At 47.6% G+C, this 927247-nt stretch overlaps 358 protein-coding genes and 4 non-coding genes across 362 annotated transcripts; 184 read left to right on the forward strand and 178 right to left on the reverse strand.

Annotated features, from left to right (window-relative positions):
• Positions 1–2809: 2809 nt before the first annotated feature.
• On the forward strand, positions 2810–8011 carry B0J16DRAFT_144704 (ABC-2 type transporter-domain-containing protein). The gene is made up of 3 exons (XM_046121944.1): positions 2810–3662; positions 3807–4846; positions 4897–8011. Exons 1-3 carry the CDS (start codon positions 2981–2983, stop codon positions 7717–7719), a joined length of 4545 nt encoding a protein of 1514 aa, XP_045983564.1. The 5' UTR covers positions 2810–2980; the 3' UTR covers positions 7720–8011.
• B0J16DRAFT_144708 (S-adenosyl-L-methionine-dependent methyltransferase) lies at positions 7981–9725 on the reverse strand. The gene is made up of 4 exons (XM_046121945.1): positions 9324–9725; positions 9100–9272; positions 8835–9045; positions 7981–8784 (listed from the first exon to the last, which is right to left on the reverse strand). The coding sequence occupies exons 1-4, from the start codon at positions 9596–9598 to the stop codon at positions 8304–8306; spliced, it is 1140 nt and encodes a 379-aa protein (XP_045983565.1). The 5' UTR covers positions 9599–9725; the 3' UTR covers positions 7981–8303.
• A 2675-nt stretch (positions 9726–12400) lies between these two features.
• B0J16DRAFT_356083 (uncharacterized protein) lies at positions 12401–13882 on the reverse strand (the record flags this gene model as incomplete). Its single annotated transcript, XM_046129451.1, has 1 exon — positions 12401–13882. The coding sequence occupies one exon, from the start codon at positions 13880–13882 to the stop codon at positions 12401–12403; it is 1482 nt and encodes a 493-aa protein (XP_045983566.1).
• A 2996-nt stretch (positions 13883–16878) lies between these two features.
• On the forward strand, positions 16879–18606 carry B0J16DRAFT_415241 (uncharacterized protein). The gene is made up of 2 exons (XM_046133504.1): positions 16879–17888; positions 17935–18606. The coding sequence occupies exons 1-2, from the start codon at positions 17117–17119 to the stop codon at positions 18354–18356; spliced, it is 1194 nt and encodes a 397-aa protein (XP_045983567.1). The 5' UTR covers positions 16879–17116; the 3' UTR covers positions 18357–18606.
• A 139-nt stretch (positions 18607–18745) lies between these two features.
• On the reverse strand, positions 18746–23985 carry B0J16DRAFT_415242 (ABC-2 type transporter-domain-containing protein). Its single transcript, XM_046133505.1, has 4 exons — positions 21645–23985; positions 19495–21473; positions 19006–19417; positions 18746–18953 (listed from the first exon to the last, which is right to left on the reverse strand). The coding sequence occupies exons 1-4, from the start codon at positions 23637–23639 to the stop codon at positions 18924–18926; spliced, it is 4416 nt and encodes a 1471-aa protein (XP_045983568.1). The 5' UTR covers positions 23640–23985; the 3' UTR covers positions 18746–18923.
• Positions 23986–27940: 3955 nt separating this feature from the next.
• B0J16DRAFT_144792 (uncharacterized protein) lies at positions 27941–29662 on the reverse strand. The gene has a single exon (XM_046121946.1). The coding sequence runs from the start codon at positions 29629–29631 to the stop codon at positions 28126–28128; it is 1506 nt and encodes a 501-aa protein (XP_045983569.1). The 5' UTR covers positions 29632–29662; the 3' UTR covers positions 27941–28125.
• A 955-nt stretch (positions 29663–30617) lies between these two features.
• Positions 30618–35420, forward strand: B0J16DRAFT_144796 (P-loop containing nucleoside triphosphate hydrolase protein; the record flags this gene model as incomplete). The annotated part of the gene is made up of 3 exons (XM_046121947.1): positions 30618–30827; positions 30880–33803; positions 33873–35420. The coding sequence occupies 3 exons, from the start codon at positions 30621–30623 to the stop codon at positions 35080–35082; spliced, it is 4341 nt and encodes a 1446-aa protein (XP_045983570.1). The 3' UTR covers positions 35083–35420.
• Positions 35421–45659: 10239 nt separating this feature from the next.
• On the forward strand, positions 45660–46937 carry B0J16DRAFT_320708 (uncharacterized protein; the record flags this gene model as incomplete). The annotated part of the gene is made up of 1 exon (XM_046125592.1): positions 45660–46937. The coding sequence occupies one exon, from the start codon at positions 45660–45662 to the stop codon at positions 46935–46937; it is 1278 nt and encodes a 425-aa protein (XP_045983571.1).
• Positions 46824–47715, forward strand: B0J16DRAFT_144868 (uncharacterized protein). The gene has a single exon (XM_046121948.1). It carries the CDS (start codon positions 47024–47026, stop codon positions 47621–47623), a length of 600 nt encoding a protein of 199 aa, XP_045983572.1. The 5' UTR covers positions 46824–47023; the 3' UTR covers positions 47624–47715.
• Positions 47716–49782: 2067 nt separating this feature from the next.
• B0J16DRAFT_145046 (HAD-like domain-containing protein) lies at positions 49783–50734 on the reverse strand. Its single transcript, XM_046121949.1, has one exon. The coding sequence runs from the start codon at positions 50650–50652 to the stop codon at positions 49912–49914; it is 741 nt and encodes a 246-aa protein (XP_045983573.1). The 5' UTR covers positions 50653–50734; the 3' UTR covers positions 49783–49911.
• An 892-nt stretch (positions 50735–51626) lies between these two features.
• B0J16DRAFT_145049 (putative methyltransferase-domain-containing protein) lies at positions 51627–53645 on the forward strand. Its single transcript, XM_046121950.1, has one exon. It carries the CDS (start codon positions 52019–52021, stop codon positions 53348–53350), a length of 1332 nt encoding a protein of 443 aa, XP_045983574.1. The 5' UTR covers positions 51627–52018; the 3' UTR covers positions 53351–53645.
• A 294-nt stretch (positions 53646–53939) lies between these two features.
• Positions 53940–55541, forward strand: B0J16DRAFT_268524 (uncharacterized protein; the record flags this gene model as incomplete). Its single annotated transcript, XM_046123489.1, has 3 exons — positions 53940–54616; positions 54666–54744; positions 54795–55541. The coding sequence occupies 3 exons, from the start codon at positions 53940–53942 to the stop codon at positions 55539–55541; spliced, it is 1503 nt and encodes a 500-aa protein (XP_045983575.1).
• A 469-nt stretch (positions 55542–56010) lies between these two features.
• On the reverse strand, positions 56011–56679 carry B0J16DRAFT_399790 (uncharacterized protein; the record flags this gene model as incomplete). Its single annotated transcript, XM_046132465.1, has 1 exon — positions 56011–56679. One exon carries the CDS (start codon positions 56677–56679, stop codon positions 56011–56013), a length of 669 nt encoding a protein of 222 aa, XP_045983576.1.
• Positions 56680–57926: 1247 nt separating this feature from the next.
• B0J16DRAFT_305589 (NRDE protein-domain-containing protein) lies at positions 57927–61615 on the forward strand (the record flags this gene model as incomplete). The annotated part of the gene is made up of 2 exons (XM_046124749.1): positions 57927–59429; positions 60290–61615. Exons 1-2 carry the CDS (start codon positions 58371–58373, stop codon positions 61613–61615), a joined length of 2385 nt encoding a protein of 794 aa, XP_045983577.1. The 5' UTR covers positions 57927–58370.
• A 304-nt stretch (positions 61616–61919) lies between these two features.
• Positions 61920–63896, reverse strand: B0J16DRAFT_415252 (transcription factor Tfb2-domain-containing protein). Its single transcript, XM_046133506.1, has 2 exons — positions 63603–63896; positions 61920–63545 (listed from the first exon to the last, which is right to left on the reverse strand). The coding sequence occupies exons 1-2, from the start codon at positions 63733–63735 to the stop codon at positions 62188–62190; spliced, it is 1491 nt and encodes a 496-aa protein (XP_045983578.1). The 5' UTR covers positions 63736–63896; the 3' UTR covers positions 61920–62187.
• Positions 63897–64051: 155 nt separating this feature from the next.
• Positions 64052–65866, reverse strand: B0J16DRAFT_342978 (uncharacterized protein). The gene has a single exon (XM_046127949.1). It carries the CDS (start codon positions 65372–65374, stop codon positions 64232–64234), a length of 1143 nt encoding a protein of 380 aa, XP_045983579.1. The 5' UTR covers positions 65375–65866; the 3' UTR covers positions 64052–64231.
• On the reverse strand, positions 65864–67354 carry B0J16DRAFT_415254 (mannosyltransferase putative-domain-containing protein; the record flags this gene model as incomplete). The annotated part of the gene is made up of 1 exon (XM_046133507.1): positions 65864–67354. Exon 1 carries the CDS (start codon positions 67319–67321, stop codon positions 65864–65866), a length of 1458 nt encoding a protein of 485 aa, XP_045983580.1. The 5' UTR covers positions 67322–67354.
• Positions 67355–67854: 500 nt separating this feature from the next.
• B0J16DRAFT_415255 (proline racemase family) lies at positions 67855–69386 on the forward strand (the record flags this gene model as incomplete). Its single annotated transcript, XM_046133508.1, has 1 exon — positions 67855–69386. The coding sequence occupies exon 1, from the start codon at positions 68352–68354 to the stop codon at positions 69384–69386; it is 1035 nt and encodes a 344-aa protein (XP_045983581.1). The 5' UTR covers positions 67855–68351.
• A 1705-nt stretch (positions 69387–71091) lies between these two features.
• Positions 71092–72923, forward strand: B0J16DRAFT_145085 (Deuterolysin metalloprotease family-domain-containing protein). Its single transcript, XM_046121951.1, has 2 exons — positions 71092–71501; positions 71656–72923. Exons 1-2 carry the CDS (start codon positions 71255–71257, stop codon positions 72486–72488), a joined length of 1080 nt encoding a protein of 359 aa, XP_045983582.1. The 5' UTR covers positions 71092–71254; the 3' UTR covers positions 72489–72923.
• Positions 72924–74428: 1505 nt separating this feature from the next.
• B0J16DRAFT_145088 (uncharacterized protein) lies at positions 74429–76806 on the forward strand. The gene is made up of 4 exons (XM_046121952.1): positions 74429–75634; positions 75684–75765; positions 75813–76535; positions 76630–76806. Exons 1-4 carry the CDS (start codon positions 74780–74782, stop codon positions 76674–76676), a joined length of 1707 nt encoding a protein of 568 aa, XP_045983583.1. The 5' UTR covers positions 74429–74779; the 3' UTR covers positions 76677–76806.
• A 700-nt stretch (positions 76807–77506) lies between these two features.
• On the forward strand, positions 77507–78481 carry B0J16DRAFT_145127 (uncharacterized protein). Its single transcript, XM_046121953.1, has 2 exons — positions 77507–78011; positions 78074–78481. Exons 1-2 carry the CDS (start codon positions 77813–77815, stop codon positions 78169–78171), a joined length of 297 nt encoding a protein of 98 aa, XP_045983584.1. The 5' UTR covers positions 77507–77812; the 3' UTR covers positions 78172–78481.
• A 582-nt stretch (positions 78482–79063) lies between these two features.
• B0J16DRAFT_343004 (uncharacterized protein) lies at positions 79064–80263 on the forward strand. Its single transcript, XM_046127950.1, has 2 exons — positions 79064–79626; positions 79676–80263. The coding sequence occupies exons 1-2, from the start codon at positions 79413–79415 to the stop codon at positions 80182–80184; spliced, it is 723 nt and encodes a 240-aa protein (XP_045983585.1). The 5' UTR covers positions 79064–79412; the 3' UTR covers positions 80185–80263.
• Positions 80264–80853: 590 nt separating this feature from the next.
• Positions 80854–81645, forward strand: B0J16DRAFT_385004 (uncharacterized protein; the record flags this gene model as incomplete). Its single annotated transcript, XM_046131470.1, has 1 exon — positions 80854–81645. The coding sequence occupies one exon, from the start codon at positions 80854–80856 to the stop codon at positions 81643–81645; it is 792 nt and encodes a 263-aa protein (XP_045983586.1).
• Positions 81646–82964: 1319 nt separating this feature from the next.
• Positions 82965–84250, forward strand: B0J16DRAFT_343009 (uncharacterized protein). Its single transcript, XM_046127951.1, has 3 exons — positions 82965–83170; positions 83223–83790; positions 83844–84250. The coding sequence occupies exons 1-3, from the start codon at positions 83004–83006 to the stop codon at positions 84171–84173; spliced, it is 1065 nt and encodes a 354-aa protein (XP_045983587.1). The 5' UTR covers positions 82965–83003; the 3' UTR covers positions 84174–84250.
• Positions 84251–85299, reverse strand: B0J16DRAFT_343012 (HotDog domain-containing protein). Its single transcript, XM_046127952.1, has 7 exons — positions 85150–85299; positions 85001–85041; positions 84912–84927; positions 84795–84860; positions 84633–84747; positions 84443–84587; positions 84251–84394 (listed from the first exon to the last, which is right to left on the reverse strand). Exons 1-7 carry the CDS (start codon positions 85186–85188, stop codon positions 84325–84327), a joined length of 492 nt encoding a protein of 163 aa, XP_045983588.1. The 5' UTR covers positions 85189–85299; the 3' UTR covers positions 84251–84324.
• Positions 85300–85729: 430 nt separating this feature from the next.
• B0J16DRAFT_343014 (uncharacterized protein) lies at positions 85730–86953 on the reverse strand. Its single transcript, XM_046127953.1, has one exon. The coding sequence runs from the start codon at positions 86575–86577 to the stop codon at positions 85990–85992; it is 588 nt and encodes a 195-aa protein (XP_045983589.1). The 5' UTR covers positions 86578–86953; the 3' UTR covers positions 85730–85989.
• A 241-nt stretch (positions 86954–87194) lies between these two features.
• B0J16DRAFT_t143 lies at positions 87195–87266 on the forward strand. Its single transcript has one exon. It is a non-coding gene; the product is annotated as a tRNA-Arg (tRNA).
• Positions 87267–87541: 275 nt separating this feature from the next.
• B0J16DRAFT_356093 (Thiolase, N-terminal domain-containing protein) lies at positions 87542–91315 on the reverse strand (the record flags this gene model as incomplete). The annotated part of the gene is made up of 3 exons (XM_046129452.1): positions 87542–88817; positions 88935–89036; positions 89604–91315. The coding sequence occupies 3 exons, from the start codon at positions 91313–91315 to the stop codon at positions 87542–87544; spliced, it is 3090 nt and encodes a 1029-aa protein (XP_045983590.1).
• A 628-nt stretch (positions 91316–91943) lies between these two features.
• Positions 91944–92474, reverse strand: B0J16DRAFT_343020 (uncharacterized protein). Its single transcript, XM_046127954.1, has 2 exons — positions 92343–92474; positions 91944–92285 (listed from the first exon to the last, which is right to left on the reverse strand). Exons 1-2 carry the CDS (start codon positions 92454–92456, stop codon positions 92088–92090), a joined length of 312 nt encoding a protein of 103 aa, XP_045983591.1. The 5' UTR covers positions 92457–92474; the 3' UTR covers positions 91944–92087.
• Positions 92475–93394: 920 nt separating this feature from the next.
• B0J16DRAFT_320729 (uncharacterized protein) lies at positions 93395–94746 on the forward strand (the record flags this gene model as incomplete). Its single annotated transcript, XM_046125593.1, has 5 exons — positions 93395–93499; positions 93860–93906; positions 94017–94206; positions 94299–94397; positions 94450–94746. 5 exons carry the CDS (start codon positions 93395–93397, stop codon positions 94744–94746), a joined length of 738 nt encoding a protein of 245 aa, XP_045983592.1.
• Positions 94747–95037: 291 nt separating this feature from the next.
• B0J16DRAFT_287880 (uncharacterized protein) lies at positions 95038–98986 on the reverse strand. Its single transcript, XM_046124144.1, has 2 exons — positions 96839–98986; positions 95038–96790 (listed from the first exon to the last, which is right to left on the reverse strand). Exons 1-2 carry the CDS (start codon positions 98672–98674, stop codon positions 95180–95182), a joined length of 3447 nt encoding a protein of 1148 aa, XP_045983593.1. The 5' UTR covers positions 98675–98986; the 3' UTR covers positions 95038–95179.
• A 2836-nt stretch (positions 98987–101822) lies between these two features.
• Positions 101823–102774, forward strand: B0J16DRAFT_145332 (uncharacterized protein). The gene has a single exon (XM_046121955.1). The coding sequence runs from the start codon at positions 102127–102129 to the stop codon at positions 102751–102753; it is 627 nt and encodes a 208-aa protein (XP_045983594.1). The 5' UTR covers positions 101823–102126; the 3' UTR covers positions 102754–102774.
• Positions 102774–103928, reverse strand: B0J16DRAFT_145324 (uncharacterized protein). Its single transcript, XM_046121954.1, has 3 exons — positions 103859–103928; positions 103717–103804; positions 102774–103504 (listed from the first exon to the last, which is right to left on the reverse strand). The coding sequence occupies exons 1-3, from the start codon at positions 103916–103918 to the stop codon at positions 102795–102797; spliced, it is 858 nt and encodes a 285-aa protein (XP_045983595.1). The 5' UTR covers positions 103919–103928; the 3' UTR covers positions 102774–102794.
• A 508-nt stretch (positions 103929–104436) lies between these two features.
• Positions 104437–105406, forward strand: B0J16DRAFT_287882 (uncharacterized protein; the record flags this gene model as incomplete). Its single annotated transcript, XM_046124145.1, has 2 exons — positions 104437–104601; positions 104658–105406. Coding segments are annotated over exons 1-2 (822 nt in total), but the record flags the coding sequence as incomplete, so codon positions are not given.
• A 231-nt stretch (positions 105407–105637) lies between these two features.
• On the reverse strand, positions 105638–107972 carry B0J16DRAFT_287885 (uncharacterized protein; the record flags this gene model as incomplete). The annotated part of the gene is made up of 5 exons (XM_046124146.1): positions 105638–107164; positions 107215–107437; positions 107487–107642; positions 107692–107781; positions 107842–107972. The coding sequence occupies 5 exons, from the start codon at positions 107970–107972 to the stop codon at positions 105821–105823; spliced, it is 1944 nt and encodes a 647-aa protein (XP_045983597.1). The 3' UTR covers positions 105638–105820.
• A 1069-nt stretch (positions 107973–109041) lies between these two features.
• On the reverse strand, positions 109042–112389 carry B0J16DRAFT_399818 (uncharacterized protein; the record flags this gene model as incomplete). Its single annotated transcript, XM_046132466.1, has 6 exons — positions 109042–109493; positions 109548–109882; positions 109936–110189; positions 110240–110808; positions 110863–112002; positions 112059–112389. The coding sequence occupies 6 exons, from the start codon at positions 112387–112389 to the stop codon at positions 109042–109044; spliced, it is 3081 nt and encodes a 1026-aa protein (XP_045983598.1).
• Positions 112390–113781: 1392 nt separating this feature from the next.
• Positions 113782–114163, forward strand: B0J16DRAFT_385018 (dolichol-phosphate mannosyltransferase subunit 3; the record flags this gene model as incomplete). The annotated part of the gene is made up of 3 exons (XM_046131471.1): positions 113782–113829; positions 113881–113949; positions 114002–114163. 3 exons carry the CDS (start codon positions 113782–113784, stop codon positions 114161–114163), a joined length of 279 nt encoding a protein of 92 aa, XP_045983599.1.
• On the reverse strand, positions 114002–116999 carry B0J16DRAFT_145348 (uncharacterized protein). Its single transcript, XM_046121956.1, has 2 exons — positions 114508–116999; positions 114002–114454 (listed from the first exon to the last, which is right to left on the reverse strand). The coding sequence occupies exons 1-2, from the start codon at positions 116915–116917 to the stop codon at positions 114324–114326; spliced, it is 2541 nt and encodes an 846-aa protein (XP_045983600.1). The 5' UTR covers positions 116918–116999; the 3' UTR covers positions 114002–114323.
• Positions 117000–117776: 777 nt separating this feature from the next.
• Positions 117777–118865, forward strand: B0J16DRAFT_145358 (uncharacterized protein). Its single transcript, XM_046121957.1, has 2 exons — positions 117777–118594; positions 118643–118865. The coding sequence occupies exons 1-2, from the start codon at positions 118178–118180 to the stop codon at positions 118802–118804; spliced, it is 579 nt and encodes a 192-aa protein (XP_045983601.1). The 5' UTR covers positions 117777–118177; the 3' UTR covers positions 118805–118865.
• B0J16DRAFT_145367 (uncharacterized protein) lies at positions 118866–120803 on the reverse strand. The gene has a single exon (XM_046121958.1). It carries the CDS (start codon positions 120522–120524, stop codon positions 118962–118964), a length of 1563 nt encoding a protein of 520 aa, XP_045983602.1. The 5' UTR covers positions 120525–120803; the 3' UTR covers positions 118866–118961.
• Positions 120804–121082: 279 nt separating this feature from the next.
• Positions 121083–121757, reverse strand: B0J16DRAFT_266840 (oxidoreductase-like protein; the record flags this gene model as incomplete). The annotated part of the gene is made up of 1 exon (XM_046123428.1): positions 121083–121757. The coding sequence occupies one exon, from the start codon at positions 121755–121757 to the stop codon at positions 121083–121085; it is 675 nt and encodes a 224-aa protein (XP_045983603.1).
• A 345-nt stretch (positions 121758–122102) lies between these two features.
• Positions 122103–124706, reverse strand: B0J16DRAFT_343031 (hint-domain-containing protein). Its single transcript, XM_046127955.1, has 3 exons — positions 124656–124706; positions 123932–124506; positions 122103–123883 (listed from the first exon to the last, which is right to left on the reverse strand). Exons 1-3 carry the CDS (start codon positions 124659–124661, stop codon positions 122251–122253), a joined length of 2214 nt encoding a protein of 737 aa, XP_045983604.1. The 5' UTR covers positions 124662–124706; the 3' UTR covers positions 122103–122250.
• Positions 124707–125515: 809 nt separating this feature from the next.
• Positions 125516–127321, reverse strand: B0J16DRAFT_145386 (uncharacterized protein). The gene has a single exon (XM_046121959.1). The coding sequence runs from the start codon at positions 127065–127067 to the stop codon at positions 125550–125552; it is 1518 nt and encodes a 505-aa protein (XP_045983605.1). The 5' UTR covers positions 127068–127321; the 3' UTR covers positions 125516–125549.
• A 2287-nt stretch (positions 127322–129608) lies between these two features.
• Positions 129609–131058, reverse strand: B0J16DRAFT_399821 (uncharacterized protein; the record flags this gene model as incomplete). Its single annotated transcript, XM_046132467.1, has 1 exon — positions 129609–131058. One exon carries the CDS (start codon positions 131056–131058, stop codon positions 129730–129732), a length of 1329 nt encoding a protein of 442 aa, XP_045983606.1. The 3' UTR covers positions 129609–129729.
• A 577-nt stretch (positions 131059–131635) lies between these two features.
• B0J16DRAFT_385026 (uncharacterized protein) lies at positions 131636–132037 on the forward strand (the record flags this gene model as incomplete). The annotated part of the gene is made up of 1 exon (XM_046131472.1): positions 131636–132037. One exon carries the CDS (start codon positions 131636–131638, stop codon positions 132035–132037), a length of 402 nt encoding a protein of 133 aa, XP_045983607.1.
• Positions 132038–132644: 607 nt separating this feature from the next.
• On the reverse strand, positions 132645–133493 carry B0J16DRAFT_385027 (uncharacterized protein; the record flags this gene model as incomplete). The annotated part of the gene is made up of 1 exon (XM_046131473.1): positions 132645–133493. One exon carries the CDS (start codon positions 133491–133493, stop codon positions 132645–132647), a length of 849 nt encoding a protein of 282 aa, XP_045983608.1.
• Positions 133494–136834: 3341 nt separating this feature from the next.
• Positions 136835–138814, forward strand: B0J16DRAFT_343053 (uncharacterized protein). Its single transcript, XM_046127956.1, has 2 exons — positions 136835–137071; positions 137117–138814. The coding sequence occupies exons 1-2, from the start codon at positions 136884–136886 to the stop codon at positions 138780–138782; spliced, it is 1854 nt and encodes a 617-aa protein (XP_045983609.1). The 5' UTR covers positions 136835–136883; the 3' UTR covers positions 138783–138814.
• A 3249-nt stretch (positions 138815–142063) lies between these two features.
• Positions 142064–142713, forward strand: B0J16DRAFT_399825 (uncharacterized protein). Its single transcript, XM_046132468.1, has one exon. It carries the CDS (start codon positions 142140–142142, stop codon positions 142659–142661), a length of 522 nt encoding a protein of 173 aa, XP_045983610.1. The 5' UTR covers positions 142064–142139; the 3' UTR covers positions 142662–142713.
• A 1426-nt stretch (positions 142714–144139) lies between these two features.
• B0J16DRAFT_343062 (uncharacterized protein) lies at positions 144140–146275 on the forward strand. The gene is made up of 4 exons (XM_046127957.1): positions 144140–144387; positions 144528–144768; positions 144880–145017; positions 145068–146275. Exons 1-4 carry the CDS (start codon positions 144236–144238, stop codon positions 146115–146117), a joined length of 1581 nt encoding a protein of 526 aa, XP_045983611.1. The 5' UTR covers positions 144140–144235; the 3' UTR covers positions 146118–146275.
• Positions 146276–146806: 531 nt separating this feature from the next.
• Positions 146807–149925, reverse strand: B0J16DRAFT_399835 (uncharacterized protein). Its single transcript, XM_046132469.1, has 3 exons — positions 149506–149925; positions 148311–149450; positions 146807–148260 (listed from the first exon to the last, which is right to left on the reverse strand). The coding sequence occupies exons 1-3, from the start codon at positions 149880–149882 to the stop codon at positions 147153–147155; spliced, it is 2625 nt and encodes an 874-aa protein (XP_045983612.1). The 5' UTR covers positions 149883–149925; the 3' UTR covers positions 146807–147152.
• Positions 149926–151073: 1148 nt separating this feature from the next.
• B0J16DRAFT_385032 (uncharacterized protein) lies at positions 151074–151391 on the forward strand (the record flags this gene model as incomplete). Its single annotated transcript, XM_046131474.1, has 1 exon — positions 151074–151391. One exon carries the CDS (start codon positions 151074–151076, stop codon positions 151389–151391), a length of 318 nt encoding a protein of 105 aa, XP_045983613.1.
• Positions 151392–151955: 564 nt separating this feature from the next.
• B0J16DRAFT_145536 (glycoside hydrolase superfamily) lies at positions 151956–153465 on the reverse strand. Its single transcript, XM_046121960.1, has 2 exons — positions 153205–153465; positions 151956–153159 (listed from the first exon to the last, which is right to left on the reverse strand). Exons 1-2 carry the CDS (start codon positions 153374–153376, stop codon positions 152036–152038), a joined length of 1296 nt encoding a protein of 431 aa, XP_045983614.1. The 5' UTR covers positions 153377–153465; the 3' UTR covers positions 151956–152035.
• Positions 153466–153878: 413 nt separating this feature from the next.
• B0J16DRAFT_343069 (uncharacterized protein) lies at positions 153879–155302 on the reverse strand. The gene has a single exon (XM_046127958.1). It carries the CDS (start codon positions 155192–155194, stop codon positions 153905–153907), a length of 1290 nt encoding a protein of 429 aa, XP_045983615.1. The 5' UTR covers positions 155195–155302; the 3' UTR covers positions 153879–153904.
• A 522-nt stretch (positions 155303–155824) lies between these two features.
• Positions 155825–156856, forward strand: B0J16DRAFT_372722 (uncharacterized protein; the record flags this gene model as incomplete). The annotated part of the gene is made up of 3 exons (XM_046130484.1): positions 155825–155903; positions 155952–156759; positions 156834–156856. Exons 1-3 carry the CDS (start codon positions 155835–155837, stop codon positions 156854–156856), a joined length of 900 nt encoding a protein of 299 aa, XP_045983616.1. The 5' UTR covers positions 155825–155834.
• Positions 156857–156924: 68 nt separating this feature from the next.
• On the reverse strand, positions 156925–157877 carry B0J16DRAFT_343072 (uncharacterized protein). The gene is made up of 2 exons (XM_046127959.1): positions 157546–157877; positions 156925–157487 (listed from the first exon to the last, which is right to left on the reverse strand). Exons 1-2 carry the CDS (start codon positions 157666–157668, stop codon positions 157026–157028), a joined length of 585 nt encoding a protein of 194 aa, XP_045983617.1. The 5' UTR covers positions 157669–157877; the 3' UTR covers positions 156925–157025.
• A 1748-nt stretch (positions 157878–159625) lies between these two features.
• On the reverse strand, positions 159626–161028 carry B0J16DRAFT_267497 (major facilitator superfamily domain-containing protein; the record flags this gene model as incomplete). The annotated part of the gene is made up of 2 exons (XM_046123445.1): positions 159626–160664; positions 160718–161028. The coding sequence occupies 2 exons, from the start codon at positions 161026–161028 to the stop codon at positions 159626–159628; spliced, it is 1350 nt and encodes a 449-aa protein (XP_045983618.1).
• Positions 161029–161471: 443 nt separating this feature from the next.
• B0J16DRAFT_363095 (uncharacterized protein) lies at positions 161472–162878 on the forward strand. Its single transcript, XM_046129842.1, has 3 exons — positions 161472–161955; positions 162004–162146; positions 162199–162878. The coding sequence occupies exons 1-3, from the start codon at positions 161689–161691 to the stop codon at positions 162785–162787; spliced, it is 999 nt and encodes a 332-aa protein (XP_045983619.1). The 5' UTR covers positions 161472–161688; the 3' UTR covers positions 162788–162878.
• Positions 162879–162975: 97 nt separating this feature from the next.
• On the forward strand, positions 162976–164103 carry B0J16DRAFT_343075 (Alpha/Beta hydrolase protein). Its single transcript, XM_046127960.1, has one exon. The coding sequence runs from the start codon at positions 163027–163029 to the stop codon at positions 163939–163941; it is 915 nt and encodes a 304-aa protein (XP_045983620.1). The 5' UTR covers positions 162976–163026; the 3' UTR covers positions 163942–164103.
• A 378-nt stretch (positions 164104–164481) lies between these two features.
• Positions 164482–164747, forward strand: B0J16DRAFT_385040 (uncharacterized protein; the record flags this gene model as incomplete). The annotated part of the gene is made up of 2 exons (XM_046131475.1): positions 164482–164492; positions 164543–164747. 2 exons carry the CDS (start codon positions 164482–164484, stop codon positions 164745–164747), a joined length of 216 nt encoding a protein of 71 aa, XP_045983621.1.
• Positions 164748–166230: 1483 nt separating this feature from the next.
• Positions 166231–167945, forward strand: B0J16DRAFT_343076 (concanavalin A-like lectin/glucanase domain-containing protein). Its single transcript, XM_046127961.1, has 2 exons — positions 166231–167032; positions 167083–167945. Exons 1-2 carry the CDS (start codon positions 166424–166426, stop codon positions 167773–167775), a joined length of 1302 nt encoding a protein of 433 aa, XP_045983622.1. The 5' UTR covers positions 166231–166423; the 3' UTR covers positions 167776–167945.
• B0J16DRAFT_343079 (uncharacterized protein) lies at positions 167946–169635 on the forward strand. Its single transcript, XM_046127962.1, has 3 exons — positions 167946–168050; positions 168117–168529; positions 168575–169635. The coding sequence occupies exons 1-3, from the start codon at positions 168013–168015 to the stop codon at positions 169300–169302; spliced, it is 1179 nt and encodes a 392-aa protein (XP_045983623.1). The 5' UTR covers positions 167946–168012; the 3' UTR covers positions 169303–169635.
• A 5-nt stretch (positions 169636–169640) lies between these two features.
• B0J16DRAFT_415290 (uncharacterized protein) lies at positions 169641–171572 on the reverse strand (the record flags this gene model as incomplete). The annotated part of the gene is made up of 2 exons (XM_046133509.1): positions 169641–170148; positions 170213–171572. 2 exons carry the CDS (start codon positions 171570–171572, stop codon positions 169970–169972), a joined length of 1539 nt encoding a protein of 512 aa, XP_045983624.1. The 3' UTR covers positions 169641–169969.
• Positions 171573–171971: 399 nt separating this feature from the next.
• Positions 171972–173725, reverse strand: B0J16DRAFT_343082 (uncharacterized protein). The gene has a single exon (XM_046127963.1). The coding sequence runs from the start codon at positions 173412–173414 to the stop codon at positions 172140–172142; it is 1275 nt and encodes a 424-aa protein (XP_045983625.1). The 5' UTR covers positions 173415–173725; the 3' UTR covers positions 171972–172139.
• Positions 173726–177184: 3459 nt separating this feature from the next.
• B0J16DRAFT_399851 (uncharacterized protein) lies at positions 177185–178046 on the reverse strand (the record flags this gene model as incomplete). The annotated part of the gene is made up of 1 exon (XM_046132470.1): positions 177185–178046. The coding sequence occupies one exon, from the start codon at positions 178044–178046 to the stop codon at positions 177210–177212; it is 837 nt and encodes a 278-aa protein (XP_045983626.1). The 3' UTR covers positions 177185–177209.
• A 187-nt stretch (positions 178047–178233) lies between these two features.
• On the reverse strand, positions 178234–179170 carry B0J16DRAFT_145623 (uncharacterized protein). Its single transcript, XM_046121961.1, has one exon. It carries the CDS (start codon positions 179123–179125, stop codon positions 178307–178309), a length of 819 nt encoding a protein of 272 aa, XP_045983627.1. The 5' UTR covers positions 179126–179170; the 3' UTR covers positions 178234–178306.
• A 1-nt stretch (position 179171) lies between these two features.
• On the reverse strand, positions 179172–179751 carry B0J16DRAFT_343084 (RmlC-like cupin domain-containing protein). Its single transcript, XM_046127964.1, has one exon. The coding sequence runs from the start codon at positions 179726–179728 to the stop codon at positions 179354–179356; it is 375 nt and encodes a 124-aa protein (XP_045983628.1). The 5' UTR covers positions 179729–179751; the 3' UTR covers positions 179172–179353.
• Positions 179752–179819: 68 nt separating this feature from the next.
• B0J16DRAFT_415294 (uncharacterized protein) lies at positions 179820–181731 on the reverse strand. The gene has a single exon (XM_046133510.1). The coding sequence runs from the start codon at positions 181612–181614 to the stop codon at positions 179932–179934; it is 1683 nt and encodes a 560-aa protein (XP_045983629.1). The 5' UTR covers positions 181615–181731; the 3' UTR covers positions 179820–179931.
• A 1499-nt stretch (positions 181732–183230) lies between these two features.
• B0J16DRAFT_415295 (uncharacterized protein) lies at positions 183231–183894 on the forward strand. The gene has a single exon (XM_046133511.1). It carries the CDS (start codon positions 183319–183321, stop codon positions 183622–183624), a length of 306 nt encoding a protein of 101 aa, XP_045983630.1. The 5' UTR covers positions 183231–183318; the 3' UTR covers positions 183625–183894.
• Positions 183895–185442: 1548 nt separating this feature from the next.
• B0J16DRAFT_343086 (uncharacterized protein) lies at positions 185443–186045 on the forward strand. The gene is made up of 2 exons (XM_046127965.1): positions 185443–185498; positions 185563–186045. The coding sequence occupies exon 2, from the start codon at positions 185576–185578 to the stop codon at positions 185861–185863; it is 288 nt and encodes a 95-aa protein (XP_045983631.1). The 5' UTR covers positions 185443–185498; positions 185563–185575; the 3' UTR covers positions 185864–186045.
• A 581-nt stretch (positions 186046–186626) lies between these two features.
• On the forward strand, positions 186627–187568 carry B0J16DRAFT_320763 (uncharacterized protein; the record flags this gene model as incomplete). The annotated part of the gene is made up of 1 exon (XM_046125594.1): positions 186627–187568. One exon carries the CDS (start codon positions 186627–186629, stop codon positions 187566–187568), a length of 942 nt encoding a protein of 313 aa, XP_045983632.1.
• Positions 187569–187763: 195 nt separating this feature from the next.
• B0J16DRAFT_343089 (uncharacterized protein) lies at positions 187764–189132 on the reverse strand. The gene is made up of 5 exons (XM_046127966.1): positions 188929–189132; positions 188609–188875; positions 188340–188557; positions 188180–188290; positions 187764–188131 (listed from the first exon to the last, which is right to left on the reverse strand). Exons 1-5 carry the CDS (start codon positions 189103–189105, stop codon positions 187825–187827), a joined length of 1080 nt encoding a protein of 359 aa, XP_045983633.1. The 5' UTR covers positions 189106–189132; the 3' UTR covers positions 187764–187824.
• A 615-nt stretch (positions 189133–189747) lies between these two features.
• B0J16DRAFT_343091 (Alpha/beta hydrolase fold-1) lies at positions 189748–190974 on the forward strand. Its single transcript, XM_046127967.1, has 2 exons — positions 189748–190314; positions 190395–190974. The coding sequence occupies exons 1-2, from the start codon at positions 189892–189894 to the stop codon at positions 190734–190736; spliced, it is 765 nt and encodes a 254-aa protein (XP_045983634.1). The 5' UTR covers positions 189748–189891; the 3' UTR covers positions 190737–190974.
• A 937-nt stretch (positions 190975–191911) lies between these two features.
• On the reverse strand, positions 191912–192768 carry B0J16DRAFT_343094 (uncharacterized protein). Its single transcript, XM_046127968.1, has one exon. The coding sequence runs from the start codon at positions 192465–192467 to the stop codon at positions 192054–192056; it is 414 nt and encodes a 137-aa protein (XP_045983635.1). The 5' UTR covers positions 192468–192768; the 3' UTR covers positions 191912–192053.
• A 778-nt stretch (positions 192769–193546) lies between these two features.
• On the forward strand, positions 193547–195640 carry B0J16DRAFT_145655 (uncharacterized protein). The gene is made up of 2 exons (XM_046121963.1): positions 193547–194284; positions 194333–195640. The coding sequence occupies exons 1-2, from the start codon at positions 193555–193557 to the stop codon at positions 195490–195492; spliced, it is 1890 nt and encodes a 629-aa protein (XP_045983636.1). The 5' UTR covers positions 193547–193554; the 3' UTR covers positions 195493–195640.
• Positions 195556–197380, reverse strand: B0J16DRAFT_145653 (uncharacterized protein). The gene is made up of 3 exons (XM_046121962.1): positions 197194–197380; positions 195711–197110; positions 195556–195644 (listed from the first exon to the last, which is right to left on the reverse strand). The coding sequence occupies exons 1-3, from the start codon at positions 197251–197253 to the stop codon at positions 195620–195622; spliced, it is 1485 nt and encodes a 494-aa protein (XP_045983637.1). The 5' UTR covers positions 197254–197380; the 3' UTR covers positions 195556–195619.
• A 509-nt stretch (positions 197381–197889) lies between these two features.
• Positions 197890–199379, forward strand: B0J16DRAFT_415300 (Alpha/Beta hydrolase protein; the record flags this gene model as incomplete). The annotated part of the gene is made up of 2 exons (XM_046133512.1): positions 197890–197940; positions 198001–199379. The coding sequence occupies 2 exons, from the start codon at positions 197890–197892 to the stop codon at positions 199273–199275; spliced, it is 1326 nt and encodes a 441-aa protein (XP_045983638.1). The 3' UTR covers positions 199276–199379.
• A 17-nt stretch (positions 199380–199396) lies between these two features.
• B0J16DRAFT_343098 (short-chain dehydrogenase) lies at positions 199397–200544 on the reverse strand. Its single transcript, XM_046127969.1, has one exon. The coding sequence runs from the start codon at positions 200434–200436 to the stop codon at positions 199444–199446; it is 993 nt and encodes a 330-aa protein (XP_045983639.1). The 5' UTR covers positions 200437–200544; the 3' UTR covers positions 199397–199443.
• Positions 200545–202359: 1815 nt separating this feature from the next.
• B0J16DRAFT_399866 (nucleoside phosphorylase domain-containing protein) lies at positions 202360–204558 on the forward strand (the record flags this gene model as incomplete). Its single annotated transcript, XM_046132471.1, has 1 exon — positions 202360–204558. The coding sequence occupies one exon, from the start codon at positions 202360–202362 to the stop codon at positions 204556–204558; it is 2199 nt and encodes a 732-aa protein (XP_045983640.1).
• A 350-nt stretch (positions 204559–204908) lies between these two features.
• On the forward strand, positions 204909–205931 carry B0J16DRAFT_372739 (uncharacterized protein; the record flags this gene model as incomplete). Its single annotated transcript, XM_046130485.1, has 2 exons — positions 204909–205829; positions 205911–205931. The coding sequence occupies exons 1-2, from the start codon at positions 205017–205019 to the stop codon at positions 205929–205931; spliced, it is 834 nt and encodes a 277-aa protein (XP_045983641.1). The 5' UTR covers positions 204909–205016.
• A 699-nt stretch (positions 205932–206630) lies between these two features.
• On the forward strand, positions 206631–207652 carry B0J16DRAFT_372740 (uncharacterized protein; the record flags this gene model as incomplete). Its single annotated transcript, XM_046130486.1, has 3 exons — positions 206631–206843; positions 206910–207176; positions 207234–207652. The coding sequence occupies 3 exons, from the start codon at positions 206631–206633 to the stop codon at positions 207507–207509; spliced, it is 756 nt and encodes a 251-aa protein (XP_045983642.1). The 3' UTR covers positions 207510–207652.
• Positions 207637–209088, reverse strand: B0J16DRAFT_343101 (uncharacterized protein). The gene has a single exon (XM_046127970.1). The coding sequence runs from the start codon at positions 209030–209032 to the stop codon at positions 207794–207796; it is 1239 nt and encodes a 412-aa protein (XP_045983643.1). The 5' UTR covers positions 209033–209088; the 3' UTR covers positions 207637–207793.
• A 1748-nt stretch (positions 209089–210836) lies between these two features.
• B0J16DRAFT_415304 (uncharacterized protein) lies at positions 210837–211566 on the forward strand. Its single transcript, XM_046133513.1, has 2 exons — positions 210837–210964; positions 211013–211566. The coding sequence occupies exon 2, from the start codon at positions 211033–211035 to the stop codon at positions 211471–211473; it is 441 nt and encodes a 146-aa protein (XP_045983644.1). The 5' UTR covers positions 210837–210964; positions 211013–211032; the 3' UTR covers positions 211474–211566.
• A 110-nt stretch (positions 211567–211676) lies between these two features.
• On the forward strand, positions 211677–213745 carry B0J16DRAFT_145704 (uncharacterized protein). Its single transcript, XM_046121964.1, has 2 exons — positions 211677–212841; positions 212892–213745. The coding sequence occupies exons 1-2, from the start codon at positions 212025–212027 to the stop codon at positions 213533–213535; spliced, it is 1461 nt and encodes a 486-aa protein (XP_045983645.1). The 5' UTR covers positions 211677–212024; the 3' UTR covers positions 213536–213745.
• A 79-nt stretch (positions 213746–213824) lies between these two features.
• On the reverse strand, positions 213825–216115 carry B0J16DRAFT_320776 (uncharacterized protein; the record flags this gene model as incomplete). The annotated part of the gene is made up of 3 exons (XM_046125595.1): positions 213825–213909; positions 213959–215999; positions 216052–216115. The coding sequence occupies 3 exons, from the start codon at positions 216113–216115 to the stop codon at positions 213825–213827; spliced, it is 2190 nt and encodes a 729-aa protein (XP_045983646.1).
• A 1312-nt stretch (positions 216116–217427) lies between these two features.
• Positions 217428–219945, reverse strand: B0J16DRAFT_145819 (uncharacterized protein). Its single transcript, XM_046121966.1, has 2 exons — positions 219198–219945; positions 217428–219144 (listed from the first exon to the last, which is right to left on the reverse strand). The coding sequence occupies exons 1-2, from the start codon at positions 219458–219460 to the stop codon at positions 217569–217571; spliced, it is 1839 nt and encodes a 612-aa protein (XP_045983647.1). The 5' UTR covers positions 219461–219945; the 3' UTR covers positions 217428–217568.
• An 855-nt stretch (positions 219946–220800) lies between these two features.
• B0J16DRAFT_372745 (ankyrin repeat-containing domain protein) lies at positions 220801–221304 on the reverse strand (the record flags this gene model as incomplete). The annotated part of the gene is made up of 1 exon (XM_046130487.1): positions 220801–221304. One exon carries the CDS (start codon positions 221302–221304, stop codon positions 220801–220803), a length of 504 nt encoding a protein of 167 aa, XP_045983648.1.
• Positions 221305–222132: 828 nt separating this feature from the next.
• B0J16DRAFT_372746 (uncharacterized protein) lies at positions 222133–223902 on the forward strand (the record flags this gene model as incomplete). The annotated part of the gene is made up of 2 exons (XM_046130488.1): positions 222133–222715; positions 222764–223902. The coding sequence occupies 2 exons, from the start codon at positions 222133–222135 to the stop codon at positions 223900–223902; spliced, it is 1722 nt and encodes a 573-aa protein (XP_045983649.1).
• Positions 223903–224412: 510 nt separating this feature from the next.
• On the reverse strand, positions 224413–224943 carry B0J16DRAFT_343111 (uncharacterized protein). The gene has a single exon (XM_046127971.1). The coding sequence runs from the start codon at positions 224863–224865 to the stop codon at positions 224551–224553; it is 315 nt and encodes a 104-aa protein (XP_045983650.1). The 5' UTR covers positions 224866–224943; the 3' UTR covers positions 224413–224550.
• A 1137-nt stretch (positions 224944–226080) lies between these two features.
• Positions 226081–228096, reverse strand: B0J16DRAFT_399881 (uncharacterized protein; the record flags this gene model as incomplete). Its single annotated transcript, XM_046132472.1, has 2 exons — positions 226081–227478; positions 227521–228096. The coding sequence occupies 2 exons, from the start codon at positions 228094–228096 to the stop codon at positions 226081–226083; spliced, it is 1974 nt and encodes a 657-aa protein (XP_045983651.1).
• A 435-nt stretch (positions 228097–228531) lies between these two features.
• Positions 228532–229358, reverse strand: B0J16DRAFT_343112 (uncharacterized protein). Its single transcript, XM_046127972.1, has one exon. It carries the CDS (start codon positions 228926–228928, stop codon positions 228554–228556), a length of 375 nt encoding a protein of 124 aa, XP_045983652.1. The 5' UTR covers positions 228929–229358; the 3' UTR covers positions 228532–228553.
• A 1122-nt stretch (positions 229359–230480) lies between these two features.
• On the forward strand, positions 230481–233768 carry B0J16DRAFT_305642 (pyridoxal phosphate-dependent transferase; the record flags this gene model as incomplete). The annotated part of the gene is made up of 7 exons (XM_046124750.1): positions 230481–230648; positions 230694–231063; positions 231113–231466; positions 231516–232063; positions 232116–232220; positions 232268–233130; positions 233183–233768. The coding sequence occupies 7 exons, from the start codon at positions 230481–230483 to the stop codon at positions 233766–233768; spliced, it is 2994 nt and encodes a 997-aa protein (XP_045983653.1).
• A 903-nt stretch (positions 233769–234671) lies between these two features.
• On the reverse strand, positions 234672–236164 carry B0J16DRAFT_415311 (Alpha/Beta hydrolase protein). The gene is made up of 2 exons (XM_046133514.1): positions 235180–236164; positions 234672–235128 (listed from the first exon to the last, which is right to left on the reverse strand). Exons 1-2 carry the CDS (start codon positions 236067–236069, stop codon positions 234963–234965), a joined length of 1056 nt encoding a protein of 351 aa, XP_045983654.1. The 5' UTR covers positions 236070–236164; the 3' UTR covers positions 234672–234962.
• A 516-nt stretch (positions 236165–236680) lies between these two features.
• Positions 236681–238709, forward strand: B0J16DRAFT_343116 (Six-hairpin glycosidase-like protein). Its single transcript, XM_046127973.1, has 8 exons — positions 236681–236932; positions 236986–237131; positions 237182–237318; positions 237372–237418; positions 237476–237504; positions 237562–237595; positions 237646–237733; positions 237778–238709. The coding sequence occupies exons 1-8, from the start codon at positions 236720–236722 to the stop codon at positions 238626–238628; spliced, it is 1545 nt and encodes a 514-aa protein (XP_045983655.1). The 5' UTR covers positions 236681–236719; the 3' UTR covers positions 238629–238709.
• A 2002-nt stretch (positions 238710–240711) lies between these two features.
• On the forward strand, positions 240712–242324 carry B0J16DRAFT_415313 (uncharacterized protein). The gene is made up of 4 exons (XM_046133515.1): positions 240712–241012; positions 241069–241173; positions 241221–241588; positions 241644–242324. Exons 1-4 carry the CDS (start codon positions 240842–240844, stop codon positions 242119–242121), a joined length of 1122 nt encoding a protein of 373 aa, XP_045983656.1. The 5' UTR covers positions 240712–240841; the 3' UTR covers positions 242122–242324.
• A 912-nt stretch (positions 242325–243236) lies between these two features.
• B0J16DRAFT_356119 (amino acid/polyamine transporter I) lies at positions 243237–245017 on the forward strand (the record flags this gene model as incomplete). Its single annotated transcript, XM_046129453.1, has 4 exons — positions 243237–243377; positions 243431–243645; positions 243695–244145; positions 244193–245017. 4 exons carry the CDS (start codon positions 243237–243239, stop codon positions 245015–245017), a joined length of 1632 nt encoding a protein of 543 aa, XP_045983657.1.
• Positions 245018–245144: 127 nt separating this feature from the next.
• Positions 245145–245910, reverse strand: B0J16DRAFT_343122 (uncharacterized protein). Its single transcript, XM_046127974.1, has one exon. It carries the CDS (start codon positions 245858–245860, stop codon positions 245153–245155), a length of 708 nt encoding a protein of 235 aa, XP_045983658.1. The 5' UTR covers positions 245861–245910; the 3' UTR covers positions 245145–245152.
• A 1460-nt stretch (positions 245911–247370) lies between these two features.
• B0J16DRAFT_287926 (uncharacterized protein) lies at positions 247371–250515 on the forward strand (the record flags this gene model as incomplete). The annotated part of the gene is made up of 3 exons (XM_046124147.1): positions 247371–247566; positions 247708–250187; positions 250243–250515. Coding segments are annotated over exons 1-3 (2850 nt in total), but the record flags the coding sequence as incomplete, so codon positions are not given.
• A 1476-nt stretch (positions 250516–251991) lies between these two features.
• Positions 251992–258013, reverse strand: B0J16DRAFT_305651 (ankyrin repeat-containing domain protein; the record flags this gene model as incomplete). The annotated part of the gene is made up of 8 exons (XM_046124751.1): positions 251992–252250; positions 252310–253684; positions 253721–256583; positions 256710–257193; positions 257250–257360; positions 257410–257472; positions 257528–257753; positions 257802–258013. The coding sequence occupies 8 exons, from the start codon at positions 258011–258013 to the stop codon at positions 251993–251995; spliced, it is 5592 nt and encodes a 1863-aa protein (XP_045983660.1).
• Positions 258014–258542: 529 nt separating this feature from the next.
• B0J16DRAFT_343127 (uncharacterized protein) lies at positions 258543–259764 on the reverse strand. Its single transcript, XM_046127975.1, has one exon. It carries the CDS (start codon positions 259608–259610, stop codon positions 258717–258719), a length of 894 nt encoding a protein of 297 aa, XP_045983661.1. The 5' UTR covers positions 259611–259764; the 3' UTR covers positions 258543–258716.
• Positions 259765–260142: 378 nt separating this feature from the next.
• Positions 260143–263643, forward strand: B0J16DRAFT_356122 (uncharacterized protein; the record flags this gene model as incomplete). Its single annotated transcript, XM_046129454.1, has 4 exons — positions 260143–261508; positions 261641–262203; positions 262260–262898; positions 262945–263643. The coding sequence occupies 4 exons, from the start codon at positions 260143–260145 to the stop codon at positions 263641–263643; spliced, it is 3267 nt and encodes a 1088-aa protein (XP_045983662.1).
• Positions 263309–264974, reverse strand: B0J16DRAFT_145900 (uncharacterized protein). The gene has a single exon (XM_046121967.1). The coding sequence runs from the start codon at positions 264829–264831 to the stop codon at positions 263665–263667; it is 1167 nt and encodes a 388-aa protein (XP_045983663.1). The 5' UTR covers positions 264832–264974; the 3' UTR covers positions 263309–263664.
• A 45-nt stretch (positions 264975–265019) lies between these two features.
• B0J16DRAFT_343129 (carbon-nitrogen hydrolase) lies at positions 265020–266447 on the forward strand. Its single transcript, XM_046127976.1, has one exon. The coding sequence runs from the start codon at positions 265267–265269 to the stop codon at positions 266338–266340; it is 1074 nt and encodes a 357-aa protein (XP_045983664.1). The 5' UTR covers positions 265020–265266; the 3' UTR covers positions 266341–266447.
• Positions 266448–268046: 1599 nt separating this feature from the next.
• B0J16DRAFT_343130 (uncharacterized protein) lies at positions 268047–272159 on the forward strand. Its single transcript, XM_046127977.1, has 3 exons — positions 268047–269035; positions 269082–270097; positions 270148–272159. The coding sequence occupies exons 1-3, from the start codon at positions 268066–268068 to the stop codon at positions 271912–271914; spliced, it is 3753 nt and encodes a 1250-aa protein (XP_045983665.1). The 5' UTR covers positions 268047–268065; the 3' UTR covers positions 271915–272159.
• Positions 272160–272322: 163 nt separating this feature from the next.
• Positions 272323–274605, forward strand: B0J16DRAFT_145920 (heterokaryon incompatibility protein-domain-containing protein). Its single transcript, XM_046121968.1, has 2 exons — positions 272323–272741; positions 272788–274605. Exons 1-2 carry the CDS (start codon positions 272373–272375, stop codon positions 274498–274500), a joined length of 2082 nt encoding a protein of 693 aa, XP_045983666.1. The 5' UTR covers positions 272323–272372; the 3' UTR covers positions 274501–274605.
• Positions 274606–274901: 296 nt separating this feature from the next.
• Positions 274902–275790, forward strand: B0J16DRAFT_343132 (uncharacterized protein). Its single transcript, XM_046127978.1, has 2 exons — positions 274902–275197; positions 275246–275790. Exons 1-2 carry the CDS (start codon positions 275172–275174, stop codon positions 275679–275681), a joined length of 462 nt encoding a protein of 153 aa, XP_045983667.1. The 5' UTR covers positions 274902–275171; the 3' UTR covers positions 275682–275790.
• Positions 275791–276276: 486 nt separating this feature from the next.
• B0J16DRAFT_415322 (uncharacterized protein) lies at positions 276277–276747 on the forward strand (the record flags this gene model as incomplete). Its single annotated transcript, XM_046133516.1, has 1 exon — positions 276277–276747. The coding sequence occupies exon 1, from the start codon at positions 276349–276351 to the stop codon at positions 276745–276747; it is 399 nt and encodes a 132-aa protein (XP_045983668.1). The 5' UTR covers positions 276277–276348.
• A 522-nt stretch (positions 276748–277269) lies between these two features.
• On the forward strand, positions 277270–279230 carry B0J16DRAFT_287935 (major facilitator superfamily domain-containing protein). Its single transcript, XM_046124148.1, has 4 exons — positions 277270–277537; positions 277602–277704; positions 277751–277955; positions 278064–279230. Exons 1-4 carry the CDS (start codon positions 277313–277315, stop codon positions 279007–279009), a joined length of 1479 nt encoding a protein of 492 aa, XP_045983669.1. The 5' UTR covers positions 277270–277312; the 3' UTR covers positions 279010–279230.
• A 53-nt stretch (positions 279231–279283) lies between these two features.
• B0J16DRAFT_372763 (uncharacterized protein) lies at positions 279284–280919 on the forward strand. Its single transcript, XM_046130489.1, has 4 exons — positions 279284–279550; positions 279611–280141; positions 280202–280236; positions 280302–280919. Exons 1-4 carry the CDS (start codon positions 279313–279315, stop codon positions 280773–280775), a joined length of 1278 nt encoding a protein of 425 aa, XP_045983670.1. The 5' UTR covers positions 279284–279312; the 3' UTR covers positions 280776–280919.
• Positions 280776–282865, reverse strand: B0J16DRAFT_343138 (major facilitator superfamily domain-containing protein). The gene is made up of 10 exons (XM_046127979.1): positions 282842–282865; positions 282733–282792; positions 282671–282684; positions 282590–282626; positions 282510–282535; positions 282388–282461; positions 282131–282340; positions 281740–282081; positions 281142–281694; positions 280776–281094 (listed from the first exon to the last, which is right to left on the reverse strand). Coding segments are annotated over exons 1-10 (1440 nt in total). The 5' UTR covers positions 282843–282865; the 3' UTR covers positions 280776–280971.
• A 547-nt stretch (positions 282866–283412) lies between these two features.
• B0J16DRAFT_363113 (uncharacterized protein) lies at positions 283413–285952 on the reverse strand. Its single transcript, XM_046129843.1, has 3 exons — positions 284798–285952; positions 284019–284736; positions 283413–283964 (listed from the first exon to the last, which is right to left on the reverse strand). The coding sequence occupies exons 1-3, from the start codon at positions 285877–285879 to the stop codon at positions 283683–283685; spliced, it is 2082 nt and encodes a 693-aa protein (XP_045983672.1). The 5' UTR covers positions 285880–285952; the 3' UTR covers positions 283413–283682.
• A 171-nt stretch (positions 285953–286123) lies between these two features.
• B0J16DRAFT_372766 (Endoribonuclease L-PSP/chorismate mutase-like protein) lies at positions 286124–287037 on the reverse strand. Its single transcript, XM_046130490.1, has 2 exons — positions 286598–287037; positions 286124–286543 (listed from the first exon to the last, which is right to left on the reverse strand). The coding sequence occupies exons 1-2, from the start codon at positions 286707–286709 to the stop codon at positions 286227–286229; spliced, it is 429 nt and encodes a 142-aa protein (XP_045983673.1). The 5' UTR covers positions 286710–287037; the 3' UTR covers positions 286124–286226.
• A 2028-nt stretch (positions 287038–289065) lies between these two features.
• B0J16DRAFT_372767 (uncharacterized protein) lies at positions 289066–290353 on the forward strand (the record flags this gene model as incomplete). Its single annotated transcript, XM_046130491.1, has 3 exons — positions 289066–289963; positions 290020–290094; positions 290312–290353. Exons 1-3 carry the CDS (start codon positions 289217–289219, stop codon positions 290351–290353), a joined length of 864 nt encoding a protein of 287 aa, XP_045983674.1. The 5' UTR covers positions 289066–289216.
• Positions 290354–290619: 266 nt separating this feature from the next.
• Positions 290620–291481, forward strand: B0J16DRAFT_343149 (HAD-like domain-containing protein). Its single transcript, XM_046127980.1, has one exon. It carries the CDS (start codon positions 290648–290650, stop codon positions 291314–291316), a length of 669 nt encoding a protein of 222 aa, XP_045983675.1. The 5' UTR covers positions 290620–290647; the 3' UTR covers positions 291317–291481.
• On the reverse strand, positions 291430–292976 carry B0J16DRAFT_146016 (FAD dependent oxidoreductase). Its single transcript, XM_046121970.1, has 3 exons — positions 292703–292976; positions 292044–292651; positions 291430–291997 (listed from the first exon to the last, which is right to left on the reverse strand). The coding sequence occupies exons 1-3, from the start codon at positions 292750–292752 to the stop codon at positions 291543–291545; spliced, it is 1113 nt and encodes a 370-aa protein (XP_045983676.1). The 5' UTR covers positions 292753–292976; the 3' UTR covers positions 291430–291542.
• Positions 292977–293260: 284 nt separating this feature from the next.
• B0J16DRAFT_t146 lies at positions 293261–293347 on the reverse strand. Its single transcript has one exon. It is a non-coding gene; the product is annotated as a tRNA-Gln (tRNA).
• A 919-nt stretch (positions 293348–294266) lies between these two features.
• On the forward strand, positions 294267–294908 carry B0J16DRAFT_399925 (uncharacterized protein; the record flags this gene model as incomplete). Its single annotated transcript, XM_046132474.1, has 1 exon — positions 294267–294908. One exon carries the CDS (start codon positions 294267–294269, stop codon positions 294906–294908), a length of 642 nt encoding a protein of 213 aa, XP_045983677.1.
• Positions 294909–295596: 688 nt separating this feature from the next.
• On the forward strand, positions 295597–296382 carry B0J16DRAFT_343152 (uncharacterized protein). The gene is made up of 3 exons (XM_046127981.1): positions 295597–295831; positions 295887–296084; positions 296140–296382. Exons 1-3 carry the CDS (start codon positions 295771–295773, stop codon positions 296214–296216), a joined length of 336 nt encoding a protein of 111 aa, XP_045983678.1. The 5' UTR covers positions 295597–295770; the 3' UTR covers positions 296217–296382.
• Positions 296383–296600: 218 nt separating this feature from the next.
• Positions 296601–299123, forward strand: B0J16DRAFT_305665 (regulator of chromosome condensation 1/beta-lactamase-inhibitor protein II). Its single transcript, XM_046124752.1, has 2 exons — positions 296601–298552; positions 298604–299123. Exons 1-2 carry the CDS (start codon positions 297040–297042, stop codon positions 298873–298875), a joined length of 1785 nt encoding a protein of 594 aa, XP_045983679.1. The 5' UTR covers positions 296601–297039; the 3' UTR covers positions 298876–299123.
• On the reverse strand, positions 299124–300467 carry B0J16DRAFT_343155 (putative Golgi membrane protein). The gene is made up of 2 exons (XM_046127982.1): positions 300054–300467; positions 299124–300006 (listed from the first exon to the last, which is right to left on the reverse strand). The coding sequence occupies exons 1-2, from the start codon at positions 300393–300395 to the stop codon at positions 299398–299400; spliced, it is 951 nt and encodes a 316-aa protein (XP_045983680.1). The 5' UTR covers positions 300396–300467; the 3' UTR covers positions 299124–299397.
• Positions 300468–302164: 1697 nt separating this feature from the next.
• Positions 302165–303855, forward strand: B0J16DRAFT_385093 (uncharacterized protein; the record flags this gene model as incomplete). Its single annotated transcript, XM_046131476.1, has 3 exons — positions 302165–302387; positions 302604–303004; positions 303067–303855. The coding sequence occupies 3 exons, from the start codon at positions 302165–302167 to the stop codon at positions 303853–303855; spliced, it is 1413 nt and encodes a 470-aa protein (XP_045983681.1).
• Positions 303856–304058: 203 nt separating this feature from the next.
• On the forward strand, positions 304059–304566 carry B0J16DRAFT_343156 (uncharacterized protein). The gene is made up of 2 exons (XM_046127983.1): positions 304059–304234; positions 304288–304566. Exons 1-2 carry the CDS (start codon positions 304112–304114, stop codon positions 304495–304497), a joined length of 333 nt encoding a protein of 110 aa, XP_045983682.1. The 5' UTR covers positions 304059–304111; the 3' UTR covers positions 304498–304566.
• A 705-nt stretch (positions 304567–305271) lies between these two features.
• On the forward strand, positions 305272–306931 carry B0J16DRAFT_356133 (cytochrome P450 oxidoreductase; the record flags this gene model as incomplete). The annotated part of the gene is made up of 4 exons (XM_046129455.1): positions 305272–305470; positions 305533–305888; positions 305941–306540; positions 306590–306931. The coding sequence occupies 4 exons, from the start codon at positions 305272–305274 to the stop codon at positions 306929–306931; spliced, it is 1497 nt and encodes a 498-aa protein (XP_045983683.1).
• Positions 306932–307034: 103 nt separating this feature from the next.
• Positions 307035–308073, reverse strand: B0J16DRAFT_343157 (S-adenosyl-L-methionine-dependent methyltransferase). Its single transcript, XM_046127984.1, has one exon. The coding sequence runs from the start codon at positions 307876–307878 to the stop codon at positions 307066–307068; it is 813 nt and encodes a 270-aa protein (XP_045983684.1). The 5' UTR covers positions 307879–308073; the 3' UTR covers positions 307035–307065.
• Positions 308074–308248: 175 nt separating this feature from the next.
• On the forward strand, positions 308249–310692 carry B0J16DRAFT_343158 (uncharacterized protein). The gene is made up of 2 exons (XM_046127985.1): positions 308249–308810; positions 308861–310692. Exons 1-2 carry the CDS (start codon positions 308364–308366, stop codon positions 310598–310600), a joined length of 2187 nt encoding a protein of 728 aa, XP_045983685.1. The 5' UTR covers positions 308249–308363; the 3' UTR covers positions 310601–310692.
• A 333-nt stretch (positions 310693–311025) lies between these two features.
• On the reverse strand, positions 311026–312858 carry B0J16DRAFT_399928 (major facilitator superfamily transporter; the record flags this gene model as incomplete). The annotated part of the gene is made up of 3 exons (XM_046132475.1): positions 311026–311346; positions 311411–312554; positions 312619–312858. 3 exons carry the CDS (start codon positions 312856–312858, stop codon positions 311033–311035), a joined length of 1698 nt encoding a protein of 565 aa, XP_045983686.1. The 3' UTR covers positions 311026–311032.
• A 452-nt stretch (positions 312859–313310) lies between these two features.
• B0J16DRAFT_399934 (uncharacterized protein) lies at positions 313311–314283 on the forward strand (the record flags this gene model as incomplete). Its single annotated transcript, XM_046132476.1, has 2 exons — positions 313311–313346; positions 313408–314283. The coding sequence occupies 2 exons, from the start codon at positions 313311–313313 to the stop codon at positions 314281–314283; spliced, it is 912 nt and encodes a 303-aa protein (XP_045983687.1).
• Positions 314284–314565: 282 nt separating this feature from the next.
• On the reverse strand, positions 314566–315389 carry B0J16DRAFT_320815 (uncharacterized protein; the record flags this gene model as incomplete). The annotated part of the gene is made up of 3 exons (XM_046125596.1): positions 314566–314649; positions 314745–314979; positions 315034–315389. The coding sequence occupies 3 exons, from the start codon at positions 315387–315389 to the stop codon at positions 314566–314568; spliced, it is 675 nt and encodes a 224-aa protein (XP_045983688.1).
• Positions 315390–316819: 1430 nt separating this feature from the next.
• Positions 316820–318944, forward strand: B0J16DRAFT_320816 (uncharacterized protein; the record flags this gene model as incomplete). Its single annotated transcript, XM_046125597.1, has 4 exons — positions 316820–316942; positions 317003–317192; positions 317245–317577; positions 317632–318944. 4 exons carry the CDS (start codon positions 316820–316822, stop codon positions 318942–318944), a joined length of 1959 nt encoding a protein of 652 aa, XP_045983689.1.
• Positions 318945–319630: 686 nt separating this feature from the next.
• B0J16DRAFT_415337 (heterokaryon incompatibility protein-domain-containing protein) lies at positions 319631–322935 on the forward strand. The gene is made up of 2 exons (XM_046133517.1): positions 319631–321101; positions 321156–322935. Exons 1-2 carry the CDS (start codon positions 319724–319726, stop codon positions 322892–322894), a joined length of 3117 nt encoding a protein of 1038 aa, XP_045983690.1. The 5' UTR covers positions 319631–319723; the 3' UTR covers positions 322895–322935.
• A 627-nt stretch (positions 322936–323562) lies between these two features.
• Positions 323563–325304, forward strand: B0J16DRAFT_399943 (major facilitator superfamily domain-containing protein; the record flags this gene model as incomplete). The annotated part of the gene is made up of 4 exons (XM_046132477.1): positions 323563–323856; positions 323905–324225; positions 324297–324913; positions 324959–325304. 4 exons carry the CDS (start codon positions 323563–323565, stop codon positions 325302–325304), a joined length of 1578 nt encoding a protein of 525 aa, XP_045983691.1.
• A 710-nt stretch (positions 325305–326014) lies between these two features.
• B0J16DRAFT_320819 (EthD domain-containing protein) lies at positions 326015–326607 on the forward strand (the record flags this gene model as incomplete). Its single annotated transcript, XM_046125598.1, has 2 exons — positions 326015–326296; positions 326347–326607. 2 exons carry the CDS (start codon positions 326015–326017, stop codon positions 326605–326607), a joined length of 543 nt encoding a protein of 180 aa, XP_045983692.1.
• Positions 326608–326970: 363 nt separating this feature from the next.
• Positions 326971–327611, forward strand: B0J16DRAFT_343162 (uncharacterized protein). The gene has a single exon (XM_046127986.1). The coding sequence runs from the start codon at positions 327278–327280 to the stop codon at positions 327569–327571; it is 294 nt and encodes a 97-aa protein (XP_045983693.1). The 5' UTR covers positions 326971–327277; the 3' UTR covers positions 327572–327611.
• Positions 327612–328808: 1197 nt separating this feature from the next.
• B0J16DRAFT_320820 (uncharacterized protein) lies at positions 328809–329936 on the forward strand (the record flags this gene model as incomplete). The annotated part of the gene is made up of 1 exon (XM_046125599.1): positions 328809–329936. The coding sequence occupies one exon, from the start codon at positions 328809–328811 to the stop codon at positions 329934–329936; it is 1128 nt and encodes a 375-aa protein (XP_045983694.1).
• A 1141-nt stretch (positions 329937–331077) lies between these two features.
• Positions 331078–332286, reverse strand: B0J16DRAFT_320821 (uncharacterized protein; the record flags this gene model as incomplete). The annotated part of the gene is made up of 1 exon (XM_046125600.1): positions 331078–332286. The coding sequence occupies one exon, from the start codon at positions 332284–332286 to the stop codon at positions 331078–331080; it is 1209 nt and encodes a 402-aa protein (XP_045983695.1).
• Positions 332287–333141: 855 nt separating this feature from the next.
• On the forward strand, positions 333142–336101 carry B0J16DRAFT_343163 (Fusaric acid resistance protein-like-domain-containing protein). The gene is made up of 2 exons (XM_046127987.1): positions 333142–334781; positions 334828–336101. Exons 1-2 carry the CDS (start codon positions 333158–333160, stop codon positions 336006–336008), a joined length of 2805 nt encoding a protein of 934 aa, XP_045983696.1. The 5' UTR covers positions 333142–333157; the 3' UTR covers positions 336009–336101.
• Positions 336102–336322: 221 nt separating this feature from the next.
• B0J16DRAFT_399947 (uncharacterized protein) lies at positions 336323–337376 on the reverse strand (the record flags this gene model as incomplete). Its single annotated transcript, XM_046132478.1, has 1 exon — positions 336323–337376. The coding sequence occupies one exon, from the start codon at positions 337374–337376 to the stop codon at positions 336498–336500; it is 879 nt and encodes a 292-aa protein (XP_045983697.1). The 3' UTR covers positions 336323–336497.
• Positions 337377–338243: 867 nt separating this feature from the next.
• On the reverse strand, positions 338244–339316 carry B0J16DRAFT_415341 (uncharacterized protein). The gene has a single exon (XM_046133518.1). It carries the CDS (start codon positions 339101–339103, stop codon positions 338438–338440), a length of 666 nt encoding a protein of 221 aa, XP_045983698.1. The 5' UTR covers positions 339104–339316; the 3' UTR covers positions 338244–338437.
• A 1214-nt stretch (positions 339317–340530) lies between these two features.
• B0J16DRAFT_343168 (uncharacterized protein) lies at positions 340531–344546 on the forward strand. The gene is made up of 3 exons (XM_046127988.1): positions 340531–340735; positions 340812–343688; positions 343742–344546. The coding sequence occupies exons 1-3, from the start codon at positions 340656–340658 to the stop codon at positions 344415–344417; spliced, it is 3633 nt and encodes a 1210-aa protein (XP_045983699.1). The 5' UTR covers positions 340531–340655; the 3' UTR covers positions 344418–344546.
• Positions 344547–345375: 829 nt separating this feature from the next.
• On the forward strand, positions 345376–347882 carry B0J16DRAFT_372781 (uncharacterized protein; the record flags this gene model as incomplete). The annotated part of the gene is made up of 4 exons (XM_046130492.1): positions 345376–346461; positions 346520–346895; positions 346950–347457; positions 347507–347882. The coding sequence occupies exons 1-4, from the start codon at positions 345409–345411 to the stop codon at positions 347880–347882; spliced, it is 2313 nt and encodes a 770-aa protein (XP_045983700.1). The 5' UTR covers positions 345376–345408.
• A 1235-nt stretch (positions 347883–349117) lies between these two features.
• B0J16DRAFT_287956 (actin family) lies at positions 349118–350876 on the forward strand. Its single transcript, XM_046124149.1, has 2 exons — positions 349118–349551; positions 349598–350876. The coding sequence occupies exons 1-2, from the start codon at positions 349131–349133 to the stop codon at positions 350494–350496; spliced, it is 1320 nt and encodes a 439-aa protein (XP_045983701.1). The 5' UTR covers positions 349118–349130; the 3' UTR covers positions 350497–350876.
• A 20-nt stretch (positions 350877–350896) lies between these two features.
• B0J16DRAFT_146123 (uncharacterized protein) lies at positions 350897–352391 on the reverse strand. The gene has a single exon (XM_046121971.1). It carries the CDS (start codon positions 351929–351931, stop codon positions 350918–350920), a length of 1014 nt encoding a protein of 337 aa, XP_045983702.1. The 5' UTR covers positions 351932–352391; the 3' UTR covers positions 350897–350917.
• A 4468-nt stretch (positions 352392–356859) lies between these two features.
• B0J16DRAFT_305685 (general substrate transporter) lies at positions 356860–358931 on the forward strand. The gene is made up of 2 exons (XM_046124753.1): positions 356860–357515; positions 357573–358931. The coding sequence occupies exons 1-2, from the start codon at positions 357027–357029 to the stop codon at positions 358749–358751; spliced, it is 1668 nt and encodes a 555-aa protein (XP_045983703.1). The 5' UTR covers positions 356860–357026; the 3' UTR covers positions 358752–358931.
• Positions 358932–360794: 1863 nt separating this feature from the next.
• On the reverse strand, positions 360795–362291 carry B0J16DRAFT_343180 (uncharacterized protein). The gene has a single exon (XM_046127989.1). It carries the CDS (start codon positions 361891–361893, stop codon positions 360952–360954), a length of 942 nt encoding a protein of 313 aa, XP_045983704.1. The 5' UTR covers positions 361894–362291; the 3' UTR covers positions 360795–360951.
• Positions 362292–362993: 702 nt separating this feature from the next.
• B0J16DRAFT_363125 (ferric reductase like transmembrane component-domain-containing protein) lies at positions 362994–366705 on the forward strand. Its single transcript, XM_046129844.1, has 9 exons — positions 362994–363563; positions 363618–363879; positions 364211–364625; positions 364671–364711; positions 364757–365062; positions 365110–365339; positions 365390–365451; positions 365500–365621; positions 365670–366705. Exons 1-9 carry the CDS (start codon positions 363227–363229, stop codon positions 366631–366633), a joined length of 2739 nt encoding a protein of 912 aa, XP_045983705.1. The 5' UTR covers positions 362994–363226; the 3' UTR covers positions 366634–366705.
• A 3698-nt stretch (positions 366706–370403) lies between these two features.
• Positions 370404–372427, reverse strand: B0J16DRAFT_146274 (glucosidase II beta subunit-like protein-domain-containing protein). Its single transcript, XM_046121972.1, has 3 exons — positions 372282–372427; positions 371285–372232; positions 370404–371240 (listed from the first exon to the last, which is right to left on the reverse strand). Exons 1-3 carry the CDS (start codon positions 372373–372375, stop codon positions 370567–370569), a joined length of 1716 nt encoding a protein of 571 aa, XP_045983706.1. The 5' UTR covers positions 372376–372427; the 3' UTR covers positions 370404–370566.
• A 115-nt stretch (positions 372428–372542) lies between these two features.
• B0J16DRAFT_343187 (uncharacterized protein) lies at positions 372543–373809 on the forward strand. Its single transcript, XM_046127990.1, has one exon. The coding sequence runs from the start codon at positions 372637–372639 to the stop codon at positions 373738–373740; it is 1104 nt and encodes a 367-aa protein (XP_045983707.1). The 5' UTR covers positions 372543–372636; the 3' UTR covers positions 373741–373809.
• Positions 373810–373915: 106 nt separating this feature from the next.
• On the reverse strand, positions 373916–374305 carry B0J16DRAFT_385121 (uncharacterized protein; the record flags this gene model as incomplete). Its single annotated transcript, XM_046131477.1, has 1 exon — positions 373916–374305. The coding sequence occupies one exon, from the start codon at positions 374303–374305 to the stop codon at positions 373916–373918; it is 390 nt and encodes a 129-aa protein (XP_045983708.1).
• A 416-nt stretch (positions 374306–374721) lies between these two features.
• Positions 374722–375084, reverse strand: B0J16DRAFT_385122 (uncharacterized protein; the record flags this gene model as incomplete). The annotated part of the gene is made up of 3 exons (XM_046131478.1): positions 374722–374828; positions 374876–374998; positions 375048–375084. The coding sequence occupies 3 exons, from the start codon at positions 375082–375084 to the stop codon at positions 374722–374724; spliced, it is 267 nt and encodes an 88-aa protein (XP_045983709.1).
• Positions 375085–375838: 754 nt separating this feature from the next.
• On the reverse strand, positions 375839–377200 carry B0J16DRAFT_146283 (Aldo/keto reductase family-domain-containing protein). The gene has a single exon (XM_046121973.1). It carries the CDS (start codon positions 377007–377009, stop codon positions 375873–375875), a length of 1137 nt encoding a protein of 378 aa, XP_045983710.1. The 5' UTR covers positions 377010–377200; the 3' UTR covers positions 375839–375872.
• A 533-nt stretch (positions 377201–377733) lies between these two features.
• Positions 377734–379598, reverse strand: B0J16DRAFT_343190 (uncharacterized protein). The gene is made up of 2 exons (XM_046127991.1): positions 378872–379598; positions 377734–378786 (listed from the first exon to the last, which is right to left on the reverse strand). Exons 1-2 carry the CDS (start codon positions 379297–379299, stop codon positions 377853–377855), a joined length of 1362 nt encoding a protein of 453 aa, XP_045983711.1. The 5' UTR covers positions 379300–379598; the 3' UTR covers positions 377734–377852.
• Positions 379599–380769: 1171 nt separating this feature from the next.
• On the forward strand, positions 380770–382616 carry B0J16DRAFT_372792 (ubiquitin fusion degradation protein UFD1-domain-containing protein; the record flags this gene model as incomplete). Its single annotated transcript, XM_046130493.1, has 2 exons — positions 380770–382553; positions 382583–382616. The coding sequence occupies exons 1-2, from the start codon at positions 381004–381006 to the stop codon at positions 382614–382616; spliced, it is 1584 nt and encodes a 527-aa protein (XP_045983712.1). The 5' UTR covers positions 380770–381003.
• A 692-nt stretch (positions 382617–383308) lies between these two features.
• On the reverse strand, positions 383309–386363 carry B0J16DRAFT_146296 (uncharacterized protein). Its single transcript, XM_046121974.1, has 2 exons — positions 385493–386363; positions 383309–385448 (listed from the first exon to the last, which is right to left on the reverse strand). Exons 1-2 carry the CDS (start codon positions 385880–385882, stop codon positions 383412–383414), a joined length of 2427 nt encoding a protein of 808 aa, XP_045983713.1. The 5' UTR covers positions 385883–386363; the 3' UTR covers positions 383309–383411.
• A 1084-nt stretch (positions 386364–387447) lies between these two features.
• B0J16DRAFT_415356 (armadillo-type protein) lies at positions 387448–395384 on the reverse strand. Its single transcript, XM_046133519.1, has 4 exons — positions 395078–395384; positions 392738–395027; positions 388209–392690; positions 387448–388159 (listed from the first exon to the last, which is right to left on the reverse strand). Exons 1-4 carry the CDS (start codon positions 395140–395142, stop codon positions 387728–387730), a joined length of 7269 nt encoding a protein of 2422 aa, XP_045983714.1. The 5' UTR covers positions 395143–395384; the 3' UTR covers positions 387448–387727.
• Positions 395385–395607: 223 nt separating this feature from the next.
• B0J16DRAFT_343195 (Rtf2 RING-finger-domain-containing protein) lies at positions 395608–396582 on the forward strand. The gene has a single exon (XM_046127992.1). The coding sequence runs from the start codon at positions 395764–395766 to the stop codon at positions 396517–396519; it is 756 nt and encodes a 251-aa protein (XP_045983715.1). The 5' UTR covers positions 395608–395763; the 3' UTR covers positions 396520–396582.
• Positions 396583–397004: 422 nt separating this feature from the next.
• B0J16DRAFT_305706 (uncharacterized protein) lies at positions 397005–399173 on the reverse strand. The gene is made up of 3 exons (XM_046124754.1): positions 398952–399173; positions 398881–398903; positions 397005–398832 (listed from the first exon to the last, which is right to left on the reverse strand). Exons 1-3 carry the CDS (start codon positions 399035–399037, stop codon positions 397163–397165), a joined length of 1779 nt encoding a protein of 592 aa, XP_045983716.1. The 5' UTR covers positions 399038–399173; the 3' UTR covers positions 397005–397162.
• Positions 399174–400388: 1215 nt separating this feature from the next.
• B0J16DRAFT_267993 (beta-lactamase/transpeptidase-like protein) lies at positions 400389–402316 on the forward strand (the record flags this gene model as incomplete). Its single annotated transcript, XM_046123469.1, has 3 exons — positions 400389–400890; positions 400938–401319; positions 401365–402316. 3 exons carry the CDS (start codon positions 400389–400391, stop codon positions 402314–402316), a joined length of 1836 nt encoding a protein of 611 aa, XP_045983717.1.
• A 1858-nt stretch (positions 402317–404174) lies between these two features.
• Positions 404175–406723, forward strand: B0J16DRAFT_287987 (uncharacterized protein). Its single transcript, XM_046124150.1, has 5 exons — positions 404175–404467; positions 404566–405056; positions 405104–405655; positions 405706–405992; positions 406041–406723. The coding sequence occupies exons 2-5, from the start codon at positions 404602–404604 to the stop codon at positions 406655–406657; spliced, it is 1911 nt and encodes a 636-aa protein (XP_045983718.1). The 5' UTR covers positions 404175–404467; positions 404566–404601; the 3' UTR covers positions 406658–406723.
• A 925-nt stretch (positions 406724–407648) lies between these two features.
• Positions 407649–410056, forward strand: B0J16DRAFT_399976 (uncharacterized protein; the record flags this gene model as incomplete). Its single annotated transcript, XM_046132479.1, has 6 exons — positions 407649–408163; positions 408209–408326; positions 408376–408463; positions 408511–409027; positions 409073–409394; positions 409442–410056. The coding sequence occupies 6 exons, from the start codon at positions 407649–407651 to the stop codon at positions 410054–410056; spliced, it is 2175 nt and encodes a 724-aa protein (XP_045983719.1).
• Positions 410057–410149: 93 nt separating this feature from the next.
• B0J16DRAFT_385133 (uncharacterized protein) lies at positions 410150–410453 on the reverse strand (the record flags this gene model as incomplete). The annotated part of the gene is made up of 2 exons (XM_046131479.1): positions 410150–410317; positions 410370–410453. 2 exons carry the CDS (start codon positions 410451–410453, stop codon positions 410150–410152), a joined length of 252 nt encoding a protein of 83 aa, XP_045983720.1.
• Positions 410454–410618: 165 nt separating this feature from the next.
• On the reverse strand, positions 410619–410881 carry B0J16DRAFT_385134 (uncharacterized protein; the record flags this gene model as incomplete). The annotated part of the gene is made up of 2 exons (XM_046131480.1): positions 410619–410650; positions 410704–410881. 2 exons carry the CDS (start codon positions 410879–410881, stop codon positions 410619–410621), a joined length of 210 nt encoding a protein of 69 aa, XP_045983721.1.
• Positions 410882–412014: 1133 nt separating this feature from the next.
• On the reverse strand, positions 412015–412982 carry B0J16DRAFT_343200 (uncharacterized protein; the record flags this gene model as incomplete). The annotated part of the gene is made up of 3 exons (XM_046127993.1): positions 412669–412982; positions 412520–412613; positions 412015–412463 (listed from the first exon to the last, which is right to left on the reverse strand). Coding segments are annotated over exons 1-3 (359 nt in total), but the record flags the coding sequence as incomplete, so codon positions are not given.
• Positions 412983–414222: 1240 nt separating this feature from the next.
• On the reverse strand, positions 414223–415598 carry B0J16DRAFT_399979 (uncharacterized protein). The gene has a single exon (XM_046132480.1). The coding sequence runs from the start codon at positions 415490–415492 to the stop codon at positions 414281–414283; it is 1212 nt and encodes a 403-aa protein (XP_045983723.1). The 5' UTR covers positions 415493–415598; the 3' UTR covers positions 414223–414280.
• Positions 415599–416254: 656 nt separating this feature from the next.
• Positions 416255–416935, forward strand: B0J16DRAFT_267898 (uncharacterized protein; the record flags this gene model as incomplete). Its single annotated transcript, XM_046123462.1, has 1 exon — positions 416255–416935. The coding sequence occupies one exon, from the start codon at positions 416255–416257 to the stop codon at positions 416933–416935; it is 681 nt and encodes a 226-aa protein (XP_045983724.1).
• A 1316-nt stretch (positions 416936–418251) lies between these two features.
• B0J16DRAFT_t144 lies at positions 418252–418362 on the forward strand. Its single transcript has one exon. It is a non-coding gene; the product is annotated as a tRNA-Leu (tRNA).
• Positions 418363–419145: 783 nt separating this feature from the next.
• Positions 419146–420716, reverse strand: B0J16DRAFT_287993 (uncharacterized protein). Its single transcript, XM_046124151.1, has 2 exons — positions 419298–420716; positions 419146–419246 (listed from the first exon to the last, which is right to left on the reverse strand). The coding sequence occupies exons 1-2, from the start codon at positions 420696–420698 to the stop codon at positions 419163–419165; spliced, it is 1485 nt and encodes a 494-aa protein (XP_045983725.1). The 5' UTR covers positions 420699–420716; the 3' UTR covers positions 419146–419162.
• A 907-nt stretch (positions 420717–421623) lies between these two features.
• On the reverse strand, positions 421624–422722 carry B0J16DRAFT_415364 (uncharacterized protein). Its single transcript, XM_046133520.1, has 2 exons — positions 422395–422722; positions 421624–422269 (listed from the first exon to the last, which is right to left on the reverse strand). The coding sequence occupies exons 1-2, from the start codon at positions 422675–422677 to the stop codon at positions 421869–421871; spliced, it is 684 nt and encodes a 227-aa protein (XP_045983726.1). The 5' UTR covers positions 422678–422722; the 3' UTR covers positions 421624–421868.
• An 801-nt stretch (positions 422723–423523) lies between these two features.
• On the forward strand, positions 423524–424379 carry B0J16DRAFT_399987 (S-adenosyl-L-methionine-dependent methyltransferase; the record flags this gene model as incomplete). The annotated part of the gene is made up of 2 exons (XM_046132481.1): positions 423524–423658; positions 423723–424379. The coding sequence occupies 2 exons, from the start codon at positions 423524–423526 to the stop codon at positions 424377–424379; spliced, it is 792 nt and encodes a 263-aa protein (XP_045983727.1).
• A 25-nt stretch (positions 424380–424404) lies between these two features.
• B0J16DRAFT_267037 (uncharacterized protein) lies at positions 424405–425559 on the reverse strand (the record flags this gene model as incomplete). The annotated part of the gene is made up of 3 exons (XM_046123433.1): positions 424405–425130; positions 425178–425462; positions 425515–425559. 3 exons carry the CDS (start codon positions 425557–425559, stop codon positions 424405–424407), a joined length of 1056 nt encoding a protein of 351 aa, XP_045983728.1.
• Positions 425560–426346: 787 nt separating this feature from the next.
• Positions 426347–428097, forward strand: B0J16DRAFT_305724 (WD40-repeat-containing domain protein; the record flags this gene model as incomplete). Its single annotated transcript, XM_046124755.1, has 2 exons — positions 426347–426451; positions 426498–428097. Exon 2 carries the CDS (start codon positions 426643–426645, stop codon positions 428095–428097), a length of 1455 nt encoding a protein of 484 aa, XP_045983729.1. The 5' UTR covers positions 426347–426451; positions 426498–426642.
• A 607-nt stretch (positions 428098–428704) lies between these two features.
• Positions 428705–430624, reverse strand: B0J16DRAFT_288004 (Tannase/feruloyl esterase). The gene is made up of 3 exons (XM_046124152.1): positions 429562–430624; positions 429158–429493; positions 428705–429100 (listed from the first exon to the last, which is right to left on the reverse strand). The coding sequence occupies exons 1-3, from the start codon at positions 430477–430479 to the stop codon at positions 428780–428782; spliced, it is 1575 nt and encodes a 524-aa protein (XP_045983730.1). The 5' UTR covers positions 430480–430624; the 3' UTR covers positions 428705–428779.
• Positions 430625–431358: 734 nt separating this feature from the next.
• B0J16DRAFT_415367 (RTA1 like protein-domain-containing protein) lies at positions 431359–432343 on the forward strand (the record flags this gene model as incomplete). The annotated part of the gene is made up of 2 exons (XM_046133521.1): positions 431359–431494; positions 431604–432343. 2 exons carry the CDS (start codon positions 431359–431361, stop codon positions 432299–432301), a joined length of 834 nt encoding a protein of 277 aa, XP_045983731.1. The 3' UTR covers positions 432302–432343.
• Positions 432344–432969: 626 nt separating this feature from the next.
• Positions 432970–433915, reverse strand: B0J16DRAFT_343211 (uncharacterized protein). The gene has a single exon (XM_046127994.1). The coding sequence runs from the start codon at positions 433888–433890 to the stop codon at positions 433000–433002; it is 891 nt and encodes a 296-aa protein (XP_045983732.1). The 5' UTR covers positions 433891–433915; the 3' UTR covers positions 432970–432999.
• Positions 433916–435304: 1389 nt separating this feature from the next.
• B0J16DRAFT_399993 (uncharacterized protein) lies at positions 435305–437298 on the forward strand (the record flags this gene model as incomplete). Its single annotated transcript, XM_046132482.1, has 2 exons — positions 435305–435783; positions 435837–437298. The coding sequence occupies 2 exons, from the start codon at positions 435305–435307 to the stop codon at positions 437179–437181; spliced, it is 1824 nt and encodes a 607-aa protein (XP_045983733.1). The 3' UTR covers positions 437182–437298.
• A 386-nt stretch (positions 437299–437684) lies between these two features.
• On the reverse strand, positions 437685–439062 carry B0J16DRAFT_146422 (uncharacterized protein). The gene has a single exon (XM_046121975.1). The coding sequence runs from the start codon at positions 438971–438973 to the stop codon at positions 437768–437770; it is 1206 nt and encodes a 401-aa protein (XP_045983734.1). The 5' UTR covers positions 438974–439062; the 3' UTR covers positions 437685–437767.
• Positions 439063–439550: 488 nt separating this feature from the next.
• B0J16DRAFT_t145 lies at positions 439551–439624 on the reverse strand. Its single transcript has one exon. It is a non-coding gene; the product is annotated as a tRNA-Val (tRNA).
• A 536-nt stretch (positions 439625–440160) lies between these two features.
• B0J16DRAFT_363143 (uncharacterized protein) lies at positions 440161–441293 on the forward strand (the record flags this gene model as incomplete). Its single annotated transcript, XM_046129845.1, has 3 exons — positions 440161–440779; positions 440833–441058; positions 441106–441293. Exons 1-3 carry the CDS (start codon positions 440267–440269, stop codon positions 441291–441293), a joined length of 927 nt encoding a protein of 308 aa, XP_045983735.1. The 5' UTR covers positions 440161–440266.
• B0J16DRAFT_146428 (uncharacterized protein) lies at positions 441118–442525 on the reverse strand. The gene has a single exon (XM_046121976.1). It carries the CDS (start codon positions 442497–442499, stop codon positions 441327–441329), a length of 1173 nt encoding a protein of 390 aa, XP_045983736.1. The 5' UTR covers positions 442500–442525; the 3' UTR covers positions 441118–441326.
• A 180-nt stretch (positions 442526–442705) lies between these two features.
• Positions 442706–444830, reverse strand: B0J16DRAFT_343216 (uncharacterized protein). Its single transcript, XM_046127995.1, has 7 exons — positions 444729–444830; positions 444659–444673; positions 444358–444510; positions 443928–444304; positions 443274–443880; positions 443028–443223; positions 442706–442978 (listed from the first exon to the last, which is right to left on the reverse strand). Exons 1-7 carry the CDS (start codon positions 444763–444765, stop codon positions 442726–442728), a joined length of 1638 nt encoding a protein of 545 aa, XP_045983737.1. The 5' UTR covers positions 444766–444830; the 3' UTR covers positions 442706–442725.
• Positions 444831–444999: 169 nt separating this feature from the next.
• Positions 445000–446836, reverse strand: B0J16DRAFT_146439 (aromatic and neutral aliphatic amino acid permease). The gene is made up of 2 exons (XM_046121977.1): positions 446385–446836; positions 445000–446331 (listed from the first exon to the last, which is right to left on the reverse strand). The coding sequence occupies exons 1-2, from the start codon at positions 446531–446533 to the stop codon at positions 445101–445103; spliced, it is 1380 nt and encodes a 459-aa protein (XP_045983738.1). The 5' UTR covers positions 446534–446836; the 3' UTR covers positions 445000–445100.
• A 1094-nt stretch (positions 446837–447930) lies between these two features.
• On the reverse strand, positions 447931–448551 carry B0J16DRAFT_415374 (uncharacterized protein; the record flags this gene model as incomplete). Its single annotated transcript, XM_046133522.1, has 3 exons — positions 448255–448551; positions 448057–448201; positions 447931–448008 (listed from the first exon to the last, which is right to left on the reverse strand). Exons 1-3 carry the CDS (start codon positions 448347–448349, stop codon positions 447931–447933), a joined length of 318 nt encoding a protein of 105 aa, XP_045983739.1. The 5' UTR covers positions 448350–448551.
• Positions 448552–450311: 1760 nt separating this feature from the next.
• On the forward strand, positions 450312–451860 carry B0J16DRAFT_320863 (uncharacterized protein; the record flags this gene model as incomplete). Its single annotated transcript, XM_046125601.1, has 5 exons — positions 450312–450370; positions 450521–450650; positions 450723–450939; positions 451096–451199; positions 451354–451860. The coding sequence occupies 5 exons, from the start codon at positions 450312–450314 to the stop codon at positions 451858–451860; spliced, it is 1017 nt and encodes a 338-aa protein (XP_045983740.1).
• Positions 451861–452895: 1035 nt separating this feature from the next.
• On the forward strand, positions 452896–453643 carry B0J16DRAFT_385153 (uncharacterized protein; the record flags this gene model as incomplete). Its single annotated transcript, XM_046131481.1, has 2 exons — positions 452896–452933; positions 452995–453643. The coding sequence occupies 2 exons, from the start codon at positions 452896–452898 to the stop codon at positions 453641–453643; spliced, it is 687 nt and encodes a 228-aa protein (XP_045983741.1).
• A 1752-nt stretch (positions 453644–455395) lies between these two features.
• B0J16DRAFT_268440 (uncharacterized protein) lies at positions 455396–455737 on the reverse strand (the record flags this gene model as incomplete). The annotated part of the gene is made up of 1 exon (XM_046123486.1): positions 455396–455737. A coding segment is annotated over one exon (342 nt), but the record flags the coding sequence as incomplete, so codon positions are not given.
• B0J16DRAFT_385155 (uncharacterized protein) lies at positions 455738–456265 on the reverse strand (the record flags this gene model as incomplete). Its single annotated transcript, XM_046131482.1, has 1 exon — positions 455738–456265. One exon carries the CDS (start codon positions 456263–456265, stop codon positions 455738–455740), a length of 528 nt encoding a protein of 175 aa, XP_045983743.1.
• Positions 456266–456903: 638 nt separating this feature from the next.
• B0J16DRAFT_320866 (uncharacterized protein) lies at positions 456904–457551 on the forward strand (the record flags this gene model as incomplete). The annotated part of the gene is made up of 2 exons (XM_046125602.1): positions 456904–456912; positions 457198–457551. The coding sequence occupies 2 exons, from the start codon at positions 456904–456906 to the stop codon at positions 457549–457551; spliced, it is 363 nt and encodes a 120-aa protein (XP_045983744.1).
• Positions 457552–460444: 2893 nt separating this feature from the next.
• On the forward strand, positions 460445–461994 carry B0J16DRAFT_356170 (uncharacterized protein; the record flags this gene model as incomplete). The annotated part of the gene is made up of 8 exons (XM_046129456.1): positions 460445–460524; positions 460588–460682; positions 460752–460783; positions 460841–460958; positions 461022–461068; positions 461102–461218; positions 461278–461702; positions 461751–461994. 8 exons carry the CDS (start codon positions 460445–460447, stop codon positions 461992–461994), a joined length of 1158 nt encoding a protein of 385 aa, XP_045983745.1.
• A 3688-nt stretch (positions 461995–465682) lies between these two features.
• Positions 465683–467846, forward strand: B0J16DRAFT_415376 (beta-tubulin). Its single transcript, XM_046133523.1, has 7 exons — positions 465683–465914; positions 465983–466006; positions 466055–466122; positions 466180–466234; positions 466295–466607; positions 466684–466982; positions 467047–467846. The coding sequence occupies exons 1-7, from the start codon at positions 465903–465905 to the stop codon at positions 467635–467637; spliced, it is 1362 nt and encodes a 453-aa protein (XP_045983746.1). The 5' UTR covers positions 465683–465902; the 3' UTR covers positions 467638–467846.
• Positions 467847–467879: 33 nt separating this feature from the next.
• B0J16DRAFT_343221 (P-loop containing nucleoside triphosphate hydrolase protein) lies at positions 467880–470325 on the reverse strand. The gene is made up of 2 exons (XM_046127996.1): positions 469790–470325; positions 467880–469727 (listed from the first exon to the last, which is right to left on the reverse strand). The coding sequence occupies exons 1-2, from the start codon at positions 470020–470022 to the stop codon at positions 467933–467935; spliced, it is 2028 nt and encodes a 675-aa protein (XP_045983747.1). The 5' UTR covers positions 470023–470325; the 3' UTR covers positions 467880–467932.
• Positions 470326–472548: 2223 nt separating this feature from the next.
• B0J16DRAFT_343225 (uncharacterized protein) lies at positions 472549–473741 on the forward strand. The gene is made up of 2 exons (XM_046127997.1): positions 472549–472979; positions 473028–473741. Exons 1-2 carry the CDS (start codon positions 472970–472972, stop codon positions 473693–473695), a joined length of 678 nt encoding a protein of 225 aa, XP_045983748.1. The 5' UTR covers positions 472549–472969; the 3' UTR covers positions 473696–473741.
• A 458-nt stretch (positions 473742–474199) lies between these two features.
• Positions 474200–476194, forward strand: B0J16DRAFT_343227 (uncharacterized protein). The gene is made up of 2 exons (XM_046127998.1): positions 474200–474670; positions 474726–476194. Exons 1-2 carry the CDS (start codon positions 474273–474275, stop codon positions 475726–475728), a joined length of 1401 nt encoding a protein of 466 aa, XP_045983749.1. The 5' UTR covers positions 474200–474272; the 3' UTR covers positions 475729–476194.
• An 821-nt stretch (positions 476195–477015) lies between these two features.
• On the forward strand, positions 477016–477626 carry B0J16DRAFT_146505 (uncharacterized protein). The gene has a single exon (XM_046121978.1). It carries the CDS (start codon positions 477052–477054, stop codon positions 477469–477471), a length of 420 nt encoding a protein of 139 aa, XP_045983750.1. The 5' UTR covers positions 477016–477051; the 3' UTR covers positions 477472–477626.
• A 1592-nt stretch (positions 477627–479218) lies between these two features.
• B0J16DRAFT_146508 (uncharacterized protein) lies at positions 479219–479990 on the reverse strand. The gene is made up of 2 exons (XM_046121979.1): positions 479616–479990; positions 479219–479566 (listed from the first exon to the last, which is right to left on the reverse strand). Exons 1-2 carry the CDS (start codon positions 479763–479765, stop codon positions 479282–479284), a joined length of 435 nt encoding a protein of 144 aa, XP_045983751.1. The 5' UTR covers positions 479766–479990; the 3' UTR covers positions 479219–479281.
• Positions 479991–481366: 1376 nt separating this feature from the next.
• Positions 481367–482540, forward strand: B0J16DRAFT_343231 (uncharacterized protein). Its single transcript, XM_046127999.1, has one exon. The coding sequence runs from the start codon at positions 481452–481454 to the stop codon at positions 482418–482420; it is 969 nt and encodes a 322-aa protein (XP_045983752.1). The 5' UTR covers positions 481367–481451; the 3' UTR covers positions 482421–482540.
• Positions 482541–482897: 357 nt separating this feature from the next.
• On the reverse strand, positions 482898–484079 carry B0J16DRAFT_356172 (uncharacterized protein; the record flags this gene model as incomplete). Its single annotated transcript, XM_046129457.1, has 2 exons — positions 482898–483371; positions 483420–484079. 2 exons carry the CDS (start codon positions 484077–484079, stop codon positions 482898–482900), a joined length of 1134 nt encoding a protein of 377 aa, XP_045983753.1.
• A 2552-nt stretch (positions 484080–486631) lies between these two features.
• Positions 486632–489196, reverse strand: B0J16DRAFT_343252 (uncharacterized protein). Its single transcript, XM_046128000.1, has 8 exons — positions 489028–489196; positions 488615–488975; positions 488467–488505; positions 488151–488259; positions 487749–488092; positions 487323–487685; positions 487210–487258; positions 486632–487167 (listed from the first exon to the last, which is right to left on the reverse strand). Exons 2-8 carry the CDS (start codon positions 488761–488763, stop codon positions 486727–486729), a joined length of 1494 nt encoding a protein of 497 aa, XP_045983754.1. The 5' UTR covers positions 488764–488975; positions 489028–489196; the 3' UTR covers positions 486632–486726.
• Positions 489197–491224: 2028 nt separating this feature from the next.
• B0J16DRAFT_356174 (uncharacterized protein) lies at positions 491225–491920 on the reverse strand (the record flags this gene model as incomplete). Its single annotated transcript, XM_046129458.1, has 1 exon — positions 491225–491920. One exon carries the CDS (start codon positions 491918–491920, stop codon positions 491225–491227), a length of 696 nt encoding a protein of 231 aa, XP_045983755.1.
• A 2473-nt stretch (positions 491921–494393) lies between these two features.
• On the forward strand, positions 494394–495059 carry B0J16DRAFT_266494 (putative phosphatase regulatory subunit-domain-containing protein; the record flags this gene model as incomplete). Its single annotated transcript, XM_046123422.1, has 1 exon — positions 494394–495059. One exon carries the CDS (start codon positions 494394–494396, stop codon positions 495057–495059), a length of 666 nt encoding a protein of 221 aa, XP_045983756.1.
• A 1150-nt stretch (positions 495060–496209) lies between these two features.
• B0J16DRAFT_400002 (putative hydrolase) lies at positions 496210–497343 on the forward strand (the record flags this gene model as incomplete). Its single annotated transcript, XM_046132483.1, has 1 exon — positions 496210–497343. One exon carries the CDS (start codon positions 496210–496212, stop codon positions 497341–497343), a length of 1134 nt encoding a protein of 377 aa, XP_045983757.1.
• A 2685-nt stretch (positions 497344–500028) lies between these two features.
• B0J16DRAFT_400005 (mitochondrial carrier domain-containing protein) lies at positions 500029–501360 on the reverse strand (the record flags this gene model as incomplete). Its single annotated transcript, XM_046132484.1, has 3 exons — positions 500029–500561; positions 500665–500858; positions 501009–501360. The coding sequence occupies 3 exons, from the start codon at positions 501358–501360 to the stop codon at positions 500049–500051; spliced, it is 1059 nt and encodes a 352-aa protein (XP_045983758.1). The 3' UTR covers positions 500029–500048.
• A 753-nt stretch (positions 501361–502113) lies between these two features.
• Positions 502114–503115, forward strand: B0J16DRAFT_415381 (uncharacterized protein; the record flags this gene model as incomplete). Its single annotated transcript, XM_046133524.1, has 1 exon — positions 502114–503115. One exon carries the CDS (start codon positions 502114–502116, stop codon positions 503113–503115), a length of 1002 nt encoding a protein of 333 aa, XP_045983759.1.
• A 687-nt stretch (positions 503116–503802) lies between these two features.
• Positions 503803–504949, forward strand: B0J16DRAFT_343260 (ATP synthase delta subunit-domain-containing protein). The gene is made up of 3 exons (XM_046128001.1): positions 503803–504144; positions 504237–504641; positions 504705–504949. Exons 1-3 carry the CDS (start codon positions 503839–503841, stop codon positions 504816–504818), a joined length of 825 nt encoding a protein of 274 aa, XP_045983760.1. The 5' UTR covers positions 503803–503838; the 3' UTR covers positions 504819–504949.
• A 1717-nt stretch (positions 504950–506666) lies between these two features.
• On the forward strand, positions 506667–509299 carry B0J16DRAFT_305776 (MCM2/3/5 family-domain-containing protein; the record flags this gene model as incomplete). Its single annotated transcript, XM_046124756.1, has 4 exons — positions 506667–506803; positions 506858–506984; positions 507032–508440; positions 508510–509299. 4 exons carry the CDS (start codon positions 506667–506669, stop codon positions 509000–509002), a joined length of 2166 nt encoding a protein of 721 aa, XP_045983761.1. The 3' UTR covers positions 509003–509299.
• A 2148-nt stretch (positions 509300–511447) lies between these two features.
• B0J16DRAFT_343268 (tubulin beta subunit) lies at positions 511448–513322 on the reverse strand. Its single transcript, XM_046128002.1, has 5 exons — positions 513278–513322; positions 513016–513217; positions 512905–512982; positions 512535–512833; positions 511448–512454 (listed from the first exon to the last, which is right to left on the reverse strand). The coding sequence occupies exons 1-5, from the start codon at positions 513296–513298 to the stop codon at positions 511864–511866; spliced, it is 1191 nt and encodes a 396-aa protein (XP_045983762.1). The 5' UTR covers positions 513299–513322; the 3' UTR covers positions 511448–511863.
• Positions 513323–514261: 939 nt separating this feature from the next.
• Positions 514262–514994, forward strand: B0J16DRAFT_343272 (camp-regulated phosphoprotein family protein Igo1). Its single transcript, XM_046128003.1, has 2 exons — positions 514262–514470; positions 514535–514994. Exons 1-2 carry the CDS (start codon positions 514363–514365, stop codon positions 514820–514822), a joined length of 396 nt encoding a protein of 131 aa, XP_045983763.1. The 5' UTR covers positions 514262–514362; the 3' UTR covers positions 514823–514994.
• Positions 514995–515665: 671 nt separating this feature from the next.
• B0J16DRAFT_343274 (uncharacterized protein) lies at positions 515666–516314 on the reverse strand (the record flags this gene model as incomplete). Its single annotated transcript, XM_046128004.1, has 2 exons — positions 515666–515703; positions 515780–516314. Coding segments are annotated over 2 exons (543 nt in total), but the record flags the coding sequence as incomplete, so codon positions are not given.
• A 1530-nt stretch (positions 516315–517844) lies between these two features.
• B0J16DRAFT_146664 (frequency clock protein) lies at positions 517845–520838 on the forward strand. Its single transcript, XM_046121980.1, has 2 exons — positions 517845–518263; positions 518322–520838. Exons 1-2 carry the CDS (start codon positions 518098–518100, stop codon positions 520676–520678), a joined length of 2523 nt encoding a protein of 840 aa, XP_045983765.1. The 5' UTR covers positions 517845–518097; the 3' UTR covers positions 520679–520838.
• A 3404-nt stretch (positions 520839–524242) lies between these two features.
• B0J16DRAFT_343277 (uncharacterized protein) lies at positions 524243–525394 on the reverse strand. Its single transcript, XM_046128005.1, has 2 exons — positions 525189–525394; positions 524243–525121 (listed from the first exon to the last, which is right to left on the reverse strand). The coding sequence occupies exon 2, from the start codon at positions 525108–525110 to the stop codon at positions 524586–524588; it is 525 nt and encodes a 174-aa protein (XP_045983766.1). The 5' UTR covers positions 525111–525121; positions 525189–525394; the 3' UTR covers positions 524243–524585.
• A 723-nt stretch (positions 525395–526117) lies between these two features.
• On the reverse strand, positions 526118–526446 carry B0J16DRAFT_400016 (uncharacterized protein; the record flags this gene model as incomplete). Its single annotated transcript, XM_046132485.1, has 2 exons — positions 526118–526183; positions 526234–526446. The coding sequence occupies 2 exons, from the start codon at positions 526444–526446 to the stop codon at positions 526118–526120; spliced, it is 279 nt and encodes a 92-aa protein (XP_045983767.1).
• Positions 526447–529607: 3161 nt separating this feature from the next.
• On the forward strand, positions 529608–530244 carry B0J16DRAFT_363154 (uncharacterized protein; the record flags this gene model as incomplete). Its single annotated transcript, XM_046129846.1, has 3 exons — positions 529608–529762; positions 529811–530064; positions 530114–530244. The coding sequence occupies exons 1-3, from the start codon at positions 529656–529658 to the stop codon at positions 530242–530244; spliced, it is 492 nt and encodes a 163-aa protein (XP_045983768.1). The 5' UTR covers positions 529608–529655.
• A 2199-nt stretch (positions 530245–532443) lies between these two features.
• B0J16DRAFT_288059 (uncharacterized protein) lies at positions 532444–534143 on the forward strand. The gene is made up of 4 exons (XM_046124153.1): positions 532444–532998; positions 533079–533509; positions 533567–533690; positions 533749–534143. The coding sequence occupies exons 1-4, from the start codon at positions 532450–532452 to the stop codon at positions 534121–534123; spliced, it is 1479 nt and encodes a 492-aa protein (XP_045983769.1). The 5' UTR covers positions 532444–532449; the 3' UTR covers positions 534124–534143.
• A 3202-nt stretch (positions 534144–537345) lies between these two features.
• B0J16DRAFT_268413 (DNA glycosylase) lies at positions 537346–538224 on the reverse strand (the record flags this gene model as incomplete). Its single annotated transcript, XM_046123484.1, has 1 exon — positions 537346–538224. One exon carries the CDS (start codon positions 538222–538224, stop codon positions 537346–537348), a length of 879 nt encoding a protein of 292 aa, XP_045983770.1.
• Positions 538225–539934: 1710 nt separating this feature from the next.
• On the forward strand, positions 539935–540408 carry B0J16DRAFT_320887 (uncharacterized protein; the record flags this gene model as incomplete). Its single annotated transcript, XM_046125603.1, has 1 exon — positions 539935–540408. The coding sequence occupies one exon, from the start codon at positions 539935–539937 to the stop codon at positions 540406–540408; it is 474 nt and encodes a 157-aa protein (XP_045983771.1).
• A 364-nt stretch (positions 540409–540772) lies between these two features.
• B0J16DRAFT_372825 (thioredoxin-like protein) lies at positions 540773–541834 on the reverse strand (the record flags this gene model as incomplete). The annotated part of the gene is made up of 3 exons (XM_046130494.1): positions 541485–541834; positions 541253–541434; positions 540773–541201 (listed from the first exon to the last, which is right to left on the reverse strand). Exons 1-3 carry the CDS (start codon positions 541636–541638, stop codon positions 540773–540775), a joined length of 765 nt encoding a protein of 254 aa, XP_045983772.1. The 5' UTR covers positions 541639–541834.
• Positions 541835–542940: 1106 nt separating this feature from the next.
• Positions 542941–544853, forward strand: B0J16DRAFT_343284 (uncharacterized protein). The gene has a single exon (XM_046128006.1). The coding sequence runs from the start codon at positions 543021–543023 to the stop codon at positions 544575–544577; it is 1557 nt and encodes a 518-aa protein (XP_045983773.1). The 5' UTR covers positions 542941–543020; the 3' UTR covers positions 544578–544853.
• Positions 544854–544908: 55 nt separating this feature from the next.
• B0J16DRAFT_343285 (uncharacterized protein) lies at positions 544909–545257 on the reverse strand. Its single transcript, XM_046128007.1, has one exon. It carries the CDS (start codon positions 545115–545117, stop codon positions 544944–544946), a length of 174 nt encoding a protein of 57 aa, XP_045983774.1. The 5' UTR covers positions 545118–545257; the 3' UTR covers positions 544909–544943.
• A 561-nt stretch (positions 545258–545818) lies between these two features.
• B0J16DRAFT_266520 (RTA1 like protein-domain-containing protein) lies at positions 545819–546842 on the reverse strand (the record flags this gene model as incomplete). The annotated part of the gene is made up of 3 exons (XM_046123423.1): positions 545819–546288; positions 546354–546602; positions 546662–546842. 3 exons carry the CDS (start codon positions 546840–546842, stop codon positions 545819–545821), a joined length of 900 nt encoding a protein of 299 aa, XP_045983775.1.
• A 729-nt stretch (positions 546843–547571) lies between these two features.
• On the reverse strand, positions 547572–549368 carry B0J16DRAFT_400036 (uncharacterized protein; the record flags this gene model as incomplete). Its single annotated transcript, XM_046132486.1, has 2 exons — positions 548794–549368; positions 547572–548741 (listed from the first exon to the last, which is right to left on the reverse strand). The coding sequence occupies exons 1-2, from the start codon at positions 549151–549153 to the stop codon at positions 547572–547574; spliced, it is 1530 nt and encodes a 509-aa protein (XP_045983776.1). The 5' UTR covers positions 549154–549368.
• An 864-nt stretch (positions 549369–550232) lies between these two features.
• Positions 550233–553102, reverse strand: B0J16DRAFT_415390 (UDP-glucose,sterol transferase; the record flags this gene model as incomplete). Its single annotated transcript, XM_046133525.1, has 6 exons — positions 550233–551064; positions 551123–551473; positions 551527–551896; positions 551954–552111; positions 552169–552871; positions 552925–553102. The coding sequence occupies 6 exons, from the start codon at positions 553100–553102 to the stop codon at positions 550251–550253; spliced, it is 2574 nt and encodes an 857-aa protein (XP_045983777.1). The 3' UTR covers positions 550233–550250.
• Positions 553103–553739: 637 nt separating this feature from the next.
• Positions 553740–555133, reverse strand: B0J16DRAFT_415391 (C6 zinc finger protein; the record flags this gene model as incomplete). Its single annotated transcript, XM_046133526.1, has 2 exons — positions 553740–554956; positions 555014–555133. The coding sequence occupies 2 exons, from the start codon at positions 555131–555133 to the stop codon at positions 553805–553807; spliced, it is 1272 nt and encodes a 423-aa protein (XP_045983778.1). The 3' UTR covers positions 553740–553804.
• Positions 555134–555826: 693 nt separating this feature from the next.
• Positions 555827–556582, forward strand: B0J16DRAFT_343289 (bifunctional molybdenum cofactor biosynthesis protein). Its single transcript, XM_046128008.1, has one exon. The coding sequence runs from the start codon at positions 555855–555857 to the stop codon at positions 556515–556517; it is 663 nt and encodes a 220-aa protein (XP_045983779.1). The 5' UTR covers positions 555827–555854; the 3' UTR covers positions 556518–556582.
• B0J16DRAFT_305799 (MoeA, N-terminal and linker domain-containing protein) lies at positions 556557–557889 on the reverse strand (the record flags this gene model as incomplete). Its single annotated transcript, XM_046124757.1, has 1 exon — positions 556557–557889. Exon 1 carries the CDS (start codon positions 557874–557876, stop codon positions 556557–556559), a length of 1320 nt encoding a protein of 439 aa, XP_045983780.1. The 5' UTR covers positions 557877–557889.
• A 404-nt stretch (positions 557890–558293) lies between these two features.
• On the forward strand, positions 558294–566143 carry B0J16DRAFT_305800 (uncharacterized protein; the record flags this gene model as incomplete). The annotated part of the gene is made up of 6 exons (XM_046124758.1): positions 558294–558487; positions 558545–558889; positions 558939–560680; positions 560731–561380; positions 562608–562669; positions 563875–566143. Exons 1-6 carry the CDS (start codon positions 558327–558329, stop codon positions 566141–566143), a joined length of 5229 nt encoding a protein of 1742 aa, XP_045983781.1. The 5' UTR covers positions 558294–558326.
• A 132-nt stretch (positions 566144–566275) lies between these two features.
• B0J16DRAFT_385186 (uncharacterized protein) lies at positions 566276–567082 on the reverse strand (the record flags this gene model as incomplete). Its single annotated transcript, XM_046131483.1, has 1 exon — positions 566276–567082. One exon carries the CDS (start codon positions 567080–567082, stop codon positions 566276–566278), a length of 807 nt encoding a protein of 268 aa, XP_045983782.1.
• Positions 567083–568302: 1220 nt separating this feature from the next.
• On the forward strand, positions 568303–568904 carry B0J16DRAFT_343295 (uncharacterized protein). The gene is made up of 2 exons (XM_046128009.1): positions 568303–568616; positions 568667–568904. Exons 1-2 carry the CDS (start codon positions 568350–568352, stop codon positions 568739–568741), a joined length of 342 nt encoding a protein of 113 aa, XP_045983783.1. The 5' UTR covers positions 568303–568349; the 3' UTR covers positions 568742–568904.
• Positions 568905–569183: 279 nt separating this feature from the next.
• On the forward strand, positions 569184–570506 carry B0J16DRAFT_305810 (uncharacterized protein; the record flags this gene model as incomplete). The annotated part of the gene is made up of 1 exon (XM_046124759.1): positions 569184–570506. One exon carries the CDS (start codon positions 569184–569186, stop codon positions 570504–570506), a length of 1323 nt encoding a protein of 440 aa, XP_045983784.1.
• Positions 570507–570573: 67 nt separating this feature from the next.
• Positions 570574–571758, reverse strand: B0J16DRAFT_305812 (uncharacterized protein). The gene is made up of 2 exons (XM_046124760.1): positions 571185–571758; positions 570574–571128 (listed from the first exon to the last, which is right to left on the reverse strand). Exons 1-2 carry the CDS (start codon positions 571607–571609, stop codon positions 570672–570674), a joined length of 882 nt encoding a protein of 293 aa, XP_045983785.1. The 5' UTR covers positions 571610–571758; the 3' UTR covers positions 570574–570671.
• A 458-nt stretch (positions 571759–572216) lies between these two features.
• B0J16DRAFT_268854 (ankyrin repeat-containing domain protein) lies at positions 572217–575744 on the forward strand (the record flags this gene model as incomplete). Its single annotated transcript, XM_046123495.1, has 5 exons — positions 572217–573558; positions 573643–573891; positions 574063–574153; positions 574256–574992; positions 575578–575744. The coding sequence occupies 5 exons, from the start codon at positions 572217–572219 to the stop codon at positions 575742–575744; spliced, it is 2586 nt and encodes an 861-aa protein (XP_045983786.1).
• Positions 575685–578453, reverse strand: B0J16DRAFT_363165 (uncharacterized protein). The gene is made up of 6 exons (XM_046129847.1): positions 578204–578453; positions 577711–578161; positions 577582–577662; positions 576864–577534; positions 576640–576819; positions 575685–576593 (listed from the first exon to the last, which is right to left on the reverse strand). Exons 1-6 carry the CDS (start codon positions 578359–578361, stop codon positions 575768–575770), a joined length of 2367 nt encoding a protein of 788 aa, XP_045983787.1. The 5' UTR covers positions 578362–578453; the 3' UTR covers positions 575685–575767.
• A 764-nt stretch (positions 578454–579217) lies between these two features.
• On the forward strand, positions 579218–580388 carry B0J16DRAFT_288097 (NADP-dependent oxidoreductase domain-containing protein; the record flags this gene model as incomplete). Its single annotated transcript, XM_046124154.1, has 3 exons — positions 579218–579382; positions 579429–579606; positions 579655–580388. 3 exons carry the CDS (start codon positions 579218–579220, stop codon positions 580386–580388), a joined length of 1077 nt encoding a protein of 358 aa, XP_045983788.1.
• Positions 580389–580391: 3 nt separating this feature from the next.
• Positions 580392–581396, reverse strand: B0J16DRAFT_343302 (uncharacterized protein). Its single transcript, XM_046128010.1, has one exon. The coding sequence runs from the start codon at positions 581249–581251 to the stop codon at positions 580403–580405; it is 849 nt and encodes a 282-aa protein (XP_045983789.1). The 5' UTR covers positions 581252–581396; the 3' UTR covers positions 580392–580402.
• A 705-nt stretch (positions 581397–582101) lies between these two features.
• B0J16DRAFT_343303 (uncharacterized protein) lies at positions 582102–582977 on the forward strand. The gene has a single exon (XM_046128011.1). The coding sequence runs from the start codon at positions 582208–582210 to the stop codon at positions 582874–582876; it is 669 nt and encodes a 222-aa protein (XP_045983790.1). The 5' UTR covers positions 582102–582207; the 3' UTR covers positions 582877–582977.
• On the reverse strand, positions 582978–585057 carry B0J16DRAFT_343304 (major facilitator superfamily domain-containing protein). Its single transcript, XM_046128012.1, has 4 exons — positions 584915–585057; positions 584675–584840; positions 584529–584624; positions 582978–584485 (listed from the first exon to the last, which is right to left on the reverse strand). Exons 1-4 carry the CDS (start codon positions 585028–585030, stop codon positions 583100–583102), a joined length of 1764 nt encoding a protein of 587 aa, XP_045983791.1. The 5' UTR covers positions 585031–585057; the 3' UTR covers positions 582978–583099.
• Positions 585058–585584: 527 nt separating this feature from the next.
• On the reverse strand, positions 585585–586461 carry B0J16DRAFT_363170 (uncharacterized protein). Its single transcript, XM_046129848.1, has one exon. The coding sequence runs from the start codon at positions 586283–586285 to the stop codon at positions 585719–585721; it is 567 nt and encodes a 188-aa protein (XP_045983792.1). The 5' UTR covers positions 586286–586461; the 3' UTR covers positions 585585–585718.
• Positions 586462–586949: 488 nt separating this feature from the next.
• Positions 586950–591181, forward strand: B0J16DRAFT_305830 (cytochrome P450). Its single transcript, XM_046124761.1, has 12 exons — positions 586950–587310; positions 587368–587747; positions 587794–587853; positions 587898–588136; positions 588183–588472; positions 588516–588925; positions 589008–589071; positions 589300–589367; positions 589462–589802; positions 589854–590083; positions 590131–590184; positions 590232–591181. The coding sequence occupies exons 1-12, from the start codon at positions 587070–587072 to the stop codon at positions 591164–591166; spliced, it is 3312 nt and encodes a 1103-aa protein (XP_045983793.1). The 5' UTR covers positions 586950–587069; the 3' UTR covers positions 591167–591181.
• A 615-nt stretch (positions 591182–591796) lies between these two features.
• Positions 591797–593097, forward strand: B0J16DRAFT_305835 (sterigmatocystin biosynthesis dehydrogenase stcV; the record flags this gene model as incomplete). Its single annotated transcript, XM_046124762.1, has 4 exons — positions 591797–592367; positions 592415–592698; positions 592745–593017; positions 593074–593097. The coding sequence occupies 4 exons, from the start codon at positions 591797–591799 to the stop codon at positions 593095–593097; spliced, it is 1152 nt and encodes a 383-aa protein (XP_045983794.1).
• A 288-nt stretch (positions 593098–593385) lies between these two features.
• B0J16DRAFT_400097 (uncharacterized protein) lies at positions 593386–594911 on the reverse strand (the record flags this gene model as incomplete). The annotated part of the gene is made up of 3 exons (XM_046132487.1): positions 594462–594911; positions 593808–594411; positions 593386–593760 (listed from the first exon to the last, which is right to left on the reverse strand). The coding sequence occupies exons 1-3, from the start codon at positions 594893–594895 to the stop codon at positions 593386–593388; spliced, it is 1413 nt and encodes a 470-aa protein (XP_045983795.1). The 5' UTR covers positions 594896–594911.
• A 369-nt stretch (positions 594912–595280) lies between these two features.
• On the reverse strand, positions 595281–597241 carry B0J16DRAFT_305840 (uncharacterized protein; the record flags this gene model as incomplete). Its single annotated transcript, XM_046124763.1, has 3 exons — positions 595281–595812; positions 595863–596837; positions 596883–597241. The coding sequence occupies 3 exons, from the start codon at positions 597239–597241 to the stop codon at positions 595281–595283; spliced, it is 1866 nt and encodes a 621-aa protein (XP_045983796.1).
• Positions 597242–597893: 652 nt separating this feature from the next.
• Positions 597894–599478, forward strand: B0J16DRAFT_288121 (PLC-like phosphodiesterase). Its single transcript, XM_046124155.1, has 2 exons — positions 597894–598170; positions 598217–599478. Exons 1-2 carry the CDS (start codon positions 598056–598058, stop codon positions 599443–599445), a joined length of 1344 nt encoding a protein of 447 aa, XP_045983797.1. The 5' UTR covers positions 597894–598055; the 3' UTR covers positions 599446–599478.
• A 4-nt stretch (positions 599479–599482) lies between these two features.
• B0J16DRAFT_146783 (chaperonin 10-like protein) lies at positions 599483–600653 on the reverse strand. Its single transcript, XM_046121981.1, has 3 exons — positions 600504–600653; positions 599731–600458; positions 599483–599681 (listed from the first exon to the last, which is right to left on the reverse strand). The coding sequence occupies exons 1-3, from the start codon at positions 600644–600646 to the stop codon at positions 599500–599502; spliced, it is 1053 nt and encodes a 350-aa protein (XP_045983798.1). The 5' UTR covers positions 600647–600653; the 3' UTR covers positions 599483–599499.
• Positions 600654–601336: 683 nt separating this feature from the next.
• Positions 601337–601942, forward strand: B0J16DRAFT_320916 (uncharacterized protein; the record flags this gene model as incomplete). The annotated part of the gene is made up of 1 exon (XM_046125604.1): positions 601337–601942. One exon carries the CDS (start codon positions 601337–601339, stop codon positions 601940–601942), a length of 606 nt encoding a protein of 201 aa, XP_045983799.1.
• Positions 601943–603571: 1629 nt separating this feature from the next.
• On the reverse strand, positions 603572–605422 carry B0J16DRAFT_343315 (uncharacterized protein). The gene is made up of 2 exons (XM_046128013.1): positions 604477–605422; positions 603572–604427 (listed from the first exon to the last, which is right to left on the reverse strand). Exons 1-2 carry the CDS (start codon positions 605390–605392, stop codon positions 603721–603723), a joined length of 1623 nt encoding a protein of 540 aa, XP_045983800.1. The 5' UTR covers positions 605393–605422; the 3' UTR covers positions 603572–603720.
• A 210-nt stretch (positions 605423–605632) lies between these two features.
• On the reverse strand, positions 605633–606513 carry B0J16DRAFT_343316 (uncharacterized protein). The gene has a single exon (XM_046128014.1). The coding sequence runs from the start codon at positions 606491–606493 to the stop codon at positions 605663–605665; it is 831 nt and encodes a 276-aa protein (XP_045983801.1). The 5' UTR covers positions 606494–606513; the 3' UTR covers positions 605633–605662.
• A 636-nt stretch (positions 606514–607149) lies between these two features.
• Positions 607150–609369, forward strand: B0J16DRAFT_400116 (heterokaryon incompatibility protein-domain-containing protein). Its single transcript, XM_046132488.1, has 2 exons — positions 607150–608704; positions 608804–609369. The coding sequence occupies exons 1-2, from the start codon at positions 607181–607183 to the stop codon at positions 609188–609190; spliced, it is 1911 nt and encodes a 636-aa protein (XP_045983802.1). The 5' UTR covers positions 607150–607180; the 3' UTR covers positions 609191–609369.
• A 135-nt stretch (positions 609370–609504) lies between these two features.
• B0J16DRAFT_400120 (uncharacterized protein) lies at positions 609505–611121 on the reverse strand. Its single transcript, XM_046132489.1, has 2 exons — positions 610540–611121; positions 609505–610489 (listed from the first exon to the last, which is right to left on the reverse strand). The coding sequence occupies exons 1-2, from the start codon at positions 610655–610657 to the stop codon at positions 609693–609695; spliced, it is 915 nt and encodes a 304-aa protein (XP_045983803.1). The 5' UTR covers positions 610658–611121; the 3' UTR covers positions 609505–609692.
• Positions 611122–614180: 3059 nt separating this feature from the next.
• Positions 614181–616525, forward strand: B0J16DRAFT_400125 (glycoside hydrolase superfamily; the record flags this gene model as incomplete). Its single annotated transcript, XM_046132490.1, has 3 exons — positions 614181–614389; positions 614434–614789; positions 614949–616525. The coding sequence occupies 3 exons, from the start codon at positions 614181–614183 to the stop codon at positions 616523–616525; spliced, it is 2142 nt and encodes a 713-aa protein (XP_045983804.1).
• Positions 616526–618322: 1797 nt separating this feature from the next.
• Positions 618323–618622, reverse strand: B0J16DRAFT_400129 (uncharacterized protein; the record flags this gene model as incomplete). Its single annotated transcript, XM_046132491.1, has 1 exon — positions 618323–618622. One exon carries the CDS (start codon positions 618620–618622, stop codon positions 618323–618325), a length of 300 nt encoding a protein of 99 aa, XP_045983805.1.
• A 936-nt stretch (positions 618623–619558) lies between these two features.
• B0J16DRAFT_343319 (uncharacterized protein) lies at positions 619559–620178 on the forward strand. The gene is made up of 2 exons (XM_046128015.1): positions 619559–619727; positions 619799–620178. The coding sequence occupies exons 1-2, from the start codon at positions 619634–619636 to the stop codon at positions 619975–619977; spliced, it is 273 nt and encodes a 90-aa protein (XP_045983806.1). The 5' UTR covers positions 619559–619633; the 3' UTR covers positions 619978–620178.
• A 448-nt stretch (positions 620179–620626) lies between these two features.
• B0J16DRAFT_400134 (P-loop containing nucleoside triphosphate hydrolase protein) lies at positions 620627–622988 on the reverse strand (the record flags this gene model as incomplete). Its single annotated transcript, XM_046132492.1, has 3 exons — positions 621801–622988; positions 621153–621743; positions 620627–621064 (listed from the first exon to the last, which is right to left on the reverse strand). Exons 1-3 carry the CDS (start codon positions 622974–622976, stop codon positions 620627–620629), a joined length of 2205 nt encoding a protein of 734 aa, XP_045983807.1. The 5' UTR covers positions 622977–622988.
• Positions 622989–623485: 497 nt separating this feature from the next.
• B0J16DRAFT_363180 (uncharacterized protein) lies at positions 623486–624999 on the reverse strand (the record flags this gene model as incomplete). Its single annotated transcript, XM_046129849.1, has 2 exons — positions 624577–624999; positions 623486–624522 (listed from the first exon to the last, which is right to left on the reverse strand). The coding sequence occupies exons 1-2, from the start codon at positions 624932–624934 to the stop codon at positions 623486–623488; spliced, it is 1395 nt and encodes a 464-aa protein (XP_045983808.1). The 5' UTR covers positions 624935–624999.
• A 168-nt stretch (positions 625000–625167) lies between these two features.
• On the reverse strand, positions 625168–626811 carry B0J16DRAFT_288139 (uncharacterized protein). Its single transcript, XM_046124156.1, has 2 exons — positions 626309–626811; positions 625168–626253 (listed from the first exon to the last, which is right to left on the reverse strand). The coding sequence occupies exons 1-2, from the start codon at positions 626722–626724 to the stop codon at positions 625419–625421; spliced, it is 1251 nt and encodes a 416-aa protein (XP_045983809.1). The 5' UTR covers positions 626725–626811; the 3' UTR covers positions 625168–625418.
• Positions 626812–628151: 1340 nt separating this feature from the next.
• B0J16DRAFT_288143 (uncharacterized protein) lies at positions 628152–629866 on the reverse strand. The gene is made up of 4 exons (XM_046124157.1): positions 629492–629866; positions 629232–629445; positions 628613–629181; positions 628152–628559 (listed from the first exon to the last, which is right to left on the reverse strand). The coding sequence occupies exons 1-4, from the start codon at positions 629726–629728 to the stop codon at positions 628356–628358; spliced, it is 1224 nt and encodes a 407-aa protein (XP_045983810.1). The 5' UTR covers positions 629729–629866; the 3' UTR covers positions 628152–628355.
• Positions 629867–632129: 2263 nt separating this feature from the next.
• B0J16DRAFT_343325 (uncharacterized protein) lies at positions 632130–633973 on the forward strand. The gene has a single exon (XM_046128016.1). The coding sequence runs from the start codon at positions 632394–632396 to the stop codon at positions 633540–633542; it is 1149 nt and encodes a 382-aa protein (XP_045983811.1). The 5' UTR covers positions 632130–632393; the 3' UTR covers positions 633543–633973.
• Positions 633974–635267: 1294 nt separating this feature from the next.
• Positions 635268–636245, forward strand: B0J16DRAFT_400157 (glycosyl hydrolase family 62-domain-containing protein; the record flags this gene model as incomplete). Its single annotated transcript, XM_046132493.1, has 1 exon — positions 635268–636245. The coding sequence occupies one exon, from the start codon at positions 635268–635270 to the stop codon at positions 636243–636245; it is 978 nt and encodes a 325-aa protein (XP_045983812.1).
• A 143-nt stretch (positions 636246–636388) lies between these two features.
• Positions 636389–638272, reverse strand: B0J16DRAFT_372859 (beta-lactamase/transpeptidase-like protein; the record flags this gene model as incomplete). Its single annotated transcript, XM_046130495.1, has 5 exons — positions 636389–637274; positions 637325–637598; positions 637645–637701; positions 637750–637897; positions 637937–638272. The coding sequence occupies 5 exons, from the start codon at positions 638270–638272 to the stop codon at positions 636422–636424; spliced, it is 1668 nt and encodes a 555-aa protein (XP_045983813.1). The 3' UTR covers positions 636389–636421.
• Positions 638273–638930: 658 nt separating this feature from the next.
• Positions 638931–640441, reverse strand: B0J16DRAFT_356217 (uncharacterized protein; the record flags this gene model as incomplete). The annotated part of the gene is made up of 3 exons (XM_046129459.1): positions 638931–639526; positions 639616–640012; positions 640220–640441. 3 exons carry the CDS (start codon positions 640439–640441, stop codon positions 638931–638933), a joined length of 1215 nt encoding a protein of 404 aa, XP_045983814.1.
• Positions 640442–641180: 739 nt separating this feature from the next.
• On the reverse strand, positions 641181–641765 carry B0J16DRAFT_343329 (uncharacterized protein). The gene has a single exon (XM_046128017.1). It carries the CDS (start codon positions 641501–641503, stop codon positions 641270–641272), a length of 234 nt encoding a protein of 77 aa, XP_045983815.1. The 5' UTR covers positions 641504–641765; the 3' UTR covers positions 641181–641269.
• Positions 641766–641845: 80 nt separating this feature from the next.
• Positions 641846–642739, reverse strand: B0J16DRAFT_372861 (uncharacterized protein; the record flags this gene model as incomplete). Its single annotated transcript, XM_046130496.1, has 1 exon — positions 641846–642739. One exon carries the CDS (start codon positions 642737–642739, stop codon positions 641846–641848), a length of 894 nt encoding a protein of 297 aa, XP_045983816.1.
• A 189-nt stretch (positions 642740–642928) lies between these two features.
• Positions 642929–644424, reverse strand: B0J16DRAFT_343331 (Alpha/Beta hydrolase protein). Its single transcript, XM_046128018.1, has one exon. The coding sequence runs from the start codon at positions 644132–644134 to the stop codon at positions 643070–643072; it is 1065 nt and encodes a 354-aa protein (XP_045983817.1). The 5' UTR covers positions 644135–644424; the 3' UTR covers positions 642929–643069.
• Positions 644425–644701: 277 nt separating this feature from the next.
• On the forward strand, positions 644702–646582 carry B0J16DRAFT_343332 (Tannase/feruloyl esterase). The gene has a single exon (XM_046128019.1). It carries the CDS (start codon positions 644811–644813, stop codon positions 646410–646412), a length of 1602 nt encoding a protein of 533 aa, XP_045983818.1. The 5' UTR covers positions 644702–644810; the 3' UTR covers positions 646413–646582.
• Positions 646583–648641: 2059 nt separating this feature from the next.
• Positions 648642–650311, reverse strand: B0J16DRAFT_363186 (uncharacterized protein; the record flags this gene model as incomplete). Its single annotated transcript, XM_046129850.1, has 4 exons — positions 648642–648971; positions 649792–650141; positions 650191–650212; positions 650243–650311. 4 exons carry the CDS (start codon positions 650309–650311, stop codon positions 648642–648644), a joined length of 771 nt encoding a protein of 256 aa, XP_045983819.1.
• Positions 650312–651755: 1444 nt separating this feature from the next.
• B0J16DRAFT_363187 (uncharacterized protein) lies at positions 651756–652988 on the forward strand (the record flags this gene model as incomplete). Its single annotated transcript, XM_046129851.1, has 3 exons — positions 651756–651786; positions 651821–651940; positions 652000–652988. 3 exons carry the CDS (start codon positions 651756–651758, stop codon positions 652986–652988), a joined length of 1140 nt encoding a protein of 379 aa, XP_045983820.1.
• A 654-nt stretch (positions 652989–653642) lies between these two features.
• B0J16DRAFT_372865 (uncharacterized protein) lies at positions 653643–654872 on the reverse strand (the record flags this gene model as incomplete). The annotated part of the gene is made up of 4 exons (XM_046130497.1): positions 653643–654170; positions 654222–654618; positions 654671–654741; positions 654807–654872. 4 exons carry the CDS (start codon positions 654870–654872, stop codon positions 653643–653645), a joined length of 1062 nt encoding a protein of 353 aa, XP_045983821.1.
• Positions 654873–655359: 487 nt separating this feature from the next.
• Positions 655360–657399, forward strand: B0J16DRAFT_343336 (cytochrome P450). Its single transcript, XM_046128020.1, has 5 exons — positions 655360–655753; positions 655813–655902; positions 655958–656027; positions 656082–656429; positions 656482–657399. The coding sequence occupies exons 1-5, from the start codon at positions 655718–655720 to the stop codon at positions 657390–657392; spliced, it is 1455 nt and encodes a 484-aa protein (XP_045983822.1). The 5' UTR covers positions 655360–655717; the 3' UTR covers positions 657393–657399.
• Positions 657400–658421: 1022 nt separating this feature from the next.
• B0J16DRAFT_356224 (uncharacterized protein) lies at positions 658422–659690 on the forward strand (the record flags this gene model as incomplete). The annotated part of the gene is made up of 3 exons (XM_046129460.1): positions 658422–658699; positions 658762–659431; positions 659532–659690. 3 exons carry the CDS (start codon positions 658422–658424, stop codon positions 659688–659690), a joined length of 1107 nt encoding a protein of 368 aa, XP_045983823.1.
• A 9015-nt stretch (positions 659691–668705) lies between these two features.
• Positions 668706–670992, reverse strand: B0J16DRAFT_343339 (peptidase S8/S53 domain-containing protein). The gene is made up of 9 exons (XM_046128021.1): positions 670750–670992; positions 670572–670694; positions 670420–670519; positions 670220–670368; positions 669989–670166; positions 669601–669916; positions 669214–669553; positions 668891–669160; positions 668706–668833 (listed from the first exon to the last, which is right to left on the reverse strand). Exons 1-8 carry the CDS (start codon positions 670865–670867, stop codon positions 668895–668897), a joined length of 1590 nt encoding a protein of 529 aa, XP_045983824.1. The 5' UTR covers positions 670868–670992; the 3' UTR covers positions 668706–668833; positions 668891–668894.
• A 394-nt stretch (positions 670993–671386) lies between these two features.
• On the reverse strand, positions 671387–672174 carry B0J16DRAFT_343352 (uncharacterized protein). Its single transcript, XM_046128022.1, has 3 exons — positions 672077–672174; positions 671738–672011; positions 671387–671685 (listed from the first exon to the last, which is right to left on the reverse strand). Exons 2-3 carry the CDS (start codon positions 671905–671907, stop codon positions 671409–671411), a joined length of 447 nt encoding a protein of 148 aa, XP_045983825.1. The 5' UTR covers positions 671908–672011; positions 672077–672174; the 3' UTR covers positions 671387–671408.
• A 443-nt stretch (positions 672175–672617) lies between these two features.
• B0J16DRAFT_252561 (von Willebrand factor type A domain-containing protein) lies at positions 672618–674927 on the forward strand (the record flags this gene model as incomplete). The annotated part of the gene is made up of 1 exon (XM_046123109.1): positions 672618–674927. A coding segment is annotated over one exon (2310 nt), but the record flags the coding sequence as incomplete, so codon positions are not given.
• A 1531-nt stretch (positions 674928–676458) lies between these two features.
• Positions 676459–677448, reverse strand: B0J16DRAFT_400187 (uncharacterized protein; the record flags this gene model as incomplete). The annotated part of the gene is made up of 2 exons (XM_046132494.1): positions 676459–676852; positions 676901–677448. 2 exons carry the CDS (start codon positions 677446–677448, stop codon positions 676552–676554), a joined length of 849 nt encoding a protein of 282 aa, XP_045983827.1. The 3' UTR covers positions 676459–676551.
• A 316-nt stretch (positions 677449–677764) lies between these two features.
• On the forward strand, positions 677765–679761 carry B0J16DRAFT_400191 (heterokaryon incompatibility protein-domain-containing protein; the record flags this gene model as incomplete). Its single annotated transcript, XM_046132495.1, has 2 exons — positions 677765–678014; positions 678137–679761. The coding sequence occupies 2 exons, from the start codon at positions 677765–677767 to the stop codon at positions 679759–679761; spliced, it is 1875 nt and encodes a 624-aa protein (XP_045983828.1).
• Positions 679762–680263: 502 nt separating this feature from the next.
• B0J16DRAFT_400197 (uncharacterized protein) lies at positions 680264–682793 on the forward strand (the record flags this gene model as incomplete). The annotated part of the gene is made up of 5 exons (XM_046132496.1): positions 680264–680313; positions 680410–680763; positions 680812–681032; positions 681086–682104; positions 682195–682793. The coding sequence occupies 5 exons, from the start codon at positions 680264–680266 to the stop codon at positions 682789–682791; spliced, it is 2241 nt and encodes a 746-aa protein (XP_045983829.1).
• A 749-nt stretch (positions 682794–683542) lies between these two features.
• On the forward strand, positions 683543–685170 carry B0J16DRAFT_372869 (pectin lyase fold/virulence factor; the record flags this gene model as incomplete). Its single annotated transcript, XM_046130498.1, has 6 exons — positions 683543–684070; positions 684128–684208; positions 684264–684423; positions 684471–684820; positions 684872–684973; positions 685024–685170. The coding sequence occupies 6 exons, from the start codon at positions 683543–683545 to the stop codon at positions 685168–685170; spliced, it is 1368 nt and encodes a 455-aa protein (XP_045983830.1).
• A 549-nt stretch (positions 685171–685719) lies between these two features.
• B0J16DRAFT_267044 (uncharacterized protein) lies at positions 685720–686466 on the reverse strand (the record flags this gene model as incomplete). Its single annotated transcript, XM_046123434.1, has 3 exons — positions 685720–686075; positions 686131–686190; positions 686250–686466. Coding segments are annotated over 3 exons (633 nt in total), but the record flags the coding sequence as incomplete, so codon positions are not given.
• A 479-nt stretch (positions 686467–686945) lies between these two features.
• B0J16DRAFT_267587 (Cupredoxin) lies at positions 686946–688750 on the forward strand (the record flags this gene model as incomplete). The annotated part of the gene is made up of 3 exons (XM_046123448.1): positions 686946–687846; positions 687896–688543; positions 688596–688750. The coding sequence occupies 3 exons, from the start codon at positions 686946–686948 to the stop codon at positions 688748–688750; spliced, it is 1704 nt and encodes a 567-aa protein (XP_045983832.1).
• A 504-nt stretch (positions 688751–689254) lies between these two features.
• On the reverse strand, positions 689255–690188 carry B0J16DRAFT_288163 (uncharacterized protein). Its single transcript, XM_046124158.1, has 3 exons — positions 689883–690188; positions 689521–689817; positions 689255–689453 (listed from the first exon to the last, which is right to left on the reverse strand). The coding sequence occupies exons 1-3, from the start codon at positions 690060–690062 to the stop codon at positions 689385–689387; spliced, it is 546 nt and encodes a 181-aa protein (XP_045983833.1). The 5' UTR covers positions 690063–690188; the 3' UTR covers positions 689255–689384.
• A 2667-nt stretch (positions 690189–692855) lies between these two features.
• On the forward strand, positions 692856–693664 carry B0J16DRAFT_320948 (uncharacterized protein; the record flags this gene model as incomplete). Its single annotated transcript, XM_046125605.1, has 5 exons — positions 692856–692892; positions 692924–692966; positions 693034–693186; positions 693238–693376; positions 693479–693664. The coding sequence occupies 5 exons, from the start codon at positions 692856–692858 to the stop codon at positions 693662–693664; spliced, it is 558 nt and encodes a 185-aa protein (XP_045983834.1).
• Positions 693665–695221: 1557 nt separating this feature from the next.
• On the forward strand, positions 695222–697021 carry B0J16DRAFT_400206 (Alpha/Beta hydrolase protein; the record flags this gene model as incomplete). Its single annotated transcript, XM_046132497.1, has 2 exons — positions 695222–695506; positions 695600–697021. 2 exons carry the CDS (start codon positions 695222–695224, stop codon positions 697019–697021), a joined length of 1707 nt encoding a protein of 568 aa, XP_045983835.1.
• Positions 697022–698103: 1082 nt separating this feature from the next.
• On the forward strand, positions 698104–700239 carry B0J16DRAFT_305889 (heterokaryon incompatibility protein-domain-containing protein; the record flags this gene model as incomplete). The annotated part of the gene is made up of 2 exons (XM_046124764.1): positions 698104–698430; positions 698488–700239. The coding sequence occupies 2 exons, from the start codon at positions 698104–698106 to the stop codon at positions 699787–699789; spliced, it is 1629 nt and encodes a 542-aa protein (XP_045983836.1). The 3' UTR covers positions 699790–700239.
• Positions 700240–700346: 107 nt separating this feature from the next.
• On the forward strand, positions 700347–702449 carry B0J16DRAFT_400214 (uncharacterized protein; the record flags this gene model as incomplete). Its single annotated transcript, XM_046132498.1, has 6 exons — positions 700347–700418; positions 700473–700789; positions 700843–701143; positions 701196–701477; positions 701528–701683; positions 702417–702449. The coding sequence occupies 6 exons, from the start codon at positions 700347–700349 to the stop codon at positions 702447–702449; spliced, it is 1161 nt and encodes a 386-aa protein (XP_045983837.1).
• Positions 702450–702610: 161 nt separating this feature from the next.
• On the reverse strand, positions 702611–703278 carry B0J16DRAFT_343359 (uncharacterized protein). The gene has a single exon (XM_046128023.1). It carries the CDS (start codon positions 703181–703183, stop codon positions 702791–702793), a length of 393 nt encoding a protein of 130 aa, XP_045983838.1. The 5' UTR covers positions 703184–703278; the 3' UTR covers positions 702611–702790.
• A 1085-nt stretch (positions 703279–704363) lies between these two features.
• B0J16DRAFT_400218 (uncharacterized protein) lies at positions 704364–704871 on the reverse strand (the record flags this gene model as incomplete). Its single annotated transcript, XM_046132499.1, has 1 exon — positions 704364–704871. One exon carries the CDS (start codon positions 704869–704871, stop codon positions 704455–704457), a length of 417 nt encoding a protein of 138 aa, XP_045983839.1. The 3' UTR covers positions 704364–704454.
• Positions 704872–708104: 3233 nt separating this feature from the next.
• On the reverse strand, positions 708105–709257 carry B0J16DRAFT_267237 (uncharacterized protein; the record flags this gene model as incomplete). Its single annotated transcript, XM_046123441.1, has 2 exons — positions 708105–708871; positions 708921–709257. Coding segments are annotated over 2 exons (1104 nt in total), but the record flags the coding sequence as incomplete, so codon positions are not given.
• A 1284-nt stretch (positions 709258–710541) lies between these two features.
• On the forward strand, positions 710542–711941 carry B0J16DRAFT_267699 (heterokaryon incompatibility protein-domain-containing protein; the record flags this gene model as incomplete). The annotated part of the gene is made up of 2 exons (XM_046123455.1): positions 710542–710827; positions 711004–711941. Coding segments are annotated over 2 exons (1224 nt in total), but the record flags the coding sequence as incomplete, so codon positions are not given.
• A 1462-nt stretch (positions 711942–713403) lies between these two features.
• On the forward strand, positions 713404–715354 carry B0J16DRAFT_146942 (cytochrome P450). The gene is made up of 4 exons (XM_046121983.1): positions 713404–714643; positions 714711–714790; positions 714844–715010; positions 715062–715354. The coding sequence occupies exons 1-4, from the start codon at positions 713548–713550 to the stop codon at positions 715222–715224; spliced, it is 1506 nt and encodes a 501-aa protein (XP_045983842.1). The 5' UTR covers positions 713404–713547; the 3' UTR covers positions 715225–715354.
• A 31-nt stretch (positions 715355–715385) lies between these two features.
• B0J16DRAFT_400232 (uncharacterized protein) lies at positions 715386–716555 on the reverse strand (the record flags this gene model as incomplete). The annotated part of the gene is made up of 2 exons (XM_046132500.1): positions 715386–716357; positions 716403–716555. 2 exons carry the CDS (start codon positions 716553–716555, stop codon positions 715386–715388), a joined length of 1125 nt encoding a protein of 374 aa, XP_045983843.1.
• Positions 716556–717601: 1046 nt separating this feature from the next.
• Positions 717602–718577, reverse strand: B0J16DRAFT_400233 (uncharacterized protein; the record flags this gene model as incomplete). The annotated part of the gene is made up of 2 exons (XM_046132501.1): positions 717602–718422; positions 718472–718577. 2 exons carry the CDS (start codon positions 718575–718577, stop codon positions 717602–717604), a joined length of 927 nt encoding a protein of 308 aa, XP_045983844.1.
• A 1716-nt stretch (positions 718578–720293) lies between these two features.
• Positions 720294–721865, reverse strand: B0J16DRAFT_343362 (chaperonin 10-like protein). Its single transcript, XM_046128024.1, has one exon. The coding sequence runs from the start codon at positions 721419–721421 to the stop codon at positions 720378–720380; it is 1044 nt and encodes a 347-aa protein (XP_045983845.1). The 5' UTR covers positions 721422–721865; the 3' UTR covers positions 720294–720377.
• A 779-nt stretch (positions 721866–722644) lies between these two features.
• On the forward strand, positions 722645–723720 carry B0J16DRAFT_363200 (uncharacterized protein). The gene is made up of 2 exons (XM_046129852.1): positions 722645–723003; positions 723051–723720. Exons 1-2 carry the CDS (start codon positions 722698–722700, stop codon positions 723684–723686), a joined length of 942 nt encoding a protein of 313 aa, XP_045983846.1. The 5' UTR covers positions 722645–722697; the 3' UTR covers positions 723687–723720.
• Positions 723721–724630: 910 nt separating this feature from the next.
• B0J16DRAFT_305906 (general substrate transporter) lies at positions 724631–726566 on the forward strand (the record flags this gene model as incomplete). Its single annotated transcript, XM_046124765.1, has 3 exons — positions 724631–724763; positions 724820–725145; positions 725199–726566. 3 exons carry the CDS (start codon positions 724631–724633, stop codon positions 726378–726380), a joined length of 1641 nt encoding a protein of 546 aa, XP_045983847.1. The 3' UTR covers positions 726381–726566.
• A 392-nt stretch (positions 726567–726958) lies between these two features.
• B0J16DRAFT_288187 (fungal-specific transcription factor domain-containing protein) lies at positions 726959–729145 on the forward strand. Its single transcript, XM_046124159.1, has 5 exons — positions 726959–727008; positions 727054–727224; positions 727274–727426; positions 727475–727776; positions 727829–729145. The coding sequence occupies exons 2-5, from the start codon at positions 727055–727057 to the stop codon at positions 729124–729126; spliced, it is 1923 nt and encodes a 640-aa protein (XP_045983848.1). The 5' UTR covers positions 726959–727008; position 727054; the 3' UTR covers positions 729127–729145.
• A 24-nt stretch (positions 729146–729169) lies between these two features.
• B0J16DRAFT_320963 (D-isomer specific 2-hydroxyacid dehydrogenase) lies at positions 729170–730141 on the reverse strand (the record flags this gene model as incomplete). The annotated part of the gene is made up of 1 exon (XM_046125606.1): positions 729170–730141. One exon carries the CDS (start codon positions 730139–730141, stop codon positions 729170–729172), a length of 972 nt encoding a protein of 323 aa, XP_045983849.1.
• Positions 730142–730778: 637 nt separating this feature from the next.
• B0J16DRAFT_305912 (Pyruvate/Phosphoenolpyruvate kinase-like domain-containing protein) lies at positions 730779–731773 on the forward strand (the record flags this gene model as incomplete). Its single annotated transcript, XM_046124766.1, has 2 exons — positions 730779–730909; positions 730960–731773. 2 exons carry the CDS (start codon positions 730779–730781, stop codon positions 731759–731761), a joined length of 933 nt encoding a protein of 310 aa, XP_045983850.1. The 3' UTR covers positions 731762–731773.
• Positions 731774–732020: 247 nt separating this feature from the next.
• On the forward strand, positions 732021–734169 carry B0J16DRAFT_305915 (fungal-specific transcription factor domain-containing protein; the record flags this gene model as incomplete). Its single annotated transcript, XM_046124767.1, has 5 exons — positions 732021–732158; positions 732294–733294; positions 733343–733403; positions 733456–734010; positions 734061–734169. The coding sequence occupies 5 exons, from the start codon at positions 732021–732023 to the stop codon at positions 734139–734141; spliced, it is 1836 nt and encodes a 611-aa protein (XP_045983851.1). The 3' UTR covers positions 734142–734169.
• On the forward strand, positions 734165–736203 carry B0J16DRAFT_288196 (major facilitator superfamily domain-containing protein). The gene is made up of 3 exons (XM_046124160.1): positions 734165–734749; positions 734801–735744; positions 735799–736203. Exons 1-3 carry the CDS (start codon positions 734497–734499, stop codon positions 736087–736089), a joined length of 1488 nt encoding a protein of 495 aa, XP_045983852.1. The 5' UTR covers positions 734165–734496; the 3' UTR covers positions 736090–736203.
• A 906-nt stretch (positions 736204–737109) lies between these two features.
• Positions 737110–741116, forward strand: B0J16DRAFT_363205 (uncharacterized protein; the record flags this gene model as incomplete). The annotated part of the gene is made up of 4 exons (XM_046129853.1): positions 737110–737890; positions 738862–740477; positions 740712–740763; positions 740816–741116. 4 exons carry the CDS (start codon positions 737110–737112, stop codon positions 740947–740949), a joined length of 2583 nt encoding a protein of 860 aa, XP_045983853.1. The 3' UTR covers positions 740950–741116.
• A 1375-nt stretch (positions 741117–742491) lies between these two features.
• Positions 742492–744843, reverse strand: B0J16DRAFT_305922 (uncharacterized protein). Its single transcript, XM_046124768.1, has 3 exons — positions 744407–744843; positions 743720–744350; positions 742492–743666 (listed from the first exon to the last, which is right to left on the reverse strand). The coding sequence occupies exons 1-3, from the start codon at positions 744566–744568 to the stop codon at positions 742603–742605; spliced, it is 1857 nt and encodes a 618-aa protein (XP_045983854.1). The 5' UTR covers positions 744569–744843; the 3' UTR covers positions 742492–742602.
• A 1296-nt stretch (positions 744844–746139) lies between these two features.
• Positions 746140–747201, reverse strand: B0J16DRAFT_415449 (uncharacterized protein; the record flags this gene model as incomplete). Its single annotated transcript, XM_046133527.1, has 1 exon — positions 746140–747201. The coding sequence occupies one exon, from the start codon at positions 747199–747201 to the stop codon at positions 746254–746256; it is 948 nt and encodes a 315-aa protein (XP_045983855.1). The 3' UTR covers positions 746140–746253.
• A 349-nt stretch (positions 747202–747550) lies between these two features.
• Positions 747551–748853, reverse strand: B0J16DRAFT_363207 (glycosyl hydrolase family 61-domain-containing protein). Its single transcript, XM_046129854.1, has 7 exons — positions 748678–748853; positions 748412–748618; positions 748213–748358; positions 748048–748161; positions 747946–747990; positions 747768–747896; positions 747551–747715 (listed from the first exon to the last, which is right to left on the reverse strand). Exons 1-7 carry the CDS (start codon positions 748826–748828, stop codon positions 747605–747607), a joined length of 903 nt encoding a protein of 300 aa, XP_045983856.1. The 5' UTR covers positions 748829–748853; the 3' UTR covers positions 747551–747604.
• Positions 748854–749662: 809 nt separating this feature from the next.
• B0J16DRAFT_343378 (uncharacterized protein) lies at positions 749663–751732 on the forward strand. Its single transcript, XM_046128025.1, has one exon. The coding sequence runs from the start codon at positions 749668–749670 to the stop codon at positions 751693–751695; it is 2028 nt and encodes a 675-aa protein (XP_045983857.1). The 5' UTR covers positions 749663–749667; the 3' UTR covers positions 751696–751732.
• A 274-nt stretch (positions 751733–752006) lies between these two features.
• On the reverse strand, positions 752007–752748 carry B0J16DRAFT_372887 (uncharacterized protein). Its single transcript, XM_046130499.1, has 2 exons — positions 752462–752748; positions 752007–752382 (listed from the first exon to the last, which is right to left on the reverse strand). The coding sequence occupies exons 1-2, from the start codon at positions 752704–752706 to the stop codon at positions 752034–752036; spliced, it is 594 nt and encodes a 197-aa protein (XP_045983858.1). The 5' UTR covers positions 752707–752748; the 3' UTR covers positions 752007–752033.
• A 683-nt stretch (positions 752749–753431) lies between these two features.
• Positions 753432–755049, forward strand: B0J16DRAFT_288209 (uncharacterized protein). The gene is made up of 4 exons (XM_046124161.1): positions 753432–753740; positions 753800–753966; positions 754031–754447; positions 754520–755049. Exons 1-4 carry the CDS (start codon positions 753465–753467, stop codon positions 754929–754931), a joined length of 1272 nt encoding a protein of 423 aa, XP_045983859.1. The 5' UTR covers positions 753432–753464; the 3' UTR covers positions 754932–755049.
• Positions 755050–756063: 1014 nt separating this feature from the next.
• On the reverse strand, positions 756064–758567 carry B0J16DRAFT_343383 (fungal-specific transcription factor domain-containing protein). The gene is made up of 7 exons (XM_046128026.1): positions 758364–758567; positions 757886–758313; positions 757531–757835; positions 757403–757483; positions 756764–757338; positions 756534–756716; positions 756064–756485 (listed from the first exon to the last, which is right to left on the reverse strand). The coding sequence occupies exons 1-7, from the start codon at positions 758513–758515 to the stop codon at positions 756110–756112; spliced, it is 2100 nt and encodes a 699-aa protein (XP_045983860.1). The 5' UTR covers positions 758516–758567; the 3' UTR covers positions 756064–756109.
• A 1097-nt stretch (positions 758568–759664) lies between these two features.
• On the forward strand, positions 759665–761025 carry B0J16DRAFT_288213 (enoyl-CoA hydratase/isomerase family protein). Its single transcript, XM_046124162.1, has 2 exons — positions 759665–760096; positions 760148–761025. The coding sequence occupies exons 1-2, from the start codon at positions 759768–759770 to the stop codon at positions 760749–760751; spliced, it is 933 nt and encodes a 310-aa protein (XP_045983861.1). The 5' UTR covers positions 759665–759767; the 3' UTR covers positions 760752–761025.
• Positions 761026–762314: 1289 nt separating this feature from the next.
• Positions 762315–762828, forward strand: B0J16DRAFT_320976 (uncharacterized protein; the record flags this gene model as incomplete). The annotated part of the gene is made up of 2 exons (XM_046125607.1): positions 762315–762407; positions 762460–762828. 2 exons carry the CDS (start codon positions 762315–762317, stop codon positions 762826–762828), a joined length of 462 nt encoding a protein of 153 aa, XP_045983862.1.
• A 1397-nt stretch (positions 762829–764225) lies between these two features.
• Positions 764226–765590, forward strand: B0J16DRAFT_267670 (uncharacterized protein; the record flags this gene model as incomplete). The annotated part of the gene is made up of 5 exons (XM_046123453.1): positions 764226–764381; positions 764449–764553; positions 764609–764991; positions 765051–765115; positions 765184–765590. The coding sequence occupies 5 exons, from the start codon at positions 764226–764228 to the stop codon at positions 765588–765590; spliced, it is 1116 nt and encodes a 371-aa protein (XP_045983863.1).
• Positions 765543–766235, reverse strand: B0J16DRAFT_372891 (Cyanovirin-N). Its single transcript, XM_046130500.1, has 2 exons — positions 766020–766235; positions 765543–765961 (listed from the first exon to the last, which is right to left on the reverse strand). Exons 1-2 carry the CDS (start codon positions 766174–766176, stop codon positions 765813–765815), a joined length of 306 nt encoding a protein of 101 aa, XP_045983864.1. The 5' UTR covers positions 766177–766235; the 3' UTR covers positions 765543–765812.
• A 408-nt stretch (positions 766236–766643) lies between these two features.
• B0J16DRAFT_385267 (uncharacterized protein) lies at positions 766644–767000 on the reverse strand (the record flags this gene model as incomplete). Its single annotated transcript, XM_046131484.1, has 1 exon — positions 766644–767000. The coding sequence occupies one exon, from the start codon at positions 766998–767000 to the stop codon at positions 766644–766646; it is 357 nt and encodes a 118-aa protein (XP_045983865.1).
• Positions 767001–769021: 2021 nt separating this feature from the next.
• Positions 769022–769553, forward strand: B0J16DRAFT_415458 (uncharacterized protein; the record flags this gene model as incomplete). The annotated part of the gene is made up of 2 exons (XM_046133528.1): positions 769022–769267; positions 769376–769553. 2 exons carry the CDS (start codon positions 769022–769024, stop codon positions 769421–769423), a joined length of 294 nt encoding a protein of 97 aa, XP_045983866.1. The 3' UTR covers positions 769424–769553.
• B0J16DRAFT_343390 (uncharacterized protein) lies at positions 769554–770334 on the reverse strand. Its single transcript, XM_046128027.1, has one exon. It carries the CDS (start codon positions 769969–769971, stop codon positions 769651–769653), a length of 321 nt encoding a protein of 106 aa, XP_045983867.1. The 5' UTR covers positions 769972–770334; the 3' UTR covers positions 769554–769650.
• A 174-nt stretch (positions 770335–770508) lies between these two features.
• On the reverse strand, positions 770509–771336 carry B0J16DRAFT_343391 (uncharacterized protein). The gene is made up of 2 exons (XM_046128028.1): positions 770863–771336; positions 770509–770804 (listed from the first exon to the last, which is right to left on the reverse strand). The coding sequence occupies exons 1-2, from the start codon at positions 771234–771236 to the stop codon at positions 770639–770641; spliced, it is 540 nt and encodes a 179-aa protein (XP_045983868.1). The 5' UTR covers positions 771237–771336; the 3' UTR covers positions 770509–770638.
• A 1691-nt stretch (positions 771337–773027) lies between these two features.
• On the forward strand, positions 773028–774844 carry B0J16DRAFT_385269 (heterokaryon incompatibility protein-domain-containing protein; the record flags this gene model as incomplete). The annotated part of the gene is made up of 2 exons (XM_046131485.1): positions 773028–773194; positions 773248–774844. The coding sequence occupies 2 exons, from the start codon at positions 773028–773030 to the stop codon at positions 774842–774844; spliced, it is 1764 nt and encodes a 587-aa protein (XP_045983869.1).
• Positions 774845–775705: 861 nt separating this feature from the next.
• On the reverse strand, positions 775706–778459 carry B0J16DRAFT_385270 (L-asparaginase II-domain-containing protein; the record flags this gene model as incomplete). Its single annotated transcript, XM_046131486.1, has 4 exons — positions 775706–776162; positions 776210–776384; positions 776447–776579; positions 777413–778459. 4 exons carry the CDS (start codon positions 778457–778459, stop codon positions 775706–775708), a joined length of 1812 nt encoding a protein of 603 aa, XP_045983870.1.
• A 1499-nt stretch (positions 778460–779958) lies between these two features.
• Positions 779959–780868, forward strand: B0J16DRAFT_288224 (uncharacterized protein). Its single transcript, XM_046124163.1, has one exon. The coding sequence runs from the start codon at positions 780060–780062 to the stop codon at positions 780693–780695; it is 636 nt and encodes a 211-aa protein (XP_045983871.1). The 5' UTR covers positions 779959–780059; the 3' UTR covers positions 780696–780868.
• Positions 780869–781674: 806 nt separating this feature from the next.
• B0J16DRAFT_268925 (uncharacterized protein) lies at positions 781675–783362 on the reverse strand (the record flags this gene model as incomplete). The annotated part of the gene is made up of 3 exons (XM_046123496.1): positions 781675–782031; positions 782101–782999; positions 783047–783362. Coding segments are annotated over 3 exons (1572 nt in total), but the record flags the coding sequence as incomplete, so codon positions are not given.
• B0J16DRAFT_147075 (uncharacterized protein) lies at positions 783324–784080 on the reverse strand. Its single transcript, XM_046121985.1, has 3 exons — positions 783888–784080; positions 783709–783837; positions 783324–783652 (listed from the first exon to the last, which is right to left on the reverse strand). The coding sequence occupies exons 1-3, from the start codon at positions 783944–783946 to the stop codon at positions 783427–783429; spliced, it is 414 nt and encodes a 137-aa protein (XP_045983873.1). The 5' UTR covers positions 783947–784080; the 3' UTR covers positions 783324–783426.
• Positions 784081–787913, reverse strand: B0J16DRAFT_147051 (ankyrin repeat-containing domain protein). The gene is made up of 4 exons (XM_046121984.1): positions 787731–787913; positions 787377–787676; positions 786523–787326; positions 784081–786468 (listed from the first exon to the last, which is right to left on the reverse strand). The coding sequence occupies exons 1-4, from the start codon at positions 787838–787840 to the stop codon at positions 784215–784217; spliced, it is 3468 nt and encodes a 1155-aa protein (XP_045983874.1). The 5' UTR covers positions 787841–787913; the 3' UTR covers positions 784081–784214.
• A 1004-nt stretch (positions 787914–788917) lies between these two features.
• On the forward strand, positions 788918–789964 carry B0J16DRAFT_288232 (killer toxin Kp4/SMK). The gene has a single exon (XM_046124164.1). It carries the CDS (start codon positions 788980–788982, stop codon positions 789751–789753), a length of 774 nt encoding a protein of 257 aa, XP_045983875.1. The 5' UTR covers positions 788918–788979; the 3' UTR covers positions 789754–789964.
• Positions 789965–790652: 688 nt separating this feature from the next.
• Positions 790653–791736, forward strand: B0J16DRAFT_400299 (uncharacterized protein; the record flags this gene model as incomplete). Its single annotated transcript, XM_046132503.1, has 2 exons — positions 790653–791463; positions 791677–791736. Exons 1-2 carry the CDS (start codon positions 790669–790671, stop codon positions 791734–791736), a joined length of 855 nt encoding a protein of 284 aa, XP_045983876.1. The 5' UTR covers positions 790653–790668.
• Positions 791737–792101: 365 nt separating this feature from the next.
• On the forward strand, positions 792102–793628 carry B0J16DRAFT_305954 (uncharacterized protein; the record flags this gene model as incomplete). Its single annotated transcript, XM_046124769.1, has 1 exon — positions 792102–793628. The coding sequence occupies one exon, from the start codon at positions 792102–792104 to the stop codon at positions 793626–793628; it is 1527 nt and encodes a 508-aa protein (XP_045983877.1).
• Positions 793629–793949: 321 nt separating this feature from the next.
• Positions 793950–795372, forward strand: B0J16DRAFT_288237 (chaperonin 10-like protein). Its single transcript, XM_046124165.1, has 3 exons — positions 793950–794271; positions 794338–794970; positions 795043–795372. The coding sequence occupies exons 1-3, from the start codon at positions 793995–793997 to the stop codon at positions 795300–795302; spliced, it is 1170 nt and encodes a 389-aa protein (XP_045983878.1). The 5' UTR covers positions 793950–793994; the 3' UTR covers positions 795303–795372.
• B0J16DRAFT_305960 (glycosyl hydrolase family 65 central catalytic domain-containing protein) lies at positions 795373–799002 on the reverse strand. Its single transcript, XM_046124770.1, has 4 exons — positions 798786–799002; positions 796941–798680; positions 796602–796889; positions 795373–796548 (listed from the first exon to the last, which is right to left on the reverse strand). Exons 1-4 carry the CDS (start codon positions 798795–798797, stop codon positions 795466–795468), a joined length of 3123 nt encoding a protein of 1040 aa, XP_045983879.1. The 5' UTR covers positions 798798–799002; the 3' UTR covers positions 795373–795465.
• Positions 799003–799522: 520 nt separating this feature from the next.
• Positions 799523–806296, reverse strand: B0J16DRAFT_305963 (uncharacterized protein; the record flags this gene model as incomplete). The annotated part of the gene is made up of 2 exons (XM_046124771.1): positions 799523–799619; positions 799680–806296. One exon carries the CDS (start codon positions 806294–806296, stop codon positions 799721–799723), a length of 6576 nt encoding a protein of 2191 aa, XP_045983880.1. The 3' UTR covers positions 799523–799619; positions 799680–799720.
• Positions 806297–809128: 2832 nt separating this feature from the next.
• Positions 809129–810854, forward strand: B0J16DRAFT_363219 (carbamoyl transferase; the record flags this gene model as incomplete). The annotated part of the gene is made up of 2 exons (XM_046129855.1): positions 809129–810358; positions 810428–810854. The coding sequence occupies exons 1-2, from the start codon at positions 809154–809156 to the stop codon at positions 810852–810854; spliced, it is 1632 nt and encodes a 543-aa protein (XP_045983881.1). The 5' UTR covers positions 809129–809153.
• Positions 810855–811826: 972 nt separating this feature from the next.
• Positions 811827–813104, forward strand: B0J16DRAFT_320994 (uncharacterized protein; the record flags this gene model as incomplete). The annotated part of the gene is made up of 6 exons (XM_046125608.1): positions 811827–811837; positions 811890–812150; positions 812216–812297; positions 812351–812519; positions 812576–812931; positions 813000–813104. 6 exons carry the CDS (start codon positions 811827–811829, stop codon positions 813102–813104), a joined length of 984 nt encoding a protein of 327 aa, XP_045983882.1.
• Positions 813105–813591: 487 nt separating this feature from the next.
• B0J16DRAFT_400318 (uncharacterized protein) lies at positions 813592–815196 on the forward strand (the record flags this gene model as incomplete). The annotated part of the gene is made up of 1 exon (XM_046132505.1): positions 813592–815196. The coding sequence occupies one exon, from the start codon at positions 813592–813594 to the stop codon at positions 815194–815196; it is 1605 nt and encodes a 534-aa protein (XP_045983883.1).
• A 532-nt stretch (positions 815197–815728) lies between these two features.
• Positions 815729–817306, reverse strand: B0J16DRAFT_400320 (uncharacterized protein; the record flags this gene model as incomplete). The annotated part of the gene is made up of 2 exons (XM_046132506.1): positions 816338–817306; positions 815729–816285 (listed from the first exon to the last, which is right to left on the reverse strand). The coding sequence occupies exons 1-2, from the start codon at positions 817293–817295 to the stop codon at positions 815729–815731; spliced, it is 1515 nt and encodes a 504-aa protein (XP_045983884.1). The 5' UTR covers positions 817296–817306.
• Positions 817307–818285: 979 nt separating this feature from the next.
• B0J16DRAFT_268141 (amino acid permease/ SLC12A domain-containing protein) lies at positions 818286–820044 on the reverse strand (the record flags this gene model as incomplete). The annotated part of the gene is made up of 2 exons (XM_046123478.1): positions 818286–819468; positions 819536–820044. 2 exons carry the CDS (start codon positions 820042–820044, stop codon positions 818286–818288), a joined length of 1692 nt encoding a protein of 563 aa, XP_045983885.1.
• A 1865-nt stretch (positions 820045–821909) lies between these two features.
• B0J16DRAFT_385285 (uncharacterized protein) lies at positions 821910–822806 on the reverse strand (the record flags this gene model as incomplete). The annotated part of the gene is made up of 4 exons (XM_046131487.1): positions 821910–822196; positions 822264–822447; positions 822506–822587; positions 822655–822806. The coding sequence occupies 4 exons, from the start codon at positions 822804–822806 to the stop codon at positions 821910–821912; spliced, it is 705 nt and encodes a 234-aa protein (XP_045983886.1).
• A 1026-nt stretch (positions 822807–823832) lies between these two features.
• B0J16DRAFT_385286 (enolase C-terminal domain-like protein) lies at positions 823833–824942 on the forward strand (the record flags this gene model as incomplete). The annotated part of the gene is made up of 1 exon (XM_046131488.1): positions 823833–824942. The coding sequence occupies one exon, from the start codon at positions 823833–823835 to the stop codon at positions 824940–824942; it is 1110 nt and encodes a 369-aa protein (XP_045983887.1).
• A 393-nt stretch (positions 824943–825335) lies between these two features.
• Positions 825336–826334, forward strand: B0J16DRAFT_343405 (uncharacterized protein). The gene has a single exon (XM_046128029.1). It carries the CDS (start codon positions 825474–825476, stop codon positions 825840–825842), a length of 369 nt encoding a protein of 122 aa, XP_045983888.1. The 5' UTR covers positions 825336–825473; the 3' UTR covers positions 825843–826334.
• A 570-nt stretch (positions 826335–826904) lies between these two features.
• On the forward strand, positions 826905–827625 carry B0J16DRAFT_343406 (Isochorismatase-like protein). The gene has a single exon (XM_046128030.1). It carries the CDS (start codon positions 826994–826996, stop codon positions 827597–827599), a length of 606 nt encoding a protein of 201 aa, XP_045983889.1. The 5' UTR covers positions 826905–826993; the 3' UTR covers positions 827600–827625.
• A 1113-nt stretch (positions 827626–828738) lies between these two features.
• Positions 828739–829818, forward strand: B0J16DRAFT_305970 (uncharacterized protein; the record flags this gene model as incomplete). The annotated part of the gene is made up of 3 exons (XM_046124772.1): positions 828739–829027; positions 829110–829503; positions 829554–829818. 3 exons carry the CDS (start codon positions 828739–828741, stop codon positions 829816–829818), a joined length of 948 nt encoding a protein of 315 aa, XP_045983890.1.
• A 589-nt stretch (positions 829819–830407) lies between these two features.
• On the reverse strand, positions 830408–832545 carry B0J16DRAFT_356270 (major facilitator superfamily domain-containing protein; the record flags this gene model as incomplete). Its single annotated transcript, XM_046129461.1, has 10 exons — positions 830408–830732; positions 830762–831021; positions 831095–831177; positions 831232–831289; positions 831351–831645; positions 831783–831943; positions 832008–832078; positions 832154–832328; positions 832407–832477; positions 832533–832545. 10 exons carry the CDS (start codon positions 832543–832545, stop codon positions 830408–830410), a joined length of 1512 nt encoding a protein of 503 aa, XP_045983891.1.
• An 849-nt stretch (positions 832546–833394) lies between these two features.
• B0J16DRAFT_267649 (fungal-specific transcription factor domain-containing protein) lies at positions 833395–835504 on the reverse strand (the record flags this gene model as incomplete). The annotated part of the gene is made up of 5 exons (XM_046123452.1): positions 833395–833989; positions 834058–834264; positions 834328–835019; positions 835075–835155; positions 835226–835504. 5 exons carry the CDS (start codon positions 835502–835504, stop codon positions 833395–833397), a joined length of 1854 nt encoding a protein of 617 aa, XP_045983892.1.
• Positions 835505–836583: 1079 nt separating this feature from the next.
• Positions 836584–837515, reverse strand: B0J16DRAFT_321005 (Alpha/Beta hydrolase protein; the record flags this gene model as incomplete). The annotated part of the gene is made up of 2 exons (XM_046125609.1): positions 836584–837357; positions 837408–837515. 2 exons carry the CDS (start codon positions 837513–837515, stop codon positions 836584–836586), a joined length of 882 nt encoding a protein of 293 aa, XP_045983893.1.
• Positions 837516–838097: 582 nt separating this feature from the next.
• Positions 838098–840176, forward strand: B0J16DRAFT_268445 (uncharacterized protein; the record flags this gene model as incomplete). The annotated part of the gene is made up of 7 exons (XM_046123487.1): positions 838098–838210; positions 838266–838334; positions 838389–838429; positions 838494–838668; positions 838730–838891; positions 838953–839140; positions 839299–840176. The coding sequence occupies 7 exons, from the start codon at positions 838098–838100 to the stop codon at positions 840174–840176; spliced, it is 1626 nt and encodes a 541-aa protein (XP_045983894.1).
• Positions 840177–842268: 2092 nt separating this feature from the next.
• Positions 842269–843704, reverse strand: B0J16DRAFT_305977 (uncharacterized protein; the record flags this gene model as incomplete). The annotated part of the gene is made up of 5 exons (XM_046124773.1): positions 843426–843704; positions 843340–843376; positions 843178–843263; positions 842733–843118; positions 842269–842668 (listed from the first exon to the last, which is right to left on the reverse strand). Exons 1-5 carry the CDS (start codon positions 843588–843590, stop codon positions 842269–842271), a joined length of 1074 nt encoding a protein of 357 aa, XP_045983895.1. The 5' UTR covers positions 843591–843704.
• Positions 843705–845018: 1314 nt separating this feature from the next.
• Positions 845019–846451, reverse strand: B0J16DRAFT_363225 (cadmium resistance transporter-domain-containing protein; the record flags this gene model as incomplete). Its single annotated transcript, XM_046129856.1, has 2 exons — positions 845505–846451; positions 845019–845177 (listed from the first exon to the last, which is right to left on the reverse strand). The coding sequence occupies exons 1-2, from the start codon at positions 846321–846323 to the stop codon at positions 845019–845021; spliced, it is 978 nt and encodes a 325-aa protein (XP_045983896.1). The 5' UTR covers positions 846324–846451.
• Positions 846452–846805: 354 nt separating this feature from the next.
• On the forward strand, positions 846806–848137 carry B0J16DRAFT_288262 (uncharacterized protein). Its single transcript, XM_046124167.1, has 2 exons — positions 846806–847581; positions 847648–848137. The coding sequence occupies exons 1-2, from the start codon at positions 846843–846845 to the stop codon at positions 848076–848078; spliced, it is 1170 nt and encodes a 389-aa protein (XP_045983897.1). The 5' UTR covers positions 846806–846842; the 3' UTR covers positions 848079–848137.
• A 1-nt stretch (position 848138) lies between these two features.
• Positions 848139–849568, reverse strand: B0J16DRAFT_363226 (uncharacterized protein). The gene is made up of 3 exons (XM_046129857.1): positions 849161–849568; positions 848835–849112; positions 848139–848783 (listed from the first exon to the last, which is right to left on the reverse strand). The coding sequence occupies exons 1-3, from the start codon at positions 849422–849424 to the stop codon at positions 848309–848311; spliced, it is 1017 nt and encodes a 338-aa protein (XP_045983898.1). The 5' UTR covers positions 849425–849568; the 3' UTR covers positions 848139–848308.
• A 317-nt stretch (positions 849569–849885) lies between these two features.
• On the forward strand, positions 849886–852311 carry B0J16DRAFT_343414 (heterokaryon incompatibility protein-domain-containing protein). The gene has a single exon (XM_046128031.1). The coding sequence runs from the start codon at positions 850052–850054 to the stop codon at positions 852275–852277; it is 2226 nt and encodes a 741-aa protein (XP_045983899.1). The 5' UTR covers positions 849886–850051; the 3' UTR covers positions 852278–852311.
• Positions 852312–852898: 587 nt separating this feature from the next.
• On the forward strand, positions 852899–853876 carry B0J16DRAFT_400339 (uncharacterized protein; the record flags this gene model as incomplete). Its single annotated transcript, XM_046132507.1, has 3 exons — positions 852899–853544; positions 853721–853784; positions 853846–853876. 3 exons carry the CDS (start codon positions 852899–852901, stop codon positions 853874–853876), a joined length of 741 nt encoding a protein of 246 aa, XP_045983900.1.
• A 298-nt stretch (positions 853877–854174) lies between these two features.
• B0J16DRAFT_385299 (uncharacterized protein) lies at positions 854175–854750 on the forward strand (the record flags this gene model as incomplete). Its single annotated transcript, XM_046131489.1, has 1 exon — positions 854175–854750. The coding sequence occupies one exon, from the start codon at positions 854175–854177 to the stop codon at positions 854748–854750; it is 576 nt and encodes a 191-aa protein (XP_045983901.1).
• A 499-nt stretch (positions 854751–855249) lies between these two features.
• Positions 855250–856724, reverse strand: B0J16DRAFT_147151 (uncharacterized protein). Its single transcript, XM_046121986.1, has 3 exons — positions 856339–856724; positions 855574–856288; positions 855250–855472 (listed from the first exon to the last, which is right to left on the reverse strand). The coding sequence occupies exons 1-2, from the start codon at positions 856605–856607 to the stop codon at positions 855733–855735; spliced, it is 825 nt and encodes a 274-aa protein (XP_045983902.1). The 5' UTR covers positions 856608–856724; the 3' UTR covers positions 855250–855472; positions 855574–855732.
• A 497-nt stretch (positions 856725–857221) lies between these two features.
• Positions 857222–858250, reverse strand: B0J16DRAFT_415480 (uncharacterized protein; the record flags this gene model as incomplete). The annotated part of the gene is made up of 2 exons (XM_046133529.1): positions 857222–857878; positions 857931–858250. The coding sequence occupies 2 exons, from the start codon at positions 858248–858250 to the stop codon at positions 857287–857289; spliced, it is 912 nt and encodes a 303-aa protein (XP_045983903.1). The 3' UTR covers positions 857222–857286.
• Positions 858251–859541: 1291 nt separating this feature from the next.
• On the forward strand, positions 859542–861431 carry B0J16DRAFT_288272 (cytochrome P450). The gene is made up of 5 exons (XM_046124168.1): positions 859542–859886; positions 859937–860027; positions 860081–860149; positions 860209–860802; positions 860857–861431. The coding sequence occupies exons 1-5, from the start codon at positions 859548–859550 to the stop codon at positions 861303–861305; spliced, it is 1542 nt and encodes a 513-aa protein (XP_045983904.1). The 5' UTR covers positions 859542–859547; the 3' UTR covers positions 861306–861431.
• A 143-nt stretch (positions 861432–861574) lies between these two features.
• On the forward strand, positions 861575–862802 carry B0J16DRAFT_343418 (uncharacterized protein). The gene has a single exon (XM_046128032.1). It carries the CDS (start codon positions 861725–861727, stop codon positions 862547–862549), a length of 825 nt encoding a protein of 274 aa, XP_045983905.1. The 5' UTR covers positions 861575–861724; the 3' UTR covers positions 862550–862802.
• A 9-nt stretch (positions 862803–862811) lies between these two features.
• On the reverse strand, positions 862812–864598 carry B0J16DRAFT_363231 (major facilitator superfamily domain-containing protein; the record flags this gene model as incomplete). Its single annotated transcript, XM_046129858.1, has 4 exons — positions 862812–863730; positions 863786–863863; positions 863914–864292; positions 864351–864598. 4 exons carry the CDS (start codon positions 864596–864598, stop codon positions 862915–862917), a joined length of 1521 nt encoding a protein of 506 aa, XP_045983906.1. The 3' UTR covers positions 862812–862914.
• Positions 864599–864994: 396 nt separating this feature from the next.
• B0J16DRAFT_363232 (uncharacterized protein) lies at positions 864995–867895 on the forward strand. The gene is made up of 6 exons (XM_046129859.1): positions 864995–865268; positions 865353–865951; positions 866010–866041; positions 866097–867390; positions 867457–867588; positions 867649–867895. Exons 1-6 carry the CDS (start codon positions 865135–865137, stop codon positions 867696–867698), a joined length of 2241 nt encoding a protein of 746 aa, XP_045983907.1. The 5' UTR covers positions 864995–865134; the 3' UTR covers positions 867699–867895.
• A 1311-nt stretch (positions 867896–869206) lies between these two features.
• B0J16DRAFT_147182 (uncharacterized protein) lies at positions 869207–870947 on the forward strand. Its single transcript, XM_046121987.1, has one exon. The coding sequence runs from the start codon at positions 869419–869421 to the stop codon at positions 870814–870816; it is 1398 nt and encodes a 465-aa protein (XP_045983908.1). The 5' UTR covers positions 869207–869418; the 3' UTR covers positions 870817–870947.
• An 84-nt stretch (positions 870948–871031) lies between these two features.
• On the reverse strand, positions 871032–872245 carry B0J16DRAFT_400358 (O-methyltransferase-domain-containing protein; the record flags this gene model as incomplete). Its single annotated transcript, XM_046132508.1, has 2 exons — positions 871032–871430; positions 871477–872245. 2 exons carry the CDS (start codon positions 872243–872245, stop codon positions 871120–871122), a joined length of 1080 nt encoding a protein of 359 aa, XP_045983909.1. The 3' UTR covers positions 871032–871119.
• A 453-nt stretch (positions 872246–872698) lies between these two features.
• Positions 872699–874176, reverse strand: B0J16DRAFT_343424 (chaperonin 10-like protein). Its single transcript, XM_046128033.1, has 2 exons — positions 873894–874176; positions 872699–873843 (listed from the first exon to the last, which is right to left on the reverse strand). The coding sequence occupies exon 2, from the start codon at positions 873808–873810 to the stop codon at positions 872749–872751; it is 1062 nt and encodes a 353-aa protein (XP_045983910.1). The 5' UTR covers positions 873811–873843; positions 873894–874176; the 3' UTR covers positions 872699–872748.
• A 66-nt stretch (positions 874177–874242) lies between these two features.
• Positions 874243–875784, reverse strand: B0J16DRAFT_147195 (uncharacterized protein). The gene has a single exon (XM_046121988.1). The coding sequence runs from the start codon at positions 875463–875465 to the stop codon at positions 874341–874343; it is 1125 nt and encodes a 374-aa protein (XP_045983911.1). The 5' UTR covers positions 875466–875784; the 3' UTR covers positions 874243–874340.
• Positions 875785–876011: 227 nt separating this feature from the next.
• B0J16DRAFT_372925 (uncharacterized protein) lies at positions 876012–888278 on the forward strand (the record flags this gene model as incomplete). Its single annotated transcript, XM_046130501.1, has 10 exons — positions 876012–876642; positions 876700–877344; positions 877399–878037; positions 878087–878206; positions 878263–878428; positions 878516–880467; positions 880515–882753; positions 882806–883503; positions 883553–885400; positions 885457–888278. The coding sequence occupies 10 exons, from the start codon at positions 876012–876014 to the stop codon at positions 888276–888278; spliced, it is 11760 nt and encodes a 3919-aa protein (XP_045983912.1).
• A 6371-nt stretch (positions 888279–894649) lies between these two features.
• B0J16DRAFT_400370 (uncharacterized protein) lies at positions 894650–896125 on the forward strand. The gene has a single exon (XM_046132509.1). The coding sequence runs from the start codon at positions 894690–894692 to the stop codon at positions 895974–895976; it is 1287 nt and encodes a 428-aa protein (XP_045983913.1). The 5' UTR covers positions 894650–894689; the 3' UTR covers positions 895977–896125.
• On the reverse strand, positions 896074–897614 carry B0J16DRAFT_343431 (uncharacterized protein). The gene has a single exon (XM_046128034.1). It carries the CDS (start codon positions 897196–897198, stop codon positions 896164–896166), a length of 1035 nt encoding a protein of 344 aa, XP_045983914.1. The 5' UTR covers positions 897199–897614; the 3' UTR covers positions 896074–896163.
• A 603-nt stretch (positions 897615–898217) lies between these two features.
• Positions 898218–899572, forward strand: B0J16DRAFT_343432 (uncharacterized protein). Its single transcript, XM_046128035.1, has 4 exons — positions 898218–898343; positions 898398–898860; positions 898913–899107; positions 899166–899572. Exons 1-4 carry the CDS (start codon positions 898261–898263, stop codon positions 899475–899477), a joined length of 1053 nt encoding a protein of 350 aa, XP_045983915.1. The 5' UTR covers positions 898218–898260; the 3' UTR covers positions 899478–899572.
• Positions 899573–900639: 1067 nt separating this feature from the next.
• B0J16DRAFT_343437 (uncharacterized protein) lies at positions 900640–902760 on the forward strand. Its single transcript, XM_046128036.1, has 6 exons — positions 900640–900922; positions 900970–901220; positions 901273–901327; positions 901378–901597; positions 901648–901781; positions 901835–902760. Exons 1-6 carry the CDS (start codon positions 900765–900767, stop codon positions 902712–902714), a joined length of 1698 nt encoding a protein of 565 aa, XP_045983916.1. The 5' UTR covers positions 900640–900764; the 3' UTR covers positions 902715–902760.
• A 1694-nt stretch (positions 902761–904454) lies between these two features.
• On the forward strand, positions 904455–905811 carry B0J16DRAFT_343439 (putative Arabinan endo-1,5-alpha-L-arabinosidase). The gene has a single exon (XM_046128037.1). It carries the CDS (start codon positions 904691–904693, stop codon positions 905648–905650), a length of 960 nt encoding a protein of 319 aa, XP_045983917.1. The 5' UTR covers positions 904455–904690; the 3' UTR covers positions 905651–905811.
• A 1252-nt stretch (positions 905812–907063) lies between these two features.
• Positions 907064–910815, reverse strand: B0J16DRAFT_343441 (uncharacterized protein). Its single transcript, XM_046128038.1, has one exon. The coding sequence runs from the start codon at positions 910748–910750 to the stop codon at positions 907100–907102; it is 3651 nt and encodes a 1216-aa protein (XP_045983918.1). The 5' UTR covers positions 910751–910815; the 3' UTR covers positions 907064–907099.
• B0J16DRAFT_363243 (uncharacterized protein) lies at positions 910795–915522 on the reverse strand (the record flags this gene model as incomplete). The annotated part of the gene is made up of 3 exons (XM_046129860.1): positions 910795–911061; positions 911570–915077; positions 915108–915522. The coding sequence occupies 3 exons, from the start codon at positions 915520–915522 to the stop codon at positions 911037–911039; spliced, it is 3948 nt and encodes a 1315-aa protein (XP_045983919.1). The 3' UTR covers positions 910795–911036.
• A 262-nt stretch (positions 915523–915784) lies between these two features.
• Positions 915785–917152, reverse strand: B0J16DRAFT_415496 (uncharacterized protein). Its single transcript, XM_046133530.1, has 4 exons — positions 916785–917152; positions 916546–916727; positions 916272–916486; positions 915785–916215 (listed from the first exon to the last, which is right to left on the reverse strand). Exons 1-4 carry the CDS (start codon positions 916983–916985, stop codon positions 915905–915907), a joined length of 909 nt encoding a protein of 302 aa, XP_045983920.1. The 5' UTR covers positions 916986–917152; the 3' UTR covers positions 915785–915904.
• Positions 917153–917736: 584 nt separating this feature from the next.
• B0J16DRAFT_306031 (uncharacterized protein) lies at positions 917737–925017 on the forward strand (the record flags this gene model as incomplete). The annotated part of the gene is made up of 4 exons (XM_046124774.1): positions 917737–918853; positions 918912–919007; positions 919078–924426; positions 924497–925017. The coding sequence occupies 4 exons, from the start codon at positions 917737–917739 to the stop codon at positions 924961–924963; spliced, it is 7029 nt and encodes a 2342-aa protein (XP_045983921.1). The 3' UTR covers positions 924964–925017.
• Between the last annotated feature and the right edge of the window lie 2230 nt (positions 925018–927247).

Consider the following 927247-nt stretch of genomic DNA (forward strand, 5'->3'; position numbering starts at 1 on the left):
CCAACAAGACCCGAAAGGATCATGGATGCAGAGCGGCCGCTTTCCCCAGAGACCAACACAATACCCTGCCTCTAGGGGAAAAGAATAAGGCGAACCTTCCAACACCGAAATGCACCGAAATCACAGATCTACAGTTCGGCGTTTTCTTTCACCTTTAGGCCTACCACTCACCGACACACAACTGAAGTAAGATCCGATAGCCCACGGATGCGCACAGTATCCGGTCAGCTTTTGACCCTGCATTGCGTACGCACAGAAGTAGGACTATAGTAAGACGGGCAGTTGCGGACAAACACGAGCACGTTTAAGATACGCCCAGTTGAGGCTAAGTTAGTGTTCAATATATTGAGCTCGTCTAAGGCTCTAAAAGCGCATGTTGGTCGAGCGGACTTTGCTGCGGAGCGGGCCTCGTCTATCATCACGCAACCCCTGCCGGCCCTGAACAAAAGGGGACAGAGACGTGAGGCGCTGCGGGGACCCTGAGATGAGCTGTAAGATTGGAGGGGTCTTTTTTTACACAACTTGTTCGCAAAAATCGCATTCGCTTTCGTGGCGTGCATCCCCTGCGTGTAATCACAAGCGAGAAGAGAACATTCCTATGCAGTTGGACGCGGTTGCGCAAAGAGAGGAGCTGAGTCCCAACTGGTATGATAACCTCCGTTCAACGTAGCAATTATCTTGAAGCCGTTTTTTGACAGGTTCGGGTATCTTGACTGCCATCGCGCGGTGACATGGCATGTATACAAAAATAAGAGTTTCGGGATCGTCAATCATTAATGCCAAGTTAAGAGTAGCCTAATCGGATCTCGATTGCCCCGATCGAAAAGCAAACAGAATTAATTATACAAGGTACTGTTCTTCTTGATGGTATTTGAATTGCTCATCGGCATGGAAGATGGCGAAAGTTGATTGAAATACCTGAATGAGCACGATGACTGTCATATCGGATACTTACGAGATAAACTCGCGCAATCTCACTCACTGGCTATTAAAAGTATTAGGCCGAAAGCTGCATCCTGTCCTGGACTGCTTGTAAGATCTGATGGCAGTATCACTGCGGAAAGAATTCAAGATCCATCCATTGAAAACAATTTAAAATGGAAATAACACTCTTCTGGCTAGCGGGCCGGGCTCACGGACGGACGGGCTGTCGGGTTCTTGGAAGACCCCGATAGGCATCTAATTGAACTATTGGGGGCGTGTATCCACCGAACATCTACCGCTTCAACTGCAAGCCTATTACAACTGTCACTGAACGAGGGCTGTCTTTCACATGGGGAACTTTGGAGCATATTTAATGCTGACGGCCAAGCTTTTTACCAAGACCTGTCGGATCGCGTTCAGCTTAAATAGCAAGGGTAAAGTGAAAGTGAGACTGTCGACAGCAAAATACCAGCCTGGCCAATCAAAAGTCCCAACTTCATCTGGCCGGGGAGATAATCAGCCCGATTCGGTCTGTGATTGGTGGACGGGACGGGTTCTTAGAAGGACCCGAAGTGATGAATGCTCGGTTTCGCATCCAGTTTGATGATTTTAAAGAAGGAAGAGGTTTTATCATCTGCGGAAGGATCGACTTTTTAAAGGAGATCAGATAAGAGTAAGAATACGGCAATTGAACGGGATCCATGACAGTAGTTGAAGATCATCGTCGCTGGTCCTGGACAACTACCTGCCCACAAGAAATAGAGTTGGAATGCAGGCGCGCCGTTTTAATTAGCCGTGCTCGGGTGTAAGAAAAGAAACGCGTGCAACATGCCATGTCAAAAGATCCGGCTTGTCAGAATTCCCATACCATAACTTTCCAATTGAGCAATCGCATTTGTTGTTGTTGGCTGATGTGAGCCTTTAGCAACCACAACCATCAGCAAAATATCGCGACTGTCCTCTTACACGTCTCTACGGCGCACACCATCCAGGGGTGAGTTTTGGTTTACCAATTTTGAGGTTCCGTCGCGGAGTTAGTGGGGTCCAGATGCAGTTCATTCCCGGGATCCTTCGCTTATTAGTCCAGGAGTGTCGGAGTCTGAAGGTAACCCGTTATCCGCTTATATCTTGTCTTCTTTGTCACTGATTGCTGCTGATGTTTGGGTCAAATAACGCCCCCGTATCGGGTCGGGTTCTTGGAAGCATGCGAAAAGGACAATACCGGGGAAATATGGAGAGGCGCAGGGGGACTTGTTGCGGACTTTGTAGGCATCATCAAACAGCTCGTCTAAGATGATCGACTTGGAAGGAATCAGGACAACGTGGCGATGCGCTTTTGAGTCAGTGACTGTTTGAGAGCGGAATATCATGGAACCAACAATTGTTGATCAGAGTGCTCTGCATTGCAGCTGTGATAATGTAAAATATAAAAAGTACCCCTCGGAGCGGCCGCCCTCCCAACATGTTTGACACTGACAGCAGAACAACAGAGCCATTCAAAGCCTGCAGCCGCATCCGCTTGCACTTCCAAAAGGCACGCTAGAATTTAGCTTGGCGGCCACCCTTGTCGTCTATACTTCGCTTTTCGGGCTAGTGAGCTTGACCCACGCGAGTTTATCTCCATCTGTTGGAACTTCTGGACTGTTAGAGAAGCCCGGGGCTACATTGTGGATGACGAACCGAGACCTCATTCATTTTTACATATTCTCCTGACCTCCCTCCTCGTTTCGCCTCTGATTCCTTTTCTTGTTCTTGTACACGTCTGTCTCATAGGATCTTCCAGTCCTTCGATCGGCTGTCCTTTCACTGTCGATCCTTAGAAACACTTTTAATACCCTTCTCTTGTTTCTTCTTTTTGTTTACATTGGTTTTTGTCTATAATCCCACCTTGACAACCAATTTAACTCACTCTACTCGAATAACAAACCGACTCAACTCTAAATTCATTTTCGCTATCGTATACGGAAACAGCGCGGCAACAGCTGGGTAGTCACCACCCAAACCGCGAGACTCAATTGCGAGATCTCTTTAGTAGAACCTGCCGTCACAACTCACAATGTCGGCTCTCTACGGGATCAACGCTAACAACGACGCCACTGCTGCAAGGCAGGGTGCTCCTGGTGCTGGTTCAGTTGGCCATCCCGTGCCCTATGCCGATCAGCACGAGCACGACGATGAAGCGATTAACGAGAAGCCCTCCTCATCACCTGCCGACACTCTCGGCAAGGGCGACGACGAGGATGATTCCGAGATGGAGCGACGAACTTCTATCGTCCAGGCCCTTGCGCGCTCTTATTCGCATGCCTCTGGCACTCACCCCAGCGGACAGAACCCTTTCCAGGCCGGCGAGGATTCACCTCTCAACCCCAACTCTCCCAACTTTAACGCTCGCGAATGGGCCAAGTCTGTCGTCGAGCTAGTGCGACAAGATGGTGCCGGTTTCCGATCTGCTGGTGTTTGCTACCAGAACCTCAACGTCTACGGTTACGGTGGCGCCAGCGATTACCAGGCTGATGTTGGTAACGTGTGGTTGGCTCTTGACGATGTTGTCGGCCGAGTTACTGGCAGAAGCCGACAGCGCATCGATATCCTGCGCAACTTCGACGGTGTCGTGCACGCTGGTGAGATGCTTGTCGTTCTTGGACCTCCCGGTGCTGGTTGCTCCACCACGCTCAAGACGATCGCCGGTGAGCTCAACGGTATCTACGTTGACGATGGCTCTTACTTCAACTACCAGGGTAAGTGAAGTTGCGAAAAGGGGTGTTTTGGTTTCACGAAACTCGATCGTGGTTGTTGAGCAACGCGAGCTTGTTTCGCGTGGAACACGCCTTTTCGGTATCTACATGCGCCTTGGAATCAGTATCACTAACATTGCGTCACAGGTATGAGCGCTAAGGAGATGCACTCTCATCACCGTGGTGAGGCCATTTACACTGCCGAAATCGATGTCCATTTCCCTATGTTGTCCGTTGGCGACACCCTCACCTTCGCCGCCCGCGCCCGACAGCCCCGCCAGCTTCCCCAAGGCTTGAACAGGAACGATTTCGCCGACCACCTCCGAGATGTCGTTATGGCCATGTTTGGTATTTCTCACACCGTCAACACTCGCGTTGGTAACGAATACATTCGTGGTGTTTCTGGTGGTGAGCGCAAGCGTGTCACCATTTCTGAGGCTGCCCTCTCCGGAGCTCCTCTGCAGTGCTGGGATAACTCTACTCGAGGTCTCGACTCTGCCAACGCCATCGAATTCTGCAAAACCCTTCGTCTCCAGACCGAGCTTTTCAACAACACCGCCGTTGTCTCCATCTACCAGTCTCCTCAGAGCGCTTACGACCTTTTCGACAAGGCCACCGTTCTCTACGAGGGTCGCCAGATCTTCTTTGGCCGCGCCGACGCTGCCAAGCAATACTTTGTCAACCTCGGTTTTGAGTGCCCTGCTCGCCAGACCACTCCTGATTTCCTAACCTCCATGACTGCTCCTAGTGAGCGAATCGTGCGAGAGGGATTCAAGGGCAAGGTTCCCCGAACCCCCGATGAGTTTGCTACTGCCTGGAAGAACAGCGCCGAGTACAAGGCTCTTCAGGTTGAGATTGAGGAGTACAAGGTTGCTCACCCCATCAACGGTCCTGATGCCGAGGCTTTCCGTGCTTCCAAGCAGGCTCAGCAGGCCAAGCGTCAGCGAGCCAAGTCTCCCTACACTCTCTCCTACATGCAGCAGATTCAGCTTTGTCTGTGGCGTGGATGGCTTCGTCTCAAGGGTGATCCTGGTATCACCGTTGGCTCTCTTATTGGTAACTTCGTCATGGCTCTTATTATCGGTTCCGTCTTCTACAACCTCGATGAGACTTCAAGCAGTTTCTTCCAGCGTGGTGCTCTCCTCTTCTTTGCTGTTTTGATGAACGCTTTCGCTAGTGCTCTCGAGGTAAGTTTCAGTGCTTCTCATTTCGTGTGCGCAATACTAACTGTGACCAGATTTTGGCCCTGTATGCACAACGTCCAATCGTGGAAAAACATAGTCGTTACGCCCTTTATCATCCGTCCGCCGAAGCCATCGCCTCGATGCTTTGTGACTTACCGTATAAAGTCGCAAATACCATCGTCTTCAACCTTACGCTTTATTTCATGACCAACCTGAAACGAGAACCCGGAGCCTTCTTCTTCTTCATGCTGATGTCGTTCGTTGTCGTCTTGGTCATGTCTATGATCTTCCGTACTATCGCCTCCGCTACTCGAAGTCTTTTCCAGGCTCTTGTTCCCGCCGCTATTCTGATTTTGGATCTCGTTATCTTCACAGGTTTCGTTATTCCTAAGCGTTATATGCTTGGTTGGTGCAAGTGGCTGTACTGGATTGACCCTATTGCCTACGCTTTCGAGGCCGTAGTTGTCAACGAGTTCCACAACCGAGATTATGAGTGCAACCAGTTCATCCCATCTCCCGCAGTTCAGGGATACGCCGACGTACCCCAGGACAGCCGTGTCTGCAGCGCTGTCGGTGCTGAACCTGGAAGATCGGCTGTCAATGGTGACCGCTACGCTGAGCTGCAATTCGGCTACAAGTGGGAGAACCGCTGGCGCAACTTCGGAATCGTCATTGCCTGGATTGTCCTCTTCACCATCACCTACATGACCGCCGCCGAACTTGTCTCTGAGAAGAAGTCCAAGGGTGAGGTTCTGGTCTACCGACGTGGTCACAAGCCTGCTGCCGTTGCCAACGCTGAGAAGAAGCACTCCGATCCCGAGGCCGCCATGGCTCACATTGGTCCTATGGTTACTGCCGAGCGCACCCGCAGCCGAGCCAGCGGAACCAAGCAGGCTGGTGGTATGCTCCAGGAGCAGACTTCGGTTTTCCAGTGGCATGATGTCTGTTATGAGGTCAAGATCAAGGATGAGACTCGCCAAATCTTGAACAACGTTGATGGTTGGGTTAAGCCCGGTACTCTCACTGCTCTTATGGGTGTTTCTGGTGCTGGTAAAACCACTCTTCTGGATTGTTTGGCCGACCGTACTTCTATGGGTGTTATCACAGGCGAGATGTTGGTTGACGGTAACCCTCGAGACATGTCCTTCCAGCGCAAGACCGGTTATGTTCAGCAGCAGGATCTTCACCTTCAGACTTCGACCGTCCGAGAGGCCCTCAACTTCAGTGCTCTTCTACGCCAGCCCGCTCACGTTCCCAAGCAAGAGAAGCTCGACTATGTCGACCAGGTCATCAAGCTGCTCGATATGGAAGAATATGCCGATGCCGTCGTTGGTGTTCCCGGTGAGGGTCTCAACGTTGAGCAACGTAAGCGTCTTACTATCGGTGTCGAACTTGCTGCCAAGCCTCCTCTGCTGCTTTTCGTCGATGAGCCTACCTCTGGTCTCGACTCTCAGACCTCTTGGGCTATTCTGGACCTTCTTGAGAAGTTGACCAACGCCGGCCAAGCCATTCTTTGCACAATTCACCAGCCTTCTGCCATGTTGTTCCAGCGCTTCGATCGACTTCTCTTCCTTGCCAAGGGTGGTAAGACTGTCTACTTCGGTGATATCGGCGAGAACTCCCACACCATGATCAGCTACTTCGAACGTATGAGCGGAAAGACCTGCCCTCCCGAAGCCAACCCTGCCGAATGGATGTTGGAAGTTATTGGCGCTGCTCCCGGATCTCACACCGACCTTGACTGGTTCCAGACCTGGCGCGACAGCCCCGAATACCAGGAAGTCCAAACTGAACTCGAGCGTATCAAGCAGGAGAAGCAGGGCATTACTGACACCGATGTCGACGATGGTAGCTACCGCGAGTTCGCTGCTCCCTTTGGCGTTCAACTCAAGGAAGTCCTCTACCGTGTGTTCCAGCAGTACTGGCGTACTCCTGTTTACATCTACTCTAAGGCTGCCCTTTGCTCTCTCGTCGCTCTCTTCATCGGTTTCGTCTTCTTCAAGGCTCCCAACACTATCCAGGGTCTCCAGAACCAGATGTTTGCCATCTTCAACTTGCTCACTATTTTCGGTCAATTGGTACAACAGTCTATGCCGCAGTTCGTTATTCAGCGTTCTTTGTATGAAGTCCGTGAACGGCCCTCCAAGGTCTACTCATGGAAGATCTTTATGCTTGCGCAACTTATTGTCGAACTTCCCTGGAACAGTTTAATGGCCGTCATTATGTACTTTGGATGGTACTATCCCGTCGGTCTTTACAACAACGCCTCTGCCGCTGGCCAAACCACCGAGCGTGGTGCTCTCATGTTCCTGTTGCTGTTGGCTTTCCTCCTCTTTACCGCTACATTCTCGACCATGATCATTGCTGGATTTGAGACAGCTGAAGGTGGTGCCAACGTTGCCAACTTGCTATTCATGCTTTGTCTTATTTTCTGTGGTGTCCTTGCTACCAAGGACACTCTTCCCGGCTTCTGGATCTTCATGTACTACGTATCGCCGTTTACGTACATAGTAGGAGGCATGTTAGCAACTGGTGTCGCCAACACAGACGTCACCTGTGCCAGCAACGAACTCGTTCCTCTCAACCCACCCAACGGCTCGACCTGTGTCGAGTACATGGGTGACTACATCCAGATGATGGGCGGCTACCTCGTCGATGAAGATGCCACCTCAAACTGCCAGTACTGCAGTATCGCCAAGACAAACACCTACCTCGCAGGTGTCAACATTGACTACGCCGACCGCTGGCGCAACTTTGGTCTCATCTGGGTCTACATCATCTTCAACATGGCCGCCGCGCTCTTCATCTACTGGCTTGCTCGCATGCCCAAGAAGACCTTCAAGAAGGCCAAGAAGGAGAAGGCTCAAAAGGCCTAAAGGAAAAAAAGAAAAGAAAAAACAAACGTCTTGTGCTGTGTATGAGATGAGAAAAATGATTGGAATTTTTTAGAGGCGAGGCTTTGTTTTCTTGATGTGATGAAGAAGCCTTTTTTATCATAGACGGCATGTTTGCCCATGTACATACGACCTTTTTACTACTAGACACTGTAATATGATGGACAGAACAGATAGTTACGGGATACCCATACACCCCTTTCAATGAACAGAATTTCTTGTTAAACTTGGACTTTATGCTTGTGACCCGCTTGTGTTGATGTTTCAACAGGTACTTCAGTAGGATCGGCCCTGAGTACAGATGATGGGGCGGGTCTCGGAGGTATTAAAGCAAGTTGTCTCAGATATCCCATGCAGTCAAAGTAGAACGTATTCAATTGCCGCGGCTATCACCAACTGCCCAGGTATTGTAATGAAATAAAACTAACGAAATTTACCACCAAATTGCGCCATCCAGGTGATATAGTATGCAACCATTATACGCCAATCCATGCTCCAGTTTTGCTTATGCTCATTTGTTTTATAATGTTATTTGTCGTTAAATCGTTATTATCGTTGTGTTTGTCTCATTCTTGCGCTGCGTTGAGTGGTTTCCGAGCGTGTATGTTGTAATAAGGAAAGTAAGTGTGATACTTTGGCAATCCATTAACCTCCTCCATCAACGCCTTGCGCACCTCAACGAGAAACATCTCAATCTGGATCAACGTCCAACCGAGACCATCGCGGAATGGTCGTCGAGATAGACCGACGAGTCCCCACATTACAGCGTCGCGCATGACATGGCCGCACTCTTGTAGACGTTGTTTCTTGGCCCATGGTCCGACAGGACATTTGTAGCTCTTGGTCGTGATGTTTTCGAAACCGGCTTGGGATAGCTCGCTGTGGACGTAGTTGATGCCGTGAATGTCGGTGCCGAGGGCTGCCATGCCTTCTTTCAGATAATTGCAGAAGTCGCGCCATGCGTAGGGTCCGTCGCATGATGTGTCATCGCAAGCTGCTGTGTAAAGAAATTCCTGTACTTCCACGTAGCCTCCAGGTTTTGTATGTCTGCTCTATGTTAATTACTGTATCAACAAGAGCGCAATTGGTTCACGTACTTCCAGATGCGATCCCAGAGCTCTTCTCGGTTTTTGATTGAATGGAGTGTATGGCGAATGTGGATGTAATCGAAGTGGTCCTCCGAGTATGTCCAGCCGGCTTCATGCTCGATGTCGTCGACGAAGAAGAGAGCGTTTTCGGGGACCCAGTCGGGCTGTATGGGCGAAAGGTCCATGCCGTGGAATTGTGAGTTTGGGTAGTTATCGGCGACTGTGCGATGTCAGTTTAGATGTCTCAATTGACATTGTCTCGGGAGAGCCATACGATCGATGCACCATTTTCCAATACCGGTGCCAAGATCAAGGACCTCAGCGCCTTTTTCTAATATAGGTCCGATCGGCGCAAAGAATAATTTGTCCTCACATAGATACACTGTCAAGTTGTGCTTGAGCTCTTCACGATCCTGTTCGGCTTCGTCGTTGGGGAAAAGGTATTTCCTAGGCAAGCATTAGCCAATTATTCCAACCCGCCAGTAAAGTCATATTCACCCGCTCTTATATGAATGATAACGCAATCCTCCCTCGACGATATGTTCTCGTATACTATCGGTCAAGCTGCGAGTCTCGTCAAGGTCATCAGCCGCGTACTCGCCGCGCTCAATGCTCTGTATGACAGCGGCTTCGTGAGTGGAACCGACAGTGAGCGGAGAGACGACAGAGGATGCCGGCGAAGGAGGAACCATTTGGCGACGTGTATCGGTCGCGCAGTCTTTCCGGGAAGATTCGTTTGATGGGCGGTTAAGCGAATTCGGCGGCGAGTTCATTGTGGTAGGGAGAGGCGCATACTGCGGTTGATGTGGTTTCGATCCGTGTTGGAAACCGAGGTTTAAAAGGAACAGAACAGAGTTTTGAAGAAGGTTCAAGATCCGAACGGGAACCACGGAGATATGCGCTAGACTGGCCAGGTACAGTCTACAGTCCACAGTGTCGATGCGCTAGTTGATCAATGCTTTGTGGTGTAGCGCAAGAACTGATCTGAGCACCTATAAAATAATAATTGAGGCGAATATTTCAGGTGATGGTGCCGGCCGGGAAGAATGGGGTGAGGTTGAAAGAAGAGGAAACTAGGTTAAATGAAAGGGTCCAGGTAGTCTACAGTTTAAAAAACGAGAAGACGGTAAAGACCCAGCAGAAAGTAGAGTACAACTAGGTTAAATTAGGAATTCCCACGGAACTACGATGGCTTCTTAGTACATAATGGGAATAGAAGCTATCAAGGAAAAAGAGGAGAAATATGCAGGAGGATTATCACTAAGCTTTAGGTTCCAGTATTAAACCATGATACCTAGTAGCTGCTATTATCATATGTACTTTGTCTTGACTCGTGGAACCTCGGCTTACGGACTGTAATATCCGGTATACTATGACTATCACTATGATATATGATGTTGAAGCAGTCAATGACATATACCGACACTCTGGAAAAATGTCAGATTGTGGCTGACCCTGCCGTGCCCCAGATGACGAGACGAGACGAGGCCCGAAGAGGGGGGCAGACGACCCAGACTGTTGGTACTGCACGCGTTGCATTTCATTGCCGCAGCAAGGTCAAGGTCAAGGATGTCACGACCAACCAACAGAACTACCTTTGAGCGGTCACACTTTTTTCTGTAGGTCCACTACAGTTACATTGTGTGCCTAATACGGAGAGTGGGATCCTACTCGTCAAGAGCCGATGAAGCTATCTAGAGTTTAAGAACACGATGGAACAATCCAATTCAACGGCTTGTCAGTAAAATAGGCTAAAAACTACTGATAGTAAACCGCTCGTATCCTAAACTCATTCAGGTAAAGTATCAGCTTGGGCATGCCCGCTTCCTCGGGCTTGGGTCTTTATCCCACCTTGATGCAGGGCATCTCGCACCATCCCGCAGTAAATAAAACCTCCAATCATGTACAGTCTACAATTTTTGTGTGTGGAACGTTACTTTTTCTTCTAGAAGGGTAGAACCTATCAGCGGCTCTACTTTCTCCCATGTATCCGGAGCTGGACCGAAGCGGTGGACTTGTTTACGATGCTTGTTCTTTCAACAAATGGGGTCTACATAATCTTATAAACCTTGGTCATTAACAACGCATGGTTCTTATACGGGAGGTATGGATGGCCTCATTCCTGCAACTGCAGCCCTTGGCGTTCCCTTCTATCGGTACGACAAGAACCGTTACGTAGTTGCGGTCTGAGAGTGACCATCACACACCTCTTACAGCTAGGACAAGGTCTATGCACACTCGGCCGACTCGACGTTTAAGAATTTTAAATCTGAGATCTGACATGACAGATTCCGAACAACCCTGCCGTTGCGACCTCGGTCAGTATCATGCCCCTCTGGGTCTCTCAGACGAGTAGCACTTGGACCATTGCATTGGACCCTGAATTGAGATGTGGATGAAAAACTTCGTGATCCAGCAGGGGTATATAAAACCTTGCTTTGGGGGTTGAAGAATCTCGGTTCCAGATAGGAAGATGCAAGACATTATCACTGATACCGAGAGGTTGGTGCTTTGCATACTCTACCGAATGTGCGGTAACGTATTCCTGGTACTGAAGTAGTGTGTCTATCAGAAGAGACTCGCTTGACGGATGAGCCGTTATTGAAGAAATCTCGTTATTTCCTTGGCATTAGCACGGACTGGTTCTTGATCAGTGGTTCTTCGCAACCTTGTCCCAAAGCAAACCTTTCATCTCAACGACTCGGCCGATACAAAAGTTCTTGGCCCATAGAACCCAAACCCACGTCACTGTTGACCATATCCCTGGTTCGGCCGAACAGGATGAGCTTGATAGACAATCCTGCAGGCATATAAAATTGGAGAATTAGGATATCGTTTTCCGTGCTCGGGAATGCGTATCAGGAAGCCAGCCTAAACATTTGATGGGTTTCAGATAGCTATGCTGTGCTTCACAGGCCGAGTCTAGTCTAGTTGCAGTCACTAGATAGACTTCACCAAGCTGCTAAGTGTACTTAGGGTTATACCTAAGCTTGATTTGATGTAACATGCCAAGAGGTTCCCTTGCATACAGAAAGCTGCAAGGAAGATGGTAAGATTTAGTGTTAAGTGCTTCCTGAGACAGAGCTGCAAGTGAGCAATGCATCCAGAAAAGCAAAGTGGGTTATTGAGACAGTGAAGGTTGAACAGTGAGAATGAGGAGCAGACAAGTCACAATCACAATTTGAGGAGCAGAGAAGTAAGAGTAAAGGTCATAAGCCGTATTAAAGCCGAAATAGTACTAATTTCTAATCGCCAAAAAGTAACCACCATCGAAACTCGGGAACCAAAATACAAAGTCTAATCTATCAGAAACCGATATCCCAGACCATGATCTATAATACCCAAATTTGAAGCCGACTGGTGTAAGAATGAACCGAGAACGTTAAGCGTTACACATGTGCGTGTTTTGATTCTGCTGCCAGCGAAAGGCAAGCAGAAAAAGGCCGTGATGAGAATGCAAAACCGTGCCCCCGCAGAGGCAATGCCCGCCAAAAGTCTTCATCATGAGAAGAAAATACCCCACAAAGGAGGTTGAGTTTCAAGAATTGAAGATGATGATGTCAAAGGTGAACGCTTTACAGGAGGAAAGCGACACCAGCGACGGCAGCGGCAAGACCAGCGAAGGTCTTCTGGGCAGCGCCGGCAGTGACGACGGGGTGGTCCTCAGGAGCCTCAGGCTTGGCGTTGGAGCCAGTCTGAGCAGGAGGAGCAGGGTACTCGGGCTCCTTAGCAGGAGGAGCAGGGTGCTCAGGCTCCTTGACAGGAGGAGCGGGCTTGGAGGGGTGCTCAGGCTCCTTGGTAGGAGGGGTAGGGTGCTCAGGCTCCTTGACGGGAGGGGCGGGCTTGGAAGGGTGTTCAGGCTCCTTAGGGTGCTCAGGCTCCTTAGGGTGCTCAGGCTCCTTAGGGTGCTCAGGGTAGTAAGGGTGCTCAGGCTTCTTGACAGGAGGAGCGGGGTGGACGGGGTGCTCAGGCTCGGGGACGACAACAACTGGGGGCTTGCCGGGGGTGATCTGCTTGGGAGGGTGCACAGGCTCGGGGTGGACAGGAGGGTGGACGGGCTCGCACTCGCCGTGAGAGCACTTCTCGTAGGTGTAGCAGTCATCCTTGCAGTCATCGAAGTAGTATCGGTCCTCATCGACATCGCAGACGAACTTGCGAGCGTAGTCGACAGAGTAGTGCTGGTCACGCTGGCAGTCAGATCCGTAGCAGACGATGCGCTGGTTGCACTCCTCGTCCTTGTAGTCGGCGTAGTAGCAGTGTCCGTCGTTGCAGATCTTGAGCTTGTTCCAGGTGTCGTCGTAGCACTCCTCAGGGTGGCAGAAGCCATCGTTACAGACGACCTGCCACTTGGTGCAGCTGGGGCAGTGAGCCTGAGGAGCACAGTAGTTACCGTAGCAGATGATGATGACATCGGTGGGGATGACGGGGATGACCTGGGTGACAGTCTTGGTGGCAGTCTTGCCGTCATCGGTGACGGTGACGGTGGCAGTGGTGGTGCGGGCAGGGAGAGTCTCGGTGACGAAGTCGGTGTTGGTGATGGTCTCGGTGTCACCGGGGATCACACCGATAGCGACGTAGATGGAGAGGAGAACGTTGACGGAGACCTGTCGGCGCTGGAGACGATCGCCAGTGAGGCCACCACAGTTCTCGGAGTCGTCACCAGGGCAGACGATGTCACACTCGTCAGTGCCAACGGCAGAAGAGATGTCGAAGTCAAGCTCGCTACCACAGTAGCAGGTGTTGTCGTAAAGACCGAAGAAGTTGGAGCCCAAGCAAGCATCAGCACACTGCTCAGAGTCGTTCTCCTCGTTGGAGTAGGCCTGAGAGAAGCTGGGGAAACCGTTCTCGGAGGAGAAGCAGCCGAGGAAGTTGAAGCCATCGGGGTTTCCAATGCCACCGCCGGCAGCGCCAGTGGTGGTGGCAGTGGCGGTGTCAGTGGTGAGAGTGCCGGTCTCAGTCTGAGGCTCGGTGGTGGTGGTGTTGGCGAAGCGAGTGGTGTCGAACTGGGCGGCGACCACATTGCCCATGGCCAGGGCGAGGATCTCGGTGTAACGCATCTTGTTGATGATAGATTCTTATTATGAGCGAATGACTGTGGGGGTAACGACTGGAAACAGCTCTCGGAAGAGGAAGCGAAGGGATCGAGGATGTTTGAATTGCTTGATGATGAGAGGAAAGAAATTGATATTAGGTCGGAACCAAGCCCTCTCTTTATACAAGATTGGCTCCCATATTGAAGGCTGAGATTGTATGGTCTCCCTTTGGGAATCACAGACTAAGCCCGCGCCGATAGTCCCGCAGTGTGTTCTCGACGAATGCATCGAGCCCAACGCAGGCAAAGTCGAGTGTGCCGTGACTGTTGAGACATGGCGTTGTGGTCCAACAAGCAAAGAATGCAGTGCCCCTGACTTGACATGTCTCACTCCACGTTCGAGGGAGGTTGTTGGCATTGGCTCTGTGAGTGTGTTGCTGCTGAAAATCCCCGCCTTACGAGGAGCTGCATGCTGGCTCTCGGATACTAAGATTAAGCTGAATTCCAGATAAGCTTGATTTGACATAGTGTCGAGCTCACATGTTGATGGAGGAGATCCTTTACCGACAAGAGGGAGCCAAGAACTGTCCACTGAGACACTATCTCCGAGAACGAAAGGAGCCTGGTATCTTGGCAGATTCTTGTTGAGCATCCCTCAAAGGAGAGAAGACTCTAGCTTCATGCTTCGAATACCGAATTGAGCTTGAGATTCCTCAAGGTCTGTTCCTGTCTCTGAAAAGATAACGAGCGGTGTATCGGCATATCGACTTGATCGCCAAGAACAATCTCTCCGCATGCGCCGTTCCCATTCCTGGGTACGTCCAAACAAAAGACCGGCGTGTCAGGAACATTCTTCCAGAAGTTCCTTGTCCTGAGGTATGTGAAAGAGGGTTTAATCTCCAGCAGTCAAGACTGTACGTCATTGGTCACCAAGAATAGCAGACGATATCTTGGGATGTTTCGTGGCTTCGACGAAAGCATCACTGCCCCTGACTATACTCACTTGAGTATCACTAATTTCTGCGTTTTCAGCGGTTCTTGCAGGGGCGAAGATCGGCGATGGGCTGAAACCGTTGTGTTGGGTCCCCTCCCTTGGTCCAGAGGAAAACATTCTTTAGTTTAATCCGGGGATGCTTTCTTGCATAGAGCCATAGCGTTCGAGAGAGACGTGCTTATCGCATCACAGAGACAAGACAGAACAGCGCATACTCGAGGCGGGCAGCTGGGATGCGATCCACAAGAGGGAAATTGCGGTCATGGAGAGAGGTGAAAGGTTGGTCCTACGAAGGGAGAGCTGAAAGATGGATGCATGCATTGGATGGTATGAGATACTGAGACACTGAGGTTGATAGCTCTTGACCGTGTTATGCGGGCCGAAGGATTTTGCGGGGCCAATCCACTGGGCTTCAGCAGGGGCTTAATGTGGGTCTCACTGACAGCTGCAGGGTAATTTGAATGTCAACACCAAATGAAGTTCACGATGATAATTTGTGTATGGCAAGTTCTTCATGATTGTGAGTGCATATATCAATAGTGAGAGTAGAATGTCTCTGTTTTGCTATAATTCGAAGTGTGGAAGTTCTGTGGTGAAATGGTGGGTTGTACGGTATTCTTTGCTCAATCTCTACAATTCACCACTGGTATTCAAGTTCATCACTAACACACCATTTTTTGTTCACTATCAAACGACCCGTCTCGAAGATTCCTATTTGCGATCCGCATTCTTCTTGGCAATGTTGATTCAAAAATAGAGCATTGTCGTAAACTCCCTCGAACCCAAGGAAAAGCTTTGGCTTCAAAGCTTGTCAAAGCTTGACACATCTTGCATTTAGATCCAGATAACAAGGTCCATTGTCTGTGCTCACTCACGATAGCTCGATGAGCTAGCTCCAAAGTAGCCTTGGCAGCTATCACACCAACTATAGTATCCACTTAGCTTGTACTCCGGAGCTTTCAAGTCGATACCACTTGCAAAATAGTCCCCGACTCCCAAAGGGACCACAAACAATGACGCCAGGGTGAGGATGTTCCTGTAGCCCCCAATTCCTCCTTGAGGCTGTAACAATACTGCCGAGTCAATCACATCCTGTCGGGCCCAGAAGCTGCCGTGCCAAGCCGTTATTTGCAGTGCGTAGTACAAAGCCTCATGCAAGGCACAAAAGGGTCGGGACTACGCCGCTGTTGCACAAAAGGCATGTCTATCTCCACGATATGCTTCGTGTGCCTGACGATCCCTATACGTTGCCCCTGTGGCTGATCTCAACAGGATGGAATGCCGTTCTCGGACCCTACAATGAGCCTCCATCGTGAGAACAAAAGAAAAACGCCAACGGGTCACCAATCTCCTCTGCATCGCTTGTAATGCCACCACACAATCTCATTTGTCGCCTTATGCAAGCCTCTTACTCTGATGGCTTGTTAGTAAATTAGCTATGCCGCAGCTAAAACATGGCCTTATTTTGACCTCATGAAAAATGCCAAGACAAGTCAAGGGAGGCTTTCTTTATGTCTTATGGGGAGAGTGAGACCAAAATCTTCCTCCCTTGCTTTGGAGGGCCTCACTCTTTTCTTGTAGCTGATCTACAAGTCAAGGTCCATGCACGTGAATGAATGCTTGGAGTAAGACAGGAGACTTTGCCCTCGAATTCGTTGCTTGGGTGTTGCCGTTCCTGGGATTTGAAAAGGATTGTTGCCCCTGGTGGATTTGGATCATAACAACTCTTGTCAACACCAATAGTGGTAATGTAAGCATCATCAATTCGACCCTGAATGCGACCTTTGGAAATCACTCTGAGCTGGCCTCTTGACTTTTTTCTTCTCGACCAACAGAACATGGACCCTGAAAGATTTGAGTTGAAGCTTTGACAATCATGGCGGGACCCCTCATGATGGCTGTTCTACGGGTCGTCGGGAATATCTCCAGACTTCACCAATTGACCAATAGTGCTTAGCTAATCCAATTGCGATATCGAAACGACGATAACTCAGATCATGTTCACTGATAAGGCTCATGATGGATCATGACAATGGATAAAATTAAAGCCTGCCCCTCATTCTCAACAGCCGTGTTCAGCAGCCGAAGATCAACGGAGGGGGAGGGGTCGATGGGGTCTCTTCCTCTCCATCATTGGATAATTCATCGGACCCTTCACTTTCGGAGGAGAAACTCCCATGTCATCATGCCCATGACAAAAAGACTCAAAAAGAAGCGACGCAGCTGCCATGATGGCGCTCAATTGCTTCTCAAACTCTCGCAAAAATGTCCGTCTCAAAGCTCCCCTTCCACGCTGACCACATCGGCTCTCTGATCCGACCAGAGTCGCTATCGCGCACTCAACAGCAGGCCGATGCCGGCGAGGTTTCCTCTGACCAGCTCATCGCCACGCAAAAGGCTGCTATCGCCGATATCGTCAAGAAGCAGCAGGAGCATGGCGTTCGCGCTATTTCCTCCGGCGAGTTCGATCGCAAGTACTACTTCTCCGGCTTCTTTGAGCGTCTTGGTGGTTTCCGCGAGGTAGAGCCCGTTCCTTGGGACGTCGTGCGCCTTTCTGCGCCGCCTATCGCTGCGCTCAAGAAGGCCGGTAAGCAGTACCCCATGGCTGCTCTCTGCGAGGGCAAGATTGAGTACAAGCAGAGCCCTTACCTCGAGAACTGGAAGATGCTTCGCGAGTGTGTTCCTAAGGAGCAGTGGGCTGAGTGCAAGTTCACCATGCCTCCCCCTTGCTACTTCCACCTGCGACTCGCTTCTGGCAAGTGCTACAGCCCTGAGGCTTACTCCAACGACGAGGACTTCTTCGCGGACCTTGCCAAGGCTTACCGTCAGGAGTTCAAGACTCTGTACGATGAGGGTGTTCGCAACATCCAGATCGACGACCCTACTCTCGCCTACTTCTGCTCCGATGAGATGCTTCAGTCTCTGAGAGATGAGGGTGTTGACCCTGACAAGCTTTTCGACACATACCTGAAGGCTCACAACGACGCCATTGCCGACCGACCTGAGGGTCTCCACGTTGGTCTCCACGTCTGCAGAGGTATGTCCCCCAAGTCGCATCATTCATTCAATCACTAACCAGTCAGGCAACTTCTCCAAGTCCATGCACTTCAGCGAGGGTTCCTACGAAAAGATCGCCGAGAAGTTCTTCACAACACTCAACTACGACACCTTCTTCCTCGAGTACGACAACCCCCGTTCCGGCGGCTTCGAGCCCCTCCGCTTCCTCCCCAAGCACAAGAACGTCGTCCTCGGTGTCATCACCACCAAGGAGCCCGAGCTCGAGGACGCCCAGGTCATCAAGCACCGAGTCCTCGACGCCGCCAAGATCATCGCCGAAGGCCAAGGCCGCAGCCTTGAGGAGGCTCTCGAGAACGTCGGCATCAGCCCCCAGTGCGGCTTCGCTAGTGTCGCTGTTGGCGCTGAGGGTATGACTGAGGCAAAGATGTTTGACAAGCTCAAGCTTGTCAACGATGTTGCCAATGAGATCTGGCCTGGAAAGGCTTAGATGGATGAAAAAGTAAAAAAGTAAAACAAAAAGCGAAAAGTATATAGGTTTTGGGGCATTGGGTGTGTTGCATAGCGTGGTGTTGATGAGAACAAAAAGTTGAAGACAACCTTTGATGTCTTCGCTTTCATTCCTGCGCTGTTACCTCAAATCCTGATCAGAGTTCTCAACAACTTGTCCCATGGATCTGCAGCTCAACCGTAGGGTTATCTAAGTTTTAGGAAATATTTAATGAAGCAATTGTCATGTTACCTAATCTCATCTAAAGTGCCTATCCTAACCTTTTGTGAGACTTCCTAAAGCATAACGTCTTGGGCTGGCCACCAGTCGCAACATGGTACACATCGGCCCTGGTACTTCACTCACGACAGAAGACAGATAGATAGAGATATCGTTGTAACGTCTATTAATTAAGATAACTGGTACTTTTTCTATATGCAAGCGACTCGTAGCACGTATATCCTGTATGCGTCGCTCCTCCGAGCCCCACTTCTATTCCATTACTCTCATTGGTCCACCATATACTCATGCATTTATTGCACATTGAACAACATTATTTCTTGACTCTTAACGGCGGTTGAAGTTGAGGAATCGCGTCTGGAGAATTGATTAGTAAGCTGTCCTTTTTATCATTGGCTGAGTTACTTACCGCTGTCATGAGGATGATCAAGTTGCTTCCAATGAAGCAAATGAAGATTCCAAGATCCCTCCAACGATGATCGAAAGACATGCCGAAAGTGCCGTAGAACTCATCTCCGACCTTGTACGCGCAGTATTCGCAGTCTTGAGTGCTATTGGAGACGAGATATCCTGATCCTCCGCGCTCGAAGAAAGGCTCCATATACTCGCCGCAGGTCATGTTAGAGGGTGCGCTGAACGCGTTCAACTCACCCTGCTTGCATACGACCTGAACACCATGAAGAGCAGTCGTTACCATGCCGCTAATAAGGCGTGTGAATGGATCGAGCTCATAGAGCCACTTCCTCCAGAAGGTCGGCATCTGAGGTGGAGGGATCGTAACACCGCAGAACAAGGCAAAGATGATGATGATGAAAGGATCGCTGGAAAGCTTTGTCAGTAGAGCTCTTTTGGGATTCAGGGTGAAGATTCAGGGCAGAAAACTAGAGCAGTGACTTACAATTGTGCGGAAATGTAGGGAGAGGGTGTGATAGATGCGAGACCCTGACCAAGCGTAACAGCAAAGATTTCAGTGATGAGAACCATCAGGAACTGGTAACCAGCTCGAGAAGACTCAGTCTGGAATCCAGGCATGAAGTAAAGAGGAAGGAAGAAAGCCACAGCGCACATGATCGAGTATGGCATCTCAGCCAGGATGACACTGGAGGTAAACACAAAGGGTGAGTACATCTTGGAGGACTGCTCTCTGAAGAACAAAGCTCGCTTGATATGGTACATGACCTCGACTTGTGTAATGATCAGCGCAGGAAGAACGGTAACCTGGAAGATGACGAAAACTCGGTTCTGGAGAGATGAGCGGGAGTCGTCGAGGTTGAGATACATGAGACCGGTGATTAGCGCAACAGCAACGTGACTGAAAATACGCGTGAAGAGATAATTGGGAGATCGCCAGTATGATCGGAACATGCGAGTGCAGACAGTCTTCATCTGGTGAGTGAAGGGTGAAGCGTACTCCCGCTCCAGATCAGCGGACTTGTTAGCACCACCACCAACATTTTGTCGCTCACGCTTAAGACGAATGATGGTCTCCTTGACATCAGCAAGCTCAGCGCTGTCTTCCCAAATATCAGCCCAATCACGGTTTCCAACACGAGGAGCACTGCCAGCACCAATAGCCTCAAGCATGAACTCGGCGATGTTGTCAGTAGGCTTAGCAACCGCGCCATGAGACTCGAGATAGCTTCGCAGGACGTGAGCGTCCTTGCCGATGTCGCCAAAGTAAACAGTGCGGCCTCCACGCTGGAGAAGGAGAAGACGGTCGAAGTTCTCGAAGAGGGCGGCGTTGGGCTGGTGGATTGTGCACAGGATAGCTTGGCCTGAGGCTGCGAGCTTCTTGAGGAAACGGACGATGTTGAAGGCGCTTTGACTGTCGAGACCGGAGGTGGGTTCGTCGAGGAAGAGCATCAGTTCGGGCTTGGCGGCAAGCTCGACACCGATTGTGACACGCTTGCGCTGTTCGACGGTGAGACCGAATTCAGGGGTTCCGATGATGGCGTCGGCGATGGACTCCATTTCGAGAAGAGAGATGATTTCCTCGACATAGGCGTAGCGCTCTTCCATAGGCACGTGGTAGGGTTGACGGAGCTCAGCAGAGAATCGGAAGGCTTCTCGGACGGTCTGGGTAGGCTCGTGGACGTCAAGCTGTTCGGCGTATGAAGTAGATCGCTGGAACTCCTTGCCGGGGGCAATAGCATCGACGAGGATATCACCGTGGATAACACCAATGTTCTTACGGGCAGCGAGGACATCAAGAAGAGTAGTCTTTCCAGCGCCAGAGGCACCCATAAGAGCAGTGAGCTCACCAGGACGAACGTAACCAAAGACATTGTTCAAAAGACGACGGGTGCCACCAGGAACGGGAACATCGTAGTTGAGGTTCTCCCAAGTAAGGACACTCTCAGACTTGATGTTAATCTCAGAACCCTCTTCGTTGGACCTATCCTTGCGTCGGGCATCGCGCTTAGAGGTAAGCTTCTCGTTCAAAGCCTTGCGCTCCTTGTTAGGCTTGGCGAAGATGGTAGCAGCGTTACCGCCCATACCAAAGTTGACGAGTTCACCAAGAGCGACATTGAGGAAGAGGAAGAAGATGATAAGAGCCAGGACGATGCCCCAGTTTCGCCAGAGATCACCGGGGTAGTAGGAGAAACCCTGGGCGACGTAGTCGGATCCGGAGACGAGAGTGGTTCCGGCCTTGGAACCGGCGAGAGTGCAGACTTGGTAGTCGATGTTGGTGTACTCGGGTCCGGAAGGAATCAAGCTATCGGCTGTACACTCCATGTCGATTCTCTGGAACTCGTTCATCATCATGGAACTGAAGCTCAGACCGAGGATGTTGATCCAGAAGATCCATCGGAGCCAGACTTGTTCCTGAGCATACTGGATGATATATCCTGATGTGACAACGAAGAGAGTGATAACCTAGGCGAAATTGTTAGTGACTGCTTAGACGATATCATCATAAGAAGTGAAGAGTATCATGAGTGGTGGACTAAGTTTAGACTTAAGGTTATGGCGCCACTGTTGCATGCCCCACTTCCCGTCCGTCAAGCACATGGGAGAAACGTGAAAAAAGAAGAAGGAACGACTTACAATAACAGCAAACTTGATTGCGTAATCAAAATCAGGCGAAACACAACCAATAATACGGAAGAACAAAGTCATTCCAATATTACCACTCAGAATCATCAAGAAGAAAGTGAAGAAAGCACCAGCGTCGCGAACAAGGTTGGTCATAAAGTACACGATAATGCAGAACAGCAGAATCTGACTAGCAGCGAAAACCTGATCGACAAAGATCTGCGCAATCCACAGAGCTGACGGTCTGTGGAAGGCGTAGGCCTTGTGCTTGTTGACGATGGAGCGACCTGTCATGGTACCGCCCAGCTCGGAGAAGGCTTGGAAGGCGTTGAACAGGAGTGCGATGAAGAGGAGACCTCCCTTGGAGAAGGCGCTGGCGGAGGTTTTGCCGAGGTCGAGATACAGGGTTCCGAGAACGATGGCGATGACGATGCTGCGGAACCAGCCGAAGAAAAGGTTGAAGCGATCCTGAAGCTTGAGAGTGAACTGTCGCTTCATCAGAGACCAGACTTGGATGTGGAATCCGGTGGAGTAGACAGAGCGCTTGGAAGTACCACGCTTGCTCTCCTTGACGGCGATTTGGAAGTCGTTGTGGGTGTCGGTTTCGTGCTCGAGAGAAGCCTTGTACTCAGCCATCTCAGCATCGAGGGACTTGTACGCATCAGACTTCTTGAAAGCCTCAGCCAAAGTCTCAGGGTTGTGAGGAGCATTCTCCTCAGATCGACCAGGAGCATACTCCCTTTCCCAATCATCGGTACAACCAGTCAGGTAATCAGCACTGGTCTGACGAGGACGAGGAGCGAAACCAAGACCCTCGAAGTAGCTGCGAGCAGAAGCAGCAGGACCGAAGTAAACCTGCTTTCCACCATCGATGACCAAGACCTTGTCGAAAAGGTTGTAAATGTTCTCAGAAGCCTGGTACAGAGAGACGAAAGTAGTCGTCTTGTACAGGTTGGTCTGAATGCGGAGAGACTTGGCAAAATCCAGGGCGGTACTGGCGTCAAGACCACGGGTACTGTTATCCCATGATAGGACGGCAGCGTTGGTGATCATACCCTCAGCAATACTGACACGCTTTCTCTCTCCACCTGACACACCTCGAACGAAATGATCTCCGACGATGGTGTGGCGTGTGTGCTCGATGTTGAACATCTTGAGAAGCATGCTGATGATGCTCTCCTTGAACTCCTCCTTGGACATGTTTCCAGGTCGCTTCTTGGGCATCTTAGTATCAATAGCAAAGCCAAGGGTCTGCTCAACCGTGAGAGTAGGGTGATGAAGATCGTCTTCAGCATTGTACATAGCTTCTCCCCTATAAGACTTGCTGAAGTCGGTGTTGGACCAGGGTCCGTACCGAACCTCACCCTCCACCGCGGTGTACCCATAGGTTTGGTTTGCAATGGTCTTGAGGAAAGTCGTACATCCAGAACCAGGCTTTCCCAGAACGAGAACCATCTCACCAGGCTTGCACACACCCCTGAAACTATCAAGGAGTGCAACCTGGGGAGGCTTAGGTCCGAGACCAAGCATGTTGATGACTGGGGAGACGACATCGAAAAAGCCAACAAAAGCATCGGGGAAAGTAGGCACAAAGTTGGACATGCCACCAAAGCCCTTGACAGTCAAGTCATCCCAGTAAACACCAATGTGCTTAGACTTGATACCCGCCTCCTTCTCACGATCAAGACCGCCACGAAGAGCCGCCTCTAGATCAAAGAGGGACTCAACCTCAGCCTCATCAGCAGTAGTAGCATTCTTCTCAGGATCAGTGGCGCTAGCTCTGCTCTTCCTGCGACTAGCGCGCGAAACACCAGTGAATTCACGCTGAAGCTCGGCAAATTCAGCCTCAGCCTGCTCAACGGAAACACCAACGTTCTGCGCCTTGTTCTGTCCTTCAGCGCGGGTGGAGTCGGTCTCGATGGAGTTGCGGTACGCAGGATCGGCCTGCTCAGTGTGATGATTGGCGGCAATGGCCTGCTCGGCCTTTCCGAGATCTTTTTCAGCCATTTTGTTCAGTATGTGACAGTCGATTGAGTTGTGGTGTTGTGAGATCGAAACTGTCTGGGAGCCCTATAGTCACCCGCCGCGAAAAAGGTAATTCACCTAATTGAACCCAATTGAAAGTATTAAAGGTATGATATAAAAGGAATGAAGAAATAATTAATATGTATATATGAATAGCAACCTGTGATACACGATCATAGGCTTGCTGGTAAACAACAAGAGGTGAGGTAAGGGGAGAGGCGCAAAGGAAAAAGAAGCCGACATGCCGCTCTATAAGTCCAAGTCGCAAAGGCAAAAACAGAGACAGCTCTCCCCTGGTCAAAAAGATTATTATGGAGAACAATCCTTTGGAAGGATTTTGGTCCGTGAAGGAGACATCTAAGAGCCAGGATGTCAAAATAGACGATGCAAGATTCTAGCCCAACAGAACACAATATTACTCGCCTTTTTCCTCTCCTTTAGTTTACGAGGTACCTTACCAATCAAAATAAAAAGTTCTAAAATGTCCGCCTGTAGGGGGCAACGTCCCCACAAGCCGCGAATTGCTTCAGCGAAGACCCTTGTCGTTTAGTTCCTCGTTTGGGCATGTTAAGTCAGGTAGATGGGTCCCTTGTTCAGAGTTTGACTCATCTCGGACAAGTCGTGCATCCCGAGTTGAGGTTATGATTGGTCAGATCAAATAAAGTCAAAGATTGACACCCATACCTAATGGAGATACGCATAAGGGATGATTTCGTTTATATCCGAGACATGGCAATATCTGAGTGAGGCTTCATAGCGTCAACAGTCAACAGTTACTGTTTATTATAACAGAGCAGATAGAAGAAGCATTACTTTGCTTTGTTCGCAAGTATTCTCTATCGTAGTTTCCAGAATGTAGATCCCACATTCTTTTTTGCAACGTTGAAACCCAACACTCGGTTATCATCTGTACCTTAACCCACCCAATCTCACTCTGTGGAGAAAGATTCTGCACGGCAAATGTGGGAACGCCTAATGTTACAGTATCCGTACCGTAAACCCAACGGCTGAATCTCGTCATTCCGCGAGTTTCCCTAAGTCCGAGGACCATGAGTGAGTTCGACTCATACCCCAAAGCGGATTAGTTCCGCAAGAAAAAGTAGTTATAAGTTGTGAATAGTTGCGAAATAAATACGCTACGGCAAGACAAATACGCCTCGGCGTGACACATTGTTTTGTTTTTGGTGAATATTATGGATAAGCATCGGATAGATGAATCCGATTGTTGTTTCGAGAACTTCTGAAGATCTTGAACTCAAATTCACGGTCAAAGCGAAGGTGATATCTCACAACAGTACCTGAGACAGTATACATAGCAACTATCGGTCTGCCTAGGCACCTGTCTATAATACAAAGATTCACCGCATAGGGCTCTAACTTTCACTCACCGTTTCCCTTTTTGCATGCTGATCTTGTTCACTTTATGGCAAATCTAACCGCAGTCCCCGTAAGAACCTTGTCTGTGATAAGCCAGGATCAGGGATCTAAAGACAGGAACCCGGTTGGATTATTTTTGTGGCGTTTCAGCTTTCTTCCGCTGACTAAACCAAAGTCCGACGATGTTAGACGGTCTCCGCCTTCGTTCGTCCGTTGTCGGCCGAATAAATGTGTAAGCACATCGGCTTGTGATGAGGTCCGCACTTAACATGGGATGGTCAGATCGGATCGGATCAGATAACGTTAAACATGTTTTCCTACCGACACGTTGGGCAATGACTCAGGGTTTTTAGTGGTTTTCAGAAGACCCTCTTGTGGAATACTGTTCCAAAGACCGGCCTAAACTCAGAAAGCAACAACTTTTCTCTCAACTTCTACAACGTAGGTAGGTAGGTGTAGGGGGCTGAGAAGCACGTTTCTGGATGGAGCTCCTGGTCTAGCCAACGTTTCAATACAAGCTTCTTCTTCAAGGAGTTTGATATATGTCTCAAAGTTCTTCGAACATATGGACAGCTTCCCACAGCGTTTCTTTGTTCGCGAGAGAAGACTGCCCAGTCACAAGGCCTATGGACTGCCTTGTCTCCTTTCTTACCATGTGCGTTTATGCTCAAATGTGCACTAAGCTCGGAAGATTCAGGGTTTGAGGAGAAATACTTCGCTTTAGTTCCTATGTTTGCTTGTGTATCACTCCTCTACTGACGGCTGTAAGGCCATCCCAATGTACGGTTGTCTGGTGAAGATGAGACGTTAGGCACCATACTGTTCCGGTCGGTATGCTCCAGGCCATCTCAATGTATCGTAGGCTGGTTCACCTTGGGGGACAATGATAGTATCGTTGCCGGTGGTTGTAGGGTTTATGATACCCAGACAAAGGCAGCAGTCATCGCGTTCCAAAGGGAATCGATCGCGAGAGCCATCGCACGGAAGTAAATACGTCGCCGAAACGGCGAAAGTGCCCCCTGGGGAGCTGGAGCTGGCGGGGGCGTCGAGGCCCATTGCAGCGAGGTGGTCACTGTCGGTAGAAACAGACCCGTGAAGTGGGACTTAGTTCGATGTTCATGACTGGCTTCAACAAGATGCTAAAGGACAGAGACCAGTACGCAGATCCTTCTACGCCTTCCGACACACTTCGGCGGTTGCTGCGGCAATTGCAAGTGGTCGGATCGCGCTGCTCGGTGCTCCAAAAAGGAAGAGGATGTCGGTACGTGAGCTGTGATGTCTCGCCACCAGGTGGTCAGGGTTGAAGCAATGACGTTTGTCGCAGATGTGGGACTACAAATGCCCTCTGTAGGGTCATCCAACGTGTCATCCTTTCGCAAGGGATCGGATTGCCTTTTCCCTTTTACGTAGACATCAGTGATTAAGTCCCACGACCGACATTATACATAACAGTATGGTGAGACTATACACGAGCTGAGTGATAAGCTCTACAAGAGTACCACATGATACTGAAGCCCCTTTCAGTTTGCCCAGAGCATCATTCGTGTTTTGAGACGAACTTGCCATGTTGGAATTAACTGAATAGCTCGCTCAGGGCAGATAAACGATTAAGCAATCAACGATTATATCGCAGCTGGGGTCATTGTGAACTGTGTTGGCTCAGTAAACTGCAGTTCGACGTGTCCGGTCGCAAGAGCGAGTGTGTTGTAGCGCTGGAGGAGTTCTTCGACTTGCGCAAACTTGGCCGAGCTACAGACGACAACGCACATCGGGGCTCCATCCATCATCTGACGTATCGATTCCTCCGCGAATATAGAGCCACATGGGAATGAGTCCGATTCCATCAGCTAGCAATCAGCACGATAACCTAGCCAGCATCACCGGAAAGCTGAATGCCGCGAAGGCTCACCTCGCTGACGTCAAAAGACTGATGTCCAAGTGCGAGGGAGACCTCAACCTTCTCGACGACGACGTACAGGCTGTGCACGATTCCTTCGGAACCCGCGACGAGACTGAGGATAGAAGGCTCGACTATTACATTGTTTCCATCTTGGCGCCAGCAACGCCAGCATCCCTTAGCTTGATGACCATGGTAGAGAGGCGCTCAATAACGCTTCAGAGCGTTCGTTGAACACCTTCCATCGGTATTGGATCAGACATGATTCAGAGGATTGAGCGGATTAGGTGGATGATAACCCCGGGATTAAGGGACGCTGAGCGCGATAATACTTACAGAGTGGTGTCGTTATGTGTGTATCAATTTAGCAAGGGCTTGTGATCTTGGGATGTGGGTTGTTGCAGGTATACACCCCAGATATCGGCGGACATGGAGTATGATCTGGCTGATGGGAGAGGCTTTAGAAAGTCGATAGTTGATGTTTGTATTGAGAGAATGTGGGCTGAAGATGTATGGAATTGTAGGATGCCGGTCTCAAATGATGAGAGTTATGAGCGTTATGAGCGTTATGATCGTTATGAGCGTTATGAGCGTCTGGTATTGCGTCTGTGTCTGCGGTGTTGTGATTCAGGTTGGCGTACATGTGGATGTCCGCCTCGGCATTCTCAGAGACGTCTGGGTCCGGTGTTTAAAATAAGGCAGTACCAACAGTTTCTATCAGTCCAAACTACACACTCTCGAGGTTATCATCGAAGGAGAGATTTCGGACAGCTCGACAAATGGCCATCGTACCGCCTTTCTTGAGCAGGCAAAGAGTGTTGGTCCAACGTGTTTCAGAAAAAAAAAAAGGGTTGCGGTTTCTTGTGGCCTCACAGTGGATGAGTTTGAACACGATGCTATAATTCTGAGCAGGGACCTTGAACACCGCAGACCCAAGTGTAAGGCTTCAGTTACGCAGCATTCAAAGGAAAGCCCAACCCTTTTCATTAAACAGCTAGGCTTTAACTACCACTTAGAAGTTATATGCGCCACCCAGATTATCCATTTAGCGTAGCAAAGAGGCCATATATAAGGCCAGTCACCGGTATCAAGACTATAATAAAAGATACACTCTCTCATGTAGGTAGGCTTAGGATCAGATTTACCGCCCTCTTGTTCAACCGAAGCTTGGATGATATATAGTCGTAAAGACCCCTAATGGGTCTCATGGGATCCGCTGACAGGCTGAGTGGATAGGCTGCTCAATCTCAATGCAGCTCTTCGTGTTGACAAAGAAGACGCTGGTAGGGATGGAGCAGTACCTAATGGAATCAAGTCTCGCGATCGACGCCGAGGCGCAATTCTAGGTACTTCTCGCTCTGGGATCTCAGCCTTAATGCTAGCAACCTCATCAGCAGGCAGAATACTCTCCAACGCAAAGAAGTAAAAGTCGTTTTTGTAGAACGGCTCGTGTATCCCATCTGCCAGACCTGCAAGATGCAACCTCTTCCTATCCCAGAAGGCAAAGCCTAGTCGACGGAAAGAATCAAATTTGACGCCATAAACAGGCGATTTGTGGCTTTTTGATAGGGAGCGCCAACTAGATATACCACATGATTCTCTGTTGGGGAATGGTTCTGCCCTCTCCCATTTCATATCATCTCTGAGAAATGGATACCACACTGGTTCGCTGCCCTCTGGTATGGGTTCGCCCTTCCCCAGTGTGAGAAGTTTGCCGTTATGACGATGCCCCACCAATACCATGGGATTATTTACGAGCTTTCGCTCTGCTGTGATCCATTTATGGCTCTTGAGATCCAAGACTGGCGTTGGTAGTCGATAGTGGTTGTTCTGTATGGCATCTCCAAGCGTCGTAAGGTACTCCATAGCACACCTGATCTCTTCAGCCTTGATCGCGCCATTAGGTCTCTCAACTAAGTCGACCAAATCGATCTGTTTCAGCGTGTCGATATCTTCCTCGGGCCAGCCATCCTTGACCAATCCTTTTATTTCACCCACAAGTTGTATTACCCACATAGCGCACAAAGCCCTCATTTCCTCGAGCCAGCTCGGCTGTCCTGCATCAACCACCTTGACAGGTGTGCCGGCAGCTTCACGATCCCAGACAGGGGTCCGGTCATTCTGAAAGCTACAACCAAGCCTACAACCCATCAAACCGGTAGGGCTCAAAGTCCATGAAGGGGGGCTGGAAGCATGCAAAGCCTGTGGGTCGGAAACATGCAACGGCCTGATGTCTCTGAATGGCGCGAGATAAGATGCCAAGCAACCCTGCGAAAGGGCTGAGAGGTGATATGCTGTTGCGACAACAGACCTGAATACATCTGCAGGTACCGTCGAAGCAGACAAGGTTCCAGGGCCAAGAGCCATGAATTCTTCGTATTTTTGTTGGTTAGGAACCGCGCCGTATAAGAACTGGGTCTGGAACTCGTTCAAATCCTCAAAAGGAAGTGTCTTGGCACGCACGAGGATGACTCCACGGACAAGTTCTCGGATCTTTCCGTACAGTATCGAGTTCGGTCCCGAAAGGATACCTTCGGTGATATCGAGGGCGTAATTGCTGAAGAGACGCCAGGTATTCGGTGAGGCCGTCATCAGATTCCAAAGCGTGTCAAGGCCCGGAAGGCTCTTAACGATTGGTAACAGGATCTCGGGAGGCAGCACCTCCAAGGATGCTACTGTATTCTGGTCTTTGCCACTCATCTTGAAGAGCTCACGTTGGTTGTTGATTGAGTGAGATGTAAGAGTGAGATTCAATCAACAAGCGGGGGTATGCACTTCTGAGCTTATTAAGGAAGGAATCCTTGGTATACTGAAAGAGCAATCGCCGAGAAGCATCACGATAGGCACACAAGGCAAGGCCTAGTGTTTCTTGACTTTTTCCGCCGCAAGCCCAACCTTGGATACATTCTCAAGTAGTCTTTATCTTCTTCACCATGTCATCTCATCACCCTCATCCAGAATAGTAACATCCAGGGTTCCTATGAGATGTCCGGTGCGTTCTCACAGCACTTTGCTAACAGTAATACGTGGAAGCATTTGTTGACTCACATATACCATTTAAAATGAAGCATTGTTCAGCATTACCAAGAAGCCGCGAGTCCTCCCTCGCCTGGGAGCAGAAACTAGTTGTCGAGTTACCGGGGAATTGACGAAACTCTTTATATCAATTGGCACGTAAAATCCAAGTATAAGTGAGCATTCTCGAGCTTACAGCATTGCCTTCGGAGTTGGTTTATATGCAATAGTAGCTTTACATGTGCTCTTTGCGAATGACGTGCGAGGTGTCTCAATGATGCCATTCCCCGTATCACTCACAATCTTCAATCTAATGCAGTGCTTAGTCCAACATTAGGATAAAAAGAAAGCCAAGATTTAGGTAACTTTAGATCATTTCCCAAAGTCTCAAAGGTTTACTATAAACTTAGGAAAGATCGTTGTGTATGTGTTTCATAGTTAGATCTACCCTTCAGCCTTACCGATAAAGGCAGGTCGTAAGCCTGTTGGTTATCGTCAACTCATACGAAACCATTCGCGTCAATCAACAAAAGTTCCTCAACGCGTACGGTAAATCGTAAGCGATTCGGCACATCGTTAGCCCATCTGACAGCGGATCAATTACCTAGTCAAGCTTCCCCAGCCGCAAATAAAGACACGGTTATTCCCAGAATGATGGACCCCAAACATCAACCATGGCCTCATCTTGTCTAAACGACGGCTCCTGGGGTCCAGGCGTCAGAGGATGTCGAGGCGATTTCGACTTTACGCAGAAATTTGAACGGATTTTCTTTTCGATTATTCCGACTGTTGTTTTTATTGCTGCTGCGATTGGAAGGGTTGCTGTTTTGGTGCAGAGAGAGAGGATTGTTAATGGGATTGTTTTGCAATCGACTAAAATTGTGAGTGCTTCTTTGTCGCTGTGATGAAGTGAATGAGATTGACAGTGAATAGGCCTTTTTGGTTTTGTATGCGGCTACTCAACTAGGCGTTTTGGTTCTCATCGCAACTGGAACTGCAGGGATTGTTCATGATCTCTCCCTCGCAGGATCATCACTTGCATTCATCGCATCGCTTTTTGCATGCGCACTATCCTGGAAAGAGCACTCATGCGCCAGAAGGCCATCTACTCTACTAAACATCTACATTCTCCTCACACTATTATTCGACATAGTGCAAGCTAGGACAACATGGCTTCTCATCAGTACCTCACAGCAAACCATCCAAGCCCGGCTCTTTACAGCTTCCGTCGTGGTAAAAGCTGTTATTCTTTGTCTTGAGACGATTCCCAAGACGAGATGGATCCAGTGGAATGCCGATGAGCATAGTCCTGAGGAGTCGAGTGGTGTGTTTAGCGTGGGAGTTTTTGCTTGGCTTAACAAGTTGTTTAAGAGCGGCTACCAAAAAGTACTGAATATTGAGGATTTGTACCCTCTTGATGAGAGCATGTCGTCTAGTAGGCTACACAGTCACTTCGCCAAACATCTCCGGGTTCAGAGATACAACCAGGAGCCCAGGTCAGGTCTATTGAAGAATCTGGCGAGAACACTGACAGGACCTTTCATCCTCCCAATCGTTCCTCGCGTCGCTCTCATTGCTTTTCAGTACTGTCAACCTCTGTACATCGACGCTACTTTGGCATATCTCCAGGTTCCGGAAGAGTCAACCTCGAAAAGCATAGGCTACGGGTTAATCGGCGCCGCATTCCTCATCTACGCCGGTATAGGAGTCTCCGCGGCCTTTTACGGTTACTACCAACAGAGAGCCGTCTACATGATACGTGGCTGTCTAGTCGCTGCTATCTATCAGAAAACAACACAGATGAAGATGACGGCTGCTGATGACTCTGCTGCTTTGACTCTCATGAGTTCCGACGTTGAGCGCATTCTGAGAGGTGCGGAGAGAGCTCATGATCTTTGGGCAAATCCCGTGCAAGTGGCTATCGGATGCTGGCTTCTTTACGGAAAGATTGGCGCAGCTTTCATCTCTCCGCTGGTTGTCATTGCTGTTTGTGCCCTACTACTGTCGTGGTTGATCACCTTGGTCGGCAAGAGACAGAGTGAGTGGATGGCAAAGATTCAGAACAGGGTCGGATTAACTGCCAATGCGATTTCTCAGATGAAGTTGTATAAAATCTCTGGTATCGCTGGTCCCGTGGCTGATCTAATCCAGACTCTTCGCGTGGGAGAGATCAAGGTTGGAAATAGCTTCCGCTGGCTATTAATTCTGGCTGCAGTACTGGGCTTTACACCATTCACCATCTCACCTGCTATTACTTTCGCATTCGCATCTAGAGACTTGACTGTCAACACGCTCTTCACTTCGTTATCATATATCCTCCTTTTCACGACCCCTGTTATCGAATTGTTCCAGAGCCTTCCTGGCATCTTTGCTGCCCTGACATGTGTGTCTCGTGTGCAGAGATTCCTCGCAGCTGAACCGCGCAACGACTTTCGAACCGTTTCGACATCTGAAAAGAGCACAGATGTCGCTTTCGCCATTGAGTACGGATGCTTTGGATGGGGAGGAGAGAAGATGATCTTGAAAGACATTAATACTTGCATTCCCGCTGACAAGCTTACCATCATCGTGGGCGAAGTTGCCAGCGGCAAGACAACGTTTTGTCAAGCTCTACTCGGAGAACTTCCAGTGTCTTCAGGCACGATAAAGACATTCACGTCTTCTCAGCGCATCGCCTACTGTTCTCAATCTCCCTTCTTATACAACGGGACTTTTCGGCAAAACATCATTGGTCACTGCACTTTCAACCAAGCAAAGTATGATGAGATCATCGAGGCCACGATGCTCTCTCAAGATGTGACCCTCTTGCCTCAAGGCCATGACACCAAGATCGGAAGCAACGGCATTATGCTCAGTGGCGGCCAGAAACAGCGTCTTTCTGTAGCTCGCGCACTATATTCTGAGGCGACTTTGATGATATTTGATGATATACTCAGTGGTTTAGACTTGGGTACTGAATCAGAGCTATTCAGACGCGTTTTCGGACCAGGAGGGATTACAAAGAGGAGAAATGCTACGGTTATCGTATGTACTCACTCAGTACGCCACTTGCCGTTAGCAGACCATATTATCGCCCTCGGTAATGGCACGATCATTGAACAGGGTGACTTTACCGAGTTGATGAACAACAACAAGTATGTCCACAGCCTTGGAGTCAAACACAGAGACACGGATTCTTCTTCAGACGATGAACAGCCCGAAGCAAAAGCGGTCGCGGTTTCTATCCCAGCTGCGGCGCCGCCTCTTTCTAGTCAAGCAGCAGAAGACAAAGCAAGACAAACAGGCGACTTTTCCATCTACAAGCATTACTTCAAAAGCGTGGGAGCATGGGCAGCCATCGCCGTTGCTCTATCAGGAATGCTAGCAGGCGCCTGTCTCAGTCTCTCAAGCGTATGGATGAAGTTCTGGGCCGAAGACGCCTTCAACAAATCCTTCACCTTTTACGTAGGCATCTTCGGCCTGCTACGATCAGGGTTTGTTATCTTCCTATTCTGCAACGGTTGCATCACCTTGATTGGTATGACTGCTTCCGCGGGCACGGAGCTTCATCAAAGAGCTATTTACACTGTTATTTCTGCGCCGTTGAGGTTCTTTACGACTACTGATACTGGCGTTGTTACCAACCTTTTTTCACAAGACATGACACTCCTTGATAGTGATTTGCCTCTGGCTCTAACCAATTTCACATTGGATATTTCGAATTGTGTGGGATCTGCTTTTGTGGTGGCTTCTGCTTCGCCATATCTCGCCATTGGATATCCCTTTTTGCTTGTCGTTATTTATTTTATTCAGATGTTTTATCTTCGCACGTCGAGACAGATTCGACTTCTTGACCTCGAGGCAAAGAGCCCGCTATAGTAAGTTATAATTCTTCTGGCCCCTTGACGGCAGAGGTGGTTTATTTACATGTTTTAACTTCGTCACAGTACGCACTTTACAGATACCATGAAGGGCATTGCGACCATCAGGGCTTTCGGCTGGGAAAAGAACGACATACTACACAGTAACCAACTTCTCGACACTTCTCAACGACCAGCTTACCTCCTAGCAATGATCCAGCAATGGCTAGCTTCTTCACTTCGCCTCATTGTCGCAGGTATCGCTGTTGTTCTCGTCGCACTGGCAACTCAGCTTCGAACCAACGCAGGTTTGACTGGTGCTAGTCTTATCTCTCTATTGACGTTCAGCGAATTTCTGTCTGATGTGATCAGGAGCTATACATCCCTCGAGACATCTCTAGGTGCTGTGAGCCGGTTAAGGTCTTTTAGTGAGACTGTTGCGACGGAGAATTTGCCTGGTGAGGATATTGGACCTCCTGAGAGTTGGCCGCAGAATGGAAACATTCTTATTGACAAGGTGTCTGCTTCATACGAAATGGATGCTGATAGTCAAGATGAGAAGGATCTCAATCTTGTCCTCCGAGATCTCAAGCTCAATATCCTTCCAGGGCAGAAGGTTGCAATCTGCGGTCGCACAGGAAGCGGAAAGTCTACTCTAATACTCCTACTCTTACGCCTCCTAGATCCTCTTCCCTCTTGCGCAGCAAACATGCAAATCGACAATGTGAATCTGCATCAGATTGATCGCGCCACTCTCCGCAGACGCATCATCTGCATCCCCCAAGACGCAGTCTTCCTCCCCGACGGCAGCTCCATCAAAGCCAACCTCGACCCATACAACGCGGCCACAGGCGCAGAATGTTTCAACGTCCTCCAAACCGTCCGTCTAACAGGCTTCGTTAATGACAAAGGCAGCTTAAACGCGGGCATGAGCGCCGAAGATCTCAGCGCAGGTCAAAAGCAACTCTTCAGTCTCGGCCGAGCAATCCTGAGACGAAGAGTCCGTGATAGAGGGGAAAAGAAGCAGGGCGGGCTGCTTTTGTTGGATGAAGTAAGTAGCAGTGTGGATAAAGTCACGGATAGAGCGATGCAGGAGATTATTAGGGAGGAGTTTGAGAGGTTTACTATTGTTATGGTTTCGCATCGGTTGGAGATGGTTATGGAGTATTTTGATAGAGTTGTTGTACTTGATAGGGGGAGTGTTGTTGAGGATGGGGGGCCGAGGGAGCTTGTTGAGATGGAGGGAAGTCGGTTTGGAGAGCTTTGGGCTGTCGAACATGATGGGAAGTCAGAGTAACTCGTGATTATTGAGAATCCCTTTAGAAGCCCATAGTCATGCTAGGATAGGAATAAGATACCATGTCTCGGTTGTTCATACCCTTGCTCAGATATTTTGTACTCTAGATAATCGCAACTTCTTACATGATGTATCTCAATAATTGCCCTCAGTATACAAGAGTATCTATTCGCATATCACAGATCGTTCATGGTCAAGCACTCAGTCCTAGATACCACTTCTTCAAGACAGGTTGCAAGACACAAACTGGATCATTCATGACCATTCTAACAGGATCACAGTACAGCAAAGTACAAATAACTGATACCAGCAACCTTAGGTATCAAATTGCAAGTCCGACTGTATCTGACATGTGCTTACATCAATCATATCGCCAAGATACATATTATCCCTACACCAAGTCTCGTGATCATATTCACGGTCCAGCTTCACCTCGTGACCACCAACCTCCCTCACCGGTTACTCTCCATCACCATTCGCTTCTATCCCAACCTCTGATATCCGATCCAATCCTCCAGGGTAAGGCGTGTCCATATCCCGGATTCCAAATCCGCGGACCCGGAGGCAAAACTCAACCCCTGACTTACACCACGACTACATCGCCACCTTCACATGCCCCGCGATATCGCATTGGCTCGTGAGATTTTGCCTCGTACAAGATTGCCGCCTACGCTCTGACACAGTTCACGTATGAGATTTGAGATACGCGATGGGCTCCCTCTTGCGCACTGCTGCCTGTCAGGAACCTTGTATGACTTGCTTGGAGTCAAGAAATAAGGTAGTCCGTGTTTACGTATTGGTGTGGCGGTGCATGGATGTTGGGCCAACTATTCATCTCCACGGCTGTGAGTCATCTTGCTTAAACTAGTCATATTTGACAGCTAATGAACTAATCAAATATTAAGATCAGGGTGTATAGCTCTTTTCCCTGGTATAATGGGTTTATGGGTGTCTTGATACAATGGGTTTGGGCGTGTAGAAAGATGCCCAATCTCAGCATTAAAAATGGTAACAGGGGAGGAAATGACAGACAGCTAGGCAGCAGGGACTGAACTACAGCACAGACAAAAAAGTAAAAGAAAAAGGGTCCAGAAACACAGACCGATTAACAATCAAGAGATATGGGATAGTGACAGTGACAGCACATTGAACAAACTACGTCACATAATTAAACGTCCCAGCCCGAACATAAACTCCGATGGGGCCGCATCACAGACCCAGAAAATCGGGATCCCTCCTGCAGGTGCCGTTCCCGTGCGCGCCCCCGGCCATGCCCGAAGCGGATCCCCCGTCACGCAATCGCAATTCCAGAAGAGAGGGTCTACCCGGCCGAGTGGTTGTGGCTTGATATCCGATGCACCGCCACAATCACAGTCCCACGTGGCGCACTCACTCACAGTACTTTCTTCAAGGGTCATGCATGTTCAGGACATGACATGACAGGGGACACACACACACATTTTTTGAGGCCTGCTGTTAACCGTCCGAGGCCACTTACCGTCATGTTTATCTTTAGGATGGGATGGGACAAATGGTAGACAGAAAAAAACTTGGCAGCAGACCACTTTCTTTCGCACATGAGATATTTGGCATGATGATCACGAACTAGTATCACTTACACCGACACATTGTTAGACTAGTCCACATCTTACCTCCAATATTGCGAATATTATTTTTTCTTTTTCCTGTGGTATAGGGTTACTTACTGCAACCGTGCAGCAAACTCCAAAACATCAGGGCTTCTCGACGTGCGTCCGCCCCATGTTCTTCTCGTCAAGTATGCCCTAATTTTGCTATTGGTTCGCCATGCGCAGTGCATTTCAGTTCCATTCTCTTCATGGAGGGGGGGTCACGCTTTTAAACTTGAGATGTGATGTGACGTGGGAAGCGGTTCTGGTTCCCGACGTGCAGCTAGTCTAGTCAAATCCATTAAGCAACTTGGGGTCTACAATTCAACCTCTCACTCATCTAATTGGCTGCCATCCTTCGATCTGAATTTGTTCTGCGGCCGGACCCGAGCATTGGCATCCAATCCTCGAGCTATGAACAACGCAGACAACACCATCACGGAATCAAACTCCAAACGCTGGGCATGAACGCATACTGAGCCTTGAACTGGAGGGGTTTTCTTGCTCATATTGTTACAGTATGACTCTTCTTTTTCTCTCTTAACCACGAGATGGCCAGGATTAGCTTCTTCTAGACCTCTCTTTCGTTCCCGACACGCGCGAGACGCTGATGCCATCCTGTAGCGTACATGATGGGCTCCATCGTGATGCAGCGTTGTCGCTCCAACAGATTTGTTGCTTTCTCTACCGACATCTCCAAAAAGACCCTCTTTGGCTCCGTCGGATATGCATGCAGCTGCGTGTCTTGCCCTAATCACCATGGATCGCGAGACACACATCATTATTAGACGCTATCGTGCATTCTGGAAGAGATTTTCTGCCCACGAAGCAGAGCAGCAAAAATTTAATCGTCACGATCGTCCCTGTCAAATAGCGGAGGACGCTATAGCCCGGGCGCTGCCTTCTAGTTCCGCGATCTTTAAAACGGCGGTGTTTTGCGGTGTGCTCTGATCGTCAGCGCTTGTTCTCATCTTGTGTTAGTTAGTCCTAGGTTACATCTGCAACGGCCTGTACATATATGTATATGTAAATGTATGTATATATCTTTGGCATTCAAACACACTAGCTTCAACTGCACGCCACGAGACGCAGCATAGAGTAGAGTTTTCTTCCCGTAGTACACACTTTACCTGAGCTCTTCGAAACCGTTTCACTGAGAGCACTGATGGATCCGTGGGATCCTGCATACGTCACTATGCGGCCAGCTCGGGTCCTGTATCGCTTCAGCCTTGGCCATTTGGTGACCACGTCGTGACCGTGGCCCAGGCTACGGATAGATACAGGTAAGGGTCCGCTTCATGAGTCCTTGTGGCCGGTTCGGGCGTCAGGGTATCAGAAGGTTGGCCGTCGAGAGCATACGATAGTGAGACGAAATAGCTTGGTCACCTTAGGCGAGTGTAGACCGGCATTTAGGCTACTTCATTATGACACCTTAAGCCTTGATAATGATCAGTAGTCGCCGATTACAAGCGCCGTACTTGCTTGAGAGCGGCCCGTCTCCAAAGTGCCCCGCGATGGTGCATCCCATCAAAGGTACGCACCCGAGCAATAGGCACCGTCTTTTGCAAGTGTCGGTGAGAGAGAGACGTCAAGGCAGAAAATTCGAACCGCCTTGCTATTGTAGGTTGCTGTAGCGTGTCTCCAAGCCTGCAGTAGTAGGCTTAGCTTTTTGGAGGGGAACCAACCGAGGGGAAACCTGGAAGGGCACTATTTTTCGATTTTATTTTTGGAGGGTCTTTGTTGTTTCGATATCGTCGCTTGAGATAGCGAATGGTAGGGTGAGAAGCACCAGCCAGCCTGTCAAATCGACCGAGGGTCTAGAAGCGTATTGGACATGCTATCCGCATGGCAAAAGTCCTGATCCAAGAAAGCTCAAGCTCTTTGTCCTTTGTTTCCCTCCTCTTACACGCCGGGGGTCAAGCCTCTCTATCACGAAGCTTGGTTGACGCTGGTACACACAGCAACGTGTCTGCTAGACAAGGCAGTGTGTGTGGTGGATGCCAATCGGCATCCAACTTGGGGTGCAGGCGGGACCGATATGACGGGGCCGCGGGTTTATTTGGACATCAATACAGCAAACCAGAGGGTACACGCAGCGAGCTGCAGAGACTGTCAGCGCCAGCATCAAGCGAAGGCTGTTATGAGTCACCGACTCATCCACTTGGAGAGGCAGCCATGGTGTAAGAGAAAAAGAATATCGGTCGGTGAACAGTTTGTTCTCAAAGACGACCGAAAGTGCCGAACATCGAGCGATGACTTCGCGATCAGTCATTTCGGGAATAACAAAGCCACCGTAAGAGGCAAGGCTTTCGTATCAACTCCATCGATAGGAATACCTCGCCATGAAAAATTTAAACATGAGAACCAGAGGAGTAAAAAAAATTCATATCCGAGCTTTTTGACCAGGTATTGCATCCAGGGCTGTCCAGGACTGCATGGAACAGGGATGGCAATGGGGATGGGATTCCACAAAATGGCCAACAACAACAACAAAACCGTCAACATTTGGAGGAGCATTGCTCTCTTACGCCGCAAGGGCGTGTGCGTCTTGATGTTGGACATGCATATCCATATCCGTCCACAAGCTTTACCGCGCAACAAGTCGCACAGATAAAAGTGTATTTCCTCTCTTCTAGGACGATAGTTTGGGTTCAAGTTTCGTCGACCGAGACAGATGCCAGTTTGATGCCCAAGCTGTCCATCACAATATTGGCTCCTGTTGTCCTGTTGAGTTTGTTTATCCGTATCGAGAGATAAACAGTCCTAGATAATTTACCTGGACTCGGCTGTGCACCACATGCCGACAAGGACTCACCATGAAAAGACAAGGGCAAGGCGCTGTGCTCGCATCCATTTTCTTATTATTAGCGTATGAAACATGGTGCCCAGCAGGATAATTGCGTCGTAGCGTTGGGCCGCGATTTTATCATTACCGGCCGGGCCCAAGGTAGGGGCGTGCGGGGTGTGTAAGTGTAAATTGATTCAATCCGTCGACCCATTCTCTCTGGCCTTAATCTCGGGCCCATCAGCTAAGGTCAAGGTCAAGGTGAGGGAAGCTCAGACCGAACGCCCGGGTCTCGTCAACCTCGCACACTGTATTGTCGCATTCTTGACCCTTATTAGGGTTGTGCTGGCATTGTGTTGTCGTGGTGCTGTGTTGGTCTTATTGCGAGGACCTGTGCTGAGTCTCAGTGGTGCAAATCCTTGTCTCAAGCCGCTGCACACTGACCGATTTTTTAATATTTAACATTGTGGGCGCCATGCACACAGACGCACACAAATCTTTTTTCCAAATGTCATGAAAAATATTGATCCTGATAATATTAGCAACATCAAGACCAGACGACTGGGGTTGAAGCTGGGCGATGTTTGATGTAGTCTCCATCCGGCTGTCCTCCGTTACCCGCGCATCCACTGAACAAACCTTTGGTGTGTCTGAACCTCTGAAAGGACAGAATTTCTCCCCGCGTCCCATCCAAAACTCCATTCTCTTGTCTGGATCGCTGAGCCGCTGTCAATGTGGGTGCCTTAGGGCAAGTTGTCGGTGCGAAGGCCGCTAAACCTCAGTGACCGAATTCTGGGACTCAGGCACGCGTTTGGACGCATGGACCCAGTCATCTTAGACGGGAGTCAGGGTCTCCTAGGCACGCCCGTCCAGACTTTGTCCCCCCTGGCAATGACCACAAGGTCCGGCGGGCAGACACTGTTCCTCTCTGCAGCTTTCCATCCTCCGGCTCCAGGAATTCTTATCCACCCCCTGCTTGGTCCGTACCATCACCGGCCTCTGCAAACCCTATCCATGCCATGTCCGGGATGATTGATGAAAGCCCCTACCCCTGCGCCCGGGGCACAGGTAAATTTCGGTCCGGCCATCCCAGCGAGAGCGCTATTGTGTCGTAAAAATGACATCCGGATAAAAGCCTTCTAGGATCCCAAGAGTAGTTCAAAGCAAAGGAGGCCAGAGCGTTGACACTCGCAATCAAATGTTAAGTTCATCGGTCCGGATGCGGACGGAGAAGATTATTGTGTCTTCTCCTTGGTCTCAGTATCGAGACAAACTGTCATTGATGATTATTCTGTTATGTTCGAATGACCTCAAGCGTTCCGTGTCATATGTGTCAATTCGACTCAAGATGCGCCCTTGAGAGCAGGGGTTTAAATGGCGAGAACACAACTTTCGAATTTTGAGTCATGGATGCAAGACGTTTGAAAGAGCCACAGAGGCCTGCAGATCTGAGACGATGTGAGCGATCAATCATCAAGTCATGGGTATCTGAGATAGGCCGAGTTGCTGCGTCTGTAAGACACAAACTTCAGTCCCATCGCCGGTGGTTCGCGGCGTCGCTACCAATCAACACCACAGATCGGCCAATAGAAAACAAAAGACAGGCAAGCAGGGAGTAAGGGCCGATGCCAATATCCAGTCGATGGGAAGGCGATTGCTAAAATGCACCATGGCTCCCTTGCCAGTCGCCACATTTCGGAACACGATCTGAAAATGGGAGGCCGTCAAGGGCGGATATGACTGACATGAAGGGGCAATTTGCCTTTAACAATGCAGTCACTTAAAGGGCGGCGCGACCAAGCGCCTGTCATTCCCAGAACTGGGTGTTAGCGCGATGCTCGAGACACAAAGTCTCGATTGAATAAGGATGCGGAATTGAAATTTTGACGGGGGTTGTTAATGGAAAATGGAAGAATGGAACAAAGCTGCGGCTCACCACGACGCTTATCCATCTCCGGGAAGAAGGCCTCTGTGTCTGTTTACATCGTCTTTAGTTAGTGTCGTTGCAGTTGCAGGCCGATGGTCACTGGAAAGCACCCTATTCGCGAGCCGGTTCGCCGGTGCAGGGTTGACGTCTGCTGTCTCCGCTGCCGCGCTCCAGTCATCCAGTGCCAGTACCGAACCGTATGCACGATCTGTCCGTCTCCGCCTCCATATCCATCTTTGTTTGGTCCCCGCCGTTCCGTGCGGAGAAGCTGTCGAAAGCCGGTTGATCCACTGCTTTATCTGTGGTTCATCCGTCAAATCGCGTGGCATTCGCATCGCATCGCATCTTGTTAACAACGGTGATAAATGATCGACTGGGAACGTCTGTCGCGCTGATATGAGGGAGCTCTGTGCTCTCATGCAAGGGAACTTTCTTGTGCCCAGCCTCGTCTCGAGCACATTCTGGCGCTTCTTCGGATATGGGTCTTTCTTACGGTAATCCAGGACTCGAATCAATATTGCAACGACAGGGTTACAAGATTCCCAATCAGTATTTCTCAAAGAGGAAAGTTGACAGGAAGAAAAAGAAAAAGATCCTCCGTTACCACCCGTATTCGTAAGCCTGACCCAACCAAGAGCTCATCACATGCATTCGGCTGAAGAAATGCATCCTCGAATCGAATAATGGTTTTTACCGATTGGCAGTGACCGAATTCACGGCGTTTATTGAGCGGCGTGATGTGATGCGGAGAAGTTGCAGTAAGGATGTGATATTCTTGTCTGGTAGTGGAGGAAGCACCTGTCACAAGGGAAAGAATATGCAAGAGAGCACTTGGGGAATCGGGGAAGGTGGAAGGTGGGATAACCTAAGATGCACGACACCATCGCTCCTGCCTGCTCCTGCCTCCTGCTGATGATGTATGTGCAGTATGCGCATCCAAACCGCCCAATGAAAACGTCATGACACAATTAACGTCAACGACATGAGCGTGTGATGATAAAGCTGATGGTGTGAACAACCTGAGGCTGATTGATAAAAACTCGACAGCCTTCCCTGATTTTCGACAACGGCCTTTTCGATCTTGTTCCGTTAAGTCCATTGATTACAGTAATTAATTAATTACTGCGGCGGCACAGCTTTGCTTTGTGTTGCGGACTTTCATTACCCATCTCTCCGCCACCGTGACAGTTACTCTGTACGAGGATTACTGTTACCTAACGACGTGCCACTCCGTATAACTGAAGGCCAGGCAACCCATCACGAACTTCAAGTCACCAAGGCTTCGAGGCTCGCAACTCTGACGTTTGTCTTGCTTGACCTTGGTTCGCGATTGTCCATTCCAGGCTCCAGCCTTGTTGACATTTATCAAAAACCCAAAGCCCCGGCAACCAGTGGATTTCTAGCTCGGCTTCTTCTACCTTGCAACACAAGACAAGGTCCAGCCATTCAACAACAGACCTGACTCGGCTGACACTGACGGCAACGACTCCAGGTGGTAGCCTACTGGTAGTCTTTGCCAGCCTCGCGTCGCACTTGTGTCAAGCAAGTGCTATTAAGGGCCGTCCTGATAGTGTTTGCATGGGTTCCTGGGACCACAACACAAGCTCCAGGCAAACGGCGCCCCAAGCCCATCGCTCTCATTTGGCCGCTCTGTTGCGTCAGCTTCGTATTCCCGTGTGTCTCTGTGCCTTCAACAGACCTTACCCAGGACTCACTTTACGCTACACTGATCTAATCTAATATCAAAGAGTTACCGGGGGGTGTAACGGTCTACTGAGTGCCCTGGCCTTGAATCACACCGAGCTGGCCTATCCCCTGTTGGTTCGTTGCCGCCAGCGCGCCTAGAAGCCCAAGGAGAAGGAAAATTTTTCACCGGAACAGAAACGCGGGCATCCGGGTACGCAAGACGTTGGGATTTTGGATTTGGACACAGGCCGTCAATCTCGCTTACTGCCCGCCGGTAAATTCGACTGGCATTTGGTGGAGTTTCTTTTTGGAAGGCACTGGATACCTCTGCCTTTTCTGGCGAGTCCTGCAATCGAATTTTGGAACAGGGGGATTAAACAGAGGTGTGCGATTTGGACCAGCAACAGACAGACATTTGAGTCAAAGAAGCAATATTCTCACCAAAGACCGGCAATCAACCCCGCCTCCCGAAAACTCCGTATGGTAAGTAATTTTTTCTCATTTTGCTGAAAAACTTTTCCTGTGGCCTGTCTTCCTTCTGTCGGAGCCGCTCAGCTTGCGCACTTTTCTCCATCATCCTGGTATCACTCTTCTCCCTGCATCTGGTGGCTGGCTATCTGTGTTACAACAGGGCAAGGAGAAATAATAAAAAGAAAAGAAGAGAGCCTCACAAAAAAGGGGAAGCTCGAATTGTGTGCGTTGTGTGTGCGTGCGCGCGGTGTCCCTCGTGTTGTGCCTGTCCTGTTGTTGAGAGACAAAGAAGCAGTGCGCCACTACACCCACACCCACGACATTCAGAGCTGAATTGGTTGGAAAAGGATTCAATCAAATCACTTGTCCCGTTTTTCATGCTATTTTCTGTCTCCTTTTCATGTGAAAAGGCTGCCTCTTATAATTGACCCTACCTATCGATGCTATTTTTTCATATGCCCCTTTTCTTGCGGCTGGTTCGCCTCTCGATATCTTGAGTCTGGAAGCTGACAAGTGACGAAAGGTTGAGTCATAATTGCGCGTGAGTACTCGAATTGATTCATAATTACTCGAACCTGAAATACCAGTACCCAACAAGAGAGGAATTGGGTTGTGGCAGCGGTAGGGCGTTAAGAAACACCGCCATCAAATCCGTCAACCCACCACAGCCATTTGCGACAGAAAAAACAATAGGCAAAAAAAAAAAAAAACCAACAAAACTTGGCCCGCAGTGCCGCGCCGCATTTTGCAGCGGTGTCCTGGTCTGGTACTGTATGGACTGCGTCACCGTTTAACTCATTTCGCCAAACAAATCTGATGTGAGGCCAGTGCGCCGCACGTTGCCATTGCTGGTTGGAGAGAAATTGAGCCCAGCAGCGCACAGTCGAAATCTTTTTACTAAGCGTTAAACTCTCTCTACTCTTCTCTTACTCTTACACCCTGATTAGCAATACTTGCTGCACCTGGGCTGCATCTGCACCGTACGCTGTTAATTCGGTCGCAATACAATACCGCAACAACCTAACACTGCCCGCCTCTCTGAGTCATCTTCCAGTTGGTTCTGGGACACACCAGAAGAGTCCGAGGTTGAAGACATCATCGACTCTCAGTCATTTAATTTAACTGAGAATATTCTGCACGATAATTCTAAATAAATCATCACGAACCGCAGCACTGCACTGCAACCAAAAACCAGCCACTGGAAGAAAGCGACAGAAGGGAGTGCAAAGTGCAGTGCAATTGCAAGCCTGCATCAACCAGGCTCCCCTGTCTCTGGTTTTGGTTCTGAGCAGCTCGTCCACACCCTCACGAGCGCTGCGGCTTTACCCCCTGCCCCCTATACCTAGAACACACACCCCTTTACCTTTTCTGAACCCCGGTAGCGCCCCTCCTCCACTAGCGTCCTCCCCTGTCATCACCCGCTAAAGGCAGGCAGGTTTGGGAGTCGGCCGTGCGGTGTCCACCAGGCAAGACACACAAATCTCTCCCCCAACTGGAAATATATATCTAGGCCACCACCCACTCAACCCTCCTTTCCTCTCTTTTACACGTATCTTGGCGATTGCCAATCACAAAGTCCCCCCAAACGAGTTCACCAAAGCTTTATCAGCACGTCGTGCATCGACGTCATCGCTCTTTTCTTAATCATCACTCAACTGGATCACTTCGAGTGTCCAGCGTCTTCTCGACACTACTACCGGGTTCTACGGGATCTGGTGCCTATTCCTCCAAGTTGAGGAGAGATATAATACCCATTGGTCATGTTCGCCGTCGCAAAAGAATCTTCTAACCTCTTTTCTTCCGACTACATACCGAGGTGACGGGCTTATTCCTATCACCTCCCCTTGGGCGTCTCTTCCCCGGCGCATCTTGATTGTTGAATCTGCTGCATGCAGTCTTGACATTTTTGACAGCCTCTCAACTTACTCACTAGAAAAACCAAGCAAAAAAACACGAAAAAGAACCAACCGAAAATCCGCGAGCGAAACCACAACTCAACAACTGCGGGTGCTCGGGAGGAGAGCAGTTGTTTTTTAGCCTGGAAACAGTGGATGTCAGTTGGACATCTTTTCACCATATCATGAGTTACCACTCTCCACGAACTCCTGGATCGACCCCGATCCACGACTACGACAGCGTTTACACGAGGATGTCGTCCGCAACTCCTACTCCTTCCCCGAGGCCGGGCTGGGCCGAGTCAACTCCCAGGCGGCCAGCGACGCGAGTGGCCCATTCGCGATTCAACAGCTACTCCCAGGCTAGCGACTTCAGCCCTCGTCCTCCAAAGGACTCGCCTCGCTACAACAGCATCGGGCAATATAGCACGGCAGATGTGAGTCATGTCAAAACTTCTTCGTCGCGCAGGCCTTCCGTTTCCGAGTCATCTCCGCGCTCCAAGCGCGACCGCCGATTCTCATTTACCTATGTCCGGGCTTCCACTCCATATGGAGAATCCGACGAGGACGAGATCATCGAGGCGCTGGGACATACATATGTGCTTCCTGCACAGTCCCGCTCCAAGAACCATCATCACCGCAGATCCGCTTTCCTACCTCGAGAATTTGATGATGACCGAGGACGGTACACTAATTACGACGACTACCAGGGTGCTACCACTGTCGGCTACGATGAATACTACACACGAGAGGGAGCCGCTTCCGTCTTTACCTCGCCTCAATCCCGACCTCCTACCAGCTTCGGCCACCACCCCTCGCACTCCCGTCGCTCCTCTACCACGGTTCCTCCCCCTCGTCCTTCGACGGTTCGTCCCGCTGCCGTCAGACCCACCAAGCCTGCGTCTACCCCTTCCACTCCTAAGGCCACTGAAGCCGATGCCCGCAAGCATCGCATTCCTACTGGATACTCACTCAAGAACTGGGATCCTGCCGAGGAGCCTATCCTACTCCTCGGTAGTGTCTTTGATGCCAACAGTTTGGGCAAGTGGATCTATGACTGGACCGTCTACCACCAGGGTCCTGCCACTCCCATCTCTGACATGGCCGGCGAGATGTGGCTGCTTCTCATCCAGCTCGCCGGTAAGGTGAAGCGAGCTGAGGAGACCGTCGGCCGCGTCCGCACTCCCGACAACCGTGACCTCGTTGAGGAGTTCATCGAGGCCGGTGAGCGTCTCACTGAGAAGCTCCGCTCTCTTCTCAAGGCTTGTGAAGCCCCTATGCTCAAGGCCGCCAAGCGCAAGCAAGCTGGCCTCGGCAAGAATGCCGGTGTTGAATTCGTCGAGACCCTCTTCGGTCGTGACCGTGAACTCGACAAGACGGAGAAGTTTATGCAAAACGTGAGGCTCTTCAACCTTCGCTTTGACGCCAACTGTGAAGAAATTCTCCGGAACCCTACCAAATAAGCGGACCACACTATTCCACAGGATCATCCAGGACCATGACCATGTTTCTGATTTTTACCTGACCTGAACTACATCTACCTATACCCATGGACTCCTATGACACGGCCAGTGACATTTACCAAAGCTTGCCGGACTGGATGCCCATATACCCGTTGTATACTACCACTTTCGCTGGAATCCCTGGAAACACCACATGGATTTCTCATTTTCTTTTTTACGACATCTCTATCTCGCCCCGAGGAAGCGATTTCTTTTTATTGACTTGGCAATTATTATCAAAGACACCAAGAATCAAGGGGCGACCTGTACCACCAGCAATGCAACGCGCGAGCGGAGGGAGTGGATCGATATCAAGGGGACTTCTTTTTCTTCCAATTCGAGATACCCAGGTGTTTATTTCCGTTTGGAACGACGCGACAGCAGTTGGCGAGGGAGAGCAAAAACGAGCAAGCGAGCGATGCTTTCCGCAAGAACGGATTAGCAACGAGGAGGATCGACAGGACACGCGATTATTTATTGTTCTTCTGGAATTATTTGTTTCGGAGCACGGATCTTTTTACTACTTTTCTTTGTCTTCTTTTTATGGGATCAAGCGCGTTAGGATAACAAAAAGTGATTCGCACTTAGAACGGAAGGTTTTACTACACGGTAATTTGGAGGATCTAACGTTTTACGTTCCTCATTGATGGATTTGGAAAGCAATGTCCCTCATGCATTAGAACTATGAGGAGGAGTTGGGGAGCTTGACTATACCACTTTCAAGTTGGATATTATTGAATTAGGATCTTTAATTACTAGGCAAAAAAATCCGAAACTTATTTTATAACTTTTGTTCTTTGCAATGTGATGTCTGTTGATTGTAGCTGGTAGTATGCCACTTGTGGAAAGTTTGCTCAAGCCTACAAGACCTAGGATGCTGCTGAGTAGCCCATGCTCGTCTCCCGTAAATGACCAGTGTTTCATCTCATGCCTCGACCGTCAATGTGAAAATGCATTCACAGTTATTCACGATGACGGGCGCCGCCGTGAGTTAGACGCCGCACATGGGATACTAAGCACGGGGGACCTTTTCCGGTGTGCACTACGATTCTGTCACATCTGATGGCAAGAAAACAATGGTAAGAAGTGGGTGTCAAGGTTCGGTCCGGGGTGAGAAATGATGTGGTGGTACAATGCTGTACCGTAAGCCCAGGGTCTGAGCAAAAGAGGCCCTGTTTTCTTTTTGTTTGCTCAAAAGACCCAAACATGACATGGATTTACTCAAGATAAACGGCGACCGTAATCGCGACCAGACCCTGACTTGGCCGACATCACACACATCATATCACATGTGCCCCCAGTCCAAGGACTTTACCTGCAAGATCCAGCATATCAATCTGGCCCCCCATTCACCCCCAACCTCTTTCTTACACGTGGGAGTGAAGAAAAGGTCAGCATCACAAATACGACAGAAGAACAGTTCACGCTGCAACCATGGCTTGATTGGTCTTGTAGGCGCTCGCTGCACCCACACCCATTTTCTTGTCCCAGCAGTATGTATCCGTACAGTACTGTAACAGTTCACTTCCCAAAAGCTATGTGAAGCCTCTACTTTAGCAAAAGGCAAATGCAGCGGCATTTCCGGGCTCACGGGCATAACTCTAACGCTTTGGCCAAACTTACACTAACTAGCAAACTCTTGACTCGAGCAAACAGTAATCCGTTACGAATAAATACATTCCTACGCTTGACTTTTCCATTCCCCAGTTAGTCCAACGGCCGCGGTTCTTACTTCTGGAACACACCGGATTCCAACCGTTTCTTTAGTATCCCTTCAACGGGGGGGGTAACCTTGAAGCTGCAAGTCATACCCATGCGCGTTTTTACATTCCACCTCTGGCCTCAAAAGAAATGGCTTTGCACGAGTCAAGTTACTGGATCCCTCTGAAACACATGATCTACCGTTCATCACAACTCAGTTCGATTGGAACATCCAAACCCAATTCCTGACGATCAAGTTTATGAAACTGCATGACGACAGTGCTTGACCAGGGATATCATGACATGACCTCACTGCCGCGCCTCTTCCCGGCCCGGATCTTCACTCACCACCCTGTCCAAAGCAATGTGCCTCAAAACCAAGCCATTTGAGTTTGTTTTAAACCTTTTTACCCCTCTCGCTCGTGCGCGGCTCGATTAAAGGGGAAACGAGGGGAAAATATCGCTGCAGACCAGAATCAGGTAGTTTGGACATGAGGTATGTCGGTATGATCAAATGGTACATCCTTGCCAAGTCGTCGGTGGATGATCAGTGAAGTGTCAAGACTCCATCTAGGCCACGTTAAAGTAACATCTCACCGAGCATCGGATGACAGAAAAAATGGTCCTCAAGAATAAGCGATTAAATAGTTTGGTAATTTTATACCGCTTTAGATCAGCATTTATTCTAGCGCTCTAAAGTGCAGCGGTCAAATGCATCTTTCCACTACCCAACAGGATACCTACAGACAGCACAGGATAATGCATCTAGCCGTGCACACGCCCTAACACCAAGGGATAAATTGAATGACAGCCGTGTAACCCTCAGCGCCGGATTCATACCTAAGCTGCGAGGCTCAGCCGTTGTCAGATACCATGCAGCTGGATTAATTTAGAATGTCAGAGGCACAGCATCAGCAACACCACAAGGCTGAGTTACGATTATTTTAATTATAGAGATGCAATCCTGAGATTGATAACGGAGTAACATCAGCTCAGACAGAGAGAATCACAGTCTCGTGAATGTCTTGGGCTGATAACCTCCATTGTGATTACTCACTCCTGTGCAATGTGATTACTTACCACTGTGCAACCAAAAGCTGAAATATCACGGTATCACAAACGTTGCACTCGTCTGATTTGTTTGCTAGCCGCAACAGCACACATCTCCTGTGAGAGATTGACACGTTGAAACGGGTGTATCATTTGAACTACACTAGATCTCAGCCTTGCAACGCTAGATCGGGGTCACGAGCTGGGCTAGCACGTCCAATGAATTGATGCTCGGGGGTTGCAGCACAAGCGGCTCTGCTTGGATTTCGTGTAAGTGAATCGCATAGATGCCCTCTTTGGTCGCGGGTTCGATATCACGTTGTTGTGAATCGCCGATGTACACGATCTCATCGGGTAAAATCTGGAGATGATCTAGGACTTTGGGAAAGAGGCCTGAGGTTTTGGAGACGTTGAACGAGTTGGTGGTTGCGAGGAAGTCGATGTATTCGGCGATGCCTAGATCTTGAATGGCTCGTTCTTGGGCATCTTGCGGACCTTCTGTTATGACTACTATCTTTCGACCGGTTGATTTGATAGCTTTGAGTAGGGGTGTGGCGCCTGGTTTGAGAGTCAAGTTCTCAACGAGAACACGTTCGTAGTCCTCGAGTAACTCATCGACAGTGCCGTGACTCAGTCCAAAATGACTCAATGTAGCAGAGAAGCGCGCTCGGCGATAGTCATGTGAAGTCTTGCCGTCGGTAAAGGCATCCGCAGTGCCTTGTTTGAGTATGATACCGTATCTTTCTTGGAGATCTCCCAGTTTTATGGTTGAGGTATTGGCGATGCGACTGAGGCAGTGTGTTGTTGCTGCGCGGCTTGCCTTGCGGAATTCATGGAGTGTGTCGTCTAGGTCGAAGCCGAACCAGGCCTTTGACTGTAGGATACTGCGGACCTTTCCTCGATCCTCATTCGAGGTTAAAGACATCGTGGGTGATGCCTGAGGGATAGTGGTTGGAAGGGTTGTGGTTGAGGGAGATAAGTTCAAGACGTGATAGCTGGATGTAAAGATGTGATCGACAGTGGTTTAGCCACTACAATAATTATTCCCGCTCAGAAGCTAGTCTTTCCTTTTTCCCTCATATATATGATATTAGGAAGGGAGGGCTACTATGCAAGGCACAGCAGCCTTTTGTGCGCTTGAGTCACTGTGTTGGCGATAGTTAGAGTTCAGTGGATGCGGGCGACTTCAAATGAGATGAGCCTACGCTTCGACCTGCCCTAGAGGGGTCAACCTTAAATCATATATGATATTAGATAGTAGTAATCAATTTCATAGGTAGACATGCCTTCATCTCCAGTACAATCTTTCTTCGACGGGTGGCGGCTCCCGGGTAGATGACTACTCATGCCAATGCTTCCCTCCATTCTCGACATTAAGACGTTCATGTTGGAATACAATTGAAGAGGCCGCAGGCGCAAAACAAATGGTGGGTTTTGAGCACGTTGAAATCCAGCGAGCAAAGAGGCTGCTTGTGGTGAGGATGGGAGTAAAGAAGTGTCCCCCATTAACAGAAGCTGCCAATATCACCTTCTCCATCTCCCTTACTTTCCCTAACTCCTTTTTCTCCGCCGACGGTATAACAACTGATACTGACTCCTTCCGATGTAAGCTATGAGTTGCCTCAACTTGTAATATCTCTTATCCATGTTGCATCTTTCAGGAGGCAAGTGCAACCGGTGTTGGCGGTTGGGGACGAGATGAAGTCAGGGCGGACTTGACCTCTATCGGCAAGTTTCGCTTCATTTTTTCATCCCTTTGCGGATACGAACAGACACTCCAAGATGTCCATTTCATGAACTTTTATGTCGCTTGAGATGCCAAAAGCGAAATTGACAAATGGTTGAGCTGAGAGAGGAGCCTCCTTGCAGATATGGGTCCTGCAACGACCAGCATTCCCACAGTGCCGTGACGACACCCCAGAGCAAAAGCGTATCTGGTCAGTTATATCTCCCGCTATCCAACTTCAACGTATCGAGCTCCTGAGCCTTCATCTCGAATTACAGAGGATCAGTATTTCGCTTGAAAATGGAACGAGCCACACTCAAGCGGGCGGCTTGCATGTGAAGCGGAAGCGATGACTAAGCGAGCAGCCCGCTGAAGATCAAAATTCCCTGTGAGGCGAGAGGTTGGGTGAACCAGGACACCGAGCCGCAAATAAAGTCAACAACCGCAACAGCATAGCCGTTTGAAACTCAAATATTAACAGAGTGAGACCAACAGAATCCAGGAACAAGTGGAACTTTAACGGCCCGACTTTGGTCATTGGTCGGCACATACACCAATACGCAAGATGCATTATATCAGATTCCTCCGATCCCCCAAAGTGATAAAGAACCGTCGCGGCACCTTGGTCCAACTACTCTTCACCATCACAACTGACCTCGGAGACTCATTTCTATTCCCGGAGAGGTTTCTAGACCTTCAAGTCGTCGCAGTTGCTGCATCGCCAGAAGGCAGCTCAACATGGCTCCTTTCAGACCCTGGGCACCTTGACTGGGAACCCGGTATGCGCGTGGCCAAGCCGGCATTGGAACTTCCTATCGCTCTTGAACGAGCTATTGAATCTGGAATGAGAGTCCATATCTGTGTGAGGGCATCGGATCCCCCTCACACCGCCGAAAGTGTCCCCCGCATTCTGGCCTTGTCGGCTGAGAAGATGCGGTACAGGAGGGAAGCCGCCGAGAAGGGTGCCGTCATGCCAGCTTGGGTACCATTGACTCTTCAGCCCTCAGATACAGATGTGTCCATTCGAAGGCTCCTGTTGAACGAGACATCTGACGGTCTGGGAACGATTGAGATTGAGGAGGAGATTGGAGAGAGCATCGCACGTCATATATGGGATGGCGGCGTGGTAGCGACATGTGCACTTGTGGGTATCGAGACTGCTCCCGAGAGCGAGTCCAGCCAAAACCCCTGCATGAAGACGATGAAGAACATATTCAACCGCCAAAGGTCAATCCGAGTGTTGGAAGTGGGTTGCGGTGTGGGCATTTTGGGTATCGGGCTCGGTGCTGTGTACCCTCGACTAGGCCCCTCTGATGGTGACTGCACCATCCTGATGACAGATCTGCCAGAGGCTGAGGAGCGGGCCAGAGCCAACATGAAGAGGTTAGAGAACTCGCATCTACGATTTCAGGAGACTCCGGTGCGGATGATTTACGAGAACCTGGATTGGGAGGAGGGCAGACAGGGTCGCTTTGGGCCTGAGGTCAAATCTGGACCCTGGGATCTCGTGATGCTAAGCGACTGCACCTACAATGTCGACATGCTCCCAGCTCTGGTGGAAACGCTTTCAGCCATTCACACGGCAAACTTGACCTACTTCCCTAAAGGAGAACCATTCACTACAAAAGTCTTTCTGGCCACCAAGCCCCGCCACGATTCTGAGGAAGTTTTGTATGAGTTGATGGACAAGGCAGGTTGGTACAGCGTCCACAAGCAGGTGCTTCCAAAGCCTGTCCTTGGAGAAGCGCCTCAATCTGTCGAGCTTCATCTATTTGACAAGTCTGGACTCAGTGAGGGCCAGAGCTCGAAGAGAGTGGAGACCAAGAATATGCTCAAGAAGGTCGAGAAGGAGGACATGGACGACGACGACGACAAGGACACGGAGTCTTCAGACTAGGCTCCGGTGTGATGATCTTCTGCTAATGCTGCGACACGAGCGCCGAGATGGCCTCAAGAGTTCCATCTGCGCAAGGCGACCGCATCACCGATTATCGCAAAGAGTTGACAGCCAATTGTCTAGACGATGCTTTCACCGTTACACCAAGAGAACAAACAACAAGACACCCTCAATAGGCGACAAGGATGACCATCGCCGACAAACTCCAGCTCTGCAGACGATGATGGTGTCTTTGGCACGAAAGGCTCATTGCTATTGGGGTTACCCCGCGTGTGGTGTAACGCCCCGTTGATGCGGTTCAGCCTGATTCTTATAAGGATTGGGTAGACCGATTGGTGTTGAGCCACTAGGATGATTTCGCGGGGGAACAAAAGATGACTTGCCTCTAGACTGACCGGTGTAGTGGTGTGGTGGTGATGAGTTGTCTCCTCACCCTACGAACGGACGATGAGGCTCTGCGAGGAGGGCCTCAAAATTGAAACGGACTTTTTTCATATCGTGTATTTAGCGACAAGTTTATATAATGTGACGATTTCAAGCGATATACAGCAACAAATTGATTACTCCATTCTTTCTACATCAAATAACCATGGCGGATCCAAAGGTCAAGGTCAATGGCCATGGCCATACCAATGGCAACGGCACTGTCACTCCTGAAAAAACACCCACCAACAAAAACAACAACACCAATGCCAACGCCAATAAGCACACCAAGCTATGGCAGCTCCTCGCTCTAGCAAAGGAAGTCTCCAAAGACGTCGGCTCCATAGAAGACTTTGAGAAAAACGCCGAAGAGCGCAAAGCTCTTGAAGCAGACCTTGAAGCCAAGCAAGGCGAGGTCAAGCGCCTACGGGAGTTCAACGACAAGATCGTGCGCGATTTCTCAGAGCACAAAGCTGCAGCCAGCGCAAAGACGGACATGATCTTTGCCGAGTTTGAGCAAAAGTACAAGACATACGAGTCTGAGAAGGCGGCTGTTGAGGCTATGGAGAAGGAAGTGCAAGAGGCGAGAGAGAAGCTTGCTGAAGCGGAGAACAGGGCGGGTGAGGCGGATAAGTTGAGGAAGCTGTTGAATGCGTCGGAGATGCATGCTAAGAACCATGCTGCTGAGATTAGGGAGATGAATGCGGAGTGTGAATTGCATCGGTCGCAGATGCAGACGAGCGCCGAGGAGCTGGAGAGTGTGAAGGGGAAGTTGGGTAAGGCGCAGAGTGATCTTGGTGAGGGTATCCTGAAGGACTATGGACCTGAGGAGGTCAAGAAGCTGTGAGTACTTGTATCGCTGATGAGAGTTGAACTGAGCTGACGCTTATAGGCGCTCTGATCTTCAGGAGTTGTCAAAGAAGGTTCATGATTTCGTGAACGAGTACTTCAACTTCCACGACGGTGCAGTCGTAAGTTTTGACATCCGCACTTCTCCTATTCAATACTGACTGTTCGTTAGGACTCTGCAAGCGAGATCCAAGAATTACTCGCACGCTTCCCCAAAATCCCCATCTCAACCCGCACCACAAAAGCCGCCGCAAAGATGCGCTGCGCCGTCGCAGACGCCGTCATATCTGAAACACTCCTCTCCCACATCTTTGTCCCCTTCTACGTATCCCAAGACATTCGAACCTCAGCCTCCAGCATGCTAAGCTTCTTCAAAGGCGACGAGCGCCGCGAAACCGTGTACCGCTGTCAAATTCTCGGCTCCTTGACGGACTCGGAGCAAGTCGAGACTATCCAAGAGGACATTGTTCGCAAAGCGAGCAATGAGGTGCGAACTGCTCTTCATCCGCTTGTCGTGGCGTATAAGCAGACTGGGTTCTTTAGTGCTGTTCCTGCGCTGTTTAGACAGGCTGTTGCGCTTTGGGCGGATGCCCAGCGCTCGAGGGATATGATCATTGCTGAACTTCCTGACGAAGAAGATTCGCGAGGTGCGGGACAGTACGATGATTACGATGTGGGCAATGCTGTCGCCCGCAAGCCTGTCAAGGGAAGTCCCAAGCCTACTGTTCTCGCAGTTCTGTTCCCACAGTTTGTATGCCGCGATGAAGTCATCGCTGAAGGAGTTGTGCTTCGCTCTGATCAGGCTACTGTTGTTGAGGCGATGGAGGAGGGACAGAATGTTAATGGGAATGGGGATAAGAAGAAGCCTGGGACTAAGCGTAGGTCTTCTGCTGAGCCCAAGTCGCCGCTTCGAAGATGACTAGGATACATTGGTTGTATGGGGAGTTGAGTGTCGCATGGGTGTGTAAGAGAAAACATGAGGATTGGGTCTTGTATTTAGTACTAGCACTTGAATATATTTTGCTCTTGTAACTATTAAGTATTGGTGTTGTCTTGGGGGAGTCTTCCCTTGTCATCCGCGGTGAATGTCGTCGCATCAACAATTGGTACATTGAACACATCAATTCATAGAAAAGTCACAAGCCTAATGGCACATTGATGTCCAAGGGGAAGATTTATTGAGAAAACTGAATACAAAGAATCCTTTCGCTGTCTCCCCTTTTCCTTCCATTGAACTCCTTGAACTCCAGCACTCAGCTTAAAAAAGAAAGACAACCCATAAACATTCGCCCATGTACCATCCCTAAGGCTCAGACTCCAAGAATAAACTAGCCTGAATGTTGGTATAAGCCGGCATAAGGTAACCACTCATTTCCCCCATGTGCTCATTAGAGCTCCCAAAGCCTACCCCTGTGAAGAGGCTCCTCCACTGACGAGGCTAAGGTACTCACCGACGAGTCTGAGGTACTCACCGACGAGTCTGAGGTACTGTCTTCTTCTTTAGGAGGGATGTTTTCCTTCTCCAGCAAAAAAGGATGCCTCTCAGCCCACACACCCCACCTATCTACCTTGATCGACTTGAAGCTGCAAGCCTTGTGGGAGCTGAGACAACAAGAGCAAGAGTACGTGTTAAGCTCCCCGGGATGAATGGCCACATAACACCGCTCGGGGTGCTTCTTGCATTGTTTGCAGGGATGGGCCAAGCCGCCTTTGTCTCCAAGCATCAGATGAACCTTCTTGTGGTCGGCGAAATTCTTGTAGCTGAAGGCATTGCCGCATTTGTCACATGTGCGCCAGCGAGGTCTGGGAGTAGCTGATTGTCGGGCTCGAGCTGGTGCTGATGCTCGGGCTGGGGTAACTGGTGTAGGAGGGGGATGCGGAGGAATAGCAGCAGGAGGACTAGGAGGAGGCGTGAGGAACCCGAAATGAACGAGAGCTGAGCCTACGTCGAAAGGAGGAGGAGTGGGAGGAGGTGTGAGAAGTCCGGTCTCCGCGGGAGTAAGAGAGGGAGCCGGAGTACCGGCGGGACGGCGGTTGATCGGTGTAAACGATGACATTGTGATATAAACCCAGACCGACGGGTTTGGGTGGGTATCTGATAGGATACTCGTTAGTACTGTTGTGAAGTAAACTAAGTTGTTCACCCGTTCTTCGATACGGGGATATGGAGAACAAGTATTTCAAAGAAGAGTTCAAAAGTATGGGAATCGTAGACGGGAAGGCCAGAAGCTGGGTACTAAGTTTGGCAGGCAAATGCAGTAGGTACTTACTTCTTGGATAACGGGAAGGAAGCGTTGTAAGTGTTTGAGTGTTTGAGATGACAATGGAAAGCGAGGGTGATCACTTTCCGACAATGCTGTCAAGAGACTGAAGATGCTGGTTCCAAGGGAAGGGGACAGGATGCCCTTCTTATATAGTCCCATGCTTTAGAGTTCTAAATCCCGGGAAAATGAGCGCAAAAACAAGGGTTTTCATGGTTTGCGATACTCTGGTTGATGCAGATGAGAGACTCTGGTTAATGGCCGCAACACTCGACTAAACTTCAGGACTCTCCTCGCCATACGCAGTATCTGACTCATTCCTCAAATGAAATGAGAGTAATTGTCTCTTTCAGGTTGGTAAATACCCTGACTTTCGTTGATGCGCTCGTCTAAGCCCCGTTGTGGCCCTGATGCTGGATGCGTGGTGGTGGTGATGGCCTCCTGTACGGTCGCAATGATACTGCCGCCGACCTGGACCAGACTCAATATTTTGGAAAGAATTACATCCGAGTTTAGTTAGACTGGCCTATGCATCTGTGATAATAATTGCTCTATATTCTGATGGCTAATACTGCCATTCCCAATCCGAATCTGCCTGGGGTTATGGTTCATTGTACGCCTTGGAAGAAAGACAAAATATTGACTTCAAGAAAGCACGTTTAACTTCAGCTCAAGCAGATTTTAGAATCTCCAAACTTAAATGCTCAAGAGGCCACCGCGACCATTATCAGCCAGAGCGAGTATTCTGTTTGTCTAAAGCCATTTCTGCTCCCAGAGCTCAGGCTATCCCATCAACCATTGCACCGGACTCCAAATGATAGGGTAGGGACTTGCAGTATCTGATTTTCGCAATTAGATAATATTCGCATAAAATTTACTAAGCCAATGTGTTTATTAGGTTCCCGGTTACTCAAAATTCTATCCTAAGGCTGCCAAATTATTTCCGTTAAGAGTGGCATGATGCTTGGCTGTAAGTCCGTGAACCTCAGTGGTGTGACCCGAAAACGGAGCATCAAAAACATCCAATAATTGAATCGGTAGACCCCGTTAATCTGGATCCAATTAAGGTTACAAACATTGGCCATTTCCCACGTGAGTCTGATACCAAGGTCTCACCACATTGGAATCGTAGTCATGACCCCTGCAATATTGACCTCATCCCCGCAAATCAGGCCGGAAGCCGCCCGTAGCCATAACCGGGACAGACATGAGATCAGATCAGATCATTCGGCATCTAGACCATCTACGCATGACTCTACCGAGGCTGTGAACTGGAAACACGTATTTGTTGGGCTAGAGAAAGTGTTGTACAATTAGTTGGTGGTTGATAAGACACATTAAAAGGGACCGCATCCCCCCACTACCCAACGTCTCTGTACCTGATCGTCCGCCACTTGCGTCAACTCTTTCAACATCAGATTACTTGACATAAATCTCCGAATTTGGAGTGAAACACCAAAGACATACATACATACATATATCACACCATGTGCATCGTACTTCTCACCACTTCCCATCCCGATTATGCATTGATCGCCATCGATAACCGGGATGAGTTCATTCTCAGACCGACATCGCGACCACATTGGTGGACGCACAGCACATCCGGTCGGCCAGTCTTGTCATCCCGGGATCTACAACGAGCAGAGAAGGGAACATGGATGGGTCTAAGCAAAGACGGCCATATGGCTGTACTCACAAACTATCGAGAAACCGACATCAAGGATCAGAGTCATCCTATCCATGCTGCCAAAAGCAGAGGCGGTATGGTCACTGCCTGGCTGGGAACGCCGCCTGAAGAGAGTCTCAAGGATAGCGTGCACAAACTTGTTGAGAATGACGGCGTTAAAGGCGTCGGAGGATTTTCCATGGTTTGTGGCAAGTTGAGGAGGAAGACTCCTGGGATTGCTATCATTAGCAACAGAGCTGGCAATGTCGATGAGGTGCCTGTTATTGCTAAAGAGCGAGACGAGATGTGGGGTTTGAGTAACACAGCATTCGATGCGACAGGAAAAGAAAATGAATGGGCAAAGATCTCCATTGGAAAGAAGCTGTTCCGCGAAGCTATCGACAACTCAGTGTCCAACAAGTCAAGCCAAGATGACCTGATTGCCAACCTCTTGGATGTCCTCACCCACGATACACTACCAAGGAACGAAAACGCCAGTCTGGTCGAGTATATCAACGAGCTAAAGAAGAGTGTTTTTATCCCCTTGATCGGAGACGAGAAGCATCGAAAGGCGATGGAAGCGGCCATGGCGAAAGGACCTGGCCAATGGGCGACAGACGATCAAGCAGCAGCCGAAGAGCTCATGTCGGAAGGACGACCGGACCCAAGTACAACACCAATCATGGGCTTCGAGACGGGAATGTATGGAACGCAGCGGCAGACGGTAGTGTTGGTCGATTGGGAGGGTAACGTCACGATGGTCGAGAGGGCGCTTTGGGACGGTAATGGCAATGCGGTGCCAAAAGGGGAGGGAGACTTGAAGTTCGAGTTTGCGATTAATGGCTGGGACGATGAGTTCTGCAATGGAAGCAATGGAGTGAACGGGGAGAGCAATGGGCATCTTTAGATGGCACTGGTCAGGAGTGTTTGATGAAGACGATGACTGGGTTAGATAAGAAGGCTGGGATTAGACTTAGGAATGGCAGGCAGTGACGCCTGGAAATAGAAAGCATTGCTAACTGCTAACTGCCAGCTGCCAACTGCCAAAATCTGGCAGCGCGTCTGGTTCCTTCCCGTCCGCAGTGCCACTGCGTTGCCAGCTCAAGCTATCTGGCAGTCCCTAAAGATTAGGACGCCAAAATAAAGTGATCTAAGTGGTCGTCTATACTGACATAAGTGTACTAATTATTTCGTCCCTTAGGCTGCCGACTGTCAAACCAGGCAGGCACTGGAAAGGTAAACAAACAACATAATCAACAACATCGACCCGTGGCATCTTCACTGATCATCATCCACTTACACTCGTTTCTCATACAATGTCTTCTCTCTTTGCTCTCAATTGCCGCAACTACCCCACAGACTTCCTCGTCCTCCGCTTCATGCACCTGTTATAGATAACTACCATCACGCCGTACAGTCATTGTTAGCAACCAGGGTGTGCGTGTCTACCGGATTTCGACCACCTGACCTTTTCCCACTTCGGCACCTACGATACTGAAGCCTACCTGCTAGGCATTATAGCAACGTTGAGAATTCAGTCATACAGATTCTAGCGGTACCTGGCTATTCTCGAAAGCCTGCGTCTCGACTGTGAATCAGAAGCAGACCGCGAGGAAAAGAAAGACTCCGACTCAGACACAGACTCAGACAAGGAGAATTTGGAACCATCCCAATAACTACTTCGCTTTTACTTGACGACTTCTTGATACAATGGATACCTTTCGTGCCGGGCTTGAGGGCAAACGCCTACCTTCTTCCAAACTACGACTTCCAACAACCAACTTCCGATCTAAGAGAAAACGACCCGTCATATCTGGACCCATTGGACCCGTCAAGAACTCTCGAGGACCAGACTTCGTTCGAAGTGACACACTCATCATTGTTCCCACGATCAAAGACTGTTGTTCAGACGACTCATTGTCCGACAAAGAGAATGCACAAGCTAAAAAGACCACTCGACGCATCTCTGCAAGCTTCTCGACTCACGGATCACTTACTAGCCCCCCTACCGTTGCCAAATCTGGTCTCACTGCAACTACATCTCATCAATCGCTCTTGACTGCTACTCCTGTCAAGCCTCTCCCGACTACCGCATCTTTCACAAACTTTTCTAGGAAGACACTAGCCGATAGCTCTAGCTTCGGTGTATATTCATCAGTTGACACTTCGATTCAAGACGAGAACGTGCCTCCCCTTGATCACAAAGAAGCAGCTCCCCCCTCTCAAGGCATGAACAAGAGTCGACTCCCCAAATCTCGCACATTGACTGTTCTGAGCGAGATCAAGTCTTCTATCTCTCGACCATTGAGCTCCAAGCCCTCTACTCCTCAACCTCACACCCTTGCTGATCAATCTCGCAAGACGTCTGCATCTTCAACGAGTAGTCTACTATCAGCTGGGACTTCGAAACTTCGTCTCGCACGATCTTCTTTAACTTCCATGTCGGCATCTCGATGCAGCAGTGCAAGCACTATGGAGACACCACCGGACCCTCGCCAAATCACCAAATCTCAGCCTTCAGCATATTGGTCTGGTCGCTTCATGTCTTTGCATGATCGCTTTCTCGCGGAGGATTACGAGAATGAAGATCCAGTCTACCCAGACCTATCATATGGGAGTAGTTACCAAGCTTACTCTATGAGACCCGACTGTTTTGCTGCCAATTCTCGCCCGACACATCTTTCCTACTCGACCACGACGTCAGCTCTTACAAGTCTGGCAGGCACGAAGCCACGCAAACCACCGAACAATAAAGATGCTCGATGTTTGCGAATCTTCCAACATCTCGAAAAACTTTGTGTCACCAGGGAAGCACGTCGGTCATTATATGCTTGGCAGCAGACATACGCCCGCCGCCTGAACAAACCGAATCTTCTCCCCCAAGGAGGCAGTATAGAAAACACCAGCTTGATGGGACGAATCTTCAGTGGAGGCACCAACACAAGCTCAAGTGGAAGACGAAGCTTACCAGTCATGAACGAACCATCAGGTCTACCAGTCTCCAAGAAGCGGAACCCTGCCCTTACTGCTCGAGAACGCGGGAAACGACTCTCCTTCACCTAGAAGTCTTTGTTCAAAAGGAAGGAGAGCACCCAACACCATTTGTATTCTTTGTTTGCAGACTTCTTTGTCATCGGCTGATTAGGAAAAAAGTGTATGAAGTTAAAAAGGGACATGTTTAAGCTCGGATTGGTATTGTGGCACACTTTCTTTCTTTGCTAGCACTTTGTTTATGAATGGGGGATGATATCGCTGTGGGATGGAAAAGCATTTGGGTTCATTAGCGTTTCATTTTGTATCATGGTCAAGTTCCATTGCTAGCGGAGGCTTATAGATGTTTTAATGATAATTCAATAATAGATGTTAAGTACTCATCTGCAGCCCCTTGGGTGTTGGTGTCACATGTGCGAAGAGTAGACATTCTGATCCTTGAGTGTGTTTTGAACGTATAATATCCATGCGACGTGGTGCGCATTGCAGCTAATGGAATAGCAATCTCTTCGATCCCGTTTCAGTCCAATCAACTTAACGCCATGAACTCCAATGCTATCCTCCCACCATTCTAGTCCTTTTTCTCTTCAAAAGAGCTCATTCGGCACGAGATCATAAGGCCTGTCTACGTCCATCTGAGCTCTTCACTCAGCCTTTTTACGAATCCGCAGATAATCCCTGATCTGCTCATGCTTGCTCGCAAAGAACATTCCCTTGACATCATTCCGCCAGACCAAAACACCCACTTCCTCCGCGAACCCTGCCACGGCCAAGTACTCCTTTTGATCCTCGAAATCCTTAAACAAGAATCCTCCCGTCGTTTTCATACGTTCGTTTTCGAGCTGCCATAGACGGATCTGGTCGACTACCGTGGGTGGAAGAACGGGTTTGTTGTTCAGTGCTGCGCTGCGACGCATTTGATCGTGTGCGTGGGCTGAGAGGTACGAGATGATTTGCTCGGCTGTGATGCCAAAGTTAATGGCTTGACGGATGGATTGACGCGAAATTCGACCGGCGACCATGTCTGGGAAACGCATTTGGAGCTTGGTGAAGAGTGCCAGAACGGCGATTTGGAGCGTGGATTGGGTGTAGGCGTAGATACGATAGTTAGTCTCGATGATTACGCTGCCGCGTTGTTCATTGGCGGATCCTGTTGCGCTGCTCCCCGGTGCGCGAGATTGGCCTGGTTGGAGGGCTGCTGCTGTGGCGGCTGCTACGCCGTCGCTGATACTGCGCAGACTGTTGCCGCTGGACGTAAGTGTTGTAGCGAGTCTTGTAGGAAAGAACATGGAGCGCTTGTGGTTGGGGATATATATAAGACCAAAGTCGACGAGAGACGGCAACATGTTTCTGCGCTGTTCCGTCAAAGCATTAGTATCGTACGCACGGCCGAGTTCCATACTGGCCAGGACGAAGAGGAAAGAAAGCATATCTGTAGCCTCGAGACCAGCCATCTTGTTGACGTCCATAGCCTCGAGCCAAAGTAGCAGAAGCGTCCACACTTGGGCATTAGCCTCCTGTAGCAAAAAGGTGAAGCCAGCTTGCGTAATGCCGATTGCACCACTGGGTCTTCGATCAACGAGACGGCCCGCGACGAGGAGTTCTTTCACGCTCTTATTCGGTCCAGAAGATTCGCCCGTGCTCTTGTAACCGACACTAGAAACGACAAAGTGCAGGATATCCTCCCATTTCTTTCTGGCATAGCGGTCGAGGAAAGCGATGTCGATTTCGGGAGGTATTTGTAGTGTTGACGGCACACCGAAGGAGTTGTGTGAACCACCACCTGAAAGCGCGAGTCGCAGCGAAATTTTAAAATTCGACGTAAGGTGCATCTCCTGCGGTCGTTCCTTGGAAGGAGTGGTGATGGTCACGATGTGTAATCCGCGCAGGACAGCCAACGCCTGATCCTTTTGGCGCTTTGCGCTGGGCTTTACCCAGTCATCGAGATCGCTTAGGAGAATCGGTTTAGGGAGGTAGAGGATGCGCATGACAAAAGTCTTTGCTGTTCAGGAGAAGTTAGGGCAACGCGCGCGCATCTCGAGACAAGGAATGAACGAACCGAGATGTGGGAGCATGCGACGGAAGATGGCGAACGCGGTGGAGGGCTGCTGGTAGAGTTTTCTAAACGTCGTGCCGGGCAGCTTCTCGAGATACTCCGCCAGTTGGAGGGAGGGCGCTGGGCTGACTGACATGTTGGGCAAGCGTGCTCAGTCAGTCAGTATTTCTGTGTAGATGCTATCTCATGATCGGGCGGGGGTCAAGCGATTGAACAAAAAGATAAGCGCGCGGCGATAAAGTTGGTTGTGGTCAAATAGTATATACGGATCAAAAGATTTGATGTTCACGATGGAAGCTATGAACAGCTCTAGGCATCTTTCATCTTTTCGGGTTTAGGTTCCCAGGGACGCGGTTTTAGCGGGAAAAGCCCGGTAGATTACGTCATGCATGCACCCCGGAAGTCGATCCACGATCAGCAGCTCAGCTGTCAATTAATTACATGCGATGCAAGTAATCTTCTGTTTATTATGCCCTGCCTTGTACAACTTGGGAGTGCAACTGCTTCTGCATTGCATGTTGGCTGCAGCATGTGACTATACTGTACATGATATAGGGTCTCTGTACTGGCTTGGTAACGTACGAGATGCATATCAGAGTCAACCCATTATTGTTAAACATTGTTTCTCTGATCTAGAAATTGGGAATAGTAGTTCCAACATTGCGCTTCCTGGCCAGTTCAAGAATCGCATTACCAGCAGCGATATCCGTCACACTAACTCCAATACCCTTATACACCACAAACCCCTCACTGATCCAAGTCTTGAGCTTCTCAACACCTCCCTCAGGCTTCCTCTCAGACTTATCATCAAGCCAGTCTAGGATCTCTCCCACTTGAAGTAATCTTTCTTCCTTGAGGCCACTCTGTATCACCTCCCCGGACTTGACCAGTGCTTCTTCAAGATCATCCACAAGAATGCTTCCCTTTGCGCCGTGTGGACCGTATGAGTCGTCTCGTGAAGCTGCATGACGGAGCATCTCAGGATCTAACTCGATCATATCGGGTTGCCAGGAACCGATAGCTCCGACGAACGGCAATCTGCTTCGTGATCCATCACCGAGTATTACTTTCAGTTGAAACAGAGGACTTGTTGAACCGACGGTACAGAATACCGCATCCGCTGAGCCCAACAGTGACGCCAAAGCCTCATCGTAGTCTGACTGCGCATGATCAAGCACATCCAGCTTAGCCTCAGACTTCCAGTACTTCTCGTTCTCTTCTGTGACCTGCTTCACCAAGTCCCTCGCCCTTCCAACTGATCGATTAACAATAGTAATATTCTTAATTTCATCACCTCTCAGCGCCAGAGCAAGTCTTGCATGCCAAAGCCCCTGCTTCCCTGCGCCAAAAACAACAATATTCTCTGTGCATCGTCTCCACGTCCAAGGAATAAGCGCAGAAAGCGTAGTACGATATCCTGTTGGTTCAGCGGCGTTGAGTATACCCGTCGGCACACCAGCGGAATCACACAGCGAAAGCAAACCACCCAAAGGACGATTCACAGTGTTTCCATCTTTATCTGTAATAGGTGCTGGCGTGACGACGATTTTGGTGCCTACGCCGTCTGGAGATGTGAAGGTGCGAAAGAGAGTCTTTTGACCGGAAGGTCTGTTGACGAAATCTGGCGTTGGTTGGTACTCGCCTTCGCCGCCGACGGAGAAGTCGACGAGGACTTTTTCGAAGGCGGTTTTGAAGGTGAGGATTTCGGGTTTTGAGAGGGTTAGCAGAAGGTTGCGGATCTCTGCGTCGCCGAGGATGAGGAGGCCGTTTGTCATGTTGGTTTATGCTGACCAGTATTGTGAAAAGAGATGAAGAATAGGTATCGATTGGTGAGATGGGCATATGAAGCTATTTATTGCAAGGTAGCTTATAAATGCGAGGTCGGGGTAGATCTCCGCTTCATCGTGATAGCCGTCAGCACCATCATCCAATTATCTATTCCGAGTTTCTATTGTCCCAACTCGCATGAACCCACCAAGAACGGATTGCCTAGATTTGTTCTTCTGTGTTCTAATTACCTTGACTTTGAAGATATTTTCCCCATACTATCTGGATGGATATCTCATCGGTACCTGTTACCGGTGTCGTTTACTCCGCATTAGCCGACCACGGATCAGGACCCGATATCTTTACCCCATACAGGAAACCCCGTTGTTTGACGGCGGCTCAACTAGCTCTAGTCGATTATTGAAGACTGGAATGTGCCAAGAAAGAAAGTATTATACTACGCATTTATATCTTAAATAATATACATATATACATCATCAACCCCTCTTCAAAGCCTCATCCACCTTTTTCGCGACATCAATACTCTCTCTCAAAATATGTTCCTCCTTATCACTCAACTTCAAAACCTCACTTCCATCCATACAACTCATATCATCCTTCGTCCTACCCTTGTGCCACTTTCCATCCATCATCCAATACTCTGGAACTTCATACCCCTCCGGATCCACCCTCTTGTTTTTCAACAAGCTTCCATTGTACCACAGTAACTTGTCTTTCTCATCCGTATGTGCGATAACAAAACTACACACCTTGTCGTCGCCTTTGCCCCAGCCTAACATCGAGCCGTAATGCTTCTCGAATTCATACTGCGAACCACCAAGTTCTAGACCGAGCCACCAAGACTCCTTATCTCCATGGCCGAGTCGGTAGGTTACTTCTTCGCGGACGTCGTGCGTGTTTTGCCATGCTACGTGGAGCAGGCCGACGAGAGTGTCTACGCGGCCTTTGTTGAGGACCACGACTCCCGAATCGCATTCTTCGGCGTAGTCTTCCGTCCAGACGAGGGAATTGTTCATTTCCGCTGATGGGACCTTGATTTGGTCTACCCACCAATCGTGGCGCGATCTGAAGGCATGTTGCCAAAGAAGTCTGTCGTGGAAGAGTAGAGCGCCCTTCTCCTTGTATGCCCGTTGAGAGAAAAGTTTCTCGGGCTGTTGGATGAAAACAGCATCTGCGTCTAGGAGAATCGCCTCTTCAAAGCGAGATCCCAACATTGCGAAGGCCTTGATAGCCCAACCTCCATCTTTGAGCTTCAAAGTCGTGTCATCGAAGATGGTGAAGATGTCGACAAACTCGATATCGGTTGCACCATCCAGGCTTGAGATTCTGTCGCGATCCTTCTTCGGTAGATCATCCTCTCCTGCATACACAATCTCAATCGGTAATCGAGAACCCAAGACCTTTCGCAAACTGACGATTAAATGGCCGGCAAACCGAACAGATTGTTCACCACCTCCAACGGGGATAACAATTCCCTTTGATCCTTTAACGAAAGTCCGTCTCAAATCAGCCAGCGGTGTTTTCGTCTTTGGCCTGCGCGGTGGGTTTTTCAAGAAAGGGAATAATTCCTGCGCAGTCGTCTCAACAACATCGTGCAATTGGCGCCCAGCATATTCAGAAGTCCCGACATGATCAGACCTCTCAATCCATTTCCTCAACTCCCTCGACCGTTGACCAACTTCCCAAAAAGTAGTTTTATACGGTGCTTTAACCGGACTCTCGCCAAACTCCTTCGCCTTTAACGAAATGTTCTTAAGCTCAGCCTCGCTTATCGGCGCCGCGCTCCAGCCATACGATAAGCTAGAAGAGCCTTTCCAAGTAAAAAGAATCAGAAGAATAGAAAACGCAGCAAAGACGCCCAAGCGTACAAGAGCGCGTGGAGGCTCTCTTACAGTCTGCCCGACCCTAACAATGAATGCTGAAGCCAGCGACATGATCAAGTTGACAAAGTCGTTGCTCGTGTGACGTGACGCTTGCGTGGAATCAACAGAGGGCCGGTAGGTACTTAGATCAGGAACGGAGATGAGATGGCGTAAGCGCGGCCTAACGAAGCATCCATAGTGGAGCCAGGCGATGTGATATGGAAGGATTCCAAGCTGTTGTCCAGACGGCATACATATCCTTGCAGATCCCAAGAGCAGTCAGGTCAGTGTCTTGCTTGAGTCAAGGACAATGCCAATCTCGACCTGAAGGAAACTCGACGACTATATGTTGAATTCCTGCCATTTCTTCTACTGGAATTTTGGAGTTATAGTGCTACATCATTGATTAAGTGGGAGAAATCCAAGATAAATTCGAAGCTAATGGTGATAGCGTTGCGGGAACAAGTCGGCAATAGCCGAGAGTTGACGATCAGACTAGGTGCGGGACGAGATTCACATATGCAGGTCAAGACCGCGAACCAACAGACGGTTACAGCCGAGGTCTTATTGGTTCATTCATCAGACCACATCCTGTGAAAAATGTCCAGCGTTCTTGCCGCTTCAAAACGACCGGATAATAACCATAATGCGTTCTATTCGAGCGGTTTATCAGCGTCTGTTGCCGGCGTCGATCGTTCCACATTCAATGCATGGCCACTACGGATCGGGATCCGATGTCCTTGACCCCAGACGGGCCCCTGGATTGATCAAGCGAACTCATACTTGGCGGGCTTTAAAGTGTCAAACGAATTAGCGCACCCTAATCAATCTTCTGTTACCTACGGACGGTTAAGTTAAACCCCATAAATATGCGGGAAAGCTTGAGGTAAGGTACGAAGGTCGAATTGACAACTAATCATGTTAAATTGCCGATTGCGGCGTCTGGATAGAGAACATAGAGACTACGGTTGTTGTTTCCGACACTTCTGTGTAATATCATAGGATGTAAGTCAGTTATATAAAATAGAGCTTGTTTCTAGAGCAAAGATGACAGTTTAAATATCTCCATTCTTCTGTACTACTTTACTTCAACCTCTCAAATATGCCCTACAAACGCAGCTTCAACACCGTGGGCGTCCACTGCGGCGGGGAAGTCTGCGACGTCGTAACCGGCGGCGTCCGTGACGTCCCCGGCAAAACAATGTACGACAAGATGGTATACTTCAGCCAAAAAGAAGACCACCTTCGAAATCTTCTCCTCAACGAACCAAGAGGATGTTCAGCAATGTGTCACAACCTCCTTCTTCCTCCAACAAACCCCGAGGCAGATTATGGCTTCATCATCATGGAGCATGAAGAGTACCCACCTATGTCTGGCGCAAATACCGTTGCGACAGTGACTTGTTTGCTAGAGACTGGCATGGTGGAGATGAAAGAGCCTGAGACGGTGGTTAAGCTTGATGCGCCGGCTGGGCTGGTTACTGCGTATGCAAAATGTGAAAAGGGTAAGTGCAAGAGCGTCAGGTTTCATAACGTACCAGCGTTTGTGTTTGCGCTGGATAAGGAAATTGAAGTCCCTGGGCTTGGGAAAGTGAAAGTCGATATTGCTTACGGGGGCATGATCTACGTCTTGGTTGATGCTGCGTCAGTTGATCTCAAGATCAAGAACACCGAAGGAGCCAAGCTGGTGGAAGTCGGAGAACGCATCAAGAGAGCTACAATGGACCAAACAGACCCCGTCCATCCCGAAAACTCGGGAATCCATGGTGTAACGATCATCGAGTTCACTGAACCTCTTTACGAGTACAAAGATGGAAAGGCTGCGAACAATACAGTCGTTGTATCCCCGGGACGTCTAGATCGAAGCCCCTGTGGAACAGGGACACGTGCCCGACTAGCTGTTCTCCATGCGAGAGGGGAGTTAAAAGAGGGAGAGAACTTTTATCATCGGGGGATTACTGGGACGGAGTTTATCGGAAGGGTGGAGGGCACTACGCAGGTTGGGGAGTATTCTGCTGTTTATCCTTCTGTTGAGGGGCAGGCTTGGATAACGGCCTTTAAGCAGGTTGTGTTGGATCACACGGATCCGTTTCCTGAGGGTTTTCGTGTTGGCGATACATGGCATTTGGATCCATAAGTAAAAGCTTTGGGAGATAGAATAAGATTCTGTTTATGAATCGTGCTTCTGCGGTCTATCGTGAGCAGCAAGACATAACGAGCTCAGCTGCTTAGAGTACGAAAAGTCTACAAGTCAATCTGGTTAATCTCGTGTAAGCTATCTTAAAGATCAAGAATAAGCTGATGGATCTCGTATGCCACCAGACCCGTACGACTGACCTGCTCACGGACTCAATACTCTAAATGGCCACTAGTTCCCTGGCCGCAATATATCTGAGAACAATGGCTCACCGCAAACACAGACGGTGCTAATCGCTCTAGATGGCCTCAGCGTTGCCATTTATGGCTGGAGATGACTTACCAGGAGGCCTCCTGTGATATACGACTCTGTTGGACAATTGAGCAGTCGTAAACGATAGAGTTATGTACTTACAATGGGTGGCTACAACGTAACGTTGCGGATGCGTTGCCCTCTTGAGCTGCCGCCGGGAATACAGCACTGTGTCGAAACTAAGACCAATGTACAAGACCCTGATGCTGACTTCGACATGGTAGGCCAGGCATAACCGGCCTTCCTGAGCATAGGGCTTCTTCCTTTATCCTGGAAGATTTAACAAGAGCGAATGTTAGGAGATGAAAGATATAGGGTCTGCTATGTCCGTTTTGGTAGGCAGGCAGGCGGTCCGAAAATAACTAGGATACAGAAGCCTATTGACAAAATAACTTAGATGTGCTTAGGCACTAAAGCTTAGGGTAGACTATTATAATCTTTATGATACCCTTAACTAAGTCTTAGTTTTTCTTTGGCCTACCTGGCAGGTTAGATCTCTTGCTAGGTTTCTAGGCCTCCCCCTACTCCTCCTCCTCTTTTCTTCCACCATTATTCATATGCCGCGAAATCTCGTGGCCTCGATAGGCACCGGCAAACCATCAGGATGAATCGACAGGCCATAAGGTTACGTCCAGCTTGGTCCTGATGCTCATGGCGCTCTACAAACACACGGTTGGTTACCTATATTGCACCTAAATTGAACAACCACCGGAAGATACTATCTACTTGATACACATGCCAGCTTTTATATCCGTCCACCAACCAACGTTGTGTAGAACTCGTGTCTACCTAGAAACACTCACTTACCCGCTACTTACAACAGCGCCAAGACCATTCTAAACAAGCTCAATTCACAACTCGATCCAGTCTTCTTAATACGATCTTATAATACCACTGAAGAATTTCACCCGATCTGATTCTCGCAGGCTTTTACGCTATCGGGAATAATATTCTGACATGTCCCTTTTTTTGGTTGTTGGTAGTGGGGTCTAGACCATATCCTTGTGACGATGCTACAATCTGTGTTTCGGAAAGGGTGAGACAGGCGGTTTGGCATGACGCCCGGACCGGCACTTGATCCTGAGATAATTTGGTTTCTGACTTGCAGGTTTAAGATCGCAAACTCAATCGTATCAAATGTCTCAATTGAAGAGTTTGAGTATATACAATTGGAGGTAATGAGGGATAGTCGGGGTGTAAGTAAGACTTATCATCCTTCGGAGAATTAATTAGAAACCACTTAATCAACAACCTTGATGTTCCTCTGTATCAAACATATTGAACAACCGTAAGCTACAAAACTAACCGAAACAGCAACAGGCTGATACACACGACACACGGTCCACATCTTGGCTCAAGCATTAAGATCGCAATCATCCCATGCCCCTGTCGAGCTAATAAACACCAAACCCAATCTTATAAGTATACAGGCAGTGTCTGCTTCACAATGCTTTACCATCCCTTCTCACGCCGTTCCCTTGTTTCTTCTTCATTCATTCGTTCATTCATTTTTTGCTGTACTTTTCATTAATTTACGACACACTCTTTTATCAATCATGAAATTGCTTGCTGGTCTTGCTTTTGCCTCTGTGGCTGTTGCTTTCCCTTTTCCCTTCTGGGGCCAACGCGCTCCTACTCCTCTCGATGTCGAATTGCAGTTGCAGGGCAACTCTAAAATCAAGGCTACCATTACCAATAATGGTAGAAGCAACTTGAAGTTGCTCCGGCTTGGAACGTTTCTTGATGAAACTCCTGTTGAGAAGGCTCAGGTTTACTCTGCTAGTGACTTTAGCGCTACTGCTGGTAAGTTTTCAAGATGAGTGAACATACTGGGTAGATGATGCCGGGCATGAATATATGCAATGCTCAATCATCACGATAGCAAATTTGTGGCACAATTACCCAATTGTCTTCGCTCATCCTCACTCCATGGTAGACACATGCTGACCACGAACAGAAAGGAAGCCTGTTCCCTTTGATGGTATTCGCCTCTCCATCGACACCTCCATGCTCGACGACACCTCCTTTCAAAGAATCCCTGCTGGAGGCTCTGCCGAAGTCACCTTCGACATCGCCGAATTCCACGACCTTTCCACCGGCGGCAAATTCAGCATCTCAACCTCAGGCGCCCTCTCCTTCGCCCTCGAAAACTCCACCGAACTCATCGGCTCCGTCCCGTTCTACTCCAACCAACTCGACGCCGAAGTCGACGGCCCCCAGGCCTTTTCCGTCCGCACAGCCTTCCACAACAAGCGAGCCCAAGTCCAAAGCGACTGTTCCGGTGACAGACTCGCCGTCACTCAAGCCGCTCTGAAACAATGCTTCGACCAAGCCGTCAACGCCCAAAACGCTGCATCTAACGGTCCAGCTGAGAAGCTGGACGAGTTTTTCAAACGCTCTGACCAAGCGACGCGATCAACCGTAGCAGACGTCTTTTCCAAAATCGCCGGCGCGTGCGGAACCATTGATTCGGGAGATATGCGCTACTACTGCAGCGACCAATACGGCGCGTGCAAGAATGGCGTTCTCGCGTATACTGTTCCTAATGCCAACTACATGTCATACTGCGACTTGTACTTTGACCGCCTGCCCGCCACGACGTCTAGCTGTCATGGTCAAGATAAGGGTAACACCAACTTGCATGAGATGACGCATCTGAATCAGATCAAGGGTACTTCTGATTTTGGTGGTTACGGATACAGCTTTGTCCGCAGCTTGACGGCGGATCAGAACATCAATCACGCTGATACGTATGCTTTGTATGCACAGGCTGTTTCTATGAGTTGTTGATTGGGTGACATTTGGGCAGCACAAGTGCGAGTGGGAGGGTAATGATGGGTTTTTGGATAATATTTCGGGCTTTTTAGGATACACAATGAATGACCATGGTTTGAGTGCAGTACTCATCAACAATCCACTATACCGCATGGCGTGAATCATGATTCGAGCTTTTGCCATTCGGCGAACTGACACTCGTTTGAATAGGGTAGCATATCAGATATTGCTGCAAGCTTGGGATGTGATAGCCCAAAACCCGATCTGGAGTGATATAAGCAGACCTACTGATCCCGTCTTTGAAGCCATCGGTGCAGGACACTTGTCATCTTATATCCAAACTTACCGATGTGACGTAAAACACTTTGAACAGACCAGCATCTGGAAATACCATCCCGGACAAAGAAAAGTTTAGACACTGACAAGTGGACTCGCGCTGAAATAGGAACCCAGGGTATCCTCGCCTTTGTCCGACACTAGTCGAAAATGTCGGCCAACATCACCCCGAGACTGAGACAGCTGGACCGTGAGGAAAGCACTACCTTGAAAGCTCACGCCGTTGAAACGAGACGATAGAAAAGGTGGAACAGCAAAGAATAAGTTGTGCTGGCATCTGCAGGACAGCCGGAGACTAACCTAGGCCAAGGCACAAAGAAAGCGGCCCCCGGGAGCAGGGATCCATCGAGTTCGGTTGCCGGAAGATTAAAGATCTGTCAAGACTCCAGAAGGGCTGATCAGGCACAAAGAGATTGCCCAGCCCAGAGTATCGGGCAGTTAATGTCGGATCGAACCGAAGCATTCCCACGATGATCACTTCTGGGGACTTGACTTGAACTTGTTCCAGGTTTCACGTGGGTGAGAGCACCCAAAAGAGTTGAGAGCAAATGATTGGTCCGGAGACTGGATGTTTTAGCGGGGATGGACTCGACGTCATCGTACAGAGAGGAGAGGTCCTTGCAGCTTCGTTCAAGGATGGATCTGGTCAGAGCGAGTCAGAAAAAACATCCCGAGTCCCCGAACAAGTTTGTTATTCAAAGAAGAGCTCGGTAAGAGCTAAAAACAGTGTTGTAGTCGCACAGACATCATTGCGGCAGTTGATGATTGGTATTTCCAATCAATAGACAGTGTAATTGTGCTTCCCAACGAATAGCGCACCATCCATCACAAAGAAACGGACGGTACCGTTGTCGGTGGAGTATCCCAAGTCCAGAGCTCGGTAAGAGAAAGACAAAGAACTGAGGCTCGACTTTAGCCTGGTTCAGGGGAGGACCCTGCAGGCTGAGAAACTTTGTTCATTGTGGGTTTCTTGTCACTTGTTATCATGAAGATGGAGAAGAAGTTGATGGAGATGCCATTTTTAGAACGGCTGGTCCCACGTGATGATCATCACCGTACACAATGTTCATCTGCAACTTAACAAATGTCTTTTATTGTCTTTTTTCTTGATATAAAATGGATTTTTAAAGACAGTATGATCTATCTAGAGGTTCCAGCTGCTACCGTTTTCACAATCCCAGTCCCTGCATTAATGTGCCATAATCCGGCTTTTGGCTGTGCCGGCCCACTTGGCTTGTGCTTGGGCGTCGAGACCATCTATGGCTGAGGAGACTTTTCTTTGTGTAAAAATGGCTGTGTACCGGTACGTAACGTTTCAACCCGCTTGTACGTTGGTACCGTTTTGTCGTAAGCTTTAAACAAATACTCGAGGACTTGGAAACTCCAGTCTGCTGGTTATATGTCGTACAATCTCTCCCCATCAGGTGTCTTGTCTTGCTCTTGTCTCACCAATTCATCAAGGGTCTTTCATCACAGGGCGTCATCAGCTGGACAAGAGAGCAATTAAAACTTCAGGGCTCTTCCTGTACCGCTCAGCCCCCTGTAGCGGGAGTCACAAGCCGCTAGCAGTCCTGTGGAAGTACAAAGTCCCCACTAGACCTCGTTCGGCCCTGGAATGGATGTCTCGACAAGCGGGGTCAGGTCTTAAGCTGTCAACGTCATCGGCCGTCTTGGTCTTTCCTCACTCACCCTCCATCTTGGCTCATCCAATCCCAGGACAAGTTCGATACCACTAATCCTTGGTCCTTTCTCCCTCCCTCAGTCACTTATCCCACCCACCCTCCAGTACATTTCCTCTCTCTTCCCCTTCTTTCTCTCCATCATCATTCTTTCATCTTTTCACTCGATACCCTTTCGACAAACAGGCGCCCGACTAACAACCGGCTGGCACACGACCAGCTTATACCTTTCGGTCTGGTTCTAGCAGCCACCATCACAAATCACCCACTGCAAATAGCACATCTACAACAATGGCCGAACGCTGGGACCGCGATCGCTTCGAGCGAATGTCCCAAAACCGGGGCGGCTTCGAGGATGACAGAGCCTCTTATACACGCAGCACTCGAGGCCGCGACCACTCAGATGAGCGACATGACCGTCGACCTGGCCGCGGTTACTATGACGAAGACGACGTCCGTGACCGTCGCTACTACGGCGATGACTCTCGCTACCCACCTCAACCTCAGAGGGAGCGCGAGAGAGATCGAGACATGCCTCCTGCCTGGGCTCGTCGAACTGATGTCCTAGAGAGGGAACGAGAGAGAGACTACCCCCGCCGTGAATCTCCTCCTCGTCGACCTGGATTCCTCCGCAGACAATCATCTCTCGACACATATGACCGCCGACCCAGATTCCTCGACCACCGTGAGGAATACCCAGCTCCTGCTCGCCGCGAGGATGTTCGTCCTCGGGATCCACGAGATGCTCGAGATGACTACAGACCTCCTCCCTACCAGCCTATTCCTCTGCCCAAGAGCCGAGGACTGCCTCCGCCTCGCAGATACAACGATGAGCATTATGACGACATCAAAATCGCTGAGCCCGACTATTACGGTGACGAAGATTACCGATCCATGCCCGAGCGTGTTCGTGAAAGAGAATACACTCGATCCCGCAAGAGCCGTGGTCGAAGCCGCGATTCTCGCTCTACTCGAACTCGTTCCGTCCGAAGCAGCTCTTACGGTTCCAGTTCCAGCCGTTCCTCTAGCAGCAGCGGAGGTACTACAGTGAGAAGCGAGTATCCCAAGAAGGGAAAGACTCGCATTCCTGCCAAGCTTGTTTCCAAGCGAGCTCTTATTGATCTCGGATACCCATTCTTTGAAGAGGTTTGTCAGTTTTGAGCCGATTTAGCACACAATCTCTAACATTATTTAGGGCAACACACTCATTGTCCAGAAAGCTCTTGGTCAAGATAACATCGACGAATTGCTCAAGGTCAGCGAGGATTACAAGAAGGGTAAGTTTCACGAGTATTTGCTTCGAACTTAACTAATGCCAATACAGTCGAAGCTGAGATTGCTGCTTCTCGAGAACCCAAGGCACCCACAGCTGCTCTCCCTGCACCTCCTGAGACCGTGAGAGAGCCTACTCCTGAGCCACCGCCAGCAAAGACTCCGCCTCCTCCCGCTCCTCCTGTTCAGGAACCACCTACTCCTGCACCTCCAGTGATGGCAACCCCAGCTCCGCCTCCAGCTGCACCTCCAGTTCAACAGGCACCGCCGCCTATGCCGATGCCGATGCCGATGCCTGGTCCGCCTCCGGCTATGCACTATCAACCTCCCCCGCCTCCCATGGCACAGCCAATGCCTCCTCCTACTTTCTACCAGCCGGGACCCCCTCCTGCAGGCCCTCCCCCACATGCTGGACCTCCTCCTCAACAATCCATCTATGACTACGAGGAAACCGTCATTCGAGAGGTTTCACCATCCCGAACTTCTACCACCATGTCAAGCTACGACTCCTACTACCGGGACTCTTATCACCATCACCACCAACCCGAAGAGCTTGTCGTTCGATCCCGCTCACGATCCCGAAGCGGCAAAGACATTCGAAAGGAAATCAAGGCTCTCGAGCGCGAGTTGGCGCACCGACCTAGAGGCCGCTCTACTGGCGGTGAGCTCGTTCGCGCCGAGCGATTGCCCGATGGCCAGTTGGTCATCAGGGAAGAACGGGTTGAGAAGGAAGTGCTGCACCGTAAACCTCCTCGTATCGAGAAGGACAAGAAAGGTAGGATGGCCATTAGCGTACCTAAGTACCGTTAAAGGTACGCGTTTTTCGTTAAGCATTTTGTTCTGAACGTGTGGCTGACTCGGCTGCACAGGACCTCCCCCTAAGCTCATGCGGGCCATGTTTGCTACTCTGACTTAACGTCACGACTACGAGATTGATCGGAAAAGAATATGGACAGCCTCGACGGCTTATGAGCGGATGTTTCAACAGTATACGACCTAAAGGATCTCGGTGTGTACCTATATTTGATGGATATATTATTTGGCAAGATTTAGACAATTTGGTTTGGGTATGGGAGTCTTTTATGGAAAACCCTACATCATTAACGAATTTACGATATTATAATGATCCTTTAACGCGTCTTGATTACGGTGCTTGAGATTGGTATGCTTGGTGAATGCGATGCTTGTCCTCCAGTTACCTAATAAAGTACTCGAGTACTCCACTCATTGCTTCTTTGAAACGTGATGATATCGGGAGATCAGCAGCCTTAATTCTAGGTCTTGCCCACAGTACTTTTATCGTTCCTGCTAGATTAAATGTTAATCTTGTTTCGCGGGGATATGTCACTCGTCAGGTTTGTGGACCCCGGGCGGATCTGATCAGTGAGATCGGAGACCACTCTTGTCGTTGTCACAGAGCTATGGCAGGTATCCATTAATCCTGAATGCTTTCCCATTGTCTATGGTTTGTATGACGAGAGTCTGATTGCTAAACCCGTCAAAGAAAATGGCTTAGTCTGAGAATGAAGCCTGCTAGACAGTAGTGTATATACAGATATCCTCCCACGGAATAGAGAAGTTGCGATTGTTCGTACAGCTAAGTATATCTGTTCTATCTTATAGAATCTCCCAAACTTCTCAAGAGAACCTCACAATATGCCCAGACAAAGCAAGACCCTTCGCGCGTTGAGGCCCTGAATGTCTCACCAAGCACTTCATCAACCAACAAGTCACATGCCCTTTCAACACTCGTGACTCTTCCATACAAACAAGGCTGAAACACAAATTTCGACCTTACCTCATCAAGACGCAATACACATCTTTGACCTTCTTTAAATGGTATCTGGTGGTTCACGAGGGTGACGTCACGCGCACATCGATTGCGATTTGAGTCCTCAGCATGACGACGTCACGGCCAGGAACAAGATTTCAGGAAAGAAGGACTGAGCTGAAAGTTTGAGTTGGGTGATAAAAAGAGCCAAGAAACCACATTTCTCATTCATGAAATCCTACACTCACGCACATATCTGAGACTCACACGACACATTCAAAATGGCAGTCACCAGCGCTATCAGCGACCTCTTCGCCTCAATCTACGAGCTCCTGGCTTCAGTCTTCAACACCTTTTACACCATCATTCACTCTATCCTCTCTGCGGTTCTGGGCTTTGTCCAGGGAATATTCAATCTTATTACCGATGTTGTCTCTGGACTTGTGGATGTCACTGGAGGTGTCGGCAAGTTTGTAGCAAGTAAGTATTCCCCATCTCCGCTCATTCTGTGGTAAGAAGAAGGATATTAATGATGTGAACAGGCAACGCTGCTATTCTTGCCATCGGTGCCCTCGGCGCTTTCGCCTACGTCAGATACACTGCGCAGGGAAGGAGTGTCGCGAACAAAAAGACTCAGTAAATAATTCCCTTGGAGGAGTTATGGAGGTTATGCACAATACCCTAGGATAAGAACTTGAGTTCACAGTAATTGTTTATTCAGTAACAAATTTATAATTCAGTTCCTTCGCTTTGACCCATTTGTGATGCATATTGAAGTGACATGCGGCTCAATCACAAGGTTGCTAGCTCTGTAAATCCTCCACGGGGTCTATGCTAAGCTTTCTTAGTCTGCGCTGTTGGTCTCAGATAAGTGTAACGGGAGCGCGTGCGTGCGGTTAGACGTTGGATTCAACGGCAAGGATTTGACATGAACCAAAAGAGTCAGTGAGATCTAAATCAATTGTATAGTTAATCTGAACAACTTCTTGTCCCCGTCATAGACTCGGTTGTCAAGTTTGTGGCGGAGAACAATCAGTCCTAGCATCCGCGGCAGCTAGCGCGTAAAAGTGCAAATCAACAACGGTTTGAGAATTCCCTGTTTTTTAAGGAGATGAAGTGAGTCTGCAGTAAGAAAGGATTGGATGTCCACTAAATCCACCATTTTTGGGGGCTAAAAGACGGGCCGCTCGTCCAGGCTCGTAGTATCCGCAAGTACAGTATTTAAGCCTCCGATATCTATGCTTTAAAACTTCTTGACTTTATAAGCGAGGCAGAAGGATTGAAAAGCCTGTACGGAGTGGTTCATGATACTGGGAATGTCGCGAGGTGTTATTGTGATGATCACTCAGCTCATGCTCATTAAAGATGCTGACAAGGATTGAATCCTTCAAAGTCACTGCCACAGATGCAACTTCGCGACTCCGAAAATAGCCCGCGAGCCAGACAACAGTCTTCCCAATCAAAGATCTCTATTGTAATATTAAAAGCCTCAAAACTATGTCAAAACTCAGCGGCAATATGACCGGATCTAGGGCGTCTTCTGGTAGCCCTATCTAGAAAACCCGTCAAAAAGCCGAGACTTCCACGTCGGGTAACCCTCATCCATGTTCAACCCCTGCAACGTTGAAGCACTAGCCTTCCTATTCCCAGCTCAATAATCGTACGGTATATCTTTTTATTGGTCCTGATTATCGTCTCAATGCTGGACAGAGCGGCGCAGCGGTAACAGAATACAGGGGTTGTGTCGCTGGTGCTTACTCTCGCGAAGAGATGCTACTCCGCCGGAACTGTTCTCACATAGATAGAAACACGGGTCTCCCCTGAGGCACTCTGTTTCCCTTTCTTTCTTTCCTTCATTTATTTTTCGCCGTATTATTCATCATGACGAGTTGCTACGGACGAGACAGAAATCAGGACCTCGACCTCTTCGCCTGCGACCCAGATGGCGATCTAAAGTCTTGCTGCGCTCGTGGTGACTCTTGCGCGAGCAACGGACTGTGCGTTACGTCTAATAAGGATGCGCTATCAAAGTATTTCATCAACGGATGTACGGACGATAATTGGGATGATCCAACATGTCTGCACCAATGTGATGGTGTGTTTGTTCGTGGTCAAGACTTCACTCTGTATACTGACATCTCAAGACACTGGAAATGGAGTTGTGGCATGCGGAACAGGAAAATACTGCTGCTATGGCTACGGCGGCTGCGACTGTAATAATTCAACACAAGTTTTCACATTGGATCCTGTCAAGGTCGTAACGACTATTCCCACAGACGCGTCAATGGTGGACGAGAAGACTTCGACTATCAGCGACGCTACTACCGGAACGACTTCGACGACTCAGACTACAGGCACACAAACAAACACAGCTGCCGCCGAAACCACATCTTCAGACAGCGGTTCAAGCAGCAGCAGCAACGCTCTACCTATCGGTCTTGGCGTGGGTATCGGAGCAGGAGTCGTGCTTCTCGGACTTGGAGTAGGCTTTTGGCTCTGGAGGAGAAAGAAGAGAGCTTCGAAGCCTGAGGCCGTTCCTGAGGAGTATATGGTCAAGCATGGAGCAGACAATACGAATGCTGGGCATGGCCACTATCAACCAATGAAGCCAGCGGAGTTAAGCGCAGGTGGAAACCCAGTTGAGTTGCCATAGAGGGTGGCTATTTATGAATACTTTGTATATATTATTTTAATTTAGCTGACAATATACCCATAGAACCTTTACTACCTGCGTCTTATTGTCCTCGGAAATAAAAAATAGAGTCGGTCTCGGGACCGGTCTTAGATCTTTTCACCGAGGTTTCACTTGGCTTTAATATGATTGGATGATTTACGTCGGTAATTTCCACATTTGGAATGATGGGCTAAGCCTTGTCGCTTAGCCTCAACGTTCAAACAGACGAGTTGCCAGATGAGAAGCTTAACCCACAAATCAAGGATGGTTTCAACTGTCACTGTGACTCTTCAATAGAATAGAAACATACAGACTTTATCGGCAAATCTATCTCTAGTGGATCTCCGTCCAAACAAATGGTCTCATTAATTAACCCCCAGAAGAAAGCATGGATCAAATACTACCAAAACCCAAATCCTTCAAAAGCTTGGATGCCACTTTCATTTGACTAGTGATGCAACCGAGCGGTGACATCGTGATTTACTATTGGTACGTGAACCGTCCAAGCTGAAGCTATAGCTGCCGGTTGTTTCACCATGTTGTCTATAACCTCTCAGCCCGCCCATTTTATCTGAGTCGGACTTTGCTCAACTGTTTCTCTCCTTAACGACTTTTCAACTCTGCTGTGGTGGCAATCTGGTTGTGACAATGGAAGTACGTCGACATGATGGTATGGAGGTGTTTACGGATAGCGCTGCGCATGCGCCGGAGGTCTATCATCCTAAAGAGCCCGTCACGAATTATACTCAGGTCGTTGAAGTGAGGAAGGGGCCTTTTGGACTGAGTATATGGAGTTTGTGTACCCTCGTCGCGGTCATCACAGCTGTGATCGTCGGGGCGGGTGTAGGAGGAGGTCTAGGAGCAGCTCTGGCTTCATGTAAAAGGTACGATCTCTTCACTTACGCATCGCAGAACAAGCACTTACCGTCATCCAGCTCCAGCTCCAGCGGATCCGTCCTATCGCCAGTCGCAGAAGCCTCATCCTACCCAACCCCAACCTCCACGGCCAGCACAACCACCGAAACAAGCACCATCGAAGACACAACCACCGACTTCTACGAACCAACCGCTCCCGATCAGGTAGCAAACCTAACCCTCCCCTCCGCCTGCTCATCCAAGAACGGCCAAGGTTCCCACACGACTCTCAACGGCTACGTCTTCAGCTACACATGCGGCTTTGACTTTCCCGGTCCCCAAAACGACATTGCGCCTATAATAGCATATACTGCTTGGGACTGTATGCACGCGTGCGCTAAGTACACGGAGTATCACAAGGATGATACGGATGTCAAGGCTTGTGATAGTATTGCGTTTGCGCAGGATATGTCGACGGCTATGAGGCAGCATGGGGCGAATTGTTGGTTGAAGTTTGGGACGAGAAAGCTTTTTCCTGAGGCGGATCGGTTGCCGAGGTTTTTGTATGCTAAGATTGATAGTTAATTGTGAGATGTTGATTCATTTGTTGAGGCTGAGCGTGAGAGTTGGCTGTCAAGAATCCAAGACGAATAACTCGATTACTTTATGCCGTCTTAGGTTAGCACTTAGACTTCCTCTTTTTTGGTAGCCGAAGTCTTGGAAGACAACATTTCTGTTACCTGGGGCGTTGAGGTATGGTCGTCTTGGTTATGGATTTTTGATTAGGGGAAGAGAGAATAGCTCTAGCATGGTTGCTGATGTCTGCACTGACAATTCCATCTTCGCTATTCGTCTATACTCTCTACGAGTAGATGAGTAACAGAGCCTCAACGTGGAGGCCTCTTCACTTACAACTCATCAACTGCACAGTTGCGGCGTAGGTATTTAAACCAGCTTCGACCTCTGGTAGTGGGTCTGATCAAGCTTCTAGAATCAGGATACACTTGAAGCATAGCCGATATCCCAAGAACAATTACAGTAGAACAAAGATCCTGGCCTAAGACATCGTCCCATTGTTACAGTCACGGGACGAGGGTGCCAGATGGTTAACAGGGCAGCTGTACCGGCTATTACCCTTTTAAGCATGAAATTAAGGTAGGAAACTTAGGCATGGATACGATAAATCGCCCCGCTATTTGGGCTGAGTTGGAACATGGGAGTAAGTCTGGTAACTTGGAGTCGGTCTGCCTTACTACAGACAAGTATTCAGATAGCATAGAGGTGCCAAAGAAAAAGCTCGTAAGCATCTGTTCTTTCGTTCTTTCTGGCAAAATAGCGCTAGAAATGAGTAAGGTATAGAACTAAGCATGACGCCCATCTTGACTGTTCAAGTTTTACAAGTAACAACACAATCCTCAGGGTGTCAGAAGAATTGGCCCCCCAAAAGCATAAGAGACGAAATAATTCAGTCACTTTATGCTAGTTTAGATAAGCATTTAGGCTACTTTATTATAGCAACCTAAGCCTTAGGGATCAATTCTTCTGTTACCCACCTGACAATACCGACAACCCTCTGCATACAAATTACAACAAATTACAAACATGAATCAATTCCCATGCGAAAACCCGTATACGTAGCTAAAACCAAGGTCCTTAGCCAATAAAGACATCGACTTTGCGCCCCAAGGGGCAGTGCCGACTGCACCCTTACTTGACCAGGGCTGTTTATTGGTCCAACCTTCAGCATCACCTCTTGGCTGTAAGTCTCGTTGTTAATTGCTACGCCGTAAAGAGTCTCGAGATTGTTCACTCGTGATGGAATAGGAAAGACACGATGGAGATCACTGAGTTAAAAGGCTGGTGCTTGGCTTCCATCTTCTCAGATCTCGTTCACCGTCCAACATACAACAACAGCCTTCTTACACTGAACACAAACCAATACAATGGAGTCTCTTGAAAGCTTCGCCATCGCCCACGCGGCAATGGTCTTCGGCTGCTTCATTCCCGCCCTCATGATCTTCTGCAGCACCTTTTGCACAGTCCGTCGTGACAAAGACCCCGCCAGAACAGCATTTACATATCTCAAATACGCTCTCGTAACATTCTCATTGTAAGTCTGACTTTCCTCTAAACTACCATAGAAACTTGTCTAACACAGCTAGATACGCCCTATTCGCCGCCGCCAACTCCGCCTTCAACGCCGCGTACAGCATCATGATCCTACACGATGGCCAACCAATCGATAACTACGACAACGTTCCCATTAATGTCTTAATCGCTCTAGGCTATGCTAGGCCAATCAGCGCCATAGTCTGGCAATTTTTTGAGATGATTACCGATATCCTCATCATGATTATCCTCCTTCGTCTATGTACCGGTATTCTCATGGTGCACCACGCGCCTATTCCACATTCGAAACCTTACTTTGACAAGAACCTTCGCTTCGCTTCTTACGGTGCAGCTTTGGTGTTACTCGCCCTGGCCTTGGCGAGTTTGGGTCTCAACATTCGCTTTCTTGTTTCGATGTACTTTGGCATTGACGATGATCCTTTTATTATTATGGCGAGGGTTACGCAGGTCAGCTTTGCGTTCAAGGTTCTTGTCTTTGTTATCTCTCTTGGTACTGTTGTCAAGGCGGTTTTGGTCAGGAGACGTGCAAAGCCGGATATGGGTATGCGTAATGACACTAAGACATATGGCCATATATCGTCCGACAGGAACCTCACCTGGGTAAGTCTATTCTCTGGCATCCTCGAAGCGCAGCAGTACTAACATCACCCCAGGTCTCGAATATGCTCATCGCCGCATCAGTTGTCTGGCTTCTTCACACAAGCTTCGCCATGGCTTCATTCGCGGCCTGGAACAATCTTGAAAGCCCAAGAAAGGACAGACCCATGGAGTATCTACCCTTCTACTACATTTTCGAAGCGCTTTTCAACATCTGGCCTCAATTCATCACTCTTGTTCTGGTCTACCTTATGGGGCGTAAGAAGCAGGACGGGGTCTGGATGAAGCAGGAGGAGAGTTTGCCAACTGTGAATGCCTCGGGTCCTGCGTACACTATCTCCGCGGTGCGTGCCCCAGTTGAACATTACTCTGAGAAGCAGGTTTGAAGGATGCGAGACCTAATGATGTCACGGATATGATGATGGGAATGAAGGAATGGCTTTGTAAGTGTTTAGCGTTGTGATACCTCTATATTTCTTTATGTAGTTTAGACCATTGTTTTAGCGAATCTATACATCTCTATATCACATCTCAAACTCAATCGACATCCGAGAACTCAGGGGGAGCAACATAGGGACCAGCCTCACCCATAGTTCCAGTCACATATCTAGGTACCCGGTCAGCATTTCGTCCCTCTTGACGTAAAATAACTTACTTTGTATGACTTCCTCTCGCAGCAAGCTGCCCCTTGCTATTCGTAAAAGTAACCTGTGTGAAAGCAAGCGTCTTTCCAATCTTATCCAGCGTAGCAACTCCCTTTAGAACATCGCCCGGGCGGCCTCCAGGGCTCAGATAGGTCACTATCAAGTTAGTAAGTGCTATGTTGTCAAGAACAAGATGCGTACCGTTTAGATCGGTTGAGACACCGGTGGCGAAGCGGCCTGTTGAAGCGACGGCGAGGGAACCGCCGAGATCAACAAGACTGGCGAGGGTTCCGCCGTGGAGAGTTTGGAGACGGTTCTTCGTGTGGTTAGTAGTGATGCTGCGGGGGGAGGGTGAGGACGAACGGTGTGGCTCTTTTGGATGTCGAGCTCGAATTCGACTTTGCCTTCTACGGCATTGAGGACACGGAACTGTGGTTTTATTAGTACTTATGATGAATAGTTGATCATTGCTCGACTTACATGCTTTCCAAGAAGTCTTAAGTGAACGTTGAGATCAGTAATGGGTCCTTTTGGCTCGTCCATGTCATGGGTGAAGTTAGGAGACGTACGTTGGCTCAAGACCAGAGTCCTTCATGAAAGAGCGCATGACCTATAATATTAATGTTTGTTAGCCAGTTATCCCATCTCACTCAAAGCCCTTCTAACTGCAATCGGACTCTTGGGGTAATGCGACTTAAGATGCGACTGAGAGACGAACCGCTTTGGTGAATTGCGTAGGATTGAGCTTCTTAGCCATCGTGATAAGTCGTATGAGAGCGCGTGTAGTATGATGCGACCGTCAACTCAAACAAGATAAGTTTAACCTATGTAGTAAGAAAGAAGTCAAAGATACGCGACTCGAGATATCGATTCGGAGGTGAAGCTTCCTTAACCGAGATCCGGGGTAACGATTGACCTCCCCGCGAACCCGTCCGGCCCCACTTTGAAACTGACGTAATCAGATTTTTATGATAAGAGAGAATGCGCAAGTACAGAGAGCCATGGATGAGCATAACATACTTGGATTAAACAATGGATGGTTAAACGACACAGACCACTCAATTCCAAGTAACTTAAATTGTCATTGAAGAAATGTGGTAGACCTTGTGGGGGATCCGTCCACGGCTCAGCAAACTAGCCTCTCACGAAGCTTAGAATGTCTCACCAAACATACCTATGCATGGCTGCTCAACCGTTGACAAGACAAGGTATCACTACAAGCCATGACATCTTGAACATTAGAGTTCAATAGATAAATATCATATGAGCTAGATTCTCAATTGTTTGTTTAACTATTGTTTTGATAGTAGGTTCCATTAAATTTGTTGTTTCCCCTGTTAGCTGCAGGGTAACATTCGTGGCTGGCTGATCAAAAGCAGGGAGAGAGCTGGAATGCATGCAATACTGTTGGATTGTATCTACCCCAAATCTTTTTGACCGCTCTATCTCCCTTCAACAATTCGCTACCAATTATGCCCATCTATGCGGAGTTGTACTGTACAGCTTGGAAAAAAAGAACATGAATCGTACCCTAGACGCCTGCAAAGCAAAGATGTGATTACTTGAGCTCAATCTCAAGAACGTTCGACTTGTAAGGGCCCGTTAGAGTCCCGTTGATGAGCGCTCCCTCCTCCAGTTCGCTGGGATCAATACCCGCCTTCTCCTGTGGCCACACAGCCAACCAATTCCCCTTCAATTGAACCGTCCCACGCTCAAACACATTATCCATGGGAACAACAGGTTCCTGCAGTGTAGATTCCCAAGAAACAGTCTGCCCAGCTCCAATCTCAATCAAAGCGTCCTCAAGAGGTGGCCATAGTCTCGAAGCCTCAATCTGCAGAACTTCCAGAGGAGTGGTCTCGTCTTTGGAAGTAATGTACAGCGTGCCCATCTGAATAGCTAGCGCATCCAGCGGTGATCCGTAGTTGAGGATGGTAACGGGGTGGTCGTTGTGGTTCGTCACGGCGGCGCGCATGAGGACGGGGTTCTTCTCCAATTGCGAAATGACAACGTCGAGATTCTTCAACGCTTGAGGCGTTCTGAATGAGTTTGCGACCGAGGAGACTTTTTCCGTGGGTGTGAAGATTGCTATGAAGCATATGGCTACTAACGTGCCGAGAAAGAGACGTAAAACTGGTGAAGCCATTTTGTGTGAGGTGGATGTAAATAAAGAGTGGAAGTTGTTTTGCGTTGTACAGGGCGATTTGACGTCAGGTATAAGGTAAGAGCAAGGGATTGTTTCAGTCCCGGTCGCGAGTAAATGGTAGCATGAAGGATAGGCAGGAGCAAAAGAGTGAAAATCAAGGTTATATGCGTCCCATTAAAATAACTTCAAAAAAGCCAGGCTCGAACCCAGCCGTTGGTAACTCAAGGGAGAGAAAAGAAAGATAAATACCTACGCGGCGGGGAGAAGAAGCTTCTTAGTTCCAGGGGTTACATTATGTGGCGTGGCATCCAGACCAATAATTCATTTTATTCTCACGTGCATTCTTTCCACCGCGCCCCTTTTTCTCTTCTCGAAGGAAGAAAAGGGAAAGACATTGCATATCTTGATCACTTATATAAAGGATTCAGGATTCCTCAACGGTCTGCGCTATTAAAGTTGCGCTTTGATCAAAGGTTAATGCATCTGGTTTAGGCTTTTGATCGACACTGTCAAACGCAGGTCCCCTTTTTCGTTCCCCCGGGTTTGACAGGAGGGGAAAACAAACAGACAGGGGTCCGTATACTCCATTTTCTGAAAAGAAATCAATAACAAGACGAGGTCGCGTGGCCCAATGGCAAGGCGTCTGACTACGAATCAGAAGATTCTGGGTTCGATCCCCAGCGTGATCATTCTTTTTGCTAATCCTGCAAAATGAGATCTTCTTTTTGTCGCCTCTGATGTCCTTTGATATATTCTTCTTGGTGGAAGTCACTGATGGGACTTTCAAGAGTAGATGTCATACCTGAGATTCAATCTGAGAATGAAGATATCTGATCTGGCTTCATCGACTTCCACCTCATCTTGAAGCCGAGTCACTTATACGATCTGACTGCATAGATGAGACAAACAATCTTTACCATTGTATTATATAAAACTTCTAACTATTTTCACCAATCTCTATCATCTACTCCCGGACAAACAGTCCAGCCATACCCATCCCCGTACCAACACACATGCTCACAACACCAACCTCACCACCATCCCTCTTCAACCCATGCAAAAGCGTACTCGTCATTCTCGCACCAGTAGCACCAAGAGGATGTCCCAGCGCAATAGCTCCACCATCAGGGTTAACCTTCTCCTTCGTCCACGCATCCTCAAGACCAAGCTCCCTCACGCAGTGCAGCGCTTGACTGGCAAACGCCTCGTTAATCTCCCATCGTGAAACATCTTCTGTCGTAAGACCGACTTGGTCAAGGAGCTTGGGGATCGCGAGAGCGGGACCGATACCCATCTCGTCAGGATCGCAGCCTACCGTCACGGCGGAAACGAATTTGCCAATGATCTGATCCTGCAGACCAAGAGCGGTAGCGGTGCTTCGGCGCATGAGGAGTGTTGCGGCAGCACCGTCGGAGACTTGACTTGAGTTTCCAGCTGTGGAAGTTCCATCTGCTTTAAAAGCAGGCTTGAGCTTCTGAAGAGCCTCGATGGTGACGTTCTCGCGGATACCATCATCCGCAGTGACAGTAATGCGCTTCTCCTCGCCGACCTTGTTACCCTGCTTATCAACCTCCTGGAAGCGCGTCTCAACGGGAACAATCTCCTGCGCAAAACGTCCTTCACTTCGAGCACGAGCGGCACGTCGGTGAGACTCAACGGCCATAGCATCCTGGTCCGCTCTCGACACATTATATCGTGACGCAACATTCTCCGATGTCAAACCCATAGGCATAATGCAATCGCGCGCATGTCTGTTTTCCGACTCCTTCAGTTCCGGCCAGACATCCACAGGAATAGCTCTGGATCCGTAATTCCTCGTCATGCTCTCCATACCCGCCGCAATACCTGTGTCAATCATGCCAGTCTGAATCTGCGCCGACACAGCAGCGATAGCCTGTAGAGAACTTGAGCAGGCGCGGTTCACAGTGTACAAGCTTGTGGTGTTCTTGAAACCGACATGGTTGAGCGCCATGCGGGCAGCTTTCGAGCCGCCGAGCTCAGAAAGCACGACACCAACGGCTACATCGTCGACAGGAGCTTCAGGATGCGCCTTTAGCGTAGCCTTGAGAACGCTGGCGAGAAGTTCCTCAGGGTATGCATCCTTCAATTGACCCTTATAAGAGCGACAGATAGGTGTACGGACAGATGAGAGGATGACAGTATCAGAGGGGGATTTGGCGAGAACGCTCGACAACCCTTTGTGGAGGCGGGCCGACATTGTGAATCTGGGGTAAGACAAGCTTGAATATAGTATTAAAGACCTGGGATGAACACCAATTGATAAGAAAGAGAATGGATAAAGATTTGAGATGGAATGAGGATGTTGATAAAAGTCCGGGTAAGTAAATATCCCCTACTTAATGACTTCCCAATTGCCTTTTCCCCAGCCGAAAGCCGGAAGACCCCCGTGGAGTACCGCCGAATAGTGGACCCTCGACCCGATCGGCTTTAGATGTCGGCTGTTGGAGTAGCGCAGTTTGCTTGTCGGGTAAGAGCCGGGATCTCCAAGACACCCATCCACCTTGAAGCAGACCTCATGGTGTCAGAAGAATTGGCCCCCGATAGCATAAGAGACGAAATAACTTGGTTACTTTATGTTAGCTTAGACTAGCATTTAGGTTACTTATTATAGTAACCTAAGTCTTAGAGGATAATTATTCTGTTACCCACCTGCCGGATCACCAAAACATCCATCCACCTCAAGCAGAACAGTCAACTAACGCTCGACTATGAAAGTCCCATTTATGCAGTCGTGTTGCTACTCTGGAACTGATAATTGGTCTGCTCCCCTGAGCTTGGATCTTAAGCCTCTGCTACCCCAGATTCACCCAACAATCACATTCTTATACTGCATATCATTGCTAACAATCTTTCCTCATACATTGGCTATGACTCTGACAATCCTATAAAACCAACATGATGTGCTACAAATCAACAAACGCCCCAGTACCGTATGCCGTCGTGAATATCGTGTCAACTCAACCACTCGCCCTAAACTCCACATTGCAATCTGCCATGCATGCTACTCTCTGTACTGAATTCCCAGCCCCAGCCTCTTCTGACTATCAGTCAAAGGCTCAACCACTCTCGACTTCTTCGCCGGACTTTCCTGGTCCCGTCGTGTCTCCTCACTTGAGGCATAGTAACCGCTAAACTTGCGCTTATCCCCGTCTGCGTCTCCGTTGCGATGGGACAATAGCTTCTCCTGCATGCGAACTGACTTCTCCATTGCACCTGGTGTGTTTGTAGCCCTGCGAGCCTCGGCTACCTCGAAACTCTGTCGTGGGTCTCGTCGTAGCATCTGTGCAGCTGCCTGACTAGCCTGACTATCATGAACCTCCCCTTGACTGTTGCGGTTCCGTGAATGTGACGCCTGTGATGTAAATGACTGAGCTGCGGCAACAGACTCGAGTGCCTGTCTAGCGAGCTCTTCGTTATCGTCTACCGAAATAGTGCTCTCCCGACTCCTACGTCGATGACGCTCTGACTTCGGCGTGGTAGGAATGAACTGTCGCTGCGTATATCGTTGAGGCTCCGTTTGCGGTACCAAGTTGACAGATGGTAAAAGTCCAACATGCGTTCCCGTGGGTCGATTGTTTGGTGTCGTAGGTAGAGAAGACATAGACTGAGAATTCCGGCTATGCTTTCCGACATTTCGTGGCGTGGGACGGTGAGGATGCAGTGGTGTTGAAGGCGCGCTGTTGTTATCCTGGCTCATAGCCTGCAACAGAGCCGACAGACCATGACCGTGCTCGCCCTGCCTATCGCGTACCTGTGTTTTGTATGCCTGCTGCTGAGAGCCACGCTGTCCCTGTGAGCTCGGAACAACAACCCCTCGTTGTTTGGGTGCTAGGGCGTGAAATATACCTCCTGGACTGCAGAGCATCTGCATATGCTCTCTGTTCTCCCGAATCCTGTTCAACAACATGTCCCGCTCCTCCGCAAGTGAGTTGTACTCATCCTCCCTCTGCTTGATGACCTTCTTAGCAGTCTTTAAGCGACGCTGGAGAACTTCCTTTTCCTGTAGCGAGCCTTCATACCATGACTTCATCTGCAGATACTTTGTCTGCAGTGATTCGGACGCCGATTCGAGTTCCTTCTTTGCCTGTCGTGTGTGCTCTGCATTTCGCAGCGCGTCTACCTCGCGACGCATCATCTCGTGTTCCACAGCGGCGCGCTTGGAGTCGTCGTCGGCCTGAAGAGCCATAAGGTTGTACTGCAGCTTGAAGTGGGCAGCTTCCGTCTTGAGCTTTTGCTGTTCTGCGAGAGCACTCTGGACCATGACACGGAGTTCATCTGCGGATGCCTCAAGAACCTGGTCCGGGGCGGGTGCGAGAAAGTCTGATGTTTTGGAGCGGTCGCGTATGATGTTGCGGATAGTAGCCGGCGGAGAGCACAACGTCGACTGCTGAGAAGCAGAGAACTTTCGTTTGGCGGGGCCAGGTTGGCTTGCATGTTGACTGTTGTTAACCTGGGTAGAAGGAGGAGGTGTGAGAGACGAGGGAATGACTGTGAGTTGTGGTCGTTCTTCGTTGACTTGAGTACTGAATGATTCGTTTGGATCGATAGGCGAGTTCGGAATCTCGGTCGAAGGTAGTGTCTCCTGCACCGGGTCTTGGGGGCCAATCTCTTGAGGAGTCGCAGGCTGAGTCGGAGGATCGACACGAGGATGCTTGACAAAGATAGTATCCCCCTCCAGCGGCCTCTTAGGCTGTGAAGAATCGGCAGGAGAACCCATCGTGAAGCAATTCGGGACTGTGATGGTGAAAAAGGTCAAGTCGCGTCAACAACAGACGTACTTCCGACCGAGGCGGCTAGAAGACCGCTATTGGCGGAGTATGTTTGTTATGATTGAATCCCTCCACCGTGTTCATATGCTTGTTTTTCTATACGCGTCTTATCTCGCAGGAAGATTTGAGTTTCCAATGATGCAGTCGAGGTTCAAACAAACGCACGCACCCGCCGCAGGACTTGTTGTTAGGTATCCACAAAAAAAAGCAAAACAATTGTTATGATGACGAACAAAAGGAAAAAACCAATCAACTTTGATTTTCCATATATAGGGACACAATGCAAAGACACACAATACGATAGAGGGGGGGTCAAGGGAAAATTGAAAGCTTGTGACGACTGTCTTTCGAGTGAAGAGAAACAGGGAGCTAAGCTAGACGACGGTTGTCTAGGAACAAGGGTTTTTCCGTCCGTGGCTGGGTCTTTACCAAAGACAGGGTTTGACAAGGCTTGTTTCTGGGTTGGAATGCGCTAAACTTTGGGGGGATCAAGGTGAAAGGGCGCTAATTTAAGGTGTAGGTTCGGTGAGGACAACATGAACTGCATCCACAATTGTTTGGTATCACAAGATAGATCCAAGGTAATGGATATCCAAGTACTCATTAGAGCAACAAAAGTGACTGCTTGATATTGAAACGAATGCATCAAGCCTATACCCAAAACATACAACAAAATAACATATCCCAACTCCCAAACACCATAACCTGTTCATGATCCTCTCAAACCTCCTCTGAACTATCCTCCGCCAATCTCTTAGTCTTGTTCTCCTTCCACTTGTTCCATCCCCTTTTGATAGCTCTCCATGTGATCCCAACCAGATAAATAATCCAGATAATGGGCCAAAAGAGTAAAACACACACCCACCATGTCGCGACACTCAGCTTCGCCCGTTTCTTTCCATCAGTGTCCAAGTACCAGTCCGGTATCCAATATCCTGCTTGGCCGCGAGAGTTGAGACTAATAACGCTTATCAGGCCGAAGACAAGCCAGCCGACGACCCAAACTGATGTGACGATCTTGAGGGTTGTGTCGGGACTGGGGTTGACGGACTTGAGGGGATTGTCGTTTGCTGATATGTCGCGGGGCATGAGGCTTAGGCCCTCGACGAAGGGATGGTTGTAGAACGGTGGCATCGTAGATACTTCGAGTGGTTGTTTTAATCGTATGTGATGATTGTTTGTGTGATTCTTCTCGATAGTGGTGATCGTGTCGTTTGTGGTAGTTGTGTATCGTGTCCAGCGTGATTGAGGATATTGGAACGGATATCGAGAGGATGGTAAGAAGACGCTTCTAACTGATGGTGAATTGATGCGCTTTTATGTCTGAAGAAAAGATTTGGGTTTGTGTAGTTGCAATTCTGTTATGCTTTGGGTCGTGCTTGAGAAGTTGATGCCTTCCTTCCGCAGACAACACTCGCCTCCTGGTGGACGGGTGTGCCTTCTTTAAATGCGCTCGACAGGCAACTTCACCCCTCTTCAATAGAGTTCAAGATGAAGCCAGTAAATGGTGGTTTACAAGAAACTCTGCGATGTGATTTGTGTCGTGTGAAGTATATCTGGCGGGCCAGTCAACCAGAGTAGAAACTCTACGTTACAGCATCATGTAAACTCTCCAAGCCAATCGAGGATTAAGAAAACATCTACAAGAGGACGTTACCTATGGTAGATATTGCACCTTGATAGGGGCAGGTAAGTAGCAGAAAAACTATTACCTAAAGCTTAGGCTACTATAATAAAGTAGCCTAAATACTTATCTAAGTTATCACAAAGTGACCAAATTATTTCGTCTCTTAGGGTATTCTTATGATGCTCTGGGGGGAGTAATGATGTGCCTAAGAGAAGAACCACTGATCTCATAAAATTGAACATGACGAAGTATGTCATTGTAGCACCACAACGTGACATGTGCCATGCCATGATACTCAGAACAGGTCGTCAACATTGAACATATACATCATCAAAGCATTTAATAGTATACCAAAGTTATGTCAAGACCAAGTACTGCAAAGAAATGAGAAAGAACTGCAATGGTCATGTCAAGCATCGCGTTGTCCCATCACTTTGATACCCCAGCTGTGCACATCCATCCATTGGATCCAGAGTTATGGAACGTCTTGAAAGCGTCCCGTCAGGTACTTGAGCCAATGGTGTATGTATTACAAGTTGTCTCAATCCATTAGGCTCAGTCCTTAAGCTGTAAGTTGGCCGTCAGGCGGCCTGGAGCCTCATGGCTACCTGTACCTCTAGTGTAGTGTATCTGGTGATAGCTCCTCGAATCCGCTAAAGAAGGCAGCAATGATGAATTAATGGCCGCGTGGGTCTCCTTAGGCTCTTTAGAAGAGCAGAGGACGACTTTATAATCTCTCTGCTTTCTCTCTCTTTTCATTCCTCTCAACCTTCACACAATCAACTGTATGTGCCCTTTTGACTACATTCCCGATGAAGGACAAGGTCAACACTTCCGAGATACCTTCTTACTGACTTATTAATAGTGCGCGCCATCCTCCCGTTTGTTTTCAACATCGCGCGCCGTCAAGATGTGAGTTTCTTTGTTCTGTCACCTAAATCCTACCAGTGATGCTTCGAGTGCTTCCAAATACTCTCTCCTTCAGCCTTCCCTCCTTGCTTTGTCACTGCTAACTCCCATAGGCCTGACCGCAAGCACGACTGCGTACAATGCCTCAAGTACGCTATTTCCTGGCATCCCGACAGAGCCTCGTTTGTCGACGACGGCGACGATATCGCTGATGATATTTACTGCATTCCTCCTGATGAGGGTAAGCGACCTTGCCCAGACTTCAGCCCCATTGCTAATTCTATTCCGAAGGGTCCACCAAGTGTAAGCGCTGCCGGCTCACAAATAAGCCATGCATTCCGGTAGGATCACTCTCCTGTCTTTCCCTCATAGAACTCGGGGCTAATTCCTTGCAGAGTAATCGCAAAATCGGGCGAGTATTGAAGGCTTTCACTCGTCACATCGAGACATGCATCGTATACAAGAAATCTGTCCAGGAGTATAAGGATGATTCCGTAAGTCACCCAGAGCTTTTATCCGTGAATCATCTCTCTAACATGTTTCCAGACCACCAAGGAACTTCGCAAGAAGGGTAAAAGGGCGCTATCTGCTTTCCGTGTAGTCATGGCTGCCAATGCTTCTGCTTCTGCTGTCGAGACCTTTGAGCACCGTCGCTCCCAACGTGATGCGCAGTTTGTGGCCATTTCCTCTGAGATCCTGGCAACTCTGGTAGACATAAAGAACTCTCTCGCTATCGTCGCGAATCATGGACGCACCACCCAGATGCCGGACGACTGTACCTGGGATACGTCTGATGATGAGGATGACAAGGAAGGGGAGGACGATGACGAGGATGACTATTGAGTACAACAGCTGCATCCCCGTGACCTTCTAGGGTCCCCCCTGGTGCGATGAAGGATGGATATGTGGTCTGGTCCGGTCAATCTCTCTCCGCCTGTCTGGCTTAGTTACTTGAGATAGTCGCCCACTTGGGCAATACACTCTGACCAACCACCCATCAAGTTATCCAAACAGTAAACACAGATACGTATCATGTCAAGGTCAGCCCGCTACAAGCATAAGAGACGAAATAGTTTAGACCAGCTCTTAGGGTTGGCAACATAAGCCTTAGAAGACAACGTACACGTCAAGGTACAAGATGAATTGTCTGGCAAGAAAGCAAGATGGTATATAACTTCCCGTAATAAAGCTAAAGTAAGATAAAATATATACCAAGAATCGAAGCCCACCATAACGCATACAACCATCTATTTCCCACTGCTGAATCCGAACTGAGTCAATCTACATCATTCTCATCCGTGTCTCCCTGCCAAGCACCCATCTCAGCAACCGGCACACGACCACGCAACCATCTTAGCGTAGCATCTGTACCACGCTCAATCACGTTCCAACGGGGAACCCTGAATCGGTTTCCTGATACTTCAAATCTCTCGAGTCCGCCTGGTCCTCCGAGAAGGCCGATGCGGGGGTTGAGGTGGGAGATATCGTTGTTGCTCACATCGACGGTCTTGATGCCCTTGATCATGTCGGGTTCTAGCTCGACGATGTGGTTGTTGCTCGCAAGCAAGACGTTGAGATTGGGGAAAGCCTCTTTTAGGTCTGTTGGGAGGGCGTTGATACGGTTCATTGTAACATCGATCTTCTCCAGGCCAGGGGCATGGAGGAACCTGGTGAGTGCGCCAAGACCAGTGATATGGTTTGATGCCAGGTTGAGTTCCCTCAAGGCCAATAGCTCCAGCTCCTCGGTCAGGTATGCCTCGCCTACCAACTTGTTGTGGGACAAAGACAGAGCGGTCAATGTCTCAGCGAAAAAGCTGAGCGAGTTTGGCAGTACTGCGAAAAGGTTGTTCTGGAGGAAGATCTGGCGAACAGTGTGTTCAGCAGCAACCTTGGAGCAAACGACAGGGTGGAGTGACGATGACTCAGTTTGGGATCGGTCCAAGATACCACCGGGCTTCACAGGCCAAGACTGGTTGGACAAAGTGTGCGATCTGGAACGACGACTCGATACAGTGTGCGAACGCGATCGATTGGGACTCGTGGGAGGTGTAGCAAAGCTATCATTTGACTGCCAATCTTCCTCATCGTAAGGTTTAGCATCAACATCCTTAGCATCTCTCAAAACATCGAGAATACCTTGACTGGCAGGTTCTTGGTACGGAGGAGGAGGTTCTAGACGGTTGGCGAGAACATCCTTGAGCTCTTCCGTAGTGATGGACAAGAACTTCTTGTCGCGGAGAGGGTTTCCGCTGAGTCGGATCATGGTGAGGTTGTCCATGCGGGAGACCTCAGGAGGAATCACTCGGATGTCGTTGCTAGAGAAATCGGCGTGGCGAAGCTTCTCGAGACCCATGAAGCTGTTGGGAATTCCCGAGATGCTGTTCTCCTCCACTGAAAGTGTCAACAAATTGGACCAGGTAGTCATATCAGGCAGTCCCTGCATTCTGTTCATTGAAAGTGACAGAGAGTGCAGAACCGGCAAGTCAATGGCGGCACCCAAGGGTACCAGTCGCTCCAGCTGGTTCGCGGAAGCATCCAGCGTGTGCAATTGAGGCAGGCATCCGATGGGCTCCTCGATCAAGGTTCCCTTTAACTTATTCTTTCTGACGTTAAGCTCAGTAATGGGCAGGGTAGCAAGACTGTCGAAAGGCAGAGATTCGAAGCTGTTCTCGCTGAGGTTCACGATTCGAAGGCGTGACATATTCTCGATCTTGGCAGGCAGCCCGGAAATGTTGTTATTGTGCACGTCGAGAATTTCCAGCTCACTCAGACTCGCCAGCGCGGGGTTCAGAGGGCCGTAAAAGAGGTTGTTTCCGAGCCTCAAGTCGCGAAGAGAGGTCATTTGCGAAATAGTATCAAGACTGTTATTCGTGAGACGGTTCGAAGCCTAATGACGGTTAGCAGGAAAAACAGAGTAGTGTAGCGGGATACATACCAAGTTCAGGGATGTGAGGCAAGTCAACCGACGAAAGCCCAGAGGGACATTGACGAGAAGATTGCCATGCATATCCAGAGTTTCCAAACCAGCAAAGATATTGCCCTGAGCAGCTTGAGCCTCGTCAAAAGAAGAGGGCTCGCTATCGGGAAAGATGAAATCATCCAACTCCTCAAGCTCATTATCCGCAGCGACCAGGCGCGTCAAGTCAACGCTCTCAGCCCAGCTTCCGTCAAAGGTACCGATACTCTCCAGATCGTACATCTTGAGAACCTCGATAGGAATCTCCTTCAAGTGCAGAGCGGCGATGTTAAGCCGTCCACTTGTCCTCGCAGCACTAACCCGGTTCTGAAGGACCTTCTTCTTGGGGTCTTCTCCCTGGCGAAGGTTGAAAGGATCGTCATGGTTGACGCCAAAATCGAAACCCGTGTCATGGGGAATAATTGGTGCCTCCTCTCCTTCAGCTGTTTGCGAGAGCTCAGCAGCTTGCTTCATTTGCGCTCGTTTCGCGGCCTTGGCCTTGGCGATTTGCTCACGTAGAGCGGCTGAGGACTTGCGAGCCGATGGTGGTGATCCAGGCTCAGCTGACTCGCCTGTCAACGAAGTGGCGCTTGAGGGAATTGTGCCATCCCAGGAAGCAGTTGAGGTCGAGTTTACAGATCCACGTCGGTTGGCGCTATGCAAAGAAGCTTTGTTGAGCGCAGGAAGAGACGGCTTCTTGAGCATCCCCGGACCAGAAGCCTTTGAGCTTCCAGGTCGGAGAGCTAGAGGCTTGGAGCCCGATTTTGGGGTAGGAATAGTTGTCTTGCCGGGACTTGGGCTTCTCGCCTCGGCGGCAAAGGGTGGTGGCTTAGATGCTCCCGCTCTCGAGTTGGGCGTTGTTCTTATCACAGTATCCGACCGTTTTCGAGGCGTTCCATCGATGGGGGCAAGTGGCACAAAACCGTTTACTGAAGCTCTCAAGTTCGGAAAGCCATGATCGGATTGACCAGAACTGGAGCCAGGACGGCTCAACCTCAACGAACAGTCTGAAGCATAGCTAGAGCCTGGCCGAGAAGCACCACTACCTGCTCTTGAGCGCGTGCTGCTGCTAGCTCGCGCTCCTGGTACACCCTGATCAAAGAAGTTTGATGTCTTCCTTAACGCAGGGGACTTAGCTAGTGTCTCGATGGTCCTCTCTGAGAGAGAAGGCCTTGCCTTGCGAGAGCTAGCACTCAATGTGTCTGATCTATCGTCTTCGTCGGTCGAAGCGGTTCGCGGTCTCGATTGGTTGGGGTTGAAGATATTGTTGGGTGGATCGTAAAGGGGTGAGACAGCAAAAGACTCCGAGGGTCTTCTTGTAAGGGTCAATTGACGAGGAAACATGCTCCCCTCAAAGTGCCCGACAGCTCCGCCTGGAGGATCACATTCGGGTGTCGTAGATCGCTCCTCAAGAATATCGGCATCTAGGTCTACCGGTCGATACGCCGCAGAAGTAATTCGTTGAGGGGGCTTTGCTGGTGATAGACTGCTAGGAGGAGGTCTGTTGATAAGGGAGGTTTGTCTGGATCTGGGAGCAGCGAGTTGGTCTCTTGACGCAGTAGGTCGTAGCCGTTGAGCTCGCTGTTGAAGATCTGGTTGACTGGTTCGTAGCTGGTCTCTTGACATGGACGGTCGAAGCCTTGGGTTCCGTAGCTCACCACCACCCAAACTCTCCCTTGAAGGGGAAGAACGGATGACTGACGTCGGTCTCGGTAGAGCAGATGTGGGCTTTGGAATTTGAGAAGTTGGTCTAGGTACGGGAAGCTTTGACAGCCTGGGGATAGCGCTCATGCGCTTCTGAGAGGAATCTTCCATGATGGGTATGTGTGGTATGGTATCTGCAGAATGGTCGTAGCGTAGGTGATGAAGAAGGAGAGCTAGCTGCTGTTGATGTCTTTAAAGAAAGGAATGCAAAGACTGAGTGAGACAAAGAAGTACGTTTTTCTTTGTTCTCCTAAGGGGTCTGGTCTGCTGGGTCCAGGTACGGATGAAAACCAATGTTTTTAGGTCCTAGCGTTGGCGGGTGGACGACGGGACGGATGGCGGCGGGAACTAACGATGAGGCGGGCGAACAGACACAGTTTTTACGACGTATTTACGAAGAATTATCGAGTCAGTAAGTCTCAGTTTCAGTAGCACAACGAAAAGAAGAAAGAAAAGAAGAGCAAAATGGAAAGATTGAAGTTCTTTGGTTCTTTAACAGTTCGCTTAAAGCCAAGGCTAATGTAAAGAAGAAATGATATCTCCAGGGGTTACATGCGAGGTACAGTACCGTCTACCGTTCCTCTGGAGAAGGTGCGTCTTTCAGTGGGGTTTGCACCTGCCTGCTGCGAACACACTAGATTGCGCTAAGGTGCAGATGATGTTTAGTGGCTTTGTAGGGGCAGGGGTAGCTAGCTTGAGAACCTTCTCTCCACTGGTTGCTGTGACGAGTTTGTCCAGGAGCCAGGGACCTGGGTTTGTCTGCAAACGCCCTGCTTTTTGTTTGAAGTTTATGATGGGTTCGTCTGATGATTGTCTGATCATTTTTGATTGAGTCGCAATTAATACCTTATAGATATAAGGTATATACAGTATATGCGTTCCTGATCACATCTGCACTGCTACAGTGCCATCCCATCTTTTCTCCCCCAGGCCACCAACCCAAGTAGCGTCGTACTGTAGCAGTAGCGCAGTCCACTGTCCAGGTACGGGCCCGTCGGACCCTTTCCACCGGCTGGCTAATCCCAGTTCACGTTCACGATTGCCCCTGAAGGTCAGTCAGGTTCTTATTCCGAGTCGCCTGTTGCGTAGCATTGGGCGGAAAGCCTCATTTTCTAATTTTCTAATTTTCTTTGCTTTTCTTTCTTTTCCGTCCCGTGTAAACAAAACAGAGACATTATTGTTTGTAATACAGAACAATATTTCCTCAATGACGTGTTACTTTCCCAGAATAGGTCACGCCTTTTGTTCTTATTATCTCCGGTAGTACATGGATGAGGGATGGACCCCTGGTTCGGCGCGACAAACAAAATATTCCGTCACGGGGTGCATTTGTCCAGTTTCCTCTTTTTCTTTGTTCAGACATTTTTACGTTTCATACTGTATCCGTATATCCAGGTACATGCTGTTTGAACTGTGCCTTTGGGTAGCAGATAAATTAGTCTCCAAGCCTTGGAACAATGTGTGCCTGACCTCGGCATAATGCCTATCTGGGTTTACTGTTTGAACAACCTACAGCTACCCGAGACTTCTACGGCGCAGAATGCAAATGGCTCAGTCCAGGCCCCGAAGAACTCTGCAGAAGCCCTTAAGCTTGTCACTTAGCGCAAGGGGTTCTGTTTCACGCCATGAATCGTGCTTTGTCTGCAGTCCAATCGTCCACCAAGTTTCACATCGTAGATCAACTGTGGGGAAAACTACGAGTCACGTTTGGTGACGGCAGCATTCAACGACGTTAGGGTTTACGGAATCGAATCGAATTGAGGCTTAAGGTCAACGGTCTCCTTGCTTTAGTTGAGGCAAGAGTTCTCAATTGTAACTTGACCAAATCGGGGCTGACAACACGTGGCGAGACAGACCTATCACAAGTTGGGAAACTTTCTTTCAGCCGAGGCGACCAGATTGCGTCAATATATGATTTAAGCCTCAATTCAATTTGGTGGACTCTATTATTGTGACTCTGAGGCGTGGACTCTCGTGTCGTCACCATCTGAGCCCTGCGTTGCCGTCGTTTCTGGCTTCCTGGTCATCGTCTTCAAGCCCACCAATCCGAATGTGATAGACATTGCAGCCCCTTTTGTGAGCGCCTTTGTACAATTGCTCTAGCTAATGTTCCGCTGTTTGAAATGTGTCAGACCGATCTCAATCATCGCAGGAAGCATGAGAAGATCTATGTCCACAAGTTTCTTACAACGGCCCTACCAAATTGATGTACAGCACCGGTACCATTGGTCTTCCAGTAAATGGCAGGAGGCGAACATGAGGTTCTCTATCAACACCCGGTGATCGCCCAACAACGATGATTGAAGACGTGCAGCGGATGCTGAAGGAGGGATCACGGCTGTCATAACCCCAAGTGCGTCAACCTCCAGCACACATGCGTCGAACCCGTGTCCAGTAAGGTGGGCAGGAAAGCCTGTCGGACCATGGAAGTAAATTGAGCCTGAACGAGTCTCACAGAGACTGACACAGATGGCAGCTGTGTTGTACAAGACAGCAGTCGACGGGTTGAGTCCTCAATCGCCCACCCTTCGTCCCTGCGACCCGCCTTGTGTGCTGAGAACGGAAGTTCGTCAGCCAACTTGGATCAATCCTCGTCTCAAGACATTCAAGTATCCTAGATGGAATCCATCTTCGTAGGAGTAGGATCTCCGAGCTTCCCAAGAAGATCCATGATATTCTGGTGCCAAGACAGGGGGCTCGCCGAAGGCCTGTCGCAGATTGCTGCTGCGAACATGTACCCGATAACTGATCAGGACAGGAACCAGAGCCCTTGTCCAGCCCCAGCTCCAATTCACTCGCTATTATATCTGGTACATGTCAGCTTTGAAATGTATCCGATAACTGATCAAGACCCGGCTACGATGGGATCAACGAACCAAGTCGTGGACAACGTGATGGTTGAGTAGGAAGAGCCGGCGGGTGCCGGCAGCCATTCTTCTCTCTATTGAATGGCAGCAGCGCTGCGTTACGACGACCATCTCCAAACGACCAGCTTCCACGAGGCGTTCCGGGCCCATCAAAGTTACTTTCAAGTAGGACTCAATATCAAAATTCAAAGTCTCCCGCATCCCAACAGCCAAAAAGCTTTACAAAAGGGCTTAATATGCGCCAACAAGCAAAGACTCAAACTTAATCCTACTACTTATCTGCGGTATCAGAACACAAACCTGACCACACATCTTTTGTGCGAACTTTATGTTGGTTTCGGCTCGAGTACTGATCGATATCTACAGAGAAAGAACACAGTTTTGTGTATACATTTGAAAGTTCTCATCGATGAATTTAGTCGCAAACATGTTCAACAAATCAGAGTTACAAGACCTTGAAGAACTGCTTCTCATAAACCTTCAGACTCTTGAAGTTTATAAAGAAGAGTTTGCTTCCTCCAAATCAGTCGCGGTCTTTTCTCTTCAGAATCCAAGCTACAGAACACTTCGCATCAACGGAACAGGCAGAACTCAGCCCCGAAAGTATTTTTACTTTTACCTAAACCGGCGCTTCTTTCCCTTGCCACCCTTCCCTCGTATTTGCACACTTGACCAGAACTCAACACCAAATTCACTATGCATGGTCCCAGCTTCACTACCCTCCCTCCGGAGCTGCGTTACATGATCTATCTCTTCGCCACACCACCTCGTTACGTCTACCTCCGAGGCCATTATGATTCTTGCGAACCATTTTTCGGCGAGTCCATAACTTTACCCGCGGTTGCCCCTGGTTCACGATTCGCCCGTCTCAACAACTATAGCACTCTTGACAGTGAGGTGTACTTTACTAGCGGCACCAAAATACCACCTCTCCTGCACACATGCCAGGAGTCCCGCAACTTTTTGATAAAGCAGGGCTATGAGCTCACTTTCAGGACACCAGGACATCAGCAACGGACATGGTTCAACTACAAGAAGGACATCCTGATAGTTCCTGTCTTGCCCCGTGAGTACTCGAGGTTTCCCCCATCGAGACGATCAGTAACTGGTGGGTTGCTGGGAGCTGTGAAGTATTGCCTTCTTCATCATTTGCAGAGGGAAGACAAGGATAGAATACGTAAGATCGCGCAAGGCAATTCTCATGGTTGGGCTTGCCTAGCGACAACGGAAAGGTTCAGCCATCAAAGGGACAGACTCGTTCCGGAACCACTTGTATACGAAACGAGTGACTTTGCTTGGTGGGGTCGGTTATGCAACTCCTAGCAGGACTCGGGTAGGCTGTCCCCAGCGCTCCAGCTTTAGATCTAAGACGTATGAGGGAGTGGCTCTTCACCTCTCTCAATTCTCCATCGATTCGTCGCTTCAAAAGGCCCTGGTAAACCTTTAAACAACCAACCCCATTTCTCAACAAAACCCTCCGACATCTCCCACCCCGAAATATCCCACGGGGGCGACCAAGCAATCATACCCCTTCTCTCCATCTCATCATCCGGATACCCTTCATACAACCCGCCAATACAATCAGCCCAGAGCTCATCTTCATCGAAAGTCCCCAAAGCACGAATAAGATTGTCACGACCTTCTGGGGAGGGGAATAAATCAACCCAGTCTCCGTGTGGGACTGTCTGTTGAAGAATCGTTGGGAGAAGTGCGGCTGGAACAGATGCTGGATTTGATGGGTAGGGAACTACGTGGATGATTTCTTGGTCGCATTCGAGAGGTGTGTAGAGAATTCCTGATATTAGGGTGCGGTTGACGGAGAGAGCGCGCAGGGCGTTGTATTGGAGGAGTGTGATGAGATGATCTGGGCAGAGAGGGAAGATGATTTTTGCTTGGTTGATGTTTGTTCCATATGGTAACAAAGCCATCTTGGAGTCGTATATCTGTTTAGCATGGGAATATGCGACGCTTGACATGAATTCTTGTTTGATATCCCAAAGATCAATAGTCGTCTCTTGCTTGACGAGTGACATGTGATTGTCATCAGCTTTCTTCGCTAGTGCCTTGCGTTTTCCTACCCAATCATTAGTTACTCGTTGGCTTGGCTAGATAAGTAGGCAACAGAAGAATTGTCTTCTAAGGCTTAGACTACTACAGTAAAGTAGCCTAAACAGTTATCTAAACTGGCATAAGATGACTAAACTATTTCGTCTCTTATGCTCATGACGGTCAATTCTTCTGATACCCTGCGGCTTGGCTAGCTTAAGAAACAACTTATTTACTCACTGTACGCTCTCATGTTGAGTCTAGTCTGCGCTCGTCTTCTCGCAGCAGCATCTTTCGTTCCGGTCCAGTCATCTTCCTTCCTTATCGCCTATATCCGGTCAATAAGCCGTGATTCACCGGAACATGGGCTAACAATACGAACCTCGACTAGTTGCGGCATGGAAGTGAGCTCTATGCATGCTTCTGGTTCGTGCGTATTCATTTTGCTGGTGATGAAGAAAGAGGGGAATTTACTTTGTCTCTAACGTTGGAATATGCAGTCTGCTCACTCACAGAAGGATCATGAGGCGCAGATCGTGCGATTGTGCGATTGGTTATTATCTGAAGCTGACCAACGCGACCGGGCTTAGCTTCATGCAAGCTGCTCACCAACAGTTGTAACTCTATCTGCTTTGGGTTAAGGCTTGGATATGCAGGTTGCTCACTCTTCAGTAGATAGAGCCGGGTATAAGAGTGTCCGAGTAAAACCGGAAAGACAGAATAACCCAAGCACTTTAGACACGAAAGTGGACTGTTTATTTCGTCATACTACGCTACAGTAGTGTATGCAGGTTGCTCACATCGACATGGATGGCTTGGACTAGATGCAACATGCTCACATCTAGACAAACGGAACTCCGTGCTTTAGGATACAATGCTCCTAAAAGTATCCGAAAGACGAATATAAATATTCCGATTATCCTCGCCTTTTTCGTATTATTCTCATCATCAACAGCTCAACACAATCCCTTGAACATCATCTTCTGATATCTCTCTCCATCTTCCTATACCTCCATCTCAAGTATCCACCTCAACTTCACTCTTATACATCATGTCTTTCAACCCTGAGAACCTCCCCAGCCTTGAAGGAAAAGTCTTCATCGTCACTGGCGGTAACGCTGGAATGTAAGCACTACCCCACTACCCCCCATCAAACATCCAACTCACTAACACTTTCAAAGGGGTTACTACACAGTCCTCCACCTCGCAGCACACGGCGCACACGTCTACATGTGCACCCGCTCCCTCGAGAAAGGCAACACAGCCATCTCAGAAATCAAGAAGACCCACCCTGAAGCAAAGGTTGATCTTCTTCAAATGGATCTCATGGATCTTTCCAGCGTCGTAGCAGCAGCCAAGCACTTCCTCACTCTTGAGACAAGTCTACACGGTCTTGTGAACAATGCTGGTATCATGGCTACGCCCTTCGATATGACCAATGATGGTCACGAGGCGCAGTGGCAGACCAACTACATTTCACACTGGGTCTTTACTGAGCATTTGATTCCTGTAATGCAAAAGACTGCCAAGGACTTGCCTGCCGGTAGTGTCAGAATTGTGAACCTCACTTCATCGGGCCACTTGAGCGCTCCTAAGACTGGTATCAACTTTGAAGACCTTACTCTCAAAGACCAAGGTGTCTGGGAACGCTACGGGCAAAGCAAGCTTGCCAACGTCCTTCACACAAAGACTCTTCACAACAAATACGGCCCCGGTTCAGAGAACAAAGAGGGTGAAATCTGGGTAACATCAGTTCACCCAGGTCTTGTGGAAACAAACCTCGCCACAACAGTTGACCCAGCAGAGAAGGGCATGCTGAACCTAGTCGGCGCGCTCCGCTGCTTCAGAATGCTTTGGTCTGCTGATAAGGGGTCTTGGAACAGTCTTTACTGTGCTGCCAGCCCCGATATGAAGCCTGAGCAGAGCGGACAGTATCTTGAGATCTACCACCGCTTTGGTGAGCCTTGGTGGGAGAGTGGTTTTGCGAAGAATGTGGAGCTTGCTGAGAAGTTGGAGGATTGGACGAAGGAGGCCATGAGTAAGGAGGGCTGGGTTCATTAAGAAGTTGTCTTGTCTTCTCTTGTTTTGCTTGCTTTGGGACATAATGGAGGCGTTCTGGTAAAGGAGTGAAGTAATATTTAGATCTATATAGAAGGAAAGTCCGAATTCTACCAATATCAATCTCATATCTATAACAAAGGAAAGACTCAACCCACTGCAAACAATCCCTTATCCCATTATCCCGCCTATACACATTGTTTCTTGATTCCGCGGGTTGTGGTATCGCTTGGCTGGTTTGTCGCGCTGATACCCTTCCTTACCGCCGGTAGGACCAACCATCAACCTACCACTTACCTGTCCCATTCTTATGCTTATGGTTATCCTCCAAAATTGTCTCGAAAGCCTTCCTGGAGATAGTCCAAGTAGGTCCATTGGGCATACCACCAGGGCTTCTAGGGAACACTGAAGCATCAACGACTCTCAAATTCTCAACGCCCCAAACTCGGAACCTCGAGTCCACACACGAGTTCTCCTTGTCCTTGCCCATAGCACAGGTAGACGAAGCATGGTGACTGAACGCCGTATCCTGAATACCCTGCCTCATGTTCTCGGGATCGGGACTAAGCTGTGTGTACGGAATACCAGTGGCGTCATATGCGCGGCGAAGCATCTCGATACCTTCGACGATGGCGTCGAGATCACGGGGTCCGGATTCGGAGAAGTAGTTGAAGTTAATGTTGGGACGGATTCGAGGGTCAGAACAGTTAAGACGGACTGTGCCGGCGCTGTTGGATGTTTGCATCTTTACTACAGCGTGCATCCAGTACGACGGGTCTTCACCCGAGAGTTCGCCTCTGGAGTAGCCAGGGTAGAAGCCGACGAGTCCTGAGAGGCCGGGACCGCTGAGGAACATGAGGTCTGCATCGTCATCCCAGCTTTGGCTGGTTCGCCAGATGGCGCCGTAGCTGCTGTCGCGAGAAGCGTAGGGACCGGCAGCGTTGTCGCGCCATTGCACGAAGCAGGGATCTTCGTCGTCGAATGTACGGGTGCACGGTGATTCAACGGCCTCGTACCAATTCTGCTCGGCGCGGATTTGCAGGGGGACTTCGTAGTTGTCGTGCAGGTTGGAGCCGACAGCGGGGAGATCAACGACGACGGGGATGTCCCAGGCCTCGAGTTCCTCCTTCGGTCCAATACCACTGAGCATGAGAATCTGAGGGGTATTGAATGTGCCACCCGACACAATAACTTCATGCTTAGCAAAGACCTTCTTGATCTCACCCTTCTGCTCGGGATCATAGCGCCCATCAGCAGAGTACAGACCTTCGCCGACCATGTACTCAACGCCAACCGCCTTGGGCTTCTTGTTCTTTCCGTGCTTGAGAAGGACTTTCGTGGCGAGGGAGTGGAAGCTGACAGTCAAGGGATGGCCGGCGTCGATGACCTTATTGATGTAGATACCGCCGCCACTTCGAGCTGCAGTGCTAGGATCAATCGCGCTGGGGGTGCTGAACAGTTGACCATTCTTGTAGCGGTCGGGGCTAGGGCCGTTGAGGTCACGAGTGAAGAGATCGGTCATTTCGGCGGTACCTTCGACGTCGATGCCTTCTACTTCGCGGAACATCTTCTGGTAGAGGTTTTCGACGTTCGGGGAGCCGAGCCTGACGGTCGCATTGCTTAGGTCGTTCTAAACATGTCAGTATTTACTGTCGCGAGAAATGGAGGAGTGATTCTTACCACCAGGTAGCCATCGAAGCCATGGCCAGGACTGCCCTCGGGAACATAGGTACAGTTCTCGAGGTTCATCAAATGCCGTCGCATATGCTCATGACCCCAAGATTCGTCGCCTGTGACGTTTGCAATGTAATCCCACTCGTTATCAGGTGACCAGGCAAAGTTCATGGCGTTGACCTGTGCACTGCCGCCCAGTGTTGAGCCGCGAGGGTAGTACAGACCAGCACTGAATCACAGTCAGCTTCACACTCGCTCTACATCGCAGAAGTACTCACGGCTTGGCTCCTTCAGGTGGGTCAAGACCAACATAGTAGGAGCCGTTGGTCTGGATGTAGGTATACTTCGGATCGCGACGGGCTGCTTCGAAGTCTTCGTAATGTTGAACGAAGAACTGCCAGGAATGACCAGGCGTCTCGGCTGCAGTTCTGGCCCTAATTACTGTTAGCACCAAGTATCTTACAGATATTATTGTAAACTCACAGTAAGGGGAACTGTTCATTGAGACTGGTATGGTTGTCACCTCCAGCTTCGATGAGAAAGACCGAGTGTCCCTCCTGAGCCAGGTTTGCACTATCACCAGATTAGCCGTTTGTTCATATTCCAGGTGTGAAAGATGGAGGTTTGACTTACGCAAGGGAACCGCCTCCTGGACCAGAGCCGACAATGACGTAGTCGTAAACATCGACTTCTTTAGTAGCGATGGCAGTCGAGCCAGCAGCCAAAGCAGCCGCGATGGCGACTTTGAAACGATTGATAACCATGATAGGATAGAATAACTAGGAAAGAATGCTTAGTTTGTGATGTTCTGCTAGATAATTCCATTCCCAAAGCACCGATGAGCTACCTCTTATATACCCTTCATTTTCATTACAAGATGATACACTTGGCACGATATACCCTTCATTCTCACTTGCATCTCCATACTCTCCGCCCCCGAAGCTATTCACATCTTGGCTTTCATCCATACAATTGTCCAGGTGCCAAAATAAAGAGCCCGAACTTCAGTCTGAACGTGTCTCAATTACTTTGTCTGTTGGGCGCTTGGCGGTGATGCTCTGATTCACAGCCTCACGACCGCGTAAGTTGTATTTTCTTGACCGCGCACTCTCAAAAACATTGATAGGTACAGAGGAGCTCCGTGGACATCTCCGGACAAAGCCACTGTGAGAAGTGCTGACGTGCCAAGCTCAGCTTTGCAGATCTTGGTGGTAGTAGTCAGCTGAGACACTCGTCCGTACAGTCCGTGAGAATAGCAATAGGTGACAGCTAACATTGCATCGGAAACTACTGGTGTGTGTTGTTTCAATTAAACTCAGCCTCCATGAGTCTAAATTAAGGTTAATACATTGTCAGCTTGATGCCATTGACAATTATCTTGGTATATGGCAATGGTACACTGTAAGAGCAGCCACGATCGTACAGACCGTGAGACTAACAATGTTAGACAACTAAAATTGCATTGGAAACTACTGGGATGCGTTATCTGCATCGAATAGCCTCAATTGGTCTATCCTGAGGTGGAGACACCCATCTGTCTTTGGCACCAGGCCTTCACTAGTTGATATAAGAACACAAGTACAACTGCAACAACTGCCGTCCATTCCCTTTCAACATGTTTGTCCGTATAAACTGTGTTAACGTGGTGGCTTGAAGTATCATGGCCCTTAACTTCCATCATCTCTGGGCCCAATTGACGATCAGACGGTTCCAAAATAAATACTCTCCTCCACACTGTGTTGATGGCTTCATGTAAAGGCCTCCAGCTTTGCCATCCCAACTCTGGGCCCAGATTCTCAGCCTGAATCCTTTTTGCAGTTCAGACGCGATCATTCAGTCTTCGTCATCGTCTTCATCAAAAGTGTCATCGTCCGTAGCGTCGTCGTCAGACTTGGTAGCATCTTCAAATACAGGCTCTGGAATAGTGTCTGGAATTTCGAGGTCCCAGTCGAGAATGTGCTCCTTATAGATACCCTCTTCAATCCAGGCCTCCTCCCAAGCTTCAATAATAACGCGTACGTCTTCCTGAAGTCCATCCTTCTTGGGCTTCATCGCAGGATCTGTGGCGAGGTTTTCCACAAGATTGTTGACCAGAACTGATAGTTGCTGCTCGACTTGACGAGGCCCTTCGGCTGCGGCGTCTCTCAACTGACTTGGCACCTCAGCTTGTCTTCCGGAGATACCATTGGCAAGGCGGTTGATCATTTCCTCACACATGGGGAGGATATCCTCATTGATCCTTCTCTGGACAATCGCTACCCGCCTTACGGTGCAACCCCTTCCCTCTGGTCGTCCATTAGCTTCAGTTCATGCAATGAATGTCCAATGACACCACTTACTTTCGTCCATGGCAGCCGTGAACGTTGGTTTCCAATCGGCTTGCAATCCCTGGACAGCATTGATAGTGACACCAGCAGTCCTCTCGGCCAATTGACTCAGCACAGCGTCGATCCTGATCTCAGTAGCACGTTGAGAGTTTTCAAGAATCGATCGCATACTCGCAAAGGAAGCTCCCAGCGAGGGCACCCGTTCATTGATGACGTGCTGAATCGTGTCCAGGTATTCGGTAAAGAGCCTTGAGTAGTCTGCCATCATTGGTCCTCTGATGAGTGGTAGCCTTTTATTCATCTTCTCATCCCAGTCACGGCTGAGTGTCTTCAGTATCGGTGCGGCTCTGGTCAAGTGGTCAGTAAAAGTTGATAATGAGTTAGTAGGATTTTCACTGACAGATTTTCGATCCAGGTGTACGTTACTCCAGTACCAGGGCTTTTGTATTCAGAGCCATCGCGTCTGAGGTTGGCAGCGTAGGCGCTATGGTGCATTCTTTCAATGTCGTTCTCATTATCAGGGTACTTGTAGTTCCATTTCTGCACAATCCGGTTGGCTTCATGCAAGAACCGCCCCTTGGCAACTTCTTTGTATTCAAGTGGATCAAGTTTGTTGATCGCATCACAAGCCTCAGCAAGTTTGGACCCTAGTTTCTGTAGACACCTTGTCAGGGAAGGGTTCGAGTGCAGTTTAAGAGACTTACCTGGGTATAGAAAGCATGTGTATCTGCCAGAGCACCCTCAACCTCGCAGCGGGTGAAGTTGAAGTTCCCATCCTGCCCATTGGTCGCGGAGTAGAGGCGCATCATTGTCATGAGACTCTGGTATTCGTCCAAGGTTTCGTCAAGATGCCTCTCACGCTTCAGTAAGGTGGCTTTGTGAAGCCACTGCTCAGCGGCGGGGACGCCTGTGTACATCTGACCGGGAAATCCGATCATGTGAGGTTCATTGTTCTCCAGTTGCCAGAAGGCTCTGGTTGATACCGGAAGGATTGGGAGAACATAATCAGGATCCACGTGAGGTTGCTCAGAGTGGCCAAGTCCGCTCTGTCTCAGCGCAAAGTTGTCACGAAGGCGCTTCATGACGCGAGTGTTCCGTGTCTGGATAGCTCGATGAGCGATCCAATCACGAATGTAATTCATCTCTTTGGCGATTTGCGTCTTTCGAATATCGCACTGCTCGACATGTTTATTGGCACCCATGAGAGCTTTTGCTCGAGCGTCCCGCTGTGCTTTCAGAGTAGTCACATGCGCGTCGCTTTCGTATGGGTTCTCTAGGCATTGGGTTAGCAATGTTTATACCGCTATTGAAAGCCGGCAAGACCTACTCTGCACCTTCATGGCATGCTGCTTCTTCGCGTTCCCATAAGCCTTCGAGGCTTTCTTCTTCTGACTTTCAGCTTCCTTTATAACTTTCTTGGCGTCTCGGCGCTCGGCTTTCAGTGCAGACTTCTCATCCTTCAGCTCGTCGAGTCTGCTCTGTTTTTCGATAACCTCAGAGTTCCGGGCCAGTTCAGCGGTTCCGGTGATGTAGGAGTCCACTTTCATGTCGTCCATCTTCGAAGCAATAACACAGAACCCACGGGGATCCATCTTTCCACGAATCATCATCTGCGCTTCGTCGAATCCATTCTGCATGAGGGCTTGACCTTGTTTCTCATCCGTGGCACGAATAATGGGACTGACAACCATTCGTACATCCAGGGTGTGAGAAACTTTCTCTGCAATCTCGGAACGGCTTGAAACAGCGTCACCACACCCAGGGAGGTCGACGAGGGTAATGCCAGGCTTCAAGATATCGGCTTTGGCATAGATATGAACACCCTTAACCAGAGGCCAAGCAGAGAACTCTTTCCGACCCCCAAAGGAGCTGGTGCTCGAGTCCAAGAATGGCTTGATAACCTCCGACAGCATTTCGGCTGTGCTCGCGTTGAATTCTGCTTTGCCATCATTCAGGAACTTTGTTGCCATGCTGTTCTTGGGGAAGACTGATTGTGCTGCGTCTTTGTATTTCATCTCTTTCGGGCATTTCTTCGCAAGCCGCAGCAGCTCTTTCTCATTCAAATCCCAGACAGCATGGACTCTGGGAAGTTGATGCTCGATCGCGGTTCTGCAGATGGCGATGGCGTCGGCGTTTGCTGCATCCTGTCCGTCGTAGTCGTTACTATCATCGGGCTGGCCAGCCTGGAGACGCAACCAGCGATTTAGATCTTTCAGGAGTTTTCGGACCTCCTCTAAGATCTCATTCTTCTCTCGGAAGGTAACCCGAGCACGAAACTCATATCCAGGGGTGCCATCCCAGTTCCAAGAAGCCTTGCCGATGACCGCTGTAGCGGCAGATTCCTGTCCAGATGGGAACAATTCGGGGTACTTGAGGAGTGATCCCAGGAAAGACGATTTGCCCGCACCGGTTGGTCCTTCGACGCCGACCAGAATCTGGCGATCTTTGTGTTTAGCTCGAACTCGTTCTGCACATACATTAGCCCATGGGAACATTAATAATAACAATTTCAGAAGAACTTACCATGCTCAGTGCACCAATGTTTCACGATCCTCAGTCCCAGCATGATTGCCTCTGTGCGGTCATTTGTAGCACTGACTACAGGGTCAAGCACCTCTCGGATTCGTTGACAGTACCGTTCAGCTTGTACCACGGCCTTTTCCTTGATCTTGAGACGCTCGACGTCTTCCATATCCTCGCATTCTTTCCATAGAAACTCGACGGGATTACGCACGACACCAGACATATCATCCGCCTGGCGCTTTGAACTCAGATCGTCGTGTACGTTGTCGAGACTTGGAGATCGCTCATGCTTCACGGCCGCATTGAGCGTCAAAGAATAGTCGGGCTCCATGTCGGAGTATGAGGCACAGACGCCTGATGTAACTTTGGAAAAGATGGCGGTTAGCTATTTGGCAACAAAAGAGAAGATTGATGAAAGAGTATCAGAGTGAGGAGAATCGGTTGTCAACAGTTTCAGAGACAGGATGATCCAAACTTGGGAAAGATCAAGAGATACTTAAAAGCAGATGACAACAAAATGAAGGATAGCAGGACTGTGTCTCCTTACCTTGCTTGAATGAAGCTATCTTGTAGTTGTTTTGAAGGGAGTGTGCAATATAAGTTGGATGGAGGGGAGGAATATGTAGAGTGCTTCTCCAGCGTAAACAGGAGAAGGAAGGTGTTGCCACGAAACGAAATTGGCAACAGCGATCTTCTCATGAATGGAAGAAGAGGGGAAGCAGAGCGGGGTCAGTGAAACGATTTCAACTAAAGAACTCATTCCTTTGAGTGCTAAAGATCAGGCAGCCAGCTGGCAAGTTATTTGAGCAGGCCTACACAAATGCCAAACAAAAGGCCGACACTTTCCCCATCTTGCCAGTATCAGCCAGTGCTATTGCACTGCGCTCCTTATCTTTGTATACTAGTTCTAAATAACGTCTATTCTCCTTTGGCTTATATGGTAATGACTGAAGGTAGCTCCTTGACTGATGTCGTTCCATTCACTTCATTACAATGAGGGTTGGCGAGATACCTAGCTTGTTGTAATAAACTTGAACTAGCAACCTTCGTCCTGAAAGGTGCCGCTCGCTCCAAATGAAGATTACCAAGCTACCAAGATTTATTCTGAGATATAGAGATATCTATTGAAATATCTATTGTGCTTTCTTAGCTTTCATACATTAGTCTTTCTCTGTGGTGAAATGTTTTGAGTTGATTTATTGAAATTAGTAAACCGAACGAACTTGTTCCCGAATATTGAAAGAACCAGCAGTTTCTCAATAGCTATTGCACAATTAAAAAAGCCCAAAAGAATCACAAACCATGATCGCATCTGGGATACCAGTATTTTCATCCTTCGAGGCCGGTATACCGAATTTTGGTGTAAGTTGTCTAGGGTAGCAAGTTAAGACCATGGCAGTTTGTCGCCATGGGACTTCAACCGCCTTGTCTGTACGTTTCATATTAAAATTCATCAGGTATTGAGCTTCCATTAATCATGGGTAATGATTGCCTCTAACTTCAGCCAAATAATCTCTCTTCCAAACCCTCAAGGCGTTCCAAACATTGACTGCCGTCAACGCACCCCTGCATGATTACCTAATACCCACTTCCCCACCTTAGTCATCGGGAATTTCCACCACGCGACCCCTGACAACTTATACACGTCTCCTCAACCATCAATCGCAATCGAATCGACGCCCCGCGATCGTTCAGCTCACGCTCCTTAATCAACACCGCCAAGATGACTCGTGCTCAGCAGACTATCTCTCTCGCCCTCCTCGTCTCCTCCGTACGCTCGCCTCCAATTCCCGATCGATTGATAAATACTGACTGGTGATAGCTCTACCTTGCTCTTTTCCTTGAGCTCATCCCTCTTCCTCCCCTGATCCAGGAGCAGATCGTCCCCGTGGTACGTTCGACCCTACAAATTACGTCGAATTGTTGACTGACATATGGTGCAGCTTCCCTTCTGGGCTCTCGTGTCCTTCGGCGCATACCTCCTCTTCCGTCTCGGCTTCGGCATCCTCACCTTCAACGACGTCCCCAACGCGCACAAGGAGCTCACGGCGGAGATTGAGCAGGCCAAGGTTGAGCTGCGAAAGCTCGGCGTCACCGTCGACTAATCTGATACCTCACGACGATGATCTGAATGGATAAAATGGGGTTTGGAGGTGTTTTGGCTGTTGAGGATCAATTACTTTAATCTACAATAATCTGGTATCTGGTGCGGCCTGCGCAAAAATGCTCCTGGGTCCAATGCATACGTGATCTATCCTAACTCCATCATGATTGCTCTCCGGCAATGAGCGCTACGATTGTTCGTACAGCTGTTTCTGTGTCTCCTTGGCCATGTACAAGTTCTTCAAAAAGCTTAGGGATCTTTCCAAGTACTCCGCGTTCGTCTGTTTGGTGCCCTAAAATGTTTCGTTAGTGAAAGCTTAATGTAATAGAAGTGGCCTGTACTCACATTTACCTGGGGCGCCGACCAGGACGGAGAGTTTGTTTTGTGCTTCTCCCGTCCAGTCAAAGTCTACCACCCAATTTAACCGTATAGTAGCGCTTGATTCCTCCGCATCGTTGTATGGTATCAATAGGTCAAAATGTTGCTGGCCCATATACCGAATAAGGTCGGCCTTTTTAACAGACTCGACTCGTGTTGTCTCGTCCATATCTTCATCTCCATCGTCGTCTTTTCTTCTTCTTGGTTTTCTGGTGCGCATTTGTCTTGTAGCCTCCGACACACCATCCTTAGTACCCAAAGTTTGTTCCAATTGACACCAAAAGCCTGCTCTCTCAATAGCAATGCGAAGCCACTCTCCCATTGCCCAAGGCAAGATACCCACGTTGCGCTGCATGGAACGGTTGCAGTCGCCCGTACAGATCTTTTGAACAAACGGGCCAAGTTCAGGCTTCGCAGCAGGTTCCAATGTCGTGACGTTGAGATCGAGCACGGAAAGCTCAAGAGGATTGACAATCATCTCCACCTTGGCTGTGAAAATTCCAGGGATCTCGCGCGATCGAAGAACGATGGAGTGACGCTGCCTGAACGGCTCGTCGTCAGTTTGCTGCAGAATAGAGATAGTAGATGATGCCGTGAATGGTGTAAACAGCTGGAGATAAGGCAATTCTTCGTCTGCCGTCATTGGAACAGGGTAATGAGACTTGACATAGGCCAGCTTGTCCTCCACAGGCGCTGAAGGGGCTGGGGCGATAGCCTTGCCGAATGGGAGTATAGCAGTAGGGTTCAATGCTGCATGCAGTAATTGCTTGGTAGCTGTTTGGCCTGGCTCGGCGTCTCCATCCATGAGATGTCGCTGTATCAAGTCGATGACTTCATCCTGATCGGTGGGCGCAAGAACACGACCAGACTCCTGCATTAGGCGAATACGCTCATTCTCCCTTCGTGCGACCTCAAGATCCTTCTGCAGAGACTCAATCTCCTTTTGAATCCTCTCTCTTTCCTTCTTCTTGTCTGCATTGGGATCAAAAGGGCGTGGCTGTCTTGGCCCCGTGTTTGTTGTTGTTGCGACTGGCTTTCTCTGTTGAGAAGCTGATGTGGCCTGGTTGAAGGTTTTCCTTGGCTTCTCGAAAAGTCGTGATGGTGGTCTTGCTAGTGGTGAGTCACGCTGCTGCGAAAGCTCGCGGAACCTAACCGGGCTGTTCTGAAAGCTTTTACGTGGTCCATTGTCTGGCGGCGGTAGTCTAGGCACGGGCTGTGATGCTGATGGAGCTTTATTTTGAGGGTTTGATTGGGATAAGGGTGGTAATTTCGGTGGTGGCATAGAAGCCGGCGGAGGTGAGGGTGAGAATTCTGGTAAAGGCGGCGGTGGGCTTGGAGAGTCGCGTCCTGGTTCGGGGGCAGGTTCAGGTGCGGGCTCTGGTTCTGACACTGGTTCTGACACTGGTTCCGATGATGGCTCCGACTGGGGTTCTGGCTGGGCCTCGGATTCGGGTTCGGCTTGCTGTTGTGGTGCCGGATCCTGGATTGGTGATGATTGAGCAGGAGAGGGCGATCGGACCTCAGATGACGATCGAGGAGGTAGCTGAATATTAAGTGAAGAGAATGACCGAGCTGGTGATGGACTTGCGACAGGCGAGGTAGACCTGGCTATGGACAGTTCTTCAAGAGGCGCAGGTTCATCTGACGGAACAGGTGATTCGTTCTCTGATTCCAACATAGGTTCGTCTGTAGGCGGTCCAATCCGAGGTTCTGGCATGGACGCTGGCGGAGCAGGTGGTGAAGATGCCTGTACTGCTGGTGGTAACTGAGGTTCAGGCATTGAAGCAGGGGGCGCATCGATGTCCATTCGTACTCCAGCAGGCGGTGATCGTCGCAGTCCTCCACGTTTAAAAGGATTGAAGTCTTCAGCCTCGGGCGCGGACACGGGCGCAGATACTTGAGGTGCACCAGCTGGCGGTGATCTTCTCACTCCTCCACGCTTAAACGGATTAAAGCCTTCATCTTCCACCGCAGGTGCAGGCCCAGGTCGAACTCCAGCCTTCGACGGGCTACGTCTAGCAGCAGAAGCCATCCCGCCACTCACACGTCTAAGCGATCCATCCTCAGGGCGCGTTGGTGTAGGAGCATCACTAACGATCCTACTTGTCGCCAAGCGCGCAGCAAGAGCTTCCGAAGGGCTATCAAAAGTAAATGCCGACGACCGTCGATTGGTCGGTAATTTGACCGGCGATCTTGATCTTGACCTTGATCTTGCTCTTTCAAAAGCTTCGGGGTTGTTCCGTGACATGCTTGCCATTGTAGGTGAAGCATAAGATGGACGTCTTCTTCGAGGTGACGCGGGTTCTTGCTCTGATGCGCCGACATTGAGTGAAGTGCTCGGCGATGTACGCCTTCGCTTCGGTGCTGATTCCTCCATATTATTGAATTATTAATGAGCCCGATTGTTCAATGTCTTATCATTTGCCGTATTTTTAAATGTCGTTTTCAACGATTTGTCGTTATTTGATGTTGTCGCATTGGTACTTGTTTACTTGAATGGACCCGTCGCGTCTGTAGAGTGGGCTTCACCGCTTTCCAGAATCGGAACGCCATGCTGGCACAAAGCCAATTAGCGGGCTCGGCTGCTAATAATAAAGCAAAACATCGCTATAAGGCTGACAGGAACAACACTCAAATTGCAATCCGCTATCAGAAGCAAAATCCATTGCATCATCATTCTAAAACTGTGGTTCTTGATTTATTCAGGTTCAAATTTGTGAGCCAAGTTCGAATTTACGCTTTCGGCAGTGTGCTGGGAGTGCTTGGGACATCTTCAGTATGGAGAGGCTAGCACAGGTCACTTCCAGACGGGAATTGCAACATTGGATGGGTGGTCCCTGCTTGTGATAGACGGGCAGGCAATATGCACTACATTCATGAACTGCACTTGATGTTACACCCGGTATCTTAGACAGATGAGAAGTATGTCTCACTGTACAATATCGGGGTTCTCGTCCACTTCTTTTGCTTCTGCAAGCTCGCTTAATGAACAGGCCTTGGTAACAACGCGACAACCCAGTAGATGATAGTAACTCGACCTTCGTTTTACAAACACCCGTTTAACTCATGAAGTCGTATTTAGGTAGCACGTTAATTATTATCGGCGACTTCCGATAACATGGCGGGTCTTGATTGTGGAGACCCATGTCCATCGTTGCCTGCCATGGAAAAAAAATTGCTTGGAGATCCATCCCCGGGCGGGCGCGGTTGCCTCGGCCCTATTTTATTTTTTCTTCCGTCTCTAATTTTTTGCTTCTTGGGCAGTAATATAATTCTCCTCTTCATCTCTCCCCGTCGCGCCATTTTCTTACTCTTCTGTATACTCGTATATTCCGTGTCTCGCGACGTTCGATATATCTTCCACGTTTCCAATAAAATAACCGCCAAAATGGTTGAGAAGCTCTACGTCACATACAACGATGTAAGGACCTGCCACTACCCCGCCACCCCGCCTTGATGATGAGGGCCGTGATGCGCATCATGAAAAATGTCCGACATGATGCGACAATACCACCAGAGATGAAGCAACACCCCTCGTCTGCGGTTTGATGCACATTTTGCGCCCTTGTTATCACTTCTGTTTGGCATGGCACAAAATGCACTGAACTCTTGCTGACATGCCCTCCAGGTGCACAAGATGTGCCAGAAGTCCGCTGAGAAGCTCCTTGCCGACTTCCAGCCCCAGCTTCTGATCGCCATCGGTGGTGGTGGTTACGTCCCTGCTCGAATCCTCCGATCTTTCCTCAAGAAGGGTGGCGCTCCCAACATCCCCATCCAGGCCATCGGTCTCTCCCTCTACGAATCTCTCGGCAACGATGAAGTCGAGGCCCCCGGTACCAAGGTCACCCGAACACAGTGGCTCGACCTGACCGCTCTCGGCGAGATGCAGAACCTCGTCGGAAAGCGAATCCTTATCGTTGATGAGGTCGACGACACCCGAACAACCCTCGAGTACGCCGTCAAGGAGCTCGAGAAGGACGTTGAGATTGCCCGCCAGCGCATGGGTGACAGTGCCCCCGCCCCCAAGACTGAGTTCAGCATCTTTGTCCTCCACGTACGTACTATGATGAAAGACCTAGGAATACACACTAACTCTTCGTAGAACAAGGACAAGCCCAAGAAGGGCAAGCTCCCTGACGAGATGCTCGCTACCCGTTACTCCGCTGCCGAGACTGTCGGAGACGTCTGGATCAACTACCCCTGGGAGGCTATCGATATCGACGAGCATGACCGAAACGCTTCCCTGCAGACCAAGAGCAACTAAGTGTTTTATGAGAATTTGGAGTTGGGAAAATGGCGCACAGATTTACGAGAGATATCATATAAACTACTTGACGAATGACAATTTTGAGCTTTCAGCTCGAACGATAACTCTCCCGCTGCCACTACCTTGCCATGAATGTGCAAGGCATGTTTTGCCACTAACGTAACCGCTTATGTAGAAGCTCGTGGCATATGTTGTCTAGGTACATTGGGCTAATCACCCCGAGTTGACATACCCACCACAATACCGAAGTGGGCAAACCCTGGATGTGCTCTGATTCACACTCCGATAAAAGCTTTTTGCTTGCTGACAGGTACGCATCACTGAAGGACTCCCATACATCATGGATAAGCCGAGTGCGCTGCGCTTGTTGGGGCAGAAACGCAGAGACTGGTCTTGGCCATACGGGGTTACTCACAATTTGTCGTGCCAGACTGTGTGCGCAAAGTGCCTCTGGATCAAAAGACTGAACATGCTTGGGGTTCTCCAAGATCAGGCCTACGAAATACCGCGAAATGCGACCGATCTTGAAGTTGACACCTTGAGCATCGAGATTGCATTTCCAGTGGAGAATCGCAAGAGTCGCGCCCATCATCCTCCCCCATCGCGACATTTTTGAAGGTGCTGCTCGCCATACCTGATCCAAGTAGGCGAACCGGTTCAAGTCTGTGTTCAAGGCTTCGTCCGGGGGAGACATCAAGCCGAATCGCACCCAGAGAGTCAGTTCGTTCAACTTTGAGTTGTTGAGCATCGTCTCTTTGACACTCGGGTGGCAGAGGGTCCTGACGAGAGCATGAATATGATGAGGATGCAGATTCTGAAAACGCTCCACACCAAAACCGACAAGCTTCTCTTTATCCTCTGCATCATTGAGCTTGAAAAGAACGGCCGACCACTTGAAATAGTAGAACTTTCTCTTTTCATGAAGGAATGCCTGTGGCCTTCTCTGCTTGTTGCATTGTCTCGCACCAAGATGAGAGGCCACACGCTTCCACCACTCAGAGAAAGCTTCATGGATCCTAAGATGGATATGGTATTGTTGGTGGATGTCATCGCCGAGTTTGACTGTGTATGAGTGGACCATCGGTGGAAGGATGGTGATGATGCCGGCTTTCATGTAGGGACCGAGGTTCTCCTTGTCTGTTTCGGTCATGAACATGGTAGGAATCCAGACTCTGTCTCGGTCCTGGTTTTGTTCCTCTTCCTTGGCACTGGGAAGGGGATCGTCAGACGGGGGCGTGGTGACATCCTCCGGGTTCCTCTCTTCATCGGTTGTCCGGTCTCTTTCCGTCATGGGAGGTTCCGATCCTGTACTTTCCTTGTCCTCATCCTCCGTGGAAGTGTCGTCCTGCCTCTGTTCTGCATTGTTGTCTTCATCGGCAGTCTGGTCCACAGTGTCGTCTCTCTTTCCCTGTTCTCGTAATGCAGGAGCTGTCTTGTCTTCGGGGGCATCGTTCTGCTTCTCTTCTGGATTATTAGTGTCTTTACCTTCAGTCCTTCTAGTACCCATGATGGTGATGGTGGCTTTCCACTGTTGTGGTGGTCTGTTCAATTGCATGTCGTTCCGCTGCTGCTGTGGATTGTTGGAGCCCGTCCTCATATCTCCCATCATAGGGATCGTGGCCTTCCATTGTTTCGCTGGCCTGTTCGCTTGGTTGTTCTCCTCTGTAGAGTCTGCCATGGAGACATCTTCAAGTTTCCGTTTACGGCCCGAGTCCATGGTGTCTTTGTTCTAAGCAATGAAATTCAGAATATGTCTTCGTGAGGGTCTAGACGATAATCAAAACAGTCAAACGGGCAGGCGTGCTTACCGAGGTTTTGGTATTGGATGTTGTTAGGGCTAAGAGCGCTGAACATGCGATCTCTGGGGAGGCAAGAAAGTAAATGTTGGGCGATGGGTTTCTCTATTTATGCTTACAACTCTGGACTCCAGTCCTTCACGCCCATTGGGGTGTCACTATCTATAATCTATTGTCTCAACTCTATTCTTCCCACACCCTTGGGATGCATGGGGTATATAATCCTCTTCGTCCATTGGAAGCTCCAAGTAACTTCATCTGCCGTCCACTAAGCGCGCAGCCCTATCGCGGGTTTGCGCTTAAACGTTGCAATCGTTCGGCGCTTGCGCTAATAGAGTTCGTGTTGCTGTGTCATGCACAGAACAGTCCTCTCATATCCAAGTACGTCTTTGAGAATCGCATCTCAAACCCAGAATAGTCCCTCTCATATCGTCTCGGCTCAGCCTTCTGTAGAACCGTTCTTCTCTTATCACTTCGGCTCAACCCTCTTTTGGCCCCTCACTCTCATGCTTCTGCTTCAACTGCTTCTCCGTCTTCATAAACTCTCTAATTCCAACCGGCAAACTCGAATACAACTCGTCATCCCAAAAGTCTTTGGCAATCTTGGCCTCGCCCACCTTCCAATTAGCCTCCGAGCCTCCCCCGTCCGCATCCACAGAACCCTCATGTTTCTTCAGCGCAGCTTGAGCTTCGGCATTCTTTAATTGCCACTCTTCCAACTCATCTCTATACTGGTCGTACACACAGTTCACACACCCGCTCATGCAGCAATTGTCTGGCTCCTCTGGCTTAGGCGGCACGAGCACGCCTGCGATATACGTTGCTTTTGCTTTTCGCGTAGCTAATCTTTCGTCTTTTTCTGCTTGGCCTAGCACGCGCGAACCGAAGACCAGCCTCGCCTTTTCTTGCGGTGTTTGTGTTGCTTGTATGGTGGGAAATTCGTCTTGCACGCTTGCGTCGGCGGATTTGGGTGGTACTTCGGGTTTATCGGCGGGTTGAGTTGAAGGACTTTGCAGAATCGTTTCGTAGTATGAGCCTAGGGGGCTGTTTTGCGGCCATGGGTCTGGTTGTGTTCTTGGTGCGGCGCTTACGATTGTTCGTGATGTTGAGAGGAACGGCCGTAACCTCGGTAATATTCTCGTTGGCAGTGACATTGTGTGTGAAAGTGTGGCGCTTGCGCTTGCGATTGTAATCGGCACGACGTTGTTGAGATGCGTTTGCGCGGGTGAGGGGCGTTGAAGGTTATTATAGAAAGTGAAGAAGTTGGATTGGTAACGAAAAGCGCCGGAGCCGAGAAAGTTGGTGTTGAGAGTTCGGAAGTCCGTCATTTTTGCCTCGGACGTCATCGGTGGGGGTGGGTGCTGAAAAATGGGGTCCCACTCAGATCTCAGCACTTAAAGAACTGTATCAAACAGCTGATGGTATTGTAAAATGAGCAGACATGACTGGCAGCTTCCATAACAATGCGGGAAACTAATTGGAATAGTCTATGATTCAGTGGCTGATATGCGTTTATTTCTCTTTTGTATTCTGTGATCATGCTGCAGAAAGCCAGTCGGCCTGTTATCATGGTGATAAAATGACTAAGTCAGTCAACCATGTTTTTGACCACTCATCTTGTTCGTACTTCTGTCACCCTCGTCTAAGTCACTTCGAAGGTTGACAAAACCCAATAACCCGTCCCCCCTCCTCATCCCTCTCAACTCCCTTCCCAATCACAACCCCATTTCCCCGTGCCTCAAGACCCAAAAGACTCTTTCCAACAGAATTATAATCCCCAAAGAACGAATGAGCTCTCACATCACTTCCAGCCGTCACTCCATGGCCCAGGGTAACACCCCACATATCTCCAACACGAATAGCATGAGCAGCGACATTTGCGTCGCGCTCTAAGAGGATGGAGTAAATACAGCCTGTGTACATTACAACCGCCGTGGCTTCATTGGCGGGGAAGTCCCAGCGCTTGCTATCGCTGGAAATAGGATGCCATGGTGTTACGAGGATGGAGCCCACGCGGCAGAGAACTTCTTGCTCGACGGGTGTTTTGAGGACCATTGCGACACGGCGAGATCCACGTGGTGTACGGACTTTCATTCCGCGACGGAGTTTGCGCATTTGCACGATGCGGCCGGAAGCTAAAGTTACTTCTGTTGATGCTGCGAAGCAGACACCTGCGCTGTTGCGATAAACACTCATACTTACAGGAACCCTGGCTCTGGCCCTGGTGACGACGGAGGATATGCCGTGGCTCGAGCGAAGATCAATTGATGGTTCTGGAACGGGGAGATCGTCGAAGATCTGATCCAGTGAATCACGGCAGGATATGAAAAGGGGACTTTCCGTGCCGTACTGGAGAGGTCCAGGATCCTTGAACGAATTGCATACCTGGCGAGTATGCGCATTGAGCAAAGAGGGTAAGAAATGGCATCCCCATTTCCACAAGTATTCGGAGCTCTCGACCGCTAGGCAAACTTGGCCCTTGGGCTCCTCGGGTGAGATGTCCTGCATGAGAGACTTGTTCTTCTCGTCATCAAAGTCCTTTGCTGGGAGTGTAGTGACGAGAGTCTGAAGTTGCCCCATCCTATCCGCTCTGGTCATGCCGCTATGCATTACGCGTTCATCATCACGCTGGAAGGTGAACAAGTTTGAGATGAAGTGGCAGATCATAGATCTGGACTGGTGGTAGGCGATCTCCGAAGCAGGAAGGTCAGTGTGCTCTAGAACACTGCGCTGGGCGGTGGCCATGGGGATGAAGGCCGACTCCTTGGACTCCATGACCGCAATGCGGCTCTTGATGCAATTCCCAGGCTTTACGTACGTCAAATACGCCTCCACAACAGAGCGAGTAGGGTCTGTCTCATTCAGAAACTCTACCTCCTTAACATTATTCATCTCCAAAAAGATGTCGCGCGACTGGCCAAACTGCAGATTTCCCAAATGCAAGGTCATCTCTGTCACGCTATTCTCTAAAAAGTCCGCACACTTAATAGTATCCTGTTCGACAGACGGACCAGTGGTTTGGTACAGTGCCAAAGGCTTGGAGTAGGTAAGTTTCAGCACCGCGCGAGTTGCAAAGGTGCTCTGCAGATTGGCGACGGCGTGGACAAAGACTGTACCGATCATGCCTGCATCGGGGATGAAAGCGTAGTTACCGCCTCCAATCTCGGCGATGGACTTGAGAAGACCGGAGCGGAGACTGTAGCCGAAGCCGAAGGTGTGGATTGATGCTGGAAGGGGGCCCATAGCTCGGATCTTGGGCACGAAGCCAGCCGCAGGGTTCCTAGAGATATAAGTCGATGTTGCGTCGAATCTTGGAGGAGGAACTTACATATGGTTAGGCATACCGTCTGTGAGGATCATGATAGCAGGGACATTCGTAGACCCCTCGTCCGTCTTAAACTGCTTAATACCCTCCAACATGCCCTGCCAAAGGTTCGTCGCATCAAGAGGTCTCATACTCTTAACATTCTTAATAGCCTTTGCCTTATTCTCCGCCCCCATGGGTAAAAGCGGCTGCAGAACCTTTGTCTTTGACGCAAAAGTAACAATACTCAATCTATCATTCTCATTCATACTCTCAATAATAGTCCGCGCAGCATGTTTCGTGAGATCCAGAACAGAGAGGCCAGTACCTTCGTCTGTCTCACCCGGCACGGGAGCTGCTTCGCCCATACTGCCTGAAACATCGATGACCAGGACAATGTCGCATGGTACGTGGGGGATTTTAACGGAGGGTTCCTTGGGAGGTTGGATTTTGACGAGAAGCGCTTTGTTGGGGATGGGTTCTAGGTGAAGAGTTGCGTCTTTGTCGGAGATTATGCCTGGGGCTGTTTCGTCTTCGGATTTGGTGGGTTCATCTTTGGGGGTTTTGCTGGTGATGGGACTGTGGAAAAGAGGTACTCTCTGCGATGTGTTAGTCGGATCTTCATGCAGTGGTATCAGGGTATCCGTCGCGCATAAGTGGCAACCTGGATATTCCGGTCGCTTTGTGCTGGCTTATACCAGCATTTTTGCCACTATTTTGGTCTAAGCCACAGAGTAGTAGAACTTACCACCATGATGGGCTATCGTTAACAGTTTAAAATATTAATGCAAATAAGTTGATGAAAGTAAGTTGGAGAAAAGAGAAAAGAGCAAAAGGGCCATCTTATATCCCCATCTTCAAGCGAACAAGTCCGAATGCGATTATTCCGTGAATCTGACAGTCAGACCGATTTAGTGTCGCTACTAGCAACCCAATCCTATCACCGGGCTGTGTTCCCCTAGCACAAGCACAAGCCGTAAGCTGCCCCATTCCAATCAAGGCATTTGTTAAGGCTGATTTGCTAACTGAGTGGTGCCTGTGTTTATAGGCTAATGCGCCGCATCCAGACGGAGCATTTGGGGGTGACACATGGAATATGCCCGGGACTCTGCCTTAAAGCGGGGATGCAAAAGGTCCCGATTTTGGGGTTGACAGGTCAAGGATTCGCAATCGTATTGGTTTCCTAATTTGGATGATTACATCGTTTCATATTCTTCTTTTATTTGTTCCAGTATTTACTGTGGGATGTTTGTGGATTGATTAGGTGGTGATGCGACAAGGCAGACACCCCCGGGCCGACGCTAATACAACGTCAATAAGCCAACCATACCACAGACATTCATCTCATCGCGACATATGAAGTTGTTACTCAACAAGCGCCTTGGCCTAGGCATTTCATCTGGGAACTGGATAAATCAGCTTATTGTTCTACTTTTAGTATTCAGTCCTTTCTATTCCAGGCTGTATTTCCATCGGATGCTTCACAATAAGGCACAATTGCAGTGATGTGTTTCTCACCAATTTTCTCGTTTCTATTCAATCTAAAGAGGGTATCACAAAATCATCAAGTCTAGTCTTCTATCCTGAATCGCCAAGGACCAGTCTCAGCTAACTTCTCCACAAACTCCTCTTACTCGATAGTCTAACCGGTGCAGTGTCGCTTAGCCTCCCTCGGATCATTCTCCTTATCTGAGTCATCGCTTCGTCGCCTCTTAAGCTTGGGCGATTGCTGGTCACATTCACGGAGAAACTCCCAAACAGCTCGTTCTTCGGCAGAGACATAATCATGCCACCACTGGAACTGTTCGTCGTCGGGATCATCCCTGGTCAATTCTGAATCATGATCAGAAGGGGTTTCAGGGATGGAAACGCACATGAACTCCCGGATAGCTCGTCCTTCGACAGCAACATACTCGCTCCATCCACCGTCGTCGGGATAGGCAGACTCGCCCCGGCCTTCATCGTCATATGGCATATGACTGACCTCATCAACGACAGCCACGGTCTCATTGACAGGCGGAGTAGCTGGAATCACCACAGGGCGGGGAATAGTCCTGGGGCTGACAGGTGGTGATTCGACGAACGTAGCCGGTTCATTCCAAGGAATGACCTTCTTAAAGCCCATATCAGGCTCTTCACCGTAAGGGATCACCCAAGGAGGAATCTGGGGTCCCGGAGACTCAGCATCCAGATCACTTACAGCAACAGGAAGCATAGAATGCTTACTAGAAGTAGTCCAATCCCGGAGAGGAAGATCCTTGCCTGATGGAATGATACCTTCCCACTCGCCCGGCCAAGCTCGATTCGCGTTCTCAACCCGACGACGAACATAGTCAGTGTTGACGCTCTGTGGTCGTGCAGGAGAGCGCGATCGGCTAGCAATAGTCTTAGGCTTGGAGGGCATGTTATGCATCGTCGTGTAAAAAGGATGCCAGCGGAGAACATCCTCGAGTCCCTTGAAAGTCTGGACAGTGGTGAATGGTAAAGACACAAATTGGGGAAATCCAGGGTGTGTCCAGGGAGCTTTGGGGAAGGTGCTCAGAATGGGATGTTCTTCGAGGAGACTGGCTGGGCAAACCTCCATGGTGCCTGCTTTGGCGCGACGTTCCCATGCTTCCGTGAGTTGGAATAGTTCTTCGCGCGCAACCAGCCATTCCCAGTATACTTCGCCATGCTTGAGAAAATCATGCTCTTCCATCTGAGCAACATTAGGAAAACACGCGTTCTGATTGAAGCACTTGATAGTCCTTAACCCCGATTCAGCAAGCTCATACAACCTCGCACCCGCATCAAAGAACTCGCGTCGAATATCCTCCTCGTACTTCAATCCTTGCGTAGGCTTGTGCATATCCTCCCAATCATCGTAGCTGATAGTCAAAAGATTGTCGTATGAGTCTAGGCTACGCGGGTCCACGACTTGGTGGTAGGCTTGTCCGCCTAGACATGCGATCTGCGGGTTTCGAATTCTACTGCAATAGAACTTCTGCCGTGGATTACAGCAGGATCCGTGGTATGGACAGCCGGGGATGAGAGGGTGAGCATGTTTGCAGATTTGTGGAGGCTCGAGGGGATGGAAGAGGGTTGAGCCTGTTTCGGGGTTGATGACTGCTGGGCGACGGGTGTCGCAGTCGGTGAAATGGAGGACGCTGGTGTAGCACATCTTGACGGCTTTTTAGATGTGGGATATGATCAAGTATAAGATGCGATCGAGATACGTAAGAGTGATGTAGAGATGTTTGGAGATATGCTCAGGATGCTTTTGAAGAGATGTCTACCAGAGACTGTGGATTGATTGAAGATAGAGAATTCCATTGTGAACGGCATCCATAGGTCTTTATACCACTCTGCAATGAGTCTTGTTCGCGATTATGAAGTCTGTTCTTAGAAGATGTCGTTCGAACATAGCAACATGGCTGAGTGTGCAGGGGTCTCAAAGGGCTTGTTCATTGTACAAGCTGTTTGAGACTGACCAAAACGCTCTTTGTAAAACTGAACATTAAGTCAATTCTTTCTTCCAAAATTGCCATAGAATATGGTAGATAGGTAGGCGTCAGTGTGTCAAAAGAATTGGTTGCTGAGAGCATAAGAGACAAATTCTTTATGCAAGCACAGAAAAGCACTTAGGCTACATATTTTGACGCCCTAAACCTCAAATAAAAATTCTTCGATTACTCTTCTAATGTGATAAAGTGAAGAGCAACATTTTGTATTAAAATACTTGCTGGAAGCCATAAGTGACCTGCTGCCGGGCCGCGTTGTGCGCTCAGCGAGCAGAAAGGTGTTTGGGATGTTTCGTTCTCCTCGTTCAATCCATATGATCGACGGTCTAACCAAGCTCTCCTCCACGGGAAATCGGTATGATTAGCCCGTGGTGTCGCCGACGCCTTGCCGTTGATTCGAATGTGAGTGTTGTTTATCATAAGTTTGAGTCTTTGCTTATCTGAACGCCGCCCGGCGTTATGCGCCTTCTAGGCCTTGACATATTCTCTTTCGGCTTTTTTTTTTTTTTTTTTTTTTTTTTTTTTTTGGATTGGGTGGTTCTTGTTGCGGAACTTCGCGACCGCTTGCCGAAGGCTCTTCAATGCCTCGACTTGGACACGGCGGGCAGGCATGTTCCTTTTCTGTAATACGATTCTGACAGATCGTCGTATCATTGTGGCGAAGCTATAGCGACAACTCAGTGACAGCTCGGAGACAGTCTTTAGTGAGGACTTACTTGATTGACGATGATTGACTTTTTTTAAGGACCGGTTGTTATCGGAGTCTCTGCATGTCCCTCCTCATCATGGGCTTTTTGAGCTTCTTTTGACGACAGCGTTGGGTACGGAGGATCTTCTTGTTGTTATGCCACAGAGGTGAGACAATGTAAATAATAGCTATTAGTATCGGTGCTGATTGTAGCATCCGCTGACAAGCTAACCTTTCGTTGATTCGTTGTCGCCTATGGTTCCTTCAAACCATAAGACCGGCGACCTTCGATCGCCTCCCCAGCTGGGAAGTCTAAATGGTTTCGCCGAGTCGTTGCCTTGTGGCCACCACTGATCGGGATAGCATGATTGTTTGTTAAAGGTTTGAGTATCTGTGCGTCTGGTCGTCGGGCAGCGTTGTGTTCCTGTCGAGCGACTGCTTGCTGGGCTGGATGTACGAGATCCGGGTATGTAATGGCCATTCGGCAAGCATCACCATAGCCTCGACGCGTGCTGGGTGAGATGACCTCTGCGATGAGTCTAAGGGTTGCGAACGAGAGCCTACCAGAGTGCTGAAGTCTGCGCGATGCGCTGCATTGTGGGCTTCTCGGGCTTCTTTTGATGACGAGGAGGGGAACCACTCGTTATACCGGAGAGGGGATGATAGCCCAAGGGACGAAATCGTTCGATGACTGAATGCGAGTTTAGGCCAGCTCTTAGGCTACTCTTTTATGACAACCTGGCCCTTAGAGGAGGATTCTTCTACCAGGCACCGTTTGCTCAGTGATCTCAATTCGCCGTCCTCGTGGTCGCCGCTGAGTTCCATTCCAGGGACTTGTCGCATAAGTTGAAGGATTGTGTAGTCTTGAAACCGTGCAGCGTTATGTTGTCGGTGCGTAATCATATATAGCCTCGCAGCAACGCGGCGACAAGGACATGCTCTGTCGGAACATAGAGCAGCAGTTTGGCGAAGTCTCGCCAACGCAGCGATGCGTGCCGCCGGGCTGGAAGGGATGTCCGTTGTAGAATCTGTTTAACAGAACGTCGCATATTCTCTAAGGTATTAGTCCTTTTTTTCCTCTCCCCCGTCTAGAAAGGCAGTAGGGATAGCAAAGCGTCGCGAAAACCTCGCGTAGCTACTTACTGCTGATTATAGAAAGTTTAACTGGTAATCATACTAGGTTCAAATGCTAGCATATCATCCCAGCGATGATGCGCGGCTGGTGATGGCTCGACTTCGCCATGGGCTGATGGGGCGGCTGGGTACTCACGTGAGTCTTCAAGATCGTTGTTGAGGAGAAAAGGAGAACAGCCAAATGGGAGTCAACGAGAAGAAAGGGAGGGGCTGACGAGAGGAAGAAAAATGAGGACAAGGAGAAAACATATGATCCCATGAAGCACTGTCGAACTTGCCCTATTATGCGATGTGCTGTATGATCGGGAAAGAGCTGTCGTCACTAGGTAGGCATGGATCTCGCTGGTGCACCTTCCCGTTAATGATATCAACTAACGCGCAATTCCTTCCCGACTACCAGGTTGCGGGGTAACACAAGAATTATTCTCTAAGGCTTAGGGCATCAGAATAAAGTAGCCTAAATGATAGGCTAATCTATTCCATCTCTTGTGCTTTCGCGCTCATCTCCTCGGTATAACAACAAGCGGATCCTCCCCTTTCCTCAAAGCCGTCATCAAAAGCTGCATCCGTCCGTCAACACGTCTATCCAACATCTCGCAAGCCTCCTCCGTCTGTATCCCCAACTCCTCACACATATCCTCCACCTTCCTCACAATCTTCTGTCGCACACCAACATGATTACTCGCATACTTGCGCTCCTGCAACGTCCCCATCCGCCAGGTCGTATTGTACTTTGCTTCAAGCTCTTCGATAGCTGGATTTCCGTAGCTTCCTATCTTCCACTCTTGCCATACTGCTGCTACGGTCTTGGGCATACGGTGGTATTTGAAGGGTTTGCCTGGGGGACCTTGTGCGTGGCGGGGGGCGACGGAGCGGGAGACGGTGTAGCGGGGCTTTTCGATGTCGGATTCTGAAGGGGATGGGGAGGGTGATGCGCGTGTTACTATTGGTGGTTCATCTTCCTCGTCTTCAGCATCCGGAGAATAATCTTGATCATCCTCGCCTCTCTCAGACTCATGCCCAGCATTAATAGGCGTCCATGCCCTACCCCTCAACCTCACACTCCTCACATCCGCTCTCGTTCGTCTCTTAATCTGCCGATCCAGTTTAAGAGGAGGGTTCTTCCTCTTCGGTGCTCTCCGTCCGGTACTCATTCTTGGTGCCTCATCTATGATCGGTGTAGGCGGTAATTGATCAAAGAGTTCCTCCACAATGGGTCTTATTTCCTCTTCCTCAAACCGGACGCTTCTTTGTTCATCGCTCGTATCATCGCGTGAAGACGGCGGTGCTGGTTCAAGACTTTGTTGAATGCCCACAGAACTGTTTGCAAGCTCTTTGACCTCCTGCAAATGAACACCACCAAACTCCCTCGCAATCGCCAGTTCAGCCTGTCCTTGTTTAACCTCCCTCATAAATCCCACAAATCCATCCATCAGCACAACATGCATTTGTAGTCTTTTATCCATATCGTTCACTTTTCGTAGCATCTCTTCATTTTGACGGGTGAGATCATCGGTTCTTTGTCTTTCGGCTGCGAGTTCGGATGTGTAGTATTCTTGCATGTTGACAACCATTTGCGCGAGGTTGAAGGGGACTCGTTCGATTGCGTCATCGATCGATTCATCTCTTGACAACGATAAGGGTGGTCTCGTTTGGTGTTCCGCTGCTTCAAGTGATTGTTGGCTTGCGCTCGGCGTGATGGGTCCAAAAGGCGGCTCCGAAGCGGATCGGCGAAGTGGACCCTCGGACACGGAAGGCGTCGGGGATCGGGTCGGCGAGAGAAGCATTGTAGGCGTGTAAACGCTGCTCAATTCAGACGACGAAGACATTTTTTAAATCCGTATGTACAGCTCATTGATCCAAAACCTAAGGATTCCGAGCGACATGTTCGTTCTTATTGTCTCAACTCATGGTCCAAGCTGGTGTAATCGAGAACAAAGAAAACATCACGGACGCTCAAATGACCAGTGTTAGCAAGACAAAGACAATAGGCCACCACCCATTTCCGATGGCTTCGGTATAGTATGTCATGATAGACAAATAGAGCCCGAGGATGCAGCTCGTCTCATGTTCGAAGCGTTCACCGTTTCCCGGCTTTTCTTGGTTGATGAATGAGACTGGGACGGGGATGGACGCTTGGACAACCCAGTTCGTGTTAATTGTTTTTCTCCAAGGAAGATCTGTTGGTAGTTAAATAAAATCGGTGGAAATGAGCATCGCTCTAATTAGCTTAGTCAAATCAACATTCTTGAAAGCCAAGTCAATAGTGTCTTTCCCCTTATTATTTCGACTTTAAGCATAAACCCGGGCTATTTAATAAGAACCAGCACTGCTCAAGTTTTGATGTACATTGCGCTCTTCTTGTTTCAAAATCCACAGTCCTGTCTACCTACCGGGTTATTGAAAATGATTCCCAAGACGTTAATCTTCGCTTTTATGGCTAGCTGCTTCGTATCCAGCTCCGTTGCCAGCCCTTGCAAAGCTAGCTCTACATCTACTGAAGTCTCATCCTCCACGACTATCGAGACCGCCTCCACTACGACCCAATCTGAAGGCGCCATCGAGACTTCTACTGCATTCCAAGACACTACAACACAGGTTTCACTAGAAACTGATCTCGTCACTGCGACTTCTACTCTCTCGGAGGAAGCTACTCCAACGTCTGATGCCTCTTCAACAACTCAACCTCCTACTGTGCCCAATATCTCTATTGATTGCGCAGTGGATCAAGACTGTGATGCAGCGCTCGGGCAGGGGATATATGCCTGTATCGACCTGCTTTGTCAAAAGACTGCCACTGCGCCGTAGTATGGTCATGACGGCTGTAGGACATTTCTTGGACGTGTATCAGTCGAATCATTGAACACGGGCACGTTTGGAAGCTAAGCCACTGTTAACATTGAAGTTTATTGGAGGAATCTGTGTTGTCGTAGTAGGGTCGATAAAAGATCACAGGGATCAGGGCAAAATGCGATATTATAACAATGAGCACTTTCAAGGGCAGATTGTTCAAACAAGTGAAGATATCCGGCGTCTTCCCAGAAATAGTTCAAATGACTAGTGTTTGTTTGTTTGTGAGAAATGTCAATTTCTTGGCTTTAAATAATACTAACTAATAATAGCAACAGCGATTTATGTGTAAAATAATGCTAGCAATACTTCTCTTCGTGCAAATCCGTCTCTTCATCTAGTTTCATTTAGTTCTGCGTGCGCTTTGAAGAAATCATTAATTATCATGCTCTGCCGTGCCTGCGATAGTGTAAAAAATGAAGCAATTAAAACAAACTGTAAGACAACGGGTATATAACGCCAACGATGCTGTGTTGCTTTGATGTAGGTTTGCGGGTTCGTTCTTTGTTTGTTGAATGGATACCCCTGGTGATGGAGGATAGAGCGGCTGATTGGTGGGGGGAGATTAAATGTACGCCGCGGGTTGAGCCTCGGCCTTTTGGCGTTTCCAGAATCGCCATTTACGTCGTCGGTTCTTATTCTTCTTATTCCCCGCCACGCTCTTCTCAGCAACATGGCTATGATCATCCTCCAGCTCAAGTCGATACCGCCTTACACTTCCTGAATCGTCGTCAAATGAGACATGTCTATTCTCGCGAGACACGAAACAATCAGGGACCAGATGTCTCAGCACCCAGCCTTTTACACCGCGAGTGGCTGCGTCGATGGCAGCGTACTCGAGACGGCGCGTGCGGTCGCTGGTCCAGTAGTGTGTTGTCTGAGGCGGTGGTGAAGGGATGGGCGTGGGTTGCACGCGACGATCGGGAACGCTGTCGGCGAGTTGAATGGGGTCTGGCGAGGGGAAGTGGAAGAATGTGCCATTTTGTTTCTGTTGGGTGGCTGTGTTTGTGCGGACGAGATGAAGAGATTGAGCGCTCGTGCGGGGATGAGTCTTTGATGAGCGATGAAGAGATGGACGATTGCGGAAGCGAGATCTCACGCCTGAACCATTGCTTGACGAACCATCGGAGGATCTTCGACCGATTGTGGAGGATGTGTTGGAGGTGGAAGTACGGCGCGGGGTGTTGGACTCGTAACCCGAGTCTTGTCGTTGCATTTTTGCCGTGGGCGGTCGACGTTCCCTCACCCAATCTGTATTGGGCTGTTGTTGACGTTGGAGGTCATTCTGAAGTTGTTGAAGAGTGGTTGTGTTGTATGTTACAGGTGGTCGAGGTGGTGAAGCTGGTTCGAATAACTCCGTGTCGAAGCTGTGGTATGTCGTTCCTGACGCTCTCGACTCGGACCTCTCATCCATCATGAGACCCACTACTGATGATTAACTGAAGTGGGGGGAAGGAATAATTAATTGTTTTTATGTCGAAGAAGGAAAAGTAAGAAGAAAAAGAAAAAACGAAAGTATGCTGTTTGAGAGAAGAGTAGAGGGGATTCACAGCTCTATAACAGCACCTCCATTCCCTTCTTCTTAACTACTCCTTCTAGAACAAAACAAAACACCACAAGCGACAGAACAATCTCCGAACCCAGTTCAGGAGTAATGACGACCTTTACGCGGTGAGGCGGGAAGCGAAAAGGGTAAGTTGTCGGTTGCTGGGAAAGAAAATGGAGAATTCTCAAGCGAAAAGAGTTGCGGTCTGCAGGAGCAGCGACTGCCTTTATCCACGAGGAGCTGGACCAGGATATTGACAGATGCCAAGTTGAGTTGCAGTTCCAGGGACCGCTAGCAGGGATGCTCTAAGCGGGAGGGACTAGCTAGGGGATTGTGGTTGGGCGGTGAAGTATGCACAAGGTGGTGTCATGCACCCAGGCGTTTAGAGTGGATGTGTACTACTCTGTAAAGATGGATGGAAAGAGGGTCGGGAGTAAATCGGAGAGTGAAGAGAGTACTCTGGTACAGTACTGTAACCAAGATCTGACGATCTGAGAGTCTGGCGCACTGACGATCTCTAGCGGTGGTGGTCAAGTTAAATCCCTCTCGGCCGTTCTTCTACCAAAAACACCAAAGAATTAGTCTCTGATCGTCCGATGGAGCTTTTCTCAAGTAAAATGTCACCTTACTCAACAACAGTGGATATTGTGCAGTAGCGCAGTGGTGGCGATCGAACGTATGGGGGGCCGGATGGAAAGAGAGCAGGGCCGGTTCGGTAGCGGAAACCGGAGGAATAAAAGCGAGAATAATAAGCGAAAATAAGGAACAATAGAGAGAAGAAGTTGGTGTTTAATAGGGGAAGAGAGAGGAATGTTCATATGACGTGCACAGCATGTCTGTAGCAGTTGAGATCCCCTCAATCTTCACATGTTCAGTGTTTCATAGATACAGTGCTTGTATCACAACTTATCGAATGTCTCTCTCAAGCTTAAGACCTAGGGTACATGGCATGGATCATTCATCCGGTCTTTTGGACTGGACACCGACAAAAAGCTCTGTGCTCCGATCTACTGTAAAGCTCTGGTCATAAAATCGACGGACTACGGAAACCCATCCAAATAAGCGTCTATTGATCTTCTTTGCAGGGATCCATGCTAGGCCATGTCATGTCAATTGGTTGGCTGCAACGTAAACCGAACTTGGCTTTTTTCCACGGCCCGCCTGCGCCTTTTTTTTGGTTCGGTAGGTCCGTGCCTGAGAGCTTCGATTGGGGGATCAACGAGCGTTAAGATAGAACACACCAACGGTAGTGTTGCAGTAGAGAATTCAGTTGCACATGAATTATCGGGTATGCCTAGCTACAACCATCACTGTAGGTACAGTACTCACTCTCTACTGTACAGTAAAAGTCTGCAGGGTCAACCCCACGTGTCAAGCATCAAGTGGGACAAATACTGCATAATAACAAAGACCTGATATGCAAATCATGCCTGGGTTATTCAGCTGGTCTTTTTTCTCTTCTCCTCTCATTACTTGTCGCGCGCACTGATCCTCGGTGGGGGGAACGTTTCAGACGGCGTCTTTTCGAATTCTCGTGACTTGGACCAACTCAAGTTAAGCGCGGGGGATCCTGAGACACCTATTTGGCTTCCCCCTCATTTTTACTGTACCAAGTGGGTGAACAGCCCATTAGCTATGGAATGAGAGCCGGGTCTTCCCGTCGGGCCGGTTATATGTTCAAAGAACTGGCGATGCGATTCAGGAAGCTATGTTTAGATGGATCATGGCAGTGAATAAATTTAACATTGGATACTCTCATGTAAAAGACTGGTCATTTCTTGGCTGTGATCCCCCACAAATTGTACCTGACCTGAATTAAACAACAAAACTAAACTCCCATTACAAGATACCTAGTAAAAAACATGTGAATTCGGAATCAGAATATCAGCCGAGGAAAGGATAAATTAAAAGTCATCGACACCCTCCTGCATGACTTGATGTGGCAGTCGACTCGTGCACCTGATGGCCACTAGGCTTGTTTGTCTTGCCCAGGTACGGAATGGGCAGCCACCTACGGAGCTGTGCCTCATTCTACTGCAAGGTTATCTTGTTGACCTTATTTTCTTTTTATTGCGAAATCTGCAGGGCTGAGGCAAGTGAGGCAAATGAAGATTCATTCTTCAAGACATGCTCAATCTTCAAGACATGATGATGCCTTCATTCTCTAGACGATAAGCCCGACATCGGTGGTATAGCGTCGTATCGATTGCGAATATTGAACTTCACATGCCTGACAAATGCATCTTGCAGATCAGTGGCTTTGGTCATGTGCACCGGGAATAGGCATATGCACAGGAACTGGAAATGTAAGAATGCTAAAGACTTGCCCTCTAAAACTATTGGACATGGTTGTGAGACATGCTGCTGTAGGGTGAGTTGGTGGTGGTGAGTTGTCGACGTCGCTCATTACCTTATCTTGGCTGCCGCGTCATTGCTCTAAATATGGACGGTGACAGATGCAGCGGGGATCAACCTTGAAGGTTAAAGTCTAGAATCAGTGGTTGTTTATTTTGCATGTCGATGTTCACTGGTAGACTGGATATGCAATGTCGCGGCGGTGGGCTTATCTTATCACAGCAGCACCTAATATGGTTATTTGTTTGCGAAGCCATTGAATGCATCGGCGTCGCATCACTGCAGCCCTACCTAGAAGACTTTCTTTTTTATTAAATCCATGATGAATGAAGATGCAGAGTACGCGACATGCGTTTGGGAAGTTCTGCAGTACAACTTTTGCTTTTGATGGTATCGCAAGTCCACGGCCGAAGGAATGAACCGGAACCCATCAATTGCTGCAACGTTCATGCCGCAGCAAAAAGCAATTGTTTATGCTGCAGCCTCTCAAGTTTACCATTAAAACTTCAATCTATAGAATATATGCTATTAGATTCATGCCAAGACGTGGGACTCGCAACTTCACTTCCCATTTCGTCCGTCATCTGGTATAGGGTGAGCTTGTCCCAAAATAGTATCATCCAATCTCTTCCAGGGACTGAACGAGATAAAGTTTAGATGAAGCTGGGGTAAACAAAAGCCGGTCCTCATCAACCGGAAATGGTCTCGACTTTCCAGTGGCTGAGTAGTTTTGAGCAAGATTATCTTATCTCAACCAATTAACGACTCGGAAGCGCCGGAAATGCTGCATAACGTAATCACGAGTTAGCCTCTTCATTCCAACACGAGGTCTTGTATCTCACTCTCTTCTCAACCCTCTTCTCTTCTTCCTTTCTGTTGTGATTGTTGTGCTTGGATGTTGTTATGGACTTGCTAAAAAGACACGGCGACCACGGACATGGACACAAGGAGGAAGGCCACGGCCATGGCCATCAAAGCGAAGATGGACTGAGACAGCATTTCCTCGCATGCCTTTACTGGTATGTCTTGGCGACGCTGCTGATAATAGGTTGTGTCTCACGCGGTGTCTCAATCTTTGTTGCTAAACAAAGGTAAGTGCCACAATCACATGCTGAACAATCGCTGAGACATTGCAGGATAAAGAGGAGAGATTTGGGGGCCAGTTCAGACACGGGACTCACTACCATCGAGAAATGGATCGAAGTACCGAAGAGAGTGGTTGGGGGACCTGCTTGGTTCGCGACTTTGCCGGTACGAAAAACGCTTGTCGTGGTCACTTACGCTGCCTTTGTGGCATTGCTGGTTACGTACAAGGCTATCAAGCATGATGGCAATTTTCACGAGCGCATTGCTTTTCGCGCTGCTTGGATTACTGCGACACAGACTTCCCTACCGTTCCTTCTAGCAGTGCGCGTTAATCCAATTGGGTTACTACTTGGGACTTCATACGAGAGGATAAACTGGTTTCACAGATGGGCATCCCGCATCTTCTTCGCCAGCGCGACCATCCATGGCGGCTTCTTCACATACGAGTGGCTCGTAGCCAACTTCTTCTGGACAGAAGTCAAGACTGTAAAAATGGTTCTTCCCGGAATTGGAGCCTGGTTCATTCTGGCATGGACGGTCATTTCGACGATACCTTTCTTCCGACGGATAAAGTACGAGCTTTTTGTCGTGCAGCACATTATATCTGTGGTACTACTCCTGGTCTTCTTGGTCCTGCACGTTCCAGATCATCACCTATTCAGTATCTGGTGCGCCGTGGGCGTCTTTGCATATGACGTTGTAACACGCTTGGCAAATCCGATCTGGCGGAATTTGAGACTGCGGCTTTCGGCGAATCCTTCCGTGCGATATGCGTACGATGCGCAGGTCGAAGCTATCGATTCTGAATTAACGGTTATGACGATACAGAATGTTGGGTTCAAGTGGGTTCCTGGACAGCATGTGTTGATTTGGTCGCCTGTCTTCAAGTGGGAGACTCCGCATCCATTTACGATTGCGAATATTCCTGATGCTCAAACGAAGAACCAGGATTTGCAGTTGACGATTAAGACGAAGACTGGTTTGACGAGGGATTTGAACGATTGGGCGCGAAGAACGGGATTGAGAGGTGATAATGGGAGTTTGCGCGTGCTCGTCACGGGTCCTTTTGGCGCGGTACCGAATTGGAGACAATTTGAGAATATTGTTCTTGTCGCAGCATCAACAGGAGGATCCTTCATCACGCCGGTTCTTGAAGATCTACTTACGACTCAATCCCCTGGCTGTGTGCGTAAGATCAGCGTTCTTTACATCGTGCGTCGCAAAGCACATGCAGAAGTCTACCTTCAACGAATAACCCGCGTCCTCTCACGAGTCAAAGAGATGGGCATATCAGCAAAGATCGAAGTCGCAGTGACGCGCGGTGCCAACACTGTCTCTGAAGCAGTCCTCCGCGATGACGCCAACGAAAGTCGTGAAAGACTCATCGAACCTGAGACAGCACGAGGACCTAGTGTTGAGCTGGAGCGCTTCTCAATAGACTCCGAAGCTTCATCAGAAACCGTACGAGAAGACCAACTGCTAAAAGAGGAAGTCGATATGGATCTTGATGGAGCTTACGCTTCGGCCGTTGAACACAGTGAGGGACGGCCTGAGATCGCGACGTTCTTGAAGACTGCTGTGGGAGGTGTGCCGGGGAGTGTTGGCGTCGCTGTTTGTGGAGGGGAGGCTATTGAACGGGTTGTTAAGATGAGTGTTGCTGGGTTGAGGAGGGATGGTGGAGATGTATATTTGCATGTTGAGCGGTCGGATATATAGCATGGTAATTGTAATGATAAATTGTTAAGACATCATGTTCCCTCTTCATGCGAGGCTTGTGAGAACGAGCGATCTGGGATTGTAGCATCTACGCTGGATAAGGGTATAGAAGACCTAGCCAGCGATACCATAAGAGATGAAATGAGTAGCCATTGAGGCTACCACCAACATGATGGTAAGATCAATGGCCTTTGCTGGAAGCAAGTTGAGCACCTAGGTCAGAGTTAAAGTTGCATAAGGCCTAGTAGTGCATGGCCTGTACTCCATGAAACAGATAAAACCTCGGCAGACCATCTGGTTAAAGTACCAGCCCTGCATCGATGTCACCGCGAAAATTACTCTTATTACCGGCGCGCGATCAACCGTGCCCATCCAGAGTTATTGCGACAAGGTCGCTAATGGGCAGCAAAACGACTGTTCTCTCAGTCTCCGAAATTGAAGTGGCCCTCCTTCCAACTTCCTCATTGAAACACAGCCCAGGAGGTGGGCAGTGGCGCACGACGGTTCGACTCTCAATATTTGCTCATTATCTCGCCGTGTACTTCTGACTGGTCTTCCCGGATCAACATCCATCATTCAAGTTGCCGATGCAGTCCTTGGCTGGGGCGGCCTATGCACACGATTCGTACCACAATATCTCTTTAAGGTGCGGAGGAATCAGACAAGATGGCACGTGGACTTCTGTACACAGCTCTGTGGACCTTGAGGCGTCGTGCGCAAAGATTCTGCGTTGCTGTGCCGAGTCCTCGTCTTGTCGCTTGTTATATCAGTGCAAATGGACGCTCACTTGGAGAGACAACCCAGAGCCATAGTCCTACTTTCATAAACCTTGATAATGTATGGACTTTACTCCAGGCAGCAACTCGACCTTGCAAGACCATCTTCTCAAATCACCCCCTTCATCTTCCCTCCTAAGCCCAATAACCGCGATGCTCAAACTCGATTTCACCACCATATTTCATACTTGCTTTACTCGTGGGACTAGACGATTCTTGGACGATGCCCATAATCTATGACAAATCTATCAGAACAGAACAGAACATAATTATTGTAAGTCGAGACATACCTGGAAATGTTTAATAAATTGAACTCTATGGTACGTCTCAAGAGCGGTCAGACGCCAATTGACGTCCCGGAGAGTCGTTAGATTCATCTAGTTAAGTCTGCCATAAGCTTGGAAAGATCGCGCTTCATCGCTGCTGCTATTTCCCTTGCTGCTGCTGCTGTTACTGCTGTTGCTGTTGTTATTGGTGAGTCCACCGTGAAGGACGCGAGCCCAATGGAACCGGATATTGCTGAACATGCCGCATGGCAAGCAAGGCGCAGACTGGCGCTGGATTCCGCTGAAGTAGTTCCGTAACTCTGGACAAGAGCCTCGTGCCGAGTTGGTATTGTCGCGCTGCTCTGAGGCCAGCAGATCCAAGTTTCCCAGCAAACGACCAAGAGGAACGTCGAGAAAGGCTCAAGTCAGGATGGTCTGTCAGGACATAAGAGAAGATGCTGTCTCTGATCTCGCCTGGAAGTACGCAGAAGAGGCGAGAGTGCTCTCATGACTTGGGAAAAGGAAAACGTTAACGAGTACAAACTGATTGTTCTTAACACACCAGATGCTAAAATGGAAGCCCCAATCTTCAGAAGGGAGAAGTCTTGGCCTTCTAGCGTGCAGAACTCGATGGACGGCGTGTAGCTCAGTGTCATTGACTCCCGACACCCACCTGTGGTTTCGGCGAGGTGTTGTCGATCGTTGCCGCTAATTCGAAACATCCTTCGGACTACGGTGATTCGAAAATTGGTCAAGACCCGTTGTAAAGCTGTGTCTGTCTAATGCGCGCTTGGTCGTACTCTGCTCGCCGTCCAGGGTGATCGGGAGGCTTTCGCGCGGTTGCTCGTGCGGCCCACGCCTCCTGTCACGGCGGCCTCAATGCGTATGGGGTGTTTTGTTCTTGCAACTGCCTCAGTATTAGTTCGGTCACTCTGGAGGCTTTTGCCTGTTCCACTGACTTTGACCCTTTGCTGTAAAAACGACAAAAGTTGCCCGGACGAAGGGGGTGAACTTTTGACTATCACTGTTGTCCATGCTCTGCTTTTCCTGACGCGGTACACATATCGTGGTATATCCAAACCAAAACGGAATCAGTGTGATGATATGAGTTGTTCTGTAGGGAACTTTGGAAAGGTTGGAAGAAGAAACAGTCCATCATGAGAAAAGCCAAAGAGGGCACGGGACGATAGCACTGTGCTCCTGTCTTCCACTGCGGCATGTTGTATGACGTGGCAGTAACGGGATGTGAATACGAACTGCCTTACAATTGAACAACAGGCAGTATAGTCTCCAGCTCGGCGAGAACGCGTCAAGTAAAATGCAGAAGGAAGGAATTGCATGCCCGTACCTGCCAATGCAGCTGCCATGGCTATTGAGTGACAGGAAGACATCCTCTAAGCCTCAAGGTGTCAAAATGGAGTAGTCTAGGTAAATACTGTATAAGTGACTAATAATTTCGTCTCTTGGGTCAGTTTCGACGATTGGCTGTCCTGATGTTAAGCTACTGACAAGCGACAAATAATTTGGTCCTCAACAGGCACCAATAGCTCCTGCTCACCAGCTCACAGTTTGGATGAGTGCTTCGGACGACCCAATGAGTCTGTGTCTTGGCTGGGCTATCTTTGGTTTGATGTTGTCATTAACAGGCTTGGAAAGGATCTTCCGACAGTGGATGTGAGCAGTATTGAAGCAATCCATCCGACATGGAAAGGATGAGTAACCCCAATCAAGTTCAGATACCTCTTCCAAAGCATGGAATAAGCCCTGCGATGGATTCAACTCCAATGAATGTCAGTGATAGTCTGAATTGGAGTAAGTTGTACCAGTGCCCCGTTACTTCTGTTGTTGGAAACAAGCTTTTGCTGCCGTGAATATCAGCTATCGCCATCGTCCAGACTTTCTTCGCAGGAGTTTAGTGGGTGTACAGGAACGGTCCCAGAAGACTAGAGATGTGCAGCATTGAGTATTGCTTCTTTGTAGAGTATTTTGGGACCTATTCGCACTCTGAATGTATTGCAAGAAAGGTTACTGGAAGACCAATGACTGCCACCTGTCTCTGACTACTTGTAATGGACAGCTGTTTGTAGGTCAAACGGTCAACTTGAGTTGTCAATCAGAATTGCTGGCTTTGTTTGTTTGCAGGTGATGTACTATGTTTACCTCCCAACTGACTGTCCGATTCACCTCACATGAAATAGTATAAAGAAGCTGGAACCTCGAAGTGCTAGACTCCCGGACACAGCACCGAACTGACCGAGCACCTAGAAGCTATAGACAAAAACATCTTAACCTCTATAGACACGAACAAACGAACTATGCCTTCTCGATCCCGGTCTCAGAACACTAGAAGGGAGGACTTACCCTACCCCTTCCCCTACAACACCGGCCTCTACGCCTCCGTTGGAAGCCTTGTTCGCACCGCAGATGGCAATCTCCATCATCGAGACATCGCCGTCCACCTTCAATGGTTCCCACTGCAAGAAAACGGCATACCCCCAAACTACCACGTCAACCATCGTTGGGACGAGAACGTCGACCGCGTGCTGGGTCCCATCTACGAGCATCGCTGGACGGATCTGGATCTAATGATCGGTTACTGTCAATCCAGTGTCAGGACGAAGCCTGCTGGGTTTTATGTTAAGAATGGACATTGGACTGAGTTGGATGTTGAGCTGGTCGGGAGGTTGAGGGCGTGGGGGTGCCCGAATGCGGTTGTTGAGGTGCTTGTGGGATGGCCGAATGTGAGTCCTAGTGACGAGCAGCTGGAGAGGGGGAACGTCTTTCTGGAAGATGAGTTGGATAAGATTCGATGGGCTTGTAGAAATTGTCGTCACTGAGCTGGGTGTTAGATAGCAGATAGAGAAAAGCCTGGGAATGGTGGGTTGAGGTACAGAGGACCTGTGAAGAAGAATGGTTAGCTCCCAACAATCATCGATTGATCACCCACGCCAGTATTGTAGGCTTTGGGATTTGCTATACAGAGGCTTGTTTGTGTCTAGTATTGTCTACATTGGTGATTTGATGGCCTCTACAGAGACGCCCAATGATCATTGCTGCTTTACCGATAGTCACTAGCTCAACGCTTCAATAGCTCCCATTTATCAGCTTACCATTCCCTTTACTGGCAGTCAAAATAGTTGTCAGACTACACGTGAAAGATTTCCCATGTAACAACCCACAAGGCTTAAGGAGACATTGGTATACCCGAATTGATACGAACCTTCAGATAGCCCACCCGAAACATGAAGAAAGTATAACCTATCTACACTGCTGTACATTCACCCTGCGGTAAATGACCGAGTCAATTGCACAATGCCATCTAGACTTCCCCAACTATTTACCCCGGATCTAGTCACCAGCGAATCTCATTTGCGACAACGCTTCTGGAGCAATATATTAAGTTTTCCGGGGTAAATAATAACGGCACCGACACGCTAGACCCCGGATCTTATTCTGTGTTCCTGACTCCAAGGACAACTTCCGCTGCAACGTTCTGCGCCAGTGAGATTGAGTTCTTACCAGGGCCAATCAACTTAAATCGGGCTTATTTGTGTAAGGGTGAACTGACTAGACTGATTCGTCCCTTGAGGCAAGCTTTGAGGCTCATAACCGAGTGATGCCGATAATGGTCTGTGCTCAGTTCGGCCAGGCGGAAGATGGGGCGCATTTTTGGAGAAGCAAAGGATCCACTCTACGGCATTCGGAGGTTAAGAAGACGGAAGATTCGGGGACGAAATGGGGACTCATCAAAAGTACCGGAGAAGCATCATACATTATAAGAGAGTGTTCTAGTAATGAGTGCCTATTCAATGATTGAGATAACGATATGGAAACACTGGGAAACATGAGATTGATGGCCAAGAATGATGATGTATGAGCATCAGGCCATGTGCCCTTCTCCGGATCCATTGCCTAAAATGACATGCCCGATGCACTTGTTTCTCGGCATCATCGGTAGATCTTGGGGTAATTCACTGTGCAAGTCTCCCAGCAACTTGTTCAACCTACCACTAGCTGGTTATTGGTACAGTATGACGCTGGACGGAATTGTAAACCCGGTAGTTCATGCGGGGCGTGGCAAGCCATCCCTTCTCCAAATTTGACAAGTCCAGGTACCGTTTTGCTTCGATCTTTACCAAAAGATACAATACAATTCTAGCGGGGAGAAGGCACGGAAACAAAAGACCTGGGGTGTCGTCCACTGTAGCCGAAACCCTTGAACCACTGAAATCGATTCATCCCCGCTGTGGAACCAGTTCTGTTGATCCACACTTCCACTTCGTCACTTTTCCTTTCCTCATTCCACTTTCTACTCTATTTATCCTCCTTTCCCCCTTCTTTTCCCTCCTGTATACTCTAGACAAATCTCCCCTCTTCCCTTTTTGCTTCTTGTTAGAGTACTTTCTTCAATATGGCTTCTCCTGTTGCTTCTGCCGCCCTCAAGGCGCGCGTGCGCAATCCTGCTATGCTCAAGAAGCTTGCGCGACCTGATGAGCTGATGCACCACTTTCCCAATGGTTCTTATATCGGATGGTCTGGCTTTACCGCTGTCGGATACCCAAAGTGAGTTCCCTATAACCGTTGGAGTGATTGAGTCCGAAGCGGGCGACTGGGTGAAGCTGTCTCCCCGCCGGCTATTATGACACAATTGCTCCTCATTACCCGAGCTTGGCGCAAAGCAATTGAGCTGACTCCTGCAATAGGAAGGTCCCAGCTGCCATGGCCGACTACGTCGAGCAGAACAACCTCCAGAGCAAGATGAAGTACTCCCTCTTTGTCGGCGCCTCGGCAGGTTCCGAGACGGAGAACCGATGGGCTGCTCTCGACATGATCAACCGACGAAGCCCTCACCAGGTCGGCAAGGATATTGCCAAGGGAATCAACTCTGGACGCATCAACTTTTTCGACAAGCATCTGTCCATGTTCCCTTCCGATCTTGTTTACGTATGTTTTGTCCACTGTCATTTTTGCGCCCCACCATTTTGACGCTTCGGCCTCGCTTTAATCTCCCACCGAGCTCCGATCAAGGAGCAATTGAGCTGACAATGAATACAGGGCTTTTACACAAAGGATCGTCCTAACAACAACCTCGATGTTACTGTTGTTGAGGCTACCGATATTCTTGAGGATGGCAGCTTCGTTCCTGGTGCCTCTGTTGGTGCTACTCCCGAGCTGATCCAAATGGCCGACAAGGTATGTTACCACAACCCCAAGAAACAGGAATTCAACTGACCATCGGGCAGATCATCATCGAGGTCAACACCGCTATCCCCTCCTTCAAGGGTCTCCACGACATCACCTTCACCGACGTTCCTCCCCACCGCACACCTTACAACATCACCGCTGTCGAGGACCGAATTGGTTCCACTTCAGTCAAGGTCGACCCCTCCAAGGTCGTCGCTATCGTCGAGTCCGACTACTGGGATGCCACCGGCCCCAACGCCGCCATGGACGACACCTCCCGTCAAATCGCCGGCCACCTGATTGAGTTCTTCGAGCACGAGGTCGCCCAGGGCCGCATGCCCGCCAACCTCCTGCCCCTCCAATCCGGTATCGGCAACGTTGCCAACGCCATCGTCGGAGGTCTCAACGAGTCCAAGTTCAAGAACCTCAAGGTCTGGACTGAGGTCATCCAGGACACTTTCCTCGATCTCTTCGACTCTGGCAAGCTCGACTACGCTACCGCCACATCCACCCGCTTCTCCCCCGACGGTTTCAAGCGCTTCTACGACAACTGGGACGCCTACGCCGACAAGATCCTCCTCCGAAGCCAGGCCGTCTCCAACGCTCCCGAGATCATCAAGCGTCTCGGCGTCATCGGCATGAACACCCCCGTCGAGGTCGACATCTACGCCCACGCCAACTCCACCTGCGTTAGCGGAACCCGCATGCTCAACGGTCTCGGTGGCTCAGCCGATTTCCTGCGTAACGCCAAGTACTCCATCATGCACACTCCCTCCAGCCGACCTTCCAAGACCGACCCTCACGGTGTTTCTTGCATCGTCCCCATGTGCACCCACATCGACCAGACCGAGCACGATCTCGACGTGATCGTCACCGAGCAGGGTCTCGCCGACGTCCGTGGTCTTTCTCCCCGCGAGCGCGCCCGCGTCATCATCAACAAGTGTGCTCACCCCAAGTACCAGCCCATCCTGACCCACTACTACGAGAAGGCCGAGAGCGAGGGTCTCAAGAAGGGTATGGGCCACGAGCCTCACCTTCTCTTCAACGCTTTCGACTTGCACAAAGCTCTTGCTGAGGAGGGCAGCATGCTCAAGGTTAAGCCTTGGTAAATGTGACGGAGAATTGTATATACCTAATGTACTAGAAATGACAAATTTTGCGGAGCCTTTTTGTTTGGGATGTGGCATGGATTTGGCTACATAGATGTTTTGGATGAATATTCCCCAGCAATTAAGCATTGAATGTTATTTGTTTGTGTAAGTGATTGGCCTTGTTGTGACGGGTTGCTAAAGGGTAATTGGTGAGATTGTCAACAGTGTTCCGCCAGGTCAACCCAGCCTGGGCTCCACTCACAGCTACCACCATAATCGGCTCTACATCTGCATCCGAAGAGCTGTCCTTAGTCTGCTGGACAATGAAGAGATGTTCGCTGTTGGATGGGGTGCCATCCGGCGAGCACTCAGTGCTTTGGATCCTCTGAAGAAAGATGTGACACTATGCCTCCACCAGGCATACCGATCAATATTACGAGAAGTCTTGGTGGCTGGCGATGACTTCCGACAGACGAATGAACCGACCGAGCCGAACCTGAATTGAGTTTGATGTGAATAGTGATATCGGAAGTTGAACGAGGAGCACGGGCGACAGTGTATTCTGAGTACGCCGTGTCAGAGTGTCAGAAGAATTAGCTGTCTAGAGCATAAGAGACGAGATAATTTGGTCACCTAGGCTTCTTTAGACGAACCTTTAGGTAACTTTATCTCAGTACACTGAGTATTAGACAATAACCTTTCTGTTACGCGTCTGTACGGTCGCTTGTCAATAGCTCCCCGATACATCGCCTATATGGACATTGAAATCTCTAAACCACCATGCATCCTGCTGCCATCTTCACCCTCGCTTTCCTAAGCAGCCTCACCTTGGAATGCTCCTTTCACAACTCCAAAGACCTTTCATCTATATTGAACAAAGAGGAGGGTAATAGCGATAAAAACAAAGCAGAAGTTAAAAAATAAGTTAAAAAATAAGTACAGCGATAAAAAATAAAGGGACATGGAGAGAGAAAGAAATACAGTAGCGATAGATATATCACGTAGTGATTATAATAGATGTAGGGAATACAGCAATAATAACTTGTGGGAAGATTACATGCTGTTGAGCAGTGATGCAAAAGTAAAAACCAAGAAAATGGTTCCAAAGATTGGAAAAGACATTGTCGCTGTTGAGACGATAACAGGAACTTCAGACGGAACATTCCACGTTGGCAATGTTGTTGTCTTAATCTCGTATCCTCCGACAAACTGCGATGTTGGGTGAGCTTGGTCAACGGGCCTAGGCTCGTTGATTGGGGCTTTTGGTGCTTCGACTTGGGGTTTCTCGGGAAAGTCGTCTTCTGGGTGAACTTGTGGTTGGTTGTCGTTGAGGCGGACAGGTACATCATCCTCCACAGATACTGGCGGGAGAGGGTTATAGTGCGCCTTTGTGGGTTTGGCTTGGATAATGGGCTTGGGATGATGAAAGCCTGTCTCGACCGGGCTTGCCACAAACGGTTCTGAACCATGCTGAGGTGAGTTATCAACATGCTTGAACTTGTCAGTAGCGGATGGGGCTGCGACCGCGGCCGGTAACGTGAGGTATACCGAGTTCTCGCCGTTGACACCACATGCATTGCATTGTCTTTGGATAGTGGTCATATGGACCGCAGGAATATCCTGGTGCTCGCAACGGTGGCAAGGGTAGTACTCAATAGTTGAGCAGTACTCCTCGACCTTGAATGTAGACGGATTCTGGGGATCAATAATTGTGTACGTGATTGTAGACACAGTGATGACAGGATTGGCAGCCTGGGTCATGTTGTTCTTCCCAAGCCAGCCACCGGTTGGCACGGGCCTGTTTGGTGGGAATGGAACCGCCTGACCAGAAGTGATAACACCGCGGATAGACTCAGATGTGACTGGCTCTATCGTAGATACAGATTCTCCGATAATTTCAGAAGTTGACATCGTGGCGGGTGGCCCAGTGACTAAAGCACTGCTTGATGAGTCTCCAACGTCACTGGCTCCATACAATGTGAGTAGCACATCACTAGGTGCGTCGCGGCGGAAGCGAGATCTACGCTGCAAAGCATCGTTTGTTCCGCCAGCTCCAACCAGTCCACCACAGAATAGCAGAGGGGCGTTGCGACAGGGGGTATTGCATTGACCCTCGCCGACCAGACTGGTAGACTCTAATGAATCTGAAGCGTAGCATGACCTGGCAGAGAAATTAGTTACGAGAAAGAAGAGTGGCCTCTCTATACTAACCTGTCATAGATACCGACATACAGTCGATCCGTCGTCAATGAGACACACTTTGAGGGCGTCATGTCGTCTGAGGTGGCTACCAAGTCGAAAGAAGGGTAACCGTCAGGTGAGCCAAGACATCCGAGGAAGGTAAAGTCTCCAATAACTTCCAAATTGGTGGGACTGACAGTCTCTGTCGGTGATAAAGCTGAAGAGGTAGAATCTGGAACAATTGGGGTAAGAGAATTCGATTGCTTGATCGACCGGGTTGATTGGACATCTTCCACTGAGGTCGTGTCTGATAAACTAGGCTGAGTTGTCTCTCCTGAGGGAGTCTGCGTATCAATACCTTCTGTGGAAGTTGTTTTTGGCAACACAGTAGTAGACAACTCATAGGTGGTCGAGATGGTCTCCGAGGCTGGTATTGGTTCTGCACCAGTAGTGTCCGTCTCCATAAGTGATTCCCTTGTTGATGAACTGTCATGTGTCGCCGTTGTGGCAGTAGAGGTCTCCAATATAGATGATTCCTCAGTTGTGGTACCTAATGTAGATGTGGCAATCGAGCTTTGGTCCAATGTCTGGGTAGTAGTATCCGTAACTATACCCGATGTCGCAGTACTGGACTCCTGACTTTCTGTAGTAGTTGCAGTCGCCGAGGACTCATCCGTTGTTGAAGCAGCCGTGGACGTGGTAGTGACATCTTCTGTCGTAGTCGTTGTCTCTTCCGCTGGCACACCGAATAGCACGGTCCCAGACTCTGTTCCAATAGCTTTAGTGGTACTTGTAAAGGATGTTGATCCAGTAGTCGTGGTAGTTGAGACGTAATTGATTCGTACTTGTGGGTCACAGTCTTTACAGCCCTTGGCTTTAACCATGAGCCCCGAGTCGAAATTCCCATCGGTCGAATCGCATATAGCAAATATCATCGTGTGCTCACCGGGAACCGCGGGGATGCCAATGAGCAAGGGAGGTGAGGAGCCGTCGTACCGAGTAGCGCGGTTTATTTCATCACCATTACCGAAGTCGAATTCGACCTTGTCGAGTTCATTGATGCCTATCTCTCCATTGAGGTATTCCGAAGTTGCAGTTATTCTTTGGTTGCTATCATCGATGCTCCAGAGAGTCCCATCTAGGTAGATTCCTATTGGGTCCGGTCGACCCCTGAATTTGCAGTTAGTTAACAATGTTAGAATTGCGTCGAAATAGCTGTACATACTCTGTATATTCCATTGATGACAGTATAAACTCGACTTCGACACCTTCGTACACGTCGCCGATCTCAATTCGAACCTCAAGAATAGTAGCATCGAATGTTTGTGATCCGCAGTATTCTTCAGACCCTGGAAACACGTTATTGGTATTGGGTTCGTCACCAATAAAACTATCACCGGCTCTTGTTGCAAGACCATTCGTCAAGATACCGCCGCTTCCAATACCGTATGGCCCATTTGTAAAAGTCCCTGCCGGGGAGGAATCAGCCTCGGCTATAGCTATCCAGGAGGCACCCTGCACAGTAACTCCGGGTCCGTTGAAGATGGCTTCTGCCACCACGGTAGGATCATTTTCGCTGACGACTGAGATTAGCGCACCCATGTCAGGAGTTGAGGATGCTGAATAAACTAGAAAATGACCCAGGGCTTCCAGTTGGGAAGAACAGGTTTTGACAACTGAGGAGATACTTCACAAATTATTTATGATGGCTGGAAGCATAAAGCATGATTCTTGGAATGTTGTATATAGTGCCATAGTAGCAACTGAGCAGTGCCACGTTCTGGATTTGTTGGATTGAGGTATTTCGCAGAACCAGATACCCTGTCATCAGCTAGCCACCAAAAGCCATCTCATTAAACAACAAAATGATGCGTAAATGCATTCATGTTGTTTGACTCATACATTTGAGACACCCAAGGCGTGTCTCAGAACCAGACAGAGCCTGGATGTCATTCACAGCCGTTACATTCCCGTTTGCAATATCCGTAGTAGCGGATTGTTATCATATGTTCCAAGTACCCACCCAGAAGGATGCAATGTCCGACATGCAAGGGTGTCACCGCTGTCAAGGGAAACACATATGTGGCTTGACAACCCATATCTTGAAAAGTTCTGGTATGCTAATCGGAAATAACATCTCTTGCAAGTACATATTTACCAGATGTTTGCATTTTGAACGAACAGAAACCATAGAATCATAATTACCGAACTTTCCCATGCAATAAGTGCCTCACGTAGATTATACAAGGTTGGTCTCTAGCTCCACTCAATGCGGTTTTCAGCCAGCTCTATCATGGTACTTGGAAGTAAGGGGGTTTAGAATAAGCAGTACTGTTAAATCTAGTGACATTTTAGGGCTGAAAAGAAGAGGCCCTTGCATATTTCCATTATCTCAGCAGGTGCCGGCGAACTTGGTCCGTTGCCTCTTGTTGGTAGCACTGTAATTTGAGGTCTTCATTCTGGGAGAAACAAATGTCTTGGAGACGCTCCCCTGATTAGCCAAATTCAATGCAGGGTGCTGAATTGTAAAGACTAAGCAAGCTTTGTCTCAATACAAGCCTGGAATATGCTCTGATCAATGTCAAAGAGTTCTACCAACACAGTGACGGTAATTACAACCCTGCAGCTTTGCATTCCAACATGCGATTATAGCCGAAGGTCTACATTTTCTCCTAGACCACACTCAATATTGGAAAACAGTTTATCGTCAAATGCAGTTTGATCCCAAATAAGTCATGACCTCTTTGTCTGTTGTAGTCAATCAAACCAGCCCTTATTATCATAGCCATCATAATGAGTCGCCAACTCGCTTTTGCTTTTTTCTCGGGTCTCATTGCTCGTGATCATGCTGCTCAAGAAGTCGGAGGTCCTGATGTATTCTGCACAACTTATTTATCAACGTATCTCGTCGCTACCTCAGCTACTAACACTGTTTTATCAGCTGTTGATATCGACAACAGTGCCCCCGAGATCTCGGATACAGCCTTGGCTGAGTATACATCGACAGGCTCTGCTTCCGATCTGATACCCGACTTTGCGACTGTGACAGATATTAACAGTCAAGGTACAACCAATGTACCTATGGCGACTGTTACTATAAGCCCAACCTAGCCCGGGGTTAATAGATGTCTGGTTATCTTCTGTATTATCCCGGATACATAAGACACTAGACGAGGGCTTAGGAGGCGAGATCTAGGTAGATTTCTTAGTTATACTTAAGAAATCTACGCCAAGGTATATGTATTTGATCTCTTAAATAGTTACCTCTTACAAGGTATAGTCTAACCTTGAAACTAGTATTATCCTCTCCAATTCTACTACAGTCATTGAGTCAAGAGACTCGTAGCACCACAGTCTCAGATTCTACAAGCACGCTTAGCATCAAGTGCACCTCATTCCTTCCACCCAGGGACTCTTCAACTATTGAAACCACCACCACAACAGTCCCCCCACCCGTGCGTGCATGTTCGGACTACTTCATCTTCCAACCAACAACATTGAAGACGAGCTCTAATGAAACAGGTTGTGGAAAGGGTCGGCAGTACCGTCGTCAACCAGAACCACCTGCTGAGGTTCATCGAAGAACTTGGGCATGATGTTGAGAGTATCCTTGAAGTTGAGGAAGAGTAGGAGTCTCGGATGGAAGCAATCGGTTGAGCAGGCCATGTTGGGGGCAAGGCAATGAATGGCACACCACGTCGCAGAGATTACTTGTATTCACCTAGAGTCGTCACTTTCCCTTCATCCCGAGTCGTCTATCTATACCCAGCGCAAACGTCCCTATACACATTCTTCTGTAACCCCTCCGCATCAGTAGGAACATACCCCAAATACGTAGCATAAGAGTACGTCCATCTCGGATCATTAGTCTCCGTCTTCCACGTCCAATAAACCCAACCACTCATTCCCGGTTCCTCATACAACTGCTGCTGCGCCGTAAAGAACTTGTTAAAGAAATCCTTATCCTTCCAATCGTAGTCAGAAGTCATGCTCCATTCGCCAGTGAAGGTAAAGTCTTGGCCGTCTACCACGCGGTTGTCGGTACAGGCGCTGTGCATCAGCTTGGATGGGTCTGCGTTGCTGTGTTGATCGTCGTTGAGGGCGAAGCCGATGTAGTTGTGGTCGTCGAATGCGACGAGAGGATCGTTGGCGATGGAGGATTGAGTGCGAGGGTCGCCGGAGTCCCATTTCTTGGACATGAATTGAACGTGAAGTTTCTTGTCATCCGAAACCTTGAGGGAGGCTTCGGTATCGCGAACAGCTTTGAGGGCGGCGGGATAGTATGTCTCAATCAAGCCTGGATCTTGACCCGGAGCTGGATATCGATTGCCCCCGTCATGTCGCGAAACAGGTTCATTGAGAACCTCAATCATACCAACTGTCTTGTAATCAGGATTATTGTGAATGCGATCCGTCATCCAGGCCAGCCATTTCTCCGCGCGACCAAAGTTATAGTCATTGTAGAACCCGGCAGGTTTATTATTCTGACCCGTGAAAACATCCTCTTGCTGTCCGCCCGGCGCACCGTGAAGATCCATGATGACATAGATCCCCAACTCAGCAGCTTTCTTCACAACAGCATCAAGGTACGGCAACATGCGATCGCCGTCAGCGAACGGCTCGGATTTGTCGACGATATCCGTATAAGACCAGTATCCGATCGGGATGCGAATGGTGTTGAGGCCGACATCGTGGACAGACTGAACTGTGGCGGGATCAATCCACGTTTTCCAATGTTCTTCGAATCGCTTGTTTCCTGTTTCGCGGTTGTCGCCTTTGTAGTGATCGTTCATGCAGTCGAATTCCGATAGAGAGTCGCCGCATTTGAGAAGGTTGTTCCACGTGTTTCGCTGTAGCCATGGTTCGCAGACGAGCCAGCCTGGGATTCTTAGTGGGCGGAAGAAGAGGGGGATGGGGGACGAACCGCCGAAATTGACACCGCGAATTTTGGTTATGCCATCGGCTAAGTCTGGCTTGAAGCGCTTCCCGAGTTGTTCGTGGCGGGCTGTTTGGTTGAATGCTGCCAATTCGTGCTGGTGGGGAAGCCAGGCTGTGGCCGAGCCGACGAGCAGAAATGATACCAGTGAGTAATACATTGCAGCGACAGCACGATTCAGAACTATTCAACTCTGTAAGAAGAAAAGAGCGGGAATAAACGCACTTATTATATAGACAGCCTGGTTATGCCACACCAATGCATCCTCCTTTCCTCTTCTCCCCTCAATTAAACCCGAAGGCTGTGCTACCAATCTCCTTACATGGGACAAACGAGCTTCCTATTTCGTTCTTGGAAGCGTCACGATCGACAGTTTTATGCACTGCACGGACGCCAGCTGAAGTCTTGGTGCCGTATTTCCGCTGGAAGGATTCGAAGGATCCTCTGAAACACAAACAATTTAACGTTAGTGAAACACAGTCATGTAAGCTGACATTCTAAGGGACGAAATAATTTGACCATCTTATGCGAGCATTTAGGGTAGTTTATTTTGAAGCCTAAGCTTTAGTGGATCATAGTGCATAGACGAATTACTTCTCAGGGTCCTCAAAATATTGAGGTAATGCATCTTTGGATCATGAGCAGCTGAGTACGAATAGATAATAACTTCTAAAAGAGGCCATCGGATTCATGCCGTAGTACAAGCAGGATTGTCCATCTCATTTCCATCGCCCTTTGTAACCCGCGCAACCTCGGCTCCATAAACCCAGACTCTCTCGATATCCAGGGTATTCGTGATGTCTACCAAAGGGTCCGATCCGAGCATCAACAAATCAGCCCTCTTCCCTACCTCAATCGTACCTCTATCCGAAAGTTGGTGCCATTTCGCAGCTTCTCTCGTAGCCGCGTTGATAGCTTCAGCAGGCGACATACCAACGATATTCACGAGATTCTGCATCTCGAAGTGCACGCTCAGACCGAATGGGACTGTGACTGAACTTCCGTTCATGGTCATGGTTCCTATAGAGTCTGTGCCGAGTATGAGAGGGACACCAGCGTTGTATAAAAGTCGGGCATTAGTTTCGGCGTGATAGATGGAGCGATTGGAGTTGGCTTGGATGTTGAAGTACTTCTGAAGTACTGGATCACGGAAGCCGAATTCGTAGACGTTAAGCGTAGGTGTAACGAATTGCTTCTGGGCCTTGATTCTCCGAATCATGGTATCGGAGAGCAACCCATCGTCTGGCACATGCTGTATACCGTCAGTTCGAGAGGTAATTGCTTGCTGGTAAGCAAAAACATCCGCAGCATGTGTCATGGTCTGCTTTCCAAACTCTCTATGCGCAGTCTTGACCATATCTATCTGCTGTTCCAGTGTCGGCCCATTTACTTCAGCAGTGATCTTATGGAAGTCACTCCCATTACCAAACTGCCACTCCACAAACGCCTTCCCGCTGGTATTAGGATAAGTAAACTCACCCTTTGGTCTCAACGGCTGATTCTTCGCATGCAGACTATTGATCCCCACGCTAGATCTTCCAGCACGCTTAACAGAAGCGAGACCTTGACCTTCTTGGGAAGTGAGGATGTCGCATTGTGTTAAGTTCTGACAGTTCATGTGCATAGCTGTTGTGCAGCCGTAAGAAGTGAAGTCTTCGAGGGAGTGGATGTCTGTGAGGTGTACGTGGGAGTCAAAGAGGCCCGGGAGGAGAAATTTGCCTGTGCTGTTGATCTGTACGGGAGCATGTGGGCAGGAGGTTAGGGATGTGATGAGACCGTTGTCTAGGCAGATGGTTTGGCGAGGAGTGAAGGTCCGACCGTTGAAGATGCGGATGTCATGAATGGCTGTTCGTGTGGAAAGGTTGGGAGGGGATCTGCGACTGTTGAATATAGAGCGAGGGTCTTCGGTGTTGTGAAAGGAGCATGCTGAGGTCAGGGTGTTGAGGAGACTGAATGTGAAGATAGTGGAAGGATGCATGGTGGTGGAAATTTCGATGTCGTCAAGGGCGATGTATTGTACGTGAACTTCATGTCTTCATATCAATGGACCATGCGGCTTCTTATATATTTGGTCAGATACCCTGCTATCCTGCTATTATGATAACTCTGGCCGGCAACCGGACAGGTGGGAAACAGAATAATTATCCTCTAAGGTTTAGGTTACCGAAAAAAAGCAGCCTAAAGGATGGTCTAACGTAACATAGACTGACAAAATTATTTTGTCTTTTAGGCCGAGGCGGCTTATTCTTCTGATACCCTAACGCCCGACCCTTCCGTCACGATTCCATGGGTTTTCATGGCTATGCTCGAGACTTACAACTGAAGATCCAGCACGAATGCATCACCCACTTCAGAGAATGATACCAATCCCCGTACACTATTCCTCATACAAACCACAACGTAGACTCCATGTGGCGCAGCAGAGGCTTAACAGCCTTCGACTAGGGCTGACGTCGATCATCAAGATCCTCGTCAGCTTCACCTCTTCGTACACCATACCCCATCAAGCCTAGCGCATCTACGTATAATGCACTCTATCAACCCTTCAACTGGTCATCCCCATCACCTGCGTTTCATTACAACTTGGCATTCATCATTTACCTCGTACACTATCCAAAATGCCATCTCGCAAGTGGCACTCCAAGGGAAGACATGGCTGTGGACAGTGCAAGCAGCGCCGCGTCAAGGTATGTACCTCTCGGAGAAGTCGGGTTTAAGTACTGACATTGATTTAGTGTGACGTTCGATACTATGTCTGCTCAAACTGTGAGAGACGTAAGGAAAAGTGCGACTTTGAGCTCTTACGTCCCGCTCTCCCAGCTAGTGATGTAGCCCAGATCTCGACCCCGTCAGTCTTGAATATCGGGCAACTTCTCTCGATCGACGCAGGCAACGTCAATGCTCAAATGTGGGATCCGATTATCAACAACCTTATCCACACACATATCTTCTTACAGCATGGTTACGAAGCCTTGACAGTACTTCATTCGCGGAGGATGCTGCATATGACGTCCTTGGGAGATTACCTAGAAGCATACCAGAAACATCTCTTGGGCCTTCAAGAATTCCGGAGGTGTAGTCAATCCGAGTGGGTTCCATCTGTTGTCTTTGCAATGATAGTCTCTGCTTTCGAAATGGGAGTAGCAGGTATCCAGCCCGGAGAGGAGTTTATACCCAATACCATCGTTGCGTTACGCAATGGTGCGCAGTTGACACGCGCCATTGCACCGAATTTCGTCAAAGATCGACAAAGAGATGAAATGATGAGAACAAAGCTACCATCTCATGAAAGAGAGAGCCTTCTGATGGTGAAGTATCTAGAGAACGAATTTAAAACTATGGGTGGAGTTGATGCTCTTGACACTGTGTACAAACAAGCTATCATCTCGCTGAGAGTCTGGGTCGTCCGTGTTCAGGCAAGACCGAGGACTTGGGGACATGTTCTGTGGTGGCCTGCTAATCTTGATGACAATTTTGTGGATCTTGTTCGGGGCAAGGATCATCTTGCTATGGTGATTGCGAGGCAGTGGGCGTATATCGTTAGTAGGCTGTCTGGAGTTTGGTTTCTGGACGGATGGGGACACAGGGTGCATGTTTCTTCTTGCTGATTAGGATAGTTATAGTCGAAGGTCCAGGATGATAAGAATAAATGGTCTGAATACCCTCACAACATTTCCAAATGAACAACTATTCACAACATCTACATATCTAACGAAAAGACCTTCACACCTCCTTAAACCCATCTATCTAGATAACGATCATATTACATCCCTAATCTGGTGACCAAACACTCCCATTCAAATCAAGTACTACCACACTTTTCCGACTACCCAATCAGCCGCCTTCTCATGACCCTTCAGAATACCTCCAATTGCCCACTCGCACAACTGCTTAACCATAGTCTTGTCAGACGTAATAGTCATACCCACAGCCCTTTCATTCTCCAACCACTCAACAACAATATTGCAATCATCTAGATACGTTAAAGTAGGCGTGTTAAACAAAAGTTGATCGGCAGCGCTACCGTCAAACACAAATGTTATCACACCCTTATCAGGGCGAGCAACCCAACCCCATTCATCGGTTGAGATTGTAAGCCACCCGTTGCGAGACGATGTAACTCCCGTGGGTGAGGTGCCTTCAATTGTGAACCCAACCTCAAACTTAGGTCCTTGGCCAGATTGCGTTACAGATTTGGGAGCTAGGTAAAACTCGCCAATGAAGCCTTCCCGCTTATCAAGGTCGACAGTAAACGGCGTGGCTGGACAGCTCTTGAGACTCCAGGTTAGCAGGGAACGGCGTATTCGGTTTTGTATCAGCTGAACTCACATGATGATAGTACCAATCACCATTATTATGTGGGTTGAGTCCTTTCACCCCAGTCACTGTGAATCGCATATTGTCGGGCATCTTCTTGATGTACAAGGGAAAGGTCATTGTTCCGATGCCCATGATGTCGGTGTTGGATAAAACTGAATTGTATGGAGAGTTAACAAGCTTAGATTGAGAAGGGTCAATGGTGAGAAGGCTTTTGCTTTGTTAAGGAAAACTGAAATGGTTATCGATGGAATAAATCATTATCTTTAGAGGTGCGAGAGGCCTTTATATCACCAGTTCAGGGCCCATAGGCTTTCAAGGACCATTCCCTCTCAGGATTCCAGGCTGTTCTTGGGAAGCTGAAACCTTAGCCTCTGGTGGAGTCAGCAGCAATAATGTCTTGCCAATAAATAATGCTACCCAATAATCGTGTCCGCAATTGAGACAAGGAACAACAACTGGTCTGAAATGATTGATTCCAGAACGACCTTCAGCTTTGGTTTATCCTGGTTGCCACCGCCACGCGCAACGCTTTCAGGACTTTCAGCCGGCTCCAGGCCATAGGTGCAGAGGTCTAGACCTGCCCCCACCTGTTAGCTCTTCTTATGTCTTACTTTTCTCGCAACCGGATATGCTTCCGTTCGTCTAGCGGTGAGACCAGCGTGCTACTTTAGATGGATATTGGTAGGTCATTCTGCATTAAGACAACAAGAACCTACACCCAGGAGGCCTCATTATCAAGGTTACTCATTCTTGAATGCGTAGTCGTAAAGCCTCTCAATAGCTCAATACTCATCGGATTTTTAGTAACCTCTGCCATCGAAGACTTGTCTTTCTGGCTGGAGTAGAGCATATAGATAAATAAATTATCTTAAGGTGAAAGAAATGTCTTATCTGAATAACAGTTAAGCCTGAATGTCATTTCTTTCAACGTCCACTAGAATAGATAATTACATTTGGACGTTACCTTCTATCTATCTATTACATTACATCAATAGCTTGAGGACCTTGAGAAGTAGCTCCTCTATGCACTATTACCCTAGCCAGCCGGGTACTGGTGGGTTATGTTGTGTACAAAACATCCTCATCCATGTTCAGTAGTTAAGAAATGTTAACGAGTTGCAGGATTACGTATTGGTAGGAATGACTGGATTGATTGCCGCGTTGGGCTCACCAGCGTCGATGGCCTTGCCTCAGACTTCATCGCGAAATAAGGCCTTGAAAGCCGATGTACAGTCATTCGAAAGGATCGATCATTTTCATCTGTTGCGCTCTCGTTTGTAAGCTTTGGGACCTATGAAGTTAATGAAGAACAAGCTTCTGATCATGCAAGTATAACCGCGTCGATAACAGTACAGGAGAAAGGCAAAATATAATAGCAGAGTTTTTCTCTCATCTATAGATATAAAAGAATCTCACTCCGAAAAAAGGCCTTCCAAAGTGTTTCATCAACATTTTATCGAGAATCCATCATGCATATTCCTCGACTTTTCTTCATCCTACTTGCCATCCTGGCAGTAGTAAACGTTACCCAAGCAAGATTGGAAGTCCTAAGAGCCTGGAGACACCCAGAGCCAAGTTCAGGTATATCTCCAACCTCCATCTTCTTCTTTCATAGCTAACCCTCATAGCGCATTGGATAATCCGCATTGAACCCCTTTGCCGGTCGCCCGTCGGCGTCTTTGGAGCGCGAGTCAAATGTGACACGAACAACTATCGCTACTCTTTATACCAGGAGAAGAAGGGTCAGCAACTGGGGAAATGCCTCATGTGGAATCCCTTTGCCAACGCGCTGTGCACTTGGCAATATGTGGTTAGTAGACTGGCTGTGGTCATTCCCATGATACAATACTTGGCATAGAGGCGCGGTGGATATCCAGGTGGCAGAACTTCCTGCTTGGATAGGATTTGGAGAGTGACACGGGCTGTGGGAACTGGGTGGCAGGAATGTTGTCTTGCATAAAGTTAACGAATCTTTTTCCCGTTACACTCTTCCTGTCACATTATGGGATGGTAACTGCTTTCAGCATGTAGAATGGACTTTAACTCGCTTATTTCGTACCCCATTATCAATTTCCCATCGCTGAACGATTTAAAGTTGACTGCTACGTTCATCAGGTCGTTTCCTATCATCATCACCTCTCGGGATGATCTCTTCTTCCACAGCAGTGTCCTTAACAGGATCAAGTCCCCAACTCATAACTTGCGGATATCGTCTCACATACCACAAAATTCCCAAAATAGCCATAATGCTCCCTGCACTAAACGCAGCAGCCAGAGGAAAACCGACAGGGTATCTCGGTGAATCACTGACTCTCCATGCTCGCAGTGGGATAGTTGCGTGTCCGACGTAAGTCAAGGTAATAGCAATGGCGACCAAGATAGAGCGTACTTCAGGTTCTTTACGAAGGATATCGCCTAGCCATGCGAGTAATGCGTATCCCCATGCTGCTGTTGCGAAGGTAAGGAAGTAAAATGCCATAATTGTATGCCAGGAGCTGGGCCAGCTGGACAGAACGGACGTTGCGATGAGTTGGATTGTTGCTGCAAAGATGCTGACTTGCCATCGCCAAGACTTCCAATCGCTGACGGCATTGAGACCGATGTTGCAGACTATACTGATTGCATAACCACCGAGGGGGATGAGGTTGACTGTGTAGATCGAATATCGTGGAGTGCCGTCTGGTAGTGTTAGGCCTTTGAGAAAGAGTAGGAAATACGAGTTTGCGCGTTGACTCCAAGCAAACTGCAAATACGCCGCCAGGAATAAATAAGACAGAGGGCTTAGAAGAAGTAATTTCATCTTATGCGCCAAAGTCTTGAACGAGATGATCTTCGAGGTCTTGACACCACTGTCACTCATGCGTAGTCGAGAAAGCTCTTTCTCAGCATCTGTAAGCCAAAGAGCTCGCGTAATGGCTGGCGAATCAGGGATAATTAAAAGACCAACGAAACCCCAGAATATTGTCATGATGCCGCTGACAATGAAGAGCCATTGCCAGCCTGCGAGACCGGAGACGCCGTTGAGGTTTTTGTAGAGTGCTCCTTGGAGGATGCCTAGGAACATGTTTCCTGCTACTCCACTCACTCCAAAGATGGCGAGTCGTTTGCCGAGTTCTTCAGGGCGGTACCTAACGTTTGTTAGCCATTTCGTCTCTACATGAGACTGGACACGAGGCAGTACCAGTTAAAGATCAAGTTCACGATACCAGGCCATGACGTCGACTCAAAAACACCAAGAAGAAATCGCAGCGCATAAACAACCTTTGCATTTGGCGCTTTGTAGGTAAACAGAGTAAAAAGACCCCAAATAATTTCACAAACTGGTAAAAAGAGCGAAGGTCGAATGCGCGTCTGGATGAGTTGCGAAGGGACGATGAAAAGGGCATATCCGATAGAGAAATACGTCGTAAACTCAACAAGTTCATTACCGTAGAGGTTCAAATCTTCTTTCATGCCCGAAACGAACGCTGCTGTCGTAGCAGATTGATCCATATCCTAATTCCATTCATTAAAATTGAGTCTGATTGACGATCGGCAAACGTACCTTGAAAAGACCCGCTATGAACGCCCACACGAGCAAGAGGCAATCTAACTTGAAAACCAAGACATGCGATGGATTTTTGAAGTAAGGATGGACCTTTGCCAGCCATGATGTCGACTCTGTCTGGTCCTCCACATCATTCAGACTCGACGGCGGAGACATTCTGAAGAATCAGTAGTGAGGAGGAGAAAAATGAGGAGTCGGGAAAGTGATCGACATTGAGGGTGAGCGAGATTTAACCAAGATTTTCAGCCACTGCCTTCGCTAGTCAATCCACTAGGTACGTAGGCGAATGCAACCCATGGTTCTAGACTGAGTTCTAGAGTGAGGCGCTGCGGTAAGTTCCCCTAGTTTTAGGCATCAAGCTTTCCCAGAGATTCGGATCTTTCAAGTGCCGATACTGAAGAGTTTAGTTTCTTCATCAGCAAAGAAATGATTGGACACGGGGGAATCTCCGGATGAACGTACCCGATTTCATCATCAGCCCTGCAGATCTCGATGTCTCCCCGCGAAAACTCTATCCCTAAACGGTTAAATCCATCGGCCGAATCCCGATCAACGCCAGAACCCCTCTTCGTCTTGACTCTTCCAAAGCTTGATTCAACATCGTAATGATGTCGGAACCGTTGTATCCCGCTTATCTACCCACCCGCTCCGAAGGGTACATCGCTCCCGTACCCGTTCCCCTCTTTGAGGCGGACGAGCCGGGTCTGCGCGCTGATCCCGCGAAGGGAAGTCTACTTGGAGGCGCGACGCGTGTTGAGAGGATCACGCCGAGGGTTGGTACTGAGATCACGGGTGTGCAGATTAGTGAGTTGGATACGAAGGGGTTGGATGAGTTGGCTTTGTTGGCTGCTGAGCGAGGTGTTGTGGTTTTCGTAAGTATTCTATTCTTAACGAAGGGATCATGAACTGACAGGTCTCAGAGAGATCAAGATTTTAAAGATGTTGGGTTTGATAGGCAGAGGGAGATTGTGAGGCATTATGGCCCGCTTCATCAACATCCTACGATGGGATATCCAAAGGGTACAGGGCCAGAGTTCCATGTTGTCTACGCAGATGAGAAGTCGTAAGTGCCTCATCACAGCCCACTTCAACAAGCAATCACTCACATAACGCAGGGGAAACCTGAGAAAGCTCCTCGGTCCACGAACAACATACGATCTTTGGCACATCGACCAAACATTCACTCCCAACGTGCCGTCAACCAGTTTCTTCTGGGTTCTCGAAATACCCTCTTCCGGCGGCGGCGACACAGCATTTACATCCCTAACAGCAGCCTACGAAGCTCTCTCGCCCACATTCCGCCAAACTCTCTCTCATCTAAACTTGCATCATACATCTGCCTCAGAAGGCGAAGTTAAGCGCGTAGGTCAAGAGCGCGCTTTAGCAGAAGCCATCAACGCGACGCACCCTCTAGTTATCAAACATCCCGTTACAGGCAAGCCTTCACTGTTTGTCAATCCTACCATTGCACGATCCATCGAGGGTTTTCTGCCTGAGGAGTCAGACCATTTGTTGGGGTTTTTGAAGAATCATATGAGAAGTTTGGATTTTAGTTGTAGGGTTAAGTGGGAGACTGGCACGGTGGTGGTTTGGGATCAGAGGAGTGTTGCCCATTCGGCTGTGCCGGATTTTGAGGATTCAGAGAGGAGGCATATGGTTAGAATTATCCCTTATGGGTCCAAGCCTGAGCCTGCTTTTGAGTAATTACTCTGAACCATGGTGGAAGAAAAGATTAATATAGAGGGTTCGGCAGTTGCCTAGACTGTGATAAATGAAATGACGAAGGATTCGTGACCCTGTAATATAGACTTTCGGATGCTGACACACGTGATCGTAGGCGTTTTTAACAAGCGCCGTTTCTTCTGTCATTTTGTCTTACCAAACTCATACCAATCAATTCGAATCCTCAAAAGCTGCGCCGCACAGTGGTGAACTGACTCACAATGGGGGACCACAAAACACACATCGCCACCCTCTCCGACGGCCGAAAAGTAGCATACGCAATCTACGGCGTCCAAGACGAAAATGCACCAACAACATTCTACTTCCACGGCTTTCCAGGGTCTCATCACGAAGGCATCTCAACACACGCCTCAGCATTAAAACACGGTCTCCGCATCATCGCACCATCACGACCAGGATACAGCGACTCAACCTTTCAACAAAACAGACGTTTGCTAGATTATCCTAAAGATATCACTGAACTAGCGGATCTTTTATCTATTGAAAGGTTTACTGTTCTTGGTGTTTCGGGCGGTGGGCCTTATGCGATTGCTTGTTTGAAAGAGATTCCTCGGGAGAGATTGATTGGTATTTGCACGATGGCTGGTTGTATGCCTGTAGAATTTGGCACGGGGGGTATGCTTGCTATGGGGAGACTAATGTTCATTATCGCGCCGTATGCTACCACGCCTCTGGGATGGTTAGTCGACAAAGCACTCGGCACTACAGCGCGCGATGTGGACCATCCTGAGAAACTGGAGGATATGATGGATAAGGACATGAAGGCTCGATCACCCAGCGACGCACAAGCCTGGACGGAAAACAAGGATCTCAGAAGAGCGCTTATCAATTCTACACGAGATTCTATGAAGCAAGGCGGGTATGCGACAGCCTGGGAAGCCAATATTCTTGGCAGTGATTGGGGGTTTAAGCTGGAGGATGTGAAGGTTGAGAAGGGGGAAATGATTCTCTGGCATGGTGATCAGGATATCAATGTGCCTTTGAGAGTGAGTGAGAAGGCTGTTGAGTTGTTGCCTCAGGCGGAGTTGAAGGTTATGGAGGGGGAAAGCCATTTGAGTTTGGTTGGGAGGGTTGACGAGGTTATTGTGGCGTTGAAGGGCATGTTGGAGAAATGATGTATGTAACTGGAGAAGTTCAAGAACGGCGCAGCATGATAATCCGTCTGATCATTTTCCATAATCTCAAAGTGAAGGAAACCTCATGACGCGTTCGTGATTTTCAGGGTCCTACTCCACACGCAATGATCTACTATGAAAGGACCCTTATGGAAATCTCGGTAGGGCAATTACTTATTATTGGGCGGTTATATAACTGGTTAAATCTAGACAGCGTCATCTGTGCGGCGCGGTGTCTTGTCTGGGCTAAGCTGATGTCACTTGCGCGAACCGGAGGGTTGGTTATTGTAACGGTTATGATGTCTGTGGTGGCGGAATGATTCCAAACGAACGAAATGAGATTGCGAAACGGTGAATCCTCCATGATTGTAAAGAAGGATATTTCCTCAGCTGGGTATCGATCATCGTCAAGTCGTCTATATAACAGGATGCTCTGTCCATGATGCTTCAAGGGCAATACGCAGGGCTTCAAACAACTTCAAGAACCTTTAAACATACAACTAAAAGCTTCAGCTTATCCACTAAACAAACCAAACCAAAATGGCACCCAAGTCCGTTCCCTACCCATGTCCCCCAGGCTCACGCACTAACAGACATGCAGCTCCAAGCGCCGCTTCTCCCTTAGTGCCCTGTCATCTCCAGCGTCAAGGAGATACAAACAGGTCATGAGTGAAAGAGATACTAATAACCGTCGATCTGTCGACAGCACTGCTAGTGGCTCTACCCTTGGCAATATGCCTGTTACTGAGGTGGAGAAGTACTTGGTTGACCCAGCTTATCGGTGGACTACCGCAAATAGGAATTGAGAAGGGACTTGAAATGTAATATTAGCTATAAACCAATCTGTATTTGTGTACACCAAGTTAGCTGTGAAATCGTTTGTTCTTTGAGTTGTCCTGGACCGTGAAACATCATGAAATCTTTGTGCTGGACTTCTAGTTAAGCAACGTATATTTTCTTGTCGAAAGACTGTCCGTCTTCTTTTATCTTTAACTCAAAATAGACGACCTGTTTCTAGACAGCATGGACGTACACTAACAGAGATGTATTTGCTACCAGGCCTGCGATAGTGGCGAGATTGACTCTGGTCTCATGAGTACAGGGTAACCACCAACCAAACGGTGTCTTCTGTCCTCACATGTACGCCGTCAGATTAAACATGGGACGAACTCCTCACGATCAACAGCCACTAATGCTTCGGACCGATAAATATCTGAACCGCTGCATAGTCTAGTGTGTTTTCTAAACCCCTTTCACTTCGCTACCGGAACCATGGGACCACCTCCGTTAGCTGCCTCAACACCAAGTGTTTAGTTTGCCTGAAGTTTCAGGGTCAGGATAGTTTAGTCCGGTAAGGAACCGCTGGCTGATCTTCGGAGTGGAAAAGCCAAGATGGCAATTCCGTCATTGATGCGCATTGTGGAGGGTCATGGGACGATAGAAATCTGACATTCGGAAGCTTGTCAATCCTATCCGATAGACTACCTGCCCTGACAGACTGGAGACCCAGATCACATACCCCAAACTGGTCTACTCTATGCTGGTAATGGTGTCGACCCTGTGACCTGAGCGGCAAATCATTAATTCCAAACCAATGATCAACGCATAATGTACCATCCGATAATCTGTGGCAAACACAACCCCATGCAAAAGAGAGGCTCAGCCGTCCATCCGGCTATTCTGCTCCACGGGGAAAAGCTTTCCCCGCAGGGAGAACCTTGCATTATCAGGAACAGCTGCAAATAAGCTATCTAAGACATAGATGAGATCCTGTACCTCAGACAACAGTAGCGCGTGTACCTTCTACTCTAGTGCACCTTTTACTCTACTAAGACCATAACCCATTTTTCTCGCTTGGAAAACAATTCCTTCTTTCCGTCTACCAAGACCGAGAAATATTGATCACAAGTCTTCTTAGTCAACCCCCGGCTTTCGCGTCGGTCCGCACGCCCGGAATACTCCATCCCGCTAGGACAGAAGCCTCCATCATATCCGCTCAGCTCTTTCGATAGCTTTTGCCATGGTAGGTGGATAATTGCAACGTTGGACAGGGGTTCTGAAACTTCACCAGCGTGGCTTCACGGGCCGAACTTGCGAGATTCCATCCCCACATTCTGATACAGGGGTCTTCACCCGCAATTTCTACTACTCCGGAATTCGGTAGATGTTCCCTTTGAAGACTTTATTTCGAATCGGGACATCGGAGCGCGCGGAGGTCTGGGGTTCTTGATTGGTTAGACATGGTATAGTAGAGTTGTTAATGGGGGAAATGGACTGAGCTTAATCGGACCAATTCATCCAAAGTTATGATGATCTCGACTTGGCTTTTTCGGATGTCGTCCTAAATTGGCCGACCCCAGTATATCCCCATGAAGTTATGTGTGATCGTGAGCTGTCAAAAATATAGATATAAACCGACTTCCGAAATGCATCAAACAGTCTTGTTCCTCATCACTCAGTCACTCACTCACAGACGCCCAACATGAAGTTCTCTCCTCTTCTCCTCTCAACCCTCCTGGCCCACGTCGCCGTCGGCCAAAGTGCCGACAAGACAAAGGAGGTTCACCCCAAGATCGACACCTACCGCTGCACAAAGGCCGGTGGCTGCAAGAAGACGACAAACTACATCGTCGCCGATGCTGAGCTTCACGGCATCAGCCAGTCCAACGGCCAGAACTGTGGTAACTGGGGTGAAGCCGCCGACTCCAAGGCTTGCCCCGACGAGAAGACATGTGCCAAGAACTGCAAGCTCTCCGGCATGGACCTGGCTGCGTACAAGGCCAAGGGTATTACTACCTCTGGTAGTGCTCTTCGTCTGGAGATGTTGAGGAACGGCCAGTCTGTTTCTCCTCGTGTTTACCTTCTTGAGAAGAACAAGAAGAAGTATGAGATGCTCAAGCTTACCGGTGCTGAGTTCTCTTTCGACGTTGAGACTCAGAAGCTTCCTTGTGGTATGAACGGTGCTTTGTACCTTTCTGAGATGCCTGCCGATGGTGGTAAGAGCACCAGCCGATACAGCACTCTTGGTGCTGCTCAGGGTGCTGGATACTGTGATGCTCAATGCTATGTCACACCTTTCATCAACGGAGTTGTAAGTTGAATCTCACCAAAAAATTTGAACACAACTGACTGATCTTTCAGGGCAACATCAAGGGCAAGGGTGTCTGCTGTAACGAGATGGACATCTGGGAGGCAAACTCTCGCGCTACCCACATCGCTCCTCATCCCTGCAGCGTCCCCGGTCTTTACGGCTGCACAGGCGACGAGTGCAAGAAGGAGGGCATCTGCGACAAGGCTGGCTGCGGCTGGAACCACAACCGCAACAACGTAACCGACTTTTACGGTCGCGGCAAGAACTTCAAGGTTGACACCACCCGCAAGTTCACCGTCGTCTCCCAGTTCCCCGCCGACAAGCAAGGCAACCTCAAGGAGATGCACCGCCACTACATCCAGGACGGCAAGGTCATCAAGTCCGCCGTCGTCACTCTTCCTGGACCTCCCAAGGTTACTGGAAACATCATCACTGATCAGTACTGCAAGGCTTCGCACGCTGATGATTATCTCCGTCTTGGCGGCACCACCGAGATGGGCGATGCCATGACCCGCGGCATGGTTCTCGCCATGAGCGTCTGGTGGAGCGAGGGCGATTCCATGGAGTGGCTCGACGGAAAGGGCCCCGGTGCTGGACCTTGCACCAAGGAGGAGGGTCTGCCCAAGAACATCGTCAAGGTCGAGCCCAACCCCGAAGTCACCTTCAGCAACATGCGCATTGGCGAGATCGGGTCTACACACGCGGTCAAGATGCCTCGACCTTATGCCGCTCACCGCCTGTAGATCAGTACAGCGTTGCAAAATATGGGGATGCGTCCCACTTGCTGATGAACTATTGGAGCCAGAGTTTCGCCAGTATGCAAAACAGCTGTCACTGGCCACTGACACGTGTGTGTCGGGGCGAAAAAATGTGAAAAGACTGTTTGAGTCAATTGTATAAATGATAGTATCTTCTTCAATATATATTTTTACTTTATTTTAATCTTTAACTCTTCCCGTGATTTACCCGTTAGCCTCACCATGTACGGATTCTGGGCCCTCGAACCTTCAAGCTTAGCGTAAGTCTTTCTTCACTCTCTACGTCATCATCATGTGCGGTGGCTGACTCCAAACCTGTCCTGCAGCAAAAGACAAAAGAACGTCATGGGTCTTTTGACTTCCACAGACGAAGATCAAGATTCTACTCCCCGTTCTCTACAACTCAGCAATCTGGAGCATCGCATTCCAATGCCGCGCTCACTGACTTCCGTCTCCAACTTGGAAATCCGCGACCTGAACCGCGACCAGGTCCGCTTTTACCATCCCGGTTATTTAAAGCCGTTGAATCTACTTTTTTGTTTGCCGCGCGTTGACTATGAGCCTTTGAGAGGAGCTTGGGGTGTTCATTACAAGACTGCTCTTACCGCCTGCCAAATCATTGCGAATAATGCTTTTGGGAGTGGACGCTTGGCGAGGGATGCTGAGGGCAAGGATGTTGTTGCCGATGACGATCAGATTTTGCTGAACAGGGATTATTGGTTCTTTGTGGATGGTGAAGGTAAGTTACCCGCCAAGACTTGACTGACAAAACTAACATTTACAGAACGATATCCTATTGTTCCAAGCTTTAGAGATTGGAAATTTCCTCATGATGAATTGCCGGATTGGTGGACCGCACCTGCTTGTTCAACCACTCTCCACAGCAAGCGATGCGCCGTCACAAACACCAGCTACGCATTTACATGGGCGCATTTAATTCCCCGAGAGGAACAACAATGGTTTAACAAAAACGGCATGGGTCTCTACGGCGGAGGATCACATACAATCGACGACCCGCACAACATCTTGCCTCTCAAGGCTGATCTTTACGTCTGCTTCGACCAGAGCGTTTTTGCTCTCATTCCCAAAATTGCACGATCGCCTGATGGAAGAGAAAGTTCACCTCAATATGTTCTTCATGTTCTTGACGGTCGCGAAGCAGAATTCACAGCCCTCTACCAAAATCGGCCCGTCGAAACACTCGCCGAGGGAAGTCGCGAATATCTTTTCGCGCGCTTCGCATGGTCCATCTTCTCCTTCCTGAAACCGTTCCTCACATCCGGTGTCGGCCGTCGCGTAGTACGCTACCGTGTCCGCGCTGCCGACGAAGACGCAGAGGAAGAACACCTTGTTTCAGAAATGCAAAACATTTTCCTTGATTCACGAAAGCTGGATCAGTTGTACGGTGGTAATGGAAGAAGACGGGCGCCTTCGTTGGAGGGGTCTTATGTGGATGTTGAGGATGAGTGGGAAGAGGAGAATGCGGGTCGGACGTTGGAGATGGAGGCGTGACTGGATGGTCAGATGAATTATGCATGTACACGAACACGACTTGGGATGGTTTGAGCGTTTGGATTTTGGATTTGGAAAAGGAAATTTGACACAGAAATTGTTTTGGTATTATGAATTGATCATCTATTGGTTTCATGATGTGTTGCACAAGCAGTGAGGTGTTGGGAACTCGGCGTCTGAACTCAACCCGGCACTGCTCGAATACTGTTCCCGGTACCTTTCCGTGCTTCGAACATTCACGCCTCAACCATTTTACGACCAGTAAGCTGGCAGGATATCGGCGTCCGATCTCGATGACCTAGGTAGCCAGTGACACTTGAACAACCTTGAACGGCAAAAGGAGGAGGATTCAGTGGTCAGGGATTCAGGCCAACACATACTCGACGTGTTCAGACGATGTATTTGGTGCCTGACCAGTTGTCCCATGAGCTGGCAGATCCCAGACCCTGCATGAGTAGCGCCATCACATATCACCTGCATGGCCGTCGGGTTCAAACGAAGATCATGCGCACGGTCGGTGAGTTTCAGATGAACCTTTTAGTCTAGAGTAGAGAGTTGATTGACTACCATGATCATAGACGATCTCTGCGATACAAATTTACCAGTTCCAGGCCTCATGAATACAATCTAGCAAAGCCTTTTCCTCCTTTCGTCAAATATGCCTCTCTCATAGAAGGAATCTGTCATCTCGTGGCGTCGGTCGCTCGGCCCTGGAAGTACCATCGTCAAGCTTCAACACAAACAGGTCGTCTAAGGAACCAGCAGCACGCAGCCTCTTCAGTCTGCATGTCAGATCCCAGTACCGGCTGACTTCAATCGGTTCATCCTTGAGATACGAAGTACTGCCTTTTCGTTCACACCAATACGTTAGCCATTTGTGCTTCAGTGGAATTCAAGATGGGCGCCCTACCTTCGACTACAATCTCACGGCAACGGAAGGCCAAGAGCAATAAGGCGATGTCGGTCTCGCTGAAAAGCCCAAAGCATTTGGTCGCGATGTTTCGTGCAAGTTCAATGTGCTTCTTGGTTGTTGCGCACTTGTCTCCCCAAAAGCCTCGCAGTAAGTCGACGTAAGTCTCACACTCGGATCGGACTGGCGCATCTAGAGTTGCAACGTTGATGTTGAACTCGGGATACAAATCCCAAAGTCCAGCTTCCTTCAGGGCTCTCAAGGATAGTGTGCACGACCGGCCCTCAACATGCAGCATCCCCTGGGACAGATACTCTCCGTTGTTATCCCTGACGCTCGATCTTCGAAGCTTACTGAAAGCTTTCTCTTCGTCGGTGAGGTCTCCGTGGCTAAAGTATTCGAGTAGATCTCTGTCCCTCACAAACTGACCTTTGGGAAACTGGGTAGTGTCCACGGCGCAAATGGCGACGTCCTCACCCGACTTGCAGAACCTCGAGTTTGCATACTGAATCACGTACAACAAAGAGCTGCTCCAAGACACAAGATTGTCATGTTGAAGGATCTCTGCTTTTTCGGTTTCATCATCGAGATTAGGTCCAATCAGATGGCTATGCAGCTTCTTGGACGCCAACTGCTTCTCCTCATCTGTCGGAGGCTGCTTTGTGTTTCCGAAGAGAATGTTGATCTTAGGAATGGGAGGTTCCACAGCGGAGTGTCTAACCGAAGCAATGATCTTGGGAGAGTTGATGCCCTTGCTCTTGGAGTCGTACACTCGGAAGAGGTATCTCGGAGGGTCGCGAAGCGGTATCTCTGTTTCGCTTCGAGAGAAGGGCTTTGGTGGTATGAACAATGTTGGACCTCCTCGGCAGCGGTTCAAAGATACGGCCCAAAATCGCGCCCATATCTTTCTGGTACTCTCCATCCTCTTTTCGAATCGCTCATATTTGGCTTCTGAATATTCGTCTCGTGACCGAGGGTAATTGGAAATGAAATAGTAGGTGGAATCGAGGTGACCGTAGGGGACAGCCTGGATACAGCATTCCTGAACGATATTCCACAGGGTATCATCCTCGTACCACTGGGGTGGGCATCTCTCAACGATCATCTTGATATCAATGTCGAAGTGCTTACGAAGTTTCTCGATGTCGGTATCGTTCTTGTAGGCCAGGGAAGTGATTCGTGGAGTGATCCGCTGAACTTCTGCATTGTCCCGAAGGCGGTCTAGTCGTTCCGGCAAGGACAACGGGGCAACACCGCTGACGGACGTAGCCAGAGGCCGAATGCGTAGAGGTCCATGATCGGTATTGGCAATGTCGGGGCCTTCCTGGCTGGTCATCTTCTCAACACATTCGTCTGCCATCACGACGGGAGTTTTGTCGTTTTGGTGAAAGGTGAAAGGTGGAAGGAAGAGACCATTGCTGTTCTTTTAATCTCCTGGTGTGGGGCTTTCTTTGTTTGCGCTGCCTTTCATGTAAATTCTGTTGCAGCTGGTAGCCTGCTCTTGTGTGCCAATCAGGGCGTCACTTCCAAGCTGTGCGACCTGACCAGCACTGCAATGGAGGTGAAGAGTCACCCGATTGTGTAAACAAAACAGAACATGGCCGCAAATAAGGCTGTGAATATTGAGGGGGTGAGCAGTTTTAGCTATCGTCGGGAAATCACGAATATGGCAGTGGCGATATGAATAATGTTTCTCCAGTCAAATTTGCTATGTGCTGCAGATATCACGCTGATAGGTGTCAATGTTATTTCATAAACTGAAAGTCTTTATTGATCATTGTCTGAGAAGTAAAAGCAAGATATATAACATTTTTATTCTTCCTCTGGGTTTCTTATAGGAAGTGATACCAATAACAAACGAACATCAAGCGACAGTAACAAAACCCTAGCCACCACCAATAACAGCTGATTGTCTGCCCCTATCTGCTTACTCCGCCTTGGTCTTGCAAGTTTCAGTTTCGAGGACCTGCTGGTTGACCGACGCGTGGAAGATAAGGTAGTACGTTGAGCAGATACCACCTTCAACCTTAAACGTCCTGGTGAATGAAGTGTCCGAGCTGGCCGACAGACTGTCTTCCTTGAACGTGAATTGACCAGGGGAACATTTTGTAGGCTTAGTGCACGAAGCGTGTACGTGTACCGAGGAGAGATCAAAGTGTCCGGCAGTGTTGTCATCGTACAAGTCATATTTGAACGTGATATCAGACCCAATGATTGAAGATGACCAGGTTCCGACAGTGGTTCCCTTTGTGAGGTCGTTGCCACCGGCGCCGACGATAAGCTTTCCGCTTGATGAAGGTCCGCTGGTAGCGAAATACCAACCCCAGCGGTTGGCGTTGTCGCACACAGCTACAGCTGAACCGCCAGGGTTTCCGTTCAGAGGCTTGGCTCCATCGCCATAGCCAAATGCGGTGCCGATATCGCAGACTTTGGTTGAAGGGGGAGGAGGAGGAGGAGGCGTCACTACTACTGGCTTCTCGCAACAACACCAGCCATCGCAGGCCTTGGGACAAGTGAAGTCCAAGGTGAGATACTCCCACCAGCGGTTGCCCGGCTGGCCAGGAATACGGGTTCCATCGCCGGTACAAGTCTTGCCTTCGCTGGTGGAAGCATGGTAGGCAATGTTCAATGACTTGTCACAGAGGGCTGAAGCGCCGCCTCCGATTTTGTTCAACGGCACTTGACACACACCAGTTGTCTTGTCGCAGTAAGAGGTATATGACCACGACGGAGGGTTTTTGGCGGGATAATTGGCGGTGGTCCAGGCAGAAGTCGAGATCTCCAGGTGAGTGTCGGTGATGCTGCCAACTGGAGTGGAGGAAATCTTCAGAATGCAAGTGTCCTCGGTGAGATCCTTTCCGGAATCGCAGCCCACGATCTCAACCTTGACAGCGTCGTTGACAATATCGGCCACTCCATTGGCGCCGCACTGAAGATTGAAGGTGCCCTGATTGAGAGTAGGCTTGTCAAATTCGTGAGTGCAGCAAGAGTCTCCGTAGAACTTGGGAGTTTCACAAGTTGGGCTATCCGTGCGGGCAAAGATCTCCCTAGCAGAGCGTCTGAGACGCTTCGCCGCGGGATCTCTAGGACAGCAGCTAGATTTGACAGGAATGTTGTTCCCAGTAGTGCTGCAAGTAGCGGGGCTGTCAGCCAGGACGTAGCCAGTAAGGGCCGTCAGGCTGAGGACTGCAGAGTACTTCATGGCTGCTTAAAGACTTGATGGCCAAGTAATTGTATCTTGAGAATGTAAGGATGAGTATTTGACAATGAGAAGCTTGATGAGAGTGCTGGGAGAAGAAAGCATGAGATGTGAAGAGAAGAGAGGGTTTAGATAACTGTTTGGGCTCACCTCGTTACTGTTGAGCGCTCCGTCCGTGATAGCTGCACTTGTCCCTTGAGGCAAGGCGAAGAAAAAATCAGTCCACTTCAGCCGCATGCTTCAATAGTCACCATGATCCATGGTGGGCAATATCAAGCTATTTTCCGGTGAGGCAAGTTCTAGATTCAGTACCCTCTTCTTGGAATCGTTACATGCGGGGAAGTCACAGGTCTTGCAATTGATACTATTGAACTAAGCACTGGTTGGTGGCAATGAAGAAAAGTCAGGGTATTGCTTTTAGCTACATATTGCTTCTGGTGTTTTGAGACTTGTCGTGGTAGTGTATTGGAAGTCTGTCTATTGATTGGTAAGGAATTCCCCGTGAAAATCAATAGTTTTTTACGCCGACACGACTAGCTCGCACGATATGGCTAGCGTGGGCAAAACGCGGGTTTTGCGGTCAAACGGGCAGCCTTTTTATTTTTCTTTTCACAATTAAAAATTTAAGCTTGATTTAAAACTCTTTATTACTTTGATGAAGTTACCAAGAAAAAACGCCGAAGGATTTACTACGCAGACAAGCAGTGATGTTTAGAAGTCAGTGAATACTTCAAACATATCAGTCAGGTCAAGGGGCGGTAGGGCCTTCAGGTCTTGTTTCCCAGCTGAGCAGGGAATAGTCGGGCTTGCCGTACCGGGTCCTCGGTCACGCTACGTCTATCAATTGACTATCGTTTTCAGTGCCACAGCGCTCCAGGAGGCTGTGATGTGTTCGTCAGGGTGTCACAAGGACTGACCGCTGAGAGCATAAGTGACCAAATAATTTGATCACCTTATGCGAGCATAGGCCAGTAGTTAGGCTACTTTATTCATGTAGCCCAAGCCTTAGAGGACAATTCTTCTGGCACCTACCTGGTGTTCTGGCTTGCTGGGGCCACTAATCCAAGATTGTGTGGGGCATCCCAATTCGTTCCGGCACTATCGATTGACAAGTTGGCTAGTTGACTGATGACAGCCCTGTTAAAAGTTGGGAGTGACGTGCAACCTCCGCTGGCCTTAGGAGGATTGACCCCTGTACCAAAACGATCCAGATCCAGATCCAGATCCCAGAAGCAGAGTCGAGACTCAACTCTGTGGGTAAATCATGTTTATACTAAGAACAATCAACCCTGAAAACCCAAACACCCGGTTCACAGACGATAGATGGATCAAAGCCACGACCTCCACAATTGCAATTGCAGCTGAGACTTCTCCCTATACTATGGACAACCAGAACATGCTTTGTGGGGAATCTGCCGATTGATGCTGCCCACGCCGCTGCATGGCGGGCTCTAGACCGCAGTTCCATGAGGGAGGGTCGATATGCTTATTTCTCGGGAACCTTAAGGCGGGTAAGAAGCTTACGAGGAGAAGTCATGATCCTAAATGGACGGCCGTGTCACCAGGGAGACACTTGGTGTGAATGTTGTCAAGCTGCCGACATATTCTTCCCGCAAAACGCCAGGTCCCGATGCGCCACGTAAACCTTCACATGGTCTCCCAGCTACTATTGTGTTTTACCCCTTAAACTTAAAGGCCATGTTGGTTTCTTGAGACAGTTGTTTAAGAAAACAAGGTATTAGACGTCTTACCTTGGCTGTCTAACCCTATACTTGAAATGTGTTTAACCGCGTAACCGGGTTCTTGCCACTTGATCCCAGCCCACTTGAGTAAAAGCAGGGTCTAGACCGAGCTCAGACCCTCCGTCACAGGAACAACAGATTCACAGACGAGCATCGGTGGCACTATGAGAATGGCCAGTTCAATCAGTAGGAACTAGCTGTAGGTGATGTGTTTATGATAAGTCCAGCTTCTGATTTGGCATTGAACCAGCCTAACCGTTCACGTTACACCACGCTATTGATTAAGATTCGAGTGGTGTTGGGACTTACCTCGACCCATGGCGATCCGTGAGCGAAAGGGCAATAGCAAAACAATATCCATCTCGTCGAAAAAGCCAGAGCATGTCATCGCTGTTTTTCTCGCAACATCTATTTCGCTTTCAGTGGTTTCACATGGGGTTCTCCATTGTCTTCGAACTTCTGACGTAACTCGTCCATTTCGTTCGGACTAGGTCATCCGGTTCTGTCTCGATGTCTAGCCCCTGGTGGAGCAAGCCCAAGCCAGCCATTTGTGGGCTCGGCAAAGACGTAGTGCATGAGCGACCCCTGAAATTGAGTGTTCCCTGGGAGAGGTATTCTCAATTTCCGTAATCGGGATCGTTAAATCGAAGTTTGCGAAAGCTTAATTCTTTCTTGGCTAGTTTGAGTCCCGGTGTATCTTCCACGTAACCATTTCGCGCTTGCGCATTGACATCTACATCTCCGCCGCTCTTATTCCTTAGGTCCCATTACCAGAACTCAACACAAACAGTTCAGCCAGGCAAGTAAACGCATCCCGAGCCCTTGACCCTTTCAATTCCGCCAGTCCGGCTTCCAGAGCCAAGTGTCGTCTGACTTCCTTCGGTAATCCCTTAAGGACCAACGTATACCCTTTTCGTTTCAACGACTGTTAGCCCCTCGTTCTATGATGGATGGCGTTCAACGTCTGACGCTTGCCGTCGATTTCAATCTTCCGCTTACGCAGCTCCAAGAACAACAAAGCTATATCGAGCTTGTCGAAAGACCCAAAGCATTCTGCGGCGATATTTATCGCAACAGCGATTTCGTTCCTTGTAGTTTTAGGGTATAGTCCACGACAGTGGCTCTGGATAATCCTTAGACCTACCTGTCTTGAGGAATCTGATACCTCTTATATCCCATCTCGCTCTCAGAGGCATTGGTCGGCCTCAAAACAAATAGCTCCTCCAGTGACGTAACCGCGCCCCGTGGTTTCGCTGCGCGTAGTCGTTCGAGTTTGCGCTTCAGGGCCACGTACCGGATAACCTCCACTGGCTCTCGGCTCAGCGTCGGTTCCTCCTCTTCTTTTCAGTCATCTAGTTAGTGACCCTTTTGAGTTCAAATAGTGAGAGGTGCAAGACTTACCTTCACCTTCAGTCTTTCGTTCGCGAAAGGCCAAAAGCATCAAAGCGAAATCAGACTCATCCATAGTGTTTTGTCTGGATACTTTAGGACCCGATTCTGGAAAAGGTTCCAAAGTAGGCCCTTTAAGAGGCTCAAAGCATCTCTGAGCGATTGTCTTTGCAATTATGATGTCTTGCGACGTGGTTGTGCACTCGGCTCTCCATTTCTTACGAAGGTCCAAGATATGGTCCTCCAATGCCTCTTTCTCTAAGGTTGCGTCGCGCCAGCCTTCGCTTCTGACAAGGCTGATATCTAGCTCGTTGTACAGGGACCCTATGCCAAAGAGGTCCAGATACGTGACACGAATGGTGGACGAACGACCCGTGATATCGAGGGTTCCTTAGGAGAGATACTCGCCATCGTCGTATTCGTCGAATTGGGATGAACCCAATCGATTTTCTCGGTAGAGCCACTCTGTCATGTCGAGGTACTCTCGTCCGTATCTCTTACAAAGCCAATCTGCGTTCACAAACTGAGATTTTGGGAACTTGGTAGTATCCAAAACACATATGAACACACGTTGCGGTGTCCGTCGACAAGTCCGGCAGTTCGCAGATTGAATAGCGTACAGCAATGAGCTACTCCATGAAACAAGATTGTCGGCGTCAGTGCTTCTCTATCGCGATCCGTTGAGATGGTGGTATAACATCTTGGAAGCAATTTCCTCGCTCAAAGAGAAGATGTCTCGCTTGCTATGGGTAGCCCCATATGGTTTATGTCCCCAAGACGCGATGATGTCCTTGCTTTTAATACCAGGACAGTCCGTGTCGCACGCTCGGAATGGGAATCTTGGCAGTATACCCGGTGGTGACTGGGGTGTTTCAGATTCCAAACACAGGTTAGCTGGGATGAATAGTGTCGGGCCATCCGGACAGCTGTTCAAGGTTACCGCCCAGAAGCGAGCCCAGGCTACACATCTGTCATGCTTCGTCTGCTCTGATAAACCTTCTCTTGTATTGAGGTATTCGTAAGGGTCCAGTTGACCGGAGGGAACAGCCTGAATGCAGCATTCCTCGACGATCTTCAACATGCTATCACCGTCGCAGGGTTGTGAGATGAATTTTTTGGCAATTGCCTTGATGGAGGCATCAAAGTGTCCAAGGAGCTTCCATGTGTTCGTGGTCTTTGTATTCTTCAACGAGATGATGTGTGCAAGTACTAATTCAATCGCTACACGGTTCAACAATTCCGACACATATTTGTTGTCGTTGGCAAATTTATACACCATTCGTACACTGGGTGCATCTGCAATAATCAGCTCACTCTGTCCAGGAAATAGCGTCTCGATATGGGCCAGCTGTTGTCGTAGAGATGCGGTTGTCTGACCAAGATGGTTCATGGCTGCGGCAAGGGTCCGGGGCTGTTGAGACTCGGCATCGCCATCTACGATACCTAAACCGCTGGTCTGGCCGGCCAGGGCGTTGACGCTCTCATTATCAAAAATGTCCGTCATCTTGTCGTGAGCTGTCTGCGCAATGTGAGATGGTTAGGGGAAGAGAATCCGAATGGAAATCCTTCAGCATTTTATGGCAGGATGCTGTTTGCACGTACGTTATGTGTCCACTGTGGCAGCCTGTTTAGTCTAAACAATCAAGATGTTACTAATCGTATGCTATAGCAATCATACCTTCACTTTTATTCTGTTTGGTAAACACTAGAGAAGTGATATTTTGTGAATGGGTCAAGGAAGACTAGAACGTTGAGGTGAATATTTTAGCTATCTTCAAGACGGCTTGGCGGACTGACTACAAGGCCCTTCATAATCTCATAACACTTCCTCGACATTTCCCTACTCTCAGCCGAAAGATATTCCTCATCATAACTGACCTGCAAGAACCTCTTCTTCCAGTGTTCCCAATGCTCATACAGAGTAACCTGTATCTCATAAGTCTTGTCCCTCCGACCCCTAACACATCTTTCAAAAGACTTAATCTGCCCAGGCTGAATTCTCTCCGCAATCTTTGTCCCTGCAACATCCAACCAAGCGTGAATCTCATAAATAACCTCTTCCAAATCGGGTCTCTGAAGACAAATCAAGTTCAGTACCCTGTGAACCCACCAATCATCGATAGGATGAAGATCGAGTAAATACATCTTCGCTTCCAATGTCCCCATCCTCGTAAAAAAAGACAAATTCTTTGGATTGTTGATCGAATACGTTCTGTAACGTAGTTGCCATATCCTGCCAAAGCCCGGCAGCACCCACCAGTAATGCTGGTTTGTAGACGGTAAATTCTGGATTGCGACGAGTAAGCCAAGGATCATGTCGGTGTCTTCGTCGAGGTTGTTCAAGGCATTGACGAAAAGGTTCATCAATCGCCTAGTACTTGATTCGTTTGTCGATGGTTTTGTGATTTCTTGTGCGGATGTTTCGGGGGTGATTTCGCCATTTAGATAGGTGATTAAGACGATGGCTTCATCAAGATGGCATCTTAGGTCGGACTTGAGGCCGTCGATAGTTGGTGCTGTTTTGGACATAATCCATTCATCTCTCTTGGACATGATACATTGATCACTCTCTGATATCGCCATTTTTGGAGACGAAATATGGGCTGGTAGTGGATGTATTTCTTTTGATCGATGTAGAAGCTACCTAAGCTATGACTGTATTACTTCTCCGTCGCTCGGCTTTCGCTAAAGAGTCACGTGATGCGCTCTGTAAGCTACACCCAGTGCCAAAATAAAGTTTCCTGGGAGACCTCCATAAGTGATCCGATTATTTTATTCTCTCCAAAATACTCATAAAACTGAAATACCCTTTCAATCCTCCCCTCTCACATCCTTAACCTCCTTCGTCCTCTCTGAATCCGTCTGATCCCCCGTATTCACAGTCCCTTCCTTCTCCACCATCATAATAACCGCATTCTCCGCCACAGGTCTATGCGTGACACCCTTTGGCACAACATACATATCCCCTTCCTTCATAACAACAGGTTCTTGATCCTTGATCTCCATGGTCAATTTTCCAGAGAGTAGGTAGAATAGTTCTTCTGAATCGGGATGCGCGTGCCAGATGAATGCGCCGTCGATTTTGGCGACTTTGACGTGATGGTCGTTTATTGAGGCGACGAGACGTGGGGACCATTTCTCGGTGAAGGATGACAGAATTCCAGGGAGGGAAGTTGTTTGAGACATTTTTGTAACCTTGGTGAGATTGACTTTGGTAGTAATGATAATCAAATTCTATTGAGGTCGATGGTGCTTATATATCTGACTGCTTTCTATGGCTAACATGGCTGCGCCCCACTATGTCGCTTGCAAGGCGCAAGGGCGTGGACTAGCTTGGCACACCCCATCGAGAAAATATGGACTCCTCGAGCCTAGTAACCCCATAGCTTCTATAGTCTTCCATCCCCCTCGAACGTCAAACAAATCTGTGAGATATAGACCCAGTCAGAAAGAACCTCCCAGTCAGCCTCAGGATCGGCTTCCACGAGCTCAGGCATCTCATCATCATCCTCCTCCTCCTCTTCCTCTTCACTCTCCTCCTCTGAAGCCTCCTCTGAAGGCCAATACTCCCTTGCTGTATTCCACGCAGTCTTCTCCTGAGTCTCTTGCTGCTGCTGGTTCCCTTCTTGCTGATTCTCCTTCTTTTCGATGTCACATTTTTGCTCCTGTGCCCAATCTTCCTTCTGGTACCAGTAATTCGGCTGCTCCTCTGTCTGCCGGCGAGATGCGAGCCGCTGGATCTTTTGTTGCCGACACCATTCATCCTCGGTCTCGTCGTCCACTCTTAGTTCCCTTGCACTTGGGTATCTCCGATTCTTCGCCCACTGCGGCAGCTGGTCCTCTTTTCGGGAGCACCATGCTTGCTTGTGGCGTTCCATGTGCTGCTGTAGGAATTGCTCAAAACAGCCACGTGCGTGCTGCTGATTCTCTTGTTGCTGACGGCATTCTTGCTGTCCGTCCTCCTCTTGATTGCCACAATCTTGCTGTCCCGGTTCCTGTTGTCGCTCCTTCTCTCGCTCTTCATAAGTCATAACAGACAATATCTCGCCACTGGCGTAGACCGCTCCATTCATGTCATTGATGAATGTCTGCATGTCGGGCTTGTTGTGGAACTGTACGTGAGCCTCAGAGTGAGCGATTCTTACAGCGATTCTGGGATTCCAGGCGTGGAACTCCTGAGCGATTCTCCAACTGGACTTGAGAACGGAAGGTAAAGATTCTCTGGCTTCAGTACGAACAGACACGATGAACTTCGCATCGACACTGAATATCAGGCGAACCTCTTTGCTTTCCCAATGCCGTGCGATGGAGGCACATTCAATTCGATATTTGAATTTCTCTTGGTTCTCTGATGAAAGTAGGATATTGGCGAAAGCACAGACGGCGACGGCGTGTTCTCCCGCGTTGTCGGTCTTTTCTCCAACCTTTTCGGTGCCTGCCAGTTCTCCGTTGAAGTGGAACAATTCAAGGCAATTCTTCAATCCGGGTATGTGTCCAGAGTATGGTGCTGCGTCTCTGGCGATGTCTTCAAGATCCATATAGGCCGAGAAATGGGACATGGCTCCGGGGAAGTAGTCTCGCATGTAAGTCCATGCCTTTGAATTGAGGCTGACACAGACAAGGTTGCGGTTGTTGTCGTGAAAACAGCCCTGAAGGTAACCGGTAATTGCCGCGCCCAGGTTGTCAGAGTGAATCATCACCTGCTTGCCAAACCGGACATTGCGACGAACGGGCATGTCGCGAAGGCCGAGAATTTGATCCTTTTCCTCCTGGGGTATGGGGACATCCACCGTCAAGGCCTTGACACGTTTGTTGTTGTAGAACTGGATGAGACTTGGCATGTTTGCCGAACTGCAGTCGAGAAAGTCGTCTGGCTCCAATGATGGTAGATAGGCCAGTCCAACTTGAGCGAGGACACGGTCAGAGTCGCTTGTCTTTTTGATGTCCTTGATGCGAATGGCAAGGAAAGACGAGTTTGTGCAGGCATTGGAAAAGTCTTCCAGTGTTGTGATCCTTTTCAGGAAAGTGTCCTTGGACGCCCGGTATCGGGCAAATTCCTGCCAGGAAATCATGGTGCTGTAGGTATGAATGTTTTGTGGGTGTAAATGTGTTGTTTGTGTTGATGTGGATGGAGGATGATGGATGATGGGTGATGGGGATGGATCAAGGATGAGACAGCCATATTGATTCTGTACTGCTCTTTATATACCCAACAATATGAGTGTGCTTGAAGTCTAATGTTGCATTGAAAAAAGCCAAACCAGCCTTTTGTCTCGAGTCTTTTTTGGGTTTTCTTGACGAGCAGGTCCTGAAGCCCACTGAACTATCCACCAAGTCTCAGTGGTGCAAGTATTTGCATCCTCGAAACTCTGATATGATAAAGTTAATGAGCAGATTGATGGTACGTATACCTCTGGATGAAAGCGCATTGCGAAAAGTCAATACTGTGCACAGCAGACTTTGAGGCCAGAGTAAGTTTTTGACACAGTTTTGTCAAGGCTGAACATGCGATGTGTTCGATTGCTGTACTCCACATTCCATCCTCCCAAATCTTCAATTAATGCTATGGATGAACGGCAACAACATATTTTGACTTTTGATGAGGCATAATGACTCCCTTACCTACACGGAAGAGGTTAGTCATGTAGAAAATCCGCATTTTATCTTTCCAACAAGTCATTATATCACATGCTGTTTCAACAGAGTTTCCATGCGATCAAAACCTTACAAGGCAAGACGGACGCACGGAAACGGCGATACAACCTGACAAAGACGTTCGTTGGGATCCATTGGAATCTTTCCTATCGACATAGTCGGGAGCATATGCGGAAAGACAAGGAAGAAAAACAGTCCGTTTGGTGGCTCACCGCGCATCAGCCAGTCCGACCCAAAGCCCTTTCCAGCGATCATGCTGGAGTAATAAGAATGGCCTGAGAGTTATTAGTCGTCAGGTAAACGGTGCTTGATGAGGCAGATTAATCTCTTTTGAAACATTGGAGGAATATGACGAGGTTAATGAGTGTCTAACGTTGAAAGATGTGGCTAAAAACCTCCGAACGTCTCCAGCATTGCCTCTGTTCCCTTCACTCGAGAAAAGACCGATCCACTGTGATTTGTTGAAACACGAATTTTGGATAAGCGGCCCTATCGGGCATGGATAGAGAGGGAAGCGGCTGCATATTGACAGTTCTAATGGGTAACGAATAACAGGTCACAACTACTGGGACCATTGCAGTTGAATTATGCTGTGTAAGTCTCGGATGCTATTGACTCTCTTGGGTTGAGCGCTGAGCAGGGCGGGGTAGTAAGACATGAGTGACTAGTGGCGAGCTGAAAGTCAAGGGAAGCAGCCCATACAATGGCATTGGCGGGGTGAGTGAGAGGCCTGGACCGTTCCTTTACACATAATGCCTCAAATATTGTTCAAGAAGCGTACAATGGGCCAATTGACAGAATTGCTATGAATTCGATAGTCTTTTAACTATTGTCAAATAATTGATAAACTAATAGAATAGAAAAGCATAAATCTTTGATAGCCAATAGTGAACGGCCTTGGTGGGGAGAATGAGAGGTCTAGGCTGTTCTTTTACACATGATGCCTCAGCGCATACTAAGCGAGTCTAGGGAATAGCAAGATTGTGTATGGGCTATGAACTTCGACATAAGTATAAAGTGAGCGCACGACGACCGCTGACAAGTCGATAAGCACATCAATCCTCCCGAAGCCTCTCTCCCCGCCTTGCTTTGTTTACATTCAATCTCACACATATCACAACATGACTCGCGAACCCTTCGACGTGCAGGTCCACTGGCCAGCCGACAACATAAACAACTGGCCTGACAAGAACGGTGACTTTTACAAAAAGACCGGCATACACATGTACCGTATAACCAAGGACGATTACAACCCGTTCTACACATACGAGGTCAAGATCCGCGCCGACTGGCCTTTCACATATACATTCTACGACGAGTCGGGGGACGACTACTCGGTGTCCATCTGGATGGTAGGGATGAATGAGGACCATACGGTCAAATTCAACTCAGATCGCCCTACCATTGTCCGCGTTACGGGGAGCTAAGTGGAAATAAGAATATTGGGCAGAACAAGAAGATGGCTGGCATGTGACCCGACGAAAGCGTTATATAAGACTATGGCTGGCCGCCTAATTTACGAGTGCTTGGGTGGGAAGATTACAGGACTGGACCTAGCAAAGGTGGAGCTAGATCATATTGACCTTCTTGTTATCGAGGGTAGACTTGTCTTGGGCATGTAAGAAACTTACAGCTCGTTCCTCCACCAAATTATCTATCTATGCGTGACCTTTGGAAGCCCTTTCTACTCTAAGTGCTACTGAAAAAGACATCTCCAGTTTTAATCATGGTCCGGCAAATCTAGTGCTCCCGAGACACGCAACCTGGTTCCCATGGAATAAAGCCAGATATCTGTCAGTTAATCAGCGGGAGGGAATCATCCGCAGTATCCAGAATGATGTTTCCAGGACCCATATCGCAATGGCAGAAATAAAGCTTTGAGCAATCCATACCAAAGTCTCTGCCGTCAACACCACAGATGTCTTTTTGATTCATAATTTTAGTTGCTGCAGAGTAGACATTGTTCAGATTAATCCGCCAGTTTGCTTCACATAATTTAGTATCGGTCGTTAAGTCAGGTGTGATAGTAAGCCTCTAGGAAGGAAAGGATCAGATCTCATTTGTTTGGGAGTCACTGCGGTCACATGTTCTTTTGCTGAGTGAGAGTCCCGGCGCGATCTGCGTCTAGTTTAAGTTTTTTCTGACGAGCAGGCTCTGCAAATTATACATACAAAACAGCTTTTTTGCGTCTTTGGTGACCCACAACAGTTTGAAGCCGGCTATAGGTATTACATATGGCATAACTCAAGGTTATAGGCCGGCGTGATAGCTACCAGCCGAAACGGTTACCGAAAGTTCAATTATGCTTCAATGCAGTCACTGTTCATAGAATGTGTATGCATTATTTACTGTGCTAAAACGGTGTGATGGTCGCATCAGGCTCAACCATCCAGCCGGACAGATTCTTAACGCTAGCTCGAGACGTGGGTAAAATAGCCATTCGTGATATTTTTCTGCGGCTGACCCCACTAATTGATTGTTATGGGTACAAAATAGCGAGACAAGCAACCCAGGAAATCGCTTTTAAAAGAGTCGATTTTCAAGGAATCGTCAAGCCGCCGGGTCGTCGGCACTGCAAGATCGCCAAGAATTGGATGATTTAGCGAAAAAGCGCCGTATTCGCTTCTTTTAGAGCGGCCAGGGCCGCCCGGCTTTTCCTCCTTGCATATCCGTCGGAGATCATTCCTTTTTGGCTTTTGTTTTTTTTATCCATTAGGAAGGTACTTGTTTTCAATGCTCTGGACAACAGGCAGCGTGCAGGAGCTGAAAGAATAATGTAGCATGGAACTCCACATGAAACATACTTGCATTACACTATCGAAAACTTAGAAAAGACAGTGTCGAGGGATCAACTACGATTGGGTGAGTGATACAACAGCGTTACAAGCAGAGTGAGTAGTAGTCACAAGATCGACAGTCTAGACCTTGACATCTATCTCACAGTTACGAGATACCAGAGACAGAAGGCAAACTCACCTTTAAAACTGTACACGTTCAATGTGTGGTGTTGTCATACGAGGGACAAGTACTACGATGCACGTGTGTGAAATGGATCATCTGGGATAGTGCATACTATCGTTACATCCGCCTTGATGATCTATTGTGTTGAGAAGGAAATCATGTGGTTAAGGACTTGGGAAGGACTTAATCAGAGAGCCCACCCGTCGAAAGGATCTTTCAAGCTGGTCCTTGACATATATAAAGGCCATCTACCTCCTCTAAAAGCTTTCCATTCCATCATCAGACATCCAACAAATAAATCACATTCCCAAACAAAGTCCATTCTTCGATCCTCACCCAAGTAAGACACACCTCTATTCTCTCTTTCTCATAAACTGCTTCGAACCTTCTGGCTAACCTCTCAGTACTCCAATCACGATGGTCAACCCACTTTACGTCGTCTACGTCTTATCCGCCATCACCGGCGTCCAGGCCTGCAAGAGGACCTGCTCTGCTACTGGTGACAGCGGTGGCACTTGCACCTATAACTGCACCCACGTATGCTCTAGCATCTCCGCCAATGAGGCTCGCAACACTTTCCTTGCGGCTCTCCAGAACGGCGGCAACTCTTGCTCTGCAGTAGGAACGAGCGGTGTTAAGTGCAGGAAGACAGCTAGCTTTGGGAGCTGCTACAACCACTATTGGTCTTGCGGAAGCGGCTGCTAGATAACTCCCGGTTGACGCATTGTGAACGAAGCGGGTATAACGGATGGTTTATGTCCAGAACATGGTCTAAATGAAGACATTTTTACTCTCCTTGAATGTTGCTTAGGCTGCCTTTATTTCAACCCACGCGTCAAGGCACCCTTATGCGAATTTTATCAAAATCAAAATAAGGTCATTGCTTCGCCAGAACTGTGAATTCGTCTACTCTTTTGGGGTTTGAGATTATTGTTGATTGCAAATGTAGACTAGTAAGCATTTCACACTAAAAACCGTCCATTTCGTATGTATCAGTAGATTTATGGCCCAACAAAACCCGGTAGACGTTTGCTGTTTCTTTTTTAATGGAATGTTGTGTATATAATCGTCGTTTGTGGCTCCGCGCAGTGGCTTTCTTTTAAATTTTTAAATTTACGTCGGGCGCCGGTGACGCATCGGCCAAAGTTCCTTCCGACCACAACCAAGAGGTCTTCCATTCAAGACTTCATATTCTTGTTGTTGTCCCCTAATCCTCCACCTTAGCTCGTTTCTTCGACGCGTGCGCGTCATTCAACGGATTCTACAACCTCGATCGAACCCCTCACCAAGATCGCCACCTACCCACAACGTCTAAAGGCGCACGTCTATTCCACTCCTTGATTCCTCATGGTATTGGAAGAACTGGTCCCAAAAGAGACGAGATAATTTGGTCACTTTATGCTTGCTTAGACTAGCACTTAGAAGACAATTCTTCTGTCCAACCTGACTCCATACCGACCACTTCATGATGGCTGCCGTGATCCGATATCCGTATCACTCCGCCACCAAATACCGTTTCCACGAAGAAGAGACGGATGCCATTGTTCGAACTGTCTCGTACCATCGCAAAGACTTCGACCTCGCTGTGATCTGGTTCTCACCCCGTAAACATGACGATATCCGGTTTTCGATAGCAACGCCTTTCCCGCGGTCTCCCGATGTCGGGCTCAGCTCTCTCGATCGACTACCGCTCGAGCTCTTGCGCGACGTACTATCCCGTTTGGATATGCATTCTTTGTTCCAGATTCGACAAACAAGCCTCCGATCGAGAGAAGCGGTAGACTCCCTGAAGGAGTATCAGATGATAGTATTGCATGGACTGAATCTTTATTGCGCTCTGCTACGAACACAACTTGCCAGCCACATTTCCTTGCTCGACTTTTACGACGTGCTATGCACCAAGACTTGTAGCATTTGCGGCCAGTTTGGCGGGTTTGTATCCCTCCTAAGCTGGGCGCGATGCTGTTTCAGATGCATCACGAAGTCTGTTCCGAGGGTCCGGGTCCGTACTCTTGCTGGTGTTCAAAAGCAATTTCGCTTGACCCAGACCGGGAGAGAACAACTGAGGTCAATCAAGACCTTGCCTGGAACATATACGATGTCGAGATCCGAGTACGAGGGCGGCATTACCATCGTTTCTCATCAACAGACTCTTTTAATCAGTCAAGAGCCAGTATATGCGCTGAAGAGAGCCGGGCCACCGAACCGACGTTTACGAAATCCCAAGTTTAACTATATGGGGTCGTGCGCACTCCCTTATTACGATAAGTTTACCGGCAATGTCGAACACGGAATGTCCTGTGCTGGATGTGAACTTGACAAGGTGTATTCCCGAGAAGGACTTTTGGAACATTTCAAATGGTGTCAACGGGCACAGGTGTTGTGGAGATCAAGTGGTGGAGGGAAATAGGCTAAGCATGTCAGCAGGACGGTGACAGAAGACCTTTCTTCTAAGGCTTAGGCCACTAAAATAAGATTGTCTAAGTCATTGCTTAATGCGGCAAAAGCTACTCGGGGTCTGCTAGTGACAGATCTGGTGATAGTATTCAAGGCTTCATGCATGTTTTTGGTCACAAACATCGTCCTTCCGTTATCTGATATGGAACAGTGCTGCATTAGTCTATATCATTCTCTATTTTTATTTTGGCCGCTAAAATAGTACAACTTTAAACTTGCTGATGTACATGCTGTGTAATTGAAGTTTGCGAGCTCGTATGCGCATGATTGTCTGAGTTTAGCTCATAATAAGCACATTTCGTTAACTCCAACTCATCTGCATTACCATTGCCAAGTATGGTATCTTGTTGATGTCGCGTGTTCTGGCGGGACTTGCGACTCCAAATACCCTCCGTAGTGGATGCTTGCTTCGAGCCATCTGTATTGCCGCTTGAACTCAGATTCTTTAAGCCACACCTCTTCCAGACAAACTTGATCAATGGGCGCAGGGTTGGAAGACAGCAACATATAACAGCACTAGAGAGGTTAATTACATGAACATTGTATCGAAGTTGAAGTATGTACCTGTAAACTTCCATGCCTGTCCAGATCATCAGGTCGACTGTCCCCCATGTTGGGTCTGAGAGATCGACGGTGATAACTTTGGTCAGTCGGATGATAGTAACGAAGCACGCGCTGTTAAAGTTAGTAATTGGCTGATATCTGTGGGCTGGTACTGTCTTACAAGCTCCCGAAAGTGAGCATCATTGCAATCAAGATCTTGTGATACAACGGGACCTTGAGAGTGAAGATATAAGGAAGAGGGAGGAGCATCAAGCCAATGTCAGTGATAATTCCACCGATGGCGACTCCGACGTAGAACTTGGAAAGGTCGATACAATTCTGCTGTGTACCATCCCAGAATGTGTGTATGGGCCAGCATGTACGGATGGACGGAACGTACTAGTCCTTGTGTTAGCTGTGCGAATGGTGCATCTTGCAAAAAGCACATACTGTTGAGATGGCCCAGGAAACGATGAGAAAAACAAATCCATGGAGAAAGTAACGCATGCTCGATACACCAAAGATTTGGTAGAAGAAGGCTACCAGTGACAATCTGGCACAAGCCAAAGCTGTGGTATAGAACATCTCGTTGGCGACAATTGTCTTGAAGAAGCGCTCGATATTCTTGGGATCGTCTTGTACAACCCACGCGAGATGTCTCCCGAGGCCGAATCGAAGCCACAGCATACTTCCGATGAAGACACCGATGGTGTTGAACTGCTCGATCGTCAGATGTGCTTTGCGTTAGTGATAAACAGATGTATACTTACAGCGGCAAAGTATGCAAGCCAGTCATCCCATCCCAACTTCTTGTCTGTTATCCTGGCTGAAAAGAACCGACACGGAACTATAAGCATCATCATAATAAAGAAGGCAATATGCGTAGCGTAGACTTCATGCTGTCGGCTCTCCGCTAGGAAGGCAGCGTCGACGGTTTGAGACGCCATCTTGCTAGCTTGGAAAAAAGAGGTGCACTACGGGAGTTAAACTTTACTAATTCTAATGAGCACATGCTGTAGATATGGGCTAGTAAGTCTTAAATGATCAGCGAAGTTATTTCCCCATTAGATTGGGTACGAATTGACGTTTAGGGAGGTTACATTTGACGGGTCAGATTTGACAGGTTCATGACTCGATTCAAGGGTTTTCGATAGACGGTGGTAATGTCAACCGCCGTCAAAGCGAAAGTATAACTTATGGGGCATTAGAGCCGTACAAGACATAGCCCGCAGGGCTCTCATGTTAGCGCAATACCCAGTTCCAATCTACTTTGAATCTTAGAAGCGATACTGTAAAAAGCTAGGAAAATAGACAAAATGGACTAGATTCTAGTATAAATTCTCTACTATATAAAATAACATTTTTTCCTACTTTTAAATAGCTGTACTAGAAAGAGATTTACTTAAGACGAAGGTCGGTGGTAGATCCCGGTCTCATGCTAACACTTGAGACCCCTGCGGGCTGTAACATCGACTTGGGTTCCGGAGATGGATGCCAGGATCCCTTGACGAATTGGACATGGCATACAGGCACCAAGATTGCTTTAGTTACAGCAGCTGAGCGGGCACAATGCCATGGGCATATAAAAAGCTTGATATCCTCGGCCATTGATCTACTGTGTGCATCGATACAACACGCCACGTTTATCTGGGCAGTCTGTGCAGTCTGTGCAATTGCATATTATCCTGGCATCTGCTCACTTTCTCTTTTCCCTTCTGGAATCATTCTTCACCATGCGTGCTTCAATGCTTCCCACCATCTTAGCAGTGCCGGGTGCATGGCACACAGTCGAGTCATTCGACACAGTGAAGAAGATCTTTACAGATCGCAACTATGACTTTGTCAGCCAGAATGCACCTGGAGTAGTTGACGCCAACTCCACTGTAACAGGAGATGCTGCCTCACTGCGGACAAACTTGCTCCAACCTTTGGTCGAGGCCGGTAAAGACGTTATTGTCATGATGCATTCCTACGGCGGCATGTATGGCTCGCAAGCAGTTCAAGGACTGAGCAAACGCGAAAGAAAAGAATCAGGCAAACAAGGTGGTGTCGTTTCGCTCGTCTACGTTTCGGCAGTGACACCTCTTGAGGGCCAGTCGACGCTGGACATGATGGGCACTGATGCACAACATCTCCCGAGCTGGGTAGTTTACAACGTAAGCAAATTTTCTAATCCCTGTGCTGTGCCGCAGGGCCACCAAGATTCTAGGCCACTAACCAAAACCCTAATCAACAGGAAAACACAGGCTTCGTCACCTTCACGGGCGCAAAGGAAGTAATGTACCACGACATTCCCGATGATGTCGCAGCGCATTACATTCCTCTGCTTCGGCCTCAATCGCTGAACAGCATGAACACTCCAGTGACATACTCTCCTCTTACAGATCCCAACTTTGAGGGCACGGCGGGTTACGTTCTTTGTGGGGCGGACCGTGTCGTGCCTTTGACTGGCCAGGAGCAGTATGCGGCAATAGGGGGCATCGGACGTACCATCCTGGTCGAACAGGCGAGCCATGCTTTTTTCGCTACTGCACCTAATGACACGGTCAATGCTGTGCTTGAACTTTCGCAAATCTGATCTCCTGAAAATGGGGTTTCATTTTCAGCTTGGTGATCGCGGATCATCGAGTAAGACGTAAATCTCTTATCATGGGGCAAAGCTGAAGAGGGTCCCTGGACGGGGGCATCAGCAAGGGACTAAAGCCGGGCACCGTTGACGGAACAATGAACTATGCCATATAAAATGCCTTAGAGGTACTATAGCTAATCCCAAAACAGTAACCATTTCATCGAATTTCAGGGAATATTCTGCTGCTCCTTTCCATGCCACATGTCAATTAATCTGATGCTGTGACATCTTACCGATACCAAGGTAAATGCCGTATAGACTGCGGAATTTAGGCCTGGGGTCAGGCGCCTCAATTAATACTTGGTCAGATTAGATCAGCCGGAGACCAATTCCTCTACAGCCTCAGGCCTTGTACTGTACCAGTAGTCCTGACACTGACACTACACCACTCAGGGTGACAAAGAAGCTAGCTAGCGCACTAGATAAACCATATAAAGTGGAGCGTTGGCTCTTGCTGCCTTACTGCCCCAAGTATAGGGTAACTAATAACAGTTGGGAGTCCCTTTTATCCACTTACTTTTCAGTATGAACTCGCTGTATCCTACCCTGAATTCCATTACAGATCTACAGAGTCGGGCAGGTAGAGAAGAGTAGTAACATGTTGATAGCAGGTACTGGGCATATGGCCAGGTGGGTAACAGAAGACCTTTTGTATATAGCTGAGGCATCGCTGAGGTAGTAGAAAATGCATAAATTATTTCGTCTCTTATGTTCTCCGCGGTGAGCTCTTCTGGCACCCTGACGGCCTCTCATCTAATCGTGCTTTCGCTTCTTCCCTCCCAGGCTTGTAGAAACGGGCTTGGAACCGGGGCTGACTATCGGCCTTGTAGATGTAAGCGTAGGTAGAGTCTGACATGTGAGTGACGAGAAGACGTGTCTGGATATCCGATGCAAGAGACACGGTACCCTCGGGACGATGTAGCTGGGCTAAGCTCAGAATGAGACAAAAGAGGTAAGGGTCCTGTCGTCAGTCCGGAGGAATTATTCGTCGATATCGAATGTCATACAAGCGCTTGACTGGGTTGTTGGTCAAGCCACGCGGGGCTCGGCTGGGGGTAAGTGATTTCCGGTGCTCTTTGCTAGCGTTGTATCTGTAATATCCGATAACGGGATCGCCATGGTTGACGACCTGCTCTTTCTTTATGCGAAAGACACACAGATCTGTACATTTGTATTGAAATACATATCTGCGGTAGGAGAAATAGGGGGATTTACTTGATAGACTGGTTAGATGGCTGAAGGCATTTTGCAAAACGACAAGACGTACTAGATATGGATAATGGGGCTTCCTGGACGACGAAACATGCTCTCCACCCAGACGAACTTCTCCCTTGGCCCAACATCTGTGGCAAGCTTTTTCGCGTCGTCTGCGGTGTCGGAAAAAGGATCAGACACAAAACTCGTAGGGGCCGTAGGGTCATCATCTTCGAACTGCTGAAAGACGCAGTTCGCGATGGAGGTATGATATGAGGTCCAGAACAAGGGGTGCAGCTGAAACTTTGGGTTCTGGACACTCAGACTGTGTAGGGATCTCGTCGAGCTGGGCATGATGTAAATTGGTGGTGATATCTTGGTTGCGGATGAAATGTTTTCCTTGACGCTGAAGAAAAGCTCGTTTTTCTGCTTGCTGAGGTTTATCGAAATGCAATTTCTGAATGGGTACGTCACAAGACAAGACATTTATAGAAGTTGATGGTAAACCTTATGCTAATCAAGGTCCAGGTCCAAAAGTATACGTTGTGAGTCACAGCGATAGTTACCACACGTACCAAAACTCTCCTTCCGTGTTGGAAGCACACATCGCCTCTCCGACAATTTCATGTTCAAAGCCACCAAGAAGCTCGTAGCTACGACTTCAGTCTCGTCCCAAGGCTGTATGTATTCATAGCCGTCAAAGACCCTATCAATTCGGACTTTGTAAATGCATGTAGAAGAGAAACGATAAGAGAAAAATATTTAGCTTTATGAGGTAATGGCTTGCCAAACTGATTTCAATATAAATATTTAAACTTTTGACTCGTCCAGGCATCAAAAGGCTTAACCGAAGAGTCTGTAGGGCTATCGCTGATCGCTGATCAGTGTTCACTGTTCCGCAAACATTGCTCGCTTAAGATGGTCGGAAAGATCAGTTACCGATGTAAGTTAAATCAAGAGGATCGTGCAAAGCCTCCGCTCAGCTGCCTGGCTCATGGGGACCAGAAGCTACTCGTTGACATGATAAATAAGAAGGTAATCTAAGATTGTCCCCCTTTTTTCAACAGGTTCAATAGTTGGCCCACTGCTTGAGGTAATGCTTCACACCATTCTTTCAATGTGCAAGAGTCAGGTTCTCTTCCCAAGCACTCGGCTGTTGGTTCGATGAATGTGTAGGTCCCAGTATTGTTGCCCTTTCATCTCTCGTTGATTGCATTATTTGGTCAACAACGTAAGGGAGAGAATGTGGCTGGCTGACATCCCTATTGCTCATTAGTGCGAAGTAAACTCAGAGCTGGCCTATGCAAGGGAAATGAATGTCTCATACTACCCTTCGGACCAACCGATGTCAGTATCGATAACACATGCTAGAAAGGATATGAAGAGGCGTTTTTCATAACGAAGTTGTGCTCATCTGTTGGTTCTAGCAAGATTGGTAATTTGCCACAAGCCATTTGTCTCCAAGTAGTAATAAACAAATTTTACAGAGATGCTGTTTTAATTTGTCTATAACCGGGCCTTTATTCCCTTGAATATTTCACCTTGTGGGCTTCGTTCTATACTAACAAGAATCATGAGGAGACCCGCATTTGTTTATGCCCTTTTAGGGTCTGCAAGTATTGTTTCGGCAGTGGAATACGCGCCAGGTCAGGATACCTGGTGTATGACATACCTTTCTACTTATCTTGTTCCAATCTCCAACCAGGCCAACGCGCCGGCCTTGGCAAGGCCTACCAAAGAGCCAGGGAGACAGCCGATCGCTCCGTCTCTGAAGCCAGGTTCTGTGACACAGTCGCTCGACCCGATAACTGAGCCTGTGATCGATGAAGTCGTCACCTCTTCATTGTCAACAGAGCTTGGCTCTACCGTCAGTACAGATGCCATCCCAACCTCGAGTGGTTTCATCGAGCCGGCCGGACGATCCGTCATATTCCGAGTCTCCGTTCTCGACAATCAGAAACGCAGCACGAACAAGCGACAAGCCATTGGGGGGTTTGTTGGGGATGACAACCCTCAAAGCTGTACATTCGCTGCAACCTTCAATCTTGCCGATGGTCAGTTGTTCGAAGACGGTGCACCTATTTACTATTCGGGGGAGAGCTACAAGGAGTTATCGGGTCTGGACTTTCCGTCCAGTGGGTCTATTACAAATACATTTGAAGATACCGGTCGGCTTACTTTCAGGAACTCTGGTTTGCCAAATCGTAGGGCGGGTTTCTGTCAGACCCCGGATGGTATAGTCTATATGACTTTTACCAATGGACCCGTTGGGTGCATATCTGTCGAGCTTGTTGTATATGACGGTAGGATCGCCATTCCTCTATTACTTGCATGTGCTGACTAGCTTCCAGTCACACAATGCCAAGATGGTCGGCTCATTGGTGACGATGACGAGACTGCGACACCCTTTGAGACGATCCCCCAAGACACAGCCACAGCTAGGGAGACTGATCCCACGGTGACTTCTGGCATCGAGGATGTTATCACAATGCAAATCTCATACAGCTCCACCGATTTCATAACCCAGTCTGAATTGATGGAATCCTCCCATACTTCTGATCTCGGGGTATCCGACATAGTGTCTTTGGAGACTACCGTTACGGAAACTGCGACTCCGGACACTATCATCACGGATACTACCGTGACGGATACAGCTATCATGGATACTACGCCATTAACTACAAGCACCATTGGCGTGGATGTTACAACTGGAGTTACCACCGATACTACTACCCTGGCTGCTAGTACTACGACTGCAGAGGCCTCCGCCACGACCTCAGACGCCCTAAGCCCCTCCTGCAGCAATATCGACAACCCATACACGGCTTCTAATGGGGTTACCTTTACCCTCTCTTGCAACACCTTGATCACCTCTATATTGCTTAAAGACCCCTACGTGAGTGAATTCATTCCGTGCTTGCAGGCCTGCTCGGAGGATGAAGCATGTGTGGGAATGTATTTCTTTAAAGGAGGCACTTCTTTCGATTCCTACTGTTACCTGTTATCGTACATCTACGACGATCCTGCAGTGGAAGATTACCGTTTTGATGTTGCTTTCAAAGATCCTGTCACCGCCGATACAACTGCCGCGGCTACAGATACCGAGACTGGCGATATCACCACCGCAGATACCACCACTACAAATACCGAGATCGTGGATACCACAACTACAGACACCACTACCGCAGTCATTCCTGCTGGCGATACCACCACCTCAGCCGCCCCTACAGAGACTTCTGGTCTTTCAACCTGCGATGATCTCAGCAACCCCTTGGAAGTCGGCGATGGCACTTATGACATTTCCTGCAATGGGTTTAGATTACTCACAGACTCTTTGACGTTGATGACCAATACCTTCCTTGACTGTATCCAGGCTTGTAGTCACAATAACAACTGTATTGCAGTTGAGTATGTTGTAGCTTCTCGGATATGCTACTTAGCCTTTGCCTTTGAAACCGAAGAATTTATTATGGAGGATGGATATTATTTTGCAATTCGACAGAGGGCTTAAGACATCGACCTGGAGATATATCTGTTATCTATAAAATACTTTCATCCTATTGCAAGTCGGGACAAGCCTCGAGTTAGGTCTAATGACCCCACTACACCGCCTTCGTTCTGCAATGACTTCGTCACTCTCAAGACATATGGATAATATGCATACTGCTTGAACTTCTGCATTAGCCAAACTTCGCACTGATAGACCTCATGGGACTGTTGACTTCTCACCATTTCTGTACGCGATCTCGTTCATCGAGCATCTTTGCTACCTCTATGGCTTGTCTCATGTTGAACTTGTAGCCAAGTGCCATGAGGCGATCTTTGATATAGTACCTAGCCAAGGGCGGGCAAACGTCAAGACTTACGATGCTCGTAAAAGGCCAAATGAGGTACCGTGCCTCTATGCTGTTTTGTGGCTCGAGTAGGTCTAGGTGGTAGGGAACGCTGGCTAGTATATCTTTGACCAGCTCTGCGCTCTCGGCAAGTACTTTATCCGTTGTGAAATCTCTTGCTTCGAGGGATGTGTAGTCCATATCAGGATCTTCGCTGGAATTCTCTCTGCCTGAGCCGTGTTTCAAGACAGAAAATATCGATTGCAGCAGACTGAGATTTATCAGCCTAGCAACGTTGTGTAGGCGAGCTTCCTGTTGATCTTGATACCGATGCATCACACCTTCAAAGGTATGGAGGTTGTGACCCTCTTGGTGCCTGCCATTGCCATCGATGGTATCAACGACTTCAAACGGTGCCATTTCACAAAGGTCCTCGCGAAAGATAGTCACCTGTTCATGTAACTCAAAGGTCTCCCTAAGCACTTCCTTGGCTGTCATATCTTTCGTGTTCGCGGATATCACAGCTATGCGCCGAAGGAGAGACATGATACTTTTGCTGATAGAGTCAAGGAATGGAAATGAAGATGTGGCATCCTCAAAAAGTTGATGAAGTTCAGGGGATACTGGGGTTTGATGAACGATGGAGTCGATCAGCACATTCACCCCGGCATGATGAAATAATAAACGCCCGAACTGACTTTGGAATTGTCTCTTGCCTCTTAATAAGAGAAGCTGAGAGGATCCCCGAATGTGAGCAGTCCAGTTTTCGGGATCACCGCCAGTATGGAAACTCAGGGCCTCGAATGCTGATAGCAAAAGCACGCAAAGCAGAGTGCTATCGAGAACGGCCGTTTCGGGTTGGCTGAGTAACTGATTTGTTTGGACCAGTGATCTGGCATAGTATTGCCGAGCTATACGCGACAAGTTGTCATCTCTGTGTTGTAACGCCATTGACCCCAAGGCAGACGCACATAGGGCCTGTGTGACGTTGTCATCTTTTACCAAGGAGGAAGAGAACTCAGGCAAGTATGCAAAAGTTCCTGAACGTGAGAAGATGAAGAAGAAATATCCTAAAGCGGTGGCCTCAAGTGGCAATGGAACGCTTTTCGTGACGGGCTCAACCACATCGTGTATTGGCCCTTGGGAGCGATTCTCGACAACTTGATTGCGTTGGCGTGACTTCTCTGTCACTTTGAGTGTCTCATCCTTAATCTTGAGTACTCGAAGGCTCCGATATTCACACCTGGCGATATCCATACGTGTACATGGAGAACATCGAGGTTTCTTCTGGTCACACTAGTTAACAAATGGTTAGCATGAGTTTCTTGAAACTAGATACAGATTGTGCCACTTTACCTGTGGCTATGGCATATAGGTACCTTTCTCCTCTTCAGACGACATGGCTCACAGGCTTGTGAGGGTTTCCCTGCGAAGCCCATTCTAGTCCTACGACCCGACTGGTTGGGGCTGATTCGATCGACAGCTTGGGCCAAAATGGGCCTGATCTATGAACAGTATCCTCAGAGAAGTGGTACTGCTTGTGGCTGTGTAATATTTCCCCGTCACTCGGGAATACGTATGAATTTATGTGAAAGAGGCATGTTGTTTCGACGCCAATGGGGACGTTTTATACTAGATGATGTCACTAAACTCTATAGAGCCTAGGGTCGAAATGACATACCATGATAGGTTTAGCTCATGCGTCGATCAATTGGCGGCTGTGCATGAAGTTCGCTGAAGGATTTCTTAGTGCTTACATAGCATAGCATTGTATTGACTCAGATTTTGTGAAATTACTATGATCCACTGAGCATTCGCATTCGCATGCGACAGAAAAATAGGTTGAGATGATCTCATGGCAAGCATTACCGACCTATCATGGTAGACCTGGTAGCATTGAAGGATTGTTTATAGCCCTGCAGGATCGTTCTCCATGTCAATTATATCAGTACCCTGAGCTTCTCCAGATGGAAGCTTGATATGTTATATAATGCAAGCAGATTCCGACTTGCAATTTCTGTCTGCTCGTTAGCTTTCGCTTCTGATTCACAAAGACTTAATTCATCATCTTCAATATGAAGAATACCCTCAAAATCACCGCCTTGCTATTGGCAAGCAATCCTCTGGTAAGTCAAAGCTTTCCGATAACAGCTACCACGGTAAATGTGCTGACTACTATGGTTCAGACTCCAGCACTTGCATTCCCTACCATGGGTTCCTTCAGACGCGCCACGCACAACGTCACAACCAACGCAACCATGGCTCCTATCGTGGGCGATGACTCGTTCAACTTCAACATCTTGGCTTACATGTCAAGCGCTCCATACCAAGGCGCTGATATTGGCGAAGTTCTTGTTGCCGCCAACAATATCAAGGACGGAGACTTCGAAAGTTTTTATGAACAGTTTAACGCCCTGGCTACTCGTGTCCACGACCAGGCTGTCGCAATTGACGCAAAGAGGCATCCCGTCTCTGCTAGAAATGCATTTTTCCGAGCAGCCACTTATTATCGCGCCGCCGACGTGTATCTTCATGGTAACTGGAGTGACCCGCGAATTATGGACTTGTGGCAGAAGCAAGCTGCAGATTTCAACAAAGCTATTGCGCTGCTGCCGCAGCCCGGGGAGCGAATAGTGATTCAGGCGGACAATTTTACCATCCCAGCTATCTTCTTCAAAACCAACTGGCCCGGAAGACGCCCCACGGTCATTCTTGGACAAGGTTACGATGGAGCCATGGAAGACCTGTACCATGTCATGGGCGAAGCCCTTCTCCAGCGTGGCATGAACGCTATCGTGTACGAGGGTCCAGGCCAGCCAACGGTCCGCCGATATCAGGATCTTGGATTCATCCCCGAATGGGAAAAGGTTGTAACTCCCGTCGTGGACTATATCCTCACCCGCGATGACGTGCAAGCCGACAAGATTGCCTTGATGGGTTATTCATTCGGTGGTTTCCTGGCCCCTAGAGCTGCTGCCTTTGAGCACCGACTTGCAGCCGTTATCGCCATCGATGGTGTTTATGACTTTGGGGAAGCTATCCTCCAACAGTTCGGCCCTGATGCTGCCAAGGCTGTTCGTGCCGGGATGAAGAAGGAGGTCGATGGTCTTGGCAAGCAGCTTCAGGCGGACCCGGATTCTCCTACAACCTTGAAATGGGGTGTCAACCAAGGCGAATGGACTTTCAAGACACAGTCAGCCTATGATTTTGTCAAGAAGGCCCAGGGTTACACACTTGAGGGGCTTACTCAGAAGATTAAAGCTCCTGTGTTTGTCGGTGAAGCTAAAAGCGATGTCTTTTTCGAAGGACAGGCTGCGAAACTGGCCAAGGAACTGGGAGATCTTGCCACGTATCATGTATTCGAGGATGTTTTGGGTGCCGGTGAACATTGCCAAATTGGGGCTTCAGTGTTGATGAACCAGGTCTCTTTGGATTGGTTGGAGGATGTTTTTTGCAACTAAGAGAAATCCAGATGCGATCAATTAGACATTGGTTGAAGATTCCGGGGTATTTGGGGTTTGATAGTGCACATCAGTGATAAGATTTGGCAATGCATAGTTAATAACCCAACCTTCTGGTCGTCTTCTCCTTGTCAATAATGCTAGCAGTGACTGATAAGTCACAATCAATTATCGAAAGCTAGCCGTTTCCTTGTCACACCACTCCCAGAGCGTCGCCGCAACATCCGAACCCCCTTCCTTCTTGCTCTGAAGGGATTTTACAGTATCCCTCCCCAAGCCCTGCGTCTCGATCCTCCCCCAAGGGATAATATACCAACCGTTGTGCTCAGAGGTGATTTCAGAGGACCAACCGGCATAAAGCTCAGTGTAAGCTCCGTAGATCGGCGGGTGTAACATCCCGCTTATCATCATCTTTCCAATAGATGACACGTGACGCTGTAGCTCTGTTTTCAAATTCCCTGGATTGAATGAGACGCTCACAATACCATCCTTGCCGTATCGTTTGGAGAATTCCGAGGCAAGAATCATGTTTCCGTATTTCGATTGGCCATAGTCAATGGTTGGCGAGTCGTGTACCTTCGGGCTCCCTTCTGCATCAAACTGTACACCATCCTTAAGACCGTTCGTAATTCCAGCCAGAGAGGCGGCCCAGGTGACCCTAACAGAGCCAGGTGGCGCTACAGAAACGGTGCTGCGCAGTATAGGCAGAAGAAGCGCAGTGAAAAGGAAGGGCCCTAGACAGTTGGTGCCGATCTGCAACTCATGACCATGACGACCCTTACTCCCAACGGGAGGCCACATTACACCCGCATTGTTTGTCAATACATCAAGCCTTGTCTCTTTGCCTTCAAAAGCCTGAACAGCTTTCTTGATGGAGGACAGGTCCGAGAGGTCGACAGCTAGAAATTCCAGTCGCCCCTTGGAACTAGGATACCGGTCCTTGATATCCGAGATAGATTTGAGCGCCTTGTTTTCGCTGCGACCGGCAACGTAGATGGTGGCGTTCTTCTGATATAGGATTTTGACCAATTCCTGACCACAGCCCGCGTAGCCGCCAGTGACGATGTGGACTTTGCCGGCCTGGTCGACGAGATTATTCTCAGTCAGAGTGGGTGGGGGTATACGAAATGATTGTTTTATGATGGCGCCGAATTTACTCATTGTGAGCCAACTTGTGATTCCAAATAGATAAATGGTTTACTTGTTGAAAGCGTAAAACGATATGAGGGAAGCAAGTCTCTAGAGCGAATATGAGCTGTGAGGTCTGACAATTGAAGGCAAGGTTACTTTCAAGGAGTTGGTTTTGTAGTTGGCTTTATATGCAATTTAAACTTACGTTTAATAGTATCTGACATGATGTCAATTGACTTACAACACCGCGACTGCGCAACTCCGCAATCCCGCAACTCTATAAGCCCGGACTTTATAACTCCGGATTTTATAACCCCGCGACTCTACAACTCAATAGTGCTATTACCTTGCATTCCTAATGTACTGCATGTAAGTATTTTTAATTTTAGTTTTGAATGTGTAAATAATAAAGGTTATCTTGGTCTCTCACTTGTCTCTGCGGGTAGAAACTTGAGATTATTGCATAAGGTATAGTGCGTATAATAACATGCCATGACCCAGGTGGCTATGAACTAGGACGGATCAGAGACCATAACGTGATCACAAACGTTTCCGGACGTGTTGAGGGTGGGACCCTCCATCCTGCCGAGATCTCGTCCCAGATAATTGGCAATTTCCCTCATTTGAGGTTTATCTATGATTACTGCTACGCTAGATCTTCATGGTAACAGTTTATTTTACAAAGCTGCTTTAACTAGAAATATGTACTTACAGTTGTAATTAGAGAGTGGATGTACGTGTTATAACTCGTGGATAGGATAGAGCTTGCTTACCTCAGATACCCCGAACCATCAGTTCCCGATGCAGGGCAAACCAAAAGGACCGGGCAAGACCTCCTCTCAGCTGTCCGCTCACGGGGCCAGATGCTACGCTTTGGTAGGGCATATAGGCAACGGATGTTAATGTATTAATTTAGGTCTGTCGGCAACGTTGGGTGTACTCAGCTTCTACTTGCGGATGCCAATACAATGTGCTTTAAGTGGGTTAAAGGGCGCTCTAAAACTGTTCTCATTTCTCAACAAGGCCAATAGTTGGCCGGCCGCGTCAGCCAACGTTACTGCACCATACTCTCGATGTGCAAGTGTCAGGCTCCTTCCCAAGCGCTAGGCGAAGCGCGGTGGTAAGACATTCTCAACTAAAAGGGTATACCATACGTTAATGCCGGTTGGGCCACTTGTACGCCTCGATTGCTCGGCCAGTCAAATAGACTGGAATAGCTGGTCTGACCACATGCCAAGAGCCAATTGTGGTGAGCTGAACAAACAGAAGCACCAGATCATTGCGTCTACTACAGGATACGTACCAAATCAGGCTCTCCAGTCCACACCAGTCTCCGGCGTAGACGATAAGCTAGCCAATGGAGGAGGCCCAAAGCTGGACCGTACAATACATGCCATGAATCGTAACCGCTTGATGGCATTGTTGTTGTCTGTAGGGTCTGTTTGTAAGCGCTGCGCCATCCAGAGCCTGGTTATGTTCTGGACATGACTCGGATAAGGCCCGGAGACTGACCCCCATCTGCCTTCCCTATCTACTCGGGATGCCTTGGGGTCCTTTTCATAGAAACATTGCGCAGATTCAGAATGTTGGGGGCCCGACTTCAGGCCCTATCCAAGTAAGCCCAACACGTATTCAGCTTTATTGAGGTTACATTCTTTTCACTTTCCCAAGTAGTAAGGCTGGTTACAGCGTTTAGATAAGGCCAATGTATCTGTTGCATTTTCTATAAATAAAGAGCATTCCCAGGTAGCTCTATCATAGGGTCTCACTCATGAAGCACAAATCATTCTCTTCTCAGCTTTGTTTGCACCTTCCAACCTATCTATAAATTGCCTACTTCTATCTGTAGAAACAGTAGAATACAACAGACTATCTACATACCAACCCATCAGATACTATTTGAAGATATTTATACCTTGCACAAGACATTATATCTATACACCACAGACCACTATGTCGATACCGCCTGGCACACAACTTTCCGACTTTCGCATCGGTTGGGTCTGCATTGTGGAAAAAGAATACTACGCAGCATTGGATGTCCTAGATGAAAGGTGGTCTTTAGACCACAACAGTTCCCTCGAACCTGGAAGCAACGCTACAAGTGGCTATGAACTGGGGAACATTAGAGGCCACAACGTGGTTATCAACATCCCTCACCAAGTCAAGGGTGGACTCCTTCATGCTCAAGAGATTACGTCCCAGATGAAAATCAACTTTCCTTACATCAGGTTTATCTTGCTTGTTGGCATCGGTGGAGGCGCGCCCGCGCTTGCGAAAGACGACGATATTCGGCTGGGAGATGTAGTCTTTGGAGACTTTGTCATCCCGTACAAGAAGGGAAAAGAGCTAGACGACGGCTTCGAGATCGATCCTGAGAGACTGAAGCCGCCGCAGCAGCTTTTAACAGCTGTAACGGAATTACGCTACAGATTGAGGAACGATCCTGTGGATCGTATCTTTGAGGAAATTGCAAACAACAGTGACAGCAACAAAGAGGTTTACCGTCGCCCGGCCGCGGATCGATTACTGAAGAGCAGTATAACTCATCAAGACGATGTCTGCGAGTGTCTACAGCCTGGATTGGGCGAAAGTCTAGGGCTGGTCGCGCGGAAGGCGCGCCCATCGACAAATTACATACAAACCCATCGTGGCGTTGTTGGATCGGCGGATCAAGTCCTCAAGAACGTCCAGGAGCGAGATCGTCTTTCTCGTGAGAAGAACATCCTTTGCTTCGAAATGGAAGCTGCCGCCGTTATGAGGTCGACTAAATGCATTACTATACGTGGTATCGCAGACTACGCCGATGGACACAAGAACGATGACTGGCATAGTTATGCTGCTTTGGCAGCGGCTGTATGCGCCAAGAAACTCTTGATAGTTCTTCGTCCGGAAACTGTTCGTGGGATTAAAATCGACCTTGGTCTATTTGAGTTCGCGCTCCGTTTCCAAGGCGTTACTGCTCGCATCAATACCAATTTGGGAAGCAAGGAGAGAAATGCTCAAGACGCCTTCAACAAGACGGAAGAGGCCATTGATCTACACGAAGATCAGACCAAGCTCTTCACTGACTTTACAAACGCACATAAAGGCAAAGACCAAGAAATGAAGATCATGCTGAAGTCCTCCCATGAGGTCCTACAACAGCAGCTCGAAATGTTGCAGGAGCAAGTCAAGCGGCAGCGGAAAGAAAACAAAAGTAGCGATTACGTAACACGAGAGGATTGGAATTCGCTGAAGGAGAGAGTTGAGGAGAGAAAGCAAGATGTGAACTATGCTACCGAAGCCCTAGGTAAAGTTGGTGATCTTCTTGGAATTGCGGGCGGACATACTGGAAACAAACATTTGGGATTCGCGAAGCAGTATGTGGACTGGGCAGGGAGGGTGATTGATTGGCTCCTTCTCCTTAAACGTAACTCTAGTCAAGCACCCAGTACGGCACTATCTGACGGGGTCTCCCATTCATCTCGCAGCTCGACGCCCCGATCCAGCTTAACAGTATCGAAAGCTAGTCAAGGCGAATTCTTAACTCCCAACAAGCCGCGAAAAAGGGATATGTGGAAGAGATTCTTTCCTGGCGAAAGGCGAGACCAACCAGATCCCGAGCCTCTCAACCCTTCCCCAGATACACTTTCGGGTGAGGGGATAGCCGACAGAACACAAGTTCAGCCGAGCCTCGAGACTGCCAGATCTTCGCCAAACACACCAGCGGATGAGCGGAGACTGGACAAGACACAAGATGAATCGGATCTCGAGACGCCGAGTCCTTTACTAGGAGCACCATCAGATCGGTCTGATGGTGTTGATCAGTCTGACGGTGTTGAGTCTGACGGTGTTGATCAGTCTGATGGTGTTCCTGTCCCACCTACGCATAGTCCTCCTCCTATACCTTCGAATCGTAGAAGGCGTCCACCCCCTCCACCCCCTCCAGAGACAACTTCACCTGGCGGTGCCAAAAGACCGCCACCTAATCCAAGACCCTCTGCTCAACGTACACCTATCGAAGGCTCCAGTAGCTCCAATCACAGGACGGAGAGCCAAGGCTCTAATAACCTTGAGGTATCTCAAGATACCTATGAGGATCAGGATAGCAGACTTCCTTTCAATGAAAAGATGAAGAGGTTTCAGAGTGCGCATAACAAGGATAGGTAGATTGATAACATTTAAGTAATACATTTCTGTTCATTTGTTCCTATTTCTTAGCCTTCTGGAATGTCTGTATAAATACTCTTATAGCTTTTCAGAGCTAGCAGGCTCGTCATGTACCTTTTTACCATATGTCAGGCTAAAGATTTCGGTCAGCGGCAAGGACCGTTGTAAAAGGTCGTGAAGGGTGGTACTCAATACGGAGGGTACCATGGTGACGTGGACTATGCAGGTTGCTGTTCGAGGCTGGAAAGAGCCAACATCATACGCTAGCTGCAGCAATATCTGACCTCATCAATTGATAGGCGTCCAATTATATTTGTGGTCTTGTTGGTCATGTACAAGACTCCGGGAGCCTGATTTCTGGTGGGGCGGGGTCAACTTCCTCAACCCTTCATCCCTTCAGTATTTGATGACTCTCTTTCCCAGTCTTTCCTTTGTTGGATTCCAACGATTACTATAGTATGACTTCTCAACCGTTCGTTCTGAAAGAAGGCGAAGAGGCTAATTTCTCCTTTGCGCCCACACCGACGTACCTTTTTCGACTTTATACACCAAAGTCTAAGGGTAGAACTAGTGCCAATCATGTATCGTCACCAGCCTCTCTCAATCGGCGACAGGGGACACGCCGGATACAATACCCCAGTTGGCAGGACATTCTACAGCTTCCCCCAGAAATTGCGGCTCCAAGATTGAGTGCTCATCTCTTGTGGGGGTTGTCGGGGTGTGGGGGTTGTTGTAATCTCATGTCTTGGTCAAGCTCTCTACTACTTGTGCTTCAGTACGGGCTCTACCGTCACAATCATTGGCGTGACAGGTCGCCTCTTTCCGAAATGTTCATTATCATGATTGACACCCGGGGCTTTCCCCAGCGAACATTCCTTCGCGACCTGGATGCACTGGAATACTATTTTAAATTGCCCAAATTGGATGCCGACTTGGAAACGCTCAAACGTTTGCGCCTCCCAGGAAAAGAGACATACTTCGGCGAGTATCTTACACAGGGTTATTTGGAGATCGAAGGTCATTGCTGCCAAGTCTCTATGCAACAGCTGATCGATACTGGGCTGTTCAAACTCTGCACGTTTTCGGATTGGGATAATTGGGCCAACCCGGTACTCACCATTCGTCGAGATTATTTTCTTACCGAGGAAACGGATATTGAACAAACCCGTCTGGCCATATTGATGGGTTTGATAAATATGGAACCGCGATTTGCATTCCCTTTCGCTGCAATGTTATTGTCATTACGTGCACGGGATACCAAAGATGAAACTGTATGGAATGCATTTCATGGGATGTTTACAGGTACCTATGTCTCCATCAGTCTGTGGAGCCTGACTTACAAGATTCTATAGACGAGGAACGGAATGGTGTAGATATCATTTATGACGTGGATATTTATGGACCGAATATTCGTATGAAAGAAGTTGATCAATTCAGAAGGCTGGTGGAAGCCATCAGAAGCAAAAGGCCAACGGATTCCGTAGAGCAGATCTCAGAGACCTTCCAGAGTTTGTCGGTTGCTACCACTCAGAACCCAGTAGGGGCTCGGTGACGGAGATTTGTCTCCCAACTTTCAGCATCGGCATGACGGTTGACCATAGAGACACTGGAGGGCTGAAGGCCGAACTGTGACATGGCTTCCAAAGTTTCCGGGTAGTCATCAGCTGCCGGGGGGGTATTTCTTTAGGATATGATTTGTTAACAATGCCGTTGTCCTAGTTACATAATGGGATTCGTCCTATAGAGCACTGTAATTTCGCAGATGACAATATCTTTAGTGTTCAACTTACTATTGTTGCTGAAGTTGCTGACTGATCCGCGTTGGCAGTGTCAGCCAGCTGCCAGGATCTTGAAGATCTTGCGCGCTGTTACCATTAGCACAACCGGTCGTTGCTGGGGCATTTCCCTTTTCCTCTGTTCTTCTTCCCTGTTGGCTTTCTTTCCTTCCTTCCTTACAACCTCATCTTTTTTTGGCCGTCCTTCGACCTATTCCTTGCTTCACAGTCATTTGATTTGAACTATACGACTTGCAAACCGACCTTCGAAAATCTCAAAAAGGCACCCTCGCCGCCATGTCTAGCACTATCAAGCTTACCGTTGCCGCTGCGTTGGCACATGTCCCGTTCATCCCTCACGTCGGGTTTATTGGCCAAAAGGCCGGCGAACGGCCGTGCTATCATTGTGTCGTGTCCCTGCACCAAGATGCTCGCGGTTTGTGCGTCGCCGAAGAAGGCTCGATGAGCCGTTGTCTTGTCTGTGCTGATGCTCACGAAACATGCTGTGCTGTGCGTCCCCTCTAACCCCCCACTCTCTTTGCCCCTCCCTCATCGAACTCTCGCTGACATTTCCAGATCCCCGACGAGCTTCTGGGCGCTGCCCAGAGGATTTGGAACTGCTATCTTGCCCATGCTCTTCACGACAACAAGTGGACGGGATTGCAACGTTGGCGTATCGACAAGCTCTTCGGCGATTGTACTTCTGCCTTCCGGTCGACCTACCATATCCTGCTCAACCCCAACCGCCCCATGACCTACGATCGCGAAGACATTGACCTGGTTAACCGTTCCCGGGACCCTGCTAAGCAGCGTGAGAGCATGAATATGCTTGTCCGTGCTGTCGTAAGTCCCCTCCCCGCTTCCGCGAACGCTTGTCGCTAACCTGACTCTCAATCCTAGTATCATGAAGAGCCCTACTACAGTAGTGCTGATATCGGTCCTGAAGTGGCCGCCCTCTTTCCTGCTTTTTTCGCCGATTGTGCCAAGATCGACAGCCTGCGCAACCAGCTTCAGCTGATTGGTACGTGCCGTGACACTCCCGTCTCAGGCGAGGAGCCGACAACCAACCGCGACGAATTCCGCATGATGCTCAACGACGACCTTGTGGAACTCATCGAGGATGCCTTAAACACCGGCGTTTCTGCGCCTCAGGTCACCGACCGCACGCCTACCTAAGCCACTCCAACCTGCATTGTTGGGGCCGCACGGTGTCAGATGAATTGGCCGTCGTGCATAAGAGACGACATTTTTTAGTCTTATTATGCTCGTTTAGATGAGCTTTGGACTACTTCATCTTATTAGCCTGCGCTTGAGAGGACATTTCTTTTGTTTCCCATCTTGGGGGTCTTAGGGCAAGCATCCGGATGAGGATACGAGTGGCGAATGATCATCATAATTTGTGTTCATTCTGGTAGTTTCTCGTCTATAGAATATGTAGACGCAAAGACCTGAATCCAATCTCATGTCTCAATTCGTCGCCTCCTCTTCTGATCTCCCGTCGACCCCGAGGACACTCGCTTGTTCGAGCTTCTGTCTCCGATCAAAGCCCAGATCTGAAGATCAGGAGGTAAAAAGCTTCCATAATAAGGCTCCCTTCTCAGAAATTTCATCACATAAGAAAAGGGAATTGAGTCAGTACCACAGTAAACAGTGATTGCTTTTCCAAAGGCAACTTCATGCATTAGATCATCTCGTTCGAACCAAGACCGTCTCAAAAACCTGATGATGGCTGGCTTTTCATACTCGTAAGGCATTGTATGGATAGAAGTACCTTCGTCGGACATGACGTCGTCCAAGTCTCTGTCATCGGCACGAAGGATTCTTGTCATAGCTTGTATTGCAAGCGTGGTTTCGTTGTTCTCAACTCCCACCCAAGCGATTAAAGAGTTCGCGCGCTGATAGATCTGGCCGATGAGAGAGCTATGACTTTCCCGTTCGTTGGCGTTCCCTTGATCGATACAGATTGCATCAATCCACATTGGTTTCCCAACACGAACGACCTCGGGCATCGAAACAAGCTCTCTTTCTTCGGGTGTCTTTTGCATCTTATATGCAATCTCTTCAAGGCTATTCCAGTCTCCTTGCTTAGTATAGTCAAGGTAATCCAAAGGCGTTTTGCCTTTATCATCCACCACCTTCATACTGGCTCCGTAGTCAAGTAGAAGGCTCATGATTGCGAAGTGGCCGTTCTGTGCAGCGTGGTGAATAGCTGTCTTGCCAAAGCAGTCTTGGGCATGAACACAGGCGCCTTGTCTCAGCAAAAGTTGAACCTTTGGTCGATGATTATTTTCCGCAGCAGTGATTAACTTGGTCTCGAGGAAAGGCTCATCGCGCTTATCACCAGGGTTGTTGACCTTTTGAGACATCTTCAAAGCTTCATAGATGTTTTTGGTTACAAACATCATCTTTCCATTAACGGCGATAGGATAGCGATGCATTGGTCCGTATTCATCGATGTCGCCTGGATCAGCGCTATCTGGGTTTCCGTGAATTGAAGAGATGAGATCAAAAGCGGGTGCTGTATTGATATCTACTGTCTCTAAGACGCATTCGATTAGTTGTTCGCCAAGTACTGATGGAGGTGAGAGTTGACGAGGTCTTTTAATAAATGACAGTAGACGAATTGAAGAAGGTGATGGTAAATTCGGATATGGGAAGTGGGGAAAGTCAATTGATGGAGGCATCGTGATTGAAGCCATGATGTTTGAGTCTGATCGTTTGCATTGTGCAATAATTGTTGATTCTTCGCTGGTTCTTATAATCTGATGCCGTGAATCCTTCGACAACGGCATGCATATTTAGTCCAGGCGGAAGGGATTCTGCCTAACTCAGCCCCTGCAAGTGGATGCATTCGGACCAGATCCATCGGACTTGACTTGGATGCCTCCCCAACCACCTCAATAACATCACAGCAGTACGAACAACCGAAGTTCATGTACTTTCTTGGCATGTTTGAAACACATCGAAAATGATCCTGAAGCCTGGAATAAAATTTCTAATTCACAGCATAACGTCTTTTTCGCCTTGTCCCTGCCAGGTTAAGTGGACTTGGTTTGAGACTAAGATTCAGGTCAATCCTACTCCCTCCTGATGTGAGAACAGTTTCATAGCGGATCTCAGTCGTCCTTATCCTTTGTCCAGACCAGTGTATTCATGGTGTTGACTGTACTTAAATTGAAGTGACTGTGATGTCATTGGTGGATACTGGGGAGTGCACGTGCTTTATCGATAGACACTTATCGATAAAAGCACGGGAGCGGATTAACTACAGCCGAACGAATCCCACCTTTTTGGTGGCGCATGGGCAGCGGGAAAAAAGACGGGCATTTATTGTGTGAAAGAAGATGAGCAACAAGAATTAAGTCCAGGGGTATGACTAGACTGAGTTGATAGGACAAGGGACATTGTTCCTGGAAATAGGGAAGAAAAATATTATTTAATTGGAACCTTCTTGGTTATACAATGGTATCCAAGTAGACGATGGTACGAGAATTTAAATTTACCCTGTAGACATTCGAGTGGGTGAGTCGCCCGACTGGTACGGCTCTGTGGGTTGACCTCGTCCGTCACGATTAGTGCCTCAGGCACCAAAAGGTTTAATGCTCATCTGAAATCGGCAATTCCGCAGTGGAGCTCAAGTCCTCGCCAATCGATAAAATGATTCCTCACTAATACTTTTACTACCATCTAAGTTGCGGATAGTCTTGGTGATGTCTCACGTTCTGGATTTAATGAACGGGGCCATCGTTCGGCAAACTGTGGGCTGATCATTCCAGCGTACCGGAGCAATGGTCCCGCACTAGCAAAATCACCTTGTTGGTCAACCTCATATATTGGGCTAAAATGTCAGTTCATAGCATGAACAAAGAACACATTGGCAAGAGAAAGAAAGAACAGATATTGCAAGTTCAGATACATCGGCATTTGACGATGGTGTTGAGAATCTTACCCTAAGACTAGAAGTCGAATTTGGCAAAAGCCAAGGTTTCCCAGGGTAACGTCACAGACGGTCGGTCCGGATAAACGTGGAGAGCGCGGGCACAGCCGAGACCCCTGGAAAAAATGCCGACGTTCCGATCTAAACGACCTGTGGCGTCACTAAAAGGAACGTGGTATCGCGCTCTATCCAAGAATAACCATAGCGTTTGACGCATTCGGTATCGTCTTTCGATAATTTATTCGCTATGGAATGTTACGAGGCCAAAAGAACCATTCTAACTCAACTGTGACTTTAGCTGACAGGTGAAGCCATCTGCAAGGGGACAAGGGTCTTGGCTATAAATAACTACTGGCGGGCTTATGGTTATACGAGATGTAGCTAAGCTGTTTATGGATGAATCAGACAACGAAGGTTACCACGTGAATGCTTGAGCTGTGCTTTAGCGTACTTTGGCAGGTACCGCCTTTCAGCCATGGGCCCTTCGAGATTTTGCTCGGTCGTTGAGACATGGGCTGAGATGCGTCAAAGTCTCGTATAGTCTGGGCGATCATATCGTATAAACCAAGACATGTCTAAGGAAAAATCTATATAAGGCTTGATGGGAGACTGTCTTTGGTATTCTCTATCAGCTACAACTCAGTCACTCGCTACTACTACTACTACCACTCTACAACCTCTTCCACACTTTCAAGTTTGTCTACCTGATCAAGACTTACATACAATATACTAATTTTCTCAGAACACCACCAAACCGCAATCATGCAGTTCTCTCTCGCCTTCCTCGCCGCCGTCCTCTCGGCCACCAGCGTCACCGCCGCCCCCGCCGCCGGCACCGTCAACATGATGGCCGCCTCCCCCCAGTGGACCATCGAAAACATGCAGCGCAGCTGCGCCAAGGACGACAGCTCTTGCACCTGGAACTTCAAGGTCAACACCCACAGTGGCGCTGCCACCGCCTGCAAGTTCGTCGTCAAGGGCAGCAAGGCCTCTCAGCGCAACGGCGGCCCCGTCAAGTGCGGTGATTACACTGTCACTTCTGGCTGGAGTGGCCAGTTCGGTCCCGGAAACGGATTCACTACTTTCTCGGTTGTCTCTTCTAAGAGACAGATTGTCTGGCCTGCTTATACTGATAAGCAGGTTCAGGGTGGAAAGGTTGTTAAGCCTAACCAGTCTTACACTCCTGCCAACCTTCCCAAGTAAGCGGGGGATGTGACGGTGACGGTGACGGGTATATAGAGGAGTTTCAGATCGAGGTTCTTAATACATAATATGCAATTCATTCTTCATAAAAGGTTTGCCTCTGACCCAGTCACGAAAAAGTATTCGTGTTTTAACTTTATGAAATGCCATCTTGTAAAAACCTTTTGCAGCTGCTGCCTACTGTGAGCTCAGGAACATGACCGTCAAGATTTTACTCAACAAAGTTTAACATCTGAACCATCAGGACTCCGAAGAATAGATAAGATGGCCATTCACACTAAACCAACGTGATCAATCTCTCCTTAAGGCACAATATGTTTGATTGCTTCATCACTCAGTGTCTCTTCATTCATCCTGGAGTGAACAAAAGAAAACAAACATCGATGTGACCCATTGCTTGACCATAACTTGGTTTATCGTGTGACGCAAACTCTGCATGACCCATCCCCAAATACCGGATCAGACCCAACCTAAACTTCTTTCTCTTCTATAAATTGTACGACTCCTAACCGACTTTTGCAGCAACCAACGCATTTCGTACTAAATTCAAGATGCCGGTCACGACCCGCTCAGCAAAACGCAATTCTGGCCCCAAACTACCCTTCGATATCCAGCTATGTGTACTGGAATGGATGATCGCCTTGGGAAAAGCTGACAGTAGTGTGGACGTGTCCCCCTGCGCCGCAGTTTGCAAGTCCTGGCAGGTCATCATCGAACGAGAGCTATTCCGCCACCTAACCCTCACTCTCAAGGACCTGGATTTGTTCGGCAAGTATTGCCACGGACGGAAGCATTATGTGAAGCACATTGTGTTGGAGATCTGGCTCTGTCACGACCTGGATAGCAACTTGGATAAAGTCTGCTTCACAGAGGCAACAGAGACGTTATTCGTAGAACTATCGACCTGGGAAGGCCACGGCATTACATTGGAGTTTGGTATCGTCCCCCCGAGTGAACCAGGATGGATCTCCTATCCTAAACGCTCTAGACGCTTCCACATTCACTATGGGCCTGTGCCAAGAAAACGATCACTTAGTGGGAACTTGCGAGATCTGCATGAGCTAAAGGAATTTGATTGGGATGGCGATCGCGACCTGACAAATGATGATCTGTCAGAGCTCTGGACGGAACATGGTTTAGACATCCAGGGCCATGAACACCTTGCCTTTCACGATGATTCAGATGTGGGAACGTCTCTTCTTGCCAAAGTGGCTTGCGTTTCGAAACTCCTTATCCGCCGAAGATACATGCCAAACATCAGTTCTCATTCCCTATCTACCATTATCAAATCTCTGCCGTCCCTGGAATCGATTCAGCTTGAGCGATGGTGCTATGGCCGCCACCTTTACGATGATAAATGGGATTCAGGTATGTGATCCTTTGTACCCTCGAGATATTGATATGCTAAGCTTCTGTAGACCTCGATAATACGACTATCGCTCTGCCTGAGTCATTGAAAGAGTTCACATACTATGAAGAGTGTGGAACCAACTATCACCAGCGCGATGGCGAGGAACCGCATCGACTCAACCCCATGTTCAAAGATGTCTTGATCAAAGCTGCGGACCGCATTGAACACATCGCCATCTCTTTCAGCGCGAGTAGCCTCTTGAATCCCAATGCAGACTTCAAGTTCACGGCATTAAAAACACTTGCCATGACCTCAAACGCTTTGCTACATGACATGGACGGGTTGGTAGATCTACCTCTATTGAGGTGCGCAGCGACTGCCGCCAAGAGAATGCCGAAACTTGAAGTTTTCGAAATCTGGTGCTACAAGAATGGAATGGCCCTTCAGGCTCAGGTATTCACATATCAGAGACTAGGGAAGTATAGTAGTTGTATAACTTGGAAGGAGAATCGGGGGCCTCGAAAGATATCAGAACGTCTCCAAAGGGCGTGGAAGGAGGTTGCAGACGGAGAGAATGGCATTTTTGAGGTGAAGTACGAGTTCCTGACGTTGGAGTGGACTCTGTGGAAGAGAATAACTCTAGGTGAGATGCGCTCGCATCTTCTGTTGGGGAATCGGATCCTTCATGACATAACGTGGACGCAGGTTTAGGTTCGTCTTCTTATGTTTTGACAAGATGCTTTGACTTAGAAGGCGGCCCACCAAGCTTGCCTGCTGATGAGAAGTTGTCATAGAATTGAGAGAGCTTGTTTTTCGGAATTATCGGTCCACCTAGGTTTTGATGATACCAGATCCGTCAACCATATGTACAAAGGCGAACTTAATAGAATCATCAACCATGATGCCTCAAATAGTTGCAGAATATGCTATTTGCTGTGTAAACCAGATCAATCTGCTGAAGATCGAGGACATTGGTGAAACCAGAAATCGACCCAGCACTCTACAGAACAAATTTGAGAGCAACCGCCACGAGAGATGAGACCATTCCCACAGCAGTCAATATCCCAATTGAAGGGGGACAGAAACTACATCAAGTTAGTATCGTACGTTCATGCGTTGCAGAATGTGACTTACTCATCGCCACTGACTCTCAAGAATCCAATCCAGAACAGACACTGCGCTAGAAAGATCAAGGGGAACCCCAAGGTCAAGACAACGTAGAGGTTCAGATGAGGGGCTCTGAGATCCTGCTCAGGATGGCTCGATTCAGCTCTCATGGGCACGGTACCGTAGTGAGAATCATTGCGTGAAGCGTTCCAGTGCTGGTCGCGCAACAAGGGATCGCAAACATTTGCACCCTGATAGGCTTTCGCACAATTGCCACCACCACAGTTCGAGAGATCATCATCGTTTGCTGTGTCGGTGTGATTCAAGTCGAACATAGTGCGGGCGATTCGAATGCTCGGTACAGCCATCAGAGCGACAACCACCAGCCACATCAAAGCCCCACCATACATCAACCAGGCGGAGTTTCCGACTTCCGTGTTTGGTAGAACGCCGAAATAGAAGTCGTGTCGACGACCATAGTTGACAGTCATGGTCATGTAGTACATATTCGGGATCTGCAGGAGGACCTCGGCATATAGCGCAGAAGAGGCCGCCGTGAGGTCTTTCGATTCAGGCCGATGGAGGCCGGTTGGCGCTATGGCAAGCCAGCCCAAGCGAGGCAGCGAACAAAAAAGAAGAATTAGCTGGACCTTGGGAACGTGGCTATAACCGGAGGTGCTGTGGATGATTTCGACCATTAGCCAGTAGCCGACCAACTGGACGCTGGCAAGTACAAGTGCTCTCAAGATCCAGACTGGGCTTGTTGGGAGTGGTGCGAGAGTAGTGGACCTTCGGGTGCATCTCTCACCAATGAATGCAGCCAGACCAGTCGCCAGATTGACAAGAGCAAGACTGCCCATCATCACTAGGTAGGATGGGCATGCGACGTCATTCGAATTGTCTGGTCTTAGGCTCCATCGCCATGGAATCATCTCGCGTGGTCGGGGCTCGAGCAATTGGACCCAATCCTCGGGTAGACCATTCCAGCCTCGATCGTCGCCACAGAGGTCAAACAACCAATTAAGGTATTGCTTCCTCGACTCAAAGTTCTGGCAGGCACCCTGACACAGATCGTAATCCACCTTACTGCACATGCACTTTCTGTCTATGGCGGGTACCAACTGACAATAACCTTCTGAGTCGGTATCACAAACATCGGTTGTGCATTCCTGCGATGACGCTGTAACGTTGTCTGGCATATTTGGGATATCCGAGGATCTCTCCCACCTTGTCATCAAGATATAGTCGAGGCCGGGAATCATGAGTGACTTATCCCAGTTCCTGGGCAACGCAGATTGTCCACAGATAGCATGTATCCACAATCGCTCTTTTGTCAACTCGAGCTTATCTGAGCAGGGTTCGGGCTGTTGCGGTTGGTCGGAGAATCGATGACAGAAACACTCGACGTCGAAATACTCTCCGTCAGGAATATGCCCATGAGTGAGATCATATCCAGCGGTGTCCCAGCTCAGCGCTGTCATGGACTTCAGTCTTGGGCTGTACTCCCAAGGCCGAGCAGCGTTCCCCTGAGAAATCGTCGTACTCGTGAAGCTACAAGACACCATAGTGAGATCAAACTTCTCAACAAGTCGAGAGGTTGGCTTCTTCATACAGTACGGTGCCTTTTCAGCGACATCGACGGCCTTGTAACCCCGTGGCAAGGTCTTTGGCGACAGATTCTGGAGTCCATTGGTATCACCGATAACAACGATCCAACTTCGACCAGTGACCTCCTGTATCCAATGCATAAGCTGTGCCTTGGCGAGGACGGATCGGCTGCAGTAGTCGTTATAGCGTTCGAGAAAGTATGGATGGAACTCGTCTCTCAAACAGCTGAGTTCGGTGAGCCATTGATGGTGCGTGCAGAAGATGAAATAGTTGGTGCATCGAAGTTTGGTACAGGTGGTCATCGCACTCAGCCAAGCATCGTCGTTTTGCTGGGCAATGCATTGTGGCATGGGCGGCAGATCTTCTGGATTCACCCATCCCCCCCAGTTCTTCAGAATGGTCGGTACTTCTCCATCGTAGAGTTGGAAGTCGTCGGATCCGCTAGCATCGTGGGTCGAGTCTGTGACAAGGTTAGTGCTCGGGTATCGTGGATCAGTGGAGCAGTGGCGTACCTGTCAGCGCTGCCACAGACACTACAAAAAGCAGGAGGGCGCGAAATATACTTTGCGGCTTCATGTTTGAGGCGGCGCCACACCCGTTGGTCGAAAGAGTGCGATTTGTGTAATGTTTCGGAAATCGCAGAAAAAATAAAGAATGATAAATTTTGGTGTTGCTGCGCTCGAGGAATTACTGCCTGGAGAATGCCTGGGCGGTTACCTCATGACAGGAAAAGCGGGGATGGGTCTTGGGGAAGGCCACCTCCCGCCAATCAGCTTTCCCGGAGGCCACCAACGGTCTGCTGAATATCACGGTAGGCATTCTTCCCGGCCCGAGATTATCCGTGACAATTATCATTCCACGTCTTCTATATTTCGGAAATTGATTGTGTTTGTTCTGTTGTTCCTTTTTATATCTGTTTCTAACGCATATTGATTGCCAGATGAAACCCATTCAACCCTTCTTCGCCCTATTGAAGCTCTTCTGCCAATCCTTACAAAACGCACTCATGTCCTGTCGTACAACCGGTATTCCAAGAGCCACCATCTCATGATTCTGCTTCTCTAGAGACCTTGTCATCATGTCAGGTCCATTGACGATGTTTGTCAAGTTCCCATTTGTGAGAGGCTTTGAGCTGGAGAGAAGTTATAAATGGTTCAATTTGTTGTGAGAAGGACTCTTCTTACGTTGTAGTTGTGGTGTTTGAGAGTGGGTTGCCCATGATTGCTTGTCTTTTAAGCCCACTCACTTATGAATGATCTTGTGGTAGACGATGTTCATGTTGTTTGATTTAATCATTTGCATCAGAGATTGCAAGTCTATATACTCATCTAACAGCACGTTCCTTCATACCTTCATCCAATCCACTCACTATGGACAACTCATGGTATTTCCCTGACATGCCTTGAGGAGCCTCCAGTGATTAAACCTGGAGGCTCTTCCTTCAAAATCCCTTCAGGTAGGATCAACTGGGTTACTGCATACAGACATCACTTATGCAATATCACTGGAAACAGCGATACGTACCGATCAGAGACATATCCACACCATGCCAGCCAGAAGTGGAAAAAGCAATATTGACCAACTGACCTGCTGAGAAGCTGATCGACACGTTCAGCCTGCATGTCTTGTCACATCGCAACGCTGTTTGGTCCAGAAGGCAACTAACCCCCCCTTCTCTCTGCTCTATTTTCAGCCTCCCTCGATGGGACGCCTATTTTGGAACGAACCGACAAGAGCCTCAGAAAACAGGTACTTGGTCACTCCCCGCATTATTTGCCCGTGTTTGACGAACGCTTGTGATCACTTCACTCGTTGAATTCACCTTGGGACTCTAGAAGAAAGATCAATGTCACTCGAATATTAAAAAGGATAAGTGAGTGTAATTTGGCTTCATTGCGCGTTTGCTTCTGATTAAATTGTAAGATTTATTATTATTAGAATTATAATCAAATGTCTGCAAATGTGTGAATAATCCATTTTAGAAGCAATACCCATGTTGGGTGTTAGAAGATAGTAGGAAAATATGTTATCAGTCTACGTCCACATCAATTCCCCTTTCAAGCGCTGCCAAGGTTCGAAGCGCAGGTCTCCGTCTACTATACCTACGTTTCCGGTAAGCTGAGTGCCTCAGTGCCCTTCCGTTCTCACAAACATCCCGCTGGTGAACTCGAAGATTATCCCTCCGGGTGAAAAATGCTCCGCATCGTTCACATGTAAACGTGGGCCTAGCTCGATGCATATGATTGATGTGCTTCTTCAAATTCGCCTTTCTGTACGCCTCTGCACCTTCCGGCTGGTATTGGCACCCTGACTCCTTACAGCGCATCTCGTCGCTATTGCGAATGCGGTCGTAGGACCCAGAAGAACCCGTTGAACGCCTCAGTGGTGGGGGTATGATTTCCACGCTGCTTTCGGCGATGCCAACCGCCTCCATGCTGTCTATAGCCATGCCCACGTCGAACGGAGCATGGCCGAAGGACGACTGGTGATGAGAAAAGTCAAATGAGTCCCCGGGGCCAAATTGAGGTTGAGCCTCGATGCTGGCGATAACATCGGTCTGACGGCTAGACTCATGGGAGCGGAAATGACCATCACCACCATTCCCGGCTGGCGAACTTTGTAACCGGTGTGAGAAATTTGGTACGACGACTTCGAGCCCCTGAGCAGTTTGCGATGATTGCCCCGACCCGTCCAAGTTCCATGTTGCACTGGCCTGTCGGTGGCCGAGATGCGAGAAGGGAGATTGTGGTGGAGCAAGCGACATCTGCATCTCATGCTGCGCGACCTCACTAGCAGCATCCGGAACTCCAACTCCATGGGTCTGCGTACCGCCATGTTGTTGGAGATCTGGAGCTGAATAGTCAGTGGGTGAAATGCAGAATTCCCCATAGTCTGTACTCATGGAGTCCATGTAGCCTGCTGTTGACATTGTAGTCAAGGTAGAAATTGATGATTGCGTCGAGCGCTGTTGTGTACGAGCATTGGCATCTGACCGATGAGGGGAACGGGCTGGCAAAACGTGGGAGCTATCGAGTTCGACAAAATGATAGTTGGTACCGAGCTCAGCCAGTGCCTCACCAGGACGGACACTTGTCGGCAGTTCAGCATCGCCAAGAGAAGAGACTATGGACCCTTTGCGCGAAGCACTCGGGGACTCTGACATTGAATCCGAGCCAGATGATGTGAAACCACTTGAGCGCTGGCCGACTGCAGATAGCTGGCTACGAGAGGATGACGCCGAGCCAGAGCAGCGGGAGATGAGACCAGCGATCTTCTTCTTCCCCTTTGCCATGGCGGAAGTCTTCACAGCGGGCGACAAGCTCTCACCAGCGCTGAGCCGGTAAGCTGGGCTGTTACCGGGAAAGTTGTAATACTCGCAGCAACAGTTGCAATAAGCGCCATCGGGAGAGACATGGGCGCACTGAGCCGCATGAAGAACCATGTCCTTAGGGTCGGAAAAGCTTGTCTTGCAATTGGAAAATGGGCATATCCATCTGTCAAAATGGGCATTGAGCGGGGCGCCATGGGCGAAGATGTCCAAGGCCATAACGGCAATAATTCTTGCACGAGCAGGGTTGTCGATGCAAGCTGATAGCGCTTCAAGACTAGATAATGTTAGTAGTGGATCAACCTATCTTCAATGGGAAGCATAACATACCGGCAGGGTGTCTGTGTCTGTGTCTGTGTCTGTCGAGAGGGGACGTCGCCAAAAGCTTCAAGAGGTGACCCAGTGCTTGAGAAAGATGTCGTGTCAGACACAGGCGGGCGGAAATTGTCGCCGTAAGCCGGAACCCCGCGGAGCTCATCTGGCGCCAGAAGCGGTTGGATGCAAGGCATTGTAGATGTTTGTTTCCAAAGGATGAGGAATAAACCCAGGAGACAACGGCTTGCTTGATGGCTGTGCAAAGAGGCCGACACCATTCTAGCTGGGCAAACGGTTGCTCAAATATTACCAAATGGCCTTTGGCACAAGAGCCGGATCCAGGACGAACGCATTGCAATCCCCAGAGCCGCGACAGCATCTTGGCGGTCCGACCTCTCGAGCCGGTACTGCGCTGGCAATTGGGCTTGAAAGCAGCATCCTGATTCGACGATGTCGACAGGCTCAATGAATGCGTATCAATTGAACTGGCACTGGAGGGAATTATCGTCCTGCGTAATATGCAGGATGGCCGTCGAGGTCACAGGTAGAGAGGTGTCCTGCAGTCTAGGCTGTGGTTTGCGGTAGGTATATGGCGACAGAAGTTCGCAGGGAAACTACAAACGTTTGTCAGCAGTTGAGGCTCTTGTACCATCCACTTGGATCGGGATTGGGCATGGACGAGTAGTGAGGTCCTGCATGACCTTGGGCTCCAGCAGCTGGCAGTGCCCTCAAGCTGGTGTCTCTGGGGTGCGGGAATTGAGGGTGCATGAGGGGCATGGTGGCCTTAAAGAGGCAGCGAGCTTTGTGGGAAGAACATTTGGCCTGAGGCTCAAATAGAGTGCTAACTTTAGCTTGGCAGGGAGCTAAGGGAAAGGCGCGTGCAGGAGGGGTTGAGGCAGGTGCGAGTCAGTGCCTGCCTGCCTTACTACGTCTCGGTCTACGCCTCGGTCGTTCTTTCCCACCACGGCGCAAGGCAAGAGGCTCCAAATATGAGTGCGCGCGCCTCAGAACCCGACAATTCCCTGGAAAGGGATGTTCAGTATGGGCAAGGGAAGGAATTCGCTTTTTCGGAGTCATGGCCAGCAGGAGCCGCAGAGTCCCTTCCAACAAATTGCCATGCAGGGTCGGTGGGAAGGAAAGGAATTGGAGGTAGCATTTGGTTTACAGGCCTTCAGGTCAGTCGAGGAGGCCCTTTATGTTAAATGATTGCAAATGAGGCCTTAAATACTCATTTCACCTCAGGTATTGCGCAAATCCGCATTCTAGAGCTCTCTGCGCCCCTTCATTATGCGGTTGAAAGCAGGCCCCGCTACACATGATATGGCTCAAGAAACTCTGACCCAATTGTAAAGTGAGGCGAGCTGAGAGGGGCCTCAAAAACGCCTTGTCTTGGAAAAAATGCCTCGTGCTTGTCATTGCAATTCGGGCTGTGTGCGTTGGGCGGGCAGACGAGGCATTCTTGGCTCCAGAGCCTGATTCATATACGTGCATATCGAGAGATGGTGGCTGCATGACCTGCACGTGACATGGAGGAAGAGGGTATTCCGAAGCTGATGAATAACTACCTGACCAAGAACACTCTACTATGACAATCTGCCTTATGATAGGAGTCGCTCAATCAGAGTACACCCCAGAACCTGTGCCTGAGAATAGCTTCCCCTGGACGAAGCCCGTCGTTATCCAGGATCTTCTCATCACCACCAGCTCCGACTAACACTCTCCGAGCTCCATCGTGGTTAAAGGTCCGGGAAACGTGCAAAGCTGTCCATCCGTGGAACCCTCTCAAGTTCGGATCCGCCCCTGCAGTTATCAGCATCTCGATTATACCAACATGACCCCGCCTAGCCGCCAACATCAGAGGTGTCCACTCGGAAGTACTCGAGATGGATAATGAAGACCAAGCATTTATCAGGGCTTTCGCACAGGTAGTGCAACCCTTTCGTGCTGCCCAGTGGAGCGCGGTCTCTCCTTGTTTATCTTGCAAGTCGACTGGCGCTCCAATATCGAGTAGTGCCGTGAGCACAGGGTGAGAGCAAGACTGGACTGCTCTATGGGTGAACCGATTGCTGCCTTCGGAGCTCAACATCTCGCGCACAGCAGACTTGATAGTTTCTGACGCCATGGAAGAGTAAAGTCCGTGGCATGTCTTCTGTAGTTGCACCAGGTCATTTGTGCTGACATTCTATCGAGACTTAGTTATACAGTAGGAAGGATGGGCGGGATTGATTGGGGAATACCTCGAGGATCAGATGCAGTATCTCGACTGGTATCTGAAGTAGTGCCATTACTCGATACTATGGCATCCGGGCTTCTAGTCACATTAAACGAAGGCCTTGATCATTCTTCAACGGCATTCCCGTCGGAGTTCTGAAGGATTCAATGATGCTGATCACAATGTCACGGGAGTAAGACGGACTCCAATATGACTGGACACAACCGAAGCAGATCGGAGTTCCGTGTCTATACGTATAGTAAGCGATCATTTATTGAAGGCCGTCACCTTCCCTCTTTTCATCCTTCTTGAGTCCATTTCGCGACAACTTTGATCCAATGCAGCCGATATTGGATTTACTGCTGGCTCAGATTTCAGTTTCCATTGTCGAACTACTGTCTTACATTGAACACCTTCTCACTCCGTATTGGTAATGAATACTGTTCGCTGTGTCATTTTACCTCTCCGTGATTGGTAGCCTGATTGGCAACACCAGCTTGTATGCGAGTGTTTGAGAGCTTTTTGGGGGCGGTGCTCTACACGATGCCTAATTGAGAGTGAGCAAAACTTGCAATGATGCGGGTGAGACCGACCGGTGAAATGTGGAAGACATATCTATTTAACATGAGCCAAGACGTTCCACACTCTTTCCCCTCATGTTTTATTCTTGACGGAAACCTTGCACCTACTGCCCCCATTTAAAGCTTTGAGCTATCTAGAGACAGTCCCCCGTTCACGATGCCAATCTTAACTTCTGCCGAAAGCCATGTCGGGCCTCTTCCTTCAGTCGCTTCAACCAGCCACAGAGATCTAGAATCCGGCAAAAGCTTACTCTCCGATGATGACAACGTGGTCCTAACCGTGGTGGACGCCCCGTTCGATGGCTCAAAGCCTGAAGACCCCGTGACCTTTCGGTTCAACGATGATGTTGAGGGTCGCTTGAACAACCTCCCTCCTCAACCTCTCGAAACAGCCAGAATTTTTGAAGTGACTGTTCACAATGATTTCGTCATAACAGGCATACGAAACAGTAAAGGTCCAGAGAAAACACGTCCAGCTAGACATGCTTTGATGAGCTATTTGCAAAACATGTACATGCGGCCCTTGGAGGAGCGTCGCATATTTCGATGGCTCAATGATCCTCTACTTGTCAACGACATCGGAAGCATCTCCTCTCAATGGTCTCAGGCTGTTGGTGGACGCGAGCAATTGCACCGCGTTGTGAACCGAATGAGTCTGCAGCAGCATCCATTGGACTTTGATGTCCAGCCGCGGGACTCCTACATGACTTGTGCCAAGGATGGGGACAGCAAATTAATTGGTACGTATAACAGTGCTGAAGCGATCAAGACACTAACTGCCTACTCAGTTGTCATTGTACATGATGTCTGGGCTCGTCAGGCATTCAGTACAACAAAATCCAATACCAGGAGCAGCATATTCAGTAATCCACGAAACATCGCAGCCATGATCGATCAAACAAGCTGTACATCCTTGTCGAACGGCACAATTGATGAATTTGCACGGCTTCTCGTACTGGATTTCTTTCTTGCATCCATCTATTTACAGCCAGCGGATTTCTTCGAAGCTCTCATCTACCCTGAGATGCCTGAGAAAGCATTACTACAAATTGCAATCCACAGCAACCCACATCTCCAAGTCCCACTAGGTCTTTTCGAACCTCGTCTGTCCACTTCAAGCAAAGAAGCCTTTAAAGAAATCGAAGATGCCGAAGGCATCTGGCGAAACATTGCCAATATCAAGGATTCTATCTTGTTTATTCTGAAGTGTCTCGAGTACGATGACAAGACGGAGAGAAAGCGAGCTATTCCGGAATCCCTGCAACGACGAATAAGAGAGATCAAAGAATTGTGCGATGAGCGTGCCACTAATGCTCAACGAGCCTTGGACGCCCTCAATCGTCAATTGGATTACTTGACAAAACGCCATGCTATTCAAGAGGCAAAGTCAATCAAGACTTTAACCATCTTAGCTTCTGTGTACCTCCCCATCTCACTGTCAGCATCTCTTCTAAGCATGCAGTCTCCTTTCAAACTTGTTGTTGCCAACAAAACGAACAAGGACATCGATACTACAGGCACAAACCTGTTCTTCGACTTTCTTGGACTTTTCGTCACTCTTGGGTCGATAACGGTATTTATTGTCCAAGCTATCAAGCTCTGCATGTACCTCAGAACAAATGGGTCAGAGTTCATTTCGAAGATCGTTTCAGATCCATTTTCAATTTTCAGTTACGGGAAGAAGTGGAAATTTGCAGGGAAGAAAGGAAAGTGGTTCAAGACACTTCGGTGGTTTTCATCATTTTGGATTGGAGCTGGACTTTTCGTTACTTTATTGGTGATATTTATTGTCGGTATGCTACGGACGGCTGAGTCGGCGTGGACTACAGCAAGATGGATGTGCGCGGCGTATCTTATAGGCGGATGGATATTGACTGCCCTTCATGTCCTTGTCTATTGGTACTTGCTGGGCAAGATAGATGGCTAGTTGGTTCACTGTTCAATAAATCGTTCGATAGTTTAACTTGCCCTTACGGATACAAATGGAGCATATTGTCTAGCATGGTGTGTATATAGTATTACTTTATTGCAGCAGGTATTTGCGCATGATCTCAGGAGGTGTACTTAACTGGTAGTACTAGTACGCACGTCATTCCTTTTAGCAGATTCTCACAAGGAGACCCTCTTTTACATCTGCTGAGAGGAAGTTTAGGTTGAAAATAACACCAGCCTGGCGGTTGAGAGTACCAGCCTAAGTAGTATAAGGTTCACAATTGACAGTAGTCCCTTCAAAAGTGCTGATCTTATGATGCACCTTGAAGTCAAACACAGTACTTCAAAATGTTAACTATAATTACTTGCCTCCCCCTGTCTACTTATTTATGGGATCTTTCTCTTTCGAACAATACTACCCGCGACTATTCGATTGGCAGTTGAAAAACAGCAAGCAAGTTAGCAGAAAAAAGCTAGTCATCTTATTGAATATGACCTTTGTCTTGATCTATTTTATTGGCCCGAAACATATTGACATTTTCTTTACCACTTTCTGAAGTAGGTACCAATTCTCAACCACGCATAACCCATCCGCAACAATCACAGGCTATAGCGTTGCAAAGGTTGATCAAGCTTCTGCAGTCTAATTCTGCTCCCAAATACCGACACCAGAGGCCATGCTGGCAGGTTCAACGCCGGGTGGGTTGAGCTGCCCTATGACTGCAGTACCGTTTTGAAAGACCAGATTCAAGGTCTGAGGTCCGATTTGTCCACGGAAGGTTTGGTTCGACGTTAGATCATCGAGACCGTTGTATTGAAGGGTAGCGGTGGACACGCTGAAAGGCTGGATAGGGGGATTGACTTGTCCCTTGAGGGTGAATTGTTGGCCGTCAACTTCGAAGACGAGAGTGACTGCGGTGGGGTTGTTTTGAATGACGATTCCTTGTGCGTCAGGCATATTGATTTGGAAAGTAAAGGTAAGATGAGTGAAGTAGGGTGTTGATATTTGTTTGAACCGATTGGAAAGAGGGTAAAAATGAAGCTGGGTAGGATGAGGGAAAAGGTTGAGTGGAAGGGAAGGTGGTTTTTATATCCGGAAGCTACGAATTGTGACTGAAGCAGCTGTTTGAAAAGAGAAATACAGATGCCTTGCTGGCGACTGGAACTTTGGCTTTTCCATGCGTCACCCTTACTCGCAGATGATCAACATGCATTTACCAACGTCCATAATACGGTTGAATATATGTAGCTGTCAACAAATCATTTCTCTTGTAGTAGACTCGCTTGAACTCTGGTTTGCCAATTGTACTCTATGTTCCACACGCGCCTTGACCTCGTATTGATAGCGTCATCAGGATCATCAAATTCTTACTCATTTTTGATAATAACTGCATTGGATTGCTTATTGTCTCACTTCAACTATATCTTACTGTCTTATAATTGAGTTTTCAATGAGACGGTATGTTGAGACACGCAGGAGTGATTCACGGAAAAACAGAGCTGAAAGTCCCGATTGAGCAACTGATAGGCCAGTAGTGGGGTTATCAGATTGATTACCTCAGACCGCCTGTTCGAAAGTGATGCGAGACGTAAATAGCAGGATAATTTGATGCTATGTTGGTGATAAACCCGAATTGGTCTCGAGTGAGATATCGGTACAAGATTGATCTGAAGTGGAACAAAAAAAGGGAAATAGGGGATAAGACTGTTAAGCAGACTGGCATTTGATGATGTTGTTTGCTTTCCCTACTCTGGCTGGACAGTATGCGCAGCGGTTTCATTGACATATATATTCGAACAATAAAGATTTAGTAGCCCTGCTGTCAATATATGAGAGGGTCATGCTGGTTGGCACAATCACCGCTTCTGGGGTCGTCTGGCACATCGCCGCTCACGAGCCCCGCATACTACTTGATCCCCCGTTGGTCTTTAACCTGTAGCACCTACCTACTGTCCTTATATTAATGGCTCTCACATTCTAGATAGCCTCAGATGGCTGTTAACAAAAGGGCATGTAGGCTAGTATTATAGACGATAAGAGTTAAATTGGCAGAGAGGAAACGGGTATGACCAGGCTGCCGGTTATGCCATGGGTCTGACTGCTCTCTAAGTCGCCCGGCGTTCATCCAAAGCTTCAGAGCAAGAAGAAAATCACATGCCGCAATACCCGGTGTCAGTGATATTTATCTCTAATCCACTCCCCAAGAAACCATGATGGAGATTTGACCGATTCCTCCTCGTTCTCCACCACTACTCCATCCCTGCCGTCGACACCTTCCCAGTCTCGCAGCCACCTGAACTGCTCATGCTTTCCCGGGAGATCGGCATTCACCCAGTCACGGCTACCTGCGACGTCTTCTACCAGAAAGGACATCATCCTGAGAGTAGACTCTTTCGACGGTCGGACTTTGATACATTGGCAATCCTTCACTGGGGAATCGATAGATGATGTGGTGCTCAACTCCAAGTTATCTGGCACGTCCCGCACGTTTCGCCCAGTACAAACTCGAAACCCCTTGTCGGAGACTGGTTGTTTGTGATGAAGGTACCACGTGAATGAGTGATACTTTCGACTGTATCTGGTTTCGAGTTGTGGCCAAAGCTCTAGTTCAACATGCTTCTTCTGTATGTATCCAAATGGGCGCCATGATAGATTTGAGCTAGAATCCTGAAGTTTAAGATCGAACCGGCATCGAAGCAGGTCAGCTCTGGAAACCAAATCATCGGGTGCTGGATAAAGAGAATCCCTATCCAGATCTAAGAATGACTGTCTAGATCCGGTCCAAGCAGAAACCATGGGATCCGGTGGTGATAGCGATCCGAATCCATATTTCTCCTCTAAATTTACCGTATATCGTCCTATCCAGTCTAGGAGAGCTAGGTCACCAAGTAAGAAGAGAGCCACCCACCAAATAGCAACACGAGGTCGGCGAGAAAGAAAGACCTTTACTAAGACATCGAATCTTTTTTGCTTGATCACTGGCTCTAGTGTATCTAAGATAGATGCTAGCCACGGGCTGACCAGATTGCAATCGACATCCGGTTGCCAAAAGATGCTCCATATAATAGACCCGATCGAAACGGGATCGATACTGAGAGTCATGAAATATCTTATGTCGTTGAAGTATCCCCGAATGATCTGCTTATGGGAACTGCGGAATGTGCCATTTTTCTGTGTCCTGGTGAGACGTGGAGGAGGTAGCCGGGATTGAAGTTTCATGAAGTTATAAAACGGGAGCACAAGTGTGGCCAAGAACGACGCCTTGTAGGGCGGCATCGATTCCAAGTTTGAGGCATCGGTCGCCTTAGCTCCAAGATCGAATAGCTGGCATAATTGGATGAGAAGATCTGTAGCTTCAGAAGAGCTCGGAGGCAAACGGGTTTCTATAGCTGGAATTGAAGCCTTGATGCTAAGGTTGACGTCTGTCGCGAAAGAAGTCGCCCATGGCGGTAGCGGTCCTTGGTCTTTGGCTCGCCAACCCATCTGGGGGCTCAGGATCGCGCAAAGCCACCTGATGAGCGAGGGAGACGCGCCTTCGAGATCGAGGTCGACCACATGCTCGGCTTGGCGCTGAGATTTAACGGGCCACAGACGATCCATTTTGTATTGCACCTGTCGACCTTGCATCTCAAGAAGTCGAACCGAGAAGATGTATGACCAGCACATGACCAGTATGGCGAGGCTACTAGTTGTCTCTGAGCCAACACCAAGGGGGTATGATGCTGCATCTAAGCAAATATTGCAGCAAATTGGATCTCGGGTCCGCAATCGAAATATAACTCGGCGACCGTGAACATGAGCTACATTGTTTTGAGGGTTATGGCCTTCGCACATTGTACCTCCGACGTCGAGGGGCAGTTCCCAACATGGCCTGCCGTATATCACGTCGCGTCGAGGCAGCTGTTCTGGCAAGCTCGGGACGTCTACCAAAATAATATATGGATCCAGTGCATCTGCTGGCCATAGCCCTGAGGGTATTTCGTTCGCCTGGCGCAAGAGCTCTCCCCACGTCGTTGTTCCGTTACAGAAGGTACGCTGAACATCAGCAGAGCTTGGAATCAGCGTATCATCTTCATCTTTGTTGAGAGGCCAGTCTTGAGTTGAGGAGCTGCACGATTGGTCGCTCGAGGGGATAGAAGTTGATACTGTAGATCCAGACGCGGTCGATCTAAAGTTGTTATTCGGCATGATCTACTAGTCTTTTACTTCTTGGGAACGTGAGATTCGACCACGTTTCGACCGAAAGAAATAGTGAGAAGTGGCGTTTGCGAAATAACGGTGCTGTCAGCAAATGCGGTGCTCTGGTTGACTGAGCATCAGTCACGTGGGTCTCATGTTTGTTTGAACAAAACGGTGTGACTGACTTCCCCTCAATTAGGTGGGAAAAAAACAAGGCTCTTGTAATCTTCTTTTGTATGGTTAATTCGGTGAACATAGGTGGATTTGAGAATTGCTCTTTGGGGTTTGCTAGTGACACATCTGGAGATAAGATGCCCAGCAATGCGTACTTAATAAAACAACACTTTTGATCACACGAACATGAAAGTTGCTATTTCACAATCTGGGCGTGCTACAACGAGGAGAATGCCGGTCAATTCCGGTGATCTCGTTATTTTCTGTAAGTGTAACTATACCTTGGGTAATCTTATCCCCTAAGGGGACGTTTTGGAAGAAGTATTTCATCATATTCCATACATTGCAAGTGATCCCGGTATAGGCCCATTACAAAGTTGGTTTTAGACTTGGCCGTATATGTTAGGTCTTCCTCAGTCTGCTCGTAGTCCGCTGATTCAAGATCGACCATCATGATTTTATCATTTCCTTCTTCATCTGTGACAAGATGAAAATTATCCAATTTAGTATCCTCGTGAGAGACACCAAAGTCATTAATGGACCTAAAGGCCTGGTAGACTAGGGGTCTCATATCTTCCTCATCCAGTACGGCGCCTTTAGGAATTGCGACACAGTGGCCTCCTATGTCTGAGAGAACCAGAGCGCGCGTATTGCCATGCTGGACCATGCCGTAGAGCTTGGGAACAGTAATACCTCGAACCGATTGAAGCTTGTGATACGCCAAGAGTTCGTTATCGAATTCCTCTTCCCAATCCGGTTTCTGAGTCTTCACGACAATCCGGTCTGGTAGAAACCATTCTGGAAATTTGCTTTTGACCCATGGACCGGTGAGAGATAGAACCTGAAACAAGAACTAGACTGTGATTTGGTAAGACGATGGATTTATTCGTAAGAGTAGGACATTGGGGTGGCAATTATCTGCGGTGAAACCGGCAGCTTGAATGGATCGGGTAACAAAGCGAAACCGCTTAAAACCAAATGAATCAGCCGTTGAACAGGGGGAAGAGTGAATAAATTTTACAACTTAGAGCTTTTGCTGGGGTCGAGACGTTACCAGAGACGACATCAGCCCATGAGGCGCGTGGCTCCATTGTGAGGTTTATTCAGGATTCAGTAAGATCCAGGGTAGCATTAGTGAATCGACAACGCGATGTGGTGGAACAGGCATAAATGCAGCTTAGTCATCTCATCTCAAGTTTCAGCCGTCCGTCTCGTGGTAGGTCTTCCCATGTTGGCAATTGTGAATCCGGAACTGTAACAAGTTTCAATAGCACACCGGCTTTCCTATCAGTTACCAATTTGATGCCTCTTTTCCTTCTTCTTAACAGTCATAGGATTTATAAGTGGCTGAGGCGTATACCCAACTCGTCTATACAGGCCAGTCCGCAGTCCACGAATTGAGGGAGGAATCGCTCTCCGCTGCCGCAGATTGACGTCAACCAAATCATCATGAACTCAATTTCGGTAAGAATGTGATCTTAGAAGGTCAATTGAACTGGAATTGTGGCCAAGTGTCGATATTGGTATTGTCAACTTTCTCTGAAGCAGTCATTGCGATGTCATTCGGTGGAAAAGTACGTCAAGTCCATACTTGCTCTTTCCTTTAGTGATGGAGGGCGCATCCCAATGACGATATTCCACCAGGCCTCAATGTTTGTCTTACGTATGCCTCCCTCGACTTCCATGTTAAACCAGCCAGCCGCATTTGACAGATTCCTCCGGTTGGCTGATCTGAGACACGGGCCGCTGAATATTGCCCTGTGGCTGCATAATATTGAACATCCAATTACCCTCCTCTTGGTCAACAGTTGAATTGAACAAGACCATTGGGTAAGAATACGAATATGACCTCAATTGTTTCACAAAGCTACGATCTCCCTTGCCAAAAAGCCCCGTCTACAGATCTCCCTTGCATCTGCCGGACCGGACCGGTAGTTCCTTCCGTCGCTTGTCTTGCCTTTGAACTTCGAGTCTTGGTTTTACAGCATTCCACCAGATGTGCTGTGCGTATGTACAAGATGCTAGGGGATTTCTCCTACGTCACTAGAATCGGCAGATCATGTTCGATATGGAAGCAGAGGGCAGGTGCTCATGCCGATATATAACCTCCAGCCGGGCGCTCAGTGCACCTTCCTGAATAAATGGCTCATTGCAATTGGAAAGCTCAGCAAAACATCGCGAGAACCTATCCTACTCACTACAAGAACCACGCATCAATCATGACTGATGTACACGAAGACAAGGACGTTCGCAAGGACGAGTTCGATGCGGTTCATGCCTACTTCATCGGACCTAAGGGCTCTAACCTGCCCGACTTCCGCGCCAACATCAACACCATTCTCGATGAACTCCTCGTAGCCCGTCAGAGCTACTATCCCGAAGACCAAGTAAGTCCGTCACACCCTTCCCTGACCTCAATCTGACACTCCCAGGCCTTCATCTCCAAAAAATACCGGCGCTCTCCGGTCTTCCAGAAAGCGCGCTCCGACCTTCGCCTCGCCACCGAAAAGGTCGCACAGCTTCTAGGCGAGCACTCGGCACCTTTTTGGTCCCCGCGCTACGAGGCGCACATGTGCACTGACCTGACCATGTCCTCGCTGCTCGGGTACTTCATGACCATGCTGTACAACCCCAACAATGTCGCGCTCGAAGCTAGCCCAATGACGACTCTGGTTGAGCTGCGAGTCGGACAGCAGCTCTGCAAGTTGTTTGGGTATAACGTTGATGTCCAGAAGAGCCCTCTTTCTTGGGGACATATCACCTGTGACGGCACCATTGCAAACTTGGAGTCGATTTGGGTTGGTACGTATACCCTCGCGCTTTCTTCACTTGCATGCTAATGTTATCCCAGCCCGAAACCTCAAGTTCTATCCTCTCAGCCTTTGCATGGCAATTCGCAAAGGAAAGCTTCAGTTCATTGGTGACAGATTCTATGCATCTTCATGCTTCCATTCATCAGCCAAGACCAAGTTCAAAGACCTTCAAGGGTGGGATCTTCTCAACCTTCCCTCTGAGGTCATCCTGGATCTACCTGATCAGCTGAATAAGCAATTTGGTATCACGAGCAAATTCCTGGAAAGTGCCCTCAACGAGTACAATATCCAGACAATTGGGCGCGAGTTGCTTGAGAAGGAGTTCAATGTGGCCAACCCTATCAAGTACTTTGTCAGCAAGACTCGGCATTACTCGTGGCCCAAGGGCGTTGGTAAGTCTCCAGATGTCTCTGTTATGGCTCGAAGCTAATGTGTTACAAGCTATTGCAGGCCTGGGCTCAGGTAACGTCGTGGGAGTGGACGTCAACAATGCCGCCCAAATCGACATCAAGCTGCTTGAAGAGCACCTCCACGAATGCGTCAATTCAAGAACCCCCGTCTTCGCTGTCGTAGCCATCATTGGCTCCACCGAAGAAGGCGCCGTTGACAGACTGAGCGAGATCCTCCGTCTGCGCAAGATGTTCCAGGAGGAATATGGCCTGTCGTTCCTGGTCCATGCCGATGCTGCTTGGGGAGGTTACTTTGCCACTATGATCAACCCTGACAGACGTTACAGCGTCGAGGAGCAGAGTAGCGCCAAGCCTGAGCCGGAGTGGTACCTTGATCCCAAGACGGTTGAGGATATCAAGGCAATGGCAGAGGCCGATTCTATCACTGTTGATCCTCACAAAGCGGGTTACATCCCCTACCCTGCTGGAAGTTTGGTGTATCGTGATGGAAGGATGCGACACCTTGTCACTTGGTCGGGTCCGTACCTTTCTCAAGGTTCGGCTGAGAACATTGGCGTTTATGGCGTCGAGGGCAGGCAAGTATTTTTCAATGTCTAAAAAGATCTCCAGTGACTGACTATCTCCTAGTAAGCCCGGTGCATCAGCCATGTCAGCATGGTTCTCAAACCAAACCATCGGTCTCAACCACCGCGGCTACGGCAAGCTCCTCGGCGAAGCGACATTCACCAGTGCAAGAGTACGTTCCTCAGTCCCAATTTCGCTATTAACACTAATTATCTACAGCTCTCAGCCCACTACGCAACCATGATAAACGACTCCTTCATGATCGTCCCTTTCAACATGCTCCCTGCTGAGAATCAGGGCAATCGGAAATTCCTCTCCAAATCTGTCGAAAATCAACGTGAGAAAATCCGCGATCTCATTGTTACCAAGACAGATACCGAGATCTTCAAATCCAAAGAAGCCATGAAAATCATCCGCGATCTTGGTTCCGACACCAACATCAATTGCTTCGCGATCAATTGGAAAGATGAGAATGGTGTTTTGAACACGGACCTTGAAGAAGCGAACTATCTGATGAAGAGGGTCGTGGATAGACTCTCTATCACGTCTCCTAACACAGATCCTTCTACCATTCCTATTTACCTTACGTCGACTCAGTTCCTCCCGGAGGACTATGGTGCCTGTGCGCACAAATTCATGGAGAGAATGGGGGTTCAGAAATCAGACCAAAGTCTGTTCGTTATTCGAAATGTCGTTATGAGTCCTTTTCCTACTAAGAAAGACTTCATTTCTACCATCATGGGCGACTTGGAGAAGGTCATTCGGAAGGAAGTCGACATTTGCAGAGAAAGGAACAAGCCCGGCGAAAATAACCTCCAATTCCTGGTACAGGGATCACCTGATGCACCTGAAGTGTATCTCGTGTTCCAAGCTTCCTTCCACAGCGTGACCCGACGGCAGCAAGTCATCCTGTCCGCTGAGCTCGATGATACGCTCAAGGGATTCTTCAAAAAGAGATTGGAGGAGAGTCGTGATACCATTATCATGGTGGAGTCGGAGAAGAAGCTTTTCGTGGAGGACATCATCAATGGGATCCCCGACGGATGCAACATGTCCGTGTTCATGTTCGAAAAGGACTTGGGGTAAGTTTTTTTCAATTCCAGCCCTTTTTGGATCTTTACTAATGGTTGACAGACTGTACGAGAAGGAGAAGGGTATGGTCAAGCTCAAATCGCTCGTCAAAAGCCGTCCTCTGAATTCCATTCATCGCGACATCGATTACCCAGATAAATTCATGCCCTTTTACCTCTACGGTTCAGACCACGAGGCCCACATAACACATACCCTTGTCAAATCCCCTAACATCTCCCTCTCCGCCAGCTCCGTCACCTTCAACCCAGCTCTGCCAGCTCCTGTTACCTCTTTGCTCCCACAAGGCCTAATTCTTGGTCTTGTCGAGATTCCCGAGGCGTCCGTGCAGCCTTTCCCCGAGCGAAACACCGATCTATCCGAGGATTTCCTCATCGCCCCAGGAAAGAAGTTCAAGGTGGCTATCTACAAGGATCCTAGGGAGTCCACCGCCGAAGGTCCGGGACTACTCAAAGACTTGGGTACGGCCCTGTATGAAGGTGAAATGACACTGGGTGAGAATGTTTTCGTTGATGCGGAGGGGCCGAATGAGGATAAATTGAAGGATATCAAGGTTGAGAGTGATGATTGGCAGAGGAAGTTGGACGAGATTGGTGCTGTGCTGGATGGATCGCACATCAACTGTAACTAGAATCAACATCCTACTTGGGGTGTCAAGTTATGTAAGTTCAGTCAGTTACTAGGCTTAAACTTGCAACAGCTTCTGGGCTGAATATTATGTCAAGGACCTACTAGTTCACTTGCATCTGCAATCTACCTCGTGCAGGCCCCTCAAGTAAGCGGTCAAGGACTTTGAAACGTTAACTAAGGGGACCTGTTGAAACTAAAGATGCAAGAGAGATAATCCATTCTTTAATCTGAATTATCCACCTGGAAACTCATACTACGTATGCTTCCTAGCCACCATCCTGACCTTAATCGATCCATCCATTAACCTGATACAATTGTCCATTTGCCTGCCAAGATCCACTATACATATCGTTCTCTCTCACGCACTGGTTGATGATATTCCTATATATGTTAGATAAAGCTTCACAATGATCGATCTGCATACATACTCAGTAGCATCCTGTAAAGAAATTGACACTTTATTATCACAGACTTGACTAAATCGTACATCAGGATGCCACAGAGTATTATGTTTCTTGTGCTCTATGAGAGCTTTTTCTAACACTTATAGGATCATTATTCAACAGTGCGTAAAGACCGGGTCTTTGACGGGAATCTGGGAGGCCAACGGGCAATTGTACCAGCTGAGCGGAAGATACCAAGTCTAAACCTGTGGCCATGTATACCGTCCTACGTTACTAAAGGACATTGCCTACACATGTACGGGGCATAACGAAAATCAGTGACCCTTTAACCTAATAGAGTCTGTGAGACAACACGCTGTGGATTGCAATCTATCTACACGTGCTTGGAATTTCAAGCCTACTTGACTTGAATCCGAGGATATCTACAGCATAGTAAACAAAGATTTAATCCCGCTCTCAGTTATAGCACTGCACATTGACGTGATGATCTTACTAAAGGAGTTATTTTGTCTGCAAAGATGTCTTGATCTCAGAGTCAGGCTGCCATCCTGATATTTCCCTAGCCGGTCGATCAATAGCCCAACGAATCGACATGTATAAGCCATTCAGCCACGAAAAAGACAAATCAAGGCTGATATTGCATGAAATGCGACATTTGTTAACAAAATGCTGCCATTGATTGACGGACTAGCCAACTTGACATGTCAATCGTCGACTGTACCATTGGAAATTAAGTTGTTTGAGTCAAAATATGTGTCTCCGGTCTATATCTATACCTCTAATTCTCATATCTACTCAAGCTTAAACTCAAACTTTCCAGTGGGCGCAGGGTTGGAAAGCGCCCACTTGATTCCATTCTCCATGACGTTATCCCACCTCTTACTCTCAGACAGCTGCTCTCCAAAACGTCGGAAACCATGAGGAAGACCGTTGAAAAGATGAACATCAGTAGGAACACTACAGTTTTAGTCAGCATACAGTTATCAGTGGGATTATGGGAACTTTTACCCTGCTTCAGCAAGTTTCTTTCCATAAAGGAGACCCTCATCTCTGAAGGGATCTAAACCAGATACACCAAGTGTGGTAGGAGGCATGCCCTTGACCTGCTCCGCCGATGCAAGTCCAATGTTTAATCGCACGTCCTTAGGATCCGGGTTTGGAACTCGCAAGAGAGAAGTGAACTTTTCGAGGGCTGCTTTTCCGAGAAGAGGCGCATCTGCGTTCTGGACATACGACGACAAAGCTGGATCCTTGATTTGTTCGAGAATAGGCGCGTAGCACTCTGGATGGACTAGAGCGGGAATCATGAGTACCTGACCCGCCAGCTTTGGTCGTCCAAGTCCATCTGGAGAAAGATTCTGTTGTAGCGTAAGAGCTGCTGAGAGTTGAGCACCAGCAGAAATACCGCCAATCAAGACTTGGTTTGCGTTTCCAAGAAGTTCATCAATATGTTCGTGGACCCAGTGAAACGTATCTTCGACATCTTCCCAAGCAGTGGGATACGCAAAGTCCGGCGCATGGCGATAATTCAGATTGACAACCGTGACATTCGCTCCAAGGGCAATAGCAGTGCAGATAGCATCTTCCGATGGGATATTTCCGAAAACGTAGCCTCCGCCGTGCAGATGGACGTAAATCGGCAGACGAGCGTTGTCCTGCTTCGGTGGTCTATATGTTCGCACCTCAAGCGCAAATCCATCTCGTGCAGTGACTGTATAATCCTTCATATCGATCTCCGGGTTTCCCATTCTTTTAAGTTCGCTTTTAGCCAGGTTTTCGCGGTGCATGTTTGTTATGTCTTGCATTTCTTTGAGGGAGAGGGAGGGGTCCATGGGGGGACGGGAGTCTGTTACTGCGAGCCATTCTGGCGTGGCGTTGCCGTATTGAGTGAAGTCCATGTTCGTTGTTGGTGTATGTGAAGAGTTTGGTGAAAGAGTTGAGAGCGGTGTTGAGATTATGAAGCTATCGTGATGGTTAAATTACCGGGGAGAAGTGCGAGGTTGTCGGTCATGAGATGTAGCGCCGCGGCTGAGAACCCCTCAACACTACCGAGGTCGGTATAATTCGAACCCCGAAGGATCCACTTTGACAGGTACAGCCATAAAGCACAACTGCAATAATTGACCTTCAACCCAACGACCATACGATCTGTAGAGTCAAATTATCTTGTAATGGATTCAAAAGGAGGCTAATAAGTAGCGATTATTTTTCTACTGGTATGCAGCCTCATCGCTGAAGTGAAACGCCATCAACCGTAACTCTATACGCGCACCAATTACCATTCTTTCTCAACCCCAAAGTCTAACCTCCACAGCACTACGTCACTGTAATTAATCATGATCGCAAAAGTCCCGATATTTTTCTTCAACGTTACATACAAATCAAGGTCAACGGTTGCACTTTCCCCACGATCTAGGCTCAAGATGATTAGGATCGGCGCTTTAGGCAGGAACATTTAAGGTTCAAGCTCATAATAAAAAGACTTCATCTCTTCCCCATGAACTTTGTACCCGTCGACCCGTGAATATTTTCAGCTGTCATTGTTAAGATGTACGCGCGACAACTTCTCATCAGCGCCCTTGCGCTCGGCGTCGACGCGAGCTGGAAAGATTATCAGCCTCAGAATCGCACTCCGAGTTCATGTCCCGACTACACCGACTATTCTCAAAAGCCTCATGAGCCGTATTCGTCTGGGGAGTTGAAGTTACCGTTTATGAGGCCTAGTGAAGAATGCAGAACCTTCAAGAGCCCTGCCGTTGAGGTACGATGATATGCAAAACATTGTGGCGATTTCGACGACTAACGGTGATGTAGAAAGTCATCAAGGATATGAAGAAGCGCATCAAGAATCCTGATCTTGCACGTCTTTTTGAGAATGCTTTTCCTTCGACGCTTGATACTACGGTGAAGTACTTTGATGCTGATGAGAATTTGGCTTTCATTGTTACTGGTGATATCACGTACATATGGATTAGACATATTAACGAATTGTCGGCTAATATTATTGCAGGGCCCAGTGGCTTCGTGATACTGGCAACCAATTCGCTCATCTTTACAAACTCCTCCCTCAAGATGAGAATCTGAAGGATCTTGTCAAGGCTATCATCAACACTGAGGCGAGATATATCTCCGAGTATCCTTATTGCGGTAGGATAAGACCACCAAATCTGTAAGATCAAGTGGCTGATTTGAGATTATAGGTGCCTTCCAGCCCCCTCCCGAGAGTGGCTTGAGTCCTTCTGTCAATGTGTGTTCCAGTTCTTGTCCCCAAAATTGAGAGTTCCCATACTGATTGAGTCTCTAGGACTATGCCGAGCTCGTAGTCGTCAATCCGTAAGATGAATCTGGCAGTAGACCAATTGGGACCTTGGAGCTAATTTTGATCTTCAGACCTGTAGATAACCAGACAGTCTTTGAATGCAAAGTCAGTAAACCGGTGGCCCGCACCCGATTTTCTAGCTAACAGCGCCATAGTATGAACTCGACTCCCTCGCAGGCTTCCTCAAAATCGCGCGATCCTACTATAACAACACCAAAGACGCTTCCTTCATCAACGACAACTGTAAGCCATTCACCCTCCGCCAGAACTCTACTAACCGCCAACAGTCAAATCCGCTATGACCCAAATCCTCCGCGTGATTGACGAACAATCCCAAAGTACCTGGGCTGAAGACTGGTCTTACGTGAGCTACTACAACTGGACCGGCGAAGCAGGCTCACTCTCCCCACCCGTTCCCAACAGCGGCAATGGTGAACCAAAACTCGCCAACGGTCTCGTCGCTTGCAGTCATCGTCCATCCGATGATCTTTCCGTCTTCAACTACATCACTTCTGACAACGCTATGATGTCCGTCGAGTTGGATAACGTGGCCGATCTTCTTGATATGGAGGACACTCAGAAGAATCTTTCGTCGACGTTGCGCGGTCATGCAAAGACTATTCGTCAAGCAGTCTGGAATCACACCCTCACTTCCAACGGCATTTTCGCATACGAGACCAATGGTTACGGAGGACAGTACATAATGGACGACGCCAACGTGCCCAGTCTGGTATCCCTCCCCTACCTCGGCTTTCTCAACCGCTCAGACCCAGTCTACCAAAAGACCAAATCACTCCTCTTCTCCCGCGCAAACCCTTACTACGCCGTCGGCGAGACATTCCGGGGCATCGGCGGTCCTCACGCGAACGCGACCAACCCATGGCCCATGGCACATGTATCAGCTATCTACGGCACTGACGATGATGATGAGATTGCTGAGCGGTTGAACATCATTCTGGAGAATACGTCGGGACTGGGATTGATTCATGAGAGTGTCAATATCTACAACTCGACTGTTCTTACGAGACCTTGGTTTGCTTGGGCGAATAGTTACTTCGCTGAGATGATGCTTGACTTGGCGGAGAGGAAGCCTGGGTTGATTTTTGAGAATGATGAGCCGTATGTTGTTGGGGAGTAAACAACACAGCTTCAGTTGGCTCATGAGATATAGCGTGTTCACTCTCTGTAACAATAAACATCATCATATTTCTCCTTCGCAGACAGAATAAACATTATATCAGTTAATGTGGCGCGTGAGATTTCGCATCCAGACTTTGGATAAGCGCGCCAAAGACGCGTCGGATATTTGTGGAGAGCTTCACATTGCGCTATCTACAGGGTAGTTCGCCCAACTGTCCAACACAACTGTGCTTCTAAATTGTTTTTGGTCTCTTAGGCAGGTAAGAGGAGAATCTCCCTCTAAAGCTTAGGCTACTACAGTAAAGCAACCTAGGAGCTAGTCTAAGGTTACGTAAGATAACAGGATCATTTCATCTCTTATGCCATTCATAGCCAGTTGTTCCGCACCCTGACGCCTGTGTATGGCGTTTTTCTGCATCAGCTACGTCAATCCATCAATTAACCACTGCAAACTATCGAAACGACAATAGCGATAAACGTGGACGATCAAAATGTAATCTCAATACACCATGCATGTCTCGTATGCACACCATCCCACGATCGTTAAACCGATCAGCAGTTCATCTGGACCTTACCCGGGAGAATCCGCCACCGAGCTGAGAATATGGCAGGGAGTAGCTCACATATCACAATGTTCTGGACAGGGGTTCATTAGTATGTTCCAGGTTCCTGCATCGGTGCATCGAAGAACGGGGATTTGTTCTGGACTTGTGTATAGTGTCATGCGTTATGGTTAATTGACTGATTTAAGTTGCTTGGCCGCCACTGATCTGCTACAGTCAATTACCACCTGCTGTAATGGATAAACCACCTGCCAAACGAGTCACTGTAAGAACCCAATCTTGACGACTTGAATCGGTTCATCGATCGCAAGCCCAACCGCATGCGTCGGGTTCTATTGAGAAAAGCCTCGTTCCAAGAGGTCGGAAACCCGTTACTCTTTCTGGTGCACAATAAAGCCACATCCGCAAGCCAAGGCAAGCGAACCAACCAACCAACTCTCCATCCTCGTATTTGTTTGAAGGATTGATTGACCTGAAGACAGGGAAATAAAAACGCCACACCTGCATGAGAATTATCCAGTAGGATCATGGTAGCGGAAATTTCTTACGGCAAACGGATGATTTTCCTAGGCGAAGTAACCAACAAGGAAGGTAGGTTACGTTGGATCGATCTCCCTCGGTTCAAAGACCCATAAGGAATAACGTAAAACTCTGTTGAAGAAGATATTTATGGGTATCTCAGGGGATGAGGGAAGAGAATGCCTGCATGTGAATATCTGCAGCAGGGGTTTTAGCCAGACAGGGTGGCTGAATTGAAGGTGGTGTGAGCTTGTCTTTTTAGCGTCTCGGAAGCGGGAGGCAATTGAGCCGGGCCGTGTCACTGAAGACGGGCGACTCTGGCCTCTGATTGCCCTGAGCGCTGGCCTAAGAATTAGTGGATAAATAATGCCGACTACAGAATGATTATGATCAGCGACAGTTGTTTGAGAGCTAAACTCTATGAATAAGACAAACAGCAATCAACGAAAATTACTGGACAAAATCCTTTCTGATTGCTCACAGATGGTTTCACTTCGCCTCTAAAGTGCATGAAGTCGCACAACATCACCACCAAACCTTATTGGTGCTTTGACGAGGACCCTTGCCCTGTCCCTGGATTACAGGTCACTTCACAAAACAACCCAGTTAGCATTTGCTTCCTTTTCATTAAATCATGGTCTCACTTAAAAGCAACACTGCCAGCCTCTCACAAGCACTCATTTAATTATCTAGCAGTCACTTAATTATTCGAACAAGTAAATTCCTTGGATTCCCCGTTTCAAATTCCTGTCTTACTGCTTTTGGGTCTGAATAACCGTGGCCGTTTCGGATCCAGTCTGGAATCCTTTTCGCTTTGACGTCGGTGATACGTTGGCCTAGACCGAGACACTCTGCCTCACACCATGATGTAGCATGTCAGCTTCCGACCTTCCGAGTTAGCTTGTAAATGTAATGCCGTGCTCTGTACCTGTACCTTATTTGACTCTCAGGCACTGGGCCTCAGCTATAGCTGCACCTGAACTTGGCCGCCACACATTTCTTATATCGTCACCGTCCACTGTGAGATCCGTGATCTGTTTCCCCTCTCCCTCCAAAATTTCACTCGTTTTACCCATTTGTTTGTACCTATTCCTGTCTTTACAATCGCCGCGGCGACACGCTGCTCAAGATGAGTTCCTCTCAAAGAGTCATCACGGACAGCAACAAGTCGCCCCTCATCCAAGTTTTGTCTCTTATGTTTCTCGTCATTGCCATTCTTGCGTGCTTTGTTAGAACCGGCACCAAGCTTTACATGATCAAGACGGTGAGATCCGATGATGTTCTCACAATTGTCGCAACTGTAAGACATTCCCCCTCCCGAATTGCGCATGAGAGACTCATCAATATTGGGCACAGCTTCTTGCGGCTTGTCAAACAGCCACTGTCTTCAATGCGTGCGAGCACGGACTTGGACAGCATTTTGAGACGCTCAGCGATGATGACCAGATGGTCTTCTTCAAGGTAAATAAACATCGGGTCTGTGAAGTCAAGCAATTAACAGTGGACAGAGTCAATATGCGACAAATACCATGCTCATCGCTTCGTTGCTCTGCTGCAAATTGTCGGGTACGATGAGTCTTCGCATCATGGCGCAAAAGAATCAAAAATGGATCATAATCGCCTGTGAAGCCATCGTCGGAATCTGGGGTCTCACAGCCCTCCTCGTCAACTTCTTCCAATGTCAACCACCCGAGCCATGGATGTACGGCGATAACGACAAATGTATCAATCTCATCGCATTCTGGACATATTACTCGACAGCGAACATCATCACAGATCTTGTCATTGTGGTCATCATGGCAGAAAATGTGCTCAAGATCCAGACATCGTGGTCGAAAAAGATTTTGGTGATGAGTGTTTTCGGAAGCCGAATTTTGTACGTATTACATGGAGTTCAATTGATCGACGGTGTATTGACCAGAAAAATAAAGTGTAACGCCCGCCATCGCTGCACAGATCCACTACTCCAACAAGGCCTTTGCTTCCGACGATCACACATTCGCGATCTGGCCCGCCGTCGTTTCGATCCAACTAGTACAATGCCTCGCGATCCTGACCGTGTGCCTTCCCAACTTTAAGCCATTCCTCGACAGCTTGGAGTCTGGACAGATTCGCGTTGATGATCTGCGACGACAGGGCAAGTCAAGCAGCGGTGGATACCCGAGTCACCGACCCGATTACGCGGGAGGAAAAAGTGCCAGGACAGATCAGTCCCGGTCTCGAGCGCGGACGAGAACACAGCACAGCGAGATACACGAGATGGAGGATTTTAATGCACAGGGCAAACAAAATGACAGAAGCTGGGATGGGCAAAGTCGGTCCAGCCACTCAAGTCAGAAGATTCTGATCCATCAGACGTGGCAGGTAGACGTAGAGAGTACGCATGAAGGAGGGGCTAGACAAACATGAGGTCACATATCATTTCCAGAATTAGACAGTCATAATTGGCATTGGATGAAACAGCGTGGCTTATTCATGTACCAATACGGAGTTGTAAAAAGAATGTTTGCTTCTATAAACTAGACCATTAAGAGCTTCAAAACATTACATGCTGGTAAGATGAAAAAAGAAAAGAAAAGAATGGGACATGCATGAATTTTCTCTGACCAACATGAGAAAAGAAACAATTGCAACATCCATGGCATGCATGCAGGGGTCCAGACTGATTGCTCGGTGACATTAAGACGAATTGAGAAGGTCCAGAAGATTAAGCTGGGTTGAGGTAAAACATACGTAACAGAACATCCTCTTCAGGTCCGAGAGATACCGAATAGCTGGAAAGAGGCAAGTACGCCGAAATGTCTGCTGCTGAAGATCTGGTGGCTCGAGAGTTGTCTGTTCCCGAGTGTTCCCTACACACCCCATGTCCTGTATCGTACCCTTGGCTGTTGGTAGGGGACCTTTTTTAGGTGGGTGGCGTCTGTGCCGCTTATTTGCGTGTCTAATGCCGGACTGGGCTTGTGAATAGAACTTAAAAAATGATACAGTGATCTACGAGATTGAGTTTACGGGATGTTTTACTCCAAGACGCTTATTCCTTTTGCGTGATGTTTCAAGGTAAGGAAAAAAGAAAGAAGATGGGCAATCAATCATGCTTCGTTTGAGAATTTCTCATCGTTCGTTGGGACGTGATGCCCTGTACATATCCTGCAGGGGTCCCTTGCACCGGAACTGACGGGGGTGTCGGGGGATTCTGCCGGATCAGCAAATGTATGGACTCTAACCGAAGAGAAGCGATGTTGCAGCAGAAGTGAATAAGAGTGAGTTATTACCGTAAGGGCATCTGTACTGTATCAGCCTCGGTTGGTGGCGTACAAACATCTCCCACACCCCAAGCTTTCCATCCCATCCAGGGGTCTCACTGTTCCATTCCTTTAGCCTACTCCGTGTACCTTTTAACATTGTTCCTTCCTCCCTTCTTTTTCTTTTCCTCCTCAGTAAATCCTTCTCTCCTTCCTTTTTCCCCGTTTTAATCCCGAGTGTTACACATCATGGGCGATCGCACTTCAAGTCCCAGCTTCGAAATGGGCAACAACGCCAGTGTCAAGGCTGACAAGGACCTCAAGGTCTCGGCTGTCGCGGAACCGGATTCTGGGAGAAGCTCGACGACTAATTATCATGATAAGGATCAATTGGAGCGGATGGGAAAGAAGCAGGTTCTTCGTGTGCGCTTCCCCAAGAATACTTACTGGTTACGATGATTGACTGACGGTTGTAGCGCAACTTTGGATTCCTTTCTATTCTTGGCTTCTCTTGCACCATCCTCATTACCTGGGAAGCTATTCTCGTCCTCTTCGCCCAAGGTCTCAACAATGGCGGCACAGCCGGTATCATCTACAGTTTCATCGTTGTGTGGATCGGTAACTTTAGTGTTTTTGCGACCATGTGTGAATTGGTTTCTATGGCACCTACTTCTGGAGGTCAATATCACTGGTAAATATCACCTGCCCCATTATCATCTACACCACCCTGACATTTCTAGGGTCGCTATGATGGCGCCACGCTCGTGCTCCAAGTTCCTCAGCCATCTAACAGGCATGCTCACCGTCGGCGGCTGGCAAGGTTCTGTTTCATCCAGCGCTTTACTCACGGGCAACATGATCCTTGGAATGGCGACGATGAACAATGAGTCTTTCCAGCCTGAGCTTTGGATGGGAACCCTTCTCTTTTGGGCTATTTTCCTGTTTGCTGTGTTCATCAACACACTCGTCAGTTCGGTGCTTCCCAAGTTTGAGGGTCTCATTTTGATCCTTCACATCCTCGGTTTCTTCGCCATTCTCATCCCGCTTGTCACTCTTGGACCTCATGCCAGTGCTGCGGATGTTTTTGGTACTTTTGTTAATAATGGTGGTTGGTCTTCGAATGGTGTTTCGTTTATGGTTGGTATGATGGGTAATGCTTTTGCTTTTGTTGGCACTGATGCTGCTTTCCACGTAAGTCGCCTCTAGTCTGATTTAAGGTCACAACTGACAATTTCTAGATGTCCGAGGAAACTGTCAACCCATCAGTCGTCGTTCCCACTTCCATCCTGCTCAGTCTCTGCATCAACGGCACCTGCGGCTTTGCCATGGTCATCGCCATGGTCTTCTGCATGGGCAACGTCGACGAGGCATTCGCCTCAGGACCCGGCATGCTCGGATTCCCTCACATGTACATCTTCGAACAAGCCACCAACTCGCGCGCTGGCGCTACCGTCATGTGTGCCATTATCGTCATTCTCGCTAGTTGCGCGACCGTCGGTATGTTGGCCTCGACGTCACGTGTCTTCTGGTCTTTTGCTCGTGACCGTGGTCTTCCTGGTTGGAGAACTCTGTCCAAGGTCAGCGAGAGGACTACAGTTCCTGTGTACTCTGTTCTTTGCACAGCTGCTATTTCGGTCTTGTTGTCGCTTATCAACATTGGATCACCTGTTGCGTTCCAGAACGTTACTTCATTGTCCATTTCCTGTCTTTACTCCTCTTACCTCATCGCTGCTGGCTTGCTTCTGTACCGCCGAACTACCAAAGGCTTCACTCTGCCTGCTACTGGTACTACCGACCTTCCCGCTTTGGCCAACACCACCGGTGCCGAACTTGTCTGGGGACCTTTCCACCTCAAGGGTGCTCTTGGTATCGCCAACAATATTTTTGCCATGTGCTACCTCGTCGTTGTCGGATTCTTCAGCTTTTGGCCTCCAATGGTAGAGCCTACTGTCGATATGATGAACTACAGCGTTGTTGTGACGGGTGGACTTGTCATTTTCAGTGTTATTTACTATTTTGTCTGGGCGAGGAAGGAGTACAATGGTCCTATCATTGAGAACTAGTGTTGGTGCTGGTAAAAGTTTGAACTTCTTGGCGATGTTATGAGGGAATAGATTGATGGAGAGTCCCGGCATCTCTCAAGATGAATTATATAAAATGCTAGCTTAATAAGATTATACCAAAGCCACCATCCCGGCTTATTTGTATTTTCTCTGTCTCATGTGCCACTCCGCGTACTCGACATCCGGCGTATACCGAGTCTGAACTGGCTTTAAACTAATCATCCATCCAACCCAAGATGCCACCGAAAGAACAAGATGGGACACAGCTATATCGACGGTCTTCAGCCGTGCCTTCAAGTCCGCATCCGACACGGATAAGAGCTTTTGTGCATTCAGAAACACCGGCACATTATCCAAATATCGAAAAATGACAAACAGATTTAGCTGAACCCACAAGTCCAAGAACATCCCTTGGAGTCGAGACGGCAACCTCTTAAGCCAGGTATTAGTCAACATCTTCGGTGCATCCAAAATAACGCCGTTCAAATTCCAAAAGAAAATTGCTTTATCACCATCCTCTGGATTCGTCCTCTCCACAACTTCGACATCGTCACCCTCCAAGCTCGCTCGTCCCCATTCATGCCATGTATACGGCGACACCTCCACCTCAGCCCTCTCACCCTCTTTAACAGTGAAGATATCTCGCTTATCGTTTAGCTGAACCCAGATCGATCCTTTCGTGAGGCAGAGATACTCTGTGTGTGTTTCGTGCCAGTGTAGGCCGCTTGTCCAGGTTGAGTTTGTGGGGAGGGTGATATGTACTCGGCCTGGTGTTGAGAGGTTGTATGTTACACCATTTGGCAAAGGACGGGTGATAATGTTTGGGACTTTCTTGTTGCTCATTCTGGCGACTTTGTGTTTTGTTGTGTAAAATGAAGTCTGATAGAGTTTGGGAACCCCTCACTTCGGAAGATTTAACCATGACATAAGCTGTCAGACGGAGGATGAGCCATGTGGCTGGTCGTTTTGGGATTATCTTAGGCTATATGCCTTATCTTATCATCTCTGGCTTTTTCGTCCAATGACTGAACTCATCATGATACCACGAAAGTCAGAACAATGCCGGACCTACTTCCAGTCCTTCAAAGAACGAGGTGATTCCGTCCACGAAGAGTCTGACTTCCATGATGACAACAGGAATGATTACAGCTGCTCTTATGTGGGCGTTGAGGTCAGCTACAGCGATAGCTAAGAAGATGTATGTAGCCGCTTTTTCGATGCCTTTGAAGAAGACGTGGCTTATTGTGGTGATCGGCATTGTGTATGATGGTTGGATGCTGGTAGATCTGGTGGGTTGATGTCCGGTGGTTGATGTTAGTGAAAAGAAGAGAGGAAGATTGGAAGGGAGTAAATAAAGATATTTTATAATCAGCTAAAACCTTGTACTCGGCAAGTCAAAAAGAAAGGTTCTGTGTAAGCAGAAGAGTTATAATGCTTCAAGGAAAGTCTATATTTGTCGAGAAAAGCTTATCCTGACCGCTGGGTCGTCATCACCATGCACGGATCACGAGACAACCGTGGAGACCAGCAAATTGACTGTCCTTATCGTAATTGCCTGGACCGTTGAGTTGAACTCAAAGTCACTATCTCTGTTACATCTTCAACTATCGAGACCGCACCCGCTATTTGGGGTCTGCTAGTGACACATCTGGTGATAATACCTTCCCCAAACTTCAGTTAGGATGTAGTAAATCGGTCCCTGGAAATTACGAAACTCGGCTTTAGTAACAAATAGCACTGATTCACTGTATTGTTCTGTTTTCATCAGGTCGTTAGACTAGACCCACACTATGAAGGCTAGGGTTCTGGGATGATAGCAGCAGAGGTATAGAATTGACATCCACCTGGACCACCTCAACAAGATACCGAGTTACGACCCGACAAAGGATTTTGAATACATTGTATGTTCTCTTGCTAGGATAGAACTTATAATTGGTGCCGCTGCCTCCATTTAATTGGCTCTAATTTTGGAGTCGGGCGTAGCTAAGAAAAGTCTGCCAAGGACCATGCGGTAACCAACATGCATAAGAAATGTGGGCGTAAGATGAATGCCGACCACTGATAGCACTTTCGCTCACTGTACCCTGCTGCAGTTCAGGTCAGCTGGAAAGAAAATCCCACAGACGTTAAATCTCCTCAATTCCCTCTTTCCCTTGCTTGTCTTACTTCCTAGCGTCTTTCCTACGCCTCAGGATCAGAAAGCTCGGCTGTACGCGACCTTTATGTATTTTACGAGGCTATCCATTCTCATACCCTAAAGGTTGAGTAAAGCCGCCGCTTAGTACTTTTCTCATTTGTTTTTATCGTTTTGTTGCCCGTGACGTGCATCAGGGGTTCAGGTCTCCCCCAATTTAGCACCTACAGAATCTACATGGCCACGTATCGAGTGCCTTTACTACCGACCAGACCGAGGCCGTAACTTGTCGTTTTAATCGTGATTATCAGTAGAAAGATGTCCGACCCCAGTAATTACACAGTTGGCTGGGTATGCGCATTGTCCAAGGAGTTCACAGCAGCCAAAACCATGCTAGATGAGAATCATCCACCTTGTAAGTAACCCTAAACATTTTCAAAGATAGTACTCTAGTATGATCCATGCTTGGCTGTGGCCTATATCTGACCTAAAATGGCTATTCATAGCTAAATATCTAAAGCTAGAAAGGAATATATAACTAACAATATCCTACAAGGCTCCGTCCCGAACCGAGACACCAACCAGTATGCCTTAGGCAAGATCGGAAATCACAATGTGGTTATTGCTGTGCTTTTAGACGGGGAATATGGGCTGTCATCCGCCGCAATGGTTGCTGCAAATATGCTAAATGCCTTTAACAATATCCGAATTGGTCTTCTAGTGGGCATTGGAGGTGGCGCTCCAACTTCCCAGAATGACATACGACTAGGCGACGTTGTCGTAAGCTCTGCTGGGAAGGGAACAGGAGGGATATTCCAATATGATTTCGGACGTACAGTACAGGACAGGGAATTCCAGACAACCGGCTTCCTGAATCAAGCGCCTACAGCCTTGCGTACTGCTATAAGCGCACTCAAGTCAGAGCATGACATGAAAGGCCATCGCATACAAGAGACCACTAGTCAGGGTCTACAACGCTATCCAGAACTAACAAAAAAGTATTGTCACCCACACAAGTCCCATGATCGTCTCTATCTTTCCACCATTGTCCATCCTCCCAAAGACAGCCGAGCCTGCGCCGAGGCCTGTGGAGAAGGCACTGAAGCTCAAGCCAAGCTTGTGAAGCGAACTGAGCGAACTGAGCGAACTGAGGAAAATGACGACCCAGAAATTCATTACGGCATTATCGCCTCCGCAAATTCACTTATGAAAGACGCAAAGATCAGAGACAAATTATCATCTGAACGGGGTATTATATGCTTCGAGATGGAAGCAGCCGGTCTGATCAATACCTTTCCTTGTATCGTTATACGAGGAATTTGTGACTATGCAGACACCCATAAGAATGATAGGTGGCAAGAGTACGCCGCTATGACAGCAGCAGCTTATGCGAAAGAATTGTTGAGCCAGGTTTGGGTGACAAAGATCGAAGAGGAGAGACGCCTTATCAATAGCCGGGCAGAGATAATTGATAAACTCCCCTTTGTGCAGGACGCAGCATTCGACTCTTACAGCGAGGAACACAACCCCACATGCCTAGAGAACACCCGAGTTGACGTACTCACCCAAATATCACAATGGGTAGAGAATGACGATTCCAAGACTGTCTTTTGGCTTAACGGCATGGCCGGAACTGGAAAGTCAACTATATCAAGGACTTTTGCCCGAAACCTTTCCAAAAAAGGAATGCTTGGTGCCAGCTTCTTCTTCAAAAGAAGATATGCTGACCAGAGAAGTGCTGCAAAGTTCTGCACGACCATCGCTCGCCAGCTCGCCTTGAGTAAAAGGTTTTTTGGCACGTTTCTGCAGCCTGCTATTGAGAAAGATCCCGATATTAGTAATAGAGGGTTGAAGGTGCAGTTCGAGAAGCTCATAATGGAACCTCTCAAAAATTCAGCGAAACATCAATCGGCCGACAACTCCAATATCGCCATCATTGTTGACGGCCTGAGCGAATGCGACTCTGAACAAGACATTGTGACTCTTATCTGTCTTTTCTCCCAGATGGGAAAGCTTCATGATATCAAATTGCGTGTCTTGATCACAAGCCGCCCAGAACTCCCAATTCGACTTGGGTTCAATAGTATTACAGGAGCCTTTCAGGATCCCATTCTTCACCAAACCCCGCGACTTGTGATCGAGCACGATGTATTTGTCTTTGTAAGATACGAAATGCGGAGAATTGTACTCGAGTGGAACAATTCTGTGGCTGAAAGCCGCAGGCTGTCTACGGATTGGCCAGGAGATGATAATATACGCATCTTGATAGAGCGGGCCAGCCCTCTATTCCTCTGCGCCGCTACCATATGTCGCTTCATCTCAGATAGGGACAGCGGCCCCAAAGCCCGGTTGAACCAAATAATCGGATCTACCAATTGGACGCTGGGCGACCAGATGCAAGCCACGTACGCGCCGATCTTGGATCAACTGCTCGTTGGCCTTTCTCCAAGAGGTAGAACAGATGCCATCCGAGAATTCAAATTGATCGTTGGATCTATCATCATCCTTGAGAGCCCTTTGCCTGTAACGGTTCTGTCTAGGCTCCTTGGCATTGACCAAGATAGAGTACATGATCGACTCGATAAGCTCCACTCTGTTCTTGATGTTCCGGAGTCTTCGGAAATACCCATTCGTCTATTCCATCCCTCATTCAGAGACTACCTAATAGATGAAGGGAACTATCCAGGCAACATGTTTACGATTGACTACAAGGAGGCCTCTCGCAGGCTATCAGCGGATTGTGTAAGCGTGATGAGGACCCATCTGAAGAAAGATATCTGTGATTTGCGCCACCCTGGAACGGCACGTGTGGAGATCAAGAGACATCTCATCGATAGCGTTCTGCCCCCGGAGCTTCAGTACGCCTGTCTCTACTGGGTAAAGCATCAGGAATCGGCAATGACGGAGTCTTCTGACACTCAAATGATCATGGAGTTCTTAAAGACACATCTTCTTCACTGGATCGAAGCTCTTGCATTAATGAACAGGTCTTGGGAAATTCCGGGTCTTTTAAAGACATTGTGTATTGTTTGTCAAGTAAGTTCAATTGCCAAGACGTCATCGAAAATTCGCTCATGCCTGTTGTTCGTAGAAAAATTCACCTTTGATGGAATTCCTCAGGGACGCTTTGAGATTTCTTAACTTTATCATCACGATCTTGGATTCACACCCTTTGGAACTCTACTCTCATGCGCTACTATTCGCCCCCGAAAATAGCCCGGTTAAGCAAAATTTCAGAACGCAAATACCAAGATGGATTAACTCTGCCCCTGATATGTACCCGGACTGGGATTCGTTCCTACGAGTATCTGCAAAGCCCGGTTGCCAAGAGGTAAAGTCCGTCACCTTCGTTCCAGATACTCAAGAATGGGACTGGGAAAAGGAGGTTATCCGCGCCAAGGGTGAACATGGATCAACATCTATAGTTCAAAGGATCATTCGTGTTAAACTGTCCCTTGATGGTACCAAACTTGCCGTCATATACCATGATATGACGCAGATCTATGACACAACCCTTGATACCCTTTCGCAGTTGTTCGTAATCAGCAGGAACGGTGACTCTTTCGATGACTTTTCTTCTAATTCGAAGTTTATTCTTTTCAAACACGAAGACGACGGCAAGGTTATTCAAATTTCGGCTTTTGACGCGTATACTGGGGCTTGTGTGTGGGATTCATTGTTTGGTCCGTCCACGTTGAAGGACCTAGTCCTAAAGAAGCTCAAAACAGTACGGGGTCCATATGAGGAGGACAGACGTTTTGATCTGTCCTTCTCAAACGACTCCGAATGGCTGGCGGTAACAACAGGTCCAACCTATAGGAGCCCGAAAACGCGGAACTCGTGTGTCCTCTTGAGGAAAGTTGGTGACGCTTTCAAGTTTCAGCACACTCTTGAAAGGTCAGACAGTCGCCTGTCTGGAACAACATTCGCTTCAAATGCCAGAGTCTTAGCTACCTTGAATCAAGGACGCAACTATGTACTTGTGTGGAAGCTACAAGGCCCACGACATAAGCCATCCATGATCGAAGGATGCGCTTCTATAGACGCTTTGTCACATTCATTTCTGGCAGCAAGAGAGTTGACAAGTGGGGCCATTGGTATTTGGCACATAGCATCCGGACGATCTTACGAAAAATTGTATGGGATATCCGGCCGTTGTTCCTTTTCTCGGTGTGAACGCCTTTTGGCCGTTGGAGAAAGTGGCTCGGTGAGGATCTTGGATTGGAGGACAAGTGTTTGTCTGGTTGAGATAGATGGGGCATACGCCTCTACGCCACTACTCGAAACCGAACTGCTACTTTCCTTCCTTCCTGGAGATGCTGGTATTCAAACTCAGTCAGGCATCGTTCAGGTTCCAAAAGAGATACTGGCACCGCTAGTCCCTCCTAGTCCAGAGGTAATTCGTCACACACCAATATTCTCTGTAGATAAGGATACAGGTTGGGTTCAATGGGAAGGCAAAAGGTTATTGAAGCTTCCAGCAGAATACGATGCTGACAATATTGTGGTATCAAACGCTCAGGTTGTCATGACGTTAGCGTCACGCAGGGTCGTTATGATTGGTTTCCTAGAGTCCCAGCTTCTTGCTGCGTAGCTTGATAAGGATGAACTAGATCTGTCTGCTGAAGGAATGTAAGATAGAACAAGAAACAAAGTTATTCATTATTGGCAATTTCCCGGTCTAAAGACAGATAGTGTTTCCGTCCATAGCCTGTTTCATTTGGCTATATTTCTAAGAGCTATCATTATATTTAACCAACCACACTGCATTCCTTTCAAATGTCCTCTTTGGATGGCTACGTCGTCATCAGAGGCTAGATAGCCAACTACAATAAAGCATCTTATTCATCCTCATCCTCATCGTCGTCTTCATCTTCATCTTCATCTCCGTCGGTGTCCCCATCTTCATCGTCATCGTCATCTCCCGCCTCATTGGAGTCGGATTGTTCGTCGTCTTCCAACACCACGCTCTCCGGCGTCTGAAACTCCTCCAACTCATGTGTCGGATCATGCATTCTTTTCCGGTGTGGGAAGCATTTAAAGCAGAGTTGGAATCGTGCCTGGCAATCGACGCACCTGTAGATTGGCCCTATGATTGGCTTGAATGATACAAGAGGTTAGCAATAGTTGACACAATCAACGAAGGGACAGTACTAACCACGATGCAACTGTTGCACAACTCTTGGAAATGATGCTTTCCTGGTGATGCTTTGTGAAAATCGGGTTCCCAGATCTGCGTGGAACCATCTTCAAGGACCCGTTCCATCTTGTCATTTGGAGGCATCAGAAGGCCTGTCAGGTGGTCTCCATAACGTGTAAAGTTGGCCAATTTTAATGGTGACCATTGGCCATCATTACTAACAGTCCATATATCTGCTTTGTGATCTCGAATAAGCTTCTCAATTGTCTCCCCACCCTGCACTGATCTGCATGCCCACATCAGTGGCGTCCACCCATCACAGTCCTTAATGTTAGCATCAAAACCTTGTGGCAGTCCGTCAATGAATCGTCGTGTAGCTGGCCAGTTGCCACTAGCTGAGGCAAAGTGTAACGGTGTCCGATCATAGATATCCTTGGGTTGCAATTCGCTACAATGTCTCCTCACGAGTGGTAACGGCTTTGCACTCTGTCTAAGCTGCATGGCAGCATGGTGAATGGGTCTCAGACCTTGATCATCTGCAACATCGAGGTCGGCTCCATGGCGGATAAGGTATTGCACCACCGGAGAAAGAAGTTTACAGATGGCAGCGATGACAGGATAACGTTTGGCTCTGCCTGCAGAATTGACATCCATCTTGACCTCCTCAACAAGATACCGAGTGATTATCTCGCAAATGTGGGCCGGCAGACAATGAACTACCGTATAAAGAAGAGATTCGCTGCCGGGTTCAGGCCCAGGCATGTTAGCATCTGCTCCTTGTTTAATGAGACGTTTCATCAACGGCATGACCTCGAGCAGTGGGAAGAAAATCCCGTAGGTTTGAGAGTCGCAGATGACGTGGAACAAACTGCCAAATTTCGGTCCATACAAGTCTGTCTTTACACCTCTGACGAGTAGGAATTTAGCCACGGGCGCATTCCGTACTTTCAGAGCAACTGCCAGGGGAGTCCAGCCATCAGCATTTGGAGAGTCGATCGGAGCTCCCATGCCAAGAAGCGTCAAGACAAGTGATACCGGAGTAAACTTGCTGACATGATGAAGTGCGGTATTCTGTTCCCCATCCAAGATGTTAGCTTTAGTTCCCCGTTCGAAGCACTGTTCTATTAAGTTGTCAAGCGCTTTGGACTGCTCCTCAGATAGGGCCTCGTCAACAATTCCTAGGAAGAACTTTGCGTCTCTCATCTTGTCGTCGAGTTGAGCACCAGACTCAAGTAAAAGGCTGGCACAGTCGTAGTGCCCACCTTCAGCTGCCAGCCGTACCGCCGTGTATCCATACTTGTCGTCCTCTGGATCGTAGGTAAGCCTCAGATCAAGGTCTGGCTGCCACTCTGGATTCCCAACTAGGAGTTCGAGAGTCTCCTTGTATCCCCATCTTGCCACCATCATAGTCAAGCTTCCACTATCACACATTGAATTGACATCCGCTCCGTGGTCTAGAAGTAGCTTGATGATTTTTGGTGCATCGTACGCAGCATGGAGTGCTCGCCAACCATCATCTCTTTTCCATTCGATGCTGGCGCCTCTTTTTAACAACAACTCCAATTTCTCAGTGTGCAAGGTCCTTAGTGCCGTAATGAACAGTGGTGACCGAGAGCCTTCGGGCACGTAATTCACGTCTGCCCCTCTGTCAAGCAACAACTCTAGTATGTCGATTGAGCACTCTGAAGCGGCAAAGGACAGTGGGGTCCTGGCATCACCATCTTCCCATTTATCCAGAGAGTCTATTTTGGCGCCGTTGTCGATTAAAAGATCAATCATTTCTTTGCTGTCAGTCCTGAGAGCTGCGATGAGAAGCATTTCCTTATCTGGATAGCACTCATTGGGATCTGCGCCTTTCTCTAAAAGGATACGACAAATGTCTGCACCATTTTTGATCTTGCAGGACTGATAGAGAAGACTACCATCGCTCGATTTACCATGCGGGTCGGCAGTGTGCTTGAGCAAAAGTCGAATACATCCCATCCTTTCGTCTCTGATAGCACGTGTAATCGGTGCGGTTGTATCTGTGTCATCAGCCCCGACTTGAAACTGGGCTCCAGCTGAGAGGAGCCTCTCAAGAACCATATGGTGGCCCAATCCAGCAGCCCTGGTCGTGATTAGCTCTCCGTCTGACAACCCTCCATCCACTCGGGCGCCCTTGTCGAGAAGCATCTGCACGATCTGCGGATCCGCCATCTCAATAGCAAGTGTCAAAGGTGTCATATCCCTAGAATGCCTCTGTAAAATGGAAAGATCAACGTCGAAGCTCAACAAAACTTCTACTATAGCTCTTTGTCCCCAGAGAATTGCTGCATGCAGGGCTGTCTGGTCTGTCACTTCATCCACACTGCTAAGGTCAAACCCATGTTTCGCGATGGCCAGGACTAGAGATTTGGAGCCAGTACTAGCTGCGCGAGACAGAAGTGATTGGGTCCATGGAAAACTTTTTAAAGACGCCACCTTGTCCAAGAGTTGGGCTATGATATCTTCGTTTTGAACTGTGGCAGCCGAGGCCATTGCATCTCGAAGTCCATCCCGATCTATCTCCACGAGATCTAGAAGGTCTCTGACGATCCTTTCATGGCCGTTCCTTGCTGCTTCAACAATGGCAAGCCATGCATCCTTTTGGAACCAGTCTGAGTTCTTTTCCTCATTGACCTGCGAAGAAAGCATATCGTCGAGTCCGAGGCTGGCCATTAATGGAAGAGAAGAGCAATAACTCTGATGAGTTCTTGTGAATGGGTTTGATAGAAGATAGCAACCCTCAGCCCATTTGTCTCGAAATGCCTTGGTGCGGAAGAACTGCGAGGCTAGGTCAAGAGGTCGATGGTTATCTGCCAGCTGATAATGATAAACCCAAAACTGAATGGCGTACTCAAGGAAACCCCCTTCTCTAAGAACAAGCGGAGTTTTGAAGATGTCGCCCCCGTAACCCTCGGGGGAGAGTCTCGCATACTCCTTCTGCACACAATCTTGCATCATATACCGCAAACACGCCTTTGCAATGAATCCATGAATCTGCGATGGCTGCTCATCTTCGCTATCATCGAAATTGGGGACTGGCTGATTGAATGAGTTGTGCGAAAACTTCACTTCATCGCCATCTACCACAATAATACCCGAGAAACCAGTTTCAAGTTCCTGGATGAAATATTCCTTTTCAAACTCCAACAGCAACTTGCTCGTGTTCTTCGGGTCACTACATGCTGCCAGGGCCTGACCCAAGCTCGTGACAGTCAGTGGCTCCTTGGAGAACCTCACCCAGCGATATACTTGCAACGCCCAATCTCGCTTGTCTCGACTCAGTAGTTCAAGAAAGACGTTTAGGATATTTTCCGCCGTGAGTGGACTCAGTCTTGTAACTGTAGCAGTGACCTCTGTCAGGGACGTTCCTCTGCTGGAGTTGCTCAACCATCGTAGAATGACGTATCCCAAGTAAGGCGAGCTTCGACACTGTTCTAATAAGTTTGAAAGTGTCCCTTTCAGTGTACCCAGAGCAGGACGCTTTTTGATGGCACGTTCAAGAGCCACTGTGAGGCCTTGGTCATCATTTCCTTCTTCATCGATGCTATATCCTAAGAACGGCATTGGACAGTTCTGTAGAGAGAGTACCTGGGACCTATCAATGAGAGCACTCGATATCTCGTCTGGACCCTTCGTTGTAAAGACTAGACAATAGTTGATATCACCACGCGCCTGATCCTCTTTGAGAGCCTCTAGAAACCAACGTCGCTCCTCTTCGACACAGTCGTCAAAACAGGCCAAGAAGATTACGACCCCTGCCGCATCCGTCCAGGACCGGAAAGTCGAAAAGAGTTGAAAAAGATGCGGCAGTGACCAAGAACCATAGTCCTGCAGCTGTGCGAGCATCTTCTGGATGTGATGAAGGTTCGAGTCTAAAGAATAGTGCCAAGCAGCCTGGTTAATGAAAGTGAGAAGCATAGATCGGATATTGTTGTATCTGTTGTCCGATCTGACGAATTCGAAATAGAAGCATCTGCCTTTGGGATCATCCCACCACAGTATAGAGCTGTCATATTCGTATTTGGTGTAAAGGTGTTGGGTTAACATCGATACTCTTGCCGATTCTTGCTCATTACATTGAATATGTAGTATTTGAGGGCCTAGTTTCGTGTCCAAGGCCTTGTAGATATCCTGATTTCCAATCCACTCTATGGCTGGAAGGGTGTCCACCAGCCTGGGTTCCATGTGTATCGTCGGAGTTCTCATTGGTGGTACGACAGCTAGTAGGGCCGTTTGAGCGCGTATGAAGGCCTGGTCGACTTTTAAAGCTAGTCAAATGTCAGTAAATCTTCACCTGCGATGTAAAGCCGGTAACAACATACGGTAGAGGTTCCTTCCAAACCGTCTAGCAAGGCATGTCACCCAGTTGTCTTTTTTACTCGACTCTTCATCACCTCTTACCAAGTCAAGGTGCTCGATCCACACTGGGAAGCGACTCTGTCCCTCTAAAGGACTAAACGTAGTCATCGCATATTGACTGAAAGGGGATGCATCTGAGAGTGGAAGTTCCGGCAGTGCAGGGACGATTCCTTTCACAGACGATGTCAAGTGGCTTTGATCATCGAGTCCAGCGGCCTTTTCGTTGCTGTCGTCGGCGTTGTCTGTCGGGGCTGATTCGGCTACTAGCGCGTCCTTTGAATGGTCTTCAGGTGCATTGTCAGGAAGAATCGCCAAATGAAAAACGCTGATGATGGTCACACGATGGAACAACTTCGACCTGAGAAATTGACGATTGATCTCCTCAACCTGACAAGCGATATTGTTGCTTCTGCCAACTCTGCCCTTTGTAATTGCGGGGCCAGGTAAGCTCATCAAATTGAGGATTTCGTCTTGAAGAACCTCAAGAGACTCGGATTTATGTGGGCAGCCCAAGAATATCTACGATTGAAGAATTTCAGTAATTGGATCGTGTGTAGTAAGAAGGTTTTCCTTACAACGGCGGTAGAGAACGTCGCGATCTTGTGGTGGATCTCTTTCGCCGAGTTCCAAGCTGCGATATCCTCGTAATCATCCAACATCACGGCTTGGGCAGCTTCAATAAGAACCTCATGGATGGTTAGATGATTGATGCTAAGTCCCTTTCTCTCCACTCACCTGCTTAACAATGGTACCACCGATATCATGGCAAACCCAGATAATCGGCCGATCAACTTCGGTCTATCAACCAATTGGTCAGGTTTCAGTCAGATCGACAGACGCACACAGAACTCACATCTGGAAGACTCTGTCTCTGCTCGCGATACAAGCGAAGGAGATTCTGAGCTTCTTTCTTGATTCCACCTGGTCCATAAACTTCTGCGTCTTCTTCTATGGCATAGAAATAGTCCAGCTGTCTAACAGAAAGATTGACGAATAGATGGTCTCTGAGCCAAAGCTTCCCAGTTTGTGACTGCCATACAGTTTTCTGATCATCACGAAGTCCATGGACCGTGATGACGCTGAAGCTCGGTCAGCATGGCGCCAAGATATCGATAGATTTCACTTACTCGTAGTCATCGTAGTTAGATAGTCCCCACAGTCTGCTCAAACCCAGAGGGCGGCTTTGAGCAGTTATAGTCGCGGTGCTGAAATCAGGACGGACAGGTAAATCTTTAATGGTTGCTATGTCGGGTATCTCCGATGAAGCATCTGAAGCACCATCTTCGTGATCCATGTCACTCACCGAACCTTGACTGATGCCCTTCCCTGGAGTCCACATTGGGACTTTATTCCTAATCTCCTGGTCTGCTGAAGAGACGATACTGTCTTCTTCTGAATCCGACATGGCGTCACGAAGTTATTGTATATACAACCGCTTGTTTCTGGTACCAAGATGTAGTGTAGAGAGTAGTGAGGGACGATCCTGAAAACGTAGAAGACGTCACAAATGAGGCTGAGGGATATACAGTCGGTACTTTTGTGTACATGAGAATCAGTACAGTGACAAACTGAGCTGACTCAAATTAGCAACCGAGTATGACTTACGCGCGGAAGCAGCAGGGTCCAGTCTGACATGTTACCTCTTTTTTGAAGGAACCTTTTTTGTTAGCACCGACATCGCATTGCTGCGGCTGAGTGGGATCCATCATTGGCCAGTTTACCTGTCGGCTGCGAGGTTACAGTTCCAGCTGACCATTTCCCGCCTTGGCTTTAGCAGGGATCTAGTTCCTTCAACACTTTTTGATAAGCTAGCCGACGATCATTAGGCTCCATCACGGAATTTTGATTCAGCAACTTGCTGTGGTAGAGCTTATCGCATATCCTGTAACACTATCAAATCATCAAGTCAAACGGACTGTCTTCCTTGAGCTTCTTAATAATCAAGGCCCTCGCGTAAAGGACTTTAGATCTGACGTATCACACGTACCAGGATTCTACAAGAAATCTCCAAGTGGATTCTGCTTATGTTAAATGGGTCTGTCTCAAATAGGCATCTTCTCCGAGTCTAACAATATCTTCGTAGGACTCACAGCACTCAGACGATCCAAATCCACGGCCCCCAATTCTTCAACGTCGTAATTCATCAGCTTATTTGTAGGTTCCTTTCCAGGATCCAGCAGAACTGGATCATCTTTGGGCAACCCGCCAAAAAAGTCCTGCACAGCCGTCCACCTATCCGCCTTGCAGGTTAGGTTAACATGGCAGGAAAACAAGGCTTCGTCCATCCTCTTCACTCTAATGGCAACTTGGATCGAAGTTGGGACGCCTTTCTTCTGATCGCTGTTCTCCAACAAGGTCCATTTGGCAAGACGGTCGGGGCCAATGTTGCCAACCACAAGCTTGTTGCCACTGATAGTAGCAGCATGCGCTGTCTCGCGACCAACAGTCTTCTCCCATTTTAAAGAAGTATTAGCATTGGCCCCGAAGCTGGCCCCAATGCTCCCTTCTGCCCCTCTGACATCCGTCACGGACGCCTTGCTGGAAGAGAAGCTATAGTGCCCATCAAACGAGATAGAGTCTATTTCTGGGATTGTGCCTTTGGCATTCATAGTGTCGAAAGTCAATTCAATTGTCGCTTCAGCAACACGTCGAGCCTTCTTCTCAGGGTCAAATCTGAACTGAAACACGAGAATGGTTGCCCAGTAATTGCTCTCTGCTGATATAGCGCCGTGAACAATATCCATCAAGTTGCATTGAATACCAACGCCGTGGCCAGTTCTTTGAATGACTTTTGGCCGCTGATATGGGTTATTGGGGTCGTTTCTGGTGTGGAACTGGGCTTCATCGCTACCGCATTCTATCATCGGGAAATTCAGCTCCTGAATTGGGTTGCCCGTGTTAAGGCTGTCGCCTGACGTTTGTTCGTAGTCGAGCATGTTGCCATAGACTTTGATGTCGTTTACAGTGAGAGCTGGAGAATTCTGCTTCAAGTATAAAGCATTGTAAAGTCCAGGGACATGTGATGCATTTTATTCACGACCAACTCCAAATGTAATTCATTTCCGACAGTTGGGGGCCAAAATGAAAAGTAGCAGGGGTTGACGCGCCAAGTCCCTCTTAGCCTGCACATAAGCACGGCCCCAGTACACCAAGACAGGGTCCAATACATGAGGGAATAAAGGCGCCTATCGGGAGAAAGACTCCGCAAGAGGTTGATTTATCGGCATTGAGGTCGGTTAACCAAGGGAAGTAAGTCACGTTGCGTGAGCTATCGGGGGACATGGAAGTACTTGTCGGCCAAAATAGTATATGGATAGAACAAGGCTTACCGCTGACGAATGACCCAGCCTTCCTGGTTACGCCGACCGAAGCGAGTCTCGTTACTGTCGTAGACGAATCCCCTGGGTCAATCTTTCAAACAGCATATTGAATTTATCTAAATCACTACTGTTTTTCAAATCTTTCACCATGTCAGACGCGGAAGATAGAGATTTGAGTCGTGCCGACGAAGACGAAGATGATGAAGACGAAGATGACGACCATGACACAGCACTCAACGACGCCATCAATGATATGCAGGCCACCTTCAACACGCCAGATCCTCCCCAACAGGAAATTGACGACTTCATTAAACGACACGGTGATGTCGTGACTCAACCTTGGGATAATCATGGTTCATTTCTGCATGAAATTATCCTAAGGGTTTCGAAGAAAACCAAGTTCACCTGGGGCGATCCAGATCACATCTCTCCTCTTGTTGCGACACTCGTCGCTCAATATCCCCAACTTCTTGAGGCAAAGAATGATGAGAGCCAAACACCATTGTACCAGGCGATTCGTGCGAAGAAATTCACCTATAAACTAGTCGACTGCATCTTGCGCAACAGTCAAGAGGAGCACATCCAGAAGGCCTTGGAATTTACCTTTGGTGTTGGTCCATCACTGAAGACTTGTTTGACAATAGCCTTTGAGACTCTAGGGGAGCCAGGAACGCCAGGGAAAGCAAGCACATTATCTAATCTGATCGTGAAAGCGAGTGATAAAGCGCTTGGAACGTGCGATGGCTCTGGAAAATCCCCTTTTCATTACGCTGTCCGGTATAATCAGTGCAGCGCTGCCAGGGTTCTTCTCATTGAAAGGCTTCTTGATAAGGATAGTAGGGCAGTCGCGAAACTAAGAGATGTCTCACACGATGCACCCTTGGCCACATTCTTAGATCTTCAGTACACTCGGAAGGATGATGGAATGACATATTCGGTTTACACCGAGCATGAAAGAACAAAATCGGTATTTGAAGCAGAAGAAGAGGAGCGGAAGGAGCAAGAGTCAAAGACACAAGATACTCTTGATCGACCTCCTGCCAAAGCGCCGACTATCAGTCTTCCAGCTAAAGACAAGGACCCCCCGAAGGCGCCTAGCCGCGAGAAAGGTCCCAAAAGCACCGATGATCGGGATCGTGGAGGGAAGAAGCCTGACACTCGGAAACAGGCCGAACCTGAAGTGATGAACGAACACGAGAGGCTGCGCCAGCAGCTCAAGGAAGAAGAGAGAAGACAGCTGGAACGTCTACAAATTGGAGAGGAGAACGGGTATCCGCAGGACCTTACACTACAACTTAAAGGTCTTTCGCTAGGGAATCACGGAGACACGAACGGGGAGACACTATCCAAGATCCGAACATCACAACTGAAAACTTCACATGCACCTAACTCACCTATTAAAAGAGTCTCAACGGGCTCAAAGGGAGCGGAAACTGTGAAGAAGAGCAAGAAGAAGACTAGTGCGGCCAAGACACTCTCTGCAGATGTCCTTGAGAAGAACTCTGAGAAAGTACGCGAGCTACTCAAGCTGCACTACATGAGAACAAGGAGCATACGAGAGGTCACGTATTTCTTATACGGAAAGAATCCAAAAGGTATGTAAAGAGAAGTACTTCATTGGGCTCTTAATATTAATCCCACGATAGATGTCCATATAAGTTTTGACTGTTATGGCCTTTTGTCCGAGACCCACGACGAGGTTTTCTCAAAGCAATTTGGCGAAAATGCAAAGAGGGGAATCACCTTTGATAAGGTATTGATGTATGCGAGATTTCCTGTCGTCAAGGTGATCCGCACTGGACGACGAGCGCCGAAACGCCGAGCGAAAGGAAGACAGGACATGGAATTCTTTGCCGAGTGGCTAAGAGGAAAAGGCGTTGAGCGGATTCTAACACTCCAGGTTCGCGAAGATGATCAGGATCCTCACAGTGATGAGTCGATTCAGATTGCACTGCGGAAGTTTACGGTTGAACATATCGACTGGCAGAAGCCGGACCTAGATCCTTCGGTGATCTGTGAAACGGCAGATATTGGTAAGGGCGAAGATAAGTTGACTAATGAGTTGATAAAGCCCAGGAAAGATTTGAGGCAGTTGACCCTGAAGTGGAGTGGTAGCAATGCTGCACTCAGGGCATGGAGCGAACCCTCGGGTCTCCCGCAGATGTTGGACCTACGGAAGATCATTCTCGATATTCCGGCCAATTCCGATGTGAGTATCAACTATTCAAGGCATCTCTGCATTATATACTTATCATGATTGTGCAGTTGATTGACCATCGTGATTGGGTAAAGCGAAATTTGAAACTCTTTCAAATTCGCCTCAACCAGAGTCTGATAGCAAACCAGCCGCCCAAAAAGGATGAGGATGAAGAGGATCACCCAACAATCGAGGTGGTTGAGAATTGGAACGATCGAAGATATGAGACTCCGACAGCCCGCAAAAACGTTCCCAAGTCAGCTGGCATACCTGACGCTGCTGACGAGCACGAATGGATCAGTCAAATGGAAAGATTCTCCGGGCCTATGAGAACGCTTTGGGAGGAAACTTTGAAGGAGTCCATCGATCCTTTTGATTCTTCTTCGGACGAGGCCAGACGGATTTCAAGCGCTGACAGTCAGATCTTGAGTACCCTTCGAAAAGACGTTGTAGTAGCTCTCATTGACGATGGAGTCGATACTCTTGATCCAGCGTTTTCAAACCGGTTCGTTGAAGGAAAGACGTTCGACTACCGAGGCGATGATGGAGTTGGTCAGTACTACGTCTCGGCGAACGGCCATGGTACCGACATGGCGAGGATGATTTTGAAAGTTTGTCCTATGGCGAGTATCTACTCCATCAAGCTCAAGACACAGCCTAGCATAGGTGGACGACACTTGACTATCGACGAGTCATCGGTTGCACCTGTGAGTCAACATGCACATTGGGATGCTCGGACTAACATCTTTCTAGGCAATTGAGGCAGCTTTGGAGAAGAACGCTGATATTATCTCCATGTCATGGACAATCCCCATTCCTGAAGAAGGAACTGAGAACCGAAAGCGAATTGACGAGGTGTTGAAGAGGGCATGTAAGCAAAAGGTCCTCATGTTTTGCTCCTCGCCAGATCAGAAGAGCCAAACGAAGCATTATCCTTCGCACTACGACCGCGACAAGATCTTTTTAATTGGAGCCGCAGACGATAGCGGCACACTATTCAACCACGCTGGCCAGGACAACAACTTCATCTTCCCCGGTGTCAACGTCAACACTAGCAACAGATACTCAAACGATTCAACATCGATCGTTCAAAAGTCCACAGGCTCCAGTATAGCCACAGCTCTATCAGCCGGTCTAGCAGCCATGGTGACATACTGTTTCAAGGCAAGTGCGCTAGCCTCTGTTACGACGAGAATAGCACAAGGCAGGCCCCCAACTGCGAGTGGGACTGAGCTTGTGAAGCCGCAGGATGTGGACAGAATCGCACATCATGATGGGTTGAAGAGGGTTTTTGAGAGGATAGGTACGATGGATGGCGGAAAGTTCATTGCCGTTTGGGGAGTGTTTAGACCTGCTACTGAGTGCTTGACTGATGGGAAGTTGAGTTATGAGCAAAAGATTACCCATATAATGGAGCTTTGTAGAGATTTGATGGATCGCATGGATCGCTAGAGTACACATTACCGGAGTAGTCTACCACTTATTCTTAGTGAAATACTTGGTACTTCGCTTCCGTCCATAGTCTACTTCGCTATCCTCCAACGCAGCAAGTTTATTCATCTCCGTCCTTTCCTCTTCAGTAGGCTCTACCTCCACGTCTTTTTTAGGCTCTCTTAGCTTCAGCGGATCGATGCGCTTCTTGGCGGCTTCTCGGAATGGTAGTTCCTCATCCCCATAGTCGTCCAGACCAACTCCTTGCAGTGACTTTGCATCTTTTGGCTTGTTTAAATCACAACCCAGATACCCCTCCCCTTGTCTACTTCTGTTCCAGGCTTCAAAACCAAGAATGTACAGAAATTTGTCCATGATCCGCTCTTCCCAGTTGATGGGAGTTTCGGTACTCAAAGACCATGCTTGAGCTGTACGCAATCCTTCGACACAGCGTCCCAGTTCTCGCTGTCTCCCATCGTCAGTTGCAGGGATCCTTCCACCGAAAGCCTCGATATATGAAGTAAACGGTGACTTGTAACTTAGAAAGGCGACCGGTAACCAGTACTTATAACCATCTTTCTCGAGTAACTCTTCGTTGAACGCGCCCGTAACACCAAGAAACAGCATAATGACGATTATCTTATCAACGGCGGTCTGCCATCCGTTATTGAGTGACTTCCATTGGTACTTCTGCAGATGGGCCACTTGATCAGGGTGTCTTTGAGGCCATGAAGCGAGACGAAGTAACGACTCGGTTTGCGCACAAGCAATAAGAGCTTTGATACCCTTCACCCGGCGAGCTTTATCATCCGGGTGTTGGGTCTTGGTCGTCCACCAGGACATTTGCATCATATCCAGTGACAAAGGCTTTGAGCCGGCCACAGCCAGGCAGAGTGGCATCGAATGCGCTTTGTCCAGGACATCATCAGAGAAGAGCTTGGACTCCGAAATCGTTTGTTCTATCGCTTTCTCATCGGTAGCTGCTATCATTCTTCCAAGTGAAGATGCAAATCGACGTATATAAGGCGCCCATTCTTCTTTGCATTCGCGAGGGACGATAATCAACGGCTTCTTGTCGCCGTGATGATAGGTGAATGACTGTAAAGAGCGCTTATACCATTGATCTTGACGCTGGGAGTTTGAGGCGACGATCTGGAAGTGATGGGAAAGAAGAGCCGTGAGTTCTTGCTCGAGACCTTGGGCCTCCATGATTGGTAGTGACTATGCACTTGTGTTTAATGTGCAAGATGGAGTTGGAAGAATGGGGTCTGAGGGAGTATTTGTTAATCGTTGTCGAAGCTAAGCCCCAGCGCTAAGCCACACCGTTTGAGTCATCCGTTATGGTGGATTAACAACGCACCAAACGAACAAATGTTATAAACAAACTATCCCCATTACTATAATAACTTCTACTACCAGAGTAATAAAAGCCTGACGGTTTGATGGCCTTTATGGACTGCCAGTCCGAAAGGGTTAATGATCGTCCGCAATCAGTTACCATCCGATGTACCCTATATTGCCGTTACCCCACTTTCTATTCAGGCCTACCTATTATCACAACGACTATAAACATTACAACTTTTATGAGTAACAAAGCTCAATCAGTCTGTTGAAAGCTCATCATCATATTCATCTACTCTAACAATGATCCGAGTAGCCGCTTGTCACGTTTCTCCCATCTTTCTCTCCGCCAAAGAAACAACAGCAAAAGCAATCACTCTCATCAAACAAGCCGCAAGAAACAAAGCCAACCTCGTTGTCTTCCCAGAAACATACATCCCAGCGTTTCCAATATGGAGCGCCCTCCGCCCACCCACCGACAACCATGATCTCTTCAAACGTATGGCACAAGAATCAATCTTTGCTGACGGCAATGAGATACATGCTATCCGCAGCGCTGCAAAAGAGGCAAACGTCATGGTGAGCATGGGGTTCTCAGAGAAGACGCACTTCAGCAGTGCGACTTTGTATAACTCGAATATCTTAATTGAGCAGGCGGGTGATGTTCTGGTACATCATCGGAAGCTCATGCCTACTTTCTTTGAGAAGTTGACTTGGGCTCCTGGAGATGGTCATGGTCTGCGTTTGGCGGATACCAAATTTGGAAAGATTGGGAACTTGATTTGTGGAGAAAACACGAACCCGCTAGCGAGATATACTCTGATGGCTCAGGGTGAGAATATTCATCTTTCTACTTGGCCGCCGATTTGGCCGACGAGAGTTCCACCCGTCAACGAATCGGGGGAGCTTAAGACTGTGGATAAACCGAATTATGATAATGTGACCGCTAACAGGACGAGAGCGGCAGCTCATTGCTTCGAGGCTAAATGTTTCGGTGTTCTCTGCTCCGGCGTTTTGGGTGATGATGCTATCGAGACTATTGCGGGAGGGTCAGAGTATCTGACGCGAGTGCTGAAGCAGTCTCAACACGGCGCGACTCAATTCTTGGACCCAACTGGTGCGCCCATGCAAGGATTCACAGTGGATAGTGTCACTGGAGAAGAGGTTGCTGTAGACTTCCTGCAGCAAGAAGAGGGTATTCTGTATGCGGATCTTGATATTGAAGATTGCATTGAAGGAAAGCAGTATCATGATGTCGTTGGCGGGTATCAACGATTGGATGTTTTCGATCTCAAGGTCAATCGTACGCGCCGAGAGCCGGTTACTTTCACCGAGGATATTGGTGGTTCGTCACAGAAGTGGGAGTCTCTTGATTAACTTGAATCAGATGTTCAATACGTTTTGAGAACAGTAACAAGCTGTTCTTGAAGTCAACGAAAAGTAAAACGAGATCTACAATGTGTTTTACCATACAAAGATTTGGGTATTCATGGAGAACTCTAAAACAGCTGCTTTTTTCATGAGCTTACATGATCCTACCCAACTGCAAATATGTTGCACCGACTAGACTTATCAGGGCATAAGATTCATTGTCGTCGTATTTGCACAGCCTCATCAGAAGTCCCCGCTGCTTACACGCATGATTGTTATGCCTGGTACCGGGTAAAGGTCCGTCGTTCCACTCAACGCCTGCAAAAAGAACCGGCCCACAGACTATTCAACTGCCCATGTGGGCCATTCTGTCAGCTGAGCTTGTAACCAACTACTTGGTAGCGGCTAGGGCGTCAGAATAAAGTAGGCCACAAGCAGGAATACAGTAGTCAAGTTATTTCGTCTTCTAAGATGTCGGCGACCAATATCCTGATGGGTACCAATCCCCGTTGGGTGGTAAGATAATTGATCCCTTGACCTCAGCCGCACTACGGACAAGGTTATTACTTTCTTGGCTATCGTAGGGCTGACCAACCCCACAAACAAGAGTTAGTTACTATTCATACTCGTCTATAAGTAATTCCCTCATCCCGCCCGCAAGAATTTGCGGAGAACCACCAACTTCTCAAAATGTCTTCCGACGAGAAGCAGGTTCAACTTCCTGCTGACCTACAGGATGAAAACCGCGATGTCGCTGACCTTTGGAAAGATGCCGTCAAGGCTTACAAAGGCATTGTCGGCTTCGATCTGGAGAAGAAATTCGATAATGTCCAAGCCATGATTGATCAAGGAACCAAGGAGATGAACAACTTCCATTCATTTCGGCACAATGATAAGAAAGTAAGTACACAGAAAAGACGAAAGTTTTATTCATTTTATGCCAGCTTAGGTTGCTTTATCTCAGCGCTCTAAGTCTCCGAGAACAATTTGGAGTATCTGGGCTAACTTAGATAAACAGGTCGATAAGCTTAGGTCACTATTCGCAAATAACCTTGATTACATTCAAAAAGGCGCAAATCAGCTCATCGCCGCAGCAACCCCGGCGTTTCCTCCAGCTGCCGCCATCGGCACAGCTATTACGTTTATGCTAGGAGTAAGAAACCTAGTAGAGAGACTGTTGTAATACATATTAACCTTGGATGACTTAGGCATGCCGCGACCAAAGAGCCGACTACGACCTTGTCGTTGTTTTCTTTGAAGATATGAACAGCTTCCTTCAGCGCGTTGTTATCCTTGAGACGAGGCTGCCCGGCCACAAGGCCTATCAGAACTGCCTTATGGATGTCTTTACTTCCTTCCTTACTATGTGTGGCTATGCTCACAAGTACATTGAGCTCGGAAGATTCAGTAAGTTCATCCCTTGTGTCTTCTATAGTCAATGATCTAGCATCATGTCTCAGATTTGTCATCTCTTCTTCCACCTTTAGTCTAAGACATATCATCCCTTCATCTATCATCCCTTTCCTTGGGCTTGGATTCAGGGATCTGTCATCCCTTCTCTATTCTTTGGTCCAGAATTATCTAACAGCACTAGAAAAATGGATCAGCAACCTACTATCTGGAGGCGACTCTGATCTAAGCGGCGCCCGCAAGACGATGGACCTGAAGCTTACTCGACTTCAAAACGCAACCGAATTTGCAATCCTGGGTAACACCGAAGACCTAAAGAAAATGAACTCCGAACTGCAGCAAAACTCAGACTTACATACTGCCATGCTCCAAGACCAGAAAGAGGTCATGTCGTCGATCCATGAGACAACTGAGACCATAAAGAATGATATGGCTAAGTTGATCAAGGCGTTTGAGAATCAGAAGAAAGAGACTAAGAAGGTCAAGGTCGTGACCTCCAACAGCAAGGCGGCTTTGGCAAGCCGTGTCCGAAACCTGTTTGTTGAGATTGAGGGCGAAGATCATGAGTATTATGTGCTGAAAGACACTATCATCCCTGACACTTGCAACTGGGTCTTCGAGGAGCCTGAGTGGGAGCAATGGCATGCAAGCCAGGACCCTAGCCCGATACTGGCCATCTCCGGCGAGCCTGGTGTGGGGAAGAGCCATATTGGCGCCAGTGTTTACGACAAGTTGCTGAATGAGGTCCAGACCAACGCCGACAAAGCCCTGTGTGCAGCGCATTTTTACTTCCGAGAACAAGCCAGTGACCTTCATACCTTCGGCAATGCCGTCAATATCATCATCATCCAGGTGGTAGAACAGAACGAACAAATATGCGAGATGGTTCTGGCCGAGTTCAACAAGGATGAGGTTGATGTTGATTTCCAGGATTCGGAAGATGTATTCCGAAAACTGCTGGCTCCCGTCTTTCGAAAGGACTCGAAGTATCACCTCAATCTCATGCTAGACGGAATCGATGAACTGGAAGATTTTGAGAACCTGATTACGGTCCTCGAAATTATCCAAAGGGAGGAACTACGCATTTCTGTTGTTGTCACAAGTCGACCGGAGCGTGTCAAGGAGATCTCAGACGCGGTGCCGACTACCAGTATCCTGGTCGACAAAGAGAAGCAGAAGCTCGACCTGAGAGAGCTCATTTGGAATCGCCTCAATTCTTTGAGCTCACTGCGTACCTTTGGTCGGTATGTGAAGCAAAGAGTGGCTGATAAATTGGAAGAGCATTCGCCTAGTAAGTCCCCACTCAAAGCAAGTGACCATCCTTACTAACGGATCAGACATGCTGTACGCTGAGAATATGCTTCATCGATTCAACTCCTTTGGCCGTGAAGCAGCCGTCCTCCGTACCCTTGAGAAGCCTTTGCCCGCAGACCTTCATGAGATATACGAGATCCTTGTGGCAGAATGTTATAAACATCTGACCCCAGAGCACAAGCCACTGGTGAACAGGCTTCTTCACTGGGTCGCATACAAACAGTCTCTCACGCTTGACGAAGTCAATTCTTTGTTGAGACTATGGACTAACGACAACAAGTTCGATATCGATGAGATCCCCAACTCGATACTAAATCTCATTCGAATCGGTGATCCAGGTGCAGACGCTGAGCAACGAGCCAAGGTTAAAGCTCGAGGTTTTTTGGGCACTGCCGTGGAAGAGCTTGATAAGGCAAACGCTGATCCTGACGCTATCTATAACGATGGCAACTTACCTGTCAAATTCCATGAGCGTTCCATGAGGGCATTCTTCTGTGATACAACAGGAAAGGAAGAGTCCCGCCGCTGGACCCCTTCTGAAACCAATCGACAGCTATTTTTTGATCTCACAAAGCTTATTCGCTTGGAAGATGAGAAGGGCGAAGATGAGAAAGTTACGATCGCGCCGTCGTTAAAGGAATACATGTTCGAAAAGATATTCCATCATTGGCGTGCTATCCAGCCCCAGAGCCATACTGTCGAAGAGCAGGCTCAGATCATGGAAGCATTTGGTAGCATTATGATGAACAAATACCACTTCGCTGAACTCTACTGCACCCAAGATTATGGGGAGGAAAGGTCTTACACCGAAGCTTTCAACGACGAGTCTTTCGAGAAGGTGTCTACTTGGGCAAATTTACTCGAGGACGCCAAACCATTCTTGACTGACGATGTGGCTCAATGGTGGGCTGGTTTGAAGGACAGTCCTCGAGACTGCCTCCTTCAGCTCCTCAAGGCGCATGTCAAGATTCTATATGGTACGGACGAATACATCCTCATAGGCAACTCCTTCAAGGCTATCGAATGCCTTGTCCAACTGGTCAGTACGAGCTAAGCTTTATGTGTGGTATGGTAAACTAACTGGTGCAGCGGCAAATGGATGACACAATCACCGAGCGTGCTAAGATTAACCACGGAGATCAAGCAGTAGATCCTGATACTACGCCAGAGCAGCGACTCTCAATGGCTTTGGAGAACCTTTTCGACGATATACCCATGACTCCACAGGCACATCGCGCGATTTCCAATCTCCATTACACCTTCACAACGGCTGATATTGCGTCTCTGTCTGTGCAAAAGTCTTTGGAGATGGATGACGATGTATTGGGTATATTTCGGGGTGAGGGCTCAATGGCACAAATTTGGGCTGCTAAAGGACAATACGACGAGGCATATCGTTCTGTCTCCAGGTATATGGAAAACATTAATCACGAGACCATGACCCCGGATCTCAGACGCGAAGCCTATTTTATCAAAGGCAATGTTGAGAGATTACTCGAGAATAAAGAGGAGGCCTCTCGTTCATTCGCAAAGTCTCGAAAGTCTGACCCGAAGGGTCTGACCACCGGCGAAGCTCTTGAGGAAGAGATCGGCATGTACTATCCCTCGTCGCCCCAGCGGTTCATTGAAATTCTCAAGGACTGGACCCCTTTGGAACGATTGACTTATTTGGCACATCAATTCCCAGAGTCTGGCATGGTATTGCACCGGCGTCTCCGAGAAGCAGCCCTACAGACCCACGAAGACCAATTTGTTCTCGAAGTCTACGAAGACGCTATCAAGCATCTGGATAACGTCAATGCTGCAGCACCTATACAGACCGAACTGGCATTGTTCTACTGGCAAGTCCGCAAAGATCCACATGCGGCTCGAAAGGTCCTGGACCAGGTACTCGATAGCGGCTCGAACATGTGGCTGTATGCCATAACAAACGCGCACCCCGTCCCTATCTTGGGCCGAGCTATCGTGTACCAAAGCGACATCGCCTGGAAGTTCTTCCAAGAGTCCTCCGACCCGGAAGTCAAAGCCGAGCTTCTTGAATCCCTCCGAACCATCTTGTCTCGTCCTCTGGCACTGGACCTTCCGCCAAACATGTCCAACTTCCACCGGCCTTTGACCATGGCCAAGATGTACTTTAAGATGGGACCTGTTGTTGAGGCTCAGAGGATTCTCCAGGATGTTGTCAACAGCTGCATCGATCACCTCAGTGATACTGTCGAATGGAATGACGCCGACAATCTGGTCTTTCTTGCCAAGGTTTTGCATATACTTAGCAAGAGGGTCAAAAGCGAGACTGGTGAGAAGCTCGTACGGGCCGCACGGACTTTACTGTCGGCACAACTCAGCCGTTTAGACCCGGAGATCTCTCAGAAGGGTGATGATGAGAGTGAAGCTGGACCTGATACACCCTCCAACGAAGATGATGGTTCCAAGGAAGATAATGAACCACTGCCTGATGGATCGATGCCTGGTGAACCACTGTCTGCATCACTTCCTGACGAAGGAGACTTAATCGCAGACGAGCGAGCATGCCAGGGTGAATGTGACCCTTCGAACGGATATCACGGGTGGGGAGACCAGGTTGCATATCAATGCATGACCTGCTTCGAAGGCTTTCTGTGTCAGGAATGCTATCAAAGTCGGGTTGCTGACGGCGGGCCCAAGGCTCTGATCAGCAGGACTCTAGTAAAGTGCGACAAGAGCCACGAATTTCTCAAGATTCCCATCGAAGGATGGCAGTGTTTCAATGATGGTAAAGTGATGATGGAAGGGGAGGAACCGCTTGAATTTAAGGAGCTTCTACAGCAGGTTCGTGAGCTTTGTGATGGAGCTTGGGATGAAATCTGGCAGGGGTGATCATTAGGAAGTTAGTAATAAGGGTTATTCACTGAGATCCATGGTACTAGGGTGGTACACCGAAGTGCAAAAATGAGTAACTTGGATGCACGAGGAACAGTACTGATTCGATGTGCTGCGACAACGCTGACTAACTGACGCTTGAGTTTCCTTCTCAAGGAGGAGGTCCATCGAATGAGTAAGTCCGTAAAGGGATATGTTCACTACTGCTATATAACAGATTAAAGACGTACCTTGAATTTAAGACAACTGTCCTTTATCCTAAATCTTGAGTATCAACTTGGCACAAACCCAGCACCAGAGGTCAAACCTACACAGCCTCGTGAACCAATGGTGTTGCACTACAGCCCCTCACGTAAGCTTGGTGGGGTCAACCAGTACTTGCTCAGAATAACCTCAACTTCTCATGAGCATCTCTTACATAACCAGCAACGTTTTGGCGCATATAGTCGACCGATATGTATACGTGCAAGATTCCCAGCCCTCACTTGAATTTAAATCCTAAAAGGCCAATCTGCGAGGTCTGTCATGACTTTCAGCTATTTACCAGCTCGTTTCAAGTCCAAGACCTGTCACCTACTTGTTATCGCTGCATTCTCCTCAGAGCAGTTTACGATAGACTGGAGGGGTCTCTGAAAGAGGAATACCCGGACTTTGATTTATCGAACAGCGGACCTGGTACGGATAAAGAGATCTCTCTTAGATTGTGGGACGATGGACGATGGGTGGCAAAGTACATGTGGTTCAGGAAGAAAAGCCCCGAAGCGAATACTGAACGTGTTGACCCTTTCTTTTACCGATATATCGATATCCGGTGCATAAATACAGTGAGTAGATTCTTCTTTCTGAGGATGTCGTCGCTGACCAACCAAGACGAGCAAAGACGATACGGCAGAGCTCAACAAGTTATTCCCCCTGGTGTGGTCACCAAAGTCTCAGGAAAGTCTTCAGTTCATCCAGGATCAGCTTCAAAAGTGTTCTTCAAAAGGCGTTTTTCATGGAACATGTCCTACCCCAAAGAGAACGAACTTACCAACGAGGATTATCCGGATAGACTCCGAAGGCGAGACGATACGTCTCATTGAGACCAATGACTCCAATGAAGGTGTTTATGCAGCCCTGAGCCACTGTTGGGGACCACCCGGCGTCCATCCCGTCCGAACTATAGGGGATACTATTTCCAAATACAAGGAGGCTACACCAGTCTCAGAGCTTACCGCCGTCTTCCAAGACGCCATTTGGCTTTGCAAACAACTCGACGTATACGATATATGGATAGACTCTCTGTGTATTATTCAAGACGACAGTCATGATTGGGTGACCGAGTCTTCCAAGATGGCTCAATATTACTCCAATGCCCGTTTCACTATCGCCGTTGAGAGGTCGTGGGATAGCAACACACACTTTCTTCGAGACGCGGAAGATAGATGGCAGCCCATGACTTATTCCACGACCGATCACGATGGACACCCCGTCAGATACACCATACGTGAGCATTACTCACATGAAGCTTACCTTGAAGGGCTTTCGAGCTATTTCAAACGCGGCAAAGAAATCCTCTTGAGTCGAGGCTGGGGTCTTCAAGAAGCCTTCCTTTCCACACGACTTATCCACTTCACTCCCTCCGACGTCATGTTGGAATGTAGAAGGACAAGGGGATACTTCGACGCGTATCACCGGCATGATTCACCAGGCCAGACCATACGCGAAAGATTAACCAGACTAGAAACCTGGCCTGCCTGGCTACTGAGCGAACCAGTACCTCCTGCCATAGTACTTAGTCGTCAAGTATCCATACACGAGATTTGGACTGCTCTTGTCAACGAATATACTCTTCGAACACTTTCTTTCCAAGAGGACAAATTACCAGCGTTTGGAGGTATTGCTTCTTACTTCACTCAATACTTCAGTGAGAAATATCTGGCGGGTATCTGGGAGGGTCAGATACATGTAGGCTTATGCTGGAAAGTGGTCGAGACGGGACAAACCGCTGTTCGTTCCCTCGCACTAGAAGAGCCAACTGCGCCGTCTTGGTCTTGGGCATGTTTGCCTGTTGGGGTTGGGGTAGAAGGGCGTGAAACCCCCATCGCGGACAATTTTAACCAAAATTCTCAGGTTATCATACACCAGGCTGAATGTCAGCTGTCATCGCCCAACGCACCGTTTGGAAGGGTATCTGGCGGGTACATACTTCTTGAGGCGCCGTTACATAAGGTACAGGTAGGCTGCGTCTGTTTATCGCCCAAGCACCCGGATTGGATTCAACATACCATGACATGGGAGTCGGACGCCGAGCTGCCCTTCGAACCAACCATTACCTTTCGACATGATACTCTCCTAGCTGTTCAAGATGGGAAAGTTACAAAGGCTTCCAGTGGCAGGCAACTGGAATATCTGACGGATGTGTCGTCGTTTCAAGGTACCGCTTGGGTGATTTTGTTAGTTGGATTGAAGGACGATGTAGAGGGACTGGTATTGGGACAAGTTGGAAATGGCCCTGTTTATCAACGGCTGGGACATGTGAGGATATCGGTCGCTCACAAGGAGATGAAGGCTCCCTCTCGAGCATTGATCCGGATTGTTTAAAAAGTAGAGCCATTGGTCAATCTATTAACCTTGTTCCTTGTTGTATGTACTGGAGTGATAAGCTTAATTAGGAGCTATCCACAAGACCATAAATGATCAACGAATCATATCATTTTCAGAAGGTTTTTAATTGTGCCTTGCATACAAATGCACTGTAATCTTAAAACAGGACCAGGCAATATGGATGAAAAGGGAAGTTCCTTCGTGCCTGGGTGGCGGAGCAAATCCAGGGGGTATCATTACGGGCCAATTATGGCTAGGCCCAGACTACTCTATCATTCTGTGACAAGGATTCGCCAATAAACAGGCCGCAGTGACTGACCTCAGTATAAGTTGGTGCTGTCGCCCAACACTAATTCAATAGTCAGCAAATATTCTTTTCCTGATTGCGACACAGAATGGCCACGCCCACATCCACAACCTCCAAGTTACTTGGCCCGACGACGGCATTCAAGCAACCAAGCGCCTGCGAGTCAAATTTTGTTGAAACAAGCGCCTTGTCAACCACTAATGGTACGACATACACTGTGCCAGTTCTTCAATCAACGGCCAAGTCATCATGCTATCCCCCTGCATGGGAGGATGCTGCACTCTCGAGTCATTACAAATTCTACCCGGCGGTATGCCCCAGCGGTTGGGTCTACTATTCCATTGGGACGAACTATGAAGGCATGTCCACAGCCTGGTGCTGCAACACGTATGTTTTGTTTTTGCGTATTCGTCCAGATTCCGGCTGATTGAGAAGCGGGTACGATTTATTAGAAGGCTACAAATCCCGCGACCTTTTTAATGGTGACATGTTCCGGAGGGGCTCCGTTTGTGGACGCTGGTCGCCGAACACTGGGAGCGCGCGATATGATACACCAGCCAGTGAATCTTTGGTGTTTCATAGAGCTTGGACTGTGTCATGGAACAAAACAGACACAGCGACACTGACACCGCAGCTTCCTACCCTGACCAACGGTATGAAGGTCCCAACGTGGACCCCCGGAGAAAAAATTCCTCACGGGAAGTACGATGACAAGGAACATGCCGCAAATCGCCCGTTCTTATCAATTATTGTGTCTGTAACTGTTATCAGCTTTGTTCTTATCGTGGCTTGCATTGGTCTTAAGTGCCGCAGGATGAAAGAAAGGAGAAAGAGGGTGATGGCTAAAGCTGCACAACAGGAGTCTTTATAAGAGCAGACGTGACCCAAGACGGCCTTCAATACCCTTCCTCCCTTCTCGTGTCTAATATCCAGTGCGATTGGCATCAGAATCTCCGGACTGTCCTCGCCGCTTACAATTGACCCGCTACGTCTCGTTGGAGATTCACAGAGTCTCCTGCACTTTCAAGGTCCCGCTTCTCGCCGTTCGCACTCTTGCCTGATAGACAGCTATCGCGAGGAGGGCGATATTAATACGTATTGATGGACCCATTAATACAGACGCGAATTCAGATGTAAAGAACGACGAGATCTTGACACGCCTGTGGATCGCAAGAGCAAAGAGACACCAGGCTATTATAAGATTATCAGCGCGTAGGGTCGATATGAGCCTCAACTCACCATTTTTATTCAGCAGATCACTCCTGTCGATTTACCCTTCCGGTCGGAGCAATAAAATGCCGACTCGGACAACAAATGATGGTCAGACTCCGTGAGTAAGCGGTCGGAATTTCCGGTAGCTAGATATCAGATCTCAAAGCGGAGCCAACCCCCCGGGGCTTTATCAGCACGGCATCAGAGAATAAAGACTTTACGGATATAAAACTTACCTCGAAACATGTATTTCTATCGGATAACTAGAGTCTCAATTTGATTATAATATCGACTTCATATCAAGCACAACACTTTTTCCCAACATTATGTCTGAGTCCAGCGCATCACCATATCTCACAGGCGGATTAAGACTTTTCTCCGTATTTTCTATCGTCACTGGTTCCGCCATCGTCCTTCGCGGTCATAAGCTTCTCATCCCAGCTGCAGAACGGGCCCTACTTGCAAAGCCCACGCTTTCCATACTCGATAATCAAGTCCGCTTTCTCGGAACAACATGGGCAGGATACGGTACCCTGTTGTGGTGGGCCACAAATGATCTGCGTGCAAGACAAGTTCCTCTTGCCCTGCTGGGAGCCATCCAGTTTGTTGCGGGTATTGCGCGCTTGAGCTCTGGATTGATGCTAGGCTGGGGTGCACCGAATCTCAAGGCTGCTACGGCTATAGAGCTTGTGATTCCGCCTTTGATCTATTTCTTCGGCTTCTGAAGAATCAAGAGCCACTGTCAGGGATCCGGGCTTTGTACGTTTGGGGGAAATCAATAACTCTGGCTCTTTCACTGTCACTGCCAGTTCGACTTTCGGATTTAGGGTGATTGAGCGCACAAGACATTATAATCTTTGAGATAGAATGGTAATATTTACATCACGCATTAGACTGCTTTTGACTGGGTTTATACAGATATTGAGTTTGATGTATCAGGTGTGCTAGAGACTTGCAGACCATGTAACTTCGGATTCCATAACGCAATCCACGCCATTAATTGCGGAATGCCAGGGTAGTCCCTTTCCAGTAATAATTTCTACATGCCGACAGAAACTTCCAAAAGCGCGTTGATAGAACGAATTTTACCCCATGTAGTACAATTAAGCATAAATAGCGCTTATTTCGTCATTGCGTTTCCGCAGTTTTCAGTGCTTTGCGGCTCCGAACGGCCAAAGACCGAGTTTCCTCTCCGCAATAGTTTACATCGCCTGTTATAAAAGGATTGAGATTACAGTTGATTCCGTCATGCAGTGTTCCATTTCTTCAAACCACTGAAGTCTCATCAAAATGGGTAATGAAATTAATGTCGTTGGCGAGGCTGACACGCCGTCGATTGAGTCTCCTACGAAAGGCAAGACAGTGACAAAGGAATACGCCGATGTGACTCTTCGTCTCATTGAAGAGCATGGAGATAGTGTTGAGCCTCTTTCTCCCGAACAAGAGAAAAGAGTCCGAAGAAAGTTGTACTTACGATTAGTGGGCCTACTCTCAACAATCAACATCATGCTCTTTGTTTGTTCTCCCCCTCGATATTATGCCCTTTCTATGGTAGCTGACGTATTGTCTTTTAATCCAGATTGATAAATCCACTCTGGGCTATGCAGCAATTCTTGGGCTTTTCGAAGAGACGGGCATTTCGCAAGCTCAGTACAATAACTTGAACACGATGTTCTACGTTGGTACGTTAGGTGTGTTCCTCATTTTGCATTATTTTGACTCGAATAGGATATCTGGCATTTTTGTGGCCGGGCCACTACCTCATGCAACGTCTACCCTTCAGCAAATTCATCGCGGGCATCATCTTCACCTGGTCTGTCGTCATCTTCCTCCACTGTGTCGCAACCCGGTATGCAGGACTCATCGTACTGCGACTTGCCTTGGGTGCAGCCGAAGGCGTGGTTGTTCCAGCGCTAGAAATGACCATTGGCATGTTCTTCAATCGAGCAGAGCAATCCTTTTTGCAACCCATTCTTTGGATTACTTGTCAAGGCGCACCGATTGTTACGGGTTTTATCGCTTATGGTCTCCTCTGGACTAGTGGGCCCGTTCTACCCTGGAAGCTGCTCCATGTTGTTACTGGCGCTATCACTTTCATCCTCTCCATCTGGGTCTGGTTCGATTACCCCAGTAACCCTGCTGAAGCTCGGTTCTTGACACTTCAAGAGAAGGTTCACGTCATCAAAAGGGTTCAGCAATCACAGCAAAGCTCAATTGAGCAAAAACAATTCAAGCGATCACAGTTCGTTGAGACGTTGAAAGATCCAGTGTCTTGGCTGTTCGCGCTGCAAGCCTTCACGCTCATGTACTGCAACAACCTCACCTATGGTCAAAAGAATCTTCTCGTCACATCTCTTGGTGTTAGTCCACTTGAATCCACTCTTGTCGCAGTCGCTGGAGGTGGCTTTGGCATCATCAACTGTGTTATCGCAGCATTTGCCCTTCGCAAATACCCCAAGAACTTTGCTTTACACTGCACCCTTTGGTGCTTGCCTGCTGTTGCCGGTGGTATAGGAATGGTGACAGTACCCTGGGACCGAACCATTGGTCTCCTTGCCTGCATGTTCTTGGCTGCCCATACCTACGGCGTTGCGTACATCATAGCTCTTGGGTGGACCAACTCTTCAGCTGCGGGCTATACAAAAAAGCTTACTAGGAATGTCATGTTTATGATTGGCTATAGTGCTGGAAACCTGGTATCACCCCAGATATGGGTTGCGTCAGCTAAACCAAGATTCTATGGAGCTTGGTCCTCGATGATTGTAGTCAGTTGGTTCGGAACGCCTGTTATCTTGTGGGTGATTCACTTCATCCTGGCTCGCAGGAACAAGATTCGAAAGCAGAGGATTGATGCGGTTGGTGAAAACGCTGGTTATCACTACGTCGAACAGCTTGACGAGAGCGGCCAATTAGTCAAGGTCAAGGTTGAAGTTGCTATGCTGGATTTGACGGATTTGGAGAACGAGGGCTTCATCTATCCATTGTAGGCCAGTCCATCACCGGCAACCAGCTGGCAATTAAGCACAAGCACAATCACTGGATTTCAGGCCGCCTTTGTACTTCATAATGTTATGCAAGCTTCCACAAAGCAGTTCTGCCTGCACTGTTCGTCAGTGATTAACAGTGGCCGTGAACTGTGGAATTGTGCTAGGCAGCAGCTAAGATTTATTATTTTTAGCCAAGCTTTTTGAAAGTCACGCCTTTCAACGCGACGCCTCAACATATCTTATTTTTTATCCTCCTCCGCAACAATACGAAGAAGTCTGCACAAGGCGTCGTGTCTCGTCAAGATGCTGGAGCGTCTCAAGCCCTGGTCTCCGGCCACGAGCGTCATGAACCATTCCAACTCAATCAAAATTGACGACTTACGCATCGCTTTCAAACGCACTATCCGTGTTCCGGATAACTATGCCAGCAACGAACTTCCCCCAGAGTTGGGCAACTTTCCCATCTTTAAGGTGGACGAATATGCCGACAAACTCCCAATCAGCATGGCACAGAAGGGTGGCGTGTTTCTCCCTATACACCGTAAGTCCAGGCTCCTGTGGTCCAAGATTCCAGCGCTGACTTCTTTTGTTTTGTTTAGAGAGGGAAGCCTTGTGGTCGACTTTATGTCGATAAACCGCTATGCGATCAAGATCTCCGTCGGCGGCATCAACGTCATTTCTGGCGAACCAGCCGTCCCAAACGCTGCCTCTACTCTTCGTCGTCGCAACCTCATCGAACAAGGCAAATCTGTTCAGGACTACGTCGTGGTTGGAAACAATGGCCAATATTGGCTCGATGGCCTTGTGGTAGAGCCGGGAAAGGTCCGCCAATTCGTCGCCATGCCTATCGGGACAGGCCACTCGGTTAAAGCTCAGATGACGGGTCAAGAAGCGACTGCAGGAATTCACTTCGAAGTCACTCGACTTGATTTAAAGCCTCGCGTGATAGAGCTTCCTGAGATAAATCACGACAACAAGATCAATTTCACAATGAAGTTACTGACTGGAAAGCACATCCCACTTGTGGCCTCACATGACACCTCTGTTGAGGGATTGAAATACCTCATCGAGCTCCGGGAGGGAATACCTATTGATCAGCAACGTCTGGTATGCGAAGGCCGTGAGCTTGAAGGTAATTGGCAATTTCTACACGACCCACCTGTTCTTTTTTTTATATACTGACTGGGTGTAGATGGCAAAACACTGCAGTCGTATAACATCGCTGATGTAAGTTACATTCGCTGTTCCTGACGACATTAATATCAGACTCTAACCATATCATTACCTCACAGCGATCCGTGGTCCATGTGGCTTTACGTCTACGAGGTGGTTGGCTGCCACCGAAAGTAGAGATGAGCATAGCTGCTGGGGGATTGATCAACCAAGGCATAGTCAAACTCCCCCGAGGTGACTACCAGAAGACCTTCCCTGTGACCTTCAACGTTCAGATCCTCAACAGCACTAGCTTCCAGCATGTTACCGGCAAAACGCCCCCTCAATCTCCCATCTCCGCTGAGACCTACGCCGACGCCGGATATCCTTTCTTCTCGATGTACGAAGAGCCAATAACGACCATCTCCGGCGACTTCGAGGGTCTCAAGTCTGTCGCTCAAGTTGACGAAGTGAATGAGGAATCAATGCCTGCCGATATGCCCGTCGTCAAGATTGGCGCGGTCGGTTTGCTAAACCCACGTGGCTCGAAACAAGAGCTGGAGCTAGAGTGGGAGGTGAAGGAGAGGCTTGGGGAAATGAGAACTTTATTCTGAGTCGGGAACCATGCACAAGGCTAGTCTTTAGATCGCTGTGTTATGTAGACCATCCTCAGGGTGTCAGAAGAATTGACCGCCGAAACCTAAGAGACAAAAGACTTTGGTCACCTTATGCCGGCTTAGGCTAGCATTTGGGCTACTTTATTTCTGCAACCTGAGGCTTAGAGGACACCTAGACTATCTACCAAAGCCCCTACGCTGTTTTACATTCCGTCTCGCGTGGGTTCATGGTAGAATAATTCACCTCCGCCGTGACCAAAGACGAAACACTCGTATGCTCGCCAGCAGGATACTTCTCAGCCGTATACCGATCAAGCTGCTTCTCATTAGCCAACATCCATCGTTCACCAGTGCACAACTTACCCATCGAACCACAAATAACCACCCAGCAAGCGCCGTGCTCACACAAAGCATACCAATGTATCCATTCCTCCAATAAGGCGCATCATCGGCCGGAAACAGCACAATACCCCAAAACGTCCACAACAACCCATCACTAGCCGTCATCGAAGCAAGCGTCACACTTCGGGCAGCGTCATCTGCTGTTCTGGCGAGGATGTTGCTTGCCCAGCCGTACAAGAGCGGGTTGATACCGTATGCTGATGCTGAGAGGTACAAGGCTGTGAGGTTGCCTGCGACGGTCATGTTGGGAATTAGAAGAACGATGCTGCAGATGATTTGGATTGCGCAGAGGATGAAGCCGAGGGATAAGCGCCGGTTGTAGCGGTCCATGAAGAATGATACTGATAGTTCGGCGACGATGCCCACCGCGTGGGTTGGGATGGGGAGGGTGTTGACTTCAGATTGGGTGAAGCCGTCGATATCTTTGCGGAACTTTAGATAGAGAAGCATGAGACCCTGGACAACGTAAGACTGCAGTGCCGCCCCGAGAACGGCAAAGACACAACAGATATACCTGCTCAATTAGTCACAATACACAAATTAGAAGCATGATACTTACAGTAGAGGATTTCCCATAACCCTCTTGACAAGACTCCAAGCCTGAATACTATGACCATCCTCCCTCTTCGGCGGCAGTCGATCCAAAGCTAACTGTCTCTCCTTCTCATTCAAGTACGGCGCATCAGTATACTCGGGTACATCAGGGAAGAAAAAGAATCCGAACACAGCAACGGGAAGTGTGATGATTCCATCGATCAAGAATACCCATTGCCAGCCTGCAAGACCGGCGTGACCTTCCATGGATTCGTGGATGGCTGCCATCATTGCTCCGGCGAACATCTTGCCTATTTGGCCTGCTACTGTGAACATGGCTGTACGCTTGGCAATTTCGTTGGATTTGCTGCAGTTGAGTTAGCACAGCATATGAATTTGTGGAGGAGTATACTTACTACCATGATCCCATTATATAGATGGATCCAGCATAAGTACTAGCTTCAGCCAATCCCATGAGGAACCTAACGGCGCAGAGTTGAGAATATGTCTTGCAAGCTGCACTGGCCATAGTTAGACCAGCCCATACAACCACCAAAGAGGAGAGCCATATTCTCGGTCTGACTTTGTGGATAATTATGGCGCTTGGTATTTGTCCTACCAGCATCCTATACTTCGTCAGTTTGTTTGGTTCCTGGCTGAGGTTGATACGTACCCTGCTGAGGCCATCGAGAGTAAAACATTGTACTGATTGCCACTTAGGTCAAGCGCTTCTTTCAGACCAGCTACCTATTTCACGTTTAGTTAAACATTCTCAAAGCTCATTCGTCAACTTACGTATGCATTTGCGAAGGCTTGTCTATCTGTATCCCGAGTCAGAACGCCACTCAACTTGGAGTTACCAGTTGGGGACATACCAAGATGATTAAAGAAGAAGCTGAAGCAACAAAACGTCTACCAAGTTAGTCACAATCCCATCAAACCCAGTCCAAACCCACAAGAATAAAGAAATCTTGACAAAATTAGCACCACAAACCCAAAGCCAAGATCAGTGACATACCAAGTTTTCGTATCAACTTCCTCTCCTCTTTACTCGTATCGCCCCAAAGATAATCGCTCACTACCTAAAATCAGCAAGACCTCTTCTTCAAAATATGGATAATACTCACTTTTTCTTCGCTTCGGGTCTTTGCAAGGTTTGCAGAAGAGATAAAATGTGCGCGTTAGATTTTGATCATAGATACCTCATGTTAATAATCCCGCGACTTCTATTGGACCGTTTGCCGGCTGTGGAGGAAACCATCAAGGTGCGCGGGTGATTGGTTGTAGGGATTAAGACCCTGAGATAAGAGTAAATTTGTGATAACAGCTCATAAACATGTTTGCTGCGAAATGAATTGTGATCTTGTTCTGTGTATTTGATCTATAGTTTAGAAGACAAGAAAAACGTCTAGTACATCTCAATGCCCAACAGCCGCTAGGCTCGACCATGTTCCCAAACGATCAATTCTTAGCCAGAAGCTGGGAAAGTCAGTATCGCTTCCTCTCCACAACCCTGCATAAAGCAAAGTATGTAGTGAGAAAAGGTGTCGTCAAAAGACAACGGTTTTCAACAGCCATAAACCGAAGAAAGAATGGCATCTAGAAATCTGGTTAGTAAAATGCAGTGCTCGTCACTTCGTCGTCACTCCGAAAAGAAAGGTTAGTCGTCACTGCAAATAGACGGTTAGTAGATAAAGTCGAAATGATAAATCGGGTTCCAATTCTAGGCCACTGAGCCAGCCCCCTCATGGAATGTGATGTGCGCCAGAAAAACAAATGATATCCGCCCAACTTCCTTCCATGTCATGACGGGGCGTTACTATACATATGCAGAGAAAAGCAATACTAGACGACTACTGTGGAATGGTAAGGTGCCCTGACCGGGACCTGTCTTTCCACAACTACCCCATATCTACCACCTTCCATCCATGCAACCAGAACTCCAGAATATACAGCACAATTGGGTATTTAGCAGGGACCGATGTGCTGCTCGTGCACATGACGAATAAACTCGCGTTGCATTCTAAAAGACGAGTAGTCGCCCTGGAGAATCACCTCAAGAATATTACCCTTGTTGGGGTTACGAGCGATGTCACTCATCCTGTCACGCAGAAGTTCGAAGGCCTCTCTGAAGCGGGCCAAGATGGCCGGTGTGTTGGCTGAGCCGCCTGAGATGTCGTTGGCCGGGTTATTGGGGTCGATGATGGAGAGACGATCGTAGTTCTTGTACGTCAAGCTGTTGACATGAGACTGTGAAAGGTTAGCATGAGACATGATAGGCGGGGGTGAACGGGGCGAACATACTTTGCGAATGTATCCGACTGGTCTGGTAAGAGAAATGGCGTTCTTCTCGTGGTGGAAATCGTAGCCGTAAAGCTCAAAGAACTCGAGAAGCATCTCGCCGAGATGATGTTCTGGAATAAGACTTCGACTCTGGACCTGTGGCATAAGCTGTAACATGCTGACGACCAAGCAAATAACTGAGAAGCCACCGATACCACCATTCACGGGTTCATTCAATCCACGCATGAGAAGGAAGTGCTTAATCACAGTCACGAGGATAGGCATAGCAGGATACTGATCCTTCCACTGCAGAAAGGTATCAATGGCGCCGACACCACCCAAGTTCTCAAACGAGACATCGACCTTGAGACCGGTCTGCTTGTCGACAAACTTGACCAACGGGATTCTAGCGTGGGCGATAACCTCGATAGAATGCTGTTCGGCTACTTGTTGCGACACCAGGAACTTCTGGAACTTATACAACCAGCTCTTGGCGGAGAGGTACGTCGGGGGACCGCCGCGCATGAAACTAGCTGAGCAGACGACCAGGTCCATGTCCGCGGTGGGGAGGTAGAGGCCTGACATGAAGGAACCGAAGGGGTGTACTTGGGCGCTGGCGAAGTTTCGGCCGTCGCGTCGCATCGCCTTACGAAGGTTTTCGACGAGGTTGTCGCGGATGCGCTGTTCGAAGTCGCGGGGTCGGACGTATTCGTAAAAGTCCATGATCTCTTTGTGTAGGCTGCAGAAGTTAGCATTCATTCAATGACGAGAAGCAGGACGCGGGGAAGAAGATAACGTACCGAAATCCCATGTTAGTAGTAGCCGAATGATCATACATATCCCAAGGACAGGGATCTTCCTTGACCTTCGGTGCCCAGCTGGGTAATAATGAGCCCTTGGACGGCTTTGTGGTGGCCTTCTTCAATTGTCCATAATCCGGCGGCTTGATAACGTCATCGGCCGTTCGTTTGCGCGAGCCAAGAGCGTCATTGGCCGCTCTACGAGCCTCCTGCGCTTCGTTAACGGCCGTCCGCGGCTTGTCGAGATCGGCTCGAGGACCAGAGGGCGCGTTCGGGGGAGGCGGCGGTGGTGGTGCAATAGTAGGAGGGGGCTCACGAGGTGGTGGTGGTGGCGCTTCTTGTTCTTCCTCGCTCTCTTCATCTTCTGTAAGGTCGAAGGAGATGAAGTCTTCAGCTTCGGTCGTAGCGGGAGCTTTGTTCTTCTTCTCTGCCTCAACACGCGCCTTTCGGATGAACTGTACCATATCCATCTTCTTTCGCGTAGTCTCATCCGGGCAAGGAAGGGCTGTGTAGGGGTCGGGGTTAGACCACTTGGGCGCGGCATCACCAGATGCGTCATCCTTGGCGACTCTGGCACGCTTCTTGGAAGGACCCTCGGTCTCAGATGAATCAGAGATGTCCATCTCAAGCTCATCATCATCGGACATTTCGTCTAGATCGCGGAACTTGGCGACACCATCCTCACCTAATCGCTCCTCGGGCAAATTCTGTGTCGCGCCGGAAACCAGTGCGCGCTCGGAGGGGTGAGGCGGGGGTTGCCATCTCCTTCCTCCTCTGCCCCGACCTCGGCCTCTACCACCATCGCGACGCGGACCTCTTCTATCAGACGGCGGACCACGATAATCGCCAGGGAATTCAGGCATTCCAGAAGGCTTATCCATTCGAAACGTGAAATCACCCTGTGGTACACGCGGACGATACGAGTCGCCTCCACCGAATCGAAAGTCATCGCGAGGCGGCGGCGGTCGGGGTGGGAGATCATGTCTATCGCCAGGTCGATATGAGTCCGAGTCTCGATAACGATCTTTGTTATCATTCCTTGGGCGCGAGTTGCCCCGCGGCTTGTTAGATCTGTTGCGCATCTTGAGGGTTCTTTGTCGCTATTAATGCGGCTTTTGTGTGGTGTAGGAAGCGATGATGTCGCGTAGAAAAAAAGAACCTTTTGCGATCCATTTCCTTGACGCTAAACCACGTTGGGATACACTAGATCTACGTAGTATGGTTAGTCAGCGTGGTGCGTCACTGAATTTTGGTGAGCTTTGGAGAATGTAATGATGAGAAGAAGAATAAATGACACGAGGAGGAATGACTGCGTATCTATAGTTGTTGAGTCTTAATAACTTAATTTTTAAATAACCACGCGTACAACAATTTCTGTGCGCTGCCTGATGTTTATTGCTAACTCAAAATAAAGCTCTGAATCACAGCTCTAAGCTTTGCTTGCACCCTCTGAATCAATTGCCACCACCTCAATCTCAACCTTCATTTCAGGTACTCCCAATTGCGCAACACCAAGCTGTGTCCAAATGGGCTTGTGGTTAGGCATCCACTTCTTGTAATTCTCGCTCATTCTTTGGCCAACTTCGGGAGTGATCTGAGTGTGGTATGAATTGACGCGATAGACCTGCTCCCAGCCCTTTCCACCGCTCGCCTTGAGGGCCTTTTCGACGTTGTAGAAGGCCTGGTCAATTTGCTCGAGGTCGGACTCTGGGAATGAGAGTTCTCCGTCTTTGAGAGACCAGCCGCCTGATTTTTGGTTAGCACTTGAAGTAGAGCAGAATTTGTTGCGTTTGGACTTACCCTGGCCGCTGATCTCAATACGATCGCCGACACGGACAGCTTGGCTGTAGCCGAGTAGGTTGGTGAGGGCCTCGCCCTCGCCTTCGTAAGAGGAATATGTGAGATGAGACATGTTTGGAAGGTTGATCGATTAAATTTTGTGTATTCAAGGTGAGTTTTGTTCTTTAGAATAAAGGGTAATGACTGTCCTAGAACGAGAATCATCCTTCATTTATAGGCCTCGACTGAGATGCCATCACCGACGTAAGACTTGCATGCTCACACTGCAAGTACAACGCCAAGCATAACGTTATTATAACGTTACTCGGGGATTCCCTGCAATTCTCTCCAGTTCCTACCGATTTTGGCCATCATCAATTATTCTTGATGAAGCGTCGAGTATTACACTCAAGCACTAGATCCTGCCGACCCGCTGGTAACGCCAAGACGGCTCAACCCAGAGACGGATCTGACAAATGCTGTAGGCATGGACAAACCCAAATGCCCGTCACATCCTAGACCAATCGGGGATCGGCATAATTATGCTTAAATAGCCCGGCTCTCTCATCTTCTCCGCCTTGATGCTTACATGGTCTTGCTGAGTCAACGATGCAAAGTCAGCGCTGATTTCACCCTTTCACTAATCACATGGCCTGCTAAGGTTTTCTCGTTTGGGTTCTCGAGACTATCGGCCTATTAGGCGTCGCACATGGTCGAATCATAGATCAGATGTGTCTTAGGTCGATAGCCCAGTGTCTAGTTGGTATAAGGTTTGAAGCATTGTTTTTAACCCTCAAAGCTGCAGTCAAAAAAACAAGACACTGGTTTTGATAGCTCACCCTTCGTGGGTTGCTTCCAATTTCGGTCTCCATCAAACAAGGCGCCGGACAACTAAGCATAAAAGAGTAGAGTTAATTAAGATCCATCAGCCTCTCCGCACAAAATGGGAAACCCAGGGCTCCTCTCAGATCTAAATCTCTTCATCGGATCTTATAGCCGAAAGCTTACTTCTGCCTCTCCGTCGCGGAACGGAACTTGACGACACCAAGTTTCTCCCAGGTCTGTGAGCATGGAGTTAAAGCCTCACGTTGACCGACACTTGCGCATTTGTCTTTCCCATAGCCTCGTGGCTCATAAAGATGGGATTCTAGACCTGGGTCTCATAACTTCCGATTCGTTAAGGAAGTGATGCAACCTTCAGCAACCGAAGTCCCAACTCTCTTTAGTTAGTTGCTTGCTTAGCCAGACGTTAGTTCTCAGCCCTAACGTTAGCTCCTCAAGGCGGTTTCTTTTCTTACTTGGATGGGAGAATCCAGAGATAGGATATGTTATTGTTGACCGATATTTGAAGATAAAGTTTCGATACGGATAATACGGCATTGTGGTCTTACCGAACCTTTCCATTTTGATCCTGGTCATTGAAGTTGCTGTAGTATGATTGGTTATATCATTGCGATTGAAAAAGGCTGAGTTGAGAAATTGGCACATCAACAATTCGATATCTTACTTTTCGTATACCTCATACAACCTTATCCGACTTCCAGATAAACATGGTGACATGGAGGTTAGTTCAGACATTTAGCTTTCCAATCAGTTTTCCACACTCCCGGTACTGCCATAATCTTTGCTGAAAGATGCAGATGTTTGCACATATACAACTGATAATGCCGGTTTTTTTCTACTGCAGCGACAACCTGGCACTCGAATCTTCACCTCACTTGTCCGAAAGCTATGTTTGCCGAATGGGCCTCGGGCCTCGACTCTCGGAAACCGCTCTACTGCAAGCACAGGAGACAGCTTTGCTGCAAGCGCGGAGCATGTGACAATTAAAAAAAACTAGGTTCGATCAATTTAGATCATGCAAATAATTTATCCGCTTGCTACTTTTTCTTCAAAAAAGCAGAGCAGAAAAAGAAAACAACGAACGATAAAAAGCAAATTACATCACAGAAGATCAGGCATATGTGGCGACTGACTTATCGTATTTTTTTCAATGTGACACTACCTCATACTTTTATGCTCTACATTCCTCAAATATTCCCAACGGTCAATTGTCTCTCAAAAGCCATGCCTCATACATGAGTGTGACGCCGAAACAACCTACTCGCACAGCCGCATGCATCAGTGGCTAGTTTCATTTGCCTAGTCTATGTACATCCAATACAAATTCAGAATATTAATGGAATGGAACGCCCTTTTTGGCTAAGACATCCAACGTTCCCAAGCTTCTGGTCAAGCTAAGAAACCTTCACTGCGGCTAAGGCTGGCTCACCGTCTGCACCTCTGATGTAAACTTTACACACCAATTGCGCCCGAGCTGAAGATCCCACTAGATTTCCCATTCAAGCCATTGAAGTTGACCCATTTCGCAATGACATCTCGTTATCTGCACCTGAAACGATGCGGACTACCTACTCCGTAGATGCAGCCTTTACAGCCCTGCTCGCTCGGACTACCCAGCCAACCAGTCGCAAGCCAAGGCACATTATCGCTCCCCCACCAGAATAAGAAAGTCTAAGGGGGTTCGTATAATTTTACGCATTTCTTTTTCTTGAGAGACTACTCGTCGTAACTTATATCGGAGCGTTCGTCTTGTCATTTTGAAGTGGTGTCGCAGATCTTTTTGTTCCCAATCCCACCATGGATGTCAAAACACCAAGACCTGGCGTCTCACCCATGTCTTTTGACATAAAGGACACAAAAACACAGAAATTCCTTCTGATACAATGCTTTGTTATATTATCGTTTTCATTTCATACGGCGACTCTGCTCTATTTACCGAAGCTGAAAGACCGACTGATATCATCTCATCGACATGTCATCATCACGACGCCGACGCCAGCTCTGGTTGCTCAAGTCAACACCACATCCACCTTTCCTTCAACCATACCTTCGACAGACATACACGACCATGTCAGTTCCGCAGCCATGTTATGCGGCGACGTCTGGCTCGCCCTAAGTCTCATGGCCGGCACCGACGCATTCTGGGTTGTAGCAACATTCAACCACACCCTGATGAAGAACTGGCACTACTTTATCAGTCTGCGCATGATGGCACTGGCTTCGATCATATCTTTTTGTCTGTACATACCCTCAAATTGGGGAAAGTCGACTTTGGGTTACTTGTTCGCTCTATTACTGTCTTGCACGACGTATTGGCTATTCAATCATACGCTATCTCGGCTGCATCGACAACCTTCGAGTACGACTACCAATGCCCACTTTGGGTCGATTCAGCAGTACAGCGATAAGATGAGTCGCTTATCTTTCGGATGGGGTCGTGCGATACATGTTTCCGCGGTCATCTGTTCTGTTCCTGGTGTTCTTAGTATGGTCATGCCTTCGGGTTGGGTGACTATTATTCCACTAGTCTCTATCCCGTTTGAGGTATGTCCCAATCTCATCCATAACTTGAAGTTGAAGGTACTGACTTATGCAACCAGTCGATTCTACTGGCCAAATGGAAGCTGGGCAGAAGTCCAGAATTCATCCTCAGCGGCGGCGTCTTCATCCACGCCGTATGCTTCACACACTGGGGTCTCTCTCAAGTGTCTTCAAGCCCACGTCTAACCCTCCCACCATGGGCCTTCCTAGCTTTGGTGATCTCAGGACGACTCATTCTCGATTTACATCTTCAATCCTCCTCACTCCGATATCCCGAGTTTCTCTGGGTTCGAGAACATGTTCTTCTTTCAACTAAAAGTCTTTTGAGAATTTGTGCTCTTTCTCTGTTAGCGGAGCATTGTGGGTTACCTGTGGTTTCTTATTGCAAGTTGATCATCATACCCGTGTTTTACTCCATCAGCTTATTAGGTGTGGCGACGCCGGCGGCGTATAGCATTGTTACGAAGAAAGTTAAAAGTTAATAGATAGTATGATAATGATTGAACATAGACACATTCTCATGAGCCTTGGCATGGATTTTATAAGTGGATTCTCTGAATCGTCATCCTAGTATTGTCAACCGCGCCCTTGCCAGCGGGGCTATAAATCTTACGCTCTGGTAATGCTTCTGTTCTCAACCTACTCTATTCTTTGGAATAATCTTATTCTTTCTTTGTAAAGGACACTATGGCAGAACAAAACTGGAAACCCAAAGCCATCGTCTTCGACCTCCTCACAGGTCTTCTCAACTCATGGGACATATGGGACGCATCAACCCCCTCCAAATCCCACGAAGAAGGCGGCCGCTGGCGCCAACGCTATCTTGAAATCACATACGGCACGGGTACTTATGTACCCTACGAAGACCTAGTCAGACAAGCTGCAGCAGAAGTCGGTCTTCCCGACTCTGCCCCGGAAGCCCTCCTCAAGAACTGGTCAACCATTCAACCTTGGGACGAAGTGCCCTCCGTCCTCCAAGCTCTTAGATCACAGGGCTATAAGCTAGGAGTTATAACCAACTGTTCTAAAGAAAATGGCCATATCGCAATTAATGGTGTGGAGAAGAAAGCAAGTGCCGGGTATGAGCAGCCTTTTACGTTTGATGTGGCCATCACTGCCGAAGAGAGCGGTTTCTACAAACCTCTCAAGGAAGCTTATCATGCCATCCTGCCTCGCTTGGGAGTAGAGGCTAAGGATGTCTTGTTTGTGGCAGGAAGCGCTGGAGATGTTGAGGGCGCGACTAATGCGGGTATGAAGGTTGTCTGGCATAACAAGATTGGGTTGACGAAGAGAGGTAATGCGACTCCATTGAGAGAGGGCAGGACGTTGGACGATGCTCTGAAGGGGTTCCTGTAGGCGGGCGTCAGGGTATCAGAAGAATCGGCCCCCCAAAAACATAAGAGACGAAATAGCCTGATCACATTATGGCGAGTTTAGACAAGTACTTAGGCTACTTTATTTTGGCGCCCCAAGCCTCGGAGGACAATTCTTCTCTTACCCACCTGGCGGGGTATACAGTCAGATAATATGTTAGGCTGTTACTATAGTCCTTATCCAATGCTGTGACATACTGGTGTTCAAATTATAGCTTTGCTTTCGCAGACTGTGTGTTAAGAACCTCCTTCGCAAGCTCCATAACCTCATCAGCAACACCCCAAGACAGCTCATAACCACGTCCTCCGGCTCCATAAGCGTGAACAACATGTTTGACTCCCCAAGTCGTCTCCTTCTTTTCCGTCTCAACCCTCATACCTCCCTCGCGAGCTGGTCGTCTTCCAACGACATCCTTGATGACCTTCAGTGACCCAACATCTTGTTGGTGGTTACATGCTTGAGGGATGATGGATTGCGCAGCTTTTAGCAGCTGAGAGCGTGTCTCCTCCGAAGGTTCGAGATCCCAGTTACCTATCTCCTTAGTGCCGCCGACAACTGTACCACCGTTGAATGATCTGGGAATGATGAAGCTCCATGTTCCGTCTTTCTTTTGTGTTGTGATCGTCTTGTCAGCAGCAGTGAGGTTTGTCAACACAGTTTGACCTAGCCATTGTTAGCCATTGCGAACATCCTGAGTCTCATAACATACCTCTGATAGGGAAGGACTTTGCGTCGCCGAATCCCATCCCGCTTGCATTAACCACAAGCTTCACATTCGGCGCGAGAATAAAAGCTTCCCATTCACTCTTCAACTCCCGCTGAACAGTCTTTCCACCCTGAACAATAAATTTCCGAAGCAAATTCGCGCAGTATAGAGGTGCATTGATACAATACGTCTCGTACTGGTACCCGAGCTTCACATCCTCAGGCAATTCTCTTGGGTCAAACCTGCGGTATCCCGGCAATCCCGTCTCTTCTGTAAAGCTGTGCACATCTTGTTTAATGTACTCGACTGGTGGATCCTCAAGGTACTCAATTCCCGGAAGGCGACGAACACCAACACCAGGTTCACTCTTCTCAAGCTCAGCGACAGTAGTCTTTAGCCATTTAGCTTCACGACGAAGTTGGGGTGTTGAGGCGGGGATAGGTCGGACGTGAGCGCCTGCCCACATGGATGCATAATCGGCTGAATGAGAGATTGGAGCGCCTGGAATTGAAGTCGGCCATTCTTTTGCGGCGAGAAGGACTGATGTTGATGGGGAGTCTTTTGTTAATTCTTGGATTTTGAGGGCGCTGGTAAGGCCGATGATTCCAGCGCTAAAGAAGGTAACGTTAGCTCACAGTATTGGAGCGACAGGTGGCACGTACCCGATCACCACGATGGTGGACTCCGAAGTCTGGGGTGAGCTAAAAGACATTATGCAAGCCTGGGGAATATTCTGGGGAAGTAAGTGTATGAGAGATGGGTCGTGTTAGTTCGCGGTGGAAAGGGAGTAAGCCTTGGGGCCTGGGTGTCTGTCTTCACTGCAAAAGTAGCGCGGGGCAGGGGCGCGTCTTTGTAATAGAGGGTGATGGGGACCACGAGAGACGGAATTAATACGATACGCGTATTCAGACTCATTCGGTATGACATGAAGAAGACTGGTCCGGCCAAGTACTTTATTAAAATGCATGATCACTGGCGAATTGATAAACTGATAAACTGATCACACCGCGCCCTCCGAGATCGGCATTCAGCTGCTAACGTTGACAACAGTTACCGGATCAATCGCTAACAGTGTAGTGATATCCGACAACGCCAGAGAAAAGGAATGACAAGAGTCCATTGATATTTGGTAAAAGGGCATCACGCGAAACGCTTAAGGTACCTCTAAGTCAAGCTATGTCTGGTCTACCTACACTGCTTTGAACGAAGCGCAAAAAGTGAGGTCCTACCCGGGTTCGAACCGGGGTCTTCGGAAGGCTTCTGATGAGTATCAAAATCCGACGTCATTACCACTAAACTATAGGACCGTGTCGTTTTCGATGACTAAGCCCTTGATAGTAGGCTTTATATAGCAAGTTTGCGCGAGTATGATGGTCCGTGTTGAGCGTACCCTGGAGACCTGGTGGAATTACATCTTTCAACTACAGTCAAGCAACAAAACGCGAAGGGATTGCTGGTCTCGGTATTTTATCGTCGTTAGACTCAAGTCTTTTCTACTTTATTGCCTGGCGAATGAAACGGCTAATCTTTCGGTCTGCTTCGGCTCTTACAGTGTAGAATGCTTGTAAACTTGGGGTTCTTCAGACCAGCCACTGGTCGACAAACAAAAGCAGTATATCAGCAGTAAACACATTATGGCTAGACTAGACTGGCAGTTAAAGTAAAATACGCACTATCAATACCTTGCGCCTTGCTGGCCTACATCTTCCGTTTGACAGCGGAGAGTTATTTAGCATAGCTCGCGTGGAGGCGCAAATGATTTCGTAGAAACTCTGCTAATACACATTGAGTTGGACTTAAGCTTATGCTAGAGCAAGGCAATCTTGTAGCGCCACCATGTCATTGCCTGCTGTTCAATGGATGTTGTAACTAACTACAGCCTTAATCACTCTGCTAACCCGCTTTCGTTCTGACGAATGACCTTTAGCTGTATACGCCTGTGGCTATGTGACCTATTATTACTCTCGTTAGACCTGATATCCCCAGATTCAGCCCCAACTGGCTTGCATCTCTCAGCCCAGACAGCAACTGAGCCTCACTTGATCTAAACTATAGCCCTTCCCTATACTTAGGATAGATATATAAATACATTAATATTCACCCCTATTATCCTAAAAGCTATCATTACAAGTCAAAAGCAACCAGTCTCTACTATATACAGTTCAGTTCTAAATACCAACCAACTACACCTAACTCTATCTCCACTCAACGGTTACATCCATCACCATGCTCTTCAAGGCCATCCTCGCTACAGCTATCACAGCTACTTCAGCTGTTGCTGCTCCTCTCGAAGCGCGGGAAGTAACAACAGTAACAGTAACGGCAACAGAATGCCCAGGATCAACAACCACACCAAAACTATTACCGCCATCCGGAACATCATCTTCCTACTTTTCTCCGTCAAATACCTGGCAGTACTCTGTTCATAATGGCGCTATTGCCGCTGCCCCGAGCCTTGTCGAGATCTACAAGAGCACTGGCAACGGCGGCAAGGAACAGTCAGCCCTTGTAACTTTCACCTATCCTGTTGCGGCCAAGGACAAACAGTGTCAGCTGGAGTTCCACCTTCCTGCTGACGCGAGTCCTGCTGGAAGCAAGAAGATCCAGGTGTTCAGCAGTAACAAGCCGGCTTCAGGTCCTACCAGCAGCTGGGCTCCCGGAAATCAGCGCGGTATTCATGTCGGAACCCTGTCAGTTATAACAGGAGGAGCTGCCACTTGGGATTCCGCTCAGAAGCCCTCTCTCGCCTTTAAGACACCTTGCAAGGCACCTGGTACTGTGGAAGCATTTGAGTTTGTGGGAGTCGGTGACTTTGACTCAATTAACTGGAGCCCTTCATCGGGGTATGGACCTCGGATTGTTTATTAGTTAAGCACTGGATAATTGTTAGTATATAGACTTAGTGTTTGTTATGTTTCTTCCAGTATAAGTATATAAAGGCTGCAATATAGTTATTGAATATTGAATTCTATAAGCTTCCTTACCTGCTATACATTGATACTATTACCTATGTATACAGCGTAATAATATATACCTAGATACCTTATCCTATCTAGCGTCTTACGAAGAACGACTTTTAATCTATGCTCTTGATTGGGTGTACTGGACAGACCAGGATGGTACTTGCTACTGCAGATCAGACAGTTGCACTACGTCGTTATTCTAAATTCCTAGAAATACTATAGTGGATAAGACACATCCATTCAAGTTAACTGAGATCTTGGATTGCTATGCTTTACCAAGTTACGGTAAACACACAAACCAAGCCAAGGCGTAATCGCGAAAAGGGCGGTCTTATTGTCTTGAACATCAAAAAGTTCAAGAGCCAATGACGGACTGAGCGAAGCTGCTGCGAGCTGTTAGTGTGTTCTAGCTCATTAGCTGACCGACGATGACATGGGTCGTATTCAGCATCGCATGTTCTAGGAGGCGAAAGTCGGGAAAGAAAGAATAAGCAATTCCTCATTGGCTGAGAATGATGCGTCAGCAGGTATTGACCAATCGAAGCGATGATGATTACCAGTCTTCAGATCCGCAACACTGGAGCTCTAATGAAGTGGGTCAAACTCGTTGAAAGCCATCGAGTACAAATACGACGAGCCGCCGCATTCGAACAGTAAGTAACAGAATCAAGCACTTTACAATCCAATCCACTACTCTCTCAATCTCTCGACCTTTCGAATCATCAAATCTTCCAAACACCAACTTTACAACACTTTAATCCGTCAAAATGGTTGTCAACACTCCCGCTACCTGCTGCCGCTCCGGCGACAACGTTGAGTGCGCCTGTGGTATGTGACATCATCCCCAGCTCCATCGACAAACACCAGACTAACAATTCTCCAGCTCAAAAGGCCACCTGCTCTTGCGGTCAAAAGTCCGCTCTCCAGTGCACATGCGCCAAGGCCCCCGTTGAGAACACCGTCAACGGCCCTCGATGCTCATGCCGTGCTCGTCCCGCTGGCGAGTGCACCTGCGACCGTGCTGCTACCGAGAACGCTACTCCTAGCGGTGCTACATGCGCTTGCGGATCTCGTCCTCAAGGTATGTGGAACTCAGATGTCTTGGGTTTCTGTGTCAACTAACAATTGCGGTTTAGGTGGCTGCACTTGCGAGAAGGCTGCCGATGGTGGCTTTAACCCTGCCAACGAGATCGATTTCACTACCAAGAAATAAATGTCTGGCGAGCGGGTAATGGGCTTTTAGAAATACATGCATTCATGAATTATTGGGACGGCGTTGGGGATTGATGATAACAATCGGTTGGGTTGGGATGGCGAGACAAACGATACCAGAGATACAGAATTGAAGAATACAATTATACATTGTCACTCAATAAGTCCATGCAGAATACCTAGTGATAATAATGACAACTGGATGCAATTGTCGTGGTCCAATCGCGTTTGCAAGCGTCAATAGCCCACGTGGTCATTACGGCTTTGCGCATCTGCATCGTTCTGTTGACGAACAAACAATAAACTCAATAGGGGAACCACCATGAAATTAGCTATTGTCCGTGCTGCGCGGTGTAACGTTCGTCTGCTAACCAACGCGACCGGCCGGTGTGAATCGCGTATCGAATGGAGAAGAATGAAATGAACTGACAGCTGCGATTCACCGCCCTAGCCTTTCGCAGCTGTCATCAGATTTCAATTGCGCTAACTGTTTTTCTGCCGGACAAAACAACCAAAGCTTTCGGGCGGTGACGCAAGGTCCAGGCATCATCCCCCTGTCAAACCCGCAAATGATCACACCCCCAGCGCGGTCAGATCACTCATTGAAGGAAAAAACCCACCCATCGCGCTCCTAAATCAGCTTTTTTTCCAGAGCTTGTTTTTTCATCATCACCTCATCCATCAAACAATCCATCAGATTCCACCAGCCACCTCAGCGCAATCTGATTTCTTGAATCGCTGATTGAACCACCTAAAAGCGCAAACTCTGTTCCTATCCGCGCGCGTCACTTGCACAAAACACAATCACAACACAAACTTACGCGATGGCACCAAGAGCCTCCAGAGCTGCGGCCGTCACCAAGACGGCCACGACCAAGAAGGCGACTACCACTGCCGCTGCTGCGAAGAAGGATGCGAAGCCTACAAAAGCTGCCGCCAAGAAGGCCGAGCCTGCTACAAATGGCAAGAAGCGCACTCGCGCAGAAGAGTCTGAAGTAGAGGAAGAGGAGGAGGAAGAGGCCCCCAAGACCAAGAAGACCAAGACCACAGAACGCGTCGTCAAGCCCGCTGCTAAGCCCTCAGCAAAGGCAAAGGCAGCCACCCAATCCGCTGCGTCCAAGGCCGCCGCTGCCTCTAAGGCCAAGGCCAAGTCTGAAGAGCCTGAGGAGAAGAAGCCCGCTGCCCGAAAGCCCGGTCGTCCTGCTAGCACCACCAAGGCCGAGCCCAAGAAGAAGTCCAGCTTCCCCGGCATTGGAAAGAAGATCAACGATGCCCCTACCAAGATTCTCGATGTTTACGTCTTTGGTGAAGGTTCATCGGGTGAGCTTGGCCTCGGCAGCAAGCGCGTTAACAACAAGAAGCCCATCGACGTCAAGCGACCCCGACTCAATGATAACCTCGCCGCTGCCTCTACCGGCGTTGTTCAGATCTCTTGCGGTGGTATGCACGCTGTTGCGTTGACACACGATAACAAGATCTTGACATGGGGCGTCAATGACCAGGGCGCTCTTGGTCGAGACACCAACTGGGACGGTGGTCTTCGCGATATGGACAAGGCCGAAGACTCCGACTCGGAAGACGAGGACGATACCGGAATCAACCCCAAGGAGAGCACACCGACTGCCGTTTCCGAGGAGCACTTTGCTCCTGGCACTAAGTTCGTTCAGGTCGTTGCTAGTGACAGCGCCAGCTTCACCCTTACCGAGGACGGTCGCGTCTACGGCTGGGGAACTTTCCGATCCAGCGACGGTATTCTTGGCTTCTCAGAGACCATCAAGGTCCAATCCACTCCTCTTCTGATCAAGGACCTCAAGAACATCAAGGCCCTCTCCGCCGGTTCCAACCACATTCTCGCTCTCGACCACAAGGGCAACGTTGTCGCATGGGGTTGCGGTCAGCAGAACCAGCTCGGCCGACGTATCATCGAGCGCAACAAGATGTCTTCTCTCATTCCCCAAGGTGTCGGTCTGCCCCGAGGAAAGATTGCCAAGATTGCTTGTGGTTCATACCACAGCTTTGCCATTGACAAGGAGGGTCAAGTCTATGGTTGGGGTCTTAACAACTTTGGCGAGATTGGTGTCGAGTCAAATGCTGGCGAGGACGACGCTGTTATTCTCCGACCTGCCAAGCTTACATACCTCGACGACTTCAACATTACTGAGATTGACGGTGGCGAGCACCACTCTCTTGCTTGCTCCGACAAGGGCGACCTCTTGACATGGGGACGTGTCGACGGTTACCAAGTCGGTTTCGAGTTTGACAAGCTGTCTGAGGAGAACGCTATCTACGATGAGCGAGGCAACGCCCGTATCCTCTTCAAGCCCACTGTTCAGCCTGGTAAGTTCTATATCCCACCAATCCTTCAATCACAATGCTAACAAATCACAGAAGCCAAGGACATCGTCTCCGTCGCCGCCGGCACCGATAACAACTTCGCCATCGCCTCCGACGGCAAGGTCTACTCCTGGGGCTTCTCCAGCAACTACCAGACCGGCCAAGGCACGATCGACGACATCCACACTCCCACATTGATTGACAACACCGCCATCCGCGGCAAGAAGATCATTGGTGCAGGAGCCGGTGGTCAATACTCCGTCCTCATCGGCGAGGCTGAAGATGCCCCCTCCACAAACGGCGCCAAGACCAACGGCGAGGCTTAAACGAGCAACGAACTGTCACGAAGGATTTGCAAACGGATCTGGAATTTCTCATACTAGCCCCAACTTAATCTCGCTGCTGCAGGGCAGCCCTCTTCTGTACTTCTTTTAGCCCGACGGACCAGACGGGCGGATTCTCACTCTGGCTTCAAAACAAAAAGGGGAATTTTCATGATTAAGGAGGACGCATATTTATTTAGTGCTTTTCGATGCTTGTTTGTGTGGCATATATAGATGGTTACGAATGTCTTTGCATAACTTGAAAACTTGTCTTTTTGAGAGTATTTCTTCTCAACGCTACATCTACACTGCTCCCTTCCTTTTTGATCGTGACGTACAAATGTAATTATTCTAGTACAAAGGGAATCTGTCCCGAATTGCATCCTCCCATCCGTATCTTACCGAACGCCTTGCCTGAGCCTGACATCCATCGTATCTTTGCCGCTGAGGGCGTCATGTACTGCATCGCCGAGTTTGCGAGAAACTCAATCGTGATTGTAGTGGCTGGTGTCGCATTCGACTCCTCTAAGCATTGAGCTTGGCAGCAGCGTTGGCGAAGCTTCCGCTTCCTCGACTGCTGAAAATACCCATAATGCCGAATCCAACGTAGAACAGCGCAAGAGGATAAGCGACAAGTACTCGCATGCGCTTCATCTGTCCCACAGCGCAGAACATTCCACTCGCGCTATAAGTACACCAAACAATAGCCGCCGTAGTAGCAACAATGCCAATAGGCGTATCCATGCGCATGACGATACCGAACAAGCTCGTCGCCACGAGAGGAAGCAGGCAGTATCCCAGCACGCTCGCGCTTCGGGGGTATGTCAACGTCGCGGAGAAGTGGCCACCCTGCTGGCCGTCGTGCGGTTGGGGAGGTGCGGAGGGATCGCTGCTGTATTGAGGGTAACTGTTTTCTGCTTGCGCGTCGGCGCCCGAGGGCGACATGAGCGAGAGGATGACGTGGAGAGAAATGGAGCCTAGGGCTGCGAGGCCGTAGATGTAGCCGAAGTGGACTTGGCCTGAGAAGAGAAGGATGAAGCCGAAGAGGAGGAAGAAGATGAGCGGTCCTGCGAGGTCAGAGTCGTCCATGATATGCGAATCGATTCGTCGAAAGGGGTTCAACACAGCGAGCGTCTATCCAAATCAGCACGTCACCCACAAACAGACACAGAAATACGCACCTTTGCTTGAATATGTCCAAAGTTAACGCCCAGCTCCTCCAGCAAAGGCGGTTCACCATCATACCCCTCCGACGAAAAAGCAGCAACCCAGCCCGTCCTCAAACCACCCTGCTCGCCCATTCTTCCAGAAACGCCCTGCGCTTGGCCAAATGCAGGCTGCGCGCCAAAGTTTTGCGCGGGAGCACCCACGCCGTATCCGCCCGTGCTGGCGAAGCCATAGCCTCCTTGCTGCTGCTGTGGTGTGTTGGTGTACTGGGATGGGAAGAACTCGAGATTTTGGGCGGCAGCGGGGGCGCCGCCTTGCGGGTATTGAGGTTGTTGCGCGGCGTAGTAGTTTGACATTTTGGCGGTTGGTTGAAGGAGGGAGGAGGGAAGGGCGTTTGGTGGTGGTGTTGAAGGTCTTGAGGACAGCTTGTGGTGATGGAGCTTTGGCAGGGGTGTGGCTGGTGGGTTTGACGTCGGTGAATGTGTGGCGGTGCCGGACAGCCACACTTGGGAATGTCAAGGCATCAATACAGTATAACTGCATGAGAAGTTCTTCAAATACGATGATACATTTGGTATACATTCGTGGAGCTGGTAAAGTTGAGATAATTTCATATACGCTCTATGCTCGTTAAGTGTTGTGCCGAGTGCACAACGTAGGTATATGACTGAAAGAATATTTTGGTCCCGAAAGAATTGTTTTACCAACAACAGCCGTTTCAAACACCATCCGTAGATGGATAAGACCTTCTTCGCGGTTTCATGAATGTTCTATACCATCTCTTAATGAATGTGAAGAGAATTCATCCGGAACTTGAAGAAACATCTTGAATCATCGTCATTCGTCGAGGTAAATGCTGAGTACAGGGTAAGCGCAATCACAATCATTTACAAGCCGAGAACAAAGCTCAATGACTTGACAGTCGCGATGTCCGATTGTCAGCTTGCCTTGAAACTGCCAAATATGAGGACGTCATTTTGAATAATCTTTTGAGGATGAGCTTCTTTTTCTCCTAGTCCAGGCTCAAACAACAGTTCCCCGGCCGGGCTGACAATGTCTTCACCAAATGTCACTACCATCTTAGCGTAGCCAACCGTACAAGGATCAAACGGTCCGTCGGCGTCACGTTCCCCGACACCAAGAGCATCTGCCGAACACTTATTCATTTACGCTTATCTTTATCCTTCTGCCTCACAGGGCTATGCCACGGCACCAACAAGAGAGCCCGGACCATTTCTCCTCCCGTTGAGGCATGGTTGAATGAAAAGGACTCTGGGGATGGGTCCTGATAGGGCTATCTTAGCGCTAGCTTGGGGAAGTGATTAAGGTGTAAGCATGGGCGAGATTAATTTATGCGGAGGAGTCGTGATTGACGCCCGTTGATTTTCAGCTCTCTCTGTTGAAGGTTATGATGGAAAGCCATTGCCGTGATTTGAGCGTCGTCTAGTTGTCTAGTCTGAGGTATTGAAGAAATTGAGTCTGGCCAGTAGCATCGACCACTGCCTCATCTGTCCATGGTGAAACCATCAACCTCCAGCTGTCTAGCTTTTGACAACAACATACACGTGGAGAATATTCGGCACGACAAACTGAACAGAACAACCCTTTTGATCACAGTGAAAAGACCTCCAACAAAAGTACCGCCAGAAACATCTCGGATCGCCAAGATACCGACTGGAAGGATCAGCTTCAATTTCAGCACCCCAGCGCTCATCCGCTTCAAAGTAACCCAGTAACATTAAGCTCATATAACCCCACAAATATCTTCAAGGTATCCCTTCCAAATCGAGAGGTCCTTGTCGATCACTTGCACGGGAAACCTTATCCTATGCGAATATTCGTTATCTAAACGCTTATCGTAGTTTGTTTCGACATGGACCACTTGCTCGTAGGATTCACTAACAGCACAGACTCTGATTAGGTAGTTACAGAGTTTGGTCTTTGCTTATTGCACTGCCTAGAATGGATGGCACTTAGAATTGATATAAAACCAGTCTTTATTCACGAGGTATTCTTGTCCTTCAAGCTACTTAGCTCAGTCATTCATTCATTCACTGATTATCTCATCAACTCATTCATTCGTTCAAATTTCACACACTCATCATAATCTAATTTCTATTCCAAGATGAAGTCTGCCGCCGCTCTTCTGGCTCTCGCAGCCGTAGCCAATGCCTCGCCTATCTCCAAGATCTCCAAGAGAGAGGGAGAGGGAGAGTGGCCATGGTCCACCAAGGAATCTCTCTGCCAAAACAAAGCCTGGCTTCTAAGATCAGCCGAAGGAGCCGAGCAGGTCTGGGATGAGACCGGTGCCGGCGATGAGCTCGACAGACAGCTCATGGGTCAATGGGGTATGTCCACAAAGCTTCTTTTACACTGACAGGTGGGTGTCAGAAGAATTGTCCTCTAAGGCTTAGGGCACAGAAATAAAGTAGCCTAAACGCTAGCTTAAGCTCGCATGAGATGACCAAATTATTTCGTCTCTTATGCTCCCAGGGCCAATTCTTCTGATACCATGACGGTTCCTCAACTTCCCTCACTAGACATACACTAACACACATTAACAGAACATCAGAAAAACTGGCTCACCAACATGGAGAACGAAGCCACCGGCGGCGTCAAGGGCAAATTCACCATGGGTGGCTGCGGTGTTATCGGTGGTGAATGCTCCGTCATGGGTATGCATGACTGTGAGGAGCAGTTCGACAGATACGGCACCAAAGCTGATGGCTCCGAGAATCCCATCGGTAAGGTGTCGTACTGGATCTTTCAGGCTGTCAAAGGCATGCAGAATAAGTTTACGATTCTGCGCAACAGACTCGTTGACGAGACCATTGTTACAAACCTCCTCATTGGTGAAATGGTTGAAGCGTTTGGAGGTAATGAGGATAAGACGGAAGAGGTCTTCAAATGGCTCTCTGCCGCGATTGGACTCGGAAGCACAGTTGGAGGTCTGATTCCCGGAGCTGTAAGTTTCTCCCCCGTTCTTTGCCCTGAGACTGTATCACGAACAAACGCTGACTTCAACAGGGAGAGGGTATCTCTACCGGTCTCGACATCATGGGCGGCATCTTCGATATCATCGCCGAGGAAACAAAACCCGAAGAAATCGACCAAGCCACCATCTCCTCCGCCCTAGCCGACCTCTTCACCAAAACCTCCAACCAAATCGACAAGACCATGCGTCTCGCCACCGGCGTCATCGACGAAACAAAAGGTGAAACCATTGAAACCATTGACACACTCCCCGCCGTAAACAAGTACGGCCCCTGGATCCACTATCAAGTCACCCGCTTCTTCAACGGCGGCTGGTTCCTCCTCGACGACACATCCAAGCCCGTCGACGTACTCATCAACTCCATCACCGGCAGCATTAAGCCCAAGATCGCCAACAATGTCATGAAAGCAGCCGGCCTCCGTCTCGTCGCGGATAAACGTATCGCTAACCAGGAAGATTGTGGCTATGCGACTGGTCGTCAGTGGATGAAACTCAAGGATAGCCAGGAGTATTGCTTTTATATCATGCGCTTCAAGCCGGAAGGCATGTATGGTGAGACGTGGACTGAGGCTACGGAGGATGTGTACGTCAATATGGCCAAGTACAACCTTCAGCTGCGGGATCCTTACTACCGTGCTATCGTGGACTGTGCTACCAGTGGACAAGATGGTCTTGATTTAGCGAACCTTGGTTTTAACAACATTCCTGTTTGTTTCTTTGACTTGGAGGCTTACTTCATTGAGCGCAATGATGGGCCGGAGTGTACCTCCAACATGATCAACAAGTCGTGCAATCCTATCAAGACTTCTCCTATCAGTTAGAGAAAGCCTGGGTCTCTTGTATATAATTAGCCATTATCTTCATTCTTTCTAGGTTTCTTTAATCACAGCCTTTATTTGAGTTACAATAATCATTTTGGATATTAAAATTCACGTGAGGACATCAACAAATGAGATGGCGTTGAAGCCTCACTAGTAAGCCTCGTGGGGCTGACTCACATCAATCGAAACCAACTTCAACCTTTCACAACAGCGTTCCATCCCTACGACATACATATCTTCTCCATAATCGTCACCCATGGCGAGTTCAAATAAATCCAACCGTGGCGTGTCCACAGCGAGGGACTTCAACAACACCCTAAGCAGTATCCCCGCCTTTGAAGCCATGCGCTTCACAGCAAATTACGCAAGAATAGCACAGGTGACCCCTCCATCTACCTCTCAATCAGACCTCAACATCTAACTTGAAACAAGGCGGAACTTCAAAATTGTGTCTACCAAGAGCTCATGGTCGCTGTCAAGGAAGCAGCAGACCTCCTGCCAGACACTTTCGACGAGTGGCCAGCTGAGGCGGAAGCGATCAATATGAGGATGGAGGAGAAGTTGAAGGACTTTGATAAACTTGCTGGAGGGTTTAAGAAGTTTGTTGAAAATGCACGGGCAGCTTCCAAAAGCCAGAGGTAACAAGAAGCCTCCAACACAGTCTAATACAGGATGGAAATATTAATTCAAAACATTCCCCTTTCTTTCTACTACCATAAGTAGTTACTGCAGTGTCTAATCTTTTTGGGGCCATATAGCTCTGTTTAGGCTGGCTGAGATGTGCAGCTCGCCACAAGTAACCGCATGTCTCGGCCCGCTCGAGTCTATTGAAGCCATTCTAGACAAATCGGTCCAGGCGTGCTAAACCATGAACTATAATGCAGGATGCAATGGAACCCTTATTGTGTTCGTGTGATCAAAAGTGTTGTTTTATTAAGTACGCATTGCCGGGCATCTTATCACCAGATGTGTCGCTAGCAGACCCCGAGTACTTTTACTTAGCTACCTATAACAATTATAGGAGCTAAGACTGCCTTTTGACGTAGCAGCTTAGATACGCTAACTAACATCGTTACAACCATTCAGGTGTCTCCGATAACCTCCGCGGAGAAAGCCTGAACTATTGTGGTCCAAGACTCCGGCTGGCCTCGTGTTACACCACAGTTTTACAGAACTGACGGCGGCTGTTCGGCCGAGTGTATCTTTCCCCGCCGCATCACGGCGGACGCCTCGACGTGGTCACGGATAGACGGAAAAGCATAGTGTCCACCATATTTCGAAGAATAACATGGACGATATTAATAATCCATAGCTTTAATGATCTACATAAATATATATAATACTAATTAATCGAGATAAGTACATAATTCTAGTAAGAACTACATATCCTTGCCGATTCACTGCATGTATCCAAATATGATCGAAATCAACCCCAAAGCCCTCGGGCTTGTGCTCGGCGCCGTAACTGTCACCTATTACCTCACTCAACAGTTCCGAGATCAGTTACGAGATGTACCAGGCCCTCGTCTGGCCCGTATAAGTAGGCTTTGGTATCTATGGAAAGTCTATCGTGGTAACTTCCACGAAGAAAACATCCGTTTACATAAGAAATACGGTAAATAATCTTGATCCCCTTGCACACACTCTAGCGAGTATCTCTAATAAGAAACGAAACAGGACCCCTCGTAAGGATTGGCCCTAATCTAGTCAGTGCGGACAGTTCAGAGGCTATCAAAGTACTCTATGCGCCCGGATCGAAGTTCCCAAAGGGAGACTGGTATCGCAGCTGGAATGGACCTACAGCTCGACAGTCTTCTCTCTTCGCCCTCTCCGATATTCGAGCACATAGCGACATGCGTAAGAAATACTCGCAGCTTTACTCAATGACGAGTGTAGTTCTGTACGAGGGGCTCGTGGAAAACACTATCAAGCTTTTCAAGGCGCGAATAGATGATTTTGTCACTGGGGAGAAAGTCATGGACGTGCAAAAGTGGATGCAAATGTTTTCATTTGACGCCATCTCACAGTTAACAGTAGTCCCAACTATCGTATCCCAATTTTGTCTACATGCTGACACCTCGGCAGTTTTCAGAACCGATCGGATTCATTGAGACCGGCGACGATATAGGCAACCTCTTAGGGTCACTCGAACAATTCAACGCTCGGATGACGTTTTTCGGTATCTTTCCTAGGATAATCGAGATGCTTTGGAAGGTTATTGGAGATTTTGGAGCAAGCGACTATCTCATAGAGTTCACCGCGCGATCCATTGAGAAGCTTAAAGAAGCACGAGACGATGTACCAGATGGGAACACATCCTTCCTAGGAAAGCTGCTATCTCTTTCGAGTGGTAACCCTGAGAAGTATTCGCCTATGATCGTGTTTGGTGGCCCGGCCATGAATATCTTTGCTGGCTCCGATACAACCAGCATCACTCTTACCGCTATCTTCTATCATCTAATGAAGAAACCTTTTTGTATGGCCAAACTTCAAGAGGAAGTAGACCGTGCGACAACTGAGGGGAACCTCTCTGACCCGCCATCCTTCTCAGAAGCCCAGAAACTCCAGTATCTGCAGGCTGTCATACAGGAAGCACTGCGCATCCATCCAGCTGTAGGACTCCCTATGTTCCGACGTGTCCCAGTGGGGGGTACAACAATCTCAGGCACATTCTTTCCAGAAGGAGTAAGTACGTCTTGTACAAGAGGAAGTTTCAGGCTAACTAGTTTATCAGATTGAGGTGGGTGTCAACCCTTGGGTGGCGCACCACAATCAGTCGGCCTTTGGCCAAGACGCTGGCGAATTCAACCCTGATCGCTGGATCGAAACAGATTCGGCAACACAGAGCATCATGCAGAAATCGTACATTCCCTTTGGCGCAGGTGCGCGGACTTGCATCGGGAAGAATATCAGTCTTTTGGAAATCTCTAAACTCGTGCCGTATCTGGTTCGAAACTACGACTTTCAGGTGGTTACAGACAAATGGGAATCTACCAACAGGTGGTTTGTTAAGCCACACGGCTTCGAAGTCTTAGTCAAGGCGAGAAGCCTGCTGACAGACACCGATGCATCTTAGTCTTAGTACCTGTAGATACGTCTAAGCTAGAAGAAACAGAGACCCTCCCATCATGCGAGACTTACAAATCAAAGACAAATTTTTGGGAAAGTGAACAAGAATGTTTATGAATTGAATTGCATTAACCAACTACACTATTCTTTCTTCATTGCAATACCTACCCAAGCAATCATATCGATAGATGCGTTATCCCTTTGCGCGGGTGTCATCTGCTCCAGAAGGGTACTTCTCCATTTCCGTGTTGCCTCATGAGTGCCATCATGCTGCGGGTTCCAAGACGGTACAGAAAGTGCTTCAGCAATCTCCTCAGCAGTGTCTCTCTGGAATTTTGTTTGCTCCACCTCGACCTGAATATCCTTTTCTTTGAATCCTCCGTGTGTCAACGTTGAGATCAGCTTCTCCTTAGTACCCCACTCGCCATCTGTTGTTCTGCTGGAGCGAGTAGAAGAGACTGTGTCTGCCGCCTTGGCAAGTAGATGAGGAACTCCAGGTTCCTTCCAAGTTGTAAAGATAGCATAACCTCCTAGCTTCAATACTCGAAACACCTCTTTCGTACATCGAATAGGATCGGGTACAAACATGATTCCGAAATTCATGAATACCAAGTCAAAATGATCATCGTGGAAGTCGCTTAGGTCTTGTGCATCTTGGATTTTAGCAGAAGCCCTCGTCCATGATTTTGACTCCGCCTCCTCTTTAAACATCTTGACCATCGTCGGCGAAATGTCCAGACCGACTATGGCTGGGGCCAACAGGTCACCTCGTGCCGCGGCATCTTCCATGATGATGCGAGTGACGTCGCCTCTACCACAGGCCAGATCGAGTACATGGCTATCTTCATTCGGCCGAGGGACATATTTTAAGGCGGCAGAGGCGATGTCGTGGCTGATATGTTGGGAGATTGCGACATAATCAGCTGCCCTGGTCTCGAAGTCGATCGTTGGCATGCTTGAGATGTGCTGTTGGACGGCAATCCGGATGTACGAATATCCGGATAATGACTTGTTTGGTTGTTGATGATATTGAAAGAATATTATGGAGGAAAGGCCCTACAGGTAGGAACGTTGACCAAAAGTCGCCGTTTAAAGAAGTCTCCGCCGGCACGACCGACTATCTACCTAGGCGCCCCAGTCATAGACGTGGATAATGCCACGTCGTGGTCAAATGAGACGCCGAGTGGGATGATCAGCCACTTTATGACAAATCACGAGGTCACTGCTGAAAGGATAGGGCGATTGGATCGCTGTTCTAGGCAGAACTCTAAATGTGTACTCATACAATCGTCCTATCCTGGAATAGTCTGTACTGATGCCTCCACTTCATTTCAACAGATTTACCACGTCGAACTGTCGATTCCGCCGACACTCGGCCGAAGAAAAAATGTGTCTTTGACCTGCAAACCCCAGCCGTCAACGGGCTTTTGTTCTAGCACATGTCTCCAACTGATCCTCCTTACTCCGCCGAGCAGAAAACGACCATGGTCCGAGACGACACCACTGCAGTCTCATCTAACCCGGACTGGGACTCACCAGAACCCAAGCGAAGGAAAGTTCGCAAAGGAACACGAAGTTGTTGGCAATGCAAGCGGCGGAAGATTAAGTGCAACTTCCGCTCGGAGTCTGATGCAGTATGCGTTGGATGTCGCCAGCGTGGGACCAATTGCGTGAGCCAGGAGTACGATGAGTATGAGATAAGCACAGTGTCGAAGGGTGGAGATGTGGGCCAGCGGCTTGAGAGAATGGAAGCCATGATGGAGATGTTTGCGAGCAGAATATTTTCGCCGCGGGAGGCAGGTAGCAGAGATGTCGGCCAGCTCAGTCTCGTTACTCCACCATCTCAACACACCACCCCAATACGGCAAGATTCTCCCTCATCGGCAGTAAGTGCCCAAAGAGATGGCACAATTTGAGCGTACTGATCATCTAATAGGACATAATTGTCACCACCGAGTCTCTCAGGCGCCCGAGCAGCCCAAGTGGCCTTCATAGTCTACCAGTAGCTCCAGAGAGCAACAAACACGAACAGCTGTCGTCAATACTCTTTGCCTCAATTCCTTCTAAAGACGACGTCGAAATTATGGTGACATCGGCCCAGGAACGCCCGTGTCATTTGGTCATGTGGCTACCATACGACCAAGTCTTCAATCACGATCTGTCGTGGATCAAGGGTTCCGCGGACTACCCTTCCCCAGACACTCATCCTACCTTAATTGGCCTCCGAATGTTATCTTGGGCTATTTTTCTCCAACACATGCATCCATTTTACAATCCGGCTCTCACCAACCTCAGCCAGGACTGGCATGTGCTAAAAGATCGACTCTCAAGCCTCGCTATTACGCATGTATCCAGCAACGACGAGCTGGTTGGAACACTTGAAGGCTTGCAGTGCGTTCTGCTCGAGGCGCTCTTTCACATCAACAACCGCAATCTTCGACGAGCTTGGATAGTATTTCGACGCGCATTTACTATTTGTCAGACGCTGGGCATACATAAAGACCAGCAAACACCCGTCAAGAAGCTCGATCCCGTAAATATGGCTAGTACAAAGCACATATGGCTCCGTGTTCTGTATTACAACTGTCACCTTTCGCTTATCCTTGACCTGCCTTTCGCGGGCTTGGGTACTAATATGAACTTAGGCGAGGCCATCAGCAGCGAAAACCCAGTGGACAAACTGGAGAGATCGCATGTGACTATCGCCAAGAAACTATTGGAACAAAATGAGTGGCGGGGTTCGGATGTCCAAGCCTCTTGGGACCTTGTATGGCAGATCGACTTGGAACTACAAGCCACGGCCAAAAGTATTCCATCTTGGTGGTGGCCGATGCCGGAGATGCCGATAGGCAATGTGGATCGACTGTTCAAAGACACTGCGCGCATCCTCAGTCACATATTTCACTATAACCTACTGATTCAGCTACATCTTCCATTCGTTCTCCGGTCATGCCCACAAGACCCAAAATTCGAGTACAGCCGCAACACCTGTGTTAATGCCTCCCGAGAGCTACTTATCCGGTTCATTTCTTTCCGGAGCGTCAACGTCGTGGCCTTTAGCTGCCGAGGGGTAGATTATCTTGCTTTCACAGCAAGCATGATGCTGCTCTTGGCACATTTAGAAGCTCACAAACACAACTCGGGAATATTCCTGGGACACCAAAGGTCAAGCGACCGGGGAATGGTAGAGAAGGTAATTGAGTGTCTTGAAGAGGTACATCGTCAGAATCACGATTCGATGTCAACTCAAAGCGCCCAGGTGTTACGACAGCTCTTGGATAAAGAATCTGATGGGACGGATGCACGTAGTGGTACTCAAGAGGCGGCGAATAAAACTGCTGACATCGTCTTTTCTATGCCGCATTATGGGACTATTCGAATCTCAGCAGATGGCGTCTCACGAGGGTTTCCAATGTCAGTTGGCGAAGCTATGGGACAACCTTTGCCTGACACTTCGGGACAGAGTGGGCTCGATATAAACCCCACTGAGCTGGCTGGGTTGCTCTCAGGATCATTTGAGAATACCGGACAAGGGATGTTCGAAGGCGTGGATGTGGCCTTCTTCGATAATCTACTGAGGGGTGTCGACTTCTCCGCGATGGATAATGTTAATTCTGGAGGTCTCGGAAGGCTCGATGTCACCAATGGCGAGCCGAATCAGTCTCATTCAATCTAGTATGGCCAGAGGCGTGCACCTTGGCTTAGACAGGTCAACTGGGCTAAAACGGGTCGCTTGATATACGCGATTTACTCACAATATACTCTGTCTCTTACGTAGGTATTCGTGTCGAACATAGTTGCATACTGCGAACGCTTAATTTAAGGCATCGCTTCTACTCATAAAGATTGCAGTATATGTTGTTCGGTAAGCTGATTGTCACTGAGAGCTCAATTCCAGTTAACCCAAATATCACCTCATACGAGAGAATACCAAGCGCCATGCCATCCTCCACCCATAGAAAACCCTCACTCCGTAGCTGAGGAACATTGTCTTTATAAATTGGTAATTGTACATACATATGGAATCTCATCTTCAGGTAGCCAAGTCTCTGAATTGTTTTGTGCAGCAGCCGTAGATTGAAGTCAAAGTGAACCACAACTGGAACGTTCAAAGACCGCCACCACCCACGGAATTAGACTTGACCTTGAGTCTCTCCCATTGCGCAAACGGAGCAATGAGAACCGCCATTCCAGTAGCGGCTATCATAAGAGCAAAAGTGATCTTGACTCCCCTCATGTAACCAGCGAGAATACCAGGCAATTCGTCCGCGTCAAATGTCTTGCGGAGTTGGGTTGCGCCGGTCATCGCTACCAACTCTGGATCAATTCCCGGGGCTGAAGTCGCGAGTGTCTTCTTCATGACGTTGACAAAGGCGGATTGAGCGGCGGATTGTAAGAAGGCACCCCCTAGGTTTTGGAAAACTGCGAGTTATGTATGAGCTGAAAGTGTCGGGGTTTTAATGCTGTTGGAGGTTTCTGTACTCACAAAGGACAGTAGCCGTCACTTCGGCAACGTCTTGCTCCGAGCTCGATGACTGAACAACAGTGACTGGGACTTGATACGCCATGCCCCAGCCTAATCCAGCGAGAATCTGGTATCCAATCCATTTTCCAGAACTTGTGCCGATGTCGAGAGTGTAGATAAGACTAGTGCCGATAAGTGCTATCATGGATGAGCCCACCATGATAGGCGTGGCTATCCCTGTAGTTGAGATGATTGATCCCGATAGCAGGGCGGTGACGATGAGGGCAATAATCAGAGGGAGATTTCGAACGCCCGACTCGATAGCGCTCGCACCTGAGATGCTCTGGAAATAAATTGGCAGGTAATATATCGATACGATGAAGGAGCCTGCAAAGAAGAAGGCAAATGCAGAGGATACAAGAACTGTTCGTTGTTTCAGGACCCAGCCTTGGAGCATAGCCCGCTCCCCATAGAGCCACTCCCAGGCGATGAATGTTCCGGTGATAAGGACAAACCCAGCCAGGAGGCCAATCACGATTGAAGAGTCCCAATCATATTTCTGACCTCCGTACTCCATAGAGAGGATGAAAGATACCACAGACCCCATAAGAAGCATCACTCCCACAGGGTCCAAGCACGCAATCTTTTCAGTAAGAGCTGCCTCAACCGGCTTTGCTGCTCGTGGGGCGTGAAAGAAAGCTATAATAATAAAGCAAGATATAGCTCCAATTGGGAGGTTGATAGAAAAGCACCAACGCCAAGTAACCTTATCTGAGAATACACCACCAATAAGAGGTCCGATGACTGAAGCAACACCATATGCGACGCCGATAAGGCCGATCAAAAGAGGTCTCTTTTGGGGACTAGCCGAGAAAGCTGCGATAATATAGGCACCTGTAAGAACACCAGCGCCGCCAACACCAGCAATGGCCCGACCAACGATGAGGACCTCAGCATTGGGCGCCACTCCGCAAAGGAGAGAGCCTATTTCAAAGATAACAACAGTCAAAAGGAAGCATGTCTTGAGAGGGAAGTATTTGAATGCTCGTCCCCACATCGGCTGGAAGCCTCCATACGCTAGCAAGAAAGCTGAGCCATACCACGAGACTTTGTCGAGACCTTTGAACTCGTCTGTGATCTTCGGGATGGCGGTAGCGATGATAGTCTGGTATGATCGTTAGTCGATGTTTCTCGAGAAAGAGTGCCTTGGATTCTGGTGAAAGGCTTACAATATCAAGGGAGACTAGAAATATGCTGAGAAGTAAGGCAATGATTATCGACACGAGGTGAAACCCATGAGGGTACTCCTCCACTTGAACTTCTTCCATGTCCCCCTGAAAGCCAGTCTCTTCGGGGCCGTAGGTTCGCGAAGCCAAACCTGAAAGGCCCTCCGCGAGTGGACGCTCTTTGGAGGGGAGTGAGGTGTTGTCTTTTGACCTTCCACGGGGCTTGTCGAGTTCGAAACGCATAATGATTGAGTAAGAAAGAGAAATATGGCGATAAGGAACTTGTTGAACCTATGATTTAAAGTTGTGTTTCTTTGCTAAAAGTGACTGAGGTGTCCCGAGGCATAGACCCTTTTAAAGAACATTTCAGACCTGAGCCAAAGAAACACACTGAAATCAAGCCTTGAAGCATCTTTGTGATTACAGAGCGAATATTCGCTCTATACAATTATCAGAGGATTGAGTCCATACTCTTCTGGAGATCGACATGTCCGTATATTCTCCGCCGACCTGTCGGCCGAACCGAAGTATCCATCCGCGGTGCAGTACGAGGCATTTCACCGAAGCGCGGCGGAGGAAACAGGTTAGGTACCGAGCGTATTGACTTGCCGAGCAGGACTACATGTATTTAAGAAAGCACGCCTCTGCACTGCATTGAGAAGACAATTTCATATTGAACAAATCTAAAATTCATAATGGCTCCCGTTATCAAGAATGTTGCAATTGCTGGGGTTCGTCACAAGCCGCCCATCACACAAAAACTTCCCAGCAGTACTAACTTAACATGAACAGACAGGCGGAAATGTCGGTGCTCCGGCCCTGAAGCAGCTGGTCCAGGCAGGCTTTAATGTCCTTGTCCTTATCCGCACACCCAAGCCACGCGACGATCTACCCGCGGGCGCAACCGCCAAGACAGTTGACTTCAGCTCAGTCGAATCTCTTACAAACGCACTCCAAGGACAAGATGCTATCGTTGATGCGACCAGTACCCCAGGAACCACCGAGATCTCTAAGCGTCTTATCGATGCTGCTGTCGCTGCTGGGGTCTATCGAATCATCCCCCCGGAATTCAGCGGTGACCCGAACCAAGCAGCTACTCGGGCACTACCACCTTTTGCCCCCAAAGCTGAGGTTTACGAGTATCTAAAAGAGAAGACGAAAGGTACCAAGACTACCTGGACTACCATCTCAAACCAGGCTTTCCTCGACTGGTGCATGCGCTACGCTGTTATGAACATCGACATCAAGAAGAAGAAAGTCATTAAGATGTATGATGGGAATTATGTGATGGAATGGACACTCTTGGAATCCGTCGCTAAAGCTATTGTTGGAGCCCTCAAGAAGCCGGCGGAGACGGAGAACCTTAACTGTTACATCCACAGCATCAAGAAGAGCCAGAACCAGATGGTCGAACTGGCCAAGGACGCTCTCGGTGCTGACGGGTGGCAGATCGAGCAAGGCGATCTTAAGAAGGCGTTCGTGGATGCCATAGAAGCTCTTCAAAACGGCAAGTTTGACATGCAAGCTTTTACCGACATGATTCGGTATGGCGCTGTGTCACCTGAGTTTGCCAAACCGTTTCCCGAAGACCATAATGAGCTCCTGGGTGTGCCAACAATGAGCGATGAGGAGCTCAAGGACATGTTTAAACAGATCGCTTCAGAATAGGAATATAAATAGAAGAATGATATATATTGAGAGAATTATTGACTTAAGTAACGTTGAATTAAAGTTATGAAACCCACGTATCATTAGGTTACTCGGGGTTTGCTAGTGACACATCTGGTGATAAGATGCCCGGCAATGCGTACTTAATAAAACGGCACTTTTGATCACACAAACTGTCATTTGACAGTTATCCTTTCTGATGAACCTTATCCTCAACAAGGTCCGAACCAGTGTCATTAGGTTAAATATACACTAACATAATGTATATTATCCCGTGGACTGTTATAAGCCTCCACCTTCGTCTCTGGCCCTATACTTTTGTAGGTCTGAAGTAAGCTGAGAACTTTTCTCTGTCGTTCCTCGAAGCTGGGAATAATGGCTTTCATATGAAAATTTGGATAGTGAACATAACGAAGGGACTCTAGGATACCATCAGTCCACTTAGAGGCAGAGAGCCCCACCTTTACATCCTTCTTGTCCTTGTCAAACACCTCTTCATTAATCTGGTCCCTGTTCATGACGTCGTTACGATACTTCTTAAATTTCTTCTGAACAGGATGTGTGACACCAGATAGAATGCTCTGTCTGTTCGGTTCAACAATGTTCTCGACCGCGAATGTCAAGCTGAAGTTGGAGGCGGGATCATAAGCGCCTTTTGGTCCCATATCTTTGACATCGTGAGGAGCAGTTGGAATCCTAGTAGAGATCAATATGGATCAGTACTTCAAGATTACTTGGTATGAAACTGACCCTTGTAGGTTAATGCTCTGTGGCCAGGTGGAAAAGAACTCCTTGATCAGATCTTCTGTAGATTTCAGTTCAATCAGAGCAGTGGTGGGCTTTTCATCAGGTGCAAACTGGTTTCCAATGTCTGGAACCTGGCCTTCAGCCTCTATCACGTTATCCTTGGCCTTGAGTAGCCTTTGATTGGAACTTTCGGTGATCATATAGTCCGGAAAGGGATTAAACATCCTACCCTTATTGAAGCAATTATCATCGAAACCACCAGAAGCTTCGGCGTTGTAGTTGTCACTAGGGTCTTTTGATGGATACTTCTTCAGAGGATTTGTGTTATTGTTCATCCTGTTGATCTGATCTGTAGGCATTGAGAGACCACACTTTCAAAAAAAAACCTTAAATAGATATTCAGAAAATGAAGGCCGATGGGTTACTAGGATAGCAAGGAGGATTGGAATCTTTGTAGAAGTTTTGATCATCATGCTAAGGAGCTGGAGGTTATTTTATCTGTACCGGTGGAATTTCAAGTAATTCTATACTGATACTATACTTTCGCTTGAGTGTAGACTGTAGAAGAGACACTAGTCCAATTGGAGGAGCTGGGCATGTTGTCTCAAACCCTGCCAATATTCCAGGACTCTCCGAGACATTTGATCAGACCATTCTCCACTCCATGCAGCACACTCACAGTGCCACGGCTTGCCTAGTCAAAGCTGAAGAACGTCAGCCTGCCATCCAAATACCACAAATAAAGGTGATGAGATGTATGCGACTGCGTGAGCCCCTAAAAGATGCATTCATTATGTGAATATTGGATTTCAAGGGAGTAATTTGGGCTGCGGCTGAGAACGGAGGAATGTCTCCTAACTTCTCAATCGGGATGTGGCGAGCTGACACCCTTCCGATCATGGTATAGCCTTCGGCTTGTCAATACATCTGTTTGATGGGCTATTGAAATGCGGATATACCGATTGTCACCCGCGTGATGCGATATCTGCATCTGTCTAAACGAGGTGGTGGTGTAGATATGTGTGGAGTAGAGGCTATGAAGTATTATCCTGACAAATGCTGATGTATTGATACAAGGCCGGTGTGTTATCTGCAGGCAAAGCGCGTGGCTAAACTCAATACCAATTTGCATCTAGGCCAGCGGCTACGACTGATAAGGCGGGTTCAGCTCTCCTCAGTTTACGGGCATCCCTAATCTCTCACAATAATGTGGTTCTGGTTTGACTAACCATTTGCGAAGTGATGAGGCTGCATGATACATATACCGCGTACCGCTCTCAATCCGGAAATGATTAGACACTCGCTCCTTTCCTCGCGCATCTCGTCCAGTATCACAGCTGCTGGGCTTGTGTAACAGGCAGCTGATATGTGATGAAGCCACCGGCATGAAAATCGATGCAGGGCATTTGAAAAGGAAAGATATCCATGATTAGACTCGAAATGAGGATCAGAGGATCATAAAAACTTGAGGTCTAGATGAATCTGCTGTCTCGTTGTGGACAAGGCTGGCGACTCGGCGCTGCTGAAGCTCAAGTGTCTCGGGTCAGAGTACCAAGAAGGGAGAAGTCTTCTGAAGAAGGGCGACTTCATGATATTGGCAAGAGAGATTGAGACTACCTGCACAGCTGAACAAATTCAATCGCCAACGGAAGGGCTAAAGAGTGGTTTGGCCGTTAACAACCTTTGTATAAGATAACTCTCGTTTCCCTCTCAACCATCCAGCATCATCCACCTTCACTTCCTCATCAATCATTCCTCAGCAAGCACTTTATCTAACACAATCGCAACAATGACTTCTGTTTTGCACGTTTCCAGCCGCCCGGCTCAATGGACTCTTGAGCAGCCAGCTTTCGCTGAAGGCGAAGTCACTGTGAACTCCTTCGACTACAACTCTGACGCCAAGCCCAGCTTTGTCTGTGGATACAAGACTCAGTATAACACTATCGAGTCTGAGCCTGTTCTCTAATACAAGCCTATCTGCGAGTACAAGACCTCCGAAAGAAACCTTCCAGAGATCAAGCCCACTTGCGAATTCAAGACTACAGAGTTCACCTCGTCTGGATTCACCTCTGTAGAATTCCAGCAGGTTTCCGAGGCTGCCGAAAAACCGGCCCTTACCATTGTTGAAGACAACACTTCCCCAGAAGGAGAGATGGCCCGCTGTGAGTACATGAAAGCCCGATGTAGTGCCATACTAATACAAATCTCTCACAGCAATTGTCAAGATCGAAGCGCGGTTCGAGAACAAGCTGACCGGCCATTGCATCTGGAAGGTTGGGACAGGCCTTCTGTTCAGCCCTGATGTCGTCGTCACCGGTAGCGAAATTGTATACGACGCAGAGTATCAGCTGGGTACTGCAACCCAGATCAAGTGCTACATTGGCAATCGCGGTCGCAACGTTTCTGAGACCCAGCCTCGATACGGACAAAGTGTTAGATTCTCCGCTGAGTGGACTGAGGGACATAACAGGCGCTCGCGTGACATTGCCTTCATCAAGGTTGCGTCGCCGTCAGTTGTTTCGTCTAGTCAGCAAACAGTTTCTGAAGGTAAGTGGGGTCCTGCTGGTTGTTTGGTATTGAAAACTAATACTGTGTTGATAGAAAAACCTACTGTCCCAGCTGTGACCCATTGCTGCAACTGCAGTGGACATGTAGAGCCTATTCCGACCGTCGTCGCTGAACCTGTTGTTGAGCCAGTTATTGAGCCAGTCGTGGAGGCCGAGCCTGAGCCTGAGGTCATTCAACCCGAGATTCCTGTCGCTGTTTGTGTTGAGCCCATCCTGGAGCCCGAACTCGAGATTCCAGCCCCAGCAAGCCAATCAGACTGCGGATTTGTCGAGATTGAAGCCGAGGCCCCCATTGCCCAAGCCGATGATACTCCCGATACTTCTGTCGTCGAGGAGGCCGACATCACTGACCCCTTCTACGAAGCTCTCAAGAGCGTGTCTCAACTTGACAACAAGACCTTCGACATCGAGTCCTCACTCATTGACGATGTTGGCCAGTTTGCCAGTGTCGCAACTGGCGCTCTCGTCAGCTACGTTGTCGGAGCAGAGATTATCTCCAGCGGTGCAGCAACCGAGCTCCCAGGTGTTCCTGAGCGTGCTCTCCTCGCTGAGGCTTCCCTTCAGGCTGTTCTTGCTATCAAACAGTCTGATGAACTTGACGAAATCATCGCGAGCATGAAGACGAACTGGACCGCCAATGCTCCCCAGATTGATCAACTTTCAGAACTTCTTGCGCCCTACCTCTCTGAAGCTGCAAAGTACATCGTGGAGAACCACCAGCAGAGTTACACTGCTCAAGTCGCCGTTAAGCCCCTCCAGCGCCGTAGCCTTGGAATCAGAGACTTCAACAGCAATGCCAGCATTCAGGCCTTCGTGAAAGGTCTCTTTGAGCCGTCTCTTCCTTTGGCCGGCCGTGAGGAAATCTTCACTAGTCTCGGTCCTGTTCTCCGCACCGCGGTTTCCAATGCTCAGCAGATCGTCGATCAGGCTGGAAAGATGACTATCGGAAGTCAGGTACCCAGGCTCCTCCAGAAGTACGACGGTGCTACTGCCTCCGTTGAGGACGTCCAAGCTACCCGTGTTCTTGTACATCGATCCATCATTGCCGATGTCGCCTATCAGACTCTCTCAACTCTGTCTGACGAGAAGCTGCGCGTTCTTGAGGTCATTCCTGTTGACAATGGTAGCCCTCAGGATGAGACTGTATTCGACTTCGTAAAAAGAATCATGCAAGAAGAGGGTGCCATTTGCCTTCAATACGCCAATGAAGCTGTGCACAAGTTTATCCCCCTTCTTATCGATCGTGTGGCCCAAGTCCTGGAGCCTGCTCCCGTCAAGATTGCCAGCAGCAAGTTTGCTCTTCGAGACTTTCTCAACAGCAAGAAAGGTTCGGTGAAGACTCTTTAAACACATTGTTTTTGGTCGAGTATTGAGAGTTTGGACGTGGAGGAATGTCAAAGGGATGAAAGCCCATCGCAAAAATCACAAGTGAACACGCGCGTGTAGAGGTGTGGTATAGTGGGAGCTGAAGATCGATCACCATCGGACCCGGCCGCAACCGGAAGTTTTCCCTTTGTTAATGTAATTTTGTTCTTGTTCTGTTGTCTCTTTGTCGTTGTATGTAGTTTTCATTTAGCTCTACTGTCAATTGATATATGCGATAATATTTGTCATGATGCTTTGTCTCACGCTGTTAATACCCTAGGTGGGTAGGAAGAAATGTCGTCTAAGGCTTAGGCTATAGAAATAAAGTTACCAAAACGCTAGCCTAATTTAGCATAAGGAGACCAAATTATTTCATCTCTTATGCTTTTGGCGGTCAATTCTTTTGACACCCTTCGGATACCGTCATAAAAATCCTAAACACTGGCAACAGACTTGGTTACCCAGAATGGAATAAACAACTATGCCCAGGCTTGGCGAGGAGAGCTCCATCATCCTGCCGTTTCTTACCGCTTATTGGATGGGTCCTTTTGGTGAGACCCTTAACGTCAGATGTAAGCAGCAGCCTGATTTTGAACGACACAGCCACAGTCCCGTACAACAAGGCAGACTCCAACAGTTATACTATACACACACAATATAGTTCACTTGTATTTCTCACTCAGACAGGAGCTTCCCTCAACCACCGTTGCGCCTGTCAGCGTCTTATTCGTCCTCATCTAAATCCAAAGCATCAGGACATCATGCCTCGCGGACGTAAAACTACTGACTCAAATTCAACCACTCCAAACAAACGTCGACGCACCAAACCAAAGATATTCCACTTCAAAAAACATCAACCAGGTGGATCTGTTCCGTACCCCGAAGAAGCAGCACCCGCGTTCGATCTCGAATCGGTATCAAAAGCCTTATCTCAAGGTTGGGATCCCAACACATCGTGGACAGAAGATGAGCTTGTCTTTGCGCCTCCCGGTGGTGGCTGCGTGATGCCCACCACTACTGACCCATGGTCACACTTCAATACACCACTTCACCGCGCTCTCTTCCAGAAACAATTTGACGTGGCTCAACTCTTGCTTGATCGCGGTGCTGATATTAATCTGTTAAACGCTTCGGGCCGTACCGTATTGCATGAAGCTATTGACCAAGGAATTAACACGCATAATCGTGGATGGACAGAAACATCCAAATGGATTGTCGAACACGGTGCCAACCTGGATAAGAAGACAGAGGACAGGACTGTTGTCGTCACTAAAGAATCACATACTGGCGAATCGCGCGATTATCACAGATCCGGCGGCATCTCCCCATTGAGAATGGCCGTCACTCTACGGGACTTGACCAAGGTGCAACATCTTGCTGAAGCCGGTGCTAACGTTGGCCTGCCACTTGATGGGGAGGGATGTTGGTCTCCTCTTGATGTTGCGTTTCTCCGTCGCCAGATGGACATGGTGGAGATTCTCGAGAACGCTGGCGCGTCGTTTCCAACGGAAATAGAGAACAGCGGCGATAACGATGACGATGACGATGACCTCCAGGAATACAGGAGCCTGCTGTCGTTTTGTATGTCTGGCGAGGGCTTTATTTTTCACTCCGCCGAAAAAAACAACAGTATACCTCCCTCGTCTTGCCAAGCTGTCTTTCGCTCCATCGTCAACACAGATGAATTCAGGTCAGCTTGGGGACAACAAGGTCCTTCGCGGTACCAGGCTTCTGTGTCGACTTTCTTTCGTATCCTCTCGAAAAAGGCACAGATGAGAAATCCTTTGGAAATTCCAAAGTCTTATTGCGGGCTTTGCAAAGATGTCATAAAAAGACTAAACTCGTCAAAGTCTCACGATCTTCAACATGCTCCCAATTTGCAGGAATTAGAGAGAACGGCTCGCGATGGTTGTCCGTTATGCGGTCTGCTGCTTGATGCAGTCGACAAGAGTACAGTGCCTCAAAGCTTGGGCAACCAAACCATAGGCTCTAGTGAGGATGATAAAGGACATAATCCTGAAGGGACTGATCCTGGAGACAAACCCATCACATTGCGCGTCTTCGATACATTTAGGGGAGGGCGTCTGCAGGTACGACACGGCGATAAAATGTCTAGCCTCCAGATCAGTCTTCTAGAAGGTGAGATGCTGAATTACATGACTTGTGTTGGAAACCAAGCTAACAACGTCGCAGAGGAGTTTCTCGACTATTCTCCCGACGGAAGAGAGGAACAGGCTGAGGGGACTGGGTCTTCCCGAGCGCTGTCCTTGAGTAAAATCTGGCTGAGGCGTTGTAGAGAGGAACATCCTGACTGCCGACGATTGCACGATTCGACAGACCCCATTTTACCAACCCGTGTTATGGACGTTACCGGCGGCACATTACACGACCCAAAGATTAAACTCATCGAAACGAGCAGAGTCAAACGAGGTACATACTGCGCCCTGTCGTACTGTTGGGGCAAGTCACGTTGCGTCATAACAACAAAAGCCAACTTGGCCGACCATAAACAGGACATTCCTTTATCAACGCTTCCCAGGACCATCAGGGATGCCGTGCTGGCAACGCGCGGCCTCGGAATAGATTACGTCTGGGTAGATAGTCTCTGCATTGTGCAAGACGATACGGACGACTGGGCAGCCGAGGCAGCAAGAATGGGTGATGTCTACGCAAATGCCATGCTGACAATATCAACCTTATCCGGAACTGACTGCAACGACGGTCTTTTCACACCACATTATCTCAGACAGCAATATGTCCTGCCATTTCCAATTCCCCCTACGTCAAGGCCTACTAGGGATGCGCAATGGCTCCTGCCTGCGGTACAGCCACCTGTGAAGGAGAACCAATATGGTGTACTACAGCTACCCCTCCGAGGGCCGGTTCACTCCAGAGGCTGGACCTTTCAGGAACAGATGCTTAGTACTCGAATTCTCTGGTTTGGTGATGGTCACGTTCAGTGGGAATGCTTGTCCAAATTTGCTGCAGATTCGTCCCCCGAGTCCATGGGTCACTATCAAAACCCTGGGAACAACTCTGATGAGCCCTATCGCTCTCGACGGATGAAAGAGCATCTACAGAGACCCTTCAAGGTTAAGACCAGTCTTTCACACTCTGAGCAGCAAGACCATGAGACCGGAAGAGGAAATGAAGATCCAGTCGATGCGTATACGGAATGGGAGACTTTGGTGGCTGAGTACACGACAAGAAACCTCACTAAAGAATCAGACCGGATTCCGGCAATTCTTGGTTTAGCGAATGTGATGGGACCAATGTTTGAATGCAAGTTTTTCATGGGTATTTGGAAAGGCAAACATTTCCTCCGGAGCCTTTTATGGCAAGTCAACCGGGGAACAAGCACGTGTGCCAACTCGTACCCAACTTGGACATGGGCTTCCAAGTCTGGCTGCGCAATCGATTATTCTATGGCGAACCTAGATGGAGGGCGCGCAGGCTCGTGGCCTACTTCCCTTGTTGCGATAGATGAAACCCAAGGGTCCATTACTCTCAAGGGCCCCGTGGGTAAGCTCACGCCGGAACAAATGGAAAAACTCGCGGGTCATCTCGGCTTTAATTTCACGACCAAGCTATCGATGGACGATGATCCAAAACAAAGCCCGGATAAGCCTCTCTCAACGTATTTAGACTTTCTTCAAGGCAACGGTCGAATGCCTACATGGAACGATCCAAGAAAGAGTCTATTGCAACGGCGTTCTATCTGGTACGTAGATATTGTCAAGTATGAGCACGGTGCTGGACACCAAGGATATGGGTTACCCATGTGGCCTACCGGACAACCCGCATCTGTCGTTAGGTTACTTCTTGAAGCCGCTGATCGCGAGGAACTTCCAAGTTCATTTAAGAGGGTTGGAATTGCCCATGTCCAGTTGGAGGAGCTGGAGGGTATGATGCGCGAGGTTGTGATTGTCTAAGGATGTCATCTCAATCATACTGAATTTAGTCTCTAAATAAGAATAAGCATATCCAGTCCTATCGGTAGTTTCTCCAAGTTGGGGGCTGTGTCCCCTCCCCGTGAGCATCTGTGCAACATACCTGTCCAAAGTACCTCAGTGACAAGCCTCTTGCCTCATTCATATGCAGTCAGCCAATTCAGAACCCAATCGTTAAGCCGCAACGGCTTTGCCCTCAACCTTGCCGATCAATTGGCCAAATCGTAGGCCTGTGTTGCGTGGCATTCGGGCTGTGTATCCAATGGAAATTCATCTGCATGAGCAGACTCTCTTGTTATTCCATCCAATAGCAAGGACACACTATAAATAAAATGACCATGAACCGTAATCGGACAATCAATGCGATATCTTATTATACCCCAGGCTATGAGATCTCAGCCCCCAGAGCCTACCAATCTACCTTTATGATATGCCTATCACTGGTAGCTTAAGACCTTCGGTATCAAGTCACACAAAACATCCCATCATGCCGTACAACCGTCCCGTCAGGGCCTTTTTCCTCTCCGTGTACTCCGCCACGTCATCCCATCCTCGTATCTAACAATGATAAAACAAGCCGTACCTCCTCCACCCCAGCTCAAGAATAAGATCCCGATGTCTCAGATTCTTGCCAAGTCTATTCCAACGTCATGTCTCTCAACACACCCGCAGCCGGGCAATCCGCCCCGGTCAATAACCCGGAGGCAGTTCCCTACGCTAATCGGGACTTGTTGTTCAATTACTCCACTGGGGCGATTGACGTACCGAGAGGGTGCAAGTATCGTCAGTATAGAATCTTTCGATATTTGCTGCCTTGGTATGCTTCACCTAAGATCCAGTTGGGTATGGTGGCTCTTGTGTGTTTTATGTGTCCTGGTATGTTTAATGCTTTGAATGGGATGGGTGGAGGCGGGAAGCGGGATGCGACGCTCGTGAACGACATGGTAAGAACGCCTAAATTTATGATAGAGTTCAATATTGATCAGGTGTAGAACACAGCTTTGTACAGCACCTTTGCCGTTGTCGGTTTCTTCGGGGGAACCTTCGTCAACAGACTCGGCGTCAAACTGACACTCGCCCTGGGCGGCATCGGTTATGGTATCTATACCATCAGCATCCTTCTCTCAGTTCATTTCGAAGATGATGTCCGAGGTTTCAATATCTTTGCTGGCGTGCTTCTTGGCTTCTGTGCAGCAATGCTCTGGACTGCGCAAGGCACGATCATGATTTCATATCCGCATGAACATCAAAAGGGACATTATTTCGCTTGGTTCTGGGGGATCTTCAACATGGGAGCTGTTATCGGAAGTCTTGTAAGTGGCCAATCTGCTTGAACCGTTCTCTTCTCGACCTTTGTGAATTGTACTAATAGTCATCGTTACAGATTCCCCTTGGGACCAACTTTCATACCTTAGAGAACGCCGATGTAAGCGACGGCACATACATCGGCTTCATAGTCCTAATGTTCTTCGGCGCCGCCCTATCCCTCCTCCTCTGCAACGCAAACGACATAATCCGCAAAGACGGATCATACGTAATCCTCATGAAAAACCCAACATGGCAAAGTGAACTGGTCGGTCTATACGAGACCATTCGTTTCGAACCCTTTGTCATTTTCCTTTTCCCCATGTTCTTTTCCTCCAATTGGTTCTACGTATATCAACAAAACGTAGTCAACGGAGCATATTTTACAACGAGGACTAAGGCGTTGAATAGTCTCCTATATTGGCTTGCGCAGATTGCTGCGGCGGCTATTTGGGGATATTTGTTAGATCTAGAATATCTGCGAAGGAGTGTTAGAGCGAAACTTGCGCTCGTGGTTCTTTTTGTGTTGACCTTTATTGTGTGGGGCGGAGGGTTTGTTCATCAGAGGACGTATACGAGGGCGATGACTGATGCGGAGGAAGGGAAGGATTGGGAGGATGAGGGTTATGCGGGACCTATGGTTCTGTATATCTTCTACGGTTTCTACGACGCGGCGTGGCAAGCTACTGTCTATTGGTAAGTCTCCTCACTCTCATACTCATCCAGATTTAACGTCTATAGGTTCATGGGTGCTTTGTCCAACTCGGGCCGTCGCTGCGCAAACTATATCGGCTTTTACAAAGGCATCCAATCAGCCGGCGCCGCCATTTCAAACAACCTGGATGCCAGAAAAGTATCCTTCGGGGCACAATTTCTCAGCAACTGGATCCTCCTCGCTGCCTCATTAGTCATCGCTGCACCTGTCATCTTTCTCAAGATTCGAGATCACGTGGCGGTTGAAGAGGACCTTGAAGGGACTGATGAAACTCTGGCTGATGTTGTTCCTCAACATGCTCGTCGAGATGCGGAAGGGAATCACGAGAGTAAGGATCCCAAGAGTAGTGGCCAGGGTTCTACTGCAGTCTAACTTTAAACATCAGTTGAGCTTGATGAATTCGATATTTCAACCAAATTGTTGCAGAGGAGGTGAGATGCATGCGTCAGGGTATCAGAAGAATTAGCCGCCAAGACCATAAGAGAGAAAATAATTTAGCCAGCTTATGCAAACTTAGAGAAGCACTTAGACTTCTTTATTTTAGCACCCTAAGCATAAGGGGATAATTCTTCTGACACCTCAGGCATGTAAGCTCAACGGAACGACGCTGTTGGTGGCGACCAGAATGATTAATAACAATAAATCCCAAACAATTTCAAATAATCACAACATTAACTCGCCTTCTCATTTTGAAGGATTTTAATTCCATTTATTCTCATTTAAAAAGTATCATTACGTGATCACATCCGATGAGGTTAAACTCCATTAAGATCTTCTGCTTATGCGGGTCCTTGTGTCTCGCCCTTCGCGACCCGACTTCGCGAGATGTTGATCCTTGGCGATAAACGACGCTGACAATCCCTGCAAGAAAAGCATGAACAGATGCATCAACGAGTCATCTTTTCCGAGTGTTTTCGGATCGTCTGGGAATTTGAATTAATGCAAGATAAGCATAATACGCCTCGTATACCCAGAAAATGAGATATAAAAGGTCTGTCTGCTGGCTTGTCAACTAAGTCTCACACACATCCTATAAGCCTTACAGCATCTAGTCTATCAGATAAACTGTCACTCTACTCAATATGAAGTTCGCAAACCTTCTCTCCCTCCTCCCTCTAGTCTCCGCTACTAGCATCAAACCCCGAACAGATTACACCCCCGTGCCCGCCACATCAGCAGAATGCTGTCCCTTCACCTACAAACAAACATGCACTAAGAATCTCGAGCGCATGTATCACATTCAACTCTTCTATAACCGCAAGAAGGGTCTTTCATCCGAAGACTTCAACGCATACTGGGCCAACAACCATACCAAGACCGCCGGAGACTTTCATCTTCGCATGGGCGTTTACAAATACTCTCAGGTGCGTCATACCCTTACCACTTTCCTCAACTCACTAACTGACGTCTGTAGTACCATTCGAATCCCGAGCTTAGAGACCTAGTCCGTGTACCAGGCGCAGCACCTGTCCTTGAATTCGACGGCGCTGCCGAGTTCTGGGTTCAGAACATGGAGACCTTTGCGGCTATGGGAGCTGATCCCTTCTATCGTGATGTTATTCAGGTTGATGAGAGAAACTTTATTGACTTGGAGAGTATGCGGTTGATCGTTGGTGTTGATTATATTGTTGTGGAGAACCAGAATGCTGTTACGGAGCATGGACGGTCTTTCTAAACGACCTTGATTGGTTCATGCCCTTCTTTGAGAAACTACAGCTAAGACAGTTACATTATGATTGTTTTAGCTCCATAGATGTATATCGCTCTCAAATATGGTCTTAATTACATAACTTGGGCTTTATTACCAACCGTGTTTCACTCCGAGGTAGCCAGCCTTGAACGTCTCTTATAAATACACAATTAATATCCTAACTGCGAACAACACTATGTTCCTACCGATCACTCTATTTGGTGACTGATATTCCTAGCCTGAGGCATAGATCTGGTGCTGACCCCGCATTTGCTAATGATGATGCCACAAGATCTACGCTCAACTACCAACACGACACTGGATGCAGAACTGTGTTTTAAGAACCAACACGACAAAACAGCTTGCTTCATTCGGCCAACCAAAATTACATCTCCATATGTGACTCGGACCCCGACAACCAACATACACAATAAACTTTGATCTGCAGTCAACGCGCTGCGCCTTGACAGTTGGCTCGGGGATTCCCTGATTCAGCCTGTGAGCTGCGACATGCTTTTGGTACTACGCTCCGGTAATCAAAAATATACTCTTACTCTTAAAAAGGGCCAAGAAGTACGAGTATGGAAAGACCCAAGAGTGAAAGGACATCAGTATCCAGCTTATCCCCCTCTTCAAGAGTCCCCTCTACTCCAGTATGACACACAGAAACCTCAACAAGACCTGGCGCGACGTTGTCTTTGAACAGTACGAAGCCGACCACGCAGCAGACGTCCCGTTTCCAATTCGCTACTTGATCTTCGGTCCTGAGTGGAAAAGGGATATCTTTATTGAGATCCCCAACAAGATCGACGTGTTTGTCTTTCGTCAAGCTCTCCTCCGCGCCGCTAGTTCCAGACGCCTTGAACCCGACCCGGCCTATGAAGACGACCTTATCAAGATCCGAGCTCACCCAAGATCTAGCTCTGCTGGTGCTGGCAACAGCGGCTAATGCTTTCAAATTCACTATTTATGGTGACGATGGCTGCGAGTCGACTCCGTCGGGTGACCTTCGGGGAGATGGCAACAAAGGTATTTGCTCCATATCTAGATCCGGATGATACTTCCAGTAGTATGGCGCCCGACTAATTCCCTCTCGCTCGCCTAGACTGTGCCCGTATTCCCAACCCTCACAAAGGGTTCTGGCTTGAAGAAATGGGCAACTGCCAAATTGATCTGTATGCCGACGAGAACGATTGTAATAATCGCATATCGCAGCAGTTTTATGGTGCGGCCAATGAGGACGTCTGCATTCCTCCTCAGTTCAAGTGGGACTACTATACTGTAGTCAATTGTTAGGAAGATTTATCGTACTAGCATCATGTATGTAAAGGCATTCGTTATATGAATATTAGGTAGTCTTAAATTTGGAATGGTCTCGTGTTTCTGCGATGTCAATGGACCCGTGATCAGCTTGAACCAACGTCCATTACACGGCAATGTCCTTTCGTTGATATTCGCATGGCAAAACCGCATTGCACTGAACCAGTCTCGTGGTAGTAGGAGATTATCAACTATTCACAGTGCACTCTAGCCTTCACCACTGGAAGAATGGCTCGACGATGCTCAAGCAGCAGCCGGTCAGATCGGGTCTCAGACTTGCTATTCTGAAGTTAATACAGTCACTCAAGAGCCTCCTGCGATACAGTTGGGTTATGCAGGACCCGTGGAAGTAGTATTGAAGCATCCTGATGCCTGGTTTCGGAAGGCATTGGACAATGGAGAAGGTCGATGTGAGCGCTTATCTAACTGAACAGTGAGATGGAGAGAGCATTCGGTAAATGCAAAAGGACATTCTCTAGGGACTTGTATACGAAATGGAACTAGCCATGTAGGTCTCTGGGTAATATAGGCCCATCGTTAGATCCATTAGATCCATCAGATTCATCAGATCCATCGGAAAAGGTTTCTGAAGATATTTACAGTTTGGGTAAGGCATCATACCTCCTTTACCTACACGAAACCTTTTTTGCCCTGTCCTGATATAAGGTTAAGGCTAGCTATAAAATGCCTTCCTTGCTACCATCCGACTTTCTTTCTTCTTCCCCCCCCCCCCCCATCAACAACCTGTAACCTGCAACCACAATTCCACAACAACCGCACTTCCTCATCAAGCAATTCAGCACCTTTCAAACTCCATCACAAGCTCTATAAAAGGCATCAATCATTAGCACACCCCATCCGACATCATGGCGCTCAGTAACCCTTTCGAGAAACTTCCAGTAGAACTCACAACTACGGTTCTCGGCCTCTTGGAGTCTGCCGATATTCAATCCCCAATTAACGCCGATCCTCACATGCTACGTGTTTTCCTGCAACACGAGTGTGCTATCCTTCGACCCCTACGACGAAGTATTTCCCGTCAGTTTCCTGGTGAAAATCTTACACAAGCGGCCATAGCATGCCGTCTGCGCCAGCTCGAGAGTACGCCCCTGTCTCAAGACCGGGCAAAGTATCAAGACGTAGTTCAGCCGATCTTAACACAGTCACCAGAAGAATTACCAGTAACAGAACTGAAGCTCGGGGCCATTGCAGATCTACATCGCCTCTTTTGCGAGGTAGAAGTTTTCACATCTGCCTACTCGAAACAGGCTTGGGAAATGACACAAGATGCGGCCGCTGATTACAATAGCGTACCAAGGACAGACTCCGTTAGACTTCCCCTATCTATCCCACTGTCAGGAAGGGAGAAGGAAGAGATACAAATGGCATATCTACTATTCAATTCATACCGACATACTCTCTGGTTCAGCACCTCTTTTCTGCAGGATTACTACTATCCCAAGTCGCACGCATCTTTGTATTATATTCCCTGGCAATTCGCCCACGCTAACAAGCTTATAAATGTTAGGACCTTCGATGCAGTTCTCGGGTTCTTACTTCGAGAATATAATCGACTTCTGTGTCAGGTAGATGACCTACTCGAAGGTGGATCTAGCGACATCATTTGGCAACTACAAACGAGGGAATTCCTAAACAGCTCCTCGCGTGATAATTTCCAGTTTCCAGCCTACCTCTGCTCGCAAGGCTACCGCCCACTACTGGACTGCCAAGAGATAGGCAATGCCACGGAAGTTGTTCTGTCATTGTACACGCAATATCGTCAGTTAAGACAAAACCGTCACACTTGTCCTTTGGTGGTAGTTACGCACTTAAAGGGCTCGGTGGAGGCACTTTTCGCTGGTTCTCAAACGGAGCGCGACTTTTGGACGAGCGGAGCGTTCATGTTCGACCATGAGAGGCGATTGCAACTTTACGATCGGACATTTCATCTTTTAGAAGACGGTGAGGAGTATGAGCTCTTGGGATGGATATGAGGATGAGTATGACTAGTATATAGTTACTTACCTTCGGAACATTATACTAAGTTGAAGAATAAATACAATGGCATCTGTGAACCATGCATACATCACGAGCTACCACCCAGTCTTTAGATATAGATAAGGATCTTTGTCGCTGCAGAAATAGACAAATACTACGACTTGATCTAAAATCACATTATTGGGGAGGGCGTTAGGACTCGCACCTCCGGGCTGGAGTCAGTGCTAGCACAGAAGCAGAATACCTCAGTAGTCTGTTCTCTTTAGGCTATGATCGGGACATTCAACACATGTACAGACAGGCGCCAGCATCGTGCCGACTCTTCGGAAGCCACCCTCGTAGATTCATGTCTCCATGTCACCGCCTCCGGACGAAAGATAGGAGCCAAGAGAATTACCAGGTTCAATTGGCCTGTGGCCAGTTGGTGTAAGGCGTAGGTTCGTCTGTGATCTCAGTCTCAACAAGTTGTATCCAAACGCTTAGCCTTAGCTCTTCAATTCGAAGCTTGACATGGGGTCGACTTGGTGTTGTAGACATACTCTTAGGAACGAAGTCAGCGTCTGGGTGGGTAACAGGAAAAGTGACCTGTAAGGTTTAGGCTATTAAAGTAAGGTCACCCAACTGCTTATCTAAATTGGTATAAGTTGACTAAATTAATTCATCTCTCAGGCTTATGACAGTCACTTCTTCTAATACCCTGCGGTGCGTCCAGGTTAGCGCAGCTTTCCCAGTAACTTGAGATCATCCCGAGGGACACAGTGGTATCGACATCGTGGCGTTATATTAGTTGATGGTGTTTTTCAGTTTCCCATCATACATGATTGCTGGTATACTTCCTCGATACTACTCGGGGTCTGCTAGTGACACATTTGGTGATAAGATACCCGGCAATGCGTAGGTACTTAATAAGACAACACTTTTTATTTCCTCAATAACAAGGTTTCGCTAATAAAAGCAATACAATTGAGATATCATAACTCAAGACGTAATTCTAGTCTCTGCCTGATGCGCGGAGACTAGAATGGGGACCACTGTCCTATTCTAATATTGTATTTATCTAACTACCTATCTAAATTCTGTGCACACTACAGAGAACACGTCCGATACGAACTCCGACATTCTTGAACATCGCAAGTATTATCGACCATCGTCACCGTTGGTCGTCGTTGTGACTGCAGTCGTAGTCTCCGTCACTTCAGTCTTTGTTGTGGTCTTCTCGCCTTCAATCGTGGTTGTTGTGACTGTTGTCGTCACCGTCTTCTTGGAATCATCTCCACTGGCCCTTTCGCCCCATACCACCAGACCAAGCTCAGTGCCCACCTCTCCTGGGGCAACCCTCGACATCGCCATATCATTCCCAGAGCTCGTCAGTTGTTCATGGCCGGCAGTAGGGGTCCCGACGAGTCGATCCATCTCTCGTAGAAGGTCGGCAGATGTAAGCTGTTCACCATTGCGGAGTCTCTGCAGAAAGGTAGGGTTTGGTGCAAGCGGTCCCGCAGTATCGTTGATTCCCGAGGTCTTTTCGCCATTCTGTTCTTGTTCTTCAGTGTCCCCCTCGTCACTCGAGTCAATCTCCTCATATTCATGCTCAGGGACTGATCTGTACTTTCTTTGGCAATGGTTGTCCCGGAAGATACGCTCCAGATCCTCTTTGTCGGTAAGCGTATCACCTTCCTCTTCGAATCCATGAAGGAAAGCAGCCGTCCAGTTGGGTCCACTGCCTCTCACAAACCACATCAACTGGTTACGCTTGGCAAAGGGTCCATGGTGCTTCCAGTATGAATCTAACCATCGCACCTCTTGGCATCGATTGATATTGCCGTAGTCAGAATAAGAGTCGGCCCAGTAGAATGTTCGAAGTACGGCGTTGAGGTAGGTCCACCAGACGTAACGCATCTTAGGCCTGGCGTCGGTTTTGAAACGGAGCTGGCGTTCGTCAAGGTCGATGTACCGTTTGAATCCGTCGACATCGGAGCGACCTATCCGCCTGTGGACTTCCCGACATTGCTTGTCCAGAACAACGACCTTGTAGTTGATGAGTCCATCTAGTTTCCCATCTGGAACGATGGCAATGTAGCCTTTGGTAAGGGCATGTTCAACCATTTCATGCAGGAATAGGCCGTTGTGAGGAGTGTAGATTTCGTTGGCGGCGCCTTCGCCAAAGATAGCGTCGGCCGTGGATGCATTCTTTGGTGAGAATAGTTGCACTGCCTTTGACTGGCGCCAGGTGTGTAGGACAGGGTCCCATCGCTTTCTTGAGAAGGGTGAGTTGGGAGAATAGCTTTGGGCCATCTCGGTCTCAAAGAGCCCCTGGGCTGAGCTTGCGCTGCTGGTGGAAGAGCCCATCTTGCAGCTGGAAAGTCTTGTGACTTTGTTGTTTGTTGGTGTTGGGCAGTTGGTGTTGGGCAGTTTGGTGGGTTGGGTAGCTGAGTATGTTGAAGGAAGAAGATTCTTTCTCTTTTGAACGTGAAGGGACTCCTTTATATACCCAACAAGGCTGGAGGTTTCGTTGACGCACATTTTCTAGCTTTTCGTTCAAATGAGAGAGTTTATACTGAACAGTGTTGAGTCACAACTTTGAGAAGGATGTTTCGTTTGTGTAAAGTCTGATATCCACCCCAAGATGCAATTGATAAGATCAAAGTAAAATACCACGAGGAGCTCGCTTGTTCAAGCTATTTGATTTGAAGATAACATACCCCGTAGGGGAAATTCGCAAAGGCTTGCGTGACGAGACGCCACATTTCAGATCGCAGATTCTAAACCTTGTGTTCATCAAACACCGAGGGAAAAGGTTATATCTTGAGTCATACAAAGTTAAAATCAGCCCTGTCAACCAGAATCTCCAAGTCCAATGGGTACATCTGAATTCTAGTCCAGTATCTATTTTTGAGTTCTTTGGGGGAGCAGATTCTTCAAAGTATAGAGACCAACAGCCACTATCGTTGTCATGCATAACACAAGATATCTGCCTGATGACCAAGACTTGGCGCACATTAGGTTACAAACAGCAGGACAATCATCTTTAACTTTTCTTGATGTTTTGTTCGCGATATACTTTACCAACTTTAGCAACATCTTTTGTTCTTGATATGGAGTTGAATTTTATGACTAATATGGATGTCGTCAATCCAGCCAATCACATGACCCCCAACCTCACAAGCTGACGACCAACCGGGAGCTACGGAATTAGCCTTTAATCTTCCATCAACATGTCATGAACAATGAAATGCCCCGACTCATCGAAACCGTTAAAGATGGCATCCTGGACTTTTCGGCCCGCTGTCAAAGATGGCTCGACACCCCCAATGGGCGAGGCGTCCTGAAATGCACCATCGCCTACACCATCGCCAGCCTCGCCACTTTCGTACCCTTTGTCGCGAATTTTCTTGGCAAGCCCGAGGGTAAACATGTCGTCGCTACTATTACGGTTTATTTCCACCCTGCGAGGTCGACGGGGTCTATGATTGAGGCTATTCTTATCGCCATTGTGGCTGTGGCTTATGCTGAGGTCATTTCGGTGCTTTCGATGGTTACGTCGGTATTCTTTGGGTCAACGATGCATTTGGCGACGCTGTCGCATGTTTTGGTTGTTGTGGTGTTTATTGGTGGTGGGTTTGGCTTCATGGGATGGGTTAAGCAGAGGATGCTGAATCCGCTCGTCAATGTTGGAACGACACTTGCTTCGCTGGCTATTATTGGTGTCGTTACGAAAGAGAATCACGTCATGTCGAACGTCTTTTCAAATGAGAAGGTACTGCAGGTTTTTAAAATGTTGGTCATGGGCATCACAACGACGACGCTGGTCAACGTGTTTCTTTGGCGAACCTCCGCTCGAGCATCACTCCGAGAAACGATGAATCGCGTTTCGATTCCTTTGGGCGACATGCTCTACATGATCACCAACAGCTTCCTCAGCGGATCCGAAGAATGCTTAGTGTCTGATGGTTTCACGGCTGCCTCGACGCACTACTCGAAGTCCTACGCCCAGATGATGAAGGACATGAGAGAAGCCAAATTCGAGCATTACTTCCTTGGTCACGAAGCGATATACGAACATGAGCAGTCTGTCGCGCGATCCATGGAGACTCTTTCGCAAGCTTTGGGTGGATTGAGGAACGCGACGAATACCCAACTCGAGCAACTGAAACATCCCAAGCCACTCAGCCCGGATGCGGATGGGATCAGTACGCCGAATACGGCACGGGAACTATTCGAGCACTTTAACGAGTCGATAGCAATGACCATGTCAACTGTACGACAGAACCTCTGCCGGATTCTCCACGAGCCACAATTTGGACAGCCGCCCCACTACGAGATCAACGTCGACGAAGACTTGCGCCGGAATCTAATGGACTCGCTGGATACATTCGACGAAGCGCGCTCAGATGCCCTTCATGGACTCTACGAACGGATTGAAAACATGGCCTCATCCGATTTCACAACTCGAGCGAATCTTGAAGAGGTAGCCGCCGCTTGCGGACATTTCACATTTAGTCTACAGTCCTTTGGAGAAGATGTACTGCAGTATCTCGATGTTCTAGATGATCTGCAGTACGTCGTCATCCATAAGAGTCGAAGTTGGAGGTGGTTAATCTGGTGGAAGAACAATGAGCAAGACCTCAATAAAGCTATTAGGTTGTTTGAGTCTGCTGAGGCGGATATGTTGATGCGCAGTAGGCAGAGATCCGTGAGTGGGATGAGTGTAGCGGAAAGCTCTGCGAATGTTCCTACGCCTGTGGATGTGAGGACGTGGTATCATGCGCCTGACTTGAATAAGATACTGGCTTGGTTCTGGAGGAATGTCTCGGCGCTTTTTAAGAAAATGGCGCGAGATGATAGTGAGTCCATCTCCCGTATTGCTCCTGCTTATCTAACTTGATACAGTCCAGTTCGGCCTCAAAGTCGGTATTGGTGCAGCTCTATGGGCAATGCTCGCCTTTCTCAAAGAGACGAGAGAACTGTACACCGAATGGCGCGGTGAATGGGGACTCCTGTCTTTCATCATCGTATGCAGTTTCACGGTCGGCGCTTCCAACACCGTCAGTCTAGCCCGATTCATCGGAACGTTATTCGGAGCTTTGTTTTCGATCGTCAACTGGAAGATCAGTCACGGCTATGCTTTGGCTCTCATACCGCTCGGCTGGCTCACAAGCTTCATCAACTTCTATCTTGTCATCCAACACGGAAAAGCCTCTTTCGGACGAATCAGTCTTCTAGCCTACAACGTCTCAACTTTATACGCCTATAGAGTTAAAAGGAGGGCCGACGGATACGACACCGACGATTCAGTTTTCGAACAACCCGATATCATTGAAATCGCCAAACGAAGAGCCATAGCCGTTACCGCAGGCATAATCTGGGGTCTCGTCATCTGCCGCGTAATATGGCCAATCTCCGCTCGTCGAAAGTTCAAAGAAAGTCTCTCAGTGCTCCATCTCCAAATGGGCCTCATCTGGAAACGCGGTCCACTAACCGTCCTCTTCCGCAGCGAAGGATCCCAAAGCTACCTCAAATCTGGCGAACAAGCCGCCTTACAACGATACGCGGCCAACCTCGACAGTTTGCGAATGTCCGCTGCGTCAGAATTTGAGCTCCGTGGACCGTTCCCCATGGATGTTTACGGACGTGTTCTTAAAGGCACGATGAGAATTCTTGACAGCTTTTATAACATGAGTCTCGTAGCATGTCGAAAGGGGCATCTTACAGAAGGTGAAAAAGCACTGTTAAGTCATACTGCGAGGGAAAGAGCCATTCTTTGTGATCATATCTGTCAGGCCTTCCAGGTTGTTGCTAGTTCTACTATGTTGGAGTATCCCTTTGCTGATGCTACGGGGAGTATTGTCTCTGCGAGGGAGAATTTGTTGAGTAAGATCTTTGAGTTTAGAAAGGAGCATCATGGAGGGCTTGGGAGTGGGGATGGGGTGTTGGTTGAGGAGAGGGATTATGCGCTGCTTTATGCTTATGCTCTTGTTACGGGGCAGGTGGCAGATGAGTTGAGGATGGTGGGGAAGGAGATTGGGAGTCTTTTTGGTGTTTTGGATGAGGATACCCGGCTTTTGCAGTAATGTTTAGAGATGGCTTTCACTAGTGGATAACTGTAGATAACTGTAGATAGTAGGCCTTTATATAGTTCTGAGCAAATATAAGATACTTGGGGAATTGACTATAGAGAGGTTAGAATATGATGTCTCAACTCCACGTAAGCCACAGTGGCGTGAGAAGATTGAGATGGGTATAGTAAAAGATTCCGTTGTCTCATAATCAGCTCATTTCGTAGAAGTTGAGACACGCGCCATCGTGAGAATGGGCTGATTGGACAAGACTAGAACTCCTACTTCCTTCTTCTTCTTACCATTCGTTCACAGTCTACAGTTTCCAACGCAGGCTTTATTGAGAGTTGTCTAGGCTGATGTCTGCATAAATGAAGTATTAAACATTATTGTGCAGTAGCTATCAAAATTAGCAAGTAACTATTCCCCCACCATGTGAAAATAAAGGAAAAATGGACTACATGGATCGTCTCTCAGAGCCTCCATCCATATGATGATCGCCTGTCATTTAACAAATAGGACAGAAAATCTCATCCAGACTGTGAGCCCACGAGCAGTAATATCTTCTGCAGTCCTGCCCATAATCGCACCAGCCGTACTTCCGTGCGACCTTGCTTTGCCTAGAAGAAAAAAAATCTTCTCCTCATCTGTATGGTGCCTGTTACACCGTCCTCTCTTGTTACAGTACTCCCGCCACCTACATCGCTGAACTGCAGGGAAGGTGGACTCACTGCTCTTCTTAGAGAATCCCATCGTGAGATCATCCAGGTGATCGTCGAGATAGTGAAGCGAAACCGGGCCCTTGAGAGCTCCCTTTTCTCGTTCTATGTTCCATATTTCTCCAAATTCACTAGAGAGAAATCCCCTCCAAGACCAAATGTGCACATCGAACCCACATTCTGCAGCTCTCACGGCAGCTGGTATCATATCCGCATCTCCTGAAACGAGCGCAAAGGGACATCTAATGCCGAGAAACATGTACATGGTGGAATTGTAGATCATATCGACAACGATACTAGTGTCGACTTGTTTCTCCTTTCCGTCGAATCGGCTTCGTTTGAATGTCATATCGTCCCAGCCGTGGCGCAAGCGAGCTCGAACTTCGTCACTGACGGGCTGGATATCTGAGCCGTAGCGATGAAAGGCCATGTCAAATTCATCGTCGTTGAATCCGAATCCTTCACCAATGCATTTTTCAAGAACACTGAGGTCGTACTGCCATTTGAGATGATGATTGGGCGATTCGGGGTGCTTTTTGGCCCACTCCTTGCCGCCTTGGATGCAGAGATTGGATTCATCTACGTAGACGAATGCATTGTAAAAGCCTTCGAGTGTAGTGTATCTAGATTCGCTAGATTCACTAGATTTAGAAGTGGTGGACATCGTAGATATGATGAAGAGTAACAAGTACAGCGTCTTCCTGTGAATTGATAAGATGGTGTATAACGTGTAGAGAGGGTAAGACTGAATTGGGATATAGGTTCTGGATGTACCCTCGGATATGAAGGCGGGACTTCGTTCTTTATAGCTCGGCAGTCCTCATTACTGGGCGAAGGTTATCTCGGTCCGTATAGACATCTCGTAGTGATAGCTTCATCTCCCTGGCCATTGCATGTATTGGACGCTCTTGAGTTAGACGCGTAGATCTCGTCTCTCGGGAATCACAAATAGCTAACCCTTGCCAGCGTCATTACACGATCATCGGATACCAACAAACGGACGGAACTCAACCGAGACAGATACATTTCTATTCTTGGGTGATTTATTATCTTACTCTCTGCTCAAAAACAATATGCCTCGTCAAGAGACAAAACGATGAAGGGTAGTGATGTCACAAGTAGATATTTGTAGAAGAACCCAACGGGAGGCGCCACAGCTTGTACAACTGCAGACCCTCGTTCTCTGAGTTGTCATTTGACGTCACGTGTCCATCGAAGGGTCCAGTGAGTTTAACATGGAGCGGTATCACAACCGTTGGTAACCATGAAGAAGTAGCTCCAATAATAGACTTTTTTGTTGGCCAGCTCCTGTCAAGCCAAGGTGTCGTCTATCCTTCCGTGAGGCTGTGTTCCCGAGTTTCACGGTGGTATGTTTGCTCCGCACAGTCCATTCCAGACAGAGTTGCACAAGAGCGTCTATCAAGAGGGTGGATATTGGGCTCTGGTCAACACGAGGGTTTGAGCGTTGATCATACTTCACAGGTGAGAACGATATGCAAAGGAAAAAGAGCAAATTCTATAAACTGATGTACTAAACAAAAACAAAACTCAATACATGAATACAAAAAGAAATGTCAAATCTCGCACATAGCTCTTCTTCGCAACACGTCGGCATCCAAATCATTCAGCTCACGCTATCCGTAACCTCGATCTCCCATTCGGAGGGCTGCAAAGGGTCCAGCCCCCAGCCCTTTCTGTTGCCTTCGTCATACATCATCGCCTGCCTCAATGGCGGCTTTCCGGTTCTCCCTCCGCATCACTCAACTCTGTCGTGAAACGGATACCGTCATCCTCCTCGTCTGCAACACGAGGCTCGACCCAGTTCAAGGTGATATCGTCGAGATGCTGATCAAGCAATCGGATCTCTACAAGGCCATTGTTCTTTAGATCTGCTGCAAGCTCCGCCAACTTCTCAGAAAGGCTTTCCTCCCAAGACCAAACACAAACCGGGAATCCATACTTGACAGCCATCTCGACAGCAGGAACCATATCGCCATCCCCAGAGAGCACGACAAAGTAAGCAGGTTCACCAAAGAAGTGGGCATTCATGATTCGTTCGGTCATGTGGGCAGTGAGTCGAGTGTCAGCTGCCTTCTCCTTCCCGCGGCCGTTGCGATGGCTGTCGAAGGCCGCGACAATGGGGTAACGGCAAGCCCGAAGGAGGTTTAGATGATGATTGCGATGAAGATCTGCGCCATAGAAACTGAACGTTCTGTAGAAGGGATCGATGCCGGCGTAGAGTAAATCGCTGGTGATGATGTCACTGAGGAGGTTGATATCGTAGTCCCAATCGGAATTGCCTTCGGGATGGCACCGTCCTCCGATTGAGATGTTGGAATCGTCAACGTAGATGTTGACTGAGACCAATTGTTGGGGCGTTTCAACAAGCATGGTTGCGGTTGATCGTTTAGACAGGCAAACGAGGTTTGAGTCTTAGTAAAGATAGGGTCGGGAAACATCGAGTTGTTATGCCTTGATAAGTTGTGGATTTGGTGATGGGTATTGTGATAGATCGATAGACCGATAGACGTAATCTGCAGAGACACTTTTGAGAAACTGGCACAGACGACTGATGGGAGAGGTCGATTATATACTCAATTAAACGCACTTCTAGAATGAACCTCATGACATTAATAGTCAAAGGACTGTATTCTCAGGCCAAAGGCCTAGAGTGATCGAAACGCCATATCATCGTTGAAGAAAGGGAACGTCGCTCAGAAGCGTTCCTTGCGGTCACTTGCTAGCTTTCATATCTACTATCAAAGACTCAACACCAAGTTGTAGATGACGATAAAGAGCCACCATTGGAGACTCAAGCTGAGTTCCTTTTCAGAATACATCGTCTCTTAGAACCATATGTGGAGCTTGTGTAACTCCCCAACAGAAGCTCTACCAAAGGGGAATGGTCAGCCGCCTTGCCGCAAGGTGAAGACAAAGGAAACCATGCTGCCAGCTATGAGAAGAACCATGTATCTGAAACAGTGAGTACAATTGCCGTTGTCTGCTATTCGAACAAAGAACTTTCAGCCGTGGCGCGAACTTCCCTGTCGTGAGGCTCACCTTTCATCGGCTTCCCATCCGTTCCAATCAAACCACGTTTTGCGATCTGCAGTGGAAGGTCTTTGCAATTTTGTGTTATGCGGCACATTTGACCTATGTTTAGACACCAGTATGACGACCCAGAACTAAGGGTCCTGGATACACGTATCGTTCGCACATATAATGTCTTTCGATTATGCTCAAGTAAATAGTTGGGAAATACTGTACATGAAGAGAGAGAGTGCCTGTGGGTGGTGGTGACAAGAATATGATCTCTCCATTACTCAGTGATGAGGAAAGAGCAAAAGGTGGACGTTTCCAGGCGGCTTTTGGCTGATAACGGAGTCCAAGGTAAGAGCTTATGTGGGGCTTCTGCTTATCGCGTTCAGCTCAGCTTGCAAAAATAAAACGAGTCTCTTCTGTAGGTAGGTACATATAGAAAGGTATCTCGTGCTATTTGATATATTTAAAACTGATGGTAGTAAGGACCGGTATATCAGGGACTACCTATCCTTCTACTCTTGCCACCTGTGGTGCTGTACTGTATTCCCGAAAGCAAAGCATTAAAAAATGGGATGATCCGGAGGCGGTCCGTACTCGATATGATTGGTTGATCAAACCCCGATCCTAAACATGGAATTCTCGATGGCAGGAACCTCACATTACCGAGGAGTGACGTAACTTTTGTTAGTGGAGATTCAGTGCCCGGCAAAAGTTCCATAGCGTGGTGGGAGGTAGGTGCTCTACCGAGAGTCTAGACCATCCAATGTCACTAATCTCTCAGGTCTCAACAGCGCATGTTTGTTTTCTCGTCCCCAGGGTCCAAATAAAATAATTCTTGTTCTTTTTCGCCTCTTCATATTAATTTCATCATGATACATTCCGGGCCATTGTCAAATTTGTCATGTCCGCCCAATCAATCCCCAGGCCTGTAACGCCTCTCAAGGTTGTTTCCGAAACTGTCCGTGAGAGGGAAACTTTTAGGTGAGAATTGCATCCATCTTTACCCCTCCCTTCTCCTCCTCTTCACGGGCGACAAAGTCTGACGGATAATTGACAGATACTGGCTTCCATTTCAACTTTCTGACGCCGTCCAAGACTTTCGACGTTCAACCCAAGGGACCGATCGCCTCTCGTCTATCAGTACCATCTTGACCGCCCTGACCCAGCTTGGCATATACCACGTCGGCGCAGAACGAGCCTTTGTTTCTCTTTTCGATTCCGAGTATCAATACTTCATAGCCGAAGCTACTTCTGGTACCTATTTGCGCTCTTCGGTACCTAACCACGAATACAACGAGCCATTTCGACTTTGCGGAACCGCCGCTCGTCGAGGCAATGATGCATGCGATCATACCATCTTGAACAAGTCGCCCGAACATCAGGATGATGCGGTGCTCCCTGTTACCGTCGTACCAAACTTGGAAGAAGATGACAGGTTCCCGGGCTATGCTATCCCCATGCTGGGTCCTTCCCACGCCATTTCCTACGCCGCTATCCCGATTCGCACCAAACGAGGCATCAATATCGGCGTGTACCATGTCGTAAATACGTCTGCACGCACGTGGACCCAGGTGAACAGCGATCGATTGCGCGACATTTCTTGTGCCATCTCCGACCACCTCGAGACGGAAAGCCTCAGAGCCGTCAATAGGAGGAATGCACGAATGAACAGAGGCATAGGATCCTTTATCGAGGGCGGTTCGACACTCACCGGCTGGCGTCACGAATCAAACACCACCGCCTTTGAAAACATTCTTGCATCGACCGAAGGGAATCTCAATGTAAAGCAACAGGCTTTGGAGAGCGACATGGAGAGTGTCACGTCTGATGGTCCGCCATTGGAAGACGATGAATTGTCAAGACAAGCCCGTCGTCCTAGTACCCCGACAACTCTGGCCGAGCGCACAAAAGACACCATGTCGGAGAACCGAAGCCAAGCAAATGTCTTTTCAAGGGCTGCTAATATTATTAGAGAGTCGGTCGAAGTTGAGGGCTGCCTGTTTCTTGACGCGACCATGGCGAGCTATCGGGCTCAAAAGGCTAGCACTGCAGGAGGCAAGCCTGGATCCGCCGGGCACTCGTCCTCGACAAGCAGCGAAGACAGTCCCTATTCCCAAGATGACGGCAAGGTTGATCGTACTTGTGACATCAAGGGGTATTCCACTTCTAGAAACTCCAGCATTGACCATGCTCAAGTTCCCGCGGGCTCGGTAGCGCTCAGTGAAAAGTTCATGAAGAAGATGTTGAACCAATATCCCAAAGGCAAGGTCTTCTTGTTCACTGTTGACGGGGAGCTTCAAACATCCGACTCATCGTCTGACGACATGTTCTCTTGGACGCCAATGACAGAACGTGGTCGCACAGTAGCTGGACGAGACACTCGGTCTTCGCCACACAGAAACCTGCAAAGGAAACCTTTGTCGCGTCAGCGCGAAGGTCGAATAATCTCCGCTGCATTTCCAGGCGCCCGCAGCGTAGCCTTCTTCCCTGTCTGGGATCCCACAAAAGAACGATGGTGTGCCAGCGGACTAGTTTATTCCAATACTCCCATGCGCACCTTTACCGTCCAGGGTGAATTAAGCTACTTGCGCGGCTTTGGAACTCTTGCTGCAGTTGAAATTGCACGACTTGAAGCTCTGCAATCTGCAAAGATTAAATCAGATGCCCTTGGATCTCTCTCCCACGAACTACGGTCTCCTCTTCACGGTGTACTGCTGAGCACGGAGCTCATAGCCGATACGAAACTCGACGTTTTTCAGACAAACATCGCACACACTATCGAGACGTGCTCGCGAACTTTGCTCGACACGATAGATCATCTTCTCGATTATTCCAGAGTTAACAATTTCGCCAATTCAAACAACAAGGCTACTGGTGGTCAACTGACGAGCCATTTCAGCAAACCCGGGTCGCAGCAGTTTGGCAAGGTTCTCGTCACCGATTATTCACTTGACGAACTGGTAGAGGATGTGGTCGAGAGTGTCTTTGCCGGGTTCAACTTTCAACACAAATCCATCAACCAACATATTTCTCGTCAACAATTCAGCACTTCACGTCATGCAGACAATACAGCCAATACAGCGTCGGACTATCTTGCAGCCATGGACCAGCTCAGCCCTGGAGTCACTCAATCAACGGATACGACTTTTAGTTTCGGAAAAGTAACTGTCTCTCTTTCTTTGGACTCTGGGTGCGATTGGCTATTCCGCTTCCATGTAGGTGCAGTCCGTCGTATTGTCATGAACATTGTTGGCAACGCGTTGAAATACACAAACGCCGGTACTATCACCATCTCGCTCACGCAGCAAGTCACTGCTGTTAGGCGCCGCAGGCCGGAACAGGTTGTTTGTTTCGTGGTCAAAGACACAGGTAAAGGTATTAGCCAGGAGTATCTCCAGAGGGGGGTTTTCAAGCCCTTCAGTCAAGAGGATGATCTGTCCCCAGGGACCGGCATTGGACTCAGCCTCGTCAAACAGATTGTGAAACAATTCAGAGGCCAAATATCGATTGAAAGTCAAGTCGGCGTTGGTACAACAGTTACTGTTCTGCTTCCTCTCGAGAGGCCTAGATCGACTGGAGTTCCATCCAATTCCTTGGGTGTTCAAGCTAAGTTCAATGAACAAGTCCAGGATCTGGCGGGACTGCGTGTGCGGATCATGTCTAGCTCTACTCACGAATCTGCCCTGCGGAACACGTTGGACCATATTTGCAAAGAATGGTTGAAGCTTGAGCTGCTAGCGGAAGATGACGATTCAAGAAAACCAGATCTCATGCTCTGGACACAGCATTCGTTACCAGCTACGACCCAGTACACGGACTCGCTTGCTCTAATTCCAAACGTCGTCATATGTCAGGATGCCTTGGCCGCCTACGGGAGAACGAAGGATTCCTATGCGGCCGGTTGGAAAGGTGTTTTCGAATTTGTGTCGCAGCCGTAAGTTGACCACTGACTGTTTACCATTCAAGACTAACGAGCATATCATGTAGGGTCGGTCCACGAAAACTCGCAAAGACCTTGGCGCTCGCCTACAGTCGTTGGGCAGAAGATGAGGAACCTCGTCCCGCCCCGTCTGTCCCTGTTAGCCCACCAGCGGTCAATCCAAGCCCGACGCCTAGTAGCAAGTCGAGCTACTCGTTTCCTCCACAACCGAACCCAGACGACACAAGCCGCGCCACACCTGCTGCTGCTGCAAGTGAAGGCGCTGTGCAACCACCGACAAAATCACCACCGACTGCGCAAGACTCGGTTGATCCGGACAACCACGCCCCGAGAATGTTGCTTGTCGAAGATAATCACATCAACCTGAAAATCCTCATCGCGTACATGAAGAAACTCCAAATCAGATACGACAAAGCTCTCAACGGAAAGGAGGCAGTGGAAAAGTATACGCAGTCACCACGGGACTTTGCATGTATACTGTCAGACATCTCAATGCCAGTGATGAATGGTTTTGAAGCGGCGAGATTGATTAGGGCTTTTGAAAGCAAGAACGGGATTGAAAAGGCTGTTCCGATATTTGCGGTATCGGGTCTAGCCACGGAAGAGGCACAAAAGGAGGCACGCGGAAGTGGCTTTGATTTGTTTCTTGCCAAGCCTGTCAAGCTTCAAGTTTTGGGGGAGTTACTCAGAGAGAAGGGTATTTTGGAGTCTGTAAAGACATAAGCATGGCTAAGGAATTAACGCTTTAATGATGGTTCAATATACGATGAACACGATTATGTTACTGATGACTCTTAGATTACATGTAATATTTATATACACGCTAGTTATAAATCATCTCTAAATAGACTAATATTTAATGAGTTTGACGTAACCTCTAACAGCTTACCACTGAAAGCTTTTTTCAAAGTATTTTAATTCTTTAATACTTTTTTTAATAACAAATATCCCTATTGTAAGGTTTAGTCTTTCTTACTACGGCTTTATTCTGTCTGTAACCTGGTCCACACAACTTATGTTATGCGACGAACTGGACGCCACGAGCTGGCCTGCTGGTGTAGAGAACAAGATTGATCCGCATAGTAATCTCAGTTACTATATAAGTTGAGCGAATCGTACTAACATACTGCAAGAGGAGAGTTGTAGCTTAAGAGACCAGGTCGACTTCCATGCTCGGTATATGTAAATTGCAGGTCAAAATGGCAGTCAAATCCGTTGAGGTAGGCTCGCTTGACCACAGCCGTAGTATAGTGACCTGGGACAAGCTCACTGCAGGAAGGTGCTCAGCATCCAACAGGACATGCTCCGTTCAAAGTGTAGTCAGGCTCAGAGCCATCTAGACGATGCGCCATAAAGTGACTCAGAAATACAATGGTTTGCCTTCGCTGGGTGGTAGAAGTCCAAACACAAATAGGCTATGTCTAGATTACGTGTTTAATTAATTGCAATTGGATGGCTTATGGTATTGCTGCCTGTTGTGTCCCTGTAGATGAAATGGAAACCTGAAATCGGCATGTGAGGGCACCAATCACTTGTTTATTTTCTCAGGGAGAAGGGTTGAAAATGATTCGCGAAGACAGTTGTGTAGCATTTAGGCTGACTATTATAAGGACGCGGCGTATATTAACGGATGACGGTAAGATAAATATAAAGCATGCCACATTTTTCCAGGAATGCAACTCACAAACCATTCCCCAAGACATTATACACAACCATGTTGCCATCCCAGAAAGTTGATGATGCTCCGGATTGCCAGTCGGATGCATCTTCAAGCTTGTCACTTGCCAACGCATCAACACTTCCAGAGTCAATAAAACGGTCCAATTCACCACCAAAAGATTCAAACCTCAAGCGCATAAACGTTGATGAGGTTGTCAAGACAAACATCGGAGACAGTCCCCCCAACCTGAACATTGATCATCTCGAAGAGGGCGAAAAATGCGAAATACAAACTCTTTATGAAGGCGCCTCAAAGTGTACGTGTTGTAAGAACTGGGTAGAGGATTACCCGGACAATCTTGGTATGAATATTGAGCAAGAGGAAGAGATCAAGCAAAGGGCGATCGTTGTGCGCATGCGTAAGAGCCACAGCGACGGAAAGCTTCTCGAACTCGATTCAGTCATTGTTCAGAACTCATCGCTAAAGCAGACTCTCAGTGAAGTGTTCAACGGTTATCAAGGAATCACCACATCGCTCAAAAAGCTTGTCTTTGAAGCACCTTTCCATCCCTTCTATCATCAATGGGACCAGTTCAGTGATATACTGGAGAGACAGAAGAAGGAGGATCACCCCGGCTATCTATTTTCTCAGCTTCTGTACAAGGTGCTGCATGCTGAGATTCGTGGTGAGATGGACGAGATCAAAGATCATACGGAACAAGGCATCGTTACATTCAAGTTCCTTTGGGCCCTTTTTGAGCCGGGCTCGTTGCTGTTTAGCCTTGTTGATGGAAAAGAACGATTTTTTATCGTTAGCAGCTATTCATATCAACATGGCTGCCTTGCTTTACACACCAGATTTGTGGATTGGGACGGTCAAAAGTTCGGATATAACAACAAATTGTTCCCGATCGGCCAGTTTTCTGGCACTATGAACATCACAGACTTACCCATATATCCGTTTCACTTTCATCCTTCGGCAAGCTCGGTAAGAGACAGAGCTATCGAGCGGGGAAGGAAGTTCCAAGAACTCCAAGGGACTCACTACAAGGCTTACTCTGGACCACTGAGCCTTGCACTTAGAAATGGTCAAGCCATCGAGCGAAAGGTGAGTGTATCTGTGGCTCATCTAACTCATAGTCATAATGTTGACAAGCTGTTTCTAGATCGATGAAAGAGTCGTCGTCGATGCCGCCAGTTATTTTGATCATAATGGATGTCCTCTAAGACTGGAAAGTCTAGCTGAAGACTCGATCAAACCCAGGCTTGGAGTCACTGACAACAGCCGGCACAGAGGGCCGCCACCTCCGTCACTTCCGTCATTTCAGTCACTTCCGCCGCCTCCGCCGCCCATCGTGGGTTCTTATCATGCGATGGAATCCGAAAGGGAAGAATACCTTCGTCCGCCGCCCCCGCCGCCCATCGTGGGTTCTTATCATACGATGGAATCCAAACAGGAAGAGTACCTTCTTCGACGACAACAGGCGATACAGAGAAACATTAATGAATCGAACCAGCCAAACGAACAGAAAGAAGAATCAGGTACATAATAGAGTCTGTCTGTGTAATACATAACACGAATGACTAACTTCACAGGCAAACTTCTAAACGAGAAGCAACTTCTTCTCTGCAATTCCAAGGTCAAGGCATATCCTCTACAGACAAAGACATGGGGTGGAATCGAGGTCGATCACATCACAAACATAGCCTGGAACGACGATGCCTTTGCGAATCTAGTACTTCCATCAGGTTACAAGAGCCTTGTTACGTGCTTCGTTGAGGGCCAGGCCAGGCACACGTCTGATTTCGATGACATTATCCAAGGCAAAGGACTTGGCGTCGTGATACTTCTCGTTGGAACTCCTGGCACTGGTAAGACTCTAACAGCAGAGACTGTAGCTGACAATACTCGAAAGCCATTGTACGTTCTGAGTGCAGGAGAGCTAGGAAATGAAGCAGAAGAGGTAGAACGACGTCTTGACAAGGTCCTGCGACTGGCTGAGAAGTGGAATGCTGTGCTGCTCTTCGATGAATGCGACGTATTCCTGCAACAGCGTTCAATGGATCATCTACAGCATAATGAAATCGTCGCTGTGTTTCTGAGGTGCCTAAACTCCTCCCTTCTCTCATGGGTTTTACTAACAGGCTTCAAGAGTCATTGAGTACTACCGGGGTATTCTCATCTTGACCACTAATCGAGGCAATGCAATCGATGGAGCATTCCAGAGCAGGATCCATCTGACACTGCACTACCCAGACCTCGATGCGACGGCAAGGGAGAAAGTTTGGAGGCGGTGCACTATCGACAACAACGCTGAGACCTCACTGAGCCATCAGGCATTGAAGAATCTTTCTGAGCTCCCGATGAATGGTCGGCAAATTCGGAACGTTGTTAAGATTTCTAGGATCCTTGCAGGGAAGGAAAAGTCAAGGCTGGGGCTGAAGCAAATCCGTACTGTCTTGGAAGCAACTCAGCAGAATAATGGGATGAGTCTGGATGTTTTGGGTGCTGATGAGACGCAAGATTGATAAGAGTCTTATGTTGAACATGTGCAATGAGAGATGATAGTTTAGCAGGTTGATGTAGGATATTGAGCTGGACTTGGAGGATTTCCTACCTGAATCCTCCCATTATAGTACTTGCTATTAAGGTTATATTTAAGAGAAAGTATTGATTGCTAATCAGTGGAATTTCCGCTTGAAGGCAGACATTCAGTGCACGTCTTGAGGGGGGTTAAAAATGCAGTGAAGTTTTTTGGTTGGACCCTCTACGTGCCCATTACGGTATCATTCTTCAATGGCGTTGGGCTGAGCACCAATCTTTAACGCAGTGTGTTGTCAGAGAGGATAAGGATGTCGTACGGTTTCTTGGCATCAAGATAGATACTTCTCGAAGGGCTTGGAGACTGGGGGAGGGTTAAAAATGCAGTGAAAGAAGATGGTGGGGAACCTAGCCACGCTGACTTGCATGTCACTGAGCCACAATGCTTACTTTATTGCAAGCGCAGGGCTAAGAGCCAGTTTTCAGTGCAGTATGTCCTCAGAGGAGATTAAAAATGCAGTAACACGCATGATGGACTCTTGGCTACAAGAAAGACAGGTGTTCGTACCTGCCCAAAGAATATGCCCGCCGTGAGAAAAATGCAGTGAATATGTGTATGCATGAGGCATCAGAGAGCACAGTGTGTCCTTGGAGGGAACAAAAATGCTGTCGTGCGCTTTCTTGGCGCCAAGATACATGCCTCCTAAAGGACGTGGACGTTGGGAGAGGGTTAAAAATGCAGTGAAGTCTTTTTGGTTGGTGAAGTCCAAAGGAGCTGAACTGAATTCTAACGGATTGAGGCCCGACACCACACCGATCTAGGCCACGAATGGATCGTAGCTCCTTGTGGGGGGTTAAAATTGCAGTGAAGAGGACCGACAAGATGAATGATCGGCTGCGGTCCATCCCTGGGAAGACTGAAGCTCAGAATCATTAGCAAGAGTATAGGGTGAGACGCCTGGGTTTGACCAAAGCAAATAATGTCAATTGAGGTAGATGAAAGAGATCACCCAAGGTATCTTGACAATAGATCATCCCCATGATATGTAAAGTAAACAACGTTTGAGTAATCTCAAACATTTAGGAGTCATGATAGAGCGTCTTCAAGTCACCAACGTCCATCAATTGCCATCATGAATCGTGGTCATGATAGCTTATGTAACCACCGCCCCACCTGAAATCGCGTCGCATTCAACCCTCAAGAAAATCATCATCAATCCCTTCACATCCCAACCATGCCCAGCCGCAAAGCCAAACCCGCAGCCCCCAAAGGCACACCTCCAACCCTCGTCCTCGACAACGGCGCAGCAACCATAAAAGCCGGTATCGTCCACGATGGCAAATTCTCCGACCCTCGCATCATCCCCAACGTCATAGCCCGCGACCGCGCGCGCAAAGTCTACGTCGCATCCGAGCTCGAAAAGTGTCGCGATTTCGGAGAGATACAATTTCGAAGACCCGTGGAGAAGGGCTTTATTGTTAATTGGGAGGCGCAGAAGGAGATTTGGGATAGGGAGGTTTTTGAGGATGGGTTTGAGCCGAGTCAGAGCAGGTTAATACTTGCTGAGCCGCCGAATGGGTTGCCCATTTTGCAGACGAACTGTGATCAGATTGTTTTTGAGGAGTATGGGTTTGAGAGTTATTATCGGGGCATAGGTGAGTTCATTTGGGATGCTGATTTGGGCCATTACTGATCTTGCAGGCCCGACGTTCAATGCCTACCATGATATCCAGAATATCTTCCGAACACCACAAGATCAACCGACCGTCGATAATACACCCGCCGAAGCCGTCATGGTAATTGACTCCGGATACTCGCATACGACGATCACACCACTCCTCCGCGGCCAACCACTACACTCGGCCGTCAAGCGATTAGATGTCGGCGGCAAAGTCCTCACGAACTACCTTACGCGATTAATCTCCCTTCGCCACTTCGACATGCGAAACGATACATACATCGTTAACGAAATGAAGGAATTATCCTGCTACGTCTCCCCTGACTTCAAATCCGACCTAGAAAAGACATGGAAGGGCACGAGAGGAGACCGACGACCAGATTATTTATCCGGCGGCGGTATCGCAAAAGATTATATCCTACCCGACTTCCACACCCACACCAAGGGCAGGTTAGTCGACTACGATCCCTCCCGACACTCCAAAGCGCGAAAAATGGCCTCCCAATCCGAAGAAGACGCCCTCACCCTCCGAAACGAACGCTTCACCGTCCCAGAACTCCTGTTCAATCCATCAGACGTCGGGCTTAGGCAGCCCGGCCTGGCAGAACTAGTTCAGGAATCCCTCAACGAGCTCCCGATCGGACTCTGGCCAAGTCTCCTCGCCAACATCATTGTCGTGGGGGGTAACACGCATTTTGACGGGTTTATACAGCGACTACAAAAAGAGGTTGTGCAGCGTGTGCCGGACGATTGTATAGTGAGGGTTGCGAGACCTGCGGATCCGATTACACATACCTGGTATGGTGGTGCGCATTTGGCGAGTCATCCGAATATTGAGAAGTTGGTCGTTACGAAGATGGAGTATGAGGAGCATGGTGCTGCGTGGGTTGGGAAGAAGTTTGCTACTGGGTTGGGGACGTGAGTGGAAGGTTCTTATCAGACTTTTGACAAAGATCTTCTGTTCGGCGAAAGCACCAGGCCTGGAGATACAAATTCAGCCCAGGGGTGCAAAGATTCGAAGCGACGATGGGCATGTCGTACATCAAATACCCGACCCGGCCTGCACAAGCTTTGAGTGTCGTCTTGGACGCCATGGCTGCCCTGAATGCCAAGTCAACTGGCTGGACGGGCGTCTGTGCATTCGGGCCGCTCCAATCCCGCGCACTTATGTCTTATCCAAGGTTCATGTACTGGAGTTTACCTATCAATATTGGAAGACACTCTGTGTCAGGTACAGCACTGCTTCAAGTACATCACAGACAAGCCACGGCACGCCCTTAAGGTCAACACATTACTTTAGAGACATAGACATTACTCAATATAAAGCGCCACCCAGGTATCACTTACTCCTCAACCCTCACGATAATCTTACCCCCACTAGACCCCTTCTTCAACTGCTCAAACGCCTTATCCGCCTCCTTAAACCCAAAAGTCGAATCAACAACAGTCTTGACCTTACCCTCCACCATCCAATCCCTCAACTGGTTCAGATCCTTACTCTTGTTGACCGTCATGTAAGCAACAAACTTGGTCTTGACACCACCAAGGAACGAAGGTCGTGCAATGTTGGTAGACAAACTCAGGAAACTTCGTGGTGAAATGTGTCCACCGACGAAGACATAGCTGCTGCCAGGGAGGAGGAAGTCGTTGGATGATCCGTACAAGTTGGGAGGTGAGTCTCCCACGTTGTCGGCGCAGACACTAAAGACTTGTCCGCGCTTGCGGAGTTCGGTCATTACGTCGCTCGTCTTGTAGTCGATGATATCGTCTGCGCCCAGGGATCTGCACAGATCTGCTTTGCCTGTTGAGCAAGAGACTGTGACATGGCATCCCAACGCCTTGGCAATCTGGATACCCCAGAGTCCAACACCGCCCGAACCACCATTAATAAACACCTTATCACCACTCTTAACATACGGCTGAATACTCTGATACGCCGTAAGTCCAGCAGTTCCCACACCAGCCGCCTGATCCAAATCAGTCTTGTCACCAAGCACACTGTACCCCTCCTTATCGACCACCGTGTACTGCGCCAACGAGCCGAATGCCTTGAGGGGGTTTGCGCGCGCGAGGATTCGGTCTCCTTCTTTCGCGTCAGTGACGTCGGGTGCGACAGCGACTACGCGACCGCTGAGATCCATGCCGGGAGTTTTGGGGTAGGATGTTAGGGCGCGGGAGGTTATGCCGAGTTCGATGATCTTGTAGTCTGCTGGGTTGAGGGCGGCGCGGGAGACTTGGACGAGGATTTGGCCTGGCTTGAGGGATTCGGGTGTCGGTTTGGGGACTTGGGTGAGGTTGAAGACTGATTCGAAGGAGCCTGGGGTGGCGCATTGCCATGCTTGCATTTGTTCTGCCATTGTGGTGTTGTTTGGGATTTGGTGGTTTTGCGATGCGACGAAGCTTAGCTGTGCGAGTTGAGTGAAGTACTTGCTGTTAGGATATGAAAGATTGATGAAGCGATGTCAATGATGAATTGCGAAACCCAATTACACAAAATCACATGAGAATTGGGTATGATATCAGTTCCAGATGAAATGTTAATGACGTCTTGGAAGAGAAAAGAGGCGAAAAATTGAACGGAGTGGAGACACCGAGATATGCGCCGAAGAGACCAGAAATGTTCGGGAATACCATCAATTGACAGGCGACATTCTATGATTGAATCAACGCTTTTATATACAAATAACATCCCATTAATTGTAACAATGTGTTGAACATTGTCCCTTGTCATGATGCCATTCGGGATCCGTAAGCTGTATCACTCTCACAGCGCAAAATGCTCTACCAGTCTCAATTGACAGAGTGTTTCACCGAAAGTCTCGACTTCGACTCTTCAATCATTGTGCACATCGACTTCGACGCGCTAACTCTGTGTCTGGACGCACAATGCCATCTCCGCTGAGCTTTGGCTGTAACGCTGCGATCAATGCGTCCGGAGTAGTTTTGCTAAAGCGGTCGCACCACCGTGATTAAAACATTGACACTTGTCAATGCCTTTGAAACAAGTCCTTAGCCCAGGGCGCAGCCTGGAGTCGCGCTTGCAAATGGATATTTCGGCGGATTGAGCGCGTCGGGCGTAAAGGGGTTTCTGAGAAATTGTCTTGGCAGTCTTCACGATGGCTTCATGCGCGGTATTGTGGTGTCGTAGGAGGACAGGCTGGCTGACCGATTTCGGGACGCGTGGTGGAGAGCTTGAAGATGCAAGCGTGATGAGGTAGGTATGGAGGGTCGGTTTTGCGTGAGTGAGTCGCGTCGCACCTATTGTCCGCGATTAATATGTCCCGACTCCCTCATACTCACCTCAAATCGCGCGTCAGCAATCCCCTCATTATCGTGACATGCATCTTATCTATAAACTGGAAACATCACCTCATCCATCCCCATATTCTGCACTCCAGTCCAGCTCCATTGATCAACACGCGGGGCACGTCAACTTTAAAACACAGACGATTTCGGCATGATCTCGGTCAGAGACAAAAGATGAAAAGATCTGGGGAAGATAGATAACATCTCGGTGTTATTATGATTCTGGGGATGATACAGCAACATCTCGGTGTTATTATTTTGATGGACCTGGAGGAGTTCGCTTGGGTGATCGTCGAGTTTGGAATCTGGGGTATAAAATTGGGTCGGTGATGTGATGATCTAGGGTAGATTCACGAAATGTTAATTGAGTTTGCGATCAAGCTGTACTCTAGCTGCCCAGCTGTATTCCACGTCAGGGTGAGGTGCATTGATGTCTGAACTTGAGATCATCGTGATAGTGTAGGTTAGTTCAAGAAATCTGTCGTGTGGCGGGTAGATCACCGTTTGTATCGTTATATCATTGATTCATCACGATGAGACCACAGAGCCGCGACAACCCCCCGTCCAGCGTCGGATGAGCAGATGCGAAAAAGCAGCACACAATCTTTCAGTTCAAACGATCACCGTTATAAAGTTACAATTACTCTTTCTAACCAAGCCAGACACATGCATCACGAGACCTCTCGAGCAATGATGTACAAGAGCTGACTGCAGCTCCGACGATCTTGGCGTCTTGGCAAGCCTCTGATGCTATTGCGAGCAGATCATGGTTATCATTCGAGCATTGAGTTCTACCATGCGACAATGGCTGAAAAACATAAACCCTATCAAAGAGGTCATGTGTGTGTTTGTTACTGTTTCTGGCATGGCAAGCAGATCCAACGTTGCTTGTGCATGCGGGGAGATGGTGGGTGGCAGCGTTGATCTGCAACGGACCAGCCGTCACCAGCGACAAGACTTTTGAGACAATGATGACTTGACTTATTGTTCGAGACAGGACTGCATCTAGAACATGGAGATTACCGTCCGCTTACCGCAATATGATCAAACACCAGTGGCCAGAGGCAAAAAAAATCATCATTGGAGCTGGATCTAATGCAAAGCTCGTAGTTGGACTGTTAGGACTGTTGCTAGTTAGAGAAGCTCAACTGTAGTGTACCTGGTGACAGACTGGAATGGGAGCATCACAACGCCACCGATCCCATCAACAACAGTCTGTATCCGTACGGGCAACTGCTACCACATTTGGAAACTCTCATCCGTTTCAGCGCGTGTATTCTCGGAACACGGCTACTGTTCTCATTGTCAGTAAGCAAGACTCAGACTCAAATTCTCGGCCGAGCAGTCACGAGCTGATCATCCCCGGTTTAGGCGTACGTATTTTTTTTTCTGACACGATGGCTTCAGAGTGAGTCCGGCCGAGACCCACTTAGCACGACCAATAGAGAGTCACTCCCTAAGGGTAAGGTAAGGGGAGCTGGGGGTGTGCACTCTAAAGCCACTGTTCTGGAGACCACTAGGTGCGGACACTGTAAAGACTGTACTCTGGAGACTGGGTACGCTTCAGCTAAGCTGCTTGGTCATGGTTGACAACTTTGTTCATTACTCTATCTCAAATGCTTCAGTGGATATTGATCAAATTCTGGTCCGTTCTTTGTTCGTCTCGTGACCCATCCAATTCCGAGGCCGTGGTTCGTGGCGAAAAAAAGGGGATATGGATATCCATCGGACGCATCTCCCGATCTTGAGGTAACTCTGCTGATCCGAGAAAACTGTCATTGTCTAGAATCGTGATTATTTTTAGTAGAGATGGACATGTCCGCAGGAGTTTAGAGTCACGCCGGCAAACTGCTATACTGTATTATGATATGGGTTACAATTTGTGTAACTGAGCCCCTTTCTGTAGGTAATGTCCAATCTCCCGAAGGAATATTTTCACGTAATAGTTGTTCCGACTGTTGGTTCTGCAACGTCGTTGCATGGAGTAAATGGTTAATGGCGGCTAAGCTACGGAAACGGCGTTATCGAGTTTTTTGCTCTCTATCCGACTATCCGTAAGTGCATGCGCTTCAGACTAGGCCACTTCCCGGCAATCGTGTGTTGTAATTGTAAAGGATTCACTTGGTACATTTCTTGGCTGGGCTGTTGGACTCTTGCGTCTGGCGCGTTTCGGCCCGGAAATATGCATGACAAACATTCTCTCGATTCGCGGGTTCTCGTGACGATGTGGCTTACAATCCTGTGGTTTGATCTTTCAATCGTTTGGCTACTGAAGCTCTCTACATCATCAACCATCACCAGTTCTGGCAGGAGTTTAACAATTGTCACTCGGTCAAATACAAAAACTCGGCCTTTTTCTCCCCGCGTTTTGTCTGATGTTGAAAATCCGGAGACGAGACACCAAGATTCTGGGGGATTCGGTGGTTGACTCGGAGAGACTCTGTTTTCTGGGGGAGGGGAAAAAAAGAAGTGGTGTTTGTCGTGTTTTGACAGGTGATGATGGTAAAAAGACACTATTTTACCCCAAAGACCCAGTGGACGGTGGTGAACTCGGTCAATTACAACCATGCTGGGCAGGGGCGTAGCGCTACCGTCTCGAGTACCACCGAGAATGTGCCATTGGGGGGATCCAGCAAAGGGGGAACTGAATTGAGGGCAAGAGGGCTCTATTTCCCCGCGTCGGCAAAAAAAGTTGGAGTGTAGGATTTACTCGTGACTGGTTAGAGACAAATGGGAAAAATGGTATGCTTACTGTGAATGGCATGGCATGCAGATGGTGCATTTGATGTGATGCTACCACCAGATCAGCGTAACAACACATCGCCATCTAGACTTCAAGGATCATCAAGATACTACTTGGCACTTTATCACGATAACTAATAGAGGGTAATCCCGCCAGCATGGTTCGTTCCCGTGTCGTGTCAGACCAGACTTGACTCGAATATCCGTACTGATGAATCCATTACGGAAGCATCCAACTCTAGAACATCTCGATAGAAGCCGTGCACACTCCCGAAAAGAAAGTCCAGGAAATAAACGGCCGGCCATACTCGCGGCGCTTCTTCGAGTACCATGTCCATTCTGGGCCAATCCTCCCTCCCCCCTGTTCCAAAGCCGTTATGGGCCAACGCTGTTCGGCCTTACCTCGTAGCTTAGATGGATCCCCACGCGATTCCCCAGATGCAAAAAAGATTCTAGCCTGGGCGCGTGCGAGTGCAGGTTTTTTCTTTTCTGATTTAATTAATTTCTTTAATTGAAGGAGTCAAGGTACTTTCCGATGGGTGATTCAGAGTGTGCGAATGAGAAGACCGTGTCAAGTTCTTTGTCGCACAAGTGTTGCTGTGTCAATAAATGGTATGCAGTGAATAAATGCTAGACAATTAAAATAATTGTTCTCAAAGTGTAGCTATTCAGTGTTATGGAATGCCATCAACCGTCGAATGAATCCATCGTCAAAAAGGTTCTCTCCGTATTTTGCCATGTTTTTCTACCTTCACACCCCATCCTCTCGTCTGCGGCCGCCTCCGCACTCTTTTTTCACTGGAGAAGGGCGTGCGAAAAGGTTCACCCCAGGTAACTTCAACCCCTGTCTTCCCCATTTACCGTGCCCCATGGGCCCCCGGGGACTTATTGCTAGGGGCCAGACTAACAACCACTAACTTCGCATGCTCCGAGGTGAAGCACTAGACCACCTAATTTTGAGAGGGAACTCCAGCTGTCACTGCATCTGGACTGCACTGCTCGTGAACGGCCAAAGGCAGTTACCCGGGTCAGGTAGAGGATTTCCCAAATTCTGTGTCACTGGTCTTGGCTTAGTTTGGCTTAGTTTTAGTACCTTCCATCATTCACTGGCGGGCAGTGGCTGCTTCCGAACCTTGCTCCTGCTCGTGCACCCCCCATGCTCATGCCATCGGTAATAGGTAGACCAGAACCAGACTAGATCTTCCTACACACGAGAGCACACTTTCTTTCTTCTTTTCTCGTCAGAGATTAAATAGACCTGGTCTCCCCCCTCGTACAACACTTTTTCGTTCCATCACATCACAACAACCACTTCTCCTCCTTCTTCCTCTCTACTTCACTCTTCTGCCTGGCCAGAATCAAAACAAACCAGCCAAACTTCTTCTCCTCTCTACAACCACCAAAATGGGCGTTGAAGACCATCACGCCGACGAGCGACATGGCTCTGTCGCCCTCCAGACTGCCGACAATGTCGAGCAGATCGAGGCTCCCGTCACCTGGAAGGCCTACATGATGTGCGCCTTCGCCTCTTTCGGAGGTATCTTCTTCGGTTACGATTCCGGTTACATCAACGGTGTCAACGGCTCCCAGTACTTCATCGACCAGGTCGAGGGCAAGGGTGCCACTGCCCTCTCTGAGAGCAACCAGTCTCTCATCGTCTCTATTCTCTCTTGCGGTACCTTCTTCGGTGCCCTGATCGCTGGTGATCTTGCCGACCGCATGGGTCGCAAGTGGACTGTCATTCTCGGCTGTCTCATCTACATGGTCGGTGTCGTTATCCAGATGATCACTGGTCACGGTGATCCTCTTGCTTGCATCGTTGTCGGTCGTCTCATTGCTGGTCTCGGTGTCGGTTTCGAGTCCGCCATCGTCATTCTCTACATGTCCGAGATTGTAAGTTACACATTGTCCACCTCGGCTTCTCTTCCCTTGCTAACTGTTTGACTCTAGTGCCCCAAGAGTGTCCGTGGTGCTCTCGTCGCCGGTTACCAATTCTGTATCACCATCGGTCTCCTCCTCGCCGCCTGCATCGTCTACGGAACTGAGAAGTTCTACTCCATGAAGTCTTACCAGATCCCCATCGGTATCCAGTTCCCCTGGGCCGTCATCCTTGCTGGTGGTCTCTTCTTCCTCCCCGACTCTCCCCGATACTTCGTCAAGCGTGGTCAAATCGAAAAGGCTGTTGACGCTCTTTCTCGCGTCCGTGGTCAGCCCAAGGACTCCAAGTACGTCCAGTCTGAGATTGCCGAGATCGTCGCCAACGAGGAGTACGAGCGCCAAATGATCCCCTCCACCTCTTGGTTCGGCTCTTGGGCCAACTGCTTCAAGGGTTCTCTCTGGGACGGCAAGTCTAACCTCCGCCGAACCATCCTCGGTACCTCCATGCAGATGATGCAGCAGTGGACTGGTGTCAACTTCATCTTCTACTACTCTACTCCCTTCCTCAAGTCCACCGGTGCCATCGACAACGTCTTCCTCATCTCTCTCGTCTTCACCCTCGTCAACGTCTGCTCCACTCCCCTCTCTTTCTGGACTGTTGAGCGATTCGGTCGTCGATCCATCCTCCTCATCGGTGCTCTTGGTATGCTTATCTGTCAGTTCCTCGTCGCCATCATTGGTGTCACTGTCGGATTCAACCACACCCACTCTTCTCCCACTGCTGAGGATCCCGACCGTATGATCGCCAACAACATCAGCGCTGTCAACGCCCAGATTGCTTTCATCGCCATCTTCATCTTCTGGTTCGCCTCCACCTGGGGTCCTGGTGCCTGGATCGTCATCGGCGAGATCTTCCCCATCCCCATCCGATCTCGTGGTGTCGGTCTCTCCACCGCCTCCAACTGGCTCTGGAACACCATCATTGCTGTCATCACCCCCTACATGGTCGGTGAGAAGCGCGGAAACCTCAAGTCTTCCGTCTTCTTCATCTGGGGTGGTCTCTGCACATGCGCCTTCGTCTACACTTACTTCCTCGTTCCCGAGACCAAGGGTCTCTCTCTCGAGCAGGTTGATAAGATGATGGAGGAGACCACTCCCCGAACCTCTGCCAAGTGGCGACCTCACGAGACCTTTGCCCGTGCTGGCGATGTCAAGGTCGTCCCCAAGACTGAGCACGACGACCACGTCTAAGCTTGTCTTTACCGGCTACAGTGTTGTTACTTTTTACTTTTGATGAGGAGGATATTTCCTTTAATTATTATACCTGAAATGTTTTGGAAGGTCATGGTGTTATGATCTAAGATGATGAGCACGCGGAAGTACATGAGAATAATATGTAAATATCTCAAAGAATGATACCAAGTTATTAAACCATCAGTGCCTTACTGCCTCTGTGAATGCCTTTGCTTGCCTAAACTGTGTCTGCTTTTTTCTTTTAATGATTCCAGGTCTCAATCATTGACCTGGTGCCTCCCGAGGTAAGCACCAGCGTCGGACAGAGGTAACTAAGTCTTCAACTCAACGCGATCTCTACCCCGCGCAATTGGAGCGCGTCGAAACTTTTGAGTACATGATCTACGTTTCGTTCAAGCCATTGTAAGGTATTTGTGTCAAACTCTAACTGCGACTTCGCACGACATTACTACAGCAACGAAACTCACGTCAACCACATTGGTCGAATTCTTACCAAGGCCATGCGACAAATTTCACTTTGACATTGAGTTTGAGAAACTCTAGCTAGTTAGCTCAAAGTGAAAGTGCGGAAATGCTTGATCTCAAATGTCAAGCCACGTGGGAGTGCACGCAGCAGCGCCTCCAGGAAAGACAAGACCATCAAGGTTCAAGGGATGTTGGATATGAGGTTCAAATAAGATTTATTTGATGTGCTAAGCGGTGAGGTGAGATCCAGAAGGTTTTGCCGGATCTCTCGGATAGATCCAGCCAACGGAAGCATTGCGGTGACCAACTTGGATATGCTTATTTTTAAAGATCTTATGGTATAATTGGATTTTTAAGGTCCCCGACTGTGGATGGGATGTAATAATTGGTTCGGGGAGTGTTTGATGAGTCAATCTGTTTCGCGGAGGGTAATGAGGTTTGGATGTAATCGCGGCGCTGGCATTTATGAGATTCTCTCTGAGAACTATCGCCATGGGCGCGTATATGCAGAATGCGAGTGAGTATGTATGATCTCTCAGTTTCAATGTTGTGTTGAGAAGGAGCGGACCTGGCATCAGCAGTGAATTGTCGTCGAGTAGTTATCACGGCCTCGCTACAGAGGAAGTCCAACTGGCTTTTGTGGCTTCTGAGGATAGACGGAGAGTTTGAAGATCGCGTCTCTGAGTTGGTCTCTGGGGTATCATCAGCTCCAAGCTTTCAGTCCAGATGCCCGAGTTCTAGAATGCGATCCAGCCATTGCCTGCTCAGACTGTATCTGGAGAGTACAGTGCAATGTCTAGCAACTGATAAGCCCGACCTCTGTCAAATGGAACAAGTCTTGGATCTTAGACAGTAAAACATCATGGCACGGGCCTGCTTTAGGATACGGGATCTGGAGGACAACATCTGCACTCAGCTGTAGAGCGGAGCATACCAGAATATGAGCCTTATTCCAAGCCAGCTGAAAGGGAAGTAGCTCGATCTTGAAGCTAAGATCGGATCATGGGTGCTAAGTATAGAAATAGTCAGATTGACTACTGCAAGCCATAAATGACCCCTGCTATCCGCCCAGCCAGCCTCTCTACCCCGGATTTCAAGATACGGGCTGAGACGTGAGGGATTTATCATGTTCTCAGTCTTCTGCATGGACCGAGACTTGGGCATGTATTTAACAACCTGATGTTTCTCCCTGTAGCGCTTAGCTACAAGTAGGAAGGCCGCAATGGCGTCAGCCTCTAGCTGGTCGCTCAGCTGTGCGCCAAGATGATTCTTGCTCGAGCTACAGGGTAGCGATACGGCAAAGTGTTGATGGAAGTCACCAGTATGATTCAGTGTCATTCTGTCAAGTACGCCTTGGTTAATCTCTTCTAGATCTGTTATTGCAATAACTGGGTAGACGATATAAGTACATCGACTGCTTGACTATCCAAACCCAATTGATGTTTAGTAAATTCAACTGAATCAGTGTCAGTGTGTTGCTAGAGGACTCAATCAGATTGGCGATGAAGAAAGTAGGGAGAACAAAGGATGCTTTCAACAGACACAATGAATTACGAAGAATCTGTCCATGGCCCAAGTGAGTAACAGAAGAATTATCCTCTAAGGCTTAGGTTGCCAAAATAAAGTAACCTAAGAGCGGGTCTAACCTGGCATAAAATAACTAAACTATTTCGTCCCTTATGCTCTTAGCGGTCATTTCTTCTGACGCCCTGAGGTCACCATAGCCTGACCGCTAATTCTTAACCATCTCCTGAATAGTCGTCTCAAAATCCTCAGGCTCCCTTCCCAAAAGCTCCTTCAAAGTATCCGTCACACCGGCTGTTTCTCCCTCCCGAATAGCTTCCCACGCAGTAGCCCAAGTCGTCGCCTTCTCCTCTGTCCCAAAATACTCCTTGATCTGAGGTAGATTGATATACTCTTCTACACTAATCTCCTCAATCTTGAATTCCTTTCCTGAGGCGCGCGATAGGACTTCGACTGTTTCGGCTAACGTCCATGTTTTAGGACCCGTGAGAGTGACGATCTTGTTCGTATAGGTGAACGATGAGGGTGATGAGACGTATGAAGCGAGTAGACGCGCTGTGGCTTCTCCTAATTCATCTCTCTTGACCCAACTCACACCCGGACCACTTCCATCGTGAGGAATTTGGACCTTTGAAGGCGGGTTCTTGAGATCCAGGAAGGAAGTGTAAATGGGAAAAGACTCGCTATAAAGACCCTCCCTCACACTCGTAAACATAAAACCAGTGTTCTTCTCAGATAGTTCCCTCAAATACTTCTCACTATCAAGATGCGCCCCCATAACCTCCGCTTTCGTAGTATCCTTCCCAACCGAGGCAAATCCTAGAGAAGAATAGAAAACATGCTTCACACCGGCCTTGACAGCCGCATCGATAGCTTTCGTGTGCACTTTTGTCCTGTACTCACGGACATGGCTGGGATACGAGATGAGGAACAGCACATCGATCCCGGCAAAGACGGCCTGAAGATCTTCGGCGCTAGACTCATACGAAGCTTGACGAACGACGGTCCCGTTGTTTGTATATTTCTGAGGAACCTTTTCCGGGAAACGGTTTATCAAGGTGACTTGATCGTTAGGGACTTGGGATAGGAGATGTGTGTATGTGCTTGTGCCGAGGGCGCCTGAGGCGGGGAAGATTCCGATTTGCGTCATTGTTGGGATTAATACGAGGCTTGGCGGTTGTGATGATGATATGAATGGATGATTATGAGGGAAGGCGATTTTATGTATGTTGCTTCGATGTCTCCGTGGAGTTGATTCTTAGTAATCTATCTGGTCAATATGACGTACTATAGTATTCACTCCGAAAACTCCTTCTGTCGTTATCGCCAGTTGGTGATCGCGACTCCGACGGTTCCATAGCTTCTGATTGGTCAATTCCACAACCAGATCTCGAAGCTCCCATATTTATTTTCCTTTCTAAAGCCATCCTCAGGGGATCAGAAGAATTGGCCCCCTGAAGGCATGAGAGACGAAATAATTTTTGGTCACTTTATGCTAGCTTAGACTAGCAGTCAGGCTACTTTATTATGGTAGCATAAGCCTTAGAGGACAATTCTTCTGTTACCCACCTAGGTGAGCGGTCAAAAATGTTTGGTCCATTGAGACGACAACATAGCTGCATAGGCACTGGTAAGTAGGGAGAATACGAAGTCTGTCACCGTTGGCATCCAATTCTATTTTTAGTCGTATTCATCGGTAGTTGGTGCTATGACGTGGCTGGTCTCCCGCCCATCTAGACCAACGCCAGCGCGCCTCGTGTATTTTTAACGTTCAACCCAACAAGATGAGGCTTCCAAGCCAGAAGCCGTCAGGCTCAGACATTCTAGAAAAGTTCCAAGACAAGAGCAGTAATTCGATCGTCTTCTTCTCCTGAAATTCAGTGGAGTAATTGAATGCATTGACGTCAGGTGGATCCCCGAGCTCGAACGATGAGATGAATTTATGCAGGGTTATTTGTTGTTTATGCAGGGATAATGATAATAATGTTACCATTTTGTAATGCAATTATTTGGTCGTCGGCAGATGAACAAAACATTGCATGAATAAGCAGCCTCATTACTCTTTTAGTCACTCAGCTAAGCCAGCTCGTTTTGTATGGGTGTTGTAGTTCGTATGGAGTTGTTCAGCTTTCAGCTTCCAGCCTCTGGGGCTGTGCTCGGCAGTGGCGAAATCGGAAGACGGCATAGATCTAAGAATACGACTCTCACGGCCTCACCTTTGAAGGTTCCATTTTAGTGCGGGGACGAATACCCCATTCTATTGATATGATGTCAACAAGTACCGATGCATGGACTCATTTCCGAGGAGATCGTCACGAAGATCTCTTGGAAGCTCGTATTCATGAATATATAACTTCTTGAATATCCTGCCATTTAATCTCTTCATTCAATCAATCAACACTCTACAACTCAACCACTCTACCACTTAATACAACAACAACTACTTCAATCACTTAATCAACAACCACCAAAACACCTCCAAAATGCAGTTCAAGACCCTCTTCACAGCCTCTCTCCTCAGCGGTCTCGCCGCCGCCGCTCCCAAGGCCACTTGCACCAGCGAGCCCAAGGCCCAGGCCACCGGTTCTGCCCCCAAGGCTTTCGGCCTCGTCGCCCTCCGCTCCGCCAGCCCAATCCACTTCTCCAGCTTCAGCGCTTCCCAGAGCGGTTTCGACCTGAAGCTTCCCAAGGACAAGCAGGGCGCCAAGTGCGACGGCAAGGATGAGGGCACCGCTACTTTCACCATCAAGGACGGTGAGCTGTTCTTGTACAGCACCGGAAAGGAGCAGCAGATTGCTTACACTGACCGATCCGGCATGGGTAAGTCACATTCATCACTCACTACAATTGACGATTTACTAATAAGTGTTACAGGCCAAGGTGTTCTTCAGTACACTTCCGGAAAGTCCTACCCTCGCAACGCCGAGACCAAGGGCTGGAAGATCGACGATGCTGGCAACCTCGTCTTTGGTCAGGACAACGCTTCTTTCGTCGCCTGCGAGACTGGTGAGGACGGTTCTTGGAGCGTCTGGGTTGCTACCGGTGTTGAGCACCCTGGTAACACCGACAAGCAGTGTCTTGGCTTTAACGCTCGCGTCGCCGAGATTAAGAAGCCTGTCAGCTGCAAGTACTCTCAGTACTCTGCTTAAATTTAGAGTTTGAGGTTTGGATTGTACATATAAACTAGATTATGACCTTCTTGTATATTGAATAGCAATTACGAATACATACTTTTGACTTTAATTATTTTGTTCCTTGTTATTGAGATAAAACTGTAGCGCCAAGCTAAACCAGACTGGGGAGAAAACTGACTTGATTGGCTGTGGCCACGTGATTTTAACCGACGCTGCCGATTCTTATCTGATCATCTGATAAAAATCTCTCACAAGACTAACCGACCATCGGGCCCCTGCGACCTGAGAGCCCCTTCTCTCAGGCACCATCACAATGAAACTCACATCTTGGAGCTCCCTGCTCACAATCCTCTCAATATGCCCTTCCCTCGTCTCCGCAGAAGACAGATCTCCCGAGAGAGTATGCTACGACACATGCTACACGTGCCTAAAACCAGTGCACTTCAATGACATGCTCAACCAAACCAACTGGCAAACAAGAACATGCTACAGCCCCAAAGCGATCCTCTCACTTTATCTCTGTCTTGATGAGTATTGTACGCCTGGGGCTAGAGAAGCTGGGTTGACACCGTTGAATAAAACGTGTGAGGAACAGGCGCATATTATTCTTCCGCCGTTCAGTATTGTTGAGAATGAGGATAGAGTGAGCGTTCATCGGTTGGAGAGGAATGAGACTGAGGGGGACAAAGCTTTTGGGGAGGTTGTCATTCCTTCGAAGGAGTGGTTTGGTATTTGGTGGGATACTTTGGTAAGATGTTTGTGATCAGAGGAAGGATGAAGCTGATTTTGATAGGATTCTGTTGCGTATACGTATACGAAACACGACGTATACGGGTAAGAAAACCACTGAATTCCACGAGCTATGTTGACGTCTTATAGTCGTGCTATGATTTACTTCTGGATCGTCGTCATCGCAATCGGCGTTTTGAACCACGCTATACAACAAATCGGAAACTTACAAATAACCCGCAACCACTCCTCAAAATCAGGTGGACGACTCTGGAACTTTTACACCTCGACTGTAAATCGATGGATCGTTCCAGCTACATTTGGAGACCGATGTGCCCAGAAAATTGGCTGGGGAACGGTTCCGCCGAGGATACAGTCCCTGACGCTCTTTGCGTTTCTTATCCTCAACATTGCGTTGAGTATCCATGGATATAGGATTGTGCCGATAAATATGTAGTAAGTATTATTATTGTTTTTGGGGATAAGTGAGCTGACATACCTAGCTTTCCATCTACAGCAAAGCAAATCCTTCGCTACTCTTCTGATCGAACCGGCATCATCTCCTTCGCCAACTTTCCTCTCATCTGGCTCTTCGGAATGAGGAATAATTTACTTCTGTGGTTAACCGGCTGGGATTTTGGAACGTATAATAACTTTCATCGTTGGGTTGCGAGGATTGCTACTGCTCAGGCGATTATACACTCGATAGGCTATTCGGTCTTGGTCTACCTTGGTATGGAACACCCTCGATTTGAGAAGATTTGAATACTGATGTGAAGGCAGAGGGTGGTTGGGAGCAATATGTCTTTTGGTGGTCGTACATGTTCTGGTGGGTTGGTGAAATAGTAAGTTCAGTAACCTTTTCCCGTGGTCTCGGTACTGACTTGTCACAGGCAACTATCGTCATGTCCCTCCTTGTCGGAGCATCCTTCTACTGGATCCGTCGTCAACAATACGAACTGTTCCTAGTAGTTCACATCATAATGTCAATAATCCTCCTAATCACAATGCTAGCGTAAGTCTTCAACCCTTCCCTCCCAAACAACAATATCTAACAAAAAAGCCACGTCTCGATCTTCCAAGGCGAATATGACATCTTCTTCTGGGTCCCCTGCTTCATCTGGGTAGCAGACCGCGTCATTCGCGCCCTACGCATCGCAGCTTTCAACCCTAAGCTATGGGATACCTGGGCCACGTCTATCTATCATCCTACATCGAATATCGTCAGACTTGTGATTCCTTGGTCAACAGGTCTATACAAACCGGCCCCGGGAACATTTTATTATATCCATGTTCTTAACGGCCCAAGATGCTGGGAGAGTCATCCCTTTACTGTGGCCTCTGTTACAGACGAAGGACAGTGTGGAGCGAAGATGATTGGAGAGCAAGTTCCTCTTCTTGAGAATGGTACACCTGAAGGAAGTTCAGAGGAAGTTTCTGATTCTCGGACGATGACCTTCTTGATTCGTCCTTATGATGGGTTTACTTCACGACTTAGGGATACTGCTTCTGCGGCGTGGCCAAAGAACGTGCCGCAAAGAGTCCTTGTCGATGGACCTTACGGACACACTCAACCACTGCATCTCTTCGACAATGTTCTTTTCGTGGTTGGAGGAAGTGGCATCGTTGTTCCACTGTCATATCTCAATCTCTTAACAACACATCCTGCGCCCCGAACCGTTAAAATCCACTGGGCAGTTCGTGAACCAGCCTTTCCCGTCGACGTCTTGAAGACAGACATAGCAGACGCACTGGGCAGTGCGAATCTTAGTGTTGAGATTCATCTAACGACGCATACACCGCAAGATGAGCTACAAGAGTGGCCGTCGCAGGTTGTGCTCAGGAAGGGAAGGATAGATGCCGCCAAGGTGGTCAACAGCGCGAGTGAACGGGTTGAGGGGGAGAGTTTGGCGGTTGTTGCGTGTGGACCTGCGCAGATGGCTGATGATGCTAGAAAGACGGTTCATGGGTTGTTAAAGACGGGAGCTAGAGGGGTTGAGTATTTTGAGGAGAGCTTTCAGTGGTGATATAGATGTGATAGAGTATAGAGCTTGCGTTGGATTTATTATATTTTGCTTTATTTGGACACAGTTGGAACCAAACAGGTCTACTATTTCATTAAGTTCTGTGACATGTATTCAGGACATATCTCTTCGTGGGCGTCGAGTCATTTCCGTTGAACTTGCCCCAAGGCATGACAATAGCCACTACGGTCGTGGTCGTTAAGTCTACCCAAGCAGATGTTCACCACAATGAAACTCACAGATTCCGGCTAAGAATTGGTCCGCTCTCTTACAGAGATGAGTGAGCATGATCCAAGCCAGAAACTTCACGGGGGCCGACGAAGACCCTGAACTTTCCAAGATTTGCAAAGACGCTTCTGCCCCTTTGCACTGCAATTATAACCCCCCTCAAGAGGTTGCAGGGTTAACTTGTGAGCATCCAATGGTTTTAGCTTTTAAGAGAGTCTGCCTTGAGACTATGCGGTGAGTATATTGCATCTGCAGCTGCACTGCAATTTTAACCCCCTCCAAGGCCTGGCAATGTGGAAGGTACTGAACATCTACACACTAGAAATCGCTTTTGCCCCATTCCTTATACTGCGTTTTTAACCTCTTCCAAGGCCGACGTAACAACGGAACTAGCCTTGATTACCTTTCGCCTTTCTTCACTACCATTTCTGACTACAATCTACAGATATCGGGCATGAAAACAGACCTGGTCCCTTACAGTAGCGAGTGAGCACAATCCCTTGGTCAAAGACGAAAGTTTCACGGGGTCCTACCAAGACCATGTTCGCTTGTAAGCAAGGCAGAAAGTGTGCGCACCACCTTTTTTATTTCACTGCAACTTTAACCTCCCCCAAGAGGGCGCAGAGTAGTTCTGAGAAAAACGACGTGTGCATGCTTCTGGCTCTTGAGGGAGTCTGCCTTGAGCGGATCTGAGTGCCCACAAATTGTGGCAAGCTTCACTGCAATTTTAACCGCACCCAAGAGCCTTGAACATTGCTCTGGCCCTTGAGAAAGTCTGACTCAAAGTAAGCAATCGATTCTGCCTATCGTGGCAAGTATTTCACTGCAATTTTAACCTCCTCCAAAGCCTGGCCACTGGGAAGGTGTTTGACGTGGATCTGTTTACTAGAAATTGGGTTTGCCTCAATTATTGCACTGCATTTTTGACCCTCTCTGAGGCCCGACCTCCTCGAAGCTGATACTTCAGGGCAACCAATGATCACAATCACAAGTTTGACGAAGCCATTTTTCACTGCATTTTTAACCCCCTCCGAGGACTAACCAGCTCGATAAGCTGATACATGCTGCTCATCTGACAATGAACATCTACATCAAGTGGGAAGTGATCATGGATATCCTCAGGCCGAACGTTCTGTTATTTCCCACATTGACCGTGATAAAGTAAATACACTCTCTGGACTTTGACAATACAATGTAGACAGAACATCATCGCTTCAAGGACATGCAGTTACAGGGCCAAAGTCTTCACTGCAATTTTAACCCTCCCAAGAGCCTGGATGACCTAGCAACTTCAGTAAACATTGCTCTGGCCTGCCATAAAGCAAAGCAAAAATACCCTCATCCACTGCCGTTCTTGGGGAAAGTCTGGCTTGGAGCAGAGCAGAAAGTCAACCGGGATGTGCCCATTACCTTAAAAGGAAAATGGTCCATTTCACTGCATTTTTGACTCGCACCAAGAGCTTGTGGAATAGCAGACTGGGCCCTAAGAATTACCGTAGCTCTCTTTATAAGGCAGATAGTCAACATCCATGGACAGCACAAACAAACACAGTCCAATGGGGACCCACACCTGCCTTTTCACTGCAATTTTAACCCATCCCAAGAGCTTGTAGCATGGCAGACTGAGTCCGAAGTAAGCCGAGTTAAAAAGAAAATTGCGGACTCACTTCACTGTAAATTTAACACTCTCCAAGGCCCGGACAAAGCATAGATACATTGCAAAAGGTGGTTAATATCTATCTACTAAAAGTCTTAAATTTAAACTAGATTATATACTGTTACTGCAATTCTAACTTCTATCAAGACTGCAATAGTCTAAAGGAATTAACTTCTAAACAAAATAATGTAAGTGCCTCTAGCTCTTGGGAGGCCTCATTAATAAGATAGGGCAGAAAGTCGACTCTGCCTACCACCTTTCAGTGCACTCAAAGCCCGCGTAGACGAAAACAAAGCATCCGCTGCGCATTTCCACTGCAATTGTGGCCTACCCAAGAGGCTTCAATTGAATTTAGAACAAAACAATGGATGTAAGAATGTCTCTGGTTCTTGGGAAAGTCTGCCTTGAGGCAGAGCAGAAAGTCGACCAGGATGTGCCCATTACCATTCCCTAAGAGGCAAATGGTTTCACTGCATTTTTAACACCCTCAGAGGCTTGACCAAAACAACCTGGCGAACTGCCATAACGGGTGTGATGCACTGCAATTTTAACCCCTTCAGAGTGACTGAAGCAACGAACTACCTAACACAGCTGAACCAATAAAACAAAACGTAAGAATATTCACTGCAATTTTGACCTACCCCAAGAGGCTTTAATTTACGAGGAATCTACATATGAGTAGAACAATGAATGTGAACATTTCTTTGGTTCTTGGGAGAGGCGCACCTTGCACTGCATTTTTAACCTTCTCAAAGGGCTGACCAAAACAATGGCGGATGTGAGGCAACCAGGTATTTTCACTGCACATGCAACACATCTCAAGAGCTTAAAGTATGGATAGCAGACTGAGTCTTAAGTAAACCGAGTAGAATCGCCCTGGCTCTTGGCAGCGCAGAAAGCTGACACTGCCACTAATATTTACAACTTTACTGCAGTTTTAACCTCCCCCAAGCACATCCGCATCCGAGGCTCTACTCCAAATGAAACTTGACTGTAATCTGAACACCCTCTAGAGGCTAACCATAATCACCAAGGTTTCCGCATAGTATAATTAAATCGTGAAGAGTAGGAAGTTAACATTGTATTCTCAAGTCTAAACTTTACTGCACTCTTGGCTCCTCCCAAGGACGTAAGCTAGCATCCGATGTATGGATGGTTGTGACAACACCCTCATGTGTTGTTGGAGGTGTATGCGCTGGCGCTGTTCACTGCAAATTTAACCCTTTCCAAGGACTGACCATAATTACCATTCTTTTTATAGTATCGGATCAAGAGCCTTACCCGACAACTTACTTCACTGCACTTTTAACCTCGCCCAAGGACATAAGCTGGCATGTAAGAGCAGTGTGCGCGGGTCGGTTGGAACCAATGGACCGTCCTTTCACGGCGATTTTAACCCACCCTAAGAACTTGTAGCATAGCAGACAGTGTCTTAAGTGAACGGAGCTGAATTGCCTCTTGTCAGCCGTAGGCAGCCAAGACTTCACTGCGTTTTTAACCTTCCACAAGAACATCTACATCTCGAGGCTCTCATCCAAGTACATCGGCCGCCGTGTGCTGTGGTGCATATGAAGTATTTTCGTACCCACGTCCACTGCAATTTTACCACCCTCCGAGACCTGGACATAACCACCACAGGCAACGTAGAAAGTTGGCGTTGTCTTTTTAAACCTCTACACCCTGGACTCTTGACTCCTGCCGAGGACGTAAGCGTCATGTAAGGCATCGTGCCTTTTGCTCGACGCTTCACTGCAAATTGTACCTCCTCCAAGAACTGAACATAAACACCACGGGTAGTTGACCTCGACACCCTGTTCCTCGGAGATTTGATCTAGCCTTCACTGCAATTTTAACCCCCTCCCAGATTTAACCAAATCATATACCAATCGATGCGTTGCCGGACCGCTGTGCACTGCAATTTTAACACACGTCGAGAGCTCTCATCTTCGACAACCAGTAGACCAAGACTCATTTAGTATAGGCAGACATCTATTCTTCTAGCAAACAAACTCCATGGCTCGCCTTGTATATAACAAACACCCCAAAGTCCACTATAGCTCATCATGCTCATCCCTAAACCTTGGCTTCTTAGGCTGACTCCCAACATCCCACTTCGAAAAGTCACAAGCAGCAGGCGTACCAACCTCCATCTTGTAAACACACTTCTCACTCTCACTAACCCTCCAAAGCTCCTCCGTCTCAGCACATCCCAACCAGACATCCGTTCGTCGTTGGGGTCCGTTCCAGCACTGTTGACCATCCTCATACCGCAGAACCATACGTTCTCCCTTTCCAAGACTCTTTCCGTCGATACGGTCTTCTTCGTCGGCCATTTCGCGGTCGATGCGCTTGAAGTTACCCATGTTGCTTGATCCGTGACCTTTCTTGGACTTTTGCTTCGTGCGGTCTAGCCAGCATTGTTCGTAGGTGTATTCGCCTGCTTCGAGGGAAACGCATTTGCCCTTGAGTGCGCGGAAGATGTCGTCGGGGCCGTAGTCGGTGTTCAGGTCGGATTGTTCAACTGAGAGAGCGGATTGTTTGTCGGTGAGGTCGCGGTTGGCTGCGTCGAGGGCTTCGCGGGCGGCGCGGACGAGGGTGGATTCTTTGCCGGGGGTGGCATTGTCGGCGAGGATGCCGTTGGTGATGGCCCAGACGCGGAGGGAGTCGATTGTTCCGTGGAGGAAGGAGCGGACCGGGGGAGGGAGGTAGGCTTCGAAGTTGTAGACTGGATGTGTTAGCTGTGTCATTTCGTGATTGTGGTTGACTTACGGATATCGGTGTCGCTTCCCTCACCCTCCTCAAACTCACTCCAGTTGATGCCATTGCTCTCACTATCCTCCTTGAGGACGCTCAGGATATCTTCATCAGGGAGGACCTTTGCAACATCATCTGCCTTGCGAGCAGAGTAATCCTCAAATGATCGGATAGCAGCCTTGACACCCTCATCGTTGAAGTTGGGGTTGTAGTCAGTCTTGAACTTGGTAAGAAGCTCCTCGAGCTCACCAACTCGCTCCTTGAGAGCATCGCGCTGGTTAACCACATTGTTGAGAGTGTCGCGAAGCTCGGTGATACGTGTCTTGGCCAATCCGGTAAGAACACCAAGCTTTCCACCGCCACTTCCGCTATCGCGAACAACCTTGCCCTTATCCTGCTGTTCAGCTTCACGGTGCTTCTGCGCAAGATCCTCCTTCTTAGCCTCAAGAGCGGCAATCTCCTTCTTAAGATCCGCAACCTTGTTCTCAACCTTTTGTCTCAAATCCTTGGCCTCATTGGCCATGACACCTCTCTTCTTAGCCGCATTCGACATGGCCTTCTTCTTCTCATCTTCCAATCTCCTGTACTCCTTTCCAATTTCCGCACACTTGTTCTCGCACTTCAGACCGCCGACGCCAGCGTACTCCTCTGAGCCATCACAGCAGAGCTCGTAATCGCACACGCCGTCGTTGACGTAGAGAAAGGGCACGTACATGCCAATGTGTCCCTTGTTTTCGCACCAGAAGCCAGGAAGGGCATTGGTCGTGTTGGTGGTGCCAGACAGCGACCCGGCGAGAGGTTGTTCGGGGGAGAGAGGATCGATGTTGGCACAAGCAGCAGTACCGGGTTCGTCTGAGCCATCGGGGCAATCGCACGTGTTATCGTTGATTCGGTCGAGACTAAGCTTGATAGCAGCATTGGTGATGCAAGAAAACTCCTCCTTGCCCTCGTAATGAGAGACGACTGTATTCCAATTAGCTTCGTGATAGCTCCAAACGATCAACAAACATACATTCAGGACCAACACCTCTAGGCACGCCGCCAGCAGCTGCCAGGGTAAAAGCGTATATAGCGCTAAGAAGCGCTACAGAATTTGGATGTTGCATTGTTTCGGTGTGTTTGTGTAATGGTAGAAAATTGTCGGTATGCAAGTTGGAGTTGGCCAGGTCAGCTACTTGGAGGGACCTAGAGGTCTCCACTGAAAGAGCTTCCGGGGAGAGCGGCCCCTGGACGGTAGAATCTCGGGAGAACGGAATTTGATCCGCGGGGGGATGGGCACTAGAGGTGGGGGATGAGAAAAAAAGAGAAATGCCCCTCCAACACCAAGAAAGTCTGACGCATCATCACCACCAGCACGGGATATCACAATGGCTCCCGCTCCTACAGACGAAGAGGCCCGAAAGGCTCTCGACACCATTGTTGCGACTGCTTCAACACTCCTCGAACAACTCCAATCTATCCTTACTTCTATCCAACGCAGTCCCACGACTCCCTCCGCTGTCTCCTCCGAAACAAAAGACATCGACGCCCTAGCCCTCGCCCGCGACTGCTCCTCTCTCATCCGTGCCCACGGCACCAAGATTTCCCTCCTAGTAATCAACGAGCCCTTCACGCCCAGCGCCATCACCACCGTCGTCCGCGAACTCGTCAAAGGCCCAATCCCCGGTTTGGCAACCGCCGCCCAAGCCTGCGAGACAACCCTCTACACCTCCGTCGTGCGAAAGGAACTGGCCTATAGAGTAGGCAAGGTCCTCGCTGAATTAAACAACTTGTTGAACCGCATTCCTAAGGATGGGAAAGTTTTGTCGGGCGTGGGGAGGGATAGTGGGAGTGGAAGTCTTGCGTTGACGGGCATGCTTTGGTCTGCGTGTGATGAAGTCACTGCGCTTGCGAATATGGGTGTGGGAGGCTTCTTTGTTAAGAAAGCGGAGGAATGGAGGGATACGCTTAAGGATGTTATGGAGGAGTTGAAGGAGTGGGGTGAAGAGGAGGATGACGAGGAAGATGAAGATGATGTGGATGATTTGGCGGACAAGATGAACGACGCATCACTCTCCAACCAGGAAATGCTGGACGAGATGATGAATTCTTCCTCAGCCATCCCAAAGTCGGACCCCGATAAAATCCGCCCTCGTCTCGACTCCACACTCAAACGTCTACGCATGGTCGTTCTGTTATACCAAGCTCTTTCCAAGCGTCGCTTCAAGAAACTTCCCAAGGATACTACCAAGGGCGACATGCCCGCCAAGTTGGATAGTACTGCGAATGTGTTGAGCGCTTTGCCGGATAAGTTTGGAGATTTGGCGGAGGCGTTTTATGAGTTGGATGGGGAGGAGATTGATACGCTTATGGAGGAGTGTTTTGAGAGTGCTGTTGGTGTGAGTGAGGTTCTTAAGATGGGGTGGGAGGGGGAGAGTGATGAGTTTAGTGAGTGGATGGAGAAGTTCAAGGTTGAAGTCAAGAAGGCGTGATACCTCGATCAGAAGATAGTATAAAATAAAGCACAATTACAAGGCACTGTACGATCAATTACTTTGAAGGATATAGAACTCCCGATCGTAGAAACGGTACCTCAAACCCAATCACTCTGTCCTCAACGTGAAACAGAACTCTATCCAACGGCTCACCACCATAGTGAACCCAATCCTAAATCGTCCATCCAACACAGTTCATCTGCTCAATCATACCCCCTGGAAGATCCGTTTCGAACCCTGGGTCAAGATCTGGCCAGAGATGCCAAACTTCCTTCCCCTCATCACGAATTTCGCTTGGAAAACCCCGAATCTTGTCTCCAAGATCAGGAAGAAAACCTCCCAACGTGAGACCCCAGTTATCCTTTAGCGACGAAACGATGTTTGTGCCATTGCGTCGTAAAGAAGTCAATACCATTGAATCAGCATCTTGTTCCAGAATGGCCTCAACATCGTCGTTCTTATAGACTCCCTCATACCGTCTCGCCTGTACCCTAGCTACTTCATCCGCAATCCCAACGAACGTGGATATGACAGCATCAGCAAGAATTGGCGCAGCCTTCATTGGTCCTGCTGTTAGGACAATGATGGCTAGTCCATGCTCGTCTATGAAGCCGAGTTGACTTATGTAACTTTGTGCGCCGCCTATTTTGCTGTAGATTGTAACGGTGTGAGGATGCTCGTGTTAGGGTATCTAAGCGGAGAATTTCCAATGGCATGCCGCTCAAGGTATGCGCGTTGCCTGCGAATGAGGATGGTTTAAGCCAACCGTTTATTTTAGAGTGCGTTAGAGGTAAGGTTTGGGATAGAAGAGCGTGGGAGAATTTGGAGAGATCTGATAGTGATGAAACTCTACCACCCGCTCTACACCTGTTAGTCCAGCACAGTAGTATCGGAGTGAACTTACGGAGTGTTTAGACCATAGTCTGAACCTCAACTGCTATCACCAGCAGGAATAACAGCTTTACTCGCATCCCCAGGTTATTCCTCTAATGCCATCCCGAGGAGGGCGAAGGCCACGCTTGAGTAGGCGGGCCTTTCGTTGGGAGTAGTCTGGGGATAAGACTTCTTCATTCCGCCGAGGAGTTCTTGCTTTGTTAGTGGTATTGTTGGTTTGATGAGGTGGGAGGTTTACCTTTACGGTTGCATGCTTTGTTGAGAGTTGTTACACCACATGGTGGATAGTCAGCATCTTCAATTGGCGGGAGACCGTATGTGAGGAATAGGTCTTTGAGGAAGTAGAACTTTGAGAAGCCATCTATATACAATTAGTATATAGTCCTTGCGAATGGATGTGGCTTACTTACAGTTCGCTGGAGAGCCGCTTAGATAAGAAGCCAACATCCTCAGACTAACATCCTTCCACTCAACCCCCAAATCTCCTTCAAGCCCAGGAAGCACATCCGTGATAAGAGTATCCAAGTCCAAACCACTCTTCAAAAGAAGATACGTAGTAAAAACTTTAGATATCGACCCAATAAGATATTGTGAGCCTCGATCAAGTTTCTTAGTACCCCTTGTGTTTGCAACGAGGTGATGACACTACCAAACCGGCTCATGTTGATCTGCGCTTACAACAGCTAGCGAGAATGAATCATTGTTCATTGGCCACCCTGCTGTAATATTTCCAGAGATCGCTGCATTGAGAGTGTTTGTTAGGTTCAGGGCTGCGGAAGTGAAGATTAGAGATGTGTTTAGGGATGTAGGTTTGGGTAGAATGGGGCCTTCGGGATGGCATTTAAGTGCTGAAGCAGACGCTGCCAGTAACAAGAATTGAAGAAAACATCATGATTGAACTTAAGAGATCAGAGCTACTGGTTTTTTTGCTTCTTATGGTCTTCCATCCTATACTCTCAATATCCTTATGTTTGAAGTGCAACTGACTATAATGTCCTCGCGTCCAAAATAAGAAATAGTCTACGTTGCTCAGCCCTGTATTGTTCTCAATTGAGCTCTTGACCTGTAGATCAGTAGATCTGCACGGCATTTCTCAATGGTGTGGCGCTAAAGCAAGATTAAATGCGAGATACGATGCCAAGCTCTTGGAGCCTGTCAAACCCCCCAAATTCTCTACAAACCACCACAAGAATGAACACAAATCATGTCTATTGCTATCATATCTCTTGCCATCATCAAATCTTGGCCGTATCCATTCCACCGGGTATAAGCCTCCATCGTCTCGCAACATCATCCCTCGGCACAACCCCCATATCCTCAACTGCCCTCTGGTTTACAAACCCAGGACCACCGCTCTCCCATGCATAATCCTTCCACTCTCCCAAAGCAGGCCACATCTTTTCCCGAACAATCTTTTCGATCTGCGCCTTGCGCGCGTCATCGCTTATAACACTGTTCCACAGCGCCCACGTCTCTTCCAGCTCGTCAACGCTGGATACACCCATTACACTAACTCCTATTTTGGTTCCGTCTACGTTTGTGCCGAATTGAGCGCCTACGCGCGCCCAGTTGTCCAGGGACCAGCGGATGGCTACTTCTTCGAGGTGTTCGCCTGATTCTTGGGCGATGGTGGAGAGATGGAGACATAGATCGCGGAGTTCTTGGGGCGCGGGGTGCCAGGATCGCTGGGGGCCTGCATCAATGCCCCTCGTGGTCAAAAGGCCCATGTTGAGCATGCTGGCGTTGGGAAGACATTCCACGCCAGCAGCCTTGAACTGATCCAGTAGTGCTTGATTGCCAAGCTTACTGTTCTGTATGCAGAAATTGCCATATGACATGACAGCATCTAACGGCTCTCCCGTCTCGCGCAAGACCATTTCTGCCAGAGAAGCAAGCGTATCAACAGGATACCCGCTGATACCCACATATCGCACAAGGCCCAGATCCCTCAACCGTCGCAGCTCGAGCACAGCAGCAAGAACCTCTTGGGGCGAAACAAACTCGACATCATGTGTGTACACAAGATCAAGGTACGGTGTTCCTAGTCTTTCCAAGCTGCGACACACGCTGTAGTTTATCCAAGCGGGAGAGTAATCGAACTGGTCGCTTGCGATGCGCCCGGCTTTCGTGATGATGAAGTATCCGTCTCTGGGAGGTGGAGGTGTGAGTTTACGTAGGGCATCGCCGAGGAGGAGTTCGGAGGGACCGTAGTAGGGGGATGTGTCGAAGCCGAGGATGTTGTGGGAGAGGGCTTGGCGGACGATATCGGTGTATGGCATATGGGTTGGGTCGGGGTGGTATTGGACGTTGAAGGTTGCTGTTCCGAGGATTAGAGGGGGGAGGACCTCCGACAGAGGCTTGCGTTGAGCCATTGCGACTGAAAGTATGAGTCAAAAAGGGAGGTTGAGGGTATCGTGGAGGAGAGAAAGAGGTTGCGACTTGATCGAGATCGTCAGGGTCCGGATGGTATTTTTATTTTTTAGGTGCGGCGCACATTCGGGTAGTGGGGGATCTTGGTGGAGGGGCACTGAAGGATCTAGAACATGAGAATCACAAGAAATGTGAGCTTGTCAAATACTCTTCTTTTTGTGTGCTTGTCAAATATTATTTTCTTCAACAAAAACAAGGGTCTTTACTTCAGGGTCCCTGCATCGAGCGATCCAAGCACGATCGCTTTATCGCGGTCGCAAGATAATGAATCATGATAAACCACCGAATGGACCCGGTACCAAACCAGATTGGGAGAGTGCGTAATTTAAGCATTCGGTTGCGTTATTATTTGCCGAGACATGTCAAATGTTGGTTGTTTGTATTGTGGCAGTTGTGGTGGTTGTCTGACATGGAGGGACAAGAATGCGAAATATTGGATTGAGCTGAGAATCGTTCTGTCATGATGAATCGAAATCTTATCATGATGACTGACAGGCCGCAGTGACAGCTAAGTCAGTTCGGCTAAGATCTTCTATCGCCGTTCTATTACCCTTCTATAAGACGGACTTTTTATCTCTCCGGCTGGGCATTTGTCGCCCCATATCTAGCATGCTGAAAATTACTAAGCGGGAAACGGAAAGTAGTCAATCGATTGTAATCAGATTGATTCAAAGTGGTGATTGTGATTGTAAGAGCAGAGTAGTTTCATCCCACGCTCCAAACTCCAAGACTAGCAAAAATATCACTGTAACTCCTTGCCTGCTTGCCAAACATGTAAAGACCCATCATGACTGCGAAACACGTCTAAGCCCACGACCAGACGAAAAACACCAATCGCAAAAATCCCCCGACGATCCCTCATTGTGAACAAGACAATACCCACCACAGCATTTCTTGCATGTCTTTTGCGTGCGTTCAATGCACTCGTTGCAATTCATCCCGCATTCCCAGCAACTGCGCGAAACCTGTCGCTTGGACAAACCACAATCTCCTGTACTGTTGTTAAATGGTTGGTAGCATGCTTCGCACCACCACTTGTTGCACGTAACACAGAATCTATCGTTCAAACATCCTGCGCAGCGTGGCACGAATGATGAGTGGCCTGGTCGTGGCGTTGTAGCTGCTTGTACTGATGACGACAGGATCGGCGGGGGTGATAGCAGTGGGAGAGCTGAACTGTGTGTTTCGGATGTCATGATTCCCTCTGGTGCTTTGCCACAGGATGCGCAGCCTCCAACGGCGAATGTAGCGACGGCAGGATTAGCCGCTGTTCTCACAGGCGGTTTTCCAAACGCAGGTGAATTAACATGTCGCGGACCTTGACAAAGCACAGCATCAAAAGAAATAATTCCCTGACACGCAAGTAAACACGGCGCCCAATCATCCATATCACCCGTAGACTCAATCACACGGCCCTTGTTAGACCAGTACGCATCTTGGTCTGTAGTTTCGCTAAAGATGTACAGGGCTTTTAGACGTGGGTTGGACGGGCGGGTGGGACGACAGGCATATGCTAGGGCGGCGCGCAGTTTTGCTTGGTTGAGGTTCTTTGCGCCGCGGATGGAGAGCATGCGGACATTGTAGCTTGGATCGTTGATTATGTCGTGGCATAGTTCTGCTGTGACGGAGAGGCCGTCTAGAATTAGGGATTGGACATTTTGGAGGATGGAGCGGTTGCTGAGGGTTGAGAATATTCCTCTCAAGGGACCGGCGTAGAAGCTTCACCATGTTAGCGATTGCTGAAATAATGCGCCGGCTAAAGTGGTCGCAGAAACAATGTGGACCAGGTGGGTTATCGACTCACTCATCTTCAGTCAAGTAATCCTCGAGCTCAACATTATGCCAAACGGCAAGTTTCCTCTCCTGCTTAACCTCTTCACAATGCGCAGTCTTGACTCTTGTAAGATCAAGATGTCTAAAAACACCAGGTGTTTCGTGAAGCAGATATCGTATATCTTGACAAGTAGCTGCAAGATTGAGAATTCCTGATACAGGGAGGTAAGGAAGGGTATGACGGAGGATGAGGTCGTTGTATAAGGTGTCGAAAAGGGTCAAGCCCTTGATCTCTGCGCGTGTGTGGTGGTTGTTGATGGTTTGGCTCATGTCAGGCTGGCATGAGTATACTAGAGTATGATGAGGAAGAAGAATGAAGATGGGGAGACATTTTGGAGGATATATAAGTGAAGTAGAATGGATGGGAGCTATGAGACGAGGAGCGTGGGATGGGCTCATAGAATGGTCTGAGATGAGATTGGATTGGCGAGCCAAGAAAATAGGGTGTGTGTCGAGTGTATGATCTACAAGACAGCTTCAAACATCAAGTTTCTATTTATTACACAAGCTTGTTAGTTAAGCTAAAAGTTTGATACACCATTTGGGACATGATAGACAGTGACACACTAACACTGCGACAGATCAGATGGGTGGGGGTTATGCTGCTCAACATTACTTCCCGGCTGGACCGGAAAACACCAAAAAATAATACTACGTGGAGGGTATAGGCTGTAGGAGATCGGCCCGTGTGAGAGGAGTCATGCATGGGTGGGGATTGTTGAGATATTGAGATGGCATCACCAAGCTTTGCATCTTATCTTAAAGCGCACCATTCAATTGTCGGGAGGGGGGTCGTGGGCTCATGTAGGGTCCTACCGGGGTCGAGTAGCGCCAAGGATACAGCACTGTTCCCCTTTCTTACCTGCAAGATGGTCGGCAGAATTAATGGCTAAATAACAGCGGTCACGGCGGGGAGCTATCTGGATTGGGCTGGTAAGAGGTATCTGTTTCGAGGTTGGATTGAGGTATGCTGTGCCGTCTTCTTGCTAAACCCCCCGAATGACAAGCTGTACAGATCAACGTGTAGATCAATCTTACAGCTCACTCGGGGTCCGAGATAGCGCCAAGAAAGCCTCATCTGTGCTTCACATATGCAGCCCCTCATAATTGATCAATAGTGATTGAGTGTTCAGTGTCGCTGAAACTTGCGCTACCAATCTGATCATCACTATGTTCCAAGGCTTTGATCACCTTTCTTTTTTGTGTTTCCGGGGATGTAGTCCCGGTTCATCATGACCGCTTCATGATGGGTGGTTACGTTGCAGTTTGTGGGGGTTGCAAACAACACAATGTGTGTTTCACTGTTTTTATGCTCGGGCATGAGAGTCGAGACAGGTGAGATGCAGCAATAGCGGTGTGAAATTGACTTGATGGAGGATTATTTCCTTTGTTGCGATCGACATAGGGTAGAATGCCAAGAATGCGACTCAACATGCTGCGTATCCGTATAGCTTCACTTGAGATTACGAGTAGATGGTCTGAGGGCTCTACAGCCTCTATTAATTGCGCCGATATTACTACCCTTGACCAGTGACACTCTCCTAGATGAGATCTACAGTTTATCGCGTTTAGAACATGTTTTAACTGCCGTGTCTCAGTTCTAGTCCACACTCTAATTTTAACCATGTTGTTAAGCTCAATTATCGTCTGTGCAAAGGCCAGTGCGTATCATAGATTGAACTCGAGCTCAAACGAAACTGCAAGGTGCTGTAACAGTGTTCTGTTCGATAAGATAACAGCTGTCTCCATCACAAATCCGGGGTAACTGTGTCGGAAGATTCATACTCCGTTATCGATACCGCTTAGTAAAGCTGTCAGGCAGCTCACTGATGTGTCTTCTGGACGATGCTGGAAGAACGTCACCGAAGGAGCTGACTGAGCATTGCCTTCCATGGCTTGACTGTCCATGTTTTCTAGTACCTACTGTGTATTCTTGAAACTCTTGATAGAAAGCTTGTAATAGTTTTATTTCACCTATTTTCTCTCATTTCGCATCCGTGCTTGTCATGACTTGACCGCCCACTACGTAATTAATCTAGACCCCACCAAACACCGACCAGCATCGCCGCCAATTCCACCATTTACTTCCACATACTCACGACCATGGAAGAACCTACACCACTGCGCTGGTCAAGCGCCCTATCAGTCCTAAATCCCTCTACAATAACAACCAAGAATCTTCGCGGCGACAAGATCCTCCTTCCTCAATCCGCTCTCGAACAACTCCTCGCCGCAGCTCGATCTCAAGCCCCAGCGACCAGCAACCCATGGTCAACCGACGCCGACAGCGCACAACAACTACCGAACCCGTTGACATTCCGCCTTGTGAACCCGAAGAATAAAAATGCTGTTTATGCGGGTATTAGGGAGTTTTCTGCGGAGGAGGGGACGATGGGGTTGAGTCCGTGGTTGACGGAGGCTTTGGGGATACAAGAGGACGAGTATGCTACGAAGGAGGTTATAGATCTTGAACAAGACCAGCGGATGGAGCTTGACGGCGTTCACATCAAAGTCGAAGCGCGACAATTACCAAAGGGCACATACGTCCGACTCAGACCTTTGGAAGCAGGCTACAACCCCGACGACTGGAAACCACTACTCGAGCGCCAACTCCGAGAGAATTTTACAACGTTGAGCAAAGGATCCATGTTAGCAGTCAAGGGTGCGCGCGGGGAGGAGTTCAAACTTCTCGTGGATAAAGTTGCGCCTGAAGGAGATGGTATTTGCGTGGTAGATACTGATCTCGAAGTCGATATCGAAGCATTGGATGAAGAACAGGCGCGGGAGACATTACGACGAATTATGTCTGCGCAACGAGGTTCTGCGGATGGTAGTTCGACTGGTGGAGAGATTGATGTCTGGAAGGCTGTTGAGGGACAAGTTGTTGAGGGCGAGTATGTCGATTATACGCTTCCTTCGTGGAATAAATCGCAACCTCTTGCTATCGAATTGACGACCGACGAAGACGATTACGCACTCGATTTATTTATTACACCAAAGTCTTCAAGGCAAAGGGCGGCACCGAGGGGGGCTGTTCATGTCTTTGGCGATTTCTCACCGACGGTCAATGGGGTGAAGAAGATTGTTATAAGTCCGACTAATGTCGAGCTTGAGGGCGCGGAACAGATTGCCATTTCGGTGCATGGATATAAGCATCCGGATGCCATGGAGGAAGCAAAGACGTTACAGTACACATTACGAGCGAAGGTCGATTTACCAGACGAAAAAGCCGAGTCAAATGGGACATCCAACGGCCACGAAGAGCACTCTCCCGATGATGAGCAATGCAGCAATTGTCTTCAATACATCCCCAAACGAACAATGATGCTCCACGAGAACTTCTGCCGAAGGAACAACATCGTCTGTCCAGGCTGCAAAACAGTCTTCAAGAAGGGCTCTCCAGAATGGGAAGCACACTGGCATTGCGAAAAAGACGAAGCATTCGGGTTATCGACAGCCAGCAAAGCAAAACACGATGATGTCTTCCACACAGAGCGACAATGCCCGCATTGCGAATTCACTACAAATTCTTTACCGGATCTTGCACGACATGCGACGAGTATATGTCCTGGAAAACTCATCCTCTGTCGCTTTTGTCATCTCGAAGTCCCCCAAGAAGGAGACCCTTTTAATCCTAGTGCTGAAGTCCTCATGTCAGGCCTCACAGCACACGAATTAGCAGACGGTACGCGCACGACGGAATGTCATCTCTGTGATAAAATCGTTCGGTTAAAAGATATGGAGACACATCTTAAACATCACGAACTGGATAAAGTATCCCGTTTGACACCGCCGATTTGTCATAACGTTAATTGCGGTCGAACGAAATTCGGTGTTGGACCACGAGGTCAGGTTCGACAAGCTCCAGCTGAAGAACAAGCGTCTAATGATATTGGTCTTTGTGCTATTTGCTTTGGACCGCTTTATGTTAGTATGCATGATCCAGAAGGCAAAGCCCTGAAACGAAGGATTGAAAGACGGTATTTGGGTCAATTGATGACTGGCTGTGGGAAGGCTCACTGTGGGAATGAGTGGTGCAAGACTGGACGCGCGAACGCAGGCCTTGAAGCGAAACCTTCAAACACAAGAGAAGTGCTACCACTTGTCAAACCCTTGCTAGCTCAGGTAAAGGAGGTTCTGTATTTCTGTACAGACGAGGGAAGTCAAAGAGGCAGAAAGTTAGCAGAGATGATGGCAAGCGAGGGCATTTGGGATGTAGAATGGTGCATTGCAGCCGCGGAAGCTGAAAAGGGGAATTTAGAAAGGATGAGGGATTGGTTACAGGCTTGGGCGCCTACGAAGTAGGCATGTCACGAAGTAGGTATGTCTCACGATGGGATGACTATGAAGATATAGAGATAGATTCATCATGGCAAGATGCCCGCTATTTGCAACCATTACTACATAACCTTATACAAAAGTACTACACGTTGCTCAATTCTCATATGCGCTTCCATCGAGACAAAATATTTTATTTTGACGCCCTGCAATCTTCGTTTGTCCAAAAGCCCTTACACATCTCTTGACTCCCGGTATGTATGTGGGACTGAGTGTCCAAGTTGCTTACTCTCGTGTTCCGCCTCGTCTGCTGGTGCTGGGGTTTCTGGTGTGATCATGAGCGCGGGCGTGGCTAGGTTGCTGCTGGGTACAACTTCAGTCTTGACACCCTCGACATGTTCCGCCTCAGCATCTTCTTTATCATCTTCCTGGACTTGTGATAGTGGTCGAGCATAGCCTGTGCCATCGGGAGATTCCCCATCTTCTTCGCGACGCATAGACCCGTCGAGATCAGCGCCAACCATTTGGGCCAAGCTGCTAAAGTTGAACATGGGTTCAGAGCCAGCACTTCCTGCATCGCGCTCTCCGTCGTCGCTGTACGCAAGACTAAGTCCACTTGACCTCGGACCTGCGGCTTCAGTGCCGAGGTAATCGGGTCCTGTGTATGTACCGACGGGACTATCATTGACGGAAGAGCCTACTGAAGAAGCGTTGCTCATTTGTCGTAGATGAGAGCCTCCGCGCGAGGGATTAGCGGGTAGGGGGAGAGAACTTGACGATGAAGCTGGCCCGGGTTGGGTATCTGCTGTTCCTCGATCGACTCCCTTGCCCTTTCCGGTATCGTTCGTTTTCGGCTCAGGTGAATCTGGGTTACTCGCCTGTGAAGCTCTCGACATGGTCGCCTCGACACGTAAGTTGCTGGCAGTACTATTACCACGTCGACGTCCCAGTCCTCCTAGAGACAAACTGCTAGCGCTCGCTCCACTGGCGCTTCCACTATAAGGATTGCCACCTTTTTTGGCAGCTTTCTTTTCCTCCTTTTCTCGTCTCTTCGTCTCTTTTCGGATGGCTTTATCTTCCTTACGCTTTCTTTCCTCCTCGGAAGCAAGCGAAAGACGAACGGCTTCCATTAGCATCATCTCTTCAAGTTCTTCCATGCGATTCCTCCGTGTGCCTCGAGCTCCTGCCTCAGGCTGCCCCTCGCTTGCTTCACCTTGTGTACCCTCCTGAGCTTGACCTGTACTGGAAGTCCCTTCTTCGGTGGGTCGTGTATTTCTTCGGCCGAGCCTCGGGGCGCGCAGTATAGTCCGTTGCTCGTTGCCACCCATAAGAAAAGCTGCTGTGTGCAAGGCAGTTGCTGCAGCAGCCCGACGGGCTTGATGGTTTCTCGCCGAAGCAAGCTTGGCTGCCCAATCGGGTCTCACGCGGTCGGTTGTTATAACGTTCGGTGCGTTCGCAGACAGACTATGTGCGCGTCGACGGCCGGGCGTAGTTGGGGTTTGAAGGGTGCTGTTGAGGGAGGTCTGCGATGACATGGCCGTGTTGTGGTTGTTGCCTGTGGAAAAAATGAGGCCTCGACGGAAGGGTGGAGGTTCGTAGGTCACTCCAAACTCAGGTTGTTGACAGTACGGGCATGCAGAAGGTTCTGAGATAAGCATTTCGGGAGGATCATCGGCGTTGAGCCCTTCGTTGGGGTCTCGAGCTTCACCGTTGGGGTGATGCTCAGGAAGATGGGGGTCGGAGCGCTTGATCTGAACAAAGCATTCGCTGCAGATAGGTTGGTCGCAGCATCTGGTACTGTTCAAGTAAGGTGGATAGGTCAAGAAGCAAATAGGACACTCATCGGCGTCCTTGTACAGGAAAACCTCGAGAGGTTGTCCGTTGACGAAAGGATCATTAGGTAGAGAAATCTCCTTGGGGGATAAATCGGTCGACGAAGCGTTTCTTGAACCTCCACTGAGGGCAGCCGCGAGAGCCTTAGCTCGAGGCTTAAAAGGTGTCTTGCTCTGTCCAGTTGAAGGAGATCCTCCGCTACGGTCCGATGCGGCAGAAAGAGTTCTAGGTCCCATCGGGACCGTCAAGTTCTGTAAATTGTTGTTCGACGAGGAAGGGTTGTCTGATGGGAGTGGTTGAGGGATAAGCTCTGGGTCGGGTGGCGCATCGGCTGGAGGGACGGGGAGGCCACGAGCAGCAGCGATCAGTTGATGTTCAGCCCAGCTTGAAGACCAATCATTAAGGCCTCGCCAGAATGGCGCAAGCTTTCTTTCGATCTATAGTTGTCAGCTTACCGAAAGACAAAGACCAGAGATCATACCTGTAACTGCCTCACAACAGGCTTGCTAAAGTCCTCAGTACCAGTATAGGTACCCAACGTAACCAAATAACCTCCGTCAACATGTTCTTCGCGCATGCTCCTCTCTCGTTCCTTGGCTCGAGCCACACGTTCCCTCTCTAACCTACGAGCCTCGCGCTCTTGTTTGGTCTCGCGACGTTCAAAGGGAGCATCTTGTTGTTCACGGTTGCGTGAGGAGGGACCGAGGCCAAAGATGTTGATCTCCGCTCTACTGATACGACGACTTGATCTGTTGTTGCTGTTGTCTTGTCGTTGTAGATGCTCGCGGATGGAGGGATCGACGGGTTGTTGTTGTGAATAACGGCGAGAGGCATCGCCCTCGCGGGACTCTTTCGTATTCGAGTTACCCATGATGGCGATATCAGCTGTGGCGCGATCGCGCACTTGGCGACTTGTCCGACGTCAAGCCGAGGGACGATTCAACGGTATCGATAGAAGATGTTGATTGTGATAAGGAGTGTTTGTCTGTTGCGCGATATGGACGTAAGGTAGAGAGGAGGTATGTACTGGTCAAGATGGATTGAATGGGAAGGTAGGTGGAAGGTACCGGATGTCCCGCGATAGCAACGGATTAAAGTGGAGTGTTTAGGTAGGGAATGGGACGGGGGAGGGGCCAGAAACGGGGGACAAGGGCTTTCGTCTAAGCGACTAGGTTAGTTTCCATGCCCAAAAAGTTAGGAGTGTGTTGGCCAAGTTTAGGTAAGATTTGATGATGACAGTTGAGAGCGATAACGGATGTTTTTTTGTTTTTGTTGATGATTGGGGAAAGGAACCTGAAGCAATTACTGGAGGTTGGGGGAGACAGGGTACAGAGACCAAATAATTAGAGCACTTTGTATGGTAAAATACAGGTAGTTATTTTGACACCTTTAGTGGAGTGGAGCCCTGAGCAAGCACCTGCCTCATGTGCTGTAACGGCCTGGTCCCCTGCTAACTTTTAGAGTCTGGACCTCACTGGACCTGGACTGGCCGGATACTGGAGCCCGTGAGCCAGGCGGGCGGGTAAAAGCAGACGCTGAATCCGATGGACGTTGGATGCGGGGTAGCGCGAGCTATTGACAGCCGAAGAGTAGGTGCCTTTCTTTAATGTTAGTAATAGGTAGGTAGGTATTCATGAGAGATTTAAGATGGAAATGGATAACTGAGGAATTGACCCTGAGGTGGGCTGTCCACTCAAAAGAACCTTTGCATTGATGGAACTGGGATACAAGCAAGCGTCGTAAGCTATGGAGTTAAAGTAAGCTGCTAAACTCTTTGGTGCGGAACTTTTTTTTGGGGGTGAGAGATTGGATCGTGGTCAATTCATTCATGCTGCCAGCTGCCCGTGCCTTGGTAATAATTCCCAGCTACGTCTTGGCTTGCATTGACAAGTGTCCATTATTATCCCGATGCCCAACTTGCACCTGCATTTGCTTTTTATTAAACATGTCATTCTATTTATACAGTACATTTATACATGTCGGGTTTGATAGTGACTGATCTACAAGTCACAGATCTGCAATCAGTGGACGTCAGTACTGACTCGGTCCCCATTAAACGTCATGATCCATCGCCTTGATCCTTGAACCTAGACCATCAAACAAAATCAGGAAAAAAGAGGTGATCTGCCCTGTTTCATCTTGACCTTGTCTTCACCGAATTTTGTAAATGTTCAGTTTACAGATACTGCAAAAGTGGATGTGCTGTCAGATTGAACAACATGCGATCTGCCTCCGAATGATCCGGATGGTATGTTAATGTTGCTTTGCAGAATCTGAATGGCTTCGCTTAGAATGGCTGAATCGCTTTACATGTCGTCGGGCCATCAGACAATTGAGCTAAGAGACGAAATAATACGGACACTTTGTGCAGACTTAGGCCTGTACTCAGGTTGCTTTATTTTGGTGCCATAAGCTGAGATGACAATTGGAAGATGGCCGACTTCAATCATTCTGCATGTACGCAACGCGATGGACTCACTCCAAGTTCCGCTATCTCAGAATATTTACCTCAATCGCAATAATGAACACAAGCTCAATAAAAATATACTGTTAATAGGTCTATCGTCCGCCTCATACAAACATAAGTTCAACAAATATGCTATGTACCAGCACGTCCAACAAGCCAACGTGATATCATACAAACCCAGACCCCAAACTCCAATGTACAACTATCTACCGCCTGAAAAAAAAAACAATTTATCGTCCTCATTCATCTCTACCAGAAGCTGCACCATCCGATATAGTGCTGACACAAATTCTCCAACTTGGTCGCCTCCATAATCAACTTATTCACCTGATTAATCACATCCAACTCCTCATTATTCTTGAAATCCCTTCCGGTAAGTTTCTGCTGCACACGATCCAGCACTTCAACCGCACGAGCATTCTGGGATTCTACTTCGGGTGCTCCGTTGGTGTCTGGAACACCGGCGGAAGAGTTTGTGCGGGCTCGTGCGCGTGTTTGGATGGATGGTTCGGGCGCGTTGAGGAGTTCACTGGGGGCTACGTCGCTGTCGAGGATGCTTTGACGACGAGCTCGGACACCGCCGGGGACGGGCATGGCTGTGTCGCGGTCGTTGCGGAAGTTGGGACCGGCGGGGGATGGGGCGTTGGTGAGACGCCATGTTAGGAGAGGGTCGTGGATGAACTGGAATTGTTAGTATTTGCCTGATTGAATGAAGGGACGGTGGACTTACGGCTTCGAGAACAGCCATGACGCTTTCCTTGTTGTCTCGGAGCACTCTCATCACGTTCTCACAAGTAATTCTGAAAGAACCCTCGATGTTGCTGACTTCCATAGCATACGTCAACATGCGCGTCAATCGGAAAGGAACCCTCTCAGGGTACTTCTCTCGCTTCATGGCGACCTCGAAACAATCACCGAAATCGATATGGATGATCTTTCCAGTGACACGGTCAAGCATGAGGTTAGACGGGTGACGATCACCCAGACCAAGAATGTAGCCCACCATGGACATAACACCGAGAGATCTTGTGTAGTTTGTTCGTCTCTCGAGCCAAGCCTCTGAGGACTTTGACTTGAGCCACAAGACTCGGTAGAGATCTTGTCCGGTAGTGTTATCCAACGCATAACCAAACACCTCGACTTTCTGCATCAAGGTGAGGTTGTCGTAGTCAGGCGCCATCTGAAGCATGATGCGATGCTCAATATTAAGCAGAATCTTGCGACTCTCACGATATTCTCTAATGAGAACGTGAAGGGTGTCACTGTTGGGCACCCATCCAAGAAGACCACTGTTCTGCGATAGAGGAATAGCTGGGTAGCGCTGGATATTGAGATGACGTTTGAAACATTCCGAGTCGTGTGCTAGAAGAGTATTGCATAGACCGAAAAGCTGCATAACACGTTCGTCCTGACGAATATCTTCATGACCCTTGAGAAGGAAGGCGTAAGACTTTCCATCGCTACCGTTGACGTTGAGCTTTCGCGGGCGCTGCTTAGAGTTGATAACGCTAAACGTCGTGTCGAAAGACATGATCCGTACAATGGGTTGTCCGCTCTTGTACGTTCCTGGCACGGCGAGGTCAAGGTCCTTTGCGCTGAGAAGCTTGGGCGAGCAGTACGTCAACTCCAGAGTGGTGACCTGTGGCAGCTGTCTGCTAATTCTGCGGAATACCTGGTAGTACAGATCCCAAGCCTGGTTGAGGTCGTTGACGTCTTGACTCGTCTCGTATTGTCGACACCAGTCTTGGGCTTCCTTGAGATCACGACCGAAAGCCTGGGCGAAGGAGATCTCACGAAGAGTCTCAGGACCACGCTCCAAGAGCTCATGAAGAGGTTCCAGAGTGGCAAACATGCCTTCAATGTTGTGATCGCCAAAGTACAAGCGCGAAGCTTCTTCCAGACCCTCATGCCAAAGCTCGTGCCACAAGACAGCCACGCGAATGAGTTCGTGACTGACGGTGTCTGCTTGAGCGACCAGATTGGCGCTGTGTTGTCGCATACTATCCATAATCTGTGCTGCGGAACGAGATCGCCTTGTGTTCTGCCAGGACTTCATGGCGACGGTGAGAGGGTAGACCAGAGCCTGAGGATGAGCTCTTCCGACATCGGCAAGCAGATTATGCACCGATTGCTGAACGCGCTTGTTAGGCTGGTTGATTCGTGCAATCAATTGAGGAATGACCTCTAGCCATGTGTCGACGCTGACGTTGGCAAAGCCTTCTGTCACGGCTGTGTTGACATCTGCGCTTCCTCCGTGCGTGAACCAAAGAGTAAGCAGACGGAGAGTATCCTGTAGCGAACTTCCCTCTGAAAGAGCGATTGACTTGAAGAAGCCCTTGACGGCGGGAACAACATGGTCAACCACCATCGCTTGGTCCGCCCTCGACAGGTGTCCTTCGTTCTGGGCTGTAAGAGTCTGCACGATCTCAAAGTTGGCCAGCGCCCAAGCGTGCCAGGCCTTGTACCAGCGAGGGTTATACTTTGTCGCCTGCGAGTATGAGGTAAGGATATCTTGAGCCTGGGTGTACTGCCAGTCGTCCTTGTTGAGAGCGATCAACCACTCTCCCTGTCTCAAGTAGCACTTCGCCAACAGGACGGTCTGATCATACAGCGCTCGTTGAGTCTGAGGGCTCATGACAGCAGGGTCCATTGGGTTCTGGAACCCGTAGTCGTTTGTAATGTTAACTTCGCTACCAGCTTGAGCGTTGAGGTGCGCTCTCGCCACGTCCAGCCTATGCGCAGCATCATTTGTAAACTTGCGAAGGCAGTAAAGTGTCTTTTCAGGAATCTTGGTCTTCTGTGCAGACTGCTGGCCAAGCTCCCACTGGTACTTGAGCACAGCGTAAATAACCTGTGCCGCAGGTGCACTTCTCGGGCCAGGACCAGGCTGTCGCTGATCGTTCCAGTAAGGTATCATAGACTCCAAAGGCGCGTCGGTTCCGATGAGTTGCTTGAGTGACTTCTCCGCCAAGCCCATTCGTCCAGACTTGCGACAAAGGTTGGCAAACTTGATCCACATGTGCATGTTTTCAGTAGGTGCAATCACTATAGCACGAAGCCTGAGCATGCGCTGCCAAACCTCGACGTTCCTTTGACATCCCTTAAGTCGTGTCTCCCAGGTTCGTCGCATGATGGCCTGCTTCTTCTCGTCGCATTGTTTGTATACGATGAGCTCCTCCAACTCTGCAAGCATTTGAACACGAACGACGACTTGGTATGCTCGGTTGTATGACTCGCTAACCAATGCACTCAACTCGGTATCCAGACCTTCACGAGCTTGCGTGACACAAGCGATCGCTTCACGGAACTGATTGCGGTGGAGAGCCAGAATGGCACCAAAGAATGAACGATCGGGTGAGTACCTCTTGAGCGAAGAGAGATAGTTGTCCATGGAATCCCACTTGTTGAGACCCCAAGCAGCGGCCGTCGCAAGAGGCGCGATCATTCTTTGGACCTCTGGTGTAGAGTTGGCCCAAGTGCTGCCCGTCAAAGAGGCCAAAGCCTCCCACTCACCCAAAGCATGCAAACAACGCATCTTACCCATGACGATATCAACAGGAATTGCTTGATCCTCAGGAATCTCTTCCTCACGCTTGTTGTAAAAAGCAAGCGCCTCCTCCCAACGCTCAAGCTTCTCAAACCAGGTTTCCCGAAGCTGAATCCCCTCCTTGTAGAGTTGAGCTTTGCGAAGAATACCGATGGCAGCATCAGACTGTTGGAGCTGATTGTTGATAACGATCAGAGCTTCCACGGCACCGCTGCTCTGATCTTGGAGAAACTCGAGTTCCTTGTAGTGCAAGGCCTTTGCGTACGCGTGACATCGAGCAGCCTCCCTACCGAGAACTCTGATGTCAATTGGCAGAGCCTTATCGTCGTGTTCCATGAACTCGGCGAGGTTGAGCAAGAGACCCAACAGATCAGGTGGAACGTTTTCCGATTTTATCGCGCTCTCGATGTTCTGGATGAGTTCATCTTGGAATTGCTCGTATAGTTCGCTCCAGCAAGAGACGAATGCCGAGTTGAAGAGTTCTCGAGCAAGTGGGAGGTACACGCTTGCAAGACTGGCACAAGCTCGAAGGGCATGGTTGGGTGACTCTGTAAGTAACGTCGTACTGAAGCGTCGTAGCCACTCTTGCCAATCTTCCTTTGTCGACTTGCCCTTGGTGTCCCAAGCTGCCTTGAGGTGAATGGCGTTCATCTCCAACTTCTTAGTGCCTTGGTCCGCAAACGCAGGCTCGTCAGCGCCATCACCGAAACCAGCCGCCGAGGTCAAATCCTGTGGCAGGACCTCTCCCTTCTGGAGCTTGCTGACAAGAAGCTCGTAATTGGAGTGCTGGATTTGATGCAGGTTGATAGTCTTGTTGACAGTACCCATGAAGTGCAGGTAATCCTTGCCCAATTGCTGAATGAGAGCACAGAGTGTATCTAAAGCCGCAGTGCGTAGCAAAGGCTCGCCCATGTCCAACACACGAGTAAGAGGATGAATGATCTTTGCCGCATAGTCATTCAGATTGACCTGTCGAGAGATCTTGCCAATGGTGTCGATAGCCTGCTTTCTAATAAATGTAGGCTGACCCTGCTTCTCAAACGTGCGGACAATAACAGGAATAATAAGATGCATGTACTCCTCTGCGCTGGCGCCAAACACCAGAAAAGCGTGCATAACCCTCTCAGATGGTGTGCGCTTGGCAGAGCTATCCTTATCCAGAACTCCAAGCATCAATGGTAACAATCCAGCCAGGTAGATCTTGAATTCACCCTCAAGCGATCTGGAAATGGCCTCAACGAGAGACAGAATAGTAGTCTGTAATGACGGAGAGGTATGCCAGTATTCTTGAAGGATCTCAACAATGGAGGGTAGATAGTTTCGGATATGTTGTCGGACAATGCTAACGAGAGTGGCCAGTTGGTTAAAGTAAGACTCAAGTCTGGTGGAGGTGGCTGATCGAATGACTTGAAGGAACGCTGGGATAATGCGATCGAGGAATGACACACACTCCAAGCCAAGGGTGCGAAAGATGTTCATAATTGCTTCAATTACAGCTGCGTGGTGCTGGACAAGAGATGAATCCTTGAGAATCTGGAGCAAGGCGTTGATGACGACGGTAGGGAAGTATTCCTTGTTGGAGGGTGTGAGTCCGGTCATCATGAGAGAAATGTCGGTCATTTGAGTAGCCTCGCCAGGTCGCGAATCGGGAGTTCGTTCTTCAGCCTGTGCAATGTCAGTTGTTGTCGGGTTTCACATAAAGCAAGACTCACCTGATGCTTGTAAGGGTCAAGTGCACCCAGGATACCCATAAGCTTAATGGTCTCCTGTCGCAAGGGAACCCGTTGTCCCTCTGTTCTGATGATGCTCTGCAAAATCTCGAGCAACTGAGGATACTCGATATATGGTTGAATGACATATCCAGAGTTACTCGCAAGCTGGCCCAGCGCGTGAAGAGCAGCTTCTCTCTTCGCATTTGAGCTCTGATCTTGAAGCGCGTCAAGAATAAGTGGCATCAATCGATCCTTGTAAGGCATCATATCCTCACCACCAACAGTCGCAAGCTCACCAATCGCCTTGAGAATAGTGGCAGCCACTGATGGGTTGCTGTCCTTTGCTTTGGGTAGAAGGACCGAGATCATGGGCTCGACATAAGGCTTGATGAGAGACTGGGCATTCTGAACCAAAAGACTCAACAGCTTGGCGCTCTCCTCCTTGTTACGGGCCACATCGGAGAACTCAAGTTCAGTGAGCATTTGAATCAGCGTCTTTCGCAGTGAAGGAATAACATAAGCCGGATTGTACCTAGCCAAACGGCCAACAATAGCGATCGCGACTTCTCGAATGGAAAAGACCTCATCGTTCAGGGCAAAGAATAAAATGCGAATGTTCTCAGCCTTGGCTAAGTGTCGATCGAACCGTTCATCAAGAGCTGCAAGAACTGTCCTTCTGATGTTGGGTTCAGGATCTGAGACTCCGACAGTGAGAAGTTTCTCTATAACGTCACCGACTACCTGGAGTGCGTGATAACTGGTCTGGTTGACAATTGGATCTCGGACGTAAAGTTGACAGCATGTCAAGGCTGCTGCTTCTCGGATTTCTGGGTCTTCGTCTTCGACGTACTTGATTGCGACATCGCGGACGAACTCGTTGAGAACGTGACCTGAGAAGTCGAAGCTTCCGAGAGTGTTGAGGGCAAGCTTGACTTCAGCTCTTCGGTGCTCGTAAGCGAGGGGATCCTTGGCGTCTTTAGGGATGATAGGGACGGAGCTGAGGGTGTTGGGATGGGGTGCTCCTAGAGGTTTGAAGGGTTCGCCGCAGAGTACTATACTGAGCATATCGAGTAAACGTTCTTGGATCGTGGGCTTAACTGGAGGGATGTAAAAGGCCATGTCGACGAGAGCCTGTGTAAGTTTGGGAGTAAGATCACACGCAAAGATGGGATCCAGGAGTGCCTCCATATATTTGCTGAGAGTCTGACCGACAGCCACGGCAAGACGGCTGATACAGTCGAATACTGGATCGACTGAGCCTCTCTTTCGTGATTGAACGCTGAGTCCCTCGCGTACGTAGATCAACACGCCATCGAGATATGGAGCAATGGCGCTCTTGACCGAATTGGCGATATTACCAATTGCCAAGAAAGCATCATTCCTCTCCTTATCCTTCTTCAACATGCCCGACAAGTAGACCATGAACTTGTGTAGCCATGTATGCGCAAAGTCTGCTGGAGAGTAACTGGCCAAGTCAGGGATCAACAGAACCACAGTCTTTCGAATAGTCGGGTCCCTATGATCCTTGTGCTTGAACACGATCTCACACGCTTGCTGGTAATGCTCCTGCATGTACATGGCTCCCTGCTCAAGAAGCTCCTTCAACACAAGTAACGAACCATGAATAGATTCCACAGTGTTGACCTTGAGACCCTGCTTCGCCTCGTTGTAAATATTGCTCATCCACCGCTGCTTCATCTCTTGATCTCGTTCGCGGAGGATTCGGAAACAGGCGCTAACTGTTTCTGCGGATGTCGCCCGGATAAGCTGTCTGGAATCTCTAAGTCCAATCCAGATCCAGTCGAAGATTGTCGGGATGTACTGATACATCAACGTCGGAGCGCTGCGAGCCAATTCTCGCAGGACAAGCACGGCACTATATCGTCGCTCCTCCACGCGGTCGTTCTGGAGCCATTCGAGCGCTGTGTTGACTTCTGAATCCACCACCTCTGATATCATAGATCCTCCAGGTCGACATAGCTTTCCAAGCGCGATTGCAGCCGGTTGCATAGGGTTGATGTCCTTTCCGCGGAGAATTGTTTTGAGATTTTGGGTGAAACGCGTGTATTTGACTGCTACGTCGACGCCTTCGAAGTCGATGAGCGCATCGAGAGCGTAGATACCGCCGAGACGTTCGGACGAGTCGCTCCCGTGTGTGATGAGCTGTGTAATCTTATTGTTGACGGCATTGTAAAAGGACTGGAATAGTTCGGGGGAAAGATCTCGATGGCAGACCGTTACGAGCTCGCGAAGCTGTACGGCGGACCGTTTTCGCACGTCGTCGCTAATCCTGCGGGGATATTAGGTTTGTTTCGTTGCCATGGAGCAACATGGGCATACCTTGACTTGAGGCCGCGGGTGACTTGCTCCAGTCGCTCGAGGGCGACCTGCTGTGCTTGTGCCATGGCACTGAGATGGATACGATCAAGGGCGCATGTACTTGATTATGGAAAGCCCGGGGGCAGAATCGTCAAGAGAGTGTGGGGAGCTTCGAGGTAGGCGCGCGGTCGTGTGCGTGTCGAACGTGAATATTTCGTATGTATTGATGTACTAGGGCGATCGTGTGTTATAAATAATGCCTCCAACTAGGCGCCACCGAAAGAGGATATTAAGAAAGGCGCATAGCACCGGGGGGAGGTCGAAGTTGAAGGTTGATGAGCTTGGGTCAGGCGGAGGTCATTGGAGACGGATGTTTGGGAATTGGTGGAGCGTGCCAAAGTAGATGCACAGTGCTGATTGGTACAAAGAGCTAGCAACGACGGTCTGGTGTCACAGTTGGTGGGAGTTTACGCACGGACTTTGTACTTTATGCTTGACCGTTGTTCCTCGGCTCTTATCGATAAGCTTTCTTCATTTGATTTAGGAATCGCCAGGACTCGCCTCAACCTGGTAGACATTCCTAACTTATCCACCTTCACGATCCCACCCACTCAACGCTTGACTCCTCGATTTTGCTGTGATACGTGCATCACTTACCGGTTGCGACAAAACACCTCTTCACTCTTACGTATAATACACTCTCAATCATGGGTAACGACGGAGGCTCCATCCCCAAGCGTCACGAGCTCGTCAAGAATGCTGCGCGCGCTCCTACTACTCAAGAACTAAAAGCAACAACCCTCGAAGCTCTTGCCCACGCTTGGTCACACTGCGCACTCAGCGGCGAACCTCTCGATATCGATACTCTTGTTTCCGACTGGCGCGGGCGCCTATACAATTATGAAGCCATTCTCAACGGTCTCATGCCCTCCGACGAACCCGTCGACGTTACACCTGCGAGTCTGGGTATCAAGTCACTGCGCGATGTGGCAAAACTTAAGGTTTCCAAGAACGGCGACAAGCTAGTGTGTCCCATTTCCATGAAAGAGTTGGGCACTTCCGTCAAGTCCGTCTACCTCGTTCCCTGCGGTCATGTCTTTGCAGACGTCGCAATGAAGGAGATTCAAGAAAAGACATGTCCAGAATGCGGAACGGAATTCGAGCAAGAGAACATTATTACGCTCCTACCATCCTCGAAAGAAGATGTCGAGCGATTGGAGAAGAGAATCGAGAAGCTTAAGGGTGAAGGATTGACGCATACATTGAAGAAGGATAAGTCGGAAAAGAAGAAGAAGCGCAAGGGTGATGATGTGAAGGAAGAGGAAAAGGTTGTGAAGAAGGAGGATGCTAGGATTAGTGGTATTAATAATTCTTTTGCGGCGTCGTTGACGGCAAAGGTTTTGGCGGAGCAGGATGAGAGGAATAAGAGGCGAAAGCTTGTGGCGGGGGCTGCTAGAGGTTGAGGATAGAACTAGTTTGCAGTATATGATAATGATACCCTTCGAATTGATTGACTTATGATTGACCCATAGGACATATTCACTATTGAAATTGAGTACAATGCTGTCGTGGTGGTGTCGACACATGTTGTTGACGGTACTGTACGAAATGGTGATCACAGAACCATGCAATTCTCAGACCATGTCATGAGCGCCATATCGACACAAACTAATACAAGTTCCGATGGAGTTCCATAAGTCGGCATTGCAGTATTAAAGAGGTATCGATGTCCGAAGCTGTCTATTCGTGGGATGACAATTGAAGTATGTCGCCGCTTCATAGCGAGGCACTTGTGCAGGGTAGACTGTCAGTGAGGGATGTTCAGCAAGTCGAATATTCGACGCGATTGACTTCTACAGTAGGCGCATGGTGTAATTCATGCAAAATTATTCATGAAAGAGAAAGAGTTCTTGTTTACAGTTATTGATCACGACGGTAAACCATTCCTGTCATATTTAGTTTTGGCCTAAGATCAAGACTTCGCCACGCAACAAGGATTCGCAATCTCGAAGACAAGCGTCTCAATAAACAACAATAGCTAAAACTACCAGAACACCTGGGTATATCATTCATCGCATATCATATCCAAAACCACTTTCCAATAACTTATACTCCATTACCAAACCTCAAAAACTCCCTGGTAACCTTCCACTTCGTCTCCCCAGGCTCAGGATCCCTAAAGAAAGTAACCAAAATCCCGTCCATCTCCGCCGGTCCAAAAACCGCATTCTTGATTCTTCGATCATTCGGAATATTAAAAGGCGGCTCTAGACCACTCGTCTTAAGCGCAGTAACATCCAGCTGCGGTACTCCATCTGGCGTCATAGGTTCAGGCGATGATCCTAAACTGTATGGTGATCCGGATATGAACTCTTCGGGTGTTGGGTCTGTGAATGAAGGAGGTGGTGCAGGGAGACTGGGAGGCTTGGTTGTTGGGACTTTTATCTTTATGTCTTTGCTGACGAGGTATTCGTATATTTCTTCTGAGTCGAAGGACATTGAGCTGGGACTTGGTATGCTTCTTGGACTTCCAGTGTTCCAATCTGGTGTGTCGTGGCCGGACTCTTCAATTTCTATGCTTCGTGCTGCGATGATAGATGTTTCACGCGCATGCCATAAATTCTCCCTCCGATTGCGCATCTGATCCCTCGTCAAAAGATTCAGGGCCGCCCTTCGAAGTAAAGGATGGCGACACTTGATAGCGACCCAGTAAACAGGCGGTATAATCTCTGTCTCAAAGCTGAACGTCTCGAGTTTGGAGTTTGTGCCTGAACCGATTATCGTGGATGCTAGAGAGATTATCGTCGCGCTGTTGGCTGTGTAGCTGTCGTAGCCCATCTCGCTCGTGTCCAGCGCGGTGGAGATGTAGATGAGCGTGGATTGATGATAGATCCTGAGAACGTTGAGGGCGCTTTCTAAAGCCGGCGATTGTGGTGTCATTGCTGTTATGACTGTGAATGCGGCGTGCCAGCGATTTAATTGTGACAAAAGGCGCTGTTGTTCGTGTTGGAATTGAACGATTTGTTGAGGATCTGCGTCTGGGTCGAAAATGATACTTCTCGCAGCGAAAGCGAATTGCAGTGTATCGTCTTGTAACAAGTACAACGCATACCTTGCTTCTTCGATACTGCTGAACATGACGGGCATGTCGGTCCAGCTTCGTAAATGTGCTGGAATAGGCGCGGGACGACTGCCGAACAAAAAGCTCGAGAGACTTAATCGTGCGTAGATGGGCACAAGAACATGCTTGATGGTCTCCATGGCTGGTGATCGCCCATTACCCAACGTTGAAAGAATTTGTCGTCCTTGACAGATGTGCATTTGCGCAGCGGTGTCCCGATCGATAAGAAACTCGACACAAATGAACAACACACAAACAAGCAACGGGACAAGAGAAGGTTCATTCCGATCACCCCAGTTTCGTAACGAAGTAATCGCATTTCCATACTCTCGGAACGCAAAGCGCGTATCGATTTCCTTAGTTCTGTTCTCAACAGCTTCATGAAGACTGCTAATGGCGAGAATGGCGTGACGAACAGCTGGTTCTGTCGCACTCATCTTAAGGACTACGCCGCCCCAGAAACTTGCATCGATGACGCCTGAGAGAACCTTTGCGGTGCGCAGGCGGTAGTGGTCGAAGGCGTGGACTTCTTGGTGGGAGTCGAAGCCTGGTGCTGGACTTAGGGACATTGGTTCTGGGGAGGAGTTGGGTGATGGACGGTAGCCGTCGCATTGACGCCCTGTTTTGATACATCGTAGACAGTACGGCTTGGCTTCTACATGGCTGTTAGTTTGCGAATACTAGAGTGAGACTCAATATGTACCATCGCATTTGACCTTTCGAATTCTATCACGGTTAGTGCATGGATGTCAGATGAGAAGCGGAGTAACTCACTTGCAGGTAATACAACCAGTACGGACCTTTTTACTGCCCTTCCGACCCGATTGTTTGGGCGGTGACTGAGACGGGACCGCGTACATGTCTGCAAGGTACAGACTCTTAGTTTGCAGATAGCGCTGACTTGAGGCTGAAAAGAATAGAAAAAGTCCGAGGTGAAGAGTCCGAGGCTAAGAGAAATGAGAAGGATGGTGATGCTAGTGGGCGACGTGTAGTTTTATCCCATGCCGTAAGGATAAAGATAGGCCAGGGATCATCGCTAAACAGCCCCACGGCAGTGCAACGGCTAAGTAAACCCCTGCACTGGAGGATTGTGGCGGAGTGAGAATCAGGATGCTCAGCTTGGGGGCCATTTTGATGATGTATGAGGGAATGACTTACAAGGTTACAATGATGAAGCTGTCTTTTGCGATAGTGATCCTTTTAATTATCTTTGGTGTTGATACAGGCAGATTGATAGGATATTTACAGCCCGAGTGGGATAATGGGAGAGAGATGGAGTGCATCCACCTCAGTAAGCAATCACAACATCAACCACAAGGAAGCTCTACTCTGCAGAGTTGATCCCCCTCTCGGCGGGCCAAAGAGTAGATCAGTATAGCTCAATATCTCAGGACCCTAAACATCAATCTTTCGTCATACAATCTATCACAGTTAAGCGCCCGCCGCCAAAAACTTGCTGCCCGCTTGTCAAACACCCGCGCGGCCGCTCCCCGCGCGCTCAGCCTTACAGCGCCCTAGTCCATGATCCAGCGACGTTCCATCACTAAATCCGTCCGTGGAACCCCGCCGCAAAGTGACAGAAGGATTGGCCGAGAGGGTAGAATAACTTGGCCACTTGACACCGGTAATGGCCCTCAGCTTGACTATCTATTTTTGACTACCTTGGAATGTTTCTGTCACCATCCTGCCCCATTCATTCCAAAATTGACGATTGGTCGGCTCGGACTCCAAGCTCGGAAACCAAAGCTGGATCCTTGGCTCAATTCTCGCATTCCAAGTGTCCGAGATTGCAGCCGGTTTTGCATTGTGCTAGGATCTACAAGTGCGTCTTGGGTGTCAAAAGAATCGGCAGCCGGAAGCACGAGCGACGAAATAGTCTGACCACCTTATGCTAGCTTAAAGTGGTACTTAGGCTACTTTATTTTAGCACTTTAAGTCTTGGAGGATGATCTTTCTGTTACCCTCCTGGTGTGGTATTTGGAGGATTCAATTCTGGAAGCGGGGAGGCTGTGTGAGACGAAATGGCACGATGGATGAACAAACTAGGATGGAATGTTGGACTTGTTGGGATATTTACGATGCGAAGATGTGTTAGTGAATAGTGTTGTGGTGTTGTGTATATAATTGATGTTCCCAACGCGCTGTAGTCGATTTGATCTACACACCATTCTCTCTTTACAATCCAACTTTATACCATCACATTCTCTATCGATGCCTTCCTTTCTTCAAATCGCAGCTGTAGCTGCAGGCGTCTTGACTCTCGTCGATGGCAAAGCGTGCCCTCCTCTGGGCCCCGTTTTCCCAGCGCCTCAATCCCCCAGCTCAAGTCCCTACATCAGGACCGCCAACAAAACTCTCAAAAAGACCCTCGACGCAAGAATTGGTTCTCAATTCAACACTTCCGGTGTATCAATCGCTGTGAAGTCAATCCACGAGGACGACTCTCTGTTTACGTACAGCTTCACACCCCCCAATCCAGGTTTGGGTACCGACAAAATCGATGAGGATACTGTTTTCAGAATTGCGTCTGGTTCTAAGCTTTTTACTGCTTTGGCGGCGAGGGTTAATGACAAGATTGATCTCAACGCTTCGGTGCTGAAGTATCTTCCTAAGCTGAACGAGACCTCGGGCAAGGATGATATTCTTTCGATGAAGTGGGAGGATGTTACCGTTGGATCGCTTGCTAGTCACCTTTCTGGTGTTGGTGTTGATAGTAAGTTATCTTTCAATGATGTGATGATTGATTCTAACTTGTCATAGTGGCTCAAGATCTCGGCATTGTTGGTTCTGAGCCTTGGGCTCCATTAGGTCTTCCTCCCATCGCCAAGGGCAAGGGACCCAACTGCTCTGGTCTCCCAGGCACAATTCCTTGTACCAGTGACGATCTTCTTGAGCAGGTCAATCTTCGACCTCCCGTCTACAGCCCCTTCACCAACCCCGTCTACTCCAACGTCGGCCACGCTCTCCTCGGACTTGTTCTCGAGGCAGTTGAGGACATGCCCTATGAAGACATCGTCAAGCGTGATATTCTTGATGTTGTGGGTATGAAGCATACTTATGTCGACAAGACTCCTCCTCAGAAGGATCTGTTCATTCCTGAGACGGAACCTACTTGGAACTCTACTCTCGGCGTGTTTGGATCGTGAGTTTCCTGATTTTGAGGTTTTGCTTGTATTAACATCTTTAGGGCCGGTGGTATTTTCTCTTCTGTCTCTGACATGCTTCTCCTCGCCGAAGGAATTCTCGCCAATAAGTTTCTGTCTCCCGTTGAGACTCGCAAGTGGATGAAGCCCGAAGCCAACACTGCTTCTTGGGGGTACCAAGTCGGCGGACCCTGGGAGATCCTCCGAGGCGACAACATCACATACGACGAACGTTTAATTGACGTTTACTCGAAGTCCGGAGATTTAGGTCTCTACCACTCTCAAACTGTCATGATTCCCGATTACGACATCGTCATCTCCATCATGACCGGCGGTCGCGAAGCCACCAAAGACCCCTACGTAACAGCCCAGATCCTCACCGCGGTCATCAAAACTCTCGTGCCTGCTATTGAGATCACCGGTAAATTAGACGCATATGATGCCTACGGTGGCACTTACGAGGACAAGGAGACCAACTCGAGCATCACCTTTACCCAAGATTTAGGCCCTGGGTTCAAGATCAAGAGCTGGCAGATGCGCGGCTTCGATGTTCTCAACCACATCGGTTCCTACAACTTCAACGCACTAGAGTCTGGCGCTTCTACCAAGACTGCTTACGTTGACGCGCGAGTGTATCCTAGCAATTTGGAGACTAAGGGTCAGAAGGCTTGGCGTGCGGTGTTTGACAAGACGCCTCCTGCGAACAACACTGAATCCGAGAAGGAAATTTTCTTCAAGGATGGAACTTGTCAGACTTGGTTTCAGCAGGATCGTATGGTGTACAACTACCTTCCTCTCGACCTCTTTGTGTTTATGGAGGGTGAAGATGGTATCGAGGCTGTTAAGAGTCCTGCTTTTAATATTACTTTGACAAAGGTACGTGAACCGGCGGAGAAGAAATCGGCGGAGGGTCAGACGAGTGGTGTTGCGGAGAGGGAGAGGTTTGGAGTGATGGGTTTCGCTGTTGTTATGGCTGTGTTTGTGATCTTGGGCTAATGGGTTTGTAGGTTGAGAGTGAACCGGAGTATTAGAGGGCTTGATGGAGGATTTTAATTTCTGTATATATCGTTGGGTACTTGAGTGGTCGCCATTAGATCCACCTGGATTCAAAGGCCTTGGTCACTTCTTCACACCACATACATACTTGTCAAGGTATTTGAAGAATTAGCCGCCGGGAGGATAAGAGACGAAATACTTTGGTTGCTTTATGTTAGCTTAGACTAGACTAGTTCACCACCACCCCGTACACCCCTAGACCCCGCACACCTTTTCCCACCTTAAAGCAATATCTTTATTATTTACTTTAAATACTAAAGAAAATAGCTATATAATAAAAAAACTTATTAATATATACTTTATACTTTATATTTTCTTATAAAGCTTAAAATATATTATAAATATTTTTAATAAACTTAATATAAAATTTTAAAGTTAAGAAATTTTAATATATTATAGATTTTCTTTATATATAACTATAAGTACTTTATTATATTAATTAAAATTATATAATATTTTTTTTTATATATTTTAATTAAAAGCTAACTTAAGTATTATAAATATATTTTAAAAGCTATAATATTTAAGTATTTATAAGTTTTTAAATTAATAATATATATTTTTAATATTATTTTAAGTTATAACTTTATATAATTTTAATAGATTTTTACTTTTGCTTTAATTATAAGTATTAATACTTATAATATAATATTTATATTTTTTCTTTTTATAAATAAATTAATTACTATTTAAATTATAAAAAAGACTTTTTATATATTTAAATTAAGCTTATATTCTATATAAGCTTATATAATATATATAACTTAAATTTTCTTATAAAATAATATACTATAAAGTTTAAAAGGATTATATTATATTTTATTTATATTAATATATTTTTCTTTTTCTTTTTAAATTAATAATAAAAAGTAAAATTTACCTTATATTTTTAAATATTATTATTTAAATAAAAAAAAAAGCTATATAAAGTTAATATAGTTTATTTAAAAGTTATATCTTATACTTTAATTTAAAATATATTATATACTATATATACTATATAATAATCTATTTATATTAAAGTAAAAGTATAATTTAATTATAAATATATATATTATACTTTTAATTAATATTATTATACTTATATATACTTTATATTTAAAACTTTATAATATATTTATAAACTATAAAGCTTAAATAAAATAATAAAGCTTTTTTTTTAATTTGAACTATTTTTTAATATTTTTATATAAATTATTTAAAAGTATTTTAAGTATTATAATCTTATATATTAAAATCTTAATTTAATACTATATAGTAAAATAGTAAAATTTAAAATATTTTTATATTAAAATATAACTTTTATTATATAAAAAGATATATTAGGTATATATATTATATAGCTTTAAGCTATTTTTATTTATTAATTAAAATATAGTCTTTTTATGTAAAGGTGTGCGGGGTCTAGGGGTGTACGGGGTGGCGGTGAACTAGTCTAGCGCTTAGACTACTCTACTGTATTTTAGCGCCCAAATCCTTAGACGATAGTGGTTCTGTTGCCTATTAGCCAAGTATATACGGACGAATGTAGTCGACACGGACATCCGTTCCTCGGCATCTAATCACATCATATTATGATCGACCCTTCAAACTGCTGAAACCATAAGGCTGACCAATAACCTCCTTTATGTCTTCTTCAATTCTGGTGCCTGGGAACTTGTCCTCGCTACAAACACAGCCCATGCAACAGCGGCCATCACAAGCGAATCAGCATCACCCTCAGGGGCGGTCTTAACCATTTTTATATAAGTGCAGTGGACCCCAACCAGTAAAAGGCGTATTTTGTCTGCAGGACTCAGGCGAGGCAACCTGTGCGAAAGAACCAGGGAGACGAAGTGAAACGGTTGTGACTCTCCCTTTTTTGTTTCTTATTATAATGCTGACTTCCTTCCCTTGTCCGTCTCTGTCAGATTCTCTTTTACTGTCAGATTAATCATTTAGGCTCCCTCTTTGTATCATTTTTATTACTTCAACCACACTCTTTTTACCCCAAGAACGCATTGTTTCTCGTTTTTCAATTTAATTGAACCCTCGACAGCCTATTTTTACCCTTTAATTGTTTCGTCTCTTCTTTGCATAATAATCATCCATGTAAGCGACACCCGTCAAATCTACCCGAAACCAATGGCGTCAAGCATTGACTAGACCCTTCAATCGCCAAAGCCCCGACTGACTTCGATTGTTTCTAGAATTCATCTCCATTTTAAACACCACAGCGCTTTACCATGACTGATCAAGTTGGCGAAGCTGGTCTTCACCATCTTCCCTTCCGCACCAAAGAATCATGCCAAAATGTATCCAGATTCCCAACCCGACATGGGAAGAGAGTACCCGAAAGTCTCAACTTTACTCGTCTACGCTCACCAACCGAGTCATCTATGAGCAGTATTTCTTCAGGCAATGTGCCTGATTCTGCGACTACGCATTCTCTTTCTACGCTGGCTAGTCCGATAAGTACTACATATGCTGCTTCGATTCAAGAACAGTTTGCTGCAGCGAAACTAGATGCGGAATCTAGACCTGCGAGTCGGATATGTCATCGTCATAATCCGAGTAGTGGCACTTGTTCGACTTTTGTGAATGAGGATGATGATGCGTTTGTTACGGGGTATCCCGAGTTCGATATCAAGATTCGGGGGATGAATGAGAGAGTGCGACCTGTTGAGCTTCGTCCTGCGAGGTAAGCCTTTGGAATTTCCATGCGCGATGTGTTTCTGACTCTCGCAGTCTTGTCAACTCTTTCATCAAAGAGGAACGCGTCCTCACACCTACAGAATCTCACCACATGGATACCCCAGACTTTGACGCCGATGAAGAAGACAATGAGGCCGTCACACCCGAAGACGCAAACCTAGTCCTCAACTACGCTCTCCAAGTCATCTACGGCGTCGATCTAAACGACACATCAATCCCCCAGTCCAAAGTCCACAGCCTGGTATCCAACTTCACAAAAGACATCTCCCAGCATATTTGGCAATCTGCCTCCGACGGCCAATTATCACACACATTATCAATGTCCAGTTCATCCTCCACACCCTCTCAGGACGCTGATCGTCGAAACAAGCGCAAGAAGCAGGGTAAACGAGAAGATGATGGCGATGAGTTTAGCGATGGTGAAGGATCTGGAATTTTACCGGCGAAGCGTCCGAGACCTAATCCCAAGGATGATGAGAATTTGAGACTGAGCTGTCCTTTTCGAAAGAGAAATCCTCATCGGTTTAACGTGAGGGATCATCACAGTTGCGCGATGACTTATTTTCCCAAGTTCGCAGAACTCCGGTGAGTTAGATATCCCCCCCTCGATGAGTTTTACTAACGTTTGGCGATAGACAACACATCGTCAAGCAGCATAAGCGCGACGATCCATCAGCCTACGTTTGCGATCGCTGCAGTCGAGATTTCTCTACACGAAAGGAGCTCCGTGATCATCAGCGTTTACCAAAGGAGTACATGTGTGATATCGCAGATGCAGACGCCGAGAGTGGAATCGATCCTCAAACTGCTACGAAGCTGCTCAGTAGGAAACGAGCGAGCGGGACTTCACCTGAGGTCCAGTGGAGGGAGATCTGGAATATTGTGTTTCCGGATGATGATGACAGTGATGTGAGACCTTATGGTGAGTACACATGAGATTTGGTTAATGGCTATGGACTGACATATCTAGAATACACACCTGTAATCGAACACTTCGAGATCTCAGCTAGATACAAAGAAGCCTTCGAAACCCTCAAATCATCTCTGATGGACAAAATCTCCAACCCAGCAACCCTCGAAACTCTCTCCACAAAATTCTACCAATGTTTCGTCGAAACACTCGACTCTTGCATCGCCAACGCACAAAACATGCCATACACAAATCGAAGCAACAAAAAGAACGAAATAACACGATCCCAAAACCCCCAAACCATCATTCAACGCAAGAGCCGTGAGATAATGCCCCGTCCTGACTCCGGTGTAATCCTAGACGATGGTTCGGAGAGCAGTAGTCTTGGTCATAGGGATAGTTTGAGGAGTAGAGATAGTTTACGGACAGTGGGGAGGGGAAGTCGAGTTCCTGAGACGGTGGTTGAGGTTCCTGCAGGGTTTGGAGAGTTACAGCCTTCCATACTGGGGCAGATGGACGTTGCGGATGTTACGGCTTGGAATAATGGGGTCATGTATCAGCCGATGATGGGTGATCAGGTGCCTATGGGGCAGCCGGATTATATGAACTGGGGGCAGATGTATCCTGGTTTTGATACCTTGGGGAATGGATTTACGGGGTTTAATGGACAGCAGTGAGGAAGTAATTCGCCGGGCTGGACCTGGCTGTATGAATAGTTATATCTTAATGGATTCACGTGTTACTTGACTTCTGATTGACATCCGTACTGTTGTTTGGTCTACTCATATACGAGATGTAGGTAACAGAAGAACCATCTTCTAAAACTGAAGGCACCGGAGTAAAATACCTAGCCTAAGTGCCGGTCTAAAGCTCTAGGCTAGCATAAGGTAGTTTGAATTATTTCGTCTCTTGTGCTTTCAGCGGCCAATTGTTCCAGCACCCTGAAGATTGGGGTAATCCAAGTTTACTGATGAGTAAAAGCTTCTCGAAACTCCCTTGGCCACCGATGCCGAAAGTGATCAAGAGCAGTTGTCCGAGTTGCAGGGAAGCGACTGACCCTGGGGACTAGTCTTGTCTCTTCAAGAAACCAGTGATAGGAAAAGCTTCCCCGCTTCAAACAAACCCAAAAACAAGCTTAAACATAATAACCTCGCGGAAACACTGGGAACACAAACAGAAGTTCGCTTTAACCCCGCCTTCCATCGCTCAAAATGCAACGCCGCGCGGATCGTAGCCCAAGTTGGAAGGTGAGCAAAGCCAGAATAACACGACGCCAAGCAATGACGCAGTAAGTTGTTGGGGTGTCAGAAAAGTTGGCCCGCAGGATCATAAGAGACGAAATGTTCGGGTCAATTTATGCGAGGTAAGGTTAGCAATTAGACTCCTTTGTTTTGTCACCCCAAGCCTTGCAGCATGCTTATCGTCCTTCTCCGCATACTGCATATTATTCTTAAGCGATAGAACTTCACATTCCTTTTTGAGATAGGTTCGATGCGGTGTAAGACCTAGCTTATCATGTTCTTGATGGAAAGTTCCCCGCTTGTTGGATCGATGAATAGGCCAAGACGGATGTTCGTTAGGTGGTGAGCAGTATAAATAGGTGCCCATATCGCATGTAGCATTGTGTTTTGTCACGGTACTTGAGGTGTCTTCTGGCTGTTTGTCATCATGTCTAGAACTCTAGCATCCGCCCTCCTCACGGCAGCATGCGTCTACGCGTGTCTGCCCGACAAGGACGAGCTTTCCCACCTCCGGGCTAAGCGCAACTCCCGCTCTTCTAGCAACGGTCTCACCAAACGTGAAACTGTTCCCTTCCCACCCATCCTCTCAGAAACTGAAACTCTCCTTGTCAACTCCTTCGACAACGTCTCCATCTCCGACTGGTCCCTCTACTACTCCTCTGGCTACCGTCTCGCAGGCCACAACCGTAGCCAAGCAGAATGGACACAGAATAAATGGTCCGAGCACGGCTGGGAATCTTGGATTGAGGAGTATTGGATTACGTATACTGAGCCCACGGAGAGTACGCTGAAGCTTGAGAGGGCTGACGGGAGTGGTTTTGAAGTGCAGAGGTTGGAGGATCCTTTGGAGGGGGATGCTCAGACCAGGAATCCTGAGGAAAAGGTTGCTTTTCATGCGCTTGCGGGTAGTGGCAGGGTTAATGCTGAATATGTCTACGTTGGGTAAGTCTGAGAGTCTGGCTGGTTGAGTGAAGCTAATCGTGGCAGACGCGGTGCCAAGGCGGACTTCCAGAAGTTGAAGGATCTCGGTGTTGAGTTAGAAGGGCGAATCGCTCTGGTTCAATACGGTGGCATGAACCGTGGTGTCAAGATCAAGAATGCTGAGGTAAGAAACCCAAAGAAGAGTAAGTATCAATTTGCTAACATCTGTGTAGGCAAACGGCATGATCGGCACGATCATCTACACCGACCCTCTCGAGGACGGTGAGATCACCGAAGAGAACGGCTACCTTCCATACCCCGGTCAGTAAAAACATTCCCCTTGAGTAAACTCATCTAACATCTCCTAGACGGCCCAGCTCGTCATCCTTCAGCCATCCAAAGAGGCAGCACCCGCTGGGGATCTCTCTCATTCGGCGACCCATCAACAATCGGCTACGCCTCGCACAAAGACGCCCCCAGAGCCGACATAACTCCTTACGGCCCCTCTACACCCTCAATACCCATCTCTCCCCGCGATGGCCTCCAGCTCCTGCACGCTTTGGATGGCCACGGTCTTTCCGCCGAGCAGGTCAACCGCACCAACTACAAGGGCGCTTTCTCCAACGTGACATACCACAGTGGCCCAGCACCCGGTGCTAAGCTGAACCTTGTGAATATCATGGATAAGAGACTAGAGCCTGCGTGGGATGTGCTTGCTTCAATCAACGGAACCAATGAGGATGAGTATGTCATTATTGGTAACCATCGCGATGGCTGGACGGGCGGTGGTGCGGCGGACGCTGTTTCTGGAGGTTCTCTTCTTATTGAGATGGCCAAGGCTTTTGGAAAGTTGGTTGAGAAGGGTTGGAAGCCTCGTCGAACCATGTAAGCCTCCCACCCTCACACTTGAGCCAAGCTAACATTGTATAGCATTCTTGCTTCTTGGGACGCTGAGGAATTCGGTCTTATGGGAAGCACAGAGTGGGTGGAAGATCATCTTCCCGAGTTACGCGAAAAGGTTGTGGCATACATCAACCTCGACACAGCCGTATCTGGTCCTCGCGCTGAGATCGTTGGTTCAGGTGAGATCCAGAAGATCGCTATCGAGACGATGAAGAAGGTCATCTATCCTGAGGGCTACGGTGCTGGACCTACACTTTACGATGCTTGGTTCAATGCTACCGAGGGCGTCCTTCCTGCTATGGGCAGTGGAAGTGACTACGCAGCATTCTACCATAACGGAATAAGCTCGGTAAGATAGCCATCCCACTTTCAATTTGCCAAACTGACGTTTTATAGCTTGACATTGCTGGAGGCCCAGGCCCCAAAGATCCCGTCTACGCTTACCACTCTCTCTACGACACTCACGACTGGATGACCAACTATGCTGACCCCGGTTTCCATCTTCACAAGGCAATGGGTCAATACGTGACACTCCTGACATACCACATCGCCGACGATCCCCTTATCCCCTGGGATATGACCCACGCCGGCTCAGCCCTACGAGACATCTACGAAGATCTCGAAGACAAACTCGAAGATCGTTTCTCCAACTACACCCTCGACTTGACCTCCCTCTCCGACGCAGTATCCGCGTTTGAGTCCGCAGGAAAGCGAATTGACAAAATCGCCAAACAAGCACTCGCTCTCAACGACACTGTTTTGTTAGCTGAGGTGAACACCAAGTTCAGAGAATTCAGTCGTGGATTTGCCAGTGAGGGGTTGTTGCCTGGTAGATACTCTTTCTACAATGTTGTTAGTGCACCCGGGTTGGAGAGTGGTTATGGAGCGGATGTTTTCCCGGCTGTGCAGGATAGTTTGGATCAAGGGAATGTTACGCAAGCTGAGGAGTGGGTTGAGAGGAGTGCGAAGGCTGTTTTGAGAGCTGCTGAGATTTTGAAGGTTGGAGAGTGAACCAAGCATTATACGAGGGAACATGAGAGACGAAATACTTTGGTCACTTTATGATAGCTTAGACTTGCTCTTAGACTACTTTCTTTCGGCTCCTCAGAAGAAGTCCCAATATATGGATGACTGCGCTCCTTCGTCTCCTCCTTCTTCGTCTTCTTCTTCGTCTTCTTCTTCAACATCGTCTTCGTCATCGTCTTCTTCGGTTCCAGCCTCCTCTTCAGCTGGGTTGGGAACCCATCCCACACCAGCGCCCTCAAGAAGATTCTACGATTTCATTAGCCATATGTTAAGCAACCTATACATAGGCAATACAAACAGGAGCTGCTGGACAGAGAACCCAGGACCCTACCCTCCCCCCAGTCCATATACCAAGATGGCGCGCAAGACTCGTCGGACTCATTTCTTCACCGCAAATGCGGCAACAGTGCGGCCGGAATTCATCGGCTGGTACTCTCATAGTCTTATACTCAGAGAAAAGCTCCGTTGATAGGTGACAGTAAAAACGGTCCTCAACCACTTGCTCTGCTTCAGCTTCGGCGGCAGCAAGGTCGGCTTCCATGTGCTCCTAGGCTTCATCGAATGTTGCATTGTCCCAGTCTAGGAATACAGATATTAGTTTCCAACAATATAAACAGTAAGTTAGAGCATACCGAAGGTTGTTTCTGGTGCAGGTTCTGGCTCAGGCTCAGGCACAGCCTCGGGGAAAAACTCCCACGGCGGGACGATCCTGCTCTCAGGCAGCGGCATCGGAAAGAGCATGACGGGGACTTGCTCCCCATTCGACGCGGTGATGGTGGTTTCTGGGATGAAATCTGAGTCTTTGTCCATTTCGATCGTTGAATTTGACTAAGTCCGCAAGCAAAGGAGGAACAGGACGCGTCTAGAAGATGGGTTTGTAGGATCAACAAACACGACTGGAATTTCTGGTAGGTAAGGAGTCCAAGGTGAATTGGTCAGCCAATCAGAGTTAGGTTGGATCGTGCTATGGAAATGGCAGTGCCACGGCAGTCCATGCATGACAGGTCTGGTGCATGCCGACAATAATCCTTAGGATGTCAGAAGAATTGGCCAAAGAGACGAATAGTTTGGTTATCTTATTAACCTTAGTTTAGCAATTAGAAGACTTTCTTAGCCTAAGCCTTAGAGAACAATTCTTCTGTCACCAATCTCACGATGGAGACAGAGGCCAAAGTCGAGAAACTTGACAGGCGGGTTACCACCTTGACCGATACCTCTGACGAGTTTTAACGAGAGGCATCCTCCATGGTCGATAGGCCCTCTACTAAATCGACAACCCGACAAAGGCTATTGAGAAACTCAGCACTAAGCTGGATGAAAAGACGCATGAGCTTGGCGGCCCTGAACTTCAATTGCGCAGAAAAGAGAAATTGGTTGGGACTAACTGGCCGTCCTCGGATAGTTGCTCTGCCTTTTCTTTCGGCGGCGGCAGAGTCGGCTTTGAGATAGACCTACTATTTTTCAAGGCTTGAATTCTCTAAATCGATTTAGATATCAGACGGGAAGAATTCCCACGGCGGGATAATTGCGCTGTAAGGAATAGGCATCGGGACTGGCAAGACCGAGCAGTGATTGTGATTTGGGGTATGGTAGAGTCCATATTGATGGTCGAAGTTGACGAATTCCACAAACAACTTTAGAGATACTAGTTGTAGGATCCAATTTAATTGCAATTTCGATCTATCTATTATTTTCTGCCTGTCGTTCAGTCCAACGCGGAAGGTGCGCCTTCCTCCATTGCTTACACCAGATCGTGGGGGGTCGGCCAGCCAATGACAGTCAATCTAGATCTCGCTGCCGAAGCGGGACGAGCCATGTGGCCCGTGCGTCAACGGTCCGGTCCATGACCGAACGCCGATAACGATAAGACACTGAACTTCAATTACACAGAAAAGAAAGACTGGACTTCATGGGTCAATCATTTCATCTTTCAGATGGAGGCTATCCTGTCTATTGTCTTGCCAGTTAAAGATCTGTGTCAATGTATAGTGTAACCGGAAACACGATCGACAATGCAAATATTTGAAAGCTTGCTTGTATTCGTAAACATCCGCTTCGTATCTAAGACAAGTAACATTCTGCTATATCATTCCTCTCATCATTCTCATAAAGCGAGCCTTACAGTATCCAATATTCTGGTACAAATCACGTGAAAGGGCTCCACTATAATCTGTGGTGAGCTTTCCAGTCTGCCACCTGATGGAATGTGGACAAACTTACTCGCTTGATATCTTCAACAACATCTTCCACAACAATATATCTAGTCAACCTCCTCCATGTAGGAGATATCCCTCGCACATTTCGGTCCGCCACACAACCATTCACCGTTAGGGAGCTTCTTGCAAGAGCACTGACGCTTAGCAAGCTCAGCATCATCAGGGAGACTTCGTGGCTATCTCGCAAATTAGAATCTCGTTCAGTAACACAATTGAGCAGACAAATACTTACACACTTCCTACCAGAGCAGATCCATTCACCAGCCACCTTCTTGCAAGAGCATTGTCTCTTCTGGAAGTGACTCTCATCGGGAAGAGCGCGTGGGCTATGAAGCAGGTTAGGGTCGCGTTCGATCTTCAGGCACAGGAAATTTCACTGACCAAGTCGTTCCAGAGCAAAACCACTCATCCCCGACCTTCTTACAAGAGCATCCGCGCTTCTCGAGATCGCCCTCGGTTGATGGGGCGGCGAGGGCGAGGGTGGAGAGGAAAGCGATGGCGACGGGAATGAACTTCATTTTGGCGGCTGAAGATTCTAAAAGCTAGTTTATGACTGAGAAAGTCTCTGAAAGGTATTTGCTGTTAATTTATTGTCTGTTGTGCTGTGGTCTGCTGTCGGTGGAGATGTTGTCTGGTTGTTGACAATTGATGTCGACACTCAGCTCTTTTATATACAACTCGACTACCAATGTGAGTATATCCCCAACGCCACTCTTAGCGACAATCAACAAAAGAACCCAAGCTATCAACTCAGCTATTCACGGTTTCGGAAGTCGGTCCAGTGATAAGTTGGCACTTTTGCGCTGTCGATTCCTGCGCTAAGCCCAAACCGGAAGGTGAAGCCATCTCCACTACCCGCGCGATACCCGTTGCCACGTACCTGGAGATTGTCAGCGTCGCATCAGACATGACTGATGGTGGAATGGACTGATCGAGACGAGCCTACCGATCTCGGACGCGGGGGGCAATTGGGGGGGTTCTGGGAATTTATGTCTGCCAAGACAATCCTTCACGCCAAAAGAGCATAGATTGGTTCATGCTTTACGAAAAAACTACAGAAGTTCTGCTGACAGGGTCGCGTAAAGCGAGAATAGAAGGTAGCACTGAGTTTATACGACTCTTAAACACGAACGGAATATCGCTGCGCTCAATCTATGGATTTGACTATCAAGCTGTCCCCAGATTAGTGGATACAAACCCGATAACCTTTCTTGCCACCCCGATATTGCTATCTAAGCGCTCTAAAATACGACCTTGTCCTAACCCGTAGGGCTAGGCAGGTCGATGAATGTATGCATGGTACCATATCCTCTCCTCAAAAACAAGGTTAATGTGGCAACTGACATTAGTGCCTGCCGAGGTGAAACGGACTGTCGGGATCACATCTGGATGTCAGTGTTGTGAGATATCAAGATCGCCCGCAGGGCGACAGATGGTGAGAGACAATCGGCGATTGCTGAACAGAGTTACTGCATTGAGATCCGGATCCAGTTCTATCCGGATCATCAAGCCTGTTCCTGTGATTACAGCTTCCAGTGTCGATAGAAAGAAGCGCAATGTCGTTACTGTTGCTCGTAGAGATTGTTGATGAAACCAGAAGGTGGCAATCCGGGATCTGGGGTATCTGAGCATTACTGGTGGTTGCATGGGCGGTCAGGTTAACAACTCGGTGGACATTTTGTAGTATTTCCCATCGTCGGCCCACCTCGCACGTAAGTGAGATTTTGGTTACTAAACCAGGTTGTCTAAATGATAGTCTAAGCCAGCATAATATGAGCAAATTACTCTATCCCTTAGGCTCTTGTCATCTAAACCTCTAGATACCTTGACTGCTGCGTAAGTCAAACGACGTTCTAACTGTTGAGAGTTTGAGAAGGGTAAATTTTATCACGAGAGTTCAAGGCGGGAAAAGATATGTAAAGTGAAACAAGTATCATTCCTATAAACATAAACCTGCTAGACAATTTACATACCAACGCCACCCATCCTCATCTCAATTTTCTCCAGCAAACTGCTTCACCTGCTCATCCAAATCGACCTTGTACAGCCAATCAACATCGAAAGGCTTAGTCTCAACCGCAACACCATCCACCTTGGGCATCCTCCTCTTATTAATCTCACTGTTCAACTCAATAATATTATCCACACGCTCTTGTCGTCCCTTTTGCCACTTATCTAGAGCCTCACTCAAACCCTTTCCTTGCGTAAGACCAAGAACACCAGCGAAGGTGTACACATCTTCGAAAGCCTGGTTCACTCCTTGTCCTGCAGTGGGAGGAATAGCATGTGCTGCGTCGCCGAGAATAACAACACGACTTTGCTTATCGCTTGCCCACTTCTCAAGCGTGGGAAGGAGATAGAACGGCCAGAGGTTGACTCGCTCAGGTGAAATATCGGAAGTAGCGTTGCTGACGATGGAGGGATAATCCTCCTTTCCCTCACGAAGAAAGTCAACGCACCATGTTTTGTCAGAGTTCATAGCCTTCCAAGCGTCACGACCTGGATCTTCACCGACAAACACCTTTTGCTTGCCGATGAGAACTTCTGAACCATCTGCCAACTGCGGTGCGATGACGAAAGCCCCGCGCTTCTCGTGCATGAATGTGGCGGGGAGTTTGTAATCGTGCTCCCCAAGCTGGCTTGTAGGCACAGCGGCTGTCACGCCAACCATGTTCGTGAACTTTGGCGCAAGATCGGGATAGAGATAAGATCTGACACGAGAGTGGATTCCGTCAGCGCCGATGAGAAGATCAGCGGTCTCTTCAGATCCATCCGTGAAACGCCAAGTAACACCACTCTCATTCTCTTCAACGACCTTATCAAACTTGCGACCGTACTCGACCTTAATGCCGGCGTCGCGGACAAGATCAAGCAGGACATTAATAAGTTCAAAGCGATAAACTCTAATCCCAGTGTATCCGTACTTCTGCTCATTCCCAAATTCGAATACATCAACGAGTGTATTGTCTTGTGATAGGAAGAAGAGTTCGTCAAATTTGTAGCTGTGGGGAAGCATGCGTTGAAGAACACCAAGTTTGTCCAAGGCGCGGAGGGAGTTTGGGGATAGCATTATTGCGCCGCCGATGTCGAGGGGCGCGGATGCTTGTTCGTATGATGTGCTCTTGATGCCTTGTTGGTGAAGGGCTAGAGCGAGGGAGAGACCTGAGAGGCCGGCACCGATGATGGCGACTTTGGGGGATGACATGTTGATCGTATTGAGGATTTAGGAAAGACTTTAGATTAAGGGTCTGATAGAGTTATAAAGTATGAGGAGTTTTAGGAGAGATTGTAGAATGTATGTTGGTATTGGCGGCTGGAGAGTTGATGGTTCTGATGCCAATATCCACTTCCTCACCCACCCTATATATACAAAAACCACGCCGCCAAAACCTCACCTCCAGATCCTTCCAATTTCCCTTTAAACCGTCTTACTCTCCCGGCAATTTCGGTCTTTTAGTAAATTCCCTCCATCAATAAGCATATTCGTAACACAAAGTGCCGTGCAATTCCGACCTCACCAATCATCTCTAGATCCGATCATTCAGCCCCTCAGACTATCGGCCGAGTGGTCTGACCCGGCCGAGACTGAACCAATGGAAGCCTTTAGAAAAGGGTTTCGGCCGAATAGAGGAAGCACAGCCTTCGTAGGATTGGCTAGCTCGTCTATTTCGCAATGGGCTTTGTCAGAAAGGTGTTAGTGCTGATTTCTAAGCCACTGGCTGAGTCTCGCATTTACAGTAACCACCCGGCCGAGCCTTCGGAGCCGGTAGTATCGGCCGGGTCTTAGGAGGCAGAACAGAGGAGTTTCTTGTATAAAGAAAGGCGATGGAAAGAGGCCAACAGCTTCTCTCATCATCAATCAATTCAGATTAATCACATCTCAGTCATACTATCTACCTCTCACAAGAATATCTACTCTTTGCATTCCCTTCAATCAGCACTTTTCTTCACAACCAACTCCATCAACATGCACTTCCTCATCATTGGCGCAACAGGCCGCAACGGCTCCCTAGTCGTCCAAGAAGCTCTCTCCTGCGGCCACACAGTAACTGCCCTAGTACGAAACACCAACACGAAGCTTCCCCCTCACACAAACCTCACCCTCGTCCAAGGGATACCCACTTCAGAGTCCGACATCATCAAGGCTCTCACGACTCCTCAACCTCCCCAAGTTGTTATCTCAGCTTTGGCACAAGTCAGGGTAACAGAGTCGCCTTTCGCGGCACTACGCCCTGACACAACACCTAATTTCATGGCCGTTAGCATGACCGCTCTTATCACCGCCATCAACAACGCCAACCTGCCCACCAAACCCAAGGTTATCGTCAATTCAGCTCAAGGCGCTGGTTCTTCTTGGCGATCTATGAATCTCCCCGGCAAATTGCTGTTTAGTCACGGCAGTATGGGCATTGGCCTAAAGGATCATAACGAAGTTGACCGGATTGTACGCGAGAGTGGCTTGACTTTTGTTCTTGCGCGTCCGGTCATGCTTGCGGAGGGTGAAGTAAGACCTGTCAAGGTCTGGCCAGATGATGGAAAGGGTTGTGCTTGGATGCCTAAGATTACGAGGGAGAGTGTAGGGAAATGGCTTGTTGATGCTGCTGAGACAAGTGAATTTGATGGAATGGCACCTGTGCTTACGAACTAGAAGGCGGTTTTGTATCTTCTATAGATTGTTTAATATTTTACATTGATCCTTCGTCTATACTATTCAGCCTTCATTACTGTTGCTTTAATCAATCGCGATAAGTATCCAGAAATCACACCAGTGTCCTGTTTCGTAGACCTTAGATTCACCTCTAAGACGACGTGCCATCTCCAAGACGAAGGAATGCCATCCGGAAATGTGGGTGCTGAAGTCGAGCAAGATCTAGCTCGACTGAACCTTTACGGAGATTGTCCGAGAAGAATAGATTGTCGTGTCATTGCGACGCTTGACCTTTTCTCGAATACTTTCCGTGATGTTCATACCAGGTCCCTCGAAGGAATACTCGCTTATGATAACATATGTACGTGTTTGAGTCGCTGGGTCAAATTCAGACAAATAAGTTACGACTTTTTTGAACAGCGTGTTGTCCGGCACTGTAGCGGTAGTGTCGTCCAGAAGGAAAATGAGGGTGCTGGACAGGGTGTCGGTGGTAGTGACGACTCGATTAACATCCATGATTGTGGTTATGACAGATGTTGTAGTTGTGCTTCTGGTGGTGGAGGCAAGGGGACTGAATGGAAGATGAAGGTTTGTATGACAGAGAAGGAAAGGAAGGATAATTTATACCCAGCTGTAAATACGAGAGAACAAAGGATCTTGTATATACCGAATTAGATGAATTCATTCAATGTCTCTGCAGCTTGAAGTCCGCCATCCAACAGGGGTCTTTGAGGACAACCATTGAAGGTTGAAGATGCAACTAATGTTTGTGGTTTCACGACTTGATTATTAAACAAAGAAAGAAAGCTAACCCAATATTATCATTCGAAAAGGCCAGGAAAATGCAAATTTCGCTGACAGTCTTTGAGAAGCTTCTGAAAGATAACCCGTTGACCCAGATCCAGTTGACGCGACCAGAAAGAGAGGCAAAGGATTGTAAATAGTTCACATTGGCATCTTATCACAACTGAAAGACACAACAACCTTTCGAAATGCCTTCATCATTTATCCTTTGTTCCTCTGCAGCACTAGACTAGGTCATGGTACGGCTAATTACTACCCCAGCAAGTTTGTACCTACTGCTTTGTCAGTCCCCCCATAGTGAGACCCTCCGCTCCTCCGAATGACTATGAATAGATACCCTCATCGCAACGATATGTATCCAGACGGCAATGACTGTCCTCTTGCCACTTTTTATTGGAGTAGACGCATCTCCAAAATGGTGTAAAAAGAGGGTTGCAAGTACCGCTGACCCGGCTCAAGTAGTAGTTGTTACTTGATTGTTATTACGCAAAGAAAAATCAACAACAACAACTGCCAAGATGGCCGAGTGGTCTAAGGCGCTGCACTCAAGATATTATCTTACCTGTTTACCAGGGTATATTGCAGTATCGAAAGATTCTTGGGTTCGAATCCCAATCTTGGCAAGATAGAAATTATTTTTGTTTTTAAATTTTTGCGCCCATCTTAGCGTAAGTGTGAGATTGTTTCCGTGGAGTTAAAGCAGTCATGGTGTGTCATCAAAAGTGTAAATATCTTCAGAAACCTTATTTGATGGTCTGAGATTGCCTTACAGCGACCAGGTCCAATCGGGCAGAACCTTCCGTCTTGATCCTACTTCGAGACACGTTTGATAGTCCTTGCCATAGAAGAGTAACTGGAATAAGAGAACGTGGTGTCGTAAGTAGATTCGATGTTTTGAGAAATGTGACTAGTCTTCATTTCTGGCTCTTCATTATAAAGCTTTTTGTTCGTGATTTGAGTCATTGTTTGAGTCTCTGGGTCGAACTTGGTCAAGGAGGCCTCGCCCTCTGCACGCTTGATCTCATTTGTCATGATGAGAGTAGCTGTGATAGTTGTCCTGTTGGTTTGGAAGTTGTCAGTCTCGGAGGATGGATGATGTATGATAGAGGAAGAAGATTTCATGACGAGAACAGAAGAGAGGTAGCGCAATTTATAAAGAAAGAAAAAGCTTGAAGATAACAAGCATTTGGCCCGACTGAACCTTATGTGGGGATAGGACAGAACAAGCTTTTGTGTATGCATTGAAGTCATAATCCTTCAAAAGTGTAAGTAGGTGAAGGAAAACCCTGTCCCGAACGTCATACTGGGAATAGGTAAAACCTTCTAACAGAGATAAGACGCGTAATATTCATTAATGCGGCAGGTATCACGGTCTATAAAGAATGCTTGTAATTTAAATAGTGCTAAGTGTATTTATAGCTAGCTATTCAGCTTTCAGGATAACTCTCCTGTAGGTAGCCAATGGCTGCTCTGTCGCATCGCGAACAGCAAAGATGATGTGAAGAGTCTGGAACTTGGAGTTAGTACGTATGCAATTACCATGTCGGATAACACTTACATCATTGAGCTTCTTCGCTGTCTCCAGCCTGACAACACTCCCATTAGTCTCGATGTTGGTGACGTTAACATTCGGACTCTGCGTCGTCAAGATAGGTTCCATCTTCAAAGACGGATCAAATCCCTCAAGCCCTCGTCCATACTCCCCAGGCTCCCTATAATGGAACCAGTCATACTTAAGCTCATCACCATCAGGATCCCAACTTTCGGATCCATCGAGAACAATACTCTCACCAGGCTTGTACTTCAGCTCAAGAGGCACAGGCCCACAAGATCCATTGACCACAACAACAGGATGATGGTTATTCTCAGAATAATTGCCGTTGACAGTCCACTTCATTCGAGCAGCAAAGTCAAACTGGTAGTCCTCCCTCCATCGCCAGATCGTGGCGAACTTGCTAATAAAGCTTTGTCCGTTCTTGCCAACGACGTAGTCGCTCGTATCAGCGTATACGTTAGATTGGCCTGATTGATCAAGAAGAGTGTAGCGGCCACCCCAGCTTCCCCAGTCTGGATGGTTGATATCGCCGAGGCCGTTCTGGACGAGGGGGAGATAAGCGGGTGTGTCGCCTTCCATGATGAACGTCCAATTCAAGTAGTGCGAGCCTAATGGTCCAAGTCGAATGTTCTTTTCGAGCCAATCGTTGGAGACCAGACTTGAGTCGGGGCCGCCTTGGTCGAAGTGTCGGTATTCTTCGCCCGAGATGCCATTCCACGCTGCTACTGTGTACTCACTGAACCCAGTGAGAGAAGTAACGTAGAAGAGCTGAGGATATCTTAATCGAAGCCACACACCAGTATCATCTTGATCAGAAATGGCGTAGACGCGTAATTTCTCAACGAAGGAGTCCACATCGGATTGGGATCTCTTCCGGGAGACTTCTTGGAGGGCCTCGGCGAGGATCGCAGGTCCACCCCACACCGAGACGACGAGAGGATCTTCGGTGCTTGACTCATCGACTGCTTTAATCAGAGCCTTGCCAGCATCACTGATTGTCATGTTGAGTGACTTTCGTCCGTAGACTGGATGGCCTTTGTGCACTCTGTCGAGTAGATATTTGTGCGAAGGGTAAGGTGCAGACGAAGGGACGTTGGCGCTGAGGTTTCCGACGACCTTTTTGTAACCGTCCAGCACACCGACGACAGCTTCGTAGTCGATCTTATCCTTCATCCATGTTGAGGTGGTTACTGCGATGCCCCGAATGTCCATCTCATTGGCGTAGGTCAACAGTCGAACGAGACTCATCTGATCATCAGGCTCATTGCTGATGTCTGTAAGAACGAACAGTCTGTGCTTGTGCTCCGTTCGAGATGTCGCGCATTGCTTCTGTAAGCTAGGCGCTGCGCAAACTTGAGGCAGCGCGTTGAACAGAGCGAAGGCCCCGATGAGTTGAGTAAACATGACTGGCGTAGTAAAGTTTTGCGCAACTGAACCTACAAGATCCATCGCCATTGCGGGAAATTCTTGGCTCTATATAATGTGCCGATCGTGACATCGGCGGTAGAAGTACTTACCGGATGGAGTAACTTGGTATATCGAGACGTCAAGACTCCAGGAAATCCCCACACTGTCCTGATGATGATCTCCACCTAGCTCGAGAAATTGATGGTTTGGTAGCATCGCGTGGATTGAAACCAAGGAACAATGCGGGGAAGAACATGTTCGCCTAAACTCCGCAACTACGTTATTTGACCGTGACGCAGATGAATTGAAGTCGGGATTCTTTCCGACCTTTCCAACATATTATTGGACATTTTACCTTGCGACCTCTAGATTACTAGACTGCATTCTGATCCATACACTGTAATTCCTGCGCGTATACGCGTATCCAATGCCTCGCCAGGGAACCAGAAGAATCGCATGTTTAGAGCGCAAGAAGACGAAACATTTCGGTCGGTTTATGGTAGTTTAGACCAGCATCGGGGTCAACTTATTATGGCTCCCTAACCCTTACAATAATCTCATGTTACCCAGTGGTCACTCTCTTCAATCAAGCCGCATTCGATCAAACCGTTCTCAGTGGAATACGTAAAGGTGTGTCTGGAGAGCTTGCCGTAGCGAGCTGAGTGGTTCGTTTTGGCGAGCTCGCCTGTGTTTCGGCGGTGCGCTTATCGCTATCCTCGTTACGACGCTTCTTTGCGGCTTGATAGGAAAAAGAAGAATTTCTGTAGATAGGTATGGAAGGAATGGTTGAGAAACGGTACATCGTGTGCACGCCGCCTGTAGCGGCGGGGGAGAACCTGTCATGCGGTGTTATATCTTCAAACTGGGACAGATGGGCGGTGAATGTGAGCAAGCGATATACCTCTCCGCCCGGCTGTAATTACTCCACTCTCCTACTTGTTTGATTTGATAGTATCTTGAGGCTATCACCGTTGGTCATAGCGCGAGCTTGCCTATGCGCAACTTAAATGTACATTATATCATTTACTTTCATCGGTTCCCGATTACCAACCACTGTCATCTTTTAATGATTTCAGGAAATGCTTTCATTCCTATTCTGTAACAAATCTACTATGAAATCCTTCATCCATTTCTCTTGGTATATCATAATCCCTCATTTCCCAATTCTTACTTAAGAAGTCTCCAGGAACCAGTCTCAGCCCAGATTCTAGCATACCACTGATGCAGTTCCGTCATCCAACCAGGCATAGGTCCCTTGTTTCCCGCAACCTTTCCTTCGCTTGAGAAAAGGACGCTCTTGAGGCGCAGCTCAACCTCCTCATTTTGCTTGTCGATGGTGGCGCTGATCTGGAAAAGACCGTCTGAGGGTCGGAATGGCTGGTTGCGAGGTGAGTCGCCGCAACGAACGGTGATGGACTCCTTAGTTTTCTCGACCACTTCAAAGTGATCATTAAAAGTGGTGCCTCTGTCGTAAGTGCTTGTGGCGAGTTGTTCGGGATCCCAGAGTTGGCCTTCTGTCTCAGGACCGCGGTACTTGAGGCTGAGATACCTGCGCTGGATAGCGTAGCCTGAGCATGTAAGTCAATAAAAGATCAATATATATTAGTAATCATAAGCTTGGCAAGTACGTCCTTGAGCATATTTCATCTCAAAAACCATAGATAGTCAAGTTCATGATAGGTGAGGTACTTACCCCAACCACTCCAAACACCACGACAAAACTCCAACGCAAGATCGCCATTCTTCTGCAAAAGCTCAGGCTTAATCTTCTCTAGAGGAATTCTCTTGATAACAACATCCTGAGTAGCGGGGTTTCCGTTGGGATTGGCTCTTCGGAAGAGTCGTGAGGACCAGATGGGATCGTTGGCTGGGAGCGGGGAGATGACGGGGTTTTGCGAAGCGAGGTATGCTGCGCCTGTGGATGTGGCGAGCAGACTTGGCATTATAGCCTTTCTTGCTATGCGGAAGATGCCCATTGTTGCGGTGAGTTGTGACTTTTGGTGAGGGATGTTGAGGTTGAGAGATAAGAATTCAATCTTGATCGGCATTTCTCGCTCGTTGGTTGGAGTGGGGAAACGCTGTAACACCCACTTTTTGATTGGTAGAGACAAAATGGGTCATGCGACCAAGCTGCATAAAATGTGGCTGGAAATAGTGAAGGATCACATGTTATAACCGTCAATTTACCCTGCATCAAATGATGAATTGGCGAGTGAAAATCTAGAACAGAGCAAGATGGCCTGATCGTTATAATATAGTGGCATAAATGTAACTGATAAAGAAATGACTGCACTCATTTTTCTTGATCAACAGTCGAAGAAATGAAGGTTTGTCGAGAAGCCATTCGGGAAACTGGGTGCTACAAACATTATACTTCACTATCATTGGAGCAATTTGTTAAAAGTGAGAAGTGTGTTGTTGAGCTGTTTAACCTGCATTGATCTTGGAGGAGATTCAACTGTAATAAACAAAGAAGTGATAGGATAAAAAAAGTAATAAAAAAAAAAACCTGTAGGCACTAAAAGCAACTAAGCCACCCGGAAGCTTTTGTGTAAGCTTCCGCGGAGGGTTTCTACTTTTCAGTACAAAACGGAGGAACTCAGCAGGGAATATACCGGTCGTGGATAACTACTTAAGAGTTGCAACCTTATAAACCGTCCGCCTCGGAATGATGAGTGAACAGGTATTCCTCCGACTTCCGAACTCCAGCGACATCACTAATCGGAAAGCGTTTACCATGGTTCAATACAAAATATAAATATGCGAACCTGTTACAATATGCCAATGGTGTTATCTTAAAGTCGTGTTTTAACCCTGCCACCATGTCGTCCGCCCCAAAGCTGACAGCCGTTGAGCACTTTAATAAGACCGCAGACAAGTACGAGGCCACCACTGGTGGAGCTACTCGTGAACTCGCGCATCATGCCATCTCCTCCATTGCGGACCTAAAGTCTGACGTCTGATTCCATGATACTCGACAACGCATGCGGCACCGGTATCGTCACTGACATCATCCTCAAGTCCGGAATCCAGCCTGAGATCCACGCCGTCGACGTGGCGGAGAATATGGTCAACATTGCTAGAGGTCGGTTCTCCTCCCACACAAACGTCCACGCGGCCGTCATGGCCGGGGAGGAACTTTCCTTTCCCGATGACACCTTCACCCATTCCATTACGAACCTCGGCCTCATGTACTTCACCGACGCCGGCAAGGGTGCTCGGGAGATAGCGCGCACACTTCACCCCGATGGAATAGCCGTCGTCACCGGCTGGACGATGATGGGACATATCAAGATTATTCAGGAGGTTCAGGCGCAGATCCGCCCTGACGATACGCCGTTCAAGCCGCCTGTTGCGGACATATGGCTCGACCCTGAGCATACCAAGGCCGTGCTGTCAGGTGCCGGGCTCGACGTGCATACCACCACTGCGATTGACGTACATCTGGGAGCCCAGACGGCTGAAGGAGTCGCTGGTCTCTTAATCCATGGGTTCGGTGCCAAGGTGTTTGGGTCTTGGAGCGAGGAGGAACAGGACAAGGGCGCTGCGGTGATGAAGAAGATTGTCCGGGAGCGGGCGGTTCCGTTCACTAGACCCTCAGGCCCCGGCGTCGGTATTAAGGCGAGAGGAACTATTTTTATTGCGCGTAAAGGATCTGGCCGAGTGCTACCTTTTTGAATTTAGTCCAAACATGTTGATGAAATTACTCCCACTTTCCATCATTATCAAATTTGACCAATTCCCCAGTCAACAGCGCGTGCTGAAGTGCCCGACCAATGTTCATCACCTGCATTCCACCCTCAATCGGCAAAGGAACAGGTTTGTCATTCAAAACAGCCTCAGTGAACTCATTCGCCTCCAAGGCAAAAGCATCCTCGAAGCGCTGCCAATACTCAGGTTGAACCTCATGCCTGATTCCCAGCTTATCCGCTAAAACCACATTATTCGCTCTCGGAACAACATTTACCGAAATTTTACCCGTCTTTCCAGTAATCTCAGTGCACACATCATGGCCATGGGCTTGAGTTCTTGAACAGTAAAAGTAAGCAATCTTACCACCCCAGAACTCGACCACCCCAACGGCATTGTCCACGTCGTTGAGCTCTTTCAATTCAGGATGGTGTTGCAGAGTACCGGTCGCCCAACATGCCTTGGGAATCGGGTTTCCAAGATACCAAAGAGATAAGTCAATATCATGGATGGCGCAGTCGACAAAGATACCGCCGTTGCGGGAGGCGTAGCGCACGAAGAAACCTGTTTCGTCCAGAAGATCGCAAGTGTTGGAGCGGACCATGAAGGGTTCGCCGATGGCCTTATCTTCGTAGATCTTGGTGGCTGCGTCACGGTAGGAAGCGTCAAAGCGACGCGAGAAGCCGGCCATGACTTTGAGCTGGGGGTTCTTGGCGGCGGCGACAACCACAGTTTGAGCCTGGATTATTGTTAGTAGATGAACTTAGGCTGAGAGAAGATGCATACCTCGGCCATATCAGTGCTGAGAGGCTTCTCGCAAAGAACATGTAGTCCCTTATCGATAGCGGCCAAGGATTGACTGGAGTGAACGTCGGTACTAGTAGACACCCAGACTGCTTGAAGACCAGGGTGGTTGAGCATCTCATCATAGTTGCTGTAGACAGCGATGTCAAAGTCTTTGTAGTCTTGATTCTCTTTGGCCCAGGTGACTTCATGCTCGAGGGAGCTACATACTGCGACCACTCTGGCACGAGGGACTCGGTAGAGAAGGGTATGGACGTGTCGCTTGCCCTGAGGATGAGTTAGAATGGGGCCATGAAATGAACTTGTGAGAATGATATACCATGCGTCCAAGGCCAACCACAGCGATGTTGAGAGTTTGTGTCATTGTGATGAGTTGAAGAATGGAGAGAGGTGCTTCTTTGATGAAATTGAAGTTGATGATAATTAGTTCCTTGGTGATAGAGATTGACCTTTTTATACGTGGTTTGCTCATGTTGGTCTTACTCCAAGTTTGCATTCGCGAGCTATGTCCGATTATTTCGCCTTCTTACATATAGATCACAATTGCTTAATCAAGTAGGTTACAACGGCATTCAATGGAGATAGTTGCCTCTTGGAGTAATTGACCGGAGAGAATTGCTGAGAACGCAGTGCGCTAGCATGGCCTAACCTGATCTAGTAGGAGCCAGCGATTCAGCGCAAGTCTTTAGAACGCTGAAGATGTAGCCAGAGAAAACAACATGAGAATAATTTCTACATTTGATAGATTTGGTAAGTGAAAAGAGCTTTGGAGCTGATTTACAACTGACTGTATATTAAGCTAGTTTAAATTTACTGCAGAGAACTACCCCTTTCTATTCAGAGTTGGTACTATAACTTAAACTTGTTAAATTACAGGGGGTCAATACTGACTGTTAGTAAATTAATCTTCAATCTGGACTTTAGTTGTATTCCAGATATACTTATTTTTATCCTCGCTTACCGACGCTGTGCAGGGACTGTCTAAACGAGCTTTCGACTGCAAAGGTCGGTCCGCGGAAGCCGTATTTCGGATTCGGACCCGGGTCTTCGGATACCGCCGCTTCGCAATTTGCTAATGGGAGCACTGCTAATTTGTGTAATAATATCAAAGCTCGCCAAAGCATCTACAAACTGATTCAATTACTTAAATAGTTCCACATGGCAAGATCTGACCTTGGCATAGGTAGACTACATTACCCTCGCAACTCTCCCAGTATCTATGTTAAAAGTCCTAGCGAGCCCAATGAGTAAGTCAGGTGAGTATTCCAATCATCACGTATTCATTTTGTTTACAAAATGTAGGCAGAGCGAAGCATTTCAAAACCACCAAACTCAATCTTAACCACGGAGTCCTGGGATCATTCTGGATTGCACGCATCATTACACTCGATTGGATAACAAACCATATTCGTCTGAATACAATTGGATATCACAATACAGAGGTATCATGACTAGGCCACACATAGAAAGAAATCACTCGGATCTCCAGAGAGAGATCCCAAGATATATCCGGATCAAGTCACACAGCATGCGGAACAGTCAATTCCGGAATTTGTTCCTTGCCCAGGAATTGACAGGTGGTAAGCAACCTGATTCTGGATATGCCAAATCAGTTCCGCAGACTGCCATAGGATCCAAGATGTCAAGCGGTGGCGATGCTACTATTTGGGTGGCTGATTTCAGTTTGAGTGGTCAGTACTTGGCTGTCGCAGGTAAGGATCGATCCATCAAAGTGTTCAAGGTCATCGCCACAGAGGAGGAGCGTTTGGCACAAGAAAGATATGAGAGTCAGTTTTCGCTAGCATCGAAAAGCCCTCTGGCACCGGTATTTCTATCCCAGCCTTGCAGAGAGTTCAAGGGCCACTCAGCCGACATCCTGACGTTGAGTTGGAGTAAAAATGACTTTCTACTCTCGGGTTCAGCCGACAAAACTGTTCGCTTGTGGCACCCAAGTCAGCCAACATGCATTCGCGTCTTTCAACACGACAGGACTGTGACCTCAGTTGCGTTTCATCCTACCGACGACCGCTTCTTTCTCTCTGGATCTTTCGACGCTATACTAAGGCTTTGGAGTATCACAGAAATGTCCATCATTCACTCAGCACCTATGGCAGATATCATCACCGCCGTAGCTTTTTCGCCGGATGGAAAGGTTGCGATATGCGGCACTTTCAATGGGATTTGCATCTTTCTTGGCACTGAAGGCTTGATTGAAAGGAGTCGGATGTGTATCCAGTCTTCTGGCTCCAAGAGTGGAGTTTGCTTCAAGATCACAGGTCTCCAGACGATAACCTCCTATGACAGTATCGACAAGACCGGACAAGCGAGGTTAATGATCACGACAAATGATTCACTGGTCCGGATATACTATCTCGCCGACTATTGTTTGCAATACCAGCTCGAGGGGATAAGGAATCAGTCAAGTCAAATCCACGCCCGGTTCAACGACAGTGGAGAATATGCCATATGCGGTGGCGAGAATGATGAGGTGCACATCTGGCACCTGAACTCTGGGGAACCCCAGGAATCTCATGAGAAATTCCATACGCACTCTGAAGCGGTCACAAACGCCATTATAGCCCCAAAGCGTACCCGAGAAATTGTTAGTCTCTCCAAAGACCCGATCTACAATCTTTGCGGTTTTCGAAATTCAAAGCGCATTGATTTGCACGGTACTAGGAACCATGCAGCGAATATGTCGTGCATAGCCGATATGACCCTCAACTCTTTCCCAAAGTCAAAGACAAAGATGAACGATGCGTCTGAGAATTGCTCTAGCAGTCATTTCGGTGGTCACATAGTCATCACAACTGATACTATGGGCAAGATAAAGGTATATCGCCAGGATTGCGCCTTTGACACGCGCTACCAAGTGTCTCCAAGCTATCGGGTTACTCAATAGCTCAGGTGCTCTATGTTTTAGGTATTCGAGGGACTATTGAGTTATGGGCGCAGTTTTCGTCAACCTACATATACTAGGACTTATTAAGAAAACCGAGCCATTGACATCAAGAAAGCATGCATCTTGCTACTGACATGAGCTGGATTGTGACACATCTGCAATTACTACCTTGATGCTTATGTCAATGAGGACAGCCCCTTACTTTCTTTTGTCAGCAATTATGCCTAGGATCATTAAAAAGATGCCAAAATCTCGGCATCAATCTATGCAAAGCGTCACTTCGTGCCCAACCTGATTATACGGTCAGGTGCCAACTTATGAGCTGCATAGCAGATTATGCCTTCACGGGTTAGGTCGAGAAATGGCCTCCCTCGCGATGCTTCTGGAGGCATTAAGCAACCCGCAGCTCCTGATTCTACTGATACTAATAAGATGTTCTCCCACTACCAGGACGTCTACTTAGTAAGTACATAAGAGATTCATCTAGTAATATAAATCAAACGCACCTATCTATCAAATAAAGAGAAGATACTTAGAGGATGAGAGTCAAAATTGCTTTTATTGAATATAATTATTCTATTTACTTTAACATAAATCCTATCTTACAGTCCAACTACTTCTCTATATATATCTAGTTATATCCCCCGATAGCATAAATCTCACCGCCGACTTAAAGTACTGCTTAAGCACAAACGGAGTCTTCCACTGTGGTGGAATTCTGGGCACCACCAAAAACCTGCTTCTTGGGGTAAGGACAGAGCGTACGCTTAATCTCGGGCGTAATGCCTACGCTGGTGGCCGGAAGTGTGTCCACAGCGATACCTTCCTCTACCCAACTTCGAAGAGCGTCGAAAGTGGTATCGGGATATGCTCCATTGCCTCCGAAGCAGTGGTTGACACCTGGTGCGACAAAGACGCGATAAAAGTCGTGGACATCGGGGATTTGAGCGGCAACGGAGTCGTAGTAGTGCAGGGTTCCATTGACTGGGATGATGCTATCGGTCTGTGAGGAAATATTAGAAAAGGCTGACTTGATGAGTGCAAAAAGCGGTGGACATACTGTTCCATGGTAGCTTATAAGCTTTCCTCCTCGCTTCTGGAACGCAGAGAGATCAGGGTCATCTGTGCCCAAGAACGACCGATACTCCTGCACAAGGCTTTGAGCGAGACGCTCATATTTCTCTTGGGAGAGATTAGCTGTAGTCCCGTTCTGCTTCTTCATGCCGAACAAGGTGACCCATTGTTCACCCAGCGGATAGATGTCCCGTGTACAGGTTCCGTTTTTGCTGCAACTCGTAGGGATAAGGGCCTGATCGGTCATAGATCCAGTCAACGCGCCGCCCTTTGACACACCAAACCAGATAGGTCGGCCATCTTCGTACTTTGCTCCATCCCACTATTTGAAAAGGAAAAGAAGTTAGCGACCATGCTTGAGCAGGCTTTTACTTGACAACGGATACTTACGACTCCCTGAACAATAGTAGCGGCGGCAGAGGAGACAGGCCGCTGGCTTCCCAACTCGGTACAGTTCACCATGGTACCAACAACGGTTGCTGCTTTGAAATCGCAGCTATTAGGGTCGGTGATGACTCCATCAATCACGCCATCGTTTCCATCACAAGCTTCCAATGCGGCGTCGGTAATGGCGTTGATCTCGCACGCGGGCGGGTATTCACCCAACTTGTCCATGAGGAACGTACCCCACAACCCCCCGGAAAAGACTTGAGGCCAGTTGATTCCTGGTGCGCTCGCGGCAATACCATCGTACGCTTCAGGGTATCGCTGTGCAAGCAACATTCCTTGTCGGCCGCCTTGAGAACAGCCAGTGAAGTATGAATACTTGGGCGCTTGACCGTAAAAGCTCGTGATGACACTTTTGGCGATCACACTGGCATCATTGATAGAGGTGGAGGCCAGGTTCAGAAGGAGATCCTGGTTCACATTGCCTTCGCTGAGAAGGGCCCAGGCGGTTGCGTTAACATGGGAGCCCAGGCCAGCATCAGTTGAAACTGTAGCATAGCCGTCCCCGACGGCTGCCCCCATGGCCATAATGCCAGCCTGATGGAGGCCCGCTTGCCAGCCGGCACCACCAATAGCTTGGAGTCTCCCATTCCAGGTGTCTGTAGGCAGCCAGACTTGGACGTTGACATGGTCATTCCGGCCAGGATGAGTATAGGAGACAGTGACATTGCAGTAGCTGACGTTATCAACCTCTACGGCGCCATGGTTCGCATAAACTCCAATAGGAACGTTCGAGGAGAAGTTGGCGACGTGGCTGGCTTCGAGAGAAACGAACTCAGCCCCAAATAAACTAGGATACGGAATAGAGGCGGGTATGCAAGCCGAAGCCGGCACAGTGCCGTTAAAGAGAGACTTGATCATAGTCGATATTAAACAAGGTAAAGAGCGAAGGTGTTGGTGCTGGTGTTGTTAAGGCAAAAGTTCAATGACTGTCGATAATTGCTTTCTATATATATTCAGTAGATCACGGACCACGTTAAAGATTTGCAACTTGCGATTGTGGAAGAGGCTGTGATATCTGTTTACGTCGGCTCCGCTACTAGACCACAACTTACTCATGTCTCAGCAGTGGATATATGGATCCTCATGGTTCAGCCGATGCTAGTTCCTAGAGCGATGTAAGTACGAGGCCCAACCCGACAATACGAAACCTCATCCACCGCCGCGCGGCCAGGCTAATTTCCCTCAAACTTCCATTGATGATCGGATTCCAACTTTGTCGGTCTTGGTACCGGCGCCGCCTTCAGAAGTTAGCGTTATCTCGGCTTCTCCACGTGTAGTTTCTACCCATTCGATTGGTACGTATCGTAGCATGAAATACCAAGATAAAAGAAATGAAGGACAGGTTAAATGATCGCTGCAACTCCATGGAACCATGTTATCGTAGTCTGGGGTCGAGATGTACGCTGTACCGTAAGCTAACGTCGATACGCGTAAAACCCGAGTGACACGAACGAACACGAATGAAAACGAACGGGAACCGATGGAAGCGAACGTACCTAAGCCACATACAGCCAGCTCACCCCACCACAGGTTATATGTATAGATCAAAAGCCTCAACATGTGATGTGAACAAGTATAATAATGCAAATAGTTCTCCTTATTACAGAAACATTATCGATTGTTCTGTTTGACACTTGATTTATTTACCAATTCCGCTATTACTGTTCGTTCTGTTTTCTCTTGCATATTCTTCGACCATCTCGCCGAACCCTAACACGGGTTCAAAGTCATAAAAAGATGGCCGAGTTAAAAACCTACAATGGCTACGCTTTATGGCTGTACCTTCCCAATGTACCGGCCGCTGTTGTGTTTGCTATCCTGTTTGCTCTTGGGACAACCGCCATCACTTGCAAATGTTTAGAACCAAGGCATGGTATTGCTCAGTTTTTGTCATTGGTGGGATCTGTACGTATTCTCTTCATAGTCGCGTTTAGGGTTATACGCTTGTTCTATGCCAATACGGATTGCTAACTCAGCCATAGTGGAAACGGCTGGATTCATAGCACGAGCTACTGCCAGGGATAAGACCGATGAACTGATCCCGCACGTTATCCAGAGTGTTTTCATTCTCGTGGCACCTGCCCTTTTTGCGGCATCTGTTTACATGACATTGGGACGTATCATCAGGAGTATCCAAGCTCAGCCACTGTCGATTATCCGTGTCAGACTGCTTACAAAGCTCTTTGTCATGGGCGATGTCCTATCATTTGCGCTTCAGTCTGGTGGTGCTAGCATGATGGCTACGTCGGATGACCCGAAGATGGGTGAAAACATGATTATCGCCGGCCTCTTAGTGCAAATTGTTGTGTTCGGTATCTATGTTGTTACCTCTGTAATCTTCCACTATAGAGTCAGAACTCAAAGACCGAATGTATATGCCAATTTTGGTAATAACTGGGAGAAGCTCCTTGTTATGCTTTACATTATCAGCGCCCTGATCATGGTCAGGTCTGTCTTTCGAGTGGTGGAATACGTTGGAGGGCAGGATGGTTACCTACTGAAGCACGAGTGGACCTTGTATGTTTTTGACGCGCTGTTGATGTTTGCAACAGTCGTCATCTTTGCATGGAGATTCCCGGGACCTGTTTGGCTGAAGTCTATGGATATCGAATTTGCATTGGAAGGACAGCGGCCTAGCGAGTCTCCTCCTCGTAAACGATTATTGCAGTGTCGGAGATAGAGCGGCAGGGACAGGGACAGGGACAGGGACAGGGACAGGGACGAACAGTGGTTAGAAGTGAAGCTGGAGTTGACGTATATCGAGAGACAATGACCATACGACAATTCAAGGGAGATATGAAGTAAGTCAAGGAGATAAAATCACCACTATTTAAATGGAATTAATTAAATCCGTTTGGCCTACTTTTAATTCTGTACTCGATTCTTGATTCTACTGTATGTGACCTGCCGCCTTAGCGTGCAACACAGTGAATCCTCACCATTTGCAATGCAACGGTACACCATTCTAGCATATCTCCCCTACCCTACAAACATTTTTCAACTCTTTTTGTTAAACTGTAAGAGGCAACCATCTACACTGAAATATTTCATTAACGTCTTTACAGCCCAGAGCCAGACCCATCTTTACCATCGGATGTTCATTCAAAAATCACCACAACATTCATTCGTAGACTTCCATTTACCCAAACACATCAAAAATGGGATTCAAAACTCTGTTTTCTCTGATATTCTTGGCCTTAGCAAGCATATTCATTCAGTCTTTCAACGGAAAGTCACAGGGCTCGGGTATTTACATGCCTTTCGATGATGGGTTACAAGCCTAAAACATGATGCTGTTGCGAAAATAATAAAATACATTCTTTCTAGTATAATATTATATGATACTAACATCTTTATACTATCTGTAAATAGTAAAGCTTATGCAAGGGCCTGTAATGGCCATGCTAATGCATCTTGCCAGAAGGAACCGACCGTCTTGGCCACCAGGTGGATTAAATATGAGCCTGAATGACCAAACACCCAGAACTGTCGATACCGGTGCAATGTAGCACCATAGAATGCCAAAACGACAAGAGCTTCCGGCCTATGCTCATATAAGGCTTCAATGTACTTTTCAGGGATAAGCAGCGGCCATTCCATGACCGCGTGAGTGCCAATATTAGATCTGGACGGCTCTTGTGTTGTCATGTCCAGTATCCACTGAACCCGACCAAGTGCTGAGAGGCAAGCTTCAGTAGCGATAGACGAGGTTGAAGATGACTCAAGGAACTCCCTTAGTGGTTTTGTGTCTTCTCCTAGAAGATGTGAGTCCGTTTGCTCAGATATGACTGGGATGTGCATGAGCAGTTGCAACTCGGGATGCAGCATAGGGTGCCAGTACTTTGTAGTGATGGCCCGTACTCCTCGGTGAAGACGAAGGTAGCTAATAAAATCGTCAATAAATTCCGCTAGCGTATCATGGCGTCGATGAAGTGTCTCGTGAAGGACATGGAGCCCGAGCAATGGGGTGAAAAGAAACGTCGGCACGTAAGTGTCTTCGGATATGTAGTCCTTGGCCTCATTGAATAGGTTTAGCGCCCGTGTTTGCAGCTCATTGGCTTGCCGACGGAATAATGATGCATGTACCACGTCCTGGCTTGAGAGATGAAGCGCCGAAAGCGCGAGCACTTGATCCAGAAGATAAGGCGCCCTGTATGCATTTTCTAGGGCAGCCTCGATCACGTGCTGTGCTCTCACTTTAAGGGCCATGAAGTCCGACATGTTTGTCACAGCATGGTGAAGAAAAACCATGTGAGTTACTGTAAACATCGGTCCATGATGCTGTGTGCCATCCTGTGTCTGTCTAGAAACTGCCAAAGGGTGGTTGCCAACGACACTGGTGATAGTAGATGCGGCGTCGGCTCCGCTTGGGGTTGAAGGTATCGTGAGGTATGAACAGACCAGGTCGCTTATGACACAGTTCCGGCATTCTGGCCGGGTTTCGTCGCATTTAATATGTCGACTTTTGCATTCATTGCAACCGTTTCTTGACTTTCGGTGGGCTCGGCGACCTGGGAGCCGGCCTCGTTGGTGTTTTGGCATTGGTAGATGAAGATAAGAATTTGCGAAAAGACTTGGGAGCGAACTGGTCCGCGAATACGAACGTCTGTCTATGGAGTTTCGAGAGCTTTCGAGAGCTCAAGGCAGTACGTGGAAGAGTATACAAGGGGTCTAGGCAGTAATTAATGTGGAATGTCCTGCCTACGTGATAGCCGGGCCAAGGCTCTACTAGCCTTAGCCTATTCTAGCTCGGTCAAATGCTTCGGGTTTCGGATTCGGCAGACGCACACATTCCCGAATCAATACGATGCGTTTGAGGTTCTAGAAGCATTAAGTGGCAACCCACGGGCCATCGTAAAGAGGTTTAGGAATGAACGAATGCATCTGATAACTTGGTATGTACAATCGAACTAGAATTAAGGAAGCAATCATAATCTTACTTTATTCTCAATCTTTAGCTATTTGATTGTCGGCATGCTCTGGCACTTACCGTTCTGAACTCACAACCAGCCGTATCTGCATAGCCAGAGTTGCATATGTTGCTATTGCCACTGCAAAGTTTCTTGCAATGCCGGACCGCATGGTGGTTATTGCAGCTATCGCTCTAGAGGGTTGGACCATGGATGTTCTTCACAGAGATCCCATAATTTAGCATTTCATCAAGTAACAAGATCTATTGAAGGCCTTCTTCCGGAAATCTCGGTAAGACCGATCCTGTTATTACTTTTCCACACAAATTCTCAACCTACATCTAAAACCCCTAAGGTAAAAATGCTTGCTCAATAAAGTTCCGGCGCATAGCACTGAGCCCAAAAAGCCGACGTCGGGCTCCACAGTGCCAAGTCTTCACGAACCCGAGTCATCTTTGTTGCTCGTATCCCACAAGTAAGGCACTGGACTCCATACGAGGGGCTACAACGAAAGATCGCCACTCAATCTTGGACTGACTGTGATTTCACCCAGAGCCTTAGTTGTCACGTAAAACGCATTGACAAGAGGACAGCACCATGTAGGCGTCCAGAGTCCATGCTCACCATGAACACGAAAACGCGTAATGGTTGTCAAGAGGGTTGGGAGATTCTTCACGTACAAAAGAACGGAAGGTCTTCATGATTTTGAGTCCAAACAGTAGAGAGCAGCATCGAATTCGACTCTCTCTTTGATCAAACGACTCTGCAACACAATGAGAATCAACGGTACACTCTTCGCAGCCGCATTGGCCTTGTGCACCACAGCCACCGCCGAGTTAATCTGCAAAAACCATCCATCCAGTGGCGATTGGCCTTCGACAGGAGAATGGGACGCTCTGAATCAAACTGTCAATGGCGCTTTGATTAGATCCGCGCCTGTGGCCTCTTCTTGCTACAACGACACCGATTTCTTGTCCGCCGTCAGTTGCGACACCGTAACTGAGAACTGGTTCTTGTCTGAGTTTCATGCGGCCCAACCTGAGTCAATTGGGTATTCCTACTGGGCAAACAACTCGTGTGTCCCTCCCAGCGACCATGGTTATCGATCAGGACAAACCTGCCAAATTGGCGGATTGCCTCAATACGTTCTCGAAGCCACGTCTGCAATTCAGATAGCCACCGCTATGGAATGGGCCAGCTCACGCAATATCCGCATCGTGGTCAAGGGTACAGGACACGATCTGAATGGACGGTATGTCAAGAACCTATTAATTTGAAGAGGATAGCGCGCTGACATTCACAAAGATCTAGCGGTGCTTATTCCTTGTCCATCTGGACGCATCAGCTTCGTAACATGAGCTTTAAGTCTGACTGGCCTCATCCATCCAAAAACACAACCGAACATGTCGCTGTGGTTGGCAGTGGTAATAACTGGGGAGATGTGCTCAAGGGCGCTTACTCGGTGGGAAGAACAGTGGTGAGCGGTCAAGATCCGACAGTCGGTCTAGGCGGGTTCATCGGAGGTGGTGGGCATGGTCCTCTTTCCAGTCACTATGGTCTAGCCGCCGACCAGGTGCTTCAAGCTACAGTTGTAACCACAGATGGCCGCATCCTGGTGGCCAATGCTGCTCAGAACCAAGATCTTCTCTGGGCCATTCGCGGTGGCGGTCCTGGCCTGTACGGAGCTGTCGTCGAGTACGTTTTACGAACCCACCCTTACCCTAAGAACGTGGTCTGGTCATCCATCTCCATGGACCTTTCAGACAATGTGACAGTTGAGGCAGCTACGGCGTCTTGGAAAGCTATGGCAGTTCTCGTCAGAAGTCTTCCGGGCTTGATGGATCTTGGCATAACAGGGAACGGGTTCGCTGCGACATCAACAATCTCAACCAGCAACCACCAATCATCTGTTCAAAAGGGCGTCGGGCTCACGATCACGCTGTATGGCTACAACACCACAACCTCGGCGCTGAAATCTCTGCTTGAGCCAATCAGCCACAGGATGACGACTTACGCTGCTGTTAAAGGCGTCAAGGTCACGATGGCAGAGCCAAAGGTGGCACCGGATTTCCTAACCTTCTTCGACGTGCTAAACCCAAACCCCAGCGCATGCAGCGATATCAGCTTAGTCTCTAGTCGTCTACTCGGCCATTCCCATCTCACCGATCTATCATTGGACGACGTCCAGAATCATCTCTACGCGATGATGGAATCTCAAGTCGAAGGAGAGCCCTCCAATATGATTATTGGTCTTCAGGGCGGACCGGGACCCAGGGATGTCTCACAGGACATGCGCGGTGGCCTGAACCCAGCCTGGCGACAAGCCTACCTCCACGTCTTAAGCACAGGGGTAAAGCTCAACGAAACCAACCCCAACATTCAGGACGAACTGAGTGTGGCTGCCGAGTGGATTGAGGAGCGTAAGGAAGCGCTGTGGCGCAAGTGGGCGCCAGGTTCTGGCTCCTACATCAACGAAGCAAACCCCTTCAATAAGAACTTCATTGAGGACTTCTACGGTACAAACTACGACAGTCTTGTTCAGATCAAGCGGAAATACGACCCTACCAACAGCCTTTACGTACTTTCGGGCGTTGGCAGTGACAATTGGCAGTACGATTTGAACAGCGGAATGCTTTGCGCTGGAAACTGAGGGCAATAAGAGGCTACCTTGCCATTCCCTGTATGCTTGTGCATAATTAGATTAGATTAACCCCATAGATATTTGACTGGTCCGAGCTGGTCAATGTCGTCAAAACCTTTCTATTATCTCCTTTTTCCCCCTGCTAGCTTTTTGTTGTAATGCAAAATCGTGTTGTTTGGTCCCGGACTGAAGTAACACATGCAATGTATTCTCATTCCTGCAATGATCTAACGCGATGTGATGCATGAAGACTAGGTGGAATGGCCATGAATTGAAATGCGCCATGGCTCTGGACCCAATCGTTGCAATACTACCAACACAAGGCAAGTCTGCGACAGCGCCGAAATTTCCATGTTTCTTCAGTTATTTTCCACAGTATCTATCATTTTGCACTAGCTGTGTATGCGCGCTAGTATTTGACTTGAAGTGAAATAAAGAGTGGAAAGTTCTTGGTATTTCCAGAGTTGCAAAAATTGTAATGGAATGATTGTATGATAAGCTTCTTGTAGAGGATGTCAAGACGATCTACGAGGCACCGTTTCATCTTTTTAGGTACCAAGTATGCTACGTGAGGGGTGGTTTGGAGAATAATGCATCAAGATCCAGGGAGTTTTGACAGCGGCCAACTCAAACCTTCCTTCCAAAAAGGTCCAAGATGATTTGCTAGCGCTTGGATGAGAGAACTCCCGCAAGATTCAAAGACCCAAAACGATCGAATTTCGTACACGAAGGCAAGGAAGAAAGCCAACACTGCCAGCGCCTCAGGATGGCGTACATATAATGCATCGAGATAATCGTCTGAAATGATGATAGGCCAAGCTAGAGCGGCCTGGATTCTGTTGCTGAGGCTTTGCGCATTGTGATTTGCAAGATCAAGGACCCATTGCATCCGCTGCAGAGCGTCAATGGACGCGGTAACCGGCATCCGCGAGGAATCTGACAGTGTCTCCAACTGTTTACGCAACGCAATCGTCTCGGTCCCGGATTCCAGATCATCGACTCTGTTGCCAGTCTCCACGATGCCCAGAATGGAGGTCAAATTTGAGACAAGAATTTGATCCCAATAATCGGCCGTCACGGTGCGGATTCCCCGGTGAACTCGCGCGTAATCTACAAACGCGCTAATGAACTCGCCGAGATTATCCTGATGGTCACTAAAGGTATTATGTAGGACGTGGATCCCAACAAAGGAGGTGAAAAGGAAGGCGGGCATGAAGTTTGTCTCGCTGATGTTCTCACGGGCCTCGAGGAACTTGCCCAAGGCCCGCGTCTGCAGTTCTGTGGCGTACCTAAGATAGAGCTGCTTGCGTGCCTGCGCTGTAGTAGATTGGTACAAAGCACTGATAGCAAGCAATTGATCGAGGAAGTAGGGTGCGGTGTGCGCGCTCTCAAGAGCAGTTTCCAGCACTGGGCTCATGTCACCGCCCACTCCCGTATAGCTTCCCATGTGGACGACGGCATGGTGGAGAAGACTCATGTGAATGGCGTCATAGTGAGCGGCTGACTCCGTATCAGCTGGCCCCGCAAGCAGAGCAGTAGATGAGTGAGGTGCTGATGCTGATGCTGTCGGGCTGTTGCTTGCGCTCGCGCTTGCATCGCCGGTACAGGCGACAGTGGTGCTCGGTTCAGCTTGGTGAGGCGCAACGGCGTACGAGCAGGTCCGGTTCCCTACGGTACAATTGGCGCACCTTGGGCGAGCCTCGTCGCACTTGACGTGCCTCTTCTTGCATGTGACGCAGCCTGTCTTGGACTTTCTGTGAGTGCGACGACTCTCGCTTTGGCTTGGGCCCTCGGATGTCATTCGGATGGGTGCTGCAGCTCGGGTTTGGGCATGTTATGATACGAGGTCAAAGGCGGACGGAAGCACATTTGCAGGAAGACATTACGATTTAAAGGACGCAGGTCAAACGAGGTTCCGAACAAGGCGCAAGTGGGGATCCGAATACGAATAAACGAGGCACATGTGGCTAATTGACTCTAGTACTAGCGCTTCGTATACGCACAGGCCACGGAAGCATACCAAACGAACGCGAGACGAACTTGAGGGAGATCGTATCTGGGCCCCACTTTCGTTCTCTCCAGCTCTGACGCAGACAATAAAGGGGGGAAGGAAATAATGTGTCTTAAAAGTAGCCCGCCTAGTGATTCTCTGTGTTCTTCAGGCAGTCAGAGCTAGGAATAGTCACATCTAAAGAAGATACAATTACTTTACTTAATTAATCAGTATATTCATTGTGATTCTTTCTGTTTTCTATGTTATTCAGTCCAGTATGTTGTAGATCATACAATAAGCAATTAAGTTAATGAGGTCTTTTATTTTAATCCTAAGATAGGTACTATTGGATGATCAGACAAGTTCTCTAAATGGTAAAAAAATGAGGTTCTGCCCGGGCTCGAACCGGGGACCTTCTCGGTGTTAACGAGATGTCATGACCAACTAGACCACAGTACCAAGCTGTTTTTATACAGGGATTTCCTCAATTTTGAACTATGACTTAATTCCCAGCGCTGCATTCGAGACTGCAAAACCACTGTATCTTAATCGGTAATCGTCAAACCTTGGAAAGCGAAAGAATCAATTGATGTTAGTATAGAAGGTGGGACACCATGGGGTCTGCCCGGCTACATGCTGGTTCATCATCGTAATTGCTTATTGAACTAATCGGATGAATAGTCTGCTTTGGACGAGTTTCTCATTGTCAGCTACAACACCACGCTGTACTCTGCTATTGCTAATTGACATACCGTGTACAAAAAACTGATACAATAATTGACCCAGTGAGTAAGCGCTCAGTTCAGCTGATATTCCAATTATGAGAGTGTCCTATGTGAGCAATTTGTCATTGGCTTGTTTATTAAATGCGATGCGGATCTCCACGCGGATTTCCGCAATATTGAAGCTTCACTTGGATAACATCGTGGAATTCCGCAATGCATGTAATACAGCATATTGTTTTCAAATCATCTTTGTAATCTTGAATTAATAAAATCATCATTTTCTTTCTCTATAAAATAGCCAACCTGTGCACCTTGAGATAGTAAGAAACAACAACAAATTCTCTCCAACCTTCAACAGTCCTACCCTCTATCCATCATGGCAAACGAAACCGTACAGATTGGCTATCGCCTCTTCCACATAACGAGCAAAACCCACAAGGCCGTCTACCCTGCCATCTCACCTTCCAACCCCTCTCTATCCCAAGCTGGTAAAACCATCCTCATCACAGGAGCAACCCGCGGCATCGGTTTCGAAATAGCACGCGCATTCGCCGCCGCCGGTGCTGAAAGAGTCATTATCCTCGGCAGAGACCAGTCCAAGTCAGACTCTGCCGCTGAGAAGCTCACTCAAGAAACCGGACGCAATGTGTTTGAAGGTCGAAGCTGTGAAATTGCCTCGCCTGCCAGTGTTGATAAGCTCTGGGACCAGCTTGATTCGGATGGTATTGATGTTGATGTTATAGTTCTCAATGCTGCGCTCACAAGCCAGTTTGGAAAGATGACGGACCTCGGATGGGAAGAGGTCTGGAACGCCTATGAGGTCAATGTTCGATCTTCTCATCAATTCTGCGATAGGCTGAGGAAGCAGGCCTTGGGCCAAGGACGAAAGGTATGTCGTGACTACACCCATATCTCTCCCATGACTAACCAAGAGACGAATAGAAGTATGTCGTCAACATCTCCACTTCCGCCATCCACGACTTCCCCGCCGCTTCCTACTCTCCCAGTTACTCTTTGAGCAAGAACTCAGCTGCACTTTTGCTTCAGCTCCTCGCTCGTGAGCTGCCAGTGTCTGAGATACAGTTCGTAAGTATTCATCCAGGCGCAATTCTTACTCCAGCTGCCGCGGAACTGGGAGTTGACGAAACCACGCTTGACTGGGATGACAGTAAGTTGAGCCACCCCGTCTGTCTTTCGCACGCTAATGCCCTCTAGTCAGTCTACCTTCATCTACCGCGGTTTGGGCTGCTTCGGATGAGGCTGCGTTCTTGAACGGTCGGTTCATCTGGTCTTCATGGGATGTCGAGGAACTTGCTTCCGGCGAACTTGGAAAGCGTATTGAAAATGACGAGAACTTCCTCCGTGTTGGGGTTCATGGGTTGGAGTATGAAGTAGCCAAGTGAACAGGTCCCATCTCACGCTAGACCCTAGGCACCTCAATAGTGAGGCAATATCTGCTCTTTAAGTCCCCATCGTCTCAACAACTCTCTATCACCATCAAGCCACCGTTCCAAAGCTTCCAAGCCAGTGAACGTCGCACGGAATATAATTCCCAGTTCCTCAAAGTCATCAGGTTTCGCCTCTTTTGTATCGCGACCAAAGGTCGATATAGTAGCCTCAAGTCGCGGGTATTTAGTCCAGGCCAGTTCCCATTCAACTGCAGATCTGGCTTCCCACAGTGCAGCTTGGGCTGTGAAACAAAGGTTGTCTATTTCTCGTTCGCCTGTGTCCCATCCATGTTTCAGAAAAGTATATACCCCAGTAATCACTTCGACAAACAGAACCGTCCTTCGAACACTTTCTTGGCGTACCCAGTTTGTCCAATCCTTTGGGGTATTAAATGGTTGTATTTTCTCCCGCAGCCTTGTGGCCCACGATGCTAAATATTTTGCATCACGCTCTGCCTGCGCTTGTTGAGTGATATCTATAGTTGAAAAGAGTCGGATGGCCTGATAGATGAGCAAAGCTTGAACCGGAGGGAGAAGATCGAGTTCAATAGTCTGGCTATGAACGAGTATTTCTTCGACAGCCTGTATCAAAAGCGCTGCCCGTCTTGAAATCTCGCTCCTCACAATTTCCGCATTAGCTGGGTTTCGCATGGCATGCAACGAGCTTCCTGCAAGAGCATCTTGCAATACAGCAGAAGTCCCGACGTGTGAGTGATGAATAAAGGTGGTTTGCCCAGCTTGAGCTAATGCAATAGCTTGCGCAGCTATTCGCCTCCCTACGTATTCTGTGCGAGCCTGGAACTTGCCGCTACTAGGTATAGCTCCCTCAGGTTGAATCAACAGCGGTGGTCCACTCGCTAATGGAGTTGCGAAATTGAAAGTGAGCGATGTCTCTCTACTATTGATAAGACCGTCCAGTAAGACTGCCATGGCTGGAGAAAGCGGCTGAGGGACAGTGGTAAGTTCGTGTATCAAGATCTCACTGGAGGCTCCATTAACCCAAGAAAAGTCTTGAGTCGATAGTGAAGAGTTACCATCAGCCCAAGGGTACTCGCAGGATACTTTTCTAGCGAGACAACGATCGCAGGATGGTAGACCGAGATCACAGCGTCGCTTGGACCTGACACAAGCTCTGCATGATTTCCGCCGTGTTGATAGCATTGAGAGCTGATGTAGTAGGAGTTAACAACAAAGAGATAGTGAGGGAAAGACGCTTTTCAGCCATCAGTCTATAATCTCACTGCATCTATTATCGGATCTGGAATAATATTAAGCCGAATGTAGTAGGCTACACGGACTGGACTTCGCTCACAACATGAATCTTTTGCAAAATAGTTAATAGATGTTTTATTTAGTAATATCAGTCACCAAGCAACTGCATAAGAGTCTATAGAAAGTCCCTCAACGCTTTCGCCAAGGGCCACGCCTGACAATCCCTAAACATCCTCACAGTCTTCCTCAAAGCGTCCCTCTCCCAAGGATCAGTAAAATAACTTCCATACATCTGAATAGCCAAAGTAGCATTCACAAGACCTGGCTGGGTATCCGGATGTTGAACCGCTGTACCACATACTTCCAAGACCAAGTTTCGCACGGCCCCTTCCGCTTTGCGATAAGCTGCACGGACATCTTCGGCCCGTCTAGAACGATGTTAGTCGGAAGAGAAGGAGTAAGGGGAGGAAGGCCTACGATAGGAGTGGTGATTCTGCAAGTAGAATCATCTTTGCAATCATCAGGTGCTGCATCCCTGTGAGAGCGATGGGTGAGGCAAACCACATGGTCGGAAAGACTTCGCCTGAGACTTTATCTGGAGGGCGGTATAGAATAGGTGCGAAACGACCAGTGACGTATTCGTCAAGGTACTCTTCCTGCTCTTTGAGCTTGCCTATAAATGATCAGCCGTCGTCATTCAGTTACTGCTGGGGCCGTACTCACGCCATCCAGTTTCAGACTTGTCGCTAAACAACCACTTCGTAACCTGGTTCGTATGCGAAACAAGCTTATTCGCAGGTGAAATGTCAACCCACTCGGCTGGCGGTTCAACAATCTGCGGCGCAAATCCTTTTAATAGTGCATAGTAAACCTCTTGTCTTAGTGCGATCCAATAAGACGCATTGAGCAGTTCCCTCCGATGACTCAAATCATCCGCCGTCAAACTTCTCAAAACAGCATTGAGAATGGCAAGGAAGTTAACACCCTCATCCACTTCCGTGCCTGACTCACTATCCTGGTCATCCAACTCCTCAAAGTGCCGTAGTATCACAGCTGTAGTGACGATGAGTTCTCGAATCTCACCGTCTTGAGTTGTGTGGAAGTCTTTTAGTACAGGAATGCATTTTAGCATGTATTCTACTGCTGTTCCCGAGGTAAGATTGGGCAAGGGTTGGCCGCGGTAAACTATTCCATGGGGCGTTTTGTATTTTTGCAACCGGGAGAGATGACGGGCAGACATGGCTAGGATGGCGTTTAGGAGAGGTGGATAGCGGCGGGCTCGTTCGGGGACGATGAGTTGGTAACGTCTTTGCGGGTCGACTAGGTCGAACTGGAGATGTCAGTAGCAGTATCACGTAGATATGAATAACGATTTACCCATGGAGAGAGATCTTCGATGAAGTAGCGAAGTAGACATGCTTCCTGGACGCCTTCAAGCGGTACATCTGTTCCTTGTGGTGGTTCAAGAGTATGCAGTAGACCGCCCCAAGAAGGACCTCGTTGAGAGCTTCCGAAAGGTTGACTTGGGAATGAGCCTTGAAAATGGCCGGTATTGGACGGTGAAAATGCTGAAGGAGGTGTACATGTGGAAGTGTCGAATATAGGGCCGAAGCTGTGATCTGGAGATGTGCTGGAAGGATAATTATCTGTAGGCCGTACTACTATCGACGCTAATCCCGAAGGTGACCCTGCATCCGTTTGATCTTCAACAGCAATTCTTTGGGTGGACTTTCTGGGGCCTGTTTGAAGACGAACTAAAGCATGCCTTGTCAGAATATGAAGTCTTCCAACCAAACGTAGCACATACACTCTTTCGCGCTGCTATTCACCCAATTTTGTGTCCCAGAAAACTGCGCATCGTATTTGGCTGACGATCCATGTCTGAAAGCACGAGCTGAAGTACGCACGCATTCCAGCCCTTTGCTTTCACACCTCTTGCATCTATCTGCAGTTGGATCACCTACAAACAGTCGATCAGTCACCGAGTCTCGAGTATCTGGTTCGCGTGATCAAAAGTGTTGTTTTATTAAGTACGCATTGCCGGGCATCTTATCACAAGATGTGTCACAAGAAAACCCCGAGTAGTCTCGAGTATCTGAGTCACGTACATTTGAGATGCTTGCCTAGAGTGGGAAATCGCAATTAGTCGGATCATTTTTATATGAGGGGATGCCTTACTTTTGCACTCAGAGCATGGTTTTCTTAGTAACGGCATGCCTGTAGGCCCTAGTATACTTCCTGCCGCTGGCTTCAGGTCGAGATGGATGAAGAGAGTAGGAGTCGGCGATGATGACGCGCGGGGTTGATGACAGATCGGCGAGACTTTCCCAAACAGGCAATACCTAGAAAAAGCCTAGCCACCAACGCCGACGACCTGAGCAAGTTGATTTAACGTGTAAGACAACGAATCTCTATCAACCCAAAACTATAGTTTTCCACGAACACTCGGGGACAGATTCAATTTAGGGTACTCATCAATATTATTACTAAAACAACGTGGGGTATTATGCATATTCTATATAATCATCATCATTCCAACAGAGTATAAAATTACTCAGCAGCGTTGCTGGCACAAGACCAAGGCTGCTTGCTTCCACCCTCAGCAATAGCCTCAATGGAAGCCCAAAGACCAAGAACACAAATAAGGAAGCCAGTCAGGAAAAGAATAACATTGGCGACGAAGCGACAAGTTTGCTTTCCATCCTTGAACCAGTTTCCATAGTGCATCCAGAGCCAGAAAATACCAGGAAGACCGTAAGAGAACCAACTGGCGAACAGAGCGCAGATAAGACCCAGAAGGTTGTTGAAGACGGGGATGGACTCGGCGATGACCATGGACAGAGTCCAGATACCGAAGGTGATGCCGACCCAGGCAAAGGTGGAGAGCTTGGTGCGACGGATCATGTGCTTGGTGTTGCGGAAGATACGCTGGAAGATGTAGGCAGAGGCGACGTGACCGTAGATAACACCGGCGATGACAATGGTAGGAATGGCAATTCCCCAAATGACCTTGCGCATGGTGTGAGATCCAGCAGCGGACAGAGCGGGAGAGGGAACCTCAGGGCCGACAAAGACGTAGATGACGATAGCGGCGAGGAGGTAAAGAGTGGTGTCGACAATCTGGAGGAAAGCCAGAGCCTTGGGCCAATCCTTGGGCTCCTTGAACTCGTTGATAACGGTGAAGAAACAAGAGTGGCTGGAGAAGGAGATGGCAATATTGGTAACAGCGAGGAAAGCACCAGTGAAACCAAGTTCCTGTGCAATGACAATGCTGCCAGATCCAATAGGTCGCTCATGCGCAACATCACCAACAGTGATGAGCACAGCAAGAGTAATACTCATGCAAGAAGCCATAGACATCCAAGAGGTGTACTTGAGCGTACGAGGAAGGTTCAGAACCCAAAAGATAGCAAGTCCAACAACAGCCCAGACAATGGTGCAGGTCGAGCTGCCGGTAAGGGTGTTGATGCAGATGGTCCAGGTAAGAAGATGGCTTCCCATGACGAAAACCTGGAAGATAACCTGCGCCCAACCAAAGACTTCCTGGAACACGCGACCCATACCGATGGACGTTCCGATGACTTCGACAGCGTCACCGAAGTTCTGGACGTGAGGGTATGCTTCGCGGAATTCGGCGAGGACGAGACCGGAGTATGTGGACAGGAAACCCATGACGAGAATGAGGATGATACCGGGGACTAGGCCGACGGTGGCGAGGACGGAGGGGAGGGAGAGAATGCCCAGAGAAACGGTCTCGGCGATGAGGACGATACCACCTTGCCTGTGATTTATTAGTATGCGCTTGTATTAGAAGATGAAGAGGGTTGAACATACCACCACGTCAAGTGCTTATACTCAATCAGCTCAGCTTCTTCACCAGCCATAACGGCATCTTCTTTTCTGGTGGCAGGGTCGAAAGCGGGAGGAGCTTCGCTAATGCCCTTTTCTTGCGCCGAAGCGCTGTTGTGTTCGTCGTGGCTCATTGCGATTGTTGAAGAGTTATCGCGTGTTGAAAAGAGTCAACGTCAGAAATGTGAGAGTAGGTAAAAGCCAATTGAGACAAAGGTAATTCCAACAGCAAACGGCTACCTTTAATACAATTTCCTCTGGGGCAAAATTGACCGAGAGCGCTACGAGAAAAAAGCTTCTAGTGTTAGTCGGCCCACTGACAAAGCATTACATCGGGGGAGGCCGAGGGGCGCATCGCGCACCGAACTCGGGCAATTGAGCTCTAGACCAGGAACAGAAGCTAAAAAGCTAGAATGAAGTTACGAAGGTCATCAGTGGATCAGGCGAGATCGGACAGCTGCAAGCGATAGAACTGATAGAACGGTCGAAGTGGGCAGATCTTGAAGAGCTTCAGATTGAATTTGCAAACTTTTACGTTATGAGGTTCCACTATGGAATACGGTAAAAGGCCACGGCTCCAGACTCTCTCCACAGAGGGACCGAAGGGTTTCCCCAGATTGAGGAGTCGCCATGAAAGGGGGAAAGATGGGTTTCCTACTTGTGAATGAATATAGATACTGAGACGACGGAACTTTGGATTGTAAGAGCCTCACTTGAGCCTCACCTTGGCATCTCGAAATTTTCAGCCTCTGCCGAGAAAATTCTTTCCAAAGAATTTCTAGCGTGGAGAGATTAGTCCATTTTCGGAATGACTCAGGGCGCCGATCACGGTCCGACAAGATGGTTCTAGGCGTTTGCAAAGCGGAGCTCTTCTCCGGGGGAACTAGATGAACTCCAGACTGAGGAAGTGGATTATTGTGGAGCTGGTCTGGGCTTGGAAGATCAGAGGTCGAGAACGGTATTGACTGGAGTCAAAGTCTGTGTGTCAAATGGAGCTCGGAGGGGTTTATGAAGGGGAGGCGATGATGGGACATGGGCTTTTATACGTGATTGACGGTTATCAAGCCACATCTGTGACTTGCATTGCCGAGGATCTTGGCTGGGCTGAGAAGCTTAATTCTTGATGATCAATCATCTGAGCGTTATTGGTCTGTATACGTACCCCTCGGTATTCCCCAGACTCGAAGAACGGGGATATTTGCATTACGTTATACCGTCCTTCTGTTTTGGTCTAGAACCTCTGTGGATATGGGGAACTTTAGGTACGGTGAACAGTGCCGAGACTTGATTTGCTTTCAGTCACCTTCTTCACATGTCATACCCTAGAGGTTCATCTTAGTAACCAGTGAATCTTATTCTCACGGCAGTTAAAACTGTTCGATGGAGAGGAGATTCATACTGAATTCGTCGACTATCTCGAAATTCACAAGTACATAGTAACGACTGTCCAAGTTCCTCCCTGGTACCTGCCCTGTTAAGTCCCAGCTCGTTTTCAAACCACCATTGACCAAATCTAGCAATTCTCTCTAATCTAGAGATACTTGTCGTCGGAAAAAGACTTGCAGCAAGTCCAACAAGGGTAATTATCCTCGCCGAGTTTCTTAGAAGACTGTATCAAGTCAGCTACCAGCAGCCTGCATAGGTGTTTTTAACTTACCCATCCTTCAGGGCATTTGGGCTCTTCAGGCCAGCAAACCTTCAGACAAACTTCATTGTCAATGAAGTCGATATGTCCGTTGGGCTTGGGAATCGTGGTGACATCTTGGTTGGCGGATGAGCCTTGGGACACTTGGATGTGAAGACTGACGAGAGCGCAGTTAGTAGTGGTAGATATTTGGGTAGAGGAAGGATTTACGTGATCTCTTCGCCGGTCTTGACTTTGTCGTTAGACCAGGGCATGGCGACGATGCCTTGGGCGAGAAGGATTGTGGAGACGACGGAGAACTTCATTGTGAACAAATGGTTGGTAAGTGTTAGTTAGAAGTAGAGTGTTGGTGAGTTTTGGATGCTTGTAAAGATGATGAGAGAACGAAGAAGGCACCAGCACCGGCTCTTTATAGATGAATGGTTTCCGATATCCTCGCTTTGTCGAATCATAGCTACGTATTCATGCTGTTTTAGATCCTGGAAACAGTCTAATACAGAATGTAAATATCGATTCACAGCATTTCCCTTCTCGCCCACCATCCTGAGTAGTCGCTGCTTTAACCTGAGCGGGCCCTGAGCCTATCCCGAGTCTCGGGTAAGCTGACGAATCAGAGGCCGGCATGCAGGGCTCGCGTTTCAGGCCCCAGTAAGTCGAAAAGTAGGCTAACTCCACACGGACTAAAGCCATGACATACACTAGGCTATAACTAGCTAGCTTAGTTCTTGAGTACACTTAAGTTCAATATAACCTCATACTGGCTCTTATATTACTACTAAATAATTTTTAAGTACAATAAATTGTTAATTGAGATAGCAAGTATTAGAGTATATAGTAAAGACTCTGTGTTGATTGAATTAAAGCAGATGTTTCTGCTATAGTTATAAAATACTGAAAGCAATGCTAAAGAGACACTATCCTTGACCTTTTAGCTGTAATCTGCCTTATCAAACTTCATTAGTTATAAACCTTGCCTGGTATGCCTTGCTGGACTTGAGTAGTGACACGGTTCGTATTAAGGCTGTAAGGCCACGTAAACAACATCCACATCTCGGATCCTCTTGAGGGGCTAATGCTACTCAGGATATACCAACTGACTCACCACCTCACTAATGTGGAAGGTCACTAAGCCAACATCGATGTACACTGAGCCTAACCTTAGTAGACTTTGAGTATATGACCATTCAGTATGAGACTCAAGATACAAACGACATTCAACTTGTACTGTTACTTTAATGTGCATCGCCATAGATTAAAATAATTAGATAGTGTAAGATCATCCTTCACGAGTTACTAAACCCTAACCCGTGATATTGTTGATAATAACTGTTACCTAACGCCTCCAAAAGCATGGGCCGCTTTATCCAAAAGACATACCCATAGTTACTGGGGACGAGGAGCTGCTGTTGCATGAGTTGCATGATTAGCATGCTGATCCTCGGAGATACCGAGTAACCTACCTCGAATAGCGCGGCGTAATGGCCAATGATTGAAACCTCGAAGTTAAGAGAGGCTGTGCGTTGAGGCACAGCTCAAATTGAATGGTCCGGCACTTGTGTTATTGGAGGAGATAGATCGTAGGGATATCTTTATCCCATCAAGGGAGAAGCATCCAAAGCAAATTCCCACTTTATGCATAGAAGGGAACATTCTTCGTATAGATTAATTAGACCAGCATGAAGGTTAAACAAACGAGCTCATCGTTGGCCTTACACACTTCTGGCGTAGCTAATACCTCAGCTATCTCCAGTATCACACCTCATCTTTTTCCACCTATACTTGGTCTGCTTCTACTAATAGATACCTGGCTCCTCTTATGTACGTTGTGAGCGCATCTGTCAATAAGCTTCGGTAAGTGGCATCGACCACGAAAACTACCAAGGAGAGCGTTTATCAATAGTAAAATTAACCCTAGTGGAAAACATATCACTTGTTACAAATAAAAATAGTCTGGCCACAGATAAAGGCAATGCTTCCTTGATATTATGTCACTTCGGCTGAGGTTGTAATAGTTAAGAAAAGAGACCAACATCAGGGGAGGGTGCGATAAATCCCGGTTGTAGTTATAATTCGGGTACCATGATACCCTACTGCTTTTTCAAGACACTTAGAGCTTATACTCGCTTCTCGGGCCCTCCGAATTAATGCACTGCCGAATATAAATACTTAACTTCTCCCTCTTCTCAACTCATAACCTATCCCTTCACTTTTGTTTCCCCAAGTAAAATCATTTGCTCTATTCTAACCTCTTCTTCCACACCACTATAATGACTTTCAACGCAACCGTTACCCAGAAGCACCTACACGACCATCCGGAGAACACTTGGTGTATACATTACGTTTATATTGTTGGACCTACCCCTTGTCGCTCATTCATCGCTTTACTACCTCAGAAGCTCATAGAGCAGCCATACTCCTACAAGCTCTTAATCCCAGTTGAATCGCTATTACTTTAGGATAAATGCAAATAGTATAGGCCAGCAGTCCCAGCTTTTAAGTACCATTTAAACTCTATTAAAAACTTTCGCTACGGTACTGCTCGTGATGGGATGTTGCTAGTAAACTACTCCTGGCAGCAGTACTATAAACTCTTTTACGATATCTCGGTATGTTTATTACCTTCTTTATGCCTTCTTCAATCCTTTTACCTACTGTACTATAAGTATTAATGCCTAAAGGTGAATATCTCTGGCTCGGGAAGCTTCGCGGTCTGTATTAGAGAGAAGTTCGGCCAAGCAATTATATTCCTTGCCCTATGCCTTGTCCAATCTAATGATCCGCTAGCATCAACCATTAAAGATCTAGACCCTTCGACTCTTTTGGACCAACTCCAAAAGGGGCTTCGGCACCAATATGCCAGTATCTGTCCAGATCTAAACGTCATAATAGCGATTCGTATGTTGCTTATCAGTATAGGAGCCCAAATAAGTATTGCAGAGATTCATTTATCCAAACAACACGAACTCAATCTGCCGAAGATGATATACGCACTATTAGGAGGATAAAAACCGGAAAGTCTTCATGCCGAGATCAATCTGCCTGTCTTTCTAGGGGTATTGTCAAGCACCCGAGCTTTTAAAGACTGCTTCCTAGATCCTCAGTACATTAGCCAACAGGCTCAGAAGTGGGGCGTGAGTCTTTGGTTATCCCTAACAGTAAGTTCAAACCTATCATTTATATGGACATCTACTCATGATCAATCAGATTTTCCCGGATAACTGGGTATCCAACCTCCCGCAAAAGGAATTACTGAACCTCCAACTCCATTGGAATGATTCATGTCGTGTGGACTAATCTTTCATCCGGCAGGATAACCTAGAACGCATCTTCACTATTTGGACTTACCTTGACTATCAAAAGTGGAAGTCAAACGCACCTCAACGAATCAGCGGCCATTGGCAAGGAATATTCGAGCGGGCAAGTCAGGATCTAATGGAGACCTCAAGCACGACACAGATTGCTTTAGGCCTCATGACAATGGCAAGCATTCTCCGACTGTTCCCACATGCAAAGACGATCTCACGCCGCAAGACCCCGACACAATTTTTCCACAGGATTATCCGGGAAAACTCGACGGACAACATATCTTCTGTGTTCGATTATCTTGTCTCGATGGGAAATGTTTTGGACCAAAAGCCATTGATAGAGTTTATCGACAAGATCATCTATACCCCAAGCGCCTTAGCCGCCGTAGATCCGATAGGAGTACATTACATCTCTCGGAGAATCGACGGAGCTACACACCTTCAGGCAATCCGTTCTGCTATTGAAATGATACTGAACCGACAAAGACCCCTCGAGTGGAATTATATCTAGAACGTTATAGCTGAGCTTATCACTCTATGTTAATTACAGAAAGATATAGGTTTCTTTAGTCAAAATGGTTATTAATAAAATGTATCTGATTGTTTTTTTGGAACAAGTAAGTATCTTTCATATATATAAAGCGTCTGCTCATAGAACCATCCTGACTTCTGTAAGTAATGCCCCTATTGCTTAGCCAGCAGACCTCAATCTACACCAGCCTCTGGCGTAAGGCCTGGAAATGGATGTATCGGTGTCTGCGCTATCCAGTTCTCTCTGACTATATTCATGAATCAGCTGCTCCTTCTGTCGGTACTGCATATATGCTTTTGGAGCATATCGGTCCTGGGACAGGGGAAATGCTCTCACTCATCTGGTCTGATTACTTATCAGATACATCACGACGAAAGCAGGTGAACCGATAGTGCAATCAGCCCTACTAAAATCTGATTATCGGGTTTCTTCGATCGACAAGCGAGGGCTAGTGCACGCTTTCTGCCTTAGGCATTTACCTTAGGCATCAACCTTGGGTCATTGCCGAAAAGTGTAAATAAATACCCTCTCTCAAATTAAATTCCTTTAATATTAACTATAGATATACTTATATTACGGAGCGGCTAAGGACTTTAGCAGCATAGTAATCGCGGACACGCTGCTGCTGCCTTCGGTTTAGTGTCACTGCCTAAACAGGCAAGACGCGCACCCGTCCGACAGTATATCACGTGACCCACTGTATATAAGACAAGAACCTCCTCTGATCTTGTGAACATGTATCTTTGACCTCTGCTTTTTCCTATGCTCTACCCGTTTGTGTCTGAGTTCCTCACTCGCCTGCAAACATCCTTGCCTCCTGATCAGCTCTACTTGCCCATCCTGCCACGTCATCGTTCTGATTTGGAACGAAGTTCTCTCGCCAGAGACTAACTGACTATCGCAATACTTCTATCGCCCCAACGCCTAGTTGTAGAGGGAAGGAGACATTTCCTAGCATTTGTTTTCCATTCTATCTTCTGATGTTATTAATAACCTTACTCTTGACTCGCAATCATGCACAACACCTACGAACAGTATCCCAGACCATTTGGGTAAGATTTTTAGTACTATCATCCTTTCTGGAGTAAGCCTTAACAGCCTGTTCATAGATAGCACGAGTACCAAACACAGTCCAACTGAGTCTGAGGCCGCCATCGGTGCGGATACTACGCCAGCAGTATCTCCAGCTCTAGGAGAGGACGACCAAGATTGGACACACAACTCACACATGGATTCCCTTGCTGATCCTAAACCGAATCAACAAGCTCCTTATCAGACGAATCGCATGTCCGCTGGAGATGCGACGGCATGTGCAGATGCCAGTTTTAACGTCGCACCTACTAGCCCTGGGAGTCAGACACATAGGAGCGTGTCAGACGAACAGCAGCTCGTCGCCGGAGCCACCAGCGAGCCGGATATCATGATGGTCGATGCTCTCTCTGAAGAACATTCTAACGATGATGCTCAGAGTACTTCCACATCACCTTTGCTGCACACATACAGTCATATTGCTATAGGCTCTGGAGATGTGGAAAACACGCCGTTGCACGATTGCATAGAGTGCGCGAGCACATCGCGTGATGATGCTATTTCTAGAGCCCACACTCCACCCCCCGCGAAAAGCCTGCCACCCGAATCACAACACGACCAAGGCTACGACCAGGCCAGCGGCGAATCCAGCGATGCTGGGTCCAAGTCCGCAGAGGCTGAACCCGGATCACCACTCGGAGACCGACTGTTTCCAATATCTCCCCCATCTTAAGAGTTATCGTCCCGGCGCTGTTCTCATTGCAGATCTTCACATGCGCATAAAATAGTGCAAAATAAGGATAGAGACGTAGATATTAAAGGTTCTAGTAGTAAGGATAACCTTAATACTCCAGAATGTATACGTAACAAGGACTATTACCCTTTACTAAATCAGAGATATGGTTCTGGAGATAGCTCCGATAATAGACAGTATTATCACAAACGCAACTAGCTCTCCTTATCGCTTGGTTCATAGTTCCCCCACCAGTGCGCAGGATTCTTGCCGCAGGAAGTGATCTACAAGAGCCGTTATATACTTATTGAGAGAGCGTGGTAAGTTAGTACTTGGCTTATTGAATTAAGTATTATTGCATGTGAGATCTATTCCCTCTAATGCTAATACGTTTCTTGCTTAGTTTTAGGAATGGCAGCTCCAGAATGTTTCAATGAAACGTATTACTGAAGATGGCAAGACTACGTTTCAATTCCAATTCGAGTGGCCCCTTTGCGCAAATCATCCGCATGCCGTGAGTGCGAGTCCAGATTCAACCCGCTCGATCGCAGGGAGAGAAAAGGCCATGCGAGCTCCTGTCAGAGGGGCAAAGTATTCAGACGATGAAAACAATTTCCTCATAAAATTAAAGGAAGACGAGAAGCTTGGGTGGATGGAGATCCGTCGGCGATTTACTCAACGTTTCCCCAGACGATATGGCTCGGGCTTGCAAGTCCATTACTGTACGAAGCTCAGGAATCGTGGGAGGGCTTGATATCATAATATTGTTCTGAGTGGCGGGACTCTAAGATGGGTAGGATATATGTTAAACAAGCTAAGGAGTGCTGCGATACATAGTTCCTGCATGTCCCTGACCATATGCGTGCACGATGTGATTCCCGAAGCTAGACAGTTTCTGTGCGGTCTAGTAGGTCATAGAAGGCAAGAACGCCTCAGTCCCTTCGATAGAAATTTTATTCGGTCCCTCTGACCCTCCGAGATCAAAGTGAAAAGAAATTAAAAAGAAAGAAATAACGCTGAGCTAGGTCGACCGGAAAAGGGCTGCTTGTAACCAAAGAGGTACTTATGCCTGCCTCCGCTCTAAGAGAACTTCATCACCAGTACACGACCTGAACGGCAGCCGATAGCGACCGTTGATCCCACCTGAGCCTTTGCCATCATCCGATAGTCTGGAGGTAGCCAAACCATCCGCTTTCCGTCTTTTACAATCCATACACCGTCGGTACTTATACCCCAGTCAGAGTGGCAAAAACCCCATAAGATTGCGTCAGTCGACTGATTATCGATGGCAGGCGGAGGAGCCGGGAGGTCCAGGTTCAGAAGTCTAATGTCGGTAGAGAGGAGAGTTTTTGGCATCGGATCAAATGAAAGGTGAGTAACCATCAGGTCAATCTCGAGCGTCTGTACACATGCGCCCGTTGCTACATCCCAGACCTTGACCGTCTTATCGTGGGAGCCTGAGGCGAGCCGCTGGCTATCCGCCGAGAAGGCCACCGAGCTCACCCAATCGCCATGGCCCTCAAGCGTCTGCAGGCATGCATTCCAGTCTGATTCCACGCTCGGCTTGAGCGTGATCCAGTCCGGCTCTTCATTTTCGAAAAGCTCTCTTATTAGGCTGCGAGTGGGACTAAACACGAGTGCTGATGCATAGACCTCTAATGGAGCAATCTCGATGGCCCGCTTGTGGGAAAGAATAAAGCGGCGCGCGTCCCGAAGTAGTTTCGTTAGTTGTCGCGCTTCCTTGGTTTTCTGCTAACATGTTAAAGCGTCTCCAGTTTGTAGCCTTGCGTCTGTGTCGCTGTCTGAGTCCTCTGAGTGAGAGTCCCTGGAACATGCAGCTCCTGCTGTATCAATGTCCTCCAATAAGACGACGCATCTGTCTGCGAGGCCAGCAAATAGGCCTTTTAGGATTTGATCGTTTGCACCGGGAATGCTGACGACGTAGATATCCATATCTGATTCACCGGCAATTGACGAACTGAAACTGGATTTCTCAGTACCAGCCGGCCCATGCAAGAGGTATCCTCGTTTGTAGGGAATTAAATGTTGGGAGTACCAGTATCTAGTTTCGGGGTTGAGGAAGTTTTGAATGTCCTAACTCAGATCCTCCTTTTGCTTTTCGTCAAGAATGACTGTCGACAGAGGCCGAGCAGTCACTGCTTTCTCCTTTCTCCAGTATTCATCACGATGTCCGTGGATGGTCGTCTTATTCTTTGATTCATTAAGGTATCCTTGTCGACAGTTTTCTAGAAGGTCTCTCAAAATTCCAGGCCGCCCAGCACAGGTGATGGAAATCTGCTCCTCTTTGTGAAAACCAACATCCACTTGTGTTGTCTGATAATAGAGCAAGTTGACAAGATCCTTCGGCAACTCTTTGTCGATCACGGCTTGACAGGAGAGCGACGCGAAAACCGATGCATGACTATCGAGGATCTTGAGCGGCAAGCAGAGACCACCATTAGTACGACTAAACAGAGGTTTCACCTCGGCGAGCATCGAATCTATGCTCTTTTGTTCCTCCCTCTCATCGCACCAAGTGGCTCTAGACCTAGAGCCCTCCTGTTCTTCAGATTTGGTGATCTCGAGCTTTCTTTGGCGCGTGATCCTCAGGGCGGTCCGCATCGTATTCTTATTCAGTTTAGGCTCCGCTTCACGAAGACCTTCCTTGGAGAAAAAGAAACGTAACTGATGTAGCCAAACGCGCTTTTGGCCGCTAAGCCTGACTTAAACAGCAACATTTTGACTCTTCCTGAGACTATCTTTAACTCAAGCTTGCTACTCAGTCCACATACCCTTCTTCTAGGTCTTCTATTCCATCATGTAGCATTTAATGCTCCGACTCTTACTTCTCCTAAGCATTTAAGCAAGCTTGATATCCACCCCAACGAGCACAAGTTACCGCTGCCACTTAAGTAGAGTATGAATAATATATTCATCTTTCGCAGGGCCACTAAGATAGGAATAAACGCATACGTATTATCTGCAAATAAACAAATTACGTATAATATAATTTCCAGTTAGATAAAGAAGCTTAGCGAACTAGCTAGGTTTAGTGTTATTGCAATTTTGTATACGCTTCATTATAATGCAGGCAACGAGTTTAACTAATACTGTACGTACGTTCTTTATTTGCAAATATAGATTAACTAATGAGTAAATTAGCGAATATTAGCAATAGACTTCGCAACCTTATGCTTTAATACGCCAACTCTAGGACTTTCGAGAAACATTACCTTAGCCGTATTGTACCTGTGGATACTATGGCTGTTGTAAGCTACAAAGACCAGCAAAAAGCCCTAATGCGTTAAGCTTGCAGTATTGGGTACTCAGCCAGCAAACGACGGCCTACGCATCTCACTGTAGAGCAGTCCGCAAGTATTAATAATGACCCCAAGATATAGGATCTCCTACAACAACGAGAACGCCTTAATTCTAAAGGCAATAAGTCCCAATGAGTCCGCGTACATCTAAGGAATATTGCTAAGGACATTCAAAGTGAGAAGGCGCATTTGCACAGAAAACGTAAAGATCAAATCAGATAGACCTGGTCCTAGGAACAGGCTGTAACCGATATCGAGCGACAACTAGCTGGCAAGGCGTTTGAAGAGCCACCAGTCTCGCCATCGGACGAAGATGCTCATCCGGCCCAGAAACGCCTATACCAAGCTTTAAGAGCTCCAGCTACCAATACAATTAAGTCCGAATATCGACGACGTAATAATGCGATTCTTAGCGTTATGTCTTACTGTTCTATTCAGGAACCGCCTCTGCCTCCTATAACAAGACAAAAAGCAATTGCTGCCAGGAAGGTTGTCTCTAATCTGCACGATAATACCGCTGAGAACGCTGAAAGTAGCGCCTTAGGCGATGCAATAACTTCAGTCTTTATTAAAAGCCGGACGGATTGAATTCGCACGTACTTTCTTTGTGTTGGTTGGGCTACCACTCTTCAGCCTTCCGACCCAGCTATCAATGGGCTAATTAAGCCTTTCTATTCACCGGGAGATTTGAGCAGGCACTTCAAACGCCGCCATCTTTCTAACCTTAAAGCAAATGAAAAGCTCCATTGCTTCCTATGCAATAATACGTTAGACCACAAGATGCACTTGCAAAATCATGCTGAGACGGTACATGGAACGGTATCATATGGAGGTTGATGATCATTGGCCACATAGAATAATCGGTTGTGATCTATATGGAAAAGCTTTTTGTTTTCTTGAAACGATTTCTTTACCAAGCTTTGTTTTGAAGAACGAGAACATGAAATTGCAATCGACATAGACTGACAGTTATCAAGTTCATTTGGTTCAGGGTTTCCCTGCATGTTCAATACCGACCCAAGATTACTGACGTCAATTCCTGCCATCTTGCTGAAGTCGTCACCGTAAATACTGTGTCGTGATATTATTCCCTAGCGTCCTCTTTTCTATCGCCATCACATTTATCTTGAGCTCTTCTGCCTCCTTTCAACGTCCTTCATAATTAAAATATCCCGCCACGGGATGTAAAAGGCGCGTTCTTCTTCTCTCTTCTCTGGTATTCACCGACTCAGGGTGCGGCAAATCTACTGTTTTAGAAGCTGTAGTTAAAGAGCTAAAAAGAAAACACAAACGAGTCGACGTCGTCGTCCCCACTGGCCGGTCTGCACTTCAAGTCCACGGCATGTCGACTTGGTCTTACATGGGCTGGACACGCAACTTTCACAAGGACTCTCTGGAAAGATTGAAGAGTGAAGAACTTCACACTTATGTTGCGGCTCGTCTGAGACGTACTGAAGTTCTTATCATTGATGAGATAAGCATGGTTGAAAATCACCATTTGAAACGCATAAATATCTGCATGAAGGAAGTCCGATGACAGAAGACTTCTGCCTCCTATAAAACCATTCCAGTTCTGTTTGAACTGAGGACTAGAAACAACACTCAATACTAAGAGATTGAGGTACAATTGTCCTACGAACCATGGGCCATCCATGGACGAGGATAAATGGGCATTCAAGAGTGCTGCTTGGAAAGAAGCAGAGTTTACTTGTATCAAAGGCATATGAAGAACTGGAACGAGACTAAACCGGTAAGTAGTATGATGTATATATATACATACACATATATGTATGTGTTCGGTAACATTGCAGTATATCTATTGACTGTATGAAATAGAGGACATATACCGAGAGCCACGGATCGATGGTTGTATGCTAGAGGAAGTGGGAACTGTAAGCCTTCCCTTCAGCAGCCAGCACAAGGTAATGACCTATTTACAGGAGGTCCTATTCATGTATTCTCTTTACCGTCTACCCAACCTATGTTTTTGAAGTTTATCGCTTGCAGGGATTGCTTTTTCCACTAATCAAAGATCGCAAAACCAATGCAGCACAAAGACAGCTTAATAAAAACGAGGACAATGCGTAATAAAGCCTACTATACCAACTGCCCGGCGTACCAGTCCAGTAGGCAAATTCGACTTGCGGTTTCAAGCCACCGGCACATTTTCCGCCAGATTAAATTTCGATTTCTTTTTCAAGGTGTCTAATTGGTGTTCCAAGGCAAATCTTATCCGATCTCAATTAACGTCGCATTCATGGCATTTTATGCAATATTGCAAAGATTGGATGGACTCTCGACCAAGCGTTGCATTTCCTATCATGGATTAGTGCATTTATCAGTTAACTTAGGTTTACCGTGTGACGTAGCCAATGCTCGACCTACCAGTAATTGGGAAATCTAGTGGTTAATAAGCAAGACGACAACCTTAACCTACACTCTTAAATGTCGTTTTTGAAAGTTCATAACGTACATAAGGCATGAAAGGTCAAAAGAAGATAGCAAGCTCGTTTACAAGACACGTGTCATCTGGCACCTGTCGATTACGAGTCTAGGTGAACAAATCATACCTGGCACCGGCACGTCTGCTGCCTCTCATTCAAAAGAAAACCCACATCCGACAGCCATGTTAGGAAATACGACCCTTAGTGTCAAAAAAGGAACAAGTACACATAGTAATGGTGTTGGGGTATGATATGGCAAGCCTGAATACCGGGGCCAATAGCAGGACCTGGACACCACGACTCTCCTCACCAGAAACAGCACATAATGTTGCTCTATTGAGGTACGAGGACCAGAATTCGTTGGTGACCGTCCTAGCCTCATTAAGGTCTTGATTAGATAGTCTATTGTGTCTTTATTATAATTGATCTTAAAGTTGAACCTTTCGTCCGGTCCGCTGATCATGTACGTTAGTGACTTTGGTAAATTCAATTCTACTCGAGTTGATTTTGGTATGTTGGACTAGGGGCAAGTATGGCAACAAAGGTACATCGGAACAGATCGATAGTTAAAGTACCTTAGATCAAAGGCCGGTATGACTATAGAGCCATTGGATCCATGCAACATTACAGCTAACTGCAGCGACCGAAACCTTTTTGACTGGAGAACCAAGTTAGCAGCTGAGCCAATAAGAAAGGACAGGGTATAATAACTTACCATCCTGGACCACAGTGGATGCTAGTCGTTCTGCAAAAGCCAGAAGAGCCACAGCACTCGCCATTAAAGGGACCGCCAGCACATGTAAGACCAACCTTACTACCACAAGTGCAGTCGAGGGAAGGAATGTTTTTAGTAAGACAGGCGCTAGAATAACCTCCTCAACGGATAACGACATGACGCAGTCCATTCAGTCTACAGTCTATACAAAAGCAATCGAAATTTACCAGGAAACCATAGTACCAGTCATTCTGTCAATCCAAGAACCTAACTCTAGCCACCAGTCTTCCCCTTCGTATACACATCCGTAACCACTATCATCATGAGTGGACCAGCCTTTGTCGTCATGCCCGTCCAGACCGGCGGTGCTGAGCAATCCGAACAAAACCCTGGGGAGTGTAAGTACTGATAAATCAGTTAAAAGCCCCATTCGTTCAATAAATAGCTCACAAGGCTTATCAATAGTGGCCTCCGCAATCTAACAAACGATGGGGAAAAAAACAGAAATTCAGATGGCCACAACCTACAAGAAGAGAAGGGACCATTGAAGGAGCTCATAGGTAAGATTCAGATATAAAGCAACATCGAGAAGATGATAGAGTATCGAGCCAACAACTTCAATCCTACAGCTTACAAAGACAGCCTCTACAAGTACATTAATGTAGGCTATTAATGGAACTCACTATCTACATGTCTGATTGCTAATGTATGTCTGCAGTGGGAGGATCCAGTTCCCACCCTAGGAGCATACCTGAGCTCTCTGAGCGTCCTCTTCGGAGCACACTACCTACCTCTCACACAATTAGCTGTGAAGGCCGGAGCGGTCATTTTTGGAAGTACGTGATATCATAAGTACATATGACTTGAGAGATAAACACGCGCTGACTCTGATATTCTAGTAATTTTCCTCACTGAATTCACTAGTCGGCAGTTCGGCCCCAACACCGTTCTCTTTCGCCTTCGACCCAAGTAGTACAAGACAGTCCCAGTGCCCACCCTCAATGCCACCCTGAGAGACATCCATGACTTTGTCCAATGCGCCGTCGTCCAATTACAGAAGATTATCTATGGCGAGGACCTGGGCAAAACCTTTGTTGTAGGTTGCAACTCAATACTCACCCGTATAAACGGGACTCTTTACTAATACCAAGGCAGGCTTTCCTCAGCTTCATAACAATGTTCTGGGTAATGAAAGTTGCATCTCCGTTCTCGCTAGCCGTGCTGGGCCTGACCTCGGTATACATCGCTCCCCTCGTGAATTCGTCTCATGAACGTGCTGTAGCTCAGGACGCAACAGCGCGCGGTAAAGAGCTGGCCAACGCGGCCACTGAAAAGGGTAAGACACTTGCAGAGGATGGCAAATCCAGGGCAACGGAGTTGTCTACCAAGGCGCGTGAGTGCTCTGAAGGTGTGCAGCAGCGCGTTGCAAACCTGACTCATAGCGGAAAGCCAGCAGCCAACAATATGTCGGGCCAAGACACTGCAGAGAATCCTGGAAAGCTGAGGGACATGGGGGTCAACGCCATCGGCAAAGCCCCTAGCATCGCAAAGCCGACCTTCGATGATGCGGAGCAGAACAAGTCCGGGACCTCGTCGAGCATCTTTGACGGGGGCCCTGACGACTACAGATACGACACAGGTAGAGCAGCAAACGATGTCTCGCAATCTTCGGCTGGCGCCTTCGACACCCCGAGGCGCATAACCCCTCACAATAACATCATCAACAGAATCCACTACCCCAATAGTGCTGTAGAAAATCGGGAAGATATGGTATCTTCTAGGTCAGGCCTGACTACTGGTGGGGAGATGAATTTTATTTCTGGCACGCACCCAAGAAGGCATCAGGAGACACAGGTGCCTCGAACTTACTAGCATTAGTGGACCTCGCTAGGAGGTTAATATGATGATGACCACACGTCCACTATAGGGGTCCATCAAGGCAACAAATATCCCGGAATAACATATGTTCAAATAAAGCCACGGAAAGCTTTAAATATAGTCTTAAGATGAAAGTAATCATACTCTGTCATCAAACTTTCTTGTTGCGTCTTTATGTTAATGCAAAGAAGATAAGTCAAATTGTGTCATAGTTAAAGAAATCAGTCAGTTCACCAATTTCAAGATTCCTCTCGAGACAGAAAATTCCGAACCTAGAAGCAAGAACATAGATCACTAACCCAGTCAGAGGAGCAAGAATTGAAATGATCCAATTACAACATCTGCAAGCCATAGTTCTCTGGTCCTATGTTCTGTACCTGATAAAACTACTCATACTATAATAAAACTCACGATTTCAATTAGACTAAAAAGACATATAATTTCAAGTCATCATTTTTATTGTTGCGTTCTTATGACCCAGGCATGCTTCAGCCAGGATAGGGTTCACAAGCAAGTGCAAACCAAGCCGAGTATCGCTGTCTCTGATAGCCTGGAGGAAGCTGTCTTTCGGAAAACAAGTCCAACTCACATAATCATAGTGTTCTAAGCTACAAGGTACTGAGGCAAAAATGCTAGTTATCGGAATAGATCAATTCTTAATTGTACCTGCCGCTCCTAGCACATAGTAGATTCCAAGTCGGATATTGATCACAAGTATGAATTTTATTTATCCTTTTAATTTAAGTTATAATTGTACTACCACTTCAACCCACCCTGATTACTAACCGATAGGTAATTAAGTAATTAGTTTCTCATGTTTAAGAACTTGCTTCCTTCTGAAGCTCACTTAATAGTTTAGACTGTTGTTATCGTCCCAGAATTCTTGGCCATTAATAATATATTTAATGCAGTAGTAAAACGTTTTAACCCTAGAATAAGTTAAGTCCCTATCGGGGAGTTCCAGTGTAAAAAAGAAACAGTTAAACTTATCTTAAATATTAGACCCTAGTAAGGGATATATGTATGGTATGATAACCTTAGAAATTGTTTCCCAAGTGTTAAATGTGAATATATAAAAGACTAACTTTTAGCATGCAATATAGGATACTATAATAGACTCTACGAAAGACCTTTCGTTAGCAGATACCTATAGCCTCTCTAGCTTTACAGGCTTTTTATTTAAGGTAGATTTGAATACTGTACTTGAGCAGATGGTCTCCCAACGGGTTGATGGAGATTAAATTATATAAAGAAATGTCTTTGGATCTATAGATTTATAGCCAGATTTATTGCGGGATCGTCCCACGAGAAGTAGCTTAGACTTCCTAGGTATTAATGGATCACTTTGGAAGAAATATTGTACTCAATCGTATAACTCGAAATGAACTGCTTTACGTATTGTGGGTTTTCTAAGCAGGCGTTGACGTTCGTAGGGATGTAACATTCGATGAATATAGCTACGTAACTCTTCCAACATAACTGCTGGTTGCCCAGTCGGATAACAGCCAAAGGAGTTCTTTCCTTGTATACTTTTCAAGTTCACTGTCTTTAAAAAAGGCAGTATTGCTACTTGAATATTTAATGTGAGTATATGCCGTATTGCTGATAAGTTTGGGGGTCCCGAAGTGATAGGAGTACTATTACCTTTCCAGATTTTCAGAATCGCGGCTGTAGGGTAACTGGAGCAAAATATTTTGTAATAGTAAGTTGGAAGACGTAGGGGGTCTGAGATTTCCATTTCAAACTGCCACCTAACTCATTGTATGAAGTGGGCGGAACTACGGTCTAATGAATAGTCCTAGTTCAAGCAACCATCTTTACATTTAGATAAGACGCTTGAGCACAGGCTACAAGCCATATTACGCCGCATTAGCTTTGGTTCTACTGTACTACGGAATTGACGCTATACATGATGATCAAGAGCTTTCTGGTGGACCTGAACATCGGAGGGGACACTCCGTAAGTGTTAATTGGATGTCTGACAAAATTGGTGTCAGCTACCTGATGTCGCCACTCGGTGTGAGAAGAGGCCCTAGGCTGCTGCAGGAGAATGCCAACGTTCTGGACTAGACAATAAAGCCACGGGGGATGGTGAGCTTAAATTTCGATGCAAGGGTTAAGTGAAATATTCTTGGAAGGTTTCACCCCGCTTGTTGCCACAGTTCGAGTGCCTTGGTTATTGAAATCTAACATCCTTGAGACGACGCTAACTCTTTCACATGTTATTGTCCATAACAAGACAATTTCAGGCTGATCTGTTGGAAACGCGACTGTGACGCGATAATGAACAATGAACATCCTCGGAGCACACCGCTTCCATGTAGCCAATCAGAACGATCCACCTCTTTCCTCCTCCACCAGCAGGGGCACACGCAATAATGCAACCGCGCGTACACGAAAGCAGGAATAACCCATTGGCATTGTTGGACGTCACATCACTATCATCCTGCCTATTCACAAGCCTGCCATGTCGCTCCTAGCATCCATTGAATAGCTTTCTTGAGACATACATAAAAGCAATGAAGTCAAAGCTTTGCATGATATCATGGTATTTCATGATTGAAAAGAGTGGAGACAAGATAAGTCTTGTGCTACTGCCACATCTCCCGCTTACGGCGGATTGGTCAACATTCAAAAAGACAATCGGGCCGACTCCTTGGACCAGCTGGATTCTGTCTAAAGGCTGTCTTGGCGCACATATTGTAACAGAAGAGCCTTACACATTACCTCAAGTTCGTACACAAGGAGAGGCAAGCCATCCTGACAGGGTTAAAGTTCGGGGGGTATTCAAAAGACAGTTAAGCGTACAAATACGAGCAGGAAAAAAATCGAGTTGGTCCAAGTAAAATCTGCTGTCAAAGAATAGAGAATGTGGAAAATACATTACATGACTTGGAAAAGATCGATTTAACCTCATCAATTGCGGAAGAGTCACAAAATATCCAGAACAAAGCGAAACGTAGCGCTATATTGAACAGACAGAAAAGAGTGCCGATCTTGATGCTGCGGAACTCGACCCGAACTACAGAATAACCTGTCCCCTCAGCATGGTACTGGTACTCCGCTTTGCAAGGTTATTGAGTATAAAGCAGAGAAAGCCTCCTCTGAAATACCCCCCCACGCCTAGCGTCACGGCACTCTCCTGAGTCACTCTCTATATTCCAGAGTCAGACGTTATGTGCACTCGCTTAACTCCTTGTTCAATCTTTACGATTAATCTGTCAATTTCTGCTCATCACGGTACCGTTTGCTACACGAGTGCTGGCTCAAGGCAGTTGGATATGTTCTCGAGTGAAAGATGAATAACGAACGATAGATTCGGACGTATAGATAGATACTCGACAAAGTACAAGTAAAACATCAAATCGCGGTGGTTTAAAGCCAAGGCTTGAGGTATAAGGTTACACCTCTTTAATAGTACTGCAAAGATTATTTCGTTGATTTGTCGTTACCACATGGCGTCGTCACCATTTCAAGGCAGCTTACTCATAAGAAAAGTTTTCATTTATCGAAATCTAACGGGGGCCATAGCACCGTATAATGCGCTCATTGGATCGTCATGTCGTGGCTGTCAACCTACATATTACGTACAGGCTACAGGTCACAGGTCACAAGAGCAACAAACATGAACTTGCACAACCATCTGCCGTACATACTGTGCCACAGAGGAAACAGAGAGGATGAGGAAATAGATAATCTTCGCCAAAAGGATGATCTTAAATTGAAGATCAGTTGGCTTACCAATTGTGGCTGGTGTAATTATTGATGTTTATCCCTGGGGGTTGTGCCAGTCGTGACCTTTTTTTGCTGACCCCTCCTTCTCAACATTTTGACGTTCTTTTGTTTTCGCACGCTAAACAGATTTATCTTGTCGACGCTTCATAACCAAAATTGAGCTCAGTATGCGGGAGATTGTAAGTCCGCTTGTAACCATTCATTGTACTCTCCACAAACTAACCTTGAATGCGGTTTTTCGTTGTAGGTGCACCTCCAAGCTGGCCAATGTGTAAGTATCACGCGCTTCTCTTCTCACGCAGCATATTGACCTCAATAGGGCAACCAGATTGGCTCTGCCTTCTGGCAAACTATTTCGGGCGAGCATGGTTTGGACAGCAGTGGAGTGTAGGTGCCCTATTCAAAACGTCACTAAATGTTTATTCTTCTCACGCATCAATCTAGATACAATGGAGCTTCTGAATTGCAGCGTGCGCGTCTGGATGTCTATTTCAACGAGGTACGTGACGTTCTATGACCTATCCCGAACCATCTTCGGCCTCTGACAGACTCTGCTCAGACTTCCAGTAATAAGTATGTGCCACGTGCCGTGCTTGTTGACCTAGAACCTGGTACGATGGATGCAGTGCGGTCAGGTCCACTTAGCCAGCTCTTTCGTCCCGATAACTTTGTCTTCGGAAAATCAGGCGCTGGAAATAACTGGGCCAAAGGCTACTACACTGAGGGCGCTGAATTGGTAGATCAGGTAATTGATGTGGTTCGTCGGGAGGCCGAAGCCTGTGATTCCCTCCAAGGCTTCCAAATCACGCACTCGCTTGGCGGCGGGACAGGCTCCGGAATGGGCACGTTACTTATTTCCAAGATCCGTGAAGGTGAGATTGATACCACTGATGTGATGCAAATTGCAATGCGCTGCGCTATCTCTTACAGTTCTAACCACCCATTTAGAGTTCCCGGACCGGATGATGGCTACCTTTAGTGTGGTACCATCTCCCAAAGTGTCTGACACTGTCGTGGAACCGTATAATGCCACACTTTCTATGAATCAACTAGTCGAGAACTCGGATGCGACTTTCTGTATCGATAACGAGGCTCTCTATGATATCTGTAAGGGTACTCTGAAGTTGACAAATCCTTCTTATGGTGACCTCAATCACCTTGTGTCAGCGGTTATGTCTGGCGTGTCAACATCGCTTCGCTTCCCTGGACAGCTAAACTCTGACCTTCGTAAGATGGCTGTCAATTTGGTAAGAAAACATGTTTAAACATACGATCCAAGAACATTGTGGCTAACCATTCCTCCGCCCCTAGGTCCCCTTCCCACGCCTGCATTTCTTCATGGTCGGCTTTGCGCCTCTTACCAGCCGGGGCTCGCATTCATTCAATGCCGTCTCTATCCCCGAGCTTACCCAGCAGATGTTTAACCCGAGGAATATGATGACGGGATCTGATTTTCGAAACGGCCGATATTTGACCTGCTCTGCTATCTTTCGCGGAAAGGTGTCTGCTAAGGAAATAGAGGACCAGATGCATAGAGCCCAGCAAAGGAACTCGTCTTACTTTGTTGAATGGATTCCCAACAACGTACAAACTAGTCTATGCTCTGTCCCACCGCAGGGTTTAGAGATGTCGTCTACTTTCGTCGGTAACTCAACTGCCATTCAAGAGGTCTTTAGACGCATCGGTGATCAATTTACCCTTATGTTTCGCCGTAAGGCTTTCTTACATTGGTATACCGGTGAAGGTATGGACGAGATGGAATTTACAGAGGCTGAGTCTAATATGAATGACCTGGTATCAGAATATCAGCAGTATCAGGATGCAAGTATTGACGACGCCTATGATGAGGAGGAATATGGCGAGGAGGAGATCCCCGACGAGATTGATGAGGTTGACGAGTAGTCTGTCCCAATCTTGCGGTTGGAAACCTCATGGTGTTGGATTACATTAAGTCATGACGCCTTGTGGAAGCAAGATCTACCGAAGGACAATTCTTGTATATCTTGCAGTGTGTTGTTCGCTACGCAAACTAGTTGCTTTGTTTATAACGTATTGGAGACTACTCCTACCTGCATTCTACATTGCCAGCAATGATCTCTTAGATAGATGACTTGTAAAAAGATTACGTAGTTAAATTGAAAGTACTATAGTACACCTCTTAAACCATGTGATGCCTGAGAGCTCAATCCTGTTCTATTTATTCCGCCTTGACTGCTAAAGCCCGACTTTGTTGCACTGCAGAAAGCATATACCTGACTTGATCCATGTCAGGATGCTTTGCCTGAGACTCTGTTGTAGTGAGCGTCAAAACTGATCTCAACAATTCTTCAGCGTGATCGTAATGTCCTTGGCTATGAGATGTCGCCGCTAGGTTACAAACGCTCATGATTGTGTCTGGGTGTTTTTCGCCAATCGTGTCTCGCTGTAAACTTATTAATGATAGAAAGGTCTCCTCAGCCTTGCTGTATTGGCCCCGCATACCATATGTCACCCCGAGAGAGCTCATGGTCCACATTGTATGAGAGTGTTCCGGCCCCAGGATATTGCGTCGTAGCTTGAGCAGATCCTCCAAATACTCTTCAGCTTCGCCATATAGTCCTTGTTGATAGAATGACGAGGCAAGATTTCCCATACTCCACAATGTGTCAGCATGCTCCTTCCCAAAACCCTCAATTCTCAGTTCGAGGGCTCTTATCGCTACCACCGCCATATTTTCCCACAGGCCATTGCTGGAGAAGTGCCCTGAAAGGAGATTTAAAAGCCCCACGGCCAGATCTATTTCTTCCCTACTCTCAGCCAACTTGCAAAGACGTAATGTATGATTCAAATACTTCTCACATTGTGTATCCATCTCCTGTGTTGCTTTGTTCAGACGGTGTTCCATGATCTCCAACGCCATACGCAAGAAGCAAACGTTAGTGATAGCGTCTGCCATCTCACCCTGTCCTCCGCTTCTGTCACCACCAATCTGGACAGTCTGCAAAATCAGTTTTGATCTCATCGCGATACTCGCCTCTGTGATTCTGTTTTCGCTAGATGAGGTGACCTGGGCGACTTCCTGTATGACTTTCGGCATTTCAAAATTCAACTCGCCACTTTCTTCCGTAGCCATGTAAAGGAAGCAGTACTTACGGAGGAGGGCGAGAGCCGCCTCCATTTCTTGCTCCACAGTATTTGGGCATCTTCCACCCTTTGTCATGCAGCTCCAGGTGACTGCTTTTATGATGCTCAAGGATATCTCCTTGTTCGAAAGATTGGAAAGGACATGCAGAATGTCGCAGGCGATCCAGCTCCGCTCTTGGATGTATTTTATCGAGATATCCACAGCCTGGATGATGCGGCGAGGAACGTTGGGCTCCGACTGGGTATCGGATTCGGTAAAGATATTGATGCGTCGGTTCAAATTTACCCTATCCAGCTCCACAAGGTATTGGTCGACTGCTGTTGATGTAAGCTGCGAATAGATGCCTGCTTGAAGTATCGCTAGAGGGTGTCGACCAAGCTCATCGATCAAAGCCCTGGTACTGGCTTTCTCTGTCTCACCAATCTCCTGGTTTCTGGCGATCCCAAAAAGCTTCAATGCTTCGTTGCATGTCATCTGGTGTACATGAATTGCTTCTTTCGGAGACGCTACAATGTCCAACACGTCTCGATCACAGCTGGTCCAAAGAGTTGTTCCTGTGCCGCTCGAAGGGACGTAGTTAAGTAGATTTGTTCTGTGCTTTGTAGAGTCGAAGCCTGAATTGCCACCAAGACAAGCGAGGTCGTCGGCACCGTCAATAACAAGGAGCCATTGAGGTTTTGATTGAATGCTTTCACAAACTGCCCTTAGAAGCTTTTCGCCCTTAAGGTCACTGTTCAAGCCCAATCTGTTACTGATTTTCCTGAAGTCGCGCAAAAAGGTAGTCCGTCCACTGGCACAAACCCAAAAGACAGAACACATAGGATCCTCGCATCGTCGGTAGGCAAAGTCGAGTGCGATTTGTGTTTTCCTACTCCAGTAAGTATCGCTTATCGCATCTCTACAACTGATGGGATATTCTAGAAGACTCACCCGAATCCACTACTACCCCAAAGCGCAATACCGCGACAGTCGTGAGGTGTTTGGGATGCGAGGCTATCTAGCCTTGACGCTATGTCCGACCGATAAATCGCATTGAGATTACGCGAATATGGAATGACTTGATGCGTTTCGTGTAATTGTAGTGGTACTGGGCTGGATAGGCTCTCGGACCGAACTGGGTTGCTGGCCTGGTCGTTTGAGGTTGTACTCGAACGGTTGTCCATAATGGATCTAACAATCAAGAAACGCTGTATTGTTTTGTGGAACGTCAATTATGTAGTCAGCCTCTTGAATGCTACGTTGGTCTAGCAAGTCTATTTGTACAAGCTGGATACATGGATGCGAAATCAGGGCAGTCTTTGTAGCCGTCATCTCCACATTGGGCATAGAGAAAATGTCTTGGAACGCTTGAGCCGGTCCTCCTGTGACATATCACGTATATGGCCAAGCTCACGTCATTCTGATGCCTTGGCAGCATCAGGGGCAAAAGCCTCTGCAACAGAGAACGAGTTCTATCAGCGTTGTCTGTCTCAGCATCCTGATACTAGAAAGGGCATGCCACGCTATTGTCAACTTCTGGTCACATGTATTACTACAGCCAAGGCGAGGAGCGGCCACAGGGTAACGTTACGGTCCAAGATCCGAGGCCTGTGATTGGTAGGACCTCAGGTAATACTGCGGCCTGAGGCACATAACTACATGATGAGGAATAGCAGCCACATGGAGGCGGGATACTCAATGAATTAATAACTGAAAAATATACTGTACAATCCTCTCTGGACTACTGACATGGACTTGCATCGCATTACTTGGCACATTGTGTTTAATTTAACATATTTCGCAAATAAAGCCGTTCACCTATCCACGGTGAGTCCATAATATCACTGCGCTATAACATATGTGACGAGGGTGTCAGGTTGCCACATCAAGCAATTCTTGACAGCCTCCTCCGAAATGGTCTACAGTCCTGATCACCCCTCGGATCCACCCGATCGCTGGCAAACGAACATAAATCTTGTACGTTCTACTTTGGTTGATTAGTGATGGACCGCGTGTTTAACAGACCATTTTCATTCTCAACACAAGGAACAGTTAGTTATCAGAAAACCTAGTCAGCCCCGGTTTGTCAACATCGCGTCAAAAGGCATTACCCATACTTTGCAATCGTCATTCCATAATCAACATAATCCCTGCCTTGCTCCTGAGTGCGTATTGGCATAACGCCGCCGATGGGTTGACTCATATGGTACTATAACAGTGTTCCGTCAATGCTTTCACTGGTCAAAATACGCAGGTCTATCACATCGGCTACCCTTATAGGCCTTGTGCATGGTGTAGCTCCCGCGTACACCCTTGCAAAACCTGCAGGCAGTAGGATCACCTCATACAGACTTTACCGCATGGCACGAGAGGCTTGACCATAACGGTACTTTCCTGATGTACTCATGCAACCAATCCAGAGCACCGGACCACATCTTGTACATCGGATAAAGCTTGTACTCACACCAAATGTTGCAGTTGGGCTCTGATGTTGACTTTGAGCTTGGGGAGCCTGCATTGTACATTTCGACTGGTTAGGTATAAAAGCTCTCGACCTTTCATTGTGGACCTTTTGCTCCGAATTCATGTTGTTGACAAGCCATCCTTGTAGCCTTATTGAATTTTTAATACCGTCCTCTTTACTGTTCACTGACTGACCACCCATTTACATTTTCACAATTACCTCTTTTTTTTTAGATGATACAATTTGGACGAGATAAAAGCTTTCAGCGGTGCCAAGCAACATAGTATACGCTGTACCAACAACAAGGATCACGAGTGATGATGTTGAAATGTAAAAATACAAGCATAAAAACTGGCGTCACCCGCAGAAGATATTTAATAAATTAATACTACCCTGTGAGTCTACAATCTAGACCTCTTGCATATTAAGGTTTCAAAAAGATCCTATATACATTGCATTGAAGGGTAAATAAGATGCATAGCAGCAAACGACTTTACTAATGCTACATAGATTCATATTGTAATCTTGCAAAGTGTTCTCCAGTTAGGCGGGTGTACCTGTATCTAGGGGCAAAATCCAGAAGAGTGTAACAGGATATTCTTAAAGCCCGGGGCTGTAGCAAGCACCTAAGCAGAGGCGAGAAAAGATTGAAAGGTAAATAAATGTATAGAATGAGTTGAAACGGATTATGTAAGAGACAATAAGGTGAAGCAGTTCTAAGGATAAAATTAAAATTAAATTAAAGAAACAGCATTTAAGTGTTTAAATATAACAAAGGGACTAGCTATATAAGGATTCAATTAAGAGGCAGTGGGACTCCAAGTAGGTATAAAAGACGCAGTCACATTATCAGACGAGAATTATCAAGTAGGGCAAGGTTCGTTGTAGGATGCTTCGTAAACTTGAATACTTCTTATCCGATCCAAACAAACTGTTCTTATATCATCCGCCCTGCTTCCGCCAAGCCTAATATTCAGTTGCCACAATATCACAAAGCGCCCATTAATGAATTATGTAAAGGTACAAAAGGTCAGGGTGCGGCCTTGATTATACCCGAGGCTTTGCATGCCCGACGAGACGCGACACGTCATGCATGACGAGCCATAGCGCATCATGGGTCTTATCTCGTTTTATTTCTTGCTTGAAGCGACCAATTACAGTGGACAGATGATGCACTCCGAGACTCCAAGCCAATCATTTTTACGTAAGAAGCGCTCCAAACTTAGTGAGGTGCAGCAAAACGCCACACCCATTTATCAGCCCACTGCCAACTCAGAACATGGGCTTTACAAAGAGCAATATCTTGCTGATTGATAAAAAAGCTCAAGAGGCAAAGGTGGTAGACCAGCTGCTCATTGGTGCCCTCTTTTAACTTTATCTTTCAGTCCAGGCCGTTGACTCCAGCAGTCTTCGTAATGTCCATTTGCATTCAGCTGCAGCTAAGTTGCCCTCTAAAAGACATGATTCAACTCTGAGTTTCCATCAGATTGGACGCAGGGATTTCAAGAAGCGATAGGGAACCCGCCACCCTCTTGTCATCAACCTCCCGCAAAACTCATTCTGAGCACAGTATCATACTATTGCCAATTTACCAAAGATTGCCAGGACATAACCTAGCAACCGCATAGAAAGCGTTGTTGAGCATTTTTGACACGCTCCACAGAGAAATGGGCCACTGTAAGTCACCCTTTCAATTACGCGGCTTAAACTTATCATCTGATACAGACGATCGTATATACTCTCTCTCGGGCATGGAACTGGCGAAAATGCCAAATATGTACGGTCCGGAGGAGACTGTTGGAAACGAGTTTGCTATTCACGACACGGACATTGTCTTTGACTCCCAATGTGAACCCTCGCGATGGCTTGAACGACTTGTAACGATACCCGAGGAACCATCCTTAGCTTCAGCTCCTTCGTTACTACCAACACAAGAGTCACAAGAAATACGTTACCGAAGTAGGAAGCCGCAGGTTGGTCAACGGAGGGCCCCAAAATCCGCTAGACTAAAAGTCAAAAGAGAGGGTAGCACGAATAATCAAAGGAGGGAAATGGTTGCTGGTAACAGAGACGGGAGCGATATAAATGATGAATTATGTATTCAGAACCATAGGAAGAAAAGGCAACGTCAGAAGAGAAATCTCAAGGCTGCAAAAGAGAGTCGCAGAAGGAAAGAAGAGAATCTTATGAGGCTGCAGTCCGATGCACAGGCTATAGAAGACCGCTATAGTATGTTATCTGCCTTGGTGAAGAGCTTAAAAGAAGAGGTTCTAGACCTTAGAACGCAACTGCTACAGCACACAAGTTGCCAGTGTATTCTGATACATCGTTACATGGAGAGAGAAGCAAGGCGTTATGTTGAAGATCAGATCCTAAGATCAATAATGTTATAACTGACACGCTAATGATTGAACTGAACATAAGGCATTGCGGCAATGCAAATATCAATTTTTTAAAAAAAAAGAGAAAGACAACTATATGTGAGAAAATCATGTAATTAGCCTCATTTACACAGAAGCTACAAGATAAAACAATCATACGTGAGCTTTCTGATCATTTACTCTATTTCCCTTTTTATTACCCGTCATCCTTTCGTCAGTAAGCGCCTACTCTAGTCGCCTTTGATTTGCAGTTTGGTGAGTGTGTCTCTTATGCTTATGAGTTTACTATGACGAATTCTATCCTTCCCCCCTCTTTCTTCGGTACTGTGGCGTCGAAGAAATTTTTATCTGCTGATGGCCTTTTGTCTCACGTTAACGCCGTTGGTTTTCGGTTACACAAGGACGTCTGTTGGCCCGCATGCTTTTTGAGGCGCTCTTCGTTTTCTTCCACATGACTTATTTAGCAACCGCTATCCCATTTCCCTGTCGATACCACTCAAACTGATCCTATTAATTTCTCTTTCGTCTTCTTTCACTGTCACCCATTCTCTGGCTCCCATTCAGTAGCACTGATCCACCAGGTCACGTCATGTCTTCCTCCCTGACCCAAAAACGCGGTCGCGCCCACCCTGTAATTGACCCCGACAATTACGCAAAGTCTTCCCCATTTTTGCAAAATGGCGGCTGCTGCAGAGTCTCTCCAAGGGACTTTGTAAGTTCGGAAACATGTGGCGTCAGCTTAGGACCGACCATTCCCACCAGGCACGAATCTAGCAAAGACGACATAGCTATCTCGAGCCGGCCGCTTCGCCAGGTTGACTATCTATCTCACCATTGGAAAGAGGAGGATATTTGGTCATCGTGGCGATATATCGTAATAGGACGAGGAACTCTACCCGATCACGTGCGATTAGAAAATGCTGCTTGGAGAACGTGGGCCAAGGTAAAAAACAGTTTGAGAACTGTCCGTCCTGAAGTGCTCAATTGGTTTGTATTCCCAACTTTTCTCATCATGTTCGATCGGAAAGCTTACACCTCTAAGGCGAAAGGACGATGACATAACTTGGCTTTATGGACCTTTGCACTTGATGCAAAATCCATTTGGATTGATCCAGACTGATCTCCGCCGATTGCCACTAGGAAAGGCAGATTTACATAGACAGGTCAGAAAAAAGCCAATACTTAAGCGACGGAGCATGTCTGAAGATATGTTCGTTCGATCGTCATCGACAGTCTCATCGCTTGGCCAATCTGGATTACCTGTTGATATCCAAAATACGAGGAGTTTCCCTCCTCTGGGTCGTTCGCGGAGCCAGAACCTATCCGAAAGAGTTGCAAAGCGGCCTCAAAGTCAAGGGAGTAATAATCTCAGTCAATTCTCAGACTCCCCTTGGACTGGGCCTCCCAGCCGTGAGCCAAAGCGCACGCGTTTCAACGAACGGGTCGAGCAATGCGTCATTGTGGACGGCCATCTCCCCGGACATGGTGATAGCAAGCCGGATTACAGCTATCATTGCAGTGATGGCGATTCAGATGATGGTATTCTGATGAAGAGCACAAACACAAGGAGGTCGCCAGTCCCTCGACGGAAAACCTCAGAATTAATGCTGTGTAAAGGAAAACGACTTTCTATGCTTCCATCTATTGCTCTTAAATCCGGATACGAAACTCCACAACAACGCAGAGCGGATGGTGAAGTGGTCCATCATCCCCCAATCCCAATTTTCCCCCGACAGGATATATCACCTGCTCATGAGCCTATGGCGGTATCTGTTGGAACAGGAGGAGCCGACGACAGTCTACAAGACAACGTATCGCCAAACTCAGCTACAGCCAGACCCTCACCGTCCTCTCAAGATGCCACAGGCGACCTACGTCGGAGTTCCTGCTCGAATGGTCGTTTTAAAGAGGGGATTATATCTAGTCGGTACAGACCACAGGAAGAGGAGAGAGCACCACCGAAGGGCGGTTTTGTCGGCCTGCTTGGAAAGGCTATGACAAGTGTTCGTGACATTACTTATGTTGTCTGGAACCCTACACATTAAGAATACAATTCTTGGTGAAAGTTGGGGAAGCCGCTGTGCTGCCGTTCAGTACTGTCCCGCTGCATAGGAAGTTCCTGGTTGTTACAATGGACCGTGTATTTCCTCGGCAGCTCCAGGCCAAAGCTGCGAATCTAATGAGTGGGAGAGAGTCACGAAGATGGCTCAATTCAGTCGCCGTCGATGCATGGCGAATCCTTTACATTCGTTGATACCATAGTGCATGCTAAGACGGGGTTAGTCGGGGGATTCAATTACGTGGGATACGTTTGTAAGTGATGTAGCCAAACGCGCTTTTGGCCGCTGAGCCTGACTTAAACAGCAACATTTTGACTCTTCCCGAGACTATCTTTGACTCGAGCTTGCTACTCAGTCCACATACCCTTCTTCTAGGTCTTCTATTCCATTATGTAGCATTTAATGCTCCAACTCTCACTTCTCTTAAGCATTTAAGCAAGCTTAATATCCACCCCAACGAGCACAAGTTACCACTGCCACTTAAACAAAGTATAAATAATATATTCATCTTTCGCAGGGCCACCAAGACAGGCATAAACGCATACGTATTGTCTGCAAACGAATAAATTACATATAATATAATTTCCGGTTGGATAAAGAAACTTAGTGAACTAGCTAGGTTTAGCGTTATTGTAATCTTATACACGCTCCGTTACAATACAGGCAACGAGTTTAACCAATACTGTACGTACATATATCACGTAAAAGACAGACTGATTAACAAGTAGTGCAGTAAATATCAGCGATAGACTCCGCAACCTCATGCTTTAACACACCAACTCTAGGACTTTTAAGAAGCATTACCTCAGCCGTGTTGTCTCTGTGGATACTATGGCTGTTGTGAGCCATAAAGAGCAGCAAAAAGCGCTAATGCGTCAAGCCTGCAGTATCGGGTACTTAGCCAGCAGGCAACGGCCTACCTATCTCACTGCTAAGTAGTCTGCAAGCATTAACAATAACCTAAAGATCCAGGATCTCCTTTGACAGTAAGAATTCCTTACTTCTAAAGGCAATAAGTCTAATAAAGCTCGCACACATCTAAGAAAGATTTCTAAGGATATTCAAAGCGAGAAGGCGCATCTACGCAGAAAACGCAAAGATCAGATCAGAAAGATTTAGTCCAGGGAACAAGCTATAACTAATATCGAGCGACAATTAGCTGGCAAGACATTTAAGGAGCCACCAATCTCACCGTCGCATGAAGATGCTCATCAAGCCCAGAAACGCCTATACGAAGCCTTAACAGCACTAGTAACCAACACAATCGAGTCCCAATATCATTGCCGTAATAATGCGATTCTGAGCGTTATGTCTTACTGCTCTGTCCAAGAATCACCCCTGCCGCCTATAACCAGATCCAAAGCAATAGCTACAAAGAACGATGTATCCAATCTACACAAAAACACCACCAAGGATACAGCAGGTAGTATTTTAGGTAATGCAATAACTTCAGTCTTTATTAAAAGCCGGACGGAGCGGAGTCAGAGGTGCTTTCTCTGTGTTGGTCAGGCCACTATTCTCCAGCCTTCCGATCCAGCTGTCAATAAGCTAATCAAGCCTTTCTACTCATTTGGGGACTTAAGCAGACACTTCAAACGACACTATCTCTCTAATCTTCAACCAAACGAAAAGCTGCATTGCCGCCTGTGTGACGAGAGGTTAGACCATAAGATGCACTTGCAAAACCATGTCGAAACGGTGCATGGAACTGTATCACGTGGAGGTTGATCATCGGCGGCTTCGCATGGAGCAATCGTTGCTAATCTAGGTGACGAAACCTTCCGTTTTCTTGAGACTATCTCGTCAATGGGTATTGCTTTAATGTGTAAGATTATAGAGAATATAAAATTGCAGTTTACATAGGGTGATATTGATTAAATTGGACCAAATTCATCTATCCACCACTGCTTTGTGGGGTGCAAATTCTGGCGTCTCTCTACAAACTCATCCAGATAGCCACTAAATTACTTGCTTAAACCTTTTGCGATCAGGAGACAACTTGTTCGGCCCAAGACCAAGATCAAGGTTCTCGGGGTGATCATGGACGCTGGCTTCATATACAAAGAGCACATTACACGAGCAGCGGCCATGGGATTGAAAGCTGCGATGGAGCTCTAAAGGCTTGGTGGTCTTACACCAAGGACAGCAAGACAGCTGTTTACAACCACGGTGACCCCAATTATGGATCATGCCTCACTCGACGATAAGAATATGTCTGCAACGGTAATGGATTTATTATACATTGTCATCAAGGCCATCTGTCTGCCTCTGCACCGGACTGGGACCGCTGGGGGACGCGACGGCGAGCAGACATTGAGGTATGCACTTGCAAGGGCGTGCTCTGAGTTTAGTCGATCATGGTCTGTTTCAGGATGATGGCCCTGTCTCCACCGATATACTTCCTCGAAACATCATGTCACTTCTTTGAATCGTCTGTCCGTATAAAAGACCTCTCCGGCCTTCTGAAAAAGCTGATAGGTTTCCGCCGTTTTGTCTTCATGATTTCGGCTTAGTAACCGCATAGCATGCGGCAGATATTCCCCTCTCAGGTCATAATGAGCATCGCCTTTTTTGGGGAACCTTACTGCAAGGTGGCGTATTGCATCGCTCGATGCCTGCCACTCCCGTTCCTGTTTCTGAAGCCAATCTCGTGTTGCCGTGTGCACAAGACTGTGCATCTCGAATACATCACTCTATCTGCCAACATCATATTTCGAATTAAATAAGTGTGAAATACTGGATTTTAAATGATGTTTGATATATTTGGTAGATGATTATTAGGTCGAAGGTCTTAGCTGCTAGGCTGATGAGTTCATCTTTGCAGCCTACCCGGAACGTGATGAATGCCAGAATTTGGTGAGTGGGTTCTGGCCAGTCAGGGTCATTAGTCGCACTATCTATTAACGAGCTGCCCTTCGTCATCACCTCTGAATACGCTATAGAGAAGGTAGCTTCTTAATCTCCCTGCTCTTCGCCCCTACATCATCAGAACGCGTTGTTGGGGCGTTTGCTCACTTTCCCAGATCCGTGACTCAAGCGGCATTATCAAACCACCCTAACGTCGGAGATCTTCCGGCTAATCCTTTTGCGTCAGAATTTTCCCTGGCACGCATTGGATGTTGTGGATGAGTGATTGTTCTTGGCGGCCCAACTAGGCCCATGCCCCCAGAAAAGGTAAGTAAGTAATAATAGTGTTAATACATAAATACAATCAATATCCCCTCCCACAAGATTGCCCTCCCACATACATAATACGGCGTATGCTCGCATATCATTCTAAGACTAACTCCACAGCCAACCCCATTCTGTAGTATCCGACATTTGTATAAGCCGCCTACTAAATGGTTAGTTAGGAATTAGCTTTTATAATCTCCCTCAGCCTTCTTGAATGCCTGGGATGGAGGACTTGAAGACTTAGGAGGGTATAATAGCTCACAGTAATAGTGGCTATCCATAAGGATGCATAAGAACGAGCCCTCAAGCCCGAATCGTGATTGGCCATTCTCTTGAGAGGGTTGCAAGGTAGGTAAATATAGCACTATTTAGTCTTAGGCACAGTAGACAGTCCGCATAGCATATCTCCGTGTTTTACCTGCAGCAGAATGTCGTCCACACTTATGTTTTGCCGAAGCATATTGAGTATAAGATCCACCTCGCTGTGGTCTCTTGAACACAGTATATCTATAAGCCTCTGACATGCAGTACTTTCTCTCTGGAGACGCCAGAATTGTCTTCGTAGCTCAATGTTGTTGGTTGGGTATGCGTAGGTACATTCTGAATCGGTTCGGGCACAGTTTGTGCACCGCGGTTGACTTCCGCTGCACTATGTGAACGTTTAGATGTAGCATATATCGCTAGAATTGTCATCATACTTTGGTTTTCCGTTTTCGACAGCTCTCGCATGCAATCACAGAGCAGGTTCGCGAGGGTCGACAGAGTAAGTTTCGAGGAGTAGGGGCCGGAGTTTGAGGCTGAGCGGCAGGGAGAAGGGGACGCTGGCGGTAGTGGATAAAACCGGACATGGTTCGGATAATGCTGGTAAAAATAATTTCGTTGGAATCTGTTTGAGAGATGCGATCCTAAAAGGTATAATTTGCAAAGGGATAATAGAAAACTACAGTAAAACTGGCTGAGTATGGCGTTGTGAGTTAGGTTGTTTTAATGTAAGTGGATATTCTCCGCCTCTTGTAGCCACCAGAAAGCAGGTGTTAATAAAGACGTAATAGGCAAATTTGCGTTTATATATCACGTGCAGTCCGGTTACTCATGGGTGTATTAAGGCTAGGTAATATTAAATACATTCTATAGGCCAGCCAGTCGCAGTTGAACATCGGACCAGCCTCCGGTGTCTATGATTGGATACAGTATTTGATGAAATGGTCGTCATAATAACCGCATATGCTACTTCCTAAGCTGTCGTAAGCCTCCACAGCATTCATCGGAGAAAAGGGGGGGTTGGGGGTTGCAGCCAATCAGAATGTAGTGAACTTGCAGTCCTTCTCTTGCTAGTACGTATTTAATTTCCTCAACGTTTTGAGCTATGGAGAAGAACTGTTGGGGGTATGAACGGCGGATGGCACACGTCAAATATTCGACAGATGGTAAAACTTATCAATATTTGTCGGCCACTCCTTATCCGTGATGCAATGAATGCATAAATCGTAAAGATCCTTTGGCCTCATTGAGTTGATACAGCATCACGAGGTTATCAATAACTGTGGAATCAAGATGTGTTCAAGCTCGAATTGTCATGCACAGTGCGTTGCGCAATGAGTTGGCCACATTCCGCACAGCTCCTAGTTCAAAGCAAACATCCTTCCTTCAATCATTAATTACATTACTGGCCAATTTAAATATCTAGCCACTTGTGTAATCCACGCAGTCACGCAGTTAAAAGCAAATGCCAATTCTCATAAAGCACCACGTACATACATATTATGGCCGTAAGTCGTCGCTACACACTATCTGAGATAAGCGACAAATAAATCCAAACCATTCCAAGGTGCAGTCCAAATCTCAGAAGAAAGTAATAATGGAATAAATGCAATATACGATGTCTTGTCTTCATTGCCACCCTGATCGTGCGCAAATCCATGAACTAGATTTCAGTCTTCAGTCTTGCGTGCTGCCGCTTGCATCTAGTTTGGGCAGCGTCAGAGTACAGCTGTCGGGGGTTGAGATTAGGTGTAGTGAGAGGTCAGCAGTAGCCGAGTCGAGCAGGACTGTGATTTTCCCCATTGTGAACTGGGACATCCTGAGGGAATAATTCTGCAGTGTCGTGAAATGTTGCGGCGTTAATTGCAAAGCAGAGAGATGGAGAGTGATGCCAGACATAGCTGGAGAGGATTGGTATGTTGTTCGTTATCTTAACTGTTGTTCTGAGAAAGAAGTGCCACATCACGTTATATTTGAAGAATCTATTAACTGGGCCGCCAGTAGCTAGGCCACGCACTCTGAGAGGCAGCAGTGGGGACCCTGGGTTAAATTTTGCCGCACATGGCATGGGTCTCTTGCACCCTTGCCTTGTGAGCTACGTCAGCGGCAAGGAATCCATGGCCCGCCATGAAACACAGGGTCCTGGAGATATCCAGCTCTGCAGCGCAGCGAACGTCCTTCTAATGTACCACTTCTTAATTTTCATCCATCATCAAAATTTCGATTTTTTTTACCTCAATTTTCATTACTTGAAAGTCACCTATCTCGCGGATATGGACGATCCATCGTGGGCATGGCCAGCTTGGAAATTCGACATGAAGAGAGAGGATCTCTTCACTAAGCTTCACGACCAATACAACACCTATCTATCTCCTATCCAGGACAGCGAAGCCTTCTATCATGATATCACCGAGATTTCGTTCGAAGCACAATCGATTGACGAATTCCATCATCTAGCCAGTGATCGCAGACAAAAACGACTCGGCGAGTTAAACAAATCTCTTGAATCCGCAAGTTTTGAGATCATTGGGAACCCGAACCTTATCAAGACTCCGCAATGGGAACATGCTGTTCAACTCTTTCGTACAAATTCTCTCGACTCTCTTGTCCGATACTTCGCTTCCTACCTCCCCGACGACCACATTTGGCACCCCTTAGGCCACGAAACAACTGATCTCGAGGCTGACAGTATTTCCACGTCCAGGTTCCCTGAAAATGAGTGCAAACGCGTCCAAACGAAGCAGGCTAGTGGTTTGGAGACACAGGCTCTACTATCACCTTCCGAATTGTTGAAGCCCAGCTTGTTGGTCAAAGATGAATCCTCAGAATCGAATGAACCGTCGCGATTTGTACATTCTACGTCAGAGCCAGTTGTTAAGCTTACTCATGCACAGGATTGCAGCTGTCATGCAAGTTCGGGGGAAGACGTGGTGAGTTCTGACGATGATATACTTATTACGTCTAATCCCAATTTATTTACTACGGTAACATGCAGAGACACGGGAATATCAAAGGATACAATGCATACATGCAAAAGCTTATCTACCAAGTTGGCTCTCAAACAGTTAAAGTCATGGAGAGGTTGCTCCGTCGATCAACGAGCGAGGACAAAGCCTGAAGCCTCGACATCTATACCTATGAATTCGGCGTTTCAAGGGCCCAGTCAAGCGTTGAACACATCAGATGGCACCGTCCAAGTTGTTGCCGGGGATACGACAGGATTGAAGCGCAAACGAACTTAGCCAGGGAAGATTCTTGGAGGAATTCCTCATATAGATACATTAGGCGTTCATAGCGACATAGTGATGTAGCATATTTACTATCTCTAAATAAAGTGCTTCTTTCTTCGGCTCTTATTGTTTCTTATTTTCGAAAGCCGTTTAATCATATATCGGAACACATAAACTTTCGCAAAAAGGATCGTAGAAACAAGCGCTATGCCATTGAAACCCATGACAGCATGTGACTGACGGTTGCCTAAAAATATCGGGTTCTATTACCTACACCGACCGGTGTAGGGCCTGGACAATACCTGACACGTGTTATGACATAACCCCCGCGCTGTATCACGTCGCCCGGTCATTGTTCAATACTGAGTCTAGCCTATACCCTTGACCTTTAAAAATCAGCGTTTAAACAGTTCTTGGAACTTGCAAACAGACTTTACTAATAGCATATTTGAATAAATCAATGCCCACCCTTGAACTAGAGGATACCCTCTAACTCTCTTCGTCGCCAACTTGCCCATCCACCTTTACTAGGATCTTGCCTCTGGAATGGAGTCCAGCAAGTTTCCTATACGCCTCCTTAGTGTCAGGAAACACCCACACGCTGTCTCTCACCAGCCTGATATCGCCTCGACCCAACATATCCGCTATAGCCTGACGGTCTTGAAGCGTAGGGCTCATCATGGACGTGCCTATCCACTTACGTCCCACGCCGCCGAGCCAGGGCGATACAGGCCACCACTCGTTGAGTTTCATTCGTAGCACAGCGCGGAGGAAGTCTGGGACAAAGAACGTGGGCGGCTTTATACCGACGGAAGAATAATTGCTATGGGGAACCAGGTATGTTGGTGACGCGAGGTATAATTCTTGGTTGCCAAGTGTGTCGATGATAGCATTGAAGGGATTTGATGAGAATTTCTCCGTCAAGTGCTGGTTCAAGGCATTATGCTGCGTATAATCAACGACCTGTGAGATGTTACATGACATTTTTCTGCACGACGGGTCTTGACTCACCTCGTCAGCTCCAAGACTCTGCACCAGCCTAACGTTCTTGCCGCTGCAGATTCCGACGATATATCCCTCGATCCCAACAACCTTTCGAAGCATCTGTACTACCAAAGAGCCTATCCCGCCACTTGCAGCATTGACCAACATGCGGTCGCCTGCCTCCGCTCCCGACTCGCACACCAACTGCTTTGCCGTTAAGCCTGTTAGCAAACAGCCCGCTCCATCACCAAAGTTCACACCCTCTGGCTTGTGTACAGCGTATCTCGCTGGGATCCGAACAACTTGAGCCAAAGCGCCTGTTCCGGTAGGCAAAGTATAGCTAGCTGGCAGCACAGCGAGGATCTTATCCTCCTTATTAAATCTTCTTGTCTGTGCTGACACGGACTCATCATCTGGGTGCCAGACATCAATGACAGTACCTGAGAAGTCCATTTTAGGAACACAAGATGAAGATCTTATAAAGGGTGGGATGAGGGTCATCTGAAAGATGGCACCTGGGTTAAGGCCTACAAAGGCCACCTTGACCACGATCCATTCTTCCGGATTCGGCACGGCTTTAGGCAAAGGGAGAGGAGGTGGTAGAGTTGGGATGGGTTGACTTGTGAGGTTGAGGACATCCCAGGGAAGCCCCCGTTGTGAAAATACCCAGGCTTGTGATTCTGTCATTGTCGACGATACTAAGAAGAGGGGTTCGTAATGTTGGTTGAAGATGTTTTTTTGGTGGCGTTTTATAGAGTCGGGCATTCATTCAGCTGCATGCAGCATTTTAGCTGTCAGCAATTTTTCTTTAGTTAGCATAACGTCCACGATAAGCGTACGAGCCAGATAAAGTGGGGGCGGAAAAGTTACGACACATCCTGAGTCTACTCAGTACTGGAGTGTGTGTCGTAACTTTTTTCAACCCACTGTAGGCGTGGAAGCCAAAAATCCCTCATCCTACATCAACACTATCAAATCAATTAAATCTCAACAACACACTATATCATAGCCTAATTAAGAAGCTAGAATCAATCTTACACTTCAGGCCTATAAGGCAGATCCTAAATTAAGTCTGCAATAAGCCATAAAGGTCTATAAGGTCCACTATCTAACCCTCCAGCACCGATCTAGCAGCCAGCAAGCTCATGCCAGTTACATCCTAAGGTTACAGACACTATCTGATATAAAAGAATAAATTATAGTTCAATACATCCTTAACCTAAATTTTGTAAGGATTTCCTTTTTAGTATTAAAATATTAAGCAAATAGTAAATTCCCTACAGTTAGCCGTAGATTCAGCTCTAGTAGATCCATCATTGATGCCTCTCCCGTAACTCTCCTTCCTCATTACTACACCTTCAACTCTAACTCACCCTTCCTAACGTTCGACAGTTAAAAGGGAAATGAAAGTTAGAGATTCTTGATGTGTTACGATCCCCGCGGTTACATCACGTGTACCCCACAATTTTCACCCTATCAGATGAGGTCACCACCACACCTCCTGACATAAGCCGTGACCACTTCGCTATGGTCACCTTTAAACACTACAATCACGAACAGTGACCAGCACGGTCACCAGTGACCACGGTCACTTCAACCGTGACCATTTCATGTATATATACATTCACTTAGCATTAGATAGAACTTAGCTCGACAGCTATCAATAAAGCATCTTTACCTGAATACGCCTAACCCGCTCTATTCACTAGTAAGAGACGTGACACTTCGCAACGCTCAGTATCTACGCCCTACATATCTGCCAACATAAACCTAGTACGGACTAGTTTATCCCCTGGGAATCACAACCGTCACATGATGCTCTATTACTTTCACTTGCGATAATGGAAAAGAAAATGAAATGAAAATATGCTTTTTTTTTTTTTTGAAGATAATCATATCTCCTTATTAGCCTAAGACTGCAGTTATTGCGGCAGTGAGCGCTAGTGCGGGAGGTGGTTGAAGGGCTTAAGGAATTGGCACTAAAAGTCAGCGCGTAGGTTCTAGGATACTGACTAAGGCTGAATAGGAACAGCTACCGCTCGGAAATGGGTGGCCATAGCGATGCCGACCAAACATTAGAATATATTGAGGACGGAAGGGCAAATAGATCATTAAGCCTATATAAACAGAGCAAGATCATTGATACTTCAAAGCATTTTTCGGGCTTACTGTTATAGTACAGCGCGGATTTACCTATCTATAAGAATGGTCTGTTTCGCAGTCTGATTACATCCTTTGGTAAGAACCTAGTCCAGTAGACTCAGGAGTGAACTTTGCGCTATGGTCCAAGTTGAATGAATCTTTCATCTTGTAGTAGGTTTGAACGTGCCTGTGCCGATGTTTTCACCTTAACCTTCACCATGTCAACGCGGCATGTTCCCTTGCCGTATGAGCTTGGTAGCAAATGTGCAGCTGTCTCCACACTCAACCGTATACTCATTGCAAAACCATCTGAGCCGGACGATAGTAGTGACATAACGATTGTCACTTAGGTACCAATAAGCTCTCCCGCCTATGCTCAATACCACGTCTTCTCCAGAAACTACAGACCTTCGCTTGTAAACAGACTATAGGTATAAAACATCCCCAAGAGACAAGCTGATCGTATGAGCTTATGTCGAACCATGGGGGCTCTTCCCATAAGGTATATGGCTGATACTCCCCTTCGACTTGGAAGTTATATAACTGCTCCGCTATAAAATGTTAAGAAAAGTCCAATTATAGTATTAAGGGCTGCCCGCATGTTATATTTCTAGTTCTATAATGTAGAAACAAAGGATGTTTATCTTATACCAGGGCCAGTAAATATCCTTAACCCATCTAACTCATTTCTGTACGCCCCAGCAGACTGTGACGGTTGTGATTCCCAAGGGATAAACTAGTTCGTACTGGTTTATGTTGGCAGATATGTAGGGCGTAGATACTGAGCGTTGCGAAGTGTCACGTCTCTTACTAGTGAATAGAGCGGGTTAGGCGTATTCAGGTAAAGATGCTTTATTGATAGCTGTCGAGCTAAGTTCTATCTAATGCTAAGTGAATGTATATATACATGAGGGTTCACTGTTGTGGTAGTGAGCCTCAGGTGAAGGCTCACGACATATTGGGTGAACTACAGGGTAAGTCTCACTTGTGCATGAGTGAGCTCGCAAGGCTCACTCTGGTGTGGATGAGCCTCTGTCTGGTTGGAGGAAAAATGCGGGGTACACGTGACGTAACCGCTGGATCGTAACACGGACTGCTTTTAAAATCAGATTACAGTTAAATTCCTTATCACCGTAGTAATAGATTAAAGACAAGATAAAACTCTTTCTAGTTTTCTCCACTACAAACTACCTCAAAAACGGTGATGAATGCCTTGAATCACACCGGAAAACATGACTTCTACCGAAGCACTGGATAATGCATTACTCGAACCGCTATTACCGAGCCTAACATTGATGAGCATGGGGCCTTTAATAGTTCTTGGCTCTGTTCTTATAGTCGAGCCAGAGAAGATGATCCTGCAAGCTTTGGGCAACTCTATAGTCTGTTGGCAAGCAAGATCTTTGATGGCAAGGAGATACTGGTTCGCCACAGGCAGAAACTCGCCTATGCTATAGAGTAGCTGGCAGGCTATAACCATCGACTTAGTCAAGCTTGAATTGTCTTTGACCTTGAAGATAATGGCTGTAGCTGCTACTAAGCACGCCTGCATAAGCCAGTATTCGTGACGTAGCCCGTAGGTGACTCGATACGTCCATAGTTTAGAGATAACAGAGGCTCCGTATAAAGCTCGCTCGTGCGCTGGTACTTCATGAGTGTCGTCTTAAGGACAAACCTCACATGGATGGCTCAAAAGCTTGAGAAGTACCATCTCATAAGTGATTCTTCTCACCAGGTCAGTAGTTATACTAACTAATTCGTTATAGTACTCTATATTTATATACTCACTCTAAGAAGAGTATTGAGGGAACGACGGTAGTTCGCCCAAGAAATGACTGTAGCACATTCGTAGCCCACCTTCGTAGTTTCCCGTCAACGGCCCTCTTTTCATTGCGGTATAGAGCAGGTATTCTGGCTTCTGTGGGCGTGAAGAATTTTGAAGCTTCCTGTACCAAGACTGCCAACTGACATTCGAGTGAAATACATTCTCGATATAACGATTGCCCTCGGAACTGATCGCAGGGATAAGGTAACCAGAAACGCTCCGACGCCTTAGACCTGAACAATATGGGTGAATACATAGCGTCAAAAGTCTCGGGTACCATTGGCTTTGTGATCCTTATTGCACGTGAGAACATGGTGGATATTTTACTTTTCATATAAACGTATTAGTATCGATGTTCTATATGTGGGGTTGAGGAAGTCGTAACCTACGCTTCTAAACAAAAGAATCCCCAAATAATAGATGACAAAATCTGCCACTCTGTCATAGAGCGGGAGACTTGACTCGGGGTTGCATCCTCTGCATTTGGTAGAGCTAGGTGGCTGAGCTCTAACGCGTTGTAGAAGCAATAGAATTCTTCAAGTAAACCCGTGGCTTGGGCTTTCTGCCCATAGTTAACTTCGTAAATCCAGAGACCCATTAACCCCTGCAGCAGGGTGATCGACGGGCGTTGGCGTTCATCTTCAAGTATCCGTAAGGCCTCGTCTGCGAACATGCGACCTCTGAAACGTAAATCCTGTACTTGTTGCAATAATGCTTCTTGCGATATAAAAATCTATAGAATTAGCTCGGATAGATTAATTATCCAAAGATGATTACAAGATTTAACTTACATGAGAAACGGCGATTAGACAATGAACAAGAAATCTCGAACAAAACTTCGTTGTTTTCGTCGGGCCAGCCTTGAGATCTTCTAAAAACACAGTTCGGGGTACGATGTGGCTGAGGGTTTGATCCCATGTAAAGAAAAGGTATAGCATATGAGATAAGTATTTGTCATCCGAAGAAAGGCCAGTCCATTAAGAAACAGGCAAGACTCCGTCAGGGAATCTAGTGACCAACTCGTCCGTGATACTCAAGGGTTCCGTTCTGATAGCAATTAATATCGAAGCTAAATATAAGAACAGAGGAGTTAAGAAGAGTCCATACCCAAGTGAAAGATCTTCGATAGGTCGAGAGGAAGCGACCCTTGCGAACTATAAGGCTATAGCTAGAGAGTCTTCCATAATTTATAACGGTTAGGTACAAAAATAAATAGAATCAAGATCCGCAACAAGACATAAATTGCAGTGGAAACTTACATGATTGTTGTGGAGCGAGGGGTATCAGGAGAGCAGCTTCTGAAAGTGACTTTATGAAGTCATCAACCGACTGCGCCTCTCGAATACTATTTAATAACTTTGCAGAGTCGTCTTTAGAGCCCTCACGAAGATGCTCAAAAACCATACTGAGGGAGCTTTCCCTTGCAGAAACGACTTGAAGCTGGTTCACCCCTGCGCCATGCCGGGACGTATCATCCGGAACAGCGAACCGACATTCATTGACAGAACGAACGCATTGTGAACAAGCTGGACGCCGGGTATCGCACTGCCTCAATCAGCGATCTTATTTATTGAAGAGTTTTGTGAGATGAACTTTAATCTTGCGTCTCCGACATGCTATATAAACTTGTCAGTATGCTATCCACATTGCTCTACTATTCAGACTAACCGTCGCATGCTACTTGTACCTGAAAACGCTTTCGCTTCCCAATTGTTGGCGTTGGCAGCCATGTGTCCTCGTCTCGGGACCTTGGCAAGAGTTTCCGCATGGCGCTTAGATGAACTGAGACGTAATGTGTCGTTTAATTAACCTTGATGAGAAAAACGGTAAACGAACCATTAAGAGGAAAATGTTCCGGTTGCACTCTGGGTCCAAATAATCATTTATAACAAACTTAGCCTACACTGCTGACGTAAGGCATAACGTATGAGAGGTAGTTGCGTCAAGCTGACGTATTATGACGGGGGAGAATAAAACTACTAGTCATATATTTGTGGCCTGCTAGTGGCGATACTTTCATTCGGGACACAATGATAAGTATTCAGAAAATCAGCTTCAACAGAACCCCATTATCTAGGAAAGTATATGACTTGGAGAATTCTCTGGTATTTCTTAGCACAGCTTGAAGATAGCTAGGAGGAAGTATAGCAGTAAGTTAGAAACGATAATTGTCTATCATGTCTTGGGCCTATTATTATCAACCCAGTATGGGTCGTCCCCTGCACTGCACTAGATGTATCGGTGTCTGAGAACCTTATGTAGATCAGTAACTATATCTCCTTACCAAAACGTTTACCAGGTGTACTAGCTGTCTAATATGGTTTTATACTAACATATGTAATGCTAATGGAATTAAAGGATACTTTCTTGACGCAAGTGCCAAGATTTCTCATATATTCTACAGGCTTGATGCTTTTACTGATGAATACCATAAGTTCTATCTCAGCCCTACTATCTATTAGAGTATAAATGCTGGTTAGGTTACTATATCACAGGTATAAGTCCTTTGACTCGTGCCAATCGTTGCTTTTGAACGTTACACGCACTCCTTACGTTATAGATTGTATTTGCTTAAATTGCTGTAAAAAAGGAGCCAACTAGATCTTATACTGGTTTAAAACCCCTAACCTGCGGAACTTTCTAGCTACAGATATAAGGGAGATGTTTATCCAATAGAATATGCCAGTATAATTGTCCTTGACATAACTGTCAGGTAATAGACAAGTCGTATCATGGCAGCCTAATAATACTCACTCAAATGGTATCACCCTGAATCCTCACGAAATAAAGATAATAATAGCTAAGGTTTAAGTTTATTGAAATTTGTTAGCGTATAGTATAACCAGTCGTGGCGAGCAAAGGGATGCTCTTTGAACGATTAACCGGACTTAATACTTGTACTGTACCCAGCCATAATAGTATAACTAACAGGAGTTCAATCTCCATTGAAACATTGCACAACGTTGCAAACTTAAGCTCTTTTCCCAAAAGACTAAAAAGTGGCTGCACTAATCAAAGACCAAAAAACATTCTCCATATAGGTTTACGGGGATGCAGTAATCCGGAAGCTTATTATAGTCCTCCAGACTCAGATCTCGTAGATTCATTCCACAGAAATCTCATATAGGATGTATTCTCACGAACGGTTGCTTTGCCATGGGCTTCAAATATTAGTAGTCAAAGTCAAGGTTATACTTCTAGTAATTGTTGTCAACGTTTCGTCAAAGTCTTGTCGACAGGGTCAGCTACCAGCATTCTATCGCCTCAGAGATCAGTGATATTACCAAGGGGATCAACAGTATTACTTCAATCCCGATCTGGCTTGAAAATACGGCTAGACTTTAGTAAAAGACAGATGTCGAGGATGGAAACGGGACTTATAACACCTCTTTGATACCGAAATGCGAACGGACTATATCAAGACCCCCTGCCTGTGACCCAGACATCAATTTTCCTTTGCCCACTAACAAGGAAGATCGTTGACTAGTACAATGCTACAAGGTACTTTATGATGAGTCAAGCACTGTTGTAGATACAATCAATAATCTTGGGTGCGTAGTGTATATCAAATCAGGTGCATTAAACGGGACCTGGGTTTAAAACATTTGCCTTCAAGCAAAGATATCCGTTTTAGTTCAGGGTCAGGGTCAGGGTTAGGGTTAGTCCAGTGACTGAAGGCAATATGTCATTTTTTCCTATACACAGTACCCTTCTCCTATTTAACGTCTTTCCTAAGAAATCGCTTTACTTCAAAACAGTAGCCTATGTGTTATTATGTAGTCCACCTCGGGCTCAGTGAATCAACATAAGATTGTGCTTCTTTCTCTATGTAACGATGTATTGGAGTACACTCACAGCTCGAGTGCTATAGCACTTGCATTTTTAGATATAGAATCTCTTCTTTCAATTCTTCCACATAGCTAGATAGCATCCTATGACGTTCCTCAAGCTCCTGTTCGTCGGACTGAAGTCTCATCAGATCTTCCTTCTTTCTTAGGCGACATTTCTTCGCAGCGATGAGATTGCTTTGCTGAACCTGCTTTTGCTTTTCGTGTTTGCGATTCGATATATTGTCATTGGCGTTAACTACCTTTGCCTCAGCCACAGTTCTTTTCCTCCTTTGGCCATTGCTGTCGGTACCCCCTCTAGCATTGCATCCAGCAGACCTGAGAGTTTTGGGTTTATCGAGGTTTGCCTTCCTCTTTCGGCTAGGTTTTTCGTGCAACTCGACCGATGAGGGCAATTCAGGAATTAAAGCCGACGATGGTTTCTGATAGATTATTGCCGGGGGCTCAGGCAATAAAGTTTGATCCTGGATGGAATAGTTTACATGACCCCAGTTGGACGCCGAGTTGGATTCCGTACAGAGCGATAAAGGGGCTTGGGGAAGGCAGTTATGCCTGGGCAAGGTTGTAATATCAAGTTCGTCCTGGACGGCGCCCAGAGAGGCTAGGGGGTTTGTGAATTCTGAGAACTCCCATTGAGGGTGAGACGTAATGCCCGTGTCGTAAATAGTAAGCTCACTCCCAACAGTCTCTTCCGGAGAATGGCGATTCGGCATTATCACCATTTCTATGTATATGAAGAGTGCCTATGACTGTCTGTTTTAGAAAATCAGCTTATACTGGTCGGATGTGATTAAAAGAGCAACCTACGGTACCCTGTCTTTCTATCAACCCTGTTAAATATGCTTAGAGTTGCTTTCCATAGATGGCTGTTAGAAATAGTTGCTAGGTAGCTCTCTGGAAAGCTTTCGTGATTTGGGAACGTCAAGGGCTTGGGTCTAAAATAAACTTCGCGGGGGGTTGATACCAAGAGAGTAATAGGCATCTTGTTATTTCTGGAGCCATCAAAACCAACCGGTGTGAACCCGGCACGTGGTTATCTCTCTTAGGTGGTAATTCAACTGCACCTGGATACATTTGGCAACTCAACTGCACCTTGATGCATGCGGCTACCATCAAGACCACTGGCATGAGGAGCCTGGAATCAAAAAGCAACAAAAGGAGGGCACCAATAAGCGGTTGTTTTACCGCCCCCATCGCTTGAACTTTGAGAACACATGGTTTTATCCATTTTTAAGTACCAAAGGGTGCGTCCGGTCTAATGTCTGGTCCCAGGTGTGGGAAAGGCTCATTCAATGTTAAGCTTCTCTTATCCGATTCTCGGCGATAAAATCAAGATAAATGGTACGAGATTCATATAGGGCTTACCAGGGCTTACCAGGGCTAGAATAACAGGTTCAGTAACTAGGGCGGGATAACTGAATGGAAATTCCGTTATCGATTGACGATGTCTTGCTCTCTGCAAGACCACTGTTCTAAGTCAGCAATTGGCTGGAAGTTGTGGTGTTATACTACATACCTCAATTAAATAAAGCCGTTTCCTACTAAGGTGTGATTGGTTCGGGCTCTCGGGGCTTATCTAGCTGCTGTGATTGGTTGTTGGGAACTAGAAATCAAGGCAAGATAAGGCTCGTGATGCATCATGCATAACGCGTCGTGTTTCGACTATATGCGGAAAGCTTTAGACTGGTAGACCCACAGGGTGGCAGCGATGCGTTGTATACTTTCTGCAGAGATTCCTGTTTTTACGTCCGTGTTATTGCATTTTAGCATTGCCGATCATAATCCGTACAACTGGGACAGTGCATGACGGGTACGAATTGGCTCGGGATTGGCTACATTGCAACGGAGTGTTCGGAGCAACGAAATTAGGGAGGTGTGTTCTCGTATTAAATTGCGAGCGTCTCACTCTCCCTTACTTCCAATTTGCCTCATTATGTGATGGTTACGTATTCAGCATACCGATATGGGGGGCGGGGTAAAGTACTATGATAGTGGTTTTTGTCCAAGGCATCTATGGAAGGGGAGACTTCCTCGGTTACAGGTGTCGACTCCAACAAGTAAGCCAGTCAACTGTGGTAATAGATGGCGCCATACCTCCTTAGAACACCATGCCAGTTTGCATTTGCATCGAGATTCAATGTTAGCCCCACCAATACCGTTGTATCCAACCCTGAACATCGACACAATTGTGTCATGGTCAAGAATATGAGGCGGGGCGGAGAAGGCCGCAAAGCATACCTGTGAGCTCGTCGGTGAGCTAGAAAATCAATGGAGGTTCCTCAAATACATATCCGGTATTTCTATAGTATTGTACTGACTCGGAATGACTTAGGGTACGTAGTTTTGTGTCACAGAAACTCCCAAGTAGTTGCTGGAGCTCTTTCTGACACAATGGAATATAGATAGCAACATGAGTTCTGACAAAAGTTATCAAAGGACCCTAAAGCAAACCAATTGCTTTAATCTATAAAGCTTGAGGCAAGGAATATCTTACATCGTGAAAGCAAGGCGCGCCGATGGACAGGTTTCATAACCTGTAGGATCAAAATAAAAATCGCTTACACTTAAACTGAATTATAAACTTTTTCAGCACTGTGTGATGGCATCTGATAGCTGCCGCAACAATCTTTAGAGGCCGAATTGACAAACAAGCCGTGGCTGCCAATCTGCACCCCCCCGCCCCCCTCCCTCTTTTGCTGCTGCTTTTGTCACCAAAAAAAGCTCACAACCTCAACTATAGCGCTAAATGCTAACGTAGAAAAACCAAAGCTAGGGTGGACAGAAATGAAGATGCAGCTTGTACCCCGGCTTTCTTTCTCTCAGGCAAAGACTGCCAATAATGACGAGACCACTGATTCGAGTTTTGTGCTACCCATTATCCCACGCTTAGTTTCGGTGACATTTGAAAAGCCCCATCTTCAACGCCCTGCCTCCACCAGCATTTACATTACTTCACTCTAGCTCCTGATTCGACCCAAAGGAAGAAACACAAGAGAATACTAATGGTCTTATTGCCCTAGCTCTCTCTATAGGCCTAGATGTAATGTCGCATCTCCCTACATTGAATATAAGTCCCCTACCACCTTCCGATAGACAGTACCCGGTTCCACAACCAGTCTAAGCACCTTATCAACGCTTCAAGAAAAGAGGCCTCTCGATCATCGTCTGAGAGACCCACAAGGAATCATGCTAGAAAAGTTATGGGGCTGTCTCCATTTACCTTGGTATCCTTACCATCGTCGACACCTCGTTAGAAAGCCCACACCACGCACAGCAGTTTGTTTCGAGTTAGAGGACCAAGTACAACATCTCCCTCAGACTGATCCACCGGCTGTTGTGAAGCATGAGCCACAGTTTGCGGAAGGATCCTACAAGGACTCTGCACATAAGAACTCGCATCCGACAGCATCAATCCATATTATAAGATCACCATCAACTCAGTGGGACATTACTAGTTCAAGTATCATTGTCAGGGCGGCTAAGGATTTGACTTCTGTGAAACTAAAGAGACTATGGGTCTCTGTTGACGAAAGGTCCTTCTTAGGATCCGTCGCAGTAGCCAATTACGCACACGAGAAATCAGTTATTTGCAGGTTCACATTTAATCATTGGGATACAATTTCTGAAATTCACGCCCAATACGCATATAGCTTGACAGGCACGAACCCTCCAAATGAGGTTGACCATTTCCTGTTTACGCTGAAGCTCCCAGATGAGGTTCTTGTTCAACCTGGGATCAAAACATTCCAATGCTGCATCAAATACATAGTTAACGGCCAAGAATACTGGGACAATAACCATGGTCTTGATTATCAAGTCAGCTTCAAAAGGAAGGAGCCTTGCAAGAACTGAAAAACGATACGGGTCTTCTAAACTTAGGAAATGGCGACACAGTGTAGCTAACAACGATAATTCCATAGCATTACTAATACCAAAACGACCAAATAATTGAATTTATATATATGCTGGGAACAAACACAAGACCAAGCGTGCAATTTGTACTTGGAGCACACAATTCATATCGTTATTAGTGAATCTATTCACTGCCAGTAGGTATGCTGGAGGTATCTGAAAGCAGAAAGGATATACTGAAAATACAATTAAAACATCTATATATCTAAGCATCTATAAGAGGTTGCTGCTATTTGCGACTATTGATCAATGCATACTTTCTACTTTTCAACCGTTGTTTCTTTTTGACCTTTAGGAATAACAAAAACTGTTCGCCAGGCTAAATCTAATTCAAAATGCCTTCAAAATGAGATCGGCAGAAACAAAAGTAGTTCGCTAAAGTCAATTATAGTAACATTTAATTGCAATAAAAAAAGGCATAGCTATAGAAAGAGGGATGATAATTTCATGGGGAGGAAGATTCCTTATTAACTACACGGTTGTCGACATGCAGGCAATGGCCGAATTATATATAAGTGTTAATGAAGGAAGTTGGAGGCGACCAGGTGGTCGACGCCGTGGAGTAAACGGTAAAAACGGACATAACATAACAATATGTGATACAATCGTTTGGAGGACTGAAGAGGTTTAGAACGCGAACTCGAAACCTCTGATCGTCTATAGTAATATAGGGTAAATCTTTACGCTTTGTGCGTTTCGACGTTCATAATAAATGCAAGCCAGAATGACATCTGCACTCAGTAACTAAATAACGTTATTCACTTATCCTAGATATGTATTTCCTGACGTAGGCCGCTATTACCACCCTTCACCCCTGTGTTCTGCCAACTTGTTTATATCCTTGGTATGACGAATGATTTGATAATTCACTTGCTGGATGTAAAGAAAATACCCCAAATCAGTTTATAAGGTTCAAAGTGAACCATATTATATTGTTATGTTCTTCTGCTCATATTGACATTATCCATTATCTAGCAAATAAATTATCCTCCACATAAATTCTCTTCCCTTCTCACTGTACTAAACTAAAACCTGCAGCAAATCCTTTTTGTTTTCTTTTTTTTCTCCCTTTTTTTGCTGTGTTCCAATAATGGCCATCCATGCTATTTCCAATGTTCCTATATTCAACGGTCGCAAGGTCGACACTGCGGTTAATGTCACGTTCCGTGCCAGCCCGGGCGACATTATCAGTATTGAACCAGGAGCTAGGAATCTCGCCAGCATCGACACTGTAATTGACGGGAGAGGCTGTACGCTCCTCCCAGCCTTCATTGATTCCAATGTCGATACTGCAGCAACGAACATGGATTTACCTATCTTCGCCTCTTACGGTATCGGCACGGTTCTTGACATGAGTAGCAGCAAAGCTGATATCCAAGCAATGCGGGCTGAGTCTATGGCCGAGATCGGACTACCTGCCTACCTGGCATCTGGCCCCATTGCTACTGCGCAGGCCACCGATGGATCACAGATACATCCGCGACGTGAAACAGGGGTTGTCGAAGTCCCAGCGGGGACTGAGAGGTGGGTTGCCTCTCTCCTGGACGGTCCGACCAAATCTGACTACATCAAAGTGCTTGTTGATCTGCCTGGAATCGATGGCCCGACGCTCATTGCTCTTGTGCAAGCTGCGCACCGACACGGCAAGTTGGCTATCGCACACTCCTTCCAAAAGGCTGGATATTCTCGGGCAGTACAGGCGGGGTTCGACGTCATCACTCCTGTGCCTATAGATGGTTTGATAGAAACCGAGGTAGCTGAGAGGCTTGCTGCACGCAACGTAGTGTGCATCCCGACCCTTTGCATGGCAAGAGCTATGATACCCTTGCTTCTGCGAGACACAAGCAACGGCATGGAGGATATCAGCTTTGATTACGCGGTTGCCAACGTGAAAAGGCTGTACGACGCTGGGGTGCGCATCTGTGCTGGAACAGAAGCAAACCAGATATCTCATGCGCCTATACCAATTGGGGAGAGCCTTCACGAAGAGATGGAGTTGCTCGTAGGCGCAGGGCTCTCGAACCTCGATGCGCTCAGGGCAGCTACCATTATTCCGGCAACAGTGTTTGGTATGGGAGATCGCGGTGAGATCTCGCTGGGGCGGAGAGCAGATATGGTATTGGTAGAAGGAGATCCGTTACAGGATATCACAACTACGAGAAAGATTCGGAAGGTATGGATAGGCGGGGTTGAGATGGACGGATGGGATGCTGTTTCAGTCTAGAAATGCAACTTTAGGCTTGTAGCACCAACATTATGGTTGTAGGTGGGGGTTAACGATTTATTGATTGGGCCGTACACGGTCTTCCATTTGCGTTTCTTGTATTTCGATTTTTATGACTGGGCTTAGGCAGCTGTGCCGTTTATCACCTATTCCACGAGGTGCACCTGTCATCGCTTGGCTGCCACAGTAATTAGATCCCTGTATCAATTCTGATTAGCATGTTTACAAATTATGCACCCCTCGATGAAAATAGCCGCCGTGGCGCCACTGTAATGATAGCATGTGTCATATCCCACGTTTTCCCAACTAGAATTCCAGAACACACTGCAATCAAATTGAGTTCATGACAACTGAGTAAACGCCCTAATTGGTATTCATACAGTGTAATCATTAGAATGACTCTTCATCTCTTAATTTCTCTACGTGGCATAAAACTGCAATGGCACCACAACAGGGGAGCCAGCCCGGCTAAGTTGAGCAAATCAGGTCGTACAAGCCAGCTTGTACTCCCGTTACTATAGAAGACCAGGAGCCAATTATGCTAACTGGGTCGGATAGCCGTACCGGAGTGGATATTGGCGAGTTACTGAGGAGCAATAGCGTTTCCAGATTTACCTCGGGCCACTCTCTTTGCAGCCTTCTTGTACGTGGGTTCAAGTGGGCCTATGTTGCAGACTTGCGCTCAAAGGGGAATTACACTTCACGGTTGGCTGCCCTGTAACTTGACTACTTTATAATTCTGTTCCGTAGCGGCAAGCTCTCTGCATGTTCTGGCTTTTATTTTATCTCCAGCCCGAACCACTCCCCTTGACGACATCTCTGACGTGGCCATCGGGAACATCTATACGCTTTTAGAGAGCATGTTGAGCCCAGTCCGTGTATTGTGAAAACAGCCCTGATTCCTGTTAGATGCAAATTCCCCTTGGAGAATTGTTGATACTCAGTTCATGTTCGACGAGACGAGTTTAGGTGCAGGCATTGAGCTAGCCATAGACGCGAGAGGGTTGGTTTCTGATCTCTCTGCCTGGAACGGTAATTTTCTTTGGAGTTTCGAGTCACCGACGGCAATAGGACAACCTACAATGCTGTGGCGATGAAGCAGGCGCCTGTGCTATTCCACCATCATCTGCGGTATGTACAAATGGTGGTATCCGGAGAAGAAAACGAGATTTCCAGTACAGTGCAGCAGAAGGTTATACGTGGTTTTAAAGACGCGCTAATGAACGTAACTGAAACTCCGTCCCTTCATTTACCAAACGACACCGACGAAATCTAGGCACTAGGTTTAATAGAGCCGGGCTTCACCAGTATGCCTGGACCAGAAGGTCCGATATCAGTTAGCGTCCTGGTTCGGAGTGCGCAATTTACTAAAGCTGCTAGACGTCAGGTCTTCGAAAGCTTCAGGGGTGACAGAGCCGGAGGCCATCAACTGACGCTAGGATGTAGCTTTGGATACGAGGAGTTTGACTTAAGTGGATAACATCGAGATTACTCTACCGTACGTATCTAATAACAGAACATCATATACCCACGGCAAGGTCATTATGGGGAATCACTTTGATAAGTATCTAGCCAAGTCCATGACAAACCTTATCGAAGCTCAGATCTACCAATCTCCCCTCTTTCTATAGGATAGCTGGTTGGCCTTTAGACATGCTAACAAATTTGCCCAGTTCTTCCCTTATTAAAACCACGTAGAGTGGACTATCTCTACTGCAGATGCCTAAACTCCGTTGGCATTATTAAAAAAAGCACAAGATAACAATTATGGCTCTACCCTTTTCATTAGCTATCTCAACCTCCGTCAACCGGAATGTTTTTCCTTTTCCATTTCTAGGCTTGAGAACCTTTCTATTGACTTGCTACCAACTGACGACGACTCGTTAAAGGCGCAGAGGTATGTGAAGAAGTACATTGACTACTACTTAAAGCTTCTGCTTGAAAAAGTGCAATTACCCCATAACGAAGCTCTACGAATCCCCGCTCTCTTTAAGAATATTACGTATCTCTAGCCATCTAATCTTGATGGACTCCCCCCGCACCTACATAGGGTTACTGCTGGACAGAGTTAACTAATTGCTTTTCTTCCAGCTGCTGTTAACGGTGTTATTATCGATCTAATTATGTGGCTATAGAGCCTTAGAGTCCAATCGTTAATGATTAGGATAAGTTTGAAGAGGCGGTGCGAGACGTGTATAGACAAGCAGGGAAAAAGGTACATTTCTTTGATGATTTTATGTCCCATCACGTAAATGGAGGTGAGGTCCACTGCGACACTAATACCCTAAGAGATGCAAGAACCAAATGGTGGAGCTAAAAGCCCATATAGAGCTGTAATACACAATTAATGTGTAGTTAATAGTAACTGCTGGACTAATAGCATGGAATTAATGCCTCTTAAAGTAACTGAATATTTACAGATGCTGTTAGTCTAGGTACTTATATTTCTGGCGGGCTAGTGACCACGTAGAGGAGTATATATATTGATTTTAAAACTTCCAAATACTCTTAATTTTAACTTTTAATCCATCTTAAGATTGTATATTTTACTCCATGGAGTTCACAACTCTGCCCCTAGCCCCGGTATTTGATAACGGGATATGTGATTGTTTGGAGTTTAGCACGATTTAGCTAGGTATAGTCGTTCATAAAATATAGTTAAGCTTGATAGTATGCGCCGTTCATGTCGATGATATGCTGGAAAGTTATACGAGCCGTAGACAACAAGTTTCTGCTAAATCCTGCATTTCGAGCTTTCTTTTGGCCTGCGCACTTGACTTCTTAATCTGCCACACTACTGTCTCATATACCAGCATTGTCATAGCGGAGGCTGGTATAGCACCGATTAAGCTAGTGCCCATACCAGAGTATAGGGCATGCCAGCCTTCTTCCCGCAGGATCGTTTCAAGCGTGCTCATAATGCCCCGATTTAGTCGGGGAAATCTCTCCCGTGTTTTCCCTGCATTCCAGACCGTTTCGCTTTGTAGGCTACTTTCAGACATCAATAGGCCTTTGCCATCCCTTGCTCTTGCTTGTTCAGCTGTTGATGAAGGGTATACTCTCTGTTGCGTTTGTAATCTTGTTCGAACAACTTCGTGCGGATATGTGACCATAGTTGCACACGCTTTGCTCGCCACGCTAGCTGTTAGTACCCCTAGGATCTGGAGGCATTCCTGGCCTTCATGCCAACTTCCAAGCCCTGATCCCGTAAAGTATATCTTAAACTGCTCATATAATGGAAATTGTATGGCTAAGTGTGTTACACCAAGCAGAGCTGGAGTTAGCCCCGAATAAAACGAAGAAATACCTTCCCGGCAGTACATCTTCCGAGCTACGTCCATGGCAGACGTATAGTCTCTCAGAGTATTCCTCGTAGATGTACTTGACTGAGATATGAGTCTGGTTTTGATAACCCATAATGGATTCGTGAGTACTATAGAAACGGTACCTCCAGTAGCCGCAGATAGGCTTGAGCATACCCAGGTCTGTTGTTGGCCGTTTGGCAGAGATTAGTACTACCCGCAATAGTTTCCATAGAATGGATAACAAAAATAACTTACTGAATACCTTCTTTAGCGAGTCATTGACCTTGTGATATACTGTGAAATATATGGCCCCCCTAGGGATATTTGCTAGTATGGTCGGTCCAAGTCCCTGGTACATACCAATCAATCCGCCTTGATGCCATATTGCTCGCCCAGTGCCAATGAGACCTCTCTCTTGCAATGGACGTCGTTTTCTGACAGAATCAAGCGTCCACAGTTGGAGCCCACCTCTTCCTTGTAGTTTGACTTTTATGACGTCCAGAGGACTTGTTATGATGCTGGAGGCTATCGCACTGGTTGCCCCGGCAAGACTCCGAATCGAGTTATCAGAGACGCGGACTATCAGGTGTTCCAAGTGGGAAAGCCGCGGAGCTGGTTCATTCGAACGTTTGTTATAATCATGAATATTGTTATGTCCTTTCTCGTTACTCTGTAAACCGCCAAAGGATGGCTCGTGACGCTTAGAAGGCATTGCGTCTTATGGGAGCAAACACAATAGGGGGTTATAGTTCAGATGGTCGTTTAGTTCGTATCTTTCATTACAAATAGCGAAATATGTAATTATACCTATCCCCTAGGGAGGGAAAGAATTCCCACTGTGTAGTGCCGGTTTATAGCATATTCACTATTATAAAATGATTTCTCCCCGGTTTTAGTTAGAAGTGGAACAGCTGACAAAACTTTGTGTCCTGCCATTAACTAGCTCAATATGGAGTGGAGATGTATCTAGCGTATGTTATTTAACTAAGCGTCACAAAGTGCATGGCTTATGACGACTTTTGCTCATCCGGAGCATACTAAAGAAGCAGGTTTTAGGTGATGCGGATTTTGTAGGCTGCCACACTAGTGACGTAGTTTTACAATGGAGGAGGAGCGGGATGCAACCGCCCGATGTTGGCTTTAGGTTGCAATCGATCGGTCCAGGCCATCAGAATATGCACCATTGTCCTCCCATGCTTACTCTCCTTGATATATTTATTACGTAAGTCTCTATGCTGTCCCTCTGAGACAGCTATCGTGGCGCCCCCCCTCCATTGGAGATGTCAGGCGACAATATTTGTCTTCTACAGTTAGTGCTGGCTTGCCACAAAATACAGGGTCCTCGAGTTATCCGGTTCCAAAGCCATGCGTGCATCTCCTCTACTGTTTGACTTCCAATCTCTAATTATCATCAATCTCAATTTACCGCAGTTATAATCAGTTTAAAGGCTATTATATCGATAAAATGGATGACCTGTTATGGACATGGCCAGCCTGGAAATTCGGCATGAAACAAGAGGATTTGTTCACCAAGCTCCACAACCAGTACAATACCTACACGGTCCCTATCCAAGATACTGAAGCTTTTTATTGTGACATAGCCGAAATATCCTACGAAGCGCAGACGCCAGCCGAATTTCACCATTTAGCCAGCCATCGCAGACAACAACGTCTCTCTGAATTAAAGAAGTCTCTTGAATCCGCAAGTTTTGAAATCATTGGAAACCCAAAGCTTATCGAGATGCCTCATTGGGAACATGCAGTCCAGCTTTTCCAGACAAACTCGTTAGACTCCCTCGTTCGATACTTCGCTTCTTACCTCCCAACCAACCACATTTGGCATGCGCCATGTCAAGATTCAGCCGGAGCAACCGCTCACGCTTTTCCTATTTCTCCTTTAACGAAGAGACTTTATAAGCGCAGCAAAACGAATGAGGCGGTTGACCCCGGAAGGCAGACCTTGGTGTTGTCATCGTCGATGGTGTTTGGCCGCCTACCAGCGAAAGACGAACTACCGGCGTCAGACAAAGCCTTAGAATCTACTTGCCTTGCTGCATTGTCCTCATTCTCAGAAACGGCCATTAAGCATACTAGACCTCATGAACACAGCGCCTACATCAGCCAAGGGGTAGCTGCGTTGGCTGCTGGTGAAGGCACATCGACCATGTCAAATTTCGACACATTTACAAGAGCTCAGTGCAGGATTAAGAATACACCCAACGAGACAATACAAGTTGAGAAGAGATTATCTACTAAAGTATCTCTTAAGCAGGTTGACCTTGGAAGGAAGTATTCGGAAGGTCAGACAGAGCGTTGTGTCGATTCACAAGTGAGCGCATTCCCCGAGATATTAGCATCTTCACCTTCAGATTTATCATTTTCAGTGTCTTTACGGATTCCGGTTGCATCAGATGGCACTTTTAAAGTTTTTAATAGCGTTACCACGGGATTAAAGCGCAAACGTTAAGCAACAAACCTCTTAAGGAAGCTTTTTCGTCTTCGCATATTCATATTATACCTTAAAAAGACACATAATCTCTTTAAATGATATTAAAATTGGAAGATCTAAGACTACCCCTTTCCCTAGGATCTATATTATTAGTCTAAAAATCTTAGATTTAAAAGTTCAGAGTCCAGGATGAAATCATTTAAAGTTATAAACTCAAGAACTGTCATCTCAGGATTTAATAAAATTTAAATAAATGTAAATTTTACATTCACTAGTGGTGCACACTGGTAACACCAATTAACACATTATTGATTAGGGCCAGGTCTACACTTTAGGCAAATCCGAAGATCTTAGAATTCCAAGCCCTGTACTCCCGGAGAACCTTACTAGCATGTAGCTTATAGGATGAAGAGACGATAGAGTAGATTATACGTCAGGATGATGGTGATAAAGGTGCAAAATAAGCTAGCATCCTACAATAAAATACGTAGTACACACGTAGTTGACAGATACTTTGATGGCTGCACTACGTCCTTTTGCACACGCCCTTTGTTGCACACCCCATTCATGTGCTGCGCATCGCCCCCCAGCGTCGCATCTTCTTGTTATTTGATGTCACATGCAAAGGTAAGATGCAAATAAGCCTTAAGAAACAACCATGTTTGGCTATCCAGCTACATACTTCAAAAGAAGCCTATATGTCACGTGGGACTTACCCCGCGTCTTAGCCCACTACAGTCAATGAACACATTGCTGCTATTCCTTCACATTCAGTGCGACACACAAGCTTCTAAATCTGCCCAACAACAAAATCACAACCAAGAAACCCAAGTTCCAAGAACGCGTGCATCGCAATATCGAACCCATCCCAATCCCTCAGCCACAATCATGTTCTTGCGGCAGATCTTCTCTACCATCCGTGCCGCGACTCTCCATCCTACCCCTTTCCTCCGAACAGGGCCTGCGCGAAATATCACCGGCGCCACCCATGACAGCCGACCCCCGGTCTACCTTTATGGCCTTGATGGAACTTATGCCACCGCCCTAGTATGCCGCTGTGTTGTCCTTTCTGATGGGCCAATGCGGCTATGTTGAGTGACGTAGAATCGAATTATAATATACTGACCCTGTTAATTTAGTATACTGCAGCGGCCAAGATGTCAACCCTCGACCTCACCGCCAAAGCCATCGTCAACCTGAGCAACGTGTTTATGAAGGACACCAAGTTGACGAAAGTCTTGTCAACGCCGAGGCTGACCGACGAAGACAAGTCAGCGATCGTAGCCGAGCTGAGCAAGCACACAGGTGCCAACGTTGCGACTGTCAAGAATTTGCTACAGACTCTCGCTGAGAACAATCGACTGGGCCACCTTCAGGGTGTGTGCGAGAAGTTTGGTGAGCTGATGTCCGCCAAGCGGGGTGAAGTAGAGATGACAATCACGAGCGCTGAGCGTCTGGATAATAAAACTCTTTCACGACTAGAGACTGCTGTTTCTAAGTCCTCCTATGTCGGTCAGGGCAAGACGCTTAAGGTTACCAACAAGGTACATTATACTTTTTGCCAGGCAGTATTCGGTTTGGCCCCAGGTTAACGTTTCTCGATACAGATCGACCCTGAGATTATTGGAGGACTTATTGTCACGGTCGGCGACCGAACCATTGATCTCAGCGTCTACGCCCGCATTGCGAAGATGAACAAGGTCTTGACGGACATGCTATAAGCTTCAGCTAATAACTTTGCGTTTGTTTTATTTCAGTGGAATTAAGTACATTAAGTTCATTGATTCCTACACTGTACACTAGAACTGTAATAATAATACCCTTTCGCATCTTAACAAAATATAAAACTGGTTATTAAATAGTCAAGTGTCACTCATTTGCTATACGTGATATACCATTGTTGGCTGCAAGGCATGTCTAACGAGGAAGAGCGTTTCTAGGCATATCAGAATCTTGATGGTTAGCCTGAATACATAGAGAGGAGATTACCGCCGGTTCAAACAAAGCCGACACTTATCAGCACAATGGTGATAGCTGCATCCTGCGAAGAGCAAACGACGGGACCGGGCTAGTGCAATTGAAATTTAAAGCGACCCCTAAGGAATGAGAGTCGGGGAAGTAGATCGGCATATCTAGGAAGTCTAAGGACAGCAAGAAGTCCTCCAGGTGGGGATAGGAAGACGAGCTTAAGGATAATATATAGCGAAATAATTTGGAGCTGAACAAATCTACTGCGTCCAAAGCGTCGACAAAATCGGTAGAATAAGATGGGTTGAGTTAGTTATGGAGGAGGCGAGGGTAGGATTGAGCTAGAGAGACAGCATCCAAGCGTTCTGGTAGAATACAAGGGCCTACTAGAGAAATGAGCCAGGTGAGGGCGCAGTTGACAGGTAGTGAAATTCCAGCTGGGGATGGCTTTGCACTGGAAAGGAAAATTTACCCTCTCAGATCAATATTGAGTCATGGACTGCCACAAAGGCCACATTGATAAGTCATTCAAAGGTCCTGGGATATCAATCCATGAAATTCGATTTGGCTTCTAAACGCAGCCGGCCAGACGAACTCATCTCATGCTCTTCCTCATAGTCCTGGTACGACGCTCGAGGTTTGCAGATTCACTCATGACGCGACGCGTCATGGCGTGTCATAGGTCTCGCCTTAACTTGATTCCCAGTTTCCACTTGCCAATCACAACGACCAGACGAACTCCGAGGACTCCTATCCAATCACAGTATAGAGAGACGAGGTTGTATTATAGTGGAGCATGGGGTGTCGAGCCACAATAACCAACCAATTGTCGACCTAAAACTCTGATCTGCAGTGAGCAAGAACTGGTCGATTTGCAATGCCTATCTCGAGTCTCTCAAGCTTTTAGACTAGCCTCCCACTAGACCGCGTATTTAATGGGCCCCTGCCAAGCGTCACTGATTTGCCACCCAGGCGAGGCGGTTGCGCCTTAGGCTCAGAGCCGGTTAATGCTAGACGCAATCACGAAGCTGCACCTTGATATAGCTTTAAATTGATAAGGAGGCACACACACTCGTTGGTCGAACCAACGACAGTTGTTTTCCGATGCCCTTTAGTGCGGCTAAACTGCAGTGAAGCTCAGGCTGTTTTGGATCTCTCGCTTAGAATACCGTGGCTTTACAATGACCCTAGCCAACATAGGAAGCTCAAAAGATGGTCAAAGCCCTACTTTGTAAAACACAGTTAAAATTGGGTCCCGTCGATGTCCCCCAACTTCGTGCCCAACTTATCAAGCAAGGTTGGCTCGCTGGGCCCCACTCAATGAGCCAGGTATTTCCTTGGCGCTGACATGTGATGATAAGTCGAGCTCTATCACTGACCTATCCCTTTGATCAAGGGCGCTGGCTTCAGCACTGCAACTACTATAGCCACGCGTTGCGTCTTTCTCTCAAGGGTCGCGTACATTATTGCATCCACTTAGTTACCCTACCAACGCGGAGCAAGCCCCTCCATATTTCATAAATAAGATCTCTTGTCCCTGTCAACTCTTCTGCTCGCAGGCGAGCCAAGGAGATATCAAAGTATTAACAGATCACATCACAATGGACCGCAGATCGATCTACTCTGCGCACGTCTACGAGCCGAGTTTCGGTGCGAATAGAGATACTCGCCTACAACTTCAAACGCAGCTCGAAACCTTCATCCTTGACTTTCGGCTTGACAACAGCTTTGTCTACAGGTTTGCGCCGATTGCCCACGGGTTACATGATTTGATATACTGACGCTTCGGCAGAGATCAACTACGAGAGAACACACTGCTAAAGAGGTACTACTGCGACGTCAACATCGATGACTTGATCGGCTTCAACGAGGAGTTGGCGCATCAGTTGACATCTGAGCCAGCCGAGGTCATCCCCTTGGTAAGGACTATGGAACAGCTTAATTCTCCAACTCTGACATCCCATAGTTCGAATATGCTTTAATGAAGTGCACCCGCCGTATTGTCTTCCCTCACGAGCCCGAAGTCGAGATTCCCAAGCACCAGCTCCTTCTTCATTCCAACGCAGACGATGTGTCCATCCGCAATCTCGATTCGATGGCCATTGCTCGATTGGTCCGGGTACCGGGTATCGTCATCGGTGCCTCCGTTATGTCCACAAAAGTAACAGACCTTCATATACAATGTCGAAATTGCGGACACACACAAGCCATTCCTATCTTGGGTGGATTCACTGGTGTCTCTCTGCCCCGACAATGTGCTCGTAGCAGAATTCCCAACGATCCCACGCTAAAGTGCCCCTTGGATCCGTACTTAGTCGTACACGAGAAGTCACACTTCGTCGACCAGCAGATCATCAAGCTCCAGGAAGCGCCTGATCATGTCCCTGTTGGAGAACTGCCCAGACACATTCTCATCTCAGCCGACAGATACTTAACAAACCGGGTCGTTCCAGGATCGAGGTGCACTGTCATGGGCATCTTCTCCATCTACCAAAATAAGGCCTCCAAAAACTCATCCAACGGTGGCGCAGTGGCTATCCGCACCCCTTATCTAAGGGCAGTTGGAATCCGGTCAGACATTGATCAAGCAGCCAAGGGCAACGTCACTTTCTCAGAGGAGGAAGAGCAAGAATTCTTGGAGCTGAGCAGACGGCCAGATATTTACAATGTCATGGCTGCTTGTATCGCTCCTTCAATTTATGGGCACCAGGACATCAAGAAGTCAATTCTCTGCCTCCTGTTAGGTGGCTCAAAAAAGATCCTCCCTGATGGCATGAAACTTAGAGGCGATATCAACGTACTACTGCTCGGTGATCCTGGTACGGCCAAGTCTCAACTTCTAAAGTTTGTCGAGAAGGCAGCACCCATCTCTATCTACACCTCCGGAAAAGGTTCATCTGCCGCTGGATTGACAGCGTCCGTCCAGCGTGATCAGTCTACCCGCGAGTTCTACCTTGAAGGTGGTGCTATGGTTCTGGCCGATGGTGGAGTAGTGTGTATTGATGAGTTTGATAAGATGCGAGCCGAAGACCGAGTCGCTATCCACGAAGCCATGGAACAACAAACCATTTCCATCGCCAAGGCCGGTATCACCACCATTCTCAACGCGCGAACATCAGTCCTGGCTGCTGCCAATCCCATCTTTGGTCGATACGATGACATGAAAACTCCTGGTGAGAATATCGATTTCCAAACCACCATCCTGTCACGTTTCGACTTGATTTTCATTGTCAAGGATGTTCATAGCCGTGAGAGGGACGAGAAGATGGCCAAGCACGTACTTGGTATCCAGATGAATGGTCGGGGAACCGACGAAATGGTCGAGTCTGAGATCCCTATCGACAAGATGCGAAGATATATAACCTACTGTAAGACGTAAGTTGCTCAGTTTTTTTTTTTTTTTTTTTTTTTTGCTCTTCCACCATGTATACTAACCCCTCAAAGTCGCTGCGCTCCTCGACTCAGTCCCGAAGCAGCTGAGAAGCTCTCCTCTCACTTTGTCTCTATCCGTCGCCAAATCCACGACGCCGAAATAGAAGCAAACACCCGCTCCTCTATCCCCATCACAATCCGTCAGCTGGAAGCTATCGTGCGTATCACCGAGTCTCTTGCCAAACTCGCCCTCTCTCCCGTCGCCACCGAGGCGCATGTCGATGAGGCTATCCGGCTATTTCTATGCTCTACCATGGACGCGGTCAACCAGGGCAGCAACCAGGGTAGCCGTGAGTTGAACGACGAGGTGAACCGTCTCGAGACTGAGCTCAAGCGCCGTCTACCTATCGGATGGAGCACAAGCCTGTCCACACTACGGAGAGAGATGGTAGAGGGCAAGGGGTACAGTGAGCAGGCGTTGAATCGAGCACTGATGATTCTCCAGCGAAGAGACATAGTCATGTTCAGAAATCAGGGAACACAGGTCTATCGAAATGGAGCTTAATCAGGGAATTATTGTGATGCAATAATGTAAAGGGCTTGGTTGGTTATTCCAGTAGCCGTCTTGATGATAGATGGGTTAATGGGTAACGAGAACGAAATCATCACGACCGTTGTATGCAAAGAAAACTATTCAAGTTCTAAGAATTTATAGCTTATATTGTATTTTCATATGGTACTTAATTCATATCCCTCTTTTTCATCGGTACGTATGTCGTATACATTGCCGCACCCAGGATAGACAAGTGCCTCTTGAACACATTTCAGGACAGGAATCATGTGTATAAGAAGAATATTATCGTACCGGATATCAAGATCTTGTCAATTGAACACGGGGCTTTTGGCGAGGGTGCCCAGGATCAAATTTATCACAGCCGGCCGTTATTGGTATATGCAATAGTGATGGGCGGGATTCAAGTACATACTGTTAGTCGGCGGCAAACGGTCACATACACCCCAAGGGATAGAGAATAGAGCCTAACCCATGTCGAACCCACGGTGCCTGTCTCGCCTTGCAGGAGGTAGCAATATATACATATCTGCATTTTGTATGGCAGCGTAGCTGGTCGCTATTGGACATCCAGTAATCCCTGATACTACATCGAAGCAAACATCCTGAAGACATTTCGAAGAGCATTTGTGGCTCAACGGCTAGAGGAAGGTATATAATTACCTAGCATTGAAATAATGGTTTTGCTAGTGGCAAATGGTAATCGATCAAAATCTTATCTCACGAGCGAGATTGTTGGACGGAAGAGCAAGCATCCATTTAAATCCTACATTAGATGAATTGATAGAAGATAAGAGGTAATTTTAGGCTCCCCAGTGGTTCCGTAAGTTCGAACGCCAGCTAACAAGATGTCAGAACTGGCGGACTACACAGTAGCGTACAGGTTCAGAGGCTCTTCTGCTCTTTCTGTGTTTTACTTAAGGGCTATTGTTAGCCATCTACTTGTTTGGAGAAAGGGTAAGGTCTAGCATGGGCTATTTGAAATGCGGGCACAAATTGAGTAGTATATGGCACAATATGGTCTTATGAAAATGAGAATGAGAAGCAGGCAATGTACGTAAGCATCAGTGACTAGTGTGCCCTTTCGGTTGAATAAGCCGCCGGGCTTAATGGATTGTACCGTATCGTATCTTTCCTTAAAAGTTAAACTATCAGGCGTTCTTAGCACATGTACTTTTTAGAGCTTTCAATCGAGTACTCATACCAGAGCTGTCTAACAACCGCGCAATAGGTTTTACGGCGCCCAAATAGACCAACAATATACAAACACTGTATTCAGCACCATGAATGCGGAATTTATCTAAGCGCCGTCTTGCACTTCTTCCCCTGTTGGCCTTGTTGGTTGGAGCTCAAACGGGACGAGCGAGCCCATCGGAAGGCCGTGCAACAGGATGCACACTTATGCGTGGTTTGTAAACGAATAACGAGCGAATCTAGTCTCAGATGACTTCGGTAGCGTCTTGTTTCGGTCCCCACAGAACAACGACCTTGCCGCTGACGGGCCGAACCGCTCAAACAAGTGGGCTACAGGGAGTTTACTTATCCAAAACTCGGTGTAGACACTGGTGATATGTTGAAAGATGCAGATTTAGATTAGTTCTTGATTGGACAACAAGTATATTCGATATTGCGAGGGTGTTAATTGGGTGCCAAGACTCAGCGATTGCCTTTGCTTCCAGCTTCACGGATTCGAGATTCACAGATAACTGGCCACTCAGAGATGTCTATTTGCCGCAAGGTGGTGGCTGGGCTTACTGATATTTAGAACCAGCTCAGAGTCAATATAACTCATAATTCACCGCTCTATGAGATGTTGAAGACCGTCTCGTTTTTAGATGTAGAGTACGTGTTGATCCTGATGAAGGGAAGACGTCCGCAGAATGGCCTCGGCCGGGTTGAGAACCGTGGTGGAGGAATGAGGTGGATTGGTAATTGAGATGGTGACCAGGGATGACTATTGTGCCTGTACCGTTGGGTATCAAGTCTCGACTCACTGTGTGACTCTGCCTAAGCCTCCAAAGAACTTTGCTGTTTTGGGGGGAAGGCTTGTCAAGGATGATCATGCTCAATAAGTGAGCCACAAGAGTCTCGATGATAGACATGGAAGTCTAGACCGCAAAGGGCCTACCTTTGAAGCCGTTTATGTTCAGGGGTTATAGACTCCTAGGCGAGCCTCAAGAGATCCAGTATAATCATATCCCCGGCATTCCTGTGCAATAGAAATCACATCTCTGCTCTCAGCCAAATAGGCCAATGTCCAGTAGGTCTCCAATCGTATAATATCATCTCCTTTCTCATACGCGCCTCTCCGACTTTCGCATATGTCTGAATAAAGTTGGCTTAATCGTCCGGTACAGAATCAATCAAACTAGCCAGGTTTTAGAGTTCCTTCCGATACGCACCTTTGATGATATTAAAAATTCCATTATCTAATAGCTGCAAATAATGAGAACAATGTGCTGGTAGGTAACAGCAGTAGACGTTGTTCGGAAGGCACGTAACTATCCATTCATCCTGGATGCTCGTCAGCGGTTTTATAGCGGGAGAATTTACGGTAAAAAATGCAAAAGTCTCATCTGTGCATGTCTTTCCTGACCGTCAAGGATAATGAGTCTCTTATCTGACGTCACACGAGGCTCTGTTCGAGGTAGATTGACATCTTTCAACGACTTGAGAGCTATGTGGGATCTCTAATACGTAATAGCGCGAACTAACTGGACCGCCTAGCGACTACCAAGCCCTATTGGGTATATAATGCTTGTCCTTCAGTAGTCGCTGCTTCCACAGGGCGTCATGACCTTATGTGAGCCCACTATGACAAGCCATGTGCTGCCCGACCACAACGTCGCGATGGACTAAGCGTCGACCTTGGCGGGGACTTCCTCCTCGTTATACTCCTCCACGCTATAGACGTCGTCGTCGATGACTGCGTCCTGATACTGCTGGTACTCCGATACCAAGTCATTCATATTGGACTCGGCCTCCGTAAACTCCATCTCGTCCATGCCTTCTCCGGTATACCAGTGCAAGAAGGCCTTGCGGCGGAACATAGCGGTGAACTGCTCGCCAACGCGCTTGAAGATCTCTTGGATGGCGGTCGAGTTACTGACGAAAGTGAAAGTGGACGACATCCTCAACCCCTGCGGCGGGACAGAGCATAGACTCGTCTGCACGTTGTTGGGAATCCATTCAACAAAGTAAGCCGAGTTCTTCTGCTGAATTTTGTGCATCTGGTCCTCCACCTCCTTCGCAGACACCTTTCCGCGAAAGATGGCAGAGCAGGTCAGGTAGCGGCCGTTTCGGAAATCAGAGCCCGTCATCATGTTCCTGGGGTTAAATAGCTGCTGGGTAAGCTCGGGGATAGAGACAGCACTGAACGAGTGCGAGCCACGGCTAGTGAGGGGCGCAACGCCAACCATGAAGAAGTGTAGGCGGGGGAAGGGAACCTAGACGAGGAGGAGGAATGCTTAGCCACAACATTATTTGATTACAGCGATATGTGCCTAGATGAGACGAGTCTTCCTACCAAATTAACGGCCATCTTGCGAAGGTCAGAGTTTAGCTGTCCAGGAAAGCGCAGTGAAGTTGCCACGCCAGATATGACGGTTGATACGAGGTGATTAAGGTCGCCATAGGAAGGATTCGATAGCTTTAGGGTACCCTTGCAGATATCATATAGAGCCTCGTTATCGATACAGAAAGTTACATCTGAGTTTTCAACCAGCTGGTGGACCAAAAGCGTCGCCTTATACGGCTCCACGACGGTATCAGACACCTTGGGAGACGGTACTATACTGAAGGTAGCCATCATACGGTCCGGGAACTCTAAATAGGCGGTTAGAACCGTGAGAGACAGTGCATCGAAATGTGCATTACATCAGTGGTATCAATCTCACCTTCTCGAATCTTGGAAATCAGCAGCGTACCCATGCCGGAGCCCGTACCGCCACCGAGCGAGTGGGTGATTTGGAAGCCTTAGAGGGAGTCGCAGCCTTCGGCCTCGCGACGGACCACGTCCAGCACCTGATTAAACAACTCCGCGCCCTCAGTGTAGTAACCCTTAGCCCAGTTATTCCCGGCGCTTAAGTATCCAAAGACAAAGTTATCGGGACGAAAGAGCTGGCTAAGCGGGCCGGAGCGTACCACATCCATTGTGCCAGGCTCTAGGTCAACGAGCACGGCACGTAGCACGTACTTGTTGCTGGATGTCTACATAAACTCGATCAGAGGCCGAGGATAGTTTGGAATGGGTCACGTCGCATCGCGCACCTCGTTGAAATAGACGTTCATGCGCGCAAGCTGTAGTTCGGAGGTTCCATTATACCTAGATTGATGCGTGAGAAGGATAAATATCGAGTGGCGTTTGGAATGGGTTGCCTACATGCCACTGCTTTCCAAACCATGCTCGCCTGAAATGGTCTGCCAGAAGGCAGAGCCGATTTGGTTACCCTATTGAAATTAATATGCTGTATTAAGAAGAAGTGTGAAAGAAATGTAACGAAAAGAGCGTACTCACACATTGACCAGCTTGGAGATGCACCTATAGCGAAAAGGGAGTTCAAGGTTAGTTGGTGAAACTTCCAAGGCAAGATTAGAAGCGGACTTACAATTTCACGCATAGTGAACCCAATTCAGCAGTGATGGTTTAAGCGCCGATGAGATAAATCTGTTCAGCGTGTGAGAACAAAAGACAACGTCAAAGTGTTGAGAAGGCGGGGTTAACAGTGAAAGGCGCGACGACTGGTACGTAACAAGTAAGTCGATAACCATGATATGACAGTATCCAATAAGATCATATACTGCCTTACGGGCTAACCCCTATTGCGATGCTCAAAAAGCCTCCATAAGCATATTATGAGCATACGGCCTTGAAATGCTGATGACGGCATGAAATGATGGCAAATTAATTAAGTGACTGTTCCCAAACTGTTGAGGAAGCTCTTCGGTCTTCCCATATCCACATTGTACCTTAGAAAGTCACATAATCTCGTTCCATGGTTTTTATTATAATACATTATTGATCAGAGCCAGATCAACTCTTCAATCGAGCATAAGCTTCGGCAAAACCGAAGCCCTTGGGGTCCCAAGCATCGTACCCCGTGAGAACCGTACTGGCATACTGTGCGAGAGGGGCCAGTACCCACAGTAAAGCACATGGTATGTAGTTGACACATGCTCTGATGCAGGCGCTACGTCACCTGTTCTCAAGTACGGGGGTCTACCGTTGACCCCTCTATTTCCAAACAAGAAATGTTTTTTGAGGGTCACTATATTAACAGCATCTGAGCATAAGATGTCCTTTATCCTCTTCTCCACTTCAGCAACTCACTTATCCACCATACCGGATTGTAACTATGGATGAGCCAAAAACCTCCGAGTTCAATACAGTCAAGAACAAGCGTCTCTTGGGCCGATATGGCATAGTTCCCAGCAGAGGGAACCTTCTTCATCACCAGTTAGAAGTTAGTAAAAATGTTCTACGGCCATAACCAACAAGAATCAAGCTGACTCGACAATCAATGGAAGGGAAGGAAGTATTTCGATTCGGGTGATTTTGCCCTCATGCAAGCTCACAGGTCTTCCGATATAGGTACTGTCACAACTGGTAGCGAACACCCCATTCGACGGGATATATCAGACCCTTCGTCTTCAGTACCAAGCTCTAGCAATCTTGACGAAAATGCCAATCAGCATTTATCAGCTGAGAGGAAGGCTGGCGAGCTGAAGTTGACTAGCCACAGCCACCTTCAACAAGAGATGGAAGCCCAGCGAGAGAACGAGCCTCGTGAAACGAAGCAGGAACACAACGTCTAGATGTGGGCTGTTATGATTTAGCTACTCAACCCGCCTGGTTAAGAACCAAAATCTCGATAGCATTAAAGGATACCCCATCCGTTACAGGATAGGCTTCGGTATGCTAGGAACCTTAGGGCCCTTCGGCTGCAATAGGAACTATACAGCTTACATAGTCATAATGTTTAAAAACGACTTAGCTACTATAGGTTACAAAATATATTGCCATTAGCTATATTTCCAAGCCCCAACTTAATGTCTAGTCCATTCGAGGAATAATGATATCAAGTCATCACCGGTGGAGGGCCGTCGAAAGGGCACCCAGATAGATTCACAGGCAAGGTAGAGGCAGCTGTATTACCACAGATGTTCGCACCTCCGGAGTAGGATCAGCACTAGAGTCAAGTTCCGTCACGCTTTATCACCTAATGCCCTCTGTTTTAAAATGATGGGAGCCATCTGCCCAAGATTCAAGTAGTCCTGCACGCCCTACAGGCCAACTGCTCGAACATATAGCAGAGAGATCTTGCCAATGACTGACGGGAACTCGGCTTAGGAATTCAATTTATGCTCAAAGTTTAAACAAGACTTGTGTTGGTTCTTTGACACCTAGTCTAAGACCCCAGATCTTACTTGGGGTTGAGATATGAACAGCGACAAACGAATGATCAAGCTTCTACACGCTTCCGAATACAGCTCATGAGATGGATCTGTTGTAAAAATTCTGATTTCTTTTGATAATTTACGTGCGCAATGGTGGTCTGCTTGTATCGCAACCTGAGGTCACATGCCAGGTTTCGCACGTGCTTAAGCCAAGGCATTTTTAAGTGAGATAACGGCAAGTGCAAGGTCCCAACAAATCGACTTGACTGAATTCAACAAAAGATGATACTCTTATGACGCTATAGATTTATCAAGATACGCATTTTCTTTTAGCATAAGTATTCCCGACGTGTTGGTTGACATCGCCAGTAAGACTACGGCCATAACCAGTTGCAGACTCGATGTCCAGAGGAACGCCCCGACCTAGTTCGGTTGGACCGAGGATGGCGCTGACCATGGGCTCAGGCTCGGCCGAGGGGGTCGTAACGGAGACAGAAGAAGGTGTAGTGGAAACAGTAGTACCAACGCAATGCGAATTATTGCAGGGGATCACAACCTCTTGATAAGAGACATCGACGCATGGCTCAAGGTCGGCGCAAGTGGGTTTGAAACAGCATGCAGCATGGGAGAAGTCAAAGTCAGCACAAGAAGTATCGAAATAACAGTCTTTCTCATCTCCATCACCACATTGACTCCAGCATTTAGGATCACCGCATGCAGAAGTGCAATCGGCAGATACACCATTGTTGCATCTCATATTTCGCGTCCACAACATCGGGATGCAATTAGCGATATTAGCCTGGTCCATCATATTCGTCCAAAAAGGAGCAACAGCTTGTGGCAGATGATCATGAAGACTCGGCATTGAAGATGCAAGGTTCAGGTGTTGAAAGTCGCCAATTGACGTATGCTAGCTGGCTAATAAGGATGTATACATGGTGTTTTTCAATCGCCGATGCACCTCAGGAGCTCAAATATTGGGACAAGTTCCGTGAGAAATACTACAAGAAATATTTCCTAACGGTATAATCATTTTTGGGGACAAAAGTTCACCTTATCCACAAAATCTCTCAACATATTGTCATGTTTTCCTACTGCTCGGCTGAATCCAAAATACCAGAGCCCAGACAACCTCCTCCCAGCAATTTGATTACACAGGACGGAAGGCCAGGCTTTTTAGCAGCCAACAAGAACCTCTGGTGGCCCAACGGGTCGAAACTCAAAGTCAGGTTTCTTAATGGCACTGCAGTACAGAAGAAAAAGGTCAGATTCTATGCTAAGAAGTGGTAGAAGTATGCTTGAGGCAGGATCAAGATGTGACGGACACTTGAATCCAGGTTTCGGTGGGACGGGTGTACAGGAATGACAGGTTTTGCGGCCGGCTTATAAAAATTTGGGGGCCTTGCAATATCAGAGGCTCTAGAAAGATACGCTTTTATCAGTAGTCCTACCAAATAAGGGCAGCTTTTCAATTTCAATAGCAGCGATCTTGAAGGCACACATCGAATCGTGGGGCTGTCGGGACATGCTGGGCGATGTGGTTGATGTTATAACACCACAGTGTTTGCAAACAATGATACGCCGAGAAGGATCGTAGTAAAAGAGATCTTGAAGTCCCATAGTAAAGGTCAATTATACTCAGGTAGCCGTTCGATGACATAAGCTTGTTAAGACCGTTGGAAATAAACCTTGGATAAGAATTAAAGTATATAGGGTGGATAAGGTATGAAAGATAAAGTACGCGTTCTCACACACGCGTGTGACCTACGCGCAGACCGTCGGACGAACTGGGAAAGATATGTCGCTATAGCATGAATATTTGGGAATAAATCGGATATAGGCAAGCATTTGAGACGTGGACAGGGTTTGCAGCAGCAGTTAGAATTAGAGCAGAAACGTTTGCATCTATCCAGGAGCAAGTTCCAACCAATCAAATTCACTGTGCGCAACTCTTCTCATGCTACCCCACTATATTATGAAAGAAGGACCTTCAAGCTAACGGAGCTGAGCTCCGTTCGAGCTCTGACGCCCTTGATTGGTCCAGAATCTAATTTCAACGCGTTACGACAGCGCCATGTGCACATTGGGCTGCAGTGGCCTGGAGCTTTGACTGGTGCCTCAGGTTCTTGGATTGTCTCGCGGAGCCGGGGTCTTGGATCCTCCACTTGTATTCCACACCCCCACTAGCCGGTGGATCACTGGCAAGTGACCCGTGCCAGAAGCAAAGAGGTTGGTCCTAGACCTCCCTCACATTCTTCCTGCACTTTTACGTTCTTCAACGCACTACGCGCGATACCGCGACCGAGCATCATGGCCCTTTTTTATCATTAATCGCTGCTGTACGAGTTTACGAGGTTAATACTTAGGTATATGAAACTTATCGCCGTCTCCCCTGCAACTTCGGCGACTCTTGGCCGGTCGAATTCATCGACTGTTATATCACTTACGCTCTGGAGGGCGCATCGTTTTTAGGCTCATCCTGTGCTGGACCACCTTGCCGCGACTCCGGCTCTCTACTACCATTACTGAGAGATTGACTCGGAAGACTATCGTTAGACGTCTCCCGACAGTATTGGATGATTTTCGAGATGTGAAAGTCTGACGATGATCATACGCGAAAATTCTTACCATTTCGAAGATTAATAAGTCCTATTAGGGTCTTGCTCCACTTCTCGTATGCTCACGCGGCTAAGATGCCTACAAATCCAAACAGTCCACCTGGGAGCCCGCCATCACCAGCCGATCATTCTCTTCATATCAATTCCCTCACCAGCGGTCATGTAACAGGATCAAATGACCCACTAGAGTGGCATAATGAATGGAGCCATAATGCAATCGCTAATGATAATGCCATGAATGGTATGAACTACCTCTGGCTGGCTCATAGAGTTTACATGAAACTGACATGAAGCTCTAGTTAATGTCCCTTGTCACCGAAAAGGATCTGTTACTTGGAATGCGAAGCCAGACTTGTACGCTCGACACCAGGTTGCACCTTCTATACCCATCACGGCACAGAGCAGTAACGACCATGACTACCGCGGTATTATCGACGACTTAACAGTTGAGATTCAACAGCTTAAGAAGGAACTCAAGCGATATAAGAAACCAGGTCCTACCGAGCTCTATAAAGACGAGCTATTTGAGATAAGGGTTCATGGGCTGCCCCAGAAGAAAAAGAGAGAGCTCGACGCCATATTGGGAGATTTTGCAACTAATGTTGACGGGTCTCCAAAGGGGTCATCATCGCAAAAAAGAACAAGGGTATCGCCACACAACCGCAATCACACATACGCCGAATCTGGAATTCAGCGTAAACGTGCTCCTTCCTCTCGAAACTCCAGCCTCCGACCAACTGACTCCGCTTATGCCTCCATGTCGACTGGTGGGGAGTCTTCAAGGACCCCTCTTAACCACCCCATCTTGACTTCAACTCAACCATCAAAGGGCGAGGTTGAGGATTATCTACGAGATGTCCCGGACGGCCTGTACCCACAACATGCAATCATGACAGACAGGGAGCGGAAGAGTCTCGTTGTTCGTCGTCTCGAACAGCTCTTTACAGGCAGAGATTACATTGCCGATATCTTGAAGACACCACTTGTGCGGCCGGGTGGTAGCTTCATCATGGTGGGCGATGTAGCAGATGGACAGGTGACGGACCAATCACCTGCCCACGAACTACCCACTGATAGACATGAGCCTATCCGCGAAGCGAGAATCCTTCCTCCAGAACAGCAATTTCATACTCGGGGAAACGACTGTCATTTAAGTAACTCTGTCTCACCTTCTGATACCAGCAAAGACAGCATGAAGACCGGAGGCAATGATGAAGATTCGGTCTCTGGTACCAAGTCGTTCCCCCCACTCCTGCTTCTGCCAAAACAACGAGCAACGCGACCTTGCGATCTGGACCCTGATCGTGCTCAGGTTCCGTATGAGAACGTGGATTACATCCGGCATTTGGACCTACTGGCGCCCGAGCTATTACCTAGACAGCAAAGTAGCCAGGGCGTCGACCTAGACGCTGAAGGCTGGGTGTCTTTGAATCTGCTGTACAACTTGGCCCAGCTGCACTTGACCAATGTGACAACGGACTTTGTTCGCTCGGCCGTATCTGAAAACAGCACCAGACTTCAGCTATCCACTGACGGACATAAGATTCTATGGCAAGGCGGGTCCAAGGATACCAAGTTCAGTAGCTACATCTCTGGCTACAACACGTCAGAAACTCCTTCTGTCGGTAATGTCGATAAGTCGGAAAAGAGACGGGAGCGCCAGAAAATAAGCCGTTTCACTAGCAATAGATCTCAACTTAGTGGCTTAGGTAATGATGTGCCTGCATTTGATCCGCAGCTTTGCACTCGAGTTGAGAATTTCCGCTACAAGCCACTGTTTGCTCAGCAAAATTCTTCTTTAGGGCGTATTTCCCGGGGCGGGTCGGTTTCCTCTGCTACAGCCGCGAATAATGATAACTCTGGCAAGTCAAATTTGGGCCTGGGAAACTTAGCATGGCCGGCTGGCAGACGGCAACACCACGAAGGTGCTATCACATATTATAGCGGCGCACCTTTCTGCATTGATTTAACAGGTGATCCAACCAATTTTTCACAAACTGCTTGTACACCATTAAGCTCCCAAACTAGAGATAATTCTCAGCAACCATCAGATTTCGCTCGGTATCGTCGACGAACAACATCCGGGTCCTCTATCAGCTACAGGCCGCTAACGGATCAATACCAAGATCTGCGTCAGCGAATTCCAGCCAAAGCTAGGGGTAATAATAATGAAGTGCAGGATCTGATGATTGATAGCAGTCAGCAAAGCAGCTATATTGAGCTGGATTGTGTTTGGAATGACGATCAGCAAGACATTAGGCAGCAGCTCTTGGAACCCTGCGGACTTGGTGTCCTCCCTCACGATCATTTTAGAGTAGTGGTGGATACAAAGCGGCCGAAGCAAGATATTCTACGGTCTGCTGAGCCTGAGATTGGGAGGCCGAAAGAAAGCATGGAAGAGACAGTTCATCAAAAAGTGGCTACGTGGATTTCTGGCTCCGTTCCTGGTGGTTCAGAAACAAAAATAACCAAAGGATCATGCCCTATCGGGATTAAGTATCTGTCATGGCGCACAGAGAAGCTGGTACCGGTTCCACTGCCATCCCCTGCCAGGTTCTTCCCACCACTCAGCACCAATAGCTCGATATCTGGTGAAGATAGCGATCTCTATACAGCTGCAGATGATATCAGGTCATTAGAGAAGGATGCAAACTAGCCAGTAACTCGGAGACGACCTTTCAGAGACCTAAGAGGTGACGGTCACCGACTTGAGAAATGATAAGTGGCTCGCTGATTGGTGACACGATGTAAGACTTCTGCCTTTAATGCTGGGTCTTAAACAGGTTGGCCTTGGATGTACGGCGTTTCGAATTGTCACTTGATGCATGTGGATTGGCATGAGCTCACCTTGATTCTTTAATAGAGTAAAGACAGGATTTTGCGAGCTTCATTTCCGTTTTCTGAGGCTGTCCCACTTCCGCTTGGTCTCGATATCGTCGATATGGATTAAGCCACGGGCCCTGTGATATCTACCCTTAAATCTCGACCAAATTAAACATTACCCAGAGTCTCAAGATCACCAGAATTGGGTGCAGGTTAGGTCTGTAGAGGAACACAAAACCACTTATAGCCGATTCAGCGATATCAAACAAAATGAATATATACTTTAAGGCAATAGAGAGAGTTACGCATATTGCTCCAGTTTGTGCATCACGCTTCTGATACTTTGTCAGTCCCCAGTCGTCGACAGTAATATGGTGCCAGACCCTTTCTTCCTCCGCGAGATGCCGACCGCAATTATGTGGGTTTATACCAGTGGGTTTAAACAGAAAGTCTATTGGGAAGAAAGATTTTCCTGGTTCGTTGCTTGGAAGAAAGTATATTAGATATTCGTGTTCCAGCTTTGTCCTTGCCGATTCCCGTCACGAGCTCCCCAAAACCCCCTTACACTGCTATCTTCGACAACCCTCTTTGGAAATGAAGTCCATCTAAAAATTAACACTAATGCGGTTGCAGATACCTCTTCTAACGTCACAGGAGTGAAGAACACTAATTCCGGGCTGTGGACAATCCCGTGAACAAACAGTCTAACTAGGCCAATCTGGATGCATACGAGTCCACGGACGGATCTACCTGATATATTCCGGTCTAATCTTAGTCTCAACCCGGGCTGTAAGCATTTCTAAATTGCGATGAGATAAAGGGTATGGTCTTCAAATAAAACCTGGGCCACTACTCTTGACGCATCAGAATTGGGATTCCCATTTGGAGATTTTGCAGGGCAGTGAGCACCCATCATCGCCTAACCAGCCCCTAGCGTGGAACCCTCTCTGTCCCATACGGTCTACGCCACCCGAGTTCCCGGTCGGTCTTACAAGTAAGGAAGTAGAGGATACACTTTGGGATTAGATCGTAGAAGATGCAGAGATAGAGGAAGTAAGTGAAGCAGTCGGAGCTCCCAACCGCCAACGCCGCGAGGAAATAATGGCGCCATACAACGCGAAGCAGGAAATCTTGCTCCAAGAGTGGCATGGTTTTCGCAACTATGTAGAATCTTAGATATGCCATCGTGAGCGAGATGACCTACCTGAGGCGTCTGTCAACCGAGTGCGTATTTGGCAGCAATATGGGCTGATTCTTGGTTGTGTCGCCCTGGCGGACAAAAATGTGAAAATCAAGGAGGCGCATCAAGAACTGCACGATAAAACATCAAACCCTTCGCAACCAAGGTAGAGCACGGATCCGGAAGTTGCTGGTTGGTATATTTAAAGGTGGGCTTGCGTCTTCTCAAGTACCGCTGTAGCTAGTTCAAACAAATACATAGAAAATTCCGCATCAGGATCAATACTTACCTCTAATGAAGCTTGGTACGCTTCATCCCTTAGCAAACGCTCTGCTTTCTCAACAAACTCCTCTTGCACCAGACCGAGCGTTATGAGCGCAAGGGCACAAAACCACATGAAAACATTGTCAACCATATCTTTGCTGCAGCTAGCAGCATAATGGCCTTGGACTTCGCATATACTGCTGCTCTTCCTCGAATCGTTATCCAGGGGGGGAATAATATGGCTAGGCTAAGCACAGCTGTACCACGCACAACGTTGCAGGTCTCCCGGCTGAGCAGGTTCGAGTGAGGCGGCACTAACATATCCAAACGGCGTGGGAATAACGCCAAAGCATGAGCAGCCGCCGTCCATCGCATGGCAGGTGACCCCTCCTCTAGACAACGAACAATAGAAGCCAGTCCTTGCTCGTCTGCCTTGTATGTCTTGAACCCGCACAGTGCATGTTCATTATATGCTGTATCTTCCATCTTGGCAATTTTCCTTTCCCACTCTGCAACATTAAGGCCACTTGGGACACACCACAATGAATCGCCAACTGCAAGGGCAGTGAAAAGAAACAGAAGATTGTGTCGGTTTCTGGTGACCCGATGGTCGATCAAAGAATACAGAAACAGGTACAGCTTTGACTGAGGCACTGTAGTGGGTACCTTGATGACAGATTCTAGACCAGCATTCTTCAAGTGCTGTTAGATAGGCATCCGGGTCGGTGGATTGGAGTTGTCTCAAGAGGATTGGCACAGCGTCGGATGGGCCGTATGCGTCGGTGAATTGGGACCAGTTGATGCAATTGAGTCCGACCAGTGGATCGGTAGTTGGCGTTGACATACTCTTGGCTCATGAGCTGTACTTTTGAGAAGTTGCGGCGAACCAAAGGTTGATGGTGTGAATTGATCACCTTTTATACCATTTAGCTGGAGACCGAGTGGGGCAATGAGGTTGCAGACACTCTTACAGCTAGTATAGATTTTCAGCTTCGCACAAGGTCTGGTCTTCATAAATGGCCTATCGGTCCGTTCCCCCGACATTTAGATTTCATTGGACAAATTACAGTTTAGACAATAATTCATGGCTGTATCGGGCACGACCTGCTGTGGCCCGTCAGGTCTTTGTAAGTACCTTTGGCTCTTAGCGACTTACCGATACTGGCGATTGATACTATTTACAGACCGCTATGCCAAAGGTTGAAGGGACTGAAAGTTGCTTCTTGTCCCTCAACCCAGTTGGCTTGGGTATGTAATTTCTCTGACGCTAACCTCCAAAGGAATATACTAATCTCATAAGCTCCCTTTCGCCATCGACGATGGCACCGACTTTGTCTCTGGACATCGCTGGCTCAGGTATACCTTTCCACCACCTACCAGTTTCACATGTCCTAACGTAAAACCAGGCTATCCAATTCTCAGGTAAGGACCCACAACGCACATCTTCTCGGCCATAAAGAGCATGGACAAACGAAACGTTTTTCTGGCACATAGGAAGTGCTGCGGTCCTCCACCAGCCTGTCTACGTCGGAAATGCTGACCTAACCACGAGTAGAACATGCTAGGATAGAGCTGGATGCCTATGGTGTCGTTGTACAGGCTGGCGTAGCATTGGTGTTGATTCATAAGCTGATCCATGAACTGTCTGCCATTGCTATTCATGTAGTCGAGACTGCCACAGCGAGGTACAGATACCAGAGGTAAAGCTTCGAGCTCTCTCTAACGGCTATAAAGCTAACCGGGGGCATCGCACGTGGAGGACTTCGAAATGTTCTAACATAAAGATATGGCGAGGCGGCTGGGAGGTAGGCGAATGGTGAGACGACAGCGTCCTGTTAGGGCAACTATAATTACAGAACGATTCCCGTGCTCATGCCGGCACGATTATTGTATGAAAACATGAACCTCATGCATATTTACACCAGGGCGAACAAACCAAAAAGTAATAGTATTATCGCTGTTCACTTCCCCATATAGTACATTAATTCCATGCTGCGCTAGGGGAAATAGCCTCAAGCTACGATTTTTTACCGAGTCCACAAACGTAACGCTGGGCCTCTGCGGCAAGGTACTCATGAATGAGCGAGCAGTCGCAACCGGTATGTTGTAAAAGCTTCATCTTGAGCTCCTGGACCTCACGAGTCAGGTTGGCTACGCAGATGGACAGAGCATGATTGGTTCGTTCCAACACTTGCTCCTCTGACTGGGCTCTTAGCGTATGTTCTCGCTTCTTAGTTCGGAATTTGCTGGCCGCAATACGATTCCTTTCTTTTGTATTTTGGCTATGGGTTTTCCGCTATTGGTCCAAGTTCTCACTACCATGGCGGCCGTGGGTACCGTATGGTCTGTTTGAATGGCCAGCACCTCTTCCTCCCGTTGCTGTATTGGCTTTGCTGTCTCGAGAGATATTTCGTCTCAAAGGTTTGCAAGCTGGAATTTTATTTAAGCAACGTTTCGGCTTTTGACGCTCCTCCTCTTCAGCCGTTAAGGGCGGAGATGGGATGCCTAACTGGTGGGAGGTTTGGGGAGATGACGTCTGAAAGACTGAGGGTGTAGCTGTGAAGGTGGCGGAAGGGTATGGATCACTCCAGTGATCCAGAGAACTGGTTGCGGAGGTAGGCATGGAATCGTTGAACAAGAATTCACTCTGCTCGTAAACGCTCGCTAAAGTGCTTCCTTCTGTCGACGGTGGAAGGGCTCGTTGGTCCATCAAACACCATTGCTCCCACAATGGGTTGGAGGAGAGGGATAATGTATTGGGAGTATCAAAACCCAGATTATTTCTTATGGAATCTACTGCCATAGATCCTCCTTCACCCATTACGTAGTTGCCTGGTAGGTTGATTAGACATAACAGCTCGTAGCGGTGGAACGTGGAGCTACGAGAATCGTTCCTTACCTTTTTTCAGTTGTTATTATAAGGATTCAGAGTGGTCATTGATGGGATTTGTTTATAGTAGCGTCTTTGTTGATTTGGAAACCAATTTTAAGGAAACTGGATGATAATTCGTGCCTGAAGTCGGTGGCAGACGAGCCGCAATTGAGCTGGAATGGATAGACGTAGGTATGACGTCGCCGACAGTAAGTCTTGGCAAGGAGGGGCCATTACCACGTTTGATGATGACCTCACTGCTTACATTGCGGGCCAGCTTTGTATCGTACCAAATCTCGCTACCGGAATAACAGTGTATCCGATAGTCCGGTTCGTGAATTAAACTAGCAGCGACTGCCAAAGGTAAGGATGCTATCTTCCTCTCGCCTACCTATGCCGCCCTTCATGGCACGCAATTAATAGTGTCGGCGGAGATGATGGTAGTGAAAGAACCGAACCGGATTCTTGGGGGGCGACCTGAAACAGCCTTTGGCCTTGGATTCGACTTCTCACACAGCGAGGCGTCATCTTGACTATGAAGGAGACATTTTGGCCTTGTACGAAATGGCGATATCGGTGAAGTAGCTTCTCGTACGATCCATAAATTCTATCTCCATCATGGAAGCCTTCCGGTACCATTGAAATGGAGCACAACGTGTCGTAGGTGCGTTGGGTAGCCCGCTAGTCGCAGCAGGCGTAACAATCTCCAGGGCTCAGCCCCAGATCTAAGGGCAAGGAATAGGCCGCTCGGTCGGAGGCTAATCTACCGGCCATTAAGCCTCCAAAGTATTCTGCAATCGGAGTGTGGAAGAGTTCTTGCATAGACTATACGTGGATGGAATATATGCCGGTTTCGCTAGTCTGCAGCCAGCCAAAATAAGCTATTCAACAATTGCTTGCTGCGCCAAAGGGAAATAGCCTCAAGGTGCAATTGCTTACCGAGTTCACAGAACAATTCATTCTGTTTTACCGGTAGAAGCAGTAGCCTTCGGGGTTGTTCTCGTTTTGGCGAAATTGCATGTCTAGCAGTTCAGTAAGTTTTTCAGTCTTAACGGGAAGAGGCCTCGCTTACTGGTGTGTTCTGAGGCGACGCTAGGTGCATGGAGTGCGTGCAGACCTGCGAAGCGCCACAACAGTCCTTGTGAGCTACAAGGAGGTATTTCAGATGGGCTATTTCCGCTTCTAGTCGGCATCGCTCAGCATTCAGTGCCCTTTTCTTGAAATATTGCCCTCCATAAGAATCCAGTCCCGCTAGCTGGCTCATGCCGCACTCCTCATTTGTCATTATGGGTGCTTGCTCACTTGATATAAGCCGGTATCCATTAATAAAGATGGCTTTCTCTTCGGGCCGTATACAGATAGGTTTGGGCCGATTTTGCTAGTAGCTAACCTCTTAGTATAACCTTGCAGTCGAAGGGAGGGTTGGTGCAGGATGCGTAATGGAAGGCCTCAGGCACTCAAAACAATGTAAGAAATCTTTCTTGCAACTACCAATGATTAAGAATGGGAATGGGATTGGTATTAAGAAACAAAGCGGTTGCAAAAAGAGGGGTGTTACGATGATCAAAGCTTTGCTTCATAGGACCATCATATATAATACGAATTCGAAAAACAAAATCCATTGGCCCATTCCTTCATTATGGGGGAGAGAGACAAGGAAAGAAACGAGTTAGTTTTTTAGCAGTAAAATTATGCTATGCTATTATCATAATGACTGGGTAAGGTATTTTCATTACATCACTTGGTGTCAATATTGATCGGGTCCCAGGTCTAATGCTCTTTGCCTTTGCGTGGCTTGTCCCATCAGCTGGCTGGGAGCTTCACCGTGTGATTGGCTTCTCTAATAAATCATGAAAGCAAAAGTTACGTCATTTGCAACACTCCGCAGTTTACACATCCCGAGGCGCCGGGTAAGCATCTTATCTGACTCATCAAATCACGAGAACCTCTCGTCTAGGCCTGTCATGAGAATTCCTGGGTTATCTGATCTGTCCATATTCTTAAATTCCTCGACCTCGTCAATACGCGAACCAAGCCAAGAGACTACTAATCTCTGACCTTTGCACCTAGTTCCGCCCCTCAGCCATTAGGGACCCATGCCGGCCATCGAACAGCCCTCTCAGTACGAAGAAGACGAGTCTCTGGCCGATGGTCAAGGTGTGAAGTACGGGGTAAGACACCTTGGTGTAAGTAGAAAGACCCCAGAATCGCGCCGCTCATTGGCCCCGGCATCTGACATAAGGTTGTGAATTTACTGCGACGAAAATACCTCATTCGATGACTATGATGAAAACATGAAATACTCGTCTCTTACCCCGAACCCCCATCCTTTTGCACCCATGCTATATATGGTGGCCCTATGAGGCAAAGCGTTGATCATCATAACGCCTCCTTGTTATGTCCAGATCCACCTCTCGCTAATAAAGGAGTACCGGTACTTCCCCGTACCTCCGGGACACGTAGACTTTTACCAGTTCCTGCCTTACATTCCAGGAGTCATTGGCCTGCTTCTGACCAAGGACCATCTTTATCATAGCTATGTCCCCGAGCCAACATGATGAAGATCGCCTCTGATTCGTGCCGGAAACGAAAGATCAAGGTACGTGCAGACATCTCATGTTTCGTGTGCTTCTCCACCGGTAGAACAGTCGTCCCGCTACCTCGCCAATGTGTCCCATTAGTGCTGCGGAAAACAGCCAAAATGCAACGGTTACCTTGAAAGAGGGTTTCAGTGCCATTACCAGAGCAAGATACTTGTGCAAGAGTTCATGGAGGCCACGTCATGTCGAGTGTGCCTAATCATACCAAAATCGCTGACGACTGATTCGACCGTCTAAGACGCCTTAGCCATACCCACCACCAGTCCCGCGTCATCACTCAATTGCTTGCTGAACGGATGGACGCAAATGGTCGCTTGAATACTATATATATCTATTGACAGTTACAAGTCTCTATCTTAGACAGTTGATTTGATACAAATTCACCTGTTTTTGAGCTTTCAATAGGTATTCCCTTCCTATTTTACTTCTCTTTCATTTGAATTGCCCAACGTTCTGGGCTCTTGGAGGATGTTAGGGACTTAAGCGATATGCGGCAGATAACGTAACTCTTCGGCGGATGGTAATTGCCAATCGAGATTGACGGGGACTCGGGCTTGATCTGCTACCACTTTTTTTCATCTGCTGGTCCATTTCTGAAAATTGGTCCCGTCAATTCGACATCGCACCACGGGTACACTAAAGAATCGTGGCTTAATTGAGACCTGTCCAAGCTTGAACTATCATGCAAAGTGCCTTCTGCGATACCAGCATCGCTTAATGCCCTGATTTACGGGACAGCATCCTTCCGTCTTCGGCCTTTCAATCATATAAATCTCTAGCCGCTTATGAAACCCACGCAAACAACGAAACACATGTCTTTTAGAAGGAATACAGTGTATGACAGGTATAATGGCCGTAAGTCGTAGCTTTATGCCCAAATGACGCCTAAATTGTAAAAGTATATTTCAAAAATAATAAAACTAGGAAAATGAAAAAAAACAAAAACCGAAACCTGCTCAGTGAGCAACACTCCATGAATCGAATTTCAGTTATTAATTTCTTGCGCTCCCTGTTGCGTCCAACTTGTGGAGTGTCAGAACGTCGCTACTGGGGGATTGACATCAGGTGTAGTGATAAGTCTACAGTGGGGGGATTCGAGCAGAAGTGCAATTTTGTCCATGGTGTACTGGGACAACAAGAGCGAATAATTTTGTAGTGTCTTTGAATGTTGTGGGGTTTGTGAAGTAGATAGAGGTCGAGTGAAGCGAGCTATGGCTGAGATGATATGTATGTTTATCTTAAACTGGCTCAGAGCATTGTATTTAACACAGACCATACCGCAATTTATAGCTAGTTCAAAAATGTCTTGCACCGGGGTCTCGGGTAAAGCTCCGCACTCTCCGGATACCACCCACCATCATTTGACAGACAAGCAGAAGTGTGTGACGAAGAGCCTGATTTAAACTGGCGCACATGGGCTGTTTTCAAATCCCCCTACTTCGGCTTTGGTGCGTCACCTAGCATTATTGCTGACCCGCCATAAAACACAGGGTTCTCAAGGTATCCGGTTCTACAGCCAAGCGTGCGTCTCTTCACCATCCCACTTCTAAGTTCTAACCATCACCAAACTTCAATCTACTGCAATTTTCATCAATCTAAGGGCGATTTTAATCACAAAATGAATAACTCATTATGGACATGGCCAGCCTGGAAGTTCAACATGAAGAAAGAGGATTTATTCACCAAGCTCTACGACCAATACAACACCTACCCGTCCCCCATTCAAGATGACGAGGCCTTTTATCACGATATCTCCGAAATCTCCTACGAAGCGCAGTCGACTGCTGAATTTCATCGCTTAGCCAGCAATCGCAGATAACAACGACTCTGCGAATTGAATGACTCTCTTGAATCTGCAAGTCTCGAAATCATTGGAAATCCAAACCTCATCAAGATGCCTCAATGGGGACATGCTATCCAGCTCTTCCGAACCAATTCTTTGGACTCCCTCGTTCGATACTTCGTTTCTTACCTCCCTGCCGACCACATTTGGCACCCCTTGTGTTAAGATTCTGCCTTTGCCACAGCTGACACTGTTCCTACGTCCAGTTTACCAGGAAAGGGGTGCAAACGCATCAAAACGAACGAGGCTACAAGCGCCAGGAGGCAGCCCTTGCAGTCGCCGTCGACGGGGCTTCTCCGCTTACCGGCGAAAGATCAATTCCTAGAACCAAATGAAATCCTGGATTCTGCGCGTCCTGCTGCAATGTGCTTATTTCCAGAACCGGGGATCAAGCGTACTCGACCACAGGGACACAGCTCCCACGTTGGCCACTGGGAAGACGCGGTGAGTTCTGGTCATGGCATGTCGACGATGTCCGATTCCGATACATTTACGACAGTTGAATGCAGGAATGAGAACATACTCAATGAGACAGTATGTCCCAACAAGAGATTATCTACCGGATTATCTCTCAAGCAGGTTGATCTTGCAAGCCGCCACTCGGGAGGCCAGAGAGGTCGTTATGTCGATTGCCAAGTGAGTGCACAACCAATAATCTTGACATCTTCACCCGCAGATTTATCACTCTCGGGGCCTTTGCGGCCTCCGACAGCATTGCATGGCTCCATTCAAGTTACTGCTAAAGCTATAGTGGGAGGGAAACGCAAACGTTCTTAAGCAACTAAAGCTCTCAGGGAAGCTCTTCGCATGTTCACATTGTACCTTTAGAAAACTACATAATCTCTTTGAATGGCTTTTGTTATAATGCATTCTTGATTAGAGCCAGATCAACTCTTCAATCGAGCATGAGCTTCGGCGAAACTGGAGACCTTAGGGCCCTAAACACCGTACCCCGTAAGAACCGTACTGGCATGTGACTGATGGTATCAAGAGGCGAATTGCATAAGAGTAGATTGACATCAAGAGGATTGTGTGTGCGACAAGGGGTCAGCAACCACAGTAAGACACAGGGTATGTTTGACATATGCTCCAATGTAACCCGTGCTACGTCACTTGCTTTTGAATACCAGGTCTAGCATTGACCCCTGACAGAGCGGTTTTTGAGGGTTAGCATCTTGGGATAAGATACGCCTTATCCTCTTCCCCACTTCAACCACTCATTTATCCTGTGACGGTTTAGGTTCCCAAGGGATAAACTAGTCCGTACTAGGTTTATGTTGACAGATATGTAGGGCGTAGATACTGAGCGTTGCGAAGTGTCACGTCTCTTAATAGTGAATAGAGCGGGTTAGGCGTATTCAGGTAAAGAAGTCTTATTGATAGCTGGTGAGCTAAAATCTATGAAAGTGCTAATGAATGTGTTCTATATACTTGGAGTGTTTGTGTGAGGGACGATGAGTCTTGGGAACGAGTCGTCCCTGGAACGCTGCGTTCCAACATTCGTCGTTCCAACATAATGATTTGTGTCTCATTGGTTGTTTGCAGGGTGCTTGGGGTCCTTGTGGCTGACGCCTTGAATAAGTTTTTGTGGGGCACACGTGACGTAACCGCGGGGATCGTAACATATCCACAATACCCAAATATGGATCCACCAAAAACCTCCGAGCTCACTACAGAGAAGAATAAGCATCTCTTAACCCTATATGGAATAGTTCCCAGCAAAGGGAACCTTCTTTATTACCAGTTAGAAGTTAATAATATTATTTTACAGTCTATAACCAGCAGGAATTAAGCTAACTTAGTAATTAATAGAAGAGAAGGAAGTATTTCGATTTAAGGTATTTTACCCTTATGCAAGCTTATAGATCTTTTGATATTAGTACTGTTACAACTGGTAGCAAACATTCCATTCAACGGAATATATTGGTCCCTTTGTGTTTAGTACTAAGCTCTAGCAATCTTAACGAAAATACTAATTAGTATTTATCAGCCAAAAGGAAGGCTAGTAAGCTGAAGTTAACTAGCTATAGCCACCTTCAATAAGACATAGAAGCCCAGTGAGAGAATAAGCCTTGTAAAATGAAGCAGGAACATAACGTCTAGATGCTGGCCGTTATGGTTTAGCTAGCTGACCCGCCTGGTTAGCAACCAAGACCTCAATAGCATTAAAGGATGCCTCTCGTTTGATCTGATGATGGTTCTGTTGCATAGTGCTCGCACGTCGTGGAATTTAAGGCAACTGAGGTGATGAGCAACATTATTTGCGATGCGGCATCACGAATGGAACTTAGAGGCTTACGTTTATCGTGGTCCTGTATATTGCTCGAGATTGAGACATGAATAACGGCAAATGAATGATCAGACTTCTGCACGTTTCCGCGTACACCAGGAGATATGGCTGCATTTAAAGACTCTGCTTCTTTTGCGTACTTTACGTACGCAATAGTGGTCTGCTTGTATCTCAGCCTTAGGAAGTTCCTTATCGTGATGACACGCTCAGGTCAGTATCAAGCCACAATAGTTAGATAATACTCTTGCTTACTCAGCGAAGTCATCCCTGCTGCAATGTCTTTCACATGTCAGGTTTAGCATGTGCTTAACCAAGGTATTTATAAGTGGGATAACGGCGATGCGACGTCCCAACAAATCGACTTGACATTAATTCAACAAAAGATGATGCTATTATGACGCTACAAATTTATTTAGATAGAAATGTTTTCAGCATAATTATCACGACTCTGCCCTCCATAGAAACAGCGACCGTCTAAAGCTAAAAAGAAATTATTACAAAAATTGATGCATACCTGTTTCCCGTGACGCCGCCCAACGGTATAACTCCACTACCATGGCGGGAACATCGCTATGGGACTACATCTTCATCCGCGCATCTATATTTCTCTTACACCTCATTGCACCACTTAGCATCGCTTATTCACTAGTCAGTCTGCTAGCCCGTCTTCCATTTCAGTTCCCGCGAGTACTACAGGCGTGGCTCGTTCTTGAGGCCATCTTCTATTTGGCTGTCTACCTACCACTCAAAGCATACCTCCAAAGGGCCGCAAAACACCCAGCTCTTCCCTGCCGCGCTGATAGACGGAAGTTGTTCCTGCAATGCCATAATAACATTCCCGATCCGGCTTCGTACCTACGGAAATGGTTCCGGAATGCGCCAGCGTCCGAGATCAAGCGTGACAACGTCAAGGATTTCTTCCGGTGGGCGTTCTTGAACACGGGAGAGTATGATCCGACCTACGACGAGGAATTGGAAGAGTATACTCAAGAGATAGAGAAGCTGCTGGGCAGGAAGTTAGAGCCTGGTCGCGGAAACGCCAAATGCCTCCGATTGACTCTCGATAAAGTAGAGATGTTGCATCGGAGTTTAACGTGGTACCTAGTAAGTTACTGGCAGGGCTATGCGCCCAAGCACTGGCTCATATACCCCGTGTTCCTAACTCTATTCGCACTACTTTCTAGTGCGTGTTTATTGTCGACACGATAGCGTCTATCTCTTTACGATACCACTCGTTCAACTTTCATCGCACGTCGTTCTCGCAGTTTGTCGCCACATTTCCCCTACGTCTTTCTACTCTGTTTGCGACCTACACTTCCCATGCGAAGGGACTCACTTACTGGCACCGTCCACATGCGTCCAAGACAAAGCTGCCTATTTTATTCATTCATGGCATTGGCGTGGGGCTTTACCCATACGTAAACTTCTTGGCCGAAATAAATGCTGATATTGACGAGAGTCCTTCAGATGGGCAGGTTGGGATCATCGCTATAGAAATTATGTCGGTAAGCTCCAGGATAACATACGAGGCAATGTTGAAAGAGGAAATGTGTGATGAGATTCGTCGCATATTGACGGCACATGGGTGGGAGAAATGTGTCTTGGTATCACATTCGTAAGTATCGCCCCTGAAGTGACTCCATTCCCCTACTTTGACATTGACCATGAGAAGATACGGAAGCGTGGTTGCCGCACAACTCCTTCGTAGCCCGGAGGTCTCACAGAATATTGGCCCCGTATTATTCATTGACCCCGTGTCTTTTCTACTTCATCTACCTGACGTGGCCTATAATTTTGTATGCCAGCTCTGTCCCCAAATCAACTGACGACACTTGCTAAACTCTAACGCTCTAGATATGTAGACGACCAAGTCAACCAAATGAGTATCTACTCTCCTACTTTGGTTCCAAGGATATAGGCATATCTCATACCCTATTCCGCCGCTTCTTCTGGGCCGATAACATGTTATGGAAGGAGGACATTCAAGATCGTCCTGTGGCTGTGGTATTGGCCGGCAGAGATAGTGTGATCGACACGAAAGCAATCCGGGCATATCTGCTGGGCTCAGAGAATTGGACTTTAGAAACTATGGATTTGATGGATCTCGGGCGGAAAGATGATAGATTGGATGTCATCTGGTTCCAAGATCTGGATCACGGCCAGGTCTTTGACCAGAAGAGGACTAGAAGCAGTCTGCTTGAGATTGTCTGGACGTTTTGCAACAAATAATGGGCATAACTTGTTCTAAGTCACGGAGTGGACGCTGGCTAGCCATAGCTAGGTTCCTTTCGTAGAATGACTATAGTGTCGCCGTGAGTCTATATTAATGCGTTGAGGAGGCATGTTGTATAACGGGCAGGGAACGCCCATAAAAAGACACGGCCTAGTTTGTGATGATGGAAGGCCGAGGTTCTTAAACGCGCGTGTTCGAGATCACATTCACGCTACAGTTTGATTTGCTTTCGGTGAATGGTGCTCTGCGCCCTTGACACGATTGGTCCACAGCGTACCTGCTTGCATTCGCGACTTATCGATAAGATCCACTTATTTGGATATCCCCTCAGGCGCTTCTTTTTGTTTGTACACTTGGTGGCAGAAAGGTGAGAGTTGGGTAGCATAACCATCCTCGTCAGCTTGGGATGCTTGACGGGTAGATGCAGAGCGCAATTCTTATGTTCAAGGGTGAGAGGTAACCCTGAAGCTAGACAGGTTAGGGGTCGAGCGAACATTCAGGCAACGACACCCAACTCTTGACGAAGCGAGTCAAGGTCGACCATCCCGCGGTTCCGCCTCCACAATTCTGGGATAATCTCTCGACCTGCGTTGACTAGAAACGTTCTGGAAGAGCTAAATCGCCGAAACACTCCCAGATCTGCCTCTCACTCATCCGCTTACAATTTACAACCCCATCCTCATACTAGAAGTGCTCTTGAATCAAAGGCTTATTCTCTCTGCACAAGAGCTCCTCAAACAATCGTCTCTAGCAGATCAAATTCGTGTCAAACGTTTCGCCATGGGTATGTCAAAACGTACTGTAATAGTGAATGTAACATAATACTAAACGTGCTAGACGAGCAGCTGTTATGTGTATGATCCAACGTACTATCTCAACTTCTCTGTCGTAACATCGTACGCTATCCTCAAAGTTGACCTACAATACAATAAGCTACCACAAATCCCAGGCAATTAAAGTCCTAAGCCTGCCATTATGCTATATCCATAGAAGTTCCTTAACGAGGAGCTTAAAATCTTAAATATATTCCTGCAATATGCCTCTCTCCCTCTGCAAAAGCTTACGAGGCATTGAGTTTTGGCCCTCAGCTATCCTAGATTGCAATAGCCAGCCTTACATCCCTCGCATAAGTCCCTCTCATGTTCACCAGTAAACTCTCCCGAGTAATAAGGCGGATCCAGCTTTATTCCACTCTATTTCTTAATGTGATATGCTACCCGATCCGCGTATGATTTCCCATCTAGAAAGGGTCGACTGGTGCTATTACATACTTTGCAATACTGGTTGTAGACTCTAGCATTGTATCGCTCGTTGTCGTACATTCAAATCGTAATAACAATTTTCTTACTCAACCAACCATTAGTTACACATTTTCGGTTATTACAAACGAATCTGCCCATCACGTTTGTGTCATATGATTTGATGCATGTGGTGTCATCGTCGACATTGTGAAATCGGAAGCGGAGGTTGTCCTTCGAAAGTAGGGGCACTACTTTTCTATGCCACTGGGGGTACATAGACCATCTCCAGGAATTAACGCGCGGCATAATGCAATAGCAGATCAACAGCGAGAGAAGAAGGAGAAATTGTGAAGCAGAAAGGAAGACGAGCATGCCACAATATAAGTGTATTCCTCACTCTGTGCTGCAATTGTGGAAGCCCATGATAATGCGGGAGGCCCACCAAACGCCACTTTTCGTGCCAGACACCGACAAGGAAGGTGAAGAAGCCCTCTTCAATTGGCATAGTGTATTACATAGACCGAAACATGTGACGAGCTGAAATTGATCAGCGCTTACTCGACAAAGCGATCGTGCTTGAATTCTTTGGGGGAAAAAAAAGCGAGCTGAGCCACTACATACGAATAAGCGCGCCTATCTTTGGGGAGAGGCGCGGTTCAGGTAGGCGAGGACACCCCCTTGTCTTAGGCCAATAGAACACCATCGTTTGGCTGACAGCGGGAGAAAGGTGGTTAAAACGCTGGAAAGGTTTCGGTAGTCCCAGCTTTTCCCGCCACAACTGGAGACAAGCCGCAATAACTGGGGCATGAGCACGATAGCATACAAGGGGCATGTGAGCAATGCCAAACACATCAAGTGACATGCCTGGATACTGTAAGATAGAAAAAGGGCACATACCACCTGCGTTACCTCGAATTATCGGCATATGTCTTCTGCATTTTCATTGGTTTTCTCAGCGTCGTTTTGAAATGGCTGAGCCTGAGGATCAACCGGCTGGTGATTCGGGCGTGGATGAGTTACGCCTTTGTATCTACATTATTAGCCAGACTAAACTCATTACAGACTATCGAAAGTGCTTTCTTAAACCGATCGATATAGTCCAGTATATTCCAATATCGGGTAGAGTCGTCTTCTCACTCCTCGAGCTTGGCTTACTTGCGGTGTTTAAATAGAATATTTGCTTCCGAACGACAAGGTGAGTATAGTGCTATCCACTAATATGCACGGGATGAACAAGAGGGGGTAGGAGTTCTCAGTTTGTGCGAAAAGCCTCATTTCAGGGGGGGGGGGGATGTTGAGGCCGAGCTCGAGTATTGAAGATTACCATTGTGATATCCGCTTGAGCTCCTTTGTCCTAATCACATGTATCAGTGAACTCTATACGGATGTTGTTTATTTAATAACTGCCTATATCTCGAGTCCAGTTATGACAGTGAACTCTTCAACTCTGACGACCGTTCTTTGATGATTAGGTGGGTTCTCCGAAGGCATTGCGCTCTTGTAGAAATACTATTGTGGAAACGCATATTCCTGAGGCGATGCCAGCATCTTAAATACCCGACAGTAAACTTTCCCAGGTTCTTACTTCTGATTCAAGAAATGTCAAGACGTAATACGAGCGGGTACTCGATTTGGGTAACCGATATGTGAGACATGATTTTCAACTTACCTGCTTGGTGATTGGATTGTGATAGCAAATGTACATACAGGATCGATGTTCTACACCAAGAAACCAGGGATATGAGGATATCTTTGATGCAAGGGCTCGGATTGTAAGACACGGCAGAGTAGTATCGATTCATTCCACTTGTCGAGATCGCAATGCAGGGATAGAAGGAGATCTTTAATGCATGAACTCAGATTGTAAGACACGGCAGAGTAGTATTGAATCATTCCACTAATCAAAATCGCAGTACATCGGGTTTCTCAACATCGGCATCAATAATCCAGTATCAAGAACCGAGACATACATCAAGACTACCGTCGCACAACCCGAAACCCCTCCGGAGACAAACTCCTCGACCTTAGCCTTTCCCTCTCCATTCTTTCTTCCGAAGCCTTGACTTTACCACCTGTCTCAGGATCCCATATCCATCCCTGCTTAAGCCACATCCAGCGAAGAAATGCCCTGAGCTCTTTATCCAGTGGCACCACCCGCTTCCACTCTGGCTCAAATCCTGGTTGTGCTTGATCTCCATTCCAGTCTTTTGCTAAGCCTCGTAACATATCACGGTGGAAGATGCGATAGCTGTCGATTGCATAAGGTCCAAGGGACGGTAAATGCGCTACCTCCCACCCGGTCCTCTCATCATGTTCATCTAGTACTTCATCCTTGCCTACATCAAGCCCATCGCCCTTCATCGGATAGTGTAACTTCCTGTACCTTTTTGTCTTACATGGTGGATGCTCGACCCATGTCTTGGCAAATGCAATCAACCGTGCCGCGCGGGAATTGTACAGCCCGATAGGCCGAATAAGATCTGCGAGATCCGTAAGGGGTGCTGCAGCAAGATCATTCGGCGTGGGGTATTTGGCGATGAGTTTGTTAAAGACGGGTCGTGCTTGGGTGCCTCGGGTGCGGTTCCAGAGAACTGTGGCGACCAAGAGGGCGTAGAGGTTTGTGGAGAGGGATTCTTGGATGAGGCCAAATTTTGGGGCAGTGATCGGGGGGATGCGGGATGCCGATGAGACAAGATCTGAGTGTTTTCTTGGCGATTTCTTTTTGGGAGGCTGTCTTTGTTTGGTGGCCAGGACAAGGACTTTGATGTCTGCTTCTGGGCTTGTTTCTGTCTTGATCATCGACCTTGTGACACGCCGAGTGGATCGGAAGACAGCGGCTGTGTCCTCGACATCCATACTGGGTATCGGCCTATGGCAATTAATTGAGTCGATAAAATCGTTTCTGTTCCTTAAAAAAAAAAAGATAGTTTGCGGGAAAACACAGCAAAGAATATGGTCTTGACAATTTCGATGACGACATCATTAGCTACTACCATCGATCTTCGTTTAGGGACAGCTCATTTGTCCCCGCATTGTAAGACTCGGCGGGATGCCGTGGAACAACAATTGTGAGACAAGTGAGGAGGTTGTGAACACAATATGTCACAAACAAGATTTATCACAAGTTGTGTGATATCGGGGCTCCATCCATCGACGCAGGGATGTAGAAATCAATGTTTAGCTTCCAAGGTTGTAGTAAGACATCAAACAACATCGAAGGCTTTTTCCTGAAGCTCGTTTTGAGCCAAAATGTCCATCGCTTCACTATCCCTTAACTCATGAACATAGCACTCGTCGGCAAGTAAATACAGCCTGCGCATGGGTCTAAGGCAGAAAGGCACTTAGCAGCCCAACACTACACAGACAATATCACCCTCTTCTAATGCCGCGGGGCCGAGTGAACAATATTTCCGAGTCGTTGCGAAGAGTCGACCTACGGAAGCTAATGTTGCCCATCGATCCCAATTGCTTCCAGAAATCTGCCATATCTGCAACACTATTCATCTCCTGTGACATAAGGCTTGATCTTCGGTGAATTTCTGTTAGATATCTAGCTACTCTGCGAAGTCATAATTCTTTGGGTACCTTGTGATATGGTCCGGATTCGTGTCCCGCTACTTGTACGTAACCGTTACTCAGTGTTTGCATGAAAGCGAAAGTCGCTGTTTCGGAATGAATATAGAAATGGCCTAAATTGAACCCAGACGTTTTTCCAATTCCCGTCTAAAACCACCGGGTTACCGTAAGCGATTGTTCTGTCGTCTTCTTCTTATAAAAGTCCCGAGATGTCATCTTACTTGAGCAAACTTTGACGACATCAATTTCAACCACATGAACCCGGAACATGAGATCGGCTTAAGGAAAGGTGTGAAGATAACCGCTAGTCCAAAGTACCCAAAAACAGAGACACTGTTATCGAGATAACAGTGAATAAAGCTGCGTCCACTTTTTGTGCTATCTTGATGAGTTCTAGCTGTATATTCATGTCGCTTAGATTGCGGCCTTGACCAGGTAGTAGTTAAGGTTAATTCAGGTATCTAGGGAAGCCCATGTTGGCTTAATCTAATCTAAGCGCAGAACCCACAATTAAGGAACATCACCTATGAATAGTGCTATTCTATCTGGCATTGTCAAATTACCTACGTCACGTTGCAGTTATTTTATACGATTATTCAGATCAAAGGTATATTAGAGTTTGAAGGATTGAGGGCATATGAGTGACCTACTAAATCCAGTCAAAATCGCCAGTCGAAGGAGCGGGCGAAATCCTTCAGACAAGGATCAAGGCCGGTATAACCACAATCAAAGTTAGAATTCAGTATAATGTAACCTACGATGGCTTCCAAGGAACTAAAGACAGTCAATGACGCATAATGGTCAGTTGGCCTCAATTGGAATTAAAACCAGGTAAACAATAAAATATATAAAATGTCCTCACACCGCGCTGTGTCAATACTCAACGAAACACTCAACGACAACCCAACAATTCAATCACAGAAGGAAACACTTCCTCAACTACAATCATACAATACAAACCTCCCCCACTACAACTCAATCTCATACATCATGAACTTCAAATCAGCTCTTTTCGCTGCTGTCATGGCCATGTGCGGACATGCCGAGAACAGGGTCAATGTCTTCTACTCCGAAAGCTCATTCTCTACTATCGCCGGCCCCAAAGGCGGCAACGTTCACGGCCACAGTAGCGGTATCACCGTTGCCGATATGGAAGGAAAGCCACTCTGGAACGATAAGGAGCCAGGAGGTGTGGCTGCCTGTATAAACCCCAACATGGAGCTTAGGATCTGGTCATCCTGCTGGGACGGAGAGTACATCTTCAACTGCGGTGTGGATCTCTATGCGAATATTCAAAGCTGTGGTGTGAAGACCAGTGGAGGAAGGTCCTTCTATGGAGAGGTCGACGCATCGATTGATTTTATTGGAATTGCTATCTCCTTGTCGAATACTTGTTCGCTCAGCATTCCAACCCGAGATAACTGCGACGGCGCTACTTTCCATGTTGTCGCACACAACCCTTAGATTAGATTTAGCTCTAGGTGATCGATGTAGTTGGATAGCAGTGGTATCTATATTCACGGAGATAATTTATTTCATGTTGCTGTAGGAGGGCATTGATATAAACAAAAGACATCAACGAATCAATAACCGTCTTCATGTCAAATCCTGAAAGGCAAGATCTCTCACAGCGACTGGGGGCATATCAGGTAGTTATATATCCACACATTTTGCTCTTAGACTCTGTTCAACGTGCTTGTATCTGCAGTAGTTTAATCTTTCAACTTCGATATTCCGCAGTTGAATAGGCTCATTGAGTTGGTCTCATCGGCGTTTGGTTAACATCAATCCCATCATACAACTGTTTACTAGTACTCAATACCATTCTCTAGGCCTTAGTAAACCTCAAATAAGGCTTAACCTCCCTAACATCCCCAAACTTCTTCCTCGCATCCTCAGTACTAACTGAGGGCGGGACAATAACATCATCACCCTTCTGCCAGTCAATGGGCGTAACAACACCCTTCTTGTCACCCATCTGCAAACTATCAATGACTCTCAGGACTTCAGCAGAGTTACGTCCCATAGATGCAGGGTACATCATGGTAAGTCTGATCTTCTTAGCTGGGTCGATGACAAAAACCGAACGGATGGTAAAGGCGATGGCTTGCTTGTCCATGTCTTCTTCGTTGATCATGTCGTAGAGGAAAGCGACTTTGCGGTCGGCGTCGGCGATGATGGGGAATTGCAGGTTTGTGTTTGAGACTTCGTTGATGTCGTCGACCCACTTATCGTGGGAGCTGAGATCGTTGGCGCTCTGAGAGATCGTTAGTATGATTGACATGAATCAGAGGATGGCTTTACTTACCAGACCAATCATCTTCACACCTCGCTTCTCAAATTCGCCCTTTAGCTTAGCAAAGGCTCCAAGCTCGGTAGTGCAAACTGGGGTAAAGTCTGCGGGGTGAGAGAATAGGATTGTCCAGCTGTTGTCGATGAACTTGTGGAAGTCAATCTCTCCATGGGTAGTGAGAGCCTTGAAGTTGGGAGCTTCCTATATGTCAATAGAATATTCATCTCGAATTATGGATTCAGCATACCGGTTGATCCCAGTCGTAGACGAGGCTGCTCTTGAGATGTCGCCATGAAGCGTCGGGCCATTGGCTGTGCCAGAGGCTTCATCCCCATGGACCAATTGGTCCTCTTGGGGAGGGCGGTGACGTTGCGGAAGGTTCGGGGAATAATTGATGACATTTTGTGTCGTTGAATTGTATTCTGAAGGATTGACTATGATATTTGCGTGGTGAAGAAGTCTCTTATTTTTTAGAGAGCTTGACGCAGAACTGACGAATGTGATTACATGATACGTGACGTCACGGGCAATCATTGGTGGAAAGCAGCTTTTTCCTGACAGAACAATCACTTTAGGTATCCCCTGTGCTGTTAGAAGATAAACGGCAAGGCATCATGGTTTAATTTCCTTGAAGGCATGCCTTTTCCTTGGCTTGATGGGAAACCGGTGCTTCTCAATTGGCTCGAGGTTGCCAGGTCGTTGTTCTTCTATGATTTGGCGTCATGCATTTTATCTTATCTTATCTTGTTCTATCTTATCGATTAACACAGATCTACCCTAAGAGACCTGAGAATCGACTGCCTTCAGGTCGTCTAGACTCAGCAAATGCATCCCCCAAAGCTTTTGTACTGTGCCTCATATCCTGCTGTGGAACGTTCTCACGTGCTGCGAATCGAGGCTCGGGAATTATCTTTTGCAAGTTGATTCACCCCAACATACGTAGAGCTTCGAGATATTCTTAATCAAACACTTCCGAAGATGCTATCCGTTATCTTAATTACCATCCAGTATTTTTTCCTTCATTTTTATGATCATGGAAAGTCGCACTTCCATCTTCATTTGATTGTTCACCAGCCACAACGCCCTGCATAGCCACAACGTGGCGCGAGCTTTTCCAAGTCTCCGCCTTTTGAATCCACACTTTGCTCCACTGGCATCTGTATACACATCTACACCCTACAAAACACCGAGATCGACAAGACCAGCCAGAATGGAAGCCAGCTCCTCAGAAATGATTCGAGAACTGCATGGCGACTTGAAGCGCAAATGGAAAGCGCATGGCCCCAAGGTTGAAACTGCATGGCGATCATTCAACAAATCGCAGCGAGCAAAATGCATGAAGGCTGGGGCAATGGAGGGACAAGTCTTGAAGCATTCCCGAGATGCCTTGCTAGGCAATGTCTGCAAGTTTATACCCGAGTGGAATCTCGAGGACGTCACAGATCCCGAATCGAACTTGTTCCTCGACGTGCTCAAGCACCGTGCTACAACATCCCTGTCTGAGCAATACCGCAATGGTCACAACGGAACTGCTGGAGATCTCGATCTCATTGATGAAATGGCGCGAACACGAAACTTGCGCCATATTGATGACTTTAAGAACTGCTTTACAGTCTTCTATGAGAGTCAGTATGGATTCTCGTTCTGTGTTACTGATGGTCAGAACGTCAAGGAAGTCTTGTCAGGAATGGAGTCAGCTATTCAGCAAAGATACATTATTCCCCAGTCACTGGGAGAGCTCATTCTTCAGCGGCAACTTTACCTGCTGCAAGCACTTAACATCATGATTGAGGATGTTCTGGACCAAGGCTCCAAAACCAGAGACCGAAGCCAGCTGGCCAAGAATTCCAAGCATGCGACCGCTCCTATATCCAATTCTGTGTCCAAGCAGGTCAACGTCAAGCTCAACTCCCAAGAGCTTTCTGTAATTGCTTCCGACCAGAAAACGTCTCTTCAAGAGTACCTGTCGCTTCTTCGCACAGAACCCACCGTTCTTTGTTCCGGCGTCAACGTGGAGTTCTTCAGCCGCCCTGAGCTTGTGCCTGACGAGAAGGGCCGATCCCTGCCAGTCTACACAGATAGGTACGTTGGGCCTGCTGTCTTCGAGACAATCCACCATGCAGTCCAAGGAATCGCTATCTGGGAATCCATCACCAGGTTGCTTGACCTCCTCGAGAGGCCATCCACCGATAAGCTGTACAAGTCGACGGTTCTTCAAGAGCTCGCTAATATGTGCCATTTCGAGTACGCCCGCACTCAAGCACTGTTCAGGCGTCAAGTCTCGACAGGAACCGGATCCAAGTGGTTCAAAAGACTGTCTAACGTGAACGATCGCGGAGGAAATGCCAAGGTCTCGATGAAGGGCAACCCGGAGGAACTCACACGCTCTGATCCTCAACTGCACTACTTGTTGCGACTATGTCAACCGGAAACAACTATCACTAAGGCTGTTGAGTGGATGCAAAAGCTCACCGACCTCTATAAAGCGCATCCCTTGGAAGAAAAGCTTTATGAGAGAGAGTCTCGTACACTTTATGACATGGCTGCAATCATCGTCTTCGTCCAGGATCTTTCCGCTGTATATTCCACTCCCTCTTCGTCGCGCAAGAAGGGCACTTTGCTAGTTGCTGGGCTGCAGGAGGTTGACGCCGCGCTTGGCCAAATAAAGAAAGAGGTTGATCTGCGCGACTTTGCTGCACCTATTGACAATCTTCTCGAGCCTGGCGTGTCCCAAAAGGCACTGGAAGCCCTCGACCGATTCGTTATCGAAAAGACAGGCACAAAGATTGAATCTCTGTACCAAGATGAACTGGAGAAAGCATTCCAAGATATCGAAGAACAGTACCAGAAGGCCAAGGAGAAGTCAAACAAGGATACCAAGGCGGATTTTGTGCCCATCAACACTGCTCCCATAGATGCAAAGGATCAAATCGAGACTCGGAGACAAAAGGAAAAGACACGCCCACAGCATTCCTCTATCTACGCGATCACCATGACCACAGAGTCTGCTGAAGAGAATGAAACTGTGAAGCCACCCCAACCCGTAAAAGTCAGTTCATCAACAGCTCAAGTTTTTGCAATTCTGTTCGACAAAGCTCAGTCACGAGGGTCAGTAAGCTGGACCTCTTTTGAGGCGGCCATGTCAGAACTGGGATTCTCGGTGCTACCCCGATTTGGCTCCGTTTACACGTTCAGGCCTTCTGAGGATATGGATATCAAGAGGCCTGTTAATTTCCACCGACCTCACCAGTCGCAGATTGAGGGGTATATGGTCCTGATTTTCGCAAGACGTTTGAGTCGAGCTTATGGCTGGAGTGAGAATTCGTTTATAACTGAATAGGAGCGTCTCGTGTTGCAAGTACTGTAACGGTTGCACCTGGCCGTTAGGCCACAGGGCAAAAGATCGGGCTATAATACTGTTTGAGCCATTACAGTGGTGCTTACAGCTGCCAATAGAACCTTATAACGCTGTTACGGTCACCAATCGGTAATAAGTTAACAGGTTGTTGTTCTGGTGCAAATATTTCTGTTATCCTATCTTATCTTATCTTTCAGTGCTTTATCTTATCGATCAGAACACAGAGCTACCCTAAAAGACCAGAGAATCGACCGCTTTCACGTCGTCTAGAACCAGCAAATGCATCGTCCGAAACTTTTTATATAATTTTCTACCTTGAACCCTGCTAAGGTATGTTCTCGTAAGTTTCTACAAGTCAGTCATTTTATATGTGGCCACACACATCCAGCTCCCAAAAGTACATGTAGCGCACCTTAGACGAATCTCGTCACCTTTGACAAGTCTTTTTTTGCATGTATCGCAGCCTATCTGAGACTTTCTGTGAGTGCGACAATTCTCGCTTTGGCCACAGGGCTCTGGCATTATTCCGGTGGCTCTCTAATGACAGGTGCTGCAGCCCGGATCCGGGCACGTTAGAATGCGAGGTCAATGGCGGTGCATTTTCGGGAAGATATAGCCACGTAAAAAGCGCCGTCCGTAGAGCAATGGACGCCTTGGATACGTGGTGGTGAAGCTGGGGTTCAAGGCAAATAGCAGATGACTGGTACCCAATTTTACCGTACGTATCCGTAGTTAGCGTCTCGTCTCGTATCGTATGCGAGCGCAAGTATTACGAAGAAATGCGAGTCAATCGCGAAAGCCGAAGCGCGTATCGAAAGCCCCACTTCACACCGAACAACAGGATCGACCAAGGGGGGTAGAAAATGGAAAATTGCAAGGCACGGCTAAAGGATCTCACAGACGTGAAACCACTCAGTTGATTAGTATTCATACTCAATTATCCGCCAACATTGACACTTTCTGTCACATCGTCTCACCGAGGCCACTATGATAGAAGGACTTTGTGACTACGAGGGATTCAAGTTTGAATGAAAGAAATGGTGTGGAAAATATCGTTATAACTGACGCATATTTAAGAAGGTATAAAACAAACCAACTCGAGTTACTTATGTTCCCCAAATTTTCCCATATAACAACTGATCGCTCAATTCTCATGCTTCACCGAGACCACATCTTCTCGCTATTGAAGGCCGAGAGACCTCAAAAGTAATATCTGGATGGGCTTATGGTAACACCACGTATGGCCGTGGGGCAACCATCGGCATATTGTCGACATTATCCGAGTCATGACCGAAAAGACCGGACAAACCTTGGTGTGTAAAGATCGAACTTGGGTGGCGTACAGTGAGGATGGTTGCAACGATAATCATGAGCAGAGCGTCTAGCATGTAGGCGTAAATTTCCTTAGAGATCAATGCACCATTATGACCTTGAGCATATTCTATCATCCGAAAGACAGATCGCACCATGATAAGCGCGCTTGCAAAGTAGAGTACGGCCATGAACGCCTGCCATGGAGCACCCGTGATTTGTGACTTTTTGGTAGGCTGCCTTAGTATGCGGATGTGGAAAATTGCCGCGATCACCATAAAACCGCCGAAAAAGATGACCTGAATCGCGAGGCCGACCAAAATGATATTGTTGCCAAGATCTTGGCTTTTCTTGTCGCTAGCACTAGCGATGAGTCCGCCACCTGGTAGGGTTAGTTAGTTATGCTGGTCTTGAAGCCTCGGGTTTTTGTTTAAATTGCTGTCCTACCTCCACCTTGCCCAAAAAAGGAGAGAATATCTCCCAACAAGAAAATCTTAGTAAGCCGATTAACCTTGATCATGGAGAGATGCTGTCCCTCAAGAAAGCATATGAGCCGGCCTAGTACCATATAGATGGAAGCTGCGAAGAATGTTGGGCCAAGGAGGATCAAGACGTTCTGAAGAATGTAAGGCATCAGCTCCCAGTCGGGGGTTTGAGTTGCCGAGTATGCTCGGGCGCCATATCCCACGGTTTCCACTGCAAACCACGTCAACGTTAGTCTTGTATCTAGCGGGTGTTTGATACTATATTCGTACCAAGGCAACCTATCGAGAAGGGAATGAACGACCACGTTCTCGTTTTGAATAAAAGCTGAAAATGGCGAGCGGAGACAACAGCGAAAAGAACGGTAAATACGATGGCAGCTGCAAGGGAGGGCTTGAAGAGGTATAGCTTGAAGTCGTCAACGTCGGTGTTGGAAGTTGAGCTGGTTGTCATGATGTGTCTTGATCGGGGAGGAGGTGACTAAACGAGAGGAATTGCCAAGCAAGTAAAGGATAGTGAGTGTTGAAGGAAAAAAAAGAGAGAAAAAAGCCGAATGAATGACGGGACTGGACTGTTTCTGTAATGCGAGGTTGTAAATATCAACTTTAAGGCAACTTGGCACGCAGAGACTATATAGGTGGACGGTAAGAGAGCTTACTTCGCAAGGCAGACTTACGGGAGCCCTGGATGTAGATACTTGAAGACATGAATACGAGGCCTTACAATCAAACTGGTCAGAGCTTCGGGTGCCCCGAATCCGCGGCATCATGTAAACGGGTAAGGACTCGGGTTATATCTTCGTTTAGCAAGTAAACGCTGTAACAGCGACTGTTAAATAAATTAAGTTGCTGCTAATGAGGCATACGACATGACCAATGCTGCGATATGTCCATCTTCTCGGGTTTAGGCAATTTGTATCTGTGTAAAAATACACCAAAGCGGAACAGTTAAGAGGTAAGATAGGTTAATATGCTACCAGTAGTATAATGCTTCAAGTTCCCTTAGAGACTAAAGCTCTTGTGCTTGTTTAAGTATATATATATATATATATATATATTAAAACCCCATGACCTAATAAGCAATTAAATATCTAATGTACAATCTATTACGAAAACGCTGTAGAAGTTATCGGACAAATAAAATAAGTTTTTTAAGCCCTTTTCCGAGCCGTGGGAGCAAGTATCAGCTGCTGTTACAATTGTGAACCCATTGTATGATCTCCTTTCCCATGCGAAGCACCAATATATCATAGTGCGGTCCATCATCAACGAAAAGGTTGCAATGGGCGCCCACTTCATCCATGCCCTCCATGGAGATGCGCACCCACGAAGGATCAGCCTCGGGCGGAAGAATGCAGAATGTGCGCCCCTCATCCGGCTTCACCGCACCTTTCCTGTCCACCTCACCTTCACGAGCTGCTCGGAGGCCTTCTGCGCAATTCCAGCGGCTGTCTGGACCACATTGGAATAGTGACAACAGTCGCCAGAAGAACTCCACTAGGCCACTCAAGAGTGCGCTGAAGCTGTGTGAAATATTGGCAACCTGGTATAGTCTCTCACGATCGTCGGTAATCTTGGACGTCACCACGGTGGTCCGTTCTTGGAGACAAAGACCATCAGTGGCAGACTGCTGGCAGTGGCCTTTACCCTCGACCTCAGTGCTCCAGCTGTCAAAATCCGGCTCGCTAGAGAAGCGGCCTATTCGGTGGTCCTTTCCGGCCTGCTCAAAGAATTGCTCCTTGTCCACATCTAGATGCCCCAGTGATGACACCTTGGACCTGTGGCATGGTTGCTGTCGTGTGCTGGCAGTGAAGAAATTTAAAAATCGGATTCCTGATCGCCTCCCTAGATCTCCGGCCCGTGTGACTCGCTTTTCATATGTTGGAGGAAATTGATTAGAACCCTCTAGAGCTCGTAGCTCGTGGTATCTGAGCCTCAGGGCCCAAGGCCGCCTCAAACAGCGCCCATATGCCCAGTGGGAAAGACAGAAGTCGATGGTTTCAAGGAGCCAGCCCCAGAGGCCATCAATGCAAACAGACTGCACGACCTTTGACTCAGATGGTCGACTTATCGGCCATACCTCGTTGTCGTTGAAGAAAGGAGGATTAAAGCAGGTATCCATGTCAGATGTGGGTGGATCAAAGAGCAAAAGTCGAGACGAGGAGGAGTACCGTGACTCGAGCATGTCCGAGCCACCATCCTGAGCGTTTGCTTTGACTTGTATGTTCGGGCGAAACAGAGACATAATGCCAGGAATGATAATTCCAGGGTTAAGACCCAAAAAAGGACAGTCCAACGATATTGTGCCAACCAGAGAAGAGCGTGACTGGTAAGTCGAATAGAGGGACTTTTTCTACATTTAAAATTAGTCAACAGTAAGACTTTGATGTAGAGTAGGAACTTACTAGCAGAGCAGCCTGGGCAGCCAAGATACCACCTAGAGAGTGTCCTACTAAAATGACATCTGTTTGAGAATTCTCATGTGGTTGAAGCCAGCGGCTGAACTTCTCTACCGCGATGTCCATCGCATTGCGTGTTTCGTACTGGGGATAGATCTTTGAATAGACGACATGGGTATCGCAGAGGGCTTGTTTGAGGAAGCTATGGACATGTGAAGGGAACTGACCAAAAGAGTCTTCACTCCCGCAAAATCCATGAATGTATATGATAAGTAATCTCCTCTTTCCGGTCGCATGACCAGGAACATCGGAAGTTTGAGGGAAAGACTGAGGTGAGGATTCGCTAAACCCAGCGTAAGAAGCCATTTGGTCTTAGTGTAATGCAGACCTTAGCAAGAGTGTAGGTCTCCCAATTACCTCATCTACTCACAGTAGGTTCGTTGTGGAGGAAGAGTCCAAAGGATGTTATGTAAGGATGAGGGTTATTTATCGTAGCAAAAGGCGTAATTTAGAAGGCACGTCCTGAATCACGTTCGAACATGCGGCCTACCCCAAATCTAATTAATAAAGCGCGGTACAGGGGCCCGCCCGTTTCAGGGACTGGGATGGTGCTATCCGCGTATTTCCTCGTTATATAGCGTCGCCACCGTCTCTAAAGCGAGCTGGACCGTGCTTGATCGGGACAAAGTTAAGGCATGCGAGATAAGCTCTTGGCTAAATTTAAGATCTATAAATAGCACATCTGATACAAATGTACCTATACGCGGCAATTTGGTTCACCGGCGGTGCCGTATCAGCCTGCGCAAGTGCCCTGATCGAGGCTCATTTCTCTCCCCGTGCTGAGATGTAGAGGATCTTCATCTTATTTTGCTGTGTGGAAGAAAAGAGAAAAGCTTGTTGCTTCTTCTTGTTACTCGTAATGTTCCCCGCTGGCTATTAATTGGAGTTACTCGTTCCCTTTCATATGTCTTATTTTATACGACTTTGATTCTAGACTACCGCCAACGGTCGACTTCACTGCCCACAAATTGAAAGCTTGAGTAAAACAGATGAAGTCAGCATTACTTCGGCCACTTGCAAGTATACAAACGAAACCCAAAGTCTCATACATTCAATCTTGTTTAGTCAAATAGACACAATCTTAATAGTCGGGTCCAGATGTCGAGAGGAAACACCGCCATAGCATCGCTTTTCTCCATCGGGCACGAGACGTTTATTGAAACGCCATGAACAATGGTGGCCATTCCCATGGAACGAACGACCGATTGAAAACTGTTACTACTCGGGGTCTGCTATTGACACATCTGGTTATAAGATGCCCGGCAATGCGTGCTTAATAAAACAACACTTTTGATCACACGATTGAAAACCGTAAGAAATAATTGGCAAAAGCAAGCCTTTTTACTGCTGTCCTTTGAGAAAAGTCCACAACATCATCTCTTTGAGCCTATTAAATCTATCCACTACTTGCTCTCCGAACTCTGCGCTTTCTGGCGATCGAATTCCCTCAGTACTCCCCCTACGTCGATACGGTGTTTGCCCTCTCGCAGCATGGCAACACCTTCGGCCTGCCTTGACTGCTTGATGGTCCTTCGTGTATCCCTCCGCATGGAAGCACGCGCACTTTTGTAGGCGCCTTGGCTGGTGAACGTGAGTAGCCCTAATGCGCCTGATGAAACCTTGGTGGTTAGGTTAAGAACTCCGATGCCCACACCCTTGGCCGCGCCTACTGCTCCCTCCTTCTTCGCACCTCGCACAGGTGACATAATCAGCCCTCCCACTCCCTCTACAATTCCGTGGCCGAAATTCTTCCCCGCAGCGATACCCCCCGACTTCCAATCTGTCACAGGACCCGGGTCATACACCTCACCACCGTACAGGCGTGGAGCGACACGCAGGCCCTCCTCAAGCGCGTGCGGCATATCAAGGTAGATGCCCTTTGTGAAGGCCTTGAAGAATCCACCGAGAGCACCGGCGGATCCAGCAACGGCAGCACCGGCGCCGCTTTTTTCGTTCCTCCTGTTCTCATTGCCTTCTGGCAGGATGAGCCCAGCAGGTCTACCATATACGGAATCTTCCAATGCTTGGGTACTCGAGGTTCCAGCCGAGTTTGGGTTCTTGGTGTCAGACTTGTCTGCCATTAATACCTGTGCTGGCTTGATAACGATGTCTACTGCCGAGGTGACCATCTCAGTATGCATCTTAAGCCCCGATGAGATGAGAGCCGTGACGGGATCCCACCTTCGGTGCTGTATATCTATGGTTTGAGACTCGTAGCTAAATTGCTAAATCAGTTCAACGTGCAGTATTAGATTGTGCAATTATCGCGGCTTACCGTTTAAGATCGCCCCATTTGACCTTGTGGCTATCCGTTAGAATTTCTGCCGCCACTTTAGAAACCTTGAGATGCCGCGATCCTATCTTGTAAGACCAAGCAGCCGGCAGTCCAAGCATGACATCGCAACGCATTTTATCCATGGGAAGGTTGGCGTGAAAAGAGTTAACGGCTTGTCTGACTCCATTTTCTTGCCGCATCTTCTCAGCCATGCCTCTTGCAGCCGCCAGCGCACCGGGAGTCAAACAATCTCTGATAGCTTGGCTGAGGTTTTGACTATTGAGCGTCTTTTGAGGGATCGGCATGGGGCCTGCACCTGCAGCATGGACCATGGTGCCCCAGAAGGGTTGACTGGCAATGTTAGCGTTTGCTACGTTAGAAAAGATCTGGTAAATGGTACACACTCGCCAAAGAAGGGCACAATAACTGTTGGCTTTCCGTAACGCAACCCGCATGCAGTCGTCCCGGCTCCACCGTGATGGATAACGGCAGTGACTTGTTGGAATAGCCATTCATGCGGGCAGTCGCCAAGATAGAAGATGTCCCTATCGGCTGCCTGATTAGCGCCTAAATTACTCCATCCTTTGGAGATGATTGCCCGAACGCCTGACGCTTTCACAGCATCTACCAGTATGGCCGTCAGCTTATCAGCGTCATCAATAACAATGCTTCCGAATCCAATGTATATAGGTGGAGCTCCATTGCGTAAAAAGGATTCAAGGTCAGAATCGGGGGTATACTGTGGTGCATCCCGGAAGAAGAAACCGCATACGTCTGAGTTATCGTTAGCATTGAAAGAAAGGGCATAACAAAACGACGTAAGTAACGGACCGATGTAATCTGGCCAATCGAGAGGCTTAGGAATGAGTGTTGGGGACCAGCAATAGGTGAAAGGGATCTGTAATGTTTTAAGTAGGCTTGCGCCTTCAGAAAGTGGAATGTCTTCTAAATCCAGACTTTGCCTCCATGCATTAATAATGTCGCCGAGTCTGGTGTTAGGTTAGTGTGCAGGTCGTAGGTGAGGAGAGTAATGTCTTTATTCTTACCCTTGCCATGTCATCCATTCAACCGCCATATATGAGATTTGGTTAGCGACAGCAGGCGAGATACGACTTTCGTTGACATTGATGTTGGCCAAAGGGTGGCAGAAGTACTTAGTAGTGCTCCAGGGCATAGTGAACATAAGGTGCAGTGGAATGCCGAGCGCTTGAGCGCAATGAACATGGGCGAAGCTTGGAGGGTTCGCAATGATGGCATCAGCGACAAAGGGCTGGTGGTTTAGGGGATCAGGCTCAATACATGACCGCCAACAGCCTTCCAGCATCTCAGCGATCATAAGGCGCTTCTTCTGGATGTCACCAGCACGAAGGCTCTTTATGGAAGGTATTAGGCCGGGGTTCTTAACCATATACGCCATTAACTCAGTCGGATCACCACCAATAGGATAGAACTCAAGGCCGGAGTCGAGTACAAACTTGGCGAAGCTGTCGTGAGTAGCAAGGCGAACTCTGTGACCGTACCGTTGAAGCTCGTTACCGAGCGCGACGAAAGGCTGAACGTCCCCACGGCTACCGACAACTTGGATGACAATGTTCAAGCGAATGCTCCATTCGGTGTGCTCACTATATGCAGGAGGTAAAATACTGACGGGTCGGTCGAAATTTGACTGCGTAGGTTCACTGCGAGGAACAAGCAGGGAGAGGGTTCTGCAAAGTTTAGAATTGAGATTTACGTCGATACGACCATCGGCTATGAGTGTTATGTCAGTGTGACGAAAAGAAAGGGTTTATTTCGTATCATACCCGTCGCTCCTACTGCGTCGTTCAATATTTGTTCTGCAGCTGCAGCTTGTTCCGCATACTGGGGAGGAGCCTCGTTTTGCAAAGCATCGGTACCCGGGCCCGCTTCATATGACGCATATGAAGATGATGGGTGCGTCGGCGCTGGTGGCTGCGGTAACAGGTTCTTATTGCTGCCCATGGCGAAAGGGAGTCAAGCTCTTAAGAAAACGAAGGAAAACCCGAAGAAATTTGTTGGGCAGGGGCGGAAGATAGATCAAATGGAATGGGATAGCAGTGCTTTTGAGGGAAACCACCAAGCAAGTCTAGTTTATGCCTAAATGTCAACCGTCGTCATGCTCTAAATCTGAAGGGTGCGCCCGATAAATTAAACGCGTTTGGGTATATGCGCGCGCACCACTGCGGTTAAGCATGCAGAGGCTGAATCGTGTGGAGGGCTGCAACCTTCAGCTACGAACACACGGGTCTGGCTTGGCTTGTTTTAGCTTGGCTAAGTGGATGGCTGTTTCAGCAGGGTAGTACGCAAGTAGAGTCACATATTACGGGACAAATTACCAAATTGGATGTTGGGATAGGGCTTGTCGCTGGAAACAATCCGAGGTGAGATCAGCCTTGCCGGTCTAGCGCTAGTCCGGACGCATTGGGCTCGTATTGATCGTACTCGCTTAGCCTCAGGGCCTTCAGCTGCATCACAGAAAAAGCAGTGCTGTATGCGCCAAGGCCTGGGAAAGGCCGGTATTCAACACTTGGCATCGTTAAGCCTTTGATTACGTACGACTGATGACCTTGAAAGTAGACTTAGTTGTAATTATCGATTAGCCTACAATACTGTACAGATTTACTAAAGATTGCACGCATTGTGAGATACTTGAGTGAAAGCACATCAGCCTGGGATCCAACCAGTTTCCTCCATCGGCCGCCGCATCCACGTCTTATACTCTTGGTCGAGTGAAGAGTAAATTTCGGATAATAAATGTTCTACCCAGCCACGGGTCCACCATATTGAACTAAGACCATTAAGAAGAATGCAGAAATGCGAAAGGATGACGAGCGGAATTGGCTTTTCTTCCTGCAATAAACGGACGAAGTCATCTTCCAGTTGATAGACCCAAACGAATACCTGTTGGGGAGACAGCTGTGTTACTCTACTAGTGTAATTGAATGCGAAATCAAATCTTTGCGAGAGCTGATCCAATGCTTTCGAGTAATGTACTAGTTCCGGATCTCCTGATGCGGCCTGTTGAATCAGCTCACGTAGCTCTGGGAAGTGGTCAATGCGAGAAACCGACTGGGCGTAGCTGCGCACAGAGACCTGGAATAACGGGGCCAGGGTATCATCCTGGAAGAGTTCAGGCTGGGTCTCCAGCAGAGACCTCACGCCTTGCAGCTGTCCAAGCCATTGTGCAATGCCCTGTTGTCCGGCGATAAGGAAATCGCCGGGTTTTGGGCCTAGCGCCAAGGTAAAGGAGAAACACAGTGTCGAAAACATGTAAAGAGCAGGGCCGTTCTGGGCATTGATGCTTGCCATAAGAGAAGTTGCTGTTCGTAGGGCGATGCCGTAATGATGCAATGCCTTGGTCATGTAGGAATTGGCCTCGGAGGTATTTTTTCTGAAGCGCGATAGGTGAAGCGCAGCAATTGCGAGGATGCTGTGCAGAAGGAACTTGTTAGAGAAGGCGATTTGTGGAACGTTGATGCGCATGAAGGTGTCAAGGCCCGGGACCATGGCCAGAGTATATGATGTGGAGATGGTGTAGTGATGGAGTAAAAGGAAATCCTCGATATCCAGTCCTTCCAAGGCCGGCTGTAGGGAAAGCGTCCGGGGAATATCTGGCGGTGCTGCTGGCACGTATTGCCCACAGCTTGAAGTTGAAGGAGTGGCAATCTGCGTGACAGGTGTGGCGTCGCAAGCTGACGTCAAAGACGACGAGCTCAAGTTTCCACAAGGCGATGCTGTATGAGAGGTTTCCGGTAGAAAACTACAACGAAGCTCCCGCCTCAGACAGTTGGAACACTGTGGCTTTCGTTCGTCGCACTTCGCATACGTATGTTAGCACGGTACATTCGCGACCCTGCATATCGGCATTCATACCTTTACTTTACGAGACTTACAATCAGTACAGCCGTTTCGGGATTTCAGGTGGTGACGTCTGCGCGATGCCTTGTGTGTGGATAGACGCGATGGGCTCATTTCGTTGTTGCCGAGTGCCATGGCGACAAAAGTCTTGTGGTAAGATGATGCGAATCTTGGATGAGTGAGGGGGATTGTAAACGAAGATGCGAACGACTACGGTGCTTTACGACTTTTAGTACGAAGGAGGGAAGTATCCGGCTGGGAGCTAGTCTCGTGTTGGGAAAGTCAGACAGTGGGTGAGTGTGGCCCGGCAATACTTCGACCCCGTAATATACGACCGACTCGTATCTCTCGTATATCTCGTACGCCATGGACCCACCTTCAAGGTGGCCCGCATCCATCATTTCCCGTAGCGGGTTATTGGAGAATTGGATTGATCAATCATTGCGCGCACCAAGGACGTGCAGTGCCCACTCGTGAGATATGGCGTACCCAGTGTGGCCTTGGCAGTATCCAACGACCGAGACGACAGAGGGCACCAGGATGAGCAGGCTCACATCGTAGAGCATCTGACTATAGGGTAACCGACGTTATGTACATGTGTAGCCCTCTCCCGAACCTGATCCTCTCAACGGCATAGTGGAATAGCACTTGGAACACGGACGGCCATAAACTCCGAAGCTGTAGAGCTATCATCTAATCAATAACGGGTTTGAGCACGACGCACTTTGCAAAGTTCACTTAGATAAAAGAACCCTGACTAAGCTAAATGCATCTAAGTACCTTAAAAGAGGGGAAGGCAATGCAAGAATTTCCTCAATCCAATCAATCCACAAGTTATACAATTTTGTTCAAGATAATGATGGAGGATATGAAGCCTCTCATACTAGCGGGTGGAAAGTCTACCAGAATGGGCAGTCCAAAACATCTCCTTCCAATGCCAGATGGACGTCCACTTTACCAGCACCAAATCGACCTCCTACACAGATCATGCCTTGAAGCTGAAACCATATACATTTCTCTCGCGCAAGATTCAGAGCTGGACGACTTTCTACGACAACCTTCACAACAGCCACGACGCATTACTCCCGAAGGTCCAAAAGTCGAAATCATCATTGACAAAGAAACAAGTCAATCAGAAGAGTCAAAAGGACCAGCATCAGGCATCCTCGCTGCTTTCCAACACGATCCTGAAGCAACATGGCTAGTCGTAGCCTGCGACTACCCATGTATCACAACATCTGCTCTCGATCAACTAAAGTCAGAGTACAAAGAGCCCGTTACTTGCTTTAAAAACCTGGAAGGATTCTGTGAACCTTTGTTGGGAATATGGAGCCCAGAAGCGATCAGACATCTGAAGAGAAATTGTGAGAAGGGAAAGTTGAGTCCTAGCAAGGCTGTCAAGGAGCTTAATGGACTTGTCATTCTTCCAGATGGTGATGTGGATGTGGTGTTGAAGAATGTTAATACGAAGGAGGAGTGGGAGAGTGCACTACAATTGCTTTCAGACTCATCGCAATGATAATGGCAATAAGAAAGTTGGACAAGGGGATAGTTTGTATTAGGATATAGAGGATTCGTTCATAGGGTAACAAGAAACCATCTGTCCCGCCTCAAGCCTTGCATTCGCCTCAATATGTATCCAACAATTCGCTTCCACGAAAGGCTTCATCTTGGCAGGCCCCAAAACACCCGGAGCTTCATGCACCGTAAGCTCTTCGCCCGTTAGATCCAATACTCCAGGCCTAAACCGATCGCAGTTCAACCCTCTGTTTGGCGCATCCATAATACTCTTCCTCGCTGAACTTCCGAGTTCAAGATTCTCCAAGCGCGCAAGCACGGGCCTCTCTGATCGATGGCCTAGCAGTAGCTTTATGTAAGGGAGGGTCAAGAATTTAAAGCATGCAGCTGCAGCGCCTGGGTTTCCTGGTAATCCGAAGAAGGCAACTTCGCCGAGTGGTGAAGGTAGAAGGGCAAAGAGGACTGGATGACCTGGTCGGATTGATACACCGTGAAAGATGATCTTCGCCCCAAGGGTTTCCACGGCCTGACGAACGTGGTCGAACTTTCCGACCGAAACTCCTCCGCTTGTGATCATGATATCCGTTGGTGAAACCTCCAGCCTTTCTTTTATTGAACGCACAAGTTCATTAACTTCATCATGGATGGAGCCCAAGAAAGTAGCTTCCGCTCCAGCTTCTTTACTTGCAGCGGTGAGATAAACACCATTCACATCCCTGACATGGGATGTCTGCGAAGTCAACTCATTCCCGGTCGACCAGATACACACTTTCGGCTTCTTGAACACCTCTATCGCATCAATTCCAACTGATGCAAGAGGCATGATATGAGAAGCCCTCATCAAAGTCCCCTTCCTCAACACAACCTCGCCCTTCTGAATATCCTCCCCCGCAAACCTCCGATTCGCATATCTTGACACCGGTTTACTGACCGCAATACACGGTACCTTTCCCGCAATCCGAACAGTATCTTCGACCTTGACACAAGCATCAAGCATTTCCTCGCCTTCCGGAAATCGTGCACCGGTCATGATTTCAACGCAGGATTCCAAAGACATCTCATCTTGTGTGGAAATAGATTTTGGTTGATCGCCTGCTGCGATTGTACCGCGTATGCAGAAAAAAACGGGCGCTTCCGGTGTTGCGAGGTTTGTGGGAGATGAAGATATCGCGTAGCCGTCCATGGCTGATGTGTCAAATTCGGGTGTTGAGATTGGGCTGAGATAATCGCGTGCTGCGACGCGACCGATGGCTTCGGTCAATGTTACCGATTCATATTTCTTCGATTCATCTTGGTTGTTCTGAATTTGTGATGCTGCATCTTCCAGTTTTGACCGCGCGGCTGAATAAGACGTCGCCATTTTGCAATTATCGTATCAATTCGGTATCTGTTTTCGGTGTTCTTGATGCCGACCCATGAGGGTTTCCATCTCCATAATATCTCTTCCCCGGAGATACATCAACGCAATGCGGATCGGCATAATACAAGCTAACCACAATTAAAATAGTGTTTCTGGAGTAGACTTTTCACTCGTCATTAGCAGGTCAAATGTTCCAGCGAGTTAGTCGTTTACGTCATTAGTTTCCTGTTTCAAACGTCAAATTGGCATCATGCTTCCAACATCGAGATTGTAAATGCGTTTTTGTTGGAGTCGGGAACCGAGCTTACCGGCTGCATGATTTGGTAGCCAGTCAGCTTGGGTGTATTACTCACCGCCAGGAAAAACATCCCAGAGCAGACTTTCGTGGCCTTGTAGGAATTTCACCTCTCGTCCCAGCTTCAATTGCCAGCCAAGGTATCGTGCGACAACATGGATACCTGCAAGAACGTCCCCAAGGACTGCTCCCGCGACTCAATTGAGGATATCTGGGGTCCCAGGACACCTTATAAACATCAATGGCCCACCAGAGTCGATCATGCCTGCGATGAGACGCCTGACAAATGGGTACAGAGTGCATGCGTTTTATGCAGGTAAGCTACCACTCCAGCGGTATTACAAGTCATATTAAATATTAACCTCTCATGTAGCAACGGATGTGGTCTAGACATCGGCGTCAAAGATGGCAAAGTAGTCGGTGTGAGAGGCCGTGCTACCGATCGCGTCAACAAAGGACGTCTCGGACCGAAAGGACTGAACGGATGGAAAGCGATGCACAGCAAAGATCGCCTCACCCATCCCTTGATCCGTCGGAATGGAAAGCTTGAAGAGGCGACTTGGGATGAAGCCATGGATCTCATTGTCAAGAAGTCCAAGGAACTGGTTGAGAAGTTGACGGCGCATAGCATTGCGTTTTATACTAGTGGACAGTTGTTCCTTGAGGAGTATTATGTGCTTGCTTTGATTGGAAAAGCGGGTTTGAACACTCTTCATATGTGAGTATTACACTGTGAGATACGGAGAAATGGTAGCTAATGGCTTCAGGGACGGAAATACTCGCCTTTGCACCGCGACTGCAGCAGCTGCTATGAGAGAATCATTCGGCTCAGACGGTCAACCCGGGTCTTATACAGACATCGACTACACAGACTGTATCTTCATGGTTGGGCATAACATGGCCGCCACCCAGACCGTCCTCTGGTCCAGGATTCTCGACCGTCTAGCTGGACCCAACCCACCGAAGCTCATCGTCGTTGATCCAAGATACTCCGAGTCAGCGAGTAAGGCAACCGTTCATCTAGCTCCCAAAATCGGCACCAACCTCGCTCTGCTGAACGGCATTCAGTACCTCTTGTTCAAGAACAACTGGATCAACGAAGACTACGTCTCGAAGCACGTCGTCGGAATCGACGATCTGAAGAATACCGTAAAAGGCTACAACCCTGAAAGGGTTTCGCAAATCACAGGCGTACCAGCCAGCAAAATAGAAGAAGCAGCCCAGCTCATAGGCCAAACTCCTAGTCTCTTATCGTCAGCCCTTCAAGGTGTTTACCAATCCAATCAAGCAACCGCGAGCGCCTGCCAAATCAACAACATCCATCTCCTGCGCGGTCTAATCGGCAAACCCGGCAGTGGCATCTTCCAAATGAACGGCCAACCCACTGCGCAGAACAATCGTGAGACTGGCTGTGATGGCGAGTTTCCTGGCTTTAGGAACCACCAGAATGCTGCTCACATGCAGGAGTTAGCTGATTTGTGGAATATTGAAAGTATCAAAGTTCCGCATTGGAATCAACCTACTCATATTCACAATATGTTGCACTTTATGGAGAAGGGTTCTATTAGGATGGTCTGGGTTTCGGGCACGAATCCTCTTGTTAGTTTGCCGAATCTCGCCAAAGTGAGGGATATCTTTACGATGCCGGAGTTGTTTGTTGTTTGCCAGGATCTTTACATGACTGAGACTGCCGCTGTGGCTGATGTCGTTCTTCCTGCTGCGCAGTGGGGTGAGAAGACGGGTTGTTTCACCAATGTTGACAGAACGGTGCATTTATCGCACAAGGCTGTTGAGCCACCTGGTGAAGCAAAGACAGATCTGAATATATTCTTGGACTATAGTCGAAGAATGGACTTTAAGAACAAGGATGGCGGACCACTCACGCCGTGGACTGAGCCTGAGGAGGTTTTCAAGGCTTGGCAGCGACTTTCTGCTGGACGGCCTTGCGATTATACTGGCATGTCTTATGCGAAGCTTACGAGCGGGTCCGGCATCCAGTGGCCTTGCAATGAGGACTATCCCGTTGGAAAGGAACGACTTTTCGACGATGGGAAGTTCTTCACGGATATCAACTACTGTGAGAGCTATGGACACGATCTACAGACTGGTGTCCCGTATTCGGAGGAGTATTACAAAGAGCTTCGCCCAGCAGGCCGCGCCATTCTCAAGGCATGCGATTACGTTGCTCCGTACGAAGATACAGACGACGAGTACCCTCTGAGACTATCTACTGGACGAAATGTGTTTCAGTTCCATACCAGGACCAAGACGGGAAGGACAGCCCTGCAGAATGCTGCGCCTGAACCTGAGATTCGAATCTCTGAGAAGGATGCTCCGAAGTATGATCTCAAGACTGGAGACATGGTGCTAGTCAAGTCGAGACGTGGACAAGTTGAAGTCAAGGTCAAGATTGGCAAAATCTCGCAGGGACAGGCCTTCATTCCGTTCCATTTTGGATACTTTGATTCCAAGGATGGGAGAGCAAGAGCTGCGAATGAATTGACAATCAGTAAGTAAAGCAGCGTCGATTGATATACTGCGCTTACTAACACTCTTTAGCCGAATGGGATACTATCTCCAAACAGCCAACCTTTAAATCCGGTGCCATATCCATCCAAAAGATTCCCTCTGATGCAACCACCCCAGTCGCCAAAGAGCAACAATCCGCAGCTGTCGCCAAAGCAGAAAAATATGACGCCGACGCATCGAAAGTCACCAAGGACGATTTTAACAATCGTGAACGTGAATTAGAAACCTGGCTAGGCGAAGCCTTCGAAGCAATTCTTCTTCTACGAGAAATAACAGAGGAGCTGCTTGGCCACCTACTCTCGGACTCAGAAGCCCACTCCGGCCTGCGCATTCTCATTCAAATTACAAAAGATACTATCGATCAGTTACGGCCTCACATAGAGAAGTTTGGAGAGAATCAAGCGAGGGGAAAACACACCGCTCATCTCCTTCGCGACGCGCTTTTCCCAACGACAGAAACGGATAAGGTGCCTGCTCAATTGCAGATACTAGAAAGGTTGCGAAATTTACAGGTTTATCTAGCGCATTTACGTGTCGGATTGGAGGCGCTTAATCCTGTTAGTCAAGCAATTTGGGATGGGGACTTTTTTGATGCGGTGATTTATGCGCTTTCGCAGGTTAAGCGGATGCAGGATTGGGTTACGGAGCAGATCAAGGTTAGGGCCCCGCAGGCTTTGTTAGTTCCGTGTAAAGTAGAGTAGGATTCTTACCAGTACACCAGGATATAGTGCAAACTGCAAAGTAGATTGACATATAATTTGATATGGCTTGGTACTTGCTGAAGTAATGGAGGGTCTTGTACTTACTTAGCGCCCTGTAAGCGCCGATGGGATCCATGCTAACTCGGGAGTTCGGCGCGTAGGACCAAAAAGCATGCTGACGCAATATGACCATCTTTAATGCCAAGTTTTTGCTAAAGATGAGCCGTACTGCCAAGAATTTTGGGACTTGAGACTCCCAGGGCTCATCATTTAATCATCACCATAGCATCTATCATTTTGTATCAAAGTTATTATCCCTCAGTATCTTTCCATCAATCTAACAACATCCTGATCATCACTTCTCCGGTCAAATCAGTTCAATCTCGTGTTTAAATCCAGCAAACATGTCTTCTCCAGCCCAACCAGCACAAATTGCCCAAATAGCCAAGACTCAAGATCAGCCTTTTGAGCAGATGCAGGTCGATCAGCCAAGAGCTCATCAACCTATGAGTAAGACACAAAACGCTCTATAGAGACTTGGCCAAACTGACACTTTGGTTTCAATAGATTCCCAACAGCCACACCCAGATACTCAGGTTACGATGCGAGGTGGTAACCGAGGGGGCCCTTGTCCTGGACGGTTCTGCTTCTGCATTCCTTGCCCACTTCCTTGCGATTTCTGTATCATTTAAATCTGAGTCGAAATTTACTGTGTATGAGTTTGAATTGATGGCTGAATGATGGTCACATTGGATTTGTATGATTTACGTCGATAGCTATGAGTTATGATCTTTTCTAGATGTCCAGTAATTTTGTATTTTATCATCTCAACTATTCTGACATCGTCTACAAAATTCGAAGAACAATGATAGAAAGTGTAATTGTATTTACTACAATGCACCAAATGTCTGATTTTTTCATTCTTGTCCACTATCAACTGCACGTTGTAATTTTCAGGGTCGTGTCGTGCGCCCGAGAGACGTTGCATCACCAATCAGTCATAGCGTCGTGTCCTGTTGGCCGCCAACAATCTTCAACAAAACGCCACCAACAGATGCGCGCCCCATCGGCAGTTTATTTGACTGCATTCACAACGATGCGGATACTTATGATCGGTGAAATTTTCTGCCTATGTCTTGCGTAGTTTTGTCGCAGAAATAGCACCTTTCAGGATAAGGTTTCCATTAATGAATCACACTCTTCCAGTATTATGACCCCAATGCTCACACGAGAGCAAAAATAGCATCATGTTGTTGGTTCTGCGTAAAGTCGAGTACCTGAGATATGATTGATACTGCGGAGCATTCTTTAGTCGCTTAGCGATCTGTAACATCAAGCGCTGATGGTTACTAATTGGGGACTTCGGCGCGTGCGACCAACAGCAAAATTGAGAAAGTCTGATGATCCTGGGAGATGATTTTTACTATATATAAGCTGCTATCGGCTGTCTTCCCATTCAATAATTCCAAACTCATTATTCAATATTTCCTACACTTTCAACTTCCTTATACAATTATTATCATCTTACACCAGCAGAAGAACATATCATTGACCTTCAATTTACCAAAATGCCTTCTCCAGCCCGTCCCGCCCAACCTTTCAGGACTCAAGGTCAACCATCTCAACAACAACCAGCGGCTCATCAACCTATGAGTATGTCTTGCGCCTCTACGTGAAGTCTTTGGCCAAGCTAACAAGACGATTGTGATAGATCCTCAACAGCCGCATGCTGATGTTACTATGCGAGGTGGAGAGACATATCCTGGCAGCTGTTGCTTCTGTATCCCTTGCCCTTGTGCTTGCAATGCACCCGCGCTTAGCAAAAGGTCAAAATAGTACTGCGGTATGAGTTAAGCGTTTGATTATGTCCATGGATAATGGCTATTGGGATCTTGTTTGTATGTTGAAGTTGTCGTCATTTCGAATAATAGCTTGAGTTATTTCACAATTGGCTGTAATCGATATATATCCAGTTTCTGAACTTAGCATTGCATTAAACACCCTTTCTAATCATTATTGTTTCCAACGCATTCGTAGTCCGTCTCAAATAGTGCTTTTTATCTATGGAATCTTGATTAACATTCAGGTAGATATTGAAATACTTCCAAATGGACATCTGTTTAATGGCATTCTTTGATATCCACAGGAATCATAAAATTAACGAAGAATTTCATTTTCATTGCCCACCCTGGACCTTGAAATGCCTTGCCAGCCGTAATCGTCAACCGACCTTCCAACGGAATTCATAGCGCTGCAGTCTTGGCTGTTGGTTCCATGTAGAAAATCTTCAGCAAAGCGCCACCAACAAGCATGTACTCGGCGGCTATTAATTGTACCCGATTCGATCAACCAAATATGACTCCATAATAATTGCATCCATGTTTCATGTCGCAAAAGGTCATTGCATCCCTAAATGAATGTTGAACCCACAAACATGGCGCGTCCATCTTTTCCATCACGTTTGATCACCAAGAAAGATGGGTTTCATTTACCAGCCGCTGGTGGGCGACGAAATTAGACTAATATCTTTTGACTACGCTGCAGGGAATGAAGAAGGGGCCATAGCATGCACAATTGAGCATGTGAAGCTCGGAACTACGAGCGAGGCATCGCGACTCCAGCGCTTCAAGGGCTGTAATTATGAATGGCCGGAGTTAGTCGCCGGGCGCGACATGAGTACGATGTTTCGCAACGGCAAAGACCCTTGTTTTGAGGCGGGAGATTCAGCGCTCTCCAGAAGACAACCCGCCGTGGAGGATGAACAATCTCTACCCTGGCGACATCCTTGGGGCGATTTTATTGCTTTATCCTATTCATGGCGACCAGCATCACCGGAGGGTGCCATCACTATCAATGGTGTACCCATGCAAGTAACTCTCAATTTATACGATGCTCTGATACAACTCCAACAGTGCCAAAGAATACGTCAAGGGTTTAAGCTTTGGATCGATGCGATATGCATCAACCAAGCGGACCTCGCTGAGCGTGAGAGCCAAGTTACACGCATGCGAGATATATACCAATCAGCCTGGCAAGTGGTTGTCTGGACGGGTCCGGAAGCCGATGACAGTCCGTTAGCTTTCACAGCTCTACACTGGCTCGCTCGCCAGTCGAAGCGAGTTGATTCCTTCGCAGGCTTTTACACAGAGCGAAAAGTTATTGATGCTCGCCCTTTATTCATAACCTGGCCATCATATGAAAGTCCACTAAAGAAGACTGTTCCCCATTCTTTATTTCACTTCTTCATGAGGGCATATTGGCAGCGTATGTGGATTATACAAGAAGTCGCAGCCGGGAGACCCGATACTCCCGTGCTCTGTGGCAAAGAATGTATATCATGGGGTGACCTTTGCAAGGCCTCAGAGACTATTACGCTGGACACAGCAAGGCTTGGGAGAGATATCCTCAACGTGTGCCAACAACAAACTCGTCCTACCTGGCCTTTCGACTTTGCCCAGGACAGACAGCCTGAAGAAAGAGGATTCTCATCTGAGAGGCTGTGGAAGATACAGATTACGATGACGGATATACAGCAAACCCAGGGAGGAGAGAAGACCAGTGACTGGAGCAGTCTGAGTCAAGCTTTAACACTCGTACGAGACGCGCGTGTGACTGAGGAGCGGGATAGAGTGTATGGTATTCTCGGTCTCAAGGCCGTTGCTGATCACATTGTTTGGAACCACAAGCCTGACTATACGATACCTCTGGGGCATTTATACACCACATTCACGTCAGCATTCCTTGCAGCTGGGAATCTGAGTATTCTCAGACTGGTTTCGAGATGTGCAGGGCCGCTTCAGAATTCTCGGAAGAAACTCAAAGATCTGCCTCCGCTGCTAAGACGAGGCAGCACTACGACAATGGCGAAGGTAACCGCGGGAGTCACGCTTTGGGCTATTAATAGAATCGCTGGCCCTGGAGACGAACCTGGTGCTGGCACTATCTGCACCCACGATATTCCATCATGGACTGTCTGCTGGACATGTGCTGCGGCTCCAACCGTCCAACTTGGAGGTGCTTATCAAGCTGATGCACGGCTCGGTCGACCACAACCGATTGTGCCTTACCGTGGAATACTTGTGGCAAAAGGTGTTATACTGGATACCATTACCTCAGTGAGTGCTTGTAATGCAAGCGAGGCTGATACAAGATATCCGATGAATCTAGACCCAGCTCAGAATAATATCTATGGATCCTATGAAGCAACTAGAGAAGCACTCTGGAGAACAATAGTGGGTAATACAACGGCTGAAGGTGGGACGACGGCTCCAGATTCATATTCCTGGCTACTGGAACCTGGGCTGTGGCAGAATGGAGCCCTCGGCGTATGGACATACGGATTCGGGTTACATCAGTTCATGAAGCGGAATATGAATCTTCGGCTAGGCGGGTATACACTGGAAGAGCTCATATTTGACTTGAAAAAGTTGTCTTCGAGGTGCAGAAGACTACTCAGTAGTTCCAATCATGAGCCTTCTGAAGAACATCTAGAAGCTTTGTCCTGGGCTGTCAATGCGATGGCGTGGCGGCGTGTCTTTGGGACAAGCGATGGTCGGATAGGGATGGGTAGTTGTGCGGCTGAAGTGGGTGACCGAATTGCCATTTTGAGAGGCTGCAACACACCGCTTGTGCTAAGAGAGAAGGGTAATAGTTGGCGACTTGTTGGGGAGTGCTATGTACACGGAGTTATGTATGGTGAAGTGGCTGAGAAAGATGAGTTGGTAGACATCACGATTTACTAGGGAACCAAAGTAATGACGGGACGAACATACAAATGAGTGACATTTTTGGCTACGTGTACGGTATTCGTTACTGCAGATCCACCGCCCTGCTCTAGTCCGTCCGGATCGTTTTCTCGGTACATGTTTCCATCCTCACTGCGGAATGTAGTCCTTGACCTCAGTCGTACCAACCCTAGGCGGCTTCCCATCCGCATCCGCCTTCAACTCATAAAACATCTTGGTCGAATCAATATCCGACTGCTGCAGCTCAGGCGGATCAGGCGAATAACTCATCACAGACTTGGGGTTACGCGGTCCCAGCTGCACAGCTCCGAATCCTTCGGACCTGATACCGCGTTCCGGGAGACCTGTAAGAGCAAACTCATGTCGCAGGCCAAGAACGTGACCAAGCTCGTGCGTGAAAATCTTCCACATGACGTCTTTCCACTCTGGCTCAAAGGCATCGGAGAAGACGACCAGAGAGCTCAGGTCGTCGTTGTTGGGGAAGAAAGCTCGCGCGAGAACACCCGCGCCGTCACCGGCGTGGTAGAGCACAAACGTCGCATCTTTCGCAAGAGGAACCCATTCAAATGTGACGCCAATGTCGGCTTTATTCCACACTTCAGCAGCCTGCGCAAGTTGCTGAGCCGCCCAATTCGCATCGTCTTGACTCTTGAAGCCCGCACGCCAAGCAGCCCACTTGACGACAGAGCCAGGCTCCCAACGTGGTACTTCCCTGTTGAAACCGACGACGATATCAGCGATACCGCTCTGGTTCCAGCTTTCGGGAAGAGCGCTCTGCGTCATGCAGACGGGAGCTTTGCGATGAGATTTGGACCCATCTTGGTCGGTGGGTTCGTTGACATTTTGGGGTTGGATGGCTTGGATGGCTTCTTCGCCTAGGTTTTGGGCTATGGCGTCGAGGAGAACCTCTTTGCCTGAGGGGCCTGGGTTGGACATTTTGGAGGGGTCAAAGGGTGTTCCGCACCAGTTCTTTGATTGGGCCAGGGTTGCGATTGAAGAGCAAAGTGTTTGGAGATGGGATTGTGTCTGGCAGAATATGGTTCTTGGTGGGAAGCTAGCGAATATTTATACACGATTGAGAGTATGGCTCCTGGGAAAGGAAAAGGTCAGCTGAAGGCCATCAAAGTAGGAATTCCTATGCAACTGTTCCGTACTGCTAGCTATTTCTCAGACTAGCCTCTTGCATTCCACATTACCTCACATATCAATAGTATGATGGCATCGGTAGTCCAGCTTCGGTAGTTGGCGGAGTAAACGTCAGCCGCCTTCCTGCAAGGAGGTGAGACGGCTGTCTCCCCGATTGGCCCTACGGATAACATTTGACAAACCACTGGCTGAATAAATAGGAGCTGAAAATATGTGACTTGTGATATGTAGCTGCCGGTGGTAGCTTGCGATGCTTCTATGCAGAGGCCGGATGAGACACTCCGTCTTATCACGGGGATAAGGTTATGTCTCAAGACTAATTCGATGGTATGCCTACTTCGGTGGCTAGCTGAGCAACCACTATATGTTTCATTTGAGACAATTCGTCCCGTTGCAGATATGATCGATTGTCGGTCTAGGCCTGTCCGTGGCGGGGTAGGATCTAGACTCTGGCGATCTCGATGCTTATTTGGACTTCCTTGAGCAAATGTGACGAGGAATCTCCCGATGAATGATTGATCGCATGTTTGAGGAATGTGATAGGACATCTCCCTGACTGTCCTCCACACGGTTTGAATCCGCTCCACGGTTTTGTTGTATCTTCTGAACAGGCCCGGCTGTCTTGTATTTGGTCTTGGACTCACCAAGTTCGGACTGATTGATGGAGGATGCTGTAGCCGCTGGTTTGTGCTTTTCTGATCTGTACGCCTCGACTGATGCGCCAATACAAAGAAAAAAAAAAACTAAAAAAAAAAAAACTTACTGAGTCAATTACATAGCCAGACCATTTTTCCAGTTCAAACCTATGCTCTACCGATAGTGTTGAGATTATCAAAAACTGCATGGATTAATTACCCTGGAACAGTCACTGTGTAAAAGCGGTTATGGTGTAAACACGCACGGTACCACAGTCGCGTAATCCACTGAGAAAGCACGTGCTCACTCACCATGCGCACTGTATCTCGGCTGAAGAGGGGTTAGTGGATCTTGAACTTTTCCACCAGTTCTACCAACATTACACCATACAATCCACTGTCAACAACTCACAACTTCAAAAATGCCCATCATCAACGCCTCAGTCCCTCCTACCACTACCGACGACACTCACTACGTCGTCTACTTTGCTTCAGGCGAGCCCTCATGGTGCCCTGACTGCCGCAATGCCCTGCCCGCTCTGAACGCTGTCTTTGGCGACGCCTCAGCTCCTACTGCTCATCTCGTCATGGCGGGCTCGCGTGAGGAGTGGAAGGGAAACCCAAACAACAAGTACCGTCAGGCACCTTATAACATTCAGTGTCTTCCTACTGTTGTCAAGGTCAAATATGTAAGTTTTCGAGATGGCATTGAGAGAAGGGAAGCTAATTGCTTGGGTAGGGCGAGGAGGTTGGACGTCTTGGTGATCAGGAGAGTCAGAATGAATCTGATCTTCGCAAGTTGATTAAGCAATAAGAGTCGAAAAGGGAACTTCTTATGGTAGAAGAGCATCAGCAAGGGACAACTATAGACCTCCAATCTTCCAATAGACAAGACATCTTCATGATCGCCTTTCTCTCCGATTCAATATTCTAAGGACACCTCTCCGTGAATTCGGAAATAAATATAGCATCCGAGTTATATATAAAGTGGAAATTCCCCAGTTCTCCAACATTGATCATCCATGAATAAACGCCAACAAACTTGATAAAACTGGTAACGCTAACTTTCTCAGAAATGATCTGCACCCCAGCCAAGACATGCCACCTCAGTCGGAGAATACTCGCCCGAATGACCGGCGGGGTACTTGACAGATGCTCTGTAATTGTCTGAGTAATCTGTAGGTTTGGGGTATTTAATACGGTATCACGTCGCTGATGAGGGGTCATAATCATCATCATCATTCAATCTTCTCAAAATGACTTCCGAACAATTCAAGCGCTATGTCATCGTCGGCATGGGCGTTCGCTCAGCCATGTACTACCAGGCTATCATCCAGGACTTCAAGGATGTAGCCAAACTAGTCGGCATCTGCGACACCAACCAAACCCGCATGGACGTCGCAAACGACCATATCGTTGAGTTGGGAGGCGAAAAAGTCCCAACTTACAAAGACACCGACTTTGACAAGATGGTCCAAGAGCAAAAAGCTAATGTCGTTATCGTTACAACGATTGATCTTTTCCACCATAAATATTGTATTCGCGCTATGGAGCTTGGCTGTGATGCTATCACTGAAAAACCAATGACTATCGATGAGGATAAGCTGCAGCAGATGATTGATGCTGAGAAAAAGACTGGCAAGCAAGTGAGAGTCTTGTTCAATTATCGGTATGCCCCGCATCATACCAAGGTCAGAGAGCTTATCGACTCTGGTGTCATTGGCGAGATTTCAACGGTGCATATGGATTGGATTCTGGACTGTGCTCACGGCGCGGACTTTATGCGTCGCTGGCATAGACATAAGGAGACAAGCGGCGGTATCCAAATGCACAAGTCAATCCACCACTTCGACCTGGTGCACTTCTGGCTAAACACCGAGCCTGAACTAGTCTACGCTCTTGGAGATCTGCGTTTCTACGGCAAAGAGAATGCTGAGCGTCGTGGAGAGAAGAACCTTGGTGAGAGATACAAGAACAACGATGATGCGAAGAATGATCCTTTTGCATTCCAGCTTGATGATAATGAGCGCATGAAGAAGCTTTATCTTGACGCTGAACATGAAGATGGATATATCCGCGACAGAAACTGTTTCGGTGAGGGGATTACCATCGAGGATAATCTGTCGATGATTATCAAGTACAAGAACCGCGCTGTCATGACATACAACACTTACGCCTACGCCCCCTGGGAAGGATACCGCTGCGTTTTCAACGGCACAAAGGGACGCATTGAGATCAACGTCGTCGAAAGCGGCTACAACCCCCTCGGTGACCCAGTCACCAAGGATGCTTCAGGCGAAGACGAGAAGTACATTCAAGGTGGTGTCGAGAATACCAAGATTGTGGTATATCCCATGTTTGACAAGCCATACGTTGTGGATGTTGTGAAGCAGGAGGGTGGCCATGGAGGTGGTGATCCTGTTTTGTTGAAGGATGTGATTTTGGGGGATCAGAAGGATAGTTTTAAGAGGGCTGCTTATATCAGGGATGGTGGTAATGCGGTGCTTGTTGGTGTGGGAGCGAATCATAGTATGAAGAGTGGCATGCCTGTTAAGGTGCAGGATTTGGTCAAGTGGTAGATCAGAAGTTAAATGCAAGAATGAATGTTTATCCTGAATCCTTCCCTTTGAATCGTACATTACTTTCCATATATTTAACAAATGAATAAAGGCCATAACCTTCTGCAGTAAGTTAACTACACCGCCCCAGATACTAATATCGCAGAAAATAACGCGCGTCTTCTGCTATGATCTCATGTTCGCAAACATGGAGTTGATGTCAATGTTATTCGCTACGCCAGCGATTGAGATACTACGTCCATTGGCATATATCTTCGAAATGTCCTGGTCACGCTTTGCCTCACTCTCTTTCACATTGATCATTCCAGCCAGTGCAATGCTGTTGTCAGTGGAGTTCACGTCGTGGATCTTCTGTTTGGTGCGTTGGGATACAGAGGCTTTGAGCGCTTCTTCAGATATTCGTCGAACAGCATCAATCATTGCCTTTTGTCGCTTCATTTCTCCAAGAAGACCTTCTTTCTCCTCGGCGTCATCGAGTGGCTGAATCGAGTCTTCAAACCTGATCGCTGCGTTCCGATCGCGGAGAGCTTGGTCGATGGTTTTTGTCAGGCGGCACTCCAGCTGTACAAGCATTTGGTCACCAAAGTCCTTCGCCGTATCGTCTTGTCGAGACAATTTGAGACTGATAGCCGTCGGTGAGTAAATTAGAACGTGTCATATATGGGATGCAGAACATACAAGGTCGCTGTGTTAAGTGTCACATTTAATATTTTAATGCTCTGACATAGTTGCTCGTTCAGTACTCGTATTCGACCTTGTCGGAAGATTCCAATCTTGGCGTTATCAAGTACCGACGTTTTCTCGCCGCTGGAGTGTCGCGTCCAATGCGTCAGGGAAACGTTGAACTCGGTGCAGGCCCGGTTGCAGGTTCCAAGCGCGTCCCTGATCTCTGTGGAGAGTATCAGTTCTGTTGGCTCCTCTTTGATACCGAACTCCAACTTCGTCAGCAGCGGTTTCAGCTGTTGAATTCCTGTCTGTATTGATTTTATTGACTCCGGGGCATTTCGGATATTCTGGATGGTATTTGAAAGGAGCTCGATACCCTGGCTTGTCGCGGCAATGATGCCAACGATGGAGGCGGTGATACTCAGTGGATCTGCCATGGTACTGGCGAAGCTGTCGGTAATTAAAGCTACTTCAGGTTCTGCAGAAACTATTGTTGTTAAGTTTCTGAGAAAATGCTCCCAGTAGGATAACTCCGATGAGGATAAGAGTACTTCCAGTTTGGAAACCCGAGCAAGTTTTAATCCTGGGTATGGCTGAGGGATGTGGCGGTTTTGCGATCTGCAAATTAGGCTCCCATATTTAACTGTTTTAGGCTATGGCCAATACTTTCCACGCAGTTCTATATTACGCGCTTCTACTTTAATCATCTGAGAAGCAGGCTCCGGGGCCAAAGTACATGATTGGTGCTGGATACGATACCTTTTGCTGCACAATCTTACATGCATATCTGAGCCACAGTATTACGGAAGAGGTTCAGATGACCTTTGGAGCCCGGAGTATCCGGTCCCCTTCGATAAATCCACAATCTGGTCTTCTTATCCTGCAACCGACCGACCAAACTATTAATTGACTTTGACACTGAGGAGTTTACCACGGCAACAAAAATTTCAAGACCACCAGACAGCGATCGGTCGGAGATGAGACAAGCAATTCACGACGTCTCAGCTACAAATGGAAGTATATCCATGGCTGGCACGTTCCAGAATGTTACGATTAGAAATAATCAACACAGTCAGTATTGCCATAACCCATGCTGAGATTTTATTAACACAGCTTCCCATAGGTACCATCGAGGAAGACATCAACAACTGTCGCAATGCCCTATTTGTTAGCCACCCAGATATAGATAAAAAAGCCCTTGCCAGCGCAAAGGGAAAAAGGGCCGATGGCACTTGTCAATGGATTCTACATGAACCACACTACCAGTCGTGGCTGGCTAAAAGATTCTCGGTCCTGCGAATATCTGGTGGACCTGGTAAAGGGAAAACAGTCCTTTCGCTTTTCCTCGCTGAACAGCTAAGAGCGCTCTGTGAGGGGACAGGAGATCGTCTGCTGTTCTTCTTCTGTCGATTCCAGGATGACAGATACAACAACCCACGAAATGTTCTACGAAGCTTAGCTTATCAGCTTCTTGAATTCAGTCATGATGGCCTGCAGATCAAGGAAGTTTTGAAATATTTCGAAACCACGGAGATGACAGAAGATGTTTTGTCGAACTTTCAGGGCTTATGGGGGGTATTGGAGACATTATTATCTCAGCCCAGCCTTCCCACGATCTGGTGCATTATCGATGGAATAGATGAGTGCCACTCATCAGCGATGCTTGCGGGCAGTTTGTATGAGCACTGCCGTCGTCGGGAGCGAATTAATGATCAATCCAAGTTCCAGTTGCTCGTTCTGGGTCGAGATATCGATGATTCCGATGCATCAAATGTCATAAGGCTTGACACGGATCATAGGAGCCCTGTCAAAAGCGATGTTGAGCATTTCATCAAATCTAGTCTGGAGCCACTTAACAAGGTACCGCGATTCGCAGAAATTCGCGCTAGGATCACGGATATTTTGGTTGAAAATGCTGAAGGGAGCTTTTTATGGGTGAGCTTTGTCATCGCAGAACTCAGCAAGAAAGAAACATGTGTCCAAATAATAGACACAACCATAGCGTTCCCCAAGGGTTTGAGTGCGACTTTTACCAGGATGCTCCACGGAATCGACCCTGAATACCGTCAAGCCAGCGCATCCATACTAAAGTGGATACTCTTTGCAGAAAGACCCCTTACCCTTGCTGAATTGGCTGCCGCCACAACTAGGACTGCCGGGGGGAGGTACAGCAAGGCCGATGCAGAAGTCACGGCGGACATAGTCCACATGTTGAGACCGTTCCTACAGGTGCGCAGAGGCCAAGTCTTCTTGGTGCATCAGTCAGCGGAAGACTATCTAATGGGAATTCATGATGGCTTGAATACGCCCTTGAATGGATATAACTTCGTTCCCGATCGATGTCATGGAATCATAGCTCACAGGTGTTTAGAAATGCTCAAAGAAAGTTATTCCTCAAACACCTCAGACACCTCAGACACCTCGGACACCTCGGACTTTTCGAGCTGCTTGGGCTGTTCGGAATGTTCAGACTGCTCGGACTACTCGTACACATCAGACACATCAGACACCGACCACACTGACCATCCTTCACGTCCTCCCCTTTTTGGTTATGCAACTAATTACTGGGACTATCATACTAGGCTGTCAGCGACATGCCAGGATGACATAAACCGTGCCTTCTTTGAGAATATGGTTTTGCAACAGGCGCATATATATCTACCAGGGGCAAACCCAATCCATCCGTCACTTCATCAGGCATCCGAACTTGGTATCGTACGTTGGCTTGAGGCGCTTCACCTACATGCGAACGAGCACTGGAAGAGGAACATCAACCTCAAAATCAGCGGTGTCAGGCCATTAAAGTTGGCAGTAAGACACAGAGGCGATGAAAGCTCAATCAAGTTTCTTCTCGACCATGGTGCCGACACCCAACCTTCAATGAGAGAAGCCTTTGTTGAGGCGAGCAAGAGGGGACAATTAACCGCCATTCGACTTTTGTTGAAACACGGCGTTACTAGTCGCCCCGGTATCAAAGAGAAGTTCCTGGGTTGGTTATGGGAACCTTCAATGTTTTTGAATTTCTTGGCAATCGACTCTATCTTTTATTCTGACAGCTGCTTTACTTGGTTGATAAACCACAGTACATATAATGAAACGCTTTTGGAATCTGGAGTAGAGCAGGGAAACGAGAGAATAGTGCAGCTTCTTCTCGATCGCGGTGCCTATGATGGTTCCCTAGGCGAGTCACAAAATAAGAATGTCCTGTGCACTGCGGCATCTAAGGGGTATCTGGGTGTGTTACAGCTCCTCCTTGACTACGGCGCTGATATCGAGTCCAAGGACGCCTATGGACAGACTGCCCTATTTGCAGCGGCATCAGAAGGACATCTTCCGATCGTGGAGTGCCTGCTTAGATGCCGAGCCAAAATTGAAGCAACGAGTCTTAACGGGGAGACTCCATTGATAAGAGCAGCAAAGGGCCAACATATCAGGACGGTGCGCCACCTACTTCATCACGGAGCTAATACAGAAGCTCGGAAACAGCGGGGAATGAATGCCCTGATGATAGCAATGAAGTACCGGGATTTTGCATTAGCCCAAACACTGCTTGATTACGGGGCTGATATCAACGCTGTGGATGATTTGAATGAGACAGCTCTAGTACAAAGGATAGTCAGAGGTGACGAGGAATCACTAGGCTATCTCCTAGATCATGGTGCTAGTACGAAAGAGGTGGCTCGCAGTAAGCGTCCACTCGTTCTTATAGCCACGGAACACCAGTCTGAGAGAATACTAAGCTTCCTCCTTGAGAACGACGCTGATATCAATGGGAAAGGTCCAACCGGTGTTACCCCACTGATCTCTGCACTGGTACGATGTAAGAAAACGTCACCTTGCATCATATCCCCTTTATTACCTGGGCAAGCACGGCAGTCGAATCAAGAAGATTATCAAGGTCTGCTTCTTGATTTGAGCAGGGACTGGTGTAGCGTAACACCGGTCACATCCCCTGACCAGCAGGAGATAATGGTAGAGTCTTTACTAAATTATGGGGCCGATATAACGTTATGTGGAAGGGTATATCTTTACGAACCACTCTTGGGTGATGGGACAGAAGAGTGGACTATACGAAGAAGTCTTGAAGAGGAGACCGGATGGGTAGTTCTCGAAGCGCCACCACTAATCTGTGCTGCCGGTATCGGCTTAATTTGGGCTATCCATCTATTGGTCGAACTCGGCGCCGATTGTGACACAAGAGCCACTGAGTTTTTCCTGCCAAAGCGGAAGAAACATTATTCAATTCCTTCTGCTATCAAGCGCCGACAAGAGCGTTCCGAGGAGAATGACGCATATATGAACCTGGATTTTACGGACTCGGGTCTCAAAACAATTCCCAACCGGCCATTAACAAAGAACGTCCGGACACGCAAGGCGGGCTCAGCGCTCATATATGCGTCTCTAGGCGGCCATCTGACGATCGTTCGCATTCTACTCCGTTATGGGGCCGATACAGGCATTCAAGATGGCTTTGGAATGACAGCTCTAATGTGGGCACGAAGGAAAGGGTATGTGGAGATTGAGGCGGTGTTAAGAGCGCACGACGAAGGTAGGGTACAAGCTTTTGTATAATAGAAACCAACCAGGAGCTATCCTCACAAGCAATTCATAGACGGGCTGACAGAACTGCCATTCTGTCTCGTAACCTCAGTGATATCTGACTCATTGTTCGCATTTGCCAGCATCCCAGCAAAGATATCACCCATCCCAATATCCTCGACCTCTCCTAGATTATCAGGCGGCGATCCAAGTAACTCATAAGGCCAAAACGGCACACCTCCAGTGTCGTTGAAGAGCGATGAATCCAATAAGGGCATATCGCTAAAGTCCAACGGAGGAATATTCGTGATCTCGCATAGCGCAGCTGTTAGGTCCACCGGAAAAGGCTGTCTGGTGTTGAAGAAAGATTCCTGGTCGACCATAATAGCATCCTGCGCTTGGACCTGATCCTTCAAATCTGCTGAGCCGATGCCGGTATCGTCGGTCAAGTTGTCCGGTATCAAGTCCTTGTTCATCGCCGAAAACCGCTTCCGCGATTCTTCGTCCGCCGAAAGCGCGGCGTCCGAACTTATCTTCGCAAAAGTTCCCCGTCCAGCCCTTAAGCTCGGCGGAAAATCACACTCATCCGGCAATCGTCCATTGCTGATACTCATATCAAGCGTCATGACTAACCTCAAATAATAACTCGGTCGACTCTTCAACATGTCAAGTGCACTACTCGCCCCAGGATCATCCCTTTGCCGTGCTAACTCCACAACATGTCGTATAGCTCGCATGACCCAGTCTGTTATATAGTACTTGTTCTTATAGCTCTTCATTTGTTTGACAAGATTATCGACGTGTTGTTGTTTTTGGGAGGTTTTGGGGTGGAGTTCAACGTCGATCATTTGCAGGGCTAATGGGAAGGCTGTGCAACCGATGCTGAGAGGCGTTAGTGAGCTCTAAGGATGGAGGGGAGGAGGCGTACGCTGTCATGGGAAGCCATCTTGATAAACCGAGGCGGTCGAATTCGAGGAGGCATTCTGTTACGCGAGATGCTGAACCTTGGAGATCTTCACTTTGGCGGCGGAGGTGGACGTCTGATTGGGATGTTGGTACGAGACTTGATCGAAGGATGTTGTAGTGACAGACTGACAATCTCGCCGAACTATAATCGTTAGTCAAACCCCGAAACCCGAATGGGCAACTTACTGGTAATACATCTCAATGAGGTTCTTGAACAAGATAATGGACTCTGCCATTTCTCCATTCTCGCCCCTTCTCTCTTCCAACGTCCCCTTCGTCTCACCCCAAGCATTATACCACCTCCTCAACTCAATTCCACAAACGCCCGCATCTTTCATGCGCCCACTAAGCATCCAAGACGGATTATTATACAGCACAGCAACAACCATCAAAACATCCGTCAGCACCACACAAAGCTCCACAAGCTTCGCTAACAGTTCTGCGTGTAACGTCTTAGTCTCCGAATCATATACATCAGAATTATACAACTCATCCGACAAGTCCGCACTGCCAAGTACCGAACATCCAGAGAAGCTGAAATTCGCGGGCGTGATTTTTATGCTCTGCCTTGAAGTAAGTGGAAGAAGTCGATCGCAGATTATGCAGCTCCACCACAGTCGTTTGAGCGTGTTGCGGCGTTTTTGGATTTTGGCGACTTCGGTAGGATTGGAGGGACGTAGGGAGGTGTAGCAGTGGGCTTTAGCGACGCGTGCGTAAGATATAGCGATACCGAGCCAGATTGAGCCTAGGGGTTTGTTGCCGGCTATGCAGCGGGGGATGAGATGTGTGTGGGCAAGGAGGAGGGATGCCTGGGCTATTGCTAAACAAGACTTTTCGGCGCTGAAATCGTAGAGGAGCTGGGTATGTATGAGCTACAGGTCAACGACAACATGAGAGGAATTACCTTTGCGCGACGGTAGAAGGCCAGTTTGGCTTGATGAACATCTGGAAAGCCTAGCAACTTGATCGTTTCCGCAGAAACAAACTACGCCAGTCAGTAAACAACATACTGCCCATCGAGAGGTATACTTACTCCGGAAGAAATAAACAGAACTCCCTGCAGGACCAACATAGGCATCTCATACTCCACATCCCCTTCCACAGAATTATACGAAAGCCAAAAGTCCTTCTCATTCAAAATCGGAAGCATCGGATGAACATGCAAGAAATACTGTCTCAAAAAGTCATCCAGCGCTGCTCTTTGCGGTACGATGAAGCAGCCTTGGCTGACGAGGAATTGAAGGTCTTGGGGGAGAAGGTCTTTTGTGTCGGGGACTTGGAGGAAGGCGTAGTCGGGGTGACATGGTGAACCTGGTACTTGAGCAATATTTTGAGAGGGGATTGAGGTTGAAGAGGAGATCGATGCTGGCCTTGGTGCTGCAGGTAGAGGTTGTTGAATTGGCGCTTCAATTGGGTTTTCAGCTGCTGATTCAATTGAGCGTGGTGTAGGCGGAATGTTCGGTCTCAAAGTGGGATTGGTCGATCTGAAAATTAGTTTCATTCTTTAAATGAGAGAGTACACTCACATTATGCCATGTCGTCGCTTAAACGTACAAACCTTGTCGTTATGTCGACAATTGACACAAGGACCAGAAGGATCCTCAATGATACACCGAACTTTCCGGGCGCGACACAGGTTACACGCCCTGGAGACTCGTTTGCGCGTTGTTTTTGTTGGCTCCATGATATCCACTCACTCTTCAAGAAGTTTATTGAAGATGGGAAAGGCCGGGGTATGGTGGGATTATGTTAGAACTGAGTTAGAAGCAATGAGCTTCTCTCAATTGGAAATCTGAAATACGTCAATCAGTTCCGATGGAACTGCCGACAGTTCCCCGCAAAATTAGACGTGGAGAGGATGAAGCTAGGCTGTTTATGGGGTTGTTAACCCGAAGTGTCCTGTTGTCGGGTGTAGGGTGGGATGGGAACAGTTAGGCGAGGTGACCTATCAGAGAGGAGCATCTCCATGTCTTTGCCGAGAGACCGAATCGATCGAGGGTAACTCGAGGCGCAGGAGCTTGATGATCAAGAGATAAAGTGCTTCTTCGCTGTTGAGGCTGTGTTCCTAGAATGATGAAACAAACGTTATGAAGGTTTAAGGTTGGCCGAAACGCGTGGTCATGAAGAAATGGTATTGTCGCTGGTGGTCAACGATTGGCATTGACTGTTCACGTTTTGACGACGATGTCTCCACAGAAGGGACACAGCCCATGTTTGGTGGCTAGATCCAAAATCACAACCGAAACAAGAGGTCCAGGGAAGTTTCTCCAACATCCAATCAGTAAATGGACACAAACGCGTCTAACAATCAATCATCACTCTCTCAATCTCAAAGACACAGTCAGCAGCGGGGTAAAGGTTGCACGACACCAAGCAGCACAATGATGACATACAATCCCATTTATCCGCCTATCAGGATATCTGAATGTTTATCTCAGATCATCCTCACTTTCTGACGACATACATAAACTCGTCCTCTGCATCTTTGCTTCTCGCTTATTCACCATTTCGTCTCATCATAATCTTGAGAAACCACCAAGATGTCTTCCAACGATCTCCCCGCCCAACTGAAGGCTTCCCTCGAGGCATCCAAATGCGAATATCGCAACCTTGGAAAATCCGGCTTGCGTGTTTCTGTGCCAATATTTGGATGTATGAGTTTCGGGGATAAGAGAACCTTGCCTTGGGTCATTGGCGAAGAAGAGGTGCTGCTCCCAGTCATTAATCTAGACGGGTGCTAACGCGCGACAGGCATTGGAGCTTCTCAAAGCAGCTTACGATCGTGGTCTCAATACCTGGGACACCGCGAATACTTACAGTAATGGTGTTTCGGAAGAGATTGTCGGCAAAGCACTCAAGAAGTTCAATATTCCTCGCCATAAGGTCCTCATTTTGACAAAATGCCGATGGGCCGTTGGTGAAGAGCCGGGTAAGTCTCACCAGGCTAATACAACGCAATGATGCTGACCAGATACAGCCGCTCGACACATCAACTACAAGGACCAATTTGCGGTATCAAAAGATTATCAAAACCAATACGGTCTCTCCCGCGCAGCAATCTTCAATCAAGTCAACGCCTCTCTCAAGCGTCTCGACACAGATTACATCGATCTTCTCCAAATTCATCGCTACGATGAAGACACGCCTCTTGAAGAAACCATGAAAGCCCTGCACGACCTCGTTCAATCAGGGAAGGTTCGGTATATCGGTGCGAGTAGCATGTGGGCGACCCAATTCGCACGCATGCAATTCGTCGCCGAGAGGAATGGTTGGACGCAATTCATCAGTATGCAGAACCACTACAATCTTCTGTATCGTGAAGAGGAGCGTGAGATGATTCGATATTGCAACGATACAGGCGTTGGAATTATTCCGTGGGCACCACTGTGTAGAGGCCATCTTGCAAGACCTCCCAAAGACTTTGGTTCTACAGACCGCAGTAAGGGCGAAAAAGAAAGCTCGGGGGAATTGTCCGATGTTGATAATAGGATTATCGGACGGGTTGTGGAAATCGCCGAGAAGAAGGGTTGGGCTATGGCGGAGGTTGCCTTGGCGTGGATTGGTGAGAGGGTTACGAGTCCGATTATTGGGTTCAGTAGTGTTGAGAGGATTGATCAGGCTGTGGGTGCTAGAGGAAAGGTTTTGAGTAAGGAAGAGGTTCAGTATTTGGAGGAGTTGTATCAGCCGAAGGCTATCGCTGGACATACTTGAATGAGATAGTAATTTTAAAGCGCCCTACGAACACGAACAACCACCCTTGGATGGATGCTTTGCACTTCATCAGGCTCGACACCAACGATATCCCATCCTCTCTTCACCGAATCCACCAGATGGCCAAAATCCCGCGTCGCATACGCTACTGTAAAAGCAGCAAACCTAGAAAAACCACACTTTTCCCCAAGACTCTCATCAATCATAGCCCGAAACCATATTTGTCCCACACCTTTCAAAGGAGAACCTCCAGCGTCCATGGCAGCGATATAAAAGACATAATTGCCAATGCCAGAATTGTGATGAACACCACCATTATCCGTCTTCAAATTGGCATAGTCATCAATGTGAATAGGCTGAGCTGGCATAGTTGATGTAGGATCCGAAAATGATCGTAGATATCGAGGCAGCTTCTTGAAAGTGAGAGCCTGTTCTGGTGTCACATCCGTCGATTTCGTAGGGTCGTGACGACTGTGATTATCTGCAATTTTACCTCCAGCCGCAAGCCAGAACTTTCTACTAAGATTCGGATCTATGCCGATGGCGTATTTGTCAAAGAAGCCATCTGGAGGGCTCCATAGGCTCTCTCCTATGGTCCAGGTACATTCAGTGGCGTTGTCACCAGGATAGAACTCGTAATGCTTGTAAAGCAGACCAAAGACATCAGCCAAGTGCTCAGACAACGCGCCAGGCTCTCCGAAATTCGCAAGACCACTAGTTCGAAGAATGACCCCGTGAGTAATTTCGTGCGCGATGACGTCGACGGCCTTATCGAAGTCGTCCAAAAATGCTGCATCTCCACTTCCAAGAATGACTCGCTTCCCTGTCCAATGAGCATTCATATACTTGTGCCCGTAATTCATAGTAACGGCAACCGTAAGACGTTCCTTGCTGAAGAGCTCATGACCGAATTGTTCATCGAAAAACGCGTAGATTTTGGCAATGGTGTCCCAGATACTGGACCAGCGCTCTCTGTCCCGAAAGTCTCTTTCTACCTGTCGGGCGTTGCGGCCTGGAACGACCTCTTGGCCTTCCGCATTGTATATCAGCCGTATCAAACCGCCTTTCCTCTCCGGCATTTCACTATCCAAGAGGTGCGGGACCTCGATAGCGCCAACTGGTTCGTTGTTCTGGATCCTGGAAAGTAACCCGTCGCCGTCGTCGGTGATCGTGGAGGTTATAGCGTTTGAGAAAAGGCTGTTGCCGGTGTTTATTGTTTCTTGGGCACTTTCTCGAAGGTCTGCATTGAGACTGTCGTCATTCGCCAAAGCAGATAGGAAGTCGTGAGGAATGAATGAACACCATGGCGACTCCATATTGGTTTAGTGATAGTATGTAATGATAGATTGTGAAGAGAGAGACCATGGGTAAATACTGCTGGGGTGATCTGTCCCTTTGGATAGAAGCGTCGCGGTCTAAAGCCAATCGAGATGGAGGGGCGCCTGTCTCAGAGAAGTTGGAAACTACACAAAACTCGCCACTTCGCGCACTCGGAGCCTTATTCTTGTCTAGGACTGTTGCATAATATGTCATCATGCTGCTGCGTTGTAGCTATACCACTGGTCCAAACGTCGCAGCCTGCATAAGCCATGGTCGGAAGCTGAAAACTAAGACAGATTCAGGCTGGCTTATCGGGATGGAATTCCTCCGTCTCAGAGATATAAGTACAAAATGGGATCTTCACAAGAGACTTTCTTCTATAACCGACTCTACTTACAACATCAAGCTGGACTCAGACGATAGCGACTTCTGCGGTACAAGCTTAGAAGAGGCTGAAGAAGACCTCATCCAAGGCCGCACCAACCCACTCGCTTCTGAGATGAGTGACGAGTACGACTGCATCACCCAAAAGGGCGACGAGCCAGCCTTTGCCGGCTCAGACTCAAACATTCCTTCCATCGTAGTTGGTCTCAGCACCATCATCCCACGGTGGACCACCTCGACAACTATCAAATGGTTCATCCGAGCCGACAAATTCCCCTCGGATGAGGAAGCCGCAATCGCTGCCTCAGCTTTCGATGAAGCATCTAACGAATGGAATGCCGTAAACTTTGGCGTCACAGTCTATCAAACAAACGACAAGAAAGAAGCAAACTTCAATCTCGTATATCGCGACAATCCTCCAAATCGTCCAACAGTTCTAGCCAGGGCTTTTTTTCCGCATCAGGAAGATAGAGATGTTGTGGTGTTCAAGTACGGCATGGACGCTAAGAATCGGTATAGACTGAAGAATGTATTTTTACATGAGCTTGGTCATGTCTTTGGGCTGAGGCATGAGTTTGCGATTGTTAAGGAAGGCCGGGGAGCTAAGCGATTCATGAATGAGAACAAGCTGTCGGTCATGGCGTATAACAAAATTCCGACGGTTCAGGAGTCTGATAGGGAAGAGATTCGGGCGTTTTATCAGTTGGAGAATGGTGCTGATGTTGATGGAAGTCCGGTGACGGACTATGTGCCGCAACTTCGAAGCAGTAATCAGAGTGGTTAACTCTGATCGTCCGTACTGGGTTAGTAGCTAGGGACAAATAACCCGGTTTCTTTTTTTTCATTGGTAACATGGACATATCCAAATATCTGCAAAAAGGCATCAAGGTGTTTGTGGATGTGTTATCTAGTGAGACTAATGTTCTTTGTAACGAAGGACTAAATGATATTTACCCCAAGCTTTCACACATCCAAGTCGTTCTCATTAATCACATAGCACCTATCCATCACTCCTTCTTACCCTCCATCTCAACAGCCCCCTCACCCTCGGTTTCCCTCTGCTTAACAGCCCAAGCAAGCTCCTCATCCGCCTTAGCAGCCCTCTTCTCATCCTCCTCGCCCAACTTAACATTCCTAACAAGATAAACCATCAACAACAACAAGCCCGACACACAAACAGATCCAATAGCAAGAGTCTGCTGTGTCTCGCGATAACATTCATCAATAGCAATTCGGTCAGCACTGCCAATGGTGTAGTTCTTCGCAACGACGATAGACCCAAAGATCTTGCGTCCTTCCGCTTGACCAAAGTTGGCGATGAGTTTTCGTGGTAGGAGGGAGTTCCAGATTGCTCCGCTGACTGTTACGCCGAGATTGGAACCGAAGCCAAGGGATGAGAGGTATACGGCTGTTGCGATGGCGACTTGGTCGTTTGCGAGAACGGCTTGGAGAGATACTTGGAGGGGCACTTGTGTGAAGCCTCGACCAACACCGAGAAGTGACTTGGTAGTGATGAACGCAGCTTCACTGGCGATGTGAGTACCGGAAATATTCGTCAGGTAAATCGGCAACCCAGCAGCCAAGATGATACAAACAACTCCAACCATAATCAGAGGTTTCGTGTTCTTGATGAACTTGAGCGAAATGCCAGCTACAAGCGCACCAACATTATATGCCACGCGCTGAGCATTATCAACTCGTGTCGCAGCACCAGGCGAATAATGACCCGCGACTTGTAAAAAGCTGGAAAGGAAAGGTCGGTAGATACTATCCGACATAGCGATGATAATGACAGACGCGCAAGCGACGATGACGTTGTGTTCGCGGATTGTTCGGTAAGGAATGATGGGGTTAGAAGCAAACTTGCCATCCCAGACAAGGAACGCGATGAAGGTCAAGACTCCAAGGATGATGAGAACGATGGAAGAAGGGCGACTCCAGCGATCGGTGTTGTTGCGTCCTGCGATGGTCATGGGCAATAAAGTCATCGCCAATCCCGCAACAAGAAGCAAAGCACCGAAAAGATCCAATTGAGCTCCAACATGCTTTGCTTTACCCAACGGTCCACTCTGAGCGCCGTGCATGAAGGATACCTTCTCAGCGACCAGACCAACACGTTTTGCTCGTCGATTCATCCATACCATGATCCCAATAGTAGGAATCGCAGTAACGGGAAGAATGATAGACCACATCCCATAACCCCATCTCCAAGATGAATTAAGAAGGATGTGTTCACCCAGGTATGTTCCTCCGTAAAGAGTCGGGATTGCGGATAGGGATTCGGGAAGGGTGAAGAGGATTCCTCTGTTTACGAGGGTGGTTATGTCGGCTATGAAAATCTGTTGGACAATGTTCCATGCTGAATCGCCAAGTACATCAAAGATTGTACCAGCCTGAACCGTTAGCTTTGGTTAAATGAAGGGGGGGTGGACTTACGAGGAAGGTATCGACGTTACGACAAGAAGCATACATGGCATTTCCAATAGCCATAGCAATCGCACCACCCGCAAAACCCTGGGGTCTACCAAAATGCTACACAATTAGCACACTCACAATCTCACAGCTACCTCCCAATAACTCACATTCGCAAGCTTAGCTAAAAGCGGATACGAAACAATCCTCACAATTCCCGCAACGATTGAACCCGTCGCTAGGAGAGAATGGGCTTTGAAGTGGCTCGTCGCGTATGGTTCGTAGACATTTTGCGTGTAGACTGTCAAGTTCATGAAGAAGTTCATGAGAAGAAGACTGGAAGCGAAGGTGTTAGATCTTTGATGAAGCGAAGCACTTAGCGGCTTTTGGGGATGGGTGGGATGACTGACCAGCCGATTGCTACACCGAGGGTTTTGGTCGTCCATAGTTTTCTGAGAGCTTCGTTTGCGGAGCGAGGTCTTTCGACTTCTGCCGCCTCGGTATCTTGATGTGTTTCAGACGCCATTTTGACAGCCAGACAGGATGGGCAGGACCAGAGATTTGGAGAACAATTTTTCCTTCGGGATTGGGCTGGCTAACTGTTATAGCTTGTCAATAATCCCCTCAACCACATCCCCGGTACGGTACTCATCCCACCCAGTCAAGGATAATCACGAAGATCTTTTCTCATCGTGGTAAGAATAGCTGATTGATAGCACGTCTTGGCACGAAGATTTTGTTGATCCCTGCATTGAAGCATGTCGGTTAAAGTTACTGTCGGCCGCTGAATGGAAAACAGTGGCTGCCAAGACACTATCACGTAAAAGTTGATCAGATAAGATGCAAAAGGGTCTGATAATCTCTCAAGTGGCTCCATTTTTAACGTACCATTTGACCCTGGATTGAGTTTGATTAGCGGGGATGAGAGAGGCTAGAGAGGATGGGGTAAAAGGCCGTTGGAGGTGGGATTGTCACTGAAGAAGTTTTGATGCGGAAGATTCCGCGTTGTCCTCGGACAGGTGGAGGAATGTGTCAGATTCGGGTGATTGGCACGCGAGATGTAGGGAGGGATGTTGCAGTGTCGTATAGATCCATGCTACCTCGAATACCATGCATATTGTGATAAGCTTGAACATAAAGAACGAAGAACCATAACCATGCTATGCTATGCAATTTGCCCTATGCCTGTTCTTTCCGCGATAAACAATGCTTGATCACTTCTCCTCGGCTCCCTTTGCAATCTTCTCAGCCTCCTCAGTAGCCTCTTCGACAATCCCCTCGGTCTCTTCCTTACTAAAAGCATCCGTAAACTTGACCCAACTCCCATGCGCAAGCCCTGTCCCCGCTCCAATCAACAATCCCAACCCTGCAGTAGGGATAGCCACAACACCCGTCAGCAACGCACCAACACCCATGCCCAATCCACTCGCCACACCAGCACCGATACCCGTCCCCATGGCACCGCCCTGCAACCAGCCCTTTTCGAGTCGCTCAGCAGTCTTCATAAGCTTAGCTGCTTTTTTGTCGATTTCTCTTGCTTCATGGCGGATGTTTTCTGCTTCTTCTGGATCAGATTCATTATCTGCTTTTTCGTGCAGTTCGATTGATTTTTCTTGTAGGTTTTTTGCTTCTTCGACGCGTGTTTGGATTTCTTTTATGATGCGGTCTTTTGTTGCAGACGAAGACTCAGTCGGGGTTTCCCCATTTTGGGGTTCTTTGGAGGAAGACATGAATTGGGCGGGGATTGCGCCTGAGAAGATTGAACCCAGTGCTTCGTTCATGGATGTTGAATTAAGACAGGGGTTTAATGGTAGATATATGATAAACTAGAGTTGGTAGTAGTGCGATAAGAGTGGAATGTGGCTTGTTAGGAAATCTTGTTTGGAGTTGTGCTTGTTTTATGACATTTGAAGTGGGGGTGGCGGATGACGTACATACACGTGTATCTGTCTACAGCAGGATTATTGCTATGATGCTATAATTTCATAGTCATTGTCATTACGATGTACAAGAGTTTCACAGCATGAGAATGTTCAAGATTCATTAACGTTTTATTGTGTACAGATTGGATGAGACAGAAGTGCTGGCGTTGTTTTAGAGCATTGGCAGCAGTCGGAAAGTTAGTTCACTGGCTATGACGTCGCGTTGTAGGTTCAACGGTTGGCGGATGAAGCAACGGGTTTAACGTTGAGAGGGTATCCACTATGAATCAATCGCCGTCACCGATCGTTCACGAGATTGGGAGAAATTGATCACATTAGCATTTTATTAGTTACTCCAAGAAATGTCACGCAAAAACGCGTATAATGAACCGCTACAAATGTCATCCTTTTGCGCGTTAACTACCCTGCACCTTGGCGCGACTGCTTATTAACGCTCCATCGCGGGGAAATCATGATCCTAATTGGCTAAGATTAATCGTCATCCCTTAACCATCCCTTGCACCTCAGGATCATCTCAACACATGTCCTCTCATCTCATCCCATCCCACCTGTAACATCATCAACTCAATGATCCCTTTTAAAGCTCAATTGGTCTCCATCGAACAGCGTAATTGAATCCAAAATGTCCCGCCTTGGCTCCCCAGACCCAGGCGCGTCTGACAACCACGTCCTTCTCAACATGGTAGACGGCGAGTCCCAACGCGGCCGAGGTGAAGCAAAAGGTGCAGCCGCAGATCTTATGCGTCGTCTTGGTGTATCTCCTGAACGAAGAATTAAAGTTACGCCCGAGGATGATGCTCGTGTCTTGGGGAGGATTGATATGGTTGTTCTGCCTCTTATGCTGGCAGTTTACTTTCTTCAAGGTGAGTACTGACATTGTAAATGAGATTTGGGAGGAAATGGGATATTAATGTGTGTAGGTCTTGACAAAGCAACAATCGCATACGCCTCCATCTTCGGCCTAATAGAAGACACCCACTTAAAAGGAAACCAATTCTCATGGCTAAGCAGCATCGTCTACGTCGCCCAACTCATCGCGCAATTTCCTCTCGCCTGGCTGTTGGTCAAACTCCCCATCGGGAAATTCACGGCTTGCATGGTGACACTTTGGGGTTTGACGTTGACGTTTATGGCTGGTGCGCATACCTTTCATAGTTTGCTTTTCGCGAGATTTTGGTTGGGTGCTTTTGAAGCTAGTATTGCGCCGAGTTTTGTGGCGATCACGCAGATGTTTTGGAGAAGACGGGAGCAACCTTTGAGAATGAGCTATTGGTATGCTATGAATGGGTTTACGGGTGTTGTAAGTCTCCTCTTGTCTAATATGAGAATGTTGCTAATTATGGTAGTTTGGAAGTTTGGCGACGTGGTGGCTTGCCCAACTTCCTCTCGGCCTGAAACCATACCAGGTAATCCCACCATTCCTCCTACCCATCATATACTGACTATCTAGACCATCTTTGTCGCCTTTGGTATCATCACAGTCTGCTTCTCAACAGTCCTATTCTCTTACATGCCCGATTCCCCCGCCGAAGCCAAATTCCTCGATAAGCACGATAAACTCATCGCCATTGAAAGATTGAGGATGAATCAGACGGGTGTCATGTCTCGACAATGGCGATGGGATCATTTCTGGGAGACGATGAGAGATTTGAAGACGTGGTTGTGGTTCGCTCTGATCTTTAGCATCTCGTACGTATTTGTTTCATTGTTAGGGTTAGTCACTGACTTATTTCAGAGTTCCTTCCGGTGGTGTTGGTTCATTTGGGCCTCTTCTCATCAAATCGTTTGGCTTTGACTCCTTTGAAGCTATTCTGTTTAATGCGCCTTTTGGTATTGTGCAACTTATTTCTACTGTTGGTGGATCTTATGTTGCGACAAAGTATCACAAGAAGGGTCCCGTCATCGCTTTCCTTGCTATCTTTCCCATTATTGGATGTATGATCATGTTGTCTACGCCTCATACACCCGACGGTAGAAACACTTTACTTGGAGGATACTACATGATCTCCGTCTTTCCAGGAATAAGTACGTTCATTACTCTCTTGTCTTACGAATGCTAATAGTTTAGTCCCGTTGATCTACTCCTGGGCCTCTTCAAACACAGCAGGCGACACCAAAAGCAAATGCAACTCATCTGTTCTCTTCATCGGCCAATCCCTCGGCAACATAATCGGTCCCCTCCTCTACAAACCTAGCGAAGCACCCGAATACCACAGAGGTTTATCCTGGAATTTACTTCTTTACATGACCATTGAAGGGTTAGTAGTGGTAACAAGCATGTACCTCGCCTTTCTCAACAAAGACCATAGTCGACGTCGCGTAGCGGCTGGAAAGGATGCTGTTATCGTGGATTATAGCTTGTACTCGCCTGAAGAAGCTGATCGGCTTAGAAAGGCAAAGGGAGCGGATGTTGATGGAAATGTGGGGGATAAGGCTTTTGATGATTTGACGGATTTGATGAATGATGAGTTTATGTTTGTTTTCTAGATTGGGTTAGTTGATGGAGATGGCTTTTGTGGTGACCGATTACGTTGGCGGTTTGGTTGCTTCCGATGTTAAGTGCCGATTGCTTCCGCGGAATTGGAGCCAATCGGATGCGTTGAATATCCGAGTTGGAGTAAGCAGTACAAATGACGTACGTACGCCGAGAGATGCTCGATATTACCGCAACGAAGAAGAGAAATTATTTTGCTTATGCCTTGAATAAAAAGGATATGCTTGAGACTTTCATAGTAAGAAGGGCAAAGAGGTATAACTGAAGCTGTCTTAAATTGAGCGTTGAGGATCAAAGCGCAGGCCAAACGGGTCTAACACGGGTTCACGACCATCATTCTGACCAATAATGTCTCCAGAAATGCCAAGTGCCGAGTGCAGAATGTGGAGAAATCCTTCCTCGGAAGCCGTCAATGGTCACTCTGGGGTAGATAATCTGGGGCAATCCAGACCCATTGACGATCGGCTACTATCCGACGACACAATACAAATACTCTCCCCCATCCTCCTCCATTCCCTAGCCTCTAACCCTTCACCCAATATCTGTACCATCCATCATGGCTCTTACAGAACTCCTCATCTCGCCCTGGGCACCAGTAGCCCTTCTCGTCGCTGTCTTTGCATGGTACATTCTCCCCTGGATCTCCAACAAAGACCTCCGCGGCATCCCCGCCCCCTTCCCAGCACAATTCAGCAATCTTTGGCTCCTGTCAACATGTCGAAGAGGAAAACGTTATGAGATTGTTGATGAGGTTCATAAGAAGCTGGGCGTTCTGGTTAGGATTGCGCCTAATCATGTTAGTGTTGCTGATGCGGATGCTATCAACACTATCTATGGTCACGGAAATGGTTTCTTGAAGGCGTGAGTTATATCATCACTGAAAGAAAGGAAGGGAAGCTGACAGTTGTGCAGAGACTTTTATGACACATTCGTGTCTATCCGTCGTGGTCTTTTCAACACTCGCGACAGAGCTGAGCACTCTCGTAAGAGAAAGATTGTTTCGCATACTTTTGCTCCCAAGTCTGTTCTTGAGTTTGAGCCGTACATTCGACAGAATCTTGAGATCTTTATCAAGCAGTGGGATAATATCTCAGCTAACAAGGAGCGCGATGGCTATGGACGCGTTGACTGTCTGAACTGGTGTATGTCTGCCCTTACTCTGTTAGCGAACTTGACTGACGATACTTAGTCAACTTTCTTGCTTTCGACATCATCGCCGATCTGGCCTTTGGAAAGCCATTTGGTAAGTTACTTGACGAGGGATTTGAGATATGCGCTGACAACTTCGAGGTATGCTCGCTTCTGGTGCAGACATCGCTGAAGTAAAAGCCTCCCCCACCAGCCCAACAATCTACGCCCCAGCCGTCGAAATCATGAACCGCAGAGGCGAAGTCTCCGCAACCCTCGGCTGTCTCCCCCAACTCAAGCCCTACGCAAAGTATCTGCCCGACCCCTTCTTCAGCCAAGGTCTCCAAGCCGTCGAAAACCTCGCTGGTATCGCCATCGCCCGTGTAAGTGAGCGTCTCGAACGCGGCGGCGATTCTACTCGAAAGGATCTCCTCGCTCGTCTCATGCAAGGTCGAGATGAAAAGGGTGAACCGCTTGGTCGGGATGAACTTACCGCTGAAGCACTCACGCAGCTTATTGCGGGTAGTGATACTACTTCTAACTCTTCTTGTGCGCTTTTGTATCATGTTGTTCGCACGCCTGGTGTTATGCAGAAGCTTTATGAGGAGATTACTGCGGCTGTACCCGAGGGCGAGGCTATTCCTGATTTCGAGGATGTCAAGCATCTTCCCTACCTTGGCTACTGCATTAACGAGACCCTCCGCATCCACTCACCCTCCGGCATCGGTCTTCCCCGCGAGGTTCCTCCCAACCACAAAGGCGTTACTCTGCACGGACGATACTTTGGTCCCGGCACAGTTCTCAGCGTTCCCACCTACACGATCCACCACTCGACAGAAATTTGGGGCGCAGATGCTGATGACTTTAAGCCCGAGCGCTGGGAGACCTTGACCGATAAGCAGAAGAATGCTTTTATTCCATTCAGTTATGGTCCTCGGTCTTGTGTGGGTAGGAATTTGGCCGAGATGCAGATGAGGTTGATTGCTGCTACTTGGATTAAGCGATATGATGTTATTCTGAGGCAGGATGTTATGGAGACTAGAGAGGGATTTTTGAGGAAGCCTATGGGTTTGGATGTTGGTTTGGCACGACGATGAATTTGTATATGAAAGGACAACAGATGGAAATAAAAGGCGTTTGAGATTTATTTACCTCACATGCATTATGCCAATGAAGTGGAAATACGACTACAAGTATGTGGACCTTGGCTTCACTCGTCATTGTCGTATTAATTGCAGGATCGGCGTAGGATCCTATAATTACATATGTATGAATGGTCAACTCTAAATGCAACTGTGAACTGGTTGACATGCCTTTTGCGACATGTTCCTATCTAGACCGCACACAAAACGGACGAAAGTGGTGGCAAGGGAAAGCCACAACTGGCTTGATGCAAAAAGAGTACAGGTACCATGAAGGTTGAACTACGCTACAAAGTTCAACAGCACTCCGTTTCAGCACTTGTTTCACGCGCGGTGAATCTCCAAACGTCATACTGTCAGCGGGTTGCATAAATTAGCCTTTCCCTTGTCGCTTAGTTGGCTGGAGCGTCCCACTGTTATTCACACTCAGCAGGCTGCATTAGCGCGAATGATGAATTGACGAAAGTCCATCTGTCTGCTGGTACTGTTTTATATATATTCGCCAAGTCGTTCCAACTCTATGTCCCTTTTTCTTTTTTTCTTTTCTTACCTACACAGTAAAAACCTCACTACATTATACCAACTATGCCATTTCAGACTGCTCCCAAGCCCAAGTCGTTGCTGGGCTGGCATCGCATCCTCTCCCCCACAGCAAGCGTCAAAGTATCCCCCATCTGCCTCGGTGGAATCAGCATCGGCAATTCATGGAAATTCTACACCGGCAAAAACGAGGACCCCTTCAAACTCCTTGATGCATTTTATGAGCTGGGTGGAAACTTTATCGACACTGCTAACCTCTACAACTCGGAGCAATCTGAACAGTTGATTGGCCAATGGATGGAAGAGCGTGGGGTCAGAGACCAAATGGTAATTGCTACCAAATACTCTGCTGGCTATCGTGCGTATAAGCGTGATAAAGAGCCCATTCAGACAAACTTCACCGGAAACTCTGCTAAGAGTACGCACATTTCGGTTCGCGACAGTTTAAAGAAGCTGCGGACTGATTATGTTGATATTCTCTACGTTCATTGGTGGGATTACGCTACGCCTGTGGAAGAGGTGATGAGAGCGCTACATACGCACGTCATGGCGAAGGAGGTCCTGTATCTCGGAATTTCCAATACTCCTGCTTGGATCGTTGTCAAAGCCAACGCCTGTGAGCTTCTACTGAGATCCTGTGGTTATTGTCGCTAATATAATCAGATGCACGACAGCACGGCCTGACACCTTTCTCAGTGTACCAAGGAAACTGGAACGCTTCTATGCGGGACATGGAAGGAGAAGTCATTCACATGTGTGAGGACCAAGGCATGGCTGTAGTACCATGGGGTGCTCTGGGAAGCGGCTCCTTACTTACAGCTGAGCAGCGAAAGGAAAGGGAGGATGACCCAGATGCACCACCGATTGAACCTTCAGAGACTGCCATAAGAACAAGCGAAGCGATGGAGAGAATTGCTGCCCGAAAAGGAACCACGCTACAAGCTATCGTAGGTCATATCGCTCCCACATGATACTCAGCACTGAAACCTACAGGCCCTTGCATATTTGTTCCATCAAACGACTTATGTCTTCCCCATTGTCGGCGTCAATACAGTTGAACACATCAAGGCTATGCCTGAAGCTCTGCGTATCAAGCTTTCAAAGGAAGATATCGACGAGATCCATGAGGCGTCTCCTTACAATCCTGGATTTCCCATGAATTTCACGCAGTACATGGAGCCTGTCAAGTATGATTTGTCGTGGACGCCAGCAGATCATCAGCAGTATCAGATGGCTGCGTGGATCGATGCTCCACCTAAACCACTAGTAAGTAAACTTCCAGGCCCAGCGACTTTCGTTATGGAAAAACTAACTATCTTTAGCCGTATCAGCCAAGGACAGAATAGGCTGTGTCGCGAAGGGGAATGATAGTGACGGATAGGTGCGTTACTGGGTATATAATATGGTGATTATTGAATGCGAGTATAGGATGCTAAGGTTGATGGCCGTGGGATCGTTAGACCGATAGCCTTATCAGAAATCATGAAGCTCAGTTCAAGACGGATGAGTCACCTTATGCTACTATTGTAAGAGAATTAAAGCAAACATCCCTCTAGAATTTATTGTCTCACTACCTCTGTGGAACCACCAGCTCCATTACCAGGGCTCCCCCTTCAATTCCCGCCACTTTAGCTCTACTGCTTTCCCTTCTTTAATTGGGCCCCAGAACCCTCGACATCAGTCTTCGCCTTATTCTGATTGGCAGGCTTTGTCTTCTTTGTCGACCTTTGCTCAGTGCTGAGTACTCTAGGATCTGCGCTCACTATTTTAGGTGATTTGACCTTCTTGCCAGGTTGAGGGTGAAGGTCCGTTGACGCTTTTGTACGACCCTTATTAGAGATCGGCGGTATTATCAAGGTAATATCCATCCCGGGTTCTATAATAAATCTCCAACAGTTCGGCATTATTATACTGCCTGTAGGGCCGACAACGTTGTAGTGGCCGTTCAAGATCTGTGAACCAAGTACTTCGTGCTGTCCAAGTGCCTCTTTTATCTTCTGCTCCATGCCCTGATTCTTGTCAGCTGGAGTGCAATTGTATTGTGGGGTCGACTGACCTTCCATTTCCTGATGAGATGAAATGGGAATGTGAATTGTTGTCCAACGGCGTTGAACGTAATGAACTCCTTCCCTCCTTTGGTCCATTTACAGTCATTGGTCTCTTGTATCGCAATCTGTTCATCCCCTGGATCTTGAATGTTTTCCTCTTCAGTGGTCCAGTCAGCCAATAACTTGTCAACGATAGAAGAGCTCACTCCGGGCTCGTATATGGCCGTTTGCAACTCTGTAGGTATACCAATGGTAATCTCCGAGGTGATTCCATTGGTATCGATGCTATGAGAATCAGGGCCCTGCCTTGACTGGGCCAAAGGCTCGAACACTAGGTTGTAAAGCCACGTCGCAGTTTCGTCAGGGCGCTTGTCCAAGGCTCGAAACTGTATTAGCTTTTTCTTCTCGTCACCTTCATTATTGTCGTCGTTTTCTAATTGCAAGATAGACCCATCGGGATGTGGACGTTGTTGCTTCGAAAGCTCCGTGATACGATTACACGCCGCATATGTCAGGTTCTCTGCTTGTTGTCGAACGTGTGGAATCCTGGATTCTGTTTTCTTCTTTCCGTCCTTGTTGCTGGGCTTGACCTTCGTCTTGGCCTTTTGCGATCTAATTACTGTCAGTGATAATCCGGCCGCAGCATCCTTTATGTATCTGACTTTGATTCCTTTCTGGTCAATGCGGCTAGAAGTAAGGTGTTCTGTATAAGCTGGATACCACTCTTGTGGCTCTCGATCACGCTGAGCTTGTACTGAACTTCAGGCTTATTGTATACCCATAGAAGCCTCTTTACTGCTGTATGACCATCCATGAGACTTTTGAGGTCGTTGTGTATCTTAGATATTCTGCCCATTGTAGAATTGATGATTTTTAGGAGACGGCGCTTGCATAGATCCTTGTTGTTTTCTAGGAAGCCGTGCAGCTCTTCCAGAATGAAGGAGAGATCGGATATTCTCGCCGCTATATCCAGTATTTCGCGGGGGGCATTCTGGATTGAGGCGACGAAACGATGTATGTCTTTGGAAAGAGAAGTACCGGTTTTGACGACTTGCCAAATGCCTGTCAAAATAGCAGCGATAGATATTGGATCCATGGTAGTTGACTTTGAATTTGAAGTTGTCAAGAACTTAAAAGGACTAAACAATCTGGAGGATAACTAAGACTTTATCAGATCTGGCTCCAGTCAGATGCGGGGTATAGAATGCCCAATAGTATCCCGCCGGCTGCCTCCAAGGCACAGCCTACTTTGGGCTGATTTCACTCTGCCTGGTCTCGACATTGCTTACGATTGGGGGCTGATGCCTGCAAGGAATGAACTGATGCAGCCATTATCAGAGAGTTCAGCACCCAAGACCTGTATTGAATCATGGTAATTAATGCTGGTCGCAGATTGGCTCCAGCGATTTATCGGTGATAAGGAAATGGTCGATGGGACCAGCATCAACATTACTATGCTCTACAGATCCCTGATTTACTACCTAGTCGTTAGATGTGACCACTGTATTACCCTCCCTCTTATAATTGAGATTAAACTCTGAGCCCTCTTGAGTAGTTGATATCTCATCGACATCCGAATGTCGATTCCCTCTGTCCGGTTTAAGCAAAGACTCAGTCGGACGCTCTTCTCGGGACCCCTTCTCATCCTCTGGCTTCGCATCCACAGCGAAGGCCGTAGCGCTGCCACCGCCACCTTCCAAACCCCGACCTTGTCGTCGCAGCGTCAGACGCACATTGCCCATTTCCTTCGATAGAGGCTCCGCTCCCGACGTCTCAGTAGAAGTCACGATAGTGTCAAGGTCAGTATTCCTTGTCGTCCGCAGGATGGTCGAGAAGCTATTCGTGTACGATGCCGAGGCAGACTTAATGCACAGAAATCCAAAGATGACCACGATTAGAGAAAATAGTATTCCTATTCCATATGCGATGAAAAGGTTGCGAGGCTCGTAGGAAAAGGCATTCTGTGCAGAGAAGCGAGTGATAGGACCACGAGATGCAGTGGTATCATTGTTCCTGGAAAGTATGTTAGGTGAGGGACTTTATAGTGGCTAGAGTCCACTTACAGAAACTGAGAGTCGCTCAACAGACTTGTCGTCACATTCTCAAACAACTGCTCAAGCGCATAAGGCATTGACAAATTGCCAATCAGAGACTTTGGCTTCTCGTCGTAATAAGTCATGTGCATATCCGGCGAATCAAGCAGAACAGTCTGGGATATCCGCGTCCGTTCTGTGAAACCGCCGTCGCGCTGAGTACCGACTACAATAGTCCCCATTGCAGCCATGATGGTAAGGTACGCAGTAACGGGGTTGCAACGACTACCAGGTTTTGAAACACAGTCTCTGGTGTCATATACTGAAACTCCGTTTAGTTTCTCAGTCTTGTATTTTATGTCCTGCAAACCGTTGTCGAAGGTGATATTGGCGGAATAAGTCGCGTTGTAGAGCTGACATTCGATGGTTTTGTTTGCCCGGCCACCTGGTCTATCTGGGGTGAGCACGAAGAATGTAGCTGATTTACCACCCGGATTTCGATCCGTTACATTCGCGGTAAAGTCAATCTCCGGCGTGTAATACGTCTCATCCAAGATATTGTACAGTCCCTCTATAGCATACCCGTGCCATTGACCTTCCTCAGAAGCTGAAGAAGACTTGTTTTCGGAAACTGGCACAAAACCAGCGTATGTCAAGTGGCGTTCAGACCTCCTATCGACGTTGACTATTCTTTCCATTGCTTCCCTGAACGAATCGTTCTCTGGAGTATCGCAGGAAAGTGCAGGCCCGTAAAAGCCAACTGAGTAAGAAGAGTTGGGAAACGGAGCAGTGATGGGGAGGATGGAGCCTAGGGATGCTACTGGCGTGACCAGCCTGCTAATGTGGGTTGAGACATATACAGCGTCTTCTTCTACGCGGCCGAACCATAGAGTGCGGTCGTAATCAATTCTCGGAATGAAACCATCGATGGTTGTCACGTTAGCTTCGGAAGAGATCTCGATACTCAATGTAGCTGGCGTGATGACTGCAATCAGTGGAAGAGCCCTGGCACATGTTAGCAATGAACCACATGCAGTTCGGATATCTTACCAAGCTATCACAGCTACCACAGCAAGAGCCGGTGCAGCAGTCCAGAGCTCCAGAGTCGTAAAATCCCAAGCCGTATGTGACACGCCAAACAGCGAATCGATACCCTGGATTGTAATAGATTTTGATCTCAGCGTCCGCCACAGTATTTGTGTGTATGCGATTCCTACGGCTGCTGATAACAATGCTCTTACGAGAAAGGCCAGTCCGGTGCCGATACGCAGAAACCATTCTTGTTGATTCTGACTTTCGACAATTCTGTCATTGAGATAGTCGTAGAAGAAATGATGTCCTATTGCGAGTGCTAGTCCTGACAGGAGACTGCCTGTCATTAGGATGAGGGTTAGATTGTGGCACGCCATTCTGATCGTCGTGGCTACGTCAAGCCTGTTATTCTCAGTGCATGCAGTCGTTAAATCGTCATAATACAACAACACCTGCGAGTATAACGAGCTTTAGAAGCCTTGACAGAAAATCGGTAGTGGCCGCGGTGAGAAATCAAGTCAGGAATAAGCATCTGACAGGAACAAAGCTCTGCCTGGTATCGTCAACTATATAAATAAGGACATGTCGCAGCGTTATTACAGGACTTGGTAATGATCATCTTCGATATAAACAGGGTATTGCCCCTGCTATTGACTGTTACAGGGCTGTACCAACAGGTACAATGACTGGTCAGAATACTGCCAAGACATGCAGCATCAATCCTTTGAACAAATGACTACTGCCTGGGACATGACGTCAATGACCGACATCGAGATACATGTAGTGGAACATAGTGGTTAAAGCGACCATCTCAACCTTAGTCCCATTCTGCTGCTATCTTAGGTCTTGTCAATCTCTCCAAGCGCTCGTCCCGCCGCTGAATAACCTCACCCTAGACTGAGACCGGCCAAAACCACCAAATACCGCAGGCGGTGAAAAATCAGCCCCGCCAAGCCAACCTCTGTTTTATAACCGGGATCCCTCAGCCCAGGAGCGGGGTTTTCTTCGCTCTAAAGTCTATGATTCGACGGAACTACCCTTCTTTTCAGCTCCAAGCGACGAAATGAGTTTAGTCTCATATTATGAGGCTGTGCTTGCGCAATCAGAGGAGATGGCAGCTCGAGATTTCTCCCTTCAACTTTGCAACAAACAGGCAATTGATTGTGAAGAGCCAATTGAAAGACTGTCAAAATGGGTGAAGGCGGATACATGATTCTCACCAACGGTACGCCGTACCGATGGAAACGGTCGGACCAGATGAGCTATCAGATGAAATCGTGGGACTTTCCAGAGGTCATCGAAGCAGGTAGATCTCACCACCCCTCACAAAAGCAATTTCTAACTCTTCACAGGCAAGGTTCCTAGAACGTACATCGAGTTCAGCCAGGGCGCTTTCAAGAAACGCTCTGATACCAGTGGCTCGGTAAAGTACACCCTCGAAGGCACAGGATGCAGCTTCACCATTCACGTCCGCGACGACGACGAGCGTATCTGGGTGAAGCTCGACTCTTTGGAATCAGTCGGCAACGCCCGCGGTTCCGAGATTCATCTTGGCTGGCGTCACGACAAGTGCCTCACTTGGGTCCTTTCTGGTACCAAGGAAGAATTTCATACGTCGAACCCACCGATGGACTGGATGCAGCAGTGCAGAAAGACAATCGGTCATCTCCCCCTCTCCAAGATCTGTCTTCTTGGTACCCATGATTCGGGCATGTCGACTACTTCGCACTCGCTTGTGCCCGTTAGTGTCATCGATCCGTACGTTCTTTGTCAGTGCGAGGATATCTACGGACAACTTCAAAAGGGAGCGCGATACTTTGACATTCGTCCTCAGATTTACAAAGGGAAGTGGTGCACGGGTCATTACACCGGTAAAGTCGGAGCGCGCGGTGAAAACATTGCCGACATCATCGACGGCGTGAACAAATTCACAAAAGACAACGGTGAACTGATCATCATCAATTTCTCACACTCTTTGCAGTCCGACGTGGAGGAGTGGCGAGAGTTCAACAAGGAAGAATGGCACAATTTGATGAAGGAGCTTCAGAAATTGAACAACCTCTTCATCTTGAACGACAAGTCCAAGGCCAACAATCTTTCCAATGTCAAGGTGGATGATTTCATCGGCAACGGCAAAGCAGCGGTAGTATGCATCATCGAAGACTGGGGCAGTTTATCCCTCGGCGACTATCTCAACCAAGGCTTCTTTAAATCAGGCCAACTCAACATCCGAAATGAATACGCCAACAAGGATGACACAGAATTCATGGTTAAGGACCAAATCGAGAAGATGAAAGGTCACATGTCCTCCAAAGACAAGCGCATGTTTTTGTTGTCGTGGACACTCACGCAGCAAGTCCCCGAGTGGGTAGGCAGTGTGCGAGGTCTGGCAGGAAGTGTCAGCGACTCACTCCGGCCGATTAAGCTCTTGGCGAAGGATTGTAACCCGGAGCTTTTTACGAGGCTGTTGCCTGAAGTCAGTGAGAGTTCGTTTCCGAACGTGGTTTATATCGATTATTTGGACAGTATGGAGTATGTTGCTTTGGTTGTTGCTATCAATGATAAGGTTTTCAATAACTAGGATGGGTAAAATATCTAGGATAGGAAAGATCACATTTTGTTGTACTTATGTTGCTCATGGGATGCTGACGACTACTCTGCCTGTGACTTGCTGTTTCTTCAGATCCTCGATCACGTTTCCGACTTGGTCGAAGTCGAGCACTTTGACCTCTGGAATTATTGTACCTTCCAAGGCATGTTGAAGAAGGTCTTCCATCTGCTTTTCTGTTCCTACCATGACACCAGTAACTGTAAGGTCTATGTCATGTCAGATCAGTCATCTTGTTTTCAGACATGGGTAACTCACCTCTAGCCGAACAGATAGTAGCAGAAAGAGGAATAATAAAGTCGTTCCTCGGCAATCCAATCGTGACGATAATCCCCATATTTCTCGCCAGACAGGGGGCTTGGACAAAGGCCTCTTGAGAAGCAGTGACCACCAACACAGCAGCTGCACCCTCTGCCGTAATCTCCTTCACCTTCTCCTCGACATTCTCAGTTTTGAAGTCGATGAAGTGCTCAGCGCCACTGTCCAAGCTCAATTTCCTCCTCGCCTCCCCAGTATCAATCGCAATTACTCGCAGACCCTTCAGTCTACTGGCAATCTGCACGCCGAGATGTCCAAGACCACCACCCGAGCCAGATATGACAATCCAATCGCCCTCCTCTGCATACCCCTCAAGCTTCGAAACAGCGCCCGCCATGGTCAAGCCAGCACAAAGTAACGGAGCAGCGACCTCACCAGGGATCCCATCCGGGATTTGCGTAACATACCTCGCATCAGCGATCATGTACTCTTGCAATGTTCCAGGAACATGCTTCCCAGTGTTTAACTGCTTCGGGCAGTTATTATGATATCCCTTCTTGCAGATACGACAAGTCCCGCAAGCACTGTAAAGCCACTTCACACCAACTCTCTTACCCATCAACCCAGAATCAACATTCTCTCCAGTCTGAACAACCGTTCCGATACCTTCATGTCCAATAATGGGATCATAAGGACCCCATCCCGACACAGCACGAACTTCCGAACCACTACAGGGTATTAGCCAAGAACGCACTGCATTCACGCTTCCTTACCAAAGACCCGTAAACTCCAACTTGATCAAAATCTCATTCTTGACGGGTTTTCCAACTGGGATATCTGATCGGATTACAATGCGCGCATCATCGCCAGGATTCTCGATGAGTGCTGCCTTTTGAACTGAAGGTATGGAAGTCATGATGATGGAGTGGTTATCTTCGCTTATCACGGGCGTTGGCGGGGTTTAAGTGCCCGGAGGTTGTGAGGCTGATTGATAGCCGAGTCAAGTACCGCTCCGAGCAGCTTACCGATTGGCCAGCGCATTTCAACACCAAAGGATGCGAACATGTCGGGTCGTGACCGAGAAGGAGCTTTGAGATGACTCTAAAGAAGCATCAAAGCAGTTTATTTATTACTAGAGAGTACGGTATCGCAAGTAATGACTCGTCTTACTAAGTGGCGCGAGGGCAAATCTAGGTACAGTAACTGCGAAAGTGATGGCCACAGCGGCATCGAGGGACTAGAAGAATTGGCCATTAAGAATATGACACATGACATTTTCCCTCTTTTCTTTACCACATTAGATAAGCATAGATATGAAGATGGCGACACAATGAGAGGGGAGTGGTGCCACAATTAATGTGGCCAAGGAGATGTGAGGTTTCAGTGATAAAGTTCTCTCTGAAGCATCAAGACTCCAATCATTACACGATTGCCAACTTGCCCTAATATAAGCTTTCTCACAAATCGAAACCCTTTCTTATTTATTTGCTCCCATTCCTTCCCCTCTTTGTTCAACTTTCATCAAGCACAGCACATCACACCACCGTCAAGCAACGACGGCACCCTCTACTCTTTGAACCCAAATGCCCCCGACTCGACCACCATCATGGGAGCTGGGACCACCTTCATAGAGAAAATCGTGGAGTGGCTTATGGAACCCGATGTACCTAACCAAAACCAATTCCTTCTATCAGTTACTAACATACCCTCACAGCCTCTCCCAAAAATCGCAAACGTGACGCTGTCCTTCGAAGATTTTGCCACACAGAATCCATGCAATGTCCAGACCTCCGGTCTCACCCCGTGCGTCCGCAAATGCGAGCAACGCTGCAAGGCCACCTTCAAGTTCGACGATCCCAATTGCAAGAATGGCCTTAGCACCGTTATCTGGCACGGTACCTGCAACGAGAACTTTAAGAATGGCAAGCTGCGTAAGAAATTCCCAATGAAGGGCTGCACCGACTACGAGGTCTATTGGGGGACACACCCTTTACCTGGCTGGGCCTATGACCGCGATCTTACACTTAAGAAGAAGGGTAAGAACAAGGTGAATGGTGAGGGTGACCAGTGCGGGTTTACTGTTACGGGGTGTCATCGTAACAGTGCTAGACTGAATACCGACTCTAAGGAATGCAAGGCTTCAAAGGGTAGCTGCGAGGCGAAAGTGAAGAAATGTTGCCGTGCCGACGCTAAGTGGAAAGGGAATTGTTGAACTGGCTTTGTCATGGGGCAGTGGTTGGTTCCGCTATCTATTTTGACTTTTTTTCCAAGCGCGGGCCATGGAGTATTCAGTAATAGGTGGGCATCTGGGCTTTGTTCCAATGACCATCTTCGGTGTGCTCTGTTTAGCTACTCACCAGGACTAGTCTAAACGTTTCGTCCGACACATTTAAAGAAAACCATGTTCCTACTCAATGAATCTCTGTCTCCAGGGTAAGATGTGGCAGCTTTGAAGGTCATGGTCACTGAGTATCAATAGAATTGATGGCCAAGAAAATGGCACACGACATGATCTGGTCTCAATGCTAACTTACATAAGCATTTGGCTGATCACGCTGACTAGATGATAACTCAGTAAGAGGGGGTTGGTAACTCAGTCGATGTAGTCGAGAGACAAAAGTTCTTCTACACGAGAGACAAAAGTTCTACACGTCAGGCATAACCAAGCTAGTTGTTGCATCCAACCCCTCATTACCTTGCCATAACATGACTCTCATAAATTCCAATGCCCTTCTTGCTTGCTTCTTTCTCCTCTCTCTTCAACTTTCGTCAAGCAAATCACACAACCGTCAAACAACGACGACACGCTGAATTACTTGAACCCAAACAACCTCTAACCCGATCACCAACATGGCAAAACCCTGGTCTGCCGGAGCCGCCGGGTATAGGTACTTTAAGAACGGGCGGAACGATGTATGTACCTAACGCAGGCCCTTCTTCTACCAGGTACTAATGCACACTTACAGGGTTTGCCCAGAAATGGGACGATCCAATTCGAAGAAGTCGGGGTAGAGAATCTCTGCGATCCCCGAACCCGAAATCTTACCCCATGCATTATTACATTTGAGCAGGCATGCAATGTTACTATTATAGTCAGAGGAGATAATGAAGGCAACGGGGAACTGGCCAACGTCCTCTGGCGCGGGACCTGCAGGGAGAATTACGAGTATGGCAAGCTGCGTAGGCATTATACAGTGAAGAATGCTCACAACTATAACGTTTTCTGGGGAAAGAAGCATTCTAATGAGGGCGGTTCCTATAAGCGCCAGTTTACACTTGAGAAGAACAAGGTTGAGGGGAAGAAGAAGGATCCCGATGACTCTTGGACGTTTGATGTTGAGGGGTGCACTCGCAAGGAAGCTACTCTGGATTCTAAGTCATGCAAGGGTGATGGTGGTAGCTGCACTGGGACTTTTATCGGGCCTGTGGGTAATGTCACGAAGAATACTTAGCCCCAAGTGACTGCCATCCTAGATAACAGGGTCTCTTCTTTTGGGTACTTTGGCCTGGCGTTTATCTTCACAACATTCATAGGAGGGTTTTCGATTCGTTAGCTGATTTTCTCCTACCTAAAGCCTGAATTGCCCCTAGCTGAATAGCTATGAGAGATATATTATAGGGCGATTATACCGAGAGGGATACCTGTAACCCGCTGTCCTCCTGTAGCTATGCCCTGTTAGGGCCCATTAGGATAAAACAAGCAATACTACTACTGTTGGAGAGAGTTGGTGGGTAGAAGCTGTGTTGAACTGGCTTATTGATGGTCGGTTCTATCGTGTTTATTTCTGTTTCACTCTTATACAGTGTCATGGATGGAGCTGCAGCGATGGGTGGGCATTTTGGGTAAGTTTTTCTTAAAGTGAACAGCTTGATTGGGCTCTCCCCAGCTATTTACCACCATTAATCTAATTGTTCCCCCTCTGACTCAATTGAAGAGAGAGCCTGTTCTCTAGAACACAAGTGATTGGTCGTCTACCTCCAGTAGATTCCCTAAGGTCGAGAAAACTCCGCAAGCTTTAGCCCTGCAATCTTAGCCTCTACCTCATCCAACAGTGGATTCATAAAGTCCTGCAAACAGCAATGATGTCGAACAATTGCCCACGGCTGGTCTGGATCAACAGCAGCCGCGCTACCAAAGAACCCGGTACTTGTTGGCGTTGGCTTGGGAACCGGTTTATCATTGGCCTTTGTATCGAGCGTAGACTTTGGACCAAAGATATTCGGTTTGTCATTGGTCTTGGCATCGAGGGTAGGCTTTGGTCCAAAAATATTACTTGTAGGCGGAGTAGCGTCGACCGTAGACTTTGGACCAAAAAGATTCGATGTTTTCGCAGGACGTGTAGGCGTAGCTTTTTCCACGGTTGGCTGAGCCTTATCCCCACGCTGCTCTGGCCACATTGTAAGAGTCCACTTGCCTGAATGCTGGGAGGACGGTCCATCGGTCTCGGAACTGAAGTACTTGGGAGAGTGAGCGGAGCGAAGAGAAAACATGACACTACCGAGGATCAAGAATGGACTTGATGGTGAAGGTGGTGGGTAGATGGCAGCTACATTCATAGCTTGCATAAGGGAACCCAGTAGCATGGATCTGCAGCCGTAGCTACATCCAAGCTTTTGGCTGAGCAGCTTTGACTGGATGTCGATAAGCCCGTCAATGAGGACTTTCAGAAGGGATGAGCTTTTGCTTCCGATGGCGGCTGGACTGGTTAGCTTTGGTTGCTAGGTGAGGGGACTGGAGAGACTTACACAGAACATCCGCCTGGATAGGTAAGTCATAGGTAGGCACAACTTGAGAACTGCTCTTGATAGCGATCCTGGTAACGTTCTCAAAAAGAGAGGCATTCTCAAAGACAAATGACGTATGGATCAGCTGAGCCAGTGTCTTATCCATAAAGCAGAGAAGGTTGATAGTAGAGTAACGCGAAAGCCAGTTCCTGCCGAAGAAAGTGACGGCATCGTGGCATTCCAGGTAATCCACGATGGAAGCGATATCAGCTAGGAGATTCAAGGTCACAGTCTCTGGAATGTCGCGAGTTTTGCCGTGGATGATCTTGAGGACTATTGTCAAGGGTTCGAGGGGGAAGTCTTTGTCTAACGTCCATTTGTCCTCTGTGAGTTCTCTTGCTGCGCGACGAGATGCGAATGTGATATGCTTTCTTGAGCAGATGAAGTGCTTTTCGCTGGGCTGCTTTGTGTCATTCAGGACGACAGTCTGGGTGGTAGTCTCATTAGACTCAGATGTTGTGCCGACAGATGGTGTTTGAGAAGGCGTCTCTGGTGGCGTCTCTTCAGGCGTCTCAGTAGGTGATGATGTAGACGGCTCAGCTGATGTCTCTGTGGATGTTTCGGCGGAGGCCTCGGCAGGTGTTGAAGAATTTTGAGTCGCATCATCCTCAACAGTAGACTCCGTAGCCGTCTCTATAGGCTCCTCATTTACCGTCTTGGTTGGTGTCTCGGTAGATGCCTCGGAAGACGTCTCGGAAGGCGATTCGGCAGGCGCCTTTCCAGGCGTTACAGAGGGATCTTCAGTGGTTGTCCCCACTGTTGTCTCAATGGCGGGCGCCGTGACCTTTGTGACGGTATTCGCATCCTCATGCTGAGAAGCTCTCAACACAATCACGACGTCGCCATTAGGATCGATGGTAATAGAAGTAGACGACATAATGAAGTTATGTTGCAGATTTAATTGAGCCGAAGTGAAAGGTGAAAGCTCAGCATCGCTCCCTTTCACGGTAATTTAAATTGACCCACCACTATAAAAAGCAAAAAAGGTACGTCGACCAGCCAACAGTCCAGGCGCTTGGTACACTATTTGCTTAGGCACACTTTAGGCACCCAAAAAAGCAAACAATGAATACGGGTTTGTCACGGCGATACGGATTGTTATAGTGAACAATGATTCGTTGGCGCTTCGTGCCAGGTTAATGACTATTTAATTCCTAGAACGACATTGTTCTCTGTATGTATCCAGATCCACAATTGACCAAACCCAGTGAATTTGGCCCTTATCAAACCAATACATGACATGCTCATGAAACTTGACAGCTTGTCCGTTAGGCTCAGCGTCGGCCCAAGTCTTGACTGGAACACCTGTGAATTCAAGTCGAGCAGCGACCCGACCGGAATCTTTGTCCACGAGAAGATCCTGGATGTGAAAGTACAGGCCTTGAATGGCTTCCTGACTTTCTTGGATCAGGGAAATGTACTCTGCGATAGTCTTCTCGTGAGTATTGTGCGTAACCACTGATTTGCAGAACTTATCGAAAGTAGCCTGCATTGTCTTCTCATTGATGGTCTTGATGTAGTCGCGATAGATTGAACCGAGGTCAATAGTCGTCGAGTTCACATTCACCAAGAGATGCGCAGGTGTCTCGGTTGCTGAAGGCGCTTTGGCACGTCGGGCATCGTTGTCTTGCAGCGATTTGATAGCTGAGAGCTGACCGTCTTTAAACCATGCTAACATGATCTCTTGATACTGTACTGGTTGTGCCTCTGAGGAGATAGATTGGGTCTTGATGACTCTGGCTGCAATGGATTGCGCATTGACTTCAACGACGGAACTGTCGATTTTTGCCGCGGTGTTACTGCTGTTGACATCAGAGCGCAGTTCGGCGATGAATTCCTCTCGTCGCAGGGATTCATTGTTCATTGTCACAGTTGACTGGATTAAGGATTCCAGCTTGTCCCACTGTGCATCATGTTGGGCGCTGAGGATTGCTTCCAAAGATTGAACAATTTCGGAACGTGATAGTGAATGAGGCATGGTGAGATCTAAGGGCGAGATATTTCTAGGATTTGCCAGGAATCATGGAATTCCATGGGGAACAAGCAGGACACCCGAGGCGATTAATACAGCTGTTCGCAAGATGACAATTACGCCCTTGACAAATCCCAAATTGGTCATGTGACATCCTGATGGGCAACATTGGTACAACCCAAAGCTCGCTGCCTTTGGAAGCAGAAAGGACTAACGACCTTGTATTAATCGGCATGTTAAAATTCAATATCCTAGTTTAAGAGAATGAATATAGCAGTAGAATGGATTGAATGACTCAACTTGAGTTATCGAAGAGAATGACGACTTGGTGTTTTGTGGCTGTGTGTGGCTGGTATAAACAATTCAACGACACTTGGAATTCACGATATATAATCTGAACAACCCAAGCAGGCACCAGACCTAACTTGAACTTGATTGCTGCTGCCAATAAGACCCCTCGAGGTTTTGGGCAGCAACAGGCAGTCATGCAGCAAAAGGCGGCTCAGATCATCGGGGTCAACCAATCCAGTCTCCCCTACCATGAACCAACAGGCATATGGCAGTATTGCAGTGCCACCCAACCAACCTTCCCCGCCCGCTGAGAACCGACGTAATATCAATATCGAGCCCTTTTGTTATGGAGCATCACAATAACCACTCATCTTCACGGTACTCAACAACTTCCAAACAAGAATGCAGCCTTATAAATACCAGCCTCTGCCCAGTAGCAGCAGTATTCGAGTTTTAATATTGTATGCTGCAGCCAACACGTCGTCAGCGCTTGAATGCGATTTAATTACCAACGATCGTCTCGCAATTCTACGTGGTCGGGGTAACAAAACCTTCGACGCGGTGTCCTATGTCTGGGGTAACGGTGCGCATGACATTCCGCTCTATTGCAAATCAGAAGGAAGCTACCTCTACATCTCAACTGTCGTTGATGGGATGCTCCGCGCTCTGCGAAGGGCCCACAAGACAAGACGACTCTGGGTCGATGCCCTTTGCTTGAACCAGAAAGACAACCAAGAAAAGAGCATCCAGGTCCAGCAAATGGGTCAGATATATCATACGGCGGACAAAGTTCATATCTGGCTTGGGCCCGCTGAGGCGGCTACACCGCTAGCTTTTGCTTTCCTTCGAACCCTTGTTGCAAAGTATGAACCGACACCGGGTCAAGCTAGGAATCCAACGAAAGAAGACATTTTTGACACTTTTGAAGAAACATTCCAACACCGAGATTTTCAACAGGTCCTTGGTCTTCTCCAAAGGCCCTGGTTCACTCGACGATGGACTCTCCAGGAGGGATTCTTAGCAAGAGACGCCATCATTAGGTGTGGTGCTGGTAACATTTCATGGCATTGGTTCACTGAGGGATTGAAGTTCATCCAAAACAAATCTCACGAACTCCCAGGTGTACAAAGCGATGGTGGCGCGTTGTATGCTCTCAATGTTCTGAAAACACTTCAAAATCCAACGGACCTTTTATCTCTTCTCTGGACCTTCCACATGAGCGAATGCTCAGACCCCAGAGACAGAATCTACTCACTGCTTGGCCTTGCACAGGACATGGATCCGGAGGATTCTGGATCTATCCCAGACTATGGCCTTGGTGTAGACACTGTATATTGTGAATTCTTTGGCCGCTGCATTTCTACTGATCGGTTCTTGGAAGTCCTTCTACACATCGATGCATTTGGCGGTCTGTCAGGAGTCAATCCAAACTGGCCGTCATGGATCCCCAATTGGACAAGAGCAAGAGAGAACAAACTCAATTCGCCTACCGCAATGTCAAGGTCTATGCCACCCAATTATTCTCTGGATAAAGGGCGTTATTTCTACGAAATGGACTGCTTCAGCATCGTCCGTGAGGAATATGGGGATGACTTAGTATACCCCCGACCGACTAGAAACTCTAATGGCAATCACCATGGTTTAATTGTTTACGCACAGCTCTTCGAGCTGAACTTTGATTTTAGCGACCAATGGCTATGGAGTAACGGCAGCGACGGTCTGGCCAAATACCTAGCCGATTGGATTCACCAAACGGTCTTACAACTGAAAGGTCAGAGGCTAAGTGTGTTCATGATGCGAAAGGAAGTCATGGATCTTTTATTGCTCCTTGTCACTGGATGCGATTTTTTTCGGTATGCGAAGCACAGTCCTTTATACGACGCTGAAGAGATGAAGGCCTGCCGTCATTGGCTTCGGGGACAACGGGTAAGCGTCTACGGCATACCATGTCTCGAACGTTGTCAACGAATTGCGAATCTCCTATACCCAATTACACTAGACCGACGCTCTTTCAACCTAGAACAGGTACATTCGAAGAGACACCTGGATATGGATCACAAGACCAATCCCCCACCCACCGCAGAAGCCCGAGAGGAGCTGTCAGATCTTCTTGATGACATATCAAAAATGATGCGAGAAGGAAGAAAACGACTGGTAGTGGCATCATGTGAGGACGATTACGGTGGATTGAGAAGGCGCCGCTGGATAGCACCCAACGATGCCAGAATGGGTGACACGATTATTGATATCAGTTATTGTGGAAGAGTTGGGGTACTCCTTCGACCAATTGATACACCCCCAGAGCTGAATGGCCGAGCCGCGTTTCAGCTGATCGGCATCGCCTGGTCACTCCATGATTATGAAAGAGGACAAGTTTACGATAGTCGACTAGAAGAGTTTCTTATCCTGTAGTGGAGGACTGACTATCATTGAGAACATTTATAGCGACTGAGGGTTTATACAGCTCTTCGCAAGATGATAATTACGTCCTTTACAAATCCTTCGACTTAGTTATGTGACACCTGACCGGTAACATGGAATATTAGCTAACAGCAGGCTTCAGGAGAAGAGCAGAGACCAGATGTCAGCACCACCAGGTTCTATTGGAGGAGAAATTGATAAATTAGCATTAGAACGAATTGTCTCTACTCTGTACGCTCTACTAAAACACTTGTGTCCGAAATAACCTTCTTGAATACCAAGACGCCAGATTGTGTTCTGTTTATCCTGTCTATGTTGTGCCAATTGTATCACATTGAAAAAGACAGGCAATTTGCTCGAGATACGTTACCTCTCTTTTCCAAGATGACACAATTAGCAGACATAGATTAGATAGTACAAACAAGATCTGGCGGCCCTGTTGTCAAAGAAAGCTATTGATTAGTACGCTAGCTGCCGTTCAGATATCCGCTACCTAAACTTTAGCCTCAGGATCCATCCTCGCAGCCGCGACAGAACAAGTCTCCGCCACACTAGAAACAACCTGCCCATTAGCAGTATAACAATAAACATCCTCATAAACACCCTCCAAGTCTTCAGGTGGCGTCGCGAGAATTTGATGATACAGCGTGATTTCAGCAACAGCCATCTTAGGATCCGTGAATGATTCATTAAAGTAAACCGTGTTCCGCTGACACTTTCCATTGTTCAGAAGTTGGGGGATATTCAGGAGGGAGTGGAATGTGTGGGGAGTGTAGGGGGAGTTGTTTGTTAACTCGAACAGCATGTCGAAAGCTGCGGCGTAGATGCCGGGTCCTGACACTGTGTTTGGGAGGAGGAAGGGTTTGACCTGAATGCTGTATTCGCCGTCGTTAAGGGGTTTTGCGGCTGACGTATCAGGGTCAAATGTTGCTGGGAAAATCGTAGTCCCTTCGAAAGGTGATATCCCAGACGCAATACTGGGCACGATAGCCTGTAGCGCGCGGCCATTGGTGCCTCCAATGTAGTAGTTTACGGGGGCACCAATTGGGGTCTCGCCATCCTTGGTAACATCGACATAAGGGACGATCAAAGATGCTTGCATGAGAGATGCAATTTGCAGTGGGATAAGGTTCAGGGCGGTCATGCGGATATCATTGTCATATCCCGCTTGAACAATGAGGGGGTGTTTCCCTTCTGGGAACGAAGGGAGGATGTCCGTGTCGATGTCGAGAGGATCATAACCGGTGATGTTTCTTACAATGCTCTTGTCAATGGGAACAAGACAGTATGCTTCTCTTCGTTAGTGGAGTTGTTCTGGTAGGATTCGACTCACTACGTACTTATGTTGGCTGACATTGTTCGATTGGCTGGGTTGTACCTAGCCAAGGTATTGGGCCCAGCTTGGGCACTGCCCAAAGAGATCAAGGTGCTGAGCGCTGCAATGCCGGAGAACTTCATTTTGGCGGGTGAGAAGATGATCTGCAATAGTTTGAACTCGGGTGGCAATCGGCCGGATTAAATACGGAAAAGGGAAAACCTCGAGAGGGGATCATTGAAACCAGGGAACTGCAGACGGCTCGTCGGTTCGCGACTGTCTCAAACAAAAGTGCTAAGTCCCGGCCCGAATCAAGATTTCGATCGGCTGCATCGCGATGATCTGCGCAAGGATTAAAATGGCCGGTTTGTCTCAGCGACGGTGACCAATGAGCAGAGGAAGGGCTGCTCCCGAGAACATGTCCCAGCCAAGGCAACGCATTTGTCTCAGGGAAGATGCAAGGGTGGTGGATGAGAAATGACTGCCGCCAGCCTTTTCAAGATCGAGAGAGGCAGTTTACGATTGCTGGGAAATGGGGAGGAATGCTTTGTTTACGCTGGATGCAATGTTGGAACTTATGGAATGGCAAAGCCTCGTCGATGCTCTGTGGATACGTTCGCGCAAGCCACCAGTACATAGCTTTGGGTGGTTTAGACCTTTGGTAGTGATAAGCGATTGCTGATAAGATAACGTCTTATCATTGCGCTTTAACAGTCTTATCTAATCTGCTAATCTAATCAACGAAATACCCGAGTGACAGGGCGTGGCTTGCTTTGAGCTTGGACCGTAGTGAATAGTCTACCGGGTAGATGGTCTGAATTTGACGCCCAAACCGTTCAAAGGGACAAACAAAGCATCTTCTTATGAATTTGAGCGAAAACCGTAAGAGAGCTTAAGTTGCCGTGAAGATTGAATTATTTCGTCTTTGTTCTCGTGAAATCTTTTGTGTGGCTGGCTATGGCGAACTATGAAGCTCCTTGCGTTAGTCTCTTTCGTTGTCGTTACGTGACAAGGTAATTTACTTCTTGAACAATTTCTGACAATGGAACTAATGTTGAACGAAGCCTTTGTGTGTTAGACTTAACCTATATTTCATTCGGAAACAAAGGACGAACATTCACTTAGGCGCGACAGAGATACACATCAGATCACAGCACAAAGACGTACAAGCAACAGGACAATTCAACAATCCATAATCATAGAGGTTATTCTCAAAACTTCACAGATGGTTCATTCCGCGTCACTGTTCTTTAATGGTATATAGACTTGACTCTCCTCCGCTCATAATCCAACTTTTCTCACCACTACCATTCGGTACACCGCCCATCTACACCATCATCTACAGTCTACAGCTTACATCTCTTTCCTATCACCAACAACATCCACATCTCACAACTACTACTCTGTCAACACCGCCAAAATGCCTCGCATTATCACCTACACCTGCACCGGCTGCAGAGCCACCATCGACAACCCAGCCCGCAACGATCGCACCAACTGGCGCTATGATCCTACCACCGGTGAAACCATGGTCGACATTGAATCTTTCGAGTTCCGTTGTGCACAGTGCAACGGAGGTCAAGCTGAGTTCTTCTACCACCCCGAAGAGCAGCAGCTCATGTCTCAGGGTGCTATTCCGGCTCCTGATGGACCCCATGGTGCTAATGCTCATCAGCGACAGCCTGGTGCTGGACGTCCTACGCGACGTGAAAGTCGACGAGGTGCTCCTGCGGGCCGTCCTGGAAACCCATACCCTGAATTTGAGGGTCCTAACTTTCTACCGGATGGTCGCAACAGGCTCAATGAACTTATCGATCGTATCGCTCCTGGTGGCCAACGTCATCATGCTGTTCGACCCCATCATGGCGGCGCTCAACCTCAACATGGTCAGGGTCACCACTACGGTAATGGCCACCGCCATGGACATCGCCATGGACATGCTCATGGTCACGGACATCATCACCACCATCACGATGATGATGATGAAGACGACGATGACGATTATGACAGCGATGAGAGTCACGAGCCCGATTGTATGAACCATTCCAACAACCGTCACCGTCAGCCCAACCACAACCACGGTCAAATGCGTCAAGCCGGTCCCCCAGGCGGTCATGGTCAGAACATGAACGCTAACCCAATGCAAAACCCAGGTCGTCGCCTCGGTCAGGGCCAGCCTGGTGGTTATGGTCAACCTGGAGCTTACGGTCTTCCTGCTCAGGCAGCACCTGCCAGTATGGGTCGACCTGGACCTCACGGTGCTCGCCCTGAGGCGCGACCTGATGTTCAGAGAATACTTGATACTTACACTGGTCGTGCTCAGGGGCCACCTGGTAGTGTGGAATTGCCTCCGCCTGGAATGTACACTGTTCGTGCTGATGGACGAATTATTGATGATGAAGGATACCCGATGCCTGCTGGCTTCAACCCTCCTCCGGGAATGGTAGCTCAGCCGGGAGCACCTGCTCAAGGTCGAGGTCGAGCTCAAGCTCCACCTCCATACAACCCTGATCCTTATGGCTATGATTACTAGATCATTAGTTCTGGGTGAGAGTCTTCTGAAGAAAGACGGCCGCGGTGACTACTAGGGGTAAGTTATCAACATATTGTTATGATGCATTTGTACTCTAACATGTAGAGTTTGGATGAGAGCTTTTAGCTGGACTAGACTTTCGGAATGGAGGAGAACATTGTAGCTGGACTATAGCTTTGCTGTTTAAAGAGTGAGTATTAGAAAGAACAGAAAAGAACAAAAAAAGTATGAAAACATAAACAGTTTAATGAAGCCTCGTTATATGTGTAGAGTTCAATAATTACAAATACTGTAGCACCAGTGAGATCTCACACCACTAACTGATAGGCAAATGACGTAACAGTGAGATGGTACGACTATTCATCCGATGCATGTTTCCTGGTAGTAATTCTATAGGCATTGAACCGAATCGGCTAAAATGAATAACGAGTGATCTGCCGGTTCTGCGGGGAAACCGTTGTGGATGCCGCACAAAAGTCCCGAGACCCCAACCGGAAATAGTAAACCTCGCTTTAACTATTTGACCTGCTGTTAAATCCATGACTCCTATGCATTAGTAACGATATTAAGCGGTTAAACTGAATTCTTGTTCCTGATGTCAGTAAGCTCCGGTGGCTCTCGCCCGTCAGACGTCGCTGATGTGCGTTTCCTCACAATATCCCTTGCTAATGAGCATTCCACCCAAGATACTTGCAGGGTATTCATACCCATCAATCACAGTAACAAACATGATATGGGTCTACTGATTTGTTCCCGCTTGAATATCTGGTGTTATATCGTACTATAGGTGTTGGTTGTTCGCATAGTACCTATTCAGCCTATTTGTGCACCAACCACTATTCTGCCCGCAAAGATCATCGCATCCCCGCACCGCTTCAATTAAGGTATCCCAATACGATACAAAGCATGAAGATCGTTACATCCAAATTTCGTTCCACCTGCAAAGAAGAAGATCGAAGGAGTGTAACTCGACTGCTATTTGCTCGGCTATAAGAACCTTAATGCATGCATGTTTAACCCCACAACAACAGGCAATGACGATGGGGGATATGCCGGGTGAGGAAAACTATAAAAGATAGTCATGGCTTCGAAGGGAATTGACCAAGACAAAGGCATTCTGTGAGGAATTGGCGATGATGCTGTCCAAGCTTCAGGTCGCTGCTAGCGCGCTTACGCTTCTCAATGGCTTCGCATTGGCTGCCGCGCCTTACCAGCAGCCCGACTGTACCAAAGAACCTCTCAAGTCAAATGGCATCTGTGATACTTCACTTTCCCCAGCTGAGAGAGCTGCAGCTCTGATCGCCGCATTTACTCCTCGAGAGAAAGTCAACAACCTCGTCAGGTAAGCTTTCCAGCACCGCTATGCTTCACATACTAACCAAACAGCAACGCGACTGGAGCACCAAGAATCGGCCTCCCAAGATACAACTGGTGGAACGAAGCCCTCCACGGTGTCGCTGGCGCTCCAGGCTCTGAATTTGCAGACGAGCCTCCGTACGACGCTGCAACTTCATTCCCCATGCCTCTTCTGATGGGCTCATCCTTCGATGACGTCCTCATCCATGACATCGGTGAAGTCATCGGCATTGAAGCCCGCGCCTGGAATAACGGAGGCTACGGAGGCGGTTTGGACTACTGGACCCCCAACGTCAACCCTTTCAAAGATCCTCGCTGGGGCCGCGGCTCTGAAACACCAGGTGAAGATGCTCTTCACGTTAGTCGCTATGCAAGAGCCATGGTCCGTGGTCTTGAAGGTGATAAGAAGCAGCGACGTATCGTTGCTACGTGCAAGCACTACGCTGGTAATGACTTTGAGGACTGGGGTGGAAAGACGAGACATGACTTCGATGCCAAGATTACGCCTCAGGATTTGGCGGAGTATTACGTCCGTCCCTTCCAAGAGTGTACCAGAGATTCCAAGGTTGGCAGTATCATGTGTGCTTACAATTCTGTTAACGGAATTCCAGCTTGTGCGAACTCGTATTTGCAGGAAACTCTTCTCAGACAGCATTGGAACTGGACACATACTAACAATTGGATCACCAGTGATTGTGGTGCTATGCAGGATATTTGGCAGTTTCACAATTACACCAAGACTGGTGCTGAAGCTGCCAAGGTTGCTTTTGAGAATGGTCAGGACTCTAGCTGCGAGTACGAAACTACCAAGGATATCTCCGACTCGTACGAACAAGGTCTACTGACCGAAAAGGTCATGGACCGTTCTTTGCAGCGTCTCTTTGAGGGTCTTGTCCATACTGGTTTCTTCGATGGCGATAAAGCAGAGTACGCCTCTCTTGACTTTGACAACGTGAACACTAAGCACGCCCAATCCCTTGCGCTCAAGTCTGCAGTACGCGGCGCAGTTCTCCTCAAGAATGACGGCACACTTCCTCTCAAGATCAAAAAGGATGAGAGTGTAGCTTTGATCGGATTTTGGGCGGACGACGAGAAGAAGCTTCAGGGCGGATACAGCGGTCCTGCACCATATAGACGCACTCCTGCTTATGCTGCTAAGATGTTGGGTCTCAAAACCAATGTGGCTTGGGGTCCCACTCTGCAGAACAGCTCCGTGCCTGACAACTGGACCACCAACGCACTTGAGACGGCGAAGAAGTCTGATTACATTGTTTATCTGGGTGGTCTTGATGATAAGGCTGCTGGTGAGACGTTGGATCGTACCGATCTTGATTGGCCCAAGACTCAATTGGATCTTCTCAAGAAGCTATCTAAGCTAGGCAAGCCTTTAGTTGTTGTCCAGCTTGGTGACCAAGTTGATGATACCCCTCTGTTGAAGAACAAGGCGGTGAACAGTATCCTTTGGGTCAACTTCCCCGCTCAAGAAGGTGGAACAGCCGTCATTGACCTCATCACTGGTCGCAGTGCCCCTGCGGGTCGTCTTCCACTTACACAGTACCCTAGCAAGTACGTCAAGCAAGTTGGTATGTTCGAGATGGAGCTACGACCCACGAAGAAGAGTCCTGGAAGAACATACCGGTGGTACAAAGACGCTGTTCTCCCCTTCGGATTTGGAAAACACTATACAACCTTCAAAGCCAAGTTCGCGTCCAGCAAGCTCAAAATAAACATCCAAAAGGTTCTTAAGGGCTGCGACGCGACATACAAAGATACTTGCCCCCTTCCACCTCTCCAAGTCAGCGTCAAGAACACAGGCAAAACAACATCAGACTTTGTCTCTCTAGTCTTCATCAAGAGCAAGGTCGGACCCAAGCCTTACCCTCTCAAGACTCTGGCAGCGTATACCCGTTCGCACGATATCAAGCCCAAGGCCACCAAGGAGGTTAAGCTGGAGTGGACGATGGATAACATTGCTAGACGTGAGAAGAACGGTGATCTGGTTGTTTATCCGGGGACCTATACTTTGTTGCTTGATGAGCCTACGCAGACGGACATCAAGATCAAGGTTACGGGTGAGAAGGTTGTTTTGGATAAGTGGCCTGAGTATCATGACAACGAGTAGCTTTTCCATTCAGTCTGAAGAGGTACTAGGACCCAGTTAGTATAGGAAAATGAACATATGGCTGCTCATTCGCTACTAAAGTAATGACGTCGCCGAGCTGACGTCCTGAACTTATAATGTTTCCTTTCCAAAGTTCACTCGTACCTCCTCTTCATAACCAGAGATATTTTTGTGAAGGAAAATGTAACCAAAGCCACACGAATGCATTGGGCGAACGCTCTGCCTAAGAAATGATGTGGACGTGAGTCGTACCTTGTCACTGGCATACCCAAGATGGAATTTCATTCAGTTGCACGTGGACACACCCTGTTCGCAGCTTTTACACCACCATGGACCCAATCGTTTCTTAATCACGATCACCAACCAGCAACTATAAATAAGCATCTATTCCGACCACACCCCAATCAAAACTACACACAAACCTGCTGCCACCAAGGTATATAGCCGACCATGTGTACAGAGCTCAACGAATCGTACAGGTGCATCGATTGCGATGAGGAGATAGAAAGACGTCGAGATTTCACAATGTGCAAGAAGGGCAGACAAGCAAACGAATGGGGCGCATGTAAGAAGGGTAAGGTGGAACAACAGGTCCACCGCAAGCATCTGTGCGACGCTTGTGAGAAGAAGAAGAAGAAGAAGGAGGAGGACAAATAGATGACTCCGTCTAGGCGGGTGCACTGAATAGATTCGCCGTCTCAATTTATTGTACTTTCGTAGATAGCAGTGAACTATCAATGTAGTTGTGATTCAGTCACAAATAAGGAATATATATGACCTTCCAATGCCATCGTATCGCTCATGCAACAAGATCCGACTACCTTATATATCAGCTTATTGTAGCCCAACATGTGCATTCAAATTGACTACTCATATAGATGCACCAACTGCGACGTTGAAAAGCGCGACGGACAGGATTTTAGAATGTGTGACAAAGGAAGGGCTACGAACAAATAGGGCGTTTGCGGCAAGTCCGCTGTTGAGAAAAAGCCTGTTCCAGACGGTTTGTGCAAGACTTGCGGGGAAAAGAAGAAGAAGAAGGACAAGTAGGTGAGGTAGGGTTCATGACATAATGTGAACGTCTGAAGTGACACAGGTCATTTGAAGTTGAAATAGTCTATAGAATTGAATGATCACCTGTTGATAAATTAACTGTCTGGCTGTTCACCCCAGAACCGTGACACAAGGTGTTGTTCTTCCGCACAGCTGCAGTCCTCCACTCTGAAGCTACAGATATAAACCCTTGCTCCTACCACTTTAGCCAAGGCTCATCTTTCTGCATCACACATTTCTCAATCCTAGAATTACATTAGACTCACAAAAGTCTCAGACAGCAATCATGTGCCACGAAATTTGGAAGCTCTTCACCTGCGAGCAGTGCAGATACATTATCAAATCACGCCTGGACTGCGGTAACTGTCAAAAAGGACGAGAGGCACATAGGTGGGGCGTCTGTGGCAACCAGGTTCTACAGACTCTCGTTCGCCCTAGTGGCCTCTGCTTTCAGTGTCATGCCAAGAAGAGGAGGGCGAAACAGTAGCAGTAGTCACCTTAAGTGGCCGAATATCTGAAATGGAAGAAGAAGGGAAGACATCACTGGATATTTTATAGTTCTTGATAGACAAATTAGACAAACCTTTTCTTAAAACACGTAATCGGACATTAAATGTGAACAAGATGTTGCAGTGAGCTTTTTATTTGCTAACTCCACTCTCCCTGCTGTTATTCGAACTGGAATCTATACCATGATGACTGGAATGTATAACTGGGCCGAGGAAAGCAATATTTTCACTTAACCTAGATGTTCTTGCCGTTGATTGGTAGTTTTAGACTGTCATTCCTCATCATGAGCGGCGACCGCATCTCATTAGTGTTGAAGCCATCGATCATACCGCCCTCGATAGGGTAGGTCCTGCCCATAAACCCCTTGTCCGTCTCGGAGAGGCTCGTATTCCACAGGTTCGAGCTTCCCTCGAGGGTCAGCTCCGCCTGGGAGGAGTACAGCATGATGGACAATGGGTCGAAAGCAGAAAGGTTAGTCTCCTCATCGGGGAACTGGTTGAGGAAGTTGAAGCAGATCTGATGATTATTAGACATAACGTGTCAGAAAACGAATTGTTCAAGTGGGAGATATGTCGAGGTGTTGGGTATGCAAGGAGTCGTGTATCAGATAGTGTATAAGCTAGTAGTCAAAAGTATGGAGGCTCGCTCGAAGACCCTATTCTTTATACTTGCTAATAGTGAATCCTCACAGATTCGGCTTGTGCCTTCTGTCTCTTCTGGAAAAACCATCTTTCGCAATGCTACCCACTCATTCTGTTTCTGTAATTGTTTATTCTCACTCAATCATGGGTTTGGCTAGGTATGCGAACATAGCAAGGATAAAATGGAGGCATGGTCCAGATTCCGGAGCTTGCTAAAGAAACAAAGAGGGTTGACATGGCGTGTTGACGTTTTGGAAGTCAGCCATCACACACACCACGTCTTGAAGCCGATGTAGCCTTGAAATCTCGTATGATTTTGGCTTCCGTCGATTTACGGAGCGTCAGCGGGGATCTGCCGGTCAAATCCGTTTTTCAATAGTTGAATAGCTCCGAAAAGGTCGAACTCCCTGATAGGGTTAGGGGGTACCCATTCTCACACCGCTGAATTCTCATGCATTTTTTACAACAAACCCTCACCTGCCTCTTACGTGGGTCTGTAAACAGTGCCATTGTCGTGTCACAGTACTGCGCCTCTACCGTTACAGGGGTCCGCCATCGTCAGCGCTAAATATGCACGTTTTCCTTTCCAAGCCCATATCAAGTCAGCATCATATTCAGCTGCTTATTTGAACTCGGAGGCGCCGAAGATGGCCGGCAATCCTACCTGTCACAGACCGGTCTAATGCAAGCAGAGAAGACCGCTTTACAGTCCCACAGCGAGTCTATTGACTCGGTTTGGCAAGAAGCAGTTGCAACATATCGAGAGACAGGTCTAATATATAATACTGCGGCCGGTCATTCTCTTTTCAATCTGAAGTTTTATCTATCATCAATACACAAGCAAACACTAGCTAAACACCAGCTACATCCCAGCAAAACTTCACAAGAGAATCACCCTGTCAACATGAAGTTCTCTATCCCCCTCTTCATAACCGCCGCCATGACTGGCGCCATGGCGCAATACACAGCCTGCGGGTACCATCTTGTCAACGCCGGCAGTAAGTGTCCAGCCCTGGGTTCTTTTCTTTTTAAACTCAATAGCCAAGTGCTAATATCGTGACAAAAACAGGCTACAACCAGGCCGACATCGCCTGGGCCGCTTGCGGGAGGACCGACACGTGCGAGGGCAAGGAGTGGAACACCCTCTTTATCTACCGTCCAATTCCTCATGGCCTTCCCTCAATCGAGTCTTTGGGATTTTGCAACAACGGTTGCCAGGAGGATGATTTCCACGATAGATGCAACTAAGGAAACCTTGCTTGTACCCCGACGTTAAAGTCTTTGGGTTTGTTGCAAGACAAAATCTTCTATTAAGGTTGTTTCTTCAGTTCGAGGGACAGCCTAACTATAGAACAAGATTAGGGGGTCTAGAGTCAAGGCTACTTGCGCGCTGTTATTGTTTAGTAGTTTTAACACTTTGTTTCTATATAATTAAATATTTCTTTGATACCTGTTTCTAAGTCTCAAAACAGATGGGAAAGCTCTTCTCTTTTCTATAATAAACACTGCAATATGATAGAGAAGTAAACACGTGAAGGGTTTGGTAGGGTCCCTATAGGCAACTGAGTCTTCAAAAAGAAGAATGTCACAGGTTTACCCTGATTCTTGCAAGTTTACCCAAGCCTATTATAAGATCTAGGCGATGCGCCAGGAGGAGCAGTAATACGACAATTCCTCAGCTAGAATGAAAAATAGCAACCCTGCCAGGATGCTGTGAAATAAAGCCCGCGACATACGACATTCCTCGTCGGCACTTTTTAATACACTTGACTCTCAACGATACCTGGCGATACACATCGTTTCTTGCATATAATCCTGTGCTTTGAATTCTGGAAGCAAATGCTTTAAATACTATTGATAATCTCCATCGGCACTATGATAGATGACTCACTGTCATTTACATATCTGTACCAGAGCCGCCTAGCAAATGCCTGAGACGAGCTGTCTGCTCCCTAACTTCAGCGAGGTCCTCGGTGCTGAATATGTCGGAATCTGCCTTTGCGCTACTGGAAATGTCTGAGGCCTGTTCAGGACTGCTGGCTGGCTTCTTCTCGGGGTATTCCCACGCTATGTCATCATGTTGTGTAAGATCAATGACCGCCCTTCGCTTATGAAAGCCCTTTATGTCTTGTAGGCCTTTCTCAAGGATCTCCAGTTTCACCTTCAGGCGTTCCCTCTCCATAGAGGACTCCGAGGTTTCACCTGCAAGGAGATCTAGGTCTTCGTCACCCATCTTCATGACGTTTGCTGATCTAAAAAGCCCGGGAAGCTTACTTATGAGACAGTCCTCTACCGCCAGAACACTCACATCATCGATGAACCTGTCCATTGCAACCTAATGAGAGGTTGAAATTGTTAGTTTCATGATGAACTTGCAGCCGAAGGATGTAACTTGCCTTGTAATATCCTTTCATATAGTCTACTGCCAACGCACTTCCAAACCGCTCCATGTTTGGCTCAAAGCCCTCTTGAAACACCTTCAGCAGCTCCAGAGGATTGATGCTGATTTTCTTGTCGGAACCGTCAAAGCGATTCTGTCCAAACATGTCATTGATTCGTGCTATGGTATTACGCTTGTGGCGTTTCTGCTGGATCCGCTGAACATTCCGGGTAAGCTGTGAGTTGTTTGTGATTGGGTACTGTGCGGCTGATTCAAGTAGCGTGTTAATCTGCGCAATCATCTTCGTCTCAAGCTCGTTGATTTCTTTACGAATGTATTTGAGAACCCCTTTGGAAACTTCACTTGCCGTGGTTTGCCCCACTATCAGCTCTGTCGTTACTTCCACTGCCTCGAGGATGTCTTCAGCATGGGACATCACAATCTTCTTCCAGGGCGTGCATTGCTCAACAAAAAGATCGTTGACGATGAGGGGGTTGAAAAGACCCGGTAGCTCACGACCTTTGCCGTAAACAAGACGATCAGCAACCTCGTTGATGAAATCAGACCGAGAAATCTCGGGCACATCATGACACCCGATGTCGCCTTCATCGTCACTCTCGGAATCAACGATCTGCTGGCTATGACCACTCAGCCGCATTTCCTCCGAAAAAACATTAAGCTGCCTACATACAACTGCGCGTAGCCTTCTGTTGAATGTAGCCTTGTCATTCCGACTACCGAAAAATTGATCGGTGTACGTGCCATCGACTGCATGTCTCATCAGGCTCGTGTATTCCTCACTCACTCGCAGTAAGTAGCTCTGTTGCTGTTGCGGGGTTCCTCGCACTGGGCCAAGATAATCGAGTCTTTCAGCGCAATCACGAATACCCTCTTCCACGTCCTGTTCAAGACTTGGAAGTTGAGCAAGGATTTGATCTTTTAAGACTATGCTCAATCTGACCCGCAGTGCCGCCACTCCGCAGTGTAAAGAGTCAACAGAATCCCACAATCCCTGAGAGAAGAAGGCTCTTTCTATCTCGTCGCGCTGTGCTGAGGTAACATCACGCTCCTTGAAGTCGCGATTTTTCAAAACATGCCAACCGAGACGAAGCTCCTCTTCGACGTTTTTAGCCAGACGAACAAAGTAATCCTCAGATGGGGAGCCGACATCCAAGGTGTCAGGTTTTGTAATAAGGCCCATCGTTCTTAAGCCATTTGGATCGGCGTTCTTGGCCATCTTGGTGACTTCTTGCAGCACGTACTCGTACTTAGCTGACACGACAGCGAGTATAATGCTGCGCGGTCGCACCATATACGACGCCACCATGTCGTGGACAATGTCGATGTCCGTGTCAGACTGCTCTTTGTTCCCTCCCCTAAAGAGTCCAGGGAGATCGACCATGGTTAGATGTGGCTGATCCGGCCCAGTGAGCTCGATACGGAGTGTGTCTTCGTAAAACTCCCCAGTGCCACCTGGGATAGCCATGGCAGATTCCGCTTCCTTCGTTATGACGCCCAGCCCCACGTTAGCTAGGCTTTCGTTTGGCCGCCATGTTTCGAGTCGTTCCTTATCCTCACCAAAGCGATTCTTGCCTGGTGTGATAGAAACCTCGGCATCAGTCTTGTGACCTCGACGAAGAACTAGCTCCGTAGCAAACCGGGTACAGCGGCCGTCTTTGATGGGGAAAGACATGCCAGAGATGGCCTCGAGGACAGAGCTCTTTCCTGCCGACTGATCTCCACAAACGATAATCTCGGGCAGGTCAATATAACGACTAACTCCATGTAATCGAAGATTGTCGATAATGTCCAGGAGAGCACGGTAATCTCCCCTAGCCATATTCGTGTCGGGAATAGATGTGTCCATTTCTAATCGTAGATGTTAAGACGGAATCAAGAGCTGTTTGGTACGACCGTTAGTAGCATTATTTCTTCATTCATATACCAAGGGAACAGAACGTATTGGAAACCGGCCCCCCAAATCTCGGCTGGAAGCGTCGCCATGGTAAGATGGTCGGCCTCCCACAGCCTTGGGCATCAACGCATCTGCGTTGCTTATGTGCATGATGACTTGTCACGCCAAAAATACTTGGTTTCTTTGAACTGATTGGGCTGTCGCATATCGTTGATGCCTTGACCTGGCTTTTGTCTTTTGATTTGCCGAACCCCGCTCTCCATGGTGTTGCGTTTTACATTTGTGATGTGAAAAAGTGAGGCTTGTATTCGAGTAACTTCAATAAATTCTTATCTGATGTAACCATGGCAAAGACTTGGCATCTCCACGATGCCCATATCGAATTCTCAATCGTAGGGTCCGGTAGTTAGTCGTTCCCCGACTTGAAGGAAATTCCCATGTTCACACCGTAGCTTGTTGATTCATTCTGAATCTTCAGAAGAACTACTGTCAACGGCAGTGATCTTTCTCTGACTTGCTCCTACCGATCTTAATTCCGTAGGCACTGTAGCCGTCGCCGTTAAAGACGGTCCTGCAGTCGAATCATGGTTCCAAAGCCGCCGGGGAACAGTAAGGCCATGCTTCAGCTCCCGCGTTGCTAATTCCTCGATTTCTTTGCTCAGCTTCATGAAAGGAGTTCTTATAGACGTCTGAGTAATTCCATAGTACGGTGGTGGCATCCACGATGGGTAGATCTTTTGGTGGGACGCGGAAGTCTGAAGTCTCAATGGATGGTGGCGCATGTACCTATCGCAGAGGAAGCATGCCTTTTTGCTCGTTCCCATAAACCGCATGCAGACGTTGCGAGTAGGGTTACGTTCATAGAATACAACAAGTTGCATTTCGGCATGGAGTGTGAGTTTCAAGGGACAAGCTTGACGCAGCCGCGCTTCAAGGTTCTCCGTATCCAAACGACTCCTCAACTGCTCCATCACTGGACGCGCATCTGCCCCCACAAGGTTACCAACGGTTAACAGTGGATTCTCGTCATAGGGGTATCTAAATCGAAGCTGCTTAGGAGCCATGGTCTCTTTGATGGAGATTTGCGCGAAGATTTCAGGCTCCTTGACGGCAAGCTTTACCATGGATTTAATGGCAGAATGGTAGCGAGCAACCTTGTGTAAATGATTCAGCCAAGATTTGTTCCCTGTGTCATCATTACTCAGTAGAGGTTGCAATTGTGCAGCATGATGCCACCTGGCTTGCGCCGCCCAATCAATAAACATAGCTGTAGTTGCATCACTCCAATTCCGAGGAGGAGCGGTGAAAGGATGATTTGCCACCCAACCTGAGAATTTGTCTGCCTTGGCCCGACCATTATGCAATCTAGAGCTGGCCTTTTGTAGAGAGTCTCGGATGCCTCGTTTCTCAATTTTTTCGGCGATCGACAATATTCGGTCTCTATCGAGCTTGACGACCAGCTGTAGCATCTCGGTCTCTGCATGCGCCGAGATCTTCTCTGTAACACTCGCCATATCAGTAAAATTCATTAGAGTGTTGAGAAACTAGGTACCCTTTCTAGCCACTTCCCGAAGTTCTTGGAGGACATTTTCAAGGCTTGTCAGAACATTCGGGCAGAAACCATGGTTTCGCGCCACACGTAGTATGTTCCCGGTTTGTTGATTTATTTCTAAACACACAGCTGCGGCTGTTTCTGCCCCCGAGTCCGAGGTGGCGCAGATAAGAGCAAATGAGTCGAGAAATTTTTGTTTGAGTTGCGACGCGCTCAAAAGACTGCTATCTGGGTTCTCGTCGAGTAATCTAGTCGGGTTTCCTCGAATGGGGTCAATCAGACGTAACAACGCAGAATGTAACACAAAGTGATTCAGACTACTACCACGAATATGAATGAGTTCCCCGTTCTTACCCATACTGAGGGAGTTTTGAAAGTCTCTGTTGCAAATTGATGGAGCCGTGCGGATGAAGAGTCTTGTCGTTAGAAAACGTTGTGCTGAATTCAAGTGAGGGGATCTGAGACTACACGAACTTTTTTATGTACTCCAGGTACGAGAAGACTTTTTTCTAACCCTAAAAGCCTCGTTATGTGCTGATGCCTAACCACTGATACCTGATAGGGCGGGCCGCATTGATGCAGTCCTGTTGTATGGGCTGATGTAGTATTGATAGAAATTTTAAGTTTCTTGCCTAAACAATCTCTACTAATCAACTACCTGTACTATATATAGTCCAAGGACTGAGTTTTATATAATGCATATATTATAAACATCAATTACCCCATTGAGAACTAGGTCAGGAAAGATACATGTACGTCTTGGGAAATGCAAATAGGGATTTCCTTTGTAACTCTTCTAAACATGACTCTGTAGAACTGGGTTTCCCTGATTACAGGTATCCCTATGAGCCTGGCCCGGGAGACTTAGTAGATATGTCAGACCATGCAAGCTTAACGCCGCGACCATGACGATCAAGAAACGCTCCATTTTCAGGAGAGTCTCGTGTATCCCGTCCGCCATATTGAACGCTTCCTCGGTCCAGGTCTGTGAGTGCGTTGATGGTTGCGTTATAGCTTGCTTGATCTATTTGCCCACCAACGTAACGCGCTTGGCCCTGCAGATTGACTCTCCTTGCTAACACCAAGTCCTTTACAGTTGAAACTGTAATACCATAACTATTATCAGTCATAGTTATGTCTTCAAATACATTGACACGTTCTTTGGCCAAGTCCTCACCAGCATCAGCAACCACGTTCATACATTGACGGATGCTTTCCCTCGTTTCTTGTAGCTGTGCCAATTGTATGATGTCGTCTTCGGATAGATTCGTTTTAACTTTCATAGCATCCATTCTTTCATCAATCTTGGTCCCATGGTTTTTAAGACGTGACTCCAACAGACTGATAGAGCTCTTGGCGGAACTCAAACCACTCCTGATATATTTATTTGCTGTAGGCTGGTGAGAGAACTGCTGACTTTCGTTCGTTGTGGATTCAAGTGATGCAATATGTTCAGACAACTCGATGCAGATCTGGAGGCCTTTTCGAGTACTTTCTTTCTCCTCAAAGAGAGCGAGCCAATCAGCGCTATCAGACTCGACAGTATCGGTATTAGGGGCGGTCAAGCTCTGTACTCGCTCATCCAGCCGCTGCATGTGTTTCTGGAGGTCGGAGGTTGTATCATCTATCATATCCTTGTATTCTTCGATGGCATTACGCGTAACAGCCGTAATCGTTCTATGAGATTTTTATCAGTCAAATCCAAATACCGACGGCAAGCAAGGAACCCCACATATTAGCGTTAGCCAATGCTATATTAATTGTGGATTTATACCCGGCAAGCATCTCTTTGAAGTCTATGATGTCCCCTTTCAGGTACTGCTGACCAATCCAGTCCCGTAGGCTTGGCCGAGTTCCATCAGAGTGTTTTGTACAACGAGCAATGAGATTATGATACTCTTCACAAGTCTTTCCACAACGTAGGAGAGGCAATTCAAGCGAGTCGAACTTAATTTCAGGGTAATTGGTAACCGTTTCCAGGAGAGATTGCAGAACTCCAGTTAGATCGCTCAGCTCAGTTTTGAGTGCGCGCGCGTTAGCGTCCTGGGTTTTAAAACTGCGAACCGTTTTGAAAAGAACTGTGCTCGATTTAAAAGCGAACGTTACCAAGGCTAAAACCCCAGAAGCAACACCGATCCCCTCTGCCATTGTCGAGATATCTTGCAAGTTGTAATTGATGAAAGAGGGGACTGGGAGTTGGTCTTGAGAACGAGAATAAATGATTGAAAGCCCGTTTAATGCCGCACGGTTGCCTAGATGACGATAAAAAATATCTCTGATATTACGACCCCGCGGTGACAGTCACGTGTCAACTGTGCTCTGCGACCGACCAACCACAGTGGTCAACAAACCGGAGAACCAAAATGTGCATAGCATGGCCCTGTAAATGCCTCCGGACGAATATCCGCATACATAACCGCAGGTTATTAGTACCTATCAAAATTCGAAGAAGCCAGCATGCTTGGACTTGAGACTTAGGTGAGAAAACCTATTATCGAAAAATTAGATTAGCCGTACCAAGAATTTCAAGACGTGGTTTATCTTGAGGTATCACCGTTGAAGGCAAACTTCGGATTTCCTAGCTATTTGATCTCGATTCCGACTTACGACTCTGTAGGGTTCCCGTGGTTATCTTGCGTATGCCCTACGCATTCTTTCTAGGTGAACCGAACAACGTAGTGAGCAAATGACTGCCACGCAGACCAGTCGTCTCCGCGGCCTCTGCCTCAATATGAGTTAGACTGATCAATTTGTTAGCCGCCTCGCTAAGAATTGAGGCCCCCGTTCTCTTGGATCAACGCTTGCACAAGTTCAACAAGTTCACAAACTATCGCTAATATTTAGGAGTTTTAGTGTTTCATTTTCGTAGAAAAGCTATTAAATTAAGAAAAAACAAAACAAAGAAGGTGCTTTTAGTAGTTTTATATTGTTGATACTTAAAAAAAAACAGTTGTTTTCCAGTTAACGTGTGTTTCTTTTGACATGTAGACCTGTTCTGACTTGGTAGACGCGATATATTTATGGAGAACAGGCCATCCTCGTCATCTATGTTCATATACACAGAACCATTGTGTTTCCAGGTAATGAAATAAATCACAGTATATATGGCCTCATTTCCACCAATTCACTCAACTCCTCCCGTCTTCCTGCCACAGATCTCCCCATCTCAGAATCAGCTATTCCAGATTTTTCCAGAGTCAAATACCCAAAGGTGTACAGACAGAACACTCGAAATTTGCAACCATGTGCTATGCACTCACAATTAGCCTGTCTTGCGAGGACTGCGGTAAAGTTATCGACACCCGCAAAGATTACGGTTTGTGTCAAATAGGCCGACGCGCCAACTTCTGGGGCATGTGTGGCGATGCCAAAGTGGAGCATCAAGCTCATCCTGGTGTTTGTGTTGAGTGTTTCACTAAGAAGAGAGAGCGTAGAAAGGAGAAGAAATTGAAAGAGGCAGAGGAGGAGATGAATGAGGAGTAAGGGAGCTATGGGCTGTAGTGGGATCTTGAGGTTCGGATGTTGTTGAGTGGATATTTGAGGGTAGAAGGAGATAACAGAGCCTCAGACGTTGGTAAGATTTGTTGCAGGCAGCAGATTAAGTAGATAACGGTAGGGAAATAAAAGTCCAGGTTGACTTGAAGATGCAAGTATGCTTCTTATACTGACATGTGTAACCTAATATGTACTCTCGAACTTCTATCCAAAACACCCGTCCTTGAATTGTTTTAGTACTGGTGTCCTGCTGGGCGCCCTCATGTCGTGCAATGCTTTGCCTTTTACGCCTCCTTAGTTCTATCCTTGTCAAGTCCAGCATTTCTCTCCTCATCGGGCAATGTCTTGGGCTCTGAAGGGGCCTTCTTCTGCAAAGCAACCCAGACAGCCGAACCAATAATGAGAGCGCTGCCAATGAAGCTGGCGGGTGGAGGAATAGTTCCCCAGATGACACGGTCAATGATGACAGCATAGACCAGTTGGACGTACTATTGAAATGTCAGACCCTGTAACATCGACATCTTAATGAAGGAATACTTACGATCAGGTTTGTTGCTCTGCCGGCCTTTTCTCGCTGCAGACCTTCGGTAAGGAGAACCTGGAACAAAAAGCCTGAAACACCGATTGAGAGAAGAACAGCCCACTCAGCAAGACTTTTAGGAATCTCAAACTGCAGATCAGGATGGATCGTAATGATAAGGAACGAGCTAACAGTTGCCAACACAGCAAAGTAGTTAACGCTCACAAGAGAATGAGCTCTCTTTCCAATGACACGAATAGTCGAGTATGCGGTAGCAGCAGCGATGGAGCCAAAGATAGAACAGCAAATCGCAATAGTGCGTTCTTGAGGAGTCGCCTTGACTGCTGAGATCATACCTTTAGCGGCAGTGGTTGCTGCAGAGGCATATCCTGTAAGGAAGGAGTCTTTGTTAGGAAAGAGAAATGAGGGTCGAGCCACGAACAGAACGCCTGTGAAGGCGATGAGACCTGCCAACGCTTCATTGACAGTGAAGGGTTCCCGAAGAGCAACCCAGGCAATGAACGCTGTCAGAGTCGGAACAAGGAAGGTAATGACCGTCGCGTCAGATACATCGAGATATGAAAGAGAGTCTACCCAGTGTCAGCATTTTTCCCCCAAGAAAGGCTTACACTTGACTTACAGTAGAGGCCGAACAGTCCAACAGATCCAGCCATGCCTCGCAAGAACAACAACCCTCTAACTTCACGTGGTCCCAGAGGAAAGTCGGGAACTTTCTCGCGCCACATGTAGAAAGAGCCAATCAAGGTTGTAGCAAGCATGCGGACAAAGATGATCTGCAGGGCGTGAAATTTTGTTTCGAATCCAGTTGCTAGTAGCCTTGTAGTCATTGACATCTGCCTTTGTTAGTATTCGTATATAGATGAGTGAGAGAGTTCTTACAATGGAGGCGAACAATTGTGCTAGCAGGACGTAGAACAATCCAACATTCCGAGAATACACATCTTGCAACTTCTCCCAGAACGAAGGAAACTCGGAATCGCCCATATCAACAGAAACAAAAGAGCTTGTACTTGGACTAGGTGAAACAGCGCCACTGGCAGTCTCAGGAGCCAATAGAGTAGAATTCTCCAATTCGCCCTTCTCATTGGCCTCCGTCCTGTTCATTCCGTGCGACATCTTTACAACTGACCCTGAAGAAGAATTCTACGACCTGCGTAATTGGAATAATAAAAGCCTCGAAATTCAGCACACCTTGTGTAACGAATGGAATAAGCAGCTCAGCTGCGGTAGAAAGAACGTGACTGAACGAACGTGGATGTTTTTTTCTTTCCTCCGAGGAGCCGGAACTGTTTTAGTTAAGTACTAAGCTTAAAACAGCCTAAGATTGACTGATGGGGCCCGTAAAAGGAGTTTAGTGAGTTACTCCACCAATTGCGATACAGCGTTTCGGAGGTGATGGTCCTGACAATCTCGGACTAAGGTTGTTCCTTCACTGGGTCCAACTGTTTCTGGCCGATTGTCACTGATTTCGTGGCGAGTTACTGAACAACAGAGCTGGCAAAGCCCGTACCCTATACTAACAAGATCTGTATTGCTAACATATCAGAACGCGGCAACACAGAATACCCAATTAATGAATACCTATTAATATCAGTCTCAGTAATTCTTAAAATCAACTCAGCGAGTTAATGTTTATATTCAGTGATCGCAAAGCTTGGAAACACATGAACATCACAACATGGTGGTCCAGGTGATTCGACACATCGTAGAACCTCGTACTGAACTGACAGAGCAAGAGACAAAAAGCAATCGATCAATCACTCGTACCAGCACCTCACCGAAAAATAAAGCTCTACTTCGGAAATTATCTTTGCTGAAATAGTAAGTTTAACCTCAGCCACATTGTTTATGCTTAATAGAAAATTTCCATGCACCGGACTTGCCAGTCCGCAGGCGACCCTAACCCCTGTCAAACCCCTGCCAAGTCCACTAATTAATTACATCTAGCCCCAGTAGCGTCCAGACTATCGATAACGCTTTTCTAAAAATTACTGTTAAATTGACTTCTAGACCGTCTCTGAATCAATAGTCTTCAGTCCGGCGGACAAAGTAATGGAGATCAACACGGGTCAGGCGCAACGGAAAGGAGAGGCTTGATTAGACTGCAGCTCTAATAAAATAATGACATTTCCTACTATTTCCATTTGTCTCGTTCACTCACGTTTGTTTATTCTCAGTGGACTTCGCAGAGATGTCGCGACATCTTGTTCGTTCGTTCTTGCTGGCTTCGGCCTTGAGTCCTTTCGTTAATGCAGGACCGTGTCGGCCTCATCGGGTTTCTTCTTCGAGTCGCAGTGAAAGCTTGACTGAGACTGTCTCTTCGTCTCTTGTTTCTTCCTCTTCCGTTGTCCTGATCGGTACTGAGACAGTCTCGCAGTCTGATGCTGTTTCTCAAGATGCTGCCACTGGAACTGGAACATCGATCGTCCCTACCGATACGACTCTGACTTTCAGCGACATGTACTCGGTTTCTACTGGAACCAGTGGTGATGTTGGCATTTCGACCGATTTGTACCCCAATCTCCCATCCGACAGTACCTTTACCATCAGCACTACAACATATGGAGCTGGTACCTTGTCAACAGTGGTGTCAATGAGCTCTGCGAGAGATATCCTTTCTACGGTCGGAACTGAAACGACCACCTCTCATGCCGGTGACACCACTACGCTCACTGCAAGCGAGACTGTGCCGTCTTCTGCTATCTCGACCGATACGACTGCGACGTCTGGCGAGACAGCCATCGCTTCTACGACCGAAACCGAATCTACATTGCCAGTTTCCACGGATACTACTTCCACTGGCAGCGAGACTCAATCCTCCCATGATGCCGTGGCCGATACCACTGCGATCTCCAGTGGAACAGACATCTCTTCAACGACCGGGGCCGAAACGACGTCTTCTGCTGCTCAAGACACGACATTGACAACCAGTGGAGCCGACTCGTCACTTGCCTCGACCGATACAACTGTTACCTCCAGCGAGACTGGCACCACTGCTACAACTGGAACCGATGCTTCTTCGACAACCATTTCAGTGACGTCAGCTGATACCACGGAGACATCCAAGGCGACCGACACTACGACAACATCTGGTGATCTTAGTACCACTAGAGCCGATACCTCCGCATTGACCAGTGATATCCTTTCAACAGATACCACCCTCACCTCCAGTGAGACCACTGCGACATCGGGTCAGACTGATACCACTGCCACTGCCGAAACCAGTGCCTCTTCAGAAACTACTCAGGCTACTTCGACCGATACGACCTTGACATCCAAGGAGACCGACACTACAACAACGACGTCTGGTGATGTGACCACTGGAACTGATTCCTTAACCTCCACTACCGAGAGTGCTTCCACAGATACCACTACGACCTCCGGTGAGACCACGACAACAACTTCAGGAGATTCCACCACTGGCACCGAAGCTTCCTCTACTATTGAGGCTACTGCGTCAGACACAAGTGTGACTACCAAGGAGACAGACACCACGACGACAACCTCAAGTGGCCTCACTACTACTGCGACCGATTCTTCCACCTCCACTACTGAGTTCACTTCGACTGATACCGCGACTACCTCTACTGAGGCGGACACTTCCACTACTACAACCTCGGGTGACCTCACAACCACTACCGCGACCGATTCTTTCACCTCCACTACTGAGTTCACTTCGACCGATACCACGACTACCTCCACTGAGACGGACATTTCCACTACTACAACCTCGGGTGATTCCGTCACCTCCACCACGGAGACTGCCTCAACGGACACGACCATGACCACCACTGGGACTGACACCTCTGGCACTACAACCTCGGGCGAGCCTACAAGTACTGTGACTGATACCTTCACATCCGCCACTGAGACTGCTTCTACAGATACCACCACGACAGAGACTAGTATGACCTCCAGTGTGACGACGACGGCAACTTCCGCCGACCTCACCACGACTGGGACCACTACGTTCTCATCCACCACCGAGCCCAGCGAGCCCGAGGTCACGCCCAAGCCTGAGCCCGAGCCCAAGTGTGTCAACAACGTCCTACAACCCTCGCCCAAGGATTCTGTCTGCGGTAAAACGGGTATTCCTACGGGTCAAGGCCTGGAAGAAATTGGATCCGCTACAGCGACCTCGCTACAGGGCTGTCGAGACGCCTGCAACAAGAAAGCTGGCTGCGACTCATTCCAACTCGAAGAGGGCTTCAACTGTTACCTTTTCAAGGGTAAGGTTGGTGGCACAGATGCCAGGACAACATCCGAGGTGTGGTATGACATGTCCTGTTTCTGTGGTCTTGAGTCACAGCCTACGAATCCGGATGATGAAGAGGAGGTCTGTGTTGATGAGGTACACAAGACCCAGGTCTGCGGTTTGGAAGGACGGCCTATGTACGAATGCATTGAAGAAATAACCGAGAACCCCCGCGAACCCGCCATCACCAAATCTCTAGAGGCTTGTCGAGACCACTGCAAGAGCGTTGGCTGTGATTCAATTGCCTTCAAGAAGGATGATACCTGCATTGCTTTCAAGGGCCGAGTCGGAGGCGTGGAGGGCAACCCCTTCCCCGGAATCAAGCTGTACGACATGTCCTGCTTTGATGAGCCGCCCAAGACTGAGGAGCCCCCGAAAGAGGTCTGCATCGGCAAACCCTTGAACCCTCCGCCTGCGAATACTGTTTGCGGCAAGACCGGTGATGTAAACAACAACCTTCTGAGTAACAAACGCATCAAGACGGACATGACTCTGGCGGAATGCTACCAAGCCTGCAAGGCTGCGAGCGACTGCGATATTTTCAACTTCAACAATCAGAGATGCGAACTTTACAAAACCAAGGCCTCGTTCTCAACTACATCCGTGGTTTCCTCCGGAAGTACGATCCAGTGGTGGCAGCCGAGCTGCTTCTGCGACGACACCAAGGCTCCTTAACTGGTCTGCATCAACAGCACGCTTGCCCCAGCTCCCCAAGGTCTTGTCTGTGGCAAGACTGGTATCCCGATTGGTAATAGTAACGCGGATAAGGTGGGACAAGGAACGGCTAATACACCGCTTGCATGCTATCAGCTGTGCAAGAATACTGCGAAATGCCAGACGATGTACTTTCACAAGGACACTGGGGATTGTCAGTTGTACTCAGGAGCTGTTAAGGATACGAATCCCGCGACGACGAGTTTTGTATGGTATGACAAGGGCTACTTCTGCGACTCGAACTATGTCATTGGAGATTGAGCAGATGGTAATATCGGACTCAGATATGATGAGGAGACATCACCAGTGGGGGGCAAAATGATGTTGGTGTTCAATTCTTGTTATCATAGTTATTCTTGTGTTTAGTAAATACTCACAATTACAATACACTTATAGGGAAGGAATCTCGAATATGTATGTATATGACGCTCAATCTCGTTCGCGTCTATGATCCCAGTTCTATCAGAAAGTACCCCCAGGAAATCAGTATTGTGCGAGTTATAATCTTCCTTCAACGGCAAAGATGTTTGAGTACTAAATCAGAAGCTGGGGAAGTCATTATGCCGATCTCAGTCAGTGATCAGCGTTCGGCAGGGAAAGACGGGGCTCATTACCAGACACACGGCTCACAGAAATTGAGTTTGCAGGGGGGTCGATGGTTTCGTTTGGCAGTAAAAACACTGGAGGTTCGGCAATGCTAATGCCGAGGTTGAGAGCGGACCTTTTGAGCTTGAAATCAGGCGATACATATGTGCCGCAAAGGGATTTACCGTTTGTTAAATCAGTTACAAGGAATAGAGATTTATCTCAATATAAACGTCATATCCAAAATATCATCCTAAAGGTAAGATTTCCACGATGAATTATCCTTGTCAAACACTATAACTCCAATGCTCACATAGGACCGTTTCTTATACCTTACCTTACCTTAATGTTAGGTTTTAGCTAATCATAAAAGGCATTGCTCTTATTGAGTCTTCTTCCTCTTCTTTCTACCAACATAAACACATCACAAAACAACTTAAGTCATCCTAGATACCTCGGTCAGCTGGAACCCAGAGGCATGCAAGGGGACAAACTTAACATACACAACACTAAAACATCATATTTCTAAGCTTACAAGACTGGATGAATTGCTGATCTTTCAGCCATCCGCACCAATCAATCTGAGAACTACCGATCTCTCAGCCTTCCGCGCCAATCAATCTCAGAACTACCGATCTCCCAGCCATCCGCGCCAATCAATCTCAATGCGGGGAAATGAAACCCTGGGTCACGTTGCATACAGCTACAGGGGTGCCTACATCTTGGCTCAGCAACCTGGTTGTACTAATCTGAAAACGCACTGCTCGGGTCCGCCTCCGTGGTTCAAACAGGCAATATTTCATCTCGGACTTGGGAACTCTAAATCGATTTCCAGAAACGAAATGCAGAGTCGTACTATGATGGTGATAATTCCTCCACCAATGTTATGTCGGCGCATATAATGCTTACTGCAGAATAGGAACAATTTCACTACAGAATTAGTGATAGAACTCAGCCTGATAGGATAAAACAAATAATATTACCACTGTTAAGATCGGAATATATATATCGACTGCTTTACGCGTATCAACTGCTTTACGAGTATCGACTTTCAGTTTATTCTCCACCAACTAGCCCTTCTCTTCATCATTAACCGCGAGAATGAAGTTTTTGAACAACGATCTACTTGCTTCCAGCACCCTCCTTCTTGCCACTCTTGGAGGTGCCTCAGCTCAATGTTCCCTCCCTACTAGCTACCGTTGGACATCAAGTGGCCCTCTTGCTCAACCTGCAAATGGCTGGAACAGTCTCAAGGACTTTACCGTTGCTCCTTACAACGGTCAGCAGCTAGTCTATGCTACTGCTTATGGCCAAGGTGGTTGGAAGTCTATGGGCTTTAGCCCTGTTTCGGATCTTAACAACCTTGGGTCTGCTTCACAGACTCTTCAGTCCGGTACAGCTGTGGCGCCAACTCTATTCTATTTCAGACCTAAGGGTATCTGGATCTTGGCCCATCAATGGGGCCCTACCAAGTTCTCATACAGGACTTCGAATAACCCTACCAACGTCAATGGTTGGTCTCAGCCGCAACCTCTGTTTACTGGAGAAATTGCCAATGCACCATTCGGTCCAATCGATCAAACCGTTATTGGCGATAGCAGAAACATGTACCTGTTCTTCTGCGGCGACAATGGCAGAATTTATCGCGCGTCCATGCCTATCGGCAACTTCCCTGGAAACTTTGGATCGAATTCCCAGATTATCCTACAAGACACTGAAGACAACCTCTTCGAGGCGGTTCAGGTTTACACCGTTCAAGGACAGAACAAATACCTCATGATTGTTGAGGCCAAGGGTAGAAATGGTCGGTTCTTCCGATCTTTTACTGCGAACAGCCTTGATGGTCAGTGGACTGTCAATGCTGGCACCGAAAGCAACCCCTTTGCCGGCAAGGCAAACTCAGGCGCCACCTGGACCAACGATATCAGCCACGGCGAGCTGATTCGCACTGCCAACGATGAGACATTCCCCATTGACCCTTGTAACTTGAAGCTTCTGTATCAGGGACGCAACCCCAGTATCAATGTCGACTACAACCTCTTGCCATACCGCCCCGGTCTCCTGACACTCCGACGATAGATCGCTGGCCTGTCTTGTTTATAAAATGTCTGTCCTTACCTCTGCAACAGGTAGTTGATAGTAGTTTACTCATTGAATAGTCAATTGAAACTTGTTACTTGATGATAACTTTGGTTTTTGTGATGTAGAAAACTCATCTATCTCCCCAGATCACCGGCTTCGGATGTACTCCATCACTAATACTCCCCCGACTCATGCTTGAAAGTAGATCTCATAACATCAGTCAAAGCCCTATTAGTAACACCAACAACTTTCCCATCCTCAACCTCAAAAGTAAACTCATCACTATCATCCCAGAACCCAACACTCTCCCAACTCGTGCAGCCATCATCAAACAGACCTTCACCGCCTTCAACCGCAGCACGAGGTTCGATAGGTGGGATCTGAGGAATAGCGCGATAGGAGATGAGTTGCTTCGATCCCTCGACTGACTTGGCCCCAATGGGGTAAAGACGAACGAGCATCTCGTCGCCAAAGAATTCGCCCAAGCCAGGGAGAGTCAGATTACCACGCCATTCGGTACCGTTGATGAAGAATGAGTCTAGACCAAGGCCAGGTCGTCCCTCCTCAACACTGATAGTCAAGTTCGTTCCCTCCCTCTTGTCATCAACGTAAACCCCGGGATAAGTCCTCTTCGCATTCTCCCACCCAGCCCACTCGGCAGCAGTGACGAAAGCAGTACCAACAGCGTTCCTAAGCGGGATTCTCGCACCAATTGCTCCCTCGCCAGCAGTGAGAATACTGTATCCAATGCCGTGATCTGGTGAGAGGGCGATCACAGCTGCATAGCCAGCATTGCCTCCGAGCTTGGTATACAGATCAGATACACGAGTATGGTTGGAGCTGGGAGAGACGGGAAGAGTGAGACGGTAGATCTCCCACGGGGCGCCGACCTGGGTTGTCAGAGAGGCTGTGTTGCCGAGGGGCTTCATCCAACGGCGGGTGTCGGTCGGAGAGAGGAGTTCGGAGTTGAGGATAGAAAGACCGAGCTTTCGGAGGTCGGCCCCATTGGAGTAGACGCCGCCAGTACTATAGAGACTATTAGGTTATGATGTCAATGGAAGGGAATGATGACTTACCCTGCAAGGACCTGTCTATCCTGACCCCAAGAGGATACTGATGGGTCTCCAGGGATGGCCAAAACATTACGGTCATCACCCTGAGGTTCCACTGAGCCAGAGACATCGAGATCTAGAGGCTCAGACAGAATACTCTGAATGGCGTCGTTGTATGGCATTCCGGTCAGACGGTGAAGGATACCACCGAGCATAGCGTAGCCGCCGTCTGAGTAAGCTGGGGTTTCGAATGGCAGAACAACAGGACGCTTTCGCTCCTTCATCGCGACAAGGAAGTCTGTACAAATGTTAAAATTTAGTACTTGTAAGAGACATTGACTTACCTTCGAATCCACATCCTGGAGCAGTATCGTCCGTACAGAGAGAACTAATCTCAAGAGCTGCAAATAATTAGCGGTGCACAAAAGATTCATAAGGACTGTACTAACGAACACCTCCTGAACCACCCTGCTGTGACAAAAGCGCGCCAACAGTTACATCCTCCCAAATAACCCTCTCAAGTGGCTCACTCTTATTATTCCCCGCCAACTCGGGCAAAATCTCCGTCACCGGCTTATCCCAGACATCAAAGCCCTCCTGAACAAGGAGAGCATAAGCGGTGAAAAGCTTACTCACACTACCAACTCGGAAAGCAGTACCATCGTCCAACTTGCCAGTAGAGAGCGTATCATTGAGCGCTTCGGCGGCGTGATAGTATGAGTACAGACTTTCGTTCGTCGCTGTGGAAAAGACATTGATTGCAAAGGATGTGTGTGTTTCATTGAGGATGTTGTTCTCGAAGAACGATTCGATTATGGAGGGGAACGCTGCGGTTGCGTTTTTGATGGCTTCGAAAGTAGAGAGGTTGAAGCCGGAGGGTGTTACGGGGCCGAGAATGGGGCATTCTTTGGTTGGGATTGCGAGCCCATTCTGGACTAGCATGGAAAGTAGTGCTAAGGAGGTAGTCTTCATGATGATGGTAATTGATGAAGATAATTCTTTAATACAGAAAGTCAATTTATCGCATCCTCAAGCATCTCTTATATACAGATTTTCCATTACTCTATTTTAAGCCTTTGACGTCGTTCCCGTAACTCAAAAACTCCCATAGCTAAATGTCCTTTTCTGGCGTGTTGCAGCGCTATGGCAAAGACCAATCTTGGCTAAGCCCTGCCAACGATCGACGCTAGAATGTCCCCATTTAGTGTAAACGCGCCGCTGGGATCCACTTGCTTAATGCTTACTTTTTGTCGACGAGTTATCGTGATGGCTTCAATGGAGACCCGCAGATGTTAATTAGACAAGTGCTTACCATGGTTTCAATGAAAATGGTAAGATAGCGCGATGATAACGCGAAGAGAGAAAATGGCCGCTGGGACGGGCGCGCGGCAATGGCGTTGTACGAATAGTCAGCCTGGATACGGGAGGCATAGACGTCATTTCGAGTACAGCGATCCAATTGACCATTCTTAGATTCAGCAAAAGCAAGAAATAGAGTCGTTTCGACAAGGATATTCTGTGCATATAGACGTAATTAGAACGGCTGCGGTAAGCACAGTAGAGAAGTAAATGCTCAATCATTCCATCATTAACCCAGGTACCCGACAACAACCCTTCAGCTTCCAACCTATTAAAGAGCGACCCAAACAACAGACCCCATAGCAAATCCAATAGTCAAAGGCATCCAAACCTCGTGGGCAAAGCCAGCACTATCATTATCCCCACCCGCTGCCGCAGAAGGTCCAGCTGAACCACCCCCAGCTTGACTTCCCCCAGCTTGACCACCGCCCTGCGCCGACAGCACATCACTAGCAGTAGGCTCAGCCGGAGAAAATGACAAAACACACTCCCCATCCAAAGCAAGCGTATCTCCAACATCATTTGTAACTTCCATCTCAGGACAAGAAAATGTCGCATCGTCTCCTGCTACCGTCACAGTTCGTGTACCGGTCTCCGTGTATACCTCCGTCTTCCAAACTGTGTCTGTGTAAGTGGTCGAAGCTGTACAGCCAGCTTGTCGAGCTAATAGACCTCTGTTGACTGCCACTGCTGCAGTGGGTGCTTCGATATCGCGACGGGCACGACCGCCTGTACTTGTCTCTTCGGGAGCTTCATAGTGAAGAACACACCCAGTATCAAGCTCCAGCGTAGCCCCGACATCATTAGTAGCCGTCATAGGAACACAGCTAAACTCGGGTGCATTCCCAGTATCGGGCTCGATGTCATCTGTAACCCTAATAGTCTTCATAGCAGTCGTAGTGAACGCATACGTCGAGGTGATAGTCCTTGTAGGTACCGGACAAGCCTTGCAATACCCATCTGATCCACAGTATCCACTCGACCGACAGCACTCATTCTCGCAACACGTCGTTCCTTTCTCACAACCTCCGTTCTTACAACACTTCTCAGTCGCAGGATTTGCACAACCTCGAGTAGCGCAACACTCATCGCCCTTATCGCAAGCCCAAACAGTGCCCGGTCCCGTACAACATGTCGCTCTCTTGGGATCATAGCACTTACTATTCCCGCATCGCTTCTGGCCCGCAGGACAACATCCACCGCCTGGCTGACAATCATACCCTTTAGGGCAATGTATACCTGAACTTCCGCAGCAGACGGATGTTTCAGGGTCGTAACATGCCGAAGAACCGCACTTGGATTCACCAGCACCACAACAACCGCCTTCGACGCAGGTCTTGCCTTTGGAACAGGCTATGCCGCTGGAGCAGCAGATTTGGGAGGATGGGTCGTAGCATTTGCTTGAGCCGCATTGTTGGGTGTTGCCGCGGCAGCATCCGCCTGATACGCAGGTGTCGCCTCCGGGACAGCATCGTATACCGTTGGAACAGGGGTCTACTACTGTCAGCAATTTCTCGCGTGTAGGGCGGGCAGCTTGGTCTTACAGTATCCAGGATCAACGCATTGACGCTGTCTAGCATGTAAACCGAAGGATTGCATCTGATTGCTGTCTTCAATCCATTCTGTAAAGTTGGATACGGTGTCGGGGAGAAGAATGTCATTCATAGCTGCGTCGGATAAAGAGATCATCTCAGAGCCTGTTTTCAGCTCTAGCATATCTGAGCCGAATGCAACAGTAAGCTGTACCCAGAGGGCCAGCGGCATAATGTGTCGTCGCAACATCGTGAAAGTTTGCAATTAATGGCCGTCTAGAACAGGAACAAGAGCATTATGGTTCAAGCCAGAAACCCACAAGAGGAACAGGGCTGGGCACGGCATGTCACCACTCATTTATATCTCGCCGTCGACTCAACCCCTCTTTCGCGAATGCAGCCTTGTGGCATGTTATCCCCTGATTTCACGCCCGCCAAGGAAACCAACATGCAGATCGAAAAGTGTTTAATCGCTGTTGGCTCTGCCCTGTTAGGCTTTAACCCGAAATATGAAAGAATCAAGGCGGAGGTGGCACTCTAAATTACAGGAATGGCTAGGCTTGCATTAGCTCTGTTTGTAGCTTATTGTGGCGTCCACCTTAATTGTTATGGTGGTGGTTAACACTCTACTTTTGGGCTCTTTGGACGGCTGGTAATTTCCGATTAAAAGCCTGAGAGCCCATCTTTGAAGACCCAGATGATGTATGACTTGTCTGAATAATTTATTGAGCCTTTGATGAGTTCTTTCGGTGAAGCTGAAAGATCAACCGACGATCCGAAATGTTGGTGTCTCAGCCGCACCCTAACAGGTAAAGTCGATCAGCAAGGGTCCAAGGCTGATTGCCTGACCCTTGCATGTCATTACGCCCGATTACAGTTGTCGGTCCAGCGGTCTCAGTACTACGTAGTGCAATGCGTCGTCAAAACATTCGATCAGCAGTCCCGTGTCCCTTAATTTCCACCTGATCTTGTCGATCTACAATCACAGACGAAAATCTGGTGGCAAAGCTCAATTGATCGTCGTCTTTAATATTGAGCTTATTTTTGACCGTCGGTGCTGCAGCCTTCCCGACACGATTTACCGTATGAGAGTAGCCCTTGCTTGTGGGGAATAAATACAGCGGAATTGGTTGTACCGACAGTGGCGGATCGGCCACCAACCCGATTCTTGGGTAGACGCCAATTCGACCCAAGCTAGGCAGTCCATCAGGCAGGACACCAACGTCTGGATGATCAAGATAGGCTTCCACTGCTGGCTTCCTTTCGTCTTCGGCGGCGACCATGGTGATGTTGGGTTGCTCCCAGCCATCATCAGAACTTACCATTAAGCTTCTCCATTGGACGGTGTGATGGGGATTCGGGGTGAAATACATTCTGTGGCCAGTGTTACCATTTCAGGCACTACTATCCTATATATCGTCGAGGTTTAAAGGACGGGATCAAGAACCATTCCATTACAATCTTTAGAATATGTACATAAACAGCCTTGCTAAACACCTCCATTTGCAAGTCTCTCAACCTCTTTGTGCAATCTATTTAGCTCAACGCTGTCCCCATCTCTATAAGCATTCTTGAAGACACTGACCCACCCCATAGAATCATCAGCAAGATCCAAAAACCGTGCCCAAGACCTTGTGATGGCGCCCAGGGTTCGCTACTCATGAGTTAAGTGCACGACGTTCTGGAATCCCTTGAGTAAAGCGTTGCGCACTAGCTCTATGCTGTCATTGAGCTCCGACAATGAAAAGCCGAAGGTTTCGGCTAGGTTATGTTGAACAACCTGTGACTTTTGACGACAATCTTGGTGCAACCAAGAAATTAGATCGTTAATGTTCTTCAACACTTCCTCATCACTGGGACCCGTGACACCTTCCTCGCCGTGTCCTGCTGTGTGCAGGGTCAGTGAATTGCTTTCTTTCCAGACCCCCGAATCATTACCAGTCCTATGGTGGTCCTGTACCTCCTCCTGTTCCTGGTCTGGTTTAACTAGGTCACCCTTATCGTGATTCGTCGTATCATACCCATTATCGTCACTCTCAAATTTGTCATCGCTGTCTCCACACCCATCCCAGAGGAAATCGTCTGGTTCGTCTCTGCGACCTTCAAGCCGGTTGAAGGCGGTGGCGCTCGTGTCACCTCCCCGTAACTCTTCCTCGTGACGGTGCTGAAGAATTGGTAAAATTAACCAGAACAGAAGAGCTTGACGTTTCTTCGAAATCGAAGCCGAGTACTCAGGCGTAGAAGCTTCAAGGTAGTTCTTTCGCCAAATGTCAATAGCATCGTCCTTCGGGTGCGATAGGTCCCGTCTCAATAGCTGTCGAATAGCTCGCATACATTGACCGTCGATTGCAGCGCATAGAGCATTCGCATAGGTACCAGTGGTTACACTCTGGTCAAAATTAACTCCCATCGAAAGCAGCAAGTTCACTCGATCTATATGACCATAACGGCAAGCAGCAATCAGAGGTGTCAGGCATGTTCCAGTTCCTGCGACAGAGTTCATGTGGATCTGATTATGCTTTTGTAAGAACTGGAATGGGTTAGCCATGACGGGCTAAGTTTCTGTAAAGTATCCTACTCCGCAAGGATTTGTGGCTATGATCACCGCGAATGTTGAAAATCTTATGCTCGAGACAGTTCCGGACCGAGGCAACGCGATGACATGGAAGTCTCGTCACGATACTATATAAGGCCTCTTCCATACGAGTGGAGAGTTAGGATACACTAGTATATTCGAGCGACTGCCACGACCGGAGCGGGCTATAACTATCAAGAGACTGGACACAAGACGTTTTGTCCATGTATAAGTACACTCAACTCTCCCCTATTTACTAATGTAGGCCTAATCGCTGAATGACTTTTGCTTCCTGGCTACGACTCATTTGTTTAGACTGATGACCTCGAAAATAGCATCGATGAAAGCCTGTGGCTTTTCCTGAGGGAGGTTATGGCCTGCATCTACCACCTGGTGATGAACCCGAGGACCGGTGAAGTATTGGCTGCTAGATGAGCCATTGGTGGGAGGAAAGTTGCCGTCCGCCAATCCATCGAGAGTGACAGTAGGAACAGTGATGGAAGGCTGTGACAGCAAAGTCTTCTCGAATGCTGCATAATCCGGGTCTCCTGGAGCATATAGTAGTCTGTGTCGATAAACATGCGTGACGATTGACACATAGTCGGGATTGACAAATGTTTCTGCGGCGCGGTCCAGATCGGCTTCTGTGTAGTTCCACTTGGGAGAATTCTTGTTCCAAACAATACGTGCAATATCCTTAGGATGTTGTGCCAGGGCTGATTCGCCTCGCGGCGTGAGGAAATAATAGAAGTACCAGAAACCCGCCTCAATAGGAGCAGCAAGAGGAATCCAAGCCTTGGAAAGATCCTGAATCAAGTAACTGTTCACAGAAACGAGGCCATCGCACCGGTCAGGCCATAACGCAGCAGCGACGCAAGCACCGCGACCGCCCCAATCATAGCCAGCAAAGATAGCGGATGGAATTTCAAGAGCATCAAGAAGCTCGATGATGTCGTATCCAAGTGCAGCTTGTTCACCTGACCGAAAGGTATCGGCCTTGAGAAACGTCGTAGGGCCGTTCCCACGAAGATAAGGGACAATGACCCTATAGCCCTGCTTGACTAGGGCTGGAGCTACATCGGTATAGCTGTGGATATCGTAAGGCCAGCCATGGAACAGCAGAATAACCTTCCCGTCTGCCGGCCCGTCCTCATAGTACGCGACTTGAAGACGCGTTGTGTTAATATAACGTAGAGGTTCGAGACGAGGCTCAGGGAGAGAAGGCGATTGACGTGGGGTAGTTTTATGTGATAGAAGATTCGCATCAAGAGACATGGTCAGGTCAGACCTGTCAGTATGAGCCGAGAGAGGTTTGCATGTGGCTTTAAGGACAAAGAGAGCCAGTGCAATTAGATGTGAAGATAGCATGTTGGACAGACGATGGAGGCTGGATGACTCTGCTTGAGTTTACGACAAGGAGGAAGCATTGATAAACGTATAGCGGCTATATATAAGAAGTCTCTACATCCCAAAAAGACAACTCACAGGCTCTGCAGATCGTCATCTTGAGGGTGGCCTCGCAATGGAATTAATTAGCCGCAACGTTAATCGAAACTCGAATCCAAGTTTCGTAGGATGGAATTTAGCTACTAACTCCGGGATTAAATGCTGACCAACGCGGCTGAGTGACAGAAAGTGTAAAAAGCTGCATATATTGGGTTATCATCCGTTATTAATCGCGCTGTTTTGATGCTGCCATATACGAGCAAGTGGCTTTGATTGGTGCGACGATGCGATCGAGGCTGTGCTGACACCTTTGGGGCTATGGCAAAGAAAGATGGGCTAACAAAAAAGATTCCACATCGTTAAATGACTGAAAGTCAGCTCAATTCAACTCATTCAACGGATGAATTTGATAAGCAGGGCGCGGATATGCCACCCGCTCATTACACATGTCTTACACCGTTGAAGCAGTTCATCACTTGCCAGCACAAGCCATATTATGTCGACAGGGTTGAGCTCGTTTAGATTATAAAAGCTTGGGTTGCCCTTTAGTAAAATTTTGCCAACCAATTTGCCCATCGCCACTCTCAGTATCATCATCATGTCTACCAATCTTTCCCTGGTAGCTCTTGTCTTTTCCGCTCTTTGGGCTATTCCCGTGCAAGCGGCTCCCAGCTCTCGACAAGAGTGCGGGGGCTTTACAGCACTACATATCCCAGGAGCTACCATCAAGTCTATCACTAGCCGAGCCTATCATGATAGATCAGTCACTGCTGCCCCCCCAAACCTCCTTCAAGATGTCCATAATCTCAATATTTGCGAAGTCAATGTTACTCTGACCCATCAAGGCGAAAATGATCTCGTTCATATTCAGACTTGGCTACCTCTCGATGGATGGAACTCGAGGTTTCTCGCTGTTGGTGGCGGGGCCTGGGCTGCTGGATTAGGCACCCCGGATCTGGCACTTCCAGCTGCCCAGGGCTATGCTGCCTCATCAACTGACGCAGGACTTACTGGAACTCCCTTGGACCCATCGCCATGGGCATTGAAGCCTGACGGAACTGTCAATACCGGCTTGCTAGCCAACTTCGCGGGCCGCTCAGTCCATGATATGGCTGTTGTCGGCAAGGCTGTGGCCCGATCCTTCTACCACAAATCCGTCAAGCACGCGTACTTTAATGGTTGCTCTACTGGCGGAAGACAAGGCCTGGCTGCAGCCCAGCGCTACCCAGACGATTTCGACGGCATTCTGTCCGGCGCCCCCGCGATATACTGGACTGAATATACTATTGCCCAGCTATGGTCACCGGTTGTTATGAAGGAAAGTGGCTACTACCTCTCGGCGTGTGAGAGAGAAGCGTTCGTGAATGCTTCAATCAAGGCTTGTGATCAAGATGATGGCGTCAAGGATGGGGTTATCACAGAGCCCCTCAAGTGCCATTTTGACCCATTCAAGCTTGTTGGTCAGAAAGTGCAATGCGACGAGGGCCTTGTCGCTATTTCGCGAGAGGCCGCCACCGTCGTGAGTCGTATATGGTCAGGCCCAGTCACTGCTGAGGGCAAAAGACTCTGGTATGGAATGTTGAGAGGTGCATCTCTTAACTCGTTGGCAAACACACAAGATGTCAATGGAACCTTGACCGCTGCGCCTTTCTTTGTTGCCGATGGCTGGGCTCGGTACTTTGTCAAAGCGAACCCGGCCTTTGATACCACGCACCTAGATTCTAAGACTTTTGAGTCTTTGTTCCTTGAGTCTCGTGACAAGTTCACCCATATCATGGACTCTGCTGATCCTGACCTGCGTCACTTCGAACAATCTGGAGGAAAGCTATTGATATGGCACGGACTGGAAGATGATTTGATCTACCCTCAAGATAGTATCCACTACGTCAACGACGTCAAATCTCACCTCGCTATCCACGGGAAGTATTCTCCAGTCGACGAATTTCTAAGGCTATTCCTAGTCCCAGGCGTGGATCACTGTGGGTACAACAACCATCATGGAGCTGCTCTTGTCGACCCTTTCAGCGCTCTAGTGAATTGGGTAGAGAATGGGATGGCTCCAAAACAGCTTCCTGCTCAAACACCTCCTACTGCACAGAAGCAGTTTACTCGCAAGGTTTGCCACTATCCTTTTGTAGCTCGGTTTGATGGTAAGGGAGATCCTTCTCAGGCGGGTAGCTATCATTGTGTTGCTAAGTAGCGCTGTTCTTATCTGTACCGATGGCAATTGTGTGGGTGCTGGAGTCATGATGCTGTTTTGACGGGGTAAAGACTTGTTCTTTGCTATCTTTTACGCTATCGTCTCATCAATTTACAGACGCAACCCATATTTGTATATTTATTATCCATACACATGAACTAATAGATTGCCTAATCTTATTTGCAGAGGAACTCGGTAGATTCTTCGTCGTCAAGTATCGAGTGCTCTTAGAAGAAGCATACTATCTATAACCCTACACAATGCAATGAAGCGTTAGTTCTCACCTATATTTGAAACCTTGAAGCAAATCTGGGCGGCGGCTAGGTTAATCGTCTGGCGTGAACTAGTATTTATAGAAGACTGGAGCGGTTGAGCGCCCGGGGGACGATCAGCTCAGCACCAGTCCACTTAGTAGCTTACGTTCTAGAGCAGATATGAAAAGGTCTATTGGAATGGGTTTTAGGAATGGTAGGAAAAGATATAGAACCATGGTTACCATGGACAAATCTCGATGCGGATAGCGCTTTGAATACGCTCTGTAGCGGTACCGTTCTGTTTAGGTCCAAGGCATTGAGCTGCAAAGGCAGGGCCCGTAAAGAGGGCCAACAAGGGCAGACTTGTAAGCTGCATGCTGAAGATAAGACGAACGGATGTTTTTATTGACAAGATGCAGGTTGGTTAGCTGAATACTTCCGTATGCTTCCAGTTCTTATACAACATAGACTACAAACGATGCATGGATGTTGGAATAGCGAAGTCTTTTGAAAGTCACGCCTCTCAACGCGTACAGGTTAAATCAACACAACGACAAATATCACAGCTATGAACCTAATGCCAATGAAGGTTCAAGTCCAGAGGCTACACACAGTCATGCGTGAGTATGGATGTTGGAAAGGTTTAGCCGTAACATCGACCTGAGCAGCGATGCCTAGAAGTACCAGAAATGTAGCTTACCTGCGTCAATCATGCGGACTAACAGAGGGCCAACCAATCAAACATTAGGGCTCGTATTCTAAAGACCGCTTATTCCACTATCAAACAAATCCGCCATTTAGCGCATGAAAATAAGTCGGTCACAACTAGGCAACAGCAAAACTGTCATATCCTTGCTCTTGTTATTTGATATGCTGGCTAGCCCGTGTCGAAGGTTCAGCTGACAGGCACTCTGACGATATCGGAATTGTTATTAGCCCTGAAAGGCCAACCCAATGCGCAATCTGACTGCAATAGTGGAGATCAAGTTGTTGAGGGTCCGTCTTAAAAATGTGATGGGCCACACATGACCCCGAGGCTCAATCTCACGCTGAAGATGGTATAACACTGTCGGCGGCTGTCTTCAGGTAATTTCAGAAATCAGAATTTACGTAGCTCTGCCATACTAGTCAGGGTTTGCTCTACAACCAACCTGTCCAGACCTGTCACTCAGGCCTAAAATCCGACAGGCCGAAAAATAGCGCCGAAAACGGTTAATCGTGTGGTTCATGGACTTCAGGGCTAGTACTGTATAGGCGTAGATTGATATGGACTACAGTGAAACGAGTACTACCCTGTTTCCGCATACCGGCAGTTGCTTGATAATAAACAAGCAGAAAGTTCCGGGACCTGGAGGTTAGCAAATGATTCCAAAGCTGGCTCCAAATTTCGTGTGTTGACGGGCTCAGCCATGTTGTCGCTAGTTCTATGGTCTTCAAGACTAAGCCTCAAGTAGTAATCGTAAATGTAAGCCAATCAGAGCTCGATCTAGGGCGGCCGCTTGCATCTGACTGCACAGTCCGTGCCCTCGCTTTTCAAGATCCGCTGTCATTTGCGATTAGTGGATAATGATTCCAAAGAGTGCACCCACAAACAGTAAGCTGCAGCGGTGGTACTTTGGCTACAGATCCCCCTTAGTTTTACCTGATGCATCGGCCTTCTACACGGCAAGGAAGTCGTCATTTACCAAGTTTAATCCCTGAGCTATGTTGCTTACAGTGCTGTACAAGGCTAGAAGGTTAAGTCCAGAATTGCGTGTAAGTTCCCGTATGGTTAACTGAGCGATGATAAGTTAGGATTCGTTAGACGTGAAAACTACATGGCCTGCCAGTATCCCACGCAGAGCACACATTTTGAAATCTCTCGGAGAAATCTTATATTCGACTTTGGTTATGTTGACGGGACTAAAATGCACTACATCATTAAACAGCCAGGAAACCCCTGGGAATCATCCCTTGTCAATAAGCCCGGGTTAGCTTAATTCTTCCCAATGAGATACCACTCAAAGATTGCTGCGAAGACTTGTTTTACCCCAGTTTCCATCACGTCACCGTGGCAAGGAATGATACGGTCAAAATCCCACTCGTAGATTCTTTGCACTGAGGCTTTGAAGTTGGATCGATCATTGGCACCTAGTACATACCACCCCAGCCTTTTCTGCCATATAGACGGAGGTTCTGCCGAGAACACTCGCGCAGTAATCAAATTGTTTATAAAACCAGATGTAGCCGAGATATTGGTCTTGGAGAACTGTTCCTTCGCGGGTATGTTGAAAAGGAAGTCCGCTTCAATTAGAGTCGATGTCGGCTTGTGTAACGATCAGATAAGCTCAAGGTTTTCGGTAATATTTACACTTTTCAAAGGGCATCATGACTCCTTTGCCCACACATGACCTTTTTTTTTTTTTTTTGCCCTGCCTAAACATAAGGTTTAGGCACAGCATAAATGCCTTCCTTGCTTCTATCCGGCTTTTTTCCTCTTCCTTCCACCCACATCCACAAGATACACCACAGCCGTACCTTATTAATAAGGTTAATAAGTCCCTAGGGATAGTTAGAAGCAGAGACCTAACATAGATAATAGCTATACCTCCTTAGTAACTAAGTTAGTTAGACTACTAGGATACTAAAAAGAATAAGCCCTACTAACTGCATTACATAATACCTTTTAATCCTTAGCTTATAGCTAAGATAGGTAGCCCCAGTTACAATAGTAATACAATTAACCTTATCTAAGGGATATCTATACCCCTTAATAGCCTTAACTATAATAAGAAGAGGTACCTAAGAAATTATCCCTCTTTTAATACCCTATATAAGTTAGATAATAACCCTAACTTAAAGGTCTACGTAAGGATCTTCTATTTTACCTATACAGTTATACGCAGTAGTAATCTATAAGCCTATAACCTAGACCTAGCAAGGAAGTATACAGTTACTGCTAAGCAAGGGTCTAAGGAACCCTTTAGAAGGAATAACCCTTATAGGCTATTAGAAGTACTAAATTTCTAGATTACCCTAGAGGATAAATAAGGGATAAAGGAGTTATTTTGTGTTTTTTAGCTAGCGTTAGAAGGGGAAAATTCGGTTAGTAGCTAGGCGTTTAGGCACTTCACAATATAATGCACACTTTGCGGCTTGTGTAACAGGATTATCTCATGGGAAGCTATAGCATCCACATACTCGAAAGAAAACTCCTTATCAAACTCTGGGGAGATAGTTTCAGGCCCAGCTATAACGGCATCAAAACGTAAATCTCCCAGAGCTGGCTTTGTCCTCCATTTTTCGGGGAGGCCTTGCGGAACAATTAGATAAGCACCAGGAAATTCAGCTTTCCAAGCGCCGATATGGCGGTAATGCTCCAGATTTGGGGCAATGATATACTTGACATCGCCGTCGATTGATGCAATGGCTTGACGAGAAGATGCCGTCAGAGCCACAGGGGAAATCACCACTAAAGCTCCGGACTCGAGCCGAACTAACTTCAGATCAGCAATATCCAATATAAAGCTACCTAGCATACTGACCAATAGTGGCACGCCCACCCGTCTTGAGGACACCATATTAGATGAAAGGGACAGAAATAGTGGTGATCTCAGGTGAGACTTGACGAATAACAGACGAGTCATTGTCAGCGTCATTTTCCATGGTTTCGCTACTCGGCGTATCTGATACCATCTTCATCGAGGTGCTGTGATGAGGGCAGGTAGAAAGGCTAGTTGGGAAGAATATGCGAGGATAAAAATGTCCTTTTTGGGTTGAAAGGCAAGTATTTCATGAGGGACGATGATGAGTATTTGTATGACATATGCTTCTGAATGTTTAAGTGGGCTGCGCAAGACAGTTGGTCATCGCCTTAGGATGTAGTGGCACTATCAGTCGCTCATGCCGAGCATAGCCCCTATGTGGCTATGATAAAATTACATGTGTAATTCAGCGGAAGAACCGTTTAACAGGCAGAGACTACCTTTGTGCTTCTGCAGTATTTACGCTCAGCCATGCCAGCCTTTCTTTATGAGGGTGACTATACCCGCTACGAATACTGGGAACCAGTTAAATAATCTTCCTCGTATTAACAAATACTGGACTGGGACCATGACGGTGTCTAGCCCCTCCGTACTCAATGATATAATAATATAGCCACGGTGTAGGAAGTCTAGAAGACATAGCACATTGAAAATAGTTTATACATACCTCAATTAAACATTTAATGTATGTATATTCTGTTATTTCCATCTCTTCAAGCTCAACCACGACCCATATCATCTGTTGTAGCCAGAACTACCGCAACCAGCTTGCTGGTATTAGACAAACAGACAAGAGTAAGCGTTATCCCAAAATTCGACGGCCCAAATGTACTTCTACCCTACTGCAATGTCGCCATATCCTGTCCAAATCAGGTTTTTGAGATTCATCAAACGTCTTGAGGCCGTTCTAGTTGAGTTATGGGGTAATAAGGCAGGGAGCAGTGGCCGCTTACTACAGTATATGCACTGCGCCTCTCTGGTACGGTATTGCCCTTCGGCATACCGGAGAGAATCTCCTTGGACAATGAGTTAGTAAGCGCCGTAAATGGTATCATCTTGTTGGAGGATCGGATTCAGCTGAGTCCCGGCAGCAGGCCAAAGTAACAGGGACAAGGACAAAGGGACATGGAAGCGGCTGGTTCGGAAAATTGTCTCAGCCCTACTGGGACTTTGGGGATGCTGGTTTTGAATGGAGATGGAAGTTAAACAAGAGTGTAAAACAAAGCAAAGAGTCCATTGTGCCAAGTCAGGCGGCCGCCGAGAGAATAGCTGATAAATCGGTGTCTCCGCATCGCCAAGTTATATAATTGGTTGAGTGATACGATTACTACTTTTGGCCTAGCTTCTGAAGCCGAGGAAGATCGTAAGCTGTTCCCGTACCAATCACATCTAGCATTTAGCGACATGGTGGCTCAGTGGCACCCCTGTCACTTTGACATGGAATTGTAAGTCTGATGGGTCAGGCCTCGAGAGGTTGATATAAAATTCTCAGGGTCCGAGAAACACAAAATTCTACTGACTTTTGAATATTGTTGATTGGAGCGCTCAGTTCTTAGATATTCGACATGAGACCAATCATTCCACTTCGTCAGGAAGGTGTCAATCTAAAGCCGGCAGTCGAAAGATCGAGGATTCTCCCTCCCAAGGCCAAGAAGAGGACGCGCCGCTGGGAACGGAAAGGAACGGAAAGGAAACCCCAAATCAAGATCTGGTTGTGGAACCTGTAAAATTCGGAAGGTCAAATGCGATGGTGAGAGAAGATGCTAACGCACCTTTGGGGGGACGGCCCACTAACTTTCGGAATAATAGAGGCCAAACCAATATGTACGCGATGCGCCACGGGCGGGTTTGACTGCGATGGTTATGCCGGTTATTCCACAGAAGGCAGTCTCACTTCTGATGGCGTTACCAGTAGCAGGGGTATTCCTGAGAGCAGTGACGAAGTCTCGTCGCCTGAAACCTCTTCAAACAGCTCGACCATCCAATTGGCGCACTCAGGTGGATGCCCCGAGCTTAGCATGGCTAGCACGATACAGCCCCCGGCACTGGATCACACCATGGTGTACTGTGAACAGTTCTATCATAATGCAAGCCAGAGTAATGGTATTTTCTATTATTCCAAGCTTTTTGCAAGCGTCGTTCTTCACGAGTCTATACAAGACAAGTGTATCCGTAATGCTATCTTTGCCATCGGAGCCTTTCTCTATGATAGATATCTTTTGAGCCGACCCGAGACATCACAGGCTGCCATTAATTCACGTCAACAAATCTCCCTGCAGTTCTATAACACGGCCCTCATGGACTTCAGCAGTCGTATGCAAAGTCCACACAAAGCATCCCATAAATGGATACTTTACATGACTCTATTACTTGCCATTTTCGAGTTGTTACATGGCGACTTTGATGCCGCTGACGGCCTCTGGGACTGCGCTCTACAAGTTCTGCACCCCTGGTTGAGCGTCTCATGTAGTACCTCGATCACTGACTCGGGCATACTACAGGGCACCGGCATGCAAGCAACGCGAGATCTAGTACCTCTGGTTGCTAAAGTAGGTATTAAAACGTCCTTACCCGAATCTCAATGGACTTCTGTCATGCTTGCTCGGTACAATGGTCTATTTGACCATCTTGATTCAGAGACATACTCAGATGAAGCAAGCAAAGCAGACTTGTCTCAGTTGCTAGCGTTTCTGGAAGCCAACATACACCAAGAATACAACTCAAGTATCAGGTACCCCGATTTGCTAGAGGTAGAGTTTCCCAACAGCCCTCAATTTCTGTGGTGCGTTGCTGCCTAGGAAACCTATACCACTGATAGGTCGCCATGTATTAATTCAATAGCCAGTCCCCCGACCGTTTTCGAGACCCTGAGCACATTGTATAGTTTGCTTGTAATGTAGCGTTGTAAATAATATTTAAAAGATAAACCTGTTAGGAAGAGGCTTGACTCTAGGTATTAATAGAGCAATAAGAGTAACACCGATCTTACTTACCTTAATAGGTGACATAGAGTTACCTAGCAGAGACTAGATCTATAGGTTCAAGTAACTAATCTCTTATTAACTCAAACGCTTACAATATATCTGTCTTCTATTAATCGTTAATAGCAAATATAAGTCAAGTATCCCATGCCGCAACAGTCAGCCAAGCATTTGTATAGACCTCATCCATCTTGCCTATTTCGGTTTCTCGATCGTTCGGGTTATCTTGGATGATGCAGAGTGAGTCAATCCAAAGGTATTGGATGCCGAGTTCGTCAAGTAACTTTTCAATACAGTACAATCTATACAGATTTATATTAGTTCAATACTAGGAGAGAATTCGAGCTATGACGGAGATTCAGAATTTGAGTCAGCTATATAAGTGAGCGTCTAATCTACACTACTCTTAAAGGCTCATCTATTTATTGTCCCAAGAAGGAGGTCTCAGCTTGAAATAAGTCTAGAAGAATCTCATTTCAAAGTAGACAATTGTTCAACATGGCCATGGAATCGTACCTCCTTATCATCCCAAAAGCCAATTCCTTCACCATACGACTCAGAGATTGTGATGTATTTATCCCGCTGCTCCGGAAGGCCCGGGATTAATTCACCGTTACGAACCCACTTGGTGAACGTGAAGGAGGCATCTCGCGCCGGCAAATCCAAAAAGAACTTGTTAAAGTACTTCAAGCCGGTTTCGGGGCTGGCTTCAATATCAGAAGCCCGGCTCTTGGGTCCGACAGGTAGCATTTCATGTCGGCCGTTAGGGTGCCAAACAGAAGCGAATGCGATTTTTGACTCGCCGTCAAGGTTTGGTTCCATAAACCAGGAGATGAGAACTTCGCCCGTCTCCAGGTAGAACCAAAGGGCAAAGTAACCTTTTCCAATATGGAAGTTGCCCCACTGTCTTTCGAACAAGGCGTATGACTGTTCGGAATCGATCTCGTGTTGGTTGCCATCGATTTCAAGATGTCCATGAAGACGTGTTGTAGGGTTGGCCTAGATACCATGTTAATAATCCAGTCCAATAGAAATCAACATCCTACTCACCCAATACCAAGACCACCCCGGAAGGGAAGTAGAGCCGTCAGGGTCTGGTCCTCGATTGACGAGCTGAACGCCACCGCCGCCTCCGTAGTAAAAGTTGCCACCAGTGGGTTGTAAGATAACGTCGAGTTTGATTCCGACAAAATCAAGCTCAAGGTGGGTGTTAGTCCATTGGTCACCCTCTTCGGGGCTGGTGATGTTTTGCGTGGCGCTCTTCAACTCCAAGCGATCAGGATTTCCAGAGCCAGGATGAATAATCGAAGCTCCGCGCGATGTGTTGTCCTGCAGGTCATTCAAGGAAATGAATGTTCCAAGAAGTTTGTCTCCACGTAGTCCTGCGTTGCTTGTCAAGTGATATTTGAGTCCCTCCTTTGTTGTGATCCAATAGAGCATGAAGACACTACGAAGTCTTGTTAGGGCAGGATGTGTTTCATGATAGGAAGGCCACTTACTTGTTCACGTTATTGGTATCTGTCGTAACATATGCCAAAGTCTTTCGAGCGTCGTATCTATTCACGAATGTCTTTTAGATGTTAGTTAGTTGGAACAACAACTCTCATGACAAGGTCGGCCAACTAAAGGACTCACCCCATCATTCTCTATGGTAGTAGGTGGATACAAGGGAGGAGCCCACGACAAAGTAAGCCCAGGCATTTCTCGTAGAGCAGATTTGGCCGATAAAAAGTCTCAAGTTGTCTAGAAGGAGGTTGCACAAGAGAACTATGTTGAAGCGAATCGAGATGAGATTGAAGTGTAGTATAGCCATGTATATTTCGTTTCAAGATATCTGTTTATAATCAGTTCTAACAACGGGTATGCGGGATGTTGTCGGCTCCGAATTGTGTTCCATGACCGTCGATTTGTCGACAGGAACCCAATCTGATCAATCAATGCGATTAGAAGGAAGGCCTAATATCGGAGAATCCTTGATGGCCTGAACTAACTCAGAGGTTTAGACTGGAATGAGAATAGTATGCGGACTAAAGTCGGAGAATACCCCGGTCGCATATAACAGGGTTGAGCTTGGGCTAGCGGACTATTATCGGAGAATCTCCTCACAGTAGAGGTAACAACATTGATACAGTACACATATGATCCATAAGCAATACTACATAGACCCTGGATAATTCTCTCCATAATATTCTTGTCCAGTTTTAAGTATCCACTGCAAAAGATGTATAGTACCAACCTCATGTCTATCCAACAGGTCGAACAAAAGCACCGCCACGGCCCGATGTCTTCGCCCACAATATTACCTACATAATTATGCATTATGATGCTTGTCGATGGATGCGCTGATCTTCTCCTGGTAAAAAAGGAGGCCAATGCATGGACCTCTTTATGCTGCACGCGCATGTTGTGGTCAACTGGCCCGGAAGATAAAAGGCAGCCACAACAGAGTGAAATCCGAGTCTTTTATTTCTAACAACTTCTAGTCACAACTAAGCCTACTCACCTTCGTAAGAACCAAGGCAGGCTGCGGCTTCACGTTAGCAACTATGACGGCCAGCTTGATCGTACTCGGTGGCCTTTTGGTGAGTTGTGTATCAGAGGAAAGATCTCAAGTTAATTGCTAACGTCGCGTTCACTCCAGCTTTCAGCATGGCTTCTCAACATTGTATACCGCCTTCTACTCCATCCGCTTGCTAAGTTTCCGGGTCCTAGATTGGCAGCTGTTTCCGACGTAAGCTATTGTGGTATACTTTACGCAATCCTCATGCTGAGCTTAATACCTTCAGATCTGGTACGCCATAAAATGGACCTCTGGTCGATATCCGTTCATCATGGAAGAAACGCATCGTAAATATGGTATGTTATCCTCCCTTTCGGTGACGTAGGGCTTATCCTGACTTCCTGTTCGAGGTGATGTGGTGCGCATTGCCCCTAACGAGCTTTCCTTCGCTACTGTGCAGGCATATCACGATATCTACGGACATGCGCTCAAGGGTAAAAAGAAGTTCCTCAAGAGTACTTGGTACGAGACAGTAGGAGATCATCCTGGTATAGTGAGTGTCAGAGACCCCAAGGAACACTCGCGACAAAGGAAGTACCTTTCCCATGCATTCAGCGCCAAATCGCTACGCAGTCAAGAAGCACTCATTCATGGTTATTTGGATCTGTTCTTGGGACAATTGCGTAAGCTTGGAAGTTCTGAGGGAGAGGGTATCAACATTGAGGAGGCACTCAATTGGTTGACGTTCGACATCATCGGTACTGCTCCAAAAATCTGGCTTTTCTTCATACTCTAATTCTTGTGTTCTAGGTGACCTTGCATTTGGAGAGTCGTTTGGTGCTGTTGCTGAAGGGAAAACGCACTTCTGGGTATCACTAATTATTGATGCGACTTATACCATGATGCTCTCAGGGTTGAGAAAGCGCGTTCCCCTCGTCAATCTGCATCTACCATTCGTTGTTCCAAAAGATGCGAGTGCGATGTATCGAAAACACACCGCATTGACTCGCGAGAAGATGCTGAAGCGACTCGAAATGCCCAACTCCGAGGACCGTGGGGATTTCTTCGCCTCTCTGTTGCGCAAAGGTGGTAATACAGTTCCCGAGCCTGAGCTTTACCAGCAAGCCAATACGCTCATTGTGGCTGGGTCGGAAACCACAGCTTCATGTCTCACCGGAATCGTCTTTTGCTTACTGTCAAATCCATCTGCTTTGGAAGCTCTTTCCAACGAAGTCCGCTTGAGGTTTCAATCAGACTCCGAGATCACAGGAGACGCCACCGCAGACTTGAAGTACCTCTCTGCAGTTATTGAAGAAGGACTTCGGATCTTTCCGCCTGCGCCTTTCGGTCTTCCCCGTGTTTCGCCCGGTGCTGTAATAGACGGCCACTACGTTCCTCCAGGCGTCACTGTTAGTGTAGATCACTGGACTACCAAACATGATAGACGATACTGGAAGGATCCTTACTCTTTTATACCAGAGCGCTGGATTGATGAAGGTTTTGGAGATACAAAGCAGGCTAGCCAACCCTTTTCTCTTGGCCCCAGAGCTTGCTTGGGCATCAACCTGGCATATCTTGAAATGAGGCTTATCATTGCCAAGATGGTATTTCATTTCGACTGGGAATTAGTGAACAAGGACGTTGATTTGTTCAAGGATTCAAGTTTATATTTGTTATGGAAAAAACCTCGCTTGATGGTCCGTTTCCATCCTCACAATTAGGTTTGCAGTCAATATAATAAAACACATCAGATTGCGCTTAGTACCCTCATCATAGAATTAGGTAGGTCACTTTGAGTGCAAAGAAGCGTGGACTTTTGATCAATTGCGTTTCAGCTCCTTGACCACTTGCAGGGCTCCAATACGAAGCAGCAAATCTTCCATCCCAATCGGAAGCAGATCGTAGGAAAGCCGGCGTCTCGCTAATTATATGAAAAGTGGATGACGCATGACAAATGAACGAATCGAAAGCTAGCAAACATTTCTGGGGTCAACGGCCATCGCATCCACTTAGCCGTGTCAGGAAATTAGCCGCAGACCGCGTTGGAAGATACTCTTGACACATCATCATGTCTCCAGGAGAAAGCTCAAGAAAGGGCAAGCCCATTGCCAGGCGGGCTTGCGATCTTTGCCGCAGCCGCAAATTACAGGTACGCACATACATACATGCCTCTCCAGGACTGGTCTGGGGCGTTCGATAACTAACGTTCCAATGGTGTGTCTTTGATCAAATACGTGCGACGACATGCAAACGTTGTGTACAAGTAGGAATGCCCTGCACATTCATGACTACCCGCAAGCCTCGGGGACCCCCTAACCGGTACATACTACCCAAAGGGTATCCGGAATATGAATAACACGCTGAGATATTTGAGCAGCCGAGTTGCCGAAGCTAAAGCCCAGGGTCACAATCCTTCCCGTCATGAGGCCGAAGAAACTCAAACATCCACACTCACACATGCACAGTGTTCTCCAAAAAGCCTACCCTCATCGCTTGTCGCAAGTTTGACGACTGAACATTTCTGCTCCAATGAAGTTTTCGAGGTATTAATTTCAGATTACCTCGAACACATCTATCCGCTTCATCCCATCGTACATCGACCACTTTTTCGGACAGAATTTCAAAATAAACGCTACCAAACTGACCCATTCTTCTACCGACTTTGCATCTCAATTTCGGCCCTCGTCATCTCTTGGTCGCCACGAAATTTTCAAACTTATGGATTCAATCCTGGGGAAACTGTAAGAAGCATGGTGGAAAAGGCTCACTGCTTGGTTACACTCAGCAAGACATCACAAAGTTTACATGATGGCATCCAGCCCAGCCCTGACGACATGATATGCTCATATGTACTGAGCGTGGCACTCCATGGTTCGGGCAGTACTCACTATGGCTGGGTGCACGCCTCTGAGGCGGTCTTATGCATGAGGAAACTGAGGTTGTATAAACGGGAATCACATATTGATCTGGGCTTTGTAAAGTCCGAAATGTGCAAACGAGCGTTTTGGATGATTTTCATCATAATGGCGTAAGTTATATCTGCTAAGACGCTCAGAAGGGGCTCGGGTGGTAGCGAACTAATTCTCGTAGCCACGATAGACTCACATACCCAGTGCCGCATACGGGGATTAGCTATAATCCAGCTTGCATTGACTGGGACTTCCTTGTCTTACTTGAAGTTGACGATCCAATGCCGGATGAATTGGAACAAAGCCAAGATTCCGGAGTCACGGCTATGCTGGCTGGGTTCATTGCCCTGATCAAAATATATCTCTGCGCAATCGCATTGCGACCCCAGAAACTACCCGGAAACCCACGTTATGGCCAATTCTCACCGCCATGTCCAGAACAAACATCCAAAAAGTATGGTAACGGCATCTTGACTTTCGCACAAGGCATGGATATCATACAAGGCTTACGGAATATCACAAGTCAATTACCTGATGAATTGAGGCATTTCAATGAAGATGGGTATACAAAGCAAGACACTCGTTCTTTTGCCATCCCGCGGGTGAACGTACACCTAACAAGTTTTTTCATCCAAAGTATCATCTTTGCGACAGTATCAGCCAACATTTCACCGATTGAGGAACCAAATCAACACCTCCACCAAACGAACCCGTTGGATATGTCTCAGTCCGAAGACAATGACGACATTGGGCGTCAATTGCTCAAACTCCGGAAGGGAATTGCTCAAGAATTATTCCACATCATTACTGCCACACCCATCTCCGCTCTCAAAGCAAATGGAATCGCTGCTGTAGGTTCCCCATATCTTACCATGGCGGTCACGGCGTTGGGTAGAATTGGCCAAGGGAAAGCCGAGAGTGATAAAGAAGCACAAGCTAACGTCCACATAGGTTTCGAAACTCCGAGAAATAACAGCTGCTTTATTGAACTGCAGAATCGATAGCACATATCGTGACAAAGAAGAAGAAGAGCAAGTTCAGTCATGCATCAATTTCCTGATCGCTACTTTAGTTCAGCTCGATGACATAAAGCAAATACACGAAGAGTGAAGGGTGTTGAGGTTAGAGAGCTAATATCAATATCTCAAGATACAAAAATGTTTGATAGGAATTTGAGAGTTTCTAATCCATCGTGTACATGTAGGGCTATTAGTGATTGACAAATATAGCTAGTCAAGAGTCAAGATTGTATATTTAGCCAATGCTGTTCTTTCATTGAGATTACCTTCTAAGATTTGGACGGAGATGATGACAGCGAACAAAGAGGGGGGGCTTTTAAGCGATATCATTGACCTCTTTCTATTGTTACTATTTTCATCCGCCTTATCGAAAGAAAGAAGCCTCATACAACTTAATACTGATGAATATTGCTAGCCAAGAACATCTTAGCTAGATCTTTTTCAATACACTAACCGTGGATGTACCGTTTATTCTCTATACGAGTCCTGTGACGGGTTGGGTTCCAAACAAGTAAACTAGTCCATACTGGTTTATGTTTGCAGAGTCGCAGGGCGTTTATACTAAGCAAGGCAAAGTATCACATCTCTTAATAGTAAATAGAGCAGGTTAAGCGTATTCAGGTAAAGAAGTCTTATTAATAGCTATCAAGCTAAAGGTTTCTATCTAAGCTAAAGAATATAGAGTATTTATACTATGCTAAGGTACACAAGTAAACGGTAGTAAACATATATCCTTATAAACCAAAGATTAGTATTTTAGTCCTAGACCAGTATACGTAGTTTCAGTCCAGCGTTAATTAGTTAGATTAGTAAGGACTAATATTAGACTTATTGGTCCACCATTAATTAGTTATCAAGGTTAGGACCAAAATAGACGCTTTCAGTCCTACTGTTATTAGTAGTAACGTAAGGAAATTGTAGGTACGTATAGAATGGTCATTCTAGGTCATAACACAATCTCTCCCCTCCTCTAGGTCTTATCCCCAAGGCCTAGCTTATCCTCATCCATTAGTTCTTCATCCACATATATCCAACTTAAACCTATAATTATCTTATCATACATCATATCATACTAACGCCATATCAGGCCATATCTCTAAGTCAAAACATTTCAAGACATCCAAATCTAGTTCTCTTACTAAGTACATCAAAGTCCACAGTAATCTCATTATACCTTATTCTCATTACTTTCATCGCAATCTCATTTACAAGGCCAAGAATAAAAAGTCTAATCATTGTAGTAATTATGTTAAAGCAAAGGTAGTATACAATAGCTCTAAAGTCGTAACTTTTCATAGGTAAAAATTTTTCCTAAAAAGGGTCTACTACTAACATCTTCCAAGTAATTACTCAAAATATACAGGAAAGAAAGAAAATAGAAAAAGATAAGCAGGAGGCTAAGGAAGCTCTTAAAGAGGCTATAGCTTACCTTGCTCGTATTCAAAAAATAAAGCATCATCTCAAAGAGCAGAGTAATAAGTTATTTGCTCGCAGTATAAGGTCTTTAGAGGAAACCAAGGTTCCAGCCGTTAACCAACTTAAGTCCAACATCGTAAGCAAAGCTTAGTCTCATAGGGCTCTTAATCTCATCGATTAGTCCTCCGTATATAATAATATACCATTCATCAATCCTTCCTTGTTTTCTAACATTACTAGTAGAAGTTCTTCAGAAGTCACTGGGCACTAGCAAGGTATTTTAGTAGTTCCCATGTATTTTCGTTTTCTAAGTAGTTTTTCTATTTCACCAAATACATTATTTATCCATTAATTTTTTACATATCCCTAATTTCTTCTACTTCGTAAAGTTTAAGTCCATCGATTTCTTTAGGTTTATTACCCATTTTAACTTAAATTGTGTCAGTAGCTAATTTAAGAAGTAAAATATAAAAGATTAAGTAGAGCCTAACTTTTATAGGTAGGTCCAGCTCATAATTATTCATAGATACCTTTTTAGCAATCTTATAAGGTCCAAGGTACTTAAAGTCCAGTTTATGGTTTAGTCATTTTATTTAAATGTTTTTTATAGATAAATAAACCATATCTCCCTCCGAAAAGGTAAGTCCTACTATCCTTTTAGGATCATAGTATCATTACATCCGTTTTCTTACAAATTCAAGCTCATCTCAAAGTTCATTATATAGGTTCTTTAGGTCGTCACTCTTAAGTATAGCTGCAGGGTTAATATCCTTAGGTTCTCGTGGTTCATAGAAGGCATCTAGTGTAAATCCAAAGTTAGCGTAAGCTAGTGTAAGCTTTATGCTTTCATTGTATACAGTATTATAAGCTAACTGTACCATTAGTAGCTTTTCAACCCAATTATTTTATTCATAATTAATATAGCAGCAAAGGTATACTTCCAATACTTGGTTCATGCATTCCGTTTATCCATCAACTTAAGGTCTAAAAGCTATCGTAAGTCAGTAGTTAAGTCCTAGGTAGGCCATAAGTACTTGCCAAAACTTGGCTGCAAAGGTAGGTCCTCTATCCAAAAGGATCTCCAATAGTAGTCCATATACGCTAACTATATATCTAAAGAATATATACAATAGTTCTTCTGCGTCTATTGCCTCTCTATAGGGTAGGTAGTATAAGAATTTCGTCAATCGGTCTACAATAACCATAATACTATCATAGAAAATTCCAGTTAAGGGTTCTTCTAATAGAGGTAGCTTAGTTATAAAGTCCATTGTAATTAAATCCCATAGTCATTGTACCACTAGAAGTAGTTATAGTATTCCATATAGTTTATATCATTATACTTTGGTTTTCTTACATAGGTCACATTACTTAATTGTCATTTCAACTTCCTTTCTTAGTATCTAGTACCCTTATTCTTAGAGTCATTTAAGTATCTTTATTACTCCTTAGTGTCCATATAGTAGGTGTAAGTGGAACGTCCTAAGGAACTCATGTAGTCCTTCTACTAGAGGTTCTCGTATTAGGGCTAGGTGCATCAGTCCTAACAACTAAGCCTATTATGTAAATTGAAATTCTCCCTTATCGTTTTTTATCAATAGTTATTCTTTTAACTTCACTATACCAGTGTCGTAATCTAGTCTTCTGCTAATTACATCTACTCTGCCGTTATCTAATCCCTTGCAGTATATAATTACAAAATCAAATTCGCATAGGTATTCAGCGTACCGTAGTTATCATCAGTTAAGTTCTTACATAGTAGAGAAATATGTAATATTCTAGTAGTCCATATAGACCTTAATTTAGTACATACTTCCCATTAGGTAGTATCTAAATTCCTTAAAGCAATTAAAAATAGCTAGGAACTCTTTGTCGTAAATAGGGTAATTAAGCTCTACTCCGTATAACTTATAAGAGTAAAACGCTATAGGGTATAGTTTCCCTTAGTCATCGCATTATCCAATTTATCCTCCCAGTGCAAAGTCTAATAAATCAGTCTCTAGTTCAATTTCCTTATTAGGGTCAAATATAACCAGTACAGGTTCACTAAGGATAGCTTCTTTTATTTTCTCAAAAGCTTTCTAAGTATTCATCATCCAGTTAAATTGTTATTCCTTCTTAGTCAACTCCGTAAGAGGGTTAGCTATCTTGCTAAAGTCCTTAATAAATCGTCAGTAGTAGTTAGCAAAACCTAAGAAGCTTTATACTTCCTTAACAGTCGTAGGTTTTAGCCAATCCACTATTACCAAGATTTTCTTTCAATCCATTCTAATCTCTCCAGGCGAGATAGTATATCCTAGAAAGTCTACTTCTTTCACATAGAAGTAACTTTTCTCTAGTTCAACCAATAAGTTAGCATCTTATAGGGCATTCAGTACCTTGTAAACGTGTTCCTTATGTTCTTCCTTATTATCTAAGAAGATTAGAATATTATCCAGGTAGCAAACTACAAAGACATCCAAGTATTATCAAAGTACATTAGTAATCATCCGCTAAAACGTTACAGGTACATTAGTAAGTCCAAACGGCATAACCAAATATTCAAAAAGTCCAAACTTGGTTCTAAAAGCTATCTTCTATTTATCTCCTTCCTTAATACAGATTAGGTTGTAAGCTCCCTTAAGGTCTAGAGCTATAAAGATCTATTTACCTTATAGGTAATCCTTAAGTTCCGTAATAAGCGGAAGTAGGGTCCTATCCTTAATTATAAGGGCATTTAACTTCCTATAATCTACAACAAGTCATAGTTTCCCATTCTTCTTAGGGATAAATATCACTAGAAACCCTACAGGTAAAGTAGAGATTCTAATATTTCCTTTTGCTAATTCGGTTTCCAGGTATTCTCTTAGGGTATTTAGTTCTTTTTCATTAAGATTGTAAATTTTCTAGAATAGCAAGTTATCTATTTTAAGCTATATCTCGTAGTCCCAGCAGCTATACTATAGTACCTTTATTTTAAGTTCTTCCCAAAAGAGTTTCTCATAGATTTAGTATTCTTCAGGGATATTCTTAAGCCTATCCTACTACTTTTTTTCCTCAAGTTTCTTTTGTATTTGTAGTTATTAATCTAGATCATATAGTTAGTATTAGAGGAGTCCTAAGATCTATTAATTTCGTCGTTTTCTACCTTTCGCATACTTATATTTTACTCCTTTTGAAGGTAGTAAATGCTTTGTTTCACACATACCTGTGCTATCCTCTTCAGTTAGGGTTTAAGATCTCTCGTTATTCATCGTAATCATCTCATCATCGCTATCCGCATTACCTAGGATAGTAATTTAGCCAGTCAGCCAGTCAATGTTTAGGTTTACTCATCTAAGCCATAGCATTCCTAGGAGAACATCTACTTCTCCTAAAGGTACAATATTAAAATCAACTCCTTGATTTTTTCCTTATACAAAGACCTTAAGGTAATCAATCTCTTAGTCTATAATACCATCGTTATAGTCAAAGAGTTGTCCTTCTGCATTAGTTAGCGGGTAGGGCAGTTACTTCTTTCTCCATAGTAGTTCTAGCTCTATAGCTATTTTTAGGTCAATAAAGTTCTTTTTAGCTCCACAATCAATCCAAGCATCTAGCCATCTCCCCTTAATCCAAACCTTTAGTACTAGGCAGTCAGGCTCGTTATCTTACGTAGCTCCTAGAGCACTTCGTAGTCTAAGTCATTTTAGTCCTTATACTTCGCTTATCCGTAGCTCCATTACAGATAGCATTTATCTTTTCCTATTTCTTCGTTTTCGTAGATGCTAGCAAGGTAAAGTCCATCTGCTTCCCATACGTATTCTAGTTTATTAGTATCTTCCAATTCTTCAGGTGTATCGTCTTTTTTCATCAGGTGTTTGTATTTCCCTTATGTAAGTTCCTCGAACTCTTAATCAGCTTCTTTGATCATTTTCAGCTACTACTAAATACTTCTTAGGGTTTCTTATTACCTTACTTCTTATCGGTAGTAGGCTAGGTTAAATCGTAACTCTGCTACTCCAATACCTTCGTACCAAGTGTATATTAGGTATCCCTTTATTTCTTTAGGCGTATAGGGTCTATCATTTAGCATTCCTAGAATTATAACTAGAAAATAGTTATTATCTTTCTTAGCTTCAAGGTAAGTCTTACACCAATAGTACTTGCATAATACCTATAAGATTTCCTTGTATTTCTTATTTATAAGTAGTATTTAAACATCGTCTTTAGCATCAAACTTTAGTTCTTAGTGTAAAGGGTTCATTACTTCTGCTATATAGTATACTTAAATGTAGAGGTTTTCCACCGTAGAAGTATTACAGTATTCCTTAGAGTTTTAGATATACTTATCCTTAGGGCTATTAAACATTCTCCTTCCTCCCTCATCGTACAGGGGTTAATAGGGCTTCTTCCATTCATTCTTAATTATTTCGTCTTATTTGCAGAGGCTTCATACCGTCGCTCGTACAGCTCCTCCTCTATATCCCATACTTCAGGCGTACTATTATCACCTAAGTTAGCTTCAGTATACTACATCTCATTCTACTAGCACCAATTCTTCCTTCTATTAAAGCTTGGTTCATACAGGGATATCGTCAATTTCCTGTACAGTTCTTGTAGCTAGGCTTTATGCCAATAGTCATAGTTAAACGGGGGTTCCTAGTAAGGGTCGTTCCATAGTTGCATCATATCCCCTTAGTACTTCTTCGTAAGCAACAATTCTTCATCCTTCTTCATTTTCAGGGTCTTCTTCCAAATCGTAGCACCCATCGTAGATTAGTACTAGTTCGGTTTTTGCAGGCATACGCATCATTCCCAGTATTTAGGTTTCTCCAAGTCTTTTCTATCTACTTCTTTTCTCAGTTTACTTACATCATTCCTTAAATTCCGGGTCACACTTCTTTCATTCTCTCATATAGTCATTATGCAACTTCTTCTTTCTTTCTTATTCCGCAATATACTCAGGATCCTTCAGTACATTATATCCCAAGTCCGGTTTCTTTCCGTCAGGGTAGTATTTATACATTACTTCCTAGTAACTTTCAAAGGGATCTTTAGGTTCATTTGCAGAGCTATCTGGATAAGTAGCCCATTCAGTCTAGGTTCCCAAGTCCAATCGCATGCCTATTGTAGTGGCCATGTCATAGCCCATGCAGCACATTCCCAATATCTACGTACATTAAGCCATCTGTAGGTTAGTTATACCTAGTGCTTAGGGCCTACCTTGGTTTAGGTCTCTAGGTTTCCGTAGTTACAGGCACTGTCTTGCCATATATCCGAATTAATTACAATTATAGCACTTACATTTAGACATATCTCATTGTTGCCGTAGTGCTTACTGCATAGCTCCTAGTACTATAGGGCCTGGTTGCATACCGTACAAGGTATTTCCTTGTTAATTGCCTCATCGGTTTCCTTAGTGCCAAGAGTTACCCTAATTGCTATTTCTTTGTTAGCTAGGGTAATAAGGGTTAAAGTCGCTTCCTTTGCAAATAGAGTTAGCCTTCTCTCATCTGCATTCATACTATCTTTCGTCAATCTTAACAGCCATCGTAATGTACGTGGTAAGATTATTAGGTCTATCTGCAAGGTAAAGTTCATCCTTAACTTCTTCCTTAAGACCTCGGTAATAGATTTCTATAAGGGCTTCATCATCCCATTCAGTCTTAGATGCAAGTTATCGGAATCGTACAGAGTAGATAGCACAGGCTTTATTTTACTTCAGCATAAGCAGTTCAGCTACTACCTGTCATTCTTCGTTAACTACTCCAAAATTATCTTTAAGGGCTTATTCAAAATTATCCCAGTTAGAGAAGATATTCTAGGTTTCCTAGTCCTAAAGGTTCTCATTATCCTCGTATTCAAGGTAATCCCTAAGGATTAGTTCAAACCAGTCTTTAGCATCTCCCTAGATCAGTACTGCAGTGTAAATAATCTTCTTCTAGCTAGTATCAAGCCGATTCTTATACATCTAGAAATATCCTTTCATTCAGGTAAGGAATAGTATAACATCTACTGCTTTGCCTGTAAAGGGTTCCAGCTTAGGGGGTTTAAGTGCTTCGCCTAAGTCCCTTTTAAGTTGTAGTGCAGGCAGGGCTTGCAGAGTAACCGCAGGCTGTTCGTTAATACAAGCGCGGAGGGTATTAATAGTACTACGCATCTACTGTATCTCAGCCATAAGTTCAGCCATGCTAGGTGCAGCTCCAGTGTAAGAGGGTGCAGGTCCAGTATTACTAGTCATCTTAACAGTATAATATTACTCAGTCGTTTAACGCAGTACAGTCTAAACAAGAGCTATCAACGTATAACAGGTTAGGTTCCAAACAAGTAAACTAGTCCATACTAGTTTATGTTTGCAGAGTCGCAGGGCGTTTATACTAAGCAGGGCAAAGTATCACATCTCTTAATAGTAAATAGAGCAGGTTAGGCGTATTCAGGTAAAGAAGTCTTATTAATAGCTATCAAGCTAAAGGTTTCTATCTAAGCTAAAGAATATAGAGTATTTATACTATGCTAAGGTACACAAGTAAACAGTAGTAAACATATATCCTTGTAGACCGAAGATTAGTGTTTCGGTCCTAGACCAGTATGCGTGGTTTCAGTCCAGCATTAATTAATTAGATTAGTAAGGACCGATATTAGACTCATCGGTCCACCGTTAATTAGTTGTCAAGGTTAGGACCAAAATAGACGCTTTCAGTCCTGCTGTTATTAGTAGTAACGTAAGGAAATTATAGGTACATGCAGAACGGTCATTCTGGGTCGTAACAAGTCCCTTATACAGTATCTTTCATAGCCAGCATCAAGGCCGTGCATACTGACGAGAATGTGGATCACGTTAAGTTCCTTCTAAACGCTATAGGGTAGGGTGGTCATATCTTGATGTTGGTGAAAAGTCCTTCTTTAGATCCCATTTTGCATGAAAAAACCTTTCGATAGTATGATATGTATACCTTGAGTTTACCAGACGCTGTAAACTATCAAAAGCCTGGATCGAGGCCATGGTCATCATATGCGAATCAAAGTACAAACAGAACTGTCACCAGTGTATCGACTGCAACGTTGGGCAACGCTAAAACTCGCGTGTTCCCACTTGTGAAAGCTTGTGCAGACTTATGCAGACCTATGCAACTGCCCTTCCATATAATTGGTTGAGAAGGGTGGAGTCTGTATCGCTCATCGTTATTCCCTGTTCATATCCTGCCAAGTACTGAGATGACTAACTCCACAAGCGCTGCCGGCTTTTATCCGTTGCGGCAGGCTATCTACACTGGTAGGTGACGAGGATCCAGTTTGCAGAAACGAGCTGAAAGTGAGGAGGGAACGTTGTCCGTCGAGAAATTAGCCGGCCTGCTTTCCTTTTCTCCTTGGCGCAAGAATGCGGGCGGAACTGTTACTGGCCGTGGAAGGCCTCAAAAGCTTGTGTAACAGTGAATGTCTCCACAGACGAGATGTTGTTCGCCAGCCGAGGTTCTAGACCGGTCCATCGCGATCCAACTAGCCTATTGTATCTGTTGAAAGCAAGACAGACCCCACTGAGGCTTGGTGCACCAAAAAAGAAGCGGATAAGCAGCATTCCAAAACGGCATAGACTGTCTCAATCACTCCTCCATCTTATAGGCTCTTGGCCGCTTCGATTTCTAATAGCCTAACATCAAGAGACAGGAAGCCGACTATGGAAACTCAAAGAAATAATCACTCTTCGTAGAGACCATTCTGCAAGATACCACTTAGCATCCCTAGCTCAAGACGGATTTATCAGCGTTTTGGCCGTCATCTACTTCAGCAAATCTATCGGGTGATATTCTTCCCACGGCTTGATCCCACAGGGCGTCACAATCATATGGGATTCTACGGTACTGAAAACAATCCCAATATTCGGCATGATGCATAATATCAATTGAGTGAGACAGGCCGTCTAGTTTGCCCTTTCCATTGCTTGCGACAATATCTCTCTGACTCTCTGACGATCCCTTTTCCTGTTTGATCCATGATCCGATGGCAATAGCTCCAATGGGTCCACATATTTCAGAGGTCCGACACGATTAGATATGGCACCGAAGATCGACAGCATACCTGAAAGCTTGCCGACATCCTGCGCTCTGGGGATGTATGATTTGTTGTCCGCCTGACGGGAGAAGTCTATGATGCTAGCCGCTAGGCCGGCTGCAACAGCGGTAGCCACTACAGACAGAGTTAGCATGTGCAAAAGCCCTTCCACTGGTACTTTGACTCACTTGAAGTCCCGCTCATTTGCTCATTTCTCCTCTGGTCTGGATGCTGGAACCCTTCGCCGAGGATGGCAAATCTGGATGTGTCGTCCCTAGGTTCGGGATTAAAGCCTGAGCTCTGATTCCCCAAGTTGGTCGAGTAGATGCACATGGTGGTAAGGTTGTGCCGTGCAGGGAATGCAACAGGGCCGATATTTTGCCAGTTCGCGGCAGCAGCTACGACAAGGACGCCGGCAGCCTTGGCCCTAGTCGTTGCCTCGTCCAGTTCTTTCGAGTAGTGACGGAAGCCGCCGGAGATGCTGATTATGTCAACGCAGTTTGGTGGACTGATGGCCCAATCGATTGCCTGAGAGAAAGGTTAGTAAGAAAAGATTTGATGAGCGTTCCACAGACCTGAGCCATTCGGATTGGTCCATCTCTGTCATTAGCGTGTTCCCTTTCGAATATCCTGGCAATGAAGAGTTCCGCTTCCTCGTAAATGTCAGAAATGATCTTGGCGCAACATGTGCCGTGCCATGAATCATTGCGTGTCTCGTTAGTGAAATCTTTGTACACTATCGTGTTCTGGGCCATCTTCGCAGTGTCGTTCAGCCCCGAGTCAATAATGGCGATCTTAACCCGTTCGTATCGATCGTTACTGTCTCCCTTCATTACTTCTATCAACTTGTAAATCTCTCCTAGCCAGTCATCGGCCGTACGTTCGTGTCCGCTGTTAAGAATTGTCAGCTTTCCATGTGGAGAACATGGTGGTCTAGCGCTTGTATCACACATATGTACTGACCCTTTAACGAACGTAGCTCTCCCATTTGACGCCGTCGTCTGCCTCTTGGTAAGACCCTCCCAGGTAGTTAGGGAAGCAACGAGTCTCCCATTTTGATCGTAATCGGCTACCCATATTTCTATATCTTCCAGGGATTCAAGCAGACCTCTCCAGGCAACGTCTGCAATATCGCCCTTGACTGTCCGGGATCAGAGACATAACTTCAACAATATCATATTAGAAAGTTCGTACCTTTGAAGCAGATATAATGCCTCCGCCTCTTCTTGTCCTTTGATATTATCACACGGTATTCGCGCTTCGTGTGGTCTTCAGAAGACCGTGCGATAAGCATAAAGTGCTCTGAACCTGCTTGTTGTGCTGTGGTGGTGTCAATGTATTCGCTATCTGAATCAGCGACAAGTATGGAGATATATGCTATTTATACATCCTACCGTGAATATATAAGCTGTTCGCCGTGCATTGGACCTAAAAAAAAGTATTCTCGTAATCTCTCTTGAGCGATCGTAACGTAACGTGCGAAAATCTCAGCATCTACAGTGGATGTTACGAGAAGGCTGTGTATGGGATGGGTTTCAAGGCGTACCTTGACGAAGGTCGAAACCAAAATTCACCTTAGACGGCTCTTCGCCTACGACCGCATCTATTAAGGTCACAAAGAGCTTTCCGAGAGGGTTTGTCTCATGACAAATCAGTGTTTGTTCCGTTACTACAATGTCCTCGGTTAGTAAAAGGCAATGATGGTAGATGATTTCAAGAAGTACCAAGAATTTCCTTGCTTTGCGTTAGAGAAGAGCCCCCCAACACAAGCCGTAGATAAGGCTCGGGAAGGGTTATGATAGTCTGAAGCTTAGGCATCATCCGATAGTGTTTGAGCATCATTCTAGATGGGTTGCAGAGTGTTCTTATAATTCCGGCTGAATCGGCAGTGACGCTGCGTATTTTAGTCGCAGGGAAGTCAAGGTCGCTGTATAACCCGTTAGTACCTGTGCAGGAGTGATTGAGCTGGCTAAACCTGTCTCCACGAGACTGCGCATCAAACTCACGTTACGGTCCACTCTAAACGGGTAAACTGGGTGCCGTCCGTGGCAGGGATTCCAATACTATCCAGATTGTTTGAGGACTTTGGGCCATCCTTCAGGACTTCCAGGTGGCTCGACACTGCCATACTTTCGATGCGAGAAAGGCCTATCAACTCTCAGTCGTTGCTCGGGCTACCCTGGGCGAAGGGCCCTGTTCTTACAGAAAGAGGGGATATCGGAAAGCTTCACGACTATTGGCCTGTGAGACTTGAGCAAGACCATGGTCCAATTTCGACGGCCATCGAGGCATATCTCCTCTCTAAGGAAGCATTTCCTGGATCGCCCTGGAGACATTGTTATCTCTTTGTATAGTTTTTTGGTTAGATTCAATGAGCGTCATGTTACATACTCCTGTAGCAGAGCAAAGATTCATGAGGTGCCCCGCGACAGCGACACTGGAACTCCATATCTGATCTTTCGGAGAAGTAAGCTCTCGGGCAGACAACCCTACAGCTAGTCAAGTTGGCAGAGTTAATCTCGCTCACAATAAAGCTTAGCGAAACAGCAGTACAAGGCTGGTTAGGTAGGGATATTTGACCTGCAGCACTTCTGATATGCTCTACTAATTGATCGAGACTCGTGATAACTTCGGTTTGCCTGGTTTCGGATTCGTTTCCTCTGTCTGAAGCTTTAGAAAACATCTAGACGTGTGTTCTCAGTAATCACTTACGCATACAGGCCCGCGTCTATCGCCAGTGACAGCGAGTTCGCAGAACGTTTCAAACCTTCGAACGCAACCTCTAGTTTATCCCGCCACTCCTTCGTCAGGAGTTCGAAATGATTCGGCACGTTGTCGCATTGGCTTGTTAAGCTGTCGAGGAGGTTCTTGATTGCGACCATTGCGTTCCCACAAGTTTCGAGTCGGAGCGCCAGAGGGGAGCATCTGTCAATGCTGCTTTGACGTGGAAAGCTATCCAATCTGTCTTTGAGGAACCAGAGTTGACCTGTGATACGTGAGACAGTCATTCTTTCGTCATCTTGCTGTCTATCTACAAGCCAGAGTGCGGACCTCATGAGGCTGCCAGCGAGAGCTGTGAATTCCTGCAGCCGCGATTGATCCATAATTTGCCGTTTTGTCGTATGCTGTGCATAGGTCTGTTCTTCAACTGATGGACGGTAAATGCTGAGTGAGTGGCCGTGTCAGATGACCATGAAGTGAGTGTTGCGATCCTCCGCCCTCACACGGGAGAATATTCCTCCGTTGCGATACGGAGCCTTGACTAGGCTGTGCTGACCACCACTGAGCGCCGTGGCTGACTCTAGACCAACAGCCGATCAATAAAATATGCAGTGGCGTAGAGCTGAGAAAAAACCGGGAAATCCTCAGTAGGCTGTGCGTCTAATGACGCGACAAGGCAGAAAGGCGAGTCCCAAGGCAGGTCACTGGCATGAGACGGTCTTTAGTAGACATTCCATCCAACCCTGACGTTTTGAGAACCAGAACGATAAAAGAACCCCAGTATCTCCAGGCAAAGTAGTTAAAACCAGATCTTCCAGCTGCCGATTCACTATTGCGAAGCCCGCAGAGTTCAGATAATTCATGAATGATCATGTCTAGCCGCCATGTACCGACGAGACGACTCAAGTCCGGCGTACTCTTCTCAGCTCCAGACGACCTAGTACGGGTTCCGCATGATGAACTCACTCGACGTCCCAAAAGGCGAAGGGTGAACTATGTTAGGAATGTCGCTCCTGGCAGTGGGAGTAGGCTAGTAGACGAGGAGGTGGCCCTTGATTTCAGTCCTGCCACAGATCAACAGAAACCATTCGCCATGTTTGCTCAATTCGTTGGCTCTTCTTCCTATGGCTCATCAACCCGCCCAATGGACCCTAATATCTCGAAGCAAGAGAAGGAGACTTTATGTCTCCCTGTACTCAAAGTGTCATTGACGGCCACAGTCGAAGGAACACTGGCACATATGACGCTCAAACAGAGTTTCCACAACCCTTCTGAAATGACCATCAGAGAAGCGAGACACACATTCCCCCTATATGATGGGTCTGTTGTCACAGCATTCGAATGTACCATCGGTGACGAACGACGCTTACGAGGTGTGGTCAAACCCAAGGAACAAGCGCGCAAAGACTACAAGGAGGCGATACGCGATCAAAGCAAAGCGGCGGCCCTCCTGGAAGAGCATACACCAGATATATTCGAGACCTCGCTGGGAAATATTCCTCCAATGACCATCGTCGAGATCAAGATCGTGTATATCCAAGAGCTGAGGGTAGCTATGATGGAAGGCAAAGTTTCAGAGGGAATAGGACTGATCATTCCTACATCTATCGCACCGCGTTACAACGACCCTAAGTCGGCAGGAGAACTACCACTGGAACTTCCTCAAGGCAAGCTCGATATCGAGATCCATATTTTGAAAGATGGCCACATAACTCCTGAGGGCTCTCTTGAAGAATCGGGATACCGTGTAGCCTACCATGGGACCAAGATGATGGAATCTCCGCAAAGGTCGAATGGGGAGCATCCCGTCAATGAATATTATTTCTGGGATCACCATTCAAAACCGCCAGTTTTGAAAAAGGACTTCGTGTTTGTTGTCCCCATGCAGAAGGGCCATGAGATGGAATCTCGGGCGATTATGTCTCCGCCGGACGAGTCAGGGCTTGCTGCTATGATGGTGAGCATTCGGCCGAATGAGTTATTCAGGAATGCCATCATCCCTCAGTCATTCTCTGGGGAGATTCTTTTTCTGTTGGACCAATCAGCGTCAATGAACGACTTGGTAGCCAACGACGACTTCGTCTTCGGCTTTACTCGAGCAGCTAATGCCTGTGGTCATACAAAGATTGATGTACTTCGCGAGGCAATGCATTTGGTCCTCGCAGGCCTTCCTAAAACTTGCTCTTTCAATATAATTTCTTGGGGCTCCGAGCCGTGGGGAATGTGGGAGCAGTCAAGACAGCACACACCTGACAATGTCATGGAAGCCAATGAGTTTATCTCTACAATCGAGGCCGATAAGGGAGGTACGGATCTTCTTCGGGCGTTAAAGTCCACTGTCCAACGTCGGCTGCATGATAGCAAATCCACACAGATCGTCGTTCTTACAGATGGAGAATTGGATCCCAAAGAGCCGATGGAGTTCATTTGGAGAACACGACAGGAACTGCAAAACAGAATCCGGTTCTTTTCTCTAGGCATCGGCGATGAGGTACCGCGAAGCTTGATCGAGAGTATTGCTGAACTAGGAGGAGGCTTCGGTGATGTCGTTGATACCGCCCAGAATCCAAAATGGCATGCGAGGCTAAACAGGCTAACCAAATCAGCCCTGGAGCCTGACACGTGGGATTGTGAGATTGACATTGGGGACCAGTTTGAGCAGAGGAGCCTGATCGACTATAAACTCAACGATAATACTTCGGTTGCACAACGAGTGCCTTACTTTCAAGCTCCTTCAGCCATCGCCGGTCTTCATCCATTCAGGTTCAATTCCATCTTCTTCCTGATCGATGTCAAGAGTAGTGGAATGCTACCAAGCGAGGTCGCAATCACTACAACAACGCACGGAGCGAAGAAGAAAATATACAAGCTTCCAGTAAAGCTAGCCAGGATCAATGATGGAACTATGCATCAGCTGGCAGCGAAGGCCGTACTGATGGACCTAGAAGAAAGGTTCAAAAGAGGACCCTCTAGCTCAAAACTCTCTAGCTCACGCCTCGCGGAAGAGAATGCCCAGACTATCGGTACCAGGTACTCCATTACCAGCAAATGGACCAGCTTTGTAGCTCTACCTCATGACGAGCCAACAAATAGCAAGGGTAATTTGATGGAGCACTACAAAGCATTGATGGATGGTATCGATATCAGCGACCTTCTCGATGCAAAGACCGAAGATGATTCAGAACCAGATCACGATATGTTCTCAAACGACTATCATGGAGTCCATGTTGGCAAGCCAGGATACGTCGACAACTCTCGAGCTTTTGTCACTGTACCCCCCGAGACTGTAGGCGATTCACATTTTGGTGACTGGGTAACGTCAGATAGACCGGCATCTGTCCGTGGAAGATATCATCAGAAAATGTTGGCAGCTCATCAAAATGGAGATAACATACAGGTGGGCGCACCTTCTAGTGCGCACGATGCAAGCCTGGGTCAGCCGCCGACGGCACCGGCAGGGATTTGGACTCCCCCATATGGATTGGATCGTGACAATACCATAAACGAGACGTTGTATAAAGAGAGGCCGAAGCTACAAGTTCAATTGCCTAATGATGGAGATTATCAGCCACTGTTCATGGCAGCCTCAGAATCGTATACTGGTGAAGGAAGTGCTGTCATGGATAAACCCATGTCGGCTAACGAGGATTATTTCAAGGAAGCCAACCGTTATAAGTACTCACGCAGTTCTGCAGGCCTTCCGGCACAGGTATATCCTGATCCCGGCATCGAAACTGAAAAAGAACCGGCAAAGGAGAGACCCCCGGAACCTGAGGTGGACGCCAGTCCAGGTAATCTAATGCTTTTTGACCAGGGATGTGACATGACCGGAGAGTTTGAGATCGTTCTCGCCAAAGACCGTCCAATGTCGAAGCCTGAGAAGGAAGATGGAATTCACGAATACTTGTACAACTCTGCCGACTATTTCGCAAGCCCCAGAACCCCAGAGCCTGACGAGGAAGCCCTATTCTACGAAGGGTTACCAGAGCCATTGGGACCGCAAATCTTGAACTCAGTGGATTCCCCCGCCCCCGACAGAAGCAGGGAAGGAAGTGTTACCCAGCAATTACAGGATACCCCCCATACTATGAACCCTCTCAACTGGGAGATCGCCGTTGAGTATCAGAATGGACAAGGGCTATTCGAACTACCCGAGGAGGCCAGAAACATATTGCACCTTCATTTCTGCCCTAACACGAGATTCGTACTGGCCTTGAAGCTGAGTAAGATACTGCACGATCAAGGAATGGAACGAATCCTCTGCATCCAAATCATCGACTCAATGATGATTATCAAGACCTATCAGACACATCTGGCTCTGACCGAGGATGTCTGGGATCTGATGATGGAAAGGGCACAAGATGCTATTGCGGAAGTCATAGGACGAGACAACTTGGAGCTCTTGGAAGAAACTCTTACCAGTTCGATGATGCATCAACATTACAAAGCTGCGACTGGAGAAGAAGAGCAGGGTAGAGGATTAACTAGCATGGCAACCTGCCCAGTGTGTGATGTCCGATGGCAACCTTTACGGGCATTCTTTTGTCTGTTTGACCATGAATTTGGCACGCACCATGCTTTTAGGGATTGGAATGACTTTTGGAAGCATCAGAAAGAGCATGGACATATGGTTTGTCCTAGGGAAGGGACTTCGGCTTGAGTTGGTAGTTTGTATCTTGGTATTCTCCGATGTTTAGGGTGGCGAACAAGACGTGACCACGTAATTCGGTTTAAATAGTTGAAGCTCATTGCACTCAGATTTACACAATAAAAAATCGACACTGCAGAAGACCCGATGCTAGCCATCAAATGATACTTTTGTCCAACACGATAGCCTCATCCAGCTCGCTGTCATCAAAAATCTGGAAACCCTCTAGTCCTTCCTCCTTCAAAGCACCCTCGATATCCGCGTCACCTTCCTCACTGTTGAACGTGGCTCGCTCGGTATGCACAGCGACCGACCAATGTCTCATCAATAGTCCCTTATGAACTTTGGCAAGTCGAATAGCCCAAATGAAGTCACCTGTGTAGGTTCCAGACGACTTTTGTGAGGCTTCACGATTGAGGTTCGCAGTAGCTGTGAAAGTAGCTATACCGGGGATTTCGCTGATAATATGTTAGCTCCACGTATCCAGATTTTAAGTCAGAACTTACACGTTCGGCCCAACATCAACGGTTGTACCCTTTCCCTCTTCCATTTCTCTCTTCCCGGCACGAGCGACCTTGATGCCTGTGATCATGAACATGGACCAGAAGGCCTTGCCATCAACATGTTGTTTCAACTTTTCCTGCTGCAGACATTTTCCAATATAGTCTTCCCTTGGTTGCACAGTATACGTGTCAAGACGATCATACGACTCATGGTCTGCAACTGTTCGCATGAAGGTAGTCTGTAGACTTGCTCCTACAGTCATTCCAGCAGCGGCCAGTACGGGTGCACTAGCAGCGAGATTGATTCCCGGGGCGGTGTTCTTGCTGTCGTCCCAAGTGAATTGAAGAACAGAGTTTCGACGCACCGTCATGCGTCGATGGAAGGGCAATACTGAATCACGGTTGAGAGGAAAGTCGAGACGTTTGAGGTCTGAAATAAAATGCCCGAGACATATTGACGCTTGCGAATCATCTCCGTCGCCGAGAAGAATGATATCCTCTGAAGGAGGGTAATGATCGGTTTGACGAAGCTTGAACCAGACTTTCTCCATTTTTTGCGTTAGGAACTTGAGGAGGAGAAAATGGCTTTTGAGGATGATTAAATGCCAGTCGTTAGGCCTCTATGGGTCTATGCTGTAATTGAGGCTTGGAATCCTCGACTCGGCGCTAGTCGTGTGGCTGCTTACCCTCCCTGGTAGCCAACCTCCTTCTTGAATGCATATCACTAGACTTGATGTCTCAGTCGCACAGTGCACTACCATTCCAGCAACTACAAACTTTGAACAAACCCCGCAGTACTGACAATACAGATAAGCTACCTATAATATAGACGAAACACCTCTCGTTTACGCCTTCACTCACACTATCATGAACTGTGTCGCTTGCAAATTACCTATCAACTCGTTTGAGATCAAATATTATGATTGCACCTATGATGAAATGGCTCAAGGTGCAGGAACCAATTGCCCGAGGTGTTCCTTTGTGTCTGAATGCATCAGAACGGGTGCAGTTGAAGTCCCCATTTCGGACATTTTAAAAGTCCGGGTATGGCAGAACTATTACTGCGAACTACCCATGCGAAACGGGTGTATCAGTTTAGATACATTTACTCAAAATGGTAAGTTATTTCGAATCTTTCTATGCACCAGTGACGTCGCTGTTGGGTAGTTTGACCATGCCTTCCCTTCCCCGTTCTCATATTCCTAATTGTTGCTGTGGTACTAAAAGTCAACCCTACAGTTGTAAAGGGCCGTTATCCTCACATTTACCGAGTAAGGAATCATATACCTGGAGCAACGCACTCGGAAACCACCATTGCAACGATTCAGTCTTGGATCAAGGAATGTACTACTACGCATAGAGCATGCCAGCATGTCCATCGTCCGGCTGTGTACCCAAAAAGATTACTTGACCTTTACGGCTCAACTGTGGTTCTCCGAGAAGAGATTCAGCCCGCACGCTATGCGTGTTTGAGCCATTGCTGGGGATTCAACACAGACGTGGCCAGGACGACAACAGATAACTTAAATGACTTTACGACAAATGTCCCCTGGGATCAACTCACAACGACCTTTCGAAATGCTATAACTATTTGTCGCTGTTTAGGGATTCTCTACCTATGGATAGACTCGTTATGCATCATCCAGGACAGCAGTGACGACTGGAAGGACCAAGCTTCAAAAATGGCCGATATTTATGAGAATTCATTCATTACAATCGCTGCAACCAAATCCAAGAATGGTTCTGGAGGTTGCTTTGCAGAATGCGAAGAGAAGTATTTATCGAAGCCGGTACCTGGCTACCAGGGTATCTACGTCCGTCAGAAGCCCACCTCATTTCCTTTGAATCGAGGTCAGCTGAATTCAAGCACCGACTGGCCTTTGCTGAACCGCGCTTGGATCTACCAAGAGATGAGGCTATCCCAGAGAGTACTACACTTCTGTGCCAATGAAGTAATATGGCGATGTCACGAAGTACAGAGAAGCGAAAGCGGAAGCAATGACAGCGATTTTGGTGATAGCAGCAAATTCTGCACAATGCAACAACAGAGTGTAACTTCTACAGCTCTCCAGAATGACCCCAGACACCTATGGTATTGCACTGTTCAGGAGTATTCACGCCTACAATTGACCTTCCAAAGCGACAAAATGCCTGCTTTAGCCGGTCTCACCAAACGGATGCAGACTATGCGGCCTGATGACCGGTATCTGGCTGGCCTGTGGGAGAAGACTCTGTTGTTCGACCTACTTTGGTTTGTCTGGCCGAGTCCAGTACCTGGAAGACAAAGAACTTCTACCTTTCCCTCGTGGTCTTGGGCCTCAGTTGACTGTCAGGTTATGTGGGCTGACTGTATCGATTCAACTCTTGACTCCGTGCGGGTGGAGGAAGTTCGATTCGTCACCATTGGTCCAAGCCATTTAGGCGAGTCTTCAGAAGCTACTATCACCATACGAGCGCCTCTTATAGATGCAAACCTGTTTACCAGGGGCCGAAGCGTCGCAGCTGATCCGAGCCATAGCGATGTTATACGGGTGGATCAACTCTATCTTTATGACTATAAAGTCGACTGCCTCCCATCTGGTTCGCCTGCAGAACGCTCTGGGCCTGACCCATCTGGTTTCATTGTCCCCATAGGCGTCAGCACATCTGACGTCTTTGTCGCTATTCATGTCCAGTTGAGACCTGGCAGCGAATGCTATGAACGAATTGGATATGTTCAGATAAGTCACCCATCTATGGGACGCCAATTGGGGGATACATACAGCCGTGACTATTATGAGATGGAAGCCCAGATACGTAAAGATACTCTTTGCGTAAAAGAGCTGCTTGATGACTTACCTACTTGTACAATATTACTGGTTTAAGCTAACACGAATACATATCTTCTTAAAAAGAAACAAGAAAAAAGCAACTCCGTCCTGTAATTGATAGTTTACACAATAGGCGGACGGGACAAACAGGGGATTTACACACCTTACCTTCTGTCTTAGTGGCTGATCGGCAGAGTTTCATCTTAACTATTCAAGTATCGCGATACAGGGTCAACGTTGATCGCGAAGCCTTTAGGGGCTCTGCTAAAAATGAAGGTTGAAAGCAGTCGACGCGTCTCGATCCGCGCTAGTGGTGTGGCTGCTTACTCTCATAGCAACTAACCACCTTCTTGGATGATCTTGCATTTTCAACTTCGCCGCAGGCTAAGGACCAACTAAGTAAGATCAGGCTCCGAGCCTGATTTTGAGAAGTCAGCCGCAGCAGCAAGACATGAGGCCATCTTCCCACTTTTCCGTGCTAATCAAGACATAAACTTTAAATTCACTTACCAGTTGAAGCCACCACGTCTAGCTTTATCTGGTACACTTCAACGATATGTCGTCTCAGCAAGGTCTGGCAAATGGCCGCCCTATCGCCGGCACAAAGTCTAAACCGTCCAAGACCCTGAAGCCTTGGATACACAAACGGCTGGAACTTTGGAAAGATGTGCTGAACACTTTTCTGAGGGCCATCGGTCTTAGAATCATTTCTTTCCTTCTCAAACTTAATGCGGACGAGAAGCCTAAAGTGCTTATAAAGAACTCTCGATGGATTGCACTAGCGCGGTGCGCTGTTCATGTCGTCCCAGCTTTACTGACTATTGGACTGAGCGCTTTAAATTTCGTTGGATTCTTTGTCGGTGGGGAACTTCATGGTGCTCAGAACGATGATGAATCGAAACTCGGGGCATTACAAGTTGCGACGAAGGTCCAGGAACTTCTTATAGTAGCGAGTCTCAGTACTGTCATCTTCCATGCGTTGAGGTCGGAGATTATCTTTGGCCCGGGTTTACCTCTCGGCCTGCTTGTTTCCGGCTTCTCGTTCTCTTCCATCTCGTGAGTTCTCAAATAGCTCAGCCGAATTATCTTCAACTAACTAGTGAGATACGTCTTCTCGCCTGAGTTTCTGGGAGGAGTATGGCGGAGCTGGAAGCAGATGAGTAACTCTCCGAACGATCTTAGCACAAAAGCCAGAAGATATGGGCTTATTGTGTTACTCCTGGTTGGATCTTTGCTTGCACTTGTGGCAGCCCCAGCAACGGCTGTTCTCATGATCCCCCGTGTCAAAGACTGGGAGGTCGGAGGCGGGGTTCATTGGCTAATAGGTGCGTATTTCTCCTTCGAAGCATGAGAACAGAGTTACTAAAAGTTGAATCAGGAAATGATGAGTATCTATGGCCCACAAACCTTACGGCGAGTTACTACCAAGACATCAATTGCACAGAAGGTGCAGATCCATTCGTTAACCCAAGATGCCCCTCAACTGGTTTCAAGACCTTATTTAGTCACTTCGAGAACCTCTGGCGTTTGCACGGCGACCACTTCAATAACGATCTACGCGATCCCTTTATCCGGAAGGCTCTCTACTCTAAACCTGCACTTCACCGAGATGCTGACACCTGGGCTTTTACAACACATCATGCAACAGCTGTGCTACTGGATGCCGTGCGTGGACTTCACCTCAAGGCCCTTGTGTATTTGTATAACTTCCATCCACTTCTCAACCCATGGCCTCAATACCTTATCCTGGCGTCACGACAGCGATATGAGGTAGAGACCATGGCCCCAGCTGCAAGGGTGCTATGCAATCCACATAGCATAATGGACTTGGAAGGGGGTAACATCACTGTTGGGTTCCCTCATTTTGACTTGATCAGCTCCTACATCAAAACAAACTCCACAATTGACGGGGGACCGTTCCCAGCTTTGGTTATATCGAATGTGACTAGACATATCACCAGACACCTGGCTGACAGAGGAATACTCAACAAAGAAAGCGATCCATTGAACAACTCAATCTTTACCGACACCCGGTCAATTATTGCCGCTCCGGTAGACCTATGGCCTAGCACAAATAGCTCTCTTGGCATTGTTGTACTTTTAAAGGACTTCTGGAATCCCGCAGAAGGATTGAATCTCAACGTTCTTGCCTGTTCCATTGACGCACGTTGGGCCAAGAGTAAAGCCGTTATATCCAGCGTTTGGGGGGTCTGGATGCCACATGAGTACTACACCGGTCGCGTTGTTAACCTGGTCGAAACAGAGTTAGAGCTTCAAGCTAGAATAGCCTCTTTACCTTACGACCCACCCAAGAACGAGACGTTAAGGCCCATAAGGATGAGCACGAACTGGTACGATATGCTTTCACCAACGATACCTGATCAATTACCTGCGGATGTATCCCAGCTTCCCTTTATCGGATCAAAGATGACCACTCTCGAAGCCCTTCTCAAGATTTAATATCCAATAAACTTCTCGCAACGGGAGTCTTTCGAAATGGTCATCGCGAGTGCAATAGTCGAAGGACTATCCCGTTGCGGCTTGGCGACAAATGACCGTAAGATTGACATCGCCTACGGTGTTGAAAGTGAGACCCTCGCTAGGCAGCTGGTTCAGGCCGGTAGACCCAAAGAGCCTTTTCAAAAGCTTGATGTATCGGGAAGGCTGAGGCCAATGAAGGTTAAGGCTATCTTTAGAGGCTATGTTATGACCTGTGAGGGATGGTTCGATTGGTTGTCCAACATAGCGCTACTGATCTATGCTGCTATTGCGCTTACACATGCTGTGTTTGTTATATGGAAGGGTCAGACAAGTAATGCTTGGGACTCCGTTTTGGAGCTGCTGGTTTTATGTCAAAGATCGAATCCACCTGCTGCACCCATATTATCCAATACTTCAGTCGGTGTCGAGTCCTTTCAAACGGTCAAGACTTTAGTCTGGGTTGACTTTGTGGAAGATGGTTCAAACACGAGTACTGCCAACCGGGTCGCTCGGGGCGACTTACAGCTTAAGGTCGGGGATAACCTCAGTTCTAGGGATAGTAGTATGAAACCGGTGGCTGGTGTCTCATACGGAACGGTCTAGAGAGTGTAAGGTAAAGTTTTGAGAATTGATTATTTATCGCAGTGTTGAGTATAGGGTGTATCGCTTAACATTCACTTTCACGAAGGCTGCATAACGTAAATGTTGTCTACTGCCCTGTTTGATGATAACCTAATCCATACCCTGTCCAGACACCACCCATCTAAGAAGAAGCCTCAACACGACACGAAATCCAGCCAAGAGGATACAGTCTTGAGGAAAGTGAAGTTGTCTATTTGACCAATCGACTTGTCTGTTATACATACCGTAAGCGATGATTTTCTTTAACAGGCGATGTGCAGTCTGTACTTCTGTAGTTGATTGACCCCCAACACGTGAGAACATTTCGGAGGGGGTGACGCATGACAAGCCGGCAAACCGGCTCAACGGGTTTGGGGGTTGGGGGGATTCGCAGGCATCGGAGCGAGATACGCGGAAAAGCGAGTTAATTCTATGGAGCCCCAATTGAGGATGAACACCGATTGGTGACCCCGCGTTTGTTCTGCGAAAGTCGATCCTGGGGTATGTCATGGACTTGGACAAGGAAATGATTTCCTTCTGATGTTGTGACTGGATGGGGAAGATCGACGGATTTAGCCGGAAGATTATGTACGTATATTCCACCAATGAGATCAATGCAATCGCTGTTCAAGTCAACCCTCTGTCAATTGAAAATCTCGATATATATAAGCTGTCATCAGCAAGGCTGAATGAAATCCACCAGCATTGACATCACCCCTCATTCCTCCTGATCATGCACATCGGCAATTTCCTCTCTGCTGCCGCTCTTTGCGCGTTGGTGACATCGGTAGCTGCCAATGCTAAGCCTCACAATGACCTACCCAAAAGGCCTCATGTCGTAGCTACACCCTACGGCACAGGTAAAGCCTTCCCACACTCTCCTCCACGATCTAGCAAGGACTTTTGCTATGTGAAGCCCACCAAGGGAAAGAAGGCGGATGACAGCCCTCGCATCCTAAAGGCCTTCAAGAAATGCAACAAAGGAGGAACAATTGTGCTTGACAAGAACTACACCATCGCTTCGCCACTGGACTTGACATGGCTGTCTCATGTCGACGTCGTCATCACCGGAGAGATCCACTTCAAGTCTGACCCTTACTACTGGGCCGAGAACAGCTTCAAATATGACTTCCAGAACATGTCTTCTTTCTGGAAGATTGGTGGTAAGGATATCAACATTTACGGTGATTTGAGCAATGAGCAGTCCGTGCTTGATGGTCATGGCCAAGCCTACTGGAAGGAGTCTGCAACCAACAAGACTGTAAGTGTCAACTCCATGCAAACATTTCGAAGGAGACTAACATGTGGTGTCTGGCAGTTAATGCGGCCTATTCTCTTGACCATCGAAGATGCTCATGGACTTACCATGTCAAACATGAGAATGCGAAACTCACCCAACGTAAGTTAAATGTTAGTTGAGATAAAACTGAAACCAGTTTGCTTACTTGTACCAGTGGTTCAACATCATCGTCAACAGTACCGACGTGCTCATCAGCGACCTCGATATCCGTGCCAAGAGCACCGACGGTGTCAAGATTGCCAACTCTGATGGCTGGGACACCTACCGTTCCGATCGAGTTGTGATCCAGAACTCGTACATTGACAACACCGATGGTAATCTCCATTTCAATCACTCAGTTGACCCAGGCTAACGACCGCAGACTGCGTATCCTTCAAACCAAACAGCACCAACACAGTTGTCCAGAACCTTGTCTGCAATGGCTCCCATGGTATCAGTGTCGGCTCCCTGGGCCAGTACAAGGGTAAAGTCGACATTGTGGAGAATCTGTACATCTACAACATCTCCATGTCAAATGCCAGTGACGGTGCTCGAATCAAGGTGTGGCCTGGTGTTGAAAGCCTTTTTCAGGACAACCTCAACGGTGGCGGAGGCCTTGGTCGTGTGAGGAACGTCACCTATGATGGTTTCTACCACGAGAATAACGACAATGCCATCACCATCACTCAATGCTACGGTCAAAAGAATCAGACTCTTTGCAACCAGTTCCCGGTATGTCTCCCACATCAGTGTCATTAAAATAATACTAACCACCATTTGAAGGCCAACCTGACTATCGAGGACATCACCATGAAGAACTTCTGGGGTACAGTTTCCAAGAAGTTCGATCCTCGAGCTGGATCCCTGGTCTGCAGTGCACCTGACGTAAGTCCTCTACATGATCTTAACCGTGACGCGGCTAACATCTTCAAAAGCGATGCAGCAACATTGTGGCTGAGAACATCACCGTGGGTGTGCCTAGCAAGAAGGCACCTGTCTACGACTGTTACAACCTTGACGTCAATACTTTGGACATCACTTGCCAGGACCCCACTACAGACCGGGACACGACGAACGGCTAAGCAGATAGCTAAATTCTTTCCTGTAACATGAGGTAGCTGATAGAGCATAATAACCTTAACTTTAGATATATAGTATCATGCAACAGCTCCTAAATTCGTTCTAAGCTTGAAGCGCATCAGAGACTATAGGGTAACGAAATACCATAAGAACACATTAATAGTCAACTCCTCTGCGGAAGCCGATGTGTAGTTTTCTTTCGCAATTGATATCTGACACTCAGTAATGAGTACCTAGAAAGGCCCATCGATAAGTTAAATTGACTCTTACTAATATTTTGTTCATGTTGTGCCTTGAATGGATAGGCTGGTTGAGCGATGTTGGCCAACCTCGGCATTTGCCTTCGCTACGTATATTGAAGCCGCATTCTGAACAAGAAACATCGTCCACAATCTTTCAAATCTCTATACTTGACGTATCCTTTACACACTAGCCTGAGTACTAAATACAGCAGCTTCATTCGGGATGAGAGTCATCGGCTATACGGAAACTTTGTCAAGATTCAATCTTAAATACTTGCTATCATCAACTGCCAAGACCGATTATCCCCACTAGTTAGTTGGGTTAGATGGCGCAGTCTTCTTCAAAGTAAGAGGCACAACTTCATCTGACTTGACAGAGGTTGAAGCATTCCAGCCAACAGTATAAACGCCCTCAATGTCAGTGTCCTGTCTATACCAGAGAGAAAGCATTGCTCCATCCTCCTCAGCCATGAAGAATGATCCGTAAAACATGAAGTCTGAGATGTAGTTGCTAGCGTTGGCTGTGCTGTTAACTATTTTTACAGTCTTGGATGCAGACGATGGACCGGGGATGACGAGCGGCTTGTTTGACCAGGTAGGATGTCTATCGCCGGGAAGATTCGTCATGTTGGGGGAAGCGTTCAATTCATTGTTGGAAAACGTGACTAAATTGCATTAGGCATATATGCTGAGTATTGGTTACTGAATGGGTTGACGTACATTGAATTGGTGCGGCTTGAACATCATCAAGACGGCTGTAGTTGCCTACATATATCGCATCTATTGAAAGGTCAGTAACCAGTAGATGTATTATTAGAAACAAAATGAGCCGTACGTACCGCCTGCAGAGAATATCGACAAGCCACCAACGCCGGGACCATAAGCATACAGAGAAAACGGTCCCGAATTGTCAGCTGCAGCTACATAAGTGGCGAAAGTTGGAAGTGCAGCTTTGACGAAATTTGAAGCACGCATAATTGATGTGTTGATCGGAAAGGAAGGTGTGCAATGTCTGCTTGTGGGTAAATCCACCGGAAGGAAATGATCAATGATATAGTAACAACCATCTGGATAATACACTGCCCCGTAGATGACGAATATCCGTTCGTTCAACGGTTCGGGTCAAGACCAAGGGCTTACGCATTTCATGCGCCCTGTTTTCACGGGTTCTCCCACAAGAACTACGATTGAGTAGACAGATAAGAACGTGATGTGGGCAGCTAGCCGTAAAATGTTTCGATCGACGTTCTAGTGACCCGTTTTAGGTATGGGTTCAGGCACGGCCCGATGTTTCTCTCCGGGTGACCCTTGTTTCAAACTGACGTTAGCTGCGGTACGTGCGAACAGCGTCGTCGGCCAATCCGTATGCGTACCGGTCACCTATCACTGGTATCGTATCAAGGGAATCATAGTACTTAAGAGTAGGAGAAGAGGTCAGTGGTGATAGTTATTTCCAAACATCCTTATCCTTCATCTTTCACACTGTCGTCTTTCTTTCGGCTTGCATTCTTTGGCAAGCAATCCGTATGTCAGCCATGCAGCTACATCATCTACTTTTAGCCGGTTATCTCGGACTTTCACAAGCTCTGGACGTCGGCTCTCTTAACATTCTCAATAGTCGTGATTCCTGCGATGGAAACACCGCTTCTACTCGCTCAACATGGTGTGACTATTCCATCGACACTGACTTTTCTACCGAGCCTGTTGATACTGGTGTGACAAAGGAGTATTGGTTAGAGTTGACAGACGTTATTGTTGCTCCCGATGGCTATTCACGTTCAGCCATGGCCGTCAATGGTACAATCCCGGGCCCTACTCTCTTTGCTAACTGGGGTGATACTGTCGTGGTCCACGTGACTAATTCTTTGACTACATCCTTGAACGGTACTAGTATGCACTGGCACGGTATCCGTCAGAACTACACCAACCAATACGATGGTGTGTCGTCTATCACTGAGTGTCCTCTTGCAGTTGGAGAGACCGTTACCTACACCTGGAAAGCCACCCAGTATGGCTCAACATGGTATCACTCGCATTGGGCTCTTCAAGCTTGGCAAGGTGTCTTTGGTGGTATTATCATCAACGGACCCGCCACTGCTGACTACGATGAAGATCTCGGTATGGTCTTTCTCAACGATTGGGACCACCAGACTGTGGACGAGCTCTACTATTCCGCCGAGACAGATGGACCTCCCACATTGGATAACGGACTTATCAACGGCACTAACGTATATGGTGATGATGGTAGCTCTTCCCAGACTGGCTCTCGCTTCAACGTATCTTTCGAGTCTGGTACATCATATCGTATGCGATTGGTTAATGCTGCAGTTGACACGCATTGGAAGTTCTCTATCGATAACCACACCTTGACAGTTATTGCATCAGACTTGGTACCTATCGAACCATATGAAACAACGGTCCTAGATATCGCCATGGGTTAGTAAAGTCAACTACCGTGAAGCTCAATCATACTGACCACACTTAGGTCAACGATACGATGTCGTAGTAACCGCCGACCAAGCCGATGTTGCCGACAATTTCTGGATGCGTGCGATTCCCCAATCAGCCTGTTCGGATAATGACTCCACGAATAACATCAAAGGTGTTGTCTACTATGGAGATAGTACTGGAACACCCTCCACAACTGCATACGACTACACAGATGGTTGCGACGATGAAACAGACAACCTGGTGCCCTACATCTCCAAGACTGTTGAAGATGCCAACTGGAGTGACCTCGAGACAGCCACTGTTGGAAAGAACACTGCTGGTCTGTTCAAGTGGAAGCTCAACAGTACTAGCTTCCTGATGGACTGGGCAAACCCGACTCTAGCTCAAGTCCTCAACGGCACTACTGATTTTGAGACGGAAAGTGCAGTCATTGAATTGAGTGAGGCTAGTCAGTGGGTTTATTTTGTAATCGAGACAACCCTCGCAGTTCCTCATCCCATTCATCTCCACGGCCACGACTTTTTTATCCTGGCACAGGGAACTGGGACCTACTCGTCTTCTGTGACTTTGAACACTAGCAATCCACCTCGTCGTGACACAGCCATGCTTCCAGGAAACGGATATCTTGTCATGGCTTGGGAAACGGATAACCCTGGTGTTTGGCTGTGCCATTGCCATATTGGTAAGTTTGATGAACCATGAAGTGAATATTCATTTTTCTAACTAAGCTCTAGGTTGGCATACATCTGAAGGTTTTGCTTTACAGTTCATTGAGCGTGCGAGCGAAATCCCCGACATTACGACGTCTAGCTATGTTTCTGATGTTTGTGACGCTTGGACCACCTTCCAGAGTCAGAATTCAATTGAGCAGGAGGATTCTGGTGTTTAAGTAGGGTAGTTTATATACTCAAGAGTCGTGGTGACTGTCCTGGCACTAGCTATGATATTCAAGATAGTAATTACTTGCTGTTGAAGGTTTTATTACTGTGACTCTATTGTCACTCTTCTCTCGATTTATTCCTTCTAAAACACCGAAGAGACAATGATGAAGTATGACTATACTCAGTGCTTCGTAACAAATAGTCGTTAGGTTTAGCCCTACAGGGAGAAATGGGAAACGATGAAGCTCTCTTGAGCTCATTCATACACCATGCAAATAATATCCAGCCAACCCTCGTATTTGCATCGACATGGAATAATGATCAGATACTGCGAACCACACCTTTTCCTACCCTAGACTGTTGCGCCTCATTGAATCACAGCCACCATGACACTTTTTGTCCAACTCGGATATCTTTATTTATCATAACTCAGAGTAAGTTGCATGGATATAACCAAGTACTTGAAACAATCACCAACATATTCCAATAATCTTACGAGATAAACCATTGATCTGGCCATTGATCTTATTCTTGAAATCTAATGTGTAATTGGATCTCTATTTCTATATATCCAGTCTGTCCTTGCTTAGTCTAAACCTCTTGTCGAGAGACTTGCTCTGATCAGATACTTTTGTTATGCTCTCAAGCCTCAAGAATCTTGAACTCGGCAGGGACAGCATCGGCACTAGCGCCAGCAATGGCAATCTTCTCCTAGAAGGGGGGAACCAAGTCAGCGTTCAATCCAGATATCATATACATGGGTGCAGCGGAAACTTACCAACTCCTGAACCTTCTCTGCCGAGAGTCCAGCGATATCGTACATGGTACCATCGGTAAGGCCAAGCGCGTTGGGCTCGACGGTAGCCTCACACTTTCCTTCGGCCTGCTCGGCAGGGCACGACTTATCGGCAGCGCGCTTTCGGCCGTTGAACCAGTAGCTACCTCCGGTGCGGTCACCGCGAGAGTTGTATGCCATGCAAAGATCGGTTCTGCCGTTGTTGTCTTGTTCGTTTGCCATGTAAGTGCAGCCACCACCGGTGTTGGCCTGGGTGTGGATGTTCCAGTTGCTTGGGATCTATCGTGACCACATTAGTGACTGGTTACCAAATACGGTGCTAAAGAGAGATGTTTTTCACGTACAGCGTTGACAGAGATACTCGCTCTACCACTGTTTGCCGAGTTGCTAAACACACAGCATACGTTGGGGTTAAGGCCAACGCAGGCTACGAAAGCACCCTCGCAGCTGCTACCGATCCAGGCCCTCATATCGACGGCTGATGCAGTGGTTGCAAGAGCAAGGAGAAGTCCGGAGAAGTGCATTTTGACGGTGTTTGTTGTGATGTTGTTGAGTTGGAAAGGTGAGGTAGGAGATGCTGGTGAGTGAGAAGACGAAAAGAACTGGACGAAGCACCTGTCTTTATACTGTTTCTCTGCCAGGTTGCTAATCCTACGACTGTTATCATCCTGATCAAGAGAAAGACTGGTTCATACGTTGGCAGTATTGCTGTGCTGGAGCGGCTCGGGAACCGTCTGCTACCTTCCGGATGGAGCGTCGGATGGTCGCTGGTGATGATTGGATTCCGAGCATCCATCGGCAATGATTGAGAACCCTGCTGATCCACTTGTACCAAAGTCCCTTTAGCTTGTGGGGTCCGTCCTCTTAGATATTGATTCTTCTCTGTGACTTGGTAAAACCGTTCCTCTTAAATTTTGTTTAATACCCCAGATTGCAACATTCCTTTCTCAGCCGATCCCCCTTTGCATTGACTTTCCTTATTGAAGATCCATTCTCCTTGGATAACACTTATTAACTCTCTCTCCTATTGATCCACAATAGTCTGAGCGCCTACCAAACGAGGACAAGCTTGTAGGATCCTCTTTTCGCAAACTAACCTTTTTGTATCTGACTGGACCCTGCCATTGATCCTTCAGTTAGTATACCTCCCATTTTGGGCGTCAATAGGATTTGCGCAAGGGAACTTCCGTGGGATCTTTACTTTGCCTCCCAAATCCCTACAATGCAACATCACAGGCAGTAGACTATTAGCCTGAAATTCAACCCTGCAGTTTGTGCCCCTGAACTCATGTGGATAGTTTGATAGTTAGTCTAGAATCTTGTTGTGATTTAGGTGTCTGTATTGAACTACAGATGCATGTAAAATCTAGGAAATGTAACACATGTAGTTAAGGAATATCTGCTAATAAATTAGAGCAGTATAAATCGCTGTCAGATATACGTGGCTGTATATCTTATTTTCTTTGACTGAAATCCCTTCTGCCAATTGATCCTGAATTGATGGACATATAGCTTGTGTTGGGATTGATTCTGGGGTCGTATGAACCAATTGGTATGTTCTGATAATTACTACTATTAAGGTTGGATCAATAATCCGAATACCGGATCTCCAGTTGAAATACCACCTTAGGAAGGCTGATGCTGCAGGGTACTTGCAGGAACAACACAAACAACAGGCACAAGTGCTTACATTTGCTCCGGTTCGTTATTCCCTAGCTGCATTCGGTATGATATTGCCGATATGTAATCCTTCGTTTGACTTCACTCCACAAAGGCGACGACAGTCAGGGATCAAAGTTGACCAATAGTTGTAAGTAACAATTGATGTCGGTAACTTTTCCAACGACGTACTGCATCAAGATCGACCGCCTCTACTCTGTAACGGGTGACGCATTTCAATTAGCTCTCGACAAGAGAAAGCATGTCAATAACTGCATTTATTCAGGTATCTTTCCTGTTGTAAATATCTCCTTGGTTGTGGAGCAGTAGGCGAAGCCTAGAAAGTAGCACCCTGGTGTTCTACGTGCTTTCCTTCAAATTGAAGGTCTAGACTGGATAGACGTAAGTTTAATTTTGCCGAAAAAGCTTAGCTTGCATCCGTCCATTATAGGCGGAGTTGTTCGGTCTGAGAGGCATATAATTCGCTGCAATACCAATAATACCCCTGCCTGTTTCTACATTTGGCAAAGCGTGATATCTCAAGCCAGACCGCCCATTTCACATCGTCCAATTGAATACAATGATCATCTTTGCCAGTTTTCACTGCAAAGGTCAAAAAGAACATACAACAGCCGGTATTCGCTGGTCGTTACCGACGCCACTATTAATCCGCCCCTCACCGGCTTGACTTTGGGAGAGGGGACGGGTAATGAGGCATTTGTCCAGTAACGGGAAACGAGACATTATCCATCAGTACCATCATAAATGTCCGATTGACAAACGTAAGGCCTTTATAAGCTATTCATGTAACTCAAGTTGGGGTATACCTATCTGCGGCAAAGTGGCGCTGCTATTGCAAAAAAGTTGAGCTAGCGGAGAAATCCGATACAACATATCATGAGATTATTTCATGAATCTAGGCTCTGGAAATGATCTAACAGATCCTATGACTACACCGCTGACGAAATTGGTTGTTGGAAGAGTGTACTCACCAAGCCTTATTTTTCACGATATAAGGAAATGGCTCCAAGAGCGCCCTTCAGCTAAGAGATAAGTCGGGTCATTTCCACAACTTTTAAACTATGTTTCAAGGTATACTTTAGCAAAAGGTAGATAGAGTATAATATAAAGCATACATAACCCAATAATTAGATATTGCAGAAACTTTCTTTAACGGACCGCACCTAGCGCTACTTCAAGACCAAGGTTTACTAGTAGAAGCTAGGGTGAGTGTGAACTTTAAGTTTCCAGAAAACGGTTGTTCTAGAACTCGGACAGCAGATATATCCGTCTTATAACGGGGAGAGTCTAACCTAAACGCCACTTATCACAGGTAGATATCCAGCCCCGGTGTGTTAGTTCCAGAAGCATGCTTCAAGTATTCCCTTCTACTCAAGCCTGACGACTGGAAGCCTCAGAAAGAAATATGATAAGGAATGACGCAAGAAACTTAATAGGTTAAATCAGTCAGGCCTCGGGTAGCCATAGCTGATTGAAATCAACTGATATCACCCTGTATCTCGTCATCGTTCCTCATGTGGCTGGTCTATGTTGTGATGTCTAGGTATATAAGGAGAGGCATCCTGCTCAAACTCAGCTAGAATTTTGATAAACTCACTGTTTAAGAAGCAAACGAAAACCTCAACATCAACGCCAAAATGCAACTGAACTTCCAGCTACTTCTCCTCACATGTCGTAAGTAAGATCCTGTCTACAACATCACCAGGTAGACTGAACGGCAGCGATAGTTCCGATAGGCATGGTCCAGGGTCAGGGCAACAGTGATTGCGCCCAATGAGTGATTGCGCCCAATGGTGCAAGAAAAACTTCCCCAAGCCTGGAGCTGTCTGTACAGATCCGGCATCCGAGGGTAAGGGGCCTTGCTATCAGTGCGGCCCCAAGAAAAAATCTTCGAGCATGGAGTTGTGCTCTGGAAAATGCACCGACACTAGCACCGATAACGCAAATTGTGGCAGCTGTGGTAAAGCTGTAAGTTGCCATGAAGTTTAGAACAAGATTGGAAATACTGATTGAACATAGTGCCCCTCCAGTAAATATTGTTCTGGCGGCGTCTGTAAATCCAGAGCCTGCGCCAACCCCTTCAGGTGTGGCGGTGCACCAACGTACTGCGGTTCTGGGCCACCTGGTTCTCTATGTGTTTGTTTCTCATCATCCGGCGGTTAGTATCATATGCCCCCTTTACCTTCTTGTCCAATAAGTCCAAATTACTGAGAATCATTCAAAGATGAAGGCAATTTTTGCCTGAACGTGAACCAACTAGGAGGCTGCCCTCCTACTCAGTGTACTACAAATGCAAGTTGCGGACCCGGAAAAGTATGTGTCTCAAGTTGCTGCGGCAAGACCTGTGCAACAACATCAGCCAGCGACGTCTGTGACTCATCTGGACCGGCCAGGCTGTTCCGACGTCAGAGCAAAGCTGAAATGGCGGATTCGTCGCCTTGGCTGAACCGAGATGTGGCAGAAAACGAACATGATTAGATGATACGGAGGGTTGATTGATGGTCAGGGGAAATTGTGGGCTAGCAAATTGGTAACAAATCTTGTGTATTTGATGTTATTCGGTTTTTTCAGTATGCCTGATAATAGGGTTTCCATCTTGAATTACACTTTTCAAGCACCATGACTCCGATGCTCACACGGGACCTTTTTTTTGCTTTGCCAGTTGCCCTAATATTTGGTTTTGGCTGTGCATAAAATGCGTTGCTTCCATCCGATTTTTTCCCTCTTCCTTCCACCAACACCAACCAGTTATAAGGGAAGGAGGAGGAAGTCATGTCATTGCTTCGTTGCTGGCGTTGGAAGGGGGAAATCGGTCGGAAGCTAGGCGTTATTTCACAATAAAAAATACACTTTGTTTTTCAGTATGCAATATGCAATATGTCATTTGTTTCATGATTTGGTACGTCATGCGGAGGACTTGGTAACAAAGAACAATTACGTTTATAAGCCGTTGTTTTATCTAGTACAGTGAACAACCAAGTATCTTCGCATCTTAGAGAATGGGATCTCAATTTTGCTTTTACAAGTTGAAAATTAAAGCGTTTTAGCCAAAGTGCGTTGATTCTCCGAAGCCCAGCGGAGGTTGAAGGAATTGCATATGGCGCTATGGTTAGTTAGCCACTGAGGCGGCTAACGCCGATCCAAAAACAAATACGGTAATTGCGGGCGCGCTGTTGCAATCAGAGCCCACTGAGAATGATCTACCGTACATGGTAATCCACAATGCCGAGATCCATAAGGCTCCAAGGATGAAAAAAGGGTATTTGGTGAGACTAACGCTTGGGCGTCCTTTAAACATATGGCATTTAGGGATAAGTCCTGCACTGAAACTTGCAGCTAGTGACCATCCATCTGAGGTGGGAATACGCAATTCGGATAGCGAATTATACAACCCTTTCACCGCCGCCGCAGGTTTATATATCAGGTGGCAATAGGCTCAGAAGACTTCGGCCACGTTGATTGACAGAATGGCGGCGCCATACACAAAGCAACTCGTTGGTACTAATAAAAAGGCCGGATAGGAAGCTCTATCACAACTAATACCTGTAGCGTAACAGGACCTTACAATAAGATCTTAGCTTCTTGCAACCAATATACCCGTCCCTACCATCTCCATCTCCCTCGCTGTGCCTGGGACCTAGTGCGGCTTTAGTGTTTACATAACTTGTATCACACTAAACTTAGTCATACCTAAACTATTTATAGTTTTGATGTGTCTTGCATACTATGTGCCCCCAACAGCTTAGGAAATAAGTTTTATGGGATTGGGGATTCCGGCTCCTAATGACCCGAGCAAAGTGGGCCAAGACACCAAACCCCGCATAACTTTGAATGTCAATCATCCCGGGATCGACTTAATGAACAAGAACCATATCTATTGGTGGGAAAATACCGAAAGACCAAGTAGTTGAATATGATCGACACGGCCGAGGTACTGTTAAAAAGACATCTCAAGCCAGCCGTGACCTAACACTGAATGCCAAGTTCATCAGTCGTGTTCAACATGAGGCCTCTTCTCTTGGCCAGTATTGCACTGTTTCAGTGGATTCCTGGATCACTAGGAGTCCCTGGTCACAGGTCACACAACGTTACGCCGTTTGCTAACGTCAAAAATGGCACCTATCGAGGAATCCACTCGAACGAGTATGATCAAGACTTTTTCTTAGGAATTCCTTTCGCTGAGCCTCCCGTCGGCGACCTGCGATTCCGAAACCCTCGATCATACGACAAGTCTTGGAAAGAAACCCGCGATGCAAGCAAATACTCTCCTGCTTGCGTGGGCTACGGGGTCGGTTCATTGAACCCTAAATTATAAGCGAGTTCGCTGACAGTCTTAGCCATCACAACTAGGTTACAATACGAGTGAGGCACGTATTATAAGAACTATAATATCATTCCGACTGACACGCAACAGGATTGTTTGTATCTCAACGTTATACGACCCTCAGGGCACTCCAACAAGAAACTCCCAGTAGCCGTATGGATTCACGGCGGAGGTTACTACCAAGGCAGTAGCGTAGACCTCCGTTACAACCTCACATTCATTGTCGAACAATCCGTCAAACTCGGCCATCCTATCATGGCAGTCAGCATGAACTATCGGCTTGGCGCATTTGGCTTTCTTAACTCTGCTGAAGCTTTTGAGAGCGGGGACTCAAATATGGGTTTGCGCGACCAGAGATTATCTCTGCATTGGATCCGTGAGAATATTGCAGCCTTTGGAGGTGATCCGTCCAAGGTGACTATCTGGGGCCAAAGCGCTGGTGCTGCATCTGTTGGTGCTCAGATTCTGGCGTATAACGGTCGCGATGATAAGTTGTTCCGTTCAGCTATCCTACAAAGCGGTGCACCCATCTCCCTTGCATCTCAATCTGACCTATCAGAGGATTTGTACAAGCGACTTCTCAACAATACCAGCTGTAGTTCGCTTGAATGTCTGAGATCTCTTCCCTTCGCTGATCTCAATAAAGCACTCAATAGTACCGCCCTTTCCGGGTGGAATCCAAAGATAGATGGAGATTTTGTGGCCGGACACTCTTCCCGGCAGTTGCAAGATGGGGCTTTCGTCAAGGCTCCCATCATTGTCGGGGCGACCACCGACGAAGGCACAAGCTTTTCAAAGTTAGGAATCAACACAACTGAGCAGTTCATCGCAGCCATAGAGAACTCTTCTCCGCTTATCAACAGCTCTTTTGCACGAACAGTTGCCAAAGCATATCCCGAACGAAGCCAAGATCAGGTCCTTCACAATCTTGCGTCTGACTGGGTACCCCCTCCTAGCTATGGTAAACAGTTCCGAAGAGCGGCGACTTACTACGGGGATGTCAATATGGTGGCGCCAAGAAGACTTACTGCCGAGGTTTGGGCATCCGAGGGGCTCCCGGTTTATTCATATCGGTTTGACGCAATTCCAGCATGGGCTACCTCTGTCCAAGGAGCAACCCACTTCGTCGATGTGGCATTCTCCATGATAAATCTTAACGGCACAGGCTACGCACCAATACGCACACCACCTTTCCTTGGTTTGCCAGAGTCGTACAGGGATCTTGCAAGGCTCATGTCTGGCGACTTTGTCAAGTTCGTGGCAACAGGGGATCCGAATGGTTGGAAGGGTCGAAAAGATGCCATGATAAGTCTAGGCAAGCCAATTCCTTCCTGGCCAATTTACAAGACGACGGGCCCTGGCTTTCCGCAGAATTTTGTATACCGAGGAAATCTTAGTAGCACAGTCGAAAAGGATATCTGGAGGACGAAGTCAATTGCGCTTCTCAATTCGGTAAATCTGGATGTTTATGATCGGTAGTTAGATTGAAAGCGCAAGTTCGTTATTAAACAGACAAGGTACATTATTTGCTAATTCCGTTGTAAACCAATAGATTGGAAAGTCCCTTAACGTCTGTGATTTTATCCTTGATTGCTAGTGCCTAAAGTGAAAACTAAATCTGAGCCAATTTATATAAGCCTGCAAGTGTGCTATCTAGTTACAATAGCTACATACTGTAACTCTATCTTAACTTATATAGCTTTTTCATGAAATAAAGTAACAATATAACTATATTTACTGCCTCGTTACTGTAACAGAGGCGGGCGCCCCCGCACCACACCTTGATTGGGCAGACTCATTTGGCGAATAAACAGACAGCTCCAAGACGCGGTACCACGAGTCTCTTTTCCTCTCCTTCGTCTTACATCCGCCCCGCGTCTCCACCTCTTCTCGCATGCCATCGATCCCTTAAACCGACCCTGCTGAGCCCCTACCTAGAGACGTCTTCAAGCTTTCAAAACGCTCATTATTGGATAACATTTTTGATCGCCATAATGGTTGATCTGGCACTGAATGCCTTGTCTAATCCGTTGGAGGATCCTGAGTCTTCGAACAATATTCAAAAACGAAGGGTAGCCACGGATGATGGTTCAGCTCCGGCAAGGAAACGACCGGCGTTGGCATTTTCCACCGAGGCTAGCATTTCTCTCTGCCGGCGTTGCCGTGACATCCCCTGGGCTAAACTCGCTACGCTTCCGCCCGCGACGAAAAGCGGCAAGCGTGTAGCAGACCTATTCTCTCTAGATCGTCAGGCTCTTGGTCGTGCGCCGTGTCCTATTTGCCGGCTACTTTTTCAAGTAGTCCCCGGAAATCTCGATGGCAAGGACTGTTATCTCCGAGCATTGTCGTCGCCTCTGGCAATCCTGGGCAGGGAAGTACGTGCATCCAAACGAAAGGAGCACTCTGACTGTACAGTATTGTTTCCTATGCTCAAGGCCAAATCCGACGATAAGACGGATGGTAATCGCATTGCCAAAGATTGGCAGGACGCCGGGTTCTTAGCCCTTGTGAATGCAGGGGACCATGCTAGGCTGCCCGACACCGGGCCGAGGCAGAGGCAGATGTCATCGGTAATCGACCCCAAGCTAATCAAAAGCTGGCTGAAGCATTGCACACAATCCCACCTGTCCTGCAAGCCCAACATTGGTGGCAGCGAATTTGTGCGAGGGCTACAAGTCATCGATTGTGAAACGGGGGAGACGATTGAGGCGCCTGGCAGGTGCAATTATTTCGCTCTTTCATACGTCTGGGGAAAACCCGCGCAGCCTCAGTCGCCAGGAGCCAGTGGAAATCCAGAAGGAGGCGCGACCGAATGGCCCAAGGTGGTCCATGATGCTGTAGAGGTAACTCGGTCACTTGGTGAACGATATTTATGGGTGGACAAATATGTAAGAGGCCCGAGTTCCGTGCTGCGAGTTCTTGTTTCTGACCAGTGAAACCAACAGTGCATTGACCAGGATGAGGGACCATTGAAAGACGAACAAATTGCTCAGATGGATAAGATCTATTCCGGCGCGCTTTTGACCCTGGTGGCAGCGGCTGGAGAGGACTCTTCATACGGACTACCAGGGATTGGAATAAAGGAACGCATTCCCATGGAACGCTTCAACATCGACAACGTGGCTATTATTCAAATGCCTCCTCATCTATCTGCTCAAATATCTGGGTCGACATGGGCAGAGCGTGGTTGGACATACCAGGAGGGCTACCTGTCTCCCAGAAGACTGATCTTCACCGACTACGAGGTCGCGTATCTCTGTAACACCATGCTCTGTACAGAGAGTGTAAAGAAGCCAGAAATGCTCTCCAAGTCCGAAATGGAAGCCGAAACCTCCAACTTTCTGGGCATAATACCAAGCACGACCGTTCCAAAATCGAAGTTATGGCATCAACTTAAGGCGAAGCAGTTACCAAACTACACAAGACGTAAATTGACCAAGACTTCAGATTCCATCAACGCTGTTCTGGGTCTTTTTCGCACCTTGAAAACAAGTGGTATTCGACAGCTCCACGGAATTCCTATTCGAAGAGATCCCGCCTCCGGTCGGGTTGTTTTTTACCTCGCATGGCATCACGATGTACTCGCCAAGCGGTGTCCAGGATTCCCCAGCTGGAGCTGGTCCGGTTGGATAGGCGGCATTCGTATCAGCGAGCCTGATATTAGTATCTCGGATGTTCGACAGATTATACTGGTAAAGGAATGCGGTGATGCAGTATCCTTACATGACTGGTTCAAGAATGAGATGCGACCACAGGATTTACCGAGCATAGATGCCCCCAAGATACTGCGTATCACTGCAATGACGGTCTGGGTCTCCTTCGAAGAAAGGAGCTGGGCTGAGTTGAATGAGGGGAGCAGTACACAGAGCCAGGTTGCGAAAATGAGCTTCATCGATGGACCACATGCGGTTCTACCAATCATTGAAGATGTTACAGCTTTTTGCTATGCATATATGGACGAGGACGTATCATTAGAGGGTGGGGTCTTGGGACTCATTCTTGAACCAAAGTCACAGAAACGGAGGTACACTATCCTCCTGTTAAGACCAGATGGTGATCGATATCAACGGATCGGTCTTGTTAGGGTCTCGGGTTACAACAGGACCCGTTCGGCCGCGGTTGGTAATTCTGATCCGCCAATCGTCTATGTGAACCGCAACGGTATACTCCAGGATGAGTTTAGTAGAGGCGGTGAACCCCCTCTCTGGCTACAACGGGCTGTCGAGAAGACCATTACGATTTCATAGTCAAACGCAATCTGCTGAAACGGCGGTTTCGACTGCAATTTCTCAGTGCGGCTTGACGAAAAGTGTAGTATTTTTCAGGAAACATTTGTGGATTGGTCTGGATGAGTCCCATGGGGTCTAGACCAGTCAGATTCAGTTGAATTTGTACATCTTAATCTCCTCTTGAACTCTCCGCTCATAGACGCCACCTCCAACAATCTACGTAATGTTGAACTCCTACCAACCACAGATTTTTCGCGTCTAAATCACTTTGGTACTCTATTGTATCAATAAGGCGACCAAATGTTGCGCTGAAGGTCTAGACCGACCTCTCATCATACACTATCGATTGTGGTAAAGCCATTGACGATGATGGCGTGCATTAGCCAGCCACCACAGTCTATCGTGCTGGCAAGGCGTCTTGGACCGTTTTTGTATGTAGGGAAGCATGTGAACTAGCCTAGAACGGAGAAACATTAATCCAACAAAGAGGCTGAATCCCCAGTAAGCCAAATACCGCTGCTGACAACATCTCTTTCCTTGTCCTGTAGCATCACGAACAGCTCAAGCCCTGGAGAATGGAGCTCTTCAATACTTCACAGGCATTAGTTATTGCGCTCATCGTACTGGGTACACTTCTCGTCGCTCAGGTATTTGACCTTAGTAGGCTTCGCGGACGGTCTCGTGGACACTCAGTTGTCAAGGCAAAGGATGTCTATCACAGTAGGACGTATCGTGTCCAAGGAGTACCTATCGAGTGGGACAAAGAGCGTCTTCGCTCTTTTCTCGTTGAAGCCGGGGTCTCTGCAACGCCGGTTATCCAGTCACTCGCTCGAGAGTCACACAACCGTTCTTCAACCGCGACTGTTGTCTTTCAAGACAGTCCCACCATACTCCAAGTCCAGCTACCAGAGGTATTTGCAGTTAGCACACCCAAACGGCCTATGTACCTTGAGCTTGACACACAATTTCTGGGCCTGACCAAACTTTACTCCCCGATGCCAGATGATCATCAAATTTAGTGAGTAGCCATGTGTTCGCTACTAATACAAGGTCCACATGCTAACTATACAGCATCATTGCTATACCTGGTCTCGGTGGTCATGCTCTTGGCTCTTTCAAGGAAAGGAACGGCGAGCATGTATGGCTACGAGACTCGCTACCGTTCGATGTGACCAAGAACGACCATGACCGGCCAATATCCCGAGTCATGACCTACGGATACGAATCGTCTTTAGCAGATAGCGATAACGTACAGACACTTGAGGATCTCTCAATAGGCTTTATTGAAGTTTTGTCTCGTCTAAGTCGGCTTTCAGGGCGCAAACCGATGTTTATTGTTGCGCACAGTCTCGGGGGGCTTATAATCAAGCAGGTACGAACGATGAACGCTTGGAACCCTTCTCTTCTCACTAACGTTGCACAAGACTTTGATTGATCTAGAAAGGTCCAATCGTGAAGACTACAAAAGTCTAGCAGAAATGATTGCTGCAATTTTCTTCTTTGGTGTCCCTCATGACGGCATGGACATCGAAGCGCTGATACCGATGGTTGGAGATGGGCCAAATCGCTTCTTACTGGAGTCGATTAACCGACTCAATACCCAGGTACTCAACAATCAACAGCGAGACTTTCGTGAGTTTGGCTTGGGTGGGAGTAGGGAAATAGTCTGCTTTTATGAGATTGTGAAATCGCCAACGGCGCAAGAGGTTCGTCAATCTCGAACTTCCGCGTTTCATTTGATATCTAATAGTAGTAGGGTCCAAAGGGCACTTGGTCACTGACGGGGCCTCCTGCCCTTCTAGTCACAAAGTCGTCAGCAACCATGGATCACCGACAAGACCTGATATGCGCCATCGCTCGCACACACCAAAACATGGTCAAATTCAAGGCCCATGATCCAGAATATAATCGTGTTATTGGATTCTTCCACCAAGCCTTGGAGAGCGTTTCATCGAATTCTGGTGATTTTATGCCATCCGAGGAAAAGCGCATGGCGTTGTGGTGCGCAAATCGAACAAACCCCTCACGCAAACCACGAAAGCTTGTATCAATACCTGCAGACTATTTCGTTTGTCTTCATGAAGACGACCTTGACCAGGATTTCCCTGGAAGACGCTTCTGGTATAGGGAAACGGTTGAAAAGAATGGTTATCCTTCGTGTGTTACTGTTGGACAACACATTGTAACCAAATCGACCCGTCCAGTCGGAGACAAGATCATCACTTGCCGTCGAATATGTAATCTCCAGATTCGAGGGCGCGTGAAATGGATAGATCCAGGTGACTACTACGTTGTATGGTTACTATGGCTTCTTGCTGGAAATGAGTGCCCTTCGTCAAGCCAAGGCGTACCCACGGGTTGGATCCCCAGTTCGTCTCCATCGAATACTGTTTGTGAGCGATCATTTCCATCAGGCCATTCTCCCGAATTGAAGGACTCGGGATGGTTCTATCCATGGGGACTTCGATGCAGTGCGGGCCAAGCAAAGAATCCTAGAACCTTCCTCGATGAAGGCGTCGATGTCGATCAACATCCCTGTATTCCTAATCAACTTCTCTGCACAGGCTACCAGGAGCTGTCCATCAGTACGGGCCTATGGAACACGCTCAGAAATACTGGCTGGTGCGAGGTTAAGGGCCCTAAAGTCACGGTCAGGAGTGATGGCGAGTTATACCTAGTTATCTCTAAGGACTTTGAGAGAAAATGGGTTGGTGGTCTATCTTTTGGGGGGGGTTAAGCTGGTACCTACTTAGATTTAAAATGGTTTTATATGTGTTTCTTCTAACAGGTTAAATCCAGTAGTTGATCTCATGTACGTAATAGTCTTGTCAGGTCAAGCATGAATTTTAAATCATTCGAGTATGGCAGTATTATTTACAGGCCGTATCGCTCAATAGTTGCATTGAAGATCTTTTTATAAAGTGAGTACTATGTACTGCCCTTAAAGACTGCAAGCCCAGCGCTGAATAAAGACATTATTCATAACTAGTCCAGCCATCGCCCCAGACTCCTGCTTCATCTAAGAAGAGGCCTTGACACGACAAAGAACCCATCCAAGAGGAACAGAGTTTGTGCTAATCACAGCGGACTTCTTCGCTGTGAACTCAGCACTACCAGGAATAGTAGCGTACTTGTCCTTGTACATTTGACAAACGATTTGGTCGTTCTTAGGAGCCTTGACGCCCTTGACAGTCGAGAAGACGTTGACGATCTCGAGTTCGGTGATCTTGACGTTGTCCTGGTGGGTGAGAACACCGAGAGGGACATTTTGGGGAAGACTGCTGGATTCGCCGTTGATGGGGTCGTTGTAGGTCATCATGGCGACGCCGACGTAGGGCTTTTCTTGAGGAGGAGCGGCGGTGACGGTGGTTGTGAAGGCAGCGAGGCCGGCGAGAACAGTGGAGAAGTGCATGATTGCGGTTGTTTAAGATTGGTGGTAGTTGCTTGAAGCTGTAGTTGAGTGATGTTGTTGGTTGATGATATGGATTGTACGAGCCAAGACACGTCTTTATATACCCAGAGACGGAAATTCCGCAACTACATCTAATCCAACAGATATTCTATTCAGCCTCTCTCATGTGCACAATTGCCGCTTTTGTATAATCACACGATTTTCTATGTCCACAGTAAGCACAATATCCACTATTGACCAATGAAGATGATATCCCTTGCAGATGGTCTGACAGGGAAAATACAAAAACGAGGCTTAGAAACCCACAGCCCCGTAATCTCACCCGGCGACTGCTGCATTGGGGATACTGATGAGAAATGCCTCGTATTGAGCGAAAGGGAAGAAGCATCAGCTCGGAAGTTCTCACAATCCCCGATAGCCACTGAAATGAAATTTATGACAAATATCATCTATGCTTCAAAAAAGCGCACAGGTGACATGATATCCTAGTCGCTGGCGGAGCGGATGATGCCGCGTCTTTAGATCGACGGAAATAGCTCACGACAAGTAAATGCGCCGTTTTTTTCTCTTCTCTTAATAGTCAACTATAGTCGGTATCGGCATTGACCTGGTATCCAACTGAACAGAACCAATTGGCACGTTATTTGGGGCGATTGGGTAGACTATTACATCTTCAACCTCATCGCCAGACTCCCATACCACTGCGTCGTTCTCACTTGGGATAGGTCAGCCGTTCATTGAAACTCGTGACCCTGACCAGAATTACCGATAGAGTCTCTCCGGTACTCGGCCCTCAGAAGGGATCTCAATTGAGGGGTACATCCCACCATGCATCGTGGCTCAAGTTCAGACCACCCGTAGCCAACGATTGCTTGGGATAAGGTTTCACTCAACATAGTTACGTTTCCAGAGCATCATGACTCCAGTCCTTGCATCACACGTGTTTCTTTGTCCTGCCCTGCTCTGATGCCTTCTTAGTCAGCTTTCACACGAGCACAAGATTTGTCTTCGAGAATCTGCTTGTCTCTGAAGACACAAGGTTACTTTGATTCAGCGACACAGTATATCATGACATGAGCGGCTTTGCCGTTTCTTGAGCTATTCTATTCTCAGCAACATTTGGCTGGACCTTTGCACAGAAGTTGCTGATCATAAGAAGTTGACAACAGCCGTCACCATGGTCTTTTGAACCCGACAAACACCCATCCCAAAGCCATCTTTTCCACAATATCGCCCTCCTTCCCCAGACCTTCTCATCGTGTAAAATCGTGCTAGTAGTCAGCAAGCTCTGTAGGATCGGCTGTCGAATTCATGCTGACACGCAATTCCCAACGACCGGGGGAGGTTGTCGTCTTACAGCAGCCAGTGGGGGCGCCTTCAGCACTGTACCTTTTAGTGCACTCCTCAACCTCCAACATAATATCGCTTTTAGAAGACATTTCTTCGCAGTCTAGGCTTTCTCCACTCGCATGATAACTGAACCCGTGATATCTGTTGCCGTCCGATTCTGTATTCCAAGTCACAGAGCAAGAATTGGCCTCCCACGCGGCATCTGCTTCATCCTTCCTTCGGTTGTGAAAAAAGTCACAAACTTTTACAAGCCAATCCACTGCTGCAATGACACCTGTCGCAGCACTTATTATGTCCCCGAGTTTGCCTCCCTTCTTTTCTTTCTTTTTGCGGGCCATGGTTACTCGTTTAATAAATGGTGAATAGAGATCCTCGTGAGGGGCGCGGTTGACGAGTCTGGCTGGTCGCAATTCGATCGAAAGAGGCCTGTCCTTAAGATGAACGGGTTATTAATGTCCAGGAATTATTGGGAGCTCTTACGCTTTTTGAAAGTTTTATATCTGGTCGGCAAAAGCTGGACTCTTATCAACGTGATTGTTAATGTTAGTGGGAAGAGGAGAAAAGGGGAGGGAGTAGAAAGAAAGGTATTGTATACCCCATGAGAGATCTTGGGAGAGGTTGGGATGAGGGGAGTCTTATCCCAATACGTGTCAAGATGAGAATCAGGGTCTTTCTCAAAAGGTTATATTGAGTCTTGGCGAATTGGAGCAGTGACTCTACTTGTGATAGTAAATCTCTTGAACGGTGCTCGAATTAGCAGATGGGATAACCGTTTTCAGTTTGCCCCCTCGGTGGAAAGTACAACATGCTTTATTATCGACTTACTCATTGGCTCTTTGAGACCCATCAACGATCTCTATAACGACATACATTCGATTTAAGATATCCACAGTGTCATGACCCATATGCTGTCGTAAGAGAACCAATATCAGCTTTGTTGAAGGTCACGCGATGCAGGTCGGCTTGGAACCCCCTCACACCCTGATTCTTTTTATTCGGTGGCACTTGGTGAACATCCTCCAGCATTTCGATAGATGTCTGGAACTTCGTGGAAACAGGTGTCTGCTTTTGAATGGATGAGCATGATATCTCGCAGGATCTCGGATAACCAACGAGCTAGACATATGACGGTGGCGCATCTGCACATTGAAGAGCACGGCACAGAGACTTGGCAAAATCCGGTAGTAACAAGGGTCAAGAGTAATTATTCATCAGCTATCTTCCTTTGCAACATGGCTCAGAGGCTGATGATTACAAGTTGTGAATTGCCGTTTCCATTGCCTTTCAAAACCGCCAAACACCCATCTTAAACCCCATTATTCCGTGGTAACGCATCGTGTGATATCGTTCTAGCAGCGGACCTTGGCGATAGGATGGAGCTTCGTATCCCTGCTGATCCGAATCTGCCAATAGCCCTTCCCGATCGTTTTTTCGCGGCAGCCAGAAGGAATGTCATGGTCCCTCCAATTTCTAGCGTAAGACTTGACCTCCTTCTCGATAAAGGGTCTCTCTGGCAGATCGTTGCAGTCTAAGTGATCACCCTTTGCTTCATAGGAGTAGCCAGAAAATTTACTGCCACCCGAAGCGGTACTAAAAACCAAGTTGCAAGAGTTTTTGTTCCAGTGTTCGGTTGCCTTCGCCTCGGCGCGGTTGTTTCTCATCTCACACAGGGTCACACTTCCAACAATCAGGCAACCCAGACCAAAGGCGGCACCCGCAACCTTACCTATAGCCGTAGCCACAACCTTTATGAGGGGAGCCACAAAGATGGCCCAGAAGCCCATCTAGGTTCAAGAACTGCGTTAATTATTATATTATTTTTACGTGTATGCCTCGGGACTTACGGCTCAGAAAAACTCAAAAAGAGTTGCGCTTGTACCGAATGGCGACTTGAATCAGCGGTTATGGGTCGTGAGTCTGGCTAGCCACAGTTCGATCGGCCGAGTCCTGTACTTTATGTTAGCACGGTGGTAGTTTCAAACAAGGGAAGCGGTCTACACGCCTTGTAACACGTTGTATTCGTTTAGGATAAGGCGGTATTCTGTGGCTTGCATTTGCAAGACAGAAGGTTGGTTCCTACGTCGAGTGTACAACGCGAATCTGGTCTTGGTGGTGGTGGAAGGAAGAGGATCGGATGCGAAGAGAGGGAAAATGAGGGCATTATATACTTGGACGATGGCAGGATGAGGGGAAAGCCCGATACGTGTTAAAGTATGTTTTTTCAAGGTGTTTCTCAACAAAGTCACACTTTGAAGTCCTGGCGCCTGTTATCAGTGAATGTATGTAAGGAAAGCCATTATGTGGATTGTCGTGAGCGATTATCGAATTACCCAAGAGAGATAAACCTTGTTTCATTCTATGACAGGTTGATAACACAAGCTTATGATCATTGGCATGATCGATGGATCACGACACAGCATGTTGAGACACGCCAAGATTCACAACGACATACTTTCGATTACAGATGAACAAGGTTTACCTTATCGAACACGCACAGTTCCGTGACCTCTATGCCGGCGCATCAGAACCAATATAATCGTTGGTCAAGGTCACGCAATGTCACCGGTGGCTTGGAACCCCTATCAGCATGGTGCTCTCATTCGGTGGCTGCTCCGGGATCTCGGTAGATCTCTGATTGATCCCCATGACAGATGTGTCTGTTTGTAAACGTATGATTTCCAAAGACCCTTACAACCACACGGCCCGGCTTACTGGTCGGATCGCTTTGCTTTTCGGTCCCGACCGTGTATAAGCTTTGACATTACCCGGCCAATGCTATCACGGCTGAAAGTACGCTGACTGGCCTGACAGTCGGGATCCTGTTTGCCAGTAGCTTATGGGGCATAGCGTGATCCTTTGAATAATCCTTCCATCCATTCTCATCCACGGAAGATGGTTCCGAAACTCGCAAGAAGTTAGCGCTTCCCTCGTAAGCATACCTTGGCGTATCAAAATCTCCGAACGTGACATGAATATCTTCCGAAGGATCACCCTAGCACCATATTATCCTAAATGCTGAAGTCCACAAATACTTATAAACCATGCGTGACCGCGCAGAAGACTCTCGCAACTTCCGCCCACACACCTTGGACAATCCAAAATAATGAGCAAGATCGCAGTCTTCATTTGCCTTCTCGGCAGTACCGCCGCTGCTATTGACCGTAGCTGCGTTGACATAGAGTTCGACGGCAAGACCAATGTCCTTTCAGGTCGATGCCTGCCATACGACAATTCCGGTTACCTTCCAACTGCTCTAGACCTCAACAGGTGTTTTGGATATGATGGAACGGAGCTTACAGTAAAAGACCTTCCTTGACTTAAAGACTGAACCACTGACCAGAGTATAGCCAGACAAGCGGAACTTTAGCGATAGCTGCAATAACTGTCGCATGTTTATAGCACCTGATCCGTGGTGGGGCGGGAAGATCTATTGGCTGGGTTGTACTTGTGACGGGAAGGCAGAGGAAGCAACTGCCCCTATTGGTAAATCCCATATATCATTTTCAATGCACTATCATGAGGCCAGATGTCTAACTTCAGTTTTAGAAGCGGCGACTGCGCATGAATATGTTCACAACGAGAACGGTGTCCTTACGTGTTGAATACCGGGCGATGTATACAAACGGCATCTGCTGTTGACTTCATCTCTACATCCTGTCACTATCGCAAATTGAGATGATATGATGGAAAGCAATATTTCATTCTGTCCATATGTAGTTATTATGAATGAATCTAATTGGCAATAGCCGGCTGGACAAGCGTATTTCCTATAACATCGATTAGTCTCATCAAGGACGTGACATGGGAGCGGCGACTTACCTCCATCGGGATACACAATCTGCCCATTATAGAACAGACCACCCTTTCCAACAAGGAACAAAATCGTGGCGGCCATATCACTATCGTTGCCAGGTCGTCCAGCAGGATTCGACATCTTCTTGTTGATCACACTCTTATTACCCTCATCGGACTTGCCAGTCGTCATCTCACTAGGGAATAGACCCGGAGCAATAACGTTAACACGGACCTTGACATCCTTGCACAGAGTGGCGAGTATGCGGCTGAGATGGGTCACGGCAGCCTTCGATGTAGCGTAGGCAGGTTGACCCATGCTGGAGCCTTTCATGGCTCCTGAGATGGACGATACGTTGACGATCTGGGAGGTGTAGCCGGGGACGGCGTCACGGCCTTTGGCGAGGAGGGGGAGGAAGGCCACGGACATGTAGTATGGCCCTGTGACGTTTGTTTGAAGTGTTTCGGCCCATTGTTCGGGTTTCGTTTTTAAGAAGTGATCAGAGATAGCCTGGGCGTCGGACATATCAGGCTCGCCGACCGATGCTATATGACAATTAGCTTGAGTTTCTTGCACAGGTATCTTTCAACCTACAGAACTTGGTCTCATCATCCCTGGCGATACCAGCATTGTTAACAAGCAAATGGATACCCTTGGGCTCCTTCTCGCCGACTTCCTTAGCGAGACGGATAGCTTCGTCCTTGGAGCTCACATCACCAGGTAGAACATGAATACTTCCAGGTCCATCACCATAGACCTTCTGGGTCTGCTCAAGCTTTTCGGTTCGACGACCGGTAATGTAAACCTTGGCTCCATTGGCTACCAACGCCTGAGTAATCATCAGACCAATGCCCGTAGCACCGCCTGTAACTACAGCAGTGACATGAGAAACATCAAACAAGGCACCAGCCTTGAGGTCGTCATTATTCGCCTTGTCTACAACCAGTTAGCCAAGGACCAATTCAACCATTTTTTAATACCTACGAACAGCAGCCATTTTGACAGTAGCGATTTGTTTAAATTTATTTAATCTTGGTGGTAAACAACGAGGTTGTGCGAGGTGTAGAGTTGCGCGAGAACAAAACGGCACACGGGCGGATTTAAGTAAAAACATCGAGGACGTAACGTTATTGAAATTGGGGCAGTTGATTACTTGATGACGGCGGGACCTGCTCTTTATGATGGGTCTGGCTTTGTCCAACACGTCATTGACTTTTTTTGTCTTAGATTGAATTAAAACTGGCACCGCGATGGATGTTTTTTAGTGACCTCAATATGATTCAACTGGCACGCATTCGCCTGACCTATCACTCGGTAAATTCTGAGTGTTACTGTCTGTGCTGACCGCCCCTCATTTAAGATCTCTTAAGATACGTTGCTGCGTTCATTACTCACTTGGCCCAAATGACTCGCTTTCAAGAGCTAGACTAGAGGCCGTTGGGTGGGCCTCAGTATGTGGAGACAAGGCACTCCTACATGGCCGCTAAAACGGAATTGGGGATGCTCGATCGATTCTAAAGCCTGTAGTGGTTGGGATGTTTTGTAATTTGTTAGCATACTGTTCTGTCACATCCCTTGGTGGGTAGAAAATACTTACGCATTATTCAGGACACCAAGACAGGAGCCAAACAAGCCAGGGCCCACACAGGAGGAGATATAATTCAGGCTGCCTTGTCTTCATCCTCCTTTCCGGTCTTATGTCCCTCGTCACTACTGTAAGCATTAAGGAGTACATCAAACTAGTGGGGGCAAATTGTATTTTCTATTTCCCAGTGTGCACTTTACAGAAAGTGAACTAAAGGAATCAAACAGTTACTTAGTTGAGGCTTTCAAATCTAAATATAATCTTAAGAAGGCAATTCAATAACATAGATCTAGCAATTAATAAGCATTATTTAGATTGAAAGTAAAGTTACAAAATGTACTTTTACTCTCAAGACCCATATCTGCAGTAAACTGCTTTTAGCAATGCGTAATTGTGGCGTTTTCCATTGGTACAAAACTATCCGTTCAAACTAATGGCCGTCACCTTTTTATGCTGTGTCATCTTCTGGTTGCTGCCGAGCCGTAAGATCAGACATTATTGAGCATTACGTATTTTCAACGCAAGTAGTACATTCAGGTTTTCCACAGCCTGATAACACTAAATCGATCTCTATTCCATCAATCCATCCTCCGATCACTCCGACATAGTCCGTTCTACAGCGAACCGGCAATGGACGGCCGAGAATCAGAAAATCAGCATGTATCACCTGGAAGCGGGGAAATTTCTGCATCCAACGGGACTTTGTGTGAGAAGTGCCTGGCGGTTTCTTGGAAGCCTGATGATGTCGGACATCGCCAGCGTGTAGAAGGCCTGTATGAATGGGAGTTGGATCACCATGAAACGTTCAGCGACCTTGAGGCATCATGTGAGGCTGGTTGTCCGTTGTGTCAAACATTATTTTTGCTCCTGTTCTACGACGGTCTAGGATTTGGGACGAGTGGTCCCTTGCTTTGGGGTCTTGGATGTAATCGTGACCGGTGGTATTTGGAACTTAAACCGAAAAGCCCTGATATTAACGAATGGTTGCATGTGTATGATGCTGGTATACACACCCTCTCACAGGCAGTTACAACCGTGAAAGGTATCATCAGTGATGACCCAATGACCACGGATACTAATGGGGTTCCACAGGCCTCGCACCGTCCGGTCTGGCAAATGATTTGCGTGCTCTCCACGATGAGAGCATTAAGCCATGGTTTGAAGCCTGTCTATGCCCTCGGGCACATATGAACTGTCCAAATTTGCCGCCGAACGAAGAAGTGTCCTACCGCATGCCAACTAGGTTAATCGATGTTGGATCTGAGAGACAGCCGACAGCTAAGCTTGTCATGTCGGAGAACCTATCAGAGCATGACAGAAAATCACCGTACCTGATCTTAAGCTATCAATGGGGAAAAGGCAATAATCCTGCGCGAACAACTAGTAAGAACCTAGAAGAAAGGAAAGTTGAAATCAAGGTTCAGAACATGCCGAAGACAATTAGAGACGCGATTGATATTACACGACTGATAGGCATACGATATCTCTGGGTTGATGCTGTATGCATCATTCAAGCTGATACACCTCTCGGTTCACGGCAGCAAGATGACGTTGCATTAGCTGACTGGGAACAAGAGTCGATGAATATGGCAGCTTATTATTCAAACGCCCTTTGTTGCATCGCAGCAACGAGCGCAAAGGATAGCTCAGAAGGGTTCCTTACCGAAAGGCGCGTAATGAGATACGGTTACAAAGAATGGCATCCACAAGCGAACGTCTTCGCTCTATCGCCGCATGCCGTTAGGAGGCAGTTCCGAAACTCGCTTCTTAGCAGGGGTTGGTGTCTTCAGGAATGGCTCTTATCTACTCGAATCCTTCACTGGACGTCCAATGGGCTAATATGGCAATGCCCACATGGGTTCTTCTGGGAAGGTCAAAGTGGATTCCAAGGCGAACTTCCGAAAGGGTTTACCGATATTCACGATGGACCTCGATGGACAAATGATTGTATCTTTGACCTCGGTTTCAATAATCTGGATACGGAAGCCATATGTAGGATCCTATTTTGTGACGATAAGAATGCCGTGGGAAAGGCCTGGACCGACCTGGTATCTCACTTTGTTCAGATGAATCTATCGTTCTCTACTGATAGGCTTGTAGCTATCCAGGGAATAGCAACAAGGCTGTCAGAACGCCATGGGTTTGAATATTTTGCAGGGGTGTTCCGGTCTCATTGTGTTGACCACCTGCTTTGGGGTGCAAGATACCCACGGAACTCACTAGAAACTGGTGACAGCTTTCCTACCTGGTCTTGGGCGTCATCGCAGGGTGAGATCGATTTCTTCCATGATTTTGAAGCCGCGACCTCTCTAGTCAGCGATCTCCAGCCCTTCCCATCAGCTGAAAAGCAAGGCAATTTCCGGAACCCGGCAAATAAAGAGCTTCGTTTTACTGCACCATTGGTGAAGCTCAGCGATCTCGAACCGATAGAGGTGGAGTCTGAAGCTCAAAGGGGATCGATGGAGAGCGAGGAGACCTTGGATAGTTCGCTGGGGCGTAGTCAGTATGTGTTTAGGCCCGAGAGTCCTATTTGGGGAGGATCGACGTGCCGAGTACACCTTGACAATTTGGCTACTCCTTTACCTTTCACAGATCGTGCGTACTTGCTTGCATTGCGGGATACTCTATATCAATGCGAAGGACTTGTAGTGCAGAAGGTTAAGAATGAACAAAGGGTGGATCCACGCGATAAGATGAATGTGTATGAGCGAATTGGCATATTCTATACTTGGGGCGAAATGACAGATGTTACGGACACTCTGGCCTGGGAGACTGAAGTCATCATTATTTAACAGACATCGCTATTTCTCATTTCAATGCAAGGTATTTAAAAGCTTTTTAGTTCTAACTTAATGGCAACCTTGCTCATGCGACTCATCATGATCAGTGAAAAGCGTGTCGCGTGACTGTACTACTTTCATAAAGTTAATTCACGGTGTTTTGCATACCCTAAAACAGCTTATACAATATAACCATATTATAAAGTCAACCCAAACTGCTAAAGGCTTGAGCACCAGACAGAAATAGACAAATTGACCTCTACTCCAGGTTATCTGACTTAATTTATCAAGCGGGAATTTCATCAAGAGCCGACGGCATCTCGCATTAGTTCCGCACTAAACAGGGATGCTGGCTACAAATTGCCGGCCATAACAGGGTCACATCATAGCGAACTCCGTAAAACATGGTCAATGCATCATCAATTCAAGACTCTTTCATGCAGATCAACCACAGTTATTATCCACTTGGTCAAACCCCGCGGATGCGCGGACGGAATTCGCGTCATTAGATATGCCCGAGCGATCAATAAAACGGAAAGTCCGCGGAACATTGTACGCAATGCGACACGAAGCCCCCATCTGCAGTGGATGTCGCAGGTTTCGAGTCAGGAATTTGATATCTAGGGTCTGCGATAGGGTAAACCTGACGCGTGGGGACGTAGGCGGCGCTGGTCAGTGGCTTCATTGTTGCATTGTGATGGGGATCAACGTCCTAATGTGGCCGTGCATTATCAATGTGCAGTTTCCGTTTATGGAGGGAGTTAATGCTTTAAAGAGCTGAAGTCCCACCATCGAAACATCAGATCATTCACAAACCCCACGCACTCAGGCTTTTGCACTATACGGCAACGCCAACATGGCTGTCCTTCACTCTGATCTGGTGTCTAGTTTGACACTCAGCGGTAGTTTAGCAATTTTCGCTTCAGCACTGATTCTCTATACAACAATCCGCACTATCTACAATGTCTTCTTCCACCCCCTCTCTAAAGTCCCAGGCCCAAAGCTCTACGCCGTAACTCAACTCCCGTATCTGTGGAACATAACTCGAGGCCAATGGATGTATCGCCTCATGGACCTGCACGACCAATACGGCCCTGTCGTCCGATACGCTCCCAACGACGTCTCTTTCATCACCGCCGACGCCTACAAGAATATCTACGGCCACAAGACAGCCGGTGCAAAGATCTTTGAGAAGGATCTTCGCGCTTACCGACAGAAACGTCCTGCTCCGAATCTGATCACCTCGAACCATGAAGATCATAAGCGTCAGCGAAAGCTTCTCTCGCATGCTTTTTCGCAAAAGGCCCTTCGTGGCCAGGAGGGTCTTATCAATCATTACGTCAACCTTTTCATCGAACGCCTGACCCAAAAGGCTCAACAGGGTGAGGCTGTTAATATGGTCCAATGGTATAACTTTGCTACATTTGATCTCATCGGCCATCTCGCTCTCGGTCAACCATTCGGGTGTCTCGAAAGCGGAAACTACCACCCTTGGGTTCGCAGAATATTTCATACGATGAAGAGCGTCAGCTTCTCCCAAGCTCTAGTCCGTCTCGGTCTCAGAGACTACATCCCTATGTTGACACCCAGGAGATTGCAGAAGGCTTCCGACGAGCATTGGCAATTTACTGAGCATGCGGCTGGTGCGCGCATTGATGCCAAGGACACCAACAGCCAGGACTTCATGTCGTATATCCTGCGATATAACGATGAGCGTGGAATGTCCAGGCCTGAGATTCTTGAGAATTCCAGCTTGCTTATCATTGCTGGTAGTGAGACGACTGCTACGTTGCTCAGTGGTGCCACTTATTTTCTTTTGACTAACCCTGACAAGTATGACAAACTTGTCAAGGAGATCCGCTCTACTTTTGCTTCGGAGGATGAGATTACGGCTAATGCTGTTGATCATTTGAAGTATTTACTCGCGGTTTTGTCTGAGACCTTCCGAATGTGTAAGTCATATTTTACTATCCGTATGCAGGTGGTTGTTGAGATCTTGTGCTGACGTGAGAACCTTAGATCCACCTGTTGCCGCCGGCCTTCCCCGTCTTACACCTGCAGGAGGCGAATTCATGGAAGGTTACTTTATCCCAGAAAAGGTGAGTAATTTCAGAGCTGTCTTACTTCCAACGCCTTATAACTCTTGACTTAGACTTCTGTTTCTGTCCCTCAATTGCCCGCCTACAAATCATCTCAAAACTTCCGAAACCCCGAGCAATTCGTTCCCGAGCGTTGGATGGATGATCCTCTGTATGCCAATGACTCTCGAGCCGTGGTCCAGCCCTTCTCTATGGGACCTCGCGACTGTATCGGCAAGAAGTAAGTTCAGTTACTAGATTGTAAGGAAGAAAAGCTAACATGGAATCACAGCCTGGCTTACGTCGAAATGCGACTCTTGTTGACGCGCCTACTTTGGAAGTTTGACCTTGAGTTGATGCCTGAGAGTAGGGATTGGTATGACCAGAACATTTACATTATCTGGGAGAAGAAGGAACTCAACATCAAGTTGACAGAGGTTGTTCGGGAGAAGTAGTGGCGGCATTGATTATTGACTATGGGCGGACTGGACTTCTGGTACTTAGTCGCCGGAATGGATTAGACCCAGGAGTGGACAACAAAGTTGTACAATTTCATTACTTTATATAGACTATCATATCATCATCTTCATCTCGTCATCCTTAAACCTAGCTGCTCTTAGGCGGTAAAGTCCTTGTGAGCCAATTCGTAAACAAATCCAGCAGTAACCTTGGCATGCTGCATAACATGGTCAAAGTCAACATACTCCATTGTGTCGTTAGGAGTGTGAATGTAAGGGTTGTGGTTTCCAAAGGGAGTCTCGAACAAAAACGACGAAGGGTAACCATTTCGGTGAGCAGAAGCATGGTCAGAGCAAGCATAGCCACAAGTAGACTCCTCGTAAGAAATATCAGCGTACTCATCGATGAGAAGCTTAAGGAAGTCATTCTGAGCAGCGTTTGTGAAATCGGTGACAAGACCGAATCGCTCGATGCCATCGCGACCCTTGTAGCCGACCATATCCTGGTTCAGCATAGCCTCGACTTGAATGCCGAGACGGGAGTAGCTGTTGAAAATGTCCTGAGAACCGAGAAGACCGGTCTCTTCGGCAGAGTACCAGTGGAACTCAACAGTGTTGAGGTGATCGCCCTTAACGATGCGCTCATCCTCGAGGAAGGCTCCAAGAAGGTTAAGAAGCATAATGGACGCGGAGCCATTATCATCAGCACCAGGTGCACGACCCGCACCGCGGTCATTAGAAATAACCGAATCAAGATGCGATCCAGTAACGACAGTCTTGAGACGAACCTTTCCAGGAATCGAAACGACGATTGAAGGCTGCGACCAAGCCTGATGCTGAATAAGACGGACTGAAGCAAGAGGATGCTTGCTCTTCTTGATGACCTTTTCAACTTCCTTGTGCAACCACTGCGCAGCCTCAACGCCGTAACGAGAGTTGAAGTAGCGGTTGTGGAAGGAGGAGAATTTCTTGAGTTGCTTCTCCATGGTCTTGGTCTTGACTTTGGTGATCATCTTTGCGACGTTGGACTGGTGGGAGAGCTTGGTGGGGTAGGAGGGGGTGAGGGCCATGAGGCTGGATGCTGGGCTGTGATCCTTCCATTCTGTGATGTCGAAGAAGTGGATGTGGTCCTGGGTTTGTTAGTGGTGGTAAGGGATGGGAGGTGGGAAGCTTACGTCGATCATCTGGAACTTCTCGTCCTCAGTAACCTCGACGGTCTCACCGGCGGCGGTTTCGAGGGTGAAGAGCTTCTCAGCGCGCTTCTCTGAGGGGGCGGTAGCGGTAGCTGTGGCGGCGAGAGCCGCCATGAGAGGGACTGAGTAACGCATGGTGGAGGATGATGAGATGAGATGAGGAGATCTCCAGTAACAGAGGGTCGAAGGATGATCACTTTATATACCCATCACATCATGCGGGGATCCTCGCTTATCAAAAGTTCAATTGACCGACCACTATCACATTTACTGCCATGCATCCGGTGGTTGGTTAGACCGCTCTTACGGGTCAATTGAGAGGCCATTTACAAGGTCACTTGGGAGGCGATTCGTCTGGCTTATTGAGTGCCAAGTCAGCCTACTCCACATCAGGAAGCTGAAGAGGCAATTGGGATGTAACCCAAGCCGGGGCTTGGATGAATTCTTGACAATCACTGGAGGATTTAGAGAAACATCAAGATAAACATGCTCGAAGTTGGTCAGCACTTGTTCCTAGGAACATGCAGGAACGCTGGGCGTTTACAGGTTCCCCGCGTGGTTGATGGTGTGGTGAGATGAAATTAGGGTCAAGTCAATTGGTCCATACAGAAAGCGGATGGGCTACGTACAACAACCAATGCCATTACAGTGAGTTCAATTCGAAGGATTCTCTACATGAATCCAGGATCCATTTGGATTCAACTATGATTTAAGCTTAATTGAAGCTGTTCCTTCGTTCCAAGAGAGGGGTAAGTAAGCTCGGCTCAAGGTAGCATCCTATCTGGGCAGGTCGGACGGTGATCCCCAGAAGAATTTCCATGATTGGAAGGTGGGAAAATACCGCCAATCCCGACGAACCTGATATGCATTAGACAGTTCTTTGCCAAGATATAAACAACATCACTAGCAGAGTTCGTATCAAAAGAACCTCTCTCCCTTGCATCCCCAGAGATATTAGTTCCCTCTTGGCTTGTTGTACTTTATGGTAATATTTTATCACAGGACGTTATTCTAGCCATCACCAGTCAAGCGGTGCCAAGCATAAAAGGTTCAAATGCAGTGAGACAAAATTATCATAAACATATTTATTCATAGCATACTTCCACCAGGAAAGCATTCTCATCTATCTATCTATACAATCCACCAGCTCATCCCATATTATCCATCATCTGATCAATCGCTTAGTGGCGGAAGATCTCCATGCGCTTCTTGAGGCGGAAAGCAATAGCACGCTTGCGAGCAGAAGCAGACTGGGTGAAAGCACCAGAGCCACCGAAAGGTCCAGCAGCAGCACTGTTGCGAACACGGACGATGCAGACATTGTCGGCTCCTCCAACAGATCCCTCGCAGGTCATACCCTGAGGCATCTTGACAGTAAGAGGGAAGTCAGTGTTGGTAGCGAGAGAAAGGCCACCAAAACCGACACCGGGAACATCTTGGACGACTTCGGCGGACTGGAAGGCGGCGGGGTCGGTGCCGCCGGATGTGGCGTCGATGTCAGCTGTCATTGGGCCAGCACCGTCCTGGTTGATCTGTCGGTAGGTCATGGTGATTTCACCGTTGTTGGAACAAGTGGGAAGACCATTGGTAGCTCCATCACCAGCAGTAGCAGCAACACTAGCCTCCTGGGGCTTATCGGCCTTCTCACCACCAGCACCGCCTCCAAGACCACCACCAAGTCCTCCGAGAAGGCCACCAAGGAGACCACCTCGCTGACGCTTCTGCTTGTTGTTGTTTCTGTTGTTGCGGCCACCCTGAAGGCCGGAAATATCATCCTCGACACCAACACTGGCGTCAGAACCATTGTTTGTGGGAACATTGTTGGCACCGCTACCGCCCATGAAGTTGGCGATCATGACGGAGGCGTCAACAGGACCGTTACCCTGGGTCCTGCCGAGGGCGCTGGCTCGGTCGGTTCCGAGCTCACGGTCACGAATGATGGCGGTGTCGGCCTGGGAGCCGCAGCCGTTGCTGGAGCAGTCACGAGGAGTGCCATCAGCGACTGTGAAGAGTTAGTATTGATATTGTTTGGAAGGTGAAGGTGGACTTACTGGTGAGACCGGGCATGGAGACACCGTTGGCTCCTTCGACGGAGACGACTACTCCGTGAGCAGAAGCGGTGGCGATGAAAGCGGGGATGAGAGCGTAGAAATGCATTTTGAATATGTTTTTTTGAGTAAAGAGTAAAAGAGAATTGGGTATCTTAGTGAGAGTAGGTAGATAGGAAAGAAGTTAGAGAAGGTAGGAAAGATTAAAGTTGTTGAGTATTGAAATAGGCCACCAGGGCTGAGAATGTAAGAGATAGAAGAGATGAGAGAAGACTGTTGATTGTTGGTTGATGAGAAGTTATCCAGACAGAGAATCAAGAGTCTTATATAGACTTTTGGATTGAGGTGTCTTGGTCGTTTATCGCCCTATGATACTGTCGCTCAGCCTTTCAAACACCTTGACCTCTCAAACATCTTGGCCAACAGTACCACAGCGCACAGATTCTGTTTCTGTTTCTTAACCTGCGACATCATAGCCACCTCTTTTTTTCTGTATCTACGTTTGGAGTTTCTCAGTTCGCAAGTTTGAAGTTTCTCGATGCCCCATGTTGTGGAGTTTCACGTTTCGCTCAGACCACCTAACCCGCTGTGGATCTCACGACTCTCGGATCCGAAACACAGACTCTAACATGCTTGGCTAATTTATCTGTTGCGATTGGATCGTCAGATCTGCAGAGAAACAGCTGTGGCTGTGCATTTGCGAGGTGCTGTCAGTTTTTGGTAGGCTTCTCGTTGGGGTTGTATTGGGCTGTGTGATCGACGTATAGCCTCTTGTTTTTCGGTATTCCCGTTGATTATTGGTATTTTTAGTGTTGAAACTCAATTCAACATCTTGGCGAAGGCGCATTTGAAGCTGTTATGTCACTGGACTTGGCGACGCTGTATTGACAGTGACACTATCACCAAGCCATAGTCTATGTCAACATAGAGACCAATTCTGCGTTACATCTATTCTACGTATCTGTCATACCTGCTATGCCCGACTGCCTATCAATAGAATTGACAGTCAAAAACAATGCAAGCAGTTCTTCTTCCCAATTGGAATTATCCTTATCAGCTATTTGCCCTTGATGGTTGATCTGTCTGGATTCCAAACCGAGATCCACTGTTTGTGGTTCTCTGATAAGCTGCGATACGCGATAGGTTGGGTTCACAGGCAGTGCCCAGCGTTTCGCGACAGTCCCCGACAAAACATATTCTATTTCCGCACGATGAAGAAAAAAACGCTTAAACCCCAGTTTAACATCTCTCGGATCACAACGTTACCGAAGACCCCAGTTCCCCCATCTCGGCGCTTACCGGTCGATCTTACAACCCTCGCTTCAGCCGTCTGTACTGAAACCTTGAGCTAGAGCCCCGTTTCACAAACTCCAAATCCAACCTCGGTAATTACAAAGAGAACGTGATAAAAAGAAACTTTAAAATCCCAATCACCTTTAGCGACTGTTTAGTTTTGTCTTAAATTCTGTGATAGTGCGTTCGGGATTTGTCATAGCGCGCATAGCGCACATAGCGCCATGTTTGAAGGCTGCGACATGGAACCTCCTTGTCGCTTCAGAGATCTGACAGGCAGGGGGTCTTGATTGTTTCATGGTGTCACCGCCGAGGTTTTCTTATCACATGTCTGATAATGTCAAGGAAGAAGCGAATGCGAGAGATGCGACTGGATCTTCAGATATGATCCACACAGGGGATTGTCTTCTGGAAGGGTACTGTAGCATCGCAAAGTTGCTTCTGGCGGTTAAGATTATTATCCTAATTGTGATAATTGAGAATTGATATGATGGATGATACATCAAGGGTTTAGAAGTGAAGAAATCCAATTGCAAGCTAAAACAATAGTTTATTCGATAATCTTGTAGTTTTGAGTAACTTTACCGAGGGGTTTTCTTAACAGCAGTATTATAGTTTACACTTTGAGTATGAACTTCTCGCCACTTGCGCCAGCCTTCAGAGTATCAAGCATCTTCTGTGCTGCTCCCAGGCCACCTTCAATAACATGAGGTCGCGGGGCGACTTTAAGAGTCCCATTTTGCAGGTTCTCGTGTAGCCATCCTTCGAAGAGCCACTTTGCAATATGGGGATAGTCTTCGGTGAATCGCGAACAGTCTGTGTGATGGACTTGAACTGCACTAGGTAAGGTCTTGTCGGCTGGGAATGGGAATAGCGTGCTGAGCTTAATTCCTTGGGAAGAGTCGACTGTGTTGAGTATTTCCGCGATGGAATCAAACGAAGACCCCTCAGATCGAGCATCAAGGACAGCATGGATCTTTAATCCCGCGGTTTGGACAGCTTGCTTCAGCTTCTGCGAGATTTCGGGGTCGCGATAATCCCAAGCCTCTGCTGCACCAAGGCTTTTCAGCCAGTCGTGATGCTTCGGACTTGCAGCGACAAAGACAGACCATCCCATCGAATGCGCTATCTGGAGTGCCGAAATCCCTGTTGATGAAGCACCGCTCCAAATAAATATAGCACCACGTTCCTCGTCGCGTATCTTCCGCATCGGTAGCCCCATACTATCAAAAAGCGCAATAGACGCAGTGATCATACCGACCGGAAACACAACACCGTCCTCAAATGCAACATTATCAGGTAGGTGAGAAGTCGCAACCTCATCCATGATAGTATACTTCTGGAACGCTGCCTTGTCGCTATTTGGGTAGATTACTCCAGTGGCAAAGCCCGTGACGCGATCACCTGGCTTGAAGCGTGTGACCCCAGGTCCAACTGAGATAACGGTGCCGGCGAGTTCGCTGCCGAGTACGCCTGGGAATTGTTCGATCAAGACTCCAAAGCTTTGGACTTTCCAGTCTGAGGGGTTGGCGGCGATGACTTCATTTCGTACAAGGAGTTCACCATGGCCAGGTGAGGGGATAGGACGTTCACCGAGAGTAAGAACACCTTGCTTGGTTGGGAGCAAGGAAGCGGTGTTTGGCTCAGAGACGCTATTCATGATGTCTTGGGGATATTTGAGGTAATCGATGTGACGTTAATTGAGAATAGAGATATGCATGCGACATCTCTGAATCTCATGGCGGCGACCATGAATATGTATTCCACTCTATACGATTACGAATGCAATACGTAGTTTTCAATCAACTCCGCCGGTGCATCTCAACCGTCATGACTCCTCGCAGATACTTGCCTGCAGATATTATAAATCAAGCTATGAAGTTTAACCTAGTTAACGCGACTGCGACATAAACGCGTCTGATTGGCTTGTGTAGTGGTTGCATGTCAGCAATTGTTGATAGAAGGATTCAAAACTGAATGCAGGTACGGTACTCCGTAGTCGGCTGACTCTCATCAGGATGTATTCTGTTGAAAGGCAAGGTTAGAGTAACAATAATGAGGTCATCTCACAAACTACTTGTGGTAGGTAAGTTATCGCGACGCGTTTTGACACGCGAGAATTAAAAATAGAAGCATCTTCGTGGGTGGTTGAGGAGAGAGAGTCGGGGGAATTTAAAGCCGACTGAGCTCTTGTGATTGGGTCATAAAGGTGGATCGCTTCAGATGAGCTTGTGACGTCAGTGAGACTTTTTAAATCTTCCAATGAACAGAGGTAGAAGACGATTACATGTAGCATTATGTGCTGAAGTTGGAGGTATATTGCATAGTAATTTAATTCTAGAGACTGGCGTGAATCATTGAAGTTGTCTGAGGCTTATCTGTCGTTGATTTAGTTGAACTGGTAGTTTCGCATTTTAGCACCTAATCTTCTATACACAGCATGTTGTATTCTTTACCAATGTGCAACGAATTCTAGCTATGAAACTTCAAGACTAACTCTGCTTTAATCTCAGCAAGAGAGAGACTGTTTCTAAGACAGTTTAATTGCTTACTTTCATCTTGTAATTATAGAGGGCTATCCTCTCATAAATCTTCATTTAAATGTCAATTTCTTACCCTGCAGTGTGAACGCAGACTCGATGAGTCATGAAAGTCGAGGCCTAGCGCATCTACGAGTCAAGCGCTCGTGCATCCATGCCGGGTCACGGATCTCACCTGTTCGCGAGACAGCCCAATCAAAGCTCACGGACACTGAGACAAGCAAGCGAGTATGTCAACCAATAGGTACCCAGAATCAAACCCCGCCTTGTCGCAAAGCATCGGATTTCTTCCGCCAGAGTATCATAAGCACAGACCCTGCATAGCATAAAACACCAACTGCCTCCAAGCCAAGCCTGAGCGCACTGGTCATACCAGCCTCCCAAGATCAGAACATCATGAATTTCTACCCACCACCACCCGTCATCAAAGCAAACGTCTGGCTTCGCATCCCAGAAGATAAGAGATGTATCGGTCAAGAATCAGAATGGCGCGGAGGCTTCGCGGGTTCATTCAAGCATATTTTCCTTGAAGGGCCTGTCTTTGATAGTGCTGGGAATTTGTATATTGTTGATATTCCTTATGGTCGCATTTTGAGGATTGATAAGGATAAGAATGTTGAGGTTGCCGTTTCTTGGGATGGTGAACCAAATGGGATCGTTGGAACCAAGGATGGGGATTTGTTAGTGGCAGACTACAAGCAGGTAATTATTGCTTCTTGTGATGTTATGAACTTGACTAATATGTGTAGGGAATTCTGTTGTTCAATCCCGAAACTGGAAAGATAGGTCCTCATCTCACAAGAAAAAATCTCGAGAGATTCAAGGGCCCAAATGATCTCATCGTCGACTCCAAAGGAAATCTGTACTTTACAGACCAAGGTCAAACCGGCATGACAGACCCAACAGGACGAGTCTACCGTTTATCACCAGACGGAAGACTCGATACTCTCCTCGACAACGGCCCTTCACCCAATGGTCTCGTCCTCTCCCGCGACGAACGCTTCCTCTACGTCGCCATGACCCGCGCAAACCAAGTCTGGCGTCTCCCCCTCCACGCCGACGGGACAACATCCAAAGCAGGAGTGTTTTTCCAATCTTTCGGCAACGCAGGCCCTGATGGTCTATGTCTTGATGAAGAAGGGAACTTGTTTATCTGTCATCCTAGTCTTGGATCCGTGTTTGTGGTTGATACACATGGTGTGCCCAAGGCGAGGATTGTAAGTGGTTCTGAGGGGATTAATTTTACGAACTGTTGTTTTGGTGGGGAGGAGCATAAGACGTTGTATATTACGGATAGTTTGGAGGGGAATGTTCAGACTGTTGAGTGGCATTGTCGAGGGGCGGTAGCTGCGCCGACGCTGAAACAGCAGAAGGCTGAAGCATAAGTTAGTCAAATCTAAGTTAAGATTATTCTGTCAAGGCTCAAGTGAAATTAATTATTTGTTATTGTGAGATTGCCTGGCTTTGTGTAGGAAATGTAGGTAGGCTTCATAACCCAAGCACAATAGAACTCATGCTCGTCTTGCCAGAGCTTCGCGTCGCGTACGGCTACGGTCTACCAAAGACCCAGAGTAGGTATCTTCAAACACGCAGTGACATACACAGCACAGGCCACAAATCAATCTAGTGCCATTTCGGCCATTCCCCAAGGCATCTGACGGCATTGTTCTAAGCTAACCGTCTTGACTGCCGAACAGCCAAGACATCTCCGACTGCACTGTCATGAACAACATCCACATTCTCCTCACAGCAATAAACAGATGGCCAACATCTCCGGATACCGGCATGAAATGCGTGTCTGTATATCCTATTATGGTTACAACTGCGTGATTCACCGAACATCATCCAACGGGGTTTTTCCCAAGGTCATCTTCCCCATCAGTGCGCCCTCGCTTCACGGATTGTAACACCCTTCTTGACTCGTCACCCTCACGATATGGGTCCGGGCTTTCATCACGAGGGGAAATACGCGGGAAACCCCTCAAAGGTGGCACCTGGAATTCGTCCGACAGCACTAGGAAATACCCCGATGGCAGCCGTTTTGACTCCACGCTAGACCGGGGCTCCACCTAGCGAACCTGGGGAACTCGGGGAACAACAGAGATTATCGGCTATCCCCGCCTTTTTCTTTCCTGCAAAGGTCAAGATTTTCTCCACGTCCTTGGCAAGGTTCTTGTTGGAGAGACAGACGGAAATAATCCAAGGGGCCCTTGGGATACGATATATTGCTGCTTCGTCTCCTTGGCAATTTTATTTCTCCAGGCTCAAGATCTCTTGTTTCGAGCATCAATCTTCTTGTTTTTCTCAGTGGCAAGGCTTCATCTTCAATATGGCGAGACCAAATATGATCAAGGCCACAAGAAGGGCCATCAAGGATAGTCCCAAGGAAATCTTCAACTGGTATCTCCTAGCATGTACCTGCATCTGGAGTTTCTCAGGTGTAGCCAAGGGTTTCGATGAAGGTATACACACTCTCACCCTTAACCCATTACTCTCACACATAAGCTAACATATCTAGGCAACATCGCATCCCTCGTCATCATGGAAATCTCCAAAGAACGCTTCGGAATCGATAACCAAACCGACCACGAATATGCCAATACAAAAGGCTGGATTGTCGCCATCGCTACAGCCGGTGCAGTCTTTGGCTGTCTGGGTTGTGTGTGGTTGACGCAACGACTTGGTCGAACAAGGACGTTTCAGTTCTTTACTGTCGTCTACATGGCTGGCATCTTTGGTCAGACATTTAGTAATGGTAACCTGGGAGTGCTATATGCTACTCGTGTTATTTCGGGTATTGGTATTGGTGCTACCACTGTCTTGCCTTCAGTCTACATTGCAGAGGTAAGTCCCTGCTATAGTATACAACAGTATCCGTACTAACTGACGGGCATTAGATCTCTCCCCAGCCTATTCGTGGTCTCTTGACTCTCCAATACACCTGCTGCCAACAACTCGGCGTCGTCTTCGGCTTCTTCTTCAACTACGGCGTAACAAAATACCACGCCGGCACAAACCTCCAATGGCAACTCCCCACAGCCCTTCAACTCATCCCCGCCCTAATCTGGGGCGTCGGCACCTTCTTCACCCCCGAGACCCCCCGCTTCCTGCTCAGCCAGAACAAAAACACCGAAGCTCTCGCAGTCCTATCTCGCTTTAGAGGTCTTCCCGAGGATCATCCTTACGTCCAGGCTGAGTTCCAGGGTATTGAGGCACAACTTAATCATGAGATTGAGATTGTGGCTGGTGCTAATACTTGGGATCTTATCAAGGAGACCTTTGCGGATATTAGTAACCGTAGGAGATTTACTCTTATGTTTGCTTGTCATGTTTTTGGGCAGTGGTCTGGTGCCAATGCTATTACGCAGTACAGTCCTACTATCTTTGGATATCTTGGTATTGAGGGTACTGAGGCTCGTTTCCTTGCGACTGGCTGCTACGCCATTCTCAAGTTTGTCTCGGTTCTTATCTTCTCCGTCTTTGTCATTGACTTTATCGGTCGTCGTCGATCTCTCATGACTGGTATCACGATACAGGTCTTCACTCTGGCTTTCGTCGGTGCCTACCTGAAGGTCACAAACGGTTGGACAACTGAGGAAATCGAGGCCAGTTCTTCTGCTATGGGCGCTAGTCGCGCTGCCATCGCAGCTATTTACGTCCATGCCATCGGCTGGTCCATCGGCTGGTTCTCCATTCCTTACCTCGTATCCGCCGAGGTCTTCCCCATCCGAATCCGCTCCATCAACGTTTCCATACTCATGGCTGTCCATTGGGCTATGTACTTTGGCTGCTCACGTGCCATGCCTTCTCTTCTGGCTGCCACTGAGCGATACGGTGCTTTCATGTTCTTCCTCAGCATTTGTACTTGCTCACTGGTCTACGTTTACTTTGCCATGCCTGAGACTTCTGGTCGATCTCTGGAGAGCATGGATAAGTTGTTTGAGAGGCCTTGGTACACTGTGCATAAGATTGCTTATCCTACTGCTGATGACTTGAAGCCTGCCGCTCGGGAGATTATTGAGCCGGAGATGAAGGACCAGGAGTCGGTTGTTTCTAAACATGTTGAGAACCGCTACTAGAGGGACAATTAGTTGTATGATGGATTAAATAAGAGGATAGTTATGAATTAAGTTAGTATCATGACAGTTTAGCAGGCCAATGTATATCATCTGAAGAACTTAGCTGAAACTCCTGTCACTCTGAACCATCTTACCAATATTGAAGACCGTGACTGCTAAGACGCAGGTGAAGAAATAAGTCGATTACCTTATGCTAAGCTGGGCCAGTGTGTATTCTGTTGCCCTAACTCCAGTCTGGTCTCACTCTAGTCTCTTTTCAGAGCAACAAGCTTTTCACAACTTGCGGGGTTAAACACGTGATAGCTTCATGACCCACGTCATGTCTGTTGGAGAATACATAACTAACCATCTCCCCAGATTCCCGTTATCTGACCGGAATTTCTCCAGCCAATCACAAACACCAAAATGAGTCCTCCAGTATCTTCACGTCTACCGAGACTACCAGCTTGCCAAGCCTGTGCACAAAGGAAGACAAAGGTTGCTCCAGCATTATTCTCATGATTATTCAGTGGGGCTGATTGATGTAGTGCGATAATAACAGGCCGAGTTGTTCACCATGTGAGAGAAATGGTCTTGAATGTCTTGTCATAAATACGGATGCAGATGGAAATGGTCAACTGTCACGAGCGTAAGAATCCACATCTATTCTGGTAAGAGTGCGCTAATGAATTAGAATGATCGATGAGTTGGAGAAGAAAGAGCAGGCTTTATCTCAAAGACTGGCGGAATTAGAAGTTAGCGCAGCGCATGATCCTAGTACTGTGGATACAACGAGCCCAGATGATCGACATACGAGGTCTATAGCAGCTTCTTCACCTGCGACAAGAGAAGGGGCCAGTATAAGGTATGCTTATGAGTGTCTTTGGCTATGTGATATTGACTCATTCATTTAGTTTCATCGCGCATTTATTCGCTGATGCAAATTGGAGAAAATCTCATGCGACTTTGCTGAGAACACTAGCGGATGCTCCGGGTGCTGGTGAAGTCTCCATAGCGCCTTGTTCATTGCCCTCGGCGGCCGAGACGCAGATGCTTTTCGAGAAATAGTTAGTCTTACAACCAACTCTGGCGTTATCATTGCTGATAGGGTACAGTCTGAGCTGGGCACATATACAAAACCCATTCCTTCTTCGTCGAAGTATCTGGGCTCTTCACCACCGGCTGTTCAGGAATCCGAACACCTCTGGTCAAGTAACAAATCACGATCTGTTCAGAGCTTTTATGATTTGTGCTATCGGAGCTGTACTTCCATATCGCAACAGATTGCATGATCGACATCCAGAAGCATACTATAATGCAGCGTTGCAATATCTCGGATCCGAGTTCTTGACCAGAGGATTAGACTCTGTGCAAGATCTATTGCTTATATGTCGATTTGGCATCTATCATCCTATCGGTATATCACACCACTCATCGCCACTGTCAGCTTCGCAACTCACACTTTATAGGCACATCCATATGGGACGTAGTTCGACTCTGCGGTCGTCTCTGCATAGAACTAGGTCTCCACTCCAACCCGAACATCCCCAACGACCTCCTCCAAACTCAACTCCGACGCAGAATATTCTGGCAATTCTACCTCATAGACCGCTACAGCTCCACAACACTCGACCGCCCCTTCTTAATCGACGATAACGACATCAGCACCGAATTCCCCGTCGAGGCAAGCGATGAAGAACTAGAAGCAGCGAATAGCCAAGTTCAAAGCCTTGATTCCTTCAAATTCAACCGCGAGCCGAATGTTCAGAATGAAATGACCGTGTTCTTTGTTTCTGTGAGATTGCGACAAATTTCGTCGCATATCCAGACCGAATTTTCGAAACTGAGGAGAAAGATCGTGGAATCGTCGCCGAAATATTATCTGGCGGGCCATGTACACGTTGTTATGACCAAGCTCCTGAATGAACTACAGGAGTGGCGTAACAGTACGCCTATTATCCAGGAGCCGAGTTGTCTTTATGAGATGCAAGAATGGTATGATCATCTCGCAGCTCGAGAACGACTCTCAGTCTTAAGAAGAGCTATTGATCTTGTGCCAAAGGTCAACGGATCACCTCCGAAGGAAATACTTACCGTTTTCCTTCGATCTGCTCTGGAGGCGATTCATAGATATCATGTCCTTTGTCAGAAGAGTCCACAGATGATGACACACACGCGAAGTTACTTTCACATGCTCTTCACGGCGGGACTATCGGTAATGTACTGCACATCCGTGTCGAAGAAGATCTCGCCGGAAGATTTGAGGGCGTCGTATGAAGGGTTACTCCGCTGTCAAGACCTATTGAACAGTGTCACAAAACAACTTCCTGATGCAAATAACTATGTCCAAGTCTTCCAGGCTCTTCTTAGGGATGTATCTCAGAGGCTATGGCCAAATGCTAGGGAGCCGCCAATGAGCCTCCCAGCAGACGCATCAATCACTATTCCGAACGAACTTGGAAATTTTACGGAGGGCGACTTCCCTCAAAATTTGGTCTCGGGACCTCTACCTGCTGACATGGGCGATTTTACAGCGAACAGTCAATTCTTTGAACAAGGTCTCAACCGTCCTGAAATGCTGGGCCCTGTGAATCAATTCGATTCAATGCCAGCCGAGAACGACATCGGCTCGGAGTATCAAGATGGAACGGGTATTAACTGGGCATTGCTGAACTACGATTCACTCTGGAACATGGAATCTGCGTTAGGCCATTATGTCTACGGCGATACTAGTAATCCTGGTGTATGGGAAGGCTTCGAGTTTTAGAACGGAATATCAATTTGTTGCTTATAATTAAAAGTCTATCTTCCTAGTTGCTCAACGCAAACTCTAACAAATACCTCGCAGCTGCCATACCAGTCTGCATCTGTGTTTCGCCAGTAGCAGCTCCAATATGCGGCGTACTAACAACACCGCTCTCCCAAAGAGAATGGTACTTCTCGTAACTAGGTGGTTCCTCCTCATGACAATCCAGGCCAGCACCCCAGATAAGACCCTCATCCAGAGCGCGCTGCAGCTGAGATTCATTGACAATACCGCCCCTCGCCGTATTGATGATGATGGCTGTCTTCTTCATGCGCTTCATCTCCTCATAGCCGATGAGGTTCCTTGTCTCGGGTGTGAGAGGCATGTGAACAGTGATGACATCTGATGCTTCTAGGACTTCTGCAACAGAAGATGCGCGGGTGTGGGGGATTTCTGCCCAGGCGTCGGCTGGGAGGAAGGGATCGTATGCGATGACATCTGCTTCGAATGCGCCACGGAAGATCTTGGCGACACACTTGCCAATGTTACCCATACCCAGAATACCGATAGTCTTCTGGTGTAGAATCAAGCCAGAGCACTTCTCTTTAGGCACAAGAATACCGGAAGATTGCTTAGCGACGATAGAACCGACTTGACGAGCAGAAGAAGTGGCTAGAGTCAAAACAAGCTCAGCGACTGCACGAGCGTTGACACCAGGGGTGTTAAAGATCTTGATTCCCCTCGCAGCACAAGCTTCAGCATCAATCTTATCGATACCGACGCCTTGCTTGCCGATAGCGATCAGGTTGGGACATGACTTAATGTCCGCTGCTGTCAGACGGGAGGATCTGACGAGGAGGTAGCGAGCTTCGCGCCATTGGCTGTGGCGAGGGTCATCTATTGTGACAGCGTCAAAGTTCTCTTTGGCGTAGGCAATGACATTGGGATGGAAGTTGTCCAACAGGTAGACTGTTGGCTTGTCTGATGAAGACACGAAAGTGTCTGGGGGAGTTGATGAGACGATGCCTGGAGCCATTGTGAAGGTGGAGATGTAAGTGTTTGAAGGTGATGGTTTGTGAGGGGTGAATATTGGAGTTGATGACTTGCATTTTTAAGTATCTCCTCTCTGCAGTAAATCGAGATGAGTCAATGATGACTCGGAATACCACCGATTATCCTCCGACAATTGATCGTCAATCCATATGATCCCGATTCCCGCGGGTAGGATGTGAGGGTAGCAGAAGAATTGCCCGTCGATAGCATAAGAGACGAAATAATTTGGTCAATTCTAGACCAGCATTTAGGCTACCTTATTCTGACAGCCTAAGTCTTAGAGGACAGCTACCTGCCTTGGGTAGCATCAATGCGACGGAGAATATCCGGTGGTGAAGGTCGGCCCCACTCCGAACCCCACGATCCCCTCGGCTCTGGGGTTCGGCTTTGATCCATCCCTCAATTTGGAGGCGATTGTCGGGGGAATTCAGATCGGACGTGGAGAAATGGACGGACGATAACGGTCTCTTAACTCTTCTCTGTTTATTTGAGTGTTTTGGAGCCCTATATTAATACCACGGAATCACCTTGCCAAATCCGTTTTTATCAACATCAACACCACAAACAATCACCAGATATCCCAACCACTACTACCTTTTTACTCTTATCCATCAGTCACAATGCCTCTCGCGCCAATCCCCCATAGTTTGAAGGAAAAGATGAGCCGTGACGAGGTGGCCTACACCATGTCCATCAAGCTCTGCAAGTCTATCGAGATTGTCGGTATGGCAAAGACAGCTGGTTTCGACGGGTAAGTTCCCATCTCCTCTACCCCAAACAAACAAAGCTAATTATCTCCAGACTCTTCATCGAAACAGAGCACAGCTCACTAGACCTTGAATCCACATCCCAACTCTGCGTCGCCGCTCTCTACGCAGGCATCTCCCCCATCGTCCGCGTCCCCAGCAAAGACCCCTGCTACGTCTCAAGAGTCCTCGACGGCGGCGCTCTAGGCGTCGTAGTCCCCCACATCCGCTCCGTCCAAGACGCCCAAGACGTCGTCAACGCAGCCAAATTCCAACCCATCGGCTTCCGCTCCTCCACCAACGGTCTTCCCCATCACCAATTCCGCTCTATCCCCGCAAAGCTCTCCAATCCCGTCACCAACGACGCTACTCTCGTCATCCCCATGATTGAGACGCTTGAGGCGTTGGAGCTTGTTGATGAGATTGCTGCTCTGCCTGGTGTGGACTCACTTCTTATTGGGACGAATGATCTTACTGCTGAGATGGGAATTCCTGGGGATTATGAGAACCCCCGCTTGACAGAGGCTTATGAGCGTACTCTTGCGGCTTGTAAGAAGCATGGCAAGTGGCTTGGTGTTGGAGGTCTCCATGCTAGACTTCATCTTGTGGAGAAGTTCTGCAAGATGGGTGCTAGATGGGTTATGGCTGCTACTGATGGCCCTCTTTTGATGGGTGCTGCTACTAAGCGAGGTGTTGAGATGGCAGCTCTTAACGAGTCTGTCAAGGCTGCTCAGACGAATGGTGCCCCTGCTAAGGCTGTCAACGGTACAAATGGACACACCACGAATGGGGCTACAAATGGAATCACTAATGGAGTGACAAATGGGGTTAGCAACGGTGTTCCAGTGGCGGCATAAACGCAATACCAGTAAATTAAATTGTTTAGCATAGAGTTCTCTCAAAATAGTTAATGTTCATCATGCCTGGTCCCTGTCAAGTGAGGAATAAAATTATCTGGGGCCCCAGTCTGTTACCCCACGAACTGCCTGCCGCTAACCTGTTCTTACCCCCACGTGACTCTATAGGAACAAGTCCGATTAAATCTGCATCATCCCCAGATTTCCCCTCGGACTCTCTCCGTCCTTTCCTATCAAGATCAGCCTTCCAACGTCCAACATGACAACAACTGATTGGCGTGACATTCCCCGCGTCTCAGACCCTGCACGGAGCCCTAGCCGACCTGTGCCGCTGCCGCTGCAGAAGAACGGCCGAGCACCCTTGGCCTGCGAACGGTGCTTCAAAAGGAAGCAAAAAGTAAGTCCGATGCTACACTTTCGGGCGACGGAAATAATTCGCCTAAATCATGGTCTAAACCGATCATGTTATTTCGTTCTTGTTTCTTGGCACGAGCTGTGATCTGCATGTTTGGCAATTGGCTGATAATCACAGTGTGACAGATTACGCCCTGCGTGTACATCTTGTGCCGATCTTGGCGTTGATTGCATAGCGAGATCGCAACAATTTGACTTCAACGCCGAAGACGCAGGTCTGACTCACGCTAGAGTCAACGGCTATGTTGAGTCACTACAACGTCGCGTCGCCGAGCTTGAACAAAAAGTCAAGATCGCTGAACAACAACATGTTCAATCTCGACGTTCCTTTGGTGCTACAGATGTCATCTCACCCATCACTGGTAAAAGACGTCGTTCTACTGAAGCATACATACCTGTCCATCCAAGCTCAGGTCCAGCTGTTCAAAATGGAGATGAGCAGTCAACCGTTGAAGATACCATGAGCGCCATCGGTCTGCTCTCCAACAAGGCTATGGCAGAGTCTCGAGCTAATACAAGCAATGAACCCCACAAGCTCGCGATAATTGAGTCTATTGCAGCAGCTTTAGCTGTCGATGGTCGTGATCCTTCCACAGCCTCAACTTCACACCACGTCTCTTTAGGCACAGACCAAACCATCCCATTCACACGGGATTTAACACTGCCCCACCTCCAACGCTTCCTCGACTGGAGTGTCTGGCTCCCCTACATAGACGAACGTCGTCTAATGGAACAATACGACACAGTGGTCGACTCCACCGACAAAGCCGCCCTCCCTCGCTTCAATGCATACATGGCCGTCGCGATTGGCATAAGCATGTCACCAGAAACAAGTCGCTTTTCAGCGCTAGCTACGAATCTCCATACTGCAGCTGTGAGGCTACTACCCACGATACTCCAATCACAGGAGCCGCTGGATACTTTGCATTGCATGCTTTTGCTAGCTGTTTTCTCCATGTTTAATCCGGCTGGTGGGTCGACGTGGCATCTTATGGGGTTTATTATGACGAATTGTATTGCTGCTGGGTTGCATAAGACTGTTATTCCGCAGGAGAGACTTGGTGTGGATAGTACTTACCGGGTTGAGTGGTTGTTTTGGAGCGTGTATCTAATGGATAGGTGGGTGTCGTTATTACCTCTCTAGATGTTCATGGCTAACTGTCTTAGGTCCTTGGCTTCTTCAATGGGTCGACCATTCAGCATCACAGACGATGATATCGCGGTCTCTGTAAGCCAATACACCGGACACTGTCCTAACACTACTAACAGCAGCTCGCCAGATCCCCGAACCTCCAGTAAACGACGACGAATCAGGCTTGCCAGCGCAAGTACGCAACAAACTCGCTCTAAGCCGTCATCTAATAGTCCACGCACAACTCATCTCCGATATTTGTGGAAGTGACAAGCCCAGCGCCCTATTCTCGTATAGCAATCTCTGTTTCTGGCGCGAATTCCCACCAACAAGCAATCCCGACTACTTGGACCAACTAGCGTGTCGGGCAATGATCCTAATCGTCAACCCACCATCCACCCTCGGAGATTCTCCAGAGATAAAGACCGACACCATAACATCCTGCAAGCGCTTAATCGAGACGCAGTACACTAAATCCAGAACAGTGTCATTCCTAGATGCATACAACATCCTGGCTGCGGCGGTAGCATATGTCTGTCTCTCACAACCGACCCAGCAGGGATTCGCGCAGACGTTTGAAGTAGTCAGCAAAGCATCTGTGTTACTAACACAATGCTCAACGCGCTTCTCGGGTCTAAGCATCTTCCAGCAATTCTTACTGTCGCTGTCCACAAAGATCATGGAAGGACAGGGTAGTCTTGAGGTACGTACGAGCCAAGATTTAAGCTTAACCGTGTAATTGACTGGGTTTAGCAATATCTGGACTTCATTCCGCCGGAGATCCCCACACATCTTCGGTCTTTTGTCCAGAACTATGCTTCTTCGGGACCTTGATTCTTGGTATGGCCCGTTTTCTCTCAGCATGCTTCGTCGGCCCCAGTCCGTCAAACAAGGTTTGATTGGGCGGATCTTGTCCGACGGGGGTAATCCGACACTAACACCCCGCAAACCAAAAGAAACTCCAGACTGGTAAACGCGGGGATGCGGGGGAGTCGGGAGAGAAGGACGGATGAGGGAGAGATCCGTTAGAGCACACTACTGTTACAACAGCATTACCTTGGCGATGGCAGGGTCACGGCTGTATAAAGACTGATGATCCTACCATCCTTTAACGTCTTCAGCAGGCTCTCCTTCTCAGTCAGCCCACTCCTATCATCCTCTCAATTATATCCTTTAACAATTCTTCAAGATGTCGGGCTCAGTTCGATCAAAACCCAACTCTCTCGACGCCAAACGAAATGTCGAGTACGAAGAGAACGCTCCTGAGCGCGATGAGGTTCTTGAGCGATATGATCTCATCAGGGACATGACTCCCGAGGAGCGAGCTGCTCTTGAGAAGAAACTTGTGCGAAAGCTCGATTGGAAGTTTCTTCCCATGGTTACTGCCATGTTGTTGATGAATTACCTCGACCGAATCAACGTTTCCAACGCCCGTCTTGCTGGTAAGTCTTACCTATCATTCGCCCAAACTCGACTAACATTGCTTTCTCTAGGTATGCAGGAAGATCTAGGCATGTCGGACGTCACCTGGTCACTCGGCATCTCCATGTTCTATGTCGGATACATCATTTCTCAAATCCCCGCCAACGTCATCATCGCCAAAGGAAGCCCTCGCGTCCTCCTCCCCGCTTGCATGATGGCCTGGTCCTGTGTGACAATCTGCATGCCCGCCGTAACAGCTGGGTGGGGTTTCTGCCTCTGCCGTTTCATCATTGGTTTCGTCGAAGGACCCTTTGTCCCTGCTGTCTCTCTAATGACCAGTTCGTGGTACACGAAGCACGAGTCACCCCTTAGAATGGGTGTCTGGCACGCCGGAAACACCATCTCGCAGGCTCTGTCTGGTCTTTTGGCTGCCGGCATCTTGACCAACATGGAGGGCGTGGCTGATTTGCGAGCCTGGAAGTGGTTCCTCCTCCTCGAGGGTGCTGTTAGTATCCTTGTGGCTGCTGTTAGCTTCTGGTTCATTCCCAACTTCCCTGACTCTACTGGAACATACTTCATTACCGAGGAGGAGGCTCAGATGGCTCAGTACCGACAGGCCGTCTCGGCTGGTGGTCTTTCTGAGGATGACACTGGTGGCGCCTGGGATGGCTTCTGGATGTGCATGAAGGACCCCTTCTCCCATCTATTCGCCGCTATCCACTTTGCCCTTATCATTGGACAGTCTTACAAAGATTTCTTCCCTTCGATCGTCGCTACACTTGGATTCTCTGGTACCACCACCTACCTTGTCCAGGCCCCTCCCCCAATCATCGCCTTCATTGTCACCATGTTCATCTCCTGGTCGTCCGGTAAACGTCTTGAGCACGGGTACCATATCATCGTCCCTATTCTGTTCACCATTGTCGGCTGTGCTGTAATGATCACAACTCTCAACGTTGGAGCTCGATACTTCTGCATGATTCTCCTTGTCGTCGGTCCTTTTGTCGGTCTCAACGTAAGTCACTCAGTCCACCAATCTCGACTACATTTACTAACTTTACTCCAACAGCTTCAAATCTCTTGGGAAACCACCGTCGTTCCTCGCCCCCGTACAAAACGTGCGGCCCTTATCGCATACGCCAACTGTGTCTCCTCCGTGTCTCACTGGTTCACTCCCTACTTCTTCCTTCGCAACCAGGAGCCCTACTATCAGACAGGTGGAGGTGCTATCATTGCCGGCTGTGGTCTCGTCGTCGTCTTTGTTTTGATCACGAAATGGTATGTCAACAAGAAGAACAAGCAGCTGCAGGAGGCTGAGGACGCTGCTGGTGAGCCCAAGGGATGGAGATTTGCTGGGTAAGCAGACCTTACTGCTTGGATGTGTGCTGCAAGGTGTCTGCACGCTGCAGCGGTGATAGAAATGTTAGAGTAACCTGATAACCGAATGAAGATACGTGATGAATAATTACTCATGAGCCTTTTTACTACTGAATATTTCTTATTTTGCTCTATCGTCTGTGATGTTCTTCCGTTTAGTGCATCGTTTACTTTGTCATAGATTTAGTATCTCATCATCATCAGATTGTCATCAATAGTCTTAGGAGCAATTTCTACTCTTTCTCTTGGTATAAGGCTCACGGGCCTCATGTCTTAAAATCATATGCAAAGAAACAGAGAGGAAAACGCGTCTTGATTCAAATAGAGAAGGTTCTACTTGCAGCGTCTTAACGACGATTCCATCGATGCTATTATCAGAGTAAGTATCGCAAGGTATATTGCTAGCAACCTTATTTCGATACCTGACCAGTTTATTTTTGCTTTGTAAACATCTGGATGGCTGGTCCTGGAAAGTTCGCGTTTTTTTCCCCCTTCTTCTTTTGCTGATTTATGTGTAGTCTTACCCAAAAGGCTGCTATCTAAAACAGGCTTTATTGACCCGGAGCTATGAGGTGTGAGTGATCATTTTCACCGGAGTCTGATTGGCTTCTATAGTACGAAGTTCAAAGACTTTTGCAAGCGACATACGATGTTGAATCAGACTTTCTCAACGGATGTCTTGCCACCGGAAGTCGGTCCGTGTCTATAACTTCGGTCCGACGTCGCCGAGATGTTCCGATGACGGCTCCGCTGAAGATTCAGAATAGAATGTTATTCCGGTGGGACAAGTTACCTAGGTGAGCAGGTGGGGTTTCTGGTATAATCAACAAGCAACAAAGTGGCGGCACAGAGAATAATCGTTACATGTAGATGCAAAAAGAGTTATAAGGCTTCACGATGAATTAATAAATAAGTTCCCATATTCCGCGTTTCCTCCACTTCCCATCTTAGTAGCACATCACGGCACAGCTCAAGCATCCATCTAATCGCAACTCTCAACAACATGGCTGCCAATACGAATCAAATCACGGTAACTTTGCGCCAAGTCGCCAAGATGATCGACCACTCCTTGCTGCATCCAGTTATGACGGATGCCGATATTCTTCACGGCCTTGCCATCTCCAAGAAATACAGCGTTGCTACGGCATGCATCAAACCCTATCTGATCCCTCTCGCCAAAAAGGAACTAGCAGGCTCGGATGTCCTGATCTGCCCTGTTATTGGCTTCCCTCATGGAAACAGCACGACCGCCGTGAAGGTATACGAGGCCGATGCGGCTGCGGCTGCCGGTGGTAAGGAGATTGATATGGTTATCAATGTTGGAAAGGCTATTGGAGGCGACTGGGACTACGTGGCCGACGAAATCCGCCAAATCAACGATGCCGTTATGAAACACGGTGCTATTCTGAAAGTCATATTCGAGAACGACTATCTCACAGAGGATCATATCGTTCGGCTCTGCAAGATCTGCTCTGATATTGGAGTGGGATTCGTCAAGACGTCTACTGGCTATGGCTTCGTGAAGCAGCCTAACGGACTGTATTCTTACAAGGGCGCTACGGTACCTCATTTGAAGCTCATGCGGGCAGAAACTAAGCCAGAGGTGCAGGTCAAGGCTGCCGGAGGTGTCCGAACTTTGGACGACTTGCTACACGTCATGTCGCTGGGTGTAACTCGCATCGGAGCCACAGCCACCGTTGCGATTATGGAAGAAGCAGTGAAAAGAGGCATCACTGACCAACCAACTACTGTACAATTCAAGCGCATCGACGAGAGCGCAGCTGGTGGTTACTAGATTGAGGTATTCATAGACGACATAGCTGAAAATCAGAAAAAGGTCGCTTTTCTACTGGGAACCAGTGTTTAGGTGTTACAGTAAAGCACCTGAAATATTGTTTGTCGATGACTTGTGATCAATACCGTGGCCAGCCAAATTTATCATCAATCTTGGGACTCCATTACGCCCCTGGCTGGTGCTGAGAGGTGGCGTTGTCGAGGAGCGATTTGCTGGGAGGGCCTGGCTAACGAGCCGTTTGCTTGATTTGCCCGGGCGAGGAAGAGTCACTGGTCGCTGTGTGGTTGGTTTGGGATAAGCCGACCCACTGTGTGTGTGGGTCAGAAAAAAGTGTGTCCGAATGAAGTAATCGATTCCGGTGGGAAGATATAAACCACTTCCGAGCCTAGAGCATAACATCTTTTCCCCCGTCACCCCGAGATTTTTGTGGTATCCGGCCGCCTTTGACTGCTCCTGCTTCAAAGTCCCATCGGTAGGCATGAAACCGGGCTCGCGAAAAGTCTCCGTTGCTTGCGAAAGATGCCGCAGGCAAAAGCTCAAGGTCAGTGGCTCCTTGTCAACAACCGTAACGAGTGTTGTCGGATGCCAACAATCACTTAGTGCGATATTCAACGCCCTTGCACTCTGTGTGCTCGCGCAGATGTGGAATGCATCACTTCCCAGCCCCAGAAATGGAGATCTCATTACCCCTCACAAAAAGAATCCTTTACCGGAAGCGGGGAACCAGGACCGAAGCGCCGTCGCCTCCGTACTCCGAGGGACGAATCTATGTCCGGATCGCTGTCTGAATCTGGACGAGAGGGTCATTCAAGCTCTGAGGTCCTCGACCTGAACCCAAATGAAGGAGGGGACGATTGCTCTACCAAACACACACCCTGGAACAGTAGCTCTACTATCAGTCTTGTAGAAGAAGTAAGATTAAGCTTGGCCTTCACCATATCAACAATTTCACTAATATAGATTTCGAGGCATTTCAACGTCATGAAGTTCCATCACCTGAGAACACTGAGACCTCCGCATTGTTAGCAAGCACGTGGGCTCATCCCATTCCGAGATCATCAAGCCAGCGACCCTCAGAGGGCGTATCTAGCCCGCTCCGGCGATTAGTGTCTCAGCATCTTGAAAATGCCTACAGTCGACAGGTTGCGAGGCAATCGGATTCTTCTATTGCTGAGCAGGAGCTGTCATTACTTCTGCCCGAGTCACCAGCGGCAACGATGCTAGTGAACAACTACTTTGACCGGATCCATTGGTTTACCTTACTCTTTCATCAGAGCGTCTTCAGAAACAGATTTCAGGGTTTATATGATTCCGGGTCAGATCATCACCACACATCAAACGGCCAACTTGGCCATGTGGCTGTGTTCTTAGCTGTTATTGCGACCAGTCTACACTACACCAATGTTCAACAGAAACAACAACTCAAGTCCCATGGTATCGAGTCCGAATCGCTGAAAGATAAGATCTTGATAGCTCTCAAGTCGAGGTTCCTAGATATAATTTCTGCGGGCTCTTTGGAAGTAGTTCAAATGTGCATCTTGCTCGGAAGCTACTATATCTATCATGGACGGCCAGAGATAGCTTGGCCATTATGTGGCACTGGCTTACGCATTGCACAAGCACTCAATCTTCATCGAGAGATACCTCAAGACAAGGATAACGAATCGTTTCGGCAGATTGCCGGGGACCGTAAACGTGCCTGGTGGGCCATCTATGAGATTGAGATATTCTGCTCAATGCTCTATGGCTTCCCTCCGAGTATATCCGACGGTGACTGCGACGTTGCACGTCTGGACCCTTACGATGAATACTCTGGATCGATATCGAAAGAACAACACGCAGTGAAACCAAATCTTCTTTATTTCAAATGCGCCATGTCAGAATTGTCATCAATTGTTAAGGCTACCTTGGACAACCTTTATCGAGCTCGCTCGGGTGAAAGTCAACAAGGCACTGACTATGCGTCTCGCCTGGGGAGTCTCGTCAATAACGTCGAATGTCTGAGTCACAAGCTTCTGAAATGGAATGAACGACTTGACGCAAAATTGAGATTTGATGGCGTGGCTACTGAGTCTACCACAAACGATCCCCCCACTCGCAGCTCAGAGCTATCCGACATTGACTTCGAAGAGCATCTCTTCAGGTTGCAGGCTCTTTCTCTCAAGCTTGCATACGAGAACGCAAGAATCTTGATTCACAGACCCCTGCTTTCGTTCAAAGCGCTTCAAACATCCACTGTCTGCCAAGATGACCTGCTAGGCCGTAATGATCCCTTTCAAACAGCAATGCGCACGTGTCGTGATGCTGCACTGGAAATATCTAAGGTCAGCCTGGATTCCTTTCGGGAAGCTTCTGAGACATATGCGGTTTCTTTCGTTTCTCTACACTTACTTACCGCAGGAGTAACATTATGTATCTCGATAACTTTGAATCCTCTAAGCAAAGAAGCTTACAAATCCCGAATGGGGATTCGTCGACTAATGCAAATACAGAGTCTGCTCAGAGAGAAGTCGGTTGTTGCCGCACAGGGCCTGGAAATAACAAAGAGATTGATGTCTCTTGTGATGGCCAAGGAAGTTGATGCCATGTTTGAAATCGGTTCCTTGACAGAATTAGCTGAGAGACTTCCAACAAATAGCTCTGCCGCCGCTTCTCAGGGCCATTGTATCAACAGACAGCCCACACAACCCACCAGGGAACGAATTCCACCTCAGCTCGTTGAAGACCTGCCACCAACTACTGATGGAGCTGCTCATCCCCTTGGAACTTCTACCGTCGCGCACGAGATTGAAACCGACTGTCGTTCACAGGAATTTTGCGAGAACACATCCCTGGCTGAAGCAGTGTTGGAATATGAACAGGGTGTGTGAAGCCTGCTTATCGTGGAAAATATGAGACTAACAATTCCATGTAGCGGTTAGAAATCCTCTGAATACATATCCAAGCAACATGCCAGTCTCGTTCTCGAATGGAAATGACACCTTCCTTGGGGATCCTTTCCTTTCACAAGAGCAAGGCTGGATATGGGGATGGAACTTTCTGGAATAGTGATAGGCAGATGGCAGTAAGAAATGATATAGCAGCAATGCCAGACCTTGGTAGAATCGACGGTGTCAGTCGGCTATAAACCCACTGTTCATTTTGCTGGCTTCATCTTTATCCGCCGTCATGGGCTATATGTAGAAAGAAGAGGAGAAATTTGTATTTAGTTTGGGATTCAGTAAGCTCCGGTTACCTACTCCCATACACCACAATCGATATCCATATCGCCAACAATCTAGCAACCTCTTCCACAAGACCAGTGGTGGTCATAACATCTTCCAAGGCTAGCCGTCTTGCTGCATGTAACACCGCTCGTTCCCACCGCAGAACATGAATTTCCACCGGACTGTAAAGCTGCAAGGAATGTGTTTCGAGCTTCGTTAGTAGAAATGCTGGAGTAGACGTGATTGCAGGTATAGGTGCAAGTCGAATTGTTGTCCGAAGTTGCGGAGCAAGTTCTCTTGCAAGCTTGTACTCCAGCCACTGCGGACAGTGCGTAGATGATGAAGAGTGGCTTGACCATTGTGATACAGTGCTGGAGCGTGATAAATCAGTCGGTCTGTTGAAAGCTGTACTGTTCAAGTATCGGCTTACTGGGATGACAATTCTGTGGCAGTGCTTGCTTATATGTAGGTCTTGGTTAGTGGGAGGGTGGTGTGATGTTTGAGTTCGTTGAGACCAGAGTAGTCAGGGCCATTGGCAAATATATAGACAGAGTCTAGGTATCACTCATTCACTATCTACGAAACTCATTACTTTGAGTCAATGGCATTTGTACCATCGCCGATACTTGTAGAGCCTACGGCCGGTTACACACTGGGCCACAGATAATTGCGGCTTCACCCAAGTTTGCGATTTGTCCGTGATGCGGGAACCACGTGTTCTGGGTACGGACAACTCTACACATCTGTTCTAGCGTCTTGGACGTGTGTTACAGTAAATTACTGATCCCAAAGCAGGCACTGTATCTGCGTCAATGTCGTTTCACAAAGTTCTTTGTCCTCCGCACCTTCGCCTAAGCCGTCTGAAAGAGGAAAGGGAGCACCCCCGAAGGGTCCATAAAGTGTAAGCCGATATTGGAATTAGATGACATGTGTCACAGTAAGCGAAGGAAAATTACCTCGACTAGAAGTAATGACTAAGATTGGTTATTGTTGTGCAGGACTTCCATATGCCAAGAATATTCAGGGATCTGGGGCGACACATTTACCAGATGCAACATTCTCCATCAAGACCCATTGACATCAATGATCAACCCCAAGGGGAAATCTGGGCAATGTCTGGTGTCGTTCTTTGAAGCTTTTGCTGATCGCATCCACCAAATCTTTGGTGCCTTGGCTCAGACTGGGCAATCAGCCAAGGAGATCGACCAGCCAAGAGCCAGCCAAGCAGTCTTGTGTCAGATATCGCCAAGGCCCTCCACCTTTTCCAAAGCGGAAGGACCCTGAATATCTGTTACAGCTCCTGCAGAAAGCGATTGTTCTGGCAAGGTGTCACAGGAACGCTAGAAGCACATGTGTCACAAAGGCGAATGAACAATAAAGTAATGTAATAACGTATTAACTTCATTCAGAGTCCACTATCTAGTACGGCCTTATCGCCATTCCATATGTGTTGGGTATTTACATCTAACCTCCTTCTCATCATTTATCTCACTCCTTAAGCAAGAGTTCGCTCACTCTTCTCGATAATTGGAGGAGGTCGCTCAACCTTCTGGAAGAGCATGTACTTCTTGAACATGTAAGGAAGCCAGACCTGAGTCTCGTAAGACAAGAACTGCTTGGTAGGAACAGAGAAGACCTGATCCAATTCCTCAAGAGTCATCTGCTTAGTCTCACGAACAAAGCAGAAGATCATACCCCAAGCAATGAGATTCAGTCCAGCATAGAATCCGAAGGCTCCAGTGGGAGTCATGACAGTCCTCATACGAGGGAAGGTCAGTCCCAGAATACCGGCGAAGGTGTTGTTGATGCAGACAGCCCAGGCCATACCCTGCTCACGCTGGATGGTAGGGAAGACCTCGGCGGAGTACTGGAAGGCAACGGGTCCTTCTCCGAGACAGTAGGCGATGGTGAAGAGGTAAATGAAGAGAGCAACGGGTGCGATCTTGGCAGCCTGGTTTGTGGTACCATTGAGAAGAGAGAGACCAGCAGCCAGGAGGAAGATACACATGAAAGGGAAAGTAGCCAGTGTCAAAGTTCGTCGTCCCTTGGTATCAATCAGGAAAAGTGTAGGAATAGTAAACACGACCTGGATAGCGCCATATCCAAGAGAAGCATACAGAGCTTGATCATGGGTGAAACCACTCTCTCGGAAGATAGTAGAGCTGTAGAAAGAGATAATGTTGATACCGCACATCTGCTGGGCCAACATGACAGTGCTGGCACCGTAGTTGGCACGTCGAATGCGAGGAACAGCGAAGCAGTCCCAGAGACGCTGGAAGTAACCAGAACCAGCGGCCACTTTAAGCTCCTCATGGTAGATGACGTATGAGTAGTAGTAATCGCGGGCACCGATGATAGGGTGAGCTCGGAGCTTGGCCATGGAGACGAAGCCTTGGGAGATCTTGCCGTGCTTCATCAGCCAACGGGGTGATTCGGGGCAGAAGTAGATGCCGATCATGAGGAGGAAGGCGGGGATAAAGGCGGAGCCGAGTTCGAGACGCCAGGCGATGGGACCGACGTCCTTGACGATGACGTTGGCACAGAAACCGAGGAAGATACCTGGTGCTGTTAGTTTCATTGTGAAGGCTGTGTTTGTAGTGAGATAAACTTACCAATGACGACCCAGAGCTGCCAGAACATGACGAGGGCACCACGAATTCTAGCAGGAGCCATCTCAGCGGAATAGATAGGCACGGTAGCATTCTTAGCACCGATACCAATTCCCATGATGAATCGGATAGCGAACAACTCCTGCCAGTTGCGAGAAAAGCCAGAAGCAATGGGAGTAGCAACCAAGCAAGCAGCAGTAATGAAGATTTCTCCACGTCGGCCGAAGTAGTGGTTGAGGGGATCAACGATGAAAGCACCGATCAAACCAGCAGTCAAGAAGATGATAGAGTTGATGATACCGACAATCCACTCATCACGTCCCGTACCATCAATGCCAAACTCCTTAGGGAAAGACAGGTTAGCACCGTTGGCACCAGTCTGATCCCAACCCTGAGTAGCAGCACCGACAGCACAAAGACCGATAGAGTACCAAAGCATCTTAGATCCATGCCACTTGTGGTCTCTCTCGTAGATGAGAGCTTCACGCTCGTCATCGAGAAGGTCGACCGACTCGAAGTTTTCGGGGTCGCGAGCAATGAGGGCTGCTCTGCCGAACATCTCGGCGTGTTCGGACATGCCATTGGTCTCACAAAAGGCGCGGGCGTCGGCGATGGTTTCTTCCTTTGTTTTGCGCTAAGGACTAAGAGTTAGTGGGTGTTGTCTTGATTGGTGTGGATGATGGTTCGTACCTGAAGAGGGTTCTCGACGATGTTGACGGCGGCAGAGCCACGACGGCCTTGACCAGCGTGCTCCATCATCTCAGCGCCGCCATGAGAGCCAGTCTTGTCATCGTAGTGATGATCAGCCTTGTCATCAGAAGAGTGACCGGGGGAGATATCTCTGTCAGCCATGATGAATCAATCACTGAGTAGTGTACAGAGAGGAGTGAGTAAAGAGGAGAAGACTGCAGATCACAAAAACAAGTTCATGGCAAAGAAGGCCCTGTATATATAAGCTTAAAAATAAAGATACCGGTCTGGCAACCCTCTGGAGTTCAACTCGGCAAGCCGAAGTGCCAAGCCCAGGCAGCAAGTTAACAGTCTTGGCCGGCATGATATCACCCTACCGCCAAGGTTGGGGAGGTGGAGACGTCTAGTGCTACCCCATGGGATCAGCGCGGAGAAAGGTCTGGGCTAATTGGTTGGGGTAGTGAGGGTGAGATTGCAGAGGGCGGGTCGTGGAACCTTTTGAGACGAGATGCTTGTTTTTTTTTTACTTGGATCATCAATTCCAGCAGATGATCATTTCCTTGTGTAGAGAGTGTTTACATTAAAATCTCACATGAATCCTACAGTCGAACGAGAAAGCACATAACCTTCCAGTGTCATTTCTTCATCTTGTTTATATGAGGCATATCTTGCTCAGCTGAGATCAGCCCAAATCTCTTCCCCATCCCCAATGAATAAACTACCGTTGAATGCGGAGAATAAATGGACTCTAGCCTCCAGGCAACACAATTCTCGAGACTCTCGTTCGACATGAAGAAAAAACCAAGCTTTCCCCCTTGTAAAAAATATCCCCGCCATTCCCCACAACGCTGCCAAGGATATCGTGTCTTGGCTCGGAGCAAGTGACCAATCATCTTCCAGTTTATTTCACTGCCTGTTTTTTAAATCAGGAATTGTTGCCCGAGGTTGAGAGTTTTACGGGCGTTTGTTCCCGGTGTGAAACTGTAAAATTTTTGCTGATCCTCCACATGTTCTGGTCCGGAGGAAGTGGAGGTTGTCCACAGAATTAGATCGTCGCTCGTTTATGTCTGGAAGAGCAATTGACTTTTGTGGCGATGGAACTTGAGAAGTAATTTGGATGCCTGGGAGCTAGCAATATTTTAGTACGAGAGTGGTTTTTAGTACGGTTGCGGCTCTCGCTCGATCAATGACTAGTGGCGACCTTATTATTTTCCTATCGTCTGATCAAACAATGTCTCGATTGACTGGATGAATCTGAAGAGGCTGGCGAAGCAAATGTCAAACAACAATGATCATCTTACACAGTACAAAAATGCTTTATCTTACTAGAAAAGTATTGATAGAAATCGATTTAGTTCTAGAGACATCCATCTCTTTCTTAAGACTGTTGTTTACAGCGCGTCTGGTCGTGAAGCCCATCCATCATCGTCGAGTCCAGGGTAGCATGTCTCATTTCAAGAATGATCCACTACTACCGGTTGGATCACAAGCACAACTCAGTGATGTCATCAATAAAGCCCAATGAGGCTAAGCGAGACTGCAATAAGCGCCATACACAATATTCAATTGACGTTTTCTGTGCTAAAAAAAAAAACATGTGACTATAAACTCAATGCTACTCAGTCCAGCCGGATATGCGTTTTTGGATGATCACACGTCTATACCCTTGTCCTTCTGTCATCCACGATCATCAAGACCTTATTCATCTAAGCTTTCTTCCTTTTTTTGTCTTTCTTCTTTTGTACTTTTTTTCTGCTTTTGTCAATAGTTAGAGGTTTCTTACCTCTGATCGATCTGGTTAACAAATGAAATACAAGCATCCACAAACACATCAGGTTCGATCAGACTCACACTGCTTCTTCAATTGACAGTTCCTCCCACCCAAGAAGTCCGACGAAAGGATGTTCCTCTTCTGGATCTCCCATATAATCGGAATCATTACGGAACAGTTGGTCAAAAGTCCACCTGTGATCCCACAGGGCCCGGACAAATGCCATCGAAGAAGGCTCATCGCGACCGACGGGCTGAATATAGTCCCAGTCTTCTAGCAATTCTTCAGTAGAGACTTGATTTTCAAAATCGACAACGACTTGTGAGAACTTCTTATCCCGCGCGTAGAAATTAAAAAGGTCATCATCCAGGGCCGGGGCATCATTCTTCCTCTTGAGAGATGTGTCGATGATCCAGAGATTAACATAAACCTCTTGCCCCCGGATCATTCTCCACATATTGCGGAAATTCTCTTCGTCCATGAATCGTGCCGTGTCGTTTTCTTCGTCATACCATGCTGGATTGAATTCGATGCCGACGTGCTCCACTGTCCGGGGAATTGCGCCTTGTAGATGCTGGGGTGTTATCGGCCCTCTACCCGAGTCTCGGAATTGTTGCATGTGGAAGATGAAGAGATCACGAGAAGGAGCACCCATAAGACCTTGTCGCAGGCCGTCGTCCGAGAAATAGGTCGAAGGGTAAATCAACTGGTTAGGGTTGTAGGCGAGAGGTCCTTGTGCGGCTAGGGGTTCAAGTAAAAGCAAAGGGTGTCTAAGAGAAGCCTGTTCCAAAAAGTGTCTCGATACGATAAACCGTGATTCACGGCAAATGAACCACAGAGCACGGTCGATTGAATACGTCGAGATACCTGTCGAGATGTTGGTAGACAAACCATTGTCGGCATTGCCGTTGTTGGGTACATTGCTGTAACCAAACACATGAACACCAGGACGATCGTCCCGGAGAACGGACCTCCAAACCATGGTCTGAAGCTCAGGGGGAAGACGTGGACGTGGAAGACTCATGATTGCCGATGCTGAAGTAGGATAGACTAAAGAGATTTAGTAAAGTGTGCTGTCGTAGCGGCTATTGTTGTCACGGTGGGTATTCTGATGCTGTGGTGTAGTAAGAGTGTATGAGTTGCAAGTTGGAAATCGTGAGTCAGGTGGAAAACTAAATACTATTTGGGAACAGACCGTCAAAATGGACACTGTGGAACACAATTGTCACTGCGGTGGGCATATTGGAGGTTCAAGTTAATAGTTGTGCTTTTCTGTCCGTGCAGGGTCAATTGATCTCTGGGTGAATGCTCAAGCAAGGTTCACACAATGAGCAAATAACAATGACCTAGAGAACTTTATGTAATACAATAAGCTATGAGTCAAGAATACATGAACACAGTCCCTTTGTCATCGAAGAGTCAGAAGATCACTGCACACACTGAGAGTAAAAGTTGTTCGTCGCCTTGCAGGTACCAGTAGCGCAGCAGTTGGGACCAGACCAGCCACTTCCACCGCATTGACCCCACAGAGAGGCGCACTGTTCAATTAGGTCAGGTTATGTTCAAAAGAATCGAGATGGGTGAACTTACGTTACCAGGCTGAGTGTTTGTAGGAGGATTCTGTGTAGATGAAGAAGGGCGTGCAGAAGTCTGGAGAGTGGTGGTGGGAGGGTTGGTGCTACCACCGTCGTCGCCACCAGGAGCACCGTTGCAAGAGAACTATAGCCGTCAGAATGGAATGGAGAAAGTCACTGCATGTTTGACGTACCACTGAAGGTCCGGGAATAGTGTAGCTTTTGAAGTTGGAGTAGATCTAAGATAAACCGTTAATCAACCATACTCAACCAATCATGGGCAAAGAGTAACTTGCGTTGGCTGTGTATCCAGGGTCGGTCGCCTTGATGAAGCCAGGAATCTTAACCTGGTTTCCAGGAGTCACGCTACCTCCACCAGAAACACTAATCTGGGCACAGCTGATGTAGAACTAAGTTCCAATTAGTGTCTGTGACAAACATACTTTTGTGACTCCGCTTACCTGAGGATCACCCGCGGGATAAGGGTTGTGGATACCCATGCTCTGAATGCGTAGGAGGTATTCGCCGTTGGCGATACAAGCGGGAAGGTTGAAAGTGTAGCTCAAGTACATGGGCCAGCTGGACGAATCACCGCTGAAAGTAGGGCCTGTTCATCCTTGTTAGTAGTCTTTACCCACAAGATATTTGTTCATGACATACCCCAGTCCTTGATCTTGAACCAGTTTCCACTGCCATCGTAAGATGCAGCAGAGCTAGGTGCCTTGGACATGTATACTGAGATAGGTCCCTGGTGGTAGACAGCAGTGTCGAGGCTGAAGGTGATGGAGTCACCAGCCTTGACCGAAACGGTCTGGGTGTTGGTTCCTGAGGCACCGACGTTGCATCGAAGGTCGTTAGAGGCGAGGTCTGTACAAAGTAACTGTTAGTCTACTTCTCTATGAGTTTGGGAAGAGGAAGGACCGTACCAGTGACAGGAGAGTTGTAGTTCGAGTTCTGTCGAATATACTGAAACACAGGATACTTGGTCGATCCCACACTAAGCTGCTGGAAGATATAATGCGCAGAGGCGCTCTGAACCAAGGCCACAGCGGCTGCGAAAGAAGCAGCGATCTTCATAGTGATGTTCGTTCGGGGTTCGAGGTTGGAGTTGAGAGACTGGCGATCCTGAGATGTTCCTGCATGGACGAACAAGGCAACATATAAAGGCATACCAAGAACCGGGTCAGACGGCACAGACTGGCAAGTGATCACGCATCCTTGGTCATTTGTCAATAATACTGACACGATGGTACCCTGAGTGGCCTCAATGCGTTGTTTAACCGTTGTTGAGGTCCGAAGACCTAATGGGGAAATGTGCCTTGCAGCCATACCGTTCCTAAATCGGAGGTAAAGAGGACCTCTCTACCTGAGGAATTATTAATCTCTGAGCAGTCGCAGTTAACAACATATTGTATATAGAAGACTCAAGTTTGCCTAAGTTCTTTGTGTTCGGTGAGAAGTTGATGGAGGCAGCTTTGTGACTCTGTACGCTATATAGATAGATTTTCACTTTAACCTCAATAGCCTCCTTCTACACTTCGGGAATAAGTACAAGGAGTCAAAACAGAACATGACGGTCTGTCGGATAAATCGGGTGTCCAAGCCGTGATTTCACTTTATCATCTCGGACCGTTGTGCTCCGTGCTCGAAGCAGTAATACGGACATCCACCATCGGAACATTTACCCGGAGTCTGGGAACTTGGGCTTGGCTACGATTGGACCTTTACTGTTTATCAGAGCTTCATTATAACCATTTATCATGATAATTTTGTTTAGACTTGTAAATGGAAAGAACTAATTTCACTAACCCCATCAAGGATTAGCGTCTAAGCAAGTAGGCAATGCATTGACCGCTCAGAAAAGTCTCCGCTCTGTTCATTAGTCATAAGTAAAATTTATCCAACATCAAGCCATAATGTCCACTTCAAGGCTGAGAAAACACAGGGAGCGGCTGGCTTGTGCAGCATGCCGGCAGAGGAAGCTCAAATGTGACCGTGAAAGTCCCTGTAGCAGCTGTGTTCGCAGGAGGGATGTTACATCCTGCTCCTATGAAGGTTCCATCGATAACTCGAACAGCGACCGTCGCCGCCACGCTCAGGCCCAAGCGCGTCTTGAACATCTGGAGCACCTCGTCGGGTCACTTATAGGACAAAGTTCAAATACCCCTGTTGGAGTTCAGTATGGCACTAAAGCTGCTGGGCTGACACACAGTTCGGGCCCTGCAGAACATACAATCGCAGGGTCGTCTTCCCGCTCTGACCTTTCTTACCAAGGTGGCAGCGGTACAACACACTGGTCAGCCATGCTGGATGACATAAATGCTCTTAGGTCTACGCTCGATCCCTTTGAAGAGATGGACAGAGACGATGGAGATACGAGTGCTCTTCAGGCAGGGGTTGAAATGGGAATGGGCGTCATGTTCGGCGCCAGCCTTTCGCAAGCCGTCAGCATCGGACAAATACTCAATACTCACCTTCCATCGCGAAGGAGCGCCGACCGCCTAGTATCTTTATATTTCCGAGTTCGCTCGTATGTCACGCCATACATACATTCAATGCAGTTTCAGAGGCAGTACGAGGCGTTTTGGAACGACCCTGGCGCCGCATCGCCACTTTGGATATCGATCCTCTTTTCAATGCTGTTCATTGCTACCAACATTTCCCGAAAGGGCAAAGAAACCGAGACACCGGGGCATGGATTCACGGTTGCTGCCGCTCAATGTCTCGCTCTGGGCGAATACTTCCGCCCCAAGGCCTTCTGTTTTGAGGCGCTCCTACTTTATATCCATTCAGGTTTCATCACCCGTCTAGAAATCTGTCCAGATATGGCCGGTCTTCTTAGCATGCTTGCCCATATTGCCACGGTTTCAGGCTATCACAGAGAGACTAGCGTTGTAAATCTGAGTCCATTTGAAGCAGAGATGAGGCGTAGAGCGTGGAGTACGTTCAAGCAGTTTGATCTTCTGGTGTCGTTCCACCTGGGCGTTCCGTCGAGAATTAGCTTAGCAATCTCAGATACACGGGCCCCGAGTAACCTTCTCGACTCCGACTTTGATGAAAACAGCGCTGGACTGCCCTCCCCACGACCGGATACTGAGCTAACTGGTGTGTCATTTGGCATTCTCAAGCACAAATTCATGACGATATTCGACAAGATTCTTCAACATGCGCTGGCAAATCCCTCAAACCGGGCAACAGATGCTCAGATTGACGCTTTGGATGCCGAACTCAAGGATTTATACGAAAACCTTCCAGACTTATATCGACCTCGTCCGATGGAAAATTGTATCGTCGACCCTCCTCAGCTTGTCGTCGCTCGCCTTTGTATAGCTTTTGTATACTACAAAAGCCTATGTGTTCTTCATCGTCCACATGCGACCCAAAAACGAGATAAGAGCGTTCAGCAATGCTATCTAGCATCGTCTGCCCTAATAACCTACCTCCTAGAGGTTTACGAGGAGTGCAAGCCTGGAGGTCAGCTGGAAACTGAGGAGTGGTTCGTGAAGAGTATCACTTGGCATGACTTGCTACTAGGTGCAACCACACTGTGTCTTGTGGCCTACGCAACAAACCAGTTCACGGAAAGACGTTCTGTTGACCATACGAGTGTACAGATTCTGTTGGAAAGAGCGAGAAAGATAATCGAAAATGAAAAATCAGAAGATGGAGCAGGGGCACGATCCAGAGTTCTATCAATAGTGGAAGGTACGGTTTCTTGTTTAAGGGCGCAACAAAGTAGTGGAGGAATGCAAACAACGACCGATATACCGGCATTATCCCCACCCAGCCCTATGCGAGGATCACCAAACAGAAATGAAAGCACGGGCTGGAATCCTGGTGAAGGTGACCAGCTACCATATGAAACTGATTGGGACTATCTCAACGAACTGTTTGGTACCTCTCATCACGAGATATTTACAACACCGGAGTTACAAGGATTGTAAAAGTAGGTATAGAAGTTAACTTATCGCAATGGCTAGTGCTACGTGTTTTTTAAGCTGATTATCTACCTGTGACTTTGGTTCCTTCTATTGCGGTAAGAGTTAAATCCTACCAAGCCTGAACGCCCTGCTTTGATACGACTTTGCCAACGTCTTCATCCCTCACCCCCTCCAAAATATCCTTAACAACTGCAGCTCCAATAGTAGGGTCAATCGCACCTTGTATTTTGTTCTGCTCATGACCAACGCCGAGACCAGTTGCTAGGTATCCAGGGCTGATGGCCCATACTTTGACACCATCCTGACCAAGAAGCCGAAACCATTCCCTGATAGTGAGTTAGTTATGTTCTCTTGTACTGGCCTGATTCCAGATACCTCATCATCATGTTCATTGCAGTCTTACTGCTTCGGTATGCGGGCAAATGGAAGTTGTTCAAGGTCTTTGGCCAACCTTTGCTGGGCTGGTTGTTGACCGGGAAGTCGGGATTTTCAGACCCGGCAAGAGAGGATGTACCGCTGGCGATGAACATGAGTCGGGGATCATCGGACTTGAGAAGCAATGGGGCAAAGCTCCAAGTCAAGATATGGGTCCCGGTGACGTTGACATCATATGTTTTGTTCCACATTTCTCTTGCTGTCATATTGCCAGCAGTCAGTTGTTGATCAAGCTGAGCACCTTTCATCCACATCCTGGTCAGTATTGCGGAATTTGTCACTGAAGGAATATAATTCACCTGCGTTGTTGATAAGGGCATCAAGTTTCCCATACTTGGCCTTGACATATTCAAATGCAGAGGCAATGGATGCATCATCTTCAATGTCAACTTGAATTGCATGGAGATGGCTGAAGGGAAACTCGTTCTTGAGGGTCTTGATGGCTTGCTCAGCCTTTTGCATGGACCTTCCTCCGACCAAGACCTCATACCCTTTATCGGAACTGCAAATAGCCTTGACAATTTGGAAACCGAGACCGGTGTTAGCACCTGTAACAAGCACGAGCTTTCGTCCGCCCATTTTGCTGGAGCCTTTGTATTGCAGGATTGATATTAGTCTGAGAATAATATGAATTGAGAGTCTAGTAATTCTCAGGTGTTTGATAGTTTTGTACCGGATATTTATAACTGAAAATAAGAATAGGTTCAGAGAAAGCAGTGTCTTGCTGTCTATCCCTAGTATGGAAATCTTCGTTATGATTGGACGGGGTTCACCTTCCCCACAGTGTCTCGGCCGTCAATTCCGTTCTTAAGGCGTGGAGATAATTGGTATATCGGCCGACAATCTCCGTTCCCGCTAAGTCCTGCCTGTAAAGCACAGTCTTAACTCTTTGAGTTAATTATCAATATAACAATATTAATATTATAACCTTTATACGTAACTTACTGTTGTTTTCAGTACTATGCACAGCATTGACCTAGCTGTTTGGAGTCTTTACAGGTTTTAACTGCACTTCTTTATTTATAAAAACATAGTCTTTTATCTCTTTCAAACACATGTCTGAGTGTTTGTTCGAAAGGGTTGGGCTTTTCGAGATGTCGGAACCCATTACCTTTCTAGGCTAGACAGCCGGTTGACCCACAAAGAACCGAGGTGTAGATGCTAAGTGGAACTACAAGACAGAAGCTTAGTGTGTCTTGTGCCAATGTTGAGGACATTCACCTGATTGTTGGGGCATAGAAGAATGAGCATAAAGGGAAAGGTTTTATAAGGGACTTAAATATACGTTTGCTCTGTTTTGTTTTGCTTCGTCTGTTTTTACCTACTTTGAAATATCTATGCATAACATGGAAATGACAGCTCAGGCATCAGCGTGGATCACCAACACCAGTAACCATGTCCCCCTTGTGGTCGTGTTACTGGCCACGTGCTATATCATACGGGTACAAGCCCTCCGATACCGTCGTAAAACACAGATCGAAGCCCCATTTGCTGGCGATAAAAGACCTTTGTCAAGCATGACGACAAAAGAAGCCCACGATATTGTTGCCCAGCTACAACTGCTGGAGTTTCCATACGCGTTCGAAAAAGCTCGTAAGATAGCTTTGCTTAAGGTCAGAAAGAAGTGTTTTTCCCCTAGAAAAGGATATCTCTGGGACTAACAGTGAACCAGGCTGGCGGCATACCAACCATGTCTAAGCTATTTGCCGTGACAGGTCAGAACAACAAAAGAAACGCAGGAAAACGGGCCATCGATACCCAAATTCTTCTCCGCGAAGCACAGTCTCAGCCCCGAGACTCCGATCGTTATGCCACCGCCGTCGCACGAATGAACTATCTGTACGTAATCCCTTTACCCAAATCTGGCGTCGTGCTAGTGGAAGGTACTAAAACAAACAATCAGGCATGCTCGGTATCGTCGCGCCAATAAGATCACAGATCCAGATCTGTTGCACACTCTTGGTGATGGCCTTGGGGAGATATTCAAGGTCATCCAAAGAGAGGAATGGAGACAATTAACCGACGTGGAAAGATGTGCGCTTGGGGTATTTCACAAGAATCTTGGAGACGACATGGAAATTCCATTTGATCCTCTTCCGAATAACAAGGAAGGGTGGAACAGCGGGCTTGACTTCTCCGAGGAGCTGGACGCCTGGACACTTAAGTACGAGCAGGAGGTGGCTCGACCAACAGCTACGAACGACCAGTACGTTCGAGTTTATGTTGATTCAGCTGTTTCCAAGATGCCAAGATTTGTGGGAGTCACTGTCCGAAACATTTTGGCTGAGAGCTTGGACGAAACTATGCGCACAAGTCTATGGTGAGTTGATCTTTTCAGGAATAAATGCTCACAAATGTACGCACAAAAGCTAACATTGATTTTTGCTACCAGCCTCGAGTCTCCTGGACTTTTTCTCAGTGGAATTATTAAGCTTATCCGGGTTCTACGTATCACATACCTGCGATACATGGCTCTTCCACGCTCCCACCCTGTTAGGCTTGTCGCCGAACACCCAAATTCAGGCACTACTCATTTCAATTTTGACCAACTTAGCTTTCAGCCTTGGTATGTAAAGCCAAGCTTCTGGGCGTCATGGGGACCTGTTGCTCTATTGCTCAGGACATTCGGTGGCAAGGTGCCGAGTTGGTCCAAGGAAAAGTATCAACCACAAGGATACGATTTGATGACCATCGGTCCTGATCCTCAGAAGGGGAAGGGCGTAGAAGAAATGGCAACAGCAGTGGGTGTTATCAAGGCAAGAGGAGTGGCAACATGCCCTTTCTCTGAAGGTCTGGGCTCTTAAAGCACATCAAATGGCCGGGTAGTGGTTCAGATTGACCATGACAGCAGCAACAACTCAAACTCTACTCCTATGACCTTCCACAGTATAAATTACAGTTCTTAAATATTTTTCAGGCTTTATCATGTTAGGCTTGCTTTGACAGGCTTACTGTGCTCTCGTCTTGCCCATGGTAATGCTGAGTGTAGTGTATAAGATGGCTACTATGTCTTGTGTTTCTATTCTTCTATCGCACCCAACGACGACATGTATATTGATGCAGGGACACTAATAACTCTGAAGTATCTATTAATGCGCTATGGCTCTCCCTCTGTTTTGGAAACTGTGGATGATGACCAATCTTAATCTCCCATTGACCACCAACATCTTTCCAGCTGCTCGTCTCCATACCCACTACCACACTCCGTGGCACAGTTGCTCGCTCTTCACTCACAAGGCGCGCCAGAGCATGTGTCCTCGACAGCTATGACTTTAAATAAGTCGTCATAACTTTGGGGCTCTGGCTACCAACGGGACTTTTTACAAGGAAAATAGTCAGGGTGAGATTCCATGTGCAGCCAGGGGTCAGGGAACGATTAGTTCTAATATACCTCTTTAAACTGGTTAGTACGAGCTTCAAGCTAGGAAATCAACTCATTTGTTTAAGCCAGACTGACGGAACTTCACAGGCGAACAACGCGGAGTGACGACTGTTGTTAATCTCCATACTAGTGATGAAACATCGGTTGCATGACATCTTATTAGTCCTTCCTTAACAGGGGACTACAATGATCAAGGCTTTACGTGCGCCTCGGCTCACGGCGAATGCATGAATTGGCCGGTGCAGGTTTGAGAGTTGCCCAGACCCGCTACAGCAGAATCAGGGCTGGCAATCATTTTGTTGGGATGTCATGTCTTCACACTCGGGCCGACAGTACTCCATGAGCGTGGACACGAGGTCGATCGATACTTGAGGTGGCTAAATTGTTGAGTCGGTGTTTTTTTCTGGCGACCCACATAGTCCCGAAGGCCGAGGCACATCACCCTAAACTGAAAGCATCGTGACAATAACCTGGAGCGTGGGTCTTGGCGATGTAAGAACCCTTCTACCTTATTCTTGCTCCTGGATGGCTTATCTAGGGTTGGGGAAACTTTGCCTGAATTCGACTTGCATCAACACATCCACTTCATTGGACTCTAGTCTAGGAGTTATCTGTGGAAAAGTCCTCGGCCACGAAACCAGCGAATGGCGTCCAAAGGGTTGACAGTATTCCAGTCGATGCGAAACCATAGTCCTCAGAATTATCAAGCCACTGCGTAGTCTCGATTCCCCGCGTTTCTGGTGACACCGCCGGCTCTGGTGAGATGATCTCAGCTTCTCGAAGGCTTTTCTCGACCATGATCCTGGCGTGGTTGAATAACTTGTACGCAGCGTCGGCAGAGATATAAGATTTTCGCATCTCCTGTAGAGCCAATAGACAGACGGCCAGGTTGTGCTTTGCCAGTTGTGTAGATGATGATTTGGACGACATCATCTCGAGCAGAAGGACTTGAATCGGAGGGCCAATTGTCAGGACGCTAATAAACTGTCAATGCAATAACCAAAGCCGGTGTCAACATACATACGTAACCGTCTGAGCAAACTTCATCAGATCCTCTGCCATCATAGAATTGACGGCCTGTGTTGCGTGAGAAGCTGCAGTCCGCACCTTCGCCTTTACAAATGCTTTCCAGGAATCATGCTCGCCTGCTGGAACTTCATATGGTATTTCAAAGAGGAACGGTCGGTAAAGACTTATGATTGCCGCCCTACAGCTATTTAGTCACTGACAATCTTTTCGTCCCCCGAGACTTACTGAGTATGGAGCCGAAACTGATATAAGTGGGATGCTAGAACGGGGCTTTGGTCGTTGTGGTCGTCAGGAAAACCGTTAGCACGAATTTCTTCTTCGTCTCTCTTAATGGCCGCTTTCGAGGGCCTAGCGCTCTTCATGCTGTAGTTAGTCGATAGGATCTCTCCCATGATACGTGTCACTTCAATCAGTTTAAGCCACATTCTGAGCAGTCTGCCAAGTTGTTCAGGTAAGTAGTGTAGATATTCTGGGGAGCAGTGGAGGCTTGTATCGTAAAGCCCAGGCATCGAAGTTGAGCAGTGATCCAGAGATATCCGCATTGGGCGGCCTTGGCCCATTGACAGCCATACTTCGCGGTAGTATATGCACCACCAGACACGACGCCATAGAGGCTGTAATCCATCTCGCACTGGAGATGCCAACATGTGAAGGCCGATGGTATGAGAGAGGCTGATGGCAACCCCATTCCAATGCCAAGGACCCAGGCGATCCTCAGCATCGGCATAAAAGTGACCCATGAGAAACACAGACTGGATGAGGGCAACTTTGTTCTTCTCGTAATCTGCATCATACAATGTCTGCAGAATCTATTAGCAAGTTCGATCGGTACTGAGATGGTGCGAGAATTGAGTTTCAAAGTACCTTCGCTCGTTGAAAAGCTTTGTGCTTGAAAGCAAGCTGAGAATCGTAATAGTTTTCGGCAAACAAACTGTCCTCAACAAACTATACCCGTCAGCACGCGCGCCAGCTATTTGCGCAGTCGAACATACACTTGCAGCACACATAAATATGTTCCATAGAAGTAACAAACTGAGTTGGCCTTTGCAGTACTTGTTGAAAAAGTCCTCGGGATCCAAGGCTGGCTCAAAAGGATGGACATAATGAAAGTAGGCTTTGATCAGAGCTTCCCTAAGCGGGTGGGGTGGTAAGGAAAAGCATCCCTTGAACCGAAGGTATTCTATCTCTTCTGGTGCAAGAGACTCTAGTGAGGGCATGGCAACAAAAGCATGATTGCTATTGTTTGATCTTCCGGGCTTACAGACGTCTATGACGAAAGCTGGTCCTCGTTCATCACCTAGCTCGGTCAGGATCGAAGCTTTCGTGGGTCTAAGATGGGTGGTTTACCTGGGTAGAACGGCACTCGGTTGCCATTGCTCTCACGCTCCTCCAGAATTTCGGCCCATGCTGATGTGGCGTTGGCAATTGGCGATGAAGTATCAAAGCTGTCGGGCTGTCCGGATTCAAGAAGCTCTGTGTCCATGGCTCCATCAGCCTCGTAACTTTCTGCGCTGCTATGGACGGAAATGGTTTCTCGACTAGCCGCAGCAATTGAAGGAGTTGCGAGCTCTTGTAAGTGACCAGAAGATAGATGAACAGTGGTGTCAGAAAGTGAGTTCCAAATATGTGGGTCATGGTTTACTTGAATGACAGTATCTTGGTGCGAAATCACGCTTTGCGAAGTACTGAGTGGTGTAATTGAAAGACTCAGTGCCGCAGGTATCGGGCTGTTTTGCGTCACTGAATCAGACACGGTAGGCAAGATATCCATATTACTGTATCTTATTAGCTATCTGAGTTATCCTCAGGTGAGAGGCAGTCTTGCCGTCGCCGCTTGCGTCTTTGCACCTCGCAAGGGACTTCGTCCAGAGCGCAGTTCGCGCAAGGGGGGCCAGATAAGGTGACGGTACACCTGACCTTACGAGCATGGCAAGCCTTGCATGCTACATGGGCCCGGGTATTTGACCTGTCAGTCATCGGCGGCAATACGACTTTCACTCAAGGTTAAGTTTTGGGGAGATGAAAGGAGGATGGTGGAGGTATACGAGTAATTGCCTATAAGCGAAGATAAGATGGTAGCTAGAGACTAGTATGAGCTTAGCAGGTATAGCGTTTAAAAGGGTAGCACAGCCGATGCATTGAACCAATCAAAGTAAAGATAATTGAGACGACTGGATACAGTATGATCGCCCTGACCCTATTGGCTCATGATATTATATTATAACAAACTGACCTTGATTCTTATCAACAATTGGTTGCCCGATTCCCAACTAGAATCGTGCCGATAAATTTTGCTTTAGCCACAACACAGCCTGTTGTGTCCTGCTAGCAATCAATCTCCCTCGCTGGACCCAAACTCTTACTTCCCTGTACGTTCCCCCATTTCCGCTACATACAGTCTTCATCCACCTAAGGTGCCAGTAATCAACCTTCAAGTCAGCTACAAACAATCGCAAAACCAAGACTGGAACACGCCGCTGCATTGTCTAAGAACAGATACTAGCGAGGTTGACTTGATGGGCTACAAAATCCAGTCACAGCCTCTTTAGGAACCACTAGAGTTGTAAGCATTTAAGATTTGGGCTACGGTATGCGGTTGATAGCTTGTAAGATGAATATAAGGAGATACCCGGGCCTGTGTATGTCGGCCGCTAGCCGAAGGTTTACACAGTCAAGTTCCATGGGTTAACAGATTTAACGATTCAGCTTTGTTAGTCTTTGCCCAGTTTCCTATAAAACACTTTTTGGCCCTGCAGAGCGTAGAAATCTGCTTCTGAAAGGCAATCTCCCCGTTGAATGACACCTGGGTTTAATCGGTGTCTTGATGCTGAATGTGATGCTGCAAACCGCCGAGGTTTACTACATAATCCCTGACCGATTTATCAGCAAAGCTTACGTATGGCGTCCCTACCACCTGATAGGGAGCGGGAAATGCCGGCATGCTACAAGAAACAACCCCTCACATGTTGGCCGCGGTCGGCGAAACCAGCAACCTGAATCTCTTGTTGGGGTTCCTAGGTCAAGTGATCCACGTCGGTCTCGGCAACTTGTGGGGCCGAATAAGTGCGCTCGGCAGATTGTACCTGGTAGCGATCCCCTGCTCACCTACTTGTGTAAATTGTAGTAGTGATTAAGACCTCGGGCGCTGTGGTAATAAAGACCATACAGGAAACCTCGTAAATCCAAGATTCCATCAGATAAACGCAGGACTACAAAGCTCACTCTCACCATGTCGTCAACCATTGCTACGCCGGCTTCCTATTCTTCACTACTTTTCAGAGACATCGCCATCTCTCACGTACCAGCGGATTCACCTACAGCTACAAAGGTACTTGTTGTAGCTTTCAATCGTCCGGAAAATCACAATGCTGTCACCGAGAACCTCCTTACGGAGCTTGAAACGGCCTATCGAGTTATCGACCAGGATGAACGAGTTCGAGCTATCGTCCTGACTGGTACAGGCAAGGCATTCTGTGCCGGAGCCGATCTACAGGTTGGATTTACTCCGCTCATGGCTCATAAGGAAAGTGAAGAGTCAATCTCCAAGTATAGAGATCAGTACGTACTTACACGACAGACTAGCCTATCCGTGTGCTAACACATGCTAAGGGGCGGACGAGTCGCTCTGGCCATGGCTGACTGTACCAAACCCACTATTGTCGCTATCAACGGATCTGCAGCAGGCTTTGGATTTACTATTACTTTCCCCGCCGCTATTCGTGTGGCTTGGTCGGGAGCTAAACTTGCTCTACCTTTCGCACGCCTGGGCCTTACCCTTGAGTCTTGCAGTGCCTTTTTCCTTCCTCGACTAATCGGTCTAGCGAAGGCAACGCATATCTCTACTACTGGTGCAACATATCTGGCCTCAGACCCGCTTGTCAGCCCACTATTCTCAAAGCTTCTTCCAACTCCAAAAGAGACTGTGGACTATGCCGTGAGGCTTGCAGAAGAAATTGCAGAGAATACCTCGATAACCAGCACCAAGCTGATGAGGGACTTGTTGCTGCACGGCCCCGATACTCCAGAAGAAATGCATGTTTTGGATTCACAGGTGTTTATATCTGTCGTCGGGTCGAAAGATAATTTGACTGGCATCAATAATGCCAGAAAGAACAAAAAGTCAGAGTTCTGCGGAGACTTTGACCGAGAGTCTGTACCTGTCTGGCCATGGTGGAAGCCCACAAACGGTGGTCTTCCAAATGCAAAACTCTGAAATTTTGGAGGCCTAAAGACGGTAATGCATCATTCGATACCGAGAGTACACATCTACTCCATCAATCGGGTATGATTGAGCGAGCTGGGGATTTTCGAGCAGCTTTTTGTAGATACAGCGGGTCGTTCATAGCGGGAAACGGTTTTTATAGCTCCTGGCTGCTTGGAAGGATGGTTAAGATATTTACAAAAAGTCTCATATGGTCGCAAAATTTATGATTGACTGCAGCTAGGGCTTAGCCGCTAGGGGCTTATAAACCCTCTCATTTGTAGCGCTTTTTCAATCGCAGTTCTTTCCCTGCTTCTAGTGCTTATGTCACCTGTCACTTAATCGTGGAGTTATATGAAGGAATCGTGCGACTTGGGGTATTATCCATAGACCCGACAAAATGGTGACCAGTAGCGTGGAATGGGAGAGAGCACGCGATTCCACTGCCAATCCACCACACCACGAAGTCTCCGAGGAGGGAGGAAGTTTACCAATGATGGGCCCTACACAGCTAGACTACAACCACGATAGAAATCCTTCATCCAGTTATTGTGCTTGTTCTGTCTCACCCGCCATGTCTCTGACTAATCCGCGACGGGTCAGGTCCTCTATTGTTGACCTATACTGATTAAACTATTTGTGGAGGAGTTTAGTCTTGTGAAATTACATCTTGAGAAGATTGATCGATCGGATGCAAGATGTGGTAAGGAGAATAGCATCGCTGCTGATGTCGGTGATATTTACAACAACAATTGGCCCCCCCGAAGCACAGACCTTCAACTCTTCTAGGCTCGACGCCATGAGAAATCGCTCATACCTAGCCAGCTTGCGAGTCTGGTCTAGGTATCTATCAAATTGACGAGCTACGTCTCCGCGTCCACGTAGGATTCCAGTTGCTGCAAGTCCGGGCGTCAACTTGATAAGTTCAGATGCTTCGGATCGCAAATTCTGGAACTCCTCAGCTAACTCGGGGTTGCCTTGCCGTAGTGAAGATAGATTATCCCAACCATCAATTAGGTACCTACGGTCAAGCCATGCGCTTTGTGATGTTTTTCCACATGTCAGATTGGTGCTATTAGAGTTAGGCAGCAGCATTAAATGGAGGCTCGGTTTGGGTAAGACTGTAGATCCTCCTGGAGATTCAGTGGAGTATAGTAGCAGGAACTTACACGGGCTTTCAAATCTTCGCTTTAGCACAGGTAACCAACCATTTAGACGTCACAATTTACATACTATAAAAACTTAAATAAATTAAAACTCAACTTAGTTATCAGCCTTCTCTAATTACAGGCACTATATAATTAGTCGGTTTTACAATTAAAGGAATAGATGCCAGGGGTAGCGTTGGCATTTAGTGAAAACTCTAAACCACTGATAATCCTTGCGGGGCATTTGCAATTGCCGATGATACTTCTTTTACGTGACAAGCAAATCATTCTAGCTATAGCTGGAAGATAGAGCGCTGCTATAAAAGAAGCGTTAACCGCACTTAAAGATATATTACTCCAGCAGAAAATTCACATCATCTCACTATTCTTTTACCAACACTTATCGTAAACTCCTACCTCCATCGCTATGAAGCTCAACAACATCTTGGGTCTTTCTGCGCTTGTGTCAGTGGCACAGGCTGCACCTACTGAAATCGAAGGCGGCCAGTTGTTGCGCGCTGTACGTTCTCTCCCCAAAAACATCGAAGAGCTGATCTAACCCTGACTTGCAGCGTGACGTAAACACTTGCAGGGCACCCGGCCAGCATCGATGCGCAGTCATTGTTTGGGCCAGTCTTGCAACACTTGGCCTCCCCGGAAGTACTGTCGGCGGTTCTGGAGTCAATGTTGTCGATGGCGCCTGTGGCACTATCATTGCTGCTGGCAAGCTTAAACGCGACAGTCCTGGCTTCAGTGCCGACTTTACCACTGCTTACGGGCCTCACTTGTACTTTGGCGCAAACAGTATCGGTCTTCGAAACATCGGCGGTGTCAGGTACCAATACAATGGCAGGAGCTACAAACAGGAGAATTGTTTCAGCACTGCTGGTACGAGCGGAACCATGGCTGTGGATGCTATCCAGTGTAACTTTGACTGTTAAATAAATCATGGCACTGCAGAATAGGCAGTAGCTCTAGTCTTAGCACGTTCACAATACAGTACCTCTTCAATTACTCTTTTATTAAGAGTAAGATAAGCAGTGCAAATATTGTTACTAGAACTAGCTAGCTATAATAGCTCCTTAGAATAGAGTTAATAGTAGCACTTGTGCCATAGGGATTCATAGATCTAAGAGGATTTAAATGACTGTTTCAACTAGTCTATTGGTGTACGATCAATCTAGAGAAAGCGGGCCGTTTTGAGTTTTGAAACACGGGGTGAAACAAATACTTAGCGAACTTGGCAGGCATGTCAGTGGCGAGTCAGAACAAAGTGCGATGCCGTCAGCTTGGAATGGATGAACCTGGAAGTGGAAGGAGGTTTCTTACCGTGCCAAGTTGGTGTCATCTCGCCAAGCCCTGACCACCTCAGTGGGTTATGCTCCGTCCAACCTTACAATTAATTTCTAGCTCGACCCATGCCCTGAAAACAGTGAGAGTGGATAAATGTTAATGAGTCCTACAGACCTTTATGTTGAATGGGAGGTATAAACAGTGAAATTATACCCATTGTAAAATAATACTATCTTGTGGTGAAAAGTACTTAAGAAACCAGGATGAGAAAAACAGGCACTAGGCTATCCCGTTTCCTGATACCTGGATGAGTGGGAACAAATTAAGCAGCCGGTAGCTGGTGCCTCGCACCTGCTGTGCTGCAGGTATACTTGAAGATTCCGTGATTAGGATTCTATAACGGGTTAAAAGGATCGATTAGCATCGGCCGGACGGTCCCATTTATTACTCCTTTGATCAGGCACCACATGGCCTGTGGGTTTTTCATCGGAGAAAATTCCTAATTGAAACAATAACCTCAACCACTATTCCTTTTCAAGTAGGTATTAATGCAAGGTAACAGGCACAACAATCAGATGAAACAAATACACAATCAGACATAGTAAGAGCTAGCCACCATAATTAATTTTTCATCGGACTGTGCCTTTAATCTGCCTGCCGCTTTTGGGGCTTATCTACATTAGTTGAAACGGGCCATACCTTGGATATACACTCAATGTGGAAGGTTACAGAACATAAGCATAGTCCAGGTACATCCCGTGATCTTCTTTTCACAAGTCGCATTGGTCAATTGAACGAAATGAAACGTCAGAAACTTGTATCATCCGTAATGGTCGTATCTATGTCCCGGATCTAGACGATTGCATTTGCACGCCAAGGCTGCACGAAGTACATCCATAATGCAACCACTATCAGAAGGCGTGATATGTAATAAGATCTGAAATATCATATAAACAACTCCGATCCCGAATATTACGGAGTGGGGAAGGAGATCCTCGGCCCCCAGAATTCTCTTCTGATCTTCCTAGCAGCATAGCTTCTCATCATGGCATCACCTTCCGAAAATAGAGGGCCAGAGCTAATGGCTGTTATGGTTGCCTTTTTTACCGCGTCTTTTGTTTCTTGTTTATTGCGGCTTTATGTAAGAACCTTTATAGTCCGTGCGTTGAAACCAGATGACTGGCTTATGACGCTCGCGATGGTACGTTTACCTGTCAATTGTAACGACGATCCGACCAGGACATGAACCTTAATTGATTTTATTCTAGACGACTTTCACCCTGTATTCTGCCTTCTCGATCTACGGTATCACACAGGGCACTGGACAACGCCATCACAATCTGGAGACAGCGCAGATCACTAGAGCTATGATGGTAAAATGTTCGGACCCCAGAGAATCGTACATCCCTAACGTTTGTTTTTGTATAGTCCTTCTGGTTCGGCTATATATGGTACAGCCTAACTATGGTGGCCTGCAAGTTATCAATTGGCCTTTTTCTACTGCAGGTAGTGACTCGCCAACTACACAGGTGGATAATCTATATTACGATGGTCTGCTCTACCATCTCTGGGGCCCTCTTCTTCTTCATTTCTATATTCCAATGCAAACCTATATCCTTTGCTTGGGATAAATACCAGCCAGGGAAATGCATTGACCTTAACGTTGCTATCTCTCTTACGGTTACGTATAGCATCACGGCTGTTATCACCGATCTTATTTTTGCAATACTGCCAGGGTTTATTATCTGGAAGTTGCAGCTTAAGAAGAAGACGAAATACTTTCTCATCCCGCTACTTGCTATGGGCTGTCTGTAAGTGAAACATCTCTCCTGGGTTCTGTTCCTTGCTATTGTACTGATGATAAGTATAGTGCCAGTGTTGCTGTTATCGCGCGATTCCCATACTTGGCGTTGTTTAAAAAACCTGACTTCCTCTGTATGTTGATATGAAGGCTCCCTTTCTTGAAGTGGACTTGGCGCAGTTGGCTGACTTGTTATTGTTAGGGAATACCGTTGATGTTGGAATCTGGTCAGCGATAGAGCAAGGCTTAGCAATAACTGCAACAAGCCTGGCGACTTTGCGACCGTTATTCAAACTGGCAGGATTCCGCCTGGGACTTACTAGCGAACCTTCTTTCAGCCCATCGAGCTATAGATCAACGACACGTACTGCCAGGCAAGAGCAAGGGCAAGGCGGCTTATCGAGTCACGACAGCTATAGACTTCCGTCTATCAAACGTCCACCAGTCGCTCTAGATAGGTCACAAATTAGGTTGAGCCCAGGATCACTGGAAGACGGCCAGAATAGGATTCAGAGGATGACAAGATGGTCAGCTTTGTCTTGGAATTTCATTGACAGCGATAGCAAGGAAGAGCTGCATTGGGCAGGGCGGTACAATGTCCAATCATAGTTCTATCAAATTGTTCTCGTGTTTCTAAAAGATATGTTACCGCTAAACATAAGGGAATCAAATGTAAGGCTTTGTGACAGCTATTCATTAATGTACAACACAATCACGTCTTACACTGTTTCGTGGGACAGCCTTCGACCAGTCTACCACGAAGAGCTTGTTTGTATGCACGCTTTGAATTGCCTCTCAAGATAATTGAAATAATAATTCTTGCAGCTTGCTCTAGTTGAACACAAGCACGCCGTCCTCGTTACTAATGCGGTCATCCAGATTGATGCCTTGTCGCTCCCTGTATCCACCATCGCGCATGGGTAGTTCTGCTGTGAGAGTAGTTCCATCGAGTCGAGCATCCTGAGCCGAGTGCGACCAGTCTGTCATTGAAACACATTAGCCAACGGCACCATGTAAACAGAAGGCGTTAGAGCGTACCTGCGCCATCCCACATGAACCATCCGTCCTGGTTTCCGATAAATTGATCAAGGTCGATCTCAGATTCGCAGGGCTCGCCTTCCATGTTTCTGACTACAGCTTTGAGGATGTGTCCATCGTGGAGATGGTAGCTTTCAGCAGTTGCAGAGAAGGACATGATTAAGTTATGTTTGGCTGAAGAGAAATCGAAAGTGGTGTTGTTGTTAAAAAGACAATCGGTAAGATGTAATTGTCCTTGGCGGGAAGGAATTAAGCTTTATATATGCCATTACAATGGGCCATGTTCTGGGGCTCTCCACCGAGCTAAGGTAGTTAAGTGGTTCCATTATCTACAATAACATCTTACCGCATTTTGGGGCCAATTGCAGTACGCCACGCTCTGGAAGCGTCTCCATAGAAGTCGATGGTCCCTGCGTCTTACATTGTAATATGCCGTTGAGTAGCCGCAGTAACCGGTAGGTGAATATTCAGAGTAAAGTTGTATCTAAAGGTTATCTATGTTAATGCAATAACTAAGGATATCAATCTCGACGGCCCTTGTTGTTGAATCAAGCGATCCCACCATTCTTCCAAGCATTGCCTCTGAAGAGAATGAGAAGATCAATACCAAGCTTCCATACATCCTTACTCCAAAAACCCATCCTCACGTAGCTGCGCAATCTTGCTGTCAGATAGCGCAGGTTTGCCCTTGGCCATCAGCTGTTTCTGGAGCTCTTCCTCCGTAACACGAAGAACTCCTGCACCAAGACCGTGATGCGTACCATCTGGGAGCTCAATGAATGACTCTACGTCTGGACCTCCGATTTCTTCACACTCCTTGGCTTCCCACTTCGTTCCAGTAATGTCAACACCAACAGGAGGGCCACCAGAGCGGGCAGCGGCTGCCTGCTCCTCCGGGCTCAATCGCAGGAATGCCCGCCGAGCGGCCTCTGGATCCCGCTTGAGACTGTCCTCAGTCGCGTTGTTCTCCTTGCTCGCCATTTGAGCACGACCAGCCTTATGAACGGTCAAACCGCTGGTGGAGTTTCCCTTTACAGAGCAGCAGCGATCTTTCAAAGCGTTGAACGAACAGACGCTATATCCACAGACCGCGCCGCCTTGTCTTCGTCCACCGCTTGTTTACAGTACCGTCGGCCCAGATGCTGCGAGTGTGGCCGTTGGGACACTTGTAGCACTTCGCGTATTGCGAGGCACTGAAGGCACGATAACCTCCGGTGCAGTCGGCGCCGTAATAGAATCGGTCGGCGAGGACGGTTTAAGAAAGAAAGAAGTCAAAGATCAAGGTTTTGACTTCGAACAGCATGTTTGGGTGATTGCGGGGTATAAATAGATGCAAAGGTATCTGTAGGTATGACTCAGTCGTCGTAGAGGTGTGACGTTGTGTTTGGATGGGTGGGTGGACTGAGGTATGTCTGATGGTGTGTCGATGTAACGCTTAATATAAGGTAAGACCGGATCTTCTGCCTAACTACCTTTCCATGAGTGACTGAAGCTAAATGAATAAAAGCAGCAAAGGTTATCAGCTCTCATACATGCCGTGATGGTCTCATAGCCCGGAGCCTTTGGTCCAACTCTTCCTCAACCCGCCAGGGGGACCTTTCCGTGCCTCATGGCTTTAGCCTATAGGCCCTGGCTGTTGGTGCAAGGATTCGCAAATCCCTCTCATATTGGCAGGTGGGCAACTACCTCCCCTTCACTGATAATCGTGCTGCATCGTCAGAGCGAATGATCCGAGGACGGGGTAACAATTCCACCAGCTCATGATGCCACCACAGAGAGGCACGCTACGCTATCCCAAAGTACGATGGACCTCACATCACCGTTAGCTACTGGGGTCTCTCTCGGCCATGCAGCCCGCAGCCCTTTGGGAGTCATATGGGTACAAGGGTTTCGTCAACGAATTTACAACCATCCTCCAGTCTATTCATCGGCCGAGCTGGGCCGGATACTCACCCAATTGGGTATCCAAGATATCACAGTTAATCTTAGGACCGTGAAGGCAAAGGCGACGCATTTGATTAACGTTTAGCCGATCTAGTCTCGGTTAAAGCATGTTGTTGCGTACCGAAACTTTTAAAGTCGTGTCGTTTAAGACGTAAAGGTGTTGCGATCATGTATGCAGCCCAACTGGTTAATCGCCGACACAGCCTTGGAAGCAAAATGAAGAGAAGAGAAAAGTCTGGCGAAGCGGAACGCTGTGCCTAAGCCGGGCGAGGACCAACAGCATAATGGTACATTGTGGGGCATGGTTAATCGTTTTGTATCCAATCACCTGTGGAGTTCTAAGCACGAAGCAAATGCTTGTGGCGGAGAAGATGAGAGGATGCTTTATACGCTTGTTGGTTACAACTTCGAAGACAGTTCGGATGACTATCATGATATCAAAACTCGGACCGAGAATCTGCTTTTACGCGGGAGAGAAAATCAGCGCCGGGCATCGTGCAAGCCAGTTTGCAACATACTGGATTATTGGGATAGAAGGTTGGAACAATATCCAGGAAATGAGCTCGACCGTCAAATTGACGTTGGAGATGATACTGATGATTACCTCTGCCGAGAATATACATCCGTTCATCAACAGCAAGTTCCCAGAAGGAATACTCCAACCTCAAGTGAAGACTACCCTATATCGGCTCTTTTCACACTACCGCGAAAGCTTATCTAGAGTTCCACTCGGATCAATATCTGCGTATCCACCCAATCATACGAGCTTTACCGGACATCCGAATCAACAAGGGACCCATGTCGAATAGAGAGCTGTTGGTTCAACAAAGTCTGTTGGTTCTAACAATATCGCGCGATTGAACCATACGTCGGAAAACAGGGCCATCTCGACCGGATAAGCGGCACGTTTGCGTTCATTGCTGTAAAAACCCTCTTCATAGTTTTCAAGTATCCAGCATTTGTTTCCTTTTCACCATCGTAAGATCTCAATCATCCTGGAACAGACTGCTACGAAATACAACCAATTTTTCTAAGAAGCAAAATCCTTTGTCACCACAATGACTTCCACTATCCAGTCCGAAACACCTTTCCTCGATAACTTCATCCAGGCATCATCCGGATATCTTATTCCCGTCGCTTGCTTGGCAGCCAACCTCGCTGCCTACCTCAACAAAGATGAAACCAAGCCTTATGAAATTCTTGGCCTTAACGTCTTTGCCAACCTTTTCCTCCTCTATACCCACCTCCGAGGTGATCTAGTCACTCCTTACGGCCGGAGCAGCGATGAGCGACGTGGTGGCGCTGTAAAATCTGGAAGATTTTGAGCCTGAAGATCCCGCGCTTGAGAAGAGGAGGAACATCAGGGTCAGTGCCCCCTATCCGCGTATTGTGTAAATCTAACAGTTTCAAAGGTTTGCGAGAGAAGCCTCGCTGCTAACGAGAATGAACAGGTCGCCTGAGGTGGCATGTGGCTGTTTCGTGTTTAAGATACGCTATTCTGAACGGATTTACAGAGTCTCCATAGTTTGAAACAATGCTATTGGATAGCGAATGCAAGTAGAACATTCTCCTGATATCTAATGCCAAGTCCTATCCAGATGTGAGATGTACCCTTGTCTTGCTCTCACCCACCACAACCTTGCACTCCCCAGCCACCTCTTCTCATTGAGTGATCTTTACGCGAACATCATCCTTCGGACGCGGCAAAGTAGGCAATTCCATTCACCTCAAAGCAGGACTCCGAGGGATCGAGCGTCCTGATTATTTGTAGTATTGTCGAGAGGTTCTGATTTAGACAACTTTGGTTGTTGACGAGAGGGCATCCTTCGTCCGTTGGAATATGTTGGGACTCAACTTTTATGGTGTAGGGGTCTCGTTCGACAAAGCGGCGGTGATCGGGGAAGCCTGTGGGGGATATCGAGAGCTGCCACCAGTCGTACCGAGGGATCATAGCAATAGCAGCTGACGAGCCTGCTGCCAGACCCAAAAGCGAAAATAGGAAGATCATTGCAGCGGTAATGGCATTAAAGAATTGTTTCCCAGTAGCATTCACCGCTGGGGACTAATTCTCGGCTGGTAAGATATTGTAGCGAAAAGCCGATGTTGAATGGCGATAAGAGAAAGCCCAGTGGGACGCCGTTCCTACCGAGAAGCCCTTAGCGGATTATGTGCAGGAGGACGTCGGTCAAGGAGATCAGGATTAAGCTCTCCTGCGTCTTGGCGGCGAACTGAAGAGCGGCCATTTCCTTGATGTTAGGATGAGACGGGGACCAGTGGAGATTTATAACGTGAAGGGTCAGGAGAGTTGACGTTACCAGCATTGCTGGAAGGTGGAAGAGAGTAATAAGATAATACTAGGGATTAATTATCAGGATTGGATCTTTCCTTACTTTACTAAATACTACTGGTATCAGCACCTAGTACTAGTTTTCTAGTTATGGAAATCAAACTGGTAATCATGATCTCGTGGAAAAGGAAATATTCTGATATCAAATGGCTATTATTTCTGTATCGTGATCACCATACTTATACAAAGCTCCATCTTCTCAGTTGTTTCCGCGAATTCACCCACTCTGTTTACCAGCGCTCAACCACAGCATGGTGTACCGGGCTTGTACATAGTGACGTATTGCGCGGGCTTGGCCGTCCTTCACAATCTTGTAGATCGTCGCTGCTCAATATATTTGCATCATGGCAGCAAATAGAACCAGTCCAAAAACACCGCCAGTAATCCTCGGATATACGTCTAGTACTGACACAGATCTGTCACTGTCTAGATCAGACTGGCCGTTACCCTTTTCGATCGTATCGTCCTTGACATCGTTCGCAGCATTGATTTCACTAGTACGCGTAAGCCTCACATTCTGCACTCTCAAGACACTTTCATTTCCAGACATACTCTCGCGTACAATGTTTCTCGAGATCTCTATTGATTCCAATCGCGGATGGTGGATCCGAACACAGTCCGGGGTAATCGTCTACGCACAACAGCCACCACTCTTTGTAGGGTCCCTGGCCCGTACAAACGGTGGATGCGCTGCAGCACGTAGGGAAACACTTGTCTTTGAGGCGTGTGGCACCCGCTCCGTCGCACAGACAGGTATGGAAGTCGGAACTGGACTCACCACCACACGTGTCAGAAACTAGGCTGTCAAGACAGGTCCTACATTCCGGGCGGTTGGTATCATTTGCCCAAGGGAAGACCGTATTCTCTGCCAGGGCTGGGACGGCACCGGCAAGGATGATAGGCAAGATTGCAGTTAAAAGTTGCATCGCGGATACACGAAAGACTTGCGATAAAAAGAAAGGGGAATTTTTATTGAACGAGTAAGTACTCTGAGGATAAATTAGTAGTATTGAAGCCGGTCCTCGCTGGACGTTTTTATCTTATTTATGGTTCGAAGCAGTCCTGTTAATTTTGTCTCAGCCTCAAGCCATTAATTTCTTCCTGGCGCTTAGCATGTCTTGGCTTGCATATGTAGCCTCAGCTCCTCATTAAGTACAGGGAAGAAGAGAGGGAAAAGAAAAAACTTCCCAATTGCATTATACCTGACGAGTTGACAAGATAGCTGTTTATTTGTTAGAGGTCCCTCTCTCTAGCGCGTAGCTATATTTGGCATCATCGCGCATGCTAGTAAGTCTTCCAGGTAATGGATTTTCCTAATCAGCGCTTGATATGACTGAGGCGCTCTAGCATTTGCATAGCTAAGCGTTAATTGGTGAAAAATGTAGGGTACACGTGACGTAACCGCGGGGGTCGTAACAAAAATGTGCTGGTCTTAAACAAAAAGAGTCTTGTGATTTTTATCTGCCCTGCCTTGACCCGTAACTCGTTCTGCCAATAAGAAACCCCGCTCTCGGCATTCTGACGCTTACTAATAGATATGACGTATCCGTGGGTTCACAGAATAAAGAAATATATTGTACAGTATACAACCCAGTCTATTTATATCAGCCTTTTAGCAATATGGACTGAACTATAATGAGAGGTAAGTAACTATATTATAAAGAAGGCGTAAAGAGCTATAATCTTAAATATATCTCTACATTTATACCTTATTACTATATAATTACTAATTCTTCAATTTTAAGGTAGTAAATACTGGTCAATTCAGGCCTAGTTTTGTCCATTTCGGAACCTTGCAACCCGTAATGGGAGGTCAATGTGGCGGGCATGAGGCTTGAAACTCCTATGCTCATTGGCTTAGTTCCTTTTCTGCGTACTTGCATAGCCACAGTAGGTGCACCGCTAGGCAAACTGGAGTCTGCGGCCTGGCTGTACCTTTATCTTTGAGTCGCGCCTCCAAACCGCGACTAGCCTCCCTCCGCGTCTTCCATTTCAATTACTCTGAAATACTACCGGCCAGATAATATCGCGCAAATGCCGACATATACGCTCAGCCTACCATCACGAGATTGCAGTCATTGGAGTGATTTGGCCCAGAATGAAATCGACTACACCTCCCTCCGGCGAAAAGCTGAGAAATGCGAGTCGTGCCGTATACTTCTGGAATGTATTCGCACCATGCATCTGTCTCGCGACGAAACAGCGATCTCTGGGCCAATAAGTCCCACGGGAACTGACTTGAATGAGAGTCCAGGGGGTTTTGCAATGCTCCTACTTCGTATTCTCCGAAAACTATGCTCCGGTATCTATTTCTCACTGAAGTTTGTGAAGGACCTGGGTTGGGTGATTATACTCGCGGGCGGATTGATCATCGTCCCGCTCCCTTATCCAGTTGTTATGTGCTGTTTGGGTTGTTTATGTATGTGCTGTTGCTGTTGTCTTTCTGATCTGGTACCGGAGCCCCGGAGCCCACACTCGGTCGCTCGAGCAATATATCGGGAATTGAGACAAACGCTGCGCGACCTTGTCGGGGATGGCTATGATGGAGATGAAGGTGGCCATCTGAGGGAGGCGATCTCGTTGCCAACAGACTCAGTTGAGCAAGCGTTCTCAACTGTAGGAGTCGGCGGCCGGACATGTTCTTTCAAGATACGAAGGTTAGCAGGACCAACGGCGCTCCAACTCACAAACGGCTGTTCAGCTATCATACTCGAATCATGTCGTGGGGACGACAAATTGCAGTGCATATTCTACCGCCATACATATCGTCCTCGGGGACCGATTGGGGCTATAGTCCACTACTGCAGATTGAAGTTGTATCGGCCGATGAATCACCCAACGCACTTCTTACTACTTCTCGGAGGCAGATTGTGTGTTACGCAATGTAAGCCTCTAAGGAACTGAATATGTTCCCACCTGACGTATTATAGGGAATAGCGAACGTCATCGCTTCGAGTATGCTCGGAATTGGTTAGGCGACAGCGTATCGAAGGGACCTGGTCAGGTCTACCATCCCTCGCCATCGATCAAAAATGACGAGTCATCAGCACTTCCCTTGCCTACCCGATTACTCGATATCGGAAGCCCAAAAAGGGTTTCGCGAATGAAGATCTCTCGACTACGCAACCAGATGGAAACGGCATCAATCAAGTTATGGACAACTTCGGCCGAATCAAGCGGTCAATATATTGCACTCAGCCACCGTTGGGGCAACGACGAAAGATGCAAATTGACAAAAGATAAGATCACAACATTCCATGAGGGCATCTCGTTTTCGTCTCTGCCCAAGACCTACCAAGATGCAATGATAATTGCCAGAAGACTGGGGTATAGATACATTTGGATAGACGCTTTATGTATCGTGCAAGACGATCCCGATGATTGGTTAAGGGAGTCGATTCGCATGGCGGCTGTATATCATCATGCTGCTTGCACCATTGCCGCCCACACCTCCCGCCACAGCGACTCGGGATTTCTGGACGACGCACTAAACCCGGTACCTACCTTCCAAGTCAGGTCAAAGGACGACAGAAGCCGCTATATCTCTAATCTGACACTCGCAAGTGACTTCTATGATCAGGTGACTAGAAGCTTTCTCAGCCAGAGAGGATGGGTTTTTCAAGAACGAGTTCTCTCTCGACGCATTCTGCACTTTGTCAAACACCATATCTTCTTTGAGAATGAATCTGGTGTTACAGCTGATGACCTAGGTGGTACTGGAGTACCTGTTGCCCACGCATGGACAGAGCACAAGTTGAATATAAACGATTCCTTCCGAGGATCCGCGTACTGGTATAGCCTTGTTGAACGGTACAGTGCCTGTTCTCTCACTTTTGACAAAGACCGACTCCCCGCCATAGCCAGCCTGGCAAAAGAGTTTTGCAAGAACAGCAAAACAGGTCCATATCTATTCGGCCTCTGGGAAAGTTCCTTACACTTGGGGCTCTTGTGGATCGATGCCTCTGGAACCTGTTTGGGTATAGCTCCCGGAGGTGCCCAGGATCTACCGCCGTCGTGGTCTTGGGCTCGCTGCAAAGGAAAAGTCATATACCCACAAATGCTGTCTGATTCTTTTGCAAAGGCCGGCTTTAAATTTGTGGAAGACAAGGCCTCCGAAGAGCAGTCGGATGCAGCGTTCCACGGCATATCTGCACGACAACGGACTCTATCCCTGAAAGGTCTGGTGTTGGACCTCCACAAAGCCTCAGCGACCAAAAACAATCAGCCAATCGGTTCTCCGTTCTTCGACCCCCCAGTCCGCCATCTGTATAGACTTGTTTCGAGTGAGGGAACGTTTGGCTCATGGGTGGCGCTTGATGGCCCGCAGCAAGCTGCTCACTATTTCCGCAAGCTGTCATGTCTTCTGGTCTGTTCCCATCATACAACAGATAATGACTTTGTGTACCGCCACCACAAGAAGTACTATTTCCTTCTCTTAGAGGAGACAGACAATGCGTCGGCCTATCGCAGAGTCGGTATAGGGGTTACAACAAGCTATTTGTGGACAGATGAGAGAATAATTAATATCCGATAGACTACAGTCAGGGGTAATGTAAATAAATGCTAAATATAGTATTAATAAGTCTCTGCGTGTACCTGTATTTAGAGGACAGGTATTGGATTACTTGGATAAAGCCTTCTTAAAGTCCTTAGCATATTATTCAGACATACTTAACTAAGGGGTTTTATTCACTAGATACCTTTAAGTACTTAATGTGGCCTTGTTATTGTTACCTATCTACATCTTGCGCTTACTATTTCTTGTATAGCCTGCTAGTATTTGAGTTGTAGTCCTACTTATTACTTTCTACACTAAAAAGAACCTAAAGACTATTTATTAGGTTATACTTTTTCTTTACCTCTAGCAATTAATAATAGTAACTACTATAAAAGTCCTTAACCCTGTCGATCTGGTTGCAAATACTACAATCCATTCTCCTACAAACGTTTATGTCCCTACTGCGGGACAGTGGATTGGTATTTCGAGGAGGATATCAAGGTTACTGTTCAGGGCATCAATGACCGATCGCGCGAAAGGAGTCTGTTGGAACCGAAAAGCGCCACGATCCACACAGAGATGTTCAGAACAGCAGCACTTTTCTCAGGCATCTTTACAGATCGGAAGACGCTTGCAACGGAGCTAACAAGTTTATTCAAACAAACGAGACTAGCTAACGAGAAGATGTTGGGGCGGGGCTCGACGCCACCGCAGCCTGAAGATAACATCTTCACGCTTGATGTCGGCTGCGAGATGTTTAGACGATATACCTTTGCCTTATTTGATAAAAGTGGTGTATTTGCTGATTCTCTCGAAAAGAATAATCAACGGATAATTCATCAGCTGGAATAATAAATAATGTTAGGATTGGGATAGAGTTAGTAATGACTATTCTGGCTACCTTACCACACGGCTATCTAATTCGGGTCGCAAGGAACTGTCATCCATCTCATACGGAGGTATAGCAGGGACAAGCTGAGTCTCCGTTGTCCCCTCCATCTCAGATCTCGTTCCCTCACCGCCCTGTCCTGGCGCCGAAATCACGTCGCCTGTTCTCTTCTTACGCCGCTTGAGGAACAACATAGCTGCAGCAATAAGAATCGCTATCCCTACAACGGGAATAATAACGGCAAGAATAATCGTGGCATCTTTTGACAAGCCGGAACTTGAATGCGTTTCGTCATTCGTCGGATTAGTCGCTGATGCGGTATGATGCGAAGTTTGCCGAGCTTGTAGCGGTCCGATGATATATGTCGTTGGCGTTACCCCACAGCCCCAAGAAGTCACCTTGGCATTGTCATCAGAAGCAGTTTGGTAGATGAAGTGTAAACATAGCGACGAGGCTCCGTAGGTGCTAAAGTAGTTGTCAATCTTGGATATCACACTTGGTCAGAGTCCTACCATTTCATGATTGGAGAGTAAGGGCAAAGTGAAGCAGCAGTACCCCCACAATTTGGAGCTGACGCATCTTCACATGTAGCGGGGATGTAGCAGCTTGTCATGTCGCAGCAGCCCCATGACTTGCCGCCGCTGGGAGTGCTGCAGGTCGATGGTGAACCGCAGGCTGCTGTGTAGACTTTCCATGGCGACAGTTAGCAGTTCTAGCTCTGTTTCCCAGCTGTATTAGTAGTTGCTTACCTGGGTTATCAGAAAAGTAGCCGCAAATTGGGTCTGTAGTGGCCTCAAGCGCCTCCACTTGGATGGTGTCAGGTTCGTGTATGTAAGGCGGACTGTTTGTCCGCCGCCGGATTTCGTCCATTTTGCCAGCACTCTCGACGCCAGGTTAGCAAAAGATGTATTGTCAAACCATTTTACGGTTATAGTCTTATGAATGTCCTGGCGGAACGTGAAAGGTTGAGACGTTCGACCTCCGATATTTAACGGCGGTCTCTCAAGCCTCCAAGATACAATCACGTGTCATGACTTGAATCGTACAGGAACGTTGCTAAACCACCTCACAAAATCGTTTTATTAATATTATAGCTACCGTACGTATTGAAAAGAAAGGATTACTAAAATCTCAGACGAAGCGAACGAAGGCGCCGGACACGTACGGGTATAAGGTTGTCCGCTACCGAGTTACACTTTGAAACATCGCGACTCCAGTGGCTGCATGAGACCTCTTCTTGACCTGCCCTAACATAAGGCTCGGACTGTAGCAGAAAATGCTTTGCTTTCCTTCTTTCGCTCGTTGTTTATTCCTCCTACTAACATCAAATTATACCAACATCAATCATTCCTGCAAAATTTAACTATCACTAGGGTCCCAGGAATGATCAAAGGCAGAGAGGCCTTACCAAAAAAAAAAAAAGAAAAAGAAAAAAAGGATTGAAAGAAAGCAAGATGTCTCCAATGGAATTGATAGCACCAAGGAGCGAGGAACTATCGGATGACGAATAATCAGACAAAAACCACCGACGCAGACAGAATAGAAAACCTACACACCAACGGACAGCTTCTGAAAATGAGATTGGAAATACTTACAGACCGAGCCTTATTGAGGTATGAGGGGAATGACTACCTTGTCTTATAAGTTAGTCTATAGGTGGTTTACTACAGTGTATCTAAGTGACTGTTTATGTGTCGCGCATTATGGAGCTTTACTTCATCCAGATTGACAGAACCAATAATAACATCCATGGTATTCCGTCTCTTGAAATAACGCCACTGTTGAAGTGAGTCCCTTGCCTCCGGTGTTCCGATGTTAAGTTGCTCTAGAACCTCCATTACCACAGCATAGAGAATATCATAGTTTCCATCATCGACCTTGACGGCAATACCCATCGCCCCATGTACTTGCAGGCGCTTGGTATCAGCACACGCGCGTATACCAACAGCATAGCACCCATCAGCTCCTAGTTTTCCCACCAACTGACCTCCATACGCTTCCATCAACTCGGTACAGAATCTTCCCTCTCCAGCGACAAACTCGGGGTGCTGTGTCATAGCATGATACACTCGGGCGAGGTTCCTAGTCCTTTCAGAAGAAGACGACCGTAATGTATCCGCCGCAGCGGCGAATTTAGCATACATGTGAGCTAAGTAGAAGAGCGGAAAGGCTGGGGCTGGTAGATTGCATCCGTCGATACCCCATTGGACAAACTTTCGATCGGGGCAGAGGTCTTCGACAACGTGTTTAACACGGACTTGCATGGGATGATCAGCGTGCTGGTAGCCTTCGACATTGGTACCAATTGCAAGAGCACCAGCGATCATGCCAGCGTGTTTGCCGGAACAATTGTTGTAGACACCTCGTGTGTAATCAAGACCTCTTTTGGACCACAACTTGTTGACAGCCGGAGATAAGGATGGATGACCACCACAGCAGTACTGTGATTCCTCCGCGCCAACTCTAGCCAACATTGCCCTAGCCCTTTGCACATGCCTATCCTCACAATTATGTGAAGCACAGATAAGGGCAAGGTCAACTTGATCAAAGACAGTGTCGCAGACTCCCGTCTCAATGACAGCAACGGCTTGTGCTGGTTTTGCTGTTGATCGTGCGAGTGTTACTCTGGTGGGATCGCCAACAGAAAAGATGATATCACCGTCAGAATCGGTGACGGCAACGTGGACATAGTGGATGTTTTCGGTTATGCCATTTCTGTCCGTGGTGACCCGGTTGTTTAGGGTAGCGTTCTTTGGTGACATACTGCTGAGAGTGGTGTTCTAGCTTCGCTAACGTATTGAATAGGACAATGAACAAATTTGGAAGAAAAGCAAGGTGATTTCGTTGCTATGCGAATGGGTTTTAACTATTTATAAAGCGATGATCTTGAATGCTGAGGACTAACATGTTTCCCAGTTGGGAAACACCCAGCGTCCGTACCCGCCATTCATCTCTGTAGATATTGCAAGCTAGCCAATTAAATTGAAGGCAGCCTCCGTACCCGCTATTTATCTCTGTAGATATCGCGAGTTAGCCAATCAAATTGAAGGCAACCTCCGTACCTCGAAACAAAGGCGTAGCATATTAATAACATCGCAAAACGTCACCAAATGGCTGCCCGGAGCTTGGAAAATCCCTGCGAAATTCCAGGGATTGTGACCTACGTGAAATGTCACATTCCAACCTGCTTCGTGCGTTGTTGACGTGACGGTGGCGACGGACATGGTTGCGTGCTGCGTAGCTGACGTCGATGTTTTTTTTTTAGTGTTTCTAGGGTTTGGCGTTGTTGATGATGATGAAATTGGGGTTAGGAGCGATAAGTTGATAAGATCCGATAAGGTGATAAGCGTTGGTGCAGCAACACCAAAGTGTCGGGGTTTAGCGACTTACTGCGTTAGGCAATCAGAACGTGAATTCAATACAAAATGATTGATTGAAATACCTTTTATTATGCGGATTGGAGTATTAACGTTTCGGTATCAGATATTACGACATTGCTCTCAGCGGATGGTACCGTTTACAAATCGTAGCTGGCCCATCCCGGCTCTTTGCGTGAGCTTTAGCTGTGACAAAAATTCAGTAGGCGGTAGCTGATATTCTTGACGAAAAAAAGCCTTATCCAATTGGCCGGGTCGATCACGAAACATGCCACTCCTTTTCAAACCTCTGATGCTTCTCGTGCCTACATCCTTATTGCCCCTCCTATTTCAAGTAAAAGAGGAAATCCCTGTCTGTACTCGTGGGTTGTGAATGGCCAGAGAGAGGGACCAGAGTGGGGTGAGGTAGAAATCCTCCGCGTCAAAGCGGAGACACGTCATGGATAACACCAGCCAATGTAGACATCCACAAACAGAAACAAGTTCGGTCTTTCCGTGCCATGCTAAAACCTACTACACCTGGGGTAGAGTGTCCGTGAAAACGTTGCGGTTGAGTAGACTTTGCGTGGAAACGTTACAGCTGACAATCTCTTGAACACGAGCTAATCATAAAATAATGTCGATTCCAAGTGAGCGACACTCGGTAAATGCCATTTCCTGCCACACGCTACTGCCGGCAGTACTGATTACCGATGATTGTGATTTGACCGGTGGGAGCCGGTAGTGGTGGTCTTGGGAAACTTTCTATTCTATTACTATTATAGCTTTTTATAGCAAAGTTGGGATCTTTTTGAGATAATTCAGTATCTCATGTATTCTAAAGACTTAACTATAAATGTCGGCCAATTCCCAGTACTGAATAGATTAAATACCTTCTAATCATACAAACACAGCAATCAAACACAGCAATCAAACACAGCAATCAAACACATCTTTATCTATACTTCCCAGATTCCCTGCAACAGTAATATATAACTCTTTCATCATGCTCTTCAACAACGCCATTGTCGCCATCGCTTTCAGCGTCGCTGTCAACGCCCTTCTCCAGACATACCCCAACAAGTGTGGCGACCAAGTCTGCCCTGCTGATAAAGCCAAGTGTTGCGAGGTCATTGTCAACGGAGTTGCTGAACTTGGATGCTTCGCTGAATGCCCACCTATTCAAGCTCTCCAGCGTCGACAGACGTACCCAAACAAATGCGGCGACCAGGTCTGCCCTGCTGATAAAGCCAAGTGTTGCGAGGTCATTGTCAACGGAGTTGCTGAAATCGGATGCTTCGCTGAATGCCCACCTATTCAAGCTCTCCAGCGTCGACAGACATACCCAAACAAATGCGGCGACCAAGTTTGCCCTTCAGACAAGCCCAAATGCTGCGAGGTCATTGTCAACGGAGTTGCTGAAATTGGATGCTTTGAGGAATGCCCTGCTCCACCCTCAGCCCAAGAAAAACTTCGACGCCGCGAGCAACCCACGGCCACTACTGCAGCTTCTCCATCCATTCCCACCTTTGGTCCTAAGTGCGGAGACTCTTTCTTCTGTCCTGTCGGCCAGGTCTGCTGCCCTAATGCGCTCTACCACTGTGTCGACCCTGACAAGGTCAGCCAACAATGCCCTCAGTGATTAGCAGATGAACGAAAATCTGCAAACCTGCTGAGCTAATAACCAGACACTCAGTTCTGGAAATAGATTAGACAGGCATTACAACGCTAAGAGGGATTGGGTTCTATTTTAGAGTTTTATTCTCTGTTTGGTTGTATCTGGAGAGTTGCTTTAGGAAAGATGGGACATGGAAGGGGATGTTAAACTATGATTAGACTTTTTGCTTCCGCCGCGTTAAGGGCATAGTTACATTACAGTATACGTTCTTTAGTAAATTTCATTGTATTTTTCACATATTCCCGTAACAAACTTACAATATCTAATGTCAGACACTACTCGTAGACCGTCAGTGACACCACCCTTCCCTTCACTACATCGAGGTTCAGATCCAACTCCGCTTCGAAGATACGATGTTCTACCAGCAATGACCAGAGATACGTCACGTCAAGGGATAAATGGTATAAGGGCCACGCCCCAGATATCTCGCTAGGTAACCACTAGTACCAAAAAGAAACGGACCTGTCTTTAGGGTATTCCGAAAGCGAGCTACGGCTGGTATCTTGATTATAAGCAAATGGGGAGATGCTACATCACTTTCACGAGCCTATAGGAGTGGACCAAAGACGTGATAAATTACTTGGACCAGAATAAAACAGGGACTGATTGTGTCTAAGGTTATGTAGCTCAAGAGATAGAGAACGGGCGGTTGTTGGAAGGTAAAGCCCAGCGCAGAGTGACTGAAATTTCAGAAACACCAGAGCTCGGAAACAAAGGTCCATCACCACCACGCAACAGGGTCAAGAATTTGGTGACAGACCTCCCGGGTTCAAGGTCAGTCACATGCTGCTCATCCACGCACCCAATGATCGATCTGAATCTGCGTAAGGTCCCATATCATAGTCAGACCTAAGCCAATCAGAGTTGGGTCTATTTGCTCCGTATCCACCAGGCACAGGGTTCCGTACCCACTCGTTTTAGTGCTCCGTTGGGGCTTTCTTCATCACATCTGATCCCAAAGTCCGCTTTGGAAAAAGTCATGAGACAAGGAGTCAATGTTGAACAGCTCTAACTCTCCGGGTGTGACCAAAAATGGATTGATATCGAGATCAACGGCAGTATTGCCTGGCTCGGAGCCTAAGCCATCCTGCAGCGGTAGGACAAAATGATTCTTGAGACTAATCTCGGACTTGGCCTCACCTCTCAAGTCTGGTTCATCAATCTCATTTGTCCTGAATAAGGGCTTCGGTGCAAGGAGGTCCCAGAACAATGCAGGTTGAAAACTGATTGTTGTGCCCTTGGTCGAGCTTTGACGGTAGTTCTCCCTAGCGAGCGCCTGAAGTTTCCGTAGGGCGTCAACCTTAGTTTTGGTGTTAGCCTTTGACACACGTATCTCAGTAACTGAGTTTAAATGATATCAGCTACATACCTTTTCTGTTATGTGCGGCCAGGTCTGCGCTACATGGCTTAAAAGCTCTTCACATTTGATCAAATTATTCTGCGCTTTTTGAGCAATCTCTTCGTCCTTTGAAAACTGGAATAACCAAGAAACCGTGGCAGCACCAGCCATGGCGTCGGAAATCATTGGGTCAGCTATGTCCATCAAGTTGTTAAAGATCTCAAGTAAGCGAAATGTCCAGTTGGAGTGATATATCGCCATGTCAATCCTTTGCTGCATGAAGAAGCAGGATGGAGGGATACTATCCGAAGACGCGAGGAGGGATAGATGGATAAAAGGGTGATTGAGAATGGCGTGGACAGCATGCCACATCAGTTGGCTCACCATGAAGCGATTCCAATACTCGGAATGTCGAGATACCTCATCTTTAGTTCGCTGAGAGAGGTATGCATTGCAGAGAAACAGCTTTTTGGGACACGCGGCTTCGAAGTTAATCAGCTCAAGGTTTATCTTCGTATGCATCGAATCGGGTGACCAAGGTTTTTCTGTCTTCCCTTGTCGAAGACTGTGTAAATGGCATTTGAGCCTTCCCCAGATGGTGATGATGCTCAAACTGTGTGCAATGATGGCAACTCGATCGCTTTGAACTTCTGATATGCCAGATACATCTCCGATCTGGGCACTATCTTGCTCTTCTGATGAGTGAGGCTGAGGAGGCACCAGAGTCAAGTCAGGATAGTCCGGTGTTTCTACTTCAAGGGCTCCAGTTGTGAATGGTACGAGAAGACATTCGAGGGCATGCACAAGCCAGTATGATATGATTTGTGAATGATCTCGTAAGGTGGATGGAACTTCGTACGAAAGAAGCCGATGAGTCTCTAGTCTCGAGGCAGTACCTGCCGTCATCCACGCGCGATTGAGCTTTCGAGCTGTATGATTGGTCAGTATCACACCTGATTCGTGGAGTTTTGCGTACTTTTTAAATGCTTGAGAGTTATGAGACACAAGGCCTGTGTGAGCTCTCTGGTAGGTACTCCCTCGGACGCTAATTCCATGACAGTCTGCTCCGCTTTTCTTGAGTAGAACTCAGCGGCGGTAGATTCCTGGTGGTGGAAAAAATGATGCGTAGAGAATTGTAACATGAGGGCCATAAAGCTCCATAGAAGATATTGGGGGGCATTGCTTGATTTCACAGCAATATCTAGTTCAACGAATACTGGCAGTGGCTGGAGGTGGATCTTCTTCTCATAGACATTGACGAAGTGCTTGATGACTAGCAAGCCTGGATCGGGTCTTCACAAATATCGCATTAGTATAAAGTCTTGTTTAATCCGTTTGAGAATTAGAAGGAAGACACTACTTTGTGGTGGAAAATATGTCGGAGGTCTGCTGTGCAGACGGAAAGTCCAGAGTCCCCGGGGTGGAGAAGTCCGGACCTGGAAAGGTAAAGGGTGCTATGTCATGCAAGGGCTGATCTGCAGATCTTGGATTCTCGGATTCTACGGCGTGATCGGTATGGCCTAATAGGTCGCTGGATATTATTTCTGTATGCGGTTGGATGTCTTCCGAAGTTGTCCTGCGACTGTGTCTGGAAGATAAGTCTCCACCTCGGTTGAAGTTAATGTCAGCTTAACTCACGTTAGACGTCGTCGTAGCCTTCCAGGGTCTGACTTGGGCTGGCCTCTTGGTAGATAATGACATTGATCTCCCAGCCGTTTACAATAAGAGCAAATCGGCCTCTCAGCCGTACATTTTGTCTTTTTACGTCTGCAATAGGATAAGCATGTGAACGTGACTTGTAAGGGTTTTAGAATGACCTGCATGGCTCACAGGCATGGCGCGTGAGAGGCTTTGTGGTTGACTTTATAGAGGGCATGCTGAATATTAGGGTGAATGATTCAGGTGATGGGGCAACTTGATAGAGTTAGTTTAATAGAGGACTGGCAGTCGGGGCGGAATAACATAAGCCCGTATTTACTATGAGCATTTGAGGCTATGGCCCTTGATCATGACCGCTGTGATGAGCCAGAAATGTTCAAAGAACGCTAACCTCCCCATAAAAACGTGAAACGATGCCCTTGACAGTGAATGTAGCGGCATTGAACCTAGCAATAACATGTGTGACGCATGGGTTGACCTTTCAGTCATGCTTCCATCTCCATTCCACGTAGTAACCTCTCCGTCTCCTTCCATCGGCCTGGCTTGAAAAGATTAGGGCCATGATCCTCCTTTCCCTTCTCAATGGCATAATCCAACGCTGTCTTTCCCTGTATATCACGGGTATTCAGAGGTAATTTGACTTCCTCGTGAAGGAAACACAACACTTCCTCCGTCAGGCTTCCCTTTGTGCAAGCATGATGGAGAGCAGTCCGACCTCGTTCATCTCTAGACGTCAAGCTTACACCCCGTCTTGCTAGAGTCCGAAGTACCCCTTCTGAAACTCGGTGCGATCCAGCTACCAGATGCCCCAAGTTTAATCCTCCTGCTGTTGTAAAACTCGGGTCTGCCCCATGTTCGAACAAAAGATCCAATATTTCTGGGTCACTTTGGTGTTCACAGAGCGCAAACGCGCTCAGGAATACAGCCATTGGATTCATCCCTTCGTTGTCGAGATCATTGATGCCACTGACCCTTTCCAGCAGATACCTGACGAAAACAACATCAACGAAACCGTGGCCCAATAGGTGATGCAGTATATTCCGACCAGAATTGTCTTTCGACTCTAAGATCGCTTGCGATGAAGAGGTTGGAATGTGACTTTGCATTTCTTCGAATATTGGCAACTGCCTTTTCTTTGCCGCGTAATGCAAAGCGTTGAGTCCATCGACATCTTTATCTGCCGGATCTGCCCCAAAGTCGAGTAGCCTAGAAACAAAATCACCATTCCGGCTTGACACGGCGAAGTGCAGCGGCGTCCTATGCTTGTTCGTACACGATGAGATGCTGGCACCTTTTTTGATAAGTTTCTCGGCGACAGAATCAAATGAGTAGTCCTTTTGGGCCGCAATATGTAATGGAGAGATTCCGAAGTTGTCTTGTGCGTTGACGTCTACCTCGGGGTTCTCCAGAAGGAGGTCAATGATCGCCAACCTTGTTTCTCGTATCCATTCATGGCTTGATAAAAAGTCTTCTTCGTCTTCCGCACCATTGAAGCCGATGTAGTCAAGGATGCATTCTACCCGGTTATTTGGTTCGTTCCAGAAGTCCACTATGCCAGGCCACTTCGGTCCATATGCACTAAGCTTTATTGCCAGGTGCAGCGGCGTCTCACCATTCTCCGAGCGAAAGTTTGGGTTGGCCCCATGATCCAGAAAGAACTTTGTCATCCGCTGACTACCAGTCAACGCAGCAAGATGCAGAGCTGTCAAACCTGCCTTTGCGGGTGAGTCTAGAGCAAGACCCAGGTCACTATCCTTGAGGGTATATACCGCTTTCCCGTCTTGAAAACTCGGTATGTATGTGCGTCTTGTCACTGGCATATCTATCGGTATGCCAGCATTGATGAAAGTTTGGGCAATATCTTCACCGTCGGCCCTGGCCTTGACTGTGTAGTGCAAAGGAGTCATGTTATCAATGTCCGGTTCCAGACTCGCTCCTCTGCCCAGTAGAAGACGAACGCATCGTTTCCAGCCGTTAATAACAGCATAGTGTAGAACGGCTCTCCCTTCTCTGTCATGTACGTCGATGCATATGCCTTGCTCTATGAGGGACTCAGCAATGCTCTCTGCATGTTCATCTCCACACTTGCTTCTCAGCAGCAACCAATTGCTGGTAATTTTGGAATCCGATGAAATAAACCTATCGAAGCAGGGGGGCTTGGTGTCTGCTAGGTGTGTATGGCGAGCCATGTAGTCCATGGAGTATTCCAGCAGTGGATGACGCTGTACCCCGGCATTGTCAGGTTGCAGGTATCCTTCTAGCTTCGAGAATCCGACGTCAAAGATTGGAAACAAAAGATACGCAACGCACAATTTTGCCATTGCCGCATTGGGATCCTGTCGCCATTTGGTTAATGCCCTCTTGAGGTATTGTTTCGTAGTAAAGTGAATGAGAATAACCCTGCCATTCTCTATCTTCACCAAACCAGCACAAATGGACATAAGGTCTTTGATATCTATTGTGTTCTTGTTATCGATATTCGAATCTGTCTCCTTGAGGATGACTGCTGTTGAGAGCTCTTCCGGATTGAGGGGACGTTCCGCAAATGTTAACAATGCCAGAACGTCCTTAGCGACAGCGGCTTCATCTTCGGTTTGGCTCTCTATCCTTTTCATGGTATTATGATATGCCTTGTCGTATGACGCTGCACCCGTTGAAAGAGCGGCTATTGCGCTGTCCAATGAATTGACAGACATTTTCCCTCTTAGAGACTCGAGATGCAGATGAGCAAGAAGGAACCTGTACTATATTAGCTTCCACTGCTGGCCATGAAAGGAAACGGGATGAACTCACATTCCTCCACTAGCGGCTACGATGGAGTTGGAAACATGCTCCCGAAGCTCCTGGTCACATTTGACAACACGAACAACCTCCGACATATTGCTGTCGAGGTACCGGCGCAGGTCGATATCCACTGCACACACTTGAAGCCTAATATCGCCTTCAGATTCCATGTCGTTGGCGATCTCAGGGCTATCCCGAAAGGTTGCTAAGATATTCGCTCCTGGCAGGACTCTGAGCTGAGCCATAACATCTGTCCGCACAGGACACTCGTCAAGTCCATCAATAACAATAAAGCATTGGGAATAGAAAGAACCTATCGTTTTCAACGCCAATCTAATGTGTTTAAGTGAAGGTGGAGTGCCGTACGGTTTGTGGTCCTTATACCAGTTCTTGATAGCCTCTGGTAAACAGCCGGAACACTGAACCAGCTGTCTCAGAATACTTGATAGAATCGTCCTGATAGTTTGCTTACTTTGTTGGTGAAAATCGCAGTAGTAATAGGCTATTCCAGTGTTGGTGTCATTGCCGAAGAGATTTAAAAGACGCTGGATCGCAATGAAGGCCAGGAACGTCTTCCCTGCCCCTGGAATGCCCGGGCATATCAAGCGCCCACCTTTAGTTCTTAGCCATTTTTGGAACTCCTCAGAAACAAGGAACCATTCGCCAGTGCCCTCTACATGTTGATCAAACAGAGTGCTTTGATGTTTGCCATGGTCAACTATTCCAATCCAATCGAGGATGTCATCTCGCTCCTGTTGTTTGGATCGCTCGCTGAGATAATGAACTTCTCGTTCGATTCTGCAGACCTTTTGACTATGATAATCTTAGCTGATTGAACTTTAGATGTGAGCTATAGTAGATACCTGGATAGGCGTTGATTCAAGGAAGTGAGTATCTCGAGGTGAAGCAACATTCGCCCATGAAGCATTTGAATCTCACCCTGGTCCCAGGATAATCGTTTCCAGGTTCTCTGCAACCGCTTCGTCACAGCCAAAGCACCAGCTCCAATGTCTTGATACTTAGCAAGACTTGAGACAGCTTCATTCACAAGACAGGTACATTCGTCAGCGATCTGATGGAGTCTTTCTTGGTCCTTGGTCTCAGGTTCCCATTCCTGTACAAGGTCGACAATGTCTTGAATGACATTTGAAAAGTTTCTAAGGCTGCCATCCAACCGCGTAAGCAGATTTCAAAGACTTGGGGCGGGATTGACTTACTCTTCTGACATTGCAGCGTACTGGCGAGGGGCATCTTGGAATCTCTTTCTAGCTTTATTGACAAGCTTGAAGACTGTTATAAAATCTCCTACACTAACACCGAAACTCATAGTACCGGTAAAACGTTTAAGATGAAGAGGACATTTAGTTTGAAAGCGGATTGCAGAGAAGTCAGCAACCTCTTTATTTGCTGTAACGTGGAATGTTTTATCACAATCTTAGAGTCATGATATGATGTTGAGGCCTGAAATGCAAATGCATGTACTTTAGGCAGCAATCTGGCGGGGCTGTGTTATCACTATGTGCAATTACAATTGAACAAATTACAATACAACGAACTGAGTATTGTCCATGCGGATAATATGCATCCAATCAACCGGTCTTCAGACGGTGACTTGGAAGGCTATATGGCTTAGAAAATAACTGAGAAGTACTGATTGCTAGATAATTTGTGAGAAATAGTATTCTCAGACTTTTTCGTCCCTGTTAGCGCAGCGGTAATTGCCGCGTTCCCGTGTTCCCGCTGACATCCGAAGTGGCCGCTTACGTCGATCCATGAACGGACAGTAAGTCGTTCCTGAAAAGGAAGGAGCCTCGGTAACCTGCTTACTCATTATCTAAATTGGAATCTACTTCGAAGCTGTACGAGGCTGTCAGCTGCCGCGATCCGTTATCGTTCAGTATAGGGTATTGTTGTTATTGCACCTCGTTATAGTATATCTAGTTTGAAGAAAAGAGTTAAAACCAAATTGACATGTAATGCAGTTTTCTCCCAACCCCTAGATGGCATATTGTTCTACCTTAGGCAGCCGGCGAGAAACATACCAAATTCTGGATTCATAGTAAACACCACCGATTATAAGATCGTCACGGATACGCGGCACTTGGGACATGAAGGCAATGATCACAGGACTATTTATTTGGTTGTAAGCGGGCTTATCCGAGCATCAAGGTCTAGGCGGTAAGTTCAAAGTCACATCTCAAAATTTGTATGTGGTATGAGGGTGTTTGCATCTCTCCTTGCCTATCCCATAGAGATAGTCGGAGAGGATAGAAACGAGCAGGGACGTTTTTATCTCCGCAAAGGGATTACTTTGCATCTACCTGTAAAAGCTATGAATTTTCGATGTATAAAAGACAACATATTCCTGCAGTTTCATTCTGGTTTCCTCACCCTTCATCACATTCTACAATTAACACTATTCCACATCAACAACCACCCAATTTGCAATTCAATAACCTTTCCATCATGTTCAAGTACGCTATTCTTGCCCTTGCCGCGACAGCCAGCCTCTCCGAGGCTCTAGGTATCAATTGCAGAGGCAGTGGTCTTTGTGTTGGTAACAAAGGCGCCATCACCCAGATGGCTGGCCAGCTCAGAGTCATCGATTCAAGCAAGACCTTTTCCGCAGGAGAGCACATCACCTGTGTCGAAATCGATAACATCGGCGACCCCAGTATCTGCCTGTTCTACCAGCAGACTGGAGATCTCAGGTTTACCGTTGCTGAGACTCAGGCTCTCTTCCAGCAAATCCTCGACCATGGGTGTAAGCTCTGTGGTAGCGTCCCGCTCGATGGAAGGGACGTGAAGAATGGAGAGCTGACTGTCAACGCTGTTACCAACGCTAAAAAGCTCGTTCCTGCCCCTGTACCAGCCCCAGCCCCTGCTCCATCTGGCTTCGCGAAGCGTAGCCTGGGTATCAACTGTCGTGGCAGTTCGAGCTGCGGTGTTGGCGGCATCTTCCATCTGCCTAATCATGATATGAAAGATGTACGTGATGCTGTTGCAGCTGGAGAAGAGGGAAACTGGGCCAACGGGGAACACGTCGCTTGTGTCCCATTTGCCTTTGGGCAACTCTGTGCTTTCTACCAGGGTATCGGTAGTAGAACCTTCTCCAAGCAACAGACAGTCACATACCTCGACGAGCTTCTGGAGCACAAGTGTGACAAATGCGGCAGTATCCCTACTGATCCTGGAAACAACGTTGCCAATGGACAACTTACTGTCAACTATGTTGCCTAAACTAGGCCTTGCATTGGTTCGGTCTTGGGCGGATATTGTTACGACGGGTATTTCGCAGCGCTCGCGGTGGTGCCAAGCTCTTTCAAGCTTCCGTCGTTAGATGGCTATGACAGTACGATGGAAGGGCGAAGGCGGGAAGGTGGAGGTATCAGTAGACAGGCAGAGAAAATATTGCAGGCAAACTAAGCTGGATAAGAGTACTAAAAGCTAGGGACAATGGAATCAATTACTGCACCTTAACCAGTTGGTACTGTAACAGCCTAGACCCTGGAACACCTCCACTAGCTCTACCAGTAACCTGCTGTAAGCTGCAGATACTTGCACTTAGTGGAGGATACCTTTTCAATTCTCGCGGATCTTCCACAAATATTGACTTCTTTATAGCCAAGTCCGACAATTTTCTTCATCCTTGGACGAGAGGGAAGTTCGCTTTTGACATGCAGGATTTAGTCTTCTCATTACCGCTCGGTCCTGTTCTCCGCTTCAAGCTCACAGATGGGCCTGGCTCAAGGCAGTCATGTCCGCTTACTCAAGGATTACCACCTGCCTGATGGGTTAATATGTCAGTCGATCCATGCATGCTCTCAACCAACAGCATAACATGTTGTCTCAGTTGGCTTTTAGCGAGGTTGCGATTTTACGGGACGTGGAGCCTTTTCCTGATACGGTAGTCTTGCTTGAGTTGACTACCCACTTTAGCGTGTCGAGTATTGCCTGTTGGTTATCACCTCCAGGGATTGTCAAAAAGTGACAAATGGCCTCTCTCCTTACAATCCAGGGAGGCTGGGTGCTACCTGGATGAGTTCGCGCCGTATCCGTACACTGAGGTATTTACTACATAACTAGACTGTCGGCGTCTGTTAACCATTTTCCCCCACCTACTCTCATCCATGATTTGGCCTCGACCCGATTGAGATGAGCCTTTCATTAATCGCCCCGGTCTACTGGGACCCTACATCTTTATTGCAATTTGAGGGTGCCTTCGGGTGTCGGGTCATCACTAAACGAGGTTATCGATGTTCGTCTTCGGGTATCGATCGTCAGCGAAAGATTCGCCAGGCGCTTGCTCGGCTATCTCACGAGCGGCCGGAGTATGCGTCTATTGCAACATTGGAGACTTTGGCGTCTCTATCTATGTGCGGACTTCATACGTCCTATCCTCCGCTACTTTCAAATTGGATGGAAACCATTCAGGCGGCCAATAAGCATCACCAGTATTTGCTCCAATTCGACCTAGCGGATCTACGTCGAGACTTGGATCGGTCGAATAATCACCTCAACGAGCTTTATTATGCACTTGACATTGCGAACGACAAGTTGAAAGATGCCGTGGCTATGGCATCTAAAACGAACACACAATTGAGGTTGCGGACGCTGGAAAAAAGAGATCTGGAAAAGCAAAATGCAGCCACTACTGCCAAGCTATCGGCCGCCCTTCAACGTGGGGAGCACTTGCAGAAGGAGATAGGCCTAGTTACAGACAGCTTGAGTATTTCCAAAGCGGATACCAATCGCCTGTACGGGGAAAACAGGTCTATCGTGGAAAGGAATAACATATTGGTAAAGAAAGGTGCCACCAGCCAAGGAGAGATTGCACGGCTTAGCATGACGCTGAAAAACTCGGAACTTGGCAAACGGCAACTCGAAGAACACCTGAAATCCCAACTCAGAGACCTGGAATCACAACTCGGAGCTAAAGATGCCCACTTGGTACGTTGTAGTACAGAACTACGGGAATCGCACACGCGCAGTGAAGCCCAAGGGAAACGCATTGACGATCTTGAGACTATTAATGCTAAGCTAAAAGAGCAGCTGTCCAAGACGTACGGACATAGATTAGAGACTTGGCTTTCTCATTGTAAGCTTTATATAATTGAGAGGTGGATACAGCTTCTCGGCCTCATAGCTACATGTAAGATATAGCTGATCGGTGTTGTTGAATCGTCGGGTTACGGTGATGGGTTGAATTTACTAATTGATTAGATACTTCGCTAGCTCTAACAGGCCATCCATGCCAGGAACATCTCCTTCCATGATGCAAAATACATGTACCCGTGCATGTGATCTTCAGACCGATAACGCTCTAAACTGGGGATCACAAGCGGCCGCCGTATAGGTCTTATTAACCCGATTGACAGACACAGTTGATACTTACACCAGCTGATCGGGGACTTTTCTGGAGCGGCTGACCTCGACCCCTGTTGACAACTTTCTGTGGACGCCGCTGACTGCAGAATTGACCCGATAGATCCGACTGCCGATGGGTGCGTTGTTTGAGATGTGTACAAAAAAGATGCCATGGGCCTTTGAACTTCTATCTGTCTCAAAGCAATTTCTGTTTATCCATCATGAGGCCATCACTTACCGTTTCCCTTGCGTTGTCCAACCTGGTTCAGGCTCTGGACCAAACTACCCTTACCCACTTCTTGATCCAGAGGGCCGATGCCGAATTTCCCACGCTGAAAGAAATGGGCCAGGATATCTACAACAATCCCGAGCTAGGCCGCGCAGAGTTTCACGCTCACGACCTCGCTGTGAACCATTTCTCGTCCTTGCACGGCTGGAAGGTGACCCCACATGCATACGGCTTGGACACAGCATACTCATTCCTTTTTGAACATCGCCCCGAAGGCTTTCACGGAGAACTCAAAACCATTGGGATTCTATCAGAGTACGACGCACTCACTGGAATCAATGGTGGAGCAGCACATGCCTGCGGTCATAATCTCATTGCCACAAACGCCTGGACCGTCGGTATCCTCGCCAGCCAGGCTTTAGTCCACTACAACATCCCGGGTATTTTACAAATTGTCGGCTGTCCCGATGAAGAGAATGCTTCAGGAAAACACGACCTTGAAGTTGACGGCGCTTTCGACGGCTTTGAGCTTGCCTTTATGGCACATCCCACGTCCGCCAGTTCTGTTCAAGTCATGGAGGGTCGTATCAATTCATTCTACACCATCACAGGCTCTACTCACGCAGAGGCTGTTCGAAAGGCGTACAGTGCTATGGTTACCATCGACCAGATCCACGATGACCTGCCCGGAACTGGCTCGACTGCAGTCAGTATCGCCAACATTGGCGACTACGCTACCAATGTCGTTCAGCAAAACATCAGCCTTGGTTTTGCAGGGACGGAAAAACGCAGCGTGGAGCAGGTCGTCTCCAAGCTCCTTAGTACTGGCAACTTTCCGAAAGTCAATGCTACTATCACTCAAGACCAAGACGGTGTCGTGTTGGCTGCCCTTGGGCCCGGTGGTCACGCCTCTGAATCTACCAGAGGCGCACTGGAGCTTACCACAGCAACCTTCGAAGCGTTTTCCAATGATTCATCGATAGCCTATTTCCTGCCTGGCAACACCACGTTCAACCAATATGATATCACCTGTGATATGCGCACACGCTATACCACAGATTTGGCGCCACTCGCCGAGTTTGTCGACAAGGCTATCGGATCTCTTGCGCGCGGTGTCTCTCACGATATCGTTCATCCCTCTCTCTCGATCATTCCGTCGCTGGCGAATGCTTTCGTCAATCTGATCGAGCAACCAGAGTATGGACTGACTGATTTCGTCATCGGCCCAGATATCGCGGCATCTACCGATGCTTCATGGTGTGAGCTTCCTGTACTTGACCCCGAAACTCATGAACTTGTCAGTGTCAAGAGAGCGATTCTGCATGCAAACTACAGAATTTGTGAGAAGGTTCCAGGAGCTCTCTGCGCCTTCAATCATGAGCCTCTGTTTCATAACGTTTCTGGAACCGATTTTGCGTATGAGCAGACTAAAATAGTTGCCAGAGCTGAAGCTCAGCTTATTGTTGAGGCGCTCTCAAATGACACGTTTTACGAGGAACTTACAGCACTTGTAGTTTAGTCACACGGTTTTAAAGCTGGAGTAGGTGGGCGGGTAGAGCTAAGGTTCAAAGTTAAATGGGGGTCTGTCAAGCAATTGACTCCATTTGGTTAACCACGTCAGTAAGCGGGCACCAAGATTACCAAGATCGAAAGTATAAGTGTATTCTGTCGTTAGGCTAGTGGAACAATTGTCAGCAATGCAACCCGCCCTATACCTTATCGAGCTACTGCAGATGTAATCAAATGCCCTTTCGATTTGTAAGCGGGCATAACCACCTATGTTTGTATATGACGAGCTGGTTTCATCCTTAAGAACTCCCTCAAAACATAGACCCACGAGAGAAACCTCTATTTTGATCTATAGCACAAAGAGGCACAACTCACAATGAGAGCCCTTGTCTTAAACACATCATCCTCGGAAGTAGCAGTGCAGGATGTCGCTCGTCCGACGCCAGCTTCCGGTGAAGTTTTGATTCATGTCCAAGCGATAGCATTGAATCCAGTGGACGAGCTCTACGTCAACAACCCCATTGCGGCCCAAGAGACACGTATCATCGGAACTGATTTTGCCGGAGTCGTTGTTGAAGCTGCAGCCGAAATTCATGATGCTTCTGATCCTCGCGTCAAGCCAGGCACGCGCGTGGCCGGGTTTTTACAAGGCGGTACGTTCCTCCAGTGCGCGATGTTTTCAATAACCTCACAGCTTAGTAGTCTAATCATTAAGTTAGCTTGCTCTGTGAACGACCGCCCCGGAGCTTTTGCAAAATACATTGTCATCCCGTACGACCTTGTATGGGCTATCCCTGAAGCTGTGTCCCTAGAAGAGGCGTCAACAATAAGCATGTGTGGTTTGACCGCTGCTCAGGCCTTGTTCGTCAGGCTTGGGCTGTCAAGTCCATTTTCGACAACCACTTCATCACAGCTCGGTACGGAGGCTGATAAACCAATTAACATCTTCATTTACGGCTCCTCCACTTCAGTCGGCTTATACGCTGCACAACTAGCACATGTTGCTTCAGCAACGTCTGGTAGATCTATCAGGCTTATCGGCGCAGCAAGCTCATCTAAGCATGACATGCTTCGTGAAAAGCCCTATAGTTATGATGTATTGGTTGATTACAGAGATAGAGATTGGGTTGAGAAGGTGAAGAGCGCTACTGATGGCGATGGCGTTGACTTTGCGTTGGATTGTATTTCCGAAAAGGACACTGTATACAACACCTATGAGACCTTAGCCCCTACAGCAAAGTTTGCTGTCATCCGTGGGCCAGTTGGAGGAGAGTATGACCCTGCGCAGATGTCGGTCAAGCCCATGTATGGTGCCGTTTGGGAGGGGCTTGGTGTCGAAGTTGGGTACAATGGTAAGTAAGCCCCCTTCTTGTTTCCAAGTCATGTCGCGATGGCGTCACATGTTTCTAACTTTTGAAACCCAGGATCCGTTCTTCCGGCGAACCCAGATGCGCATTCATTTGCGAAAGACTTTTATACTTTTCTTAGTAGTCCGAGACCATCAGGTAAGGCAAGACTTGAGCCAAATCCCGTTAGACTTATGCCTGGGGGCCTTGACAGGGTTGTCCCAGATGGCTTTGCCCTTTTGGGTAGCGGGTCTGTCAGCCAAAGAACAAGGCTTGAGAGAAGTGAGGACTACATGCGACCGATTAGTGGTGAGAAGTTGGTCTACAATATTGGTTGATACTACGTATCAGGGCTTTGGGAAAGGAGCAACAGAGACCACAAAGTCAATGAATAAACTCGAATTAGCTACCGAGGCTCAAAACGTAGTATTGGCTAACTATCACCCCCCCTCGACATCCACATTCCGGCCTGCAACTCATCGACTGATGCCAGCGATTGTTCTAGTGAAGAATTGCCCATTCAGCAACTGTCGCGCCGGTACCATTCTTAGCTCGGACTTCAGCAGCGCTCAAAGCCTGATTTCCAACAATAAACAACGAGGCATATCGAGCCAAAGGAACATGATTCTTCAGATTCACTTTGGTGCTGTTACCAGTAGGCATAACAATCGTGTTCAAATCAGCGGTCTTGACGTCGTAGGGGTCTGATTGTATGATGTTCTTGGAGAGGACGACATCATAATCTGAAGGCTCAGTGAGGGCCCTGACTGGATCATCAAGTGTCTCGTTGTGGAAGATGACAGTAACGTTGACTGGAGGAGCCTCAGCCCAGTTAAAATAGAAGCCCGTGACCATAGTTCCAAGCTTTTCCTCAGCCAAGGAAACTGTCACGTAGTTGACTTCCGCGGCCTTTGAGGGTTGCCATTTCGTGGACGTAGCACCGTCGACCACGGCCATGGGGAACTGGCCTGGCTCGTATGAATTGGATGATTTTACCGGTCGGCATTGAGCCAGGTTGCCAGCAATGGTGTTATTAGTCCCTATTTGCCGGTTACGGATGACAACGGGCTTGTCGAAAGAGAGATGATGCAGAGCTGGATCTTCATGGCTTCCGGCGTAGACGGTGATGCTTCTATTCGTGTACCGACGATCGGCAACATCGAGAGGCTCAGTCGTTGGATGCCTCTGGATAGTGGTATGGGTGTAATTTGACCACGCCGAAATAGGCCAGCCACGCCAGTAAAAGGTGCGGTACTTGAGATATGAAAGCTGGGGCGGCAGATTGGGCATAACATGAATACCATCGTCGGGTAACAATCGCAATCCAAGGTAGCCAAATATCGTCACCTGGTTAGCACCACCGTGTCCCGTAAGGAATGGATAGGCAGGATGGGTGCCACCGTTGGTTGTAGCGTTGTCTATTAACTGTTCGGAAAGCTGGTAAAAGGGTGCACGTGTATATGGTTTGTAGGAATATTGGGCGTATGTATATGCTGAGCAGCCAGAGGGTGAAAGCTCGTCAGCAACAATGGAGTATATTGCCCAGGTCATGGCTGGCCCGTCGGGAGACTGTTTGTTCGCGTACTGCTCAGTAGTCAGAATTTTATCACAACAGTAATGATTAGAATCTGTCTTACATAGTCCAGGTCGTTCAGCCCATCTTGGTCTGTGTAGTTGTCGTTGTAACCCAGAGGGAAGGCAATCAGAACGACGTCCGCCTGTTTGACCACGACGCTCCCATTCATGGTCGTGTACTCTAGGGTTACACCATTTTCTCGAATCAACAGTACGTCAGAAGCTTTGTTTTCCCATGTCTTGTATTCTGACAGTCCGAACTCTTCCCGAAATTGGTTGGCCTGGATAAGAGTTTCCGAAGCAAGGGCCATGGTGAAGCCACCGGCGTCAATATGGTTTGCGTACTCGTCCTATTTGCTCTAAATTAGTGTCTGGAAAGGTAATAGTGCAACAACACTTACCGGGTCGGTCATGTTAGTTATAGTCCAAGACGATCCGTTGGGCTTGAGCAAATCAGAAAAGAGGGTTGCCACCGAGTCGTAAATCGGCAACAAAGTCTCCTTGAAGTAATCGGTATCGCCGGTTGTCACCCACTGGTTAACCATAGATATCCCGATATCTCCGTTAAGATGATACTCATAGTCCCAGCAAGGACCGGTAGCAGTGCAATTGCCAAACCTTCCACTCGTCCAAGGATACACAGCTGCCGATGCGGAAAAGTCCGTGTCGTTCTGAGAACCAGTAAAGGAAGTCGCGATGTTTGCCTTGGCTTGCTCATATTTGGCCACACGGTAGTTGGTTATACGCTGGGCAGCTTCGGGGTGCGATGTTGTTAGGCCTGGTTGCATGAAAAGGTCGGCATCCCAGAAGATCATTCCAGCGTATGAGTCAGATGTAAGACCACCTACGGAGATACTATCGACATTGACGGGGGCTCCAGACACCGCTTTGATTGCGTTCTTCCCCACTGTATTCTGTAGTAAATAGTAGGTGTTGGTGACAGCAATGATGGCGGAATCAATGATGTACTCATCATCGGGAAGCGTGCCATTATCTGGAAAAGCGTAGCTGTCGACAGAGTCATCTGGCATGACACTCGCCCATTCCGTGATGTGTGACTGAAGAGACTTTTCATAGCCATTTTCCAGCGCCTTGCGTGAAGCTTCTTTGGCCGTCTTCTTCGGATCATCGAAAGCGTCAGAAGAGGCAGCTCCAACATACTTCGTGATATGGACAGCTTTCCCAGCTGAGAACTTGACAGGGATTGCTTGTGCGACAGACGAGTCATTGGTATGGACATAGGGCTTGCCTTGCACCAATTTACGCTTCGACAGATCCAGGGATTTTGAGCCGGTAACTTGTGCGTAGATGTAAGCGGTTACGTTGGCAATGCCAATTGGTCGTACCGCTGAGAAGATAGCTCCATCCTCATCTTGACCGGATTTGACGAAGTCGGTACGCACTGCTGAGTATCCATCAATAACATTCACAATTGTCCCTTGCCATTCAATAGACGGGATGATAGTCAGATCCACAACAGCCTGATTAACATGTAGCTTGTTGGCAAACAGGCGGTAATTGATGTCGTAAGATCCATCTTTGCCCTTGGGTGTCCACTTGTACGACCACTCAAGCACGCCAGCTTTGAAATCATACGTAGATGTAAAGTTGGAAATGCTCTTGTTATCAACCGTCGCGTCCAGATATGTATCGTCACCAAGGTCCAAGATGAGCCCACTCCAGTGAGGTACCCCGCTAATGACACTCTCGTAGCCATATTGTAAAAGCCAGGGAAAGTTGGTTCCGTTTGTTATTGGTTGTGCATCGAAAAAGCCAGCGATAGTAGCAAAGGTCTGGCGTCTCGAGAACAATGGCCAGCCATTGATGACCCCGCCCTGTTCGTCGACGTCTATCTCAAAGAATGGTCCAACAGCCGCAACGTTGATGCCCAAGTAGCCATTTGCTACTGACCCGCGAGCCTGATAATGGCCCTGGTCCAGCTTTGTGGTGCTGAGAAGCCAATTGTCTTCATCCCAGGTCACTCCGGGGAAAGACGTGTTATAAATCTCGTCGCTGGAGTCAGCTGACAGGCTGGATTTGCTATGACGGCGAAAGCATTTCTCAGTACGACTCGGAGTCTGGGAACTGGTAGCGAGGATGGCGAGAAATGAAAGAAGTCCGAAAACCATCTGATTCTTATGCTGTTTAAAAGGTGTCAATGGAAGCTTCTTAAATCTTCAGGTAAATGCATAATGTGAGAGACAGGAAGGGGGATCCAGTGCTGTCAGAATCAGTACCCTACATACCGCTGATATCATTACGTTGTCTTAGCAAGTAGCTTGGCAGGGGTAAACCTCTTCAATTCAATCTGCGAAGTCCAGCTCCTTATAAGTAGCTCTTTTACAGTTGATTAAATACAGGTCAATCTATAAAGCAGAGTGACGAAACATAAAAGACTCGAGTAAAGTGTATTCGGAACAATCGGAAGGGAATCGCAGAAGACTAAAAGTACTTGAAAATGCCGCTAGCAAGTCACTCCATGATGTCAGCATCAATTGATCAATACGTACCCTGGATACCCCGCAAAGTGGCTTGCATAATACGAGATATTTTACCTCAAGAGACAACGTTCAGCCTGAAAGTGAGGGTTTTTCTTTCTTAGACTGGTCTGGCGGCATGTTAATAGAAAATTAATTTAGTAAAAGATGGATAAATGTTTGTTACAATCGAGGGTTGAAGTCTCTATGCTGGGTGATTCACTCAATCCATAAACGAAGCTTACTAAGCCCCACTTGTTGCGTTCACCTTTTCAGCACTGTATGAGGCAGTTGGGTTGACATGGATCATGCATGGACTTCAGCTTAACACCTATCACAGAAATCACGACCAATAATCCGTTCTAACTTGGATACTAAATTCTGAACTGTTGGGCTTGAAAAATCCATTAACTAAGATTACATTAACAAAGTTTCTAAGTATGGGATTGACCCGCTGCTTTCTTTTCACAATATTTAATCTCCTGCAATATTCCGATACCTATTTCGTTGCAGGTGATTTGCATTGGTTATAGAGTGGCTTCCCGAACCCCGAAATATAAGCATCTTTTTTTTCCATCTACATGAAATCCAAAACCTTTAAACCTTGTCAGTTAGTGACTCTGCCCAAGATCATAAGTTATAGATGAAGATGACTGTACTTACTATAGTATTAGCTTTGCGTCTACATCTGTCCCAGAGATATGTTACGCAACTTGGTGTTGAGGATTGTTTGTATTGTAAAATCGTGCCAGGTCGTATATTGTGGGGTGGCTGAAAACATCAGCGACGGATATCGAGATGTCCTGTTTGCGTGTGGCTGTCACCATCTTCATGATGGTTATGGAGTCGGCCCCAAGATGAAAGATATTATCTTTGACACCAATTTCATCTATACTCAAATCAGTGACAGAGGCCAGGATAGTCTTAAGCCTTTCTTCCATTTCACTGCATGGCATTTCCCGTTTGCTCGGCGTAGCCACGAAGAGGTCAAATTCCGCTCGCGGCAGCGATGATGCTTGGTCGCGAAGCTGTCGGCGATCTATCTTCCCGGATGTCGTTTTTGGGATGTATTTCACGGGAATGAAGATCCCAGGCACCATATACCCTGGGACCACGCCTCGGAGCTTCGTTTGGGCGGCCAAGAAAATAGCCCGGAGCTCTTCAGTGGGAGTTAAAAACAACTTAATACTTTCGTCACTGGCCATGGCCAGATGAACAAAAGCCACCAGTAGAGAGTTTGAATTGGAGCCGGGAGGAATAATGACTTCGGCCACTACATTGTGGACTCCTGGCAAGCACTGGCGAAGTCGAACCTCGACTTCACCGAGCTCAATGCGTTGCCCTCGCAGCTTGACCTGGGTATCCTTTCGCCCAATAAATCGGATTGTGCCGTCTGGGTTGTACTGCACCAAGTCGCCCGTTCTGTATACACGACCTTTGCCATCGGCGCGGAAGTCCTTCATCCAAGGCAGATCCTCGATGAAGGAAGATTCCGTCTTCTCCGGGTTGTTGAGGTACCCCCGGGCCAGGATTGGTCCTTCAATCAACAGTTCTCCCACTGCTCCAATTGCGGCGAGCTTTGATACATCAGCTGGCGTTGCAATCCAGGCGACCCCACCCAGGATATTGCCAAAAGTGCCTGGCCTCCACCCTTGTACGGGAAGGGGACTATGAGCACAACTTGTGGCTTCAGCAGGCCCGTATCCGATGATTAATGTCACGCTCGACGCCCATGTTTCCACGACATTCTGGGTTACAACTTCTCCACCAACAACAAGCGTCTGTATGGATGGCACGTCGACAGGATGAAGAAGATAGGTTGCCGAGGTGGGCAAGGCGGCCCAATTCACCCTCTGGGAGCGGATGAACGCGGCGAGATCGTTCATGCGGTCATCCTCGGACATGACACAAATGCAACCACCTGACATCAAAGTGGTGCAGACTTCGTAAATACTAACATCGAATGCGTATGAAGAAAAGTGTAGAGACCGTGAGTTACTGTTTACTCCCATCCGAGGTCCATTGTCTCGGATGCTTGTGCTCAGCTGAGCGTGTTCCAAAATGATTCCCTTGGGCTTTCCAGTACTTCCCGACGTGAAGACAATGAACGCAGCGTTGCCTGGGGCTACTGTAGGCAATGGCCCAGTCTGCGATTTATCAAGGCCATCTAGCAGGGCTGAAGAGACAGTGATGACATTGGGAACCATGATCTGCATCAAAGCCGTCTGCGACGGGTCAACAACTGCTGCAACCGCCCGACTCTGCTCCACAATGTCTTGAATCCGGTCCGGAGGGTGACTAGGATCAACAAGGAGACATGCCGCTCCAGTCCGAAGAACTGCCACAGTGGAGATGACAGACCATTTAGAGCGCTGGAAACAGAGAGGAACGATCGTGTTTGGCTTCACTCCAGTGTTTATCAGATGGAGTGCGAGGGCTCGTGAAAGATCATCCAGCTCGGCGTATGTAACGGTTCCATCCCACGAAGCGATGGCTACGCGACGTGGTTGTGACATACAGCGGCTTAATATGAGATCATGGATAGTTTCATCCCGAGCTAATGGTAGGTCTGAATTCCATTTCGCAATCTGAGCGATATCCGCCTCGCTGATGACCTGCAAGTCGCTAATCCTTCGCTCAGGATCGCTGCAAAGCTGACACAATATCGTTTGGAACATGCCAACATATCTTCTGGCCTCGTCTTCATCTACTATGCTAGTGTCGAAATTGTACTTGACACCGATCTTCTGGTTATTGGACGATAGTGAGCAGATAAGAACAAACGCGTAGCTGGAGAATTGGTCTGAGCTGTTATGAGACTGAGGCTGCCCGAACAAGGCGGACCCCTCAGAGTCTTCCTCCAACGGTTGGATGCCTAAATGACTCTGGAATTCACAGGCCGCTGCGATTTCGCTACTCATCTGGCGGATGTGTTGAAGTCCTGCCTGCTCATATGGTATTGTCGCTACCATGTTCTTCTGCAAATCATCTAGGGCCTCGGCAACACTCTGGCCTGCTCCAAGTTCAACACGAAGTGGTATCGTGGTGATGGTCGGTCCGGTCAATTGGCCGACGTTTGCGAATGAGGCATTACGCCCGGTCAAAGTCTCTCCAAAAACAACATCATCAGAGTCGGTATGATGGGCGATGACGATAGCCCAGGCCAGTCGGATAAGAGTCGGAAGTGTGGTATCATGGCCTGATCTGGGAGGAAGCTTGATGCAATGCGTAAAGGACATTCTTGCACCTGATGTATATGTCGCTGACGGCAAAGCAGGGAATTTTGCAGCTCTGAGATTCGCAAATCGAGATACCCAAAAATCTCGCTCTGCCTGCTTGTCGACCTGCGATAGATATGCCACAAATGGACTGAATGGATGAAGCTGGAGGGTGTTGCCATAGTATGCTTCTTGGACTTGCTGCAGTATCAATGGCAGCGAGAAACCGTCACACAGGGCGTGATGAATGGTAAGAACAAAGGACAGCGGCATGTTGGCTTGTCCGACTAATGCTAGACGCAGCAGCGGCACACCGAGATCCATTCGCCCATGAGTAGTGTCTGCAAGATAGTCGTCCATGCTCGTCGCTGTGTCCCACTTGATGCTACCCCGAATAACCGCTTGGAACATCACCGACTTCGTATGAATCAGTCTGGTGCGAAGAATAGCGTTAGCGGCCACGGTTGCGTCCCATGCAGCACGGAAAGCATAAGAATCAACATCCGCCGGAAGGGCAAATTCTGTCTGATATACATAGGCGTTGGGGTCCTTCGCAGTCATTGCCATGAGGCCTTCCTGAAGCGCTGTGCAGGGATACACATCTTCAATAGCAGAATCATCAATTCCTAACTGACGGAGAGTGTCTCGCACATGGCCAAAAGAGCCATCTGGAAGTAGTGAAAATGCCGGAGGAGGTTGATCTGTGCCTGTCCGCAGCACCTCCATAGTGAGAGCAAGATCAGACAGTTTAGGATGAGAGAAGATGCTAGCCACCGTGACATGCCAGCCCTCCAGGTGAGCCATTGCCACTAGCTTCATAGCCGCGATAGAGTCACCTCCCAGTCGGAAGAACGAGCCATCCAGCCCGATGATATTCATACTCACACCGAGCACGCGGGAGCATAACCGCTGCAGTACGGCCTCTCTTGTGGTCCGAGGGGCTCGCCTCTCGTGCTGACCCGCGGTCAACAGTGCCAGGTCTTCTCTGGTCAAGGCAGATGCGTGCTGTTGTAGTTTGAGACGGTCCGTTTTTCCACTAGCTGTTAGGGGCATCTGTTCGATCGGAATGTAGGCAGTTGGGATCATGTATGTCGGCAAAAACTCGGCAAGCTTCTCATCCAAATTGGCTGTGATCTCCCGTACCGTCTTACCAGACTGGTCCGGAGACTCACGACGGATAAAAGCGACCAGCACTGGATAGCTGCCGTTGAGTGGTTTGATGACTTCTGCAACAATGTGAATGGTTTCGGCATTGTTCAAGACAGCATCCCCACGGTGACTCAATGCTTGGAGTACGTGATGCTCCACCTCAGCCAGTTCCACACGCTGGCCCCGAAGCTTAACCTGCGTATCCTTCCTGCCCAAGAATCGAATAGAACCATCTGGCGCATATTGCACTAAATCGCCCGTCTTGTACACCCTTCTGTGCTGGCTCGGCGTCGAAACACAGCGCAAGAACGCAGGTTCGTCCACGAAAGCCGCTGCTGTCTTCCTCGCATCGTTTAGATATCCCCTTCCCACGACTGGCCCCCCGATCAAAAGCTCACCAATAGCCCCTATAGGAACCAGCCGATTGTGGTCACTGCTATTTGCTATCCAGCACACAGCTCCGGCCCCAAACCCAATGTTGGAAGGATCCGAGCAAGATGTTACTTTAGGCTGGATAGTTGTAAGTACGCAGCACTCGGCTGGTCCGTAGATGTTTATCAGCTGGACTTCGGCCACCCATGTATTAATGACGGCTCTGGACAGCGCCTCACCGCCGACAACAATTGTCCGTAGGGTCGGTACGTCTTCGGGTCGCAGCGAGCGAAGAAACGACGGCGTCAAGTCCGCAAAGTTGATCTTAAAACTGTTTACAACGCTCACTATATCGTTCATGCGATCCTCTGGCGACGGGATGCAGACGGTGCCGCCGGCAAGTAGGGTTGCTAGGTGGTCGGTCACGCTCACGTCAAAGGAATATGAGGCAAACTGCAATGCTCGGCTTTCCTGGCTCAATCCAACCACCTTGATGTAGGCCAAAGCGCTCGAACAAAAGGCCCCATGTTCGATAACCACTCCCTTTGGTTGGCCCGTAGATCCAGATGTATAAACCACGTAGAGTATGTTGTAGGGGCCAACCTCGGCGGACTTGTACTTGGAAGCGGACACGCCAGTCTCATTGTCTTTGAACGCGTTCTCATCAAGTATCCTGACTCTTCCGTTATTGGTCAGGGTCTTTGCCGCGGAAGCCAGTTGTGGAGGACAAATCACGAACGGCGCTTTGGTATTCGCGCAGATTGTCTGTAATCGCTGCCGCGGCGTGGTAGGATCCAGCAACGCAAACGCAGCACCGGTTTTGAGGACACCTAGGATGGCCACAGCCGTCCATTTGGACTTCCCAAAACAGAGGGGAATGATGGTATCCGGCGCAATGCAACCATCAGCCGTCAGCTGTGCGGCGAATTCGCTTGACAAGGCCTCTAGATCCCCGTACGAGAGCTCGCCATCCCACGCACAAATGGCCGTAGCCTCCGGCTGAGACTGGCATACCTCTGAAATCAAGTCGTGCACGCAGCGGTGGACATACTCAGGTGCTGCTGCGTTACAGTTCCACCTCTCCAGGTCGGACCAATCCTCGGGACACACGCCGTCGATGTCTGCAATCCGCGGGACGTCCTCGCGGCTGATGCATGCCATGATGTGCGAGTGCTGCTTTAGTATTCTCCCTATCTGTACTTCTGGTATCACGTGGTGATCGTAGACGGCTTGCACGCTTATCGTTTTTCCCGCCGGCTCGACGACTAGGGTGATGGGATACGTCCCGAACCCGGCGTCGTTTTCAGAGATGTGGGCGCGAGTGACCTCGCTGAATAGCGAGTAGTCATCACGTCTTCTCGGCTGCAGAACCATAAGGCTGCGGAATCTGCATACAGAAGCAGCCTCCTCCGACAGTTTGCACATCTGGCTGAGCCCAAATTGTTCGTGCGGGACCATTCTTGCGCGACGTTCGTGCAGATCTCTCCACGCAGTGCAAATAGTCTCGCCCTCCTGTACTACAACCGGCAAGGGGAACGTCGCGATTGTCGGCCCGCTCATTGATGCGATTCCGGGCATTGATGCGCGACGTCCGGTGTCGGTGACTCCAAACACCACCTCTTCAGACGCCGTGTGACGCGAAATGAGCACTGCCCAAGCCATCATAGCTGTCGTGGATAGCTCATCAAACGTTGCCGATTTGTGAAAGTTTGTTATATGGATGAGCGACTTAGTTGCGGAAGTGGTATACGACTCAGAGGGCAAAGCTGGGAATGGGGTTGGGGCCATGCGCGAGAGCTCATCGTGCCAGAACTTCTCCGATTGCTCGTTAGCTGCGCCGAGGCAGTACTGAGTGAAGCGGGCAAAGTGCTGATCAGGGACTCGTTCTTCAGCATACTCCGCCTCGATATGCTTGAGAATCAGGGCTAACGACCAGTCGTCATACAAGGCGTGGTGTAGTGTGAGAACAAAGTGCGTAGCGCTCTCTGAACCAATACTCTCGATGAAGCCTGCCCTCGCCAACGGTTCTCCCAATGGCATCTCCTTCTGAGAGTCCTGAGCAATGTAATCTTCGAGACTACTGCTGCTGCTGCTGCTCCTCGGACATGGAATGCCCTGGTGTAACACGACCTGCACCATGCCCTGCGACCCGAGCTGCACAGCCGTCGTGCGCAGGATTGTATGGGCTCGGACAGTCGCATCCCACGCATCGCGAAACCGTTCAAATGTTACATCTTCGTTCAGACGATACACATAACGTGCCACATACATGTGTGGAGTTTTGACGGATAATGCCACCAGGGCCTCCTGTACTGGGGTGCATGGATAGACGTCCTGGATATCGTCTCTGACGGTGCCGCATAATTTGGCTATTGTAGGCAGTGTGTTCTCTGAGTGGTATCCTTCTTTAATGAGTGAGTAGGGGGTGATGGGGCACTCCTTGTTGATGAATCCATGGTCGTGGGTGCTGCGCTTGAGAGGATCAGGCGTCGGACGCGCCTTCCGGCTGCTACCGTTTGTTGACGCGCTGAGCGTTGTCATGACCTTGAGATACCAGTTTACGCCAGTCGAATATAGGATAGAATATTTTTCCCTCGATCTCTGTACACTTAAGATGATGGCTGCACGATCGAACTTCGCCGTGGGACGGTCCGACTTCTTTATCTTGGAGCATTTGAATCGCTTACTACGTTGTACTTAGTATACGTAGCTCTCTCCAAGACATTGTGACCTTTAAGACATCTAGTGGCAATGTTAGTCTCAGCTTGGTAGGCAGCTCACTAGTCCCAGATCTAAAACACATTAGTAGAGTTGGGTTCGACGCGTGCTCTACTACTTATAATAAAGCTCTTTACTTCTAACTGCACATATAATTAATAGTTAAGAAGATTTTATTTAAAGATAAGTTTTACAAACTACAGGCCTGCAATTCTCTCTACCCCTTAACTTCACGAATTAACAGAAGGTTAGGTGGGGAGATCTATATCTGATTATAACATGCGGCTGCGGCCTTACGATATTCAAGCTAATAGTATGCATTCCTAAGGCTCTTCCTTCTTTAGCCAAGCCTCTGTCCTCTAAGCGTCTCAGAACCCTGTCTGCCTGCTAACCCTTGACTTCACTAATCTACAATGAGGGGGTTTTGAAGGGAGGATCTGAGGATCGGACCAGGTCCTGGTATGTAGCTGCGTCCTCATAACCTTCAAGCTGGTAGAACCCTGCCTCTAATTAGTATAAACAATAGTGTAGGATAAACAGTAATCTTACAGTACATGCGTTCTGAACTACATTGTTAACCCCTTACTTAAAGTCCAGCTCGTTTGGCGATCTGCCATACATCTCCCACCGGCCATTTAACGCTCCCTACACAATCAGCACAGAGAGATTGTTGCCATTTCTGCGTTGCTGGATGTTATAGAGCTAAAGGGTTATTGTTCGCAATATAATCATTTTATCTCCTGCTCTCTTTAGTAATGGTACAGAAATCCTTTCTCAGTCGAGCTACCCAAAAGTGGCCCTCCCATAAAGACGGCCCCCCCTCAGGTCTCTGACCAATCGCCACAATGGACCGGAAGGGCTTTTTCCTTTTTTTTTCTCTTTTTTTTTTTTTAATTTTTCTTTATATATATTAGAGAAGACTGATTTTCTACAATTTGAAGAGAGACAGGGAGTTACTTCTAAGGGAGGGCCACTTCTGGGTAGCCCGACTTACTGTTTTTTTCGTAAATAAGTCGTGCTTACCCTACACGTGTATTTGCTATCCTCACCGCTATGACACCCTTCTACATCGACTGTCTTGAATTAAAGACATTGTGCTGAATGAGTTATTTGTTTCTATGTATCAGACGGGCTGTCTCACAATAATTAAACATTAACTGCGACTACATCCCGTTGTTTTATTTCAATGTATGGTTCCCGAGGATGCTACAGGCTATCTGGAGGACCATTTTGAAACTTGTAAAATTGGGTAGTGCATGTGGAAGATTTTCACTGGCTAGCCCAATTAGGGCTCTTACACACAGATATCCAATTTACACGTCGAAAATACTCGGGGATGGCCTCACGTTGATGACGTGCCACTCTTTGCATTGCAATTGAAGTCATCTGCAGATGTGCTATGCATAAAAATGACCGGTGAGACGAGCTCTACAACCCGGTTGGGCGGGGAAGACGGATGGGTGGTTAGGTTTGCATTTTAGTGTTAACTGTATGTAGCTAGGAACTTATGCACTATACAGCCTCCGGGACCCACAGGGCCATAGGTACTACACCATTCCACGAGTTTCTAATGTAATCAATCATAAGCTGACTACCTTTTGTTCTATTTCTTCTCTTGGTTTAGATAATATCTATCTATCTATAAGGGAGTGCTCGTATGCCAGTCTCCCAGTATATAAATACACAGCTTAGCATCATAAGTCAGATGCTTTCACAATTGTCCAATTCTTGGTTTGAACACTTGCCTGAATGAGATGTCAGCGCCGTATGTGTTATGTATGTCTCAGCTTCGGATTCCGCCCTTTGGAAAGTCGATGACGACTTGGTGAGACATGTTTCATTCGATACGAAGTCGGCCACGTAAGAAGGAGCGGTATCTTGTCGCCTTGGGAAGCCAAATTGCGGTGTTGACGAGAGACATGCTTCTTTATGCCTCTTTACTGCATGACTTCACATGTCCGATCGTCTATCCTCGAAAGGTGCGCTGCTACAGACTCGTTGGGTATCTACTAAGCTAAGCCATGGCGCATATGTACTCCCATCATTCTTTCTGAGTTGTACAAAATGGTAACTTACATGGCTTGGGTTAGTCGATCAAAAAGTACTTCGGGTTTCATTTACTTTTGCAGTAAGGTTTAACCAACAAAATGACTCTGCTGAGAGCACGTTTTTCTCAATTTGAGGAGTACGCAGTCGATTTCATCTTCTGGCTGACTTACGTTCTGCAATGCAATGTAATGCCATGCATCGCTGACGAAGTGATACAGCCAGCTGCAAAAGGACAGTTACCGCTATTACGATCTTACAGAGTAACTATTGTAGCGGTCAGGCATGGGTCGGAGGTTGCAATAGACTTTGGGACAGCACTGATTCGTCCACTCTCTTCGCTTTTGTGAGATCGGCAGGAAATGCTGACCATTCGCAACGATACTAAATGCAAGAGTGGTGCTTGTCAATCGGCCTAATTACCCCGCTCAACCTGTGATGCTACTCCAAAGACGGATCGATACAGTGATTGTTTGTACTCTGGTATAAAGCCAGGTAGTCACTTCATCAAAGGTCCGCTCGTATAATCATCTTAACCACGTCACCATTAGTGAGATAGCAACTCTACAAAGCTTGTCTAGCCAGACCCCCCAAACCTTCCTTGCCAATAAAATCATCTGGAACACATATCAGGATGAGAATTCTCGGAATCAACTCGGTCTATCACGAGTCGGCCGCTTCATTGCTCGTTGACGGAAAAGTCGTTGCAGCTGTCGAAGAGGAACGTTTCTCCAGAGTCAAGCACGGCAAGCCGGCGAGAGTTGACAACCCCCATGAGTTGCCTGTCGAAAGCATTCGGTATTGCCTTGAGAGCGCCGGCCTCAAACCGGGGGATCTTGATGCAATTGCCTATTCCTTCGACCCCGATCTGCGGGCGCGTGAGTTCCTCTTGGATGACAAAGCAGAGGCTGGGGACTTTGGAACAGAGCAAGGCGAGAAAACCTTCCTTTCCGGTCTTCGTTCGGTGCCGAACGCGTTGGCCGCCCACTTTGGCGGAGCCGAACAGCCCTTTACCTTTGTCCCGCATCATCTCTCTCATGCGGCTTCCAGCTTCTACCCGTCTGGGTTCGAAGATGCTGCCATCCTCGTCGCGGATGGCATTGGAGAAGCTGCTTGCACATTGCTCGCGCGGGGTAATAAGAATGGGATTACCATCTTGCGGGAGGTCCCATTTCCCCATTCTATTGGTTTCGTTTGGGAGAAGATTAGCAAATATCTCGGATTCTCCGAGTACGACGCCTGCAAAACCATGGGCCTAGCCGCATATGGCGACGCTTCCAAGTTCAAGGATGCCTTCTCACAGCTGATGAAGGTTGAGGGCTCCGGTGAATACACCGTCAACAAGGCAACAGCCAATTTTCGCTTGCCTGATTTCGATCGTCTCGAGGCTCTGTTTGGGCCCGCTCGCAAGGTGAATACACCGCTTGAGAAGCATCACTACGATGTTGCTGCCTCTCTTCAGGCCGCCACGGACAACGCTCTTCTCGCGCTTGCGAGGGAACTCCGCGAAGCGGTTGATTCAGACAACTTGTGTCTTGCGGGAGGTGTCGCCCTTAACTGTGTTAGCAATGTGGCCCTCAAGGAAGCGGGACTTTTTTCCAACATCTTCATTCCGTCGGCTCCCCATGACGCAGGTACGGCGATGGGAGCCGCGCTAGAATTGAATAATCGCATGGGTGGCCCAAAGAAAGTCGCCTCGGATACGCCCTATCTCGGCCCAGAGTATGATGACACTGCCATTGTCGCAGCATACAAGGACGCTGGGCTGTTGCCAGAGCTATCCAGCTCGCCGGCCCTTGACGCTGCCCGCATGATTGCGGCTGGCAAGATTGTGGCGTGGTTCTAGGGTCGAATGGAATTTGGCCCCCGAGCTCTGGGCAATCGCTCGCTGCTGGCCGACCCGCGAAGCTCGGCGACACGTGAAATGCTCAACGTTAAAGTGAAGCATCGTGAGACGTTCCGTCCTTTTGCACCCAGTGTACTGGCTGAACCGGCTGGCGAGTGGTTTGAACTCGGCAAGCCCTCTCGAAGCTACGACTTTATGCTTTATGCCTGCCAGGCGGCCCCGGGGCGTGGGGGACAGGTACCCGCAGTATTGCACGAGGACGGCACAGCACGAGTACAGCTGGTCCATCGCGAGCGCAACCCCGCGTTTTATGAGCTCATCTCCCACTTCGCAGACTTGACTGGGGTCCCTATGGTGCTCAATACGTCCTTCAACGACAGCGAGCCAATCGTCTGCACCCCAGCTGACGCTATTGCCACATTCAACAAGACGCGCATTGATGCCCTTTTCATCGGCAATAGATTTGTCACCCGCGAAAACTCAACTTAAATGAAACAATCGCTGTCGGTGCTGGTACAACTGGTCATCTCTACATACATCCGACTCTAGCCTTAAGAAGGAGAAGAAGGATATTTAGGGTCTACTAGTAACTGGAAAGCTAGGCAGCATATACTTAACAAAATAACAATTTTATTACATAAACTATTATTCAATCGCTGTCTTTTAGGATAAGCTTAAATATAGTTTATTATTTAGTAAATAGGCTAAAGCTTATTGATAACTGACCTTCAAAAAAGCTCAAATAGACATTGTCGCTCGTGCAAACGACGCGAGCCTTCTGAGTTTTGTTAACAGGCTGATCAAGCACATTTTTCGGGCAGTTAAGGAAGACAAAAGGATCCGCTGTACTGACTCTCTTCTTCAACTCGGTAAGTCTTCGAGAATCACCGACAGCGAGGAAAAAGCCAAATACAGAGTTCGCGGAATCCACCTCACCGGACTCAGAGCCAGCTCCGAAAGTGATAAGGCCATACTCGGGGTCTGCTCGTAACTCATCTGGTGATAAAGATGCCCGCAATCCGTACTTAATAAAACCACACTTTTGATAAGGCCGTACTGAGGGTCAGAGGTGGATAAGAAGCACAAGGCTACATACGCCCAGATTGTTTTCTGGAATCGCAATGTTCCCTCTTTTTTTTCTCGTAAGAACGAATTCCACATACGGAAGATCAAAACTGACAGCCCTTAGTAAATTGAAGTCCCTTCAGGGGACCAATATTTGTGTTAGCAACCCCTCGGGCGACCTTGCTATTCCCACTAATACCAAGGGAGATACGTCCATTGCCACAGCTGCAGCGTAATACCGATCTTCCAATCCTCGCGCCCACCGAGGGGCTAACAGAAATATCCAGGCCTGTCCCATCCAAAGTACCGAACGATACGAACAAGAACTGCGGGCAGTATGCGGTAATAAAGGAAGGGCAAGACTACTCTTCGCTTCTGGCCGCTTCAAGCATCACGATGGACCACTTGTAAGATCAACCGGGCTCAGTCGCTAAATAACTCCACTGATCCATCGTTCAGCCTAGTTGTCAATCCTCAAGTTTGGAAAAATTGCACCAACTTATGGTTGGACTACAGTTACTGCGTAAAGCCTGTTGGTGCTATCACGACCTATCCAGGTTATGGTGGCACAGCTGCCCCGAGTGCCACATCGAGACCTTTCAAGAAGACTGAGTCAACAGATCAATCGGATCACAATAGTACCACCGATACCCTGGATCGCTTCCATTCGACCGTCGATATCATACCCATTGCCAACGGGACTCGCCTGGACTGTCAACAGTAAGCGCCTTTGACTCACAGCTGTTTGAAAATGCTACATGAATACTTGCTTACCACTTTGGCAGCTACTGGTGGCTTGATAACAGCAATGAGACTACTCTTTCTAACTGCTATTTGTTGTCTAGAATCTATAGCATTGAATTTGAGGTAAGTTTGTCCGTTTTAACAATGGAAATCTTTAACTCATGCGTACTGTTTAGGATTTTATTCTTTGGAATCCATCGCTAGCTGATACCGATACGGGCGATACTACCTTGGGAGATGCAGCATCAATTACAGAGACTGTAACTGACAGAAATGATTTCACCAACTCATGCACTATCTCCACAAGTGTTTCTTATTGCGTCAGTCTCTCATCGGCTACTACTGGTAGGTGCATGCGGATAACCTTGCACGCTCCAGTAAACTTACTAACACATCTTAAGCCGCTAGTGCAGATACTGGAAGTGAGACACCGACCCCTCGCGCTGTAGGGGAAATTGCAAACTGCACAATGTGGTTTCTTCTTGAACGTGAAGCTAGGTGCGAAGACCTAATGGCCACTTACGACTTGGAATTTGATGAGTTCTACGAAACGAACCCAAGCGCTAAAAAGGATTGTTCTGGATTGGTTCTGGGGACAAACTATTGCCAATCAACATATCCAGATGGTGCTGAGGTTGACATACCAGGCCGCCATAGCGATGAGGAAGATGGTGATGAGGTTGAACTAGAGACTTTATTAATATCCTTTACCTCGGAAGCGGGTGCCACGGGTACTAAACAAGCTACGCCGTCTCCGGTATACTGGAGTCATGCACTAAGTTCCACGAAGTCATTGAGAAGGATACTTACTACTGTATTACCCAGGATACTAAAATTGACCTTGAGACTTTCTACAAGTGGAACCCCTCAGTTCAGGCGGACTGCTCCCGCCTTGAGCTTGGCACTTACGTTTGTGTTGGTTCATCTTGACGGCTAGATTAGTTATCGGTCAAGTATAGACAGGGTCACCGGGAGTAGGAATTCAGATGCAGTAACGACCAGTAGATATGCAAAATTGAGAGATGGATTCTATTGACTGAGATAAGAGAAAGGTGTTGCCGAGAAGCTGTAAGCTCCGATATTGGCATAAAAAGCTTGACCGTATTGTTTGTGGAGGGGGGGTCTGTTATGGATTTACTTCTGAGCCCCAAGAGATTGACCTTGCCTTGCCCCACCCACTCCATAATTATAGGCAAGCCACCTAGAATCAGTGCTAGACAGTTGGGCATGCATAGCGAACAACAGTCCTCCCCCAATAGGGTTAGTAGGTTTCACTGCTTGGCACAGCTTTTGCATTATTTAGATGGGCACAGCCGCGGGTCTGACTTCCATAGTTCCATCACACCGACCCCGAAACCATTGCCTGCTGTATCGGCCTCTTTCTTCTACCTTTAATCACGACTCTTGACATGCAATCATGACCCAACAGGGCGATGCAACCTTTTCATCAGCTTTGCAAGCTTTACCAAGCGAGATAATCGCCTCCGTCTGCAGTCTACTTTGCAACAGCGACATCAAAAGTTTGCGCCTCACCTGCCGATTTCTGAGAGCCAACGCTTTTCTGCGATTGGAGCGTGTTTTCATCTCCGCTAACCCACGCAATATCGAGGTTTTTCTTGCTATCGCCAACAATGACGTCTTCCGTCACCGCGTCAGGGAGATTATCTGGGACGATGCCGTTTTGAAAGATGTTTCTAACAAGGATAATGATGGCCCCTCTGGCTACAGCTCAGGCGAGAGCGATCCTGACGATGATGCTGCGAATGGGGATGAAGAAATAATGTCGCGAGACCTCACCTATCTTTGCAAAGATGCAATCGACACATCTGAGGGTCGCCTGAAGGGATTGGATAAGAATTATCACAGCGACGACAAACATCACAGGCAGCTTGACAACTTGATGCGTTCCCGAGACTCACTTGCTTATTGGAATGTGCTATTGAAGCAGCAAAGGAAGGTATTGAGGTCGGGAGCCGATGAGACAGCTTTTCGATATGCCGTGCAACGGTTCCCACGACTCAACAAGGTCACTGTTACACCAGCGACACACGGCTTTCTGTTTACGCCCCTGTATCAAACACCGATGATTCGTTCCTTCCCTTCCGGCTTCGTATACCCCCTGCCTCGAGGCTGGCCGTCTAATGAAAACTCGGAACTTGATGATTCGGATGGCTTACCTGACGGCTGGGAGAACGAAGAGGAAAGGAAGCAATGGCGCGGGGTCTGTATCGTCTCAAAGGTACTAGCAGATTTTGCTGAAACTCTCCAAGTCTCTGAGCTTGCCTTGGATAGTCATAAGCTTCCAACAGGAATTGACTACACATTCTTTAAGAGGCCCAATGCTGATTATGATAATCTCTGCAAAATCGTTGAGCAACCCGGTTTCAAAAGCATTACTCTCTCATTGATAACGGCATACATCTCAGACTGCAACCCTGACGACTTTGAGTTCTATCGGAACGGAAGGATCTCTGGACTTCTCGCCAGGGCACCTGACCTGGAGAGCTTCGTCTATCAAACTGATTATAGCCACAATCCTGGAGATGCTGACGAGGAGGACATATTTGTCTCCTTGTCGAATATATTCCCCATCGATCTTTGGACCACGGGAAGGCTCAAGCATTTTGGACTTCGAGGCATACTAGTCACCCAGGACGATCTTGTGTCATTTCTCTCCAACCTTCCGTTAACACTTCAATCTGTTGAGCTGAGCTTCCTCGCCATGGTTGAAGGAAACGATTATGCCGGGCTCTTGACAGATATCCGAGACAAGCTTGATTGGCGGCATCGACCCAAATCTCAAAGAATTCAGGTCACAATTTCTGTAACATCACCGAATGTCCCCCATGACGGTCGGTACATCAATCTGGACAGGGAGGTTCAAGAGTACATTTACGGCGATGGTCCCTCGCCGTTTCCTGTCGTCGAGGGAATGGACGGGGATTACGTCCCGTTTGGGACTGGCATTGTACTGGATGAGTTTGATACCAGCTTCAGAAGAACATACAATGGGTATGGTTAAAAGACTACAGGGATAAGCATGCTGAAATAGCGGAACATATTCAATAGAATAATATCTTATATCAAGTGTTGAATGTTAGATGCCTGGTACTTGAGATTTGCAAACTAAAGTTATTTGCATAAAGAAATTAAGAGAGATATGTGTGCAAACCATGAAGTCGTCGAATTACAAAAGATAAAGACTGATAAAGTTAAACATCCAATGAAGACAAAAAAATACTATACCGGTAGCAGATAGCTTTAATTAAATTAAAACGAGGATTCTTTGCACTACTATGTAACTACCCTAGTGGGGATAATCCATGAGATGAGGATTCAAAGAGTATTTCCGGTTTAAACGGGGTAGGGAAGACTATAGTATATTGAAAAGAGCACTACTACTTATAATTTGAAAGAACATAGCAGTGTGGCTCTGAGAATACAAGTACAATGGACAACGTATATAGGGGAGTGGAGCTTTAGGTAGTCGTCGGGAGAAAGGGATATAGGCGAATCGTTAAAACTAAAAGCAAGTAACCTGCCATCAAACTGTATTAATAGGGCCGTATAAAGTCCGGATCGAATTCATCATATTGCATGCCAGTCCCATTGTTTAGCATTGCCCAAGAGGTACCAGCTCCATTCACTCCAAAGGGAGGAGGCCCATCCCCATAAATGTAGTCGTTAACCTCCTTATCGACAGATATATAGCATCCAGTAACACGCTGGTTCAACTTGACCAGTAACCGGATCTTGATCTGCTGATCAACAGTGTGGTTTCTCCAACCTAGCTTATCGCGGATCTCAGCAAGGATCCCGGCATAGTTGCCTCTTCCCTTGATGACCGAAAGGAAGCTAAGTTCGATGGATCTGAGTGTGGGTGGCAGTTTTCCAAGGAAGGATATCAATTCATCCTGGGCGACTTGCATTCCAGAGAAACCAAAGTGCTTGAGCCGGTTCGCGCTCGACCACTCTTTGATAGGGAAGAATTCGAAAAGAGATACAAAGTCCGTTGTTGGTGCGGCCCAGTGAGTATGTCCTACTGGATAATCAGTCTGGAATTGAATCTCTTCAAGATCGGATTCGTTGGCCAGAAGACCACGAATTCCCTCTGGTTTGAAAGTTTGCCAATCTTCAGGATCTAAGCAGGGATAAAGTAATACGCTTGAATCCGGGTCGTGCCAGGACTTGACATAGATGGTCGTAATCTTCGTTCGGCTCGTCGAAAACAAAATGATTGATACCAGTAAGAATCTTGTGATTATCAAAGGATATCTCACAAACATTATGCGAGACCTTTGGGTCAGCAAAAAGTCGTGAAACGAGGCAAAAGCCTCGCCACTTGTACTTTTCGTCCTCATCTTCCCAAGGCTCAGCGTCTCCTGGCTGGTCCACGTCGTTGGCACACTGCCATCCTCGGGGAATAGGATACAAAAATCCGAATGGAAATGATCGGATCATAGGCGTCTCGTAGAGTAGGAAGAAGAGAAACCCGTGTGCTGCGGGGGTAACGGTGACTTTTGTAAGATGGGGAAATCTTGACTCCTGTAGGGCATATCGAAGAGCCTCCTCATCGGCGCCAGACTTGATAATGTTCTCCTGCTGTTGGACGAGACGGGTATAATAGGACAGTGCTTCTCGTGAGGGCATCATGTTATCGAATTGCTCTTGTTGCTTGCTGTCACGGCCCCTGCGACGCAGTCGCGACCGTGCCTTGGACAGTTCCTCTTTGCATTGTCCCACAAACCAGGACGATATCTTCCCGTCGTTTTCATAGTCATCATTGTCAAAGATTTCATTCTCATCAGAGCTATAGCCGTAGTTCGAATCATGGTCATCGCTTGGCAAGGGCATCAAAGTAGCGTCATCCCAAATGATTTCCTTGACTTGTTGCCTAAAGACGTTATGGTTGGTAACTGCAAGGAAAACATTAACGTTGAGTGGGTTCGCAGAAATGAACACTCGGTCGAAGCGTAAATGCGCCTGATTGCAAAGTTGGCGGCATGTTAGACGGAGGCTTTTTATATCGCGATTTGGAAGAAGATCAAGGACATCCTGGATGAGTTCATTGGGAAGCTTCTGAAGAATAGGTGCAGAGACTTGGTTGTCAGATATAACCATGTTGGCCTGCATTATGCGGAGGGAAAAAATTGCTAATGTTTTATCACAGATAGCATCTCACTACTAAAGCTGAGCGTTTATTATAGGGCTTGGCGGATATTACAAATGCACAGTGCGGTATCAGTTGGCTGACTAGCGCGGCAAATGAGTTTTTGTTTTAATCTCGGAGTGGATTCTTTTCTGCTGAGAATCCACCAAAACGTCATGATCTGCCAGCCAGGCCAGCCTAGCATTGTCGGCAATATTTCCGCATCCGCGGGGTCGGTCCGAGCTGTATCAGGCGCGCTTGGCCTACCCTATTGGGAGTCAAAGGTTTTATTGAGACACTAAACGTTAATTGCCGAACAACAAAAACGGAGAGTCAAGAGCTTTTCTAGTACAAAATTTATTTCCTAACGTTCTCTGTTCTAAGCGTGAAGTAGCTGATGCGTAGGTCAGCAGTCTTGCAGCTGTGTCGATTTATATAGTCATCATACGAAAGCGCAATTTAGAAGAAAGTACCGGGCTACCACAAACCAAACCCTCAAGACGAGCCAGTACAGACATAGGTTCCGAGTTCCAGGGCTGACCAATCTTTTCCGACTGCAGGGTTCCAATTATAAAAGGTTCTCAGAGTAATCTTGCTAACATTAGCAATGTCATAACAAGTATCTCCCTTTTCAACTCTATGGAACTCTGTGCATGACTCAACTACCCCAATCTGGACAGGGGATGGCCTGGTAGACATTGTACTTGTTTTACCCCTAGCATCGATGCTTGACTTAGTGAAACCCCAGATGCCAACTGGGTGGAAGTGGGAGGGGAAAGTCATCATCGAGCTCAGGACAGTAGGTGGCGTGGACCATAAGGACAGAATCGGTCAACAATAGAAAGGTTGCACTACACTGAGATTAAGAACAATACAATAGAGTGGGCCTGGTGCAGCTAAATACACATATATATATTCTAAAATGCTACCTAGTCCTATCGCAGTGAGGGATTTACATCCCTTTATGCTGTAGCATTTGACTTATTTCTCTTAAAGCCAAACAGCTGGATAATTTCCATCCAGAAACCAACAGGGACCTCCTCGAAAGCTGCCTCATAAGCATCAATCTGGGGTCTCTCCCAAACAAGGTCAGCCTCAGATGGCTCAATAAACTTTGTCTTCTTGGTGAACTTCCAGCCAAAGAAAGTGATAGGCGCGATAATCAACATGGTGTAGTAGGTAAAGAAGCCATCCGGGGTGAAGTTTCCAGGCAGGAAGGTAGTGTATCCGTAGCAGAAGACGACACAGATCAGGAAGGCAGCCGAGATCCAGGCACTGTAGGGTTGAAACCAGCCGTAATAAGGCAAGGTCTTACGGTCAATGCCCTGTGCCTTACATGCTCGGTAAAAGAAGATGTATGTGATGGAGATGACAATGTGGTCGATGATCTGAGCGGCGGTGATGATGTTGGTAAGCCAGGTGAGGACAACGGCTGAGTCGTTGGAGACAGCGAGGAAGGCAAGGAAGGGGAAGATCATGACGATTCCGAGACAGTAGATAGGCAGACCGAAAGATGTACACTTGAGTAGGAACCTGGGGGCTTGGCCTTCAAGAGCTAAACCATAGAGAGACCGGGTGCCGTAGTAAGTCAGAGCGTTACCAGCGGAGAAGATACTTGAGACGAGAAGACCATTAACGATGTGGGGTAGGACTCCGATGCCGAGGTTACCCATGGCAATAACATAAGGAGAGGCAGCACCGGTTCCAGCACCCTCACCTCCGCCAGTAACACTGACAAGGGTAGGGTCATCGTAAGGAATGATAATGCCAACGCAGAGAGACGAGAGGATAAAGAAGATTCCGAACCGGATGTAAGTGGTCTTAAAGGCGTTCTTGATGTAGACACGAGGCAGCTTGGCCTCGCCAGCAATCATAGAGACGTATTCAGGACCAACGCAAGTAAAGGCAGCGATCCAGAGAGAACCTAAGAAGCCTTCAAATCGCCCTAGATCGCCTGTCGTGATGTGTTCTGCAAAAGAGCCTGGGTTTTTCCAGTACCGGAAGCCGTATGCGTCCTTCTGGGGGTTGCCACCGACCATGGTGATAAATGTGAAGAAAAAGACGATGAAGAAGAGGATAACTTTTCCGATCGAGAGCCAGAACTCAGCTTCGCCGAACCATTTGACAGCACCGACGTTGATTAGGCTGTGAAGACAGGATTGTTAGTATGTCTGTCAAAGAACAACGGCAAGATTCAATAGGCTCGGCTCACCCATAAAGCACTATACAAATCGCGACAACAGCAGCAACAGGTATGTCATCTCTCCAGAACTTAAGCACAAGATTCAACGCCGAGATTTCAAAGGGGACTAGGAGAGCTTCGTAGAGGAAAAAGTTCCAACCGACCATGAATCCAAAGGACTCATCCACCCAGTGACCAGCCATTCTGATAAATGCACCAGAGATAGGGTGATAGACAGTCATTTCAGCCATACAGTTATTAACAAGACCAACCATGCAAGAGTAGATAGTGTAAGCCAGGAAGAGACTGCCTGGACCGCCATGGGCGAGACCTGTACCGATGGAGACAAAGACAGCGGTTCCGACTGAGCCACCGATGGCAATGAGTTGGATTTGACGGTTTCCAAGGTTACGATGAAGTTGTGAGGTGTGTGTAATTGTGCCCTGCATAACACTGCCGGTACCGGACTGCGTTCTCTCGACTTTCTCATTGTGGAGACTCGAAGTCTCGCCGTGTTTGTTTTCATCGTGGGAAGCCATGATGAAGAACGGGGTGATAGAATGATCTGGTCAAATAATTCTACGAGAAAAGGGAAGAATGGAAGAATGAGATATAGAGGAGAGTGTAGTGGAAGGGGGTTGGAGAGAAGAGAGGTGAAGACCGCGGTCAAAACAAAGAAAGGATTGGACTTGGGATTCACATCAGTTTATATACGCACATCACTTCCTCTTGTTCTTAATCTCTCGCCCAGTGCAGCTAAATTCTAAAGTTACTGTAGCTCGGAACTTCCCTTAGCGCCTATATCGCTCACACCCAAAGATATTAAGTTGGAAGAGCGAGTAGTTTATCGAATGGGTGTCCAATCCCGGAGCTATGGCATGCACTATCCCCGCATCCTCCACATTTACCCCAGGTACAGGAGCCAGGACTTTCGGTCAATTGCAACTAGCCCCAGGTTTCATCACGGTTGACAGCCTCCCTACCTCGGACAGTGGAGGCTTCAAAGAGCTTAAATCATAGGAAAGCATGGACGATCTTGCAATGCAAAGATGCTCATCTCGTGGTTTCCACTGTTGTTGTAGTTGAGCTTATCTTCATCCCCAGTTAACCCATGTTTCTACAATTGCGATCCCTGATAAGACTGTGGATACGCAGGAATGTCATGCGTTGCGAACCTTTCGTCATCCACTAATACAGGTCATGAAAAGATAGAACTAGTCTCAAAAAAGCCCGTGTACCCGATCAAGCCCACACAGCCACCTCCCAATCTGTGGTTGTTCGCACAAATCCCACCGGGATCGTAGCCGAGTCTCACCATAAAAGAAGAAAAGACTTACTGTACAAATGATAAGAAAAAGAGACACAAGCTTGTGTTCTTATTTTTGAAGCTAGTTTCATAGTTAAGAAGATAACTCAAACTTGCGGGTGTTCTTAATCCCAACCTTGCCGGTACATGGAGAACGACAGGTAGATAACAGTGCCCGTTTCCATGAAATGAATCGGTTTTGAACAACCCCGTCGTATCCTTTCAGATCGTCCCCGCATTTCTCCAACGCCACAACCAAAAGTTTACAAACATCTGTCTGTTTTGCGAATTCAAAGAAACTGGCCCTCCATCACAAAAGGGGCGCTGCTCTAATTTCAATAGTTTCCGGTCCTCTAAGAAGTGTCAGTCTCGCTAACACAACAAAGTAAGCTTACATGGATCGGCTGGTATTTCTCCTGAGACCTATTGGAGTATTGATTGACCTTACTCGAAGGAGGGGTCGGGTTCCTCTCCCGAGACTCGGATGACAACAAGAAAACTCTCGGGTTTACCTTTTTGTACAAGATTTAGCGTGTCTAGGTTCGGATGCTCGGGTTCTCTTAGCTCTATAATCGAAGGAAGCGATGCTACGCTTTTACTTTGAAAATACATAATTGTTCCTGTTAAACGAGACGGATATAACAAGACAGTGCGGTATTAGTTGTCGGATTACCTAGGCATCTGCGGTTATTCCATTTTGATTCAGGAGTGGATTCTTTTGTCCTGAGAATCCACTAACGTCCTGATCTGCCACTAGCACTGTCGGCAATATTCCCGTATCCGCGGGCTCAATCCAACCTACCCTACTTAGAGTTAAGGTGTTGTAAACACATAACAATAATTATCAACCCTGGAAAAGAGAAAAAGAAAATAAATAGCATTTTAAGTAGAACCTATATTTTCAAGATCTATTCATGTTCTAGGCTTTTACAACGCAGTGCGTTGGAATTTGCAGCTATTTGCTTTATGTACTCGATGTTTAAGATCGTACCTGTGAAAAATCACCATTTCAACTTCTCGACACAAACTGATGTACCTACTCTCCCGCCTCTCCCAATGCTTGTTCATCTAGAAATTCAAGATAGCTGGGTGAAAGGTTCAGGAAGCAAGATCGTCATCGGATTCAGAGCTGCTCCATCCAGGGATACCAAAATCCCACCCGCCCGCGTGTGTTGATTTGCAATAGTTCATTCCGACCATTACCCCACTGCAATCCGCGCCTACACTGGGATTCATCTCAAAGAACTCACCAAAATGTAGATTGTTCATGATCATTAGGTCATCGCAGGTGATACCCTTAGGAACGTCAAGCCACATAGTACAGCCAGATATCTCATCGGCGGCGCGAGGTGTGGGCGGTTGCTCCTCGTTATTAACATTTGAGGCTATTGGAGGTTTGGATGTCAGAAAACAGTAACGAATATTGAACATATGCAATACAAAATTACTTACAAGCAGTAGCTGAAGATAGAACCACACAATAAGATTTACTTGGGGCGATGGTGCATGGCCATGTAAACCCGTCTATGAATGTACTAAGGCCTCTGTCTAGGGTCGTCGGAATAGCAGTGAGATCTTCAAAAATTTCCGAAGTCCCGTTGGGCTCCGCCAGAGACGGATTCCATAGAATGAGCTCCTATACACCGGAATAGTGTTAGCGATGACCCAACCACTAGGAGAGACTTAAGACTTACTTCAGAGGTAGCACCTACTACACTTGCCAACGACCAGCAGTCGGCTGAGTAGTCATCGGTTACGTCTTCGAGCCAGTAGTAGCTATCACCTCAGTTCAACATTTGTTCACAAGCGATGGTAGGCTGGAGCGCCCATAGGTCTGACTTACAGAATGCAGTCCGATCGTGTACCCTCCGCTAAAGGGAATATGTTATTGCCTGGTCTGAAGCGGTCTGGTGGATCTGTGAAGTTGCCGTCATAGGAGAAATCCGTATACTCCATTCCACTGACAAGAATCGTAAGGAAGAGAAAAAGTAACATGTTGCCGGTGAGAGATTGGAAAGAAGCTATGTACCTCGCAAGCACTAATCGCTGGTAATAGGGATTTATGTGATGGGTATAAGAGGATGTAGAGCTATTGGGATTCCTTTCGTCAGAATTGCGGGAAGTTGTTGTTGGTTCTGTTGAATGATTTAGGGGCGATTAGTCAAACTGACACCCACTGTTTAACACTAATCGCTCTTGGATCTCCGCGTGGTTCCATTAAAACATGCAAGATCCACTGAACTAACAGGGTTACTGAGTCGAGTTTGCAAAACCAAGAACCAACAGCTAAATTTCGATAAAATGTCGGAGTCAATTTAGTACATAGATCAACTCTGGAAAATATTTAGGTTATATGGTGGAGATACCAGAGAATTATCGCACCAGCTTTGAGCGTCAAGGATCTCAGCATCGGTATTTATGCAGCGAAAAGGGTCTGAATTGATCCTACAGCTGGCTAGGCTGCCATCAAGGCTTTTCGGGAAGTCGGGTACACTGGCTACTATACCCGGAAGCGTAGAGAGACGGCAGGGTAGTAGCACCTTTGGGCGTGATATTTATGATAGTTTGCCTGATTTTGATCAGATGGACCAGGATACCCTTCTTTTGCAAGCTGGACAATTTGGAAAGACGATAAATGACTGGATGAATCTCGACATGCCAAACATCTTGTAGGACCAGAGGTCTATCTCTTGCACTGTTAGTTTCGGTATATGATGCCGAGTATATGGTTCAATATAGTGTCAATGAAGCTGTATCGATATGGCGATGCGCCGGTCCCTGCGATACTTAATGCTGGCTCAGGTATCTTAACCTATCTGGGAAAGGCTGCACCATCGGCTACACTATCCGGCCGGCTCTTCGAAAGACTACACCATCGGCTATGCCATCCGCACCGTCTACACAAAGTAGCCCCGAGTGCTGTCAAGACTTATGAATATCAGGATACTTATATAATAGTCTTTCGAGAGACATGCCCAAACATAGCTCATCCAGATTCCGGGCTCATTATTTATAATCACAATGCAAATCAAAGATATTACTGTGTTTACATACAACGCCAACTATCGCTATGGCACCTACTCCATGTCTCACGGCCGCTTAGCCAAGGGCCACAAGTCGATCGTTGTTCGGATCCGTTCCGATGATGGTTTTGAGGGTTGGGCCGAGACAGCCCCTCATGGTAGTGACTACCTTGCAAGCTCATATACCGGCGAACTGGCAGCCATCCAGGAACTCAGTCCCCAACTCATAGGCCTAGACCCAAGATCTCCCGAGGCCATTTGCAATGTCATGGATCGAGCCATGATGGGAGCATATGCGGCAAAGGCTGTGATTGACATGGCCTGCTGGGATATTCTAGGAAAGTCGCTGGGATTGCCGACAGCGGTTTTGCTTGGCGGCCGTCTCAGCGAAAGTCCAAAAGCTTTTTCTGTCATTGGAATTCGAGACCCTGATGCGGCCGTCAAACAAGCACAGGATGAATTGGAAAAGGGCGCTGCTATGATGCAGCTCAAGGCGGGTGACGATCCCGTTGCTGATGCGAAGCGAGTTAAAGCAGTTCGTGCCGCTCTTTCCGACCATGTTATCATTTGGGTTGATGCGAATGGCGGTTGGACCATGGACCAGGCCCTGACCTTTGCTCGGGCTATCGGACAAGATACCACTGTGGGGCTTGAGCAACCGTGCCGCACTCTGTCAGACTGCGCGGAAGTCGGTCGCAGAACAGGATTGCCAGTCATGTTAGATGAGAGTATCATCACGATTGCAGATCTGTTCGCAGCTCACGCAGCAGGTGGCATTACAGGCGTGAATATCAAGCCATCTCGAGTTGGTGGACTCACTAAGGCCCGTACCATTCGCGATGTCGCTGCTGCTCTCGACATGGTCATTAATTGCGATGACACTTGGGGTGGTGCTTTAACGACAATTCAGAACGTTCTCCTGGCTACTACAACCCCGGATAATCGCCTGAGGGCAGTTGATTTGATGTCTGAATGGATAGAACCTCTGATCGCTGATATCCCTCGCATGGGAGCAGATGGTCTGATCACTGCGAGTAGCCAACCTGGAAACGGTTACGACCGCATTCACATCGATTTGCTTGGTGAACCTTTGTTTCAGATCAATTGAGAAGCACTGGTATAGTCTCATGGATTAAGACTACGACTATCAAGAGCACAGGGCCACAGGGTCTTTTTTAGAATAATATTGAAGAAACTTATGAAAACTGTGCTATACACCCTTCATGTGATAAGTGACTTCTACAGTAGGAAGCTAGAGTACGTGCCTTCAGGTTGCATAGAGGATCGTCGCGACGGAATATTAACCTTGTTGAAGGAAGACCGAGGCAATCCTTCTCGCCATCACATCACACCACTGAATCCTTCAATCTCACAACAGCCTCTCGCATGCGTTTAATAGCCAATAAGCAGTGAGAATTTGAGGGAATTATCCGAGCCTTGTTAGAAAAGCTTGAGGGTCTTAATAATCTACCTGTAGTATATAAAGAACACAAGTTCACCAATTGAATCGAACAAAACATAAGGTTCTCAAGCACATATTGGAAAAGGCAAAGTCCTGAGACATTTCCAGACAATCAAGCATACAACCACTCTCTGCCAATCAACCATCCAAAAACCAACACCAGTCATTTCTCCAATCATGCATTCCATTGGCACTTTCATCACGCTCGTCCTTTCGAGTTTTGCCGCTGCCTCGCCCCAAGGCGTCCCCGATAAGCCAATCGAGTTCTATGGCCGCATGTATGCCGACTCTGCCAATTGCAGCGGAACTGGAACCAGATATGCCTACCTAGGCTCTATGGGCAACTGCATCAACAAGCCCGTCCCTGGAACCGGCTCGGCTACGATGGTGGTAGGAGAGGTTAGCAAGCATTTCTTTGCGGGATGGACCGGACCTGACTGCACCGGCAAGGTAGTGCTCATTGTATCAAACGTCGGAGAATGTGTTGACTTGGGTGGCACCGATGTTCAGAGCTGGTCTAATGACATGAAGCCATTCGGAAAGTGAGGGGGAGGCTTCTTAGACAACAAGATGACAACTTTGCCTTGAATAACCGAACCACAATGTATGTGGATAACATGTGGGCTGTTAGGTACTGGCTGTACAAGGTGTATGCTTGTGAAGAAATAACAGAATTTACGATAGTCAGATCTGTCTTGGCTGATCTTTCTGTTGCCCTTATGCTTGATTATTGTTTGTGGCTGGCTTTCCGGCATGATCTTTATCTAAAGAATAACCGAATCCGATGATTACTTTCTTCGTATCTGTTCTTACAGTAGGGGCCCAATTATTGGACCGGGGTCTACCACAAGGAAATGGAGATAAAATATCAAAGGCTCTTGGGACTACGTCAAGAGAACGCTCTGTAGTCAGAATCGACTCGGATATGCTCAAGTGATCAACGGTGAAGGAGGTGTTACAGCAGGATATACATACAATGGTGATAGGTACTGTTGGTAATTGACCATACTTTTTAAGTTAACGCTACCCATCGATAGTAATGTTAAGTTCGGAGGCTGGCATGAACGAAAGGCAATGTTGTGTAGTATACTTATCCTAGCTAGATGTGATCCTCAGCAAGCGACAACTCAATCACTTCGCGCAATCGGCAAAGAGGAAGCAAGCAAATTTCATTCGTACAAAAGCTTGATATCTCCACACAAGCGATGGATGGGGCTAATATACTGGTGGGCTTTTAAGCCTCCGTCTCTTGTGATAGAACCGAAGACTGGACCTTTTTTTGGCTTCTTGTGCCATTTATAAATTCCGAAACACCAGGGTTCTGTCTGTTCATTGGTACGTTCTAAAATTATCCCCATTGCCAGACTACCAACAGCGTTATTCCCAGGTTTAGAGCTGCCAAGTGGAGCGCGGACGGTAGTTGGATGACGGAGTGGCTTTTGCCGAATCGGCACCGACTGGAGATAGTAGATAGCATCCGAACAGACGGGTTTAATAAGATCTATCGCCGAAAGTATTATCAGATATCCATTAACCAATGAGTAATATAGGAAGTGGACTTTTTAGTCAATCAATGTCATTATATAAAATCCACCAACGTCTCTTGATGTGAAACCTGATCTCTAAACACATCTCGATTCACATACCACCATCTCAACCAACTCAAGCACAGCACTAAATTCAATTTTTCATACACCATGTCTACCGATGCTTCTGCCCTTACTGCCTACGGGCCCTCGGAAACTGCCCTTCTTCTTCTAGACTGGTACTCTCTCTTCGTCGAGAAACTCGCCGGCCCTGGAGCCCAACGTGCTCTCGAAACAGCCGTCCAGCTTCGGAAATGGGCCAAGGCTCAAGGCATCACCGTAGTCCATTGCCTGATCGATGCCCATGGAGTGCTACCCCCAGCGGCCAAAGATGTAGCCCGTCTCCAGGGTCTTTTGGAAATGATGAAAACCATCGAGCAACCAGAGCCAGCTGAGTTGCGCGACGACTCGGAGCGTACTTTTCACAGACGCCCTGGACATATTTCTGCGCTCAAAGCACCCGGACTTCTGGAGTATCTGGAGGAGAAGGGGATCAAGTCGCTCGTTCTTACTGGCTTGAGTACTTCAGGTTGCGTGTTGCGTACCGCTATCGCTGCAACGGATGCGGAGTTTGCGATGACGACTATTACTGATGCCTGTGCGGATAAGGACGGGGAGCTTCATCAGGTGATTTTGGATAAGATTATCCCAAACAGGGGGCATGTCAAGAGTGCTGCTGAGTTCCAGAAGGACTTCGAAGCGGCAGTGAAGGCTTAGAGGGAATTTAACATCAGATAATAAGGGATCTCAAGTATGAACAGCAGATCTCTGACGCAGTAACTCCAACTGAATCAAAATGGCTTATTGATATTTTTTCACTTGACCAACATGGCGATTCGGCCATCGTGACCGTAAATCTAAATCAATAAGCTAAAATCCGATAATGTTGTGTGTTCAAAGCTAAAAGCACCAGCTATTGCTATGGATGCCAATTTAGAACGCAAATCATGGTGTGATGACCGGCTATGTTGCACCGAATTTAGCATGTAAATGAGGATCTCAAAGAGCCTTGATTTCTTCTATCTTGGAAGCAGGAAGACCTGCCTTCAACGAGGGATCGCAAGAGACGGTGAAAACCCTGCTCGGCAGAAGCTCGGCTCGGCGTGTTATCTTATCTGATCGCTCGTATCGCCGGGTGCTATTTCCGTAGCTTACATCCGGGCCAATCTTCCCACCCATGGACCTGGTCATCAGCTGGCTGGAGCTACCATCCCTGCCAAAGCGACGGTTGTTGAAAATTGTGGTAATAATGGCTTTGTAGGCCATATTCTGTGCACCGCTTTCTAATGTTAGTTTGAGAATTGGTTCTGAACCCTTTGAATAAACTCGAATAGCTTCTTTTCTACAATGCAGGCTTGTGTCTGGATGGCCCAAGTGCTGTTAACAAAGTCGGCTTCTGCTATAGAATAGTTGCGACTCTAGAAGTGGCCCTGTCCATAAATTCTAAATATTGCAGCTGAGACCAGATCCGCCTCGGTACATGCGAATAACTATGCTGAGATTGGAATTTGTTTGTAGGGTAACTTAGTCCCGCGGCAATCCCTCGGTCATCCCTCGGTAGCACCCACTAAACTCTAAAGTATTAGACGAGCTTTACCAGTGCCTCATTGATTTGTCAAAGCCTCCATACCATGGTATCATATTGTGGCTAAGTATTCACGGACAAATGCATTAACATACCGTTGGAAACGTGGGCCGCAAATCTATATTGCTACGTTTATGTGCCTCGGAAGCAACGGTTGTGAAACATCGTCCCAGTATTTAATTTGGCTTCAACTCAATCCTACCATTGTCATCAACTGCAACATATATTCAATTTGCATCACAATCAAAAGCATACAGTGTCACAGCCAGTCATGGATCAAGAAAAGGTTTTCTCCCAGGCCATTGAACTAGCCAAAAGCTCCAAAGCCCAGATGGTTGTTGGACTATTCCTTGCTTTTAAATCCCTTCGAAAGTTGAACGCCTGGTACACCAAGAGAACGATCAATAATCATGTTCACGACCCTACATGGGATTGGAGCCGTGAGATTGTGGTTATCACTGGGGGTAGTAGTGGGATTGGAGCTGTCTTGGTTTCGAGATTTGCCGAAAAAGGCGTTAAGGTCTTGATCTTGGATCGCAACACACCTCCCACTGAGCTTGGTAAGTCACACTTGTCCTTCAAAACCCACATTTAATTGTGATTTACCGTGCAATATTCTAACACGAATCTGACTTCATATAGCTGCCAGTACGTATTTCTACCAGGTTGACCTCGCGGATTCCGAAGCCATATCATCGACTGCTGATCGTATAAGAGCCGACCATGGGAACCCGACCGTTCTCGTCAATAACGCTGGATTTGTAAATACGTACTCTCTCCTAGACGTGTCGGAGACTGGCATCAAGACAATCTTTAATGTCAACATTATCGCTCCTATCCTTCTCACCAAGCAGTTTCTACCAAGCATGGTGAAGCAGAACCATGGCCACATTGTCAACGTTGCTAGTCAGGCTTCCTTTGCCACACAAGCAACAAATGTGGACTACGGTGCCACCAAGTCTGCTCTACTCTCTTTCCACGAAGGTCTTGCTCAGGAGCTCAGACACCTATACAAGGCTCCCCGTGTTCGCACTAGGTTAGTAACCTGCTTTTCAACATACAGAACCTCTTTCTGACGCAACAAAGTGTTGTACATCCCACATGGGTTACGACGCCACTGATAGGAGACCTTGTAGAAGGAGGAAAGCTGAAGGACACGCCTGTGACGCCTGAAGATGTCGCAGACAGAATCATTAACCAGGTTCTTTCCGGCTTCGGGTCGCAGATCATTGTGCCTCCCAGCTTAAGCTGGACTTCTATGATCCGAGGATTACCGGGCTGGCTTCAAGAATCATTGCGAGACAAGGTAACTATCCTTTTGGTTAATGCAAATGACAATGCACGGAGATAGGGTAGTAGTATATGCATTAGTATGTAGGAATTACTGTTATTATCTTGTAAACTGGATTTTCCTTCTTATACCTCCTCCTGGACAGGATACTGTGCAAGATGAACCCTACTGGTTTGACGTGTTTGTGATCGGGTCTCTGAGTAAAGAATAATTCACCTGTGAATTTCTATGGTGTCTTTCACCCGCTTGGTGATGTATGTACATTTCTGGGAAGCTATCCAAGCTGTTTTATATAACATTTTGATCCAATAGACCGAGTCCTGGTATCAATTGGTTGTCTTGTAAATGGAAGCTCGACTTATATAGTCAATCAGCTACATATTATGTCCATTTTGAACATTAGTACTGTATATAGATATAAGACAAGATATCGAGTTTGGTACATGTCGATAGACAGGCACTATGACGGAAATGATTCGGAGGGCGACCAAGAGATAAAAACTTATGTTATGTATTGCAGACAACTAACTATTACCAGACGAACTATTCAATGAAATAGATAAAGATCAAAATTCGAAGATGTCAACAAATCAAGGAGTTCCTGAAACTGGCTAATGATACATACAGACAGTTCCGTAGCCCCGGCATCCTATTCGATGCTCTTCCTGTGCATCCTAGAGAGACTGGTAGTGCTGAGCCATCGTCGGGACCATTTTCCGAAAATAAGAAAAACAAGAACAAAAAGATTGTTGATAGTTATTGTACCACAAAATATGCCTGCAAACACTTTTATAAAGCCATAGGCCTGTACCCAGTCGATCACTTTATACCCAAAGGCAAACGAGATAGACTGTTTGCCGAGATTCATCGCAATCAGCATCCCAGGGATCTTGGCTTCATAAGAGTCCATAGTGTATGCGAGGGTGTAGGTGAGGTAGAAGAACGCTCCTGTATAACATAAGCCCGTGTTATTGCTTGCGCCCGAAAGGCCGTTTCATAACACCTATCGAACTGGAACATCCCCACAGCAAAGACAAGTCCAAACCAATGCAAGTGGTTTCCTGCACTATAGCCGTATAGGATGAGTGCTGCCGGGGAGACAAAAAAGACTACCACCAAACACCAAAGACGGTACTCGGCTTCTTGAATATTGTTATGCTTACGGGTGAGCCAAGCAGAGACGCGATCCGGGACAGTGCTAAAGGGCCCTGCAGCTACCAAATAGCCAGTAAATGCTGAAATCGCCACAAGACCGGTATTCTCCTGGTTTCGTAGTTAGTATTAAAACATTCATCTCATAGCATTACGAAAAAAGGTTCAATGAAGGGCATCTTACAATCGGCCAGGAGTATGGAGACGAGGCAACAATGATTGGGAAAGTAGATGTAAAGGCAAGACCCGCAAGTCCAATAACCATCCCTAGGTATAATAAGTCAGTCAACTTGATTTCTGTATCTATAGGGAAGTAGTTACCGTATGTAGAGCAGACCCAGAACACAGGGGGGACAATGAGGTAAGTGAAAGATCGGATCTGTAGGTGTTCCGTCAGTGTTTGGTCTATGGGTTGCCGAAGTTAAACTGAACAGTCTTACCATCATCATGAATACAGGAGCATTGGGGTCCGTCTTTCCAAATATTCTGCATTGCTCCAAATAAGTTTTTCTCGGTGGAACTGTCACAGACTCCTCAAGCCTGGATTCCCTGCACTCCGAAGATGGCTGGCGTTCGTCTTTAATGGAACCGGCCTTGGTTTCTCCATAATCTGAGGGCTGCGTAAGTTGACGCTCCTCAAGGTACATTGTTTCCTCGAAAAAGGCTAGAGTTGCGAGAAATAGGACACATCCGAGACCGAATTCTATCCAGAAGAATAGGTTGTATGATAATCCACTAGACAACATGTAACTCGCAGCAGTAGCGCTCAAAGTTCCGGTTGCAAGTGCAACTTTTAAATCAACATGTCAGTCTTGATGACTCTAGAGATGAAGCCCAATGGCTATAAGTAATAGTGATACTCACAGGTATACCAGCCCAGGGCCTTTCCTCGTTCGTGAAGAAAGAAGACATCAGCCACGGCTTGCGCTGGCAATGCTTCGCAAACAGATGAGCCGAAACCGTGAACCATTCGGAAGCCCATGAGGACACCGTAAGATTTAGACAGAGCACAGCCTAGGAGACCGATGCAATACTATTCCGTGGTATCAGCTATAAGACGGAAGACTTTCCTTTTGTGCCAGGTGGATGCAACTCACAATAATGATCGAGATTAGCATCGTAGGTCTGCGGCCGATTTTGTGGTACATAGGAACGAAAATGAGGGAGCCTGTTCAAGACGCAACCATACGGTCCTGGTATTAGCAGTTTCTCCTAATGCCCTAGTGGACTGTTCTGTACCTACCGAAGCCGAAGAGAAGATTTGGATTGTTCACCAGCTGCGATGCTTCACTGGTTGTTTTATCAAACCGCTGAGCGAGGAGGTTGACATAGACGCTCGGGCCGATTAAAGCACCGTTGACAAGAAAGGAATATACGGCGAGGAGGAGCAGAATCGTGTTCTTTTTCCCCCGGGTCCACTTCCAGAGAGGGGTCAGGTCATTACTCCAAACGACCATACATCGTTATTGTAGCTTGACAGAAGGGATAGTTCATACGTTAAGCGGATCATTTGGGTCGTCGGATGGAGTTGGGGTCAAAGAAAGACCATATGCAGTTTTACTGTCGTCTTGATGTTCGTTAGCATTAAACTCTATAATTAATTTCTAACCATGGATTCATACCTGTGACTGACATATCAACAGTGCCAGACACCTTTGACTCTTGAAAGTTACTGAAATATGTTAGAATAAGATTTGCTTGCAGAACGTGGTAGTAAGGGTAGGTATTGTACATGCCTTGTGCTCTCATGTTGCTGCTGCATTTTACTGTATGCGAGTTTGGCTTCTTAACTGTATGATAGTAAAGCTTGAGTTTAGAATTGAGGCAAGAACAAGATGACGATTCTTTTCAGCTCAGAGTTGGGCTCATAAAGGGGTTACTATATATCAAGACCTATAGGTAGGTTGCTTAGTAGAGACCAATACTCTAGACCTTCTAATCCCTGCCTATCATTATTGTAGCATCAGAGAAATAAGGTTGAGGAATCTAGTTAGTGTGCACATCAAAAACTTCCCCGCGATATCGAACCGATGGCGCTATAAAGACTACTTTGGGCCTAGTCTAGCATGGGGCTGTTCTGTTGCCGAGGGTGCAGAAGAGCGATGCCAGAAACAGCATAGCTCCCGAGGCAGATTTTCCTTTTCAAGACGTCAATGGTCTGTCAAGCCTCAATGGTCATCAGAAGAGAATGCGGGGATGGAACTAACTCAAATGGCCGCGCGTACTCTGCAAGGGCACGACACAACTCGCAGGGGTTTCAAACTTCTTATCCTGGGGATCCACAAACGCGACTCCTTCTATCAAGTTCATGCCCTCTTAATTGTTACATCACGATATGTTCGAGTGACAGATGATGGATGGTAAAGCATCAAGCGAGACATGGTCCAGTGTATAGATTCAAAAATACATTTCTACTCCAAAGAGGGCAGTACATTACATATTCGTTAGAAAGCCACAGCTGTGACTCTTTGACCCCCATCAGACTCAAGTAAGAACACTTCCTGTTTCGCCGACAAAGGCATTCTCGAAAAGCATCATTTCATCACAAACCTCTTCCACTGATGGTTCCGTCAAACCCAGAAGCCGGTCCAGATCAGATGATGGACTACTTTGGCTGTCCCAATACAGGCAGGCGTCAAACTTGTCTCGAGATTCGAGAGACTCCCGTCTGTTCTCGCATCCATCGCGGAGACACGATGGGAAATCCTGGTCTTGAGGAACTCTTCCCCGGCTGATACACATATCAACCGTCCATGTGAGTCTCAAATACGTACCTGGAGACTTGATGAGGATCTGGCCCCAATCTGTCATGGCTTCTCGGTCTGGCTGTGCTAATTGCTGGTTGTAAGCTTGTGCTAGGTCCGCAGTATGCTTGGCTGTTTCCTTGACCCAATCTACGCCATAGTAGTGAGGTAACAATGCATCCGTCGCCTCTACCAGCACATCGAGCCGGCTTTGCTTGGAAAATGGATCAATATCCGAGCGTAGATTTATTTGGTCCAAAGCCAATTCCCGCCTGAGGCATGACAGCCGTGAAGTAATAAGCTGTAAGGCTAGGGGAATGGCGATACAAGCCACGCTATGCCGATCACAGTCAGTATGAAAGTGTGATATCCTGCAGAAAAACAATCAACCATGCCGACTTACGCAGAGACTGGAACGCAATTTGTAAGGCGGTAATATGTCAATATTCCAACGCATCTCGTCAATCCCAGCGCAGAACAGTCGACCTCGCGGCATATCTCCTTCCCTTGAATAGCCACACCCTCTGGAACCACATTCGATATAGAAGAAGAAGGCACCATAGACAACAGATTGAAGATTCTATAATTGCACAAGGTGATGCAAGCAGTGCTTGTTCGGGTGTCAGCGTCAAGGGCGCATAGATGGTACAAACGAATCTAATCAAGGACTTACTGATAATAGATATACATGAGGTTCGTATGGAGGATGACGCTATTGCTTGGGCCCGTTGAGTCAACACAACGGTCTTGGTCTTGGCAATCCAATATAGGAAAATCAACAGTTGTCGACTTATACCAGGCCACAAGTAAGCGCCGGCACTTCTGAACCTGGGCATCACTGGTCGCGGTTGATTCAGGGCTTATTTCAACCTTGGACTCAAATGGGAATGCAATGGCGAGTACATCTGTCAATATAAGTATCAATTCCAAGAATTTGGAAAACAGATCGATATGCCGACGTTTGATTGCAGGTGTAAAGACCCTTGAGCGATGAATCTCTGACTGGAAGTCATTGAAGCCGAGGGGCACACAGGTTTCCAGTGTGGACGAGTCCGGGGTGATCTGAGGACGGAATCTTGTACACAGAGGTGAAAGTCTGTCCATGATAATGCAACACCACCAAAGACGGCGGACAGATCTAAAGTAGTGTTTTTTCGAGGGAGAAGCCAAACCGGACACGTCTGTCACCCTGGCATACCGATGCGCGCTGATATTCTCAGCATGGCGAAGAGCAAGGCTATGCCAGGTTTTCCAAGGATTTGGGGAAGTATTGGTGACAGGGACGTTGGGTACCCAATTCATCAATAGCAATGCTCCTTGAGCGAGGGGTAACTGCCCGGATTCGATGTCAAAATCGTACAGTAGCTATATCTGCTGGTTAGACTGATTGATTGTGCCTAAGAGTATAGAGAAACCTCACCTTTGCTTTGCGATAGAGATCAGCCTGGGCAGTGTGGATGTCAGAATACCCTAATCGTTTAAGGTACTCAATAGGCACAAACTGGACGGACAGTTAAGTCAGTAAGTGGAACACTGTGAGTAATGTCGAAGTACGCAGGCGGTTGACTCACATTGCAACTGGCAAAAAGCATGGCAAACAAGACGAAGAGCGATATCTTATTCGTGGATTGACTTGACTGGTAATACATGTCCCAAAACTCTCCCTCGTCGATCAGTGGTAGGAATAGATGTATATATGCAAAGTACTTGGACATGAAAACGTTGAGAACTGGGGTTATCGGCACATGGAGACAACCTTGAGCCTCCAGATAAGTTACATCTTGATGTGGAATGGCGTGAATGTTGCTAGCTGATATAAATCGATAATGTGAGTATGTGACTAGCCCCATGACCGCCCTGAATGGTCTGTCCAAGGGTAATGGCACCGAGTCGTTTGGCAAGAACGGTCCAGCATGATATTGAGAGGCATATGCTCGCGGAATGTCAGGACAATAATCCTTTGGGGCGGCACTGGCGTTACCGAAAAGGCTTGGCAGATTTTGTTGCTCCCCAGAGAATGGAAATGTCGAGCGTAGCAGATCATTGAAGTCTGGTATGTCGATAGAGCCTAAGCTCCATGGAGTGGTTACTTCAGCCGCCTCGAGGAAGTCAAGAGAGCCTGCTTTTTCGGATATCATAATAGAATTAACAACATCACTGTTCTCGGCTGCTGCTGCTGCTGCTGGTTTGGGGTCTCTGTCCTTGGCAACTATTGCATCGCCGGTCTGTTGTGAAGCTCGTTGCTTCGCTCTAGAGTTGACCGGGTTCCTATTATCAAGTAAACGTTAATAGAGATTCCAAAGGAAAGAAAATGAGTCGCGGCTAGTCTACTTACCAAACAGCCATGCCGTGAGATATCTGGCACTCTCTCTCATCGTGTGAACAGTTCGTGCAAGGCTGGCCATGCAGAGAGACGTCGCATCGGACTTTTCTAGATCTACAATTGAGACATGCTTGGACAGAGCGATGTCGTCGAGGTTTCGACCGCATCGCTGAGGGTTGCGAAGAGGCCATACTGTCTAAGACATGAATTGGTAGGAAGTGTAGAAATTGACAATGAGGGAGAAGAAGAATGCAACTGACGCTTAAAGAGCTCTCGGGAGTTTCGAGGACCTCGGAATAATGTAACTTACGGTGGGGGAGGAGGCCACGGGAGACATGCGGGGAAGCCCAGTTTTGGTCTAGTGTTCGTCATGGCGTGAACCTTATTCCATACCACCTGGGGATAGATCAGCGAGTAGTCTTCGTCGTTCTAGTTGCAGATGCCGATGAATAGAGCCGAGATGAGAATGAACCGTCTGTTTCAGTAAAGTCTTGAAACATGAGTAATCTGGTGATGAAAAGATCGAGAGGCAAATCAAAATACATTTATGAGCTATACATCTAGTCTAGTCTCTATCGAACCAGGCCGAATGATACCTGTCTCTCACTACAAGACTGTCTTGAGGAATTCGACCTGGGCCGCGACATTTTCTTCAAAGCTTGGGCCATAATATGGTTCGAAATGACCGGCTCCCTTGACGATCTTCAAAGTCTTTGGTTGCAATGCCTTCTCATAGGCCTCAAGTTGTAAATGCGTCGGAATCGTAACATCTCCGTCTCCTACAACCATGAGCATTGGCGTTGGAGAAATGCGATGGATGTACGCCATTGGCTCGTGAAGAGTAATGTTGGTGAGACTTTGCAATGTACAGGTCTCGGTGTGTTTCATACCACGCCGGGTTGTCTCTTCAATGAACGGAATTGCACCGACATCCTTCAGCACACCTTTGAAGCTCCCATCCAGAACCTCCTCCGCAGACATTGGCCACACCGGGACTCGAGCCTCTGACCCTGCATGACGATTGGAGATGAAAAGATCCGCTGGAGGTCCAGGTAGGCGACTGATGGCTTCGCCCGACACAAAAGGGACTTGCACAACAAGAGCAGCAATGCTCTTGTTCATGACAGCGGCACATATGGCGTTTCCACCAGACATGCTAGATCCCCAGTAAACAATCTTGGATGAGTCGACGTCAGGGTGCGCTGCAGCGAAGTTGTAGACGTCAAGGTAGTCACGTGCCTGAAGAGTAGGGTCGACTTCATCACGAGGCAAGCCTTCACTGTCACCCCAACATCGGTTGTCGAATGCCAGGGCCGCGTAGCCAGCCGCGTTGAATCGCGCAGCAAAGTCGGGTAAAAAGTGATCGCGAGTACCGGAGAACTTTTTATACTCGGTCAGTCTCAGCAAATAGGTAGTCCATAACTACTCACACCACTGCTCATGATAATACATGGCCTCTTAGCACCAGCGCTGTATAGGGTACCTCTAAGCTTAATGCCATCGTATGTCGGAATATCAACGTCTTGTATGTTGGCCATTGTCACTCCTAGGGTTCAAATGCTTGTTTGTAAGTGGAAAGGTGATCTGAGATGGCAAGCCTGTAGTGCAGAACACCAACACAGGGTCCCTGTCCCAGGTGCCTTTATATTACATGAAAACTGACAAAACCTAAAACAATTTACAGAGCTTATCTCAGCATTGTTGCGTTGGTGAAGGAGCTTTCTCCATTTGCCTGTCGGCTATGCCGAGGCGCTACCGAGGCTTGCCCTTGGGACGGTCTCGGTTGACAGCCAGAGTTCAAGACTAACCCATGACATGGGCGTATTGAGCTACGAATGAAAGACTTTCTATTTCAAAGGCAAGGGATAGTCTGTGGCAAGAGGTATGTAGGAATTGATCTGGAAACCTGGTTGCAAACATACCGTGCCTCGGAATGCTGATCCCTGCCTCCTAAGGTTTCTCTAAATAGGCGTTGTTATTAATTGCCGAGCAGATGTTTATAATTCTATTGTCTCTTTGAATATTTACTAGCCAAATACTCAACGAAGTGTACAGCAAAAAACACACAGAAGAACAACAACGTATCGTTACCTCTCGGGACTACCTAACTACCAGCAAACATGGTTCAATCTCATTCAACTTTCTCTCTTAAAGATAGCCCAGTCGAGAATCAACGCCCGCTACGAGTAGTCATCATAGGCGCTGGGTTTTGTGGCATCTACACAACAATCAGGTATTTAATCGACCTCTCCATCAGCACCGCCGGCCGTTAGAGCTGAACATTGTAGAATTATCCAGAGGCTTAGAAATGTTGATCTCACAGTCTATGACATGAATGATGAGGTGTCCGGCGTCTGGTAAGTTGATCTTATTCTGGCTAGCAGTCATGTTTGAGGCTAAAGAGTTACAAGGTGGTTGAACCGATACCCCGGACTCGCCTGCGACATTCCATGTAAGTGTAAAAGGTAAAGGTGGTGGGTGAGATGTGGAGGGTACTAATAAAAATCCGATGACAGCTTATTCGTACCAATTTAGTTTTGCGCCCAATCCCTATTGGTCATCGCTCTATGCTCCAGGGCCAGAGATCCGTGCCTATATGCAAGACGTTGCCGAGCGTTATGGCGCAATGCGTTTTATCAAAGTCTCTCACAAAGTTGAAGACGCAACGTGGGATGAAGAGCTGAACAAATGGTAATATTGGAGTATCAACCCTAAACAATTTGGCAGGTTTAGCAAAGCTGACATTTCATAGGCATGTTAATGTTCGCAATTTAAAGACTAATGCCGACTTCAAAGACACTGCAGATGTTGTCATCTCTGCCCGAGGCGGCTTGAACAAGATTGCTTGGCCTAGAATTGAGGGCCTCGGAGATTTTGAGGGGAAGCTGATGCATACTGGGGGCTGGGATGAGAGGTCTGTAACTTGTCCCCTATTTTACCTTTGCACTTACTACATTGAACTAACTTGTAATAAGTTATGACCCTCGCAATAAGACGATCGGGGTTATAGGAAACGGATCCAGTGGCATACAAGTTGTTCCGTCTCTGCAACGGCTCCAAGGGACACAGCTATGGTGCTTTGTTCGTTCACCGACTTGGGTTGCCCCTGGATTTGGTGATTCAGCGATGAGAAAGATGGGGAAAGACCCCAAAGATACGCAGTGTGAGTAAGGGCATGTCTATGAAATTCTTCCACTACTAACAGACATACAGTTTCTAAGCGCCAGCAGCAGTATATGGCCAGGCACCCTGAAGAGTTTCTTCGTATTAGGAAGCTTCTTGAGGACGAGGCAGCCTGCATGCATCCCATATCGATACGAGGGTCCGAGGAGTCTATCCTAGCTCAAAGATCTATCGAGGACGATATGAGGCGGCGAAGCGCTAATAATGAGGACATTATCAATATTCTGCTGCCCAAATTTGCCCCGGGATGTCGTCGCTTGACCCCAGGGGCAAACTATCTAGAAGCCCTTCAGGAAGACAATGTCCACTTGACCAACCAAGGGATCAAGCGAATCACGCCCCGGGGGCTTGAATTGACTTCTGGACAGCATATCGAGTTGGACTTGCTCGTCTGTGCCACAGGATATGATGTGGAAGCACCTCCTGAGTTTGATTTGATCGGAAAAGGTGGACTACGACTTGCGGAGAGATGGGAGCCTTACCCCGAGGCATACCTGGGAATAGCTGTTGACGGCTTTCCCAACTTCGTAATGATTGGTGGGCCAAATACTGGCCTGGGGTCTGGGAGCTTGACCAGCGTATTCGAAGCACAAGCTAACTACGCTGTGAAGCTACTCCGCAAGATGCAGAAGGAAGATTATGCAACATTCGACGTAGATCCCAAGCGTGTGGCTGACTTTGGCCAGTACATTGAGGAGTACTTCAAGAGAACTGTTTTTACGGATGACTGTTCCTCTTGGTACAAGACAGGAAGGTCTGGGTCACGCATTGTCTGGTTGTGGCCGGGGTCTTCTAATCACTGTCTGGAAACACTGCGTTCACCGAGATGGGAGGACTTCAACTGGAAATCGGCTGACCCAGCTGGAAATTGTTTTGGGTGGCTAGGGAATGGGTCGAGTATCACCCTCAGTGAGGGTGATCCCTCATGGTTTCTCGATCCAGATGTTGTGGACGAGCCCTGCGAGCCAAAACCTGAAAAGAGTGAGTTCTATCGTAAGAGACCCTTTTCTCACTAAGGAACAGGCAAGGAGTGTGGATTCTATCACTAGAACTGAGTATCTAATTTACATTACTTATATGCTACTATTTGTGCTTTATCACCTAATCAAGTAAACATAACGTAATCTGCTAATGATTGTATGATAATTTATTAGTTATGACTCACTTCAACAGATTAATCCACTCTCTACGCAGCTAAGAGAAACACAGATGGCCGTGAAAGCTTCCAGGCAATCCTATATCCCAATAACCACTATCCGACAACTAGGCATTTATTATATAGAAAGGCGCACTTTAAAGTAATACTATCTTAGTTAAAGATATGCAAAGATTAACAAATTGTAGCACTACGTTGATATACTCCAGTGCCACTCCTTCTGTGTCCCTGGGAATCAACTTCAAGTTGCCCAAGCTCGGATCAAGGCTGTGGAAGACGCTGAAATGGCGCTGAAACCCAATCTTTCTACGAAAGTCCAGAACCTTCGCAGAGGTGATGGCAAATGTTTCTGATGAAGCCCAATACTTCACGTCTAACTCCAACTTTCGACTTCTGTCTCACTGAGCTTCTTTCGCATCTCCACAAGGATACAAACAAAAATATTGTTTTTGGCTTCACTAATTCGAGAAGTACAAGCTACTTGCTTGGTGATACTCGCGAGCCTCTAGAAGCTCTTCTGATCAATCGTAACACTGGCATCAAGCTTAGTGTTCCTACTCTTTATTTCTTCGATTCCGAAAGCTTCCGATACCTTGCCGCGTACAAGCAGCTCGGTAAAGAGATGCCGGGTAAAAACGACTTCGTCACCAGCTGGGAGAAGTCATCTGAGGAGGCGCGACGTCTCATTGAAACAACACTTTCGCTTCCAACTCATGAAGTCAAGATGACGCTCAGTCTCAATCGCACGCGAACCTTCATCACAGGAATGGCGAAGCCCATGCTCGAATTTTCAAGAATCTTCAGGACAACGAGAAGAAGTTCCAGGCTAAGATTGAGGAGATTGAGACTTTCAAGCATGACAACACCAAGCTGAAAGACATGCTGGTCATCACGAAGACGGCGCTTGAGAAGCGTACCCTGAACAAGCCCCATACGGTTTGCGGCGCCCCCGAATGCCTCAGTTTTGAGGACGACCCCGATGACCCCACCAGCAAGAAAAAGATAACAGTGTATAAGTCTATCTGTCATAACGCCTGCTACTTTAACACGCCACAGGAGGTCCAAGGGCATCCCGAGCTCGCAAAATGTTGGGCATTCAATCTCGAGGGCACAGACTGCAGGAAGTGCTCCCACGGATGGAAGCTACACCTGCACATTTCGTACGATCTCATCAAAAAGCAGACTAAGATGGATAATGCTGCTGCTATTGAGGCTATGCTCAAGAACAATAGTGCAAAGCAGGCCGCCGAGGTACTAAAGGCCGAGCTTGATAAGGAGGTGAAGGAGCTCCGAAGTGAGGATGCTCAGATCAAGCAAGCTCTTGCCAAGTTCGGTGGATATCTCAAAGCAGGTGCCACGGTCGCCTACAACGACACGACAATTGCGTATCTGGACTACGTGATCGAGCGAGCCAGGCAATCGGGCGCAGCTGTGGATCAGATTGCGTATGAAACTCTCAAAGCTGCTTACGAAAGCCAGAAGAAAGAGATAGAGGAGGCTATCGAATCTGGTGATCAGAACACGCCCACAGAAGCAGAGATCGACCAGATCATCAAAGACCTCAAGACTCTGAAGCATTCTAAGGATGCACTAGCTTCTCTCTTACCTGATGGGACTATGGGTCCCACTGAGTACCGTTCCGTCACGGTTGATCTCAGGCCTCCGCCTAAGCGGCCTGCGCCTAAGATGAAAGCAGGCGGTTCAGGCAGCTGGTGGCCATTACCTTCATTCAGTCGTCGAAAGTAGGTCTGACTGCCGCTGTTTCAATTCTCACCTTACTTTAGCTTGAAATATTTATATGCCGTATACAATGAACTTCTTTTCCTTTCAAGGAAGCATTACCATACTTAATGAACACGAACAAAACAGATCTTTATGAAGTGAGTAGATAGGTAATTCTTGTAATTCTTGCAATTAGAGCCTTGCAAACATAAGGAAACACAACACACCACCTAGGCATCGAAAGCCTTTGGCCGCCGCTCTTCAAGTTCAATATATTCATCGCTTATCTCTGACGTCGAAGGGACCGCTCTGACAACGTGTCGGAACTCTGTCACCGAACTATCATCACCGAGGACCGTGAATGGGTTAGGATCCCTGATGGTGCTTCGCTTAGCATTATCTGTCGTGGTAGTAGCGCCAGTCCTGAATCTACTGGGCTTTGCCGAAGTGCCGTAAGAGGACATCTTGAGCGTCTTGGGCATGAGTGGACGCAAGCCAGGGAGGCACGCCGAGATGATACCTGCCACTGGCTCGACTCCTGCTAGGGACCAGACGGTTCCTTCGTCATATAGGTCTTTCCACTGGTACCCACGTGTGAAGACAACACGAGCAAGAGAAATGAGACAAGTACTAAGTATTATATGTCAACAATGATTCTTCGGTATGAGCTTGTCGATGGATGGAGGCCACTTACATCAAGCCGAAGCAAAAGCAAATAATAATACTGATTTTCTTTCCGCGGTTCATATTCAGTCCCCAGATTGACTTGAGCGGGAGTGCAAAGATCAAGAAGTCAGTAAAGACTGTCAGGGCGTCATAGGCGATGTTGATATTCGCCATGGCCAGGAATTGTTCCGGTGTCGCATCGCCCCAGGCCCACCACTTGCTGATTGGTTGTACGGCGGCAAGGTAACCGATGAAACTTCCCAAGAAGCATATCATTGTGATAGCTGATGCCCCGTAGATGATGATCTTCATTGGGCCATTGTGGCCTTTAAAGACACGATGGTATAAGAAAAGAATTGATGCTTTGCAGGTGTAGACTGCGAGGACAAGGACCACATTATTGGCCCAGCCGATCTAGAAGACCATATACATTAGCTACAGGATCATTACAAACACCGCGAATCCCAACGTACCTGATCATGGATCAACGAAATATCAGTTGGCTCTGTCGTACTGGTATATGGATATCCAGGGATGCCGATGCCTCCGTAAACAAGCACTGTTTTGCGGCAGATGTGTTAGCTGTGAACTGTCGACTGCAGTCTGTGCTGTGATGCACAGAATGAAAGACCCACTAAGAATAAGAAAGACAAAAAAGAGATCCGTAAAGAACTGCCAAGAGTGTTAGAACACGACTGTCGTGAACAGCCGGATAGCTTACAGCAGATGCTATGATCATCCAGTCACTCCACCCATAAGCGCCCCTCGTCTTCGTCTTGGCATAAAACCGAAGACCGACAATGAAATTTGAAAGCATAGGCAGAATTACCCATGTGGCGATCAACTCCCTCTGCCGGGGCAGGTAGACGGGGAACGGTTGGACCATGGCTGTCAAAACAAAAGTTCCTGAAAGAAAGACGCGAATGTAGATCCATTTGCAAAAGTTCCATCGGCATATATTTAGGGAAGGTAACTCCTGTTCATTCTACTTCCATTTGAGTTAAGTCAAGTGCATCGCGAGTCAGTCTTTGCCCGTTATCTCTGGTGTGGCGTTTTCAAGCAGGAGTGGCACAGGGAGTTGTGCAAATTGACTTTGCGCTATGTATCATGTGTATGAATCGGGCAGTCTTCCGGCAAGACCAGCCACTCTTAGAGTGCTTCTAGCTTGCTCACCAAGTCCAGTACAGACAGACTGTGGGCCGCTGGGTCTAGTAACAGCATTGTTTGTTTGGATATTGGTAACCAGACTATTCTCGTAATCTGTGTGATCCTTGTAAATGATCCTCTGGACTCCCGGGAGATCAATTCAAGGCGGAGGTCCGAAGTGGGCAAATCATCTTATTTGCCAAAGGGGCCTCTTCTCATCTCTGTAACCCTCAGTACGTAATACTTAGTCCGATTAGCAAAGAACATCACCAGCCAATCGGGATCGTTGGATGACCTGATATAATGACATTTAGTCAAACAAACCCCTGAGTCCTCTTCCTCGCTAAGAGTTGATCTGCATCAGGACTCAAATGCCATTTACAGGGGTCTAATGACGCAGGCTGAGGTTAGTCCCTGCGGCATTTCGGATAGCCGACCTAGAGTTGGAGCGATGTCAACAAGTGCAAATGAAGAACAAGGGGCTGGATGATCATTGCCAGTGGTGAGGCATTATTTGTTACTCCAAAAAAGAACCAGTAACGATGGGGATATTCCCAGTCATTTGTTAACGAAAAAGCAAGCCTACCCGTCTGACATGCAGATAGAGGTTCTTCGAATCGTTCCAGAAGATGTGCCAAGTTATGATCTGTCAGAAGATCTTGTTTCTCAACAAGCCTTACCACCAACCTCCGCTGACAGACGGGCGTATTGAAACAAGGATTGGAGTAACTACCGTTAAAATAATCAGTAAACGATGACGCCGCCCCACTGCGGCGTTAATGGCGTACAGAGCTGAAGATTTAGAAGCCTCTTAGTGTCACTCGGGCCTTCCACGGTAATGACTGGCTTATGAAGCTATTCGTTGACGTTTGAAGGCTGACAGAGCTAGTCCACGTTGTGTTTTGTGGCTTAGTTTGGACTCAGTCTGGAACTGTGGTACGCACGGAAAGTTCCGCCCTCTCGGTTGTCGAGTCATGATCCGCGGGCACCGAGCAACTGGAAGAGCGACGATCTGGGGTAAAACCAGCCTTATCGCGATTCCACTTATCAAGCATTTTTATAAGCAAATTAGTCAAAAGCCACATTCGCTTGTGAAACCAATGGGGAAGATGTACACTCAACTGTCATAAGCCAACAACTGGAGCTAAGCTTGTTTGAGCAGCCAACCTCAGCTCTTATCTTTGGCGTTTCTACAGCGTAAATTCCGCGATCCTTGGGGCCATGCATGGGCTAGCAATCGGCATCGCTGCTCTCCTCTTAACATAAGAAGCGGCTGAAGACATCCTGCAGGCACCTTGGTTCCCTGATCCAGGAACCCGTTATGACACTTGAATTGTCACAGCTGAGATAAACCATACAGACTATCTCTGTGTAGGTATGGTGTTGGCCAGTTGCTTTCAACAAAAACTGAGTAAGAATGGAAGCGCTAGCATAGAAACGGACTGGCGCTCCCACGAGACTCTGTACATAAAGGGGGCGTTTTACAGGCAAAGACCTTTCACCAACGGGGACCACCAAAACAGAAGCCAAGGATGGAAGGATTAGTGAGATCAAAGCTTTGACGATATTATCGTATTAAATCTTATTTCTGTCCTGTGCCGGTATCGGGTTGAACCGATTGAACGGTAACGGGTTGATCGGAACCGTTACAGACCTCCTGCTGTGATTCTTGTTGAGAGCTACTCTCAACGTCAGAGACTTCTTCATCGGGAACAGATTGAGCTGACTGCTCTCGCAACTTAAACCAAAGCATCAAGCTGATACAAGTTACCATTAGAACCGCTGTTACAACACCCAAAATAACCTTTCCCGGATGTGTGTCAAGATCATCGTCGATCTTTTCAATCGACCACGGATAACAATCTGAGTCGACGACAATGAATATACCCAGGCCTATGTAGAAGAACGGTACAACAACTGCTGCGTACTTCTGGGCAATACGTAGGATATGCTTTTGCTTCATGATAAGATAGGCTGCAAGACACCATACCCCAAGCAAGATATAGTACACAACAACGTATATCGCGACCTCGTTTCCTCTTGCTTGTGAGAAAAGAGGGATATAAGTGCTCATGTTATCGGCGCCGTTCATCACAGTCATAGAAGCAACCTTGAAAATGCTTTTCAATCCAGCAGTCCTGGATATTTCAACAGCTGCATCCTCATCATCATCATCATCCTCCGTTTTGAAGATGAGACCAAGAAGCCACCTGATGCCGAGTAACATGGGGATAAGTCCAAGGAATCCAATTGGTTCGGCGGGAATAAGCAGGGATGCGCCGAATCCTATCATGCTGACGGCAATGATAACCGTGAAACCGACATATTGACCGATGGCGATTTTGAGAGGGGTGAGTGTTTGGCTGGTGGACGCTTCGGTGAAAAATGTAATGAGAACAAATATGTCGTCGACGTTTGTAATGGCAAATGTGGCGCAGGCGGTGCCGACGGCTTTGCCAAAGTCGAGGCCCATTATCGGGGCAGTGCAATGGAATGGAGATTGTAGGGTCGTGATTTGATAGCTCTGTGTCGTGTCATTATGGGAATTTTTTAATAAAGGGGTTTTATCGGAACCTTTTATTCCGGACCCATAGACTCTCCTGGCAACAGAGTCTTGGCGCCTTGGCGAAGTGTAATGAATGATGATCGGCTATTCTGCACTGGACTAAGCATACATATAAGGTTACAAAGAGCTTTGTTCTTGGTGGTCTAGTTCGCTGGAACTCCCTGCTTCCAAAATTACGTACAGAGCAAGTAACCCACAGTTAAGGCTGTGCAGAAGAACATTAGGCCGAGCCGCCGGGGTCAAGATAGATGTTATTCCCGGTAGTATTCCCATAGAACGCTATCCACCCTCAAAGTGGAGAACTGGGAGCCTAACAATTGGCTCTCTCTTATCGGGCTGCCAACTCATACCCCTCCAAGAATTTCTAAAATCTCATGGCTTTTCACCAACTTCAATCAACTGAGATAACTAACTAGGTTTGTTGCTATGTATTCTGCCAATACACCAATTCCGTCACAACACCGGCCAACATGTCCACATTCACAACCTCCCAACAAGCTCTACTTCGCATACGGAAGTAATATGAGCGTTGCCCAAATGGCCCAGCGCTGTCCCGGGAGCGTCTTCAAGGGACCTGCCGTTCTTGATTCATATCGATGGCACATCAACGAGCGAGGTGTCGCCAGTGTGCTTAAATCCGACGGCCATCACTCTGTTGAAGGTCTTCTATACGAAATCACTGCTAAAGATGAACGTGCCCTGGATCGGAATGAAGGAGTTTCAAAAGGCTTTTACCAAAAGCATGTCGCGAAGGTCTCAGTCCAGCCTCATGATCAATACACAGACTTCCACACCGACGGTTTAGCCCTTTTGCTGAAACAATTGCGCGAAGAAGTGGGTGATGACAACAGAGTTTCAAGGCGTTCCCCATGGACTAAAGTTCCGGCACTTGTATACGTCAGTGAAAACTACACCAAAGATGGTCCAGCTAGAGAAGAATACATTCCGAGGATGCGCAACGCTGTGAAAGACGCTATTTTTCTTGGCATGTCGAAGCCATTTGTGAACAAATACATTGTTCCGTATCTCCAACAAGAAAAGAAACTTCAAGAGAAAGGGCCGGGACCTGAAGCACAGGACACTATCGCTAAGAAGACGATGTCGCGACAAAATAGTGTAAAGGCGAGTCGCAATAAAAGCAAGACGCGTGCAACCGAACAAAAAGGTATGATCCCAGAACTATGAATGGCGCTCATGAGCTGTATTTAGTACATAGCTGACCTTCTGGCAGTGCCGCAAAGCCAGCCTGGGAAGACGGGAGGTCCCGCTTCCGACATGACTGATCTTCTAAGTCACGATGACTGCCTTTGCATATTCCCAGTCGAGATGTTGGAGGCCGTAGATCAGGTCCGCGTTTTCAAAGGGAAGATGATGACCGACCATTATATTGTCGTGGAAAGGAGAACAGCAGTTGACACAAGCGTTAGCCTTGACGTAAATGCACCGAACCCCCGCCGTGCCAATCAGCTAGTCATGAAAACGTTCAAGGATATTCTCAAAACAGAACTCAAATCCTTGGAAGGTCGGGGCGTCGTTGGATCTCTAGGTGAACTGGCATGGAAGATGGAACACCGTCAAAATCTTCACCTTAAATGTTTAAAGCCTGGGGAAAAGCCGTGGTTAGTAGTACGGGTACATGTAATAGGCTATGGATGTGTATAGACTAGCTAAGTTTTCTGAAAGTCACGTCTCTCAACGCGTACAGGTTAAATCAACACAACTGGTGTATAGACTTTCAAGTTTCTACTGCGTACAGACTCAGTAGCCCTTCTAGCTACCATGGATACACTTATCGGGCTGCCTTGGCCTACCCTATCCGGGGAGCTCTATCCCATTCTTATGATGAAAGGACATTCGTTTTTACGATAAGCTATTTAAATACTTTCTTTTGCTTAAGGAAGCAAAGCAATGACCAAACAGACGAGAGCCCAAACAGGAGGAGTAATGATTGAGGCTGCGTCCTCTTCATCCTCTTTTCCAGTCTCATTTGCCTCGTCAGTTTTGTCATCATCCTTGTTGTCCTTCTTATCCGAGCTGCCTGTTGGTTTCGCGTCGACACTCGCCGCAGTGATAGGATGTTCGATGGGGCCATCTGTCCATGTAAACGTGGCGCCACTAAGAGGACTAGTGATGGTGCCTTCCATATTGGTCAATGTGTCGGTTCCATTCTTAGGAAGCTCGCCAGGCCCGTAAAACTTTGCCGATTTGTCTTTGCCCGGTGGCGTGAACTTGAGATCTTTCGCGCAGCTGTAGACATCGTTGTAATCGCCGCATTGAGGATAGTCTTCGTCTTTCGAGATGAGTAAGTTCCAATATTCGTCGGCGCCCAGGAGCGAGGGTTTTGTATTGGGGCAGATATCCCAGAAGCTAGTTCAACAATTAGTATTGGGCGTAATGCAGTATTCTGTAGATGGTTACCTCGAAAGTATGCCGCTACTTGTACAGCACTTGCAGGCCTTGATAAACACCGCCTGTTCATCAATAGACAGTGAGTCCCAGGTGTCCTGGTTCCTTTCGATACAGGTGTCCAGTTCTTCCACAGCACGGTTCAGAGATGTAGCGACCTTGCCAAGGTTGCATGAGCAAGCGTCGGGGGCATCGTCAGGTGCCGGGAAGAACGGGATACCTTCGAACTTCTCATTGACGCAGTTACCACCCAGCTCAAGCACCGTGTTTTGGTATTCGCAACTGTACACCTTCAGGTTGTCAGTCCATTTGTCGTCCAGTTCCCTCGTTTAGCTTACCTTATTCCAACAATGGGTCAGGGCGCAGCCAATGACCCACGTATTGAATGCGCAGTCACAGGCGCTGATGCAATCCCTGTTCTTGTTTTTGCAATTCTTGCTTATGCAGTCGTTGCGCGCAGCGTCTCCCGACGTGTAGCATTCTTCATAGCCGGATGGGTCTACACAATCCTTTGACTCAATGTACCCGTATTTAGCCGCTGATATAGGGCTGATGATAGTCAGAAGACTGACTAGACGCAGGATTGAAAGGTAACGAGGCATGGCGGAAGACAGGTAGAGGAGAAATTTGGATTCGAGGTGGAAATGTCGGTCATGAGAGAAGTCTTTGGGTTATTAAGAGGCCATTACCGAGGCCAACCCTGCCTAATGAGTCCAGGATCAGTTCAGCTGAAGGAGTAGGATCCATTACCCGGTCCAGGCTAATTCAAATGATTGGACACTTTGAGGGTCGTGGAACAGATCATCAAGGAGCCCTGGAACAAGGACGAGTAACTCCGATTGGTGTGTTAGAGCCTCAAGCATGAAGATACCAGTTGATTTGCTGTTTGTTCCTCACTCCACATTCTTAGTGGAGACTAAAACGGAAGTAAACCGCGCTTCTGCGGAACCTGATGTTCCCAATCCTTGCTCACTCGACCCAATACGGCTTCGAATTTAGGCATCCAGTCAAAAGCTCCAGTCAGATCATTTGTCTTTGAGTCAAGTGCGCGATTTATCCTATCCCCATTCATATCAGCCTGATTCAAGCCGCCCTGCTTCTTAGCAAACTTAAGATTAACCTCTTTCGCACTTGCCACACTTCTACCAGGCTAACGACACACGCCACAGCACAAATCCATAGTTGGGTTATCCACACGCAGCACTGTCTACCCTTCTCTCTAACGGGCTATGGATGAAGTATGTGAAACTGAAGCCCCCGCAATCTACTCGCCGAGATGGGTAGACGATTGCTCCACTTGCAAGGCCATTTGGCACCTATTTGCAGACCCTGAGAACGCACCCCGGGTCCACCTTGGGACTTATGAGAAAGCGCTTTCAACTACTTGTCCCAATCACCGACCACTCGTGCAAAACTTCGTGGATTTTCTCAACTCTGAGGAGGATCTAAATGAAGATGATGAGATAGGCTTCAGTCCCCCTCCTAAAGGCGCCAGCGTAGTTATTACTCAATCCTTTTCTGACGGAGGCTATGTTCGACATCTACTATTGGTTGAAAGAGACAATGTTGACAACCATCCTGGCATTGGAAGGCTGCTAAACCCGGACTTTGCTGATCTCGAAACTGTCAAGAAGTGGAAGCACAGATGCGTTTCTTCTCATGGCCCCAAATGCGACAACCCTCTCAAAGTGTGGTCTGTACGACCTGCATGGTTAATTGATGTGCAAAACCAGTGCATTGTACCTGGTCATACCACTGGCAACTACGTTGCAATTAGTTACACCTACGGCGAATATACTCGGCCGAGTATTAGTCTAAGCGACTTCAACAGGCTGCAGGAGCCTTTTGCCTTAACAACCCCGGAATTCTCCAACCTCATCTCACCGATGATTCGTCATGCTATGCGTATGACCACCATACTTGAGGAGCGGTTTTTGTGGGCTGATTCGCTTTGCATCACTCATCACGACCCAAAAACTGCTTCGGAGCAACTCAAGTTAATGGGAGCCATCTATGCCAACGCAATTGTAACTATCATTGCTGCAGATGGCGATTCCGAATCTGGCTTATCTGGACTCCGGGGTACATCTGGTCCTCGGGAGACAAGTCAAGACATCATTCCGTTTGGGGATGAGACAATTGTTGTCAGAAACACTTACTGCCTGGATGAAATGATTTACTTTTCTTCCAGGTATCAACCCTACTATCACAGAGGTTGGACGTTTCAAGAATATGCTTTATCGAAGAGAAAGATCATATTTTACAACGATGAGTTGCATTGGGTTTGTGCGTGTAGTGTGTGGCACGAAGAACTGGCTCTATATACCGAGATCAATGACGAAGTGAGGTCTTGGTCTGATGCCGTGATGGCTGGCTTTCCTCATGAATTCTCGACGAGCAGATATCTGATGACGTATAATCAGAGGTTGTTGACATTCGAGGAAGACGCCCTGCCAGCTGTCTCTGGTCTGCTATCAGTATTCAGTCGATCATTCGACGGAGGATTTCTCTATGGGATTCCGGAAATGTTTTTTGAACACAGTCTAGGCTGGCGACTTTGGGTCGGTAACCTCCAACGTCGCTTACCATCGGGGAGGCCTATTGAGAGCCAGTTTCCATCATCTGGACTTCCATCGTGGTCGTGGCTAGGTTGGAAAGGTGCTGTGATTCTGCGGTGCCAAAGCGCGATTCAGGTCACAAGAAGCGACAGTATTCAAGAGGCGTTTCCAATTACCGAGTGGTACACAAGCGATCTACCATCAGGTCCACCAGAGCAACGACGAAGAATCCAGTCGACGTGGTACGAGAAACGCAAGGGTTACAAAGACTTCAGTAAGCCTATGCCTTCTGGATGGACTCGACGAGACGTTACAATTGACTCATCAACTTGCAACAAACCGCGCGTCTATCCTGAAGGATGTGACGGATATGTCTTTCAGCATGAATCGATGCTTGAAATGAACGGAGAACCTTTGGAATGGTATTATCCATTCCCTATCAGCAGCATTCAAGAATCGACAGGCCCTTCCATGCCCGAGCAAACACGGTACCTGTTCTGCGAGACGGCAACAGCCACGCTACACGGATTTCGAGAAGATGTAGTCGAACTACCAAACACACGGAGCTTGGAAGCATCTATTTTTAACAGTTATGGAACAAAGATTGGGACTTTAGATCTGGTAAACGAGGAATCCAGAGATCGCTTCCCAATGCATGCGGACGGAAGTGAAGCAGGACTGTCTGTAGATATAGTAGCGGTGTGTAAACTGAAAACATATTTCAAGATATGGAATCCAGGAAGTATGGCATGCAGCAACTCGCAGACCGAGGACACTTACCTCGTGCTTTGGGTGGAGTGGGAGGATGGCATCGCTTACCGAGTTGCAAGTGGGGAGGCAATAGCAGAGGAGTGGGAGAAATTAGATCTGAAGACAGTTTCACTCGTCCTTGGGTAAAAAGTCAATTCGCGGCCTGTATTACTCTTACTAGGTATCCAATATTTCGGTGCTACTTCCTCCTGCTTAGTTTTATCCAACTCAGTGAAGTCGTGCAAAGTCGGTGAGAATTTAAATCTTCATTCTGTGCCAAGACATAATAATAGACATTGCGCTCAGAATAGTACGTATCCAGATTCTCTTTAATTAACATACACTTTTCAAGCATCACGGCTCCCATGCTAGCACAGAACCTTTTTCGCCCTACCGTAACGTAAGATTCCTGCTGCACAAAATGCCCTTCCTTGCTTGTTTCCATCCTTCCAGTCTTTGTCTCCCTGGCTTCCCTCACATTGGCCAGGAACCATCAAACACAGTGTTACAATACATCACAAGATCATGCTGATTGCAGTGACTAACATCATTTAGCAGCCACCTTTATCAGATTCTCAAGCAAATAAGTCTCATATTCACGGCTATGCCCCTCAGTCCATCAGTTAAAGCTTGCTAGTATAAAATGGACTTTCCGCTTGAAGACCCACTCTCTTCCTCTATTATAACTTTACCTTACGACACAACTCGTTCCCGGATATTAGACTAGTAAATTACAATCCACCCCATCAAGTATAGTAAACTCCAATCATGGATCCCACTCAACCATACTATCAACTCAGTAACACTGGCAGTAGCAGTGCTCCGGTGCGGTACTTTGAAGAATTCAACGAGACCCAGTGGGAGGAGCCAAGCTTTGGATATGAAAAAGAAAGCTTGCAAACTCTCCCGAATGGAGGCAGGGATATCTACCCCAACGACTCGTTCCCCCCGAGCCACCATACCTGGCCATATTTGCCAAATCAAGGATACGACCGGTATCCACAAAGTCAAAGATACAACCACTTTCAGACCTACCCGCAAGGTCCTCCTGGGCCTACTCTCCCTTGGGCACATGGAACACTTACTTGCTTAAATTGCGAAAACCCGCCTGAACACAAATCTGTACGTTGCCAAAGCTGCACATTCTTCAACCGAGACATCTCTCCGGAGGAAGAAGCACGACACTGCATGAAGTGTTTGGTCCCCATTGACGCTCCCGATCTCTTTTGCCCTATACATCTCGGCCGATACTACTTATCTGGAGCAGAAATAGAGCACTTGCATCAAGATGGCGTCTGTTACGTTTGTAATTCACGAGAGGTAGCCGAATATAACGGGTCGTGTGAGGAATGCAGATCCCACCGAAAAAGCGTAAGGCATAACCTCGAACAGCGCCGTCTCAGTGAAGGGTACTGTAAGATTTGTGGAAGGAACCGTTTAGATAACTCAACCGAGACATGCAACGAGTGTCATACAAAGAATAATTTAAGCTATCAAAATCGACGGGGTAGCAGAGCATATTAGAATTCTCTATAGAGACAGTTTAGAAATTAAAGTACTTAGGCTTTATCTTTTAAACCTTAACTATAGCTATTTTCTTAGTTACTACGTTTTACTTTTATCACACAGTAGTTAATACTATCCACTACTACCAGTAAGTATTCAGAAATGATTATAATTTTTAGTAATAATGTAAACACTAAATCTATTTATAGTTTACACTGCCCGCTGCCGGGTGCGTTCTAGAAGTAGGTTCTAGACTAAACTGGGGCCCCTTGTTCTAAATATGAGCTAACGGCACGAGTTCCAGCCCGCCCCATCAGCCCATCTCGTATTCCCCCGCTGTACAGTAAAAGATATTCCGGCAGTGACGGCATAGTATGAAGATCGGCATGATGTTAATGCCTATAAAGACCAGATGCATTCGACCTCTGGACTTCCTTTTCCACACACAACCTCCACACATACAACTTCCACCTTCTTCAAACAATTCAACTCCACCTACCTAGACTCTTTTACCTATCATTTTACAAATACCATCAACATGCACTTCTCTACCCTCTTCACCACCGTCCTCGCCGCTGGCATGGTCTCTGCCGCCGCTCCTGGTGAGGTCAACGGCTACAACGCCGTTGCCCTCTCTAAGAGCAACAAGGAAATCAACAACAAGGCTCTCCAAGCTACCAACGGTCGCTTTGCTCTCAAGGTCAAGAACCAGCACGCCGCCTGCGACCGCGGCCTGACCGAGAACGAGGTCACATTCAACATCAACAAATTTGGCGAACTCGAACTCTTCACCTGGGGCAGGACCGCTCAGAAGGCCTACCTTGACCGCTCCGGAATGGGTCAGGGTATTCTCGGCTACGCCACATACGCTGACAAGGGATGGAACCTTCCCAAGAACGCCGAGACCAAGGGCTTCAAAATCGGCAAGAACGGCGACCTCACTTTCGACGGCAAGGGCTTCGTCGCTTGCCCCAACAGCAAGAAGGCTGGTGGCTCTTACACTCTCTGGGCCGATGTCGGCATCAAGAACCCCGGTGGCAACAAGAACTGTGCTCCCATCACTGTCCGCACCACCAAGGACAAGAACCCCGTCGCTTGTGTTTACTCTGCTTAAGCTCAGTACACACGATATTCTTTGTACATTATTTGCGCGTCTGCCATTCTACATAACTAGACCAGCCGATGTTTTTATCTTTTAATTCTTTTTCGCGTTCTGGCATGCGACCTGATTTTATATAGAGAAGTGCTCTGCTGGGACTGAATTTGTGTATTCCAGTCCCTCCAACATCTTCAAGGATTAAGCCATCCTTTATTGGACTATTGAATAGAATCTTATGAAGGGCATATCTTAATATCTAGATCAATGTGTACCAAGTGCTGCTATTAATTTATGGAGTAATCGTATGTATGTGTGGGGCAATGTCATGCGGCGCTTAGTACTGCCGTTTTGAGACAGGCATAACTTTGGGGACACATGCAATCTAACGATATTGCAAGTTGTAGCACTTGTTTCGGTTGTAAACCATATTTAATTAATACATCCTTGCCAGCCGTAAACAAACCCATACGGCTAGAAATTCCCGCAATATCAATCTCGCGACCTCCCAAAAGAATACTATAGAAAAATGTTCATTCAGTTATTCCCTCTGATCCTGACTCATTGCTGGTTGCGCTTCCGCTCGGAGACGGACCACTATTAATTGCATTCTTCAGTCCATCCACACTGTCTGCATTTTCCTCCCCATTTGCATTGTGTACCGGCTCAGCATGGCTCTTTGGGGGCGGGTTTGGGACGAAGGCCGGAGCATTCGAGCTGGATTGAAAGCCTTCAGTGCTCTAATGATCGGTTAGTTCAGGTTATAAATCGGGTGTTCAAACGTCTAACCCTCTGTCTAAGAACAATTGGGCTTGACGTTTTTCCAAGGGCTATTACTCACCTGACTGAGTTCGTTATTGCTTGTATGTTCTGCTGTTGCAATATCTGTCTTATTCTCTGCGATGGACAACCCGGCGAGCCCTGCATCCATCCTAAGACAAGAGTCAACCTTGAATTCATTGGCCTCCAGATAGTATCCCATGTCATTAGTATAAGCCATCTAAGGGGATCTCATGTTCTCGAGCAGCCTAGAACGAGCTTGTGGGTGGTTCTGGAAAATTTTATCCCATTCTGCTGTAGTTCCACGCAGCATTTTTGCATTAGCAAAGTGATCTACAGCAAAGTCCAGATAGAACTCCCTCAACTTCGAATCTGGGGCCGTGAAGCTGCATACGTATTCCACATCCGCGTAGTTTACAGCGGCATTGCCGAATACTGTAGTTTGGTCGACGTGGTCTTTGAACAGACGACTCATTGCGTAGGTCTTGAACTCATTGCACAGAAGATAGTCGGCGAGAACCCAGCACCTTGCATGGATGCTTATACTTGTCCCAAGGGTGCAAGCGTCATAGGCCGTGTAATACATCCATTCCACGAATAGGCTGAAAACAATAGGATCTTGCTCCGGCAGCGAGATCGTACCAGTCGCGTTCCATAGGCATGCGGTTTTAAAGTATGCCGAGTGTCGTGAAATCAATTTGACGGGAAGGGTCCATGTATTCTCATCGGATGGCGGTTGACTACCGACGTGGACTTCAATGCCTTTTCCGCGTAGACTATTCATGTTAGTTAGTTGTTTTGGCATTGTTAGAGTTGGTACACCTACGAAGCTAGTCTCCCACCCTTCAGGACTTCTGCGCTGGTCCCATTGCTCGATTGTTGAAGACAAGATTCTGCCACGGTACCAGTTCTTGTCTGCTTGTAGTCTTCAAGTCTGTGTTCCTCGACACTGAACATTCTGCACTCTTCGAGACAAGTCATATCCACAAAAAGTTGCTGGTACGGTTCTCCGCCTAGAGTCTCCACTACTTTGTGTCCAGGATACTCTCTCGCGCCCCGATTCCACGTGCCGAGGGTTTGTTGATAAACGGCCATAGTCGGTTTAAAGGAATTCCAATGTTGAGAGCTTGTCTAGATATAACTGGAGAACTGTACATACGCATTGGATATTAGTAAGGTGCATATCTCTGAGTCAGATTGCCAACCGTCAAGATATTTCAATATTAATAGTAGCTTAACTTGCCGTCAGGTAGTGTTTGCAAGGTTGTTATAGGTTGTTGTTTTTCCCCAGTGTCCCGGTTAGAGGGAGAGAAAAAGGGATGACCCACTTCTACGATAGCGACAAGACTAGTACGTAATAGCGACGAGGGTCAAGTAGCAGCAAGGTGCGTGAAACACAACCTTCTGTATGGCAACTGTTGTTCTTAAAATGAACCTAAAGAAGGATTGAAAGAGCCTTCGTTTTTTCCTTCGCCTGGCGGAGAGGAACTCGCACGCACTTTTGTTCGGATTAGTGTTAACCCAGTGATTATCGCTCAGCCAATCAGAACGCCATTTTAGCCGCAACTCTAGACGCTCAGGATAAAAAATAAACAATATTCTATTTTTAACGTTCTACCAATCAATAAGTTTTCCTGTAAGACATGCAACATTTTGTCTGTAAGTTAATTGGTTGAAGATCTGTATTATACATTTCTGTAGTAACGGGCCGCTGAAAGAAACCTCAGATTGGTCTCTAAAGAGATATTGACAACGTTGAAAAGCAATTACATCCCTACTTCCATGCTTCCCAAACCTCTTTAATAGTAAGATACTTGATGTCTGGAAACTCAAGCGTCAGATCGTTAGTCCTGTCGAGATCATTCGATCCCTTGGTTATTCCAATTCCGGACAAAGCCAGCATATTCCTCATGCCCTCATGCATTTCTGCAGGCAAAGCCTTCTCCATACTGGGTGTGAGACCGATCTCACCCCTCTCCATCTGTTCCATAGAGAAGTACTTAACGTTAAAACTGGTACCTTTCACTTTTTCAGCCAACTTGACGGCTTCGTTGAGCGTGGTTCGGTTGGGAACAATCGAGTATCTGCGCTTCCAGTGCGGAAGGTCGAGCAAGGCGATGGTAAATCTTGCTGCGTCGGTGGAATGTGTGAGTGCAATGGGATCGTTTCCATCACCTGGTATCATAGCAGCATTGTTTTCGGGGTCGATTATGAGGTTGGCTGCGCGGATATGGGTGGGGATGCGAGGGGCGGCCCAGTAATCCAAGAACAGACCAATTGAAACAAGAGAAAACTCTAGGTCAGTCTTCTCGAGGGCATTAACTGCTTTGAGTTTCCAGTGATAGGATGGGATGTGGGCAATGTTGCTGGTCGCGTGTTAGTTTAAGTCTAATCATGTTTGAGTGGGAAATTCCTTACTCTTCGCGGTAGACCATTCCAAACTCACTTGGCAAGAAACGCTTCGTGGATTTCGATAGGTTCGCTGCCTCAATGAGGTTGAGCTGGGCTCGTCCACTCTCGTCACCATCGATAGGTAGACATGATATCACAGTATCAATCTGCTCAGACTCGAGAAGATGCACCAACGCATCTGTGCCAGAGTAAGAGACGGCGCGAGTGTTTGGAGCGGTAGCCGTTCGTGAGAGGACGATGAAATCGTGGGTCTTTGCCTCTGTGAGAGCGTCGACCATCGTACGGCCCAGGCCAGATGAGCCTCCTGCAACTGCGACTTTTCCCATGACTGATTGGTTTATGCAAAAGGATGGATTGTGATGGGGTGATTGTAACCTATGCCTGTCACACTCTTTATATATACTGGGTGAGTAGTCAAGCTAATTGGCGGAGTAGGCGTTTCGCGGGGTGGGCCTCTGCGGAGTTTCGGGGATAAGGGATTTTGCAACACTGACCTGCATTAGCTTCCATCTTGCTAGCTCCTACCCTGTTCTGCGTTCACACAGCTGATATTTCTAGGTTTCTGAAATGTCTTTGTGGTACAAGTCTGATGACTGTTGCAATATTCTCAAGGTAAACGGGAACCAGCTCCGAGTTTGCTACTACAGGGTTGGGATATTAACACCCCCAATACATATATCCTCTGTTGCCATACGACCACTGTTAACACAATCACTTTATTAGGGTCATACGTATCAGTTATTCTGCCAGGTCCAAATAGCTACATCTAGAAATACAATTACGACTGGAAAAGATCAGCAAACTGTAGTTATTTTCATCGTTATTGCTTTATAGTGTTACCGGCTCGGGTTCACTTAACAAACCGGAACGGTTAAAGCATCATCATCGCCGTTCTGGCCCAGCATTCATTTTTACCTGGCGACAAGATGATTTATCAGGCAGATTACCCATTGGCATCACGTGGACCGTAGAATTCAGAAGGAATACTAATGCTATGGTTTTGAGACACAGGTGCACGTTTTTATGCATACATAGAATGCCATAGCAGATAGGTCTGTGCAACAAAGTCTTTCTGTCTCATGTCGATAAGCTCACGAAAGGCATTTGTATGCCGCCAGTACTTACTATCAGTTACGTATAGTGGCTTAGCTACTTGCAAGATTCTGCGTCATATCACAGAAGTATCTGTATGGCAATGAGAACTTGGAAATGATTTTCAAGGCAACCCGAATACGAGCCTTTGAAAATCGTATCCATGTGAAAATTCGTTTATCTCGCTCGTCAGTTCGTTTAGCTGATCGATTATTCGCTCTGCCGTATGAATCAAGGTTGCTGCATTGCATTGCATTGAGACCGGGGCATTCCCCAAAACCCGTGTGTTTCAGAAGCCGACGAACCAATTGTATGGTCATTATATTTAAGAATTCTTCTCGGCACTTGAAGACCCACTCGGGTTCGGGAATCTACTGATCCCCGACACCTGCTGTTCGGGCTCTCGGGCGGTTTAGCGTGTAGATCTTCGGCACCACCAGATTAAGTTCTGACGATCATTCGATATAAATATGTATGTCAATAAACCAGCATTCAAATCCTTCTACTCCAAGTATTTCAACAACCACCATCATGTCGACCAAGCTGGATACCATTCTGGAGAATCCCCAGTATGCTATCCTTTGTGGCATTACTGTTTTTACCCTCGTCATTGTACAGTTCTCCCTCTTTGACCGCGGTGGAAAATACCCACTCTTGAATCCAAAAGGTTCTTTCGAACTCACAACCAATCGTGTTGTCAGAGAGTTTATAAACGACAGCGTAAACATCCTCGAGAAAGGCAAATCTTTGTTCAAAGGTCAACTCTACAGGGCCAACACAGACTGGGGACAAGTTGTTGTTATCCCTCCCCAGTTCCTCGATGCCTTGAAGAGTCACAAAGACTTGAATTTCGTCATTCCCGCTCAAGATGTAAGGATATCATCAGAAATGATTTAGATCGTTGTTAACCGATTCCATAGGATTCGCATGGTTATATTCCCGGCTTTGAGCCATTTGCTGGCGATCACAATTTGTCTAAGGTCGTGAACAAATACTTGACAAAAGCTTTAAGTTAGTCTTGGTCTTGGAGTTTGGCGTCCCGGCTGCTAACAGTTTACCCCTAGATAAAATTACAGGGCCACTGTCAGAGGAGGCATCTCTAGCATTCCGCCATGTTATCACCGACTCACCAGGTACGGAGCTCGTTCCACTAATGGCAAGAATTATCTGATGACTAACGGTGCTACCTTAGAGTGGCACGAGATTCAGCCTCAACCTGCTTTCGTTCGTATCATCTCACGCATGTCATCCCGCGTCTTCATGGGCGAGGATCTTTGCCGAAATGAAGAGTGGGTTAGGCTTGCTGGGGACTATACAGTCCAGTCATTCAAGACTGGTGATATGCTGCGAATGTATCCTCGCTGGTCTCGCCCCTTCGTTCATCATTTTCTTCCTTCTTGCAAGGAGCTGCGAAAGACTCTGGATGCAGCTCGAAAATGTCTGAACCCGTATATTGAACATCGGAACGCTATCAAGGCTGAAGCATTGGCGAAAGGTGAGCCGTGCCCATTTGATACTTCATTCGAGTGGTTCGAAAAGGAGTACACCGAGTACGACCCAGCTACTGCTCAACTGAGTCTATCACTTGTCGCCATACACACCACCACCGATCTGCTCATGGAGACTGTTTTCAACATTGCTCGGCATCCTGAGTTACTGGCACCGCTTCGAGAAGAGATTGTCCGCGTTTTATCTACTGAAGGTCTGAAGAAGACTGCTCTGCTTAACTTGAAATTGATGGACAGTGTTCTCAAGGAGTCTCAAAGACTCAGACCGGTCCTCTTAGGTAAATCTCCCTCCACTACTTACGTCGCGTTCATATTTTTAACATGTTTCACAGGTAGCTTTAGAAGACTGGCCATGGCAGATGTTACCCTTCCCAATGGCGATGTTATCAAGAAGGGAACCAAGATCCTCTGTTCCACTACGCACATGTGGAGTTCTGACTCCCATGAGTCTGGAGAAAAGTTCGACGGCTATCGATTCCTCCATATGAGAGAAAAGGAGGAGGCCGAGAAAAGCAAAACCTCGCATCCTCATCTTGTTAGCCCCAGCTCCGACCACTTGGGTTTTGGTTACGGCAATCACGCATGCCCAGGACGTTTCTTTGCCGCCAACGAGCTTAAGGTCGCACTTTGTCACATGCTCTTGAAGTATGACTGGAAGTTTGCCGATGATGTCGTCCCCAAGCCATTTTCCTTTGGAATGGCGTACATGCCTGATCTGGGAGCCAAGCTGCTCATTCGACGACGCTCTGAAGAGTTGGATATTGATTCTGTGGAGTCCTAGAGGATGAGAAACTTTCTTTACTTGTATGGTCAGTGGCTTGTTATTGTATCATGCAGCTGTCATGGTGGACCAGTTGTAGAGTACTATACACTTTCTCATTACTCTAGAACCAAAGTTCCATTTATTCTTTCAGTACCAACATGAAGATCTTCATTAAATCTGAATCTGTTGAGCTGTTGGCTGTACAGACCCACAGTGACATTGACTCGTATACGGATTCGCGTCCCGCATTTCCCTCCCACCAATCTCCACTAAAATCGTCATAAGCTCCCTCACCGCCTCAATGGGAATTTATAGGCTTTCGCAAGATTCCGCATTCAATGAATTAACTTGACAGTGAACACATTTTTTGTTTCAGATAAACCCCCTTTCGACTCAAAACAACGACTTGATCTTTACTGCAATTCTTCAAAACCACCATGTCAGCCCCCACGTCACCAATCACAGATGAGACCGAGTACGAGAAGACCCTTCTACAGCTAAGATGTTTCGACACAATGTTTCTCGTTGATGATTCCGAGGCTATGCAGCCTTACTGGCCTGAAATCAAGACACTCATAGAGCGTATTGCTCCCATCTGTGCCAAGCACGATCCGGATGGTGTTGATCTTTACTTTGTCAACCACCGACCTGGAGGCATGTTAGCCAAAATCCCTGGAGTGCAGTCTATTCGAAAGTCCGGCTACACGCACATCGGCGGCTTTGTTGGCAGCATGCTTTTGACAAGCAAGGGAAAGCAGGTCGGCAGCATCTTTGACAAGGTCCAGCCCGGAGGCAAGTGCAACATGGGTGCCAGACTGGGAGGTCTACTTAAGTGGTACTGCGACAAGTTCACGGCCGGAGAGGAGAAGGCAGCTCTCAACATCATCGTCCTCACAGCGGGCCAGTTCGACGATGACATGAAAACACCTTTGATTGAAGCTGCCAGGGCTCTAGATGAGGCGAAGGCGCCCATTCATCAGGCGGGTGTCCAGCTCTTCCGTCTAGGTGGACCCAATCTTGAGCGACAGAAAACTCTGCAGCATCTCGACGACGAACTGCACAAGGAGGCTGGAACACGAGACATTGTTGACACAGTGACTTGGAGTGGACATGGCACAGCAATGTCCGAGGACGAGCTTCTCAAGGTTGTGTTGGGCGCGGTTATCAAGAAGATCGACATCCGTGCGTCCGAGTTGCATTTGGATAACACAGCTTCGACAGCACGCGCTGACCGCGATTACGACGAGGACAACGTGATCTAATTGCTGGACACGATATCGCGCCTTTTGAGATATGGCTTGTATTCTGTTCAGATGTGTACTCGAGGGTTGTTGAAAAAGGGAGCGGTGTTTAGTACTGAAAGAGGAAAACGCCAAGTCATGTCAATGGAAGAGGCGAGGTTGGATGGATATGTAGGATTTGTAAGAGGTTGAGTCAAAGTCTAAGTCTATTAAAGTTAAGGATACCTTTACGTGTAGGCTAAGAGATCTAAATTAATACATGAATGTTGTAATACAATAATTCCTTCTCAGTCTCTCGTCGTGTATGGTCTCAGCCTGCCGGCTAAACCAATGTACTGCTCGGCTAGCTTGTTCATTCTCCGTCGCCAATCTGGGGCTCGCTGCAATCACAGGTCCACCTTGAAGTGAGTCCTCATTCTTTCTCCGTAAGTGTAGAAGAACCATGGTACCGGGGTAAACAGAAGACAGATGAATCCAAGAACACTGTTACCCCAGCCGAGACCAAGGCTGTCATATAATGGCGACGCCGTGAGATCTAGAAATGCACCGAAGGGAGATCTGACCAACAGGTTGGCAGCCATTGCCGAAGCAGCAGCCTCCGCTCCGAAAGCATCCACAAGGTAGATTTGTCCAGGAATGACCACGAAGAGAGAACCGAAGCCAACGACGAATGTGCCGATGATTGGTACAATCCAGTGAACAGCGTACTTGGCCGTCCAGCCATAGATGAAGAGGCCCAGTGGAGTAATTGGACCCAACCACTTCATCAAAATAAGGCGGTCCTCGGGTCTGGCTGCACCACTCTTCTGCTTCAGCATCTTATCGCTAAGAACAGAAAATAGAACCAGACCCAGTATCATACCGATACCCAGACCAAGATATGCCAGTCCAGCAGTGCCTGGGCTGAAGCCGTATACATCTTGAAAGACGGAAGGGAAAGTGGTGAAGAGCAGGAAAATGAGACCGAAGAGGATACCAGTGTAGAGAGAAACGAGTAGGACGATGGGAGAAAAGATGAGAAGCTTGAGCGGGCGGACGATAGCTCGGGCGAGCATCTGTCTTGGTGTCTCGTTTCGGGTTAACTTGGGTACAAGTTTGTCATTCCCGGTCTCCTTTCGAGCCCGTTGGGCTTTCCTTTGAAGAAGGATAGTGTAATTTGTTTCGCGCATGAAAATCACAGTCGCAACTCCAATCAATCCCGACTATGTTACACTGTTAGTAGCTATCAGATGAATTGCCTAGCGGGATTTGACTTACAAATATCAGGATAATGCGGAATGTCCATCGCCAACCGACATTCTCAGACACAAAGCCTCCGATGATAGGACCAATTACCTGCAGCACATGTTAGACTAGCGATCACAACAACCAAACCGAATACTTACAGGCCCAAGTAGTGGCCCCACAGTGAATAGTGCCATGGCTTTACCACGCTCCTCTTGCGGAAACAAGTCTGCTACTGTACCACCTCCGATACTCATCGGACCGGAGGCAGCGCAGCCGCATATGATTCGGAATACCAGAAACATGGCAACATTTGTACTGAAAGCACAGCCGATGGTGAATGCGATGTACACGAAATTGCAGCCATAGTAAATTATAAGACGGCCATAAAGTTCTGACAGAGGTGCGAGAAGAAGTGGACCAAGAGCGAAGCCCAGCACGTACAAGCTGACGGTCATGGCTGTGACGGTGGAATTCGTGATGCTGAACTCAGTCGCCAGTTCTTCTGCCCCAGGTGCAAACATGGTGGCAGCAAGATTGCTAGATCAGATCATTAGTCAATGTACGTGTTACAACAGTCGAAACGGGAATTACTTACGCTGCAAGCGTGAATAAACTGACAATCACGAGGTGAAGGTTCTTCTGAGTCTTGGACCAATTGAGTGGATGTTCAGGATCATCAGGGCCATCCCAATCGACAACGCTGGGGTCTGCAGGCTCATCGACCATTGTTCCAGTGGAAGACGAAGGCTTCTCGAGTGCATCAACGTTGATGCCAGTGTTTCCTCTTCCCGCCTCTAGCTGGGAGTCATCTGGGGTAGCAACAACCGGGTCTGTTGTCGCCATTCTTACCAATGTCGTTTGATGTAAGCTGATGTTGTCTTAAAAGGTGTTGGTTATTTGGACGCAAATGCAGTGACAGGGTGCAGACTGCATGCGGCAAGTCGTTTTTCTCTGGGGATCTGCTGTCACAAGCGATAAAGTGCGATACTGCTCACAGCATTTAATGCTATGGTATAGACTTTATTGTGTTGTCTCCTTCTTATCTGGGAGCGAGTTGCGTGGAGGATCGGCCCGGATATGCACGACGGAGGATCGGAGCGGAGGATCGGAGCGGGAAGAAAGGTCGGTCCCGAAATGACAGGCAGGGATCTACAGAGGTTTTGGTGGGGACCTGCATAAGCATAAGCAGTCAGCTTCAACAAAAGCCGTACCATGACTGAAACTTACCAGAGAGATTATCTTTACAGCCTTAATTCGTCTCTCCATTCTTACGTAGAGAAATTCTCCGACTTTTGACTTTTCGAAACGCTGATTACTCGGCATCAATCTTACTGACATACGCGCACTTCCCTTTTGAGCCTAGATCATTCCTTTCATCCATGGCGGACCAGGCCCAAGACGTCCGTCCGACGGAGTGGGGTCCGGGCAAGACACCCCAGGGAAGAGCTCGTCTACCATCAAGTAGGCCAAGGGAGAAGCCGCAGTTGTCGTGCAACCTGTGCAGAAAGAGAAAGTCTGTATCACTGTTTTTCTTTTACCGCTCAGACCCCCACGTGCTGATATGACACCCCGACAGGCTTCGATGCGACCGTCAAAGACCCTGTAGCAGCTGTGCACAGCGGGAACTTGGTCTGTCGTGTACCTATGCGTCAGATAGAGTTTCGAGTAACAGTGTGGCACATCAGACGCGTACCACCACCCAAGATCGCATCCGTCATCTTGAGAGTTTGGTATATGATCTGATGCAGAATTCATCCGCCAACGTCAATGTCCAGGACCAAGTCGGAGCAACCGCAACCCCGTCTCCCCGTGGCCAGCCCCACGTCCCTGACTACCCAACTCCAGCTGCAGTTGCTGCTCCATCAACCAATGAAGAGCCGGTAACCGCCGCTGTTTCACTGGCGGATTATGGAAGTATGCAGTCAACAGGTGGCGGCGCCAATTATGTAGGGAGTGCACATTGGGCCGCAGTACTTGATGGCATTGCCGAGCTCAAGGATCACCTTGATAACGAAGAGTCACATCATTCCGATAGCCAGGGGGTCGATCCTCCATGTCCTCAGGTCACTGGCCCTCAGCTGTTGTACGGATGCCCCAAGCTGGCTGACAAAGATGAGATTCTCTCGTCGATCCCTGCTCGTTCTGTAGTCGATCGGCTGGTATCCCGCTACTTTAATTCTTTTGAGATGTCTCCAGGTTAGTGTACCCGAAATCCTCATTCGCAATTAAGGTTATGGCTTACGTCTTACAATAGCTGTGTTACACAGCGTCCAGTTTCTGAAGGAGGTATGTAGTTTGTAATGCACCAATACGGCCGGGCATAGCTAACATTATCCATCAGTATGAAGCGTTTTGGGAAGATCCACAAGCAACATCACCCATCTGGTTGGGGTTACTATTCACTATCATGTGTCTAGCCACCCAGTTTGAGAAGTCCCGTCTCGACCCCGGCGTCCAATCACCAGCAGTCCTTTCTATGGAGCGGGAGCTGCAAGAAATGGTGGATAATTTCAGACTGAGGATCCCCCAGTGCCTGGTACTCGGAAGTTACGCCAAGGGTGGACCCTTCGTTCTGGAGACACTCATGCTGTACATTGCAGCAGAGATATTTCTCAGCAGCGATGCAGAGATCGAGATCTGGATCCTGATGGGCAATACAGTCCAGCTTGCCTTACACATGGGTTATCATCGAGACCCAAAGCACTTCAAGGGCTTATCACCATTTGCTGCTGAAATGCGCAGAAGAATATGGGCTACCATCGTCGAAATGGATCTTGGTTTGTCAGCTCAGATGGGTCTACCACGTATGGTCAAACATTGGCAGACTGATACCCAAGAGCCTTCGAACCTTCAAGATAGCGACTTTGACAGTGCTACAGTCGAGATGCCACCATCAAGACTCAATACAGATCTCACGCCTATTCTGTATCGCCTCGTCAAGGCAAGGTTGATGACAACTATTGGATACATCTGGGACTTTTCTGCCGATGTCAGACCATATCCCTACACAGAAGTGCAGAAAATGGATGACAAACTTGACCAAGCACGCAAGTCAATCCCAGAATGTCTCAAGTGGCACTCTATGGCACGAAACATCACCGATTCTCCGCAGCACATCATGCAGAAGGTTATCTTGGAGACTGTATTCTACAGAGCAAAGATTGTCCTTCACAGAAAGTACATGTTCTTGCCTCTTGCACAGTCTGCTAGCTCTAGACGCATCGTGTTGGAGTCAGCACTCAAGCTTCTTGATTACCAACACATGCTTCAAGAGGAGACGCAGCCTTTCTGTCAGCTATACCAGGAGAGATGGAGGGTGTCTTCCCTAGTAAACCACGACTTTCTTCTGGCCACAAGCATCCTCTGTTACTATCTACAGCATGCTCGAGGCGCAACACAACGGGTTTCAGAATCTGATTCCTTTGACGAAACCATCATGGCGTCTCTCAGACGATCACATGACATTTGGCTTCAGTCAAGCAACTCCTCCAAAGAGGCCCGCAAAGTTGTGCGAGCCCTAGCAGTTGTCTTAGACAGGGTCAACACGCCAAGCGCAGATTCCGTGGGGGAAGCTGGCCTTGTCTTTGGCTTGCCATCGACATACCCACCTTCCGCAACCAATGATTATAGCCAAGGTAGGCCACACTGTACAAGGGTGCCTGTTTCTTCAGTACCAAGAGCGCTAACATGTGGGGTATAAGAGACTCCAGGTGGACTCGGCTCTCAATTCCCGATGTTCAATTCCGCCCTGATGCCAAATTGGGCAACGTTCGCGGATGATCTTATTTCAGCACCCATGATTACCCCAACAGCTGAGTGGCAAGAGATGGACGGTCAGTCATAGTAGTCACCACGACCCCGTGTTTATTCAAAGGCTAACAGATGACCTGTAGAGACGGTAGATGCGATGGGGTCCTTGAATTGGCCTTGGAACTTACAGTAACATACAATAGACCACAAATCAATGATGCAAGTTACTTCTCAGCAGCCCTTTCGATTGCCGAATTCCGCATTCTTGTTAATTTAACTGAAATTAATGGCACTTGCTAGCTATAGCTAGCTCGCTTAGCGTTGTCCGTATTCAAAGTAGTTCAGCCCTGCGAGTCTGCGGCGTATGAGGCACAATGTTTCAAGCTAGCGGCTGGTGCTGGATGCGAAAATTCAAGGCTAAATAACAGTTCATAAGCCGTATCCGCGAGACGCTAAGGTCAGGTTGGCAAGCGGCCCGTTCCGAAATAGCGATACAATGAATGGGGTGCAACCTAGACAGACGGCATTTGCCGAGGCCTTGAAACCGCCTGAACTCACCATAATACTTCCTTATGAGGCGAGACCACCCACTATTAGGTGATTAGACTCTCACGAGATCATTCTGGGTGTTATCATTTGGCAGAAACTCTCGCGATAGGATTTGTACGTCTGACGGGACAATGCTGCATTTCTAAGACATGTCATAGCGCATGGGTCAGTGACAGACATCTTTTACCTCATTGTTTACCAGTCTCCCGTAGAAGTAGAGCCTATCGGATGATGTTGCGTTATCCAAAGCAAAGTACCCTGGTCTTCTATTCTTACCAACAGTACTGCGGATCCACTTCTCAAAGTTCTTGCTGAAATCTCGATGTGTGTCATCCTAAGTCAAGAAAAGAATGGCAAGAGCTAAATGATATGATGCAAGTGCAGCGAATTTAACCAGTGCTGAGACGAGTTTCCTACTTGACTCAACCATTTCCAAGCTCATTCGCCAACAATACCAGGGGTAATGGCGTGCGAAGCAAGATAATGCACACGCTAAGCTGCGGCACATCCAACCTGATGTTTATGGCTGAACGGGTCATCATTTGCCGGATTATCCGACAGAGCTGCCGTTTCGGTCTAATTGGATCCGGGGAGAGGCGAATTTGTCCCCTTGTGGAAGTTGTGGTTGCATCCATCAACCTGGATGGCATGCCTACATGATTAGTTAGCAACTCACACTTGCATCTGCCGAGCGTGACAATTTTGCAGGAAGGCATCTCGGTTTGACTTTGCCTCAATGATTCGTCTCGCTTAGATTAGCGATCAAACCAAAGTCATCAATTGTGTCAATAATTCCTTGAAGACTCACATGCCAAGCATTTATACTGTCATTGTTGTATTACTAAAGGTTTCATTCAATCCTCAGATTGTTCATCCCGTAATTCAGTTACGCTTTGTTAGCGTATTCGGCGTATTTCAAGACTTCGGTTCTACTGTGTAACCACTCACATGGAAAACCCCTCACTCGGCGTCCCGATCCAGGCTTCGGTCCATCTCATGTCTGGACTATTGTGGAGTGGCCTGACGTTCTAGCTGGGGAGACAATCTAAGCGCTGCACCACAGCCGTGCATATTCTTCCTTGCTTGTGTTGCAGACCAAATCCTTCTCGACAAGGCAAATCGTGAGACTGTTCTCAGCAACGGCAAGGATCGCTTCTGAATTCTTCTTGAGAGCAATTATATAGGTATCCATGCCGTTGTTACATTCCACAGTTACTTAACAGATCATCATGATCTAATTGGTAACATTGACGTTTTAACTGTAACAGTTCCTTTTTCTTTCATGAGTGCGAGGTCCGTGCAAGTTTGAAACAAAACGGAAGTTCCCACTGCTAAGTTACCGACAGTCTGGGTGAATAGCCAACATGTCAACCCAAAACAACCAATCGATTCGTTCTTCATGCGATCGATGTCGCTCTCACAAGCTCAAATGCACTGTGGCTCCAGAGAATACCCGCTCTGGTTCCAGTCGATGCACCAGATGCATTCGTGCACAAGTCACTTGCGTCTTCGGGCATAGAAGTCAGTCAAAGCGGAGCACAAATGTCAAAAAAGCAGATCTCAAGTCTGGTACCAATGGTCAAGAGATCGCTTCTATGCAAGTAGGAACACTAGTTCCTGGCTCGCCAGATCTCTGGGTCGGTAGACAGGAAGTGGAGGAGGGGTTACGTATTGGATCTGATAGTGCTCCATCCATGGGCGATGGGGATCTTTGGGCCGAGTTGGGAACCAACCACGATTTAAGTCTATTTGACCTTACACCATCTTCTCTGCCAACACACAACAGCCAACAGCAATTTTCGGCCACGGACTTATGCAGTGCCCCGATGGCGCCGTACTCGGCTCTCTCTGCTATCAATTGTCAAGAATGGCAATTTGACTTGTCCGAATATCCGGATCAGACTACTACTGCTCCTCACGTTATCGTGCAGCTGTCTGCTCTCGTGACAAAGATTCATGAGACTTCGAGAACTCTGGAAGAGAGCTTCTGGACCAGTCTAGCTGAATCGAATCAGCTGAAAAGTTATCCAATCGGTCGCGTACTGAGCTTGTCGCAAGATTTTAGCACCATACTCGAATGCATCTGGACGTCCAAGAATATGGATTGCAAACAATTCTCATCTTGTGCCACCTCTGGAAACCATGGACAAGATGCAACCTCTTCTTTCGAGCTAGAAGACGTTCTAGACTATGGCGAATTACTTTCAACTGTAGGGACAAGCCCCGGGAGGTCCGACTTCAGCACATCTACACACTCCTCTGTAGCTACTACAGTCGACATGCCAACCATGCTACTGGTCCTCAGTTGCTATACCTCCCTTACCAAGCTCTACAGCCTGGTATTTGAGCATTTCGAGAGTCACTTGAGTCAGTTGCCGCACTCTTATACCTCTCAAACTGCTCATGCTTCCCCAAAGTGGGGTTTGGGCCTGCAGCTCGGAGAATTGCCCTCCGCGGACGAAACATGCACCAAGGTCTACACCGCTGTCCAAATTCTTCTAGATGCGTTTCAGTCCGTGGAGGATGTTGTTGGCCTGCCGAGGTCACTCAGTGCCGTAAGGCAACAATCATGTGGCAAGGAGGAAGAGGCTGAATCAGGTGACGTGTTCAATCGCGCTTCTTTATGGACTGACTTCCTGGCGAAGTCGGTATTTAAAGCAACTGTCAAAGGTTCCAGTGAGGAGGATTGCGAGGAGATTAGACAACTTTCAATCAAGGTCAAGTCACTCAAGGCCTTAATAAGGGAAAGGATGAAACTTTGAATGCTTCGGGTATTTTTCACTTTTCAAGACGGCGGGAGACTTAGATGTTCTAGATCCCAATTAGATAGGTACATATATATAGTTACAGGCTTATACTACATTTTATAAAGGCATACACGCTTAAGTTCAACCTATCGCGGCTCCCGCCAATGTGTTCTCTACCAAATTTAAACAAGAACCCTTGGAAGCATCGGGTGTAGTGACAGATACAAACTGTCGACTTTATTATTCGATTCAAACACTACCAGACTACCTGAAAATCTCACGGGTACTCTATCTAAAAGAAGCTCAATTCCCTTTGGTTTAGATCTGCACAGGGAGCATCTCAATAACCGCTGAGTTGGACGTCTTGTCCTTCGCAATTGAGGATATCTCAAAACCCGACCGTGAAGCAAGGTCGTTGAACATCCGCACGTTTCGTCGCTTACCAGCAAAGTTCATCATCCATAGATCAGCAGCAGCAAGAGAAACAGACGGCTCATCAGGAAGGAGGTTCTCGGAGATTAGAAGCCTCGAGTCTGAAGCACAAGCCTCCCGGATATTCTTGAGGATGGTGACGCACTCATCGTCGGGCCAGTCATTCAGCACGCGACGGATATAATATACAAGAGCACCTAGAGAATCTTAGTATCAGATAAAGTTTTACAACAGTAAGCTTACCTTTGGTTGGCTGTTTTTCAAAGAAGCTAGAACCGACTTTCTGTACTTGGTTGAGGATACCCTCCTCCTCCGGGACATCTTTGATCACATTGGGTAGGTCCTGTAGCACACATGCTGAAGCCGGAATGCTCGGAGTTTCTTCAATGATGGCCTTGATGGCCTGCCCCTTGCCACCCCCGACATCGACAATGAGCATCCTCTCAGGATCAATCCCAGCGTATGCTGCCACCCAGCTAAAGTCATATATACCTGTGATCGGCATATCACCCAGTCCAATAGCCATGGTGCTGTTGAAAGCTTGTGCGCGCTCAGGCATCATTTCAAGCACATCATAGAAGGACTTATCAGGATATCCAGCGCCCAGTCCAAATGGGGAGCGATTGGACTTCTGCGGCTCAGCAAGCCCATTATTCTGGAGATACTGAGGCCACTTGACTGCACTTCCCATGAAGGCATCAAAGATGTGCGAGTAAAAGAGCTTAGCCCTTCTCTGCTGAAACATCTTTGTCTCGGATGGCAATCCTATGAAGCCAGGCTTTGGGGATGAGAGAACTTTGGATGCGATCAGGAAGTTGGACAGTCTCTCGAGGAGGTTCAGTTCCATGCCAGTCTTGGTGGCCAATTCCTCAATTGAGGTGCCATCATTGGCAATGGCATCGAATATCTGGTGTTGGACAAATACTCTTACCACGGCCAACTCTACCATGGAGTAGAAGTACCCATGGACAGGAGTTTCTGCTTCTGGGTAACGCGAAAGAATAGATGACATGATGGGAATCTTGGCTGAGGTAGACTGTGAGAATGGCCGGGTCAAAAGGTTTCACGGCTTTGAGGCGCTCAATACCTCTCTTTTCCTGATTTATGAAGGGTTATTTGGCATACATTAGAGATTATCCTTAGAAAAACCACACAGACAAGGAGCTTAGACTGCTGTATGTTATTCCCGAAGAACAAGCCGCAACACTCCCGACCTCCGAAGCGGAGCCCCGTGCATGACATCACCGAATTTCACCGACGAACTCCGAACGCATGACGCCCGCAACAGATTCTGAATTGTTTTCCTCGCTAGCTGCAAAGTGTAAGTCACATTCATTAAGTCTCAACATTCTGTGGATGAGTTTGGTGGAACTGCAATTCCTCCATACATCTCACCAAATATTGAGTGTATGGTCACTTTTAATTGCAGTCAAAAACGTTATGTAGACAGAGTAACAAGAGAAGTATCAAGAGCAAATCACTAGATCATACTAGACTACTATAGCTTTGACTAGATTACAGAATGAATACAAGCTTCTTTCCCGATATCTTCTTAGCTCTGATATCTTCAATGCCGTCCAGAACCTTCTCGAGTCCGCCTTCCCTTACAACGATTGCATGAGGCCGGATCAAATTATTATCGAGAAGCTTTCGCAACACAGCAGTCCAGTATACTCCAAACTCTCCCATTTCAGCATTAGCTGGTCTCCAGTGAGGTTCCGGCCAGCGAATTTCTTTGCCTAGCATCTGCGGCCCCATAATCCAATCAGGCTTGACCATCTTCCTTGTTCGAGCCACTGCTTCCGAAAAAGGTTCGAGGGCAGTGTACTTTCCGCCAGCACGACCAATAGCCTGGTAACAGAACTGCATGCTCTGTGTAGTAGAGATACAGTCCAAAGCATACCGAATATTGTTCTTGGTGTGCTTCTTGATGTCTGAGATACAGTCTGGGTCGTTGTAGTCGAATACAGCACTAGCGCCGTATGATTTGACCAGGTCGAAGTTGCGGGGCGAGCATGTTGTGATTGGTGCGAATCCAGCCAGTTTGACGAGCTGAATGGCTGCAGTTCCAGTAGCCGATGAGCCACCGTAAACCAAAACAGGCAATTTCTCAGTGGCAGGGGAGAGAGGATTGCCAGGAAGCCCGAGACTCTTGAACAGAGCCAGCCCCGTAGTCATGAAGCTAATACCCAAAGAAGCACCTTCTTCAAAGCTGAGATTGGGTGGAATTTTCAACAAAATCCATTCCACGGCAGCTGTGTACTTGGCAAATGCACCCACTGTGGGGTCCAGAGGGTTCATTCCCATGATTGCTGTGCAGACGCGATCTCCGACGCGTATGTCGCATTTTGTCGTGTCAGGCCCAACCATCTCTACAACACCGGCGAAGTCAAAGCCCGCAACAGCACCAGGTGTGACGTAAGGTCCATTCATTTTTGTATCGACTGGATTTACTGAAACAGCTTTGGTTTTGATGAGGACTGAGTCCCCCGTGATGTTGGGGATGGTCTCGGTTGATGATAGGCGGATTCCACCATCGTCAGTCCCTACGAGGGCAGTTTGCTGGCGTTGAACCATAATGGGTTGAGCAATTCGTGTCGTAAAATGATTCTATAGTATGAGTGAAATAAAGAATAACTCTAATTGTAACATGCACTTACGAACTTCTCTCTGAGATATTAGAACGATGAATGAACCTGTACCTCTTTTTTTTGGCTGATTGACAATTGCTTGTCGTGAACTCCCGATGCCACCGAAAATGTCCGGTACATGGTGCAGGGTATGTTTAGCGTACGACCGAAAAACCACGACGAATTGCTACAGGCATCGGATGCACGCGTCAAAAAGTAAATGGATGAATACACGGAGATCTCATTTCGGGACTGATAGTAAAAAGACTGGTTTGAGGATCAAATATGATCTGTGTGTTATCATAAAGCCGAAATGTCATGGAAATATCATTGTGAATTGAACCATCAAGTCAGATGTTGACTGAATTTAACGAAAAGTAGAGCTTAGCCAATCAGTGACTTCCATTTGCTGACTGTAAGAGAAGAATTCCCGATAAGATAGACAAAGATAAGATAAGATAAGTTGGTAAGCACAAATTAGCTTAGTTCGCATTGTCCACCTGTCCCAACCCCCTCGTAAGATTCTCCGATCGTTCCACCATAAAGTCTTTCCACAAATCCCGTGTTACCAGTGGCATCGGGTCCAGGTCGACTTGTCGGAGTGTTCCAGATGATGCGTTCATGACGAACCTGGAATTTCCAACGCTGTCCTTCATTTCCCTTTCCAATGAACTCAATAGTGTAGCTAGTGTTCTTGTCACGGTATCCTCCAGTGATCGCGTCTTCCGAGTCATAATGAGATTGCTTACTCAGTATCAATGAGTCATGGGTAATCAACGCGTCATCGCGATTGACAATGTGCTGAGGCGCACAGATCAGCTGGCCATCGCGGTAGAGTCGCGCCATAGTGGATGGCTGGTCCTCACTTCCCGCTGGTGGGAAAATGCGCATTACTTGCATTGCATAAGGCCCAACTTGAGCTCGGAGGTAGTATGACTCAGTCATGACTTGAGGCCAACTCAACGGCGACCAAACGCGATCCATGCCACCGTTCGCTGAAGTGCCCAAAACAAATTGTTCAGCTGCCGTCGCGTCTGACGAGTACAGAGACAGCTGTGCTTTGACTGAGGCTCTACCAATAGGTCGCACGTAGTATACTGAGGGACCCAGTCTGGCATCAGTGTCAAGACCTGTGTCTCCTGGCAGAGCCTCTAAATGCATATCGCCCTGGAAAACGCCGGGTACATCAAATACCAGTGATGCTTTCGACAAGTCACCAGCACAAGAGAATGAAATGCTGCTGTTGCTTGTCGCGTCTTTCCAGACACCGTCTGTGACTCCGCTTTCGTCACTACTGACAACGGATTCTGGAAAGAAGAGATCCCTATGCCAAGTCCGTTCATCAGCCCAGACCACAAAGACCTGGACTTTGAACCCGCCGTGCTTAAGACCTTCGGCATTCCTAGTGACTCCAATGACAATAGAGGATTTGTCATTTTTGGAAATCCCGTCGAAGTACCAAAGCTCCCATGCTGTTTTGGGAATAACCGAAATGAATTTCGGAAAGACGTTGCCAGAGCCAGAAATAAAGGGCGATAGAAGTACAGGTTCTTCGGAAATGGACTTGTCTACCGTAAATGCAGATACTGTGGCGTTGGACATGGTGCTGGTTGGTAAAATGTAGATCTGACAATACCGAGTGAAGGAATGCGCTACTCGGGTATGGTGATGTTCGAATGACTGACATGAAAGAACAATACCGAAAGCTGAATTGACAAAGACTTTTTCCTCTTCTTACGCTGGCTCTGAACGGTAGGCTCGGCGTCTGAGAAGGATTTCTGCGAAAGTCCGATCCTGCAGCTTACACATTGCATTTGGTCCAGATCAGCCCTGACCGAATTTATCCGAATGCTAATTCTGCATCGCGATGGAACTTACGATATTCGGAAAAGTCCATGGCACCTATCAGAAAGAAAGCCGTTATCATCAGTTGCAAATTGTAGTTTTACTGGTTCATTGACCAAACCGAAGATCTCCGGCTGATTGCGCAATGCGTGCACATGTTCTTCATAACATATCTAGATATCTGAATGTGAATGCACTATCTCTCCTTCCAAGCCAAGTCAAACCTCAACAACGAACTATTCGTCAATTTCAACATTGCCTATTGCAAATTCTATTATCGTCTCATTGCAGACTTGCTTGACAATGGACGCCTCTGAACCCATCGCCGTTATCGGAAGTGCCTGTCGCTTCCCCGGCGGCTCTGATTCTCCTTCCAAGCTCTGGGAGCTTCTCAAAGAGCCACGGGACCTTCTTAGCAAAGTGCCACCAGAACGGTACAATGCAGATGCATTCTATCATGCTGATGCCACACATCATGGCACTACCAATGTTCGACACTCCTACTTTTTGAGTGAAGACCCATCAAGCTTCGATAACAATTTCTTTAACATTCAGCCAGGCGAGGCTGAAGCCATTGATCCTCAGCAGAGGCTGTTGATGGAGGTCGTCTACCAAGGTCTTTGTTCAGCTGGACAGACCATTGAAGGTCTTCGCGGGTCACCTACAGCTGTCTATGTTGGTGTTATGTGCGATGATTGGAGCGGCATCATCACTAGGGACTTGGAGGTATTTCCCCGATATGGTGCTACTGGTATGGCCCGGAGTATCATGTCAAACCGAATCTCGTACTTTTTCGACTGGCATGGCCCTTCAATGACTATCGATACCGCCTGCTCTTCAAGCTTGGTAGCTGTTCATCAGGCTATCCAGACACTGAGAAGTGGAGAATCCGAAGTTGCCATCGCGGCTGGAGCGAATCTCATTCTAACTCCCGGTAAGAATCGAGACTGCTTGCGAATATTAGGAAACTTACTTATAATAAAGCTAATAGGCATGTACGTTGCCGAAAGCAAACTTTCCATGCTTTCACCTTCAGGTAGGTCCAAGATGTGGGACCAGGACGTCGATGGGTATGCCCGTGGAGAGGGTATTGCCGCCGTAGTCTTGAAACCCCTCAGTGCTGCCATCCGAGATAACGACCACATCGACTGTATCATTCGCGCCACTGGAGTTAATCAGGATGGTCGAACTCCAGGTCTGACCATGCCCAGCGCCACTGCCCAAGCTGACCTGATTCGAAGCACTTATGCTCGAGCTGGTCTCAACATTAACAAGGTAGAGAACAGACCTCAATTCTTCCATGCACATGGAACGGGAACTCCGGCGGGTGACCCCCGGGAAGCCGAGGCCATCTCCCGAGCGTTCTACTCACCAGGCAACCTGAGTAAAGAGGACAAGCTCTATGTCGGGTCCATTAAGACGATCATCGGTCATACTGAGGGTACAGCCGGTCTTGCAAGTCTTATTGGAACCTCCTTAGCGATACAGAACAAGGTCATTCCGCCTAACATGCATCTCGATGTTTTGAACCCCAAGGTGGCACCGTTCTATAACAACCTGGAGGTACCGACATCAGCCCTTGCGTGGCCCGAAACATGCTCTGGTCAACCTCGACGAGCTAGTATCAATAGCTTCGGTATGGACACAGAATTACTACTGATGGTGGCATGATTACTGACCCGCTTTACAGGATTTGGTGGTACAAATGCGCATGCCATTATAGAGGCCTATGAGCCCAATGCTACAGCCCATGTCTCTGGGACTTTGTTTAGCCCATTGACCTTCTCCGCCTCATCTGAGCCCTCTCTCCGATCTTTGCTGATGTCCTATTCAGAACACCTCAAGCTGAAACCACAGATATCACTCAAGGGTCTAGCCTACACTCTTCAAACAAGACGTTCAACCCTGGCCTATCGTGTAGCCATCACTGCATCTACCCCCGAGAATGCATCCAAACAACTTGATGCGATTGTCGACGGAGAACAATCAAGCAGCATCAGCACTCGTCAGCTGAGCAAGTCATCACCCAAGCTCTTGGGCATCTTCACAGGTCAAGGAACGCAATGGCCGAGAATGGGAGCCAGGCTTCTTGAAGAGTCACCCTTTGCGTCCAAGAGACTCGCTGAACTTGATGACGCACTGTCAAGCCTCCCTGCTGATGATCGCCCGACTTGGACTTTGCGGGAAATGATTCTTGCAGATGCGGAAAGCTCTCGTGTTGCTGAGGCGGCTATTTCTCAGCCCCTATGCACTGCAGTTCAGGTATTACTTGTTGACCTGCTTTGTCAAGCTGGCATTGAGCTGTCTGCAGTTGTTGGACATTCTTCCGGTTAGTTACACAGTTGTCTTGTGAGCTTAAAGACTAATCGTTTCTATAGGTGAGATTGGAGCTGCATACGCCGCTGGTCTGCTTACTGCCAGAGACGCAATCCGGGTAGCCTATTACAGAGGTCTCTATGCAAAACTCGCCCAATCTCCCAATGGGCACAAAGGTGCCAGTAAGTAACCACGCATGCCTCTTATTCTTGACAGATAAACTGGTTATTCTTTGCAGTGATGGCTGTCGGAACAACCTTCGAAGATGCGGCAGACTTCTGTGAGCTTGAAGCCTTCCAAGGCCGTATTCAAATTGCAGCCAAGAACTCTCCCTCGAGCATCACCTTATCTGGCGACGAGGATGCTATCATTGAGGCTATTGAGATCTTCAAGGATGAAGGGAAGTTTGCCCGCTAGCTCAAGGTAGACACCGCCTACCACTCTTCGCACGTAGTTCCATGTGCCAAGCCATACCTCGAGGCGATGAACAGATGCGGTATCGAGACTGCCACCGCTACCAAGACACAGTGGTACTCCAGTGTCCACGGTGGTCAAATCATGAACGCAGATAGCCTCACTACAAGTTACTGGGTCGATAATATGACTAGCGCTGTGCTATTCTCGCCTGCTGTTAGTCAGGCTTGGGAAGATGGCGGTCCATATGATCTAGCCATCGAAGTCGGGCCTCATCCAGCACTCAAGACCCCCGCCTTGGACACCATTGAAGCAATCTCGGAGGGTCGCCCGCCTTACACTGGCGTCATCGCTCGCGGAAAAGACGACATACATCAATTCTCCAATGCCCTTGGCTTCATCTGGACGCACCTAGGTCCAGGATCGCTCGCCTTTGAGAAATTTGAAGCTATCGTATCTGAATCCAAGGATCGACCCTCCTTTATTCAAGACCTTCCCAGCTATCCATTTGACCACGCGAAGCAGTTCATGTCCATGTCAAGAGTATCTGGCTGGTTTAACAGTATCCAAGAAGCTCCCCACCCGTTGCTCGGCAGACGCTGTCACGATCGTGAGACATCGCACTCAGTCCAATGGCGGAATGTCTTGAGTCACAAGGAGATCCCCTGGCTCCAAGGCCATCAGCTTCAGGGACAAATCATCTTCCCAGCTACCGGCTACATCTCCATGGCTGTCGAAGCGATCAAGATACTTGCGGAACCTTCAAGCCTTGGTCTAATCACCATCGAGGACCTGAGCATTACCCGCGCCCTGGCACTTGTCGACGAAGATGCAAGTGTCGAGACTTTGTTCGAGGTCAGGATCCTTAGCCGATCTGAAACTGAGATCCAGGCCGAGTTTTGTTGTTACTCTGGTATCCCTCAGACCCATACTGCAACCATGGGTCTCAACGCAACCGCTCAAATCAAGGCTTCATTGGGAACCCCAACATCTGATCAACTGTCCAACATTGCGGTAGATGACTACGACCTTCGGCTAGTGTCTGTGGACAGATTCTATGACTTCCTTGCGCGACTCGGATACAACTACTCATGGCCATTCCGTGGAACTACAAGCATCCGCCGCAAAGCCAACTTTGCTACTGGAATACTTGAAGACCAATCTGGATCTAACTGGGAAGATCAACTCATGGTACATCCTGGAATGCTGGACTCTTCCCTTCAGACAACGTTCGCTGCTTTCTGCTGTCCCGGTGATGAGAGACTGTGGGCTCTACATCTTCCTACCAGTTTCCGATCGATTGCCATCAATCCTTACTTCACTTCGGCGGGCATCGGCAAGCAAAACAGCTTCACATATCAGTCTGTTGCAATTGAAGAAAGGAAAACTTCTAAGGTGCTGGTTGAGTTGAACTTGCTTTCTAAAGAGACAGGAGATACTTTCCTCCAAATCGAAGGCATGGAGCTTGTCCCTTTCTCTCCAGCAACACCAGCGAATGACGCTGTACTCTTCTCCAGGTTCGACTATAGGCTAGCCGGCCCAGACGGTGAGTTGACCGCTGCCGAGTACAGCTTCAAACCAGAAGACTACAAGATGGCTCTCGACTGTGAACGAATTGCCTTCTACTACTTGCGTCGCCTGGTTGAGACCATCACACCAGAGGAAAAGGATAATACTCTAATTCACTACCGTCACCTTGTAGACTGGGCGGCCCATGTCGTTCCCCAGGTAGCCAATGGCGGTAACCCCCATATCCCAGCGAGCGCTCAGAATGATACGCATGATGACGTTCAGCAACTCCTGAAGAAGCATTACGAACGCGTGGATATTCGTCTTCTTGAGTCTGTAGGAGAGAACCTCCCTCAAGTCATTCGGGACTCTGGCAACATTCTCGAGCACATGACGAAGGATGGGATGCTGCAAGATGTTTATGAGCAAGGCTTTGGTCTGAATCTCGTGAACCAGTACATTGCGCACATGACAGCTCAGATAGCCCACCGCTATCCGCGAATGAACATTTTGGAGATTGGTGAGTATTGCGACATTGATATGGAACTAGATACTAACATGATGCAGGTGCTGGAACTGGTGGATCAACACGAGAAATTCTGCCGCGACTAGGTTCAGCATTCTCAACCTATACCTACACCGATGTCTCTGGAGGCTTTTTCGACATGGCACAAGACCGGTTCAAGGATTACGCGGATCGAATGATCTTCAAGACCTTTGACATGAACATAAGTCCTGCGTCTCAAGGATTTACCGAGGGAGCATATGATCTTGTCATCGCCTCAAACGTACTTCATGCGACACTTGAGCTTGAGGATATGATGAAGCATGTGAGAAGCATCCTGAAGCCTGGAGGCTTCCTCATTATCCTTGAGACGGTCAACAATGACTGTCTACGAGTCGGACTACCTATGGGTAGCTTGCCCGGTTGGTGGCTTGGTGCTGAACATGGACGACGATGGGGCCCTACTTTAACACTGCCTCAATGGGACTCTCTGCTCTCAAAGTGCGGCTTTGGTGGAATTGATACGACGACACCGCCTGTTCACAAGATCCTTCCTGGACATGTCTTCTGTGCCCAAGCCCTTGACGAGCGAATTGAGATTCTGAGATCTCCCATGGAACATCTTGCAACACTTCCAGAGACCAAGTCCACCCAACTTGCAGTTATTGGTGGACAAACACTGAAGGTCCATCGGATGTGCGATCAAATCTCTCGCCGCCTTTCTTCCAGATACACCAGTATTTCTCGCTTCAACTCTATCGACGAGCTCAACGACACCGGTCTCCCTGAGTTCTGTACCATTCTCTCTCTAACCGAACTCGACGAGCCACTGTTTGCCAATATGACGTCCGGAAAATTGGAGGCTCTGAAGATCCTTTGGAAGCAAGGTGGAAGTATCCTCTGGATTACCTCTGGTGCCAGAGCTGAGAATCCCCACTCTTACATGACCACAGGAGTGGGACGTTGCATGCGCTTCGAGTATCCCAACATCACACTCCAGGCTCTGGACATCAAGCAAATCTCCGATCGATGCACAGAATTGATTGTGGATCACTTGTTGCGGCTGGAGATACTTGGTAAATGGTCCAAGGAACTTCGCTCGGATGAGCTGCTCTGGTCACTGGAACCTGAGATCTATATCGAAGAGGAAACAGCTATCATTCCAAGACTGTATCCTTACGAGTCTGGAAACGCAAGATATAATGCTGAGCGCAGAAAGGTTATCAAACAAGCAAATACGGAAACCGACCGAGTCGTCTTTGCGGAATTTGAAGGGAAGTGGGAGATCCAGCATGCTTCGCCCCTACACATTACGCAGGAACTTCCCCGCTCTTCTGGTATAAGCGCCAGAACCGTTCAAATCACTCACCTTTCGCCGGCGACGGTCAACATAGCCCCTGGAGTTAATGTCATGGCTTGTGTTGGTGTAGATACAGCATCCAACGAACCAGTTGTCGCTGTTACACACATCGCCGAGTCACCTGTCTCTATCCCAGAAGATTGGTGCATTCCTCTCGATAAGCTCGACCCAGTCAAGACTCTCGCTGATGTTTCAGCAATCCTTATCGCCTCTAGTATCTTGAAGCATCTTGTGAAGGGCGAAACGCTTGTCGTTCACGATGCACCTCCTCATATCAGGGCTGCATTGGACAAGCTCGCGAAGCCAGTCTCTGTCACTATCTTCTACACTTCGTCCGATGAAGCCATGAGCAAGCTCGGTGCTCGATACGTAGATTGCCGATCACCATTGCGTGTTATCAGGGCGTCGTTACCGAAGTCTGCGAGCAAATTCATCAGTTTGTCACAAGATTCTGGCAAGGACGAAACTAGCAAGGTCATTTCTATGTGTCTTCCTCGGGATTGCGAGACTATTGATACTGCGCATCTCTTCGGGCCACGTAATGTAGCTCAGCAATCGGCGTTTGAGAAAGACGTATCAAGCTCCCTCAAGAAAGCCTTCGAAGAGGTCAACTCTCAAGCAAAAACAACTGCATCTACCGACTTGATCTCGTTGAAGGACACTCCCAACCCCATCGCCGATCAAGTTCGCTTTGCGATCCTGGACTGCATAGACACGCCGATCCAAGCTTCGGTTCATCCCATCGACGATGGAAGAATCTTCGGAGCTGACAAGACCTTCCTCCTTATCGGTCTGACCGGAGAACTGGGTCAATCTCTCTGCAAGTGGATGGTGGAGCAAGGTGCTAGAAATATCGTGCTTACCAGTCGACGACCCAACGTCTCCGAGCATTTCCTTGACTCATTCGCAGAAACGGGAGCCACAGTCAAGGCTCTTCCTATGTAAGCGCAAATGTCCCGATACCCAATAAACATTACTAACGATACTATCTAGGGATGTCACCGACCGCACTTCAATTGAAGCATGCCTTGAGACCATCAAGAAGACGTTGCCACCTATCGCAGGTGTGGTCAATGGCGCCATGGTCCTCCGGGATGCGTTATTTGAGAACATGCCTTATGAGGATTTTATGAAGGTCCTCAACCCCAAGGTCCTCGGTTCCCAATTACTCGACGAAATGTTTTACGACACACCGTTAGACTTCTTCATGTTCTTCTCTTCCACCACCGCTGTCATGGGCAACAGTGGCCAGAGCAACTACATCGCAGGCAATATGTACATGAACGCCCTCGCAGCGCAACGCAGGAAGCGTGGTGTTGCTGCTTCGTCTATCGACATTAGCTCCATCATTGGCCTTGGATATGTTGAGAGGGCTGAAGATCTCAGTGAAGACACCTTCATTAAGATGGGCTACAAACCTATGTCGGAGCAAGATCTGCAGAAACTCTTTGCTGAAGCCATCGTACTCGGTCGACCAGACTGTCATGAAGTCTGCGAGCTTGTGACAGGCGTCACACCCATCTACACAGATGCTCAAGCTAGCGATCAGTATCTTAAGGATGTCAAATTCGGGCATTTCCTCATGGAAAGGCTGGATACCCAGGCATACACTGGAAAGACATCTACTGTGCCAGTGAGAGTACAACTTGCCGATGTCAAGACTAGGGCAGATGCTGTTGCCATCATCAAAGGTATATCTCAAGCACCCTATGAATGAAGACAGTTACTAACATTAACAAGAATCCTTCATCGTTCGACTTCGGAGAGTCTTGGCAGTTGGTCCTGATGAGGTAATCAACGAAAAGGTCACTCTTGTTGAACAAGGCGTCGACTCCTTGATGGCGGTCGAGGTTCGTTCCTGGTTCATCAAAGAACTGGACGTTGATATTCCCGTGCTCAAGATTCTTGGCGGCATGTCGGTTCCTGACCTGGTGGATGAGTCCCTTGACCTTCTGTCTCCCTCCATTCTCGATGTGTCATCGCTTGAAGCCGGCAACGCACAGTCAGCGAAACCAACTACTGTCATATCTCAAACGCCCACCAGAGTCACACCTCCAGAAAGCTCTCAAGGCACAAGCGACCAAGACAAACCATACACAGGCTCTGACTCGTCCCGCTCACCTATCGACACTCCCTTGACATCTTGGGACCGACAAGACTCAAGCCCTCCTGACAAGTCAGATGATGCCCCAACAAGTACGGATAACTTTACTCCCTTGAAAACATTTCCTAACGAGCTGCCCAGCATCATGTCATACGGTCAAGCCGGCTTCTGGTTTCTCAATGACTACCTAGTCAACAAGAAGGCATTCAATATGGCTGTTATGTTGAAGCTCACGGGTCCGATCCGTACGCAACCTTTGGAGAAGGCATTGCAGCTTGTTACGGAGCGCCATGAGATTCTGAGGACCCGATTCTTCTGGTTTGAAGATGGAGATGAGAGAACACCAATGCAAGGGATCAATCCTCCTACGATGAAGTTGACGATCAAAACCATCGCAGACGAAAAGGAAGCAGAGACAGAATTGAAGCGTCTGCATGAAGAAGATTGGGACTTGAGTAGTGGAGAAGGAGTCATGATCATTTTACTTCGACTTTCTGAGCAGGTGCATTTCCTCCTGTCTGGTATGCATCACATCTATCTAGATGGATACAGCTTCAGTGTCTTCTTCAAGGACCTCGAGTCTGCTTACATCAACCACCGACTTCCACCACTTCCGGTAGAATCCCAATATCGCACTTTTGCACTCCAACAACGAAAGATATATGATGATGGTGATCTTCTCAAGTCCATTGAGTATTACCGTCAGAACTTCCCCAAGGAGTTTACACCGATTGGACTTTTCCCTTTTGCAACCACAGCTTCAAGACAACTTGCCAATGAATACTCGCAGCATGAAGCCAAGTTGAGCATTCCGCCTGACGTCTCAGCGAAGGTCCGACAGCTTGCCCGCGCAAATCGGTCGACTTCGTTCCATGTTTACTTGGCTACTTTGAAGATTCTTCTATTCTCCCTGCTTCCCGATATCGAGGAGTTATTCATAGGAATAGCTGATGCGAATCGCGGTGATAAGAAGTTTATGGGCAGTCTTGGCTTCTTTTTGAATCTTCTCCCACTTCGCTTCCAACGGGGCAAGCCGCGCTCACGAGTAAGCTCGGCCATCCAAACTGCCCGTGACGCAGTATATGGCGCGTTGCAGCATTCCCAACTTCCCTTCGACGTGCTGCTGCGAGAGTTGAATGTTCCAAGATCCGACAAGCACACTCCTATCTTCCAAGTCTTCATGGATTACAGACAAGTAGTCCAAGAAAGATCTTCTTGGGGTGGTTGTAAACTCAGTGACGAGAAGTGGTGCAATGCTGGCACTGGATATGACGTTGCCTTGGAGGTGACAGAGAATATCAACACTGACACACTTCTAAGCTTGAGGCTGCAGAAGCAACTTTACTCTGAGGAGCATACCCAAGTGCTCCTTCGTTCTTACCTGAGCGTGCTTGAGTACATGATTCGGGGCAGTGACAAGGCTGTCGATGCGGCTCCTGCTTGGTCTGAGCATGATCTTCAGGTTGTGGTTGACGCTGGCAAGGGTAAGTAGTCGCAAAAAGAATTGTGCTACATGCAATTACCTAACCCTTATTCGTAGCGCCCGAGTTCAAGTCTAAGTGGCCGCCAACCGTCAGTCACCAGATCGACCAAGTGACCCAGAATAATCCCGACAAGATTGCGCTGAAGGACGGCAACGGAAATGTGCTGACCTACGCACAGATGGGTAACCGTATCGATACCATCTCCAAGGCACTGATAGACGCGGGAACAGTTCAAGGCACGGTCGTTGGTGTATTCCAGGAGCCTTCTGCTGATTGGATCTGCTCTCTTCTTGCAATCTTCAAAGCTGGAGCAGTCTATGTTCCTCTCGATCTCCGCAATTCCATTCCTCGCTTGGCCAGTATTGTCAAGGCGTCTCGACCTTCTGTGATTATCACGGATATCACTACAGATGATAAGGTTGATCTCATCGGTGCCAAGTTCGTCACCAAGCTCCAGCTCGATAGTCTCGATGAGTCGACTTGTCAAGACTCTACTGAGATCAATCATGCCAAAGTTGGATCTCTCGCTGTCATCCTCTTCACTAGCGGCTCTACCGGCGAGCCAAAAGGTCTCATGATGACGCACACAAATCTCCTAGCTTATGCTGAAGTGTCAAGCAAGACCTTTGCGAGGGCTGATGAAGATCTTGTGGTGCTTCAACAGAGTCCATTCAGTTTCGACTTCTCACTTGATCAAACCATGGCCGCTCTGACTAACGGTGGATGCCTCTACGTTGTGCCTGCAAGCAAGAGAGGGGACCCAGATGAGATCAGTAAAATCATGGTAGAGGAGTCCGTGACCTATACAACTGCCACTCCTTCGGAATATGATCTTTGGCTTCGATACAGTACTGAAACTCTGCGACAATGCACCTCATGGAAATACGCATTCTCTGGCGGTGAGGCGATGAGCTACAAGCTCGCCCGTGAGTTTGGCACTCTGAAGTTGACAAATCTCCACGTTTTCAATGGATATGGACCAGCTGAGACTACGATTCTCTCACACAGAATTGACCTCAAGTATGCGGACCCTGATCTTCCGGACCCTTTACCTGCGGGATATCCTTTACCCGGCTTTTCGGTCTGCATTGTTGACGACAAGATGCGGCCAGTACCTCTTGGTGTCCAGGGCGAGATTGTTCTTGGCGGCCCGTGTATTGTGTCTGGATACCTCAATATGTCCGAGTCTACCCGAGATAAATTCCTACCCGACACGTTCTTTGGCACATCGGGAACTGTGTACCGCAGTGGCGATCGGGGTCGGCTATGCCATGACGGACTGTTGTTCTGCGACGGTCGTCTGGAAGGAAACACGATGATCAAACTGCGTGGTTTCCGTGTTGAGCTGGATGAGGTTGAGAAGACTATTATTAGCCACTCTGCCGGCGCTCTGTCTCATGCTGTCGCTACCGTAAGAGGAACCGAGGAAGGCCGTTATCTGACAGCTCATGTTGTCTTTGCCCCCGAATTCCCTGAACAGGATCGAGAAGGCGTCATGAAATCACTCAGACAAGCGCTCCCACTTCCGCCTTACATGCGTCCATCTGTATTCCAGGTACTGCCAGACATACCAAGAACCGCCCATCTCAAAATCGACAGAAAGGCAATTCAGGATATTCGCGTGCAGACAACTCAGTCGGAAATCTCCAAGAGTCTGACAGCCTCTGAGCAGAGGCTGAGCGAGCTCTGGCGCCGCGTTCTGCCCCTGGACCCTGGTACTCTCACCCACGAGTCGGACTTTTTCCTCATCGGAGGCAACTCAATTCTTCTAGTGAAGCTCCAAGCCTTGCTAAGACAAGTCTTGTGGACGACGCCCAAGCTCGTAACACTTATGGGATCAAGCACTCTTGGTGCCATGGCAAGTATTCTTGAGGACTGCGGCCCTGTCAATGCCATTCACTGGGATGAAGAGATCAAGTTCCCCACTGATCTTCAGCTCGAAACACCACTCCGTGCCGGTGGCAAAAGCACTGATATTAATGTTCTGCTGACCGGGTCCTCGGGCTATCTTGGACGCCACCTCCTCTTCAGCTTACTCAAAGATCATCGCGTGGCGCGAGTTCATTGTCTGTGCCGCACTTTGAACGATCGCCAGGTGGTGAATTATCCCGGTAGCAAAGCCAACATCGTCCAAAGTGATCTTGCGCAGCACAACTTGGGTATACCAAAGTCCACATACTCTCATCTTGCGGCTGAAGTAGACGTTATAATTCACTGTGCTGCCAACCGATCCTTCTGGGACACATACGAAGCTCTGAAGGCCGACAACCTGGACTCAACAAAGGAGCTCGTCAAATTCGTCGTTTCTTCGGGCCGAGCCATTCCTTTGCACTTCCTGTCGTCCGGCGCTGTTGCCAAGTACAATAGCGGACTAACGCCTCCGGCAGATGGCGGTGACGGTTATGTGGCTACTAAATGGGCGTCAGAGGCTTTCATGAAACAAGCTGCTGACTCAACCAACCTTCCCGTTTTCAGCCACCGTCCTGTCGCGTGCGAGTTAGTGCGGCAATCAGAGGAGGAAAGCATTTACATTGTCAACGAGCTTATGCAAATTGTCAAATTGCTCGGATGTCGACCGTCTTTTGATGGAGTGGGCGGGTTTGTGGATGTCGTGCCCGTCAATGAGGTCGTTGAAGCTATTCACGAGACTGTTCTTAATTCTCAGACTGGAGAAGGACTTTGCATCTTGGAACACAAAGCACGTCAGCGAGCTTATATCAAATCCTTCGCTGCAGTGGTGGAGTCGGAGGATGGCTTGAGCAAACTTCCCTATATCCCCATCTTAGAATGGTTTGGAAGGGCGAAGAAGGCAGGCTTTTCTTATTTCTTGGCATCACAGGATCTCATTCTGGGATCACAGCTATTTTCAAGGCGTTAACAATTTAAGGTTGGTACAAAATGTGGTTTAGTAGATTAGTAATAGAAGAAGAGAAGCTGGAGAGGTGGAGCTTTAGAAAGTGTTCAGCCACAATGTACGCAATTGCAACAATTTGATCACTCCCAAACTCAATTGCCTGTGGCAGCAAACATTGGGCCCAGCCACAGTCTGTTGACACTGCCAAGCCCGCCTTCCAGAATACAGTGAATAACACTCGGTGATAAGCAGCGTCGTCTATGCAAGGGCGTTTCACTTGCATTTCAATTAATGCACGATTATAACAAGACATATATTCTTTCAAGAGGTTCGAGCCAGAGCCATAGGAGATAAACTCTCGGGGGATTTACAAACCCTTCTTCCTTCTTAAGCTTAAATCTGGGAACAGCTTGCCACAGGGCGAAGCGGTTACTCGTTCATGGATGGATGAACCCCGGGATATTGATGCTCGATAGCCGATCTCGCAAGCTCGGGAGTAATCTGGAAGGGTACCGACCGATGTATCGGCAAACCGGAGTTTAGCAGTCTCTCGGTCTTATTCGATGGTGACCATCTTGCTCAGACCTTTGTCTGGTGATTTGATTGCTCGGCATCTTCCAACGCCGATGAGGAGTGATCGTGATCACTGATTTAGACATGCTCGTGATAAATCTTTATCGCAGGTCGTGGGAGAATTGAGGGGCTCGTGAAGGCGTCAGCAATTCAGATCTACGCTAATGCAGATAAAGTTAGTGTAAGCACGCTCGCTTGCTTACAGTTGATCCTCCTCACAGAATAGGTTAGGTAGTGACATCACTGAGGTATTACCATTAGTAGTTTTAGTTAGCTCCGATCTCTTTGGGATCCGCTATGGCCCAATACAGCAAGTGTTATAATCAGAAGTTACCCGAGAGCAAACGTGATCTTCATTCTTAACTCAATTGTCCATTGTGATTAAGCTCTGAATACGAAACAATAAGACCAAGCCTTGGGGCCGTGTACCGGGCTCTTGGGACTGGCACACTCGGTTTCAAATTGCCGATCCAGAAAATTACTTCGGAGGCGGAAAACAGGGCAGTTATCTAGTTGGTTGTGAGCAAACGGCAAACCCGGCAACAAACGCAAAGTAAAACACCACAAAACCCGGTGTCATCCTGTCTGGACCTCGTATATCACTACTCCGGAGAGCTAATGCAGGGAATCAGCAGAATTTGCCACTTTCCGTTAACTCAATCCCGGGGATGTTTGTCGGTAAAACTGCATGGGATTAAAAGTTTGACATGATTACTGATCTGAACCAGAATGGCGGAACTGGATAATGTTGTCTTATAACGAGTAAACACTTTTACACGTCAATTGAGTGCAGAGCCTCGTTAGTGGGGAAGCCGTTGGGGTTGGCGATCCGCAGATACCACCCGTCTACCACCATGTGCTTAATGCCGCCCAGTGGTTAGTCCAAGATTGTGCCATGCTCATTCAGACGCTATCGCAACACAACCCCATCCTGAACACAAAGGCTATGTCCACCTTTTGTTTGCTTGCTAATTCCAAGACATGGTCTCATGTTTAGAACCTCCAATGCAGAACTAACAAGCCGCTTCATAACCACACACGTCTCTCTTACATCTCGTATGCGACCGTTTGTTGACTAAAGCAGGACTAACAGTCTAGATTGCCGACCAACCGACCACACGAGACCACCTTCTTCTTCCTTTCTCGTTCCTGTGATCGATCCGGTAGTGTACCCATAACGCTCAAGCCGTTGGAAATATCCGTTACCGGCACCGAGCAACAGGTACGTAGCATCTAGATCTGCCATACAAGTCTGTGCACGCTGTCAAGACTGTTCAACTGGCTGGCACTCTCGGTCCGCCCTATCAGTCCAGTCTAGATATGTCTAGATGACCTCATGATACTGTATTACATGCATGCTGCCCGTATTCAATAGCTTCTTTCCGGTCTTAGCCAACCAATCGATCATTTGGACATGCATGTGTGTCTTCGTGTACATAAAAGTGTGTGTGTAGCTGTGTGGGAGGGGTAGTGGATACGCGGAAGAAGTGTAATAATGGATGAATCGATATTGTAAGTCCTGGTATAAAGAATGCCCGCATCTCAATGCATGTAGACACTTGTCCTTTCACCCCATATTCCTTCGCTAGTTCTTTTTTGAATACCTGAAACATGAGAGGCTTCTTTTTCCTCACTGTCGCTGCCTTTGGCGCGGCTAACGCCAGCGTCTTAGACTTTAGTCGACTCGAACCTCGAGATAATCGTAACTTACCTCGGGTTCACTCAGGGTCATCCTTTCAAGAGGCCCATGCCTTCGTTAATAGGGCTGCAGAACCAGTCATGAAACGGGGAAAGGGTGACCAGAGCCAGCAAGATAACGCTCAGGATACCTCGTCTCAGCCCACCTCGGACACTTCTACTTCTGACGATAATGACTCAAGCAAGAACAACGGACAGAGTGGTGGCGCTTCTCAGTCCCAGTCTGGTGGTTCTAGATCACAGAGCGGCGGTTCAGGCAACGGCAACCAGAAAAACGCCCAGTCTCAGTCTCAGTCTCAATCTGATGATTCTGGCTCACAGAGCGGTGGTTCAGGCAATAGCAACAAGAACAACGGCCAGAGTGCTGCTGCTGCTCAACCCCAATCTGATGATTCTGACTCGAAGGATGATACCTCAGACAACAGCAACAATAACAATGCCCAGGGTGGTCAGTCTCAGTCAGATGATTCCGCTACGCAAGGCAATAATTCGGGCAACTCCAACAAGAACAATGGCCAGAATCCCGCCGCTGCTCAGCGCCAGTCTGGTTCCTCCAACTCAGGAGACGATACCTCTAGCAATGATGACAGCGATAATACTCAGGGTACTTCTGCCCAATCCCAGTCAGACGATTCCAATTCAGGTGATGATACTTCCAACAACAACAACAACAGTAATGCTGCTCAGAGTGCTGCTGCTCAGTCAAACTCTGATACTACCGAGCCTGAGGACAATGGCTCTGGTAATAGTAGGCAGGGCAAGCAAAAGCAAGCTCAGAATGGCGCCGCTGCCGCCCAGGCGACCTCGGAATCCTCGAAATCACAAGATGATATGTCAGGAAACTCGAACCAGGATGATGTCGCTTCCTCTGCCCCTCAGGCTCCCGCCACTAGGGCTGCTAAGAATGCTGTCAACCAAAACACTGTTCAGGCTGCTGCTTCTACTCAAGACTCTGAGCCTGACCAACAGTCAGATGTTGCCCAAAGTACTTCTGCAGCTCGCTTCCAGGCTCCAAAACAGCTCTGGAAACAAACCACGACTACAACGGGGCCTGTGATACCTCCATCAAAGACTACTTGGGCCACTACTACAACAACCGGCCCTGTCCGTCCTCCCACAACCTGGACTACGACTACCACAACAACCGGCCCTGTCCGTCCTCCCACAACCTGGACTACGACTACCACAACAACCGGCCCTGTCCGTCCCCCCACAACCTGGACTACGACTACAACTACAAGGCCTTCTGTTCCTCCAACTAGCACTACTGAGACTACCACAACAACAAGGCCAACTACAACTAAGACCACAACTGTAACACAGCCTACAACTACCAGACCTACAACCACTCAGCCTACCACTACTGAGACTACCACAACAACAAGGCTAACTACCACAAAGTCAACCACCACTGAGACTACAACTTGTACTACTGAGACTACTACAACAACAAGGCCAACTACCACAAAGTTAACAACTACTGAGACTACAACTATCACACAGCCTACAACTACTAAGCCTACTACAACCCAGACTACAATAACAACTAGTAGGACTACTACAACTCAAACCACAACAACTACTGGGCCTACCACAACTCAGACAACAACAACTACCAGGCTAACTACTACTGAGACTTCTAGAACAACAAAGCCTACAACAACTAGGTCTACTACTGAGACTACTACTCAGACTACCACTGAGACTACTACCAAGGCTACTACTACTGAGACTACTAGAACAACAAAGCCTACAACAACTAGGTCTACCACTGAGACTACTACTCAGACTACCACTGAGACTACTACCAAGGCTACTACTACTAAGACTACTACAACAACTAAGTCTAGCACTGAGACTACCAGAACAACAAAGCCTACAACAACTAGGTCTAGCACTGAGACTACCAGAACAACAAAGCCTACAACAACTAGGTCTAGCACTGAGACTACCAGAACAACAAAGCCTACAACAACTAGGTCTAGCACTGAGACTACCAGAACAACAAAGCCTACAACAACTAGGTCTAGCACTGAGACTACCAGAACAACAAAGCCTACAACAACTAGGTCTACCACTGAGACTACCAGAACAACAAAGCCTACAACAACTAGGTCTAGCACTGAGACTACCAGAACAACAAAGCCTACGACAACTAGGTCTACCACTAAGACTACTACTAAGGCAACTACTACTGAGACTACTACAACAACAAAGTCTACGATAACTAGGTCTACTACTAAGACGACTACTAAGGCAACTACCACTGAGACTACCACAACAACAAAGCCTATGACAACTAGGTCTACTACCAAGGCAACTACCACTAAGACTACAACTTTGACACAGTCCTCAACCACCAGGCCAACCACCAGGCCAACCACCAGGCCAACCACCAGGCCAACCACCAGGCCAACCACCAGGGCACAGCCAACCAAGACAACCACTATTACGAAGTCTGCCACAACCACCCACAGGATGCCAGTGACCACTGAGTACACTACCTCAACTGTCTATACTACCAAGGTATACACCATCACTGAATGCCCTTATTATGATGATCATTGCCGCCATCCCCCCTATGTTACAACCGAGACTGTCGTTGCATATACCACGGTTTGCCCTATCACCTACTACCCCCCTCCCCCCATCCGCTACACCACATCAACGGTATACACTACCTACTACCGAACTGTTACAGAATGCGAGCCCCATTGCCCAAAAACTCCTTATATCACCACTGAGAGCTACGCTATCTACACCACAGTCTGCCCTGTCGAAGAGGAGGCTCCTGCCCCTACCCAGCCGCCCAAAAAGCATCCTCATCACTACGAATGTGTGAGTGAGAAGCTAACAACTGACTATTCAACCTCAACTATCTACACAACTCAAGTCAAGACTATAGACGGCTGTTCTAAGCACAATAAGTGGTGTGATGATCACTGGTGCCCTGAAACTTATTGCAAACCCTACGTCACTACCGAGGTCTGGCCTCTGTCAACTACCGTCTGCCCTGAGATTAAGACTGAATATGTTCCCTGTCCCACTTACCATCCTGCTCCTCCCCCTCCACCTCCTTCCCCAGTATGTATCACTACCACTTCTACTTCCACTCTTTACACCACCAAGTACTACACTGTTACTGCCTGCCCCCACGAGGTTGACCACTGCCCCATCGGCCAAAAGACTTCTACTGTCTATGCAACAGCTACAACCTGCTATACACTCACTTACACCACTACGATTCCCGAGACTACCTACACCAAGGAGATCATTCCTTCCAGCACCGGGACAAGCACTGTTCATGTTTCTACCACCAAGGCCTGGTCCACTTCTACCAAGCCCACAGGGACTGAAACATGGGCGACCAAGTCTGCAGAGACAGCCCCATATCCTGTTCCCACGGATACCTCCACCCGAATGACAAAGTCCATGCCTACCGTTCCCATGTCCATGGACACCTCTAGGCAAATGCCCACATCCAACGCTATGCCTCAATCAAATCAGATGCCCACGTCTGCTCAGAAGCCCGCAACTGAAGGTCAGCAGACTGGAAAGATGATGCCCGCGTCTATGCCAACGGCAGCTGCTTCTATGAAATCCTCTCCCCAGTCCGCAAAGCAAGGCAATGGACCTGAAACTTGATTTTTTGCAAACCCCTGTACTGCTTTTTTAGAATGAGTATCAATTGTAATTCCCACCTTCATTTTTGTATCTATGTCTTGGTTAAAGTTGTTTCAATTGCACTTCTTTTACTTGTTTTCTAAGTCCTGCTTTACTATAGCAATCCACGCCGCTACAATAAAATACAATTCTCAAAAGAAAGATAATCCAGACATGCTTGTACTTGTGAATGACATGTACCTGTGGTAGCTCATCTCTAGATATATTTATTTACACAAAGAAGTTCCTGGTCCTTTAAGAGACGCTCTGGTATCAGTTGGCCCCACAACTTTAGTCTTGATTGCGGGGGGTTCAGCTCCGTAAGTCAATTAATCTTGCATAATGGCGCCCGAGCTGAGTCATTCACCGCCTGAGCGTTGACTTGGTGCACAGAAGAGTCAACTGCAATGAATCAAATACTAAATGGACTATGTTTCCTTCTTCCTTCGCAGTAAGAATTCCAGCCATTATCAAATCTGAGCGTACGTCGGGTTTCCAAACATGGACTTTTTACCTGATGAGATAGTCAACCTTATTATTGCCAATACTACCGCGCACGAACTCACCCAATTATCCCGAACCTGCAAACGACTCAATAGACTTGCGGAGCCACAATTATGGACCAATATCGAGTTTCACCACCAGAGCTTTCACGAGCTATCAGACTCCAAGCATTCCTTACCCAAGACATCTGCACCACAACGATTCTACTGTGGAGAACCCGAATTTGAATACTCAGGAGCATGCAAGGCTGAAGACTTCTTTAAAATGTTACAGGATTTGCTGGTCGAGAATGTCGAACGCTTGATACAGCTTTGTGCGCGCGTAAAATCTATCTGCACAGCTGTTGAACTGGACACAGACTTTTGGCAATTCCTACCATATTTTATCAACATCAAGACTCTTGAATTATATGGCGACTCATCGTACCGATGCCAGGAGGCGCATAAACCCTTCGATCCATCTGCCGCTCCACTCACAAAGCTGCATTATGTCAAGCTTGATGGCACTATACCAAGGCCTATTGTAGCATGGATATTGTCCTCTTGCTCGAACATTGAGTGGCTGGAGCTTGCATTACTTGACAGACCAATAAGTTCAAGGGAAACAATTGAGGATGATTTTCCACGGTTGCCTGAAGATCTATACAGCCCACCTGAATACCCTACGTACGGGAGACTTACTGGATGGGCCGCTATCCCCCAGCCCTTGTCTAATTTTCTGCCGTGGCTAAAAGATGGAAAGTCACTGATGCTCACTCGACTACGACATTTGCAACTCTGTCAGCCATCACACAGTAACCTTTCCACGAGAATGGTCAGCTATTTCTGGTCAACAACTGCAGAGGTAGCCGCCCATAAAGATTGGGAGAAGATTCTTCAAGCGTCATGCGCAACGCTCGAAACACTGGTCGTAGAGCAACGAATTGGGATAGAGCATGGTGATGGAGCTACCGATGAGACAGATGGGTTCTTCCGAAGGGACCAGGATGGTTCAGGTAGCGAAAGGCTGAGTGACATGCTTGAAAGGGTTATGACAGAGAAAAGATTTCCTGCATTGCAGCGTGTTTACTTGAAAGGAATCGTTGTTGGATCGGAGAAGCGCGGCGAGCCAATTGGAGATGTCCCTGGGGGTCGTTTCATGAGATTTCTTGAGAAAATGGGAATTGAATGTGAGGCTAGGCTTGAGGATGGGCTTTGGTTTGATGGTAAGTGTGGTTCGGGGCCAAGTGCAGAGTGGCATTTTAGTGATGACGAGACAGAGGAAGAGCTTTTAGCTAGGATCTAGAGCGACATAGACGGGCCGAGGCTTGCTGCCAGAAATTACCATGAGTTTATTACTGTTTCATACAGTAACGTTACTATGCGTGAAAAGAGTATACTTTAGCGGATGAGAGGGTTAATTGTTCCCGCAACTACTGCTGATACAACTGTTAAATTCATCATCATGAATATACGTAATATAGTTTAATTATTCATCCACCCAGAAGACGCTTTGCTAACTCATCAAAAATCTCTTCCTTTATTTGCTCGCTGAACTCTTCATCTCTCCCAGTCTCAAGACAAGTCACTCTCCCATCCAAGGAGTCAATGTCGTCTCGTATCTCTATCATCACAGCCTCCTCTGTATCATTCCCAATGGCTTGTGGCATCGACCCCTCCAGTCCATCACACCTCTTCTCCAACCGCGCAACCTTATCTTTCAGTTGGGTGTTCTCAACTCGCAGCTGGGCATTGTCGGCTTGCAGTTCTCCAACCTTGCACTCAAGTTTGTTCAGCTTATCCCAGAATTGGGTGAAGATGTCGGGTCGACTGTCTTGTCGGGGTCGTTTACGACTAGGCGGCGGGGCGTTGGCGTTAGATGGGAGCTTGGTTGCTTTCTCGTAAGATGGGGGCTTGGGCGGAGTGATGGCTGCAACCTTTCCTCCATTGCCACTGAACATGGATGAGATATCATGGCTGGGATTGGAGGAAGGTTTAATTTGACCTTGTTCCACAGTTTTGGTGATGGATTTGAGGTCGTCGGTCGATAGTAAAGACTCTTGCATGTAAACACGCAAAGAGGTAACACAGGACAGCTCATATAGCGAGTCGAGGATCTTGCCTGAGCGCGCCCGAGCTGCCACGACCGGCTCTTGCACGTCATTGGGAATGAGAACAGTGATTGTATTACTCAATTCGAAGTCAAGGTACGTGGTCGATGCGAATACCTGCTTCACGGCATCGGAAGGGTTGGGTGACGTGGAATGTGTACATGATTTAATGAAGAACGGGCTGATGCGAAGGCACACTCCTGCACCGGCTGGTTTGTCCTTGAATCTAAAAGGGATGCTGATCTCAAAATGGGCGTGGGATTGATCGTCGTTATTGGAGTCGAGTTGCAACGTAAATTGTATCGCGTCGTGATCGGGATCTGCGGTTGTCAAGGTACGCGTGGCACCTTCCCACTGCCACTCAATGACAGCTGTTGTTTGATGAATGTCGATGCATTTTGAAGTTGAAGTCGCCATATCACGTGCTACACCCGATAATTAGTACACTAAATCGTGACTCACCTGTACGTCTAACCCAAACCTCGCAACGCGACCACAAGAGAGATACCGGGCGTCGCTGGCGGGTACCTGTGACCTCCAGTAGAACTGCCAGGTCAAGCCTCGGAACCTCCAGTAGAACTGCGAGATTCCGAGTTCAGGTGTCCCTGCTACACGCCCCGGTTATTCCACAGAAAGGAGGCAGAGGATGCGCTCGCTCTCGGCGGGTATAATCCGGAATTTTATAACGGCTGTAGCGCGATGCATCGGTTTCCCTTGGGGAGCATTGTTGAGTTCGGTCGGATCGGAGAGAGAAGAGGCGTGGGTGGATGAGGTTGAGGATGGTTCTGTGACATTGCGAAGAGGTTGGATGAGGAGATTGTACGCGTGATCGATGATGAAAGGTAAAGCGTGAATTATTGCGAAAGTGGAGAAGATCGGACACGGCAGACCATTAGTCCGCTCGGTTCTTGCCAGGTGTGGCTGTCCAGCGCCACACAAGTGTGGAGTATTAGCACACAGACTCTAATCCCTGGAAGTATACTCATTCCACCACAGTTAGATGCAGATCCTCATATCCATGCGGATGGGTTGCAAATTAATCCAAGCATGCCACCCTCACCCTGGGTCAAAATAGACCCAAGTTGAGTCAGCCCTGCGAATACTGGTGTAAGCACGGATAGTAAGTTCAGTTTATTCTTTCGCCGCCTAGCCTGAAGACACGCCTCTGGTGTTCAGATTAATCTGCGACCCACTTGCCATGTCAGCAAATGCCGAAGAATACGAGAAAAACATTGCACGACCTCTAAGTCAGCCAATAAAATGATTGTAATCAGCGGAAATAAATCTCTTCTATGGAAATACTAGGGGAAAAGAAAACACGGACCTTCAGGTCAAGTCATGATCATGGACTGCAGTTCTGTATGGGTCAAAGAAGCGGGGAAGATGAATAAAGGAAATGTCTTTATTAATTTCAGTTCTAGCCAACTTAACATGTTCCTCCATTCCCGAGTACTACTCAGTGGTAACAGCTTTGTCAAGATGATGAAGCCCGAAACACGCCTTGAATGGAGCTTTATTGGTGTTGCGACTATACAGGCGATTGCCATTTTGGCTTTACAAGGGTAAACAAACATTTTCGTTCTTATTATCTGTTGGGGATCTAACATGTTCCGCAGTGCCATCTTGACTGAGTACCTAGACTGGATCAATCCTGTGGTCTATCAAGTCCCCACCTCTTATGTCATCCCGGTAACATTTGCCGTGTCTACCATCGGCTTCCTTTTTCAAGTCCTTCTAGCTATTGACTCTTGTCTCTTCAAGAACAAGATCCAGATATGGATGCAGTGCCTCATCAACATCTGCCTCTCGGTCGCTAGTGGAATGCAATACTTTCAAACCAAGTCGGCTGCCGAGAGTGTCAGTACAGGTTATGACCAGTTCAAGAACCCATTTGTCAACACCGATAAGCTGTATTGGAAAATGACCGGGCCTATGGCAATTGCGTGCATTGTCGTGGCCATCGTTGGCAACATCTGTATCTGCGTCCTGGCCTTTTTCTTGCAAATGGAGTTTGCATGGTCGGTATACGAGCACATCAGCGCCGACACTAAGATGAGAGGGAGACACAGAAAATTCTCGGTAAGCGTTACACGTAAGGGATTGATTATTTTTAATACTTATGTTTGAGCAGGCTTACCTTGTGTTCTTGAAAGTATCAGTGTTACTGATTATTTTATTTGTTATCGTCTATGGCTTTATCAATGTGCACTATGTTCAACCAGAATTCGGACTTACTATGGCCATAATGCCTATTGCCATCATTCATGCTATTCTGGCATCTATCTGTGTTAAAAGGGAGTACCTGCCTGGTATGATTGTAGTCATTGTAAGTGTCGCACCCGACTGTTCCCATTAAGTTATCATACACTAACTTACTATCCCAGACTTTCCATATCGGAGCAGTCGTCTATCTTGTCACTAGGCTGCTGGATTTATACGGTACTGGTCTTAAGTCCAGGGCAGTGATGAAGGAGGAAATGGCACTCTTTGCATGTTTTTCGCTTGCATTCATTTCTGCGTCTATTGTAGCAGCTGTGATCTGCATATTCAACTTCGGGCAAGGGCTGATACCATTATTACTGGGCCGCAGCAGCAATACCGCGTCTCCTAGTACGATAGACTTTACTAACCATCAGCATCTTGGTATCACATCTGATGCTTCTGAACGTTCATCTAAGCGTTTTGAGATGGACTAAATACATGCCCTCGACGCGCATTTTATCTTTACATTTGAAGCAGTATGGCACTAATACTTGTAATAAATTCTCCCACGTTGCATCTACATAAGCCAGCCACCACCTAGGTTGTTCAGCAAAATGCATTCAAAATGCTGTCATGTTGTTACTAACATTTCGTTGAATCCTCCCACAGCCATTTGCCGAATCGCTGTTTTGTTCAAGAAGTCGCAATATGAAAGTATGGCAGCTGTACGGAATATTCAACACCTGCATCGATGTCAAAATGAGATTGGAAGAAGTTATCATCTTGTCTTGAGATCGTGTGAGTCCGGGCAGGTCAACTTCATCCTTGTTGTCAGATTTTGTCAACATTCATATACATCAAGTTCATTTTATGATAGCCGAGACCCAGCCCTCAACGGAGGCATCGGCTTCTGTAAGGTCGAGCAATACCAATCCAGCTAAACTGTCTTCTGCAGGAAATTCTCTCCAACTTCGGCATTCGCGCCAACCTTCACGATCAACCCAACAACAGGCGCAGTGACGGTTGTCAGCGGACTCTTTAATTCCCCCAACGAAACCATTAGCGCTACTACCCTAAATGGCGTCTTTTCTACATCTTATCTGAAGATTGTTCCGGGAGCGGTTTTTGACTCTAGGTTACAAGAGATGGTTTCCTGTGGTATCATAAAGGACCGGTATAATGGTCTCGATCAGGTGTAGCGATGGTTATATCTAATTCAATTGCTGTTTCTACGCGCACTAGAAAAGTCTACTTACTGCCAGATCATAGTGCTGATTCTCTAGCTTCTGATAGCGAATTTGCTGGAGGCTTGTCAAACGTGGCAGTTTAGGTTGTGTTTACGGCTAGTAATTTACAGAACGGTGGCCGCCCGTGGTGTAAGTGAAGCCATGCGTGATGATAGCAAATGCAAAAAAATTCCTAGCCGCCTATTTCAGACGCAACCAGGTAAGTTATAACCTCTCTGTTCAAGAAGTTAATTATTGAATGGCTCTTCACAACTCATTCACTAAAGCCATGCAGCCAAGCAAATGGAGAATTATCGCTTATTAAAGGTGATAGTGCGATACTTATCAGGCCACTTTAGGTAAATTAGACGAGGTATTTTCCCTGCCAGGCTGACATGATTGCAACCTCTTGGCACAATCTGGAAAGTACCTTTCTAACATGCAGCTTGGCACCTCACAAGACGACGTATTTCCACCCATTTCTGGTTAGTGCTGACTGTCCGAAAAACCTCATTGTATCTTGACAGTCAACTTTCTCGTCCTTGCTCTCAAAAAATGATACACCCTATGGCCGAAAGCGCCGCTGAAACCATGTCATCGGATGATAAAAAGCCTGCTAAAGTCCGACAGCGGCGCACACACACACGAAGTCGAACGGGCTGCGCTGGGTGTAAGACACGACGAGTGAGATGTGACGAACATCGTCCCATATGGTGAGCTGACAATCCGTTATTTGTTCAAATGCTGATTACGTACGCAGCCAAAACTGTATCAGGATTAACAAGGTTTGTGAATATCCACCTGTTCAAGTTCCTTTAAGCGAGAGAAGAGCGCTGGAGAGAGCTCAGCCATGGGAACATACACCATGGGACGCCTCAACCTCCTCGAAACAACCTGAGGTGCCCAATACGAAGAGTTTAACTCACCAACTTATTGTATCGGGTTCTAAGAAGAACCTGGACTGTTTAGCGATTAATATGCCGCTGAAATCGCATGAACTCTTTCATTATTGTAAGGCGCTTTATCCTGGACTAATATCTCATTGTTGATGTGTTCTTGTCAGTCTACCAACCAGGAGGAGGAGCCAATGCGTCATCTTCAGACTATCACCAAAGACGGTTTGTTCATTTATCTTGGCGTTGCTTCACCAGAAGCTAAAACTCAACAGCATGGCGTACATCATATCAGACCCCCACGCACTTCGAAGTGCAATTCTAATTGCAGCCACCCATTTTGGATTTAACTTTGGTAATATCAAAAACTTCGAGCAGACCTTTTACTTCCATACACTTGAGACGGTGCGCTTGGTAAAGGAATGGTTTGCCAAGGGAGACTTTACGCTCTGCGCACCTATTACAAAGCAGATGGCGTTGTTAGCATACACGGAGGTATAGAGATGATAATGATGATACTCGGAGTGGTGCTGAGCTTTTTGCAGGTTTGTCGCGGAGATCATCAGATGGCAGAGAAACATTTAAATGCCATATACGCTCTTTCAAGCTACAGAAAAGGGCATGTGGCCACTGGGGGCACGATTCTGGACCAAGAACTATCGGACCGATACTTTCTAATGTACGCGGCATCATCGATTCATTTTGTCTATTAAATGATGTTGACACTACCAGAACCTCTACCTTTATGCATGGTACAACGACGGCTCTCGATTTTATCCGACGACCCGCAGGCTTCACTGAGACCACGACCAGTTCGGTATCTCCCACCGACACTCCCGGCATAAGCAGTTGGCATATCGCGGATGACAGGGGCCAATACTTTCATAGCGTCGCACTAAACGCTATTCGCGAGTTCCCTGTGACCTTCAACTACAACGGAGACATCTTCGAAGATATTTCTGTTGCCCGTGTGCTGCGAGGACTTCGAATCCTAACGCGAAATTTCTACGATGGGTATTCAAAACCATTACCCAGAAGTGCTCACCAGATACAGAACGACTTCTGGCAATCAGAGGCGGCAGCTATGCTGTACGAGGGCTTCATTGAAGCACACAAAAGTTCTGTGCCTAGAAGGAACAAGTCTTCGGCAACGAACATTGATGAGGATGAGCAGAAGACTTCGTGGGTTGGATTGCTGATCGCAACCGAGCTGTATTTGGAGCAGATAGTGGTCCTTTGGCGGCCCTTTACAAGAGACAATTATCTCTACACAATGAGGATACTCCAGCGCGATCTCAGGTATGCTCTACAGAAGCCAAATGCCCCACAGCTAGCAGATCTGCTTTTTTGGGAGTCATTTGTGGCGGTGATAAGTCTTCAAGTGCACGAGAAGCATGGTGACCTCGCATACGACCCTGGAATCAAACTGTACTTTGAAGAGTTTGCACGGGAGCGGAGTCGGGTCCTGGGTTTGAAGACGTGGAAAGATGCAAAGGCGGCGTTGTTGAGAGTTGTATGGCCTTGCGACTTTACTGATGATGATTATGTGAAGGGGATATGGGAAGCTGTGGTGGAAGATGAGGCTGTGCAAGTTTATGACTTGTCTTTGTAGGAGTCTTTAATATTGTGCTTCTTCATCCAACCTTTGCCGTTTAGACCAGCCTTCCTGCTCATTTTGCAACTGACCATCGTCCACATCCTCTCCTTTCCCTCTAGTCCAGTTGGTATCGTTGGCAGCTGTGTGTTGTAACAATAACTTTGCATAAGCAGCTGCCGTTGCTGCCCCGTAATGCTGCCAAGTCTTGTTTTTGTTAGAGTCTTCACAATCACAGCTACCACGAATAACCAGGCAAGGAAACGTATCCATGACTCCGGCTGCCTCCATCTCAAAACACAAGATGCCATATTCCTTTGCCCAGCGATCTCCTACGTTCCCGTCTTTGAGGACCCTGCTCCCTGATGCAATAAGCCTATTGTGAATCTCAAGGCTACCATTTTTACTATTGGATTAGGCTATAGGTATCGGACAAATAGACCGTTTATGCCATTGTCTAATGTCAACGCAAATAACTGACGTATATCAATGTACACGCCTCTTGTTTGTAGATGCATTACTAAAAGTCCGTTGTTTACTGTAGGAGAAGCGTAGGAATGTTTAAGTGGGCTTCGCCTCCGTCTGGTGTCTTGCGTCCCCTACGTCACCAGGCCTTTCCAAGTAAAGAAACCTCTCCTTGCATTCTGTTTGGGCGGTTAACAAGACAATCCTCAAATCATGGTTGCACTTTACCCTATACTGAGGATTTCAAATTGACAGGCTCTAGGCCATCACTTAACCTGCCTGTATAGGAAAATCTAAGTCAGACGCTGGTAAATTTATTGCTTGAATCGATTGTCACTTTTGAGCTGCAAAGCAGATGGGGGGAAACCATTCCGTGCAACAATAAATTAAGCATCTAAATAAAAGCAGCAGCGGGAAGATTTGCAGGGACTAAGTTTTGAAATTTTCCATTGAACCAATCCGAAGGATTTTCAGAGTATGTATTAATTGGAGTTTGTAAATGTGAAGAGGAATTGTATCAGGATAATTACATACTGCAGCAGAAGTCAAGAGCGAGAATGATGTTAAAAGTCAGAATACTATTTCAAGTTGGTATAGAGTGTGTTGAAAAACGGTGACCTACTGGCAGTAACTTCTAACGGCTATGTCGGCCTCTTGTTTTTACACCCAATTACTTTACTTCACGGACTTCACCGACCCGCGTGATTGAGAAAGGTAGGTGCTTGTTATGTGCTGGTGGAAACATGTATGGTCGTTGGATTTGACGAGAAAGTCACAACGTTTATTGGCAAGACTGATAAAAATGTCGAAATAAATGAAATTTAATAAGTAGGTGTTTGGCAGATAAATATAGTCATCTGATCTACTTATGCGCAACTAGACTTGGAGTCTTTTTATTTGAATCTTTTAAGGGTTCTTAAGAACGACTTTCCTAACTGCTTGCAATTGTTCTAGAACGTACAGGAGAGTTTACGCGGAACTATTCAGGGTCTGCTAGTAACACATCTGGTAATAAGATGCCCGGCAATGCATTCTTAATAAAACATTTACGCGGAACTATTAGTAATACATCTAGTAATAAGATGCCTAGCAATGCGTACTTAATAAAACGTTTACGCGGAACAGTCGGTCTATTCCAGGTAGAGTAAGGGTTACAGTATTCCGCAGTTCTGGGATTAGTAACCGAAATGAACTAGCCCCTGAAATTACCGGTTTCAGACTAGCCGCTGTAAGTCTCACAGTCTATAATAGGTGGGCTTTTAATGGAAGCTCAGGAGTCCATGCGGTATCGCAGTGGACGTTTCATCTAGAACGAAAGCCCATCACAAGGCGCATTATAACCCTTGTTCTAGAATCGGACGATTGCCTTGCGTTTTCAGCGGAACGGCCGGCGCAATGGGAATCTAGCAGGATGGCGATCGTACAAAAGGCGATGCATATGCCACATAACCTCTAATCCGTCAGTTCTCACCATCCGCAGCTCTTCACCTAGATTCAACTAGCCAAGAACTCGAACCGAAAACGACATCATGGTTTCCCTTCGCAGCCTCGCCATTGGCAGCTTGTTTGCCATTGGTACCCTAGCATCTGAACTCGTCCGAAGAGATGTTAATCCCGGCCCTGTTAAGGGTGATACCTTCATTCACGACCCTACCATCGTCAAGAAGCCTGATGGTACCTATCTTGCTGCTTTCACAGCCAACGGCATTGGTCTGAAGGCATCTACCGACCGTACTACTTGGAAGGACGTCGGCGCTGCATTCCCTAACGGCGCTGCTTGGACTCTTACCTATACCAAGAACGATAAGAACCTGTGGGCACCTGACCTGTCCTATCACAACGGTCAATACTTCATGTACTACTCAGCTTCGAGCTTCGGTACATCCAAATCAGCTATCTTCCTTGCTAGGTCCAAAACCGGTGCATCCGGCTCATGGACTAATGACGGACTCGTTGTTGAGTCTAACGACAAGAGCAACTACAATGCTATTGACCCTAATCTTTTCGTTGACTCTGATGGCAAGTGGTGGCTTTCGTTTGGCTCCTTCTGGTCCGGTCTCAAGCTTGTTGAGTTGAGCCCTTCAACTGGCAAGCCTATCAACAAGAACAACATCATTTCCATCGCTGCTCGCCCTAACAACGGCGGCGCTATCGAAGCACCTTACATTACGAAGCACGGCAACTACTACTATCTCTGGTCAGCTTTTGATAGCTGCTGTAAGGGAGTTCAGAGCACTTACCGTACTATGGTTGGCCGCTCTAATAAGGTTACTGGCCCTTACGTTGATAAGGCTGGTAAACAACTGATGCAGGGTGGCGGCACCCAGCTTCTTGCTAGCCATGGCAACATCCACGGGCCAGGCCACCCAGCTGTTTTTAAGGATAATGATGCTGACGTGCTTGTCTATCATTATTATAATGCGCAAGGTACTGCCCAGCTCGGCATTAACCTCATTCGTTATGATAATGGCTGGCCCACAGTATACTAGAAGATTCTTAGTCCAGTAACAATAGGATAAGAGACAGATACATCACTACTTCTAGCAAGTAGATGTATATAGTGATATACTAGGACTGAGCCTGGCCCAACGGTAACATTAGCTACAATTGTTATTAGATTAAGTTCTTATATATATTTGCTCTTTGTATATACATATATATATATATATATATATTTAAGTTATAAACAAAAGACTTATTTTATTAAGTGTTTATATCCTAGACTAAATCCAATTGCTTGTGTTTTCTTATAAACTGCAGATCTTACTAAGTCTTCCAGCTAGAGTATCAGCCCAACCCTCTTTGCTACGAGCTTTCAAGTTCGTAGTATAGATTCATTTATCGTATAGCTATAGGAACTCTCTTACTTTAGGAAACAACCAGTTTATGACCATATTAGCTATGTCTGCGGAGGTTTCATCGAATGAAATGAAACCAAGCACTAACTGGTCCAGTGTTCGAAATTACTCAAACCACATATTAAAACTTTCTTTATATTTCTGCTAATCGCCAGTAGGACACCATTGTGTGTAAATAACGATAGAAGGCGGCAGTCTGCTGTGTAGCGGATCTCAAATAGGCTGAGGTAGATTTGAAAATGCCTCTTGAAACTCCCTCCACTCTTCGTCATTTCTGAGAGCAGGAAACAACTTGGTAATGTTAAATTCCATACTGAGAACATTGATACAAAGGTCGAATGAGCTGGATGCAGTGCCGTCATCTGACATCTTAGCAACCATGTTTAAGAGAGTCTTTAGGATTTCTCCATTATAGATCCAGGCAGCCTTGATTGCATGTAGTCCATGGAACTTCTTAGTGCCTTTAGGAGTCTTGCTTATGTTTTCAATGCCTATGTAGCTCCTGGACGTAAATACCAATATAGTAAAGTAAGTAATAACACCAAAGCTTCCTGGACTACCACCACGAATAGCATTAATTAGTTCAGTATTCTCAGCCTGGTTGGTATATACGACGTCGCTTTTATAGTTAATCATGCGAATATCGGTAATACGGTCACTAAGAAGACTAGGAATTACACCTGTTAGAGAGTATAGAAAGCAGAGATAGTTAAAGATTAAATATTACTTTTACTTATTATAAAGCTAAAAGATTAACTATAAAGGAAATAGATCTTTATTACCTTAAATCTTAAAAGAGCTTATAATCTTGTATATATTAAGAAAAAAGATAAATAAAAGATAGTATTTTAAACTAAGTTTAAATATTACAAGTACTTAGTAATACTATTTAAACTTATAAATACCTTAGCTACCTTTTAAAAGATAATTAATTATATACTTTAATAATACCTTAATATCTTTATAGTATACTACTTAAATAATATTTTAATTTTCTTAAATAATTAAAAAGAATATAAGAAATATATTTATAAAGTATTAAAGCTATTATAAGATACTAAAGTAAAATACTTAAATAGTTTAGTCTCTATCTAGCAGTAGAGGATCCGGGGCTCTCTTTAGCCCGGCCCAAACAGTCTTTGCAGACATCTTGTTATCCGGGTAGAAAGCTTGAACTTGAATCGGACAACCACGTGCCTCCTCCTTCTCACCAAGTTTGTACCTCATGACCTGCACCTGCGATAACACAATACTTAGTTCCGTTCTCTCTGATATTGGAACCTCCTCTCCTGTATCATTCTTGTTTTTCCCTATCCAGTCGTCCATACTAACACCGCATTTTCTTCCTTTTCGAGATCGGGGAACGAGGCGGATTTCTAGCTTCGTTTTCTCGACCGAGTAGCTCAGGCGCGCGTTGAAACGCAGATTGGACACCATGCGCACGTTAGCATCGGAAGGAAGTGGTGTTTTGATAAGCACGTTTGGTGGCTCGTCGATAGGGCAAACAGTGGGAATGCTGATAATGAGAGACATAAGGCTAAAGAACTTCCCAAAGCCTTCATATACAATCGATAAAATGAGGTCTTGCTTGTCTTCTAGCATTGGAATATTTATGCTACCAGGGTCATCCATCGTCGAGACATGGTATTTGAAAGCAGGCAGACCACCATCACTATCGTCATCCTCGATTTCTTCATCTTCGAGACCTTTGGCTGGTGCTCGGGTAAGTGGCGGCGGTAGCATCGTAGCCTCTGTAAAGTCATCATCCCAGTCTGCATCCGTGCTGCATGGATCGTCGGTCGGAACTAGCTCCCACGATGACGGCGGCTTTGGCGACCGAGCCTTTACAACGGGACGTGGTAGTGGTTTGTGAAGTCTCCAGACAACTCGTGAAGAGACAGAATTAGCTGGTAGGGCAGGCAGGGATGCCTGTTCCTGGACGCTTGGAATCGTGTTTTGAGTCTTGGGGGGAAGAATCGTCTCTGTATCTAAACTGCGGAAGTCCTGGGGTGGTCTTCGGTACGACAAACGCGGTGAAATATGCTCCAAGACGCCTAAACAGTTATTTGTTTTCATCTTTCCGATTTGCAGCTGCCAACAAGGACTGTTGAGCTGATTCGCCATCATAGCTGAAGTCGCCTTTGTTTCTGTATACCAAGTGGACTTAAGCACTGCCATCTTCTCGAAAAGAGTTTGTTGGACATCAGTCGCCAGTCTTTCGACCAGTAGAAGCCGTAGATCATTTTTGCCCTGTGAATTACCCCAGACAAACAGTTGGTCACGAACTTTCTGGTCATTCTTGTCATCCGACTTGCCCTTTCCATCTCTGGGCCATCTTATAATGTCGATGGGGACGTTCTGTTCACTGTCACATGGATCGACCACAGTATATTGCCTCTTATACGCAATCTCTAGTCCCGAGGCGGTGACGCTTCCTACAGAGAAGAACTGTTGATGAGCGGGCAACTCGAAACGAAGTCCATGAAGCCCTTCCCTAAGTGGCGCTTCACTGAAGAAGCCTAGCATGGTCTCCTTGTCAATGACATCATGTCGTAATAGATAAGGATCACCGCTCTTAGACCCGGTCACTTCGACAGATACCTTGAGATCGGGGAACTGTGCAACAACTGCGGAACGGAGGTAGAAGCCGAAGCGGGGCACCGGGGGGCGATGGCACATTGGATCATCGAACAAGCGGTTTATAGCCTTCTTAATAGACCTGCGTACAGGGTCATCAATGTCCTTGGCTTCAGTCTGGGGTTCGTTTGCTGAGCCACCTTGGTTACCAAGGCTGAGGGCGCCGTCAATCAGAGCATCAACCCAGTTGTGGTCAATGAAGAAGAAGCGAAGGCTTTCACGAGGCAGCAAGCTTTGGTCGGACAGGAGGTAGTGGGAGGGAACATTGAAAAGGTAGTACAGGTCTAGGACGAAACGTAAGACCACCATCCAGTCGGGCGACGCGGGCTCGTTCATTTCGTCATAAGGAGGGCTTGCAGCTTGAGTCCAGCTATGTTGGCTGCTTAGATCAATGCTTCCAGCTACCCTAGATGCAGAGTTCTCCAATTCTGACTCAAGGAACTCACCAATAGACGCATAGGAGAGATCTGGGGGCCTGGAGCTAGGTGGTTGTGTCCAGCGAACTTTATCTGAGGTGAGGGAGATGTCGACTGTCTTTCCAACTAGATCTTTCAAAGACTTCACAAGGTCGTCTCTCGTGTAGTGCTGGCGCGAAGTAGCCTGCAACATCTGACGCCGAGCTCCATCTGTGGCAGGATGGAGGATTTGATGCCTGACACGGGTGAGAGATATAGTAAAGGCTCTGTCAGCGAGAGCTAGGGTACGACCAAGGGACCATGCCGAAGAATAGGTCAGGTCCATCATTCCAAAGACTGGGTCCAGGATGTTCAAATCAGATCCTGTATTTGACATGATATCCCACTTCAACGAAGGCACGGGATTAGGAGTAAGAGCTCCACGAAACAATGCTGCTGTCTCTTCACCGGTAGCAGTTCTAGATCGGACAACGGTATACCCATCTTCCAGACGTTTGACCATTCGCTGAGCGGCGGCATCTGTCCTGCTTTGGCTCGGCACAGATGGCTTTAACATATCCGCTCCCTCAGCCAGATGCTCAAAGGCCGTTTTAATATCTAGGGAGTTTGGTGGTAGACAGGTATACGTCCAGCTATAGAGAGAGACTAGAGCAACACGGACCAACTGTAGAGGATCTGTCCCTGTAACCGTCTCAGGAAGAGGAAATGGTTTGAGCGACTCCAGATTCTGTAATGAGACAAGGTGCACGATCATGGGGGACGCAGCATCTCCATCGAGGGGGCCGGTGCGGTTTGCCACTATAACGCTGAACTCGCGTTTTGTTTCCTCCTCGGACTTGTCAGCGTTGGCCATACCCTCCGTGTTAATGCGCATCATGTGCGCCAGAAAGCGGTGTCGCGAAATGTCCGGACCACCTTTCGGCGTAGGCTGCTGCTTCATGTCGTCGTCATAGGCTGCGAATAGGCCGTTGAATAATCGAGCAGAAGGAAATATGAGCGTTGTGTCTGGCTTAGTAGCCTGCTGATAGTCCGTGAAAGGAGCTAGCACCGTGCCCGTCTTGTCTTCCTTGAATTTCAGGAGGTCTTCCATAGGTACTTGAATAGCCATAGAATCTGTTTGCTTTGGATATTTCACGCTGGTAGGCACGAAGATAGCAGCCATCTGGCTTGCCTCGAGTCGCAACTCATCTGGCGAGAACGCCAGAAGCGCCAGCCACGGGACTCGGCTCTTGTCATAATCGTCGGGGTGCGAATCCTCGGCCACAGCACTACCAATCTGCTCCCATGGGAGCATACAGTCATTAAAGACGATGTGTGGCAATGTGTCATGGGTCGCTTCATGGCCTTCTTCGGGATAGATCGAGTATACGACATCGGTCGGCAGCTCAAAGCGTGGCGCAAGAACTTCGAATTGCTGGTTGATAGTGGGATGCAAATCTGCGGGTTTCTTTCCAGTCGGGTCGCGTTTTTCTTCGGATATATTATGCGTAACGTTGATGGTATATGTGCCTCCCGACAGGCCAGGTCGGTCGAATGACACGAGCTTCTTGTATCCGGGCTTTAGCTCGTCGTCCTTGGGATCCTTTGCTTCAATCTTGGCTTTGGCTCTCTGATGACGTAGCGCGAGATACCGCCTGCTGGTAATGGGCTTGGAGAATCGTCGCTTCGGAGTAACCATGATAACGTGTTCCTGTTGAAGAGTACGGTCATGGAGAGGATAGTGGCTACAATGCTAAATTCAAGAACGGTATCTGTAGTAAAACTAGCTTTGCCTGGTGAACATTCAGAGCATGACGTGATGCTCCGAGGCTAGTTAGTGAAGATGCTCCCAGCTTCCCTTTGTCCTAGCAAGTACCTGCAACTCTGCCAGTACTTTCTCCACGCAAGTAAAGCATTTCTTCCTTCCTCTCCCTACACCTATTTTTGCTGTACGGCTGAGACACAGCTGAACGGGGTCTCCGCGGTCATTCCGCGCCCGCCGTACCTGACCTAGGAACGCATGTCACAGGGTCAGCTGGAACTAACCCATTGAAGCTTATTCTCACTTGAGCAGGGATAAGCGGCCCTTCTGGATCTTCCGTACCACCACATATCCTGTGTTTGAGACACAGAAAGCCATGTTGGTCTGGATACCTCCACCCTAATGCTTTACATCCTGGAACGACGCGACTAAAACATATGTATAGTGTGATGAGATATGCTAGCTCGTCTTTTAGTGGATCACTTGTACCAGTGGCTGCCTAGGGTCGCTAACCCTATGACGGGCGGCTTGTTGTTATTGTAGATCCACAGCGGGCCCTCACCCGCAGGCGCTAAAAGTTGGATTCGCCACGTCCCCCCTTGCCGCTTTAGCTCTATCACATACGCTACAGGCAATAATTCTTGACAAGATATGCTTCTTTTGTACTATTTTCTCTCCTTCGGCGGCTTGCCCTGCTCCAGAGGCGCTTTCAGCTGCATGAAGCCCTCGATGGCCGTTAACGGGCCATTTTGCCACTTTGGTGCTTCGTCTGATTCACCTGCAATGTCGACAGGCATGTAGGCCTGCGAACCCATGTTTCCCAAGTCATACGGTTGAAGCCATGCCCAGTCTGCAGCGCGGAGCGCAGGAAGACATATCTGCTCGTCCTTCGGAGTGTTACTCACATCGTACGTCTTTGGGTCCAGACATTTGGAGGCGTCGAATCCCGGTAGCTTGTCTGCAAGGAGCAGGGGTCCTGCGTGGAAGAAGGTTGTGATTCGCTTTAGCGCTGTTTCCCACGTCCAGCTAGGCAACTGGAGCTTACGCATGGGGAGGATGCTTGAGAATGCAGTGATAGGGGCGAAGGGATCGAATATCGCCCCAAATATTTGCAGCTTGGCATTGCGAGCAGCTTCGTATTCGCGGGCCTTGGCCTTGACCTCATCCTTCGTCTTGGGTTGGTGCTCGAAAGGGTTCAGCCAGAACGTGTTGAGATGGGGATAGGAGTCTGTATCAATTGGGGCAAGAGGTTTGCCGTCAAGGTCATACTTGGAATGGAAATAGGTGTAGATCTTGTCGAGGTTCAGGTCGCCTTTGTCGCCCCCAGTCCGTGTCTCTGACGATGCCTTGGCATGGAAGTAGCCCACCAATCCGTCATAATTATTTGTCTTATCGCCAAATTTGATAGGGAACTCGTATTGACCCACGCCATCCCCGGGCAGTAAACCAAAGTCCAGTGGGAATTCTTGCTGTTCTGGGACTGTGGATTCGTTCTTCAGCGAGTTTGCATCTAGCTCTAGTGACCATCCCATGTTAGCCAGGGCAAGTGGGCGCCCGACCAGTGAGTTCATGAACTGGCTGTACGCTGTAGGAGCCGGAATTGTCGCACTGAGCGCCGACATAACCATGTCCAGGAAGGCCTTGAGACGAGTCTCGTCAGAGGTCAGGCTGCCAATTAGGGCGTCAAGCTGCTCATTATTCTCAGGAACGGCTTGTTCCATGAAAGGCAGCCACTTGATGTCGCTACTTGTTGACCGCACCTCGCGGTAGAAATCACCATTCGGTAAGAAGAACTGTAGGGCGCGATCGACGTAGTTTACGACGACCCATCCCCAGATCGGCTTGTCAAACTCGGTGGCAGGCCGCCAATCTGCGCCATTGGGATCAAGATCCCGGACTACATAATGCGCATTGAGGCGCGTAGGTTGGTTAATTGAAGGTGGTAGCTGGATGTACTCGGGTTGCTCTAGAGTTGAGCGATTGTCATACACGAGGTTGGGTTTGCCCTTCTTGCCAGGGACCTCGTCAATGTCGTAGAACTCACTGATCGACGGGTACACTGCATTGCCAAGATGTACACTAGGCTCGATGGCGTGCACAGCCTGCCCAAACTTATCCACGATGTTAATCTTGATGAAACGCATCTGGCCATGGGTTACGGGCTTGAAACCCGAGACTTTTGCATTAGCTAGAGTCGCAAGTGAGCCGTATGGAGTCGGATCACTGTGTTCACCGATATGCGAGAGATCAATTGGCGATCGGCCCTCAAGCGGCGGTGGTAACACATCTATAGCCTCTTTGAGCACCACTGGTTTGCCGCCAGGTTGACGGACAAGAGGCTTAACATGGGATCCTTGAAATCGTGTAAGAAGGTGGTCAGTCAGCCCAGATAGCGGCAGCGACAAAAGAGCCAACCGATCCAGCTTGTTCAGAAGATCTTTGCGATCTGCTTCACTCATCTTTGAGTCAAGGTATTCTGGGGACAAAGTTTTAAAGAGGCGTTCAATGTGCACACGCAAGGAGAATGCGGGCTGCGGTAATATAAGGGATCGTCCTGACACATAACGGAGGTCTTTATATCGCTGATTGCCCTTCATCGTAATATCGTCTTTCAATACGTATGTGATCTTGCCTTTGGTGTCCTTTTTGGCTGGACGCTGAGTGAACTTCCAGTGGTCATAGGAAATATGTGCGTATTCGGCTTCCCACTCTACATACAGCGGAAACCATGGCTGTGACTCATTCCATCGGTCTCGCCAGGGATCTGCATCGTCGGGCTTATCGCTTTGCTGCTCCTTGTTGTGATACAAAGGAATGATGCGGTCGTCCTTTTTAGCTGCGGTATTCTTAAGCGAGAAAAACTCCTCCACAAGCCGGCCTCCAGCCGGCTGTATATCTTGAGGCATGCACTTAGTATATGCATCGTCAGCTGGCGGGCCGGTCAGGTCAATCGTTTGGTTTTCAACCCGTGCCGCAAGCTCATCATTAAAGTCTTTCGGCCAGCCTGCTTCTACGCCACCAACAACAAGGGTGGGGTCGCTCCTCTGATGGAAGGGTTCCATGACTCCCTTCTTGACATCTTTCTCGTCGGGAGGAACAGTCTCATCGATGAATACCTGCAAGAATGTTGCCATGCCAACTAAAGAGTCGATCTCATCCTGCACATCATGGATGGTCCGTTTCGCCATTGCGCGAGTTTTCTTGTCATTGTCAACGTCAGAGATGAGCTTCCACCACCACGAGAAAATGTCCCAACGAAGCTGCTTGAGGCGTCGCTTGGTAGCATCTAGAAGTACCTGGGCGCTGTTTTTCTGTCTGAGCCTCAGCTGCAGATCCGCAGGGGGGTCAGCGCCTTGCGTTTTGTCCTCTTGGGCCGGGAGATAATAGACGTCGCCACCATCAAGATGAGCATAGTTATAGGCTTGCGACTCGTCGGCTGCGGCAATTTGGGCATCCACTCCGTCCTCTGCCGCGCGAAGCAGGGCCTCCAAAGTCCAGATCTTTTTCTCAATGTCGCCTGTTTGATCTCGCTTGCCAATGTATGTCAAAACAGCATCCATGGGTGTAGTTCCGACGGCAAGCGGCCATTTGCTCATGGTCCCTGCCAAAACGTCTGCAGGGCGCTTCGATGGAGGCTCACTTCTGTTCCAGACAACATCGTACATAGATCCATGACATAGCGTACGCGAAGCCTCAGGTGTCTCAAGCCATTTGTTGATCTCCTCCTGCTGTTTTTCTGGGACTGTCTTGTTTATTCCAACGCGCATTGCTTCCAATCTTGCAGAGCGAGGTTGTTGCTCCTTAGAGCCCTCCAGGTCTGCCATAATGTCCTTGCTTGGATCATTGTGCCAGCCGACAACGTAGTAGTCAGCCACAACTGACTCGAGATGCTTCACAGTACCATTTTTTTCTTGGTAAGAGAAGGTATCAAGCATGGAAAAAACGTTGCCACAATGATACTGATAGTCGATAAAAAGCTGGTTTGAGCTGCTTGCAGCAGTGAGATTGACTTGATCCTCGTTTTCTCTGGGTCTATCAAAGGAATCCCAGGCAGACGCTTCCGTACAAGATCCAATGAAGACCTCGGCTTGTTCTTCCACGCTAATGTCGCCTGGTGTCTGATCATCCCTCAGAAAAGAAGTCACAAATGGCGCAACATCAACCTCCAAGTCCACTGACGCAGGGATCATGTCGATGTTCCGAGTTCTGTCACTCTCTATAATCCAAGCCGTCACAGGCTTCATTCCAGGAGGTTTTTGCGGAGCTGTGGTCTTGGCACATGGATCGAAGGAACGAATCACAAGCCACCTGTTTGGAATGGCAGGGTACGAAGGTGCACGAGCATCTGATTCAGCCTTGTTGTTTCCACCCTTCTTTTCGGGCTTGGTGGTGCCAGATCGCAGTGGTCGTGGAAGGCTCCAATGAACATAGACGCCAACGCGATTTTGGCGCACTGCAGGTTGGCCATCGGAGGTTTTGCCTATATCGACGTAGCGGGAATTCTTTTTCTTGGGGGCCGAAGCATGCAGATCAACGTGGTCTAGAATATCATTCTGGACAAGATGGTCATTCAGCTGGAGGAAAGTGTAATTGGGCTGCGTGATTGGTGCGATTTTGGCCTTGTCTGCGCCAACTCCGTCACATACAGGGCCATTGAACACAAACGCGTCCAACTTCATGGGCAAAAGCAAAGTGTATTTCGGAGCCATTCTGGACAGAGATGATCTGATGTTGGTAGGCCAGGGGTGTAAGAGGAGAAGGTAAGATGAGGAGCGGACTAGTAGCGCGGTGACGGGGGGTATTTATGCACACCGGAGAACAAGCAGCCTGGTCAAGTGTCCGCGAATAGAACCTTTACACATTACGACAGGTCAGTCTCCAAAATCCGCAAAGGCCACGTTCAGCATTTTGCAGACGTAGGGAGGAGGTCATTGCCTGGTACACCGCATTCTACTCCAGGGGTTATAGTTTCTCTGTAGCTTTAATGTGTTCAATAATTGTGGCTGTTCTAAGTGACTCAAGATCTACCACTACAGCTAGCTGAGCCAGGACCAATAAGTGGCCTGTCCTCTCCGTCTTATTGACCTCATTCTATTCAACTCCGCCCTTGTCAACGTTTGTCTTGTAGTTCTTCTCGCCCGAGTTGATGTAGAACAAGTTGTTCTGTGTCTTTCCGTTATTGTTGGCCGTGGCAACAGCCATCTGAGTCTCTAGACGGGCCGAGAGCGAGGGGAACTGGGTCATAGTACCAACTGACGATATCCATTCATTTCCAGTTCTAGTAGCGCGCTGAACATCACCCTTCGAGGAAAGGTAGTACAAGTACACGTTTCCTGAGTCCGTCTTGGTTACAGCAATAGGCGTACCATTCATCGCTTGGTTAGTGCCGGCAATGTGTTGAGCTGTCGATGGCATTGTCAGATAACTACATTGAGAACTGTTTTTTATGCGCACTTACGTTCAACGTGACTGCCAACACGAAGGCAGTAAATCTGGCTATCACCGCCTTGCTGCTGGTAGAAGACCTCCCGGTGGTCTTTGTCGATGTAAAGAGCGGCCAGTCGTGAGGTTTCGTCAGGCTGCCAACCAGGCTTCATTCCCGGCACAGGGTTGACATCTAGATTGTCATAGTTGAGTGAAGCCTCCATCAAGACGGCTGGGGCTTGAGGAGCACTGTATTTGCATTGGTTAGCGACGATTCATTTTTCTCTTGCAATTATGACTGCACTTACGGCTTCTTGAAATAATAGAGCCAAGCGGTGTCTTCCGTGTCACTGACAGCCGCAAACGCGGGTAGATCCACGGTTGTAGATTCGAGGTCATCCTCGTTGGCTGCCAAGATGTTTTTGATCGGGCTAAGCTGTCCAAGCACAAGTTTTTTATCATTGGTAGCGATCTTTCCAAAAACAACCGGCTACAAAGGAGTCAACAATCGATTCATCAGGGCAACCAAATGAAAATGCAAACATACGATGCCACGAAGATAGACTGCCGCAATGCTCTGATTGGTAACGTCCGCACCGGCAGGGGTACCATGAGCAGAATAGAGAAGGTTGTGTTTACTGGCATCAATAGGGATCTGACTGAGCGCGAGGCGCTGCTGCTGGTCGACCCAAAAGAGCATAACACGGTCACCCTTGGGGTTCAGGATCGTTGTCACAGGGTTAGCCATGGTGAAGACGGAACAGTAATTACGGTGAAGGTTGTGTGTTTAACAGAGGATGATAGCGAATGAAGACTTCGAGGGCAAAGACAAAGTTCACAACATGTGTATTCGGGGCACTTTATATGGCTTCGTAGCTGTGTGACCGGCGCCCAACTCTTCCTCACTGCCACGATTGTAACCAGTGGCCATCTCTTGGAGAAGGTGGGTACAACAATTGCTCCCAAAAGGATAGAACAACACGCTTGATAGCACACAGCAGTAACCGTGTGACCAGGGCCACCATCAGCTTCTGTGACATTCGAGCTCTTCTGCGTCAATAGCAACATGAGCCATTGGCACTATCCTGGCCTGGCTTTCTTGCCAGGAATTCCAGCTCGCCACTGACTAGCAGGGATGTTTCGGACTACGCCCCTGTCGCGGGTCTGGACCAACCGTTTTCGGGGCAACCGCTTGTCTGCAGGTCTCAGTTGCTTTCCAATATCACATTCCAGCCAGCTGCATTTGCAACAGTGATTAATCTTAGTACGACAGTATTTATCGTAAGGAAAAGGTATCAGGTACCTCAATGGACTTGTCTGACTCCTTCTTAACCCCCTAGAATTGTACACCAGCGTGAGCATCTGTGGAGCTTCTATCTCGCGCTTTCCTTTCTAGTTTCATTTTTTGCCATCTAAACAGCGTGCTCTCCATTCTTGTCTTGGACACAGAAAAGACCTCATCTTGACTTTTGATTTGCACTAACCAACAAATCCTCAATATGTCCAGCTACCAAGTCTATTCATATCATCTCAACGTTGACGAAGGAGACTGCGCAATTCATGCGGTTTACAAAACTTCTAATCTTTCGGCTCCTGAAAGTGCAGCTTTGGTTGATGGTGGACGCACTGGATATGGTGTTCAGATCGAAAAGTTCCTGGCATCACCAGAGGGGATAGCTCGGGGGCTTCGCAAGTTCGGCAGTGTTATCGTTACCCATTGGGACGGTGATCATGTCGCTGGTGTGCTGGCCTTTCTGTACGACGATCTCCAAGCGAAGGTCCAGAAATACATAGTGGATAATGGCTGGACAAACATCAAGAAGTCGAATTTAGCGACGAATCTTCAAAAGGCTGCCAATGACCGACAGCTCAAGTCAACACACGTCAACTATGCAGACCTTGATGGTACACCAGTAACGCGCTTTTATACTCCATACTGGCTTACGTCTCTATCCAATTCGACTCTGAAACCACGGCCCACAGCCGGAGCAATGAACTATAAGCTGATCAGGCGCGAATTGAACGTGGTATCTTTCAAGATTCTTCCATCTAGCGACTGGCGTGGGACTCCTTTCAGTGTATGGGTTGACATCATGAGGGAAGGAGAATACGGTAAAAAGCTTCTTGGTCGTGACCTATTCACCGGAGACCCTGTTCTGGAGAATGGTGAGTTACCTGAGTCACCACGACGAGTTTCTCAATACATGCATAGCCGGCAGAAGTTGAAACCGGTTATGTACTGCATCGGCAGTGATGGATACACACTATGCCCTAGTGACCGCAGATATGGTTATTATGAGTGGACTGACGAGGACAAGAAGACTGATCTGGATACCATGGATCTGGAGAGACTTGTTCTGCGCGAAATGAAAAAAACAAAGGGTCAGAAGGTCTCAACTCAACTAGTCGTGGGTACGACAACTGCTAACAACGAGTCCTCCATTTCTTGTATGATTATTTGGCCTGACGCCAGAGAGGCAAAAGTCACGCACTATATCGCCGGCGATGCTGGAGAACATCAAGAACGGCTCTATCTTCGGTGGGCTACTGTTCAGGACGGGAAGAAGCCATTTCGTCGCCCCATAAAGATCCGAAGTATTAAACTATCGCATCATGGTATAGTTTAACATCTCAAGAATTGGTCTTTTCTTCGTGGTGCTAATGTCTTAATTAGGGGCGAAGTTCTCAACTCCGGTCCTAATGCCTTTCCTTTGGGAGCCAAGTGACGTTATTATCTCTAACTCAATGAATTCCAAATGGAATCACCCCTGTGAGTGGTTTTATCGAGGAATTGTTCCAACCGGAACACAATTGAGATGCGAGCTAACACCTCTACAAAGCTTGGGAGATTGTATGTTTGTTGTATGCGTACACAAGATGGCGAGCCACAAAGGAGGGACTCACTCGGGCTCGCGTACTCATAGCTACTAACCTCTCGGTTTATTTGTGTAACTACTGGGATCAGAAGTTAATTACTATACAATACGTCAGTCCGGGCTCCATTGCCGCTTGGGAACATCCAACAGGTAGAGACCTACGCTTGTTGTTTGTTAACCAGGAAATCAACAGACTGGACTCCGTTAAAGGAAGCTATTGGAAACGGGCTGATATTTTTACTGCAGTCGTTGCAGACTTCTGGGACGATATTTCACGCTTAACCAAGCAGGATTATGGAGGCAAGGCGTACAAGCTTGGAGGCTTGACAAAGCCGGGCGATCAGCGCCTTCGTGCTGTTCTCCTTATCCATAGCAAGGCAAGCACTGAAGTATATGCTTTCAAGGAAGATGATATGGAAAGAATCAAGAACGCATCCCCACTTTCAGAAATGGGAATGTACTCAAGTCCATCCTCTGAAATTCCTCGAGTACTGCCCAAACCGCTTGGAAGGGAGGACACCAAGAGCGACGAGGCGAGCGAGAACCGGGCCCACCGCGTGCCTTGGCCAGGTCTAGTGGGTGGGCCAAAGACTTTCCAAAATCTTTCAAAGGATAACGATGTCAGGAAGACGTTCTCGGAATGGCAAGACCCTCCTCCTTCCACGTATGAGTTCTCATCAGCAGATGAAGCAGAGTCATACGAGAGGTTCACCCCCTGGACTTCATTACGACACCTGAAGACAGTCGATGCCGGAGCTTTCTTTATCAAAGCATCAGATGCAAGTGTCAACGCTGGGCTAACCACACACGGGGTGCCCAAAGGGCATCTTGATTATTTTCTCGGCGATCTGCGCACGGGATCGATGGTCCTCGTTTCAGAACCTCCGCCTGAGTCAGCAGGTTCTATCTCCATGACCTCTCTTGACAAGACAGATGAGACCACGGAGTGGTTCATGTTCTGTATGTCTAGCAGTGACGATGAGGAATGCGGCCTGAGAGTCAAAGCATCCATTGCTGGCAATGGTCTTGTGAACATGACAGGCTTTGACTTCCAAACCAAGCTCAAGTACTTGCAGCAGGACACTAGAACCGCTGACAGCCTTGCATTCGCCCAAACGCCGGTTGTATTTAGTGCTGAGAATAATATGTATGCCTTCGATGCCCCCAGCGACAAATGGCCAGCCATATCGACCACAGATGACACTCTTGTCGGCCCATCACACACCCTCTGTCTTAGCTTGGGGGCTTATCCGAGTATCACAGGTTTATCTGTCAAGTTTTCTGAGATTCTTGGAATGATTGACCTGGAGTCAACCGGACTTCTGAAACTTCTGGACCAAGTTGCAGATCTTCAGCTCGACACAGACAAGGGCAGTAAGAACGCGATCTGGTATACTCCCGCATATAAGCATGAGACCACTCTCCGGCTCTGCTTCAAGCAAGGCGAGACTAAGGGACAGGGTCTTTACGAGACTATCCAGCGCGCGATTTTCGAAATGACCAAGATCAACGTGAAACCTGTCGAAGAAATGTCTTTTAAGCCAAAGCTCATTGCTAAAAAGACATGGAAATTGCGTAGTGACACGTACACCGACATCGAACACGAGCTGACGTTCTTGGTCGAGGTATCCGTTGCCAATGACACCCAGAAAGACTCTATGCAGCTGGAAACTGCCCTAATCTTTGGGGACGATAATATTCAATGGATACTCAACTTCCCTCAAGACCAAGACTTCAGGAGGCTCCTCTCGTTCATCTCTAGTCTCTTCGGTGCCAAGGAGCTGGACCAAAAGATCGAGCAATACCTTCCAAACAGTGACCAGCTTGCCTTACGCCGAGTTGCCTATACTCATGATGGATCTAACGACTCGCTCGAAGTATTTGTACAGGTTACATTCGGAGGTATGGCTCTTTTATGCACTTTACGAGTTGACTTTCTCGAGAGTGGAACCAAATTTGGGTTTTACGGTGACCTTTTTCCTGAGACTCGACCAGCCTTCTTGGGCGATCCCTTCTATTGGGTTCCGTACAGTTCCCGCTATGAAACATGGACATCGTTGGCCATCATTCCAGTGAAGAACTCTCTCGGAGCATTTGAAGATGTGCAAGTGTCTGAAGTTGGTGATTTGAGCAAAACTTTCAATGCCCTTGAGTCAAACCAAAAGAATCCGCGGACTCTTGAGAAGTCGCCTAGCTCTCTGGAACTCGTTGGTCTTCACCTTTCCCTCACTGGAGAGGAAGTTTCGTTTAGTGCAACTGTCATGAGCGACTTATCTCAGAATGGCAAGGTGCCTGCTCTCAAGCTTTTGGCGGCGTCGCTCGATCTGAGATACGACATTGGAAAAAGGTCTGTGTCAAACTGCTCGCTTGCCACATCTTTTGCACTGACAGGGCCAAATCCATCTATTGCTCCTGCTATCTGGAACCTAGTTCTTGCATATCATGAGTCGACCTGGACGCTTAGTGGCGGAGTCACTGCACTGAGCGGTTCCTTGCTGTACTCATTGTTTGATGGGGACTCAAATAGCGAGATGTCACAACTCCTCTCTAACATGATGCTCGATTTACATTTGACCTACAACTACAACAGCGATGCCAAAGCTTCCGACTTTACGGCTGAGGGCACTATCCATCTTGGTCACCTGCACCTAGACGCCACCTACAGCTATCCAAAGGATGGGAACTGGAACCTCCACGCGTCATTGAATATTGATGACAGAGAAAATAAAGGTGGAAGTCTACTCGGCGTCATTGGATCAATCTGCGGAACAGATTTGACCAGCGTCGTACCTGACTTCATCGGAGGAATTGCAGTGAATCCTGTGGGTGATAAAAACTTAACATCTTTGACCGTAATCAAGCTCGACAACGCTATTTTGATGCTTATCCGACTTCAAATAACGGCTACGATATCTATTGCCTTCTACCAATTTCAACACAAGAGAGGCGCCGACAAGTCGGTGCAAGCACCACCCGTCAAGCGGGCTCTTGTTTTCTCCCTTGACAAACTTCCAACAGTGGATAATGTCCCCTTTATTGGATCATTGCCTCAGCCTTTTGACGAAGGCCGCTTGGTATGGGTCAGTGGCGGCAAAGATGGAGGTTGGACGAACAGCGAAGTCCAGTCGCTCAATCAAGAGGCTGCTAAAGCTGGACCGGGCTACCCCCAAATCATTTTCAAGAACCCTGGCAAAGCGCCGCAAAACAGTCCTTCAGCCTTGTCTAAGGGAGCGAATGATTCTGTTGTGCTGAAGAGCGGTTTTCACTTGTGTCTGCTCCAACAGGGCGAGATTCGACTTGATCGTATCTTTGGTGTCTCAAAGCCAGACAAAGACAAATCAGGTACTGCCGCTGAAGGCGATGATGACAGATATTCTACGGCATCAACAACATCGCCGTTGAACAAGAAGATTGGACCAGTGACTATTCTTGGTGTTGGCGTGGACATTGACGTGGCCAACAAAAACCTGAAAGTTATCCTCGACGGCACTGTCAAGTTGGGTCCTATCGAACTGACCTTGATCGGCTTTTCGCTCTCGTTTGATCTGGATGGCGTGACCTTAACAGATTTCAGCAAGCCGAAGAAGCTGCCGACAGCGCACTTGGATGGGCTCGCTGTCGGCTTCCAGAAAGACCCCATCACTATCGCTGGTCTTTTTGAGCATGTTGTCACTGACGAGTCGGACCAATACCTCGGTGGGGCGGTTGTCAGTTTCAAGGAGTGGAAAATAGAGGCAGGAGGCTACTATGGAACCTCCAAACAGAAACCAGCTCCGGTGAGCTTCAGGATGATGGATGAGGGAGACTTCAAGGCCTTCCTCGCGTATTTACGCGTGGAAGGCCCCGTTGCCACCATAGGCTACGCAGAGATCCATGGTCTGATCGGTGGCTTTGGATACAACACGAGTGTCAGGATGCCCACCATCGATACTGTTCAAAACTTCCCTTTCCTGGCTGAGAATCCGGATGCTTCAGCCTCTGCGGCTTTGACCACAATGCTGAAGAGCGGATGGTTTTCCAACAAACAAGGACAAAATTGGATTGCCGCTGGTTTGACCATCCTTGCTTTCCAGACGCTCACGGTATCAGCCGTCGTACTAGTAGAGTGGGGTTCAGGCGTCAAGCTGGGTGTCTTCGGTCTCGCAACGGCAGAGATGCCCAAACATGTAGACTTGAAATTTGCTGTCGTGCAGCTAGGTGTTGTAGCTACGGTGGACTTCGACACGGGCATCATGAAGGTTGATGGCCAGCTCACGCCTGCGTCATACGTACTCCATCCCTCATGTCATCTCACTGGTGGCTTTGCTTTCTATACGTGGTTCGGCCCCGGGCCTCAGCAAGGAGATTGGGTCTTTACTATTGGAGGCTACCATCCTTCATACGACAAGCCTGCGCCATATCCGAACCCGCCACGTCTGGGTATCAACTGGAGCTATTCCTCGTCTATCAACATCACTGGCGCTGCTTACTTTGCTATTACGCCCAAGATGTGCATGGGCGGTGGCAGCCTTCATGTGACCTTGACACTTGGTGCTCTGTACGCCTACCTGGATGCGTTTGCTGATTTCCTCATCAACTATCGCCCATTCCTGTATCAGGCCAGGGGTAGTATCATGGTAGGTGTGCATTATACGCTCGATCTTTGGCTAGTCAGTATCCCCATAAATGTCGACCTCGGAGCCACTATTACTCTACAGGGCCCGCCCTTATCAGGCAACATCCATGTCAACTTCTATGTGTTTAGCTTCGATGTCAAGTTTGGATCGCAACGCCTCCCGGCGAACGAAAAGCTCTGCCTGAAGACGTTCTACGCCCTAGTGCTTCAAACTACTCCAGAGGACTGCGCTACCATATTTGAAAGCGCTGATATTGAAGATGAGAACGCTTCTTCCACAGATACGGCTCCACTTCTCGTGAACTGTATCAGCGGCCTTGTTTCTCCAAGCACCAACGACAAGGATAAGACGCTACCGGATCCTGGCAGCAAGTGGATTGTACGTGGCGCTGTCTTTGCATTCACGCTTTCGTGCAAATTCGCTGTTACTACCGCGACCGTCGCGACACTCAAAGAGCAAGACGGCAACCTCGTTCCTGACCATGTTGAAGATGTCAAGAACAACGCCACTGGACACGTTTTCGCCAAGCCTATGCAACGTGTATCACCACTTGGAGAGTCATTCCTTCAAGTTTCCATCGCACCTCCGCCGCTCTCGCCTCATCTAGCTACAGACCAGGAGCTGCAAGCTTCCAATCCTGTCTGGCAGAAGTACGACGTAGGCTATAGTAACCTTCCCACAGCTTTGTGGGGACCGTGTAAGTAATTCAAACATTGGGATTTTACCTCAAACACTAGATACGAGGGTACTAATGTCGCATCCTATAGATACTGCCAGTGAAGACCCTGCTGCTCAAGGCAGCAACTCATCCAGTCTCCTTAATAGTGGATCCGCAGCCACTACACAGCTCATGGCTAGTCTTACACTGTATAGTCCTCCCAGTATGCAGCCTGTGGACCTTATTGCACCGTTTAATGTTTCCAAGAGCATGGGCGAGATCGGTGGTAAGCGAGACTGGTTCCCTGATGTCCAGGACTATCACGACAAATGGCTTCCCCTTCCAGCCAAAGAGGACAAAGGGAAGCAGTATGCAGACGTGAAGGCAGGTTGGGATGTAAAGAAGAGTATTGTGGGAGATGTGGTTAGTTTCATGGGCGAACTTGGCCTAGGAGGCTGGAATTGGCCTGGATGCAATACAAAGGAGGGCAAGGTTAAGGCACCTGAGGTTATGGTTCGGGATATGGAAAAGTGGTGGATTGGACCGCCTGTTACATGCTCTGCTGCTACTGTGTAATAGGTATAGTAACCAGGGGTATTTTTCTTAGAAATGTTACTTATATATATTAAGGTTTCTTAACTGTAAATATAAATATAAAACTTAAAGAGTTTATAGAAAGAGTAAATTAATTGTAATTAAGTAATATATATAGTAAGCTAGTAAAAACTAAATTAAATTAAATTAAAAGCTTTAAATCCCTTTTAGTTTTAAATAAATATAAAAGCTTATATATAATAAGTAACTATTACTAGTAAAGACCTATTACTAGTAACTATACTAAGAAAGTACTAATATACTAAGAATAGGTATAAAGGTACTTTTATAGTATATAGCTTAGTTAGTATTACTAAGACTATAGTTTCTTTTTCTAAGGTAAGTATATTATAATCTCTACAGTTACATTACATATACCTTACAATTTTCACTCTATTAGCTGTAGTTACTACTATACCTGCTAATATAAGCTATAACTACTTTACTATAGTTACCCCTAAATACTATAATTACAGATAGTAACTAGTATAATTACTATTAACTACAGTTACCTTAACTATAATTACCTTATATATATATATATTCCTTTAAGCACTAGATAAAATACTTAGCTTATTAGCTATTAATAAGACTTCTTTACCTAAATATACCTAACCTACTTTATTTACTATTAAGAAATATAATACTTTACAATACTTAGTATCTATAGTCTATATATCTACTAATATAAACCTAGTATAGACTAGTTTATTCCTTAAGAACCTTACCTATTATATATTAATAGCTCTTATTTAAACTATACTATATAATACTAAGTAATACTTATATAATAGTACCTTTTACTTTAAACTAGCTTACTATAGTACCCTATAGCTAGTAGTTACCTTAGGTAACTCTACCTAATACCTATTTTACCTTAGAGAAAGAACTTAACCTTCCTATAGATACTATATAATAGTTAGGTTTCTAAATAGGTAAACTAGTCTATACTAGGTTTATATTAGCAGATTTATAGAGTATTATACTAAGTAATTAGCAAAGTATTACATCTCTTAATAGTAAATAAAGTAGGTTAGGTATATTTAAGTAAAGATATTTTATTAATAGCTATTAAGCTAAGTATACTAACTAATATTAAGTAAATATATATATAGTAGTAATATCTAGAGGGAAGTAATAATATATAAGAGTACTATTATTTCTAAAGTATTATAGTCCTAGAGTACTATTACTTCTTATAAGTATTAGTTCTCTTATAATTAGCTAGGCCAGTTATTGCTAGTATATATAGGGAAATAAAAATATAAGGTATATATAATATAACTGCTAAGATTATAATATAATCTCTCTTTTCTTAAGGTCTTATCCTTAAGGCCTATTATTTTAACTAATACTATTTTTCTTTTAGTAAGTCTTAACTTAAACCTTTTATTATTATACTTTAGTATATTTAACTATATATTTAAATAGTTCTTATATAAAGATTATAAAAACCAAGTTATTAGTGTAGTAAGTAGGGATAGGGTTGGGATGGTTTGAAAGTCTTAGTGAAATTTTAGTTGTAAGTTAATACTATAGTTAAAAATCCACATTAAATCTACTATTGCAAAAAGTAATATATAGGCTAGCTTAAATAGTAGCTAAGGATGTAATTTATCTATTTCTACTTATTATAAACATTTTAAATTAGTATTATATATTTTCTTATACTTTCTTCCCTTTCTTAAAGGTTTATTAGCTTTACACTTAAGTATTATTTAGTATATTATTAATTATTTATTAGAATATTACTAGTATATTAGTAAGGCTAAAGGGTATAACTATACATTTAAATAGTTTAAATTTAGTTTAAAATACTATTTTCTATTTATCTAATTTTTTAATATAAATTAAATTATATACTCCTTTAAGATCTAATACTATAAAGATTTTCTTACCTTATAACTAATCCTTAAGTTCTATTATAAGTAAAAGTAAAGTTTAATCCTTTACTATTTATATATTTAGTAGTCTATAGTTAATAACTAATTTATCTTCTTTGTTTTTCTTTAGTATAAAGAATATAAATAAAGCTATTAATAAGCTAGATTCTTTAATATAGTCTCTCTTAAGTATCTTATTAATATACTCCTTTTATACTTATAGTTTCTTAGGGTTAGGGTTAGGGTTAGGGTTAGGGTCAGGGTTAGGGTTAGGGTTAGGGTTAGGGTTAGGGTTAGGGTTAGGGTTAGGGTTAGGGTTAGGGTTAGGGTTAGGGTTAGGGTTAGGGTTAGGGTTAGGGTTAGGGTTAGGGTTAGGTTAGGGT

The sequence above is a fragment of the Fusarium flagelliforme genome, assembly GCF_020744385.1.
Source record: "Fusarium flagelliforme strain FIESC 12 MPI-CAGE-AA-0113 chromosome Unknown B0J16scaffold_4, whole genome shotgun sequence".
Classification (NCBI taxonomy): Eukaryota; Fungi; Ascomycota; class Sordariomycetes; order Hypocreales; family Nectriaceae; genus Fusarium; species Fusarium flagelliforme.

Excerpts from the sequence above, each read along its gene's own strand:
- B0J16DRAFT_144704 (XM_046121944.1), top strand. The coding sequence starts at position 2,981 with ATGTCGGCTCTCTACGGGATCAACGCTAACAACGACGCCACTGCTGCA. Across the intron at positions 3,663-3,806 it reads CTCTTACTTCAACTACCAGG|GTATGAGCGCTAAGGAGATG; the intron begins GTAAGTGAAGTT and ends ATTGCGTCACAG. Across the intron at positions 4,847-4,896 it reads CTTTCGCTAGTGCTCTCGAG|ATTTTGGCCCTGTATGCACA; the intron begins GTAAGTTTCAGT and ends AACTGTGACCAG.
- B0J16DRAFT_144708 (XM_046121945.1), bottom strand. The coding sequence starts at position 9,598 with ATGAACTCGCCGCCGAATTCGCTTAACCGCCCATCAAACGAATCTTCC. Across the intron at positions 9,273-9,323 it reads TATCATTCATATAAGAGCGG|GAAATACCTTTTCCCCAACG; the intron begins GTGAATATGACT and ends ATGCTTGCCTAG. Across the intron at positions 9,046-9,099 it reads TGGAAAATGGTGCATCGATC|TCGCCGATAACTACCCAAAC; the intron begins GTATGGCTCTCC and ends GACATCGCACAG.
- B0J16DRAFT_415241 (XM_046133504.1), top strand. The coding sequence starts at position 17,117 with ATGTCCGTCTCAAAGCTCCCCTTCCACGCTGACCACATCGGCTCTCTG. Across the intron at positions 17,889-17,934 it reads TGGTCTCCACGTCTGCAGAG|GCAACTTCTCCAAGTCCATG; the intron begins GTATGTCCCCCA and ends CTAACCAGTCAG.
- B0J16DRAFT_415242 (XM_046133505.1), bottom strand. The coding sequence starts at position 23,639 with ATGGCTGAAAAAGATCTCGGAAAGGCCGAGCAGGCCATTGCCGCCAAT. Across the intron at positions 21,474-21,644 it reads CAATCAAGTTTGCTGTTATT|GTTATCACTCTCTTCGTTGT; the intron begins GTAAGTCGTTCC and ends AATTTCGCCTAG. Across the intron at positions 18,954-19,005 it reads TGATCATCCTCATGACAGCG|ACGCGATTCCTCAACTTCAA; the intron begins GTAAGTAACTCA and ends TCAATTCTCCAG.
- B0J16DRAFT_144792 (XM_046121946.1), bottom strand. The coding sequence starts at position 29,631 with ATGAGTGGCAAAGACCAGAATACAGTAGCATCCTTGGAGGTGCTGCCT.
- B0J16DRAFT_144868 (XM_046121948.1), top strand. The coding sequence starts at position 47,024 with ATGGACTCCTATGACACGGCCAGTGACATTTACCAAAGCTTGCCGGAC.
- B0J16DRAFT_145046 (XM_046121949.1), bottom strand. The coding sequence starts at position 50,652 with ATGTCTTTAACCTCGAATGAGGATCGAGGAAAGGTCCGCAGTATCCTA.
- B0J16DRAFT_145049 (XM_046121950.1), top strand. The coding sequence starts at position 52,019 with ATGCATTATATCAGATTCCTCCGATCCCCCAAAGTGATAAAGAACCGT.
- B0J16DRAFT_415252 (XM_046133506.1), bottom strand. The coding sequence starts at position 63,735 with ATGTCAGTCAGCCCAGCGCCCTCCCTCCAACTGGCGGAGTATCTCGAG. Across the intron at positions 63,546-63,602 it reads TCGCATGCTCCCACATCTCG|CAAAGACTTTTGTCATGCGC; the intron begins GTTCGTTCATTC and ends TCTCCTGAACAG.
- B0J16DRAFT_342978 (XM_046127949.1), bottom strand. The coding sequence starts at position 65,374 with ATGACAAACGGCCTCCTCATCCTCGGCGACGCAGAGATCCGCAACCTT.
- B0J16DRAFT_145085 (XM_046121951.1), top strand. The coding sequence starts at position 71,255 with ATGAAATTGCTTGCTGGTCTTGCTTTTGCCTCTGTGGCTGTTGCTTTC. Across the intron at positions 71,502-71,655 it reads TGACTTTAGCGCTACTGCTG|AAAGGAAGCCTGTTCCCTTT; the intron begins GTAAGTTTTCAA and ends GACCACGAACAG.
- B0J16DRAFT_145088 (XM_046121952.1), top strand. The coding sequence starts at position 74,780 with ATGGCCGAACGCTGGGACCGCGATCGCTTCGAGCGAATGTCCCAAAAC. Across the intron at positions 75,766-75,812 it reads CAGCGAGGATTACAAGAAGG|TCGAAGCTGAGATTGCTGCT; the intron begins GTAAGTTTCACG and ends ATGCCAATACAG. Across the intron at positions 76,536-76,629 it reads TATCGAGAAGGACAAGAAAG|GACCTCCCCCTAAGCTCATG; the intron begins GTAGGATGGCCA and ends TCGGCTGCACAG.
- B0J16DRAFT_145127 (XM_046121953.1), top strand. The coding sequence starts at position 77,813 with ATGGCAGTCACCAGCGCTATCAGCGACCTCTTCGCCTCAATCTACGAG. Across the intron at positions 78,012-78,073 it reads TGTCGGCAAGTTTGTAGCAA|GCAACGCTGCTATTCTTGCC; the intron begins GTAAGTATTCCC and ends TGATGTGAACAG.
- B0J16DRAFT_343004 (XM_046127950.1), top strand. The coding sequence starts at position 79,413 with ATGACGAGTTGCTACGGACGAGACAGAAATCAGGACCTCGACCTCTTC. Across the intron at positions 79,627-79,675 it reads ATGTCTGCACCAATGTGATG|ACACTGGAAATGGAGTTGTG; the intron begins GTGTGTTTGTTC and ends TGACATCTCAAG.
- B0J16DRAFT_343009 (XM_046127951.1), top strand. The coding sequence starts at position 83,004 with ATGGAGTCTCTTGAAAGCTTCGCCATCGCCCACGCGGCAATGGTCTTC. Across the intron at positions 83,171-83,222 it reads GCTCTCGTAACATTCTCATT|ATACGCCCTATTCGCCGCCG; the intron begins GTAAGTCTGACT and ends TAACACAGCTAG. Across the intron at positions 83,791-83,843 it reads CCGACAGGAACCTCACCTGG|GTCTCGAATATGCTCATCGC; the intron begins GTAAGTCTATTC and ends ACATCACCCCAG.
- B0J16DRAFT_343012 (XM_046127952.1), bottom strand. The coding sequence starts at position 85,188 with ATGGCTAAGAAGCTCAATCCTACGCAATTCACCAAAGCG. Across the intron at positions 85,042-85,149 it reads CTACGCAATTCACCAAAGCG|GTCATGCGCTCTTTCATGAA; the intron begins GTTCGTCTCTCA and ends TTAATATTATAG. Across the intron at positions 84,395-84,442 it reads GCGAGAGGAAGTCATACAAA|ATATGTGACTGGAACTATGG; the intron begins GTAAGTTATTTT and ends CCGGGTACCTAG.
- B0J16DRAFT_343014 (XM_046127953.1), bottom strand. The coding sequence starts at position 86,577 with ATGGCTTCACCAGTTTTACGTCTCTTTCTCGGCACGTTAGTAGCCATA.
- B0J16DRAFT_343020 (XM_046127954.1), bottom strand. The coding sequence starts at position 92,456 with ATGCCCCGCGACATATCAGCAAACGACAATCCCCTCAAGTCCGTCAAC. Across the intron at positions 92,286-92,342 it reads TCGGCTGGCTTGTCTTCGGC|TGGTACTTGGACACTGATGG; the intron begins CTGATAAGCGTT and ends TGGATACCGGAC.
- B0J16DRAFT_287880 (XM_046124144.1), bottom strand. The coding sequence starts at position 98,674 with ATGGAAGATTCCTCTCAGAAGCGCATGAGCGCTATCCCCAGGCTGTCA. Across the intron at positions 96,791-96,838 it reads GCCTCACATCCCTGAACTTG|GCTTCGAACCGTCTCACGAA; the intron begins GTATGTATCCCG and ends AACCGTCATTAG.
- B0J16DRAFT_145332 (XM_046121955.1), top strand. The coding sequence starts at position 102,127 with ATGCATGGTCCCAGCTTCACTACCCTCCCTCCGGAGCTGCGTTACATG.
- B0J16DRAFT_145324 (XM_046121954.1), bottom strand. The coding sequence starts at position 103,918 with ATGAATACGCACGAACCAGAAGCATGCATAGAGCTCACTTCCATGCCG. Across the intron at positions 103,805-103,858 it reads CCATGCCGCAACTAGTCGAG|GCGATAAGGAAGGAAGATGA; the intron begins GTTCGTATTGTT and ends GACCGGATATAG. Across the intron at positions 103,505-103,716 it reads ACTCAACATGAGAGCGTACA|GAAAACGCAAGGCACTAGCG; the intron begins GTGAGTAAATAA and ends ATGATTGGGTAG.
- B0J16DRAFT_145348 (XM_046121956.1), bottom strand. The coding sequence starts at position 116,917 with ATGGAGGAATCAGCACCGAAGCGAAGGCGTACATCGCCGAGCACTTCA. Across the intron at positions 114,455-114,507 it reads GGTCGGCGCCCCAGGTAAAT|GGCACCAAACAGACGAACGC; the intron begins GTGAGTACAGGC and ends GAAACATTTTAG.
- B0J16DRAFT_145358 (XM_046121957.1), top strand. The coding sequence starts at position 118,178 with ATGTGCCAGAAGTCCGCTGAGAAGCTCCTTGCCGACTTCCAGCCCCAG. Across the intron at positions 118,595-118,642 it reads TCAGCATCTTTGTCCTCCAC|AACAAGGACAAGCCCAAGAA; the intron begins GTACGTACTATG and ends AACTCTTCGTAG.
- B0J16DRAFT_145367 (XM_046121958.1), bottom strand. The coding sequence starts at position 120,524 with ATGGACTCGGGCCGTAAACGGAAACTTGAAGATGTCTCCATGGCAGAC.
- B0J16DRAFT_343031 (XM_046127955.1), bottom strand. Across the intron at positions 123,884-123,931 it reads GACGGTATGCCTAACCATAT|GAACCCTGCGGCTGGCTTCG; the intron begins GTAAGTTCCTCC and ends TTATATCTCTAG.
- B0J16DRAFT_145386 (XM_046121959.1), bottom strand. The coding sequence starts at position 127,067 with ATGTGCTACACCAGCGTCCTCCATTTCACCGACTGCGACACCCGTCGC.
- B0J16DRAFT_343053 (XM_046127956.1), top strand. The coding sequence starts at position 136,884 with ATGGACTTGCTAAAAAGACACGGCGACCACGGACATGGACACAAGGAG. Across the intron at positions 137,072-137,116 it reads ATCTTTGTTGCTAAACAAAG|GATAAAGAGGAGAGATTTGG; the intron begins GTAAGTGCCACA and ends GAGACATTGCAG.
- B0J16DRAFT_399825 (XM_046132468.1), top strand. The coding sequence starts at position 142,140 with ATGCCTTCTCGATCCCGGTCTCAGAACACTAGAAGGGAGGACTTACCC.
- B0J16DRAFT_343062 (XM_046127957.1), top strand. The coding sequence starts at position 144,236 with ATGGCTTCTCCTGTTGCTTCTGCCGCCCTCAAGGCGCGCGTGCGCAAT. Across the intron at positions 144,769-144,879 it reads TCCCTTCCGATCTTGTTTAC|GGCTTTTACACAAAGGATCG; the intron begins GTATGTTTTGTC and ends CAATGAATACAG. Across the intron at positions 145,018-145,067 it reads TGATCCAAATGGCCGACAAG|ATCATCATCGAGGTCAACAC; the intron begins GTATGTTACCAC and ends ACCATCGGGCAG.
- B0J16DRAFT_399835 (XM_046132469.1), bottom strand. The coding sequence starts at position 149,882 with ATGGGTGCGCTAATCTCAGTCGTCAGCGAAAATGATCCTACCGTGGTG. Across the intron at positions 149,451-149,505 it reads TCATCAATGGAATATACAGA|GGGTCGACCGGACCCAATAG; the intron begins GTATGTACAGCT and ends CTGCAAATTCAG. Across the intron at positions 148,261-148,310 it reads TATGTCGGTATCTATGACAG|GTCATGCTACGCTTCAGATT; the intron begins GTTAGTATAGAG and ends TTTCTCTGCCAG.
- B0J16DRAFT_145536 (XM_046121960.1), bottom strand. The coding sequence starts at position 153,376 with ATGTATTACTCACTGGTATCATTTCTGCTCGTCGGCTCGGCCACAGCC. Across the intron at positions 153,160-153,204 it reads TCGCGGTGTCAATTTCGGCG|GCTGGCTCGTCTGCGAACCA; the intron begins GTTCGTCCCCCA and ends TAAGAATCCCAG.
- B0J16DRAFT_343069 (XM_046127958.1), bottom strand. The coding sequence starts at position 155,194 with ATGCATCCTTCCACTATCTTCACATTCAGTCTCCTCAACACCCTGACC.
- B0J16DRAFT_343072 (XM_046127959.1), bottom strand. The coding sequence starts at position 157,668 with ATGGGCATCGGAACAATGACCTTTCCCTTGTACATCAAGAAGATGCCC. Across the intron at positions 157,488-157,545 it reads GTGATTGGTACTATCATCAT|AGCTGTCCAGCCACGCCGTT; the intron begins GTGAGTTCAGCT and ends TGGAGTCTCAAG.
- B0J16DRAFT_363095 (XM_046129842.1), top strand. The coding sequence starts at position 161,689 with ATGATGTCGGAACCGTTGTATCCCGCTTATCTACCCACCCGCTCCGAA. Across the intron at positions 161,956-162,003 it reads AGCGAGGTGTTGTGGTTTTC|AGAGATCAAGATTTTAAAGA; the intron begins GTAAGTATTCTA and ends GACAGGTCTCAG. Across the intron at positions 162,147-162,198 it reads GTCTACGCAGATGAGAAGTC|GGGAAACCTGAGAAAGCTCC; the intron begins GTAAGTGCCTCA and ends CACATAACGCAG.
- B0J16DRAFT_343075 (XM_046127960.1), top strand. The coding sequence starts at position 163,027 with ATGGGGGACCACAAAACACACATCGCCACCCTCTCCGACGGCCGAAAA.
- B0J16DRAFT_343076 (XM_046127961.1), top strand. The coding sequence starts at position 166,424 with ATGAAGTTCTCTCCTCTTCTCCTCTCAACCCTCCTGGCCCACGTCGCC. Across the intron at positions 167,033-167,082 it reads CACCTTTCATCAACGGAGTT|GGCAACATCAAGGGCAAGGG; the intron begins GTAAGTTGAATC and ends CTGATCTTTCAG.
- B0J16DRAFT_343079 (XM_046127962.1), top strand. The coding sequence starts at position 168,013 with ATGTACGGATTCTGGGCCCTCGAACCTTCAAGCTTAGC. Across the intron at positions 168,051-168,116 it reads CTCGAACCTTCAAGCTTAGC|CAAAAGACAAAAGAACGTCA; the intron begins GTAAGTCTTTCT and ends CCTGTCCTGCAG. Across the intron at positions 168,530-168,574 it reads GTTCTTTGTGGATGGTGAAG|AACGATATCCTATTGTTCCA; the intron begins GTAAGTTACCCG and ends TAACATTTACAG.
- B0J16DRAFT_343082 (XM_046127963.1), bottom strand. The coding sequence starts at position 173,414 with ATGAAGTACTCTGCAGTCCTCAGCCTGACGGCCCTTACTGGCTACGTC.
- B0J16DRAFT_145623 (XM_046121961.1), bottom strand. The coding sequence starts at position 179,125 with ATGGCGATATCAGAGAGTGATCAATGTATCATGTCCAAGAGAGATGAA.
- B0J16DRAFT_343084 (XM_046127964.1), bottom strand. The coding sequence starts at position 179,728 with ATGTCTCAAACAACTTCCCTCCCTGGAATTCTGTCATCCTTCACCGAG.
- B0J16DRAFT_415294 (XM_046133510.1), bottom strand. The coding sequence starts at position 181,614 with ATGATTTCCTGGCAGGAATTTGCCCGATACCGGGCGTCCAAGGACACT.
- B0J16DRAFT_415295 (XM_046133511.1), top strand. The coding sequence starts at position 183,319 with ATGACTCGCGAACCCTTCGACGTGCAGGTCCACTGGCCAGCCGACAAC.
- B0J16DRAFT_343086 (XM_046127965.1), top strand. The coding sequence starts at position 185,576 with ATGGTCAACCCACTTTACGTCGTCTACGTCTTATCCGCCATCACCGGC.
- B0J16DRAFT_343089 (XM_046127966.1), bottom strand. The coding sequence starts at position 189,105 with ATGGCGTCTCAAACCGTCGACGCTGCCTTCCTAGCGGAGAGCCGACAG. Across the intron at positions 188,876-188,928 it reads GGCTTGCATACTTTGCCGCT|TTCAACACCATCGGTGTCTT; the intron begins GTAAGTATACAT and ends ACGATCGAGCAG. Across the intron at positions 188,132-188,179 it reads ACAGGCATGGAAGTTTACAG|TGCTGTTATATGTTGCTGTC; the intron begins GTACATACTTCA and ends TAACCTCTCTAG.
- B0J16DRAFT_343091 (XM_046127967.1), top strand. The coding sequence starts at position 189,892 with ATGCGTGCTTCAATGCTTCCCACCATCTTAGCAGTGCCGGGTGCATGG. Across the intron at positions 190,315-190,394 it reads CGAGCTGGGTAGTTTACAAC|GAAAACACAGGCTTCGTCAC; the intron begins GTAAGCAAATTT and ends CCTAATCAACAG.
- B0J16DRAFT_343094 (XM_046127968.1), bottom strand. The coding sequence starts at position 192,467 with ATGTCTTGTCTTGTGACGTACCCATTCAGAAATTGCATTTCGATAAAC.
- B0J16DRAFT_145655 (XM_046121963.1), top strand. The coding sequence starts at position 193,555 with ATGAGGAGACCCGCATTTGTTTATGCCCTTTTAGGGTCTGCAAGTATT. Across the intron at positions 194,285-194,332 it reads CGAGCTTGTTGTATATGACG|TCACACAATGCCAAGATGGT; the intron begins GTAGGATCGCCA and ends ACTAGCTTCCAG.
- B0J16DRAFT_145653 (XM_046121962.1), bottom strand. The coding sequence starts at position 197,253 with ATGGGCTTCGCAGGGAAACCCTCACAAGCCTGTGAGCCATGTCGTCTG. Across the intron at positions 197,111-197,193 it reads GTCGTCTGAAGAGGAGAAAG|TGTGACCAGAAGAAACCTCG; the intron begins GTACCTATATGC and ends TTTGTTAACTAG. Across the intron at positions 195,645-195,710 it reads CGAGATCGCGTACAGAAATG|TATGCATATTATCCATATGT; the intron begins GTGAGAAGTCAA and ends AAGTTCAAGCAG.
- B0J16DRAFT_343098 (XM_046127969.1), bottom strand. The coding sequence starts at position 200,436 with ATGAGTAAATTCGGCGCCATCATAAAACAATCATTTCGTATACCCCCA.
- B0J16DRAFT_343101 (XM_046127970.1), bottom strand. The coding sequence starts at position 209,032 with ATGGCTTCAATCACGATGCCTCCATCAATTGACTTTCCCCACTTCCCA.
- B0J16DRAFT_415304 (XM_046133513.1), top strand. The coding sequence starts at position 211,033 with ATGCAGTTCTCTCTCGCCTTCCTCGCCGCCGTCCTCTCGGCCACCAGC.
- B0J16DRAFT_145704 (XM_046121964.1), top strand. The coding sequence starts at position 212,025 with ATGCCGGTCACGACCCGCTCAGCAAAACGCAATTCTGGCCCCAAACTA. Across the intron at positions 212,842-212,891 it reads CGATGATAAATGGGATTCAG|ACCTCGATAATACGACTATC; the intron begins GTATGTGATCCT and ends AAGCTTCTGTAG.
- B0J16DRAFT_145819 (XM_046121966.1), bottom strand. The coding sequence starts at position 219,460 with ATGGTGTCGGCCTCTTTGCACAGCCATCAAGCAAGCCGTTGTCTCCTG. Across the intron at positions 219,145-219,197 it reads CAGACACAGACACCCTGCCG|TCTTGAAGCGCTATCAGCTT; the intron begins GTATGTTATGCT and ends AACATTATCTAG.
- B0J16DRAFT_343111 (XM_046127971.1), bottom strand. The coding sequence starts at position 224,865 with ATGCCTGACGCACAAGGAATCGTCATTCAAAACAACCCCACCGCAGTC.
- B0J16DRAFT_343112 (XM_046127972.1), bottom strand. The coding sequence starts at position 228,928 with ATGGTCCAGCATGGCAATACGCGCGCTCTGGTTCTCTCAGACATAGGA.
- B0J16DRAFT_415311 (XM_046133514.1), bottom strand. The coding sequence starts at position 236,069 with ATGGACTTCACTCAATACGGCAACGCCACGCCAGAATGGCTCGCAGTA. Across the intron at positions 235,129-235,179 it reads AAGAAACTTGCTGAAGCAGG|TGTTCCTACTGATGTTCATC; the intron begins GTAAAAGTTCCC and ends CTAAAACTGTAG.
- B0J16DRAFT_343116 (XM_046127973.1), top strand. The coding sequence starts at position 236,720 with ATGTACGCGCGACAACTTCTCATCAGCGCCCTTGCGCTCGGCGTCGAC. Across the intron at positions 236,933-236,985 it reads TCAAGAGCCCTGCCGTTGAG|AAAGTCATCAAGGATATGAA; the intron begins GTACGATGATAT and ends ACGGTGATGTAG. Across the intron at positions 237,132-237,181 it reads ATTGTTACTGGTGATATCAC|GGCCCAGTGGCTTCGTGATA; the intron begins GTACATATGGAT and ends ATATTATTGCAG.
- B0J16DRAFT_415313 (XM_046133515.1), top strand. The coding sequence starts at position 240,842 with ATGAGTTCCTCTCAAAGAGTCATCACGGACAGCAACAAGTCGCCCCTC. Across the intron at positions 241,174-241,220 it reads ACCAGATGGTCTTCTTCAAG|AGTCAATATGCGACAAATAC; the intron begins GTAAATAAACAT and ends AACAGTGGACAG. Across the intron at positions 241,589-241,643 it reads GTTTTCGGAAGCCGAATTTT|TGTAACGCCCGCCATCGCTG; the intron begins GTACGTATTACA and ends AGAAAAATAAAG.
- B0J16DRAFT_343122 (XM_046127974.1), bottom strand. The coding sequence starts at position 245,860 with ATGAGCAACAAGAAAGTCCCAAACATTATCACCCGTCCTTTGCCAAAT.
- B0J16DRAFT_343127 (XM_046127975.1), bottom strand. The coding sequence starts at position 259,610 with ATGCTCGACTACGAACAAACGTCAGGCGACAGCCTTAACACGGGCAAC.
- B0J16DRAFT_145900 (XM_046121967.1), bottom strand. The coding sequence starts at position 264,831 with ATGGAGGCCCAAGGTCTCGAGCAAGAACTCACGGCTCTTCTTTCCCAT.
- B0J16DRAFT_343129 (XM_046127976.1), top strand. The coding sequence starts at position 265,267 with ATGATCCGAGTAGCCGCTTGTCACGTTTCTCCCATCTTTCTCTCCGCC.
- B0J16DRAFT_343130 (XM_046127977.1), top strand. The coding sequence starts at position 268,066 with ATGAACTCCGAACTGCAGCAAAACTCAGACTTACATACTGCCATGCTC. Across the intron at positions 269,036-269,081 it reads ATTGGAAGAGCATTCGCCTA|ACATGCTGTACGCTGAGAAT; the intron begins GTAAGTCCCCAC and ends CTAACGGATCAG. Across the intron at positions 270,098-270,147 it reads TCGAATGCCTTGTCCAACTG|CGGCAAATGGATGACACAAT; the intron begins GTCAGTACGAGC and ends TAACTGGTGCAG.
- B0J16DRAFT_145920 (XM_046121968.1), top strand. The coding sequence starts at position 272,373 with ATGTATACGTGCAAGATTCCCAGCCCTCACTTGAATTTAAATCCTAAA. Across the intron at positions 272,742-272,787 it reads ATATCCGGTGCATAAATACA|ACGAGCAAAGACGATACGGC; the intron begins GTGAGTAGATTC and ends TGACCAACCAAG.
- B0J16DRAFT_343132 (XM_046127978.1), top strand. The coding sequence starts at position 275,172 with ATGTCCACAGCCTGGTGCTGCAACAC. Across the intron at positions 275,198-275,245 it reads ACAGCCTGGTGCTGCAACAC|CGGGTACGATTTATTAGAAG; the intron begins GTATGTTTTGTT and ends CTGATTGAGAAG.
- B0J16DRAFT_287935 (XM_046124148.1), top strand. The coding sequence starts at position 277,313 with ATGGGTAATGAAATTAATGTCGTTGGCGAGGCTGACACGCCGTCGATT. Across the intron at positions 277,538-277,601 it reads CAATCAACATCATGCTCTTT|ATTGATAAATCCACTCTGGG; the intron begins GTTTGTTCTCCC and ends CTTTTAATCCAG. Across the intron at positions 277,705-277,750 it reads GAACACGATGTTCTACGTTG|GATATCTGGCATTTTTGTGG; the intron begins GTACGTTAGGTG and ends TGACTCGAATAG.
- B0J16DRAFT_372763 (XM_046130489.1), top strand. The coding sequence starts at position 279,313 with ATGCTGGAGCGTCTCAAGCCCTGGTCTCCGGCCACGAGCGTCATGAAC. Across the intron at positions 279,551-279,610 it reads CGTGTTTCTCCCTATACACC|AGGGAAGCCTTGTGGTCGAC; the intron begins GTAAGTCCAGGC and ends TTTTGTTTAGAG. Across the intron at positions 280,237-280,301 it reads AGTCGTATAACATCGCTGAT|CGATCCGTGGTCCATGTGGC; the intron begins GTAAGTTACATT and ends ATTACCTCACAG.
- B0J16DRAFT_343138 (XM_046127979.1), bottom strand. Across the intron at positions 282,341-282,387 it reads CTCTCGATGGCCTCAGCAGG|GATGCTGGTAGGACAAATAC; the intron begins GTACGTATCAAC and ends GACGAAGTATAG. Across the intron at positions 281,695-281,739 it reads GTTATGGGAAATCCTCTACT|GTATATCTGTTGTGTCTTTG; the intron begins GTAAGTATCATG and ends CTAATTGAGCAG.
- B0J16DRAFT_363113 (XM_046129843.1), bottom strand. The coding sequence starts at position 285,879 with ATGCGCAACAGATCTAACAAGCCGCGGGGCAACTCGCGCCCAAGGAAT. Across the intron at positions 284,737-284,797 it reads ACTACTAACATGGGATTTCG|CCTACACAAAGAGATCATGG; the intron begins GTACGTTATCTT and ends TAACTTCTGCAG. Across the intron at positions 283,965-284,018 it reads CAGTCGGATACATTCGCAAA|TCTCATGTCAACAGCTTGAC; the intron begins GTATGTTCGCCC and ends AACCTTTCACAG.
- B0J16DRAFT_372766 (XM_046130490.1), bottom strand. The coding sequence starts at position 286,709 with ATGTCTCATCTCACATATTCCTCTTACGAAGGCGAGGGCGAGGCCCTC. Across the intron at positions 286,544-286,597 it reads TATTGAGATCAGCGGCCAGG|GCGGCTGGTCTCTCAAAGAC; the intron begins GTAAGTCCAAAC and ends ACCAAAAATCAG.
- B0J16DRAFT_343149 (XM_046127980.1), top strand. The coding sequence starts at position 290,648 with ATGGCAGAACAAAACTGGAAACCCAAAGCCATCGTCTTCGACCTCCTC.
- B0J16DRAFT_146016 (XM_046121970.1), bottom strand. The coding sequence starts at position 292,752 with ATGTCTTTTAGCTCACCCCAGACTTCGGAGTCCACCATCGTGGTGATC. Across the intron at positions 292,652-292,702 it reads TCCACCATCGTGGTGATCGG|CGCTGGAATCATCGGCCTTA; the intron begins GTACGTGCCACC and ends TACCTTCTTTAG. Across the intron at positions 291,998-292,043 it reads AAAGTCCTTCCCTATCAGAG|GTCAAACTGTGTTGACAAAC; the intron begins GTATGTTATGAG and ends AACAATGGCTAG.
- B0J16DRAFT_343152 (XM_046127981.1), top strand. The coding sequence starts at position 295,771 with ATGGTTGTCAACACTCCCGCTACCTGCTGCCGCTCCGGCGACAACGTT. Across the intron at positions 295,832-295,886 it reads CAACGTTGAGTGCGCCTGTG|CTCAAAAGGCCACCTGCTCT; the intron begins GTATGTGACATC and ends ACAATTCTCCAG. Across the intron at positions 296,085-296,139 it reads TTGCGGATCTCGTCCTCAAG|GTGGCTGCACTTGCGAGAAG; the intron begins GTATGTGGAACT and ends ATTGCGGTTTAG.
- B0J16DRAFT_305665 (XM_046124752.1), top strand. The coding sequence starts at position 297,040 with ATGGCACCAAGAGCCTCCAGAGCTGCGGCCGTCACCAAGACGGCCACG. Across the intron at positions 298,553-298,603 it reads CAAGCCCACTGTTCAGCCTG|AAGCCAAGGACATCGTCTCC; the intron begins GTAAGTTCTATA and ends AACAAATCACAG.
- B0J16DRAFT_343155 (XM_046127982.1), bottom strand. The coding sequence starts at position 300,395 with ATGTCAAACTACTACGCCGCGCAACAACCTCAATACCCGCAAGGCGGC. Across the intron at positions 300,007-300,053 it reads TTGGACATATTCAAGCAAAG|ACGCTCGCTGTGTTGAACCC; the intron begins GTGCGTATTTCT and ends TGATTTGGATAG.
- B0J16DRAFT_343156 (XM_046127983.1), top strand. The coding sequence starts at position 304,112 with ATGGCGAGTTCAAATAAATCCAACCGTGGCGTGTCCACAGCGAGGGAC. Across the intron at positions 304,235-304,287 it reads ATTACGCAAGAATAGCACAG|GCGGAACTTCAAAATTGTGT; the intron begins GTGACCCCTCCA and ends ACTTGAAACAAG.
- B0J16DRAFT_343157 (XM_046127984.1), bottom strand. The coding sequence starts at position 307,878 with ATGCCAACGATCGACTTCGAGACCAGGGCAGCTGATTATGTCGCAATC.
- B0J16DRAFT_343158 (XM_046127985.1), top strand. The coding sequence starts at position 308,364 with ATGTCTCCAACTGATCCTCCTTACTCCGCCGAGCAGAAAACGACCATG. Across the intron at positions 308,811-308,860 it reads AAGATTCTCCCTCATCGGCA|GACATAATTGTCACCACCGA; the intron begins GTAAGTGCCCAA and ends ATCATCTAATAG.
- B0J16DRAFT_415337 (XM_046133517.1), top strand. The coding sequence starts at position 319,724 with ATGCCTCGCGGACGTAAAACTACTGACTCAAATTCAACCACTCCAAAC. Across the intron at positions 321,102-321,155 it reads CCAGATCAGTCTTCTAGAAG|AGGAGTTTCTCGACTATTCT; the intron begins GTGAGATGCTGA and ends ACAACGTCGCAG.
- B0J16DRAFT_343162 (XM_046127986.1), top strand. The coding sequence starts at position 327,278 with ATGACACACAGAAACCTCAACAAGACCTGGCGCGACGTTGTCTTTGAA.
- B0J16DRAFT_343163 (XM_046127987.1), top strand. The coding sequence starts at position 333,158 with ATGAACAATGAAATGCCCCGACTCATCGAAACCGTTAAAGATGGCATC. Across the intron at positions 334,782-334,827 it reads GAAAATGGCGCGAGATGATA|TCCAGTTCGGCCTCAAAGTC; the intron begins GTGAGTCCATCT and ends AACTTGATACAG.
- B0J16DRAFT_415341 (XM_046133518.1), bottom strand. The coding sequence starts at position 339,103 with ATGCTTGTTGAAACGCCCCAACAATTGGTCTCAGTCAACATCTACGTT.
- B0J16DRAFT_343168 (XM_046127988.1), top strand. The coding sequence starts at position 340,656 with ATGTCCGCCCAATCAATCCCCAGGCCTGTAACGCCTCTCAAGGTTGTT. Across the intron at positions 340,736-340,811 it reads CGTGAGAGGGAAACTTTTAG|ATACTGGCTTCCATTTCAAC; the intron begins GTGAGAATTGCA and ends GATAATTGACAG. Across the intron at positions 343,689-343,741 it reads TTCGAATTTGTGTCGCAGCC|GGTCGGTCCACGAAAACTCG; the intron begins GTAAGTTGACCA and ends CATATCATGTAG.
- B0J16DRAFT_287956 (XM_046124149.1), top strand. The coding sequence starts at position 349,131 with ATGCCCAGCCGCAAAGCCAAACCCGCAGCCCCCAAAGGCACACCTCCA. Across the intron at positions 349,552-349,597 it reads GAGTTATTATCGGGGCATAG|GCCCGACGTTCAATGCCTAC; the intron begins GTGAGTTCATTT and ends CTGATCTTGCAG.
- B0J16DRAFT_146123 (XM_046121971.1), bottom strand. The coding sequence starts at position 351,931 with ATGGCAGAACAAATGCAAGCATGGCAATGCGCCACCCCAGGCTCCTTC.
- B0J16DRAFT_305685 (XM_046124753.1), top strand. The coding sequence starts at position 357,027 with ATGGGCGTTGAAGACCATCACGCCGACGAGCGACATGGCTCTGTCGCC. Across the intron at positions 357,516-357,572 it reads TTCTCTACATGTCCGAGATT|TGCCCCAAGAGTGTCCGTGG; the intron begins GTAAGTTACACA and ends GTTTGACTCTAG.
- B0J16DRAFT_343180 (XM_046127989.1), bottom strand. The coding sequence starts at position 361,893 with ATGACGCAAATCGGAATCTTCCCCGCCTCAGGCGCCCTCGGCACAAGC.
- B0J16DRAFT_363125 (XM_046129844.1), top strand. The coding sequence starts at position 363,227 with ATGCAGTTCAAGACCCTCTTCACAGCCTCTCTCCTCAGCGGTCTCGCC. Across the intron at positions 363,564-363,617 it reads CACTGACCGATCCGGCATGG|GCCAAGGTGTTCTTCAGTAC; the intron begins GTAAGTCACATT and ends TAAGTGTTACAG. Across the intron at positions 364,626-364,670 it reads GTATTTGGTGGGATACTTTG|GATTCTGTTGCGTATACGTA; the intron begins GTAAGATGTTTG and ends TGATTTTGATAG.
- B0J16DRAFT_146274 (XM_046121972.1), bottom strand. The coding sequence starts at position 372,375 with ATGCAACATCCAAATTCTGTAGCGCTTCTTAGCGCTATATACGCTTTT. Across the intron at positions 372,233-372,281 it reads TAGAGGTGTTGGTCCTGAAT|TCGTCTCTCATTACGAGGGC; the intron begins GTATGTTTGTTG and ends ATTGGAATACAG. Across the intron at positions 371,241-371,284 it reads GGGAAGCGACACCGATATCC|TCTACAACTTCGAAGCCTAC; the intron begins GTAAGTCAACCA and ends TAACACATCCAG.
- B0J16DRAFT_343187 (XM_046127990.1), top strand. The coding sequence starts at position 372,637 with ATGGCTCCCGCTCCTACAGACGAAGAGGCCCGAAAGGCTCTCGACACC.
- B0J16DRAFT_146283 (XM_046121973.1), bottom strand. The coding sequence starts at position 377,009 with ATGGCTCAACGCAAGCCTCTGTCGGAGGTCCTCCCCCCTCTAATCCTC.
- B0J16DRAFT_343190 (XM_046127991.1), bottom strand. The coding sequence starts at position 379,299 with ATGAGCCCATCCCACGCTCCTCGTCTCATAGCTCCCATCCATTCTACT. Across the intron at positions 378,787-378,871 it reads GATTACTTGACTGAAGATGA|CTTCTACGCCGGTCCCTTGA; the intron begins GTGAGTCGATAA and ends AACATGGTGAAG.
- B0J16DRAFT_146296 (XM_046121974.1), bottom strand. The coding sequence starts at position 385,882 with ATGGGTAACTCGAATACGAAAGAGTCCCGCGAGGGCGATGCCTCTCGC. Across the intron at positions 385,449-385,492 it reads CTGTTGTGAGGCAGTTACAG|ATCGAAAGAAAGCTTGCGCC; the intron begins GTATGATCTCTG and ends TGACAACTATAG.
- B0J16DRAFT_415356 (XM_046133519.1), bottom strand. The coding sequence starts at position 395,142 with ATGGCACAAGCACAGCAGGTCGCCCTCGAGCGACTGGAGCAAGTCACC. Across the intron at positions 395,028-395,077 it reads ACCCGCGGCCTCAAGTCAAG|GATTAGCGACGACGTGCGAA; the intron begins GTATGCCCATGT and ends ATATCCCCGCAG. Across the intron at positions 388,160-388,208 it reads TCATGGCTGTTCTCGAAGCC|TTCATCCACGACCCTCTCCT; the intron begins GTAAGTCCACCG and ends TAACAATTCCAG.
- B0J16DRAFT_343195 (XM_046127992.1), top strand. The coding sequence starts at position 395,764 with ATGGGTAACGACGGAGGCTCCATCCCCAAGCGTCACGAGCTCGTCAAG.
- B0J16DRAFT_305706 (XM_046124754.1), bottom strand. The coding sequence starts at position 399,037 with ATGTACGCGGTCCCGTCTCAGTCACCGCCCAAACAATCGGGTCGGAAG. Across the intron at positions 398,904-398,951 it reads ACTGGTTGTATTACCTGCAA|AATTCGAAAGGTCAAATGCG; the intron begins GTGAGTTACTCC and ends TAACCGTGATAG. Across the intron at positions 398,833-398,880 it reads TCGAAAGGTCAAATGCGATG|AAGCCAAGCCGTACTGTCTA; the intron begins GTACATATTGAG and ends ACAGCCATGTAG.
- B0J16DRAFT_287987 (XM_046124150.1), top strand. The coding sequence starts at position 404,602 with ATGACTGATCAAGTTGGCGAAGCTGGTCTTCACCATCTTCCCTTCCGC. Across the intron at positions 405,656-405,705 it reads CCCAAGTTCGCAGAACTCCG|ACAACACATCGTCAAGCAGC; the intron begins GTGAGTTAGATA and ends GTTTGGCGATAG. Across the intron at positions 405,993-406,040 it reads CAGTGATGTGAGACCTTATG|AATACACACCTGTAATCGAA; the intron begins GTGAGTACACAT and ends TGACATATCTAG.
- B0J16DRAFT_399979 (XM_046132480.1), bottom strand. The coding sequence starts at position 415,492 with ATGTCATCCCCCAAAGTCGCCATCATCGGTGCCGGCCTCTCAGGTCTC.
- B0J16DRAFT_287993 (XM_046124151.1), bottom strand. The coding sequence starts at position 420,698 with ATGTTTACTCAACTCATCGGGGCCTTCGCTCTGTTCAACGCGCTGCCT. Across the intron at positions 419,247-419,297 it reads CAGCGAAGAAGCTCAATGAT|ACTCTTCACATCATCTTTGC; the intron begins GTAAGTGTTATC and ends TCCAAGTTCCAG.
- B0J16DRAFT_415364 (XM_046133520.1), bottom strand. The coding sequence starts at position 422,677 with ATGGGCATCTTCCGCATAGCAAGAAAGGCTATAATGCCAAGTCTGCTC. Across the intron at positions 422,270-422,394 it reads TGGTGTTTGGAGTGGTTGGG|GCTACGCTATCCAGCGCAGG; the intron begins GTAAGTACCTCA and ends TTACATGCTCAG.
- B0J16DRAFT_288004 (XM_046124152.1), bottom strand. The coding sequence starts at position 430,479 with ATGATCAAGTCTCTCTTTAACGGCACTGTGCCGGCTTCGGCTTGCATA. Across the intron at positions 429,494-429,561 it reads CTACTATTGTTCAGGGAGTC|TGGGATGGAGCAAAGTACGA; the intron begins GTAAGTATCCGT and ends CTTTTCAAATAG. Across the intron at positions 429,101-429,157 it reads TTATAAGCTACCATGGAACA|ACCGATAGCATCATCCCAGT; the intron begins GTATGTCCACCG and ends ATTTCCTCACAG.
- B0J16DRAFT_343211 (XM_046127994.1), bottom strand. The coding sequence starts at position 433,890 with ATGTTTACAGTAACTCACATGGTTTTTCTTCACCATGCTGTGACAAAC.
- B0J16DRAFT_146422 (XM_046121975.1), bottom strand. The coding sequence starts at position 438,973 with ATGACATCCGAGGGCCCAAGCCAAAGCGAGAGTCGTCGCACTCACAGA.
- B0J16DRAFT_146428 (XM_046121976.1), bottom strand. The coding sequence starts at position 442,499 with ATGCTATCAACACGGCGGAAATCATGCAGAGCTTGTGTCAGGTCCAAG.
- B0J16DRAFT_343216 (XM_046127995.1), bottom strand. The coding sequence starts at position 444,765 with ATGCCGTTACTAAGAAAACCATGCTCTGAGTGCAAAA. Across the intron at positions 444,305-444,357 it reads GAATAGCAGCGCGAAAGAGT|TTCGTCTTCAAACAGGCCCC; the intron begins GTATGTGCTACG and ends GGCATGCTTTAG. Across the intron at positions 442,979-443,027 it reads GCAGAATCACCACTCCTATC|ACGGGCCGAAGATGTCCGTG; the intron begins GTAGGCCTTCCT and ends ACATCGTTCTAG.
- B0J16DRAFT_146439 (XM_046121977.1), bottom strand. The coding sequence starts at position 446,533 with ATGAGCCACGACGAACACAACAGCGCTTCGGCGCAAGAAAAGGGCATT. Across the intron at positions 446,332-446,384 it reads TATAAGCACTTGACGTGGTG|GCAAGGTGGTATCGTCCTCA; the intron begins GTATGTTCAACC and ends AATAAATCACAG.
- B0J16DRAFT_415376 (XM_046133523.1), top strand. Across the intron at positions 466,235-466,294 it reads TGGATGTCTATTTCAACGAG|ACTTCCAGTAATAAGTATGT; the intron begins GTACGTGACGTT and ends GACTCTGCTCAG. Across the intron at positions 466,608-466,683 it reads TATTTCCAAGATCCGTGAAG|AGTTCCCGGACCGGATGATG; the intron begins GTGAGATTGATA and ends CCACCCATTTAG.
- B0J16DRAFT_343221 (XM_046127996.1), bottom strand. The coding sequence starts at position 470,022 with ATGGACAACCGTTCGAGTACAACCTCAAACGACCAGGCCAGCAACCCA. Across the intron at positions 469,728-469,789 it reads TGGGGTAGTAGTGGATTCGG|GAAAACACAAATCGCACTCG; the intron begins GTGAGTCTTCTA and ends TTACTGGAGTAG.
- B0J16DRAFT_343227 (XM_046127998.1), top strand. The coding sequence starts at position 474,273 with ATGTCTTCCTCCCTGACCCAAAAACGCGGTCGCGCCCACCCTGTAATT. Across the intron at positions 474,671-474,725 it reads CGTCCTGAAGTGCTCAATTG|GCGAAAGGACGATGACATAA; the intron begins GTTTGTATTCCC and ends TACACCTCTAAG.
- B0J16DRAFT_146505 (XM_046121978.1), top strand. The coding sequence starts at position 477,052 with ATGTCTTACTGCTCTGTCCAAGAATCACCCCTGCCGCCTATAACCAGA.
- B0J16DRAFT_146508 (XM_046121979.1), bottom strand. The coding sequence starts at position 479,765 with ATGTCCGGTTTTATCCACTACCGCCAGCGTCCCCTTCTCCCTGCCGCT. Across the intron at positions 479,567-479,615 it reads GTCGAAAACGGAAAACCAAA|TGCAGCGGAAGTCAACCGCG; the intron begins GTATGATGACAA and ends ACGTTCACATAG.
- B0J16DRAFT_343231 (XM_046127999.1), top strand. The coding sequence starts at position 481,452 with ATGGACGATCCATCGTGGGCATGGCCAGCTTGGAAATTCGACATGAAG.
- B0J16DRAFT_343252 (XM_046128000.1), bottom strand. The coding sequence starts at position 488,763 with ATGGTTTTTGAGCATCTTCGTGAGGGCTCTAAAGACGACTCTGCAAAG. Across the intron at positions 487,686-487,748 it reads GGATTCTTTTGTTTAGAAGC|TAAAATATCCACCATGTTCT; the intron begins GTAGGTTACGAC and ends TTATATGAAAAG. Across the intron at positions 487,259-487,322 it reads CCCTCAATACTCTTCTTAGA|AATCACTTATGAGATGGTAC; the intron begins GTGAGTATATAA and ends CCTGGTGAGAAG.
- B0J16DRAFT_343260 (XM_046128001.1), top strand. The coding sequence starts at position 503,839 with ATGAACACATTGCTGCTATTCCTTCACATTCAGTGCGACACACAAGCT. Across the intron at positions 504,145-504,236 it reads GAACTTATGCCACCGCCCTA|TATACTGCAGCGGCCAAGAT; the intron begins GTATGCCGCTGT and ends CTGTTAATTTAG. Across the intron at positions 504,642-504,704 it reads CGCTTAAGGTTACCAACAAG|ATCGACCCTGAGATTATTGG; the intron begins GTACATTATACT and ends TTCTCGATACAG.
- B0J16DRAFT_343268 (XM_046128002.1), bottom strand. The coding sequence starts at position 513,298 with ATGAACGTCTATTTCAACGAG. Across the intron at positions 512,983-513,015 it reads TCAGGTGCTGGACGTGGTCC|GCTTCCAAATCACCCACTCG; the intron begins GTCGCGAGGCCG and ends ACTCCCTCTAAG. Across the intron at positions 512,455-512,534 it reads GCAAGATGGCCGTTAATTTG|GTTCCCTTCCCCCGCCTACA; the intron begins GTAGGAAGACTC and ends CTCCTCGTCTAG.
- B0J16DRAFT_343272 (XM_046128003.1), top strand. The coding sequence starts at position 514,363 with ATGGATGAGCCAAAAACCTCCGAGTTCAATACAGTCAAGAACAAGCGT. Across the intron at positions 514,471-514,534 it reads TTCTTCATCACCAGTTAGAA|GGAAGGAAGTATTTCGATTC; the intron begins GTTAGTAAAAAT and ends AATCAATGGAAG.
- B0J16DRAFT_146664 (XM_046121980.1), top strand. The coding sequence starts at position 518,098 with ATGCCTACAAATCCAAACAGTCCACCTGGGAGCCCGCCATCACCAGCC. Across the intron at positions 518,264-518,321 it reads TAATGATAATGCCATGAATG|TTAATGTCCCTTGTCACCGA; the intron begins GTATGAACTACC and ends ATGAAGCTCTAG.
- B0J16DRAFT_343277 (XM_046128005.1), bottom strand. The coding sequence starts at position 525,110 with ATGGGTGAAGGAGGATCTATGGCAGTAGATTCCATAAGAAATAATCTG.
- B0J16DRAFT_288059 (XM_046124153.1), top strand. The coding sequence starts at position 532,450 with ATGGCGGGAACATCGCTATGGGACTACATCTTCATCCGCGCATCTATA. Across the intron at positions 533,510-533,566 it reads TGTGTCTTGGTATCACATTC|ATACGGAAGCGTGGTTGCCG; the intron begins GTAAGTATCGCC and ends GACCATGAGAAG. Across the intron at positions 533,691-533,748 it reads CTGACGTGGCCTATAATTTT|ATATGTAGACGACCAAGTCA; the intron begins GTATGCCAGCTC and ends CTAACGCTCTAG.
- B0J16DRAFT_343284 (XM_046128006.1), top strand. The coding sequence starts at position 543,021 with ATGATTGAGGATGTTCTGGACCAAGGCTCCAAAACCAGAGACCGAAGC.
- B0J16DRAFT_343285 (XM_046128007.1), bottom strand. The coding sequence starts at position 545,117 with ATGCCAGAGCCCTGTGGCCAAAGCGAGAATTGTCGCACTCACAGAAAG.
- B0J16DRAFT_343289 (XM_046128008.1), top strand. The coding sequence starts at position 555,855 with ATGATGGAGGATATGAAGCCTCTCATACTAGCGGGTGGAAAGTCTACC.
- B0J16DRAFT_343295 (XM_046128009.1), top strand. The coding sequence starts at position 568,350 with ATGCCCATCATCAACGCCTCAGTCCCTCCTACCACTACCGACGACACT. Across the intron at positions 568,617-568,666 it reads CTGTTGTCAAGGTCAAATAT|GGCGAGGAGGTTGGACGTCT; the intron begins GTAAGTTTTCGA and ends TTGCTTGGGTAG.
- B0J16DRAFT_305812 (XM_046124760.1), bottom strand. The coding sequence starts at position 571,609 with ATGGCAGATCCACTGAGTATCACCGCCTCCATCGTTGGCATCATTGCC. Across the intron at positions 571,129-571,184 it reads ACACTTAACACAGCGACCTT|TCTCAAATTGTCTCGACAAG; the intron begins GTATGTTCTGCA and ends GACGGCTATCAG.
- B0J16DRAFT_363165 (XM_046129847.1), bottom strand. The coding sequence starts at position 578,361 with ATGGAGCCAACAAAAACAACGCGCAAACGAGTCTCCAGGGCGTGTAAC. Across the intron at positions 578,162-578,203 it reads AAGCGACGACATGGCATAAT|ATCGACCAATCCCACTTTGA; the intron begins GTGAGTGTACTC and ends ACTAATTTTCAG. Across the intron at positions 577,535-577,581 it reads CCTTCTACCGTCGCGCAAAG|CTCCTCTACGATTTCAGCGC; the intron begins GTAATTCCTCTC and ends ATACATACCCAG.
- B0J16DRAFT_343302 (XM_046128010.1), bottom strand. The coding sequence starts at position 581,251 with ATGAATTACGGGCACAAGTATATGAATGCTCATTGGACAGGGAAGCGA.
- B0J16DRAFT_343303 (XM_046128011.1), top strand. The coding sequence starts at position 582,208 with ATGAGTGACGAGTACGACTGCATCACCCAAAAGGGCGACGAGCCAGCC.
- B0J16DRAFT_343304 (XM_046128012.1), bottom strand. The coding sequence starts at position 585,030 with ATGGCGTCTGAAACACATCAAGATACCGAGGCGGCAGAAGTCGAAAGA. Across the intron at positions 584,841-584,914 it reads CTCGGTGTAGCAATCGGCTG|TCTTCTTCTCATGAACTTCT; the intron begins GTCAGTCATCCC and ends CTTCGCTTCCAG. Across the intron at positions 584,486-584,528 it reads GTAACGTCGATACCTTCCTC|GCTGGTACAATCTTTGATGT; the intron begins GTAAGTCCACCC and ends CTAACGGTTCAG.
- B0J16DRAFT_363170 (XM_046129848.1), bottom strand. The coding sequence starts at position 586,285 with ATGAACGAAGCACTGGGTTCAATCTTCTCAGGCGCAATCCCCGCCCAA.
- B0J16DRAFT_305830 (XM_046124761.1), top strand. The coding sequence starts at position 587,070 with ATGTCCCGCCTTGGCTCCCCAGACCCAGGCGCGTCTGACAACCACGTC. Across the intron at positions 588,137-588,182 it reads GCTCTGATCTTTAGCATCTC|AGTTCCTTCCGGTGGTGTTG; the intron begins GTACGTATTTGT and ends GACTTATTTCAG. Across the intron at positions 590,084-590,130 it reads CGTTGACTGTCTGAACTGGT|TCAACTTTCTTGCTTTCGAC; the intron begins GTATGTCTGCCC and ends GACGATACTTAG.
- B0J16DRAFT_288121 (XM_046124155.1), top strand. The coding sequence starts at position 598,056 with ATGGGTGAAGGCGGATACATGATTCTCACCAACGGTACGCCGTACCGA. Across the intron at positions 598,171-598,216 it reads TCCAGAGGTCATCGAAGCAG|GCAAGGTTCCTAGAACGTAC; the intron begins GTAGATCTCACC and ends AACTCTTCACAG.
- B0J16DRAFT_146783 (XM_046121981.1), bottom strand. The coding sequence starts at position 600,646 with ATGACTTCCATACCTTCAGTTCAAAAGGCAGCACTCATCGAGAATCCT. Across the intron at positions 600,459-600,503 it reads TTGGAGTTTACGGGTCTTTG|TGGTTCGGAAGTTCGTGCTG; the intron begins GTAAGGAAGCGT and ends AATACCCTGTAG. Across the intron at positions 599,682-599,730 it reads TACTATCTGTTCGGCTAGAG|ACCTTACAGTTACTGGTGTC; the intron begins GTGAGTTACCCA and ends GACATGACATAG.
- B0J16DRAFT_343315 (XM_046128013.1), bottom strand. The coding sequence starts at position 605,392 with ATGTCGTCTACTTCTATTACCATCGATCCTAATGGCGACGTCGTGATT. Across the intron at positions 604,428-604,476 it reads TATCCAGGCGGATGTTCTGT|CCGCCATCGGAAGCAAAAGC; the intron begins GTAAGTCTCTCC and ends TAACCAGTCCAG.
- B0J16DRAFT_343316 (XM_046128014.1), bottom strand. The coding sequence starts at position 606,493 with ATGCCTCATTCACTATCACGTTCCGAAATTGTTCAATCTTTGGAAGCA.
- B0J16DRAFT_400116 (XM_046132488.1), top strand. The coding sequence starts at position 607,181 with ATGCAGCCTTATAAATACCAGCCTCTGCCCAGTAGCAGCAGTATTCGA. Across the intron at positions 608,705-608,803 it reads ATTGGCTTCGGGGACAACGG|GTACATTCGAAGAGACACCT; the intron begins GTAAGCGTCTAC and ends AACCTAGAACAG.
- B0J16DRAFT_400120 (XM_046132489.1), bottom strand. The coding sequence starts at position 610,657 with ATGAAGTTCTCCGGCATTGCAGCGCTCAGCACCTTGATCTCTTTGGGC. Across the intron at positions 610,490-610,539 it reads AACAATGTCAGCCAACATAA|CATACTGTCTTGTTCCCATT; the intron begins GTACGTAGTGAG and ends AACGAAGAGAAG.
- B0J16DRAFT_343319 (XM_046128015.1), top strand. The coding sequence starts at position 619,634 with ATGAAGTTCTCTATCCCCCTCTTCATAACCGCCGCCATGACTGGCGCC. Across the intron at positions 619,728-619,798 it reads CCATCTTGTCAACGCCGGCA|GCTACAACCAGGCCGACATC; the intron begins GTAAGTGTCCAG and ends TGACAAAAACAG.
- B0J16DRAFT_288139 (XM_046124156.1), bottom strand. The coding sequence starts at position 626,724 with ATGGCAGAGGGGATCGGTGTTGCTTCTGGGGTTTTAGCCTTGGTAACG. Across the intron at positions 626,254-626,308 it reads GCATTGGCTAACGCTAATAT|AACGATTACGGCTGTTACGC; the intron begins GTGGGGTTCCTT and ends AAAATCTCATAG.
- B0J16DRAFT_288143 (XM_046124157.1), bottom strand. The coding sequence starts at position 629,728 with ATGTCGCACGGAATGAACAGGACGGAGGCCAATGAGAAGGGCGAATTG. Across the intron at positions 629,446-629,491 it reads CACAATTGTTCGCCTCCATT|ATGTCAATGACTACAAGGCT; the intron begins GTAAGAACTCTC and ends TAACAAAGGCAG. Across the intron at positions 628,560-628,612 it reads GCAGAGCAACAAACCTGATC|TACGTCCAACTGGTCTATGC; the intron begins GTAAGTATTCCT and ends ACATTTCAATAG.
- B0J16DRAFT_343325 (XM_046128016.1), top strand. The coding sequence starts at position 632,394 with ATGACCACCACTGGGACTGACACCTCTGGCACTACAACCTCGGGCGAG.
- B0J16DRAFT_343329 (XM_046128017.1), bottom strand. The coding sequence starts at position 641,503 with ATGATGGCTGGGAGCAACCCAACATCACCATGGTCGCCGCCGAAGACG.
- B0J16DRAFT_343331 (XM_046128018.1), bottom strand. The coding sequence starts at position 644,134 with ATGCTATCTTCACATCTAATTGCACTGGCTCTCTTTGTCCTTAAAGCC.
- B0J16DRAFT_343332 (XM_046128019.1), top strand. The coding sequence starts at position 644,811 with ATGTCTACCAATCTTTCCCTGGTAGCTCTTGTCTTTTCCGCTCTTTGG.
- B0J16DRAFT_343336 (XM_046128020.1), top strand. The coding sequence starts at position 655,718 with ATGACGGCCAGCTTGATCGTACTCGGTGGCCTTTTG. Across the intron at positions 655,903-655,957 it reads GATTGGCAGCTGTTTCCGAC|ATCTGGTACGCCATAAAATG; the intron begins GTAAGCTATTGT and ends TAATACCTTCAG. Across the intron at positions 656,028-656,081 it reads AGAAACGCATCGTAAATATG|GTGATGTGGTGCGCATTGCC; the intron begins GTATGTTATCCT and ends TTCCTGTTCGAG.
- B0J16DRAFT_343339 (XM_046128021.1), bottom strand. The coding sequence starts at position 670,867 with ATGATGCTCAAACACTATCGGATGATGCCTAAGCTTCAGACTATCATA. Across the intron at positions 670,695-670,749 it reads GCAAAGCAAGGAAATTCTTG|TAACGGAACAAACACTGATT; the intron begins GTACTTCTTGAA and ends AGGACATTGTAG. Across the intron at positions 669,917-669,988 it reads AGAGCTACGTTCGTTAAAGG|CGGACACGAACGTACGGCCG; the intron begins GTCAGTACATAT and ends AATTCTTAACAG.
- B0J16DRAFT_343352 (XM_046128022.1), bottom strand. The coding sequence starts at position 671,907 with ATGGTCGCAATCAAGAACCTCCTCGACAGCTTAACAAGCCAATGCGAC. Across the intron at positions 671,686-671,737 it reads ATAGACGCGGGCCTGTATGC|AGGAAACGAATCCGAAACCA; the intron begins GTAAGTGATTAC and ends AGCTTCAGACAG.
- B0J16DRAFT_288163 (XM_046124158.1), bottom strand. The coding sequence starts at position 690,062 with ATGCACTTCTCCGGACTTCTCCTTGCTCTTGCAACCACTGCATCAGCC. Across the intron at positions 689,818-689,882 it reads CGAGTATCTCTGTCAACGCT|ATCCCAAGCAACTGGAACAT; the intron begins GTACGTGAAAAA and ends TGGTCACGATAG. Across the intron at positions 689,454-689,520 it reads CAGAGAAGGTTCAGGAGTTG|GAGAAGATTGCCATTGCTGG; the intron begins GTAAGTTTCCGC and ends CCCCCCTTCTAG.
- B0J16DRAFT_343359 (XM_046128023.1), bottom strand. The coding sequence starts at position 703,183 with ATGCACTTCTCCACTGTTCTCGCCGGCCTCGCTGCCTTCACAACCACC.
- B0J16DRAFT_146942 (XM_046121983.1), top strand. The coding sequence starts at position 713,548 with ATGGCTGTCCTTCACTCTGATCTGGTGTCTAGTTTGACACTCAGCGGT. Across the intron at positions 714,644-714,710 it reads GTCTGAGACCTTCCGAATGT|ATCCACCTGTTGCCGCCGGC; the intron begins GTAAGTCATATT and ends TGAGAACCTTAG. Across the intron at positions 715,011-715,061 it reads CGCGACTGTATCGGCAAGAA|CCTGGCTTACGTCGAAATGC; the intron begins GTAAGTTCAGTT and ends ATGGAATCACAG.
- B0J16DRAFT_343362 (XM_046128024.1), bottom strand. The coding sequence starts at position 721,421 with ATGAATAGCGTCTCTGAGCCAAACACCGCTTCCTTGCTCCCAACCAAG.
- B0J16DRAFT_363200 (XM_046129852.1), top strand. The coding sequence starts at position 722,698 with ATGAATTTCTACCCACCACCACCCGTCATCAAAGCAAACGTCTGGCTT. Across the intron at positions 723,004-723,050 it reads TAGTGGCAGACTACAAGCAG|GGAATTCTGTTGTTCAATCC; the intron begins GTAATTATTGCT and ends TAATATGTGTAG.
- B0J16DRAFT_288187 (XM_046124159.1), top strand. The coding sequence starts at position 727,055 with ATGATCGATGAGTTGGAGAAGAAAGAGCAGGCTTTATCTCAAAGACTG. Across the intron at positions 727,225-727,273 it reads AGAGAAGGGGCCAGTATAAG|TTTCATCGCGCATTTATTCG; the intron begins GTATGCTTATGA and ends TCATTCATTTAG. Across the intron at positions 727,777-727,828 it reads TGGCATCTATCATCCTATCG|GCACATCCATATGGGACGTA; the intron begins GTATATCACACC and ends CACACTTTATAG.
- B0J16DRAFT_288196 (XM_046124160.1), top strand. The coding sequence starts at position 734,497 with ATGTCGGGCTCAGTTCGATCAAAACCCAACTCTCTCGACGCCAAACGA. Across the intron at positions 734,750-734,800 it reads TTCCAACGCCCGTCTTGCTG|GTATGCAGGAAGATCTAGGC; the intron begins GTAAGTCTTACC and ends TGCTTTCTCTAG. Across the intron at positions 735,745-735,798 it reads GTCCTTTTGTCGGTCTCAAC|CTTCAAATCTCTTGGGAAAC; the intron begins GTAAGTCACTCA and ends TTACTCCAACAG.
- B0J16DRAFT_305922 (XM_046124768.1), bottom strand. The coding sequence starts at position 744,568 with ATGGCTGACAGAGATATCTCCCCCGGTCACTCTTCTGATGACAAGGCT. Across the intron at positions 744,351-744,406 it reads TCGTCGAGAACCCTCTTCAG|CGCAAAACAAAGGAAGAAAC; the intron begins GTACGAACCATC and ends CTTAGTCCTTAG. Across the intron at positions 743,667-743,719 it reads GCAGCTCTGGGTCGTCATTG|GTATCTTCCTCGGTTTCTGT; the intron begins GTAAGTTTATCT and ends TAACAGCACCAG.
- B0J16DRAFT_363207 (XM_046129854.1), bottom strand. The coding sequence starts at position 748,828 with ATGAAGATCGCTGCTTCTTTCGCAGCCGCTGTGGCCTTGGTTCAGAGC. Across the intron at positions 748,162-748,212 it reads ATCCCGCGGGTGATCCTCAG|TTCTACATCAGCTGTGCCCA; the intron begins GTAAGCGGAGTC and ends ATTGGAACTTAG. Across the intron at positions 747,991-748,047 it reads ACCCTGGATACACAGCCAAC|ATCTACTCCAACTTCAAAAG; the intron begins GCAAGTTACTCT and ends GGTTTATCTTAG.
- B0J16DRAFT_343378 (XM_046128025.1), top strand. The coding sequence starts at position 749,668 with ATGTCCACTTCAAGGCTGAGAAAACACAGGGAGCGGCTGGCTTGTGCA.
- B0J16DRAFT_372887 (XM_046130499.1), bottom strand. The coding sequence starts at position 752,706 with ATGGGCGGACGAAAGCTCGTGCTTGTTACAGGTGCTAACACCGGTCTC. Across the intron at positions 752,383-752,461 it reads TTTGAATATGTCAAGGCCAA|GATGTGGATGAAAGGTGCTC; the intron begins GTATGGGAAACT and ends AATACTGACCAG.
- B0J16DRAFT_288209 (XM_046124161.1), top strand. The coding sequence starts at position 753,465 with ATGCATAACATGGAAATGACAGCTCAGGCATCAGCGTGGATCACCAAC. Across the intron at positions 753,741-753,799 it reads GTAAGATAGCTTTGCTTAAG|GCTGGCGGCATACCAACCAT; the intron begins GTCAGAAAGAAG and ends ACAGTGAACCAG. Across the intron at positions 753,967-754,030 it reads GTCGCACGAATGAACTATCT|GCATGCTCGGTATCGTCGCG; the intron begins GTACGTAATCCC and ends ACAAACAATCAG.
- B0J16DRAFT_343383 (XM_046128026.1), bottom strand. The coding sequence starts at position 758,515 with ATGACTGACAGGTCAAATACCCGGGCCCATGTAGCATGCAAGGCTTGC. Across the intron at positions 756,717-756,763 it reads CAGTTTCGGCTCCATACTCA|GGCGGCAATCATAAGTCTTT; the intron begins GTAAGTCTCGGG and ends AAATAGCTGTAG. Across the intron at positions 756,486-756,533 it reads AAGTTTGCTCAGACGGTTAC|CGTCCTGACAATTGGCCCTC; the intron begins GTATGTATGTTG and ends ACAGTTTATTAG.
- B0J16DRAFT_288213 (XM_046124162.1), top strand. The coding sequence starts at position 759,768 with ATGTCGTCAACCATTGCTACGCCGGCTTCCTATTCTTCACTACTTTTC. Across the intron at positions 760,097-760,147 it reads ATCTCCAAGTATAGAGATCA|GGGCGGACGAGTCGCTCTGG; the intron begins GTACGTACTTAC and ends ACACATGCTAAG.
- B0J16DRAFT_372891 (XM_046130500.1), bottom strand. The coding sequence starts at position 766,176 with ATGTCCTTCTCTGCAACTGCTGAAAGCTACCATCTCCACGATGGACAC. Across the intron at positions 765,962-766,019 it reads GTTCATGTGGGATGGCGCAG|ACTGGTCGCACTCGGCTCAG; the intron begins GTACGCTCTAAC and ends TTTCAATGACAG.
- B0J16DRAFT_343390 (XM_046128027.1), bottom strand. The coding sequence starts at position 769,971 with ATGATCTTCCTATTTTCGCTTTTGGGTCTGGCAGCAGGCTCGTCAGCT.
- B0J16DRAFT_343391 (XM_046128028.1), bottom strand. The coding sequence starts at position 771,236 with ATGCAACTTTTAACTGCAATCTTGCCTATCATCCTTGCCGGTGCCGTC. Across the intron at positions 770,805-770,862 it reads GAGAAACATTGTACGCGAGA|TGAAATCAATGCTGCGAACG; the intron begins GTATGTCTGGAA and ends TACGCGTACTAG.
- B0J16DRAFT_288224 (XM_046124163.1), top strand. The coding sequence starts at position 780,060 with ATGCTCTTCAACAACGCCATTGTCGCCATCGCTTTCAGCGTCGCTGTC.
- B0J16DRAFT_147075 (XM_046121985.1), bottom strand. The coding sequence starts at position 783,946 with ATGCCCTCTATAAAGTCAACCACAAAGCCTCTCACGCGCCATGCCTGT. Across the intron at positions 783,838-783,887 it reads CATGCCTGTGAGCCATGCAG|ACGTAAAAAGACAAAATGTA; the intron begins GTCATTCTAAAA and ends ATCCTATTGCAG. Across the intron at positions 783,653-783,708 it reads AGGCTACGACGACGTCTAAC|TCGCAGGACAACTTCGGAAG; the intron begins GTGAGTTAAGCT and ends TTCCAGACACAG.
- B0J16DRAFT_147051 (XM_046121984.1), bottom strand. The coding sequence starts at position 787,840 with ATGAGTTTCGGTGTTAGTGTAGGAGATTTTATAACAGTCTTCAAGCTT. Across the intron at positions 787,677-787,730 it reads TACGCTGCAATGTCAGAAGA|CCTTAGAAACTTTTCAAATG; the intron begins GTAAGTCAATCC and ends GTTGGATGGCAG. Across the intron at positions 787,327-787,376 it reads TTGAATCAACGCCTATCCAG|TCAAAAGGTCTGCAGAATCG; the intron begins GTATCTACTATA and ends AGATTATCATAG.
- B0J16DRAFT_288232 (XM_046124164.1), top strand. The coding sequence starts at position 788,980 with ATGTTCAAGTACGCTATTCTTGCCCTTGCCGCGACAGCCAGCCTCTCC.
- B0J16DRAFT_288237 (XM_046124165.1), top strand. The coding sequence starts at position 793,995 with ATGAGAGCCCTTGTCTTAAACACATCATCCTCGGAAGTAGCAGTGCAG. Across the intron at positions 794,272-794,337 it reads GGCCGGGTTTTTACAAGGCG|CTTGCTCTGTGAACGACCGC; the intron begins GTACGTTCCTCC and ends TCATTAAGTTAG. Across the intron at positions 794,971-795,042 it reads TGTCGAAGTTGGGTACAATG|GATCCGTTCTTCCGGCGAAC; the intron begins GTAAGTAAGCCC and ends TTTGAAACCCAG.
- B0J16DRAFT_305960 (XM_046124770.1), bottom strand. Across the intron at positions 796,890-796,940 it reads TAACTAACATGACCGACCCG|GACGAGTACGCAAACCATAT; the intron begins GTAAGTGTTGTT and ends TAGAGCAAATAG. Across the intron at positions 796,549-796,601 it reads GGCTGAACGACCTGGACTAT|TACGCGAACAAACAGTCTCC; the intron begins GTAAGACAGATT and ends ACTACTGAGCAG.
- B0J16DRAFT_343405 (XM_046128029.1), top strand. The coding sequence starts at position 825,474 with ATGCATTCCATTGGCACTTTCATCACGCTCGTCCTTTCGAGTTTTGCC.
- B0J16DRAFT_343406 (XM_046128030.1), top strand. The coding sequence starts at position 826,994 with ATGTCTACCGATGCTTCTGCCCTTACTGCCTACGGGCCCTCGGAAACT.
- B0J16DRAFT_288262 (XM_046124167.1), top strand. The coding sequence starts at position 846,843 with ATGTATTCTGCCAATACACCAATTCCGTCACAACACCGGCCAACATGT. Across the intron at positions 847,582-847,647 it reads GCGTGCAACCGAACAAAAAG|TGCCGCAAAGCCAGCCTGGG; the intron begins GTATGATCCCAG and ends ACCTTCTGGCAG.
- B0J16DRAFT_363226 (XM_046129857.1), bottom strand. The coding sequence starts at position 849,424 with ATGCCTCGTTACCTTTCAATCCTGCGTCTAGTCAGTCTTCTGACTATC. Across the intron at positions 849,113-849,160 it reads TGACCCATTGTTGGAATAAG|GTGTACAGTTGCGAATACCA; the intron begins GTAAGCTAAACG and ends GACAACCTGAAG. Across the intron at positions 848,784-848,834 it reads AGTAGCGGCATACTTTCGAG|CTTCTGGGATATCTGCCCCA; the intron begins GTAACCATCTAC and ends TTGTTGAACTAG.
- B0J16DRAFT_343414 (XM_046128031.1), top strand. The coding sequence starts at position 850,052 with ATGGATGAAGTATGTGAAACTGAAGCCCCCGCAATCTACTCGCCGAGA.
- B0J16DRAFT_147151 (XM_046121986.1), bottom strand. The coding sequence starts at position 856,607 with ATGGCCGTTTATCAACAAACCCTCGGCACGTGGAATCGGGGCGCGAGA. Across the intron at positions 856,289-856,338 it reads AAGGGTGGGAGACTAGCTTC|TCTACGCGGAAAAGGCATTG; the intron begins GTAGGTGTACCA and ends TAACATGAATAG.
- B0J16DRAFT_288272 (XM_046124168.1), top strand. The coding sequence starts at position 859,548 with ATGTCGACCAAGCTGGATACCATTCTGGAGAATCCCCAGTATGCTATC. Across the intron at positions 859,887-859,936 it reads TCGTCATTCCCGCTCAAGAT|GATTCGCATGGTTATATTCC; the intron begins GTAAGGATATCA and ends CCGATTCCATAG. Across the intron at positions 860,028-860,080 it reads ATACTTGACAAAAGCTTTAA|ATAAAATTACAGGGCCACTG; the intron begins GTTAGTCTTGGT and ends GTTTACCCCTAG.
- B0J16DRAFT_343418 (XM_046128032.1), top strand. The coding sequence starts at position 861,725 with ATGTCAGCCCCCACGTCACCAATCACAGATGAGACCGAGTACGAGAAG.
- B0J16DRAFT_363232 (XM_046129859.1), top strand. The coding sequence starts at position 865,135 with ATGGCGGACCAGGCCCAAGACGTCCGTCCGACGGAGTGGGGTCCGGGC. Across the intron at positions 865,952-866,009 it reads TTCTTTTGAGATGTCTCCAG|CTGTGTTACACAGCGTCCAG; the intron begins GTTAGTGTACCC and ends GTCTTACAATAG. Across the intron at positions 866,042-866,096 it reads GCGTCCAGTTTCTGAAGGAG|TATGAAGCGTTTTGGGAAGA; the intron begins GTATGTAGTTTG and ends ATTATCCATCAG.
- B0J16DRAFT_147182 (XM_046121987.1), top strand. The coding sequence starts at position 869,419 with ATGTCAACCCAAAACAACCAATCGATTCGTTCTTCATGCGATCGATGT.
- B0J16DRAFT_343424 (XM_046128033.1), bottom strand. The coding sequence starts at position 873,810 with ATGGTTCAACGCCAGCAAACTGCCCTCGTAGGGACTGACGATGGTGGA.
- B0J16DRAFT_147195 (XM_046121988.1), bottom strand. The coding sequence starts at position 875,465 with ATGTCCAACGCCACAGTATCTGCATTTACGGTAGACAAGTCCATTTCC.
- B0J16DRAFT_400370 (XM_046132509.1), top strand. The coding sequence starts at position 894,690 with ATGGACTTTTTACCTGATGAGATAGTCAACCTTATTATTGCCAATACT.
- B0J16DRAFT_343431 (XM_046128034.1), bottom strand. The coding sequence starts at position 897,198 with ATGGCGACTTCAACTTCAAAATGCATCGACATTCATCAAACAACAGCT.
- B0J16DRAFT_343432 (XM_046128035.1), top strand. The coding sequence starts at position 898,261 with ATGATGAAGCCCGAAACACGCCTTGAATGGAGCTTTATTGGTGTTGCG. Across the intron at positions 898,344-898,397 it reads GCCATTTTGGCTTTACAAGG|TGCCATCTTGACTGAGTACC; the intron begins GTAAACAAACAT and ends CATGTTCCGCAG. Across the intron at positions 898,861-898,912 it reads GGAGACACAGAAAATTCTCG|GCTTACCTTGTGTTCTTGAA; the intron begins GTAAGCGTTACA and ends ATGTTTGAGCAG.
- B0J16DRAFT_343437 (XM_046128036.1), top strand. The coding sequence starts at position 900,765 with ATGATACACCCTATGGCCGAAAGCGCCGCTGAAACCATGTCATCGGAT. Across the intron at positions 900,923-900,969 it reads GACGAACATCGTCCCATATG|CCAAAACTGTATCAGGATTA; the intron begins GTGAGCTGACAA and ends TTACGTACGCAG. Across the intron at positions 901,598-901,647 it reads CGTTGTTAGCATACACGGAG|GTTTGTCGCGGAGATCATCA; the intron begins GTATAGAGATGA and ends AGCTTTTTGCAG.
- B0J16DRAFT_343439 (XM_046128037.1), top strand. The coding sequence starts at position 904,691 with ATGGTTTCCCTTCGCAGCCTCGCCATTGGCAGCTTGTTTGCCATTGGT.
- B0J16DRAFT_343441 (XM_046128038.1), bottom strand. The coding sequence starts at position 910,750 with ATGGTTACTCCGAAGCGACGATTCTCCAAGCCCATTACCAGCAGGCGG.
- B0J16DRAFT_415496 (XM_046133530.1), bottom strand. The coding sequence starts at position 916,985 with ATGGCTAACCCTGTGACAACGATCCTGAACCCCAAGGGTGACCGTGTT. Across the intron at positions 916,487-916,545 it reads CTCTATTATTTCAAGAAGCC|TGCTCCTCAAGCCCCAGCCG; the intron begins GTAAGTGCAGTC and ends ATGCAAATACAG. Across the intron at positions 916,216-916,271 it reads TGTTGGCAGTCACGTTGAAC|CTCAACACATTGCCGGCACT; the intron begins GTAAGTGCGCAT and ends TGCCATCGACAG.